We start from the raw sequence: 879,974 nt of genomic DNA on the forward strand, positions 1-879,974 counted from the left end.
GACGAATGTGATACAGCTGAAGAATTACTTCAGAATCTTGATAACGAGTGCAGAGAAAAAGGATAAAAACTACAGATGATTTAGATTTTAAAAAATCAAGTAGAAAAGCATCGAACCTATTAAAGAAGTTAGGTGGAATTACCCCAATCATCCATAAAGATCTTTTGGTGACTCCAGATCGAACTTTGTTGAATAATCTTGCTTTCGGATGCCCCTCACAACACACAGGAAGTTAAAAGATTACTCAGAAACTTACGATAAATTGCAGCTGATAGTTCCCAATTTTCAAGAGAATTTACCACAAATGAAATAACTGTGGCTTTAAAGGAGGTTAAAACTGGCAAAGCACCAGGTTTTGATGGTATTCATCATGAATTCTTAGTTAACTGTGGAAAAAAATGCTCATCAATGGCTAACAAGATTCTTTTCTCATATTTTAAAGATGGGAAACCTTCCAAGAGCCTTTAAGAGAACCAAAATAGCCATATTAAAACCCAAAGGTCAAGAAGAGAGCTATCATCCAATTGCACTCAGTTGCTGTTATAAGCTCCTCGAAAGATTCCTCCTCAACAGAATTGGGCCAAAAACATCTGAAGTTATGTCTATTGAGTAAGTGGGCTTTAGGGCTCAATGTAGTTGTACAGACCAAGTACAAAGCCTTACTATCCATATCAAGGCAGGCTTTCAGAGATGCTTGAAAACTTCACTTATGACACAGTATGGAAAGAGGGGTGTTGCTATAGAAGCTGATATAAATCATACCATTCCAATCCATCATATGACTTATTGGTAACATGCTTACCAACAGGTTCTTTCATGTGGTACTGAGAAACAAAATGAGCAAACAGAGAAAGCTAAACAATGGTCTCCTACAGGGCTCAGTATTAGCACCAATCTTATTCAACCTGTACACATCTGATCTACTAACAACTGGGTCAAGAAAATTTGCTTATACTGATGATATAGCCCTCGCCATTCAACATAAGAACATCAAAGTAATTGAAGATATTCTCACAAATAACCTTGGAACTATTGGGGAATACTTTTATAAATGGAGACTAACACCAAACCTCAATAAGACCAAGGTTAACTCTTTCCACCTAAACACCAAATTGGAAACTTCAGGTCAACTATAACAACACAACGCTGTTACACCAAGATTTCCCTAAATATCTGGTTGTTACCTTTGATGGAACGCTATTGTTTAAAAGATATCTGGAGAATATCTCTTTAAAGATCAGAACAAGACTAATATCATACAAAAATTGTGTGATTCTGCATGGGATTCTTCTGTTACTATGCTGTGATGCTCCATGTTGGGCCTAGTCTACTCTGCAGCATAATATTGTTCACCAGAATGGCTAAACAGTCCTTATATCAGTCAAGAAAATCAACATGCAAATAAATGCAACAATGAGGACAATAACAAACTGTGTCAAATCCATCCACTCTCCTCTACTGGCTTCCAATCTTGAGCAACATCGCACCACTGAACTTCCGCAGACAAGATGCTCTTGTAAAATACAGAAAAATAAATAGGTCATCATGTGTTACCAACACATGATGACCTCCTGCATTTAGCTATAAATCAAATTAAATCCCAATGGCTTCCACTAATATTGGCTGAATGGCTTGTAAATAGCAATTTCAACATTAATTCGAAGGAAGGAAAAATTGCCACAGGACTTAAATATATCCTTCCCAACCAAAATCCGAAAGGGATTGAACTTCCACATCACTTATGGAAAAGCTTAAGTAGCAATTGCAGGACATGGTATCTGTGCAGAGAGCTTACACAAATGGAGAAGATCACCCCCCCCCCCCCCCCCAATGTGACTGTGGAGCCACAAACCAACCCATCTGGCACATTGTGGAGGACTGCAGCATAAGAGCCTACCCCAGTAACCTGAGGACCTTTTTCGAGGTAGATCCTTCAGCTCTTGAATGGCTAGCTTAGATTTAAAATTTTAGTTTTAGCGACTTTTTTTTTTTTAATCTAAATTTTATATCTTCAATTTATTTGTACATAGTACACTATCTGTCTCAATTATCATGTCTACACAAATGTATTACATATTTTGATGTCATGTGTCTTTTATATTGTGTAATGCGCTAAATAAATAAATATATAAACACTTAACATAAATAGTGACCATCTTTAAATATTCAAATAAGTGATAATTAAATGATAAACATAACAAATTTAAATTCATATCCAAAAATTTAATGAAACATTAGGTGTAGTCATAATATAAACATTAATGATATCACAAAGTGATATATACAGCTAAAAAAACATTCACATGTAGTGTATGTTAATGTTTTTAATAGCTTTTTTTTTGTCTTATACCTTGCTATGCAGTATAATGATGATAGCACATTCTCTTTTATAATTTCTTGTTATCTGAGGAGAATTTAAGAATACATAAACAATTTACCATTGATATATATATATATATATATATATATATATATATATTTCAAGAAAACCAAACCTTGGAGATTCAATGGCAAATCCTGAAGAAAACACTGATTGATTGATTCAGCCAGAGAGGCCTGTGATGAAGTTGTTTGCAAGGATAGAAAAATCAGAACTTCATAGTGGACTCAGGAAGTTAAAAAAAAAGCAGTGAAGGAAAAGAATAAAGCAAACCGAAAGTTCCTAGCAAGTATGTCAGCTTGTGCCCTTAGAATATAAAGAGAAAAATGTAATTTTTCCCTGTATTCTCAGAGAATGTTTACACAGCGAAGCACCATGTAAAACTAGCTAAACAAAAGTCATGGGAAGACTTTGGTAAGAACATAGAAAATAAATATCAGGAAGGTGGCAAAATATTCTGGATTCTACAGAAGAAGCTTAGAAATGGAAGAAAGAGTGCTGTAAAATGAATCGGAGATGATAAAGGTGACATGAAAACTGAAGATAAAGATATTCTAGATATCTGGAGTAATTACTTTGAAAGACTGCTAAATGAAACAAGCAGTGTCAGCACGGTGGTAGAAAACTCCCAACAGGAATGCAGTCAAAAATACATATCCATACTTGAAGTAGAAAAAGTAATCAAAAACATAAAAGGTGGAAAGGCAGCTGAAGTAGATGAAATTTGGCCAATGCTCAAATATGGCAATAAAAGTTTTACAGTGATTGCATTGCATAATTCAGAAGGTTTGGTCAGAGGGTCAAATTCTAGATGATTGGAGTTGAACTCTCATAGCGCCCATCTATAAAAAGAGAAATAAAACTGAATACGAGAATTATAGAGGTATTTTCCTACTGAGTGTTCCTGGTAAGATTTATGCAAGCATAGTTGAGAAATGGCTACGAAAGATTGTAGAAGGGAGACCTGGTGAAGAACAAGCTGGATTCAGGCCAAATAGAAGTTGTTAGGATCAGATTTCACTTTAAGACAAATCATTGAGAAATCTTGGGAATATAACAAGTATTTGTATTTAAGTTTTGTGGATCTGGAAAAGACATATAACAAGTGTCAAGAGGAAAGCTCTTCAAAACACTACAGTCATATGGTGTAAATTGGACATTATATTGAGCAATACATAGTCCTATTTAAGCTATAAGTCAACAGTTAGAATTGAGAGAGGTATAGGAAGATGGTTTGAGGTCAAATCAGGTGTGTGACAAGGGGGTACACATTATCTCCACTGTTATTCATTATCTATATGGATCACATTATGAAGGATTAAGTGGTATTAAATCTGATATCAAAATTGATATCAGATCAACATCAATTATGTTAATCTCAGCTCTTTAATTTATACAGGTGATGTTATACTTTTGAATAAATCCAGTACAAGTCTGCAGGATTCTCTGACTAAATTGAATAACTGTTACAATAAATTTTGTATGAAAATCAGCAGTAGAAAAACAAAGATAATGAAAATAGGCAGAAACATTGACAACATCAACTGTATCCTGAATGGTGAACCTGTAGAATAAGTAAAACATTTTGTCTATTTAGGCACAATTTTTAGTGAAGATAGTCAATTAAATATGAAAATAGACAACAGAATTAATAAAGCTGGTATGGGGGAAATCAGCTGAATAAATTTATATGGAATGAGAAAGAAATTAGTCGAAACACTAAATTAGCTGTATACAAGACAGTGTTCAAATCAATTTTAACTTATGGATCTGAGAGCTGGGTTAGAAATAAAACACTTAATCAAATACTGGAGATCTCTGATATGAGAGTTCTGAGAAAGATTAGTGGAGTGAACAGATTGCATTAATGGCAGTATCAGATTAAAAATGAGGATATTAGGAAAGAACTTGCCATTGTTAGCATTCAAAAATAATTTAATAGAGCTAATCTCAGGTAGTATACTTAAATAGAATGGGAGAGGAAAGATTAGCAAAACAAGTGTTCTTTGCTAGGTTGGCAGGGAAACGACCCAGAGGAGGACCAAGATGTTGAATGTTGATGGGTTGATACAGTAAAAAGTTCCTTAAAATACAGAAATATAAGATCTAATTATCCTGTACATCCCCTCCCCCAGGGTACATATAAGAAATTTGGAGATGTATTCTTTGATTGAAGTATTATTAAGAATTTGTAAAAAAAAAGCTTTATAATTACCAACAGGAAGTCACTCGAACATTTTGAACCAGAAAGCTATACAACTGGCAAGAAAGTGCTAGTACTGAGTATCTACACTTCCTTTCAGAACTTAAAAAAAAAAAAAAAAAAAAAAAACCTAGTGTATTTTGTTTGTAACATTACTTAACACTGTGTCTGTAAAATAAAGGCATCCTTATATTGCAGAATCAGTAACCATTTGCAACTTAATGCTGGCAGAAAGTAAAAGAGAGAGAATAAATAAAATGTTGGTTCGTATCAGTTTTTTTGTTAACTTTTTTTTGCAATTACTTGTACATTAATTTGCAAATTTCTGTACTCTATATTATACATCAGATTCTTCATGAGAAAACTTACAGTGATATTTCCTGAATATGCCTGCAATTTCAGTAGTCAGGATTATATGTTAAAGCACAGTCCTTGGATTCAAAGCAAGATCTTTACTTTATATATAAAGTATTGTTAATTTGGAAACTAGCACAGCAGAAAGCACATTAGTAGTAGTTCTGTATAGAGGCATCTCACTAAATAATTCTGATATACTACATAGAATGCATCATCAGAAAAATGTTCACATGGTTGTCAAGGAAAACACTATAATTTCAGTATGATCATTTTGAATTAGAACTGAAATGTTACATACCTTGTATGAATGCCATAAACTATCAAAAAAGAAATTTAAGAAAGATAACATTAAGATTTGAAGATGTAAAAAGATGCAAAAATGTGATCATTATAAACATAAGGATAACATTAAATTATTCTAAATGTATTTTTCTATTAGAAATTAAAATTATTTTATTTTACTTTTTCTTGTATCACACTGATCATGAAATTCTGAAATGGCAGTGCAAAGGATATTCTCCTAGTTGAAATCCTTCCCACAATTCTTCCACATATGGTATTGAAGAGACAGAGATGCTTGGCAGTGAAAACAGTAGTAGTGTGAGAGATGAAGAGGAACAGCGAAATTGGGGGAGCCCAGGTGGACAGGGAGACATGGAAAAGGGAGAGTGGATGTTGAAAGGATGACACCAAGAATATAATTTCTTGGCATCTTAAATTTATAGTATAACCAGATGAAAAACTTTCAACATCTATCTCTAATCCAGAGTATTTTAGCAATAAGGTGTGACACCTTTTGGCTACTTGTATATGGGAATATGACTTCTGCATTACTTCAACCTTGGTATCCTTGGTAGGATGCGGTGATTAATACACTTGGATGGCAATGTTGTAGTAAATGAAGTCCTAACTGAGGCTTGGCTATTGCTGTTACCCACTTGCCATGATCAGAGCTTTAATAGCTCAGTAACATCTTATCCCTACACTGTCCTCTACAAATAACGGGGAAGATGAAAAGCATTCTTGCTTTGCCCCTTTAAGCCAGTCCTTATAAGGACTTGGTATCCCATCTCAGTCTGATTCCCAGTGATGAGACTTCAATAAAGGTCGAAACTGTTCTGGATAGTGACCCTTCCATATAACATTATACATGTCCATAAGGATATGTGCTTTGCATTATGGGATACTAAAGCAAGTGATGCAAAGTCATTAGCCTCTATATACGAGTTGCCCAGTTATGAAGTTATTTCATTATGCTTTGCATTATGGGATACTAAAGCAAGTGATGCGAAGTCATTAGTCTCTATATACGAGTTGCCCAGTCATGAAGTTATTTCATGTGCAAACTTTGTCTGCTTACACTTGGATAAAGAATAAAACCAAGAGTATAATTTCTTGGCATCTTATTTTATGGATATTCTCCTTCTTCTGACTGTGACATGCAGATAATTCTTCCACATATGGTATTGAAGAGACAGAAGTGCTTGGCAGTGAAACAGTAACAGTGTGAGAGATGAAGAGAGAATGGGAATGCAAGAGGAAGAAGTAAATGGGGAGGGGGAGCCTGGGTGGACAGGGAGACATGGCATAGGGAGAATAGATGTTGAAAACAGTAGTGAATGTGTGTATGAAGATGGAATACATTATGATATAGGTGGGGAAGTTGAGAAGGAGCAAATATATGGTAAGTGGTGATAAAGGTGATTGGGTAGGTGTGTTGGAGAAATCACAACCAACAAGCGGCTTGGATAGGACTGGTTATAGACCTAAAAATGAATTACTGTGTTTGTTTACAAATGCCAGAAGTATCAGAAATAAGGGAGATGAAATGGTTTCACTGATTGAGTTCATTCGCCCCAAAATCATTGGAATAAGTGAAACACATTTGAATGAAGATGATATTATAACAGAAATAGAAATGGAAGGATACAGTATTTTTTTCTTGTCCTTTCTATTGATAGAAAGGACAAGAAGGGAGGGGGAGAATGCTGCTGATGATAGCAGGGGAATTATGCCCACATAAGGTAGATATGAAAGAGGGAAATAGTGGCAATGGTTATCAGGCACTGTGATATAATGTAGAGGTTGACAGGAAGACATATTTAGTTGGATGTTGTTATAGCCCAGGGAATGTGAAGGGTGGTAATGAAGAAATGTATAAACAGCTTGGGTTAGTGAACAAAGGAAGGGTAATTATTATGGGTAATTTTAATTATCAGTATAGACTGAAATGAAGAGAGTATTTAGGAAAAAAATAAAATGAATTTCTCAAGCTCTTGAGAGATAACTATCTCAGGCAGCATGTAAAAGAGGGCACACGAGGATCAAGAGTTTTAGATCTGACCATTTCATCAGAGGATGTAATTGTGAGTGGGGGTTTCACACTTTCCTCCAGTGGTGAGAGTGATCGTAAAGTTATCACCTGGGTTGTGGCAGCTATATGCAGACTTTTGTGAGGAAAGGATATATGTGAAATTATAAGACCGGTGGAATGAGGAGTTGAGTGATAAGGAAATAAATGCTGCTTGGGAACTGACAGAGAAATGCATCAGTGTGTGAATGTATTGGCCAAAAGGCTGAATAAAGTAGATGTAAAATGGATGAATGAGAAACTTAAACATGAAATCTGTAAGAAGAAGAAGATACTTTGGAAGTAGTACAAGATCAATAATGGTAATAATCAGTTACATGAAGAGTATAAAGAACAAGCCAGGAGAGTGACTTGGTAAGGAAAACAAAAGTTCAGTATGAGCAGAAATTGGCAAATCAGGTGAAAAAAAACCCTAGAGAGTTTTTTTAGATATGTGGCAAGTAGTAGGAAGAATGATCAGTGTAAGATGATGTTAATGAGTGCAAATGGAAGAATGCTAACTGCTGCAGAAGACATTGTTGAGTTATTCAATGATCAATGTATAAGTATTTTATCCTGATCAGGGTGGTCACAAGGAACTTAAGTGTAGAGGTCATAGGAGAGGGTGACTTAATTGTGAGTAAGCAGGAGGTATTTGAGGAAATAAATAAGCTTGATGTCAATAAGGCAATAGGATTTGATGACATATCACCATGCATCCTAAGGGAATATTCCAGGGGAATGCCTGTTTAATAAGAGTCTTACAACAGCACAGGTTCCAAGGGAGTGGAAGGAGGATAAAATTGTTCGACTGCATAAAGGTGGTGATAAGGCTGTAGCTTTAAATTATAGGCCAAGCTATATATCTGGAGTTTTGGTGAAAGTACTGGAGAGATTGGTGAGAAGTAGGATACAGAAATGGGTTGATAACAGCAGCATTCTCTGTGGTTATCAGCATGGGTTTGTGAGAGGGAGATTGTGTTTTACTGACTTACTTATTCACTATAACAAGGTGACAAATACCTTGGACAGGGAGATGCACATACAGTGGTGTACTTGGATTTTGCAAAAGCTTTTGAGAGACTGTCACATGACAAACTGTTAAATAGATGGAAACACATGGGATTGTGTCACATACTTCTGGGTTAGATCAGTGACTGGCTGTCAGATAGGTATCAGAAAGTTGTGTATGGGGTGCAGTATCCCGAAGGAGGAAGTTCACTAGCGGTGTATCGCATGGGCCAGTTTGGGACTATTGTTGTTCAATTTGTATGTTAATGATATTAGAGTGGGTTTAACTAGTGATATGCAGCTATTTGCAGATGATGCAAAATTGGAGAGAGCAACACAGAATCAAGCAGATTGCATGAATGGGCAGGGTAAACAGGACTATCAATTCAATCTTGCGAAGTGTATGGTTTTGAGATTTGGTAAGCATGATGGTATGCAAAGTACACACTTGGTGGGGGAACTTTAAAGGAAGTAGAGGAGATGAGAGATCCAGGACTGATGGTGGACAAGGACCTGTCAGGGGCCATGACAGCATTGCACAAGTTGTGAAGACATCACATTGGATAATGGCAATGATGAGGACTCTGACATGGTGAAATAGAGAGTTTATGATGCCATTCTAGAAGGCCTTGATCAGGCCTCATATGGATTATTGGACAGAGAGATTTGGTTGTCAGATTTTCATGGTGATGAGGATATGTTGAAAAGGATCCAGAGAAAATTCATCCTCTTTATATAGTTTCCATTGCTGGAAACTGTATAAAGAGGATATGAGTAGAGGAGTGAGAAGCACATTCTTTGCATGGAGTGGTTAGTGAGTGGAATGCATTGCCTGCGTGTGTTTTGAATGTAGACACACAGAATCAGTTTAAGGCATAGTTGGATGAGCATTGTGTGCAGTAGTGTGTACTTTCCACTCTCTGACTCCATGGAGGTTGGATGATGATGATGATAATATCATAACTATTATTATAAAGGATAACACTAGTTTGATGGAATTTCTAATGGTCCAAGGCTGTGTTAAAATTATGATAGAAGCTTGGCAGTCTTAGTAAATTAAACTTGAACATTATATCCTCTGTTAACTTCAATAAAATTTCAGTCAATTCAGTATGAAAAAAAAAAAATGTATATAAATAATTTTAAAGACTGAAGACACATAAGCATTTACTATAGTTCTGTCAGAATAAACTTTGACAAAATTTCCATTTTATGTGTAAGTTTATCTTGATAATATTATGAGTAGCAGTAGTTTTATACTACTGGATTAATGACAGCATTGTGTTGTATTACATTAATAACTCATTATAAAGAAAGTAACTAAAGCAAGGTATAAAGGTTATTTATTCTTCTTATACTAATTAGTGCATGATATGAGTTGAAATGCATTGTGTAAAGTGAACAAATTGGGATATCAATCATTAGCAAAATAAAACATCTTTAATTATATAAATATATATATATTTACAGATATAAAAATAAATAAATTTTAAACTTATCATGCACAATAATTAAATATTAATTTACAAACACAGATTTTCATATACAAGAAGCGAATCAATTTTAGATAAAATATATCTATAACACCACTGCAAATTACACATTCAAAATGTTAAGGCAAAATTAACATCTCATCACAAATATTCTATCTCTGAGTTAAAATAAAAGCAGTTCATACAGCAAAACTATTAAAGTTTTTAAGCAGCATAAAACAAAAGTTATACTTCAGAATCAAAGAAAATCCAGTTCACACAGTTTCATTTTTTCATAATTCCAAATTTTTGTATTTCATCAGCACCCCCCCCCCCCCCCACAAGCTCTGAGATTTTATGATAAGCATGTGCAAAATTACCATAACATTCACACACAAATATTCAGCTTTTGGCTTTTCACTTTTTTTTAATGAAAATTCGATTATCATTCAGTATGGAGAACTAAATCACGAAAAAACAGATGTAACAACAGTGTGATACAATTTCTTTATAAGAAAATGTTGACATTTCATTGATATCAAGCTGCTCAAAATATTCTCAACAGTTAGATTTGCATGTTTGTTGAACAAGTCATTTTCAATGAACTTAAATTTCAAATACAGCAAGATGAACGTCATTATGATAGTTTTCTAAATGTAGACCTTATTTGTATACCTGGTAACAAAATAAAATACTGATTCTAAAAATCAACAAACCCATATTTTATAATTTCTACAAAAGTCCAACATTAGCATTTTACACAGTTAAGCAATATTAGGTGATTTTCTCCAGAAACATCTAGTTGTACAATGTTCACAGAATTTATAATGCAGAATGCTAAGAAATATATCCAACTCTTTACAAAGGTAAATTTAATAATTTTTCTTATTTATCTATGAATTAATAATAATCAAAACATTTAACAGTAAGCTATAAATGTCTCAATGATATAATGAAAATCATTAAAATAAGAATAAAAATTAAATGTGTCTAATCCAAAGTAACTCTCCACTGAAAGGGTCATGTGAAATAACATGTTAAAATTAAGAGTTCGATTAATCATTTTTGAACCTTTGAACAGTTTAATGAAAATACTAAATTGAATAAAGTATATATTACCAGCAAACACATTGAAGTATAATAAAATTTGCTTGTTTTTTATCTAATGTATTTTGCTTCAATGTATAAGAAATACTGAGTGACTTAAAACATAACGAGTTTTTCTAGAAGTAAGAGTTAGTCTGTGGAACAGTTACTTAGATATAGAAATATTGTTTTAAAACTATAACAAAAATGAACTAGGCCTTATGAATTTTACAAGAAAATTTTAAGATAAGAAAGAATGCAGCTAACCTAAAATGAATGTAAAAGGAATTAACAAGGAAAGAAGTGATTAAGTAGAAGGGGGGAGGGAGGGAGGGAAGAGAAATATTTTAAAAATCAAGTAACAGTGAACTTTTTTTGGAATTTATGACAGAAGAAAATATAGACCTTACATGTTTAAGAAAATGAGTGAAGTTTGGATAGTAAAGCATCCAAACAAAACACCTGTCTCTTATGATCAATGGCAATATTAGATACATTAAATATTTCAGTTATGTTGAATTTGATTTAAACGGTATTGAATCGAACGCAGATTGATAAGAAAATAACTATTTATTAACTTAAAAGCTAATATTTTGTTGGTATTATATCCAGCATCTTCAGAGCACACAAACAAAGTTTGTTACAAATGCGAGACAACCACAATCTGGTGTAACAGTGGGGCTAGTATAAGTAATTGCAGCATGCAACACAAGACTAAAGTATTAATAAGGTGCCATCTAAGTTAAAAAAAATTTCAGTTATGTATCAAATTAGTGAAATATGATATCCTTTCTATTGTATGTTTGTATGTGCACTTAGATTTCCTTTTCCATATCCATTTTGATGTACAGGGGGATGATGCATTTGAAATAACGTTCCTCATCTATTGATACTTCAGCCACACATAGATGAGATGCCTGATAAGTAGTAGGGATGTTTGTCATAAATATTGTTATAATTTTAAGACTAAGATATATACAACTTGGCAAGATGAATATGTTAAAATTTGTTATACAGTTGCATAAATGATACTAATAGAGAAACTTTTGATAGAGATGTAATGTAGTGGATTTGTTTTGAAAGCATATAATTTCATTAACTATTTATTAGATATATACAGAGTAATTTTTTATTATACAAATTTTATTCTTCTAATCTTTAATACTAGCTTTACTGTAATACTGCTCATTTTCTCTCCTCGAAAAAAATAAAATAAAATAACTGTAACATAAGCAGGACTTCAATGCAGAGCTCAGTTACTAAATGCGAACCTATGTTACATGGAAACATTGCATATATGTTAGTCTTAAAATGATAACATTTATGACAAACATCCTTACTACTTATCAGTCATCTCATCTGTGTGTGGTGGCTGAAGTATCAATAGATGAGGAACATTATTTCAAACATCATTTCCATATAGAGAAACATCAAATGTATATTATTGCTTCAAACCCCCCCCCCATTGTTTTAAACTTTTTTATTTGTGCAGTAGGCTAGTGGACGCATGCATCATTTAATCAGGAGTACAGCATAATTTTATCCCACAAGTCTGGTATGTTTGTAGATTGCTTGTGTTTTCTGGCTAGTCTGTTTACAGAAGGAATAACTTTCTCCTCCATGAAACTAGTAAACTCATATTCAATTGAAAAGCCTTAATATATGTCATTTTTGTTCTATTATAGGAAGTTAACTCATTACTTTCCAACCAGAAGGTAAATGGTGTTATGCCGATTGCATTATGGAGACAATTTCATGTATATTCAATGTGCTGAGAATTCACATAAATTAATACTATTTTATATATATATAAAAAATATCCTCCTTAAAAGGTCTAGTAGGAAAATCTTCCCCTTACATTAAAAATTCAATGGACTTCGCTTCTAAAATCAAAGATATAAAGCTGAAGAATTCCGATATTATGGCAAGCTTTGATGTTGTGGCACTTTTTACAAAAGTTCCAACGAAGATGTTCTCAGCATTTTAAAAAACAAGATCTCTAAAAAGATTTCTGCTCTCCTCTCACACTGTATTAGTTCAGGGTATTTTAAGTTTGAAGAGAAAATTTATAAACAAAAAGGACTAACTATGGGTAGTCCCCTGTCTCCAATACTGGCCAACATTTTCTTCGAGGATTTCGAGGAAAAACCCATCTCTAAAGCAACAAGATATATTCCTTATTTGGGAGCATGGTGTAGAGAATCTTCACATCTTCCTAAATTATTTAAACAACTCCCACCAAGACATAAAATTGACCGTCGAGATTGAAGAAAATGGTTCCCTTTCATTTCTAGACATGAAGCTTACTAAGATGTCTGATTCTTTAAGGATTTCAATTTTCAGGAAATCAACACACACGGATAGATACCTACATGCATCCTCACATCACTATCCCGCACAAAAGTTAGGTATCATTTCCACATTGGCTCACCATGCTCGCTTAGCATTGTCCAATGAACAAGAACTAAAAAATGAACTAAAATATCTAGAAAGAACTTTCTTAAATAATGGATACTCTTCCAAAAACATTAAGAGGCAACTATACCAGCGGCATCGAAATAACACAGAGATCCCTAACAACCCCAAGGGTTATATTTCTTTACCATACATCAGCTCGCTCTCCCAGAAACTAGGAAGAATTTTGAAAAAATTTAATATAAAAACGTGTTTTTCAACTCTTCCAAAACCAAGGTCAGTTCTAAGCCACCCAAAACAAGCCCATAACCATCTTCAGTTCCCTGGTGTATATAAAATAATATGCGATTGTGGGAGGCCAGACTGAGAAGTCAATCCTCCTACGACTAGAGGAACATCAGAGAGACAATTCATACAATAGAATCAGAGCAAGTGCACTCTCACGTCAAGTCTTATTTTCAGTGAACACAAACGATCAAGGCTGCCAACACGGAGTAGATTGGAACGCAACATCAAACGTTTATATTTTTCAGTATGAAGTGGAACGACGCATAGTTGAATCCAAAGAAATTGTCCTAGGCCCTTTTCACATCAACAGCAACCTCAGTTATAGTCTACCTGACTCGCATAGTTCTGCCATTAGATACTGGCGTGCACATGAACTCATACGCTCGTATTTACACAATAATAGAACTACAGAACAGACTATAACGACAATTCAAACTTAACTTCAGTTTACAATTTCCATTAAATTAACTTGTTATCTATTTTCCCGGTTTCAGTCAGTCAGTAAAAAAAAAAAAAGATGAACATATCTAATCACCAAGTCAATGTAACTAATGATCATATATATATATATATATATATATAGAAATCAAGTGACTGGTGTATTCATATGAAAATGACAATTTTGGATGATCAATTATTTAGGAAGATAATTAATATCTCATAAATTTATTATCTGTTATCTCATAAATACATAATAATTTGTTATCTCATAAATACATAATAATTTGTTATCTCATAAATACATAATAATTGTACTGATTCACATGCAATGGGATATAAATGTTTAATGTATTTAGTTTAATCTAGACTTGTTTTTGCTGACAGTATTAAGTTATGTTTATTTCAAGATACTGAGTGCTTCATTTACATTTAACCAGCATTTATTTATTTATTTTTTTTATAACTGAATGAAATGCTAAAACATTTTCACGGAAAAGTTAACTTTATTAATGCATGATAAATTACACATAAATTTAGTTATATTTTAAATTAAAAGTTAATCACAACATTATGCATGGTACAGTATAACAAATTACTCCTAGTTTACATCTTATAACTAACAGTCAAGCACATTAAATTATTTTAGTTTGTGAACCATGTAAGTCCTAATCATTAAGAACAGTCAAGTAATATTGGCATGAATAATAATGAAGATTTATGTGTTATTCTCAAGAATAAATATTGTACTATCATCATGACCTGAATATAACATACTCAGTTGGAATATTTAGAATGAGCAGTAATGCAACCAAGACTATGCAATATCAATGCATTACAACTGTTAATAGGTTTTTGGAGGAGAAAAGTACCAGTCAATGTTTCCAGAAGAAGAAGAAGAAAATTACATTACCTTCATCAAAGAGGCTAATTTGTTATCAGCTGAAAAGATGAACAAAAGTTTCCCATGTATTTGATGGAATTCAAATACATGGGAAATGACACCTCAAAGTAAGAACATCAACTATTGGAAGCAGGAGTTAATGAAATTTTCCATAAGAGGAAAAGATAGACCACAATTTTCAAAGAAAAAAAATCATTTCAGGGGAAATTAAGTTTACTACTGTTGTTAAACACAGTTTGTTTTTAGATTACTGTTGAGGTATATTACACAACAATTATTCCAAATAATTAAATGCATTTGGGATTAGCTTATGTGGTCATAATTTTTTTTTTCTTTTTGTAGCAACATCTTCAAATTCTGGATATGTATTCCTCAAAGGGGTGCAGAGGATATACCTTAAAAGTACATGATCAGTTTACTAACTTCTTACTGAAAATTTTCCTCTAAATGAGTTTATTTGGAAGACACCAATATTGTCATATCTTATATTTAGGTCTTCTAAGGCACTTCACTAATCCTAATAGATCCTGACCTTCCCCTAAGTATTTTCTTACCATTGTAGTGTTAAACATGTTCTGCTAATCTTTCTTCCCCATTCTTTTTAATACGACCACACTGTCTTAAATTAGATATGCTCATACATTCTACAATGCTAACAATGTCAATTCCTTCTTTTTTAGTATGATTTTGTCATTGATGCTCTCTGTTTGCAACTAATTTTTCTCAAAACTCTCATATCTATGGTCTCTAGTCTTTGACCAGTATCTAACCCAACTCTCATATAAGGTATAGGAATTTGGATGTTTGAACATTGCCTTGTATCCAGCTAAGTTAGTTTTGACTAATTTCACTCTTATCCATATAAATTTATTCAGTTGATTCCCCACCATAGCAACTTGACTCGTCCTTGTCTTCTATCTATTTCTGTTATTTAATTTGCCACCTTTGTTAAAAAGCATGACTAATAAGTGAAATATTTTACTGCTACATTCTGCATATTCTTATCAAAGTCTCCATATCTTCTATATTCTTACCAGTCCTTGCATGACTTTTATTTAGCTACTTATTATTTTTTTATTTGTTCATGCTGATTTACTTGCTAGGAATTTTATGGAGTGGAGTTTTATTTTGTTTGAAGTCTATCGAGTTGCAGTAATTTGAATTCGTTTACCTTAACTTCAGAAAAAAATAGATGAGTAACTTTTTCTCCTGAATGTGCAAAGAAAAATCTTTTGTAATTAATTCTAAACAATATATGTGTGTGTGTGCACATGCATGTGGTTCTGGATGCATCCCTAAAGGGAAAGTATTGTTCAATTGGCTTTCATAACTTTGCCTAACTACATAAAACTGAATCTGATGAAAACAGAATAGATGTATTATACTTTGTATGGTTTTGGTAATTAGTTGGAATGTTTACTTGGATGAGTTAGGTAAAAAATAAATCTATGCTTGTTTTTTAAAAAAAGAGACTATCTTTTTTGCACAGACAAGTATTCCCCCCCCTCCCCCCTCAAAACTTGGGTTTATAACTCCATAGCGCAAAAATTAACTGTAGAACACACACTATTTCAGACATCATAATATACCTGTTAGGACTACAGAATGGTGGCACTTGTCTATAGTAATCTCTACCCTAAGTCTTGATTCAATTATAGTTTTTTACTCATAATCTTGAGCCCTAGATACTCCCTTTGGAAGTAAGGATTAGTCCCTATTAGAGCACTGATTAGGTTTCAAAGAAATCTGTGACAGGTCATTGAGCCTAACAAAGGAAAATGGTGTATGTGTGTATATATGTAAAACCTTACACTACTGTTTCTCAACTGACTGACTGTTATAGTGCTAGTTTATAAAGTGAAATATAAGCATGGCATTTGATTTTAAAAAGCATAAAAGAAAAAAGCATATGTAAAACTTCTAGAAAGTAAACTGATAGGTGCTGTGAGATAGTGAAGAGAAAAATAAAAACAACTAAGCATAAAAGTATGTACACAAAAGTCATAGAAGGACTTTGTTAAGAATATAAAGGATAAATATTTAGAGGTCTTGGAATATAACTTCTGGAGGTTAATGCAAAAGCATGAGCCGTAGCTCAGTCGGTATAGACGAAGTCCTTTGGTCGGAAAGACCTGGATTTGATTCCTGTCTAAGACGCGAGGAACAGTTATCTGATCTCTTTCGACTAAAGGTGAGTTAGCTAGTCTCACAGAGGTAGAAGGTTTTTGGTCTCTCAGAACAGGCAAACTGGCCAGTAGAATAAACACAATTTACAGACAAGAATACTTGGAGGCATAGGGGTAACCTCCTTATCCTTGTATTATGGTTAGGAAATCCAAGGATACTTGGAAGGCTATGAGTGCTTAAGTGCCTGTTAAAGTATTGGTGGATGGAATGCAAAAGCAAATATAGAGGAAAAAGTGCAGTAAAACAAATCAGAGATGATAAAAACAAATTGCAAATAAGGATATTCAAGATACTGGAGTAAATACTTTGAGAGATTCTTAAATGAGATAAGCAGCTAGAGAACATTGGTAGAAAATATTCAAGAGGAATAAATATCAATACTTAAAGCAGGAAAAAAAAGTAATCAGAAACGATATGTAGAAAGACCTGGATTAGATGATATTCATCCAGAAATGCTCAGCTGTTGAGGTATAAACGTTTTATAGTGGCTACACTGCATAATTCAGAAGGCTTGGTCACAAGGTTCAATTGTAGTAGATCTTTCATATTAACTCTCTATAAAATGAGAAATAAAACCAAATGTGAGAATTCAAAATAATATGCTTTGAGCAAAGCACTGCATTTCTGTTGAAAGTTTTTGGCAAATATCTACATCATTTTAAGACACTAATATGACTTAGAAAACAAAGTAAAGAGAATTTACACCAATTATCATTTTACAGAACCTAGAAGATTAAGAGTTGTTAATGCACTTTGTTAATGGGCATCTGCAAATTCTGATTTTGCATGTACACTTTATTTACTGATGAAGTGATTAACTCAATAATGCATGATCAATGCTCCTATGATCCTTTATAGGTTGGAAAAAAAAATTTGTTCAACAGTCGAAATGAACTTCCAGTATCGATTTTTAGTAAATGTATTGGTGTTGACTTACTAGAAACCATTTGATGGCACAATATGCGTTCTTGTTCATCTAGGTGGGTTATTCATTTTTGCAACATTGCAAATTTAAGTGGATGACATAATGATAAAATTAATATATAGTAATGCAGTGTTTCTCAAAATGTGGTATGTGTATCCCCTGGGGTACATGAAAGGTCTTCAGGGGATACATGGCAATTTTCAGCTATGCATCATTAATGCATGGAATCATTATTAACAAAAAAAAATTATTTTAAATGTATATATTTCTAAATAAATTATATATTACGTATGAATTCTCCTACTCAAATTGTGATAACTGCTTCATTTGAATGGCTTGCAAATTCGCAGCCGTTCACTCATGAATCTTCGTATATGAAAGTATATTACAAGCCCACGACAACATGAACAGCGTACGATATTGACTAATAAAAAAGATAATTATATGAATCATTAGTAGATATAATTAAGACAGTTAATCAGATATTAATCAATGTGCTTCATTATTTTATCATATTACAAATTTGTTGTTAGTTAAAATAATGATTAATAGATTTGTACTACTTTTACAGTGATATAAGTGATATAATTGCTTTAATAATGTATGGAAGTTATAATACCTATAATAAATAAAATTTTTTTAGCTTTTAAATTCTTAAGTATGGGGTTATTGGTTAAAGACTGGATTTATAAAACACACAAAAGAGAGCAATATAGCAGATACAAGTAGCTGTAAGCAACAAGAAAACGTTGATATTGTATATGGATCAAATAAAATTGATAAGGGGGTGTCGTCTGACATCTCTAAAGAACCAATTAGGAAGAAGATGAAAAAACTTCTTAAGTACAATACGAATTACTTGAAATGTGGATTTTCATGGACAGGAAATGAAGAGGAACCTATTCCATCATGTGTCATTTGTGGTGAAACTTTAAAAAATGAAAGAATGAAACCATCTAATTTAAATTGCCATTTTGAATCGAAACATAATGAATACAAGGGCAAACCTGTAGAATTTTTTCAAAATAAACTAAAAAATTTAAAAGAATCTCAAAAAATGACGATCATGTCGGAAGGTGAAAATATAAAGGCTATAGAAGCTTCATATCATGTGTCACTATTAATAGCAAAAAGTGGTGCAGCGGAAACAATTGGTGAAACTTTGGTCAAGCCTGCAGCAAAAATAATAGCAGAAATTATGATCGCAGATAATGCAAAAAGGTCTTTTGATTGGATTTGCCTTTCAAATAGTACTGTTCATCGAAGAATCACTGAAGTGGCTGAAAATATAAAACAAACATTGTTGTCCGATATACGTCAGAGTCGATATTATGCATTGCAGGTCGATGAATTCACAGACATTACAAATCTTCTAGTGTTCATTAGGTATGAAAAAAATCAAAAATTCCATGATGACCTTTTATTATGCCAACAATATAACATTTATGCATCAAAACAAGCTTGACTGGAAAATTTGTGTTGGAATAAACACAGATAGAGCAAAATCCATGTCGGATCTAAAAAAGAGCTTGTTTCAAGGATTCAAGCTGTTGCACCAGATGCAAAGTCAACACACTTCTGCACAGGGAGGCTCTGGCTACACATATGATGTCTGTAGACCTAAGAAAAGTTCTGGATGAAGCTGTAAAAATCATAAATTATATTAAAGGCCGTCCTCTAAATGCCAGACTTTTCTCTCAACTTTGCAAAGAAATGGAAAGTAATCATACACAACTTCTTTTCCATACCAATGTTCGTTGGCTTTCTTTTGGAAAAGGTCCTTACTTGTTCATTTGAACTTCGGAATGAACTACAAGTTTTTCTTGATGAAAATTTTGAAATGAAAAAACATTTACATAAATGGTTCAGTCAATTAGCATACCTGGCAGATATATTTACTGTATTAAATAATCTTAATTTGTCTTTACAAAGCAAGGAAATTTCTATATTTCATGTCCAAGATAAAGTGAATGACACATTGGCAAAATTGGTAATGGAGAATTTGATGGGTTTCCATCTCTTCATGAACATGCTTGCAAGTTCAAATGAACAAATTGATGATGATATGAAAATTAATATCATATATCATGCAGCATTTGCAAAGCTTACAAATGAATCTAGAAAAGCATTTCCCTGAATTGGGCATTAATATTGAGTAGATAAGATACCCTTTCAATATCAACAAATCTATGCCAAAGGGTCTGTCACCAATAGAATAAAAACAACTTTTAGAACTAGCTTCTGATGGTTTTCTAAAAAATAAATACAACAAGAATACATTATCATTTTGGCTACAAATACAGAATGAATTTACTGAATTAACAGATAAAGCTCTAAGGTTCATTTTTCCATTTTCAAGTTCACATCTGTGCGAAGTTGGATTGTCAGCCCTTGTAGATATTAACCCGGCATTAGTAAGGTGGCGGTGTCACAGTTATTTCTTTCTATATCTTTGGGGTCTGTGACACCCCACTTTACTAACGCTGGGTTAAGATGAAGAAGAGGAACCTCATTATAGATGTCGAACTGCATCTGAGATTGAAATTAACAACTATAGAGATAAATTTTGCTGAAACTTTATCCCATCATAAGCAATTTCGCTCCTCTCATTGATAATAAAATTATTTAAATTAAGTAAAAATTTGTAATATCTTTATAAATTTTATTCTATTAAAAATAAATCTTTTTGTTTATATAAACCAAAAAATGATTACATGTACATCAAAATTCATGTACAATGAAATATACTTTTTTTTTATTATTTATTATTATTTTGATAAGGGTACACGAATGTCTGAAGTTTGAGAAACACTGTAAAAACTCTGTAAAAACATTGTAAAATTTGTCATATCTTTATAAATTTTATTCTATTAAAAATAAATCATTTTTTTGTTTATATGCACATCTAAATTCAAATAAAATAGATATTTACAATGAAATATACTTTTTTTTTATTATTTATTATTATTATTATTTTGATAAGGGGTACACGAATATCTGAAGTTTGAGAAACACTGCTACATATAATAAATATTTGCCTACTATTTACTAGCCAAAACTTCTACATATAATAAACATTTTCCTAACATAAGTGTTATTCCATTATTCAGTAATGTTTGGAATAACATTACTGAGTAATGGAATAGCAATTATGTTAGGAAAATATTTATTATATGTAGAAGTTCTGGCTAGGTTTCCCTAGTCATTATCAATGCAAATTAAAAGAGATAAACACAATAAAAAGAACATTTAAAATTGCAAGTGCATGATAATATATGCTATCAGCTGCAGGAAGATAACTCCATCTCCAAACTATTAGAATTCAGAGAAATAAATTTAAATAATTATAATATTAAGAAACCAGGAATGAGGGGTGTTACTTAGGATGGCTTCCCAAAATTGGGAAAGTGAGCTTTGAAAACTTTCTTTTATATAATTTTTCAAGAAGAAAATAACTTTTTATATAGGACTTTAGTTTTTCCCCATGCCTAGTGGATGAGGTGTGTGTGTGTGGCTAGCTAAACCTGACATATAAGATAAGATTCTTGAACTAAACTATATTGTTGGTGGTGTTCTAGATAAAGACTTCTGAGCAGAAATCTGCTCATAATAACAAAGGATTCCTTGTTCATGCAGCCTTTAAAGAGAGAGATAAAACTGCAGGATAAAAGAGAGAGAGAGAGAGAAGGATATTTGTCTTTCAGAGAGGTCAGGAAGGAATTTAGTTTACAAACTGGACAGAGAAACTTGTAGGTCAATCTATTATGAGAAGACATGTCATTCTCCTCAGATTTGTCTAGAAGAACACCAATATTACTAGAGTGAGTAAATCTGGTATAGCTAGCCATGCCTTATCCACTAGGACACAGAATTCAATGGGGAAAAAAAATTAAAGTCCTGCATAAAAGTTATTTTCTTCTTGAAAGATTACATAAAGAAAGTTGCAAAGTTCACATTTATAGTCCGAACCTCAACAAAAACAAATGCCTTAAACTTTCCCAAGTTTGGAAAATCATACTAAGTAACACTTCTCATCTTGTATTTCTTAATACTATAATTATTTAAATTTATTTCTTTGAATTTTAATAGTTTATAGATGGAGTTATCCTCCTGCAGTTGACAGCATATACTCTCATACACTCGTAATTCGAAGTGTTGTTCTTATTACATTTATCTCTATTCAATGTATTGACAATGGCTAGGAAAAATAGCTAAAAATTCTACATCTAATATAATATTTTCTTAACATAAGTCATATTCCATTATTGTATATTAATTTTATCATCATATAGACTTCTATGTGGAACTACAAAGGCTGGTGATTATGAGCAGCTTAAGAGATGCTTTTGAGCTATAGAATGGAATGAGGAGTTCGGGATGAAAATAAACGATGCATGAGAACTGGACAAAAGATATTTAACAGCATCAATGTGTGAATATATTCTGAAAGTTAAAAAGCTGAATAAGGTAGGTGTCAAATGGATGAATGAAAGGATTAAACACAAAATCTGGAAGAAGAGAATGCTGTGGAGGTTGCACAAGATGAATAATGATAACAATTAATTGCATGAGGAGCATCAAGTGCAGGCCAGGAAGGCAACTCAGTTGGTAAAGACAACCAAAGTGCAGTATGAGCAGAAATTAGCAAATCAGGCTAAGAAAAATCCTGGAATTTTTCATATATGTGGCAAGGAGAAGGAGGAATGATTATGTAAGATGACATCAATGGAAGAAGATGGTGGAAGAGTAACTGTTGCAGAGAGAGATATTCAGTGAACAATTTATAAGGGTGTTTTTATCCTCATCAGGATGAAATCATAAGAGCTCAAATGTAGAGGAAATAGGAGAGAATGGATGGCTTAACTGTGAGTGACCACAAGGAAAACGAAGAATTAAATAAGCTTGATGTCAATAAGGCAACAGAAATTGATGATATATCACCACGTGTCTTAAGAGAATGTTCCAGAGAGTTAGCAGTAGCATTTTTATGCATGTTTAATAAGTCTTACAAGCATAGGTCTCAAGAGAGTGGAAAGAAGTTAAAACTATTCCACTGCATAAAGACGGTGATAATACTGTAGATAAGATTTATTACAGATTGATCTACAAATTACAGATCAATCTGTATATCTGGAGTTGTAATTAAGGTATTGGAGAGATGAGTGAGAACTAGGATACAAAAATGGGTTGATAGCAGCAGTATTCTCTGTGATTGTCAGCATGGGTTTGTTAAAGGGAGAGCATGTTTTACCAAACTTACTTATGAACTATAACAAGATGACAAGTGTACCGGACAAAGGGAGATGCGTAGTATACTTATGGATGGAAATGGATAACAGACTAGTGAGTTGGATCAGTGACTGGCTGTCAGATAGGTATCAGAAAGCTGTATATGGGAGTGTAATATCGTCAAAGAATAAAGTCACTAGTGGGGGTTTTGGGCCATTGCTGTTCAACTTGTATATTAATAATATTGGGACAGGTTTAACTAGTGATATACAATTGTTTTCAGATTATGAAAAACTGGGTGAAAGCAATGCAGAGTCAAGCATATGTTATGGCTTTACAGGAGGACTTGAATAAATTGTAAGAATGGGCAGATAAGTGGAACTATCAGTTCAATGTTGCCAAGTGTAAGGTTTTGAAATTTGGTAAGCAATGATAGGATGCAAAGTATACACTTGGTGGGGAAACTTTGAAGAAGGTAGAGGATATGGGAAATCTGGGACAAGGACCTGAAATGCAGGGGGGCTACATTGCACAAGTTGTGAAGTCATCACATTGGATAATGACAATGATGTGGGGGACTTGGGTATGAAGAAATAACGAGGTTATGATTCCAGTGTATGAAGAGTTGATCAGGCCTCATATAGATAATTGTGTACAGATTTGGTTCACCTGGATTTAATGGTGATGAGGTTATGTTAGAAAGGTCTAGAGAAGATTCACAAAGGTGGTAACTGACCTTTGGAATGTGGAGTATGAAGACAAGATTGTTTAAATGTAATTTGCAAAGACTTGTAAATAGGAGAAGGAAGTGGAGAAGTGAATGTGATTGAGACATATAAGTTGGTCAGGGGTTGTTATCAGGTTAACATGGAAGAAATTTTTCATAGAATGGAAAAGGAGGGAGGGGGAGTAGAACAAGGGGCCATCCCTGGAAGCTATATAAGGAGGATGTGAGCAAAGGAGTGAGAAGCAGGTTCTTTGCATGGAGAATGGCTGGTAAGTGGAATGCATTGCCTGAGTGTGTTGTGAATGTAGACACATTGAATGAGCTTTAGGCATAGTTTGGTGAGCTTTGTGTGTGATAGTGTATACCTTCCATGATGAGTCTCTAACTCCATTAAGGTCTGATGTTAACAATAAATAAATAAAAGCTATTTATTTATTTATTAAAAATAAATGTCCAGATGTGTCATGGTCCAGATGCTGGACCATGCCTTACTTCATGTAATATACATCTGTTATATTATTCTATAGACTCCCCTTCTTTCTTTGCTTCTTTCTCCTCTCCTTGCTCCTTCCCCCTGATGCTATTAGAGTATTCGAGAGCTAGGGGTGAATCTTTCCTATCTTGCTAAGTCATTTCGTCTTATGCAGCCACCAAAGGAGGCAAGCTATAAGTTTTAAAAGAGGTAAACCATGAGTAGACATATCGGTACACAATAAATATTTATTGTGTACCGAGGCAAGCTAGCCTCAATAGGTGCCAGTTCCAAGCCCGGATAAATGGCGAGGGTTGATGTCAGGAAGGGCATCCGGTCGTGAAACCTCACTGCCAGCTCTAGCCATGATATGAGTCAAAGAGAAAATGATATAAGGGCTAGGGTGTACCCCTTAAGCGACACGCAGCCACATCGCCCTACAGCTGCGAGAAGTGGACGAGGGCTACCGCATCAAGGGCAGATGCGGTTAAAGAAGCGAGCCCAGCAGGTGGAGAGGATGTTGCGAGTGGGAACACTGAATGTTGGAAGCATGACTGGAAGGGGAAGAGAGGTTGTAGACATGATGAGGAAGAGGAAGTTTATGTGTGTATTTTATGTGTGCAGGAGACAAGGTGGAAGGGGGGAAAGGCAAAGGAACTGGGAGATGGATATATATTGTTCTATTCTGGAGCGAATAACAAGGGAAGAAATGGTGTAGGAATTGTGGTGTGTGGTAGAATGAAGGGCAAAGTACTGGAAGTGGGTAGAAGGAATGACAGGATCATGCGAATGAAATTGGGTCTTGGAGAAGAGTGGGTGGTCGCAAGTTGGCTGTACAGCAGAGAAGAAAGATGAGTTCTGGAACGTGTTAGATGAAGAACTGAGGGAACTGGAAGAAAACGAGATGGTGATTGTCGGAGGAGACTTGAACAGACACATAGGGAGACAAAATAGACACTGCGAAAGGGTGCATGATGGCCACGGAGTGGGAATGATGAACCAGGAAGGAGGAGAGAGGGTTGTGGACTTTGCAGTAGCGTTTGATCTGGCAATTGTGAACTCATTTTTCTACAAGAGGGAAGAACATTTGATAACATTTAGGAGTGGTAACAACAGTTCACAAATTGACTACATTTTGACTAGAAGAAAACATCTTAAGGTTGTGACAAATTGTAAAGTAATTCCAAAAATCAAGTGGCACAGCAACACCGACTGCTCTGCGCAGACTTTAAAATAAGATCGAAGATAAGAACCTCTGGAAGCCATGGGATGAAGACAATTAAGTGGTTTCACTTAAAAGAAGAGAGTGTGAGGAATCATTTTAGGGAGAGGGTGTTAGAGAGGATTTCAGATGGACTGGAAAGTGTACAAGATTGGTGGAAACATAATTCAAAAGTAATCCTGAGCTGTGCAATCGAGGTGCTTGGTGAGACATCTGGAAAGATTAGAGAGCAGGAGGAGGGTTGGTGGTGGAATAATAATGTACAAGTGGCAGTGACAGCTAAGAGGAAGGCAAAGCAGAAGTGGGATGAGTCAAGAGTGGAAGAGGACAGAGAGGTGTGCAGAGAAAGAAAGAAGCCAAGAGAGTTGTGGCACAGGCAAAGGCCATGGCATATCAAGATCTGTATGATCAATTAGAAACAAAGGAAGGACAGAGAAAAATTTACCAACTAGCGAAATGTAGAAATAAAGCAGCTAAGGACATCTTACATGTGAGGCAGATCAAAGACGCTGAAGGAAGAGTATTATGGTGGGATGTGGACATAAGAAACAGATGGAGAATATACTTTGAAGGACTTTTGAATGAGGAAAATGCAAGGACTCACAGAGAAGATGGGCAGCCTTCTAAGGGGATAGTGCAGAACATCAGTAGAGTGGAAGTGACGGAGGCCATGACGAGAATGAGGAATGGAAAATCGGTGGGCCCCGATAGGATTCCAGTGGAGGAATGGAAGGTACTGGGGGAAGAGGGAATTGATCTGCTGTGGGACCTGTTCCTGAAAGTTTGCCAACAGGAAAATATACCTGAGGAATGGAGGGAGAGTACTCTTGTCCCCATTTACAAGGGTAAAGGGGATACACAAGACTGTAAAAATTACAGAGGAATAAAGTTGATGTCCCACACAATGAAAATCCTAGAAAGGGTTCTTGATGGAAGATTGAGGAAAGAGGTGGAGATTGCAAAGGAACAATTTGGCTTCATGCCTGGTAGATCAACAACAGATGCTATTTTTGGGTTACGGCAGATGATGGAAAAAGTTTCAAGAGAAAACGGGAGTTACATCTGGCATTTATTGATCTGGAGAAAGCATACGATAGAGTGCAAGGCAAGAAGTCTGAAGGTGTCTGAGGGAGAAGAAGGTTCCGGAGAAATATGTCAGGTTTGGTGCAGGAGATGTACAGAAATGTGAAGACAAATGTTCGGACCTGTCTGGGACAGATAGAAAGTTTTCAAGTAACAGTTGGCTTGCATCAAGGGTCAGCATTAAGTCCGTTTCTGTTTAACATTGTGATGGAGGTGGTGATGGAGGAGGTGAGAGAAGATGCGCCTTGGACAATGTTGTATGCAGATGACATCTTGCTGTGTGCAGGTTCAAGAGAAGAAGCGGGAACTAAACTGGAAAGATGGAGAAAAGTACTGGGAGAGAGAGGTATGAGACCGAGCAGAAGTAAGACAGAGTATATGTGTTGCACAGTGGGCGGCAGCCAGGAGACAGATCTGGAGCTGGAAGGAAATGTCATCAGGAAGGTGAGGGACTTTAGATACTTAGGTTGAACATTGGAAGAAGATGGAGGAGCTCAGAAGGAAGCGGGATGCAGGATACAAGCGGGTTGGAGGAACTGGAGGGAGGTGGCTGGAGTGTTATGCGATAGGAGGGTGCCGATCAATCTGAAAGGCAAAATCTATAGGACAGTAGTGAGGCCAGCTATGACATATGCTATAGAAACTGTGGCCCTGAGGAAAAATAACACCAGCAAGATGGAAATAGCAGAGATGAGAATGCTTGGGTGGATGTGCGGTGTGACCAGAAAGGATCGTCTGAGAAATGACTGTGAGGGGAACGGTGAAAGTTACGAACTTAGGAGCGAAGATACAGGAGGCAAGGTTGAGATGGTTTGGTCTTGCGATTAGGAGGGAGGACGAATATGTGAGAAGAAGGGTCTTGCAGATGGATGTGCAAGGAAGGAGGAAGCGTGGGCAGCCAAAGAAGAGATGGAGGGAGCTGGTAGAAGAGGACTTGAGGATTAAGAACTTGGATGTGGTGACAGCCCAAGACAGGAGGATGTGGAGGAGACTCATCATCAACAGTGACCCCACTTAAGTGGGAGAAGCTGCAGAAGAAGAAGATGATGATAGGAAACGAATAGCTTAAATATTCATTTCTGAATATCAAGATATGCATTATTTGTTGGTCCTATGATTTGACTGGTAGTTCTATATAATACTCTAATACCAGTGTAAGCATATTTTGGTATAAAGCATTTTAAATAATGATTGTGATAAGAATTTTATGTTCTAAATAATCAGTGATAAGTAACTTAATTTTGCTTACAAAGCAAACTTTTGGTAATATATAAATTTATACATGTCATTAGAAATATTTAAATATCATATATTTCACGTAATATTTTCAACAACAATAAAGATACTGAAGAAAAACTATTACAATAACCTAACCAACAGGTAATAATTTTAATTAAAAAATGAGTGACTAAAAATTGCACTGAAAATAGGAGGAGGAGAATTACTGTCACTTTCATGAGAGTAATTTAAATCAAATTTATAAGCATAGTGCCTCTCATTTGGATATTTTGGGATATTTAATAAAAACAATTATAATTCATAATTTCCTGTAACCACGGAAGATATTAAAAATTATTAAATGTAAATGTCTTACATTTTATCTGATATTTAACTGAATTTGAAACCACTGACATCAGAGACAAAAACACTAAATACAGAACAAGGTACTATAATTAATCAGTTGTTGAAACAATTAAAAATTGTAACGGGCAGAAGAACCAATATCCAAACATGATATACTATATCTAAATATAGGATGTCTATGGTTATTGAATTGAAGGCTGGTTATTGAATTGAAGGCAGTCTTAAAATAACCATCTCCCAAATTCTAGAAAAATTAATACAGCCATACCTCTTGAGGATTGAGGGCTTGCTTATGCAAGCATTCATGCAGCATTGTATCCCTCCCAATTTAATCCTGTGTGATGGGGCATTCAATGTGTGATCTTGATTGTTGGACTAGTCCTGACTTGCCATAAAGTTAGTAGTGTATGTATTCCTATGTTCTTCAAGGTGGATAGTAACAAATATTTTAGTTTAATGAAAGAAATAGGCATTCGGAAATAATAAATAACTAAGTATCATTTAAATATTAAGCAAATAGTTTGCCTCAGTCACAAGTGCAAAAATAAGAATATGCATATAGGATAATGGTAAACAACAAACTGAGTACTATATAATATAATCCCACAATCCTAACTAGCACCTTCTAGGAAAAGAGTAAGGTTAAGCTGACGAACTCACAATAATAGTCTTCCAGATGACTGACAGTGTTATTTTCCCCTAGTACTATTCCTGTCAGGGTTCATTCGGCTTTTTTTAATTTTTTTTTAGGGTTTCCATTTAATTTAGCTCTTCATGCTGTAGAGGGAGGAGAAGCAAATTCATTTCCATGTGATAATGTCTTCTAAGACTGTTTTTGCTTTCGAGCTTCAAAATTAAAATTGCGAGATTTTAAATTAAAATAATTTGCGAGAAAATTATTTGTGACAAAACTGAAATAATATTGTAATGATACATATGTGAAAAATGAATGCAAAACAATAAATATTTTAGAAAATATAGTTTTTTTCTATATTTCTGTATTATTTACTTAATTAGATTTCATGTACTTTTTTTATTAATATTTTTATTCAGTATGAAGTGAAATTAGTATTTTGCATTTTACTGATCAGTGAGTTCCCAAATTTCTGTTTATTTCTTAAAATATTAATCTCCCCTCTCTTATTTGGATACTATAGACTCTGTAAATGGGATATTAATATTTTACAAAATTCTGATAGGGTGGTTAGGTAGCAAGAGCACTAAATTTAAGAATTTTTATTTATTTTTGTAAACTTTCACTCTTTTTAAGACTCTCAACCAGATTTTTTTTTTTTTTTTTTTTTTACTGAACTAATTCAGAAGATGAGGTGCTTTCAATTATAGGATATGCATGTATTGTATTTTGGGTCCAACTCCACTTTTCCTGCATAGTAAAGAAATTTTGAAGGTTTTACAGGGATAGTGTAAAATACTGAGTAATTATATTAAAGAAAGTGACAGTGAAATTACATAAATCCTTTCATGGTGTACATTAGGCTTAATGCAAAATTCTCATCTGTGACTGAAACACTAATCTTCACCTATTTCCCAATACTATTATTTTATGAAATATTAGTATACATTTTTTACTGATTGGAAAAAAAAAAAATGTATACATGCTCCCAAAGTGCAATACATGGTTAATTCTCTAGTGAGAATTAATTAACGTTGTGGTTGCAGAGCAGGTACATTAACCACTCTCCCAACTATTCAGCCAACAATTCCGACTATAGATATTTGTGATTACAGTTTATTTTTGAATGGTTCATAAGATAATTATCTGGCTATGTTTCACTTTGGTCACCTATACATATTTTTTTTTCAGTCAAGAAAACACATATTATGAAATATCAATTTTAACATTTCTTCATTTCATAAAAAATTGGGAAATAAGATGAAGATTAGTGTTTCAGTCACAGATGTGAATTTTGCCTTAAGCTAAACCCTGAAAGGATTTGTATAATTTCACCATCACTTTTTTTAATATAATTAATCAGAGGTGCACATATAGTCTTTTACACTATCTCTGTAAAACAATAATAGGCTTCAATATCTCTTTACTATACAAGAAAATGGAGTCAGTCCCAAAATACACGAGTATCCTAAAATTGAAAGACATCTAGTGTCTAGTCTCCGGCCCTCCTTCCTCACTTTATCCAAATACCGCCACTCTAAAATCAGTTAAAAACGAACCCTTCCATCAGAAACATCTACTAAAAGAAAGTGCCTTTTGGTTCGTTAAAAAGTAGAAATTATTCATGAGTTAGAACATTGTACAAAAAATGTTGAAGTGTGAAAAGTTTCTTTATCCTCTTTAACAGCATTGACATTGCTGAAGATACAGATATTTACATATTGTCCCACCAAAAACAACATAACTAAAACAAAAATAATTTTGACAGTGCAAGCTTACTAATGTGGATGAAGCATTGCTTCAATGGTACACAAAGAAGAGCTGGATTCTCAATAGACAGTCCAATCTTGAATGCTCAAGCAAAAAAATTTACTAAACAATGTAGACATGATGATTTTGTATATAACAACAGTTATCTGGATTGACTTAAAAACCAACATAATGATGCTATGTCATGTTTTTAAAATGAATAATTGAAATTGTGTTTATTATTAATTAGTATTCTTTTCATTATGGAGAAATAAACTGTTTAGTATTAAATGTATGGTTTTAAAATGATGAACAAATAAATTGTGTTTAATATTAAGTGTATTATAGTTATACTAGCATATTCATACAAATAATATCTAATTATATAATTATATTTTCTTTCTAATACTTCTTTTTTTTAAAATCTATATATTATCGAGTTATTGAGAATTAAAAAAAAATAGGAGGTAGATTTAACTCATCACTGATATAGTGAGTAATGGTTATAATGAGGAAATTATGTCAGTCCTGTAATGCTCATTATAACCAAGTTTGACTGTATTTCTATATTTCCTCTCTTTTTGGTTTGTTGCATTTAGCAACCCTGTTTCATATTAAATACCCAGATGTTCAGGGTTGCTCGCATCTGTTACCATAATTCAGAGAGTAATAATAAGATAGGATCTTTCCACATGTTCAGAACAATTTCTGTTCACTATTGTATGCATTGCAGCACAAGTAAAAAATGTGGTAGTCAAAAACATAATTTTTTTCTTTCATAGAATAAATTTTTCATTACTTCTTAAGTTTCATTTATTACTGTATTATACAATAATATGCAGATATTGTAAAGTAGTCAAATCATTTCAACTATCTATATTTTTAATACTGAAACTATCTTCCTTTCTTACTGAAAAACTCTGTAAAGCAGGCTGTTAGAGGCACAAGGCACTTCATACACTCCTATATGCATCATAGTTTGTCCTTAGGTGAATAGAAAAAGCGTTACCAGTTCGATGTGAAATTTAAGTGGTGTGAAGATTATATTTATTTATCACATTGGCTATCTTTTAAGACATACCCTAGATATAAGAACGGAAATAGTTTTGCTGGGATCTAGTATGTCAAGTGAGGAATAGGAAGACATTAGTATTTTGCAGAGGTAGGAACCATTTGGTTAAAAAAAAAGTTTAATATAGATAACTGATATTCATGACAACAATGGAGCAAACGGCCATCTATAAGTCATTGTTTTATGTATACCATATTGCTGATATGGGTGATTATGGGGCTGTTTATGTAGTCACATTCGGTGGAAAGTATCATTAAGGGTATGGTAGTGTTCTATAAAGAGAATATGATAGCAAACAATTTAAAGATATGTGACTAATGTGTCTACAGAGGACAGTTGTTAAATCATTTTCTTTACTAAATGTATTTTTGAATACTAGTTGTTTAAATGCATTAAAAATGAATGTAATGGGTACGTTTTTCCTATTTCCATAGCACCAACCAGCAAACACAATTAACATATCATAAACAGACTAAAGGTTTTGAATGGACTGTTTGAGGGTTTTTTCCTACAACTGAAAATTGTCTAAAATGAAGAAAATATGGCAGTCTTCTAATTCCTTGTATATTTTTCCTTTTCATGTAAATAATCTGAGTAGCGATTTGAATAACTCAAGAATGTCAGCAGGGGAAAAGTGGGATTTAATAAGAGCAAGGTCTCTTTTAGTAGTACATCAGAAGAAAGACGTAATATCAAAGATATTCACAATGTATTTTAAGGATGAGTTTTTTTAATAACTGATTTTATAATTTCATCTGATAGAAGCTGCCAACATGTAACCTTTTCTAAAGCTTGAAAACAAAAATTTTATTCTGCTGAAATCTCTTTTTATCAGAGGGAAAATGCTCAGTAATGGGCAAAATGCTTCTCTCATACTTTGGCCGATGTTTGCTATTTCATTACTACTAGTTATTCAGTAAACAAAAGTGCAGGATCTAGCAATATAAAGCTATGAAATCTAATTTTTTTTTTTTTTTTTTAAATAATTTACTCAACATCCTCGAAGCAAAAGAAATGACAAATCTGTAAGAACGGTTAATTCTGTCTCCATAATCTGCTGTTAACTGCAATGCTTTTTGGTCAGTTTGTTCAATTTGTTGGAGGGAAAAAAATCAAGTTTCCATGAAGAAACTCTACTATCTCTGTATGAGATGAGCTAACTCATTTTTAGTTGAAGAGTTCTTTTAAATGTTCTTACATCCTCTTTCCTTTCTAAATATATTAAATAATCAAAGCATGATATATGTATATATAAATATTCAAATAATATTCAACTAATAACTAATCAAATCAAAATAAGCCAAGAGAATTCAATTAACCATTTCATACTTTACACAAGCAAAAATATAGCTGAAGTATAGTATAACTGTATAAAACATGTAAACAAAATCTTAGGTGAGCTGACACCAATCCATTCCGGTGGTAGAGAAGCAAAACAATATGTCAGATGCTAATGGCAAAGATACATGAGAAATATGACATGTTATAGTATCTATATCTGCTAGATTTTGGAGATAAAAATTCAGTCCCATTAATTCCAGTAAGCTGTTACAAATACATATACAAAATATAATGATGGAATGACACTTATTTTCATGAATGGTTTCCATGTTATTCCAATTAATAATAGACTAATGCAATCTCTTCATAAATAACTGAGAAGCAAAAATAGAAAGTTAACATAAGGAGGGGAAAAAAAGCAATACAAATTGTAGGTTTTTAGATTAAAAAATAGATTACAATTTGTTGAAGAGGAGATAAAAGCCAATATAAGAAATCCAAGAGTAACTATTGCATCTGCACCATTTTTTCACATACCTATTTCATAAAATCAGTCTTCTTTAGGGAGTATAAAAGTTTTCTTTTGTATTTTATTGAATCTTGTCATAAAAATAATATCTGGCTCAAAAAGATTTTTTTCCTCTTTTTATTATTTGTGCTTCAGATCGACCTGAAGAGATAAGTTCATAAATAGAAGAGTCTCCTGAGGTTTTTTTTACAAATTAATCATATATAATTAAAATAGTTTATAATGCATTTTATGTGAGAAGCAATTCTACACACACACACACATTTACTTTTCTTTCTTTTTCATCACATATTATATACTGAACCTAGCCAGTGCCTCCTCAAGTTTACACTCTGTAAGTAGTATACAATTTATATTTCCCACCATGTGGAAATAATCTAATGTACAGTATGTAAATACATATTAAAAGCCTCACTTTTTTGTAATGAAGCAAATATTTTGGCTTCTAAAGAAGCTTTGAATAAATGATATACAGCCACACGGTGGCAAATCCATTCCCTGAAGCAAGGTGAATAAATGCAAAGCTTTTGATGATGTCAGCAAGCAGAAATCCACCCACTACTGACCATAAAATTTCTTACTTTCCGGCAGTGATTTTTATCCAACCCAGGATAATGAGATTTTCCTACATTTCCATACTGCCTTTGAACATGGTCCTAAAATAAATAAATAAAACATATATATAGATGTATACTTATATATATTTTAAAGTTTTGTATTCTTCAATGATATTCAATATAAATTTTAAATCACAACAAATAATACACTCAACATTAATACACATTATTACATAACAATAATACACATTATTATTTCACCGGTAAGGGTCAAAGCTGTATAACTGAGAGGAGACCTCCACAGAGACTTTAAAGGAATACGGAGAACCAACCAGGGATTCTGACCTAATGTCCAATCCTCACCTTCAAGTGGTGCACCCTGTTGGGTATCTACCTGGATACTGAACGAACGAGGATGGATTGGCAATTTGAGATTTAGCCAACCAAATTGTATTCTTATTGGCTTAAACCAATATACAAAATGATGGTACAACATGACAAAATTTCATGCTGGCTGGGGCGTCGCCCGGTTAAACAAGTCCCCCATTGTTTTTGCCAGGGAACCAGGGCAAACAGCAAAAAGTCAGCTACTGGAACAAATATGAAAGCACACCCCCAACTCAACATCACCAGAGTTAAAGATCGGTACTATCAACATAAGAAGCCTGAATGGCAAAGAAATGGAGCTAGCTGAGAAATTAGATAAGTACCAGATCGACGTAATAGGGGGTGACTGAAACAAAAAAGACAAAAATTGGTGAGATCTTTCTGAGCAATAAATACAAAATGTTATATTCAGAAAATAACAATCAAGGAAAAGAAGGAGTAGCCATAGTATTCAACACAAAATACGAGGCTAATCTTCTTGAATGGCAGGCAGTCTCAAGTAGAGTAATGTGGGCAAATATCAGAATGGGGAATTGGGCAATGGGACTTATTTGTGCCTATGGACCCACAGAAGGTTCTACTAAGGTAGAAGTGGAGGAATTTTTTGATGCTTTAGACAAAACAACTGACACAATGAAAAAGGAAAAGTTGGTCCTTGTTGGGGATCTAAATAGCAGAGTAGGAAATGATTGTCAGACATACAAAAATATTTTGGGAAAATTGTGAGAAAAGAGCAAAGTTAATAATAATGGCAAATACCTGTTGGATTTCTGCTCAGGACATGGAACTGGTTATTACTAACACCATGTTCCAACATAAAAATGTGCACAAATTCACATGGAGAGAAGAGGCAAGGAATAAGAAAAGTCTCATTGACTGTTATTGTTGATAGTGATATTTTCTCCCTGGTGCAGGACACCAGAGTGTACAGAGGATTTGAAATTGGAAGTGATCACTATTTGGTCTTGAGCAGGATAAAAGTGAATTTCATATCGAAAAGAATAACGTGTAAGAAAGTTTTAAAGCGAATAAAAGTTGAGCAGCTCTCAGATGTGAACTGTAGACAAAAACACACAAAGATTATTGAAGAAAAAATGAAAGAGTTTGAGAACAGGAACCAAACCTTGGAGATTCAGTGACAAGCCTTGAAGAAAACCCCGATTGATTCAGCCAGAGAGGCATGTGGTGAGGTTGTCTGCAAGGATAGAAAAATCAGAACTCCATGGTGGACACAGGAAGTTAAGGAGGCAGTGAAGGAAAAGAAGAAAGCATATCAAAAGTTCCTGGCAAATAAGTCCACATATGCTCTTAGAGAATACAGACACAAATGTAAGAAAGCGAAACACTGTGTAAAACTAGCTAAACAAAAGTCATGGGAGAACTTTGGCAAGAACATAGAAAATAAATATCAAGAAGGTGGTAAGATATTTTGGAGATTGTTGAAGAAGCTTAGAAATGGAGGAAAAAGTGCTATAAAAGGAGTCAGGTGACATGAAAATGGGAGAAAAAGATATCCTTGAAGTATGGAGTAATTACTTCGAAAAATTGCTAAATAAAACAAGCAGTGATAGCACAGTGGTAAAAAACATTCGACAGGCATAAAGTCAGGAATACATATCCATACTTGAAGTAGAAAAGGCCATCAAAGGCTTGAAATGTGGAAAGGCAGCAGGAATAGATGGTATTCGACCAGAAATGCTGAGGTATGGTGGTATAAATGTGTTACAGTAGCTGCACTGCATCATTCAGAAAGCCTGGACAGAGGGACGAATTCCTGATGATTGGAGTAGAGCTCTAATAGTACCCATATACAAAAAGGGAAATAAAACAGAATGTGAGAATTACAGCAGTATTTCCCTATTGAGTGTTCCTGGCAAGATCTATGAAGAATTGTGGAAGAAAAACTTGGAGAAGAACAAGCTGGATTCAGGCCAAATAGAGGCTGTCAGGATCAGATCTTCACTTTACAACAAATAGTTGAGAAAGCATGAGAATATAACAAAGATCTGTATTTAAGTTTTGTCGATCTTGAAAGGCATATGACAATGTACCAAGAGAGAAGCTATTCAATACGTTACAGTTATGGTGTCAATGGGACATTATATCAAGCAATACTTAGTATTGCCTTGTTTAATCTGGTGTGAGACAAGGATGTACATTATCCCCTCTGTTATGAGACCGCAGATATGAAAGTCCTGAGAAAGATTAGAGGCATGAACAGATGACATCAATGGCAATATCATATTAAAAATGAGGATATTAGGAAAGAACTTTGTCAGCATCCAGGAATGTGTTAGCAGAGCTAATCTCAGGTGGTATGGTCACTTAAACAGAATGGGTGAGGAAATATTAGCACAGCAAGTGTTCTCTGCCAGGTTGGCAGGAAAACGACCCAGAGGAAGACCAAGATATAGGTGGATTGATACGGTACAAAGTACCTTAGACGATAGAAATATCGTCTAAGGCACTAAGATCTGATATTGTTGGAGTGTTGACAAGTAACAGACTGATTTGGAGTAAAATTGTAGATAGGAAGTTAGTAATGATGTAAATTTTTCATGTAGTACTATCATATCCTGTACACCCCCTTGAGAGTACATGTCAGGAATTTGATGATGATGATGATGATAAAATATACACAGCAGTTGTATGGCAGTTTTATACATAAACAGTTATGACACTGTTTAAACTCTCATACTAAATTAATACAAAATAAAAATGCCTGATCCCCCCCCCCCCGCTTCTGAATAATAGAAATTAAAGTTACTTCATTCTTTTCTAAAACGAGTAAGTTTTATATTTTTTTATTTTATTTGTATTTTGCTTTCTTGTAGGTTTATAGGTTTCCCCCCCTTCAGCTGCATTTGTACCTGAGCAGAAAAAAAAACTCATTCAGTTGCATGCCAAACTATACTGAAATGGGGAGGGGATACCTAAAAACAAACAAATGACAAATAAAACATAACATGTCTAAGAATGGGATTTATTTAAATAATTTTTTTTAATAAGATACCTCACTGCAAAAGAATGACAACTGTCATCTTTCTGGATAAGAATAACAGTACAGTATGGTACTACTGCAGGTAGGTCAAGAGTTGGCACTTTTCTCCTGTCTTAGACAGACAGAAGGAAATTTTTGATACTTGTTGTAATCAAATTTTCTAAAGATAACAGGAATGATCAATTAGGTTTGAAAATAATATTTTCAAACCTAAGCAAGTTCAAATGCATACAAGAATAAGGGTTTATAAAGTTTTGGCTAGACCTTTTCTACTATATGGAAGTAAATTATGGACCATCTGCAGAAAAAAAAAGCATCGAAACTAGAGAAATGAAATTCCTGGGAAGGACAGCAGGCTATATTCTCTCTCTCTGGGAAAAAAGAAGCAGAGAAATATGTGAAGAACCAAAAATAGACTCAGTATTGGACAAAGTATATGAATACTGAAAGAAGTAGATTGAACATATTGAAAGAATGGACATTTCAAGACTACCTAAAAAAATACCCCCATACCACTCAGTTGGAAAATATAGAAGTCAGGGACAACCAAGGAAAAGATGGAGAAAGACCTGAACAGGCCAGCTGGCCAAAATCCCTGAAAGGATGATGATAATGATGTCTTAATGAAATGCAGACTTCAGTTTGGAAATACTGATGAAAGAAGCTTTTTCATAAAAAGGAGATAGCTAAGATGGATAGCTATGATAAATCAGGTAGGTATTAAATTGGTAAGTGGCTTCATCAAGGAGTAGCTGCAAAAGAAGCAAATGTTATGGAGGAGTATATAAGGAGAAAGATGATTGGCAAGCTCATGAGCAAAGCGTGATTAGCGTGGTGAAGAAGGCCAAATTACATCACGAGGGAAAATTAGCCAAGCAAGCTAAAAGAAATCCCAAACAGTTGGTAAGCAAAATGAAGACTGATTATGAAACTTTAAATGAATGGCAATAGTAGGGAGGAGAAAGAAGTAGAAGAAATAGCTGAATTACTGAATGATCATTTTGCAAGTGTGTGTGTGTGTGTGTGTGTGTGTGTGTCATCCAGGTGGAGATAATGCAGTAAACAATATAACAAGGATTGAGATAAAAACAGAGGTAGATGAACTGGAAGTATTTTAGGAGTGTCATTATATAAAGGAGACTCCAAGACTAAGGAAGCATATTATATAGACCAGTTAGTATCTGAAGAGTGAATAAGGTAATGGAAAAAATGGTTAAAAGCAGAATTCACGAATAAGCGGTACAATTAAGATAATTATGATACTCTTAAGGGCAACAGCATAATTTTGTGAAGAAGTGGTCTTCTTAATTGACTCACTTTTTACAATTAACAAAAGGGAAATGGCTACACCATGATAATGCTGGACTCTGCATTTGACAGGATAAAACAATAAACTGAATAAAATGGGGGTAGACACAAAGCTGGTGACATAGATTAAGAGGGCAGCTAATGGAAAGACAGAGTAATATATGTTGAAGTTGAATCAAAGAAAGATGGGTAACCAGTGGTGAGCTAATAGTGCTCTGTATTTGAGCTACCATTCAATTTGCATGTCAATGATACTGGGAATGATCTGAGGGGAACATCCAATTTTTTAATTATGCTAAACTGGGGGGAGAGAGAGAGAGCGCAACAGTTAATATAACTGATGTAAAGATCCTGTAGGATGATTTAGAGATGCTTGCACCTTTGGGATGAAAAACTACAGATTGTGTATTATAAATAGAAATGAAATGCAAAAGATAGGTGAGGCTAGAGATTTAGGACAATAATGGACAGAGAGTTTAAGTTCAGAGGATATGCTGGAAAAGTGGGCAAAATATCTCAAAGGATTACTTGGATGTTAACAAACACACAAGCAGGGATAAGGAACTTATTATCTCTCTGTATCAGATACAACTATAACTGAACTACTGTGAATGGACCTGGTTGAATTGGTTTCCTGAGGATGCAGAAGTGGATTCAGGTGACCAAGGTGATTGGTTTTGTAGAGTGTTCCCTATGAAGAATGATTGAAGGCTGAATGTTACAAACTTTAGCTTTGAGGTGGGAAAAAAGGAGACATGATAGAAACATAAGTTGCCAAAGGGGGTTTTATAGATTAGATGATAAAGAACTTTCCAGACTTACAAGACAAAACTAGAGGTTACCCTTGAAGTGTTAGTATGGTTATCAAGTGTGTAAGGGCTAGATTTTTTGCTTGGAGAGTGATACATGAGTGGAATAGGAAGCCAGAGGCAGTTGTAAGTACTCTGTTAGTAGATAATCTTAAGAAGAGGTATGACAGACAATTTATTAATAATGGTTAGTGATGGGACTTCAGATTCTATGTAGGTGACAGTTTAATAACTATCTGCTGCATGTGCTTAAAAGTTTTTTTTACAAAAGTGATGTAAATAATGCTGATATGATCAAACAATTTTATGATAAAGATTATCATCAAAATACCGCTCAATCTAGAAATCAGTTATTTCTAAATGCCACTAGAAACTTCTATTCTAAACAATCACTAGTAGGTTTTAAACTTTTTTTCACTTGGTTATACTATAAATTAAAGATGCCAATAAATTATATTCTTGGTTTAATCCTTTATCCAATCGTAAGCAAACAATGTTTGCACGAAGTATCTTCACAACTGGGCTACTTGTACGAGTATATATACGAGGGTTGTCTGAAAAGTTTGGTGAGGTTAGGTAGATCACTAAAATTTTGCTGTCATTTTTTTGAAAAAAATCACTATTATTTCTCAACATAGTCTCCATCGAGGTCTACACATTTGGTCCAGCGAGTTTCCAATTTTTTCATCCCATCTAAAAAGTAGGATTTGTCAAATTTTGCAAAATAGTCATTGACAGCCTTGATGACATCCTCGTTCTAAGAAAAGTTTTTCCATCACAGCCAAATATTTAAGTTTGGGAACAAGAAGTCACGCAGGACCAAGTCCTGAGAATACGGTGGATGTGGAACCAATTCGAACCTCAATTCATGCGATTTTCTCATTGCGATGGCCAGTGTGTGTGGGACAGTGCATTGTCTTGATGAAAGAGCACTTTTTTGTGCGCCAATCTTGGCCATTTTTTTTTTTCCAGTTCTTTTAAACGGTCCAACAATGATGCATAATAGACTTCTGTTATTGTCTTACCCTTTTCCAAATAGTCTATCATGAAAATTCCTTGTGAATCGCAAAAAAAACAGTGGCCATCACCTTCTCAGCTAACAAAATGGCTTTCACTTCTTTCGGTGCTCTTTCTCGACTTCCACTGTTTTGACTGCTGCTTGGAATCCAAGTTTCGTCTACAGTCATGAATCGACACAAAAAAAAATTCTGCGAATTGCGATTAAACATTGCCAAATACTGCATTGAAATAATAAATTTAGTTTAATCCTTTATCCAAGTGTGAGCAAACAAAGTTTGCGCCTGAAAATAACTTCAGGACTGAATATAGTGTTATACTACCTTACTGAGGTAGGTAGTACAACACCAGGCAACTCGTAGACCAAGTTAACAACACTCCTATCCCAGTATCTCCCATAATGCAAAACACATCTCCTTGCGGATATGTATAATGTTATGCATTAAGGGATTGGCCACTACCCAGACTAGTTTCGACCTTTATTGAGGTCTCTTCAGTGGGAGCCAGGCCCAGAGATGGAGATACCAGGCAGAAGCAATAGCGAGGTCATCCTTACCTATAGGACTTGCCAAAAGGTGTGCCACCTTTTTTTTTTAAATTACCCTGGATTTAGAGAAAGATGTTGAAAGTTTATATTTCACTTGGTTAGACTATAATAAATTTAGTTTAATCCTTTATCCAAGTGTGAGCAAACAAAGTTTGTGCCTGAAAATATCTTCAGGACTGAATATGGTGTTGTACTACCTTACTGGGGTAAGGTAGTACAACACCGGGAAACTCGTAGCATTTAATAAAAAAAGGTGGCACACCTTTTGGCAACTCCTATAGGTAAGGATGACCTTGCTATTGCTTCTGCCTGGTATCTCCACCTCTGGGCCTGGCTCCCACTGAAGAGACCTCAATAAAGGTCGAAACTAGTCTGGGTAGTGGCCAATCCCTTAATACATAACATTATACATATCTGCAAGGAGATGTTTTTTGCATTATGGGAGATACTGGGATAGGAATGTTGTTAGCTTGGTCCACCTTTGCTATAAGTTGCCTGGTGTTGTACTACCTTACCCCAGTAAGGGAGTACAACACCTACCTTACCCCTTACCGGTAAGGTAGTACAACACCATATTCAGTCCTGAAGATATTTTCAGGAGCAAACTTTGTTTGCTCACACTTGGATAAAGGATTAAACTAAATTTATTATTGTCAAACCAAATGAAAAATAAACTTTCAACTGCATTGAAATGTCTTTTTGCATGCATTTTTGATTGACAGTCAACAATCGTGGCACCCATGGCGCACACACAGCTTTTTTCATGTTCAATTTTTCAAGTAGGAAAATTTCACCTATTCACAGTTGAGATGCCTACAATCTCAGCAATCTCGCTCACTTCACTTGGCAGTCTTCCATAACGATACCATTGATTTTGTCAATCATTTCCTTCGTAGCGACCTAATTCGGCGTCCAGAGCATGCTTCATCTTTGATGGACTTATGACCATGTTTGGATAAACATGGACATAAAAATTTTTGGATAAACTCATTTATCCAAAAATAAATGGTCTTTAATGCTGGTGCAAAGTTCCCATGAGCTGAATCTAATTTGGCTTTGATCTGCGCAACTGTCCACTTCTTCAAATAAGTGTTTTATCACTGCATGAAACTTGTTTTCTCCATTTTTATGAAAAATGTGAACACGGTCATTTTAAATGTTTGCTATAACATTTAAATATTAAATTTTAATATTTTTATATTAAAATTATTCAAATATTAAAAATATTTTTAATATTTGAATAATTAAAAATATTAAAATTTGAATCATTAAAATTTGAATCATTAAAATTTGAATTAATTCAAATATTAAAAATATTTAATATTTGAATTAATTATTCAAATATTAAATTTTAAATATTTGCTATAGAACTATGCGTCGCACATGGCTAAAATTTTGCCAGGGGTCATGAAAAAGATGATATGTGCCGACATTGGTATGAATGAACGAATTGTGTCGACGTCTATTGGAAATTTACCATATTTTTCAAACAACCCTCATAGAGACGTATATAGTATATAGAGGATATCTATCTATCTATCACATTTCAAGAGTTGCTGGAACCATACAAATGTACTTTAATAATGTATCTTGGTCTGAGACATTAATTGAAAAGGGAATAAACATCGGAGCATGCCATGTGAATAATCGCACTAGCTCCCACAAAAGTAACAATGTCAAATGTCCCACCGGAAATAAGCCAAATGCTTCGCGGATTACTGTCAAAATACGGCACAGTGACAGGTAAAATCCGAACACTACGAGCCTCTACAACTAGGCCTGAATTCGCTCACATCAAGAGCTACAGAAGACAGGCTCTAATGCACTTTGGCAACAACACAATCGGCTCAATACCTAAAATAATCAACACAGAAATAGAGGGAGTACCCTACACCTTTTATATTACTGTTGCTGCTCAGTGCTTTTACTACCACGAAGAAGGTCATGTAAGGAAGTTATGCCCGTATATACCCAAAAATGAGAAACCAGTTAACAATACTACCAACCCTAGCGGATCAGAGAATCAGAAGCAGCAAGCAGCCAACCCCAAAAAAACAGAGCATCCTTAATAAACAACAAAAGTATCATGGAAACAACTCTCAGTCGAATACCGAGGAGACAAAATCAAGTGGTGGCACTAACGAAACCCAACTTTCGGAAGAACCTCCACCAACATCAATTAAAAGCAATCCAAGGGAAAAGGAAACAGAAAACAGACAACTAACTCTGATAAAGATAAAAATAATGAAGAGGAGCAAGAAACAAAGACGGAAAAACAGCCAAAGACGAACCAGTGCAGCTGCAACAGGGAATCTTTGCCTCCAAACATTCCAGAACCCTCCCAACAACCTGTAGAGAGGGATGAAAAGATCGAGCTTCTTGAGTCCTCAGATGATGAAGAGGAAACTGGAAATGTAGTTCTTCCTCCCACTGAAGGCCCACTTACAAATGAGCAGCTTCAGAGCTTTCTTAAAAAAGTTCGAGGCTCTTCACAAAAACTGCTGACAGCATATGACTACACCGCCGCCATCAGTAGCCTTATCACCCAGCTGGAAGAATTATGAACCGTTCTGGCAGGAAAAAGAGGAAGAAAAAACACCAATCTCAGGAAAAGAATTTATTACCTGATCAATGGGCTTGAATTCCAGTGGCAGCATAACTATCCATAAAGGAAGTGAGGATTACCGCACCAAAAAAAAACAAAAAAATAAAATAAAATAATGAGCACCTCAATAAACCTTCTCTCACTAAATGCTAGAAGGTGTGCCACACCACTGCAAAACAGGCTGGTCCTGCAGCATATCCTTGCCAACCAGCCAGAAATAGTTATGTTGCAGGAAACTAACTTCCATTGCAACAGCAAAGCTTCAGATCAACACTGGAGGAACTGGCCATACACCATGCATCACTGTCCTGCCATACAACTTCATGGATCAGGAGTCAGCATTGGAATTCACCAAAAGAGTGCCCTAAAATTAGGAATAATTGATACCTTTCCTGGGTGTACAATATATGCACTCATTACAACTCAGACAGGAAAGAAAATACATATAATTAATATATACATGCCACAAAGCGAACAGCTTGCAGTGCAGGTACTGGAGTTTGTCCAAAACCACCTCATACTGGCAGGGGACTTCAACTGCACTCTGGATCCTGCAATAGACAGAAAATAATGCCAAGAACATCGACACTCACTAGCTCAGCTTCTCTAGGATGTAATAAATGACTACAAGCTGACTGACACCTTCAGACACTTGCAACCACATGAGAAAATATTCTCCTGGAGGGCCAAAAGTGGCCCTACCAGTGTCATATACCAGGCACAGCTCGATAGATACTACACATCTATGCACACAATACCCTATGTAATGAGAGTCACATACCATTCATCTCATGCATCAGACCACGATTCCATCCTTCTGAGCATTTGCATTCCTGGACACACCGGACACAAAGGAGGAGAGTCACATACCATCCATCTCATGCATCAGACCATGATTCCATCCTTCTGATCATTTGCATTCCTGGAGACACAGGACATAAAGGAGGAGCATACTGGATATTTAATAACAGCCTACTACAAGATACAGAATATCTCAGAACCTCCAAAAACTATATCGAAACTTTCATCAGAGATATACCTACTTCCCAATCAATTTTCGAGTGGTGGTCACTCTTTAAATCCAAAGTTAGGGTATTTACCCTAAAATATAGTCACTAAAGGAATTTGAATAAGCATTCAGTCCTTAAAAATTTGCAACAACAACAACAGCAATTACATCATCCAGAATCTGAGGAATACCAGTCCTTAGAAGTCGCAATATGCTCATACCTAGAGCACTCTGCAAGAGGAGCACTAATAAGAGCACGGCACAAACACATTAACTTCACAGATGCACCCACAAAATATTTCTTCTCACTGGAAAAATGCCAACAAGAGTGCAGCACTATATCTGCTATAAAAACAGATAGTGGAAAAATCATAGAAAATCATGACGAAATCCTCTTATATACCTTGCAGTACTACAAATATTTATACCAAGCAAACTCAACATCTATGGATGCCATGAATATAATTCTATCCAATGTGAAAAGACTCTCACCAGCAATTAGGCGTAACACAGAACTCCCCATCACGCTACATGATTTGACAACTGCCTGCACCTCCTTAGCTAAAGATAAATCTCCTGGCATAGACTGGCTCACCACTGAATTTTACCAGTCCTTCTGGGAAAAGCTTGGACCTATCTTCTACAGAGTATATGTCGACGCGAATACCAATGGCTTCCCACTCAATATGACAATATCTGTTATCAAACTCATTCCAAAGAAAGGAGACACGACAAAATTAGGAAAAACTGGAGACCCATCTCTATCATAAACACTGACTAAAATTATATCAAAAGCCATTGCCAACAAACTTAAACCCGCTCTGAACGAAATAATAAATAGGTATCAGAGATTTCCATCCCTGGACGATCTATTCACGAAAAATTACACCTCATAAGGGATCTCATAAGCATAGCCAACAGCAACAATGAAACAATGGGTCTTGTAACACTAGACCAAGAAAAAGCTTTCGACTGCATTGAACACCTACACCTATTCAGCTGCTTGAAAGCCTTCGGCTTTGGCTCAGGCATCATTCATTCTATTAAGATGTTGTATGCCAAAGCACACTTTTGTATGAAAATAAACAACAGACTTACATTTTTAATGAATTACATTTATAATGCATAGCATTATAAATGTCTGCAAGGAGATGTGCTTTGCATTATGGGAAATACTGAGACAAGGATTGATGAGAACTTGGTCCACCTTTACTACGAGTTGCCTCAGTCCTGAAGATACTTCAGGAGCAAACATTGTTTGCTTAATTTAATTAATTAATTAATTTTATTTTATTTTTTAACTCAATTTAAAAAATAAAATTAAAAACATTTAGTAAGTCAGTTGATCCTTGTTAAATTTTCCTTCCCAATTTCACATGTATCATAAATCATTACAATACTCCAATGTTGTTACTGTGATGCCCAGATCACAACAACCCCACAGAAAGAATAATTAGAGTAAATGATATTTATAATTTTTTTTAAAAAAATTAGATGATCACATCCAATGTGCCATTCATAATTATGGCATTACTCTCAAACAAAAAATATTACTCTTGCATGTTATACTACAATAAATTGTGGTATAATATTTTATTTTATTATTTGACACCTCCAAGGAGTCCAAGGAGACTCATCGAGGGAGGGCACCTGCTCTACAACTCCGTCTCCACCACTCAATCACCAAATGACCACAATTACACCAATGCCATCTACTACCGACCACCACTGGTATTTCCACAGACAATCACAAACATCCAAGTCCATGGTGGGATTCGAACCCGCAGCCTTTCTGGAGAGCGGATACGCTATCCACTCGGCCAACCTGGCTGGCATTTTCATTATCAGAATAATTTTAGCACTACCAAAGATGAATTATAGCCAAACAAGTAATACAAGCACTTCACACACCATTTATACAGGGCAATTGCTAATAGTACTTTTCTAGTGTCTCACTTGATAGTTGAAGTGTTGGAACTTCACTATCAAGTAGAAACAAAGAATACTTTTGCTGGTTTATATCAAAAGCTATGCAGCTCGAATATTAGCAATCAATGGAGATTTAAATAACACGCAATTTACAGACAAAAAATACTAGTTGGGGTGGGCAGTAGATGGCGTTGATGGGGATGATTGGTAGTAGAGGTTCGGTGTAGTGGTTGAGACGGCTGTATAGAGGGTGTCCTCCCGCAATGAGTCTTCGGACTCATTGGAGGTGTCACGAATAATAATAATAATATTAATAAAATATCCATATCTCACCAAAGAGATTAACTACACTTGTGCTTAGAAATGAAAGGTTCTAAAAGTCACAGCTTTGTGATATATGGAGTTCAGTCCATTTTTGACTGTGCTATTTTAAAACATGACACAATAGAATCTTGAATGCTGCATGCTACTCTATTTGCATATATCAGTGGCAAATACAGTGGGAGAGTAAATTTGTATAAAAAATTTACTTTATTAAGAAAAATACCATTTGATATTTGCAAATGCATAAAAGGCAGATGCATTTTACTGTCTTTAACAATTTTTGATTTGACCTAGTATTCTCAGTTTAAAAGAGGTGTACACAAAATATCCTCAACACTGTTTCAAGTTGTCAAAGTAAAAATAAGTTTTAAAAATATATAGAGTTATCTAACAGGAAACCACAAGTAATAATGAACTGCACTTCCCTTCATGGTTGCAGGTAATCTACAGAGTAGAACTAAACTGTTAAGAGCCTGCACACCTTTAATTCCTGAACAAATTTCAGTCAGTATGAATGCACCATTGAGTATGCTACTTGGTCTCTGTTCATCATCAGCCGTTAAAAATGCATGTAGATGCTTCATTGCAAGCTCTGCATAAAGAATCACATTCGTCTCTCTCTCTCTTCCACCATATATGACTAGTCAAGGTATGCTTTGATATTTGTAACAGTTCAGGATAATTATTTCAAATAACTGCTTAAACGTTATTTCTTCATGAATTGACAGATGTAAGGAACACACCATAATAGATGCTTCTGATATATATATATATATTGTGATTAGTATTGACTAGTCTTGTAGACATATTTAAAAAATAATTATACTGACTAAGAACATCGAGAAAGGTAAGAAACCTTTAATATAATACGACTAGTTTCGCTGGAACACCAACTTTTTCAGGTGTGTAAATAATAACAAAAAACTTGAACAATAACAAGGTAAAAAACATGGACTTCTCAAATTAACAAAATAGGAATAGCAACAGTCATATTTGAACTGGTGTCCACATAGCAGGACTAGCGTGAGTTGTAAGTGGTGGCAACTGATTTGAGAGCACCAGAACTCAATCACTGCGCTGTGGGTGTCAGGCAAACTGTAGCTTAAATTGTTGTTTATGTGTGATGGGTCCAGAACTATCTCTTTTGATTCTATGATACGTCTCTCAAGTTCATCACTGCATTTATAGATATTGGTCTTAAGACTCCAGTCTATCTGGTGTTGAAGCTCTTCTAGATTAGAGTTAGCAGAGAAAAGAACATGACTGGAGAGTGAGTGCGTTTGCACAGGTTCTTTTGTAAGAGATGTCACGCTGATGTTCCTCAAGACGTAGTGAAATACACTTATCAGTCTGTCCATAATAAGATTTACTGCGGTTGCAGGTGACTTTATAAACTCCTGGAAACTGAAGCTGGTTGTGTTTTGGTTTGGGGCGACTTAGAAAAGAACAAAGCTTTGGTAGGGTAGTGAAGTAGGTTTTAATGTTGAATTTCTTCATTATTTCAGCTAGTTTTGGAGATAGAGAGCTTATGAACAGCAATTGGATGTGAGTAATAGGATCGGAGTTATATTCTTGTCGAGGTTGGATACGTAGATGTTTACTGATGCTTCAAGAAGAATAGCCGTTGTTTAAGAATGTGCTTTTCAGATGGGTGAGTTCTGTTTGAAGGTCTTCTTCTACTGAAATGAGAGATCTTGCTCGATGGGCCAGAGTGGAAATAATACCAAATTTCTGTGGAGGGAAGTGATAAGAAGAGGCTTGCAAGTATCTATCTGTGCGAGTAATTTTTCGAAAAATCGAAAATTTAAGACAATCAGGCATTCTAGTAATCTTCAAGTCCAAAAAAGCGAGGATGCCGTTCATCTCTAGTTTGGATGTGAATTTGATGTTCTGGTGTTGATTATTTAAATGATTTAGGAAGGTTTGTAGCTCCTCTAGACCATATTCCCAGATAAGGAAGATGTCATCCATGTATCGCAGCCACAGTTTAGGTTTTAATGTTGCGTTTGAAATAGCTCTCTCTTCAAAGTCTTCTAGGAAAATATTGGCTAAGACCGGAGATAATGGGCTGCTCATAGCTAAGCTGCTGGTTTGTTTATATATTTTTCCTTCAAAAGAGAAATAGCCGGAGTTTATGCAGTGCATTAATAGAGCAAACATTTTCTTGGAAACTTTGTTTTTAAGTAGATTGAGTACTTCTTCTGTTGGCACATTTGCAAAAAGAGAGACAATGTCAAAACTAACCATTCTGTCAGAATCCTCGAGTTTTAAATTTTTCATCTTCAAAATGAAATCTTCATAGTTTTTGATATAAGAGGAGGAATTACCAATGAGATTTTTTAAGGAAACGGCAAGGTATTTAGACAGGCTGTAAGCAGGTGAGTCAATACCTTCAACTATTGATCTTAAAGGTGTGTTTGCCTTGTGGATCTTCGGAAGGCCGTACAAACGAGGAATAAGGGGGCGGAGAGATATTCTGGTGTGTCTAAATTTCTGAAGTAGAGCTGAGAAAGTTGTTGGTATGGTTATGAAGCTCCCTCGTAGGGTGACTTTGTAAGAGAGAGTAGGTATTAGATATTAATAAACTATTGATCTTGGAACGGTAATCAGATCTGTCTAAGACTACAGTTGCATTCCCTTTGTCTGCAGGTAGGATAATGATATTGTTGTTATTACGAAGATGGTGGACAGCTCTTGTTTTAGCCAAGAATAAATTATCTGCAGGACGATAACTGTTGTTTATGGTAAAAATAGCTTCAATTCTGAGTAGGTTCGCAGTTTGTCTGAGTAAATGTGAGACAGCCTTTTCTACTTTGGTTAGAAAGAGTTCCTTAAGAATGGAAGTGGGAGTCGGGTCGAAGTTCAGCCCTTCAGAAAGAACGCTTATTTCTGCTGAAGAAAGGGTATGTGAGTATTTGTTAATCACAACATTTTCCAGGTTTTCTACACCAATAGGAGATTGACGAGTTTGTTCCTGTCTGAGTCAACTGAATTTCCTGATGAGAGTTAATTTATTGATGTGTTAAGATCTAGAAGCACGGTGTGAGCTGATGTTTTTAACCTCATTCCAAGCACTGTTGTCTAAGGATGAACTCAGGTTATTTTCCAAAGCATCTCTTTTAGAGAAGAGAAGACATTAGAAAACAAAGTTTTCCAAAAAAAAGTTTGTTCTATTAACGCACTGCATAAACTCCGGCTATTTCTCTTTTGAAGGAAAAATATATAAACAAACCAGCGGCTTAGCTATGGGCGGCCCATTATCTCCGGTCTTAGCCAATATTTTCCTAGAAGACTTTGAACAGAGAGCTATTTCAAATGCAACATTAAAACCTAAACTGTGGCTGCGATACATGGATGACATTTTCCTTATCCGGGAATATGGTCTAGAGGAGCTACAAACCTTTCTAGATCATTTAAATAATCAACACCAGAACATCGAATTCACGTCCGAACTAGAGATGAACGGCATCCTCACTTTATTGGACTTGAAGATTACTGGAATGCCTGATTGTCTTAAATTTTCGATTTTTTGAAAAATTACTCACACAGATAGATACTTGCATGCCTCTTCTCATCACTTCCCTCCACAGAAATTTGGTATTATTTCCACTCTGGCCCGTTGAGCAAGATCTCTTATTTCAGTAGAAGAAGACCTTCAAACAGAACTCACCCATCTGAAAAGCACATTCTTAAACAACGGCTATTCTTCTTGAAGCATCACTAAACATCTACGTATCCAACCTCGACAAGAAGATAACTCCGATCCTATTACTCACATCCAATTGCTGTTCATAAGCTCTCTATCTCCAAAACTGGCCGAAATAATGAAGAAATTCAACATTAAAACCTACTTCACTACCCTACCAAAGCTTTGTTCTTTTCTAAGTCGCCCCAAACCAAAACACAACCAGCTTCAGTTTCCAGGAGTTTATAAAGTCACCTGCAACCGCAGTAAATCTTATTATGGACAGACTGATAAGTGTATTTCACTACGTCTTGAGGAACATCAGCGTGACATCTCTTACAAAAGAACCTGTGCAAACGCACTCACTCTCCAGTCATGTTCTTTTCTCTGCTAACTCTAATCTAGAAGAACTTCAACACCAGATAGACTGGAATCTTACGACCAATATCTATAAATGCGGTGACGAACTTGAGAGATGTATCGTAGAATCAAAAAAGATAGTTCTGGACCCATCACACATAAACAACAATTTAAGCTACAGTTTGCCTGATGCCCACAGTGCAGTGATTGAGTTCTGGCGCTCTCAAATCAGTTGCCACCACTTACAACTCACGCTAGTCCTGCCACGTGGACACCAGTTCAAAAATGACTGTTGCTATTCCTATTTTGTTAATTTGAGAAGTCCATGTTTTTTACCTTGTTATTTTTCAAGTTTTTTGTTATTATTTACACACCTGAAAAAGTCGGAGTTCCAACAAAACTAGTTGTGTTATATTAAAGTTTTCTTACCTTTCTCGGTGTTCTTAGTCAGTATAATTATTAATTTTTAAATATATATACAGTAAAATCCCGTTTTTACATTCCTGCAATTTACGTTTTCCTACCATTTACGTCATTTTCTGTTGGTCCCGTTTTAAGGCCTATTCTTACGATATATTGTTTTCCCGCCATTAACAATTTGATGTGGACCTTATTTCCAGTGATTTGCATTTTTTTCTCAGGTGACAATACTGATTTTCGAATCGATTTCTGCGGAAATCTGTGCATTTCTATTCCCAGATGGCATTGCTTTCAGTTGTGGTTTCGTTTCAGCCATCACGGTGACTTGCATGCTTGCAGCAGTAATGTAGTGATGAGCGATACCGTCATTTTTCAATCACAGTACGAATTGATATTGCAGAATTTCTGCTACGTAATTTAGCGTGTGAAAGTTGCTTTCAAGTTGCGGTGGTGGATTATCCATGTTAGTAACATGGAGAAAAAAGAGAGAAAATGTATTTCGGTAGAAGAAAAGATGGCAATTCTGTGAGGTGTAGATTGGCATGCCGGAACATGTGTCCATTTAGCAAAAGATCTTGGATTCTCCATGTCCACTTTGAACACGATAGTAAAAAACAGGTCAAGTACTGAATTCAATGCAAAGCAATCTGGCACTATGTCAAAAAAAAAAAAAAAGCAAAAACAATCAACAATTAAAGATTTTTTAAAATAGATAAATGTAAGTAATTGTAAATTCATTTATTTTCAGTTATTAAATTTTGTAATCTAGTATGTAGACTCACATACTAGCAGTAAGTCATCTTTTAGCATTTTTTTTAATGTTTTTTTTATATTTCCTGCTATTTACACTTTTTTTCCATCAGTCCTCTGAAAAGTGTAAAAAAGGGTTTTTACAGTATATATATATATATATATATATATAGTTTTATGAAGAATTAAATGACTAGAACCGAGATTTAAGTAAAAAGGTTTTAATATAAACACACTACTAGTTTCGGCCTGTAACAGTCTTCTTCAGGTGACATTATAAAAGAAAAAACATATAAAGAGTATAAAGAAAGTATAAAAAAAGTATAAAGACTGTCTGTGTTGTTCATAGTCTTTTAACCCTCAATGTTTAGTGTTTTTTCTTTTATAATGTCACCCGAAGAAGGCTGTTACAGGCTGAAACTAGTAGTGTGTTTATATTAAAACCTTTTTACTTAAATCTCAGTTCTAGTCATTTAATTCTTCATAAAACTATGTATGTTAACCGAGTCAATGATCATTCTGTCATATATATGTGTGTGTGTGTGTGTGTAGAAAGTATTTTACCTTTGGTATAATAAATGTTAAAGATACCAAGTCATTTTAAACCTGGTTTTACTCCATTTTCCAAGTAAGCAAACAGACAAATATAAGTCAAGTGTGCGCCTGCACGTAATGCAAGTCTAGCTGACCCTGCAGGTAGTGCAAGACCAAGGTAACTCATGGTAAAAGTAGAATAAGCTCTGATCACTAATCTTAACATTTACCCATAATGCAAAGCACATCTCCTGGAGGAGATGTATACAAAGCATCATACATCTACTGGAGGAGATGTGCTTTGCATTATGGGTAAATGTATAGATTAGTGATCAGAGCTTATTCTACTTTTACCATGAGTTACCTTGGTCTTGCACTACCTGCAGGGTCAACTAGACTTGCATTATGTGCAGGCGCAAACTTCACTTATATTTGTCTGTTTGCTTACTTGGGAAATGGAGTAAAACCAGATTTAAAATGACTTGGTATCTTTAACATATATATATATATATATATATATCAGTTTTTTTAAAAATTACAACAGATATATTTTTTTTTATGTTGGTTGGTGCATGCCATGGAGGCAACGACATCCTTCTTCATGAAAACATTTTTGTTGGACATATTTTCTTACTAAATTCCTTTCAGCTTTCTGTACTAAAACAAAGAATTAAGTGGCTTGGATTTTCTTGACCCTCCCCAGATATTTTTAAGATCATACATGATATTTCATGATAAATCACTATTATAATGTTTCACAACACAACAATGCAGACAGATAAACAAAGATCGATATAAGTACTCAAACTAGCTTCACTCTATTTGAAATGAAACAGAAGCCAGTTATCTGATGCTAGATAGACCAACATTTATTGCAATTTGAACAATATATTTTATACATATCACAACCATTTAGTCAGCACTTTTGTATCAGGGGTCGAGTGTCAGTTGTAGCAAGAGTGCAACTGACCACTGTCATCATCATCATCAAATTCCTGCCATGTACCCTCAAGGGGTGTACAGGATATGACAGTACTCCATGAAAAATTTACATTGTTACAAGACTCCAACATTATCAGATCTCATATTTCTATTGTCTAAGGCACTTCGTACTGTATCAATCCACCTATATCTTGGTCTTCCTTTGGGTCGTTTTATTGCCAACCTGGCAGAGAACACTTGTTTTTCTAATCTTTCCTCGTCCATTCTGTTTAAGTGACCCTACCACCTGAGATTAGCTCTGTTAACGCATTCCTGAATATGAGGATATTAGGAAAGAACTTGACAATGTCAAGTTCTTTCCTAATATCCTCATTTTTAATATGATATTGCCAATGATGCCATTTGTTCATGCCTTTAATCTTTCTCAGGACTCTCATATCTGCAGTCTCTATCTTTGGTCAAGTGTTTTACTTCTGACCCAGCTCTCAGATCCATAAATTAAAACTGGTTTGAACACTGTCTTGTATACAGCTAATTTAGTCTTCCGATTAACTGCTTCTTATTCCATATGAATTTATTCGATTGACTTCCTACCATACCAGCTTTGTTGATTCTGTTGTCTATTTCCATATTTAATTTACCATCTTCACTTAAAACCGTGCCTAAGCAGCTGAAATGTCTTTCTTGTTCCACAGGTTCTCCGTTCACAACGCAGTTGACATTTTCAATGATTCTGCCTATTTTCATTGTCTTTGTCTTTTTATTGCTGACCTTCATACCATATCTATTACAATAGTTATTCAATTTAGACAGGGAATCTTGCAAACTTGTAGTGGATTTATTTAGAAGTATGACATCGTCTGCATAAAGCAAAGCGCTGATGTTAACATCTCCAATTTTGATATCATGTTTAATACCACTTTCCTTCATAATGTGATCCTTATAGATAGTGAATAGCAGAGGGGATAATGTACATCCTTGTCAGACACCAGAGTTAACATTAAACCATCTTCCTGTACTTCCTTCAGTTTTAACTGCTGACTTACAACTCAAATAAAGACTAAGTGTTGCTTGATATAATGTCCCCTTGACACCATATAACTGTAGCATATTGAATAGCTTCTCTCTTGGCACCTTGTCATGTGCCTTTTTTCAGATCAACAAAACTTAAATACAGATCTATGTTATATTTCCATGCTTTCTCAACTATTTGTCGTAAAGTGAAGATCTGATCCTGACAGCCTCTATTTGGCCTGAATCCAGCTTGTTCTTCACCAAGCTTTTCTTCCACAATTCTTCTCAACCGTTTCTCAAGTATACTTGCATAAATCTTACCAGGAACACTCAGTAGGGAAATACCTCTTTAATTCTCACATTCAGTTTTATTTCCCTTTTTATATATATGGGTACTATGAGAGCTCTACTCCAATCATCGGGAATTCATCCTTCTGTCCAGGCCTTCTGAACTATGCAGTGTAGCCACTGTAAGACTTTTATAACACAATACTTCAGCATTTCTGGTTGAATATCATCTACTTCTGCTGCCTTTCCACATTTCAAGCCTTTGATGGCTTTTTCTACTTCAAGTATGGATATGTATTCCTGACTGTATGCCTGTTGAGTGTTTTTTATCATTGTGCTATCACTGCTTGTTTCATTTAGCAATTTTACAAAGTAATTAGAGTTTAGAAGGAGGGCAATAATTGCAAATGACTTTATGCGCAGGTTATACAGACAGTGTGGTGTGGAGTATGTGGATGTGTGGAGTGAGTTTGATGGGCGAAAGGATTTGGACAAGATGGATGGCTTACATTTGAATGGATTTGGTGTGCGAAGACTGGAATAAGTGTTGCTGAGTAAAGTGAGAGTTGATGTGCAAAATCCGGGAAACTAGAACTATTAAGGGGGGAGGGGGGAGGAAGTGGATATGCAGACATCAGTGAGGCAGTTGAGTGTAAGAATGTTTATAATGTGCCCGAGCCAGTACAAAGGACAAAAAATCAGAATGGGATAGTTAGTATAACACATCAAGATAGGGGTGGGACAAATGGACCTCTGCATTCATGTATACTAATGCCAGGAGTATTAGGAACAAGAAGGAAGAATTTCTGGCCTTGGTTGGCTCTTCTTGGCCACAGGTTATTGGCATTAGTGAAACAAGGCTGACAGAGAGAATAAAATGGGGGAGAGGAGTGTTATTGATGATAGCTGATGAACTGCAGCCAAGGAGAATAGAAGTTGTATTGCAGAATAGTGAAAGCAGCTCATTTGAGGCTATTTGGTGTGAGATTGAGACTAACGGAACAAAATGTACAGTTGGGTGCTGCTATAGACCAGGTGATGGAATAGATGGTGGAGATAGTATGTATAAACAAATTGATGAAATGAGTGGAAGAAGGGTAATTATTATGGGGGATTTCAACTATGGTAACATTGATTGGAAGGAGGAGAGGACACATGTGAGGAAGGAAATGGATTTTATTCAATTATTAAGGGATAACTATCTGAGACAGCATGTAATTGAAAATACTAGGGGTTAGAGAGTACTTGACCTAGTAATAGCATCTAAGAATTTGACTGTAATGAATATGACCGTGTTACCACCTATTGGTGAGAGTGATCACAGGGTCTTGACTTGGAAGGTGGCTAAATGTGTGAAATTTTCGATTAAGACGGTACATGTGGAATTACCGAGCTGGCAAGTATGACAAGCTTAGGAAATTGCTTGGTTCAGTGCCATGACATGTAAAACTGCAAGGGCTGGATGTTGATAGGGCATGGGAAGTGGTCAAGGAGCATTTGCAGGAGGTTATGGCAGTTTGTTTATGCATACTATCTCCACCATCTATTCCATCACCTAGAGTCCGAATAGTAAATCAAGTAGGGGTTAAATGGATGAATAACACCATTAAATTTAAGTTGCAAAAAAAGAAACAACTATGGAAGGAATTTAAGGAGAAAGGTGACCTGCAGGCACATGAACGGTATAGAGTGCAGGCCATAAGGGTAACGAGTGTGGTGAGAAAGGCAAAAACGGATTATGAAAGGAAATTAGCCATGCAAGCTATCTATCTATCTATCCCAATGGCTTTAACAGGCCTTTAAGGCCCACAACCTTCCAAGCATGCTTAGATTTCGTAACCGAAATTCGAGGATAGAATGGTCACTCCTATGCCTCAAGGAATTCTTGGCTGTATCCCTGTGTGTTCACGAGACCGGTTTGCCTGCTTGCGGGATGAAAAACACCAGATAAACTGGCGGAAAAACCCTACTGCCCGTGCCCAAGACCGGCTAACTTGGCTATGGCTGAGGAAGATCCTTCAGCTCCTCACGTCTCCGACGGGAATCGAACCTAGGACACTCCTTCCCGAGGCATATGGTTGCGAAGCGCAAAGCCACTAGGCTAACTGCGCGGACAAATTAGCCATGCAAGCTAAAGAGAATCACGAACAGTTCTTTCAATATGCTGCTAGTAAAAGAAAAACTGTACATGGCAGAATGATTTTAAGGAACACTGATGGTAGGGAGGTCACCGAATCAGTCGATATAGTGGAATTACTGAGTGAGCACTTTGCAAGAGTATATCATCCAGGTGGTGACGTGGAAGGAATGAAGGAACCATTAGTTTATATGGGAATTGTGGTGAATGAAGTGGAGGTGAATAGTCTATTACAGACCCTTAATGTGAATACATCTGTGGGATTGGATGGTATATCAGCACAGGTCTTAAGTGAAGCAGCTAAAGAATTGTCAGTGCCCTTGACATTATTGTTTAATCTGAGTCTCGGGTCTGGTTTAGTCCCGAAGGGGGTGGAAAGAGGAGAAAATAGTTCCACTGCATAAAGGAGGATCCAAGACAACTGTTGCAAATTACCGATCAATCAGCATATCAGGAGTCGTTGTCAAGGTCTTGGAGAAAGTAGTCAAGGGTAAAATACAGAAATGGATTGATGAAAATGAGATACTGTATGGGGGACAGCATGGGTTTATGAAGGGTAGATCATGCCTCGGTAACTTGCTCAGGTTTTATAACATACTGACGGCTGAACTGGATAAGGGTAATGGGTTTACACTGATACTGCTGGACCTGGCTAAGGCCTTTGACAGGATACCACATTGAAGTCTAATCCATAAATTGTAACATATGCGAATGGATATAGGGTTGGTGAGATGGAGGAGGGTGGTTGATGGAGAGATACCAGAGAGTATAATATTTTTAGTTTGATCCTTTATCCAAATGTGAACAAACAAAGTTTGCACCTGAAAGTATCTTCAGGACTGGGGTTAGGTGGTACACCGGGCAACTCGTTGCAAGATGTGTTTTGCATTATGGGAGATACTGAAATAGGAGTGATGTTAGCTGGCTCCACCTTTGCAACAGGTTGCTCGGTGTTGTACCACCTTACCCCAGTTCTGAAGATACTTTCAGGTGCAAACTTTGTTTGATCACACTTGGATAAAGGATTAAACTAAATTTATTATAGTCTAACCAAGTGAAAAATAAATTTTCAACATCTTTCTCTAAATCCAGAGTAATATAATAAAAAGGTGGCACACCGTTTGGCAACTCCTATAGCTAGAGATGACCTTGCTAATGCTTCTGCCTGGTATCTCCTCTTGGGCCTGGCTCCCACTGAAGAGACCTCAATAAAGGTCGAAACTAGTCTGGGTAGTGGCCCTTCCATTAATGCATGACATTATACATATCCGCAAGGAGATGTGTTTTGCATTATGGGAGATACTGAGATAGGAGTGATGTTAGCTTGCTCCACATTTGCAACGAGTTGCCCGGTGTTGTACCACCTTACCCCAGTCCTGAAGATACTTTCAGGTGCAAACTTTGTTTGTTCACGCTTGGATAAAGGATTAAACTAAATTTATTATAGTCTAACCAAGTGAAAAATAAATTTTCAATACCAGAGGGTAGTTTACTCAGGAGTAGAGTCCAAAAGACGGCCTGTGACTAGTGGTGTGCCGCAGGGTCCTGTTCTGGGACCACTGCTGTTTAATTTGTTCATTAACGATATAGGGAAGGATTTGAGAAGAACGGTTCATTTGTTCGCTGATGATGCTAAGTTAGGTAGGGCAATAGTGAATGCAGAAGATGTCAAAATTTTGCAGGATGATTTGGTTAGATTGAAGGTGTGGGCTAAGGAGAATGGATGTCAATTTAATGTGACAAAATGTAAGGTTATGCATTTTATGAGGTTATGAGTTTAGGAGGGGCACATCGCAAAAGTGGCTAAATCAGCTCATCAAATCACTTGGATGCTGAAGAATACTTTGACGAGCAGAGATAAGCAAGTTATCATTCCTCTGTATCGAGCCTTGATAAGACCCCATCTTGATTACTGTGCCCAGATCTGGTCACCTAGGTTTCTTCTTGATGGGGATGAGGTTGAGAGGATCCAGAGGAGAGTGACCAAGATGATAGCAGGTCTATGGAATGAAACTTATGAAAACAGGTTGAAGATTTGTGGGTTGCAGAAATTGGTTGATTGGTGGAAAAGGAGAGATATGATTGAGACATTCAAATTGCCGAAGTGTTTCTATAGGATTAATTCAGAGGATATTTTTGAGAACAGGATTGGTGGTGGGAGGACTAGAGGACATCCATGGAAGCTGGGCAAGAGTGTGGTTAGTAAGGGTGTTAGAGCTGGGTTTTTTACTTTTAGAGTGGTGAATGAATGGAATAAGCTGCCAGTCTGTTGTGGGTGCTATGACAGTGAATGAATTCAAGGAAAAATATGATAGATACTGTGCGAATGTCGAATAGTTGCGATGGACATGATGTTTAGGATTTCCCTCGATAAGTCCAAGGACTCCTTGGAGTTGCCTGTAGTAATAATAATAATACTAATTACTTCATACTTCAAGGATATCATTTTCTCATGTTTTCATGTCACTTTTATCATCTCTAACTCCTTTTACAGCATTCTTTCCTCCATTTCTAAACTTCTTCAACAACCTCCAGAATATTTTGCCACCTTCTTGATATTGATTTTCTATGTTCTTGCCAAAGTCCTCCGATGACTTTTATTTAGCTAGTTTTACACAGTGTTTAGCTTTCTTACATTTGTCACTGTATTCTCTAAGAGCACAAGCTCACTTATTTGCCAGGAACTTTTGATATGCTTTCTTCTTTTCCTTCACTGCCTCTTTACCTTCCTGTGTCCACCATGAAGTTCCGATTTTTCTATCATCCTTGCAGACAACCTCACCACATATCTCTCTGACTGAATCAATTAGGGTTTTCTTTAAGGCTTCAACCGAATCTCCAAGGTTTGGTTCCTGTTCTCAAACTCTTTCATTTTTTCTTGAATAATGTTTGTGTATTTTAGTCTACAGTTCACAACTGGGAGCTGCTCAATTTTTATTTGCTTTAAAACTTTCTTACATGTTCTTTTCAATATGGAACTCAATTTTATCCTCCTCAAGACTAAATGGTGATCACTTCCAGTTTGAGATCCTCTGTGCACTCTGGTGTCCTGCACCAGGGAGAAAACATCACTATCAACAATAACATAGTCAATGAGACTTTTCTTATTCCCTGCCTCGTCTCTCCATGTGAATTTGTGCACATTTTTAAGTTGGAACATGGTGTTTGAGGAGAAATCCAACAGGTATTTGCCATTATTATTAGCTTTGTTCTTTTCTCCAAATTTTCCCAAAATATTTTTGTATGTCTGACAATTATTTCCTACTCTGCTATTAAGATTCTCAACAAGGACCAACTTTTCCTTTCTCTAAAGCCACAAAAAATTATACCGCTTCTACCTTAGTAAAACCTTCTGTGGGACCATAGGCACAAATAAGTCTCATTGTCCAGTTCCCTATTCTGATATTTGCCCACATCACTCTACTTGAGACTGCCTGTCATTCAAGAAGATTAGCCTTGTATTTAGTGTTGAATACTATGGCTACTCCTTCTTTTCCTGGATTGTCATTGCCTGAATATAAAATTTTGTATTTATTGCTTAGAAAGATCTCACCAGTTTTTATCTTTTTTTGTTTCAGTCACCTCTATTATGTCAATCTGGGACTTATCCAATTCTTCTATAGTTCCATTTCTTTGCCATTCAGGCTTCTTATGTTAATAGTACCAATCTTTAACTCTGGTGATGTTGAGTTTGGGGTGTGTTTTCAGATTTGTTCCAGTAGCTGACTTTTCGCTGTTTGCCCTGGTTCCCTGGTGAAAACAATGGGGGCCTTGTTTATCCAGGTGACGCCCCAGCCAGCATGAAATTTTGTCATGTTGTACCATCATTTTGTATTTTGGTTTAAGCCAATAAGAATACAATTTGGTCAGCAAAATTCCAAACTGCCAGCCAATCCTCGTTCGTTCAGTATCCACGTAGATACCCAACAGGGTGCACCACGAGAAGGTGAGGATTGGATATTAGGTCAGAAGCCCTGGTCAGTTCTCCGCATTCCTTCAAAAGCTATGTGGAGGTCTCCTCTCAGTTATACAGCTTTAACTCTTAAGGTGTTATTTGTTTGACCATATAATTTTTATAAAAATCCAAGCCATTTGAAGGTTTTAAACAAAAAGCAGATTATCTAATAATGAAGAAATAACTTTGCTCTAGAGACCAAACAGATTTTTTTCAAGTTTTCAATACACAGAGTGGTAGTATCACACCAGACAAGGATGGCCTTGTTGAAATCTGAAGATATACTTTAATTTCCCAAACTACATACTTAAAAAATAAATAAATAAAAATCCACTCATGCCTTTTATTTCACAAAAGGAGTAAAGCAAACAGTGTGAGTTCTGCAATTGATTATTTTGAGTTACGGAATTAAAAGCCAGACTTTCTGGTAGAAAAAACCTTACTTGCCCATGCCAGAGCTTGACTAACTCGGGAGCATGTCAAAGAAAGACTTAGAAAACGTTTTTCTAGTCGATGACTAGAAATGAACTTATAATGGTCTTTCTTTGGGTTCTATTTGGACCCGAGAAAAGAAATACTGGAATAAAAAAGTTATTCCTCTCATCTGTAAATTCAAAATTTTTCACTACAATGATAGGTCACAGACAGCTTCGAAAACACTGCTAGTATTAAGGATGTTCTTCAGTTAGAAAGATCAGGGTAGAAATTCTGTCTAGAATACGATCTCTATAAGATCTTTTCAACCAAAGGTGAGTTAGCTGGTCTCATCCAGAGATGGCAGGGTTTTACATCCAGGAAAAACAGTTTTTTTTTTTCTTTTTGCCACACAAAACGTCTAGAAGATTAATTAAAAGCTGCTGCATAAATCAGATTAACAATATTAATTAAGTTTATATGACAAAGTTACTTGGCCATGACAAGCTGTTTAGCCTAAGAAGCAAAGATGAAGTTGAGTCAAGGTTATAGGGCACAGTTCATATTACTGGAGGGATATGAAAAAAAGTAATGTTATTAATGGATGAGAAATTTCTGTCTTTCTCTCTTTTTTTTTTTTTGGTGGTGGTGGGGGGGGGGTGAAGTCCAAAGAGTAGAGTTTATTTTAAGTTGTAATAAAAGTTTTCTCTCTTACCTTTAGCATCAATGTCTTCAATGATATGTAATATGATGGCTTAAGACCAACTGAAGAGCATAACTATAAAGAAATTACAAGTGATTTAGAAATAAAATACATGCTAATAAATATGCAAATTTTAAGCAGCAAACTGATTTCATAAACTATCAGCAGATACACATAAAAATAAAATAAAACTAGTTAAAAGCATTAAAGATAACTCCAAAAGATCAACTATACTTATATAGTATAAATACAATATACTGGAGAGAAGTAAAAAAAAAAGGATTAGGAAAATATTGAAGAAATATTAATAGGATGTGAAACTCCATCTCATAGACTTCCTAGTATATCATATTGCAAGTCATACAACAGCAATTTGAGACAATGGTTACTTAATAAAGATTTGCTTCCCAAAATTTCAAAGCGATCATACTTTAATTATACTAGATCTACATTTGGAATATAAAATTTCATGTCATGAAATAATATCAAGTTATATAATTTTGAGTTAAACTCAAAATTACTTATTTATATTATCCAACTTGCAAAATATGTAACTCATTTAAATATTATGCAAGTGATATAGTGAAATAATTACTTGCTCTGAATGGAGTACATTATCCTTTTTTTTAATGCATTCCCAACAGAAAATGAAGTACAATGTAGAAGTTTTGTTCATTTGCATAGTGTACAGTTTGTTAGATAAAAAGGATGGCAGTGTGCTTTTATGAATATTATTTTTTCTCAATCAAGAAAGTAACTGATATTCAGAAGAATGTGAAAGAATAAAGTCTAATGGTATCAAAGCAGTGGCTGTAAAATGTGAAGATAAGCAGATCTATTCACTGTCATACATGTGTGATTGGAGAAAACACTAGCAAGTCAATTGCTAAAGAGAGATCAAGATGGAAGTTAATACATAAGGAATTTATACCAAACCTCATTAAATGCTTTAAATATACTAAGTGCAACTACCTGAGTTTTTCTAAACTTCTTGATGGGATTAGCCACTGGCAATCAGTATATTATTTGAGAAGTTTCGAGGTAAAGTAGAATTTGATGTTAACAGACTTCTTCATTACTTAGAAAGGAATGAAATGAGAGAAATAAAACTGCCATTTGTTAGTAAAAATTTGTCTTCTTCTTCTTAAGAAAAAGTTAAATACAGGTTAATTTAACTAAAGTATAATCAGAAGAATAACACAGTGTGAAAAGACAACATTAAACTGGAGTAATCTTTGGAGCACAACCCTTCAAAACAATTGCAGAAGTGCAATGGACCAAGAGATTAAGGTATCCAAACTAGACAAGATTATTCTAATCTTTTCTGTTGAAAATCAATGGAGGTATTGAATGTTTGTTTGTGTGTATGGAACTGCAGAACATCTACCTAGTTTATCAATGCAAGAGTTGAAAGAAAACCAAAAAAGCAGAAACTTTCTCTCCTCTCTCTCCAGTCCCTCTTAACACATTCAAACTCAACTTCCAAGGAATGCCCTCTCGTCTTTTCCCACCCTTCATAAACAGATATCATTTGATGACCCTTTCAGAAGTTTGTATTAATCATACCACCCCTTTTTCTCCTGTTTGTTAGTGTCTGCAGTCCACAAATTCTCAATGTCTTCATAATCTGTGTTACACAATCCTGATATCATTTTTAACACTCTCCTCTGCATTCTCTCCACTGTATCAGAATCAACACAGTAACCAGGAGATCCAGACCTGCACAGCAAAGAGTGGTCGATTGGTTGAGCCTCTGTTATTAATGGCTCAGCAAAAAGTTAAGCAAGTTTGAGCACGGTTAGTAGTTGGAAGGGGTTTAATCGTTCTATGCTGTTGGCACACTCTCCCTCGATGAGTCTTTGGACTCCCTGTAGGTGTCACATAATTATAATAATAGTCTAAGTGAGGCCTCAACAAGACCTTGTAAAGAGGCAAAATTACTTCCATTACATATCAATGTTTGTTTCACCATTCCAATTATCCTGAGTTGTATTTGTAATCTTTGCTGTATAGCACCTGAACTTCAATTTTCTATTGAAAATTCCAAGATCCTTGGCCTGATCAGTTTCTTCTAGCATAATCTTGGCATTATAATACACCATCGCATATTTCTTTATGTTTACTAATATTTAACTGATAGCAATTTTCACATTCTCACAGGAGTGATCTTATAGATCACTCAAGAGTTTCTGGAGAGGTATCCCTGCTAATTTAACATACCTCAATAAATGTCAAAACTGGACTGGATAGTAGCCCTTCCCATAATGCATACATAAAAGGATGTGTGTGTTTTGCATTATGGATACCAAGGCAAGGTCATTAGCCTCTATATACAAATAGCCCAGTTGTGAAGGATTAAGTTAAGAATATAATTTTTTAGCATATTTAATTTATCCCCAGCCTGATCAGTTTCTTCTAGTATAATATAATACCATTGGCTCTCTTTATATCTACATTGAACTGATTCAAGCCATTTTCACATGCCCACAATTCCAGCCCACTTAAATCATTCTGAGGGTACTGAATATCAGATGCATTTCTGATTACCCTGCCTATCTTTGCATCATCAGCAAGAAGCTGTATGCCTCCTGCAAACCCTTCCCAATAACATTAATGTATAAATTTAATAGCAATGAACCAAGGACTGATCCTTCCAGTACACCACTGGTTATTATTATTATTTGACACGTCCAGGGACTCATTGAGGGAGGGAGGGCAGGCACCTGTTCTACTACTCCGTCTCCATGCTTGAATCACCATCTGACTGCAACTACACCAACTCCATCTACTGTCGACCACCATGGGTATTTCCACAGACAATAACAAACATCCATGCCCATGGTGGGATTCGAACCAGCAGCCTTTCGACTGGATACTCTATCCACTCGGCCAACCAGGCCGGCTTAATAAATTGTATTAATATTCTAATATTAATACAATTAATATTGGTATTTTATAAGGAAATTACAACATAGAATATTTATTAATCAGAAAAATTTAATTAATATTTCAGCAAAGTCAAATTGCCATCATTAAACAACATAACGAAATGATATGAGAATCTAGTCACCACATTCTATACTTGCCACCTTTAAAGGTAAGCCATTATGGCTGCTCCATGATAGAAAAATCTACCTTACTTCTTTCTTGACTGCATTCATTCTCAACGTTTCTTGTCCTAACCCTACTCTCCATAAAATTAAAAATTCCATCTGCTGGTATTCTGTATGATCCTTTCTGAAAGAATTCGTAGGTCCATCACATCACCCCCCCTCTTTCTTCTGTTTGCTTGTGTGTGCAATCCATCATGTATTGGTACATTGCAGTACCAATACATCTTTAACACTCTAATTTGCACCCTATACCAGATCAGTGCATAAGTCCAGATGAGGGCATATATTAAAGCCTTGTACAGAGGCAAAATAACCTCAACATCTATCTTTACATGTTAATGTTTGTTTCAGTATTGCAATTATCCTCAGAGTTGTATGTGCAATCTTTGCTATATGGCTCATGAACTTCAGCTTTCTATCTACTAAAAACTCCAAGATCCCTAACCTGTTGAAAGTTTTTTCATCTGGTTAAACTATAAATCAAAGATGCCAGGAAATTATATTCTTGGTTTAATTTTTTTATCCAAGTACAAGCAAATAAAGTTTACATGTGAAGTATCTTCACGACTGGGCTACTTGTATATAGAGGGCAATGACTTCACATCAATTGGCTTAATATCCCATAATGCAAACTATGCATCCTTTCATGTGTGCATAATGCTATGTATTATGGGAAGGGACACTACCCAAACTGGTTTCAACCTTTATTGAGGTATGGAGTGGTTCTGCATGGTGGCTGGTGTTTGCCTGTCACTGGGTGAGGCCAGTGCTGAGTTTCCTGTCCTGAAGTGATTCAGGCAAGAGTGATGAGTTTAGTAGTCATCCTTTAGGATCACTCAGTGAGATTTTGAGTGATCTTGTAGATCACTCAGAGTTTTTAGAGAAGTGTCCCTGCAATTTAACATATCTCAATAAAGATCATAACTAGTCTGGGTAGTAGCCCTTCCCATAATGTATAGCATTATATACACTCAAAAGGATGTGTGTTTTACTTTATAGGATACTAAAGCAATTGTGGTGAGGTTATTAGCCTCTATATACAAGTAGCCCAGTCGTGAAGACACTTCATGTGCAAACTTTCCTTGCTTCACTTAGTGAAGCAAAGAAAGGCATATTTAATTAATCAATAGTCTGATCATTTCTTCTAGTATAATACTTCTAACATAATACACCACTGGATCTCATTACATCAAGGTTGCATAGCTTACATTTACTAACAGCGCTAACAGTCACCAATTTCACATTCTCACAATTCCAGCTTATTCAAATCATTCTGCAAATAGTACAAATCACATTCCTAATGACCCTGCCTAATTACAATGAGCCAAGGACTGATCCCTGGAGTACACCACTGATCACCTCAAATCTTGTAGACTCACATACCCCATATTTTTTATATCTGTCAGTCAGCCATCCTTTTATCCAAGCTAATAACTCATAATCCAATTCCATATCCTTCATTTTAAACTACAGCATAACTGCATCCTGTCAAAAGTAGTAGCCCTAGCATAGCATAGTCCAAAATTATCATGGTGTATCCATTCTTGTCTAACTCAACCATGACATTATTATAAAATGTGAACAAGTTATCCACACATGTCCTTCCTTAATAAACCCACGCTATTCATTGCAAAGTACAGAATCTCTCTCTCTGTCAACCTGTTTCTGTATGTGATCGCTTACCTACTTTTTACAAAATCTTCGCCACCACTCCAGAGATACTGATAAGCTGATAGCTAGAAACATCAGTCTTTGCACCACTGTTGTGCAATGGGATTATCATACATTCTTTCCAGTCCTGTGGAATTTTCCCTGTGCTAAGACTCAAATTCTTACTCATTTTGTGCAACAGTTCTATTACCTCCTTCTTGTGCACCTAAGTTTCTTCACCCAATGTAAAGGTGACTCCGAGCTTAATGTTGCATGCATGAGATTGATTTTACAAAATCGATACTCATTAGTTGAGCAACCTCTTCTGCATCTACTATTTACACATACCATCTACACATACAAGTTATTACACATTCACATTAATTTGTTCTTTTACTTGCAATATAACAATAGAATTCATATAGGTTGTCTTTAGCTTGCAGTGCAAGCATCTTTTCATACCCACACTATTTTAAGAATATTCAATGTGGTTAATTGGAGAATAGTAGATCTGTGTGGGTGTGGAGTTTATGACTAGTTTAGCCCCCCTCTCTATTCACAAATATTCCAATTAAAGATACCTTGGACTTTATGCAAGATGATTTTTCTCTCAACATCTCTGCTGTTTCAGTTCACTATGAATAAGGCTAATTCACCTGGCAAGGAAAATTCTATAAACAAATACAGGGAACCAGCCACAGGTATCTGCTTTCAGCCCCCACCACCCAGTTAACTATTTCATGGAGACCTTTGAAGAGAAAGTCCTGAACTCTGTCTCTTCATAAGCACTTGGCAAACATCATCTACATAGCACAGACAGACAGACAGTAGGCGATCTATTCTCCATTTGCCAAATGATCTGGATGCTTAAAAAGCTCTTAAACATCTAAACAACTTGCATCTCAGGATCCAATTCATCTTAAAAACAAACAAACAAACAAAAAAAAAAACAAAAAAAAACAAGTCTCCTCTTCCTGGATACCCAATTACACACCAACCTGCTGGATTCTTGGTTTACAACAAATCAACATAAACACAGGTAGATACATCCACCAACAGCCACATCACCCGTCCTTCAACAGTATGGGATCATAAAAACCTTGCACAATAGTAAAATTGATTAGTTCTGATAATAATGCCCTCCCCACTGAACCTACCATGTTTACAACAACTTCTTGACCAATGGCTATAATCCCCTCCAAATCCAAAAATATTAAAAACCTAAAATCAGACGCTTCCCTCTCCCAAAAAAGGCTACTAAGTCTATCACCATTTCCATATATCTGGAGCACATCTGAAAAACTACCCAAAATCTTAAAAGAATACAACCTTGTAACCATTTATAGACCATACAAAAAATTGGTATCTCTTATCTGCTGCCCCAAAGATCAACCAGCGTACCTAAATATGCCAAGTGTTTACCAGGTAAGGTACCTTGTAGCTATAAGCTGACCTATTATAAACAAACAGAACAGCCAACATCAGACCCATACATGGACTACATATGGGGTTCCATCATTATGATTGAATTGTTCAGGACTTGGGGACCATGCTTTGGACACCTGCCACAGGATACACTGGAAAAAAAAAATCACCTTACTCAACCATAGCATATCCTGTGACACCTTACCATAATAAGGTGATGTAGTAAGAGATATGCTACAATGGAGTAAGGTGAATTTTTTCAATCAAATAAATATGAGAGACTTTTATTGGAATCTACCACATTATTAAGAAACTGCCCAAACCTCAACACAATTAGGTGTGCACAAAGCTGCCTCAAATTTGGGAAGCACTCCTCCTCAGAACATCAGCCTAATGGCTAAAAACAGTCAAATCCAGCATAAGGCTAGATGATACTATTTAGGATTTGAGGTCCACCCTTGTTGTTGCTCTGCTTCTTTGTCACTTACCCAATGCAGAGCCTGAATGTGCATCAGCTTTTATGCTGTTCCCTGATGGTGGCAATTAGACTTTGTTGAAATACTGGAAATATAATTAAATTATTCTAATTGTATATTATTTTAAGAGTTACTTGAATATACAACAGACTGATAGTTGTTTGTCATATATGTTCACTAATGTTAGAAGCATCAGGAATAAAGGATAAATTTTTAGGGTAGGCTAAATGATATCTTACCAAAAATTAATAGCATTAGTGAGACCTGGCTAACAGATAAGGATATTCTTAGAAGAATAGAATATGATAAGTGCCATGTATTCAGGAAGGACAAGCAAGAAAGAAATGATGGAAGAATATTGCTAATTGCAATATCCTCCTGTCCTTTCTTCTTTCTTTAAGGGATTAAATCCAATTGGGTAGAGATCCTAAATGATAGTGGCAGTGTACCTCTGAATCAAAAAATTAGAATAATCAAAGAAAATGTTTTGCAATTCTAATTCATTGCATAGAAAATAATTATTACCAACTATGAAAAATTTAAAAGACGCTGTAGCGCAATTGGATGAATAGCAGAACATTGTGCCCTTCAATTGGAAAAAAACCTGGGTTCGATTCTCGTCGTGACAAGAGGAATCCTTATATGGGCTTTTTCAGTTGAAGGTGAGTTAGCTGATCTCATTCGGTGGTAGCAGGGTTTTCCCCCCAGAAACTCGAGTTTTTCATCCCACGAACAGACAAATCGACCTTCAGAACACACGCAATTTACAGACAAAAAATACTGTTGTTGATGATGATGGACGATAGATGGCGTTGATGGTAGTAGTGTCGTAATTCGGGAATTGAGTAGTAGTGGAGAGGATGAGATGTATTTAGCGATGTAGAGTAGTGTGCCCTCATACGATGAGTCCTTGGATTCCCTGGAGGTGTCGCATAATAATAATAATGAATTATCATCATCTAAATCCATGTACTTTGTAGATTATATAACTATGTAAACACATAAAAATGTAATATAAATTATAAGAAAACTGTTATTTGAAAACATTTAAAAAATTAGAATAATTTTTAACATGGTTCAAAATATTAGAATATTCCAAATTTTTCCAAATGGTTTTGAGGAGGGCATAGAAATAGCATATATTTCAGTAGCTGAAGGACTGAATCATGTGTGAGGAATTGTTTGCGCATAGATTTCAGTTAATCATTTGCTAAACATGGGTCGAACAAGTGACACATTGGAAGCTAAAAAGTTTCATATGGTGTCTTCTACACAAAGAAGGCAAAACTCAACAGTTTATAGCTAAGGAATTGAAAAATGTTCTCAAGCAAGCATGAGTAGAATATTGAGACAGTATTCTAATAACCAGAGTTTTTAAAATAATTGCTGCAATAGGAGTCGAAAGGTAACTACATAAAGAGACGAGATGAGATGTGAATGCAACTAAATCTAAGACAAAGCCACTTATGACTTCTGAGAAAAAGGCAGCTTGTGTAAGCAAAGACTGATGTGGGGTCAAGGGGACTGGAAAAAGGTACTCTTTAGCGATGAAAGTATGTTTTGTGTGCCCCATGGTCATCAAAGGGATAGTGTTTGATGTCTTAAGCAAGAAGCATTTGATAAAGAATGCATGAAACGTTTGGTGAAATTTGCAACCTCTGTCATGGTATGGGCTTGTATGACCGCAGAAGGTCCAGGCAGGCTGTGTATTGTGTATGAAAGAGTCAATCCCAAAGTGTGCCAAGAAATTCTTAAGCACGTTATGTTACTGGCATTGGCAGATTTGTGTGATGGCGATTTCCTTTTTCAGCAAGATTCAGCTTCTTGTCACACTTCCAAGACCACTACTAGATGGCTCAAGGAAAGGCAAATTAATGTAATTCCTTGCCCAACAAGCTCACCAGATTTAAACCCCATTGAGAATTTGTGGGAATTATGAAGAAATGTCTTCAAGAAGTTGTTCCAAGAGACAAAAATTAACTTGATTCTAGTCTGCAGATCATATGGGCATGTTTTCATAAAAAAAAAAAAAGACTGTGAACCGCTAGTAAATAATATGCCCAACCATTTACGAATGATCATAAAAGCTAAGGGGGATGTAACAAAGTAATAACCAAGTACTAATTATCATGTTGTTTCCCTTTGACTGTCATTTTTGTGCATTTATTTTTGCATTATTCTAATATTTTGAACAACATTAAAAATTATTCTAATTTTGTGAATGTTTTCAAATAATAGTTTTCTTATAATTTATATTGCATGTTTATGTATTCAAATTAAGTGGATATTGAATCCAACATTGTTTCAAAGCTGAATATAGAAACTATAAAAGTTTCAGCAGATCCAAGCTTAAGCAAACCTTTCATGACAGGGGCAACTCATGGTAAAGGTAGAATAAGCTCTGATCACTATCCTTATTATTTCCCATAATGTAAAACACATCTCCTAGTGGACGTGTATGATGTTATACATTATGGGGGGGGGGGGTCACAACCCAGACTTTTGTTGAGGTCTCGTCAGTGGGAGCCAGACTTGGATGTAAATACTCAGGTTGAAGTGATGCAGAACTTATACTTTACCATACGAGTTGCCAAAAAAAGGTGTCACATCAAAAAGGCACCAAGAATTACTGAAAAAAGAGAGAAAAGGCTTCACTTCGGCAATGCAAAATTATTCAAATTAAGTGGATATTGAATCCAACATTGTTTCAAAGCCGAATAGAGAAAGAAACTACAAGAGTTTCGTGCTGAATATAGACACTATAAATTTCGGCAGATCCAAGCATAAGCAAACCTTTCATGACAGGGGCAACTCTTGAATAGAGAAACTTTTGTAGTTTCTCTATTCGGCTTTGAAACAATGTCGGATTCAATATCCACTTAATTTGAATGATTTTGCATCGCTGAAGTCTTTTGGCTCTCTTTTTTCAGTAATTCTTGGTGTCGTGATGTCACACCTTTTCTGGCAACTCGTATGGTAAAGTATAAGTTCTGCATCACTTCAACCTGAGTATTTACATCTGGGTCTGGCTCCCACTAATGAGACCTCAACAAAGGTTGAAACCGATCTGGGTAGTGACCTCCCCCCCTCCCCATAATGTATAACATCATGCATGTCTGCTAGGAGATGTGTTTTACATTATGGGAAATACTAATGATAGTGATAGAGCTTACTCCACCTTTACTACGAGTTGCCCCTGTCATGAAAGGTTTGCTTACGCTTGGATTCACCGAAACTATATTCGGCACGAAATTCTTGTAGTTTCACTATTCAGCTTGAAACAATGTTGGATTCAATATCCACTTAATTTGAATAATTTTGCATCGCCGAAGTGAAGCCATTTGGCTCTCTTTTTTCAGCATTTTAATGTGTTTACATGGATATATAATCTATATCCATGTAAAAAGTACGTAGATTTAGATGATGCTAATTCATATTTGGTAATAATTATTTCCTATGCAATAAATTAGAATTGCAAATCATTCAACACATTTTCTTTAATTATTCTAATTTTTTCATTTGGAAGTGTAGAGGTAAGGGTTTAAAAGTCTGTAGAGGCTTCTGAAAATTCCAATAAAATTTTTCCCCTTTCATTTCTGATGCAAATACCATTTACTCCCACAAATGTTTAATTTTGATCTTTTTTTCCCTACCTTTGCATTGAAATCTCCCATCAAAATATTAAAATAATCTTTACCATTTTCTAGAAGATGATATATTTGGTTATAAACAAGTTCTACTTCATCTGTGCAGCTGCATGTAGGTGGAAAAACTTGCACTATCCTCAGGGTATATCTTTTATTGTGATTTGGCAAATTCTTTCTGATACAAATTTTAAAATCAAAGAAGCCAACACCATGTTTGATTTCATCATGTTTTCCACCTGTTATTAACACATGTCCATTATTTATATCTTAGATAGTATTTCTTTTTCACCTATGTTCATCTATTCCAATTATATCCCATTTAATACCATCCAAGCACTTTATCTAGGTTTATTAATTTGTCATCACTGATAAGAGTATCCACACCATAGGTAGCTATGTACAGAAGTCCTACTAATCGTTTCTTCTTATTTAATGATTTTTCCATTTTTAAAACTTGGTCAGGCTTATTTCCATCTGAGACAGCACTCTTTTGTAGGTTTGGAACTGTTTCTTCGTGTTTCTGGCCCAAAACAGTCTTAATCATGATAATATTACTTTGTCCATTATGGCCTTGTATACATCGGCCTTTCTTTCTTCTCTTCATATTCATGGAGGTTTTTAGTCTAACATTCTGTTTCAAATTTTCAGCTGCAGAAAAAATTTGATAACACCTGTTTATTGCAGTCAATGCATGCTGCAAGCAAACAATTTATATTCAGCAAATAAAGATTTATATGCATATAACTTGAAATCAGTTTGAATTGCATTTGAGATTTGTTATATCTATCACTGAAAAAGTTCACAAATAAAATTCTCCTGGAAAAGCTGCAACTAACATGCCATATAAACTTTGTGATTTAACAGAAGCAATTTTTGTTTCTAGTATTATATAACTAAATGAGCTTGTAATCATGTAGTTTGGGTCTTTTTTAAGAAGGGAAGAGATCCCCACTGATGAAAATGTAGCTGGACAGGATGGTGACATGGCTGTTGCTTGCTCCTAGGACCATCTCCATGTACAAAACACGAATTCATACAATTTACCACTGGAATTGAAAACCAGGACACAATTCCATTTCTGAACGAACCTGTCACGCTATCCCTTCCCTCATGCTGTCATAAGCCCATACACCCTGACCAATACTGTTAGATGCTTTCCACCATCTAACACAAATACTAAGTGTCATTATTACCCTCAAAAAACAGAGCTTTAACGATTTGTTTTGATGAGAATGAATTTCAAATAACAAGCAAAACATTTATAATGAATAGCTACAATAGGAAAACAATCAACAGAATCCTCCATCCTTTTAAAAATAACAGAGATTATACTAAAGTCACAGCCATTCCATACATTCAAGGAATATATCTGAAAAAATAACATAAAATAAATAAACAGAATACTGCACAAACACTCTTAACATTAATGCTACATTTAAGCCATCCACAAAATTGAAGAGGTTACTCAGCTTCTCCAAGAACACCCTCCCCTTTTTCAATCCATCATCCATCCATGTCCGATGCTCCTGTAAACTTGCCTTACATAGGTGAAATAGGATGCATCATTCAATTAAAAGAACACAAATAACACATCAAATTCAATGTTTAAGAGAAATCAGTCCTTTCTGATCAATAAAGGCAAATTCAGAGAAATCTGCAAGATGTTAATCACCCTGATCTCAACATGAATGAAGGCTTAAAAATTTTTAGAATATAGATAGTCTATATGCAGCCCATATAACATCTGTTTCAAGAGAGAAAGAATAATTTAATTGTAAATCAAGAAAGTCAAAAATAAAAGAATAGGCATAAACAATCTCCAATGCTCGGACTTAAGGACATATTATTATAACTGTAAATTTATTAGTTTTTTTTTTATGCTAAACTGCACTACCTGTAAATTATTAGTTTTTGTTAAATTTCTCTATTTTTTTTTAAGCTGTTGTTGTTCTTATGATTTCTTTCGTTTTTATTTCCTTAGACTGTGTCAATTTAAAGAAAATCTTGTTTATGTTATGTTTAGTCCTCTAAACTGAATTGACCGCACCGTCTCACAAAGCTTGTCTACACTATTTTGTCATTTCCCCTCTATCTAAAATTTCGTCCCGCCTATCTTCCTGCTCTTGCCCTTTGTTCCAACCACACATATAGAAGACTCTAAATATAGCTATTGCCTGCCATACAATTGTGGTCTATTCAATTTCTCACACTCTTCGGTCTGACAAATGTATTTGATTTACGACTGTGCCAGTCAGACAGAGTAACAGAGAGTGAGGAATTAAAGAAGTGGAATAAAGGCAATATCTAGTCAAATTTCTCCTAACCATACAGCAAGTTGTGGCAATATCTAATTAACGCACACAGGTCAGAAAATATTAAGATAATGCATTGGCAATGATCAAATTAAATTGTTGTTCAACAAAGCATTTATTCTAACTAGAGAATTGTGATTACAAACTAGACAAGTAATGGGGAATAACTGTTTCTCCTAGCACGGCTAACTTAAGAAGATATAATATATAAACTTCTGCCTACTAGCCACTCTAACACACACTACTTAGTATTTTACAAAATTTAGCACGGGCTCTTGCTTAACATATACATACAATTTTACATATCTACAATCCAAGAACATCGATATGATGTGCTTACTCACTGTTTTTTCTTTATAAACAGTCCATTACTACGAACAAAGTTTCCATCAGGAATCATATATCCTTGCCTTGATCTGGATACTTCTTTCTTTAACTTGGACGTTTCCGTACTCTATATATGGTTGCAGTTGTTCTGGCCTGTGCAGCAAACAATATTCTTCCTTCTTTCTTCCTCAGCTGGTGGGTGCCTGTTGTTTACACTAGTAGGTAACTGGAGATACTCTGATTTCGCATTTCGACATTTATCCATCGGACCCTGGTCAGTCGTGCTTGAGATCGCAGGGTGTGCGGTCTACTACACGGTGGACGTGCCTTGGGAACTACTCAGAGAACTTCGGGGAAATTCACCATTGACAATACTCCAATGATAAACCATGAATGATCTCTCAGGATCAAGAGGTATGAACTACCTAACCTCCAGCTACGAGCTCCTAAACATTGCCTCTGCTTCTACCTCTCATTTCCCCTCTCTCTTAGTCCCTTAAAAATCCTCCTTGTTCTTTGTTTCAACTCCGAAGTGTCTACGATCACCCCCCCAGCACGATGACGTCACTCATGTTCTGTTTTGCCAAAAGTCTTTGTTTTAGGTGCCTAAATGCTCGCAAGTTGTTGCGAACCTTTCCCTTTCGATGTGCTTATCTTATTTCTACCTTAAAGTGGCCAGCTTAATGTCTTTTCTTTTATTTATTTTTTTTGCTGACTCACTATATTAATAATTCATAATCCCTTTTCTCTGTTTTCAAACACTATAGTTACACAGGTAATATCGAATACATTACACAAAGTAGTTAATATATACTGAAAAAAAAATATAATACATCGTATTTTCTATAATATTTTGATTTGACATCCTTGTAAAACCGAGCTCGATAAGTTAATTTAGTTAACTTATCGTGCGAGATTTTACATAACCTCAACCCATATGCTGAATATAAAAACTTGCAAAAATAGCAACACTCCAAAAATTAAACTCCAGCCAATGGCTACTATATAGTTTTACTTATATAGAATTTTTATTTTTATTTATTAATTTTTTTACTTAAGTGTTTAGTAAATTTTCAATTTTTAACTATTTCCTCACTAGAGGTCAAACTACAGATAATGGTTGGCCAAAGTAGTAAATGCTCTATACTTAATCTTAATTAGCTTGATGTCACTTTGCATATGTGTACTTCTAATTATGACCTTAATATGAAAATTAAAATACCAAGTGATTATTTTTATTTTCAAGTTATATCACAGTAGTTGCTTTACAACTTTGCAATAACTGATGCTGATCACTGTAACAAGAAAAGGATTATGGCAATTTAAGGGCTGCTGTATCTGCTTGCAGATAAAGGAAGATAAACTGAGCAACATCATAAAAATTATGGAAACAACTACCATGTTAGAGTAAAACTTCAGTTTAATATAAACCAAAATAATCGTTAGATGCTTTGATCTTCACATTAAGGTCATCATCTGGAGTATACACATATAAACAAAGAAACAAGTTGCACTACAATCTACATGGTATGCTAAAGTTACTGATCAACCATTAAAACTATTGGCCTGACCTTGCGAAAAAAAAACTTACTACGTCAAAGCTAGAGTCCTGTGATTATTATTATATCTTTTAGGTTACAAAATTAAATTACGCTAGAGAGCAATATGTTCATACAAAAAATTTACTCACATAAGTATACAAATAAATAAAAACAAACCAGTATGGATGGTGGCCAATAAAAGCTGAAAAATTGCTTAGAGTCCTAAAGTCAGGGTTTTCTGGAAAACTTGAAGAACTACGTGCCTGAATGTGAGCCATCCAAATTCTTGGGATTTTTATGCCACCATTATTGTTAAGATTCGTGAAGTTAATCAAAATTTCAGGCATCTTTAAATTTCCATTCATACCAGGTTTTTCTATGATGGAAAGAACAAGAACTTTTCCAATCAATTTGGTGTGGGGTGTTAAGAGAGTGATCTGAGAGGCTATTTCACTAAAATTGTTAAATTTAATGCGTCATTTCTGTTCTAATTGTTAAATTTAATGCGTCATTTCTGTTCTTTTTTTTATGGATAGGGATTATACGCCCAGTTTCCCCAATATAAGGTAAGTTACAGGTGCAATAAATGCAATAAACTCCAGGGTGAGCCAGTGGGGGGGGGGGGGATCCTTAGAGGAGTTGAATATGTTTTTTAATTTTATAGATGGTTTGTATTAATTTTTTTCTGATAGCCTTTTAATGTATGAGATTGCTATAGTTTCACTGTAATCTATATTTTTTTTGGTAAAGTTTTATGAAGAACTTTATTAATAGTATTTTTGCTATAGCCATTATTTATAAATGTATTGCTAATAATTTGTAATTCTTGTTTAAGAGCTTCGTCATTAGAGCAAATTGTTATAGCTCTGTTTTGAGGGTGTTAATGACTTTGAGTTATTGCAAAAGGTGGTGATATGAGTTAGCATGTATAGACTTGTAGTAAAATCTCAGGCAGTCTGTCCTTACTTGTAGTAAGGACAGACTGCCTGAGAGAAGACATATAACCAGTGTATCCAGAAAAGGAAATCTGATTTTCAATTTTAATAATAAATTGTATGCGCTCATGTTGTTTGATCAGGTGGCTAAGGAATGTGTTTAACATTTGGCAGCTGTGTGGCTAGAATACAAAAACATCATGAATGCATCTAAGCCAAACTGTAGGTTTTAAAGTAAAGGAATCTTGAGCAACAGCATAAAAATAGAATGCTCATACGATAAGTGAGATGCGATATCAAAATCAAAGTAATCTTCTGCAAGAGGGCAATGAGTGTGAACCACTCAAAATTTCAATGCCTTTGTCAACAGAGCAAAAGTTTTTCTTGTTGTTGTTGTCAGCCTGTAGAATCCTCATGGGCAAAGGCCATCCCCATGTTATTCCATTTGGCTCTATTTATATAATATTTATTATTTATATAATAAATAATAAATAAATATTTAATAAATACTTCTTTATACATGTGGGGCTTTCTGTGTTTAAATAATTTTCATTGTGCCCTGACCACTCTCCAGCCAAAAGGCCATGGATTCGAATTTTGCCATGGGTGGATGTTTGTGATTGTCTGTTAAAATACTAGTGGTGATAATGGGTGGTAGATGCCGTTGGTGTAGATGATGATGATAGTAGTTGCAGTTCATTGTAGTTGGTGGACTGAGTAGTGGAGACAGAGAGTTGTAGAGTAGGTGCCCTCCCTTGATGAGTCTCCCTTTGGACTCCCTGGAGGTGTTACATAATAATAATAATAATAATATTTGTTGGTTTGGTCTTTATCACATTTAAAGTGCAACAGAAAAACTTTTCCATTCAGGTTTTCAATAGAGTCAAATGGAAAAGTTTTTCTATTACACTTTAAATATGATAACAACCAAACCAACAAATATACTGTGGAAATTATTTAAACACAGAAAGCACCACGTGTATAAAGAATTATTTATTAATTCTTTATACACGTCTTTATACACACATTAATTCTTTATACACTATAAAGAATTATTTATTAATTAAGCCTAGTGGCTATGCGCTTTGCAACCATATGCCTGGGGAAGGAGTGTCCTAGGTTCGATTCCCGTCGGTGACGTGAGGAGCTGAAGGATCTTCCTCAGCCATAGCCAAGTTAGCCAGTCTTGGGTGTGGACAGCAGGGTTTTTTCCCCAGTTTATTCTGGGGTTTTTCATCCCACAAAGCAGGCAAACTGGCCTTGAGAACTCAACACTACAGGCCATAGGATACACCGGGGCATAAGGCTGACCACCTTATCCTGTAAACGGAGTGAGGTCCGATGATCAATGGACCCTCGACAGCGCAAAGTAAAAGAAGGTATAAGGAAGATGAGATAGTTTAACTCACTGATTAAAAAAAAATAATAATAATCATTGTTTCACTGTCTCTTATTTTCAAAATATTAAAATATAGATTCACTTTTTGTTTATTGTTCTTAAAGTTAATGAGCAAGGACACAACCAAAACTTACTCTTTTTTCTTTTTCTGATAAAAGTTCATAACCACGCAGAGTTGAAATATCAGTTCTTCTGATGTCTTCCCTGGATTTATCTGAAATTTATGTTATTATTTTATTAAAGTGAACATCTTTCAAAAGAAAAGTTAAAAACATTATAAGAGCAAACTTCTAATGATCTTTTCTAATTCATTAAGTGTTGCATTTATGGTTTATCGCTGAGTAAAGGATAATGCTGATGCTGGTAAAGGTGTGATTATCAGCATTACCAGACCTCCATAGAGTACAAAGACTCATTGTGGGAGGTACAACTATCACTATTAGATACAACCCACACACACACACACACACACACACACACACCTCATCAAACTTCACATTAAACTAACTATTTCTGCACTTATCGCACTCACATAATGCATTCCATTTCCCAAACACTCTCCATGCAAGTGACCTCTTTAGCACACTGCATACAGATACAGGGATGGCATCTTATTCAACCTGTCTCCATTCTATGAAAAATCTCTTCTACATTAATCCAATAACAATCACTTGTCATTTTATAAGACTCAAAATGCATTTTGTCAATCTTTCTTCACAACTAATATTCCCGAGACTAAAACTACCTCAGTCAATCATCAAATTCTGGAGTCATTCTTTCTTGTGAAATGTTATGCAGATCAGTGACTTAATCAGCCATCTACTAACTCACCAGTAGATTAATTATCAGTATGGTAGGATACTTATTTGCAAATGACTACCAGTGATGATTTAATTCTAACCCAACCTTCAAATCTATATGATAAAATTAGTCTAAACACCTTTTTGTATACCTAATTTGATGTTTTGGCTATTGAAAATTTATTAAACTGGCTTCCACCCACACCAGCTTCTTATTCTATTATTTATTTCTATATTTAATTTGCCATCTTCACTAAATTATGCCTAAATGGTTAAAATATACAACTGTTCTACGGTTCAGTATCCGTATGTTAAGGCTTAAGTGCTGAGACATCATGGACATTATGTTAGCAGTTTAATGGAGTATAAACAGCACTGGGAAAGGATTAAAACTATTTTAATTCTTTTACTATTTCATCTCTGAAGATGAAACAGTAGAAGAATTTTTCCAGTTGATCCTATGAATAGTAGTAGTAGTATATGCATGGTTAACAATCGCTTGCCAATTTATAAGACTCAAAATGCATTTTTAAGTTCTTTGTGATAAACCTCCAACATTAGATTCACTATCGAGAATACAGTTAATGTTTCCATGTGTAGTTTCACAGTTTGTCGTTTTATTGCTAATTTTCATACTCAATTTGTCACAGTAACTATTTAATTTGGACAGACTCCTGAAAACTAGTAGCAGATTTATATATGAGGATAATGTCATCTGCACAGATAAAGAACTTAGCTCAATATTATCTACTTGAATAATTGATTTAGTACCGGTTTCTTTAATAATGTGGCCCATAATGGCAGCTGTGGATAATGTCTCCGCTACGCAACCAACAGGTTATGGGTTAGTAACCTACTATGGGCATGTCCGTGAATGGCTTTAGGTGGGATATGAATTTTGTCATCTCGTATGAGACAATCAGTTGGCTGGATTCCTGACCTTGAAAAAGTACTGAGTTTGGTCTTTAGATCAGGGTTTTCATGGGTGGGAGTTTAAAAAAAAAAAGATTACAAATAACTGGAAACAGCATTAATTCTACTTATATTATACTTGATTTAACACCAAACCATTTTCCTGTACATTACTTCTGACTGCAATTTGCAACTTTTATGAATTATTTATTGTTCTATTAATCTATTAATCATATGAACTGACTCCACAATTATTAACTGTATAAACTGACCATATATTATCTGTGGAAAATGTTACCTCAATTACTAATTAAGGGCTGAATTAAGCATGAGCATGCTCACCATAAGCATGATTTTCTCCAACCAGATAGCCCTATAATAAAGGATAGAAAGTTTGCCTTTGTCATTCATGACTTCAACAATCAAGTAACTATGATTTGTGAAATATGTTAATGATGAATTTGAGGATGTTGGAATCATTTAAGTGCTAGCTATTTTTCAGATCTATAATTTGTAGTACATTAGATATCCAATATAAGAAACCAGTATGCACAAAAGAAACAATTCATTACAGAAGAAGGTTTGCTACAGAGAATTTAGAGTAAAAATAATCTCCCTTACTCGCTTTTGGGAAATAAGAAGGCATTTGGTGCAGTAAACACTTGGCATCACCCAGCACTAAACCTTGGTAAACTGATAAGTAGAAACTTAAATATTGATTCTTGTGGTTTTTCATTTGTATAATTTCACACTCTTCTAGTTCTAGTCTTTCTTTTATTTCTCCCATTATTGTTCCTGATTTTTTTAAGTTCTTTGTGTGTGGTTCATTCCAAAATGTGTTTATATTCTGGCCTCATCGTACTGTTTTCTTTCAAATTTTCTACTTTATGGTTATTACTCATCATAAGAAGAATGATGTGAGGAACCTTTATCTGATCTCTTTTGACTAAAGGTGAGTTAGCCAGTCTCATATGGAAGTAGAGGTTTTTTTCACTCGGAAAATCAGGTTTTTCGTCCCTCAGAACAGGCAAACCAGCCCCATAATGTATCTACAGACATAGGAATTCTCAGTTTTGAATGCCTGCACAGTGAAGTGTGGGTCAATGCTGAGTTACAACTTCAGCATAGGCTATACACTGCTCTGTGTATGATATCCATTTTAAACAATATAAATATAGCACTTTCAAGAACTTTTCTCGATACCATATCATATTCCTTTTCAGTATCTACAAAAAAAAAAAAAAGTATACATAGATCCTTGTTATATTCTCATGATTTCCCCACTATTTTTAAAGTAAAATTCTGGTCCAAAAAATAATATTCTGAATTATACTGTGCATAATTTAGAAGTCTTGGTCAGAAGGTCAAATCTAGATGATTGGAGTAGTTCTCATAGTACCCATCTATATATAAAAAAAGAAATAAACTGAGCATGAGAATTACAGAGGTATTTCCCTGCTGAGTGTTCCTGATATACTGGAGAACCAGCTAAGAAAAAGCAAGTATACTGGAGAACCAGCTAAGAAAAACTATGGAAGAGAAGCTTGGTGAAGAACAAGCTGGATTCAGGTCAAATAGAAATTGTCAGGATCAGATTTTCACTTTAAGACAAATAGTTCAGAAATCTTGGGAATATAACAGGGATTCGTATTTAAGTTCCTCTTGGAAAGCTCTTCAAAACACTACAGTCATATAGTGTAAATGGGACATTATATTGAGCAATACATAGTCTCTATTTCAGCTGCATTTCAACAATTAGAACTGAAGGAAGTAAAGATGGTTTGATGTTAATTCAAGTGTGTGACAAGAGTGCACATTACCTCCACTGTTATTCATCATGTATATGGATTGCATTATGAAGGAAAGTGGTATTAAACTTGATATCAAAATTGGTGATATTAATCTTAGCTATTCATTATATGCAGATGATGATGATGTGACACTTCTAAACAAATCCAGTACAAGTTTGCAAGATTCTAAGACTAAACTGAATAACTGTTGTAATAAATTTGGTATGAAAATCAGCAAAAAAAAGACAAAGACAACGAAAATAGGCAGAAACATTGAAACAGCAACTGTATTCTGAATGGAGAGCCTATAGAACAAGTAAAACATTTCAGCTATTTAGGCACAATTTTTAGTGAAGATGGCAAATTAAATATGGTGATAGAGAACATAATTAGTAAACCTGGTATAGTACAAAGTCAGCCAAATAAATTTATGTGGAATAAGAAAGAAATTAGTTATATACAAACTAATAAATTAGTTATATGCAAGAGTGTTCAAACAAATTTTAACTTATGGATCTGAGAGCTAGGTTAGAGATAAAACACCTGATCAAAGACTGGAGACCACAGATATGGGAGTTCTGAGAAAGATTAGAGTGAACAGATGGCAGTATCACATCAAAAATGAGGATATTAGGAAAGAACTTGACATTGTTAGCATTCAAGAACTTAAAAACAGATGATATGGTAAAGAGAATGGGAGAGGAAAGATTAGTAAAACAAGTTTCTTTGCCTAGTTGGCAGAAAAAACGACTCAGAGGAAGACCAAGATGTAGGTGGATTGATACAGTAAAAAGTGCCTTAGAAGACAGGAGTATAAGATCTAATAATGTTGGAGTCTTGACAGATAACTAATTAATTTAGAGGAAAATTGTCAATCAGAAGTTGTAATGATGTAACTTTTTCATGTAGTACTATCAAGTAATATCCTGTATCCTCCCCTCCCCACCCTGAAAATGCAAATCAGGAATTTGACAATAGCTGTTCAGAGTTGAAGTAACACCTTGGACAAAAGAGAAATTCTAGTGTTTTGGATGCCAAGGAAGCAATAGTTGTAATGTGCCTATGCCAAGAGAGGTCTGATGATAAAGTAAAAATTTCGTTTCAAGTATAATGTGATATGACAAATATATCTAATTACCCAAGTAGTATGGCTTTAAAATATCTTCAACTCCATTTAACTTAGTAACTTAAATGATATTTAACTTAGAAATAAATCAAAATGATGTAGCCTATATGAGAAACATTTAATAACTTACTTGTTTCATCCAGGAAGCAGTCAGTGTTTCTTTCACTGTTAAAAATAAATATTTCATAATCATTAGTTAGAATATTAGTTTAAACACGAGTGAAAAAAAATAATTTAATGAAATAAAATTTAATTAAATAAGTTATTAAAAACTGAAGGTGATTTTGTTCCTTTTCTTGACTAATATTTTATTTGAGATTATTATTCTGAATTTCTAAACTCTACATATATTTCATAAATACACCTCGAATTCCTAATTTTTTTTTTTTTTTTTAATAACTTTCAGTTGCAACTGAGATGTGCTCAAAAAAAAAAAAAAAAAAAAAAAAAAAAAAAAAATACCAGAAGAAAAGTGACAGGGAGAAAACATACATATGGTTATTTTTTTCAGACACTTCCAGGTAGAAATGAGAACTGAAACTGTCTAAATAAAAAAAATTGGGACTCTGTACAAGAAAATAGAATCCTGGGGAGTGGGGCAAGAGATGGATTTCTGGCAAACTCTCATCTTCTTCATCATCATTTATTCATGTATAAATAGAGAATGTATACAAAAATATTCATATAACAAAAATTCATAGAGATAGTCTATTGGATGAAAGTAAGCATTGCTCTGTTTTGCACCAAATAGTAAGTATCAGATGGGTCATGAGCCTCATTCTCAAAAAGAAGTTTGCACATGTTTGCCAAAACTGTTTTCTTGGTCTTTCTCTGTGTCCATCAGCTGACTTGTAGAGAGCAAGAGCACTGAACGTAGGTGAAGGTGGATGTCTAAGTTAGTGTCCCAACCACATCCATTGATTTTTTTTGTTTCTTTTAGGGGTCTTTGCTGGCTGAAACACTGAAGTAAATTTTTCTGAATTTGCCTAATACAAGGGTTGACAATAACTGTAAACAAAGTTCAAAAAAACATGAAAAGCAGTTTGTTACTCTCCCTAGGACAACAAAATGATTACCAAATACATAATATAATGAACTACATAACAAAACAGTAGAAAAACACCATTTTATGCATTGTAGATATTTGAATACTTCATTTTAAATTGGTATCTTAAACATTAAACTTATATTTTTTTGTGGAAGCTAAAATAAATTATGTTTCATTGATATTTCATTGACTTTCTCAGTGTATACAAGAAAAAATTTATATATGTTTTAGCTAGTCACTAGAGAAATATTAGCTGTAGTTTATTAAGATATGAACACATAAATATGCATATAAAGAAGATGAAGTCTATTAAATGAAGGTGAGCCAAATTACTCTATTATGCCAACTTGTAAATGTCTGTTGGTGCATTACTCATCATCATCATCAATTTCCTGATATGTACCTCAAGGGCTGCACAGGATACTATGACAGTACTACATGATTACCTTTACATTATTACTAATCTCCTAACCAATTTTTTTCCCCTAATTAGTCTATTACTTGTAAGCACTTCAATATTGTCATGTCTAATATTTTAATCTTCCAGAACACTTCTGATTAAATCAACTCACCTAGAGCTTGATATTCCTCTGGGTCTTTTTCAAGCTATTTTGGCATCAAACACCTATTTTGTTAAACTTTCCTCTCTCATTCGGTTAGATTACCTCCACTCAGACATTCTAGAATGCTAACAGCATCAGATTCCTCCCTAATGTTATCATCACTTTTAATATGATTCTGCCATTGATGTTATCTGTTCACTCTCCTTTTTCTCAGAACTCTCGTACTGTGTGGTCTCTAATCTTTGATCAAGTGCTTTATTTCTAATCTAACTCTCAGATCCATAACTTAAAACTGGTTTGAACATTGTCTTGTGCAATGCTACTTTAGTGTTTTGGCTAATTTCTATGTTATTCTATATAAATTTCTTCAAATGGCTCCCCACCATACAGCTTTTCTTATTCTGTTCTCTATTTCCATATTTAATTAGCAAATGCCACTAAAAATTGTGTAAATAGCTGAAATATTTTAATTCTTCTAGGTTCTCCAAAAAGAATGCAGATGAAGACGTTCCTGCCTATTTTCATAGTTTTGGTCTTTTTGTTGCGGATTTTCATGCCATATTTGTTGCAGCTATCATTTCGGTTAAGCCGGAATCCTGGAAACTTGTACTGATGTATTTACTAAAATAAAGAGCCAAAAGGCTTCAGTTCGGCGATGCAAAAATTATAAAAATCAAGTGAATATTAGATCCAGCATTATTAGAAATTAGAAAGCGATGATTCTAATATCCAGCCAAATTAGAAAGCGAATACGTGGATTTTTGGGCAGCGTGCATGTTTTCTAAAGTGGTCCATGCTAGAGCAACTCATAAATGCCAGCAGGAGTATTCCCATAAACTTTCTGGCCAACTTTTATTTTATGAAACTTTCATAGTTTTTGCACTGATGTGTTTAGAGTGCATCATCTGCAATAAAGCAAAGAGCTAATTTGATTTCTCTGATTCTAATATCAAGTTTAATGTCACATTCTTTCATAATGCAACTCATACAGATGATGAATAAGAGTGAAATGTGCATGCACACTTGTCACACACCCAAATTAACATCAAACTATCTTCCTGTATCTCCTTCAATTCTAACTGCTGACTTACAGCTCAAATAAACAGTATGTATTGCTCTGTACAATGATCCATTTACCCCATATAATTGTAGCATCTTAGCATCTTGAAAAGCTTTTTTGTTGGGCATCTTGTATGCCTTTTGCAGATCTACAAAACTTAACACAGATCAATACTGTATTCCCATGATTTCTCAACTATTTGCTGTAAATTGAAAATCTCATATTGATAATCTCTGTTTAGAACGCACCTAGTTTATTAATCTCCAAGTTTCTCTTCTGCAATTTTTCTTAACCAATTCTCAAGTATTCCTGCATAAATCTTGCCTGGAGGAGGAAGCTTAAGGGTCAAAGCTGTATAGCTGAGAGGAAACCTCTACATAACCTTTAAAGGAATGTGGAGAACCAACCAGAGCTTCTGACCCAATGTCCAATCCTCACCTTCTCGTGGTACACCCTGTTAGGTATCTACCTGGATACTGAATGCACGAGGATGGGCTGGCCTCTTGCCTGGAAGAGGAAGCTTAAGGGTCAAAGCTGTATAGCTAAGAGGAAACCTCTACATAACCTTTAAAGGAATGTGGAGAACCAACCAGAGCTTCTGACCCAATGTCCAATCCTCACCTTCTCGTGGTACACCCTGTTAGGTATCTACCTGGATACTGAATGCACGAGGATGGGCTGGCAATTTGAGATTTAGCCAACCAAATTATATTCTTAAACCACAAGTAAAATGATGGCTAAACATGACAGAATTTCATGCCTGCTGGGGAGCTGCGTTAAACAAGGCCCCCATTGTTTTCGAAAGGGAACCAGAGCGAACAGCGAAAAGTCAGCTACTGGAAAAAATCCTAAAACCCACCCCAACTCAACATCACCAGAGTTCAAGATTAGTGCTATCAACATAAGAAGCCTGAATGGCAAAGAAATGGAATTACAGAAAAATTGGATAAGTCCCAGATTGACATAATAGGGGTGACTGAAACAAAAAAGGACAAAAACTGGCGAGATCTTTCTAAGCAATAAATACAAAATGTCATATTCAGGCAATAACAATCAGAGAAAAGATGGAGTAGCTATAGTATTCAACACTAAATATGAGATTAATCTTCTTGAATGGCAGGTAATATCAAGTACAGTGATGTGGGCAAATATCAGAATGGAGAACTGGACAAAGATACTTATTTGTGACTATGGTCCCACAGAAGGTTCTACTAAAGTAGGAGTGGAGGAATTTTGTGAGGCTTTAGAGAAAGCAACTGACAGAATGAAAAAGGAAAAGTGGGTCCTTGGGGATCTAAATAGGAAATGATTGTCAGACATACAGAAATATTTTGAGAAAATTTGGAAAAAAGAGTAAAGCTAATAATAATGGCAAATATTTGTTGGATTTCTGCTCAGGACATGGACTGGAAGGAAGAAGCAGCAAGGAATAAGAAAAGTCTCATTGACAATGTTATTGTTGATAGTGATGTTTTCTCCCTGGTGCAGCACACCAGAGTGCACAGAGGATCTGAAACTGGAAGTGATCACCATTTAGTCTTGAGCGGGATAAAATTGAATTTCATATTGAAAAGAAGAACATGTAAAAAAGTTTTAAAGCGAATAAAAGTTGAGCAGCTCTCAGATGTGAACTGCAGGCTAAAACACACAAACATTATTCAAGAAAAAATGAAAGAGTTTGAGAACAGGAACCAGACCTCAGTGATTCTGTGGCAAACTGAAGAAAACATTGATCATTTCAGTCAAAGAGGCATGTGGTGAGGTTGTCTGCAAGGAAAGAAAAATCAAAACTCCCTGGTGGACACTTCCTGTGTCCACCAGGGAGTGAAGAGGCAGTGAAAGAAAAGAAGAGAGCATATTGAAAGATCCTGGAAAATAAGTCAGCTTGTGCTCTTAGAAGATACAAACAAAAAAAGAAAAGCTAAACACTGTGTAAAACAGCTAGCTAAATAAAAGTCATGAGAAGACTTTGGCAAGAACATAGAAAATAAATATCAGGAAGGTGGCAAAATATTCCAGATTCTATCGAAACAGTTTAGAAATGGAGGAAAGAGTACTGTAAAAGGAATCAGAAATGATAAAGGTGACGAAAACTGGAGAAAATAGATATCCTTGACGTATGGAGTAATTACTTCGAAAAATTGCTAAACGAAACAAGCAGTGACGGCACTGTGGTAAAATACACTCAACAGGCATACGATTAAGAATGCATATCCATACTTGAAGTAGCAAATGTCATCAAAGGCCTGAAATGTGGAAAGGCAGCAGGAGTAGTTGATATTCGACCAGAAATACTTAAGTATGGAGGTATAAAAGTTTTACAGGGGCTGTATCCAGGGGTGTAGTCGGGCCAGGGCACGGCGACACCCTGGTACTTTTTTAAAACTATCAAAATTTTTAAATTCATTATAATAAATTATAAGAATTATAATAATGAGACTTATAATCCATTTCCAGCTTTCAGTAAAAAAAATACAGCTTGCTGCTCTTGTCATTTTCGTTTCAGAAAACAAGGCAATCTCTCTGCGATATAGCTGTCGCAATAATAATAATGCCACACTTCGTGCTCTGGATTTTTGTTTCCAAGGTAGAGCCCTGGCAGTATTTCTTTTAGAACTACACCCCTGGCTGTATTGCATAATTCAGAAGGCCTGGTCAGAGGGACGAATTCCAGATGATTGGAGTAGAGCTCTCATAGTACCCATATATAAAAAGATAAATAAAATAATGTGAGAATTACAGAGGTATTTCTCTATTCCTGGTAAGATTTATGCAAGTATACTTCAGAAACAGTTGAGAAGGATATTGGAAGGGAAGCTTAGTAAAGAAAAAGCTGGATTCAGACCAAATATGTCAGGATCAGATTTTCACTTTAAGACAAATGTGGAAAATCATGGTAATATAACAAAGATCTGTATTTAAGATTTGTAGATCTAAATTTATATGGAATGAGAAAGAAATTAGTCAAAACACTAAATTTGCTGTATACAAGATAGGGTCAAATCAATTTTAACTTTTGGATCTGAGAGCCACGTTAAAAATAAAACACTTGACCAAAGACTAGAGACCACAGATATGAAGGTCCTGAGAAAGATTTAGGGTTGTGAACAGATGGCATCAATGACAATGTCATATTAAAAACAAGGATATTATGTTAGCATCCAGGAATGTGTTAGCAGAACTAATCTCAGGTGTTGGAAGTTTCTCCCTACTTGGTTAGACTAATAAATTTAATTTAATCCTTTATCCAAATGTAAGAAAACAAAGTTTGCACCTGAAGTATCTTCAGGACTGAGGCAACTTGTGGTATAGGTGGACCAAGCTCTCATCACTCCATATCTTAGTATCTCCCATAATGCAAAGCACATCTCCTTGCGAACATGTATAATGCTATGCATTAAGGGAAGTGCCATTGCCTAGACCGGTTTCAACCTTTATTGAGGTCTCGTCAGTGGGAGACAGACCCAGAGGTGGTGATACTAAGGCGGAAGCAATGGAGAACTCATATTTGCCTATATGAGTTGCCAAAAGGTGTCTCACCTTATTATTAAATTACTCTGGATTTAGTGAAAGATGTTGGAAGTTTATTTTCCACTTGGTTAGATTATAATAAATTTAGTTTAATCCTTTATCCAAGTATAAGCAAACAAAGTTTGTGCCTGAAGTATCTTCAGGACTGAGGCAACTTGTGGGTCTGGGTAGTGGCCCTTCCCTTAATGCATAGCATTATACATGTCTGCAAGGAGATGTGCTTTGCATTATGGGAGATACTAAGATAAGAACTGATGACAGCTTGGTCCACCTTTACCATGAGTTGCCTCAGTCCTGAAAGATACTTCAGGTGCAAACTTTGTTTGCTTACACTTAGACAAAGGATTAAACTAAATTTATTATAGTCTAACTAAGTGGAAAAAAACTTCCAACATCTTTCTCTAAATCGAGAATAATTTAATAATAAGGTGAGACACCTTTTGGCAACTCGTATAGGTAAATATGACTTCTCCATTGCTTCCACCTTAGCATCACCATCTCTGGGCCTGGCTCCCACTGACGAGACCTCAATAAAGGTTGAAACCAGTTGGAAGCTTGGATGATGAATGGCAATGATGCAGCCCATGAAGTTTTAACTGAGGCTCGGCTGTTGCTGTCACCCAGGTCCTGGATGGGGTGTGTGTGTGGGGGGGGGGTAATGAATGACAATGCTGTAGCCCATGAAGTTAATTGAGGTACGGCTGTTGCTGTTACCCCTCAGATGACATATGAGCAAATGAGTGGCTCTGCTGGGTGGTGGGGTGAGCCTGCCATGGAGTAGAGCCAATGCTGAGAGTTCTTCTCAGTGGCAGGGTGAGCCTGTTACTGAGGGGGAACAATGCTGAGTTTTTGGAGTTTGACCTGTACTTGAACATTCAATAAAGGTCTAAACTGGTTTGGGTAGTGGCCCTTCCCTTAATGCATAGCATTATATATGTCTGTAAGGAGATGTGCTTTGCATTATGGGAGATACTAAGATAAGGAGTGATGAGAGCTTGGTCCACCCTTACCGCGAGTTGCCTCAGTCCTGAAAATACTTCAGGCACAAACTTTGTTTACTTACACTTGGATAAAGGATTAAATTAAATTTATTATAATCTCAGGTGGTATTGTCACTTAAACAGAATGGGAGAGGAAGGATTAACAAAACAAGTGTTCTCTGCCAGGTTGGCAGGAAAAAGACCCAGATGAGACCAAGATATAGGAGGATTGATACAGTAAAAAGTGCCTTAGAAGACAGAAATATAAGATCTGATGATGTTGGAGTCTTGACAGATTGATTTTGAGGAAAACTGTTGATAGGAAGTTAGTAATGATGTAAGTTCTTCATGTAGTACTATCATAATATCCTGTACACCCCCTTGAGAGTACATGTCAGGAATTTGATAATGGTGATGATATTGCCTGGAATACTTAGGGAAATTGCTGATTCTCAATTTCAGCTTTATTTCCCTTCTCAGACATTGGAAGTATCAGAGCTCTTTGAGTAATCTGGAATTATACCTTTTGGCTAGGCCCTCTGAAGTATGTAGTGCAGAATGCAAAACTTCTATTCCTCGATATTTGAGCATTTGCGATTAAATATAATCTGGTTCAGCTACTTTTCCACATTTCAGGTTTTTGATAGCTTTTTCTACCTCAAATTTGAATCCTTTTTGAATATTTCCTATTACTGTTCTGCCACTGGTTGTTTCATTTAACTGTTTTTCGAAATAATTACTCTAGACATCTAGAATATCTTGATTCCTTTGACAGTATTCTTTCCACTATTTCAAAAGCCTCTAGAACATTTTGTCACTTTCCGAGATTTATTTCCCACACTCTTATCAGTCTTCCCATGACTTTTGTTTGGTTACTTTTACACAGAGCTGAGCTCTTACATTTTTTAATGTATTCTTTTAAGGCATTTGACAACTTATTTGAAAGGAGCTTTCAGTATGCTTTCTTTTCCAGGACTGCTTTAACTTTTTGTGTTCACCACAGTGTTCTTATTTTTCTATCCTTGCAGACAACTTCCTCACACTCCCTAGCTGAATCAATGTTTTCTTTAGTCACTGAGACTCCAAGGTGTGGTTTTTTTGTGTGTGAAGTATTTAATTTTTTTTCCTGAATAATGCTTGTATAGCTGAATTTACAGTTTACCTGTAAAAGTTAATCAAGCTTCTTGTTGAAACTTTCTTCCATATTGTTCTCTTTAACATCATCATCATCAAATTCCTGCCATGTACCCTCAAGGGGTGTACAGGATATGACAGTACTACATGAAAAAATTACATCATTACTAACTTCCTATCTACAATTTTCCTCCAAATCAGTCTGTTACTTGTCAAGACTCCAACATTATCAGATCTTATATTTCTATCGTCTAAGGCACTTTGTACCGTATCAATCCACCTATATCTTGGTCTTCCTCTGGGTCGTTTTCCTGCCAACCTGGCAGAGAACACTTGTTTTGCTAATCTTTCCTTTCCCATTCTATTTAAGTGACCATACCATCTGAGATTAGCTCTGCTAACGCATTCCTGGATGCTGACAATGTCAAGTTCTTTCCTAATATCCTCATTTTTAATATGATATTGCCATTGATGCCATCTGTTCACGCCTCTAATCTTTCTCAGGACTCTCATATCTGTGGTCTCTAGACTTTGGTCAAGTGTTTTACTTCTGACCCAGCTCTCAGATCCATAAGTTAAAATTGGTTTGAACACAGTCTTGTATACAGCTAATTTAGTGTTCTGACTAATTTCTTTCTTATTCCATATGAATTTATTCAATTGACTTCCCACAATACCAGCTTTGCTGATTCTGTTGTCTATTTCTATATTTAGTTTACCATCTTCAGTAAAAATTGTGCCTAAGTAGCTGAAATGTTTTACTTGTTCCACAGGTTCTCCATTCACAACACAGTTGACATTTTCAATGATTCTGCCTATTTTCATTGTCTTTGTCTTTTTATTGCTGACCTTCATACCATATCTATTACAACAGCTATTCAATTTAGTCAGAGAATCTTGCAGACTTGTAGCGGATTTATTTAGAAGTATAACATCATCCGCATAAAGCAAAGAGCTGACATTAACATCTCCAATTTTGATATCAGGTTTAATACCACATTCCTTCATAATGTGATCCATAGATAATGAATAACAGAGGGGATAATGTACATCTTGTCTCACACCAGATTTAACATTAAACCATCTTCCTGTACTTCCTTCAATTCTAACTGCTGACTTTCAACTCAAATAAAGACTAAGTATTGCTTGATATAATGCCCCATTGACACCATATAACTGCAGCGTATTGAATAGCTTCTCTCTTGGCACCTTGTCATATGCCTTTTCCAAATCGACAAAACTCAAATACAGATCTTATATTCCCATGATTTCTTGACTATTTGTCGTAAAGTGAAGATCTGATCCTGACAGCCTCTATTTGGCCTGAATCCAGCTTGTTCTTCACCAAGCTTTTCTTCCACAATTCTTCTCAACCGTTTCTCAAGTATACTTGCATAGATCTTGCCAGGAACACTCAGTAGGGAAATACCTCTGTAATTCTCACATGCGGTTTTATTTCCCTTTTTATATATGGGTACTATGAGAGCTCTACTCCAATCATCGGGAATTCGTCCCTCTGTCCAGGCTTTCTGAACTATGCAGTGCAGCCACTGTAAGACTTTTATACCACCATAATTCAGCATTTCTGGTCGAATATCATCTACTCCTGCTGCCTTTTCACATTTCAAGCCTTTGATGGCTTTTTCTACTTCAAGTATGGATATGTATTCCTGACTGCACGACTGGTCAGTGTTTTTTATCACTGTGCTGTCATCACTGCTTGTTTCATTTAGCAGTTTTTCAAAGTAATTACTCCATACTTCAAGGATATCTTTTTCTCCTGTTTTCATGTCACCTTTATCATCTCTAACTCCTTTTACAGCACTCTTTCCTCCATTCCTAAGCTTCTTCAACAACCTCCAGAATATTTTGCCACCTTCTTGATATTTATTTTCTAAATTCTTGCCAAAGTCCTCCCATGACTTTTGTTTAGCTAGTTTTACACACTATTTAGCTTTCTTACATTTGTCTCTGTATTCTGTAAGAGTAAAAGCTGACTTATTTGCCAGGAACTTTTGATATGCTTTCTTCTTTTCCTTCACTGCCTCTTTAACTTCCTGTGTCCACCAGGGAGTTCTGATTTTTCTATCCTTGCAGACAACTTCACCACATGCCTCTCTAGCTGAATCAATCAGGGTTTTCTTCAAGGCTTGCCAATGAATCTCCAAGGTTTGATTCCTGTTCTCAAACTCTTTCATTTTCTTTTCAATAATCTTTCTGTATTTTAGTGTACTGTTCACATCTGAGAGCTGCTCAACTTTTATTTGCTTTAAAACTTTCTTACATGTTATTCTTTTCAATATGAAATTCAATTTTATCCTGCTCAAGACTAAATAGTGATCACTTCCAATTTCAAATCCTCTGTACACTCTGGTGTCCTGCACCAGGGAGAAAACATCACTATCAACAATAACAAATGAGACTTTTCTTATTCCTAGCCTCTTCTCTCCATGTAAATTTGTGCACATTTTTATGTTGGAACATGGTGTTAGTAATAACCAGTCCATGTCCTGAGCAGAAATCCAACAGATATTTGCCATTATTATTAGCATTGCTCTTTTCTCCAAATTTTCCCAAAATATTTTTGTATGTCTCACAATCATTTCCTACTCTGCTATTTAGATCCCCAACAAGGACCAACTTTTCCTTTTTCATTGTGTCAGTTGCTTTTTCTAAAGCCTCCAAAAATTCCTCCACTTCTACCTTAGTAGAACCTTCTGTGGGACCATAGGCAGAAATAAGTCTCATTGTCCAGTTCCCCATTCTCATATTTGCCCACATTACTCTACTTGAGACTGACTGCCATTCAAGAAGATTAGCCTCGTATTTTGTGTTGAATACTATGGCTACTACTTCTTTTCCTTGATTGTCATTGCCTGAATATAACATTTTGTATTTATTGCTCAGAAAGGTCTCACCAGTTTTGGTCTTTTTTGTTTCAGTCACCCCTATTATGTCGATCTGGTACTTATCTAATTTCTCAGCTAGCTCCATTTCTTTGCCATTCAGGCTTCTTACGTTGATAATGCCGATCTTTAACTCTGGTGATGTTGAGTTGGGGTTTGTTTTCAGATTTGTTCCAGTAGCTGACTTTTCGCTGTTCGCCCTGGTTCCCTGACAAAAACAATGGGGGCCTTGTTTAACCGGGCGACGCCCCAGCCGGCATGAAATTTTGTCATGTTGTACCATCATTTTTTATTTTGGTTTAACCAATAAGAATACAATTTGGTCGGCTAAATCCCAAATTGCCAGCCCATCCTTGTTCGTTCAGTATCAAAGTAGATACCCAACAGGGTGCACCACGAGAAGGTGAGGATTGGACATTAGGTCAGAAGCCCTGGTCGGTTCTCCGCATTCCTTTAAAGGCTATGTGGAGGTCTCCTCTCAGTTATACAGCTTTGACCCTTAAGCACCCCTTTCAAAGTACTTTGAAATAAAAAATTTCAAAGTAGAAAGTTTCCTGCTGACAATCTAGATCAAGCTACTGTCTCTTTTTAGCATCTTTTTTAGAACATACTATCCTCTGATCACAGCTCATTCAGAGAAGCTAATTAAGGCCCGAAACTAGATGACTGCAGTCAGGAGAGGCACTATCACCCTATTAAGTACTATTACACCTAACCTAATCTAAATCAGAATAATAGTTTATCGATGCCAAAAGTGTGGAATATTCTTTCCTAAGTTACTGAAATTAGTTATCATTATTTTATTAACATTTTTCTTTCTGTAAGACTTGTCATCAGAATGTGGTACCTGCCTTAAAAGCAGATAGCTGACTGTTATGTTTCTATTTGTTTAAACTAGCATATAGCCATGGATACTCCATCCAAAGATGGACAATTGATTTTGTTCAAAATATTTGATTTTTTTTAAGTATCAATAAATTTTTTTAACTATGTTTGCATTCATAATGTTTCTTGTTAATAATTTTGTGGCAAAAAAACAAAACAAAACAAAAAAACAACAACAAAAAAAAACAAACATGGAGGATTCTTGTTCACCACATTGAAACAAGAATGAGTTTTAGAGGGACCAAAAAAAGCTTACCCTACTGGAGAATGATGGTGAGGTGAGTCTCTGAAATCTGAAATATAGAATAAAGAGCGCTGTCTGTGAAAAACCTACACAAAGTACAAATAGTACATAAAATAAGATTCGATTACCCGATATACAGAAGGAAGAACGTGATTGAAAGAGCAGCTGAAGATAAAAATTTGCTAATCTTTGCTCACATGCACCTAGTAACTAGGGAAAAAAGAAAAAAAAAAACCTAGACACTCCAAATAATCTGAAAATCAGAATTCAAGGGAAGAGAACACTAATCATCATGAAGTGTTGTTCAATAACACATATGAAAACAAATAAGAACTATCATTTACAATCTATTAGACACAGTCATTGTTTACAACACTCATTACATATCACAATAAACATAAAACAGAAAAATAAGACTTACTCTTGCTTTTTTGAAACCAGACCTGATCTTTTCTGTGACATGACATTACCCTTAAAACGAAGAAAAATGTTTTACTGAACAATATATTAATTTTAATTAAACTTAGTTCACATATTTTTGATTCTTTATACTATACATCTCAAAAGGATCATTTATTAGGTTATACTTTTATTTACTTTTTCTAAGTTTTAGTATTTTTCAGAAACTATAAACATGGGAGTTCACCCAGTAACATTAATCAAAAGCAGATCCCCAATTCGATTCAAGTGTGCCACTTTTTATCTAGGAGGTTGACTACCATGATTTGAGTCATGACTAAATACGGATACTATGACATGTGGTGAAGACCCTATCTCTTCCATATATTGTCAGAAGTATTCATGGTTGTATAATCATGAAATAATTTTTTCATCCCCCACAACAGGCCGTGTTCACAGGGCCTGTTTGCCTGTTGTGGGGGATGAAAAACCTGAGTTTCCGGGTGAAACAACCCTCTACTTTTGTATGAGGCCGGCTAACTCACTTAAATAGACCAGATAAAGGTTCCTCACGTCATGGACGGGAATCGAACCCAGGTCTTTCTGACCAAAAGGCTTCTTTGTTTATACTGACTGAGCTACGGAAGCTCCAAAAATAAAAGAAGATATTTGCATATAATTTCTTTTAACACATCATCATCAATTTTTTGATATGTAGCTCAAGGGGTGTTCAGGCTACTAAGACAGCACTACATATGTAAGTTCACATTATTATTAATCTCCTATAAACAAATTTCCTTTAAATTATTCTATTACTTGTCAACACTCCAATATTATTGTATCTAAGGCATTTCTGATTGAATCAATTCATGTCTTTCATTGGTCTCTTTATTGCCATCTTGGCATAAAACATCTGTTTTGCTAACCTGTCCTTTCCCATTCTGTTTAAGTGGGAGAGGACACCTTAGATTAGTTCTCACACATTTCTGAATTCTAACGATGTCAAGTTCAATTAAAGATGTCAAAAAATTATATTCTTGGTTTATCCTTTATCCACATGTAAGCAAAAAAAGTTTGGTTGTGAAGTATCTTTTATGACTAAGCTACTTGTATATAGAGGCTAATGACTTCACATTAATAGCCTTAGTATCCATAATACAAAGCACACATCCTTATGGGTGTGTATAATGCTAAGCATTATGGGAACTTGTGAAGATACTTCACATGTAAACTTTGTTTGCTTATACTTGGATAAAGAATAAAACAACAATATAATTTCTCAGCATCTTTAATTTATTTTATAATCAAGTGAAAACAATTTCAGCAACTAGCTCTGATTCAGAGCATTTTAATAATAAGGTGTGACACCTTTTCACTACTTCTATATGTGAAATATATGGTTTTTGCATTACTTCAACTTTGTATTTCTTCTGGATCTGGTTCCAACTGATGACATTTTATAATGTTTCTCTTTGAGTTTGCTTCCTGGGAGGATAAATGCCCTGCTCAGTGGTGGACTTTAGCTTGTCATTGAGTTGAGCCACTGCTGAGTTTCCTGTCCTGAAAATCGTCACACTTTAATATACCTCAATAAAGGTCAAAAGTGATCTGGATAGAGTGCCCTTCCCATAATGCTTAGCATTATACACACCCAAAAGGATGCGTTCTTTGCATTATGGGATACAAAGATAATTAATGTGAAGTCATTAGCCTCTATATACAAGTAGCTAAGTCATGAAGATACTTCACAATCAAACTTTGCTTCTTTACACTAGGATAAAGGACAAACTAAGAATATAATTTCTTGGCATCTTTAATTTAATTTATAACCAAGTGAAAAATCTTTTAGCAATGCCAAGTTCCTTTCTAATATCTTAATTTTTAAAATGATTCTGCTATCTGTTCACTTCCCTAATTTTTCTCCAAACTCTCATGCAAGGGTGTGCTGAAAAGTTGTGATAATCACCATGAAGGAATTCAGGTAGAACCATTTATCAGAACTTTTCAGCCATTCCCCACCCCAACCCCCCTGTATCTGTGGTCTTTAGTCTTTGAACAAGTCTTTTATTTTTAACTCTCAGATCTGTAACTCAAAACTGGGTTGAACACTGTCTTGAATACTGCTAGTTTCAGGTTTATGTATTTCTCTCTTATTCAGTATAAATTTATTCAACTGGATCCCCAACAGAATCAGCTTTCCTAATTCTGTTGTCTGCTTCCAAATTTAATTTGCCATTTTCACTAAAAATTGTGCTTAAATAGCTGAAATATTTCATTTTTTATATACGTTCTCCATTGAGAATGCACCTGGAGTTTTCTATGTTCTTGACTATTTTCATGGCTTTGGTACTTTTATTGCTGATTTTATGCCATTAAACCTAGTTGACTGTCACTTCCAATTTCTAATCCTCTGAAAACGTCCTGAACCAGCATGAAGATATCACTGTCAACAATGACATAGTCAATAATGCTTTCCTCATTTCTCATGTCTTCTCTCAACATTAACTTATGTACATCTTTCTGCTGGAACACGGTGTTAGTAATGACTAGTCAATGTCTTGAGCATAAGTCCAGAAGATACCATTATTATTAGATTTGTCCAATTTTTTCTAAAACATTCCTATATGCCTGGTGGCAATCATTTCCTACTATGCTGTTTAGATCTCCAACAAGGACCGCTTCTGCTATTTTCCTTATGTCAGCTTTCTAATGACTCAAAAAATTCCTCCACTTCTATAGGAGAACCTTCTGCGAGACTATAGGCACAGTTTCATTGTCCATTTTGAAGTCTGTCCACATAACTCTATTTGAAACATCCTCCCAATCAAGAAGTTTATCTTTACATTTGGTGTTGAATGCTATTGCTACTCCTCACTTTCCTTGATTGTTATTGTCCAAACATTGCCCTTATTTATTAATATCTCACCCGTTTATATATTTGTCGCAGTAATACCGATATATTCACAAAGTATTTTTCCACTTCTGCCAATTCAATTTCCTTTCCATTAATACTTCTTATATTAATGATTCCTATCTCCAGTTCTTCAGACAATGCATTTGTTCTTCTTCTTCTAGACACTGAGTTGAAGTTTGTTCCAGTAGCGGACTTTTTACTGTTCATCTTGGTTCCTTGATAAACACAGCAGGAGTATTGCTGTGTTTATCAAGGAACTGAGCTTAATCCAGCTCATTTCTCTTAACTATGATTTCAAATAATACAAGTGTGCTCATGAAAAATCCATATGAAATTTTATTTTCCATTATTCTTTTTAATGGTTTCTAGAATGCAGTTTAAATATTTCTTCTTTAGTATATTAATTTAAGAATCACCCTTAAGAATTCTGAAATTCACGTTGACATTTATATAAATGGGTACTGCAAACCATACTGCAAGCAGGTATAACCTACTAATGAGATAAAACATCAATTCCACTGTGCAGAAGACTTACCACCACCCTTTGGCAAAGGATATTTGAAACTTCCAATTAATAATAAAAGCATTTTTCATTTAAAAAATTTGGCTTCTCAATAAAAATTTAACCCTGTAATATGAGTGATGTCTTCAAATTTGGTAGTAAACCTTACCCACTATCATCATCATCATTCATTCATTCATTCTCATCTGTTCAGGATGGGTTGAATGTTCCATGAATTATTTTTCTCCATTGCATTCTGTCCTCTGCCATCTGTTGGAATGAGGTGAAGTCAGAGCAGATCATCATGGTTTCATGAAATCTTCTTCTCGGTCACCCCAACCCTTCCATAAGAAAGAACATAAGGCAATCTTTCTTGGAAAATCCTCGCTATGCATTCAAACCACTACAGCTGTCTTTTGTATAGCCTATTTAGGATGTTATCAGTGTAGCCAACTCTTCCCTTACTTCATCATTCTTTTTTTTCAGTCCACTTTGTGCCAGATTTTTCTTAAGCACTTTGATTCAAAACTTTTTTAATCTGTCCTCTTCTTGTTTGACAGTGATCCTACATTCTACTCCATACAGTACCAATGGAAGGATCACTGAGGTGAAGAGTTTAGTCTTTAGGCTGTAGCTAATTTTTTGTTTGTCCATATTTTATTTGACATGTTCATTTCTGACCATCCCAGACTTATTCTGTGCTTAATGATCTAAGATATTGAAACTCTTCACCTGTTCTATCCTTTTATTATTTATTATAACATTGATATAGTTTTCCCCATGCTTATTACCATAATTTTTGTCTTATCGAGATTTATCTCCAGGTTGTATTTGTTGCTACTTAGATTTAGATTAGAAATCATTGATTTTAGGTGCTTTAAATGATAAGCTATCAGAACAATATCATTAGCATATTTTAAATGGGTGATGTGTCTTCCGCTGACAGGTACTCCCAGGCAATTCTCCAACTATCTCTTTGAGAAAAAGGTTGTACAGTCCTCTATGACTCCCCCCCCCCCCCCTCTAGGATGTGATTTTACTTGTTGCAATATTCTTGAATTTTGCAATTGTCTGTGTCTTTATAGCACTTTCTGATTATACTGATTATTGTTTCGTGGGGTGAGAGAATCGGTTTTTAGGAGTGTCTCCCCCCCCTTTTTTTTTTTTTACTGATAACTAGTTCCAAAACATCTCCTGTCAAACTATTCATTGTTACCCTTTTTCGCTGTAATCAGTTCTTGGCAAATTCATTGTTTATTTTTGATGTAAGGATTAATACTTCATGGTCTGTATTAACCATATCTCTTTTCTTGGGGGTCGTTACATTTTGAATTAAGCTTTAGTCATCTTTTATTGATTAATATATATAGTCCATGCAGTTATTGATTTCCTCATTGGGTGAGGTCCAGATGTACTTATGACATTCCCTATGGTAAAACGTTGTACTGGTAATAAATAGGCAATTTACAGAAATTTAGTGGCATTTCTTTTATTCTATATTTTCCCATAACATATGTATAAGAAACTGAAAGTCATCCAACCACTTGTTAAATTGTGAATGAAGATATTTATAATTAATAATACTTCATTCATAATTAACAACACCTACCACATCATAAGCAGGATTTATTTAAATTTATTTTGTTAGTCTCTTGCTTATAAAATGTTATTCATGAATTCCTTTTTAGTTTTGTTAGTTAATTTTATTTATGTAATTTTTAAATATATTATAGACATGAAAAGGCTCTATATTAAAGTGTCATTTATTTTATTTGCTTTATTTTTTTAATAATAATATTAGAAACTGTAACGTATGTAATTTTGATATATCCAGAAGATTCTTTGTGATATCATTTAATTGGTTGTTGTGAGAAAACATGCAAATTTCTCCTAGCGTGTGTTGGAGCGTGAACTACTATATATGAAGGGAAAAAACAAGTTTGATGTGAGCCTAACCAGCGAGAACCAGTTATTGGCGCAGAATCGAATAGGGAAGTATAGAGAAAGGTAGCTGGAGACTGGAGGGGAATTTTGACATGCCAAAAACAGAATTTAAAGGACTGGGAATCGCTTGGCAATTTAACTTACCTTTTTCTGAGTTGGATTTTTATCAAAACTTCCTAATGCCTAAGAGTGAAATAGTGCTAGAAATGGGTTAATATGTATAAGAAAAAGAAAGAAATAGGTGGATAATTTAAACCAAGTGCATAAAGGTTATATTCTCCCGAGTCTATAAATCAGTCGCGGAAATGGAAGATTCTTTTAAGTTTGTGTTACTAAAAGTCAGCAAGGACTTTAAAATTATTGTTCGATCTCCTTATGATGTGATGAAGCTATATCCTGGTCAGATTACCTTTACTATACTTAGTGAGAAGTAACGAAAATTACTTCCGCCGAAAGTAAATTATTCCTAGTTGCTGTATTCAGCGAGTCAAAATTTAATGTGTGATGTGCTAAGACTTTTACCTCTACAAGTGATAAATGCTATATTATTGAATTAAGTGTTCATTGACTGAATGAGAATACTGTGAAGCCTATTTGATGTAATTTAGGAATCTCGAACTTACAAGAACTAAAATTGATTGACTGAGCTTAGAGAATTACAAATGAATGCCTGATGGTTCATTAGTTGTATTCTTTGTGAATATCTTGAACCGATTTGATATTTAAAATGTTTTGAAATGTAACCTTGATTAGAGTAAAGTTATGAGAGAAGTTTTTTGCAACAAGAAGGATAAAATCTGTTCTTTAATTATAAAGTTTAAAGCTCAGTTGAGTAGTATACTAGAATCTTAATGAGAGCTTTGTATTCGTTTAAATGTAATGTCCCTGTTGGAATACTGTGTTATAATGTAATTTTTGTGACACTGCATTAAATAATTTTGTTTGAATTGAATCTTGTATTTGCCTCTTGTTTCATTGCACTGCTCATTAAAATAATTCGAATCTCAGCAGGAACCCTATGTAGTAAAAATAGAGAACCTCAGCCTAAAATCAGTTTATAATAATAACCTGATACAGTTGAAGGTTGATTTATCAAAATTGCTCATGCAATTCAGAACATGGAGTGCCGCAGTATAATATAAATTTTCTTCATGAACAGATGATATATCAGCCTACAACTGGTTAAATGCTAACGAGAGAGAATTGTAAGACGATAAAACGTGATTGAGAAGAAGTTACAATCCAACAATATGTATAAGAAACTGAAAGTCATCCAACCACTGCATTAAAATCTCCTAAGATTATCAGAATATCTCTCTTATTTGTATCACATATTTCTTCTTGCAGTTCTAAAAATTTTGTATATTAACATACACTTCTACAATTTTAACGTAGAGGTTCTTTTCCTTTGCTTTTAACTGGATGGATAGGATTCTTGAAGAGATGGGTCTTTTATATTGGCAATGGTATTTGTGGGATGTTTGCTAATTATAACTGGAACTCTTTCTCTATGTTGCTGATCTCTTCTGCCAGAAAAGTACATTCTTCCTTCACTAAGGTTTACCATACCTTCATTCATCCAACATGTTTCTCAAATTCTGATCACTTTCCATCTAAAGGATTTTAGCTCCTCTTCAAGTAGTCTCAAGCTTACCAATTTTATGCAGTGTTCAGATGTTTACAGCTGAGATATGAAATGTCTTCTTGAGGCCAGATGGACAATTTTTTGCCTTCCCCTTGCAGTTCTGGACCAGGTGCTTCAGTTCCCTGAAACACGGCAATATTGTCACTAAGCTTTGATATCAAATCCATGAAACCATGTAACAAATTATACTGTAACTGGTTTGCCAATCTTCTATTAGAGAGTTGCAGCAATAACCAATCCATGGCTAGGATTGGCAACCATTGATTGGGCTATGCCGATTCATTTGACTGCCAGATCCTTCTATCACTGACAACATAATTGTTGTTTTGCCTGTCAAAGGATACTCTACAGTTGCTGTCCCCTGCAGAGAGCATTCTTTAACTGTGCTAGTGAACACTAACCTGCCATACACATATTCCACAATGATTTTACATGTAATTTGAATTGCTAAAAACAAAGTATTCTTATAACACTTGACAAGGCTTCTTTATACACTCAATGGACAAAAATTTGAGATACTTACCTAATAGCATGTCAGTCTTCCTTTAGCACGAATAACAGGCTGTACTTTCTGAGGCATTGACTTCGGCTCCGCTGCAGAGTAGCCAGAGATAATTTCAGCCATGGCTGTTGCAGCATTATTCACAACTGTGCCTATATGCTGGTCTCAGATACATTGATCTGATGTCTTGCTCTACAGCATCCCAGAGAGATTCGATCGGATTTAAATGTGGGGATCTTGGGGGCCACTGGATGAGTGTTTCTCAAGCCATGCCTGGGTGGTTGCAGTCTGGTGGGGCAGCACATTGTCCTGCTGAAACAGACCATCGTCTGCAGGATGCGCAAAGGCCACAAAAGTGTGTAGGTGTTCAACCAGCACATTCTGGTAGCTCACAATATTTAAAGACCTCTCCACACACACTAAGGGACCTAATGTGTCAAATGGGAAGGCTCCCCAAACCATCACAGAGCCACTACCACCTTGAACAGAGCCAACCTGGCATGGCCATGGCCTCATGTTGTCGAAGTAACACCTGCATTCCCCCCCCATTAGCTCAGTACAACTGATACTAGAATTCATCAGAACAAACTACACTCTACACAGGTCCAGTTTTGATGGTCCCGACACCAGGCAAGGCACAATGCCCAATAACGAGCTGTCGACAGTGGTACACAAGTAGTACATGGTATGCAGAGTACACCGTACTGTTCGCTCCTTGCTTGGACTTCTGAGATTGAAACTGGATGTGATTTGTACTGCCAATGCCAAGTTGGTCTGTACGAGCCTGGACAGTCTATGTTGATCCCAGTCATCAATGGTGTGTGGTCGGCCACCACTTGCTTGCTGGGTGCTGGTACATCCATTGATGGTATACTTGAGGTAGACCCTTGATATGGTTGCCCTCGAGAGCCCTATGATTCTTACCACTTGGACAAAAGAATGCCCCATCTGTCTTGTGCCGATAATATGTCCACAATCAAAGTCGCTAAGATTGCCACATTTACCTATGTTCACTGATTGCGATACACTTTTGAGAAGCCACAATGTCTGCGTACTCACCAGATGCATTTGGTTTGGGTATGTTTCCCTCTGCATGGAGGATGCCAGTGCCAACTTCCCATTATCCCTATCACTGTTTTGTCCATTGAGTGTACATCCTATATCAAATGCGGAGAAATAAGTACCATTAGTGCTTCTTTTTTGATGATGTAATCCTATCAGCTTCACAATTTGTATTTTACTCTTTTGATTCCAAGTGGTTTATCTGTTAATTTTAAAATAAAATTACAATACTTGAAAGTAACCTACAATCAACTTACACACAGATTCGTATCTCAGGATATCCTATCTATAAGTTATCTCTTAATGGTTAATAGGATTAATTAAGAGATCTCATTATTGAGATATGCCTTCAGACATTTTTATAACTAAACAATATATGTAATTAAAAAAAACAAATATATATATATATATATATATATATATATACACATATATATATAGAGACACACAAACACACACAGATAACATAAAATCATTGGAACGTAACCATGCAAGCACTAATATAAATACTTCAGGTCAAGGCAAGAAACAGAATGAAGATCACTTTTTTTTCTACATTGTCTCTTTTAATTATATAACCAAATTTTTAACTCTTTCATGGACAAAATTTTGGAATTTTTAGCATCTTACTTCGAGAAACACTTTACATAGCAAGAAAATTAAAATGGAAACTTCTCCTACCTGTACATCAGCAATATAACTCAATTAGATTCTTCTTGCATCGTTAATCACAGAATACTGAACATAAACTAAACTGAAGTGTCCTTCAGTTTATTTTAACTGAGTTAATCCTAAATTGGCAAACAACTACAATAAACTTCGCAAGCGCTTTTTTGTTCTTGGTCTCTATTTCTTACTATTGGAATTCTCGTAGACAGGCTTATACGTTGGTTATGCATTTCTAAATAACTTAGGGAATTGAAACAACGTAGATCCGAATATAAATTAAATTATACTTTAATAGATATTTCTGATATTTCGGCAATGTCACATTGCCATTTTCTAAAGGAACTTACAAAAAGGCAGGTGCACACAGGCAATAACAATACAGTAACTAAGAATGAAGATATGAAGCTATCGTTCTCCTAGAAGTCCTGATGGTGCCCTCTGGCGGGCTAATATACGGAGCGCTTTTTGCGAAACAAAACGGTGCTTCAATTTTACACAGTTCGGGATTACCTGAAACGCTGCCGGGATAACAAGGTAATCCCGAACTGTTTTTGTGTAAAATTGAAGCACCGTTTTGTTTCGCAAAAAGCGCTCCGTATATACAACCGCGCTAGCTACGCGTTACTTCGTGAACAAATCACCGCCACGCGGTTAGGCTTAGCCGAAATTAACGAAGCTATTCGTTCCCTCGAAGATGAACTTTCATGCACCTTGAACTACGAACTGTGGTCAATTTTACATGACATCTCGTGTACCGCTGCAGACAAAGAGTTTGAAAAGATACGAGGCCGACAGATGAAGAAATTCGATAAATTAAAAAAGAATTCTACCGTCAATCCAAAACTTGCTACCAACACCGTAATCAACCTTTCTTCAGTCACCCTGAAGCCTGAAGCTCTCAACGTGCTTTCACGTGGCCACAACTTCGCCATTGCTCCCAGAAAAATACCAAGTGAGGATATTATGATCCAGATTGAAAGAGGAATCCGCCACCTTCCACATCAAATCGCCAACAGTGTAAGACTGGATGTAGCTTGTGTCCTTTCCATAGCAAAACCACCCAAAACCAATATATCCAACAAGGAATTTAAAGCCCTACAGGAATTGAGAAATAATAAAGAATTAGTTATCACCAAAGCGGATAAAGGAAATACAACTGTAGTACTTAACCAAAAGGACTACAAAGGTAAGCTGAATGCTCTTCTATTAGATCGGGCTACTTACCTCCCTATCAATTACAATCCCACCAACTCACAAATTAGAAAACTTCACAGGCTCCTTAAGAAAGTCACTTCTTGGCCTGTAGAAGTTACCAACAGATTAAAACCATTTAACTCTATACCCCCCCCCCCCCGTATTTACGGACTTCCAAAAATACATAAAGAAAATGTGCCATTACGTCCCATAGTGGATGGCATTGATTCCCCCACATACAAATTAGCTAAACATTTGGCCAAAGAGCTCATACACTATACTGGCAACACACCATCACACATAAAAAACTCAGCCCACTTCAAAGCCAGCATAGAAAACCTTACACTCCAACATACTGACATAATGGTCAGCTTCGACGTCTCCTCCTTATTCACAAATGTCCCACTCAAGGAAACTTTAGAGCTAATCCAAGCTAAATTTTCCCCGGATATCTCAGCCCTATTTCAGTTCACAATGAACTCAGGCTATTTCGTTTGGCAGGGAAAATTCTACAAACAAATAGAGGGGACAGCCATGGGCTCACCACTCTCCCCACCCTTGGCCAATTTCTTTATGGAGACCTTTGAGGAAAAAGCCTTAGCCTCTGCCCCACAAAAACCAACCATATGGCTTCGCTACGTTGATGATGTGTTCGCTATTTGGCCACATGGCTCTGAAACACTCCTCTCCTTCCTTACACACTTAAACAACCAACACGCCAGAATCAAGTTCACCCTGGAAAAAGAAGAAAACAACTGCCTCCCTTTCCTAGACACACTAGTCACCCGCCAGCCTGATGGAACTTTGGTTTTCTCAGTTTACAGAAAACCCACCCATACAGGCAGATACATCCACCAACAATCCCCCCCCCCCCCTCACAACAATATGGAGTGGTAAAAACACTATACAACAGGGCTAAACAAATCTGTTCTAACGACATAGCCCTTAACACTGAACTAAATCACATCCTCAACACTTTCTCAGCCAATGGCTACCCCCCCCCCAAAAAATATTAAAATCTACAAACCACAGCCCCCCTCCTCCCTCCTCCCTCCACAAAAAAGATTACTCTAAATCCATCACCATTCCCTACATCCGAGGCACCTCAGAAAAAAATCACCAAAATTCTAAAAAAAACATGACCTCACCTCCTGTTACAGGCCTTACAGAAAATTGGCATCCCTTATCTGCTCTACCAAAGACCAACCACTTCCCCTAGACCTACCTGGTGTATACCAGGTCCCTTGCAGTTGTAAACTGTCGTACTTTGGCCAAACAGGCAGGACAGCGAATATCAGAATTTCTGAACACAAGGACTACATCCGGTTTTACAAGTATAGCCATTCTGGTCTTGCAGACCATGCTCTGGATACTCGCCACAGAATACGGTGGAAGAAAGCAACAATAATACACCGGAGCAAATATAAATTAGAAAGATTATTTATGGAATCAGCCTCTGCCATAAGAAACTCTCCAAACCTCAACAAATTTGGTTGTATGCGACTGCCCCAAATTTGGGAGGCATACATCAGCAGACCTTCAGCCCAATGGCCAAGAACGCCTACTTAGCCTGCCAGAGGGCACCATCAGGACTTCTAGGAGAACGATAGCTTCATATCTTCATTCTTAGTTACTGTATTGCTATTGCCTGTGTGCACCTGCCTTTTTGTAAGTTCCTTTAGAAAATGGCAATGTGACATTGCCGAAATATCGGAAATATCTATTAAAGTATAATTTAATTTATATTCGGATCTACGTTGTTTCAATTCCCTAAGTTATTTAGAAATTACTATTGGAATATATGTCCACTTTTGTTTACTTCCTAACCACTAATAAACTATTCCAGTGTACTGGAATTTTTTTAACTTCCCCTAATATCTGTTGAATTCTCACATACTGAAAAAACAGAAACCATCACAGTTCTCTTCTCCTCTTTGGAACAGTTGATAATGTGCAACATTTGTTATCATTCTTTTTATTTCTACACATGCTCAAAAATACAGCAGAACAACTACTGTTTCAGTTCACTATTGTGCACTGTCAGTACAAGTTTTAATGCAATGTTCAAAATAGCAAAAACATTCTTTTCATAGTGCAGGAAGGTTTATTATTTTTTAATGTTGTAATGAGAAAACAGATGTTTGTTCCTTTTGGATGATTTAAATGTAGTGAGGTAAGTTCACTTAATCACTTTCATAGCAAGAATAGAGTAGTCATTTTAATGTTTTTTTTCTGTTTTTTTTTTGTTTAAATAACAACTTTGTGAAGTATTAACAGAATATTAAAATAAGCTGCATAACTTTGTATCGAATTTTGTATGTGTGTTGTTTGTGCATGCATGTGTGATGTCTGAATATATACAGAATCTTATACTGGACTTTCCAGTATATAGGATTATACTGGGTGTATAATCCTTGCATTACTATAATGCAGCCAGTTGATAGAAAATCAATGAATGGACAATGACATGCTAGAAATTGGTGACTTAACCAAACTCTATTCTGAATTTGGTAGAACAAACAAACAAAACTCATACAGTATGGTAGTACAACAAGTTAACAAAAAATTCATTGGAAAAGAAGTACTTTTTTATTCTACTGCATGCATCATCATCACCCACAGAAAAAACCAATCTCCTGGTATCATACTTCTCCTCCAATGCATGCACAGATGATTTTAGTAAATGCCCCCCCCCCCCCCCCAACCATTCCAAACATCCAACACTCAATGATCCCCTCTGACCTTTCATTAGAAAGTGATCAGAAAAATCCTCTCTAAATTCTTCTTCACCCATAGTTTATGTAGACTGTTGGGGCACTAATAAGGTGACAATCCTAACACATTCTCTTGAGATGTTTCTGTCTTGGGATCTCCTTAAAAAGTGGAGAATGAAGAATTAGTCCGCTTTCTAATATTATCTATCCAGGTGATTCTAGGTTGTCCCTGATGTCTTCTACCAGAAGTCAAGCCCTCAAGTGCTAATTTAGATAAGCTACCTGATCTAATTATGTGGCCCAGTCACTGGAGCTGTTTCCAAAGTATTTTAGTGATGATATTTTTTTGTATTCTAGCAATGGAGTGGATTTTCCTTCTAACATTGTCATTTGTTATACGTGTCCATATGATATCTTCAAAAGTTTTCTGTAGCACTTCATCTCGAAGGCCAATAATATTTTCTCATCTTCCTTTAGCAACGTCCAACTCTCACATCTGTATAGTAAGACAGAGTTAACAAAGGTATCGATGAGATAGAGTCTTGTGGCTAGCTGTATGTTATTGTCCTTCCAAAGTGGCTGTAATCTCTGAAGGGCAACAGTTGCTTCAGCAATGCATGCTTTAATGTCATGTTTAGACTGACATCTCTGTGTTGTACACTTCCCAAGTAAGTGAATCTTTCTACTTCTTCCAATTTTTCATCATTAACTGAAATTTTCATAGGGTTATTGCTTAAAGACATCATTTTTGATTTGTGAATGCTGATCTTTAATCCTAAAAACTCTGTCTGTTAATTCTTGTAACTGATGTTCATTCTCTGCTATTAGGTCAATGTCATTGGTGAATCTATTATTGATTTTTTTGCCACCAACTGTAATTCCAATACCACTGTTTTCCAAGGCTGAGTTTATTATATATTCCAAATAAAGGTTAAAAAGTCGGCAAAAGTATGCAGCCTTTCATCAGAAAGATCCAAAAAATCCTCTCCAAATTAGATACCAAAAAGTCTTCTGACCCTGATGGTATTCCTCCACTTGTATTGAAGATTTGCATTCCAGAGTTGACTCAAAATCAATGAATGGACAATGTCACCTTTTTATGCTCTCTTATTCCACTGGTATCTATCATACACTTTGCAAATTAGTCCATGTACAACCTTCCTAAGAAGAGTGATAAATCCTTACCATCAAACTACAACATAATCTCTCTCTCTCTCTCACACACACACACACCAATCCTCTCCAAAGTAATGGAGAGACTGCCAGTATGGATTCTGCCAATGCCAATGAACAGGAGATCTGATCATCTATGTCACTCACCTCTAGATAAGTACCATGGAAAAGTCAACTGGTTGCCCTTGATATCTACAAGGCTTATCAAACAGGCCTGTTAAGTAAGTTCTCATCATTTGGTCTGTCCCATGACTTCTGCAAGTGGGTTACCAGTTTTCTCCCAAGACACATTTTGTGTGATGGTGGACAGTTCTCTATCTTCTAGCTATGCAATTAATGCTGGGGTCCTGCAAGGTTCTGTCCTCTTACTCATTCTCTTCCTTCTATATCAATGACCTGTTCCATTTGACCACCAATTCAATACATGGTTTTGCCAATGACAGTACACTATATTTTTTCTTTCTTCTCACTTGACAAAACTTACAACATGCAAACCACCACAACTTAGAGCAACAATCTCTGCAACCCTGAATTCCAATCTCCAAACCATTCTTCAATAGGGACCAGATAACACTGTTATTTTCAATGTCTGCAAAACAGAGTTCTGTCCTATTTCCCACAAAAAAGAACCATAATCTCTCAGCCTTACCCTCTGACAACATCCATATCTCTAAGCGAGATGAGATTTCTCTCCTTGGGATTACGATGATATCACCCCTCGCTTAACATAAACACATTACAACCACTACCTTCTTTCTATCCAAAGGATTATGAATCCTCTTTCACTCAAGGCATTACTTTACCTCTGAACAGCTATTAACCCTGTACAAATCACAAATCCACTCATCCATTGAATACTGTTCACATATTTGGGAATACTTCCAAGAGCTCCCTAAAACTACTTGATGCAGTACACAAGAGAACAATCAGATTGATTAATAATTCATCTTTCACCAACTCGCTTCTGCCACTTTTGCACAGGTACTTAGTATCTGCTGTATGCATATTCTATAAATATTTCCATGGAAAATGTTCATTAGAACTAACATCAATAATTTTCTTTCTTATTCTACCAAATCCATTGAAATGTGCAGCTCCCACCCAATACCCCCTTCACAGTACAACTCCAAACTCACAGAACAAGTTTCTCTTATTCCTCTTTCATTTCTGCTGCTGCTTCTGTACCATTCCAGAGCACAATGCACAGGCCTTCAAATCTAATGTGAACAAGTTTCTCCATTCTCAAATCTCCTTCCATATATATGGTATTAATGTACTATAGGCTGACCAACCAAACTCTCATGTAAGGATCCAATATAAATAACTTGGTGGAGAAGCTGTCAAAATACCATGTGTTAATATCAAAATATCGTCAATGTCTTAGGACTGATTAGAGGCCATTCTACAAAACACAGCATTCTATGAATCTCATTTTTTCCTTTCTTTTAGTGTTCCATGGTGATCAGCATTCATTTTTGAAATTATGGATTCTACAACCGTGTTAAAATAACTCTTTTTATTATCCCGACGTTTCGATCTTCATATCAAGATCATCATCTGGAGCATACATAAATATACAAGACAAGCTGTGTTACATTTCAACTGTAAGTAAGAGAAACAATGATTTGATCACATGCTACTCACTGGCATGACCTCTAGTGAAAAAAAAAAATAATAATAAAAAAAATAAAATTATAAATTACAACATGAATAAACATTCTTTCTTACACATTTTTTCTTTAACAGTGATGTCCTATTTTTTAGTATTAAAGTTATTTTAGATTTAGGATCCTGGATTTTCTACAGTCCTGTTTATAGTTGTTCTTAGAGAGGAAGGATTCATGGGATGAATATATGCCTTCCATATGTATGGGATTTTTAGACCATCATTATTGTTTAGATTGGGGTGGTTGATAATGATCTCACAAGCTTCCTTAAATTTGTGTTCATACCATGTTCTGGTATGATGTAGACAACTAGTGCGCTTTTCCAGTCAATTCTATGTAAGGTGTTCAGATCTTCACCATAATTATTATATTTGATGTGTCGTTTATGTTCTTTTTATCTGATCGGAATTGTGCATCCTGTTTCTCCTATGCATGGTATGTTGCAGGTGCAGTAAATATGGTATACTCCAGGCCAGGGTGGGCCAGCGGAGGGAGTAAGTCTTTGGATGAGTTGAGCAAGCTTTTTAATTTTGCAGGAGGTTTAAAGGTGGCTTGGAGGTTGTATTTTTGTAGTACTCTGTTTATTTTGTCTGATGTCCCTTTAATGTAGAGAATGGTTATAATTTTACTCTAGTCTGGTTTGGCCTTTTTTTTTTTTTGAATCTACAAAATTCTTAATAAAAGAATTAATAGAGAATTTTGTTAATAGTGTTTTGGCTGTATCCATTTTTTTGAAAAGTATTGCTGATCATTTTAAATTAGTTTTTCAGTGCTTGTTCATTGGAGCAGGTCTTCAGAGCCCTGTTTTTAAGGGTATTGATGACACCTAGTTTTTGTGTTGGGTGGTGGTAAGAGTTTATGTGTAAATATTGGCCAGTATGTGTTGGTTTCTGGTAAACAGTGAAGGAAAGATTGCCCGAGGGAAGACAGTGACAAGTGTATCTAGAAACGGCAGTGCGTTATGTTTTTCAATCTCAATTGTGAACTGTATGCATTTGTGTTGCTTGTTTAGGTGGCTAAGGAATGTGTCTAGTGTCTGGCAGCCATGAGACCAGATCACAAAAAGCATCGGCGACGTATCTAAGCCAGACTTTGGGTTTTAAAGAGGAGGAACCTAAAGCAAGTTGTTCAAAATGTTCCATATAAAAGTTAGCAATCGGGGGTGGGGGGGGGGGATAATGGCGAGCCCATGGCTGTGCCTTATTTTTGAGGTAGACAGTGTTTTGCCATACAAAATAACCAGAACATAATACATGCACAAAGAGCACCGTGATATCTGGAGGAAATTTGTTCTGTAAAAGAAGAATTGTGTCATTGATTGGGACATTCGTAAAGAGGGAAGAGATGTCAAAACTAACTAATAGATCATCTTTTTCTAATGTAATGTCTTTGATGATGTTTAAGAAGTGTTGTGTGTTTTTGCCACTGTTAAAGAAAAAATCTATAAGAAAGAATGTTTATTCATGTTGTAATTTATAATTTTTTTTTTTTTTTAAATCAAAAATAATAATAGAAACAGGACATCACTGTTACTGGAAGGAAAACCATCTGTAAGCAAGAATGTTTATTCATGTAATCATAAATTAAATCTAGCTTGATGTATTTATTTATTTATTTTCACTAGAGGAGAGGTCATGCCAGTGGTAGCATGTGATCAAATCATTGTTTCTCTAGCTTATGGTTTGAAATGTAATGCAGCTTGTCTTGTATATTTATGTATGCTCCAGATGATGATCTTGATATGAAGATCGAAATGTCGGGATAATAAAAAGAGTAATTTTAACACAGTTGTAGATTCCATGAATCTCATGTAGGAAACCATCAGTTTCCTAAGTAAGGAATTTTGGGTGATGGTGAACAGGAAACAGAAAAAAGGACATGTTGTAAAGTGGACAAGATAGCTCAAATGATCACTTGGATGTCTAAGAACACACTAGCAAGTAGAGATAGAGGTGTTTATTATCATTCTGTACAAGGCATTTTACTCTATATGTGCACAGTAGTCCAGTCCAGCTGCATCTTGACTACTGTGTTTAGTCATTTGGATTTGGATTTCTTGTGGATGAGAAAGGGATGGAGAGGATCCAAAAACAGTTGAACAAGTATGGTGACTGTTGTCTGTGGAATGCTCTCTATGAGGATAGAATGAAGGCTCGTGAGTTAAGTTACAGTATTAGGTGGAAAAAGAAGGGATATAATAGCATTGTATAAGTTATTACAGGGCTTTTTAAAGATAGATGCAAAAGAAGTTCTTCAGTATATAACAGTGAATGGTTTGCAGAAGCAGTGTGAGTGCCATTTAAGTGAATGAGTTTAGGAGAGATAAGCATTGTGTGAAAAAATGCTAGCCTGGGCCTAACACTTTGAGTCTTCAAGACACCATTGCCGATGCCTGGAAATTACAGTCGCACATACAAAAGGTTGCATAAAAGCACATTTCATCATCTGTGAGCTATCAGCTGTAATATGCAAAATACTGGATCAAAAGTATGAAAACAAACTGGAAGCAATGAAGGAAGAAGAAAAAAAAAAATCCAGTACAATGTAATTTGTATTAAGAGTATATATAGATATATATCATGGAAGGAAAAATTGGATATATATATATATATATATATATATATATATATATCCAATTATTGATCAGATGCCAGCTTGTTGTGACATGTAGACTTTGAATTTCACCACAAATGAAGGAATAGTATTCTAAAATAAGCCAGTATCAGAATTTCTAGAGTTATTTATGAGTGAAGCAAATGAAGGAAACAGCTATAGTTGTGATTATCTAAGTAAATGCTGTAAGTATTAATCTGAGAAAGGTATCTTGTGTGGAAATCTGGACAGAAGTGAGGAAAAGTGTATGTGTGAGTGTGAGACAGAGAGAGAGAGAGAACAAGGAAGCAATTTCCCTGGTTTTATTATTATTATTATTTTGGTAACCTATTTATTTTTACTTCTTATATTTATATCATTATAAATAAATATAATTATCTTTATATATAATTTTAATTATTTTTCATCACTTAACAAAGAAGTACAAAACAATGTTTTTATCAGAACGTCGTGTTAAATGTAGGAAGACAGAAGCATTTCTGGCAATCATATAGACCCGACAAACAAACCATCATCTCTTAAGAGAATACACCGAAAAATGTAAGAAAACAGGGTTTGTGTAAAAAAAAAGCAGCTAAACAAGTCACAGGAATTGGAAGAATATAGAACAGAAATAACATGAAGATGGCAAAATGTTCAAGAGGCTTATGAAAAAGCATGTAAGTGGAGGAAAGAGTGTCATAACAGAACCAATGTTAAAGGCAACATAAAAACAGAAGATTAAGCTATTCTGGATATCTATAGTAATTACTTTGAAAGACTATTAAATAAAACAAGAAATGACATAACAGTGGCAGAAAATGTTCAAGAGGAATGCAGTTAGCAGTATATTTCAGTGCTTTTGGTAGAAAAAAAGCTATCAGAAATATGAAATTTAAAAAATCAGCTGCCATAGATCATATATGACCAGAAGTGCACAAATACAGAAGTATAAATTTTACAGTGATTGCACTGGATAATTCAGAATATTGAATTTTGGATGACCAGAGCAGATCTAGACAGACTGATGTAGTTCGGAAGTATGGCTGGCTGAGTGATTAGCATATCCACTCTCCAACCAGCAGGTTGCAGATTCGAATCTTGCCATGGGCATGGATGTTTGTGAATATCTTTAGGTGGGAGATGAGTTTAAATGACTGGTGTGAGAACACCACCTCGCTTATTGGAGGCCTGATGTGGCTTGAAAAAGTTCTATGTTTGGTCTCTAGAACAGGGTTTTCAGACCTTAAATTCATACCATCCAGGGTATGAATGCACTATAGGTTTAAAGAAGCCTTTAGTGGGTGGGAGCCACATAAAAAAAAAAAGAAAAGAAAAGTCAGTGGTGCATTATAAGACTGAAATACAAGATCTAACCACATTGGGGTTATGTAAAATAACAGATTAATTTAGAAGAAAAATTTTTGTAGCAAATACAGAAATAATGTACACTTATATTGAAATTGGAATGCTAGCTTCCCCATTGGTCATTCATCGTGCATCGTGGTGAATGACTTTCTCTCATCAGATTTTTTAATCAATACTGAAGCACCACAGGATTCTGTACTCTCACCCATGCTCTTCCTCCTTTATATCAACAACCTTTTCTCTCTGACTTCAAATCCTATTTACAACTTTCCTGATAACAATACTCTTCATTATTATTATTATTATTCAGGCCTCCATGGAGTCAAGACTCTCATCATGGGAGGTCCTTCCTAGGAAACACAAAGTCAATCATACCACTCCTTGAACTCATTGACCATTCTTGCTCTCACGTGGAATGCACTGCCTCTATCAGGCAATGCATTCTACGGTTCCACCACCCTCATGCAAAGAAACCAGTCCTCGCCTTCTTGCTCACAGCTTTCTTTTGTAACTTCCAGGGATGGCCCCTGGTCATCATCACTCCTTCCTGCTGCTCCACTAAGTGAAAGAATTCCCCAGTGTCCACCATGTAACTGCCTCTCAACAGTTTAAAAGTCCTGATCATATCATCTCTCCTTCTTCTATCCACCAAACTCTGCAATCCACATTCCCTCAGCTGATCCTAATAATTAACATTGTACAGTCCTGAAAAACCATCTTTATTATCTGCCTCTGCATTATTTCCATAATTAATTTATCCCCCTTCAAATCCTGGGGACCAAATTTGAGAACAATAGTCTAAGTGTGGTCTGATCAGGGTCTTATACAACAGAATGATAACTCTACTATCTCTGCAAGTCAGCGTTCTTCTCAGTATTGTTGGATTCTGAATGAAGAGAAATTAAAATTATTAATACTCCCTTCAGAATCCAACATAATCCACCATATCAAAGGCTACATTTGTAGATATTATTTAATGTAAATCTCTTGTTATAAACTATTATTCATATAAAATTACCTTTGAGTTTTTTTTTTATTTAATTATTTAATCTAAGATATGTATAAATAATGGAAAGAACTCTGTATAAAAATAACGTTCAGATTATTTTATTTATTCCTATATTAATAGTAGAAGAATTTATGTTAATCTTATTTAATTGTATATTATTTGAATTGAAAAATATCCTTTTATTTCTGTATGTAAAGGTAAAATGTTATGTAATGCTCTAATTGTTGTCATGGAGACGGAGTTAAAAGTAGAAGGTGCGAGCGTGGTAGCGCGTGAGTTATGGACGTGAGATGGATTTGATAAAAGCTAGACAGTGAGAACAAGTTTTGGCAGGAAAAAGGAGTGAAGGTATATAAACAGAAAGCCAGAATAAACAAGGGAGGAGTCGGAGAGTCATCACAGTCAGCAGTCAGCACTAGAACTGGGGAACTAGGGACTGAGTGCAGTTGGAGCAGTCAGCACAGTACAATAGAGATGAGGAAATTATTTATTAGCAGCACGGAGTTAAGTGAGAGGTTGTAGTAATAAGAATTAAGTGCTGTAATTAGATTACGAAGGATCAAGATATAAATTGACTACTCAGAATATTGATATGGAATTCTGAAGTTAATGTTAAATTCCAGAGCTTCCAAGGAAGATTAGTGGAAAGTTGATTCTATTGTAAAGTAGTATATGAGGAATAAGTGAATTTTCTAGTGCAAGTGTGTCTGCATTTGTGATGTGCTGAGATTAATGATTAAGTTATTTTAAAGACGATTACTTTTGAAATGTGTAGCTCCAGTGTGATAGTTAACTAAAGTATTAAGTATGCCTCAATGAATAATGTGTGCAAGGATTTATTCCGGTAAGAACAGTTGTTGTACTTTATAGCATTTTAGAGTGAAGTTATAAGAATGAACTCCTCCTGTTAAATCCTAATATTAACTGTGGTGCTTATGCTGAAATTAACCGAAGCTAGAAGATTAATAGTCTTCCTCCCTTAAAGTGATAACTACCTCTTGACTGAACTATGTGATTTCTGACTAAAGGATAATTAGAGAATACAATTGTTAAAATATTTGCTGTGAATTTCAGTGATATTGAACTTTAGCACTATCTTTGTTTGTTAGGGAGAAATCAGATTTTAAAGACTCAATGTTTGATACCAAGAGTTGAGTGAATGTTATGAGTTGTTGAACAGTTATTTTTGCATTATCTTGTATCCAAAGTATGCTTATGTTTATGTTATATAACCCTGTATTAAATGTTTTGTTTTATTGATTTCAATTTGTTGTTAGCCTGATTCTTTTTCACTGCACCGTTCATAAGATTATTGAACCTAGCGGGAACCTTAAATGTTGATGTTAAACTCGGCCTATATATAAAAATTAGACTGTTAAAGTTAATTAATATTTGATTCCACTATTTTGCATATACTAATCTGAATATAGGGTGGTGCAGTATAATAGAAATTTCCCTATATTTAGCTTAGTAATCAACATACAATTAATTAACCTTAATAAGAACAACGTTAAAACAAGATGGCGGATCAAAAGACAGGATGTACTATTACTACTATGGAAGGACGATCCAACAGTATTGCAGCAATCCTCTGGGTTACCTTCACCACCTTTGCAATATGACCCCCTGGATTTAGTTTTCTATCGGTCATCAACCCCAAATCTCTTGTCTCCCCTACTTCCTCCAGCAGCTCCTCCAATCGACTATGCAGCCTCCCATTGATGTATCCCAAACTTCAAGACTTTACATGTTGCTGCTTTAAACTGACACCCCCATTCATTTGCCCATCTGTCCAGTTTATTCAAATCCTCTTGCAGGGCCGCCACATCTGTCTATTACTAATAACCCTTCCCAGCTTCACATCACCTGCAAGCAACTGAATATTCCCTTGCAATCCACTGACAATGCCATTGATATAAAGGTTAAACAATACAAGTCCCAATACTGAGCTCTGTGGAATCCCACTTGTAACCTTCTGCATCCTTGACACTGCCCACCATACACAACTCTCTAATACCTATCAGACAGGCAATTCTGAATCTAGATGACTAGCCCGACATCTAAACCCATGTGCTGCAACTTAAATACCAGCTTATCATGTGGCATGCTGTCAAATGCCTTTGCAAAATCCATAAAAATGGCAGTGTATGCCTTTCCCTCATCAACTGCTCTTGTCACTTTATTATAAAAGGTAATCATATTACTAAAGCAAGAGTGCCCCCTTAACAAATCCATGTTAATTCTCACAGATAACATTACCCTCATCTGCCCAATGCTGTAAATAGTCCCTCACTAATTTCTCCAAGACCTTAACAACTACTGATGAAACACAAACTGGCCTATAATTAGGCACTTCCAGTCTGCTACTGCTCTTATGCAATGACGCTATCTTACCTTCCTTCCATTCCTTGGACACTTTCCCATAGCCAGACTTTCATTGAAAAGCCAGGTCAAAGGAACTGTCAGTTCTTTAGCACATTCTCTCAAAACCCATGATGAAATACCATCCAGTTCCACAGCTTTACTGACATCCAGAGTACTCAGTATTTGGAAACACACTCTCCTCTTGCACTTCTAAACCTCGAACCTGCCCTACCCCTCTGGTATTAAAATCTTCTTCTCCAGGATGAAATACTCCAATAAAGTGCTCAATGAACAATTCCACTATGTCCTCTGCATAAGTCACTCTATTCCCATTTTTATCCCACAATGTCATTCTTCCACAATCATTTCTCCTCCTACTGGCCACATAGCTACAAAAATTCCCTAGGATTTTCTTTGGATCTTAGTGCCAATCTCTTCTCATATTCCAGTTTTGCCTTCCTCACCATACTAGTCACTCTCCTGGCCTGAGTCTTATATTCTTCATGCATCTGCTCTCCACCCCTCTCCTTATATCTCTTCCATAATCTCTTTTTCACCTGCAGTTCCTGTTTGATATTGTTTGTCATCCACTATACACCAAATTGTGTCTGCTTTTTCACTCATGGAATACAGCTTACTATTGCTGCTAACAAATATTCCTTCATAATTTCCCAAGCACTAATGATATCCTGGACTTCCAATTCTGACCTCCATAGAACTACTCCAAGTTGATATCTAAGACTATTATAATCACTCGCATTATAATTCCACATACATTCCCTTTTCTTTGATATTCCTGCATGTCTATTCATCTTCCAAATCAAAACTACATGGTCACTCTCTCCAACTGGGGGGGGGGGGAGAGATGTCATCTCAGTTTTCAACTCTTCTGATGCTATGACCAAATCCAAAACTCTTGAACCTCTTGTTCCCTTTATTACATGTTGCCTAAGACACCTGTCCCTCAAGAATTCTAGAAATTCCATTCCCTTATTACTACATGCATTTTCCTCTTCCCAGCTTATACACCTATAGTTAAAATCTCCCATAACAATCATTCTTCTTGCACTTGCCAAGCTCAACTGCCTAAACATCTCCTGCTCCCCACCTTCTGTACTCCTTGGCTTGCAGCAACACCCCACTAAATATCCTCTCTTGTCTGCCTCTACCTTTCATACTTCTCATCTCATTCCTGAGACATTCCACCTCCTCTTTCAACTCATCTATGTCTCTCTCTGCAAGTTAGTCACTCTTACTCACCATTCATCTGCCCAATCAAGATCATCTCTGAAAACTTCACAATCATTCAAGTCTTCCACACTCCCCACTCTTTTCATATTTCGCTCGTTATTCTCACTTATCACACTACTCATCTTTCGAGATTCTCCCACTCCTGACACAACAAGGTCGAACATCGTAACATCTAACTCACTAAATTCCTCCCAATGCATACATTTTACGCATATATACACTCCCCTTTCTCTCACCCACCACATATCCAACTGTTGAGATGCATATATGCCACAAAATCCTTTATTATGTTAAACAAAATGGAGTCCTTGAATTGGGGAGGACTTGGTGACAAGCCATTTGTAAATAGAGCTGTGGCTGCTGCCATCATTAAATTAGTGCTGAGGAACTCCTACAATTAAATACTAAATACTACTACAACTAAATGCTAAATACTATGTTATATGCTCTACTGTAAGCTAATTTACTTAAGCTATACTACAAGTATAAACTATATTTAACTATACTAAATAACAAAAACTTATCTTCTCTTCCACCGCAGATGCATCCGACTCTGACCTCGCCTTCTCGGTAACCCAAAATAACACAATATAACATCTAAACTCCAAAAGCAGTACCACTAAAGAATACTTATGTTACCGAAAAAAAAAATGTAGCACAATTCGCGACAGAGTCACACTATACACTTCTTTCCATAACCAATGACTTAAAAAATGACCCGATCTCCTCAACATCCTTAAATGGGGTGAAGATAACATAGTAAAGGTCAATGCCATAAAAACTAAGGCTTGCCTTATTACCCACAAGAGAGATCCTACTTCGCTCCTCTTACTTTTGATGTCCAATTTCCCTTTAAGATCTCTTTTTGGGTTGACTGTCATATCCAATTTATCCTGGCACAAACATATTACATACATTGCCTCCTCAGCCTCTAAAACGCTTGGTGTTCTTTTCTGTTCAAGACATTATTTCTCTTCCTCTAAGCTCCTAACACTTTATAAGCCTCATCTTACCTTGGAATATTGTTCCCACATTTGAGGTGGTGCACCCAAGACCTCCCTAAGAATTCTTGATGATATTCAGAATAGGACAATCTACTTAAAAGATAACCCTTTCCTTACAGACTCCCTTCAGTCACTTTTCCATAAGTGCTCTGTTTCTGCACTGTGTGTGCCTTTTTTTCACAGCTACTTTCATGGACACTTCCATTCCTCCACTTTCTTCTAACCATATAAGAAATGAGCAGTCACTGGCCAACACTCATACTTTGTCCAACTCCAAACATATGGAACAAATTTCTAATAATTTTCCTTCATTCCATCCACCTCTATTCTTTGGAACAGTCTCTTCCATATTGTGTCTTCCATTGAATACAACCACCAACTCTTTAAGAAATAAATCAACAGGTTACCTCTTCCCCCCTTAATCACCTGCCCACACATGGCACTGTAGTGTTATAAGTCCTGAGACATTGCATGTGTGAGGGGTCATCATTAAAAACAAAATAAATAAGTAAAAAAAGTGTACTTGAATAGTCCTCCTTATGATCCATCATTATCGGTCTTATTAATCTCATCATCATAATTTCGTGTTATTAATAAAGATATAATGAGGACAATGAGAGGAAAAAAATAAGATTTTTTCTATATAAAATTTTCAGAAATACTGAAAAGAAAGCAGTAGGGAGAAAAATAAAATAAAATGAGTGCTAACTGAGAAAAAACAACAGCTAAAATCATGACAAACAGGAATATAAATAAAACTTTGACAATCAATATAAATACACACATATTACAGTAATTTTAGTATATTTCAGTTACTGTCATTTTACAAACATTATTTTTATATCAAAACTTTAAGGACTCACATATTTTTTATTTTCTTTTTTCTTTTCTCGCTTGACTCTTGCTGTTTCAAATTCATCACATTCTGTAATAGAATATAAAATGCATAAACTGTATTAAGAAAAGAAATATTGGTATCTCTGGTTAAGTATATATAGGGATATAAATAAGGAATTAACTTAGTTTAAGATATAACATTTTTATGGTTTATTCGGACTTGCAAGATTACCAACAAAGGAGTTACATATCATCACTACCAATCTTATCAACTGACAAGTGATTTAATATATCAAGTATTGCTTTATCATGCATTATGTCATTAGATAGTTCTTGGTGCTCAAGTAGTATTTCCTTTTCTAACTAACCAGTGTTCACACACACACATACACACTTGCAAAATATACTTCTTAAATTTTTCAGCAATCAGCTAGCACTCAAAATTGTACTTAAGAAACTAACGCTAATTTAATTTTTATTATCCTTACCTCCTTTTATATATATTTTTAAAAGCTATCTGGATTAATGTTAGCATTCAGCTAGTTGTAAATTTTGTGCTAGAATCTTTAACTGACAATTCAGTTGATGCTAGCTGCTACTTAGATAATACTACTACTACTACTACTACTTAATACTACTTAAATCATAATATTTGATTAATTGGAATTTGAATCCATAGACAATTGGATGCAAATCAGGTATGCTATCCATTTGGTGAACAGGCTGTTCGATATGGTTGATAATATGATCTAACAATAACAAACCAGATAGAAGAGTATAATTTGGAAAGAAATTGCTAAATTTGAGCTAGAAATGATGTATGCTTAACTGTGTAATCAGACTATTACAGTATCTTGACACGAATTCACGGCGCTGATGTGCTGCGAGTCTGGTAACCTTTTACGTGTGGGTCATATATATATCAGGAAACAAATATGTTGATTTTTATAAGGTCAAAGAATATAAACTCTGACAAATAAGTTGTCAGAATATCAGAATATTTGTAATAATACTGAAAAGTAACATTCTGAAGTATTATGCATTTATCTATTATTTCTTCCCTCCTTATTGTTTGATTTAGGCTCTATGAATTCTCTTCAAGAACTTTTTGTTTGTGAATCATTGCATGCATTACATTTAATTTATTATTCCTTCCTTATATTTTTCTTTTAAAGTATTAGGATCACATTACAGAAATCTTTTCAATGTCACTGTCAAATTCCATGAATCAAAACGGTAAGAGTGTACTATAAACATTTGTGAAATTATTTATAAAAAAAAAAAAAAAAAAAAAAACACCAAGGAACTTGTGTTTATGTTGAACGTTTTTTTTTTTATTTATTTATTTATTTATTTTTTTTTTAGTTGGTTATACTATAAATTAAAGATGCCAACAAATTATATTCTTGGTTTCATCCTTTATCCAAGTGTAAGAGCAAGCAAAGTTTGCATGCGAAGTAACTTCCCATCAGTTGCCTTAGTATCCCATAATGCAATGCACATGGTGGAAGGGCCATAACCCAGATACCTTCCATCTTATCTATACAGGTGCTAACTATATACAAATCCTAAACACCTTCAATTTTATATTATTGCTATCACATTTGGTGTAGTATACCAAAAACTTGAGGGAAAGAACCTAGTGATTTTTTTTAAACAGCTCAAAATTATATTCCTCGGGGAACACTATATAGGAGAGGACTTCTCAAGAGGATGAGAAGTTAGTTCAAATAGCTACTTACTAGTAGCTGCTTGTTTTTTAACAAGTTTAGAGGGAAGTGAATAGAACTGTTTGTAGAGAAGCACCAACAAAAATGTCTACATAGTAAGAAACATCACAGGATAACAACGTTTGCAACAAACTCATTGGAGTGAGCTTATGTAAGAGAGATCTCATCAGTAAATGAACTAATCTCTTCTGGATAGGATTATAACTTACAAGAAAGTTTTTCTTTCTTGTAGTGGAGTGGAGAAGAAGTGCTTCTTCTCCACTCCACGATACACACACTTTCAACCACTTGCTCACACACTAAATTGTTAACATTTTTTAGAACGGTGTTTGGTTTGGCTTTTTTTAGATGAAAAAATATGTGGCCAAATTATTTTCATAGTTAACCTGGTTGTTAAATTCATTAATGTGTGACAGCCTTAAAGTGTGTGTGTGACCAAACATTGGTTACACACACACACACACACACACACACACACACACACACACACACACACACACACAGTGGAGTGGAGAAGAAGCACTTCTTCTCCAATCCACTACAAGGAAGAAAAACTTTCTTGTAAGTTATAATCCTATCCAGAAGAGATTAGTTCATTTACTGATGAGATCTCTTTTACATAAACTCACTCCAATGAGTTTCTTGCAAACATTGTTACTATCTTGTCATGTCTCTTATGTAGGCATTTTTGTTGGTGCTTCTCTATGAATTCTATTCACTTCCCTCTAAACTTGCTAAAAGACAAGCAGCTGCTATTTGAACTAACTTCTCATCCTCTTGAGGAGTCCTTCCCTATATAGTGTTCCCCAAAGAATACAATTTTGAGCTGTTTAAAAAAAATCACTAGGTTCTTTCCCTCGAGTTTTTGGTATACTACACCAAATGTGATGGCAATAATATAAAATTGAAGGTGTTTAGGAAGATGGAAGGTGTATATCATGAGAGGTATATCAGCACAATAAGGAAAATTAACCATCTGGAGATTTGAACATTATCAAAGATAACAAGAAGTGCAGCAAGATCTCTGTGTAGGAGACAGGTAGACTGTGTTCTAGTAGCACTGAAACTGTCCTAGCCCAATGAAGAATGGCATGGAATATCATTTACAGCATTGGTTTTGGAAATCTTAAAAATTTTTAATGTTCAAGAATTGTAAGCACTTATTTCATAATGCAATGCAAGATTTGTCAAACAACAAGGAATAATAGAATGTACTGTTAACAAAATTATTGATAGAAGTTAAGGTCACAAGAGAAAGTCATTTTTGTATAGAGGAAGGAGGCGAGTGATAGTACACAGTTGTATGGTATTCTGGCATTAGTAACGAAATATGATGAGAGGAAGCCAGCCACCCATTATTAGAAAGGATAAAAAATAAGCTAGTAGTTTATTTTTTATCCACTTGTTTAGTAGACTACTAAACAAGTGGAAATCCCAAGAGTAACTCAAAGTTCTTCAAACCTTTCCAAGTACAAGAAAAAATTTTGAATAATCTTGGTAATCAGTGCTTAACTGGCAAGCATCCACAAGTGGAGCTGAATGTTCATAAACTACTCCATTAGTTCGTTATGTTGAAATTTCTGGAATGAACTATGTAAAGATAAGAATGAAATAACTAATTTAATAACTAAATTAAATATTTACAACCTGACATTTTGCCAGCTAAAGCTAGCATTATCAAAGACATTTTTAAGATACACACTCAATGGAACTAGAATTACAATAACCTCCAAAACAAGAATGGTTGCATGCATGGAAGGCAACAGTGGTGCTCTCTACAGTGATTATTGCTGATGGGGGAAAGTACAAAAATTTATGCAGAATTACACCATCATTTTTGTAGCACATGAACTGCCTTCTGGGAACAGTTTCTGTGATTTAAAGAGTGATTTAACCTGGGATCACTAGCTTTGTTTATTTCCACCTGATGAAATGATCTTCATCTAAGGCACATTGGGCTAGTCCTCTTTCTGGTTGGTCATACAGAATAAAATTTTTATCCTTTTCTTCTTGTAAATGGCAGTCTGTCCTATTAGTATGAATTATTGAATCCCACAGTGACAAAAATTTTAAGCAAAGACTTCAATTTCACAAAATAAACCCTCAATGATCATGGCAAACAAAGAATTCACTATCAAAAGACTATTGCAAGACTAAGCTGATGTTATCAGTAACCTCAACCTTGCAAAAAAAAAAACACATATCCTCCAAAATGCACCAATCCAAAGGAGAAAAGTTAGCCTTAAGAAAACTAAAACTGAACAATAGCATAGGAATATTAAAAGAAGACAAAGGAAATGCCATGATGATCCTTAACACAGATGATTACAACAACAAAATAAAAAATTTACTATTTGATACGTCAACATACATTCCCAAAGAATCCCACATAATTGATAAACAAAACCATAAGTCTTTTAAACAGTATTACAAGCTGGCCAACAGAAACTTTGTCCAAATTCAAAATATTTTATCCACACATAGGCTGCCTTAGGTCCACAAACTTGAAGTTCTGCTACTCCGTATCATTGATGTCATAAATTGCCATACCTATAAACTTGCTAAACATTTGGCATCCAAACTTCACAAGCACATCGGTAAGACATCTTACGTTAAAAACTCCACTCACTTTAAAACTGCTATACAAAACCTCCCATTAGAGGGAAAGAATTGCTTAGTATGTAGTATCAGAGGGGAATATTCCAAAATATTCCCCTCTGATATTTGCATACTCTTTAAGCATTGTCATAAATGTGGGCATTTTAGCTGGAATAACCAGCTCTTCAAACAAACTGAAGATGTAGCAATGGGCTCGCCACTTTCACCCCTCTCCTACTGCTAACTTATAAATAGAATCCATTGAAGCAATGGCACTTAATTCATTCCCCCCCCCCCCCATTCAAGCCCATAATGTGGTAGGAGTATATAGAAAATGTCTTTGCCATTTGCACCACATGGCTACAGGAACTTTGCAGGAATTTGCATTTTACAACCCTCCACAATATCCACCCCTGAATCACTTTTACTGTTGAAGAGGAAAAAGAAGGGGGCTCTGTTCAGTCTATCAGAAGCACCACCACACACACACACACACACACACACACACACAGGAAAGACATGTATATGCCACTTCACATCACCATCCTGCCCATAAAACTAGAATTTTCAAAACTTTAGCCTCCAGGGAAAAGCAAGTTTTGTCCTCAGGAAAGATGCATTTGTAGCAGACTCTGCTTGTTTGTTTTTTTTTACAAAAAAAAAAAAAAAAAAAAACTCACTACACTTTTAAAAAAGAACCCCCCCCCCACACACACACATGCAACAACCAGAATATGGTGTAATATATACACCATATTCTTACCTTATACCAAAGGTACAATAGATAAATTGGGCTCACTTTCCTCAGACAAATTAAGGACCACCAAGATCTCCTTCCCAAGTGTCTATAGTATCCCCAATAATAATTAAATAAATTTAGGAAATTTAACCTTAGCTACTTAGGTGGCGCTTTGTGAATATAACAATTATTGTTTAATTAGCCTTGTACCTGTACTGATGATGCCTGTGATACTCAGGTGAAAATTCTACGAATAAAGAATAATTTAAGTGAGTTAATTCCATTATTATAATAGTTAGTAGTATCCCCATCAATGTGGGATCCAGTCATTTAGACAAACAGGACAGGCTACCATTACTAAAAGAAAAAGAGTTACAAAATATATTCAGTATGGCCAACCAATAATTGGCAGGAATGTGCAATATATGACCTCTCCAGTCAAGTCAATCCCCACCTTCCCACAGTGTGGCCTGTTTCCACAAAAGGGTCTCTGGTAAAATCACTGAGTATTCCTGCTACAAAGGGATTTCCCTAAGTTGGGGGAAATGCCAACTAGACACTAGGTGTAGATGTTCTTTATCACCCAGTGTAATACCACCATTCAGCTTATTGGAGGTCTGAAGTGGCAAATGAAATGCTTGGTCTCCAGGGTAGGGATTCTGGTTTCTGTTCCTCCGTCCCCCTTCTCTTCTTCATGTAGTCTGAGTGATACCCCATCAAGGTCATGACAAACATACTTAGAGACCAATAAACTCCTCATCAAGGGTACATCAGTTAAAACAGTGGTGCTGCAGCCCCAAACCTGTCAGAAATGAGTCAGGAGGCTTCCCGATCAACTTGTGCATAATCCCACTGCCACATTATACCTTGGAGAGAGAGTCTGAGTAGTTGTATGTGAGGGACAATGTTGAGGCCATGTTATGATATGGAGACTGGTTTCTGGATGTCATGTTCACTATACATCCCTACTATATGAGAACAGGTTGAAGATTTGTGGGTTGCAGAAATTGGTTGATAGGCGGAAAATGGGTGATATGATTGAGACATTCAAATTACTGAAGGTTTCTATAAGATTAATTCAGAAGATATTTTCGAGAATAGGACTGGTGGTGGGAGGACTAGGGGCCATACATGGAAGCTGGGCAAGAGTGCGGTTAGAGCTAGGTTTTTTATTTGGAGAGTGGTGAATGAGTGGAATAAGCTGCCAGAGTCTGTTCTGGGTGCCATGACTGTGAATGAGTTCAAGGCGAAGTATGATGGATACTGTGTGAATGTCGAATAGTTGTTCTTGACATGATTAGGGCCTCCCTCAATGAGTCTAAGGACTCCTTGGAGTTGCCCGTAATAATAATAATATCCTTCCATCCAATTAAACTTGAAGACTCACACAAACAGTAACAGTGACCCTGTGACAAAAGAGAATCTCCCTCATAAACTAATCACATTAAAAAAAGTCACATTACAACCAGCCAAAATATACAAACCATACCAGAATCTCTTCACTAAAAACTGGAAGATTTTTATCATCTCATCGTGGATGTTATCAGGGCCCTATGGTGTTGACATGAGAGAGTAAAAGTGCTATTTATAGTTTTTTTCATTAATAGCTCACTGTATGCCTCTAACCAATTTGCAGAGGAGTTGAGCAGCTGTTTCTCTTGTTCTTTTTTTCATATCAAAATTCAGGAGGATAAGAAGCTGTTGCAAAGCTTTCTCCAGGCATCTGCAATTGTTTCAAATCAGCGACTACACATCCATTATGTTCCAAAGTGGACAACTAGGGTATTCTATACATACCCTTCATTTTATGAATTTTATCCCATAAACTGAATCTAAGATTGGTTTTGACTCTGATGTCTAATGTAATATTTATGAGCACATTTAAAGCTGAGAAATTTGATGTAGTAAGTTATCTATGAAATATACCCCATGCTCTGTCTCAATCTTTTTTTTTTTTCCTTTTCTTTTTGGCTTGGCATTTCACTCAGAGTTCACTGCTACACTGATAGATGTTTGGCTGACTGTCTAAGCATTAAAGTGCGTAAGAAGAGAAAATGTATGCCAATCAGATTAGCCATGTGGGAGTTCATGTTTGAGAGCATGGTTTCTGTTTTACACCATATCCTCCTGGGAAGATATAGTGCAAAACATAGGGAAATGATCACGTCCATAAATATTCTCTTCAACATCCCCGCATAAGCAGTGTAAGAATGGCAAAGGAGAAGATTGTAAAATCTATACAATATATGATCAGGTAGGCACATGAAAGAATGTACTGTGCAATTATTGGTGGTGGAGAACAGAGATCGTTATTGTCAAGCATTAGCACAACAATCTGGCCTTGCCAATTCATGTTGCTGCTAGCCCCACAGAATACCGTGTCCATTAAAGTCACTCATTAGTATGGGCTAAGGTATCACAATATGAGATGATCAAGGTAGAGTATCATCTGTTGTGTTAACTCTGTACCCAATGGTAAATAAATGGAAAATATTGTAATAAGGATCCCACTGAACGGCAGATGGCCCACTTCCAGAGTAGTGTTAAGCTAGACACAAAGAAAAGGAGTATGGTTGTCCACTGGGATAGCAACTCCTCCATGAGCAGGCCCAATTTCAGTTCTGCCCTTATGAATAACAGTGAAATGCCTTAAGGCAGGGGTTCCCAACCCTATGCCCGTGGGCACATTGGCGCCTGCCGCTGTTCAACTATGTGCCGTATAGTTTGAAATAATCACGCAACAATTCGTGGCATGCTATATGATGCATGCGTTAATGACACATGACGAGTATTAAACGCATACAATGTAAAGTAGACATGCATTCGAAGTTGTTCATTCCAGTTTAAGAACTGGAATATCATCATATTCTCCTAATTATGAAGCACTGGCCAATGAAATGCAATGCCAAAGATAACACTAACTTACATATATATATATATATATTTAAATTTTTATATAATGTAAACTTTTAAGTAATAAAACATTTGATTATAATGTAAACTTTGTATGTATTCATTTAACAAACGAATTCAAAAAAATTTGTTTGAAAAAATAGATGGTGCCCATCGCCCTATCGGTATTTTAGAATGTGCTCTAGGAAACAAAAAAGTTGGGAACCCCTGCCTTAAGGTATGTGGGGGAGAACTCACTGGGTTTCAAATGTCTCTGCAGAAGACCTTGATATCATTGATATTTTTCCAGAATCCACAACAGTTCCATTATAAATATTTTCCTATTCTTTTGGCTTGGGATATGTATCCAATTTCCAAGAGGTTGCAGCCTCACTTTTGTCTGGCTTCCTTCTCAACTCATTTTGAGAGTATAGACAGCCAGTGTCCATCCCTTCCTATGAAAAAATGTTTAATGCAGAATCTTATGTGTCAGGATCAGTTGTGTTGTGATAAGATAAGAGAGCTGTATGATAACCAAGAAGCTTCAGTAAAAACAGTCTTTGGAGAAACAGTGTTCAAGTGTAAAAAAGGGATGCAGCAGGGTTGTATATCATCACACTATCTTTTTAATATTTATAGTGAATATATTTTGAAAATGGCTAACTTCGACAAAGACCCAGCTGGAATTAAGATTGGTGGCAAAAAAAATAAATAATTCAAGATATGCAAATGATACAACCCTCATAGCAGAAACTAAGTAAGATCTTGAGTGGCTGATCCTATTGGGCTTAATTTAAACATTAGCAAAACAAAAGTTGATGGTTTCTGACAATTTAAATGAATTTACAATACAGGGAGATAAAATACAAATCATTGAAGGTTGGGATTTACTGGGCTTCAGAATCGGAAATGATGGTAAATGTGAAGATGAAATTAAAAAGAAGGATAGTCATGAGAAAAAAAAAAAAAAAAGTATGTTAAATCTGACAAAAATTATGAAAGATAGATCATGAAAGTTAGAATTCAAAGCAATGGTACTTCCAGTAGTGTATGGATGTGAAAGCTATATTATTAAGAAATAGAAAGTGAATCGATTCATTTGAATTATAGACATGGAGGAGACTATTAAGAATCCCATGGACTACAAGAATGACCAATAAGAAAGTTTGAAAGAGTATTATTTGTATGTATTATTAAAAAGAAAGACAAAGTAAATTGATTCATTAGAATAATAGACATCGAGGAGACTATTAAGAATACCATGGACTGCAAGAATGACCAACAAGAAAGTTTTTAAAGAGTGTAAAGATAGAATGCTCCTTGGAGGCGATGCTAAACAGAAGTTGATGCACTTAGGACATATGTGAACTGATGAATCATTGGAAAAGGCAGTTATGTTCAGGTAAGATTGAGGGAATGAGAAGTAGAGAAGACTGCAAAAGAGTTGGATGGACAATATAAAAGAATTTATCAACTTGAACTTACAATTGCTGAAAGAAAGGATAAGATTCCTAGTGGGATGGAGAGCCTTTGTTCACAATATCACCAAGAGTCGAAAACAACTGGATGGCACAAAACAACAACAAACAGAACCATAGCAAAACCAAACATGTGATAATTGCTTCAGGCCTCCAAGAAGCGAACTGGAGGCAATTCAACCTTGTTTATATTTAATATAAAAATATTTATATATAATGTTTATTATAAAAATATTTATATTAAACATTTTTATTCATTCAGAGATTTCTTTGCTAAATGAAGTCTCTTAAGTTTTTCTTTCTCACTTTTCAGATTTGTGATCTTGCTTCTAATTTTTATTTTTTCCTTTTATTGTTATATATCACTTCATCTCATTTTACCTTTACTAGCTCATTTACTTGGGTGCATTGAGTCTATTAGGCTCAATGTGCCCAAGTAAATGAACTAAAGTAAAGTATATATAAACCTAATGATATGTGATGGTTTGTCAAAGTAGTTTCCCTTTGTGTGGGATGAAAAGATCGTTTCCAGTAGGGAAAATCTTACTACCTCTACATGAGAATAACTAACATACCTTTAGCTGAAAAGCATCCCAGGTGGAATTCCAAGTTCTAACAAGTACAAATTTTAAATAAAGTACTTTGAAGATTGAATGGCAAGTACTTTATTGCCAATATTTTCCTTTCAGTTCAGTATACATGCTTTACAGAGTATTCCTAATTTAAATAAATTTGGCTGTAAAAAGTTACCAAGGTTTGGGATAATGTCAAAAACAGTAACCAGAAATTGTAAGCAGAAGGTGTGGCCAGCAAGTGCCACATACTAGCATGAAATTTCATGCTATTATTCAATCTGTGCTGTTTGTCTTTGTGATCACATTATTTCTAATCTTGAAAATGCTTCAATAACTGCAGACCAATAAAGTGCTTGTTTTACATGCTTTGTGAAAAGCCCATTAAAACTTCAAAAATTAATATGCATAACCAAAATATAAGTCTAAACACATTTATATTATTGTAGAGGATCTTGTGAACTTTTTTTTTGTTGTTGTTGTTGTAGCCATTTTATATGAACATTTGGCTAATAATTTCAAATTCCTTCTTCAGCACCTGCTCATTGGAGCAAATTGTTAAGGCTCTATATTGTCCACTTCTATATCGAGGTGGACAATAAACGCATTTATAGGGGGTCATCAGCATTTGAGGATGCTGATGACCTCCTAGTTTTTGTGCTGGATGGTAGTATAAATTTTTGTGTATGTAAATTGGCCTGTGTGTGTGTGTAGGTTTGCAGTAGACCATGAAGGAAAGGCAACCTGAGGGACGTATGACAAGTTTGTCTAGAAAAGAAAATAATATCATGAAAAGCAAAAAAAATTACAAGAATGCCATAACCATACCATACATTAAATATGGTATGGGGAATATTAGAAAAAAATTGATAGATCACTACATAAATACAACATCAAGGCAACTTTCAAGCCTCCTGCAAATTTAAAAAGTATACTTCGCTCATTCAAAGTTTAGTGCATCTGCAACCTACCCTGCATGGGGAAAACAGGAAGTACCATTCCAACAAGAAAAGACAAACACAAATACCACATTAAATTCCTTCACTATGGTAAAAGATGCCAGCATGCACTTCAAACATGTCACAGAATCAACTGGAAAGGCAAAAGTCCCTACACTGCACCAAAGCCTAATTTGAAAGAAAATTCAAGGAAGCTTGTGAGATACTGAAATATAATCCTAATCTCAACAAGAATGATGGATTAGTAATTCCAAGAATCTTGAGGACCAATCTGCAACCTATACAGCATCAAAAGCAAGATGGCAGAATCTTAAGATAAGAAAGACTATAGAGATGTGTCTGATGTAGTTCCACTGTAATTTTTTTAATCATCTGTATATTATTATACTTATTATGTACAAAATATTATTTTATTTATTAATTAATTAATATTTATTTTTATATATATATATATATATATATATATATATATATTTTTTTTTTTTTTTTAATTTTTTTTTAATGTAATTTTATTTTATTACCAAAGATCAGGCTAATGAAAACAATTAGCAAAGCACTTAGATTTAGCTTAATTTTGTGTATTATTACGTATCTGTCCTGTGCATATGTATGTTTTCCTGATAATGACCCATCATCAACCTCTATATCGAGGTGGACAATAAACACATTTATAGGCAAATGCTTCACTATCTTGAGACAGAGTATAGAAGATAGTGATCTATAAAAGACAGATCCATCAAGCATAATGAATATAATTAGTTCATTATTGCGATATTTGTCATTCAGTGTTAAGATCATAATGAAAAATATAATTATCTAAATATTCATGCTCATAGCAGCTAGACAGTACACTCAGACCTCTGAATTCCTCATCAAAATTATCAGGAAGAACTTCAGTGTTGACAAATGTCAACAAGAAGTTCTGTTGTCAATAAGACAACAGAACTTCTTCTCATCTTTCATTTACCTCTGTCCTGGAGCAGCGCTTCCCAAACTGTGGGCCGCAGCTCCCTTGGGGCCATAGGTTTTGTTGAGGGGGCCGTGAGATAATGAAAACAAATTTAAAATCTTTTAAGACTGAGTAGATTTTTTTTTATCTTAAAAGAAACGTATTTAATTTTTATTATTTATTTTTTGTTATTTTTTATATTTTAATGGAAAAAAAATCACACATTGGTGCATGTTCACAAATTTTGCTTCCTGCGTATTTCAGCGCTTAATGAATATTAGTAAATATATGCTTATTCGTATAAGCTTCATTTCAAAGCAGAAATTTAAGAATTGCAGTTTCAAATATTTCACCAGATATTGGTGTGGTATATTGGTATTGAAACACATCCATCACATTAAATTGTTATTAAACTTCTTTTATATTTTTAATTCTTGTTTTATTACTAATCATTTTACGTTTCATGTGCTTGTACTGCAAATGTACAATAACGATATATCTATTTATATATATAAAAATATGAGATAATGTGCCATGTCAAATGTGTATGTAAGATGCTAAAAATGTAATATTTGCATTTGATTTTTGCAATATCCACTGTGTATGTTTTGTATTGAATATAAATACAACAAATATTATAATAATATATGTCTATATTATGATTTTTTTTCGAGGGGGGGGTGAAATATTTTAATTTTTCTAAAGGGGGCCCCTGACATCCAGAACTCTGGGAAGCACTGCTATAGAGCAACCTTCCTCACATAGTGTTGTCCAAAGAATTACAATCTTCCCCAGAAGCTATTAAAAAGTATCACTAAGTTCCTTCTCTGTTCAAATTCTGTCTACATGCTGCATGCTAAAGAGGGTTTATGATGCTTCAGCTTTTCATGTGTGGGATTAACACATTCACACAAGGGAGTGTTCTGCACATGTTGCACTGATGGCAGGAACTCACTTTACTGTATGTATGTCCCTTCCACAACAAAGGAGAACAATTTTACCAACTTTTGGTATGTGAGTTGCAACTTTTTGGATAGAATTTTATTTGTAAACTGTCTTAATGATATCGAAAATTTCAAATGTAATTCAAACTGATTTCAAGTAGCGTATATATATGCATACATCGTGTCTTTATTTGCTTTAGAAAATTTGCATTATATCAATCATTTGCTTTCTGCACCCAACAACTGCATTATAAACTGGTGTTATCACATATTTTCTGCAAATGAAAATTTGAAAGAGGATGTTAGGACAAAAAATTTTAATTAGATACCGAGTTTGGGGCTATGATAAAACTTTGCTTGTATGAATGCAGCTTACTGTCTGTAGAATGGGATGCACTTTTCATTATGAAGGGTCATTTTTATTCCGAGTATCTCTAATTATACTAATTGTTGCTAAATATAGTACATAGACTTTAAATGTTTCTTCTGTACTGCATTTAGTAATGCAATAAAAAGATTTTTTTTTTTGCAGTATAGTGTCTGCAAGGATGGGATGTTTTTCATACTACAGGAGCATTTAAATCCTATTCTTCAGAAGGATAGATGTAGTAAGTAAAAATTCATCTATAAAAAATAAAAATTTTCATTTTTATTTTTTATAGATGAAGAAAAAAAATAAAAATGAATCCTTCTATGTATTATAAGAAGTGAATTGCATCCGTTGATCTCCAATAAATACTAGCATATACAAGATATATAAAAAAAGAAAATTCTTTGAAAACAAAGTGAAATATATATAAACCATAGAAATATATACACATAACAAGCACAACAAATTGGACATGATTTGCTTCTTCATCAGTCCACATATAGTCCTACCACATGCACACATTCCTAAATAAATCACCTGATCAAAACTGTTAGTTTATTGGAATAGCCCTACTCTATAGTTATTTACTGAGCTACCAATTCAGCAGCCAATGTTTATTATCAGTTAGTTGTTCATATTTTGCAAACAAATCTCTTTCCCTCTCCTCATATGAGGGCATACTGAAAAGTTGTGATAATTACCATGAAGAAATTGAGGCAGAACCATGTAACTTACACATTATTCTACATTTTCCCCATGAAGCGTTATACACTTGTTACAATGCTGCTGCATCATTTGCAGTCCTCTGAGAAAAAAGTCTTTCCCTTGTTGCACAAACCAGTCCTCAGTTGGAGATATGACTTCATCATCTATGGTAAATTTGTTCCTTTCAAGAAAAACTGAAACACTTGTTCCTTTCAAGTGTTTCTTTAAATTTGTGAATAGGAAATAGTCAGATTGGGCAAGGTCTGGCAAATAAAATGGGTGAGGCAGACATTGAAAGCCCAAGTTCTGTATTGTCTGTTGGGGTTTCATGAGCAGGTGCATTGTCATGCAAAAGCAACATGCCTCTGCTCAGTTTTCCACAACGTTTTTCCTTCAGTACCTCCTTCAAAGCTGTTGAATAAACTGTTGCTATAACAGTTTCATCTTTATTGAGGTACTTGGTAAGGATTACACCATCCATATCCCAAAATACAATAACAAGAACCTTCCCTGCTGACTTTTGGGCTAGAAACTTCTTTGGCTGTGGAGAACCATTGTGTCTCCATGCCATTGACTGTTGTTTGGTCTCTGAGTCACAGTGATGAAGCCATGTTTCATCTACAGTCGCAATACGAGCCAAAAGATTTTCACCTGATTTTTCAAAATGACCCAAAAGTCCTTGAGATGACAGCATACATTCTATCTGTTGGTCAACACTCAAACATTTGGGGACCCACTAACTTTGAGCTTTTGCATGTCCAGATGTTGGTGGATAATAACCCCAACTCACTCCCTGGATATACCCAGAGTCTTTGCAGTGTTTTTGATTTGTATTAATCTTTCTTCAAGGATCATGGCATGCTCTGCATAAATGTTTTCAGGTGTAATCACTGTGGAAGGTCTTCCTGATGTGGGGACATCTGGAAACTGTTGGATATGCTGGGGTACAGTCCCCTAAAGTTTCACACAAAGTTTGGTGAATCTAAGTTGCGGACTTTTCTTGCAGCATGAAAAAACTTGATGACAGCCTGCACCTCTGTGTCTTCAAATTTCTTCAAAACCTCTGACATGTCTTCTTGAACTGAAATAAAACAAACCCTACCAAACATTATGAGGGCGGGTCTGAAAAGTTTTGATAAACACCTAGAACCAAAATTAATCAATTTTATGTCTTCTCATATATTCTAAAAGAAAAAGAACAAATTATTACAACTTGATGAAACATGGAAGTTAAAGGTTTTTAAGATATGTTCTTTCCTGTGGTTATATCAGTTGCTTTTTAATATCATTATTGTTCTAGGTGTTTATCAAAACTTTTCAGTATCCTCACATAAGTCACTCCCCTACAGGATCACATATAATTCACTCCACTCCATCAGCAACTTATTAGACATAATAAGTTGCTAGTTTTATATGATAACTAAATACTTAAGGAATTGACAGCGTACACTAGAAATATAAATTAAATCAACTTTAATACATACTTTCCGATATTTCGGCAGTCACGTTGCAATCTTCATGGGAACTTAAGATAAAGACATGTGCACGCAAGTACTACATAACAGCAAATGAGAAATGAAGCGAGGAAGCTACCGTTTTCCTAAAGTCTTGATGGTGCCCCTAGGCGGGCTATATTAGGTGTTCTTGGCCTTTGGGCCGCAGTTCTTCTGATATATGTTTCCCAAAGTTGGGGCAGTCTCATGCATCCACATTTGTTAAGGTTTGGCATCTTCCTAAGGGCTGAGGCTGATTCCATGAATAGTCTTTCGTATTTGAACTTACTGCGGTGTATTACTGTGGCTTTCTTCCACCTTATTCTGTGGCGAGTATCCAGAGCATGGTCAGCAAGCCCAGAGTGGCTGTACTGGTGAAATTGGATGTAGTCCTTGTGTTCTGAGATTCTGATATTTGCTGTCCTGCCTGTTTGGCCAACGTAGGACAATTTATAGCTGCAAGGGACCTGGTATACACCAGGTAGGTCTAGCGGAAGTGGTTGGTCTTTAGTGGAGCAGATAAGGGATGCCAATTTTCTATATGGTCTGTAACAAGAGGTCAAGTCATGGTTTTTTAGGATTTTGTTGATTTTTTTCCGAGGTGCCTCAGATGTAGGGAATGGTGATGGATTTAGAGTAATCTTTCTTTGTGAAAGGGGGGGGGGAGGTGGGTTGTGGATAACTGGTTTTAGTATTTTTTGAGAGGGCTGCCATTGGCTGAGAAAGTGTTAAGGATGTGATTTAGTTCAGTAGTTAGGGCTTGGTCATTTCAACAGATTAGTTTTGCCCTGTTGAATAGTGTCTTAATAACTCCATATTGTTGTGAGGGGGGGAGGGGGATTGTTGGTGAATGTATCTACCTGTATGGGTGGGTTTTCTATAAACTGAGAAAACCAAGGTTCCATCAGGTTGGTGGGTGACTAGTGTGTCTAGGAAGGGGAGACTATTGTTTTTCTCTTTTTCCAGGGTGAACTTGATTCTAGGGTGTTCGTTGTTTAAGTGTGTTAAGAAGGAGAGGAGTGTATCCGGGCTATGTGATCAAATAGCGAACACATCATCAACGTAGCGAAGCCATATGGTAGGTTTTTATGGGGCAGAGTTTAAGGCTTTCTCTTCAAAAGTCTCCATAAAGAAGTTGGCCAAGGGTGGGGAAAGTGGTGAACTCATGGCTGTCCCCTCTATCTGTTTGTAGAATTTTTCCTGCCAAACGAAATTAGCCTGAGTTCATTGTGAACTGAAATAGGGCTGAGATATCGGGAGGAAATTTAGCTTGGATTAGCTCTAAGGTTTCTTTGAGGGGGACATTTGTAAATAAAGAGGAGACGTCAAAACTGACCATTATGTCATTATGTTGGAGTGTAAGGTTTTCTATACTGGCTTTGAAGTGGGCTGAGTTTTTTTATGTGTGATGGCATGTTGTCAGTATAGTGTGAGAGCGCTTTGGCTAAATATTTAGCTAGTTTGTAAGTGGGAGAATCAATGCCATCCACTATGGGATGTAATGGCACATTTTCTTTATGTATTTTTGGGAGCCATGTATACGGACGGGGGGGGGGTCTAGAGTTATATGGTTTTAGTCTGTTAGTAATCTCCACAGGCTAAGAAGTGACCTTCTTAAGGAGCCTATAGAGTTTTCTAATTTGTGAGTTGGTGGGATTGTATTCAATGGGGAGGCAAGTAGCTCGATCTAATAGTAAAGCCTTAAGCTTACCTGTGTAGTCATTATGATTGAGTACCACAGTGGCGTTCCCCTTATCCGCTTTGGTGATTATAATATGCTGGTTTTATAATATAAATTTTTTATATTATTTTATATACCATTTAATATAATATTAAATTATTAACAATTCATTTGTCAATAATGAAGGTATTTGTATTCACACCTGTTATCTCTCTTGCCCTTATATTTGCCAGTCTCACGTGTTTCATTACTGTTGATGCACATAATATTAATAATACCTTTTAGTAATTCAAATATCCTAATCAAATACAGCATTGTCCTTAATTAATGTTTTCTAATATATCTTAAAAAAAAACTAGTTCCTTTTCCTTTCTATGCCGAACTTGTCACAATATGTGGCATGTCAGCCTATATGCAAACAGGAAATTTCTCTCTTCCTACCAGAAGAACAAGTTTGCAGTGTGAGTTTTTATCTCTCACTAACATGAATGTGTTAACATAAAAAATCAAAATCTATACATAAAAAGAACTAACTGTATCTTTGTGTCCAAAGCTTTTACAACAACTTTAAAGCTGGATTATGAACTTGAAAATTTACAAATATCTTGATCCACAAAAGTTTTGTGCTTGGCATATATGATACAACAGGCTAAAGAGATATTAGATAAAAATCTAAAATTTTAAATCAAGTTGCAGCAAACATGAGTCTACTAAGAAAAATAGTTTCATATTTGTTTCATAGTAGACTCTCAGGTAAAACATTAATAAAATATATATGTCAGTAAAATATACTAAAAATACAAAAAAATTATTTCAGTTAAATTTTAAAGTATAGTATTCTCTGTTTTATACCTTCAAGCCTAGTAAGACCATTCCGTCGATACCGAATTAGTTCTTTTATTCTTGTTCTGAGTTCTTTTGTTTCTGTTAAAAAGACACAAAGATATTTTATCAAACTCATATGGTGGCATGATCTGTAGAAACTTTCTATAGAAACTCAGTGAGATTTATATAAAATTTATTAATAACACTGAGTGGCCAGATTATTAGATCCACCTGATCATCCAGTAAAATCCACTTCAGAGACAGCATCATGTGTCTATTCCTAGCTATATCAAGTAGGAACCAAGAGATAATGTATTGTACATGGGTAATTGTATAGTATAACTAATACTGAGGGATAATGTATTGTTATGTGCACAGTTCAATGTTATAATAGGACAATAGTAAAAACTAAGTGAATGAGCACAATATGATAGTTGACACAATGTAACAGCTGAAAACAAGCACCTAAGTTTAAGTGGTCAGTGTTTTATAACACTGACCACTTAAACTTAGGTCATCTGGATCTTTTTTCCTGATGGCAGGAAAAAAGATCCAGATGAAGGAATCAATCTGCCCAGATCTTGGTCTGAGTGGAACGATTCAGTCAGATGTGCCTTAGAAGAACAAAATGTTAGATACAACAATATTGGAGTGATGAAATGCAATAAACTAGTTTGGAGGAAAATTGTTAATAGAAGATTAATAATAAAGTAAAATTAATCATGTAGTGTTGTAATAGTAGCCTCATGCCCCTTGAGGGCACATATCAGGAAACTGATGATGACATTATATACTCTGATATCAATGGAGTAATATCTAAATGTCACAGCCTACTTGAACATTTCTGAGAATCATATATATCTCTTTCATAAATAGTTTTAATGGAACATGTGCATTAGACGTATTAAAATAACTTTCACAGTTTACATATGTAACAAAAATTATATAAATTTCATTCAAAACTTCCAATATATTTCATCCAACATGGACATCATCATCAGGAAGACAGACCACCAACTACATTCAAAACATGCATCACAATAAAGAGTCATAAATCATTCATATATTATCTCCTGTCTTAATTGCAGCTGAAGTATACAGTATCACACTATTAGAGTTCAAAGAAACAATTGTAGAAAGTTGTGTAGATAAAAAAATAATTTAAAATAATTACTAATTAAAAACTTATGAACCATTAGTAGTGTTCACTTACCAAAACTTGGATATTGGCATGCAGCTTGATTAGTTCAGGTTTGGATGCTTTTGTAGCATTTCACATGTTTTGAGGAAAAGATGACTGAATTTGAACTTGCTGGAATGAAGAAGTTTTGTCTAGTTCCAAAGAACTTTGTGCCTAGTGAGAAGCAAAGTCAGGCATGCAGGATTCCAAAAATGTTCAAATTCGATCATCTTAATTAATAGTGATCACTATTAATTGTTTATAAGTTTTTTTTAAATTAATAATTTTTTTAAATTATCTTTTTATCTAAGCAAATTTTCATGATTTCCTATTCATAATTTATGACTCATTATTTGACTCATGTTTTAAATGTAGTTAACAGTCTGTCTCCCTGACAATGTCCACATAATGTTGGATGAAACATGCTGGAGTTTTTGAATAAAATTCTATATAATTTTTGTTACATGTGTAAGCTATGAAAGTTAATTTAACATGCATCCTTCAAGCTCGCACTTTATCTGCAAAAGCCAATCTGTAAAATAGGTCATGAATAATGGGTCCCAACAACTAAAGATGATGTTACCATAATTCATTGGCCAGTTCAGTCACAGGATCTCAACTAATCTGAGCATCTATGAAATAAAGTAGAGCAACTTGTTCCTTAGAGAAATCCACCAAATCCACTCTGAGAAATGAATGAACCTGCATGGACCAGGATCTCAATGGAACACTTTTAGAATCTTGGGGAATCTCTTCCATGACCAGACAAATTCAGTCTATTCCTTTGGGTAAATGGGGGTGCCACTCAATGTATGCCAACCTGGTTAGCCAAGTGGATACCATCTCCATTCAACAGGCTATATGGATTTGAATCTTACTACAAGGATGCATCAGTGAATATTTTTTGGCAGCAAATAAATTTCAATGCTCAGTCTGAAACCATCACCCTACTTACTAGAGGACTGAAGTGACTTGAAAAAGTTCGGACACCCTGCTCTAGAGACAACTACATGTTGTCTCTAGAGCAGGGTGTCCGAACTTTTGCTATAATTGCAAATGTACTGCTGACATTTGAAGCAATTTTGGATGCTATAAGTATTGTTGGGCATGTTCGTCCAGCATTTTGTGTATGCCAAACTTGGATAGCTGAAGAGTGACAATTAGATAGGCTATAGCTAAAGTTAGTATTAAGATAGATTGGATTGAGAACAATTTCTGTTGATTCCACAATATATATATATATATATATATATATATAACTGGCCAATATATAAAATATAAAAAAATGAGATCATTAAATATACAGTGAAATTAAAATTTTTTAATTTTATTTAAAATCAAAACAAAGTCAATTCTCACCATAGCAAACTTATAATGACAACAAATAGTTTGTTATAATGAATTTCTTTTGGCATTACATCATACCTAACTATAAATAGGTAGACAGTTCTGCAAGTTAGCTGCCAGAGAGCATACAGGGTTGAAACTAGTGATAGCAAACTCAAAGGGATAACAAATAGTTTGTTATAATAGATGCTATAATGAATTTCTTGCAGTATAATATCATACCAAACTACAGGTAGATGGCAGGATGACAGTTAAGTATGCCAGCCACTAGATAGTATCAGGATCTGGTGGTTATGAATTTAGGTGGCTTCCATATCAGCAGTACATAATCTACTATCTATGCTGCCAGATTGTGCTGGGGGGGGGGGGGGCATGTAGCGGTAACGTAGAGACCAGATGCTCTCTGTATGGGAAACATGTCTAAGAGTACTCCCTTCCACTACATGCTCCTCTGCTTTTTCTCTTCAGCTTAAACACCATCATGACAACTTATTAAGTGTCACTGCAGTGAAAATAAAACAAACCAACCCTCATCAAAAAAGTAATAATTTTAAAACTTATAAATCCCTTAAAAAATTTGCATTCATTTCAATATTTGTGGCAAAAATATCAATTTAAATGATGTCCACTGTTGTCCAATCTGATCTGTTTTTGGCCAAATCCTAAATTATGCCATCTTAACTTCCAAACTACACCTTGTATAATTCCTTCTGTTACAAGGGTGGTAAATGTGCTTTTGTATGATCTCAGTTTCTTACCAAAGGATGCCTAATCTTGAATCCTCTTTTTGTCCTCCTGTGGCATAAGTTTTTTTTGCTTCATTATGTATCATTCATTTGTTGTCTCTACTGCTTCTCCAATTCTGAAAAACATTCTGACCTCTTTGAACTCTTATCCTGCTTGATTTTCTACAGTCCAACTGTTAGGGGTAGTTGGACTGCAGAAAATCAAGCAAGGTAAAAAGAGTTCAAAGAGGACAAGATGATTAAAAATCAACTTTGGGGACTTCAATGCACATATACACAACTCTAACTGGCTTCCTTATTCCAGTTCCAATGACATGCAGGAAGAGATGCAAAGCTATCTGCTATAAGTAACAACCTAAAGCAAACTGTTCAATTCCTAACCAGGATACTTGACAAACCTTTCCACTCATCCAGTACTATGGACTTATTCTTAATTAGTTCTCCTACACATAATTGAGTTGACTTTTCCTATTGGAAATTCAGATCATTACAGCATACAAAGTGGAATACCCTCCCCTCAGCCATTCACACATAATATCCTTTGGCACGACAATGGCAAGTGGGATTTCTGAGACTTTTACTACTCATCTTCTCAGTCAAATTACTGTTTTCATTCTCCAGATCCTGATACCTGCTGTGACTGAGAGACACAAATTATCCATGTTGGAATGAGGGTCTTCATTTCCCATTCCGTCCAAAATTCCCATCCAGTATCCAAAGCCATGGTTTCCAAAAAGGTGCCAGTTCAAAGAAAGAGCATATTTTAAGAGCATGAGACAAAAACTGGACCTTCACACCCAAGTTTCAATGAAATTTTCCATGAGGTATGGCAAGGCAGTTAATGAAAAAAAAAAGTGACATTAATAAATACTGGCAATGTTACATATAGCTACATAATGAAAAGAAAGCAAAAAAAACTATATATTGTCACATTTAATTATTAAAATTAACTTTTCAAATTAAACACAAAACAACACTCACTGCATATGTTTGCAGAAAACTGATCATAATGTGCTGCTTTCTGTATCTGGCAAAATACTTTATCTGGAAAACTTCTGTAAAATCAAGTAATTAAAAACAATTAAAATTAATCATATGATAACTGGCAACACATTAGGTGTTCAAATAATTATAGCTGTTGTTTTTGTGGTTATGATGAAAAAAATAATCATATTACTAAATTTTCAATAAAAAGATACAAACGAGTCCCTCTCAGTTTTTGATCTACTTGAAACTTAATGTTACCCACTCTCATAATGAAGCTTTACTTTTCATTTACTAAGTAATGCTCAATACTCCCTTGCAAAAAGATGCTTGTAATAAATTAAGCATTTATTATAACTATTGCAGTTATTATAGGATTTACCCATTATTAATTCCTGATTAGGTATCACACTGTAATTTAAATGGAAGAAGCTGAGCAAGTTCACAGATAGGTACCTTTTGATTTGTTCTAGTATTCTTCTTTAATCTAAAATTATCTTTTTTATAGCACTCTACTAGGTCTTCTCTTTCCTTTGAGTTTACAATTTAATATTTGTTATGATATAAAAATTACATTTTAAATAACTTTAATACTGCACTTATATTAAGGTTAGAGTTCATAATTTTTTTTATTGACAGGAAGAGGAAAGTAATGCTAGTCCAAAGAATCAGAATTTGAGGCAGGATGGACTGACTGCATGTGAAAATTGTCACATGTAAAGATTATGCTAATCATATGAAATGCAAAGAAATCTAATGGAGGAATCACGAAAAGATAATCAAATAAGTATGTGCTGGTGAATTACATAAATATGGTAGCTATTTAAATGAAAATAATTACTTTGTAAGATACAGTGGCTCAGTTATCTGTAAATTATCATAACAGGCAGATTTTATATACGATAAGTGCATTAGGAATGAAAGTAACAAATCAGGGAGAGAGAACTAAAAATTCACACGTATACCACAGTAATTAAATTTTAATAACATGTATATATTTCATCTACTATATAATAGGAGAGATAAATCTAGTCATAATTCAAATGTGAAAACCATGTGAGGTTACTTCACATACAAACTTTGTTTGATTACACTTGGATAAAGGATGAAACCAAGAATATAACTTCTTGGCATTTTTAATTTATAATATAATCAAGTGGAAAAACTTTCAACATCCTTCTCTAATCCAGAGTATTTTAGTAATAAGGTGTGATACCTTTGGACTACTTGTATATGGAAATATGACTTTTGCATTACTTCAACCTTCGTATCATTTCTGGGTCTGGCTCCCACTTATGAGCTCAACAGTCTTTTTCCCCACATGAGATAATGGTACCAATTCCTGGATGGGTGCGAACTCTAGAAATTGAAATTCCAAGATGTGAAGCAAGATGGGTGACTAAGGTTTTAAAAGAGATAGTTGGTGCCAATAAGATTCATTCTTTCACCATATAGCAGAGGGAAATATTTAATTGCAGCAGTTAAAGATGTGGAAACAAGGACAAACTATTACAGGGTTTTACTTTCAAAGGCAGCACAGTTATTCCTGTAATGGTCAGGAGCCTGGTAAAAACAGTAAAAATCAAAAGATTTCTGATGGAATATATAGAGAACAGTAATGAAATTCTTATACAGACATTCTCAAAATGGGGAAAGATTAGTAACATATGAAAGGGTTTATTAAGTGAAGATCCAAACTGGTTTTCTGGTGATGTCACCTCCACAATGGATATGAAGATGCCCATATGAAATTTTTTCGATATCGGTACAACCTGAGTTATGGTAAACTATCCCAGAGTACAAGGGCAGTGCCTGCGTTGTGCTTCATATGATCACTTGGGTGGTAACTGCCCCAAATCTAAATGTTTCAACTGCATGGAGATTGGACATATCGCTAATCAGTGTCTTAAACCCTGTTAGAAATGTGAACATTCTGAACACTGCGTTAATGCATTAACACCTGTCCTTTTAGAACTTTCGCTGAAAGAGTGGGAGCACTGGTAGAGTCAATTAGAGCATCGTATATATATCAGAGAAGCATAATGAAGAGGTCCAATTCAGTCTAGTAAAGGTGGTGCTTTTAAACAAAGTACACTTGGTAAAATCACAAAAAGTGCATGACCAAATCACATAGAAATTAGCCCCAAAATTCCAGATCTGCAGGAGCCACTTTCCCAGTTAAATATAGACAGAATAACATCAGTTGAAATTACCAATAATGAACCTAGTATAACAACTGAACAGGTACAAAATGGGTTCCAGCCCGAGCAGTAGAATTTCATCTTCCACTATGTGATCTAATCTGCTTAATTAATACAAAAAAAGCAGTCGATGGAAGTACTATCAGTAGACCTGACTGAATTTGATGCTTGACATTATCAAATGAAGCATTTGATAATGTCAAGCATCCCTTTCTGTTCCACATCCTCCCGCAAATTGGTGTAGTAAAAAGCTGCTATCCGTTATCAAAGGAACATGTGTCAATTCTACTACCTGCTTCCTGCCAAACCCAGTCAAAATTCAAAAAGGTGTCAAGAAAGGTTGCCCTCTTAGTCCACTGCTCTTTGCATTGGTTCTTGAACCTTTCTTACAGGAAGTCGACAATACATATGCTGTGAGAGGAATAACAGTTCCTTCAAATATGAAGGAAAATAAGGTATATTAGCTCATGCTGATGATATAGTAGGCACTTTAGAAGATAATGATTCCATATATATCTATTTTGGGATTTGGAAAGATTCCACAAGATCAATGAATTAACTACTAATGCAGAAAAGACAAAATTTAAAATTTTTGGAAAGTGGGATCTTGGAAGCATTCCTTTTGGACTAACCCCTAAGAGAGAATCCCTCATTATACTTGGAATTCCCTTCTCCACTTACCCAATATTACCAGTTCAAGAACTTATATATAAGAACTCTGAAACCTTAGAAGACTGCAAAATAGGGCCACTTTCCTTTTCTTCGAAAGCCATAGTACTCAAAACCACAATCTTTCCTGCTCAATTATATATAATAAATATTAAAGACATCACAGAAGTTGAAGAGAAGCAAGTATATAGTAGGCCTGTGCGATTTTTTTGGTCCAGCCAATACCAAGAAGTTAAAAAAGAATTTCTTCAGCTATAAAAGAAGCATGATGGATTTGGGCATCCAGTCTGTTTGGAATAAATGAATTATAAAGGTCCAAAAGCTGAGATTGTTCCTGAATACTACAACACTTTGTGCTTAACTCTAAGACTGCTACAACACTCTGGCATTGACATTCTTTCCATTAAAAAAAGTAAAATTTGGTATAAAGAAATCTTTAATTTCTTTCGCTATGAACTTCCACAGTTGGGTACTGACAACAATATTTTGTTTCATAACTTATTGAAGTTACAAGGATACCCTAAGAGGAGGGATCTTGCTTGGAGAATTGCATATGGCAAGCTTCCAGTCAATACCATCAAATGGAGGTACTTGAACATTGGATATCAAATCTGTTACCGATTGGAAACAATAAAACATGCATCCTACAGCTTCCCTCTTGCCCTGTGTATTTGGAACAGATGTAATGTTTCGCATTCTATTACTTACAGCAGAACAGGTTATTTTTTTGCAGTACCCACCACCTGTCAGCAATGGGAAGAGTATTTAGATTTTTTATAATTAATGAATTAAAATACCATTTATGGAAGGTTAGAAAGAAACATGGATTTGAAAACCAGCAATATGACATCCAAATGCTCTATAATATTGTATTGTGGAAATTTTATTGTTTGGTCAGATGAATTTTGTATTTAGAAAGAAGCATTCTAGGAGATAAAATTCTGTCTGTTCTTGCTATGAAGGTTTTTTTAAATTGTTCCATCCTCTTAATTCAATGTAGTCTTATAGTCAATTGCAGGGATGACTAAAGAGCAATTCCAGGCAGAGAAGGCCAACTCAAGGCCGTTAAACTCAGATAAGGCTAATCACTTGGGTATCAGTCATCTTTGTACTTAGTTTCAATTGATCTTTTGGTTGTTCATCTATATGAGATTGGTAAAAAAGGAAAATTGATAGCCTTTTCCTATATGATGATATAAAAGAGCTGAGGCCTTTTCTCTATCTCTCATACTATCTATCTGTCTTTTATTTCTCCTAATACTATCAGGCTTTCTTGCACCCCTATACTAACTACTCTAGGCCTATGATGAGCATCCCTTTACTTTTTTTACCTTGAAATAAAGGTCAAAACCGGTCTGGGTAGTGGTCTTTCTCACAATGCATAGAATTATATGTAGGTTCCAAAAGTTTCTGGCCTGACACAAAATTCGCACCAATTTTAAAATGCCATGTGTGATAGATAGCACCATCTATGGTGAGTTTAGTGTACCAGTGTCAACTCTCTACCTGTGTCATTCAGTTGGAGGCACTTGTTTGACTAACACATGGCATGTTAAGTGGTTTTAACATTAAAAATTGAGTACTGTGTTGTGATAAAGTTTTTCACCAACGATGGGCTTTCTCCAAGAGCTATCAAACAGCGATTGGATGGTGTTTATGGGAAAGCTTCTCTTTCATATTCCACTGCAAAGGAATCGGCTAAACAGTTTCACCTAGGAAGCAAGAACATCGAAGATGATCCTCATGATGGTAAGCCTGTGAAAGTGATGACAGGAAAATGTCTCTCTTGTTGAGGAGGAACTGCTCAATGACAGATGGCTGAAGCTCAAAGAAATCTCAGCAAGGTTGGGGCATTCTATAACAACTGTCTTTTGCATCATTCACAAGAAGCTTCACATGACAAAGGTCAGTGCAAGGTGAGTGCCCTGACTTCTCCCTTCAACTCAGAAGGAGAATCATGTGACCTGTTCCAGCAAGTTTTTAGAGCTTTGCCAAGGGAATCAGAGAGAAGTGCCGGAATCCATTGCCACCAGGGATGAAACCATGGTCCTTTATTATGATCCTCTTTCCAAAAGGGAATCCATGGAGTGACACAAACCAGGTGATGCACCGGCAAAAAAAGCCCAGGTCACTCAGTTCATTGAGAAAATCATGGCAACAATCTTTTGGGATTGCTGGGGAATTCTCTTGATTGACTTCAAGGAAAAGAATACCTGTGAATGTACAATATTATGCTTCACTCTTGCACAATGTCATAAAGGAGAAGAGATGAGGAATGCTGAATAATGGTGTTTGCCTGCTTCATGACAATGCTACAGCCCATATGGCTATTGTTGTGAAGACTGCAGTGAAGGAGTGGGTTCCAGGTGATTGAACACCCATCCTACAGTCCAGATCTAGCCCTAGCGACTACTATCTCTTCTCGATACTGAAGAAAGACCTTCAAGGAAGAAAATTTGCAATGACAATGTGGTGAAAGATGCAGTTTTAGTCCATTTTGCAGATAAAAGTACAGACTATTTTTTTCAAGGGCATAGAAATGTTAATTCAAAGATGTGAAAAGTGTATTTAAGTAAAGGGAGATTAAGTTGAAAAGTGACACAGTTGTTTTCTTTCTATCACCTCTAAAAGTTTGTCAGGCCAGAAACTTATGGAACCACCCTTGTACATGTCCATAAAGGTGTGGACATGTACAAGGGTGGTTCTTAGTAACCCATAATACAATGAGTTACTAAGATAATTGATGTGAAGTCATTAGCCACTATATACAAGTAGCCCAATCATGAAGTTAATTTATATTTTAATCAAGTGGAAAAACTTTCAGCAATAAAAATTGTTACAAATTTTGATGCTAAGGCAAGCATCGAAATCTATAGCAATTTTTATTATAAGAGAAGTCCAAAATATGTTTCATAACAATGTAACTTTATGTTTTCCTAGAGCTTACATTCGTGATGTAAATACTACTATAAGGAAATTTTTCTGATATTTTCTGATGTGAATGATTTAAAACTGGGATTGTTTACGAGAATAGGAAAGGATTTTTTTTTTTTTTTTTTTTTTTTTGCAGTCATACTAGCTCTTATATCAAAAGTTATAAAAATATTATAACTAAAATAAATATATAAATAAATAAATTCTCCAATGCATTTTCAATCTCCAAGAGAGTAAGTGGCACTCTTTTAGCCCCAATTTTTTTGGAAACTGGAGGACAGCCAGTCCTACCTCTCTGGTGAGAGGTAGGACTGGCTGAACCATCTCAAAGCTTGAGTGCATTCCTATGATATCCTGGATAAGAGGTAATGTTCCCAATACTAAATCTCGTTTATCTCATGTACTTCTGCATGTTCAAGTTTCCTGAAGTACTGAAGTATTGGGAACTGCACAGAAGTATATTCAATTATGAAATATTTAGCTAAAGGAAGTTCAGAAACATTATTACACTGACCAAATAACATCCACAGGGGTGGACTTGATTTACAATACAATTCAGAACTGAAAATCAAAAACAGATGGAAAGAGTAAGTGAGGAACTGTATAGCAGAAGGATAACAAAAATTTGAAGGAGCCCTCTCACCAGGATAATTTTGATTTGGAATTGCCTTCACTCAGGCATGATGTAGAAAGTGCAGTCAAACAGTTTAACAACAACATAGCCCCTGGCACAGATGGAATCCCAACAGAGTTAATCGAAGCTACAGGGGATGGAGGAATAATAGTGTTTCATAGATTGATTACAAGGATTAGGAAAAAGGACTATGGCCTAGAGACTGGAAGAAGTCGATTTTCATACCACTACACATGAAGAGAGATATGAAAGATTGCAAAAACTATAGATTAGTTTAATCTCTCATGCAAGCATGGTTTTATTAAAGATCATTCTAAATAGTATTGAAGCCAAAGTTAAGGCAAACACACCAGAAAAAAAAGGAGGTTTTAGGAACCATAAGGGTACCAGAGATCAGATCCTTTCCTTTAGACAGATCATCAAAAAGTATAAAGAATTTAGACTCCTTATGGTAATGTGTTTCATAGACTACTCCAAAGCTTTTGACTGCATTCAGCAAGTGAAACTCTGGGAAGTAATGAAAATAATAGGTTTTTCCTCAACACATTATCAGGTTGATAGCTAACTTGTACAGTGAGCAAGTAGCCACACCAAGAACAGGTGTTGGTGGAATAACTGATTAGCTTCAGGTTGAAAAGGGAGATAAGCAAGAATGTCTACTTTCACCTCACCTGTTTAGTATCTATTAGCATAGGTAATAGATTGATCAGTAATCTGCAGTACGCTGATGATACAGGACTCCTTCACAATGACAAGTAAGAACTAGGATAAATCCTTGACAAAAAAGTTAATGAGACAGTAAGAACAGAAGACTTCAGCTCAATTCTAGCAAGACAAAGATTATGGTTCTCAAAGGAAATACTGACAAGGAAGCTCCTGAGAAACATGTGTACTTTAATGGAAAAAAGAACTGCTAAATTTATTATAGTCTAACCAAGTGAAAAATAAACTTTCAACATCTTTCTCTAAATCCAGAGTAATTTAATAAAACGGTGGTACACTGTTTGGCAACTCCTATGGGTAGAGATGACCTTGCTAATGCTTCTGCCTGGTACCTCCACTTGGGCCTGGCTCCCACTGAAGAGACCTCAATAAAGGTCGAAACTAGTCTGGGTAGTGGCTCTTCCCTTAATGCATAACATTATACATATTCGCAAGGAGATGTGTTTTGCATTATGGGAGATACTGAGATAGGAGTGGTGTTAGCTTGCTCCACCTTTGCAACAAGTTTCCCGGTGTTGTACCACCTTACCCCAGTCCTGAAGATACTTTCAGGTGCAAACTTTGTTTGCTCACACTTGAATAAAGGATTAAACTAAATTTATTATAGTCTAACCAAGGGAAAAATAAACTTTCAACATCTTTCTCTAAATCCAGAGTAATTTAATAAAAAGGTGGCACACCGTTTGGCAACTCCTATATGTAGAGATGACTTTGCTAATGCTTCTGCCTAGTATCTCCACTTGGGTCTGGCTCCCACTGAAGAGACCTCAATAAAGGTCGAAACTAGTCTGAGTAGTGGCCTTTCCCTTAATGCATAACATTATACATATCTGCAAGGAGATGTGTTTTGCATTATGGGAGATACTGAGATAGGAGAGATGTTAGCTTGCTCCACCTTTGCAATGAGTTGCCTGGTGTTGTACCACCTTACTCCAGTCCTGAAGATACTTTCAGGCGCAAACTTTGTTTGCTCACATTGGATAAAGGATTAAACTAAATTTATTATAGTCTAACCAAGTGAAAAATAAACTTTCAAGAACTGAAGAAGTCAGCAAGTTTGAGTATCTGGAATCCGTTCTTAATGTGAAGAATTTCTGTTTAGAAGAAGGTTAGGAATGGCTAAAACAACAGTCACAGACTTGTCTAAAATCCGGAAGGATGGATCTAATTCCACAGGAACAAATTTGAGGATTCTGGATGTAGCTATTTTTCCAAAAGCAACTTATGGATGTGAAACTTGGAACCTAACAAAGTCTGGTAGGAAAAGAATAGCTGCTTTTGAGATATGGTGTTCATATACTGAAAGGCACACAAATGAATGGGTGCTAGAAAGGATCAGTAGAACTTTAAGGCTGCTTAAGAATACTGACAGAAGAAAGTTGAAATACTTTGGACACATTAAAAGGATTAAGGAGGGACTTCTCAAAACAAAAATAGATGGTAAAGTTCCTGGAAAAGAGGAAGGGGTAGACCCGCACTGAGATGAATGGATGGTGTTTCTGGATGACTGATCTTCAGAAAGTTGAAGCCTCCAGAAAAGCATACAACAGGACTACCTGGCAAGGACTGGTGTGGCATGTCACTGAGCAACAGAGTGACCAAATAGATCTGATGATGTCCAACGAACAGATGGATGGACCATTCAAATTCTGGAAAACTGTTATACTAAATTTTTAAAAAATAAGCAATACAACCTTATACTACTTTCTATACTAAGTAACTTTTCTTAATAAACTTTTTCTAATGGTTATAACTGATTACTTTTGGATGTTTACTTTTATGTTCCTATACACTGATAATGCTATACAGTTTAGTGAAATATTTGTACTTTAATGTTATTTAGTGATTTAATCATTTTTCATTCTCACTGTGGTTACCTAAACTCTTTCCAGTATCTACAATTCAGAAGACCATTATTTTTTTGACATGATCCAGATCTGCATTCTGTTCTTTTTTAAAAAAGAGATTCTAACATTAGTCTACAAAGTGATTAAACTAGCATCGTAAATATCCTGGAATAAAATAAACCAGTTACCTTGCTGTAATAAAAATCATGAAGCAGTCAAGAAAACGTCACAATTAGATGGGTTATTTTCTTTGTCTTAAATTTGTTTTAAACTTGCTTTTCTTATTCAATTTCTTAATTTCATTTAAACTTATTTGAAATTAACTTTCCTGAAATGGTGTAAGAAACTTCTGTGATTGTAAAGTGAAATTTCAAGCAATTAACAAGTAGTATCAGCATTAGTGGCTGAAGTGCTCTATAAAATAAAGCACAGCTAATAGTTCATCATGAGAGAAAAAGTAAGCAACATATACCAAAAATTAGTATGGAAATGTAATTTCTGATCCATGTTTTATTTAACATTTACCATTAAATAAAAACAAATATTCATTTGATTTTGCTTATACAGTGATGAAGGCATATAGCTACTAACTTATATAAGTATATGCTAATTAGATTATTAAATGAGACAAAGTATTTGTCTAGGAAAGAAAAAGTTCAGGACAATCAGATTAATTTTAAAAACTTAATGAAATGATAAATATTTGATCACAGATATATATTTATGTGATTGCAGTAAATAACTAAAAAACTTAATGCAGTACAAATAATGAAATTTAGTATCCTCATTACAACTAAGATATTTTCAATATGTAGCAATGTATTTAGTACGTATATTGATTGTGTACAAAGAGAATTGCAAAAATAGAATTTGTGTTATAGACAGTATCCACCCAATTATATAAATCTTAAATAACGACAAGATCTGCTTTCTCTACCTGATTTTTACCAACCTAACAAATGTAATTTTTCATATACCTCCACTACCAGCAAGTTTTGAATTTAAATTCTGCTAATTCTTTTTTTCAGAATAAAATCATGTTTAGTCACATGAGCAGGATTCCCAATTATCTAACCTCCTGGTCAAAAGACATAGAATATACTAAATGTACTAGAAATTTTAAATAATCTTTCCCAGCTTTTTCCTTCATAGTCAAATGGCATGTTATGTAGGAGTGTCAGTTTCAAAAACTTCTATTAACTTTCAAAGCACTTAGTTACAAAGTTCTGTAGTTGCATGAACTAAGAAAAGTACTTTAGAATTATCAAATTCTATTAAGTTCAGAAGCATTGTGAAAGAAACAAATTCATCTGCTTGATTTACATCATATATTTTTGCAAAAAATTAGATATCCAAGAAAATCATGACCCAAGGAAGTGCAGTAGTGGTAGTAGTAAAAAAAAAATTAATGGAAAAAATGCAATATACCTCAAAAAAAAAAAAAAAAAAATTAGAATAATCAAAGAAAATGTGTTGAATGATTTACAATTCTAATTTACTGCATAGAAAATAATTATTACCAAATATGATTAGCATCACCTAAATCATCATCATATATAATCTATTTTGTAAATTATATAATCATGTAAACACATAAAAATGTAATATAAATTATATTATTAAATTATTACAGATCCCTGCTTTATCCCTCTCTAACTGCTTGTCCACTCATGGCAGCGTTATGTTTTTTAACATAACGCAGCCAGAGTGCATAAGTAGTTAGAGATAAAGCAAGAATCTGTTAATGTCTTTCTGGAAGACTGTGTTCTATTCATTGGGTATAATGGTATAGGGAAGCCATTTCAAACAACAATAACAACAAAAGAATAAATGGAATGAAAAAAAAAAAAAAGATGATCATTAGATAAGTTTCAAGGAGTATACAGAGAAATGGAAAAAAACATCTATTTAGGATGGAAAGATATCAGTTACCAAATGAGGTGGGTAGATATAGACCAAAGGGAAAGAGAGGGGGAGGAGGAAAACCAGCTACAAGATGGAAAGACCAATGAAGCTGGAACAGGCAAATGTCTTATCCTTGAAGAGAAGAAGTTTCAAGCTGAATGAATGTTGAACACTGGCTGCCCATGTTTGTAGATTGTTAGAGAAGAACAGAGGAATACTAGTATTTGGAATCCTTACAAAAATTACTGTCAAGTATCCCAAATTTTTCTTTCAAATCAATTAAATTATTTATTGGATCATTTTTAATGGTAAAATGATTCCAATATTAATAATTTCCCACTGGTAAATAGAATTTAATGAAACCTAGTATTTATTTACGATTGATATCATGGTGGTCAAAACAGAAGAGAGTGGAAGAAAAATTTTTGCTCCTAAAAGAAGAATCTGCTCAATTGCAGAATACTCAAGAAGAAGAAGAAGATCATGGTGGTCAAGATGCTTCTATAACACTTGAGAATTCTTAAGAGAGTACCAGCTCAACATGATACGTATTACCAAAACAAAGACAAAAACAGATGAGATCTTTCTAAGCAAAACAAGGGAAGAGATGAGTAGCTATGGTATTCACCATTAAATACTATAGCTACTCATCTCTTCTCTGAGTATTCAACATTAAATATGAAGATAATCTTCTTGAATAGCAAGCAATATCAAGTAGAGTGACATGGACAAATATCAGAATGGAGAATGTGACAATGAGACATATTTGTACCTATGGTTCCACAGAAGGCTCTACTAAACAATAAAAAAAGTAGGGCAATTTTTGAAAAGCTGGAGAAGGCAGATGATATAATGAAAGAGAAAAGGTGGTTGGTTGGTCCTTGCTGGAGATCTAAACAGCAGAGTAGAAAATGATTACCAGACATATACAAATGTTGTAAGAAAATTTGGCATAAAGGTAAAACTAACAATGGTGAGTAACTGCTGGACATAGATTAATTATTACTAACAACATGAACCAACATAAAAATGCACAAATTCACATGGAGAGAAGATGCAAGGATTAAGAAAAGTCTTATTGATTATATTATTGTTGTAAGTGATGTTTCCCCACTTGATCGTGTGTTGAGGCTTAAGTGCTGTGCAGAATTCATGTTGGAGGTTTAATGGAATAATTATCAGCACTGGGAAAGGATTAAAAATAATTTTAATACTTCCAATATTTCGTCTCTGTCACAGAGACATCTTCCGGTATTACAAAAAAGTTTTTGTAACAACACACACACAAAAGCAATACAGTAGTGAGTGAAACTAAAGTCCTATCTAGGTGGTGCACACTCTATGGGCATTTGCAGATGGCCTAGGATGTAAAGAGGGATCTATAATAATAATAATAAGTTTTTTGTAATCCCTGAAGATGTCTCTGTGATGACAGAGATGGAATATTGGAAGTATTAAAATTATTTTTAATCCTTTCTCGGTGCTGATAATTATTCCATTAAACCTCCAACATGAATCCTCACTTGTTCAGGACACAAGAATATACAAAGGATTTGAAATTGTAAGTGAATCACCATTTACATTATGAAAATTATGGAAACAACTACTGCGTTAGAGTAAAACTTTAGTCTAATATAAACTAAAATAGATACTCGACATTTCGACCTTCACATTAAGGTCATCATCTGGGGGTATGGGAGGAGCTAGGCTAGAGGAAGTAGGGGAGACAAGAGATCTGGGGTTGATGATTGATAGAAACCTGAAATTTAGGGGACATATTGCAAAGGTGGTGAAGGTAACAAAGAGGATCGCTGCAACTATGAGAAGATCATTCTGTTGTATAAGACTCTGATCAGACCACACTTAGACTACTGTTCTCCCATTTGGTTCCCAGGATTTGAAGGGGATAAATTAACTGCGGAAAGGGTACAAAGGCGGATAACAAAGATGGTTTCAGGACTGTACAATGTTAGTTATGAGGATTGGCTGAGGGAATGTGGACTGCAGAGTTTGGTGGATAGAAGAAGGAGAGGTGATATGATTGAGACTTTTAAACTCTTGAGAGGTGGTTACAGGGTTGACACTGGGGAGTTCTTTCGCTTGGTTGAACAGTGGGAAGGAGTGATGACAAGGGGCCATCCCTGGAAGTTACGAAAGGAAACTGTGAACAAGAGGGTGAGGAGTGGTTTCTTTGCATGGAGGGTGGTTGAACCATGGAATGCATTACCTGATAGAGTGGTGAGAGCGAGAATGGTCAATGAGTCTTGATAGTTTCTTAGGAAGGACCTCCTGCGATGAGTCTTTTGACTCCATGGAGGCCTGAATAATAATAATAACTGATTAACCATTAAAACTGTTGGCCTGACCTATGGTGTAAAAAAAAAAAAAAAAAAAAAAATACTACATCAAAGCTAGTCCTCTATTATTATTATTAGGTTACAAAATTAAATTAAAGCTGGAGAACAACATGTTCACATAAAAAGACAAAAAAATTATATAATTATAATATAATTTATAGCTAATCATTATCACAAAGACTGTATTGTGAGCGATATCCTATGCGGCATGTGCCCGATCATAAAATGTTTGCACAACTGCACCGTCAGCTGTGTGAGGCAGGCACCTTCCACATCAGTCAACATGATGCCAGACAAGCACAGACGGTCAAAACGCCAGCTATGAGCGAGGACATCTTGTGTATGGTGACAGATAACCCAGGTACTAGCATGCGATCCACAGTCCAGAGCCTGGGTATGCATCAGAACAGTGTCTGGCAAGTACTGCATGAAGAAGGGCTACACCCCTATCACTTGCAGTGAGTGCAGGCATTGACAGCTGTTGATTATCCTCTGCGCAAAGATTTCGCCCAGTGGTTACTGCAGCAAAGTATTGTACAGCCCGATTTCCCTGCTCATGTGATCTTTATGGATGAATCAACTTTCTCACATGAAGGCGTAATCAATGTCCATAATGTGCATTTGTGGGTGGCCCAGAAACCCCCAATGGTACATCTCCATAGTCCAACCAGCAACGGTTCGCTGTCGATGTCTGGGCAGGGATCGTGCATGACTACTTAATTGGACCCTACCTACCTACTGCTGGACCACCTCGATGGGCGAATGTACCGTATTTTTCTGCAACAGGTTTTGCTAAAATTGCTTCAGGATGTTCAAGTCGCCATCTGCTCCTGTATGTGGTTCCAGCATGATAGGGCACCTGCCCATTTCAGCATGGATGTGTGTCAACATCTTAATGCCACATTTGGGAACTAATGGATTGGTGCGGTGGTCCCATCCTGTGGCCCCCTTGTCTCGATTTCTTTCTGTGGGGACATTGAAGAGTGTCATGTACAAGATGCCCATGCAGTCTGCGGAGGATCTGGTAGCCTGACTGTCCATTGTAGCCAGCGATGTGCGCGACAAGCCCGGTCACTCTGGAAATCTGTCTGTCCTTCATTTATGACTCCTCACTGCGTTTGCAGCCGCATATTCTATGACGAATATTGGTGGTTTCGGTGTATACTACCATCCCTTCACATTTCAGCCATGAATTCAGGGACACCCTGTATATGTGTATACTCCAGATGATGACCTTAATTTGAAGTTTGAAATGTTGAGAGTGTCTATTTTAGTTTATATTAAACTAAAGTTTTACTCTAACACAGTAGTTGTTTCTATAATTTTCATAATGTCTCTGAATCACCATGTAAGCATGAAAGAAATGATTACCATTTAATTTTAGAAAGATAAAATGGAATTTTACATTGAAAAGAAGAGTATGTAAGGAAGTTTTAAAATGAACCCAAGCTGAGCAGCTTTAAGAGGTGAACTGCAGAATCATTATTCAAGAAAAAATGAAAGAGTTTAAAAACAAGAACCAAACCTTGAAGATTCAGTGGCAACTTTGAAGACAAAGGGGAATGTGGTGAGGTCATCTACTGGGATAGAAAATTCAGAAAACTCCATGGTAGATTCAAGAGACATTGAAAGAAACGAAGAAAGGGTATGAAAAGTGCTTCGAATATAAGTTAGCTAGTGCTTTTATAGTATACAGAGTAAAAATAAATAAAGTAAAGAATTATGTGTAAAACTAGTTAAACAAAAGTCATGGAAAGACTTTGGTAAGAACACATAAAATAAATATCAGGAAGATGGCAAATATTCTGAAAGCTATTGAAACAGCTTAGAAATACTAGAAAGAGTACACTGCAAAGAGAATCACAGATGATAAAAGTGACATGAAAATGGAAGATAAAGATATTCTAAATCTTTGGAGTAAATACTTTTAAAGGTTGCTAAATGAAACCAGCATGGCAGACAAACAGTCAACAGAAATGTATATCAATACTTGAAAATTGAAGTGTGGAAGGGCAGCTGAAGTAAATGATGTTCAATAATAAATGCTCAAATATGGAGGCAGAAATGTTTACAGGGTTGAATTCCAGGTGATTGGAGTAGAGCTCTCATAGTACCAATCTATAAAAAGGTAAATAACACTGAATGTGAGAATTATAGAAAAATTTCCCTACTGAGTGTTCCTGGTAAGATTTATTCAGAAATAGCAATACTTGAGAGAAACAGCTACAAAAAATTGAGGACACAAGAGAAACAGCAAAGAAAAACTGTGGAAAGGAAGCTTGAAGAAGAACAAGCTGGGCTCAGGTCAAATAGAGGGTGTCAGAACCAGATTTTCACTTTAAGACAAACAGGAGTGCTTAAGGATCAAAGTTGTATAACTGAGAGGAAACCTCCATATAGCCTTTAAAGGAATGCAGAGAACTGACCAGAGCTTCTGACCTAATGTCCAATCTTCACTTTCTCATGGTGCACCCTGTTGGTTATCTATCTGAATACTGAACGAACGAGGATGGGCTGGCAATTTGGGATTTAGCTTACCAAATTGTATTCTTATTGGCTTAAACCAAAATACAAAATGATGGTACAGCATGACAAAATTTGATGCTGGCTGGGGCGTCGCCTGGTTAAACAAGGCCCACATTGTATTCACCAGGGAACCAGGGCAAACAGCGAAAAGTCAGCTACTGGAACAAATCTGAAAACACACCCCAACTCAACATCACCAGAGTTAAAGATCGGTACTATCAATATAAGAAGTCTGAATGGTAAAGAAATGGAACCACAGAAGAATTGGATAAGTCCCAGATTGACATAATAAGCGTAACTGAAACAAAAAAGACAACAACTGGTGAGATCTTTCTGAGCAATAAATACAAAATGTTATATTCAGGCAATGACAATCAAGGAAAAGAAGGAGTAGCCATAGTATTCAACACTAAATATGAGGCTAATCTTTTTGAATGGTAGGCAGTGTCAAGTAGAGTGATGTTGGCAAATATCAGAATGGGGAACTGGACAATGAGACTTATTTGTGCCTATGGTCCAACAGAAGGTTCTAGTAAGGTAGAAGTGGAGGAATTTTTTGAGGCTTTAGAAAAAGCAACTGACACAATGAAAAAGGAAAAGTTGGACCTTGTTGGGGATCTAAATAGCATAGTAGGAAATGATTGTCAGACATACAAAAAGATTTTGGGAATATTTGGAGAAAAGAGCAAAGCTAATAATAATGGCAAATACCTGTTGGACTTCTGCTCAGGACATGGACTGGTTATTACTAACACCATGTTCCAACTTAAATATGTGCACAAATTCACATGGAGAGACGAGGCAAGGAATAAGAAAAGTCTCATTGACTATGTTGACAGTGATGATTTCTCCCTGGTGCAGGACACCAGGGTGTACAGAGGATTTGAAATTGGAAGCGATCACTATTTAGTCTTGAGCAGGATAAAATTGAATTTCATATTGAAAAGAATAACATGTAAGAAAGTTTTAAAGCAAATAAAAGTTGAGCAGCTCTCAGATGTGAACTGCAGACAGTAATTAAAAAACTCTATATAAGCATGCATTCAGCAATACATATCCCTACTTGAAATAGAAAAAGCCATCAAAAGTCTGAAATGTGGAAAGGAAGTGGGAGTAGATGATATTTGACCAGAAATGCTCAAGTATGGAGGCATAAAAGTCTTACAGTGGCTACACTGCATAGTTCAGAAGGCCAGGACAGAGGGACGAATTCCAGATGATTGGAGTAGAGGTCTCATGGTACCTATATATAAATAGGGAAATAAAAGTGAATGTGATAATTACAGAGGTATTTCTGTACTGAGTGTTCATTGTAAGATTTACACAAGTATACTTGAGAAACGGTTGAGAAGAATTGTGGAAGAAGCGTTTGGTGAAGAACAAGCTGGATTCAGGTCAAACAGAGGCTGTCAGGGTCAGATATTCACTTTATGACAAATAGTGAGAAATCACAGGAATATAACAAAGATCTGTATATAAGTTTTGTAGATCTGGAAAAGGCATATGACAAGGGTGCCAAAAGAAAAGCTATTCAAAACGCTACAGTTATGTACTATCAATGGGGCATTATATCAAGCAATACTTAGTCTTTATTTGAGTTGTAAGTCAGCAGTTAGAATTAAAGGAAGTACAGGAAGATGGTATAATGTTGAATATGGTGTGAGACAAGGATGTACATTATCCCCTCTGTTAGTCATTATCTATATGGATCACATTATGAAGGAAAGTGGTATTAAACATGATATCAAAATTGGAGACGTTAATGTCAGCTCTTTGCTTTATGCAGACGATGTTATACTTCTAAATAAAACCGCTACAAGTCTGCAAGATTACCTGACTAAATTGAATAACTGTTGTAATAGACAGGGTATGAAGGTCGGCAATAAAAAGACAAAGACAACAAAAATAGGCAGAATCGTTGAAAATATCAGCTGCGTTGTGAATGGCTCTTTGCTTTATGTGGACGATGTGATACTTCTAAATAAATCTGCCACAAGTCTGCAAGATTCCCTGAATAAATTGAATAACTGTTGTAATAGACAGGGTATGAAGGTCAGCAATAAAAAGACAATGAAAATAGGCAGAATCGTTGAAAATGTCAACTGCATTGCAAACAGAGAACCTGTGGAACAAGTAAAACATTTCAGCTACTTAGGCACGATTTTTAGTGAAGATGGTAAATTAAATATGGAAATAGACAACAGAATCAACAAAGCTGGTATGGTAGGAAGTCAGTTGAATAAATTCATATGGAATAAGAGAGAAATTAGTCGGAACACTAAAATAGCTGTATACAAGACAGTGTTCAAACCAGTTTTAACTTATGGATCTGAGAGCTGGGTCAGAAGTAAAACACTTGACCAAAGACTAGAGACCGCTGATATGAGAGTCCTGAGAAATATTAGAGGTGTGAACAGATGGCATCAATGGCAACATCATATTAAAAACGAGGATATTAGGAAAGAACTTCTTGTCAGCTTCCAGGAATGCGTTTGCAGAACTAATCTCAGGTGGTACGTTCACTTAACACTTTCATTGCCAAGCTGAAAATTGGAATTTCGTGTGGTGGGCAAATTTTTTTTTAAATTTTTTATTTAGTTAACGACGTCCACGCGATAACGCATGATCGGCCGTTTGGTGAGAACTCGCATCACGCGTATCGTTCATTGCCAAGCTGAAAATTGGAATTTCGTGTGGTGGCCAAATTTTTTTTTTTTTATTTAGTTAGCGATGTCGATGCGTGATCGCCCATTTGGTGAGATATCGCGTGATTGGCAATGAACATGTTAAACAGAATGGGAGAGGAAAGATTAGCAAAACAAGTGTTCTCTGCCAGGTTGGCAGCAAAACGACCCAGAATAAGACCAAGATATAGGTGGATTGATACGGTACAAAGTGCCTTAGACGACAGAAATATAAGATCTGATAATGTTGGAGTCTTGACAAGTAACAGACTGATTTGGAGGAAAATTGTAGATAGGAAGTTAGTAATGATGTAAATTTTTCATGTAGTACTATCATATCCTGTACACCTCTTGAAGGTACATGGCAGGAATTTGATGATGACAAACAGTTGAGAAATCAATGGAATATAACTACGACTTGCATTTAAGTTTTGTAGATATGGAAAAAGTATGTCAAAGTGCCAAGAGTAAAGCTGTTCACTACACAATTATATGGTGTAAACTGAATATTATATCAAGCAATTTACCCACCAGTCTATATCTGAGCTGTAAAGTCAGCATTTAGAATCAAGGAGGTACAGGAAGATGGTTTTATGTTAAACCAGGTGTGACATTCATTATACTATACAACACATAAATTTAAAAATAAAACCAGAAATAATCTTAAGAATTTAGGATTCTTACTTTTCATCCCGTGATATTTTCTTTTTAGAACTCTGTGATTTTTGTTTGTTTAAACTGCTATAAAATTGACTCACTAAATTATATTCCTTGGCAATTTTCTTCCTACGTGATCTCTCAGATAACTTTCTTGAAAACATATCAACTTGAGCTAATTTGAGTGCTAAAAAAGAAATTCTTAGAATTAATATCCTACTTAAATAATGAAAATAATAATAAAGGTTGTATGTGTGTATGTGACAAATACATGAGGGAAAAAAAAGGGATTTTCAAATTTATTATTTGTGGTAATTAGAATGTATAGGTGGTGTGAATGACAGTAAAAAGTGCCTTAGAGGAAAGAAATATAAGATCTGGTAATATTGGAGTCTTGACTGATAAAAGATTAATTTGGAGGAAAATTGTTGATCAGAAGTTGGTAAACTGATACACTATGTCTACACTAATCACTCTCAAGCAACATTCCACTCATCAATCACTCTCCATACAAAAAACATGCTCCTTACTTTCCTGCACACACTCTCCTCATACAACCAACTCCCACATATGGCTTCTTGTTCTACCAACAGTGACCTGGTAAAAATCTCTCAGCATCATGCACATCACTCCTCCTCATATCCACCATGATCTACAGATGGAATTCTCTCAATCTGTCCTAATACCTAACATTCCAGAAACTTAACGCTGCCTTAGTTACTTTTCTTTAGACCCTTTTCAAAATATCCTCATCTCTTTAAACCAGGTGACCAAATATGTGCACATTAATTCATGTATAACCTGATCAAGGTTGTATACAATGGAACTATAATCTCTTTACTTCTACAGGTCCAAGTCTTCCTTATCCCAGCAATGATGTCTTCAATCCTTTCTTTTAATATGACCTTTATGGAGACATTACCATGTCTCCACAATAAAATGTACTGCTGGCCTGGTTGGCCAAGTGGTTAGTTCTCCAGCCAACAGGTCATGGGTTTGAATCCTGCTGTGGGCATGGGCATCTGAAGATGAATTTCATCGCCCGGCGTGAAACCACCTCCCTGCTTATTGGAGGCCTGAAATGGCTGAAAAAATCTCCATGTTTGGTTTCTAGAGTAGAGTTTCCAGACAATGTAAAAATAAAAAATAAAAAATTACAAAAATGAAAAAAATAAAAAATAAAAAATACTTGCCCAACCATGGCACAAATGGGTGGGCAAGGATTGGTAGTGGTAAGAATGAATGCACCTGGACTACTCTACACAGATTTAGTCTCCTGGATTCCAAGGAGATAGAACTGCAAAGAGAATGCAAAAAAAAAAAAAAAGTTACAAATATGATATCAGGAGTATAAAATGTAAATCAGAAGACAGATGAGAGTATGTGGACTGCAGTTATTGGTAAGCAGGAGAGATGAGATGATATGATAAAGCCCTATAAACTTCTGAAAGGGTGTTTTGCAATAAGGTCGATGAAAATTTTCATTATATGGAAAGTAGAGAGGGAGGGAGACTTCAGTGAAAGTTGGGATTGTGTACAGCTAAGAAAGGGAAGCGAGAACTAGATTTTTCAGCCTGCCTGTTGAAGTGGTGAGTGCATCTAACATGGAGTTTAAGAGGAAGTATAACAGCTGACATGGGTAATATGCAAGCTTCCTTGATGAGTCCTTTACTCTCTGATAATAACAATAATAATTATTATTATTATCATTATATGGGCACCTCCATGGAGCCTGAAGACTCATTGCAGGAGACCCAATCTATCTACACAATCTATCATACTTCTCTCCTTGAACCCATTAACAGACAAAGCACTCATAACTGACTGGCAACCCATTCCACTCATTCATTACTCTCAAAAAAAAAAAAAAAAAAATCTAGTCTTCACATCCCTACTAACCACAATTTATCCAACTTCCAGGGCTGACACATTTTTTCTGATACATCTAGCCAAGTGCTGAAACATTTCCCCTCCATCTATCCTATAAAATCCTTTAAGCAACTTCAATGTTTTTATCGTATTCTATCTTTTTCTCCTATCAACCAACTTCTGCAATCCACACACACACCTTCAATCTATCCTCATAGGGAACATTCCACAGTCCACTCACCATCTTGGTCACTTGCCTCTGAATCTACTTCCTCATCTCCAAGAAACTCAAGGGACCAGACTTGAACACAGCAATTCAGATGTGAATCTAGGCTTTATAAAGAGGAATAACAACTTCCTTATCTCTACTTGTTAATGTGTTCTTCAATGGCCAAGTAATTTTATGGGCTACCTTAGCAATATATCCTCTAAACTTTAACTCTCTGTCTATCCCCCCCCCTAAATATCTAGCTTCATCTATTTCCTGGAGTACAGTGCCATCAATATGATACATGGCTTGTAATCTATTTATCCCAAAGTGCATAACTTTACATTTCTTGACAATAAATTCACACCCATTAACTTTTGCCCATAATGACAGCCTATTTAAATCTTGAAAGATCTTCACATCACCTTGAATAACTATTACTCTACTTAATTTCGCATCATCAGCAAACAACTGAATATTCCCTTTCGGGTCATTTCCTATATCATTTATGTATAAATTAAATAGCAATGGTCCTCCCAGCACTGAACCTTGTGGCGCACAACTAGTAACCTGTTTTCGCCTTGATTCTTCCCCTTCATATTACCATTTTTTGATATCTGTCCAGCAGCCTCCCTCTTATCCACTTAACCAGTGTCATATCTATCCCCATTTGTTCTAATTTGCATAACAGAGTTCCATGTGGTATTCTGTCAAATGTCTTTGCAAAATTAAAAAATATCACCATGTAGTCATTTTCTTTATCCAACTCAGTTGTTAGTCTATTATAAAAAATTAGTAAATTACTAAGGCATGACTGACACTTCACAAAGCCATGTTGACCCTCATACAGTATCATATTTTTATCTACTCATTCTTGAATTCTGTTTTTTACCAATTTTTCTAGTACTTTTACCACCATAGCTGAGATACTGATTGGTCTATAATTTGCTACTGTAATCTTAGAACCTGAGCCTCCATAACTCAGTCTATATAGATGAAGCCCTTTGGTCAATAAAACCTGGATTCAATTCCTGTCAGTGATGCAAGGAACCTTTACCTGGTCTCTTTCGACGAAAAGTGAGTTAGCCGGTCTCATACAGAGGTAGGGGGTTTTTTCACTCAGAAACTCGGGTTTTTCATCTCCCAGAACAGGCAAACCGGCCCCATAAACACATGCATCTACTGACATAGGACACACCAGGATGCATAGGGCTAACCACCCTTATCCCCGAGTTACGATTGCGACCAAGAATACTTGAAAAGGTCGTGGGTGCTTAAGTGACTGTTAGGACCACTGATAGGATAGTATTAGAACCTCTCTTATGCAAAGGAATTATTTTCCCTTAATTTCCCTTTATAAACCACTACTAACAACGTCTATCTGTATGATCAAAAATACAGATGACCTATTCTGGGAATTTAAGCAACACTACTCCATCCCAGGATGACATCCTCTCCTCACTAGATGCAACTTCATTATACACCAACGTGGATGTTCCCAAAACTTTAGACATCGTACACACACTACTCTCCGAGGACCACACCCTACACGCACAAAATTAACACCAAATGACATCATTAGTTTGATTAAACTCACAATATCCACCAACTTCTTTAAATTCAACAACTCCTTATATGTTCAAATTTTCGGTCTCCCAATGGGCCAAAACATCAGTGGACAATTAGCGGAGTTATTCCTGGCACACATTGAATCACTTCTACTCCCCACCCCCCCCCGGCATCACCTTCTATGGCAGATACGTAGACGATATTCTATGCATTGGCAAACCCTCACACATCTCTGCCTTACAAACATCCCTGAAGTATCTTCAGGACTGAGGCAATTCTTGGTAAAGGTGGAGAAAGCTCTCATCACTCCATGTCTTAGTATCTCCCATAATGCAAAACACTGTATAATGCTATGCATTAAGGGAAGGGCCACTACCCAGGCCGGTTTCGACCTTTATTGAATGTTCAAGTACAGGTCAAACTCCAAAAACTCAGTGTTGTTCCTCTCAGTAACAGGCTCACAATGCCACTGAGAAGAACTCTCAGCGTTGGCTCTACCCTGTGGCAGGCTAACCCCACCACCGAGCAGAGCCACTTATTTGCTCATATGTTATCTGAGGGGCAACAGCAACAGCCGTGCCTCAGTAAACTTCATGAGTTACTGCATTGCCATTCATTACCCCTCCCCCCCAGGACCTGGGTGACAGCAACAGCCGAGCCTCAGTTAAAACTTCATGGGCTACAGCATTGCCATTCATCACCCAAACTTCCAACCGGTTTCAACGTTTATTGAGGTCTTGTCAGTGGGAGCCAGACCCAGAGGTGGTGATACTAAGGGGGAAGCATCGGAGAAGTCATATTTACCTATACAAGATGCCAAAAGGTGTCTCACCTTATTACTAAATTAATCTGGATTTAGAGAAAGATGTTGGGTGTTTTTTCCCAATTGGTTAGACTATAATAAATTTCGTTTAATCCTTTATCCAAGTGTAAGCAAACAAAGTTTGCACCTGAAGTATCTTCAGGACTGATGCAACTCATGGTAAAGGTGGACCAAGCTCTCATCACTCTTTATCTTAGTATCTCCTATAATGCAAAGCACATCTCCTTGCAGACATGTATAATGCTATGCATTAAGGGAAGGGCCACTACCCAGACCGGTTTCGACTTTTATTGGGATCTTGTCAGTGGGAGCCAGACTCAGAGGTGGTGATACTAAGGTGGAAGCATTGGAAAAGTGATATTTACCTATACGAGTTGTTAAAAGGTGTTTCCCCTTATTAAATTACTCTGGATTCAGAGAAAGATGTTGGAATTTTTTTTCCCCACTTGGCTAGACTATAATAAATTTAGTTTAATCCTTTATCCAAGTGTAAGCAAACAAAGTTTGCACCTGAAGTATCTTCAGGACTGAGGCAACTTGTGGTAAAGGTGGACCCAAAAAAAAAAAAAAAAAAAACTTTCATCATACCAAGAATAATATTCCATCAAAAGAAATATCAGCACTCGGAAAGCTATATAAGAATATACAAATTATTGTAACTTATTGCCTTTAGTGATGCTACCGTCACTGTGAACCAAGCAGAGTACAACAGAAAAATGAATCAACTTCAATACAAAATCTCCCCCCACACACACGCACCAAAAAAGTGCACAAATTATTAAAAAAAAAAGTTACATCCTGACCTAAAGAAATTACCAAAAAACTTAAACCTTATTATGTCAAACCACCCGGGATATACAGGGTCCCTAAAATTCACAAAACCCAATCCCCCCCCCCTTTGTCTAATAGTAGATAGACAGACAGCCTCACTTATCCAAATCACTTTCCTCCCTTACAGGCAACTCTCCCTCATCTATTAAACACCCTTTACATGTTAAAACATTAATAGAAAATCTAACTCTGATAGTTAATATCACCTCACTTTTCACTAATGTTACCTTTGACAGAGATCCTTGCCCTTATTAAGCCACACTGTCCTCCCAGCTTAACTGAATTATCCAGATTCACCATATGTGCCGGGTATTTCCTATGGAAAGGGAAAATATACAAACAGCTAAATGGGACTGTTATCGGATCCCCACTTTCCTCCTCCCTTAGCAAACTTCTACATGAAGCATTATGAAAACCAAGCACTAAATATAGTCACACTTATTCCAACAGTCTGGTTGCACTATGCTGATGATGTGTTTGCTGTTTGACCTCATGATCCAGACACAACTGACATGACTTCCTAATGGCTCATTATCCTTCTCGAGCTACAGAAAACACACTGATACTGGAAGGTATTTACATAAACAATCACACCACCACCCTTCCAACAGTATGGCATCCTCCTAGCACTTACTCACCAGCTAGGGATATTTGTTCAAATGACACAGCCGTTGAAACTGAGCTCAAGGACCTTTGCAACACCTTTTTAGCCAATAGTACGGCCCATATAAAATAGATAAATATTACATGCAATCTCCATACCTCTTACATCCAACACACAGGATAACAGAAAAATCACTCCCGTCCCATATATTACAAGTACATTGCAAAAAATAGCCAAAAGTCTCTGCAAATATGATCCTCCATACTACTTTCAAACCAGTTAGCTGCTTTCATATGTTTTCCTAAAGATCAACTACATCCTCTTGAACATCCTGGAGTGTATAAAGTTCCTTGTGCTTGTTGCCAACAGATTGGTAGATCAGTTAACATCTGCCTTGAAAAATAAAAATTACATCCAAGATCATCTGTATGGCAAGTCAGAATTGGCAGACCATGCTCTTCGCATAGGATCAGATGGAGAAAGACATCTATATTACATACAAGTCATTACAAGTCTGAGAGGCTATTCTTAGAATCAGCATCTGCTATGAAGCACTTTCCCAACCTCAATAAATATGGTTGCATTAATTTACTAAAGGAAGACTATCATTTTAAGCCCTAATAGCAGGACTTCTCTAAATTAATTCTGTAGTTATTCGATCCATAGAGGGTGCCATGTAGGTGTCCGTTACAATTTAAACTGTTTATAGAATTACTTAATTTAGTGCTGTATGCCTGTCACAGTTATCATCATGCTCTGATGATGTTGGGTAGAAACCAGTGCAATATTAGTAAGTTTTTAATGAATGAATTTTTTTCCTTTAATACATTTAGTTTAATCCTATATGCAAGTGTAAGCAAACAAAGTTTGTGCCTGAAGTATCTTCAGGGCTGAGGAAACTCGTGGTAAAGGTGGACCAAGCTCTCATCACTCCTTGTCTTAGTATCTCCCATAATGCAGAGCACACTTGTAGTGGCTCTGCATTATGGAAGAGAAAGGCCACTTGGGTAGTGGCCTTTCCCTTAATGCTATGCATTAAGGGAAGGGCCACTACCCAGACAGGTTTCGATCTTTATTGAGGTCTTGTCAGTGGGAGCAAGACCTAGAGATGGTGATACTAAGGTGGAAGCAATGGAGAAGTCTTTACCTATACGAGTTGGCAAAAGGTGTCTCACCTTATTATTAAATTACTCTGGATTTAGAAAAAGATGTTGGAATTTTTTCCCCACTTAATTAGACTATAATACATTTAGTTTAATCCTTTATCCAAGTGTAAGCAAACAAAGTTTGCACCTGAAGTATCTTCAGGACAGAGGCAACTTGTGGTAAAGGTGAAACAAGGCCTTATCACTCCTTGCCTTAGTATCTCCCATAATGCAAAGCACATCTCCTTGCAGACATGTATAATGGGAGATAACAAAGTTTGCACCTGAAGTATCTTCAGGGCTGTGGCAACTCGTGGTAAAGGTGAAACAAGCTCTCATCACTCCTTGTCTTAGTATCTTCTAAAATGCAAAGCACATCTCCTTGCAGACGTGTATAACGGGAGATACTAAGACAAGGAGTGATGAAAGTTTGGTCCACCTTTACCACGAGTTGCCTCAGTGCTGAAGTTACTTCAGGTGCAAACTTTGTTTGCTTACACTTAGATAAAGGATTAAACTAAATGTATTATAGTCTAACCAAGTAGGAAAAAACTTCCAACATCTTTCTCTAAATCCAGAGTAATTTAATAATAAGGTGAGACACCTTTTGGCAACTCATATAGGTAAATATGACTTCTCCATTGCTTCCACCTTAGTATCACCACCCTCTGTGTCTGGCTCCCACTGACGAGACCTCAATAAACGTTGAAACTGGTTGGAAGCTTGGTTGATGAATGGTAATGCTATAGCCCATGAAGTTTTAACTGAGGCTCGGCTGGTGCTGTCATCCAGGTCCTGGGGGGGGGGGTAATGAATGGCAATGCAGTAATTCATGAAGTTTACTGAGGCACGGCTGTTGCTGTTACCCCTCAGATAACATATGAGCAAATAAGTGGCTCTGCTCGGTGGTGGGGTTAGCCTGCCACAGGGTAGAGCCAATGCTGGGTAGTGGCCCTTATTATACATGTCCACAAGGAGATGTGCTTTGCATAATGGAAGATATGGGAGATACTAAGACAAGGAGTGATGAGAGCTTGGTCCACCTTTACCCCGAGTTGCCTCAGCCCTGAAAATACTTCAAGTGCAAACTTTGTTTGCTTACACTTAGATAAAGGATTAAACTAAATGTATTATAGTCTAACCAAGGGGGGGGGGGGACTTTCAAGAATTTTTTCCCTGTTATTGCTGTTTGTACAATTAAGCATTATTATGAATGTTGAATGACATCTAAGCCTTTCTTTAGGCGTATTACAGCACATTTATTGTTATTCATTAATAGTTATATTACAATAATAGTTATTCAATGCATTGGAGAAGCAATGTATTATAAAATTAAGGTGGAACACGTTTCTAAGCATTACAAAATCATTCCTGAATATTCTGCATTTCTGAACTCTGATTAAAAAAAGCCACAGTACAGTAAAGAATTGCAGCGAGATGTAGCTACTTTGCGAACATTTAATGTGCAATCTTTTACCCTTTTATACGCAATTATTATTATTATTGCTACTGCAAAAAACCTCCAGGCAGTCAGGGACTCATAATGATTCTGATTCCAAAGGAGCCAGGGTCTATTCTCACTCAATTATGAGTGAGAAAAGGAAATGTAAAGGAGGTGAAGGACCTAAGAAATAAATGATTATTGATAGAACAAACATGATTTCACTGGCTTGAAATGTAGATTCAAATAGCTGGAAATCATTGTGCAAGATTGGGAAAGATCTAGTGTTTGAAACTTTGGATTCTGCCAATGTTCAAGAATGCATTAAACTACATTCAAATGGTCTTAATGATGAATCTCTCCTTGAGAGAGAGCAAGCAACATGCATATGAAGAAGATTTCCTATCTGTTTTCCTCTCTGAAAACAGATAGGAAACTACATTCTGGTGATAGAAATGTCATGTCAACAACTTTCTGAAAAACTACTCAAAGCAGCATTAATAGGTGGAATACCAGTTATACAGTAACATCTCATAATACTCAACTCTTCTAGAGGAGTGGCCTCAGAATGGGATCTTGATATTCCTGATGAAGAGATATGTTCCGAATTTAAAAACCAGGGAGTGATAGGTATGAGGTGCATTCTGACTGCAGGGATAGTCATTTGGTTCCAACCAGGAACATTATCCTTACTTTTCACACACCTGCCTCCACCATCTGAAAAAGCAGGGATCTTAACTGTCCTGTTAGACTGTACATCCCTAATCCAGAAGTTTCATGCTCAGTCTCATGCTTCAAATGTCAGAAATATGGACATGCCCAAACTGTCTGTCATGGCTGTACCATCTGTGACCAATGTAGTAGTAAAGGGTATGATAAAATCTTACTCTACAAAGAAAGTTAAATGTGTCAATTGTCAGGGAGTTCATCCAGCTTTCCCCCCCACCCCAATACATGTCAGAAGCAGAAAGATGAAAAAGAAATACAGAAGATAAAACAGAATAAAATATATCATATCAGAATGGAAGAAGGAAGTCAGCGGCCACCACACCTGTCCTGAGATCCTCTTATGTTTAGAAGGTGGCAGTTAAGAAAATGCCAACAGCAACTCAAATTCATATGTCCATCCTACCATCTGATAATTTCACCATACTTGAACTCTAAGATCATCAGTGCTTCTCTGCTGAGCGCATCAATCGCATAACATGTGGTTTCACTCCAAAAGTGGTTCCATTTAATGAGAATCCACTTGTCAAAAATATTATAGCAAGGATATCACTTAAAAATAAACAACTAAACACTCCCACCAAAAAAAATGGTTACTTCAATATCCACTGAAAGTAAATTAAATCTACCAACTGATTCTGACACATCAGATGATGTACTGAATTTTTTTTTTTTTCCAGAGGAAGAGATGGCCACTGCCCATCCATACTTCCCAAAATTAACTGATAGATATAAACCTGATAAAGGTAAACTCTCAATCTCCTGGAAATTGGACAAGTATATGAAGCTCAAACAATAGGAACATTTTTACAATGGAACTGTAATGGATTTAGCAAGAATACTGACAATATTAAGATTTTGCTGCAGAAAGAGAAGTCTTTCTGTTTCTGTCTGCAGGAACCATATTTAAAACATAGTGAGGATCCTACCTTAAGGAATTTTGCTGTTGTGCACAAGGACAGAACTGGAGATGGTGCTGCAGCTATCCTAGTAGCAGTCATACTCCTTTCCATTATGTTCAAATTAATACTGCTCTGGAAGCAGTAGTGATTTGATTATCTGTGGGATTTCTTATCACACTAAGCTAGAGGCACATCCAGAAAGTAAGCTCCGGTCAAGAATTAAAAAAAAAAAATTTGGTATTGAAAAAAAAAAATTACATGCTAAAATACCCACACACATATTTTATTTTACCACATAGTTGCCATTGACTTCCAGGCATTTTTTGGTATATCGTAACACTAGCTTCTTCAAACTAGTGCCAAAAAAGTCTGCTGGTGAGTTCGGCTACTGAGTCATGCTATTCTTCAGTTCATCTTCTTCAAAAAGTGGTTGAGAACCACTGTCTCATATGCAGGAATAAGAGTAGTCATTGGGCACAAGTCAGGGCAGTATGGTGGGTGGTCAAATTGTCCAGTCGGCCTTTAACGAGTAGTGAAATACTCATCCTCTCAAAAGTACATGATTGCTATAGTTCCTAAAAAGATTCCTTATTTAGATTTCCTAGTTAACATCGAACGGAACCTAAGTCATCTCTCCACTGAAAAGGCTAATTCTCTCCATCTAGAAGTTGCTTCTATGCTACTTAAAGCCAAGCTTCCTCCTTCCAACATATCTGAAAAGAAAGCACTACATCTTAAGAAGCAATAGTCACCTTGTTATCACTAAAGCAGACAAGGGAAAAGCAACAGTAATTATGGATTCTTCAAATTACAGAAGAAAAATTTCTCTTTTACTTTGAGATTGCTCAACATACCAAGAACTTGATCACGAACCCACTAACAGGCAACTGAAGAAATTAAATTCCCTTCTAGATGAGGTTATAAGTTTAGATGCAGACACTATAGAAAGGTTAAAAACACATTTTGCAAGACCACCTAGATTTTATGGTCTACCAAAAATTCACATGACAGACATTCCTCTCCATCCTATAGGTGACTGTATTGATTCACCTACTTACCGCACAGCCAAATATTTAGCGAAATTATTGAAATCACATATAGGCAAATCACGCTCTTTTCTGAAAAACTCTTCTGATTTCTTCTTCTTCTTCATGTAGCTTCCTCAGTGAGAGGGTGCAGCACCATGTCCTTCCAGTTCTCTCTGTTGGTGGCTTTCCTTTTTGTTTCTGCATAGCCACGTGATCCTGTCCATGATCTTATATCTTCAAGCCATGTCCTTCGTTTTTTTCTCTCTTGATCCTTTCCCATAATTTTTCCTTCCTTTGTCCTGCTGAATCTCTCAGTACATGTCCTGTCAATATCATCTTTCTCCAGATCATTTCCTGTAATAAAGATCTCTGTGTTCTCATTCTCTGTAGGACATCTGTATTTGTCACATGTTCTGTCCATGAGATTTTCAGAGCTCTCCTATAGCACCACATTTCAAAGGCCATTATCTGTTGCCTTATTCTTTTCTTGAATATCCAAGGTCTCACTTCCATATGTGAAAATTGGCCACACTAATGTTCTTATCATTCTTTTCGTTGTCTCGATGCTCACAGAACTTCTGAGCAGATCTTTATTTTTCCAGAATGCATCTTTAGCTATGGCTATTTTTATTTTTATTTCTTTATCTTGCTTTCCACCTGCAGTAAAGTAGGTGCCTAAATATTTGTATTCTGTTGTATGTTCAATTTTCATATTGTTTATGAATATTTCTAGCTGTGATCTGTTTTCTTTTGAGATTTTCATAAATTTGGTCTTTTTTGCATTTATATCTAATTCAAATTCTTTACCTTCTTCAATTAGTAGCTGCAGTAATTTGATTAATTTGTTTCTGTTTTCTGCTATTACAATGGTATCATCAGCATATTTAAGATTGTTGTATTTTATACCACTGATACTAATTCCTATTTTTTTGTTTTTCAATCTTTTTCAGATTTCATAAACAAATCAAAAAATATCTCATTACAACCTACTAATCTTATGGTGAGCTTCAATGTAGAATCTCTATTTACCAATGTACCTCTCAAAGAGACTTTACATTTACTTGCTGACATCTTCCCACAAGATATTGTAAAATTATTCGATTTCGTGATGCACACTGGATATCTCTTGTCAAAACAAATTCTACAACCAAGTGGAAGGAACAGCCAAGGGAAGTCCACCTTCACCTGCTCTAGCCAACTTTTATTTGGAACATCTAGAAGACATCATTTTTTCATCTATATACCCTCAGCCATCCTTTTGGGTTAGATATATAGAAGACATTTTTTCAGTGTGGCCTCACAACAGAGATTCCTTACCTTCCTTTTTAGCCAAAATCAATTTACACCCTCGTATCAAGTTTACCATGGAGATTGAAAAAGACAAGTTATTGTTTTTTGCCATCCTTCTCATCTGCTCACCTTCAGATCTTCTGACAACAACAGTTTACAGAAAACCCACTTTTACTGGATGTTACATTCTCAAACAATCTGTCCATCATCTTTATCAAAAAACAGGAATCATAAAATGTTTAACTCGATGAGCTAGAACTAATTGCTCAACTCCCCATCAATTACAGAAAGAACTTTCAACTATTACATTACATGAAATTAAATGACTTCTCCAATAAGACTATACAATATCTATTTGATTCCTACAATCCAATCCAGAACAACAAAGAAACAATATGTCGAGTTCCAATTCCATATATTTCGGGAATTTCAGAACCAATTTTAAGAATTCTGAAGAAATATGATTTAACAGCCACTTATATCCCTATTAACAAAATATCCACCTATTTTCCCTCTTCTAAAGATAAATGCTCAATTATGTCGCTGCCTGGTGTATATCAAGTTCTGTGCGACTGCAATCTGTTGTACTTTGTAAAAACCGGACACTTTATAGAAAAAAAAAATACAAAAACATCAATCGTACATTCTTCACAATAAATCCGATAAGTCTGGATTGGCACAATATGGGATAGAGACAAGCCACAACATTCTCTGGTCCAGGACTCGCCTTCTACACAGATGTCGCTATAAATTCGAATGCCTATTCAAAGAGAGTACTGAGGCCTTACTTCAAAGTCCTAACTTGAATCGACATGATTGCCTATCCTTGTCAAAAATATGGGAAAGTTTAATCTGGATAACACACTAAGTTTTTTTTTTTTTTTTTCAATTGAGACCTTGTAATTCTTACATTAGTCTAATGTTATCTTTAATTTAATTTATAAATTAAGATTGTTATATGAAATTGTGAATTAATACCTATAATTTATTCATCACTCTGATGAAATTTACCTCTCTTTAGTGTATAGTAATGTAACATCATGCAGCTCGTTCCACTTTTGAATGATCAATTGTTTGTATTCCACCTTGTAAAAACTGTTCCTATCAAGCTACTGATGATAGTGTGTTAATATTAGGCTGAAATATTTGGCAAATATTAAAATATGCTTGTGCTTTATTTATTTATTTTGTGTGTGAACTACAGAAAATGTAAGAGCATACATATAAATGATTAAACTCATACATTTAAAGAAATAGACATTAAAAGAATTGGGATTAAAAGCATACATTAAAAGACAAAATGCCACTTGCGTAAAATATTAAGTAAAAACATAAAATGTCAAATTTCACTCATCCAGCGACTAATATATACTTTAAAGTTGTTTCATTACACTGCATTAAATCTTCTCGGGTACATTATTAATGTCTATTAAGCAGCATCGTAGAAGATGATACGTGGTTTGTGTTTCACATGAGCAGCTGTCATTGTCTGTGTAGCCCCCATCTGGCCATATTCTGCTTTGATCTGCCCATTCCAGAACAAGTCTATTCAATGTCTTCTATCTTTGCCAGTCAAGATGTAAGCCGGAAGGAAAAGATCCGTTTAAGTTCAGAGCCTCTGAAGATTGTTCTTGCCATATTGTTAACCTTGTAGCTTTCATGGAATCAACCAATGGTTCCAATGAGTGAATAAAACGTTTCCTTGATCTTAGCCTCTTGTGTACTGCAACATGTCCATACAAAGGATGCTGTTCATCATTTAGTTGTTGTTTCCACTCATATCTACTCTGTGTAGTCCTTCTGATGTGAGGAGGTGCAATACCAGACAGTGAGTATAGATGGTCAATTTTTGTAGGCTTAAGGCAGCCGGTAAAGTGCCGACATGTTCCATTAAGAACCTTATCAATAATTTTGACATGTGATGATCTTTCCCAAACAGGGCTAGCAATACTCGGCTGTCGAAAAGCAGAGTGCCAGTGCAGAGGTGTGCAGTACTTGTGGATTTGCACCCCCACTGAAATGATGTTAATTGGTGCAGAATATTATTACGTGTTTGAGTTTTAGGTGCTGTCTTCTCTATGTGTTGCTTATAATTTAGGATTCTATCTAGTGTAACACCTAGAAGTTGGACTTGGATAATTGACCAGTTTCACACCATTCCATTCTATATTCAACTCTCTCCAGATGGAAAAGACACATTTGGGTTTTACTGGGATTTGGTTTCAGTTGGTTTTCCTTATAGTAAACTGTAAGGGTTTCTAGCTCTTGTGTGAGCTGCTACTCAATGTCATCAAAGGATTTTGCTTGATAAGCTATTGCCTGGTCATCTGCATATAAGAAGGTTCTTGACTGTTGGTTTATAGGTTGGTCATTAGTATATACATATTGAAGAGGTGGGGAGATAGCACACTTCCCTGAGGTAGCCCATTTTTCTGGATATGCCATCTACTCTTTTTTCCTTGAAAATCAACAAAGAATCTTCTGCTGAAAAGCAGCGACCTAAATATCTCCAATAACCGATAGCTGTTTGTCATGGTGTAAATTTGAATTTTCTTGACTATAAGAAAGCTTGTAGTCAAGCTTTCTAAGATTTAGTGTGTCATATGCTGCTGTCAAATCTATAAATACAGCTCCTGTTGCTAACTCCTTTCAAAACCGTCCTCAATAAACTGTGTTAAGTTTAATACTTGTCCAGTGCATGATCTTCCTGGTCTAAATCCTGCCTGTTCTTTTATCAGCACTTTCTCTATTTCTGGACTTAGTCTGTTCAAGATTAACCTCTCAGACAGCTTCAGTGTTGTGCACAGGAGTACTATAGGCCTGTAGCTCTTTGGATCCTCAGCAGGTTTACCCGGTTTCAGGATAGGTATTACTTTCGTTTGCCTCCGTATGCTGGGTATTTTAGCAAATTTCCAACAAAAGTTGAAAAATTGTAACGACCACTCTGTTGCATTTTCTCTAAGATTCCTTATTCCACCAGTGTGAAACTGCTGGAATAAAGAATCTGGTATCTCATTTCTGATATCATCTATACTGGCAGCTTTTCCTGGTTTTAAGGTTTTTAGGGCATTTTCTAGTTCCTCTTTAGTAAACGGTGCTTCGAAGAGATTATTTTCTGAATCCCTAACTTTTTAAATATAATCTTTAGGTATTTTTCCTTCAGTACTTGGTTTACCATTCAGAGATAGCTGAGTTGCAATTTGGTTTGCATTTATATTAACTTCGGTTGCTGCTGTTGTGGAGTCACCAGATAATTTTTTAAATAAGAGCCAGGCTTTCCTGCTACTGTGTTTCAGTAGCAGGAAAGCTTTTAATTTTCTCTGTCCATTGTTGACTTCTTTTTTCAGACAGTGCTGCTATAAGTTTCTCTCCTGCATCAATTGTTTCTGATGAAAATGGATCTTTATCATATAGGTCACAATATCTTTTATATATTTCCACATTTGCTGTGTAAAACCTGGAATGTAACATGTTCTACGACCTCTTGGGATGTGCCTGGTAGCAGACTGTCTAATAGCTTTGATGAACTTTCCATAATTTTCTGGTCTGGGTGAAATGTTGGTCAGGTTTATGTCTAATTCTCTTGAGAACTGTTCCGAGTTAGCTTTTTTTTTAAAATTAAACGTCTTCTAAGTGGGATCTCCTTAAGTCGGACTGATGGGAAAACTTGCAGCATTATTGATCTATGTTGTGAACTTGGAATTGGTGCAAGTACCTGTTTAGTGCACAGATTAGCTATTCTATTACTAACAAATCCAAGGTCTGGGTTATAACCTCTTTTCCATCTTCCACTGTTAAACGATGATAGCAGTTTAGGATCATATATAAGATTCATTTGATTACTTCAGCCCACTGTTCAACTAACTCTCCATGCTCATTTGTTTCACTATAACCCCACTGTGTGCTATGACAGTTCAAGTTGCCTATAAAAAATAATAGCAGATTCCCTTTGTGTCAAGTACTGGGACATTTCTAAAGCAAAGGTTATACTAGGTGATTTATATACTGAGAAAACACTGATGTTATCCAGATCTATTCTAAGGATTTCTATGTTATTTTGGTTTGTGATTAGGCATCCTGTAACTCCTGCAGAGTGAAAATAGCAATTCCATACTTTTCATGTGGAATTTCTTTAATGAGCTTCATTCTAGCAATTTTAGGTCTGACATGTTGAGGTCCTTTGTGTATCTCCTATTGACATAAAATATCACATTTTTGTTCTTTACACATTTTTGCAATAAGAACTTCTTTTACAGAGGAGAGGCCCTCTGTATTGTGAGATGATTATCAGGGTTGATTCCCACAAGGACCGTTGAGTTTTAGTCATTGTGTCTCTGATAAAGAAGATGCTAGTCGCATTATAAAACTGTATTGCACTATGCTATACTGTAGATTGCTGGTAGCAGAATTCGTGGCTTCTAAACAAGCTGACAGGGGTCGTTACATAAATGCTTCTGCTATGACTCCTTTCTTGTGCTAATGTGTTGATAATTCTTAGCATGATCTTTGCTACCACTGCACCAAAAAACCTAAATCAACCAACTAACAAACCACTTTTTGTTCACTATGAACTAAATATGTGTATATTAAATGACATTAATTTAGCCAAGTGATAAGAATAGGGTAAGTGACATTAATTAAATTTACAAAAAAGAATAACATGTAAGAAAGTTTTAAAGTGAATAAAAGTTGAGCAGCTCTCAGATGTGAAATGTAGACTAAAATACACAAAGATTATTGAAGAAAAAATGAAAGAGTTTGAGAACAGGAATCAAACCTTGGAGATTCAGTGGCAAGCCTTGAAGAAAGCCCTGATTGATTCAACTAGTGTTGAAGTTATCTGCAAAGATAGAAAAATTAGAACTCCATGGTGGACACAGGAAGTTAAAGAGGCAGTGAAGGAAAAGAAGAAAGCATATCAAGTTCCTGGCAAATAAGTCAGCTTGTGCTCTTAGAGAATACAGAGACAAATGCAAGAATTCTAAACACTGTGTAAAACTAGCTAAACAAAAGTCATGGGAGGACTTTGGCAAGAACATAGAAAATAAATATCAAGAAGATGGCAAAATATTCTGGAGGTTGTTGAAGAAGCTTAGAAATGGAGGAAAGAGTGCTGTAAAAGGAGTTAGAGATCATAAAGGTTACATGAAAACAAGGAAAAAAAAAGATATCCTTGAAGTATGGAGTAATTACTTCGAAAAATTGCTAATGAAACAAGCAATGATAACACAGTGGTAAAAAACACTCAACAGGCATACAGTCAAGAATACATATCCATACTTGAAGTAGAAAAAGCCATCAAAGGCTTAAAATGTGGAAAGGCAGCAGGAGTAGATGATATTCGACCAGAAATGCTGAAGTATGGTGGTATAAAACCCTTACAGTGGCTGCACTGCATAGTTCAGAAAGCCTGGACAGAGGGATGAATTCCCGATGACTGGAGTAGAGCTTTCATAGTACCTATATATAAAAAGGGAAATAAAACTGAATGTGAGAATTACAGAGGTATTTCCATACTGATTGTTTCTGGCAAGATCTATGCAAGTATACTTGAGAAACGATTGAGAAGAATTGTGAAAGAAAAGCTTGGTGAAGAACAAGCTGGATTCAGGCCAAATAGAGGCTGTCAGGATCTTCACTTTACGACAAATAGTCGAGAAAGCATGGGAATATAACAAAGATCTGTATTTAAGTTTTGTCGATTTGGAAAAGGCATATGACAAGGTGCTAAGAGAAAAGCTATTCAATACGCTACAGTTATATGGTGTCAATGGGACATTATATCAAGCAATACTTAGTCTTTATTTGAGTCGTAAGTCAGCAGTTAGAACTGAAAGAAGTACAGGAAGATGGTTTAATGTTAAATCTGGTATGAGACAAGGATGTACATTATCCCCTCTGTTATTCATTATCTATATGGATTACATTATGAAGGAAAGTAGTATTAAACATGGTATCAAAATCGGAGATGTTAATGTCAGCTCCTTGCTTTATGCGAATGATGTTATACTTCTAAATAAATCCGCTACAAATCTGCAAGATTCTCTGACTAAATTGAATAACTGTTGTAATAGATATGGTATGAAGGTCAGCAATAAAAAGACAAAGACAATGAAAATAGGCAGAATCATTGAAAATGTCAACTGTGTTGTGAATGGAGAACCTGTGGAACAAGTAAAACATTTCAGCTACTTAGGCACGATTTTTACTGAAGATGGTAAATTAAATATGGAAATAGACAACAGAATCAACAAAGCTGCTATGGTAAGAAGTCAGTTGAATAAATTCATATGGAATAAGAGAGAAATTAGTCGGAACACTAAATTAGCTGTATACAAGACAGTGTTCAAACCAGTTTTAACTTATGGATCTGAGAGCTGGGTCAGAAGTAAAATGCTTGACCAAAGACTAGAGACTGCAGATATGAGATCCTGAGGAAGATTAGAAGCGTGAACAGATGGCATCAATGGCAATATCATATTAAAAAACGAGGATATTAGGAAAGAACTTGACACTGTCAGAATCCAGGAATGCATTAACAGAGCTAATCTCAGGTAGTATGGTCATTTAAACAGAATGGGCGAAGAAAGATTTAGCAAAACAAGTGTTCTCTACCAGGTTGGCAGCAAAACGACCCAGAGGAAGACCAAGATATAGGTGGATTGATACAGTACAAAGTGTCTTATACGATAGAAATATAAGATCTGATAATGTTGGAGTCTTGACAAGTAACAGACTGATTTGAAGGAAAATTGTAGATAGGAAGTTAGTAATGATGTAATTTTTTTCATGTAGTACTATCATATTCTGTACACCGCTTGAGGGTTACATGGCAGGAATTTGATGATGATGATTATAATTAGTAATAATAGTATTACTCCCCAAACTCCCCTACCAAAAAAAAATTATATATATAGTGGATTTTCTTATTCCTATTAGAAGAAATAATGCAGCTCAACTCCCCATCAATGTTTATTCTTGAGAAGGATGCGTTATTAATTATAACTGTACCTTACACTTATGCTACCGTTCCATTATGCTAATGAATATTGCCTGAACAATTGTACTGATAAATGATTGTCGTTATGTGAGCAATCCATACCAATTTAGCTAATTTTGTTTTGTCCCTCAAAGAAACTGTTAGCTGTTTTGAATAATATATGCACGTAAACACAAGTAAGATATTTAATTAACCAAATATTTCAGTCTGGAAATAGCAGACTATTTTCAGTGACACTACAAGAACAGTTTTAAAAAAATACAAGGTGGAATACTAACAATAGATCATTTAAAAATAGAACAAGCCGCGCGATGTTATATCACTAAGTGTTAAAGGGAATATTTTTAAGCAGAGACATGATTAAAATAATTATATTAATTAATAATATTAAATAACATAAAATTAATATGAATTAATGAGTTATCCTGATTAGACTTTCCCAGATTTTTGATATAGATATACAGTCATTTTGATTCACGTTAGGACGATGGAGTAAGATCTCTATGCTTTCTTTGAATAAATGTTAAAATTTATAACGGGATCTATGTAAGAGGCAAGTTTTTGACCAAAAGTCAAATATACAGTCATTCCGATTAGGTTAGGACGATGGAATAAGGCCTTTACGCTTTCTTTGAACAAATGTTTAAATTTATAGCAGGATGATGCGAGTTTTTGACCAAAGGATATTGTGGTTAGTTTCAATCCCATGCTGAGCCAATCCAGATTTTTCAGGTTTGTTGTGATGAATGGAAGGATTGATGTTCTTGGATTCTTTTTTCAAGAGAACATCCAGTTTGTCCAAAATAGGAGAGTTCACAGTTGCAGGGAATTTGATAAACTCCAGGAAGAGACATAGTTGAACGTTTCTCTTTAGGAGAAGGAAAATGGGAAGATAATTTGTTAATAGGTGAATACGTAGCTGTTGATTCATATTTCTTCAGAATTCTTGCGATAGGTTCTGAAATCCCGGAGATGTAAGGAATTGGAGCTCGACGTATTGAATCTTTGTTTTGTGGTAGATTATAAGAATCGAGAAGATGTTGAGTACTCTTTTCGGAAAAGCCATTGAGTTTCATGTGTTGTTGGATAGTAGAAAGTTCTTTCTGTAGAAAATTAGAAGTAGAACAATTAGTTTTGGCTCTTCTGATTAGACATTTTATGATTCCTGTTTTTTGACAAGGATGATGGGCCGATTCTTTAAGAATATAACGACCTGTGAATGTTGGTTTCCTGTAAACTGTAGTTGTAAGAGTATTTGAAGGGACCGGATTAGGAGAACATTTAAAAAAGATAACTGGTTGTTTTCTTCCATTTCTATAGTAAACTTTATACGATGATGTAAGGAACTGATACTGTTTAAAAAAGAAGGTGAGAAGTCTTTGTTGTGAGGCCATACAGTAAAGATGTCATCTATATATCTTACCCAAAAGGATGGTTGAGGGAAAATAGATGAGAAGAGGACTTTTTCTAGATGTTCTAAATAAAAGTTGGCTAAAGCAGGAGAGAGAGAGGACTTCCCATGGCCGTTCTTCTACTTGGCTGTAAAATTTGTTTTGACATAAGAAATATCCAGAATGTATTAAGAAATTGAATAGCTTTATGTCTTCTGGAAAGATGTCAGCAAGTAATTTTAAAGTCTCCTTGAGAGGTACATTTGTATATAAATTCTATATCAAAGCTCACCATAAGATCTGTAGGTTGCAATGAGACATTTTTTAATTTTTCTAAGAAATCTGAGGAGTTTTTTAGAAAGGAACTAGACTTGCCTATGTGAGATTTCAATAATTTAGCTGGATATTTGGCTATACGGTAAGTAGGAGAATCAATACAATCTACTATTGGACGAAGAGGAAAGTCAATCTTATGTATTTTGGGAAGACCATTATTTTAGGAAGAAAATAAAATCTAGGAGGTCTTGCAAAATGAGTTTTAAGTCTTTCAATTGTGTCTCTATCTAAACTGATAATTTATAACTGATTTATGACTTCATCTAAGAGAGAATTTAATTTCTTTAGTTGTCTGTTGGTTGGATTATAATCAAGTTCTTGATATGCAGAGCGATCTCGAAGTAAAAGAGAAAGTTTTCTTCTGTAATTTGCTGAGTCCATAACTACTGTTGCTTTCCCCTTGTCATGGTGATAATGAGGTGATTGTTTTTTCTCAAGGACTGTAAAGATTTCATTTCAGAAAGAGATATGTTGGAAGGAGGAAGTTTGGCCTTAAGTAGAGAAGAAGCGACTTCTAAGTGAAGAGCATTAGCTTTATCACAAGTAAGATGACTGAGATTCCGTTCAATGTTAACTAGGAAATCTAGATATGGTATCTTATTAGGAATAATAGAAAAATCATGTCCTTTTGACAGGATGAGGGTTTCGCTATCAGTTAGAGGACGTCCAGATATATTGACAATCTAATTATCAGGAGTTTTGAAGGGCTTGAATTGTTTAGACGAAAGAGCTTCATATTTTCGGTTTAGATGTTGACTTAGTTTATTATATGCTCATTGAGCAGAACGTTTAGCCACATTTAGAACTATGTGTGAAAGATGTGGATCCAAGCTTGTGGAAATATAGGTGCGAAGATCAGAAATATGATGACTGTGAATAGTAAGATCATGTTTAGCAGCTTTAAGTTGGTTACGGGTTAACGATAAACTGGTGTTCCGGTATATATTATGAGCTCCAGGAGATTTTATAGTTTCTTTAATCTTAGTGAAATTGGGAATAATCTTGTTGTCGCGGCATTTTTTTAAAAAATTGATCTTTGCTCGTAACCTACCTTGTATAACTGAAAGTTTTCCTAATTTACAGGTGGCATTTTCCATATTTTGGTGGCATTTTCCCCGTGAAGGATTAAAATTTGATGTTTTAAGGATACTTGTGACATAAAGACTGAATAATATATGCACGTAAACACAAGAAAGATATTTAATTAACGAAATATTTCGGTCTGGAAATAGCAGACCATCTTCAGTGGCACTACAAGAACAGTTTTAAAAAAATACAAGGTGGAATACTAACAATAGATCATTTAAAAATAGAACAAGCCGCGTGATGTTATATCACTAAGTATTAAAGGGAATATTTTTAAGCAGAGATATGATTGAAATAAAGATATTAATTAATAATATTAAATAACATAAAATTAATATGAATTAATGAGTTATCCTGATTAGACTTTCCCAGATTTTTGATATAGATATACAGTCATTCCGATTCAGGTTAGGACAATGGAGAAGCCCTCTACGCTTTCTTTGAATAAACGTTCAAATTTATAATGGGGCTTATGTAAGAGGCGAGTTTTTGACCAAAGGATGTTGTGGTTGAATACAATTAAACTCCAGGAAGAGATATAGTAATATCTCTTCCTGGAGTTTAATTGTTCTACTTCTAATTTTCTACAGAAAGAACTTTCTACTATCCAACAACACATGAAACTTGATGGCTTTTCCGAAAAGAGTACTCAACACCTTCTCGATTCTTATAATCCACCACAAAACAACAAAGATTCAATGCATCGAGTTCCAATTCCTTACATCTCCGGGATTTCAGAAACTATCGCAAGAATTCTGAAGAAATATGAGTTAACAGCTACGTATTCACCTATTAACAAATTATCTTCCATTTTCCTTCTCCTAATGACAAATGCTCAACTATATCTCTTCCTGGAGTTTATCAAATTCCCTGCAACTGTGATCTCTCCTATTTTGGACAAACTGGATATTCTCTTGAAAAAAGAATCCAAGAACATCAATCCTCCATTCATCACAACAAACCTGAAAAATCTGGATTGGCTCAGCATGGGATTGAAACTAACCACAACATCCTTTGGTCAAAAACTCGCTTCTTACATAGATCCCATTATAAATTTGAACGTTTATTCAAAGAAAGCGTAGAGGCCTTACTCCATCGTCCTGACCTGAATCGGAATGACTGTATATCTATATCAAAAATCTGGGAAAGTCTAATCAGGATAACTCATTAATTCATATTAATTTTATGTTATTTAATATTATTAATTAATATCTTTATTTCAATCATATCTCTGCTTAAAAATATTCCCTTTAATACTTGGAGATATAACATCACGCGGCTTGTTCTATTTTTAGATGATCTATTGTTAGTATTCCACCTTGTATTTTTTTAAAACTGTTCGTGTAGTGCCACTGAAGATGGTCTGCTATTTCAAGACCGAAATATTTGGTTAATTAAATATCTTTCTTGTGTTTACGTGCATATATTATTCAGAATTTATGTCACAAGTATCCTTAAAACATCAAATGTTAGTTGTTTTTATTATTATTATTATTTTTTTTTTTTTATCTGCCCAAAATAGGCTAACTTTAACTTGATATTTTAAGTAGCCTTGGTTATAATCAAAAGACATGTCTGGTGAATGGATTGGGGTGGATGTGTTAACCATGTCACCATCAATATGGATAAAATACACCACTCCTCTACATTTCGTATCCATCATATATTTCAGTGTAATTCATCAATGGTATTAAAATTTTAATATGCACTTTGCATCCATGGTAACCTGGACGTATATATATGTCTTGGCCAGTTGGGTGGTTAATGTTCTAGGACACCATATTGTTACTGTGAGTGATGGACTGGATGGTGTGACTGTTTATATAGTGCACAGATGGGAAGAGAGGTTCTACAAACAGGAAATATTTACATGCCCTCTGTAGATATTTTCTGTGAACCCTTAGAAAGACATATAATTCAAGTGCCAGGAAAAACAGTGTTTGATTTTTTTAGTTGTTTCTTTTATTTTTATAGTGAAGCATGTAATTTTGGATGCTGATGTTTAAATGTATTGTGTTTGTATATGAAGATACTTTATCACAATTTAAGTAGGCCCAACATGAGGATGAAATGGAAATATCTTATGCAGATGTCAAAAAAACAATAGATGAAGATAAGTGTCAATATACAATAGTCATGGGAGATTTCAATTCGAAATCGGAAGTTAATAGGTATGATAATGAAACGTGTATAAGAAAATATGGATCAGGCTTTTGGAATGAAAAAGGAGACATGCTGATCAACTTCTTGCCACTGATTAACTTCAAAGCTATGAATACCTTCTTCAAAAAGAGACCCAACAGAAGAAGGACTTGGCTGAGCCTGAATAGGACAACAAAAAATGAAATAGATTTCATATTTTCTTCAAATACTCATATATTCAGTGATGTTAGTGTTTTAAACCATATTGGCATCACCTCTGATCACAGAATGGTGAGAGGGAAACTAGAAATACTGGTGAAAGCTAAGAGAGTCGAAATGCAAAAAAAAAGGAAAAATATTATATAAGCTGAAATACTTCATACAAATAGGGATACCTTTAAGATATCAATGGAAAAGAAACTTAAAGAAAATATACAAAGAATATCAAATACAGGAACATTCGTATTGAATCAGTACAAAATTTAAAAGAAAACAAAAGGAGTGGACCAAGAAATTATCAGAAAAAACAATAAACCTTATTGAAAAGAATTGATTACAGAAGGGAAAAGAGGAACTATTGAAATAACAGTAATAAATAAGGCAATAACGATAAATATAAAAGAAGACATTAAGAAAAGAGAAGATGACATGATCCAAAAATGAAAATGAAAACCTCAGAATTCTAAGAAATAACCTTTCATCTGGAAGAAAGAAAATTATAGCTCTTGAAAACCAAAATGAAAGAAAATTATTTAGCATAGGAGAAATCACAGAAGCAAAAAATTTCTATATGAATACTGTATAAAAGTGAAGATAGAAAGAAAATTTCAGAATCAACAGAAAAAAGAGATTATGACAATACCTCTGACATACCTCCATTAGAAACCTTTGAAACTGAAAAAAACATTAAAACAAATTAAAAGCAACAGAGCCGCCATAGAGGATGGTTTAATAATAGAGATGATTAAAGTCAGGGATATTCTAAAACAAGAATTGGAAATCCTCTCCAATAGATGCATCAAAAAAGGAGAAATACTCTAAATATGGAATAATGCAAACATTATTTAACTGCATAAAAAAAAAGAAAGTAAATTAAAACTAGAAAACTACAGACTTATTAGTTTGTTATCCCATATTTATAAGCTTTTCACTAGAATTATAACCAATAGATTAGAATCAAGACTTGATTCAATATAACCCTCTGAACAAGCTAGTTTCAGAAAGAACTTCAGTACAATAGATCATATTCAATCAATAAGCCTGCTTATTGAAAAATGCAATGAATACAACCTTTCTCTTCACATGGCCTTCGTATATTTTAAAAAAGCTTTTGGTTGCATAAAATCATCATCAATAATAGAAGCTCTTAGAGATTATGGCATTGCAAAATAATTTATTGACATGATAAAATATATTTATAGAAATGCTATATCAAATATCTTTAATGAAATAAGAAAAAAATTTCAAGAATATTAATGGAATTAAATTAAATACCCTAAGATTTGCTGATGATATTCTTATTATTGCAAAAAATATGAAAGATTTAAAAGAAATGATAGATCTAACACTAAATCAATAGAAATTGGATTAGGCATTAATTCTGAGAAAATCAAAATAATGACAAACTGAAATGGATACAATGAAAGACACAACATTATTAAGGTAAACAATAAAGAAATTGAAAGAGTAGATGAGTATATGTATACTTAGGGAAACTGCTAACAATGAAGAAACAAGGAGTCATGGAAGAAGTGAAAAAAAAACAATAGGTACGGGATGGTCAGCTTTTGAAAAATTGAAGAGATTTTTAAATAGCAAAATAAAACCTGAGAATAAAGCAAGACTGTTCAACCAATGTGTATTGCCTGTAATGACATATGGAGCAGAAACCTGGCCAATCAAAAAGAAAATAATAGATAAACAAAAAACAGAAAGATGAATGGAAAGATGTCTTCTAAACATAAGACTCAGAGATAAAATCAAAAATGAAGAAATAAGAGCTAAAACAAAATTTTCAGATATTGGAGAAAACATACTTGGAAAGAAATGAAAATGTGCAGGACACATTACGAGACTCAAGGACAACAGAAGGACAAAAGTTATACTGGAGTGGCAGCCACATGAAAGTAAAAGATCAGCTGGAAGACCTGAAAAAAGATGGTCAGCTGATATAAGAAAAACAACTGGAACTCTTTGGCACCAATGAGCTTAGGATAGAAAACAGATGGAGAGAATTGGGAGACATCTATAGCCAGAAGTGGCTATAAAAAGGATTAAAAGAGAAAAAGAAACCTGAAAAATCTGATCTCATCTGGAGATCTCGGTATTATCAAAAAAAGGGAGGTAAAGTTTTGCTTGAGAAAAATAATACAAAACTGTGTTTTGGTAGAACTGAAGTTCGAAAGTCGTCCTCCCACTGGAGAATGGCAATGGGTTCAATGTTTAAGGCATTGATTATGGAAACCTTATAACATGAAATGTTTGAGCTACAAGGATATCAATATGAAGAAGCCAAAGCACAATGTCATTGGTCAACCTATGGTAAGTTAACAATATAAATTATATGTAAATAATTTATATAGAAAGAAGAGTGTGGGTAAGAATATAGAGCCTTGAGATATTCCAGCACTGGTGGAGAAATCTGAAGAAAGAGTGTCATCCATCAGACAGAACCAAATGCAAATTTGAAAGAATATATTTGGAATCAGCAGCAGTAATGAATTACTCCCCCTAATACAAACAAGTATGGTTGCATTAATTTACTCAAAATTTGGGAGTCTGCAATTTTAACACTACCTTCAGCTCAGAGGCAAACATTCTCTGAATCCAGAGGACACTCATTAGGACTTCATATCTCTCAAAATAATTCATTGGTTTTAAATAGAGTTCAATATTGTTTCCTGGATTGTAGCTTATTCTCTACTTTCCACCACTCTCTTTATTATCATCTTTATATATTTGCACGGGTTTTATATTCAATTTCAAACCAATAAAATTCAGAATTGTTGTTCTTATTTTCATTTTCAATCTACCTTTAACTTGTACTCTTATGAGTATTACAATTCACCTTCAAATAGTAGAACCAACAAAACAAATGATCATCCTCATTAACTCCAATCTCTCAAGGTAAGTATTTTCCTCTATTACCCTTAAGATATATATATATATATATATCTCAATGATTCAAATATTCCAATCTCAGTTGTTTTTAGTAACTCCTAGTTATATACTTATGCTTTAATCGTATCTAACTGAAAGAAACCTTAAGGAAGATTGCTTGAATGGTAAGTTTCATCAAAATCAAAAAATTCAATTTATCCATTCCAGAAGGATTTTTTTTTCATGTAAACAAATGATTAGGAGGTTAACAGAAGGTTAGTTGTTGATAGGATATGAGGTTAAATACTGACTGAAGATTAATAATGTAAACTTAATCATGTAGTACTATCATGGTACCTAGTATACCGAAGGTATCTATTTGGAATTTGATGGCAAATGGATAGACATAATGACCCTAATAGATTTACTTATAAACATGTAAGAAGGATTTTATGAAATAGTTTGGAAAAGTCCACATAGTATTATAAGATGGTAGCTTTTTGATGACTGATGGGCATATTTTTTTTTGTATAGTACATCAGTACTATGGTTAGGATTTTTTTTTCTATTAATTTTATATGTATATATATATATATATATATATTTTTTTTTTTTTTTTCTATTTTAATTAATTCAGAAACCTTACTCTAGAAACTAAACATGGAACTTTTTCAAGCCACTTCAGGCCTCTAATAACTGCAGTGGTGGTGGTCTCACTTCAGGAGATAAAATCTCCATCTAAAGATAAACACAAACATTCATATTATTATTATTACATGAAACCTCCAGGGAGTCCAAAGACTCATCGAGGGAGGGCATCTGCTCTACAGCTCTGTCTCCGCCACTCAACCACCAACTGACTGCAATTACACCAACGCCATCTACCGCCGACCACGACCACTAGTATTTCCACAGACAATCACAACATCCATGCCCATGGCAGATTCGAACCTGCAGCCTTTTGGCTGGAGAGCGGATACGCTAACCACTCGGTTAAAAAAAAAAAAAAAAATCCACTATTCAAAGTGAGATTCAAACCTGCAGCTTGTTGGTTAAAGAAATGATATGCTAACCCCTCGGGCTAAGCAGACCAGCCACATTTATCATGGACCAACACATATCTATATAAAAAAAGAAATGTTTAAAAACTCATTTCACTTCAAAAAAATTGTTAGCATATGAAAACAATATATATATATAATTAACATATTTGACATATACTTCTTATATTTTTAAGACACTGTCTAAATGAAGTGAATATTTAAACTGGATAAATTGAAGTATTCACTTAACAACTATGCAACCATTCTATTTCTTGATATAATTTTATTAAATTCACAATGCTCGACTTGTGATTAGTAATAAGATATCTTTGCTTGTTGGTCTCAAAATCAATTCACACAGCAAATTGGATAGCAAGACTAATGTGGAAAACATAAATTAAACTAGTGTTGATTTCTACACAAAACTCAACAGATGAAGTTAATAGCAACAATACTATAAAATTTAGTTTATAAAAATTTAGATAAACCTTAAAATTTGTAAATACTACCGGTTCATATATTAATAGTCTCCACTTGCGATCAGTGATAAGTTACATAGCTTCATTCTTCAGGGATTAGAAGAATGAAGCTGTCATGAAAGCACCAGTAAGCAAATCCAAGTCCAGTCAATACTTGAGAGGGTGGCCAACAGGAATGGGGCACAACTGACAAACAATTTCTTTGCCAGTCCAGTTGGCCAAGTAAGTTACTTACAACAGGCTATGGATTTGAATTCCATGTGGGTATGGATGTTGAATGTCATTAGATGGTATATGAATTTCATCATCTAGTGGAACCACCACTCTGTTTACTGAAGATCTGAAGTGGCATGAAAAAGTTCCATGTTTAGTGTCTGAAGCAAGGATGCACTTGATTAGCTAATCCTTCACCCATTTATGGTACATAATGTGCCATTGACTTACAGCCTTTTGTGGCTAGATCTACATTAAAAATAAATAATATATATAACCTCACACTTAGAGGAAAAATCTTTTACTCAGGCTTGGCTTGACTTGACTATATAGTTACTTTTTTTTTGTTTGTTTTGAATATTAAGCAAATATATCATGAACAGATTACAAAACTTATGCTCTACCTATAAACCTATAAAGATTTAAGGTGACTATACCTGTATCTATATCATCATCTTCAATACTTGTAGTAAGTCCACAAATCAGAGATTCAGCTTCATTATCATGTTCCTACCACATACAAAGAACTCATAAGAATTTCTTACAAAATTACAGAAATTAAAATATCAATAAAATGTTTAGAAAAAACAGTAAATACATTAAAGTGTATAAAAAACAGTAAATACATTAAAGTGTATAAAAAACAGGATTCATTTGATTATATTAAACAAATATAATCTCTTCTTTAAGTGCACACATAAACAGCACCATTGTATGATACCGTTTATGTGTTAATCGCATGCATTAATTGTTAACTCAAACTTTTTATTGTGATCCTTCTACAGAAGTTGTGTTGATTTTTTGACATCTTCTCCCTTTAACAATTACAAAACTTTGCATATTATATATATAAATATCTTTATTACTAGTTGTTTAATAGGAACATGCACGTTAGACATACTATATTTTTTGAATAATGGCTTCACACATGTAAGAGAATCTAAATACAATTTATTACTCCTATATATTTTGCTCCAGATATCATGAGCTTCTTTCAGGGAGAAGACAGAAAAACTGGTAACAACATTTAAATTCTGAATACAAGAATGAGTCACACAGCATGCATATAATATCATGCATCTCGGTCACAGCTGTCCAGCAGGAGGAAACACTATTAGAGTTCAGAGACATAGAAATAGTTGTATAATTAATTAATTAAAAATAATAAATAAAATATAAAAAATTATAAACAATTAACAGCAATCACTTCCCAAAACTTAGCAATAGGCATACAATCTAATCTAACAGATAAGCTTAGGTGTTGATGGTTATTCATGACTTATTTTTCACGGTATTAACAACACCACAAATAGTTTTATCAACAAAGATGTTTTATTAACGCTCTTTGTTGATAAAAGTGTTTGTGGTGTTGTTAATACCGTGAAAAATAAGTCATCAATAGGCATACAGTCTGTCCGATTAAGATTAGGATGGTGGCATAGGGCCTCACACGATTCAAAAAATAGACAATCAAATTTGATCCTACTGTAGTGTAGGATCAAAAGCATCTTGGTATGGTTCCAGAAACTCTGCATCTAGTGTTGAAGACATGAGAAGCAAGACTAAGAGAAAGACTTTACCTAGGACTAACCTATGATAGAGACTAGAATGAAGAGCCTCTTCTGAGTTTAAGTGGAATATCATGGAGAGAAGACAGAAAAGATCCTGGAGTGGATGCAAAAGAGAAATAGCTTGTCAGAGAAAAGAGAACACCAATATATCTCCACTCCTCCAGAACTGAGATATAATACAAAGACATACCATTCAGGGAAAACTCAAACTTCTCAATCATCAATTTCTTGTCTATACCTGAGGGGACAAGATAAAGTGTACCTGAATTTGTCACACTAATGTATAAGTCTGAAACTTGAAAGAGGTTAACTGCTTGGTTAAGAGTTCCTTCGAGCCTTCTCTAGTAGAGGCTATGATTATAAAGTCAAAAGCAAATGCCATAATTGATGATGTAATTCAAAAAGATAGGAGAGAGAGAGAGAGAGAGGGTCTCCTTGGTGTACACTCTTAAGTGCTGGGATGGACGCTGATTTCGAGACAAGGGAATCAGAGTGAATCTCTGGTACGTAGGTGAGGGAAGCTTCTGAACATCCAGCAATAGAGAGAGAGCTTGAAGGGAGACACTTCAAAAGGCCTTTTGGAGGTCCAGGGACACCATAAAGGTAAGTCAAAGTAGGCATTGGGATTCAGATAGAGAAGATAGTTAAGAATGAATATATTCTAAGCACAGCCATCTGCAAGGATGAAGGATCTCTACCCAAAATCATGTTGGATGTATGACTGAAGATGTTTAGCTAACACTTTATGAAAGATGCAAGAGAACAGGAGCAACTGTAATTGGATGGTAGTAAGAGTATAAAAATGCATGAGCTGCTCCATCCAGTACTGTTCTAGCACAAATGCTTCTGTTCTTATATGATGACTGCATTTGGGCATAAAGAAGCTTTCTCTCTTTTTTGCTTGGAATGAATAGGATGATATCCTACTAACTAGGAAGGAGGAGGATGTTGTCTAAAAAAATTCTGTCTCCAAATAATGATTCAATTCTGCTGTAATAGATACTTCATTGTGAATGACAATCTATGATATTCTTTATAACCTTGTGATTCTACTGAGGGAGAGGAGACTGATCCCAAGATTTTGTAAGATGTACTTGAAGAAAAGATGGAACTGTACTGGCACTACTCCTCTTTTGAGATGATAGCAATGGAGCAGGGATATTACCTGCTCTTGTGGTATCTTCTAACATAGATGTCTAGAGCTACATCACTAGTCCTCTATAGAATGATAATTTACGATGCAATCTGATTGCTGCTATTGTCTGGCTAGGCAGAACCTCCACCAAGACTGATATAAGTTATCCTCTCTAGCTAATGAGACTTCAAGGGAGGCAAGATGTTCTTCTTCAACAGTCCACCATGCCTTTGCATGTTCAGTACAAATTTCAGCATTAACAGTAAGGGATGTTTTGCATGGTGGTAAACACCAAGATCAAAGAGGTGGTAAAGGCTTGCTGAAATTTTGGGTAGACAAAGTGTCTTTGAGATGATGTTCCTGGTTGAACTAAGATATTTTGATAGTTGGATGTTATAGAAACATTAAAAGTTGGAGAATGTTCATCTTCAATAATCCATCATGCTTTTGCCTGCTCAGTATAAACTTCAGAATTAACAGCATGTTTTGGAATCTGAACAGACAATATGTCTCTGAGATAATAGTCCTGGTTGAACCAAGATATTTTGATGAGTGGATGTTATAGGAAGATTTAAAGTTGCAGATGGGTTCACGGAGTGATAGAATGTTTTGCTCACCAATACATACAGGCCTGCTGGAGTAGTAAAGGCCTTACTGCAAGCAGGACAAATATACTGTCTCTGTGCTGATGGTTGTGACAGAGTCCTATTCATTCTAAAATTTCATGTTGATCCAATGACTGCTCTTCTCATGAAGGTGATGATGATAGAAGTCACTCTATAGGTATTGTAGGGACAGGTGATAGAGACATTGCCACCCAAGTCAAGAGGAAGATCGATCACAGGTGTGGTGGAGTTCCATGGTCCCTCCTTAAGTGATAGAGAGCATTCATTCTGCTTTGTCAAAGTCATAGTGATGGAACAAATGTTACTAGGGCTGCTAACTCCAGAAGAGAGAAACAGCACAATAGGTAACTTATCCAGGTTCTGTCACTTGGAGGTGGACACACTTGTCAGGTGTGCAGCCAAGACATCTCACTTAAAGTAGCTTGAAAAAGTTCCATAGTTAGTATCTGCAGGGTTTCTGGATTATGTAACAAATAAATAAAATAAAAAATAATGATAAAAAAATTATTAAAAATACTGCATATTTACAACCTTTTATAGGAGGAGTAACAGAAAAAAAAGTAATGTTTTCATAATGATAAAAATAGTATAGTAATTGAATGACCTTAGGTAAGGAAAAATTATTTATTATTTGCAGAATTTTTAGTTATGTTCCCTAGCCACCTTTATTGTGGATACTCCTGGCATTAGTATAAAGCATAAAAAATGCCACTGTTTCTACACCCAGCTTTATCCCCTCTAGATTCCAGTGGGCTCAGCGTTACCTGATGTCGTCCCCCTTCTCCCAAGTACCCATTCCTACAAGAGGCCACACCTGCTACCATCCACCCTGGGCATTCTAGTTTCCCTGTATTGACACACCAACTCGTTCAGAACAGCAATCTCTCCGATGCCTACGTCCTTCCTCATTCAAATGCAAGTGGTCTCTGGCATACAATTCCTTTCTGTCCTCAAACGCTCTCCAAGCATCTACATTATTCCAATCCTCTCTTCTGACACATTCTAGCTATTATGTTATTCAATATTACTGCTCTTCTGCTCAGCATATCACTATCATACCTAGGCAACATGCAGACTATCTTTCCTCTCTGCATCTTCTTTTGTACAACCTCAAGCAAGAATCTCATATCTCTCGCTGCCCAATTTACATTGCCTCTCAAGTCATTTGTTCCTACCATCACAGTCATCTCATCGACCCTTTCACCCCTCTTAATTGCCATAGCCACACTTTCTATTGTTCCTCCAGGCAAACATGCCTCATGCATCCTATCTTGAACACCACGGATCATTGAGTCCCCCCATACATTACACTTCTTACCACCCTGTTCCTCGAGTGCTCACATGGATCCCTCACTCTCTCTCTCCCCTAACACTTTCTCTCTGTATTCCCCTACTTACCTGCCTTTCTGACATCACTCTATCCCTGATTCTGGTGCTCCCTTGCATTCTTCTCATTCCCTCTCTCCTACTGTTTCCATTCTCTCCTCTTCTATCATTCCCTCTCTTCCACTTATTCTATTATCTCCTCTTCTATCATTCACATAACTCTCTCATTCCCTCTCTTCTACTGTTCCTATTCTCTCCTCTTCTATCATTCCTATAACTCTCTCTCATTCCCTCTCTTCTACTGTTCCTATTCTCTCCTCTTCTATCATTCCCATAACTCTCTCTCATTCCCTCTCTTCTACTGTTCCTATTCTCTCCTCCTCTAACATTCCCATAACTCTCTCTCACTCCTACTCTGATTCGCCTTGCATTCGCTTAATCTCATCTCATTCCCTAGACATTCCACCTGCTCTTTCAGCTCATCTATCTCTCTCTCTGCAAGTCAGCCACTCTTATTTGTCATTCATTCTCCCAGTTGAGACCATCTCCTGAAACTTCACAATCCTTCAACCTTTCCATACTCCCCACTCTTATTATTTTATTCATATTTCTCTCGCCATTCTCGCCCTCTATCATACCGCTCATCTCTCTAAGTGGAGACTCTCCCGCCTCTGACTTAACAAGGTTAGTTATAGTCATCTCTAACTCACCAAGAAAGTTCCTCCCATTGCCTGCATTTTGCGCATATACGTATTTCCTGTTCTCTCACCTGCCACATATACATATATTAGAATTCAAAGAAATAAATTTAGACAATTACTAAATCATGAAACAAGGAGGGGGGGGGGGGAAGGATGAGGAGATTTAGGATAATTTCCCAAAATTGGAAACGATTCAGACAACAGTTTTTATTAGGTTTGGTCTGTGAATGTGGGTTTCACAACTTTCTTTATATAGTCTTTCATATAAAAAATAACTTCTGTGCAAGACTAGTTATACTCCAGTGAATTCTATGCCTAGTGTATAAGGCATGTTTGGCCAAACCAGACTTAGAGACTCATGAAGTAGAATATAATCTTGATATTCTTCTAGATGAATCTGAGCTGAACAACCCAGTATGTCCATAATAATAACAAAGATTTCATGAGCACAGGATTCTGTAAACTCCAAGATGAGAAATAGGAGGATATTTTTCACAGAATCTAGGATGAAATTTAATTTTTGAATTGGATGGAAAGAAACTGGCAGGCCAGTATGGCAAAGAAGTATTGCAATTCTCTCTGACACTCCCTTTACATATGGAATGGGAAAGTCTAGAAACTTCTTCTCAAGGAGGATTAGGATGAAGGCCATAATTATTAATTATTTTAGTACTGTATCTGTTAGAGATGAATGTAGCACTGATAAAGAACTGTTCCTTATTTAAAAGAGAACCAGCAGAACACATTTTATATGCATGGTAAACTGTGCATTCTATATGCTGATAACTGTAGACTGCCATTAGATTGGTGTAAAATAAGAACATCCAGAAAAGAGCGGCAACTGTTTTCTTCTACTTCAAGGGGAAATTTAATTCTTGAGTTTATTGAAGTAGAAGAAAACAGTTGCCGCTCTTTTCTGGAATAATTTTCTCAAGAAAGGGTTCCAGATAGCAAAAATGCCATCAATTCTGATGATTTTTTTTGCTGATACAACAGAATATAATTCTACTATATCAGCAAGTGTACAAGCAAAACATAAACTTGGTTCTCTTTTAAATAAAGAACAGTTCTTTATCAGAGCCGCTTAACAAAGAGTACTAAAATAATCAATAATTATGGCCTTCATCTTAATCCTCCTAAAGAAGTCTATAATTTCCATTCCATGTGTAAAGGGAGTGTCAGAGAGAAAATTGCAAGCCTCTTTGCCAAATTCACCTATAAGTTTCTTTCCATTCAATTCAAAACTTAAAATTTCATCCTAGATTCTTCTAAAGATAAATATCCACCTCATCCTTCTCATGCTGGAGTTTACAGAATCCAATATCATGCTCATGGAGCCTTTGTTATAATGGGCATATGGGTTGTTCAAATCAGACTTGTCTAGAAGAACATCAAGATTATATTCTACTTCATGAGTCTGATAAGTCTACTTTAGCCAGATGTGACTTATTCACTAAGCCCAGAATTCACTGGAATAAAACTTAAGTCTTTACATAAAGAAATTACATAAATATAGATAAATAAAGCTCATATTCACAGACTGAACATCAACAAAAATGGCAAACTTAAATTTTCTCAATTTTGGAAAGCCATCCCAAGTAACATTCTACATCCCCATGTTTCATGCATTAGTAATTATTTTTCTTTCAATTCCAATAGTTGTAGATGGAGTGTAGCTGGCATATAGGTCTAATATTTTTAAGTGTTGTTCTAATTTTGTTTATCTCATTTTATCTGTATGCACTGACAATGGCTAGGAATCTTAACTAAAAATTCTGGAAGTAATAAATAATTTTTCCTTATCTAAGTGTCATTCCATTACTATTTTTATCATTGTCATCTACTTATGTCTCTATATTTAATTCTATTAATGGTTTCATTATCTAATTGTATAACATTGACATGATTAAATGATTGCTATTATTCTCTATTTTATCCTTTCTTTTAGTGTTACACGGTGATCAGCATTCATTTTTGAAATTATAGATTCTACAACCTTGTTAAAATAACTCTTTTTATTATCCCGACGTTTTGATCTTCATATCAAGATCATCTGGAGCATACATAAATATACAAAACAAGCTGCGTTACATTTCAAACCATAAGCTAGAGAAATAAAGATTTGATCACATGCTACTCACTGGCATGACCTCTAGTGAAGAAGAAAAAAAAAAATTACATCAAGCTAGATTTAATTTATGATTACATGAATAAACATTCTTGCTTACAGATGGTTTTCCTTCCAGTAACAGTGATCTCCTATTTCTATTATTACAATTGTTATTTTTGATTTAAAAAAAATATATATTTATAAATTATAACATGAATAAACATTCTTTCTTATAGATTTTTTCTTTAACAGTGATGTCCTATTTTTTAGTATTAAAGTTATTTTAGATTTAGGATCCTGGATTTTCTACAGTCCTGTTTATAGTTGTTCTTAGAGAGGAAGGATTTGTGGGAGGAATATATGCCTTCCAGATGTATGGGATTTTTAGACCATCATTATTGTTTAGATTGGGGTGGTTGATAATGATCTTACAAGCTTCCTTAAATTTGTGTTCATACCATGTTTTGGTGTGTCTACATCACACCAAAACATGGTATGAACGCATTCACACAAATGTATGAACAGAATTTTTTTTTTCCACTAGAGGTCATGCCAGTGAGTAGCATGTGATCAAATCTTTATTTCTCTAGCTTACGGTTTGGAATGTAACGCAGCTTGTCTTGTATATTTAAGTATGCTCCAGATGATGATCTTGATGTGAAGATCGAAAGGTCAGGATAATAAAAAGAGTTATTTTAACACAGTTGTAGAATCCATAATTTCAAAAATGAAAAATGAATTCTCTATTTTATATAATCAAGCAGTCTTATGAAATAGAATAACCCATTATTAGATATATGAAGAGCCAAAGGCTTCAATTCGGCAACATATGACTTGTTTAAGTTAAAGGATATTACATCCCATATCGTTTCTTAGCCGAATAAGAAACTCAAAGAGTTCCATGCTGAATATAGTAGAAACTATATAAAGTTCGGCAATTCCAAGCGTAAGCAAATACCTGGATATTGCAGCAACTGACCCTTAAGGTAGTGCAAGCTGAGGCAACTCATGTCAAAGGTGGAGCAAGCTCCGATCACTATTCTTGATATTTATCCATAATGTGAACTTAGCTCCTAGGAGCTGTATTACTGTTCTACATTATGAGAGAAGGTCACTAAACGGTGATCTGAGTACATTTTTGAAAATTATGGAGACAACTACCATGCTTCAGTAAAACTTGAGTTTAGTTTAGTTTAGTTTAGTTATATTAAACTAAAGTTTTACTCAAACATGGTAGTTGTCTCCATAATTTTCAAAAATGCATTAGGGAGATATCTATAAAACCTTTCTGGAGTAATCTCAGCATTCATAGCTAGATGTAATTTAAATTTTGGAAGTTTATTTTCCACTTGATTAGAGTATAATAAATTTAGTTTAATCCTTTACCCAAGATACTTCAGGACTGAGGCAACTTGTAGTAAAGGTGGACCAAGCTCTCATCACTCCTTGTCTCAGTATCTTCTATAATGCAAAGCACATCTCCTTGCGGACATGTATAATGCTATGCATTAAAGGAAGGGCCACTACCCAGACCAGTTTCGACCTTTATTGAGGTCTCGTCAGTGGGAGCCAGACCCAGAAGTGGTGATACTAAGGCAGAAGCAATTGAGAGGTCATATTTACTTATACAAGTTGCCAAAAGGTGTACCACCTTATTATTCATTTACTCTGGATTTAGAGAAAGATGTTGGAAGTTTATTTTCCATTTGGTTAGACTATAATAAATTTAGTTTTGGTATTTTCTGTTTCTGAAATAAAATCAGAAGTATATTTATGTAGGAATAATAAATTCTATTAACTAAAGAAGTTAATTTTCACAAAGATTTAGTAATTTTATATGTAGAATACCAATACAACCAAATAAAAGGATGTAGAGGAATTCATCATGTAATTTTGGCAATTCATGAAAGATATGCAGTTTGATTAGCTTGTTTATCAAAATATATCTCAAATTCTGTTCAGCATCTTGACTTGCGATGACCTGATCTTGACTTGCCAAAATTACATCATGAATTCCTCTACATCCGTTTGTTTGGTTGTATTGGTACTCTACATATAAATTACTAAATCTTTGTCAAAATTAACTTCTTTAGTTAATAGAATTTATCATTCCTACATAAATATACTTCTGATTTTATTTCAGAAACAGAAAATACCAAATTAACCCAAGTAGTAAATGTTCATCAGTAAATGTACATAGAGGTTGTTGATTTCACATCCTTTACCCAAGTGTAGGCAAACAAAGTTTGCGCCAGAAGTCGTATAAGTAAATACGACCTCTCCATTGCTTCTGTCTTAGTATCACCACTTCTGGGTCTGCCTCCCACTGACGAGACCTCAATAAAGGTCGAAACTGGTCTGCTTGTGGTCCTTCCCTTAATGCATAGCATTATACATGTCGGCAAGGAGATGTGCTTTTCATTATGGGAGATACTGAGACAAAGAGTGAAGAGAGCTTAGTCCACCTTTACTACGAATTGCCTCAGTCCTGAAGATACTTCAGGTGCAAACTTTGTTTGCCTATACTTGGGTAAAGGATTAAACTAAATTTATTGTAATTTAAATTTTGTTTTGCAATTTTTAACAATTTAGTTAAATCAGCTGGTAAGCAGCAACTAGCCTTATTAGATCTATATACTTTCTATAAGTTGTACATATAGCATATTTCTTTGACAACTATTATTTATCTGTCAACTCCAAATTTATTACTATTAGAGTAAAGAGAATCTAATTTCATACATTCATGTACAGTTGCTTCAGATAATGAGCAACTATAGCTCAGTAATATCAAGAATATTATTCAGAGTGAAAGGTCTCTGTTTCAATCCCATCTCAGACACAAACAACCACAAGACAAAAAATTATATTCTTGTTTTAATCCTTTGCCCTAGCAAAGGTAAAGAAAGTTTGCATGTGAAATATCTTTGCAACTGATCTACTTGTATAGTACATAGAGACTGTTGACTTCACATCAATTGCCTCGGTATCCCATAATGCAAAACACTTCCTTTCAGATATCTATATGGCTATGCATTATTTATAAGTTCACTAGCGAGACTGCTTTTGATCTTTAATGAGGTCTCATATGGAAAATATATAACTTCTGCATCCTTTCTTTTAGGCTTGCACGGTGATCCGAATGCATTTTTGGAAATTATGGAGACAACTACCGTGAAACGGTAGTTGTCTTTAGAGACAATTTTCGAGACAACTATTCAAACACGGTAGTTGTCTCCATAATTTCCAAAAATGCATATAACTTCTGCATTGATTTAACCTCAGTATCTTCCTGGGTCTAGCTCCCACCAATGAGATCTCGAAAAAGGTCAAAACCAGTCTGGGTGGCGATCATACCAATAATGTAGAACCATATACATGTCCAAAAGAAAGGTGTAATTTGCATTACAGGATATTGAGGCAACTGATGTGAAATCAACAGCCTCTATATACAGGGTGTTCGGGATAAATTTGACAGTTTCGTAAGGAAAAAGAAAATCTTCTTTGTATCTATTAAATTTAATGAATTGACAAAAAAACATTACAGGCAGAGTTAATTACAATACTATCAACAAGATTTACTCAAAATAACCACCATTAGCATCGATCACAGCTTCAATTCTGCTTCGGAACCTCGAACAAGCTGATGCTACAGTCTCCCTGGGAAGGGCCGCAAAAACTGTTTTAATTTTATCCATTAACTGGGCTTTTGTATTACTGGAAGTGCGATTGGTGTCTTTTTCAACTGCGCCCCATACAAAATAATCCATGGGGTTAAGGTCTGGGGAGTTTGGAGGCCAAACATTTGGACTGGTGAAGTCGTAGAAATTTTCAGACAACCATTTTTGACTTTTCCCAGAGGTGTGGCAAGGGGCCGAATCCTGCTGCCATACATACGGCCTACCATTGGCTACCCTTGTTATCCAGGGCTTGACTACAGTTAGCAACTCCACGAACAAAGCCCGAATTCCAATGCCAGGGTTCTTCAACACCTGTTCCTGCAGATTTGCGAGGAATTCTGCTGTACGAACGCAATCAGATCGTCTGCTAGGGATCTTTCTTCTTGCTACATCCTCGTAGTCACCATTGCAAGTCTCTAGTTCATGCCTGATTGTTTTTACTGTATTCAGGGAGCATTGGGCAGCAGTCGTAATATCCTTATTTTGATGGCGGGCACGAATCATCATGATACAAGTTATTCTCTTCCATGATTCAGGTGAGTTCCAGCTATCCATCCTTTCTGACATCTTGTATATGAATGAAGAAGGGTCCAAACTTTTAAATGAAGAGAAGTGTGTGTTAATACATGTAACTTACGGAAAGATATAATTAATTATAAATATGTCAAATTTATCCCGAACACCCTGTACAAGCAGACCAGTTGTGCAGATACTTAACATGTAAACTGTATTTGCTTATGCTTGGTACATGATTAAAACAAGAATGTAATTTATTTTATAACCAAATAAAAAAACCTTCTACACATTTTATATGGAGCTTTTCAAGTGAAGATCAGTTCTCTAGTGTCATATAGAAGTTGAAGAGGTTTGCTTCTGGAAACTTGAGTTTTTCATCCTACAAAACAGACAAACTGGCTAAAGAACATAATTAACACATGATACAGTGGTCTTGCAGCCTTAGTTAATTTGGCCACACTTCCAACTAAACAAAATAAAAGATTTGGACAGCTATCACGAAACTGTTCCAAAATTTTTTATTCACTGCATTAACATCTGCTCCATTCTCCCAGTTCTTCAAATCGTGTATCTTCCCTATTAAAACTTCCCATTAAGAATACTTTGCATTATGTCATCTCTTTAAGTAATAACCCATAATATTATTAGCAATAACAATGCTTATTAAATTCCAAGCTTTCTTAAATTCCTGTATTCAAATATTCAACTTTGACTTTTTTCTTCTATTAATGTGAACACTCCTATTATTACTTGGAGTATCCTTTATTCCTACATCTAGTCAATTTCCATAAATTTCCTAAAAACTTTTTTGATTCATTAGTTAATGAGTACCAAAACATCAAGAATTATTAAGTAATTTGACAATCTTTTCCATAAATAAATAAATCATATGAGGTATCTGTGAAGCCCTTAATAAATGGATAATAAATCTTTCAAATTTCCCATTTACTACTGATGAACTCAAAGTTCATGCTAAGGGTATGGAATATGCTATTAGTCCCAAATGGATACTAATTTCAGATGTTATGATCAGTACAGAAAGAGGTAATGTATTCTTCACACTGAAACGGACAATGCCTTAAAATACATCTTGTATAAGTTTTATATAAAGCAAAAATTCTCCAACCATCATAATATTACAATAAATTAATTTTTAGCTGTCTCTAACAATAATGTTAGTAATATCATCACTACAGCTAATAAGGGAAAAGGCAACTGTTACTTTGAATGTTTCTGAATACCACTGAAAAATATTTCATTAATGAATTAAACTATTTATACATTCTCCCCTCTTCTGTTTGTACTAAATCACAAGTCAAGATGCTAAACAGAATTTGAGATATATTTTGATAAACAAGCTAATCAAACTGCATATCTTTCATGAATTGCCAAAATTACATGATGAATTCCTCTACATCCTTTTTTTTGGTTGTATTGGTACTCTACATATAAAATTACTAAATCTTTGTCAAAATTAACTTCTTTAGTTAATAGAATTTATCATTCCTACATAAATATACTTCTGATTTTATTTCAGAAACAGAAAATACCAAATTAACCCAAAATGACTTGATTAGTTCTGAAATTACATCCATGGTCTCTTCCTGGTGTATATGCATTCCTTGCTCATGTGGTCTCAGTTACTGTAGTCAAACAGGTTGTTCAGTTGAGGTTAGATATGATGAATGACATCCATTTTCTGCTAATCTAGTATGTCCAGATTGAATGGCAATGCCATCAATACAAATTACTGTATAAATAGCAAGACAGAACACACATCTTCAATACAGTAATGTTATATATGCACAATTATCCAAAGAATCCTGTGAAGAATTACACTGACAAAACCTCAATAAGGCTGACTCCATATCAATCTCTCACATCTGGAAATTGAACCTTTGAAACTGATTTAATATCCTACAACCGTAATAATTTAATTTCAAATGTGATTATTAAATTGAATTGAAAGTGCAAGTTATTTGTTTGTCTTATACTTTTTATTTTTTGCTAGTGTCACACTAAAGAAATACAGCTCTTTATGCAAATGATGTTATATTCTTAAATAAATTCAGTACAAATGTTTGGGACTCTTAAATGAGACTGAAGAACTGCTATAACAAATTTGGTTTGAAAATTGGCAATAAAAAGGGAAAAAGTATGAAAACTGATAGGAACATGGAAAACATCAACTACATTCTGAATGAAAAACCTACAGAAAATGTTTCAGCTTTTAAGCACAGTTTTTAGTGAAGATGGCAAATTAAATTTTGAAATACATAACAAAATAAAGAAACAAATGTGAAAGGGTGGAAAGCCAGGAGAATAAAATTATATAGAATAAAAGAGAAATTAGGCAAAAACACTAAACTAGCAGGATACATAATAGAATTAAATCAAGTTTAACGATGATGAGATGCATTAGAAATAAAACAGTTGACAACTAGAGACCAGAGATATGAGCTGTCTGAGAAAAATTACAGAAGTAAATGGCTAAAATGAAATTATCAGGAAGGAACTTGATATTATTAGCATTCAAGAATGTATAAACAGAGCTAATCAAAGATATGGTCATTTAAACAGAATGGAGAATAGTGGTGGGCGAAAGAGGTGTTTGATGCCAGGAAAAAGAAAACCAAGAGATAAATGGATGGATGCATTTAGAAGTATCTTAGAAGACAAAACACAGGATCTATATTCCAGTCCTGGCAAATAATAGACTAATCTGGAGGAAAATTGTTGAGAGACAGTAATAATGAAATATCATGTAGTACTATCATAGTAAAATTCTGAATAGTACACAAGAAGAATTTGATAATGATGATCAAAAATTAGCAAAAATAATGTTAGCAGTGCTAACAAACAGATACAGCATTAAATCTAGTGGTGAAGATGAAGACTAAGTTGTTAAACATTTCTTAAATGTATTTTTTGGATAATATATAAATTTGCTAATCATTTTTACTATAAATATCATATTAATAAAAATTATCAACTTAAAGTAGGAAAGAAAAAAGCAAGTCATTTGTATCAAAGGAGCAGTCCCTTTGTAATGACTAAGTTAAAACTTAAATTTAATGAGGTTTTTAATTGATTAAAGGATGTTAATTTTCATACCTGTGTAAAACATTTTGAGGGTAAAGATGGTAAAAACTTGACCAGAGCTGAGACTGTATGCAATTAAAAGTGGTGAGCACAAGATAGCAATAACTGAGTTCAAAAAATAGATTCACACAATTGAAAAAAAAAAGTTTTTTTTTTTTCAATGACAAAAAAATTTAACACCCAAAAAGGTGAATTACACAAATTTTGGATTTGAAATAACTGAGAATAAAAACCTATTATATACATAGTACACCAGCAACAACAATGACAAGTGCTGGCCATTTCATTAAAACGTCATCAGATGAAAAAAAAGCTAACAACTGTGAGCTAGCTACATGGTTTTTTGTGAAAAGTGTTAGAAGTTTCATTGGTTCAGTTAATACAAATGCCATACAACAGTTACTTTGTTCTTTCGACACCTTTAGCTCCAGTAAAATTCTCTGTTGAATATGAAGAAAATACAACCATAAACTGCTTGAATTTCACCCTCATTAGATTGGATCATCACATCAGTATACTTCGGTATACCACAAACATACAAATATTGGAAATTATTTGCATTTCACCTCCTATCACCCTTAATGTGTCAAAAAATCTGTCATATTAATACAGTTCATTAACACTTATAAATACTCATCTTCACTAACTGTTTTAAACCAAAAATTACTTGTCTGAAAGAGATCTGCTCTTGACAGTATCACAAACAAATCCTAGACTATGTCATTCACTCAGCCCAAAATCATGTATCTTCTTCTAAAAGCTACATACAGTTTAAAATTCCCAAATATATGCAAAACCATAAAATGAAACAAAGCCATAAAATGAATATTCAAATTACAGAATTGTCTCCACCATTAACCTCTCTACCAGCCAAGGTGGATGAAATAGTGAGACCAACTTGCACTTCTTATCCATGTTATTCAATAGGTGTTACAGAACAGAATCGTATCCAGATTTATCTCGACGTATATATACATCCTGGCCAGTTGCAAGGATTAACAACAAACCACAAAATTAACTAAAACACAGAACCACAAGGGTGCTGCTTAAGGATCAAAGCTGTATAACTCAGAGACCTCCACATAGCCTTTAAAGGAATGCGGAGAACCGACCAGGGCTTCTGACTTAATGTCCAATCCTCACCTTCTCGTGGTGCACCCTGTTGGATATCTACTTGGATACTGAACTAACGAGGATGGGCTGGCAATTTGGGATTTAGCCCACCAAATTGTATTCTTATTGCCTTAAACCAAAATACAAAACGATGGCACAACATGACAAAATTTCATGCCAGCTGGGCTGTCTCCCAGTAAAACAAGCCCCCCCCCCCCCCCCCGTTATTTTCATCAGGGAACCAGGGTGAACAGTGAAAAGTCAGCTGCTGGAACAAATCTGAAAACACACCAACTCAACATCACCAGAGTTCAAGATTGGTGCTATCAACATAAGAAGCCTGAATGGCAAAGAAATGGAGCTAGATGAAGAATTGGATAAGTACCAGGTGACTCAAACAAAAAAGACAAAAACTGTGAGATCTTTCTGAGCAATAAATACAAAATGTTATATCAGGCAATGACAATCAAGGAAAAGAAGGAGTAGCCATAGTATTCAACACAAAATACGAGGCTAATCTTCTTGAATGGCAGGCAGTGTCAAGTAGAGTGATGTGGGCAAATATCAGAATGGGGGAATTGGACAATGAGAGTAATTTGTGCCTATGGTCCCACAGAAGGTTCTACTAAGGTAGAAGTGGAAGAATTTTTTTATGATTCAGAGAAAGCAACTGACACAATGAAAAAGAAAAAGTTGGTCCTTGGTGGGGATCTAAATAGCAGAGTAGGAAATGATTGTCAGACATACAAAAATATTTTGGGAAAATTTGGAGAAAAGAGCAAAACTAATAATAATGGCAAATACCTGTTGGATTTCTGCTCAGGACATGGACTGGTTATTACTAACACACCATGTTCCAATATAAAAATATGCATAAATTCACATGGAGAGAAGAGGCAAGGAATAAGAAAAGTCTTATTGACTATGTTATTGTTGATAATGATGTTTTCTCTCTGGTGCAGGACACCAGAGTGTACAGAGGATTTGAAATTGGAAGTGAACACTATTTAGTCTTGAGCAGGATAAAATTGAATTTCATATTGAAAAGAATAACATGTAAGAAAGTTTTAAAGCGAATAAAAGTTGAGCAGCTCTCAGATGTGAACTGTAGACTAAAATACACAAAGATTATTGAAGAAAAAATGAAAGAGTTTCAGAACAGGAACCAAACCTTGGAGATTCCATGACAAGCCTTGAAGAAAACCCTGATTGATTCAGCTAGAGAGGCATGTGGTGAAGTTGTCTACAAGGATAGAAAAATCAGAACTCCATGGTGGACACAGGAAGTTAAAGAGGCAGTGAAGGAAAAGAAGAAAGCATATCAAAAGTTCCTGGCAAATAAGTCAGCTTGTGCTCTTAGAGAATACAGAGACAAATGTAAGAAAGCGAACACTGTGTAAAACTATCTAAACAAAAGTCATGGGAGGACTTTGGCAAGAATATAGAAAATAAATATCAAGAAGGTGACAAGATATTCTGGAGGTTGTTGAAGAAGCTTAGAAATGGAGGAAAGAGTGCTGTAAAAGGAGTTAGAGATGATAAAGGTGAAATGAAAACGGGAGTAAAAGATATCCTTGAAGTATGGAGTAATTACTTCGAAAAATTGCTAAAAGAAACAAGCAGTGATAGCACAGTGGTAAAAAACACTCAACAGGCATACAGTCAGGAATACATATCCATACCTGAAGTAGAAAAAGCCATCAAAGGCTTGAAACGTGGAAAGGCAGCAGGAGTAGATGATATTCAACCAGAAATGTTGAAGTATGGGGGTATAAAAGTCTTATAGTGGCTGCACTGCATAGTTCAGAAAGCCTGGATAGAGGGACGAATTCCTGATGATTGGAGTAGAGTTCTAATAGTACCCATATATAAAAATGGAAATAAAACTGAATGTGAGAATTACAGAGGTATTTCCCTACTGAGTGTTCCTAGCAAGATCTATGCAAGTATTCTGGAGAAACAGTTGAGAAGAATTGTGAAAGAAAAGCTGGGTGAAGAACAAGCTGGATTCAGACCAAATAGAGGCTGTCAGGATCAGATCTTCACTTTACGACAAATAGTTAAGAAAGCATGGAAATATAACAAAGATCTGTATTTAAGTTTTGTTGATCTGGAAAAGGCATATGACAAGGTGCCAAGAGAGAAGCTATTCAATACGCTACAGTTATATGGTGTCAATGGGACATTATATCAAGCAATACTTAGTCTTTATTTAAGTTGTAAGTTAGCAGTTAGAATTGAAGGAAGTACAGGAAGATGGTTTAATGTTAAATCTGGTGTGAGACAAGATGTACATTATCCCCTCTGTTATTCATTATCTATGGATCACATTATGAAGGAAAGTGGTACTAAACATGATATCAGAATTGGAGATGTTAATGTCAGCTCTTTGCTTTATGCGGACGATGTTATACTTCTAAATAAATCAGCTACAAGTTTGCAAGATTCCCTGAGTAAATTGAATAACTGTTGTAATAGATATGGTATGAAGGTCAGCATTAAAAAGACAAAGACAATGAAAATAGGTAGAATCGTTGAAAATGTCAACTGTGTTGTGAACGGGGAACATGTGGAACAAGTAAAACATTTCAGCTACTTAGGCACGATTTTTACTGAAGATGGTAAATTAAATATGGAAATAGACAACAGAATCAACAAAGCTGCTATGGTAAGAAGTCAGTTGAATAAATTCATATGGAATAAGAGAGAAATTAGTCGGAACACTAAATTAGCTGTATACAAGACTGTGTTCAAACCAGTTTTAACTTATGGATCTGAGAGCTGGGTCAGAAGTAAAACGCTTGAACAAAGACTAGAGACCGCAGATATGAGAGTCCTGAGAAAGATTAGAGGCATGAACAGATGGCATCAATGGCAATATCATATTAAAAACGAGGATATTAGGAAAGAACTTGACATTGTCAGCATCCAGGAATGCATTAGCAGAGCTAATCTCAGGTGGTATGGTCACTTAAACAGAATGGGAGAGGAAAGATTAGCAAAACAAGTGTTCTCTGCCAGGTTGGCAGGAAAACAACCCAGTGGAAGACCAAGATATATGTGGAATGATACGGTACAAAGTGCCTTAGACGATAGAAATATAATGTTGATAATGTTGGAGTCTTGACAAGTAACAGACTGATTTGGAGGAAAATTGTAGGTAGGAAGTTAGTAATGATGTAAATTTTTCATGTAGTACTATCATATCCTGTACACCCCTTGAGGGTACATGTCAGGAAATTGATGATGATAGAACCACAAGAACTCAGATAGACATGCTACCATGCCATAATGTAGTTTATAAGTTTAACTGCCAGTCAGGATGCAACACCTATTATATTGGTTCTACCATTTGTTCTATTAAGTCTCACTTAATTGAACATTACTGAGATTGTAATATTCCCATACATGAATATCTACTTTCTACTACAAAGGATAAACACAAACAAAAACATACCAGAAACAATAAAAATCCCACTACTGAAACAGCCTTACATTCAATACATTAAAACATAACCTTGAAATCAAAAAAGTCACCATTATCGATTTTTAAGAAAATGAATCCTACCTTGTTCTGAATTGCTAGCAATAAGAACTGTCCAATGTGGCACAAACATAAAAAGACCCTCCTTACCATGCAGCTAGCTCATAGTTAGTTTTCGGCTTTTTTCACCTGATGATGTTTTAATGAAATGGTCAGTAACCGTCATGGTTATTACTGGCTTACTATGTATATAGAAGGTTTTTGAAAGGTTTTCCCCTTGGTTATACTATAAATTAAAGATGCAAAAAAATTATACTCTTTGTTTAAACCTTTATCGAAGTGTAAGCAAACAAAGTTTTGAGTGACACAAACAAGGTTTGCAACCTCAATAAAGGTCAAACCGATCTGGGTAGTGACCCTTCCCATAATGCATAGTATTATATATATCCATAAGGATACATGCTTTGCAATATGGGATACCAAGGCAAGTGATGTGAAGCCATTAGCCGCTATATATGAGTCTCCCAGTTATTTCACGTTACAAAATTACTTTATGCATAAATTTTGTTTGCTTACACTTGGATAAAGGATTAAATCAAGAATACAATTTCTTGGTATCTTTAATTTATAACGGGTTTTTATTCTCAGTTAGTTCAAATTCAAAATTTGTATAAATCATCTTTTTGATGCCAATTTCTTCATCACTGGTTTTTACATTTTTTTTATTATCTGAACATATTTTCTGCACTCAGTGCAATCTTGTGCTCACCACTTTTAACTGTGTACTGTCTAGGCTCTGATCAAGTCTTTTGTTTTTAGTTTTTACAATATTCATCTTTAAAATTTTTACAGTTATATAAATTAATATCCTGCAATTACAAACCTCATTAAATTTATGCCTTGGCTTAGTCATTACAAAAGGACTGCTCCATCGTCATAAATAGCTTAGCTTTTTTTTCTTACTTTAAACAATTTTAGGAACATCATGTTTTTTCAGAAAATGTACAGTATTATGAACTTATTTTCATATCAAAATTTATTAATTTTGAAGTCTGAAGAAAATGTTTTGTTGACTGGTGATAAAATTGATTTTGAACATTTGATGCACATTATTATCAATTTAGTAATAGTGATATGACTGTCTCTTTAAAGCATAATAAAGGAGTTGTTTTTTTTTTTTTATGGGTATTGCTGCCTTGAAAGCATATCTTCCCTAATTAGAGAAAATTCCAAGTAAACCTCCAGATAGTAGATTACTTTCTCTTGCTAGGTGAAACACCACTACCTTACTTAACAGAGGCATGAAGTGGCTATTGCCATGTTTTGTCTCTAGAGTAGATTTCTTGTTTCTGTTTCTTCCCTTTATCTCACATAGGGCAAGTTACCTTGCTGGGCATTATCACGACAACACTGTAATTACTGAACACTGTAATTTCTCTTGCTAGGTGAAACACCACTACCTTGCTTAACAGAGGCATGAAGTGGCTATTGCCATGTTTTGTCTCTAGAGTAGATTTCCTGTTTCTGTCTCTTCCCTTTATCTCACATAGGGCAAGTTGCCTTGCTGGGCATTATCACGACAACACTGTAATTACTGAATAAGGGAGAAGCACTTCCTTCATTTGAGGACACATCAGTATAGCAGAATAGGTGCCAGACAGAACACACCTATGTGTCTTGATAGAACACATAGATGTTTCATCCTGACTGGCAGTTAAACTTATAAACTACATTATGGCATAGTAACATGTCTATCTGAGTTATTCTGGTGCCAGATAGGGTGCCTGTTATTGACACCAGGGGTTTCCTGATGTTGGAAAATAATCCTGCTATTGCTTACTCTTCTAGGTTGTGCCATAATGAGGAGAATAAATTACATGTAGACACAAGAATAAATGAAACAATTAAAATACAATACAAAAGTGAAAAATTTTTATTGCCAATTATTTCAACCCAAATTTTAGAGGTCTTCATCAGTGGCTGGCTGGCAGGCTAGTAAGTACAAAGTAGAACATTAACAATGGATTACTTAAAAAAAAAAAAAAAAACAGTATGTGCCATGTGACAGCACAAAGAAAAATGTGAGGTGGGTTAAATGTAATCATTAATGAGGGAAAAAAAAAAGCTATGGAGAGGCAGTCATTCTAATTCAGATCACGATGATGCAGTAGGGCTTCAGAAGTTTCGTTAAATAAACATTCAAACTTGACATGGCATTGCAAGAGTAGGCATGTTGGGTGAAAATAATTTGGTAAATTTTAATGCTACCAAAACACAATCCAGCCTTATTTATCAGAAGAAAGACCATACCCCCCACTCTTCTTCACTTTTGATAACATTCAAACTCACCAACTAACATCAGCTTTTCTCTTCTTGAGCTAACTTTCACATCTAGCCTATTCTGGCATAAGCACATCACGTTAATAGCCACTTCGGCCATCAAAAAGTTTGGCATTCTTTTCTGTTGTACATGTCATGTCTTTTGCTACACTCTTAACACTTTATAAATATCCCAAATCTACCAAACTTTAGAACAGTGCTCTCACATCTGAGGTGATGAAATCTCTCTCAAAATGTTAAATTGCATCCAGAAAAGAACTTAACAGATCCCCCCTTTTTTTTCTCACTGACTGCCTCCAATCACTTTCTAATGGTGCTCTGCATTACGTGTTTTGTATAGGTATTTCAATGGTTGCTGCTCCACTGAAATGGCCACTATTCTTCCACTTGCCTGGAGGGAAGTGTGAAAATTATTTTTGAACATGGGCAGCTGCTAGTCAACATCCATTTACCTGTCAACTACAGACTCATCGAACCAATCCGCTTACTTTTTCCATATACCTCTGTCCATTGAACAATCATTCCCATATTTCCCCAATGTCCAACTCTTCAAGAAAAACATCAACAGATTCTTCTTTTCTATGATCACTTGCTCACACAATACTTCCATTTACATTATAGGTTTTAAAATCTTGTGCTAATATAAAAATAAAATAAATGTAACCATCACTCATACACTTAGTCAATAATATATTCTGACATTTTAAGACCATAGCATCTTCATGACCACACTGGTTTGATGACAATTATGACTGGTCAATTAATACAAAAATACAAGATTTATTCAACAATCATTCCACTGAATTCATATAATCTACACATGTCTGAGCATCACACATGGTGTTAATAACTTCTATGCATTTGTATCCGATGGTGTATACCAAGAGGTCTGGTGAATTAAAATTCCAAATTATTGATTTCCGAACATGCAATTTCGGTCTTTTCATCCACATGCAGATCACTTGTGGATCTCATTACATCTGCTAATTCACATAATAAATTATAGAGACCGCTGTCCAGTTTGTGTGATCTCATTCCGACACATTCCGGTAGTCCAGGCTACTCTTTTCTGTTGGCTTCATATTGCTCGGATGTTCCTTTTCATATCTCCAGAGATTTTCCAGTCTGATCTACATAGTTTTAGTAAATATAGCTGCATGGCTGGGTGTTTAAAAAAATGGATGCCCATCCTTTGCTGACATAATAAAAATGGAAGTTTCTGGACATCTCTCAATGTATGTTGCTACATAAGAAATGTGCAATATCCCATTGTATGTTATTTCCATGCTTTCACACTGAGGCTTATCTGTATAGAAGGTCTTGCATAACATGTTCTCTTGCTATATCCATTGAGGGATAGCTACTAAGACAGCTATTTTTATTTTTCTTGGTGTCACCCATCTGATAACCTATAAGAGCGAGCATCTTATAACCTATAAGAGCGGGGATAGAATGAGTCAGATTGACTATATTATGTGCCGTAGGAAACATCTGAAGGAGGTGAAAAACTGTAAAGTGATTAATGGAGAAAGTGTAGCAGCACAGCACAGGTTGGTTGTGGTAGACTGTGATATAAAAGGGGAAAAGAAGAATAGACGAAAGTGGTGGGTACAGAGGAGAATAAAGTGGTGGAAATTGGAAGAGGAAGGACCAAGGAATAAGTTTAAAGAAGAGGTATTGAAAGAAATGAAGTTACCATAGGATGTGGAAGAATGGTGGGACGTTAATAGTCGGAATATTAGAAAAATTAGAGAAGAGGTGCTTGGTATAACATCAGGAAAGGGACCACCTGAGGATAAGGAGGCATGGTGGTGGAATGAGGAGGTGCAGTTGGAGATCAAGGAAAAGAAAGAGGCAAAGAAAAAATGGGACATGAGTGGAACTAGAGCAGACAAGGAGGCATATAGATTAGCAAAGAAAAATGCAAAGAAAAAATGGCATATGAGTGGAACTAGAGCCGACAAGGAGGCATATAGATTAGCAAAGAAAAATGCAAAGAGAGCTGTGGCAAGGGCGAAAGCAGTTGATGAGGTTTATGAAGAACTGGAGAGAAACGGTGGCGAAGCTCAGTTGTTGAGAATAGCGAAAGCCAGAGATAAGGCCTCGAAAGACATAACATCAGTCAAGCAGGTAAAGGATGCCTCAGGAGTAGTATTACAAGACAAGGACAAAATCAGAGGAAGATGGAAAGAATATTTCCGAAAACTACTAAATGAGGAGAATCCAAGAGAGAGGTGCGAGGATGGAGAGGTAAATGAGAGACCGGTGCAAGACATAAGTAGAGAGGAAGTGGTTTGGGTACTGAGAAAAATGAAGAATGGAAAGGCTGTGAGAGCAGACCAGATACCTGGGGAAGTATGGAAAAGTTTGGGCAGTGAGGGCGTGGATATGTTATGGGATCTGATGTGTAAAATAGCCCAACAGGAAAAGATACCAGAGGAATGGAGGAAAAGTATTCTCGTCCCAATCTACAAAGGAAGAGGAGATGTTCAAGACTGTGGCAACTATAGAGGAATCAAGCTGATATCACACACATTAAAAATATGGGAAAGAGTAATTGAAGCAAGGCTACGGCAGGAAACGAAAATTGGTGAGCAGCAGTTTGGATTTATGCCAGGAAGAGGGACAACGGATGCAATATTTGCACTAAGGTGATTGATGGAGAAATATAGAGAGATGCAAGTGGATCTGCACATGGTGTTTATAGATCTGGAAAAGGCATACGACAGAGTGGCCAGGCAGGAGGTATGGAGGTGTATGAGGAAGAAGGGGGTGTCGGAGAAGTACGTGAGGTTGGTGAAGGAGATGTATGAGGGAACAGAAACTCAGGTCAGGTCTAGTGTCGGCATGACGGAAGGGTTCCCTATTGTCGTAGGGCTACACCAAGGGTCAGCTCTGAGCCCCTACCTCTTTGACCTGGTTATGGATGTACTAGTGGAGGATGTCAAGAAGGAGGCACCATGGAGCATGCTGTTTGCCGATGACATTGTTCTATGCGAATCATCCCGAGAGAAGCTTGGAAATACCCTGGAAGAGTGGAAAAAGGCATTGGAGGAGAGCGGCATGAGAATTAACCGGGTGAAGACTGAATATACGTCAATGGGGAGTGACGAGGATATCGTCATCCGACTCCAGGGTGAAAGGCTAATTTCAGGGAAGAAATTCAAGTACCTTGGGTTGGTTGTCGAGAGGAATGGTGACCTGGATGAGGAAATACAGCACCGAATAACATGCGGTTGGATGAATTGGAGGAAGATGAGTGGGGTCCTGTGCGACAAGAGAGTGAGTTGTAAGAGGAAAGGAAACTCTATAAGATGGTGGTGAGGCCGGCGATGCTCATGGTGTGGAGACGTGGCCTATAACCAAGGCACAGGAGAGGAAGATGGAGGTAGCGGAGATGATGTTGAGATGGATGAGTGGTGTGACAAAGAAGGACAGGATAAGGAATGACTACATCAGAGGGATGGTTAAGGTGGGACCAATTGGCAAGAAGATACAAGAAAGTAGGCTGAGGTGGTTCGGACATGTTGAGAGGAAGGGTGAGGAGTATGTTGGTAAACGAGTGGAGTATATGGAGTTGGAGGGAAGGAGGAAAAGAGGCAGGCCCAAGCTCAGGTGGAGGGATAAGATGACAGAGGATCTTAGGGAGAAAGGATGGAGTCCGAAGGATGCCCTGGACCGGAGAAATTGGAAGAGGAAGGTTAAAGATTGGTGCGCCGGCCCCGTTTAACATTGGATAAGGCAGAGTGAAAGAAGAAGAAGAAGTAGTCAGTCATTATGACCAAGTGATGTGGCTTTGTAAAAACCTAAATAAACAACAGGGTAGTTAATCCCAGCTGCAGTTTGCCATGTCTGTAAATTGCATGTATTCTCCTCCACATGAGACTGGCAAATGATAAAGTTATCCTCCAACCGCTCGGTTTGAGTACGTTGATGATTTGTAACAATCTATGCTTAGAATTCATGTCTTCCATCATAAAATTTCTTCATATGAATTCTTACAAAAGTCTGATGATTTCTATCCTCATAATTACATTTATATTAAAAGCTATTTCTTAAAAAAATGATCAAGTCTGATATCATAAAATGTTATTCTAATCACATAAAAGTTAATAGTGTTATGATAAGATACCTTACTGTACTATAATTCTCTCCTAATTGCAATTTTGATATAAAAAATATATATGTATAAATAGACAAAATGACTTAAGTGTTTTATCTATATATACTTGCAGAAATACTAATAAATGAAAGATGATATGAACTGATAAAGAATTTACTGTCTGTAAATGAAAAAATTGTTTGTTACCACTACTTATTATTCTCTATGAACTATGAGAACAAAGACTATAAAAATAAACAGCTGAAAAAAATGTGAACATCCTAAAAAGGAACAGACAGAAAATAAAAAAGCAGTTGTGGTCTCTAGTACAATACAGAAGAATGTTTTTTTTAAAAAAAAAAAAAAAAAAACAGTTCTTTTTTAAGTGCTGTGAAGAAATAAAGATCTTGTAAGTGGAGGCAAAAGGAAAAAAAAAAGGAGTACTGAAACATTTCTAAGAGAATATAAAGGAAACATTTCATTAAAAGTGTTTGGAACACAGCTTATACTTAATGACTATTATTATCAATATACCTATGTTGATTAAAGAAATTCATAGAATGTGAACATAGTAAAAGAAGATACGAAGGAAGACCATTAGTTAATGTGGGCAATTTCTTTAATGGAAAAAAATGAAACAAAAAAGGATATGAATTTTTTAATTAATCTTATGTGAAGATCTCTCTGTGGTATATATAATCAAGATTTTATATTTTCCAAGATCAAACAACCAAGCTGGCTTGGTTGGCTGAGTGGTTAGCATATCTGCTCTCCAGGCAAGAGGCTGCAGGTTTGAATTCCAACAGGGGCATGGATGTTTGTGATTGTCCTACTAACTCTTTGTGGAAAGGGCATCTGTGACCCTACCACTTCTAGCAGAAGGCAGGCTTCACTCCCAAAACCTAATGAGGTACGCGACTGACTATGCAGCATCAAAATGACATCAGATGTGAACAACTAAGTTCATACTATAAAAGGATTTATTATTCTAGATGCTAAAGTGAAATGTAAGTCATGTTAGATATCAGTATCCTATTCTGTTTTAAAGAAACTTCATTGCACAATGCTGCATTCAAGTGATGAAAAAAAAAAAATGACATTTAGTCAAGATCGACTACAACAAAATGATTCAAGAGTAGAAATTTGTTCTTTTACTCATTGGTCTGAATTCTGTTGGGTGGGTGGGTGAGTGAGTGAGTGAATTGATTGTGTGTGAGAAAGAGAGAGAGAGAGAGAAAATTCTAACTGTCATTAAATTTTAAAACTTATGAGGAAAAGTAAGCCAAGATTTCTTTCCCTACTAAGTGGCCCACTGAAAATACTCCACGCATGAGATGCATTGGCCTGAAAATGTTCGATGCATTCAAAAAATGGCTATACACTTTTTTAAATTAATTTTGTTCCTATTTTTGTATATAAGCCAGCCTATCATAATTATGATCAAACCAATACAGTCTATGCAGCCCTAAAGATCACTGTTTTAAAATAGCAAAAATGCACTGACTAAAAAAAAATGAAAATAAAATAAATAACATAAACAAAAAAAATAGTAGCAACAATCACTATCAATTTTTACAGGTTAATTTTGTTAATGTATTAAAAAATGTTCTCAGTATAGTCAACTAAACAGTTTATCATTTGTTTAGCTTGTTGTTAAGCTACATGCTATTCAGCACAACCCAAGTATCAATTATTCTACAAGTGGTTTTCATTTAGAGTTTGGTATTTTTAGAATTTGAAAGTGCATGCTATTCATAACACATTATAATGGGAAAGCGAGAGGAGGAAAAATCCAGTCAACAAAATAAATATAACAACTTGGGGAAGACAGCTGAGTTCTCATCCTACTTGCGAAAGATTTTTCTAGGACTTAACTAAGTAATGTGAGCCACTTATAAATGCTAGAACCCCAAACCCTACCTGGAGACATGGGTTCACCTCTCACCAAACAGCTTAAGAACATATGTGTTTGTGAAGATATTTTGCACTAATGACTCATGGATTCAGAGATAACTATAATTAATGAATTACTATACTGTGTGATTGCTTCAATCACAAGAATAAAGCTTGTGCAATGGTGAGATCTCATCACATCCCATGTCAAAATATGTCCAACTTAAAATCCTCTTTCCACTCCTCCCCTTTATTTTTGCTCTGCCTCAATATTTTCTTGTTGTACTTCATTGCATTCAACTGTTTCTTTATCACTCTTCAAACTCTGACAACCACTCTGACCTCTTCATATATCTCTGAAGACTGATTTTCTACAGCCCAAATATCAAACAGGGAGGGTAGCATGAAATCCCACAGTACCACCTGTGGGACTTCAATGTCCACAACTCAAACTGGGTGCTCTTCATTTGAATGTGTAAGCTGGAAGGGATGCAAGGGTATCTGCTGTTAGCCAATCCAACTCAAGTTGTCCATCTGCCCAAAATTCTTCACTTCTATTTTTTTAGCCTGTTATCCCTAAAAAGATACTGTGGAATAACACTCCTCTTTAAGTACCCTTTCCTTCAACCACTTGCTCCTCTGTCCAGTATCCTTTGACACTACCATGCTGCTGACAAAAGGCATAACCAAGATCTCTACTATTTCCCATAGTCTGATACTGTTTTTGCTCTCGTAATACAAACACTTAATCCAACTAAATAAATGAAATAATTCTTAATGGAATGTGGACTTTCATCACTCAACCACTATCGAGCCTTGGTTCCTCAACATGCTATGTTAAGACAGGGAAAAAAAAATTCTGAGCAGCTCAGGACCAAAACTTCAGCTTTTCATGCAACTAACAGTGTAACTTAAACTACTGCAACAAATATTATCAACAAATTTAAATTTGACTTTGAAAAGGCCAAGTGCACAAAACTTGCATTCTGCTTATATGGCAGTCAAGTCTTTTGTTCTCTCACCAAGACCACCGGATGCAACTTCTGCCTTTCTATCTTTCCATACTCTTGCTCTCCCACCCACCCACTCCCTTCTGTCAGAAAGATACCAGAAAAATCATGAATATCTTGGATCCCAACAAGTTTTGTTCTGATGTCCTCTTAACTGTGCTTCAGAATTAATCCCCATCTTTACAATCTTTCATTCTTATCTAGCAGCTATCATACATTATGAACACAAGCCTACATTCAAACCTATTCTATGAAGAGGAGATAAGTCAGTCAAACTCTTTTCTCACTGCCCTCACCTTAATTATTGAAAAATAATGGACAACATTATCAACTTCTTCACCATACGAAGGCCCAGCAGTTTATTAGCGACTACTAATATATATTCTGCCACTTTCAATTCACAGAACTCCTAGCAACACCATTTACCTTTGAACATAAGACACAGAAAGGTTTAGAAGAAATGCATGGTTACACTTGACATTGCCATGGAATATGAGTGGAGTTAGTGCAGGGACCTACTTGTCCAATTACCATCTTATGGTCTACCGTCCACACTTTACAAGTGAATCTGTGGTTTTCACTTTGGGTTCTTCTTTTCAGAATTCCCCACCAATGCTGAAGTATCCCTTAGGGCTACCCACACTCTACCTTCTAAATGATCTATTACTGACCTCAAATCCTATCCATAGTTTTGCTGATGACAGAATACACCCCATTTCTTGTCCTCAATTGACAAACCTTCGACTCAAAATATTTCTTTTCATTGTATAACTATTAAGCACTATAAAAAACATGTATCTACCTAACCTTAGAATACAATTATCACATTTAGTTGGTGCACCAAAAACATGCTAAAAAATGCTTGACAGTTTCCAGAGGAGGGGAATCCAGTTAACTGTTGGCCTTCTTTCACATACTCACTGTAATCACTTTCTCAGAAAGTGAAACTAGTTATCATCATTCCATGCTTTTCATGAGTCTGTAAACATGAGCAACTGCTGGTTAACATTAATTAACTATCTGGCTTCAAACCTACCAAACCAACTTCTTCTCCTTATCTTTTATCTTATCTTTGTTCCAGGGAAAAGTTTTCTCACACTGTTTTACAATTGTGTGAGAAAACTCTAGCTGTTCAGGAAATACATCAATGGGTTTCTTCTTTTCCTTTAAAACTTGCAAGCATATACATGTTCACACAAAGTGCTGATGTGATATACAGTTTACAATTTCTTGCATCCAGGTTTACTAAAAAAAAGATTAAACTGAATTGGTATATGACTATATTTGTGATACAGCAATAACATAAATATGTTATGTAACACATACATAATAATGATCATATAAATCTGAAACACCTGCTTTCCGTTATTGTAAAAGGCAAAATAAACCATGCATAACAGTAATATTTACAAACAGCCTCAAAAACAATAATCTAACTATCAAACTCTGAGAATAAAGTATAGAAATTACATAATTCATCACAACTGATACTCTGCCTTAAATATAACATACCCATTCAAAATCATCTCTGAGTGGCATGTAACCAAGATCTTGCTGCTCTTGAGAAGAGATGTCCAATAATTGGAATGTTTCAACATTTGATGATTTGTCTAAAAACAATATTGTCCCTCAGTTTCATTTAATAAAACAAACTTTAAACTGCAGGAGCACTTATACCAAAATCTGAAACTTAATTAAAACTTAACATGCTGTAAAAGCTTAACAGCATGTTAAGCTTTTACAGCATAATCTGATGTTATGTTTCTATACAAAGCTGATACATGATAATTTCAATGTCGAAACACTGAAAACTTAAATAATAACTTCTTTTCAAATCTGGAGGGGGGGGGGATTGAATTTCTATTTATGAAAAGAAATGGACTTAATTGATCACTGGCAAATGATTTTCTGAAGCGATGCCACAATGCTATGTGTTATTCAATTAATTACCTAACATGTTTTTCTATAAGGTAAAAAAAGAGAAAAAACATCAACCTTATATCAATAAATCTTGTTGTTTAACATGCTAAACTGTCATTCATACACGAAATTAAAACTACTCATGGACACAAATAATAATAAAATTAAATGGATTTCAATATACAAGTATATTACTCATAGCAAATTTATTCTTTTGTGACTTAATCAAATTTAATGTTTTTCTTTCACTAATTATGTTAACTATGTCTCAAGTCAAACCCAAATTACGGTTTGGACTTTTGCAATCAGTCCAATGTGTCTTTTCAAAGTATGAATCATGTATCAAAAAACATTATGAAATTCATTATTAAAAATTATGGAAACAACTACCATGTTATAGTAAAACTTCAGTTTAATATAAATCAACGTTTTGACCTTCACATTAAGGTCATCATCTGAAGTAAACACATACATACAAAGAACAAGCTACATTACAATCTACATGGTATGCTCAAGTTACATTAATCTGGCCAACTGTTAAAACTATTGGCCTGACCTCTGGTGAAAAAAAAAAAAGAAAAACTTACATCAAAGCCAGAGTCAGGTTATTATTATTATCTATTGGGTTAAAAATCATTAAGAAATATATTACGCTAGAGAGACATGCTTTCACATAATTACTCATATAAATTAGAACAAAACAGTATGGATGTGGCCAATAAGAGCTGAAATCATTGCTAAGAGTAGCATGTTTAAAAGTGGTTTTATAGGTAGTTTAAAAGTAGCATCCTACTTAAATATAAAGAGCCAATAGGCTTCATTTTGGCGATATAAACATTATTTAAATTAAGGGGATATTAAATCCCACATTGTTTTAAAATCGAATAAGAAACTCAAAGATTGGAATCAGAGAGTTTCATGCCGAATATAGTGAACTATAAAAGTATTATAGTACTTTTAAAAATATAAAAATAATATAAAAGTACTTTTATAGTTTACTATATTTGGCATGAAACTCTCTGATTCCAATCTTTGAGTTTCTTATTCGGTTTTAAAACAATGTGGGATTTAATATCCCCTTAATTTAAATAATGTAGCATCCTACTTTTAAAATTAAAAGTAAAATTCATAATGAAGGTTTATTTTCTTGAGCCTGAGAATTAGTAATAATATTTTGGTTTACAGATCAAGTGGTGATCAATTACTCATATAAATTAGAACAACACTTGATCTGTAAACCAAAATATCATTACTAAAAGTAAAATTAAAAAACACTCAACTTCTTTAAGGATCCTCTCCCTCCCATTGGCTTGCCCTGATGTATACCATATCCATCACATAATGGTGAAACTGGATGTACAATTCCTATCCGTAAAAAAAGGTTCCAAACAACACATTAAATTTAACAATTTTGGTGAAGCAGACCTCTCAGACCTCTCTTAGCACCTTACACCAAACTGATTGGAAAAATACTTGTTCTTTACATCATATAAAAACCTGGTATGAAAGCAAATTTAAAGAAGCCTATGATATACTGATCAAGCATTCCTAATCTTAACAATAATGGTGGCATAAAAATCCCAAGAATTTGAATAGAACACATTCAGTCCACTTAAGTTCTTCAAGGTTTCCAGAAAACCCTAACTTTAGGACTCTAAGCAATAATTTCAGCTCTTATTGTCTGGAATCCATACTATTTTATTCTAATTTATATGTGTATATGTGTACTTGTATGGGTAATTATGCGAGAGCATGTTGCTCTCTAGCTTAATATATCTCTTAATGATTTTCAACCAAATTGATAATAACAGGACTCTCTAGTATGGATGTAATGTTTTTTTTTTCTTTTCTTTTTCAACAGAGGTCAAGCCAGTAGTTTTAATGGTTGACAAAATCAATATAACTTTAGCATACCATGCAGACCATAATGTAGCTTGTTTCTTTGTATATATGTATATACTTCAGATGATGACCTCAATATGAAGATCGAAACACAGAGCGATTATTTTGGTTTATATTAAACTGAAGTTTTACTATAACATGGTAGTTGTTTCCATAATTTTTAATAATGAATGCTGAACACTGTGTAACCATGAAGGAAAAGAAAAAAAACTATTATGAAATAACAATTGATATTAGTTTAGTGATAAATGATTATCAACCATTTATGAATATGCTGTTTTGTCGGACACAAAACTAGTTTCTAGGAGGGAAAATCCTCCCATGTCTCTATATGTTTGACTAATTCATCTTCAGATGAAAAAAACTTATAAAGGATCTCAACATCCTAAATATTCAAACCTAGGTCTTTCCAACCAAAAGGCACTATTATTACTAGCTGACTGACAGAGCCAAATAACATCTTTTGATATAAATCTGGGATTTAATGTGTTGTTGTTACCCTAATTATTAATAAACCTAGCGATTCTTCAGGATAATCCTATACATACGTGTATATATGTATGTATAGTAAAAAATAAATCTGTTACTCTGAAACTAAACTGTCAGCAGTTGTCATGTGCCATCCAGTTGTTTTCGACTCTTGGTAATCTTGTGAACAATGCTTTCCGTCCCACTTGGCCTTGTCATTTCTTTCAGCAATTACAAGTTCAAGTTGGTACGTTCCTTTATGTTGTTAGTGAACTCTTTAGTGGTCTTCCTCTCCTCGTGCCTTCAATCTTCCCAAACATAAATGCCTTTTCAGTTATGGACATATTATGCAAGCAGATGATTCATCTCCTTGCATAATATGTCCAAAGTATATCAACTTTTGTTGATATACTTTGGACATATTATTAATCATATTATGAATCACCATGGGATTCTCAACAGAGAGAAAGCGAATTGATTCAATTGAATCAATTCGCTTTCTGTCTTTCTTCTTAATAATCCAGCTTTCATATCCATACATCACTAATGAAAATACCATTGCTTTGACGATTCTAACTTTTGTGGCCTTACTCACACCTCTATCTTTTATAATTTTTGTAAGGTTTAACGTACTTTATTTCCCCCCCCCCCCCATGACTATACTTCTTTTAATTTCATCTTCACATTTACCATAATTTCTTATTCTGGACCCCAGTAAATCATAACTTTCAACGATCTCTATTTTATTTCACTCTATCATAAATTCATCTAAATTGCCAGAAGCCATAAATTTTATTTTGCTGATGTTTAAATTAAGCCCAGCTTTGTTGTTTTCTCTCTTAACCAATAGAATCTTCCTTAGTTTGTGCTATAAGGGTAATATCATATGTAGATTTTAAATTATTTTTCTGCCACCAAACTTGATTCCAGCTGGGTCTTTGTCTGAGTTAATCATTCTTATAATATATTCACCATAAATATCAAAAAGAAAGGGCAACAGCATACAATCTGCCCAAATCCCTTTTCCAGTTGAACACTGTTTCTACAAAGACTGCTTTTACTAAAACTTCATGGTTGTCATGCAGCTCTCTTATCAAGAGAATTAGATGCTCAAGTATTCCCATTGATCTCATTACAAACCACAGTCTGTGATTCGTGCAATAAAAATCTTTCTTATAATCAATAAACCAGAGGAATACTGCCTTCTGGAATTTTCTTGTTCTTTCCATAATCCATTTCATGTTTGCTATCTGATCTCTAGTTCCTCTACCTCTTCTAAAGCTTGCCTGTTCTCGTAGCATTTCTCTATTCACATATGGCTCCAACTTTTGTTGCATCATTTTCAGCATAACTTTATTTACATGTGAAAGTAAAATAATGATTCTATAATTCTCATAATCTCTGGGATTTGATTTTTAGAAACTGGGATGAACAATGATGTTTTCCAATATCTAGGTCAGTATATTTTCTTCCAAACCAACTTGTTGACAAATTTAAGTTAATATATTCAATACTTCATCCCCAGCTGCCCTCAATAATTCCACTGACAATCCATCAGCTCCACAAGCTTTTCCTTTTGGCTGCTGTTCCATTGCTGATATTACTTCCTTTGCATTATCATGGGTTCCTCAACAAATTCTCTGCTTTCAAATTCTCCTTCAATAGTAATATCTTTCTTGTACAAATCTTTTGTTTTCATCTTTTTTTTTTTCACTACCTCTTCTTCCATCAATTATCTTCATAAATTACTTTTTACAAATCCTAATCTAGAGATAAACTTCCCTGTAACTTTATTTATCTTTCTAAAGAGATCTCGTTCTACACACAAAACAGATGTGAATTTAATGTGGAAAAGTGTAAAGTTATGCATTTTGGGATACAAAGATTACAAACTGTGTATCACATTGAGGATATGTACTCCAAGAAATTGATGCAAAGGAAGTGATATCGCCACATCTGGATTACTGTGCCCAGGTCTGGTCACTTCATTTTATGGGGATGAGGACGGGGCAGAGAGGATCCAGAGGCAAGTGGTCTGTGGAATGTTCACTATGAGGATAGATTGAGAGTTTGTGGATTGCAAAAGTTGGTTGATAGGCAAAAAAAAAAGGGAGGGAGGGGGAATATGATAGAAACATTTAAGTTATTTAAAAGCTTTTATAGGATTGATGTAGAGGAAATGTTTCAGCACTTGGCTAGAGGGGCCAGAACAAGAGATTATCCCTGGAAGTTGGGTAAGAAACTGTGGTTAGCAAGGTCATCAGGACTAGATTTTTCACTTGGAGAGTGGTGAATGAATGGAATGGATTATCTGAGTCCATTATGATGCTTTGTTAATGGTTTCAAGGAGAGGTACAGTACATATTGTATTAATGGTTTGGGCCTCCCACGATGAATCTAAGGACTCCATGGAGGTGTCTTTGCAGTCATAATAATTTATTGTTAGTCCTTCTGGCCTCATCTTCCTCGTAGTTTTTGTTATGAAGAAAACATTGGCCAAACAATTTCATTTTCCTCATCCTAACCTCATTCAGCAAACCTCTTTTTTTTTGGTTTATACTCTCGAGTACTTGTTTGTAACTTTTTTGTTCAATAATTATTCTCATAATCTAGAAAAAACAAAATAGATCAAAAACATCTACACAAGTGACAGTCACCTATGTATTGATAACATCCCTATTGAACAAGTTGACTCATACAAGTACTTAGGACAAACAATAAAAATGAATAACGATTTATCTGAAGAACTAGCAAAAAGAAAGAAAGCTGCATGGCTATCATTCAACAGACTAAAAGAAACACTTACTGATCCAAATCTTGACATCTCTCCGAAGGCAAAACTATTTAATAGTGATATTCTACCATCACTCACATATGGATCAGAAACATGGAACACGACAAGAAAAGAAGAAGAGACTCTCAGAATAACTCAGCGTGCAATAGAAACACAGGATTTGTAACATCAGCAGAATGGAACATGTTAGAAACACGGAACTAAGAAAGAGATCAGGCATAAAAGATGTGGTAACTGCAGTATATGAAAGCAAGATGAGATGGGCAGGTCACATAGCCAGACTCAGGGATAACAGATGGACATATAGAATACTCAACTGGCAACCAAGAATAAAGAGAAAACCAGGAAGACCACCTACAAAATGGGAAGATCCACTAGTGAAATCTATGGGTATAACATGGAAGAAAGAGGCTCAAGATCGAGATCGTTGGAGGCATCTTTGTGACCTGCACTCATGGAGAAATCCTGAGTGAAACATGGGTCCATCAAGGTAATCAAGGTAATTATTCTCATTTATTTTACAACAGTCCAAGTTTCTCAGGTATACATTAATGTAGAATAAAGAGTGCACATGTCATCAATCATATTCATGTATTCATGCTGACTTTTCTGTTAGTATAAGTCAATATAAATACAAAAATAATCTGTTAGTAAGGTCATTTAGATTGAGTTGTTTTTTTTTTCAATTTCTTTATTGTGTTTTATTTCTTATTTTTCAGGGGTGCAATCCTAGCTCACCTCCTCGTGGTGCACCCTGGATAACACCAAATGAACTAGAGCGACCCTTGGCAACCAGTCTATCCATGGATCTCCTGGATATTAACTACATGCAGCAATCAGAAATGAATGGTTTGAAGAGCCAACTGACTAGAAATCTCGGACCCCAAGTCCGAATCTGTCATCTTAACATCGAAGGAATTAGCAAATAAAAGTGTGAATACCTTTCAAAATTCCTTCTTGACCAAAATATAGACATTGTACTCCTCCAGGAAACACATGTTGCTACTGAAGAAGTACAGAAGAGGGAAAATATACGGCTACCAGCTTATAGGAGCAACTTACCACCATGCATATGGCATAGCAACATATGTCCATAACGATATCAAGCAGATCAAACTTGTTACCGTGTCACGTGATGATGATGTCAGCTTGGTCGTGACAAAGTTGGGCAAACTGTCGCTTGCTAATGTCTACAAGCCACCAAACGTTCAATGGCCTCAACAAGTCCTCCCTCTCTCTTGAGTCACCCAACTATATATGCAGGAGACTTCAATAGCCATCATGAGTTATGGAGGTATGCTCAGAATGATGAATGCAGCATAGCCTTCACCGACTGGGCTGAGGCCTACAATATCTACTTGGTCTTTGATGCTAAAGAATGTAGCACCTTCAGATCAGCAGCATGGAGAAAAGACTATAATCCTGACCTCTGCTTCGTCACTGCTAATAACATGAATGAACCTCTACCTACTCAAAGACGAGTTCTCGTTGACTTCCTTAACAGCCAACATTGACCGGTCCTCCTTGATGTGGGCATAAAAATACCTCTTGTCTGATCAACTCCCTCCCTGAGATGGAATCTTCGAAGAGCCAACTGGAAAAAAATATGCCACTGACCTTGACAAGTGTGTTCGTTTCATACCTCCTGTACCCAATAACTACAATCGATTTGTAGGAGTTGTCACCTCTACAGATAAAAAACATATCCCCAGGGATTACAGAAAGGAGTATATCCCTGGATGGAACAAACTGAGTGAACAGCTCTACAAGAAATTTATGGAGAGCGGTGATCCGGAAATCGCAGAACTCCTCCTCCACGATTTGGACACAGCAAGACAACAACGTTGGATCGAAATAGTTGAGGGACTGGACCTCAAGCACTCTAGAAGGCCTGGAGTGTATTACAGAAGCTAGGAAGCACCTAGCTATCACTACAGTGATGACTACTAAAGAGACAGATGTCACACCAAACCAAGTTGCTAACCACATTACTAGAATCTCGAGATGCCAACATGATAGAAACCATATCATAGAAGTTAAAAGAGAAGTCAGAGACTTGAAGGCAAAACTATAAGACGAATCAGAATACGCAAGACCCTTCAGCAATGAGGAAATCAACAATGAACTAACTGATACAAACACGAGAAAGGCCTCGCGGTTTAATGGAGTTCACCCGGAATTTCTTATTCATGCTGGCAAGAATACCAAAAAATGGCTCACTGATTCCTCTTAGAAATAATGAATACACCAGTGTGTTGCCGAAGGAATTTAAGAGAGCTATGATCATAATCCTTCCAAACCTGGAAAATCAACTAACAACCTACAAAACTATCGTCCAATCACACTACTAAGCTGTGCATATATACTACTGGAAAGACTACTGTACAACCGCATAAGCAACACCATCTTTGAACACATTCCAATAGAACAGGCAGGCTTTAGGCCCAATCGCAGTTGTTGAGTAGGTTCTGCCGCTGACATCATACATTGAAGCGGGCTTTCAACAAAATCTAAAAACTTCCATGGTTTTCCTTGATTTAAATGCCACATATGATACTGTCTGGAGAGAGGGCATGCTGTATAAATTAATGAAAGTACTACCGTGCCGAAGAACAATACAGCTTGTTAATAATATGCTCAGCAATAGATATTTCCATGTTGTCCTTGGAGCAAATATCAATAATCAGAAGAAACTCAACAACGGCCTACCACAAGGCTCAGTACTGGTCCCTCTCTTATTTAACCTATACATAGCTGGCATGCCAGATACAGTATCTAGAAAATTCTAGATACTGTATCTGTGGATGACATAGTGTTAGCCACCGGAAACAGAGAACTAAGACAGACAGAGTAAACTTTCACAAATGACCTTGCTGCTATGCATACCTACTTTAAAAAATGGAGACTGCAACCAAGCCAAAGTAAAACTGAAGTGTTAACATTCCATCTCAGCAATAAACTGGCACATGATGAGCCGAACATCCGATTTGGAAATTCAGTTCTACACCATAACAAATATCCTAAATACTTAGGAGTTACACTTGATCGCACCTTATCACATAAGAAACACGCTGAAAACACAGCTGGAAAAATAAGCACTAGAAACAACAGCTGCCATGCCAAACTAATTGACTGCCAGCTTAACACCACAATGTAATGTTATCACTGGAACCATAAAAGCAACTCCTGTTTACTGGCTCCCAATGTTGAGTAACTTAATACCACCAAACCTATGAAGACAAGATGCTCTACTATGAGAATATGATAAAATACTCAGAAATACTGAATTGCCTATACACCAACGACATACTAGAACTACAGCTCAACAGACCGAAATCAAGAAAGCCCCCTCTCCGTGAAGCTAAACACCTGAGAATGACCAACTACAATACCAAAGAACAATGAAAATGAACGTGGAGCATAAATACCAATGCCCAACTCGAAACTTGGTTGGATAGGCATTGTTTCGACACCCCAGGTATGGAACTGAGCCAAAAGACATGGATAACACTGAACAAAATTTGCACCAGACATGGAAGATGTGCAAGTTCTCTGTACAAGTGGGGAAAAATTCACTCACCGGAATGTGACTGCGGGCACCTGAATCAATCAATCCACCACATTTCTATTGAGTGCAGTCTTCGTACATACTCGGGTGTCAAAGAAACAACTTCCTGGAGGCGATGACGCCTGTTATAGACTGGATCAGATAACTTGTTCTTAACTTATAAGTGTTTTGTTTGTTGAAAGTATAAGTGTCTTTGTTTTTTTTCTAATTGTTTGTCACTTACTTTTTACATATTTATTTTGACTTATGTACCTTTATAACTGCATGTAAATTGCCATACTCTAAATAAAATAAACAAATTTTATTTTTCATCACTAGTAAATAGACTTTCCAGGAATCTCTCAACTTGTTCTATGGAGTGGCCTTTTAAGTTATCTGTCCATTCATCTGTGATATCAATATTTTGTTTTATGGGTATTTATTTTTAGACCAAAGTCATCTGAGCTCTGTTTATTCATAACTACAACTTTGCACATCCTCTATTCACAATGATTAGGACTGTGTCATTTGCCTATCTTAAGTTATTTCTCATGTTTCTTTTACCAACTGAGATAATGCTTCTGTTTCCATTTCTTGCACACAATTTCCCTTTCTGAAAAGTTATCAATAGTGATAACACACATCCAAGTCAGACTCCTTTTTTTTTTATATCTCTACATTATGAAAGCATGTTTATTTTTTATCTCAGATTATTGATTCCAATATGATTTTTATTATCAATAAATCTTTTCAGTTCCAGTAGAGTGTTTTGTAAGATCCCAAAAAGTTTATCATTAGAGCAAGTGTCAAATGCATTTTCAAAATCTCTAAAACAGATGTAGACTTGTTTTTAGACAAAAAATATTGCACATATCATTCTGTGGTTTAATATTGCATCACTTCTGCTTTTCCACTATTATATACTGTTCCTCATTTTAAATTTTATTTATCAGGTATCAACAGTTATCAAATACTATTATAAGAAATTGTCTCTTACAATAGCATTACCCAAACAACTATGAATTTGGGCCATTTTTTTTCCTCTACGTATCACAAGGGTGTACGTTATCTCCACTGTTATTCATCATCTATATGGATCATTTTATGAAGGAAAGTGGTATTAAACCTGATATTAGAACTGGAGACATCAAACTTAGCTCTTTGCTTTATGCAGATAATGTTATACTCTTAAACAAATCCAGTGCAAGTCACCAGGATTCTCTAACTAAACTGAATAATACTTGCAATAACTTTGGTATGAAAATCAGCAAATAAAAAGACAAATACAATGAAATAGGGAGAAACACTGAACCCATCCTAACAATAAAACATTTTGGCTACTTTGGCATAAATTTTAGTGAAGATAGCACATTAAAACTGAAAATAGATAGCAGAATTAGCAAAGCTGGTATGGTAAGAAGTCAACTGACTGTTTGTTTGTTTTTGGGTTTAATGTGCAAGGACAGCTATGGTCATATTGCACCAAAAACACATGTAATAAATAAGGGGCTTATATAGGTCTAAAAACTATATATTAAAGTTGAAATAACAACAAAAATTATAAATGAAACATTTCTTAGAAATATACTATTCAATAAATAAGTAAGACAGTGTAAAATCAGTGTAAAAAAACAAATGCAAAAGATGCATATAAAACAGATGTAAAAAGTATAAAAATATTAAAATTCATAAAAGGTACATAAAACAGGTTGTTTAAGAACATATTTAGACTAATAAGTATATAATTTATATAGGGTGGTAAACATTAATACTCTGTAAAAATTTAAAAACCAGGCTGACAGACATTAAGTTTCATAAAATCTGCCTATTGTAAAAGTGGCTAAAATAATGACTGCACTTGGTGAAAAGAGGACAGCCGATTAAAATATGAGTAATGGATAGTTCAAAGTCACAAACTTACATATAGGAATGTCATCACCCCTCAGTAGGAAGGAGAACATAAGATGACTATGATATATGTGGAAAAAAGTAAGAATAAATTCCTCTCTTCGAACTCTGTGCAGGCTGTTTCTTCAATCCCAACATGGCTTGAAATTCAACAGGCATGTACATCAAAGTGTAGCTCTAGATTTCTTATTGTCTGAAGAGAACTTTGTGAGTATGAATATATTAAGAAGTCAAATGAATAAATTTATATGGAATAAAAGAGAAATTAGTCAAAACACTAAATAAGTTGTATACAAAACAGTATTCACACCAATTTTAACTTACGGATCTGGAAATAAAACACTTGATCAAAGACTGGAGACCACTGATGTGGAAGTTATGAGTAAGATCAGATGAGTGAACAGATGGCATCAATGGCAGTTTCATATTAAAAATGAGGATATTAGAAAAGCACTTGATGTTGTTATCATCCAGGAATGTATTAGCAGAGCTAATCTCAGGTGATATAGCCACTTAAACAGAATGGGAGAGGAAATATTAGCAAAACAAGTATGCTTTGCCAAGATGGCAAGAAAGAGACACCTAGAGGAAGACCAAGATCTAGGTGGTAGGCCTTAGAAAACAAAAATATAAGATTGATAATGTTGAAGTCTTGGCAGATAAATTAATTTGGATGAAATTTGTTGTTAGGATATTGAGTAATGATACAACTTTTTTCATGTAGTACTATCATAATATCCTGTACATCCAGTGAAGGTACTTACCAGGAATTTGAGGATTTGATTTATTTTATTAAATCCCATTTTGTTAAAAGAGACTTTCACATAACCTTTTAAGGAATGTGGAGAACTGACCAGAACTTCTGACCTAATATCCAATTCTCACCTTCTCACAGTGAATACTGAATGAACAAGAATGAACTGGCAATCTAGGATTTAGCCAAACATACTGGCATTACATTCCACCAAAAGACAGTGGTGGAATGTAATGCTAGATGGAAAGAAGCAGTGTTAAATAATGTCCCCACTGTTATCAGGATCCAGGGAAAAGTGAAGTCAACTAATGCAACAAACTCACTCTAATCATTAGCAGAATTCAGCAGGCACCAATGATGTAAGAATTATCAATGGAAAAGAAGTAGAACTGGTAGAAGAATATTAGGGAAGTATCATGTCAACAAAACTGGTGTTATTGAAACAAAGAAGACCAAACAGATGGAATTCTTCTAAATAACAAATTGTTACATTCAGGCAATAAAGATCAGGAAAAGGAAGGAGTAGCTATAATATTCAACATTAAACATGAAGATACCTTCTTGAATGGCAGGCAATTTAAAGGTGTGATGCAAGCAAATATGGGGGAAATTGGACACCAAGACTTATTGGTTCCTATGGTCCCACAAAAGATTCTATTAAGAAGGAGAGGAATTTAATGAATCATTAGAGACGATATAAAGACAAAGGTACAAGTTGATCCTTACTTGAGATACAGCAGAGTAAAAAATGAATACCAGACATTTAAAATGATACAGGAAAATCTGAAGAGAGAGAAAAGCTAATAATAATGGTAAGTACATGCTGAATTTCTGTTCAAGATGGACTGGTCATTACTAACAGCTCTGATGTAAAGATGTACACAAGTTCTGTGAAGCACATCAAAGGAAATCTAAACTCTCTATACTGTTTAAAGATCTGTCTGAAGCATCTCTGATCTCTGGTACCCTTTTCTTTCTTGGCGCCGGCCTGTTCCCCAGGCACTTCAGCACTGACTTTGGCCTCAATTTCATTTTGTTTAGTACAAGATAATCTTCGTGCACTTTCTACCTTTAGCAGTATTTTGAGAAAGACAGAGAAAAAGATTAAACTAATAGTCCTATCATTCTTCACATTTGTGCATTTGTATGAATTCCAACCTCTTACAAGGCCTCTGAACAATTCACCAATAAATTCAATTTGTGAAACACTCTAATCCCTCCACTTTGTGTTGCCTTAATTAGCTCTGCCTAAATCTCATTGACACCTCAGATGAGATGAGAGTATCGTTATAAATGATAAATGAGGGGGAAAGTATTTTTTGTCTGTAGAAGCGTGTACATGGGGCCAGTTTGCCTGTTCTGAAGGACGAAAAACCAGTTTCCAGGAGGAAAAAACCTTCTACCTCTGTTTGAGACCGGCTAACTCACTTTTAATCAAAAGAGACCAGATAAAGGTTCCTCATATCATGCACAGGAATCGAACCCAGGTTTTTCTGACCAAAGGGCTTCGTCTATACCAACTGAACTATGTAGGCTCTAAAACAAAAATATTATCACAGCTCAATGGATGGATAAAAATTTAAAACATAAAACTTAAAAGGCCTCTCCATAGAACAAGTTATAGATTTCTGGAAAGTATTTACTTGTGATTTAAAATAAGAAATAAAACACAAACGAAACAAAAAATCAGCTCAAATGGTTTTACTAATGGATTATTATGTATTCATATTGACTTTACTAACAGATTGTTCTCATTTCTTTTAATGCTGTAAAAGAAATGAGAACAATTATTGGACAAAAAAGTTGCAAAGAAGAACTCGAGAGTATAAACCAAAAGAGCAGTTTGTGGAATGAGGTTAGGATGAGGAAAATGAAATTGATTGGCCATGTGCTAAAAAATTGTTTGGCCAATGTTTTCTTCATAACAAAAACTACAAGGAAGATGAGGCCAGGACTAACAATAAATTATTATTACTGCACAGACACCTCCATGGAGTCCTTAGATTCATCGTGGGAGGCCCAAACCATTAATACAATATATACTGTACCTCTCCTTGAAACCATTAACAAAGCATCATAATGGACTCAGATAACCCATTCCATTCATTCACCACTCTCCAAGTGAAAAATCTAGTCCTGATGCCCTTGCTAACCACACTTTCTTACCCAACTTCCAGGGATAACTTCTTGTTCTGGTCCCTCTAGCCAAGTGCTGAAACATTTCCTCTGCATCAATCTTACAAAAGCCTTTAAATAACTTAAATGTTTCTATCATATTCTCCCCCTCCTTTTTTTTGTCTATCAACAAACTTTTGCAATCCACAAAACCCTCAATCTATCCTCATAGGGAACATTCCACAGACCAGACGTGGGCACAGTAATCTAGATGTGGTGATATCAAGGTTTTATAATAAGGAATGATAACTCTGCTTGTTAATATGCTCTTCCATAACCAAGTAATCCTGTGAGCTAAATTGGCTACTTTAGCAATATGCCTATAAACTTCAACTCTCTATCTACCACTATCCCCAAATACCTGGCTTCATCAATTTCCTGGAGTACATTTCCTCAATGTGATACACAGCTTGTAATATTTGTATCCCAAAATGCATAACTTTACACTTTACCACATTAAATTCACATCTATTATGTTTTGTCCATTCGGTCAGCCTATTTAAATCATCCTGTAAGCTCTCTCTCTCTCTACATTATTCTGATTAACTATTACCTTGCAGTTAGCCTAGTGGCTGTGCGCTTCGCAACTATATGCCTGGGAAGGAGTGTCCTAGGTTCGAATCCCATCAGTGACATGAGGAGCTGAAGGATCTTCCACAGCCATAGTCAAGTTAGCTGGTCTTGGGCATGGACAGTAGGGTTTTCCCCCAAAGTTTATTCTGGGGTTTTTCATCCCGCAATGCAGGCAAACCAGCCTTGAGAACTCAATACTACAGACATAGGATACACCGGGGCATAGAGCTGACCACCTTATCCTGTGAACTGTTTGAGGTCCGATGATTAATAAACCCTTGACACCGCAAGGTAAAAGAGAGTAAAAGGAAGATGAGATGAGATGAGACTATTACTTTACCCAACATTGCATTCAGTAGACAACTGAATTTCTCCCTTCCTATATCATTTATGTACATATTAAACAGCAATGATCTGAGCATAGATCCCTGCAGCTCACCACTAGTCACCTCCCTTCTCCTGGATTCTGCTATTCCATATACTACTTTTTGATATCTGTCCATCAGTCACCATTTTATCCATATCACCAGTTTCCTATCCATCCCCATTTGTTGCACTTTGCTTAACAGAGTTCCATGTTGTATCCTCTCAAACACTTTTGGAAATTCCAGCAGTATCATTGCGTTGCCATTCCTTTTATCCAAATCAGCTGTCACTATATTATAAAACACTAACAGATTACTAAGGCATGAGTGACCCTTAACAAAGCCATGCAGCCCCTCACAGAGTATCATATTTTTATCCTCCCATTCCTGAATTCTCTTTTTGACCAACTTTTCCAGTAATTTTACCATCACTCCTGAGATACCAATTCATCTATAATTTACTACCAGACTCAGATCCTCCTTTATGCAAAGGAATTTTTTTCCCTTCCTTCCACTCTTGGAATTTTGTCAAAGTTGAGACTTAAACAGCCTAGTCAAGTCATCACCAGTTCCCCTGCACATTCTTGTAAAATGAGAGCCAATATTCCATCTAATCCCACAACTGTATTTGCATTCAGATTCTGCAATTCACTAAGTACCTCCAATTCTTTAACCTCTGTTCTCGCATTAGTCCATGTCATCTCTGTCATATCAACATCTTCACTTGGATGATATACCCTTACAAAATGATGACTGCTCAGTAGCTCAACAATTTTGTCTGCCTTCCTTACCTCTCTACCATCTGCACTCATTAAAGTTATCCTTCGTCATTCTTCCTCCTACTTGCAACATAACAAAAAAGCTGTTTGGGATTTCTTTTTGCCTGTTTGGCTAATTTCTTCTCATAATCTGATTTTGCCTTCCTTACCATGCTGGTCGCCTTTCTTGCCTGATCTTTGTATTGGTCATGAGTAGATGGTCACCTTTCTCTGTCATAAACGGTATATTCAATTGGAAGATATATTCTTGCAAAATAATCATTCAAGTAGCTCAACAATTTTGTCTGCCTCTGTTACCTCACTACCACCTGCACTCATTAAATATTACTCTATTATTGTTAACTGGATGTAACACACCTGGACTAGTCACAATTATTGTTCACTACTGCCATAAGGGAAAACCATACGAGCAATTTTTAACTTTTTCACTAATTGAAACCATGCAGCTATAACTTCATTTAACAAAGTAAAACACATTCTGGGTAACTGTAAACTGCCAGTGAACAACTTTGTGGTCAATACTATGAAAACACATTGAGCATGAAGGGATGGACAAAGGGATGCAAACACGTTAAAAATATTAATAAGTATACCAACTATGTACCATATGCAGCCCATTCACTCAATCTAGTTGAGATAAAAAGTAGTCTCAATGGTATCTGAAGTTGTTGACCGACTACGTTGGCATTTTACGACAATTGTACATTTACTTTTCAGATTCAATTTATAGACATGCATTTTAAACATACATGCCAATGTGAAATTTTATGAAAACACATTGAGCATGAAGGGATGGACAAAGGGATGCAAACACGTTAAAAATATTAATAAGTATACCAACTATGTACCATATGCAGCCCATTCACTCAATCTAGTTGAGATAAAAAGTAGTCTCAATGGTATCTGAAGTTGTTGACCGACTACGTTGGCATTTTACGACAATTGTACATTTACTTTTCAGATTCAATTTATAGACATGCATTTTAAACATACATGCCAATGTGAAATTTTCTCTGATAACTTTTAAATATAACAAGATGATTTGTACATTATGAAGCTGTTAAAAATGGTTACAACACTTCACAAACTCTGAAATACACCCAATTCTCCATTACACAGTAGGTCGGTTCCAGAAAAACCATGTAAAAAAAGAATACAGTGAATATGAAAAAAATAGAATGGTTCCAGATATGAAAATCCAATACGAACAATAAGTTATTTTCAAACAAAACACATGAAATCATTGAATAAAACTATTTAATTTTAATGGAATATTTTTTATTTTAAATACTTATTTAAAGTATATACATATGAATATTTCTTAAAGAAAATAGTGAGTCACTAATAAAACAGAAATTCGAAAAGGCCTAAATATACCCGTGCATATGGTTATTAGTTAAATTTTATTCGCTGTCACTTTCTGACAGTAGCCGCATTCTTTTGTGTGAGACTGGAATTAAATCATTTACATCACACGAAACACTTTGGCCATTCTGTTCAATGGCAAAACATTTTCTTCAGTAAAAGGAACTAAATTAGCACTAATTTCCAATAATTCTGAAGGTTGATTTTTTTTTTTAACACGAACTCTATAATTAATCGTTGAGGTTCAGTTTTGACTAGATCTTTGTATAATTCTTCATATCGAACCACACGTGACTTCAGTTCATGCTTAAACTGTTCAGCTCATTCAGTATCTGGATCATGTGTAAGAAAATGACTTTGCAATTTACTAGATATTTGAAATCCTTCTTCAATTAATCCTGCAGTGAGTGGAATCTCTTCATCATCATCACTTTTTTTCTTTTTCATCGAGATTCTCAAGAACAACTTTTGTTATTTCGTCATCACTAACAGCCTTGTCAACCATCAATATTCAATATTTGCAGACGAAAAATCATCAAATCCTTCTTGGCCAACATGCTAATCTGATGATATTGGGATATTCAGTTGTATGCAAAGGTACAGGGTTTTTCTTTTTCACACATTCTGGCCAAGTAGCTTTCCAGTGTGCATTTAAAGTACATGGTTTCAATTCTGATAATGTCAACTTAGTAAGTTTGATGCAATCCAAAATAGAAAATTTCTTCCACACATCAATAAATGTCAGTAAATTATCCTTATCTAGTTTATCCAAAATGTATTGGAATGTTCTTCTTATGTAGTAAGTTTTGAAGGTAGTGATCACACCCTGGTCTAGCAGTTGAATTAAGGATGTTGTATTAGGTGGCAGAAAACAAAATTCCACATTTGGGTGTTCTAAAACAGGATGGCCAAATTCATTGTCTATAATCAATAAAACTTTAAAGTCTGGGCTCAACGTTACCTGATGTCATCCCCCTTCTCCCAAGTACCCATTCCCACAAGAGGCCACCCCTGCTACCATCCACACTGGGACATACTGATTCGTTCAGAACAGCAATCCCTCCAGATGCCTATGTCCTTCCTCATTCAAATGCAAGCGGTCTCTCACATACAATTCCTCTCTGTTCTCAAATGCACTCCAAGCATCCACATATTCCAATCCTCTCTTCTGACACATTCGCACTAGTATGCCATTCGATATCACCGCTCTTCTGCTCAGTTCTTCACTATCATACCTAAGCAACATACACTATCTTTCCTCTCTGTGTCTTCTTTCATACACCCTCAAGCAAGAATCTAATATTTCTCGCTGCCCTACTTACATTAATAAAAAATAATTAGGCCGCACAAGGTCTACTGTGCACAGATTTGGTCACCTGATTTTCAAAAAGACGAAGAGATCTTGGATGGGGTCCAGAGGCAAATGATTAAGGTAGTTTCTGACTTCTGGAATGTCAAATATGAGGAAAGGTTGAGAAGATGCAATTTACAGAGCCTAGTGGATAAGAGGAAGAGGGGAGATATGATAGAGACCTACAAGTTAGTAAGGGGTGGGTTGTTATTATTACAGGATCAATGTTGGAGAGGTTTTCAGCAAACAGTAAGAGATCAGGGGAGAACAAGAGGTCATCCCTGGAAGCTGTATAAGGAGAGTGTAAGCAGTGGAGTGAGAAGCAGTTTTTTTTTTTTGCATGCAGAGCTGTGAATGATTGGAATGCCTTGCCAGAGAGGATGGTGTTTGCAGAGAATTTGAGTGTGTTTAAGGCACAATATGATGAGGTGCGTGTGTGTATAATAAAAGGATCTCCTAGATGAGTCTGACTCCATGGGGTCTTGGAATAATAATAATAATATATGATCTTCTGAAGCATTGCTGCAAAATAATAGTCATACGATCCTTAGCTGCTTTAAAGCAGCTAAGGATCATGATTTCACTAAATAAGTTCTACTTGGCATTTTTTTGTCTACATTCTGTAGCGTAGAGTAATCCCTGATATTTAAAACATCAAAAGGGGGGGGATCACCAAAATTCACATTTAAGTACATATGTACCATTCTAGGAAATGATAATTATAATAGAAATACTCTTTTTAACAGAACTGAATTCAAACAGAAATTTTAAAAATAAGCATAATTTGAACCATGTAAAAATCAAAATATACCGTGTAAAAATAGAATTGCTTTTGTTTTTGACATGCAAAAAAAGGCCATGTAAAAAGAGAATTACCTGTATATTTTTGGAGACTCAGAAGAGAATCCTAAATCCAAACAAGATGCAAAAAATTTATTCAACAAGTTGTTAAAACTGGAATATGCCATTTTAATAATAGTTTGGGAAGAAGTGCAGGAAAGTTTCAACAAAACAAACATGAAATTGCTTGTATTGATGAAATGCTTGATTTTGATGTATATGAAGGATACAATCTGTTATCATCTTTACTTTCATTTGTTAGAGAAACCTTTGGAACAAAGAATTGCAGACTATGAAACAGAAGTGAAAAATCTGATTAAAGAAATAAATACAAATATTGTGAAGTGAATCATTACAGACAAATTTTCTGATGGAACAAGTAGCAAGGATTCATTAAGAGTAGATGACAAATTTAGAGTAGAAGTCCTAAACAGACTCTTTGATTGTTTGATAACCCAGTTAACTACGAGGATTGACTAACATGAGCAAATAGGAAAGGATTCAAGTATCTTTCAGATATAGTTGGAAATTTTGACATTGATGAGCTCAGTATGAAACTTGCAATATCCTATTATAATGAAGACATTGATGAAAACTTGCTGAATGAGTGCCGTCAATTCAAAGAATATTTACACTTAAATAATTGGTGAAGCCAGTAGGCACAAGAAAATCTGCAATACTCGCTAGTTCTACAACTCATTCATAAAGCATCTAGTTGAGCTTTTTTACAAATTCAACAACTGTCTTAAAGAGTGATTATCTATTACAAGCTGTGAAGCAGAGAGAGAAATTTCTCAAACCTTTCATTTATAAAAAATAAGTTTTGCTTTACAATGATTGAAGAGAGCTTGGACTATTTGAGTATTTTAACAAAAATTGGCATAGCAACAACATTATCATATGATACAACTATTTAGGAATACAGTGCCAGAAAATGTAGAAAAAAAAAATATTTTGCAAAGTTAATCAAATAATATTAGTCATTTACTGGAATAGGTCTAAATAAACAGATTATATCATTGTCTTTTTGTTGCTTTTCGGTTTATGAACTTTTCAGTTTTCTCTATAATATATTTCTTTCCCACTTTTTTTTTTTTTGATAAAAAGGATCCATTCCAAGAGTTCAAGCTTCCATTCCCACAAATTGTAAATCTGCCGCTGTGTGTGATGCATGCATGTGGATGCATGCATCACACACAGCGGCACTCATTGTAGAAACTTTGTAGAAACACACTCTTTGTAGAAACACACACACAGTGTGTGTGTGTGTTTCTACAAAGAAACACCTTGGAGTTTCTTTGAAAGAATGAAAGACTTAAATGTCTGGGAGGAAAAATCTGAGCCATCTTCATCTATCGTTTAATCAATCTTCAGCTGAAAAATCCTGAAAAGTTACAAACACAAGATTTGAAACCCAGGTATTTTCCATCCATAGAACAAATATCATAACATTCTAATAACTGCACTATGGAGAAGGTCAAGGTGAGAAAACATTATCATATTTCTAAATTATATTTGGCAAGAAATTATAATCTATAAAAAATAAGCAAAGTAATGTACTTTGCTTATTTTTCCAAATGTAAGCATATAATGTCTGCACATGAAGTATCTTTATGACTAATTTACTTGTACATATATAAGTTTACCTCACATTAATCATCTCAGTATCCCACAATGCAAAGTACATTTCCTTTCAGACATTTGGAAGAATACTCAATGTTTATTCAGACATGTAATACAGACATGTATATGGCTATGAATTATGGGAAGGGAAAGGTCGAAACCAGATTGGTTTTGACCTTTACTGAGGTCTTGTTAGTAGACCCAAACCCAGAATACCAAGGTTGAATTAATGCAGAAGTCATATGTTATCCACATACATGTGAGATATTGACACGATTAATGTGAAGTCAACAATTTCTATATACAAGTAGCTTACTTTCAAAATTACTTCATGTGCAAACTTTATTTGCTTACACTTGGATGAAGGATTAAATAAGAATATAATTTACTTCAAAACCAAGTATAAAAACATTCTATAACTAATTCCTGCTCAGAGTATTTTAATAATAATGTAATAAGGTGAAACACCTTTTTTGCTAATTATATATGGATAATATATGATTTCTGCATTAATAACCTTGGTATCTTTATGGGTTTTTGCCTTCATTTAGTAATAATAATATTTGTATGGGGGGTTCCCCCCTTTCTCTCCAATTCCTTTGGGGGGGGAGGAGGTTGAGCCCTCCTAATGAGGGATTAAGTACATATATTTTTTTATGATTGTAAATCCGTGTGTGTTCACAGGAACGGTTTGCCTGTTATGAGGAACAAAAAAACACGAATTTCTAGGTGGAAAAACCCTCTATCTCCCTATTAGACCAGCTAACTTACCTTTAGTTGAAAGAGACCAGATAGTGGGAAATGAACCCAGGTCTTTCTGATCGTCTATACTGACTGAGCTACGAAGGTCTATGAGTTTACCCTTCAACTCACTGAAATTCAGAGTGATCTTGTTAATGACTCAGAATTATTAAAAATGTAATAAAAAACATAAAATGCAAGCAGGCCTTGCATTTCATGATTCAATAAATAGGACTTGAAAAAAAAAAACAAAAAAACATTTAGATCTGAAAATAAAGTAAAATACGAAACATTACAATTTCTTTCTGAAGTTAAGATTTCAAAAAAATAAATAAGATAAAAATAAAAATATTTATATAGTCAATTCTCACTACAGCAAACACCATTATAACAAATATATTCATGATGACAAACTAGAAAAAATTCCAATCCAACTCTCAGAGGCACTATTATTATAAAGAATATACACTACAGCAATGTATATTTATGTCCACTGTACAACATACTATTTCTGTGGTGGTTCTAGAAGTTTCTGTTAGTATGAATAACTGTAATATTTTGTTTTATCAGCAAAACATTTTTTTAAGTCCATATAAACAAAAAAAAAATAAATAATAAGAAGAAATTGGAAGTTTTTTCCACTTGGTTAGAATATAATAAGTTTAGTTTAATCCTTTATCCAAGTGTAAGCAAACAAAGAGTTTGCACCTCAAATATCTTCAGGACTGAGGCAACTCGTGGTGAAGGTGGACCAAGCTCTCATCACTCCTACTCTTAGTATCTCTCATAACGCAAGGCACATCTCCTTGCGGAAATGTATAATACTATGCATTAAGGGAAGGGCCACTACCCATACCGGTTTCAACCTTTATTTAGGTCTCTCATCAGTGAGACCCAGAACCAGAGGTGGTGATACTAAGGTGGAAGCAATGGAGAAGTCATATTTACCTATACAAGTTGCCAAAAGGTGTCTCACCTTGTTATTAAATTACTCTGGATTTAGAGAAAGACGTTGGAAGTTTTTATCCACTTGGTTAGACTATAATAAATTTAGTTTAATCCTTTATCCAAGTGTAAGCAAACTACATTTTTTAAGCAAACTTCTTCAGGCACAAACTTTGTTCGCTTACACTTGGATAAAAGATTAAACTAAATTTATTATAGTCTATCCAAGTGGGAAAAAACTTCCAGCATCCTTCTCCTCTAAATCCAGAGTAATTTAATAATAAGGTGAGACACCTTTTGGCAGCTCGTATAGGTAAATATGACTTCTCCATTGCTTCCACTTTGGTATCACCACCTCTGGGTCTGGCTCCCACTGATGAGACCTCAACAAAGGTTGAAACTGGTTGGAAGCTTGGCTGATGAATGGCAATGCTGTAGCCCATGAAGTTAACTGAGGCATGGCTGTTGCTGTTATCTCTCGGATGAGATATGAGCAAATGAGCTCTGCTCGGTGGTGGGGTGAGCCTGCCACGGTGTAGAGCCAACTTCTTCTCAGTGGCAGTGTAAGTCTGTTACTGAGGGGAACAACGCTGAGTTTTTGGACCAGTACTTGAACATTCAATAAAAGTCGAAATCGGTATGGGTAGTGGCCCTTCCCTTAATGCATAGCATTATACATGTCCACAAGGAGATGTGCCTTGCAATATGGGAGATACTAAGAGTAGGAGTGATGAGAGCTTCGTCCACCTTTACCACGAGTTGCCTCAGTCCTGAAGATACTTCAGGCGCAAACTTCGTTTGCTTACACTTGGATAAAGGATTAAACTAAATTTATTATAAAAAAATAAGAAAATTGTTTTCTCATTGCAATATATCACTTGTTCATAAAATAGATTCATTAAACCCATTTTGGAGGAATACTCAATAATGTTTAATCAGATTCTGAAGGATTTATGATATTTTACAATTATGTGGATATGTTGTTTACATCATTCTCTCATTCTAAAAATTTTGCTTATCGCTATTCTGCTGAAAATTTATCTTGTGATTTTCAAGAAAACGGTATATTTATAAACTGAACTATGAACCATTTAATTATTTAAATTCATTATAGAGCATATATTCATTTAAGAATGTAAGCTGTCCCATTATTATTAAATCTGTGATTTTCAGGGAGATAATCACAAATCCAGGGGAAAAATACCAAATACACTGTAAGCAAGCTCAATTGAATATTATTTGATGTATAATTTGTCTTTATAACAGACACAGAATATATTATATAGCATTTACAGATTAAGTATAATAAGTAACAGAAATACTAAAATAAAATGTCATATTATAATATTGTTATATTATCTAATTGAAAAATACACTATATTGTGAAAATAGATTCATTAATTTACACATACATCCCAGTTTTTTTTTGAATTACTACACTGATGATGTGGCACAGCAAGATGCAAAGACAAAAGGGGTATTAATCACGGACCGCCATAATAGTTAATCAGTTTGTGAACTGTAGCATGAAGACAGTATTATCGCACTATAGCTAAATTTATTAAGAGATGCAAACATAATAGTGGAAAGAAACCAAAGTAACAATCAAAAAGAAAGGGAAGGGGTGTGGGTGCAGGTTAAAAAAAAAAAAGATTAAGTGCTGCTACTATCACTGCAACCCTCAACAAGAAGTTCAAGGCATCCACCAGTTATTTTCTCCATAAAAAGTTATGTACTACTTCACTCCATACATTTAGTCTTGGTTTCCAGCCAAACTACCTCAAATGCTAAGGTTAAACAATGCCTATGGTATACAAAGTTCACCATGTGGGTGGATAACAGGCTAGTGGAAAGCTGTAGTATCATTACTCCAGTATCATTCATGGCATACTATTCAAATCAAATACACATCTGGATAATGACAACTTCTGGGAGAATGCTATTCACCAGACTGAAGTTTCCTATTTGTGTGGGAAATGCTTCCCCACATATGGACTAGGAGCCTCTAGTCAGTGCCCAGGAAAATGAATATACTAAATGAAAGAATGGCCCCCTCCTATAATGGATAGCATTATACATGTCTGCAAGGAGATGTGATTTGCATTATGGGATACTAAGGCAAGTGATGAGAAGTTATACCACCTTTACCATGAGTTGCCCCAGTCCTGAAAATACAGTAAACCCTTGATTTAACGGACTAATAGGGACCAAGGGGTGTCCGTTAAATCGAAAGTCCATTAAATCGTGAATTTTTTAAAATAAAAATATCTGTAATATTATACTGCAATTTTATCAATATTAGCACTGTAATAACAAAAAAATTGTTTTATGCGCAATTTTCACACTTTTAGATAAGTTAATGTGAAAATGTTCGATGTTGAGGTGCTTGGTTTAGTAATCCTGCTTTGAAAAACTGATCAAGTTTTTTTTGAACTTTTGAATTCTGCTTTATTTTTTATAATTAACTCCCTAAAATTACGAAAATGTGTGTAATAAAACTGCCACAGAAAGTCACTCCACACGACAAAAGAACCAATTACAGTGCGATTGGTGTGATCATGTTCTAATCATTCACTGAACGTTTTATGAGCAGTGACTCATTTATGTCGGCTAAATTATTACAGTTTTTCCAACATATGATGGCCAAAATTTGTTAAAAATAATAGGAAATTAATAACAAAAAATAACCTGTTAATTTAATTATAAGCAAATCTTGGTTAAAAGCATTTTAAAATTAACAGGTTGTTAATTTTCATGTGACATACTGGAAATTTTGTCCGTTAAATCGACGGTTTACTGTACTTCAGGTGCAAACTTTGTTTGCTTACACTTGGATAAAGGATTAAAACAAATATATATATAATTAATCTGTTATTATTTTGCTAATTATGATTTTAATATCTTAGCAGTGAAGGATAGGTGAATGATCAGTGCTGAATGTAATGGACATATAATGAAATGAGTACAAAGGTTGATAAAAATTACAAAAAGCGAATAATGAGATATAAATCCAAAGAAATAATATTTTAAAAATAACTTTTTTAAAATATTATTTCATTCAAAAGCATTATAATAAGAGAGTTGGCCTGATACAAATTAATTATGAAGAAATGAAAAAATAGTTTTAAATTTTTTTTCATTAATCAATTTAATTTAAATATTGTTTTTAAATTTCATTTTGTGGACTGAAATATGATTTTTTTTACTATATTTTATAAAGCAGTTCAAGAATGCTCCTAACTTGAAGTAAAAAACCTTGCAGAGAGTAACAAAAAATTTTTAAATGTAAATAAATAGTAAATAAAAATTCTTACTAACCTTCTTCAAAACTACAATGTTCTTTAATTTCATGTGTATTACTTGATGGCCAAATTACTGAAATACAGACAATTATCTTACAATTAGTAAAGGTACTATGTATATATACACACACATATATTACTGATTTACTTATGATAAAGTACAGGTGAACCTCTACTTGTGAACTTTCAAAATAGGAACAATTCATATTTATGAACACTGCATGGACTAATAAATTGTGATTCTCAATTCATTTTATGGATAAACAAACAACCCTACACTTATGTCATTTTACATTGCTTGAAATTCGCCAATATTTTATAATACACAACGGAAAATGTTTAGCCTTCTTCTTATTGAAAATTCTTTAGTTCCTGACCATATGTTAATAGTGTGCATGTAATTTAAAGTCAATAAAAAAACAGAATGGTATATATAAATTATGTATAAATATATACATTATATAACATATGCTATATGTAAATACACCATTCTATTTTTAATACCCTTGAAATATGAAAAACAAAAGGAGATGTGGTGATTATTTAAGTGTTAAAATTTTGACTGATTTCAAAAGAAGTAAACTGGACATAATTAAGTGATCTAAAAACGGCAAATCACTAATTGAAACTGGTAACATTTATGTCATATTTATTTATTCAACTGGTCAAGATTTATAACATCAATAATTTTTATGGTTACAGAAAAGTTTAAAAGATAAACAAAAAATTTGTGATTACACTCGCAGTGCAAGCTCTGTTCAGTCCATAGTTATTTGTAGGGAAAAAAAAAGTAAATTTGATCATTGTAGAAGAAATGGAACACCAATTTACAATCTGGATTTAGAATCAAGACAAAAAAAAAAGCTTTGTTTTTTATACTGCAAAAGCATTATAATAAGAGAGTTGGCCTGCTACAAATTAATTATGAAGAAATGAAAAAATAGTGAAAAAAAAGTAATTCTTTTCAAATTATGTATTTTACAATAAACATTTATCGTAAAAATACACAATTAATAATTTCATAATGATTAATGAATATAAAATTAATAACTATACCAGTTACATACAGTTATTAAGCATTTGTAGTTTATTTCCATGAAGGAACCAAAAAGGACATCATGTTTATTCTAATTAGTTAAACCAATTAACTAACTAGAATAAATGATTTTAGATTTATTCATTTTTATTATCTTTGTATTAAGTTAATTTATTTTTAAGAACACATTAAAAAATTTAACAATATATCTTATGAAAAGAATAAATTCAACTTATGAACATTCAACTTACAAACACATTTCCACAGACACATTTAGCTCATAAGTTGGGGTTGGCCTGTAAACTGAAGCTTTAATGATCAGGCTTTATACAATTTAATTTTTGAAAATTATTCAAATAATTTTTACAAAGGAACATTTGTAAATCTTACCATGAGCAATATTTCCATAGATATATATATTGCTAAAGTGGTCCATAATATCTGCCAAAATAAAAATTACAATATTCATTTCACGAATGAAAAGTACCAGGTTTCACTGATTAACTGTAATTAGATAAACACTGGAACAGCCATAAAACAGATCAGACATTTTTCTACTAAACATGGCCAAAGTATTTTTACCATAACTTCATGCTAGTTACTTATATTACAGCAAAGTATATAAAAAACTTTAAAAAATTTAATTGAAAAAGATACTTTGTGTAAAATCCACTTAATATAACAGAACTATATATTTCAACCTCAAAGACAAAGAAATATTAAAATTTCTTCAAATTTTAATATTATATATACATAATGTTAACATTATATATAAAGGTATTATGTAGTTGATCAACAAGATTTAGTGATATTATCTAGTTGCTCAATATCCAGTTTGGAATACATATCAAATACTGAATGTCCTGATGATGTCAATTACTGTAATACTAAGATTAAGCCTTAATCTTATGAATCTTAGGAGTCTCCAAGAAACCATCTAGAAAATCACTTGGACTGATTAGTCAGAAAAGGTAATAACTAAGAATTATGAAATGTATCATGAATAATTATGTTGCACTGAATTCTAGTATATTACATTCTTTTTTCAACATACATACATATTTATGAGAGCAACTCTCACAGTATGATTTGTGAATGCACTGAATGTTCACGAACAATATGCCATAATGGAGGAAGCACAAGAAAAGTATTTATATCACAATTCCCCATTTACAGTCAACAATCCAATTACGCACGGGTCATAATTTTACATGTATGAATTAACTTTCTTTGATGGTATGTTTTATACAATTAAACAGAATTTAGCTTATATTTTATTCACCAATTCGTGTTGTGATTAATCATACATAATCCTGCTGCTACTACAATGTAAATATACACAAACAACTGATGATGATTTTTTTAACATCTTTGGGCTATTCTTCATAAAGTAATGTACAGGTAATTTGTTCATTTATCCCTAGTTATTTGTCAATATTCTATTCAATATACTATTTGTGCTATAGTGATTTGTTCATTCCTTCTGATCTACAGTGAATGCCTGCTTGAAAAATGATACCACTTGCCATGACATGTGCATTACTGTGATTTTTATTTTAGAATGCATTAAAACAAAATCATTGTAATTAGAATCCACTTGACCATGATTTCCCAAGGCATGGACCTTTTCCCTCCTATTTGTTATATTATACAGTCTCATTTTGCTCTTACGATAACAGTTCTCCCAAATTTTTGGCAAATTAATGCAACCATATTTGTTTAAGTTAGGAGAATTCTTCAAAGCCATGGCTGACTCAAAAAATAATCTTTCAGATCTATAACGAAAGATTATTTTTTGTCAGCCATGGCTTTGAAGAATTCTCCTAACCTAAACAAATATGGTTGCATTAATTTGCCAAAAATTTGGGAGACTGCTATTGTAAGAGCAACTCCCACATAGCTGTAATGTTTTTTCACTTTTTCTTTACAACATTAGGGGGCACCAAAATAGGACTTTAGATCTTTTGTCCATTACAATTGTATTGTTTCACTTACTCACAGTCATGAATACTAGCTATGTTGTGCTCTGTGATGCTGATTTGAAATTCAGTGAAATATAAGCAGTTAATAAAACATCTTTTGAAAAAATTGTTTGTCAATACAGTTAAAAATAAGTCATGAATGAACTATACAGCAATCCCTCGCTTAATGCCCCCCCCCCCCCCGATTAGTGCGTCATTTTTTTTCGATACCCAAATTCGATTAGTGCGCCTATATAAATGTTACAGATTTTAAAAATTTTTGATCTATACATTTTTTATGGCTAACTATTTAAAAAAAATCACTCACAAGGATGAAATAATTTAGTTACCGATTTGAAACATTTTACAAAGTTATTTTTTAATGGCATACTACACTATTTCCATGTACACTATGTTCCAAATTTACCACCAAAATTTATGTCGTCTGCTTTACATAGCATTTTGCTGATCATAGCTCGTGCAATTGTTTTCCGTACTTTTTAATTTTAAATTATTTTCCTCACCTTTAATCATGAGTAAAAGAATCAGTGAGCAAAAAATAGACGTGTGAAAATGATTCAAAAAGTAATCTGATTGGAAGAAAAACTTGAAATAATAAAGAAAAATAAACAAGGCGAGTCCCGAACAAAGATAGGACAAGAACACAAAAATGGGTGAATCAACTGCTGAATACAAAGAGAAAGGTAAGGCTGCTTCAAGTTCATCATGGATGCACTTGAAATCAAAGTATTATAATGATTGAATTAGAGAGACGTCTTTTTACATGGATCGAAGATTGTAACCAAAAATTGATCCCGCTAAACACTGGCCTTATTAAATTAAAAGCATTGTCTCTTTGTAACCTGGAAAGAAAGGGCTATCAATGATGGAAAAGCAGAAGAATTCCATGCTAGTGCAGGGTAATTTGAGCGTTTCAAAAAGAGAAATAGCCTACATAATGTTCTAATCACAGGCGAAGCTGCAATTGCAGAAAAGGAGATATTCAGAGATTTTGAAGAAAATTGTGTAAGAAGGGGACTATTGTGATCAACAAATATTTAATGTCGATGAAACCGGTCTTTTTTGTAGCGAATGTCTTCCAAGACTTTTCTAACCAAATCAGAGAAATCTCAGTTTGGTTATAAAGTTGCAAAGTCGAATGAAATTACTGTTAGCAATATGTGAGCCGTTTGGAAGCACATTCTTCCACAGTGTGCAAATGATTTTAGAGGCTTTTCAAATGAATCTAAGTTAATTAAATCTCATTCTGAGAAGTTGAGTGATTTCGACTTGCTAAATTTAGATGCACAGCGGGAAGATCCTGAAGAATATGAAGAAAATTTAATCACTGACAAGTCCAAAGATGTTTGAAAAATTTTTTCAAACATCTTTCCATGAAAGATGGAAAGAACCATTCTTTGGGAAAAAAAATTTCCAAAGAATTTGAAAATAGTTTTCATACAATCGAAGTTTTTAAGCAGCAATGGTTAGAGACTCACCCTGGTGAAGAGAGAACCAGCAAAATTTGCAGAAGAGGCAACAGGGCCATACCCTCAGTTGTATGAAAAAAAGAAACAATGCCTGCCAAACTACGTTAGCTCAATTCTTTGTTAAGAAGCAGAATCATAAATTTATATTCTGAATATGTTTTATTGTCTTTCAGCTTCATGGTTTTCCTTTAACTAGGCCCTGAGACATATCCTAATTCTTTTATAAAAAAAAATTAAGGGTCAAAAAAGAAATCTGAGGAACGAATTATACATTTTCCCATAGGTTATTATATTCGATTAGTGCGTTTTCGATTAACGCGTCTGTTTTAAAGAATGCATTAGGCACATTAATCGAGAGATTGCTGTACTAAATAGGCCAGAAGAGCAAAGGAGGCATATTAGATATCTACAATAAGGAAAATCAGATCTGTCTAACCATACCATTGATACAAATCACAGGAATGACTGGCAGGAACCAATAGCCATATTACACCATACCAGATTATGGTATGACAGGAAGTTTAAAGAAGCTTGTGAGATTATCATCAATTCATCCAACCTAAATAAAACAATGATCTCAAAAATATCAAGAATTTTGGTCTACTATGGTCAGATCTCATTCTTCGACAATGTTCTACAAATCTCCAGTTAAACAACATAATAATTGTAAAAAAAGTGCCCAGGATATGCACCAAGAATTATCACAATGTCAGTATATATCTTTTTCAGCTGAATATTCCACTCTCCCATGAACAGATTATTCAGTAATACCTTTCTTCTGGACAGTTCAGGATTTTACTACAAAACCATTCCTGTCTACTAGTTTCTCAACTTGCCACCAATCAACGAACTCTGGCCATTATGTTGGAGGCTTAATGGATTTTTTACAACACTCAAAAAGAATTAAAATAGAATTTAATACTTCCTATATTTTGTCCTAGTCACTAGGACATCTACGGGGATTACAAAAACAATTAATGTAACATATACACAAATAACAAACAATACTAAGCCCAACCACGTGGGTGACACTAAAGTCCTATCTAGGTAGAGCGCCCTCTAAGGGCAGTAGTAGGTGGCCTGGAATGTAAGGTGGGAACTCTGGTGATGAGTGTTTCCCGAATCTTCGGAAGCTTAATGCAACCGTATTTATTGAGATTTGGTTGGTTTTTGAGAGCTGCTGCTGCTTCTAAGAAAAGTCTCTCTTTCTTGAATTTGCTGCGACGGAGCATGGTGGTTTTCTTCCATGATACCGCGCAGAGAGAATTCCAAAAAATAAACACATCAAGAAATATAGCAACCTTGTGAAAAACAAACCACAACCACAAATTCAACCGCTCCAGACAGTAATAAACCTCTCTTCCAAAAGGCTCAACGACGATGCCGTCAGCGCCCTTTGCCTCAGCCGTAATTTTGCCGTCGCTCCGAAAGAAGTGCTAGTGCTTGACGTAATGGTGAACATCGAACATGGAATCGGTCGCTTACCGTGGGAGATAGCTAACAACATCAGACTTGACATAGCCAACATCCTCGCGCATTCTTCGCCGCCAAAAAGTAATTTATCATATGCCCAACGCACAGCTCTCCTGAAACTACGTAAAGAAAAAAGTATCGTCATCACCAGAGCGGATAAGGGTAATGCCACAGTCGTTCTTAATACCAGTGAATACAATTATAAAATGAGCATTATCCTCTGCAACCGCGCTACCTACATCCCGCTAGAACACGACCCCACAAAAACACAAGTTAAGAAACTAAAAATCTTACTCAAAAAAGTATCTTCCTGGCCCCCTGACGTCACGAAAAAACTTAAACCTTTCCGCTCCCGTCTCCCCCAAATATACGGCTTACCAAAAATCCACAAACCCAATTCCCCACTCAGGCCTATAGTAGATGCCACCAATGCACCTTGCTACTGGCCAACTCTCTGATCCCCCCTCACCGGAAGGTCCCCTTCCTATATAAAAAACTCGACCCACTTTAAAGCCCTCACAGAAAATTTAACCTTGAATAAGACAGACATATTGGTAAGCTTTGATATCTCCTTTGATATGTCTCCATAATTTCCAAAAATGCATTCGGATCACCGTGCAAGCCTAAAAGAAAGGATTTGATATCTCCTCTTTGTTTACCAATATTCCCTTAACTGACACCTTATCTCTCTTAGAAAACGTTTTTCCCTCTGACATCTTAGATCTCTTTTCCTTTGCCATTAACTCTGGGTATTTCTCTTGGAACAAAAAAATCTACAAGCAGATAGAGGGAACTGCCATGGGTTCCCCCCTCTCACTCCCCCTTGCCAATTTCTATATGGAAGATTTTGAAAAACGAGCCATAGACTCAGCCCCACTCAAACCTTCTATCTGGCTAAGATATGTAGATGATGTGTTCTCTATTTGGCCTCATGGCCCAGACACGTTAGACTCCTTCCTCAGTCATCTCAATAGTCTACATCCAAGAATCCAGTTCACTATGGAAAAGGAAAAGAACAATTGTTTACCCTTCCTAGACACCTTAGTCACACGCCTGCCTAATGATACACTTACCTTCACCGTATACAGAAAACCCACACACACAGGCAGATACATTCACAAACTCTCCCACTACCACCCCTCTCAACAATATGGCATTATTAAAACTCTTACCAAGAGAGCCCACAATCTTTGTTCCAGTGGAACTGCCCTCACTACTGAGCTTAACCACATACACAGCACTTTCCTCTCCAATGGCTACAGCGATCACAGTATCAAAAAAATAATCAACTCCTCCCCCATTCCCCGTCCTTCTCGTCAACAAGATTTTAAAAATGCCATCACCATACCCTACATCCGTGGCACATCCGAAAAAATAGCCAAGATACTAAAACAGTACAACCTACACACAGCATATAAGCCCCACCGCAAACTTGCTACCCTTATCCGTTCTACGAAAGATCAGCTCCCTCCTCTCTCTCTGCCTGGAGTTTACAAAGTACCCTGTTCCAATAAGCTGGCATACTTTGGACAGACAGGCAGATCAGCATCCATCCATCTAGAGGAACACAAGTCTTACATCTTCAAACACAACTATGGCCATTCAGGCTTGGCTGACCATGTTTTGGACACCACCCACAGGGTATCATGGAAGAAAACCACCATGCTCCACCACAGCAAATTCAAGAGAGACTTTTCTTAGAAGCAGCAGCAGCTCTCAAAAACCAACCAAATCTCAATAAATACGGTTGCATTAAGCTTCCGAAGATTTGGGAAACACTCATCACCAGAGTTCCCACCTTACATTCCAGGCCACCTACTACTGCCCTTAGAGGGCGCTCTACCTAGATAGGACTTTAGTGTCACCCACGTGGTTGGGCTTAGTATTGTTTGTTATTTGTGTATATGTTACATTAATTATTTTTGTAATCCCCGTAGATGTCCTAGTGACTAGGACGAAATATAGGAAGTATTAAATTCTATTTTAATTCTTTTTGAGTGTTGTAAAAAATCCATTAAGCCTCCAACATGATGTCCTCACAGCACTTAAGCCTCTACACACGTATTCTAGCCATTAATTTCCAACATTGTGTAGGAATGTAGTCAAGCAACCTACCACAGGAGCATGATTCTTAAATTAATTCAGGACTATAGATTATTTAAGTTATTTATTAATTTTTTTTAAACTCTCAGAAGGATTTATTAATTTTTTTTTAAACTCTCAGGAGGAAGGCACATCCTATGGTTAATGTACAGAACTCTGTGTTAAGCATGAGTATCTTTATATATTGCATACATACTCCTGCTTCAATGGATGCTGGAATGTTGAGTTAATTCTTTACTGTTGTTAATAAATGTTTTGAGAGTGAGAGAGAGAGATATATATATATAAAATGTCCTAGTTCTTAGGGAAGAAAATCTTAACAATACTGGCTAACTCTCCTTCAAGTTAAATGCCTTTATAAAAGTTTCTTGCATCCCAAATGGAATTCAACCCAAGTATTTCAAACCAAAAGGTCACCAATCATGTAATACAGACATACTGCTCTAATACTTATCTTCTCAGTAAATTGTTGAAAATAATTGAGTCTAATTAACAAGAAATAAAATTTTAAAACCTGATTAATGTTAGTAAATACTAAAAAAAATTATACAGTAATCTACACCTTCATGATATTTATCATTTGCATTGTTTCTAAAACTTTCCAAAGACTGGACTTTACACAGTAATCTAGATTTCCTATATTTCTGTCTATTCTCTAAGAACACATGCTGATTTATTAGCCAGGAAACTTTTTTTTTTTTTTTTTTATACAGATAATTTTGCTTCCTTCCTTAGTTGCATCTAAGAAAGTTTTCTAAAGATTCTGGTCACTGGGTCTCTAAGCAAATTTCTTGTTTTCATATGCCACTACTTTTTTCCCCCAATGATTGGTACACCAGTGAATTATAAGATTATTCTTTGAAAATCCCCACCAAAATGAGTCTAATTCTGTTTGATGTTTAGCAATAAAACAAGTTACAGTTGAATTTCATTTTGTGATAGCTAATATTAATACAAATTTTACATGATCTGAGAGACAAAATGGGGGTAAGGTCACTATACTGGTTAGCACATAAAATAAATGCTGTGAGTGGTGTGTGATTTTTTTCTAAAGATGGTTTGCTGATATAGAAGTATGTATGCATGGGATGGGGGGGGGGGGGTGTAAGGAAGATAAACAAGTGAAGCAAATGAGCATGCAGAAAATGTAACATTTTAATGGTTTTTTAGGTTTCTTCAAATAAAAATAAGGTAAATGGAGTCAGCAATGTTAGACCAAAAGTATACAGTAGTAGAGAATGCAAGCATGTGAGTAATAATGGGCAGAAGAATAAGCAAAAGACCATGAATGCTGGTATGAAAGCATATGTGGCTAACAGCATGAAAGCTAGTGTGATCAACAGTCAGAAAGTGAGCATGAATGACAATGAGATTGAAAGGTAAGTTGGTGACGATGAGGCATATCCATCCATCTATTCACTGGACATCAAAAGATGCTATATGGTCACTCAGATGTTTGGTGATATGATACACCAGTGTTTGCCAGGAGGTCCTGTTATATGCTTTTCTGGAGGCTCCAACTCTCTGAAGATCATGCACTCCAGACACTCCATCTATCCATTTCATTGATAGTCTACCCCTTCCTCTTTTTCCAAGAACTTTACCTTCTATTACTGTTTTGGGAAGACCTCCTTCCATCCTTTCAATGTGTCCAAAGTATTTTAACTTTCATCTGTCAATATCCTTAAAGAGACTTAAAGTTCTACCAATCCTTTCTAGTGGACAAACCCATCTGTTTGTCTGCCTTTCAGTATATGATATCCTCAACAGCCTACTGCAACAAGCAGCTATCCTTTTCCTAACAGACCTCTTTAGGTCCAAGTCTCACATCCATAAGTTTCTGTTGGAAAAACAGCTACATCCAAAATCCTCAACTTTGTTCCTGCACAGATAGATCCATCCTTCCAGATTTTAGACAAGTCTCTGACTGTTGTTTTAGCCATTCATCTTCTGAACAGCAAATTCTTCACGTTAATAACGGATCCCAGGTACTTGAACTTGCTGACTTCTTCAATTCTTTTTCCATTAAAGTACACTTGTTTCTCAGGAGTTTCCTTGTCTGTATTTCTTTTGAGAACCATAAGCTTTGTCTTGCTAGGATTGAGCTGAAGTCTTCTGTTCTTACTGCTCTTGTTAACTTTTTCAAGGATTTGTTCTAGTTCTTACTTGTCATTACAGGGGAGTGCTGTATCATCAGCATACCTCAGATTACTGATCAATCTATATACAACTTAAACACCAATGACTCAAGTACCACAGTTATTATTGTTTAACTTGTGTTTTAAAGACTAAAAGAGGAGCAGTCATTGAGCAGCAATAAAGTTATGAAAAGCAGGTGAGTGATCTGGTGAAAAAAGTCATCAATTGTTAGATCCTGAATGGAGGATTTTCTAAGAAGTTGTTCATTCAGAATCTAACATGAAAATTCTAACTAATTTAAAATAATACCTGCACACCAGCAGAAAGTAATAAGACCTTGTTTGTTGCATAAGAGAATGCGTATTAATATGCGAATTGTATTAGAAATATTTGTAGTCAAAAACGGAAAACTAAAATAGAGAATTGTGTACAAATTAATGATTCCATGTAAAAGAAATATTAGGTTAAATCTGTGTTCTATTAAGCTATCTCAAATAACGTAAGTCGACAGACAGGTCATGAGTAACAGTGCAAAGGTCGCGTCTGAAGTATCGGTCGTAACGAAGAGGCTACAGCATACGCAAAAAATAACGTAAGCGCGCTTTCCTCGAAGGCAGCACCTAATGGGGAGAATGGGGAGAATAGGGGTCATCTTAAGGGCATTAAAACTAAGGGTCGTGCGAAAAAAAGGATACAGCAAAAAGAGGGCACTAGAACATAGAATATAAGGCAACGCGCGCCATATTGCAAGGGCTTTTTGTTCCGGATTTCATCTCGAGGATTCTTGACCGGTGGTCGGAGAAAGGACGAGCCAGGGTTCTATGATGTCAGACAGCGGGCTGTTTTCCAAATTATGCTGAACAAGATTCCACGCTGAGCCGTATGCAAATCATCAGCTTATGCAGAAATCGTGCCAGCCGCTGGATGTCCCATCGGAAAGGACCAGAAATAGCCCCTAGTTGCGAAAGAAAATAGTTCAAGTCCGGCAGCAGTAGAAAGGACGACGTAGCCAAAAGCCAGGCGCTGAGATAGCAGATCGAAGGATGACCAGAACAACACGTGGTAGTTAATAGACCTTTGGAAAAAACTGGGTAACGTAGAGAGCTTTGTTATATGTTATGGAAGTGATAGAAGATTGAAATTTATGTTTGATTAAGTAATGTGGACAATCCTTTAGAGAACTTGGATAAGATTTCATTTGAGACAGCAAAATTCTGTTGGACAAGGAATTGTCAGGAACGAACCTAATTGCGTGTGACTGAAGTAATAAGTGTATTTTGTTTAGTAGATAACCTTAACTGAGAAAGCAACAAGTTGTATAGTATGTACTCTATGAATAGCATGCATGAGAGAATCTTAATTTAGTGTAATATTGTCATTGCTTTCTATTGTTCTATGTGATTGACAATTTGATCTGTCTAGGTGAACTCGATTAATTTAGAATTGTTTAATCATCTTAGCATGAGATTTAACTTAGCAAGAGATTTAGAAGTTTTAGTAATTTGATTCAATTTAGTTGTAATTGTCATTTAGTTCCAATAAACATGTTTTATTGCATATGCCTGAATTCGAGATATTAAATTACCACTTATAAAATTAGAACCATAGCGGGAGAAATTTTAGATATATATGTTTAAGTAATAGATCATTGGTCACGACTGCAAAGTACCGATATCTATATAAGTGTGTGATAGAGTGTATGCCAGTGAATCTAGGAATGTTTCTCTGAACTTGAATAAAATTTCTGTTATAGGATACTGGCTGGTGCAGTATAAATATAAATTTGCCAGTATCTGAAAAGGAAATATCCCTAGGTGGAATCTAGTTAGAATACACACAAGAAAAGATAATAGAGGTAAATGAAGTATATTAAATAAAGAAATTATAGATGGAGAGAGAAACAACAAAATAACAATAACTATAACACAATGATATAGTGAATGACATTAGCAATATTGGGTGTAGTGAAAATCAGGACGAGTGAATGTGATATAATGGCAGTGAATAACATGGTAAAGAATAATAAGACAAAGGAAGATGAGAAAGGTGAGTATTTAGTCTCGGGTGTTGGTTTACATTCATGTTGCACTTTAATGGAATAACTTACAGCATAAAAGAAATAATTAAACAACAGATTTAATCGATGTCAATATTTCATCTCAGTCATAGAGACATCATCAGGAATACAATGATAAAATTGTAATAACACACACAAAAACAATAAGTGGAAGAAATAAGATAGAATAAATAAAGACGAAAATCCTATGAGGGGCACCCTCTATAAGAGAATTGGTTAGAGAATGAGCTGGGCATAAATTTTAGATATTTAGTGGAGTGCTGCTATAGGAAAGGAAATGTAGAGGGAGATGATTCTGAAATGTTTAGTCAGATAAGACTGTGAGTGAAAAGATGATAATAAGAAATTACATTAACTATTGAAGCAGGAAATAATGTGTCAGTAAGGAGATTGAATTCTTTGAGGTAATTAAGGACAACTACCTAATGTAGCATGCATGTAGTTGAAATAACACTAGGATGAAGGTGTCTGATTTAATAATACTGTGTTGTACAGTACTAACAGATGTTACCACAATGTCACCATATGGGTAGAATGACAAAGTGGTGTTTAACAGAGGAAACAGCTGGGCAAAGTACAAACTTCATGAAACAGATATGTGTGGAATTACAAAGCAAGGAACCAGACACTGACTGACATGTAGTGGCTTTATCAATTGATGGAGGGAGGGAGGGAGGGAGGGAGAGAGAGAGAGAGAGGGGGAGAGAGAGAGAGAGAGAGAGAGAGAGATATCAGCAGTGCAAATCAGTTACTTATGAAAATGTCAGATTGTATTACTAAGGTTAGGAGGATAAATAAGACAGGAATGAAATGGAGAAATCATAGAATTATGAAGGAGCTTCTGAAAAAGACAATGCTATGATGTATGTATACAGAGCAGGGTACACCCCCTCAGCAGCATGAAGAGTATAATGCACAGGCTAGGAAGGTGTCAAGTGTAGTAAGGAAGAGAAATTGGAATATGAAAGAAAAAAGAAACAGCAAAGCAAAATCCTACAGAACTCTATATTATGTTGCTAGTAGAAGAAAGGGTGAATATAGAAGACTAACTAATTGATGGAGCTGGAACATCTACAGAACATGTAGTGACAATGTTCCATGAGTAACCTTGATGTTAATCAGGCTGTGGCACTGAATGTGATATTATTGAGCTACTTAGGGACATGTACATTAAGGGAATGTGCAAAATGGCTGGCAATGCCATTGACCTGGTTATTCAACAAGTCTAGCAATGGAAACAGTCTCAGAAGAGTGGATAGAAGGAAAAATAGTGCACCGCACAAGAAATGAGAATCAAAGTCAGTGTTGTCCAACAACAGACCAGTGTGTGTGTGTGTGTGTGTGTGTGTGTGTGTGTGTGTGTGTGTGTGTGTATATATATAGGTATACTAGTGAAGGTGTTAGGGATAGAATATAAACTTGGATAGCTGAGAATAAAAATATTTTAAGAGAGAAGCATGGATCTGTTAAAGAGAGGTCTCTTTAGTAACTTTGTTACATTTTATAATAGGGTAACTATTGTAATGGATAGAGGAGAAGTGATTTTTCTGGATTTTGCCAAAACATTTGGAGTAACACACAATATACTGTTGAAATTGGGCAGGATTGGGTAGAGAGTTAGCTGGTAGACTGAGTATGAGAATGATTGATTGATAGGCTAGAAAGTTGTATATGGGGATGCAGTGTCCCAAACAAGAAAGGTGATAAGCAGAATACAACAGAGTTCTGTTCTAGAAGTTCTGATGTGATGTCATTGTAAAGGATTTGAATATGTTGGTGCTTTGGGACTAAAATATGGGGAAGTCACTTCAATGTTGCTAAGTCACATTATAAAAATAATCATAATTTAAAATTCTGAATATTTTTACAAATGGTTTATGTTAGCATGTTTATTAGTTTTGGTTTCATAACATGCATTGTCGGCACTTGCAATGTGCCCGTTACTGAAATTTTTTTGTCAAAGTGAAATGTAAAGAAGTTAAAAAAATTGATGTACTTACTGGATTTGATATTTGTATTACTTACAGAAAATTTATTATAGTTTAAAATATTAAGTTGTGTTTTGAAGAGACATCCTCGTTACACTAACGTAATCTACGTGTCAGCCATTAGACCTAACTTCTTGCTTGCCAGTTTCATGCAGTGCGCATGCTCGCCGAGAAGTTTGATGTGTGATTGACAGCTGACAAGAACAGCGTTCGGTATCAGAGTAACGGGAGTAAACAAGACAGTGTTCAGAAAGAAATAAAAATAGATTCGGAGAAAATTGATTTTTTTTTTTAATGTGACAGTCGGAGGAAAATTAATAGTATATTTTGAAAAAGGAATTGTGGAACTATGAAGTTTCAAAGTGGAAAAGTATTGATAAATAAAAGAAAATATTGCTATAGATGTTTTAAAAGGAATATTCGAGGAAACACTAATTGGAAAGTTAGTAGTAGATTCCGTAAAGGGAATCATAGAACTGTGAATTTTAAGTGGAAGAGTTAAGATTGTCAATAAGCATTAGTGAATAAAAGAAGTTGCTTTGCATTCTAAAGGAATGTTCAAGGAAACGCTGATTAGGAAGTTTCATCTGTCTTAAGTCGCCGGATCTATTATTTCTACTGGAAAGGAGACAGAATTGAGTCAGGAAAAATTAATGTGTGCTATATGAGTGATGAGAAAGGATCCTATGAAAATGAAGAATAAAGTCATATATCTTTGGAAAAGGGCCTTGACAGAGAAAGAAACTGGCTATGAACGTTTTGTCATTGTGAAAACAAAGTGTTTAGTCTAGTCTTAAGTGTAAGTTTATTTTTTTAAAGGCCTTGGATCCAATTAAATTTGTACTTAGTTATGTAATATTGTTTGAAGTGTATATATATAATAGATATATAATATATCTATAATATAATATATAATATAATATAAGATATATAATATATCTATTATATATAATAGATAAACAATATATATATATATATATATATATATATATTGTTTTTGTTTTATTAAATGTGTTTATTTTGTATTTTGGTCTTGAGTCAGTGATTTTTTTGAATTCTGAAAGAAATAGTAAAACAGAGGTCATTGCACCAATCGGAGTTAACCCTTGTGCAATAAATAAATAAATAAATATATAGGTACACTCGGAAAAATACTCCAACAATGAATACCTTCAAGGCAAGACAAGATAGTCATTGTGGTCTGTCAGTGTTTGATGTCCCATGATGAGTCTTTGGACTTCATGGAGACTTGGAAGTAAAACTAATATTAATTATGCCTGGTCTAAAGCAGGATTCCCAACAGAGTCAATATTGATTCATATTGTTTGACTTGAAAGTGGGATTGATATATATACTAAGGGATCAAAAGGCAAATTATTTTATTATAATAATAATTAATAAATATAAAAAATGGTTGGCAAATATAAAGAGTTTAGCATTTTTGAAGGAAAAAATTCCCGATGTCAGAACTGTACATCGTGTTTTGTATAGGCAGCATCTGTTTGCAAAAAAAAACTTAGACTTAAACTTAGAGCTCAGTATAGTAACCAACAAAGGAAAGATCGTGGCTTAATTTATGTAGACAAATTATGGATATTTAAGGTGGATGGAAGGAGGGTGTGTGTGCAAAGTGTGAGCTGAATGAGGACTTGACAAGTGGTAACATATTGGTAACTGAAAGTGTTAGTAGCAAGAATGCTACGAGGAGGATAAGTGCTCGTCTGATAGAAAAGAGAGTCAATGTAAAAGAACAGCAAAAAAGTTTTGAAAATAGTGAATGAGCAATCTGATAAACTTAACAATCGATGGTAAGAAAGACAAAAGCAATATAGCAGAAGCTGAAAAACAGATCGCAATTAAAGGTAAGGCGGCGTTGACTGCAAACAAGTGTGTATAGCTGGCAACAAAATTGAAAGAGTGAATGAGAGTGAAAATGTGATGCAAGATTTGAAAGTTGAGTTGGTTAAGATGAGGCAAGAGATGAAACAGATGCAGAGTAAAGTTAAGAGAATACAAAGATATATATGGAAGAGTGAAAATGATGAAAACGAATAATATCGGTATGAAAAAGGTAACAAAAAATTCACAAGTAGCATTGTATAGGGATTCAATTATTAGAGGTGTGGTCGATGAGAGGATGCACAAGGTTTGTTTTCCTAGAGATAGAATGAATAGAGTGACTGAGGTGTTGGATATGAGAAGAAAGCGAGCAAAAAAGAGTTGGTAGTGGTAATAGGAACAAATGACTTGACTGGGAACAAAGAACATGTCAGATTTGATATCAGGAGGCTGTTGAGATGGATAAAAGACAATATTGTGATAGGAAAGGTATTCAGTGGTTTCCCAAGTATAACAGTGATAAGGAGAAAAAGAAATGGCTTGAGTTAAGCATGGAGAAGTTACATCTAATAAATGGTATCAGTGAAACTTGCTACAGATCCAGAAATGAGTTGCTATGTTTGTATACAAATGCTAGAAGAGTGTAAGAAACAAGACATATGAAATGGTTGCATTAATTGAGTCTGTTCACCCAAGAATTGGTGGAATAGGTAAGGCATGGTTGGATGAAGATGATATCCTTACAGGAATAGAGATGGAAAGGTATGATGTGTTTCATGAAGATAGAAAGAGTAAAAAGGGAGGGGGGAAGAGTGCTATTGATAATAGAGAAAGAGTTATGTCCATACAAGGTAGAGATGCGATAGAGAAAAAGTGCCAATGGTTTTGAGACAGTATGGTGTGATACAGAGATGAATAGAATGAAAAACTTAGTTGGATGTTGTTATAGACCTGGTAATGTGGATGGTAGTAGCTATGAAATGTATAATCAAATTAGCCCAGCTAATAGGGTGATTGTTATGGGTGATTTTAATTGTACCAATATAGATTGGAATGATGAGACAGCAACTGGAAGTAAAGAAAATGAGTTTCTTGAGGGACAACTAACTCAGGCAGTATGTAACAGAGGACACATGAGGCCGAGGGTCTTGGATTTGATCATGTCATCAGAGGATGTTATAAATGAGGTGTCAAATTTCCTTATAGTTGTTGAGAGTGGGTGGATGCCAGCAGTATGAGGAAAGGGTATATGTTGAACTACAAGGCTAGTGATTATGAGGAGCTCAGGAGACAGCTTGCAGGTGTGCATGGAATGAGGAATTAGATGGAAAGGAGATCAATGCAACTTGGAGGATATTCAAGAAATATCTAGTAGAAACAATGTCTAAATGTATTCCAAGGGTCAGAAGATTAAATAAGATAGGTGTGAAATGGATGAATGAAGAGATTAAGCATGCGAAACAGAGGAAAAAGACATTATGGAAGCAGTGTAAGAGGAGTGGTAATAATCAATTCCATGAAGATTACAAAGCACAGGCAAGCAGGGTGACTTGTTGGTTGGTAAGGATAGCAAAAGTGAAGTATCAGCAGCAGTTAGCTAATGAAGCCGAAAAGAATCCTATGAAATTCTTTCGATATGTAGCCAGCAAAAAAAAAAAAATGATTATGGAAGGATGACAGACTGGAGAAAATGGTATAAAAACAATTGTTGTGGAAAACATAACTGATATACTTAATGAGCAGTTGATAAAGTTCTTTCTTGTGAATGTGACATCATGGAGAGTTTGAGAGCAATTGATGATGATGAGGAGAAACTGACTGGAGAATTGAGCAAACTTGATGATGGCTTTATTGGACAGAGGAGAGGATACACAGTAGAATACTTAGATTTTGCCAAAGCTTTTGATAGATTACTGCATGATAAGTTGAGAGTCAAACTAGAGCAGATGGGAATGGATATTAGATTAGTGCATTGGATCTGAGACTGGCCAGCTGATAGGTATCAGCAAGTTGTGCATGGGGAAGCAGTATCCCAGAAGAGGAAAGTCACTAGCAATGTGAATCAGGGGTCTGTTTTAGGGCCATTGCTGTTTAACCTGTATGTTAATGATATTGACAAAGATTTGGATGGGGATATTCAGTTGTTTGCAGATGATGCAATGTTAGGACGAACTATGGAGTAGAGCAGATGTTGTGGCCTTACAAAGACTTGAATAGATCGAGTAAATGGGCACAGGAGTGGGGGGATAAGAGTTCAATGTTGCAAAATGTAAGGTTTTAAAATTTGGGAAACAAAGATGGGATGTAGAATTTATGCTTGGTGGGGATATATTGTTGGAGGTGGAAGAAATAAGAGATCTTGGGGTGATGGTGGATAAAGATCTAAAATTTAGATGAGATATTGCCAAAATTGTGAGAACAACAACGAATTCTGAGAATGATGCAAAGGACACTGACTTGTAAAGTAAGGAGATTCTTGTTCCATTGTATAAGGCTCTGATTAAGCCACACATCTACTACTGTGCACAGATTTAGTCACCTAGTTTTCAAAAGGATGAAGAAATGTTTGAAAGGGTCCAGAGGCAACTGACTAAGGTAGTTTATGATCTCTGGAATGTTGAATATGAAGAAAGTTTGAGAAGATACAATCTACAGATTCTAGCAGATAGAAGGAAAAATAGTGATGTGATAGAGACAAGTTAGTAAGGGGTTGTTATACGATCAAAGTTGAAGAGGTTTTTACAGAAAATGGAGGAAGATCATGTCATCCCTGGAGGAGGATGTGAACAAGGGAGTGAGAAGCGGGTTTTTTGCGTGCAGAGTTGCAAATGGTTGGAATGCCTTGCCTGAGAGTGTGGTGTCTGCAGAGAATTTAAGTATGTTTAAGGCACAGTATGATGAACTGTGTGTATCACACCTTCTAGATAAGTCTTTGACTCCATGGTGTCTTAGGGTTATAATAATAATATCATTATTAAAATCTACAACCAGCTGCTTTTACACAGAGGTGAATAAAAGCAATTTCTTTTGACAGCCAACATACAGTACCTCTGTATGCTCCCTGTTAAAAGGGAATTATTTGCAATGCTTGATTGGATTTTTTGAATAGAATTTATAATAGAATTTCTTCTTGAAATAAACTGTTAACAACAACATTAAATTGCTTAAATTAATGCTTTAATGCTATGAATCCTTAAAGAATGCATTTTACTTGGCTGATGTACATTAAAAGAAGACTGCAAGGCAGAAATATGAATATAATTCAAGTTGGGACAATTATGCCATGATTTCAATCCAAAATCAGTCTATTTATAACCACTTTAAACCAGATTTTAGCCATTAGGTTTACATAATTGCTAGATATAACAAGTTATGTCTGGCAATTATGTAAACCTACAATTTCAGATCATGATCTGCTACGATAAAACCATTTGAAGAAACAGAAAAATTTGAATGTTCAATTTCAAGATCTTCATAATATGAATGTACCTGAATGGACTCTACAACCATTGAATTATGATGTATTTAAAGTTGAATTTATTTCACAAGAACGATTAATTGAAATGTCAAAAGATTTGCAGGCAATTTGTATTCCAAACTAAAGGGTATGCTTTACCCAATAATAAGAGGATCATGAATTAATCCTGAAAGGAATAAGGGGATCAAGAATTAACCCTGAAAAGGGGGAGGGGTCAATCAAGAAGAAATGCTTTAATGAAGGAGGTAGGCATGTGAAAAAAGGTTCAAGTAGTCTAGAGGATAATATCCAGTTATTTGCTCATAACATAAAGATGCTAAAGTGATAAGAGGCATACCTGATATAGAATCCCTACTGGGTGACATTAAACAAACTGGTACTATTGGCAAATGATAATGAATACTTCAATGTTTCTAAGGATAAGGTTATACATTTTGTACTGAGAATATGGAAAATTCAATATTAGGTTAATTGGAATTTTCTGCGAGTGATCAATGAAGCTAGATATCTAGGTATGATAGTAGATAGATTTGAAGTTTAAGAAATGCAGTGCCAAAGTGGTAAGTCGGCATCACATTGCATAAACTGCAATGTTGAACAGAACACTAATTTATAGGAAGAAGGAAGTCATTTTCCCCACTTTACAAGACTTTCAAAAGGCCACAAGATCAGATACAGTTACCTGAAATCTATGGAGATGGGAAAGCTAATCAAAAAGATCCAGTGATAGGTTAACAAATGATATCTGGCCTATGGAACTGTACATATAAAGATAGGTTGAGGGAATGTGATATTCAAAGTCTGAGGGAGGGAGGGGATAGGGGCTGATTATCTTACCAACATACCAGTTGATAAACAAACCAATCTTAAAGCACAGATACATGAGATTTGGCCCATGGCAAGTGAAAAAAAAAAAAAACTCAGTCATCCCTGGTGCTGATTACAGATGTTATTAGGACACATGAGATGTAGGTTCTTCTTATGGAACATGCTGTGTGGACAGGACTATCACTAGGTGTTGTGAATGAGTCTTGTGAAGGAGAGATATGACAGAGATTTTAGTCATTGTGTGAACTAGAAAGGGACCACTTCTTCTTTGGACTCAATAGAGGAACCAACATAACAATATAATAAAGATGTCATAAATATTTAACATTCCTCTGAAATTATGACCTCGTGTATATAATGCATTTATGCTGATAGATTAATCTTACTTATGTACTATGATGTGAAACCAAACTCAGATTTCACTTTGAGGTTAGGGAAAAGGACACAGAACATATGACAAAGCACATAAAAAAGAAAGATAAAACAGAACTTTACATGCATACCAATATAAGTTGCATCAAGGGCACTAAATTTAGTAATATGCCTAATAGCTCTGAAAGAAAAGATGACATTTTTTAAGAAACTGCTTTTTAGTACATAGACACCATAAATTGCTTAACAGAGTAAGAGTACTCTTGGTCATCTGCTGAAAGATAATAATTACAATAAACAATACAAAAGGCTCAATGCTAAGTGAGAGAAGACCTTCACATAGCTAAGGCACACTAAGAACTGTGTGGGACTTTTGACCCAATGTCCAATCCCCATTTTCTTGTTGAGTACCCTAATCATGAGCAGTCACTTGGATAATATAAATGAACTAGGATGAATTGTCGATTTGGAACTTAGCTGGCTGAACCTTATTCTTACTGGCAAAAACTACACACAAATATGATGGTATAGAATGATTCCCAATGTTGTGCTGGCTGGAGCATAGCCTAGTTAAATCTAGTCTTCATCTTTTTAGTAAGGGAACTAGAACAAAATGCAAGGGAATCAAAGTCAGAAACAATCAACATAAGAACATCAATGGAAAAGGGATGAAACTAGCAGAATACAGAAAGATCATGTCAACATAATTAGTATCACTAAAGTGTATAAAGAACAACAAAACACAAGGAAAGTATTTCAGGATGAGAAGCTCTAGTATTAACACTAAAAACAAACAAACTTTCGGAATGGTAAGCAATTTCAAGTAGTGTGACAAAGGAAAATTTCAAAATGAAAATTGGACTTAGACATTTGTGGTTATGGTCCCACAGATGGTACTAGTAGAAAAGAAGCAGAGGAATTCTTTGAGTCATTACAGAGGACAGCTGACCTAAAGAAAAAGAAAATTAGGCAGTTAGTAATAACGTAAACTTAATTAGTAATAACGTAAACTTAATACTCTAACAGTATCATGTATACCCTGAAAATGAATATCAAGAAATAATAATGACGACAGCTAAACATGCAACAGCAGATGTAATGAAGGTTCATTTTTTTTTAAAATTAGGTTTTGTTGTTGTATTTATACAGTGGAATGACAGACTAATCGGGTATATGTACTCTCTCATATGAACCAATCTTGCAAGAATGAAATATCCTAACTTTAAAATAAACATCATTCATCAGATCTGTTATGTTTGTTGGGTATGATTTAACTATGTAAGTTTATGCATTTATTCAACTGTCATACTATCTACTGTAACCTAAACACCTTTCAGTCACTTATGGAATTCTCTGATGTGGAGTGTTTGCTTCATATGAATAGAGCACACACAAAGCATTACTGATATTAATGAAGTATATATATAGAATCAGCATCATCTAGATCTAGCTGCTTGCTTTCTTAAAACGGGTTTGTAACAGAGATAATTTTTTTCTTATAGACAGATAAAATTGCATCCAAAAACCCAGTAAAGATGAGCTTAAGAATGATTTGACTTTTATGAGTAATAAAAACTTATAAAATGTTAAAAAAAAAAAAAAAAAACTATAAAATTTATTTACCTTCTGTTGGTTTGTTCCCTATCCATTCTGCTACATCATCCCTAGTTAAAAACAGTAAAAAATAAAATCACCAACACATGTAAATTTATTTAAAAATATGAACTTTTATAGAATGTTTATTTTTCTAAATGTTGCTTCTCTAAAGTAAAGGAACTAAGTTATAGTAACCTCAACATTGATTCCTGTATTGCAATCAATTTCAAGAATGTATTTATGAGTGTTATACAAATTAAGAGCAGTTTTTTACTTTCTTTAAAATATTACCTTTGAATATTTTAAATAAATCAATATTCTATTAAGATAATTGGTTATTTTTGATAATTACACCTTTTAAAATGAATTTAAAACAAAAATTAAAAAATATACTGCTATATATATATATATATAATATATGTATTGTCCGTGCGATTAGCCTAGTGGCTTTGCACTTCACAAACCATATGCCTGGGGAAGGAGTGTCCTAGGTTCGATTCCCGTCGACGATGTGAGGAGCTTAACGATCTTCCTCAGCCATAACCAAGTTAGCAGGTCTTGAGCATGGACAGTAGGATTTTTTCTGCCAGTTTATCTGGGGTTTTTCATCCCGCAAGCAGGCAAACCGGCCCAATGAACACACATGGATTACAGTCATGAATACTTAGAGGCATAGGGCTGATCTTCTTATCCTTGTATTTTGGTTACGAAATCCAAGCATGCTTGGATTTCGCTTGTGGGCACTTAAAGGCCTGTTAAAGCCACTGGATAAAATATATATTTTATATAAACACGAGTCTCCTTCATATTACAAAAAAACTACTTAAAAGTGTACAAAAAAGAAGCTGGTTATAGAAGAGTAGATTGTTAAAGGTGTCAAAAATATCAAAAAAATTACCACACAATAATTAACTTAACTTAATTAAAATATTCTTCTCTGGTCTTATACAAAAGATGCATTTTCATGAAAGCAAAACAAACCACATGAAGGACTTACCAGTCACTGTTTGTCCTGCTTAAATTGTACAATTTAATTGTACATAATAATTTACATATAAATGTAAATTATTATGACTAATTCAAATTATTTTCTCAGCACTATGTTGTTTTAATACGCTTTGCAAAAGTAATTCAGTGTACGCAGAACAACAATCCTCATATAAACTAATATAGTGAACTGCAGTATATGTCGGCATATATAGGACGACCAGCGTATAAGACAAGGTATAAATTTTAGGCTATTTTTAGGTTTTAAGCTTATGTCAGTTGTATAAGACGACCCCCCCAATTTCTTCTTTCTTGTATTATGCAACGTTAGGTATTGTTATTATATCCGTTATTTTTTTTACGTAGCATAGATAGTATTTAGTATTTACGCAAATTACCCTAATTAAAAGTGATTAGCCCCAATTATAAATATTAATTTATAATTGGAGCTAATTTATAATACACAACTGCTCCTTCACAGATTGAAGACCTCATCAGGTTCATCCAAAATCTAGGAGGCTTACCAGTGACACCACTAATCATATCATCTCCTTTTTGCATTTCCTTATTAAATATATGAGGATTCCACAAGAAGCTATATGAAAACTTATGCTATGCCATAATATCAGGTTTTTGTTTCTCCAAGAAACATATTTCTGCAGATCTAAAAAAAAAACTTTAATAGATAGATATTCATCACTTCTTTCTTATTGGGGCTTTGTAAGATTTAACAGGACTGGAGTAAGTTCTTATTCCTGCCCCCCCCCCCTTGAGTCATTCTGTAATATCCAAAGGGATGAAGGGAGAATCTTGACAATAGGCTGGAAGCCATGTTTATACAGTGTCCACTACATCACAGCAGCTGGAGACTGGAATTGTATTGAAAATTCCACATTAAACAAACCAGGAGGACACCCCAGGAATGGAAAGTGGGATACACACAGTTAAAAATATGCCTCGACAATGCTCAAGTAGTAAATATATGGAGGATTTGCAATCCGAGACTCCGGGCTTACACATACATGAATTAAGGTATTGGTACTGTCTTGATCAAATTTGCATCTGTTCTTACCTTATAAATAGGGTAATTCAGATGAAACATCTTGACATCAACATGTCAGATCATAATCCAGTTCTACTTAAAGTCCACTGCTTGGAACAGGTAGAGATCAGTTCTGGACCATGGAGACTTCCACCAAATTTTCCACTGATCTTTTAAACCAAATTCCAGACCCTTTGTTCAAACTGGAATAATGTTACCTGGAATTGGGATATGTGGTTAAAATTCAAACAAGCAGTAAAACAAAATATGATTGAATGGGGGGAAGGAACAGGCTTTCCTCAAATGCAAAAAAGTAGTTGAAAAACCTGTAAAAGCTGGTTTGTAGCAAACCAACACAATGATATAGAATGTAGCAACATCATTAGAAACATTAACATAGAGATGGAAAGGTAGAAACAAGTAGAAGAAAGCCATTTTAAGATAAGAATACAGCAGCGCTTAGCAGACAGCCCTTCAGCTGCCTTCTTCTAAAGACAATTCACTAAATTCTGAAAAGAAAGAACTGTCACTCAAATCTGTGTTGATAAAGACATGTCTGCCACTCAAGATATCCTTGACACCTTTCAAAAACACTATAAAAATCCGTTTGAAGACAATAGTACTGTGAGAAATTATAACTCTTGGAACAATGGTTTTCCTATTCATATCCAAGATGGGCTTGAGAGACCCATTACAGCATCCAAAGCTACCACAACCTATAAAGAATGCCAGACAAGAAAATCACCAGGACCTGAATGGACTAAAGGCACAACTTTACCATGAGGCCTGGGATTTTATTCTTTCCATTCCAGTTATACTGTTTAATACTTTTCTCTTATCAGGACACATACCAAGTGAATTTGTAGCAAGCCATACTGTCCTCATTCCAAAAACCTAATAGAGATCATATTTTAATCAGCATTGGAGACCTATTTCTCTACCTAATACAGCCTACAAGATATTTTTCTGCATTATCAATAGCAGGCTCAAAGCAGGAATGAGATACCTAATTAAAAGCATACAGATGTATGGTGTGTTCCAGACCAAGCATTTAATGTAATTAATCTGTGATCGACTCCACATAGTTAATATAAAAAAGCAGCCAATGACAGTGAAATCAGTAGATCTTACTCGAGCATTTGATAATGTCTGGCATCCCTTTCTGTTCCACATCCTCCAGCAAAATGGTGTGGGTAAAAAGCTGCTATCCATCATTAAAGGACCCTATGCAAATTCAACTACCCCAACTCCTAGATAATGGGTTCCTATCAGACCTGGTCAAAATTCAAAAAGGAGTCAAGCAAGGTTGCCCTCTTAGTCCATTACTCTTTGCATTGGTTCTTGAACCTTTCTTGCTGGAAGCAGACAATACATGAGATGTGTGAGGAATAACAGTTCCTTCAACTATGAAGGAAAATGAGGTATTAGCACATGAGGATAAAGTAATAAACACTTTGAGGGATAATGATTCCATATACATATTTTTTTGGTATTTTGGGAAAATTCAGCAAGATCAGTGGATTAACTATTAATGCAGACAAGACAAAATTAAAAGTTTTTGGAAAGTAGGATCTTGGACACAATCCTTTTGGATTAACCCCTAAGAGAGAGAACCCCTCACTATACCTGGAATTCCCTTCTCCACTTATTCAATATTACCAGTTCAAGAACTTGTATACAAAAACATTGAAATCATAGAAGACTGGAAAAGTAGGCCACTTATCTTTTAAAGGCATAAAAAAATTTAAAAAAAAACCATAATCTTCCCTGCTCAGTTGTATATAATAAATATTACAGACATTATAGAAGCTGAAGAAAAACTATTATATAGTAAACCTGTGCAGTTTTTTTTAGGTCTATCTGATACCAAGAAGTTAAAAAGGAATTTCTTCAATTATCAAAGAAGTATGGAGGCTTTAGGCTTCCAGTCTTAAAATTCTGATGTTTAATAACAATACAGCTTCAGAAATCCATAAAATGTTGCAGACCAATCACACATATGCAGATCTTTTCCAGTGTTACCTAGATTTTCATTTCCCCTGTTTGGAGTAAATGATTATAAAGGCCGAAAAGCTGAGACTGTTGCTGAACACTACAACATTCTGTGAAGAACTCTAAAATTGCTAAGCACAGAATGTTGTAGCATTCTGTACTTAACTCTAAGATTGTTACAACATTCTGGCATTGACATTCTTTTCATTAATAAAAGTAAAATTTGGCATAAAGAAATCTTTAACTTCCACACGTGAGTGCAGTAAACTCTCAATTTAACAGACTATTAGGGGCTAAGGGTTGTCCGTAAAATTGAAAGTCCGTTAAATCGCGAATTTTAGGAATAGTACTGAAAATAAAACACTTTCATGGTACAGTATTAATATATTTTAATGAAAACATTTTTATGTAAATACCATTTCACTGAGGATTGGGCTTGAAAAAAGCATCAAGTTTCAGTTGCTTTCCACTTTTATACTGTTTCTTAATAATTAATAAACATTTTCGGCAATTTCGATTGCTGAAAATATAATGTTAGAGGTTTAATGGAGTTTTTACAACACTCAGAAAGGATTAAAAAGAATTTAATTCTTTTTAATCCTTTCTGAGTGTTGTAAAAAATCCAATAAACCTCCAACATTATGTCTTCACAGCACTTAAGCCTCTATACACGGATTGCTGAAAATGTTTGTAATAAGCAATCACCTCTGAAGATGCACTTATGAATGAGATGATGTCGTCGATGTGTTCTCTAACCACCGATAGTTTTGGACCAGCTGGAACCGCTTCTTCTTCTTCCTCGTTGTCAACCTCCTGATCACCCCATAGAACATCTTCAGCAATCTCTTCCTGGCTTAGAATTTGGTAGCCAGGGTCACCCTCATCGATGTCTAGCCATTGTTCAATGTCATTCTCACTGACATTATCACCAGCTCGCATCAAAGCTTCACTGAAATCAGATGTTTCAAAACTCTGAAGTTGTATTCTGGTTCACTCCCTTTCAGTAACTTGGTCCAGCCATTAGCCAATGTTGTAGTCTTTATCTCCTTCCAAGAGGCAGCAAAATTAAAGATGGCTTCCAATTAACCATCGTATCATTTATTTATTTTATTAATCATTTCATTATCTGTATTTGTCAAATTATGTCTGTTAAATCTGAAGTCCGTTGAATCGGGATCCGTTAAATCAAGAGTTTACTGTACTGACAACAACACTTTGTTTCATAACTTACTGAAGTTCCAAGTATACCCTAACAGCAGAAATCTTGGATGAAAAGCCAAACGGCTTTTTTTTTTTTTTTTTTTTTTTCTGGCTAAGTTAATTAAATTAAGGGGATAAAAATCCGTTATTGTTTTTCAGCCAGTATGAGAAACTCTAAGATCGAGAACTACAATCTAAGAGTTTCATGCCGAAGAACTATCGGAGAATCCAAGCATAAGTCTTGCTTCGAGTGCCTTGGTTTTTCTCTTTGCCTTGATATTTTCTCATAATGTAAAAACACAGCTCCTAGGAGATGTAATGCTGTCATTACATGATGAGGAGAGGTCACTACCCAGACCGGTTTCAACCTTTTTTTGAGGTCTCATCAGTGAATAGGTAGACCTGGATGATATCAAAGTTTAAGTGAAAAGAACTTACATACCTTCACTATATGAATGCCATAAAGGTGTGCCCATATATTATAACTAAGATGAAAAGCCAAACGGCTATTTTTTCTGGCTAAGTTAATTAAATTAAGGGGATAAAAATCCGTTATTGTTTTTCAGCCAGTATGAGAAACTCTAAGATCGAGAACTACAATCTAAGAGTTTCATGCCGAAGAACTATTGCCGAATCCAAGCGTAAGTGACCACCTGGTAGTACAACTTGAAGCAAAGGTGGAGCAAGCTCCCTCACTATCCTTGATATTTTCTCATAATGTAAAAGCAATCCTAGGCAGAGAAGGCCAACTCAAGGCAGTTTCCAGATGGTTAGCCTTATCTGAGTTATCAGTCTTCATTGCAGTTTAGTTTCAATTGGTCTTTTGGTTGTTCATCTGCATGCAACTGGTGAAAAAGAAAAAAACGATAGCCTTTGGCTATATGATGATATAATAGAGCTGAATGGACCTTTTTCTCTATCTCTCACACTATCTATCTGTCTTTTCTTTCTCCTAATACTATCAGACTCTTTTGCACCTTATACTAACTACTATGATGAACATTCCTTTACTTTTTCACCTGAATAAATCTCTTCTGGGTCAGGCTCCCATTGATGACATTTAAGTAATGTTCGTCTTTGGGCTTAATTCCAGGGAGTAGAGCAGTTGTGCTTGCTAATGGGTTTTTGCCTGTCACTAAGTAGTGTTACCAATGAGATTTTGAAGAGTTTATAAGTGATCCTTTTGAGTCAGTCAGTAAAATTTAGAGATCTTTTGATCAGTCAAAGTTTTTGGAGAGAGGTCAAAACCAGTTTGGGTAGTGCCCCCCCCTCCTATAATGCTTAGCATTATACATGCCTGAAAGGAGGTATGCCTTGCATTATGGGATACTAAGAGAACTGATGTGTAGTCATTAGTCTCAATATACAAGTAGCCCAGTCATGAAGATATTTCATGCAATAACTTTATTTGCTTATACTTGAATAAAGGATTAAACCAAGAATATGATTTCTTGGCATCCTTAATTTATAATTTAACCAAGTGAAAAACCTTTCAATAATATGTTATTCAGAGTGGTGAAAAATAAGTTTCAGTTAAAGTGCTACAGTTTTCTATTGTTTGTGTGTGCTCTACCATTTATTCTTAAGATTTTGATCTGAATTTAAATCTTTCATGACATTAAAAAAAAAAACAGACAATGCAAGCATGTGTACTTATAGTAAGCATACAAAATGAATCATACAAGCATCCAGGCATTATTAATATCAACATAATTTTTAAAAAATCAATTTTTGTATCAAATTTAATGTAATAAATTTTCTGGGATCAAAAACAATGTTTATCACCATCTACTTTCTAGATGTATCCCGTCACTCTCTCAAAGTGTCATTTCCATTTTCCTTTACTTATTTACCAGAAACGCTCAAAAATCATTCAGATGGAATGAATATATTCCTGAATACATGGGAAGAAAGAATTTTTAAAAATATATTACTTCAAGGAAATGACATCAGACTGCAATTTTTCTCTCTTCTTCTTGCCCTCCTAAAAACATCAACTCCTCAGAAAAAAGAGCCTCTTTCTAATTTTAAAAAGAACAAGGATATTGTAATAATAAAAGCTCACAAAGGCAATTCAATTCAATTGTCATCATGAATACAGTTGATTACATGACTAAGATTTTACTCTTTCTCTCAGATTCTTCCACTTATACTCCATTAGATTACAACCCTACTTAGACAAATCATGAAAAGACCAATCTGTTATGCAACATGTTCATGTCACCTACAAATATAAAGAAAAGTTGAAATCCATGTACCCTTTAACTCCATGGCTATATGGAGCACCCAGGGTACACAAGCCTGGCATTCCTCTTCGGCCAATCATAGATGGCATTAGTTCACCTATTTATCTGTTATCAAAACATCTTGCAAATCTTCTAAAGAACCATGTCAGACATATGAACTTCTCCATTAAAAACTTGCAACAAAAAAATTTCAATCTTGCCATTGGATATTCTAGCTAGTCTAGATATTGTATCTTTGTTCACTGACATTCCAGTGAATAAAGTCATGGAATTTATAGAATATTTGTTCCCTCCTGACACTTCTCAACTTTTTAGGCATTGTCTCCACTTCAGTTATTTTAGATGGAATGGGAAAATTTACTAATTTTTACATGTTCTATTATATTTTAGTAATGTTGTTTTAGTTCATGTTAGTGGTTATTGGATTTATCTTAACCCATAAAAAGCCACAACTATTTGTGGAGAAACTAGTCAGTTATCATTTTTTCATATTATTACAGCCAAAAGTCTATATATTCAGCTATTCTCTAATCCTTTTTTTCCCCCTTATAAGAAGTAGGTGAGGCCATTTTAGCCCTATTTAACTTTTGGAGAAGACTGAGTGAGCAGTTCAATCTCAACCAGATAGCCAATCAGAGATTGCTGGCCAAAGACCATTACTAATTATAAGCAACAACCAATAAAGAGACTGGCAAACAAGTGCTGCCAACTTGTGGTCCCTAACAGGTTATGCTATTTCAGACAATAGCATAACCTGTTAGGGACCATGATTAGTCATAGTCCCTAACAGAGTTAGGGACTATGGTCAATTTTCTTGAGTTTACAGCATGAAAAACCCACTTGCCCATGCCAGAGATCAACTAGCTCTGGACCTGGTCAAAGAAAAGCTTATAAAAAGTTCCTCTGGTCAGTGACAAGACTTAAACTGAAGTCTATCTTCAGGCAGCCTACGGCAGAGATGCAAACTCCACTTCCACAGAGCTATACAAGCCCTTGTCTACATATGAGGGGGTCTGGGAAGTTCTGATAAACACTTAGAACTAAAATAATATTAAAGCAACTGATATAACTAAAAGAAAGAACATACGAGGATATAAGAATATGAGAACATAAGTTACCTTCATAACTCTGCTCCTAAAATGTTTTTCTTGTGGTTATTTCAGTTACTTTAATATCATTATGTTCTAAGTGTTCATCAGAACTTTCCAGACCCTCCCCCTTGTATTCATCAATATATTCATTTATTTGCTTAGTTGTACTATAATTTGTTGGATCTTCTCCCCCCCCCCCCAGATAAAACTGTTTAGCAGTTTAAAAAAATGCTTGTTTTAGGCCAAAGTCAAGTGGAGGTAACCAGATGATTGTATGTAAGTCATTCCATAGTTCACAGATAGTGGAACCAATTCCAACAGTCACAAAAAGCATCTCAAAGATACAGAAAAGGGAGGCCATGGGATTCAACCACAGTGGGTGACTAATGTCTCCAATTATTTGTTTGCTGAAACAGGAAACTGGGTTCAGGCCAAATTTCAGGATCAGGTTTTCCATTTAAGACCAATAGTTGAGAAATCATAGGAATGTGACTAGGATCTATATTTAAGTTTTGTAGATCTGGAAAAGCCATATGAAAAGATGCCAAGAGGAAAGCTATTCAAAACACTACAATTATATGGCATAAATACGACAGTGTACAGCAATATGCACTATATTTAAGTTGTAAATTAGCAGTTAGAACTGAAGGAGATTATAGAAAGATGGTTTGATGTCACATCAGATATAAGACAAGAGTGTAAGATATCACTATTGTTATTTATTATCTACATGGATCACATTATGAAGGAAAGTGAGATTAGACCTGATATTGAAATTGGAGATGTTGATCTCAGTTTTTTACTTTATGCAGATGATGGTGTATTCCTAAATAAATCTGCTACAAGTGTGCAAAGTTTCCTAACTAAATTGAATAACTGCAGTAACAAATATGGTATGAAAAAACAGTAATAAGACAAAAACTATAAAAATAAGCAGGAACATAGAAAACTTCAACGGCATTCTAAGTGAAGAACCTATAGAAGGCCAAGCATTTCAGATATTTTGGCACAATTTTTAATGATGATGGCAAATTAAACATTAAAATAGATAACAGAAAAAACAAAGCTTGTATTGTGAGGAGTCAAGTGATTTATATGGTGAGTCAAAATACTAAGCCAGCAGTATAGGACACTGTTCAAACCAATTGTAACTTATCAATATGAGAACCAACTCAGTGCCTCCTCTTTCATTCCATCTACTTTAGTCCTTTGGAACAGTCTCCCTCACTCTGCCTTCGCCAAAAATTACGATCCTCAGCTGCTCAAGCAAAATATGAACAGATTCCTCCTCTCATCTATTCCTCTTGCCCACACACACACACAGTACTAATGTACTATAGGTCTTCTGGCCTTTTATGTGTGAATCAAATATTTAAAAAAAAAAAAAAAAAAAAAAAAAAACTGGATTAGAAATTAAACACTTGATTAAAGGCTGGAGACTATAGATAAGAGAAATAGGTAGAGGCTATATGACAGTAATTAGAACTTGTGCACCTGAAGAAGGAAAATGGGAGGACTCAGAAAATGTTTACACACAACTGCAGAACATTATAAATAAGACCAATTGTAAAGATCACATTTTGGTAATAGGCGATTTTAACAAAAGAATTGGCAATAAACCATATTAACCAAACATAGGACCTATAGGAGAACATAATTGTAATAGGAATGGAAATAGATTAAGAGATTTTACTATAAGCAATAACCTTAAAATAATGAACGCCTTCTTCAAACATAAAGACATCCACAGATACACCTGGGAAGCATTATTGATTACATAATCAGCAATATCAAAATGTCAGACATGAAATAGAATCAGATCATTACCTCTTAACTGGAAAAATAAAATGGGAACCAAGATGGAAATCAAGAAAAAAGTATAAGGAATATATAAATTTTGAATCCTTCGAAGTTAGACTTCTAGACAATAATAGTATTAGAGATTTGTACCAAAAAAGAAGAACGAACTGGATGATAAATATAAAAGAAAATCAGAACATAGAAGAAGAATGGTAAAACCTAAAAATCATAATGACAAAAGCTGCAAAAGAAAGTTTAGGAACAAAGAAAAAGTGGAAAAGAAAAAAGAGGCCTCAGGGACTGGGATGACGAAATTAAATGCATTATTGAAGAAAAGAAAAAAGCATATAAAAACTGGCTCCACCTGAAGACAATAGAATCAAAAATCGAATACAGTAGAAAAAAAAAAAAAGCAATAGCAAAAGCAGCATGCAGGAGAATAAACAGAAACAGATGGAATAATTTTGTAACAAAATTAGAGAGAAACTGTATGCTCAAAAGACCTAACACATATAAAATCCTTAAGGATCTAAGTAATGAAACTAGAGAAAAAGCAGATTTAATACCATTAAAATAGAAACATGGCAAAATTACTACCAAGATCTGTGGTATGATGAAAACATTCAAAACAGAAAACCACCCTTGGTAAACAGCTCGGACAACTCCATCACTCTAGAAGTAACAGAAGCATTAACCCAAAGCAAAACAGGAAAGGCTCCAGGAGAAGACAATATAAACTTGAACTTATCAAATATTATTATTATTGTTCTGGGCAACTCCAAGGAGTCGACAGACTCATCGAGGGAGGCCCTAACATCATGTCAAGAACAACTATTCAACATTTACACAGTATCTATCATACCTTGCCTTGAACTCATTCACGGTCGTAGCACCCACAACAGACTCTGGAAGCTTATTCCACTCATTCACTACTCGCCAAATAAAAAAGCCTAGCTCTAACACCCTTGTCAACCATGCTCTTGCCCAGCTTCCATTCATGGCCCCTAGTCCTCCCACCACCAGTCATATTTTCAAAAATATCTTCTGGATCAATCTTATAGAAACCCTTCAGTAATTTGAATGTCTCAATCATATCACCCCTCCTTCGCCTATTGACCAATTTCTGCAACCCACAAATCTTCAACCTATTCTCATAAGGTTCATTCCACAGACCTGCTATCATCTTGGTCACTCGTCTCTGGATCCTCTCCACTTCCTCCCCATCACGAAGAAACCCTGGTGCCCATAACTGGGCACAGTAGTCCAGATGGGGTCTTATCAAGGCTCGATACAGAGGAACAACAACTTGTTTGTCTCTGCATGTTAAAGTATTTTTCAGAAGCCAAGTGATTTGGTGAGCTGTTTTAGTCACTTTTGCAATGTGCCCCCTAAACTTCAATTCCCTATCCACCAACACTCCCAAATCCCTCGCCTCGTCAATCTCCTGGAGTACGGTTCCACCAATGCGATATACTGCTGCTATTCTTTTCACCCCAAAGTGCATAACCTTACACTTTGGCACATTAAATTGACATCCAATTTTCCTAGCCCAGTCCTCCAAACTATCCAAATCATCCTGTAAAATTTTGACATCCTGTGCACTCATAAATGCTCTACCCAACTTTGCATCATCAGCAAACAAGTGAACACTTCCTTTCAAATCCTTTCCTATATCAATGATGAACAAATTGAAAAGCAGTGGTCCAAGAACAGAGCCCTGTGGCACTCCACTAGTCACAAGCCGTCTTTTACACTCCACTCCTGAATAAACCACTCTCTGGTATCTCTCCTTCAACCACCCTCCTATCCATCTCACCAAGCCTATATCTATCCCCATCTGCTCCAGTTTACTGATTAGGGTTCTATGTGGTACCCTATCAAAAGCCTTGGCAAGGTCCAGTAGTATTACTGTAAACCCATTACCCCTATCCAGTTCAGCCGTCACTGTGTTATAAAACATGAGCAAGTTACTGAGGCATGATCTACCCTTCACAAAACCATGTTGTCCCCCATACAATATCCCATTTTCATCTATCCAATCCTGTATTCTTTTCTTGACTAATTTCTCTAAGACCTTGACAATGATTCCTGATATGCTAATCAGTCGGTAATTTACAACAGCAGTCTTGGAACCACCTTTATGCAGTGGAACTATTTTCCCCTCTTTCCACACCCTCGGGACTAACCCAGACCCGAGACTCAAATTAAACAAAATGGTCAAGGGTACTGACAATTCTTTAGCTGCTTCTCGTACAACACGAGCTGGTATATATACCATCCAATCCCACAGATGTATTGACATTGAGGTTATGCAATAGACTACTCATCTCCACTTCATTCACCATAATTCTCATATAATCTACTGGTACATTCGTTTCTGCAATGTCACCACCTGGATGATATATTCTTGCAAAGTGCTCACTCAGTAACTCAACTATATCAACTGATTCAGTTACCTCCCTACCATCGGCATTCTTTAAAATCATTCTGCCATGTACATTTTTCCTTTTACTTGCTACATATCTAAAAAACTGTTTAGGATTCTCTTTAGCCTGCATGGCCAATGTTCTTTCGTAATCATTTTTTGCTTTTCTTACTAAACTCGTTACCCTTCTGGCCTGCGCTTTATACCGTTCGTGTGCCTGCAGGTCACCTTTCTCCTTAAATTCCCTCCTCAACTAGGGGTTAAATGGATGAATAACACCATTAAGCTCAAGCTTATTATTCATCCATTTAACCCCTAGTTGATTTATTATTCAGACTCTAGGTATACAGTCAGCCATTGCTTCATGCAAACACTTCTTAACTACCTCCCATGCACTATAGACTTCTAGTTCTTGCAGTTGTACATGCCATGGCACTGAACCAATCAAACTCCTAAGCTTGTCATACTTTCCAGCCCGATAATTCCACATGTACCCTGTCTTAATTGAAAATTCTACACCTTTAGCCACCTCCCAAGTCAAGACCCTATGATCACTCTCGCCGATTGGTGGCAATGTGGTCATATTTGTTACAGCCAAATCCTCAGATGTAATTACTAGGTCAAGCACTCTCTGACCCCTAGTATTTTCCATTACATGCTGTCGCAGATAGTTATCCCTTAATAACCGCATAAAATCCAATTCCTTCCTCCCGTGTGTCCTCTCCTCACTCCAATCAATGCGACCATAGTTGAAATCTCCCATAATAATCACCCTCCTTCCACTCATTTCTTCTATTTGCTTGTGCATACTGTCACCACCATCTTTTCCATCACCTGGTCTATAGCAGCACCCAATTGTATATTTAGTTCTGCTAGCCACAATCTCACACCAAACGGCCTCAAATGTGCTCTTTTCTCTATCCTGCAATTCAACTTCTATTCTCCTTGGCTGCAGCTCATCAGCTATCATCAACAATACTCCTCCCCCCATTTTATTCTCCCTGTCATTCCTGAACACACTATACCCATCACATTCAATCCTACTAGCTATATCATCTACAGTCAGCCATGTTTCACTAATACCAATAACCTGGATTTGAATGCAGGATTTGAATTCTCGCTCATGTTACTTAACTTTTATAATATGATTTGGAAAGAGGGAAAATGCCCACAAGATTGGACAAAAGCAATAGTTATCCCCATCTACAAAAAAAGGGCACAAATCTGATTGTAACAATTATTGTGGCATCAGCTTACTTAGTACCTGTTATAAAATATATGCAAAAATCTTAGCATATAGGAACACAGCATATCCCTAGAGATAAACCGTAACAGCCAAACATATAGTAGACCCAAAATTAACAGAAGAACAAAATGGATTCAGAAAAGGCAGGTCTTGCATAGACTCTGCATTTACATTAAAATTACTAATTAAAAAACACAGAGAAATGAACAAAGAAACACCCATAGCTTTTAAAGATTACACCAAAATAGTTGATAAAATTATCAGATGCTTCCTTAATGCTTTATTTAATATATATCAAGATAATAAAATATCTGTAAAGTACAATAATTTAACATCAAGCTGGAAACCAATAAATAGAGGAGTGCATCAGGGTTGCCCTCTCTCACCAGTTTTATTTAATATATGCATAGATAAAATCATAAAAGAATGGAAGATAACTAATGAAGGAGGATTCAAGATAAACCGTAACAACAGATTAGCTACTCTACTTTTTGCTGATAACCAAACAATCCTTGGAAACAATGAAGATGAACTACAAAAATCATTATGCAGTCTAAATAATCTGATAAAAACATATGGCATGGAAATATCAACAGACAAAACAAAAGTGATGTCCTTCAAAGGAGCTAATCCAATAAGAAGCAAAATAATAATAAACAACAAAATAATAGAACACGTAAATACATTCAAATATTTAAGATGCACAATGTTATCCTTTGATTTGAAAACGAAGCTGATAAAGAGCCAAAGCTATCAAACTTTTTAAAAGTAACAGGTATTATAAATAAAATTTTTAAACCCAATTATGTACAAAAACACACATGAATAAGAATCTACAATAAAGTAGCTAAACCTACCTTACTTTATGGTAGTGAGATATGGACAATAAAAAAGAAAAAAGCAGATGAAAGAAGAAATGAATCATCCGAAATGAAATTTCTGCACAGAACTGAAGGAGTCACAATAATGGACAAAATGAAAAGCAGCAAAATCAGAAATAAACTTGGAATTACAAACTCCCTAAATGAAACAGTTATTTGCTCTAGAGAAAAATGGAAAGAACACATACCGAGAATGAATACAAGCAGAATACCTAAAAAAATTCTAAATTACCACCCAAAAGGTACCTGATGCAGAGGAAGACCCTTAAAAAGATGAAATTCTCTGATATATACTGGCAGTGATGTGCTTAGTTTTCTAGATGAAATCATTTATATAAAAAATTGAATGTGATTAAATAGTGTGCTGACTCTAGTTCAGCCATATGTGATGTCTCTCACATGTTCTTCTATATGCAACTCAATGGATTTCTGTCTGATCAAAATAGGCTACATTGCAGTTACACCAAAGATAGTAAACTCTGGGATAATTTAGGCTTTCATGTTTTGATTTAGGTGTATCAAGTAAGGAATGGAGTTTGGTTAGGGGGAGTAAAAAAAGTGTAAATTTTTTAATTTTTTGAGAATTTTTAGCTAACTTTGGTGAAACAGAGCTGATATATTGCAGATATAAAGCCTTTTATGTCATTACTATCTTCAATACAATTAGTAGGTGGATTAAATAGAGGCTTACTAACAGTCTGTTTAGAATAACCGTTTTTCTGAAAGGTTGTAAGAAGAAACTAGTTTTTTGGTGCAATGTGGATTGCATGATAGTTCTATATTTATTTAAAAAAAATTAGTAGCCCATTTCTTAATTCTGCTAACCCTAACAATGAAGATTTTATCCCTCATCCAGTGATCTGGAACAATTTAGAATGCTCTAATGAGCTTGAGAGAAGAATAGTAGAATCAACAGAAATTGTAATTGATCTGGTTCATCTTAATACTAACTCAGCTATAACCTCTCTGATTGTTACTCTTCAGCTATCCAACTTTGACAATTACACAAGATCATGCTGGCATGAACATGCTCAACAATAGTATGGCATCCAGAAAGCCTTCAAATGTCAGCAATACGTTTATAACCTAATTTATAGATGTTGTTCTCATGTAACATATATTTTTTGTATTTCTCTTTTCATGTTATGCACCCGACAAAGTCTTCTAAGATGAAACTAGTTATGCATTCAAATAATAAATAGCTTTTCTATCTTGTTATCCCTTGGCTTCTAATCATTAAATTCCTTCAATTATGTAATATAGCCAAGTAAATCTGTTACATCATATATATATATATAAGGGAATAACTGTTTTCTTTTAGTATGGCTACTAATTTTTTAACACATATAGAGCCATCATGCAATCCACAACAGGCCTCATCAGGATTCCAGATTTATGGATTTGATGCAAGTCCACATACAAGGATGGGGAGGGCAGGAGTAGTATGTAATGAGCTGTTAGTGATATCCTCCGACCACAAACTGCCTTTTAAGGAATTTAGTAGTCCTTTTTCTGACTATCAGTTGAGCTGTAATCTGCTTTGGTGTAGATGGTTTTGTTAACAAATAAAGTTGACACTGTTTACTTCAGAAATAGAAAATAACCTTTAGCTCTCATGCCTAGAAAAACTAATCACATTATCCTGATATCAGAATTTCTTTAACTATGTAATGGCGACACACACACACACACACACATAGAGAGAGAGAGATTGTTACATCAATGAAAAATTGCATCACTCTCTTAGAAGTTTGGCATAATCAACACTTGCCAACCCAGCTAGGGCTATGCTATTTGTTTTATAAAAGCCTCTCAACAGGAACTGTCCAAATCATTCAGTTATTTTTTCATTGTGGAGGACTATAATGCCAAGGGTGTCTGATTATTACACAACCATAAAGCTCCAGCTAGGATCCCACTGAGTAAAAAAGGACAGCCACTATCCCTTACTCCAGAGATCTCTGAAAAAGTCAGAAGACATTAAAGAAACACAAACTATAAATTATTTTCAGACCTACCAAAATCTATAACTTAAGCAGATTTTTTAATGTAGCTTTTAATGTAGATCATCTCATCATGATCTACAAAAGGCAAAGGACTTTTTTTTTTTTTTTTTTTCAGTCCATGTTTCATTATTTTCAATCACTAGTCTTCTAATGTTTACAGAAATCTGGATGATGCCATTTTACACAATTCTAAGCTTGCCTCCTGGTACAAAAGATTATTTCCTTCACATGAAAGAACTTCATTTTCATAACTATAAGGCTACACTTCCATACAAGATCATCTGTGTCAAGGAGTATAAAAATGACATTCAAAATATGTTCAGTATGACAATCAGAACCAACTTAATGTCTTGGTACTTCCCAGTTATAGAGCTTTAAGTCTTAAGTGACCTCACTAATAATGATACACAACACATTACAAACTGGAGTGGAGAATTATTATGAATGTATACTAATGTATGGAGTATCAGAAATAAAGAGCTAAGTTTATAGCACTGATCAAATCAGTACCCAAAGATCATTGGCATGAGTGAAACTTGGTTGACTGAGGATGATATACTGTCAAGACTTGAAATTGTAGGATCTAGAATTTTCCAAAAGGATAAGAAAGTGAAGAGAGGAGGGGGAGTATTATTAATGATAGCAGAGGAATTGTGTCCTTCAAGAGTGGAAGTGGAAAATAGTAGGATGTGTGAAGATTTTAATGCTGTTTGGTGTGAAGTTGAGATCAGTAGAATAGTACTGATTGTGAAATGTTTAGACACATTAGTAGGGCATGGTAGATTTTAATTATAGGAATGTGGGTTGGAAATAAGAGATAGTGTATGGTAACAAGGAGAATGAATCTGTTGATTTTCTGTGGGATAACATTCTAAAGCAGCATGTGATGGAAGCAACATGAGGTTTATCAGTGTTAGATTTGGTGATATTCTCACACGATGTGGTTCTGAATGAGGTATCAGCAATGCTACATGTTGGGGAAAGTGATCATGAGCATTGGTTTGAAAGATAGTCAAACAGGAAAAAGTTATTATATGTGGAACTATATATCATATGTGAAGCTATATGTGGAACTATAAGGTGGGTGATTATGAGAAGCTCCGAAGTCACTAGCATCAATACAATGAACTGATGAATTGTGCAGAATAGATGTTGACAGTGCATGGGGAATGATAAGGCAGTATCTAACACAAGCAATGCATAACTGCATACCAGGAGTTATGCAAATAAATAGAGGAGTAATGTTAAATCTTAAATGAAAGGTTTAATTTGTCATAAAACATTTCATTCGGGATTTAACTAGGATAGCAAAATTTCCCAAAGAAGTACTTGTATATGGGTATAAATGAAACTAAATAACGTATTAGTCCTTTGTTTTGTAAATTCTTCTAAAAAAACTTTTTTATTATTGTTAACTGTCCTGTGAATGAAAGACAAAAATTGAAATTTAGTGAGAATTGTAATGGAAAGGGAAAGGTTAGATCAAAGTTCACAGTGAAATAATCGGCTTATGGACATAACCCAAGGCAGTAGTGTGCGAGGTCTGAGCAAGATATCCAAGTCGAAAACGTAAAGAGGAGAAGATAGTACCGAGTGCAAAAGGCTTAGGTGCGATGAGGAATTGGTGACACAGTAGGGAGAGCAGCTATGCGAGGATATAAGAAGTTGGGCATCGCGAACTCGAGGCCTTTTTTTTTTTTTTTTGCTTCTCCTCCTTTTGGCTTTTGGGCACCAGTGGAAGTCGTTAGAGCAATCGGGAAGAATGATGATGAGCGGCGGCTATGCGGCGAGGTAGTGTTCCAGTTCAGCCATAACAACAGTGCAGCTAAACTGTCAGCGAGGACCGAAGTTTCATGCCAAACCACGAGGACCTATCCAGGCAGAGCAGTTTCGCCCACATCAGCAAGAAGGTGATTCGTGAACGTAATCACTAGTTGGTCGTATTCGAAGACAATGGACCTGAGAATGAAAAGACTAGCCACGTGAATTCAGCAAACTGATCAAGAGGAGACGCCAGCGTGATCTAAATGGTCGGTAATGTAAAACCTTTCTAGTTCCATTGTATTCCGAACAAAGCTAGAGTGTAGAAAAGTGCTGGTATATTATGTGATAGGACTTATTAACTGTAGCAGGACTCTAGTATTTAATCCACTAGCTAATTGTTGTAATTCTAGAGGTGTTTGTAGTAGAGTTTCATATTGAATTGTTGAGGCATGTCATAGTCTAATAGCCTTAGAAATGAATGTAATAATCTCTTGCATAATGTGTTAAATGAATGAGAGTAGGACATCTTGAACTGATATTGTCTTTTTGATGCGAGGTATTGATTGTGGTAAGACTTTTGTCTGGTTAAATAGCGTTATATGCAAGTGTAACTGAGCTTAGTTAAGTGTAATTCTGATAATTGTGTAGCATACTAAAGAATGAATAAACATTCCTGTTTTCTTTACCTTATAAAATTGCCTGATCTCTGAAATCAATGCACCGCTCATTAAGATTAGGACCTGTACAAATTCAAATGCGGGGGATTAGCCACGACTGTATTTAAAACAAGTTCATTAAGAGTTTGAAGTTGGGTATATTAATAGCTAAATTCCAGTCATAGGTAAGTCTGGTTGTTAACTCTCTGACAAGGAGACCTCTCTTGTATAGGAAATAAGATGGCGCAGCTTTAACAAACAAATATTTCTTAATTCTAAAAAAGGAGTTAATTCCAGATTTGCATCCGAAGAAATCTGGCTCAAATCCGAGTCGTTCTCTTTGTTTGCTGAGATTTGCACACATATCCAATAGAAGGAGCGGCCACAGAAAGGATAAAATTTAGCTAAAGCAGATTGCAGTAGTAGTGGGGCTTAAGAAGGACAGAATACTATAAAGGCTAGAATTAAGGAAGTAATTAATAGAAAGAGTTTAGACAAATATAATTAATAAGATACGTATATAACAATAAGATGGATGAACACTGAAATCAAGCAAACAAAAGAAGTTGTTATAAAGGAAACACAAGACAGTTCACAGTGAACAGATACATGAAGAACATAAAGTGCAGGCTAGAAAAGTAACAAGCATGGTTAAAAAAGAAAAAGTAGAATATGAGAAGAGATTGGCCAGTCAGGTCAAAACTAATCCAAGGGAAATTTTCTGCTATGTGGCAAGCAAGAGGAAAAATAATTATGGCAAGTTGACTCTGGTGATAATTATGGTAGCAGAGTAATCATAGCAAATAATATAATGTAATTATTTAACAAACATATCAACAATGTATATCGTAGTGTGCAACATGCAGAAGGAAGGCAAGGATTAGGAGAATTAAAGGTGAAAGAAGCAGAGGTGTATCAAGTATTGCTTGGGTTAGATGTTAATAAGGCTGTGGGAATGGATGACATATCACCATATACTTTTAAAGAATGTGCAAAAGAGTTAGCCATGACTTAGTTATTTAATGAAAGGCTTGCAGTGGGGAAGGTTCCTAAGGAGGGGAAAGAAGAAAAATAATACTTGCCACAAGCATGGTTTCAGAACAGAAGTTTACAATTACAGAATGGTCAAGAGTTGTGATCAAAGTGTTGGAAAAATTTGGTTAGAAATAGAATACGGGATTGGGTTGATGGACATAAGATTTTCTATGATGGTCAGCATGAGTTTGTGAAGGGTAGGTCTTGTTTTAGCAATCTGCTAACGTTTTATGATAAGGTGACGAATGTGTTGGATAATTGAGATTCATATGCAGTGATTTTCTTGGACTGTGCAAAAGGCATTTGATAGATTACCACATGACAGATTGGTGTATAAGCCTGCAGAAGATGGGATTACACAGTAGATTGGTTAGATAGATTAAAGACTGGCTTTCTGAAAGATACCAGCAAATTGTGGATGATGGAGCAGTGTCTCAGAAAAGGAAGGTAACCTGTGGCATGTCTCAGGGTTCTGTTCCTGGGCCCTACTGTTTAACTTGTTTGCAAATGATATATCATGTTTACTAACTGGGGATCTTCGGTTGTTTGCTGATGATGAACAGTTGGGGAGAATTATGAATAGAACTGCTGATGTTAATTCCCTTCAGGAAAATTTGAATAGACTTTTGACTTGGACAAATGAGTGGGATTGCAGTTTTAATATTAATAAATGCAAGGTGTTATACCTTGGGATATAAGGCTACGTAAAGTATAGTGGAGCTGTACTTCAGGAAGTGGGCAAGATTTGGAATATTTTAGTGATGGTAGACAGTGGACTGAAGTTCTGTCTGGACAGTGTTGCAAAGACTGCACATTATATTGCTGCTATGATAAAAAGTATATTGACATTTAGGATAAGGAGGTGGTAATGCCTCTATATAAGGCATTGGTCAGACCACATATGGACTATTGTGCTCAGATTTGGTCACCTAGTTTTCATTGTGATGTGGAAACACTAGAGAGGGTCCAAACATGAATCACCAACGATATCAGGAATCTGGAGTGTTGGTTATGAAGAGCATTTGAGAGAATGTGGATTACAGAGGTTGGAGGAAAAGAGGAAATATGATACAGGCCTTCAAGTTAGTTATGGGAATCTATCAGATTAATACAGAAGGAATTATAAAAAGAGTTGATGTTAAGATGGAAAGAACAAGAGGCCAATTCCTGGAAGTTGTATAAAGATGTGGTGAAGCAGGGTGTGAGGATTTTTTACACGAAGAGTTGTGAGTGAAATGGATTGCCAGAGTGCATTGTGAGTGAAGGTAGTGTAAATTGGAGCTTCTTAAACTTTTCACCCGAGAAATTTTTATGCGACCCCAGTTATATAGGTATAAAAATAGGTATACAAATCAAACATTTACTGATAATAAATCATAAAGAAATTTATTTTAAAACAATTCTTTGGTATACATATAATTTTACCATTTACATAAAGAATTACAATACAATAGTCTAGAATCTGAGCCGAGGTGTTTCTGGCAGCATTCGTTAGCGTTGTGTGGCGTGATGGCATGCTCAGTGCAAAGTTCGCACGTTGGCGTGTTCAGAACCAAGGCTGCAGTGAAGTAGGGCGATGCAACATGGGCAAGGCTGCCAGAAACACCTCGGATTCATTACGCGTTTGATTTTGAATTAATTTTTGGTCGTTTCGCATTCAGAAACTTTTTACTGTTGCCAAATTTTTAGCGATCCCCACATTCAGTTAAACGACCTACAGTTTAAGAAGCTCTGGTGTAAATAACTTCAAAGATCATTATGACAGTCATATTGCTGGTTGAGTGGGCCTCCCACGATCAGTCTGGTGACTCCACAGAGTCTACCAAAATAAAAATAATAAAATTCCAATTTTGTAATAAAAAATACGAGTTAAATGTCACTTTTCAGATATCCAAATGCAAATAAACTAACATGAATCATTCCTTTTCAGGTTAAGATGGTGTAGAAACAATAATTTTGTAAAATTTAAAAATTTATTCAATGCACTATGATGAAGAAGAATAACTGTTATTTAGTACAGTGGCCAAGTCATATGTAACCCAATCTTGTTAGCAGAGTTCCATTCTTCATTGTTATTTCAGCAAATCAACCAGTTTAGGCAGAGTAATATTACACGAGCATGGAATTCTGTAAATGCGGTGAGAATCTGCTTAACATGATACCACTAACTATTGTTTTCCTTTTGGAACGCATTAAAACAAAAATCACAGTTAAATCTGTTTTTTTCTTTTCTTTTCCTCCCATCAACTGAAAAGAAGTGCAATTTCAAATTGGCTATTGGAAATAGGTACGTATTTGGGAGTAATGAAGTACTAAATCCCCAAGATTTATGTTAATGCAGAAATGTGCACTCAATATATATATATATATATATATATATATATATATATATATATATATATATATTTAATGCAAACCAAATTTTAACCATCCTTTTGTGTATTTATATACTGGTCAGAGAGTTGCTTTAGTTTCTGATTAGAAATAACAAATCTTCAGTTTTTCATTTGGTTACATATCGTATAATATCGCATATCAGGAGAATAGCACCAAATTGAAAAAGAGGTAAAATAAAACATTCATAGTCACATATAGTGCATGATACCCTCAGTCAAGAGATTGCACTCAGAGCAGTAGCATAGCTGGGGGGGTTGCCCCGGGCGGCACTTTGAACCTTTTGAACTTTTGCAGTTAATTCTAAAATATAGTCTCGAGAACTCATTTCCAAATATTGTAATACTACTGCGAATTTTTCTCTCAATTGCTGTAAGTGTTGCTAGTTGTGAGAGGAGTTTTTCTAAATAAAAACTGATTAAGAATTACCTACATTACTATGAAACAGACTTCGCAATGTCATCGACGATTTTGCTAACAGAAAAGCAAGAAAAATAACATTTTAGAATGTCGAAATTAAATTTTTACTTCAAAAATAAACATAGTGTTTTAATTTATTTCCCTATACGTCGTTTTGACTTTTTGTAATATTTTTGGTGTGTATTGAGAGGGGCGGCAACAGCTCTAGCTACGCCACTGACTCAGAGTACAAGCAGATGTGACGCACAGTCAATGGTGAAAGACATTAACATTAGTAAGGATTGGCTAAGCATACAGAAAGCTACATAAAAGTGGTTAAGCTGAGGAAGGAAATTTTACTGCTTCTTGAAAAGAAACTGCCAAAGTGATATATACAGAGAGATGTAAAAAAGATACAGATATGTCATCAAAAATGACTTTTGAGAATAAAAACATTCTATGGTGATGTATTGCACATGACACTCTCAATAAAGAGAGATTGCCCTGATAGTGTACAAATAGATGAACATGTGTTTGGATTTTGGTACATTTGGATGATTTTTATTCTTAAAAGAGTGAGCATTAGTAATTTTTTTTTTTTTTTTTTCAAATGGTGAACTGTTTACCTAGTTCCTGTTTGGTACTAACTTTTTAACTTTTTTAGCTATTCTGTTTCAAACAAGAACACCAGTGAATGTAAGAAAGTTTAGGAATTGGAATACAAAACTTTGCATCGTTAAGTTTTTGCAATTTTTTTAATTATTAAAAGATGCTAGATAGTTGTGTTAGTTATACTTCATTTTTTAACAAGTTACCCCAAAAAAATTTACTCTTAATTCTTTTAATTTTTAATTTTTTAAATCAGTGTAATATTAAACATTTGCTTAAAAACAGGAAAGGTCACAAAAGCATTTTTTTTAAAGATATTTTCTTTATTAGAACACCACCTACATAGCTATCATTATAATAGCAACATAAAGCCATATTTAAATAATTTTATTTTGAGGGGTGGGGGGAATAATTCTTACTGCTCACTAATCATGAAATTCTCTTATGTAACATTTTTTCAGTCCAAATGAATTGATAGAAGGATACCCACTGTATACATACAGAGATATGCTTTTGCTTGGATGGAACTAAACAGACAGTGGATGTGAATTTTTTTTTTTTTTTTTAATATGAGAAGTTTTTTTAAAAAAACAACACCTTGACATATGGAACAGTGAATGGTAGAAAGCTGTCACATATAAAAAAAAAAAAAACACTACATGCCATACATTCATATTTGCATATTAACATATCATTTGAGCAAATAAAGGGTCAGCCTTGTTTGCTAAGTGGATGGCATCTACGATCTCCAATTAACAGGCTATGGGATCAAATCTTGCTGGGCCATGGATATTTGTGAAAGTCTTTAGGTAGCAGAAAAATTGTTGTTACCAGAATAAGCTAACAAATTTACTCAGTGGAGGGCTGAAGTAGTTTAAGAAAGTACTGTGTCTGGTCTCAAGAGTATAAATAAGATTATCTAATCTTTAACTCACCCATGCTACTAAATATATAATGGGTTACAAATTTCTGTGGCTTGCATTAACATAAAAATAAATAGTGCAACTTAATGATCCAACAAGAGGACAATGTATGAGACTGAAAACAAGTAGGGGAATCTCTTTCTTATTTACTTTGCTTAGGAAAATTTAAGTTCATTTTCAGGAACAAGTCAGATGGCTAATTACATCTGAAACAATACAGAACACAAAGCTGAGAAAATAAATTAAAATTGGTCTCTATGAGGGATGATGTAAAAATATGCCAAGGTAGGTGAAGTAGTGCTATCTCATCACTCACTTGCTGACAACTGTTTCAAATCCATGTACAAAAGAGCTAGAATGTATGACAAAATCTGTAATTTTTAGTACCTTATAAAATTCCTTCTTTAATTTTTCAAGAATATTCTGTAATGATATATTAGTCAATAATTAAAATGTCAAAGTTCATCATTATGGCATATTGAGTTAGTCTTAAATATTTTATTTTGGAAATAAAGTCTGTAATATTTTTGATAATGAAAAATATGCTCCTATGACTGAATATATTAACTTTTGGGTATTCAGTAATTCTATGTTGGGGCAATGAAAGAAATGACTGGATTTCTGGCAATCCATAAATTCTTCAAGGTCATCCATGAAATGTAAGGGAGCTCAACCAAAGAATTTATATTTAAATATGTGATGTCCAAAATTTTAGTTAACATGTTTACTTGTGATTTAGTAAGATCATCAGAAAGTAATTTAAAATAGTTGTATTGTCTATTAAGAGAGAGAGTTTTTTATGATATTCTGAGGGAATTCAATAAGAGAGTTTTGTCTGTCAGGTGTCCTCTCCCTCCAGCAGATCAACTACCATGTGCCTCCATCATGTCCTATTCTGCATCCCTTGTATGAGAGATGATAGGTCCATTCTTCCATATTTTTCATCCACTGCAGTCTTTGTCTTCCTCTCCTTCTCTTTCCCTCAATAGTTCCTTCAAGAAGTATCCTTTGTAGACAATTGTGTCTAAGAATATGTCCAAAATAGCTGACTTTTCTCTTTTTAATTTTTTTTTTTATCATGCTTCTGTTTTCACCTACCATCTCTAGTACTACTTTGTCTTTTTGTCTTTCCATGATATCCTCATTTCATTTTGCAGCATCCACATTTTGAAGACTTCTAGTTTTTTCACTCAGATTGGAAAGTGTCCATGTCTCTACTCCACATAGTAATGTGGGCTATATGTAACATTTGGAGAGTCTTAGTTTTGTTTTCAGATTTAATTCTCTAGATGTCAGTAGAGTTATTGAAAGTTGACCTTGCGATTTCAATCCTTCTAATTTCATCTTCTGTCCTTCCATTCTACGTGATGAAGTATCCGAAGTATATATATATGTTTGCACTTGTTCTAATTTATTTCCTTTTATATTAATGTATATTTTTGGTATTTCCCTATGTCTTGAATTATCATGATTTTTATCTTTTTCAAGTTGAAATTGAGGCCATACTGTTTGCTGTACTTGAAAGTTTTGTCTATAAGAATCTTGAGGTCATATTTGTTTTTAACTAGAACTGTGTCATCTTCATATCTAAGGTTATCAATATTTCTCCCCCCACCTCTACAATGATTCCTTTGAGGTTACTAATTTTATTAAATATTTCTTCTGTGTATAGGTTAAAGAGAAATGAATGGAGAGACCTGGGAATTCTTGTGAGGTCTCTCCATTCATTCTCAAAGATGCAGTCTGTTCCCAGGTAAAGCTTAGTTATTAGCCTAATGTCTTTTCCATCTATGCCTATTTTTGAAAGCATTTCAATTAATTGCTCATGTTGAGCATGGTCGAATGTCTTTTTGTAATCTATGAAACAGAGATACACATTGTTTTGTTTTTCTAAATATCTTTCTACAATGGTTCTGATGATGAAAATACCTTCTCTTGTACCTACATTTTCTTTAAAGCCACTTTGTGTATCATTTATTTCTATATTTATTTTTCTTTTATTTCTTTCAAGAATAACATATAAGAAAACTTTTGATACGTGACTGATGAAGCTAATTGTCCTGAATTTTTCACATCTTGTAGCTTTTGGTTTTTGGAAACTGGAATGAAAACTGGATGGTTAACATCTTTGGGTAGAAATCCAGACTTATATATCTTATTGCATAATTTTGTTAGGAATTTCAGTGCTCCATCTAGAGTTCTCAACCATTCTGCCAAGATATTATCTTTGTTTGCTCACACTTGGATAAAGGATTAAACTAAATTTATTATAGTCTAACCAAGTGAAAAATAAACTTTCAACAAATAGTTCATTCCATTTCTCAGGTGGTTTGTTAGGTTTGTTTTTAAAGCATCTATTCCCCCCCCCCCCCAAAAAAAATAAAGCTAAATCACATTTGCCAATATTATTAACAGAATGAGTGCTAGCCAATTTCACTGCTATTGTTATTTTTATACATGATGGTAGAACTTCAACATCTCAACAATGTTTCAGAAATTGACACTCATTTTTTGTTAAGGATTCTGCTTCAAAAACAGTTTTTTTCTATGGTTAGCCTGTTTTCAAATTATTCTTTTATACAGAAGAGTATATAAGACTAAATTTTTCTAGATTTTCAGTTAAAGTGTTCTGATTTTGCTCAACTACAGAACGTCAGTGCACAAACATATCAGTGTTAATGACTGACCTTTCTTCAAATGCTCACGACTTATCCACCATTAACAAAATACCATTTACCTGCAAGACTAGATAAACTTCCTATAACAGAAATGTGATAACTATTCCATATTAACAATGTTTCTGAAAGTTGATATTCTAAAAAAAAATTCAATTTTTTTCCACTTCATTCTCTCCTTCAGAAACTAGCTGTCCTCTTTCCTTTCAAAGACAGACTACTGGTGAAGATCTTCCTGGTGTTTATAGAATTCTACACTCATATAATCTTAATCACTATGGACAAAGTAGTTAATGTGTGAGCCAGCTTTTGTGAACAAATAGGATATTCAGGGTGGGTAACCATGGCTTAACTGCTGACTACTAAATATATTTGATGGCAGTAAATTGTGCTTCAAAATTTGCCAGATTATTCAAATAATCTTGCAATATCTTTTTATACCAATCATGCAAAAGTATGATTTGATGTCATTTTTGTATTTAGAAGAGTTATCTGAAAAATTAGCATTTAATTTGTATTCATTATTAAATTTCATTATTCTAATATTGAAATTTTATACTGTATTAAATGAATTTATACATATGTACACAAACACATATACTTTTTTTCTTCTAGAGAGAGAGATATCACTTTACATTTTCAAGAAACGTATACTTGGCTTGATGTCATTTCTACAGTCATCAATGTGTTAGCGTTGATGAGCTTCATGTTATATATATTATATTTGAGTAATATCAGCTTTAATAAACCTAAAGTTTTAATAAATTCAGTTTTTTTTTTTAATTATTCAATTTACCGCAGTAATATCATGGCGATATGTAAGTCACTCAATCAATATGAAAATATCCAGCTTTGAGAAAAACTTGTCAGATCTTAATTATGATAAAGAAAATACTTAAAAGAATTCCAGAAATACTGCATGAAAAAAAAAAAAAAAAAAAAATTTCAAATTTTACTGTTTGATGAGGTTCACAAACACATGACTATCTTTTCTCGAAATCCTAGAATGTGTACAGCATTTAGAGAAAATGGTTTGTAGATTATACTAACACTGAAAAGAATCAAAATTATTAAAAATAATATACTCACTGTTTTAGTCTGTACATTAAGGAACACATGCACAATATTTTCAAAAGGCAGACATTTATTTACAGCAGTGATCTGTAAGAATCTAGCTTGGGGAATTTTGTTGTTACAGAATGAACTGGTAAGGCAATTCACAAGAAGAAATTTGAATCATTTAAAGCAATGGATAAGGACAGACCAGGTGGCACAGTGAGGAAACTTGATTGTGAAGAATACAAGAAGTTCATGTCCAAGTTATTTTAGCAGCTGAATTTGTGTGATCTTTTGAGAAAGAGAGACTGTAGTAACTGTCCTATCAGATCGTTAAATTTCTTTAAAGCCAAGTTCCTTGGCAGTGACAGACTAATGAGTTTCAACAAGTAAAGGGAAAATGATAGTGAATGATGATAATAATAATATGTGCCAGTTAAATTATTATTGGATTTCCACTAGACTTCATCACCTAGATATGAAGAGGATGAAAAAAAGAAGCAACAAAGGCATGTAACAAAAATGATATTCCTGCCAAACTTCAGTTACAAGGTCAAATGAAGAACATATAATAGGAAGGGTTTGATTGACACAACACAGAGAAGGTAAATATGAGGCAGAAGTTGAGTTTTTTACAAGATGAGCATTAGAAAGATTTTTCAGAGTCTAAAACAAGGGTCTATCCCTGAAGGTATCGAGGAAGAACAAGGAATAAGTTTTTTCCATAAAACAGCAAGCATATGAAATGCACTGCCTGAGATGATGGTGAAGATGTAGTCAGCATATGACGGTGACTTTAAAGACTGGCTCAACAGATTTTGTGGCACCTAAAGGAGACCTAGGCTCTGTCACATTACTACTGTACCCCTCCCCATGGAGTAATGATAATAAATTCACAATTTAAGTACACAAAAGAAAATAAGTATAAAAGCTATAGATGTTTTCAAAGCATGTAGAATAAACTTAACAGATTTTGAAGAAAAAAAAATTAGCTTAGACTACAGTTTTGAATATATGATGATGATATTGCACTTGTTTATGCCTACTTATGAAAAGCTAACATGTTCAGTTTTCTGCATAGCTAGGCAACGATGGCATGAAAGATTTTTTTTTTTTGAAACATTTAGCAAAAACTAAGCACGTTATAGTTACAAAACAGTGCTATTATTAATGTTTGCAATTTCACAGTTTTCTTTAAGATTTAGACATCATTCAACAATTAATTTCACTTTAAATTCACTTGAGTTATATAATGGGGAATCAAGAGATTCAGAAACTGCCACCAAAATTATTAAATTAAATGGTTACACTGACTGAGTTTGTTCACCCAAAAATCGTTGGCCGATGTGTGACATGGTTGGATGAGAATAACATCCTGACAGGAATAGATATGGAAGGGTATGATGTATAGGGTATGATGTATTTTGTGAAGATAGAAAATGCTAAAAGGGAGGTGGAGTGCTATTGATGATAGATAAAGAGCTATGTCCATACAAGGTAGAGATGCAATAAGAAAAAGTACCAATGCTTTTGAGGCAGTATGGTGTGAGACAGAAGTGAACAGATGAAATACTTAGTTGGATGGTGTTATAGACCTGGTAATGTAGATGGTCGGGATCATGAAATGTATAATCAAATTAGCCAAGCAAATAAAAAAAGTGTGATCATTATGGGTGATTTTAATTATGGCAATATAGATTAGGATGATGAGATAACAACTGGAAGTAAAGAAAATGAGTTTCTTGAGGGACAACTACCTCAGGCAGTATGTAACAGAGGGCACATGAGGACGATCGTCTTGGATTTGATCACGTCATCAGAGGATGTTATTATAAATGAGGTGTCAAATTTCCCTCCAGTTGGTGAGAGTGACCATGAAGCGATTACCTGGGTGTTTTCCAGCCATGTGAGGACTTCTGTAAGGAAAGGGTATATATATATATATATATATATATATATATATATATATGTGTGTGTGTGTGTGTGAAACTACAAGGCTGGTGATTATGAGAAGCTCAGGAGACAGCTTGGAGCTGTAGCATGGAATGAGGAGTTGGGTGGAAAGGATATCAGTGATGCTTGGGTGATATTCAAGAAATATCTAGTAGAAGCAATGTCTAAATGTATTCCAAAGGTCAGAAGATTAAATAAGGTAGGTGTGAAATGGATGAAGAGATTAAGCATGCAATACAGAGAAAAAAGGAATTATGAAGGCAACATAAATGGAATAATAATAATCAATTCCATGAGGAATACAAAAGAACAGGCTGGAGAGTGACTTCGTCAGTAAGGTAGCAAAAGTGAAGTATGAGCAGCAGTTAACTAATAAAGCCAATAAAAAATCCCAGGGAGTTCTTTCAATATGTAGCCAGCAAAAATAAGAATGATTATGGTAGGATGGCATTAATTGGTGAAAATGGTATAATGACACTGTTGCAGAGAGTATAGTTGACATATTTAATGAGCAGTTCATAAAGGTCTTTAATCCTTGTGAATGTGACATCATGGAGAGTATGAGAGCAGTGGGTGATGACAAGAAGAAACTGACTGTGAGTGAGGGAGAAGAATATGTGGAATTAAGCAAACTTGATATTAAAAAGGCTGTGGGACTTGATGATATATCACATTGTATTCTGAAGGAATGTGCCAGGGAGTTGACATCTGCCTTGACATATTTGTTTAATATGAGTCTTACATTGGATCAAGTTCCAAAGGAGTGGAAGGAAGGCAGGATTGTGCTGCTTCATAAGAGAGGTGACAGAAGTCAAGCATCAAATTATTAGCTAATCTATGTGTCAGGTGTTGTGGTTAAAGTTGCTAGAAAGACTGGTGAGAATCAGGATCCAGAATTGGGTAGACAACACTGGTATTATTTTTGATGGACAGCATGGATTTGCTAAAGGGAAGTCATATTTTAGTAATTTACTTACTTATTACAATAAGGTGACAGCAACATTGGATGTGGGAAATGGATACACAGTAGTATACTTAGACTTTGAAATGCATTTGATAAATGACAACTGATAGTCAACCTAGAGCAGATGGGTATTAGACTAGTGCACTGAATGGGAGATTTGCTGTCTGATAGGTATCAACAAGTTGCATATGGGAGAGCAATATCCCAGAAGAGGAAAGTTACTAGTAGTGTGCCTCACAGATCTGTTTTAAGACCATTGCTGTTTAACCTGTATATTAATGATATTGGGGAAGATCTGAATGGAGATATTCAGATGATGCAAACTGTTAGGAGCAGAGCAGATGGTGTGGCCTTACAAGAAGACTTGAATAGACTGAGTGAATGGGCATGGGAGTAGGAATACCAGTTCACTGTTGGAAAATGTAAGGTTTTAAAATTTGAAAACAAATATGGGATGTAGAATTTACTCTTGGTGGGGATATATTGTTAAAGGTGGAGGAAATAAGAGATCTTGGGGTGATGGTGGATAAGGATCTGAAATTTAGAGGACATTGCCAAAATTGAGGACAATACAACAAATTCTGGGAATGATGTGGAGGACACTGAGTTGAACAAGGAGGTTCTGGTTCCATTGTATAAGGCTCTGGTTAGACCACTTATAGACTATTATACACAGATTTGGTCACCTGGTTTTCTAATGGATGAAGAGATGTTGGAGAGGGTTCAGTGGTGATTGACCAAAATAGTTTCTGATCTCTGGGATGTTAAATATGAAGAAAGTTTGAGAAAATGCAATTTGCAGAATCTAGTGGATAGGAGTAGGATATGACAGAGATGTACAAGTTAGTAAGGGTTGTTACAGGATTAACATTGAAGAGATTTTTCATAAAATGGTGGGAGACTGAGGGAGAACAAGAAGTCAACACAGGAAGTTATATAAGATGCGAGCAGGGTAATATATTATCTACTCTATAATATAAAATGATAAGCTTTTTTTGTAATGTTTTTTGTCAAGTTATTTGAAACGTTTTAAAACTCAGCAGCTACCCTGAGTGTCGAGTCTTCAAAATTCGAGTCATCAGAATTCAAGTCTTCAAAATTCGAGTCATCGGAATTCAAGGAGAACCGCCTACCAGTCCGGAACTGGGGGGGGGGGGGGGGGCGTCTGGGGGGCAAAGCCCTCCCTTTAGTAAATTATAATATTATAAACCCTGGAGGAAAGAGTTCTGTTGTGTCATCAACTAAAACAATCAAAAGATGTGCTTTCAAGACAAATGACAAGGAATTCAAGTGGTTGTGCTACAAAGACAAAGTTGCATTCAGTAATGTATAATATATACCCTGGTACTGCTGACAGAAACTCTAGATTACTACAAGGTCTTATAAGGCCTTTTTAAGACATGAAAACATGAAGACATTTAAGTTTCATGAGACATTAAATTTTCACAAAAAGCTTTGACATAGACTTGGTCAGAACTCACTCAGGAAATACACATCTAGCTGATTTTCAAAGATAGGGATTCTAAAATGTTTGAACACCCGAAATGCCTTTTTAATAGCCTATTAAAAACTAAAGTAAATAAGCCATTTACTGACTTCAACAATTTCATAGGTCTAGTAGTAGAACAGTGTATCAAAATGACATGAAATGTAAAGAATTTGCATCAGCTACTGCTGATATCATTAAAGAAACATTAGTTAAGGAAATCAAAGACTCCAATAGTGAGTCGCTTCTAAATGCTTCTACAGATATAAGAGATGAGGAGAAACTTGTTCATCAATATGAGATGCATAGATAAAAATCAGAAGAGGTTTGTTTATATAATTCCTCCCCAAAACTCAGGTGCAATGCATTTTTATAGATGAGAGAGTGAGTGAAATTCAGGTTCTTCTTGTCGTGGAAGACTGGTAATTGGTTAGCAGGCAGTGACTAGCATGTAATGCCAAAAAAAAAGGGTAGTACAGCAAAATTAGAGACATGCCAGATCTCACAGAGTATTACCCATTATTTGAATTTGGATGTTTTTAAATTCTATTAAAGATGCTCTCTTTGCTGCTAAAACAACTGCAATGATATACTACACACACACCTTTTACCACAAATCATACTATAGGACGAGTAAAATATTTTGTGACCAGTAGATTTAAGTAGTATTTCTGGATCCCTGAGAAAGATGATTAAATTTAAGAATAAAAAAAGAAATTAGCCAAAACACTAAATTAGTATCCTTTCCTTTAATGTTACATGGTGATCAGCATTCATTGTGGTAAATTATGGAGACTACAACTATGTTAGGAATAATTACTTTAATTCTCCATCATTTTGCCCTTCATATTAAGGTCCTCATCCGGAGTACACACACACACACACACACACACACACATGTATACACAGGACAAGTAAAATTTTTTTTGACCAGTAGTAGATTCAAGTCGCATTTCTGGAGTCCTAAGAAAGATGACTAAATTTAAAAATAAAAAAGAAATTAGTATCCTTTCATTTAATGCTACATGGTAATCAGTATTCATTTCAGTAAATTATGGAGCTACATCCAGGTTAGGAATAATTACTTCAAGCTCATCATTTGGAGTATACACATAGCTTATCAAAGACAGAAACTGTTAAAAAAGGCTGTTGCTGCACTATGTCTGCACCTCCAGAATTTATGGTCTTCCAAAAATAAAAACTCACTGCAGCTAATATTGGAAGAAATCGATAGACCTAATTATCACTTTATCAAGAAACTAGAATCAGCACTCGAGGCTAACAAGTCATTCCCTCCTATATAAAAAAACACATATCACTTCAGAAACAAAATTAAGAATGCCATGCTTAACAACAAAGATTTATTAGTCAGGTAACTGTCCTTCTGACGAATGACCCAATCACTGACATGGTTCTTCTGCAGAAGAAATTTCTGTCCAGTATCACGGTCCTCTTTGCTCTGGTTATTTCCTGTGGAAAAATCATTTCTACTCACAAAAAGATACAGCCATGGGTTCACTCTTTCCCCTATCACAGTTAACTTTTGTATGGAAGATTTTGTGCACAAGATCCAATGATTTTAAAACCCAAAGTTTGGCTCCGATATGTTGACAATATATTCACCATTTGGCACCACAGTTGTCAAACATTAAATACATTTCTAATCCATGTTGAAACAATATAATGTTTGCCTTTGTTTTTATTCTAGCAGTACCCTTACCTTCTTTTAGCATTTGAGTTCAACAGAATCCAGGAGTCCTTTGCTGAAGAGGGTGTCAGTTTAATTGAGCAAAATGTCAAGTCTTGAAGTTTGGGATACATTGATGGGAGGCTGCATACTCAATTGGATGAGCTGTACTAGAGGAAGTAGGGGAGACAAGAGATCTAGGGTTGATGATTGATATAAAACTGAAATTCATGGAGCATATGTTATCATTCCGTTGTATAAGACTCTGATCAGAACACACTTAGACTACTGTTCTCAAATTTGGTCCCCAGGATTTGAAGGGGATAAATTAACTGTGGAAAGGGTACAGAGGCAGATAACAAAGATGGTTTCAGGACTGTACAATGTTAGTTATGAGGATCGGCTGAGGGAATGTGGACTGCAGAGTTTGGTGGATAGAAGGAGAGGTGATATGATCGAGACTTGATTGTGATTATATATGATTGTGGACATTAAGGTCAACCAGGAAGATGACCTCACTATTTGGATAGCTTGACTGCAGGTGGCCAAGTTTCATGGAAAGGAATGTGAAGCAATCTTAGTGGTTATCAGTATTTGGAGAATGGTAAATGAAACAAATCAATGTTACTAAATGGGACAAGAAAACCTTAAGTCAGAGAAGGTTAAATTAGAGGATTTTAAATGGGCCATTCTATGGTAGGCTATGTCAGATTTCACAGAGTCATAGGTGCAACCCTTGTGGTGAAAAGAATTGTGAAGTGTGTAGTTTGGGCACTGGAAGTGGACAGCAGTAGATGTAGCTGCAATTTGGGTTTCTGTCAGGAATAAGATGTCTGGTCTGGGGATATGGTAGTATTCCCAGACCAGACATAATGGATGTCATTTATGTGTTTGTGTTAATACCATTGATGTTTGCGAAGTGAGTTTTTAATGAAGAAATTCTGGCATGATTTGCATTTTTTTTTTTATCAGATTTACGAGAGAGATTCGCTTTTGTCGTACTGTTACTGTTATTGTTTGTGAAAGTCTTTATAAGTTTTATTAGCTAGAAGGATATAGTTGGAACATGCAGTGAGAAAAGAGGATCCTTGGACATGACATCCATACAGAGAAAAACCAGTCTCCATACTAGCACCAAACTATGACGTGACCTCGACAGTGCCCCAACATACCATTACTCTGGATCCCCTCTCTATGCATGACCAGGCAAAGTATTTTACAGACATCCGATGGCAGCAGAATTATGCACCAGTTGATCAGAAAGCCTCCTGACTCTTTACTGACAAGATTATTCTTGTTGAGAGGCTTATATGCTGGTTAAACATGATAACTAATATTTAAGGAATTGACAGCGTATACTAGAAATATAGATTAAATAAACTTTAATATATACTTTCCGATATTTCAGCAAACGTCACGTTGCCATCTTCTTGGGAACTTACTACAAAGACACGTGCACACAAGTACTAATAACAGCAAATGAGACTGAAGCTAGGAAGCTAGCGTTTTCCTAAAGTCCTGATGGTGCCCCCTGGTGGGCTATATTGGTAGTTCTTGGCCTTTGGGCTGAAGTTCTTCTGATAAGTTTCCCAAATTTGGGGCAGTCTCATGCATCCAAATTTGTTGAGGAGACCTGTACGCTAAATGGTAGCTGGCCTGCGACACCACTATTTTAATTGATGTACCCTCGAAATGGAGGAGGTTATGTATCTCTAAAGTATGTTTGTCATGCCCTGCAATATTCTGTGAATAAACTAGATACATTTCAAAAATTGTGTCACGTAGTGAGATTGGCACGATTTTTAGAGTGACAATTTCACAACTGGTATATCATGAAATTCATAACCGATATATCATGCCTGAATTTCATTTCTTCAAAGACAACTTGACCCTTAATCTATAAGAATGGACTGCTACAAATGAGAATACCTTACACCTTTTCCAGTAACCACGGGAGGGGGGTCCCAAATCTCAAGATAAAGCTTGGGATTTGCGTATTTTCCCCCCTAATAATCTCACTCATGAAATGTTGGCAACCTATAAAATAAGTCATGACCAGGTTAAGTGTATGATAATTTTGAGTCCAAATACGGTATTTTTTGGACCACTTCAAGCCATCAATAAGCAGTATTTTAGACTACTGATGAAAATCATCCACCTTGATGACTTTTACAGACATCCAATGCCACAGTGAGATTTAATTTTGTTTGCTGGTTAAATGTGTAGAAAGGATTAGATGAGGGCAATTATTCATATTAACTATTTAACTTCATTGCATCAACAATCTAATAATTGTGGAAACAATTCAAAATTGTAACATGAAAAAAACTAATATCCTATAATGGCACCCTCTAAAACCAAGATTTCAAGGTCTAGAGCTGTTGGGTTGATGGTGATCTTTTACAAACTGCTGATGTTTGCAGAGTTCTTCCCTGTTGACAATGACTAAAAGTAGTCTTAGTATTGTAATGGCTTATATGTAGTACCATATTATTCCCATAGTTTTCTTCTATTTAATCTTGTGTGAAGGGATGTATAACATATGGGCCGCTATTTCTGATTTATCATAATAATGGCATTGGTATCTGTGCCAATGCCATACCTCTTGCAAAACAACAGTTACCAATGTCACAATTTCTTAGCACAATGCTACAGCTCCTATAAAATAGATGAAATATTACATTCCCTCTAAATACAAGAGCAAAATTATTCCCATCCTCTATATATTTGCCTTGCAAAACATAAGAAATACACATTCTACATATGGCAAGTCAGAACTGGCAGGCATACATTTGACATCCCTTCATGCAGAATTAAATGGAAGAAAACTATGGAAAAACATTACAATTTGAGACTTTTTTGTTGGCATCAGCAATAAACCTCAACAAGCATGGCTACATTCATTTATCAGAAACTTGGAAGGCTATCATTTTAAGACCACCTTCGACTCAATAACTGTAAACTAATTTAAATTCAATCTCTGAAGGCATCACATTCATTTGTCCATTATGAACTGCTTCAGAATTATTCGATTAATGCTTGTATTCTCTGATGAGTGGGTTTGTGCAGTGAGAATACTGAGCTGAAATCTAGTGAAATATCATCACTTTAATTATATTTATTTTGATCTGGTGGTGTTATGAGTTAATACTATTATTATTACGTAACACCTCTAGGGAGTCCAAAGACTCATCGAGGGAGGGTACTACTCTACAACTCTTCACCAACTACAACTAACTGCAACACACCATCTACTGCCTACCACCATCACTAGTATTTCCACAGACAATCACAAACATCCATGCCCACAGAGGGATTTGAGTCCAGCAGCTTTTTGGCTGGAGAGCAGATATGCTAACCACTTGGCCAACCAGGCTGGCATTGTTAAATTAAATAAGTAAATAATTAAACAGGTAATATGAAACTTTAGTTGCAAAACAGTTACACTCCACTTTCCCATCCAAGTCGAGATAACCTGAAGATTGTGGGATTATCTGAAGATGTTTATTTTTAGAGTTCAAGACAAAGATCTATATAATCAAAGTCAGTAAACATACCTTAAAAGAAAAATCAACAATAATAAAAATTCTGCATTAGTGATAATTTGCATGTGCTGCTGAAACATATACTAACAACATTATGCACAAATATGCTAACCATTGTGGTGGTATCTGATAAAAGCAATAAAACTATTGCTATGAATATACTGGTGTAATAACATCTGACAAACAAACTATCATTCTGTTATCTGGTTATGAAAATCTTGAGCATATGTCCATGTTGACATTATTCCAAATGTTGTAGGTGTGAAATATATGCATCCAGAAAAATATTAACCCTCAGAAATTATTTTATCAACACCTGATAAATACAGGATTTAAATATCAGTTTAACAGCTGTGCATGTATATTGTGTGTGTGCATGTGTGCACCAATTTAAACTAGACAAAGTGATGAGGTCTTGTATTTGAATCCATGCAATACATAAAACATGTGTACATGTATAAGGGAGCAGTTACTTTAACATTATGCAAATAAGCATGACAATAAAAAAAAACTTTCAGTGAGGAAAGCTGCACACTTCATTAAACTGAAAAATGTATACAATATCGCATTTCTTTCAGTTAAACACCTGAGTTTTGCTCTGTTTGGTTCATATGGATCCCTGCCATATACTGACTCCTTACAGCTATAAAGCAAAGTGAAAAATAAGCAAATCAGTTAACCTACCAATTGCCAAAACCAAAATGTTCTACAGCTTCAAGCAAATTTAATTCTTCATTTGCAGTCCAAGCATCTGCTGTGTGAAAAAGAGGAAAACTTCCAGAATCCTGTAAATAGAGCATTCACATGAGTGCTAAAAAATAGATCTAGCTGCTAGAGAAAAATATTTGAAGGAAAATATGAAGAAAAAATGATAAAAATTGCCTATGCATTATGAATTAAGTTACTGGGCATTACTATTTTCCCCTCTGTTTTGCCCTGTTATGAAGGTTGTAAGAAAACTACTAAGAAACATATTTCTATACAATTTATATACTTTTGTTAGTGTGAGACTATCGTGACATCCTTTTCTTCACCAAAATAAGATTTATTTCTAAAAGTGGCCATAATCAGCCTAGATAATATCATTGTACATGCTGGGAATATTTAAGATGGGGGGGGGGGGGGGCAGAAGTCAGATCCTACTGATTCTAAATTAGCTAGCAGTAAATGGGAAAACAGAAGTTAGAAAAAGGCATCCCATTCTTGGGTGAAGTTGGTGGCCCTTCTGATCACAATGATTATGTTTTAGATAACTGTGCACTATGAGTAATCATTTGTTTTTAATTTTTGGGTATTTTAAATACTACTATAAAAATTATAGTAGTAGTTACCAATATTATTAAATCTAATAATATTGGTAAATACTACTATAATTCTCTTCAGGACTTGAACTAGGCATTACTAATGCTGTATACCATGTTCCAACATAAAGATATGCACGAATTCACTTGAGAGAAGACAAGAAATAAGTTTTACTGATTATGCTATTGTTGATAGTGATATCTCCATGCTGGTTCAAGATATGAGAATATGCAGGGGATCTCGTTTAAGAAATGATTGCTATTCAGTTTTGAACAGCATAAAAATGAATATCATAGTGAAAAGAAGTATGCAAGAAAGTGTTAAGAGGTGAAATATAGATGCCAATATACAAACATTACTGGTAGAAAAAAGAAAAGGTTTGAAAACAAGAATTAATTCCTAATTAGAGGCTCATAAAAATCTGTGTGATGTGGTGAAATTGTATGAAATGATAAGAAAAAAATACAAACTTCATGGAAGACTCGAGAGAAAGAAACAGGCCTGGAAAAGAAGAAATTATATTGACAGTTCCTAGCCAATAAGTCAGTAGTAGCATGAGAGCATATCAATAGAAACTTAAGTAAGAAAGAAAGAAAAAAAAAAAGTAGCTAAACAAAAGTCATGGAAATTTGATAAGAATATAGAAGATCAACATCATCACAAAATATTCTAGAAGTTATTGAAAAAACTAGGAAATGGAAGAAATAACCAATTAAATGACATTAGAATTGAGAAAGAGAAAAAACTGGAAATAAGGATAGTCTGAATATCTGGGGTGAATAATTACTTTAAAAGATTATTAAATAAGAAGATAATTAGTGATAGAACAGTGGAGAAAATATCCAAGAGGAATGCAATCAGGAGTACATAATGGTACTTGAGGTAGAAAAAAACCATCAAAAACCTGAAATGTGGAAAGGCAGCCACAGCAGATGAACATGCCAAAAGCAAGTTTCCTAGGTGCAAAGATCAAAGATATCAATGAAGCTATTAGTATGTAGAGAGAAAATCAAGATTTGATTATTTTAGCAGGCACAAATGGTTTGAAAGGTGAGAAATATGGAGTTTCTGGGAAAAGGCTTATTCCTATCATATCTGTCATGATAGGACAGAAATTATTATTATTGTATGGGCATCTCCATGGCGTCCAAAGACTCATCGCAGGTGGCCCAAACTATCCACACAATCTATAATACCTCTCTTTGAACCATTAACAGTTCAAAATACTCACAACTGATTCTGGCAACCCATTCCACTTGTTTACAACTTTCCAGGCAAAAAAACTAGTCCTCACACCCCTACTAACTACACCATTATTCAACTTCCAGGGATAACCTCTTGTTCTTGCCCCCTCTAGCCAAGTACTGAAACATTCCCACTGCATCAATCTTGTAAAACACTTTAAACAACTTAAATGCTTCAATCATATCCCCTCTGTTTCTATCATATCAACTAACTTCTGTGATCCATATCCCCTGAATCTATCCTCAATAGGGAACAATCCACAGGCCACTCACCATCTTGATTGCTTCTGAATCTTTTCCACCACTTCATCCCAAGAAACCCAGGAGACCAGACCTGAACACAGTAATCCAGATGTGAACATATTAAGGCCTTATAAAGAGAAATAACAACTTCCTTATCTCTACTTGTTAGTGTGTTCTTCAATAGCCAAGTAATTTTATTAGTTACACTAGCAACCTTAGCAATATGTCCTCTAAACTTTAACTCTCTATCTACCACCACCACCCCTAAATCTCTAGCTTCATCTATTTCGTGAAGCACAGTTCCATCAATGTGGTACAAAGCTTGTAATCTATTTATCCCAAAATGTATAACTTTACATTTCTTCACATTAAACTGACACCCATTATTTTTTGCCCATACTCACAGCCTATTTAAATCATTCTGCAAGCTCTACACATTGCTTTGATTAACTATTCCATCCATCAGTGGCTTTAACAAGGACTCAAGCGCCCATAGCCTTCCAAGTATCCTTGGATTTCATAACTGTAATACGAGGGTAAGGCAGTTACCCCTATGCTTCCAACTATTCTTGTCTGTAAATTACATGTTCTGCTGGCTGGTTTGTTTCCAGGTTTCCAGGAGAAAAACCCTCTACCTCTGTATGAGACAGGCTAACTCACCTTTAGTCAAAAGAGACCAGATAAAGGTTTTTCACGTCATGGATGGGAATCGAACCCAGGTCTTTCCAACCAAAGGGCTTCGTCTATATTGACTGAGGTATGGAGGCTCTATTACTCTACCTAATTTAGCATCATCAGCAAACAACTGAAAATTTCCTTTCAGGTTGTTTCCTATATCATTTATGTACGAACTAAACAGTAGTGGCCCTAGCACAGAACCTTGCGGCACACAACTTGTCACCTGTTTTTGCCCCTTCATATACCACTTTTTGATATCTATCCAGCAGCTACCCTCTTATTCACATAACCAGTGTCATACCCATACCCATTTGTTCTAACTGAGTAACAGAGTTCCATGTGGTATTCTGTCAAATGCCTTTGCAAAATCCAGCAGAATCATCATGTAGCCAATTCCTTTATCCAACTCATCTGCTGGATAAAGGAATTACTACATTATAAAAAAAATTAATATAGCTAATGCATGATCTACCCTTCATAAAGCCATGTTGACCATCATACAATATCATATTTTTATCCACTCATTCTTGAATTCTCTTTTTGACCAATTTTTCCAGTACTTTTACCACCACACCTGAAAAATATATTGGGAAAAAAAAAAAAAAAAAAAAAAGTAAAGGACCATGAATGTGGATGAAATGTTTGCAAGAGGAATAGCTTCTATAGATGTCTGGAGTGAATTTGTTTGACTAAAGAACTTGTACAAGCCTGATGGATTGCATCTGAATAGTTTTGAGTTCATTGTTGGAGAATGGTCAGATTATCTTCATCTCACTTCACAGAATGGCAAGAAGATCAGTATCAGTGTTTTAAGGCATCAGTGACAGAAGATCTTGAAGCTTGAGTCATCTGAGCACTAAAAGATTTAGTAATTCAATCGGAATGGAATATATCATCAGCAAAGCTATAAATAGAATTGCTAGGTAGTAAGAGATCACTGATGTACAGGAATTGTGTAAATGAAAGTAAAGCGCCTTGGGTACTCTGCCTCTGCCATTAATGAACCATTCACCATAATTCTTATGGTCGACTATTATCTCCCTTTTTAAGAACTGGATGGAGAAAAGCTTGTTTCTGTGCTTTGGATGCATATGAAAAAAGTACAGGGTGATCAAAATTAAAGTATCCCAGTTTAAAGGCCTTGTAAAGCACCACCTAATGATCCCAATGCTGTGAAACTTTGCAGGAATATATTATGCATCATGCAGAAGCAATATCTGAGGGAAAAAAAAAAGTATTCCAAAATTCACAAGGGGAGCTGAATGATATACCAAATATAGATGTAGCAATTTTTCTGTGTGTGTAAGAGAGAGAAAAGCAACACAAGCATAATTAACACATTTTTATTCATTTCTATTATGCATTCGAGGACTGTACTGTTCAATGTGTTGCCCTTCCCAGTATGCAAGAAACTGAAACCTTTGCACAGTGTGTTCAACGGCAGAACGTAGCTGGTTGGGGACTGATGTTACACACATGCTGCATTATGACATCTTTCAGTGCTAGCAAATTATTTGGATGATTGAATTAAATCCTGTCTTTGAGAAATCCCCAGAGCCAGATGTTATAGGGGGTCAGATCAGATGAACAAGGTGGTCATGCAGTGGGAAACGCACAGTTGATCACTGGCTTCCATGAAATGTTCTTGAAGAACCTCGTGTACAGATTGATTGATGAGTGGAGGGTCCCTATTCTGAAAGAAAATGACTGAATCCATGCACAGGCACTGCAGGTCATAAGACCCAACTGCCAAATGTCCTGTAAACCCGCAGCAGACAGTAACTTTGGGTGAATGAAAAGAATTTGTTGGATTGCATGCAGGTTCTGTGTAGACCATACCCAACAACTGTGGGTATTCACAGCTCTGTTCAAATGAAAGTGAAGCCTCATTTCCCCACAAAATCATCCAATGCCATGCAGCATCCAACTCTACTTGAGCAAGGAATGTTAAAGCGAATGTCAGCCGACTTTCCTGGCACAACTCCTGTGTCAGGGCTTGAATGGGTAGAAATGGAGAATCTTCTGTAGAATTTTCCAGACAGTTATGTAAGGCACATCCACATGTCTTGATACAGCATGCACACTGCAGGAACCAAAGCTGTTATTCATGGCCTGCTCCACAAAAGCAGTAGCAACTTCATTCACTTATTGTGAACTGACTGGTTTGCAACCTCTACCAGGTCTAACTCCCAACAATCCTGTTTCTTCAAAACAACTAATCATTTGTTGCAGATCACATAGAGATAGTATACCCCATTGACATTTGTTAAGGCAACAAAATTCACTGAGTGGAGCAACAGCATTGTAATTGTTTAGGTAGTACAGCTTCACGAGCAAAGCAGATTGGACATGGTGAGTGCCATCACTGTGGACTGTACTAACAACCAGAATGAAGGGAAAAATCCCAAGTCCATCTTTTTAAACCCTACTGGTACCTACTGAGTTGCATGATATGCAAATTCCCTGCATTTGGTGTTTACAATGCTCCCTGGTGATGAATTTTGGAACTACTTTTTTTTCCCCCTCAGATATATCTTCTGCATGACTCACAATGTGTTCTTACGAAGTCTTGCAGCATTTGGATTACTGGGTGGTGGCTTCACAAGGCTTTAAACAGGGATACTTTAATTTTGATCACCCTGTATATGACAGCTTGTAAAGGCAATATAGGATAGGCATTAGTTCTGAAGCAGCTGCTGCAATTTCAGGACATTTATATTTTTGACAATTAAAACAATGGAATCACAAGTGGTGACCAATTACCTACTTTCTCAGTTGGCTCATTCTGTTTCTTTTTTCCTTTTTTTTTTCTTTAGATGAAGTAGAAACACCAGTGAATAACTAGCTTAAATTATGTTGAGCAACGCAGCCCATAAAGGTATGTGACATTTTACTTTTTACCTCCATCCACCATTTTAGTCCAACTGTACAGAAATCTTCAGGGGGACCTTAGGCAGTGTAAGAAATGAATACACACAAAGCTTCCATAAAGGAATGCCAGTTTAAATAAAAATATACTTCTAATCAAGTTGCTGAAAGTTACATAATATAGAATTCTTGAACTATTAGTTGTGTGTGTCTATCCTATTCTAATAAGTAGGAATCAGGATGCTAGTATCCTTTAGAATACTATTCCAATCAAGAATTAATAATAACAAAAATGAAATAAGGTCAGAAGACCAATGCAATGATGACGTTGAAGTTCAAGGCAAAATAGTATTATGCTGAAATTCATTTCATAATAAAAAATAAAAAAAATGTTTAAGAAATTGAAACAAACATCAATAAATTAATTTAAAATATGAAATCAGTTTGATTATATTTTAAATAATATTTATTAACATATACACATAACCAATAAAAAAATGTGAGGAGATTCGAAACATGATTCACCCTTCTGAGTTTTTTCTAAGTTTTATTAATTCTTATATAATGGCTTCCAAATTCACATAATTTAACTATCAGAAAAGTTAAATTTCCACTTCGTGACCTAAGTTATATGACCAGACCTATTTCTCACTTAGGGAAGACACTGAAGGTCACTGGTGCATTGTGGAGTATACTAATACATGAGAAAAATAAGTTTTTGTAACAGTTATAAACTTGGCATGAATATTCTAATGAAACTTTCACTAAACAGAACCAGCGTATTATGTGAGAAGTTTTATTTTTAAGAACAGAAGTGATTAAATGGATCACAATATGTTTTCTTTCAGATATCAGATTTTAGGTAGATAGCAAAATGCTAACAGAAAGGGGAAGTGCAATCAAAACTTACTTTAAAATAAAATTAGCTAATAAGTCCAGCTCATAGACTGCATATTGTGTGTTATATAACTAACTGTTTTTATGAAATAGCTAGTAATGAAAAATTGTGCAGCTGTTCCAGCTGTAAATGCACATAATAAGTTGGTACATTTTAGAAAATGTGAAATGTCCTTTTCTGGTGCAATAACAAATCATGGAATACTGGAAGTAGAAACATTGTGCACTCTAAAAATGAAGAACACATCCATACTGTAGTGAAGCATTTTATGTTTCGTTTCTACAAGATTAGTTACTATTTTCCAGACTGGATAAAATAGAGGTTAAATACGATCAGATGTTTTTCCTTATGCCAATCATAAGTAAGCAATAGAAACAGTTTCCATATAGAAAATGTTTCATCTAACATTTTGCAATCTTTGAGGTGGGAGGATGCATTGGGGGGGGGGGGGGGGGTAAACTGTCCAGCAATTTTGATACAATGCAGACCTTACTTGTGGAATTCTGTAAAGAAATATACTATTAGCATAAATACACACTTTTGCTAATACTAAATTAGCATCATAGACTTAGAGGTTTCAAAAATAAAACCATGCATAATAAATACATAAAAATTGCATATAAAAATAAAATTAACATGCTGTTGAAAATTTATATAAATCAATATAAATCGTTTGAGTGGCATATTATCTGATGAACATCTGATCCTCATTGCCAAAGACTTATATAGCTCAGAATTCACTTGCCTGCAAATGCATCAAATAGTGACAATCAATTTAAAGAAACTTGCAATGCTGATAAGCAGAAAAGGACCATTTCCTTGACTACTTTATAGTCTAAATATTACAGAGCCTTAATTTTTTTTTTCTTCCTATAGGATAACATGAAGTGCAGACATCAAAAGTAACTTCACTACGAGTCTGTAAATGTCAGGGTGCTGCAAGAAATGTATGTGCTGATCAATGCACCTTATGCTGAACTTGTTCATCCCTCTCTCCCCACACACACTACAAAAAATAAATAAATAAAATTTACAAATCCAAATTGCCATTCACAATAAGTTACTACTATACCTTATTTTTTCCCTAAACGATTTGTATTTAAAATACCAGTAATCATTTGCAGAAGTCCTGTTTTCCAGATTTGTTTGTAATCAGTTGAACAATATTTTGCTTTCTGTCTCTTACTTTTAACTCCACTTCACAGTGGTCCAATTTGTTGAACTTCTCAGAGAATCTTATGCAGTGTAGAGCCACCTATCATGATCATTGTAACCCACTAAGCAACTAAGGCAATGTGTAGGAGCAGCAAGTTTGAAGGTGGCAACAACTAACAAAGCTGTATACTTCAGCCATAAAAATATCAATTTTTTTTTCTTCAATTTTACATATTTTCTTGAATTTAGGGGTGACAATAGTTTGCCTAGGGGTGGCATATACCCTAACAATGGTCCTGCCAACTATATTCCGAATTTAGTTGAAATGTGTAGCCTATGTAAGTGGCTGAGAAGGAGAATATTTTGTGCCCATTTTTTTCCTGCTCAAGCTTCTTGTTCTTTCATTAGCAGGATTCAATGGATTTAATCAAATTTTGCAAACTGTGTTTTGTTTATCCTGTCCAAGTTTACAGAAAGTCAGACAGGATAAGAAAATAAATGAAAAGAGGCAGGAAAGTGCAGAAGGTGGTAAGTTACCAATGAATAAGAAAAGTAACAATAATGAGAGTCAACTATAATATATATGAGGGGGCTGAAAAGTTCTGATAAACACCTAGAACAAAAATAATATTAAAGCAACTGATATAACCACAAGAAAGACATACTTTAAAACCCTTTAATCCTCATGTTTCATCAAATTATAATAATTTGTTATTTTTCTTTTAGGATATATAAGAAGAGTTGCTTTAATATGACTTTTGTTCTAGGTATTTATCAGAACTTTTCAGAATCCTTTGTAAAAAATAAGTAATACAGTACAGTGATTTGCTAATTAAGTTTGTGCCTGCTTACCCCTTTATTTTAGTTCCTGGAAAGCTCATATCACTACTCAAGCTTCCTGAGAGCTAAAATAAAATATGTGACAAATGCAATATAGAGAAACAAAAAATAGTTTTTAGTGCTTGTAGGCACAAATGATTAAGTAGTAATACATATAGTATGAGAAAGTATATGTAAAGACTGGTAAAAGAAGCAAGAAAGAAAAGCAAGAGTGATAACTATTAGTTTATTACTTAGATACAATCATTCCGAGTTAAGGAGGGCTATGATAGCAAATAATTCAATGCACAGGCTGTGAAAAATAAACGAGTGAGAGTTTTTGGACACGTGGAATGAGTTTGATGAATACTTGTTTAAGAGGGATGGCTTGCACTTGAATGGATTTGGCATCAGGAGTCTGGAGAAATTATTCACTGGGGTGAGAACTAATGCAGCATGTCAGAAAAACAGATCATCTTGGGAGGAATTCTGAGAATTTGTGTGTAAGCGGATTTGTACACTTTGGGTTCAGACTTTCTGAGTGTGTGTGGGGGGGGGGGGGGATGGCAAAGAGAAACTTACCTAACCAGATAAAATGCATTGTTCCATTTGTGTGTTATGTCTACACACAAATGGAACAATGCATGCAAGTTTGTTGATTTGGTGAATATGTTGTAGCATAAGATTGTTCACATTGGTGAAACCTGGCTATCAGAGTCAGATGCATAAATGTCTGGAGTGCAGTATTTCCCTCGTATCTGCAGGTAATATGCTCCAAGATCCCCCAGCGGATACCTGAAAACAAAGATACTACTGAACCCTATATATACTATGTTTTTTCCTATACATACACACCTATGATAAAGTTTAATTTATAAATTAGGTAAGAGATTAACAACAATAACTAATAATAAAACAGAATGATTATAACAATATATCGTAATAAAAGTTATGTGTATATGAATGGAATCTAAGTAACCTCAGCATACAATTTTTTTCTTTCCTTATGAAGTCAAGAACTTTCCCCTTTTCATTTAAAGGAAACACTTTATGGCTTCTCTTTGGTATATCCAAATTACCAGCATCACTACTCTTGCATTTTAGGTGCATTATTAAGTAAAATAAGGGTTATTTGAACACAAGCACTGCGATACCAAAACAGTCGATCTGATAGCCAATATGGCTACTAAGTAACTAACGGGCAGGTAGTGTATACAGTACATCACGGATATGCTAAATAAGAGGATGATTCATGTCCCGGGCAGGATGGCGCAAGATTTTATCGCATATACTCAGAGCAACATACAATTTAAAACTTATGAATTGTTTATTTATGGAATTTTCCATTTAATAATTTCAGACCAGGGTTGACCGCGGGTAACTGAAACCGCAGAAAACAAACTTACAGATAAGGGGGTACTACAGTAATTGCTTTGAAAGATTGTTAAAACAAGAAGTGATAAAATATTATAATCATCATCAAATTCCTGATATGTAACCTTGAAATGGAGGAGATACAGGATATTATGATAGTACTACATAAAAGGGTTACATCACTGCTAACTTTTATCTACTTCTAACTACTATCGACAATTTTCTTCCAAATTAATCTGTAATCTGTTAGAACTCCAATATTGTCAGATCAACCATTTCAGTCTTCTAAGGCGCTTCTTACTATATCAATCTGCCTGATCTTGGTCTTCCTCTGGGTCTTTTTGCTGCATCACTGAAAAAAAAAAAATTGTTTTGCTAATCTTTCCACTTTTTAAGTGATTCTTTCTTTCTTTTTAAGTCATTCATTCTTTTTAAGTGATCAATACCACCTGAGATGTTCTGCTCACACATTTCTGAATACAGTAATAACCAGGTCAAGTACTTTCCTAATATCCTTATTTTTAATATGATTCTGCATTTAATGCCATCTGTTCTGCTCAGAACTCGCATATATGTGGTTTCAGGTATTTGATCAAGTGTTTCATTTCTAACCCAGTAGTGATAGAATAGTGAAAGAAAATATTCTAGAGGAAAGCATATCAGAAGACATATCAATATATGAGGTAGCAAAAGCAATCAAAACTTCAAACGAGGAAAAGGAATTGAAGGAGATGATATTCAACCAGAAGTGCTCAAATTCAAAGGCATAAATTTTTACAGTGGATATACTGCATAATTCAGAAAGCCTAGACAGAGCCAAATTACAGATGATTGGAGCAGAGCTCTCATAATACTCATTTCTAAAGAAGGAAATAAAACTGAATATGAGAATTAGAGGAATCTATTTGCTGAGTGACCTGTGTAAGATTTATGCAAGCATAACTGAGAAGAAGCTAAGAAAAACTGGGCAAGAGAAACTTGAAGAACTTGGATTCAGAGTCAGCATCACAGATTCACCTTAAGACAAATACAGTCATATTCCGAAGTTACGCGGTAGGTGAGACCAACAAAAAGCGCGCAAGTCGAATTCGCGTAACTCAGGGTATAATTTTGCATGTAATTTATATATACAAACATACAAAATATTAGTTAATTGGGACAAAGGTTTACAAAAACACCTATATTTTTTTAAGAAATATAATCATAATTGTAGTTTGTCATACATAAAAACAAGAAAGTTATTTTGATGTCAATGGTTTCATAAAATCTAATAGATTCATATGACGGCATAATGTCTTTTTCTTGTCATGCAAAATTTCTTCATAGCAAGCTAATGATTTTTTTATTCCTTACCTTGTGGCTACAATTCGTTCCTCGTTAGAATCTATGTCCTCCAAAATCTATAAACCTTTCTTTTATGATTGTTCTTACTGTGGATTCCTGTAGATCGAACTTCTTTACTAGTTCAAAAATTTTCATTCCGCCTTCAAAATCCTTAATAATGTTGAGTTTTTTTGTTTCCAAAGTCAACTTTTCTTGCTAGCCGTAGAAGAATCGAACTTGCTTCCTTTGGACGACATTATTATTTTTTATGTGATAAAATTTTTATCAAGAACATAACATTAAACAATCGCAAGGTTTGTACACTATAAAAATCGTGTATGAATGGAGACCATGCGAAACACGTCAGTGCTTGTTCACAGCATGTGCGACACTAGCAAATGCAGCCGGCGCCGGAAAGATACGACTAGTGGTGAGGCGTGAAGCGGGACGGGAATACGTACATATAAGAAACCACGTAACTCCAGATTAGCGTAAGTCGGGGTATGACTGTAGTTGAAAAATAATGGGAATATAACAAGGATCTGTAGTTGAATTTTGTACAGCTGAAAAAGCATATGATAAGGTGCCAAGAGGAAAACTGTTCAAAATGCTACTATTATATTGTGTAAATGGAATGTTATTCTGAGCAGTACATAGTATATATGTGAGTTGTAAGACAGCAGTTAGAACTGAAGAGGATACAGGAAGAGGTTTTGATATAAAATCAAGTGGGAGACAAATACATACACTATCTATAATAAATTTAGTTTAATCCTTTATCCAAGTGTGAGCAAACAAACGTTTGCACCTGAAAGTATCTTCAGGACTGGGGTAAGGTGGTACAACACCGGACAACTTGTTGCAAGGGTGGAGCAAGCTAACATCACTCCTATCTCAGTATCTCCCATAATGCAAAACACATCTCCTTGCAGATATGTATAATGTTATGCATTAAGGGAAGGGCCACTACCCAGACTAGTTTCAACCTTTATTGAGGTCTCTTCAGTGGGAGCCAGGCCCAAGTGGAGATACCAGGCAGAAGCACTAGCAAGGTCATCTCTACCTATAGGAGTTGCCAAACAGTGTGCCACCTTTGTATTAAATTATTCTGGATTTAGAGAAAGATGTTGAAAGTTTATTTTTCACTTGGTTAGACTATAATAAATTTAGTTTAATCCTTTATCCAAGTGTGAGCAAACAACGTTTGCACCTGAAAGTATCTTCAGGACTGGGGGTAAGGTGGTACAACACTGGGGAACTCGTTGCAAAGGTGGAGCAAGCTAACATCACTCCTATCTCAGTATCTCCCATAATGCACAACACATCTCCTTGCGGATATGTATAATGTTATGCATTAAAGAAAGGGCCACTACCCAGAGTAGTTTCGACCTTTATTGAGGTCTCTTCAAGTGGGAGCCAGGCCCAAGCGGAAATACCAGGCAGAAGCATTAGCAAGGTCATCTCTACCTATAGGAGTTGTAATACCTTATCCCAGTCCTGAAGATACTTTCAGGCGCAAACTTTGTTTGCTCACACTTGGATAAAGGATTAAACTAAATTTATTATAGTCTAACCAAGTGAAAAATAAACTTTCAACATCTTTCTCTAAATCCAGAGTAATTTAATAATTTAATAAAATGGTGGCACACCGTTTGGCAACTCCTATAGGTAGAGATGACCTTGCTAATGCTTCTGCCTGGTATCTCAACTTGGGCCTGGCTCCCACTGAAGAGACCTCAATAAAGGTCGAACCTAGTCTGGGTAGTGGCCCTTCCCTTAATGCATAATAACATTATACATATCCACAAGGAGATGGGTTTTGCATTATGAGAGATACTGAGATAGGAGTGATATTAGCTTGCTCCACCTTTGCAACGAGTTGCCCAGTGTTGTACCACCTTACCCCAGTCCTGAAGATACTTTCAGGTGCAAACTTTGTTTGCTCACACTTTGAATAAAGGATTAAACTAAATTTATTATAGTCTAACCAAGTGAAAAATAAACTTTCAACATACACTATCTGCTGTTATCCATTTGAATACTGAATGAGGTAGGATGGATCATATTATCAAGCAAAGCAACAATAAGTCTGGTATCAAGTTGATATATTCGATTAAGCTCTATACTTTATGAAGGTGTTATACTCTTAAATAAATCCAGTACAAGTTTGCACTACTGGATTCCTTAACCAAATTGAACAAATGATATAATAAATTAGGTGTGAAAATCATTAATAAAAAGACAAAGACTAGGAAAACAGGCAGTAACACTGAGAATATATTAGCTGCATCCTGAATGGGGAAAAGCTATAAAACAAGTAAAACATTTCAGCTATTTAGGCACAAATTTTAAGTGAAGATGGCAAATTAAATATGAAAATAAACAACAGAATTAAGCAAAGCTGGAATGCAAGAGTCAAATGAATAAATTTATATGGAATAAGGACGAAATCAATCAAAACACTAAATTAGCTATACAGTTTCAAAAGAATTTTAAAATTATAACAAATTTTAATTATAATGATAACAAATTAAGAATTATAACAAATCTGGTATTGCTAAACTGAGAGTCAGGTTATAAATAAAATACTTAATCAAAGACTGGAAACTAGAGATATGCAATTTCTGAGAAAGATTAGAAACAACAGATTGCATCTATGGTAGCATTATATTAAAAAAACGAGGATATTAGAAAGGAACATGTCACTGTTAGCATTCAGGAATGTGTGAGCGTATCATGGTCACTTAAGCAGAATGGGAGAGTGATTTTTTTTTTTTTTTTTGCCATGACGAAGGAAAAGACCCAGAGGAAGACAAGACTAAGCTCTTGTGAATTAAAGTAATAAGAGGTACATTAGAAGATTGAAATGGATGACGATCTGACAGTATTGGAGTCCTAACAGATTAAGTTGGAGCAAAACTTGCAACAGAAAGTTAATAATGACAATAATATCCTGTACACTACCTGAAGGTACATATTAGGAATTTGATGATGATGATGATAATTAACTATGCATTGAATGGATAGTTCTCTAACATTCTTATAAAACTGGACTAATAATTTCCATTTTTTAATTAAAAAAAAAAATCTGGTATTGCTAAATAGCAGATATTTTAAGCTGTCAGATGAAACCTTTATAATTTTTGTTTAAGTTCAGATAGAATTTGAACCTGAATCTTTCCACTCACGTCTTTCTGATTACATTTTGGAGGGTAATTAATAAAGTCCAATCAATGCTTAATTGCGTTGATCTCAGTGAGTTGCAAATAATGTATTTAATTACATTTTGCTACTAAATTAGATTATGATACTGTGTTTTCTGTTCCCATTAATAATGATAAATACCATTATTAATGGGAACAATCTATAAAGAATTATAACAAATCACAACAGTTTGTTGGAATGCATGCACATTTCATTGACAGACTGAATGAATGATGAAGCTGAGCATAACATTATTAATGATACCTAGTTAAACATAATACAGATTTTACTTATATAAATTTTTATTAGCATAAAATTTTTGTCCTAGTAACTTTAGGAGCATCTTCAGTATAAACTTTCAAATTAAATAACTAGAACAGGAACCAGTAGATTCAACAATGAAAACACATGAATTGCATGTACATGATGGAGAATGACTCCCTGTGTTGGGGTAGGTAGTAGAATACCCCAACCGTACTCTGGCTATACCCCTGGGGACTGGGTCCCCTTCAGGGATTGGGTGAAGGGCTAATCACTCCTCCCTGTAAAAAATTATTTGATTACGGAAACTGCAAATCTGGATTAACAAATGCTCCTGGTGAAAGATGACACTTGTGAGACCCCAGAAGATGGTTATCTAGCCTAGTCTGATGTGGATCTGAAATGAATGAGGTAGGATGGACGAGCTGGGTAGAAGCAAGTGCAGCTGCGAGGGACAGGGGCAGATGAAAAACCAGCATTGCAGCCTTATGTGCCAGTAGGCACGAAAAGCATTGATGATCATGATGTAGAATGACATGGTTGAAATACATTAAGGTTCCAATAAAATAACTTTAACAAGAGGTTAAAAATAAATAAATAAAATAACAAGTGATTCTTGAACTTGGGAAGTAGATCTATTTCCCATAAAAGGGATAATTTAAGTCCATTGCTTCCATTTAGATTCAGATGATATAACAAGGTTCCACTACTTTCTTTGTATAAACATTATAAGAGATTATTATTTTATGGAGAATCTTAATTTTCTTCCAAATGATTCAATGTATGATAGTAATAGCATTTCTTCATGTCTCAATTGTTCTGACTCATGGAACTTAACGTAATCTAAATGTTCACCATGATGCACAGCTGGTGAGCTATCCATTTGGCCAAAATATGATAATCTACACTGGCAAAGAACCTGATATACTTCAGGATGAGCCAAAGGCATAACTTTATCATTACCAAGCCTAGAAAAGTAGAAATCTTGTGGATAGGGCTGAAGGACACTTGTAGGCCAACAGATCTAAGTAGTTTAGCTATACCTTCACAGACACCTTTAATATAAGGAATGGTAACACGATGGACCATCTCTGTATCACCATCACAATGAGACAGACAACAAGGAAACTATAACTATTAATGATCTTATTGACATAAGTTTTGGTAAAGCCATTAGCAAGGAAGGTGGACTTGATGTGATTTATTTACTGAGAGAGAGGAGCATTTCAGTAGAGAGAGAGAGAGAGAGAGAGAGAGAGAGAGAGAGAGAGAGAGAGAGAGCTCAATGTACCAGTCTCTTAATGGTGTCAGATTTTTGACAATTATGATGGTGTGAAAGGGCATGAATGTAAAGTCCAGTATGTTTCTTTCTAAAAACCAAGAAATGAAGACTGCTGGGTGGCTGCCTTCATTTCTTGGTTTTATGTCTGATGAAGTGACAGAAGATCTAAAATGGCAATCCAATTGTTCTCTTCTACCTCAAGAGTAAACTGGACAGGATGGTGAAAGGTGTTGATCTTATTCACAAACTTTTGCAGATCTAAACAGGAACCATGCCAAACTGCAAAAACATCATCTACATACTAGTACCATCAGAATGGTTTAGGAAAGATACTATTCAATATCCGTTGCTGAACTTGCTCCAAGAAGTAGTTAGCTAATGTGGGAGAAAGAGAAACAATTTCTGCTGTTTATACAAAGAAAGTTGAGAAACCTGACTATAGTGCCCAAATCTCAATATAACTGATGGACTTCAATTATCCCTTTTATTGGGAGTAGTTCCAGAAATAGAAATAATTTTATTTTTTTATTTATTGTTAAATCTCTTGTTGAAGTTATTTTATTAAAACCTTGATGTATTTAGGCCAATGGAGCAAAAGTTTTATGCTAATAAAAATTTACGTAAATAATATCTGTATTATGTTTAACTAGTTATCATGTCTTATGTTCCAATTCGTCAAGCTATTATTAATGAAAGGGATGTTAAGGTAGGATATTAGAAAAAAAGATCTGAAGATATGCCAAAATTTACTAATACATCATCACATGTTCAAAAACTTGACAATGAGTTTGCACACATAAACAAAACTTTGCAATCTGAAGTAGAGTTGGATGGATGGTTGGTTACGCCAATACAACTAAGGCTATGAAATGAAGTGCAAGTACTTTTTTTAATTGCATGCATCGTTTGACAATTTTACAGGAAGGAGAAAAGAATCAAAGTTTCTGGGAAGGAATTGTTAACTCATCTTCAGCTGAAATGTTTAGAAATGTTCAGCTTAGAAATGTTCTTTCATAAATCCTACACATATGACTCCAAGCCAGGTATTTTCAACCAAAGTGCATGTGTTGGTCTTTCAAATGTGCTACAGAGATGCTGTTGGAGAGAAGAGAAGTAAATCAATGGAACACCACAAAACTATAACAATTTCGGTTGATATTTATATAATGAACCAATTTGCATGCTAGTGTGTAAACAGTTTTAAAAGTACTGGCCAGTAATAAAATTAGCAGATTAAGGTATTTCATAATTTTTTAATAGCAATCCCAGCCATGAAAGATATAATACACTAATACCAAAGGATGAGAAGGAGGTTAAGTAAATGGTTGAACTACACAGAGAGGAAAACTTAACATGTGCTTTAAACATATGCTGCAGATTGCAGTAACAGGGAATTAGTAAAGGCTGCCATCCTGCATAGTAAAGGTTAATGTATGGATAACTATAAATTTACACGTATGCCACAGTAATTAACTTTTTAATAATATGTAAATATTTCGTCTTAAGTATCATAAGACATCATCGATACAGTATTAAACAACAGCATGTGCACTAATGTGTTTTTTTGAATGTAATTCCTATTGATGTTTAATAACTGTACTGATGATGTCTTATGATACTTAAAACAAAATATTTACATATTAAAAACTTAATTACTGTGGCATACATGTGAATTTATAGTTATGAATACTCCACAGGTTTCTCTATATAAGAATGTATGGATAAACCTCCCTGTTTTGTCTAAGATTATCTACTTAACAAATCCACAGTATCAGTGATGCATTTACAATTCTTTCCCCAAAAAGTTTTCAATGAGTCCACTTAAAGGTTTCATACTACCCACAATGCAGGGTTTTCAAAAATAATAGCTACATCTCTAAACAGTACTAATGCATAATCTAATATTTAAAGAACTTTCTATAAGAATGGTATTAATAATTTAAAAAAAAAAAAAATAGCAGGAGGTAAATGGATTGTGCCACAAAAATCATTTACCCACATTTTTATTGATTTTTGAAATGCATCAGGGCAACCTAATAAATTTCAAAAACTAAGATATTTACATACTAGAGTGGGATTCAAAAGGCATAGAGCCCCTTAGTGGCAAAGAAAAGGCTTTTCCCAATCAGCAAAAGTCAGAAAATATTCTTTCTTTCTTTCATAAAGCATATTCTGGTAATTGGACCACATATTTTTATTAAGCTAAAAGCAAAATAAAGAAATAAAATCTGACAAGTTTCGTAAGTCGTTTGACTTACATCTTCAGGGGTAAAAGTTAATTGAAAGTTAATACAACAAAAAAAGAGAAATTAATAGTTCATACTATACAGTTGTAGCTGTCTGACTGTTTATAAAATTAAAAAATCAGAATGCAGATTCAAAGCAGTGCTAAGTTTAAACAATGCTGGATGATTCCACGTTCCGTTGTACATGATCATAATATCCGAGGTCTGACTGGGGTACATTTTTTATCAAAGCTGACCAAACTTGGTGTAGAATTAAGCCTTGGTTTTTATTGCATTGTGTTGGAATTCTAAGCATGTTTGCAGCTTCTTTAAATTTCATGAACGAACACTTTTGGTGTTCGTTCATGCATATTTCCCCAGATCTTCCTGTCTGTCCTACGTAGCAGATGCCGCAAGAACAATAAATTTTATAAACAGCTGGTTTTTTAAAGGATGATGTGGAGGTTTCGGGGGATATAGAAATCTTGAAATTTTTTCCAGCGGCTGAAAGGTTACTTTGATGTTATGTTCGTTTAGTAATTTAGCCATCTTGTCTGTAACATTCTTGATATATGGAAGTGTGATGGCATTTTTGAAATCTTGTTTCTGTTGGATGCTTGTAGGAGGTGTGTGGAGGATTTTTTTGATAGTCTTGGGTTTATAACGATTTTTTTTGAGGATCTGTGTTAAATATTCTAATTCTTCATTTCTCTGTTTTTCTCTGTGCTGGAAATATTATAAGCTCTGTCCCTCAGGGTTTTTATTAGACCTATTTTTGCAAAGGGTGGTGGTGTGAGGCCGCATTAAGAAATCTTCCTGTGTTGGTGGGTTTTCTATATATTGAGAAAGAAAGTTTATTATCTTTTTTCATTGACTTCTAATAGGATGTCAAGAAAAGAAAGTTTTCTAAGTTCTTCTTGTTCTAAAATAAATTTTATATTCTTATGTAAATTATTCAGGTAATTTTTGAAAGCAATGAGTTCATCTGTTGTTCCTGGCCAAATGATGAAAATATCATCTACATAGCATAGCCAAATTTTTGGTTTTTTATGATATTTGATTAAAGCATTATTTTCATAATTTTCCACAAATAGGTTAGCTAAAGCCGGAGAGAGGGAAGAGCACATAGCCAATCCTTCTTTTTGTTCCCAAAATGTGTCTTGATACATGAAAAAAGTATTATTTATACAATGTTTATAAAGATCTACGATGTTCAGAGGAAACACTTCTTCAAGGAGATTCACAGTTTCGTTTCTTTTGTAAATAGGCTGATTTTTAAATATTTGTAAATAGGCTGATAATGTCCAAACTTGCTAAGATGTCTGAAGGTCCAATTGTAAATATCTTTTACCTTCTCAATAAAATGTGCACTGTTCTTGATTAAAGAAGATGCTTTTCCTGTGTGAGGTAAAATCATGTTAGTGAGATGTTTTGCTAAATTAGAGGTCGGAGAGTCTCTTCCATCCACTATCCGTCTTAAGGGAATACCCATCTTATGTATTTTTGGTACACCATAAATTCTTGGAATTAATGAGTGTTTTGATTGTAAAGTTCTTTTAAGTTCTTCAGTCCAATTAAGCATCTTTTTAATTAGATCATTGGTTTTATTGTGAGCATGCCATGTGGGATCTCTGTCAAAGGTCTATAGGTATTAGAATCTTCAAGAAGAGTTTTCATTTTATTGTTATAATATTCATAGTTCAAAACTGCTGTTGCATTCCCTTTATCTGCTTTGATTATAACGATATTTTTGTCTGATTTTAGTTCTTTGAGGGATGTGTATTCCATGTAAGGAAGGTTCCTTTGAGGTAATTTGTTTTGCAAGAGTAAAGCTGTGGTCTGTATGCAGATGAGATCTGATGTATCACCAGGTAAATTTCTTATTCCTTTTTCTATTTGAGCAATTATGTCAATTTTTGGTAGGAAACGTACCGTTAAGGCAAAGCTGAAACCTTTCATGAGTAGGTTGTATAGTATGAACTATTAATTTCTCTTTTTTGTTGTTTTAACTTTCAGTTACCTTTTACCCCTGAAGATGTAAGTCAAACGACTTACGAAACTTGTTGGGTTTTATTTCTTTATTGTGCTTTTATCTTATGGTCCAATTACCGGAATAAGCCTTAAGAACTTCTAAACCACAGAAACCTCCACTTACAATATTCTTTCTTTCTTTCCTTGTTATGTCATCTTCATAATACTTTGAATAAGTATTACAAGTATTACATGTTACTACTAAACCTATATGCATCTATATAATGGAATCATAAATAGCTTGTGAAACAATGTTTGATGGAATTTCATGATGAAGCACTTATTAGTTTGTAATGATATATTCTGCAGCCTCATATTCTGAGTACTGATCAGATAAAATGTTTTCAATAGAGTAATGCAGTTAAGTTCGGGGACACAATCCTATTACTCCTATTACAGGTTATATATAAAACACCTTAACTTAAAACATTCATTTACTTCTTTTAAAAAAAATGCAACATGCAAATATGACATTTTTATATATATACTTACAATCAACTGATAGGCATGATTGTGTTTATGATCCCCAATTTCTGCTGCACTTGAAAAACACTGAAATAATTTTTATTTATTATTTAAAAATATAAATAAATAAACCAGTAAAAATTAACTTACACAGTATGATTGTCTGTAAAAGAAGACATTGAAATGTTTGAAGAATTTATTTATGAACTATTTTATTTGTACAACAGGAATCCTCGAATGTGATTCTCAATGAAGAACAATAGAATAAGCAAAAACATTTCAGGTATTTATGCAAATTTTTAATGAAAATGGCAAAGTAAATATGGAAAAGATAAATGAATAAATATGGAAACATAAATGAATAAGAGAATCTTGAAAGTTTTTTCACTTGGTTATATTATATTAAAGATGCCAAAAAAATTACATTCTTGGCTTCATCCTTTATCCAAGTAAAGTTTGTTCATGAAGTAACTTCATGACTGGGCTACTTGTATAGGCTAATGACTTCCCATCAATTGGTTTGGAATCCCATAATGCAAGGCACATATCCTTGCAGACATGTATAATGCTATGCATTACAGGAAGAGTCACTACCCAGACCAGTTTTGAACTTTATTGAAGTCTCATCAGTGGGAGCTAGACCCAGAAGTGATACCATGGTTGTAGTGCAGACGTCATATTTCCAAATAAAAGTAGTCAAAAGGTATCACACCTTATTACTAAAATACTCTGGATTAGAGATAGATGTTGAAAGTTTTTTCGAATAACGGAATCATATACCGAATGAACAAGGATTGTTAGAAAGTCAGTATTTAGTTAATTAAACTGTATTCTGTACTGATCGAAACCAAACAACAATGATGGTAGATGATAAAATGTCATGACAGCTGGGATTGCCTAGTTTAAAAAAAAAAAAAAAAAAAGGCCCCTGAATGATTTCATCCAAGAAACAGAGAACAGTAAAATTTCAGTCAGTTACTGAAACTGGAACAAACTCAACATTAGCAGAATTCAAAACAGGCACCATCAATGTAAGAAGTATCAAAAGCAAAACTGGTAAAAGAATTAGACAGGTACCATGTTGATATAATTGGTTTATTATATCTGCCAAAACAAAGAAAACAACAGGTATTCTAAATAACAAAGACAAGGTGATCTGGGAAAGGTAAGAGTAGTTATAGTATTCAACACTAACACAAAAGATAATCCACTTGAATAGCAGTCAATGCAGTGTGATGTGGATAAAGTGTGATTCGGATTTCTCCCGACCTTCCTGTCTGGCCTACATAACAAATGTTCCAAGAGCAATGAATCTCATAGACGGTTTTTTCATGGGGTGGAAGTTTTGGTGGATGTAGGCATCTTGATATTTTTTGTAAAGGTAAAAAAGTCACTTTTATGTTGTACTCACAGAGCAACACAGCCACTTTATCTGTGACATTCTTGACGTAAGGCAACGGGATTGCATTCTTGAAATTTTGTTTAAGTAAGGAAGTTGCAGGAGATGTATTAAGAATTTTTCTGATCGCCTTGGGTTCAAAACCATTAAGTACGAGGTTCTGTTTGAGGGTAGTGCAGTTCTTCATTCCTTTTAATTAACATGCTTGATATATTGTATGGTCAGGAATTAACTAATAAATTTTGTTTAGGTATTAAATTATTAAGCCAATAACAATAATTTTGCTAATAAAGATGCCTTGGTGGCATCTTTATTAGCAAAAACATATATAATGAGCACATGCACTAAGGACCACCAGCAGGAAAGCAAACAAACACAGTACAAAAGAAAGTAGGATCCTGTAGTAGGTACCCACTTTGGGTGCCAGTGATTGGATCTTGTCAAAGGTCTAATGACGATGATCTCCAAGATTTTTGATAATGTGTGGGAGATGAATCTGTTTAAATCTGAAGAATGTCATAGTGCTGTAGCAGATTCTAGAAATAGTCCCTCAGATTTATACCTACTTCTACTTAAAAGGGAGCTTTCCTCCCATCGGATTGCATGATATATACACATGGTATAGTCTGCATCTAGATAATGGAAAGGATCACTAGTGAATGGATGAGTGTAGCTAATTTTTGGTATGGCTCGATTATTAGTGGTAGAAAATATTCAAGAGGAATGCAATCAGGTATATGTATCAATACTGTACTCCAGGAAAAAAAAAAAAAAAAAACTGAAAATGCAGAAAAGCAGTTGAGTACATGATTGCTGTTGTTATGTTCCATCGAGTCATTTTCGACTCCTGGTGATTCTATGAACCTACACTCTCCATTCAGATTTGTCCCTGGCCATATCTTTCAGAATTTCCAGGCGCATTCCAGTTGCTTCTTTAACTCCATCCACCCATCAAATTCTTAGTCTTCCCCTTCTCCTACTTCCATCAACTTTATTCCATCATCATCTTCTCCAGACTGTCATTTGCTCGCATAATATGTCCAAAGTATGACAATTTTTGCTTGATGATCACAGCTTCGAGGGGGGGCAATCTGGCTTTATTCTATCATTGATTTACTTTCAGATCCATACAGTACCACAGGGAATACAATACCCATCTTTATCAATTTGGGATTCTAGGAGCACAAAATTGTTAACTACTTCCATTTTCTCCCCATCTACTTCAAAATCATTAAGTTCACATGCTGCCATAACTTTTTTCTTTTTGAGGTTAAGTTTAAGGCCATATTTAGCACTTTCTTCTTTAACTTTCATAATAAGTTCCTCCAAATCTTTGCATTCTGCTAGCAAGGTGGACCCCAAATTATTAATATTTCTTCTGCCAATTTTAATTCCAACTGAAGACTCCTCCAGCCCTGCCATTCTTAAAATGTATTTGCTGTACAAGTTAAACAGGTATAGAGATAAAATTCATCCTTGTTGCACCCCTTTACCTATATATAATAATATATATAATAAAGATTCCTCAGAAGGATAATGAAATGCTCTGGTACTCCCATTGTTCTTAACACATTCCACAGTTTCACATGATCTACAGAGTCAAAAGCCTTACTATAGTCAAGGAAACGAAGGTAGACATTCTTTTGATATTCCTGTGCTCTTTCTATTATCCATCTCACATTAGCGATCTGATCTCTTGTTCCTCTGCCTTTTCGAAATCCTGCCTGTTCATCTGGCATTTCTCTCTTCATGAATGATCTTAAATAAGACTTTACTTGCATGAATTCTGCAATTTTCACACTCTCTTGCATCGCCTTTCTTCAATAAAGGTATATAAACTGATTTTTTCCATTCCCTAGGCCATGTAGTTATGATCCAAATTCGCTGACATAGAGCTGTTAAAATTTTAACTGCCTCTTCTCCAGGGCTTTGAGCACCTCAATAAGTATTCCATCCCCTCATGGTGCTTTCTTATTGGATAGCTGTTGCAGTGCCCACCTCACTTCACTCTACAGTGGTACTCCTATGTTTAATCCTGCTCTTCAAATTTCTCATTAATTTTGGAGTCCTTTCTGTAAAGGGATTCTGTATACTCTTTCCATCTTTCTTTGATCTCAGCAGCTTCTGACAGCCATTTAAACTTCTTCTTACAAACTGTTGGAATATTCTTCTTTGCTTCTGTTTTAATTATATCTTTAATCTCTTCCCATAGTTCATCTGGTTCTCTTTCACACAAATTGAGTGTGTTGAATCTGTTCTGTATACTAATATTGTATTCAGCCGAATATGTATGTTTCCAAGTTCACATCTGATTGACATTTGTGATGTTTTCAGTGTCAATAATTTCACATGTATCTTAGCCACTAATAATTCATGGTCTGTTCCACAGTCTGCACCTGGAAAAGTCTTGACAGACTGAATTGCACTTCTCCGTCGTCCAGGTATATAGTCAATTTGATTTCTGTATTGTTCATCAGGTGATATCCAAAGAATTCTCTGCACAAAACTCAACTAGTCCCTTCCCTGCAGTATTACGAATACCTAAACCAAAACGACCTGTTATTCCTTGTTCCTCGGTTTCTCTCACTTTTGCATTCCAATCTCCAATAAGTAGCCATAAATCTTGCTTTGGTGTTGCATCTATCACTTCTTGTAACTTGCCATAAAATTCTTCTGTCTTCTTCTTCTGGTGCCTCTGTAGTGGGTGCATAAACCTGTATGATGGTCATATTCATTGGATGTCCACTGACTCTGAGAGAAATGATTTTGTCACTCACTGGATTATAACCTAATACATACCTAGCCACCTTTTTCCTGAGTAAGAAGGATACTCCATTTTTACAACGTCTCATGTCTTGAGTAATACACCATATAGTCCCCTGACTGAAAATGGCCCATTTCAGTCCACCTAAGTTTACTTACTTCCAATATATCCAGCTTCTTGCACTCCATTTACATCTTTAATATTTTCAGCTTAACCTTGGTTCATACTTCTAACATTCCAAGTTCCAATGTTGTGGTTTCTTGTGAAACAGGGAGCCTCTCTTTTCCAACCAGCAACATCTGTGACCAAGCTTCTTTCTGGGTTTGACCTAGACACATCATAAAAACTAGTTCTACTTGTGGAAGCCCTCTGTTCTTCCCCAGTTGCATGGTGGATGCTTTCAAGCCTTGGGGGGGGGGTCTTACCATCCAGCACCATATCGTACTTTCTCATTTTTGGCATGTTCATAGAATGTTCTTGGCAAGGTACAGAGGTGGTTTGCCATTGCCTTCCTCTGGAATATTTTTTGACTTTCCAGTCTAGATCCACACTGTTCTGTGAAAACGAGGGCACCTCTAGAAGGATGTAACTCTTCACCATGCAGTACGGTCTTGGTAAAGGATAGGCTCAGTCTCTATATTAGAGATGTATTGTGCATATCTTTACCCTGGAATAATTCCTAGTATGGAAATTATCCCTTACCCAAAACCAAAAATGCTCAAATTTGGAGGTATAAAAATTTTACAGTGGCCACACATCATAATTCATAAAACTTTTATACCTGTATCCAGATACTACCCATACATAGTACTATGCACTATAGAATGATCAACCAACTTCTCGTGTATGGGCTCAACATAAAAATCAGGTTTCTTACATTGAATGCTGAGTAGGAAAATTAAACTGAATGTGGAATTGCAGAGGAATTTTCTACTCAGTGTGTGTTCCAGGTAAGATTTATACAAGCATACTTGCATAAATATTACCTGGAAGATGAGGATAAAAAAAAAAAAAATGTAAAGAAGAACAAGCTGGATTCAGGCCAAACAGTTTTCAGGATAAGAGTGTCACTTTAAGACAAGTAATTCATATATCATGGGATCTGAAACCAAGGATCTGAATTTAATAGAATTTTAACTTGGCTACAAAGTACATTACACTAGACAAGAAATTATATTCTCGTGGTAATCCTTACCTATGTGTAAGCAAACAAGTCTACATGTGAAGCATCTTCATGGCGAGTCTATATAGAGGCTGTTGACTTCTCATCAATTCCGTTGGTATTCCATGATGCAAAGCACACTTCCTTTTTTTGACATGTATTTTGCTGCGCATTATGAGAAGGGTCATTACTCAGACCAGTTTCAACCTTTATTCAGGTCTCATCAGTGAAGACACAAGAAGAAAATACTAAGGTTGAATTGATGCAGAAATCATATTTTTTTATATACATGTAATAAAATGATATCACCATATTTAAAATATTCTGGACCAACAGAAAGTTGTACGATATTTTTCACTTAACATAACCGAGTGACGTGTACCTGGCTACCAGTGATGAGTCCTCAACTGAGGCCAAAATTGATCTCTGGTAGTGATCCATTCCATAAGGCACAGCAAGATACATAAGTTAAGTACTGATATTAAGACAATAATAGTCTCTATATAAACTTGACATGAAGATATTTCATGTCAAGTAAGGATTAAAATGAATATAATTCTAGTTAAGAATAACTTTACGTAACCAAGAAAAAAACTTCCAAGAACTTCCTGTGATGCAGAGTATTTTATTAATATGCTGATTTATCATTTTACTACTCGTATAAAAAATATGACTTCTGCAATGATTCAACCTCAGTAATTTCCTGGTATGGCTCCCACTGATGAAATCTCAATAAATATTGAAACCAGTCTGGGTAGCATCCCCTCCCATAATGAATAGCAACATTACATCTGAAAGGAAGTGTGTTTTGCATTATTATTACGTTCCCTCCAGGGAGTGCAAAGACTCATCGAGGGAGGGCACCTACTCTACAGCTCTCTGTAGAGTAGTTGCCCACCACCCAATCCATCAACTACAATCATATTTAAGAATTTAGGGACACAAAACACACGTGTTGAAATGATTATTTTTCTAATTATTAATAAAATAACACTTGATGTTTCAACCCCTGTATAGAGGTCATCATCAGAAGGATACATCTGTATAGGAACCAAGCTACATGCTATTGTACGCTATAAAGGTAAATTAAATCTACGTTGTTAACTAATCTTTTTCTGAGCCTGACCTCTAGTGATAAAAAAAAAAAAAAATATATATATATATATATATATATATATATAATATAAAATAAAATTTAAATTTAAAAAAAAATTAAAACAAATTAAAATAAATAAATGAAAACTACAAGAAACTCTGCTAAAGTCCTCATGAACTAAGATTCTTCTGGAATTGTACAGTTCAGGTTGCTATTGAATGTTCTGGAAAAAAAAAAAAAAAAAGAAAGAAAGAAAGAAAAAAAGAAACCCTTCACCAAGTCTTCTTTGTATTGAGATTATTCTTTGTGATTGCTATGAAGATTGCAGATGAGTCCTCCACATTCTTGGAATGGTTAGACTATCATTTTTATTCAGATTTGGATTATGTTTGAGCATTTCACATGCCTCTTTGAATTTCCTCTCGAACCAGGTTTTGGTGCAGTGTAGGGACTTTGTACCTTTCCAATCAATTCTGTGGTATGTTTGGAGTGTGTGGTCAGAGAGGCCGGTTTTTGCAAAATGGAGGTATTTAATATGTCGTTTGTGTTCATCCTTCCTGATTGGGATGGTTCGTCCTGTTTCCCCTATGCATGGTATGTTACATGTGCATAATAATAATCATTTCAACACATGTGTTTTGTGTCCCTAAATTCTTAAATATGAATGCTGATCACCGTGTAACCTTAAAAGAAAGAGTCATCAACTACAATGAATCACAACTACAATCATCTGAACTAACACCACCAATTGCCCACCACTAGTATTTTCACAGACAATCACAAACATCCATGCCCACAGCGGGATTTGAACCTGCAGCCTTTTGGCTGGAGAGCAGATACGCTAACAGCTTGACCATCCAGGAATACTAAGGCAGCTAATGTCAACAGCCTCCATAAATCAGTAGACTTGTCACAAAGATACTACACAGAACAAAATTTGTTTACTCTTGGGTAAGGATTAAAACAAGAATATGATTCCTTTTCAAGTATAATATGATCCTATTTAAGTTTTGAAGATCAGTAAAATTCACGAGAATTGCTAAGACAAAAGCTCTTCAAAATACTACAATTACATTGTCTAAATAGAATATTAAGTTGAGCAATACATTCTGTATTTGTTTTGCAGGTCAGCAGTTAGAACTGAAAGAGGTACAGGAAAATAGTTTGATGTAAAATCATGTGTGAGACAAGCATGCACACTATCTCCACTGTTATTCATCACCTATATGGATCACATTATGAAGGAAAGTGGCATTAGGCCTGATATCAAAACTGGATATATTATTCAACTCAGCTCTTTACTTTATGCAGATGTTATAATCTTAAATAAATCCAGTACAAGCCTGCAGGATTCTAAACTGAATAACTGCTGAAACAAATGTGGTATGAAAATCGACAATAAAAATAGGCAGGAACATTGAGAACATCAGCTGCATCCTGAAATCTATAGAACAAGTAAAACATTTCCACTATTTAGGTACAATTATTAATGAAGAAAGAACAATTAATATCGAAATAAACAACAGATTAAGCAATTATGGTATGACAGAGTCAACTAAATAAATTCATATGGAATAAAAGAAATTAGTTAAAACACTAAATTAGCTGTATATAAGGCAATGTTCAAACCAATTTTAACTTATGGATCTGAGAGCCTGGTTAGAAAAAAAAAAAAAAACATTCATCAAAACAAAATATACAGTAAGAGCTTGGTTAATGCTCAAGAGATTATTATTATTATTGTATGGGTACCTCCATGGAGCCCAAAGACATCATGGGAGACCAAACTATCCACACAATCTATGAGCCGTGTCCAAAAAAAAGTAAGGTCCGTTCAGAATTGAACAGCAAATAAAATATAGGAGAGGTGTTGCATGTGTGGTAGCATGCAGTGATGGTGTGATACCGTTTTTGTTGGTGGAAAACAATAGTTCTGCAGAAAATTCACCAACAACTGTGTAAGGTTTACAGGCCTAATGTAATTAGTTACTGTAGGGTTTGGAAATAGTGTTGTTTGTTTAAATAAGGGTGCAATGCTCGCGATGAAGAGTGCAGTGGCCAGCCAAGTGTGGTGACAGAAGATTTGGTGGAAAAACAGTGAACACGAAAATTCGTGAGAATTGCCATTTCACAATCACATTTCACCGCCATGAGCATGGATGTTTGTGATTGTCTGTGAAAATACTAGTGGTGGTGTAGATGATGAAGGTAGTTGTGGTTGGTGAAGTGGTGGAGACGGAGAGTTGTAGAGTAGGTACCCTCCCTTGATGAGTCTTTGGACTCCCTGGAGATGTTACATAATAATAATAATATATCACCTTAACAGAATTCGAGAAGAAACATTAGCAAAACAAATGGGAAAGGACCAAAAAGAAGACCAAGATGGTTAAAGCAGTTAGAAGTGCCTTAGAAGAACAAAATATAAGCATAGCAGTACTAGATTCTGAGAGATAACTGACAACTAATTTGAAGGGAAATTATCGATGGGAAGTTGTAATAAGCATTATTATGGAAGCTTTTCATGCTGTATTATTACAGTATCCTGCACACACCCTTAGAGTACATATCAGGAATTTGATGATAATGAAAGAATAAGCAAAGTTGGTATGGTAGAGAATGAATGTTTGCTGGATAAGAGAGAAATTAGCCGAAACACTAAAGTAGGCACATATAGAAGATAAAGTTTAAACCAGTTTTAACTTAATATGAATGTTGGAAATAAACAGTTCATCAAAGACCAGAATTTACAGATATAAGAATTGTGAATAAAACTAGGATGTACCATATTTTCCGGTGTATAAGACGCTCCTATACATAAGATGCACCAAAGAAATTTAATACAATTTTCTGGAAAAAACCTAAAAAAAACTTTTACTGTAGGCGGAGGTTCAAAATGTCTTTCAGCTTCCCTATTCTCGTGTTCTGCATATTTTACAACCTGCAATTTGTAACTTGAAGTATATGAATGTCGCCTGTTTTTTTCCACCACTAAAATCTACAGGGAAATATCAAACTGAACACAAAATATCTCAACACGTCAACTCAATACTGATAAACATTGGTAACTGATTACTCAGATAAGATATTATGAAACTTGAATAGGGACTCCCGTTCTTAGCCAATGACGTGCTAGAAGTCACGTGAAGGTCACGCATCAATTTGATTGCACCATTAACCGCCTACAAAGATCTTGGAACATAAAAGGGAGTGCATATGACTTTGAAAAGAGGAAACAATCTTTACCTTCATTATATAAGATGCACCCTATTTTTAAGATGAATTTTTAAGGTAAAAAAGTGTGTCATATACACCAGAAAATACGGTAAGTTTGTTGTGGAGAGGTTTGCTTTGGTTTGATGACACAAGGCCAACCATGGTTGTGCTGTGCTAGTACTCAAGGTAATAAATAAACAGGATAAAAACCAGTATATATATATATATATAAAAACAAATGTAAAAAATTAATAACAACATACATAAATACACTGGGTAGTAAAGACTCATGTACAATAAGGTGAACTGATAAAACCAATATATAATATATTGGTTTATATATATGTGCATAATTTATATATGGCAATAAAAATTTATGATTTGTAAAAATTTAAAAATGGAAATAATTTTTGATGTATCTGCCAGAATACATAGAGCTCAGACTATGAACGTGAATAAAATAGTGACTGCACTCCTTAACAAAATGGGGACAGTCCATTAAAATATGAATGATGGCTGTAGAAAGTAAATTATAGTTGCCTGGTAATTATATTCTTGTTTAATCCTTTTCCAAATATATGCAAACAAAGTCTGTGTATGAAATATCATGACGACTAGGCTAGTGTGTGTGTGTGTGTGTGTGTGTATACAGAGAGGGGGGGGGTGGCTGATGACTTCACATCAACTGCCTTAGTATCCTATAATGCAAAGCATCAACATCTGTACACAAGTAGCCTAGTCATGAAGATACTTCACGCACAAACTTTATTTCATACACATGGAAGAGGGATTACACAAGAGTATAATTTGTTGGAAAGTATAATTTACTTTCTAAATAAGTGAAAAACTTCCTATATCTGTCTCTGATCTAGAGGAATTTAATAATAAGGATGATACACCCTTTTTTTACACATAAGTGAGAAATATGATTCAACCTTGAAACATTTGTGAGTATGGATCCAACTGACAAGACCTCAATAAAGGTTGAAACTAATCTAGGTAGTGACCCTCTCTTCATATGCATAAGCATTATGCACTTTCAAAAAGAAGTGTGCTTTGCATGATGGAATACTAAGCCAGCTGAGTCATCAGACTATGTACAAGTAGCCTAGTCATGAAGATACTTATATGCAAACTTTGGATAGAGAAGAAAACAGGTGATAAAACATAGACCTTCAAGTTGGTTAAGGGATTTTCCCATATTAATACAGAAAGAATTATAAAAAAAAGTAGATGGCAGGAACAAGAGGTAATATCTGGAATTTGTGTATGTGGTGAAAAGAGGCATAAGGAGTAGATTTTTTATGTGAAGTGTGGTTGGTGAGTAGACATGTCTATCATATTGACAGACATGTTGCTGAGAGGGCCTCCTATAATGAGTCTATAGATTCCATGGAAGGTACTGTAATAATAATGCACTTGGAAAAAAGGATTAAACAAAAGTAGAATTTCATGGCGAGTATAATGAATGATGGTTAATATGGTGTTACACAGCCCAGATTAACCATCATTCATTACTTCTCAATGGAAAGCCTGTATAAGATTTCGTGTTCCAGTAGATTCCTGGAACTCCGCATTCAATGTGTTGGCTGACGAATGGTGGTTTTTACATATTATCATCTGTAGTACCCTACAGTTGTGTTCGGTGAGTATGGTGAGTTGTCCACAAGTGTAGGTAACACTTGCAGTTAACTCCCTGCGCTTCCATCTTAGTATGGTATCACTGACTGTTGACTTGAGATGGGCCAATTTGTAAACAATTTACCAAACAAATAAGCCTGAGACATGGCATCCTATCACAACACTTCTTTCAAACATCGTCAGTTCCCTTTTTGCAGCCATTTCACCCAGACACAGTTTTGCTCACTTGGGAGCATCAAATTCCTCCAATTTATACCAGCTACAAACATGTGCCTCATTATATGGTACGATACACCTTGCCTGTGGGGGGGGGTATCCATTGAAATCTTTCCATGCAGCATATATATATGTTTTATATATTTATTCCCGCATATGAAGGGTACAAGAATATAAGAAGGTACAAGAATACACACATCAGTTGTGTGTGTGTGTTGGGGGGGGAGGTATATTATGAGAAGTGCTGTACCAGAGAACAGAAGTAGAAGGCCTAAATGACAATGAGGAGAAGCAGGCTCAGTGTGTTTGCATTTGTACTGAAAAGGGATGGTGGGGCAGCTGCTGCTTTTGCTTTAATTAATAGAAGCAAGTGGAGGAATGATCCTTGTCATTTCTCCATTTGTACCTCCACAGTCAATGGGACAGAAACCATGGAGGTACATGTAAATGAGACACAGGAGTGAAATCCTACATTTGCAAGATACAGGTTGAAATAAGTTTAGAAGAGAAAGGACATCTATGAGCTGAATTGTTCTCCTCAGGAAAGCATCAAGAATTTTTTGGAAAGTTTTAGGTACACCAATCCAAATGTGTGAACAGTATTCTAAGCATGGTAAATTTGGGATTCTGTATAAGATTAATAGTTGGATGGATGTAAAAGAGCATATTAAGTGGAAAAAGAATGCCTAATTTTTCAGAGGCTGAGGAAGCTATTGATGTGATGTAAAGGAGACACAGGAGCAAAACACTGCTTTTGCAAGATAAAGATGTTGATACAAAGTGAGATTAATATCAATCTCACTTTGAGATTGATATTAATCTCACTAAGAGATCTGATCTTGTCTTGTGATTTGTATATTACTGATGATAAGGAATCCTAGCTGAAATCTGTTTTGCAGGAGAAAAGCAGGATTGCATTCTGGTGGCATTCAAGGTGATCCAGTTATCCTTGCACCAGTGAAGGTTCACATGGAAATCAGAGTTCAAGGCACTGGTTGGAGATATCTTGAAGCTTTGGATGTCTGAGAACAACATGGTTTGCAAAAAGAGTAGAATGAATGCAGTGCACTATCTTAAACGAATCTGTGGATAGGATTAGTAGTGGAATGAGAGAGTAGGTCACTTATGTATAGGAAAAGAGAGGGCAGGCGATAGGCCACAGCCTTGGGGAACTTGGTGGCAAAGCATGAAGAGGGTGCTGTCCACTTTGACATGCAGCAAATAACCAGAGAAAAAGCTAGCTATCCAGTTACAGAAGATGGCAGGTGTTAGACCTAAGGCAGGCAGTTTATTAAGGACTCAATCCTATATACATTTAAAATGTAGAAATATCAAGGACAACACATGATTATCTGAACCTTTCCATGGAAAGTTTTCAGTGGCAGATGATGTAAACTCTGAGATCAGCTGTGGATCTAGATTGGCAGAATCCATACTGGTGGTCACCAGTGGCATATTTAGGTATTTCCCGCCCCTAGGCCCACAGAAAGTGCCGCCCTCCCATATTTAATGAACATATTGATTTACATGCATAACCTATTTATATCGTAAATTCGTAATATAAATATAATTACAAAAATGAGAGCCTGGAAATTTCTGCTGACCTTCAAAATTTGCCACTCTAGGCCCGGGCCTATACCTAAATACGCCATGGTGGTCACTAATTAGCTGGTAAGCCTCTAAATAGTGGAGAAGTTGATTACTGATAACCTCTGTTATTTTGGATAGGTGATAGAAATTAGCTGGTAGTTGGATGGTAGGGCTTTATCTCCTGTTTTTGGAACAGGTGAATATATGTTTCCATGTGTTGGGATAAGAGAAAACTGAGTATAGAAAATTGAAGAGTCGGTATAGAGAATAGGTCTCTCTGGAACACAACATTTGAAAATACAACTGGAGAGAGATGCCATCAGGACCAGAAGACTTTTACCTAAGTTATTTCGTATTTTTCTTATGTCTTTTTGCTGAACAAACTATAGGAGGCACATGGTGTTCAGTTATAAGGTAGGAGACAATGTGCCTTCACCATCTAAAGCAAGAGTCAGAGGATCAGGTCAGCTTTATCTTGAGTTGCTGTTACAGTAGTACCAACTGGATGAGAGAGAGAGAGAGAGGTTTTACCTCTCTCTCTCTTTGTGATGGCCTTTGCAAGGGACCAGAAAGCATGATATCTATTTGGACAAGAGGCGAGTTTTCTATTATTGATCTTTATGAAGTTGGATTTGAATTTGCTGATGGCTGTTTTATATTTATGGCATGCTTCAGCAGAATACAAAGCTGGAGTTCTTGTTACTAGCCTCCTGTGATAAGCTGAGATTTATAAAATTCAACTGCTTTCATACATCTTCTGATGAACCAAGGATTGGAGAGTAGATGAGAATTTTGGGTAAAATGGGAGAATGAAGGCCTTCATGACAGTGAAGATAATTTCTATGCCTCACTCAGTACAAGTATCTGGGTCAGAAGAGTGGAAGCAATAACTAGACCCAAGGGAGAGTCGTAATTCCAGAGGTCATCATATGTGGTACCATGAGAAGCTAAAGGACACAAGATTGAGTATATTTATGAGGTAGGACATTCTACTTGAAGGGAAACCTGCATAAGATTGTAATCTGAGATGCCAAGGGAAGGTGACCTCTATGGTGTATCTGGAAGGTGAAATGATTACAAACAAGATCAAGGATATTGTGAAAGTGGAGAGAGTTATCAGAAATTTCAACAGATGGATGTACAATTTGCATTAGGTCATTGCTTACAGCAAATTTTAACAATGCTTACTTAGGCTGTAACAAAAAAAAATAATGTTGATACTATAGGTACTCTTTCAAACATGGAGATAATCTTCTTGAATGGCAAACATACAACTGCTGTTCACAACCAATGTCTCCCTAGCTTCCAAAAAACTAGGATTTCTCTTTTGTGCAGATGTTACTTCACCTCCAAAAACAATCATTAGCCTAATACAAATCAGAAATCGGCCCAGCTAAGAGCTTCCTAAAAATACTTGACTCATTACAGAAGAGGGAAATCAGACTGATTAATAACCCAACTCACTCCACCCACTACCACACAGGCATCTGGTTTCTAATATGCGTGTTCTATAAATATTTCCATGACAAATGTTCATATGAAAGAGCACCAATAATTCCCTAACCCTGTACTAAATGCGTTGAAACAAGTGGAAATGCCACACAACATCTCTTTACAGTACAACTCAAAATCCACAGAACAAGTTTCTTTTCCTGCCTACTGCTATATTAAGGAACAGTCTTCTACCTTATCTGCTTTCCAAGAAATACAATATATAGGCTTTTAAATCAAATGTAAATAAGTTTCTCCTTTCCCAACCCACTACCCATACATGGTACTGATGTACTATAGGTTGATGAACAATCCTCTCATGTAAGGGCTCAACATAAAAATAAAATAAATAAAAAATCAAGTAGAATAATGTAGGACGACATTAAAAATGAGACTTATCTATGCATATGATGCCACAAAAGATTTTCTACAAAAGAAACAAAGCAGAGAGGACAATCTAATAAAAAAAAGAAAGTTCTTACTAGAGACCTAAGCAACAAAACAGGAAAAGTACACCAGACATATGAAAATGTTTGATGAAAATTTTGAAAATAAAAAGAAGAGCTAATAATAATGGTAAATAGCTGCCAAGTTTCTGTTCAGGACATGGACTAGTGTCACCACAAATACCATGTTCCAACATAAAGATGTGTGCAAACTGATGTGGAGAAAATGCACAAGAAAAATCTTACTGTTATTGTTGATAGCAATATCTTTCACTAGTTCAGGATACAAGTCTATACAGGGATTTGAAATAAGAAATGATTAATTTTTAAGCTTTGAACAGGTTAAAAATGAATATCACATTGAGGGGGGAAAAAATAAGTAGGCAATTTTTAAAAAAGATTAAAGGCAAGCAATTTTAAAGTCTCCAGTCCAGTTCAAACTGAAATTTCAACTGTAGGCTCAAATAAATATTAAATCAAAAATGAACGAGCTTCAAAACAAGAAAACCAAACCTTAGAAACTCAGCAGCAAAGTTTGAAGAAAACACTGATTCAATAGAGAGGTACATATTCAGTTGTCTGAAATTATAGAAAAATGCAGACTTCACAGTAGACTCAAGGAATTAAAGAAGCAGGCCAAGAGATTTAAAAGATGATGAGATAGTTCCATTGAATAAAGGTGGCTCCAAGACAGAGATAGAAAACTACAGACCAATTAATATCAGGGGTGGTTATTAAAGTATTAGAAAAGTTGGTTCAAGGCAAAATCCAACTGAGAGGTAGACAGGGGTGTGATACTCTATAGGGGACAGCATGGCTTTGTAAAGGGTATCTTAGTAATTTATTTACATTTTATAATAAAACTAGGGGGCTCCACCCCCTGATACCTACGGCACCCCCCCCATGTTCCTGACTGGTAGGCCACTTCTTGAATTCTGATGACTCGAATTTTGAAGACTCAACACTCAGGGTAGCCTCTGAGTTTCAAAATGTTTCCAATAACTTAACAAAAAACGTGACACAGAAATGTTTCACAAAAACATTACATAAAAAGGCTTATCATTTCATTTTATATTATAGAGTAGATGACAGCATTTGACAGAATACCACATGGAAAACTACTACAAAAGTTGGAGCAAATAGGAATGGATATGAATATGAAGCTAATAGCATGAATCGGGGGGGGGGGGGGGTGACATCAGAGAGTACCATATGTAGGAATATGTAGTGGAATATAGGAGAATGATGGTGACTAGGATTCTGTACCAGGACCACTACTCTTTAATTTGTATACTGACATTGGGAAAGATTTAAGAGGGGATATCCAGTTGTTTGCTAATGATGCAAAACTGAGAAAAGCAACAGTTGATGTAGATATCCTGCAGGATGATTTAAATAAATTAGCATTGTGGGAAAAGGATGACAAATGTCCATTTAATGTTGCAAAACATAAGTTAATATACTTTGGGTTTAAAATTTTGCATACAGTGTATTATACTGATGGTACTGGATTGACTGCATGCTATTCGCTCCATAGGAATGGAGCGAATAGCATGCAGTCTGGAAGAATAGGGCACTGTGGAGACAGATGAGTGGAGATAATCAGTTATATGAGGAGTACAAAGAGAAAGCAAGAAAAGTAACTCACTTAGTAAAGGTAGCAAAATTGCAACATGAGCAGCAGTTAACAAATGATGCTAAAAGAAATTCTAGGAAGGCAGTATTCAAATATCAATTAATACCAAGTTTTTTCAATATGTGGTTAGTAGAAGGAAGAATAATTATGGAAGGATGATGTAGGTCAGTGATAACGGGAGAATGATAAACACTGAGAAGGAGGTGCTTAATGAGCAGTTCATTAAAGTATTCCATTCTTGAGATTGTAACATAATGCAGAACTTGAGAGCAATAGGAATCGGGGAGGAACCACTGATGGTGAGTGAGAAGGAGTAAACTTGAGGAATTGAGTAAACATGATGTCAACAAGGACATGGGAATTGATAGGGGTGTGATACTCTATAGCAGGCAGCACAGCTTTGTAAAGGATAAGTCCTATCTTAGTAATTTATTTACATTTTATGATAAAATGATAGCATTTGACAGAATACCACATGGAAAAATACTACAAAAGTTGGAGCGAACAGGAATGGATATGAAGCTAATATCATGAATGGGGGGGGGGGGGAGAACACCAAAGAGTAGTATATGTAGGAATATGTAGTGGAATATAGGAGAATGATGGAGGGTTCTGTACCAGGACCACTACTCTTTAATTTGTATACTGACATTGGGAAAGATTTAAGAGGAGATATCCCCTCTTAAATCTTGGTATTAATTGGTATTTGCATACTGCCTTCCTAGGATTTCTTTTAGCATCATTTGTTAACTGCTGCTCATGTTGCAATTTTGCTACCCTTACTAAGTGAGTTACTTTTCTTGCTTTCCCTTTGTACTCCGCTTGTGTTGAGGGAATATTCCATGGAGTTAGCATCTTTAAAATTCATTTTTAATATGAGTCTTAGATTAGTCCATTTTCCAAAGGAGTGAAAAGATGGCAAAATTGTTCAGCTTCATAAAGGGGCTGATAAGACTAAGATTTTGAATTATAGGCCAATCTACTTGTCTGGAGTTGTAGTCAAGGTGTTGGAGAAGCTAGTAAGGACTAGGATTAAGAACTGGGTGGACAGTAGTAAAATTCTCTTCAATGGACAGCATGAGTTTGCTAAAGGAAGATTGTGTTTTAGCAATCTGCTTACTACAAGGTGGTGAATACATTGGATGGGGGTGGATACATATACAGTAGCATATTTAGATTTTTGCAGAGGATCTTGATAGATTGCCACATGACAGACTAGTAGTTAAATTGGAATGGATGAGGGAGGGGGAGGTAGATGAGTGCATTGGATTGAAGATTGGCTGTCTGATATGTATCAGCAAGTTGTGTATGGGAGGAGTGATATCCGAGATGAAAATCACTAGCCCCAGGAACTTGTTTTGGGGCCATTGTTGTTTAATTTGTATGTAAATTATTGAAAAGGGCTTAAATGATGATATACTGTTGTTTGCAGATGATGCAAAGTTGGGGAGAGTTATGAGAAGTACAGCAGATATTGTGGCTTTGCAAGAGGACCTAACAGACTGTCTGAATGGGGAAGTGTGTGGGGATGTCAGTTTAATGTTGCAAAGTGTAAGGTTTTAAAATTTGGAAAACAAAGAAGGGATGCAGAGTATAGGACTGGTAAGGATATTTTAGAGAAGGTGGAGGAGATGAAAGATTTGGGGGTTATGATGGATAGAGACTTGAAATTTCATGGACATTTGGCTAAAATTGTGATGACAACAGAGCAGATTATGGGAATGATGCAGAAAACAAACACTGACATGTAGAAGTAAGGATAAGATTCCATTGCACAAGACCTTAATCAGGCTGCATATGAATTACACAGATTTGGTTTCCAGGTTTTCAAAAGGACGATGAGATGCTAGAGAGGATTCAGAGATGATTGACTAAGTTGATTTCTGGTCTCTGGAATGTAGAATATGAGGATAGATTGAAAAAGTGCAAATAACAGGGCCTAGTGGATAGAAGGAAGAGGGGAGACATGATCAAAACATATAAACTAGTAATGGGTAATTACCAGATTAGAGTGGATGAGATTTTTCATAGAATATCTGGAGATAGGAGGAGAACAAGAGACCATACCTGGAAGTAGTATAAGGTGGGTGTGAGCAAGGGAGTAAGGATTATATTTTTTTGCATGGAGATTGGTAGGTGATTGCAATGCGTTGCCTGAGTGTGGTAAGTGCAGGGACAGTGAATGCATTAGATGAGGTAACGATGAGCTGTGCATGTGAAAGTGGGGCCTCCCATGATGAGTCTCTTGACTTCATGGAGGTCTGTTGATGATAATAATGTCAGAGAGTTGAAGTTCAGAGGGAATATTGCAAAAGTTGGTAAAATAGCTCGAAGAATTACTTGGATGTCAAAAAACATGCTAACAAGTAAAAATAGGGAAGTTATTATCCCTCTTTATAATGCTATGATTCGTCCACATCTTTGTCACCTGGGTTTCTTCGGGACCGGGAGGTGGTAGAGAAGATTCAGAGATGAGTGACTAAGATTTAGTGACAGGTTGAGGGTTTGTGAGTTAAAGTTTATCTAATCGACAGAAAAGAGGAGACATGATAGGAACTTTTATGATATTAAACGGATTTATAATATTGATGCAAAGGAAATGTTTCAGTATATGACAAATAGAGAACAAGGGGCCATATGTGCAAGTTGTGTAGGAGTAGTTAATAGGAGTGTGCAGAGTAGATTTTTTTGGATGGAAGGTGGTGAGTGAGTGTAATGGATTGACAAATTTAGTTGTGAGTGCCCTAACAGTGAATGAGTTTAAAGAGCGGTATGATAAGGAGCGGTTTATGTTTATGATAATTAGCTTGAGTCTCTGGACTCCATGGAGATACTGTACAATAATAATGAGCTACTTATCACAAGATTTGTTCTATATTAAACATTTTATTTTTCCTTATATAATTTATGTATACAGGAAATTCATCAGTGAATTATGCTTATTAAACACATGTTCTTCAACAAGTGCATTCTGAAAGACAAAAACCCTACCACCTTTATATGTGATAGCCTAAATGACCTGCAGTTAAAAATGAACTTATAATACTTTTAACTGCAAGAGGATCTCACTAACTTCTGTTGTCGATACTAACTGTGTTATGAATGAAAACTAGTTATCTGAGTAGCCTTCTGCAACTTCAAGTACGTTTTCTAACACACCCCCTTAAAAAAAAAAATTCTTCACCCTTCTCCATAAAATAAAAGTAATCCACTTTTTTAAAAAAAACTTCGTAATACGAAGATAGGTCTCAATACATCTGCTAACGGTATGCTAATTCGTTTGCACATTAAAATAGCCTACTTTGGATCTTATTCTTACGGATCGTGCATTTCCAATTTATCACTGCACAGTGATTACGTTTTAATACTAACGTGATTAGCAATACTAAGTAAACCTAGAGGAAATGGAACAAGGTCACGTGACTTACTTGTAAACACAAATCGAAATCTGCACACTCTGCACATTTTACTCTGACACCACTTATATCCTGCTGGCAATAATTACAGTGATATTTTACGATAAAACCTACAAAAGATTAAATGATACACGAATTAATGGCAAATTCTTTACTATCAGTATACTATCATTTAAAATTACAAGCATATAAACATTGAATTATAATATTCCTTCACTCACCAGACATCCTCATAACTTGTACTACGTCAATGACGTCATTTCTGAATTATTCCCTTCTGAGTAATCCAAGAGACAAACTTCCCAGCCAATGATCTCCTCCGCTAAACTCTATTGGAAACAAGTGGCAGGGATGAAAACCAACGAAAGATATGTTATGCTCTATAACTGAATGTCACTGTTTAAGACAAGTTTCCCGAACTTAATCCATTTGTTTTTTTATTTGCACTTTGTTCAACTTTCAAGTATGCTTACTTGTTAGTGATGTTCTGAAACGTGTAAGCCGTACTACCGAATTCGCAAATATGCAATGCAGTCGAATTGCAACAGCATACAGAAATAATTAACAATGTAATTAATAGTAATCAATTTTTTTTTCTTATGTGACCCTTATTATCGGCACAATTTCCCCCCCACCACCACCCCACTCCAATGAGTCTCGAAATCAGTTGAGATGAGTCTTTTGACTCCATGAAGATCTAGTTATTTATTTATTTAACAATAAATTCATTTAAATTCAAAAACACATACAACGCAATACATTCCATCAAGATTCTGCATGAGAAAAATATAGTGATTCAATTTCCAAATTCAATACCAATTTTCAACAGTAGCCTTTTGACCTTCACCCTTTCACACCATAAAAAATGCTCTAGTTAAAATACCCGAAGTTGAAATGAATACGAAACAGTAATCCTTCTTTAGCCGTGGGCACACGTATTTATTATTATCCGTGACACCTCCAAGGAGTCCAAAGACTCATTCCTCGATGAGTCCAAAGACACCTGTTCTACAATTCTTCGTCACCACCAACTACTACACCAAACCGCTACTACCATCAGCATCTGCGCCAATGCCATCTACCACCGCCACCAATACTAGTATTTTTATCTGTAATTGCGTGTGTTCTAAAGGTCGATTTGTCTGTATGCAGGATGAAAAACCGAGTTTCCAGGAGAAAAAACCCTGCTAATTTTGTATGAAATAGGCTAACTTACCTTCAATTGAAAAAAAAAAACATATAATGCCTTAGTATGTAGTAAGTACAGTATGTATAGTAATAATATAGTAAGTATACTATGTAGAAAAGGATTAACACCAGGTATAAAATTTTTTATATCTTTAACGTATATGACACCCAAAGTAAAAAACTTTCTACAATTTACATTTGGATTTCTTTAATTTTTCGATTCACTTAGAACGTTAATTTTTTACACTATTAAATCACATATTATGCACAGCCCCCCCCCCCACAAAAAAAACTGCTCTTTGTTAAAACGTATCTTTGGTTTTTCCACTACATGTCATGTTGAAATAATTTTTTATCCGAGGTGTTATGTAGCTGAAGAAACACATTATTAGGTTCAATTCTAGTCGCCAACCAAAAAAAGGTTATTATTCAAGAACACTTTTCCTTTCAGCCATGCAGCTTAAAATCGAATAACTCACACTATTACAAACAGTAACACAAGTGTTATGGTTTAAGGCAACACGGTGAAAGCAGTTGTATACATACTCTCCTCTCTCTCTCTCTCTCCCTCCTGAAAAAATTTGTTTCATTTCTACTTTGATCTTGCTATTAGCAAAACTTTAAAGAATAAAGACTGTCTCCCGTCTTCTGAAAGATAGGACCAAGCACCTCTGCCTGCACCCTTTGAGTAATAATAGGCGAAACAATATTTAAATTACTATTGCTACTACTACTAACAATAATAATCAGCTAAACAATAATAATAACTAAAAAATTTTTAAATGAACAATAATACCTGCAACTCCAGACAGCCATGTAACCATTGAAGAAGGCAACATACTCGTATCATGCACACTATCTTTGATACATTTCTTGAATTCATTTACTCTACCTATGCTCAAGGTAATCCCAACGGCATTCACTCTACGAGAGAAAACTCTAACTCGTTGTTGCTTAAGAGCTACTTGTATTGTACAGTTTAACAAAGTAATGCAATAACACAGGAAAAAGAGTGAATAATATATTTAAGAGCAAAATATTTCAATTTGGAAATCTGATGTAATCATCAGACATCAGGCAGTTTGAATACAAAATAAAATACAAACACTGAATTGATGTTGCACATTGAATCATACAAAATGATAACAAAGGAAAATTTGTATTATTATTATTATTATTATTATTATTATATTGTTAATGACGAGTGATTAATCTTAGGTTTTGACAATGGAGTAAACTTGAATCTTATCCGATCATATCTTTAAACGATCATTCGAACTTACGCAGCAACAAGGGAGCAAAAGTGTTTTAAGATCATAGAATATAATTCCGCTAACTCTTTTTATTACGTTAGTATGAGTAGGCAAGCTCGTTTTATACTATTTTACTTTGGGAGACTGAGGGGAAATTCAATCTCCACTGGGAACCAATCAGAGATAGCTGGCACAATATTACACTAATACACTCCAGGACAGTAACTCCATTCCGTGACAGGCAAAATCTGCCACCAGGCAGAACCTCTCTACTCCCCAGGAAGCAAGCCCAATGTCAAACATTGTTAAAATTCATCAGTAGGAGCGAGATCCACAACAGACACCAAGTGAATTGATAACTATTCTGGTAAGATAGATTGATTGAACCTGTGGTCATTTATCCCTCTGTCTGATCTGCAACGAAATTTCTGGGTTAAGAAATAATATTATTCAGCATCCATTATGGGCTATTCACTACCGGATTTAAGGGGAAAGAAGGAATTTTTCATTTCTTTCCCCTTAAACATACTTGGTTGGTATGGGTTTTAGGATGATTTTTCTCAGATAATTATATAGTTCACCGCTAGATAGTAGTAATAACGGGCTAGGAATATTATCGAGCCTTTGACTCGCCCAGTTTGGGCGAGTCAAAGGCTCGATAAAACCTTCTGACGGTGGGTTTTAAAAACGTACTCGTTCATTATGGTTTGGGGAAATTTGCGTTTTGCAGGATCATGCTCAATATAGTCTACTGCTTTGCGAATTAGTGGAGCAGGGTAGATAGCAGCATTTACAAAGAATTCTGAAGCCTTTTCGCATAAGAAAGCTTTGATGTCAGGGACATCGGCTTCTCGGAGAAGCTGTACATTTTTACGAACCATGGTGCGTTAAATGCTATTTGTAAACATGTGTGTTCGATTGTCTGTAGTTTGCTAATGTTGAAATCTGCTGCATTACTTCAAGAGGGTGCGCCATATAAGGACTGTCCTGATCCGCATCTTGTAAAATAGATTTGAGCTCTTTGCTTAGCTGGCTAGGACGATTCAGTAACATATATAGCTGTCCTATTTGCATATTAGCTTTTCAACTGATATGATCGATATGAGTTGCAAAGCCTTTATGTAATTGTAGCCTTTGGCTACTGGTTGACATGCAATGAGAGTTTCAAACATGGCAACTTGATCATCTGAGGACACTCATCTTCTTGAGAATAGCATTGCAGTGCTCTTATCCACATTAACATCAATTAGCCATTTTTTGAACGAATGTTCTAGCACTGAGACAGCGTCATGGAGTTTGTCAGTTTCCATGTAGGTAGCAAGGAGCAGAGCAATCTCGCACTCCATTATGATGTGAACAGTGCGTGGAATTTCAGCCACACAGAGAGCCGATGTGATAGCAGGGAGCCCAGGGGGGTAATGTAATTCCTTGTAGATTGACCATGAGTTTGCGATCGCTGAGGGTACGATTTGGTACGTTTGACGAGTCCAAGTGGAAATTTGGCTTGCAGGAAATTGAAAACAAGCCAGTTGTGCAATATTTTTTCCAGTGCCTTCAATGCACATGTAGATCATCCCTGTGTGCTGCTTTCAGTTGAACCTTATGATGATGTTTTCCACGACTCTGAGAACTTGTTACTCTGTGAAGTGGTTCACCCCAAATCCAAATTGTTCATCTGGGATGAGATTTAATTCTTTAGTGTGACGTCTGAAGTCTTATTAGTATTACCCTCTCAGATTTTTCCTAGGCAGAAAATCAGGCTGATTGGGTGATAGTTTTTGGGAAGGTGTGATGCTATTCCTGATTTGGGGATTAGGATTACATCTGCTACTTTTCATCGTGCAGGAAATCAATGATATCATAATATTGCATTAATAATAGCAACAATGTGCATTATGGTTTTATTTGCCAGGCATTTGATGATTTTGCTAGAAATCCCAACTGGGCATGGTGCTTTCCTATTCTTAAGTTTGGTGATGATTTCACATATCTCAGCAGGTGATATCAGTTGGATGGGGTTCATGTACTCTTTGCGTTTTAGCGGTACAGGGTACTCAGCTGTACTTCACTGATCTATATCAGCATGAGTGTAGTTTGGACTACAATGTTTCTCTAAGCTGTCGGTAAAAGGTTCAACTTTGTCTGCAACACGGTGAATAACACCACGTTTACCTGGATTGGTGGGAGAGATATCGGGTCTGTGCGTAGAGCTTTTTCATTTTATAAATAATTTTCCATTTTCCAGATCGTCTTCTTCTCTGCGTTTAACTACCGCAGTTTTCTCTTAAGTCTGACACTTAAGAGAAACTCCAACTGTTGATTTCGATACTTTTTAAGCGATATAGGATTTTCTTTTTAGCTGTCGGTGTACTAGGGTTAGCATTATGTGGTATAGTCGCCTGATCTTTTCGCAGATCAGATTTTGCATCTCATCCAGAAGTCGGCTGTTGTTTGTGTGTGATACATCCACTGTGGCAGTGTTATCTGTTTTTCTAAGCTCAGAATTGAGGGGATTTTTTCCTTTCAGTTGATGCCAAGAACTGGGCCAATAAATACATGCAGAACGGTCATTTATACAGTTGATAGCTGGGACTCGATTGGGATATTTTCATGTTGTAAGCTTAGTTGTAGTAAATCTGGGTTGTGGTCAAAGGTGAGGTCGTCCATCGCACTCGTTTGGAATTGATGCGGGATATTTTGTAGTATCGCTTTTTTTTTACATCAGAAAGTCCTGCCATATTGTAATAGGTGGGTTTTGGAGGTCCTATGATCATTTTTGTTTCTGGTGGCAGCTGAAGTTATTGAGGATTCTACCGTTTCGATTTGCAGTTCTGCTGTTCCAGGCTCAGTGCTTTGCGTTCAGGTTTCTGCTACTAGCACTCAGATCTCTGCTTCCTCTGTGTCTAGAATTTCAGTCGTCTCCTTCCAGCAACTGTGGGATTGGGAAGTATATATGGAATATATTCTGAACCTCACTCCCGTGATTTCTATGTTGGTTGTGACAAAATTTACAATTTGATTTTGTTCTATATCGAGTTTGACAAATATAGCTGTACACCCCCTTCCTCTGGCGTTGGTCTGTCATTGCGGAATACAGCATAATGCCTGAGCTTTGGGTTGTCGGCTGGTCGAAAGTCCGTTTCGCTTAAATGGATTACCTAAGCACTATAACGTGTCATATATTCTTGTAGATGGTGCGTTTTGTTTCCTATAGCATTAGCATTCCAGAACACAATCTATAGAGTTGGGCCTTCTATGATTGTTAACCATAATCTAGTACAGTAAGAATTTGTGTGTGTTTGTGAGATACAAACACAAATTCGTCCGGAGTATCTGCAACAACTGCAGATTTCCTGCATTTGGTTGCATTTTCCTGGAGGTTTTGAGGTCATCCCTTTGCATACCTGACAGCACGACTTTCAGTGGTTTGTTGTGCTGTTGGGGGATTATCAGCATTTCCTGTGGGTGGCTGTAGAGTTGTTGCTAGGGTTTTAAGGTTTTCTTTTGTTGATTATTTGGGTGGCCAAGTATTGCTCGGCCACCTAATAATCAATAATTCTTTCTCCAGTAGTTGGAGAAATGTGGTTTAACGCAGTTGGAACATTTAACTGGCTATGTTTTAGATTTTGTGCAAGAAGCTCTTGCGTAATTTTCTCCACATTTAACGCAGCAGAAATCTGCCTTGCAGCAGTGCTGCGTTAAATTCCTGCAGGGAAATCTGTATAATCCACAACAGAACCAAGGGGAATTCCTTTCTAGTAAATCTTGGGCAAATCATAAACGTGTGGGATTCGGAGTTCAGAAAAAAAAGAAAAGAAAAAAAAAGGATTTATGTTTGTACACCTCTTCACTTTATGAGGAAACTCATGTGGATGTGAAGGAAGTACTAGAGCTGTTGCGCAAATTGAATAGGAATTCTGCAATAAGAACTGTTGGGATATCAGCATGTTCAGCTGAGGTGACTTATTCTTTTGACCAGGCTATACGATTTGAATCCGAACAGGGATGATTCCACAGGAGTGGAAAGAATGAATAGTAATCACACATTGCACAAGCGTGGTTCAAAGACCGATGTATCCAACTAGTTAGCAATCAGTATCTCAGGAGTTGCTGAAAATCTTGAAAAGGTTGGTCAGGGCTCGCGTTCAGAAATGGATTGATAAAGAAACTCTACTTTACAATAAACAGCTTGGGTTTACTAAGGGAAGGTCATGTTTTAGAAACTTACTCACATTCTATAATAATGTTACCATTGAACTAGACAACGGGAATTGATACACCATGATACTTTTGGACGTTGCTAAGGCTTTTGCAGAATACAGCATGGAATACTGTTGCGTAAGCTAGATATGTGGGCGTGGATATGACGATAGCTGACTGACATCAAAAAGTGGGATGTGAGTCTACATTACGGTGGTCTCCAAACTTTTCACCGTGAGGGCCACATTGGGTACTTCAGCACTGTTCAGCGGGCCGTAGTAATAAAAACTCTAGAACTAGATATATGAGTTTTATTGAAAGCAGATAAAAACTGATTACAGAGTATGTGAGATTAAATTATCGTATATTAATGATAACGAACACTATCAGCAAATTTTTGCTAGTCGTTAGTTTTTCACCGAATATACACAGACAATTTACATGTAACTTTTTTTAATTTCGTATAACTTCGAGTTTTTTGTAAATGAATACAGATCGGGAACTTTTGTTTTTATTTCGTTTTTTGCTCGTTAGTTCATTTTAACCGTGTTTTTACCGATTTCAGTGTTCTTATTTCGTGCGACATAAATTTTTTTTTTGTTAATAAAAAAGTTTATTCGGATGTAACCGAATAAATTTAACCGACCTTTTACAGTTAGAAAGACCGTATACGGGAATATATTTTGAACACAATTTTAATTAATGCATTTGAAATCTATCAACATCCCGTGTTTTTTTTGTTATTTTTTGCGGATTCTTATTAAAAAATTAGTCTAATTGGCGGGACGGATAAAATCATATCGCGGGCCGCATCTGACCTGCGGGCCGTAGTTTGGAGACCCCTGGCTCTACAAGAAGGTAACCAGTGGTGTACCACAAAGATCAGTACTTAATCCATTGTTATTCCATCCATACATTAATGACATTAGGAAGAATTTCGCAGGCAGTAACAGTGATTTACTGATTATCCAGTATTATGCAGTACTTGCAGAATAATTTGAATACGCTCGAATTGTGGGCATATGAAAATAGCTGTCATTTCAGTGCTAAAAAAATCAAATTCATGCACTTCGGTGTGATTCGATATCCAATGTCTTATTATACTGGTGTCCACATGGTTAGCCTAGTGGCTTTGCAACCATATGCAACCTGGGGAAGGAGTGTCCTAGATTCGATTCCCGTTGCCGACGAGAGGAGCTTAAGGATCTTCCTCAGCCATAGTCAAGTTAGTCGATCCTGGGCGTGGACAGCAGGGTCCCCCCCCCCTCCAGTTTATCTGGGGTTTTTCATCCTGCAAGCAGGCAAACCGGCCCTGTGAACACACACGGATCTACAGCCATAAATACTTAACCCCCATGAGGGGCTCACCTCGCCCCAATAGGGATGGGGGAGAAAAGGGAGGAAACTCCATATGAATAAATAAAATTATACTGGTGGGATTATGCTTGGAAAAAACTGATGAGGTTAGGGATCTTGGAGTTTTAATTGACAAGAAGTTGAAATTCAAAGGTCATATCGCAAAAATTGTAAATACAACTCAGAGAATAATCGCAATGCTGAAACGAACCTTGACATGTAAAAATAAAGAAGTCGCTTTGCCTCTTTACAAGGCTTTGATAAAACCTCACTTCGATTATTGCATGAAGGTCTAGTTTCCACAGTGATTCTGATACAGTGAAGAGATTGTGCAAAGAGAGTGTCAAAAATGATATCAGGATTGTGGAATACTGATTATGAAGACAGATCGAGAATTTGTAAGCTGCAAATAGGAGAAAGAGGAGTTGATATGCTTGAAACTTCTGAAAGGGTTATAGAGAATTTCAATAGATGGAATTTTTCATTTTATGGGGGGTGAGAAAGAAAGTGAGGGCATCCATTGAAGTTGAGAATGAGAATTAATGCTGTCAAGAAAGGGGGTTAGGGGTAGATTTTTCTCTCATTCCAATCACACACTACTCATAGAGAGTAGTGCATGATTGGAATGAATTGCCATTTGATGTTGTGTGGTCAAATAGCATGAATGAATTCAAGAACAGTTATAGCAGCTGGTGCGAATAATATGGCCTCCCTTGATGAGTTCCTGACTCCCTGGAGGTCTCTCTTAGCCCGGCGCTGGTCAGGCAGGAAAATGTAACAAAAGTAGTAAGATGGTGTCCCACAGACCCACCCAAACAATGTAGTGTATATAGAAATCCATATCTTTTAAATCAATATTAGTGGATTCTTCCTCACAGTCTTGTTCTGTATCAGACTCATGGTTACTGACTAATTCTAAATCAATTTCACTATCATCTCCGCTAAATGGCTCCTAGTCTGGCAAAGTGTCATCTATAAGTTGATGTAACCTCTGTTCTTTCTGCTCATAATTCATCTGGTAAAAAAAGATATTCTCAAAATACCCCTCTAAATATTTACAAAAACGTATCTGTTTATAGTTGGTATGTAAAAATATAGAAGACACAGCAGTAACGATAATATTTTAGTAGAATATACATGAAAACATCTTACATTTCGGATGTTAATATAGTCACACTTTTGGTAAGGTGAGGTTTGGTGGATCCCAGCATACTTTACACCTCTGCACACTAAACTTGCTTGCGTGCAACAGCCTGTTGTCTATGGCGTCGAGTAATGGGTTCTGGAAGGAGATGCTATACTGAGGCATGACTCACTACCACGCATTGTTAAAAAGTTAAGTCAATTTAAAATTTTTGGGTCTGTGATACCCCGCCTTATTAACACCAGATTAATAATAAATAAATAATAAGCGATCGCCTTTTATTCCTGTATAGGGAGTAGGCGAGGCGTTTAAATCCTATCTAGCTTTTGGAGACTGAGTGAGCAGTTCAGTCTCCACCATAGCCAATCAAAGATAGCTATTCCATTTCTATCATTAATTATATGAGGCCACCGATGAAGACACTGGCAAAAAAGTGTTGCCATCTCTTGGTACCTAACCCTAACAGGATATGTTACTGTCTGAAACAATGTTGGTTCTACAGTCGATTTTCTTGATTTTACAGGATGAAAAACCCGAGTTACCAGGAGAAAAAAACCTGCTTTTCCGTACAAGGGATCAATTAACTCGGGAACCGGTCGAAGAAAGGCTTAGAAAAAAGTTCCCCCACTTGGAGACATGACCTGATCTTTAAGTCTATCTTCGGGTGCCCTAATGCAGAGGATGCATCACTTCCAACGAACTACACAGGCTCATTAATCATCATCATAATAATAATATCCGCAATAAAATGGGAGACTTCATCTAATAGTGAGTAAACTTCTCTGAGCTGACCATTGGTGGGATTGAGGTCAAGTTCCTGGTTAGTGGATCGGTAATGTAACAAGAGACATTTTCCTTTGGTATTCTGTGGAGCACTGGCATAGCTAGAGCTTTTGCAGCCTGGGGAGGTTCTTGAGTTTGCCACCCCTCTCAATGCACGCCAAAAATACTACAAAAAGTCAAAACGACGTATAGGGAAATAAATTAAAACACTATTTTTGAAGTAAAACTTTAATTCCAACATTCCATTTTTTTTAAATGTTTTTTCTAATGTTATTTTTTTTGCTTTTCTGTCAGCAAAATCATCGGTGACATTGTCGAAGTCTATTTTCACTCAATTGCTGTGCTATAGAGAATATGGCAAGATTTATTAAGTGCAAGATCATTGTAGATCTTAGGTAATTCTTAATCAATTTTAATTTAGAAAAAATCCTCTCACAACTAGCAACACTTACAGCAGTTGTGAGGAAAATTCGCAGTAGTATTGCAATACTGTATTTGGAACTGAGTTCTCGAATCTGTATTTTAGCATAAACTGCAAAATTCAAGGGTCCCATCCTTCAACGTCTGTTTTGTCTTGTGTTACAGCAACAGAAATAAAACTGATATTTTTCTCTCAACGAGGAACTTTTCCTTATTACTGTCATCGTGATCATGATTTAGTTGACATTCGTATTTATCATTCAAAAGATTCGATGGAGTAAGGAAGGAAAAATTTTCAGCAAGAATATGAAGCTGCTGAAATGACATGGTGATTTCTTGGATCACTGTCCCGTGAAAAAAAAAATTCTCTTCAACTCAGTTTCTTCTTTCTACACCGACGATCGATGACTATCCCCAGTTCATCACAAATTTCTTTGGCATAAGCTACTGAGTTGTTAACTAATTCGTCCTTATTACTGGTTAAAAATGCTTTTAAAGCCTCGAGTTTTATGTCACATTATTGTATATTCAATCCTTTGGTTTGGTGGTAGACCTGTGTGTCGTTAATTCGTTAATGTCTAGGACGGTTTCCCACAGGCCAAGAAAGCACACGAAGGAAACTATTTTAATGCAACAAGCAGCACGTCAGCATCTGACCGGGTAACTCTATTTTCTTCTTCACCAGTCAAATGTTCTACAGCACTTAAGATTTCCGTGTGATTTTTTTAACAACACTCACAGCATCTTCCCGTGCACTCCACCGAGTTTCTATTACATGATTGACACTTTGACCAGTGACTGGAGTCAGAATATCCCAGCGATGGGTTGAGGAAGAAAAAACCGTGAAGAAACGCTCCATAGTTCCAAAAAAGGTAACAGAATTCACAGGCAACAGATGCTGCACGTACACCAGTCAAATTCAGCGAGTGATTTGTAATGCGACATATTCTGCTTTTCCATTAATTTCCTTGATGCATCTCTGAACGCCAATACGTTGATCAGCCATTACAGCAGTATTATCATATGCTTGTCCTTTACAATTCTGAATATCAATACCGTCGTTTTCTAATTTTTGCAAAATCATAGTTAAATATTCTCGGTGGTTTTACCTTTTGTTTCAATGAAATCAACAAATGATTCCGCAACATTTCACTTTATTTCCATCGATCATAACGTTGTGTAAAACGTGGCTCGTTTGATCCTTATGAGAAATGTCAGGGGTGCTGCCGAATATCATAGAAAAATACTTTGCTTCTTACATTTTCTCCCAAAATTTCTATAAACTCGTTCTGAATAATACGTCGTGCCGTGCATTTGAGTTTTATTTTTAAGAATTTGAATTATAGCATGATAGGGAAATGTAACGGTTTTGTTATATTTATATTTTATTTATTTTAGTTGTAAGTATAGTTGTTAAAAACTAATTATTAAGTAATAAAAATTACTAAGTTAACATAAACAAAAGAATCGTCGAAACATAAAATTTTGCCTCACGTGAAAAAAAGTGTCGCTCGGTGCGGACCTACCCCTCCGTCCCAACCTAGCTACGCCACTGCTGTGGAGTTCATAAGTATGGGTTTCCCTTTGACTACTTTTGTAAAAATGAGATTACTGTCGCGTCTAAGCGATTGTCGAGCTTTAATTCTTCCTGTAGGAATGTTTTAAGGAGGAAATTTTACATGCAATAGTATAGAAGAAACTTCCAGACGGAATTTGTTGGCCTATTCCCTTAAGAGAGTGGATACGTTACATTCAATGTTATGAAAGAAATCTAAAGTATTTTCTTCGTAACTATATCAAATTTATGTTGTTTCGAGGGAATAAGAATTTCATTTTCAGTTAAGGCGTCCTGAGATGTTTTCTACCCAATTATCTGTTGGAATAGTAGGTGGACTTTGCTTATCGACAAAAACATCGATTTTGCAATCTAAACTTCTCTAGTGCTTGTTAAAGGAATGTCGGAGAGAACGCATTGCAACCGTTAAAATTATTTTTGACAATAAAGGATACACAACAGAGGTAATGCTATATAGGTCAGTGATGATTACAACCAAGCAATATTATATTCAGTAACATCGACTAGGATTCAAACAGATATAATGTACGCATAGAAGTGTGCGAATTTGGAAACAATCTTAAAGGAGCGGAATTGTTTCGAAAAGAAATCCAAGCTAGTAGCTTACCTTGTGTCAGAGATAATTTGTCAAGTTTCCTAACATTGTTGATGAACATAACTCGATAACACAAGGAGAAGAGTGAATAATATATTTTCTTCAGCAATCAAGTGCCTACATTCATTCAACAAACTATCATGATGGTTCCCATGCCCTAAAGCAAAACAATCCCACCTGGCCTCTATAAAGTTCCGTATGGCATTCTTTTCTTACTTGTGACAAATTTCAGGAGAGGAAAGAGAGCATAACACCCATCCTACATAAGTCTGAGAAATGTGGTCTACCACACAATGGAACTGAAACCGATCATATCCTATGATCTTACAACACACTTATCCTCTCGTTGCCTCCAGAAGTTCGAACATTCGTTTAAAGAATGGGCTGAAGTCTTACTCCACCTTCCCAACACAAATTGGAACTACTGGCTCACATTATCGAAGACATGAAAGAGCCTTATTTTAATCACTCATCATTAACAATATTTTTGATAATATTATTATTTCCTGTGTTATCAATTTGTCCTATGTTCTATGTCATCGCGTTGCTCTAGCTGCTTTAAATAATCCAATGTTCGTTCTACTTTGCATTTAAACGCTCGGCCACTTTTTCACTGTATTCATTCTTATCTTACATGGATAAGAGCACAGAATTCTAATGGCAATTAGTTTTTCCTACTAAAACTATTTCTTGTGTGTCTGGATAATAAATCGATATCCATTTACCCTTACTGCAATATTAGCTTGGGCCAGAGATAGCTGGTCCAAGACTACCATTAATTATAAGCAGCAACTGCTGAAAAGACTGGCAAATAAGTGCTGCTATTTTTGTTTCCTAACCATAACTCAGGAACCGGTCAAAGAAAGGATTAGGAAAAAGTTCCTCCATTTGACAATTAGATGAACTTAAGTCTATCTTCAAGTGGCCTAGTGTAGAGGATGCAAGCACTACTTCCACTGAGCTACACAGGCCTTTTCGTAAAAACATGTTAATTTTTTTACATTCTTGTGATTCAGCTTGTAACATCACTTTCAACTTCTCCTAAACTATCCCTTGAAATTTCTTTTTTGATGTATTTATGAGTATATTATTACATAATAACACTATGTACTAAATAACACCCTCTCTAATCCTGTGGCCTCCTCTTTAAGAGGGTTGCAGCTGATGAACAGTCTGCTTCCATGCCTCTCTATCTCTTGCTTCTATAAGACTCTTGCCCATCCAATCTTTGTTGTCTTTCCATTGCAGTCAGGTATTCCTCTCCTCTACCATCCCCTGCAATACTATTCTGGGAAGCTATCCAGAAGAACCCCTCATCAAATGTCCTGCAAACGCTATTTTTCTTCTTTGGATACAAGCCATATAGTCCATTTTCATTTTGAATCTTTTAAGCTCTTCATTGCTCACTCTTTCAGTCCAGATGATATGATCCATTTTTCTCAAGCACCACATTTCAAATGCATTCAGCCAGTCACTCATCTCCTTATTGATTGTCCAGGACTCACATCCATATGTCCCCATGCTCCAGATCATTGTTTGAGGATTCTTACTTTCAACTTTTTGTTCAGATTTCTATTTCCTAATATGTGGTATATTTGGTAAAACGCTGCTTTTGATTTTTTAATTCGGTTCTTAATTTCATAATTAGATCTACTGTTTTCTGTTATCCAACTCCCAAGGTATTCAAAACTTTTTTACATTTTCTACTCTTTGTTTGTTCAAAGTGATTTCCATCCCATCATTTCCTTTCCTTTCCTTGAAATCTTCATCACTTTTGTCTTCTTTTCATTTTATATCTTTCATTTCCACCCCTGTTCAGTCTGTGCAAAATTCTTTGCAAGTCTTCCTCTGTTTTGCTCATAAGTACAATGTCATCTGCATATCTTATATTATTTATCAGATGTCCATTTATCTTTATTCCATCCTTCAGATCTCCCAAGGTCTCCCTCATCATCCATTCACTATAGACATTAAAAAGGAGTGGGGACATCTCACACCCTTTCTCATGGGGGATCCATTCAGTGTCCTCTCCTTTAAATCTGACCCTGGCTTCTTGCGTTTTGGATATTCTGAACAAAATTTTCATAATATTTTTATCTATTCCTATTTTATGCAAAATATCAAATAAAACAGAGTGACTAATGTTATTTTCGTGGACTATGAAAACGTCCACGAAGCAGAGATATAAATCTTTATTGCACTCAATCATTCTTTCTCCCAATATCCAGTGTTGTGATAGCTTCCCTGGTTCCCCTGCAACCAAACTGTGCTTCATTTAATTCCCTCTCTATAACACACTATCATATTAAAACAGTCATTAGCACTGTTACAAAGTGATCAAATGGAAGACTGAATACATATGCAGTCACGCCATAGTGCCTTGTATATCTGAATTGGATATACACTTAGTTAGCTTTGCATTGAGAAAATCTCCCGATTTATATATTTGGCACGATAACGAAGTGCCACGTGTATGTAATCCGTAAAAATTGGCCAGTAATGGGGAAATGTGACAACATAAGTCCATTTGACCATGGGCAGATAGTTGGGATCCAGAGTGCAGGCACCAATATTTTGGAAACAGCTGCACTTGTGGATTGCCTCATACTACTGTATCAAGGGTGTACCAGGACTGGATAAACCATGAATAGACATTTAGCACAGCTCACATTGGTCAGCCACTCGTGATTGATCCTAGAGGTGTCAGGTGTCATGACTGTATCTCGGCAACAACGTGCAACAGTTACACAGGTCGTGCACACCTGTACAACAGTGGGGCAGTTCGACCCATTACCACATGCCATACCTTGCTTTGCCTGGGGTTCCACAGCCAGAGACCAACAAGAGACTGCCAGGCATCGCAAACAAAACAATGCCTTGCATGGGCCAAGGAATATTGCAAATGGACCCTCAACAGATGGAAGGAGGTCATGTTGAGTGATGAGTCCCATTTCCTGCTGCACCATGCTGATGGCCAGGTTCACATTCAGCATGAAGCCCTTGGTTGTACAGTTGGAATTCAACAGGCTGGTGGAGGTGGTGTTATGGTCTAGGGAACTTTTTCCAGGTACATCAATTGGTTAACATCCCACAAACATTGAATAGAGAACACTACAGGGACCTTCTGGACAACCATCCCCATCCACATCTACAATAGGTCCACCCCGACCACAGTGCCATCTTTCAACAGGACAGCGCATCTTGTCATTGGGTTTTTACAATTACCAAGTGGTTGGAGGAACACAACAATGAATTCACCACATTGCCTTGGCCCCCAAACTCCCATGACTGTAACCCAATTGGACACGTGTGGATATGCTAGAATGGGGTGTGAGAACTGCTGATCCTCCGTGGAATGAGTGACTGAGCTCACTCATTCCATGGAGGGCACCAGCTCACTGACAGAGCTGGTGCAGAGAACATGGGTCGAGTTGTGCATGGAAGTTGTTCAACACCTTGTGGAATCTGTTCCTAGGCATATGTGAGCCATGACTGTACAGAGAGGTGGATCAACACATTATTACATGGGTGTCCTATTGCACAGCTAACTCAGTGTTTGTTGGGTTATTCAGTTTGGTTTTCATTCAAACCATTTTCAGCAGTGCCAATATTTGGCAAAAGATTGTGAAAGAACACAAAATTGTTATAAAAAAATTAGCATGCTGTCCATAGCACTACACAAAGTGTAGGTTCAATTGTTTTGATACAAATGCCATTATATAAAACCACATTGTGAAACAACAGTTTATGAGAATCCTAGAATTGTTACATGATATACAAAGATAAAAAGCTTTTCAATATATACAAATATACTCTGAAAAGGACATAAATAAAGGCCTCCATTTTTACTGTAGGAGTCCATTTTCAGTATTTTTTGTTAGTTTCTTCCATTTTGATTAAATGAAGTATCAACATTTATCACAATTATGAGAAAGACAGCTGATGAGGCAAAAAGAAATCCTAGAGTTATTTTGCTATGTGACAAGTAAAAGGAGGAATGACTATGGAAGGATGACTTTAAAAAGTGCTGATGTTAGGGAGGTAACAGAACCAAACCAAATAGTTGAGTCACTGAGTGAGTGATCATTTTACAAGAGTGTACCATCTAGGAGGCGATCATGCAATGCTGAATGTGACATTAACTGATGGAAGAATAGAGGTTTGAATTGGGGATGCTTAGGAGATTGCAGAACCTTAATACAAACATGGCTATGCAATTAGATGGCATATTGGTCTGTGTATTAAGAGAATGTGCAAGGATATAATGAGCTCCTGTGACCATGCTGTTCAATTTAAGCCTCAGTACTGGAGTGTCAATAGAGTGGAAAAAGGACAAAACACGCTGTTCAATTTAAGCCTCGGTACTGGAGTGTCAATAGAGTGGAAAAAGGACAAAACAGCTGCATTACATAAAGGAGGCTCCAAGACAGAAGCAGCAAATTATAGGCCAATTAGCATCTCAGGATTGTGCTTAAGATATTGGAGAAATTGGTAAAAGACGAAATTCAGAACTGAGTGGATAGGAACATGATACTCTTTAAGGGAGAGCATGGTTTTGTGAAGGGCAGGTCTTGCCTTAGTAATTTGTTACTTTTTATAAAGGAAAATGGCTGCTCACTGATATTGCTAGACTTTGCAAAAGCATTTGATAAGATTCCACATAAACTCTATTGCATAAATTGGAGTAAATGAATCTGGTGATTTGGAATACAGGGTGTCTGATGAACAGATGTCAAAAAGTGGTTTATGGAGTCCAGGAGAAAAGTGACCAATAGTGTACTACAGGACTCAGTACTTGGTCCTCCGTTGTTTAATTTGTATATCAGTGATATAGGAAATGATTTGACAGGAAATATTCAATTATTTGCTGACGATGCTAAACTGGGAGGAGCAATGGCAAATGAAGGTGATACAGAGCTCCTGCAGAAAGACTTAAATAGACTAGCAGTATGGGCAAAGGTAAATGGCTACCAGTTTAATGTGATGCAATTTGGGAAGAGATCAAAACCTATATACTATATTGATGGAACTAAACTGCAAAACCAATGAGGCCAGGGAGTTGAAGTTTAGAGAATATATTGCAAAAGTAACCAAAACAGCAGATTAGACGTGGTTGTTGAAGAACACACTAACAAGCAGGAATAGAGAGGTTACTGTTCCCCTACATAAGTCTTTAACCACCCATGATGTGTACAATGTCAAGGTTACCATGGATGTGAAGTACATATGAGAATAGACTGGTCTGTGAGCTTCAAAAATCAGCTGATAGGCAAAAAAGAGGAGATATGATAGAAGCATTTAAGTTATTAAAGGGGTTTTACAGGATTGACATAAGACTTTTTCACTACATGGCAAGAAGGAAGAGAACAAGGGTCTCACCAGTTGAACTTGTGTAAAAGTGTAATTTGCAAGAATGTTAGGACTAGATTTTTTGTTGCAGGTTGGTGAGTGGGATGCCAGAGGTGGTTGTGAATGCTTCTTCAATGAATGAGTTTAAGGAGAGGTACGATAGGTATTGTGTGAATAATGGATCCCCCACAGTCAATCTTCTGACCTCATGGAGATAGCTGTATAATAATAATTATTAAAACTTTTTTCTTCTCTGTTTGCTAACATCTGCAACCTGTTTAACCCAGTGTTGGGATGTAAGAGAAACGCTCAAAATGCAAATACATTTTACAATACTACCTGTATCCATTTCTTATATTTTTCATGCTCCAGTTACAGTTACAATAAGTGAAAAATGGTTGCATAAGAATTATATCCTGATGTGAACAGAAATGGAATAGTATGAAGATGTTTTTTTTTTGAGGATAGAAAGGGAAAGAAGAGAGAGAGAGAGAGAGAGAGGGTACTGTTAATGATAGCAAGTGAATTATGTCTACACAAAGTGGAGATGCAAAATGTAGCATCCGTTTTGGGTCAGTATGGAGTAATGTGGAGGTTGACAGCCACCTGTATATTTAGTTGGATGCTGCTATAGGCCAGGAAATGTGGAGGGTTGTGATGAAGATAAGCAACTTGGGTTAGCAAAAAAAAAGAATGGTGATCTTAATTATGATAATACAGACTAGAATGAAGAGACAGCATTTTGCAAAAAGGAAAATGAATTTCTTGAAAGACATCATCTCAGCAGTATGTAAGGGAAGATATGTAAGAAGTGAGAGTCTTAGATCTAACCATGTCATCAGATGATGTGATTATGAGTGGGAAATCACATTTCCATAAAGTTGGAGAGTGACAATGATGGGATCACCAGGGTGGTGGCCAACCATATGAAGACTTCTGTGAGGAAAAGAGTATAAAGGCCAGAAGGTGACTCATTTGGTAAGAACAGCAAAACTACAATATGAGCAAATCAGGATAGTGTGAAATGATGAGAAGCTTAAGTGTAGAGGAAATGGAAGACGACAGCTTACTTGTGAGCATGAGGTATGTGAACAATTATATAAGTTTGATGTCAATAAGGCAATAGGATTTGATGACATTATCATCCCCCATGTCTTAAGAATATTCCAGGGAGATGACAGTAAAATTCACATACCTTTCTAATAAGTCTTGCAGTAGCACTCACTCCAAAGGAGTGGAAGGAAGGTAAAATTTAATTGTTCCACTTCCCAAACATAGTAATAAGGCTAATTATATGCCAATCTTATATTTGGAGTTGCAGTTAAGGTATCAGCGAGAACTGGGATATAGAAATGGGCTGATAACAGTAGCACCTTCGTGATTGTCAGCATGGGTTTGTTAAAGGGAAGTTATGTTTTACAAATTTGATTATGTACTATAACAAGGTGACAAACACATTAGACAAAGGAGATGCATATACAATGGAATATTTAGATTTTGCAAATGCTTTTGATAGATTGCCACATATTACAAGCTGGTAACTAAATTGAAATGGATGGGATTCAATTACAGACTAGTGATCTGGATAGATGACTGATTCTCAGATAGGTATCAGCAAGTTGTATATTTGGATGCAGTGCCCCCCCCCCCCCCCAAAAGGGAAGTTACTAGTGGTGCTGTAGTATGGGGGTGGTCTGTTTTGGGGGACATTTTTATTTAATTTTTATATTAATGATATTGGGATAGAGTTCTATCAGGTCACATACCTGATAGAACTTCATCCCAATATCATTAATATTCCTGATATATATGGATTATTGCATATAGATTTGGTCACCTGGTTTTCATGGTGGTGATGATGGATATGTTAGAAAGGTCCAGAGAAGATTCATAAAGGTGGTAGCTGGTCTTTGGAATGCAGAGTATAAAGATAGATTGAAAGAATGTAATCTGCAAAGCCTCATGAACAGGAGGAGGAGTGATATGATTGAGGCATATAAGTTGGTCAGGGGTTGTTACTAGGTTAACAGGGAAAATTTTTTTTCATAGAATGGGAGAGGGAGAGTAAAACAAGAGGCTATTCCTGGAAACTGTATAAAGAGAATGTGAGAAAAGAAATGAGGAGAAGGTTCTTTGCATGGAGATTTATTGGTGAGTTGAATGAATTAAATTGAATGCAGACATACTGAATAAGTTTAAGGCATGGTTGAATAAGCTGTGTGCCTCCCCAACTCAGAAGGAGTCTGACTCTATGGAGGTCAGATGCTAATAATAAAATTCTTTTAAGATACTTAAATATAAAGAGCCAATAGGCTTCATTTCGGCGATATATAAACATTATTTAAATTAAGGGGATATTAAATCCCACATTGTTTTAAAACCGAATAAGAAACTCAAAGATTGGAATCAGAGAGTTTCATGCCGAATATAATAAACTATAAAAGTATCAGCGATTACTAGCGTGAGCTAATGCAAGTAGTCCTAGTACGTAGTACAATACCGGGCAACTCGCAGCAAAGGATGTAAAGTTCTGATCGCTATTCTTAGGTATTTTCTATAATGTAAAAACACATTTCCTAGGAAATGTATGCTGTTGTTACATTATGGTGGGAGGTTACTACCCAGACCGGTTTCAGCCTTTTTTGAGGCTTCATCAGTGAGTAGCTAGACCAAATTAATACCAAAGCGTATAGCGAAAAGAACTTATATACTCTGCTATACGAGTTGTCAAACAGGTGCACCCATTAAGTTACTTAAATATAAAGAGCCAATAGGCTTCATTTCGGCGATATATAAACATTATTTAAATTAAGGGGATATTAAATCCTACATTGTTTTAAAACCAAATAAGAAACTCAAAGATTGGAATCAGAATTTCATGCCAAATATAGTAAACTATAAAAGTATCGGCGATTACTAGCATGAGCTAATGCAAGTAGTCCTAGTACGTAGTACAATAGAGGAAAATTCACAGTAGTATTAAAATATTTGGAAATAAGTTCTTGCGACTGTATTTTAGAATTAACTGCAAAAGTTCTAAAAGGTTCAAAGTGCCGACCGGGGACAGACCCCCCCCCAGCTATTCCTCTGAGTGTATTATGTCTGTTAATTGCATATGTTTTGTGGAATGAAAAATCCACATTCCAGGGAGAAAAAATCCAGTTTCTTCCTTATAATAATAACTTTCAAGTGAAATACTCAGGTTTCACAAAGGTTTTCCTCACATCTTTGATGGGATTCAAACTTGGATCATTCAAACAGAAGTCAAATGTTATAGCATCCTCATAACTGTGCAGTGAAGGTGACCATTGTCAAAATAGCACATTACTGATATTTTAATAATTTTTCATTATAGAGCAAATAACAAATATCATCTAACCAATCAGAAAGTTGGTTCGATGATCAAAATATACAAGATTAGCTGAGACCTCAAGATGACTCTGTCCATTAAGTGTACATCTTTCTCTGCTGGTCAGTTGGCTTTTTTCAAGAGTAAAACTAATTTTCAGAGAACAAAAGTAACTGCCATCTCAAAAGAGACCAGATGAGATTTCACTCCCGATTTGAAATCAGTTATTTCTCATGTCCTAAATGAGATTTGAATCCACACCTTTCGCACCAAATAGCATAAATCATTCTACCAACTGTACTGGAGGTGCATTATCTAAAACTATTTCATATTTTGTAGAAAGTTAGATAAAGGAATTAAACATCATCATCATAAATTTCCTGATATATATACCCCCAAAGGGTGTTCAGGTTACAATGACAGCACCACATGATTAAGTTTATATTATTATTAATCTCCTATCAACAATTTTCCTCGAAATCAATCTATTACTTGTGATCACTCCAATATGGTCATATCTAACATTCTGTGCTTCTAAGGCACACTTTTGACTGAATCAATCCACATTACACTCCTCGGGGTCTTTTTCCTGCCATCTTGGCATCAAACACCTGTTTTTCTAACCTTTCTTCACACATACTATTTAAGTGGCCATACCACTTTAGATTAGCTCTGCTGACACATTGCTGAATGCTAATAATGTCAAGTTCCTTCCTAATATCCTCATTGTTAATATGATTTTGCCATTGATGCCATCAATTCACTCCCCTAATTTTTCTTAGAACCCTCATATCTGTGGTCTCTAGTCTTTGATCAAGTGCTTTATTTCTAATCCAACTCTCAGATCCATAACTTAAAACTGGTTTGAACACTGTCTTGTACACTGCTAGTTTGGTGTTTTGGCTAATTTCTCTCTTATTCCATTTAAATTTATTCAGCTGGCTATCCACACCAGATTGCTTATTCTGTTGTCTATTTCCAGATTTAACCTGCTATCTTCACTAAAAACTGTGCCTAAACAGTTGAAATATTTCACTTGTTCTAGAGCAGTGATTTCAATCTTTTTCATTTCATGGCACACCTAGACTAATTATTAAAATTCTGCAGCACACTAAAAATATTTTTTTTTTTTTACATTTTTTGATCATCTGGCAAAAAATAGGCATAATTTTGATTGATTTACACACACAAGATGGAAGACCAGACACTAATAAATAAATGCACAAATTACAACATTATTTCTTTTAATTAATTTGTTTTCATAAATCTCACAGCACACTGGTTGAAAATCGCTGTTCTAGAGGATCTCCATCCAAAATGCAGCTGAAGTTTTCTATACTCTTGCCTATTTTCATAGTTTGGGTCTTTTTATTGCTGATTTTCATGTGAAATTTGTTACAGCTGTTATTCAATTTAGTTAGTGAATCCTGGAGACTTGCACTAGATAGTAGAAGATGATAATGTACTTCTAGAAGTACATCATCATCTGCATAAAGCAAAGAGCTAAGTTTGATAGCTCCAATTCTAATATCAGTCCTTATGACACTTTCTTTCATAATGTTGTTTTAAGGATACTTGCGACATAAGACTGAATGATATAATCACGTAATCACAAGAAAGATATTTATTTAACCAAATATTTCGGTCTGGAAATAGCAGACCATCGTCGGTGGTATTACAAGAACAGTTTAAAAAAATATACAAGCTAGAATACTAACAATAGATCGTTGAAATTAGAACATGCCGCGTGATGTTATATCACTAAGTATGAAACGAAATATTTTGAAGTAGAAACATGATTGAATTTGCTATAAAAAAAAAAAAAAAAAAAAAAAAAAAAATTAATGAGTAATCTTGATTAGGCTTTCCCAGATTTTTGATATAGATATGCAGTCATTACGATTCAGGTTGGGATGATGGAGCAAGGCCTCCACGCTTTCCTTGAACAAACGTTCGAACCTATAACGGGATCTATGTAAGAGGCGCGTTTTGGACCAAAGGATGCTGTGGTCAGTTTCAATCCCGTGTTGAGCCAAACCAGACTTTTCAGGTTTATTGTGAAGAATGGATGATTGATGTTCTTGGATTCTTTTTTCAAGAGAACGTCCAGTCTGTCCAAAGTAAGAGAGATCACAGTTGCAAGGAATTTGATAAACTCCAGGAAGAGATAAAGTTGAGCGTTTGTCTTTAGGAGAAGGAAAATGAGAAGACAATTTGTTAATAGGAGAATACGTAGCTGTTAAATCATATTTCTTCAAAATTCTTGCGATAGGTTCTGAAATACCGGAGATATAAGGAATAGGTACTCGACGTATTGAATCTTTGTTGTTTTGTTCCTATTCCTTATATCTCCGGTATTTCAGAACCTATCGCAAGAATTTTGAAGAAATATGATTTAACAGCTACGTATTCTCCTATTAACAAATTGTCTTCTCATTTTCCTTCTCCTAAAGACAAACGCTCAACTTTATCTCTTCCTGGAGTTTATCAAATTCCTTGCAACTGTGATCTCTCTTACTTTGGACAGACTGGACGTTCTCTTGAAAAAAGAATCCAAGAACATCAATCATCCATTCTTCACAATAAACCTGAAAAGTCTGGTTTGGCTCAACACGGGATTGAAACTGACCACAGCATCCTTTGGTCCAAAACGCGCCTCTTACATAGATCCCGTTATAGGTTCGAACGTTTGTTCAAGGAAAGCGTGGAGGCCTTGCTCCATCATCCCAACCTGAATCGTAATGACTGCATATCTATATCAAAAATCTGGGAAAGCCTAATCAAGATTACTCATTAATTTTTTTTTTTTTTTTTTTTTTTTTTATAGCAAATTCAATCATGTTTCTACTTCAAAATATTTCGTTTCATACTTAGTGATATAACATCACGCGGCATGTTCTAATTTCAACGATCTATTGTTAGTATTCTAGCTTGTATATTTTTTTAAACTGTTCTTGTAATACCACCGACGATGGTCTGCTATTTCCAGACCGAAATATTTGGTTAAATAAATATCTTTCTTGTGATTACGTGATTATATCATTCTTTCTTTCATAATGTGATCCATATAGATGATGAACAGGAGTGGAGATAATGTGCATACTTATCTTAACCCCTGATTTTACATGAAACCAGCTTCTTATATTTCCTTCAATTCCAACTGCTGACTGACAACTTAAATATACACTATGTATTGCTCTGTATAATGTTACATTCACTCCATATAATTGTAGACTTTTGAAAAGCTTTTCTCTGGGCACCTTGTTGTATGCCCTTTCCAGATCTACAAAACTTAAGTACAGATCCTTGTCATATTCACATGATTTCTCAACTATTTATCTTAAAGTGAAAATCTGATCTTAACAATCTTAAGTTTTTACGCATTTCTGGTCAAATATCATCTACTCCAGCTGCTGCCTTTCCACATTTCAAGTTTTGGACAGCTTTTTCTACCTCAGGTATTGATATGTACTCTTCTTTGCATTCCTCCTGAAAATTTTCTACTATTGTTCTGTCACTTCTTGGTTCGTTTAACAGTCTTTCAAAATAATTACTCCAGACATCTAGGATATCCTTATCTTCAGTTTTCATGTCACCTTTGATTCCTTTTACAGTACTCTTTCCTCCATTTCTAAGCTTCTTCAGCAGCCTCCAGAACATTTTCCCCCCTTCCTGATATTTATTTTCTGTATTCTTACTGATGTCTTCCCATGATTTTTGTTTAGCCACTTTTTTACACATGGCTCAGCTCTTACATATTTCTCTGTATTCTTTTAGAGTATTTGCCAACATATTTGCTAGGAACTTTTGGTACACTTTTTTCTTTTTCAGGATTGCTTCTTTAACTTCATGTGTTCACCATGGTGTTCCTATTTTTCTATCCTTGTAGACAACTTCACCACATACCTCCCTAACTGAATCACTGTCTTCTTGTGCATATCTTTATGTTGAAATATGGTGTTAATAATGACTAGTCTGTCCTGAGTGGCAATCCAGTAAATACTTACCATTATTATTAGCTTTGCCCTTTTCTCCAAATTTTCCTAAAACATTCCTATATGCTTGGTGGGATTCATTTCCTACTCTGCTGTTCAGATCTCCGACAAGGACCACTTTTTCCATTTTCTTAATGTCAGTTGCAATGATTCAGAAAATTTCTCCACTTTTTCTTTGGAAGAATCTTCTGTGGGACCATAGGTACGCGGTGGGTGTACGGATCATTATTGCAAATGAAAATAACATTCTATATTTATTATTTAGTATGATTACACATGTTTTTGTGTTCTTTGTCTCAGTAATATCAAAAATTCTTAAGTAAGACAAAGAATCATTTCTTCTACTTGGTCTAAGAGATAACATCTGGCTTGGTCATATCAGCAGATCTAATGGCCTTCCATGCAAGTTCTCAGAGGACTTATTCCTACAACTTGAAAAAGAGGCCAACATAGAATAAACTGGATAGACAATATATATATATATATATATATATATATATATATATATATAAAACTGGACAGTGTTTCACTTAAAAAGTTTAATGCAAAATGTCAAAGAAGATTTTTTATGAGGAATATTTCTTGATATCTGCATAAAATAAGGAGCTGAAATTAACATCTCCCATTTTGCTATCAAGTTTAATGCCATTATTCTTCATAATGTGATCCATGTAAATAACGAATAACAGTGGATATAGCGTATACCATGGCTCACACTTGATTTTACTTCAAATCAACTTCCTGTATCCCTTTCAATTCTAACTGCCAACTCAACAGCTTAAATATAGACTCGGTATTGCTGGATACTGTGTCCTGCTTACACCATAAAATTGTAGTGTTTTCGAAAATTTTTTTCTCTTGCACTGTGTCATGTCTTTTCCATATCTGCAACACCTAAATACAGATCCTTGTTATTCCCATGATTTCTCAACTGTTTGTCATGAAATGAAAATCTTATTCTGAGAAACCCTGTTTGGGCTGAACCCAGCTTATTCTTCTCTAAGTTCCCCTTTGACAATTTTTTTTAGCATCTTTTCAATTCAAATAGATTTACATAAATCTTACTTGGAACACTCACTAGGTAATTTCCTCTGTAATTTTCACATTCTGTTTTATTTTCCTTTTTATAGGTAGGTACTATGAGAGTTCTACCCCAATCATCTAGAATTTGGCCTTCTGAATTATGCAGTGCAGCCACTTTACATAGAGCTATGCTTCTGTACTTGAACATTTGAATATCACCCACTCCAGCTGCCTTGCCACATTACAGTTTACGCTGGCTTTTTCAGCATCATGTATTGAAAGTATTCCTGATTGCATACCTCTTGAATATTTTCTACCACTGTTCTGTCACTTCTTGTTTCACAGTCTTTCAAAAATAATTACACAAACATGAAGAATATCTTTAGTTTCAGTTTTCATGTCTCATCTATCATCCATACATTTTTTTTCTGTATTCTTTCAGAGCACATGGTAACTTCCTGGGTCTATCATGGAAATCTGATTTTCCTATCCTTACAAACATTTCACCACATGCTTCTTAGCTGAATCAATGTTTGTTTTCTTTAAAGTTTGCCAATGAGTGCCCAACGTTTGATTCTTGTTTTTAAAACCTTTCTTTATTCTTGAATAATACTTGTATATTTGGGTCACCTGTGAAAGCAACTTGAATTGATTAGCTTTAAAATGTTTTTACACGCTTTTCTTTTCAGTATGATTTTATCCCGTTCAAAACTAAATGGTGATCACTTACTATTTCAAATCCTCTGTATACTGTTGTGTACTGTACCAGTGTGATGATATCATTATCTAATACAATAGTAATATAGACAGTGAGCCTTTACTTATTCTTTGTATCTTTTCTCCATGTAAATTTTTGCCCATCTCTATGTTGGAACATGATATTAGTAATGACAAATCCATGTCATGAACAGAAATCCATCAGGCATGTGCCATTATTATTAGTTTGAAAATTTATAATAGCTTAAATTCTATGGATAATATGACTGGAGAACAAATAGAGAATCAGTAGGTTAGACAGAAAGTGATAAGGGGATTGATAAAAAAGTAAGTGTAGCAAGTGATGAAATGCTAAATGTTTATAATATTTTATGGTTATATACTCAACTCTCACTATTGCTAACACCATTTTAACAGACTCACTTTAACAAACCAAAGAAAATTTGCTGTAGCAAACCTCTCATTATGATAAACTCTTTCTTTGCTCTCTACAAGGTGGCTGTAGTGAAAATTGACTGTAATTCTTTAAAAACTAGAAAAATTTTGTTGTGCCTTGTGAACTGAATTCATTTTTGTTTCCGATATTTATTTTAGTGAAGACATATTATGGCCACCAATTACTTCAAGCATAATTCCACCAATATATGTTGTTGGATATTGCATTACATCAGAGTGCATAATTTTACATTTATTAACATTTGAACTGGCAACCATTATCATTTTCCCACACTTTCAGCCTAGTCAAATCACCCCTGTGATTGGACTAGGCTAAATGCTGTACATCAGTAGCATCTCTGATTGCCCTACCTAGTTTTGCATCATCAGCAAACAACTGAAGATCTCCTGTCAGCCCCTTTCCATTATCATTAATGTAAAGATTAATTTGGCAGATTCACATCCCCCATATATCACTTTCTGATACCTATCCATCAGCCACCCACTAATTCAAGCTAATAGTTTATATTCTAATCCCATATTCTTAAGTTTATGCAATAGCCTTTCATGTGGTGTCCTATCAAATGCCTTAGCAAAGTCCAAAAGTATCGTAGCATATCTATTCCCTTTATCCAACTCAGCCATAACGTGATTATAAAATATGAGCAAGTTGCTCATACATGACCTCACTTTAGTAAATCCAAACTGCTTCTTTCAAGGTATATCTTGTTTTGGGCACTCATTTCTGTATGCGACTTCTTACCAGCTTTTCTAATCTCTTTACACTCACTCCAGAGATATTGATATGTCAATAGTCAGACATATCAGTGTTTGCACCACCCTTGTGCAATGGAATTCTCATACATTCTTTTCATTCCTGTTGGATCTTTCCTGAGCTAAGACTCATATCAAATATATCAACAGCCTAGCCAGTTCAGCTGAACATTTTTTTAGCACACATATCCCAATTTCCGAATTCTTATCCGGGTTGTGCATAAGCTTTATATGCACCACAAAGGGTTGCCGACCCCTGATCTATCTCAATATTCACATCAGTCTCTGTCACCTCAGTAATTGCAAAGTCACCACTTGGATGATATACCCTTGCAAAGAGATCACTTAGTAACTGAACTATGTCTTCTGCTTTTGTCACTTTCCTAACATCAGCACCAAGTAAAGTTATCTTTCCATAATCATTTTCTTTCTTGCTTGCTACGTAACAAAAAACTTTTGGATTTACTTTTTTCTGCTTAGCTTTCTCTCAAAATACGATTTAGCCTTCCTTGTCATACTAGTTACTTTTCTTGTTTGTACTTTATACTGCTCATGGGCATGAGGATTACCTTGTTGTTTATTTTCCTTTCAGAATGCTTTTTTTTTTTTTTTTGCAGCTCCTGCTTTATATTGTTAATCATCCACTTAATCTCTACTTGGTTTATCCTTCTGACCCTGGGTATGCACTCTGATACTGCCTCTCTCAAACAATCCTTGACCACTTCCAATTTATTATATCCATAAATCCTAGCTTCTTTTACATATACATCCCCAGCATTCCTCCCAAGGTGATCTACTTTCTCTTACCCTCTGTATTAGGTCCCATGCCAATAAATAATTTCTCTAGTCATCAGATGCCAAATCCATTCAAGTGATGGCCATCCCTCTTAATACAAATCTTTTCTATCTTCAAACTCACTACACACATCCAAAAACGCAAGTGTTTTTTCTACATAGCATGTGCATTGAATCATTTGGTAACACTGCCTTCTTTTGTAACACATTACTATCTTATCTCCATTTTTATAAACCATTTTTACTCCCATCAAGTCTTTCATATCCTCTGTCATACTATATTTGTCACTACTTAAATTATTAGTTCTCACTAGCACTATCATCTGTTTTACTTTTTTTCTATTTTAGTATTGCCTTTGTTATATCCTTTATTTTAATTTCCAGGAAGTTTGATGGAGTGACTTTCCTCAAGTGTAAATTTAATTATTGAATCACCATACCATATAACTTTTTTTTCTTGTATGTTAAATGACTTACCTTGTTATTATTAATGCTATCATCATTACCTCTACTACTATTATCATAATTTTTCATTGTCAACTTACCTTGCTTTCCTTCTGTTAATTTTCTTCACAGTTCTCTTTTCCTATCATAGTTTTTGTAATTATTTTTCTGCTTTCTTCAACCCCTGGTCGATTTTGAAATTATTCCTTTTAATCTTGAAAATTCATAATTTAATTTTTCTTCATTTATGTCAACAATATAAAGGTTCTATCATTATTCATAGCTTTCGACACTGCTCTCTTAGTTTTCGGTACTATTTTTTAAAAACTATCTTAATTTCACTATATATCTTAAAAGATATTAGCAAATATACTGATACAATAAAAACAGTCAAAACCACAATAATGTAATTTTTACTACATTAAAAATGCACTGCCTAATCTAAGAAAAAACACTCAATAAATTAAAAAAAAAATCACCTATTTTACAGAAGCTTAAAATTACACACATCTGCACACTTTATAATATTTTTATAGAAAGACTATAAAAAAATAATTTACTAAATAAATTTATATTTTCATTCCAGAAACCTTAACATAAACCTGAATAATTTTTCTGATGAATTTTTGAATTATGTGAATAAACGTGAACTATGGATTATATTCTCAACCTCCTCAAGAAGTTATCTATAGGTCTCTAGCACATATTTCAAAGGTTCATCAGAAAATAGAGTTAAGACCAAATAAAACTATTTTAATACATTTAATTTCATGTTGTAAAAGTGCATCTGTTGTAAAAGTGCAAAGCAAGAGGAAATCTCAGTCAGCTGTAATTACCATTAGTCCAAAAAAGGATATATGTAGTTATAAAATTTGATACAGGATCTGCTGGAACAAAATGAAAGTCCCTCATAATCAATTTTCCAATAGAAAGATTAGGAAAACTGAAGCACTACTGTCACCTGAACCAGAGTAATAAACACTTAAATGTTTACAGTTTTCAGAAGTAGCCTTATATTATTCACAGTTGTAATTATTTTATAACTACATATATCCTTTTTTGGACTAATGGTAATTACAGCTGACTGAGATTTCCTCTTGCTTTGTAACATGTTATAGTTGCCACATTTTATGTTTATCTGTTTCATTCTATTAGAATAAATAATGTTTCTGATCTCCAATCAACAGGTTGTCGTTTGAATGCCACTACTATATATCTTAAAGGCATAGATGTTTGCAAACAGTTGACACTTATCCATGTAATTAAAACAGTTGCCAGATTATCTAATCTAATCTTATCTATAGTACTAATGTACTGAACATGAAAAGTTGTAACCTTGAACTCATTCACCATTCGTGGTCTCACCACTAACAGGCAATGCATTTCAGAGTTCAACCATCCTCCATGCAAAGAAACCATTTCTCACCCTCTTGCTCACAACTTCCAGGGATGGCTCTTGTCCTTGCTCCCCCCACCTTCCACCAAACAAAAGAACTCCTAATGTCAATCCCGTAACTACCTCTCAACAGTTTAAATGTTTCAATCCTATCACCTCTTCTGCTATTTACCAAACTTTGCAGTCCACATTCCATCAGTCTACCTCATAACTAATGTAGTAGTACAGTCCTGATATCATCTTTGTTATCTGCCTCTGCACTTCGAGTAAACCTATACTTTCCAAGTATAGGTTTACTTGGAAAAAGTATTAGTCATCTGTTTCATCAAATCAGCTGGCATAATGGATGGGTATCTGAGGAAAGCAATATCAGATTGTGTCCCCATGGTCAGGAGGTCAAACAAGGCAGGCATTAGATGGATGAGCAGTAGTATCAAGCTTGAACTACAAAAAAAGAAAATGTTATGGAGAATTTACAAGGAGAAGGGCGATCAGGACACCCATGAGCAGTACAAGGCTCAAGCTAGGAAGGTTACCAGCATAGTAAGAAAAGCTAAATCAGATTATGAGAAGACCTTAGCCAAAGAGATCAAGGGTAATCCCAAAGAGTTCTTCCGCTATGTGGCAAGTAAGAGGAAGAATGACTTCGGAAGGATAACCTTAGTGGGTGCTGATGGTATTGAGGTGACAAAATCAGATGTAATAGTCGAGTTACTGAGTGATCACTTCTCAAAAGTCTATCACCCAAGTGAGGATATCTCTATACCTATAGCAATACCTAATGTGAGAATTGAAGCTAAAGAATCAGAGGTATTAAATATATTGCGAAACTTAAATGCAAACACTGCGGTAGGCTTAGATGGAATATCAGCTCGGGTGTTGCGTGAATGTGCAAATGAATTGTCAACCCCTCTTACCTGGATATTTAATTTAAGTTTGAACTCTGGTATGGTCCCTAGGGAGTGGAAGTTAGGCAAAGTGGTTCCTTTGCATAAGGGTGGCTCTAAAACTGCAGTATTGAATTACAGACCAATCACCATCTCAGGAGTAGTGGTAAAAGTATTGGAAAAGTTGGTTAAAGACAAAATTCAAGAATGGGTGGATCAGGATATGATACTCTATAGAGGACAACATGGTTTTGTTAAAGGTAGATCCTGCCTTAGCAATCTATTAACTATCCATAATAGAATAACATCAGAGTTGGACAAAGGAACTGGCTACACAGTGGTACTTCTGGATTTTGCTAAGGCTTTTGACAGGATACCCCATAGAACACTGTTACGCAAATTGGAGCAGATGGGAATGGATATTAAATTGGTGATATGGATAGGAGAATGGCTCAGGGAGAGATACCATAAGGTGGTGTATGGAGGAGCCGAGTCCAGAATGAGGCAGGTGACCAGTGGTGTGCCTCAGGGCTCTGTGCTTGGGCCAATGTTGTTTAATTTGTATATAAATGATATAGGAAACGGCTTAAAGGGAGATATTCAGTTGTTTGCTGATGATGCAAAGTTGTGTAGTGCAATAAAAAATCAAGCTGATGTTGAAAGTTTGCAGGAGGATTTAAATAAGCTGGTAAAATGGGCAAAAGAAAATGGATGTCAGTTCAATGTGGAAAAGTGTAAAGTCTTGCATTTTGGGATTAAAAGATTACCAGCTGTGTACTACATAGATGAAAAGGTACTCCAAGAGATTGATGAGGCTAGGGACTTAGGGGTATTGGTAGATAAGGAGATGAAGTTCAGAGGACACATTGCTAAGGTGTCCAAGATTGCACATAGGATTACTTGGTTGTTGAGGAACACACTGACATCCAGAGATAAAGAGGTTATTATTCCCCTTTATAAAGCATTGATACTTCCACATTTGGATTACTGTGCTCAGGTCTGGTCACCTGGATTCCTTGGAGATGAGGAGGCTGTGGAGAGAAGAGTGACCAAGTTGGTGAGTGATATAAAAAATGCTCCCTACATTGATAGATTGAGAGCTTGTGGATTGCAGAGATTGGCTGATAGGCGAAGAAGAGGGGATATGATAGAAACATTCAAATTACTAAAAGGTTTTTATAGGATTGATGCAGGGGAAATGTTTCAGCTGTGTGATAGTGATGGAAGAACAAGAGGTCATCTCTGGAAATTAAAGAAGAGTGTGGTTAACAAAGGTGTCAGAACAAGGTTTTTTGCCTGGAGGGTGGTGAATGAGTGGAATTCATTGCCTGACTTTGTTGTGAGCTCTTCATCTGTAAATGAATTCAAGAAGAGATATGACAGATATTGTTTTGCTAGTTTGGGTCTCCCGCGATGAGTCTACTGACTCCATGGAGATACCCGTAATAATAATAATAACACTACACTATCTTTATACAATAATAAAGCATGGCTGATTTAATAAGTGAGTTTATTTATTTATTTATTTTTAATAGTCAATAAATGAATCTGCTATTTAATGGTCCTGTAGAGATTTCGGCTTACTTAAAAGCAAATTATTAACACCCAGTAACTATACTAACGAAGTCATCATCTATAAAACTTTTAATTCAATCTTACTCAAAAATGCCTATCAAGGTAAAATTTAAAAAATCACGGTAAAGAGAGTTTATTTCAGGTATTCAAAATCAGTTTAATAATCCAGTGCTGTCATACTATTCTTTTTCAAAATAATTTGTTGAATGTAGTTAGTAGAGAACCAATAATAAACAATGCCAGTAATTCAGTATACCATTTATTGTTTTCTTGCTTTTTACTTCAATAAATAAATAACTTTTCAGCCAAGTACTTTAGCCTTTTATTTTAACTGATGTCCAAAAACTATTAGAGAAAGGAAAATGAAAAACTGGCTAATAATGGTCAAAGGTGAAAAATGCTTTTACCAGTTTTATTTTTACAAGCTCTTCAAAGGGGAAAAAGAAAGTTTTGAAACAAGAAGTTAACACAGCAGTAGCATTTTTAACAGTTGAGGCGTATTCTTTGACATTAATATTCAACAAATATCAATGGCTTTTAAATACACAGTTGCATACCAAACATGATAGTATTGTTCAGTAAACAGAATAAAATTTTGATTTCAGTTTTTGATATGCTACACAAATGAAAAACCACTTTGTGTACAGGAAAATTTACATCACTTGTGCTCTAGTTATTGTGCAACTATTAGAAATAAAATAGAATTATGCAGTATAATATAAACTTAGTATACTGGACAGAGAAATACATCTCTGATTATACTTAGTTAATAAAATTTTAGTTATCAAAAATCACTGCTAAACTTTCAACATCTGTCCAGGACTGCTCACATGAACTAACAAAGTAAATATTGATTTTAACATAAACACAGCAGGTAAGCATGCACACAAGTGCACCAACTCTTAAGAAAATTCACTGCAAATGCAGTGACAACTCATACAGACAGACAACTATTATTTATTATCATATTTGTTTTTAGTTTTGATTTAAAAAATGCAGTATTCCACTAAAGATTATATCAATCCCTTGGGAAAAAATATATATATATATGTACTTTTTTTTTGTTTTACACAAAAGTGCTTTCATCTGCTTTTAGCTGATGCTACCTTATACTTCATTAAAAATATATCAATATTTATGCATATTTATATATATATATATAATTGCATATTATTATATGGAAATTTTAACAAGTAAAAAACAACACCCAACTTTTAAGTGGAGATTAAACTGAAAGCCCCAAATATAGACTAACAAACAAGCTAACACAACCATCTGAGGTTAACAGAACTACTGTAGTAGTAAAAATGCATTAATATGTAACAGATTTTCATAGAGGAAATCAAACAAAAGTATTACTATTTTTTCCATTGTTCTCTCAAGATTCAAGTCAGGAATGTAAATACACAGAAAGGAAAACATAGAGTGATGACAGTTTTCGAAATGTTTCCAAGGTTTAGATTTTCACAAGCAAATGAAACCCAGTTCCATATTTAACATTTTAACTGGAACTATCTGGGTTTTCCATTTAGGCTCCAACAAATAAATAATTTTATTTAAATTAACATAAATCTTCTGAATGATATCAACAGGTCATCAACATTTTGATGAAATCAACAATGACTTAAGTTTTAAACTCCTTATGTGTAACAAGGTAGCATTTCGGCTGTTAAGTCTCTAGGAAAAGTGAATATGCTCTAGATAAATGGAAACAGTCTTTTGATCCACCATGTCCACCCAACAACACTTTTAGCACTTCAAGGAAATATTTAAACTAGTACTAATTGTTCAATCATATAAATGTAAATATGGCTTTATTTTACACACACGCACATGGCACAACTATCAAATGTGGTCCACTTTAGTTTTCTGCTTTACTGAATACAAAAGCTTCTTAATACTATAATAATCACGTAGGATTTTTCAACAGCCGTTTTTGACGAAAGTCATATACTTTTCTACAGAAAAAGATTATTTCTGGAGGCATTCGGCCTGTAGGTAACCTCTCCCTCCGTGGGTAACCATTTTCCATTTCAGGGACAACAGAAGATCCTGTTTTAAGCCCTTCTTCTGTCATTTTAATTCTTGCATGGTACCTGTTAGCCCAGAAATAAAAAGTATTTAAAAAAGCAGTTAATATCTAAATAACATTCCTAGAGGAACAAAGTTTTAAATTTCCATTTTGAACAATGAATACAAAAATATTAACAGCTTATATTTATATAAGTATTATATATGAGGGAAAGTACATACTTGATTATTTCCTCTTCATGCTGTAAGTTTTTTATTTTATTTTTTACAGAAGTTATAACACTTACAGAAAATTGAGATATTTAAAAATATTCAAGTATGAAAAAGAATAACATAAGATTCATTGTCATTGATTTCCTGATATGTACCCTTAAAGGGTGTACTGGCTATTTTGACAGGGACATGGTCAACTGGGCGATGGCCAAGTGGGCGACGGAATAAAAGATCAAATATGCAATTCTATTCTGTTGATCTATTACCAGATAAAAATGAGTTAAAAGAATGGTATAAACATAAAATTTGAAAAATCTTACTTATAATTAAGTTTATTTTTATTGTGTAGAAGTACGAATTGTATAGAAGTTATATTGAAATTTTCCATACAAAAAATGAGTCAGCTAGTTAATAAATATTTATATTATATATTTTCGTTTATATCGAAATTTTGTCTATATATCAAAATTTGTAGGATCATTTAAGAAAGAGATAGTTAAAAAAGAGTGATCTGAAAATGATTTAAAAATGAAAAGGTATAATTGCACAATATTAAAAGAAAGAAAAAATACAGTTTTTTAATTCATTTATTAATATTATTTTGTAAAGAAGTATTTCTGAGCTTCACTGTGTAATGTCTCTTCTTGGCAATTTATTATTTGTGCGTTTTGTGTGCAGTTATTTAGTTCAATACGCATTTTGCAAGATATTTTGACATCTATTAAACAGTAAGACTAGGTGTTTGTTTATTACATCGTTTCCAATATTTGTTTCAACGTTAGTTACAACATGCAAAGAACAAATAAAAGGTATGTATTCAAAATTTATAATCTTAATTGTATACTAAATTGTATACGTAACATCTAAATTAATTTAACTCTTGATTACCTTTCAAATGAAACAAATTGCTAAGTACAATTATTATGATGAATCTTTTATTTGTGCCCCAACAAGTGAAAAATAGTACTGAAAAAATTCTTAATTATATTAAATAGTGAAAACGTTTATTAATTTTATTTTTAGACTTCTTGTTTCTATTCTTCAGAAATGGATAATTCAAGAATATTAAGTGAAAGAGACAAGGAAAAATATGCTTGGAATGGGTATCTTTATGTTAAAGACAAGATTGATAAGGAAGGTTCAATTCAATTTTGGTGATGTGAAAATAAAAACAAAGGATGCAAAGGTAGAATCTGGACAGGTGTCAGTGATGGATCACTAATTTCTGAAAAACAGGAACACACATGTAGTTCTGGAAATGCAGCCAGAGTAATAACGCAAGACGTTAGTACAACAGCCAAAAAATTAGCGGATACAACAATGAGCAACCCATCACAAATCAGAACTCAAGTTCTACAAAATGTTTCTTCTGTGGTAGAAGGAATGCTTCCAAATCATAGCAGTCTGTGCAGAAATATTCAAAGAAGATTAAAATATTTAAAAGCCCCAATTAATCCTGATTCTAGGGAAACAATAATTATTCCTGAAGAATACTTAAATTATGAATTCAGTCCATCACAATTTGAACTTTTTTTATTGGCTGATTCTGGATCAGAACAGGTCGACCCAATGAGAATATTAATTTTTGGTCATGAAAGCCATGCAGTGTGGAGCCAAATCACATGAATGAATTATTTATGGATGGCACATTTTTACTTTCTCCCCCTCTTTTTGATCAAATTTTTGTTATTTTGGCTAGAAAGGATGGAGGTCCAGTTTTCCCTGTTTCATATTGTTTACTACCTAATAAGACTCTTGAAACATACACAAAATTATTTTATATGATACATGAAATGTGGCCATTACTAGATCCTGAAAATATAAATGTTGATTTTGAAATTGCCATTCATCTCGTACAAAATCTTCGTAAGCATTTAGCTTCATGCAGTCTTTTAACCAGATATAATTATTATGCGCAATTCACTTTAAATTCAAAAATGATCACTTCACTTGCTTTCGTTCTAGAACAAGATATTATTTACGCTATTTCTGAACTCGAGAATCATTAATCCAATGAATCTGAACCAATTTTAGAATGGTTTATGAACACATACATAGGTCGTCTAAGGAATAATAGAACCAGGGCTCCACCGATTTTTCCCTCGAACGTTTGGTCTGTGTACCAAAGAACAATAAATGGAAGCAATAGGACAAATAATTTTAAGGAAGCCTGTCATCGAAAACTGCAATTAAGCTTTGGAAGCAGCACAAGTCATCCAAATTTATGGATTTTTATAAATGGACTACAACAAATTCAAAAAAACATATGATGTTGATTATGAAGGAGCAGTAGCAGGTTTTCAACATCAGCACAAACATAGATGTTACGATGAAGCTGACCAAAGAATTTTGAAAAAATTTATTAATTACAATAGGGAAAATATAATAGAATATTTACGTGGTATTGCATATAACTATAATATGAATTAATAAATTTAAAAAAAATTTTTGAATTTCATATACTTTTTTGTTTTGATGTATATATGTAACATGTGTAAATATGTTTGTTAATTAGAAAATAATATTAATAAATGAATTAAAAACTATTTTTTCTTTATTTTAATATTGTGCAATTATACCTTATCATTTTTGGACCACTCTTTTTAACCATCTCTTTCTTAAATGATCCTACAAATTTTGATATATGATATAAACGAAAATATATAATATAAATATTATTAACTGGCTGACTCATTTTTTGTATGGGAAATTTCGATATAACTTCTATACAATTCGTAATTCTACACACAATAAAAATAAACTTAATTCTAAGCGAGATTTTTCAAATTTTATGTTTATACTGTTCTTTTAACTCATTTCTCAAAAAATATTTAGATTTACCTGGTAATAGATCAGAATAGAATTGCATATTTGATCTATTATTCTGTCGCCCACTTGGCCATTGCCCAGTTGTCATATACCCATTTTGACAGTACTACATGATTAAGTTTACATTATTACTTAATCTATCAATAATTTTTTGGCAAATTAATCCATTATTTGTCAGCACTCCAATATTGTCACATCTAACATTTTGATCTTCTAAGGCAGTTCTGACACTGAATCCACCTAGATCTTGGTCTTCTTCTGAGTCTTTACTCTGCAATCTTGGCATCAAATGCTTGTTTTACTAACCTTTCCTCTCCTATTCTATTTAAGTGAGTATATCACCTTAGATTAACCCTACTCACACATTTTTGAATGTCAACAATATCAAGTTCCTTCTTAATATCTTTAATTTTAGCATGGTGGCGGCTGGTTCAGGCTCCTAATTTTTCACAGAACTCTCATATCTGTGGTCTCTAATCTTTGATCAAGTGCTTTATTTTTAATCCAACTCTCAGATTCATACTTAAAACTGGTTCGAATGCTGTCTTGTATACTGCTAGTTTAGTGATTTGGGTAATTTCTCTCTTATTCCATATATGTTTATTCAACTGGCAACCATACTTGATCAGCTTATTCTGTTATCTATTTCCATACTTAATTTTCCATCTTCACTAAAAGCTGTGCATAAATAACAAGTATTTTACTTGTTATTTATGCACAGAATGCAGCTGAAATTTTCTATATTCCTATCTATTTTCATAGTTTTGGTCTTTTTATTGCTGATTTTCAAGCCAAATTTGTTACAGCTGTTATTCGATTTAGAGAAATCTGGAGACTTGCACTGGATGTGTATAGGAGAACATTATCATCTGCATGAAGCAAAGAACTAAGTTTGATATCTCTGATTCTAATAATGCAAGAATGGAAATAATATTTAGTTATTCAACTAGCATTTCAAGAAAACAGCTAAGCAATTTTTACTATTTAATGAGTGTTAATACTGCATAGCATGCTACAAACTTTTGTAGCAAGTAAGAAATGTGAATGTATATTGTTACACCTGATATCTTAGGAATATAGTATTCTCAGCCATCATGGTGTAACATGAAGAATAAATATCATAAATTAAAACCCCTGCATAAAAAAAAATGAATTATTTAATGGAAAATTTCTTGCATCCAGTAATATGTATAAAACGTTAAGGGTTGTTGTTAAAGTAGCTGATAAAGGAAGGAATGTATTAATATTGTAATATGACTAAAAATAAGGAATTCTAACTAAATAAGTAGCTAACAAAGGAAAGTATAGATTAATATTGTAATACGATTAAAAATGAGAGAGTTAAGTAAATAAGTAGAAAGGGGTGAGTCATAAAATATGTTATGTGAGAGATTAAGTTATTAAGTAGAATTCATAGAAAAAGTTTGAAAGGGGATTAAGTCAGGCTAGCACAAGAAAAGCAAAACTATCGCTTAGGGCCGATCCCCGGATTGAAACATTGAGATCGGGCTTGCCGACAAAATGACGTTTGGTGAGAAAACGCCACCCTAATTGGTCGATGATTAAAAAAACAAGTAGAAGGAGGAGAAAGGAAGTAAGAAAAGGTGCCGTTAGAGGAGCAGCTATAAAAGGGTTGGTAACACTGGGAAAAACTCTTTTTGGAAAGTCGCTTTTGGCCTTGGAGTTTGGTTTTGGTTCCGGTGGAGTTCACGGGGTTTTCCTGAGTGGCGACAGGGGTGATATCTCCTCGTCACAACATGGAAACGAAAGTGAGCGGGATTTCAATTCCCGTTTTCCCGAGTAGGAAGCAAAGGAAAAATTGCCATAGAGTCCTAGAAAAGGAGGGATCTTCTTCGTTTCGACGCTAGTGATAACTAAGCAAAGCAGAAAGCTGTAAAGAGATCGATGTCCTCATTGCTGATAGTAGAACAAATATATGTGTGTTAAAGTATTCCAGAGTTACGAGAAGTTATACCAAAGGTTCGTTTGGAAAAGAATAAAGGCCCATACGAAAAGCTCAAGAAAGGTACTGTAAATCATAACCCATGTTAATTAGAAATTTGTCTGTGAAAAGTATCGTGATTCCAATACAGAACTGTTGAAGTTATACTAGGATTTCAGTATATGATAGAATGTGTTATGTGTAGACTGACTAGTGTTAAAGATTTGTGAATAGTTAAGAGTCCTAAGGTATTTTTGCATGTCTATTATATTGCACAAGATATTTAAATGATATAATTGTGTGTTAGTGCAAATAACAGTATAATGGAACAGTGTGAATTAAGCAATTACATATCCTAAGAATTGAATGCCTAATGTAATGTATAAAATAATTGAAATGTCACAAGTACGTGTTAGCAGTGAATAATTTGTTAATCTACTTCAGTATGAATAATCAGATAGTGTGAATTGATCTAATTTGTTCACATCAGGTGAATTTATGAATTAATGTGTATGGTGGCATAATCACAAATAGCCATATTGCTTGTAATGATTTAATGTTAGTCTATAAGTATTTTAGTTTAGTATTTGAATTGTACCATGTTTAGAAACTTAATAAACCTTTTGTTCAATGATAAAAGAGTTGTCTGATGTTGCTAATCCAATGCACCGCTTAAAATCATCGTACCTAATCACGTGGGAAATTTAATGTTGAGGAAAGAGATTAAGAGTCACGACTGCAATAATATTTAAATGCTAAGAGATATATTCGAGATTGACTTTCTCCCTATTTATGACAACATAAATGGTGCAGTTGATAACCACTTGAAAATATTGTACTTAGTCACGTGGATAATTTAAGTTGAGAATCGAGTTAAGTGTCACGACCGCAATAGTTACACTTTCAGATATATTTGAGTTCTTTCTCCTTGTTTATGTATGTAATATCCTAAACTAAATATCCCAAAAGGCGCAGTATAAATACAAATATTAGGGGTACTATGGGGAGCAATAACTTAGATATTGGTATAAGTTTTGGTAAAATCTCGGGCATAGAAGTTAGAAGAATATAGATAAAAGGAATTTGTAAGGATTAGAGTAGAAAAGGTAAATTGGGACACAACAATATATGTGTATAAAGTGAAAGCAATGATATCATTTTTTTTTTTGGGGGGGGGGGGGTCAGTGCCAGTATTTCAGATTTTAATACCAGCTGGGTAGCTGGTTTGATTTTTATTGGCTCCTATAATAAAATAATTTATTACATGATCCACCGCAACTCACCATCTATATTATTTAATCCTCCAATTACACACTACACAACTATCCTCTATCCAGCCAAGTGGCTGAGGATTTGAATCCCGCCAAGGGCATGGATGTTTGTGATTGTCCTACTAACCAATTCCATTATGTATTGCTGTTACCTGTGTCCTGGTGTCTTTGCACCATAAAAATCGAATTAAAAAAAAAAATCTATCCATACCTTTTCCTGTTTGTTAATTAATATGTTCTCTGGCCAATTTGCTGATTCTTCTATTTATTTATTTCTCTTGTATTACAGTCATCCACAATTTCAGGAGGATTATCTCTCTCCTAATTTCAGTTCAATTTGATTCCAATGCCATAAATTTTGGTTTAGTTAGGTTAATATAGTTAGCCGGCCTGGTTGGCTGAGTGGTTAGCATATCCACTTTCCAGCCAAAAGGCTGCGGATTCGAATCCCACTGTGGGCATGGATGTTTGTGATTGCCTGTGAATATACTAGTGGTGGTGGTAGTGGGCGGTAGATGGCGTTGGTGCAGCTGGTGGAATAAGTGAGTGGTGGAGACGGAGTTGTAGAATAGGTACCCTCCCTCAATGAGTCATTGGACTCCCTGGAGGTGTCATGTAATAATAATAATAATCTTTACACATTTTTCCCTGCTTTCTCAGTCTAGATCATTTAGCACCTTCTTGGCTTCTTTATTTTTTGTTTGAACATCATTTGCAAAATGTGTGCAGATGACACATTTCTAATGACTTCTTTTAACATAGCAGAAAACAATTTAAACAAAAGTAGATCCACTTGCCTCACACTCCTGTCTCAATGCCAAATTCCTTTCTCTGATTCTAATTTATTCTGTCCTTTGAGTTCTGATAGATAGTCTCTAATAGTTTTTTTTTTTTTTTTTTTTTTTGCAAAAATGGCCCATTGTTTTAAGCTATATGTTATTTCTGATTGAAAAAAGAAGTCAAAAGTTTTCTCAAAAATCTACAAACACTAAATGTGATGGAAGATATTTACTTTTTTTTTTTAAACCTCTATTAGAAGGGTAATAGTATGGATATGATCTATTTGTAGAGAATCTTGCTCTCAAGCATGCATGATTGTATGGTTGCAGATCATCCAAAAATCTTGCGATTCTGTTTAAAAAAAATCAACATTTTATGCAATTAAAATAATACACAAATTGGTAACTGTAGTTATTGATATCATCTTGATGACCAACCCCATTCATATTTGAAACCTGAGCAACTACATTCAGCAGTTATTTAGCTTTTCATGTCCAGTCAAGCGTAAACACCTCTTAACACATGTTCACCTATTTCTGCTCTAATAAGTCCTAGTTTCTTTGATTCTGCACATCATCTCTCTCTCTAACCAACACTTTATCTGGATGTCCGATTCCAAATCTGTAAGTGCAGGCCATTATTCATACATCATTTTTCCTCCATCATATTCACTTCACATCTGATTCTGTGTAAGATATCCAAAGGCATGGTCTGTTAGATCTGATTGACATAGTTGTGGTGCCAGATGTTAGCAGATCTCCCAGTCTGACCATAATATGATAATTTGAAAGAACAAGGAACCTTGTAATCACCTGGAATAGAGAGGGGAAGGAAGCAGCTCCTTAGGAGAACAGAGAAGGGAAGCCAGCTTCAAATGAGGTTTGAAAGCAGTGCAGAGATTATATTTCTTCAAAGTTCTGGCTATTTTTTTCAGAAGTGTTCTGGATATAGGGAATAGTAATGGCATTACTGTAGTTTATGTTGAGAGGGATGTGAGGAAGTGGAAGGGACAGATAATTTGTAGATTATCTCATGTGTTTTTGTTTCTTGTGTTTTTATATGTGTTACTGCAATTTTAACATTGTATTCCTGATGATGTCTCTGTGGCTGATACGAAATATTGAAATCTATTAAACTTGTTGTTTAATTATTTCTCTTTGTGCTGTAAGTGACTCCATTAAAGTGTAACATGAAAGGAAGAGATAAGGATTACTGGTTAGTCAAACTGCCATCTTCTGGGCAGCATCAAGAATTTTTAGGATTTTTAGGAAAGTTTATTTGTGTAACACCTCAAATGTGAGAGCAGTATTTCAACAGTATTTTGAATTTGTACAGGTTAGCAACTTGAGAGATGAAAACTAATATCTTGAGTGAAAAAGAATGTCAAGTTTTTTAGAAGCAGAGGATGAAGTAATGTATTTGTGAAGAAAGGCTAGGAGTAGGTGTCTGGGAACTGAGAACAAGGATCTGGATTTGGCTGCTGAGTTGAGTATCATCAAAGGTAAGGGGAGAAAAACTGAATTTTTTTTTTTTTTATTTTATTTTGTGAGAGGAAAAAAAAAAAGACAAAATTGTATTTTGGAAGTACTGAAGGTGACTAGATTATCATCACCATCAATGAAGGATGGTGTGGAGATTAATGTTTAGAGTATTGACATGTGAGATATGTGAATGCTACAAGATTTGTCATAACCAGAGCCGGCACTAGGGTCTTTGCCGCCTGCATGCAATGTCTATCTAAGCGCCCCCTGTAACGATCCAGGCGTGTGTGGTTCTTTTACGATAATAAAAATTTAAATTATTTGAAATTTCTTAAATAAATTTTGACAGAACAACCACACGTTGGTTCACTAAATGTAACGAACCGGGGGTGTTGACTAGGCAGGATAATCGTTAAAAACCCGAATATTCAAAAAATTCTCAAAAGTTAAAGCAAATTTTAATAAAGCCACTTTACTTTAATCGGTGAATATAATGATACAGGGATTATAGCCTTCTCACCGACCTGAATTGCTAACAAAATTAAAATGAATTTTAATTAAAGTTAAAATTTATTTGAACTAAAGTTTAAAAAATTCTTGCATTTGACAAGTTACTAAATTCTTAGTAACTTGTAAAATTTTTTAATAATTTTTATAAGTGGAACTATCTTTTAGGAAAATAAAAGAAACTCAAGATAGATGAGAAAATAAGAAAAGAATTCAGAAATAATTAGAACATTTAATATAAGTATTCAAAAAATAACATCTTTACAGAATAACAGAAAATAAATTAAATTGCATAAATATACTTGAAATTTTTTTAAATTAAAATTTTAGGATTTTTGATTTCATATTCATAAAATTAGAATTTCAAGCCTTTTTTGTGACATACTTCTTAAGTAGGTTTTAAATTAAAACCTACTTTTAATCAATTTCAACTTGGAAAAGGAACGTTCACTGCTCGCTACACTAACAGGTAAGGTTAATAGTATTCTTAAAGCAATTGAAAAGTTAGGGAAAGATAAATTATTGGACACAATAAAATTAAGAATATCGAAAGAGTTTTGAAAATTTAAATTATCCTTCTGAAAAATATCCCGGAAAGCACATAACTCGCCATATAGTTCTTATTGCATTTACGTCTTTATTATCACCGTCCTTCAAGAGACTCTCTAAATCATCACAATTTTTTCGTAAATCTTCGTTATTAATTTGTAGTAATCTATACAAGAAATTGAAATTATCATAATATGTTTTTAGTTGTTCAAAACGTTCTATTAATGAACACATTACAATGTCTAGAAGTGTATAAAACACATTCACTCTATATTTATCTTCTGGCGATTGTGGCGCTTCGTCATGATGCTCGTAGTCAAATTGTCATGTCTTCTTTCGTTGTTGGACTTCCGTACCAGTTTTAAATTCTTGTTCTCCATCCACCTCTTCACTCAGTTCTTTTGCCGTTTTAGAACTTCTTTAAAATTTGTATCTGATCGATACTCTTGTAAGAATATTTTTAAGTTTTCGATAGATTCTAAAGCAAGTGTAATGTTCATATTTTTGTGTTGAAGCATTTTACTCACAGGGTTTATTCTGTTAAGTAAATCATGCTGAGTTATAAGAGATCAAATAAATTTGTAGTCCTTTATTTTAGCACATAATGTTTGTGCTTCATGCTGAGTTTCTTTATTAAAATTTTCATTATTTAAAATTTCAAACAGTGCAATGTAAATTTCTCGTAACTGATATCGTAGAGGGCGGATTGCATTAATTTTACTTTCACATCGCGTATCTGATGGCTGTTTCAATGTTAATTTTTTTACAAACTTTAAAAGGATCGCCCAACGTTTGTAAGAGAATGAAAAGAAATTGTATATTTCTTGAATAACTGCAAAGAGACTAATTGTATCTGCATTGTTAATGATTAAATTTAGAGTATGAGCAGCACATAGCACGTAAAAAGCTCGAGGGTTTTTGTTCGAAAGCAAATTTTGGAGCCCATATTTTTTCTTTTTCATATTTGCCCCATTGTCATACCCTTGACCTTGCATGTCTTCAATGGGAATGTTCCATTATTGTTGCACATAAACCATGTCCTGTGGAATCTGATATATCTGCAAAACCTAAAGTTTTCTCTGATCTTGACAATTCCATTGTTACAGGAAACAAAGCGAATAATAATGGTCATTTGTTCTGTTTTACTTGCATCAGGTGTGCAGTCTAAAATTATGGAATAATATTTAGATTTGCGAATTGATAATAAAATTGTATCCTTGATTGCTTTACTTAAAGTTTCCAATATTTCATTTTGACTGTCTTTACTCAAATAGTGTACTCTATTGTTTCGTTGTAGGGTCCTTTCAACATGATTTTCCATAACGGGATCAAACCTCACAAACAGTTCGACTAATTTTAAAAAATTGCCGTTATTCCTTTCATATAACTTACCAGATGATCCGCGAAAAGCTAAATTTTGGCTACCAAGAAATTTTATAATTTCAATCAAGCATTCTAAACCACTCGTCCAATGCTTCTTTTCCATTGAGTCTCTCAATCAATAGTAGTATTGTTTTTTTAATTTTTATCAACTTCCTTCCATTTTAAGAAATTTTTCATGTGAGTTAAACTAGTCTCATGTATATGCAAATTGTACTTACATTTCTCCAATCTTTATAACCTTCTACAAGACTACTTGATTTGGTAGGTGCGAAAGGTTTGCAACAAAAGCAAAAAACAGAATTTAAAGTTTCGGAATAAATGAGCCATGTTCTTGGCATGAGGTCACTGTTTTCCATTTTTCTATTATAATACATGTCGCCAAATTTACGACCATATGTATCTCTGGGATATATTATATTTTTCTTTCGAACAGGCCCCATTTCAATTCTTCCCCAATCTTCAATATTTCCCCATTCACCTGGATCTTCTAAATTTACAGAGACTAACAACGTGTTAGTTTCGTGATCAACTACAACTAAGTCTTCTCCTAACTGTTTTTCATTTAAATCACGCGTCATGTTATCTTGTTCAATAGTTGCAATAGTACTTTCATTCAAACTGGATGATGTGCACAGTTCTTCAACTCTGATTTCTGATGTATTGAATTGGTTACAATCTGCATCAGAATATTTTAATATTTTAACAAATTTATTAAGAGCCGCAGTTTGTTTCTTAACATCTGCTTCTTTCGCAGCATGACGCTTACGATTTTGTGCACCGGATAACTTTTTTTTAAATTTTTGATTCCATTTCTATTTTATACCCACAAGAAATTATTACACAACATGACACAGAGACGAAATAATAGTCTGCACTGCGCTACTGTCAGTAGCCTACTGAGATGCATACCATATGACTGGTTAACTAGCAACAAATGTTTTGTACGAAAATTCGTTTCTGCACATAAAAACCGTTCACCATTTCACTTCAGATAGACTGCAGTGGACACAACATTCTGCAGGCAAGCATTTAGCCTGCTCTCGCTGCAAAATTGTAAACAGCTGGCTGATCAAAGAGGCGGCAATATACAATTTTTTTAAATTTTTATTCGGTGTATCCGACCTTATTTATTTTAATATTGATCATTGTAAGAATTTTTTTGTTTTTATGATAAAAATTTTGTTTCTTAAAAATGAACTTATGAACGGTGCCCCGGCGGCGGCACCCCCTTCATAGCGGCGCCCGCATGCCCGCTTCTGCCAGCCCTGGTCATAACCATGGAGCAGTTCTTTCAACTTAGGAAAAAGATCAAAGTCTAGAAGCCTATTGTTGTCAGATGCAGTACAGAGGGATGGGTGAGGAAGTACTTATCATCTATACTTTTCCATAAGACCAGATATTTAACATGAAATGTGGGTTAAGGTTATCATGTAAAATAAGGACTCTGGTCTTGAACCTTTCAGTGAAAATGTCATCATGAAGAACAGTGTTCTGTTTATGAAGAACATTTATTAACATCAAAGATATTAGCAGATTTGATAACAAAAGACCAATATTAAGGAAATAAGAATGCACTGGATTATAAGTACACTACATCTATTTATACTTTGTAATATTTCTAATACATAAGTAATTCAGTATTATTGAATCTGAAGTAGGTCACACAGTTGCAAAGTCACACCTAATGCTTGAAATGGAAGAAAAGCATTGGAATAGTTTATACAGCAAGAGTAGCAAACTTAAGACAATGAAATGACTTCAGAGTACAATTGAAAATTATCTCCTATAAGGAAATGCCCACTGATATTCATAAAAAGAGTACATTGCACAATAGCATTCTTATGATAATGACACCATTCATTATCAAAGCTTCTGGCCTGGCTGGCCAAGTAGACATTCTAATCGACAAGCTGTGGGTTTGAATCCCAATGTGGCATGTTTGCAGAAGTCTTCAGGTGGTGGATGACATCATTCAGTGGGAGACCACTATTTGCTTTAGTGAAGGCCTGAAGTGGCTTGAAATTCCATGTTTGGTTTCTAGAGCAGGGGTCCCAGATTATTTAACCTGCAGTCACACACACAAGGTACTTATGTTGTATAGATTGATAACCTTTTGGGGTTGGGATTCATATGCATTTATTAACATCAAAGATATTAGCAGATTTAATAACAAAAGACCAAATGAAACTAGAGCTGTTTTTGGCATATGTACTGTATGTGAAAGATCTTAATATCTTTGGCATACAGTCAAAATACAGTCAAAGATCAGTACATATCACTGATCCAACTGAAATAACTACCAATTTTAAAAGTGATCCTAAATAGCAGCCTACAAAGCTTAGTTGGCATTGTTGATGCCCTCTGGTTGGAAAGACTTGGGTTCAAATCCTGTATTGGACATGAAGAGCTTTCTTCAGTATTTTTCAACTGAAAGTAACTTAGATGGTTTCACACATGATGACAGATTATTTTTTTCCTAAAAACTTGGGTTTTTAATTCTACAAACTAGTCAGATGAACAAATGCAATTTACAGACATAACAGATAATGCAGACAGAATTCACTGCCCTATCATAAATAGTAATGAGGTTTTTAAGAAGCAAAGTTACTTTGCCAAAACAAGAGAAAGGAATGAGATTCTGAACATCTAATATCACTTTAATGGGATTTTTTAAAAAGTCTGAGTTGTGAATGGTGAAGAAAGACCCTAGGGAAGACAATATCATTGTTGTGTATTTGATCTGTAAATGATCGAGCTTCACAGACAAACAATGGAAAAGGTCAGAGCATTTATCAGAATTTGGAGAGTGACGGAGACAGCAATTGAAACGGGAAAAGGAAATTTTGAGCCACAGCAGATCTTATGTGTGTGTGTGTGTGGGGGGGGGGATTCAAGATTTGCTATTCTTTGACACAGGATGTCAGATTTAACAAATACATAATTCCTTCTACCCTTATGGCAGAAGGAATTATGCTGACCAGTTTCTGAAGTTGAAATGGAGAGCAGTGATTGAGGATGACAGATTGTAATAATCTATTATCCTCAATATATATATACAGGTAGTCCTCGACTTATGACAGACAAAAATAATTATTAAAAATTCTCTAATTTAACTTTTCCGCCAACATATATACATACATATATCACATTACTTTTGTATACGCATTGCAGCATCGCCATTAGTCGACAAGCAAAGCCTATCACCAATATGCAATAGCCGCTGCTATGATTCACCCACTTCTAAGTTATCACAGCATCAGCAGTCGATGTGTTCATTTCTCTTGTTGCAATTTTTGTATCTCGTCATAACCCTATCATGTCCAGTAAGAGAAGTAATACTACTGATGAAAATTCCAACATAAAAAATGAGGCAATGAAAGCTTTAAGTTTAGATGTTAAAATGAAGGTGATTAAAGCATATGACAAAGGAAAGAAAGTCGGTGAAATAGCACGAAAAGAAAAACTATCGCATTCAACTGTTTCAACAATTATAAAAGATAAATCAAGAATAATGGAGGCAGCTAAAGGGGCAGTTAATATGAAATGTACAATTTTAACATAAAAAAGAGAAGGGCCAATTCATGAAATGGAGAAGCTGTTAATGATATGGATAGATGATCAAATCAACAAGAATATTCCCCTCAGTTTGTTTACGATTCAAAAATGCAAACGGACTACATACTCAAAAGCACGCAGTCTATTTGACAATTTAAGGAAACAACAAGAAGATAAATACGGCTAGCATACATTTAACGCTATCGATTCAAAAGCTGATTCAACTTACATAACATACAAATAACAGGAGAAGCTGCTAGTTCTGATTTTGAAACTGCCGAAATTTTTAAGAAAAATCTGAAAAAAAAAAAACTGAAATAAACACATATCAAAAATGGTGATTTTTGATATGTGTTTATGTATTTTTTTCTTAAATTTTCTTTCTTAATTTTGTATTTATATCTATATGTTCTAATAAATAATTTATAAATGTTTATGTAAGTTTATACATTTTTAACCGTTTTAAGTTAAATAGAAACCTAATTTATGAAAATATTATGACAGAAATCAAACAAATCAAGAATTAACAAAAAGTCTTTGACTTACGGAGACATCATCGGAACGTAACCCTGTCGTAAGTCGAGGACTACCTGTATGTAAATATATATATATATATATATATATATATAGGTTGCCATTTTCTTTGCACATGAGCAAAGAAAATGTTTTCTCTGCCATTACTTTTCATACAACAGATCACTGATAGAAAGCATATGCTGTAAACTGAGACATGATATCACGAGGAGTTAATTAATGATAACGAATACCTATTTGCCTTTTCTGCTGATGTAACAAGTAGTTCTTATTATACATGCATTTACTTTATTGAGTTGCACCTATAAAATGTTAGAACGTCTTCTGTACAACAGATTATCCATACCAATTATGCAGCATGTCCCGATTGAACAAGCTGGTTTTAGAGAAAAACGTGGTTGCTGTGATCAAGTGCTCACTTTAACATCATACATAGAAGCTGGATTTCAGAAGCAAGAAAAAACATCAGCTGTCTTCTTGGACCTAACAGCAGCTTATGATACAGTATGGCGTGAAGCTCTTAATACAAATTTCTTAGCATTGTCCCATGTAAACGGACTGCATACTTAATTTCCTCCATGCTCACTGAACATTTCTTTCAAGTTATATTAAGTCCTATACACATATGATTTGCTTGCTACCATCTCACGCAAGTTCTGTTATGCTGATGACATTGTAATTGCCATTCGACACAAAAACATGAGTCAGGCTGAAGAGGTACTTACAAAAGATCTGAAAACAATAGGTGAATATTATAAAAAATGGAGGCTCCAGCTCAATCCAGACAAAACAGAAATATCAAGCTTTCACCTTAATAATCACATGGCAGATGTCACTTTACATATTTTCTTTGAAGGATGTTTACTATGACACAATAAGTTTCCAAAGTACTTGGGCATGACCCTGGACCACACACTCTCTTACAAGCAACGCCTAACAAACGTTTCTGCTAAGTTAAGCTAAGTTAAGAACCCGTAACAACATAATACAAAAACTAATAGGCACGATATGGGGAGCAATAGCTGATAATATGTGGATTACAGCTCTTGGTCTAGTTTTCTCTGTTGCCGAATATTGCTCACCAGTGTGGCTAAATAGCACACATGCTAAACTTGTTGATAACCAACTAAATATTACAATGAGACTGATTTCTGGCACAATTAAATCAAAAGCCTACACTGGCTTCCAGCTCTTAGCAACATTGTTCCAGCGAATCTGCACAGGACTAAGCCTCTCTTACAGGAGTATAAGAAAATCTTGGAGAATACAGCCCTACCAATACATTTAGTATTGGTAGGGCTGTATTACACTCCCAACTTAAGTGTACGACAATTGAGATCAAGACATCCACCACTACAATTAGCCCAACTACTACTACAATCTAACTTTGACCTGAAGCAAAAGTGGCAAGAACAGTGAGAGAGCCAGACAGATGACATCACAAAATTTTCTCTCAAAGAATAACAAGAAAGTTTTGATGCTTGCTCACACCTCCCACGAAAATCCTGGACTCAGCTTAACAGAATATGAGTTGATCATGGTGTATGTGAGAACATGCTTTTTAAATGGGGTAAACGACCATCCCTGCATTGTGATTGTGGAGCTCAAAGACAAACTATGGACCATATTGTGACTCAGTGTTATCTAAGAGCATATTCAGGAGACAAATTGGACTTTTTAAGTGCTACACCCAAAGCTATGAACTATTTGACCAATATGGATGTAACCTTTTAATTTTATTGGTTTTTAAAATGACATTTAATTTTATATGTTTTTAAAGTGACAGTGTATTGTACTGCATGTTTTGTTATTCATGCCATACGAATAAATAAATAAATAATCATTATAACAAAAGTTTTAAAAGAGGTATACCGTGAGTAGACATATCGATACAAAATTAATAACGGAAAAACTCATGTACAAAGATTATTTAATAGTATAATTTTCGCCTGTGTGTCACAGGCATCTTCAGTACATTAAGTTCAAATTAAACAATAACTGACAATTCCAAAAAGCACCACCTAAGTAGCTGGTGTAAGATACAGATCTGACGGCTTACGTCTATCCCCTTTATGGGAGATAGTACTTTACAAATCAGCTAATCTTTCCTAACTTTTTATTGTATTGATTTTTTTTTATTGATTTTTTTACTTTTTTTTTTTAGGAAAGTTATTGACCTTTTTAGTTATCTTACACCAGCTACTTAGGTGGCACTTTTTGGAATTGTCAGTTATTGTTTAAATTTGAGCTTAATGTACTGAAGATGCCTGTGACACACAGGCAAAAATTATACTATTAAATAATCTTTGTACATGAGTTTTTTCCGTTATTAATTTTGTATCATTATAACAAAGCACTAATAACAATAAAAACAGAATGCCCAAGGAACACTGCCATATGCAAATAATGAAATTCCACAATAAATATCATTATCTATTATTTTCATTTTTCATTAAGCAAAATGAAAATACCACCTGAATGAAAAAAAAAATCAATAATACATGTTCAGAAGAAGAAACATTTTCTATATTCTTTATTAGTCATTAAGTCAGATTATCATGCTAATAAATAACACAAAAAACCTGAAACAAATGTTTTAGAGGGTGTATTGGAAGAATAGCTAAGCAACATCATCAACAACGTGAATCATGTCTCTTCAGAGTACATGTATTCTATGGTCAGCTTGCCTGTTTTATGGGATAAAAAACAATCTTCAGTAGAGAAATCTTGCAGCTTACAAATGACACCAATTAACTTCTTTTGGAGGAGAAGATGTCATCAGAATTCCTAGAGGACTTTTGATGACTAAAAGCATCATTTGAAAAAAGTACTTTCTGAAACAGGGTTAAGCAGAACGCAACAGGGGAGGGGTGGTATAGCACAACTACACAGCCTATGTACAAATTTGAATTCTACTAAGAAATATATATATATTTATATATTTATGTGACTCAATAATACATATACATAATACTCATAATACTCAATAAATACTAAATTAATTGTATATATTGTTTTTGTATTTTTTATTTTTCGTCAGAGTTCAGAAAACCTGCTCTCGAGACCAAACATGGAGCCTTTTCAAGCCACTTCAGGCTTCCAATAATCTGGGAAGTGGTCTCACGCTTCGTGATAAAATTTATCTTCTACCTAAATACATTCGAAAGCATCCATGGCAGGATTCAAACCCTCAGGCAGCTGATTAGAGAGTGGATATGCTATCCTCTCAACCAACTAGGATGGCAGTTATCTTTTCTTGATCACTCACTCACACACAGTAATGTACTAGCTGGTTTTATATAAGAAATTACTTCTTAAATCCCTACATCTATAAAACTTAATTTCTTCTACCACAAAGTGAAACTGGCATATATACATAACTGGATTAGTGCCAACCCTATTGTCACAGTAGTGGTAATGGTTGGAGTCATAGAAAAACTACTATGACTGGAACATTGGAACATGTATGACATTGGAATTTAAATATGAATAAGTGTAACATTTTATATACCATTTATATAACATTTTATATACATCAGAAATAGTATGTGTATAAAATAAAATATATCGAGACCAAGCCTCTTTCAGTTCATTCAATACCTAAAATACCTATTATATCTTTAACAAACCATTCACCAAAGATGTACTTGCAACATCTACTGGTAGCCCCCCCCCCCCCCCACACACACCATCCACATGCTTCCTACCCTTACTCTGTTTTCAGGGATGATCCAAATTCTTTCCTAAACCTATTATTAGCTGTAAAGTCTCGCTTGTGTATATGCTGTAAGATTCCCTGTTGTACTGATGATCCTCTGGAAAACTGACTAACTTAAAAAACTAGATTTCTAAGGAGAGCTATTTACACTGGTGAGCTATAAGGGACTTGTGCGCACCCCTTGTTCTTCTTGTTTATTTTTTTATTTTTTCAAAAAAAAAATTTTTTTTGAAACATATTAAGCGACAAACTCATATGGTAACTTAACAAAAATTAGTCTATTTGGCAGTGTATAGGTTATTTGGAATTATTGTTTCAACTCCTCTATAACGAATGCACCCAAGTTTGAAAATAAAATAAGTGCATGTGCTATCTTTTAGTCACATTACCCTTCTCCTTTCTGGTAGCCAATCGTATGGTAAAACCAGTAGCCAATCAAATGTTTTATAAAAGATTATAAAAGATTTCATTCTTATTATATTTTGATAGTTAAAAAATGTTTTTCTCACATAAGATAAATTAACACAGTTGACTGTGTGCAAATATTTCATGTTTAGATCATGAAATATTTGTTTAAAAATTATAGCCTTCAGAGGTTGCCTGTCCTCTCATACTTTTTGATTGGAATTTGTACACAAGCTGTATTAATAAAAGTTTTTGTGTGAAATACAGCTTTTTTCTTTTTTGCTCGACGATGCAAGCCCTTTGTTAAAATTTCCATAGCTCACCACTGATTGCATGTATCATGGATAATCCAATCAATTTATTGGATTGAAAAAGCCCTCTACTTTTCAAAAACATAAGGTAGAAACAAACTACATTTCAATCCTATTTTGAACTGTCAGTTTGCCTTAAAAATTAACTTTATAACACTATATATTTTTTAAATTAGTGACACAACCATGAAGAAATTATGCCTTCATGTACTTTATTTTTTGTATTATAAAAAAATAAAGTGAAAAACTACATTAAAAATCTTAATTATCACATTTTTTGAGTTTTCTAGAGGACCAGTGATGTGTTTTCATTATATCTGTTCTCTTCCATCTATGAAGATTAGCAAGCATATTACATCAATCTGCATTCATATGAATAATTTCATAAGACAGATATTATCTCGGTTACCCTTCAATGGATTTTTTCAATTGTTTTCTCATCTCCTTTGAATCAGGATGACCTATATGAGCACAGAAATCAAGATGTGGTATTATCAAAACTTCGTAGAGTGGAAGAATAACTTCCTTATACCAAGGTGGTGGTGTTCTTTTCAACATAGCAGTTATCCATGATAATTTATCTACCTGAGCAATGTAGGTCCCTAAACCAACTATTTTACCATCATCCCAAGGGTGATGATAATACTCAGCAAAGTTATATAAAGGGCTAACCACATTCACTGTTATGTCACTACACAAATTAATTCAATAATTAAAAAATATGTATAAAAATGCACACACACACACACACACACACACACACACACACACACACACACACACACACACACACACACACACACACACACACACACACACACACACACGTGGTTATGTTCACATTTAATTAAAACAATCAAACTAATAATCTAACTAAATATTATTATTATTACGGGCGACTCCAGGGAGTCCTTAGACTCATCGAGGGAGGCCCTAAAAATCATGTCCACACAACTATATGACATTCTCACAGAATGTATCATACCTTGCCTTGAACTCACTGACCGTCATAGCACCCACAACAGACTCTGGCAGCTTATTCCACTCATTTACCACTCTAAAAGTAAAGAACCCAGCTCTAACACCCCTGCTAACCACACTCTTGCCCAGCTTCCATAGGTGTCCCCTAGTTCTCCCACCACCAGTACTGATCTCAAAAATATCCTCTGAATTAATCCTATAGAAACCTTTTAGCAATTTGAATGTCTCAATCATATCTCCCCTCTTCCGCCTATCAACCAATTTCTGCAACCCACAAATCTTCAACCTGTTCTCATATGGTTCATTCCATAGACCCGCTATCATCTTAGTCACTCGCCTCTGGATCCTCTCCACCTCCTCCCCATCAAGAAGGAACCTAGGTGACCAAATCTGGGCACAGTAGTCAAGATGAGGTCTTATCAAGGCTCAGTACAGAGGTACAATAACTTGCTTGTCAAGGTATTTTTCAACAACCAAGTGAGTTGATGAGCTGATTTAGCTACTTTTGCAATGTGCCCCCTAAACTTCATCTCCCTATCCACCAACTCCCAAGTCTCTGGCCTCATCAATCTCCTGGAGTACAGTTCCACCAATGTGGTATACTGCTGCTAATCTTTTCACCCCAAAATGCATAACCTTACATTTTGTCACATTAAATTGACATCCATTCTCCTTAGCCCAGAACTCCAATCTATCCAAGTCATCCTGCAAGATTTTGATATCTTCTGCATTCACTATCACCCTAACCAACTTTGCATCATCAGTGAACAAATGAACTGTTCCTCTTAGATCCTTCCCTATATCATTAATGAACAGATTAAACAGCAGTGGTCCAAGAACAGAACCCTGTGGCACACCACTAGTCACAGGCCGTCTTTTGGACTCTACTCCTGAATAAACTACTCTTTGATATCTCTCCATCAACCACACACCTATCCATCTCACCAACCCTATATCCATTCCCATATGTTATAGTTTACAGATTAGAATTCCATGTGGTATCCTGTCAAACGGCTTTGCCAGGTCCAGCAGTATCACTGTAAACCCATTACCCTTATCCAGTTCAGCAGTCACCTTGTTATAAAACTTGAGAAAGTTACTGAGGCACAATCTACCCTTCACAAAGCCATGCTGTCCCCCGTACAGTATCTCATTTTCATCAATCCATTCCTGTATTTTTCCCTTGACTACTTTCTCCAAGACCTTGACAATGACTCCTGATATGCTGATCGGTCAGTAATTTGCAACCGTAGTCTTGGATCCTCCTTTATGCAGTGAAACTATTTTCCCCTCTTTCCACGCCTTCGGGACTACACCAGACCCGACTCTCAGATTAAACAACATGGTCAAGAGCACTAATAATTCCTTAGCCACTTCACGCAAGACCCGTGCCAGTATACCATCCAATCCCACAGATGTATTCACATTAAGGTTCTGTAATAGACTATTCACCTCCACGTCATTCATCACAATTCCCATATAAACAAATGGTTCCTTCATTTTTTCAATGTCACCACCTGGATGATATACTTTTGCAAAGTGCTCGCTCAGTAACTCCACTATATTGACTGATTCAGTGACCTCCTTACCATCGTCATTCCTTAAAATCATTTTACCGTGTACAGTTTTTTTCTTGCTTGCAGCATATTGAAAGAACTGTTTGGGATTCTCTTTAGCTTGCATAGCTGGTTTCCTTTCATAATCCGCTTTTGCTTTTTTTACCACACTCGTTACCCTTCTGGCCTGCACTTTATACCATTCGTGTGCCTGCAGGTCACCCCCTTTCTTTAAATTCCCTCCCAGTTGTTTCTTTTTTTGCAGCTCAAGCTTAATGGTGTTATTCATCCATTTAACCCCTACTTGTTTTACTATTCGGACCCTAGGTATACAATCAGCCATAACCTCCTGTAAATGCTCCTTGACCACTTCCCATGCTCTATCGACATCCAGCCCTTGCAGTTGTACATGCCATGGCGCTGATCCAAGCAATCTCTTAAGCTTGTCATACTTGCCAGCATGGTAATTCCACATATACCCTGTCTTAATCGAAAATGCCACACCTTTAGCCACCTCCCAGGTCAAGACCTTATGATCACTCTCACCAATAGGTGGCAACATGGTCAAATTCTGAGATGCTATTACCAGGTCAAGCACTCTCACACCCCTAGTATGTTCAATTACATGCTGTCTCAGATAGTTATCCCTTAATAATTGAATAAAATCCATTTCCTTCCTCACACGTGTCCTCTCCTCCTTCCAATCAATGTTACCATACTTGAAATCTCCCATAATAATTACCCTCCTTCCACTCATTTCATCAATTTGTTTATGCATACTATCTCCACCATCTATTCCATCACCTGGTCTATAGCAGCACCCAACTGTATATTTTGTTCTGTTAGTCTCAATCTCACACCAAATAGCCTCAAATGAGCTCTTTTCACTATCCTGCAATACCACTTCAATTCTCCTTGGCTGCAGTTCATCAGCTATCATCAATAACACCCCTACCCCCATTTTATTCTCTCTGTCCCTCCTAAACACACTATAACCTACACATTCTATCCCACTAACTATATCATCTTCCGTCAGCCATGTTTCACTAATGCCAATAACCTGTGGCCAGGAAGAGCCAATCAAGGCCAACAATTCTTCCTTCTTGTTCCTAATACTCCTGGCATTAGTATACATGAAATGCAGTGATCCCTTTATCCCACCCCTATCTTGATGCGTTATTCTAAATATCCCATTCCCATTTTTTGTCCTTAGTACTGGCTCGGGTACATTATATACATTCTTACACTCAACTGTCTCACTGATGTCCGCATATCCACTCCCCCCCCCCCTCCTTGGTAGTTCTAGTTTCCCTGGTTCTGCACATCCATTTTCACTTCATTCAGCAACACTTTTTTCCAGTCTGCGCACACCAAATCCATTCAAATGCAGGCCATCCATCTTGTATAAATCCTTTTGCCCATCAAACTCATTCCACACCACACCGTCTGCATAACCTGAACATAATGTGTTAAAGATACCAAGCAATTTTAAACCTGGTTTTACTCCATTTTTTCCAAGTGAGCAAACAGACAAAATGTCAAGTTTGCGCCTGCAATTTATGCAAGACTAGCTGATCCCACAGGTAGTGCAAGACAAAGGCAACTCGTGGTAAAGGTGGAGCAAGCTCTGATCACTAATCTTAATATTTATCCTTAATGCCAAAACACATCTCCAAGAAGGGGATGTATGATGTTTTGTATTAAAGGCAAGGGGCCACTACCCAGACCGGTTTCGACCTTTATTGAGGTCTCATCAGTGGGAGCCAGGCTAGAAATACCAAGATTTAGTAATGCAGAGCTTGTAAGTATTTTACCAAAACAAGTTACCATAAAGTGTTATAACCTTATTAAATAAAAATCTCAGGAGGAGATATAGGATGTAGAAAGTATTTTTAACTTGGGTATAGTTATGTTAAAGATACCAAGCAATTTTAAACCTGGTTTTACTCCATTTTTTCCAAGTGAGCAAACAGACAAAATGTCAAGTTTGCGCCTGCAATTTATGCAAGACTAGCTGATCCCACAGGTAGTGCAAGACCAAGGCAACTCGTGGTAAAGGTGGAGCAAGCTCTGATCACTAATCTTAATATTTACCCTTAATGCCAAAACACATCTCCAAGAAGGGGATGTATGATGTTTTGTATTAAAGGCAAGGGGCCACTACCCAGACCGGTTTCGACCTTTATTGAGGTCTCATCAGTTTGCATAAATTGCAGGCGCAAACTTGACATTTTGTCTGTTTGCTCACTTGTAAAAAATGGAGTAAAACCAGGTTTAAAATTGCTTGGTATCTTTAACATAACTATACCCAAGTTAAAAATACTTTCTACATCTATATCTCCTCCTGAGATTTTTATTTAATAAGGTTATAACACCTTATGGTAACTTGTTTTGGTAAAATACTTACAAGCTCTGCATTACTAAATCTTGGTATTTCTAGCCTGGCTCCCACTGATGAGACCTATTCGCAGCATTATTCGCCAAGATGTGAAAGAGAGCTCCAGTTCGAAGAAGAAAGAACCTGTGCCTTCCAGTCCAAAAGAGGATCCAGTTCCCGCGGCCCGAAGAGAGAGCTCCATGCTCACTTTCTACAGAAGTACCTCGGCGTTGGTAAGACTTTTTTTCTTATTATTGGCTCTTTTACCCATTCTTTCTGCTATCTCTTCGCTTGTTGTGAGGGACACCGAGCGTTCCCCGACTTTGCCCTCCTTTACCTCCCCCCCTTCTACAGCCAGTAGTTAGGTCTTCCCCCAACAATGCCGTTATTCTTACCCAGAACTAGAACGCTTGGCATCGAAGTCAAGCGGCTCCCAGATGAGCGGACGTTAGTGAAAGCTTGGTTGATACAGTAGGGGCAGAAAACATATACGGTTTCACACCGTACTCAAAAGAAAGATTCCAAATTGTAGTCAAAAATGACCAAACAAGAAGCAAATTATTAGAGGGTTTCCCCTGTGTGGGACAAACGATCAAACCTTATTTAATAGGGAGTTTACGGAAAACGTTAAGAATAACTAGATTTCCCTTGGAATACCTGGAGAATGAAGACAACGTCAAGAAATTTTTTAGCCAATGGGGCGATATTATTAGTATCAAAGCATTTGAACATGCTGATTACAAAGGCTGGAAAACAGCCGACGTTGAAATACAGATGGATATGAAAAAGGAAGTTCCCAACTTCATTTTAGTGGGCCAAACAAGGGTCATGGTTAACTGCCCGGGTGTTAAAAGATTGTGTTTCCGATGTAACTCTGAGGGTCACCTAGGGGCAGAATGCCCAAAACTACAGTGCAGAAATTGCAAATCAACAGAGCACAAAATAGTAAACTGCACAGAAGCTTGTCTTAAATGTGGGGACTTGAGACCCATAAAGTGGACACATGCTCACACAGAACACTCTCAGAAGCAGCTGGAGGGACCATAATACCGATCAGGGCTATACCCCTCGGTAAACCTGAGGTATCATCAGGGAGCGATTTTCCAGAGCTCCGGCAACAGACCGAAAAAGAAACACTAGCAGAAAACACAACCTCCATGAAACCGGTAACGGGTAAGACACCCAGGTCAACCCGCCACATCAAGGAAATAACAGCCAACTTCGAAACCCGCAGCAAAGAGGAAGAAGTCGTAACAACCAGCGTCCCAATAAAGCGCACAAGAGAGAGAGGCAGAAACAGAAGAGGCAAAAAAGGCTAAACAAAGCAGCCTACTCTCGTCAGAAGATGAAATGGACAACATCCAAACTACAAGCCAACGCGAAGGCACCCAGCCCCTTGAGGAGGCGGTAACAAAGACAGGAAACCTATCCCCAGTAGCGGACCAACCTGCAGAACCCCATTCACATATCTACAGCACGGACATTTATAGCGTCACAGAAATGGAATTTCAAAACGACCTCGTTATGGATATTCCAAACAGCTCCGATAGTGAATCACAGGTGGAATATGTAGAGCAACAAACAGACAACACCCCCTTCCTCCAAATACCAACATGGATTTTAAAATTGCCACTTTAAACACCAACGGTTTATGCAACCCCTTCCCACAAAGCACTGTCTGGAAGCTAATGTTAAGGTACAAAATTAATATCCTCCTGATTCATGAAACCTATTTTTATAAGCATTGGAACGTGGAGAACTTCTCGAGAAGCTATCCAGTCACCAGCTACTGGTGCTTTGGGGATGCTCACTCGCGAGGGGTGGGGATACTAATTCACCCCCAATCGTGGGGGGGGGGTTCTTCAACGTCCAGAAGGACGCCATGGGACGTCTAATAACGGTGCACTGGAAGTACGGTGGCCGTACCATCCGGCTTGTTGCAGTATACGCCCCGAACAACCCATACCACAGAAGCGGTTTCTTCTCTGCCCTTGAAAACTACCTCTTGGGAGCAGAATACCTAATAGTAGCCGGGGACTGGAATTGTGTGGAAGACACACGTTTGGACAAAGTAGGCGGGAATGCAAACTCCGGAACCGCCGTTCTAAAAAGATGCTGTGTAAATTTTGATCTCGTCGATGTCTGGAGGAGGAATAACCCATCGAAGGTAGAAACAACGTGGTGCCGCGGCCAGATATCGACGAGACTAGATAGGGTGTACGTGTCCCAAAACTTAGAACAGTATGTTCAAACGACATGTCACACCACAGCACACAACATGTCAACAGACCACAAATTGGTTATTTTAAAAATTACACTCCCAGAGGTTATGGAAACAGCCAGAGGTCCTTGGAGGCTTCCTCCTACCTTTCCCAGTCTTTTTAGCGACCAGCTACAGAAACTCTGTGATGAATGGACAAACATCAACTGGGACTGGGAAAACTGGCTGCACTTTAAGTGGCAGGCTAAGGAACTGTTTCAAAAATGTGGACGCGAAAGGGTCTACCAACAACGTAAACGGCTGAGGGATCTCTACAGGGAACTCAGCTGGTACCGGTCAAGCGAATGGAGCGGAGTTCCCTGCGGACATCTTATCAGGCAGGTAGAAATAGAGCTGCAGAGTAGAGTCGATGACCTCGACTTTCACACGAGACTCTATCTCAGAAATTTGGAAACACCCTCCGCCGCATTCTACAATCAACAACGGGTGGCAGCAAACGATGAAAGAACGATTTACCAGATCGAGGAGAAAGGCCAGATTCTAAATTCAACCCATGAAATACTCCGTCACTTTCACCAGCAGTATCTCGGCATCTTCGCTGACCAGCAGGGCACGGATGACTTCAGTGAGTGGGACGTCAAACGTTTTCCCAAGCATCTTAGCGCCCTGCATGACAGGCCGATAACTGCAGCTGAAATAAAAGCCACGTGCAAAACGATGAAGACAAAAAAGACCCCAGGGCCAGACGGACTGGAGATAGAATTCTATAGATCTATCTGGGACCTTGTACTACCAGCACTAGTAAAGATCTTTAACGTATTCCTCACTTCGGGAAACATCCCCAAGGAATTCGCTAAGAGCTATACAATCTTTATCCCCAAAAAAGACCGAGATCAGACCTTGTCAAATAACTGGCGTCCCATCTCCTTAACTAACCTAGACTATAAACTTTTCGCAAAAATTATCTGTACACGCATTAAGGGCGGAATAGAAAACATAATAACAAGTTCACAGGTCTATGGAATCCCAGGTAGATCTATGGAATTTAATCTCTTCCTGCTAAGAGACCTAATTAGACTGGCCAAGGAAAAAAAATACCCCCTGGCACTTCTCTCCACCGACCTGGAAAAAGCGTTCGACAGCATCAGCCACACGTACTTACAGGACACCTTAAAAAAAGTAGGCATAGGCCCGAGACTTCGGCATACAATTAAACATATGTACGCGGAGGCCTCGACACAACTGTCTATTAATGGGTTTCTGACAGAACCAATCCGTATAAAGAGAGGGGTTAGGCAAGGCTGCCCACTAAGCCCCCTTCTCTTTTCCCTAGCATTAGAACCCCTCATCAAAAGAATAGAGAACACTCCTGCAATTAATGGTATTCCACTGCCCCAAGTCTCCAGACAGTGCAAAATAGTAGCATATGCAGATGATGTAGTGGCCACACTCAGAGAGTCTGAGTCTATCTGCATCTATCTTGACATACTGCAAAACTTCAGCATAGTCAGTGGTCTCCGAGTTAATGCACAAAAAACCAAAATCAAAAATTTTGGAAATTTCCATAACACCAGACTTCCCTACGGTTTAGCGCTGCATACGCAGCCGCTGACAATACTAGGAGTTCCCTTTTCTGAGTCGCTAGCTTTACCAGTTAAAAAATTACAGGAAATAAGTACGGAAAAGATAAGTCTATTCAAACCGACCTTTTTCTCCTTTTATGGCAGAGCCACAGCGATAAAAACAATCATTACCCCAATGCTGATGCACACAGTCAATATCACAGGCATCACACTGCTACAAGAAAACCAATTATCCAAAAAACTCATAGATTTCTTCTGGAATGAAAAAAAAACATGAGGTTAAAAAACAATACCTGCAACTAAAACACGAAGAAGGGGGGTACGCTCTGCCTGATCTCAAAAGCTTGCTTTATGCAAATACATTCAAAACCGTACGGAAGGCCTTAAACTCAAACCATATTTCAGGCCTCCTAATTAGATATTTTATAGGACTTTTCCTCCCCCTCTTTGGAACCACGGACTATGCTGGACCCCGTGCAAGGGTTGTGCCCAAGTGGTACCGCACACTAGTAAAATCACTCACAGTACTTAGAGACAAAGGAACAGAAATCCTCACACACAAACCCAAAGCAGTATACTGGGATTTCTTCCAACTCTCCAGACGTGATACACCAAACCTCGGGACAAACAATGAAATTCTCTTTAAAAACATCAAGAATAGCTGGGGACAGCCTTTTCATCGGAATCTGGCCTGGCGAATAGCTTATGGGCAGCTCCCGGTGAAACAGGTTAAATCTAGGTACGTACCCAGTCCGTGCGATCCCTTTTGTGAAGTCTGCCGGGGCGTGGAAACGGTGGAGCATTTCTTTTATTTTTGCCCACCAGCCCAACGCGTCTGGCAAAGACTGAGCACAGCACTGGGAATCCCGATGCTATCACTAGAAGAGGTCATACACCTGCAATTCCCACCACCAGTCAACAAGACCCAAAAATTTGCCATTTTTTTAATTAACATCTTAAAGTATCACATCTGGAAGGTACGGAAAAAATCCCAGGTACGGGACGCAAATTTAATGTACGCAGGAATAAGGAAAGGTTTCTTTTTTTATCTTCCTAAATTTCTTGCACAAGAGAAACATCTACTAGGCGACTTTAAATTTGTGAACAAATACTGCAAACCACCGAAAATATGCTTTCTTATACAGGGACGCATCAAGCCCTGTATATTTCTTTAGTATCTCCAAAACTCCACCTAACTCTCCCTAGGAAAAGTAACAACCACTCTGTTCTTCCTCACCACAAAGCTTTCGCTGGCACGGTTTCCTTTACTCCAAATAAGGGGGGTAGATCTGAGAACCCAGGCTGCGAAGCGGTGCTGCTCCTTGTGAGCGGCATCTCCCGGGCCAGTCTTCTACCCCATTCTAAGTCCCAGTGGTACCAGGTCTGTAAGTTCCCTTTCAGTTCAATTGACCGGACCTTAAGTCCTTTAATTTTTATGTATTTAAAAAAAAAAAAAAAAAAATGTTCTAACTGAAAATACTGTTTTCAAAACAGGTCAATGGATCTCCTTCATAGATAACTGACGAAATTATTAAGGATAAATTTATAAGTGAACTTTGGTCAAAATTTTTATGGTTAAATTTTCTTTTGTTTTTGAACAGATAAATTGAGAATATGTGTCACAGACCAATTAGCCATATAAGGCTAAACAGGTTGACTGAGGCCTCTTTTACCTCCTACTATCCTACTCTATCTTTCATTATTCTCCTCTCTTACTGTTTGCTGACCCTCAGCATGCTTTATTCTCCAAAGGCCTATGATGAGAGACATGAACTCCCATTCGACCTAAATAAAGGTCGAAACCGGTCTGGGTAGTGGCCCCTTGCCTTTAATACAAAACATCATACATCCCCTTCTTGGAGATGTGTTTTGGCATTAAGGGTAAATATTAAGATTAGTGATCAGAGCTTGCTCCACCTTTACCACGAGTTGCCTTGGTCTTGCACTACCTGTGGGATCAGCTAGTCTTGCATAAATTGCAGACACAAACTTGACATTTGTCTGTTTGCTTACTTGGAAAAAATGGAGTAAAACCAGGTTTAAAATTGCTTGGTATCTTTAACATAACTATACCCAAGTTAAAAATACTTTCTACATCTGCGCATAATGGCTTCTAAACTCCTTTCTGTCATACCGCAGCAACAGACTAACCATTCTAACTCTGTCACTCTTTTCTTTCGCTACCTTTAACAATACTTTCACGTCCTCTCTCAATATAAATCTTAATATTCATAAAAAAATTTCCCATTGGCAACATCAAACACTTTATTACTGAATAATATTAAATGAAAGAAAAGATGAAAGGAATGGAAGGAAAAGCATGGATAAGAATATAAAAAAATGTTATTTTCTAATTCAATGCATTCCAAAGCAGGAGTTTGCAACACCCCAAGGTTTTGCAAATTCCTGGTGGTATGTTGATACTTCAAGGAGTATTATAATTTGAATAAAAAAGTTTATTTTTTCAATATTTTATTTAGTTTTAGTTATACACTCACCACACAGAACATTTCCTCATTCTACTGTGCATGTATAAATTTGTGCTGCAGAGGATGATTGTACTGTAGTCAAAATGTATATATAATATACATTTTGATACAGGATGCTAACAGATAAGAGTAGAAAAGATTTGATTAAAGCTTCAGTGTATGAAGGCATAAAAAGATAGTTTACACCTATCTCTGTGATTAGAATGCACTCAGACCTATACCAGGTATTATTATCCTTTTTTTTTGATATTCGGTTTCATGTTAAAAGCGTCTGCTTTTAAAATATAGTAAAACTTCAATTTTCAATTTCAATGATCATGAAAAGTGAAGAAAATATGTGAATGATGTATCAGGCATATCATTAACATATTTTTGGGCATGCCCAGGTAATAATGTTAACATAGGGATATGCAATACAGAAAAAACAGATTTCAATGGAGCTGTGATTGTGAAAGGTTTAAGAATTGCTGATCTGCACTATAATTAAACCATATATACACATATATGGTTTAAACTTATATAAACTTAAATATGCTTACCTGCAATACTCAGAAAATGTCAGAACATAACATTTGTCTTCGATGCATGCTACACTGTTAGTATCTCTATGCTTAGAGGCAAAAATTTCATCTTCCATGTGATGGGGTCTTCTGCCATGTTCAGTATGCTCTGGACGGTAGTACCATAGCAGGCTCATCATCATTTCTCCTATGTATATTAAGGAATTTTTGCAAATTAAAAAGCAATTCTGAAAAAGTAAGTTTGTAATAATGAACTACAACCAAACAAGATACCTTTTATATGGACACTCTTTACAATTCTGGTCTGGTTGGCTCAGTGGATAATGTTACCAATCTCCCACCAATACAGGCTTAGGATTTGCATCCTGATGTGAGCAAAAGATGTTTGTGAATGTTTCTGGTGGTTGATAAATATCGTTGTCTGGTGTGAAACAACTGCTTTGCTTACTAAAGGCCTAAATTGCTTGAAAAAGTTTCATATTGAAACTTTAGAACTGCAATACAGAAAAATCCATCTCTTTAGAGCTGGATTTCTGGCCTATATAACTTTTAGCCCATTCATAAACTAAATAAACAATCAGACTGTAATTAGGCATATAGCTGATGGGTAATAAACAGGAAGATTATATTTATGAGAGGGACTTTAACTATGGAAACAGGAAAACCATAGTGCCATCAAACATTAGTCTAGGAAGTCTGTCCATTCCACAACAATGCGGTTGAGCCAACGGAGTTGATGCTTTTTAACTGTGGTAAAAATTGTTAATTTAGGATATTCAAATTTTGCAGCACTTATGCATTTCTTCTTCTTCTTCTTCTTCTCCCATAGTCCTAAATGGACCGTTGGGTCATTCATGGCTGGTAGGTGATAGTCTTGGTTAGCCTCCTCCAGTCATCTCGGTCTCTTGTTCGTGATGTCAGTTGAGAAAGGGAGGAATTTGTCTGTTTTTTGATGTTATCAGTCCATTTTAATCGAGGTCAGCCCCTAACCCTTGGTCCCAGAACAATTTCTTCTAGTGCTTGCTTTGGAATGCCATTAGCCCTCTCCACATGTCCGAACCATTTCATCTGTCTTCTTCTGATGACTGTCAGAATATTATCCTATCTATTGAATCAATCAGTTTTCAGACATTTTCATTGGTTTCGTGAGCAGTATAGGGGATTCTCAAAAGTCTTCTGTAAGTTTTCATTTCAAAAGACAGGAGTCTCCTCTCATCTTCCTTCAATAAAGCCCAGGCCTCACAACCATACAAGAGGACAGAATTCACCAAGGTGTCAATTAGTCTTAGTCTGGTTGCAATTGCTATTCTGTTATCTCCCCACAATGATTTTAACTTTTGTAGGGCCATGGTTGCCTTAGCAATTTGGTATTTAATGTCAGTTTCTGAACGACCATCTTGACTCAACGTGCTTCCTAGATAAGTGAACTTGTTTACATTCTCAATTTGTTTATTGCCAATTTGTATCTTTAAGAATTTAATGTCTGATTTTGAGGTTATCATTGTTAAACATGAGACTTATGCATTAGTCTTATGTTTTTCCAATGAGTTCTGTTTATTTTACTAAGGCATTTCATTTCAAAAGCCAACAGTTTCCTCTCTGCTTTTTTTTTTTTTTTAATTTTATTTTATTTAAGGTCCAAGTTTCTGTCATATCATACAAAAATATCATACTATCAACAGACAGCTGTTGATAGTATGATATTTTTTTGTATAATTTTATTTTTAGAGTCATAGGAATTTTGTTGTTTTTCCAAATTTTATTAAGTTTATTCTTTATTGACCATGCCATGGAGAATTCATGTTTTATTGTTGTTATGCCATTTAAATTTGAAACCATTAACTTGTTCTATGATTTCCTGGTATCTTCCAAGTGCCTTCTGATTTTCATTTATCTCTGTTTTATTTGAATTTATGTTATAGCCATATTATAATTACTGCAGGTTTCTTGTAATTTTGCAAGCTAGTATTGGATACTGTATTTATTCAAATATAACTCACCCTCGCATATATCTCGCACCCTTGATTTTACTTTATGAAAAAAGAATTAAAAAGTTCGCACATGAAAAAAAGTTTAAAACTTGAAGAAATTGACAGTGAATGCTGTTATGGCTGTTTCAGATATTTTGAAATTCGGTTAAAGAAAATAGGCATTTCAACTCAACAATTGTCAGCTTGCGTTTTTCATTCAGTCGTGCAATCTCTTGTTAATACTGCACTAATCATATGCATAGAGATGAAAGCAACCAGCAGAGGAAATGTGGGAGTGAAATATACTCGATCCTGAATTGCGTGGCAGTGGATTAAGATTAAGAGACTATCATTAGAACTGTTGTGCAACTGGATTTTGAGAGCTTAGGACATGATTTCACCAGAAATAATTAATTCAATTACAGAAGCTAAAAGCTTCAAATATATCATGTGATGAAGGTGAGGCTGATCGCATAAATAACGTTGATAATTAAAATTTAAATACATTCATTTTATAAATAATGTGAGCAACTATAAATTATAATGAATACTGAGGATTTAATCATATATGTCAGTTTAGTGTTTTCCTGAAAAACTTTAGTTTCCGAAAATCCCTGCATAAATCTAATCTCGCATCATGTCTTTTTAACTTTAATTTTGGAGAAACAAGTGCGAGTTATATTCAAGTAAATACGGTATTTGATTTGCTATTTGTTATAATTACTACATCATCTGCATATATGATATATGTGATTGAGTCTACCACTGAATTTTACTCCTTTTGCTAGGGATAATTTTACCACAACCTATTCTACCTTATTTGAATACAGCTATGAGACTGGATGGAATACAGCTATGTAAATTAATGGAATATGCAATAATGTCAATCAGAGATTCTTATACAGAGTTTCTGAAAGATGGAAGGAGAAACTGTTTACTGCATAAAGGCATGTGCAGTGGGAAGTGCAGGTTCCCAAATCAGTGATGACAAACTGCTGGCCATTTTGTTCTTCAGATGTGGCAGTAAGTGAAGCTAGTTAATTAGAATATAAAACAATCCAAATAGAAGCCTTTATAGAAGGTAGTAAGGATTTAAGAGTGGTTTTGTTTCAATTTTTCTCTCTCTCTCTCTCTCTGTACACACAAACCTTTTGAATGAGACAAGTGTAATGTACTCTTTCCTTGAAAACAAGTTGTATTTACAGTGGACTAATCAGTACAGGTTTCATTGTTAATAAGTAAACAGGAAAAGTGTTAGAGCTCTCTCTCTGATAAGAGCATGTTGATACTTCCTAATGTTTTGCATTTGCGCACTCAATTTTTTTGTACAAATACAGGTAACCCTCGTATAACGCAGTACTTATGCAATGCGGTTTCGATATAACGCGGTCGACAAATTGTAGTATCCCTTATTGAACGCGGTACTTATACAACACGATTTTGATATAAGATGATCTACAAACTGTAGTAACCCTTTATCTTTTCATATATTTTTCAACGTGCAACTTAAAAATCAAATTTTATCTTCTTTAAATTTGCGTCTGCCCGTATCGTGCATGTAGTTATAAGTAACAAATTTATATCAGGGGAAATACCCTTTAGCACACCGGTACGTCAATTGTTTACCGTATAAAGTGTTTATTGTTGAAAATTGTCTTCATTTTATGCGAGGAAAGCACATTAAAAATCATAAGTTTGTTAATCTCAAACTGAGCACTTTATTTTTTGGTCAGTTACATACAATATATAATGTTTTTTTATGTAAAACATTTATTTTTATAGTAACAGCCACTTAGAGCGCTTTTGAAAATGAAATAAGTGAATTAATTGATGGGGAAATAGATTTAAATGAGGAGGAACTGGCATAATTAATAGATGATGTCAAACCAAATGGCAGGGAAATGCGGAAGATTCTGTTTGTGATGAATCCGTTAAAGAAATTAGCAGAGGGATTGAACTTGGCAAGAAAGTTATTTTTTGGATAATGATCCCTCAATGGAAAACTCCGGATAATTCACGAGACAATTCAATATTTGTTTATCTCTGTATTTCATTATGAACTTAATAAAAAACTTGCAGCTTAGTGGTAAGGAAGGTCTTACTGACTTCTTGATAACTAAAGCAGCTTAAGTATGCAATGAGAATTATACAAATGATGTCCAAGAGATTTCAAGTGATGACGACGTCCGGCCACTCTTAAATAAAGAACATCTACGAAATGCTCATATTGAAGATAGTGATGACAATTAAATTATGCACTTCCTTCTATTTTGCCTAAAACATTTATGTATTATGTGCAACGAAGTTTACGTACAATTTGTAATTTTTATAAGTTTATACTATGTATTTGTTTCATAGTTTATATATTTTCTTAACTTACATGAATTACCTGAATTAAATAAAACTATACGTTTGTTAGATATGTCATTATTAATATAATCTTAAAAAAAAAAAAAAAAACGATTTCGGAACATAACCCTACTTTTTCTATGTGATCTAAGTCTTGCATAAAGCGATTTATATAACGCGGCATTTCTATGGAACCTAACATCCGCGTTATACGAGGGTTACCTGTACTTTGTTTCTGAAATAGGGAGGGAAAAAATGTAATATTTTGTGTGCTGCATGCACACATTCTGTTAATAATTTATAATAATGTGACAACTGTACTGACCAAAAGAGATGAATGCATGGTTTTTTTTTTAGCTTTTGCATTTGATGAAACAGCAATTGACGGAGAGAGGGGGGAAGGAAGAGGGAGAGGTGATATGCTTTTAAATATTAGCAAAATGAGCCTATTAAATGTAGGGGAAATACTGCACAGGAGAACAAGTGGTGAGAAAACAAAAAGGTTCCCTGGATGCTATATAAGATATTGCGATTAAGTGAGCAAAAGAAGGCTTTTTGCTTAGAGAACAGCAAGTGGAATGTATTAACAGGATTGGTCTTAAGTGAGCTGACAGTGAATGTGTTCAAAGCAAGGTACAATGTAACTTGTGGTGTGTGGAGTACAAGGCCTCTGAAATGAATCTTGTAATTCCATAGAGACTAATGAGCAGTTTCTTTCCATGAACAAGGCAAGTATTGCTGTCTCAAAAGGATATTTTTCCCTAGTGGGAGGAAATATTATTATTATTATTATTATGTGAACACCTCCAAGGAGTCCAAAGACACATTGAGGGAGAGTGTGCCAACAGCATCGAATGATTGAACCCCTTCCAACTACTACCCATGCTTAAACTTGCTTAACTTTTTGCTGAGTCATTAGTAGCAGAGGCTCTACCAAGAACACTTCTAGATGACACTAACAGACCAGTGAAGTATTACTACCTAGTGTAATAGAAATTAGTAGTGGCTGTTAACAGTGTTTGGTCTTTATACCAGAGTCTCTACTTGCTTGATGAAAACAATGAATTATAACTAAATAGGGAGCCAGTACTCCAATCAAAAGTATGGCAGTAAAGTGGTTCCATGGCATGCTGTTAGATTATGCATCAGCAGGCTTCCAAGTCAAATGAAAAAGTGGCATTAGTTTTGCAAGTGAATGTAGTGGCAGATTTGAGCTGTGCTAAAAAAGTGTTATTAATTAGTGCAATGGTTCCCAAAGTGGGTGGTACCTCCCCCTCGTGACACTGGAACGATCTGGGGAGGGAGGGGGATAGTTGCCTCACGAGCAAAAGGGGGCAGTGAAATCATAAAGGACAAAAATTAGGTGTTGAAAATTTTGATGATATAACTGTTGTATAACGTAAGTAAAGATTGTAATGGTTGCTTCATTTTCCAAGAAAACGTATAAAATGCAAGTTACAGCCAACGACAGGTCTTAACAACCAAAGTGTTGGCAGTGAGAACTTTCGTCCAGTACGCATCAGCAGGAACACATGCATGTTATGACTTGTTCACTGTATAATACTATAAATACGTGAGACATATGATATCGGTTTTAGATTGTTTCTGAATTGTGTGACAAGCAGTTAGCAATTTGATGTAGTGCATATTTGATACCTAGTCAATACCTTACTAACACAAATTACACACAAAGCAAATTATTTGAAAATTTCAGTTCCAAGGTGTCTTATTTCCAAACTTCAAAAATTTCTACTAGGTGCATAATAAAATGCACATTTGTTTCTATATCTATCTGTTTGTTCCCTTAAAGCTTAAGAACTACTGATATGATTTTCATATGATTTTCTGTTATGTGTATCAGGTAATCAGGTAGAGCTGGTCAGGTCTTAGAAAGTAGTTTCCAGGGGGATGCTGAATAATTTTTTTTTGGAAAAGGGAACAGTAAGCCAAAATAAGTTTGGGAAACACTGAATTAGCATATAGTATGGCTTTTTATCACAAATTGTGCTGCATTTTTTTTTCAGCTTGGATACAAGTGTCCTGCAGTAGTAATGTTATTGGAATTCTCTGTTGTTTATATTGTTTTGCTACTTGTAGTTAATCTTACTGCATCTGAAAAATGGCATCCATAAAGAAACACATGTACTTTGGTACTAAGATCGAGCTCTACCTAATTTTTTGCAGTGGATGCATTGTGAAAATTGCTATATGTATGCACCGAAAAAACGTGAAAGATTTGTGAACTGTTTGGGTAAACGAAATGAAGGAAAGCATTAAAATATGTGAAAAGTGTCTGGATAGATTAGAGTGATTAGAAATGGGAGCAAGAGTCAGAACAATAGTAGAAGAGCTTAAACAAGTCAGTGAAAATGAAAACCGAACAAAACATTTGGAAGAGGATATTAAATATCTAAAGAACAGATTGGCCAATGAGAATGAGAAAGTTATTATTACAAAGAAAGAGTCAAAGGATAGTCGTATATCATTGTATGGGGGGACTTGATCATTGGAAGTGTGATGACTAATAAAGTGTGCACAACATGCTTTCCTGGTGAAACAATGAAACAAATAACTGATGGTTGCAGAAAAGGAAAGATGGGGAGTCAAAATTAGTGGTAGTTGTGGACACAAATAACTTAGTTTGGAGAAAAAAAGAATGTCAATGGACTTGAAGTTGTTACGGCAGGTAAAGAAAAATAGTGTTGATGGAATTAACGTGTTGCCCAGATATGACAATAGTGAATTGAGGAGAGCAGAGATTATGAATAGTGAGATGGCTGAGTTGCATGAGGCAAAGGAGGTTTCAAATTTGTAAATCTATGGAGTGAATTTGAAGGAAAGGTAGAATGATTTAAAGTTGATGGATTGCATTTAAATGGGTTTGGTGTGGGGCATTTAGAAAGGCTATCATTTTCTGAGAAGGCACAGTGTCAAGAAGCTAATGTAGTAAATGATCCGAGTCTACTTGGTTCTTTCTAGTCTCAAAAGTGACATCTGTGCATAAACATTCACTTAAGATCTCTCTCTCTCTCTCTCTCTCTGTTTCATCTAAGAATCACTTGGCACCATTCTATTAGATTTGTCTGCTGTTTTTATCACTCTCTCCTAATGCTACCATCCATGACCTTTTGATTTACCTTCTTTAATTTAGTTATTAAAAATTATTTTCATTCTTTTACATAATTATTTTCCCACAAAACCTCGATGAATGATTACAACTGTAGAAATTTTAATATAGAAAAAATATTTGCCTAAGTAATTCCTAAATTAAAGAACTTTTTTGTAAAGCTAAACCTGAAGGATACAAATGTGAAAAAATAGAATTAAATTAAAATAAATAAATTATTTTCTCTAATTTCTACAGCAGAAAGGAAACATTTATTCTATACAAATTAAAAATGACAGCATAGATGGAAAAGGAAAAATTTCTCTGAAATTGTTTTATCTGAAGAATTAATAGAAGGGCTATTATGATTTCATGATTTCTAGACAGACAAAAATGATGCTCTCAAAATGAAACATTAGTATAGAAATTTTACATGACACAAGTTTAGACTAAAAAAAATTATATTACATTAAAAAACTATTATAATATTTATATATTCACTATATCAGTGAATATTTAATTTTCATTACCTGGTTTGAGTTATAATTTGAATAAGTAGTTGAATACACTACTATTTCAATAAGTTAAGCCTCTTAATTGTGTATACAGACAGTAAGCAATATGAATGCATGAAGTCGGTTCAGTGGCAAATGGGTGATGGGGCAATGGCAAAATAGGATAGGCAGGTGATTACTTTACTGCACTGTTATCTTGATTGTCTTGGCTCTTAAGTCCCATGAAGCTTTGATCCAGCAGCTCAATTTGTTGGTCATTAAGCCTTAAAAGCAGGTCAGCAAAAGTATTGGAAGGGATACCTATAGTTGCTTGTGGCCAAGTTATCCATGAACCACTGGAATCTTGCTAATATTGTTTTGGCATTTCCAAAAATCACTTTTTTTTTTTTTTTAATGACTGTATATGGTTAGAATATAAATTTTAATCTGTAATTTAGATTTTCAGTAACACATGTTTTTGAACTGACTGTGAGTTGACTATATATTTTAAGGTTAAGGAGAATCCCCCCCCCCCCAGTCCCACTCTTTTACCATATGATCTTAGCAAGTGTTGAGAATATCTTACTTTGGGACAGGTTTTCTGTTTGTGTAAGTGTATATATGCATGCATACATGATAAGAAGTTATTGTGATTTTCAAAGCAAAGTGAAATTTATTTGGGGCATATCACATGCAGAGGAGCATAAGGTCCTTCTTATGCATAATGCCTTGTTTTCAATTTATAGCCAGGATTTCCATTTGAACCTGTATCCATATTGGGACCAAAGACATGATGGTCACATTCTCTATTATATGATTCTTTTTCACTTTCATTGCATGCTAGTTATAGTTATTAACTAGTTATAGGGGGAGTTAGGTTTTGTTTTTAGATACTGGAAGGTAAAGAGGCAGTCAATCTTCAATTATTCAAAAGCCCTCATTATACATCAAATATGCAACTATATGCCGGCCTTGCTGGTAATCTCTTTCATTAGCTATTTTTCTGTAATTATAATGCATCCATTGTTGTTATTTGCTGTTTTGTGTTGAGACTTTGTAGACTTGTGTTCAGGTTTTGTAGTGAGACTTGGAAAAAAAAAACACTTATATAGCCTTCCTCAATGTGTTTATCTCCTTTTATGTTTGATATCCTGTACAACTAAAAGATTATATTCTGTTGCTGCTGAATGCTTACTAATTCTCTGTAGCCTATTCAGTACATCTTGAATCATGTTGGGAGAGGGAGGGGGGGATGAACCCACTCCTACAGAAGTGTTATGTTAGAATTTTTTTCTGTAGCAAGATAACAAGACTCCAATTCACCATAACAAAGAAAACAATATAGCCCTCAACTTTCAAAAACCTCTCAATCACTGACAAAATCAAATTATGAAGACTCATAATCTCAAAAATTACATCATAGTTTGACTGCATACTTAAAAACATATTCCAAATGAAAATTGAATTCTTATGCAGTTTAATGTATGCATATCCTTTTCTCCAGTTCAAAAATGCTCATTTATTCCTTCTTTAAAAGGCAGTTATTATGCTTTGTTATTTCTTGAGTTATCATTCCTGCAATCTGAAATCAGAAGATAAGAATAGCAAATGACACATACCCACTGCACAAATTTCAAATTTGAGTATGTTTTAAAGTAATTTGGTGAGGCTATATCATATCTTCTAATCTAAATAGCTACCACCTGAAACAGGCTTTTTTTTTTTTTTTGTTTTGTTTTGTTTCAGTTTTTGTATGATATTTTGTTTTGTATATGAAGTGTAAATTAATTATGATTATTACAATATGCCTTTAATTCAATTATGTTTTCTACTCGACAATGTCTTATAAATGGCAGTTCTGATGAAGACAACTAATACAGTTGAACTAATTAAAAAATTGTATTTTTCCAGTTCTATAATATTTTGTTGTGCATAAAGTGTAAATTAATTATGGTTTTGAAACAATGAATTATGTTCCATGTTACAATGTTTGAAACCTTTATACTCATTACTAAACTGAAAATAAATATTCAATTTAACATGTTCTGGTTTACCATCTTCAGGATTTTCCCACAGAGCTGCCACTTTTGCAACAAATGGAAGATCAGTTTTTCGAGGCCCAGATTTCAGAAGAACACAGTCTCTAACCCAAATAATATCACCTTCAACATGCTGCATAGCAGGATAACACTTCCTCACACAAGGAGGATCATCATTCTGAAAAGACCCAATGACAAATGTGAAACATAAGTGTTCAATGCTAGTTAAATGGATACGACAATGCATTATTCAAAATTATTTAATATGCTCAAGTGAAATATTAACACTCATATAAACATAAAATTCAATCCTATTAAAGCAAGCAGTCTAATACTGTGCACTGGTAATTCACAAACGCTAGGTGCAACAGCTCCGAGTTGCACCTAGTTAAACAGAAAGACCACAGAGATTTATATAAACTTTTGAATTTATTATCTCAATGTATTTAAAGTTGGCAATGCAAGTTTGGACATAACCTTGAGAGAAGTAAACAAGTGGTGCATATGATGAAAGAGATTAGGCAATACCATCAAACAAAAATAGTTAGGAAACTGTTGTTATAGAGTATATAAATCAATATGAATTATACAGTAAGACTAATCAGTTATTTCTTAAATAATTTATGAAGATTTTTAACCATGTGCAGCTGTGCTTGTTTTTTTGTAACATAAGTGCTGTGGGTTACTCATGACATTATTTTATTATACATATATTTTTTTTGCCAAATATATATATATATATACCCCCCTCTCCCCAATTAGTATTAGTCCTTAACAATGGGAACTTTACCATAACTTTATAAATTAGTCCTTAACCATAACTTTGTTTAATCAGAATGAACACACTTGAAATGTTTCAAGGCATGCAACCATCATGCTAATTTCTGTCATGCATTACAACATGTGTCATAGTGTTACTGTGATGAGTGAACTCCACTCAATTACTGCATTCCTCAGAATAAGTCTAGTCAAGATATTTCTAATTGGTCAGCATCTCTTGGTGTTTATGAATCATAGATTCTTCTACCTTGATACAATATGTTTTCACAACATATAAATTTTGCCATCTCTATATGAGACTGACTAATCCACCTTCAACTGAAAAACCCCGATAAAGTCTCCTAGACAGGACTTGGGTTCGAATTCCAGGCAAACCAGCCATAACACATGCAACTGATGGCCATGATACACTATGCAAATAGGATTAACCACCCTATCAGAGCTTTAATTAGGTTTCAAAGGAGCAAAGTTACTTGGCCATGATAGGCCACTAAGCAAATATGCAAGAGGAAATGGGATGGGAATGAGTAACAATAAGGAAAGAAAATGATTACCTTCCACAAAAATAACTGCTTTAGTTCCAAAGAAGTGTCATGACTCACCAAGGCACAAACAGCTTGTTTTATTTCAACACTGGTAATTTAAAGATTGATCCTATTTTTATATGCAATAAGCTCTCTCTGTGAAAGATACTCAAAGTCAGCATGTTAGATATACAAAATCAGTGGTCAGTGATTTTATATGTAATCATTTTATAAATGCATGCAGGCATTTTATAAATGCATGTATTCCCAACACTATGTATCACCATGTTTTAAAACAAACTAATAACCATTATTCCTGTTGATTAAGTGAAGCCAAAATGCAGGTTCCAATAGTAGCTGAATCCCCCCACCATCCAAATAACAGTCTTCCTCCTCTTCTATAGTTAAATCTGCATACAGTATAATTTGTAACAGGTCCATTCACATCAACCTGAGTTTTGCAGACATTTCAGTTAATGTATTTAAAATTTTAATTTGGATGCAAAAACTCATTTACCCTGACCATTTACTTTCGATCTAAATCCTAATGGAACACAACCTTCCTCTCTTTTCCATCAACGAATGAGTTTTTTTTTTTATGTGGCTCTCACCTACAAAATGCTTCTATAAACCTAGAGTACATTGTACTGTGGGTAAATTAAGGATTTTTTTTTTTTTTATTAATTTTTTACCAGGTCCAAAAAGAGACCAAATGTGGAACTTTTTCAAGCCACTTCAGGCCTCAAATAAGTGGGGTGGTGGCCTCACACTGAGTGATATCTATCTCCCACCTAAAGACATTCACAAATATTCGTGCCCGTGACTGGATTCAAACCTGCAGCCTCTTGGTTGGAGAGCAGATTTGCTAACAACTCAGCCAACCATTAAAGTTTTTTTTTTTTTTTATCTATCAAACCTACAAGTAAAATATCAAACCCACAAGTAAAAGAGTGCAAAATCTAATACACATCAGTGCTCTGCACGGGTAAGAAGGTATGAACAACAAAGGCATATGTTAACATATTTATTATGTTTTATGTTTTTAAGAGCAGATGGCAAATCCAGAAAAATGGTCTACCTCAGGGAAGTGTGCTCTCTCCCCTCCTCTTCAATATATATATACTAACGATCAACCTATAAACCCACACTCAAGAACCTTCTTATATGCAGATGACCGGCCAATAGCTTATCAAGCAAAATCCTTTGATAACACTGAGAAGCAGCTCACACAAGAACTAGGAACCCTTACAGTTTACTATAAGGAAAACCAACTAAAACCAAATCCCAGTAAAACTGAAAGTTGTCTTTTCCATCTCGATAATAGGGAGGCAAGGGGAGAGTTGAAGGTAGAATGGAACGGCGTGAAATTGGTCAATTATCGAAATCCAACTTACCTAGGTGTCACACTAGATAGGACTTTATATTATAAGCGACCCATAGAGAAGACAGCAGCTAAAATTCAAACATGTAATAATATCCTGCGCCGATTAACATCATCTCGGTGGGGTGCAAGTCCACGAGTACTGCACACTTCTAAACTGGCACTTTGCTTTTTGATAGCCGAGTATGCTAGCTCTGTTTGGGAAAGATCATCACATGTCAAAATTATTGACAAAATTCTTAATGAAACGTGTCGGCACATTACCAGCTGCCTTAAGCCTACAAAAATTGACCATCTATACTTACTGTCTGGAATTGTGCCTCCTCATATCAGAAGAACAACACGGAGTAGATATGAGTGGAAACAACAACTAAATGATGAACTGCATCCTTTGTATGGACATGTTGCAGTAAATAGGAGGCTAAACTCAAGGAAAAGTTTTATTCACTCAGTGGAACTGTTGGTTGAGTCCATAAAAGCCACAAGGTCAACAATGTGGCAAGAACCATCTCCAGAGGCTCTGAACGTAAAAGAATCTCTTCCATCCGGCAAAGATGGAAGACATCGAATAGACTCTGTTCCGGAATAGGAATATCAAAGCAGAATATGGCCAGATGGGGGGGCTACACATACATGTGGTAAAACACAAACCATGGATCAGCTTCTGCAATGCTGCCTAACAGACATTAATAATATATGTACCCAAGAAGATTTAATGCAGTGTAAAGAAACAGCTTTAACACGTTCATTGCCAAGTTGAAAATTGGAATTTCGTGTGGTGGCCAAATTTTTTTTACTTGATAGCGACGTCCACGCAATAACGCGTGATCGGCCGTTTCGTGAGAACTCGCAGCACGCGATATCGTGTGATTGGCAATGAACGTGCTAAAGTATATTAATCACTGGATGAGTGAAATTTGACATTTTATGTTTTTGTGTAATATTTTATGCAAGCGTCATTTTTGTCTCTTAATGCTTTTAATCTGTATTCTTTTAATGTCTATTTCTTTAAATGTATGCTTTTAATCATTTATATGTATGATCTTACATTTTCTGTAGTTCGCACATGAAATAAAAATATATTTTTTAAACAGATGAAGGCTGCGGCCTTTGGGAAAGACAGAGCAAGAAAAGCTGTTCCAAAGAACAGTTGGTGGGAATTAAAAAACAGAAAGAGAAGTTGGTTTGCTAAGTTTGATGCTGAACAGTAAATGAATGTTCTTGAGCAGCTGCTTATATTCTTACAATTTTGAAAGAAAGTGGATGAATGATCATGACATGATGAAACAGGGCAAGAAGTGCAGAGAAAGAAAGATACAGACAGCATGCACCAGCAAATTATCTCAATGGCACAGAACAAGTAATTATTATGAGGGAGACATCAACCAACTGAAGGAGAAAAGACATATGAGGAAAAGAAATTTATACAACTACTAAGAGATAATTATTTGAGACAAAGCACTCTGAGAGTGCTAGATCTGGTGACAGCATTAGAGAATTTGTCTGTAACCAAGTAAACTACTTTGCCACCAATAGGGAAAAGTGATCATGCATCTTAATTTTCAGTTAAGAAGGGAAATTTATGGATCCACAAAGCCAATGATTATAACCAATTTGGAGCATTGTCATGGTATAAGAAACTGGAGGGAAGGATATTAGCTGTGCATGAGGAATGGTTACAGAATCTTTGAGGGAAGTAGTATCAGACTGCATATATAATGTCAAAAAACAAATCAGGTAGGAGTTAAATGGATGAGTGGCAACGTTAGGCAGGAACTCCAAAAAAGGTTATAATGGAAATATAAAGATAAATGTGATCAACAAACTTGTGAACAGCAAGAAGAGTAATCAGCACAATAAGGAAAGCATAATCACATGATGGAAGAAAATTAGTAGACCTAAGGAAATCTGCAATGGTTCTTCCACTATGGAGGGAGGGGAGAGAGAATAGTTGAATTATTGAATGATCACTTTGTAAGAGTGTACCATTCAATGATAAACTGAGATGCACAGGGTATTATGAAATGCAAATATGAATAAAGCCACTGGATTAGATGGGATATCTGCTTGTATGTTACAAGAAATCGCAAAAAAATAAACAGGCAAGGGTTTGACCAAGGCTGTTTAAGTCTCAGCACTAGTAAAGTCTCAAGGGAGTGGAAAGAGGACAAGATAGTTCCTCTACAAAAAGAAGACAAAGATAGCATTATATATTTAACAGTATCTCTACAGTGGTGGTTAAAGTATTCGAAAAGTTAGTTGAAGGCAGAATTCAGGACTGAGTGGATATAATATTCTATGGGATCAGCTGGCTTAGTAATCCACTCACTTTCTATAAAAAAGTGATAATTCAGCTGGGGAAAAGAAAGAAAGAAAAAAAAATGATTGAAGAACTTTATAAAGTTCTTTAGTCATTTTTATTTCCCAATAATTAAACATTATTTCTTTCCACCAGATGATTGTGCTGCAGGGATCTGCACTTATTCTACTACTGTTATTTCATTTGTTCATATAGGAAATGATTATTATTATTTACCATTATTATTATTATTTTGTGAAGGGATACCATTACTTTCTGTTCATGAAAAATAGTGGCAAGCAATAGTTAGTAAAAGGTAATATAGACAGCATGAAGTATGATTTAAACAGACTGACAGTGTCAGTAAAGGCTAACAGTTACCATTTGATTATATATTTGGTTTAATCCTTTATCCAAATGTAAGCAAACAAAGTTTGCACCTGAAGTATTTTCAGGACTGGGGCAACTTGTGGCAAAGATGGTATAACTTCTCATCACTTGCCTTAGTATCCCATAATGCAAAGCACATCTCCCTGCAGACATGTATAATGCTATGCATTAAGGGAAGGGTCACTACCCAGACCGGTTTCAACCTTTATTGAGGTCTCATCAGTGGGAGCCAGACCGAGAGGTGGTGATACTAAGGTGGAAGTAATGGAGAAGTCATATTTCCATATACCAGTTGTCAAAAGGTGTCACACCTTATTATTAAAATTCTCTGGATTAGAGATAAGTTGATGGAAGTTTTTTCACTTGGCTATGCTACCAATTATATATTTGGCTTAATCCTTTATCCAAGTGTAAGCAAACAAAGTTTGTGCCCGAAGTATTTTCAGGACCACGAGTATACCAACTCGTGGCAAAGGTGGTATAACTTCTCATTATCTTGCTATACAAGCGTTGTCCAGAAAATACTTCATGCGCAAACTTTGTTTGCTTACACTTGGATAAAGGATTAAACCAAACATATAATTGGTAACATAACCAAGTAAGAAAACTTCCATCAACTTGTCCAAACAGTGGACAATGACCGGTGAAAGAGCACTGGAAAAAAGCGAAGACCATTTTGTCAGCTGGGAAAGAGATGGCCACTGTTTTTTTTTGGATTCCCAAGGAATTATCATGATAGACTATTTGGAAAATGGTAAGACAATAACAGCAGTTTGTTATGCATCTTTGTTGGAGTGTTTAAAAGTAGAACTGAAGAAAAAATGGCCAAGATTGGCACACAAAAAAGTGCTCTTTCATCAAGACAATGCACCATCCCATGCAACGACTGTTGCAATGGCAAAATTACACGAATTGAGGTTCGGATTGGTTCCACATCTACCATATTCTCCAGACTTGGCCCCGTGTGACTTCTTCTTGTTCCCAAACTTAAAAATTTGGCTCAGTATACAAAAAAATTTCTTCGAATGAGGATGTCATCAAGGCTGTCAATGACTATTTTGCCCAATTTGACAAATGCTACTTTTTTAGATGGGATGAAAAAATTGAAAACTTGCTGGACCAAATGTGTAGACATAGATGGAGACTATGTTGAGAAATAAAGGTGATTTTTTCCAAAAATGTGTTTAAATTATTTTTTACCAAACTTTTCAAACAACCCTCGTAATACCCTGTGGAAAGGGTGCAAAGAAGAGTTACAAAGATAATATCCGGATTATGGGATTTAGATTATGAGGGCAGATTGCGAGTAAGTGAATTACAGACTATGGTTAACAGGAGAAAGAGGGGTGATATGATAGATGTCTATAAACTTTTGAATGGGTGTTATAGAATTTCAAATGATGAAATTTTTCGTTATATGGAAGGTGGGGAGAGAACACAGGGGCATCCATGGAAGTTAAGGTTGTTCTCAGTCAAGAAAGGGTTAAGAGCTAGGTTTTTCTCCCAGAGAGCAGTGAGTGAGTGGAATAATTTTCCCTTAGGGGGTAGTGAGTGCATCTAGTGTAAATGAATTTAAGGGAAGGTATGATAGCTGGGTTGGGTAATTTGCAGCCTCCCTCGATGAGTCCTTGACTCCCTGGAGGTCTCAGATAATAATAATAATACTCATTCTATATATTTTCTTTGGAAAAATTCATAATCATCTGTTATCTAGTTTATTGAACCTATTCTAACGACTGGCCTATTGCCCTCGCTTTATAATCATAATTATCAAATTCCTGATATGAATGAACCCTTAGGGAATGTACAGGATATAAGTCAGTACTAAATTAAAAAGTTAATCATTATTAACTTTCTATTAACAGTTTTCCTCCAAATTAATCTGTTAATTTCCAGGACTCAAATACTATTAGATCTTATATTTTGGTCTTTTAAGGTATTTCTTACTGTATCAATATCTTTTTCCATCCTGGCAATCAATCTGTTTCAAGTGACCATACTACCTCAAATTATCTCTGCTTACACATTCCTGAACACTAATAATGCCAAGTTCTTTCCTAATATCTTAATTTTCAATATAATTCTGCCATTGATGAATAGTGGGAAGGCACCAGATGAGGATGACATACTAAGAGAAGTTTTGAAAACAGGTGGTGAACCAGTCATGAATGCACAAAGTAAAATTTATGCATCCTGCTTAAGACAGAAAAGAATACCAAAGATCGGGAAGAGTACTATCCATATTATAGTTTTAAAAAGGAAAATAAAAAAGATATTAAAAATTACCATCCTGTCATTCTTCTTTCAACAATATGCAAAATTTTTATAAAAATTATTAGCGACTAAATAAAAATAAACTAGATTTTTGCCAACCTCAAGAACAAGCACATTTAGAAAAAAACTTTAACACTATTGAACATATATATGTAATAAGACAAATCAATGAAAAGATGAGTTACAAAAACCTTAGGTCAGGCCTTTATTGATTTTGAAAAGACATTAGATTCACTCTCAGTATTAGTCATTTTAGAAGTCCTAAAAAAATGAAGGAAATGAAAGAACTTATCATATGCTATCCATATATATACAGGGTGAGAACTCTTGGGCCAAACTTTAAGGGGTGATAGAACACACCTAAACAAGCACTTTTCGTCATTGCATGGACCGAACTCAAGCGGTGAAGTGCTAGGGGTTAGCAACTACTGTGTCAGGAAATGAAGAAACACAAGAATGACAGGAGATTTGAAACAATTGCAGAAATTACACAACATAAATTAAAGAATTTTATTGAACAAATTACAGAAACTGCTCAAAAGAGCGACTGCCAACATTAATGCAGGCTTCACACCTTCGACGTAGTGATTGGCGAAAACACCAGGCATTTCTCGTACAGCAGCAACGGCAATAGAAATCCTGGCAATAAGGTCCTCATTGGAATCGATGGGGCTATCGTAGATCAGGCTTTTCATATGGCCCATAGGAAAAAGTCCAGACATGAGAGATCGGGCGATCGGGGCGGCCAAGCGATGGGACCACCCCAACCAATCCATCGTCCTGGAAATGTTGCATCCAAGGCGTTCTGCACATCCACGCTGAAACGGGGTGGCACTCCATCATGCTGGAACCACATAAGTGTTTGAATGTTTGCTGGAACAAGGTTCAGTAATTCTGGCAAGACCTCTTGTAAAAATACGAGGTACGTTCTCCCATTCAGTCATGCTGGCAGAAGGTATGGGCCAAATCAAATGGTCATGTAGGATTCCAGCCCAAACATTTATGGAGAAACGGCACTGGTACGAATGTGGACAGTGTGGTGTGCGGATTTCTGCTCGACAACACATGATAATTGTGGGTATTAAAAATGCCCTCATGTGTAAAGGCGCATTCGTCGGTGAATAAGGCATGTGCATCAAAGTTTGGCTGCACTGCAGTCTGTGGCAGGAACCACTGCAAAATCCACACAAGGCCGGTAATCTATTGATGTCAAGGCATGCACCCTTTGTGCATGGTAGGGGTGTAATCGTTTGTCTCGTAGAACTCGCCACACCATTGATTGGGGCACACATATGGCATAGGAAATTGTCTGAGTGCTACATTCGGGACAATCTGCAACCCTACATAGAATTTCCTCTGTAATACATGGCATCCCCATACTCCTTGCATGCCCTGTATCCTGCATGCCGCTGACAAAGGAGCCCATGTTGCACAGATTCCGGTGCAATCGCTGAAAGGTTTTATGATCAGGCATGTGTCTGGTCGGAAAGCGCTCTCGGTAGTCTTTGGGCTTCCCTCACATTCCCGTCCGCAGCTCCGTAAATGAAATGCATGTCAGCCTTCTCCTGATTTGTGAAAGAATCTATCCTTTTTGCACTCCACAGTAGAAATAACGATGACTGCAAAAACCAGAACTTATAAGTGTTCACTGAAAAGCACCCTCTAGCGCTTCACCACTTGAGATCGGACCATGCACTGTATGACGAAAAGTGCTTGTTTTTCGTCAACACATTAGTTGACGAAACTAATGTGTTTTATCAAAACTCAAAATAATGGAGAAAGTTATCAATGGTCAACTTCTTCACTACCTAGAAACAGCTCACCAGTTAATCAGTGACCACTAGTATAGATTCTACCAATCCAAATATACTGCTGATATCTTAGCCTACATCACACACACACACACCACTGGACATGTGCCATGGAAAGGTTCAGAGAAATGTTGCCCTCGACAGTGTTTAACATCAGAGCCTGCTCTGCAAACTGCCTTCCTTCAGTCTACCTGCCAGTCTCTGTAACTACATAGCCAACTTTCTCTCTGGTCATTCACTGCGTGTCATGGTGGATGGCACCATCTCTTCGAGTTTTGCCACCAATGCAGGAGTACCTGAGGGCTCCATTCTCTCATCTACTCTCTTTCTCTTACACAAAAATGACCTACTCTCAATCACTACAAATCCTATTCATAGCTTGCTGACAATAGCACTCTCCACCAATCCTACTTCTTCCACAAATCAATGTATTTCCCAGACATCCCTTACATCAAGATCATCTGCAACCAGTGCCTTAAACACTGATCTCCCCCATCCTTCAGTGGGGCAAAGATAACCTAGTCACTTTCTGCCAAAACACAGTCCTGCCTTTTACTCTCACAAAAGGGATCTCAGCTCACCTTTTCTCAACCTCAGTAATACACACATCACCAGACAGGTGATGTGTGAACTCTCTCTCTCTGGACATTTACCTCCAACACCTCTCTTACCACAGACATATCACATCAATAGCTTCCTCAGCCTCAAAAAAAAACCAGGCATTCTTTTCTGCTCAAGAAGCTATTTTACACCCACCCACCCATCTACTAAACTATAAATCCCAAACCCACCCATCCTTAGAATACTGTACACACATTTAGGGTGGTGCACCTAAAAACCTTAAAAATTCTTGATGCTGTCCAGAGGAGAGCAATTTGGTTCATTGATGACCCTTCCCTCAGGGATGTTGGATAACCTAAATAAAATTAACAGCCTATTTTTCTACCCACTGTAGGATAAAGGCCTCTCCCATTGCAGGAGGTTTTGGGTCTACTACTTCCATGGTGACCCAGTCTATATTGGGAGAAGACAATCACAAACATCCATGTCTACGAGAGATTCGAACCCACAGTTTCTTGGCTGGACAGCAGATACGCTAACCACTCAGCCAACCAGGCTGGCACATATATATCTTATTATTATTAATCCCTCCTTCCTCGTTTACCTTGTGGTGTCGAGGATTTTCTATTCATTTAACTGCTATTGTATTTAGGATGTGTCCACAAATGTTCACCCTGATTATAATATACAAGTAACCCTCGTATAACATGGATGTTAGGTTCCATAGAAATGCCACATTATATAAATCGTGTTATGCGAGACTCAGATCACACAGAAAAAGTAGGGTTATGTTCCGAAATCGTTTTTTTTTAACAGCAATGTTTTATATAAACAGCAATGACTTATCCAACAAAAATTATTATTATTATTATTATTATAAAAAACCTCCATGGAGTCAAAGACTCATTTTGGGAGGTCCGATGTTATACACACAGTTTATCATGCCGTGCCTTAAATATATTTTAATTCAGGTAATTCATGTAAGTTAAGAAAACATACAAACTATGAAACAGATACATAGTATAAAATTATAAAAATTACACATTGTACATAAACTTCATTGCACATAATGCATAAATGTTTTAGGCAAAATAAAATAAAGTGAATATTTTAATCGTCATCACTGTCTTCAAAACTGACATTTCATAGATGTTCTTTATTTAGCAGTGGCCGGACGTTGTCATCACTTGAATCTCTTGTATATCATTTGTATAATTCTCATTGCATACTGTGGCTGGTTTAGTTATCAAAAAGTCAGTAATAAGACCTTGCTTATCACTATGCGGCAATTTTTTATTAAGTTCATATGGATCTAAAAAAAATATCCAATTGTCTCGTGAATATTCCGGAGTGCTCCATTGAGGGATTATTATCCATAAAATAACTTCCTAACTTTCTTGCCAAACCCAATCCTTCTGCTAATTTCTTTAAACTGAATTCTTTAATGGATTCATCACAATCAGAATTTCGGCAGAACTTTCACCGCCATTTGGTTCAACGTCATCTATTAATTGTATCAGTTCTTCCTCATTTAAATCTGTTCTCCCCCATCAATTAATTCACTAATTTTGTTTTCAGCAGCTTCTACGTCTGCTGATGCTCCCTGGATTTTAAGATTATGCAAAGAAAACTGCTTTTAAAGTTTTCGAACCAACCCTTACGGCACAAATTCCATGCTGAGAGCTTTCTTCTGAAGAATGTTGATCAAGTTCTTTTAAATGTTGATATAAACTTTGCAAGCTTTTTGTTTAATAAGGTTTCCATCCAAAGGAATTTTCTTTTGAGTGCTATCTTCTATCTAAATCATTAGAGATTTCTCTATTTTTTTCTATTAGAATATCATGTACATGAGCAATGCATTTGCACTTACCGAACACTTTCTTGGAATTTATGTTCATTTTGTTTGATTGTTCGAATTGTTGATTCATTTAAATTCATAGTCCCTGCAACCAGTAATGCACTCAGGATTTAATCTTTGTGTGTGTGTGTGTGGGGGGGGGGGGAGGAGTTGAGTAGATGATTTGAGAATACACACTACACATTTCATACGACCTATGACTGAGCATCTGCAATGGTCGCCAATTCATAAGTAGTATAGAAATAGAAGACAAGACACAACATAAATAATTAAAAAAAAAAATTATTTTAATTAGGAAAAGATTTTTGGAAAATTTTCTAGTGTTTCCCCCCCTTTTTTTTCCTTTGGGGGGGAAGGGTTCCTTGGCCCCCTCTGGGTGCACCACTCCCTGCAATAACTCCTGGTTTTTCTCCATTTTTCAACCAATCCAAGATTTTAATTTTTCTTCGAGAGAAATTAATTTTCTTTTCAATGTTGGTTTTTCCCCTTTCGTTACAGTTTTAGTGGCCATTACTATAAAAATAAATTTTTTACATAAAAAAAGCATTACATATTAATTATATATGTAACTCACCAGAAAATATACAGCTTGAGATTAATACACTTTCCTGGGAGAAAAAGAAGACAATTTTCAACAATAAACACTTTATACGGTAAACAATTGACGTACATGCGTACTAAAGAGTATTTCCCCCTAATATAAATTTGTTACTTATAACTACATGCACTATACGGACAGACACAAATTTAACGAAGATAAATTTGATTTTTAAGTCCTGCGATGAAAAATATATGAAAAGATAAAGGGTTACTACAATTTGTAGACTGTGTTATATCGAAACCGCGTTGTATAAGTACCAAGGGTTACTACAATTTGTAGTAGCAAGAAATAACAAGTAGTGAAAAGATAAAGGGTTACTAGAATTTGTAGATTGCGTTATATCGACATATAACATTATATCGTTATATAACTTCAACATGTGCACCACCAGTAACACGTCTAGGGGTATAATGTCCGGTGACCTCGGGGGCCATCTCTTCTGCCAATCCAGTGATTCAGGAATTCTTGATTAAGATGATTGCGAACATCACGAGACCAATGGGGGGGGGGCTCAGTCCTGTTGTTAACATTTGGTTGCATTTACTGTAGCTGAGGAATGGCATAATTATTGAGCATGTCTACATACACATGTCCATTAATTTCTTTTTCAAGAAAGAAGAAAGGGCCAATCACTCGATAATGCATTAGTCCACACCACACATTGAGTTTTGGACTAGCTCGAATGTGTTCTTTTATGGCATGTGGATTTTCAGATCCCCAGATACTTACATTGTGTCTGTTGACCATTCCACTCATGTGAAATGTTGCCTCATCAGAAAAACAAACACGCTGCAAAAAATCATTATCCTCATTGATGCAGTTCAAAATGAGGTTAGCAAATTCTTCACACCATGGACGATCATCTGGCTTTATCTCCTGAAAAATTTGGACTTTGTATGCAAACAATTTCAAACGTTTGCATACTGCAAAGTGGTGTGCAAACGCATTGGACTTTTTCCTGTACTGAAGCCATTTTTAAAGAAAATTAGCAGCAGCACTCCTGGCAGCAAAAGCAGTATACTGAAGATACCAGTATGGAAACTTTATGAGTGCCCAAGTTTACCTGCAACAAAATTCATTCAGTTAGTTTCATTGTTATTCATCATACTGGTACCTCTCCAATTCTTCTCATTCTTATCTCAGTTCCATTTCTTTTCCACTGATGCTTCTCACATTGATAGCGCCAATTTTGAATTCTGCTGATGGTGATTTGAAATTTGTTTCAATAACAGACTTTTCACTCTTCACTCTGGTTTCCAGACAAAAATAGCAGAAGACTTGTTTAACTGGGCAACACCTCAACCAGAGCATGAAATTCCATCATGTTTTACATTATTTTGTTTAAACTACTAAAAATACAATTTTGTTGGCTAAAGTCCAAATTGCCAGCCCATTCCCATTCCTTCAGTATCCAGGTAGATGCATATTGATGCAGTGAACCACAAGAAAGTAAGGATTGAACATTAGGTCAGAATCCCTCAGTCAATTTTCCCTCTTTTTAAAAAGCTATGTAGAAGTCTCCTCCTAGTCATCTAGCTTTAACTTTTAAACATCAGTTTAGTTCTTTGAATAATCAAGGTCACCAGAAGTTGCACTTCTACACCTGGATAGCAAATAATCAATCAATCACCGACTGACTTCTCTTGATTCATAGTACATCTCTTTGCCAATATCACCCACATCTGGACACAAGATATAGAAAAGTTGGAGAAATTCATGTGGTTACTGTTTGAATTTCTGCATAAAAATGTATTCTGCAAGCTACTACCTTATGATTTTATCTTCTACCCTTTGTATTAGGTGGTCAGTTTCTTTTCTGGTTATTTTCTATTTCACAGCGGATGGCTTTCCTTCTTTGGATTTTCCAACCATCCTCTTCCTCCTATACATAGATGATTTTCTTTGAATATTTGGGCACTGCTAAATTTGTTAAATGTATAGGAGGAATGGAGTGTACTATTATCAGCAATACTATGTATACAACTTCCTTGTTATTATACAACAGAATGAGGATGGCTTTCAACTCAATACTGCCAAAACACAGTTTACCTGTGTCTTTTTTTGGCATGAAAGAAAGAAAGACTACGGTTCTTTCTCATATGTTGAACAATGTCTAGATTCCCAAATAAGGTCATGTTTCTCATATTGGGTTGACTTATTAATTCCACACGAGAGGTTACAAAACCTATAACACAACAGTAATGTATGTGGGCAGGTGGTTAAATTTGTAGTGGAAAAGGCCTCCTCAGCTTACAAAATCTTGATGTCTTCAATTATCCACATCTGGAAACAAGAATGGAAAGGTTTATAGAAACATATGTGGTTGTTACTCACCTCTCCAAGGCATTCAATCACAGAGGTCAGCATTGAGGCATACTTAGCAAACTATCTTATGGATTAAGATATGAGAAGTAGCTAAAACACTACTTCTCATCTCCACTGCTACGAACTCTGTGTGAATCCCAAATTTACCCAATATTAGAATACTGTTCTTGCATTTCATAGTGCACCTAAAAATTCTTGATGCAATACAGAAGAGAATAGCTTGGCTAACTAATAATCTCTCTTTCATAGGCTTACTCAGACCACTTTCTCAGAAATTCTGTTTCTGTTCTATGCCTTTTCATGGTATTTTCAGGAGTGTTGTACAAAACATCTGTCATTCCTCTATTGTCATCTAAGCCTATCAAAATGTAAGCAGATGATCAACATCCATTTATGGTTCAACTCTAAATCTGCTGAACCCATTTTTCCTCTTAGTAAAGAACAACTGTCTAGTGTTCCAAGGACTACAATCTATGCGTTCTTGAATCCTCTCAGCTCACAAAATGATCACAAGTCCAGAGTCCACCACTGTTGATAAACAGCAGATCTTCTTGCTTATGTTACCCGCCTTCAGCGGCATGTCATGGAAAAGTTTAGGGAAATCACAAGTGGATTCCCTTGATATCTCTAATGCATTTGATCGTGTTTGGCAAAAAAGCATATTAACTAAGCCAGCATCATGTGGTCTGTCTTCTGCAACTAGGTTGCCAGATTTTTTTGTCTGGATGCACATTACATGTGATGGTGGATGGATCATTGACCTCAAACTATGCTACTAATGTTTTTGTTCAACAAGGCTCTGTTGTTTCACCTACTCTTCTCTTCCTTCTACACACCATTTAATTCCACAATACACAGTTCTGTTGATGACAGTACATAACACTGTCACATCTGATAAGCCTTGCACTACAAAATGTTTAGAATATCAACTTATACATACAAATCCTAAATTCTAATATCTACATTCTTCAGTAGGGTTCTGATGAGTTTGTTAATTTCACTAGTAAAACACAATCCTGTCAAAAGTAAGACTAGAAGAACCTTTTTCTTTCTTTGACAAGACAAGATTTCTCTTCATGGAATTATTATAATCTCAAATTTCATTGGCACCCACACCTTTCAATTACTATGCTTAAAAATTAATAAGTGTTAAAACAACCACATTCTTCAATGCTCCTGGGTTCAAAGAATGACAGATAAGGAGTGGTTTCATTTTGAAGTCTTTAGAGGCATTCAATTCCAACAATGTTAGAAAATCTTTCTGATGCCTTATTATGCAGCTGTTTATCCTTCATAACATGTTATTTTGGGCATCTTTTTCCACAAGAGATCTGTTACAATGAAGTTGAACACTTAGCATGGTGAATAATCTTGAACAAGTTTTTTCAAAATTTTCTGCAGATTTTTTGGCTGCAACTTTACTGCTGATGTTGCTTGCCCATGGCTTATAGATGATTGATCCCATTTCTAATCTTAAAACCTAAACCACCCATAACTTATTTTAAATTTTAATGTGCAATATGATCCATGCCTTCTCACAAATAATTTCTGCTGACATATCTTTTTTCACCCCCCCCCCCCCTTAGTGCAGACTATTTCAGTCTGCAGGAATTTTGACCACTTGGCTTAAACAATTTTATGGAGCTTTGGGCATGCTATGCAATCTGAAGTCTAATCCTTGCTTTTCTGTCATAAATAAATATGACAATTTCTGACAAATATGTAAAATATGCAAAAAAGTGGGTATGAAAATATACATAGAGTGCACATTTCAGTAGACATTTATTTTATGACTTACATCTTGTGGGTTCGGTGCTTTGCTCTATTCCTAGGGATGTACTTGTTGCTAATGAGCATTAACAAATTTCACTTGTTTGAAAAATCAAGGTCATGATTTCTTTTTTTATGTTTCCACCTTATGTGCACACATTTTTGTTGTGACTTCCCCATACCTACCCATGCCCAATTGCCTTTATCCTCCTCATCCTATATATCTCTGCAGACTCAATTCCCCTCCCCCAACCACCTTACATCCAAGCCATCCCACTATCCTGATGTGAACCCCATGCCTCTACAAGCTAGTGGACCAGTTAAAGATATTTCACATGCAAACTTTTGTCTGCTCATACTTGAATAAAATAAGGATGAAACAGATTTCTTGTTAAGTATCATATAATTTGTCTTCCCAAGAAAAAAACTTGTTAAAGCCACATTAAAAATTTGCATGTAGCTATGTCGAGGGTTTGTTCTTTGCATGTTCTATATACAAACAGGTTACAGAGGATGGGAAGGGAGTGCTCATTGCAGTCAAATCTAAATATTTTCCTTTTCATATGAAATAACCAGCATGAAAAGCAAGTTTAAATAATGGTTTCTTTTTAAATAAAGGTATATTAATTTAAATACATTCATTTAAATAAATAATTTAAATTAATTTAAATATATTTATTTAAATAATTTAAATTTAAATTAATTTAAATATTTAAATAAAAGGTATAAAATAAAGGTATATTAATAAATAGAGTAAACATTAAAGTTGATCATGATATCTAAATTTCTGACATAACTCTCTCTCCTTTCTGAAATATTCTTTTCATTTCAAAATTGTTTTAAAAATTCACGCATTATCATCTATTTTGATATCACGTCTGTTTACTAATGTACCAATATAGGAGATCCTTGATAATTAAATCCCAGTTTTCCTGTAACATTTTGAATTATTTCAATTCTCTGTTCATGCTGTTTATTTTACATGGAAATGAAAACTATATAAACAACCAGATGGAACCATAACAGATCTTCTCTCTCTTGCAGCCTATTTAACCAATTTCTATACTGAATCCAGAGAAAAAAGCTGTTGCATGGCTACTCTCAAACTATTATTGATGATGCAGCCTACACTCCAAGATTATATAGATGACCTAAGAGAGCAGAAGGAAGGATCAATTGGAAGAACTATTAACAAGTGTCATGAAGAACATAAGAAATACATACGCTATGTTGATTATGGTAATCAGGACTGTCAGACAATACAGTGGATATTTCTTCACAGAGAATTAAATGGAAGAAAAATTATGGTACTACTCAGCACTCAGAAGATGTTATATGTCAGACTATTAATGGAGTCAGCATCAGTGATGCAGCCATCTTTAAACAAGCATGGCTGCACAAAAATTTAGGAAACTAATTTTAAGATTACCTACAGGTGATTTAAATCATTTAATTTAAATAATTTTTTATTTAAAATACTTTAAATTCAGCCTTAGACGTCACACTATGATAGAGTGTTAGTTCTTTTGCTCATTACAATTCTTAATTGCTTCCACAGTTACTTGATTACTAGCACTGGTATTACTTGTGTTCTGTAACAAGTGTTTTTTTGTGATCCAAAGATCCCGGTTTGAAATCCAGTAGCTTATCAAAAGCTTAATAAATTACCATATTTGTGTCATTCTTGTAGTTATCAATCAATATAATTAGAAAAAGTTAATATAAATAATTGCTAACATGTCCATCTATATGTTTAATCTTACTCACCTTCAAACTGATCTGTTTTATCAGTGGGAGCTGTTGAAATTATGACTGCAGTAAATAAGGCATGAGAGCAGAATATTTTGCCCATGCATGTTCACCAGCCAGCTGTTTGTCTGCTTTGCAAAAAAAAAAAAAAAACCTCTGCCTTTATATGAGACCAGCTAAGTAACATTCTGCTGCAGAGCCCTTATAACGATTCCTTGAATTCCCAGATGGAATTTTAATTCAGGTCTTTCCAAATACAATCACACAGGACTTTACATTATTTTTGTAAATATGCTATAGAGGCATTCTTTATATTATAAAAATCTGTATAATACTGATTTTACAATCACATGCCCAATGTATATTTTATACAATCTTACACTCTCCAGTTACTGTGAAATCATTATGTTTCTTGTCAACTATCATATTATAACATAGTAGTACTTCAACATGTACATAAACATACATACTGCTTACACATTTCAGATAATAATTAGCTTATGTAAATTAAGCATTTTATAAAACCATAATTAAGAATTCTGTAATATAAAATATTCACTCACACTATAAAATACTAGCTTCTCATATGGTGTCCCTTCCCAAGACCATCCATTTGAAATCCTTTTCTCATCTGTTTGTTGAGGGATCACAAGTCGAGGAAGCGATACCATTGGCTGCAGAGTCTTCTGCTGCTGTTGCTGTTGTGTATTAGTGTCAAGGGGTATTTTCTTCATTTTCTGGGGAGCAATTGTAGGAATGCCATCAACATCTCTCAATATTCTTTGTTTTCCATGTAACTTGGCTTTTCTAATCAATGCAGAGAGTTCTCTTCCTTTTCTTTTCATTGCATGATAGTTCTCTTCTTTTGGCTGAGAATGACTGTTTGAATTATTTAGACTTGTATTTTTTGTACAAAGAGATTCTTTAAAATATTCTGATTTACTGATATCATCATCAGACAATGGCTGTTTCACAGTTGGGATTTTCTGTTGGACAACATCACATTTTAGCCTATTTTCTTCCTCATTGGCATGCTCTTCTTTAGTGTCTCTCGTAATTAAATCCTGAACCCTTTCCTGTGCATTTAATATAACATTTATTTTGGAATCAACTGATGTACAGCCCTGTTTAGCTGAAGAAGTTTTGGTAGCTACTAGTGATGAAGACTGTACAGCATTTGTTTCAACTGCATTATTAAGAGAGGTACAGTTACTATTTGTTTCACATCTATTTTCTGAAGATTCAGTTGAAGAATGTTTGTTAACTTGAAAATTACTAGATGATTGGCTATATTCACGATTTGAGGTATCTGAATGTTTTGTTTCAGGTGGAGTTACTGGCTCTGCTTTTGGAACTGATGGAGTGGTGATGGAAAGCCTTTGAGGTGCATTCACTTCTTTCTGACTAAATGACACTGAAGACCTCACGTGATAATTTGATGATGCATAGTCCTGATGATATCTACTACCAGGAGGTGATGAATATATATGACTTTGAGAGAGAGGCTGATTCTGGGTTGAATTATGAGACTGGCAATGGTAACTACTAGAAATATTATGGGAAACATATGGTTGGTGTGGTGCTGGAGCAGGAGGTAAAGAATGGTGAGAAGATGAATGATTAGTAATTTGGTGATGAGAAAGTTGATGGGTAGATGAAGTTTTTTTAGAAGGATGAGACGGAAGCTGCGTTGAAGGTGGTGGATGTGAATCTAAGGGACAAGGTGGTGGGGGTGGTGCAGGAGGGGGAAGAGATTCTACTGTACAAGGTGGGGGTGGTGGGGGTGGAATAGGCTCCAGAGGACAAGAAGGGAGAGGGTCAAGCGAACAACGTGGAGCACAGGGGGGTGCAGGGGGAGGGGGAGGTGGTGCTTGGTGATGTGTTGGTGCTGGATGAGAAGGTGGTAATGAATGATGAGAAAGACACTGATCTCTTGGATAAGTATTATGAGGAGGATGGTGATGGTGGCTATTTGGGTGAATATGAGAGTGCTGCTGGGGGTGGTATGGTACAGGTTTATGAATAAGGCAAGGGTCATGCATAGGCTGAATAAGAGGTCCTGCTGGTTGATAATATCCTAGAAAAAAATAAATAAATAAACACACAGAGCATGGTTGTTATCAATTTATAATATTTACTGAAATTTCAATTCTAAAGATTAAATATTAAAATATTCCCAAATATCTTTATATTATAAAGTGACATTACATTAACTCAATAATCTGCATAAAATGGCTTAGACGTATTGGTATTGGTTTTTTTATTATTATTATTATTATTATGTGACACCTCCAGGGAGTCCAAAGACTCATTGAGGGAGAGAGAGTGCCAACAGCATCGAACGATTGATCTCCTTCCAACTACTAACTAACTTGCTTAACTTTTTATGAGCCATTAGTAGCAGAGGCTCTACCAATCGAGGGTTTTATAGCAAACTACTGATTTAAAGCAAAAAATAATAAATAAGCAAAACAGACAATAATAAACTTAGAAAGGGAGAAGCTTCATTCCTTGAGTTCCTGACTTAGACTGAACAAAGACTTCTGGAATACCAAATGTTAAATCTTAATTTCATGACAGGGTGCCACATGATAAGCTGATATTTAAGTTGCAGTACATGGGTTTAAATGTCGGGTTAGTCAAATGGATTCAGGATTGGCTGACTGATAGGTATCAGACAGTTGTGTATGGTGGGGCAATATCAAGGAAGCAGAAGGTTACAAGTGGGGTTCCACAGGGCTCAGTACTGGGACCTGTATTGTTCAATCTTTATATCAATGATATTGTCAATGGATTGCAAGGGGATATTCAGTTGTTTGAGGATGATGTGAAGCTGGGAAGGGTTATCAGTAATAGTGCAGATGTGGCAGCCCTGCAAGAGGATTTGAATAAACTAGACAGATTGGCAAATGAATGAGGGTATCGGTTCAATGCAGCAAAATGTAATGTCTTGAGGTTTGGGATCCATCGATTGGAGAAGCTGTACTGGAGGAGGTAGGGGAGACAAGAGATCTGGGGGTGATGACTGATAGAAAACTGAAATTCAAGGAGCATATTGCAAAGGTGGTGAAAGTAACTCAGAGGAGTGCTGCAATACTGAGAAGGATGCTGACCTGCAGAGATAAAAGAGTTATCATTCCATTGTATAAGACCCTGATCAGACACACTTAGACTATTGCTCTCAGATTTGGTCCCCAGGATTTGAAGGGGATAAATTGACTGTGGAAAGGGTAGAGGCAGATAACAAAGATGGTTTCAGGACTGTACAATATGAGTTATGAGGATCGACAGAGGGAATGTGGACTGCAGAATTTGGTGGATAGAAGGAGGAGATGTGATATGATCGAGACTTTTAAACTGTTGAGAGGCAATTACAGGGTACACATTGGAGAGTTCTTTCACTTGATGAAACGGCAGGAAGGAGCGATGACAATGGGCCATCCCTGGAAGTTACGAAAGGAGGCTGTGCGCAAGAGGGTGAGGAGTGGTTTCTTTGCATGGAGGGTGGTTGGAGCGGGAACGGGCAATGAGTTCAAGGAGTGGTATGATAAACTTTGTGTTTCCTAAAAATGCCCTTCCACGATGAGTTTTTTTGACTCCATGGAAGCCTGGATAATAATAATAATAATAATGACAGTGAATATTTTTATGTAATTTAAATGAATATTAAAATCAAAAACGGATGAACTAGCACACAGTTCACTAACATAAAATATAGCCAACTCAAACAAAAAATAAAATATGAATATTTTTGCCAATTAAGATTCATATGATTGAAAAAATTAATTAAGCCTAAGATGGGGAAAGTAACTATTTCAAGCATGTTTGTTTTCAGTTATTGTTATTTTAAATGCATGAAATTTCTAGATTCAATCTCCACTGTTTCCGAGGAAGAGAGAGGATAGACAGTAACGTTATCTTTCCCAAAACTGACCTTCCCCTATGAAAGTTGAGATTGGGTATAGTATGTTACACTGGCTTCCATACATTTCAAATACCATCAGGAAAGCTATTACAAAACATTCAAACTATGCCTTCCGATAATTTGCTATTTGAATTAATTATTGCACCCTTGAATTTGATTAATGAAAACATTTGTATTTTATTTCAGTTGAACTTCATTCTATCAGTCTTTTATGTAAATACTCAACTTGACAAACTGTAGTACTGAGTTTGTTTTTTAAATAAAGAAATCCTTGCTATTATGTATTATTTTGTTAATGACTCCAGATAAACAATATTTAATTTTTATTAGTATTATTTTTCCAGGCCTTCATAACTCGGCATGGAAGGCCAAACACTCACAAAAAATACTCATCATGCCTTGAAAACATCCAGTGTTGGAGCACTCACCACCTACTCTGCAATGATGCATTTCATTCAGTCACCACTTGTCCTGCAAAAAATCTCCTTTTCACTTCCTTACTCATATGACCTTTGTACAGTTTCCAGGGATGATCTCTTCTTCCACTGCTTATTAACCTGTGCAATGATTTACTCTTATGTCTCAATCACATCACTCCTGCTCTTCCTACCTACCACACTCTGCAGATGACATTTCTTTAATCTGTCCTCATACTCAACCTTCCAGAGTCCTGAGACAATCTTAGTTACTTGCCTCTGTACACACTTTAATGTTTCCTTATCTTCCATATAATGATGTGACTAGATCTATACACAGAAATCCAAATGTGGCCTGATTATTACAAAATATAGAAATATAGGAGGAAGACATAATCTAAATACATAAATTATGAAATTCACTTATATCAGAAATAAATATTGTTTATTTATGTAAACAGTTAAAGAGACAAAACACAACAGAATCTTATATTCTGTTGCATTTTGTCACATTAACTGTTTGCATTAAGAATGGCATTGAAACTAGACCATTAATTTTGTTTTTAATTTCCAATGTAAGTGAATTCCATAATTTATTTACTTGACAATTACTTGAATATATGATGATTAGTGCTTTATACAGTGGAGCAATCATTTCCTTATTCCTACTTGTCAGAAGTTCTTCACATTAGAGCAGCAACATTCTGGGTAATCTTAACAACTTTGGGAATGTGTCCAGTGAACTTCATCTTCCTATTCACAACATCCCCAGATCCCCTTCCCTCCTCCACCTCCTGGAGCAGAGCTCCTCCAGTATGATAAACTATAAGGGTCAAAGCTGTATAACTGAGAGGAGACCTCCACATAGCATTTAAAGGAATGTGGAGAACCGACCAGGGCTTCTGACCTAATGTCCAATCCTCACCTTCTCATGGTGCACCCCGTTGGGTATCAACTTGGATACTGAACGAACGAGGATGGGCTGGCAATTTAGGATTTAGCCGACTAAATTGTATTCTTATTAAACCAAAATAAAACATGATGGTACGACATGACAAAATTTCATGCCGGTTGGTGCGTCGCCCGGTTAAACAAGGCTCCCGTTGTTTTCGCCAGGGAACCGGGGTGAACAGCGAAAAGTCAGCTACTGGAACAAATCTGAAAACAAACCACAACTCAACATCACCAGAGTTAAAGATCGGTACTATCAACATAAGAAGCCTGAATGGCAAAGAAATGGAGCTGGCTGAGGAATTAGATAGTACCAGATCAACATTATAGGGGTGACTGAAACAAAAAAGACAAAAATTGGTGAGATCTTTCTGAGCAATAAATACAAAATGTTATATTCAGGCAATGACAATCAAGGAAAAGAAGGAGTAGCCATAGTATTCAACACAAAATACGAGGCTAATCTTCTTGAATGGCAGCCAGTCCCAACTAGAGTAATGTGGGCAAATATGAGAATGGGGAACTGGACAATGAGACTTATTTGTGCCTATGGTCCCACAGAAGGTTCTACTAAGGTAGAAGTGGAGGAATTTTTTGAGGCTTTAGAAAAAGCAACTGAAACAATGAAAAAGGAAAAGTTCGTCCTTGTTGGGGATCTGAATAGCAGAGTAGGAAATGATTGTGAGACATACAAAAATATTTTGGGAAAATTTGGAGAAAAGAGCAAAGCTAATAATAATGGCAAATATCTGTTGGATTTCTGCTCAGAACATGGACTGGTTATTACTAACACCATGTTCCAACATAAAAATGTGCACAAATTGACATGGAGAGAAGAGGCAAAGAATAAGAAAAGTCTCATTGACTATGTTATTGTTGATAGTGATGTTTTCTCCCTGGTGCAGGACACCAGAGTGTACAGAGGATTTGAAATTGGAAGTGATCACTATTTAGTCTTGAGCAGGATAAAATTGAATTTCATATCGAAAAGAATAACATGTAAGAAAGTTTTAAAGCGAATAAAAGTTGAGCAGTTCTCAGATGTGAACTGTAGACTAAAATACACAAAGATTATTGAAGAAAAAGTGAAAGAGTTTGAGAACAGGAACCAAACCTTGGAGATTCAGTGACAAGCCTTGAAGAAAACCCCGATTGATTCAGCCAGAGAGGCATGTGGTGAGGTTGTCTGCAAGGATAAAAAAATCAGAACTCCCTGGTGGACACCGGAACTTAAAGAGGCAGTGAAGGAAAAGAAGAAAGCATATCAAAAGTTCCTGTGAAATAAGTCAGCTTGTGCTCTTAGAGAATACAGAGACAAATGCAAGAATGCTAAACACCGTGTAAAACTAGCTAAACAAAAGTCATGGGAGGACTTTGGCAAGAATACAGAAAATAAATATCAAGAAGGTGGGAAAATATTCTGGAGGTTGTTGAAGAAGCTTAGGAATGGAGGAAAGAGTGCTGTAAAAGGAGTTAGAGATGATAAAGGTGACATGAAAAACGGAAGAAAAAGATATCCTTGAAGTATGGAGTAATTACTTTAAAAAACTGCTAAATGAAACAAGCAGTGATGACAGCACAGTGGTAAAAAACACTGACCAGGCATGCAGTCAGGAATACATATCCATACTTGAAGTAGAAAAAGCCATCAAAGGCTTGAAATGTGGAAAGGCAGCAGGAGTAGATGATATTCGACCAGAAATGCTGAAGTATGGTGGTATAAGAGTCTTACAGCGGCTGCACTGCATAGTTCAGAAAGCATGGACAGAGGGACAAATTCCCGATGATTGGAGTAGAGCTCTCATAGTACCCATATATGAAAAGGGAAATAAAACTGAATGTGAGAATTACAGATATTTCCCTACTGAGTGTTTCTGGCAAGATCTATGCAAGTATACTTGAGAAATGGTTGAGAAGAATTGTGGAAGAAAAGCTTGGTGAAGAACAAGCTGGATTCAGGCCAAATAGAGGCTATCAGGATGAGATCTTCACTTTACAACAAATAGTCAAGAAAGCATGGGAACATAACAGAGATCTGTATTTAAGTTTTATCAATTTGGAAAAGGCATATGACAAGGTTCCAAGAGAGAAGCTATTCAATACGCTACAGTTATATGGTGTCAATGGGGCATTATATCAAGCAATACTTAGTCTTTATTTGAGTTGTAAGTCAGCAGTTAGAATTGAAGGAAGTACAGGAAGATGGTTTAATGTTAAATCTGGTGTGAGACAAGGATGTACATTATCCCCTGTGTCATTCATTATCTATATGGATCACATTATGCAGGAAAGTGGTATTAAACATGATATCAAAATTGGAGATGTTAATGGCAGCTCTTTGCTTTATGCGGATGATTTTATACTTCTAAATAAATCTGCTACAAGTCTGCATGATTCTCTGACTAAATTGAATAGCTGTTGTAATAGCTATGGTATGAAGGTCAGCAATAAAAAGATAAAGACAATGAAAATAGGCAGAATCATTGAAAATGTCAACAGCATTGTGAATGGAGAACCTGTGGAACAAGTAAAATATTTCAGCTACTTAGGCACAATTTTTACTGAAGATGGTAAATTAAATATAGAAATAGACAACAGAATCAGCAAAGCTGGTATGGTGGGCAGTCAATTGAATAAATTCATATGGAATAAGAGAGAAATTAGTCCGAACACTAAATTAACTGTATACAAGACGGTGTTCAAACCAATTTTAACTTATGGATCTGAGAGCTGGGTCAGAAGTAAAACACTTAATCAAAGACTAGAGACGGCAGATATGAGAGTCCTGAGAAAGATTATAGGCGTGAACAGATGGCATAAATGGCAACATCATATTAAAAACGAGGATATTAGGAAAGAACTTGACATTGTCAATATCCAGGAATGCGTTAGCAGAGCTAATCTCAGGTGGTATGGTCACTTAAACAGAATGGGCAAAGAAAGATTAGCAAAACAAGTGTTCTCTGCCAGGTTGGCAGCAAAACGACCGAGAGGAAGACCAAGATATAGGTGGATTGATACAGTACAAAGTGCCTTAGACGATAGAAATATAAGATCTGATAATGTTGGAGTCTTGACAAGTAACCGACTGATCTGGAGGAAAATTGCAGATAGGAAGTTAGTAATGATGTAATTTTTTTCATGTAGTACTATCATATCCTGTACACCCCTTGAGGGTACATGGCAAGAATTTGATGATGATGACATTCCATTTTCTCTGACCAAAGTACACGACTCTCCGCTTAGCAGCACTGAAGTGACATTTCATTTCACAAACCAAAGTACCAACCTATTCTAATCCTCCTGTACCCATATCAGAGTTTCCTGACACTGCTCTTTGTAATTGAGCATCATCAGAAAACAAATATCTCTTTTCAAACCTCAAACTATCACCAACATATAAATCACACAATTGTGATCCTGGAACAGAACTTTATGGTTTCTCGCTTGTCATGTTTTTTTTTTGTTTTTTTTTGAGACAGTCAACTCCTATACACAACTCACTGGCTCCTGTCAGCCAACTATTCTGGTAACTAAGCTACTAACTGACCATCCATTCCCATCCTGATCAATTTCAATAATAGTTTGTCATATGGTACCCTATCAAATGTTTTAGCAAAATCCAAAAAAATAACTGTATACGAAGCTCCTCTGTCCAAATACACTAGTCATCATATTAAAAAAGATAACCAAGTTACTGATGCAAGACCTTCTCATAACAAACCCATGTTGTTCTCTCAAAAGATATCATCAATCCAGAGTTTGTAATCTGCCTCTAACTAGCCTCTCTAACACCTTCACCACACACACACACAGGTCTATAGATGGATACCACTGAAATATGGATTCTTCCTTGTGCAGTGTCTTTATTTCTTTACACTCTTCTGGGATTGTTCCTGGACATGAACAATGTCAAGGACACTGCTGCCAGCGATTTTGCACATTCTCCTAATATATATGGGTAATATTCTTGCCAGTCCCATTTCCTAACATTTGAAATACCTACTTTTTTTTACCTTACATATTAGTATGAAAAAAATCATCAATTTAGAAATCCATTAATGTTAATCATATATAAAACGTGAAATTTACACAAAAGTATGGATTACATTTGAAACAGCTGATAAAGACATGAAATTAGATGAAATGTAAGAAATTGGATGACTGATGGATATATAGAAGTGAACAAATATTATGATTATAATTATGATGATTCAGGCTTCCATGGAGTCAAAAGACTCATCACAGGAAGTGCATCTTAGAAAACACAAAGGATATCATACCACTCCTTGAACTCACTGATCGTTCGTGCTCTCACCAATATCAGGCAATGCATTCCACTGTTTTCAACCACCCTCATGCTCACCTTTCTTAAGTTCCAGATATGGTCCCTTGTCCTCGCTCCTTCCATCAAGCGAAAGAACTCCCCAGTATCAACCCTGTAACCACCTCAACAGTTTAAAAGTCTCAATCATATCATCTCTCCTTCTTCTATTCACCAAATTCTGTAGTCCACATTCCCTCAGCCTGTTTTCATAACTAATATTGTACAGTCCTGATATCATCTTTGTTATCTGCCTCTGCACTCTTTCCATAGTTAATTTATCCTTTTCAAATCATGGGGACCAAATATGAAAACAACAGTCCAAGCATGATCTGATCGGAGCTTTATATAATGGAATGACAAATTTTTATTTCTGCAGGTCAGCATCCTTCTCAGTATTGCAGCAATCCTCTGGTTTATCTTCACCACCTTTTCAATATGCTCCCCGAATTTCAGGTTTCTATCAATCATCACACCCCCAGATCCCCTGCCTCCCCTACCTCCTCCAGTACAGTTCCTCTGACAGAGTATGCAGCCTTCCATCGATGTATCCCACACTTCAAGACGTTACATTTTGCTGCATTAAACTGAAACTCCCATTCATTTGCCCATCTGTTCAGTTTATTCAAATCCTCTTGCAAGGCTACCACATCTGCACTATTACTAATAACCCTTCCCAGCTTCACATCATCTGTAAACAGCTGAATACCCCCCCCCCCAACAACCAACTGACAATGTCATTGATATAAAGGTTAAATAACAGAGGTCCCAGTACTGAGCCCTATGGGACCCCACTTGTAACCTTCTGCTTCCTTAATATTGCCACCCCACACACACACAACTCTCTGATACCTATCAGATAGCCAATCCTGAATCCAATTCACTAAACTGACATCTAAACTCATGTGCTGTAACTTAAATATCAGCTTGTCATGTGGGACCCTGTCGAATGCCTTTGAAAAAAAAAAAAAAAAAAAGCCAGAATATGCCTTTCCCTCATCAACTGCTCTTGTCACTTTATTATAAAAGGCATATTCCTGTATCATATTACTAATCCAAAATCATATTACTAAAGCAAGAGTGCCCCTTAACAACTTCATGTTGACTCTCACAGATAACATTACCCTAACCTGCCGAAAGCTATATATGGTCCCATCCCTCACTAATTTCTCCAAGATCTTAACAACTACTGATGAAACACAAACTGGTTTATAATTTGACACTTCCAGTCTGCTACCATCCTTATGCAATGGCACTATCTTACCCTCCTTCTACTCCTTGGGTACTTTTCCCTTGGCCAGACTTTCAATGAAAAGCCAAGTAAATGGAGCTGTCAGTTCTTTAGCACATTCTCTCAAAATCTGTTGCAAAAATCCATCCAGTCCCACTGGTTTATTGCCATCCAGAGTACTCAACATTTGAAACACAAACTCTCCTCTTGCACTTCTAAACCTCAAACCTTCCTTAATCCCTCTAGTATTAAAACCTACTTTTCCAGGATGAAATATCCCATTAAAGTATTCATTGAACACAACTCCACTATGTCCTTTGCATCAGTCACTCTATTCCCATTTTCATCTGTCATTCTTCCACAATCATTTTTCTTCCTACTTCTCCTCCACATAGCTAAAAAATTAGGATTTTCTTTGGATCTCAGGGCCAATCTCTTCTCATATTCCAGTTTTGCCTTCCTTACCACCCTAGTCACTCTCCTAGCCTGAGTCTTATATTCTTCATGCATCTACTCTCCACCCCTCTCCTTATATCTCCTCTTACCTCTTTTTAATCTGCAGTTCCTGTTTGATACTGTTTGTCATCCACTTTACATGAAATTATGTCCTCTTCTTCATTCATGGTATAGAGTTTACTATGCTTCTAATAAATATTCCTTCACAATTTCCCAAGCACTAACGATATCTCGCCCTTTTAATTCCTCCTTCCATGGAACTTCCCCAAGTTGATATCTAAGACTATTATAATCACTTGCCTTATAATTCTACATACATTCCTCTCTCTTTGATACTCCTACATGTCTAGTCATCTTCCAAGTCACAACCACATGGTCACTCACTCTCTCTCTCTCTCCTCAACTTGGGGCAGAGATTCCATCTCAGTTATTATCAACTATTCTGATGCTATGGCCAAATCCAAAACTCTTGAATTTTCTGCTACATGTTGCCTAAAACATTTATCTCTCAAGAATTCTAGAAATTCCATTCCCTTATTACTACATGCAGTATCCTCTTCCCAATTTATACTGCTGTAGTTAAAATCTTCCATAACCATCATTCTTCTTGCACTTCTGCAGTGCAAGAAGAATGCTGCTGCCCTGCTCAACTGCCTAAACATCTCCTGCTCCTCACCCTATATGCTCCCTGGCTTGTAGCAACACCCCACTAAACATCCAGTCTTGCCCAATTCTACCTCACACCACATGCTTTCAACACCATTAGTGCCATTGCACTAATGGTGTTGAAAATCCTCCACTCTGAGAGGACATAAGTCATCACTTATCATAAGTAGTACTCCAACACCATGTTTTCCCTTCCTGTCCTGTTGAAAATTGCTGTACCTTGCTGCGTCTATTCTTGTTAGTATATCATTTTCCGTCAGCCACATCTCACAGATCCCAATAATCTTTGGGCCAGCTACTGCTATCAGTGCCACCAATTCATTTCCTTTATTCTGGATACTCCTGGCATTAGTATAAAAAATAAAAATGTCACTGTCTCTATACCTATCATTATCCCCTCCAGACTTCACTGGATTCAGCATTACCTGATGTATCCCCACCCTTCTCCCAAGCACCTATTCCCACAAGAGGCCACCTCTGCTACCATCCACCCTGATAATTTTAGCTTCCCTGCACTGACACACTGACTCGTTCAGAGAACAGCAATCTCTCCAGATGCTACAGCTTTCCTCATTCAAATGTAAGTGGCCTCTCGCATACAGTTCCTTTTTGTCCTGAAATGCCTCCCAAGCATCCACGTACTCCAAGTGTCTCTTTTGACACATTCTTGCTATCATACTATTCATTATTAATGTTCTTCATTATCATACCTGGGCAACACACACACTATCTTCCTTCTCTGAGTCTTCTTCCATACAACCTCAAGCATGAACCTCAGATCTCTTTCTACCCAATTCACACTGCCTCTCAGGTCATTCGTGTCCACCATCACAATCATCTCATCCACTCTTTCACCCCACTTAATTGCCATAGCCAGACTTTCTGTCATTCCTCCAAGCATACACTCCTCAGGCAATCTATCTTGATATGAAAGATAGTTGGGGAAAGAAATAAAGAATGTTTCAAGAGCACAGTACTGTATATAGGGTCCATTATTAGATGCATGGCGAATGAAAAGATGCATAACATTTGTTCTCTTTAAGGGGGGGGGGAGAAGCAAGGTAACTGAAGCTTTGGATATGAGAAGGAAATGTACAAGAAAATTAGTGGAAGTTGTAGGAATAAATAATTTGATTGGTGGATAGATAGAAAATATTTAGGAAAGTAAAATATATCTGCATGGTGGTAAAAATAATCAATGTGTTGGCAGGTATATGACAACATGTTGAGATAGTGGATGAAGATGATGAATAGTATGTTGGCAGAACTGTGGAAGGAGACCAGAGTGCAGTTTGTGAAAGTGTAGGATGAATTTGAGAAAGGACAAAAGTATATAAGAGGATCTGGAGTTGAATGGATTTGGCATGAGTCAACTGAAAAAACTGTTATTCAGTTTTTTCAGTTGACTATATAATTTTAGTTGGCTATATACAATAACAGTTGACTTTTCAGGTGAAAAGTCAACTGTTATTCAAGAATGGAGAATAATGAGAGAGAGAGAAAGAGCAAGAGAGTTAAAGGTAAAAGAGATATGAGAAAGTATGAATGGAATATGAAGGAAGAGGAGAGAAAAATAGGTGAGAGAAGAAGTGGGTGTAAAGTGATAAGGAGAATTAAGCAATATGAGCTGCTTAGGAAATGATTAAGAAATATTTAACAGAACAAGTGCAAATATATTTCAAAGGTTGGGAGGTTAAACTTTAATGAATTATGGACACAGTATAAGGCAGGAAACAATATTACTATGTGAGATGCATAAAGAGCAGACTATGAAGGTAAGTCAGTTCCTAAGAAAAGCAAAAGTCAGAGCAACAATTAAAAATCCCAGAGAGTTATTTTGATTTGTGGACAGTAAAAGACAGAATGCTTATGCAAAGGTAATATTAATTGATGAAATTGGCATACTGGTAACTACTAAAGAACCATCAAATTGAAATATTTAGTGAAGAATTCATCAAGGTAATTCATACTTGTGACTGTGATAGTATACAGAACATGAGTGAGATCAGAATTATGGAGGAGAGACTTTGGCAAGGAAATATAAGGAATTAAGCAGTCTTATGTTAATAAGATAATAGGACTCGAGCATATCACTGTACAATTTTAAGGAAATATTTCAGGAGTTAATAGCAGCCTTGATATATTTGCAAAGTGAAGGGTCCCAAAGGAGCAGAAGGAGAATAAAATTGTTATGCTTCTCAAAGAGGATGGTGATCTGAGTATATCTCTGTATCTGAATATTCCTCTTTGCCTTTCAAATGTCAAAACCTTTGCACATTGGGTAAGTAGTTCCACTCATGTGCCTAGATAGGCAGTTTGTTCAAATCTTCCTGTAGAAATGTTGATATGTTGTCTCTGAAATGTTGATATGATACAACTGAATAGAGTATCTTGAAAGAGGGGGTTGTTTGGAATTATGATCAAAGCAACTAAGGAAATGAAGCCAGTATATAAAGACTGTTAATTGCATATTCTACTGGCTGGTTTGTCTATTTTTGTATGATGGAAAACCTTGCCACCTCCATGTGACATTGACTAATTCACCTTCAGTTGAAAAGCTCTTATAAAAAGGTTTATTCCATTCTGGTAGAATTTGAACTTGGATCTTTCCATCTTGAAGAGATGGAGTAGATGAGAGACTTGCAGATGACAGTGAATCAAGCCCTGAAATTTATGGGCCATGTAGATGGAAATATGAGGACAATATCAATAAGGCCTTGATCAGGCCTCATATGGATTATTGTGCACAGATTTGGTCGCCCGGTTTTCAAGGTGACGAGGATATGTTGGAAAGGGTACAGAGAAGATTCACAAAGGTAGTCAGTGGTTTTTGGAATGTGGAGTACGAGGACAGATTGAGAGAATGTAAGTTCCAGAGCCTTGTGAATAGGAAGAAGAGGGGGGGGGGATGTGATTGAGACATATAAGCTGGTCAGGGGTTGTTAACAGGTAGACATGGAAGAGATTTTTCATAGAATGGGAGAGAGTCGTAGAACAGGAGGCCATTGCTGGAAACTGTATAAGGAAGGTGTGAGCAAAGGAGTGAGAAGCAGGTTCTTTGCATGGAGGGGTGGTTGGTGAGTGGAATGTATTGCCTGAGTGTGTTGTGGATATGGACACACTGAATCAGTTTAAGATGCAGTTGGATGAGCATTGTATGAAATAGTGAGTACCTCCCATGATGAGTCTCTGACTCCATGGAGGTCAAATATTGATAATAATAATAATAATAATAATATGAAGAAGACACTAACATGCAGATGTTAATTAGGTTATGGATCACTGAATAAGACCTATCAAGCCACACATGGATGACAAGGAAAATCTGATTGTGGTTTTCAAATGGGCGAAGATATTTTAGAAAGAGTTTGAAGAAAAGTAAATAAGGTGGTGTTGAGTCTTTGAAATGTTGATATGAAGACAGTCTGAGAAATAAGATGGTGAAGGGTTTTACCAGATTAACATGGACGAATTTTTTTTTTTTTTTTGAAATTGTATAATAAGTAGTGTGCAAGCATAGGAGAGAAGCAGTTTTTTAGTGGTTGGTGAGTGCAGAAACAGCAAACAAGTTCAAGGTATGGTCTGATGAGTTTTTGTGTGTGTGTGTGTGTGTGTGTGCGCGCACTTTCCTTCCAATAGTAACCCTACCAGGAGGTAATTTATTACCTACATGCTTCACTGCATATATTACAAGTACTGATTAACGTTTATATTTATATTTTATCAATATTCATATTTACATTTTAACATCTATATGTATGTATTCTTGACACAATATTAGTGTCAAGAATACTTTTTTTGGATAAGACTGTTTTGACACTGGCCACTCATCTCCAGAAGTGATGATGTGTTGTATGTCAGCTACTGGATTCCATCCTGGATGGAATCCAGTAGCTGACAGTCATAAAGTAAGTGATCGACAGTCTGTTGAAGGTGATGCGTGATGGCAATCACTACAAATCCTATCCATAGGTTGCTGACAACAGCACTTTCCATTCATTCTACTTCTTTGACAAACCATGTATTTCCCAGACGTCCCTTACATCAAGATCATCTGCAACCAGTGCCTTAAACACGGATCTCCCCATCCTTCAGTGGTTCTTCCAAAACATAGTCCTGCCTTTTACTCTCATAAAAGGGATTTCAGCTCACCTTTTATCATCCTCAGTAATACTTGATGCTGTCCAGAGGAGAGCAATTCGGTTCGTAGATGATCCTTCCCTCAGGGATGTTGGATAAGCCTGCTATCCAACATCCCTTTACAGTGCAACTGCAAATTCATTAAACCTGCTTCTTCTCTTCATTTATTCCATCTACCTCAGGATATGGAATCTGTGTAGGTAGTGTCTTAAGTTTCCATGTCCCAATAGCAGTGTGGTTAAACCTGGAGAGATGTATTTTCAGCTAGAGTCTGCTTCTGATACTTGGCAAGAATTCTTTTGTTGTTGATCTGTTTTTAGATATTTCCATTCTTTTCCCCACAACTTTAGGACTATTTCTCCTGCAAGTGTTTTTATAGCAGATTTTGAGTACTTTTGGTAACTTGTTTCTAACCGTTCATTTATAGCCACTTCTTATTTTCTGCTATCACATATGTAGCCTCGCCCAGCAAAACTTCATTTCCCATCCCTCTAGAACAGTGGTTCCCAAATTTATTTGGCTTACTGCCCCCTTTTCCAAAAAAATTTTATTCAGCACCCCTCCCTGGAAACTACTTTCCTGACCAGCTCCACCTGTTACATATAACAGAAAATCGTATGAAAATTGGATCAGCAGTTCTTGAGTTTTAAACAAACAAACCGATCGATCGATATAGAAACAAATTTGTGTTTTATTATGCTTCAAGTAGAGATTTTTGAAGTTTGGAAATACGACACCTTGGAACTGAAATTTTCAAATAATTTGCTTTGTGTGTAATTCGTGTAAGTAAGGTACTGACTAGGTATCGAATATGTACTAAACTTTTTATGCACTACATCAAATTGCTAACTGCTTGTCACACAATTCAGAAACAATCTAAAACTGATTTCATATGTCTCACTTATTCATAGTATTATACAGTGAACAAGTCATAACATGCACGTGTTCCTGCCGATGCATGATCCTGATTACTTGAAAGTGCACACTGCCAACACTTTGGTTGTTAAGACCTGTTGTCGAACTTCAATGCTGATCAGCTGTAACTTGCATTTTATATGTTTCCTTGGAAAATAAATCAACCATTACGACCTTTACTTATGTTATACAACAGTTATATCATCAAAATTTTTTATGATAAATTTTTTTTCAGCACCTAATTTTTGTCCTTTATGCTTTAACCTCCCCACCCTTACTTCAATTCAATGCCCCTTTTTGCTCATGAGGCCACAACTGTTCCCCCTGTATTGTTCCAGTGCCCCCCCCCAAGGGGACGGTACTGGGAACTACTGCTCTAGAGTGAGATTCTGCAACAGATTTCTTTTATATTCTATTAATGCTATATGGCTGTTCTGGTTTATTATGCTGTCTATAGTGCTTCTATTGTCACTGTAAATTGTTGCTCTCTTTTGATATGAGGTGTTAAGTTCTAATTACTGGTGATATATAAGTGAATGAACTATAGTAAGTTGTTCTGCTTGGTTACTGGAACAGAGGGGGATGCAGTATAGAACAGTGTTCTTGTATAATGGATTGTCTGTAATATGCATGAAAGAACAACCAATGTTTCCTTTGGTTTTGCTTCCATCAGTGTATATATGGAAATTGACACTTTCAGAGCTTTCTTTCTCCTTAATATATGTTTTTTTTTTCACTGGGCGAGGCCACCTACTGTAGTGAAGCAGATGTTCATAGCAATTTGGATCAATGTTGGAATTTCTGTTATATCTTTTGGAAGTGACTTCATATATAAGAGAAAATTCTTGCATTTTCAGGCAGATTGGTGTTAGGCTAGCAATAATGTAAGCTGCCTTGAAAGATATTGTCCTTTATCCTTTAACCATTCATATTGTACAAGTTCGATGCAGCATGAATTTTCGTCCAGTTAATACATCAACCTTTTACAGGAAGGAAAAACCCAGAAAACTTGTAAATATGTCTATTATGTTATTATTTAGTATTGTATACAGAATATGCACAGCACAACGGGGATTAGCTTACTCTTTACAAAAATAAAACATGTAGAATTGATAACGCCAAGGGTAAGGCCATGCAGTCACGGGGCCGTTTGATTCTTGTTTACATGTTTAGTTGCAGGTGGCCTTCAAGGTCAGTGCAGAAAGGACGGCAGGAATCAAACGTGACTTCCGCAGGCCGACAAAAATGGATCAGGAACATGAAAGAAGAAGTCGGTTAACGTTCCAGAACACGCTATCACGTAATATTGCAAGGGGGTTCCAAAACTGAACCCGACGTTTGGAAACTGAGAAGGATATAAGGCAAGTTTTGGGGAATGAAAGGGATCGACAACCAGCATCGACATGTAAAGAAAGGAACAAGGGGAGGTTCTGCCCAGACACGGAGAAGTCCGAGGAAGGAGGTCGGAGGTCAATCAACCGTAAGCCGTTCGAGTCAAGACGAGGCAACTACCTCTTTATCAAAAGATATATAGGTAGTTGCATGAATTTTGAACTGAGATTAACGGAGGATAGTTTCCCTGCTGCTCTCTTTGTATTGTACATTTCTTTAACTAGTGATCAATAAATATACTTGTTGAATTTTCTAAAAGAGTGTTGCCTGATCTTATTTATTGAAATGCATTGATCTAAAATAATTCAAGCCTATAAGCAGGAAACCATTAGAGTGAAAAATTAAGGTAAAGAGACCAGGACTGTGAATGTTCTAAGAAGTAATTAATATTGCATGATTGAGGTCTACCGGAGGTATCATATTTCGTGTACCATATTGAGGCAAGGTGGCGCAGTCAAAAATCTATATAAATTTCCTATGCTCTCAGGTGCAAAGAATATAGAATCACTGAAGTAGAATAGAAAGAAATTGGAGATGGAGCAATATATATGTTTGAGTTAATAGAAAATAAGCTAAAGTTAGGATAGATATAGAAAGCGGGCACTACATGTATGTAAGTTAAAAATATATGTAAAAGAGTGAGAATACATATAATAAGAATAAAAATATTACAATGGTGCAGTAAAGAATACAATGGCTTATGAAACATCGATTACAATATGGCTATAAGGTGTTGAACTCTGTTTAACTTTTGTCGATTTTTCTTAGATTTTAGTGTATATTTCCAAGCAGGTGCAGCATAAGATATCAATGGTAGTATAGCTCTGCATTGTTTTCAGCACTCATTGGCCTAATCCCCACTTTATCCTTTCCGACTTAGCTAGAAGGTTTACTATTTGTAAGCTTTTTTCAGCAATATATGAGATGTGCTTGTTGAAGGAAAATTTTTCATCTGTTACTCCTAGGTATTTTAGCTCACTGGCTACCTCGAGAAGTTCCCCATTTAGGAAGACTATTACAGGTTGTTTTGATTTTTTTATGCGAGATGTGGAGCACTTTAGACTTGGCGCTATTGAAGGTAACTTTCTTCTCAAGCGCCCACTCTACAATTTTAAAGAGTTCTTCATTGGCCATTACTTCTAACTGTAAGCCATTGCGTCCCCGAATCATCATCATCGCACCATCAGCAAAAGCTATGACTTTTGTTTCAGTAGTGAAAGGAAGTCTTAATAACAATTAAGACTTCCTTAAGTCTTAATTGTTCTTAATTGTTAAGAAAGTCTTAATAGTCATACAGGATGTTCCAGAAACCTGGTCCACAGCAGGAACCTTGCAGACAGCCTCTTTTGACTTCTTTCGTCATAGCTGTGGTTTTCAGTGTCATGTCATAGTTACTCTTTTGCTGTAAAATAATTTTTTGTAAGGTAGAGTAGGTTGTTTGGACATTTGAAATCTCTTAATCAATTAATTATGGCTGTCCACCACGCAGCAGCAAAGGCTTCTTGTACATTGAGTAAGATCAGTAGTAAGTCTTTTTTTTTTTTTTTTGCTGTAGACTGTCTTCTGTGAACTCTTTAACTTACATAATTGCATCTATTGTGCTTGATCGAGGTCTAAATGCATACTCACTGATTGTTGCTTAATAGGTCTCTTGAATAGACAAAGTGCATTATTCAGTTTATCAGAAGTTTTTCTAGTATTTATTTATGTATTTTTTCTAGTAATAATGTATTTATTTGCTAATTTCATCAGATGTTTCTTTTCCTGGTTTGATTATGGATATGATTTTAAAGCATTTCCATCATCATCATCAATTTCCTGATATATATACCCCCAAGGGGTGTTCAGATTACTATGACAGCACTACATGATTAAGTTTGCATTATTATTAATCTCCTATCCACAATTTTACTCCAAATTAGTCTATTACTTGTAAGCACTCCTATACTGTCATATCTAACATTTCGTTCTTCTAAGGCAGTTCTAACTGAACCAATCCACCTAAACTTTGGTCTTCATCTGGGTCTCTTTCCTGCCATCTTGGCAACAAACACCTATTTTACTAACCTTTCCTCATCCAGTCTATTTAAGTCACTATACCACCTTAGATTAGCTCTGCTGACACATTCTTGAATGCTAATAATATCAAGTTCCTTTCTAATATCTTCATTTTTAATATGATTCTGCCTAGGGATCCCAGACGTCCCGTAAAATACGGGATCGTCCCTTTTTGGCTAATGACGCATTCTTTCTTCAGAAAAGTATTGCAAGAGTGAGCAAGACTGATTAATTAATAAGAATATTGTCAGGTGAGAAGAGCATTACTGTATTAACAATCTATTTTGTATCTATAATAGTAAGCAAAAAACCACTTGAAGGCAACTTAAAGTGGCTTAATGAAAATATGCAGCCTAACAATTGGATTTACTATTTGTTTACTTATACTTAGTATAGTGAGTGCATAGTAAACTGTAAACCTTACCACGCACATACTTGGAAAGTTAGAATCATTTTGTAAGACTGGCATATGTATGCTATTATGACTGCCTGCTCTTCCTGAACACACTGATCACACGTCTTCAAGAAGGTTCCTTATCATTTTCAGTTTATAGAAAACCCACACATGCAGGGAGATATTTACACAAACAATCACATCATCACCCTTTATCTTAAAAACACTAACCCATAGAGCTAGAGCAATCTGTTCCAATGACATTGCTCTCACTGCTGAACTGTCTCACCTGCACCACACCTTCCTAACCAATGGCTATAATCCCCATAAGATAGATAAAATACTAAATGCTACCCAGAAATCTCCCCCACTATCTACCACAGAAGACTACAACAAAACTATCACCATCCCGTACATTAAAGGTACATCTGAAAAGATATCTAGGGTGCATAATAAACACCAACTGCACACTGTATTTATCTCATCTGTTCACCTAAGGACAGATTCACTCCTTTATCACATCCAGGAGTCTATGAAGTGCCCTGTTCTTGTCATCGAGCCTACTATGGACAGACAGGAAGAACTGTGGACATCCGCCTCAGTGAACATAAAAAATATATACGGCACTTTCGTTATGGCAAGTCGGGTCTGGCAGACCATGCTTTGGATACCCCAGCACACAGGATCAATTGGAAAAAAACAAAAGTACTGCACAGTAGCTTCTACAAGTCAGAGAGGTTGTTCCTGGAATCAACAGAAGCCTTAAAGTATACTCCAAGCCTTAACAAGTATGGCTGTATAAATCTACCAAAGATTTGGGAGACAGTCATCCTAAGACCAAATTAATATTTATTTTTATTTTTTATTTTTTTCAAACTTTGGACTACTATTTTTCAAAACTTTCAAGGACTACTATATATACATTTTTTTTTTTTTCCCTCAAAAGATAAACTTTGGACTACTGCTTTTTTTTTATTTATTATTTTTTTTTTTTAACTTAGATGGTGCCGTATTAGGACTTTAGTCTTGTGTTGCACACTGCAATTACTTATACTAGCCCCACTGTTACATCGAATTGTGGTTGTCTCGCATTTGTAACAAACTTTGTTCGTGTGCTCTGAAGATGCTGGTTATAATACCAGCGAAATATTAGCTTTTAAGTTAATAAATAGTTATTTTCTTATCAATCTGTGTTCACATCAATACCGTTTAAATCCAATTCAACGTGTGTGACGAACACATAAGCCTATCCACGCAGGAACATAGAAGTTTTCTATGTTTCTGCCTATTTTCATAGTTTTGGTCTTTTTTTTGCTGATTTTCATGCCAAATTTGTTACAGCTGTTATTCAATTTAGTTAGAGAATTCTTGAGACTTGCACTAGATGTGTTTAGGAGTACAACATCATCTGCATAAAGCAAAGAGCTAAGTTTGACATCTCCAGTCTAATATCAGGCATAATGCCACTTTCTTTCATAATGTGACCCATACAGATGACGAATAAGAGTGGAGACAATGTGCAACCTTGTCTTTCTGATTTTACATCAAACCATCTTCCTCTATTTCCTTCAATTCTAACTGCTGAGTGACAACTTAAATATAAATTATGGATTGCTCTGTATAGTATTCCATTGACCTCATATAATTGTATTGTTTGTTTTCAATTTAAAGAAACTTGCAATGTTGAGGTTATCCTAAATCTACAGGATAACCTGAACTTATTCTAGAAATAGTTGAATATTCATGAATCGAATTCTAGATGGATCAAATAGTCCAATGTTAAGCAGTATCTACAAAAGGTATACTATATGCTGGAGAAAAGATTATTGCTTGCTAAATTATTTAGCAAGCAATGAACTGTATTAAACATCAGAGCCTAAAATCATTTTAGGCTCTGATGTCTAATACAGTTCATTATCGGGAGTGTAATATATATGCACAGGTGAATGTGGCAGATGAATTTGTTGATAGATTAAACAAAATAAGTTAGAGGGTGAGGGTCTGCAGCTTATCAGAGCAATAAGTAGTTATTTTCTTGTGTTTTGGGATGGCAACAATTGCCTTATGTCATGAAAACTCAGTGAATATTCTGTTGTATAGTAAGAGAAAAGGATCCATAGAAAATGGTGGGAGATGTCATCTCATAATGGATGTCATCAGTCCCTGTGGCACTGGCATGAAAGAGGAAAAACACTCTTTTCCATTCCTCGTAATGAATAGTTGATTGTATGACTCTGGTCCATTTGAAGAAAAGTCGAGCCATTGGTCCCCTCCCCCATTTTTTTAATATCATAAATTTAGGAGGATGTGGAAAGGCTTCTGTGTTCGTTACACATGTTGATTGGATTTTAACGGTATAGATGCGAACACAGATTGAAAAGAAAATAAGTTAATAAATAGTTATTTTCTTATCAATCTGTGTTCGCATCTATACCGTTAAAATTCAATCAACATAGAAGGATGTGATACTGTTGCATGGATTCTAGCAAGCTTTCCCCTCCTAAAGTGTCTGCAGTTGCTTTGGATTCATCAACAATGCATTCGGTATGTTCCAGGATAGAAAAATGACGTGTTCTATAGCTGTACTTCATTTTCTGCATTTTATCTCTCACATTTTTCACACTAGCTACACGACTGACAGATGATTTTGTTCTAAAATTGTTTTAGGCTCTGATGTCTAATATAGTTCATTATCGGGAGTGTAATATATATGCACAGGTGAATGTGGCAGATGAATTTGTTGATAGATTAAACAAAATAAGTTAGAAGGTGAGGGTCTGCAGAAAGGGATATATTAATGGACTATGGGGATTTGGATGATAGAGTCATGAATAGGAAGTGAAGAATATCAGATGAAAGGCAAAATGCAGTGATGAATGTAAAACTGAGAATGATAGCCAGAAGAGTGAACATGAAAATATGGGTATGAAGAATGTGATAGTGATATGGAAATGATGGAAAAAGGAAAAGTGATTGGAAGTCTTTCCACTTAGTTATACTATAAATTAAAGATATATATAAAAATAAAGATCGGCATTACTTCAACCTTAGTATCACCTCTGGGTCTGGCTCCCACTGATGAGAAGTCAATAAAGGTCAAAACCGGTCTGGGTAGTGACCCTTCCCATAATGCATAGCATTATACATACTCATAAGGATATGTGCTTTGCATTATGGGATACTAAGGCAAGTGATACAAGGTCATTGCTTCTATATACGAGTTGCCCCAGTCCTGAAAATACTTCAAGCGCAAACTTTGTTTGCTTACACTTGGATAAAGGATTAAACCAAGTATATAATTTCTTAGTATCTTTAATTTAAAGGAAAAGTGAGTGTAAATGTGGAAGCAGAAGTGAGCCTGACTAAAAGTGCAAGAATTGGCATGACTGCAAAAATGGCAGAAAGCCTGACTAATGGAATGCAAGAAATGAAAAATGAAATGATAAAAGATGAGAATGAGATGAGCCATATACAAAATGAAATTTTGTCTATTTCCATAATAAAGGAAATCACCCTCTTTTTAGGCATTCATTTTAAACTGTTGTTATGAATTCGGGGAATTCAACAAATGCTCTTAGGAGTATACTGCTAGTTATTCCGTCCTCTCCAGGAGTTTTCTTGGATCTATTCATCTTAATATTGACTCGATTTCATTAGATGTAAATAAATTGTTGTTAGGAGTGTCTATGTCTGTTTCCATTCTTTGTGTAAGTTGTGGATTTCTTCATCTATTGATTCATCATCGTCAGGAATAAACGTGTTTATCATTACAGTTGCAGTTTCTGCTAAGTTTTTAGTGTAAGAGCCATTTGTTTTCTTAATAGATAATAATATAGGTGTTGCCTTATTCTTGCTTGATGCTAATTTATATATACCTTTCCAAGGATTCGATGAAGTTGAAACAGTACAGAATTTTTTCCACGAGAGAAAGAGAGAGAGAACAGTTTAAAATGAATGACTCATGGAAGTCTGATACAAAAGAGGCCACTTTTATGATATGTATAACTAATCATTAGTAAGCAAGAGAGATATATAGGTGCACTGCTTTTTTCTTTTTTTTTTTTAAATTCTTGCTTCCCACATAAATACAATATTCCCAAAGCATGTATGTGTATTTGTTGTACTTGATGTATGTATTTGTATATTCACATATCTTAAAATAATATTTTTATATCTTACTACCCATTATATTCATAAGATAATGAACAACTAAGATGCAGTAGATATGTGGCTGTTGTTATTTTTAAAGTTGAAAGGTACTTGAAAAATACTTTGCAGTTTTTATACAAATGAATTATAATGCTTACAATGAATTATGGGTGCTAATATTTCTTCCATTCAAGAAGATCCCAAGAGAAGAGCAAAAAACTGCAATGTTTATGAGGACATGTGAAGTACATATAATTATTTAGTTGTACTTAAAAGCCAACTAATTAAAAAAAAAGAAGAGAAAGATTGAACGAAACAAATTGCTGACCACAGCGATATGTTCTTTTGGACTAAAGTAAACTAGAAAGAAGAAAATAACCATCCAAACTTTTAAATAAACTTAAAATTAAACTAGAATTATACTTGCTCCACATACAAAGATTAATGACACCAGCATGTTGAAAAAGTAGACTAAAATCTTGCAGAATTCAGAAACCAATTTACCTTTGAACAATTTGATACCCTGGGGCACGAGCACCAGAAGAGGATGAAAAAAGAAAGTAAAACCTTTTCTTTAAATAGTGCCTCCATAATGCAATTGGAAGAACAGCGGAACATTGCACCCTTCGATTGGAAAAGACCTGGGTTTGATTCTCATCATGATGAGGAAAATCCTTATATGGACTTTTTCAGTTGAAGGTGAATTAGCTGATCTCATCAGAAAGTAGCAGGGTTTTTTTCTGCCAGAAACTCGAATTTTTCATCCCATGTACATACACACGCAATTTACAGGCAAAAAAATACTGTTGTTGGTGATGGTGAGCAGTAGATGCTGTTGATGGTAATAGTGTTGTAGTAGAAGAATTAAGTAGTAGTGGAGAGGATGAGATGTATTTAGCAGAGTAGAGTAGAATGCCCTCTCATGATGAGTCCTTGGACTCCCTGGAGGTGTCACGTAGTAATAATAATAATAAGAAGAAGAATGCCATAGATAAAAAAGAGACTATTTACTTGTAGCAGGATAGTTGAATGCCAGAATAGGAAACAGGAAATACAAAACAAACATATGGAGATTGGTGAAGATACATGGAATCAAAATAGACACAAACTGCAAATTTTCTCATTTATAATAATATGAGAATAATGAACTCCGTATTTAAACATAAAGAAATACATAAATACACATGGTCAGCCAGAGGACATAGGTCAATTATTGACTACAATATTCCAAATTTTAAAATAACCAAGCTAATCTTAGATGTAAGAGTATACAAGACTTTGAATTAAACTCTGCAGTATTAGCAAAAATTCAATTTAAACCAAAATGGCTAAAAATAAATAACTATCAACCGAATAATAAAAATTTCTTCATTACATGATTCCCATACTAGGCAACAGTATCAGAAATTTTTTTTCATAAAATATCAGGATTTCTGGAAAAACTCTAGACTCTTGAAAAAAGCACTGGTTATACCAATTTATATATATATATAAAAAAAAAGGGAAATAAAGCTTACTGCAATAACTATAGGAGAATTATTCTACTAAAAAAAATATACAAAACTATATGTGCAGGAATATTAACGAAAAACTAAACAGTATTGTAGAGAACAAACTAGTAGAAGAACAGAAGAGATTCCAAAAGATGTTGATCTTGCACAGACTCAATTTTCACTCTAAAAATATTACCGTAATCAAAAAGCGAAAAAAATTCCAAAAAGAAACACATGTGGCCTGCATTGATTAAGAAAAAGCCTTTGATAAAATTAATAGATGAAAATTATTTAAAATATTAACCAACCTAAATATACCAAACCAGCTCTTAGTCAATTCAAGAAATATACATAGAAAATAAAACAGCAGTTAAATTAAAACATATATCAGAATGGAAAGACATATCAAGAGGGGTATGGCCAGGATGTACCTTATCACCGCTACTTTTTAATATATATATATAAAAATTATAACAATCTAGAAACAGCATAACCCATTTGGTGTACAAATAAACCCATAAATAATGATAGGTACACTGTTTGTTATTTGCAGTTGATCAAATTGTATTAGCTATATCAGAAGATGATCTACAGAGATCAGTAAAATCATTCAATGAAATTTCAGAACAATATAACATGAGAATATCAAAAGGAAAGACAAATATAATGACTTTCAAAGGAAAAAACCTAATAAGAAATAAAATAGTGATAGATCATAAATTAGAATAATGCTTTCACATACCTGGAATGCAATGCAACTTTTCATTATTATTATTATTATTATTTGACACCTCCAGGGAGTCCAAAGACTCATCGAGGGAAGACACCTGCTCTACAACTCAGTTTCCACCAACTGACTGCAACTACACCAACGGCATATACTGCCGATCACCACCACTACTATTTCCACAGACAATCACAAACATCCATGCCCATGGTGGGATTCGAACTCGCAGCCCTTTGGCTGGAGAGCGGATATGCTAACCACTCAGCCAGCCTGGCTGGCCAAGTTTATATCCTTTTCATATGAAGATGAAAAGGATAAAAACATTAAAATATCAAATTTTAATAATAATAAAGTTGGTTCAAAGTAAATGGCATCATAAATAATATATTTAAGACAACCTTGGTTCAAAAACACACCAGAATTACACTATATAACATTTTGTCTGAACCAACCTTATTATTATTATTTATACAGGTACTCCAAGGAATCAAAAGCCTTATCGCGGAAGACCCACAATACCTATCATATATCTCCTTAAACGTATCACTATTGGGGTACTCACAACCCCCTCTAGCAATCCATTCCACTCATTCACCACTCACCATGTAAAGAACCTAGTTCCCACACCCTTACTAACCACACTCTTAGACAACTTCCAAATGTGACCCCTTGTTTCCCCCCCCCCCTCCTTTACTCCCCATGTACTGAAAAATTTCTTTTATCTTAATCTTATAGAATCCCTTTAACAACTTATAAGTTTCTAATCCCTCTCCTCTGCCTGTTGGCTGAACTCTGCAACCTACACACCCTCAATCTATTCTCACGAGGAACATTCCACAGACCTCACCAGCTTGGTCACTTGTCTCTGAATCCTCTCCACCGCCTCCCAGTCCCCTAGAAATGCAAGTGACTAAATCTGTGCAGAGTAGTCAACATGTGGCCAAATCATCGCCTTATAAAGAGGGATAATAACTTCTCTATCTTTACTTGTGAATGTGTTCTTCAACATCCAAGTAATCCTCCGAGCTATTTTGCCAACTCTTGTAACATGTCCTCTGAATTTCAAATTTCTATCCACCATCAATTCCCCTCAGATCTCTAGTCTCACCAATTTCCTGTAATCTACCACCATCAATATGATATGAAGTATGTAACCCTTTCATTCTAAAGTGCTTTACCTTACATTTTATTGAATTTACTTACTTTACATTAAATTGACAACCATCGTCCTTTGCCCACACAGCCAATTTATTAAGTCATCCTGCAAGATATCTATATCACCTTTATCAACTGTTGCCCTCCTCAGTTTTGTATCACTGGCAAACAACTGAATCCCCCCCCCACCACCCCAAATCTTCTGCTATATCAGAAATGTACAAATTAAAGAGCAGAGGGCCTAGTACAGAATCCTGGGCAATTCACTCCACTATACACCACTCTGATGTCTGTCTATCAGTCATCCCCCTATCCATGTCATCAGTCTCATATCCTTTTTAAATAACGAAACCTGTGGTGCGATCATAATTAAAAGAAACACACATATTAACCACAGTGAAAATTATTTAATTGTAAATATTTCATCCTAAGTATCTTAGGACATCATCAGTACAGTAGTTTTAAACAATAATAGGAATAACATACAGTTAGGGCGCACGATTACAATAGAATCTCATTAAAAGTGCATAACGTGCTACAGTAGTAAAAAAAAAAGAAAAAAAAAATTAATTATTTAACACAATTTTGTATGACAATTTCCCATACTTTAGGAATAGTAAGAATGTCGTTGCGGTTTAAGTTTGGTCTGTGTAGTAGGGCTTCAGAACTCTCCTTGTATAAACGTTCATGTTTATTATAAAGATCTATGTAAAAGTTCAGACTTTTCCCAATGGATCCTATGGTTTGGATTTTCAATTCCGTGCTGAGAGAGGCCAGATTTCTGCGGTTTAAAAAGACGAATGTGGTCTTGATGTTCCGAGATGCGTTTCTAAACACACCTACCTGTCTGTCCAAAGTAAGATAATTTGCATGAGCATGGAATCTCATAAACGCCAGGCAACATCAAAGGTGAGAGTTTGTCCTTAGGAGAAGGTAACAAGTTTTAAATTTGGTTGATGGGTTTGTAAGTAGTGGCAAAATTGTATTTCTTCATAATTTTAGAAAGACGTTCTGAGATGCCTTTAACGTAAGGTATGGGAATCCTATGGACTTCTTCCTGTCTGGTTTGATGTGTGGAGAAGTGACTACTGATGATTTTTTGAGTTGTTTTAGGATTATATTCATTTAGGATGGCTGTATTTTTGATTACTTCTAATTCCTGGTTTAAAGATTCTTCAGAGGAGCAGAATTTGTGTGCTCTGGAAACTAGTGATTTAATAATGCCAGATTTCTGAGATGGATGATGAGCAGAAGAATTGTGAATGTAGCGACCTGAGAATGTAGGCTTGCGAAAGACAGATGTGGCGATGGAACCGTCTTCTTTTCTTTTGATGTGTAAAAAGTAGACTGCCAAAAATACTACACAGATATAAATTAAATGGAAAAGAAGTGAAAGACCAAGAAAGCAATGGCATGAGACCGGAACAGGCCAATAAAATCCATGATGGAAAGAAGTACTTTTTTGCCAAGACTGGAAAAGAAGCAGTCATGTTCATAGAGATTAAATTTAATCATAAGGAACCTCACTGAAAATTGTTTCAAAATAGAATATTCTTTGACAGAGTCTTATTAATACTAATATTTTTTCATTGTAAGAGCTCCCCTAACGGCAAGGCTTTGCCAGATGACATATTTCTGATGCAATGTCTTGTTACTCTAGTGATAGTGATGCAACAGTCAAATATAAGAAAATGAATTTTTTTATTTTATTTTACGCATTCTGTGATGCTTAATATGGAACATCACCAAGCCTGTGTAGCTCAGTGGATGTGGCATTTGCACACCACAGCACTTGACTGCACGAAGGAAGACTTCTTGGTTTTGAATCTAGTTGGCGACTAGAGGAAATTTTCCTAAGCTTTTTTTCGACCGGTTCCTGAGTTAGTCGATCTCTGGCATGGGCAAGCGGGTTTTTTCTCCCAGAAACTCGGGTTTTTCATCCCGTAAACTCAAAGAATACAACTCTAGAACCCATACTATTTCAGACATTAAATATATTGTGTTAGGGCTAGGGACCACGAGATGGCGGCACTTGTTGAGCTATCTCTCTTCACTTCATGTTGCTTAATTAGTGACAGCCTTGGGCCAGTTTTCTCTGATTGGGTACCAGTGGAGATTGAACTGCCCACTCAGTCTCCAAAAGTTAGATAGGGCAAAAATGGCCTCGCCTACTCCCTATGGGTATAAAAGGCATTAGCTGTTTTTTTTTTCAACTCACTCTGTAGTCCATAGAAACCATAGTAAGATATACATATGTACATTAAAAAATAAATTTGATCTTTAATAAATTAATTACACAGATATTTCAGTTTAAATACCTTAAACCATTATCAGTGTTAAAAAAGGAATGGGAAATTCAAAAACAACAATGCAAGCACATGGGAATTGTATCTTTTAGCATGCTGCCACTAGAGTACCAGGTTAATTACTATACTAATAGAATCACAATGGAGCGAGAAGATATGAGAATATTTTTTTAAAAAAATTAAAGACGGTTCTAATAACAATTTTACAAATTTTGGGCATACACAGTCCATTATTGAGGTTAAAATTTGGATGGTGAAGAAGGAACTGGCACTTTCTTTGAAAAAAACATTTGAATTTCTAATTGCTTCTGTGAAGTAATTTGGCTTCATTCAGAAGACCCTGTAGCTTCTTCTTCAACACTATAGCCCCATGTAGGGCCTTGGCCTCCCATTTTTGGGTTTCATAACTCACTACGAGGTGGGCTCGTTACCCCCATGCTCAACCATGTGTAATTGTTTGTGAAGCGTTGTGTTCTTAAGACCGGTTTGTCTACTTTGCGGGAGGAAAAACCCCAGATAAACTGGGGAGAAAAACTTTGCAGTCCACACCCAAGACCGGCTAACTTGGCTATGTCTGAGAAAGAACCTAAGCTCCTCATATCAGCGACGAGAATCGAACGCAGGACACTCCTTTCTCAGGCATATGGTTGAGGAGCATGTAACCACTCGGCTAACCACACGGATAGACCCTGTAGCTAGTATTGCTAATTCTAAAAGACCAAATTTGTGATGTTTGAGTACAATATAGGATTGGTGTTCTGAAATTCATTTTGTGTGGAATGGCCTGTTTTCCAAAGTAGGACAATTTGCAATTAAAAGAAAGTTGATATACTCCAGGGATTAAGGGTCATACTTTATATTTTTTTGAGAAGATAACCAATATAGGACAGATATCCTATTGGAGTCATCCTTCATCTTGTGAAGAAAAACAGCTAATTTTTTTCCCTGCAAATGATTTTGGGTTTTCACCACTGAGAGAGGTTTTGTTGGGTTGCAGAAATTTCTTTCTGAAGAGAATCAGATGAAGAACAAAAAATTCAGGTTCTTAATAACATGCATTTAACAATGCCATATTTTTGTGATAGATGATCCACTGAAGTTTGTGGATCATCCACCTTGTTAATATAAGTTAGATGGATGATATGATGGCTGGATAAAGTAGGTTTGTGACAGAAGTCGATAGGCAACCATCTGTTTTTCTTTTTAAGAGAACTTCAAGAAAGGATAAAGTTCCATCTGATTTGACAGTGAATTTGATTCTAGGGTGTAGGTTATTTGTTTCTTGAAATTAGGTTTTTCAAATGGCAAAAATATCATCTATATAATGGAAGCAAAGAGAGTTTTATATTTATTATTATGTGACACCTCCATGGAGTCCAAAGACTCATCGAGGGAGAGTGTGCCAACAGCATCGAACAATTTAACCCCTTCCAACTACTAACCGTGCTCAAACTTGCTCAACTTTTATGCTGGAAATTTTTTCTTCTAGATGTCCTACGTTGGATAAAGTTGAGGAGCCCCATCACAGTTCCTTTAATCTGTCCATAGAGTTTTTCATTCCAGTTGAATGATCCTCGGTTCATTATGAACTTGAAGAGGTATACAATGCCTGATGAACATTCAGAAGACAGAAGTTGTAAGGTATCATTTAAAGGTATGTTGGTGAAGATAATGTGGAAATTGATCATTAAATCACAAGAGCTGAGTTTTGATTTTTTACTTGAAATAAAATCAGAAGCATTTTATAAAAAAAGGGTAGGAATGGCTAGTAAAGGGAGTAAGGAGATTTGAGAAGAAATTGGAAATTTTGTAAGACTTCCTATTGAGTGAACAATCGCTCATAAAGGATACCCAGGTTTATGTAATTTCAGAAAACCATAAATCTGAGTAGTATCTAGGTTGAGGGAGATTAAATTATCCAATAAAAAAAAAAAATTAATCCTAGTGTTTAGGCTTATGCTTTGATTCTTCAGCATCATATATTGTTTAAGGAAATTAACAGTGTATTTGTTAATAAATAATAAGTAAATAATTTTATTTATTAACAAATACATTGTTAATTTCCTTAAACAATATACGATGCAAAAAAAAAAAGTTTGTTTAATTGACTATTATTGGGGGACCCTGACAATAATAACAATCTCCTACATGATTGTAACATAGATGTTACAATCATGTAGGAGATTATCCACAAGTTGATGCTGAGTAGAGTCTAGCACCATTGCCTTTATATTTCTTGTGATTATTATAGTTTTTTCTTAAACTGTTGAGAGATTTTAATTCTGAGGAAGGGAAATTGAGAGTTGGAGTTCTTGAATCATAAATAACTTTGGTGACCTTGAAACATAACTTATTTGTATCTTCACAGAAAGATGAACTATCTTGCACTCAATATTATGCAGGAAATTCAAAAACAGAAGCATTTCAGAACTATTGAAAATCTGCCCATGAACTAAGAGATTAAGTTCATCCTCTGCCAAGGAATTATTAGAGAAATTAATAATTCACTATTATAAGGAAGTCTACTGGAACCAGGATGTCACTTTTTGAGGTTTTCAAATTTATTGTTGAGATGATATATAAATCTATGATATGTGGAACTTCTGCATTCTTCATAGAAATATTTACAACTAGATTTAACGGTTCTTGATTCATGATGCTGGATAGTTCAGATTCCAGTCTGGAGATTTCTATGGTCACAAGAAAGTTCCGTTTTGGGATTCTTAATTCCACAAGAGAGGACAACTCCTAAGTAAATTTTAGATATTCCCAGATGTTTAATAATTTCTCTGAACTTGGCAAAAAGTGTGATTCATATTAGCAATTTTGCATTTATTAAAAAAGACACTTGAGCTAATAGCTTATTGTGGTGTAAATATAATTTTCCAAGTTTCTTAATCTTCTTAATTGTATCATTCCTATGCAAGATTAAGATCCTATGCATTTCCTATACAGGATTAATCCTGCATAGGAATGAAGAGACATAGGAATGATGCATGAATGATACATAGGAATGAAGAGACAACTGTGTGGCATCCTTAGAAACTATAGTAAAATGAATATATGCACCATGAAAAATATGTTTAAATAAATTATAATTTATTAAACATTTACTGTGCATATGTCTTAGTCAAATATCAATGCACACCCCCACACAAAAATATGATATTATTAAATGCCTACTATCAAGAGCCTGCACAGTTTGTTCTTAATCAAAATCTCTTCAAAAGAAATTTCTACCATCAAACATGCCTCCTCCTCTCAATGGTTACAACCTGAAAAATATCAGCTCTTTTTCTTCTAATTCCACAAGAAGAGATGGATTCCATAGGCGTGTAGAAAGGTTTATGTGTTCGTCGTACATGTTGTTTAATTTTGACGGTATATATCAGAACACAGAATTATTATAAGTAAATAATTATTTATTGACTTATTGATGATATTTTGCTGGTGTCTTCTTCTTCAGCATCTTCAGAGCACAAAAACACAGTCTGTCACAGTACACAAGACTACAACAAACTGTGCTTTGAATTTTGTGCTCTGAAGATGCTGGTTATAATACAAGTGAAATATCAGGATTAAGTCAATAAATAATTATTTACTTATAATTCTGTGTTCTGATATATACCGTCAAAATTAAACAACGAATTCCCATAGAGTACCTATCCCAAACATTACGGGTCCCTCGAAACATGTTGCTCATATTCTGATAATTTCTCTCTCTCATGACTGTTGGAAGTTGTTTCTTAAGTATATAAGTATATAATTTCTTGGTATCTTTAATTTATATTCTCTCTCATGATGTTCTTTTGAGCTGCCTTATAGTTCCACAAGTATATGATTGAAGGCTCGTACATGATTTGCCATCTCTCAAATTAAAACTGAATGATCACTCGCTCTAGCTTAATGTAAAAAAAAAATAACTCATCTGCAATACAGATTCTCAGATACTATTACTAAATCCAAAGAAAGGATCTTGCATCATGAATCACTTCCATCATGTGTTGTTTAAGGTAGTTATGTCTTAGTAACATAGTAAATTTTCTTTCCCTCTTCTCACATGCTTTCTCCTCTGTCCAGTCTCTACCTACACAGCTGAAATCACACATAGAGTCCTACTTGTATCCATAATGTTTATCCATATATTAAGTTCACAGTCCTCCTTCAGATGACTGTGTCTATACTAGCATCTAATTGTTCTGGTAACTTCAAACCCAAAGCCTGTGTAACTCATACTATCATTACCATTCAAGTTCTTTTTGTATTTAATCCTATAATCATTAGCAACACTCCTCTGCTCTCTCTATTCTGACTATCTTTCTTGAATACAATGTACCCATTCATTCAAGAATATCTTGATCTGTTAGCTAGTTTCACTAATGCCCATAATTTTTAGTCTCATATAGAGTTGAGAGTTTATTTTTCACTTGGTTAGACTATAATAAGTTTAGTTTAATCCTTTATCCAAGTGTGAGCAAACAAAGTTTGTGCGTGCCTGAAAGTATCTTCAGGACTGGGGTAAGGTAATACAACACCAGGCAACTCGTTGCAAAGGTGGGGAAAGCTCTCATCACTCCTATCTCATCTCAGTATCTCCCATAATGCATAGCATTACACATATCCACAAGGAGATGTGCTTTGCATTATGGGAGATACTGAGATGAGATAGGAGTGATGAGAGCTTTCTCCACCTTTACAACGAGTTGCCTGGTGTTGTACTACCTTACCCCAGTCCTGAAGATACTTTCAGGTGCAAACTTTGTTTGCTCACACTTGGATAAAGGATTAAACTAAACTTATTATAGTCTCATATACTTTACCAATGTTAAAATTTCATTGGTTTCTGCTGTCAGCAACTCAATCGCTACATTCTGTTTTGTTTGCAATTATATCATCTCCTCACAATGCATCATTTTTGCTGCTATAATTCAGAGACCTATAGTAACAGACCTGTGAATCTTCAACTGAAGTGAAGAAAAGTCTACTGAATCCATGCAGATTAGTTCATATTCTTATGCATTTGTTTCATTAAAAAATTCTGTATCATATTTCAGCTCTGGTACATTTTATTTCACAGTTTATGATCCTCAGGAGATTAGTGAATAGTATGAGCTGGTAGCAAATAAATGAAATGCATGTAAATAGATCATCTTACTGCAAAACAAAAAAAGTGGACAGACTAGATTTTCTTTTTTTAAAACTGCTTAATATCAGTTTTAATATTTTTATCGCAAAATTTGCTATGTGACATGAAATCATTAATGGTCTATTCTGGTGAAAGGTGTTTATTTTTTATTTGCTTTTTTGGAACAATAGGGATATCATAACAATACAGCAGCTGAGAGTATTTACAAAATGAGAAAAAAATTACATGTCAGGTAATTAATTTTCCTAATTAATTATATACATTAAATATTTCATTATAATAGAGAGAGAAAAATTCATGCCATCTGAATTTATTCCTGATAAAATGAAATGTCATAATCACTGACTTCTTCAAACTACCTTATATCAACTTATGGCAAAATAATTAACTAGATTATTTTCCCATAAGCACTTTGATCCTTTGTTTACTGTCTTGTTTGGGTTTCATGACTTTTTTTTTATAACTGAAATCTGCATGGATTCATCTTTAAACATGAAATTTTAAAAAAGTGTGCAAGTTGAAAAGGAAAAAACCATACTACTATTCAGACTTGAAAGTAAAACAAAAAATAACTATTGTGAAGATGAAATGATAGTGTGGACAAGATACTGATGTCAATAAGGCAAGTACTATATTCTGACAACTGAAACAATGAACCAGTCCAGAAGTTTCATTTGCTAATTTATTATGTTCAGTTTATATATATGTGTGCATGTGTGTGTATTTATATATATTCTCAATCTAATTGTTCTGGTAATCTTTACCTCAAACCCAAAGCAGCCTCAATACCAATGCCTGTGTAACTCATACTATCATTACTATTCAAGTTCTTTATTATAGTTGCATTTATTATTATTATTATTATTATTCAGGCCTCCATGGAGTCAAAAGACTCATCGTGGGAGGTCCTTCCTAAGAACATAAAGTCTGTCAAGACCCATCGAGGGGAGGTCCCCCCCCCCAAGAAACACAAAGTCTATCATACCACTCCTTAAACTCATTGACCGTTCTCGCTCCAACCACTCCATCAGGTAATGCATTCCACGGTTCAACCACCCTCCACACAAAGAAACTACTCCTTACCCTCTTGCTCACAGTTTCCTTTTGTAACTTCCAGGGATGGCCTCTTGTCATCACTCCTTCCCGCTGTTCAACCAAGCGAAAGAACTCCCCAGTGTCAACCCTGTAACCACCTCTCAACAGTTTAAAAGTCTCAATCATATCACCTCTCCTTCTTCTATCCACCAAACTCTGCAGTCCACATTCCCTCAGCCGATCCTCATAACTATGCTTGTACAGTCCTGAAACCATCTTTGTCATCCGTCTTTGTATCCTTTCCACAGTTAATTTATCCCCTTCAAATCCTGGGGACCAAATCTGAGAACAATAGTCCAAGTGTGGTCTGATCAGAGACTTATACAACGGAATGATAACCCTCTTATCTCTGCAGGTCAGTGTCCTTCTCATAATTGCAGCAATCCTCTGTGTTACCTTCACCACCTTTGCAATATGTCTCCTAAACTTCAGGTTTCTATCAATCATCAACCCCAGATCTCTTGTCTCCCCAACTTCCTCCAGTATAACTCCTCCCATAGCGTATGCAGCATCCCATTGATGTTTCCCAAACCTCAAGACCTTACATTTTGCTGCATTAAACTGACACCCCCATTCATTTGCCCATCTATCTAGCTTATTTAAATCCTCTTGCAGGGCTATCACATCTGCACTATTACTAATAATCCTTCCCAGCTTCGCATCATCCGCAAACAACTGAATATCCCCTTGCAATGTCATTGATATAAAGGTTAAACAATATAGGTCCTAGTACTGAGCCCTGTGGGACCCCACTTGTAACCCTCTGCCTCCATGAAACTGCTCCACCATACACAACTCTCTGATACCTATCAGACAGCCAATCCTGAATCCAGTTGACCAATCTGACATCCGGACCCATGTGCTGCAATTTAAATATCAGCTTATCATGTGGCACCCTGTCAAATGCCTTCGCTAAGTCTAAGAAAATTGCAGTATATGCCTTTCCCTCATCTAATGTTCTTGTAACTTTATTATAAAAGGCTAGCATATTGCTAAAACAAGAGCACCCTTTCACAAATCCATGTTGACTCTCACAGATAACATTACCCTCATCTGCCCAATGCTGTATACGGTCCCTCACTACTTTCTCCAAGATCTTAACAACAACTGATGACACACAGACTGGCCTATAATTAGATACTTCTAGTCTGTTACCACCCTTATGCAATGGCACTATCTTACCTTCCTTCCATTCCCTGGGCACCTTTGCTGAAGACAGGTTAAAGGCACTGTCAGTTCCCTAGCACATTCTCTCAAAACTCGTGGTGAAATACCATCCAGTTCCACAGCTTTACTGACATCCAGAGTACTCAGTATCTGAAACACACTCTCCTCCTGTACCTCTAAACCTCAAACCAGTCCTATCCCTCTAGCATTAAAACTGACTCCTCTAGGATGAAATACTCCAATAAAGTGTTCATTGAACAATTCCACTATGTCCTCTGCATCAGTCACTCTATTCCCATTTTTATCCCACAATATCATTCTTCCACAGTCATTTCTCCTCCTACTCGCCACATAGCTAAAAAATTCCTTAGGATTTTCTTTGGATCTTAGGACCAATCTCCTCTGATATACCAGTTTCGCTTTCCTTACCACACTAGTCACTCTTCTGACCTGTGTCTTATATTCTTCATGCATCTTCTCTTCACCTGCCTCCTTATATCTCTTCCATAGCCTCTTTTTCGCATGCAATTTCTGTTTAATATTGTTTGTCATCGACTTTAATCCTATAATCATTAGCAACACTCCTCCACCCTCTCTATTCTGACTATCCTTCTTGAATACAATGTATCCATTCATTCAAGAATATCTTGATCTGTTAGCTAGTTGCACTAATGCCAATAATTTTTAGTCTCGTGTGTGTGTGTGTGTGTGTGTGTTTACATATATTCTCAAAGAGCAAATGAACACATCCACAAAATTCATAGTTAGCACTTGATTAATGTCCAGTTCACAGCAGAGACAAAACACCAAACTTCAAGTATTCTGAGTGCCAACAATCACTGGCAAATTAGAGCCACAGACAGCGATGATGTCCTTCCTCCCCCATTGACAGCAAATATGCTGATAGCTCTGTAGTTACAATGAAAAATAGGCTGAAAAGAAGTTAACAAAAAATGTGATATTAATACCAAAGAAATATTAGTGTTTCCAACACACACACACCTATGCATAAATACTGCTACAGTACAACTTGAACAGTGCATAAACCTTTAATCTATCATTAAATCATTTACAGCTTTCAACACATACAAACCACATGCATAATGTGCATATAGTAACACTCAATGTTCAAAATGTCCTCCTTTTGTCTTCATGAACACTCAAAATCAGTGAATCTACATATCGATGGCAGCATGCACAACATGTAATGGAAATGCTGCCACCACTTGCTCCAAATCCACCTTCATGTTTTCAATCATAGTGCTGATGTGTTATTTCTTGCGGGGTACTCTCTCAAGCTTTGACAAAATTTGTAGTCCAATGTATTCAGATTGGGACTTCCAGGTGGCTCATCAGAAGGTGATCTGTGGTCTGGACCATAGAGAGTCCAACCACTGTTGTGTGGTCCTCGCCTTGTGAGCAGGAGCTGAGTCCTGTTGGAAGATCCACTGCCTACCATGAAACAAGATGCAGTTCATGGGCTCCAGCATGGTGTCTTGATACACTTTGGCTGAGGTTTAAACCCCTTTCATGCAACTTTGGATATCCCGATACATCAGCCCCCCCCCCCCCCCCCACTAAACCATCACTAATGTGGCGGGATAATGACCTCTCTGGATCCTGGGTGCTATGGCATGTGTTGTGTAACTATCTAGGAGATATACCCAATCATTTTGGCAGTTAAATGCCTCTTCAATGGTGAAAATCTTCTCATTTGTGTCTATTGTTCACATACTGCTGGAGAAGTGCTTTTGATTTTATAACCCTCTGCGGCATAAGTTGTGGTGTTAGGAAGTGTCCAGTAGAACAATGATAGGCTTTCACTCACAGGTCATAAGTTAGTACGTGACATTGTTCTCTGTGAAATGTTCATCTCTCGCAACATCACTTTCTGATTCTTCATAGGATTATGGTGGAGGCATGTCTTCACAGCCCTCACAAGCTGTTGCATCCTAACACAGTGTGGTTGACCTGTTCTTCGGCAATCAGATACATCTTCTGTATCGTTATAACAGTTAATAGCCCAATATACAAACATCGTACTGATTCCGAGTGTTTTAGTATGTTGAAAAAACAGGTCGCTGCATCCAACCTTATGAGGTGTTATTAAAGGTACACATTCTCATAATCTGCCCACTACATGTTAATTCATACAGCTAGACCACTCTCACTTTTATTATTGCGCAGAAAGTTGTGACAGTATTTATGGCAAGAGTGTACATATATTAGCACAAACTGCATACAAAATGGGTATCTGGGAAAAACAGTTGCTTTAAAGATGTGAAACTGTCTTGTCAAGTGTCATCACCATCCAGGAGGTTGACTATTCTGGATCTCTACCTGAGATTCATAATGTGCAGTAGAAAGATAAGCCACGTCTCTAATCTGTTCCGTCTTACAGTTAGCATCCTTTGTCTGCAGATATGTGTGTTCATGGGGGCTGGTTCACCTGTCGGCGGGATAAAAGAGAAACTCAGTTTTCAGGACAAAAAACCCTCCACCTCTGTATGAGACTAGCTAACTCATTAAATGATTGAAAACAACTGACAAACATTCCTCTCATTCAAAAAAGGATTCAAACCCAGGTCTTTCCAATCAAAGGATTTGTCTATACCAACTGAGCTATGGAGGCTCCTTAGTATGAAACTATTTCAGAAATAAGCTGCATTAATAAAAAGAGTATGATTTCAGTGACTTCTGGCAACTTTTTTCAAGTATCCAGAAGTGTTTTCAATTAGGTGTGCAAGGAATGCAATCACACTGATCCTCCCAGATCGGTGTACCTTTCTTGCAACTGTTTAAGATAGTTGTAAATATACCATCCCTACTATGCATTAGCAAGGTTTGTCAAAATCAACCTTCTAAAATACAAATTTCAATCTTCAGAGCAAATCTGAAAACACACCCCAACTCAACATCACCAGAGTTAAAGATCGGCACTATCAACATAAGAAGCCTGAATGGCATAGAAATGGAGCTAGCTGAGGAATTAGATAAGTACCAGATTGACATAATAGGGGTGACTGAAACAAAAAAAGACAAAAACTGGTGAGATCTTTCTGAGCAATAAATACAAAATGTTATATTCAGGCAATGACAATCAAGGAAAAGAAGGAGTAGCCATAGTATTCAACACAAAATATGAGGCTAATCTTCTTGAAGGGCAGTCAGTCTCAAGTAGAGTAATGTGGGCAAATATTAAAATGGGGAATTGGACAATGAGACATATTTGTGCCTATGGTCCCACACAAATTTATACTAAGATAGAAGTGGAGGAATATTTTGATGCTTTCGAAAAAGCAACTGACACAATGAAAAAGGAAAAGTTGGTCCTTGATGGGGATCTAAATAGCAGAGTAGGAAATGATTGTGAGACATACAAAAATATTTTGGGAAAATTTGGAGAAAAGAGCAATGCTAATAATAATGGAAAATATCTCATGGATTTCTGCTCAGGACATGGACTGGTTATTACTAACACCATGTTCCAACATAAAAATGTGCACAAATTCACATGGAGAGAAGAGGCAAGGAATAAAAACAAGTCTCATTGACTATGTTATTGTTGATAGTGATGTTTTCTCCCTGGTGCAGGACACCAGAGTGTACAGAGGATTTGAAATTGGAAGTGATCACTATTTAGTCTTGAGCAGTATAAAATTGAATTTCATATTGAAAAGAATAACATGTAAGAAAGTTTTAAAGCGAATAAAATTTGAGCAGCTCTCAGATTTGAACTGTAGACTAAAATACAAAAAGATTATTGAAGAAAAAATGAAAAAGTTTGAGAACAGGAATCAAACCTTGGAGATTCAGTGCAAGCCTTGAAGAAAACCCTGATTGATTCAGCTACAGAAGCATGTGGTGAAGTTGTCTGCAAAGATAGAAAAATTAGAACTCCATGGTGGATACATGAAGTTAAAGAGGCAGTGAAGGAAAAGAAGAAAACATATCAAAAGTTCCTGGCAAATAAGTCAGCTTGTGCTCTTAGAGAATACAGAGACAAATGCAAGAATGCTAAACGCTGTGTAAAACTAGCTAAACAAAAGTCATGGGAGGACTTTGGCAAGAATATAGAAAATAAACATCAAGAAAGTGGTAAAATATTCTGGAGGTTGTTGAAGAAGCTTAGGAATGGAGGAAAGAGGGCTGTAAAAGGAGTTAGAGATAATAAAAGTGACATGAAAACGGAAGAAAAAGATATCCTTGAAGTATGGAGTAATTACTTTAAAAAACTGCTAAATGAAACAAGCAGTGATGACAGCACAGTGGTAAAAAAAAAACTGACCAGGCATGCAGTCTGGAATACATATCCATACTTGAAGTAGAAAAAGCCATCAAAGGCTTAAAATGTGGAAAGGCAGCAGGAGTAGATGATATTCGACCAGAAATGCTGAAGTATGGTGGTATAAGAGTCTTACAGTGGCTGCACTGCATAGTTCAGAAAGCCTGGATAGAGGGACGAATTCCCGATGATTAGAGCAGAGCTCTCATAGTACCCATATATAAAAAGGGAAATAAAACTGAATGTGAGAATTACAGAGGTATTTCCCTACTAAGTGTTCCTGGCAAGATCTATGCAAGTATACTTGGGAAACGATTGAGAAGAATTGTGGAAGAAAAGCTGGGTGAAGAACAAGCTGGATTCAGGCCAAATAGAGGCTGTCAGGATCAGATCTTCACTTTATAACAAATAGTCAAGAAAACATGGGAATATAGCAAAGATCTGTATTTAAGTTTTGTCAATTTGGAAAAGGCATATGACAAGGTGCCAGGAGAGAAGCTGTTCAATACGCTACAGTTATATGGTGTCAATGGGGCATTATATCAAGCAATACTTAGTCCTTATTTGAGTTGTAAGTCAGCAATTAGAATTGAAGTAAGTACAGGAAGATGGTTTAATGTTAAATCTGGTGTGAGACAAAGATGTACATTATCCCCTCTGTTATTCATTATCTATAAGACAGATCTAATATTTGAAAAACATGTGGCTATATAGTGATGTAAAAACACCAATTAAAATATCTAATATGCATTTGATTCCGATTATTATTTTTTTTTCGCTTGTGAAAATCAAAACCCACAGGAGGGCTGCACAAAATCACACTGCAATCCGCATCCGGCCCTTGGGCAGTGCTTTGGACAGCCCTGCTGTATTACACAGATCCATCAATATCTAATAATGAAATTCATTTATAAAGATTTCTACTCATAATCAATTAAAAAAAAGATGAATATAAATACTTACCATAGTCACTGTGAGTATATGGCATTGCTGGAGAATGTCCATAATGAGGTACGGTGAATGCACTTCCATAATGCCTGGACAGAGGGTCAACACCAACAAGAGAGACATTATTCAATGTTCGTATACCATGATTAAGTGGATATGACTGAGAAGAAGACACAGGTATCATAGGTGTATGATTAGGATAACTGCAATATCCTTGTCTGCTATGCAGAACTGTACTCATCATATGGGAATGTATTTGACTTTGTGACTGATCAACAGGTGAAGGTGGAGGGGATAAATCTTTCGTAGATATTGGTTTGTAAGTGGTCTGCATCTGAAGACAGTAACTCTGACTACTGTTCTTGGCTTGGTAGTGATACATTTGGGTAATGGCAACATCATCATTCTCTAGCATTCGTCCAATTTTCTTTTCTAGTTTTCCTTCTTCTTTGATTTCCATTTCTTTGGTGGTATTGATGTGAACTTTGGTGACTTCAGTATACTCAGTCATTCCTACTTTGCTGAGTGTGGTACTAGATAATGCTCTAGTGCTCTCACTGCTGGAAGTAACTGACTCAATTTGACAGTCTTCTTGAATTACGACCTCAGCATCTTTATCCCAAATTTCTTCTGGAAGTTTGCTCTTTTCTACACTGATGTCATCTTTTGAAGAATGTTTTTCGTTGTTCACCACCTGAGGTATTTGGTTTATAATTACTTCACTGCACAGTGGAGTATTTGTTCGAACAGTAATGCTCACCATATCCCGATTCTGTATAATTTTGGTAACAGGCTCTTTTATCTGTTCTTGATGTTCTAAGATATCCTCAGTATTATTTTCTGATGATGTGGATCGATTACTGTTTACTTCTGAATCACACTCAAGAGTTTCCAATTCCTTTTCAGGTTTTTGCATTTTTTTTTCTTGTTTATCTTTTCTTGATCTTTCTTGTAAGTAACTAGCAGCTAAAATTGCTTGGGCATTTAAATTAGCCATTCGTTTACATAGCCTAGTATCAATAATTTCAACATCTAAATCAAGTTTACGCTTCCTTACTCTTTTAAATTTTTTATGTTTTGAAGTGGTTCGTTTATTGCACTGTTTTTCATCTTTAAGTTTTTCATTAATTCTCATTATACTTTCTTTACTGGGCAATACAGATCGAGTTTCTCTTTTCATTTGCCTATTACTACTATTCTGAGAATTGAGCTTTTTTTCCAAATGATTAGGTGCTAATTTTTCGTTTTCAATGATTGTACTTTCATCACTTTCATTACTATCGCTACCAGTATTACGGCTTTCATTTTCATATAAAATATGAACTTTGGCCAAGGCATTCAAGCTTGCCATACGATGAGCTCGAGCAATGGGCCATTCCTCCGATGGATTATATGGAAAGCGAGGTCGAAGCTCTCTTTTAGAAGATGAGATATCAACTTTCACGGGAAAATTCTTGCTTCTTAAAAGTTTTAAAGCTTTTGCCTTTTTGGCTGATCTGTTATCAACTTTACGCTTATCTGATTGTTTCAGTAATGTGTTCTTTGTTGTTCCTCTGTCTCGAGAGCTAGTTTTTGAAATGCTCTCCTTCATGTCTACATCAGCATTGTTATCATCAGAAGAAACAGTAGCCTGGGATGAGCTCCAGTAAACAGAAGAACGAGTTTTCAGAAAACTAGAACTTGATACTGTTATGTGTCTTAATGACAATGCATGCAAATCTGAAAACTCTTCACATGCTTGTTTAAATATATTTCTGTGTCTTGTAGAAACTTCAGCTTTAATTTTTTTGCATGTAGACCAGCTTCTTGTCACTTTAGGAGGGCAAGCATAGCATTTGTTATTATTGGTATTATTACTGCACCTGCAAAAAGAGATCTGTTCTACTTTAGTGACACTAACTGATGCAGCCTTTTTCTTCTGGAAGCACTTGATTTTAAAAGTTTTATCTGTTTTATGTTTCTTGGCTGGAACTTCGGTGCAAACAGATAAACACCGTGGAAGCTTTCTAGATTTCTGTTGTCTTAGTGGCTTAGTTTCATACATACTGCAGTTGCCTAGGATAGGCAACAGACTAACTGGTCATGCAGAAGAAGACAACATTCTTCTCATTTTATTAATGTTATGGGAACAGGTTTTGTAGAATATCCTAATAAGAAAAAAAATAAAATGATTTGGGCAGTTAAAATTAAAACTAACAAAATATATTAAGTGCAAAAAAGATAATGAACAAAACTACAAATTTATCAAACAAAGTCAAAACATACCTAAATAGTAACCTTAAATCATGACTTTCAATCGCATCAAGTTTAAATAAGAACTTTTCCAAATAATCAAACACACACACATGCACATACCTCCCCCCCCCACACACACACAGAATATGGAAAAACATTTAAAGACTTACAAATGACACGACATATTATTATTATATTCAGAAGCAAACAAGTATACGGTAACCTTTATCTCTGGAGTGGTAATTTAGTGTTACACGTACAGGCCACTGAATTAGAAACTTTTTATCACTTATGCAGTGCACATGCAAAGTACTTAATCACACTTCACCAAGTATTCTAGGCAACTATTTAAGAATGCTGCTGGTCAGTAATCATTAACAGTGTTAATTATATGGGAAAAACAAAGGATCTTTCAGAATTCAATAAAGGGCTTATTGTGGGTGCCCGTGTGGCTGGAGCCACAATTTCAAAAATAACATGGCTGACTGGTTTATCAAAAGGTGAGATATATCAGGTGTTTAATCAGTGGGAAAATAACCCACATTACTTGAGACATAAATGTGGTCCTAAGACAGTCTGTCAGGAATGAGATCAGCATAGTTTGAGAAGACTTGTATGGACAAACAGAACTTTTTGTGTGCAGCAATTGACCAAAGCATTTAATGACAGCTCTTCCCAACCTATATCTCACTGAGCTATGTGCAGGAGATTGAAGAGGATCGGTATTGACAGTCACATACCTATATGGAAACTACTGATTTCTGCAACGTTTCTAATTCAGTGGCTGGTATGTGTAGAAAGGCTACTTAGAATCTGCATCCACCTATCTACCTGCTTCTGGAAAAGGAAATGATTATACGTTCGGTTAGATGGAACTTTGATCCACTATAGATGATAGAATAGCTTTGTTAAAAGTAAATCAGGCATTTGCAATTGTTGTATAAAAGCTTTAGCTCATGCTTTACAAGAGTGAAGAGTTGGATAAGCAGAATGAATACGATGCAATATTATTATTATTATTATTATTCAGGCCTCCAAGGAGTCAAAAGACTCATCGTGGGAGGTCCTTCCTAAGACATAAAGTCTGTCAAGACTCATCGAGGGGAGGTTCCCCCCCCTGAGAAACACAAAGTCTATCATACCACTCTTTAAACTCACTGACCGTTCTCGCTCCCACCACTCCATCAGGCAATGCATTCCACGGCTCAACCACCCTCCACACAAAGAAACCACTCCTTACCCTCTTCCTCACAGTTTCCTTTCGTAACTTGCAGGGATGGCCTCTTGTCATCACTCCTTCCCGCTGTTCAACCAAGCGAAAGACCTCCCCAGTGTCAACCCTGTAACCAACTCTCAACAGTTTATATATGTTTTGGATTTTTCCCAGATATTTGAAATGATTCCATAAGGGAGGTTTTATATAAACTTTAAGGAATGGATATGCAAAATAAGTCTGTGACATGGATAGGAGATTGGCTGGCTGACTGCCAGGTATCAAAAAGTAATGTACAGTAATAACCAAGTCTAAGATCAGGAGGATGGCCAGATGGTATCAAGATTCTGTACCTGGACCATTGTAATTTAACTTGTATTATATTAATGTTAATGGGGTTTATTATTATTATTACCCCAAGACCTCAAGGAGTCAAAGACTCATCTGGGAGGTCCTTTTATCACACACATACACAGCTCATCATACCATGTCTTAAACACACTCACTCAAACTCCTTGCAGACACCACACTCTCAGGCAAGGCATTCTAATCATTTACAACTCTGCACGAAAAAAACCTGCCTCTCACTCCCCTACTCACACCCTCTTTATACAGTTTCCAGGGATGACCTCTGGTTCTCCCCTGATCTCCCACTATTTTCTGTAGAACTTCTCCAGAATTGATCCTATAACAACCCCTTACCAACTTGTAGATCTCTATCATATCTCCCCTTGTTCCTCCTGTCCACCAGACTCTGTAAATTACATCTTCTCAATCTTTCCTCATACTCAACATTCCAGAGGTCAGAAACTACCTTAGTCAGTCACCTTTGGACCCTTTCCAACATCTCTTCATTCTTCTGAAAACCAGGTGACCAAATCTGGGCACAATAGTCCATGTGTGGCCTAATCAAAGCCTTATACAATGGAACAAGAATCTCCCTACTTCTACACGTCAGTGTCCTCTGCATCATTCCCAGAAGCCTTTGTGTTGTCTTCACAATTTTGGCAGTGTCCCCTAAATTTCAGATCCTTATCCACTATCATCCCAGATCTCTTATTTCCTCCATCTCCAACAATATATCCTCACCAAGCATAAATTCTGCATCCCATCTTTGTTTTCCAAAGATGGGGTGGGATTTTAAAACCTTACATTTCGCAACATTGAACTCGCATCCCCATTTCTGTGCCCAATCACTCAATTTATTCAAGTCTTCTTGTAAGGCCACAAGATCTTCACTACTCTTCATGGTTCGTCCCAACTTTGCATCATCTGCAAATATCTCCATCCAAATCTTCACCAATATCATTAATATACAAGTTAAACAGTAATGGCCCTAAAACAGACCCCTGAGGCACTCCACTAGTGACTTTCCTTTTCCTGGATATGCTCCCCCCATACACAACTTATTGATACCTATCAGATAGCCAGTCTCCAATCCAATGCACTAATCTAATATCCAACCCCATCTGCTCTAGTTTGACTGTCAACTTATCATGAGGTACTCTATCAAAAGCCTTTGCAAAATCCAAGTATATTACTGTATATTACTTCTTAATACAAGTATATTACTTCTCCTCTGTCCAAAGAAGCAGTCACTTTATTGTAATAAATAAGTAGATTACTAAAACATGACCTCCCTTTAGCAAATCCATGCTGTCCATCAAAGATAATACCATTGTTGTCAACCCAACTCTGGATCCTAGTTCTCACAATCTTCTCCAACAACTTAACCACAACACCTGATTTGTCTGGGAAGTAATGTAATAATAATAATAAAGGGATACAGGACATTTCTGATTACAGAAATTCTTGAACAAATTGGTTTCAAGATTTTGAAAACTTTGTAACAGTTACATTATGATTCTATAGGCAAATAAAAATAACTATCAGTTCAATGTTGTTAAATGCAAGGTTATATATTCTCTGAGGAAATTGTAAACAGAGTTTAACAGTAATTTGCTATAAGTGGTCAATGAAGCTAAAGAACTAGGTGTGATGGAATATAAAGTTTAAAGGCTACACTGTTAAGTTAGTCAAGTCATCACATGAGATAAGTGCAATGAAGAGAACACCAACTTGTAGGAATAAGCAAGTTATTCTTCTACTCTATCAGACTATAAGATTGCATCTTTACTACTGTTCAAAAGAAACAAGGAGACATTTGATCAAATGAAGGATAACCAACACGGTATTTTATCAATTCCATTGGCAAGATATCATGATATGAAGAGAGAATGAAGGAATGTAATATTCAAAGAAGTTTGAGTAGATGATGGAAGAAAGGAGACATAACAAATACATAACTAAGTAAGGAAATTTTAGAATATACACACAAGTGAGATTTTACAACTTGGAGTCGTCCATGGAACTAGGTAAGGATGTGGGTGGGAGCATAATATGTCCTAGTTCTTTTCACAGCATATGGTAAGTGTGTTGAGGTGCCTACTAATGGATGTGGTGAGCACAACTTCAGTAAATGTTTTCTAAGAAAGGTATGGTGGGTATTTAGGCATTGTATCATCTTATCTGGAAGAGGCTCTTTCTCACTGAGGATCCTCAGTGAGAGGATCCTCAGAAAATCAATTGGTGGATTGAGTTGTGGAGACAGTTGTAGAGCAGGTGCCCTCCCTCGATGAGTCTTTGGATTCCCTGGAGGTGTCAAATAATAATAATAATAATCTGATGACAGGTTGCATATAAGATGCAAACTAAATCTATTACATTAGGCAAGTGTTTATGCTATTTTGTCTCATTAATTCTATTCTGGTTGATAATAAACTTAGTGCAATTTCACATATTAAGGAGTTTAAAGAGTATAAAAATCTACATGGACAAAATATCTATTATTAAAAAAATGTTTATTTGATCCCATTAGCAAGAAATGCCAAAAATTCTGATATTTCTTATCTGAACTTAAAATTTACAGGAAAAAGGAAATGCATATCGCTTATCTAATCCATCTGTTTTTTTTCTAATTCATATAATACATTCAAAATATTCGTATGATGGCTGGTTCCGATATATTTCGCTTATCAAAATATTCTTCTGCATATTATTGTTTAACTTCAACAATGACAAAAATATGTTTTGCATATCTGTGCACCCCTTATTTACATATACTATAAATGATTGCTAATGCATTTAAGAGGCTTCCACATGACAAGCTGAATTTAATTTCCAGTATGGATTTAATATCAGGCTAGTGAATCAGATGGGCAATTGGCTGTTTAATAACAGAGTTGTGTACAGGAAGCAACATCAGGGAGGAAGGTTACATGTGGGATTCCAAAGTCGTGGAACCACTGCTGTTGAGCCTTTATTACATTATAAGTGGATTGCAGGAAGATATTCATTTGTTTGTAAATGATGTAATGCTAGGGATGGTTATTAGTAACAGTGCCAATCTTGCAGCTTTTTTTTTTTAGGAGAAATGGAATAATCTGAAAAGATAGCTACATTAAATTGCCATTCATATGCCTGTTTTTTTTTTTATTTTGCCATCAAAAGACAGGAAATTGCATACTCTATGGATGAAGTGAAGAAGACAAGGATTCAAGAAAAAAGAAAAAAAAAACTGCTGTAATTATCTTCAGCACATTTTCTTGTATTGATTAATTATATTTCAGTACACAACTGTGAAAAAATATTTTTTCAAGATCCAAATCCTTTTTCAAAAATTAACCATTAACCAGCGGTTATCAGGCCAACACAATTCTGTATATTATTACACAAACAGATTGTATCAATGCAAAGCATCTACTCCTTACCCCTACTCACTGTTCTTATATGGTTTCTTTCCTCCCATTCTATGAAAAACATTCCACATTAATCTGATAACAATCCCTTACCAACTTAAGTCTCAATTATATCCTTCTCCTATCTGCTAGACTCTGCAAACTGCATTTTCTCATCTTTCTTCCTACTCAACATTCCAGAAACCACCTTAATCCATCATCTATGGATCATTTTTAATATCCCTTCATCCTTTTGAAAACCAGGTGACTAAATCTATGTACAGTAATCCATATGTGGCCTGATAAATTCCTTATACAATGGAACCATGACATCCTTACTTCTATACATCAGTGTCCTCTGCATCAACTGACACAATCCAATACGCACTTCTCACAATTTTAGCAATGTATACCCAAAATTTTAAGTTCTTATCCACCATCACCCTGAGATCTCTTATCTCTTCTACCTCCTCTAAGGTGTAATTAATTGTATATTCTGCATCCCACTAATTGTATATTCTGCATCCCATCTCTGCTTCCCGAAATTTAAAATCTTACACCCTGCAACACTGAACTGATAACCCTACTCACTTACTCATTCATGCAAAGCCACATGTTCTAGTCCTCATAGTTCTTTCTCAGTTTTGCATCATTTGCAATCAACTGAATATCACCATTTACTTAAACCTTTCCCAATATTATTAACATACAAATTAAACAGCAATAGCACCAGAACAGATCCTTGATGCACACTAGTGAATTTCCTTTTCTGGGATTTTTCTCCCTATATACAACTGGCCAATACCTATCAGAGTGCTAATCTCCTATCAGAACACTAATCTACTATCCAACAACATATGTACCAGTTTAATTAACAGCTTATGTGGCAATTTATCAAAGGTCATTGCAAAATCAAAATTTACCAATGTGTACCCATCTCCCCTGTCCAATGCATTTGTCACCTTGTTATAATAAATAAGTAGATGCTAAAACATAGTATTTTTTTTAGCAAACGCATGTTGTTCAAAGAGACTGGTGGTGTTGTCAACCCAATTCTGAATTTTTCTCCAACTTCTCTAATACTTTAACCACAACTTCAAACACAGAGATTGACCTATTTGTAGCATTGATATTACTCGCTTTATAAAGCAGAACAATTTTTACCTCCTTTCACTCCTTTGGAAATTGCCCCAAGGAGTTTTTTTTTTTTTTTTTTTTTTTTTGCATGGAGAGTAATGGGTGATTAGAATGTTACTTGAGAGTGGGAAGCATAAATTGGAAAATCAAAATTTACCAATGTGTACCCATCTCTCCTGTCCAATGCATTTGTCACCTTGTTATAATAAATAAGTAGATGCTAAAACATAGTATTTTTTTTAGCAAACCCATGTTGTTCAAAGAGACTGGTGGTGTTGTCAACCCAATTCTGAATTTTTCTCCAACTTCTCTAATACTTTAACCACAACTTCAAACACAGAGATTGACCTATTTGTAGCATTGATATTACTCGCTTTATAAAGCAGAACAATTTTTACCTCCTTTCACTCCTTTGGAAATTGCCCCAAGGAGTTTTTTTGTTTTTTTTTTTGCATGGAGAGTAATGGGTGATTAGAATGTTACTTGAGAGTGGGAAGCATAAATTGGAAAATCAAAATTTACCAATGTGTACCCATCTCCCCTGTCCAATGCATTTGTCACCTTGTTATAATAAATAAGTAGATGCTAAAACATAGTATTTTTTTTAGCAAACCCATGTTGTTCAAAGAGACTGGTGGTGTTGTCAACCCAATTCTGAATTTTTCTCCAACTTCTCTAATACTTTAACCACAACTTCAAACACAGAGATTGACCTATTTGTAGCATTGATATTACTCGCTTTATAAAGCAGAACAATTTTTACCTCCTTTCACTCCTTTGGAAATTGCCCCAAGGAGTTTTTTTGTTTTTTTTTTTGCATGGAGAGTAATGGGTGATTAGAATGTTACTTGAGAGTGGGAAGCATGTTTAACAGTGGGGCCTCCCATGATGAGTGTTTTAACTTCACGTAAGTCTGATGATAACAGTTTAACCAAATTACAATTACAAATGAGTTTGATATTCATAAAGAATCTGATTTACTAATGTATAATATACATGACTGAATGTACATGAACTGACATACAAAAAAGTTTTACACTGAATCATAGGCATCTATAAATGTTTTGTTCAATGTGCTAAATGTTGGTTCCTTTTGGCTGTACTTACACACTAACAAGAAAATCTTTAGTAATAAACTAGTAACTGGGTAAAAAAGTTGTCTATTATAGTTCTCTTTATGAACAAAACTTAGTAGCCATTTTAGACAGAGGAAATTCCCTTAAAGAAATAAAAAGAAGAACAGAGATAGCAAGAAAAGCCTTTATTGATATGAAAACTGTTCTAACATCCAGAGACATTAATATAGACACAAGAAAAAGATTAATAAAATGCTATATCTGGTCAAGCCTTCTCTACAACAGTGAAACTTGGACTCTAAATAAAGAAGCAGAGAAAAAATTAGAAGCTTTCGAAATATGGACCATCAGAAGAATGTTGAAAATGAAAAACGAAGATGTTTTAAAGAAAGCAAAAATGAAAAGAACATTAATGAAAATAATTAAAGAGCGAAAGCTTAAATATTTTGGACATCTAACTAGACAAGAAGGCATTCAGAAATTAATATTAGAAGGGAAATTGGATGGAAAAAGAGGGAGAGATAGACCCAGGAGAATGTGGTTTGAAGACATTAAGGACTGGACTGGCTTGAATTACCATAAATGTTCCAGAGCAGCAAAAGAAAGAAAAAGGTTCCGTGACATGATTGCCAACCTCCTTCTAGGGGGATGACACTTGAAGAAGAAGGAAAATGTGAACCAAAAATGTTTGGGAACCTCTAGTTTAGGTTGAAGTTCAATAGCACATATGATATGACTTCTATCTTCTTTCCTTCTCTCTCTCACACACAAACACATTTTCCTAGTCTATAGTCTGTAAGACTTTATGAAGTTTATTAAAAGCTTATCACAGCCAAGCAATAAATTCTGTTAGACTACAGAAGTAAAACTGAACAAATTCAACACAGATATTTTTATGCACAAGGATAACTGTTAGAGGTTCTGATTGATTGAAATATAAGAACTTTTTCTTTTTTTTTTTTTTTGGATGTGTGTGTTCTTTATTGTTTAGCTAATACAATGACTGCAGTTGAAACAATTATTGATTTCAACACACACACTTTGAAATCCTTTTCATAAGTCCGAACTAATTCTTGTAGATAAGCTTATACATTGGTTAGACATACTTCTAAATTTTTAAAAAATGATAAAGTAAACTAAATTATTAATTATAAAAACTTTGATTAACAACTACCTATATTTCAACAATGTTATATTGCCATCTTCAGGGATCACAAAAAAATGATATATGCATGCAGGCACTCACACTAAGCAAATGAGGCTAAAGTCAGTCCTAGAGTCCTAAAAGATGCCCTCTAGCAGGTTAAATTGGGTTGTCTTAGCCACTGGGCTGAGTCTCATGCACCCAAATTTGTTGAGGTTTGGGAAGTTTTTCAGAACTGAGGCTGATTCAAGGAATAATCTTTCGTGCTTGTACTTGCTGCAGTGTAATAAAGTGGCCTTCTTCCAGCTTATTCTATGGTGGGTGTCCAATGCATAGTCAGCAAGTCCTGAGTGGACTTGGGAATATTTAACATGAGAATTTTCCCAGAAATAATACCTATTAATAATTTAATTTACATTGTCATTTCCTAAAAAATTAGAAGTCTGAACTAATAAAACACTGCGTACTTGCAATTTGCTTTCATATATTTCAACAGATGGTAGATACTAATTATAGAACAAATTAGGCAGATGTTTTTTTTTGCTTAATATTATGGGTGATAATGGGAAGCTCTGTAATCAATCAGTAGATGATCTGTGCAGAAAAGATGTTGACAGTGCATGGAAATTCATAAGGCAGTATCTGACACAAGCAATATAACTGTATATCAAGGGTTAATAGAGTAGTCAGCGAGTAAATAGAGTAGGAGTGAAATGGGTGAACAGTGAAATGAAGCAAGCTGTGTTGAAAAAGAAAATGGGGTGAAATGGTGAAATGGAGTGAAAATGTTGTAGAGGAGTATAAGACAGTTGTGGTGATTGGATCCATGAAGAGTATAAAGTGCAGGCTAGAAGGTGTGTGCATGATAAAGAAAGAAAAGGTACAGTATGAGAGAAGATTAACAACTAAATTATGAAAGAAGATTGGCTGGTCAGGCCAAGGTTAACTCAAGAGAATTTTTCTGCTATATGGCAAGAGAAGAATAATCATAGCAGGTTGACACTAATGGATAGTTATGGCAACAGAATAACAGTTGCAAAGGATATAGAGGAATTATTGAATGAGCACTTTATCAGTGTATATTATACTGGTGTAAATCTTTAAAGGTACCTGTGGCATGACTATAGAAAACAAATTGCACGATAACCACAGTAATTAACTTTAATGAAATGAAAGTAAAGATATTTCATACAGAAAATAACAGTATATCATCAGTGCATAGAAACAAGCAAATCAAAGAAACAGGAATAATATTAATATTTTAATCTATTAATATTAATAATATTATTAAAAACTATTTTTGATGGTTACATAAAATGAGAATCTCCCAAACTTTTGGGAGAGAGAGAGAGAGAATCATTCCAATTCAGATTTGGCCGATGTAAAAGGCTTTTGCAACTTTCTTTGAAAAGGCATTCGTATTTAAAACTGCTCCTATGGATAAGATGAGCTTCATCCCACTGGATACTGTGTTTAGTGTCAATACCATGTTGTGCCAGACTAGACTTTTGAGGTTTCATGTATTCAATATAATACTGATGTTCATTAATTCTTTTTTCCACAGAACGGCCTGTTTGCCCAAAGTATGTCAGATTATATTCACAAGGTACATCTGGTAAATGCCAGCTAATGATAGAGGGTGACAGTTTGTCATTTTAGATGGCAACAGATGAGAAATTGTGCACCACAGGGTGCAATACGAGAAGGTGAGGATTGGACATCAGGTCAGAAGCCCTGGTCGGATCTCCACATTCCTTTAAAGGCAATGTGGAGGTCTCCTCTCAGTTGTACAGCTTTGAGCCTTAAGCACTCCTGATATACAGTTTGAAAGTGCAAAACTTTATGCAACAATTCAGCTATCATTTAAACATCCAGTGGTGGATGGCTACATCATGCCACACATGGCACTGATATGCTATAAGTTCTTCTACTTCTTGTGTATGGGATCAATATGGAAAAAAACCCTAAGATGTATGGGATAGGAATAGTTTTGCAATGATCTTGTATATGTCATGGAAAGGGAGAGACATAGTATGTCATCCATTTTACATGGGCTGTACCATGGCTAAAAATGCATGATATGGTTTTCATTGTTTTCACTGGTAAGACCAGTCACTGGAACAATTACTTGCATTTTAAACTTTATTCACCATGAAAATGGCATTTAATCAATGCAGAACAGCTTACATTTGTTTAAATGGGAAAGTAAATACTTATAAAAAAAGAAAAAGAGATAGTATAGACATTATCAATTAAGGTGAATAATTACTTTTTTTTTATTTTTTTAATTTTCCTGCCATAACTGCTTATCAGATTTAATGAGAAATAGTAGCATTATGCTGCTGAGGAAGATTTGTTTGTTTAGAATTATGATGAAAGCAACTAAGGCTATGAATCCAGTGTATTATGTGTTAAATATTTTTTCTGACCAGTTTTCCTGATCAGAAAAAATATGCTTAGAAGTTTATAAGATATGCATAAAATGTCTTGGTGAAAACACTTAAACTATTAACAAAATGCATGAGGGGGGAAAAAAACTACAATTAACTTGACTCATGATGAAAATACTCAGCATATTTCTTTTTTTTTTTAAACTACAAAAAATGGCATAAAACAAAATATAGTTACTTGCAAACCATCAGAATTTTTTTTATAATACTTGCATAAGATATCATCAATGAAATATTTTGCAAATCATACAAAAACTGGAAACCAGTTAAAAAATTTTAACAATATCAATGAAAAAAATCAGGTTATTAACTAAAGATCAGATTATCGGCAGTTCGGACCATCTGGACATCTATGCATAGATTTGATCACTTGAGTTCCTTGAGGATGCGGAAGTATTGAAGCAGATCCAGAGGTGAGTGACTAATATGGTGACAGGTCTGTGGAATGTACTTTATGAGGACAGAATAAAATGCAAGAAGAACTGATAAGAAGAATACAGGGTTATGAGCAGGGGCGGCTCATGCATGGGCACTACAGAACTGCAGCACCCCCAATTTTTCTCAACATATAAATATATTTATTAATATATTTTTATTTGCTTGTAATATTTAATTGTATCATCAACAATACTATACAATTCTCTTATTTTGTATAAAAAATAATAAAAATCCATCTTGTAGCACTTAGGAGGGCAAAGGACGCTAGCAGCACTGTGTTTACCACAGTGTCATATTGCTACGTGTGCAAACATATGCACGTCATAGTGGGATGCGAGCTATTAGCGTAATGCGGCACTGTCCGCTGCGCAATTCCACTGTTGTTTACATGCAGTTTGCACCAGTAGTAGAGTGTTCGTAGTGCTTATCGTGTTTACTCCATCTCTTTAAATATTTGGACATTACAATTAAGGACATAACATTTGTTATAGTTTTTATTTTAGAACATTATTGAGGTTATTGACAATGATGACCTCAGAAATGCAACCTCAAGAAATAGATTCTGTGACAGTAGTGACTGTAAGTGAACTACAAATTCTTCAACAGTCACACAAACATCAACGAAAAGTTATTGACCTTTTCGCTCGAAACAAAACAAGAATAGATTTTATTTTTAAGTAATTTTGAATTATACTAAACTGTATAATTTTATCGATAATAAACAATAATTTTTCATGAAAAAAACTAGAAGAATATATTTTATGGTTAAGTAATCTTGAATTATACCAAACTGTATAATTTTATTGATAATCAACAATATTTTTTCATGTTTAATTTTTTTTTAAATTTTTACCATAATTTTGATATTTTATCCAAACATGTATACACTGCACTTACAGTGTGTATGTATATTTCAAAAGTTGCAGTACTCCCATGATTTCAAGCCACAAGCCACCACTGGTTATGAGAGAAATATATATGTTACTAAAGGAGATTTATATGACATATGCAGAACTAACTTTTTTAATACATGACAAGGATGAGAACTGTTTTTTTTGTCCCTTCCTTCTTGGAGAGCGATGAATGAGTCAAATGGTTGCCAGAGGTAATTGTGAACATTGTGTCTAGAACTTTTTGAATGAGCTTCAAAAAGCAGTATGAGCACTATATTGCTAGAATAATAGTGTAGCCCTTCAGTAATGAGTCTTCAAGTGCTTAAATAATAATAAAAATACACAAAGCAAACAAGAGGCAAATTTGTTAATTTTGTGAAAATATGAAGAAAAACTGATTCAATGAGGGAAGCAGATGGTGAAGTTTCCTACAAGGTAAACTTTTGGAAAAAGAAAAAATTATTCAAAACATTTCCGGCCAGTTCTAGCTAGTTTCTAGAAAAACAATATGTAAAAAAAATCACAGGAAGACTCTACTGAGAATACGGATTTTAAATATCATGGCAACAACATGTTTGGGAAGCTATTGAAAAAAGTTAGAAATGTATTCTTGTTATCTCTAGTAATTACTTTGAAAATAGATAAGCAGTGAAGAACAGAGGTAGAAACCATTCAGGAAGAATACAGTAATTAGTACATTTCAGTATTGGAAAAGGAATAAGCAGTCCTAAATTTAAACACAGAATGAGGAAGTAAATGATATTCAACCAGAAATGCTCAAATATGGAAACATAAACATCTCATGGTTACAATGCATAATTCTGAAGGCATGATCAAAAGACTGAATTCCAGGTGATTGGAAGGATTCTATAGTGCTCATCTATAATTATTACTATTATTATTACTATCAAGGCCTCCATGGAGTCAAAAGACTCATCGCAGGAGGTCCTTCCTAGGAAACCCAAAGTCTATCAAGATTCATCGTGGGAGGTCCCTCTTAAGAAACACAAAGTCTATCATACCACTCCTTAAATTCATCGACCGTTCTCGCTTTCACCACTCTATCAGGCAATGCATTTCATGGTTCAACCATCCTCCATGCAAAGAAACCACTCCTCACCTCTTGCTCACAGTTTCCTTTCGTAACTTCCAGGGATGGCCACTTATCATCACTCCTTCCTGCTGTTCAACCAAGTGAAAGAACTCCCCAGTGTCAACCCTGTATCCACCTCTCAACAGTTTAAAAGTCTCAATCACATCACCTCTCCTTCTTCTATCCACCAAACTCTGCAGTCCACATTCCCTCAGCTGATCCTCATAACCAACATTGTACAGTCCTGAAACCATCATTGTTATCTGCCTTTGTACTCTTTCCACAGTTAATTTATCCCCTTCAAATCCTGGGAACCAAATCTGTGAACAATAGTCTAAGTGTGGTCTGATCAGAGTCTTATAAAACGGAATGATAACTCTTTTATCTCTGCTGGTCAGTGTCCTTCTCATTATTGCAGCAATCCTCTGTGTTACCTTCACCACCTTTGCAATATGTCCCCTAAATTTCAGGTTTCTATCAATCATCAACCCCAGATCTCTTGTCTCTTCTACTTCCTCCAGTATAGCTCCAATAGAGTATGCAGCATCCCATCGATGTGTCCCAAACCTCAAGACCTTACATTTTGCTGCATTAAACCGACACCCCCATTCATTTCTCAATCTGGCTAACTTATTCAAATCCTCTTGCAGGGCTACCACATCTGCACTATTACTAATAATCCTTCCCAGCTTCACATCATCCGCAAACAACTGAATATCCCCCTTGCAATCCACTGACAATGTCATTGATATAAAGGTTAAACAATAAAGCTCTCAGTACTGAGCCCTGTGGGACCCCACTTATAACCTTCTGACTCCTTGAAACTGCCCCACCATACACAACTCTCTGATACCTATCGGGGACAGCCAATTCTGAATCCAGTTGATCAACCTGACATCCAGACCTGTGTGCTGCAACTTAAATATCAAGTTATCATGTGGCACTGCCTTCGCTAAATCCAAGAAAATGGCAGTATATGCCTTTCCTTCATCTGCTGCTCTTAATTTAAAAAAAATAAATAAAAAATAAATAAAAAAAAACTGCATGTGAAAGTTGCTGAGAAATCACAGAGGAATTTTTCTACTCAGTGCTCCAAGTAAGACTTATGCAAGCATACTTAAGAAAAGACTAAGAAATTTGTGGAAGAACAAGCTGAGTTTTAGCCAAAGAGAAATTATGACCAAATTTTTACTTTAAGACAAGCAACTGAAAAACTATGGTAATATAACAAAGATCTATATTTAAGTTTTGTAGATTACAAAAAAAAAAAGGTGCATAATAAGGTGCAAAGGGAAAAGCTCTCTGAAACTACAGCTGTCATTCTAGCATTAAAATTTGGAAAACAAAGATGGGATGCAGAATTTATTGTTGGAGGTGGAAGAAATAAGAGATCTGGGAGTGATAGTGGATAAGGATCTGAAATTTAGGGGACACATAGCCAAAATTGTGAAGACAACACAAAGGTTTCTGGGAATGATGCGGAGGACACCGATGTGTAGAAGTAGGGAGATTCTTGTTCCGTTGTATAAGGCTTTGATTAGGCCACACATGGATTATTGTGCCCAGATTTGGTCACCTGGTTTTTCAGAAGGATGAAAAGATGTTGGAAAGGGTCCAAAGGTGATTGACTAAGGTAGTTTCTGACCTCGGGAATGTTGAGTATGAGGAAAGATTGAGAAGATGTAATTTGCAGAGTCTGGTGGACAGGAGAAAGAGGGGAGATATGATAGAGACCCCCATTGATCCTATAACAACCCATATAAGGGGTTGTTATAGGATCAATGCTGGAGAAGTTCTACAGATAATAGTGGGAGATCAGGGGAGAACCAGAGGTCATCCCTGGAAACTGTATAAAGAGGGTGTGAGTAGGGGAGTGATGGGCAGGTTTTTTTCGTGCAGAGTTGTAAATGATTGGAATGCCTTGCCTGGACGTGTGATGTCTGCAAGGAGTTTGAATGTGTTCAAGGCACGGTATGATGAGTTGTGTGTGTGTGTGATAAAAGGACCTCCCAGATGAGTCTTTGACTCCATGAGGTCTTGGGGTAATAATAATAATATAGATTGCTTAGAAAACTGAACTGCCCTCTTAGCATATAGTTTATACTTTAGAAATATCATGTCAGCAATTAGAACTGAAGGATGCATAGCAACATGGTTTGAGATGAAATCAATTAAGCAAGAGGTATATTAATCACATTATGAAGAGAAGCAACACTAAACCATTAAATTAGTGAATATGTGCCCCTCAAAAATCGTATGATTAAGTCCGAATTATTACTAGCCACCTACTGACAATTTTCTTCCAGACTAATTTATTTGTCAGACCTCCATTATTGTCAAATCTAACATTTCAGTTTTCTAAGGCACTAATAATAGCATCAATCTAGATCATCATCATCCTCTGGGTCTTTTCACCATCATTCTGGCTTCAAACACTTATTTTTTAAATCTTCTCTCTCTCTCTATGTGTGTGTGTTCACAAATTCTTCAATGCTATCAATGTCAAGTTCTATTCTAATATCTTCATTTTAAATAAGATTCTACCACTGATGCCATCTGTTCACCCCCCCCCCCCCAGATGACACAGTAAAGCTGTTTAATGTTCATGGAATGACAGAGAGAGAGAGAGAGAGAGAGTGAATGAAACAGATGCATTTAGAATACTAATTACTCTGGCTACCACCAAGATAGGGAGAATGGTGGAAATTTTGCCATATGTTAACCCAGATCACAGATTCATGTTATGACTGAATACTGCCCAATATGCTGCTAGCTTAGTGTTTATGACTAATTTTTCTTTTATTCCAAACCTAGCTTTGGTAATTCTAGTATCTATATTCAAATGTCATTTTACCATCGTCACTAAAAATTTGGCTATATAACTGAAATATTTTACTTGTTCTTTAAGGCTCTATACTGTGAATGCAGTTGATCTGAGAATTATCTACATGTTAGCACAAGAAAAGTATATTTAATATACTGCCAGATATTTCAGTTTGAAAATAACAAACTATCATCAGTGGCTGGACAGAAATATCTGGCAGTATATTAAATATACTTTTCTTGTGCTAACATGTAGATAATTCTTAATTTCATGTCACAAGTTTTTCTCTCAAAAGTAGAGTTGATCTGAGAGCTGGGTTAGAAGTAAAACAGCTGATCAAAGACAGGAAATGAAGGATACGAGAGGTCTGAGAAATACTAAGAAGGTGAACAGATGACATCAATGATAGAATTATATTAAAAATGAAGATATCAGGAACAAACTTGACATTGGAATTCAGGAATGTGTTAGCAGAGCTATAATCTTAGGTGGTATAGTTACTTAAGCAGAATGAGAGAGGAAAGATTAGCAAAATAGGTGTTTGATGCTAAGATAGAAGAAAAAAAAAATCCAGAGGATGATCAAGATGGATTGATGCAGTTATTGCTTTCTGTTCTAGGCCTATTAGTCTGTTTTATGCCTATAAACAGACTCACACCATACCATGCAAGCTTGCAAAACTAGATCTCTAAAAGGGTGGTTAATCCTTTTTCCTGGTCTCCTACCTATGTTTGTATATTGCATGTATTCTTCTGAATGGTTTGCATGTTTCCAAGAGAGAAAACCCTGCCACCTCTATAAGACTGGCTACTTTACCTTCAGATGAAAAGCCCTGATAGAGATGCTTTGTGTCCTCTAGATGGAATTCAAACCCAGGTCTTTCCAATCGAAGGGCATTTCCAAAACTGCAAAAGCTATGGAGGCGCAGAAGTGCCTTAAAAGACCTAATAATATATGATCTGATAATATGTATCCTGGAAGATAACAGATTTGTAGGAAAAATTGTCGATAGGAAGTTAGTAATAATGTAAACCTTTCATATGGCATCCTGTACAACCTTTGGGTATGCATATAAGGAATTTGCTAATGATGATTTCATAGGTATAGAATATTTAAAAACAAAACCATTGGATAATGCAAAGATGTACATATTCCTTTCAGATACTGTTACTTCAAGCTGAAAGTCAGTTTCTAGATTATGAAATCAAACTTTGGGTTAAAAACTTAATGCTACAAAATGGGCAGCAGAAGAGTGTGAGTGAGGGGAAAAGGAGCAATAATGGTAAGAAGTGTTTCGGAATATGTGAATGTCTGAAGTGCATTTATGTAAAACAAGGGAGGGAGAGCTGGCCTGTGACTTGAGTGATGTGAAGATATATATATCACAGAGCAATGGAGAATGCTAGCAATACACTGTTTTGTGTTTTTTTTTTATATAAATATCAGCAGTATCAGGAATAAAGGAAATGAGTTTGCAACCTTGATGGCCCAGTCTGTCTAAAGATTACTGGTATTAGTGAAACATAGTTGACAGAAGTTGCAGAATACAGTATACTTCAAGAGAAAAGGAAACATGTGACAAATGTGCTGCATCTGCCTGAAGTGAACTAGAGAACTAAGAAGAAAATATCAGTGATGGCTTTGAAAGGGTATAATGTAATTTTGCTCTTGAATTCACAGACGGGTCCAAATCCTATTATGGTATGGACATTAAAAATGTCTTTAGGTGGTAGATGATTTTCATCACTCAGTGCAAGATGCAAGACCATTACAGTCCTTTTATTGGAAATCGGAAGCTGCCTGAAAAAATGCCACGTTTGATCCCTAGAGCCCCCTTAGCTCACCTATGGTAATAAGTTATAAGTCATATCTTCCTGCCATGGGTATGGATGTTTGTGATTGTCTGTGAAAATACTAGTGATGGTAGGCAGTAGATGGCACTCGTGTAGATGATGCAATTCACTGTAGTTGGTGAACTGAGTGTTGAAGATGGAGAGTTGTAGAGTAGGTGCTCTCCCTCGATGAGTCACTGGACTCCTTGGAAGCGCCACGTAATAATAATATCTTTTGTGGATGGGAGAAGAATAAAGAACAAACAAAAAAGTCTTGGGCAGGATAGGATATTTAGGATGCTAGGGGAGATAATAAGCAGAAAATGTCTAGACATTAATTTGCAAGGAAAAATTGTGAAATATGGAGATCAAGAGTTTTGGATTTGGTCATAGCAACAGAGAATTTAACTGTGACTAATATGTGAACATTTTCCTCTGTTGGTGAGTGTTCATACAGTTTTGACTTAAGGTTAGTAGAAGTTGCAGTCTCAAGGAGTAAAGAACTTATTTGGAATTACAAGGCAGATGATTAAAGTAGACAAAAATTACTGCAGATGGAAGCAATACCACATCACAGAAACTGAAGGAAGAGAGACTAGTATATGGGAATAGGTTAGGAAATACCTGTTAACAATAATGGCAAATTGTATATCTGAAGTGAGAAAGGTAAAGATTTGGGGTGAAATGGATGACTAGAAAAATGAAACAAGATCTACAGATGAAAAATTTATGGAAAAGAAAGGTGGAAAGCAGTTCCATGAGGAATATAAGTTTCAAGTATAGCAAGGAAAGATGAATTACAAAACAAGAAGAGAGAGACTAGAATTATTATGCAAGGAAAATCCCAAGCAGCCTTTCAATATGTGGTTAGTGAAAAGAGAAATGAATGTGGTTGGATGACCTTGCTGGATGAAGTATATGATTTGGGCGATTGATGCAGATGACACAGTAGAGCTGTTTAATGTTAATGGTATTAGGGTATTTCATTCTGGCTACCACCAAGATAGTGAGAATGCAGGAAATTTGGCCATATATTAACCATATGTTAGCTTAGTGTTTATGACTTTGTGTTTATGGTTGGATGACCGTACTGTATGGAGTACATGGTTGGAGCGATTGATGCAGATGACACAGTACAGCTATTTAATGTTCATGGTATTATGGTATATCATTCTGGTTAAACCAGTTTATTATTGGAGGATAGAAAAGGAATGAGAGAAAGTGAATGAAACAGATGCATTTAGAATGCTGAGTACTCTGGTTACCATGATAAATAAATAAATAATAATAATAATAATAATAATAATAATAAAGAATTATACTGACAATGATAGCAAAAGGACTCATATTAACTACTTTCCTGAACAATAAAAGTCTCATTTAAGCACCTCTAGCACAACTGGAAGAATGACGGGACAATGCACCCTTCAATTGGAAAAGAAGCCTATATCTTCATATAGGCTTCTTCAATAGGAGGTATCACAGAAACTGAAGGAAGAGAGACTAGTATATGGCTTATCTCATATAAAGATAGAAAGTATGGTTGTTGTTTTTCCTGTAAACTAGGTTTTTCATCCAGCATCCATGCAAATCAGCTCTAAGTGTGCACAATTATTTAATTTTACAGACAAAAAAAAAAAAAAAAAAAAACTATTAGTGGCAGTGGCACTGAATTTAGTTAATAATTGTGGAGCTGTGTGCAGATGAAGTGATGTAGATAGTGGGTCGCAAAGAGTAGAGTGCCCTCCTGAGATGAGTCCTTAGACTCCATGGTAATAATAATAAGTTACGAACTTTGTGAACAGAATATTAATCAATATTTTGTAGAGGAATTTTTAATTTTACTTAAAGGAAAAACTGGGATCCATATTTTCCATCTGTTATAAATATGACATCATATTCAAATATTTTTGGCATAATATGGCCTAAAGAAGTTGTCAGTCAGTCTCTTTAAGGTTGGCATGGTCTTTCTTCTTCACAGCTTATCCTGAAGAACTTGTTGAAGTACTTGTTTGCATTATTTTATTATGTTCAATCCAACTATGTTTATATTTATTTTCTTTATTACTAGCTTTTGGTTTAATTCATTACTGAAAATCGTTTCTTTTATGATTAAACAGTAGTACAAGTCAATGTTTTAATCTATTAAACTTTTATCCAATCTGACTTTGCACCAGGTGAAGCTTAAAAATAGAATTTATTACTCTTGTAATTTGTACTTCTTTTTGTAATTTTCATTTTTTTTTCATATTATTATTATTACATCAACTCTCCTGAAGTCAAAGACTCATTGAGGGAGAGAGAGGTTTATGAAGTAGAAAAGATTATAAGTAAAAGAATCGAATTGTTCCAAAATGTTATTACAGTATTTAGTATTATTTTACTTAAGTTCTGTCTTGACCTTAAAACATTTTTTTTAATAACAAATTTTCATTCCAAAATTCTGAGTGATATTTACAGTACTGTATTAGGTTAAATATCTTCCTGAAGATTACTTTCAGATTTACAAATTATGAATTATTAATATAAAAGAATGCAATATATACCAGATTAATCATTATCCATGATAGCATTACAAGCTCAAATCCGAGACCAGTTATAAATAAAAAGGTCCGTGAGGAATTTTATTTGATTTATTGTAATTTTTGACTTAATTTCAGTCTGTCTTTCTAATCTCAATATGTGATTCTAACTACTCTTATAAACATGAGATTTTAGGCATTAAATCATTATATGCGCTAAACCGATATTTCTGCTAATGTACGTTGTTATTAAGGAATTTTATGACTGATTATCCCAGAGTTGTTTTTATTTACTAAAATAAAGAGCCAAAAGGTTGTTATTGTTTTAGATTCTACATGTAAATATGTTGTGTACTAACACTGTGTCTTACACTCCATGAAGGGTGCCAAGTGTAATATAATAACAATGCAAAAATATAATTTTACAGAATGCACAAAGAAATTCACTGATAATTACATTGAAAATGGAGCGTACATACCCACCAGTAAATTAAAATAATGTCCTGACTGAATTATTGTTAAGTCTTGTGAATACACTGTGAAATTCCGTTATATTTAAGAACCTTAAGCAGCTTCTATATTAACAATATATAACCATTAAATACTTCGCATTAGAAAAGATGGAAACTTTAAAAATGATACAGCTATATTTTAGCCAGCAGTACGCCACATACTACAAATACGATACGATAGTATCGAGCAATTTATACGTTAAAATAAAGTTTCTCGATTGAACGTAAAACTATATTTCATTCCTTAGTTAAAAATACTCTGCCTTCGATATCGGCTAAAAGTAAATAAATAGTTAAGAATATTTGTACTTCTAGTTGCAGCCGACTTTCTTATGCCGCTTATTTCATATCTACACCAATAGGTAACAGAAATTTTGAAATTCCCATTTAGCTAAATTGAGCAAGTTTACTCCATAAGCTAAAAGCAGTGCATTTTAAAGCTCCCCACTTGTTCTGTATCAGTTCATTTGATTCTGAGATAAAAGAACCAATTCTTCCGAAAATGAATTAATAGGCTCCTTTTAATATTATACACAGATGTAATCAGTCATATAAAAAACATAATCGAAAACCGATTTTGCTGTTATTTGGGGATACGGCCAAATTGTTTTGGCTGTAACAATAAAGCCACTTTATTGTGTATGTTAATTCGTGTGTTTCCCTGGGCGGTTTCGCGGGATAAAAACCAGTTTCCGAGGATTTATTTCGTATGAAAGGCTAACTCAACTTCAGTCAAGTCCTTATAGAGGTTAATCAGCCATCTCCACAGAGCCCAACGACTCATCGCGAGAATCTCAAATTTTTATACCACTCGTTAAACTCAATCACCGATAAAGCACTCACAACCATTTTGGCAATCCATTCTTCATCCACTAGTTTAAGACCCTCCATGCAAAAAAAAAAAAAAAAAAAAAAAAAAAAAAAAAAAAAAAAACAGTCCTCATCCTGCTACTAACCTTTTTACTCAACTTCCAATACATGTAATGAAAAATTCACTTGCATCAAAATTCTACAGAACCACTGACCCTAACTATTTATACATTCATTCCTATCATATCCCTTTTCTTCCATTTGTATCTTCGTAATCCACAAAGCTTCAACCTATTCTCCTATGAAACATTCCATATCTACATCATCTTGTCCCTCTCCTCTGAATCCTCTCCAATATTTCCTCAACCATCATAATAAACCATTTATAACAATGATTATAACAGCGATCACATCTGTGTTCTGTGGTACAGTAGTCAGGGCTGAATTTATGCATAAGCTAGACAAGCTACAGCTTAGATAACCTACAATTTACTCAGAGGACAAAGCCTCTTAAAAGTTATAGCTTAGGGGCCATGGCCACAACAACAACGACCATAAATATGGCACTGACAATAGTGCTTGCAAATAAACCATGTTTTTGTTTTTTCTTTCTGAGAGCCTGGGTATATAGTTTGCCGTAGCCAAGAAAAGCAGGTGGACTACATTCCTTAAGTTGGCTAGTTAAAAAAGTTAAGGTCTCTGAGTCGAGACAGTGCAAATATAGTGTCAGAGCCTTCCTCACAACTGATTCTTTTTAAATGATGTTGTTGCTGTTGAGGATGTGGATTTCCATCATACATTTCCTCAATGAGGTGTGTTATTGTATACCAAAGAAGACAGAGTATTTAAAATTTTCATACTCAGTCGATCATATATTCACGTAATGGTCCTTCTTTCCTGTTTTTACGCTTATCCATGGTTTTACGAAACCAGGTTTAACGGAATAGGGTGGTTAATCCATAATATCTTATGTCTCTAAATTGCGTGTATTCTTCTGGCCAGTTTGCACGTTTTGAGGGATTTAAACCCTCGAGTTTCAAAGAGGGGGAATCCTCTGTATGAGACTGGTTTAACAGTCTTTGAACCTTAATCAGAATTTTTCAATTGGAAAATACTGATAAAGGTTCTTTGTATCCTAGATGTGATTCGAACCCAGGTCTTTCCAACAAAGGGGCTTGTCAAAACAGACTAAACTGCAGAGGCTCTCTGTGATGCTAATTCCATTCATATATTTCATCATCCATACACAAATGCCAAAAACAATATTATAGTATACAATAATACATTTACACTGCTTGGAAAGAAGTCAACAGTTACCCCCATGAGCAAGCATCGCGCCATGTAACAAATCACGTGTTTGTGCTGTCAAGTCAGTGCAACTATGTCAGGGGTAAAATGGCTGCAAGAAGGGGAAACCGAAGTTTGAAAGAGGTGCTGTGATAGGATGCCATGTTGCAGGTATATGTGTTTGGCAAATCGTTGACAAATTGGATCAAAGTTTGAAAGAGGTGCTGTGATAGGATGCCATGTTTCAGGTATATGTGTTCGGCAAATCGTTGACAAATTGGATCATCCCAGGTCAACAAGTGATACCATACTGAGATGGAAGCACAGGAAATCAACTGCAAGTGTTACCCACAATGAACGACCCACCGCACGCACGCACACACACACACACACACACACACACACACACACACACACACACACACACACACACACACACACACACACACACACACACACACACACACACACACACACACACACACACGTGACCGTACGGTGCTACGAAGGATAATATGTAAAAACCGCCATTAGTCGGCCAATACGTTGAATGCGGAATTCTGGGACATCGATGGGAACACGAGTCAGCACAAAAACACTCAGAACCGAGACTCACAACATGGGTTTCCATGATAGGACAGCAATATGCAAGCTCCATATTACCAGAACCTACGCGCAGCGTCGTCTTCAGTGGTACAAAGCTGTAAAATTCGCAGGTGGCATGGTCCTATTTTTCTGGTTTGGCCTCGGACCTCTGTTTGTGGTGCCACGAACATTAAACTTCGAGAGGTAACTGATCATTCTGGACGTTGCAATGCTTCCTACTTTATGGCGTTTCTATGAACTGACCACTGTTTCTTTCAGCAAGACAATAATACACCGTGTTATAAGGCTGCTGCTGCTGTAACTGCGTGCTTTGTGGACATGAACGTCACCACACTTGACTGGCCCCCACAGAGCCCTGATCTGAACCCTATTGAACATCTGTGGGATGAACTGGAGCATCAGGTGTGGTCAGGGCCGGCCTTCTCTATAAAGGGACCCTGGTGCAAGAAACCTTGGGGCCCTAAAATATTTTTCAAAGGTAACCTCTTACCTGCAAATGATTTTGGCACAGAAAAACAAAAAAAAGCACATTCGAAATATAATATGTTTCCGCAAATGTGTACCGATTGTGCCCACTCGATCGTGGGGCCCGGGTGCATTGCACTCCCGAGGTCGGCCCTGGGTGTGGTCAAGGGACATCCACCCCACAACAGTTCAGGACCTCATTACAGGAAGATTGGTCCAAAATTCCCATTGATCGCTATCCTTACGCTTGTGGAAAGTATATCCGTAGGATTACTGCAGTCGTCGTAGCGAAATGAGGTCATCATCTTATTAAGGTGGGAGCTATGGCTGTTTGTTCCTCACACTATGGTGTCCGTTGACTTCTTTCCAAGTCGTGTATAACAGCGCTTCCCAAACTGTGGGCCGCAGGCCCCTCTTGGGAGCCGTTAGTTTTGTTGGGGGGGGGGGGGGTCGTGAAATAATGAAAACAAATTTAAACTGTTTTAAGGCTAAGTGTACCATGTGAAATGTGTATGTAAGATGCTAAAAATGTAATATTTGCATTGATTTTTACAATATTCGCTGTGTATGTTTTGTATTGAATATAAATACAATAAATATTATAATAATATAGGGGAGAGTTTCCTAATGCGTACTGGTTGCCTAAATCGTACTTTAGATATTTTTCATAAACCAATTAATATAAGTGGTATCTAGCGGCTGGCACATAAACTAAATGACTAGTCAGTGTTGTAGGAAAAAAGTTGAGAAGTTACATTGTGATTTTCACGAGTTATTAAGGTCGAAAAAAAATCAGGTAAGTTCAATGTAAATTTTGACTTTATTTATATAGATGATATTGATCGAATAATAACATTTCACGGTACGTTACTAGAGTTTTTTGATACCAAACTTGTTATATTATTTTCAATATTTGTTTTATAAAAACCATTTAACTCTTGTTAAGGTTATGTTAGTTTTTTAAACGAAATGCATAGTTTTCTAAAATCGTACTGGTACGATTTAGCACATTACATGTACATTTTTATTATTTTGAAAAATTCTCACTAGTAGCCCTCATAAAAAATTAGTTGAAGCTCTGAAGGAAAAGAAACTAGCAATGATTGATTCTATGAGCAAGAAGTTGCAACATCTAAATAATGGCTCCAAAAGACTTTCAAAACATCGAAGTTCTGATAAAGTTCTTTTAACGCTCCATCAACAAGTACCGCTCCAGCAATTAATATATCTGTAAATGAAGAAGAGTGGTTCTGCTTCCTTTGTCGACAAGCACGTTTAGAAAATATGATTCAATGCATAACTTGCAAGTTATGGGTTCATAAAAGTTGTGGTGGTGTACTGAAAGAGGACAAAATATATTATTGCTCTAAATGTGATTTATAAAAATCCTTAAACATTTTGTAATTTTCAATTTTGTTTATAAATAAATTGGCTTTCTAGAGTAAGTTTCATATTAATGTCATTTCCTTATTCACAATTATTAGGTACGATTTTGGAACCAGACCCGTACGATTTAGGCACCGGGTTTCCTAAATGGTATCGATTTCAGGGTCATAAAAAACATTTAAAACACTTGCAAAAAAGAAAAAAAAACGTGCTAAAAATACATACATGAGATGCATAAGGAATCAATTTGTAGAGACAAACATGATTTATCATTTAAAAGCATACTGGGCAATAAATATGTCAAAAATGTCTTAAGCAGTACGATTTGGGCAACTCTCCCCTATGTCTGTATTACGATTTTTTTTTCGATGGGGGCTAACATAGTAAAAGAAAGACAAATACCAAATAATATCCTAAAAGCTATAACAACTATATAAGAAAATAATCAAATACAAATAAGATTAAATCACAAGCTATCATATACGATAGAGATAAACCAAGGGGTCCGACAGGAATGTCCCCTCTCAGCAACTCTTTTTAATATCTACTTAAATGAAATAATAATAAAATGGAATAAAAATTTACATCAAGGAATTAAACTTTCTTCTACAGTAAACTTAAACACTCTCCTCTTTTCCGACGACCAAATAATAATTACAAATTCTGAAGATTATTACTATTATTACTATTATTACGGGCAACTCCAGGGAGTCATTAGACTCATCGAGGGAGGCCCCAAATCATATTCATCACAACTATCTGACATTCATACAGTATCTATCATACCTCGCCTTAAACTCATTCACTGTCACAGCATCCACTACAGACTCAGGGAGCGCATTCCACTCATTCACTACTCTAAAAGTAAAGAACCCAGCTCTAACACCTTTACTAACCACACTTTTGCCCAGTTTCCATGGATGTCCCCTAGTCCTCCCACAACCAGCCGTGTTCTCAAAAATATCTTCTGAATTAATTTTATAGAAACCCTTCAGTAATTTGAATGTCTCAATCATATCTCCCCTCCTTCGCCTATCAACCAATTTTTGCAACCCACAAATCCTCAACCTGTTCTCATACGGTTCATTCCACAGACCTGCTATCATCTTGGTCACTCGCCTCTGGATCCTCTCCACATCCTCCCCATCAAGAAGAAACCTAGGTGACCAAATCTGAGCACAGTAGTCTAGATGGGGTCTTATCAAGGCTCGATAGAGAGGAACAATAACCTGCTTGTCAACGTATTCTTCAGCAACCAAGTGATTTGATGAGCTGTTTTGGTCACTTTTGCAATGTGTCCCCTAAATTTCAATTCCTTATCCACCAACACTCCTAAATCTCGTGCCTCATCAATTTCCTGGAGCTGGGTTCCACCAATGCAGTAAACTGCCGCCAATTTTTTCACCCCAAAATGCATAACCTTACATTTTGCCACATTAAACTGACATCCATTCTCCTTAGCCCAGACCTCCAATCTATCCAAATCATCCTGCAAAATTTTGACGTCATCTGCATTCACTATTGCCCTACCCAACTTCGCATCATCCGCAAACAAATGAACTGTTCCTCTCAGATCATTTCCTATATCATTTATGAACAAATTAAACAGCAGTGGTCCAAGAACAGATCCTTGTGGCACACCACTAGTCACAGGCCGTCTTGTGGACTCTACTCCCGAGTAAACCACTCTCTGATATCTCTCCGTCAACCACCCTCCTATCCATCTCACCAACCCTATGTCCATTCCCATATGCTGCAATTTACTGATTAGAATTCCATGTGGAATCCTGTCAAAGGCCTTGGCAAGGTCCAGTAGAATCACCGTAAACCCATTACCCTTATCCAGTTCAGCCGTCACTGTGTTATAATACGTGAGCAAGTTACTGAGGCATGACCTACCGTTCACAAAACCATGCTGTCCCCGATACAGTATCCCATTTTCTTCAATCCAATCTTGTATTTTCCTTTTGACTATTTTCTCTAAGACCTTGACAATGATTCCTGATATGCTAATCGGTCGGTAATTTACAACAGCAGTCTTGGAACCACCTTTATGCAGTGGAACTATTTTCCCCTCTTTCCACCCGCTCGGGAAGATAAACTACAGAAAGCTATTTTAGATCTAAATGAGATATCCGAAGATTATGGTATGATAATATCAACAGAAAAATCAAAAACTATGGCCTTTAAAGGACAAGATCCAGCAAGAACAAAAATAGTAATAGATAACAAGATCTTAGAAGAGGTGAATTCATTTAACTACCTAGGATGTATGATCCCATATGAAAATGAAAAAAATATAAACGTAAAAATTGCTAAATATTTAAAAATAACAGGTGTAATTAACTCTATATTTAAACCAAACCTAGTTCAAAAACAAACCAGACTAAAAGTATACAATACATTAGTCCTACCAGTCTTAATGTATGGAAACGAAATCTGGACAATAAAACAAAAAGACAAACAAAGATTAACAACAGCAGAAATGAAGTCTATGAGAAAGACTGCAAAGTATACCCTATTTGATCACAAAAGAAACGAAGAAATTATGAAAGAATTAAACCAAAAACCAGAAATAGAAAAAAATAAAAAATACAAACATAAATGGATGGAACACGTTCAAAGAATGAAAACAGAAAGATTACCAAAACAAGCCTTAAAGTACAAGCCATTAGGGAAAAGAAAACCAGGACGTCCTCTTAAACGATTCAACGATGACTTCTAAGGCCGGAACAGGCCTTAGAAGTCAAGCTAGGCCTAAATTCTTGATATGCATAATGATGATGAGGTAGCTCTTGTACCAAAATGTACTGTATGGTTTAACATCAAGCGCGCGCAAACACGCACGCACGCACGCACACACACGCACACACACACACACACACACACACACACACACACACACACACACACACACACACACACACACACACACACACACACACACACACATGCTTGATTCATTTTTGATATATAGCTTTACTGTGGATTATAATTAAAAATAATAAATTACAACAGTCAACAAGATTCTGTAACCAGCATCAAAACTTTTTCTTTTGTTTTTGCCATCATGCTGGGATTCTTTGTTAACACTTTCATTGCCAAGCTGAAAATTGGAATTTCGTGTGGTGGCTAAATTTTTTTTTTTTTATTTAGTTAACGACGTCCACGCGATAACACGTGATCGGCTGTTTGGTGAGAACTCGCATCGCGTGATCGCGCGATAACGTTCATTGCCAAGCTGAAAATTGGAATTTCGTGCGGTGGCCAATTTTTTTTTCATTTAGTTAACGACGTCCACGCGATAACGTGTGATCGGCCGTTTGGTGAGAGGTCGCATCGCGTGATATCGCGTGATTGGCAATGGACAATGAACGTGTTAAAAGTATGCTGAAACATAAATTTATGCCAATATATCTCAAGATAAAATAAATGAAAACTTCATTAATAGAATAATGAAACAAAAAGGATAAAATAACTGTTCAATTAATAAAAAAATATATTTTATACAAAAAATGCAGCTAAAATTCACGTACTCAATACTGAATATTTATTATATGATATTTATCAAAAAATAAAAAATAAAATAAAATAAAATAAATAAAATAAAATACCGATGCTTTTTGATTCCTTAAAGGAAGTAGGCAGAAAGCGTTTAGCTTTAACTTTGAAAACTGACAGGTAGCCAAACTCCACCCTTAATTCGTTACTAGTAGTTAGGTTAATGGCAGACAATGATTTTCATCACGAGAGCGCAGCATACGACCGCTGCCATGTTCTGTTTTTGGTATTATTATTATTATTATTATTATTATTATTATAAAAACCTCCATGGTGTCAAAGACTCATTGTGAGAGGTCTACTGTTATACACACAGTTTATCATACTTTGCCTTAAATATAAGTCACAGTATGCATTATATTTATGTATTATAACATAATTTAAAAGCATTTTTATCTAGTTTCATTGTGTGTGTGTGTGTGTGTGTGTGTGTGTGTGTGTGTGTGTGTGTGTGTGTGTGTGTGTGTGTGTGTGTGTGTGTGTGTGTGTGTGTGTGTGTGTGTGTGTGTGTGTGTGTGTGTGTGTGTGTGTGTGTGTGTGTGTGTGTGTGTGTGTGTGTGTGTTTCTTTGAAGAAACCAAAAGTAGCCTCCCGTCATACTAGAATTTTATTTTCCATGATATCGTTGCTCAATGGCGTGATTTCCTGGTAAAACTATTCGTTCTGCATTTACTGCATCAATGCTATCAGAAAATAAATCCAGGTGAGAACGAGGAGACTGAATCGTAAGTCATCTTGTGGTACTTTGTTATAAGTTGATCGCCTAGTTATTTATAATTTTCACGTTTATTTTTTCCACGTAAACGTCCAACAATATATCTCTAGGCTTTTCATTCTACGTTTCTCATTCTATTTTAGTGGGGAACTTTCGATTTCTCAATCTTTTAATACTTCGCCATTTGAAATATAACTTCCTCGAGTTTGGCTTCTAAATAAAATCTTGCAGTTAGATTCTGGATTTTTTTTTCCCTTCTCCCAGTGCTTTAACAAAGTTTTTCATGAACCAGATTTCAATATGAAATGAAAACAGAAATATTTCCATGGATCAATGAAAAGCTTGTGATTTATGTTATATCTTCCTAATGCAAAATACTTTCTTGACACAATGTTCCATCGCTGTCCTCATCATCATCATCACGAACCATGGGCTCACTGCCCGTTGATGTCTGATGCCTGCTTCACTATCTTCTTCCAGTTTTCTTTGTCCAGTGTCGCAGTTTTTGTACACCCATTCCACACCAGTCTTTTATATCGTATATCCATTCTCTGTATGGTCTACCTCTTCTGTTTAAACCATCCAAAATACCAAACATAAATGTCTTTATCTTCCGGTCCTCACTCATTCTGCAGATGTGCCCAAATAATTGCAGCTTCCGTTCTATAATCTTCTACATTGGATTCTCTTTTGGTTGTATCTTCTGATAGAGCTCTTCATTGGTGATTTTCTGTGCCCATCCTATTCTTAGAATCTTCCTGTAACAAGTTCTTTCAAATGCCAAAATCCTTTTTCTTGATTCCTTATTTATTACCCACGTTTCAGATCCATACAGTACACTGCTGAAGATACATGTTTAGAGTACTCTTAGTTTTGTTTGCAGGCTGATCACTTTACTTTTCCAGATGTTATCCAAGGTCCTTCATATTTATTCTTCCCTTTGCAATCCTGATGTTTATTATTATTTTTTTTTTTTTACAGTTCAAATCATACGTCATTTTACTTCCCAAATATGTGAATTGTTCTACATTTTCTGTATCATTTCCATCCACTTGTATCTTTTGTTTCATGTTCATCTCACCAAATACCATTGTTTTTGTTTTTTCCAAGTCCAAATCTCTTCCCTTCCTCATTTAACAGATTCAGTGTTTTTTGTAGTTCACTTTCGTCTTCTAAAATAATAACAATGTCATCTGCAAATCTCAGATTGTTAATTTTCATTCCGTGTACAGATATTCCTTTTGCGTCTTCCTTCAGTTTGTCCATTGCTCTTTCTAAATGTGTGATGAAAATTCTTGGTGATATTGGGTCCCCTTTTCTAGTACCTCTGCTTGTTCTAAACCATTTCCCAAAATCATCACCTATTCTAACTGCTGCAACTGCATTCTGATAAACATCTTTTAATATAGCTATTAGTTTTTTTTTTTTTTTTAATCAATTCCATAGGATTCCAGAACTGCTAATGTCACTTTCTGGTAAATACTGTCAAATGCTTTCTGAAAATCAACAAAGCAGGTATATATGTTTTTGTTTTTTCTACTAGCTTTCTCTGCTATTACCTCATTGTCAAAATCTGTTGAATTGTAGTTCTATCCTTCCTAAATCCTGCTTACTCGTCTACAAGATATGCTTCCAATTGTGTTCTCAATCTTTCTGTCAAAATTATCATCATCACTTTACTAAGGTGACTTGTCAAGGCAATTGTTCTATAATTTTTACATTCTAGCTTATTTCCTTTCTTGTATAATGTCACTGATATTGACATCACCAACTTCTCTGGCATTTTCCCCTTCTTTCCATACCATATTACATAGTTGGTGCATTTCTGCAACCATACTTTCACCACCATATTTAATCATTTCTCCAGTAATGTTATCGTTACCAGGACTCTTGTTGTGTTTTAGCAGTCCTATTGCTTTTTCTACTTCTCCTCTTAAAATGTCCATATCATGCTCATTACCTGGTGGTGATATCTGCTTCATTTCCCTAGTCAGTTTCCCAACACTATCTGAATCTAGTTTTTCTTCATATAACTCACTACAGTATCTTGTCCACCGCTGTACAATTTTATCTTTATTCATCAATACTTTGCCTTTTTCATCTTTAAGTGTGGTCTGTTTTGGTTGCCACTTTCTATTAATGTTTCTGATCATTTTGTATACCTACATTGTTTTATGCTCTCCATAGTACTGTTCTATATTGTTGCATTGGGCTTCTAACCATTTCATCTTATCCATTCTGACTGCTGTTTTCACCTCATTACACTTTCTTCTATATTGCTCTTCTATTTGTTCTGATGTATCCCTTATCTTCAACATTCTTTTCTCCTGTACTAACTTCAGTGTTTCTTGTGTAATCCATTTCTTCTTGATCTTCTCTTCTTCTGGTACTGTTTCTTCAACTGCATCTTCTATCGCCTTCATTACTCTTTTCACTCTAAAATTCGAGTTTTTTCTTTCTCCACACTTTCAATTTTCTCTTCTAACACTGTTCTGTACCTTCTTTCTATTTCTGCTTCACTTATTCGTGCTGTATCTCTTCTATTCTGATGTTGGGGTTTATATTTCTTTTTTAATTTCAACTTGATGTTTGCAATCACTAAACTATGGTCCGAGTCTATATCCGCGCCTTGAAAAGTTCGACATTGCTGTACTGATATTATCCATCTTCTTTTAATCATATCAGTCATGCTCTTTGTTTTCCCATCATTTTATCCCCATGTTCATTTTCTACACTCCTTTTGTTGGAATCTAGTGTTACAGATCATCTCGTGGTCCATAGCAAATTCTAACAATTTTTCACCTCGTTCATTTCTTTCTCCGAAACCATATTTTCCCACGACTCTTTCCCAACCATCATTATCTATTCCAACTTTGGCATTCCAATCTCCTTCAATAATTAGCACATCTTGCTTTGGCATTGTTTCTATTATCTCTGTCAGATCGTTGTAGAATAAGTCGATATCCTCATCTGTGCTGTCAGATGTGGGTGCATATATCTGGACTATTGATATGTTGAATGGTTTTGCCTGAAATCTTGCTGCTATGATTCGTTCATTGACTGGTTTGTAGCCAACAGTGCCTCTCGAGCTCTTTTGCTAAGAAGGAAGCCAACTCCTGCTTCGTGCATGGTGTCATGTCCTGACCATATTACTTCACATCCATTGATCTCTCCAGATGATGTCCATCTCATCTCTGCCAATCCTAGTATATCCCACTGATATCTCTTCATTTCCTCACGAAGTAGTTCTAATTTTCCTACATCGCTGCCCTGCTGTCCCATAAATACAAAAAGTATCAATGGTGCGAAATACATAAAGCAATTACTTTCAAATCGTCAAAACATTATAATGGTAGTCCTTGTATTATATTTTTAAACTTCTCTTTCACACTTATTTGGTGTCTGATTGGTCTAAAACACTTGTTATTAATATGCAATAAAAGTGATTTTAGGCTTGTTTTGAAAGTTCACAAACTGTATTTATTTCTTTAAAAAGGCTATTATGTCACGGAGGAACAAGTTTTATTTTTCGTCTCAAAATAAAAAGCTATGATTTTGTTTCTAAAAACAGAAATAGTCTTTTCCAGAGCTATTGTTGAAGATCCAAACACATTAGATTATTGTTTAGATATATTTAAATATCTAAGAAAATTGTTCAATTCTTTCTGTTCAATCAGAAGTTTGTTAATAACTTTATAAATACTGTTGGAAGATCTAAAAAGTAATGCGCTAGTCTTATGGTAAATTCTTACTTCCGGTACGATATCAGATATTTCTTTTTGAAAGAAAATCCAGAAACAGTCTGTTATATTATCTCTTGTTTTGCGCGAATCATTTGCTTCCCTCCCCCCTCCTAAAAAAGGGGGGGAGTCATTAATTGGGCTTTGCCTGAATCCAGAGAGCCGAATTAACTTACAAAATGTACAGCAACAATCACTTTTTATCTTAGTGCCCTATTTCACAGCACAAGTAGTTCTTACTCCGCAAAAGATGGCATTCCGTCGTTGCTTAACATTTATAAATGAATCACACGCCACAGGGGAAAAAAATACTCCGCTCTTGTTTTACAGATTCGAAGTTTAAAATGTACCATAAGTAAAGTAGAGTGTCCTCCCGCGATAAGTCCTTGGACTCCATGGCGGGCTTAACTTTCTTAAAACACAGATCTTCAGACATGCAGATCAGATTTCTCTTGATAGGCTGACTTACACTTCCAGCCTTTCCAGGAATAAATACCACATATGTAGGGCTCTTCAAATAAATTTATGCCCTTTTCTGCTCAAGACAGTACTTCTCATCAATACAGCTGCCAACGATATACAAATTCGTTCAACTTTTGTTACTGTTCTCATATTTGGATTAGTGGAAAACTTCCTAAAAATGCTTGATGTTATCCAGAAAAGCAAAACGGTAAACAGCTCTCTCTCTCTCTCTACTAGAAATCTAATCTCGCAATTTGAATAATTAGTTAACAAAAAAAAAAAGGACGGTGGGGGGGGGGGGACTTGGGTCTGAATCATGAAAGCGATAAAAACAAATGAAAGCTATAAAGGGAAGTAAAGAAATCTTGAGCCAGAAGAGATCGAAAAACGGGAATTTCAAGCTTGATAGCCTATGGCAAGTAATGTCTGATTTGACAAAAGCGCACATATGCCACCTGCCTTTTTATTTATTTATTTATTATTTTTTTTTTATTTTTATGCGGAACTCATCATGTAAGATTAGAGTTCGGTTTGGACTGTAAGTGGATATCATTAATGTTTTTATTGATGTTTCAGATGTTGGTGAAATGGATGTGGAAGCGTTTGTTTATTGGATGACATTTTGGCAGTTATTCTGCCTTTTTAAATATATATCTTTTGCATTTTATTGTATTTTTTTATGTGATTGTTTTACATCTACAGTGACTCATCATTTGTATAGTTATCGTTCATGGTAGAGTTGGTATGGATGAAACTTAAAGAGAAAGAGTATGCAGCTGACGTGAGGCACATAACTTCTGCACAGGGAGTGCCCAGACTCCAATCCAAGCGGGAGTCTCGAATATTCCCCCTCCATGCTACTATACTCGGTTTCCTCCAAGCAAGACCTGGCAGAGTAAGCAATAACAGGATTATTCTCCAGCTGATCAGGAAGCCTCCAGCAGACGCATTGCCATTGGGTTCACTCCCTTGTACTATCTAGCTGCCACCCTGTGGAAATCACTTTACTGCACTACTCTCAGATAGAGGAGGTGCCGTCTCCCTAATCCATTAACACCAATGTGTTGAACATGCTCAGCAACACCATCCCCTTCACTGCATGTAAGAAGAAAGGAAGGGGACAGAAACCGGAGACACTGCTCTGGAGACGAAACATGTCTCCATGGCTTCACGTCTCCATTAAGCAGTATTTCATCGGGCGATGAAAGACATCTATCACCTACAGATCTAGTTGCCATTTTCTCCAACTAGGAAATAAGGCAGTAGTACTCGCCTCCAGGGCCGCCCCTAGGAATTTTGCCGCCCCGTGCAGTAGCATATTTTGCCGCCCCTTCTCCCTTATTTTTCGTATATTCACCCCATGCAGTAGCATATTTTACCGCTCCTTCTCCCTTATTTTTCGTATAGTTCATGACAACTTTGCCGCCCCAAAAAAACTTGTTGTCTACCTTTTGTTGGTAGACAAGTTGTCTACCAACAAAAGTTTTTTTATTCTTTTTTTTTTTTTGTTTACCAACAAAAGTTTTGTTGTCTACCTTTTGTTGTCTACCAGCCCTGCTCGCCTCGTTTATGGAAGCAGACCTCTCCTAATCAAGACTTCACCCACCCGTAAAGAAATAGGGTTGACTTGACTGGGAGAGGCTGTCATGTTGTGCATCACTGATCCAGTAATTAGTAGTGGTATTGTTGATATTCCTATATGGTATTGTCCGAATTTTAGAGGAGTATTTAGACACAGGAAGAAACAAACAAACAAACAAACAAAAAAAAAACAGTGATAATTACAGATAAAGCAATGGATCCAATCCTAAACACCTCAATGAACAAATGGACAGATTTATATATCTGGAAAGTCTAATCACTTATGATGAAAAATGTGAAGAAATAAAAATAATTCAAATAATAGCTCAAACAATCTTCCTTAGCATGAAACAGATACTAATATAAAAGTCAATATAAATATATGACATGCCTGTGTAGCTCAGTGGAAGTGGCGCTTGCGTCCTCTGCGCTTGGCCGCTCGAAGTTAGACGTAGGTTCTAGTCTAGTCGCTGACTGGAGGAACTTTTTCTAAGCCTATCTTCGACCGGTTCCCGAGTTAGTCGATCTCTGGCATGGGCAAGTGGGTTTTTTCTCCCGGAAACTCGGGTTTTTCGTCCCGTAAACACAAGAAAATCGACCGTAGTACCCACATTATTTCAGACAGTGACATATCTTGTTAGGGTTAGGTCCAAGAGATGGCAGCACTTGTTTGCCAGCCTCTTCATCGGTGGCTGCTATAATTAGTGATAGACATGGACCAGCTATCTCTGATTGGCTACCGGTGGAGATTGAACTGCCCACTCAGTCTCCAAAAGCTAGATAGGGTATAAAGGCCTCGCCTACTCCCTATAAGGGAATAAAGGGCGTTAGCTGATTTATTTATTTATTTATATTTTATAAATATATGAATGCAACTTTTAACTTGCTAAACAGTCTACATTAATGTACAACTCAGAAACATGAACTGTCGAAAAAAATAAATGAAACAATAAAAAAAAAATAAAATAAAATGATGGCTTTGGTGATGTGGTTAGTAAAAAGAATGATGTGGATTAGTGGGATGGGAAGGTTACAAACAAACAATTATTTGAAAGAGAAACCAAAAAAAAAGAAGCTTACTGAATGAGATCGGGAAAAGGAAAATGAAATTCTTCGGGCATGCTCTAAGAGAAGGACTAATCAACGTGATAATCAAGAAAGAAGCCGACGAAGAAATCACTGTTATGAAGGACACAGAGCACAAGATATGGATAAGTGAAAAACCATGATCGCCATCCTCCGTAATGGAGCCAACACCTGGATAAATGTACATTCTCAACGATTGAGCGAATAATGTCAGCCAAAAAGCCACTTCTGAAATGAAATCAATCGCTTTCTTCCTCATTACTTTGCTCCCTTAAAAAACTGTTTTTTTTATGAAAAATAACTCATATTTTTAGATAAAGTAGATAAAGCAGTTGCGGCAAATGTCGAAGTCAGTTTGGTTAAGAAGTGATGCAACCTACACCACTGTCTGACGAGTATCTGTGGTATTTTATATTTTATGATCTTCCCCATCCATTTTGATCCAGCTATGTGAAAATTGCCAAGGAACCTTTAACAACATAAGAAGCAGATATACTGTATTTCAAAGCAAATTTGGTCAAAAACCTCAGACGAGAAGAAAGGCTTATTATCAGCAACTAAGTAAATAAATAATATATTTATTTACTTTTAGTTGATGATGTTTCGCTGGTTTATACCCAGTATCTTCAGAAGTTCAGAGTACAAACAGTTTGTTACAGTACGCAAACAGCAACAATTAGTTAATAGTAAGAACAGTTTAAAATTTAAAAGATTAAAGTAAAAAACCATAGACATTATGTGATCTACAAGATTGAGCAGGAAATGATACCAACGAATTTCCTCATTCACTGAGTTCGATTGATCTGAATTTGCTAGAGGAATTTAAAAATCAACAACTATGTTTTAAATATTTCTAAGAAACAAATTTGGAAGAAGGCCCTCTGGACCTTGAATTTTAATTCACTTAGGCTTCAATTCCGATTCCTCAAGCTCATGCCAGGCACCGCACAAATTGTGCCGTTCGATACTCGCTCACTGGGCAGGATGCAACAAACTGACTTATATTTAGAAAAATTATATATTTGACCTTGAGTCTTTGATTCTAGGAAATAATAATAATAATAATAATAATAATAATAATAATAATAATAATAATAATAATAATAATAATAATAATAATAATGTGTAGGTACAGGGGCGCCCCTAGGAATTTTTCTGCCCCAAAAAAACTTGTCGCCCCGTGCAAATGCACATATTGCACCTTCGGTAGAGTCGGCCCTGTGTAGGAATAACATGAAGACAAATACAGTATTAGTTTTACATGAAAATTCTACCGGAAAAAACTTGAAATTGGCGCGTCATACTTATATATTATTGAATGTTTAAACATGTGACTGTAACTTAAAGCGAAAGAAACATGTTCCCAAGTCAAGCGAACCACTTTCAGATGCGCAACAAGCGCGAAACATAGCCCGTCGTGAACGTGGCACATTTCTTTGAATTGAATTTGAATTGTTTTCTTTCACTTTTTGGCTATTTTTGTAATAACTGCTGCAGCTTGCCTTCAACGATTTAAGAAAGCTTATGGAAATTTACGACTACCACTTATAGGCTTAACTGATTTGGTGGAAAGTGACAGAGGGTTTTAATTGCTTCGCTGTTTATATTATGATACGTTTGTATCAGACCAGAATATTTGACTGTTGGAATTCTTTAAGGGTTTTGAAAAAAAAAAAAAAAATCACATAACTAATTAACTGTTTAAATCTTAGATGCGTGTGAAAAATTCATTTTCCCCGTCAAGAATAATTGTTTTGCAAGTGTTCAAAACACGAACACTTAGCAAACTAATTAATATTCGTACTATTAGTTAGTAAACTAATTCTTCCTTTGGGACAAGAGCCTGGTGAAATTATACGTTATTCTGTAATCCTGTCATTCTCGTTGGAATTTATGTGTTTGTAAAGCAGGAGTGGAGTACAAAAGATTTTTTCTAAGATTTTTGTTCTGTTTTTTAGTTTTTCACATTACTGGTTTAACTTATTTGCTTAATTTTAAAATTTAACTTTCTTATAAAAATAAAATGTTACGTCAACCTTAAGTAGTTCACGATAACTTCCAGTGATGCCAGGTTTACCAAATAAAAAACGTTGTTGGTTCGATTCTAGTTGCTTACCGTTAGTAAACATTTGACAATTCTTGTTTTCAACGAATTACAGAAGTAGTTCCAACTTGTGTGCGCCAAGAACACACACACACCGAGGTCTTGTGACCTCTTACATGTGGAGGTCACTATAAAAAATTGTAAAAGCGACTACTTCTAAATTGCACCCAACATACTTCTCTTCAGTACTTTACTTACTTTTTAGACATGTTTCGCAAACTGACTTTACACGTACACGATTCGTTTTGTTCCTTATTCTTTATTAGCCTATACACAAGTTATTCCGAAATTATGTCTGGAACTGCACATTTTATTGACAATTGTATATGGAATCCATTAAAAAATCAAAGAAAAAAGCATGCAATACCATTTTTATTTCTACTGGACCATTTGCAGTATAATATAATAAAATAAAACATTTGTCAAGGTGGTATTCCAACTCGGTGAAGGAACGTTAAGTAAAACAACAAACACAAGAGATTTTTTCCTGATATCTGAATGAAATTTTTTTACAGGTACAAGAGACGAAGGAAAATAATCGCTTCACAGGAAGCATAATTAATATTCTGATGAAGAAATATGAAGCGTCACTGAAATAACATTTTAAATTTCTTTGCTGTATAGTAAGTTTTAATTTAATCGAACAATATTCAACTTAAGTCACCCTTAACTTAATGGAGTGCAGAAATTTTGATATTCAACGTTGTTTTGTAAATTAGCATAATTAAATAAAGACCGATAGTTTAAAAAAAAAAAAAAACACTGACGCTTAGCAACCAAACAAGAACAAAAATAAACAAAGCGATTACTTCAAATGTCAATCTTTCGTTGTCTAAATGAAAGAATGGATGAATTATAAATGTAAATTGAACCTTATCTCGCACGCGGTGTAGCAGACAGAATGATTTTTAAAAATAGTGAGCTAAGGTAAAAATATTCGCATTTTTTAAAATAAATGCTGAAGAAAAAGATGATTCAGTAATATACTCGTATATGTAGGTCACAGAGTCAGCTCTTTCTGCATAATGTATGTCTAGTTAAAAATTGGACACGACGAAAAGTTTTAAGACACTCTTCTATCAATGTTTAACTTTGGTGATATTACAAGTCAAGCTCATTCTACCTAAAACAGGGACGGATTTGAAGTACATTTACGAATTAAGAGTTAATAGATGAAAGCAAATCTTTCTATATACTACAAGTTATAGGTCAATATTCCGAATTTTTTCTTTCTTTCTTTTTCTTTGCAACACTTCATTTTGAGATGCATACTATTTATTGTATTATGGAAATCTCATTCTGAACTGGCAGCATCTTCCGATAAATGATGATCAGCCTGTTTTCTACCCACTACAGAGTGAGGGCCCCTCCCATTGCGGGAAGGTGGGTCTACTGTACGCCCACAGATGCGAGACCTTTTGACACTTCTGCGCATGTCAGAAGAAGGAGAATTCATTCCAATATTAAGGTAATCAATCCGTATTGTGGGATGAGTTGTTTATTATTACACGTCGGAAAATTAACTTTTTTTTAATTTTTTTTTATGAATATTGCAGTTTTTAAAGTGGTAACTATTTTGCTTGTATAACAGTTGGAAAATTTTATGTATAAAGCACGTGATTTCGCGTGTTGGTGACCAATTCGTATATCCTTTATTTCTTTCTCCCCTTCGGCATGAAGTAACTATTCTTGGCAGTCTGCCAGACCCGGTTCTATGAAGTATGGGCATACTATACTTCTCCCCTGGTGACCCAGTCCATCTTGGAAGCGTGCATATTATTATTATATAAGATGCCTCCATGGAATCAAAAGACTCATCGCGGGAGACCCAACATTGACATACTAACCGTTATTCACACAATACCTATCATACTTCCCCTTAAACTCATTCACAACCACCTCTGGCAACGCAATCCACCCATTTACAACCACATCTGGCAACGCATTCCACCCATTTACAACTCTCCAAGCAAAAAATCTAGTCCTAACACCCTTGTTAACCACACTCTTACACAATCTCCAGGGATGACCCCCTCGTTCTCTCCCTTCCTGCACTGGTCTTAAAAAAGTTATCAGTATCAATCCTATAAAACTCATTTAATAATTTATATGACTCTATCATATCTCCTCTCCTACGTCTATCAACTAGTTTTTGAAGCCCACAGACCTTCAATCTATTCTCGTAGGAGACATCCCACAGGCCTGCAACAATTTTCGTAACCCGCTCGTGAATCATTTCCACATCACCAAGAAATCCAGGTGACCAGATCTGTGCACAATAGTCCAAATGAGGTCTTATTGATGCTTTATAAAGTGGGACAATCACTTCCTTATCCCTGCTTGTCAGTGTGTTCTTCAATAACCATGTAATCTAATGTGAAATTTTGGCAACCTTTGCAATATTCCCTCGAAACTTAAGTTCTTTGTCCACAATAAGTCCCTAGCCTCATCAACTTCTTGCAGTTCAGTTCCATTAATATAGTAAACATCATGTGATCTCATCCTTCCGAAGTGCACCACCTTACACTGGGCCACATTAAACTGGCAGCCATTTAGTTTAGCCCAAACCATTAGCCTACTTAAGTCATCCTGCAAGATATCCACATCATCTGAATTAACTATCGCTCTTGCCAGTTTTGCATCATCAGCAAACAAGTGGATATCTCTTTTCAAGGTATTCCCAATATCATTGATGCAAAAATTAAATAATAGAGGACCAAGCACTGATATATATACTTAGATGAATGAATATATGAAGGTGAACTACAAACACAAACATTCATGCCTAAGCAGGATTCGAACCCGCAGCCTCTTGGCTGGAGAGCGAATACGCTAACCACTGAGCCAACCAGGCCGGCCTTCCGATAAATATGTGCTGCATATGTATGCATTTCATGTATTAGTACCCAAGACTTTTTCAGCATCTCAGTTATTGTCGATATGATTTTATTTATTTATCACTATTTTATTTGCTAACCCAACTTACTTGTTCAAACAAGACAATACTTTCATGGCAAACAATACAGATAGCGATTTACATTTTTGTATTTTAATATAATTATACTAGAATATGGAAGAATCTGCAAACCAAAATAAAAAAATATAAATAAAAACCAAACCTTTATTTAAAACGACATATTATTTCCCATAATTAATTTATTAACCACAAATATATCGTTTACTCGGTTACAAAGAAAGCGATGAACTTTTAAGTACATCAGTTCAATTTGTGGATTTAGAGAAGCTTAACGTTCTCTTCCATCGCGTTTATTTTTGATTTCATCAGTATTCTTTCACTGATATTTATTATATATATATTTTTTTTCTTACTGCGTTACAGATATCGCTTGTCTTTATTTTATTTTACTTATTATTATTATTATTATTATTATTATTATGTTTATTAAATTGCAACTTCTTTTTCACCTGCAATGAGATTAGCATAACGTTCCATTTTTTTTTAAATATATTTTTTTCCCTCCTCTTTTCTGCATAAATCTATCACCAAAAGAGCGTCACACAGGAATTTCGTAGTCTTCAAAAATAATTATGTTGATTTTATTTCCGACAAAGGAATTCAAAATTATCCACAAGAACCGTAAAGTAAAGATTATCTTCTGAGAAATAACTGCACCAAATGGAGATTAACGAAAGATACAGATCTTTCGATTAGAATCACCATCATCAAATTCCTGACATGTACCCACAAGGGGTGTACAGGATATGATAGTACTACATGAAAAATTTACATCATTACTAACTTCCTATCTACAATTTTCCTCCAAATCAGTCTGTTACCTATCAAGACTCCAACATTATCAGATCTCATATTTCTATCTTCTAAGGCAATTTTTATCATATCAATCCACATATATCATGTTCTTCCTCTGGGCCTTTTTCCTGCCAACCTGGCAGAGAACACTTGTTCGGCTGATCTTTCCTCACCCATTCAGTTTAAGTGACTGTACCACCTAAGATTAGCTCTACTAACGCACTCCTGGATGCTGACAATGTCAAGTTCTTTGCTAATATCCTCGTTTTTAATATGATATTGCCACTGATGTCATCTGTTCATGTCCCAAAACTTTCTCAGGACTCTCATACTTGAGGTACCTAGTCTTTGGTCAAGTGTTTTACTTCTGACCCAGCTCTCAGGTCCATAAGTTAAAATTGGTTTGAACACTGTCTTGTATACAGCTAATTTAGTGTTTTGGCTAATTTTTCTCTTATTCCATATAAATTTATTCAGTTGACTTCCTACCATACCAGCTTTGTTGATTCTGCTGTCTATTTCCGTATTTAATTTACCATCTTCATTAAAAATCGTGCCTAAGTAGCTGAAATGTTTTACTTCTTCTGTAGGTTCTCCATTCACAATGCAGTTGAAATTTTCAGTGTCTCTGCCTATTTTAATTGACTTTGTCTTTTTAATTCTGACCTTCATACCATATCTATTACAACAGTTATTCAATTTAGTCAGGGAATCTTGCAAACTTGTAGCGGATTTATTTAGAAGTATAACATCATCTGTATAAAGCAAAGAGCTGAGATTAACATTACCAATCTTGATATCAGGTTTAATACCACTTTCCGTCATAATGTGATCCATATTGATAATATATAACAGAGGGGAAAATGTATATCCTTGTCTAACACCAGATTTAACATTAAACCATCTTCCTGTACTTCCTTCAATTCTAACTGCTGACTTACAACTCAAATAAAGATTAAGCATTGCTTGATATAACCCCATTGACACCATATAACTGTAGAGTATTGAATAGCTTTTCTCTTGGCACCTTGTCATTAGCCTTTTCCAGATCTAAAAAACTTAAATACAGATATTTGTTATATTCCCATGTTTTCTCAACTATCTGTCGTAAAGTGAAAATCTAATCCTGACAGCCACTATTTGGCCTGAATCCAGCTTGTTCTTCACCCAGCTTTTCTTCCACAATTCTTCTCAATCGTTTTTCAAGTATACTTACCAGGAACACTCAGTAATGAAATACCTCTGTAATTCTCACATTCAGTTTTATTTCCCTATTTATATATGGGTACTATGAGAGCTCAACTCCAATCATCTGGAATTCGTCCCTCTATCCAGGCCCTCTGAACTATGCAGTGCAGCCAGTGTAAGACGTTTATACCTCCATATTTGAGAATATCTGGTCGAATATCATCTACTCCTGCGGCCTTTGCACATTTCAGGCTTTTGATGGCCTTTTCTACTTCAGACATGGATATGTATTCCTGATTGCATGCCGTGTCAGTGTTTTTATCACTGTGCTGTCATCACTGCTTGTTTTATTTAGCAATTTTTCGAAGAAATTACTCCATACTTCAAGGATATATTTTACTCCTGTTTTCATGTCACCTTTATCATCTCTAATTCCTTTCACATCACTCTTTCCTTCATTTATGACCTTTTTCAACATCATTTGTCTCTGTATTCTCTAAGAGCACAAGCTGACTTATTTGCCAAGTACTTTTGATATGCTTTCTTCTTTTCCCTTCACTGCCTCTTTAACTTCCTGTGTCCACCATGGAGTTCTGATTTTTCTATCCTTGCAGACAGCCTCACCACATGCCTCTCTAGCTGAATCAATCAGTGTTTTCTTCAGGGCTTGGACTGAATCTCCAAGGTTTGATTCCTGTTCTCAAACTTTTTCATTTTTTCTTGAATAATATTTGTGTATTTTAGTCTACAGTTCATATCTGAGAGCTGCTCAACTTTTGTTCGCTTTAAAACTTTCTTATATGTTATTCTTTTCAATATGAAATTCAATTTTATCCTGCTCAAAACAAAATGTGATCACTTCCAATTTCAAATCTTCTGTACACTCTGGTATCCTACACCAGGGAGAAAACATCACTATCAACAATAACATAGTCAATGAGACTTTTCTTATTCCTTGCCTCTTTTCTCCATGTGAATTTTTGCACATTTTTATGTTGGAACATGGTGTTAGTAATAACCGGTCCATGTCCTGAGCAGAAATCCAACAGATATTTGCCATTATTATTAGCTTTGCTCTTTTCTCCAAATTTTCCCAAAATAGTTTTGTACGTCTGACAATCATTTCCTACTCTGCTATTTAGATCCTCAACAAGGACCAATTTTTACTTTTTCATTGTGTCAACATTTTTCTACCTTAGAGGAATCTGTTGTGGGACCATAAGCACAAATAAGTCTCATTGTCCAGTTCCCCATTCTCATATTTGCCCACATTGAAACTGGCTGCCATTCACTAAAGACCAAAGATATGAAAGTGCTGAGAAAGATTAGGGGAATGAACAGATGGCATCAATGGCAATATCATATTAAAAACAAGGATATTAGGAAAGAACTTGACATTGGCAGCATCCAGGAATTCATTAGCAGAGCTAATTTCAGGTGGTGTGGTCACCTAAACTGAACGGGAGAGGAAAGATTAGCAAAACAAGTGTTCTCTGCCAGGTTGGAAGTTGATACAGTAAAAAGAGCCTTAGAAGACAGAAATATAAGACCTGATAATATTGGAGTCTTGACAGGTAACAGACCGATTTGGAGGAAAATTGTAGATAGAAAGTTAGTAATGATGTAAATCTTTCATCACTACTAACTAATTGTTCTGTGTAGTACTATCATATCCTGTACACCCCTTGAGGGTATATATCAGGCATTTGATGATGACGATATATATCAGAGGCGAATATTCCAGGTGTGCGGTGCTCATCCATCGACTAGCAATATCACCGATATTATATATATATATATATATATATATATATATATATTTATTTATTTATTTTGCATTTATTCTCGTTATAGACTCCCCTAATTGCTTTCAGACTTCGTTTTATTCATAAAAGTATTCACATTATATTATGCTTCACGAGGAGGATACTTTTCGAAGCGTAAACATTCCATCACATTCACGCTAATAGTCCGGGTGTGCGTTCAAACTACATACGTCTTTGAGTCGTTTGAAGAGATATACAGATGGCGCAGCGGGTCAAATTCTTAACATTCTAGTAGTTTTAAACCGCTCAGAAGGAGAGTCAGGGTGGGCTCTGAGACAATAGCACCTAGAGGCTGTGATTGGTTATTGTGTGAACCAATCCAATTCAACGTCGTCATTTGTCATGAGTTGCTGTTTTTGTTTTCTGAGTTTTATCTGTTTTGCGTGCGTGAAGTGTAGGGTTGCCAGATTTTGGAAAACCAAATACGGGACATGGGTCACACATGTCCTGTATTTAGTTTTCTAAATACGGGACAATTTTAGTGAGTTGGTTTTACAAAATAAAAAAGAAATCTGGTATTTGGTTTTACAAAATAAGCATCAATACTTTTGGAACTGGAACTTGAAATGCTCAATTTGTGTTTCTGAGTGTTAATGTGTTGTGTAATATCCGATCGTCCCCCATGTGCAATACTAAACGTTCGTCTACAGATTTTGCATTCAACATCATCATTATGTTTTCCTTTTGCAATAAAATTCCATTCTTAAAATAAAATTCCAATATAGCATTCACCTTCATTATTGTTTTCTAATATATGGTATCTTAAAACAAACACATTGTCCCCCACTCTGCACTGATTTCGTTACAATTAATTGATAAATTAAAGTATTTAAGGGTATCCTACAATTAATTGCATTAGACCAATTAAGATGAGCACTGATCTGCTATACACTCTTAAACTTTCCTACATCGATACAAATGCAATCATACACTCAAACAGGCGTAAATCTAGCCCGGATTGCATAAGCGAAGATAGCACACCTAACTGATATGGACACGCGATACCACTGATATATATATATATATATATATATATATATATATATATATATATATATATATATATATATATATATATATATATATATATATATATATATAAAGAATAAGGTAAAGAAATACCTCACTTTAATCCCATATAATATAAGATTATGCTGTTTCAATAGTTTTTTTTTTTTCATTTGAAGATTTCACATGGAATTCCCCAATAAAAAATAATTTCTTTAATTTTTCATGCTTTAAAGAGGTTCTGATTTACTTCTATATAAATACACAAATGCCTCACGATATTCAACTATTTTTTGAACTACTTAACTATAGTTATTATGGAAAAATGATAAAAAATAAAATCTCGTTATTGAGAATTAGACTGCAACTCGATCATTCCGAAAATACTTCGATATTTGTGTCGAGTTTTGCACATTACAGCAGTGATTCTGAACAGCTATACTAATACTCACTAGCAGGAAGAGAGTCTTGAAGCCAGTTAACACAATACGGTATGCTGTATATGTATGCTATTTAGTAACACAGAAAACATATTTCATATGAAAGTGAAGGAAACTGCGGGAAGACAATGTAACTATATATCTTAACCAATAAGAACCGTTTCCCCACGAGTGGTTGACAAACAGTGTAACATCTCACACGGCAATCTTCAATGTATTACGACGAAACCTGTGGTATTGATGGCCGTGAACTAGGGACGTAGCCACATGGTTATACAGTCAGTGTCGTGTGACCTTGAGAAATCGTGTCAGCCAAATAAGGTGCGTGCTCTACAGCAAAACAGAGAAGGCGGTGTTAACACAGTTGCAAAACCGAATGTCCCCGAATCGAAGCGATAAAGAAGGAAATAAGCACGAAGTATGCACGTGACTCAACGCCGTCACCAAACTGCTGATTTACATTAGACTGATATCCAAAAGCTCCGTTAGTATGGAATAGGAAACTTGTGTGATATTATTTAAAATTGTTAGCTTGGCATCTTTAACACACACACACACACACACACACACACACACACACACACACACACACACACACACACACACACACACACACACACACACACACGCGCGCGCGCACACACATCACATATAAGATCAATACGCAATGAGATTAAAACACGATTCTAATCATGTTAAAGCAAAACATGCTTTAACATGATTAGAAGCAAGCAGTTTAGCGAAACACAGAGAGAATGTAAGTAAACATAATCGCATTCATCTTTAATATGAACATTAAATAATATTTTTAAAGGAGCAGGCGCACGCGCAGACAAACACACATGATAATTACACTGGAGCTTAAAACAATTTCCTATGCTAACAAAACTCATTAGTAATATCTCGTCAACAGTCTTCTAAAGCTTTTTCATTTCCCAAAGGGCAGTAAGCAGCAGTCTGTATATCGCATCATCAGATTTATGTGTTAATATTATAATAATAATATTAAAAAAAACACGATGTTTATAATCTTTATAGTCATCCGTTATTTTATTTTTTTTTCAACTATGTATGAAACGATTTCGTTTCGTAATGGTTGCTTACATGTTATGGAATTATTATTATTATTATACGGGCATCTGCATGGAATCGGAAGACTCATCGCGGGAGACCCAAACTATCCACACAATATTTCTCATACCACTTCTTGAACTCATTGGCAGACGAAGCACTCACAACTGAGTCAGGCAACGCATTCCGTTCATTCACCAATCACAGAGCGAAAAATCTAGTCCTCGCATCCTCTAAATACACTGTTACTTCATTTCCGGGGATAACCTCTTTTTCTTCCAGCTTAAGAGATCATCGAAAGAGGTCGAAGTGGGTTTCAGAATTTGGAGATAATAGAGATAGCAAACGAATACGATGGTTTGGTACATCGCATTCGTTTTGAGTCAACCCGGATTAAATGGGGAGGAAATTCGAGGTTTTGCATTCTTTGACATGGGATTTCAGTTCTCGTGAAAGCACAAGTACCGCCTTCGTGATTGAAAGAACAGAATAACGCTTAGTTTGGGCAGCTGCAACAGCTAAGGTTCCATTAGGAATAATAAGTCGGTCTGGATGACTCTAGATGGCGGTGGTGCACAGTATTTATATTACTCTAAAGACCATGAATGTTGGTTTAGTGCATATGGAATTTTTTTTTTTGTAAGAATTATTAGTCTGTGTTTTTTGATCGAGTTTTTTTAATGATTTTTTGTTGGATTCTTATGTTCTTTTTATGGAATTGTGTGCTATGGGAGATTTTCTGTGGTCCACAGTTAAAAAAAACTCTCATTAAGTTGTCTTTCATTATATGTGGGGTGGAAGAGATAAATAAAAAATGGAAGGTGAAAGATTCGCAAAATTTACAGCCCACTGAGAGTTAACCCCAGTCCTCTATCCACGTGTAGCCTAGACCAGCGTTCTTCAACCTTTTTACACCTGCGGACCGGGGAAAATAGGAGTAAGATTTCGCGGACCGGCTGACGGCTAAGACAGAAACATAAACCAATGTAGATCGTATTTTATTTATTAAATCCAATGTTATAAAATTACACTTTTTAGCTAGTGCGACATCTGCTGCTGCTTAGAGGTTAGAAAATTTGATATAAGTGGCTCTAGCGTTGTTTCTGAGAGACGAAGAAATTTTTGGCGGACCGCCAGGAAATTTCCGCGGACCACAGGTTGAAGAACAAAGGCCTAGACAGTTTCCTGCATATAAGAATGAACTAGCAGAGTAAGTGGTAATAGGGATTATCACTAGTTGTGAAGTCTCCGGATTCGTTGCTATCAGATTCTGTCCGCGCGTACTATCAGCCGCCAGTCTAAGGAAGTAATTTATTGCTGGACCTTCAAATGGGAGTTGAGTCCATACAGTGTGACTGGGTATATTCTTGAAGGGTAACTCCACACTGCATGTGAGATGAGAGACGAGGGACAGAAGCTAGAATCCTTGCTGTTTCACGATGAAAGATCTCTAGCTGGCAGATATCTGTCCGCAAACGGGCGACGTATCCGCCACAGCCGCGTTGTGGAAAGAGAAAGATGGGGTTAACTTGGAGGTGAGAGACTATGTATTGCGCACCAACAGCCTTTTAGTAGCCCAATAAACTTAATATATGTTTACCTCTACCCTTCCACAAATCGATATCTATGTGGTCTTTTCGACAAGCGCGATGTGCTTGTTCTCAGATGAAATCTAAACATAATTACAATGCGACTAAAAGAAGTATTTCTCCCATATACTTAATCATGACATTATCATCATATCATGTTTTTAGAGAAATTAATTTATTTTAATAAATTGTAAAAGCATATATTACTTAACCTGGTCTCTCAAAAAAGTATCTTCATTATAGTGTGAACTAACTGAGAATAGTTTCATTCAACTAATGAACTGTTTTGTTCAGCTATAGTAAAATTGAAACGCAAACTGTTCATTGCACAATCACTTGGTGTTAATTTCTCAAACTGTGTTATCATTAACTATTATATATATATATAGATATATATACATATACATATATATATACATATATATATATATATATATATACATATACATATACATATATATATATATATATACATATACATATATATTTTGACAATTCATTTTAACTCGGTTGGAATATTATAAAATAAGTTTAATGACTATTACCGAGAGAAAAGATGGCAAGATATATTTAACAATATACTACTAGTTTACTAGTTTCGTTACAAGAACATCATCAGGTATCATACTCAAAGAAGTATATAAAAAACTACAGAGACTTAACATTGTACTAACAGAACAAGTGAAAAACAGTAGCATGTTTGAAAAAATGCAAGTATGAGTTCCATACAAACGAATACTACGCGCTGTCGCGAGTGCGCCAGTACTGAACAGAAGCATCTCTCGGACGCACACGTTGCTTCTGTTCAGTACTGGCGCACTCGCGACAGCGCGTAGTATTCGTTTGTATGGAACTCATACTTGCATTTTTTCAAACATGCTACTGTTTTTCACTTGTTCTGTTAGTACAATGTTAAGTCTCTGTAGTTTTTTATATACTTCTTTGAGTATGATACCTGATGATGTTCTTGTAACGAAACTAGTAAACTAGTAGTATATTGTTAAATATATCTTGCCATCTTTTCTCTTGGTAATAGTCATTAAACTTATTTTATATACATATATATATATATATATATATACATATACATATATATACATATATATACATATACATATATATACATATATATACATATACATATATATACATATACATATATATACATATACATATATATACATATACATATATATATATATATATATATATATATATATATATATATATATATATATATATATGAATCAATCAATGGTGAAACAATATGATGAAGTAAACAAGTTGTCTTTCAGTTACTATTATATCTCTAGTTCCAGATCATGTTATTGTCACAATCCTGAACAAGATAGCAATTGAAAGAATATTTTAGACACAAATTAAATTAATTTAGATATTTTTAGATGTTTTTTAAAGACTATGAGACAGCTTCTGATAAAATGCATAACGAAAAATTATGGAGTACGATGGGGGGGGGACAAGAATATCCATTACATACAGTACAAGCTACACAAAATTTATATAAAAAAGTTTACATAAAATTTATACAAAGTTTAGATTATCAAAATATGGAAAAACAATGCAGATGATCAAACTGTATAACAAGATAATGAATATCGCCTTCAAAAATCAGTTTATCAACTAAATAAAATAAGCCCACAATTTAATATAATCTAAATATTTCACAGAAGAAAAAATCATGACATTTGAAGGCAAAGATCATATTAGATATTAGATCGAAACTAGTCATAAAAGATAAAATAACAGAGATCAGGTGATACCAGAGGGCTTTCTCGTTACCAACTGAAATATGGAGGGCCTTCAGACTGCAAACTGGACAGAAAATAAACGCATTTGATAGCGAATTAAGCACGAGGTTTATAAAAAAATATAAGGTACATAACCGTAACAAGTATTCAGCTTAATTCTTTTAGATAACATGAGTGAGATTCTCTTTCCGGTGGGAATATAAATTCTTCATTAAAATGAAATTCTTTATTAAAATCTTATACTACTAAGAAGATAATCATGTTGTTCTGAGATTATAAGATTCTTTGATAATGAGAAGAAATTGTTTCCATCATGAAAGAAAGTTAAGTGCTATTTTGCGATATTTAGTTTCGTTTTAGGGAGAGAGGAGAAACAAAAGATTTTTACATTGAGTTTACTATACAAGATGGAAGAACGTTTTGGTTAAGGGTATTTCTACATCACATTTATTTCCATGACAATAAATAGCAATGCCAGTATTACCCATTTTTATCTTTGCTATAACAATGATTGTATTCTGTCACAAAATATTGCAATACGACTGCCAGAGAAAAAATCGTTTACATGAAACTATCCCTTAAAGCAGTCTCTTTCGAATTCGTTATACAGAACAATGACGACAAATTGGATAAGGCTATCCATGAACTGGATAAAGCAATTCAATCCGGCGTGTGGAAAAATTAACGCATTTTGTATAGCTTTTTCTTGAAATGTTTCTCTATTTTTTTAAAAAAATTCAACAATGCACTGCTTACTAATAACTGGTTTAAAAGAATGTTACGAAGGAAAACTGTACAAAATTAGGAAAAGAAAATTGCATTGTATTTAAAAAGCTTTAAAACTTTGAATCAATCTTTCTCAAATCTCAACCTCTGCTTTTCTACTTTGGGCCTTCGCGACTACTCTCAACCTCTGCTTTTCTACTTTGCGTCCGGTGGCTACAGTTTTCAAATAAATGAAAGAAAAGTGTCCCCAAGTGTACATAACTTGACATCGACAGGATTCCCAACACCCAGGAATATGAAACGAAACAGTTCGTATCGTTAAATCCCACGTATAAACTGTAATGATCTGTTTGTAACAGGAGAAATGACTCTGATTTTATCATAAAAAGGCAAATCGCCGATTATTAGCGAGGGACAGAGAGATAGCATTATCCTGTATTCACTAAATCAACACTACTCGTGCATATACCGATTATTATAGTGACTCAATACATGATATTCAAGCATTGTACACGAGAGAATATTGACAGCTTTAATATCCCCTCCCCCAACATTTTTGGGACAAATATGTGACTAATTATTGAGCGAGAGTATGGAATTGTTCTTACTTTTTTGCTTATAGTCGCGATTCACTTTTGTGCAATTTTCATAATCATTTCTTTTTTTTATACTTAGCTGCAGATAATTTTAAAAACTGGATTGTTCGTTCTAAGGCTATTACATTATTATGAAGAATTTTAATTATTTCAAAGTAGTTATTTTTGCAGAAATTAATTTAGAGGAATTATAAATTGCAGATTTGTGATAGCAATCAGGAAACAATACACCTTTTAATATAAGGACCGAATTTCCCATTAGACAAAATAAATAACAGTCAATTCCGAGAAAGAGTGCATCTTTTTTTTCGTAAAAGAAATCAAGAGAGAGAGAGAGAGAGAGAGAGAAATTATGACTTTTAAATAGCTAACAAAAGCAAAATTAGCTCTTTTCTTTTTATGTCGATTCCACATGGGTTTATTAGATAATGTGGGAACCGAACTGTACAGACCACACATTGAATTTTTTTTTAAGAGCTTCAGATCTTCACTAAGCAGGATGATGGTCTCACATTGAATGATGACAATTATTACCATGTATAGACATTTACAAACACTCACAATTCATGTTACAGTGGGAGATTCGAACTCACATCCGGTAGGTCGGAGAGTGTAGACGAAATCCACTCAGTCTACCAGGCAGGGTAAATTTAATTGTAATACCTACTATTAAAATTTTAATACAGTAGCTATCAGTGAAATGGAATGGTGAAATATATTAATAAAAAAAAACTGTTCAATATGTGATAAATATTTATTCATTTCCTTTTAAACGTTTGTCAATTAAAAAAAAAAAAGTTTGAATCTGATCCTGGTCACTTTTACAGTTGAAAAATAACTTTTAATTTTATTACAACCGGAATTCGATAGTAATCTTCAATGACTGCCTAAATTAGTATAGAATGATGGTGTGTCATTAAGGTTCAAATTAACAAGTTCATATGACGCATTATTTCAACCTGTGCATTATTGACTGAGATTTGGAAATGTTTTTAAAATTTGTTGGCCATTTCCATTTACACAAATTATAAGTTGCGTATTATGCAAACTGAAAACGCATAGCAAATCTTTGAAGAGAGCAGCTGCTGTGATAAACAATGGCGTTTGTACAATAACTATCAACAAGTTGTGCATAAACAAAGATTCAAATTAATCCCAAGTTTCCTAACAATCATAGCAAGATTTAAAAAAAGGATGGGTAGTGGTGGTTACATTAGTATGCCATGAGGTAACCGTGTGAGATAAACAAGATCAAAATTAAACACGAAGTGGACTGTTTTATGACTTCCAGGTCACTTTAATATTTTTTTCTTCAGATGATTAATAACTTTTTTTTTTAGTTCAAATGTTAATGTTAAGACTTAATATTCCCTTAAAGAATGTCATACGATCGCCGAAGGAAATATCGTACATTGATGAACTAACCAACAAAATTTCGATCTTTGAAATATAAAAGAGTTTCGTGTGCTGTTGTTCAAAATTAATGCGATATAATGCTTGAATGATATCGTAACACGAAGACGAAAGGAAACCCGTTTGTAGCTAAGTGGTAAGAGGGTCACCACTAGCCCTTTCTTTTGTTTTTTTTTTTCTTTTTGTGTAAACAATGGGTACCGGTACGCACTTTTCGCTAACAGGAAAAGTTGAATAAAACGATACCGCATCCGTGTGACTGTTAATACAGGTGCCGGTACGCCATACCGGTACGTACCCCCTCCCCTCCTCCACCAAAACAAACACTCGTTTTACCACTGTTTCTATCCAAATGTTTAAGTTCCACCTGTCACAATTATTATTTAAGAGGAGTTAAGAAAATAAAACGAAGGTATTATTTTAGTTCGCTGAAGAGCTGGTATTGTATAAAAAGAGAAACTAAATATGAGAATTACAAGCACCGTGTCCTAATGGCTGTATTGATCGTATTGTTATTTATATACATTATTGCTGACTTGGGATTAGGATTAAATAATGTAACAATTGAATTGAAGTTTATTTTCGATGTAATTTTACTCATATTTTATTCATACTATATGAATAGCGTCTGACAGCCTAGTTGGCACAGCGGACAGCATCACAGCAGTCCGACCAGCCGATTGTAGTATCGCATCCTACAGTGGGCATGGATATTTGTGAAAGTCTTCAGGTGGGGAGATGAATTTCATCGCCCGGTGTGAGACCACCACCTCGCTTGCTGGAAGCCTGAAGTGGTAAGAAAAAAATGTCCATATATGGATTTACGGCCGTATATGATTCTTAGTTCACCTACAGTACTAATCAACGACTGTTTTACAAACTTTCATGTGAATCCCGTTAAGAATGGTGGGATTCACATAAAACAAAGACAGAACACAAATCGCGAGAAGCAGTCGGGTAACGCAGCATGTCTGACACAAATATGAATTAGACTGTAGAGGGACAACATGAGTTCAAATTAACTAATATGGAAAATCTGAAGGAAAAGCATTGTGAAATGTAAATTTTAATTTTCTTTTGCATAATCGGATTTCGAGGTTGTCCGAGCAATGATATAGCAATGCAAAACAGACATCTATATACGATTTAAGTATGCAATATTATATACTTACAATAAATAAGCACCTCTTTCATAGAAAACGTTTGTAACGCAAGACGAAACAACTTCAATATGATGATAATGCTCATATTTGCCGATTAAACAAAGAAATAATTAAAAAAATATAGATATTTCAAAGCGAAGATCATTTTTAGCAGTTGTCATGTTTGGTTCGTTTGGAACAGTACAGAAGAAGTTTGGATGTAAAGGATATAATACAGGAAAATCAAGATCAGAAAAATGACTTTTTCACAAAAAAAAAGGGAAGATTTTCAACTATTGAATAGTCTGCAAACTAATCTTGTTTGACGAGTTTCCAAAACACATTATATTTTCCTGCACGAAATAGTTATGTATATTCATAAAGGATTAACGATACAACTAGAAGGAAAATATACATTTATACCTCGAAACTGCAGCTTCCTGAAAGAGCTGGGAGAAAAAAAAAAAATAAACCTGTTTATGAAGGAAATGAAGCAGTTTTTGAACACCTTATCAAAAATTGTTTGCTACCCATCAGTGAGCATAAAATATCTTATGGTTGATATGAAACTCCTGTGTTTTTGAAGAGTTTTTATAAATTTACATTTCATCATTTAAATGCCAGCATTAGACATTACGTGGTATTTTTTTTTTTTTAAATATAAATATATATATATTCAGTTTTAACTAGGGTCTCTAAGCACAAAAAAAGGAGATAACAATTTCTGTTATGCTGGAATCAGATTAGAATTTTTAAATAATTAGAAAACCTATTAAACTGTCTGCCCAATAAAACAAACACTTAATGAATTCCCCTTAAAGGAAACACAAATACGTGTTTGTAGAAAGGAGCAAATGAAAGAAACATACCGAGTACTTTAAAGTGAATGACCTAACAGCAATCTTCGCACACATCGAATTCCAATCAGTAGCTGTCACCTGAAAGGTTGTTGACAAGCTATATGAAAGTGAAGGTCATCAGACCAACCCTTGTATCAAATGAAGAAGCAGGTTAGAAGGCCTCTAGTGTCCCCGAGGCATATTGTTAAGAATCTTGTTTCATGCAAGAATAATGTGTGGGCAAAGTTTCCAAGTAGTACGTTCAGTGACGTCATCAAGGAATAGCATGTGCAGCTGTCACTGATAAGATATGAAATCTCGACAGACACAAATTAAAATAAAAATAATCATAATTAAAAAAAAAAAACACGGAGAACAAGGACATATCTAAAATTACTTGGGTGTCTGCTAATCAGCACGAATTCATGAGCGATTACGAATGTCCTACCTTCCGATGGTTTTAGTAATGACTTCAACAACTGAATGCATGTTACTACTATTTACCTATTCCGATTCTAAAATTATATTGACAAAAAGCAATAAAATAAAGCATATCAAATGCTTACAATATTGATTAGTTATAATAATTGTCTATACTTTTTTTTGTTTAGCACTCTTTATCATATGACAAGACGTTACATTTTTTTTTTCATATTTGTTATTTTTATTTCAAACCAACTCATGTGGAACTATCATCAGCATTTTATTAATATCACGCATGGCTGTGAAACAAGACAGCCACTTTGCAAAGTTATTAAAAATGAAAACTACAGAACTGTATCATGTCATCGGAAGAGTATCTCTTAATTACGCAATTACTCATGAATAGAAAGCTAATCATAAATAATTAGAAGAGTATCTCTTAATTACGCAGTTACTCATAAATAAAAAGCTACCCATAAATAACTAGTCAAAGGTCAATTTTCTACATGTAAGTATCACTATTTCAGATCAGTAATCTATACGCTGAAGAAAAGAATGTAGTACCAGTAAAGCAGGCAAAAGGAAATACCATAACGACATTTTGATAACCTTTAAGTTGCTTTGATTAGCTAGATTGATAATGATCCACCTAACACGTTTTCATTAGTGCATTATGTTTGAAAGACGTCTGCATTCTCGAATCAGTTTGTTTTCCTGCGGGTGTCAAAAGCCTTATACTTTCCTCTGAGATTGTGTAATCCAGTCTCATATGAATCTTATTATGGTGGCAGTGAAAACGAGAAACTTGTTAACGAAAACTGTGTATCTCAAAGAAATACTGAAAAGCACTTCTTTATACTTGATATGTAATGAATGTATCCTCTAATCTTTTGCCAGAAGGATAACCAAAGAATCCTCAGTAGCCCTGATGCTAATAAGTCTCCTGGCCCATATGATATCCTTTCGACTGTGCTAAAAACTTGTGCTCCAGAATTAAAAGCCATCATGTATCATCTTATACAAGCTGTCATGCTCATCTGGTATCATCTATCACAGCATGCTTTATCCACCCTGTCTCTATAAGGTAAAAGAAAACAGTCAAACTAGCGTCCCATTGCCCTCACCTTATTACTCTCTAAAAAGTGCTGGAGATCATTAGCAGCCAGCTTCTTCACTACGTGGAGACCCATCAGTGAATTAGTGATCCCCAATATGAACTCCACCATTCTTGTTCTGCAGCAGACCCCTTCGCTAATCTTATCCACCTTTGGAAACAGGCCATGGAAAGATTTGGAGAAACTCAAGTGGATGCGCTTCGTATTTCCAAAGCATTTGATTGTCTACCATCAAGGCCTTCTTACAAGGACACCACCTTTTAGTCTCCCTCCTGCTCTTTTTAATTGGATTGCCAGCTTCATCTCGTCAATCATTAAATGTCATGGTGGATGGTTTCCAGGGTTGATATTTATCAATGCTGGAGAACACCAGGGTACTGTGTTTTCGCCCAAGCTTTTCTTCCTACACATTAATTACCTTTTCTTTCTAACCTCGAATCCTATCCTTAGGTCTGCTGATAATAGTACTCTTCATTCCAAAAATCCAGTAGTACGGAAATGATTTCAGCTTCAAAATCTCCCATAGTTAATGTATTAAAAATTGATCTTCTCACTATTCTCAAGTGGGGTGAACATAATCAAGTGAATTTCATTGCTATCAAAACATACTCTCGCCTTATTTTCCGGAGGAAAGATCTTTTGATAATATTCCGATTTCCAGTCAAGAATAATTTTCTCTTTTTGGGTTGACTTTGACGCTTAGCTTATCCTGGCATAAACTCATCACATCCGTATCTCTCATCCTCCTAAACACGTGACTTTTTTTTCCCTAAACACTACCTTCTCCTAACACCTTTATAAATCCAAAATTCGTCCGACCTTAGAATTCTGTTCTCACATTTCGGATGGTGCATCCAAAACCTTTCTCGATTATATACAGAAGAGGGTATTTCACTTAATAGATGATCCCCACTATCACAGACTATCTCCAATCACTTTCTCACAGATGCCCTGTTTCTGCATTATGTCCCTTTGTTCCATAAAAAAAACCATTTCTTTTGATGAAAAATGACTGATAGTATAATTATTCCCTAGTAAATGTAGCATTGCTATACCACCAACCATTAGGTTGATGACGGGAATAATCATAACCATTATTATCACCACTACTAGTAATAATAATAATGCATCTACTATTAGTAATAATAATCAGTAGTAACAATAATAATAGGTTCCTGTAATTAGGAACGTAAGGATTGCATGCAACATCCATGTCGATATAAAGATTTTTTACATAATCTTTTCCAGGTTGTGTAAAACACATAAAATACACGAAACGCATATACTAACTGAAAGGAATATCAAAAAAAAAAAAAAAAAATTCACACACACACAATATATATATATATATATATATATATAAAGGGGATATCATGCTAAGCTTCAACTGCATCACAAGTAAATCTGATAAAAACGGCAGTTTCTTTTTGATAAATACACTTCATTTCACATGTCTTATAATTCATTTTCGATGAACCGTTCATTCGATGATTTGTAATTTCGAAGAATTGTTGGTTTTCGACGAATTGCCTTTCGATTAACTGCCTCACACAATACCAGAAATTGAGCAACATATGCTTCCCATGGTTTTTCAGCAAAGATTTCTCTTGGTGCTAAAAGTCTTCTAGTAGAGAGGACAACTCTTAAATTATACTCAAACTGTGTGCATCAGAGCCACACCTGTCTATCGTCTCTGCAATCTTCGTCACAGCTTACACCTATGCCAATGTGTGGAAGCAAACATGCATCCAACCTATCCTAAAAAAGGAAGATAAAAAGCTTCCGTCAAACTACCAACCGATTGCCATCCCCTCAATCCAGTCCAGAATCACGGAGAAAGTCGTCAACAGTCAACTTCTCCACTACCCAGAGGCCTACCAGGTAACTAGCAACCGCCAGTATGGATTCCGCCAATCTAGATGCACGGCTGACCTCCACTAAACTTGATCCAGTCATCTTAATTTCGTTATAAGTCTTAGTTTCATTTTTAGTCGCAAAACGATTTCAATAGAACATTAATAAAAATAATACGTTTGCATGATACAGTTTGGTTTTACGTGCAAGCGTAAAGCAAGAAGGAATAAAAAATATTACTGAAAATATTTTTCATTTTTATTTTATTTTTCAGAATGAAAAAAAAAAAAAAAAAACTAAAAATAAGGAAGATTACCTCTGACGGAAAGGAGTATTTGTGAACTTTCATATTACAGATATTTATTAACATTTTTCTAGTCGTCTTAATTTTAGTTTCACTCAATGGTTTTTAGTGGAAAAATGACTGAATACTAAAAACTAGTTACAAATGGGGGAGGGAGGGAAATGCCCTTTTTTAATTACTGCGATAACGACTGACCTTGCTATACAAAATTGTTATTAGAAATTTTAATGATTGTCTCAGATTATTTGAGCACTTGTTATAACATGCTATTTATTTCATTTATTGAACTCTATCGAGGCTCAAATTCGCGTAAGTATTGGAATCGAAGCATATATTTCCGACTATGTTTTTTATTATTATTATTAAAAATACTCTACAATCAGAATATCAGTTAGAAACGTACAGTTTATTATTAATAAACAAGCCTTACTCAGACTGCTGAGACCAGCGCTTCCCAAACTGTGGGCCGAGGCCCCCTTGGGGGCCGTAGGTTTTGTTGAGAGGGGCCGTGAAATAATGGAAACAAATTTAAAATGTTTTAAGACAAAGAGTTTTTTAATCTTAAAAGAAACATTTAATTTTTATTATTTATTTTTTGTTATTTTTTATATTTTAATTGAAAAAAAATCACACATTGGTGTTGGTTCACAAATTTTGTTTCCTGCGTATTTCGGCGTTTAATGAATATTAGTAAATATATGCTTATTCATATAAGTTTCATTTTAAAACAGAAACCTAAGAATTGCAGTTTCAAATATTTCATCTGATATTGACTTTTTGTGTAGCAGTATTGAAACACACCCGTCACACTAAATTGCTTTTTATGTTTTTAATTCTTTCTTTATTACTAATTTTTTTACTTTTCATTTGCTTGTACTGCAAATGTACAATAATAATATATCTATCTATATAAAAATATGAGATAATGTGCATGTCAAATGTGTATGTAAGATGCTAAAAATGTAATATTTGCATTTGATTTTTGCAATATTCGCTTTGTTTGTTTTGTATTGAATATAAATACAACAAATATTATAATAATATATGTCTATATTACGATTTTTTTTCGAGGGGGGCCGTGAAATATTTTAATTTTTCCAAAGGGGGCCCTGACATCCAGAAGTTTGGGAAGCACTGGTTTAGACCACCAAATACTAGTATAACAGGTGATAAATTATAGTTTGTTAAAATATTAAAATGAAAATGATAGCATTTTCGCTATGTTATCAACATGGTGTGGATTCAAATCGCATTGTGGCATAATTGTTTGTGAAAGATTTAGGTGATAATGATTTGCATTGCTTAGTGTTATTGGATGCCTGATGTGGTAGAAAGTAAGTCCCATAAGTAGTAGGGTAGGCGCTTTGAACAAGATCAAGATCAAGATAAGATAAGGAATCGTGACGTGTTGGTTGACGTCATTGTGGGCGTGGCTTCATGGGTTTGGAATGTTCGGAATTTCCCTGTGGGCATATGTGTCAATGGCTTCAGTTGTTGTGTTTTGGTTTGCGTATGGAATTGTGGGTGATTTTTTTTGTTCGCGTATGGCATTATGGATGATGGTAGAGATAAGGAATCGTGTCGTGATTGGTGGGACACTTTAAACAAGATCTAGATCAAGATAAGATAAGTGACGTCATTGTTAGTTGTAAATAAGTGACGTTATTGTTTTGAATGGGAAGGATGATTTTAGTGGTTAAGGAATCGTGACGTGAATGTTTGTTGTTATGAGATGTAGATAAGTGACGTCATTTGTTAGTTGTAAATAAGTGACGTTATTGTTTTGAATGGGAAGGATGATTTTAGTGGTTAAGGAATCGTGTGATTGGTGGACACTTCTGACAAGATGGAGATCAAGATAAGATAAGGAATCGTGACGCGAATGTTTGTTGTTGTTATTGAGTTTGGAATATTTGGAATTTCGCTGGGGCCCTTGTCTGTCAGAAACATCACGTGATATTTCTGACAGACAAGATGCTTTTAGTGGTTAAGATTCCTTAACCACTAAAATCATCCTTCCCATTCAAAACAATAACGTCACTTATTTACAACTAACAAATGACGTCACTTATCTACATCTCATAACAACAAACATTCACGTCACGATTCCTTAACCACTAAAATTATCCTTCCCATTCAAAACAATAACGTCACTTATTTACAACTAACAATGACGTCACTTATCTACATCTCATAACAAACATTTACGTCACGATTCCTTATCTTATCTTGATCTTGTCAGAAGTGCACCACCAATCACGAAACGATTCCTTATCTCAACCATCACCCATAATTCCATACGCGAACGAAAACACAACAACTGAAGCCATTGACACATATGCCCACAGGGAAATTCCTAACATTCCAATCCCATGAAGCCACGCCCACAATGACGTCATCAACCAATCACGTCACGATTCCTTATCTTATCTTGATCTTGTCAGAAGTGACCCTCCCCTACTACTCCCATATTTAGTTTATAGATCAGAGCTAAGTTCTCGGATTATCTAATCTTAGCCCATTAATGAGTGCTAATGTTCTACATGATCAAACTTTTCTGGATAGGTTATGATAAAGCACACGTAACTATTAGGTTAGCAGAGAACAGGATCCACTTTACTTCAAAGAGAATGGAAATTTCCAATTTCAAAACGAAAAGAAACTAATTATCATGAACGTTATAACTAAGATGAAAAGCCAAACGGCTATTTTTTCTGGCGAGATTGATAAGTAAAGGGGATAAAAATCCCTTATTGTTTTTCAGCCAGTATGCGAAACTAAGATCGAAAACTACGATCTAAACGTTTCATGCCGACGAACTGTCGGCGGATCCAAGCGTAAGTGACCACTTGGTAGTGCCACACCAAGGCAACTCGATGCAAAGGTGGAGCAAGATCCCTCACTATCTTTGATATTTTCTCATAATGTAAAAACACACAGCTCCTAGGAGTTGTAGAACTGCCTTACATTATGAGGAGAGGTCAGCAAGCCCCCTCACTATCCTTGATATTTTCTCAAAATGTAAAAACACACAGCTATTAGCAAGCTCCCTCACCTCATAATGTAAAGCAGTACTACAACTCCTAGGAGCTGTGTGTTTTTACATTATGAGAAAATATCAAAGATAGTGAGGGATCTTGCTCCACCTTTGCATCGAGTTGCCTTGGTGTGGCACTACCAAGTGGTCACTTACGCTTGGATCCGCCGACAGTTCGTCGGCATGAAACGTTTAGATCGTAGTTTTCGATCTTAGTTTCGCATACTGGCTGAAAAACAATAAGGGATTTTTATTCCCTTTACTTATCATGAACGTTATCATGCTACCGAGGATTCCTGTAGCAAACAAACAGAAAGAAGTTAATTACCATGAGGCTGTATTCTACGACTGCTATCCGTCATAAAGAACGACATTCATTTATAAAATACTCACATCATCTTTACTGTTCAGAAATAAGTAAAAAAAATCATAATTTTAAGAGTACTTCTGTAAAGAGATAATAAGAAATTATTTCTTCCCCGATAACCTTGCGCAGTTACATACTCGAGGTTATCAAAGTTCATGAAAATTCATTATGCAAGTCTGTATATCTTCACATACACTTGGCATTTCCCTATCAGCAAAAGCCTGAAGACAGAAACAGGGTGTATTCAACAAACTGGTTCTTGACTTTCTACAATTACTGGATACAGATGAGATAAAAATTTCGGGATCACAAAATCCATCAACCTCTGACAAAATTTACATTAATATTGAGGCGAGCCTCTAAATATATCATCAATAGACGTTCGTATAAAAAGAGATGTTGAAACGCCCTACAAGTTAAACTCTTCTATGATATAATTAATATCTTATTCCTATGCAACATATAAAATCATAGTTTCATTACAGAGAAAAAGACATGCCATCATGTAGATCTAATGTCCGATTATCAATTTAATCTTGGAATTCTAAATTTTAGTGGCAGCATATGCTCGCCTATCAACACTTCACTCATTACAAGTAGTGCAACTGTCATAAACAGGCAAAACAATATGGAAAATAGAGAAATGAAGGCTGATTATCCTCTATTAGCATAAAAAAATGCAATTGGAAAGAATTTCAGATAACTTGAGTATTCTTAAGTCGTCGATGGAATTAACTTTAAAAATTAAACATTCTTCCAGAATTCGTGTTAAAACAGAAAACTAAACAATATGATTAAAGTGACAGATCGAGCTAGGGATCTTAAGACAGACGATAACGCGTCGATGGACATTAGGCATTAAAACAATCATTTTCAAAAACTATCAACTGCAACCCTTTTTATGTCAGTCCTATTCAAGAGAAGTTGAAAACCTATAATGCATTAGTGCTGGAAAGATTAAGAGTTAGATAATTTGGGAACCAAGCTTTGGAGATCCGCATTTGAATAAGTACAAGTCTCTCAATGAGATTAGAACCCACAGTCCATTAGCAGCAAAGTAACACTTTACTTGTAACACGTTACTTGTCCATCTAGACCACAGGTCCAGAAACTTTTTCTGGCCACCGCCCACTTTGCATGACATCAATTTTGTAACGCACACCCATTTTACTCGTAATATTAAATTATATAAAATTGGGTTTATTTTTGTACAAATCAATTAGAAAAGTGGTTTTATATATTTTATATATATTTTGAAATGAAATATAACGAATATATTTGTTACTGTAAACATAACCTATTATACACACATATATACATGCTTTACTTTCTCATTGACATAGAAAATTGACATCTATTTCTATCTGACATGGTAAATTTTCAAATGATTAAATAATTGAAATAGAAAATTGATCGTGTAAGACGGGAATGAGATGAATTAAAATGCATTATTTAAATTTTAAATGATTATCTAATCGAAAAATCACGAAAATAATTAATTTTTAAATATATATCATTAATTTCTTCTATAAAAAACCACCGATCCCTAGACCGCCTGAATGCTCCCAAATGCGTCTGATCCCACTACAGCCCCCCCCCCCTAGAAGGCTTCAGCGCCCACTAGAGGGGGGGGGGCGGTACCGCCCACTTTGGGAACCTATGATCTAGACTGACATGAATAGGTACACCCTTGTAACCACTGATCACTACAGATGGAAAGGCCTGGCCTGAATGGGAATCCCAGTTTTAAAGAAACGAAAGACATTTTTCAACTTTTTAATCGAAAATTCTGTTAAATGATTTTATACAGCGATAAAGATTTTTTTATCCATTAAAAATAACTTATACAATAATGGGCGACAATTCCAAAGAAAAACGGAGTATCCCTTATAATACTCTGCAAAAGTTGAATTCTGTTTTTTTTTTTTTTTTAAATAAACCTAACATTACTCTGGTTACTGAGTAATGTTAGGTTTAAATGCCAAAATGAGCTTTCAGAACTGCTAAATGTATCAGACTAAAATTTTTGGTTATTGCCTCACTACTTTTGGTAGCACGGTGTACACAAATATAAATAAAGAATATAACTTCAATTAGTAGTTATGATTTCATATCTAAACAACTGGACCCAACCGAATTCTAGGGTGAGAAATGAAAAGTTAAAGAGTCATGATGTCGAGACTCCAAATAATTGTTTCCTACTTTATTCTTTGTAAACTAGATGCTCTAACGCCGTGTTTCCCAAAGTGTGGCTTGCGTACCCCCTAGGGGTACGCGAAAGGTCTTTAGGGGATACGCGGAAACTTTTTTTTAGTTTTATATTTTTGTCGCTGTATTTTCGCATATAAGTTCACGTGATCTATTTTATAAATAATTTTTCAATAGCTAAAAAATTTAAAGGAAGTTTTAAATAAAATGTGTCCCTTGGCGTGTATCGACGGACCACCGTGAGGGCAGTGACAGCACGATCGCATTCCAATTTGTTTATATTAAAAGCTTTATTCAAATAGTTCGAATCACGCAGTTGGTATTCTCCGCTAAAATTCGGGATCATTCGTATCTTAAATAATAACGTTCCTCAGATATTGTTGCACCATCCATGCGTGCATCTATTCCGTGTTTACATGTATTGTAATATATTTAATATTTTTTTTTTAAAAAAATGTTTTTTATGCTTGTAATTTAATAATGCAATTCTGTACTATTCGCCTGTGCACCCCTTGAGGGTACACATCAGGAAATGGATAATGTTCGTAATTTATTAAAACGCAAATGTTAAATAATAAATTCCTTTTATAATTATTCCTGTTTAATGAAATATGTTTATAACTTCTCTCGGATTCTGCCTCATGGTTGTAGTAAACTTTCAAAAGGGTACTTAAAGGTACTTACATAGGTACTTAAAGTTTAGGAAACACTACTCTAACGTATTTTAACAGCAATAAATATTAAAAATCCATGCGAATTTTTTACTTTCAGAACAAGAGGATTTCAGAACTACCATGAATAATTTTTTTGTTGTTGTTGTTTGCTTCTTGAGATATTATTACAATTACTAACTTCCCATTCTTCATTACTACATTCAACTCTCAATATAACAAATACTGTTATAACAATCCATAAGCACAATGCTATTGTAAAGGGACTTTACTATATATAAACTATCCACTATAATAAACTATTTCTATGTTCCTCGGGAGTTTGCAATAGTGAGAGCCGAATGCAATGAAACTATTAATTGCGACTTAAGTACCTATTAAAAGATCTGACTGTGCAACGATACGCTGTACATACATCAATGTTGCATAAGTCTACTTGTAGCATGTGACTGATAAGCGTGTGGCCTCGTGTAGGTCACGACTGCTTTTAATTCCATCAGAATCAACATGCAGGCTGTACCCTATTACCTGCACAACTAGTACACGAGCCTCACCTGTAACAACACAGTCGACGGCGTCTGCCGACGCTGTAAATGGCACAGCAGTCTGTTCTAATTAGTAACTACCGGAGAATTTCAAAACTCTTCGCCACATCGAGTCAACTCACCAGGTGCCGTGAGCAATCATATCCTTTAACGGTAGTAATTAAATGACATTACCGGAGAACGCTAGGGAGCAGAAATGACTCGAGCAGGATAATAGACACTTCCGCTTAAAATGGCTTCGAGGGCAATGGGTTGTTGTGATGTGAAACACTTTGGTGTTATGGTAAAGCACACAGACTTCGCAATGGTCTTGTTTAGCAACAAATTACCATTAGGCCAAGGATGAATATTGTATTTATGGAGAAGCAGATTGAATTAATTACATTACTATATATGTCTGAAATATTTAAAAGCCATTTTGCAGATTAATTTTCATTGCTATTTCAGAATTTAAATGAAAGGAGTAGCGAACGAGTTTATGTAGCTATATTCTAAAACAGAAACGGAGTGCAAAACATGTTTAATTAATCACGTGTTCTGTCCAAATCATATCGGACACTACGGTGACAACATTTGTGTGTGCGAGCGTAAAATTCAAAGCAAATCTCAAGCAAAGATTTTCTCAACTGAAATTAACATATGAATAAATGAATTTTTATTGACGACAAATCATTCGACAAGAAATGTGTCATCATTATAAATTCATGAATTCGATATATAGCGTCGGTGGAAGCTGTTATCCAATTCTAAGAGCAACATTAATTTCCAACAACATAGGATACGGGTGATACTGGGGAGGGGGTTTACTTTCGCTACGCCTAAAGAAAGGCAAGCCAATTTAATATCATTTCCGTCGTTACAGTCGAGTGATCAATAATCCATACACACTTAGTGACGTATCTTAACTTCGATTATACGGGTGGTTGAATTCTGCTTGGTAATACGATGCATTACATCTTCATTATTTTGTTCATTTCTGTTATCAAATGGAGGAGGACCACTTTCAGAAGAGTCCGCGATGGAAGTCTTGTGTAAAATGGTGCACTGCCACCGGAAAAAATATTTCATGCACAAGTAAAAAATATCCATATATTAAAAATATGTAAATCATTTTACCCTCTGTTCGACACTTATATGAAGCAACCGTGTTAATCAGTAACATCAAGAACTAGACTCCAATGACAATGAATGAAGTTGGTTCATAACGTGCTGAATTCATCTGTTGGCATTTTCATCAGTGTTCCAGACACGAGGTCTGCGAACATTTGCAGTAAAGGAAGTAGACTTCGTGACCACTTCAATCAACCTATTGACAGCCTACAGCCATACCAAGTTTCAGCTGTCACTTCCTGTCCACGTGAAACCGCGATCTCACTAAAAACAAAGCAGTCTTAGACCGACCATTTATAACCGATAAGCATATAGAATGGTGTTTATTATAACTCTAAACTGCTCTGCAAAATACTAGAAGTGAAGTGAAGTCACGAATTCAAAGATCATACAAAAAATGTTTCTTATATTATGCTTTATTTTCTTGAAATAAGATAAAAGGATCAACAAAATGTTTTTCGTTTGATACGACGATTCTTTCCCCCTCCCATTAGATAACTTTGTAAACTGAAAATAACTTTACACAGGAAACAGCTGAAAGCAAAAATGTAGTAGTACCACATTTGCGCACAATACCAATTATAGCATTTCACTGCAAAATTATAAGTCATCCTTAGTATTTGTAACTATTCAAATTGAATCTTTTAAAATCCATTATTGTCATGTTTGTAAGCGATTCTTCTTTTAAGTAACATTTGCCACAGGAAAATATTATTTGGGTCTATACCTGTTTATACTCCCATCCACATACTACCTCCTTTATATATTATATTATTACAATATATATTATTATTTTATTTTACATTTTACTTTTATATACTTTATACTACCTCCTACTTACTCCTCTTTACTCTGGTTATACACTCTGATACTGGTTTGTTTAAAAACCTTTGGACAACCTCCCATGAACCACAAACATCTCTCTCCCTCCGAATTCTCATGCCATGGCACTGTTGAAAGCTAACTTCTCAGCTTGTAATAATCACGAGCTTTGTAATTTCACACATACCCCTTCTTAACAAAAAATTCTGCATGTCTGGCAATCTCCCAGGTCAAGACCAGATGATCGCTTTCTCCAAGTGAAGGAAGTGTGGCTAAATTGCTTACTAAGAAGTTCTCCGATGGTATGACCAGATACAGCACTCTCGAACCTCTTGTTCCCTCCATTATATACTGTCTCAGGTAATTATCTGTTATCAAGCGTATAAACTCAATTTCTTCCCTTCCTTGTGACCATTCCTTCACCCACTCTATGTTCCCATAGTTAAAATCCACCATAACAGTTACACGACCTGCACTCATAATAGAAATGTGTCAATGCATATCATGTACTCTCTTCATTATATCCCCTGGATTATAGCAGCAACCAATTATATATTTCATCTATTGATCTCTATCTCACACCAAACTGCTCAAATGAACACTGCCCTCTGCATGGCTGTCCTCTTGCACTTCTACTGATTAAGCATAAGAATATTATATATAATCAGTTCATTTATGAACAAAACGACTCTGGATTCATTTATTATTATTAAGTTCCCCCTTCCCTCCACACACACACACACACACACACGAGAACTCAAAGCCTATACTGTCCTGTGTGTGGAAAACTTATTAGAGAGAGAAAGAGAGAGAGAGAGAGAGAGAGAGAGAGAGAGAGAGAGAGAGAGAGAGAGAGAGAGAGAGAGAGGAAACTATTATTGTTTCTTGAAAAGCAGGAGGTTGTGGCAATTAGGGGAAAAATAGTGTGCAGACGACTGTTCCAATGAAGAAAGATAGTGGAATGAAAGAGGAGGATGAACAGTTGGTTCGATACGTTTAGAGATGAACTATGTATGGATATTGTCCAGTAGCTGTTCGTGTTCTTATATGCTTGTTGGAAACTGGAAGAATGGTGATGGACAGTTCAGTGGGCAGCGAATATCAAAATACCTATAAAATAGGCATAATACAGAAACAGAGTCAGCGAGAAAGCGATTGGTGTTAGGAGATGTGTAGGCGAGAAGTATTTTGAACTAAAGAGGACAGCAAGTGTTTTTGGAGTTAAAGAGACGTAAAAAGAGTTAAATATGAAGTGTTTGTGTCAGGAAAGGCTAGACGGTGAAAGTCAACACAAGAAGAAAAAATTATGTATGATTGAAGACCCTGAAACTTGAAAAAATGTTTATGATTATAAATGACCTCGCCATAAAATAATGCGATTACGAAACTAATCTTTTTATGACTATCTTTAATCATTTCCTTGATTGTTAAGGAAGTTGTGCCATTATTTTATGGAAAAGAATAGATAGTTTGCTTCTTAACACTTTGATTGCCAAGCTGAAAATTGGAATTTCGTGTGGTGGCCAAATTTTTTTAATTTTTTTTTTTATTTAGTTAGCGACATCCACGCGATAACGCGTGATTGGCAGTGAACATGTTAAACATATCCTTTCCCGGTGAAGTTGCTCTTTCAGGTTGTGTAGCTAAAGACTTTTCAGCTATTGCTGAGCTGGAATTTAAATTTATTCAAACGCTTTCAAGTGAAATTGAATTCTAAAACACTGTATTTTAAACAATCAATATAATAAAATTGATTGCAAATTCCACGCTGAATAGTGGGAAAAAAAAAAAAAAAAAACTCAATATGCTGCCAAATTTCGAAATATATACCTTTGGATTTGAACTAGAGTTCTGAGAAACTGCCAACTTGGAACGCAACCAAAAAAACGACTACAGAATACAATAAAAAGATAGAAAGCATGTTATAGCAATCCATTTTGTTATGTTTCATAAAATATTAAGACAAAGGAATTAAATGATATTCAAAAACTTCGCTTACAGACTTATACACATGAAAATTTCATTTGACATTTTCGCGCAAAGAGTTTTCTCATTTAGCCTGCTATATATTCATAAGAAAAGACTTTAGGTGGCCGGTACTCAAAGGGAATTCGTATCACGGACAAGTAAATAAAAATGAAAATCATCTGCAAGCAGTGCCGAAGTGTTACTATTATAGATGTAAGGCGTGAAGCACTCTCCATTTACACTCAAGGAGATAAGCAGGACGATAACTTACCTACACGGTTAATTCCGCTGCATCCTCGCTAAATGAAGCTTCTGGAAGCGTGCGCATATATTATTTGGTAATAACGCGGGACAGTCAGCGATGTCAATGAACGCTAACCTACACATGCACCCTAGTTTGACTAGTGAAAGTCTGGGGAAGTGACATATCATTCAGGAAACCTTCGTTTTGTTCATTAAAACAAAAGTTTCTGACGGTTGGGTAGTTTTAAACGGAAGATGAAAACGTCTTTCTAGAAACAATCCTGGGTTTATTTAATACAAATTCGACATAATTTTGGACTGTTTTATTTTCCAAAATACATTCATGACGCAAATATTATCCTTCCCACTATCTTTTCTTTTTTTTCTTCTTTTATTTATTTACTTTTTTCTATCTTAAAAATAGCAGTGACAGCCATTTCAGGATTATTATCACAGTCAAACCAATTTCGTCAGAACTGCATTATATTACACCGTCCCTAAACGGCAAACTCCACTTGTGGTATTGAGTGAAATCACTTTACTTAAATTTCCCTCGGGATTCTTGAGGAAACTTTTAAATCCAAATCTTACACGAGTGAGGAAAAATAAATAAATAAAAATTAAATTAAATTAAATTAATATTTTTTGCAAATATTTATGTTTATATTTTCACGACGACCTACTATCTTCCGTAGTCTACTATTTTCTGTTGTGATTAGAAGTTTTGCAGGGACAAAAACAACAACTGAATAATTGCAACGCGAGATTTTTACTTACCAATCTTATTTTTTAGTTTGAATACGAATTTCAGTTGGTCACCCGTCTTCATTCGCCAGCAAAGGTTGGTCGATTGGTAGAATCTCCGCTACTAATGGCTCACGCAAGTTGATCAAGTCTGAGCGCGGTTGGTAGTTGAGAGGGGACACGTGGGCACGTCGGGATATGAAGACCCGTCTTCATTCGTCAGCAGACAACAGAAGAGCCATGAATTAAATGGCTTTGATAAACTCTGATCTGTTTATTAAATTTATGGCAATACAGCTTTTAATACGTAAGATGAGAGAGAACATTATTAAGCAGTTATCTCGGAACTGCACACCTTCCTCTTGATCGTGACATCACAAACAAGCTACCTCGTTAACAGGACCGAATAGTTCCAGAAATACGATGTTTGGGATCTTGATTAAAATGAGGAAAACACGTATACAGAAATACAGAACCGAAATTCTCCAAAAAAAAAAAAAAAAGAAATTTATTTATATCATAACAATGAGTATTTGCTGTTGTTATCTACGAGTTTGATGAGGCCACCATGGTTATGCCTGTACAGTGTATGTGTGTTTCTTCAGCCAATTTGTCAGTTTTGAACGGTGGGAGGAGAGAGAGACCAGAGACATCAAAAAGAAATGTTGATCAACTCCCTATCTGATCGTCACTGTGATTCCAATCTAATGATCACATTTATTATATTTATTTAATCTATTTACGAGTTTCAGGTATCTTGTGTGATACCTGAAAGGTGTCTAGCAAGTTAAAAGGAAAGATCTACAAAACGGTAGTAAGACCAACACTGATGTATAGCAGTGACGCCTGGCAGATGACCAAGAGACAGGAGAATGAACGTAGGTGAAATGAGGATGTTCATGATTGCAAGCTGTTGGACAAGATCAAAGCGTAATACCTGGGAAGATTTGGAAATCAATGCTGAGGTGGTCTGGTCATGTCATGCGGCGAGACAAAAGCTATGATGTTAGAACGAGAGTGCTGGAGATGAAGGCACCAGGCAAAAGGGGGGGGGGGCTAAACAACGATTGCTGGAGAGCTTGAGAGGGGATCTCCAAGACCTCGGATTGGAGGAGAATATGGCCTTAGACAGAAGAAAATGGAAGAGACTGATGCGCTACACCGACCCCACTTGAGTGGGAATGAAGAAGAAGTAAATCCAATTGATTCCAATCTAATGATCATCTTTCTACCTCTTTACTCCAATCTAACGATCATATTTGAACCTCTACTCGTCTTCTGATGTTTCCATTTAATGAGTTAAGATATGAGTTTGCTTGATCTATACTGTCTACTACAACGTTTCTAAAACTGTGAAGCAGAAGTGAATTTAAAGAAGAATGAGATGTAGTATGCAAGAAAAAATCTTCCCTCTAATTTCCTTGATTTTGATGTTTTAGGTTACAATTATTTTATCTCTCATTTTATCCTTTTCGTATTAGGTTCAATGGCGCCTGTCAATGCTAAGTAACATCGCTTATTAGAAACGTGATTACTGTTTATGATGAGCGGTTAATAATATCTGCCTTGTCTACAAACTGCATGTGTTTTTCTGATCGGTATGCAGTATAAAAACTCTAGTTTTTGAGAGGAAACACTCTACCACCTCCATATGAGACTGGCTAACTCACTTTCAGTTGAAAAGCCTTGATTCAGATTTTTCGCGACCTAAGGATTCGAATCGAGGTCATTCCAAACAATGGGTATTGTCAATACCAACTGAGCTATGGAGGCGCGATCATTTTATTTCATAAATAATAAATGATTAGCCTGTGTAGCTCAGTGGATGTGGCGTTTGCACACCACGGCGCTTGGCCGCACGAAGGAAGACTTGGTTTCGAGTCTAGTCGGCGACTAGAGGAAATTTTTCTAAGCCTTTTTTCGACCGGTTCCCGAGTTAGTCGATCTCTGGCACGTGCAAGCGGGTTTTTCCTTCCGGAAAACTCGGGTTTTTCGTCCTGTAAACTCAAGAAAATCGACCGTAGAACCCACATTATTTCAGACATTAAATATATTGTGTTAGGGTTAGGGACCACGAGATGGCGGCACATTTGAGCCGTCTCTCTTCACTGAGTACCGCTTAATTAGTGATAACCTTGGGCCATCTATCTCTGATTGGTACCAGTGGAGATTGAACTGCCCACTCAGTCTCCAAAAGTTAGATAAGGCTAAATGGCCTCGCCTACTCCCGTATACGGGAATAAAAAAAAAGGCGTTAGCTGATTTTTTTTTTTTTTAACAATAAATGATCACCATAGCGGAATACATACTAAGATAGATCGTAATCACCTGAAATTCTCAATAATGGACAAAAAATATAGCACCTATGAGGAAATCGGAGTAAGCTACTCTCAACTTCTCTAAACCTAAAATATGTCGCACTCCAGAACTCTTTTTTTCCCAAATTATTAAAAAAAAAAAAAAAAAAAAAAAAAAAAAAAAAAAAACACCTGTTAGGAATATTCCTCATAATCTGAAACATTTTTTTTTTTGTTTTGTTTTTGGTAAACTTTGAAGCCAAAAAGCTGATGAAATTCACTGAAAGAATATTTATTATGTTGGAAACGTTTAACTCTTCCTAGTGGCATGGTGTTTTAGTGAATAAAAAGTTATTAAAATAGCATGCCACTAGGAAGAGTTAAATGTTTTATGCGTGATTCGAAAAAAATAGGGAATACTTTTTTATCTTTCTTGGTAAACTTTTAAGGATCAACGTCATATGCACAGAGACAACTGTACATCCAAACACAGATCCCCCCTCCCCCCACACTATTTGGAAAGTTTTTTTTGGGGAAGGACACAATCTCTATAAACTAGAGAAATTATTAGCTTATCCAGATAAGCTTTCGCAGACAACATTTATCTTTATAGAGAATTCGAATCCAGAGGCCTCTGTTGATGAGCAGTGATTTCACCGACTGCTCTGTTGATGTAAGCAAGTCTGCGCCATTGTATTTTTCACAATGGATTATTGCGCCTGGTAATAATCCATTGGATTTATTTGGATTCTGCACAACAAATCAAATCAAATATAAATAAAAAATAAAAGTAAGAAAGACTGATGATATCTTAACATCGATAAAAAACAGCGATGTTAAGAACGAGAAATAAACTCCCATTAGTCTACATAAATATTGAAATGATGCATGGTTTCAAGGACACCACATATAATGTATTGGATTAAATCAATTCAAAACACACAAACCGTTACTCTCACACGTCATTTAATTTTAAATGGTTCCGTACAGCAACGTAACATTGCAGTTAAGATTTATTTTAATTCAAAATGCAAAGTTATCTTACACATTCGAAAGTGAGCACTATATAAATAGTATAGAACGCTGTGAAAACCAGAATAAATATTCATTTTTGTCAGTTCGAATAATGGCTGGAAAAAAAAAAATGCATACATACTGATGAAATTCTATTCGTTTCTATTAAATGTTCATTGCACGAAATTGTCGAGTTTGTTATTTTTACCCCTTGTCAAACAAATGCAATATTATAATATTCTCATTTAGCAAATGCGAATTTCAAAGAGAAACGGATGTACTAAACAGCGCCCCGATCACAGTGGTACTAAACGAATAACTTCCGCTCTCCTTCTCGACATAGTATCCTCTATTCGTAATCAGATTAGCACCATTTGTGTCGCGTGTGGATAGGCTACGTTGGGTTTATACAGGTTAGTTGTAACCGGAAGAACTGCACTTCTAATTCCTTACTTGTTTTCATTCACGATTTTTAGGCATCGGCAGTAAGCCAAGTTTATCACTACTATGGTTACTTCAGTTTACAATGAGAAAGAGCATATGACACCACATAAAAAATTACAAAAATGCAAAACTTGAAAAACCCGTTTATCAAACAACAGTTGTTGCTTTTTTTTCCCCGTGTCACAATGCACTCACAGCCTGCATGTTCACTTATATAACACTGCACTACATTGAAGTTAAATCACTACATCGATTCTTTCGTACCCCTGTCCCTCCTCCCAGAACAGCTGCATAAATCAATCAGTGTTGAAGTGTTTCCAGGACTAGTGGAGACCGACACTGCGTCACTAAATATACGAATGTAGCAATAATGAAGATAAAACTCCAGACATAATGCAGTGCAAGCTAATTCCCAGGTGCCATACTGCAACAGCCGTACTCTACATTACATTACACTACACTACACTACACTGCACTGCACTTGCTCAAAGAGCTTCACCAGATGCAACGTGCTAACGCTTAGGCTAGCACCGTCGGACTGAGCAGCCATAGTACGCTGGTCAGTGCACAGATGCAGCGATTCACTCGTCTCGTGGCCGGTGAGTTGCTGTATAAAAGGCAGTACACAAGTAAGGAAATATGAAGAAGATCTACACTTACTTGTGTAATGCCGACGTCAGCTGTGTAAGAAGTTTCTCCTTTTTCCTTAAGATACCGCTTACGTGTACATCCGAGTCATGTCGTCTTGCCTGGCCAGTTGACACCCAACAGCAAATACTTCCAGCCAGCAGAGGAACCAATCACAACATCTCTCTCATGTTAATGTTTCTGGGCTTCGGGAAGAGGGTAAAACGCATGCCTCGAGTCCTCACCTGTAATAGAGTATGAAGAGAAAATATAGGTGACACTGAGATGTAAAAAAAGAACGCGAATAACAGATAAATCTAAACATTTAAAAACTTTGCAGCTAATAAGCGTTAAGAATGTTAACAAAGTAAAATACTTATGGCATCGCCATCTTTTTTTTATTTTATTTTATTTTATAAATATGCATTTAAATATGTTCTTAAAACATGACAGTTCAAAGTTAATTCTTGCGACAATTTACAGACGTTTAGATTATATTGCAATATAACAACAAATGATAGATATATACCGAGATCCATTCCAAAGAATCATTCTGCTAATATCTTTCCACTGATTAGAAAGTCACAATCTCTCGTAAATTTATTATTGGTGCATTTAAATCATCTGAACTTATTACGGAAGCGAAGCAACGTATAACCCGCTGCATTAGTGAGTACTCATTTATTTTTAGTGCGGCCTCGTATGATACAAAAGCTTAAGAAGCTAAAGTACACTAAGAAAGTTAACGCTATCTCGACACTTTCGAAGCAAAGTATTGTGGTTATCGCAGCGCGCGGGGGGGGGGGGGAAATACACTCCTAAATAAATACATATCGCGGATGTTTAGATAGTATGGATTTACTGATATGTGAATTAAGATCTTGTGACAAGCAAAGTTAAAAAAATTTACGATAAAAAGCATTGCATGGCATAACTGACTAAAACTATTTCGAATGGCAGCTACCATTATAGAAATTAATCGTTTGAATATTTTTCATGAAGTCAATATCATTATGTGAGAGGGTAGAGTGAAATTATCATATTGCGTTGCAAAATTTCAAGTAGACGGTTCGGAGTTTTTTTTTTTTTTTTTTAAATAGCTAACTGGTTGATCATAATTTACTTTTCTTTGTGTCAGTTCAGTTGACAGTTCGCAATATCGTTCTACACTGGTCCAAAAATAATCATGGGAAACAAAACACACACACAAAAAAATTAGTCCTTAAAAGTCTAACCAGTAAAAAGCTTGGAAGATGAAATTAAATATAATAAAGGATGAAGAACGAAGGATGTCAAAAATACCTATAAGCTATTAAAGCATATAAAAGCTGAAATAAAAGAAATGCAAATATAAGCTATGCAATCGATTTTAAAAGGATAAAAGTCACAATCACCCAAAAAGCATAGTTTTTCTCTGTCTGTTCCGAGACATCTTCCAGTATTGTCCATCGATTCCTACCAAATTTGAAATACAGTTGTTTATAGTGTTGTTCTAGGTTGACTCTCGATTTCTGCATAGCTGGTCCAAAATAGAAGGCGGTGTTCCAAAGGAAGGAAACGAAAGTAAAATTTATGCGTCAGACTCCGAAAGAAGTTGTGTGGTTCAACTGATTTCGGCAATTTATTCGACTGTAACCGATGAAGTAGGCAAAACTATTTGATTTTTTTTTAAAGTGATATCTCATAAAAAAACATCTCACATGTAAAAAGTGTCAAGTACTGAGAAAGCAAAAGGTTGAAGTAATATTGCTAGCCTAAGTGGCCGATTAGATAGTGTATCAACTAGAAACGATAGTCTGTAGGTTTAATTTAAAGTGACATGGAAGTTAGTGAATGACATTAGATACTAGACGAATTTCATCGTCCGTTATGAGATTATCAGGGGCGAATTCTCCATGCTTGCTATGCAAGCTCATTAATTGAGAAAGAAGTAATACTTATTTGTTAATAAATTCATGCATTTATAAGCATTCCATTTAGGCTTTTATTTTTGTAGACAGAAGACGTCTTAAGCTTGCACGGCAATAATTGAGCTATGCTTGTGTATCGAAGGGCAATGCTTGCTCGTCTAGTCAAAGCTACCTTGGCTTGCTCGGTTGTAGGAGCTTCCAGGTCCTCGTTGCAGCACTGTGATTTCATGCGCGCGCATAGCCATTTCCGCTCCCTTCACGTCGTCTTAAACACAAGGCCATACGCAGTCAAAGTAGTTCTAGCCGGTGAGCTTCAGCCAGCCTTTACAAGTGTGCGTGTTGCTTGGGAAAATTAAGTTACAACCAACTTTTTATGATGATGTTATTGACCAGTTCATAAAAAAGAACCGTAGAGTAGAATGTATATTCAAGTAGCTAAATTGAAAAAGATAGAATATCATTTATAAAATAAATGTTGTGTTTGTATGATTAAATGTACATAATTTTCTAAATATATAGTTTTAAATGGTCAGTAGTTCATTATTCCGCTAATTAGACTTCAATCACACCTCTCACTCCATGAATGATAACAAGAGCAAGCGTGAATTTCAAGACCAGCATTCGCCACTGGAGATTATCGTGCTGACTGTAAGCCTGACGTAGCGAAGTTCTATGTTTAGTTCTCTAGAACAATTTTTCCGAATTATTCAATCCAATTCAATTCAATGTATAGTTAAGAATTTAACTATACTATACTATACTGTAGATATTCAACCTTTCGTGCTGAAAAAAATGACATTCTTCTTCTTCTTCTTCTGCAGTTTGTCTCACTTAAGTAGGGTCGCTGTTTTTAGTGAATCTCCTCCATATCCTCCTGTCTTCGGCTGTAACCACATCCAGGTTCTTTATCCTCAAGTCCTCCTCCACGAACTTCCTCCAGCTTTTCTTTGGCCGCCCGCGCTTCCTCCTCCTCTGCACATCCATCTTCATGACCTTTCTTCCCACATACTCTTCCTCCCTCCTCATCACATGACCAAACTATCTCAACCTTGCCTCCTGTATCTTCGCGCCTAAGTTCGTAACTTTCACTGTTCCCCTTATATAGTCATATCTCAGCCGATCCTTTCTGGTCACACCGCACATACACCTAAGCATTCTCATCTCTGCTACTTCCATCCTGCTGATGTTATTTTTCCTTAGGGTCACAGTTTCCATAACATACGTCACAGCTGGTCTCACTACTGTCCTGTAGATTTTGCCTTTTAGATCGATCGGCACCTTCTTATCGCATAGCACTCCAGCCATCTCTCTCCAGTTCCTCTATCCACCTTGTATCCTGCATCCCACTTCCTTCTCAGCCTCTCCATCCTCTTTCACTGCTGAATCTAAATATCTAAAGTCCCTAATCTTCCTGATGACATTTCCTTCCAACTCCAGATCTGTCTCCTGTCCGCCGCCCACTGTGCAACACATATACTCTGTCTTACTTCTGCTCAGTCTCATACCTCTCTCTTCCAGTACTTTCTTCCATCTTTCCAGTTTAGCTATAACAGCACCAACAACAAACAACACTAAAAATTATATCAGTAAAGGTGCTATCAACATCCTGCTTCCTGGGTATACTTTGGCTAACGTTTTTTTACACGAGATGCTTTTTATGAGATTTTTAGATCTCTGTATAGGTAACAATTATACTAAGGCTACAGTAAATATACAAAATGATACAGAAGACATAATCATAATGAAAGACCTAAAACTGAATTTAGGAAAAATAAAAAAGTAAAGAACAAAAGGAAAAGATAGAGGGGAATTCCAAATTGTAAAAATTTCCTGGAAAACATTTTTTCAGCGATTATTAAAGTTTATTTAAATAATACGCACGCGCGCGCACACACACACACACCGATAATGGAAAACAAGCGTCGAAATTTTAATATTCAAAAGAGGAATTAGTTTAATTAATATATAGCAGAAGATTAAATGATATGCCAAAATAATGGCAAAATGAATTTAGAAAAAAAAAGACGCGCTATTATAGATAATGTACTTTGTTTCAATATCATTCACTTTGTTTATAGGCTAAAAAAGTATTTGATAAAGTAAAAAGACATAACCTTTGATATACTAGAGAACATAAATATACCTAATAGTTTATTAAAATAAATTTTGAGCATATATATATATATATATATATATATATATATATATATATATATATATATATATATATAATGAAAATCAAATCAAACTGATAAAAAAAGTTGGAAAACAAAATAATACAATCCAAGTCGTAAATACAAAGTGAACTTCTGTCAACACCATTCTTTCTCTCTCTCTCTCTCTCTCTCTCTCTCTCACACACACACACACACACACACACACACACACACACACACACACACACACACACACACACACACACACACACACACACACACACACACACACACACACACACACACACACACACACACACACAGTTCATTATAGTATAAAAGGATTTACATCTCTATTTTTAATCATAATTCTTTCTGAATTAATGCAAATAGAAATAAGTGTTGATTGAAAAGTACATTTTAAAAGAGAGAAATAATTTAACAAGTTACTCTTAACATGTCATACCCCATCAACCTATGAATGAGTATACTGCTTTTCAGCATGGGGGAATTCGCGGTCTTTTGTGAACCCTTATTTTGTATACTAGGCTCAAAATAAACACAGACTGAAGCCTGATTTTAGTAACTTTCGATATTCTGCAATATGAAACGCATAAAATAATATTATTAATAATTTATTTAGTAAGTGAATATATCATATATCACGTTCCTCAGAAAAATGAACATGTTTAAAGTTCATTTTTTTTAAATTCAACAAATTAAATTTTAGATTTTATGTTTTTAATAAACTTTAATTTAATACAAATTGTTAAATGTCAAAGGAATAGAGTATTTTCCGATCACTGCCATAGATATGCATAAAATGCAATCATATTTTTTATCCTTTTTTTAACATTACGCATATAATTTTCATTGTCTACAATAATCTAAGACCGGATGGGACTCTCTGGAGGGAATTTCGGGAATTATCTGGAATGACTTCAAAGTTTTCCAATGAAATAATGAAATCCTCCCCCCATCTCTGCATTATATTATTTGAAAAGAGATTTACGACTTTAGTGACTGTTTCAACCTGGACAAGAAGAATAATGCTTTTCACTTACAACAAAAAATCTCGAGAGCACTTGAAGTTAGTAGTTCTTAATATTGAAACCTACATGGGAATACAATCTTTATTCAGTTTTTATTGAGTTTGTCTACGTTTTATTCGATAAAATATACAGTTAACACAAAGCTGCAATTCTTGTTCTGATCTAATGTTTTAGTTCATCAAACTGAAAAGTTTTTTATGGCCAAAAGAATGCGTAAAGAAGAATACAAATGAAACCTGAATTTACAATCAAGTAACTTTTCTTATTTCAAATTATAAAGATCAACAATAGTTGAAAACTGTTCCGAAACAGACCGTACATGTTTATTATTATTATTATTATTATAACTTAATAGTGTTAAACCCGGAGTTTGGAATAATGGTTAGATAAGTCTAAATTCATGTTTACTATTCACAGTCACTACAGAGGCGACGAAATATTATTTTCAGAATGAATTCCAGAAAAGTCCTAATATTTGAGATGTGTTATAGGAAGGAGTCCAAAACAAAGGCAGTGCAACAATATCTTTAGTCCAACTGAGTGGCTGTTGCTTGGTGAATGGATTAGAGCTCGAAGGATGCAAATTGCGAGTGAGAAGATGAGTGCCAAATTTAGCTACGGAGTTTGTGACTGCAAAGTAGCAATGCTTGAGGAGTTACATACTGAATGTATCGTATTTTCAGTGTAGAATATATATAGAAAGTTTTTTTTCTACCCTGGGTGTAATATACGTTAAAGATAACAAGAAATTTTATACTTGGTTTTAATTTTTTTTCCAAGTAAGCAAAACAAGCTACTTTGCATTATGGGATAGTATGTATCCCATAATGCAAAGCACATCCCCTTTCAGTCGTGTGTAATGCAATGCATAATTCGAAGGGCCACTGCCCAGACCGGATTCTCTGTTTAAGTGCGGGGTTACCTCTCCAAAAACTCGTGAGATCCCTCGGATCACCCAACAATGAGCTACCTGCAGGATCAAAAACTCAGCGTTGTTCCCCTCAGTAACAGGCTCACCCCCTGTCACTGAGAAGAACTCTCAGCGTTGGCTCTATCCCGTGGCAGGCTCACTCCACCACCGAGCAGAGCCGCTCATATTTCATCGGGGTAACAGCAACAGACTGCCTGCCTCAGTTAACTTCATGGGCTACAGCATTGCCATTCATTGCTCCCCCCCCCCCCAGGACCTGGGTGACAGCAACAGCCGAGGCTCAGTTGAAACTTCATGGGCTACAGCATTGCCATTCATCACCCAAGCTTCCAACCGGTTTCGATCTTTATTGAAGTCTCGTCAGTGGGAGCCAGACCCGGGAGAGATACCAAGGTTGAAGTAATGCTGAAGTCATATACATCTCATATTCAAGTAGATAAAAGGTGCTTGACCTTTATAATAAAAATCTCAGAATGAGAGAAAGATGTAGAAAGTTTTTTTGCCTTGGGTGTAATATAAGTTAAAGATATCAAAAAATTTTATACTTGGTTTTAATCCTTTTTCCCAAGTAAGCAAAAACAAAGTTTTGCGCGCTTGTATATACTGAGCTACTTGTATATAGAGGCTAGTGACTTCATATCACTCAGATATGAATATATTTCGCGCGCAAAACTTTGTTTTTGCTTACTTGGGAAAAGGATTAAAACCAAGTATAAAATTTCTTGGTATCTTTAAAGTATATTACACCAAGGTAAAAAAACTTTCTACATCTTTCTCTCATCCTGAGATTTTTATTAAGAAGGTCAAGCACCTTTTGTCTACTTGTATATGAGATATATATGAATTCTGCATTACTTCTGCATTACTTCAATCGTTGGATATCTTTATCCAATCGTTGGATAAGAAGCTAGCGCTCGACCTCCTCAAGAAACTGTTGAAGAAATTTGAGGTAGAGTGGCCAGGGTTTCTAAACCTATATTCAGCGACAGACAACTCCACAGAAGGGGACAACTCAACATCAGGGGAAGAAGGGAAGATGAACCTGATAATCTCTGCTCCCACTCCAAAACATGATACAGAAACCCATGCACGGAAAAAACGTAAAACAGCGGAGACTCAGATAAACGAGGGGATGGAAGAAGATGCCCCCAACACTGACCTCCCCACGCCTAACAACGAAAAAGTTCCCCCAATTGTTCTACGGGAAAAAGAACGTTGGACGGCCCTTAGGCCTATTATACAAAACCAGCAAATTGCCTATTCTTGGGCAAAAAACGTAGCCGACGGAGTTAAAATCCAGCCTACCACAGTAAGCGACTACAGACTCCTCACAAAAACCATGGATGAGTCAAATATTAAATATCATACTTACTCACTGAAGTCGGAGAAAAACCTAAAAGTTGTACTCAGGGGAGTAACAGAAAACATCTGCACAGATGAAATTACTGAAGACCTCTGCCTCCACGAACTCCCACCTGTCAAAGTTAGCAGAATCAACAACCTGCTCAAAACCCAGGACCTCACCAGCCAAATGCGCGAACTGCGGGGGCCCCCACCTGGCAAACTACAGAGGCTGCAGTCACTACCCTAAGAATAAAACAGACAACAAAAGGAAACAGATCTCTGAACCCTGCCCACAGGCACCTGAGATGACTGCTCCCCCAGTTGCCTGACATGCAACAAAAGACAACAAAATACCAGCTCTCACAAGTGGAAAATACCAACAGTCTGGAAAGCCACCGTCGAAGCAGGACATATGCCGAAATAGCCCGCTCATCCAAATATATCCAGCAGGACCAAATTCTTCCAAACATGACAACAGTCATCACAGCCTCATTGGCAAACATGCTTCAAGACTTCAGTAAGTCAAACCCTTCACCAAACTCCACAAAAAGATTTCTAAAAGAAACTCAAACCATATTATCAATGCTTGTTAATGAATAAAACTAGATTAATGCCAGACACACTACAGATCGCCGCTCTTGGAGCGCCAATGGCCTAAAAAACAAGACTCTGGAACTTCAAGTATTCTCTCACAGATACAACCCTGACGTCATCCTAATTAATGAAACTCATCTAAGACCTGCAGACAATCCAAAACTGAGAGGCTACACACTATACAGAAACGACCGACTGGACTACAGAGGTGGTGGTACAGCCATATTTATCAGGAACTGCATCAGGCACAATGGAATACTCACTCCCCCAACCTCCAACCTAGAACTCACCGGTGTCGAAGTCCACACAAATTCAACTGGAAGACTTAAAATCTACGCCGCCTACAACTCCCCTGCTATTTTCTGACTTGGATGCTGTACTAGGCACAAATGAATCCATCATTGTCACTGGGGACTTAAACTCCAAACATCCCTCCTGAAACAGCAGAACCACAAATAAAAATGGCCGTATCCTCTTCAGCTACACAGGATTAAACAACGCTGTCGTAACAGGACCCATGAACCAACCCACCACAGCCCAACTGGCACAGCCGACATCCTAGACATCACCATTCTACACAACATCAAATATCAGCACAACATTCAAGCACTGAACGAATTATCATCAGACCACAACCCAATCCTAATTCACTTAGGGAACAAAGATCAGTCACCTCCCCCTCAAACCTCCATCATCTGGGAGAAACTCAAGAGTGTGCTACCAGAACACATTGGTCCGGTTCCCCATATAAAAGCCAAGGAAGAAATAGACACGGCAATAAAGAACCTCACCAATCAAATCAATAAAGCCATAACAGCAGCCACAGTATCCACGATTACCCACAAACAAAATGGTCTCCCGGAAGAAATCATGGACTTAATAAGGGAAAAAAACAGACAAAGAAAAATATATCACAACACTCGTGCTCCCCAGGACAAAACAGCCCTCAACAGATTAAACAAATCTGTCCGAGAAGCTCTTCAGAACCACAGGAACCAACAATGGGACAACAAGCTCACCTCCATCTCCACAGCAGATCATTCTATATGGAAATTCCTAAACAACCTCAGGATCAAGCGCAAATCCCTCCCCCCTCTGCAAGCAGAACAGCACCTTGCATACACAGATACTGACAAAGCCGAAGCCATAGCAAGAAACCTAGAGAAATAATGCAGTCCTGCATATGATAACCTAAACATCAGCCACGTATACAAGATCCATCGTAAAGTCAGGTTCACAGTAAATCGTCCCGATGTCAATCCAAGTCCTATAATGCCTACCTCACCTACCGAAATAATCGGCATCATCAACCATCTCAAGATCAAAAAAGCCCCAGGTCCGGATGGCATCACTAACCAAGTCATCAAGGCACTACCACGCAAAGCCATAGCACATCTGGCAAATATCATAAACTCAATCCTCAAATGGCAGCACTTCCCCCAGTCATGGAAAATAGCTGACATCATCCCAATTCACAAACCAGGCAAAGACCCACACCTACCTGAAAATTACCGTCCCATCAGCCTGCTATCCAATTTAGGGAAAATAGCTGAGAAAATCATCCTCATCAGACTCCAAGATCATGTCAACCAATTAAATATCATTCCAGAAGAACAATTCGGCTTCTGTCAAAATCACAGCACCACCCATCAAATCCATAGACTGGTAGAATACATCACCGCAGGATTCAATTGGAATCAACACACTGGAGCTGTCTTCCTAGACATCTCAAAGGCCTTCGATAAGATCTAGCACCAAGGCCTCCTCTACAAACTTATCATCGCTAACCTTCCACTAAACATGATACACCTGATCAAATCATACCTCTCCAACAGGAGGATGCAAGTCAAAATCAATGAAACAGTCTCAACCCAACGGAAAATCCTCGCTGGAGTTCCTCAAGGATCACTGCTAGCCCCGATCCTGTTCAACATCTATATGGCAGACATCCCTCAAAATCCTCTCACATCCACCATCGCCCTTTATGCTGATGACACGGCTATTCTAGCCAGATCTCGTCAACCACTTCTCGTCACCAAAAAACTACAAGACACCATCCTGAATCTATAAAAATGGTTTAAAGACTGGCGACTACAATTAAACCCCCAGAAAAGTACAACGATACTCTTCACAAGAAGATGAGCATCCCCCAAAGGAGACATCACCCTGTTCAACTCTAAAATTCCCTGGAAAACTGAAGCAAAATACCTAGGAATACTTCTCGATAAGTGATTATGCTTCAACAGCCACATCAAGAGCATATGCACCAAAGCTTCAAAAGTTATCGCCCAGCTATACCCCTTGATCAACAGACACAGCAAACTAAGCTCAACAAATAAAATACTACTGTACAAGACAGTGATCCGTCCCACAGTCATATACGCCTCCCCAGCCTGGAGCCATACCTCCAAGACAAACATCCTCAAGCTACAAAGACTACAGAACAAATGCCTGCGAATGATTCTGGACGCCCCGTGGTTCATCAGGAACGCCCAGATCCACCGGGACATAAATATCCCCTACATCTCTCCACTACTACGCTCCCTAGCAGAAAAATTCTTTATGAAGACATCTATCCATCCAAACCAACTGATACAACAAGCCGGAAACTATGACGGTAATGACTACTGGAAACATAAAAGACCGAAAGCCATCCTAACACCCAACGACGAATAACCACTTCTGCCCACTCAGGGCAAGCTAAAATAGCTCACAAATCTCTCCCATCACTGCTCCCGAAACAGACAACAGGGAATATGAAAAGCGTCAAGCTTCACCCTCTGCGCCATATATGTCCTGCGTCCTGCATTACTTCAAATAAGCAAAACAAAGTTTTGCTTACTTGACGTAATGCAAAACTTTGGAAAACTAATAGAAAAAGGATTAAAACCAAGTATAAAATTTTTTGGTATCTTTAACATATATACAGTATATATATATATATATATATATATATATATATATATTTGGCAGTATGTCACGAACTATAACGTATGCGAATAACACTCAAGCTGGTGGGCTCTCTGGACATTAACACATTCACTCCAAAGTATAAATAGTAGGAGTTCATTCAGAAGCATCTTGCAACTGACAGGCACAAATTTCAAAGTAATTGTAGGACATTAATTTCAATATTTACAGCTAAAAGTTGCTGATTTACTAGAAACTCTTATTTAATATGGAAAATACGCAATTGTCGTATTCTCAATAACTGAAAGGAATATTTGATTATCAGAAGTAATAAATTAAAAACTGAATAAAAAGAATAGTTTTATTTTTGTACATTAATCTTTCCAATATTTTGAATACGCTGCTTTAGGAGAAGAGATGCTGAAAATAAATAAAAATGCATTTGCAGAAATGTTCTATTACTAAAATGATGAGATAATCCAACTAAATATTAGAAATAAACGTTATCAGAGAATGATAACTTATAACATTACTGAAAAGTCAACCTTATGGAAAACAGCTTAATTATTTATATTATGTTTGACAATGCGAGACTTCGTACAACTAGAGGAAGCCTGGAAAGAATTTAAGAACTGTAGTGGGAACTCGCATCAACATCCACCTTACACAGTCCCGACCCCCCAAGCGACTTTCACCTATTTGTCTCACTGAAATAGAACCTTGGTGGCAAACATTTTGATGATGATTTTTCTTTTACCTGAGGCTCATATATTGTTCTATTTTTTTTAATAATCATTCGTAGCCTACGTTTCTGAAAACTTTTTTTTTTTTTTTAAATAAACCTATGATACATTAGTACCGTAGGTGGACTGAGGATTTTTTTCCCTGTGCTTTTCTCCACTCTCTATATCGACCCATATTATCAAAGAAAAGAATAACTCATCAACTCTCACATTAAAACAGAAGATCCTATCTTTCTTTATGAGCTCAGCCAAGTAGTTGGTCATGATTAAGTAAGTTACAAACCAGTTAATCTTAGTAAAGAAATTGAAGAATTTTAAGTTTCTACTGTCTATATAGATGATTAATTCCGGTAAATAAATCTGCTTGAAGTGTTCAAGATAAATTAACTAAACTGAATAAAATTGCAACAAATTTGCCACTAAAGTCAACAGCAACTAAAGTACCAAAACTATTTACAGTTTTGGTACTTTAGTTGCTGTTGACTTTAAAATAGGAAAAACAGAAAACAAGACTGAAAATAGGAAAAACAGAAAACATACAAATACATTTTAACTGCTTAGGCAGATGTTTAAACCAATTTCAACAATATGGATCGGAATGCTGTGTTAGAAATACAACGGTAGATGAAACATAAAATAATAAAGTGGCATGGCGATTTCAACAAATAGAGATAAACAACTATCAAAGGAAGTTTGAACAAAGACTTCAGAAAGTGAAGATTACTTTAGACCACAAAAAATTAGGGGCTCATCAATTTGGAGACGTAACCAATAACATTTGACTAATTTGAAAGAAAACTAATAATGAAATCATGTGTTGGACCATGTGCTTTCTGTACGCTTCCTTAAGGATACATTACAGAAAATTATGACGCAATAAGCAACAGAACTAGGCAAAGAAAACATACCACAAAACTTGGAATCCACTAAAAAATTTCACCAACATATTAAAGTTGCAAGACACTGAGATTTTGCACATTAAAGCTGATGAATCTAAGATTTTTGCTTCAGACAATTTTTTAATTGGTTGTGGCTTACACTTATATATAAGTATTTACTATTTTGCTTTTTCTTGTTCTTGCAGAATCTTGGTACTAAACTTCTGAGACCGTGCAAAAACACCTAGTGAGCTACTGGTTTTTATTAAACACGCATGTCAAGACAACTTGTGGGTTATACTAACAAACAGCTGCGCATTGATTTGATCAATAGTGAACATTAGCTATCACCATAGCTCAGTCGGTATAGAAGCCCTTAGTTCGTAAAGTCCTGGGTTCGATTCCCGTCCGTGATGTGAGGAACCTTTATCTGGTCTCTTTCGACTAAAGGTGAGTTAGCCGGTCTCATACGGCGGTAAAGGGTTTTTTACCCGGAAACTTGAGTGTTTCGCTCTTTCCCTAGAACAGCAAACCGGTCGGTAAACACGCACGGATCTACAGTCATAAATACATACTTAATTCCTCACTAGGAGGGCTCAACCAGTTCTAAGGGACGGTAAAGGAACGGGGGGGGGGGGGAACCCCATACGAATAAATAAATAAAATTGCAAGAACGGAAAAAAAAAAACTAGAAAGAGAACAATGATTAAAAAGGAGTCTCAAATTGTTCGTATTTGTCAATCTGTAGGTCTTAAAAATACTTATTTTTTATATATTTTTTAAGGAGTCACACTTCTTAAAAATTGTGACTTCTTAAAAAAAGTGATTTGGAGGAAAATTGTAAATAGGAAGTTAGTAATGATATAATTTTCTCATATAGTACTATCATATCCTGTACACCCCTTGAGGGTACATGGCAGGCATTTGATGATGATGATGATGATGAAGTCACACATTTAAGAGAAATCTGATTTCTCGTTTTCGTAGTGTCATGCTTTGAATTGGAACACTGACATATGTGTAAAGAAATAAAGCAGAAGCAGTTCTATGAAATATTTTCATATACTTTTCTTTTTGTCGTATCATGATGACTGTCACTTCACTTAACTCAAATAAACTTCTTAAAAAAATATTTTGAGAGTATTTTTTTTTTAACTTTTAGTATGCCTTTGCGGCTGACACATATATTCAAGGACAAATCCTATGCATCACAACTATGAAATCCATGTTATGACCGTGCTACCTACAGGTACTTCACGCATTCTTGTGTAATTTTAGATGCCGAAAGAACGACAGACACACGCTAGCGATTTTGCTTTAGATGTAAAAGACACTACCCGCTGCAACCTTGGACCTTAGCTGACGGTAATTTTCCTTAGTGTGCGTGAGATGGAGTGAAACTTCTAGTTTCTGATATTATGGAAACATTCTGGCATCGTTCCCAAATCCCCTGCTACACTAGTTAGCACGCGAATATCTCAGTGTAACTTGGCTTTCAGTTCGTTCCTAGTCAAGTTACGATTCATCGACTATCCTTAATAAGGAATATAAAATTCCAGAGTTCAGCTACAAGTGGAGATACGCGCACTCTGCCGAAGAGATTTATCCCAAATGACTATAAACTTCGAGACAAGTGGATACAGTTAACAACACGAAAACATTAAATATCTACTTCAGTCAAATTTAGTACAGAAGATTTGTAATCCAGCAATTAAGTCCAAACCTCATTTTCGATCTAACTAATTAGTGGATGCGTATGTAAGTTAAATGCTTGGCTAAATGTACTCTAATTTTAAATTTCATTTGATGGGTGCGCAGTTATTTAACTTCACTACATGACTGGAGTAAAACTCTAGGTGCATAATCACATTAAAATTGAATTAATTAAGTAAAAACTCAACACTTGTTGATAACGGATTCTCAGATTCGTTATGAAACACAACACACAAATTAAGTACACGGAATCAGCATTTTAAATTATGTATACAAGGAATTATTAATGAAAATGAGCAACCAAGAAAGCATAAAATATCACAGAATTGATGACTTGAACAACAACACGGAGTTATTCGGGTATCAACAATTAATGCCGAAACATCTCATACTGAAAAGTAAACCACTTAGTTTCCAAGTAGAAATGAGTTTCATGATGGATAAAATACTTGAGAAAAAACATGTATAACCAAGAGAAAATGTTAACCTATCACAAGAGCGACAACAAAACATAAACCCCGCTCATAATTTCTCAAGATCCTATAAAGACTAAATACCTGTCGGGAATGAGGTCAGATGGGAAACGGAAATTAAAACCTCACGTTTTTGAAATATTCATATATCTGCTAGTTGATGAGGCAATAAATGCGATTCAAGAGTGAAACTCGAACAAAAATGATAAAAACAGAGCACGTCGAGCTACGTGAGTTAATCTAGAACATTAATGCAGTGAACAGAGTGAAATTATGAGGTACTTGAGTTCACGAATATTAGCCAGGGTAATGAAAATAAATGACGCTGCTATTACACGCACAAATTTTAACTCATTTTCAGATCTCGAAAACTTTGCACATGAGAATTATTTCCTTATGCAACTTAACTTCTAACAGTGAAATATGAAATGGTACTTCACAGAAACATATCGTAAATTTCGAAACTGTTTCATTAACGGTATTTCATAAAGACGATAAAACATATCTCCAATGAAATGAATGATGTCACAAATTATAAATTTCTAGTTGTAGAAAGTTTTTTTCACTTACTTTACAAGATAAATTTTACAAGACAAGGAATTAGATTCTTTGTTTAAACCCTTTATCCAAGCGTGAGCAAACAAAAGTTTGCGAGTGAAGTATCTTCACGACTAGGCTACTCGTATATGGAAGCAGATAACTTCACACTAAAGTTCTCCTAATATCTCGTAATGCAAAGCACACTTCTTTTCGGACGCGTATAGTGTTCTATATTATGTCTGGGTAGTGGCCCTTCTCAAAAGCAGTCAACTATATTGTCTATTTCACTCGTACAATCGGAAATTAATTTATCAATCATATCAGATCTGTTATGCATTTCTAAGACTATTTAGCAACATGATAACATCCATTTGGCATGTGGATATCAGGAAGCTGGCAGTATTAATTGTTTATCGAGAAGAAAGTTGTCAGCTCATATTGAAACAGTATTTGAGCAAGGTTGTGAGTGCTTTTAAAAATAGTTTTTCAAAAGTTTTACAGCATAGGTAAATTAAAACGTAACAATCTGATCAACCAGAAAATAATTTTCTTTGAATGAAATATAACATCATTTATTTAAATTAAGGGGATATTAAATCCCACATTGTTTAAAAACCGAATAAGAAACTCAAAGATTGAAATCAGAGAGTTTCATGCCGAAACTCTCTGATATACCTTTTGGTATCTATTTGGTCTAGCTACTCACTGATGAAGCCTCAAAAAAGGCTGAAACTGGTCTAGGTAGTGACCTCCCGCCATAATGTAATAACAGCATACATTTCCTAGGAAATGTGTTTTTACATTATGGACCTTTGCAACGAGTTGCCCGAGTTTGTACTACGTACTAGGACTACTTGCATTAGCTCACGCTAGTAATCGCCGATACTTTTATAGTTTACTATATTCGGCATGAAACTCTCTGATTCCAATCTTTGAGTTTCTTATTCGGTTTTAAAACAATGTGGGATTTAATATCCCCTTAATTTAAATAATGTTTATACCGCCGAAATGGTTTTTTTTTTTTTTTTTTTTTTTAACACACACAATATGTGTGTACGCGGGGTGCGTGCGAGAGAGAAGTGAAATACGAAATGCCTCTAATGCACTTATAATGTTGAAGAGAGTAAGTAAATATGTCGAGTTTATTTGCAATCTGACACGGACTTTTGTATAGGAAATTTAATTCTTCCCCCCCCCCCTCTTACAAAACACAGTTATCACGAAACTGCTATCAAGTGAAAAGTCGACTTCATATAATGAAACAGAATACAAATACATGTCACAGTGAGACACGTAAGACTATAAAGTTATCAAATGTTTCAGAATAAAGAAGTTTTTTCTAGAAACATTATTATTATTATTTTTATATAGCATTTGCCGAAATATACAGTATTACTGTGATGCGTGTGGAAGGGGAGAGGACAAATATTATTTATCTTCGCAGCTTCTTGATAAACAATTTACTCTCCGTGTATTTGGTATCCCCTCCCCAGAAGCAGAGAAGGCTTTCCTGTCTTCAGGCATTGCTAGCGACAGTGATTCGCAAATCTGATATAGCTGAGATCCGTTCATTGTCCCACATGTTATGGTTTAACTTTGTAGTTCAGTACTTCTGAAATCTTTATTTTATTTTAACCTTAGCTTCGGCCCGCGTAGCAAGAAACTAACTACATTAAAAATGAATTATTATAAAAAAAATGAGGATACTGTGATGCCGAATGCCAAAAACATACGTTGACTACTCTGCCTCTTACTAGACGCAAGAATCTATTATAGTCCGTGTCCACTTGAATCAAACAAAACTATTTCATTATATACAGAGAATTCGGCCAGATAAAAAAATACGAACGAAAAGTATTCCTGAATCTGAGTTTTCGAAAACTTAGACAAACTCTAATTTATGACAGTAGTTGTTTTGGTTAGTGTATGAAGGACGGGTGCTGGCTCTGGGTTACCTAGGCGCTTTCCAATCTCAGATTTCTATTTACTGTCCCTTCATCAAGTTAAGATGGAATATCTCAAGCTAGAGTAGAGGAAGGAGAATCTATTAGCAACTCTCGGCACATGTCCTATCCCTTCGAACAGTCCCAACAAAATTCATGAATTCAGTCCACTTAAGTCAACAACTTAAATATGAGGTATTGGGAAACAAATTGGTTCTGCTCTGATACTTGAACGCTGTTTATAGGTTTGACTTTTCTCTATTTGCAAAAAAAAAAAAAAAATGTTGAGAACTTTTAACGCATTAGCAGAGCATAGACCAAGAGTAGGATAATCTACTCTTAGTCTGAAAACTTGTGTCCGAAATCAAACACTGTTTTATGCCGTTTCAGACCTGCAACATGCAAGTTAATGGTCCCACACTAGCCGATGAAAACCATCTACCGCTGGAATAATTCTTTGGGCACGAACAGTTTTAATAAAGTGTACTTGCAATACAGGTTGTGATTGTTTATTATTTTAATGAGCATGGCAACTAATATCACAATCCACGCGTATTATATGTGTATACTTTGGCCAAGAAGTTATCTTAATATAATTAGCCTTAGGGTAAAATTTCTATGATTAAATTATTTAAACATCTTAGATTGTTGAACGTCTTAAACGAGTTCCTCTGCAGCTGATTAGATTACCACCCCTGTTCGCCTCCGTAACAATAGATAATCGAAATTACAAAGAGAGCAACAAACAGCGGAGGCTTGCTATCTTACATATCAATCTTGGAAATCTTTTGTAGGGGAAAATCTGACAACAATTCACATTAAAGTGGAAAACAAACTATTGTATTCACAAAAAAAAAAAAAAAAAAAACCCGAACGCTAGAAGAAATGTAAGTGGTCTGCTTTATGAAATCGCCGCAGAACACTGGTTGACTGATAAGTATACATTGATTCGAGTGTATATGTTGCTACCGGCATAATCAATACTTCAAAATTTAGCGGCGTCTTTGAAAATGTACTTTTCTACTATTACAATATGTAGTAATTTTTAAAGCCATACTTGTAGATTGAATAGCCTTCGGGGAAAGGAAGTTTTTAAAGAATTCTCGCTTTAGTGATAATTCGTGAAGGAGGAAACTATAACACTAAATATTAAAACAGCCTGCAAGAAGAAAAAATGAAAAGTCACAGCATAAAACAAAAATACGAGTAGCAGTTTAGGAATCGGAGGATGATTCGTATTTCCTCTGATTTTGAAAAAATGCGAATAACATGTATATATGTTATGATATAACATATATAAACTAAACTAAATGGCTAAACTAATCTAAATAACTAAACTAAACTAAATTAAACTAAAGGGCTAAACTAAATGGCTGCCAGTTTAATGTGGCCAAGTGTAAGGTGGTGCACTTCGGAAGGATGAGATCACATGTTGTTTACTATATTAATGGAACTGAACTGCAAGAAGTTGATAAGGCTAGGGACTTGGGAGTTATTGTGGACAGAGAGCTTAAGTTTCGACGGCATATTGGAAAGGTTGCCAAAACTTCACATCAAATTACATGGTTATTGAAGAACACACTGGCAAGCAGGGATAAGGAAGTGAGTGTCCCACTTTATAAGGCATTAATAAGACCTCATTTGGACTATTGTGCACAGATCTGGTCACCTGGATTTCTTGGTGATGTGGAAATGGTGGAGATAATTCAGAGGCGGGTTACGAAAATGTTGGAGGTCTGTGGGATGTTCCCTATGAGGATAGATTGAAGGTCTGTGAGCTTCAAAAACTAGTGATAGACGTAGGAGAGGAGATATGATAGAGTCATATAAATTATTAAATGAGTTTTATAGGATTGATACTGATAACCTTTTTAAGACCAGTGCAGGAAGGGAGAGAACGAGGGGTCATCCCTAGAGATTGTGTAAGAGTGTGGTTAACAAGAGTGTTAGGACTAGATTTTTTGCTTGGAGGGTTGTAAATGGGCGGAATGCGTTGCCAGAGGTGGTTGTGAATGCTTCATCTGTGAATGAGTTTAAGGGGAGGTATGACAGGTATTGTTTGAATAACGGTTAGTATGTCAATGTTGGATCTCCCGCGATGAGTCTTTTAACTCCATGGAGGCACCTTATATAATAATAATAATATTAATATTAATAATATATGATATATAAAATGATATATAAATCTCTTTCGTGAAATGTTTCCCATGAAATAAATAATCATATTTTAAATTTATTTCATCAAAATACAGATCTTATGCCTAATGACTATTACCAACTGATAGAGATATTGAATTTTTTTGTTTTTATTTATTTTATTTTGTTTATTTATTTTGCTTGCGTTTAAATGTGCAACAGCTCAGTTTTAAGATAGTCGGCAGTTGATTTAACTGCATAAGTCCTGTGGAAATCTTCCCTATTAAAGAAACTTTAATGGGGAAGATTTCGGCTATCACAAATAATGAATCCTCTACCTTGTATAATTAACGTCTGGCCGGTTTTAAACGAACATATCAAAATACATACAGGTACAGAAAATTAAAGTATATGGGTACTGAGTGACTTTGTACTCGAGTCCATTTAGGGAGCTGGGAACAAACTTGACATCTGCAGTTCATGCACATTTCAAAATTGGGGTAAAACTGAGTGTCATTCCAGATCGACTTAGGTTGAATCTGTTTTATCGAAAGACTAATTAATGAGTTTGTATGCTAATCCAGCATTTTTCAAACTGACTAGATTCCGTTTATTCATTATTTATTTATCTCAGTGAAGTATTAATTAGAATAATATTATTTTCCTAATATATATAACACCGAAAAAATTAACTACTATTTGAAATTAAATACATAGTGCAACGCATTCCTTTCATCACCTCTATAAAAGGATTATTAACATTTACTCGATTAATAAATTGTCAAGTAAATGTTAATATTTACTAATGATATCTAACTTTTAATTTTCTACTTTTCAGTTCAATTCTCCATAATGTCCTAGACAATTATTTGAGGCAAAAACCAAGCTTAACATAAAATTAATTTAACGGATGATCGGTGAAAAAACCGAGTTTAGTCCCCCCCCCCCCCAATGATATGGAATATGTAGCACAAAAAAAAAAATGTTGAAATTAGGAAAAGTCCTTTTGGAAATCAACGTTCCACTGTCCATGGGGAAAAAAGTTTTGTGCTATAAAAAAGAGTATATTAAACGAAAGAGAAAGCGTAAAGAAAAACCAAAGTGGAAGACCATAAGGCGAGTATGTTCTATTAGATGTTAAATATGCGTGTTCTCGACCGATTCTTTTTGAAAAACGGAAAAAAAAAAAAAACAGTTTCCTGGAAGGAAAAGTATCACTTCCGTATGAGACCGGGAAAGTTACTTTTACATAAAGAGCCATTTTATAATGGCTCTTTATGTAAAACAAATAACTTGAACTCCAGTAACTTGAGAACAACTCGAATAACTTTAATAGGTTCTTCGAGTCATCCTCAAGAATGTGCTCACATCGGAAGTGAGAATTAGCTCTTTGATATGAGAAGAGCTCGTAAAATAACGCACGTATCTGACAGGCCATTTGATTTAAGATATGAAGAATGCTGGAAATCTTAATGATAATCTACCCGTACGACCGTATCAAAGGAAGAGTAGACTAATCACTCAAAACAACATACTAGGGGAACAGAAGAAAGGATGAAGTGTTATAAATCAACAAGGTCAAAAGGTACAAAACCACATGGAAAAGTTGTAGCCCAATATTGAATTTTTAAAATGTTGAAATTAACACTTTTCTCACCGATTTAGTGAGAAAGGTGTTAAATTCAACATTTTCTTATCAGCAGAGTATCTTGGGTTTAAAAATAAAATAAATAAATGACCATACATAAGAAAACAAACCTACCGAATCATAAAATTTTATTAATGTCAATAATTAATATTAATAGTGAATTTTTAATAATTCCATGCAATTTTCCATATTGATTTTTTAAACGAATCTCACCCACGAAATATTGTAGGTAAGACTGCTCTAGAAACCAAACATGATACTTTTTTTTTTCCCCCAAGCCAGTTTAGGGTTCCAATAATTAGAAGGTCGTGAGCTTATACCAGGCGATGAAGGACATCCCTTCACTCGGTTACTTTAATAGTTAAAACATTTAAATTTTGAACCGCTGTACACGTAATCTCTTTTTTTTTCCTTTCTTTTTTTAATTCCCACACTTATGCTTTTTATTAAACCCCAGCAAAGTAGGTAAATAATAAAGATTATTATTTACCTAGTTTGTTGATTTAGTTTTTCGAAAGAAATCATTCAAACTTAACAAATACTCTTTACTTGATTTGTATTCTCTTTATTTATCGTGTTTTGATGTTAATTTAGGCGTAGATCGATCTGGTCTAGCTCTATTAACTTTCTCTGGAATATCTAGGTCAAAATGGTTTATGTAATACCTCTTAAATAGCACTTTTGCGATACTAATACTATTAATACGTATGAATACTAATATTTTTTATGAACACGTTTGATTTAACCTTTTAAATCAAAAGATTTAAAAGGTTAAGTGGAAATATATTTGTTTCGAAACAAGTAGGAACAAGGAACTGATAACAGTAGGACAGTCATAATAAAATTTATTGAATATGCAACAGTTTGCGATACACGAATGAACAAGCAAACCATCTATAGTACATCACAAATCACCATCGGGCTGAGAACCGGCTCACCAAGTTCTTGAAACCGTAGGACTCTCAAAAGTGAAGCACGGCTAATCGAACAGAAAACTAAATCAACTAAAACTGGATGTTTTGGAGTGTGAGAGGTTAGACTCAACGGTGAAGAAATTCTTTTTGCATAAAAAAACAGAGACACGTTTCTATGTGGGCTTTTCCATGCCCACATAGAAACGTGGGCATGGAAAAAACTAGTGAAATTGGGTTTATCCTCAATAGGAGCAAAAAATATTTCAGGACCGTTTTCTGTTTGGATTATCAGCACCTTCAACAATGGAAGTCATCACTGTATGGTACGCAGTATCAAATAAATAGACGAAATTAAAAAATAAAAATGTTTGGAGGATCAACACAAAAACATAAATGCACACAAACTTAATATTGAAAAAGAAAACTTCCAATTAAATAACGATCGTAACCTCAAAAAAAAAAAAAAAGAAAAAGTCAAATAGCAAAACCAGTCAAACTACAAAGATGGAAACATACCCAAAGATTGATATGCTGTAGCAAAAAAACTGAATTTTACTCGATATTATATCAGAATGACAAAATAAAAAAAAAACTGAAGTGTCAGAAATTCTACCGGAAGAAGTTATGTAAAGCATGCAAAATGGAAAAACTACAGGTGAGAATGGACTCATAGCTGAACTTCTAAAAGCGGGACGGGGAGTATTTACAAAATATTGGCCAAACTTTAACTCTATGTCTGAAGAGAAGTTATGTATTGAGAGCATGTAAAAAGACAACTGTTTTTCTGAAAGAGAAAAAGCGTGAAGTAGAAGACTTGAAGAACTATTGACCTATCAATCTACTATCGGTGACAGACAATTTATAAAAGTCTTAGCTCTTAGGCTTTGTGAAACTAGATTTTGTACCAAAAGAATGGGTAAGCTTCACCACAAGCTGTAGCATATATTGGATAGTGCAATAAATACCAACTCCCATTATGTGCTAATTTTACTGGTTATGAGGACGCATTCGATTCGGTAAAGTGGAGTAGTTATATACACTGTTTGGAAAGAAGTCACCGGACATCATAGTGTGAGGAATAAACAGCCATGGCGCTCACTTTTAAAATATGTAGGACTCCTTTCTCTGCGATGACTGCAACAATCCTAAGGAGCATACTATCCATAAGTTTACGATAGCGATCATAGGAATTTTGGACCATTCTTCCTGTAGGCATGTAATGAGGTCCTGTACTGTTGTGGGACAGACGTCCCCCCCCCCACCCAACGCTCCACTTAATCCCACAAATGTTCAAGAGGGTAGAGATCAGGGTTCTGTGGAAGTCAGTCAAGTGTAGTGAAGTTCATGTCCATAAACAACGCAGTTACAGCAGCAGCCTTATCACACGTTGATGACAGAGGCAATGGTCCATTCCGTAGAAACGCAACAAAGTAGGAAGCACTGCATAGTCCAGAATATTCAGATACCTCTCGAAGTTTAATGTTCGTGGCATGACAAACAGAGATCCGGGGCTAAACCAGGAAAAGCAGGACATCACACCACGATCTCCGAATTTCATAGTTGGGGTTACGTACTCAGGTAAGAGACGCTCACTGGATATCTGTAGCTCCATAACCTAGCTTTCCAAGCTGCCACGTCCCACTGTAAACGTTCTTTGCATCACTTAAGATGGCGCTGCATGTTGGCTTGGGTAATGTGGGGTTTGCATATTGCTGTCCTACCATGGAAACCTATGTTATGAGTCTTGGTTCTTCTTCTTCTTCTTATTTTTTTTTTTATGCAGATTCATGTTCCAGTCGATGCCCAGAACTCTGCGTTCAACGTGTCGGCCGACGAATGGCGGTTTTTACATATTATCCTATTTCTTCGTAGTACCTTACGGTCACGTTTAGTAAGCGCGGTAGGTCGTTCACTGCGGGTATCACTTGCAGTTGACTGCAAGTGCTACCCGCGCTTCCATCTCAGTATGGTATCACTGATTGTTGACCTGAGATGGCCAATTTGTCAACAATTTGGTGAACAGATTGGCCTGTAACATGGCATCCTATCACAATTCCTCTTTCAAACTCCGTCAGTTCCCTTCTTGCAAATGTTTCAACCGGACACAATTGTACTGACTTCGGAGCATCGTATTTCTCCAATTTGTACCAGCTACAAACACGTGACTTCTTACACGGCACAATGCACCTTGCCCATGGGAGATCTCCGTTGACTTCTTTCAAAGTAGCGTATAAGGACCAGCAAATTAGCATTGACACATCTCTACTGTGAAAATACAGAGAGATATAAGACTAGGTGACACGGTATACCCAAAACTATTCACAGCATATTTATAAAAAATATTACAACTTCTTGATTGGAAAGAGAAAAGATCTGTGAAGATAAACGGAAGATATTTAAGTTATTTACGCTTCGCAGATTACATTATCTATAAGTCCACAGAAGCTAAAGACAGGTATTTGTAAACTCCAAATTGCTAGAAAAACAAACTGGCTTAAAGCTAAACCTATAATTATGAGAGCCCTGTTATGTTCATGGAGCAATGTGCAACCACAAATAACAATAATAATAAAATTGAACAAGTGAATCAGTATATATATATATATATATACAGGGTGTTCGGGATAAATTTGACATATTTATAATTAATTATATTTTTCCGTAAGTTACATGTATTAACACACACTTCTCTTCATTTAAAAGTTTGGACCCTTCTTCATTCATATACAAGATGTCAGAAAGGATGGATAGCTGGAACCCACCTGAATCATGGAAGAGAATAACTTGTATCATGATGATTCGTGCCCGCCATCAAAATAAGGATATTACGACTGCTGCCCAATGCTCCCTGAATACAGTAAAAACAATCAGGCATGAACTAGAGACTTGCAATGGTGACTACGAGGATGTAGCAAGAAGAAAGATCCCTAGCAGACGATCTGATTGCGTTCGTACAGCAGAATTCCTCGCAAATCTGCAGGAACAGGTGTTGAAGAACCCTGGCATTGGAATTCGGGCTTTGTTCGTGGAGTTGCTAACTGTAGTCAAGCCCTGGATAACAAGGGTAGCCAATGGTAGGCCGTATGTATGGCAGCAGGATTCGGCCCCTTGCCACACCTCTGGGAAAAGTCAAAAATGGTTGTCTGAAAATTTCTACGACTTCACCAGTCCAAATGTTTGGCCTCCAAACTCCCCAGACCTTAACCCCATGGATTATTTTGTATGGGGCGCAGTTGAAAAAGACACCAATCGCACTTCCAGTAATACAAAAGCCCAGTTAATGGATAAAATTAAAACAGTTTTTGCGGCCCTTCCCAGGGAGACTGTAGCATCAGCTTGTTCGAGGTTCCGAAGCAGAATTGAAGCTGTGATCGATGCTAATGGTGGTTATTTTGAGTAAATCTTGTTGATAGTATTGTAATTAACTCTGCCTGTAATGTTTTTTTGTCAATTCATTAAATTTAATAGATACAAAGAAGATTTTCTTTTTCCTTACGAAACTGTCAAATTTATCCCGAACACCCTGTATATATATATATAGCCTATGATATTATAGAAAGAGTGAAACATCCAAAGTGGCAATGAACTGGACATATTGCTCGACAAGACCAATGACGGACAAAAGCAGAATTTTGAACTGGATTCCACTGAGGTAAAACAACCACCATGCCGACCGAAATCACGATGGATTAATGAAACCATCTGAATTACAAGACCGACATGGGAAAGAAAAACCAACTAAAACAAGCTTGGGGCAATCTTGGAAAGGCCTTCATCTAGCAATGGATCGATAACGGCAGATGATGATAATGGTATGTGTAGATCTAATAGTATATTAACTGAGGGCTATGTTCCCAAAGTCATTAAGGTTCTAAAACCAATTTTTTTGGCCCATAGCAGTTCACTGAAGTTAATATTTAGGTGAAAGTTGGCATAATAACATCTGGTCATAAAATTAAATTCAAATGGCAAAGTTTCGGAGAATTCTGAATTAAAAACAATTATAATACTTCTAACAGTAAGTACAATAAAGTACGATATATACTGTACGTATACAGTATAAATAAATATTGCAGAAAACAAAGTTTAAGTTTCATCCATACTAATGAATTCGTATTTAATTATACGTCTCAAGGGGAAAATGGCATGAAAACAACGAAGAGTATATACACGTGTAATAATGAGAAGCAATCGGTTCTGTTAAAATTCTTTTCTTCAGCGCTTTCAAGAATACTGTAAGTTATACAATATTTACCGTTCATTCATGTTATCACTAAGCCAAATAAACTTTTAAAAATTCCTGCTTCAACTAAAAGTTATTGAAATATCGGTAAAATGAATTAGAATACTACATTTCGATGCAGTTTGTTACATGCTTTTATCATATACGCCCTGGGCTGCAAATAAGCAGAGAGAGAGAGAGAGAGAGAGAGGAGACGAGAGAAGAGGGGGGGGGGGAATACAGAAAAATAGACGAGCACAGCACGGTTTTCGAAAAAGTCCCGGAGGACTGTGATAACCATTGCTATAACATTCACTTTTCAAAAATGGAAAAGTGCAAACCCTCGCGCAGAAAATATTCCATCTACAGACGAGAAGTGCCGTGCTTTGACAGTAATAGCCACGATACACGGAAGCTGAAACTCGAGGTTACACGTCAGTGAGTACAAAGCGGCTGTTGACCTTTTACTGCTCTGGAGTTCACATAGGTGAACTAGGACTTAGTAACAGGGAAGTAGTTTAAAATAATAACCGTTGGTAAAAACGAACGAAGTCTAAATGAATCATGAACGATATTCTGGATGGAAGGAAAACATTGATTGCTATACCCTTCAGGAATCCAGTAAACTTCAACTTATTTCAAATGCACAGCAGGAATGATCGCATTCAATAATTCATACAGTACATACATGGGATTCGCATACTACATACCAAAGCATTACGTAAATTAACAAAAAAAAAAAAAAAAAAACCTATTCGGAACATGAGAACAGCTATTCGTTAAAAGTGTTGTTGAGAACAAACTAATAAAAACGATTCGAATACGTTTTGCAGGAAATGCAAAATGACATAGTAAATGGAGAAGGAACAAATTCTCAATTCGTCATTCTTAACCAAAGAGGAGTTTCTGAAATTTTAAATACAATAAATCTCTGATTTTAGATAATTAAACAATAAGCACTTATTTCTGTACTCGTTCATAACTCTCCTGTCTTCTTTTATGTTGCGCGTCTTTGGAGTTATTCTTGCATTCACTTGTATAAGTTTTCGCATTATTTCATACAGAATCATTCTCCGCGGCTCTCTCACTTCCCCCATTTTCAAACGATCCCTCTTGTTATCTTAGAATGATATTTCTAACTCGAACTGATTGCTTATATCTTCCTTCCTGTGATGTCATCCTCTCAATCCTTCCTTTATATTCTGAGTATTTACTTTCAAATGCTCATATACACTATGGAACTTATTTGTTTAGTTCTTCGAACTCTTTTTGTTAAAGTACTATTTCATTTTTGTCTATGGAGAATGCAAGTTCAACATCTTATTCCAATTCTTTGTGGAATCAAATGCGCATTGAGTTTTTGCAGCTTCGACGAGGCATGTTTCTTTATAATTATCGGTGCCAACATAGACATTATTTGCTTCTCAGTTAACATTACGGATCTTTTTGTTTTAACATATTTTCTACGGTTACAAAACTTCAGTAATTCTGTTAATTATAAAAGACCACTTTTGCTTCAGTATAGTCTCAGCGCTTCATCTCCGTTCATTGCTCTTTCTCCTTCCGAAGTATGGTTGTATAAAATCCAATCTTGTCCTCATGCAATTACTGTTTTATCAACCAACTACAGTGCATCCGTCTCCTGTCTCAACTGATACCTGACTAAACATACAACCAATCGATTCTTACATTACCCATTATTTGGCTTTGTCTTTTGCACCGTGCCATTACAAATGGATGCGCGCTTGTTTTGTCTCAATCACTTTAACCCCAAGCGTGTTTTCTCAATATCCAAATGTTCTCCTTAAGTGTTTTTCTTCTGGATTCTCTTTACGTTTAATTTTCTCTCCAAACTTGCCTAACCGTTACTAGTTCCTGCAGGACTTGTTACAACTTCCATTTATTTTATTTTATTTTATTTATTTATTGCCATGATGTATGAATTTTGAAGAGACTTTTCTTAGAGTGGTATAAATATTTATTTTCTAGTCAGATGTTAGTTAGCAAACAGTTTTCACTTTCAAAGATAGCATATAAACTAACCCATGCGAATTATCTTCTATGATAATTCAACTGCTGAATGATAAGCATCTCGTCTTCGTTTCACAGGATTAATCTTATGGTTACTCGGCAACAGAATTCTCAGTAGGTGCTAGATGCGTTTTAAAGAACAAGCTGATAAAGGTGACAAACAAATATCCTAACTTCGATCTTGAATCTAGTCAGTCGCAGTACATTGCATCTAAGGGATATCATGCAATAAGTAGGATTAGAACTACGGAGGAACAGTTGATTCAATTCTTCGTAAAAACAACTCGTATATTGCCTATTCTCATGTTATGTAGAACAGGCATGATGATCTTATTGTAACATTATGCATGCCACTCAAAATATCAGTTTTATTATCTATGTGTGCGTTGTTGCGAAGTTTCATTTGATTTACGGAGTGAATCCTTTTGTCCCTAGTTTCTAGGTGAAATTATCATCGTATATTTTCTATTGTTACGTCACCCTTTCAACGTTCGTCCTCATTGGTAACTGGTTTCTTGTATGTGGGAACTAATCGACAACTCTAAATGAATCGTCTATAACCGGTTTAGAGTTAATTGTGATTACAGCAGATGGATCTGAGGGTATGAGGCATTTGTTCACTGCGTTCTCCAGTCGGTTTACCTGTTCCTGCTTTGTGGGATATCAAAATCTTGCCATCTCGTATGAAATCCAAACTTATGTCTAAAGAGAAATACTCGTTTCAAGTCTTTCAACAACCACTTTTCTTCTATATGTATATTTATAAGGATTTTTCAACTAGAGACAACTGCTGGTCGCATACGCATGTGACACGATTTTTACTAAGCAAAACAGAATCGACACGAGAACACACAGTTTAAGTGTTTAAGACCTTTGTACATCTAAGTACTAAATGTACGATAGGTTAAAACTTTTTATGGGTCGAATTCACATAAAAAAAGCAGACACTAAACTTGCATCATAGTTTGTAGCTTTGGCATAATTATAAGCAACTCATTATGTATTATCAACTCTATTGTGAAGTCGGAAGAATGACATGTGCCCACTGGTTGAAAACGCTTAGATTCGAACTGACAAGAGGACAAGAACGTTCTTAAGTGTTTATCAGCAGAAGTAAGTCATCCGGTTTCATACGTAGGTGACACCGATTTTTCCTCCCAAAAATGAACTATCTTCCCACTTCCACCTGCATAAACATTCTAACACACTTGGCTCACGCTTTTGCTGCAGCCGCGTAATCTCAACCTAACCTTTCTGGTTTTATGTACTGTACTTCTTTGTCTTTCAAAATATGGGTGTTTTCACTTAATACGGAGGCCTATACAACTAAATCGAAATAAGTGAAAGGAACTAAATTAGATAAAGTGTAAAACAAAAACTAAAAATACGGGTGAGAGGTATAAAAATGCGCTACTCATAAACAGATTATCCAGCTATCAACCTCAGTGATGTGTAAATAGTTGCCGGTTTATGCACACAGAAAACTAAACCATTTAAAACGAACACAATATTTCACAAAAATATTTCATTTTTTTAGTTATTATAGTTAGCATACTATTGGTTTCTTTCTGGACTGAATTTGCTCCTGACTTCAATCAAACAGTTTTTATTACTTCGAAATTAATTATATCCTGCTTAAAATCATATAGATAGACGTTTTTGTGGATAATCCATCTGCACAATGAGGCTAGACTTAATTTCTGTTGGTCAAATGGTCGGAGAATAACGATACTAAAGAGGAACACAACTACTTGAATTGAATACGACACATCTGATAAAAAGCAAATCGATAAATTTCTTACAATGTAGATGCCAAATAATAGGTATAATTTACAAATAAATAATGTTATATGTAAATACTGAAATGAAATTTTACTTTTGTTCGAGAAATATTAATGAGTTATTAAAAATTAATTTCATTCGCCTCTTTAAGAGGAACAAATAAATGAAGCTAACTTCTCCCCAACCTTTATACTTTCCATATATGACCACTCCTTAACAGCACGATACCGCTTCGGAGGAAGATTAAAAGCACTAAAGGTAAAGTATAAGTTCTGCATCACTTCAACCTGAGTATTTACATCTAGGACTGGCTCCCACTGACGAGACCTCAACAAAGGTCGAAACCGGTTTGGGTAGTGACCCCCCCCCCTTAATGTATAGCATCATACATGTCCGCCAGGAGATGTTTTACATTATGGGAAATACTAAGAATAGTGATCAGAGCTTATTCCACCTTTACTACTTTACTACGAGTTTCCCCTGTCATGAAAGGTTTGCTTACGCTTGGATCCGCCGAAACTTTTATAGTTTCTATATTCGGCACGAAACTCTTGTAGTTTCTCTATTCGGCTTTGAAATAATGTTGGATTCAATATCCACTTAATTTGAATAATTTTGCATCGCCGAAGTGAAGCCTTCTGACTCTTTTTTTCAGTTTTTTCAGCACTAAAGGTATTTAACTAAAGAAAAGCAATGCTAATCATATTTCGCTGATCCTACGGCGTGAGCTACAGGTCAAGTTCTGTTATAAGTGCCTGCTGCACTTTGCATGCTTATCATATTCCTGTTTCATATGCTGTATATATATATATATATATATATATATATATATATGTATATATATATGTTAAAAAAGATACCAAGCTATTTTAAATATAAACCTGGTTTTTTTACTCCATTTCCCAAGTAAGCCAACAGACAAGTTTGCGCCTGCAAGTGTTGCAAGTCTAGCTGACCCTGCGTAGTGCAAGTCAAGGCAACTCGTGGTAAAGGTAGAATAAGCTCTGATCACTATTCTTAATATTTACCCTCAATGCAAAGCACATCGCCTGGAGGAGATGTATGATGCTATGTATTAAAGGCAAGGGGCCACTACCCAGACCGGTTTCGACCTTATGAATAAGTAAAGCCGTCTCTAAAAATTCGGACGATCCCTAGGCCACTCAATTGTGGGCGAAAGACCGTCCATCTCAGCGTTGGCTCCACTCAGTGATGGCCTTCCACCCACCACCACCACCCAGCAGAACCGCTCATATTCCGAAGAAAAGCATTCACCGACAAAGCCCCTCACCGGGCCGTGCCGGAAAACACTTTCCCCAGACTCAAATTGCTCCCTTAAGGCAAAAACCTTAAGAGAGCGAACTCATATTGGCAATCTCACCGGTTTCGACCTTTATTGAGGTGTATTTAAGTAAAGACCTCTCTAAAAATTAGGATGATCCCTAGACCACTCCATAGTGGCCGAAAGACCGTCCAACTCAGCGTTGTTCCACTCAGTGACAGGCTTACCCCGTCACCGAGAAGAACTTCTCAGCGTTGGCTCTACCCAGTGGCAGGCTCACCCCACCACCAGCCAGAGCCATAATCTCAGCGTTGGTTCTATTCAGAGACAGGCAAAAACCTATCCCCAAGCAGAACCTCTCAAAGCCAGCTCCTACCAGTTCCGACCCCTATCGAGATCTCGTCAGTGGGAGCCAGGCTAAGAAATACTAAGTTTTAAGTAATACAGAGCTTATAAATATTTTACCAAAACAAGTTACCATAAGGTACTTTGACCTTATTAAACAAAAATCTCAGGATGAGAGATAGATGTAAAAAGTTTTTTACCTTGGGTATAATATATGTTAAAGATACCAAGCTATTTTAAATATAAACCTGGTTTTTTTACTCCATTTCCCAAGTAAGCAAACAGACAAGTCAGTCAAGTTTGCGCCTGCAAGTGTTGCAAGTTGCACTACCTTTAGACTTGACCTATGTTCAGGAGCAAAGTTAACTGTTTTGCTTACATGGGAGGAGTAAAAAAAAAAATAAAAAAAAACCCTTGGTATTTCAGGGTCTACCTACTCACCGATGAGACCCCAATGAGGGTGGAAACCGGTGTGGGGCAGATCTGGCTTTGAGAGGCTCCGCTTGGAGATAGGTTTTTGCCTGTCTCTGAGTGGGGCCACCGCTGAGATTATGGCTCTACTTGGTGGTGGGGTGAGCCTGCCACTGGGTAGAGCCAGTGCTGAGACGTTCTTCTTGGTGATAAGGTGAGCCTGTCACTGAGTTGAATAACGCTGAGTTGAGCGATCTTTAGGGATCGTCTTATTTTTAGAGCCCGCTTCACCTATACATAAAGGTTGAAACTGGTCTGGGTAGTGACCCCCCCACCCATAATGTATAACAATATACATCTCTTAGTGAGATGTGTTTTACATTATGGGAAATACTAAGAATAGTGATCAGACCTTTATCCACCTTTACAACGAGTTGCCCTGGTGTTGCACTACCTTTAGACTTGAACTATGTTCAGGCGCAAACTTAACTGTTTTGTTTACTTCGGAGAAGGAGTAAAAAAAAAAAACCAAGGTTATCAAATTGCTTGGTATCCTTAATATATATTAACCCCGAGATAAAAACCTTTTCATATATATATATATATATATATATATATATAATCTTTGAATGCTGATACAGTGTTCTTTAAGCTTTCTGCTATCTAAGTGTCCCTTCTACATTAAGATCTTTCGTGTTGTCTTACAATCTTTTTTTATACATTACAGAAAAACTGCATTATCCTTTTTTTTTTTTTTTTTACCTTCACTAACAATGCTACTAGTTTTCTTATTTTACTCCACCAACAATGAAGGAAATCGTGATCTGCCTGTAAAAACGACATTAAGTCTTCTTTTCGTGTTCTCAATGATTAAGTGAGTAATAAATAGGGACAATATTTTAAAAGTTAATTCAGAGAGCCGTTGATTATGAAGTTACATTCTTGAATTATCAAGGCTGCATACATGTTGAAAAAGAGGTGGTGAAACACAATTACCAAGTTCATTGTATTTAAAAATTCACTTAACATTTCATTATAAAATATTATTTTCGAAGGATGGAAAGAATTCAGCACTTGAGTGGTCGTTTGTTTCAAATAAAATCTGTGTTTAAACGGGTCAAGTACTTTAAAATTTAATCCACTTGATTAATTTAGAAAGATGTGAAATATATATATTATCTTTATGTAAAAATATAGCGACTCTAGTATCCGTGAAATTTGAAAAAAAAAAAAAAACTTTCTCGGAAACTCGCTTTTCGAAGAAAGGTGACTAAGACAACTAGACAGTCAAGAAGGTTGGATGGATTTAAATCATGTTATGAACTAGGCAATTAAAGCCATAAGACCAATATGCTCATTAAAATTGTATGTGTATTCTGACTGGTTAATTTTTCTTACGAGGGGGGGGGGGATCTGGTCCCTGGTGGCACATGATACTAATTTGTCGGCCTGATTGGTCAGTGGTGAGTAGCCGCTCTTCAACCAAACAAACTGTGGGTTCGAATCCCGCTGTGGACATGAGTAGTAGTAGGGGCACTTCTGACAAGATCAGGATAAGATAAGGAATCGTGACGTGATTGGTTGTTCATTTGATGACGTCATTGTTTGTGTGACGTCATGAGTTTGGAATTTTTCTGGGGACCATCTGTGTGTGTGACGTCACGCTGTTTGTTTTGTTTGCGTATAGAATTATGGGTGATGATAGCGATAAGGATTTGTGTCGTGATTGGTGGGGCACTTTAAATAAGATCAAGATAAGATAAGGAATCGTGTCCTGAATGTTTGTTATCATCAGATGTAGATAAGTGACGTCATTTTTTAGTTGTAAATAAGTGACATAATTTGTTAGTCGTAAATAAGTGACGTTATTGTTTTGAATGGAAAAGAGAGATATATTAGTGGATAAGGATTCGTGTCGTGATTGGTGGGATATTATGAACAAAATAGGGGTAGGGTGAATGGGGGAAGCGACGTCAGTGTCTTGGATGCGTATTGTTATGAGTTGTAGATAAGTAAATGGTTTGCGTATGTCACTATGAGTGATGGATAGTGATAAGATAAATTTTGGAATGTTTGGAATTTCGCTGGGGCTCCCCCCTTCTGTCAGGGACATCACGTGGTGTGTTGGGTTTGCATAAACCATTGTGGGTGATATTTAGAGATAACCAATCGTGACGTTATGTGTTTGGAAATTTCTGGGGAACATATGTCTCTCTGTGATATCACATGGTGTTTTGGTTTGCCTATGGAATTGTGGGCAATGTTTTTGAGATAAGATATCTTGGAATTTTCCCAGGGTGACAAACATCCGTCATTGTCGTCAACTTTTATGTTGGTTGTCTATAGATGGCAGTGCTAATTTTCTGATACAGTTTTGGGTATTTCTTTCCTGTTAAAAGACTATGGGAATTCTTAGAGTATTGTAAAGTCTACTGGTGGCAACGTTTAGGCTTTTCTGAATAATTTAATTATATGCTGGTGTCCCTCAAACACACAATTTTTTCCCCATACATATTTTATTATATATTCATATTCTAAAGACTATGTCAATTCTTAGAGTATAGTAGAGTCTAGTGGCGGGAGCGTTTAGGCTTTTCTGAATAATTTAATTATATGCTGGTGTCCCTCAAACATACACTTTTTAATAAAATATGCAATAAATGTTTAATTTTAATAAAATATGGGGGGAAAAAGTGTTGAAATATTCGCATTTTTAAGAGTCATTCTGGAAGGAGTGTAAGTAATTTAAATTATTATTAGAGTTTCTAGAAAGAATTCCCATAGTCTTTAGAATATGAATATAGAATAAAATATGTATGAGCTATGTAAAAAATAAAAAATAAATAAAAATAAAAAGTGTGTGTTTGAAGGACACTAGCATATAATTAAATTATTCAGAAAAGTTTAAACGTTGCCGCCACTATACTCTAAGAATTCCCATAGTCTTTAGAATATGAATATATAATATAATAAAATATGTATGGGGAAAAATTTGTGTGTTTGAGGGACACCAGCATATAATTAAATTATTCAGAAAATCCTAAACGTTGCCGCCACTAGACTTTACAATACTCTAAGAATTCCCATAGTCTTTTAACAGGAAAGAAATACCCAAAACTGTATCGGAAAATTAGTACTGCCATCTATAGACAACCAACATAAAACTTGACGACAATGACGGATGTTTGTCACCCTGGGAAAATTCCAAGATATCTTATCTCAAAAACATCGCCCACAATTCCATAGGCAAACCAAAACACCATGTGATATCACAGAGAGACATATGTTCCCCAGAAATTTCCAAACACATAACGTCACGATTGGTTATCTCTAAATATCACCCACAATCGTTTATGCAAACCCAACACACCACGTGATGTCCCTGACAGAAGGGGGGCCCCAGCGAAATTCCAAACATTCCAAAATTTATCTTATCACTATCCATCACCCATAATGACATACGCAAACCATTTACTTATCTACAACTCATAACAATACTCATCCAAGACACTGACGTCGCTTCCTCCATTCACCCTACCCCTATTTTGTTCACAATATCCCACCAATCACGACACGAATCCTTATCCACTAATAATATCTTCCTTTTCCATTCAAAACAATAACGTCACTTATTTAAAACTAACAATTACGTCACTTATCTTGATCTTGATCTTGTCAGAAGTGTCCCACCAAACACGACACGAATTCTTATCCACTAATATATCTCCCTTTTCCATTCAAAACAATAACGTCACTTAATTACAACTAACAAATGATGTCACTTATCTTGATCTTGTTCAAAGTGCCCCACCAATCACGACACGAATCCTTATCGCTCCCATCGCCCATAATTCCATACGCGAACAAAACAAACAACGTGACGTCACACAAACAATGACGTCATAAAATGAACAACCAATCACGTCACGATTCCTTATCTTATCTTGATCTTATCAGAAGTATCCCTATTATTACTGACATGGTTGCTTGTGATTGTCTGTAGGTGGGAGATGAATTTCGTCGCCCGGTGCGAGACCATCTCCCCGCTTATCGGGAGTATGGAAAGAAGTGGCTTCAAAAAGTTCCATGTTTTCCCCCTCAGAGCAGGGTTTTCAGACTATGTAAAAAATAAATAAAAATTAACAAAATGTAAAAATTTAATTTAAATAAAATAGAAAAAAATTCTTAGCCCAACTATAGTACGAATGCACTATAGGTTTTACAGAAAAACCTTTCGTGGGTGTTAATAAAAACAAATAACTGCTATCTTTCGATTATCTCGAAGTGTTTGTCTTTTTCTTCTCTCGTCAGGAGATATTTTGACGTGTTGATCACTATGCTGTCTAAGGATATATAACATTCCTGTTTTAAAGAGGAAAACTCATATTTTATAATTAGTTTTTTCTTGTTTACGAGGAGGAATCCTGCTAGCTTGGAGTTAGGGAAGGGGCATGTTTTGATATGCTGCTACATGCTCTTTATAGTGGATAATAATACATTTTGGTTAGTCGGCAAAAAGTCATTTGGTTTACTATATACGTTCATTGAGGAGTTCTCGTAGTTCTGTTATAAAACTTTATATCTCTTTATATTTGAGAATAAGACCATTGGATCTGCAAGATTTAAGAAACACTGTCCTGTTTATGTTTAGCGCAGTCATGTAGGATGTGTTCTCTAGATTTCTGATGATCCTAAAGTACCTCACCATGTATACTCTGTTAATGCAAGCTTTCTCGTCGGTTATATATATAAAGAGCAAAATTTGCGACAGAAGTTATTTATGAAGCATCTTAAAAGTAGAGTGCAAAAACTGCAATAACGTAAAAGAACCTAGAGAAATGTTATGCACTCTATCCTTCTTTTCTCGAAAAAAAGCAAATCACACACACACAAATTTCCTGCACGTACTTATTATAAGAAAAATTTTCAGGTTATAACTGTTTCGTCATACCATTACAAACAGAATTTTGTAAGATAAAAAGAATTGCAATCGTAAGTAATTTCCGTACGGTGATATATGATATCACAAATTTATTTTGCTCTTCAAATTAATCAGAAATTCAGTTGTTTTTTTATGAGTTTTAAGTTTTATGAGCTTTTCCTTTCTACAGAAAATTACCAAGTTTCACAGTTTGGAAGTTCTGAATTTTATTCACAACACAGACATTTATAGACGTCTCAGGCAGAGAAAGGGGCAACAGGTCTGTCTTACATAAAGAGAGAAAGAGAGAGCAAAAGTTGGACTCCACTAATCTCGACAATCACAGAATAAGCTGATAATAATTGCCAAGTACACTGTAAGATATATATGATATGGTCTGATCTGCTAAATATTAACATCTGTAGTTGTATTTCTGCATATTGTGAACGAAAATCTTTAACAATTGTAAATGCCATATATAATTTTATTAACAGCAGATATTTCAACAATCAAAACTCTGAGACTAAAAAATAAAAATAAAGAAGCAAGAAACAAAAAATCTTATCTCTTTCTGCTCAGGAAAGGTTCAGAATCTACAGAGCACCTTGAAGGGCTAAGGATTGCTACTGTTGAAACCAAACGTGGATGTTTATACCGTTTCAGAATTCCATCCCCCCTTTTTTTTTCAAGTAAGGTAAGGCAATACTATGGTTGTAAGAAATGAAATCGTTTACTATGTAAAGATTATTACGAATTCCCGAGCGACAGCAGAGTTCGAATGAACAGCTCATCGGTGACAAAGCAGAGTCTAATCGACATTTTGCCACTTTATGTTATGCAGTAAATGCAAAAACGTCTATTCTGTTGTAAGTGATGTGACTGTCTATAAAACAGTAAAGTTGTCAAAAATGACGCATTTGAATCTACATGCCAAAATATACCTAATGAAGAGATTATCTCTTACCTCGTGGAGGGACAAATTTTGTGCATATAAGCATTTTATTTTTATTTTTATTTTAAGCAACACGGCTGCTAGAAACAACGTTTCAGCATTCACTCCAGCCAGCGCGATATTTTTCATCTTATCTCTTATCTGAGGACACGAACCAATCTAATTCGCATCGATTGTCACGGCACGCTCACTTGTGATGTATGGACTCTATAAAATGTTGACATTCTGTCTACTAAATTTGCTGCGTTTTGAGATGGCAGTCATGACGTCTTTCTTTCAGCGAAGTGCCGTGGAATTCCCACGTGTGACGAAATCTGAGACTCATTCACTCGTATATTTGTCTCAAATATCTTAGGAAATGATGCAATTTCTCTCTCTCTCTCTCTCTCTCTCTCTCTATATATATATATATATATATATATATATATATGTATGTATATATATAAGATCTCATATCTCATTACCCGACAAAACGGTTTTCGGCGTCAGGTATGACATCACGTCACAACTGTGAGGGTGGAAAAAATGTTTACGGTCAGAGCAAAGTTTCCCTCATCCCTTCTGTTACTATGCAAGTATGAGCAGAGGACATCATGGTGAGATTCAACATTCTTCCAATTTCGCTGGTGCAGCTTTATAACGAACGTTAAGGCTTCCTTCTCTCTCTCTGTTAGAGTGAAAGAACCGAAAACAAAGTTTGTGAAGCTTCTGGGTAGGCTAGCGAATATTTTTTCTCCAGCAACGCTGACAGATTTTGTCTATAGGGACTCGGAATACTTATATGAGAGAAAGGCCGCTACTAAACTATGCTTTTGCAACATCTGTCTCTCTCTCTCTCTCTCTCATGTTAAAAAGTTTGGCATCTTTTCTGTATTATGCAAAATTTTCATCCCTTCAAGTACCCGCAAAATTCATCTTTGAGAATAATAGACAATGAAACCTTAAAAACAATCGCACTGTCTGAATATACACACTATTTCATTGCAGCTCTTCCAAGAAAACTTTTTCCGTTTACAATCTTCTAATCATGTCGCTAAGTTATTGTAACTGATGAATTAAGACTTCTATGTTTATGAGAGAAGCGTACTGGATTAAGAACAAAAATGATTTTCGTATACAGCGCAGGAGAGGAAGGGCAAGAAAGATGTATTTGGTATTTGGAAAAGGAATCAATAGTGAGCTTAATTTTTGAAGGAAAGGTTATAAATGCAGCCAATGTTAACTGAATTTAAATCGAGGTAGGAGAGTAATGAGGGTTGAGGTATTTAGCTACGACATCTGCAATGTCTTGTGACTCCTTAGATCTTTCATCTTAAAACGAAAGGATTAAGGATTTATTATCCTATATCAGATACTATCTCACCATCTACAATTTCATCTTTAATTCAAAAATTCCCAATTCTATTTTGAACTACTCATTTATTTCCTCTCATCATACGCTCTCTTAACACTACAGTCATTCCGAACTTTCTCAAATGTAACTTTTTCCAAAATGTCAAATCCTTAAGAGTAACAGTGTTCCTAAATAGTAAACTATTTCTGCGCATGGACATTTTTTTTTTGCCCTTTTATTTTGATAAAACAGGGGATGAAAACCGAGACATGTCTGGGAGGTGGCGAATTTGGGGGATGTAAAGGGTTCCCCTTTTGAGAAAGTGAGCCAGTTCGTCCATTCATTTCATCTAAATTTAGTGGACACACCAGATGACCTGATCGCAGTCCATAATCATATTTTTGTATATGCACGAATATTTTCATTGGAATGAAAATACTTTTTTTTATTTATAAAATGTTTTAAATTAGTATTCCCAATACTCATTGTTCCCCTTCCCTACTCCCAGCTTGGAAGAGCAATATTCAAAATAAATGTAAAGATTGCCTGTCCATTATGCGACATGTTGTTCCATAGCAGGGTGAAGTCTACTGCAAATCATAAAACGAAGCATATTTCGAATGGATCACAACTGTCCTCCTCATTTTCAAAATACACCATGTCTAGTTTTCAGAAACACTTGCAGACCAATGTGACCATAACTTCAAGTTTAGTAACTACAATCAAAGCGCCAAATTCCGTAAAAGTTCGTACGAACGTTGCGGTAGAAACATGTTTCGCTTTCTCAGAAGTTATAACCAGAAAATGCAAGCTAAAAACAAGACTGGCACATAAAATAAAATTAATTATCCTGACATGATTAATTCAAAACATCGTACGTAGCACAGAGGAATAATCCGTACCTGTTCCACTTATAAGGTAGCATCATAATGCTTGCATACTGTCTTTCTGGAGGTGAAGTGGAGTCACTTAAAATTCTAGAGCAGTGGTTCTCAAACTTTTTTGTCTGGCGGCATACTAAAATCAATAAATAAATTTCACGGCACCCCTAGTATTATTTGCTTTTTATAGAGAGTAAAGTGCCGATTAATTGATTCTGAAAGACTCGCATATATAAACCATAAATAAATTGATATTAGAGATACTAAAGATATGAAGGAAAGCGTGTTTAAAAAAAAAAACAGATTTTATTTAAACTAAATTGGTTTATTTTCAAACAACCCAAAAACATACAAAACAAAAGCTATTATAAAGGTTCAGATAATAAAATATGAACTTAATGTGAAATATGTGCCTGGTGTTGTTTGCATATTTCTTTGATATTAGGCCTTGTTTTTGAGAGACATATTCTCATCTCATTTTCAAGGGCCTTTAGTCTTTCTCTCTTCTTTGTTTTAATATTTACGAGTGCAGAAAAACCCAGTTCACACAAATAAGATGTAGAAAATTGCAATAAGATGTTAAGTGCTTTGAATCCTATATTGGGGTACTCCTTCATAGTTGTTATCCAAAATGAATTCAGACGCATTTCTGAATGCTTTAATCTCAATGTACGATCGTTACTTATATCAATTAATTCTTCGGCTTCTATAAGACTTAACTCACTCATTGCTGATGTTGATTCTACAAATGGATTTCGAATCCAATCGTATAAACTGACTGAAATGTCTGGAAAATAATGGTCAATTTTTTCTTCTAACGATGTTAAATGACTGTAAATAAGCTTTTGCAGATAAGTGTTCTTACATTTTCTGGAGGTAACTTTAAGGAACATTTCTACATTGTTGGTGCTTAATTTTATCTTCCACATTTTTATTTTATCTTTAAAAGCTTTAATTTTATCTGTAGATGTCAAAATATTCTCATTTCTTCCTTGCATGTTGGAGTTCAGCTTGTTCAGATGATCGAATATGTCTGTTAAATAGGCTAGTTTGGAAAACCAAAAATCATCTTGTAATAATTTATAGAATTCTGGTTTGTATTCATTTTGGAAAAACATTAATATTTCTTCTTTAAGTCAAAAAAACGATCTAATACGCGACCTTTTGAAAGCCATCTTACTTCGGTATGAAGAAGAAGATTCTTGTAATGAGATTGCATCTCTTCACATAGTCCTGCAAATATTCTAGATTTTAATGGTATGGCCTTGATATAATTAACCATCTGAATGATTTCTTCTAATACACTTTTTAAATCCAAGCCTATTGTCTTTGCCACCAATGATTCACGATGAATGAAGCAATGAGTCGTTATAATGTTCTCATTTTCTTTTCTAGCAAAGGAAACAAACCCTTTTGTAATTCCAACCATAGAAGGTGCACCATCTGTACATATACCCACAAAAGTTTTCCAAGATAGACCATATGTATTAAAATATGTGTTCATTATATCAAAAACATCTTTTCCCGTCGTAGTTTTTTCGAATTCCTTGCAGCATAGAAATTCTTCGATAATTTTATCATTTTCAATGAATCGAGTAAAAACAAGCAAGTGTGCTTTACCACCGATATCAGTTGACTCATCTAACTGCAAACTGAAAAATTTTGATTCGATTATTTTGGTTATAACTGACTTTTCAATATCGACTAATAGATCATTAATATGTCTACTCATAGTATTATTTGATAATGGAATCTTCTTTATTTTTTCTTCTGCCTCAGTACCAAAAATTGTTCTCACAATTGCTGAACAGGCCGGACCAATCAAGGTTTCGCCGATAGTATGAGGCTTCATTTCCTTCGCAATTATTTCAGCGACTAAATAACTCGCTTCTTGAACTCAGTCGGAAATTGTAAACTTTCTTACAAAACTTTTACTTTGTTTTTCTTGTAATCTTATTAACTCTTTGAAATATTCAGGATTTTTATTCGACAAGTTGTCATGTTTTGTGGAGAAATGTCGCAATTATTTGCTAGGAACCATAGCCTCATTTGATAGAACCAAAAACCACACAAAATACACTTAGGTTTGGGAATTAATTTATCACCACACCACGTAAATCCCATTTTTAGATAGCTCTCTTGATATAAACGAGTTTTTACATTCTTTTTCATTGTTCCCTTTTTACATGAATTTATTCTTTCTGTTTCTGTTGTTTCATTAGTGCTTTTTTGTTGCTGAACGTTAAAAATAGTCAAATCTTCATTAATGCAAATATCAGTTTTTGATAATTTATTAGTGAGAATTGGTTCGTTAGCTTTGCTACAAGTAGACATTTCTTGATCGTCAGAATCTTCACTACTTCTTTTTTTAAGGAAAAAATTATTCATGATTTTGAAGGGCATATGTAACTTTAATATTTTATTTTAAAATTTATTTCAAGTAAACAATTTTTTTTCCGGATGAAAAAAAGAAAAACATTTGTTTACGATGTCTCTCGTTATAGTTGGAATATATAACAATAAGAAAAACCTCTACTCACTGAATTTAACGACTTTAATATCGTACTTCGTTTATTCTCACCGATGACAAAAGACTCATGATTTTTGTTTAGGGGAAATGATCATGTATAATACTTGTCACACTGAACAGAGAAATACTAAAACAGACAGCAGGACAACTAACCATTCATTAGTTCATTTTCTCCAGTATTTATGTGCCGTCACATATCTAGTTACTACGACACGCGTTGATCTAATGAAATCCCAGGATATAACATTAGAGTGATACAAAAAATGATAATTTTTATATACGCTTCATCCATTAAAATCAAAATATATAATTTTTTTGTTTTTGATTTAGTTATTTGTGGCAATTGAATATTTTACTTTTTTCAAATAAACGATTCAAAATTTCGCGGCACCCTTGTGGCATACTTGCGGCACCCAATTTGAGAACCACTGTTCTAGAGGTTCATTATCAAAAGTAGTGGATAGCCCTAGCCAAGCGAAGATCCTGATGATGTTCCTGTCATGTGGGTTTTACTTTCGTTTCAATTCGGTAACAATTCAGTGTCACCGTAAGAGCAGAAGCCTTGCAAGTGTTTATCGTCTATGAAATCTTGTCTTAATATTGAAAGACTATAACAAAAGATTATGATATCCCTAGAACAGACATACTGTATATATATATATAATGTACTCCAAGTGAGAGGTCGAGCCTTATTTGTAGTCTACAGAATGAATTATTACACATCCAAATAGCATATAAGTTGCATAAACTGATTGATTCGAATAGGCAGGTGGATGATGGTAGATGTCAGAAAGTGATATAAGGGGAGGGATCTGCCAGATTTAAGGTGATCTGTACATCGATCCTTGAGCCATTGCTGTTCAATCTATACATTAATGATACTGGGAAGGGTCTGACGAGAGATGATCAATTACTGTAAAGGTAAGCAGGGTCATTAGGGATGCTATTCATATGTAGCGCTTATGGAATGATTTGAATAGCCTGGAACCATGGACAAATGAAAATGGCTATCAATTCAATGTTAGTAAATGTAAAGTTATGCACTTTGGTGATGAAATTTCCAACGCAATACTATACTATGGATTATGCATAGGGAAGTGATGAGGCTGGGAATCTTGTAGTTTATGGTGGATAAAAAGCTGAAATTCAAAGTCACACAGCAAAACTTGCAAATACAAAGATGATATAGGGGTTATAAAAGGTAGATTACGAGGAGAGATTGAGAGTATGTGGATTTAAGGCTGGTAAACAGGTAGAAAGAGGAGAGAGAGAGAGAGAGAGAGAGAGAGAGAGAGAGAGAGAGAGAGAGAGAGAGAGAGAGGAGGTTATATGATAGAGTCCTACACACTTCTGAAAGGGTGCTACCGGATATCTGTTCAAGGGATTTTTCGTTATATGGAAAGTGGGAAGAGAATAAGGGAAGCATCAGTAGAAGTTAAATTTCTGTGAAAGAGGTGAGAAATAGATTTTTCTCACCCATCTTGCGGATGGCTTTCTCACGTGTAAATGTTCATGTAAAATATTATGTACGCGGTCATTTGAGATGCCCACAGCCGTAGCAATTTCACGCACCTTCACTCTTCTATCATCCATCACGATATCATGGATTTTTTCATTAATTTATGGAGTAGTGACCTCAACAGGGCGTCCAGAACGTTCAGCGTCACTCGTGCTCATACGCCACTTCGAAAGTTACTAAACCATTTATAAATCGTTCAAATCGAAGGTGCAGACTCACCATAATGTTTATCAAATTAGGCTTAGCTTTGGTTTCCTGAGCCGTTTTGCCTTTCAAAAAGTAATGTTTAATCACTACACGAAATTCTTTCTTATCCATTTTTCACAAATCACGGTACTTGATCGATTCAAATGAACGCCAAACACAAAGTAATAGATCTAACTGACTGAAACTTAGTGTGTGATCCTCCAACAGTTGCCAGCCACTAAAAATAACCTTGATACGTACTGGTGGCGACATCTCTTAGACCTTGCACGGACTTATCGAACAGCCCCTCCCGCATCATGTGGTACCCTATCAAATGACTTTGCCAAAATCAAAAAAAAAAAAAAAAAAAATACAAGTGTATGCATTTTCCTCATCAACCACTGTTGTTACTTTATCATAAAAGTTAACGAGATTACTGAAACAAGAACGCCCCCTTAACCAATCCGTGCTGACCTTCACAGATAATATTATTTTCATCTGCCCTGTTTTGTATATGAGCTCTTACCAATTTTTCTAAAACCTTAACAACCATAGAAGTAACACAAACTGGTCTATAATTTGAAGCCTCCATTCTCCCACCATCCTTATGCAGTGACACTATCTTACCCTCCTTCCAGTCTCCAGGGATTTTTCTAGCTGCAAGGCTTTCATTAAATAGCCAAGTCAAGTTAATTAGGACTTATGTTCTTTTGTTCATTATAATTTGTTCCCTATATTAATTATTCGTTCCTGTGTACTGTAACAAGTTATTTGTGTTCTCTAAAGATGCTGGCTTGAAATTAGCGAAACATTAGCTACTTCATAAATAGGTTATTTATTTCGTTGTTTAATACATCAAGCGAAAAATTAATAATTGCCAAGAGCTAAAGAAAGACGGACGCAACTAACTTGATAGGTACTTTGCAAAACACATAAAATTACAGGAATGCACTTGACTTTACAGTCACCGTTTTGCAAAAGTATACATTCAACAATACTCTTTCGTGATTTTATCGTAGTAACGCGGCAAAAATAAAGAAATCTGAAAATAATATAAAACTCTATTTATTTATTTATTTTTCCCCAAACTTTCCTACTTCCACATATGCTGGGTGTTCACAAAGAGTTTTCTCAATAAATGAAATTAAGTAAATCATTAACTATTTGCTGGTCTGGTTGGAGAGAGATATTTGTGTGACCAGTCTCCAGCTAACAGGCTACAGCTTCGAATTCTGCAGTGGGAATGGATGCTTGTGAACGACCATAAGTAGAAGATGAATTTCATGGGCCGGTGGGAGACCACCTTGCTCCCTATTGGAGGGGTGAAGAATGGCTTGAAAAAGTTTCATATTTGGTCCCGAGAGAAATAAAAAAACAATAAATAAATAAATACACAAAATAAAAATTCCCTTTACTCATCCACCGTTCTAAATTACTCCCAACTACGAAAGGTTTACAACTTTCGTGGGTGGGAGTCACCTAAAAATATTCATGTAAATGAGTTTTATCTGATATTTGTTTCAGAGCTAATCAAAATAACTATGAATTTAGCTATTATCAAAGAAATACCGTTATCTACAAAGAAATATTAACTTTTAGTAAAAGAAGGAATAATAAATATCACCTATTACTTTATAGCGAAGTAAGCAAACAGCGTTCGCCTTTGAAAGTTTCTAAAGCATCGAAGAAGACTAAATATAAATAATTATCACGGCGGAGACATGTTCCCTGTTTTGTAGAATGACAAACTCAGTAAAACCAGGAAGAATAATTCTGCGACTGCCATATAAAACCGACTAACTTACGAGCTTCAGCTGAAGAGCTAGGATTAACGTATTGAAGCGAGCTTTTCCAACCAACAGCATAATCGCGTCGTCCTCGTGACTGTGCTATGGAGGCGTATTTCGAAAGTGATCAAGAGCTTATACTATTAATAGATTTTGATACCATTTTTATATTTCGATATTATTTTATCAGACAGACGTTCAAGGAACTTTTTTTAGTTTTTTTATTATTTTTTTAGACTTGCACATGCCCAGAACATCTAAGCAAAATCGATCATAGAACTCGACTAGTACATACAATAAATACTAGTTAGGATTAAGCACTGAAATTCAACATCATGTGTATAATTATTATGTGTGTGTGTGTGTATGTGTGTCCTCATAAATATGTTTTCAAGCAGACACATATAAATCTACACCTGGGTCGCGATAGGTACTGAAACAAAACATCGAAACCACCGCCATCTATCTCCCTCAGATATGCTCAGCAGAAGTTGTGAGGAAGACGGCAGAACCGCCAACCGAAGCAACAAATAAGTCTATGATAAGCGAACATACTCGGCAATTTGTAAATTGAATTTCTGTTGCGATAAAAAAATGTAACAAAAATCTTTTAATAGTATGTACACTTTTAATACGCTGTATACTAACAAACTGTGATATTGAATTATTAGACACCTCCAGGGAGTCCAAAGACTCATCGAGGGAGGGCACCTGTTCTACAACTGTCTTCACAACTCAATCCACCAACTGACCACAACTACACCAACGCCATCTACCGCCAACCACCACTAGTATTTCCAAAGACAATCACAGACATTCATACCCAGGGCGGGATTCGAACCCCCAACCTTTTGGGTGGAGAGCGGATACGCTAACCACTCGGTCAGCCAGGCTGGCTTATTACTAAGTTATATGTTGTAAAATATCTGTACTAAATACATAATATATAAAAATGCTATTGAAATCCAAATCCAAATGACAAGATCCAGAAAAAATTATGAATACTTATATAAGATTATTCCATAATTATGATTATTATTGAATTGTAAATTGTGTGCTGTATTACTGTATTGTAATAGAGTAAACAATGTATAAATATTTAGCTAGATAAAAAAATGTATATTCATATTTATAAACAAAAATTAACGTACTCTGCATTTTGTACTGAATCTTTGTACTCTACAGAAAATATAATGATATGTTTCATTATATACATGTAAATACTCTGTCATGCAGATTATCTAGATTAATAATAATAATAAATTATTATTATTAATATAAAGATCCCCCAGATGAGGATCCTCACTAAACGGCAGAGTAAAGCTTATGTCAGCATGGAAAAGACAGAAGCGAACCCACATTGAATCAGCAAGACATTCCAAAGGTAAAATTTATCGCGGTTGCAATAATAACTGTAATAATAATAATTTGCAATCGTCTGTTCAAAAACTCTGTACTAAATTTATATATTGCGAAATATTTTTCGCAATATGTAAATTAGGTACAGCTTGTCAGGTTTTAAAATAATCCCGTTCGTTCATCATCGAAAAAAGGAACTGATTTAAACGATGCTCAATTAAAAAAAAAAATCAATCAGCTGATTTAAACGATGTGCAAGTTATTGGTGACTTCTTAATGTACAAAACGTCCTTCTCGGTTACAATAAATAAATAAACAATTATTTATTTTTTCATTGCAGCTGTTTATTTATTAAAGTGCTACATGTAAGACAAGGCACTATTTGAATTTAATGCTTTGAATTTAAAAAGAGAAGACTGTTGCATTAGCAACAGTCTTCTCTTTTTATAAATTGTTTAAAATGACATTACGTTTAATCACCGTAAGCTCAAAAACAGTAGAGTAAGGTGCAAAGGAAAACTATCAAGTCATTAAGACCTAACATAAAGAGATAAATAAAATAAGATTTCAGCTAGACAACTCCAAAATGACTTATGCTGCTAGTGTGCGTGTTGTTGCACTGATTTTGATTATGAGAGCATGTGCAGAAGAGTGCGAGTTGGAAATGCCTGTTAAGCACAACTAGTTCGGAATTAATAAGAGCGATATGAATGGTTTCCAAAAGAAAAGCATGTACTGGAAATTCTCGGTCAGCATTTCTGCTGATGGGTGGTAAAAGTGACAGGTCGGCTTCGAGTACTCAGCACAAGAATAAAAGTGCCAGCAAATGAACGCATGATTCAAGACGTTTTATTTTTATTCCCATTTTATTCACAGAGACCAGCTAGCCACAGAAAACCGTATTCTAAGTTAAATGGCATGTTGGCGAAAGCCATAAAAGCTAAACTGAATTCCCAATTATTTTCTATTTTATGTGGAGAAAAGATTTCTGCCTTACCGTCATTTGCTAGTTCCCACGGAGAATTCTTGACTTACCTTATTAATCTGCGCCGCAGAACAGTCGTTTCCCGCAAGAAACGAATTAAGCAGAGAACTGGAAAAGATATTGAATTATTTTTGAGCAGAAATGAATCCCTGTTCATCTCGTATACCGATTTACTGCTCGGCACTGCTTACTAGATTACCTCGTTCGCTTACTCGGCACCTATTTCTCAATATTTCAGTTAAATGAACAACCTTCATGCAAGCCAATGATATACACCTTCTGTACGAACTGAGCGGAAAGTTATCAATATACTTAATGGCTTCATGAATCTTTGTAAAAATTTCTAACAGTCTTTTATATTTATTGTCCGACTTTTCTTATAATAACGAGCTATTTGGATTCGATGTACTAAAGCTCACATTATTTGCTTCAAATTTCGACTTGATTAATGTTCCAGTATCTATGTATATTTTTATTTATTTACGTTCATTTTTCATCACACTATTTAACCCTCCCCCCCTTCCCCTTTCTGAGGCGTATTCACAACCAAGTGGCTGTGTACTCATAAAATAAGACGAATTGGTTGGCTGAGTAGTCAGCGTATCCGCTTTCCAACCAACCGGTCGCCGGTTCGAATCCCGCTGCTGGTATGGGTGTTTGTGATTGCTTTATCTTGTGTAGTGCTATACCCTTTGCTGTCTACGCTCCATTAAAAAACCATAAATCACCATCACTCAAAATATAAACTATCAACAGAGGTATTAAAAAAGAGCAGAGAGCTTTAGAAGTGATTTCACACGTAATAAATGAAGCTATAGCAGAACACCTTTAACAGGAAATACGCGCAGACAGAATATTTCTTAACAAAATAAAGCTAATTTTAGCAAAAAAAAAGGAAATTATATGAAAGATTGCATGAACGATGCAATCTCCTAACAGTCCACCGACAAAGAGTTAAAAAAATAAATGCATGCATATGGAGGGGGGGGGAAGAGGTTTATCCGAAGAAGGAAATGTTTCTCAACCCACTCATCCAAGCATTTACCACTTGCTATACACATTTCTTTGATTCAGAGAAGCTTCAATGTGCGAACTGTGAAAGTTAGTTAGTTATTCACACGTGACACCATTTGGACGAAGTATGGTCATTCCCATACCTCCCTGGATTTGGGGAGTGACGCCTTCTGATAGAAGAAGTGATAGGTTCGCAGACGCCCTTTCCACAAAGAGTTAGTAGGACAATCACCAACGCCCATACTCCTGGCGACATTCGAACCCGCATATTGCCCGCTAACTCGGGCATAATGCCCGAGTGGTAAGCGGGCATTAGGCCCGCTAACCACTCGGCCAACCAGGTGGGCAACTGTGTGAGAGAGAGATATCCGAAAGATGTCAGAGAATGATATATAATTATTCAAGAAAGGTTTAAAAAGAATTTTTTCTAATTCTTTTAAATGATCTTTTAACGACTTTCTTTTAATGAAAATGTATACAAGTGTGATAAGTAAAGATAACACTGACACTACATGAAGTGTGCAGTACCAACAGCAGTATGATCTGCATCGATTATACTGCTCAGTGACATCTGTGAGTATCACATACAGTGTTTAAGGACAGTTAAAAACAACCCATTCAGTGATTATGAATATGACTATAAAACTAGACCTGATTCTGAATATGAGTATATTGTTTATTTACGAGATGCAAACATGTTTAAGTCCTCAATCTTATGGTTGGTTGGGTAGCAATAAGCTATTTTACAAGAGAATGATTATGCAACAAGGTGCTTTCCCGTTGTCTTCCTTGCCCTAAGTATTTATGACTGTAGGTGTGTGTGTTTACGGGGAGGTTTGCCTGTTTTGAGGGAGGAAAAACCCGAGTTTCTGGGGAGAAAAACCTCCCACCTCCGTATGAGACCGGCTAACTAACCTTTCGTCGAAAGAGACCAGATAAAGGTACCTTGTGTCATGGACGAGAATCAAACCCAGGCTTTCCGACCAAAGGGCTTCGTCTATATCGACTGAGCCACAGAGTCTCCGATGCAAATACATTAAGAAATTGCTCGATGAAACTCGTATGTCGGATGATGCATCTCGTAATAGTCTCCACATCACTAAGGAATTTCTCTCTCCCTCCCCCTCACTTCTTCCATCCAAGGAACAGGCATTTTTGATGCATCAGCTTGCCATTCCTTCTGCTGTACCCCCCCCCCCCGGACAGGTGTATTATGTCAGTAGATGTATGGGGGATGGGGGGAGGTGAGTTCGTAGAACCGGTTTGACAGCTCGTGGAGGAAAAACTAGATTTACCTGTAGGGAAAAAATCCTGCCACCTCCGTATAAAACCAGATACTTATATGAAAATTTCTTATAAGGGTTCTACGCTTGCTAGATAGGAATCGAACCTAGGTCTTTCCAGCCAAAGGGCATCATCGTTACCCAATGAGCTACCGAGACTCGCTATTGCTGAGAAATGGGAAGTGATATTTCTTACTTCTCTTACTACAAACTGACAGAAGGCGTCAGTGTTAAACTAGGTCTGGTGGTTGGGATAAATCAGAAGACTGTGTTACACATCTTCAAAAAATAGCCCAAATATTTGCAGGATCGCAACATACAGAAATCATTCCCCAGCTGACCGAGAGAAAAAAAGCATCTCTTCTCGCATTGTTGCATTAGTTTAAATATCAGTTCTATCAGATATCTACGAAGCGAGAATTAAGAAAGGAAAAGTGATACAATTTCTCTGCTTTTCTAGGGTGCAAAGGTCAATGAACACAATAGTGTTCCATTTGTAACATGCGTCACACACGGAGCCGTTTGTTGAGCACTCCACCCATTGTGTTGCATGACAATGATACGAATCTGCCCTACATCCTTGATATGAATCCTTTAACCTCATTAATAAAATGAAATAACTCTCTCTCTCTCTCTCTCTCAGATATCTATTTTCTACATATAAAAGTACTTATGCGCAACTGACCAGTCTTCTGAAGTTTTTCGAAAACTTCTATGCGGATAGAAATTTTCAGTTACCAAGCGAAAAAAGTTATTCTAATAGGAAGATAAATGATAAAAGCATCCGATTTTGGTTTCGTTAGGATGTGACTGAAACAACTAACACTTTAATATATATTTTCATTACTTCGATCTATGTAATAAATGTCTAACTGATATATTGCCTATAAATTGCATGTATTCCAAAGCGAGTTTGTCTGTTTTGTAGGGAAAAATTGAATTTCAAGAAAAAAAAAAAAGACCGAATGAAAACGGCTAACCCATCTTCAGTTTGAAAAATCCTTCTTTTAAACATTTCTTAGTCTTAGATCGGATTCGAATCAAGGTCTTTCCAAATGAATAGCAAATGTCGCGTCCACTGGACTGTGATACAGTGTTGCTTTCGAGGTAGAAGGAATTAATAAACCAGTTGAAAAGTCAGGTCAGCGAGTTTATAGAACTGCGAGAAGATGGAGACTAGTATCAAGGTTCAAGAAAGTGGTAATACGTCAAAAGAATTTGAACTCAATAATAATCACATATTTATCCATAAAAGAACCTAAACATCAAAGATTTGAGCGTTCATGTAACGGGAGATAGTGAGTCAATAATAAAAATGAATCGTAGAAGTATTTTCCATATTATACAGAAATGCGTTTTTGAACAATAAATACATCACTTGGCATTGTTTCACATAAATGACATCAAGCAGAGATTTTTACTGCAATAAATCAAACCAATACCTTTGTTAGATTTATTCAAATTCATTAATATGTTCAGATATTCAATAAGAGAAAATATTGACTGTGATAACATTAAAGACTTTTTTACTTTTAATTTCACTACTTTTTGAAAAATGGAGACATAACAAAAAGTTATGTCTCCATTTTCTACTTGGGAAAATGGAGACATAACTTTTTGTATGCTCTTCAGGGAATTGAAAGAATGCGAACGTAAAACTGTGCAAAACATTATTCGAAGTGAGTTAAAACATCTTCAAAACGCAAAGAAGAAAGACATTGTAAGTTGAATCTGATGGCAATTACACCGAAATTTTCACCACACAACTCACTTGACACATAGCTAGTGTTGGGCATGATGCCAAAGTTCAAAGACTTCAGTGCGACACTCCGCGCTTGCACGAACCTCGTTTGTCTTCCAAGTGCTTTGTGTGGGTTTAACATCTGTCACTCACCGACAAATTATCAGGAACTACTGCACAGATACTGAAGGCATCTTCAAATTCTACTTCGCAAGAGGTTGAAGTAATGATTAATTTAATGCTGGGATGCAGAGCAAAAACGAGCTTCGGTAAGAACCCGCTTCTCTCACGCCCCCCAACCCCCGCTTTGTGTTTTCACCCAACCGAAGCTATTTTTAAGGTTCATTATCCCCAAACAATTTCCTTACTGCACTGTTCGAAATGGTTGATAATTATCGCAAATAATGCTCTGCTCTGCTTTTTACCCGGAGGAACACCTGAGTATCAATCGCAAGTATGCCACAAAGTATAATTTAAAATATCAGAACTTTCGCATCAAATTTACTTTGAATTCCAATAAATTTACTTCGAATTTCAAATAAATTCAGTTTAAAAATTCATTTTGGGCAGTAGCATTTATTGCATTCTACATTCAATAAAAGGCGAGATACAAAAACTAATGAACAATTTGAAGAAGTTGGAACTTTCAATTAAAAAACGAAAATCGTGACGCAATTAAGAAAAGGTGGTTATTTTTCAGACAAAGAAAACGGAATCGTTATGAATATTCTCATTATAAGATCAGTCAAAAATGTATTCTTTTCCTTTTATGACCATTTGATGATAGGTGTTCACGGCACAAAATTTCTAATAGTTCGCAAATCAGAAGAAACTTAAAAGCTCCATGACAGATGAAGAAAGGAAGTGTTTGCTTGGTTTATATGAGAATGGTCCGAAGTCAAGATTTCCATCTCTAGCCATATCCTCTCGAATTTCATCATTTCATCGTTGTAAAAACTACAAAAATCATGTTAAAAACATTACTCAGAAAAGATCTCGAGATATAAATAACTGGCAAGTAAACAAATTATTAATCACTGCAGCGGATGAGCAATAAGCTGATATACAATTACTGACCATTAAAGATTTTCTTGAGCAGAACGTTTGTTTCATATAGGAAGCAAGTTTTCCAGGATGACAGGTTCAATTAACTCGAAGAAAAAAAAAAATACATCTACGCTACCTTCGTGTGAAACCCTAATTTAATTTCTTTTGTGTTCCAGACGAATTCGAACCTAGGTCTTCCAACCAAAGGGCAATGTATTCGTTACTGAATGAGCTAAGGAACTTCTGGGGAGATGGGGGGCAGGAATTAAGTAGTCGCAAGATTGTCTTGAGAATGTGCAACATCGCAAAGCACTGAGATGTAAAGGGACATATCGGAATGAACTACGTATCATCCCCTAACGCCGACTGGGTATAGCAGCAGACGATATCACGGATTCTACTTCTCTCAGCTAATAACAAGCAGCACAAAATACAGTGAGCTTATGAAATATGAACTAGACATGTGAGGAGTTGAGTCAAAAAGGTGGAGGTTAGTTAAATCAGTAACCTCTAAACAGCTAAGATATCAATCCTAAGAGGAAGCTAAACTTGGCTATTTAGTTTGTCATGAGGCATATAGCAAAGTTCAGATTTTAACAATTAGCTAGCAACACTGTATGATGCACCTTGATGCTTTAACGTTTTTTGATGTATTTATTTAAAAATTAGTAAGGAAATGGTCGCAAAAGTCACAAAAAGGTGCGTTGACTAATTGCATTCTTATATAGATATATCCTTCATTATCACAACTAACCTCAGAGCTGTGTTTTTGGCATAATTTTGTTTGACCTAATTTTTCCACTAAAACGGATCAATTAAAGCCAAGAAAGAAGGGAAAAAAGCATTTCAAGTCATTCTGTTAACTAATAACAAAAATGAAAATTTTCCTCCGCTGTCTTGAATCAGTGTCCAGTTTGACAACAAAAACTACCAATAGCATATGTACTCCACCATGGGTGGAGTAAATATGCCGTTGGTAGTTAGGATTAACGTTTCTTATAATTATTTATATAATGCAATATTACACTGTTCAGTTGCAATTCGCAATGTTAATGATAACTGAATTACAAATAAGTGTAACTACACGTATTTGTAACTACATGTTGACCAATATCGTACCAACTATGACAGCTAAAAAGAATGGATCAAGTAGTTCGTTTATAAGGATATTATTATTATTATTTCGCGACAGTAATCTCACGAATAATACGGGGAAAGGATAATTAAGCTATTTAGTGTCTCAAAAACGGAATAATATAAAGTGAATAAATACCAAATACCAAACCCCACCTCTTCTCTCTCCCCCCCCTCTCTCTGTGTGTGTGTGTGTGTGTGTGTGTGTGTGTGTGTGTGTGTGTGTGTGTGTGTGTGTGTGTGTGTGTGTGTGTGTGTGTGTGTGTGTGTGTGTGTGTGTGTGTGTGTGTGTGTTTAAAGGGCAAGTAATATGTCTACCGAACCTGGTCTAGAAGATGTTTTCATTTACCATTTTCGCAGAGCCGGCCGTAAGCAGACGGAATTGATCGCAACCAATTGGGGAAGCCCACGCTAAGTGATGAAGCAAAAAAATTAAAATTTGATAAAATTTGATAATAATTAATTTATCTTTTTGTAAAAGTATAATCAATAAATACATTTAATTTTTATTTAATATATTCCCGATATCTAATATCTTAAATTAGGGATCTACCAAAATGATTCTCAAATGAGTCCAGCATTTGTTACGGCAGGGACTGAATATTCGTATTTAGGAAAAAAGAAGATGGCGTCTTGCCTAGTGCTCATACATCTGATTCGCGATTCTGATATTTGATATAAAATGTGATTTAATGAACTCAACAAATATTTTTACTGACAGTGAATAGTCCTACTGATATAGTCAACCGGTTTGGTTCTTGTATAGGCTCATAAAAACTAATTCAGTAGGTAAGTTAACCTTTTTTCCGAAGCAACGGCGATACGCTAGGCCTACTGCCATCAGCATCGCCATTGTTTCATTACATCAGTTATTATTTTAGAAACTACCTGTTTTCACTATACGGTAGACAGAAATGGAAAGCATGTCCTGTTATCCAGAACAAAACGTGGGTCCAACCACAGACCTGCCGTACGAGGAACTCACCTTCAAACAGCTCCTGGCTATTTTCAAGCATATTGGAAATCTGCTACACACAAAATGGCCAGGTAAGGTAGTAGTTCATGAAATCCAAGAAGTTGATACGGACGACGTTCAACTTCTTGAACTACTCCAAGACAACGCTACGGAAAAAACCACAACGGATGAAGATCATTCCCGTACTGACCACACTGATTTCCAGGAGGTTCGCGCAAGCAAAAAGCGCAAAACTGTGACCTCCGAAACACCAATTATAGATGTCATGGAAGAAGATGGCTCTGCCCCAGACTCACCTACCTCCGCAAGGGAAAAGATCCCCCCGATTATCCTGCGTGAGAAGAACAAATGGATGACTCTAAAGAGCATAATGAACAACCTGAAGATCTCATATAACAATGCAAAGAATATCACAGATGGTGTAAAAATTCACCCTAAAACTGTCACAGACTATCGTAGGTTAACAGCAGAACTAAATTCCAGAGGAATTCAGTACCATACTTTCTCACTCGGTTCGGAAAAAAATCTCAAGGTTGTGATTAGAGGAAGTCTCCACCGATGAAATCACCACAGACCTGCACTCAAGTGATTTACCACCTATCAAGGTCAGCAGGATGACCAGGAGGGACAAGACTCCAATGCCATTAGTGCTGATCGAGATCAGTCAAACCTATAAACACATATATGACTTGACAACCATCTGTGGATTAAAAATCTCGGTAGAACCGTTAAGGAAAAGAGCTTCTACTGGGCAATGCCATAGATGTCAAAAGTTTGGGCATGCCCAGAAAATGTGTAGGGCCGAATTTAAATGTTTGAAGTGTGGGGTTGGTCACCCAACCAACACCTGTTCTAAATCAAAATCTACCCCTGCTAAATGTGCCAATTGTGGCGGTCCTCACACATCCAACTACAGAGGATGTCTGTACAATCCACGTAACAGGAAATCTGAAGAGGGACCATTCTCTCCTTCCATCAGCTCGCCTACATCTGCGGCTACTTCACAGTCTCCTAAAGTACAGAATAGAAACTCAGAAGCCCATCTGTTGAAAACTGAGGTCCCTCAAAAAACGACTCTAAGCTGGCAGCCCAGGACATATGCGGATGTAACCCGCCCTAAACAGACATCCCTACAACAGTCAACATCACACCCAAATATGACAGCTATCATTACTGCGTCCCTGGCAAATATGCTATTAGATTTCAGCAAATCTAATCCTTCACAAAGTTCTACTAACAGATTTCTAAAAGATACTCAAGTTATAATTTCAGCGCTCACTAATGAACAGTAAAAAATTAAAACCAGAAGCCCTAGAGATAATAGCCTGGAATGCAAACGGCTTAAGAAATAAGATCCTAGAACTCCAAAATTTTGCCCACAGACATCGGCCAGATGTTCTACTAATTAATGAAACGCATCTAAGACCAGCTGACAATCCCAAAATCTATGGATATCAGTCGTATAGAACTGACAGATCAACCCACAGAGGTGGAGGCACGGCAATTTTCATCAAAAATTTTATCTCTCATCACTCCATAAACATTCCTACTACCTCCAATCTTGAGATCACTGGCATCGAGATTCTCACGAGCTCAGTAGGCAAATTAAAAATTTTTGCAGCATACCATCCACCACAAAAAGCACTACTACCTTCTGATTTGAACGCCATATTTGACACTGGAGAGCCTACCATTGTGGCAGGTGATTTAAATGCCAAGCATTCTACCTGGAATAGCCACTCCACTAACAAAAATGGACAGATACTACAGAACTATGCTGATTTCAACAACCTTCACGTAATAGGCCCAGCTGATCCCACCCATCACAACACCTATGGTAGGGCCGATGTACTGGACATAGCCATACTGCAGCACATCAGACTCCAATACAATCTAATAACAATCAATGATTTATCATCAGATCATAATCCAATAAGGTTAAAATTAGGAAATCTTGAAAAATCATCCCCACCCCCTCACTCATTTATTCCTTGGGAAAGGCTCTCCAAGATGCTACCGAAATATATTGGACCTGTTCCCATCATTAAATCAAAAGAGGAAATTGACATAGCTGTCAAAAATCTAACAGAACAGATTACAGCAGCCTGTACAGCAGTTACTACCCCTGCAACCACCCACAAGTCCAACCACCTGCCTGAAGATACTATGAATCTGATTAGGGAAAAAAATAAGGCTAGAAAAAGATACCATAACACTAGGGCGCCACAAGATAAACGGATCTTAAATAGGTTAAATTGTGCAGTGAGAGATGCACTCGCAGCTCATAGAACTCAACTCTGGGAAGAAAAACTGACCTCCATCTCCGCTGACAGCCACTCTGTATGGAATCTTATCCGAAAGATCAAGAACAAAAATAAACCTCTTCCCCCTCTGCAAACAGATTCAGGTCTCATCCACACCGATGCTGATAAAGCTGAGGCAATAGCGAATCATCTTGAAAATCAATGCAAACCTGCATACAGTCACCTTGACATTAGTCATATCTACAAGATACACCGTAATGTCAGATATTCATTCAAGTCTGCTCCCACACATTCTACTCAAATCACACCCACCTCAGCTGCTGAAATATATGCTATTATTCAGAAATTCAAAAATAAAAAGGCTCCTGGACCCGACGGCATCTCCAACAAAGTTATAAAACTTCTACCTCGCAAAGCTATTGTTCATTTGGTAAACATAATCAACTCCATACTTCACTACAAGTATTTCCCTTCCTACTGGAAATTGGCATACGTTGTTCCAATTCATAAACCTGGAAAGGATCCCACTCTGCCACAGAATTACAGACCAATCAGTCTCATTTCTAATCTCGGAAAAATAGCTGAAAAGGTAATTCTTACTAGGCTTCAAGATTCTGTACTCCTGTTAAACATCCTGCCTGAGGAGCAGTTTGGTTTCAGACAGTTGCATAGTACCACACAACAAATACACAGATTGGTGGAACATATCATCACAGGTTTTAACTGGCGCCAATGCACTGGGGCTGTCTTCCTAGACTTAGCCAGTGCATTTGACAAGGTTTGGCATTATGGTTTACTATACAAGCTTATATCATCCGGTATCCCAATCGGAATCATTCAACTCTTAAAGACGTACCTCTGCGATAGGCGCATGCAAGTGAGACTAAGTGGAGTGGTGTCCTCACAGAAACACATCTTGGCTGGAGTTCCACAAGGGTCCTTACTAGCACCAATCCTATTCTCCTTATACCTGCATGATATACCACACAACCCATTATCTTCAATTAAAGCTCTTTGCTGATGACACAGCGATATTGGCCAGATCATTAAAGCCTCACCTAGCCATCAAGAAACTGCAAGAAAACCTACTGCAAATAGAGCAATATTTTGCCAAATGGCGTCTCCAGGTGAATCCTCAGAAGAGCGTAGCCGTCTTATTCTCTAGAAGATCAGTGCTTCCCAAAGAAGATATTCTCCTCTTTAACACAAAAATTCAGTGGAAAACAGAGATCAAGTACCTTGGTGTAGTAATGGACAGTAAACTGACTTTCAACTCCCATATCAAGACTCTCTGTGCAAACACATCCAAAACCATAGCCCAGCTCTACCCGCTAATAAACAGAAACAGCAAACTGAGCACCAGAATCAAACTTCTCATATACAAACTGATGGTTCGTCCAATACTCACTTATGCCTCACCGGCCTGGAGCCATACTTCAAACTCAAATATCATTAAATTACAACGCATTCAGAACAAGTGTCTTAGAATGATCCTGGGCGCTCCATGGTTCATCCGAACTGTCCAACTGCACCGCGACACGGAGGTCCCCTATATTTACACCTTCATGCGGACTATAGCAACCAAATTCTTTTCAAAGGCAAGTGTGCATCCTAACAGACTGATCAAACTGGCCGCTGACTATGATGCAACGGACTATTCTAAGCACAAAAGACCTAAAGCCATCCTAAACCCCCTCACTGAGGATTAATCTCCTAGCCCAATCAGGGCGAGCAATATAGCTCATAAACTCTTTCCACCTCACAGTCTCTGTTAAGATAGCCGGGAATATGAAAAGCTTTTGCTTCACCCGTTAAGCCAGTAATGTTACTAGTTACTATATTCGTATTTAATTAAGATAATGTAAAGAGATACCAAGGAATGGAAACTGTATACATTTCCATTCATTTTTCGAATACACATTCCAAAAAAAAAAGGTAATAGTTTGTTAGAGATGGATGCATCTAGTAATTACGCTTTCAAAATCAACAGCCTGCTTAGGATTTTGTTTTGGTTAGAAGAGTGAAAGAGGAGCAGCTGAAAAATAATTTAACACCAATTCTTTTTTATTATTATTGAATTTATGTTTACTTCCACATTATTATTTACAAACACATCATCATCATCAAATTCCTGATATATACCCTCAAGGGGTGTACAGGATATGATAGTACTACATGAAAAATTACATTATTACCAACTTCCTATCTACAATTTTCCTCGAAATCAGTCTGTTACCTGTCAAAACTCCAACATTATCAGCATCACTGCTTGTTTCATTTAGCAGTTTTTTCGAAGTAATTACTCCATACTTCAAGGATATCTTTTTCTCATGTTTTCATGTAACCTTCATCATCTCTAATTCCATTTACAGCACTCTTTACTCCATTTCTGATTGGCGAAAAAACTCTGAAATGGAGGAAAGAGTGCTGTAAATTTTTTCACCACCCTCCAGAATATCTTACCACCTTCTTGATATTTATTTTCTATTTTCTTACAAAAGTCCTCCCATGACTTTTGTTTAGCCAGTTTTAGTGTTTAGCTTTCTTACATTTGTCTTTATATTCTCAAAGAGCACAAAAAGACTTATTTGCCAGGAACGTTTGATATGCTTTCTTCTTTTCTTTCACTGCCTCTTTAACTTCCTGTGTCCACCATGGAATTCTGATTTTTCTATCCTTGCAGACAACCTCACCACATGCCTCTCTGGCTGAATCAATCAGTGTTTTCTTCAGGGCTTGCCACTGAATCTCCAAGGTTTGGTTCCTGTTCTCAAACTCTTCATTTTTTTTTCAATCATGTTTGTGTATTTTAGTCTACGGTTCACATCTGAGAGCTGCTCAACTTTCATTCGCTTTAAAACTTTCTTACATGCTCGTCTTTTCAATATGAAATTCAATTTTATCCTGTTCAAGACTAAATGGTGATCACTTCCAATTTCAAATCCTCTGTACAATCTGGTGTCCTGCACCAGGGAGAAAACATCACTATCAACAATAACATAGTCAATGAGACTTTTCTTATTCCTCGCCTCTTCTCTCCATGTGAATTTTTGCACATTTTTATGTTGGAACATGGTGTTAGTAATAATCAGTCCATGTCCTGAGCAGAAATCCAACAGGTATTTGCCATTATTATTAGCTTTGGTCTTTTCTCCAAATTTTTCCAATATATTTTTGTATGTCTGACAATCATTTCCTACTCTGCTATTAAGATCCCCAACAAGGACAAACTTTTCCTTTTTCATTGTGTCAGTAGCTTTCTCTAGAGCCTCAAAAAATTCCTCCACTTCTACCTGCGTAGAACCTTCTGCGGGACCATAGGCACAAATAAATCTCATTGTCTAGTTCCCCATTCTCATATTTGCCCACATTAATCTACTTCAGACTGCCTGCCATTCAAGAAGATTAGCCTCTTATTTAGTGTTGAATACTATGGCTACTCCTTCTTTTCCTTGATTGTCATTGCCTGAATATAACATTTTGTAATTATTGCTCAGAAATATCTCATCAAATTTTATCTTTTTTGTTTCAGTCACCCCTATTATGTCGATCTCGTACTTATCCAGTTCCTGAGCTAGTTCCATTTCTTTGCCACAATCAAGAAAAATTTTTGCATCTGCGGTTACAACCACGAGGAAAAAAATCCAGTCAAATAATTAACTATCTTGTTTAACAATGTAGAAGAATAGCTAACGTGGAAAAAGAAAGAAAGAACTGCATGTTAACTAACAAAACTATGGTAAGCTTGTTTGTCCTACGGCTGGATTCGAATTGGTGGTTAGAATAATTAGCTTTTTGTGAAAGCTTCTTTCATTCCACGAGATATGATATGCATTTCTTCTCCACCTGTTTTTTTTTTTTTTTTTTTTGAAAATGTAAAGTAATAAAAAAATAACGGAAATTTGTTTTTATCTAAATTCCGTCAATCTATGCAGATATCACTTGAAATTCTTATTCTTCAGAATTCTATTTTGTAAATCATCAATCTGTAGATCTCGAAATGGACGTATGAAAATGAAAAGGTCGACTAAAATAACAATAAAAATGCAATAATCAACCATTAATCTTGTCCCCTCTATTTAATGAAAGAAGAGTGTAAACTGCAATGAAGTCTTTATACAGAATTAAGTAAAGTTAAAGAAGTAAAATTACACAGGGAAATGAATTGCGTAAGCACTCAAATTAAAAGGGAGCGCCAACAATCTTCAATCATTTCCTAATCTACTAAGAATAAATAAAGTTCAATTAACATAAGATTACTCGACTGGCAGTAAATAGTACATCTAATAACGTCACCAGCGTTCCCTTGCCATTAGATTAGACGACTAAGAACACGCTGAATGTGTCAACAATCTACAATTAGTTGAAATATATCAGCATAATTGAGACATTTCCATAGGGAATTAACATAAAGTGCTTACATTACATTAATAAAATTTACATCTAAGCAGCGTGGTTTGATTAACCGATTCTAATGCTGCACACATTACTAGCGGCACGGAAGTAATAAACAAGCCAAACGCAAATCAAAACCAGAATAGAATGGAATAGATACACACAGTTAAAATGCATGTTAATTGTGTGCATCTATTAATAAATGTTATAAATATAGTTAAATCTTGTTTAAAATCATGTTAATGCTTGTTTAATAGCCTATTTCAAAGCAATAATATACTGCATTTATAAAAATGCAGACCAAAGTTATTTAAGTTTTCAGTAACTTTTTTCATTTGATTTTTAAAAGAAAAAAATACCGATACAGTTACTTCATCTCATTTAAATAATGTTCTTGAACGAATCATGGTTTTAATGTCCTAAGGACATCTGTAAAAAAAAAAAAAAAATCTTGAAATTTTAAAAGCAGATGATTACTGCTGTAAATTACTGTATGCATGACTAAGTAGGACCAAAACTACTTAGTCAGATATACACAGAATCCCGGTTCAATTTCAGCAGCAATTTGTTCACAGTATCAGATCTTAAATATCAAACTGAGACTGCCATATTTAGATAGCGAAAATGGTCATCTGTTACCTGAAGACATCCACAAACACCTGCACCCGAAGTGGGTTTCACACTCAAGATCTGGGGAATTAGAGATCAGAAGAGCTATACGGTCAGCACTATCAGAAGCATTTCATAAATAAATGCTTTTTATGATAGAACATAATAGCATTCAAGAAATTCACATAAATACACGACCCAAAGAAAGATGCCACTCGTTCTATTCAGCATAAAATTTCAAGTTTTTGCTTCATTCATTCCCTACATCAGTAACGGGTAAGGCAAGGTTGACTATTCTGTTCGGATACATTTTTTGAATGGGTAATTATTTTTTTTTAATCATACGCAATGAAGAAACTTGAAATTTTCTTGGAGAATTAGAGCATGGATATTCCGTTTTCACCACTGTTAGTTTAATCGTTTCATACCGCTGCGGCACTAGCCTTTGTAGGGTATGAGGAGGAAGAGAAAGCCACGACATGCCTGTTGAGTGCGCGTATTATCCACCTGGCTTGTTTGTTTTGTGGTGGAAGGAAACGAAAGTTCAGAGAGCAGAAGTGCGTTTCTCCACTGAACTTAACTCTGCGGAGGTCGCGGCTGATCTGACAGATACAAAAAATTGTTTAATATAAATATTCTTACAGATATCCAATGTATGCTTGGAGGTCATGAGTAGCTGCACATGCATATATTACGAGTGATATTCCACACTGTTTATGCGGTCAGTTTTGGTTTAACACGTGTTATGTAAAGGTGTGTGATATTTCATAGTAAATTGTATCTGAGAGATACCGCGACCTCCGATGTCAGTATAGTATTGGTTTAGTTGTTGGTGTTGTTTTTATTTACCGTTGAAAATGGCTGGAAAAATATATCGATTGGATAATCCATCAGATATTGAAGAGATTCAGCGATTTTGTTACTCGAGTCCGATGATGAGAATGATAAGAGTCGAATGCGAAAGTGAAAATGATATTTGTTAGTAAATTGTATCTGAGAGACACCGCGAACTCCGATGTCAGTATAGTATTGGTTTAATTGTTATTTTTTTCTTTGTTTCTTTGTTCAATAATTTATAGATTGTAACTGAAAATAAATAAACCATCATGTATTATATTTGCAGTGTTTTTTTTTTTTAAAGTTTTATCGCATTTTAGCACATACTAGTAATGAACGTATCTCTCGCAGATACACGCGACCTACGCTGCAATTTTTTTGACCGCTACCTCCGCAGGGTTAATGCCTTGAAAAGAAGACATTTCAAACCTTTTTTTTTGTGTGTTTGTTGTTCCAGTCTAATTAAGAAAGACTCAAAGTGTGTCTTTGAGTCTTTCTAAGTTTTTGGTCTGGGAATGCTCTCTGGGATCCACACAAACAGAAAACCTACCACTGTTGAGTACAATATTCGAAAACCTTTAATGCATAGTAAGATTAGCATCGTTTTATAGCTTAATATGTTTCTAGTCACGAATGATTTTCGATGACATTCAGCATCAGAGGCATCTTGGTACTAGCTCTCGGAAAGAAGCGAATGGTGTTTTGCCATGTGTAAAGACAATGCTGAGAAGGGTTATTTACTTTCTCAGTAACCTATTCAAAATTCATACTTCTTTTTAGATTATACTTCTGTTATAACACGCAAAGGTCTTTCATGTTTGTCACCATTATATATCATGAAAGATAATGCATCATCAGTGTGACTATACTGAATGGCTACAACTGTAAGCTAATGAATGATACGAAAATATTAGTTCGAAAATTCAAATAATGCTTATGTGGTTTTCTTGATTTCTTAATAAAGAAGTAAATGGAACCAAGCCAAAGAATGTATCCAAAGCAATGTCTAACAAATTTCCTTGGGGAAAAAAAAAAAAAACAGCTCGACGAATAATTAAAACTAACATACTTTTAACCCCCCCCCCCCATTCCATTCACGCTGTCAATGCATCAGCAACGTTCAGGATCCTAGAAATACCAGTTGCATATTCAATGTATGGTTATCTCAAGCAAGCAAGTTGTTTTCTATACCGGCACGACCAATAGTAACTTTTGTTTTCCTGTTGAGTATTAACAGATTATACACATGAGCCAGTACCACTGGAGAGTGAAGTGAGGTGAGCACTGCAACAGTTATCCAGTAAGAAAGCACCAGGGGGAGAAGGAATACCCATTGAGCTGCTCAAAGCCCTGGGAGAAGAGGCAGTTAAAATTTTAACAGTTCTATGTCAGCGAATTCGGATCACAACTACATGGCCTACAGAATGGAAAAAATCAGTTTATATACCTTTATTAAAGAAAGGCGATGCAAGAGAGTGCGGAAATTACAGAACTATAGCACTGATTGCTCATGCAAGTAAAGTCTTACTTAAGATCATTCAGAAAAGACTGGAACCCTTCATGAAGAGAGAAATGCCAGATGAATAGGCAGGATTTCGAAAAGGCAGAGGAACAAGAGATCAAATCGCCAATGTGAGATGGATAATAGAAAGAGCACAGGAATATTACAAGAATATCTACCTTTGTTTCCTTGACTATAGCAAGGCTTTTGACTCTGTAGATCATGTGAAACTGTGGAATGTGTTAAGAACAATGGGAGTCTCAGAGCATTTCATTATCCTTCTGATGAATCTTTATTATGAACAAGAAGCTACTGTCCGAACAGATCTTGGAGAAACTGAGTATTTCACAATAGGTAAAGGGGTGCGACAAGGATGTATTTTATCTCCGTACCTGTTTAACTTGTACAGCGAATACATTTTAAGAATGGCAGGGCTGGAGGAGTCTCCAGTTGGAATTAAAATTGGTGGAAAAAATATTAGTAATTTGAGGTATGCAGATGATACTACCTTGCTAGCAGAATGCAAAGAAGGTTTGAAGGAACTTATTATGAAAGTTAAAGAAGAAAGTGCTAAATATGGTCTTAAACGTAACCTCAAAAAGACAAAAGTTATGACAACATGTGAACTCAATGGTTTTGAAGTAGATGGGAAGAAAATGGAAGCAGTTAACAATTTTGTGTTCCTAGGATCCTGAATTTAAAGATGGTTATTGTACCGAAGAAGTTAGAAGAAGATTATTACGCTTAAAAAAAAAAACAATGACAAATTTAAGCAAGATCTTTAAAGATAAAGATATTAGCCTCACAACAAAAATCAGAATCGTGAAAACAATGGTATTCCCTGTGGTGCTGTATGGATGTGAAAGTTGGACCCTGAGAAAGAGTGAAAGAAGGAAGATAGATGCATTTGAATTATGGATTTGGAGACGCTTACTAAGAATACCATGGACTGTAAAGCAAACCAATAAATCAGTGATAGACAGAATAAAGCCAGATTGTTCCCTTGAAGCTATGATCATCAAGCAAAAATTGTCATACTTCGGACATATTATGCGAGCAAATGACAGTCTGGAGATGATGACGCTTGCTAAAGTTGATGGAAGCAGGAGAAGAGGAAGACCAAGAATTCGATGGGTGGATGGAGTTAAAGAAGCAACTGGAATGCGCTTGAAGGTTCTGAAAGACATGGTCAGGGGACAGATCGGAATGGAGAGTATTTGTTCGTGGAGTCGCCAGGAGTCGGAAACGACTCGATGGATCATAACAACAACAACAATTAACAGTTCCTTTGTTTGTAAATGCAACTAAAATAATAATAAGATAAAGAAAATGATTTACACACACCCACATCGACACGCTAGTGTTCCAAATTAAAAAAAAAAAAAAAAAGTTTCGGCAATTATTTCTCCACTGAATAAACTTTAAATGGCGAATTTGATATATCCAACGGCGAGCTTACCACCTTGCAATCAAAAAATCGGGTGATTTTTTTTATAGTTTCGTTTATTACTCTGTTCAACGGCATCAATAATCTGATTTGGGAGGAAGACTGGATCGAGAATTTTTTGAAGTTTCCAGATTTTTGGCCTATTTCTGCTTTCTCATTACCCCCCCCCCCCCCTCAGATATTCCGATTTTTCATAAAATGGTTTTGAACTCACAGGCTGTATTTAAATTTGAAAATTCCATTTTCAGACTTATGGAAAATTCCCATACGTGCCATTCCCTACGGAAGTCAGCAGCATCACTTTTTAGTATTCACTAGTAGGAAGAGAAGGAAAAACTTGCGGACTCACATAACCGGGCCATTAATAAGCTGATTTGCGCAATTATAGCCTCTCCCAGCCAAGTAAAGCCTTTCTATAGCCTCCCCAGAGCCTCCTGTTTCCAGTAACAAGTACTGCCGCTTGTTTCAAGTGACAAGTACTGCCACTTTAGAGGTAGTTGACTTTCATCACTCGGTGAATCATCATCACCCGGCTTACTGGAAGAGTGAAGTGGCTATTGGCATGTTTGGGCTCTAGAGACAGAAATTACAGGTCCTCTAGAGGAGAATCTGTAGTTTCTGTGTTTCTCTTCCTTCATACATACAGTGCGATGATGGCCTTGCTAGGCATGGTTACCACACATATAACTAATAAATGCACATTAAAATTAACTAATTAATAGTTATTTATGAATGTTCAGCCAATACAGTTACTAATAATTACCAATTCATTAACTAGGAATCTAGAACTTCCTTCATTCAAAGCTACTCCAGGTAAAGCGATTCTTCAGGCTGGCAGCCAGAGAAGACACAGGACGAGCGCACTTACGGTAGCACATTAACAGATTTCCGGAAAGCTGGCGAATAATCTTGCATCTGAGTTTGGGCACTCACTGTGTGGAATTGTCTGCAAGTTCGTCACTTCTACTGCATGCTCTTCCTCTGTAAGTTTCTAACATTACGCCGACCATGAAGGACAATAGTCTGCGCGGTTAGCCTAGTGGCTATGCGCTTCGCAACCATATGTCTGGCGAAGGAGTGTCCTGGGTTTGATTCCCGTCGACGACGAGAGGAACTTAAGGATCTTCCTCAGCCATAGCCAAGTCAGCCGGTCTTGGGCGTGGAGAGTAGGGTTTTTCCCTCCAGTTTATCTTACGTTTTTCATCCCGCAAACAGGCCCCGTGACCACACAGGCTACAGTCATAAAAATACGGCAAGGAAGGCAACGGGAAACCACCTTGCGTCATTATCTCCCTATCCACTGAGCTACATTAAATTATTTTAGTTAATATTAAATTTAAATGCATTCATTTTATAAATAATGTGAGCAATTATAAATTATAATCAATACTGAGGATTTAATTATAAACGTCAATTTAGATTTTTCCTTAAAAACTAGTTTCCAAAAATCCCCGCATATATCTCGCATCACGATGTTTTAACTTTAATTTTGGAGAAAAAAGTGCGAGTTATATTCGAGTAAATATGGTACTCCCCGCCTCTCTTTCTCCTCATAGACCCCTCCCCCCCCCCCCCTCCAATCGCTTTCTCACAGACGTTCTGTTACTGTATTATGCTATTTACATAATTCTCTACCGATCCACCACTATTTCTCGTGTCGTCTAATCACGTAAGAATATGGAGAAACGTTCAAAAGAGAATCTGCCAGTCAAGGCCATATATAGTTTAGCTCCAAACTTGAAACAGCTGCTCATCCTTTTCCTCCATCTCTTCTTTGGGACAACCGTCATTACAATTTTCTCTAATAAATGCAACGCCTAGTTTTCCAATAAAACACATTAATAGATTCCATCTTTCTCCTTAGGCCCCCCCCCCCCCCACACACCCAGTACTGTTTTGTTATGCTATTTTTAGCCTTTTGTGTGGAGAGCAGATATAAAAAGTGACCTACCTAAAGGCTTTTTAGACCAAGTGCGATTACTATATTAATTAGAACTAGACACAGAGTATTGTGTATTGTGTACTGTATTCGCAAAATAAAATTCAATCAACAAAGATATGCCAAACTTGCTACTATATATCCTATGATTATATACGGAATACAGAGATGAGTTTCCGAATAAATGAAATAAAATAAATAAATAAATAAATCCTCTAATGCCTTTTATTTCTCAAAGGGAATTGACAAGCAGGGCTCCTCTAGCGTGCCGGATGATAAATTATATCTGATATTCATAACGACGGACATTAGCTAACAACTACGGAATTAGTCCATAAGTGACAAATGACTTATTGTACGATTTCTTCCGCAATTAAAATGGTCTTTTCGTTCCTTCGTTCTGATATTCAATGTCAGAGGATGCTGCAGAATTCTCCTCTTCCCTTTATTAATAGCTCCTCTAATTCAAAATTTCCTCTCTCTCCATTCTAAAATATGCCGAAGTATTTGCGTTAGAAATCCTTAACAAAACCTGTTCGTTAATTTACTTGCCGGAATACCATACACATCCATAACCCTCCTCCTAATACAGTTAATCTTTTGTCACGTACATAAAGTATACTGTTGATTAGCAGGAACCTCTGTAGCAAGCCCGGTAGCGGACGATATCCTCTGGCAGGAGACACGAGAGTTTGAATCCGTCTAGGGATGCGAGCAATTTTTATAAGGAGTTTTCAACTGAAGATTAGTTAGCTGATCTCATATGAAATTGATGCAATAGAGAAATTGCAAGTAGGATGCATCAGAAATGTTGTAAAGCCTTAAACAGAGGACTCATTCCATTCTTGGATGGAAGAGGCGAAGAGCGACAGAATAAACTAGTATACTAGAAATAGCTAACTTGATTGTTCATTGAAGAATTAGGCCCGCAGTGAAGTCAACTACTTGGTGTGTCCATAACTCGAAATAGATTCTCCATTTCAATTATACATATTAAGTTGGAAAGGGTGAATGAAATGCTGACATAAGAAACCATTCAACCCAATTTGGGCCGAGAATTCAAATACCAGACAATTGCAACTTAATAACTAATAGAAGTTCCTTAAAGTCCATGCTGTAAATGTCAGCTGTATATTAGGTAACTCAGACCGTAACTTCACTAAGTTTCATCTGTTGTGGAATGTTTCCATGGTTGCTTTCATCATCTTTCATTTTTACGGGATGATTTGCTGCGATTTCTGTTTATCTATTGGGTGGCGATGCGTTCTTTTCGTTCTTCATAATCAACCTTGACTCTAATCGCGTCACCGAAATAATTCTTTCTGAAACGAAGACATTCATTCTTAATTTCTGTTTGGATGTTAGCTCGTTATCCAGATAATATCAAAGTAATTCAAACTTCAAGTGAAGTATAACATAGCTTGAGATTAACACATCAAGTCCCCCCCCCCCATTCCTTCATAACTTGGCCAATTTCATCTCCGCTCAGTTACTACACATCACAGTGGATATCATCCTATCTTTAAACTTGTTGATTAATTTAGTAACACATATCAAAGTTCTATTTTCTCACATCACCTTTTTCCTTCTGCACATCAAGAGAATCTCTCCCTGACCATATATAGTTCTCTTCATTTCCACTCATTTGACAAATCATGCTGTGTTCATACGTTCAGATCCCCCAACTATAACTAAACTGCAACCAGTGTCCTGAATTTTTTCCTTTGTGTCCTCGTCCAACGGGGCGAAAATAAACTGGTTAAAATGAAATCCTGTCGTTAGGATTAGTCAAGGAAACCAGAAGACTGGCGTTAATTGTGTGTGTTAAGGATCTGTTAATCATGTGTTCTGGAACTTTTGTCTGTTTTTCAGATAGAAAAAATCCCAGTTTCCAGGAGGGAAAACTGTATCATCACGTATGAAATTGGCTAACATATTTTCGTTGGAAAAGTTCCTCCGAGATGGTCTCAAAGGGCTACTTCCAAGATCTTTAGAAAGTGGACAACATTCACATCCGCTTTTCTGTGAAAAAGCACGTCACAGCTATATCTAACACAGGTTCAAAAACTCTGGCGTGTTTTCTGCTCTATACGTTATTTTACCATTGAGGAAGTGTTTGCTATAAATTGCAATTTCGCTTTAGCTTAGAATATCTTTCCCATACTTATAGTAAGGTGCAGAGATAACAGACGACAAGGGGTTAGTTCAAGGACACATCCTTTAGGCGGGGATACCATCAATGCAGAAGATTTTTGGAATCTAAGTTGTTCGAGATTCTTCTGATGTCCTGGCAGAAGACCAGGAGATCGGGTTTGTAATAAGGCGTTTGCTATTTGTGCGAGAGGTAAGATTTCTGCATTTAGCTCTTTCAAAGTTAGATTTAGATTTGCTAATGATTATTTTGCAATCGTTACATTCTTTAGTATATGATGAGATGAAACTGGAGTTTTTCTTTCAAGCCACTTACAATATGCTTTTTTTTTGGACTGCCTTTGCTCACTCCTTGGAAAGCATTAGTTTAGAAATAGATATTGAATGGCATCGATACTGGCCAGGAATTTCGGATGGAGTAGTGAATGAAGATCCTCATTTCATTATACATAGATAATTTAGATATTATAGATAATTTCATATAATAGACTCACCACAAGCATCTGGATCCGAAGAGTACAAAAGAGTAGTCTGACCATGGAAAAAAGAAGTACCAAAGGACTTTCATCTTGGTGTTGATGTAGTGGCAAAGAACATGAGGTTAAGAATGGCCGTGGGAAGTGCGTTCCACTAGAAATGAGAATCGTAATGATCTGATTATACTGACAAGAGAGAGAGAGAGAGAGAGAGAGAGAGAGAGAGAGAGGGGTAGATCTAGTTAAGGGAAAAAATCTGAACCAAGGCCATGTTATGGTGTAGATGAAAACTTTGTTTTAGGTAGTTGCTTATGGAACATATTTCAGTTTCTCTTCCAGTCTGGTTATTGGAACTGAAAAAAAAAAAAAAAAAAAAAAAAAAAAAAAAAAAAAAAAGGAAAAAAAAAGAGCGATTGGGGCTATGGCCTTAAAAGTCACCAAGGAATATTTGGATGGTGGGGCTGTAGGAAATCAACGTTGAAGAACAGGAAGTCAAATAAGTCAGAGTGATTTTCAGAATTAAGGGATCGGCATAAAGAGCTGATTAATAATACATAATAAGTCAGAAAGAGGAGATCTAAGATGGGGTATTCTTTACCATCAAACTAACATCTAAACAGCTTAAGTGGACTTGGAACTATCAAAAAAAAAAAAAAAAAAAAAAGAGTTAAATTTAGTTATCTATAGGTTGTGGTGGTGCATATAATTGAAAGTGGTGATATACCGTGAATGTTGAAGTCGATATGGAAGGGATATTTGAATTAAATGCGCTATACTTAATTAAATTATTGAATTTTAATAATTATTAAAATTAATTTAATAATAATAAATTATTATTAAATAATTAAATAAATTATAACCATCGATATGATAGACGCCAATCTTGTTTATAATAAATGATAAATAAATTAATTAAGCCATGTAAATGTATAAGTTTGAATTAAAAATATTATTCCCTTATAAATAACGCAGATATACTATTAAAGTACTTAGGATTCAGAAAAACGTAAAGGGGAATTTGCGATTTTTACTCGTAATTAGGATCTAACTTTTGACTAAAGATGAAACAGTACTTAGAAAGATAAAGCATTAATCTTTCAGGAAATAAATATGCACCCTTGTTATGGATAAAACGAGATACTAGGGCCGAAAGTTTAAGAAGTCTTAAAACATCCCAATGAATGGAAATGACAACCATTGTTGTCATTTCCATTCATTGGGATGTTCTAAGACTAAAGTAAACCTGCTTACAAAGTGCACTATGAAGGTCACGATGACATACGAACACAGTACTGTCTGCCATTTTTGGAATTATGTGTTGGAAGAAAAGTTATTTGATGGAAATGAAGTTCACACGGGATTTTTCCTATTTTAATAGCTCTTTATAAAGAAAAAAAAAACTCCGGTTAACTGCTATAATTCTCTTTTTCAGGTTTGATTAATGAAAGCACTACTATCCGTTCTCTCAAGTGATACTGTGATGGCTTTTTTGATTAAAGACTACCGGAGTATCATGTACAATCTATTCTACAGTCTTCATTCTGATATATGCAATAACTATGCCCACATCAATACTTTCAATAGCTCTCAGGTAAACTTTTGTAGAATATTACATTTTGTGCATTTTGTACAAAGAAGGAGAATAACGTCTGCATTGGATCTGAATATCAAGATGGAAAAAGCTTTACAAAGATAAAACTGTATTCATTTCCTTAGCAATTTATTAAGTAGTTCATAAGACATCATCATAATAATTGGTACACAATGTCTACAGAGACTCTACTTGGAGATCTGGAGAATCGCATGCCTGTCGTGAGTTGTGCGCCAATAAGCTATACAGCAACACCAAATGTAACACAATTAACGCTCCAGCAAAACTGTATATTAACCCCCCCCCCCCCCCCAGCCATACACAGGACGAGCGAGCGAGCGAGCGAGCGAGAGAGAGAGATTATAGCTAACCTAAATCAGGATCCCTTACAATTTAGCAAGATCTATGATTTCGTCAATATTTGCTGAGAAAGACGCGACTCTAGTATGTTGTCTTTTACTTCCAGCAATCTCAGCAACTAAACAGTAGCAATAGATTAAATTCAACATAATGCTTGGGGGTGGAGGGGAAAAAACTTGTTTGTTTGTTGTACGGTCGACTATCAGACCAGTGTACAGTATTGTCTTTAAATTGCATGTATTTTTCTAGCCGGTTTGCTAGATTCGGGGATTTTCGGGAGAAATAATTCCACCTCCATATTAGACTGACTAATTGACCCTCAACCGAGATGTTTTGATAAAGGTTCTTCGCGTCTTAGACGGGATTCAAACCCGGGTCTTTCCAGCTAAGGGCATCGTCAATACTAACTGAGATACCGAGACTCGGGAAACGATTCGTTGTCAATAATTCAACGAAGAAAACACAGAAAGAACATTGCTGGATATGCATCTATTTCGTTTTTTTTTCTTCCATTATCATATGAATAACGATATTAGTAGGGAAAAACTGATTTTATGCATGCCAACATATTAATCTTTCTAAGATTTTAATTCCCACATATTCATTATATCCAAAAATAATGGATCGTTAACAAAAGCATTATGCAGACATGAGTTACAATCGCTTTTCTTTGCTGTCTCTGGAGAAATATAGTTCTTTTGTTACAGCAAAGTTAAAATGAGCAATACATACATCGTAGAGTTCTAGATATCAAAACTCATTTTGCACTGGATACAGACAGGATACATCGGACACTTAACCATGTTGAGCGGCATACAAGACTGATACTGGGAGAAGGGTGTGGTTAAGCAATTGCTATGGATTTGCAGATCCTTTCAAAGGTTAAATTGCTTTTTTTTTTTTTTGTTATTGATAACGTGCGTGTGATCATAAGTCCATCAAAGTTCGCTTTAATTTGAAATAAAAGAATAATTTGATTACTATTTTATATTTTCTTTATATAGTACATGGTAGAAGAGAGATCGGAAATAGCAAAAATTCATTCCATAGAATTTACGGAATACAAAAAGAAAGGCAAAAACTTGTTTATCATCACTTCCACTGCGCAGATAATGCGAAGTTATTAAAACTTTTCATGAGTGAATCGATCTTTTTAATTTCCTCGCTTGTTGAGACATTAAACAAATATCAAGGAAAATCAAGTACCACAGCTGAACAAGGGGTCTGAAATTCTTAAGTACATCAAGTGGCGTAGGAGAGGATTGGCGATAATACAAGCTACCTCTTTCTAAACGATAATGTGCAAATAACTAACACGAAATTTTCTCCATCTACTCCTCACCCTTTTTACTGAGGAGAAAAAAAAAAGTACCCTCTCACTCCCGCATCTAATATTTCTCCTTTCTCCTTGAATAATTTAGCGACGCTCAAGACGCCATCCCAAGGCCTCGTGACAATAAGGTGTGTGCCGAGCCTAAACAACGCAGCCGGATTCTTTCAGCCGTATTTATTTACTTATCGATCCTTGTAGCTCACGCCGCCCGTGTACACTTCAACCGCCACTAGAGTGGAAACTTAATTCTGAGCGAAAAGGAGTTAAAACTGCAGAGCATACAATACAGTCGAACGGCTGGATGGAAAGGAGTAAGAAACATTCATCGAGATTTTTTTCCCCCTTTCTTCGTGAGCGGCAAATGGAATTCTGTCGCTGAAGATTAGTGACCTGCTGCGGAAAGCGGAGAAGAGATGAGAAGTGAGACAGAAAAGTTTATGTTCCGAAGCAGCAGGAGAGTCGAACGAGACGAGAATTGCTGCTAATGTAACATCCCAAGAACTAGGCAGAGACTTCTTTTCGATATTAACGACAGCTGCTTAGCATACTAACAACATCTCGCAATGCTGTAATATGACACTTGGGAACAATTAATAATATTACTATGCAAAATCTGGCATTAATTTGTGTAGACAAGGATTGCAGCAACATCATTAAACTCGACTAAAAGTGTTTAAATGAAAGCGTCATTAAACTCAGCTAAATTGTTTAAATGCATTTAAACAAGTGTGCTATGCATTATGTTTGCAAGTAACAAAAGACGTCACATGAGCAACTGGATTAGAAATAGTCGTTCAGTGCGCTTTTCAACTAGGAATGAAGCCAGATATAGTTTTCGTAGGATTTTTCACTACACGTAATTGTTAGGCAGAGACCTAGTCAATATAAGTAGTCTATTTTTCGCAAGATCTGCCATGCCATCTCCCCTCTCAGATAAAATAATTAAATACATTTAAACAATTGTGCTATGCGTTATGTTGGTAAGTAGTAAAACATGTCATATGAGCAACCGAATTAGAAACTGCCCTTTAGTGCGCTTTCCAACTAGGAACTGTTAGGCATAAAACTAGTCAATACAGGTAGTAAATTTTTCGCAAGATTTGCGATCTCCCTTTGAATGATTTGATTCGAGAGTAAATCATTCGAAGTGCAGCTTTGGTAAAGTGAAAACTTGATGGGGAAAAATCAATGTTTCGAAATGAGACATGAAAGAATTATCAACAGCAGACTAACAAGCAATGAATTCTTTAAGTCACACCTTCGGACTCCCTCCCCAACACTACAAATAAGTCATCTATACGTTTTCAACGGGTGAGGATAAAAATCCTCACCCGTTGAAAACCTCAATATGAGACCGATAAATGACAGCTTGCACAGGATAATGGCAAAATCTGATCTGGATATTTCTCCTTGGCTGTTTAGTCTCCAGCTTAAGGGTCATCAGTTCCAAATTAGCAACAACTAATGCAATTTTGAAGTTAATGAACATTAGGATTCATGATTCATTCACAAGTAACAGTTCGTATTTCATTTTCTACTGCTGAAATGAAGGATTCGCATCTCAGTAATAAAAACTTTGAGCGAATATTCCTGTATGGGAATCTATGGCAAACAACTTACAGACATTGCACACGGAAAACAATAAGGTTTTCAAATATGCTACCGCTCTATTTCTACGGAATGCGTTATAATCGTAAAGAAATGCTGGCGCGATTCACTATCACAGCGAATAATAATCAGAGAACTAGTTTTGATCTATGTTTTATTAGCGCTATTTATTATTTCCTGTATTCATTTTATTATTACTACTATTAACCAGGCATCTTCAAGGAGTAGTCCCAAGACACCTCCCCTTACTCGCATCCACCTGGAGCAACTCGTCCTTACATCTTTTAACCACACTTTTATTCAACATGCAAGTGCCTTCATTTTTCTCCTCCAGTATATTAAAGAATTTCCCCTGCATCTATTTTTATAGAATTTCTTTAGCAATTTATATGTTTCTATCGTCTCTTTCTCTCTCTCTCTCTCGCCTGTTTCATCAATTTTTATAACCCACAAACCTGCAATCTATCACCACAGGAAACATTCCATAGATCTCTTTTTTTTTTTTTGAATGAGGAAGTCGTGAAGGATCCAGCAGAAGAGGAAGGATCAAATTAGTGTTTTCAATCTATCCTGATATGAACCATTCCACAGATCTGTAGAATGGTTCATATGAGGATAGATTGAAGATTTCTGGATTAGTTACAATAAAATGGTTGATGGCAGCAGTCCATATGTGGTCGTATCAAGGCGTTATAAAAAGGGATACTTATCTCCTTATTCCTATTTGTGAGTGTGTTATTCAATACCAACTTATTTTATTATTTTTGCTATTTTACTCCCTTCCCCTTCAATTCCATCAGTATAATACACATCTTTCAATCATTTTTAAGTTCTAATTCTTTGTCTCCACAATGTCAGTCTATTTAAATCATCTTGCAGGATCACTGCATCACTTTTATTAACTACTGCTTCTCCCGCTTAATACAATCATCGAAGAAAGAGATATTCATCAATGGACCATTTACATGGTCCATTGATGAATCGCACACTATTATTCTGATGCCTTCTCCTCAGTTCTGTCCACCATATACTACTCTTTGGTGTCTATCTGACAGCCATCCTCTAATTCCTGTCACCAGCTTCACCCATCTATCCGGAGTGCTTAACAGATTTCCGTGTAGTATCCTATCATATGCCTTTGCAAGGTCCATCAATATCTTAATGTAGCCTTTACAAAATCACGCGCTCTCTCTCCCCAGCAGAGTATTATATTCCTATCCATCCATTCCTGAATGCCGGGCTTTAGTCACTATTCTTGCGATACCGACACGGTCTATAATTTTTAAACCAGACAGAGCAAATAAAGACTTCTTTATGCAACGAAACAATGTTTCCGTTCTCCTGGGATCTTTCCAATGAAAGAACTCTTTGGAATTTCATTTTAGCTCAATTAATTTTCTTTTATGATATGTTTTGACTAACTCATCAAGCTGCAAATTGCCGATTTTCAATGACCAGCATGCAACCTGTGGAGGGCATTGCTTGAGATGCTTGATCTAAAACTATTTATCACCTTGGAAAATTTATTACAAAAAAAAAAAATAAATAAATAAATAAATTAGAGAAGTGAAACTTGAACCACAAGGAAGAACTCTGAAAGTCTCTAATACATCTGCAAGTGGACATAATCCATTATTCGTCACCAAGTGCACGTGATTTCATGTCAATACAATGACCATTTATCAACAGAAATAATGTTGTGTTTTGTAGTTTCATAAAAATAGATTGAGCCACCGTAGCTCACTCGGTATAGACGAAGCCCCTCTGGTTGGAAAGACTTGGGTTCGATTCCCCTCCCTGACGTGAGGAACCTTTATCTGGTCTCTTTCGACTAAAGGTGAGTTAGTCGGTCTCATACGGGGTAGAGGGTTTTTTCCAACAGGAAACTCGGCTTTTTCGTCCCTCAGAACAGGCAAACCGGCCCCATGAACACAGAAATCTACAATCACGAATACCTGCCCTTAGGGCAGTCATGACCCCTTAGGGGTCATCAAAATCTTTGAGACGCTGAGGTGGGGCATGATCCAAAAAAGGTTGAGAAACACTGCCTTAGGGGATGCAGCAGAGGCGTGTCGAGCCGGCTGCATTAATTCATCGTACCCCCCCCCCCCCCTAGGGGACTGTTTCAGTCCTAAGGGACGGATGAGAGCGGAAGGGAAACTAGATTTGTAACCATCATTCAGATAGTTTCTAAAAAACGTTTAAGATGGAATGCCTATCTGTTCTGAAAGGTTCTTGGAGGCTGTGTATTGAGTTCATCAGGAATTTCTCAGAAGTTCCCCCCCCCCCGAAAAAAAAAACTGAATAATTATAGAAATCAACAAATTAAGTGTCATTCATAGTTACAAATGCAGCAAGGGATCAAAGTGAATGATTCAACATTTCCTCTGAAAATCATCAGAATTTTTTTTTTCTAATGAAACCCAATAATGTGAAGATCTCGAAATTACGGGTGGAAATTGAGTATCAGGGATGGTTCAAAATTAATTTATTTTGCATATAGCCCTTAAAAAGAATGTATACAACCCACTCTTTTTTTGTTAAACACTGACAATACTGTCATGCCTTCAGGCAGGGCCGTTCCGTGGGTTTGCACCCCCCCTTCCATTAAAAATTAAAAGATCCCGAAGTACAATAACACGTTACGAATCATTTTATTATACTGTACTACATCAAGAGGAATGTATATTAAAATAAATTTTATGAACGTGTTCGATGATACCGCCCCTAAATTGTGCCGCCCGGGTTCATTACCCTGGTACGGAACGGGCCTGCCTTCAGATATAGCCACTAATATAATGTGTTGACAAAGGAAGACCTTGGCAACACATTTCTGCTACGATAACTTATTTTTTTAATGAAAAGTGAATATCGGATGGACTTTTCATCGTGGACATATTGCAGTGGTCCCACGTTCCCAAGACCTTGTTTCAAGAGATATATGTTAAAAATTATGTTATGTAGTAACATCGACAGCCAATCTTGATAAAATGAAAAAAAGAATCAAGCTAATTACACTGCACAATAAATTTACAACGTTCGTTTAAAATGCTTCCGTAAAGCAGTTGGAAGAACGACGGTACATTGCGCCCTTCGACTGAATAAGGCTTAAATTCAACTCTCGTCGTGATGGAAGGAATCTCTGTATGTTTTTTTTCTTTCTTCCCCCCCCCCCTTCTTCTCCAATTAAAGGTGAGTTAGCCGATCTCATACGGAGGTGAGATCGACTAACTTTTTTTTCCCGGAAACTCGAGTTTTTCATGCTGCATACAGAAAAATCGGTCCTCAGAACACACGCAATTTACAGACAAAACATACCAGTGGTGGTGGTGGTGGTAGGCACTAGATGGCATTAGTATAGATGATGATGATAGTAGCGGTTCGAAGTAGTTGGTGAATTAAGTGGTGGAGACGGAGAGTTATAGAGAAGATACCCTCCCTCGATGAGTCTTTGAACTCCAGGTGTCATAATAATAATATTTTATATGTTAAACAAAATGTAGTGATTTTTATAACATAAAATGGATTGAATGCAAATCAAACTTCACAATTTCTGTACTATCCACTGTTTTAAATGAAGGCAGAAAAAATTTTATATGCAGATAAAATATTCATAAAAACAAATAGAAAAAAATCGGAACTCATCAGATACTTATGTCAACTGATATTCGAGTCATTGATGTACTCTTACAAGTATCATCATCAAATTCCTGCCATGTACCCTCAAGTACAAGATATGATAGTACTACATGAAAAAATTACATCATTACTAACTTCGTATCTACAATTTTCCTCCAAATCAGTCTGTTACTTGTCAAGACTCCAATATTATCAGATCTTATATTTCTATCGTCTAAGGCACTTTGTACCGTATCAATCCACCTATATCTTGGTCTTCCACTGGGTCGTTTTGCTGCAAACCTGGCAGAGAACACTTGTTTTGCTAATCTTTCCTCTCCCATTCTATTTAAGTGACCATACCACCTGAGATTAGCTCTGCTAACGCATTCCTGGATGCTGACAATGTCAAGTTCTTTCCTAATATCCTCGTTTTTAATATGATATTGCTATTGATGCCATCTGTTCACGCCTATAATCTTTCTCAGGACTCTCATATCTGCGGTCTCTAGTCTTTGGTCAAGTGTTTTACTTCTGACCCAGCTCTCAGATCCATAATTTAAAATTGGTTTGAACACTGTCTCGTATACAGCTAATTTAGTGTTCCGACTAATTTCTCTCTTATTCCATATGAATTTATTCAATTGACTTCCCACCATACCAGCTTTGCTGATTATGTTGTCTATTTCTATGTTTAATTTACCATCTTCAGTAAAAATCGTGCCTAAGTAGCTGAAATGTTTCCCTTATTCCACAGGTTCTTCATTCACAACACAGTTGACATTTTCAATGATTCTGCCTATTTTAATTGTCTTTGTCTTTTTATTGCTTACCTTCATACCATATCTATTACAACAGCTATTCAATTTAGTCAGAGAATCTTGCAGACTTGTAGCAGATTTATTTAGAAGTATAACATCATCCGCATAAAGCAAAGAGCTGACATTAACATCTCCAATTTTGATATCATGTTTAATACCACTTTCCTTCATAATGTGATCCATATAGATAATGAATAACAGAGGGGGTAATGTACATCCTTGTCTCACACCAGATTTAATATTAAACCATCTTTCTGTACTTCCTTCAATTCTAACTGCTGACTTACAACTCAAATAAAGATAAAGTATTGCTTGATATAATGCCCCACTGACACCATATAACTGTAGCGTATTGAACAGCTTCTCTCTCTTGGCACCTTGTCATATGCCTTTTCCAAATCAACAAAACTTAAATACAGATCTCTGTTATATTCCCATGCTTTCTCGACTATTTGTCGTAAAGTGAAGATCTGATCCTGTCAACCCGGAAACTCGGGTTTTTCGTCCCTCAGAACAGGCAAACAGGCTCTGTGAACACACGCATCTATAGAAATAGGACACACCGGAAGGCATAGGGCCAACCACCTTATCCTCGAATTACGGTTGCGAAGTCCAAGAATACTTCTAAAAGGTCGTGGGATACTGGTCGTAGGACCACTGATAGAATAGCAAAAGAGTGACTTAATAAGATGGTACTAAACGGCCCATATACCGTTTGAATAATCCGCAAAAACTGACAGTGAAAAATTCCCATCTCCGATCTTCCCTTGCGTGTTAGGCTCAATGGCCTGTCACAGAGAAATAATTTGGCTTCTTGATAAATTAATTCACTAAGAATTAATTAGTTAATACTCTGATAAGGCGGCTAATCCTATCTGCGTATTGTATCATACCTGTTAGTTGAGTACATTCTTCTGACCGGTTTTTCCTGGCTTGTGGGATGAAAAACCCACAATGAAAACACCACAGTTTACTGCCGTAATTTGAAGTAATTCGTTCAGACAATTCTTAAAATGGCGTTTCAAAACGATCTTAACCTCCATGACAAATCATCCAACAATAATTCTCATCTCCGCCATTTGAAACACCAGAGCTATCTTACAAAACCCTATCTGCAAATATCCCAACCTGCATTGCAACGATTTCAATCTAAAGCAAGATAACAACTGATAAAAACGAATTTCATCAAGCACACATACACATTACTATCTATACATTATGTTGCAAAGCGACGTCGCAATATCTAATTGTAATACATTATACCGTATTTTTAGGCTGACGTTTCGTTACGATAAATAAATGACTATTCTTTTTACCAAGAGGAAGCACAATGTTATGTCATTCTCTATTGGCAATAGAGAGGCTTTTATGATATATGATAAAGATTCTAGGATTCCAGAATCTCATTCTGTTTCAGTATACAGAAAAGGTTGGTGAAACTAGCATATCACTTCCCTAAATAATTTAAGGCTAAATGACTTTACTAGCCAGAGAACTCTTTAGGCACAACTCGCGCTGTTAACGATACTACTACTATATTAATGAATATCGGAGGTAAACGCAACGGATATCTAAAGAAACACTTAACGTCTCTACAAATGTATATAGAGCAGCCTTGTAATTATTAGAAAGATGCTGTCCACTCACAAAACCATGAGGACAAAAATAAATATGCTACAAACTGAGTAACTCGAAATTATTACAAATGTCCAGCGTAAAAGTCAGATTTATAGGCCGTAACAATTGCTTGCCAACGGATAAGGAGGTCAAAGTGTTGTGATTCCGTTAAATTGGTTCCGCTCTTCCAACTTTAATTCGTAAAGTTCGTTCTCAATAATAAACACGCACTCTTTATCGGACATAATGGTTGTGTGGTCACAACATTAATTAACAGAATAATGTCCTTTGGCCGTGTATTTCTACAATAAGATCTACAGTTCTCTGAAATGACTCATGAAAGCATATAAAACTTCGCTAAAGCGATAAATGTATGAGGTTACAAATTTAATGGATCGGAGAGTGAGTAGTAATGACACCTCACTGAACTGTGTCATCATAAAAGTACTGTCTTGTATCACCCCGGACCATTAACTATTACGGTAAAAGGACTTTTTTTATTTGCTTAACAAATCATGAGCGCAATTACAAGCGTGATCATTTTTTCTTTTCTTTTACAGGGTGTCCCAAAATTCACGCAAGAAGTAATTTTGATAGAAAACACAGTTTTTTAATTAATTTTTAATTAATGATTCATAAAGTATACAGTATTAGGGTTATGCATGGAATAGCATATCGGGTAAATGGCCTCTACGGCTTTGCTGGCACATACGCACTCTTTTGTCGAAATTTTCCATGACCGTTTTGCATAAATGTGGCTGAATTTCGTTGATACAGCGCTCAATTTCCTCCTTCAAGGCGTGGCTGGTCGTGGGCTTGTTGGCATAAACCTTAGACTTCAAAAAACCCCAACGGCGTTAAGTCACATGATATGGGCGGCCAATTCTGATCACCAAAACGGGAAATTACACGACCAGGAAATGACTCATGCAGTAATTGAATTGTTTCTCGGGCTGTATGGCATGTGGCACCGTCTTGTTGAAACCACATGTCGTCCACATCCATATCTTACAATTTAGGCATAAAAAAATGGATTATCATGGCGCGATAGCGAGCACCATTAACTGTTATTGCCTTACCAGCCGCATTTTCGAAGAAGAATGGACCGATGATGTCTCCAGCCCAAAATCCGCACCAAACAGTGACACGTTGTGGATGCATTTGTTTCTCAACAATCACTCGTGGATTTTTTGAACCCCAAATGCGACAATTTTGTCGATTAACGAAGCCATCAAGATGAAAATGAGCCCTCATCGCTGAAGATGATTTTGTTCGAAAAATAAGCATCCACTTGTTGTTGTTCCATAATCCATTCAACGAACTCTCTTCGCTGTGTGTGGTCATTTTTAATAACCCTGAACTGTCAGCTGTCACGCTGTCTTTTTTTTCTCGTTGGCAACACTTTACCGCACAAATGGCGCTAAATTTAAATCTTGCGTGAATTTTGGGACACCCTGTATATATATATATATATATGAAACAAACGATAGAGAGAGAGAATCTTAAAACAAATTCATAGTTGCTGATTTTTAATGTTTACAAAGAAATTTTAAACAAAAGAAAAAGAAGAAAAAAAAACCAGATTAGCGTTGTTAGGTGTACAAAGATGCAAAAACAGTCTGATGCAGTAATCGCTGGAGCAAACACATTGAAGAAACATTTAAGTATAAGCTCAATATGTGACAAGAAATCTCCTGAAAGCAGCTGAATAAGGGATAATAATACATGTTGATGTAAAGGACAAGGTGTTTGGTTGAATACTTGACTGGGACTTACATCTTCGCAAGCATACAGTACAGGTAACCCTCGTAACGCGGATGTTAGGTTCCACAAAAATGCCGCGTTGTATAAATCGCTTTATGCGAGACTCAGATCACATAGAAAAAGTAGGGTTAGGTTCCGAAATCGTTTTATTTTTATTTTTTTAAAGATTATATAAACAATGACATATCCAACAAAAATATTTTTTTTATTTAATTCAGGTAATTCATATAAGTTAAGAAAACATATAAACTATGAAAGAAATGCATAGTATAAAATTAAAAAAATTATAAATTGTACGTAAACTTCATTGCACATAATGCATAAATGTTTTAGGCAAAATGAAATAAAGTGCATATTTTAATCGTCATCACTCTCTCCAAAACTAGTATTTCGAGTGGCGGATGTCGTCATCACTTGAAATCTCTTGGATATCATTTGTATAATTCTCATTGCATACTTCGACTGGTTTAGTTATCAAGAAGTCAGTAATAAGACCTTGCTTACCACTATGCTGCAATTTTTTTTATTAAGTTCATAATATGGAGCTAAACAAATATCAAATTGTCTCGTGAATTTTCCGGAGCGTTCCATTGAGAGATCATCGTCAATAAAATAACTTGCTTGCCAAGTCCATTCCTTTTGTTAATTTCTTTAAACTGAATTCTTTAACGGATTCATCCCAATCAGAATCTTCGGCAGAATTTTCCATGCCATTTGGTTCGACGTCATCTATTAATTGTACCAGTTCCTCTTCATTTAAATCTATTTCCCCATCAATTAATTCACAATTGAAGAGATTGGAGCACTTATAAAGAAGTTCGAAGGTTGAGTCTCATGTGCTGATCGAAACAGAATGTATCTTCAGTCTTTTTCAATTGTTATCTTGGCAGTTTACAGTGGGTGGGGTTATCCCTATTAACAAACGCGTATATCGCAAAAGCGCTCTAAGTGGCCATTACTATAAAAATATTTTTTTTTACATAAAAAAAGCATTACATATTGTATGCAACTCACCAGAAAATAAAGTGCTCAGCTTGAGATTAACACACTTATGATTTTTAATACGCTTTCCTGGCAGAAAACGAGGACAATTTTCAACAATAAACACTTTATACGGTAAACATACATGCATATGTTTGTCGTATAAAGTATGACGTATGTTTGACGTACATGCGTGCTAAAGAGTATTTCCCCTAATATAAATTCGCTACTTATAACTACATGCGCGATACGCGGACAGACGCAAATTTAACGAAGATAAAATTTGATTTTTAAGTCGCGCGTTGAAAAATATATGAAAAGATAAAGGGTTACTACAGTTTGTAGACCGTCTTATATCGAAACCGCGTTGTTTAAGTACCGCGTTTTCAACAAGGGTCACTACAATTTGTAGACCGCGTTGTACTGGCCTTGTTTTAGAAGCTGCATGATATACTGCTGCTGTATTTGAGGATCTACTGATTGAGGTATGGGTGTTACAGTTCGCGACCTCAGTGTATTGAGGGATACATTATGCTCCCTAACAAGAGTCTGCATTTCTTCTTGAATAAGTACTTTTACTTTATTTAAAAGTAAAATGTACAATGCCGCCTTCCGGCATGCATTATCAGCAGTTGATTTAAATTTAGTACTGTATGCTTGGGAAGGTGTAAGTCCCAGACAAGTATTCAGCCAACACCTTGCCCTTTACATCAACCTGTATTATCCCTTATTCAACAGCTTTCAGGAGATCTCTTGTCACATACTGAGCTTAAACTAAGTCACGAAGAAGAACTTTTAAATAAAGTAAAAGCAAACATTTTAAGTAGTTTATTGGTTTTATAAAGAGTATTATAATGTTAGGTATTATAACGAAATCAATGGCAAGCATAAGCGAAAGAACTATACACCAGTTTGTTTAACGTTGGTATGCCTAGCTATATTATCAAAGGGAAAGAAAGAAGTTGCTCGTATCGTCCAGGTGGAATTCAATGGTTTGCTCCAGGAATTACTTCTCACCTAAGCAACTATTTATTTTTTACAAATAGCGCATCTGCTCGGTATAGAATGTTCCCATGTCTAGGAAAGGTCCAATCTTTAAATCCTTCAAATTTATAAATTCTGTTCAATAAAAAGCAACCAAATTGATTAAATCAAATTAATAAAGCAGATTAATTTATTTAACTGTGACTCTTTTAGTTCTATGCTACATTCGTTTAAGGTCAATATCAGCAACGTTCACCTTTCTATTGTAAGCTTTTTGTTCCACACACCTAACCAACAATCTTATAAGCCTGAATCTTTTGTGGATAAGATTCCCTTTTTTAAGATAGTAGAAAATAAATTAACAAGGCAAAATATCTCTTCATTTATAGACTCAACGAGCTATATAAGCTGTCCAGATGGGGCTTTTACAAACATCAATGCTTTTCGCAGGATTCGAACTGAGCTACCGAGGAGGAGCAATAACATATCATAGAACAAATTTATAAGCTAGAAGTCAATGGACATCTCCATGGGCAAGATGCATCGTGCCATTTAACGAGTCACTTGTTTGTAGCTGGTATAAATTGGAGGAATATGATGTTCCCAAGTCAGTGAAAGTATGTCCTGGTGAAATGGCTGCGAGAAGAGAACTGACGGAGTTTGAAAGAGGCGATGTGATAGGATGCCATGTTGCAGGCCTATCTGTTCGGCAAATTGTGACAAATAGAGCCATCCCAGATCAAAAATCAGTAATACCATACTGAGATGGAAGCGCGGGGAATCAATTGCAAGCTACCCGCAATGGACGACTTATAATACTCACTGCACGTGACCGAAGGGTACTACAAAGTAATGTAAAAACTGCCATTCGTAGGTTAACACGTTGAATTCGGAGTTCCAGCATCGAATGGAACATGATCAGCATAAAAAACATTCAGAATCGAGGTTCACAACATGGGTTTCCATTGTAGGACCTCAACATGCAACCCCGATTACCTGAAGTAACATGCTGCGTCGTCTTCAATGGTGCAAAAAGCGTATACAGTGGGACGTGAAAAGTTGGAAAGCTGTGTCATGGAGCGACGAATCACGCCACACCCTTCCCGAGCAGGAGGGGTGTGGCGTGATCTCTTGCGTGATCAATTCGGAGTTGGCGGTGTGATGATATGGTCCTCTTTGTGCTGCCACGAACATTAAACTTCGAGAGGTATCTGAACATCCTGGACAATGTAATGTTTCCACGTTTTGGGGTTTCTACGGAACTGACTATCGTCTCTTTAAGCAAGACAATGCGCCGTGTCATAAGACTGCAGCTGCTGCTGTAACTGCGTGTTTTGTGGGTATGAACGTCACCACACTTGACTGGCCTTCACAAAGCCGTTATCTGAACTCGATTGAACATGTGTGGGATGAACTGGAGCGTTGGATGAGGTCAAGACGGATGCGCAGGGAATCAACTGGAAGTGCTACCCGCAGTGGACGACTCATCACACTCAATGCACGTGACCGTAGGATGCTAGGAAGGATATGTAAAAAATGTGCACCCTACAACAGTCCAAGATCTCATTATATATCTGCAGGAAGAATGATCCAAAATTCCCACTGATCGTTATCGTACGCTTGTGGAAAGTATGGCCGTAGGATTGCTGCAGTCATCGCAGCGAAAGGAGGTCTTACATCTTATTAAGGTGGGTGCCATAGCTGTTTATTCTTTATACTATGGAATTCGTTGGCTACTTTCCAGGCAATGTATACACTGTCACCTAAAATCTCAAACAGTACTCAGTGTTACGAAACATACACTGACTCCTCTACTACCTGGTTTATGCGAGCAATCCCTACTCTCCCCATGGAAACGGAAGAAATACTACATCCATATCAAAGGAACAAAGAAACGTATATTACGATTTAAACTTGTCAGGATATATATATATTAAAAGAAATATTCATGAGTAAATGCTTATGACAAATATCATATGACATTAGCTACGATAATGTCATATAATATTTGTGGTTTAGAAGACAAAAAAAACCTGAAGCTAGAGAAAAGATGACAGTAACTATTAATGGTCTGAGAAATAACATTCTCCATAACTGACAATTTCTAGTACGTCTGGATCCAAATACATATGAAAGAGGGAGAAAAAAGTTTCTTAAAGGCTTGCCTTACGTTACGTAAAGTTCTTGTGGGAGGAGAGAGATTGTGGCGGTAGGTAGAGAAAAATCAAAGGAAATATGTTACACCACATAAAAAGTTTTCTTTCGTAACAAGTCTGCTTAATACTGCTTAGGTACATATGCAGAAAGTAAGAAACTACACAGAAAAATAACTAGAATATTTTCTGATTATTATTATAATCGGAAATATATTTTGTATATTTCCAACCAAAGTCCAGCTCTTTGGTTGGAAAGACTTGGGTTCGAATCCCGTCTTGATGAGGAACCTTTATCAGGTCTAATCAATCAAGTCCCTTCAACTCTCATACGGAGTTTGGGGGGGGGGTGTTCTTCAAACCACGCAAACCGGTCCCTTGATCACACAGATCTAGACGCATAAAATACTTGCCGTTGGGGATACAGCAGAGGTAGCGGCGTGCCGGATGTATTGATTCGCAGTCGACCTCATCAGAACTCAACCGCCCTAAGAGACAGATGGATTGAAGAAGAAGCAGAAAAATCTCCATATACGTAATGATTTAATAGTCATGAGGGAAATAAGGTTGTAAAATAGCATCACAGTGATGAATTCTCAGCTCCATAAATGTAAACTGGCTTGAACACTATCTCATATGCTGTTTATCATATCAGCTTTGCTTAATTCTATTTTTAATACTTATGATTATATATTTTATACTATATTATAAAATGACGGTAAATATGATAGATTCATAAAATACTTTTATTATTGCATAAAATATGATTAACAGAAAGAAAATATTAAAATAACATTATCTGTTTGCTTTTTGTGAAATTTGTAGTTCAAATTTGGGTTTACCAATTTGATACATAACGTTGGTCAGGATAATACACCCTCTGTTCAAAAAGAAACGAACTTTTCGAAAATAGAAGAAACTAGTGGCGCCACCTGCTGTATCTTTTTGTTGTCGAAAGCAGAAACCTTCATTAATGTTGTGTCAACTGTTCACAACATTCGTTTCATTAGAAGCCGAGTTATAGTGGCAAGAGTGACAGTGTGTTTTGACGAGAACGGTTGGAAAATGAGTTTCGAACAGAGAGCTGCGATTGACTTTTGTGTTAAACTTGGTAAAAGTTTTACCGAAATGCATCAACTGCTTCCAAAAGCATACGGTGATGAATGCTTATCCCGTACTCAAGTTTACGAGTGGTTTAAGCGCTTTCAAAGTGGTCGTGAGACGCTCGAGGACGACGAAAAGCCGGGCAGTCCAAAAAAAGCAGAATATGTTGTTGGACTGAGCGAAGTTAACATCCAAAAAGTGCGTGATTTCATCAAAGAAAACCCGAAATCGTCCGTGAGATTGATTAAAGATGAATTAGGAATTCCAAAATCAACTGTGCACAACATTTTGACCGAGAGTTTGGGCCTTCGTAAATTGAATTCGCGATTTGTTCTCCACAAGTTCACCGACGACCAAAGTATCGAATTGAACACTGCAAGGACCAGATTAAAACTGCTCGTACGGACTCAAACTTCCTTGAAACGATCGTTACTGGTGACCAAACGTGGTCACCAGTAACGATCGTTTCAGGGAATACTGCCACCATGTCTCCACTATGAGTGGAGACCACCAGAAGAGGGGCATCCGAAAAAAAGTCGCTTGGAGAAGGCAAAAGTAAAGACAATGCTGATTTGTTTCTACGATTCCAAGGGCATTATCCACAAAGAATTCGTTCCGCCTAGCCAAACGGTCAATGTTGAGTTTTATCTCGAAGTTTTGAAGCGATTGATAGCGAGAATTCGTCGCGTACGGCATGAATATCTATCACGAGTAGCTACCTGATGCAGGCAGCTGGTCACTTTTGCACGATAATGCACCATCTCATCGTTCTAACATTTTTTGAGCAAAAACCAAGTTTGTGTGTTGGATCACTCGCCGTATTCACCTGATTTAGCACCCTGTGACTTCTTTCTCTTCCCCCGACTTCATTTGCCAATGAAAGGAAAGCGGTACGACACCACTGAAAACGGTCAAGCGGGCAGTAACCACGACCCTCAACAGTATCCCAAAAATCGATATAAAAAAAACTCATTTAACGAATTAATTGACCGTGCCAAACGATGTATCGAAGCTGAGGGAGAGTTTATTTCAATCAATTAATATTGATTGAAATAAATGATTTGAATAATTACAATTGGCCTGTATTTTATTTTCTATCAAAAGTTGGGTTTCTTTTTTGGACAGAGGGTGTAATTTACAGAGGGAAATCTAAAACTTCGGAAATAGAGTTACATAATTTATGAATATATCCTAATAGGTAATCGACTATCTAGCGATTTTAATTATGCATAACCATGATGGCCAAATGGTGGCCTGCAATGCATTTAGCATCAGACTTGCGGAAGGATCAATACGTTATTAATAATTATACTTTTCTATATTGTTTTTAACATTTCCTCCCAGCTGTTATAAGGATTTTCACTCTAAGGTGAGATGGTCTCACGATGATGGCAAAGTTTTCTCCAGGAATTCGAATTCACCCTTCAACTGAAAAACAAATAACTTAGTCAGAGAATAAATGTCGAATCCTATTGGGCGTATTAACGATAGGACTGTTAGTCCTATCGTTAATACGCCCAATAGGATTCGACATAATACGTAAACAAGTAGAGAAATGTGAGGATGGCATGATGTTCTTATTTACCAAAAAAAAAAAAAAAACTAAACATGAAACATATAGAAATAAGTGACTGATCTCTGTTGGCAAAGAAATGAAAATGTTCTGCAATAAACAACTTTTATTGAAAAGAAGAATATGTTGTAACATTAAATTCTTCCCTTCCACATACTATGATGTCTCAGGTTTCTGTTTTGAAATTATTATACTATGTCTGGCCGTAAGACCATTTATATGAAAGAAAAGAGGCCACAAAGTACGCATGAGTTGGTCAGCCATTATTATCATCTTAGGAGGTGACGTTACTATACTTTCAACAACTGACATAACTCTATTTCACGAATTCAAGTTTTATTTCGTTCTGAAAATTGCGTGTGTATTCCAACAGGACAAAAGTGGGTTTTCCAGAAAAAAAAGAACGAGTGAGTTCACTTACTAGCCTTTCCCAGAGTAGTGGCAGTATTCCCTGAAACGTAGGTCTTTCTCGCCACCCCAATAAGTAGTGGGATTCATTGACTTCTCGTTTGGGAAGGAAAGGACCAGCTTACTATTGCATCAACAGAAAATCACACTTGAGTGAGGAAGCATTGGGAGTAAGTGATAAAGAGCATATCTGACAAGTGACAAAACTGGCAGCCATCTTAGATATATTATGACGATCTCTACTTCAAAATTGAATTCAGATTCAGTCTACTAAATGAGTGTAGTTTTATTTTCTGGGTGTCCTTGTTTCAGAACTGTTAAACCTGCATGTGCTACTGTCTTATTGTAGTTACTATATGATTGTAGTAATTGGATAACTGCAACTTATTCTACTTCACCGCTCTGCTGCACAAGCTCAATAATATCTTAAATACCGCATTATGTCGCAAAACCCTGATAACTAGTGCTTGAAGTGCGGCGACCTGAAATATTACTTTTTTTTTTTTTTTTTTTTTTACCAGGTAGCCATTAAAGCCATCAGGCATAGTTATTTTTCCTTATAAAATGGCGTTTTTAATATATACAGTAAATCCTCGATTTAACGGACTTCGGATTTAACGGACAGAATTTCCGGTCCGTATGTCACATGTGATTATTACACCCTGTTAATTTTAAAATGCTTTTAACCAAGATTTGCTTATAATTAAATTAACAGGTTATTTTTTTGTTATTAATTTCCTGTTATTTTTAACAAATTTTAGTGAATAGGATATCATATGTTGGAAAAACACTAGTAATTTAGCCGATATAAATGAGTCACCGCTCATTCCAATGCACCAATCGCACTGTAATTGGTTCTTTTGTAGCGTGGCGCGACTTTCTGCGGCAGTTTTATTACACACATTTTCGTAATTTTAGGGAGTTAATTATAAAAAAACAGCAAAATTCAAAAGAAACTTGATAGTTTTTTCAAAGCAGGATTACCTAAACCAAGCGCTTCAACATCGAACATTAACTTCACATTAACTTATCTAAACGTGTGAAAATTATGATAAAATTGTGTAAAACAATTTTTTTTTGTTATTACAGTGCTAATATTGATAAAATTGCAGTATAATGCTACAGATATATTCATTTCAAAAAATTCACGATTTAACGGACACCCCTTAGTCCCTATTAGTCCGTTAAATCGAGGGTATATGGCGTCGCGTGATCATTTCGGTTGGGTGTGCTGTCATGTTTTCCAGGAGGGAAAGGGGAGCTTGGAGACAAATAATTGCATCAATAAATTTTTATAATTATTGATTTAATTAAACAATTCATCAATAAACGTCTTTTTAGCTTTTTTATGCAATTATTTGTCGATGTAAACTATAAATACATTATCAGATTTAATATATCAGATATCAGATTTAATAGTTTTTAGCACAATTTCATATATTAAAAAACTGACCGGCATATTTTATTAAAACAACAACTAATTAATTAATTATAAATTAAATTATTTCAGTTTAAAAGCAAAAAAAAATCATAAAACTAACAAGTAAAATAATATTAAATTACATACACTTACCTTTTAAAAATGTATTTTTTTAGTTTAAATTTGTTTCACTATAAATCTACAATTCACTCTGTAAAATACTAGACAGAGGGCAAACTAACCGGTCACTGTTCACAAATCAGAAAAAGATAAACCAAAAACAGGAACATGTGTTTTATTACTGCAATAAAACACGTGTTCTATGGCTACCCCTGCAACAGGCCAACCCATAATAAAATTTTAAGACAGACAAAGCGTTCCCAGGGTCGAGGGTGTAAGATTACATATCTCAATCAATTTTACGATTATAATTTGTGGAATTTTTTAATCGATCCCAGAGGGGAAGTGCCCCCCCTGCGGACGCCCATTACCGTCGGATTGCAGTTTATCGATGTATGAAAGTTTTGAGAGGGCATAGCGCATCAGCACTCATCTTAATTGGTCCGATGCAATTAATTGCATGATAACTTTGAATACTTCTGCGTAGAGTGGGGAAACAATTTGTTTTATGATTGATTAGAAAACAACAATGCTGGAGAATACTATATTTGAAATACTCAAAGATGAAAATATGTGTTGAAAGTTTTATTTTTCACTTGGTTAGACTATAATAAATTTAGTTTAATCCTTTATCCAAGTGTGAGCAAACAAAGTTTGTGCACCTTTGCAAGGAGTTGTCCTGGTGTTGTACTACCTTACTCCAGTCCTGAAGATACTTTCAGGCGCAAACTTTGTTTGCTCACACTTGGATAAATGATTAAACTAAATTTATTATGAAAATATGTGAACCATCATTTATAAGACATGTGAGAATAGGAAGGAATAAGCGTGAGTAGAAGCACTTTCATTAATGGTAAAGAATAATTAATAATTATCATTTGTGATATGTGTGTCCTATAAGTTGCTGGGTAGAGCGAATAGCACAATCCAATAAATTCTAAACATGAATAAGTGAATTTATGATGCATAATTAAAAAAAAAAATTATGAGAGAGAGAGAATGGTAGGAATCATCTCGTAAAATTTGTTGCACATGTTATGTGTATTTCTCTGGTTTGAGTATATTTTGCTCCTTTTTCCAAGAATTTTATTTTGTTTACTGAGACTCAGTATACATAACATCCGATCATTATCGGAATTATCCACACTTTCGGGAATCCTAAATTCATCAGTTTTTTGTTTTTTTTTTTAGTATCAGCAGTTCTTCTGTCTTATCTCACATATGCTGGTATTTTGTTTAGATGAACGTCTTATAACACACAGAATATTCATTTTTATTCAGGAATAGATATTTACTGTCTGTTGTTTCTGAAAACTAGAATAAAAATGTCTCTATACACCGTTAAAAAACTTTGCAACCTCAACAGATGATATACTGCACAAGCAAAAGAAAAAACAATTAGCATTTTTCTCCTAACATCCACTTTCAAATTTTCAGTTCCAGAAAAATTGTAATAGCTGTTTGTAATAACGTTATCGGATAATCTCTCAACTCATGACAAGTCACAACATTCAATTGGATTGGTTGACACAATGACCAATCACAGCTGCTAGGTGCTGAGTGAGCTCAAAATTTAAGCTCACCTAGTCACGCCTTCTCAGCAGTTTAAAAATAATACAACGCTAAGAATTTGACAAGTTGCACCCTCTTTACATCTTTTCGAATGGCTCAAAGGTGTATGCATTTTGAAAGCACACCCAGGCTACTAACGCAATGTTTACATGGCGAAAAGCGCCTTCTTCATGAAGCACTAATGCATTATTATCCTGGTGAAGAGGACAATGAAGTATTAGTACAGTATATTGTGTTCAATTTTAGGAATCGCGTGAAGTCTGCAAACAATTGGGTGAGTCTTTAACGGGAATAAATGCAAAAATATAATATTGGTGATACTGATATTTCGTGGATGAGCACCGCACACCCGGAATATTCGCCCGATATATATACAAGTAAACCCTCGATTTAACAGATATATAATACACTCGTGCATTGCGCTGGGTTCAGCACAAAGGTATTGGTTGCTGGATGGGAAGAATATCGACAGTGCAAGAGAAGCATTTTAAAAAATACTTCTATTGCAGAATTAGAATGTGTCCCAAGAGTTCGAAGAATAAATAGGCTGAAGTCAACGGATGTGTAATCTTATCAATCAAGAGATTCGTAAGAAAAAGATAATGTGAAAGGAATACCGTGTGCATAAGGATGATGTCTGCTATGAAAATTATAAGCAGCAAGAAAGAAGAGTCACAACTTTGTACGGAAAGTGAAGTCTAGTATGAAAAGAAACTCTCTCTTCAAGCTAAATACAATCGTTAAGAATTCTATCATTATGCTGCAAGTAAAAGAATGAATGTCAAAGAATAACTACTGAATGCACATGGTGTGTAAGGTGAGAGACAGAAGATATTGTTCAACCAATGAGTGTACATTTTGATAAAAGCAACCAACCTAGGTGTTCAGCACTGAGCTCGCTGCTACCTCTTTACTGGATGAAGAAACTCAGGTGAGAAAGAGGTATTAGAGCTGTTGCACAAACTGAATATGAATTCAGCAATAGGGACTGATGGGATATCAGCATGCGTGCTAAAAGAGTGTTCAGCTGAACTGGCTATTCCTTTAACCAGGCTGTTTAAGATGATTCTCAGAACAGGGAAGATTCTGCAGGAATGGAAAGAATACATGGTGATTCCATTGCACAAGGGCAGTGCAAAGACGGATGTATCCAACTATTGACCAATTAGTATCTCAGGTGTGGCTGTGAAGATTTTGGAAAAATTGGTTAAGGCTCGCATTCAGAAATGAGTTGACAGTGAATCTCCATGTTTTAGCAAATTTTTTACATTCTATAACAATGTTACCATTGAACTAGACAAGTGGAATGGATACACCATGATAATTTGGGATTTTGCTTTTGACAGAATACAGCATGGAAGACTGTTTCATAAATTGGAGAATATGGGATTGCATTTTAAAATATTAGCGTGGATAAGAGAATGGCTGACTGACAGATATCAAAAAGTGATATGGGGGGATGTAAGTCTGCAAAATTTAAGGTAACCAGTGGTGTACCACAAAGATCAGTCCTTGATCTACCGTTATTCAATCTACAGATTAATGACATTGGGAAGGATATGATAGGCGATATTTACTGATGATGGAAAGATAGTTGGATAATCAGGAATGTGGCTGATATACAGTACTTATAGAATGATTTGAAAAATCTGGAATTATGGACATGGGAAAATGAATGTCAGTAAATGTAAAGTCATGCATTTTGGCGTGATTAGACATCCAATGTCGTATAATAATTATGGGATTATGCTAGAAGAACTGATCAGGCTAGGGATCACGGGGTGTTAGTAGATAGGAAATTTAATTTCAAGGAATATGTAACAAAGATTGCAAATACAACTCAGAGGATAATTGCAGTGCTGAAACGAACTTTCACATGTAAATATAAGAATGCCATTTTGCTTCTTTACAAGGCCGTGATAAGATCTCACCTAAACTATTGCGTTTAGGTGATATTGCGTGCAGGTCTGGCCTCTGGTTTCCATGGTGATTCCGATACAGTGGAGAGAGAGAGAGAGTGCTAAAATGATATCTGGATTGTGGAATACTGATTATGAAGATAGACTGAGAATTTGTAGTCTGCAGACACTAGAAAGCAGGACACTAGCAAACAGTTCGTTGAGTCAGCAATTCAGCTGTAAAAGAATATGAAGTAGATTTTGCTTGTAATATTGTAAGTTTAGTAGATAAGGAGGCATGATGAATTTTTCCACCATGCCCCATCATTTCAGAAAATTAAACTAGCGGAAGACTACAGGAGCCATGTGAAGCATAGTTTCAACTAAAGATGGAGGATAAACGTTTCAACAGCTGCTCCATATTCTTTTACAGTTAATTGCTGACTCAACGAACCTGCTACTCTACTCCCATATCGTTCACTTCATCTACCTCGGTTATATAGAACAGCTTTACCAATGAATATTCCTTAAAGACTACAACTTTCAGCTCTTCGAAAAGAATATCAAGAGATCATTTTTTTACCTGGTCATATATGCAGAAGTTGGATGATAAGAATGAAAGAATGATGCTAGGAGATTAGTTTATCTTTATGTGATACTCAGTAGCAGCTCGTGGCTTGAAATCGTCGGGGTGCCGCAACTTTCGAAATATATACACACACACACACTGTAAGTACAGTTTATACGTGTTTGGATAAAATATCAAAATTATGATAAAAAAATTAAACATGAAAAAATATTGTTTATTATCGATAAAATTATACAGTTTGGTATAATTCAAAATTACTTAAAAATAAAATCCATTCCTTTAATTGTAATTAAAGGAATGGATTTACAATTTTTGTACATTACAATTAAATCCTTTAATTGTAATGTCCAAATATTTAAAGAGACGGAGTAAATACGATAAGCACTACGAACACTCTACTACTGGCGCAAACTGCATTTAAACAAGTGAAACTGCGCGACGGACAGTGCCGCATTACGCTATTAGCTCGCATCTCACTATGACGTGCATATGCTTGCGCGCGTAGCAATATGACGCTGTGGTAAACACAGTGCTGCTAGCGTCCGTCGCCCTCCTAAGTGCTACAAGATAAATTTTATTTATTTTTTATACGAAATAAGAGAATTGTATAAGATTGTTGATGATAAAATTAAATATTACAAGCAAATATAAATAAATTAATAAATATATTTATATATCGAGAAAAATTGGGGGTGCTGCAGTTTCGCAGTGCCTATGCACGAGCCGCCCCTGGTGATACTGCAATACTGCTATTTGAGAGAGAGAAAGAAAGGAGGAGGAGCAGCACAGATATGCAGAAATTGCATCCAATAGCGTTTGCACGGGATCAGAGGGCTATTACTGCCAAATTCATCCGAAGCAAGTTTTCTACATTTATCCTTTTCAAAATCAAGTTTAGCCCTCTGTTAATAAGCTGTCTGCGGTGTACTGAGCAACTGTCAGCGCGAATGAAGCTGGAGTTTTTTTTTTTTTTTTTTTTTTTTTTTTTTTTTTTTTTTTACCACACTGCCATATCGACTGGGAAACCATGGGTTGGATACTTGGGCGGAAATTTTGAGCACAGTGGGTGTATGGTTGAGGAGAATGAAGATCTTCATGCAAACATGGATAATTTCTGTCACACGGTATCAAGATATATATTGTGTCACAACAAGTATCAAGATCTGAAGAACTGAAGCAGTAGGCTGACCATAGGAAGGAGTAAAAGCTCGTGTTTTTCACACTTGCTTTCAAATGATACGAGATCATGAATGGCTGAGGAGAGGCGTTCCACAAGAGATGAAACATGTATGAGGTTAGGATCTGAATTATAAAGACATTCCTTAAAGTCTTTATTCCAAAACAAACAAACTATGGGCATTACCAGTTTGTTTGTTTGAAAGAAGAACTAGTTAAGAAACGATTTAGTGTGTTGGGCGAATGGAAGGGGACTGTAGGGAATTCTAGTTGGAAGACGAACAATCTGCTTTAGGTCACTGCTTGTAGCAATTGTCCCAGCTTCTTTTTCTGTTCGGTCAGTGGAATTGGAAAAAGGGAACTATTTGAAGTTATATATATTAAAGTCGAGGATAATAATTCAAAGAAGTGTCAGAATCAAAATGACTTCGGAATTGAGGGGAACAGTAAAAACAGTACATGAATGATACGTAATGAGGCAAAGAAATAATACTATGGAGTTAGAAGAGAAGATTCAAAATTAGGCGTCCACTGGCAAGAAACATTGAATTATATAAAAGACAAAGTAACACCCTTGTGGAGGGATCCAACACGATGTAGTTTAGATAATTAAGATGCCCCGTGGTGCTGTGGCAGTAATTTTGAGTTCGGTCAAAAACAAGAGATCGGGTTTGGACGACTATGGGTTACAGTACATAATTGTTAAATTTGTATTTTTGTCCCTGATGCTGATAAAGTGATGTGGGAATTTATTTCATTTTATTCTTTGGTAATGTTCTCTTAGTTTTTAAAATTTTTTATATTATTTTTTGAATAACGTTTGTGAAGAGAGAAAAAAAAAGCAGGGGAACATACAGTGGGAAGATATACTCTTGGACATGTTGCCCATTCAAAGAGCTTCCAGTCTGCATGCCATAATGTGACCTCAGCAGTGTCACATTTAGGTATTTTGATATCCCTCTGTATAAGACTATGGAGCCTACCTCTAGATACAAGCTAGCAATGAGATTATGCACCAGTTGATCTAGATGTTACCTAAACTCCTTATCACCAGGTTTGGTTCCGCACGCTATCTGGCGGGCAACCTGTGGAACTGCTTTTTTGTTTACATAGATCGGGGAAGTTCTATATCTCCACAGTATGCTGGCATGCTCTTGAAGAGTATCACTCACATTACATGTTATAAAGTTTTTTTTTTTTTAGGGGGGGGGGGTCGGAACCCTTGCTTTGGAGACCAAACATAACATTAGCTTCAGGTAAACAATAAGCAAGGTGGTTTCGCCGGACGATGAAGATTATCTATATACCTATGTAGACAATCATCCAATATCATTACTGTTAAACCTACAATAACAAAAGAAACAGCTACCCATCTTTTTACAGCTGAACTGCTGTCTCACCAAACCTGCACACTTGTCCATCTACCTCGGTTCTGTGGAAGAGCCCTTCCAGTGAAATGTTCCCCAATGACTACAACCACCAACTTTTTAAAAATATCAATAAATTACTTCTTTTTTTTTTTTTTTTTCACTACTGTCCACACACGACACTGATTTGTTATAGGATTTGTGGCTTCTCATATGAGGGAGTGATTGAAGAAAAACTTAAAAAATAAAAATAAAATAAAATTGTTAGGAAGAATGAATACAGACAGATAGGTAACACTTTTGGGTAGCGGAATGTTTTTTACATTTTCAGTTTTACGTAATATACACGTATGTCTCTTTCAACCAAAACCAAAACAATGTATCACGTCATACTGCAGGCAGTATTGCAATAGCATGTTGAAAACGATTGATTGGCCTGAACCCCCGCCCATCTTAACTATGGATGCGTACAAGATCAGTGCATCCAATAGTATACGACCTGAGATTATGGTGAAGGAAGAATGACCGAAATTTTTATCAATAACAAATGATATCCTTGCAAACAAAAACAAGAAATTGATCAGAGAAATATTTAGTTTTCTAAAGCTTTCTAAAGGTAAACAACGCATAGACAGAAACAACTGCGTTACTTCTGTGAATCCCACAGTCATGCAACTAATTAATTAAGTGGAACCCATAGAAAATCGCTAACATCCAACACTAAAGTAGAATAAACTGTAAATATTTCAATCAATGGTGAAAAATAACGTGCAAAAATAACCTACTTGAATAAGTTATCATTCGAGTAGGCCATGTCGGCATTAAGATTACAGAACAACAGGTCTTCATTAAGATATATTACGCATTTTCCAGACAGATAAACTTTGCCAATTTCGATAATTTTTTTGCAAATCTATGGCTGAAAAAACTTACAAATGAGCTTTAGCTCACTGACATCTGATAAGAAATGTAGGAAGCCATCGGCTAGTGTAGTTTTATTCATGTATGCTTTTAATTTAATTACATTTACAGTTATTCTATCAATTTTCTAAAACCACGCAAACTTAACTTCATGTTTCAAAATAATTAGATTACAATAATTAAAATGCCTCTCCCCGCTCCTTGAAACAAAAGGAATAAAATCAAGGAGATTAAGCATGTTCTTCAACAACTAAATTAAAAATGACCTTCAACAGAGAAAATAAAGTAAGTTTTAGATTCGAAGAAAGTCTGGAAATGTAGAAAAGAAAGGAGAAAAAATAAGTTGTGAAACTTTAAAATGCTGGATGCAATTTACAACATACCTTACTGTTTACTCACAGCAGCTTATTAATGACAATGAAATCATCGAGGTTTATCATCGTATAAAAAATTAAACTGTGGAACAAATTAACTTGCACAATGGGTGGGTGAGATCCTTGACCACTTCTATCAACCAAAATTTCCATAATTACAAATGAAAATAATGCAAGTTAATAATGTAACCTCTGTTATCCGGACCAATGTTAATCCAAATTCGCAAAATCCCAGACTGTGTTTTTATTAAGCATGAAGTTACAGTTGACCTCAAGCATCAAGCTGAGGCAAGCGTTCATTCTATATGTTTTCCTATCCAAAAACAATAAAATGGAGTTATGAATACGACAAGAAGAAACTAAACTTGTATAAATACGTGTTCCTTCAGGAAAGATATAAGAAACACAGGACTTTGAATGGAAAAACAGTATACGAAAAAAGTGGGGAAATTACAATTTTTCTGTAACCACAAAAGCGTGACAGTTATTTCTTTTCTAATTTGCAGTATTTTACTAATTTAGGTATTTAATTTCAGTGAAGTAAATTTTTCCATTCAGAATTCAGTAATAAAAACAGAACAATTTTGCTTTAATTGGTTCTGATTGCTCAGGTTACAATAATTTCGCTAACACATGGAGCACTGTAATCTTAATTTTCTAACAACAGTGATGAGATTTTATGAAAATACAACACAATACAAACTAGAGAAAATTTTTCTGGTGGTCTAGTATACCTTCTCGCATAGAATTCTATTGCAAACAATTCAGGAGGTAGACTATTATGGATCTATACCTGAGATCCCAGGTACAAATCCATAATGTGCAGCAGAAAATAAGATAGTGAGGCTCTAATCTCTTCCATCTCGCAGTTAGCATCCTATGTCTCTGTAGATATGTGTGTTCATGGAGCCAATTTTCCTGTTTTCAGGGATGAAATTCGATTTTCCGGAGAAACAAATCTTCCAGCTCCATATGAGACCGGCTAACTCATCATTTGATTGAAAATGTTCGATAAAGGTTCCTCTCGTTATTAGACGGAATTGGAATCAGGGTCTTTCCAATGAAAGGCTTATCTATACCAACTGAACTATGGAAGCTCCTCTTTTTTATTTTAATATACTGTACTATCATTTTCTTTTCAGAAAACAATAGTATTTCTATTGTAAATAAAACTTTTTCAGCATAAAAATGTGCTTTTTTAAGGCGATATATGAATTAATTCATTTTAGTTACTACAACTGCTTATAACTACATTGCAAATATAGCTTAATGCATTTATTTTTTAAGCGGCACTCTCCTAGAAATTAATTGATTCCCTTTTTAAATTCGTACTTAGGAATTCGGAGGTTATCAGAATATGATAAAGATTCTTAAACCTGGCAGTACGCGAAAGGTTTTTTTTTTTTTTTTTTTTGAGAGGGTAGAGGAGGGATGCTTTCCAGATGGAATTTTCTATCGTTATTTGAATGTAGCTTATTTTTCCATTATGTGAAGTTCATAACCATAACGGAAATGCATAGTTAAAGGCCTTACATACTAATAGCGATCTTCGGAACTAGATTTATTTATTCTCCTAAAATTTATTTCTAAGTTCACAACTAATGTTCTGCAAAGATATGAACAGCAAAACTTTCGCTAGAACTTTTATTTATACAGAAGCGTTTAAGCCATATCGGGCCCATCCAGCCCGCTAGATCTGTGTCAAGAAGGCTAAATAACTTAAGGTTAATCTGCAAGACACTGTATGACATTTACTCCTGATTCTGATTTTAATTGAACAGATAATTAGGTCTCAGAAAACGGGAACCTGAAATTTTAATTCCTAAACGGGTGAATGGTCAGTGTATATGAGCTATCAGTTCAATGTAGAAAAGTGTAAGGTTTTAAAATTTGGGAAGCAAAGATGGGATGCAGAATATAAGATTGGTGGGGATACCTAAGAGGAGGTGGAGAAGATGAAAGATATGGGGGTGATGTTGGATAGGGACCTGAAATTTTGCGGACATTTTGCTAAAACCGTGCAAGCAGCACAGCGGATTATGGTAATGATATAGAGAATGCGGACATGTAGAAATAAGGATATTATGATTCCACTGTACAAGGCTTTAATCAGACACCACATGGATTGCTGTGGACAGATTTGGTGGCCTGGTTTTCAAAAGAATGAAGAGTTGTTGGAGATAGTCCAGAGATGATTGACTACGTCGGTTTTGGTTCTCTGAAATGTCGGGTATGAGGAGAGATTGAGAGAATGCAAATTGCATAGACTAAAGGATAGAAAGGAGTGGGGTACATGATCAAGACATATAAGTTGGTAAGGGGTAATTATCAGATTAATGTGAATGAGATATTTCACAGAATGGCTGGAGAAGAGAACAAGAGACCATCCCAGGAGGCTCTATAATGAGGTGTGGGGAGTAGGCTTCTTCTTTTTTTTTTTTTTTTTTTTTTTTTTTTTTTTTTTTTTTGCGTGTAGAGAGGCGCGCGATTAAATGCATTGCCTAATAAAACGTATAGCCAATAATTCCATTCGTCGGACTAGTTGCGAATTCCGTAATTCCACGGTCTACATTCCATGACGTTGTACTCGAAAGAGAGCGAAGCTCAAAGCTTACTAGTTGCTGAAGTACAAGCAAATAATAAAAAAAAAAATAATAAAAACGGAACGCATTCGCACTGGAAATGTTATCGCAGATAAATAACGCCATTGCTTTCTCTCACGAAATCACCTTACACGTTCTAGTAAGCTACAACGACATATTTCGAATGTGGAAAGGTGAAAATCCACACGTTGTAATGAAAGGAGAGCGTGACAATCAAAAATTGAACGTGCCTGCCTTGGAATTTCGTGATTGGCCATTCTACTTACGAAGTTGCATGTTATGAAAAAACGTAACTGAACATGCTGTAAAATCATGCAATAGTTCGGACAGCATAACAATGCCTCTTATAGCTTGACGGAACCTCGCTACACTATGCCAGTCCTATGAGTTTCTAGATAGGCTGAAGAGCTTCCATAGCTCAGTCAGTATAGACGAAGCCCTTTGGCCGGAAAGATCTGGGTTCGATTCCGGTCAGTGACGTGAGAAACCTTTATCTGGTCTCATTCGACGAAAGGTAAGTTAGCAGATCTCAAACGGAGGTAGGGTTTTTTCGTCCCCCAGAACAGGCAAACCGGCCCCCTGATCAGCCATATGCCGGTCTCCAGCCCGGATAAAATTTGGGGAAAGCAATGGTGAACTATCCTGTAGAAATATCACCAGGAACACTTTGTGGGCAAGCCTACAAAGTCACCTAGGGTCAGAAACAACTGAAGGGATAAATCATCATCACCAAGATAGGCTAAGCATAATTCTTTGCATGAGATCTTAGTCATCAGACTAAGATGACTCCGCAGAGGCATTGTTGAGGTTAAGCTTTGTGGATTATCTTTCTGATGTATGATTTCATTACACTGGACATTCTACAATAAACAATAAAATTCTACAATAGAAGAGAGATTTAGTATTGTCTTGATGTTTGTTTGGCCACCATTGGGCACTCGTGTGAGGTCTACTGAAAGCCAGTAGAATTTTCACCTCAAATTTCAGTAGTACTAAAATTTATAAACGAAATCGACGTGATTTTCTCTCTCTCTCTCTCTCTCAGTTTATAAAATAATACCATTTTGTGATTGGTAGTAATCTAATAACATTTTACTTTCTATGGAATATGAATTGGCGCTTAAAGCATAATTCGAAGAACAAATGATTAAATGACAGCTTGTACATATTAAGATTTATTTCGAATCAAGAGTCCAAATTGATCTATAAAAATGAATTCATTATCTGACAAAATAATCGATCAAACACACCACAGCACATCCCTTTCCCTCATAATTAAACTTGTTTGTTGCTATGCAAAGAATAGATTTTCAGGGGGTTAAAATTTTTCCAACATCTTAAAACATATTATTGTAGCTACATAATGGCGATTTAAAATGAACAACATGAAACAAAAAATTGAAAATTTAGCTACGATGGAGTCTGAAAAATGAGTTGTCAAACTTTCTAACTTGAATCGTGACAAAGTTAAGAGAGCAACAAAATATTAAAGATCACACGTTACTATATAATGTATCTCTTAAAAATGGATACGATTTATATGTAAGATTCACGTTAGCTTGAACCAGCTTAAGGGAATAAAGAGAACATAACTATTCACTGCAGCAGGAAAGGAAAAACAAGGACCATCGAACTCTAACACGAACCTCTTGAGTCCAACCTCCACTAAAATCAATAAATGCTAAAATGAGCACGAAAGAAAACGCCGAAGGCTACGATGTAACTTGTTAAGAAAATAGCGACCGAGACAACAGAAGGCTGGCGAAGGAGAAAAATCCCATCACACAGCGGAGCACGATAGCCGAGCTTTAAAGAAAAGATATACGACCACTTCTCCTCAGATTTCTGAACTTCCTCTACCGAGCGCTATTTTTCTTTCCTATGAGAAAAGTTTTAACACCGTTTATCTCTTCATGTGTCTATATTAAAATCTCGATGCATGTAGCGATTTCTACTTTTGCTCTCCTACTGTATTAATATTCAGAACTCGTTCCTTCTCGGGTACTAGAAAGAACATCACTCTAATGCTTCGCTACACCAAAAACGCATACGAAATTGGGATTGCTTTTGGCAACGCGATATAGAGATGAGTTTGCATCACACTAGTATATAAGTAAACTCAATGTACAGTATCAAAATACTATTCAAATACAATTATTAGAATAATGAATTATCTAAATGTTTCTTCTTTCTACTTTGGAAGGTTTCTTCATACTCTTTTTCAATTAGCAAGCCAATAAATATAAATAAATATCCGATTTGAATGTAAGACAGATGTTTCACAGCGAATTCCTTTGTAATTTCAGAGTTTCGAACCACAGTTTCTTTTTTCTCTAAAAAGTGTCCATCGACAGTTCTTCCAAAGATTAGTCATTCATTCATTCATTCATTTATCGCGTAATTTCTTTTCAGAAGACTTAAGAGAGCAGAGGTTGTTGTTGTTACAGATTCTGAATTAAAGGAAGTGAGAACGGAAACTTGCTGTAAAGAAATGCTTGAAATCAAAGATGGAATTATATTCATTGCAAAAAAATTGCATTTTAAGTTTCTGACTTTCTAGACATTACATGTTGATTACACAGATGAAAGCGAGATAATACAGTTTTCAGAATTGCTGAATTATAAACATTTGAATGGTTCAAGGGAAATTTGTGGAATCTGACTTTGAACATTTATCCAAGGCAAATTCCACATTTCGTTTTAGCTCCTTCACCATTAATATGACATTTACTGTTATAATGATAAATAGCTACATTCATTAGAACGCTTAACATTTATTGCAAACAATTATTTCGAACATGCTGCGAACAAATTCGCTTGATTTTGTTGAGGAAACCTGAAAACTTACTAATGCATTGCTATTTTAATCTGTTTAAATGCATACAGAACCTTGCAAATTCTGTTATAATGATAAACCGAATATTGTATTAATAGTATAGTTCACTCTAATCTTTGACAGGTGGAAAAATAGAGGAGGTGAGAACCTATCATTGGGATTTTTTTTTTTTTTTTTTTTTTTTGCTGTTGCTGCCATTCAATTGTTTGTAATTAAACAATTCTACAAATTAAATTATCCCTCTTTCATTTGTGTAATCAACATGTCACGTCTCGGAAGACAAATAAATTTTGCGAATCAACTATGAAGTTGGATAACTTCATAGTTCGTTTCAAGTGCTTCTTTAAGTAAATTTCCGTTCTTACTACTATTAGTTTTCCTCCAATGTTATTGATCCACGCAAAATGACTAAATATACAAAACTCGTTAATGAAAAGAGGAAGAAATTAAAAAAAAAAAAATTAAAAGGTGTTTTCTTACGAATATCTCACAAACAAACTGCAACATCATTAAATGATTAACGAGATCATTTGCCCATCGCCCTTTTTATGACAGTCCCAAACAACTACAATACCAGTGGAAAATTGAGTATAGTAACTTGGGTGACGAAAGTCATTCGAAGTAAATGAATCGAAGTGAAAGTAATTGATTTTGTTGAGGAAACCTGCTATACAGATCTTCCGGAAGTCTACATACACGTGTTCATTCATTCATATGCATTCATTCAAAACTCAAATTTCTGCACCAACTGTTCAGGATTCACAAGTAAATCTATCTGCACGGCAACAGCGGTATAATCGATCTTTTGTTGGTATAATGTGGAAATATTCTCTGTACTCATTGAACAAGTTTTAAATCAAAAACCATTTTCAAACAAGTTGCATTTACATGGCTGATGAAGTACAAGTCGTGGCGGATTTCCTCTGGTGGGATGAATTTTGCCTAAATAAAACGAAATAATATTCTCACTTTTTTTCCTATTACGCAAGTTTAATATTTATGGAGACTTTTCTTCACAGCATCAATGAAGAAGGAACATTTCTACTAGATTACACCACAAAGTGATTTACGAGATGAAAAGAGCGAGATAAAGTAAACACAGCATATATATTCACTTTTACACAATTTTAAGTTGTAAGATAATGCAAACATTCCTGGGGAGAGAGGGAGAGAGAGAGAGAGAGAGAGAGAGAGAGAGAGAGAGAGAGAGAGAGAGAGAGAGAGAGAGAGAGAGAGAGAGAGAAGAAACTCCTCGTAGAGTGAGAGGTGATTTGTCTTGATCTATCTACAGAGGATTTGGGGAGAATGATGGGGAGGAGGTCAGCTATATCTTCGAGTGATTTTCTTTTCTTTCTGTTTTTTTTTTTTTTTTTATGTTGGGCCCATATAAGAGAGGTTGGCTGGTCAACCTATAGTACTTTAGAACCATATATGGGTAGTGGGATAAACTTGTTGACATTCGATTTAAAAGCCTGCATATTGGTATTCTTAGGGAAATACATCGGGGGGGGGGGAAGACTGTTCCACAGTACTGCAATAGCAGGGGTGAAGGAGGAGGAAAAGAAACTTGTTCTGTGGGTTTCAAGGTGTACTGTGAAGGGATGTTGGGAGGTGCTGTACGTGTTCTAGTGGGTTTAGTACAGAGTGGGGGGATTATTGAATGTTGTTTCAGATGAGCATTTTCCATGAAAATATTTGTAGAATATACAAATTGCAGAGACTAAGCGTCTATGTGAGAGTGCGGGGGGGGGGAGAGTGAGTCAGTAAGAGATGAATCATTTATCAGTCTAACTGCTCTCCTCTGTATTGAGTCAAGCATTTTGAGGGAGCTTTTAGGAGCTCCATTCCAAATGTGAGAACAGTATTCAATAGCTTGGCGGATTTGTGATTAGTGAAGGTTAACAGCTGTTTTGAAGTGAAGTAACGTCTTGAGCGAAAGAGAAAGCCGTTTTTTGGAAGTTGAGGATGCAATAGTTGTGATGTGTTTATGCCAGGAGAGACCGGATGTTATGGTAATTCAGAGAAGAGAAATTTCATCTTCTTTGGGAATTTAAGTGTTATCAAAAATAATACTGGGGGAAAAATGGTTCTTTTTTTGTGGGAAATGAGACAGAACTGGCGTTTAAGTTGACGTTGAAGTTTTACTATCGTTAAAGTTGACGAGGTTATCTGAGCCCCATCGGAGGATGTCTTGAAGGTCCGAATTAAAGGAAGTTGTGGTCGATGTTCTGTGATTTCAAGTGAGTTGTATAGGGTAAGGTTTATCAAATAAAAGGGAGGAGTGCATTGTGCTGTCATCTGTGAAACTGTGTTGGGTTGGAGGTCAACTGAAGTAGGTCATTGATGCACAGAAGGAAGAGGGTCGGTGAGAGAACTGAACCTTGTGGGACCCCAGCATTAGTTGGATGGTGGGAGGAGAGCGAGCCATCTACCATCACACATAGCGTGCGTCCAGACAGGAAGCTGGGAATCCATCTGCAGAAGTCCTGAGACAGTCCAAATGTGGGAGTTTGCTTAGTAAGCCTTTGTACCAAACCCTGTCAAGGCTTTAGAGATATCAAGTACAACTACTTGGGATTCGCCAAATTTTTCCATGGCATATGTCCAGAGATGGGTGATATATGACAGCAGGTCACCTGTTGATCAGCATCGACGGAATCTGTACTGGTGGTCGCTTAATAGCTGGGTACCTTCAAAGTAGAGTAGGGGTTGAGAATAGGATTGAGGTGAGTGAGATAGGGCGGTAGTTAGATGGATGGCAGCCATTTGTCACCTTTTTTGGGGAATGGATTGAATATATTCAAATTTCCAGCCTTTGAGATATATACCAGTGGAGTAATGGAGTGTGTACAGATGGCATAGGATAGGAGTCAGTTCTGCTGCACAGACCTTCAGGACAATTGGAGGAATGCCATCAGGGGGCAGGAGCATTTTTTTTGTGTCTAATTTTGACAACAGGTTTATGATCTCTTTCTGGCAAAAGGATACAGGGGGGCATTGTATGTTGGGCAGTTGGAATGACATAGGGGACATTTGCCATTGTCAGTTATGCATGAATTAGAGGCAAAGTGTGAATTCAGGAGATTAGCTTTTTCTGTGGGTGATGTTGCAATTGAGCAATCTTGGTATGATACCGGTGGGAATAGTGTAGGGCAAAAGTTGCGAGCATTTGCTTTGGCAAGAGACCAAAAGGCATGGCTGCAGCTAGGAGAGGCTGCAAGTTTTCTGCTTTTTACCCATTCAAATTCTGTTTTGGAATCATTGATAATTTTTTTGCATCTGTTTCGGGCTTCACTATAGGCACTGAAGGAGGATGGAGTTCTTAATTTGAGCCAGGTGTGGTATGTCTGATTTTTCAATTGTACAGCCTTGGCATATCTTTTGGAGAACCAGGGTTTGTTTTTAGGGGACGGCAATTCAGAGAAGTTTGGGGAATGTATGTTATCATGCCAGTGAGGATTACTTTGGTGATATGTTCAGTGCATATGTTTGATTGGAAGGCTGCAAACAAAACCATGGAAATGAAGCATAGTAGTCTCGGAGGCTGTCCCATTTGGCACTGTTATAATGCCAAACTACTCTTGTGCAAGTGCGACTCTGTAAGCGTTGTTGCATGTGGAAGATGAGCACTAGGTTGTGGTCAGAATTACCCAGGGGGCTCACTACATTCACTGTATATTTGTAAGCGTCATTGGTAAGGAAGAGATCTAGGATATTTGAGGAGGGATTTGGGTTATCTGGTATTCTGGTCGGCTTGTGAACAAATTGTGTAAGGTCGTTGGTGATGGCAAATATTTCAGCATCTCTGCCTGCAGGATCTGTACAACTGGAAGAGGAAAGCCAGTTGGTGTTATGGACATTAAAATCACCTAGGAGGATGATTTCACTATTAGGAGAGTGGGACTGGAGGAAATCAACTTTTGAGGAGAGGAAATGAAAGAGCTTGGAGTGGTTGATGGTATTAGGAGAGTGATAGAGACAGCAGATGAATTTGACTGAGTAAGGGGAGGGATATTTTTAGCCAAAGAAGGTCAAAATTGGGCGATTCTAGGTTACTAGGTTAGGTGCTCTCTGGCAGGGTATGTCAGAGCAGATATATGCGCACACACACCACCCTTGGGTCGAAAATAGTTAATAGTGTATAGAAAAATAACTCCATTTTTCCAAAATGGAGGTATTTTGGGAAAAAACCGGCTTTTCTGACCACGCACTCCAAACATACCACAGAATTGATTGGAAAAATACCAAGTCCCTACACCGCACCAAAACCTGGTTTGAGAGAAAATTTAAAGAGTCATGTGAAATGCCCAAACACAACCCAAATCTCAACATAAATGATGGCCTAACCATTTCAAGAATGTGGAGGATCCATCTACAACCTGTATAACAACCTAAACTAGCCATAGAAAAATCCTACTACAAGAAGACAAGCTGGTGAAGTGTTTGTAACATTCAACAGCAATTGAAAGAAATCATATTATAACAATCAGAACTATCCAGAAGAATATTAATACATGAGGACTTTAGCAGTTTATTGTAGTTGTATTTATTTATTTATTTATTATTATTTTTTTTTTATTTATTATTATTTATTATTTATTTTTTTTTTTATCACTAGAGGTCACGCTAGGGAAAAGGATTAATTAACTATGTAGATTTAGTTTACCGGTATACAGGGCATGAGCATGTAGCTTGGTTCCTTATACACTTGTATTCTTCCGATGATGACCTCGATACAGGGGTCGAAACGTCAAGTTTTATTTTATTAGTAATTAACAAAATAATCTGTTCAACAGGTGTGTTTTTGTGTCCCTAAATTTACAAATATGACTTTTTATTAAAATTACGGCTATGAATTTAGGTGAAAGACTCGCGAACATGTCACCCACACTACTAGCCACAAGCGAATCCTTGACTGTACCTCTTCGTCATCATACCACTATAAGAGGTCTTCTCCAGGCACAATGTAGCAGAATAAATGACAGCAAACTAATTCGAGAGCTGATCGGGAAATGTTTTGCAGGCTTCACATCAGGGTTTGGTTAGTGGCCGGCAAAGTTCAACCGTTTTACAGAAATCGTAGGCCAGCTCTGATCTATGAACACGAACACACACACACATCCCATTTAGGTCCCCAGAAAACAAATTAGGCAATAAAAGCTATATATATCACAACATTGGCATTTCCCCCTTCAAATAATTGTGTGTGTGTGTGTGTGTGTGTGTGTGTGTGTGTGTGTGTGTGTGTGTGTGTGTGTGTGTTAGCAGCCATAATATCTAGATCAGCGGTTCCCAACTTATTTTAATCGAGGATCTTTTTCACCTTAATAAAAAAATTTTGGAAATCTGACAATTTTCACTGATTAGAAATAAATCAAAAAAATCTAAAATAATTTATTGAAAAAAAAAAGATTAATAATGGAAAAGCGAATATTAGTAACTGTAATTAATGAGAAGGATTAAACTTCTTCTTTTCTCTCAACATGCTTTCAAAATTTGGCTTAATTGTGGACAGCTGAATTATAATATCAGGAGTAGCATCCGACTTACTTCTGTATTTTGTTTTTGTCGCAGTAGTGTAGAACAAAAATCCGCTTTTACACAAATACTCGTATTTGTGTGAAAGCGGTACTAAACACCAACAAACAACGAATTGCCTTTTTGAATAAATTTGGATATTCTTTTTTAAGTCACACCAACATTAAATTTAACTTTTATTTGGCTGTTTGATGTCAGGTCGATGAGATGTTCACATATCTCTGGTTTTTCTTTAATATTGAAAGGATTGAAAATCCAATAGTTATTGTCATCTTTTAGTAGAGGAAAGTATTTTTAATCCCACATTTATTGATTTTAGATGACAAATCATTTTGAATAATCTTGTTTTTAACGGTCGTGTTTTCACAAAGTTAATAATTTTCACTACTTCATCTAAAATACATTTTAAAGAAGGGAATATTTCGAGCAACCAGTGCATGCCTATGAAGAACACAGTGATACTTGTACACGTTTTAGCAACATACTCGTACATCGACACATTCCTCCCTACTTAATACACGAGTCTTCATAAAATCGTCGATATATTTAAATATCATTTCCCCTCTTGTATTGGTTTATAAATGTGCACAGAGTAACATGTCTTCTTCAAAAGAGTTATTGGTAATAACGAACGAAAACTAATAAAATTAATAGGTTTGTAACGTATGTTGTCTCGTCTAATTGTAAAGAGTATTCATCACATGACTGAAGTCTTAAAATAAGTTCCTGCTCAATATCCTCAGCCATATCATGAATTCTGTGTGAAACTATTATTTGAGAAAGAAATTTTATCAATTTGGTATATGGTAGCTTACTTTGTAGGAAGTCAATGTTGCCTTTTCGTTATCCGACAACATTTCAAGTGATTCAAGTTTCTTTAAAAAAATTTGACATCTTTATTTTCATATTCTGAATGTCTCGTTTCAAAATGTCTGCGCAATTTAGTTGATGCTAACAAACTATTTGATAAGATCTCATTGCATAATATACATACCGCATCAGGGGCCTCGGAATTTCCTGCGGTCGTGAATCCGAGTAATAAATAACTCGAGTCGTATTTACGTATTTTGTGATTTAGCGATGTTTTAGTACTGACACACAGCACTTCCTATTTCCTCGATTCATCTGCTACACAAGTAATGCTAGTGCCTTGATCTGTATTGTCGTAAGTATCCGCTTTACCAGTCTCCTTGTCACTAGCAACATGTGAACTGCTTGCTACACTTTTTTAAAAAAACTCCTTCTTTCAACCAACGATCTATGATACTTTAATTAGGGGTACACACAATCGTAATATTATAAATTGATACGATACCCACTTTATTTTTATGTGAAAAGTACATAAGACTCACAAAATGGTTGCAGCGCAAAATACCACCGATCTATGACTGATACGCCCGCTCGACTGCTGCGCTCACGTCACTACAGACGATTTCGTCAGGGGATTGACTCAACTAGTGGTGGGAGAATCGAATGCAAGTATTCAATTCATTCATCCACCACTTCACTTAATGGATTTTATTGAAAAAATTTGAAACTTTATTTAAATAAATTTTTCATACATATTTTAAACTATTAATTAGAGCTTAAAACCCAATTGCGGAATCCCAAATTTTATCGGTGGAACCTTTGGGTTCCGCGGAACACAAGTTGGGAACCTCTGCTCTAGATAGTACTATTTATAAAAACACGACAGAAAGTGAGTTTGAATTGGCTGGGAGAGGATTACTTACCCCCAGTGTCATAGAGATTCCTCATTATAATGTTAAACATGTAAGTTGTAACTTCATAAGAATCACTAGTTAATAACGCACCTCTTCCCCTTTATCATCTTGGTACACACAATCAATTTTATTGTGAGCAGAAAGTAAAACATCCGATGACACTTTATTGTGAGCAGAAAGTAAAACATCCGATAAAACACCGCCTTGTATCAGACGAAAGCAAATTCCCCACCTACGTCTTCCTTTGACAATAATCAGTTACAGGGAAGGATATGATAGATCTGTGGAACTTTATTTTGTCATCCTGTTTTCAAGTATGTTGTATGTATGTGTGGTGCAATGTCATGAGTTTGCAGAATGAACGACTTTAAAATTGTGGCTAACAATAACAAAATGATAAAAAATGAAACTCAACTGAAAATGAAACTTTGAAAAGTGGAAAAAAGGAATAAAATTTAGAAAAGAAAAAAGAAAGCCTGCTAATAATATGTTCATTTATCATGCCAATCTGATCTTTTCACTATTAAATTAAGATTTTAAAAGCAATATTTCTTATTGTAAAATATGTATACAATTTTGTATGTGCTGGTTTGCTAGTAATAATCATAAAAACCAATAACAGCATGATCTTGATTGAATAAGTAGATTAAGTTTCTTTTCTGATCCTGGCATTGTTTCTATGAACAAATACTGGTCAAATACAGAATACTGTTATTGAACTGAGGATGTCAGTAGTATGGGGGTCACTATGAACCAGATCAAGATAAGATAAGGATTCGTGACATCATTGGCTCATAAGATCAGTCACGTTATTCTGTGATTAGAATAGTGATGTCGTGAGTATGGAATGTTTGGAATTTCAGTGTGGGTCACATCTGTCAGTGATATCATGTTGTCTTTTGGTTCGCATATGGCATTCGGAGTAATGGTTCATGTATGGAATCCTTGGAATTTCGCTGGGGGACACATTTGTCAATGATATCACGTTGTGTCTTCGGTTCGAGTGTGGAACTGTGGGTAAAGGTTCGAATATGGAATTCTAGGTGATGGTTAGAGAATGGAATTCTGGGTAATGGTTAGAGTATCGAATTCTGACAAGTTTGAGATGTTGATAGGATAAGAATTAGATAAGTGAAGTCACATTGTGTTTGGTTCGCATGTGGACTTGTGGGTCCACACAAAACAACCACATCCCAGAGCATGGAATTCTGGGATGTGGTTGTTTTGTCAGTGACATGAGTATGGAATGTTTGGAATTTCACTGTGGGTCACACTGTCAGTAACATTATGTTGTGTCTTTTGGTTCGCATATGACATTCAGGGTAATGGTTCAAGTATGGAATTCTGGGTGATGGTTCGCTTATGGAATTCTGGGTGATGGTTAGAGTATGGCAAGGTTTCCCAAACTGTGCTACGCAGAGGGTGAATAGTGTTATGCGCGAAAAGTTCCGGAATTTGTCATTTTAATTTTCTAAGCATTTTTCATGAATAAATATTTTATAGTAGAAATATTCTGAGGAGAATAATATTCGTGAATATGTCGAAAAGCTCAGACCCAGAATGCCTAATGACATCTGTGTATCGTTGATTTTCACACATCGAAACCTTTCAACATTTGGGAAAGGGAATACAGCTGTTTATGATGGGTCATAAAAATTGCCTGCAAGCAGATTATTACAATGGTGGCATATCCTCCATTCTCAAAACTGAAGGAAATGTGACATCTGTGTAGTAAATGTCAGTGACCAAGTGGCATATTTTTAAACAAGGAAATATTCATGAATTATCGTTAATTTTCACACATCGAAATCTTTCAACAATCGGGAAAAAGGATACCGCCGTTTATGACCGATCATAAAAACTGCCAGCAGGCCGATTCCAACAATGGGCGGCGTGTTCTCAAAACTGAACGAAATAACATCTGAGTTGCAAATGTCAGTGACCAATCAGCAAGGAAGTATGAAGAATTTTCCACTGAAATTGATGATCAAGGTAGTCTATATCTGGTTCTCAGATCTAGTAATACTGAATACTTTCTTTTGCAAGTTCGTATTGCAGTGTGTAAGTGCTTGTTCTGAAACGGAGTGCTGCGATTTTTTTTAAAGTAATAGGAATACAGAATTAAATTCTAATATGAATAAGAGACAAGGGACTTTGTTTAATTTTGGTATTAAGAAATCTCTTATTGAAGGTGTTTGTGACAGAGCAGATAGTCAGTCATCCACCTCAAGCCTACAAAGATCTCCAGGATGTACAAAAGGAGGGGAAAACTACCAGCGCACAGGAGAATAAGTCTGCATTCACTAGTAAGTACTTATAATAATATTATAAATATATTTATTGATCAGAATAGTATATGTCAATGAAAATCAGCACAAATTTATTTAATGATGGTTTATTGACGCTTTAATTAAATTAAAGATAAAAATCAGCTAAATTACCAATTAATTAATTAATACATTACAAAATAACCAAGGTGTTAAATTAAAATTATAGGATTTGCGAAGTGTTTCCGTCATAGAAAAAGTTTGAGAAACCCTGGAGTATGGAATCCTTGGAATTTTGCTGGGGGACACATTTGTCAATGACGTCAAGTTGTGTCTTTGGTTCTCGTGTGGAACTGTGGGTAAAGGTTCGAGTATGGAATCCTGGTTAGAGTATAAAATTCTGACAAGTTTGAGATGTTGATAAGACAAATTAGATAAGTGAAGTCACGTAGTCTTTGGTTCGAGTGTGGACTTGTGGGTAATGGTCAGAGCATGGAATTCTGTGATGTGGTCGTATTTGTCAGTGATGTGAGATGAGCTTTTTGTTTGGTCTGGCATTATGGGTAATGATTAGAGATTGGAATTCTGGAAGGATTTATCTTGATCTGTTTCATAGAGACCCTCATATTTCTGACGTCTTTAAAAACTACTTATATATATATATATATATATATCACTGTTTCTCTCTCTTTCTCTTTTCAGGTGTATCCTCCCCTGTTGCATTCACCTTTTCTCGTTCTGTCAACCTCCACACTTGATAAATTGATCTAAAACTACTCCAAAGGCTTCTTACCATGACATTTCACTTCAGTTCACTTTTTCGCATACTCCATTTGCTACTGTATCACTTTCGGCTTCTGATTATCTATTTGTTATCCAGCCATATTTATCATCAGTTTACGTTTTCATAAATTTTCGTGTTCCTCTTCACGAAAACGATATTGATAATCCGATTCAACAACTTTTCATCGGTAGTACCGGTGCCATGACTTGTCAATTATCCAGTGAACGAACTCTGCCGAGACAATAACAAACAGCCACAGTTCAAGAACAAAAGCGTCACTCTCATTTGTTTTCCGAGATCAAACTTTTAATTTTATGTACACATAGGTAACAAATATGAGCAACAATACCACCTTCCATTCATGATTTAACTTCAAACACTGACCTAACTTTTCTTCCTTGTGTGTTATCAGACAATTTTTCGAATCTGAATTTTTTAAAAAAATTAAATACATCTTAAAATATATAATTAAATTAGAACAGATTATTATGATCTATCAGAAATTCGTAGAACTTTACTAGTCAATTAGATTAATTGCATACAAAGTATCAGAAAAAAGCATTTAAAGCATTAATAACAATTAATATGTCTAAAATACACACAAAATAAAAAGTTTAAGAGAATTTATTCATTTATAAATAACGAAAACAATAATTAAATAGTAATAAAAATGAATAAATACAAAAAATCTATTCAACTACTGGACATTACTGTTCTAATTAAAGGTTAACACAAAATCTGTATAAATGTTTGTGCTATGTATCACTTCTTCATTTTTTTTTTTTTTTTTTTTTTACATTTCTTCATCAGAACAATCCTCCTATCCCAACCTTTCCAAAAATTAATCTACAATTCAGTGGCGACACTGCAGCAACCCCAAGGAAAAAATGAAAATTTTAAATTTTGTTTGTGTTTATAAATAATAACAATGCTTACAACAATATATAAATGCAATACAACATGTTATAGGTTACAGCTTATGTTTCGACAGTGATTGAATAGTTAATAATTGGAATTGTTCGATTAACGCTTTAGATTACGAAACAAATACACTGCGCTCTAACGCAGTGTCGGAATTATCACGGTCGACAAATCGCAGCCAGACTAACCGATATTTGTTTGCGCTTGTGATTGCACGTTACAAGTCATTCCGACACTGCTCGGCTGGGCAGTGAATCGCATGCTTGCGCGCGTTATTTCTGTGAGATACAAAACTTTTATTATTGGTGTTTGTTCGTGGTGATAGTAAAATATTTTCAATAAAGCAATTTTTTAATATGTAAATTTATTTATTAATAAATTGGTTACTGATTAGGAAAAAAAATTTTTTTTTATTATTATTTTATTTTGTATATGCAGCACCCCCACTTAAAATTTTCACCGGCTGCCACTGCTACAATTGTTAAAAACCCTCAGGTTTCGTCTACATTGGTATTGAAGACCAGATCTGGTTGGTCAAGCTGATGCCATCCGCTTTCCAGTCAACAGGCTATGGATTCAAATCAGCTGTGCCATGGATACTTGTGAATGTCATTAAGTGGAAGATAAATTTCATCATTCGATATCAGACTTGGAGACTCGCAGTGGCTTGAAAAAAGTTCTATGTTTGCTTACAAGTGCAGGTATCCCGAATTATTTAGCCCATCTACGAACAGGATGTATATCGTACACTTATGTTCACGACTAGTATAAGAGTAAATATTTTGCATCCGTTTCGTGTGTATGCGCGATTGTCATTAAGGAGTCACTTATACATTTACTGGTAATTCGCGGGGTTCTGCCTAAGAATTCTTAATTGCTTCCTAAATACATGCACTTAGGATTAGGACGTTGGGTGGGAGAAAAAGAGTATCACCAAGAAAATCTTAAAAAGTACACTACAACAAACTACTGCTCAGCCTCCATTCCTGTAGTACCTGTGAGTGCTCGTGTATGAGATCCCAACAATAATTTAAACTAATATGCCGTAAAGCAGCAGCAGAAACTAGAATGTGAAATGTAAGATGGTTGTTTCATGTTTTGCTGCAATCCCCAGACACTGAAAAAGGGTACTAGGATCAAATCCTCTGTAAGTGGATTTCATTCTAGGCTTTTTTTCAAACAACGGTTAAATGTCCTCAAGCGGCAAGATTTTTCTTCTACTAAATAGGAAAAATTGAGAAAACGCAAAAATGACAGCCGTTGCACTGACTCTAAACATAAGTGCAAATTCACTAATGCTTGAATATTACAAGGCAAATAAGATCATGGAGGGGATGGGGGAGGATTATGCTTCTAGAGAGGGGCAACCCTATCATCTTCTATGAGACTAACTCACTAACTTTCTTTTGAAAAAGCCCTTATAAAGATCGCGTCCTGGAAGAGATTGCAACTCAGGTCCTTTCAAACAAATGCCACACATTCAACTGTGGTGCAGGAGCTTTCACTAATGTCAAGAGACAATGGAACGAAGTTTTTAATTCTTCAACAGGATATTTTCTATAATGTAACCAGTTAGTGTATAAAATAAAATTTCTCACTTTAGAGGAAACATTCATGAGATATCTACAGAATAGCGTAATTATAAACGAACAATGAATTTATGTACATGCCTAATACAACGACAGAATGCTTCATTTTATGGTATTTTAATCAATTACATAGCTTCAGTTCAAATCTAACCAAAAATTTAGTTATCGCACAATAATCGTTCTATGTAAAATAATCCACTTTCTTCAAACGTGAAATATCTGAGATGAAGGAAGAATATAAGACATCCTACTGAAATGACAAGGGATAAGTCCTTATAGTTCCTCGAATCAGCCTCGAGTTTAATCCTAATCATCACAGCAGAAACCGTTTTCCAGTCCTATACAGTACTTGCTTCCCTCTTTCGAAGGAAATGGATTAATCTGTTCAGTCGAGTAACGTGAGTCAACTATGCAATTCAACTACCGAGTTGTGGCGTGATCAATAGTCTGAAGTTGAACTCCAACAGTTGTGTTGCAAGTTGTTTTGTATAGTTATATTTTGTTTTTTTCATACTGCAAACTTCAAACGTTCTGTATACACTATATTTACTCATAATAATCATGCTAATAATAATAATAATAAAACACTACTGATATTTTCTTAGCTTAAACTCATTAGTACTGAAGCTTTTCAGTAGCTGAATAGTCCAAAATTTTCATATTAGAATATATTATTTTCCACCATGCATCCTAATCCAACTTTTTAGCTGATGACTGTAGTTGCTGTACAAAAACAATGTTTACAATATTTCGAATCATGGTCAAATTTCATCCTGAACTCTCCAAAAACGATATTGAAAATTCCTCGCATCTGTACAGACATAGTTGAAGCACATTGTTTTCAGAAAATAGTGTAGGTTTCTGAGGTATCTCAGAAAGCCAATCGGCCTGTGGAAGACTGAAAAATGTGAGGAATTCAACATGCCATTAATCAGTCTGTGTACGGTTTGTCACCGTCCGCCTAAGAATATAGCTTTTCAGTTGTTATCAAAATCATTTTTAAGGCACCTTCATCCATGAAAAGTCGGTCATCTATAGCATATTAGAAAGCTGGGCGAGCCATTGAGACCCCAAATAGATTCCCTCCCCATCCATTTCACATCTCCAACACGCAAGGTGGTAATGTCACAACAGGCGATGAAAATCATTTACCATCTAAAAACACTTACGCATCTATTAAAACTTCGGTTTCTTTATTCTGTTTCCTTTTTTTTTTTTTTTGTTACAATAACAACATTTAAACAGTACCGCGGCTAACAGCAGTAACAAAGAAAATACTATTGAAACTGAAGTATGATATGAAACCAAATACCTCATTTTGCCTGATAAAATTAGCATTCAGTTATGAGATCAGTTTTTCTTTCACTAAGTAATAACATAATCACCGGAACAGTTCAGAAAATAAAATACAATGAACTGAATGATGGCATCACGTGCGGGCTTGAAAAAGGTAAATTTTTCTTAAAAACAAACATGAACCTCCTAATTATCAGAATTCACTGAGAATATCGAAACTTTATAGCAAAATTCCGATAGAGCCGCAATACATTAGGACACATTTTTCCATTGCCATCATTCTATGCGATTCTCTATGAAACATAATCAATGAATATTTGTATGGAATATGCAACATATTCCACTGTTTTCATATTTCGGCCACTGTTATTTCTAAGTCCTTTAAGACGAACTATAAAAGACAGATTGAGTAATCCAGTCGATTTTCTTGGAATTTTCGGTCTCACTCCATTCCCTATTTTTTTCGAAGCTGATACTTATATCCTAATACATAAAAAAGCAAGATAACTGCTAACCAGAAAATTTTCGTGGTAAGCATCAGATGTACAAAATCTTTAGCAGATCTTATATAAAAGAAAGACAGGTAAAAACCGAGAAATTTTTAGATATTCTAAAATGAGATTCTGCAGTTAATGAAATTCCCAATTCGAATAAATCTGAAGGAAAAAAATCAGTCGTTTCGGATGATTTTATAAATGCATCATTCTCAACCAGAATGAGATTTTGCAGAATCATTTTATTGCAAATCACTTTATTATTGATGAACACGCGGATAGTAATCAAAGCAGAAGACATTATCGAACTATTTATCGACTCTTTTTTTTTTTTTTTTTTTTGAGTATTTTATGCTAGTGAAAGGGTTTTTATTTCAAGGGAAATAGATAAAAAATGAAAGTTTGAAATCAGTGAAATGGCCGAAGCGTAAGAAATATTAAGTAACTCACTGTGAACACTACTCATATGAATACTACTGAAACAGAAACATCAAATTAGTGAACGATTTACATTTCTGAAGGTTTTGGAGAATTTAGTAAGAAAAGAATTAGCTGATGAGGCGAGCAGCATAGGTTTGTTAAAGGTGGGGGGGGGGGTGAATAAAGGGTTCGGATGTCTTTGATTATGGCCGAACCACCTAAGGCTACGAAGAGGCCAATATACTGTCTACTAATTGCCTGTATTCGTCTGCCGTAGGGGAAACCTTGCATCTCCGGATGAGACTGGCTGATGCACCGTCAAACTGAAACCATTATAGTACCATATATGGCCTACACAAGATATGAATTCAGATCGTTCCAAACAAACAGCATCACATCATTACTCAGCTATGAAAGCTTGGTGAATTAAAGAAATGTACATGAATCTTTCAATGGCATTTGATAGAATGATTACAACAATTAGTATACTGAAATTACTACAAATGGGACTGATCAATCGCTTTACAGAATGATTGCAAAACTGACTGAATTTTCTTCTTCTTCCTCGTGTTATATCCCACTTGATGAAACGTCCGCTATTTTACATGATGCGACTTTAAGTGATCCCAACCGGCTTGTCGCATAACCTGGCGTTGGAAGGAAATGTATTTATGTCTTGGGTATGATTTAATAGTGTCTCAGAAGAAAAGCAAGACCCTGGGTCTGCTATTTAAATTGAAGTCAATGATACTGTGTATGGTTGGGGTGAGATATTCATGTATTTGTTGGTGACGAACTTTTTAGAAACGATAAGTGCGTGAGCAGGAAATATTGGGAGAGAGAATGTATACGGTAATCCGGCATGTGGACGAAGGTTGTCCACATTTCCAGTTCAATGTAGCTAAATATAAGATTTTGCATACTGAAGCCATATTTGAGGCTACTATAGGCTATTAAGCGTACAATATTATATTCGAATATTTTCAGACGATTATATTGGAAATAAAAGGATGGGGTATATTGCAGAAGTCGATGAGTAGAAAATCCACTTCGAAGATGATGATGATGACCACATAGTGGGCATAACTATGTTTGTTTGTTGTTTGTGTGTGCGCGCGCGCGCATTCTTAAGGATTGCTTATAAACATTTTTATGTGAATCCTACCCAGGAAAGGTTGTAAACCTACCGTACATTAATACCGTGGAGAAGCCAAGAATTAGCTAATCCAGAACGAAACTCTACAGACTAAACACAGAACTTTTTTCAAGCCACTTCAGATCTTCAATAAGTGGATTGATGGGTTCGCACCAACAACAAAAATCCTCTGACACCTAAAGACATTCACTCACAAACAGCCAAGCCATAATGAGATGCGAACCGACATCCATAAGGTTACAGAGCGAAAACTCTATGTACGCAGAAAGACACATTAATTAATTCACAGACATTTGCCGTTAAGTCTGTTAACTGCGTGTGTTCTCCAGTCGGACTGTCGGTTTTGCAGAATCAATTGTTATTTATTGTTTCTTTATTGCGGTTTGTAATAAGTGGTTGCCTCACACGGCCATGATAATTATCTACAACCTAAAGAAGTTCAAAAAATATCAATGACACAATGGAACTGGAACCGAAAGCACTTCATTCTGGAAAGTAGAGTCGCTATCCATTCAATCGATCACGTCTGCTAATTGCTCATATTTCTGCCTACTGAGATAATGCATGAATTATCTTCACAAATTAAAATTAAATTAAAAGAAGAGATTGAAATTAATCAAGGTATAAAAGAGGAATGTGGTTTATTTCCAACTCTCTCTCTCTCTCTCTCTCTCTCTCTCTATATATATATATATATATATATATATATATATATATATGTATAGGTGTGTGTGTGTGTGTGTGTATACAAGGAGGTTCAAAATTCCCCGTACAAACTTTGAGGGGAGGTAGAGAACGTCAAAATCAACCATATTCACATAGGAAAGCAGGACCGGAAACGCCACCCGAAAGTGATAGGTGGCACTGTGTGCCGGCACTCCAGGTGAGCAACTGGGGCTTCCTCATTCAAGCTTTCGATGTCGTACGAAGAACATGCGTCGTTTTACAAATGCTGAAATGGCAGACACACACCTCGTTTACCATATTATGTATCCAATATGGATACATAATATGGTATCTGAACTATTGAAATATGGTAAACTATTGAACTGAACAGTTCAATAGTTTACTACTATTGAACTGTTCAGTTACGCCTAATAAAGTTTTTTACACTACTTACTGCCTTGTGTAATTTCTGTATCTTTGTGTCCCAGTTAGTACCTTCCGGTGGCATTTCCGGTCATGCTTTCCTATGTGAATATGGTTGATTTTGATGTTCTCTACTTCCCCTCAAAGTTTGTACGTGCAATTTTGAACCACCCTGTATATATGACACAATGGATTTACTCGGCTTATTACATAATTAGATAAATTTAATAACTAGAAGCCGAGATATACCAATGTAGTAAAAAAAATATTTATTATTTTGGTTAGTAGATAGGAAGTTGAAGTTCAGGGGGCCATGTGGCAAAGATTGCAAATACAAGATAATTGCAATGCTGAAACGAACATTCACATGAAAAGATAAGGATGTTATTTTGCATCTTTACAAGGCCTTGATAAGACCTCACTTAGACTATTGTGTGCAGGTCTGGTCTCCTGTTTCCGTTGTGATTCTAGTACAGCGGAGAGAGTGCAAAGGAGAGTGTTAAAAATGATATTTGGATTGTGGGATACTGATTATGAAGGCAGATTGAGAATTTGTAGACTGCAGACACTAGCAAACAGGAGGAGAAAGAGGGTTGATACGATTGAGTCTTAGAAACTTCTGAAAGGGTCATACAGGATTTCAATTGATGGAATTTTTCAATTTATGGAGGATGGGGAAAGGACAAGAGAGCATCCTTGGAAGTTGAGAATGAAGGCCGCTAAGAAGGGGGGGTCAGGGCTAGATTTTTCTCTCAGAGGGTGGTGAGTGATTGGAATGGATTGCCATCGGATGTTGTGAGTGCAAGCAATGTGAATGAATTCAAAAATAAGAATGATAGCTGGTGTGTGTGTGTGTGGTATGCGTCCTCCCTCGATGAGTCTCTGACTCCCTGGAGGTCTCTAATAATAATAATAATAATAATTATTATTATTATTATAATTTAATTATTTAATTATAATAATTAAAGTAGGGCACGTTGCAGTCTCTCTCTCTCTCTCTCTCACACACACACACACACATTTAAAAAGTCTGACAGGCTCGACCACATCCTTTCTCACGAATTCAGAACACTCTGTTTCAATTGTTAAAGACATGCATTTTCAAAAAAGATGAAATTTTGGCAAGTTTCGATGTTATTTCCCTCTTTATTAATGTGCCTACAGAGGAGGAGGCTTTAATTCTTTTAAAAGATAAGTTATCAAAAAAAGTTATGTCGCTCCTGACTCATTGCATAAATGGTGGTTACTGTCTTTTTAAAAACACAGGAAAACCTGGCTTAACGCGAATTCGATATGCGCGATTGAGTGAAATGATACTATTTCTCGCTTTAAACGAGTGATTAATCAGTTAAAGCGATTTTTTACGTTATGAGAAATTTTACGTTACGCGAAATTTTTTGTCTCCAATCTGCTGTGAGCGGAAAAGCTGGAGGTCATTACGAGAAATGAAAGTAGTGCTAGTGATACAATGATTGTGCAAGACCGGGGATACAGCGAGTCTACAGTTTGGGCTATATTAAATAAGAGCAAAGAATACAAAGAACAAGGAAAAGTTGCTACTGCTTCTTTAAGAAAGCAGATCACCCGAAATAGAAGCCATTTAATGGTCGAGATGGAGCGTCTTCTATCACTCTGGATTGAGGATTATAACCAAAAAAAGAATACTCAGACAGAAGGTCTCTATAAGAAAGAGACCAAATTTCAAGAGGAATGTGAAAGCTTTACTGCGAGTTTAGGATGGTTTGACCGTTTTAAAAATCGAACTGGACTGCATAACGTAAGAATAACTGGGGAATCTGCTAGTGCCGATAAAGATTCTGCGGCCAAGTCTTCTGAAGAATTACAAAGGATAATTCAGGAGGATGATTATGACGACTGGCAAATATTCAAAGTCGACGAAATTGGCCTCTTTCGTAAGCGAATGCCAACAAAAACTTCCTAGCTAAAACCGAAGTGTCTCAACCTAGATACAAAGTGTCTAAAGATCATCTTACGCTTTTATTAGGAGGCAATGCAGAAGGCGAATTTAAACTCAAGCCTATGTTAGTTTATCGTGCGCAAAATCCAAGATCTAACATGACTGAAGAAATCAGCACAATTGGAAAAGAACTTGGATTTAATGAACTGGATAATGAAGTTGTGAGAAACTTGCGCGATTCCCATTCAGAACAGTTAAGCGAGAATGATCTCCTTCAAATAGAACAGCGTGCATATGAAGAAGAAAATAAGAAGTGCGAACAAGAAGAGAATGTTACTACTAAGAAGTGTCTCAACCTAGATACAAAGTGTCTAAAGATCATCTTACGCTTTTATTAGGAGGCAATGCAGAAGGCGAATTTAAACTCAAGCCTATGTTAGTTTATCGTGCGCAAAATCCAAGATCTAACATGACTGAAGAAATCAGCACAATTGGAAAAGAACTTGGATTTAATGAACTGGATAATGAAGTTGTGAGAAACTTGCGCGATTCCCATTCAGAACAGTTAAGCGAGAATGATCTCCTTCAAATAGAACAGCGTGCATATGAAGAAGAAAATAAGAAGTGCGAACAAGAAGAGAATGTTACTACTAAGAAGCTAACTGCAAAAGAACTTCAGCTAGTTTTCAATCAGATTGAGTATGCTAAGGAAATTTTATTTTATGCTGATCCTGATATGGAACGAAGCTTCGAAGTCCGCCGAAATCTTGATAAAGCGATCGCCAGCTATTGCAAATTGCATGACAATATGAAAAAGTCGAGCACGATTCAAACATCTTTATTTAATTATATTGTAAAAAAGTAGATCAATCAAATGTTTAGACATTAAATAAAAATTTAAGCAATTTACTTTTATTAACTTTGATGATTTTATCTCAAATATACCTTATACTGTAATTTTGTTTCCAAATTTACGCTAACTGATGGGTGAATTATAATTATTCCTATTGTTTATTGTATTCACTTAGCGCGCATTAATTGATGGATTGATTAATCACGTTAAGCGAGGTTTTCCTGTACTCTTTACAAGCAAAACTTCGGCTTGGCCCTGAGCAGCCCATTATCTCCTATAGTTGGAAATTTACATTTAGAAAGCTTCAAGGAAAAAGCAATCAATTCCTTCCCAGTAAAGTCAAGGTTATGGAAAAAAAGGTATATTGATGATGTGTTCTTAATTTGGAGTCTTGGACCAGATAAAGGAGTTTCTGAACCACATCAACAATCAACACCCAAGAATACAGTTTACCTCTAAATGGGAAATTAATTCCCTCCGTTTCTGGATGTCAAAAAAACGTGTGTCAGAAAAACTAAAGATCTCTATTTATAGAAAACCCACACATACCAACAGATACCTTCATGCACAATCTCACCATTATCCGTCCCCAAACCTTGGCACCACTTCTAGTGGGTAAACGAGCTGGCTCTCTCCTCAGCAAAGAAAAATTACAGATTCATCTTAGAACCTTTCGGAAGGTTCTGTCATTCATCCAGTGATCTGGAAAAAATCTGATATTTTTAGATGCTACGATGAACTGGAGAATTATGGTATCAACAGAAAACATCCCCAATCTGGTCCATCTTAACTAACCTTAGCCATAACCTGATTGTCACTCTTCAGCTATCCAGTTTTCAAGTGTTCATACCCGCGTGAACGTGTGTCCAACAACATGGCATCTGGCACGCCTTCAAAAGTAGTAATACGTCCGCAAATTAATTTATAGCTGTTGTTTCTCTTGTAATGTATATCTTTGCATATCTCTTCTCACGTTATGCACCATGAAGTTTTTTAAGAAGACGAAACTAGTTGTGCTTTCATATAATAAATAGTTTTTTTTTCCTATTTTGTTATCTCTCGGCTTCTATATATATATATATATATATATATATATATATATACCAAGAAATTTTATATTTGGTTTTAATCCCAAGTAAGCAAAACAAAGTTTTGCGCGTGAAATATATTCACGTCTGAGCTACTTGTTTCGCTTACTTGGGAAAAGGATTAAAACCAAGTATAAAATTTCTTAGTATCTTTAACATATATATAAGCATTTGACAAAGTTAAAAGAAACATATTATTTAACATATTAAAAGAAAGACAAATACCAAATAATATACTAAAAGCTGTCACAAGTATATATGAAAATAATCAAATACAAATAAGATTAAATCATGAGCTATCATATACAAGAGAGATAAACCAAGGGGTCCGACAAGGATGTCCCCTCTCAGCAACTCTTTTTAATATCTACTTAAATGAAATAATAATAAAATGGAGTAAAAATTTACATCAAGGAATTGAACTTTCACCTACAGTTAACTTAAACAATCTCCTCTTTGCAGACGACCAAATAATAATTACAAATTCTGAAGATAACTTACAGAAAGCTATTTTAAATCTAAATGAGATATCCAAAGATTATGGTATGATAATATCAACAGAAAAATCAAAAACTATGGCCTTTAAAGGACAAGATCCAGCAAGAACTAAAATAGTATTAGATAACAAGATCTTAGAACAGGTGAATTCATTTAACTACCTAGGATGTATGATCACATATGAAAATGAAAAAAATATAAACATAAAAATTGCAAAATATTTAAAAATAACAGGAGTAATTAACTCTATATTTAAACCAAACCTAGTTCAAAAACAAACCAGGCTAAAAGTATACAATACATTAGCCCTACCGGTCTTAATGTATGGAAGCGAAATCTGGACGATAAAACAAAAAGACAAACAAAGATTAACAACAGCAGAAATGAAGTTTACGAGAAAAACTGCAAAGTATATCCTACTTGATCACAAAAGAAACGAAGATATTATGAAAGAATTAAACCAAGAACCAGTAATTGAAAAAATTAAAAAATATAAACATAGATGGATGGAACACGTTCAAAGAATGAAAACAGAAAGATTACCAAAACAAGCCTTAAAGTACAAGCCATTAGGAAAAAGAAAACCATGACGTCCTCTTAAACGATTCAACGATGACTTCTAAGGCCGGAACAGGCCATACTAAGCCTAAATCCTTGATACGTATGATGATGATGATGATGATATATATATATATATATATATATATATGGACACCATATATGAAGAACAAATAACTATGGCGCGCACCTTAATGAGTGCAGCAATACTACGGGCATACTTCCCACAAGCGCACGATAGTGATCAATGGGAATTTTAGACCATTCTTCCTGTAGGCATGTAATGAGGAACAGGAGTGTTGCGGGGCGGACGTCCTTTTGTCCTCACCCGACGCTACAGTTCATCCCGCAGATGTTCCATAAGGTTGAGAAGGGCTCTGTGAAGGCCAGTTAAAGTGTGGTGGTGACGTTCGCGTCCACAAACCAAGCAGTTACAGAGCAGCCTTATGTCACGGTGCACTGTCATGCTGAAAAAGACAATGGTCAGTTCCGTGGAAATGCCACAAAGTAGGAAACATTGCAGTTGACTCCCTGCGCTTCCTTCTCAGTATGGTATCACTGATTGTTGACCTGGGATGGCTCAATTTGTCAATAATTTGCCGGACAGACAGACTTGCAGCATGGCATCCTATCACAACGCCTCTTTCAAACTCCGTCAATTTCATTCTCGCAGCCATTTCACTCGGAAACAGTTGCACTGACTTCGGAGCATCATATTCTTCCAATTTATACCGACTACAAATTCGTTACATGGCACGATGCACCTTATATATATTTGTTAAAGATACCAAGCTATTTTAAACCTGGTTTTTTACTCCATTTCCCAAGTAAGCAAACATACATATAAGTCAAGTTTGCGCCTGCATGTAATGCAAGTTTTTACATATATTATACCCAAGGTAAAAAACTTTCCACATATATATATATATATTATATTATATATATTATATATATTATTATATATATATACAGTATATATATTATATATACAGTCATCCCTCGACTTACGTCCGTTCGAGTTACGTACTTTCAAAGATACGTCCGTGATCCCATAATAAGGGAATAAATAACATTTTCGACTATACTTTCGAACATTACGCAAACGAGCGTAAAGTAAAAAGGTTTTCATTTAGCAACAGCGCATCACGCAGCAATGCAGTGGCAACAGCGCATTCAGAGCAACCTCCCTCGGCAGTTGGCTTCAACAGTTCTTCTGTTGATTTTGTGTTTGAAAAATTGTTATTTGTGTATTTATCGTTAATTATTTAGCGATATTTTGTGCAACATGGCCCCTACACGCCCAATTAAAAAACCTAGTGAAGAATCACAGAAAAAAAGAGGCGAACAATTGATCTTGAAACGAAGTTGCAAGTTATAAAGCAACATGAAGGTGGTAAGCCAGTCAGTGTGCTCGCACACGACTTCGTATGGTCTCATTCACCAGTGACGACCATTTTGAAAAATAAGGATAAAATCGTAGAGGCTGCGAAAGGATCTGCTTCCATTAAATTGACGATAGTGACGAAGCAAACGACAAGGTCCTATCAGTGATTGGAAAAGCTACTTCCATCATGCATAGAGGACCTGAACCAAAAGCGCATACCCCTTAGCACTATGACCATAACCGCTAAGGTACTAAGTCACTTCAACATGTTGAAGGAGAAAGCAGAGCCCGATTACGACTGCGAATTCAGCGCTTCTTCCGACTGATTCATGAGATTCAAGCAGAGTTTTGCGCTGCATAATGTGAAAAAGTATGGTGAATTTGTATGTGCCGATGAGTAGGCTCCAAAGAGTTTATGGAGAAACTGGATAAAATTATTATGGAGGAAAATTATTTGCCACAGCAAATAATTAATATGGGTGAGACCTCGTTGTTTCGGAAAAAAAAAAAAAAAAAAAATGCCAGAGCGGACATTCATTCACAAAAAGCTAAAATCTATGCCTGGCTTCTAAGCTCTTAGAAACCAGGCATAGATTCTCTTAGGGGTAATGTGGCTGGATATATAAACCGAAACCATTTGTTTGTGAGAATCCACGAGCCTTCAAAAACACTAGGAAGCATACTCTTCCAGTTCATTAGCGGAGATATAAGAAGTCTTGGATGACTTAAAAATTGTTTACGGATACCTTAATCACTTATGAGAGCGAAATGAAAAGCTACTGTATGAAAGAAAATGTAGTGTTTAAAATTTTATTAATTCTACATAATGTTCCAGGTCATTTCTTCCTCCAAACGCTATTTCATTGATCCAGCCGATGGGTCAGAGAGTTCTAGTAGTGTTTAAGGTTTATTATCTACGGAGAACTTTATCACAAGCCATTTCTGCTAATGAAGAAACGACCAGACTCTCATGTAATTCTGGAAAGTTCAATATTTATCATGCTATTAAAAATATTGCTGTAGTTTGGGACGAAGTGATTTCTCAATGTATGAGTGGCATATGGAAAAGACATTAAAAGGGTTTGTGCACGATTTTGGAAGTCATGAAAAAAATGAAGACCTTTTATAAATTGAGTGAAGAAATAGTCGGCCTAGCAAACAATCCGAATCTCGAAGTGAATAATGACAACATAGTTCAACTCATAGGAAGTGCCTCTGAAGAGTTGAGCAAAAGAATTGGTTGAACTGGAGGAACAACGTGTTGCAGAAGAGGAAGAACGAGAAAAGTAAGAGGAAAAAGAGAAACAAGGAGAGGTAGTTAAACAATTCACAGTGAAGGGTCTTGCAGAAATGTTCTCTGAAGTTAACGATGTTCTCGAAATGGTTGAAGATATGGACCCCAATGTTGAAAGCTACTTATTAGTAGAAAGGAAAGTACATGATGCGTTTGCTTGCTATAAACACATATATGATGAAAAGAAGAAGAGGAATAAGCAAAGCAGGTTGGACATTTTCATAAAAAAAGAGGAATAAGCAAAGCGCATTGGACATTTTCATAAAAAAAGAGGTTACACCAGAAGAGGCGCAGTCTGGTCCTTCACATAATGAAGGTAATGAAGATGTGATTGTGGAGGAAGATTTCGGTGATTATTCTCTTGTTTTATAGTGGTAGTAACGCACAGTACAGTTTTATAATAAGGTTTAAAAATTAAAATGACAGTATGCTTATGACTGTTAAGTCCCTAACCCTTATAACTCTATTGATTTAATCTATCGACTTACGTCCTTCCTGATGGAACGGAACCCCGACGTAAGTCAAGAGATGACTGTGTGTGTATATATATATATATATATATATATATATATATATATATATATATATATATATATATATATATATATATATAAAGGATACCAAGTATATATTAAGGATACCAAGTAAATTTATAAACTTAGCTTTTTTTCTTCTATTATATATATTATCCCCAAGGTAAAAAAAATTTCACATCTTTATCTCATCCAGAGTTTCTTATTCAAAGTAAAGCACCTTGTAGTAACTTGCATAGGTAAAGTTGATAAGGCCCTGTATTACTAAAAACCTTGGTATTTCAGGGTCTAGCTACTCACTGAGGAGACCTCAAAAAAGGTGGAAACCGGTCTCGATAGTGACCCCCCCCCACCCATAACGTATAAGAGTATACATCTTCTAGTGAGATGTGTTTTACATTATGGGAAATACTAAGAATAGTGATCAGATCGTTATCCACCTTTACAACGAGTTGCCTGGTGTTGCATGTTGCACTACCTTTTAGACTTGAACTACGTTCAGGCGCAAATTTAACTGTTTTGCTTACTTGGAAGAAGGGGTAAAAAAAAAAAAAAAACCAAGTTTATAAAATTACTTTGTATCCTTAATATATATTATCCCCAAGGTAAAAAAAAATTTCACATCTTTATCTCATCCAGAGTTTCTTATTCAAAGTAAAAGCACCTTGTAGCAACTTGCATAGGTAAAGTTGATAAGGCTCTGTATTACTAAAAACCTATATTTAGGGTGTCCCAAAATTCACGCAAGAAGTAATTTTGATAGAAAACACAGGTTTTTAATTAAAAATTGTAATTTCTTATTGATTCATAAAGTATACAGTATAGGGTTATGCGTGAATAAATGGCCTCCACGGCTTTGCTGGCACATACGCACTCTTTTGTCGAAATTTTCCATGACCGTTTTGCATAAATATGGCTGAATTTCGTTGATACAGCGCTCAATTTCCTCTTTCAAGGCGTGGGTGGTCGTGGGCTTGTTGGCATAAACCTTAGACTTCAAAAAACACCAAAGAAAAAAAAGTCCAACGGCGTTAAGTCACATGATCTGGGCGGCCAATTCTGATCACCAAAACGGGAAATTACACGACCAGGAAATTACTCATGCAGTAATTGAATTGTTTCTCGGGCTGTATGGCATGTGGCACCGTCTTGTTGAAACCACATGTCGTCCACATCCATATCTTGCAATTTTGGCACAAAAAACTGGATTATCATGTCGCGATAGCGAGCACCATTAGTTATTGCCTTACCAGCCGCATTTTCGAAGAAGAATGGACCGATGATGGCTCCAGCCCAAAATCCGCACCAAACAGTGACACGTTGTGGATGCATTTGTTTCTTAACAATCACTCGTGGATTTTCTGAACCCCAAATGCGACAATTTTGTCGATTAACGAAGCCATCAAGATGAAAATGAGCCTCATCGCTGAAGATGATTTTGTTCGAAAAATAAGCATCCACTTGTTGTTGTTCCATAATCCATTCAACGAACTCTCTTCGCTGTGTGTGGTCATTTTAATAGCCATGAACTGTCAGCTGTCACGCTGTATTTTTTTTTTCTCGTTGGCAACACTTTACCGCACAAATGCCGCTAAATTTAAATCTTCCGTGAATTTTGGGACACCCTGTATAAATGCCTTTTTTTTGTAACGTTTTTGTGTCACGTTTTTTGTCAAGTAATTTGAAACATTTTGAAACTCAGGGGCTACCCTGAGTGTCGAGTCTTCAAAATTCCAGTCATCAGAATTCAAGGAGAACCAGCCTACCAGTCGGAACTCGGGGGATTGGGCGCCGGGTGAGGGGTAGAACCCCTCCCTTTCGAGTCTTCAAAATTCGAATCATCAGAATTCAAGGAGAACTGGCCTACCAGTCCGCAACTCGGGGAGTTGGGCGCCGGGAGGGGGACCCCTTTCGAGTCATCAGAATTCAAGGAGAACCAGTCTACCAGTCCGGAACTCGGGGGTTGGGTACCGGGGAGGGAGGAAACCCCCTATCGAGTTTCCAAATTTCGAGTCATCAGAATTCAAAGAGAACCGGCCTACCAGTCCGGGGGGGAGGTGATGAACGTGAGGGAAGACCTTCAACGTCCATCACAGAGACAATGATCAACACAGCAGCGATTATCATCAAGGAGGATCGCAGAATTACAGTACGCCAGCTGCATGTTGTCCTGAATATTTCTTTGGGAAGTGTTCACTCAATCATGGCTGAAGATTTGGGACTGAAATGTGTTTGCGCCCGATGGATTCCCAAACTCTTGACATCGGAGCAAATGCAGCATCGAGTGGATGTGTGCACAGAATGGAAAGAAAGACTGGAACAAGAAGGCGACAACTTCTTAAAACGCATCATTACAGCAGATGAAGCTTGGTTGTATCACTATGACCCTACAATGAAACAACAAAGCAGTGAATGGAAGCATCCGTCTTCGTCTACCCCCCCCCCAAGAAAGCAAAAACTGTAAAATCGGCTGGTAAAGTTATGACCATAATGTTTTTAGACTACGAAGGCATTGTTTACCAACACGCTGTAGAACCCGGGAATACTGTAAACGGCTCATACTATGCGGATGTTTTATGGACAGTGGTACAGCACGTCAAAAGGAAGCGTCCATTGCTGAAGAATGGCTTCTTATTGCACCACGATAATGCAAGGCCACATATTGTTGGTTGTGTAGTGGACGTTTTGCAGAAGAACAACATAGATATCCTACCACACCCTCCATACAGTCCTAATCTCGCACCGTGCGATTTCTGGCTGTTTCCTCAGCTCAAGAAACCACTAAGAGGCTACTATTTTGAAAGCAACAAAGCATGTGTAAAAGCTGCGGAGGCAGTTTGGAAAGAACTCTCAAAAAAAGGACTTTCACATTTGTTTAAGAAGTGGACGCAACGTTGGGACAAAGGCATCGTGTCTCACGGTAGTTACTTCGAAAAAGACCATGTAAATGAAGACGATTAAAGGTAATTTGTTTTCTGTATAAATATAGTCTTATAACTTATTGAACAGCCTACGTACCTCCGAATCCAAAATGTTGAATAATTAAAGAAAATGTGTTGAATGATTTACAATACTAATTAACTACATAGAAAATAATTATTACGAAATATGAATTAGCGTCATCTAAATCTAAGTACTTGGTCAATTACATAACCATGTAAACACATAAAAATGGAATAAAAATTATAAGAAAAACTGTTATTTGAAAACATTCAAAAATTAGAATAATTTTTAACGTGGTTTAAAATATTAGAATATTCCAAATTTTTCCAGATTGGTTTTGAGGAGAGCATAGAAATAGCATGCGCGTGGATATCAGTTAATCATTTGCTAAACATGGGTCGAACGAGTGACATATCGGAAGCTAAGAAGTTTGGTATGGTGTCTCTACACAAAGAAGGCCAAACTCAAGTTTATAGCTAAGGAATTGAAATGTTCTCAAGCAAGCGTGACTGGCGTATTGAGACAGTATTCTAATAACGGGAGTTTTCAAAATAATTCACTGCAATAGCGGTCGAAAGCTAATAACTACATCGAGAAATGAGAGGAGATTGAAGAATATCATGAAGAAAAACTGCTTCCGAAATGTAAGGTATTTTCACAGGAGATGGAAAGAACTAGGTGTGAATGTATCGAAATCTACGACGTTGAGACGACTTCACAAATTGGGTTTTAAATCACGTGTGCCTAAGACCAAGCCACTTATGACTTCCAAGCAAAAGGCAGCTAGAGTGCGATAGTGTAAGCAAAGACTGTTGTGCGATCAAGAGGACTGGAAAAAGGTACTTTTTAGCGATGAAAGTATGTTTTTTTTTTTGTGTCCCATGTCCATCAAGGGATACGTGTTTAATGTCTTAAGCAAGAAGCATTTAAAAAAGAATGCATGAAAGTTCGGTGAAATTTGTAACCTTTGCCATGGCATGGGTTTGTATGACCGCAGAGGGTCCAGGTAAGCTGCGTATTGTGTACGAAACAGTCAATTTCAAAGTGTACCAAGAAATTCTCAAACACTTTATTTTACAGCCATCGGAAGATTTATGTGACAGTGATTTCCTTTTTCAGCAAGATTCAGCTTCTTGTCACACTTCCAAGACGACTACTAGATGGCTCAAAGAAAGGCAAATCAATGTACAGTAATTCCTTGGCCGGCAAACTCACCAGATTTAAACCACACTGAGAATTTGTGGGGAATTATGAAGAAACGTCTTCAAGCAGTTGCCCCAAGAGACAAAAATGAACTTGTTTCTAGTCTACAGACCACATGGGCATGTTTTGATTAAAAAAAAAAAAAAAAAACTGTGAACCGCTAATAAATAATATGCCCAACAGTTTACGAACGGTCATAAAAGCTAAGGGGATGTAACAAAGTACTAATAATCGTGTTGCTTCCGTTTGACTGTAATGTTTGTGGATTTATTTTCGCATTATTCTAATATTTTGAATCACGTTACATTTTTTTAAATTTTCAAAAAAAAGAAAATGAAAACCATATAATTTAAATTGGTTTAAATCATAGTAGATCAAAAATAATACAACAGATGACAGTTTAATTATTTAGGTTGCATTTTAGATATAACATATCTAAAAGACAAAGATAAAGATGAAAACATAAATAAATTTCGGAAAATCTGTGGAACAATTAAAAGGACAGTGAATTAAAAAAAATAAGAAGAGAAACTCAACTTAAATTTCATAAAGTAATAGCGACTTCCACTCTATTATATGGTTCATAAATATGGACTCTTAAAACGGAAAGGTCAAATTAAAATGCATGCAGCAGAATGAGATTTTTAAGAACAATTAAAGGATACTCAAAATTAAACCATCTAAAAAATAAAGAAATTAGAGAACTACAGTTTAAATGAAAAGAACAAGGAATAGCGAGAAATGTAAATAGCACACATATATACAATGGAAAGATATCGGCTACCAAAGGAAGTGGATAAATATATAAACCACAGGAGAAGATAAATGAAACTGAGAAATGAGGTGCACATAAATCCCTGGTTTTATACTAAGCAACCTACAAGTTTCGATGCTTTTTAAATAATCGTTTAGTTATTGAAAAGCGTGAAAGTTAAATAATTTATGATTACGTATATAATGTGCAACATAACTAATGGTACCTAACCGAAAATATTTAGTACAATATGATACAAATTAGTGCCTCATTATTCGATTACGAGCAAGCCTCGGGTAGTAATACTTGGACTGCACGTAATCAAACCAAGAAGCTATTAACAACTAGATTTATAGCTTTTCATTAGTATGAGACTGCCGTTAATAATTAATATCTGTAAAGGTTCCTGCTAAGTAATTAATATTAATATATTATCATTTAGTTAAGAGATTCTCTACTTGTCATGTTACCAATATGCAGACAGTCTAGTTTCTGACGTGTTTTTATTAAGATAAATGATATACTAATGCTCTAAGTATCATCAATACTATCAATCAATTTCGCTGATTAACTTTCATTTACAAGCACGGCGTTTAAGGAATGGCACCTCTGTCGTTTCCTTTCATCCCTCTCTCCCTCTCCTGAAGAAAGGGCAAAAATATGCATACTTTTTAAGTTCACAATTTGATCACTAATCAATGTACGGTCACTGTCATGTGTCACAACTTTCTATCTTCAGAAAATTTCTTAAATGTTAGGTAAAAGAATAACTTAAGTAACTTTGAGTATTACTCGAAAAGTGTAACTTCAAGCGATGTATCAAATGCTACCAGGTGAGATTTTGTTGTTGTTGTTTGGTTTTGTATTAAATAGCTTTTATCTATTTTTATATTAATTCGCTGTTAGATAAAAAAAATATTTTATCTGATTTTAGATACATTAAAAAAAAACATATGTGAATCATCTCGGAGAGAAAACATCCTGCACAAGAGTTAAAACAAAACAACAACAAGAAAAAAAAAATCCAAATCCGAAGATGAAAGGGATGAAGGAGAAATTTATTACTTGCTCAAATGGCACTCGAGTCTTTATTTTTTGGTTCTTCAGCAAGGCTATTTAGTTGCACCTTCTAACCTCCGATGATTCTGCGTATCTCAGATGATCAACGAAATTCCCCACTCACTGAGAACAACCCACTACATATTCCCCCCTTCACTCCTTAATGGCACCAGCAGGAAGACCACTATTTCGTCAGTGGTGACAAATATAGTAACTACTTCCTTAGCTATAGCATCATTAGCCAGCTGTGGACACATGCAATAAAAGTTTGTAGAAATTCATAGTTGCTTTTGATATTTTCAGGACATTTCATCGGGTCAGATATAAACTACTGACCATACTGCCAGATCACGATCTGGCAGTATGGTCAGAAGGCTGACGATCCACGTGCAAAGGTGAAAGGAAGATCGTGACCTGGCAGTATGGTTAGTAGTTTATGTCTGACCCGAAAGATCTGGATTCGAATCCATCCACATCCTAAGGAGACTTTATTGGGAGGGTTTCAGGTGAAAGTCGAATGTGGAGGTGTAAGGGATAATTCTTCTGGAAACTCGGTTTTTTTCCCCTGCAAAATATTCAAACTAGCCATGGAACAAATACAATAACAGATCTCGTAGCTTAGCTTTAGCCATAATTCCAATAAATAAAAAGATTCAGCTTGATTTTATGAGGTATTTGTAATGATAGAACCCCATAGATCAATCGGATTCGTTTGGCGGGAAAGATCAGAGTTCGAATCCTTTCTAGGATAGGAAGAATCTTTATCAGTAGGCTTCCACATTTAGTTAACAGATTGATACACGAGATTAATAAAGTAATGCCTCTCCTAATAAACATCAGTTAATATATAACTGGGCATCAATATTTAGGCAATATTAATTGCCTAAATATTGATGCCTAGCATCAACAATAATACGATGTCTGAATATCGAGTCAACATCCTGATGATGAGCTAACTATTTTGAAATTATATAAAGCACTGATTCCATTTGGGCTGAATGAAATTTAACAAACATGGGATTTAAGAGGACAAGTGATTTCATTTTTTTTTTTTTTTTTTTTGGTATCAATCGGGCCATTTAAGTGACAAAATCACGCAGCACAACAATACTTTCTCTGTGGTATATAAACGAATAATGCTATGGTTCAATTGTAATAACACGAATCTACATAATTTAAGGGGAATCGAAAAGGTTTTAACTATCATTTGGTAGTTCAAATATAATGGGCGCAAAAATGACTATTTCTCTTTATCACGAAGAGATTCGTCATAAAATATCGTAGTTTATATATTTGAATAACACTATTTAAATAATACTTTACGGTTTTAAATTATATATTTAGTTTACTCCTTTCCAAGTGTAAGCAAACAAAGTTTGCGCTTAAAGTATCTTCAGGACTGGGGCAACTCGTGGCAAAGGTGGACTAAGTTCTCTTAGAGAATCCGAAGTATGATGGACGTGAATGAACCAAAAAACAAAAAGATTATTATTTTGCATAGTAGGTGACCTACTCTTTCAGTCACTTTCCCACAGACGCTTTGTTTCTGCATTATACCTTTCTATCGGTACTTTCATGGACATGGCTCCGCTGAACTGGCCCCTAACTACCATTCCTCCACTTTCTTCTAATCATTCAAGTATTGGAGCAACAACTGGACAATCCCACCATACACGGTCCATCTCCAAACAAACAGAACGAACTTTTAATCATCTTCCTTAATTTCATTCACGTGTATTCTTTGGAACAATCTCTTCCATATTGTTTGTTTCCAATGAATACATTATCCAAAACTTTAAGAACCATATTAATAAATTATTTTTTCTCCTTAGTCACTTGCCTCCATATGTCACTGTTGTATTATAGGTCTTGCGACCTTTCAACTGTTTTAAATTATTAAAAAAATCAACATGTAAGAAGGCAGGAATAGAACGGGCATTTCATATAACCAAATCTTCCGTTTGCTATCGCTATGGTTTGTCGGCTTATCTATCCATATTTTCACCATTACACTCGATTAATATAAGTGTTTCGCCAGGTTCGGAATGCGAAGTCAATATAAGCAATGAAAATGACTCTCTAGTCCGAAAGGGTGATCTAGTTAGGAAAGTGAATTATATGGTTTGGTGAGCACACTAATGATGTTCCGTCTGAACAGGGATTCGCACTCGAACTGATGTTTGCAAACAATGACAATAAAAGAGAATTCAGTATTCCTTTCTTTCTTTCTTAATGTTTCACTCCTCCCCATTTTGATGTATATAAATATGCCATGCTATAAAGTTCAGCAGCAAACAGCAACTTCCGTTCGGAGTCGAATAAGACAGAGATAAGTTGGGCTAGCTGAAATTATGGCCAACGCAATCAAGGCCAGTGTGTTTCGTCTGTGGGCATGAAAAACCTACAGTTCCAGAAGGAACCGTAGGTTTTTCATGTCCACATCATACTCCTTCCGGCTCATCCACTTTCAAATGAAAAGCCTTCATAATTCTTTCTCGCATGCTGGATGGGATTCTAACTCAGGTTTTCGCAATGGAAGGTCAACTATCGCAACGTCTTTACGACTTCGCTAAGGAGGAGGTGAGTCGAAGAATGTAGAAGGTAGTGATTTTAAAGGAAATGAATGCAAGATAAATAGAAAATAGGGAGCTGGTTTGAAGAGGAACGCAGCATAAGGAGAGAGCAGATGTGGGAAGTAGCAGTGAATATGTGTATGGAGATGGCCAGCATAGGAATGTGATATATATATATATATATATATATATATATATATATATATATATATATATATACTGTATATGGGCCAATCAGTAATCAGCGGGAATCGGCAAGTGTAAAGCAATCAGAGTTGAGAAGTGGCATGTGCAGGACTGGTTCCAGACATAAAAATTAACTGCCGTGTTTATTTAAGAATGCCAGTTGCATCAAATATACAGGAGGACCAACGTTGTCTCACTTATTGAGTTTTTGCGCTGAAAATTGTTAGAAGTGAAAGATGGTTGGGTAAGGATGATATCCTGACGGAACAGCAATTGAGAGGTACGATGCATTCTGTCAGGAGAGGAAGCGAAGGAGTGATGTTGATTATAGCAGGGGAATTATATCTGCACAAGGTGAAGATGCCAGGAGAAAACAGCGGAAGTAGTTTGACGCTGTATGTGTGAGGTGCAGGTTAATGGGAAGAGATATTTAGTTGGATGTTCATATAGGCCAGGGGAATGTGGAGCGAGGTGATCATTATGGGTGATTTTAATTATGTAATATATACTGGGATGAAGAGACGTCATCTGGAAATAAGGAAAATGAATATCTTGAGTTCTGAGGAGCAACTACACATATTGGCCATTGAATTAGAAACTTTATGCATATATACGTAAACGACACTTACGCAGCGTACAAGGAGCGGAAGTGGTGAAGGACGTGAATAAAATACTTGCTCATGTGCGTCCCCACCTGTTCTAGGCAACTATTTAAAAATGCTGCTTGCCAGTAATCGCCAATAGTGTTGAGCAAAATGGGGGGAAAAAGGATTTTTCGGAGTTCGATAAAGGGCTTATTGTGGGTGCCCATTTGGCACCCATAATAAGCCATGATTTTGAAAATAGCAGTGCTAAATGATTTCTCTTAGTAATCCACATTGCTTATCTAAGAGGCGTAATAACAGTGTATAAGAGCCTTATATCTGATCATATCATCAGAAGATGTGATTGCGAATGGGGCGTCACATTTTCCTCCAGCAGAAGAGAGAGAGAGAGAGAGAGAGAGAGAGAGAGAGAATCATAAATCGATCACATGGGTGGTGGATAGCCACATGAAGACTTTTCGTGTAGAGAAGATTGAAAAGATATATGTGGAATTACAAGGCTGGTGATTATAAAAAGCTTAGAGTTATATGATAGAATAAGTTTAAAAGAAAATAATCGCTACTTGGATAATCATTTAGAGCTATTTATATCAGCTTCTAGGTGCGAATCTATTCCAAAGGTCAAAAGGTAGAATAATGTAGGAATGGATGAAAAGTTATGCATGCAATCTGGAACAAGATATCGTAGAGGCAGTACAACTTAAATACCGATAATAATCAGTTGCATGAAGAATAGAAAGGACAGGCCATGAAGATGACTCGATTGGTAAGGAAAACATAAGTGCAACATGAAAGAAATTAGTCAATGAGATCAAGAAAAATCTTAGAGAGGGCGCTTTCGATTTGAGAAGAAAGAATTCTTACTATAAGATTACGTTAATGAATGAAAATGGTACTGCAGGGGATGTAGTCTAAGGTATTCAGTGAGCAAGACAGCAGAGTGTTGTATTTTAAAAAGTGTAACATTATGAGAAGCTTGGGTGTTGAAGGAAAGGGAAAGGATTGACAAATAATGAACGAACAATATATATATATATGTGTGTGTGTGTGTGTATGTGTATATATATATATATGAGGATTAAGTTAATTTCTTAACAGCAGCTCTGATGCACCTACTTAAGTCTGGCAATAATTACAAAGGAGTGAAACGTGTATATAGTTACGCTTCACAAATGGGAAAACTGAGGATACACACTGTAGGCCAATCTGTGTACAGCTGTAACTACAGCTGTATAGTTACAGCTGCGATACAAAACTGAATCAATAACAGCCATATTCTCTGTGATAGTCGCATGGATATGTTAAAATTAATCATCTTTGACCAATTTACTTATGTGGTAATGCATGTTAGTATCTAAACTGGATAAGATGGGATTAGATAATATTAGATTAGTAAGCTAAATATGTGGTTACTGTCAGAGAGGCATCAGAAGCTGTGTATGGGGGGCGCAATTTGTTGATAGAGGAAGGTCACTAATGCGCTGCAGGGTTGTCTGTTTTGGGTTCATTATTGTTTAACTTTTATACTAATGATATTGGGATCGGTTGATATGGAGATATGCATCTGTTTTCACATGATGCAAAGTTGGGGGAGAACAATGAGAAGTCAAGCAGATGCGTTCTACAGGAGGATTCGAATAAACTGCATGAATGGACGAGTTGAGCTACCAGTTTAATGTGGTAAATAAATAAATAAATTCCGTGTGATGATACAGCGTTCCCCCTTTATACGGGAGTTCACGGTACCATCTAGTCCCCCCCCCCCACAAAAAAAAATTTTATCCGAGCTCCGGAACCGGCATAGGCTGACGAATCAGACCTATTGCTGGGTCAGTATTCCTGACTGTGGTCCGTGTTTGTCCTCGGACCGGTTTGCCTGCTTGTAGAATGAAAAACACCAGATAACTGGCGGATAAAACCCTGCTGTCCACCCCAAAGACCGGCTAACTTGGTTATAGCTGAGGAAGATCCTTGAGCTCCTCACGTCATTAACGGGAATCGAATCTAGGACACTCCTTCCCCAGGCATATGGTTGCGAAGCGCAAAGCCACTAGGCTAGTTTAATGTGGTAGAGAGCAAGGATTTGAAATATGGTAAGCAAGGATGGGATACAAAGAATAAAATTCGTGGGGAAATGTTGAAGGAGGTGAAAAAAATGAGAGACCAGGAAACAGTATTGGACAGGGAGCTGGAGTTCAGTGCTCACTTCATTGAGATATATCAACCAGGTGTATACAGCATGGTGGCTAGTGCTATTACTATATTGGATGAAGAGATAGAGGTGCATGAAAATGAGGCTGAAGAGCTGTTACGTAACATGGATAAGAATTCGGCAATAAGGACAGGCAAAATCTCAGTATATACTTTTAAGGATGTTCAGCCGCATTGATTAAGTCCTTGCCATGTTTATACACCTTGAGTCCTGGCTCAGGAAAGATACCACAGCAATGAAAAGACTGCATGATAGTTCCGTTTTCCAAAGATGGTGCAAAATCCGATCTGTCTAACTATCGATCCATCAGTATATATGAAGCGGTGGTGGTGGTGGTGAAGATTTTAGAGAAGTTGGTAAGAACTCGCATACAGAAATGGGTTTACTAAAGGGAGGTCATTTTTTTTTTTTTTTAGCGATTTGCTCATATTTTATAAAAAAAAAATGTTAAGGCTGAGTTGAATAAAGGAATGGATACACTATGCTACTGCTGGATTTTACTAAAGCAATTAATAGAATAAAACATGAAATACTATTTCATAAACTGGAGAATATGGGATTGGAATATAAACTCCACCTTGGATAAGTGGATAGTTGACAGATACGTATCATAAAGTGGTATACGGTGGGTGTGAATCTGACAGATTTAAGGTGACCAGCGTTGTACCACATGAATCGATCCTTGGTCCACTGCTGTTCAATCAATACATTAATGACATTAGGAAAGATCTAAGAGTAGATGCTCCATTGTTTGCTGATGATACAGAGGCAGGCAGGGCAATCAGGGATGCTACTAATATCCAGCTTGGACACGTAGCAAATGATATTGGCTATCAATTTAATTGACAGTAAGTGTAAAGTTATGCACTTTGGCGTGATGAGATTTCCAAGGCATATTGTATTGGCGGGGTTATGCTACAAGAAACAGATAGAATACTATGGATCTTCGCATTACTGTTAACAGGAATTTGAAGTTCGAAAGTCACATAGCAAAAACTGCAAATACAACTCAGAGGATAATTGAGATGTTGAAACGAACATTGCCATGTAATGATAAGGAAGTCATTTCGTCTTTTTACAAGGCCTTGGGAAGGCCACACCTGGACTACTATGCGCAAATTTGGTCTCCTTGGAACAGACTAAGAGTATGTGGACTGCAGACCATGGTAAACAGGAGAACGAGTGGTGATATGACAGGGATGTATAGGATACCGTCCGATGAAAATTTTCGTTCTGTGGTAGGTGGAGAGAGAATATGTGGGCATCCATGGGAGTTTGTGAACGGATAAGAGCTGAATTTTTCCTCACAGAGCAGTGAGTAATTGGCACAGTTCGCCTGTTGAAGTGTTGAGTGCAGTTTGCGTGAATGAGTTTGAGGTATGACAGCTGGTTTAGGGATGTATGGCCTTACTCGATGAATCCTTGACTCTATGGAGATCTCAGATTAATAATAATACGTCAGTATTAATAATTAAATTCCACTGTTATCAAAAATGAAGGTCTTATGTAAATTGAATATTGATTCTATCGATCAATATCCTGTTTGATGTGTCTCCAAACAGTGCCCTGCAAGAAAGGAGGACAACATCACTGATAGAACACTATGGATCTTGGTATTATTGTGAACAGGAATTTGAAGTTCAAAGACCACATAGCAAACACTGCAAATACATCTCAGAGGATAATTGAGATGTTTAGATAAGCGAAGTAATACTTTAGATGCGGAAGTAACACTTATCATTGGTTACAGCTGTACAAATCTTGAGATGAGGTTTTAACCTAGCCTTTATTAAATAATTTGTTCAAAGATCCCAAGAATTGTAGAAACTGAGTGACCTAGGATTAGCAGTGCGTAAGAAAATCACGCACTGCTAACCCTAAACCTGGATCATGACATGATAGTGAGTCTGCACTAGTTTCCACCACCCAGAGAGCACTGCGAGAAAATCAGCGGCTATGCGATGCTGATTTTGTGCAGAGTTTCGGCTTTAAGCAAAAACCTACCGACTGTTGAACCTCGACACAAGTCAGTGGCAGACAGTCAGTCAGAATGCGGGAGATGGGATCAAGGCAGTGGCTGACTGGCAGAACCAGCTCTGCTATTTTAATAAGTGACCTCTGTACGACTTTTAAGGATTTTGTCAAGATGTTTGAAGCTTCCAAAAGACTGGGAGTGGTGTAAAAGAAATCATTCTCTCATGCCTCTAAATCTGGCTCACTCCAGGTTCGGGGTATCTAGGTGTCTGTTGGCTCCACGACTGTACTGTGCCGAGCACCAGCACTGCACAGAAGCACGCAAACACACACATACAAGGGAAATCCAAATCCTGACTACTTGGCAACAGGAATAGTCGTCAGCGTACCAGACCTAAGCCAAGGCCATTGACTGAATGGTAGAATCCAGCTCTACTTTTTCGATAAGCACCCTCTAGATGGCCTCCGATAACCGCACACGGCAAGCAAATCCAACACTATACCAATCCAAAGTTCTATGCAGACAGGAAAAAACCGCCCCCCCCCCACACACACACGAGCACCGAACCCGGACTCTATTTAATGACAGGCAGAAACCAGTTCTGCTCTTTTTAGGATAAGTGCCCTGAATAATTTGTTCAAGCGGTTCCAAAAAATGTGTGAGTGATTCAAGAAAATCATTCTCTCATACCGCCATACCTGGATTATTCCAAGATATGTCTCTAAAAGTGTTTATGTCAGGTCTGCTAGAAAGGACTGTCAAGCACAGCTACAGGCTCAAAATCATGCTGAACCTCAGCTCTACTTAACAGCAATCAAAAACTTACCACGCGCACAACTCGTACTGGCTGCTGCACCAAAGTATTACTTGTCATAGCTGAGTAAAATTTCAGATGAGGTTTGTAGATGACGTCGAAGATCCTTTTGTCAGAATATCACCACAAATTTAACTTGCACTACATGACACCTCAAAGATTGAAATGGAGCTTTGAGGATACATCAGAAAGCGGCATTAAGTCAACTGCACTTTATATACAAGCAGCTTATTCATAAAGATACTTGACTTTGGTAAAATATAAAAGAAAGCAAAAATATAATTTCTTGGGAAGTATACAGTACTTCCTAAGATGGAATGGAGGTTCACATTCTAAAACTTCATTCCTCTAATATTAAAAAAAAAAAAATCTTTCTCCATCGTTGACATTTATAATCTTCACACTAAAGCAGTGTGACCGTCGACATTTAGCTAGAACTACAGCGGTTAATTCACTGGATTGATATGAATGATGTTCATTTATCACTCATTGCGAATGGAAAGCAAGAATGTTAACTATTGCAATGAGAAAAAGTCGGCTTATCTTTGGGCAAAGTGTCTCCAGTTGTCTGATATATTACACAGTTATATCATTTATAATGGTCTCCACAGCGCAGCCATTATAATGGTTCTTTGCTCAGTGTCACAATGAACCTTTATGATGGAATTTTTTACTTCCTTAGTAACCAAACTGGCTCACTTTTTTTTAAAAATATTTATTCACAGGAGACAGATGTTTCAACATATCGTTTAGATGTACACAAAACAAAATAAAATAAATCTGTTAACACCTTTTTTTTTTCTCTATAGGAGTAGGATAGGCAGCTTTAGCTCTAAGTGTTGGAGAGTGACGGGCAGTTCAATCTCCACCGGTAGTCAATCAGAGACAGTTAGCCCAAGACAATTACTAACTATAAATGGCATCCGGTTAAAGAACATCTCTCACATGTTCTTTAACCCTAATGCAGTATATTACTTGTTCTGAAATAATGTAGGTTCTATGGTCGATTATCTTGACTTTATGAGACGAAAACTTTGGGGAAAAAACCGCTTGCTCGTGATCGACTAACTCAGAAACCAGTCGAAGAAAGGATTAGAAAAAAAAAAAAGATCCTCTAGTCGGCGACTAAATTCGAATTGAGAATTTTCAATGGGTGGTCTAGTGCTATGGGTGCAAACATCTCTTCCACAGGGCTACATAGGTCAACATATGCAAAACAAGCGAGAGATAAACTATTCGAAATCGCCTGAATGATGCGCCTGTAGAGTATGAGCGAAGGAAGGAACCCCTGCAATTCCCCTTCATTTTAGTTCGATTACGCTGGATTTCTAAAGACCTTAAGCAGTGTCAGAAATAGCACTTAATTTAATTCGGCTGAATATGTAGAAATGTGTGCGAAGGACGTCCCACAACCACTGCTTCACTTCTGCCGGAATGCTCTGCAATTCTCACGAGAATATAATTAACGTATTCCAGATCCGGTTGAACAATGAGATCTATAGATCTCATTGTTCAACCTCTATAGAGGAGACTAAAGTGGAGATTTCCCATCAAGGTTTATTCATTTTCGTCCGATTGGGCTGAATTGCTCAGGAAACGTTAACGTAATATTCCAAATTAGGTCCAAATTGGTTGAACGATGTGACCTGTAGATGTATCTCAGGAAGAGAAAAAGATAAGAAGAACTGCTTTTCTGGGGAAAGGGGAAAATTTTTTTTTTTGGTATTAAAGTGCTATATTTTTTATTTTTTAAAGACATTTACCACTTCAATTTACAACCAGTTTAGAGTTAAACCCAAGTGTAATTTTGACTTGGTAATTTTTATAGTAATTATACAACAATAAAATTGATCATTACACGGGATGGATCCTCTTGGATATCTGTATGCTAACACCTAAGGAATTAACAGACATTTCTTGTTATAAAGGTGTTCAGGAAAGTGTTACAAAAAACATGCTATCAATGGGCCACTAAAAACTTACTGGTATCTATGCCATCGCCTTCTGCCCCCTTCCCCCCATTAAAGAAGTATCGAGCAAAGTTTCTCTCTCTCTCTCTCCTCTAACTGGTTCGGGATGGTGTGGGGTCTACGAGTAAGAGTAAATCAGGAAGGAATGCGAATATTTAATACGAAACTTATATATTATATCCTAAACTAGGAATGAACGCATCCTAGATTTATGTATTATTTCTGATAGTAAGTATAGATGTACATTTCTCTGCAATATGCGAACTGAATTACCATTCATTTGAACGTCTCATTAACAGTTCAAAAGCATACTAAAATACTGCTTTTTTGCTCATAATTTAAAATATTAAAGTAATATCTGATCTTCTATAGCTCAGTTGGTTTAGAGGAGCACTTTAGTAGAAGAGACCTGAGTTCGCAATACGTTTATGACGTGAGAACCTTTATCAGATGTTTTCAATCAAACAGTGAGTTAGCTGATGTCATACGGGGTGGGAATTTTCTTCCTGAAACTCGGGTTTTTTGTTCCTCAAAACAGACGAACCGGCCAGAAGAACACACGCAATATACACCCATAAAACACTACAGGAATAGTGTTCTATATCTGTTAATAAGGATTAACCACCATATTCCGTCGGATTTGGTTTCAAACGGTGGCACGGTGGAGTATGGATTTACGCGTAATCGTAAATCGGGAAGGAATGAGAAAATTTAGTACGAACATTATACATTATATTATTATCACTTAAACCAGGAATGAACGCATTTTAGATTTACATGTTATTTCTCATAGTAAGTAGTTGAACATTTCTCTACAATTTGCTAAAAATGAAAATACTTTATGATCTGCAAAGGAATGTGAAGATTCAAGGAACTATTATATTAATAATAGTTCCTCGAATCTTTACACTAATGGCATTTAAAAAATATTTCTCATAGCGCATTGCGTTTCCTATAGCTGTATAAATAAATATTCCACACCGTCATTAAAACACTAATAACCATATAACATAACATAAAATCTTTTATATTCTCCTAAAAGAAGAAGAAAAAAAGTATATTTTTTCCTCCAAGCAACAAAACTAGTTTAAACCATTTTCTATTGCATTCTCTATTACTGGAAAGTTTCCAAAACAGAAAGTTCTTCAAGATGGCGGTCTCCCCCCCCCCCATCCCTTAGTTTGACACGAACAGCATATGGCATAAAGTTGCTCCATACGTCACTTTTTTTATTGACTGATTCATTTATATATTTATTATTAATAATTTATTATTTTATTGGAAGGGGAAGGATTATCAAGGACCAACTTACTTTCCACTAAAAATACATCTTTACATCAACTATATCAGTTTTAAAAATACCTACCATCCATTAATATAAAACAATTCCTATTTCATCAGAATGTATAAAAACAATTAGATACACAATATGTGAGTGAAATAAATTATTTGATTTCCTGGGAACATCTTCCATAATATTGAGAAGAGGGTTTTTTGCGTAGTTTCTGACGAGAGAGCCAACAGTTCGAAATAGTTGTCACTGGCTTAATCAAAAGAATTGCTACAAGGTGATTACAGATTTTGGACAAAGTTTGTCGTCTTTCGAATAAGTGCAATTCCATGGCAACTCTCATACCGACGATCGTATTCCCTTATCCCTTCTGAAACTTTTTTAGTCTCAAAGGTAAACATTGTTTTATTGAGAATTTTTCTCCTATTTTCATTAATGTTATATTGAGTTTTTATTCATTTTTACTTGGTCCGGAAATCTTGTTCAAGAGACCAAATATGGAACTTTTTCAGAACACGTCAGACTTCCGATAAACATGCAGCGGTCTCATACTGGCGGTGAAATACATCTACCACCTTAAGATATTCACATGCATCCATGACCATGACAGAAGTCGAACGAGCAGCCTGTTGGAATTTTCTTTCCTTTCTCATCAGAAATTGCTGCTTTCAACAAAAAAAACTGGTAACTTTCACTTAAATATCTAGCTACTTTTTTCTGCTCTCCCATTAGACCTCTGAAGTTTTATTTTTTCGGAATGTCTTTTACATTTTTTCATTATGTTTCAGTTATTTAGAAAATTTCTTTGAAATATTTCTCATATATCGATTTTAAATTTAGGTCGCAATGACATTTTTTGAATACCAAAATTTCCTACACGTCCTTAAAATTTGTATAACTGATAGTCCCTGACTCCCTGGAGGTCTCTCTCTTAATAATAATTATAATAAGTTAATGGTGCCTCCATCGAGCAGCTGGAAGAACGATCGGACATGCATCATTCGACTGAAGTGCTCCTATAGGACAGGAATTGCGAACATATACGCAAATTCCTATCCAATCTAAATTTACGCTCATGCGTAGACATACACATTTTACCGTGTAGGTATTCACAACCGCAATCTACGGAATAGCTTGCGTACTCCTTATTCCTGTAGATGTCCTATGTCTGCGGAAGCGTGTGTTCATAGGTTTTGAGGGACGAAAAACCCGAGTTTCCGGATGAAAAAAAAAAAAAGCCTATCCCCGTATGAGACTGGTTAACTCACCTTTAGTCGAAAGAAACCAGATAAAGTCACTGACGGGAATCGAACCCAGGTCTTCCGACCAAAGGGGCTTCCTTCGTCTATAACGACTGAGCTACGGAGTCTCATATGCAATTAACTCATTAAAAAAGACTGTGTAGTAGGCAGGTGTCGTGGAAATGATGAATTGTGTGGCGCTCATGGTTTAGTGACCACCTACTATGAATTCTCAACTCCATGAAGATTTTGATTTACAGAAAAAAATACAAAAAAAAAAAATTACAAAATTCTACCACTCAGCGGACAACTGGCGCTAGAATCGCGTGATATTTGAATAATCTCACTGTTTCTACTGACGAGTTGGTGGATACAAGGAAGATCGAAATGGATTCTAGTCATTCTGATAAGTCTGAATTGCTATAGATCTCACCCGAACGTGCGTTGCTAGTCAAGCTTTACTATCAACAACGAACGGGATTACCTCACTGGACCAGATAATTGTGAGTGTGGGACAACCCATGTCTCACACTCACAACAGTCCATGGAACACCTTCTTTTTTGTCCCTTTCTTCAATCACCTTGCACAAAAAAGGACCTTATCTCCTGCACAGAAAGAGCAGATGATTGCACAGGATACTGGAGGAACATCTGTCATGTATCCTAATTTGTTGTAAATAATGTTGTACCACTTACTACTGTAGCACTTGTGTTTGGATACGAAATAAAAAAATTAAAAAAATCAAGAAGTAATGCCGCGCTTCGAGAATTCCGGCGTTTGAAGGATAGAAGAAAATGTCCAATGACAATAACAAATCTTAGAAAAATGATTTTCCGATTTGAAAATAGTGGAAAATCTTTAGCAGTGAAGCCAGGACGATGGCGCAAAAGGATTATTCCTCAACAAGTTGACGAAGTTGCAACTCCCGTCGTGGAACACTGAATGAATAAAGCACAAGGTCCCAGGAGTGCTCGGGCAATATCAAGGCAACTGAACATGCCATACTCAACTGAGTGGAAAATCCTGCGTCAAATGCTAAGGCATTCCCGTACAAAATCTCCCATACTCCAGCTTTGCTTCATGGTAATGCGGAAACTCTACAGCAGCTTGCTCTGACGTCTTTAATTCGAATGGAGGTGGATGATGCATAGCCATGGAAGATCTTGTGGAGGGACGAGACACATTTTTATCTGAACAGTAGTGTTACCTCACACAGTTACCGCATATGGACTGCGAATAACCCTCATGTGTTCCATCAGACCCCTTTACACCCACCGAAAGTCAGTGTGGCATGGTTTCCCTGCATCGTTTATATTCGGTCCGTACTTTTTCGAAGAACTTCGACCGACAGGACCAGTGACGTGTACCGTCTCCGTTGTTAGGTATTGAGAGATGTTGCGCAAACTTTGTTGTTCCGCAACTGCAACGAAGATGCCTTGACTACCATATTCATGCAGGATGGAGCGCCGCCTCACACTGAATTGCCGGTACAGCGAATGTTACGAAAACACTTCACAAAATACAGTGATTAGTCGCGCATTTCCCACAGAATAGCCACCTCGTTCGCCTGATCTCAACCACTGTGACTTTTGGTTGTGGAGACATCAAAAACGTGGTGTTGGTGTATGAAAGACATAGTCCTAATTTAGAAAACTTGAAAGACAGAATAACGCAGTATGTGAAGCAAATTAAAGCAGATAGCACCACGTCTGAGTTATACGAACTTGAAACTTTATTTGTTCTCTCTGTCTCTCTTCTAGCCATTACTGTTTAATCAATCCCAGCACCAAACGTCCCCTGGCGGCAGGATTTTGTACTATTTTTTTTTCTTGGATAAATAAAAAACCCCATGTTCCAGAGTGTACGTATACCAAGTATTTTTTGAATTTCGCTCAATACAGTACACTTTTCGCTACAGGGCTCTGAACACCTCCTCTTTAATTATGGCCAGCCTGTATATACAGTAGCAAACAAATTAATCCGAACAAGCTGAATTTTCGTCAAGTTTTTGGTTTTAGCATGTTTCAACTGTCTTAGCGATGTTCAGTAATAGTGTTGTGAGTTTTTTTAATAGTGTAAACAAACTGATATTCGTAGTGTTCTATTCATTTTGCATAGCTATAAAATGGATATATCCCCAAGAAAGCATTCAAAATTATGTACTCTTGCTCGGCACATTCATCATTCAAACAAAATTGCCAATGGCTGTGGTGTTTTTGGGTACTGTTAATGCGATTTTAAAGACGTTTGGGGAAACAGGTACCTTTTCTCCTGACAGGAAGGGAAAATGTGAGCGAAAAATGAAAACTACACTTACCCAAGATTGTTTCCTAGTTAGGAAAAGCAAAATGAATTTAAGATTGACTGCTGTAGACATAAACAGAAACCTGGTAGATAGTGGGATTAATGTTTCTGACATGACAGTCTGTTGAAGATTGTTGGAAGCAGTGCAGACTGCTCACAGACCAAAAAAGAAACAATTGTTTGTTTCTTTAGACCAAAAAAGAAACATGACGAAGGTTATGCAATAAAAGAAGCTACAGTGGGCAAAACAGTACAATGACTGGACTGCTGAGAAGTGGAAGTAGGTCATCTTCTCAGATGAAAGCCATTTCTTTGTCCAAGGAGAGCGAGTATCCTATGTTTGCAAATCAGTGGCTGAGAAAACTTCTCCCACCCACTTTCAACAAGCTCCTAAACACCCAGTTAAAAAGATGTTCTGAGGTTGTTTTACACATGACGGTCCAGATTACTTGTCCTTGTTGACGGTATGATAAAAAGTGACAATACATAAAAATATTGGAAAAAAGAGTGGTCTTACAGATCATCCAAAAAGACAAAAAACTCATCTTCCAACAGGATCTCGCTCCATGCCACACTTCAAAAAAAAAGTGCGAGTTCCTCAAAAATCACAACATCCAATTGCTCCAGTGGTCAGGTAACTCTCCTGACATTAACCCCATAGAAAATTTTTGAGCCATAGTGAAAAAGTAACTTTGAAAATTACATTGTGATATAAAGGATAACTTAATATAATCCGTTATAAAAGTATGGTTTCGAATTGCAGAAATAAGAAAAGTTTGGTCTACGTTGGTAGATACCATGCATAAGCGAATTATTGAACTTACTAGGAACTGAAGAGCCATAGAAGTGGAAGTAGGTCAAGTTGGAGTTTAATTTTTGTACTTAATTTCTTGCGAAATTACATTTTTTCTTTAAAATGTGTTCGAATTAATTTGTTTGCTACTGTATATATTTTTATTTTATTTAATTTATTTATAAAAAAAAATCAGCTAACGCTTTTTATTCCCTTATAGCATGAGAGGCCTTTATAACCTATGCAGCGTTCGGAGACTGAGTGGGAAGTTCAATCTCCACCGGTAGCCAACCAGAGATAGCTGGCCCATGTCTATCACTAATTATAGGCAGCCACCGATGAAGAGGCTGCCTATAACTGCTAATCCTAACAGGATATGTTACTGTCTGAAATAATGTGGGTACTACAGTCCATTTTCTTGAGTTTCTTCTCTTCTTCTTCTTAAGTATTCTGCAATTAAGCAGGTTCTTCTTTTAGGAGCAAAAACTTTTCTTCCACTCTCTCTCTTCTGTTCTGAGCCTTCTCTTTCAAGGTTGTGTACCTGTCTCCATTCATCATCTAGCATTGTTTTCCTTACTCTTCCTCTGGGTCTTTTTCCATCTATTTTTCCTTCGATGGCATCTCTGATGATTCCATTCCCTCTCAGAATATGTCCGTCCAGTTTCCCTTTCTTCTTTTTATCCTTCTTAACAGACTTCTTTCATCTTCTACTCTTTTTAAGACCTCTTCATTAGTTATTTTATCTGTCCGTTTGATTTTTTTCTTCCTTCTCCAATCCACATCTCAAAGTTTTCCAAAATCTTAATTTCTTATTACTTCAATGTTCAAGTTTCAGCTGCATAGACTGCAACACTCTACACATAACATTCTATTAGTCTTTTCTTTATCCATTTTGCTTCTGAATAAATTCCATTTTCTATTAAAGGCATCTCTTTCCATCGCTATTCTTGCTTTTATGTCACTTTTACATCTTCCATCACTACTAATAACACTTCCTAGATATTTAAATGTCTTTACTTGATTCAATTTTCCCCCATTTATTCTGATATCCATATTTGCCTCTTTCCTTGCTATTTTCATTACCTTTGTTTTCTGATGTTAATTTTCATTCCATAATTGATACAGAATTCCAATAATCTGTTCAATAGATGTTGTAGTCCCATTTCAGTAATTAATAATAACGCCTTGTCATCTGCATATCTTATTGCAAATATCTGTCTACCTCCAATCATTATTCCTTCTTCCGAATTCTCCAGTGCTTCTTTTAACATTGCTTCAGAATACATGTTAAACAAAATTGGTGACAGAGAACAGCCTTGTCTTACTCCTCGTCCAATGATACTTGGTTCTGTTGTACCAATGTCTCTCATCATGGCAGTTTGTCCCATATATAGTGAAATAATTAGCCTTCTGTCTTTCCAATCTATACCAATCTTTTCCATTACTTCCACCATATTATCCCATTTCACAAAGCCAAAAGCTTTTTCAAAATCTATATAATAGATATTAACTTCTTTACTCACTTCCAGACTTCTTTCTCTTACTATTCTTAACAGTGTCCAATCGCATCTCTTGTTCCCCTACCCTTCCTGAAACCAAACTGATCTCCAAGAAATTTTTCTACCTTAGATGCAGTTCTTCGTGTTAAGATTCTCAAAAGTATTTTTAATGTATGGGAAATGAGGCTTATTGTTCTAAAATCCCTGCACTTCAGTGCATTACTTTTCTTTGGTATAGGTATAAATATTATGATCATCAAATCTTTTGGTAATTCTTTGTTACAAATTAAATTTATTATCTTGTTATTTTTTTAGTTCCTTTCTTCTGAAGTTGTTTCAGGAATTCTACAGGTATTTCATCTATTCCTTCTGCCTTTCCACATTTTAGTTCTTTAATGGTCATTTCTACTTCTGTCTTCAAAATCTCTGGGCCTAGATCATCTTCATTTACCTTTTTTATATCTTCTAATGGTAACTTCTATTTTCCTAGTCATATAGATCTTCAATGTATTCCTTCCATCTCATTAGGATTTTATCTTCTTCCGTTGATTTCTCCATTCTTATTTTCTATACCTCTAGCTCGAATTACATTTGTCTTGTGATTTATGCTTCTTGCTTTTTCATACCAAAGATCATACCTTCCCACTCTCTCATAATTTTCCATTTCTTCACATTGTTTTTTAAGTCAATCTTATCTACTCCTTTCTGCATCCCTTCTCAATTTGTCATTCGGGGTTCTATATTGTATTTTCCCTTCTGGGATGTCTTTATTTTTCCATTTTCTTCTTTCTTCCATTAGAGAAATCATCTCATTAGTTATCTAAGGTTTTTTTTTATTTTTTTAGCGCTTACAAATCCAATTTCTTCTTCTGCAATCTTCTTTATTTTCTCTTTAACTTGTCTCCATTTCTTTTCTTGATCTTCAGTTTTGACAAAACTTGTTTCCTGAAATTCTTTCTTAAATCTATTTCCAAATTCCTTGGTATTTTTTAATTTCTATAAGTTCCATTTTTTCCTTTTCATAGCTTCTTTCATTTTCTTTAGTTTCACATTTATTTCTATGAATAGTAGGTTGTAGTCAGAGTAAATAACAGCTTCAGGATACGTGCATGCATTTTTACACTATTCTTGTATCTTTGCTTTACTATAATGTAATCAATTTGATACCTTTCCGTATCTCCTGGTTTTTTTCCATGTGTATAATCTTCTCTTAGATTTTTTAAAGCAAGTATTCGTAATTATTAGCTTATTTTCTTTACAGAATTCCACTAACCTTTCCCCTATCTCATTTCTATTACCTAGTCCGTATCTTCCTACTACACTCCCATCCTCTTCTTCTTCCACAACTCCATTCCAGTCTCCCATTATAATCATATAGTCTTTTCTTTTTTCTTCCTTAATTAGTTCTTGTAATTGTTCGTACATTTCCTCTATTTCCTCATCTGAATGGTCACTTGTTGGTATATACACCTGCATTATTGTTATGTCCACCGGTTCGGCCTTCAGTTTTACCACCATAATCCTGTCATTCAGACATTCTATGCTAATGATGCTCTTTGCTGTTCTTTTATTAAAAACAAGTGCAACTCCTTTTTATCTCCCCCTGAGTAAATTATTCTTACTTCATCACTATAAAAATCCCCTATTCCTTCCCATCTGACTTCACAGAGCCCTATGATATCAATTTTTCCTTTATCCATTTCTTGTTTGAGATTTTCTAATTTTCCACATCTGTTCATTGTTCTCACATTTATGATGCAATTTTGATGCTCTGACGATCTTTCATTTTCAATTTGTTTGTTCTTGAGTTTTACGGGAGGAAAAACCCGTTGCCAGTGCCAGAGATCGATTATCTCGGGAATCGGTCGAAAATAGGCTTAGAAAAGTTCCTCCAGTCGGCTAGTCGAGACTGGACTTGAACCTAAGTCTAATTTCGAGCGACCAAGCGCAGAGGACGCAAGAGCCACTTCCACTGAGCTACACAATTTATTATGATTTCTTTTATTTTTTAGAAAATTCATGCTTTACTAACGTCCGATTGTTAGCAACCATTAGAGTACTGACAGCAAAGTTACCTAAATGGGTGTCTGCGCATATATGAAAAAAAAAAAAAAAAAATGAGGTATTCGGGCAATGGTAAGAGAGACAAACTATAACATAAGCGAAAGTGCCTAAGTGCAATTTATAGATATCGCCTGTATACAAGATTTTCACGAACGTATGCTGATAAACGTAAACATTTATCGGAAAAATTAAGATACGAAAGAAGCAAATACTGTCAATTACATTTTGGGTGTAAAGCTTTATGTTTTATTTTGTGGGAACAACTTTGATATAAGCTCAATGATTAGTTCGGCTTATGAAACCAGCAACTGCCAATGTGCACTCCAACATTTCACTTTTATAGTGAAGTCAGAACCTCCATAGCTCAGTTATTTTAGACGAACCCTTTGGTTAGAAAATTCAGCTTCGAATTCGATCTATGAAGCAAGGAACTTTTATCAAGTATTTTGAGTCAAATTGTGAGTCAGCCGCTCTTATATAGAAGTGGATGTTTTTCTTACCAGAAACTCGGGATTTTCGTCACGCAAAACTGGCAATCCGGACATGAGAACACACGCAATATACAGACAAAAATACCTTACAACAAACAGCTTTGTATTGGTTTCATGAGATGATAATGTATCTATCCTTAAGGGGACTCACTACCTTTTAATGATCATACGGTTATTAATTAATAAATAGCAAAGTCACATTTGATACGCATTATCGTTTACGTATCTCCAATGAAATAAATAACGATGTAAGGGAGAGACTATGAGGCGGCCAGAGAACTGTTCCTTTTTTCTGTAGACAAGTTTCTCAAAGTCAGTTTCTTCAAAATGATTATACATTACCACTTGATGCCTTCATCATTAGGTTGTTTAGCTAGACATGAGACAAGGATTCAAATTTTGAGTATCATAAAAACACATTAAGTTTTTGTTGAACTGTCGGTATACATGTGCCAAGAGCGCTTTGAAACCTCATTCAGGTAACTATCAACAATTTAGTATGAAAAAAGATTTTGCAAAAAGATTTGCATTTAAAACACCGGCATTCTTGTAGAAATCTTGTACTGCTATAACACTTTCCCAAAATTTGTGAAATGCTTTGTTGAAGTATAGAAAAGTTTAATACATATAATACTAAAATGCGATCATTCAATCGTTCACGAATGTTAGAAACACAAAATAGTCAGATGGCAATAAATCAAGTTGCATGTTCATAAAATGTTATCTGATAAATGAATGACACGAAATTTTGGACGGAAGTGAAAGTAATCTAAAGGCGAGTTAGCCGGTCTCATACAGGGGGAATTGGGGTTTTCCCTCCCGGAAAATCGGTTGTTTTCATCTCACCATACAGCCAACTAGCCAGAAGAACACCCGCAATTTACAGACATAATACAGGAGCCTCATAACCTTATAGTAGTTGTTTCGAACCGTCAATCCAAACAAACGGAGGTGAAACAGAGGAGGCAGGAAGCTTGCTATTGGATAAATGACAATCTATTAAAAAATAGCTGGTATGTTTTGAGACTAACACACTGATGTTAATTTGAACTGAAAATATTATTTTAAAAACTTCGCTTTTATATACAATTATATACAATTTGCATTCATTTTCGTTTCGAATAACGAAGGAAAGGAAAAACAGAAAAATAATATGACAGAAAGCGTTCATCTTATAGGCTCGAAATATGGTTGATAACGAGCTACATATTCATCTCAACAGAATACCTTGTTATTGGCTTACATATTATATTATAGTTTAAGGATCTTCCGGAAACTAAAACTAGTTTTTTTATAAAATTCTGTAACGATCACTATTAAATCATACCCCCCCCCCTATTAAATAGGCATCTCGTGCCTATGACACTTCACAGATGTTCCTTCGGTAAGGACATATACACTTTAAAAGTTCATTCACACTACTATATATGATCCAAATGTAAAAAAAAAAAATGAATAAATAAATAAAATAAATAAAAATAAGATACTAAACTAATAAGGCTTCCAACTTATTTCTAATATGCAGGAATATCTCTTTGCATACAGCTTAATCAAATGAATGGCTAGTTAACACATCTTTCGGAAACACTGGACTATCGGGTCGCGTTATCGGGTAGTTGGAATGCAGCGTCTATGATGCACCAAACACAGATACTGTTGATATGCAAATGCACTTCCGAAATTCCTAGGGACGTGTGTATAAAGGCAAACGGAGGCCTGCTTGCATGTTAGAATCGAATCCAGAGACGACCTCAGTGACTTTGAAAGGGGACGCGATTGTTGGAGCTAGGCTGGCAGGTGCATCTGTGATCAGAACAACTGAAATTGAACATTTTAGTGGCAGAACAGTCTCTAAGGTTATCTCAACATGGCAGTCGACAGGACAAGCATCGTCAGCGAAATGCAATAGTGGACAAAAGTGCTTACTGCAAGAGAGGGACGTTCGAGCATTATTGCGTGAAAATTCAATACCGGTCGTGAGAAATCCATTTAAATAAAAACTCTGCGCAGGGAACTACAGAGTTGGATATCACGGTCGGGTTGCCTTACACAAACCTTTGATCACTCCCGTTAACGCAGGTCGTCGTAGCGCCCAATGGAGCAAAGTTCACAGGCAGTAGACTACACAACAGTGGATGGATGTATTATGGTAAGATGAATCCATGTTCACACTTTTTGCTGCAAACCGACCAATACGTGTGTGGCAACAGCCGAAGGAAGCTTACCAGCCAGAGTGCTCGTTATGCAACTGTGAAAGGTTTTGGTGGTCTGTAATGGTCTGGGGGCATTCTCATGGCATGATTTCCGTCCACTTGTTGTATTGGAAGGTAAAGTGGATGTTGCACGTTATCTTTCAATCGTTAGTGATCATTTTCATCCCATGTTGACACTTTTCTCCTACGCAGCCAGCTACGTTTCAACAGGATAATGCTCCCATTCATCCAGCAAATGTGGACACCCAGTGGTTTGTAGAACATGATGGTGAGGTGTCCTGTCTGCCATTACCATCCCAATTGCCAGATTTAAATCCTGTAGAACATTTATGGGACATTTTTGAGTGAGATCTCAGGCAACGTTTCCTTCTTACAAAGAACAAAGGCGAATTGCTCCATTTTATGTCAGACGAATGTTGTAAAATTCCTCTTCAGTTCCAAGCACCGACAGAGTCTCTCCCTTGAAGAATACAGGCTGTACTTACAAGACGCACACAGCGGACTAACGCCATATTAATCGCAACGTGTGACTGTTTCCATTTTTATGTCCATTATCTGTATATGGAGAATGAAATCTCTCCTTATTTGCAGTCGCGAGACAGCCAGGTTAAAATAAAATAAAATAAAATAAAACGATACTATTAGGATCAGTTGAAATGTCATTTAAAAAATTATATAATTAAACAATATGTGCTTAATAATAATTTCCCTGATTTTTGACATAGAGAGTCCATCCACCGTTAGGATTGAGATTTAGGCGATGCTGAAGTACTTCGGAACCTTCTTTAAAGACACGCTGATACTTATGGAAACATCTATGTAGTAATTTGGTGCCATTCAAAAGGGATCCTCAGGCTAGTATTAGTGATCCCATGTTCTGCGAGACCTGATTTCTGAACACTGAACACATTTTCTCCAGCTTAGCTGGAGAAAATGTGTTCAGTGTTCAGAAAATATAGGATTAGTGTTCAGAAAAGCGTATAGAAAGAGATTGGTTTCTCCAAAGTAAAATAACTTGCTACTGCATGAGACTGAATAGACTCCAGCTTAGCAGTGGAGATGGAATTTTGAGCTAATAGAATTTGTAGGCTTAAAAGCTGTGAAAATATTAAACTTCTTTAAGGTGGAAAAAATGTGTTCTGAAATGCCTTTAATGACGATGAGTCTTCTTTTCTAATAGAGGGTGGAGAAAAACGGTTCATAATCTTCTCTAGTTTTAGGATTGCAACCGTTGAGAATGGCAGTTTCTTTCATTGTAGAAATTTCTTTCTGAAATAGATTACACGAAGAACAGATAATATGAGCTTTCTCCCTTAATTGGATATTCCTTTTCTTATATTAAAAATACAAAACACCGGTCTGGTTGGCAGAGAGGTTACAGCATCCGCTCTTCAGTCAAGAAGCTGCGAGTTCGAGTCCCACTTGGGGAGTGGTTGTTTGTGATGGTCTTTTACCTTCTTCTCACAGAAAGATATGTATTCCCACTCCAACGCCAGCGACAAGCCCATTGGGGGTAGGTTTACCATATTCTAAAATGCCAAAATGCTGACACCCCCATCGCCTGATCAACTCGTTCCGGACACAAACATCTAACACAAAAATAAATACATATGTTTCAAATCTTTACCTTTGTAAGTTTTTCATTAATTAAATGTGATGAGTATGCTTATTAGAACACACAATAATATGAGATTTTAAGTGTCATCATAAGTCTTATGAAACAAGAGTAGGCCTACAATGAAAAATAATTAGACTTATCACATATTACATACATTACTTTGCAGCCCATGCATATTTTTCACTAGACCTAATTTTCTTTAGTAGTTCTTTGTTTCGACACAAATAGTCGAACATACATGTAAAATGTCCGTAATGGGAAAAAATAGCAGACCCTGCATTTAGAGGAACCAAAAACGTTAGAAAAAAGACGGTATTAAAAATACAAACTAGTTTATATCTAAAATTAAATATTTGAACTGCAAGCCATATATTTAGTAGCAAGATTTGATATAGCGTCACTTTTTTTAGAAAAGTTCCTCTAGCTGACACTCTACTCATAGAATTTTCATAATCTAAATTTCCACCAGGTATTCTTGACTTTTTAAAATTCGCTTTGAATTTTAGATATTTTAGCTGGAATGAAAAGTTTTATCGATAATTTGAGGGTACTGCGATGGGTTCTTCATTATCTCCCATTTTTTGCTAACTTCTATTTAGAACAACTAGAAGAGAAAATTGTAATAATACCTTCGATATGGCTTCGCTGTATGGATAATGTCTTCGCTGTGTGGAAAAAAATTCACGTGAACAACTAGACGTCTTCTTACAATAAATAAATAAATAGAAATAAATAAATAATCTTCATCACAAAATCAATTTCACTTTGGAACTTGAATCAAATGGAACTATATCTTTCCTTGAAGTTCTCATAAAAGGAGTACTGGAAGGCTCCTTACCAACATTTTTTTCGAAACCTTCGTTTTTAGGTCGATATATCCATCAGACTTCGACTCAGTATCCTCACAAAAATATGGCGTTATCATATACACACACTGACCGCTGAATTAGAAATCTTTATGCAGATGTATGTAAATGTCACTCGCAGTATATGCAAAATACTTGGTCACGTGCGTCACCACATGTTCCAGGCAACTATTTAAGAATGCTGATGGTCAGTAATCGTCAATAGTTTTGATTACAATGAGAAAAACAAAGGCGCTTTCGGAGTTCGATAAAGGGCTTATTGAGGATGCTCATCTGGCCGGAGCCATGATGTTGAAAACAGCAGAGCTGACTAGTTTAACAAAAGGTGAGATCTCCCGGGTGTTTAATCAGTAGAAAAATACCCACTTTACTTTTCTAAGAGGCGTAACTATGGTCTTAAGACAGTCTGTCAGAAACGAGATCTGAGGAGGCATGTACGAATAAACATAACTTCCTGTGTGCAGTAATTGATCAAAGCATTTAATGAAGACTGTTCCCGGCCCATATCTCACTGAACTATGCGCAGGGAATTGAATAGGATCAGTATTGGCAGTCGAATGCCTATACGGAAATCACTGATTTCTGCAAAGTTTCTAATTCGGTGACCGGTATCTTCTTTCTAGACCTCATAGTATCTGTTCTTTGTCTAATCTATTTCAGAAAGAAATTTCTACAATTAAAGAAATTGTTATTTTTACATAATCTGTAAATCCTGCTCTGAGCATGGAAAATTTTCAAGCCATTTCAGGCCTCCAATACGCGAGGCGGTGGTCATATACTGGGAGATGTACGCCATGCCAACGGGGAAGGGGGGGGGATTCGAACTTGCCACCTGCTGACTGGAAAGCGGGTACGCTGACCACTCCACCAATCAGGATTACAGATGATCGTATTTTTGCCATTTAACTAATACTTTTTTGCATTAAAATTTAATCATTTAAAGCGTCAAATTACAGTAACCTCAAATTCTATAAATACTGACTGTTGCAGTTTCTGGAATTAAGGCCACTCAGTGTCTTTATGTCTGTAAATTGCGCAGGTTCTTCTGCCCTTCGTTTGACTGTTTTACGTGAAAATAAGCCGCATTTTCCGGAGGAAAAAAAAATGAAGAATGAAACAAAAAAGTATCCTCATTTATTTTGTATAGCAAGTATATTTACAATGTTTGTGAACTGAACCTTAAAATTTTTGAAAGTTTCCGAATTTACTGCACTTTCCTTCAAAGTAGCTTGGTATTGCACTACTTTTATAAAAGGAATGGTACTGCGAATCTCCGTATATTCATCTTGTATTAATGATTTTCATTAAAGTTCCACTAGCCTGACAGCTGTTTCGAAATCCTGCTTCTCATTAGAATTGGCATTTTGAAGTCACAGCAAATAGAACTGAAACTTTTTATAGATCCTCATTGTATAAAAAGATGATAATGTATAATATATTCAATATCCATCACTTAATTGTGAGAAATTAAAGCCTTTCAGGCTCTATTTTCAGGTATTATAATTTATACATTTACTGAAATTTCAGTTATGAAGAATATAACTTTTTGATATGGGGTGCTATGATAATGAATAGAAAGATTTTGCCACTTAAGGTCTATTTTCATTATGTTCAGGATTGTATGTACTTCTGCGTTTTCTATTCATCATGCTTGTCAAGGATTTAGGCCTAGAGTGGCATGTTCCGGCCTTAGAAGTCATCAGTGAATCTCGTAAGAAGAAATTCCAGTTTTCTTTTTCCTAATGGTTTGTAATTTAAGCCTTGTTTTGGTAATCTTTCTGTTTTAATTCTTTCAACGTGTTCAATCCATTTATGTATATATTTAATTTTTTTTTTCTATTACTAATTCCTGGTTTAATTCTTTTATATTTCTTCAATTCTTTCGTGATCGAATAGAGTATATTTTGCAGTTTTTCTGATAAACTTCATTTCAGCTGTTATTAATCTTTGTCTGTCTTTTTGTTTTTGCGTTTTCTATTGCCGATTTTAATTAGTTTAAAACTAATTTTAAACTTAGTTTAAAAAAATTCCATCTATCTATATATAATATAAAAAGACAAAACTTGCAAAGTTTTTAAAAATAAGTTAGTCATCTTCTATTATATCATTCGGTTTGAATCACGTCCAATAGCCGTGAAAACGCAATCTATGACACGCACGCGAGCGAGCGCGCGCACACACACACACGCACACGCGCGCGAGCGGGGATGGCCTGAAAAGTTCTCGGCCTCGACTATAGATGGCAAGACTATCGGCAAGATTTTTTTTTTTTTAAGTTGGTATATCTGTCATAAGCATCAATGTGAAATGGCAAGTCATGCTATCAAGTAGTTTGTTTTATACAGCTGTCTGAAGCAAAAGTGTTGTCTGTAACCCTTTAAATGGATAAAATTGAGTATCATGCGCTTATAAAATTCTTTGTAAAAGAAGGTTTAACGCCAAAAGAAATTCATTCGAAGTTCATAAAAAGTTTATGGGCACTCTCTTCTTTCGTTTTCGACAATTAAGAAATGGGCTGCCGAGTTCAAACATGGCCGTACCAGTCTTGAAGATGATACACGTGAAGGACGTCCATAAAGGGTAACACCACCAGAAATCATTAATCAAGTGCACGATATGATATTGGATGACCGGCGAGTGAAAGTGCGTGAAATTGCTGAGACTATAAGCATTTCAAAAAAACGTGTAGGATATATTTTGCATGAAGAATTGCATATGAAAAAGCTCTGCGCAAGATGGGTGTCGCGCTTGCTCAAAAATGCACTCGCACGAAAATCTTTGAAAGTGCTTGGAGTGTTTTAACAAGAATAAAACTGATTTTGTGCGTCGATTTATTACTATGAATGAGGCTTGGATTCACCATTACACACCAGAATCCAAACAGGAGTCAAATCAGTGGACAGAAGCCGGTTCAGCGCCAAAGAAGACAAATTCGGTTCCATCAGCAGGAAAGGTCATGGCATCGATGTTTTAGGATGCTAAAGGCATTTTGTTTATTAATTATCTTGAAAAGGGTAAAACAATAACCAGGAAATATTATTCCGATCTTTTAACCAGATTAGACGAAAAAAAAAAAAAATCGTGAGAAAAGACCCGGTTTGCAGAAGAAAAAAATCATCTTCCATCAGGACAATGCATCTGTCCACAAAGGTGTTTTGGCAATGGAAAAATTAAGGGATCTGCACTATGAATTGTTGGAACATCCACCCTATTCCCCAGATTGGGCTCCTTCTGACTTCTATCTCTTCCTAAAACTAAAACTCTTTCTCGCTGGTCAGCGTTTTTCTTCGAATCAAGAGGTGATTGCAGCTTTAGAGGGGTATTTTGCAGATCTTACTGAGAACCACTACAGGGACGGGATAATGACGCTGGTGCATCGATGAAATAAATGTATTAGTCTTAAGGGAGATTATGTTGAAAAATAAAAATAATTTTGAAATTATAAATTAATTTTTTCATTGTTAGGCCGAGAACTTTTCAGACAACCCTCGTATATTAGTAAATCAGATTCTTCATGAATATCATTTGTAATTGTAATTTGATTAAAGTGTTATCATCAAACTGCCATGAAGTTAAAACACTCATTATGGGAGGTCCCGCTGTCACACACGCTTCTCACTCTCAAGCAACATTCCAATAACCCGTTACTCTCTATGCGGGGGGGGGAACCCTCCTTGGGGCAATTTCCAAAGGAGTCAAAGGAGTAAAAATTGTTCTGCTTTATAAAGGGAGTAATATCAAAGCTTCAAATTGGCCAATCTCTGTGTCTGAAGTTGTGGCTAAAGTATTAAAGAAGTTGGTAGAGAAAAAAATTCAAAATTGGATTGACAACACCAGCAATCTCTTTGAACAGAAAGGGTTTGCTAAAAGAAATGCTGGCATGGGAAAAGTAAGGGTTTTCCTCATGGAAATTTGGAGTTCCTAGTCCCGCAAGTTAGAAAATTGAAGGTAGAACTCACTCTATTTTCGGACAATATATAGTAATAGGGTTAGTGACCACGAGATGGCAGCAGTTGTTTGCAGTACTCTTCTCTGGACGCCAAATAAAATCACTGACAGTTTCGGACCAGATATCTGTGATTGGCTAAGAGTAGAGACTGGGTTCCAAAAGTTAAGGCTAAACAGCCTCGCCTACTCCCTTAAGAGAAGAAAAGGCTTTGGCAGATTTATTTATCATATTGGCTAAGCCAAAACTGGAGAATTTAAACTAAACATCATTAAACTTATTATTTTCCACAACTAACATTAGTTTCGTTTTTTGACATGCAGATGAGAGTACAGTTCTGGATGTAAGCGTATCTTCACGGCACGTGCACTCAGTAGTGGAGTACTGTGGTCGTAGATCGCAGTGAAAGAATCTTAGTATGTATTCGTTATACAGGGTACCAAACACAGTATAATACAGTTCAATTTTGCAACAACAACAACAACAAAAAAAAATCCCCTGCCATAGCACTTGAAGTCCTTCGAATGACCGGAAGACGTCGTGAGGAATTTTGGCGCCTATGGCTAGGAAAGAAAATTGCGCCGTTCTTAAAAAAAAAAAAAAAAACTTTAAAAATTTCAATTTTTGCGCCTATGGCGTGGCCACATTGGCCATAACCTCACTATGCCTCTGACGATTTCCAATAAGCATGAATGTTTCCAATATATATGCCCCCCCCCCCTCAAAGTAGAAATGCAATCTTTTAATCTGTTAGGTGAATGATGTTATCGAATTATTTAGTGTGTAATGGAGTAGTCAGGGCCCACTTACACTTTTCACGACTCTGGCGAAGCCTCGAGGCGCAAGAATGCTGTGGCCTATCTCTTCTCATTGTTTGGGGGCCCTTAAACTGGCCTAAGTTTTCGAGGCCCCAGCTAGAGCCTGTGCTTAAATAAGACCCTGAAAGTAGTGTGCCATCCCAATGATGAGTCCTTGATTGTGTCACGCAATTATTATTATTATTTACGGCATCTCCATGGAGTCCCGAGACTCATCGCGGGAGACCCAAATCAACCATCATACACACAAATCCTGTTATACCTCTCCTTGAATCCATTCACCACTCAAAACGACTTCTAGCAATCCATTCCACTCACTCTCCACGCAAAAAATCTGGTCTGCACACCCCTACCAATCACACTCTTACAAACTTCCACGGATGGCCCATACTTCTTTGACTATATGTCATATACTGAAAATTTTCACTTGCATCAATTTTATAAAACCCCTTTAATATCTTAAAAGTTTCTATCATGTCCCCATAATAATAATAATAACAATAATAATAATAATAATACGTATAAATATGAAAGGCGTAAGAAAAAATCTTTCTCCTGAGAAGCTGGAGCCTCTGGATGTTCGGCAATTGGTAACCCTCGTTGGCAATTTGAAGGCTACAGAGGATATTTCGCAATCATTAAAACTTTCAGTTCACATGTAGATTTAATGGAAAGACCAATACAACTTACCACTAAAAACATTGTACAGTGAAGAAAATAAAATATATATATATATATATATATATACACGAAGGGTTGCTTACAACAGAATTACTGAGAGATCGATTAATCAAAATGTATCTATCATAAATATGAGTTCACTATTTGAGATTTAACAGATACTAGACCGCCGGCTAAAGAAGTGTTGTATTGCATTTTGCTTTATAAGCTGAAAGCATTTTCAATAACTGTCGTTGTGGATGATCGATGGGAGAGGGTTTTCATGCTTTCCAACAAAGAAATCTGAAGAAAAAAATGTTGGGAATTTTCATTTATATAAAACAGAATTTAATTTTAAAATCTGTTTCAAAATTTTAACTCTCATTAAGAGTTTGAGATAATGTTTTAACGAAAAACAAGGCACATTATATTAATGAAACGGAGCATGCTTAAAATATTAAATATTTCTCGATAGTATCTCCAAATTCAATCCCTTTAATATGTTTCAATTGTTCCCCCCCCCCAAAGTTTGAATCTCCCTCTGATGTATCTAGGTGGTTATATTAGAGGTTACATCTCCTCGATCTAGGTATTGTGTCCATCTCTGCAAACTTCAAATTAATCTACGAATTTTTATAAGACAATTTTCTAACTTATAAAAAATGGAATAGTTATCAATTTATTATGCATATTCAAGACTCCATATCACTCACCTTGTGTGTGTGTGTGTGTGTGTATACATATACACTGTATATATAATGCAAACAATAAAAATACGCACTCACCTCATCATCAAAAAGTAAGCTTCCTCATTCATCAGATAATTCCAAAATAGCCCTTCAATAAACATAAATGCACAATCTCATATTTTTCCACATTTATGTGTAAATGTTCTAAACGTTTTAAACTTTAATTAAAATTTCATTAAATAATTAATATATCTAAAAAGTTAGTTTTGAATTTTCTTAAGTGTAGCTATAACAGATAAAAAATGGAAATAATGATTTTAAAAAAATAAAAACTGACTACGTAGCAGCCCCTGTCAGGCGTCCAAAGAATCAGCTGCACACAACCAGGAAAACTTTGCTTATCTCCCTGATGCGAACGCTGCTGAAGCTTTAGCCGTTTCTCTCTCTCTTTCTGAGCTACGGATTCGGTCCTTGAGCCGACTACTTTGGTTGCCGTAGGCGAATGAAACTTGCAAACATACCGATGAGTGCAATGACTGACACCAATGTCCATAACGCATGTGATAGCACTTTAAACTCTATTATGGAATAATACACATATTTCACATAATTTCTTACTTTGTTTTCGACAATTTTACTACAAAATTACGAAAAAATTACCTGAATTTCTAATTGCACACTCCCCTCTTTACTTGGGAAAATGGCGGTAATACATATACCAGATATTTTCATGAGCAGTCCCCAGGTGTCGCTGCCCATATTTAATAGCAGCGAATGACAACGACATCTGTGATTTTCCTATGGGTGAAATGATCGCTTTGTGATGGTGTTGGCGAATATTTCAATGTAGTTGGGTTGTTTTGTAGAGTGTTTGTTAACTGTTGTATGCTCATCTTTCGTATGATGAAAATTGTACAGCCATACAAGATTTAAATAATATTTTGCTGTGTAACATCAAGAGTTTGATCAGCGGAAAAGTATGACAACAATCAGACCCTTCACGTGCGATGACATGTTTCGTTTTAATAATGTGTAAGTAAGCTAAAAAAGATGTATGATTTTTTTTTTTCAGATACACAATACGTGACATAATATCAGGGAAAAAATTATATTTGCATTGTATGTGAGGTTTCTATATCACTATTTCGTTACAGTGACTAAGAAAGTTTTTGAGCACGTTGTTCAGAGCCCGATAAAAGTATCCCCCGTGTAGTTACATATATATGGCTATGTATAACAAATATTTACTGTGTCAATAGTTAAAATGCGTTTTTATGTTACGATAATTTGTATGTATTTGCAAAATGAAGAAATCTGGATGACTGTAAAGGGAAGGAAGCTTCGCTCTCCATCGAGAACATTTTTATCATCAATTAACTTATATCATTGACCCATAAAACAGTTGAAAAAAATCATGGACACGTGATATCTCAGAACGTTCTTTTCTTTGTGTCAGTTTTGTAGTTTCGTTAAACGGGATCTTTAATTCATTAACATCTGAAGTGTCTAGTTTCATTAAATTCATCCACAGATCACACAAATAATACTCTTCATTATGCATTAAGCTTTCATTGAACTATTTTCTACATGCAGCTTCATGTTTCTTAATAAATCAGTGTCTCTTGCATATCTACTGTTTCATTTTAAAATGAAACAGTAGATCAGAAATATCAGAATCTCAGAACACAAGGATTACATCCGATTTCACCAGTACAGCCACTCTCGGCTTGCAGACCACGCTCTGGATACTCGCCACAGAATAAGATGGAAGAAAGCCACAGTAATACACCGCAGCAAGTTCAAGTATGAAAGACTATTCATGGAATCAGCCTCGGCCCTTAGGAACATGCCAAACCTCAACAAATTTGGATGCATGAGACTGCCCCAAATTTGGGAAACTTTTATCAGAAGAACTTCAGCCCAAAGGCCAAGAACTACCAATATAGCCTGCCAGGGGGCACCATCAGGACTTTAGGAAAACGCTAGCTTCCTAGCTTCAGTCTCATTTGCTGTTATTAGTACTTGTGTGCATATGTCTTTGTAGTAAGTTCCCAAGAAGATGGCAACATGACGTTCGCCGAAATATCGGAAAGTATATATTAAAGTTTATTTAATCTATATTTCTAGTATATGCTGTCAATTCCTTAAATATTAGTTATCATGTTTAACCAGCGTATAAGCCTCTCAACAAGAATAATGAACATTCAATGTGTGGCCATGCTCCATCCTGCATAAAAATCATGGAGTCCAAACATTATCTTTACTGCAATGCAAGAATGACAAAATTTTCCAGTATTCGTCGATAAATCTCTCCAATAATGGAGCAGGTTACTGGACCTGTAGGGGTAATACGCTCAAAAAAGTATGGTCCTATTATTTCATAATAGGACCATACTTCACAGCCACACCACACGGTTACTTTTGGAGAATGCTGTGGTATTTGCTGGATCGCTTGGGGGAATGATCAGATGCCCAAATTCTGCAGTTGTGAGTGTTGACTGACCCATTCAGATAAAAATGAGCCTCATCACCCCATAATATTCTCCAAGGCCTGTCATTGTTGACCTCCATTCGGGCAAGAAACGTTAGCGCGAAGGTCATGCACTTATCATAATCTGCGGTAGTTAGTGCTTGCACATGACTGAACTTTTATGGATAGAATTGAAGCATTTTCTGTAAGATTTTTCAGACTGTACCGTAAGCCATATCAAGTTTGCGAGCTGTGGCATGAGTACTGGTCATGTACAGGTCATGTTTGATGACATAGGGACCAGTACTTAGACCAGTACTGGTCCCTATGTCATCGAACACTGCCGTAGCAACGTCTGTTACTGTCTCTTCTTGCACTGCTTTTCGTCCTCTGCCAGGTCTAACTCCTAGTGATCCAGTTTCTTCAAAGTTCTTAATCATAGCTCTCAGTGCTACAGCTGACATAGAACCTGTACGCAGGTTATGAAGCTTTCTAAATTCCCGAAGGGCCATTACATTGCACTGTTTAAGGTAAAACAACTTAACAAGTAAAGTATGCTGAGGCAAGGTAGGATGCATATTGAGCACAATTCGTCAGTCATTCGAATAACTGCCTGAACATTCCCAATCCCTTTTTAAGGGAATTGGTTGCGCTGCTGTCAAGTACACACACAGTAAAATTTGCATAATCCTTTTTACCTGCGTTTACTACAAATATTTGACTGCTTTTGGCTCCAGCAGCACCAAAATTTCCCCTATCGGCGACTTTTGCTATAAATCTTTTTTTCGCAGAATTCATCTCCCCATGCCTTCGAAAGTCTCAATATAAAATGTCTGATTCCATGTATTAGTTTTAGCTACAGATACCTCCAATGAGAGAAAGTTAATTTATGGCCACCCTGTATAATATAACATAATATAATATATACTTTTGGAGATGGTATCTTATGCTCACCTTGTTGGCCAAGTGGTTAGTATATTCCACTCTATATTGAAGTGGCTGCAGGTTTGAATCTTGCCAGGAGATGGCATCAATGAGTGAAAGAGTGAAGGCTTCACTCATAGATGTCCTTTCATTTTGACACCACATGGTGTCAAAATGATGTCACATGCGAATAACTAAGATGGTATCTTATCATCATCATAACACTAAATATGGATATAGACCATATTTAGTGTTATGATGATGATAAAAACACTAAATATGGATATAGACCTGCGTTTCTTTTTTGTACAAGATTGAGAGTTCTATTGATCAGGCCTATAACCTGTATTAGAAAATTTCTAAGTTTTTCATTTAAATTATATATTGTTCATTTTAGATGGTTTTTCCTTATCTGATATTATTACCCAATCACCTGCAAATAATATATTTATTATTCGAGGAAATTTCTACACCTGGGTATAGAAATTGCCTGGATTATTAATGAATAAAGTGTTCTACTGTATTAGTGGAAAACTTTATTCATTAACATAAATACTCAAGTATTGGAGACAGAACATTCTTGTCTTATCTATTGATTGTTTTTCAGACAATTTTTCATTTATTTTTATTTAATTATCTTTGTACATGTTCAAAGCTACATTTCATTGTGTGTAATTTATTCTTTGCAATATATCAAACAATATGTATGTATTTTTACTTCATCAGATGCTTTGTTTTTCATAATATATAAACAAAAAGGTAAGTTTCTAAATGTTTTTTTTTCTCTGTAAGCAGTCTTAAACAATAAACTGCATCCATTGTAGAGCGTCCTTTTCTAAATCCATTTTTATATTCTAAGTAATGAAATTACTTTCAATTTCATTAATTATTCTACTATATTTTGTGCATGAAACTGAGAGTAAAGAGAAAATATTGTAATGGGATTTGATAAGAGATGTACTCTATGAGAAAGTGACAAAAGCATGTTTTCTAGGTGCTAAGATCAAGGATGTTAATGAAGCTGTTTGCAGAAGGAAGAAATGAAAGAGTTGATTGTTTTGGTAGGCATAAAGGACTTAAAATGTGAGAAATGTGCAATGAGAGAAAATATGAAAGATTTGTTGAGAGGCAGAAATGAAGAATAAGAAAGTAAAGATTGTGAGTCTTCTGCATCAGTATGATAAGATGGAATCCTTTCTTTTAGTGTTGCACGGTGATCAGTATTCATTTTAGAAATTATGGACTTTACAACCGTGTTATAAATAACTTAATTTCCTGACGTTTTGATCTTCATATTAAGGTCATCATCTGGAGAATATACAAGGACAAGCTGAGTTACATTTCACACAGTATGCTAAAGAGACAATGATTTCATCGACAGTTATTCTACTGGCATGACCTCTAGTGAAAAAAAAAATTAATTCATTATTTAGAAACTACATCAAAGCTAAATTCTATTTAAGATAACATAAGAGAAACATTCTTTCATATAGATAGTTTTCTTACACTACAATGATGTCCTAGTTTAACATGACAATTGTTATGTTAGATTTAAGATTCTGGATTATCTACAGTCCTGTTTATAGTTAACTCTTAGGGAGAAAGGTTCCATGGGTAGAATATGTGCCTTCCATACACTTGGGATTTTTAGATCATCATTATTGTTAAAATTAGGGTGGTTGATAAGAATCTCACAGGCTTCCTTAAATTGACGTTCATACCATGTTTTGGTGTGATGTAAACAACTGGTGCTTTTCCAGTCAATTCTATGTAAAGTGTTCAGGGCATGATTAGAAAGATCAGCTTCACCTGGCATGACCATAAACGACACATTATTATATTTGATGTGTCGTTTATGTTCTTTCTGTCTGATAGGAATTGTATGTCCTGTTTCCCCTATATAACAGTATATAGGAGAAACAAGACCTTGTATATTTTTATATACTCCAGATGATGACCTTAACATGAAGGTCGAAATATAGAAATTAAAATAGTTAGAGGTATTATTTCTGGAAAAACTCCCATGTTACTATTCTTAAAAAGTATTATTTTTATGGCTATTTTGCCTGCTTTTGTTTAGGAGTGCCCCTTTTTTAATGTCATTGGCTTTTTACTCAAGAATTCTTAGGGTGTTGCAGATGTAATTTTAGAGACAAATATATGTAACATAATAGAAGGAAATTCGCACATACCTTTTCTTGGATATTGTTACCTGTCTTCTTTCCAATGTGCATACTTCTGCTGTTATGGTGTTAAAAGGGAAGTGGGGGGGGGGTAGGCAATGTGGGAGAATTAATTTGAAAAAAAAACCCAATTTTTTTCATATAATATATACATATTATTTTTAAGGGTAGGCAGAGTGCTTTTTTTTTGTAGGGTGGGAAAGAAATGAAAGAGGGGCTGAAAATAATAACTGTTTTTTTGAGGAAGGGGAAGGGTTAATGGGGTTCGAGCCGTTTTGACCGCGTGTGTTGTCGTCTGAACTCATGGAGGAAGTGGATGCTGTGTCATGTTGGCTTGATGTTTCTGCCTTTGAAGTGCTTGAGTTATTGCCTATTGTTGGAGTTGTGACCTAATTTTTATGTTATGGAACTTCCGAGACTCGGAGATTATGTAGGGTTGGTGGATGTTGATTGAGTTCTCATCGCATTTTATGGCTGTCGTTTCTGATATTCTAAGCATTGTTTCGTTGTCTTGTCTGTCTATTATGATGACCTTGTCGATTTGCGGGATATGTTTCTGTTCAAGGGTGTAAACTGCTATTTCTGTTTTCCTTGTATTTTGTATGCTATTTTTATTTTTAATGTTGCATTTTTTAGTGTCTAAATGTTCTGGAATGCGGTGCTTAAGGGTCAAAGCTGTATAACTGAGAGGAGACCTCCACATAGCCTTTAAAGGAATGCGGAGAACCGACCAGGGCTTCTGACCTAATGTCCAATCCTCACCTTCTCGTGGTGCACCCTGTTGGGTATCTACTTTGATACTGAACGAACGAGGATGGGCTGGCAATTTGGGATTTAGCCGACCAAATTGTATTCTTATTGGTTAAACCAAAATAAAAAATGATGGTACAACATGACAAAATTTCATGCCGGCTGGGGCGTCGCCCGGTTAAACAAGGCCCCCGTTGTTTTCGTCAGGGAACCAGGGCGAACAGCGAAAAGTCAGCTACTGGAACAAATCTGAAAACAAACCCCAACTCAACATCACCAGAGTTAAAGATCGGTACTATCAACATAAGAAGCCTGAATGGCAAAGAAATGGAGCTAGCTGAGGAATTAGATAAGTACCAGATCGACATAATAGGGGTGACTGAAACAAAAAAGACCAAAACTGGTGAGATCTTTCTGAGCAATAAATACAAAATGTTATATTCAGGCAATAACAATCAAGGAAAAGAAGGAGTAGCCATAGTATTCAACACAAAATACGAGGCTAATCTTCTTGAATGGCAGTCAGTCTCAAGTAGAGTAATGTGGGCAAATATGAGAATGGGGAACTGGACAATGAGACTTATTTGTGCCTATGGTCTCACAGAAGGTTCTACTAAGGTAGAAGTGGAGGAATTTTTTGAGGCTTTAGAAAAAGCAACTGACACAATGAAAAATGAAAAGTTGGTCCTTGTTGGGGATCTAAATAGTAGAGTAGGAAATGATTGTGAGACATACAAAAATATTTTGGGAAAATTTGGAGAAAAGAGCAAAGCTAATAATAATGGCAAATATCTGTTGGATTTCTGCTCAGGACATGGACTGGTTATTACTAACACCATGTTCCAACATAAAAATGTGCACAAATTCACATGGAGAGAAGAGGCTAGGAATAAAAAAAGTCTCATTGACTATGTTATTGTTGATAGTGATGTTTTCTCCCTGGTGCAGGACACCAGAGTGTACAGAGGATTTGAAATTGGAAGTGATCACTATTTAGTCTTGAGCAGGATAAAATTGAATTTCATATTGAAAAGAATAACATGTAAGAAAGTTTTAAAGCGAATAAAAGTTGAGCAGCTCTCAGATGTAAACTGTAGACTAAAATACAGAAATATTATTGAAAAGAAAATGAAAGAGTTTGAGAACAGGAATCAAACCTTGGAGATTCAGTGGCAAACTCTGAAGGAAACATTGATTGGTTCTGCCAGAGAGGCATGTGGTGAGGTTGTGTGCAAAGATAAAAAAATCAGAACTCCCTGGTGGACACAGGAAGTTAAAGAGGCAGTGAAGGAAAAGAAGAAAGCATATCAAAAGTTCCTGGCAAATAAGTCAGCTTTTACTCTTACAGAATACAGAGAGAAATGTAAGAAAGCTAAACAGTGTGTAAAACTAGCTAAACAAAAGTCATGGGAGGACTTTGGCAAGAATATAGAAAATAAATATCAAGAAGGTGGCAAAATATTCTGGAGGTTGTTGAAGAAGCTTAGGAATGGAGGAAAGAGTGCTGTAAAAGGAATTAGAGATGATAAAGGTGAAATGAAAACAGGAGAAAAAGATATCCTTGAAGTATGGAGTAATTCATGGAGAGATTAAGAGCAGTTGATGATGGGGAGGAGAGACTGACTGTAAGTGAGCAAGAGGTGTTTGGGGAGTTGAGTAAACTAGATGTAAATAAGGCTGTGGGACTTGATAATATATCACCACGTATTCTGAAGGAATGTGCCAGAGAGTTGACACCTGCCTTGACATATTTTTTTAATACGAGTCTTGCACTTGGTCAAGTCCCTAAAGAGTGGAAGGAGGGCAAGATTGTGCCACTTCATAAAGGAGGTGATCGAACTCAAGCATCAAACTATAGGCCTATCTGTGTGTCGGGTGTTGTGGTTAAGTTGTTGGAGAAGCTTGTGAGAGCTAGAATCCAGAGTTGGGTTGACAACAATGGTATAATCTTTGATGGACAGCATGGATTTGCTAAAGGGAGGTCGTGTTTTAGTAATCTACTTACTTATTACAATAAAGTGACTGCTTCCTTGGACAGAGGAGAAGGTTACACAGTAATATACTTGGATTTCGCAAAAGCTTTTGATAGAGTGCCTCATGATAAGTTGACAGTCAAACTAGAGCAGATGGGGTTGGATATTAGATTAGTGCATTGGATTGGAGACTGGCTATCTGATAGGTATCAACAAGTTGTGTATGGGGGTGCAATATCCAGGAAAAGGAAAGTCACTAGTGGAGTGCCTCAGGGATCTGTTTTAGGGCCATTACTATTTAACTTGTATATTAATGATATTGGCGAAGATTTGGATGGAGATATTCAGTTGTTTGCAGATGATGCAAAGTTGGGAAGAACCATAAAGAGTAGTGAAGATGTTGTGGCCTTGCAAGAAGACTTGAATAAATTGAGTGATTGGGCAAGCAAATGGGGGTGTGAGTTCAATGTTGCAAAATGTAAGGTTTTAAAATTTGGAAAACAAAGATGGGATGCAGAATTTATGCTTGGTAAGAATATATTGTTGGAAGTAGAGGAAATAAGAGATCTGGGAGTGATAGTGGATAAGGATCTAAAATTTAGGGGTCACATCGCCAAAATTGTGAAGACAACACAAAGACTTCTGGGAATGATGAGGAGGACACTGACGTGTAGAAGTAGGGAGATTCTTGTTCCATTGTATAAGGCTTTGATTAGGCCACACATGGACTATTGTGCCCAGATTTGGTCACCTGGTTTTCAGAAGGATGAGGAGATGTTGGAAAGGGTCCAAAGGCGACTGACTAAGGTAGTTTCTGACCTCTGGAATGTCGAGTATGAGGAAAGATTGAAAAGATGTAATTTGCAGAGACTAGTGGAGAGAAGGAAGAGGGGAGATATGATAGAGACCTACAAGTTGGTAAGGGGTTGCTATAGGATCAATGGTGGAGAAGTTCTACAGCGAATAGTGGGAGATCAGGGGAGAACCAGAGGTCATCCCTGGAAACTGTATAAAGAGGGTGTGAGTAGGGGAGTGAGAGGCAGGTTTTTTTCGTGCAGAGTTGTGAATGATTGGAATGCCTTGCCTGAGAGTGTGGTGTCTGCAAGGAGTTTGAATGTGTTTAAGACCCGGTATGATGAGATGTGTGTGAGATAAAAGGACCTCCTAGATGAGTCTTTGACTCCATGAGGTCTTGTTTAATAATAATAATAATAATAAAATAATAATAATAATTACTTTGAAAAACTGCTAAATGAAACAAGCAGTGATGACAGCACAGTGATAAAAAACACTGACCAGGAATGCAGTCAGGAATACATATCCATACTTGAAGTAGAAAAAGCCATCAAAGGCTTGAAATGTGGAAAGGCAGCAGGAGTAGATGATATTCGACCAGAAATGCTGAAGTATGGTGGTATAAGAGTCTTACAGTGGCTGCACTGCATAGTTCAGAAAGCCTGGACAGAGGGACGAATTCCCGATGATTGGAGTAGAGCTCTCATAGTACCCATATATAAAAAGGGAAATAAAACTGAATGTGAGAATTACAGAGGTATTTCCCTACTGAGTGTTCCTGGCAAGATCTATGCAAGTATACTTGAGAAACGGTTGAGAAGAATTGTGGAAGAAAAGCTTGGTGAAGAACAAGCTGGATTCAGGCCAAATAGAGGCTGTCAGGATCAGATCTTCACTTTACGACAAATAGTCGAGAAAGCATGGGAATATAACAAAGATCTGTATTTAAGTTTTGTCGATTTGGAAAAGGCATATGACAAGGTGCCAAGAGAGAAGCTATTCAATACGCTGCAGTTATATGGTGTCAATGGGGCATTATATCAAGCAATACTTAGTCTTTATTTGAGTTGTGAGTCAGCAGTTAGAATTGAAGGAAGTACAGGAAGATGGTTTAATGTTAAATCTGGTGTGAGACAAGGATGTACATTATCCCCTCTGTTATTCATTATCTATATGGATCACATTATGAAGGAATGTGGTATTAAACCTGATATCAAAATTGGAGATGTTAATGTCAGCTCTTTGCTTTATGCGGATGATGTTATACTTCTAAATAAATCCGCTACAAGTCTGCAAGATTCTCTGACTAAATTGAATAGCTGTTGTAATAGATATGGTATGAAGGTCAGCAATAAAAAGACAAAGACAATGAAAATAGGCAGAATCATTGAAAATGTCAACTGTGTTGTGAATGGTGAACCTATGGAACAAGTAAAACATTTCAGCTACTTAGGCACAATTTTTACTGAAGATGGTAAACTAAATATAGAAATAGACCACAGAATCAGCAAAGCTGGTATCGTGGGAAGTCAATTGAATAAATTCATATGGAATAAGAAAGAAATTAGTCGGAACACTAAATTAGCTGTATACAAGACTGTGTTCAAACCAATTTTAACTTATGGATCTGAGAGCTGGGTCAGAAGTAAAACACTTGACCAAAGACTAGAGACCGCAGATATGAGAGTCCTGAGAAAGATTAGAGGCGTGAACAGATGGCATCAATGGCAATATCATATTAAAAATGAGGATATTAGGAAAGAACTTGACATTGTCAGCATCCAGGAATGCGTTAGCAGAGCTAGTCTCAGATGGTATGGTCACTTAAATAGAATGGCAGAGGAAAGATTAGCAAAACAAGTGTTCTCTGCCAGGTTGGCAGGAAAACGACCCAGAGGAAGACCAAGATATAGGTGGATTGATACGGTACAAAGTGCCTTAGACGATAGAAACATAAGATCTGATAATGTTGGAGTCTTGACAAGTAACAGACTGATTTGGAGGAAAATTGTAGATAGGAAGTTAGTAATGATGTAATTTTTTCATGTAGTACTGTCATATCCTGTACACCCCTTGAGGGTACATGGCAGGAATTTGATGATGATGATGATGTTCTGGAATAGGGATGTTACAGTCACGGAAGTGTTCTTGTAAAGATCTGATAATAGAACCTGTGTAGGTGATATCAAGTCTTTTTAGCAAGGAAATTTGTAGAGTACGTTGTTGTGTTCTAATATTTCTTTGTATGTGTGTGAGAAGATTTAGTGGGTATTATTTTTTCAGCTATTTTGCCTGTTTTATTAGAATACCACAACACAGTCTACAAATTTCCTTGCGAAAAAGACTTGATATCATCTACACAAGTTCTACTATCAGATTATGCTACATATATTTGTCTCTAAAATACATCTGCAATACCCTAAGAATTCTCGAGTAAAAAAGTCAATGACATTGGAAAAAGGGGTGCTCCTAAACAAAAGCAGGCAAAATAGCCGTAAAAATAATAATTAAAATAGTTAATTATAACACGGTTGTAAAGTTCGTAATTTCTGAAAAATGAATGATAAGACAGAATTGAGAAGGACCATGATGACTAATAAGTAAATAAGAATTGAGCAGGAGAAATGGTGTGGGCAGTGAATTGGAAGTTGGAAGGATGAAAGGACTTGTATATGTCTGATGGACTGCATTTGAATGGTATGCAGTTAGATGTTCGAATTATGTTGTTCAGTAAGAGTTTTGAAAATCAGAATAATAGAAATTAGAGGGGGGTGCAATCAAGCATGTGTCTGGTCACCCCTGGGATGAATGAGAGCCAGTGCAGGAATGATGGTGAGTAGCTGGATGCAGTTTTTCAGACTGCATCCAGTCTGAAATAATGACATTATGACAGGGTAACTGTGGATTCAAGAGGATGTTGAAATGTATGTACACGAATGACCAAAGTAGCAGAAATAAAGAAGAGGATATTTTGGCAATGATCAGGTGATGCCAAAAATTATTGGCATCAGTGAAACCTGGTTAACAGAGATGATCTATTTACCAGTGGCAGCTTGTACAGCAGCACCCCTATGGAAAAAACAAAAAACTTAAAAATTCTTTTGTGTTTATAAATAATAACAATGCTGACAATTATATAAATGCAATACAACATGTTAAAGATTACAGCTTATGTTTCGACATCGATTGAGTAGGTAATAATTGGAATTTTTTGATTAACACTTTAGATTACAAAACAAATGCAGTGTGATCTAACACAATGTCGGAATTATCACGTTTTGGTCAGTTCTGGCTAGACTCGCTGATATTCGTTTGCATTTGTCACTGCACGTAACAAGTGAATCCGACACTGCTTGTCGAGCAGTGTCACTACAGATAAATTGTATGCTTGAGTGCGTTATTTCTGTGAGATATGAAAATTTTATTATTGTCTGTGGTCTTGGTGGGGGTGAAATATTTTTGGTAAATCTTATTTTATTCTGTTAAAATAACATATTTATTATAGATACAAGCAGTGGTGAGCTATGGAAATTTTAACAAAGGGCTCGCATCGTCGAGCAAAAAAAAACAAAGGGGGGGGCTAACTTAGCCCTTATAATACTTATATTATGACTTTGTAGAGCTTCTGACTGATATAATTCCTGTAGGAAATCGATCGTTAATGCTAGATCTTTCAAAAATTCCAAATTGAGAAGTTGGTTTAAAAAGCCTTTATATTTTGGGGGAATAAAAATCCCTTATTGTTTTTCAGCCAGTATGTGAAACTCTAAAATCAAAAACTACGATCTAAACGTTTCATGCCGACGAACTATCGGCGAATCCAAGCGTAAGTGACCACTTGGTAGTACCACACCAAGGCAACTCGATGCAAAGGTGGAGCAAGCTCCCTCACTATTCTTGATATTTTCTCATAATGTAAAAACACACAGCTCCTAGGAGATGTAGTACTGCTTTACATTGTGAGGAAAGGTCACTACCCATTTTTATATGGGGTAGTAACCTTTCCTCATAATGTAAAGCAGTACTACATCTCCTAGGAGCTGTGTGTTTTTACATTATGAGAAAATATCAAGAATAGTGAGGGAGCTTGCTCCACCTTTGCATCGAGTTGCCTTGGTGTGGTACTACCAAGTGGTCACTTATGCTTGGATTCGCCGATAGTTCGTCGGCATGAAACGTTTAGATCGTAGTTTTCGATCTTAGAGTTTCGCATACTGGCTGAAAAACAATAAGGGATTTTTATCCCCCCAGTTTATCAACCTCGCCAGAAAAATAGCCATTTGGCTTTTCATCTTAGCCTTTATATTTACTGTTCGATGCAAAATGCTTGCATAAAGCTGGGTAATTTCTCCACATAGCAACAGCCGTTCTTAAACTGCAAGCTGCCCATCGTGGCCCCAACACACGGCCGATCCTTAAAATTTCAATACCAAGGTCTTTTGCAATCGTATTTAATTCTCATTGATTTTTTGGTGACTGATGATATAAAGCATATAATTTATCCATAAATATTTCAAAATGATTTATTTCTTTAATTTTTTTTATCGAATTGTCTAATGCTAATTGTAAACGATGAACTACGCAGTGCCAAATCACATGTTGGGAAATTTTTGTAGAAGTTTGATTGCAACACCTGATTTGTTTCCTAATATTACACAGGAGCGAATTCTCCATGCTTGCTGTGCAAGCTCATTAATTGAGAAATAAGTAATATTTATTTGTTAATAAATGCATGCATTTATAAGCATTCCATTTAGGCTTTTATTTTAGTAGACAGAAAATGTCGTAAGCTTGCGCGGCAATAATTGAGCTTTGCATTGTGTATTGAAAGCTGATTCTTGCTCATCTAGTCAAAGCTACCTTGGCTTGCTCAGTTGTAGGAGCTTCCAGGTCCTTGCTGCAGCACTGTGATGCAAGCACATAGCCATTTCTGCTCCCTTCACGTCATCTTAAACACAAGGCCATATGCAGTCAGAGTAGCTCTAGCCAGTGAGCTTCAGCCAGCCTTTACAAGTGTGTGTGTTGCTTGGGAAAATTAAGTTACAACCAAGTTTTTATGACGATGTTATTGACCAGTTCATAAAGAAGAACCGTAGGGTAGGATTTGTATTCAAGTAGCTAAATTGAAAAAGATACAACATTAATTTTCCAAATGATATTCTATTTGTATGATTAAAAGAGCCTGTGTAGCTCAGTGGATGTGGCGTTTACACACCACGGCGCTTGGCCGCACGATGGAAGACTTGGTTTCGAGTCTAGTCGGCGACTAGAGGAAATTTTTCTAAGCCTTTTTTCGACTGGTTCCCGAGTTAGTCGATCTCTGGCACGGGCAAGCGGGTTTTTCCTCCCGGAAACTCGGGTTTTTCGTCCTGTAAACTCAAGAAAATCGACCGTAGAACCCACATTATTTCAGACATTAAATATATTGTGTTAGGGTTAGGGACCACGAGATGGCGGCACATTTGAGCCGTCTCTCTTCACTGTGTACCGCTTAATTAGTGATAACCTTGGGCCATCTATCTCTGATTGGTACCAGTGGAGATTGAACTGCCCACTCAGTCTCCAAAAGTTAGATAGGGCTAAATGGCCTCGCCTACTCCCCGTATACGGGAATAAAAAAGTGTTAGATGATTTTTTTTTTTTTTTTTTTGTATGATTAAATGTACATAAATTTCTAAATATATATCTTTAAATGGTCAGTAATTCATTATTCCGCTAATCAGACTTCAATCACACCTCTCTTTCTCCCTGAATGATAACAGGAGCAAGCGTAATTTTCAAGACCAGCATTCGCCCCTGATATTACACTAGCTCCATCAGAACAAAATACAATGAGATGATTTTTTAAATAGTTATCAGAAAATCCATATGAATTTAAAGTAGCAATTATAGTAGCATGTATGCATTCCGTGGTGGTATTTTCTAGTTCTACAAGATTATTAAACAAGAGGCTCGCAAATTTGAGAAAAATTTAACAAGGGGCTCGCGCGAGCTCCTTATAGCTCACCACTGGATACAAGGCTGAATTATGATGAGTGTCACTGTTGAAAATATGAAAAGAATTCTATTTTCTCGATTATCGTTACATGAAACAAATGCACTGCAGTCTAACACAGTGTCGGAATGTTGAAACTGACACTACTCGTTGAGCAGTGTCACTACAGATATATTGTATGCTTGCGGGTTATTTCTGTGTATAAAACTTTTATTATTGGTGTGTGTGTACGTGGTGAGGATGAAATATTTCTAATAAAGCAATATTTTAATATGTAAATTTACTTATTAATAAATTGGTTACTGATTAGGAAAAAATGAATTATTTTTTATTATTTTGTATATGCAGCACTCCCTACATAAAATTTTCACTGGCTGCCACTGCTATTTACACAGAATGTAAGAGATATTGTATTTTCAGAGAAGATAGAAGAAATAGGGCAGAAGGAGAGATATCATTAATGATAACTGAAGAACTTCAGCCAACAAAAATATAAGTTAAGGAGGATTATAGACCTGAGGGTAATGGTTCATATGAGGCCTGGTGTGAGATAGAGGCCAATAGCACAAAATATATTGTTGGTTGTTGCTATAAACCTGGGGATCCAGAGGAAGATGTGGATGCCATGCATTGACAGATTAGCACAGTGAATGTAGGGCAAGCAATTATCTTGGGAGATTTCAACTATGGTGATATAGATTGGAAGGAGGAAAGAGCATATGGTAGGATGTAACTGCAATTTATATAGATATTAAGGGATAATTACCTGAAGCAGCACAAGATGGAGGTAACACAAGGGTTTGATAATAGCATCAGAACATCTCTCTGTAACTACATTACCAACTCTACCTCTGTTTGGGGAAAGCAACCATACTTTCTTTTGGGAGGTTGCTCAACATGTGTAATTCTCACTCAAGGAAGAGTTTATGCAGAACTAAAAGCTGGCAGCTTGGAGCAGTGAAATGGCATAAGAAGCTACAAGGAATGAATGTCAGTATTGCATGGGAAGTGGTCAGGGATTGTTTGAGAGAGGCCATATCAGACTGCATTCCCAGGATCAGGAGGATAAACTTGAGTAGCGATTAATGAATGAGTAGCAATATAAAGCAGGAGCTGCATCACAAAAAAAAAAAAAAAAAATCATTGTTTGAAGGAATACATAGTTTAGACAAGTGGGCTAACTAGTATATGATGAGGAAGGTTAAATCAAATTATGAGAGAAAATTAGCTAAATAGGCCAAAGCCTACCTAGAGAGGTAAATCCAAAAGAGTTTTTGCTACGTAGCAATTGAGAGAAAGAATGATTATGGAAAGTGACGGAAGCAGAAGAAATAATTGAGTTACTAAGTGATCACTTTGCGAGGTATATCATCCAGGTAGGGACTGTGCAATTACTGATATGGCAGAGGCTGATTTGAGAATTGATGTAGATGAACTGGAGGTGGTCAACATATTGAAAAATATCATTGAATTCAGCAGTAGAGCTTCATGTGCAAGAGAACTAGTAGTTCCTCTAAAGAAGTTGTTTAATCTAAGTCTCAGCTCTTGCAAAGTTCCAAGAAAGTGAAAAGTGGATAAGATAGTCTGATTACATGAAGATTACTCCAAGATAGAAGCAGCAAATTACAGACCACTTAGTATCTCTGGAGTGGTGGTTAAAGGTAAAATTCAGGAATTGATGGATAAGAATATGATCTTCTATAGGGGAAAGCATGACTTTGTAAAAGGTAGCTCCTGCCTTAGTAAATTTTTCACATTTTAAAATAAACAGCAAAATTAGATAAGGAAACAGGTACACCATAACACTGCTAGACTTTGCAAAGGCATTTGACGGAATACCACATGGAAAACTATAACATAACTTTGAACAAATGGAAATTGATATAAGGTTGTGGCATGGATTGTGGGTTGACCCACAGACACCAGAGGATGATCTGTGGTGGAGTGAAATCAAGGCAAATGAAGGTGACTAGTGGAGTGCCCCCAGGGCTCTTTAACAGGGCCGCTACTCTTTAATTTGCATATTAATGATATAGTGGAAGATTTATGGGGGATATTCAGTTCAGCTAATGATTCAAAATTCGGTAGAGCAATAGTTAATAAAGGTTTTCTAGATATCCTTCTGGATGATTTAAAAAAATTGGTAGTATGGGTAAAGGACAATGGCTATCAATTTGATATTGCAAAATGTAAGGTAATGGACTTTGGGATGAAAAGATTACATATTTTGTATCATATTGATGGTAGTAGTTTACAGGAAATTGACGAGGAGTGATGGTGAATAGAGATATGGAGTTCAGAGAACATACTGCAAAAACTTGACAAAATAGCTCAAAGTCACTTGGATGTTGAAAACATTGACAAGTAAAGATAGGGAGGTTATCCCTCTTTGCGAGTCTATGATTCAGTCACATGTTGACTAATGTACAGATTTGGTCAGCAGGATTTCTTTTGAGATTAGGAGGTGGTGCAGAGGATTCAGAAATGAGTGACTAAACTGATGATAGGTCTGTTGAATGCTCCCTGTGAGGATAAATTGAAGATGTGTAGGTTGCTGAGATTAGGAGGTGGTGCAGAGGATTCAGAAATGAGTGACTAAACTGATGATAGGTCTGTTGAATGCTCCCTGTGAGGATAAATTGAAGATGTGTAGGTTGCTGAGTTTAGTTAACAGGTTGAAGAGAAGGGACATGATAGAAACTTAGTTAAGGGATTAAAGGGATAAGTTAGTAAAGGGATTCCACAATATTGATGCAAGAAATTTTTCAGTACATAAGTAGCAGGAGAACAATGGGTCATCCCTGGAAATTGTGTAAGAGTATCATTAGTAAGGGTGTATGGACTAGGTTCTTTGCTTGGAGAGTAGTGAATGAGTGGAAGGGATTGTCAAAGGTAGTTGTGATTACTCAAATGGTGAATAAGTAAGCAGAGATATGATAGATATTGCATGAATAATGGTTAGTATAGGTCTCACATTATGAGTTATTTGATTTCATTGAGATACACGCATATGGTAATAATATATTTTGTAGCGTGCATTCAATAACTAATACCTCCGTAAGAATACAAAATTAGCAGAACTTAATAGGTAATGGAGCCACCCCGTATCTCCAACTAGGGACTAAGTTAAAAGACTACTATAAATTTCAATTAATACTGAAGAGTAGTTTTAAGACATAGCTGGTTGTATATTTTTGGAAGACAAGGATGACAAAATATTTGAAGCCAAACTTGATTGAGCCAACAACATGCAATAAGAGAATGGTGTTGGTGATGCATAAATAAGACCAGAATACAAGAAAAGTGATGAATCAAATGGACTACAAATTTTGAAAACTAAATAAATATCCTCTTACCAGTACTAATGTAAATGTATCCCTGAAATTGATAAGTTACCATCATTGATTTCCAAGATAATGAAACCAAATTACATTGTCAGAATGTTTTGTGATAAGCACTAATCAGGATGCTATAATCACAAAAACACTAATTTTGTCCTCTTGGCAATTAAACAAAATAAATTACTCTATTAATCTTGAACTCCCTGTTACTTTCAAACCAACCAAACATCTCTTAATACATAATCTTAACCATGCCTAATCTCATACAGTTTTGCTCTGTGTATCATCTGATGACAATTCTCATGAAATGGCCTACACTCCTTCATGCTGCTAGGCCTATATATATTTTACTAATTGTTTTTTTTTTTCCTTTTAGTTGTTGATTCTTGGTTTTCATAATTTTCCATTTCAAAATTTATAGTCTATTTGATTCATAATTTTCCTTGTTTCCTAGTCCAAATTTATGCATTATTATTATTGTTGTACAGGCACCTCCATGGAGTCTGAAGACTCATTGCAGGAGACCCAAACTATTCACACAATCTATCATACATCTCCTTAAATCTATTAACAAGCAAAGCACTCACAACTGACTGGCAACCCATTCCACTCATGCACGACTCTCAAAGAAAAAAGTCTAGTCCTAGCATCCCTTCTAACCACCTTTATTCAACTTCCAGGGATGACCTATTGTTCTGGGCCCCTCTAGACAAGTGCTGAAACGTTTCCCCTGCATCAATCCTATAAAATCCTTTAACTTAAATGTTTCTATCATATTTCCTCCTTTTCTCCTATCAACCAACTTCTGCAATCCACACACCCTCAATCTATCCTCATATTGTCATAGGGAATATTCCACAGACCATTCGCCATCTTGATCACTCACCTCTGAATCTTCTTCTTCACTGCTCCTTCATTCCCAAAAAATCCTCAAGACCAGAGCCAAGCCGTATAAAGAGGAATAACGACTTCCTTATCTTTTCTTGCTAGCGTGTTCTTCAATAGCCAAGTAATATTATGAGCAACCTTAGCAATATGTCCTCTAAACTTTAGCTCTCTGTTTATCACCATTCCTAAATCTAAAGCTCCATCTATTTCCTGGAGTACAGTTCCATCAATGTGCACTGCTTGTAATCTGTTATCCCAAAATGCACAAGTTTACATTCTTCACATTAAAATGATGCCCATTATCTCTTGCCCATACTTGACAGTCTATTTAAATCATCTTGCAAGCTCTGGACATTGCTTTGATTAACTATTACTCTACTATTTTCACATCATTGACAAACAACTGAATGTTTCATTTTAGGTTATTTCCTGTATCATTTATGTACAAATTAAGTGACAGTGATCCTAGCATCGAACCATGTAGAACACTACTAGTTACCTGTTTTTGCCTTGATTCTGCCCCTCCATATATCACTTCTTGATATCTGTCCAGCAGTTATCCTCTTATCTACATAACCAGTGTCATATCCATCTCCACTTGTTCTAATTTGAGTAACAAAATTCCATGTGGTATTGTGTCAAATGCCTTTTTCAAAATCCAGCAGAATCGTCGTGTAGCCATTTCCTTTATCCAATTCAGCTGTTACACTATTATATAAAGTTAGTAAGTCACTGAGGAGCTGATATCCCATCTAATCCCACAACTGTATTTACATTGAGATTCTTCAATATCCTAAGACCCTTCCATTGATTCACCTTTGTTCTGACATCAGTGTCTGCTACATATGTTATAGCAGTAACCTCACTTTTTAAGATAATAATGGTATTATCTTTGATGGACAGCATGGATTTGCTAAAGGGAGGTCATGTTTTAGTAATCTACTTACTTATTACAATAAAGTGACTGCTTCCTTGGACAGAGGAGAAGGATACACAGTAATATACTTAGATTTCGCAACGCTTTTGATACCCCATGATAAATTGATAGTGATACTAGAGCAGACGGGGTTGAATATTAGATTAGTGCAGTGGATTGGAGACTGGCTATTTGATAGTATCAACAAGTTGAGTATGGGGGAGCAATATCCAGGAAAAGGAAAGTCACTAGTGGAGTGCCTCAGGGGTCGTTTTGGGGCCATTACTGTTTAACTTGTATATTAACGATATACAAGTTAAACAGTATATTTGTCTTTGTATCATCAGTCGTTTGCAGATGATACAAAGTTAGAACGAACAATGAAGAGTAGCAAAGGTGTTGTGGCCTTACAAGAAGACTTGAATAAATTGAGTGATTGGGCACAGAAATGGAGATGTGGGTTCAATGTTGCAAAATGTAATGTTTTAAAATTTGGAAAACATAGATGGGATGCAGAATTTATGCTTGGTGAGGATATATTGTTGGAGGTGGAAGAAATAAGAGATCTGGGGGTGATAGTGGATAAGGATCTGAAATTTAGGGGACACATAGCCAAAATTGTGAAGACAACACAAGGGCTTTTGGGAATGACACGGAGGACACTGACGTGTAGAAGTAGGGAGATTCTTGTCCATTCTATAAGGCTTTGATTAGGCCACACATGGACTATTGTGCCCAGATTTGGTCACCAGGTTTTCAGAAGTATGAAGAGATGTTGGAAAGGGTCCAAAGGAGACTGACTAAGTTAGTTTCTGACCTCTGGAATGTCGAGTAGGAGGAAAGATTGAGACAATCTAATTTGCAGAGTCTGGTGGACAGGAGGAAGAGGGGAGATATGATAGAGACCTACAAGTTGGTAAAGGGTTGTTTTATAGGATCAATGCTGGAGAAGTTCTACAGAAAATAGTGAGAGATCGGGGAAGAACCAGAGGTCACACACCTGGACTGTATACTGTATAAAGTATATACAGTATAAAGTCCTATAAATTGTATAAAGAGGGTGTGAGAGGCAGGTTTTTTTCGTGCAGAGTTGTGAATGATTGGAATGCCTTGCCTGAGAATGTGGTGTCTGCAAAGAGTTTGAATGTGTTTAAAACACGGTATGATGAGCTGTGTGTGTGTGATAAAAGGACCTCCCAGATGAGTCTTTGACCCCATGAGGTCTTGGGGTGGTAATAATAATAATTAATGATATATCCTTGCAAAGTAGTCACTCAGTAACTCAACTATTTTATCTGCTTCTGTCACCACATGACCATCATCACGCATTAAGTTTAAAAAGTTGGTTCAGCCTTCCTTGCCATGCTGACCACCATTCTCCTTTTAAACCCTCCACAGCATTTTCTTCTTCTACAGCTCATGCTTAATGATATTACTCATCCATCTAACTCCTGTCTGATTAACCCTACTTGCCTTAAGCACACTTAAGTTTAATATTGCTTCCTCTAGGTGACCCTTAATTATTTCCCATGCACTACTCTAACTCCTTCCCTTCTAGAGTTTTATGCTATGACATGGATTTAAGCTTCCTCTTAAGTGTGTCATAATCACTTGCCTTGTAGTTCCACATATACCCATTCTTGACAGAATATTCATCACCATCACGAACTATGTTCTCACTGCCCATTGGTGTCTGATGCCTCCTTCACTATCTTCTTCCACCATTCTTTCCAATGCACAGTGTTGCAGTTTCTGTACACCCATTCCATACCATTCCTTTATGTCGTCTATCCATTCTCTGTATGGTCTACCTCTTCTGTTTACACCATCCATAATACCAAACATGAATGTCTTTATCTTCCAGTCCTCACTCATTCTGCAGATGTCCAAATAATTGCAGCTTGCGTTTTATAATCTTCTGCATTAGATTCTCCTTTGGTTGTATCTTCCGATAGAGCTCTTCATTTGTGACTTTCTGTACCCATCCTATTCTTCGAATCTTCCTGTAACAAGTTCTTTCAAATGCCAAAATTCTTTTTCTTGATTCCTTATTTATTACCCACGTTTCAGATCCATACAGTACACCGCTAAAGATGCATGTTTCCAGTACTCTTAGTTTTGTTTGCAGGCTGATCACTTTACTTTTCCAGATATTATCTATAGCCTTCATATTTGTTTTTCCCTTTGCAATCCTGATCTTTATTTTCCTCATGTTTCTGCACAGAATGTTCCTCTTGTTTTATAATCTCCCAAACTTGCACAATTACTTTCTACCAGTCGGAGGCAGTGTGGCCACCTTTTCCTGTGACCAGGTACAATAATCTCACACCCTTAGTTCCCTCCATCACATGCTACCTCAAGTAATTATCTCTCAGTAGATGTATAAATTCCATTTCCTTCCTGCCATGTGATCTTTCCTCCTTCCTTCCAGTCTTTTTTTCTCTATAGTTGAATCCCCTGCTAATAAACACTTCACCTGTACTCATACTAATTTACCAGTGTATGTTTTCCAGTTCATCCATGTAACCCCCTGGCCTATAGCAATAGCCAAATGTATATTTTGTCTTACTGGCCTTAATCTTGCACCAGACTGCTTCAAATGAACAGCCACCCCTCCTTACTTGTCTCCTATTCTTTTCGTCTGCAATTCAACAGCTATCATCAGCAGTACTCCTTCCCCATCCTCTCTTCTGTCTTCCCTGAAAATTCTAAACCCTTCACATTCTATCCGTGTGACTAATTATCTGCTGTTAGACAAGTCTCACTAATGCCTATCACTTTTGGTGAGGTTGAACTAACCATTGCCAAAAACTCCTTCCTCTTGTTCCTAATACTTCTGTCAGAATATAGAAACTGCAGCATCTCTTTAGGCCCCCACCCATCTTTGCTTCCTGAATTGACTACCTTATTTTTACTTGAGAGACTAGATTCTGCACTTGGTCATATTCACACTCACTCGCCTCATGGATGCCTACATGCAAACTCCCCTGCTTCCACCTTAATTGCTTAAGATTTTCTGAATTTGCATTTCAGCATGCTCTGTGAATGAAGCTCTCTAGACACTTAACACCAAAACCATTTAGTCCATCAGCATTACACAAATTCTTCTTTCCATCAAGCACAGACCACAAATCCTACATCATTCCCTCTCAAAGCCTACTTATTGATTCATTTGCTACCAATGCCCTCTTCCTCCTCAGTTCGTCTCTCATACCGTTTAAGGGAACTTACAATCTTCCTTCTTGCTTTCCAGTTTTGCTTCTTCTAACAACTCCTTTACATTCTCCTTCATAGAATACTTCTTGCATTATCAACCACCATTCTCTTACTGCATGTTTAAAATGATTTCTTCAGTATTAATTGAAATTTATATTAGTCTTTTAACTTGGCCTCTGATCGGAGATATGAGGTAGCTCCATTACCTACTAAGCTCTGCTGGTTGATTGTTTTACATGACACTTTAGTTTCAGAGAGATGTACCTCTATAATTAGTAGATTTTCTTTTATCCCCCTTTTTTTTAAAAAATATAGGTACTACCATTGCTTTCTTAGGACAGTACACCATAATGGCACCTTTATTAACAGTGACACCTGTCATATGGATGTGGCATCATTTTACATAATTTTTCTAGCTAGCAAAAGATGTGTACTAACACCTTGTTTCCTCCCCTCCCCCTAAAAAAAAAAAAAAAGTGTTGGATATTACTATACTTGTATTACATTCTATTGGTATTTCTCCACTTGTGTATATTTTGTTTAAAAATTTTAATCTGATGAAACTTTTTTTCCAACAAATTTATGCAGCTTGGTGTTTATCCTGTCTTCTCCTGCTGATTTACTATTTTCTATTTTACTCAGGTTGTCCTTTATTTATTTATTTATTTTTATTATCATCTAAATCATTATGGAAGTTGTTGGTGTAATTTTGTTAGATATTGGTATTATCTGCAAAATAATCTAAATTTTTTTTAAAATCATCTTGAACTCCCAATACTAAAGGATATGAATGTAGATATAAAGGAAATGGCAAATGTAAATTGCCATTTCTTTTATATCTGCATTTATATCCTTGAGTATTTTATAGCCATTGGGTTTTGTTTTGTATATATTATTTTCTAGGTATGATGCATATTTTCCCCATCTTTCTCTTTGGCTATTGCTTGGCTTTTTTTATTACTAATCTTTTTAAGTCTAGCTGTGTTATTTTCATTTGTTTTTATTTCACTATCTCATGTCACATTATTTTTTCGAAGTCCAAGATAGCATAGGTACCATTTGAGTTCCAATCTATGTTGAATTGGACTAGTCACTTGTTCTGTGTGGTACTTCTGGCATTCAAGCAACAGTCAGCTGTTCATATTCCCATGTAGACTCAGACTCAGTGACAGAAATATTCTGTTTCCTTTGTGCTCCTTAGGTGAAATCTGTAGTAATAGCCATGGTGGCAATGAAAAGAGTTAAATATTTTCTTCTCTGATTGGTGTGTAGTAGTCTTCACAGTTGTGTGTGTGGTTTCAGGTGCTAGAGGTGGCAACCCGACATAAGTGGTAATTGCTTCATTATTAGGACAGGTCAGGTGTGTATGTGTGTGTGTGCCTGAAGTGCTATAGAAGAGAATGATCTGTATATATCTCCATTTGGCCTGGTACACTTTGTGTACCAGACCAGGTGCACTCTGGATGAAGGGTACACTTTGCATCCTCTGGTACATTTTGTGTACAGACTAGATGCAGACATGCAGCAGAGATTGTGGAACTTACTTAGAGTGGGTAATATGTTGTGGAACATCCTCCACTCCATCTACATTTGGTCTGGTGCACTTTATCTTGTAGGGAAAATCTCACTGAAATCTGAGTGGCATGTATAAGTATAAAGAGGAGAAAGATATAGATGCATGCGCAAAGGATAAAGCTGGATGTATTGATATGATGAAGTGTATATTTTCTTAAATTTGGAAGGTGGAAGCTTCAGATGATACTTCTTGGGGGGTTCCAGTAGAAATTTAAATTCCTTGAGGTGTAGTGGTATCTGGAAAGGTTTTCATGATGGCTGGACTTTCTGTTAGTATATTTTGTAATGTTTCTTTATACAGGGTTTGTATGGTAGGAAGAGTCAGATCAGTCTAATATTTGTTTGCTTTCTTGATTTAGGTTAAAAGGGCTGAGACAAAATTTTGTGTGCATTTACTATTCTATGTTCAGAGTTTAGTTCTGCATGGTTGTAAGCTCTGCAATTTTGAGCTGATCTTACCCATTTCCCATTTCAAAATATCTGTTTGTGATATTTTCCCACTTAGATATTCCTAGGTCTGTTATCTTCCAGATTTGTGTGGAAATTTGCTCTCTCAATTGACAAGGTTGAGTGTGAATAATGAGCTGGATGTCATTTTCATTTGTAGCATTGTGATACATGAAAAGTATTATTATTTTATTTACTTATTTATTTTTGTAATAACTGAAATATCTTATTCCATTTGTGCATTAAAATCTTCACCTAAGTAGGATATGTGCTGTGTTATGCTGTCTCTAGGTAAGCACTATTTTGCTGCCCCTGAATTTAAGAAAATACATAAATAATAATCAACAAATGGTGCTTTTATGATTGAGATACAATTTTTTACCACCCTTAGTATTTGATGCTCCTAGGCATTGCCCTAGTTGCTTAGTGGTTATGACAGCTCCGATGTGGATATTGTGTGTTGAGATGATAAAGGGGTCATCTAAGAGGTGAATGTAGAAAGCATTCTTGAATTATCTGAAGTCTTCATTTTGTGTGTAGGTTATAGTTGCTTTTGGGTTTGAGTTTGTAATTATGGTCTTAATTGTATTGATGTATTGCTAGATGAGAACTATCAGTCCTTTTGTTGACTAGAATTCATTTCTCACTGTTAACTAAGATTCACTTTTGTCCGAAATGCATTGAAGAAAGTAGAATCACTGAATTTAAATATCAGTTATATTATTAGCAGATAAATAAGAATCAAAATAGATAAATATATATCGAAAGTTACCATGCGATAACTTCTCACATGGTAGCTAAAAAAAGTGTCAGATAAAAAAAAAAATGTATAATGAAGAAAGTAGTGGTGTCTGGTAGGAAACTGTTCTCCACAGTTGGTAGTCTCTACATAATTTTCTCAGTTCAGTTTATTCACATAAATAACAAAATATGATATATGCAAAATTGTTCACTTACACTTTTTGTTTTGATAATTTTTTTGTTCATTTTGATTTTTCTTTATAATTAGAATTTTGTATATAGTGAATAGGAAGCCTCACTTACAGTTAAATATTGCTGAATTTTGTGGTAATTTATTAATATATTCTGATGTTTAACTGATGAATACAAAAAAATATTTATTTCAATAGGAATATGGATCCATTGACAGAGACTGTATCCTTTTTCTCTGCACATATTAGGAATAAATTAACACATTTTTAATATTTTGTATTTTATTTTAATGTTATAATTTTATAAGAATATGAAATATTAATATTTAATAAGATTATTTTCATATTCTTATATAATGTGACATACAAATATCAAATTTTTAGTTACATTTCATTTAACTAAAAATATGTTGAAATAAAAGTATATATAAAATATCTTATGTCAGGTGTTAACTCTATTTATGACCAAAGTCTCATGCTAGATCTTATAATTTTTTTTGAGTATATTTAGCTGATTGTTTTGAAGTTATTTAATATGTCCTTCATTTCCTGTACAGAAATATTATTTTTAGATTTTATAATTCACAAATTTTATAATTTTTATCCTTAATTTTCTGATATGATTAAGTTTGCATTATCATGTCTTAAGTTTGCATTATCATGTTTGCATGTCAGTGGCCACATCGGTTTGAAAGCACCAGTTCTCGTTTGATCACTGAAGTTAAGCAAACCAGAGTCCAGTTAGTGCTTGGTAGGGTGCCCATCTTGGAAACCTGGGTGTTGCTGGCATTAATTATTTTACATGAGAATTATGAGAGTGTGAATGATAGTATTAATGGTTTCTCAGAGAATAAAAAAGATGAGATAGATGCATTGAGTGAGATCGCGTTGTTGAATGGTGCGATAGAAAGGGCAAAACAGCAGCTAGAGTGCATGAACAAAAGTAGACTGAATGAACCAACCAATAATAAAAGGTATGACAGGAAAAATAGACGTATGAATGTGAACATGAACAAAATGAAGGATAGAGTGCTGTATGGAGACTCATTAGTACGAGGTGTGTTAGTAGAGGATTTGACAAAATCGTACCAACCTGGTGCGAACATAAAGGACGTAACTGCGTCTATTAGAGAGCAAAAGGAAAGGGTGAAAGAAATGATTGTTGTGGCAGGTACGAATGATTTGAAAGGAGATAAAATGGATATGATAGAAGACCTGAATGAATTGTTTGAGGTAGCAAAAGAAAAGAGTGAGAGAGTTAGAATGATTAGTCTTTTGCCACGGTATGACAGTGAAATGTTTAAAAGGAGGGCTATAATTGCGAATGACTTTATGCGTGGGTTATGTATGACGAGTGGTGTGGAATTTGTGGATGTGTGGAGTGAGTTTGATGGGCGAAAGGATCTATATAAGATGGATGGCTTGCATTTGAATCGTTATGGTGTAAGAAGACTTGAGAAAGTGTTGCTGAATGTAGTGGATGTGCAAATTCAGGGAAACTAGATTTGTTGGTGGGGGGGGGAGTAGAGATACAGTCCTTATGGAGGCAGTTGAATGTAAGAATGAATATAATATGCTAGAGCAAATAAGGACAACAAACCAGAGTGGGATAGTTAATATAAGGCATCAAGGTAGGGTTGGGGCTAATGGGGGGGTCTTAAATTCATGTACACTAATACTAGGAGTATTAGGAACAAGAAGGAAGAGTTTTTGGCCATGGTTGGCACTTCCAGACCACAGGTTATTGGTATTAGTGAAACATGGCTGACTGTAGATGATATAGCTAGTGGGATTGAATGTGATGGGTATAGTGTGTTCAGGAATGACAGAGAGAATAAAATGGGGGGAGGAGTATTGTTGATGATAGCTGATGAGCTACAGCCAAGGAGAATAGAAGTTGAATTGCAGGATAAGAGAAAAGAGCACATTTGAGGCCATTTGGTGTGAGATTGTGGCTAGCAGAACTAAATATACAATTGGGTGCTGCTATAGACCTGGTGATGGAAAAGATGGTGGTGACAGTATGCACAAGCAAAAAGAAGAAATGAGTGGAAGGAGGGTGATTATTATGGGAGATTTCAACTATGGTCGCATTGATTGGAGTGAGGAGAGGACACACGGGAGGAAGGAACAGATTTTATGCGGTTATTAAGGGATAACTATCTGCGACAGCATGTAATGGAAAATACTAGGGGTCAGAGAGTGCTTGACCTAGTAATTACATCTGAGGATTTGGCCGTAACAAATATGACCACATTGCCACCAATCGGCAAGAGTGATCATAGGGTCTTGACTTGGGAGGTGGCTAAAGGTGTAGAATTTTCAATTAAGACAGGGTACATGTGGAATTATCGGCCTGGAAAGTATGACAAGCTTAGGAGTTTGATTGGCTCAGTGCCATGGCATGTACAACTGCAAGGACTAGAAGTTGATAGTGCATGGGAGGTAGTTAAGAAGTGCTTGCATGAAGCAATGGCTGACTGTATACCTAGAGTCTGAATAATAAATCAAGTAGTGGTTAAATGGATGAATAACACCATTAAGCTTGAGCTGCAAAATAAGAAACAACTATGGAGGGAATTTAAGGAGAAAGGTGACCGGCAGGCACATGAACGGTATAAAGTGCAGGCCAGAAGGGTGACAAGTGTGGTAAGAAAAGCAAAAAAGGATTACAAAAGAACATTGGCCATGTGCAGGCTAAAGAGAATCCTAAACAGTTTTTTAGATATGTAGCAAGTAAAAGGAAAAATGTACATGGCAGAATGATTTTAAAGAATGCCGATGGTAGGAAGGTAACTGAATCAGTTGAGATAGTTGAGTTACTGAGTGAGCACTTTGCAAGAATATATCATCCAGGTGGTGACATTGCAGAAACGAATAAACCAGTAGATTATACGGGAATTGTGGTGAATGAAGTGGAGGTGAGTAGTCTATTGCATAACCTCAATGTCAATACATCTGTGGGATTGGATGGTATACGAGCTCGTGTAGTACGAGAAGCAGCTAAAGAATTGTCAGTACCCTTGACCATTTTGTTTAATTTGAGTCTCGGGTCTGGGTTAGTCCCGAGCGGGTGGAAGGAGGGAAAAATAGTTCCACTGCATACAGGTGGTTCCAAGACTGCTGTTGTAAATTACCGACCGATTAGCATATCAGGAATCATTGTCAAGGTCTTAGTGAAATTAGTCAAGAAAAGAATACAGGATTGGATAGATAAAAATGGGATATTGTATGGGGGACAACATGGTTTTGTGAAGGGTAGATCATGCCTCAGTAACTTGCTCACGTTTTATAACACAGTGACGGCTGAACTGGATAGGGGTAGTCGGTTTACAGTGATACTACTGGACCTTGCCAAGGCCTTTGATAGGATACCACATGGAACCTTAATCAGTAAACTGGAGCAGATGGGAATGGATATAGGTTTGGTGAGATGGATAGGAGGGTGGTTGAAGGAGAGATACCAGAGAGTGGTTTATTCAGGAGTGGAGTCAAAAAGATGTCTTGTGACTAGTGGAGTGCTGCAGGGCTCTGTTCTTGGACCACTGCTTTTCAATTTGTTCATCAATGATATTGGAAAGGATTTGAGAGGAAGTGTTCACTTGTTTGCTGATGATGCAAAGTTGGGTAGAGCAATTGTGAGTGCACAGGATGTCAAAATTTTACAGGTTTGGATAGTTTGGAGGACTGGGCTAGGAAAAATGGATGTCAGTTTAATGTGGGAAAGTGTAAGGTTATGCACTTTGGGGTGAATATCGCAGTATATCGCATTGGAGGAACCGTATTCCAGGAGATTGACGAGGCCAGGGATTTGGGAGTGCTGGTGGATAGGGAGTTGAAGTTTAGTGGGCACATTGCAAAAGTGACTAAAACAGCTCACCAAATCACTTGGCTTCTGAAAAATACTTTAACATGCAGAGACAAACAAGTTGTTGTTCCTCTGTATCGAGCCTTGATAAGACCCCATCTGGACTTCTGTGCCCAGTTATGGGCACCAGGGTTTCTTCGTGATGGGGAGGAAGTGGAGAAGGTCCAGAGACGAGTGACCAAGATGATAGCAGGTCTGTGAAATGAACCTTATGAGAATAGGTTGAAGATTTGTGGGTTGCAGAAATTGGTCGATAGGTGAAGGAGGGGTGATATGATTGAGACATTCAAATTACTGAAGGGTTTTTATATGATTGATCCAGAAGATATTTTTGAAAATATGACTGGTGGTGGGAGGACTAGGGGCCATGCATGGAAGCTGGGCATGAGCGTGGTTGACAAGGGTGTTAGAGCTAGGTTTTTTACTTGGAGAGTGGTGAATGAGTGGAATAAGCTTCCAGAGTCTGTTGTGGGTGCTACGACTGTGAATGAGTTCAAGGCAAGATATGATAGATACTGTGTGAATGTTGAATAGTTGTTCCAGACATGATGTTAGGGCCTCCCTCGATGAGTCTGTCAACTCCTTGGAGTTTCCTGAAACAATAATAATAAAAAAAAAAAAATTATTACTAACCTCCTATCATCAATTTTCCACCAGATTAGTTCTTTTCTTGTCAGCATTCTAATATTATATCTGACATCAGTCTACCTAGATAATGGTCTCCTTCTGAATATTTTTTGCCTACCATCTTGCCAGAAACACCTACTTTGCTAACCTTTCCTCTCTCATTTTTAAGTGACCATACCACTTTAAATTAACTCTGCTTACACATTCTTGAATGCTAAGAATGCCAAGTGTCTTTCTAATATCTTCATTTTAAATTGATTATGTCATTGATGTTGTGTTCAGGCCTAATTTGTTTCAGAACTCTCATATCTCTGGTCTAATCTTTGATCAAGTGCTTTATTTCTATTCCAAGATCCATAATTTAAAACTTGTTTGACCAGTGTCTTTTATGCTGCTAGTTTAGTGTTTTAGCTAATTTCTTTCTTTGTCCATATAAATTTATCCACCATACCAGCTTTGTTTACTATTTTCTATTTCCAAATTTAACTGTGCCTAAATAGCTAATATTTTCCTAGTTCTAATGGTTCTCCATTGAGAATTCAGCATTCAGAAATTTTCTATTTTTCTGCCTATTTTAATAATTTTGGTCTTTTTATTACTGAGTTTTGTGCCAGATTTGTTATCTGTTATGCAATTTAGTTAAAGTATCCTGGAGACTTGCACTGAATGTGTTTAGAAGTTCACCATCTGCATAAAGCTAAGTTTTATATCTCTAATTCTAATATCAGGTTCAGCGTCACTTTCTTTCATGATGCAATCTATATAGATTGATCTATCATAAGGTCTTTATAGATCTTATAGAATAAGAGCGGAGATAGTATGTAGCCTTATATTGCACTTAATTTTACATCATACTGTCTGTTTCTTTTAATTCTAACTACTATCTTATAACTTAAATATGAACTGTATTGCTCTGCATAATGTTCCATTTACCCAATATAATTATAGTTTTGAAAAGCTTTTCTCTTGGCACCTTGTATGCTTTTACAGATCTGCAAAACTTAAGTACAAATCCTTATATTATCAGGATTCTCATCATTTCCATGTATTTGTTGTAGAGTGTGAAAATTTGGTATCGACAATGTCTGTTTAGCCTGAATTCAGCTTGTTCTTCAAGTTTATATTCCACAATTTTTCTCAGCCTCTTCTCAGAGAAATTTCTCTAGTTTTCACATTCAGCTTTATTCCCTTTTTATATTTGGAAACTATGGGAGCTCTACTCCAGTCATCTGGAATTCAATCTTCTGACCAGGTTACATACATAATTTGGAGCAAATTATGCATGTAACCACTGCAAAACTTTTATACCTCCATATTTGAGCATTTCTGGTCAAATATCAACCTTCTGCTATTTTACATTTTAGGCTTTTGGTAGGTTTTTTCTACCTCAAGTACTGATATGTACTTCTGTCTGGATTCCTTGTGAATATTTTCTACCACTGTTTTATCACTGCTTGATAGCAATTTTTTTTTCTCCCCACTAGTTCAGGACATGAGTATACAGAGTATTTTAAATCAGAAATGATCACCATACAGCAGGATAAAATTGAATACCATATTGAAAAGAAAAGTGTGTAAGAAAGCTTCAAAATAAATGAAACTTGAGTAGCATTTGGAGGTGAATTGTAGACTACAATACAATAGCATTATTCAAGAAGAAATTAAAATTTGAATCAAAAACCAAACCTTTGGGGATTCATTAGCAAACTCTGATGATAACATTAAAGTTAGAGAAGCTTGTGAACTCTCAGGAAGTTGAAGATTGAGTCAAAGAAAAGAAGAAAGCATAATAAAAATTCCTGGTGAATAAGTCAGCTTGTGCTCTTAGAGAGTATACAGAGAAAATGTAAAAAAGTGAAGCACTGTGTAAAATTAGCCTGAACAAAAGTCATGGGAAGACTTTAGTGAGAACATAGAAAATAATTATCAGGATGGTGGCAAAATATTCTGAAGGCTGTTGAAAAGCTTAGACTTGAAGGAAAGAGTACTAAAAGGAATCAGAGATGATAGAGATGAAAACTGAAGATATATTTTAGATGTCTGGAGTAATTACTTTGAAAGATTGCTAAATGACTCACTCAATGACAGCATGGTGGTAGAAAACACTCAACAGGAATACACATCAATATTTGAAGTAGAGGATACAGATACAATCCATATAAATGATGAATAACAGTGGAGATAATGTGCACCCTTGTCTCATCCTGATTTAACATCAAACCATCTTCCTGCATCCTTCAATTCTAATTGCTGACTTAACTCAAATATAGACTAAGCATTGTTTGATATAATGTCCCATTTAAACTATACTTGTAGTGATTTCAACAGCTTTTCTCTTGGCACCTTGTCATGTGCCTTTTCCAGATCTACAAAACTTAAATTCAGATCCTTGTTGATTCAGTGGTTTCTCAACTATTTGACTTAAAGTGAAAAAATGATACTGAACCATCTAGTACTTGTTTTGTTAATGTCTAGGAAGGGGAGATAGTTTTTAGTTTCTCTTTCTATATTCTGTAGTGAGGTGTATTTTAGGATGTTGGCTGTTTAAGTGCACTAAAAATGTATCTGTCCAGGCCATGAGGCCAAATGCATGCATGCACAGATGGCCTAGACAGATACATTTTATGTGTATCTGTGTGTTCACTGCCTGATTTTCTATAAATTCCAGATAGAAATTGGTTGTGTGTGTGTGTGGGGGGGGGTAACCAACTGCAGTCCTGTCTAGTTTTTTTATATATATATTTATTTTTCCTTTTCATAAAAAATAACCAGAAAAAATGTTGAATTTGAATAATTCAAATGCAATCATGAAGGCCACTCCATTTTTTTTTTTTTTTAAGATTTTGGCATTTGTTAATAAGGTAGTTTGGTTATTTGAGAAAATGGTTCCATACATGGAATAATGTAGCAGAGTAGACTAGGGGGTCCCATAATGTTTTACTAAAATCTGGGACATTCTGAAATTTTTACTTAAAAACCCAGGACGTTTTGTAAAAAAACAGACGTTAAAAATTAAGAAAACCCGAAATAAAACTATTACATATATTGCACTTTAAATTAAATACTGATATAAACATACATTAGCATTAAATCCACTTTAAAAAAGGATTATTAATCACAAACATATTTAATTAGAAAAATATTTATCAGATTTATGGACCTGTTCAAGAATTTTTTTCTTTTGATATTTGATTATAGAACTCAGAACAAGAGAAATTCTTAAAATATGTGTTTACAATGATTAAAGCTCTTACTGTCTCAATTTTAAGCCTGTTTTTTTCATCTGTCCAGAGCACATTTATTAATGAAAAAACACATTTAACAGCTGCATTAGTTCCTGGCAGTGCTAAACAAAAACTAACTAGGCATTTAATGCTCCCAGAATTTATACCCTGCTTTGTAAAATGAGCAAACATTTCACATTTATCACTGACACTTTAATCCTTCTGTTCACTCCACACTTCAAATTTGCTTTCACAATATTTTTTCACACATACAAACTCATCAAATAAGTCCTTTCATTCACAGTAAAACTTGGCGACACTGTCTGCATGAATATGTAGCTGAATATATTCAATACAGGTGCAGTAGAAATCTACTGCATAGCTTTCAAACTTTTTTATGTGTCCTTCTTTTTCTAATTCTTGCAACTGTGTTTCTCACAGTAGTTGTAAGGAACTCTTCTGCCTTCCTACAATTTAACCTTTCAACAAGTTTATTTGTTTCATCCTTCACTTCAATTACTGTTATATCTTGCTTTTCAATACATTTAATGGTATCATAAAAGGTTTTTAACTGGCTGGCATGGAAATGCAGGAGTGTAATTGAAAGTGGATTTGCAAAGAAATTTTTGAGACTGATAGGACATTTGTCAATAGAAAGAAAATATGACTTCAATGAAGGGAACATGTCAATAACCCTGTGGATTGCAGGTAAAAGAGAGAGCCGTCTTGTCTTGCTGCTACTCAAAACAGCTTTATACTCTGTGTTTGTGAATTCAGAAAATAATTTAAGTTCCTCAACTCATACACAATATATATGGAAATGTTGGTAAATCTTGTTAATTATTAACTGAAGATCGATAAGTAAGCAGTCGGCACAGCCTTATGTATCACATGTTCAGGACAACCAATTCCAATTAAGTTGTTCACAGTGTTTTCTTGCATTTTTAAGTGTAGATTATTCTTTCCATTTCTCTTCTTTCCACCAAAGTTTGTATTATCTGCTAACATAGCAATAACCTTTTTCAGGAAATCTAACTTCTGTAACATTTCAACACATAAGAAAATAGAAGTTTTGAAGTTTTACCACTTAAATTAACTAACTCCAACATTCACCTTCACACCTTTTACTCGATGATAGTATCTAATGACCTATCATGTCAAAGTGGTTTGATGAATCGATTAGTACTGATATAAAATGAACTTCTTTTAGCTCTTCCTCAATCTGCTTTGTCGCTAATGGTGCAGTAACATTGATTATTATTGCCTTGCACTTTGTTTGCGAACACCTGAATTTATCATTGAAAATTTTTTTCACAATGGTTGTTGTGCAGTCCATAGAGTTAAAGCTGTGGTTATGCACCACTGTGTGATATGCGAAGGTTGCTTCCTGCACTCCCAGTGATAACTCTTTTTCCTTTCACTCTTGGTTTTCACAATTAAAAAATTACTTATACTGCAGTTGGAAGCCTTACTTCGAACAACAGCTGTGTTTTTTCGTTTTCACGTGGTTGATTACATCTGACCGACCACCATGCAAAATGCAAAATTTACAGTTACATAAAGTACATTCCACATTTTCATCTACATCTTTAATGAAAGGAAATTCTCTTCTAATATCATCATTAACACTGCACTTACATTTCAGCATTATAGGGGTAGAAAACGATAAAACTTATAACACGCAAAGTATTGATCAAGTAAGATACTGTTATAACAGAAGCATGGGAAAAAAGAACATCGGCATTAGTTATTATTAGTTATATTATTTATAATACTCATGATTATTATTATAAAAAAATAAATAAAATTTATTATTATCAACATTGTAATAGAAATTGGCACTGAAAATGAGATAAAATCCATTTATCCATTTTTTCCTGAAGGATACTTAGAAAAGCGGGAGTTTTGGAATTAACTCAGGACATTTTTATAAAAAAAACAGGACAAATGGGAACCCTAGAGTAGACAGAATGATAAGAGCTGCAATGGCTTTCTACAGAGAAATTTATGTGGAAAGGAAAAGGCAAACCATGCAGATTAAGTAAAATACAAATATTTAAAGAAACACTCTTGCTTTAATTTCATATCCTGAAAATGAACTAGACTGTCCATCTGGTGAACTGTCCTTAGAATGCTTTGCTGCATTTTCTGGATTTGAAGAATTTGTTATTGATGACCTAGCCTCCCCCTCTCCCCTCCAGTGAATAAGAAAGCAACTGCTTTGAAGAATTACTCTTGCTCTGTGTTTCTAGTGAATATTTTACTGGTAAATGCACAGAGGCACTGTACACTCATTTCATTATTTATTACAAAACATTGATCCATACAATTTTATGTTATAATTTGTATATTGCAGTATTTTCTATAAAATAGAGTAAGATTAGTTAAAGAAGAAAACAAACTACACATTTTTTCGTTCGTGCATCCTAGTTGGTAACATATCCTTATGGTTCATATAGCGAATTCTGACTGACAACCTTTTCAACTTGTAATGGAATTGTTGGAACAGAACTTAATCATAATTTGAGGACAGGCTGTAAATCAAAGTAGTTATATCATATTCTCATATTATTTTTTTTTTATTGCAATCAAACTACAGACCAGCATTCAACTGATTACCAAAAAATTAAGAAAAAGAATGCATTTTATTCCCTAAAGCAGTGTTTCTCAATGTGGGGTGTGCCCCACAGGGGGGGAGGAGCAATTAGAAAATGTACCTATTTATAAATATTTATATTATACTTCTTCAGAACTTGGCTGACTATTATGTTAGAGGGGGGACATCAAAATCTTTGAGACGTTGAGATGGGACATGATCCAAAAAAGGTTGAGAAACACTGCCCTAAAGGGAATAAAAGGTAGAGGATTTTTTGTTATTATATTGATTACTTATTTCCACACAAATTTCTCTTAAGATTTCATTTCCATATTTAGTTCATCATAAATACAGGTAATCCATAGATTTATAGGGTCACTGTTAATTTTTTCGGTCCATTAGCAGTTGATGTTGCAAATGTTTTTCTTAATGACACATTCTGCCTTAATTGGATCATTAATGTGCAAGTGATTCATGCTTTTGACTATTGGACTGTAATTTCCCCCCCCCCCCCCCCACACACACCCCTTTAATGTAACACCCAAATATAAATTCTCTTAATTACTAGTCATTTATAAATTCCAAAACAAATAGATTCCTTCTCTGTGTAGCTTAGCTTTCAGTGTGTGTGTGTGTATATGTATATATATGTGTGTATATATATATATATATATATCACAATTCAAGGCATGTATTCCCACCCCTCATTGAAAACTGTGTGAGATGATTTTCTATTCCATGACCAAGTACAAGGCAGTTCATAGATGTTCAGTGTTGAACATGTTAAATAACCATGGGGTTTCAAGTTTATTGTTGCATGTAAATTTAACAATGAGACTAACAAAAAAGAATTGAAGTATAGCTGAGTTTAGCAAATTTGTAGGGACCACAAGAGTTTTTATAGTGATTAATTTGCTGTTGTGAATTTTGTTAAGAATGGCATTGTTCCAATGGAGACTTGGTTGACTTTTTTTTTTTTTGTTAGTTTGTTATAGTAAGTGAATTTGTAATAATTCTGTTTTCTATGACATGTGCCAACCAAAAAATAAAAAAAAAATAAATAAAAATTGCAGATACTTTTTGATTTATTCCACATGGCAAACAAAGTGAGAGATGATTCATCACAATCTATTCTACGACCAAATACAGTATCAGACAGTTCATCTTTGTGCAGTGTGAAAGTAGTTAATAAAAATAATAATAATTAAATTAAAATACTGCAGGTATACACTTGTATTTTTTTAGAAAACTCATTTGTTGAATCTCAGATAAGCCAAGTCTCATTATAGTAAACTCATAGTAACCACAGAATAGCTTGTTGTTATTATTATTAACACCTGACCTCTACGGAGTCAGTCATTTCAATAAGCCTATTTACTTATTATTCAAGTATTTAGCTATGATTCTGTATCAGCAAAACAGAATCCTACATAAAGAAAAGAAATTAATTTCTTGCAGATTACTTTACAAATGTTCCTGCCTCACATGAGGTTTTGTTGCTATGTAGAATCCATAAGATTTCACTAGAAAGGCATGCATCTTTCCTCTGGCCTTGCTCATAGTCTTGCTGTGTCTCTTCCTATGACAGAACTTATAAAATAATTCAAGTTTATACTGCTTAGTGATTCTTCACTAAGACCTGCAGTTTGGATATGGTATCTGAAAGATATTCTTATAATCTGGAAATGCAATAAATAAGCACCTCAACATTTTTATGGAGCATTCACCTGCTATCCAATCATTCAAGAAGGTACACTCCCTTTCTTGGACATCTTTATTTAAAAAGAATTGGGAGCACTTCTCTTGTAATTGTCCTGTTCCATAAAATGACTAAAATACAGAGATTTCTGAATGACAAATCAAACTATCTTAGATCTGATCAGAAATGTGGATTAGTAACAGTGAAAACTTGAGTAGAAAATGATACGCTACTGTAGAATACCAAAGGTTCTTGCTCTCTCTCTCTCTCTCTCTCTCTATCACTCGCTCGCTCACAAAATACTTATAGTGAAAGATACAGAAAAAATTGTGCTCTCCTTAAGATTTTGTTACATGCTACTTTGCCAATGCTGTGTTCCATATTTTGGCCAAACCAGATGTTAGGAAAAGGAACATAATTGCAGTTGTTGCAACATAAAATGAAAAATAAAAGGACTGTCTTCATGTGCTATTTGAAAGGTTCATTATGTAGACTGGAATTTGGCAGTCATGCTTACTACTATAAAAGAAAATGGAAGTATCTTAATAAGGTTCTGGCATTAAAAACACTAATTTGCATAGTAGTATTTGGTTTCATATCACAGTGCATTAGCAGGAGCAGTCCTCCATGTAAAAATACAATTGCATGACATTCAAGATGCAACAAGCAACAGTGAATTAGTTTCAAAATAGAAGAAAAAACTCATCTCATTACTTTCGTGATATAAATAAGCTACATGACATGTGAATCTGTGACCCATCTCTCACTTATTGTTAACTTGTAACTTTGTCTCTTATGTTGTTCTTTGGTGATGATGACATTCAGATTTGGCTGTTGAAACATAGGAAAATAACCAAAAAATCATTCGCTGTATGTATCTATGTATATAATATTTACTTTCTTGTGAGCCATTTAAATAGGAAATTTTATTAAATATATTTTATCCTTATGCTAATTATTTTTGTGTTGCTGTTATAAGCATCATCTTAACTGTCTAAAGTATGGATTATCCTTTTATCTTCAGTACTTAGCCCATTGGCCAGAATATTTCCAAGTTGCAGAGGCAGCGAATGGAGACATCATGGGCTATAGTAAGTAATCTGTTTGTTAGAGCACAATTCATTAAGGTTATTCCATTTTGTTGATATAAAAATTAATCATAATAATACTCATTTGTGCATTTCATCTGTGGCATGGTATCAGTTTTATAATAACTATTGCCAAAAATAGGAAAGAAGAAATATAAAAGCATTTAACCTCTTAAATTATTATTATTATTACTTGACACCTCCAGGGAGTCCAAAGACTCATCGAGGGAGGGCACCTACTCTACAGCTCTGTCTCCATCACTCAGTCCGCCAACGAACTGCAACTATACCAATGCTATCTATCGCCCACCAGCACCACCATTAGTATTTTCACAGGCAATCACAAACATCCATGCCCATGGTGGGATGTTTCAGCATTTTCCTATTGCACTCAATTTTGCATATATTGTGCCTTTATATATTTCTTGTGCAGTATTAGTACTTTGTATTTTATGAAATTGTTTGTAACATCTGTTATTTAATGATGTTTTTTTTTTAATATTTGTAATGCTCATGTAACAGATAGTGACCAGCAGAGATTTTAGCATCAGCAACATTATTTTCATGACAAGTCACTGTTAAGTTTTGTTAGCTGGTCACCCTTATTATGAAATGTCCATAGATATTTAAGTCTTATATTTGGGGGGGGGGGTAAAAAAAAGAGAAAGGAAAAAAAAAACACTAGAAAATTTTCCAAAAATCTTTTCCTAATTAAAATTAATTTTTTTATTTATGTTGTGTCGTGTCTTCTATTTCTATACCACTTATGAATTAGCGGTCACATCAAGTGGGAATTATCACCACTGTGAACACAAGGCGAACAAGGTAGTGCTCGGGCGGACTGAGTGCTACTTCGTTTGTCCGAGCCTGACCAGAGGAGATCATGGGTTTCATGTATTGGCGATCACTGCGGATGCTCAGTCATAGGTCGTATGCAATGCGTAGTGTCTATTCTCAAATCATCTAGTCAATTTAGCCCACACCCCAAGGATTAAATCTTGAGCCCCCCCCCAAGATTTAATCCTGAGTGTTCCAATGGGAAGAACCATATCATTGCAAGACATCATCCTATGATTCCTTGATCAAAGTAAACTACTATAAACATCAGAAACTCTCTAGAATCAGCTGTTATAGAAAAGAGGATGAACTATTTATACGAATAGGAGAAACTGCATTGTTAAACTGTGGACACTGCCCACATTTTACCTGCAAGCAATACATTTTGATGATGATATGCATGTATTTTCACAGAGCCTGCAGAGATGCTGATTGGTGTGAATAATATAATTTTCAAACTATAAAATCCTTTTTCCTGTTGATATCACTGGACAACAAAATTTTATAGGTCCCCCCCCCCAGATTAATTTAGTCATTTCTTATAGATTTTGAAGTGCTGAACACAAATATGACAATGCAAATGCAAAATTGGCTACGGTTTGTGAGAGATTCACAATAGTTTCTTATATAATAGAGTAATATGTACTGGTAAATGTCTGCTTCTAGATCTGGCATCACTTTGTCTGTCACTTGTATAGCTGCTTAGGATCATCTCTGGTGAGCGTCCAACAGTAGTCAGCCAATATGGAAATGGACCACTTTCCCCTGGTATCATTTCTCCATCCTTGCAATTTCCTGATGGAAACATTCACCATGTTCATCACTAACCATGCCTCAGTTGTCGGGGAAGAAATCCAAGTGGAAATGGAGCAAGTGCATTTTTAAGGACATATTGCAGCCAAGTTTGTGATACAAAGACAAGTCCTCAACCAGTTCCTTGTAGTTTTCTGCCATAAAGCTTTTTTCTAATCGCCCTGTAGCAGGTGTCGAACATCTTGTCAGTGAAGAGCTGTCAGATCTGAGGACTGATAAAAACTCCCTCTTTAATTTTTGCTTCACTGAGTTGAGGGAATTTGTCAGCCAGGTACTTGAAAGCTGATCCAGTTTAGTCCATGACTTTTACAAAGTTTTTTTACTAGATCAAGTTTGATGCGTAGGGGTGGTAGCAGAATTTTGCATGTTTCTGCCAGTGCTGGATGTTGCACATTCTTCTCTCTGACCTTCAGAGATTTCCTTGCAGGCCAGTCTCTCTTCACATAGTGCAAAGTCCTTGCTCGGCTGTCCCATTTGCACAAAAACCAGCAGTACTTCATATATATCCCAACTGCAGATCCATCAACACAGAAACTACCTTCAGTCACCACAGAGATACCAGCCATACTTGCAGTATTGAAGACAGTCCAACAGCTGTTTTAGGTTGTCGTAGGTTTCTTTCATGTAGACAGCATGTCCAACTGAAATGGATGGAAGCCGGTTTCCATTATTCAGCAACACCACCTTTAGACTGAATTTCGACAAGTCTATGAATAGTCACCATTCATGTGGGTCATGTTTGATTGAAAGGGCATTCATCAGGCCATATACATTGTAGCAAAACACAACATCATCTTCCTTTTGGAAATAAGGTGCAAGCTGCTCATGATGACTGCAAAACGAAGTCACTCAGACATTTTCCTTCAGAAGATTCCATTGTAGAAGTCTTGATCCCGGTAACTCCTCTTTGGTACCTTGGACAGCTCCAGATCATAAACAAGATTGTTCAGTTCTTCTTATGTGAGAATGTGTGGTGCAGATGATGCAAAATGGCTGACATATGGATCATCATTAGATGCTGAAGGCTCAGGAGAACTCAACGTCAGTTCGCCTCCATCCTCTGAATTGATTGAAAATTCTTTTGGAGGTTCGGGAATGGGAAGTCCTTTGCCATGCAGAACTGGTCGAAGAGTAGATGGTATATTTGGGTACACTATTGTTCACTTCTTTTTCCTCATGATGCCTCCTGAAACAGGTGGTACCATGCACAAGTAGCAGTCATTTGCATGATTGCTTGGCTCTCTAAACCATAGGAATAGCAAATGCCACTGACAGTACTGCCTTTCAGCCACTTTGGAAGATTTCTAGTACACATACTGCAGCATATGTGTGGGGCCAAGGCCTTGTCCTGCTCCCCAATCTTACATCCAGAATAAAGCTAATATTTTCACTAACAGGGTGATGACATTTTTCTAGCTTGCAAATGTAACAAAAGTTATTTGCACTATTAACACAAGTACGAGGCATCACTACTGCTGGATTTACACTGTGGGGATCACTTGTGTAGTACTTATGATGCAGGAGTAAATGGAAGTGTAGCCCAGGAAGTTGCACAAACACTTGCTCACCCTACGAGATTCACTTTATACTGATATTGCATCATCTTACGACAGCGTTGTCATGACTCAACAGCATTGCATCAGAAGCCGATGATGTAATAGCTCCTTGGGGGGGGGGGTATAATTGGATGATGCAATATGTTGCAATCAGGAGATTGAAATACAACATTGCCAAATGATACCTATGCATGTAATACGTACTGAGTCTCTCCTAAACAAGAGCCATTTGACAGATTTTATTGTGATTTTCGTGTTCAGCACATCACAGTTAGTAAAGAATTGTATTTTCATTTCAGAGAAAAATTGTGTGTTGTCCAGTGTATTTATGAGCATAAATGAAACTTGTATATCAAATGATCACCAAAAATTATTTCTTTTATTATTAAATTTTGTTGACCGCATCATTTGTAGAAGTTTAAATTGTGAAAAGTTTAATTTATTAAATACTGATTTAATAATCATTATTAAATTACTCTGGATTTAGAGAAAGATACTGGAAGTTTTTTCCCACTTGGTTAGATTATAATAAATTTAGTTTAATCCTTTATCCAAGTGTTAGCAAACAAAGTTTGCGCCTGAAGTATCTTCAGGACTGAGGCAACTCGTGGTAAAGGTGGAATAAGCTCTCATCATTTTTCCTTTACCACTAGTTGTAATCAAACAAAGTTTGCGCCTGAAGTATCTTCAGGACTGAGGCAACTCGTGGTAAAGGTGGAATAAGCTCTCATCATTTTTCCTTTACCATGAGTTGCCTCAGTCCTGAAGATACTTCAGGCGCAAACTTTGTTTGATTACACTTGGATAATCACTTAGATCGCTTGGTTCAGTGCCATGGCATGTAAAACTGCAAGGGCTGGAGGTTGATAGTGCATGTGAAGTGGTAAAGGAGTGTTTGAAGGAGGTAATGGCTGATGTATACCTAGAGTGGGGATAGTAAATCAAGTAGGGATTAAATGGATGAATAACGGCATTAAGCTTGAGCTGCAAAAAAAGAAACAACTGTGGAGGGAATTTAAGGGGAAAGGTGATCTGCAGGCACACGAACAGTATAAAGCACAGGCCAGAAAGGTTATGAGTGTGGTAAGGAAAGCAAAAGCTGATTATGAAAGGAAATTAGCCACGCAAGCTAAAGAGAATCCCAAACAGTTTTTTCGATATGCTGCAAGTAAAAGAAAAAATGTATACGGCAGAATGATTTTAAGGAATGCCAATGATAGGAAGGTAACTGAATTAGTTGATTATAGTGGAATTACTGAGCGAGTACTTTGCAAGAGTATATCATTCAGGTGGTGATATTGCAGGAATGAAAGATCCAACAGGTTACATGGGAATTGAGGTGAATAGTATATTACAAAACCTTAATGTGAATTCATCTGTGGATTTGGATGGTATACCAGCTCGGGTCTTACGTGAAGCGGCAAAAGAATTGTCAGTGCCCTTGACCGTTTTGTTTCATTTGAGTCTCGGATCTGGGTTAATCCCGAGGGGGGTGGAAAGAGGGGGGGGGAAATAGTACCGCTGCATAAGGGAGGTTCCAAGACTGCTGTTGGAAATTATCGACCGATCAGCATATCAGGAGTCGTTGTCAAGGTTTGCAGAAAGTAGTCAAGAGAAGAATACGGGAATGGATAGATGATAACAGGATACTGTATGGGGGCAGCATGGTTTTGTGAAGGGTAGAGCATGCCTCACTAACTTGCTCATGTTTTATAACACAGTGACGGCTGAGCTGGATAAGGGTAATGGGTTTACAGTCATACTGCTGGACCTTGCTAAGGCCTTTGACATGGAATTCTAATCAGCAAACTACGGCATATGGGGTTGGATATAGGGTTGGTGAGATGGATAGGTGGGTGGTTGATGGAGAGATATCAGAGAATAGTTTATTCGGGAATAGAGTCCAAAAGACTGCCTGTGACTAGTGGTGTGCCGCAGTGTTCTGTTCTTGGACCACTACTATTTAATTTGTTCATTAGTGATATCAGAAAGGATCTGAGAGGAACTATTCATTTGTTTGCTGATGATGAAAAGTTGGGTAGAGCAATAGTGAATGTACATGATGTCAAAATTTTGCAAGATAATTTGGATAGATTGCGGGACTGGGCTAAGGAGAATGGATGTCAATTTAATGTGGCAAAGTGTAAGGTTATACATTTTGGGGTGAAAAGATTAGCAGCAGTATACAACATTGGTGGAACTGTACTCCAGGAGATTGACGAAGCCAGGGATTTGGGGGTGTTGGTGGATAGGGAGTTGAAGTTTAGGGGGGCACATTGCAAAAGTGGCTAAATCAGCTTATGAAATCACTTGGTTACTGAAGAATACTTTGACGAGCAGAGACAAGCAAATTATTGTTTCTCTGTATCGAGCCTTGATAAAACCCCATCTTGACTACTGTGCCCAGATCTGGGTGCCAGGGTTTCTTCTTGATGGGGAGGAGGTAGAGAGGATCCAGAGGCGAGTGACCAAGATGATAGCAGGTCTATGGAATGAACCTTATGAGAACAGGTTGAAGATCTGTGGGTTGCAGAAATTGGTTGATAGGCAGAAGAGGGGTGATATGATTGAGACATTCAAATTACCGAAGGGTTTCTATAAGATTAATTCAGAGGATATTTTTCAGAACAGGTCTGGTGGTGGGAGGACTAGGAGCCATCTATGGAAACTGGGCAAGAGTGTGGTTAGCAAAGGTGTTAGAACTAGGTTTTTTGCATAGAGAGTGGTGAATAAGTTGAATAAGTTGCCAGAGTCTGTTGTGGGTGCCATGACTGTGAGTGGGTTCAAGGCAAGGTATGATTGGACTGCGTGGAAGCTGAATAGTTGTTGACATGATGTTTAGGGCTTCCCTCGATGAGTCTAAGGACTCCTTGGAGTTGCCCATAATAATAATAAAGGATTAAACTAAATTTATTATATCTGTAAAGAGATTGTTTTACGTTGAGTGTTAAGTAATTACAGAAGATTTCATTCTGATTGGTGCAATGACTTTTAACTCTATTTCTTTTAGAATCTGGAAAATTTTTGACTTGAGTCTTCTTCTTCTTCTCTTCCGTCTAAGACGGGTTGAGTCTTCTCTTAAGCAGGATCTTCCAGTCTTCTCTATTCCTTGCTGTTCGAAAAAGTTCCTTATATGTTCTGCATCCCGAGATGTTCTTTATTAATTTCAGCCAGGTAATTCTTGGTCTTCCAGGTCTTCTTTTTTCAGTTGGAAAAGTATTGATTAGGACATTAGGAAGTCTGTCTGCATCCATGCGTACAGTGTGTCCAAACCATCTCAGTTGTTGTTTTCTAATTTTTTCTATTATTGTCTTTTTATACAATAGTTCTTGTCTGACTGTGATGTTTGTTTTCTTTTCTATCCAACTTGTTCTATTTATTTTTCTTAAGCATTTCATTTTAAATGCCAGCAGTTTTTTAACTGTCCACGCTTCTGCTCCCTAGATGACTGTTGGTATAATTATTGCTTCATATAATTTGATTTTGGTTTGTTTAGATATCTTGTTTGTTTTCCAGATTTTCTGTAATTTTCCCATGGTGGTCCATCCTATCGCTATTCTGTGTTTGATTGTTTTGATTTCATCTTTTATTTCTGTTAGTTTTGATCCAAGGTATATGAAGTTGTCTACTTGTTCTCTGTTTAGGGTGGCTGAGATGGTAGTTCTGTTCCTCCCTATTTTCATCACTTTTGTCTTTTGCATATTTATTGTCATGTCATATGTTTTACAGGTTTCGTTTAGCTTGTTGATCAACTTTTGTAGTTCGTTTGGGGTTCTTGCAAGAAGGACGAGATCATCTGCATATTTGATATTATTAATGTTTAAACCATTGACATTGATTCCAGGCTCATTGTCTATTGCTTTCTTTACAACTTCTAGATACATGTTGAATAGGCATGGGGATAATGGGCATCCTTGCATTACTCCTTTTTGGATCTCTATGGGTTCTGTTGTGAGTGTGTCCTTTTTAATTTTTAATTATTGCATTTGTCTTAGAGTAATATTTTATCAGAAACTGTATTATATATTTGTCTATTGCTTTTTCTAGTAGAATTTTAAGAAGGATTTCTCTGTTGATGTTATCGAAAGCTTGTTTAAAGTCCACAAAACAATAATATAGTTCTTTATGGTCTTCCCAGCTGAGCTCTGCTAGTTGGTGCAATGTGAAAATTTGGTCTATTGTTGAATAGTTTCCTCAGAAACCAGCTTGTTCTATGCCTATCATTTCTTCGTAGGTGTTTTTCTATTTTGTATAATTCTTATGAATATTTTATAGGTGTGAGGGAGTAAATTGATTGGTCTGTAATTTCTGCAGTCTCTTTTGTCTCCTTTTTTGTATATTGGGATGATCTTTCCAGTTCTCCAGTAATCTGGGATCTCTCCTGTTTGTAGTATTTTATTGAATAGGGTTGTTAAATATTCTATTGGTATGCTGCCTCCATATGACCACAGTTCAGTAGGGATAGTATCAATGCCTGGTGGTTTATTGTTTTTTATCTGTTTTATTGCGTATCTAACTTCTTCTTGTAAAATTTTTGGGTGATCATTATTTTCTTTTATTGTTGGCATTGTAGTTTTGTTTCCTTGGTGGAAGATAGTCTTAAAATGGTTTGACCAGATTTTTCTTATATATTCAATATTTCTGGTTTGAGTCATCTTGTTATTTATCATTGTTACTGCTTTTGCTGAGAATTCCTTTGTAATTTCTCTTACAGTATCATGGAAGACTTTTAGGTTGTTTTGTTGGTATGCGTCTTGGCATTTCTTAACTTTTTCTTCTAACCATTTTTCTTTGGCTTTTTTGCATAGGTTATCAACTTTATTTTTTAGTGCTCTGTATTTTTCTCTATTCTCTTCATTGTTTTGTTGGTTTACAAGTATCTTGGCCTCTCTTTTCTCTTCTATGGTAGCTATGATTTCTTGGGTTATCCACTGTTTGTTTATTTTGGGTTTGGAACCTAGAGTGTCTTTTGCAATTGATAACATTGTTTCTTTTCCTTCTTCCCAGTATTTTCTGCTGTTCTGTAAGATGGAGGGCTTTCATTTCGAGCACATCTGTTCTAAAAATCGACTTCTGCTTGAGCTATCTTTTAGTTTTGATAGGTTGATGTTTTCTTCTTTTCTGATATTATTTTTCCTGTTGAATTTTATCTTCACTTTGGCAGTTAATATTTCATGGTCAGTGTCAAAATTAAAACTTCTTAATGTTCGTACATTATTTACTGATCTTTTCCATTGTTTGTTTACGATGATATAGTCTATGCAGTTCTTTATATTACCATCTGGGGATGTCCATGTATATTTATTATTAGGGCGTTGATAGAACAATGTGTTTGTAATCATTAGTTCATTTGCTTTACAGAAGTGGAGTAATTGTTCTCCTCTGTCGTTAAGCTCTCCATATCCAAATTTCCCCATCACATCTTTTTTGTCTCTGTGAACTGTCCTATTTTAGCATTAAAATCTCCCATCACTATCACGAGTTCTCTGTTTTTGGGATTATCTATTTCCTGTTGTAGTTCTTCATAGAAATTTTCTATTTCTTCCTCTGAATGGTTACTGTCTGGAGCATATATTTGGATTACTTTAATTGTTTGACCTTTTTCTTTTGCTTGAAGTTTGGCTGTTATTATTCTAGGAGACACTGAGTTTATTTCAATTACTGAGTGTGTAAGTTTCTTTTCAATTAATAATGCAACTCCTTCTCTGTGTATGTTATCTTTTCTTCCTGAGAAGTACAGTCTTCCTTCTGGTAAATCCATGAATCCATCTCTGCACCAATGTGTCCCTGATAAACCTAAAATACTCCTTTTCAGTCTTTTTAAATTTTCCTGGACTAATTGTAATTTTCCAGGTCGGTATAGTGATCTTATATTGAGGGTGGCTACATGTTTCACATCCTTGGCTGACCACACTGCTGATTTCTCACCTATTCTATGTGGTCTTTGAGTAGGCACGTCAGTTGTCCCATACGCAGTAGCACTATCTCGGTTTGTAGACTTTCTCCTGCTCATGAAAGTTACTGGCACAATAATGTAGCCAGCTTGCCATGCCGCTGCTACATCCTTTGGTCCATGGCTGTTTATTCTTTATTCAGAGCAACCCATTTGGGTTTCCCCCATCTGCCACCTGGGGGGATGTGCCTGGTAGGAGTGTGGTCTCCCCCAAGTTGAGTACCAGATAAAATATATATAAACCCAATTCTCCAATTACACAGTAGATTGGTTCCAGAAAAAACTGTGTAGAAATGAATACAATGCATATGAAAAATAGAAGAATGGTTCTAGATATGAAAACCTGATACGAATAATAAGTTATTTTCAAACAAAACACGAAAATCATTGAATAAAATTCTATTTAATTTTAATGGAATGTTTTTTATTTTGAATACTTATTCAAAACATCTTCTTCAGTAAAAGGAACTAAATTAGCACTAATTTCCAATACTGAAGGTTGATTTTTTATTTTATTTTTATTTTTTTTTTTTACCACAAATTCTGTACTTAATTGCTAGATCTTTGTATAATTCTTCATATCGTGCCATACATGACTTCAGTTCAAACTGTTCACCTCGTTCAGAATTCATATCATGTGTAAGAAAACGACTGCAATTTACTAGCCATTTAAAGCCCCTTCAATTAATTCTGCAATATTTGGAATCTCTTCATCATCATCACTTTTTTTTCTTTTTCATCGAGATTCTCAAGAACAGCTTCTGTTATTTCATCATCACGGACAGCCTTGTCGACCATCAATTCTTCAATATCTGCAGACGAAAAATCATGAAGTCCTTCTCTGCCAACTGCAAAGGTACAGGGTTTTTCTCTTTCACACATTCTGCCCAAGTAGCTTTCCAGCATGCATTTAAAGTTGGTGGTTTCAATTCTGATAACACTAACTTAACGAGTTTGATGCAATCCAAAATAGAAAATTTCTTCCATACATCAATAACTGTCAGTAAATTATCCTTATCTAATTTATCCAAAATATATTGGAATGCTCATCTTATGTAGTAAGTTTTGAAGGTAGCAATCACACCCTGGTCTTGTTGTTATATTAAGGATGTTGTATTAGGTGTCAGAAAACAAAATTCCACATTCAGACGTCCTAAAACAGGATGGCCAGGTGCATTGTCTATAATCAATAAAACTTTGAAGTCCAGATTTTTTTCCATCAAATAGTATTTAACACTTCTGGAACAACACTGATTCTGGAGCCATTTGCTAAAAATCTTCTTTGTAACCCAACATTTTTGTTTGTCTTCCAGTGCACTGGCAATGTAAAAATCCACACTTTTCATTGCCTTAGGGATTGATTAATGAGTAATGGTTTTAATATATGATCTCCTGAAACATTGCTGCAAAATAATAGTCACATGATCCTTAGCTACTTTAAAGCCACAAACACTTTTGTGATTTTGCTATATAAGTTCTACTTGGCATTTTTTTACAACAAAGGCTGGTCTCATCTGCTTTCCATACTTGATCAGGAGTGTGGCCACCATTTTCAATAATTTTGGTCAGTTTTGAAAGGCATTCCATAGCTTCCAGCCAGAGGCGAATGCTAGTCTTGAAATTCACCCTTGCTCTTGTAATCATTCAGGGAGTGAGAGCTGCGATTGAAGTCTGATTAGCGGAATAATTAATTACTAACCATTTAAAACTATATATTTAGAAATTTATGTACATTTAATCATACAAATACAACATTTATTTTACAAATGATATTCTGTGTTTAAATTAATTAAGGGGATATTAAATCCCACATTATTTCAAAGCCGAATAAGAAACTCAAAGATAGGAATCAAAGAGTTTCATGCCGAATATAGCAAACTATAAAAGTTTCGGCAGACTGTAGCATAAGCTAAAGCACATAGTTCAACACTAGGGCAATAGTTTGCTATATTCGGCATGAAACTCTTTGATTCCTATCTTTGAGTTTCTTATTCGGCTTTGAAATAATGTGGAATTTAATATCCCCTTAATTAAATTAATTTTAATGATGTTACATCGTCGAAGTGAAGCCTATTGGCTCTTTATTTAAGATATTTTATGCTTTTCAATTTAGCTACTTGAATACAAATTCTACCCTACAGTTCTTTATGAACAACTGGTCAATAACATCATAAAAAGTTGGTTATAACTTAATTTTCCCAAGCAACATGCACCCTTATAAAGGCTGACTGAAGCTCATTGGCTAGAGCTACTTTGACTGCGTATGGCCTGTGTTTAAGCTACAGAGTGAGATGACGTGAAATGGCTATGCGTGCACACAAAATCACAGTGCTGCTGTGAGAACTTGGAAGCTCCTACAACCAAGCAAGCCAAGGGAGCTTTGACTAGACGAGCAAGCATCAGCCTTCGATACACAACGCAAAGCTCAATTATTGCCGCGCAAGCTTAAGACGTCTTCTGTCTACAAAAATAAAAGCCTAAATGGAATGCTTATAAATGCATGCATTTATTAACAAATAAATATTACTTTTTTCTCAATTAATGAGCTTGCATAGCAAGCATGGAGAATTTGCCCCTGCTGCCAGCTCATCTGCAGTGACGTGACTTTTCCTTTTATTTTTACATTATGAAATATGTATCTTTTGAGAAATTTTGTAAGCCAACCTCTGCTTGCAGAAAAATCAGAATTGTTGTTGGCTCCTTTACCCGAATCTGTTTTTACTATTGTAATGCTTTCTGTTTGATGACATTTCCATCTAAAGGTATTCCTTTTTGTGAGCAATCTTCTATCCACATTACTAGGGCATTTTCCTTCTTCAAAATTTAATACATACTTGTATAACTCTATTGCACAAACAAAACTTTCATGAACAAAACACAAGATATGTAAACATTTCGAATTGTAAACAAGAAATGATTGTTTAGCAAACAACTTAACTCCTTCCAAGCAGCTTTATATAGGTGGGCCTCCTGTAACGGACCAACTTAACTTTAAGGAATCAGCATAGCACCCTTTTGCTTCCAAGAACCAATGGCAAGTGAATATAACGGCTTAACTTCGGGGGAGCGTAATTACAAAAATTGATTTTTTTGTTGTCGCCACAGTTGCCTACGTTCCATAGTGTAGAGAGAGTAATTTCTGATATTTAAAACATTGAGGGAGTTCCCCAAAATTCAAGTATAAGTACAAATGTACCATTCTAGGAAATGATAATTATAATGGAAATACTCTTTTTTAACAGAACTGAATTCAAACAGAAATTTTAAAAATGAGCGCCATTTGAACCGTGTTAATCACCGTGCAAAAATAGAATTGCTTTATTTTCTAAACTGTGTTATTACGAAATCGTGTAAAAAAAAAAAAAAAAAAAAAAAAAAAATCCGTGCAAAAAGAGAATTACCTGTATATATATTTAATGAAACTAAAACATTATGTTTATCTTAAATTACATAAATAACTACAAAAATAACTGGATTTAAGGCTTTCTAAATAAGTATATACAATTTAGAGATTTTCTTAAAAAAGTTTTTAAGAAAATTTTCTTAAAGAAGATTTTCCTAAAAAAATAAAGTCATTCATTTTCGGACTCATTATATTACTGGGTTATTTAACATATACTTAATCATGTCTACCAGACTAAACACCTTGTTTTCACAACAACAAAATGATCATCAGAGTCAGTTTCTTTGTTGGCCCTTTCCGAAAATATAAAATTTTCTTCTTCTTTTTCATCTCCCTTATGTAGCATACAATATTATTCCTCCTGTCTCACTTAAGTACACATATTCTTACCTCTCACAATTCAGTATGATGCAAAAATCAACAATTCTTTACCAGAGAAAAAGTTTCTTTTGCTGTTTCATAAATAACATATCTAAAGTAGAGTTTTTCATGTTAAGCCACTTTACAGTTTCACATTTCACCAATTCCATTGCTTTTTCACATAGAGTAATAAACAGATTTGGCATCCTTAAGACAGAAGAAGAAACTTTTCATTCAACGTTTTTTTGAACATTGAATCAGAACGTTTACTCAGATATCTTTTATTTACTGAACACTTGTTGACAGTCTCAACTCTTCCAGTTTAAAGATTTGCAGTGCTACGATTCCTTTTCAGAATCTTCTATTAATATTCTCCTGACTGTCACGTTTTCTTAAAAACTTACTAAGAACAAATTCTCTGGTTGCCATTCTCAAATAATTATTCTGTCTTCTTGTTTTCCTCATTACCACAGTTCCGAAAGCTCTCCATCAGCTGTCAATCACCCATCAATCTCCTTGGTGAGCATGAACATTTCATTTAAATGGCAAGCTAGAAGCTACGTAGTAATGGATGACACGTTATCTTCATTAGCATAAAGAGAATGTCTTCACAACACAACAAATATCTTAACACTTAGGAATTTTGAATTACAATAAAGAAGATTGAAATTATTACAACCATTAGAATCTAATAAGTACATCAATTTCAAATGCATTACTTTTCATTTTATCATATCAATATTGGACACATCACAAGTGCCGATCATACAAGTTACAAAACCAAAACTAATAATATGCTAACTTACATAGAGAAACAATTGTAAAAAGATTCATGATTTTAAATTATGATTATATTTACGCTACCCTTTGCTGATAGCTCATATTTTACCAACCGAGGTGAACCTTCATATGCCACTCCTAAGTGCCAAGTTCTAATCCCCCCCCCCCCCAGGGGAGGAGATTGGTATTTCTTAGTGCATTCTTCAACATACATTGGCAAATACAGTGACTCATTTAATGTACCCCTGTACACTCACATGTTGAGATATATGGAATGTGGTAAAATATTATGCATATTATATTTCATATACAGGGTGTTTCATATTAAAGCATCCCTATTCAGAGTAATCTGTAGAGAGAACCAGTAGATGAAATACAAACTTGGTGGGTACCCTAACCACATCATGGGGAAGAGTTTGACGATAAAAAAAAAATTAATTCAAATATGATAAAGCATATCTTGGTTTTGATGGCCTATTTGTTTTGTTTTTTGGAAATTAGCTCATATCCAGCTTACTTTTAAGAAGAGCGACAAATCTTTTTCTCATTTCTTATGGCCTCTTACTTCATTTCTATCTTACTTAATGAAGATATCTGTTAACTGTCAACTTCTCTGCTGTCAAGCTATTCTCAGTATGGATACTGCTACAGTCAATCAATAGATTTTGCTTATTTCACCCATGTTTAGACAAATTGCATACTATGTTTTGTGCAACTGAAATGATTTCTCATAATATCTCGGAGGCATTAGATTTGGATTGTCTGCTTTTTTTCTCATACATTGTTTGATGGTGAAAAGATTTTATTCTTAAATCAACTATTATTGGTTAAAGCAAACAACGAACAATACTTATCTACTGTTATCCTTTTATATGTATCTTCACGCTCATGGCCAATTCAGTTTTACCCTAACTACCCCCCCCCCACCAGTAATAAATAAATAAATAAATAAATATATATCTACACCACACCCACTATCCTCATCTCATCCTTTCCAGAATAATTGAAAAATCTTCACCACAAGCGAACTTTGACATGAAATGAAAACCTCCTACTTCATTAATGATTGTCAGTTTTGCTATAAAAGCATGTCATTATTTAGAAGTATTTCTCAGTTTTGAAAATTGAAAATATAGTTACCCTGGTATAAACTGGTTAAGAGTGCTCTTAGTGCTGCTAAATGAGTGTACATGTGATGAAGACATGCCTGCTCAGAAGCAAACATTCAAAAGTAGTCTAGAGCGATATCATAATGGTTTGATGTGTTTTGAACTTGCATTTCAACTTACTAACCAATATAAATTTTATTTTTGTTTAAGAAGGAATGTACCGACTTTTTTGGATATTTTAAGTCTGCTCTTAGAAGATTTTATACAATTTTTTGGGGAAAAAAATGGTTAGTTAAAATTGAATATTTGAAAAAATTAAAAGATAGGTTAGTGTAACCAACATGCTTATTTTTTTAACCTCTGCCTAATGCAGTGTTTTCCAATCTTTTTTGAGTCATGATCCCTTTTTATAATAGCAAAGTAACCAGTTACCCCCCCCCACTACATTTGCATAAGAGAGCATTATTAATAGGATAAAGAAAACACATTAAAAATAGATTTTTCAGAATATAATAATTCTAACCTAATTTTTAATTAATCTAACATTTAATGCAATGGTTGTACTTTGCATCTGGGCAACTAGGTTCAAAATTTGTGACTGAGTGTTTTTTAAAGCCAACCTTGTCATCCTCAACGTTCATTCTGTGTTTTGTCTTTATTTTGATATGAAGAAGCATTGAAACCACTCCACTCCACTCTCACAGAGATATGTAGAAGCTAATGGAAGTAAAACTGGAAAGGCAAGCATGGTGACATTTGGATATGACTGATACATAGAACACCAAAACCGAGTCAGCCATTTTTCATAAAACAAATTACTTCATGGAGAGATTGAGAGCAGTAGATGATGGGGAAGGAGAGACTGACTGTAAGTGAGCAAAAAGTGTATGGGGAGTTGAGTAAACTAGATGTTAATAAGGCTGTGGAACTTGATAATATATCGCCACGTATTCTGAAGGAATGTGCCAGGGAGTTGACGCCTGCCTTGACATAATTTTTTAATACGAGTCTTGCACTCGGTCAAGTTCCAAAGGAGTGGAAGGAGAGCAAGATTGTGCTGTTTCATAAAGGAGGTGATCGAACTCAAGCATCAAACTATAGGCCCATCTGTGTGTCAGGTGTTATGGTTAAGTTGTTGAAGCTTTTGAGAACTAGGATCCAGAGTTGAGTTGACAACAATGGTATTATCTTTGATGGACAGCATGGATTTGCTAAAGGGAGGTCATGTTTTAGTAATCTACTTACTTATTACAATAAAGTGACTGCTTCCTTGGACAGAGGAGAAGGACACACACTAATATACTTAGATTTCACAAAGGCTTTTGATAGAGTACCTCATGATAAATTGATAGTCAAACTAGAGCAGATGGGGTTGGATATTAGATTAGTGCATTGGATTGGAGATTGGCTATCTGATAGGTATCAACAAGTTGTGTATGGGGGAGTGATATCCAGGAAAAGGAAAGTCGCTAGTGGAGTGCCTCAGGGGGCTGTTTTAGGGCCATTACTGTTTAACTTGTATATTAATGATAATGGTGAAGATTTGGATGGAGATATTCAGTTGTTTGCAGATGATGCAAAGTTGGAACGAACCATGAAGAGTAGTGAAGATGTGATGGCCTTACAAGAAGACTTGAATAAATTGAGTGATTGGGCACGGAAATGGGGATGTGAGTTCATGTTGCAAAATGTAAGGTTTTAAAATTTGGAAAACAAAGATGGGATGCAGAATTTATGCTTGGTCAAGATATATTGTTGGAAGTGGAAGAAATAAGAGATCTGGGGGTGATAGTGGATAAGGATCTGAAATTTAGGGGACACATAGCCGAAATTGTGAAGACAACACAAAGGCTTCTGGGAATGATGCGGAGGACACTGATGTGTAGAATTAGGGAGATTCTTGTTCCATTATATAAGGCTTTGATTAGGCCACACATGGCTAGTTTTGGTCACCTGGTGTTCAGAAGAATGAAGTGATGTTGGAAAGGGTCCAAAGGCAACTGACTAAGGTAGTTTCTGATCTCTGGAATGTCGAGTATGAGGAAAGATTGAGACGATCTAATTTGCAGAGTCTGGTGGACAGGAGGAAGAAGGGAGATATGATAAAGACCTACACGTTTGTAAGGGGTTGTTATAGGATCAATGCTGGAGAAGTTCTACAGAAAATAGTGGGAGCTTGGGGAAGAACCAGAGGTCATCCCTTGAAACTATAAAGGTGTGAGTAGGGGAGTGAGAGGCAGTTTTTTTTTCGTGCAGAATTGTAAATGATTGGAATGTCTTGCCTGAGAGTGTGGTGTCCACAAGGAGTTTGAATGTGTTCAAGGCACGGTATGATGAGCTGTGTGTGTGATAAAAGGGCCTCCCAGATGAGGCTTTGACTCCATGAGGTCTTGGGGTAATAATAATAAAGATCCAAGAATTCATCCTTTATTTCATCGGGAATGCTGGGTACATTCAGGGAAGCAGAGAATGTTCATACCAGTGCAGCATCTTTTTCTGTAAGCCTCAGGGAAGTTTTGCTGAAATTACTTTTCAGGAGAATCTAGGTGCTCAGTAATCTCCTTCAGATTCCTGTACCACATTGCAGAGTTTTACAAACATAGCAGTGTTTCTAAGATTTACTTTCCTACACCATTTCTGCAGCTTGGAAATTGGATGAATGCCTGAAGATTATCTTGAAATTGGATAATGTGTGTTTCCTTTTCCTGAAGTTTCAAGTTCATCTTATTTAGCTGGTCTAAAATGTGTGCTAAGTAAGCAACTCTTTTCCTCCAAGCTTCATTAAAGTAAGCCTCAAGATCATGTTTCTCTTGCACTTCCAAAACAACTTGATTTCATCTTTCAACTCAATGACATGATTGACAACATTTCCTTTCGACAACCAACGTACAGCAGTGTAGAAAAGAACCTCATGATTAGAATTCATTTCTTTACAGAGGTCTTTAAGCAGATGGGTGTTGAGGGCTCCAGATTTGATGTAATTTACAATTTTGATCAGAGAATCAAGTACCTCTTGTAGAGGAGATGGAAGAGCATATCGGTGAATCATGCAGAAATACCCTTTGCTTATGGAGCAAGTGTTTTTTATTTTTGTCTGAAAGCCCAACTTTGACACAGCATAGCTGGTGCTCCATCTGTGCAAACACCAGACATTTTTTGACTGTAATCCTTCAGTTTCAAAAAAAGTATTTATCGTCTCCATAATATCTTCGCCTTTTGTAGTAGTTAACAGGAACTCTTCTTTGGTATAAGTCTTGCTACTAGAATCTTCTTTGATGTCATCTGAATGAATATATTTCACGAAGACAAGCAGCTGAGGACATGAACTTATGTCATGTTAAGAGGCACATTTCTTTGTCAGAAATGTGCCCCTGAATAGTGTTATTGGACAGAGATATTTGTTACATCTTTATCTTGCTGGCTTCCCCAAGAATTACATCATTGGAGAAATGCTTCATCTTAATTCAAGCATTTCTCCAATGATGTAAGGTTTTTTTGGGAGGAGGGGATTTCCAATGCAAATTCATATGATGCTTACTTTGCTGCTGTGCTCTGTTGCTGAAAGCTTCCTGTAAGATGTATGTTCTAAATGCCTTATCTCTAAGTGATATTTGAGTTTTGAAGGTTTCATAGATTTAGCACTGAGAACAACATTGCACCAAATGCATTGTGGCTTCTCTATACCACTTCTGATCAAAGTGGTAAAGCTAAATTTTAGATAGTCTTCCAAATAAAACATTAATTTGTGGGTTTGAATTTCTGAAAATAGAAATTAATTATTTTTCAAGTAAAAAAATTCTTTTTGTATTTTTATTATTTATATTATTTATTTACATTTCACAAATTTTATCAATTGTAATATTTTCTTTTAAAATAAATGTTTAATAATGTTTAGCGTTAGTCACTTGGCTCACTATTTTATTAAAAGAATACATCTATTAATACTAATAATATCACAATAAAAATATAAATAAATAATTACCCAAATAAATTGTTTTCTGTTGGGAAATGATAATAGCAATGCAGAAAGCTGACCAACAATACAGACTGATGACGACCTACTGACGCTCTTTAGATTTTAGAAAGTGCAAGCAGTAGCTAACCTGTGCTCAACAGTTAGTGATTGATTTCTGTCATGGTCAACTAAGTTTGCACCAGTTTCCATTAGACAGTCCATTGCAGACATTATTGAATTACATAATTGCAAACATGGTGGTGTCAACAAAATATACTGGGATGATCTTCAACTGTGTTAAGAGTGCAACTTATCTTTACTTGACAGTCTGTTATTCAAACATCAAGATACTGATTAAAAATTAATTTTGCATCACATTGAATATTTTTTTCAGTTTACTATTTGTAACATAGAATTTTATTCTAATGATAACACTACATTTGTATATTTTATTTTTAGGGAATGAATCAAGATCTGCCACGACAGAAATTTGAAAAAAATATCAAAGGCCTGCCATAGCAAATAATTAAAATAATATAAAACGTTTAATACGTATGAACATGGCAGGTCTTTGATATTTTTTAATTATATGCCATGGTGGACATTAAGTCACTTCCCTCCATTAATCAAAAATCAGCATTACAACCACTAGTAGAATATTGCAGTGTAGCCATATTGAAATAAGTGTTGATAACCTTCGTGGTGAAATTATTATAAAAATAACTACAGCTAAAAATAACCATGGTGACCCCTTAGGAGTTGTGATCCACATGTTGGTAACCCAAGGTCTAATGGAAAGAGTTCAGGCCTGATATCTTGTGCTGTGTTTGAGTGAAAGAGAGGGGGGGAGGTTTGAAAATAACTTATTTTCAAAAACTGAGCTGAAATTATGAAATTTCACCCAGAAGTTTATCATTCTGATAAAAGATATATTGTTTTGCTCTAGTATAACCAATATCATTATTGGGCAATGGACAAGTGAGAGAAAAATTGACATAAAAAAATGCAATCATATTTTACTCAGGAAGGAAAGATAACCATCACAGAGAAGGTTTAGCACTAATCATTAAAAAATGGCTCCTGAACTCAATAGTTGATGTAAGACCAATTTCCTCTAGAATCATCTCAGTAAGATTCAAAGAAAAAGGAATACAGTGGTGCCTTGGTTAATGACGGTAATCCGTTCTAGGATTACCATCGTTATCCAAGGCGTGATTCCCCATAAGATTTAATTGAAAATCGATTAATTTGTTCCGGCTTCTCCCCACAACCATAGTACATATTAAAAATGCAGATAAAACTCATTTAAAACGTCATAAAAATATGTGAAATATCATTTATTTATTATATAGTTGGGGTGCATATGTATTTGCTACAAAAAAATTAACATTAATAAAATGAATTGTTCATGAAAACAGTTTTTAATTATCAATCTTCACCAGAAGGACAATTGAGCTCACTTTGGAGTTTTTTGACAAATGGACCTGTAAAAAAAAAACATGTCTAGGGTTGTTTGCTTCTGCCTCTTTTTTAAAATGTATCTGAAAAACTGCATGGACTTTTCATTAAATAGATCTGCAGTTCTGATAACCTCAGATTTGTTTGGATTCCATTTCATAGCAACATTTTGAACTTTCTCCCACTTTGCCAAAACATTTTTGATTTCAGCAGTCATAATTTGTTCTTTCTCTCCATCCTCATCTTCAGATAAAATTTCCATTTCCTTTTCTTCACATTGCTGCTTGAAAAGTTCTTTTAGCTCGTGAGTAGTCCGTTCTCGGTCATGCATCTCCAATAATTCTTCAACATCTTCTTCCTCTACTTCCAAGTTAAGATCATGAGCAGTTGCCACAATATTCTTTACCAATTTGTGTCCTTTATCTGAAGTTTCTTCTTTACCAAAGGAAGGACACGGTTTCCTCCATGCTGCTTTGAGACATTTCATTGTTACTTCTTGCCAAGCCTTTACAATTTGCCTAACTGCTATGACAATGTTGAATTCTTCCTTCCAAAATTTTCTTAGGGTTATGTTGGTAGCGTCACACATTTCAAAGCACCTGGTAAAAAGTGCACTTGTGTAAAGTTTTTTAACATTTGCAATTATCAGCTGATCCATAGGTTGAATCAGAGATGTAGTCTTGGGAGGCAGAAAAATCACCTTGATAAAATATAATTCCTCTGGTAGCTCTTCTTGTATGCCCGTTGGATGGCCAGCTGCGTTATCCAAGGTTAAAATGGCTTTTAGAGGCAGATTGTTTTGCTCGAGATAGGCTTTGACAGTTGGCCCAAACACTTCGTGAATCCAGTCTCTAAATTCTATTCCTGTGACCCAGGCTTTGCTGTTTAGACTTCCACAAAACACCGAGATTGGATTTAGAGACATTGAACTTTTTGAATGCTCGGGGATTCTCTGAGTGGTAGATTAACATTGGTTTTACCTTGCCGTCTCCACTTGCATTTGCTGCTAAAAGCAATGTTAACCTATCATTCATTGGTTTATTCCCAGGAAGTGTTTTTTCTTCTTTTGTGATAAATGTCCTGTTGGGTATTTTCTTCCAAAATAAGCCAGTCTTATCACAATTGAAGACTTGTTGAGGTAGGTATTCTCCTTCTTCCATAATTCTTGTAAAGCTATTGACAAATTTATCTGCTGGTGCTTTGTCAGCACTAGCTGCCTCTCCATGTCTGACCACACTATGAATTCCTGTTCTTTTTTTAAAGTTGTCAAAACAACCTCTGCTACCTTTGAAATCATCATCTACTTCAGAACTTGATTCCGAAGTCTTCTTTTTCAAATCTTGATAAATCTGTTTAGCTTTCTGACAGATTGCATTTTGAGGTGTAGTATCACCCACCATTTCTCTTTCTTTGATTCAAATTAGTAATAGATTTTCCATTTGCTCAAAAAAAAGCCCTCTGACATTCAACCTTGAAGTTCCCTTAGCAACCTTAGCTACCATAAGTTCTTCTTTCTTAGCCAAAATGGTTGATATTGTAGAATGACTGGTTTCATATATTCGAGCTAGTTGCATAACTTTCATACCTTCATAATGTTTTGCTATTATTTCTTTCTTCTGTTCCATAGAGAAAATTTTTTTTTTTTTTTTTTTTTTCCCTCACTAGCTTTCTTTTTGGGGCCCATTTTGTCACACAGTAAAAAAATTCATTCTATAAAAAAAAAGATACAAAAAATACGGTATTATTACAAATTGTACAACACTAAGACAAGCGATACAAAGAACATGTTGTCACCTGAAAATAAAAGTAAAAGTTCAAAAAAAAACTTTTTGAAATAAAAGTTAACAGTTAAATTCGAAACCTGCAATTTTTGGCTTAGTGCATTTTGCTTGTAAGGTGACGATATTAGATACAGCACTTACCGTAACATACACTGATTAGTAGCTTATAGATACGACGATTATTATACAGATATTATACAATAAACGGAAAACGTAAACAGCTGGCTATGATGGTTCAAACATATCTGAGCTTCACAGCTATGCCGCATGGCTGTTCTCTATTCGACAATATCTTCCTATGCGTGGCTGAGTGCGATCGGAAAATTCCGGTTTTTTAGATCAGATAGAGGTTCACATAATTGAGAGTCGTTAACCAAGAGATTTTTTTCTTGCAGCCACTCGCCGTTAACCAAGTACATCGTTATCTGAGGCCATAGCTAACCAAGGCACCACTGTATATATAAAAATAATAGAAGTTTATGCTCCAGACCAATCACATGAAGATGAGAAATATAGGCAATTTCTTGAACAACTGCAAGAAGAAATCAGGCGAACCAAGTACAAGAGATATCCTTATTATTATGGGAGATTTTAATGCAAAGATTGGTCAGTGCTCTGAAAATAAAGCAAAAACTCTAGTCCTCGCACCACTCACTAATAACCACACCTTGATTCAACTTCCAGGGACAACTTCTTGTTTTGGTTTCTCCAGCCAAGTGCTGAAACATTTCCCCTGCATCAATCGTGTAAAGCCGTTTAAGCAACTTAAATGTTTCTATCATATCCCTTCTTTTCCTCCTATCAACCAACTTCTGCAATCCACACACCCTCAATCTATCCTCATAGTGGAACAGACCACTCACCATCTTGGTCTGTTGCCTCTGAATCTTCTCTGCTGCTGCTTCATCCCAAGAAACCCAGGAGAGCAGACCTGAGCACAGTAATCCAGATATGGACATATCAAGGCCTTATAAAGAGGAATAACAACTTCCTTATCTCTTCTTGCTAGTGTGTTCTTCAATAGCCAAGTAATCTTATGAGCTACCTTAGCAGTATGTTCTCTAAACTCTCTGTCTACCAGCACCTGTAAATCTCTAGCTTCATCTGTTTCCCGGAGTACAGTTCCATCAATTGGTACATAGCTTGTAATCTATTTATCCCAAAATGCATAACTTTACATTTCTCCACATTAAACTGACATCCATTAACTTTTGCTCATACTGACAGCCTATTTAAATCATTCTGCATGCTTTCCATATTGCCTTGATTAACTATTACTGTACCTAATTTCACATCCTCAGCAAACAGCTGAATATTTTCTTTCAGGTTATTTCCTATATCATTTAGGTGCAAATTAAACAGTAGCAGACCCAGCACCAAACCTTGCAGCACACTACTAGTCGCCTGTCTTTATTCTGCCCTCCATATACCACTTTTTGATATCTGTCCAGCAGCCACTCTCATATATGCATAACCAGTGTCATATCCATCTCCATTTGTTCTAATTTGAATAACAGAATTCCATGTGATATTCCATCAAATGCCTTTTCAAAATCCAGCAGAATCATACAGCAATTTCCTTTATCTAACTCAACTGTTACTCTATTATAAAAAGTTAGTAAATCACTGAGGCATGATCTACCCTTGACACAGCCATGTTACCCCTCATATAGTATCATATTTCATCCACCAATTCTTGAATTCTCTTTGTCCAACTTTTCCAGTACTTAGAACCTCACTTATGAAGGGAGGTTCTAATTTTGCCCTCTTTCTACTTCCTTGGAACTCTGCCAATGCTGAGACTTAAAGAGTCTAGTTAGGCATTGCCAGTTCCCTTGCACATTCTTGTAAAATGTGAGCTGATATCCCATCTAATTCTACAATATCCTAATAACTTTGAATTCATCTGCCTCTGTTCCCACATCAGTGTGTGTCACATGTTACAGGCACTAACCTCAGTTTGATTATATATCTTTGCATAGTGGTCACTCAGTAAGTCAACTATTTTATCTGCTTATGTCACCTTGTGACCATCATCATGCATCAAAATTAATCTGCCATAGTCACTCTTCCTCGCCATGTAACGAAAGAACCCTTTGGAATTTCCTTTGGCCTTTCCTTAGAGAACACAGTACAGGGTGTTCGGGATAAATTTGACATATTTATAATTAATTATATTTTTCCGTAAGTTACATGTATTAACACACACTTCTCTTCATTTAAAAGTTTGGACCCTTCTTCATTCATATACAAGATGTCAGAAAGGATGGATAGCTGGAACCCACCTGAATCATGGAAGAGAATAACTTGTATCATGATGATTCGTGCCCGCCATCAAAATAAGGATATTACGACTGCTGCCCAATGCTCCCTGAATACAGTAAAAACAATCAGGCATGAACTAGAGACTTGCAATGGTGACTACGAGGATGTAGCAAGAAGAAAGATCCCTAGCAGACGATCTGATTGCGTTCGTACAGCAGAATTCCTCGCAAATCTGCAGGAACAGGTGTTGAAGAACCCTGGCATTGGAATTCGGGCTTTGTTCGTGGAGTTGCTAACTGTAGTCAAGCCCTGGATAACAAGGGTAGCCAATGGTAGGCCGTATGTATGGCAGCAGGATTCGGCCCCTTGCCACACCTCTGGGAAAAGTCAAAAATGGTTGTCTGAAAATTTCTACGACTTCACCAGTCCAAATGTTTGGCCTCCAAACTCCCCAGACCTTAACCCCATGGATTATTTTGTATGGGGCGCAGTTGAAAAAGACACCAATCGCACTTCCAGTAATACAAAAGCCCAGTTAATGGATAAAATTAAAACAGTTTTTGCGGCCCTTCCCAGGGAGACTGTAGCATCAGCTTGTTTGAGGTTCCGAAGCAGAATTGAAGCTGTGATCGATGCTAATGGTGGTTATTTTGAGTAAATCTTGTTGATAGTATTGTAATTAACTCTGCCTGTAATGTTTTTTTGTCAATTCATTAAATTTAATAGATACAAAGAAGATTTTCTTTTTCCTTACGAAACTGTCAAATTTATCCCGAACACCCTGTATATAGTGTTCTCTAAAGATACGATAAATAGACCAGCTTTCTCTTTCCTTTTGTGTTTATCATTTGTTAATTTCTATTGGATTTCAAAACTTCCAATCTGACTTTTTTTTTTAATTTAAATATCTGATTCACACATGAAAGTCCACACAAATCCTATAGCACATCAGTGCTGTATGGACAAGAGGAATAGAAGAAAGGAGGCATCTGTTCACAATTTGCTTGAACAACTGAGGCTCATAATCTTTCGGGATGGCAGAGTGATGGAGACTGTTCTAAAGGACAGAAGTAAATTGAATGATAGAGGAGGCAGCGGATTTGGTTTGGCGAGTTTCAAGATGGACTGTAAAAGGCTGTTGGTTAGCAATGGCTCTTAGTTTAATGATTTTGGAGGAGAGTTGTGGAATAATAGTGGCCAATTCAGCAATTCATTATGCCTATAGGATGAACGAGTAAAACATGCCGTCTCGGGCTTTGCCCGGATAAACAAGGCCCGCTATACCAATCGAGCGATCGGGGCTGGATCGAAAAGTGGGATACCGAAAAGAAACTGAAACTAACAGAACTGTTATCAGTTAGGAACGTGGAATGTGTGGACACTCTGGATGTCAGGAAAATTAGAACTACTTTGTGAGGAAATGAAGAGATATCGGTGGGATATACTATGATTGGCAGAGATGCTCAGCTGAGGATATTGACTTATTCTACAAAGATCTGACAGAGACAATAGAAACAATACCAATGCAAGATGTGCTAATTATTGAAGGAGATTGGAATGCCAAAGTTGGAATAGATAATGATGGTTGGGTAAGAGTCATGGGAAAATATGGTTTCAGAGAAAGAAATGAACGAGGTGAAAAATTGTTAGAATTTGCTATGGACCACTAGATGATCTGTAACACAAGATTCCAACAAAAGGAGTGTAGAAAATGAACATGGCGATCAAATGATGGGAAAACCAATAACATGATTGATATGATTAAAAGAAGATGGATAACATCAGTACAGCAATGTCGAACTTTTCAAGGAGCGGATATAGACTTGGACCATAGTTTAGTGATTGCAAACATCAAGTTGAAATTAAAAAAGAAATATAAACCCCAACATCAGAATAGAAGAGATACAGCACGAATAAGTGAAGCAGAAACAGTGTTAGAAGAGAAACTTGAAAGTGTGGAGAAAGAAAAAAACTCGAATTTTAGAGTGAAAAGTGTAATGAAGGTGATAGAAGATGCAGTTGAAGAAACAGTACCAGAAGAAGAGAAGATCAAGAAGAAATGGATTACACAAGAAACACTGAAGTTAGTACAGGAGAAAAGAATGTTGAAGATAAGAAGGGATACATCAGATCAAATAGAAGAGCAATATAGAAGAAAGTATAATGAGGTGAAAAAAGCAGTCAGAATGGATAAGATGAAATGGTTAGAAGCTCAATGCAACAATATAGAACAATACTATGGGGAGCATAAAACAAGGTAGGTATACAAAATGATTAGAAACATTAATAGAAAGTGGCAACCAAAACAGACCACACTTAAAGATGAAAAAGGCAAAGTATTGATGAATAAAGAAAAAATTGTACAGCAGTGGACAAGATACTGTAGTGAGTTATATGAAGAAAAACTAGATTCAGATAGTGTTGGGAAACTGACCTAGAGAATTGAAGTAGATATCACCACCAGGTAATGAGCATGATATGGACATTTTAAGAGGAGAGGTAGAAAAAGCAATAGGACGGCTAAAACACAACAAGAGTCCTGGTAACGATAACATTACTGGAGAAATGATTAAATATAGTAGTGAAAGTATGGTTGCAGAAATGCACCAACTATGTAATATGGTATGGAAAGAAGGGGAAAATGCCAGAGAAGTTGGTGATGTCAATATCAGTGACATTATACAAGAAAGGAAATAAGCTAGAATGTAAAAATTATAGAACAATTGCCTTGACAAGTCTCACCTTGGTAAAGTGATGATGATCATATTGACAGAAAGATTGAGAACACAATTGGAAGCATACCTTGCAGACGAGCAAGCCGGATTTAGGCAGGATAGAACTAATTCAACAGATTTTGACAATGAGGTTAATAACAGAGCAAGCTAGGAGAAAAAATAAAAACATATATACTTGCTTTGTTGATTTTCACAAAGCATTTGACAGTATTGACCAGAAAGTGACATTAGCAGTTCTGGAATCCTATGGAATTGATTAAAAAAACTACCGTATATTATCGCGTATAATGCGAAAAATTTATGGTAAAAAATACTGCTTAAAGTTAGGGTTTCGCATTATATGCATATCCTAAAAAATGTAACATCTTATTAGACTTGCACACACAATATGTATATCCTACCTAATATCCATGCAACCAAATCTACTTGACCCCCTTGCATTCGGTGACCGAGCGTGCATCGTATCTGCGCATAAAGCTACTTACATTACTTTACATTACATTAGATACGATTTGCACTCAGTCGCCGAATGATAGAGCACAATTAGGTATATCGGTTTAACCAGAGTTCATTTTAAATATTATTTGTTAAAAACCTAGCCTGAAAATGAGCCAACAGAAAACATAAACGTTCATCTTTTGAAGCAGGATTTAAATTGCGTGTCATGCAGTTTGCAGAAGAACATAATAACATTGTTGCTATGAGAGAATTTGGTGTGGCAGAGAGTAATATTAGACTTTGGCGTAAGCAAAAAGACAGTCTTGAAAAAATCCCCAAAACGAAACGTGCCCATCGTGGAGATGCAGCATCCATTCCAGAACTCGAAGAAGAGCTAAATGAATGGATTTTGATGCAACGACAAGTTGGCATTATAGTAACAAGAAATGCAATTCGTTTTCAAGCTCTACAACTCAAGAATGGTAAATTCAAGGACACACCAGGTATTTCATCTTTTCTTGCTTTGCCTGGGTGGTGCAACAGATTTATGGAATGCAAAGCATTAATATTACGATACCAAACAAAAATTGCGCAGAAGTTACCAAAGCAGCTTGAAGAAAAAGTTCAGTCCTTTCTTAAATTTATCATAAAATTACGGAAGTGTCACGGATATGAACTTTCCCAAATTGACAATATGGATGAGACGCTCATGTACTTTGATATGCTTGGGAATCGAATGGTAAACTCAGTTGGTGAAAAGGGTGTCTTCATAAAAACAACGGGACATGAAAAAACACATTTTACCATTGTTCTAGCATGCATGGCAGATGGAACCAAATTAAAGCCGACAGTGATATTTAAAAGGAAGAAAATTCCGAAGCGCATGAAATTTCCATCAGGTGCGATTGTTCGCGCCAATCAGAAAGATTGGATGGATGAAGAAGGTGTACAATTGTGGCTAGATCAAGTATGTAACATGCGTCCAGGTAGCTTGTTATGTCAACAAAGCATGCTAGTCTGGGATATGTCCCGGGCGCATTTAATGGAGGCAAGCAAAGAGAAAGCACGTGAGCTACGTACACACCTAGCAGTCATACCGGGTGGTCTAACTTCCGTTTTGCAGCCACTTGATGTCAGCTTGAATAAGCCGTTTAAAGATCACTTATGTGAAAAATGGAGAGAATGGATGTCATCTGGTTTGGTGAAGATGACAAAGGGTGGGAATTTTCAGAAGCCTGAGATCACCCTAGTCACCAGCTGGGTTAAAGAAACATGGGATTCAATACCATCTGAAATGATTCGATGCTCATTTCTTAAATGTGGAATAAGTAATTCAATGGATGGATCCGAAAATGACGTCATATACGAAAGCGAGGATATCGCACGACAAAATGGAGAGCATGAAGACGATGACAACTGCTACACTGATGATGCAGATGAATTTATAAATGAAATGTTTGATGACTCAAAAGATGAAGAATTTAAAGGATTTTGACATTTTGTTTTAAAATAAATATTTCTTTCGTTAATTTGTATTGTATTATTTATAATGTTATGGAACAAGATTAACAGATCGCATTATATGTGGACATGGCATTTTAGGGCAAGTTTTCAAACAAAGTTTCTAGTTCGCATTATACACGATAATATACGGCAATAGCTATATTAAAAGATGTTTATCAGAATGCAGTTGCAGCAGTTAGAATAGGTGATGATTTGGAGAAATGGTTTCAAGCAAGCAGAGGTACTAGACAGGGGAGGGGGGGTTTACCCAATATCACCAAGCATTTTCATCGCACATTTAGAAAGAGCAATGGACAAACTGAAGGAAGATGCCAAAGGAATATTTGTACACGGAATGAGAATTAACAATCTGAGATTTGCAGTTGACATTGTTATTATTGAAGAAGACGAAAGAGAACTACAAAAAACACTGAAACTGTTAAATGAGGAAGGGAAGAGATTTGGACTTGTTATGAACTTGGAAAAAACAAAGACAATAGTATTTGGTAAGAAGAACATGAAACAAAAGATACAAATGGATGGAACTGATATAGAAAATGTAGAACAAATCACATATTTGGGAAGTAAACTGACTTATGACTTGGACTGTAAAAAAAGAAATAAAGATCAGGATTGCAAAGGGAAGAACAAATCTGAAGGCCATGGATAACATCTGGAAAAGCAAAGTGATCAGCCTGCAAACAAAACCAAGAGTACTGGAAACATGCATCTTCAGCAGTGTACTGTCTGGATCTGAAACGTGGGTAATAAATAAGGAATTAAGAAAAAGAAATTTGGCATTTGAAAGAACTTGTTACAGGAAGATTCTAAGAATAGGATGAGTACAGAAAATCACCAATGAAGAGCTCTATCAGAAGATACAACCAAAAGGGAATCTAATGCAGAAGATTATAAAACAGAAGCTGCAGAATGAGTGAGGACACATCTGTAGAATGAGTGAGGACTGGAAGATAAAGACATTTATGTTTGGTATTTTGGATGGTTTAAACAGAAGAGGTAGACCAAACAGAGAATGGATAGATGATATAAAAGACTGGTGTGGAATGGGTGTACAAAAAGTGCGACACTCTGCACTGGACAAAAAGGTGGAAGAAGATAGTGAAGCAGGCATTGGACATCAATGGGCAGTGAGTCCATGGTTCGTGATGATGATGATGAATTCAGCAGGGCACTGTCCATAAAAGTATCTGTAGAAGAAGCACAAACTGAACATCCGTGAGAGAAGTATTGAAGTGGGTATGTGAGAGAGAGGGGGGGTGTCTTTAATTACCTGGAATGCCCTCTTCTGGAGAGAATTGAGCCATCATAGAGAGGATTTTGGTGCAACACTCCATAACTTTGTATTAGAGTTAGCAGGTGTGAAGTAGTGGCTTCTGCAAAAAAATGTACACCAAGCTTTTTGGTTGCTGCAGAAGCTATAGTTGAAATGTGGTTGTACCAGGAAAGATCTGAGGTGAAGGTCATTCCAAGAAGAGAAATCTGATTGTTCTTGGATATCACAGTATTACTGAAGGTAAGGGGGAGACATGAGAGCTCTTTCTTTCAAGAGATCAGACCGGACTGTGTTTACAAGGTTGTCCTTGCCTTGCTGAGATATAGCTAGGAGATTTGAGTTTAGGTCGTTGGTCATGGTAGATCTTGAGGATTCTAATACTTGAGCAATGTAAGGTTTGTCAAATGAAAAGGGGGAATGGAGTGTACTGTCATCAGCAAAGCTATGGATAGGATTGGAAGTCTGAGAGAGCAGGTCATTTATATACAAAAGCTAGAGAGTGGATAAAAAAAACAACCCTGCTGTACTCCTACATTGGTGGGAAAATCTGAGGAGAGTCAACCATCCATTATGTTCAGTTGCAGCAAGTGATCAGTGAGAAAATCAGCAATCCAGTTACAGTATGAGGAGGGCAGACCATAGGATGGCAGTTTGCTAAGTAGGTCCCCGTGCCAAACCCGATTTGAAATGTTGAGGGCAACCATGTCAGTTCTCCAAATTTTTCCATGGCCTCAGTCCAGAGGTGAGTAGTGTAAGCAAGATCAGCTGTAGGTTGTGAGTGGTGGAATCCATACTGCTGGTCGCTGATTAGTTGGTGTAACTCTAGGTGGTTCAAGAGTTGGTTGTTAATGAACTTCTCCATAGGTTTAGAGAGAATAGAAGCGAGAGCAATTTGACGGTAGTTCATTGGTTGACTTTTATCACCTTTGGAATGGGTTGGATGTGGACCTGTTTCCATGTTGTTGGGTAGATGCTAGTTGAATAGGCTAGATTGAAGAGCTGATACAGGATAGGTGTTAGTTCTGGGGCACAGTTTTTTGGCACAAATAGGTGGGATGCCATCAGTACCAAATACCTTGTTTGTGTCCAGGTTATTTAAGATTCTTTGGATTTCTTTTTGTCTGAAGACTATGGGTGACATGCAGGGAGCCACTTTTGGTGGAGTGGAGAGAACTCTGCCCCAGTCTTCAGTGCCAGATGATACACACAAGAAAAAAAGTGATGCTAGTAAGTTGGCCTTGTTTTTAGGTGAGGTAACTATAGTACCATCCAGATGTGGGAGTGGAGGAAACTGCATGGGCAGAAGTTGCACTCAATGGCTTTGGCAAGAGGCAAGGAGTGACTGCTATTTGAGCAGGAGAAGAGTTTGCAACATTTGTCCCTTTTAAAGTCTGACTCGGACTTCGTGGTGATTCTTTTATAACTTGTGAGCTGTAGAGTGCGCAGCTGGAGATTTGGTCTTGACCCATTCGTGGTAAACAGAGGTTTTTTCTTTTACAGTATTGGTACACTTTTTTAAGAACCAAGGCTTGGTTGGTGGCTGAGAGTTTGGAGTGGATTGAGGGATGAAAGTCTTCATTTCTGTAAGGATGATTTCTGTTATTTGGTCTGAGCAGATGTTTGGATCAAAAGAGCTGAAGCAGTAGACCATGGAAAGGAGGAATAGAAATCATGGAGGTCCTCCCAGTTGGCACCTTTGTACTGCAAAAGGGCATGAGACTGTGAACTGGTGGATGAAGGTAGTTCAGTTGCAAAAGAGACTTGTATGAGGTTGTGATCCAAGTTATCAAGAGGAGAACTAACAACCCCAGTATACTAGGAAGGGGAGCTTGTTAAGAAGAAGTCAAGTGTGTTGGCAGTGTTTCACTAATCAAACAGGCAGGGATGCTGAGGTGTTTGCCGATGGCAAACACCTCAGCATCCCTGCCTGCTTGATTGGTGAAACTGGAGAAGGGTAGCCAATGTGAGTTGTGGACATGGTCTTCAAGAAGGATGACCTCACTATTCGGGTATTACAACTGCAGAAAATTGAAAGCAGTTTTGATATAGTTTTAGAATTGGAAGTCACCAGTGTAGGGTAAGGAAATAAAGCTTCTATATTTGACTCAAGGATCATATGTGTAGTTTTTGTGCAGGGGAGGAATTGTTTAAAAGATTTTTGAAGAACCATTTTGGAAATGGTTGGAAAGGAATGTTGAGTTCATTTTTCATGTCGTCTTTAACAATGCATAAACTTCTGTTTTAAAGGTTAACATCTTGAAGACTGTTAGTTATAGCATAATATCTAGTTTATTATTCAAGTATCCGAATGAAATCATCGAAGTTATTAGTCCTCTCTCAAAATTGCAAAAACTGATATAACAAACTTACTTGCCATAAGTACTGAAAAGTCCCAAGCAAAGCTCCATGGATACAATGCTGTATTAAAAAAATTGATTATAGCATTATCCATTATTGCAACAAACTATTGCTGTAGTCTTGATGAGTTGGTTATAGTTAGAGTTGACTATATTGCTCATTGGACCTCCCTTTAAATATGGTTTTAGAGCAAAAAAAAAAATCAGCCCTGTTCTCCAGTTATGTGTTTATGAATGTGTCATTAACTGTATACCAAAAACTAGCTCATTTTGTAATGAGCTAGTTTTTGGTATATAGAAAATTATAAAGATTTTCGACACCTATCAGGTATTCATTTAGCAGTGGGCATTTTTATATATGATAGCTACGCAATTCTGCATAACAGTAGATTTAGCTAAATGGAGATTTTAGTTAAGGTAATGTGTTATCCCAGTTCAAAGCTAGAAGATTACTTTATTTTAAAAAAACACCAACATAGTATCTCCTAATTAAAAACATCTGCTTGTTTTTGTAGTTATGGGTAAGGCAGAGGGTCATGGTGATAACTGGCATGGTCATGTAACTGCCTTAACTGTTGCTCCAGATTATAGACGTCTCGGATTAGCTGCAACTTTGATGGCAGGATTGGAAGAGATATCTGAAAAGTAAGTCTAAAATAGAAGATACTGGATAATTATTTAAATACTGTGATAAATATTTTATGATAATTTATTATAATAAATGCCTCCATTGGCCATAGCTGACAGCAGTGAGTTCCTTTAGTTGCATAGAACTGAGTTTACTCTTATCTAGGGCAGTTGTCTCCAAACTTTTTTGATTGCATACCCCCAAGACAGAAAAAATAAATAGTGCATACCCCCAATTGATTGAGCAAAACTTTATTGTAATAAGTATTATAAAGAGGAAATATACCTTGTATCATCATATAATAATTAAAACCGCTAGATAATTTTACACATAATTTTTATTATTAACAGCTTACAAACATATTTATTACAATATTTAATGTGAACAATGGCCTTGCATTTCTTTCATAATTTCTTGAAATTTTGGTTTGATGGCTTCTGGTACTGCGATACGAAGGTCTGGTTCCAAGTTTAATTTATTTCGATATTTGTTTTTAATACCTGTCATTTCAGAAAATGATACCTCACATAAATAAGTAGAACCAAACGGTAGGAGTGCATCATTTTCTGTTTACTAAATTGCTATACTCGGACTTTAGTTCCACCTACCAATTGTGAAGAGATTTCTGTTGAAATTCGTTTTTCAAAGTTGTGTTGTATCTAATGTCAATTAATTGCTCTTGAAAAATAATCGGAAGGGGGTTAATTTTTACATTTTCTGCAAATGGGTATAAAATCCATTGAAATTCTTCAATGGATTTTACCCAGACCGGTTTCGACCTTTATTGAGGTCTCTGGGTAGTGGCCCTTCCATTAATGCATAGCATTATACATGTCCGATTTCAGTATACAGACTGGTTTCGACCTTTATTGAGATCTCTGGGTAGTGGCCCGTCCCTTAATGCATAGCATTATACATGTCCGCAAGGAGATACGTTTTGCATTATGGAAGATACTAAGGCAAGTGATGAGAACCTATACCACCTTTACTACGAGTTGCCCCAGTCCTGGAAGTACTTCAGGTGCAAACTTTGTTTGCTAACACTTGGATAAAGGATAAAACCCAATATACAATTAGTACACCTTTCTCATAGATATTCTGTTTCCTTATGTCACATCTGTAAATATTTTTGTTGGTGCTGCTCCATTGAACTGGTAACTGTCATAGCATGTAAAAACATCAGAGTTGCTGGCAACATCCATATGTTTGCCAAGTGGTTAACATATCCACTCTTCAATCAACATGGGTTGCAGGTTCAATCTTGTTGTGGCTGTGAATATTTGCCAAATTTGTTACAGCTGTTATTCAATTTAGTTAGAGAATTCTGTAGACTTGCACTAACATGGTGTTGAGGAGAACAACCATCAACTGCATAAAGCAAAGAGAATTTTGACATCTCCAGTTCTAATATCAGGCTTAATGCCATTTTTTTTTTAATGTGATCCATATAGATGATGAATAAGAGTGAAGATAATGGGCATATTTATCCTATCCCTGATTTTACATCAAACCATCTTCCTCTATATCCTTCAATTCTAACTACTGACTGACAACTTAAATATAGACTATGTATTGCTCTGTATAATGTTCCATTCACCACACATAATTCAAGTGTTTTGAAAAGCTTTACTCTGGGCACCATAAGAGATCTTTGACATATTCCCATGATTTCTCAACTATTTGTCTTAAAGTGAAAATCTGATCTTGAACTTGAACCCAGCTTATTCTTCAAGTTTCTCTTCCACAATCTTTCTCAACCTCTTTTCATGTATACTTGCATAAATCTTACCCTGAAACCTTTACTAGAGAAATTCCTCTGTAATTCTCAGATTGAGCTTTATTCCCTTTTTTATAGATGGGTGCTATGAAGCTGTACTCCAATCATTGGGAATTCGACCTTTTGACCAATCCTCCTGAATTATGCCGTGCAGCCACTGCACAACTTTTATACCTGAATATTTAAGCATTGAATATCATCTACTCCAGCTGCCTTTCTGCATTTCAAGTTTTTGATGACTTTTCTACCTTGTATTCATATGTACTCCTCTTTGCATTCCTCTTGAAAATTTTGTAGTACAGTTTTATCATTGCTTGGTTCATTTAACAGTCTTTCAAAGTAATTACTCTAGACATATAGGTTATCCTTATCTTCAGTTTTCATGTCACTTTTATCAATTTTGATTCCTTTTACAGTACTCTTTTATAGTACCTTCATTTCTAAGCTTCTTCAATAGTCTCCAGAACAGTTTGCTGCCTTCCTGATATTTATTTTCCATATTCTTACCAAAGTCTTCCCATGACTTTTGTTTATCTTCTTTTACACATAGCTTAGCTCTTTTACATTTTTCTCTGTATTCTTTTAGGACATCTGCTGACTTATTTGCTAGGAACATTTGATATGCTTTCCTCCTCTTCTTCTTTTCCAGAACTGCTTCTTTAACTTCTTGTGTCCACCATGGTAGGTAGGTAGGTAGGTAGGTATTCTTATGGCAGAGTTCAAGTATAGTTCAAAGGCCAAGTTTGAAAGTCATTCTAGAGCCTCCTTTTACACATCATGTATCTCCTGGGATGCTGTGGAAAGCGCGAACGGGATAGTCACTGGTGATGTTTGATAGTCTATAACATATGGCTGCAGTCACAGTGAGGGCTATTTACCATATTCCATTTATGTAGGAGGCAGCCACAACTGTCCTGGTTCATCCTGATTCTGTTGATAGTTGTCCATAGTCTTCTAGGAAGGATGAAGCCGGGCTGATGGCCGCAGGGGTCTTTCACAAGAGAGCCATTTGTTGGCAGATTCATAGTCCATTGTTGGTTCCACATGTTGTGAGTTGAAGGTGCTGGGCCAGATAAGGCTCTGGTAATGTCCCAAAATGGGTACCTTGACTTCAGCCAGGTTCTAGGGGGAATTATGAAGGGGTTGAGTAGAGAGGTAGTAGGGATTTGTGATTTTCTTCAGTTTTTATTAGCTTAAAATGGGACTAGAAACCATGAGGGATGGTTGCTTTGGTTGCTGTTTTTGCCAATTTGACAACTCCACCATGGTGTTCTTATTTTTTTATCCTTGCAGACCACTTCATCACATACCTCCCCAGCTGAATCAATGTCTTCTTCAGAGTTTGCCAGTTCAGTACACTCTTGTATCCTGAACCAGCATAAAGATATCACTAACAACAATGACATAGTCAATTGGGCTTTGCTTATTTCTTGTGTCTTCTCTCCATGTGAACTTGTGCATATTTTTATGTTGAAACATGGTGTGTAATGACTAGTATGTGTCATGAGCAGAAGTCCAGTAAATATTTACAATTATTATTAGTTTTTTTTTTTTCCTTTTCTCCAATTTTTTCCAAAATGTTCCTATATACCTGGTGGGATTCATTTCCTACTCTGCTGTTCATATCTCCAACAAGGACCACTTTGTCAGCTGTCTGTTCTAATTGCTCAAAAAATCACTCCACATTTTCCTTAGAAGAACCTTCTGTGGGACCATTAGGCACAAATAAGTTTCATTGTTCATTTTGCCATTTAAGTTTGCCCCATATAACTACTTGAAACTGCCTTTCACTAAAGGAGTTTATTTTCATGTTTGGTGTTGAATGCTATTACTACTCCTTCCTTTCCTTGATCATTATTGTCTGAAAATAACATCCTATACTTATTATTTAGTAAGATTCCACCTGCTTTTGTCTTCTTTCTCTCAGTAATGCCCATTATATATGTCCACATGGTACTTTCTTTTTTGATGGTTCCTGTCTTCAATTCTTCTGATGTTGGATTTATTCTTCTTCTGTATGTTGAATTAGAGCTTAATCTAGTAGCTAAATTTTCACTGTTCAATCTGGTTCCGTGAAGAAAATAGCTGGAGGGGGGGAGCTTGTTTAACCAGGTGATGCCCTAGATGGCATGAATTCTCATCATGCTATATTATCATGCTACTTCTTCCTTTAAACCAATACAGATTACAATTTGGTTGACAAAGTTCCAAATTGCCAGTATAGTCATTTGTTCAGTACCCAGTAGACATCTACTAATGGGTGCACCACAGAAAGGTGAGGATTGGACATTAGGTCAGAAGCCCCAGCCAATTCTCCGTATTCGTGAAAGGCAATGTGGATATCTCCTCCTAGTTATTTGGCTTTGATCCTTAAGCAATCCTGTATGAACCATTCTATTGCTTACTCAATATGAAAGTAGTTACAACTAATTTTGATGTATTCTGAAGTGATAATGGTAATCAGTAAAAATAAATAAGAGATTATATACACCCAAGCCTCTTTTTATGCGAATTTTTTTTACGCAAATTGGGATATCAAAAATATATTTTTTACATGATTTTTAATCACTTTTACGCGCCCAACCTAAAGTCTAAGTTAGGAAAAAATCCGTAATTCAAGAAAATTCTGAGAATTTTGTAGAATTGCATTTTCGTTTCAATTAAGAAAATTCTAAATTCTTACGAATTTCATTTATTGGGAATTCCCCGAATTACATAACTGACTGCGCATAAAAAAGCAGTTCTTAGCGGTTTGAATTCGATGTTTGAGTAAACAACACAGTTACCACATTTTTTGCACTTGCATTTTTTAAGTGAAATCAAAATAAAAATCGCGTTATAAAATTAATAATTTTGCCAAGAAATAATAAATGGTAAGCTATATGTAATTTTCAAACTTTCATATCTTTCTTTAACTGAAGATTTTAATCCAGCCCTCACATGATGTTGCCGATTATCAAAAAAAAAGGAAAGCCGTTTCCTTGGATATAAAAATTCAAATTTTAGATCCTCTGCAAACTGGGGAAGGTGCGACCGCTGTGGGTAAGCATTTTGGAGTCCGTGAATCAAATGTCAGATCTATAAAGAAAAATAAAGAGGCTATTAGAAAAGTGGTATGTTCTGGAACAAAATGGAGTTCGAATTTATCATCATACACAAGAGATGTTCTAGAAAAGGTCAAAAGAGCTTTAGTGATGTGGATAGAAGATAATGTACAAAAAAGAATGCAGTTGACGGAAATTCCATCAAGCAATCAGCATTGAGATTTTATGAACAGATTTAAAAAACTGTAGCCAGATACTTCATCTCAATCGAGGAAAAAATATGAATTTCATGCAAGCAATGGTTGGCTGGCTAAGTTTAATAAAAGACATGCTCTTCATAATATAAAATTAAAGGTTAAACGGCTTCTGCTGATGAAACAGTTGCTAAAGCATTTCCACAAAAACTTGCTAAAATAATTGAAGATGGAGGTTACACTCATGGACAACTTTGGAATATGGATGAAACCAGCCTTTTCTGGAAAAAAATGCCAAACAGAACTTACGTATCAAAAATGCAAAAAACTGTTGGTGGGTTCAAAGCAGCAAAGGATCACATAACACTCCTATTTTGTTCGAATGCTTTAGGAGATCGGATGTTAAAACCACTGCTCATAAATCGATCATTAAGACCACGCCCAATGAAAGGCGTAGATTTTCAAAAATTCCCAGTTCATTGGATGGTCAGCAAAAAAGCTTGGGTAACCATTGATATTTTCACTGAGTGGTTCCACAAACATTTTGTGCCAGAAGTTAGACGCTATTTGAATGACAAAGGTCTCGAATTTAAAGTGCTTTTGATTCTTGATAATGCACCCGGTCATCCTGCCACAGAACACCCAAATGTGTAATTTTTTTTTCTGCTGCCCAATACCACATCATTGATACAACCTTTAGATCAGGGTATTATTGCGACTTTTAAAACATATTATATCAGATGAACATTTCAGTACGTTTTGAACAAGCTAAACGATGATGAAACACTGTCAGTTATGGATGTGTGGAAAAAATTTTCAATCATGGATTGTATTGATCAGGTTTGATTATCATTATCTGAATTGAGACCAGAAACTATGAATGCATGCTGGAAAGCTATTTGGTCCACATGTGTTAAAGAGAATGCTCCTGTTCCCTTCAATCATACTGCAGAATTCCCCAATATAATAAGTTTGGCATGTGAAATTGGCGGAGAAGGATTAGATGATCTTATGTCGGCAGATATCGAAGAATTGTTAATTGATAAACCTCTTAGCGAAGACGAAATAGTGGAGATTGTTTCTGAGACTCCTGAAAGCGAAGAAGTTGATGATAATGATCAAGATAATCCTACTTTTACTGCTGATATTATTAAAGAAGGTTTTAACTGGCCACTAATTTAGGAAATTATTTTGCCTGACATGATCCAAATGAAGAACGTGCTGGAAAGTTTTCACGTGAGCTTAAATTGTTAATGTCTTTATACAGAGAATTATATCGTGACTTATCTAAAGCATCAACAGCGATTAATAACTGAGTTCATGCCTAAAACTACTGAAACAACCAGTGGTACTTTTGTTCAAGACATGACAAGAACAATTCCACAAGTTGAGGCGGAAGTCGATGACAATAATACCATATCTAGTAGTTCTAGTGACATTACAGTCTCACGAAAATGAACGCTTTCATGTTTATTGTCAGAAACTGATAGCGAATAACAATTTTTTTATAGAATCCTTAGCAAACAACTGAAATGAATATGTTTTTTTAAAGTTATTAAAATTCATTATATGTATGTGTGTTCTCCATGAAATATAAATAAAACTCTTATGATCCTAATGAATTTAATGTTTGTTTTTTTTCATTATTTTGCTTATATTTCAGGTTTGGAACCAATCTTCACTTTTTCTAAGGAGTCAGTAGTTCTTTTTATGCGAATTCTATTTACGCGTAAGCGTAATTTTTAGGACGTATCTGTCACATAAAAAGAGGTTTAGGTGTACCTGCAATTATTTGGTAAAAAGGTTCTGATAAGAATTTCAAAACTTTGAGAAGGGTATGCAGTTCTTATTTTAATTCAGTTTCTGAACAAGAGCTTTCCTTTAAAAATATTCAAAACAAAATTGATTTATTGCAGCACTTTGATCTTTTTCCATTGAAAACACTGATTGCTTTGGATATTATAACTTGCTAGTCTTAACTTGTCATTGTTTTTGTTTTTTTTTTGAACTTATTGAATTCACCATGAAGTTCTGATAAAATTTTATACCCCTTATATTCTTAGTCTCCAAGGCTTGTTTCTTGCTTTCAACTCCCCCCCCCCCCAAGTAATATATGTAGATTTGAGTCTATAGTTCACATCTGTAAGCTGCGCTTAAACTCTTTTTAATCCTGTAACTACACCAGATAACTCCCTGTTTCACATACCCTGTATATTCTTGAATGGGGAACCATTCTAAAGTTAAAATTTGGCAAGACTAAAATAACAAGTCTCTTATTTCTTTTTTATTATCTGCATGTAAATTCATGCACATCTTGATGCAGAAATTGATGTTGATATTGACTAATTCTTGTTCTGAGCAGAAATACACTAAATGCTTACTGTTGCTGTTAGCCCTGCCTTTTTCTTTAGTTTTTCCATAATATATTTCTAGATTTATGATTTGTCTGTTCTGCTATTTCTAATTCTGCTATTATAAAATCCAGTTTTAATTAAGTTTGTCATCCTAATGACTGGATTTCTCTACCTCCATACTATTGTTGGTTTCTTTGGGATCATAGGCAAAAGTTAGTCATTCTCAGTTTGACACTTTAAAATTTTGCTTACATTGCTCTTCTGTGTCTAACTGCCTCCTATAAAAGAAGTTTATCTTCATGCATAGTGCTGAATACTAGCCATCACTGCTGCTTATTTTTGAAGGCTTCCACCGGTATTAGTTCTTTGTTTCAGTAATACTATTATGTCCATATGGTGGCTTTGTAATTCTTCTGTGATCTCTTTTCCATTGATGTCCCCATACATTGCTAGTGCCCATCTTTAACCTGTGAGTTTTTCAAATAACGTTTGGTAATAACTGTTTACTCTGGTGCCATGGTGAAAATGTCAGGGTTCCTGTTTAACTGGGTGATGCACCAAGCAGCATGATGCTTGATTATGACATACCATGATAATTCATATGTAGTTTAAGCTAATGAAGAATATAATTTGGTCAGCTAAGTACTAAATTGATAACTGGTTACCCATTAGGAAGGCAAGGATAAGAGGAGAACTCTACATAGCCTTTAAAGGAATGCGGAGAACCGACCAGGGCTTCTGACCTAATGTCCAATCCTCACCTTCTCGTGGTGCACCCTGTTGGGTATCTACCTGGATACTGAATGAACGAGGATGGGCTGGCAATTTGGGATTTAGCCAACCAAATTGTATTCCTATTGGTTAAACCAAAATACAAAATGATGGTACAACATGACAAAATTTCATGCTGGCTGCAGCGTCACCCGGTTAAACAAGGCCCCCGTTGTTTTCACCAGGGAACCAGGCCGAACAGCGAAAAGTCAGCTATTGGAACCTCAACATCACCAGAGTTAAAGATCGGTACTATCGACATAAGAAGCCTGAATGGCAAAGAAATGGAGCTAGCGGGGGAATTAGATAAGTAACACATCGACATAATAGGGGTGACTGAAACAAAAAAGACAAAAACTGGTGAGATCTTTCTCAGCAATAAATACAAAATGTTATATTCAGGCAATGACAATCAAGGAAAATGATTAGCCATAGTATTCAACACAAAATATGAGGCTAATCTTCTTGAATGGCAGGCAGTGTCAAGTAGAGTGATTTGGGCAAGGCCCCCGTTGTTTTCGCCAGGGAACCAGGCCGAACAGCGAAAAGTCAGCTATTGGAACCTCAACATCACCAGAGTTAAAGATCGGTACTATCGACATAAGAAGCCTGAATGGCAAAGAAATGGAGCTAGCGGGGGAATTAGATAAGTAACACATCGACATAATAGGGGTGACTGAAACAAAAAAGACAAAAACTGGTGAGATCTTTCTCAGCAATAAATACAAAATGTTATATTCAGGCAATGACAATCAAGGAAAATGATTAGCCATAGTATTCAACACAAAATATGAGGCTAATCTTCTTGAATGGCAGGCAGTGTCAAGTAGAGTGATTTGGGCAAGGCCCCCGTTGTTTTCGCCAGGGAACCAGGCCGAACAGCGAAAAGTCAGCTATTGGAACCTCAACATCACCAGAGTTAAAGATCGGTACTATCGACATAAGAAGCCTGAATGGCAAAGAAATGGAGCTAGCGGGGGAATTAGATAAGTAACACATCGACATAATAGGGGTGACTGAAACAAAAAAGACAAAAACTGGTGAGATCTTTCTCAGCAATAAATACAAAATGTTATATTCAGGCAATGACAATCAAGGAAAATGATTAGCCATAGTATTCAACACAAAATATGAGGCTAATCTTCTTGAATGGCAGGCAGTGTCAAGTAGAGTGATTTGGGCAAGGCCCCCGTTGTTTTCGCCAGGGAACCAGGCCGAACAGCAAAAAGTCAGCTATTGGAACCTCAACATCACCAGAGTTAAAGATCGGTACTATGGACATAAGAAGCCTGAATGGCAAAGAAATGGAGCTAGCGTGGGAATTAGATAAGTAACACATCGACATAATAGGGGTGACTGAAACAAAAAAGACAAAAACTGGTGAGATCTTTCTGAGCAATAAATACAAAATTTTATATTCAGGCAATGACAATCAAGGAAAAGGAGTAGCTATAGTATTCAACACAAAATATGAGGCTAATCTTCTTGAATGGCAGGCAGTATCAAGTAGAGTGATTTGGGCAAATATCAGAATGGGGAACTGGGCAATGAGACTTAATTGTGCCTATGGTCCCACAGAAGGTTCTACTAAGGTAGAAGTGGAGGAATTTTTTGAGGCTCTAGAGAAAGCTACTGACACAATGAAAAAGGAAAAGTTGGTCCTTGTTGGGGATCTTAATAGCAGAGTAGGAAGTGATTGTCAGACATACAAAAATGTTTTGGGAAAATTTGGAGAAAAGAGCAAAGCTTATAATAATGGCAAATACCTGTTGGATATCTGCTCAGGACATGGACTGATTATTACTACCACCATGTTCCAACATAAAAATGTGCACAAATTCACATGGAGAGAAGAGGCAAGGAATAAGAAAACTCTCACTGACTATGTTATTGTTGATAGTGATGTTTCCTCCCTGGTGCAGGACACCAGAACGTACAGAGAATTCGAAATTGGAAGTGATCACTATTTAGTCTTGAGCAGGATAAAATTGAATTTCATATTGAAAAGAATGACATGTAAGAAAGTTTTAAAGCGAATAAAAGTCGAGCAGCTCTCAGATGTGAACTGTAGACTAAAATATACAAAGATTATTGAAGGAAAAATGAAAGAGTTTGAGAACAGGAACCAAAACTTGGAGATTCGGTGGCAAGCCTTGAAGAAAACCCTGATTGATTCATATAGAGAGGCATGTGGTGAAGTTGTCTGCAAGGATAGAAAAATTAGAACTCCCTGGTGGACACAGGAAGTTAAAGAGGCAGTGAAGGAAAAGAAGAAAGCATATCAAAAGTTCCTGGCAAATAAGTCCACATGTGCTCTTAGAGAATACAGAGACAAATGTAAGAAATCTAAACAGTGTGTAAAACTAGCTAAACAAAAGGCATCGGGGGACTTTGGCAAGAACATAGAAAATAAATATCAAGAAGATGGCAAAATATTCTGGAGGTTGTTGAAGAAGCTGTCTTCTTGAAGTTGTCAGTGTTTTTTACCAGCACAGTGGTAAAAAAACACTGACCAGGCATGCAGTCAGGAATACATATCCATACTTGAAGTAGTAAAAGCCATCAAAGGCTTGAAATGTGGAAAGGCAGCAGGAGTAGATGATATTCGACCAGAAATGCTGAAGTATGGTGGTATAAGAGTCTTACAGTGGCTGCACTGCATAGTTCAGAATGCCTGGACAGAGGATAGAATTTCCAATGATTGGAGTAGAGCTCTCATAGTACCTATGTATAAAAAGGGAAATAAAACTGAATGTGAGAATTACAGAGGTATATCGCTATTGAGTGTTCCTGGTAAGATATATGCAAGTATACTTGAGAAACGGTTGAGAAGAATTGTGGAGGAAAGGCTTGGTGAAGAACAAGCTGTATTCAGGTCAAATAGTGGCTGTCAGGATCAGATCTTCACTTTACGACAAATAGTGGAGAAATCATGGGAATATAACAAAGATCTATATTTAAGTTTTGTCAATTTGGAAAAGGTATATGACTAGGTGCCAAGAGAGAAGCTATTCAATATGCTGCAGTTATATGGTGTCAATGGGGCATTATATCAAGCAATACTTAGTCTTTATTTGAGTTGTAAGTCAGCAGTTAGAATTGAAGGAAGTACAGAAAGATGGTTTAATGTTAAATCTGGTGTGCGACAGGGATGTACATTATCCCCTCTGTTATTCATTATCTATATGGATCACATTATGAAGGAAAGTGGTATTAAACATGATATCAAAATTGGAGATGTTAATGGCAGCTCTTTGCTTTATACGCACGATGTTATACTTCTAAATAAATCCGCTACAAGTCTGCAAGATTCTCTGACTAAATTGAATAACTGCTGTAATAGATATGGTATGAAGGTCAGCAATAAAAAGACAAAGACAATGAAAATAGGCAGAATCATTGAAAATGTCAACTGTGTTGTGAATGGAGAACCTGTGGAACAAGTAAAACATTTCAGCTACTTATGCACGATATTTAGTGAAGATGGTAAATTAAATATGGAAATAGACAACAGAATCAACAAAGCTGGTATGGTAGGCAGTCAATTGAATAAATTCATATGGAATAAGAGAGAAATTAGTCGGAACACTAAATTAGCTGTATAAAAAACAGTCTTGAAACCAGTTTTAACTTATGGAACTGAGATCTGGGTCAGAAGTAAAACACTTGACCAAAGACTAGAGACCGCAGATATGAGAGTCCTGAGAAAGATTAGAGGCATGAACAGATGGCGTCAATGGCAATATCATATTAAAAATGAGGATATTAGGAAAGAACTTGACATTGTCAGCATCCAGGAATGCGTTAGCAGAGCTATTCTCAGGTGGTATGGTCACTTAAATAGAATGGGAGAGGGAAGATTAGCTAAACAAGTGTTCTCTGCCAGGTTGGCAGGAAAACGACCCAGAGGAAGACCAAGATATAGGTGGATTGATACGGTACAAAGTGCCTTAGACGATAGAAATATAAGATCTGATAATGTTGGAGTCTTGACAAGTAACTGACTGATTTGGAGGAAAATTGTAGATAGGAAGTTAGAAATGATGTAAATTTTTCATGTAGTACTATCATATCCTGTACACCCCTTGAGGGTACATGGCAGGAATTTGATGATGATGGATTGTATATTGCCAGAAACGCTGGTCACTTCTCAAGAGCTCCTACCAATTAACTAACTACTGATGAACATGTTTTATTTGAGAAAATAGGATTTTTTTTTCTAAATGTATTCATAACCTTTTGTGTTATGCATTTCAAATTATGATTTCATTTTAAAATTTATATAATGATATAATGAGCATCAAAAAACGATGCTTCTGTATCATCAATAGGATGTGAAACCTACCTCTCCAACCAGTCTAGAATGCAATGAATTTTTATAAGGGCTTTTTTAGCTAAAAGTAATTTTCTGATCTCATATGGAGATGGCAAAGTTTTTCATCTAAAGACAAACTGGTCAGACAATACACATAATTGACAGGTATAACATTTCTAAAGGTGAGGTTAACTGCCTTATCATAGCACTAATTAGATTTCTTTGGAGTCATGTTACTTATAGATGGCAGGTCATTGAATCTAGCATTGCAAGATAAGGCATCTTTTAATTGCTAAACTAGACATGTTGTAGTTGAACACCACAATGCTATTTTAAGGCAGTATAATTCTCACAAATCTCTGTTCAGGATGGGGTGGGTTAAATCAGATGTCCATAATTTTTTCCTGTTTAAACCTGCATCCAGTGGTGGCTTGTGTTCATAAGCACTGCAACATTGCAGCACCCCCAACAAAAAATACAAACAAATTAAATTTTGTTTGTTTATAAATAATAATAATGCTTACAACATTATATAAATGCAATACAACATTATCTAACATGGTATCTGGTAAATGGCAGCTAATGAGGTGACAGTTTATCTTTTGTAGATGGCAACAGATGAGAAATTTTGTTGATTGGAAAATATGTGGGAATGAGATGATACTTCAAAATTCTACCAATAGGTTGGAGATGCCAAAAATATAAGGGATTGGAACCCTGTGGTCTGTTGAAGAATCCTGAAGTGTTGGAAGTCAATTATCTGCTGAATTTGATTAGGGTTGTAACCATTAAATTCCATTAATGTTTTGATAGTGAGAAGTTCTTGTTGTAAGCTTGAGGGAGGGGAGCCCACATTATGTGCTCTATTAATTAAAGACTTGATAACACCAATTTTTTGAGAGGTGTGATGAGCAGACTTTTGATGAATGTATCTGCCAGTAAAGGTGGGTTTTCGATAAACACTGTTTGATAAATTAATGGAGGCTGTGCGCATAAGAAGGATGTCGAAGAATGGTAAACTACCAGCCTTTTCTTTTTCCATGGTGAATTGAATGCGTGGGTGAAGGCTATTGATCTGTTGTAGGAAAGTGGTAAGTTCATTTCAGAATCAGGCCAAACAGCAAAGACAGTATCAACATAATGAAACCAATGAGAGGGTTGGGGATGAATGGATGAGAACAAGGTATCTTCCAGACAGTTTATAAAATACTTTGCCAAAGGTGGAGACCGAGGGGCTACCCATGGCAGTGCCTTCATATTGTCTATAGATCTTGTTTTTCCAGCTGAAATATCCTGTATAACAAATTCAAAAATCTTTGCAATATCAGGAGGGTAATTATTATATTAATAATTTAACAGTGTCAGATAATGGAATGTTGTTAAAGGGCGAAACAATGTCAATACTGACTAACAAATCCGACTCTTCTATTTGAATATCCTTGATTTCTTTCAAGAAAATGTGTGAAATTCTTGATGAATGATCTGGATTGTCCATAATTTCATCAATCCCATTCATCTCCAGTATTTCAGAACTGATTTCAAGAATTCTGAAGAAATATGATTTAGTAACGACTTTTATTCCTATTAATAAACTCTGAACTTATTTCCCCTCTTCTAAAGATAAACTCTCATCTATGTCTCTTCTAGGTGTATAGCAAGTTCCATGTGACTGCCATCTTTCCTATTTCAGGTAAACTGGAAGCTCAATAGAAAAAAGAATACAAGAACATCAATCATATATTTTCCACAAAAAAAAAAAAAAAAAAAAATCAATAAGTCTGGATTAGCTCAACTTGGAATAGAGGCAGACCACAACATTTTTTGATCTGGAACACAGCTTCTACATAGATGTGGGTACAAATTTGAATGCCTATTTAAGCAGAGTGGAGTGCTGAGGCCTTGCTTCACTGCCCTAACTTGAATCGGAATGACTGCCTAACCTCATCAAAAACATGGGAAAGTTTGATTCAAATAACATGTCATTAAAGTTTTTTTATACTAATTATTGACCAAGAATGATGTTTAATAAAGACATTAGGCCTTAAGAAACCAACTAGATACTATATCTATCTGATGATCTGTTTAATGTGATATTATAAATTATTAATATATGTGTGTATGTGCAATTTATTTTACACTTTTATGATTTAACCTTTTCTTCAGTGAAAGCATAACACTATTAGCGATTTGACATCACGTGGCTCGTTCTATTTCAAATAAATCAATTGTTTGCATTCTACCTTGTAACAACTTTTAAGCCACTGGCAATGATCTGTTAATTTCAGATTGAAATATATGACAGTATATTTAATAAATAATACTTTTACCTTGTGTGTGTGTGTGTGTGTGTGTGTGTGTGTGTGTATTGTATAGAACTATGGCACGAGTTTCTCTTAAAACTAGAATAAATACCATCATTATGCCAAATCAGGACTGACTGACCCTGCATTGGACAGACACCCTGAGAATGAAGCATCAGTACTATGTATATTTTTCAATTCTAAGAGACTATTTTTTGACTTGGTGTAAGCAGTGAAATACTCAACATTAATTTATTAAAAATTTAAAATGATCATGTACCACTTTCAGTCTGACAGGTGTAAACTAGTTTGAATCCATCTCTGGGGGGTTGATACTATAGTTCTTTTGTCCAGTACAATCTTGAATTGTTTCTGTAATTATTTGATTGATAGTGCACACAAAACCAGTCTGTCCAAAATATTTAATGTTTATTTTATTACTATGTCAAACTGTGCCATTTGTAACATTTACTTTTACATATTTTTATTTATTGTTTGTGATGTTACTTTTTACTTTCAATATATTTGCCTCTTACTTATTTTTGGGTCTACTTGATCTTGTACAAAATGTATGTGCTCTAATTTCTGACTCACTTATAATACTATTATTCTACTTCTGTCCATTCATAATCTACTTAGCTTGCTCCCCCCTTTTTCAATTTCGTATCTTCTATCAAGTCCTGCACAGTTGTCAGAGGATTTTCTGTGCCTCTGGCGATCCCAGCAGCACTTAGCATTTTATAAGGCTTGGGATCTATTGGATATGCATGAATCCCTTGTGTCTTATGATAAGTAAGTCAATTAGCAGGCTTTTGCTTATCCCGTGAATTAAATTTTGTCCTCCCCTTTTCTATCTTCATTTCCCCCTTTTCAAGTTTCGTGCCTCCTACCAGTACATACTGTTCACTATTGGGTGAGGCTCCCTTCTCATGTTCTTTTAACAGCTCAGTCAGGAAATCCAGCCTCTCCAACACTCTGCTCAGATGAGACTTCACTTCCTGCTTGATTAAACTCTCCACCTGATCAAGCGTGAGTAGTCTTCTCAGTCTTAACTCAATATCCTCAGTTACACAATCTGAGTCAGTTTGTGAGGCTTCCCTCTCAGTGCAAAATTGAGTCAAGGGGACAGTGACTGGTTCCAGAAATCTTGCTTGTCTGAGGGCAGAGGAGTGACTAATAGCTCTCAGTTTGTCTTCTTTTTCTCTTACTGCAAGATTACATTCTTCTAGATTAGGAATCCTCTTTTTGTATGCGGCCTACTTTAGCTCATCTTTTATTCCTAACCTTAACTGGTGGAATACCGCCCAGTCAAGATGAGGTTTATCATCCTTGGAGACACTTAGACCTTTTGCAATTGTCAGAAGTCTATTGTAAAAGTCCGTTCCACTGTCCTTCATTTCTTGAGAGCAGGTCTGCAATTATGCCATTAGTTAAACTGAATCAATATCTATCATCTGTACACACAATCTAGGCTATTAACATAAAGCAATTTACTTACAAGTTCACAATATCATGTACAGTCCTGGATCCAAAAGGGTTAAGGGTGAATTCTGCTGGTGTTCCTTTCTCAATCTTGTGCAACAGCTGTGATCGGGTACTTCCAATGGTTGTCGTTTGGGCTTACGCTTGTTTCTTTGGAGAACTGGGAAGTCTAGGTGTCCTTGAACTTAGTGTATTCTAAAGTGATCCTAAGTATTGGGGACGAATACAGAAAGTTCTTGGTCCTTCCGACCCGTTTACTCCAAAGTAGAATTAACAGTTGAAAATCCGACCAATTACCAACCCTTCTCAGCTCCTCTGCGAAACTAAAAAATGATACGACATCGTCATTGTCGTCACCAGAAAATTGCAGGATGACAAGGTGAGGGTTTATAGTATGAAAAAATTCCTTGTCGCCCATCGTGGCATTAATTGATGGGTCACTATTTGTAACTTCACTATTCATGATTATAAAGTTTCTCAAAAGTTAAGATTTATAACTGCCTGACCTGTTACTAAAACTGTCTCAAAATCCACAATATTCTCGGTGTTATTTAAATGGATTAAATCCTGTCGGCTGCACCATTTGTCATAATTTTTTATGTTTATTTTAACTAAGACAATTAATGTACAAAAGTAATGGGACATATCACGTGCCTGATTTTCCACATATTCATTAAGACAATTCACTTAGGTTACTAAATAAAGAAACTGTTTTTACACTTAACTTAGTGGACATGTGGATGGATTTTTTTACAAATATATCCCTGCTCTCTACCTTATTAATATTAGACAAAATTATATTATAAACGTTTTAAGCATTATGTAACACAAGCATTGTTCAAGTTTTTCTGTAATTTTTTTCCTATATCAAATGTTGTATTCTGTATTATTTTGCTTGCAACATTTACGAGACTTAAGATTTCATACCAAACATGAACAGAGCAAATAATTTTAAACGAATAAATCTTTGAAATTAAGTTGTCTGCCTGAACTCTAGAACTGATATCTTCAGTTTCATCTTCTGTAATATCAAAAAGAGCCTGGTAAATTTCCTTGATATTATTTTTAAGTGATTTTATTGCTTTTTTTTTTTAATTTATTATTATTATTATTATTATTGTTCTGGGAAACTCCAAGGAGTCGACAGACTCATCGAGGGAGGCCCTAACATCATGTCAAGAACAACTATTCAACATTCACACAGTATCTATCATACCTTGCCTTGAACTCATTCACGGTCGTAGCACCCACAACAGACTCTGGAAGCTTATTCCACTCATTTATCACTCTCCAACTAGAGAACCTAGCTCTAACACCCTTGTCAACCACGCTCTTGCCCAGCTTCCATGCATGGCCCCTAGTCCTCCCACCACCAGTCATATTTTCAAAAATATCTTCTGGATCAATCTTATAAAAACCCTTCAGTAATTTGAATGTCTCAATCATATCACCCCTCCTTCGCCAATCGTCCAATTTCTGCAACCCACAAATCTTCAACCTATTCTCATAAGGTTCATTCCACAGACCTGCTATCATCTTGGTCACTCGTCTCTAGACCCTCTCCACTTCCTCCCCATCACGAAGAAACCCTGGTGCCCATAGCTGGGCACAGAAGTCCAGATGGGGTCTTATCAAGGCTCGATACAGAGGAACAACAACTTGTTCGTCTCTGCATGTTAAAGTATTTTTCAGAAGCCAAGTGATTTGGTGAGCTGTTTTAGTTACTTTTGCAATGTGCCCCCTAAACTTCAACTCCCTATCCACCAACACTCCCAAATCCCTGGCCTCATCAATCTCCTGGAGTATGATTCCACCAAAGCGATATACTGCTGCTATTCTTTTCACCCCAAAGTGCATAACCTTACACTTTGCCACATTAAATTGACATCCATTTTTCCTACCCCAGTCCTCCAAACTATCCAAATCATCCTGTAAAATTTTGACATCTTGTGCACTCACAATTGCTCTACCCAACTTTGCATCATCAGCAAACAAGTGAACACTTCCTCTCAGATCCTTTCCAATATCATTGATGAACAAATTGAAAAGCAGTGGTCCAAGAACAGAGCCCTGTGGCACTCCACTAGTCACAAGACATCTTTTAGACTCCACTCGTGAATAAACCACTCTTTGATATCTCTCCTTCAACCACCCTCTTATCCATCTCACCAACCCTATATCTATACCCATCTGCTCCAGTTTACTGATTAGGGTTCCATGTGGTATCCTATCAAAGGCCTTGGCAAGGTCCAGTAGTATCACTGTAAACCCATTACCCCTATCCAGTTCAGCCGTCACTGTGTTATAAAACGTTAGCAAGTTACTGAGGCATGATCTACCTTTCACAAAACCATGTTGTCCCCCATACAATATCCCATTTTCATCTATCCAATCCTGTATTCTTTTCTTGACTAATTTCTCTAAGACCTTGACAATGATTCCTGATATGCTAATCGGTCGGTAATTTACAACAGCAGTCTTGGAACCACCTTTATGCAGTGGAACTATTTTTCCCTCCTTCCACCCGCTCGGGACTAACCCAGACCTGAGACTCAAAATAAACAAAATGGTCAAGGGTACTGACAATTCTTTAGCTGCTTCTCGTACAACACGAGCTGGTATACCATCCAATCCCACAGATGTATTGACAATGAGGTTATGCAATAGACTACTCACCTCCACTTCATTAACCACAATTCCCGTATAATCTACTGGTTTATTCGTTTCTGCAATGTCACCACCTGGACGATATACTTTTGCAAAGTGCTCATTCAGTAACTCAACTATCTCAACTGATTCAGTTACCTCCCTACCATCGGCATTCTTTAAAATCAATCTGCCATGTATTTTTTTCCTTTTACTTGCTATATATCTAAAAAACTGTTTAGGATTCTCTTTAGCCTGCATTGCCAATGTTCTTTCGTAATCCTTTTTTGCTTTTCTTACCATACTCGTCACCCTTCTGGCCTGCACTTTATACCGTTCATGTGCCTGCTGGTCACCTTTCTCCTTAAATTCCCTCCATAGTTGTTTCTTTTTTTGCAACTCAAGCTTAATGGTGTTATTCATCCATTTAACCCCTACTTGATTTATTATTCGGACTCTAGATATACAGTCAGCCATTGCTTCATGCAAGCACTTCTTAACTACCTCCCATGCACTATCAACTTCTAGTCCTTGCAGTTGTACATGCCATTGCACTGAACCAATCAAACTCCTAAGCTTGTCATACTTTCCAGCCCGATAATTCCACATGTACCCTGTCTTAATTGAAAATTCTACACCTTTAGCCACCTCCCAAGTTATCACTCTCACCGATTGGTGACAATGTGGTCATATTTGTTACAGCCAAATCCTCAGATGTAATTACTAGGTCAAGCACTCTCTGACCCCTAGTATTTTCCATTACATGCTGTCGCAGATAGTTATCCCTTAATAACCGCATAAAATCTGTTCCTTCCTCCCTTGTGTCCTCTCCTCACTCCAATCAATGCGACCATAGTTGAAATCTCCCATAATAATCACCCTCCTTCCACCCATTTCTTCTATTTGCTTGTGCATACTGTCACCACCATCTTTTCCATCACCTGGTCTATAGCAGCACCCAATTGTATATTTAGTTCTGCTAGCCACAATCTCGCACCAAATGGCCTCAAATGTGCTCTTTTCTCTATCCTGCAATTCAACTTCTATTCTCCTTGGCTGGAGCTCATCAGCTATCATCAACAATACTCCTCCCCCCATTTTATTCTCTCTGTCATTCCTGAACACACTATACACATCACATTCAATCCCACTAGTTATATCATCTACAGTCAGCCATGTTTCACTAATACCTATAACCTGTGGTCTGGAAGTGCCAACCATGGCCAAAAACTCTTCCTTCTTGTTCCTAATACTCCTAGTATTAGTGTACATGAATTTAAGACCCCGATTAGCCCCAACCCTACCTTGATGCCTTATATTAACTATCCCACTCAGATTTGTTGTCCTTATTTGCTCTGGCATATTATATTCATTCTTACATTCAACTGCCTCCATAAGGACTGTATCTCTACTCCCCCCCCCCCCCCCCCAACAAATCTAGTTTCCCTGAATTTGCACATCCACTACATTCAGCAACACTTTCTCAAGTCTTCTTACACCGTAACCATTCAAATGCAAGCCATCCATCTTATATAGATCCTTTCGCCCATCAGACTCACTCCACACATCCACAAATTCCACACCACTCGTCATACATAACCCACGCATAAAGTCATTCGTAATTATAGCCCTCCTTTTAAACATTTCACTGTCATACCGTGGCAAAAGACTAATCATTCTAACTCTCTCACTCTTTTCTTTTGCTACCTCAAACAATTCATTCAGGTCTTCTATCATATCCATTTTATCTCCTTTCAAATCATTCGTACCTGCCCCAACAATCATTTCTTTCACCCTTTCCTTTTGCTCTCTAATAGACGCAGTTACGTCCTTTATGGTCGCACCAGGTTGGTACGATTTTGTCAAATCCTCTACTAACACACCTCGTACTAACGAGTCTCCATACAGCACTCTATCCTTCATTTTGTTCATGTTCACATTCATACGTCTATTTTTCCTGTCATACCTTTTATTATTGGTTGGTTCATTCAGTCTACTTTTGTTCATGCACTCTAGCTGTGTTTTGCTCTTTCTATCGCACTATTCAACAATGCGATCTCACTCAATGCATCTATCTCATCTTTTTTGTTCTCTGAGAAACCATTTATACTATCATTCACACTTTCTACATTCACACTCTCACAATTTTCATGTACAACCTTGCCATTTCCTGTCATATCCCTATTTCCTTCATTCTGAAGGTTGACAAAAATATCACACTCACGATCCGAAATACACTTCATTTCCTCATTCTCCCTACATTTTCTACACACATTCAATCCTTTATCATCTAACCACACTCCGACCGCACTCCGCAAAGCGTACATTTCACAGCTAGTACACTGACTCAATTTCTTTTATGCTACCGTTCTTTGATAACGATGCCGAACCTTCATTACGGGCCGCCATTTTCCTTCGCACAGGTGCCATAATTATTTGCAACGTGTTTTGTCAAATTATACGTTATAACACACCAAAAATAGATGCACTAAAATACGCAAGGCAAACAAAACAAAACTACACAATATTAAGTAATTTGTATCGATAACTGAAAATGATACGTATCTTATCTGGAGCTTGCACGAACACTACACATTACGAATTCATCTAGCGGCGACTTCCCGACATAGAGTATGTTATTATGTTAATTTATACAATTTTTGCTGAGTCGATGCTTACTCTGTGAAATAAAATCTGTAGTAATATTGATAACGTTTCACTTCAAACAAAGTATAATAAAACTGGTGATGTATTAAGTTAAAAATATTTTTAGATTATTAAGAATTCATAATAATTTGACTGATTTTAAATTTCATTTTTATTGCATTAACTATCACTAAAAACACACACATACTAACATCAATGATAAGTTTTAATGCGTAAATATTTCATCCCAAGTATCTCGGGACATCCTCAGTACAGTAATTCAAGCAATACTAGGAATAACATACAGTTAGGGCTCATGATTACAATGGAATCTTAATATGCATGCAGTAGTGTATTATTGAATTAAATTAAAATATTTAAAAAACTGAAGAAAAAAAAAATAATATATATAAAGAGATTATTTTACACAATTTTGTATGACAATTTCCCATACTTTAGGAATAGCAAGAACGTCATTGTGGTTTAAATTTGTTCTATATGGGAAATTGTCATACAAAATTGTGTAAAATAATCTCTTTATATTTGTTATCTTTCTTTCTTTTTTTCAGTTATATTTTAATTCTATAACAAGCTACTGCACGCATATTGATATTCCATTGTAATCATGCTCCCTAACTGTATGTTATTCCTAGTATTGTACAGAAAAGTACAAACATTTCTGATACTGAGGATGTCCCAAGATACTTTGGATGAAATATTTGCATATTAAAACTTATCACTGTGGTTAGCACTTGTGTTTTTTAATGATGAATTCACCATAGGTTTTATCGTTTAATCACCCAACCGGCCAAGACGTATATATACGTCAAAGTTACCATGAATTGCAAAATGCCTAATAAAATTGTAATATCATTGATAAATGTGATGGATACAAAGTGTATAGGAGTGGTGTATTTTATCCATATTGACGGCGATGTGGTTAAAGAATTGCATTAACTATAATTTGTAATTTATATAGTACGATATAATTCAAGAATAAGAAAATTTATATATATATATATATATATATATATATATATATATATGTTTTATTATTTCCCATGGTGAAATGGTGCCCCCTCATCTTCAAGCGCCCTTGTGCTGGGCACAACTGCATCGCGCGGCCCTGTATATCATTGGCCTTCCTTCCAAAACTTCCTGGATTTACTGGAAGCGCTCGTACGTCACCCACACTTACGTTAGGTTTTGGCAGCAAAACTTCTATAATTCATTGACCTTTGAGACTGTTGTTGACCTTCAGTTTACTAGCCTAATCCTGTCTGATCTTTTTAGTTACAATTGCTTGTGGTTCTACATTGTTATTCTTAAATTATATTACAATTTTTATTATATTCAGTAGGTTACATACATTTCTAATTATGTGTGTTTATGGCCCATGTAAAATCGATATAGTTGAAAAATCAATTTATACTTCACCACAAGAGATTTTACACCTATTCATAGGGCTGAACACCCACACACTGGGGATAGCAAGATGAACATATTTTACTCCATAATTTCTGATAGTATATAATCTCCCACTCCAAGGATGATGTTATTTGAAATCTTGGAAAATAATAGCAGCAGGTTAAATTATATTTATTTTTGTTCTTTTGGTGTTGTGTATTAATATCGTTAAATAATTAAAATGAATTTTGGTTTTGATTTTTTTTTTTTTTTTTTTCATTTTTATTAGATTTGAGTATTTTAATAATTTTTCTAAGCTGTCCAGATGGGAATTGAGGAATATTTATCTTCTGCAGGAAGAGAGCTTATTTTGTTGACCTGTTTGTCCGTGTATCCAATAAAGTAGCTGTAGATATGTACAAACAGTTGGGTTATAGTGTCTATAGGCGTGTTTTAGAGTACTATTCAGGAGATCCAGATGAAGATGCTTTTGGTAAGTTTATAAGTAAAATTAAAAGATCTTTCTCATTTCTCTCAGGGGGGAGAAAATGCTGGGTAGTTTTCTTTAGACTGACTGCCATTTTACATCATTATTTAAGTTAACATGAGTTCAGTTCCAGCTTTATTAAGAACCCCTCATTTTTTAGTTAAATATTGTATTCTTTTTTTTTTCTTCAGGAAAACAGCATCATAATTTGTCAGTTTTTGACTTAGTTAATATTTGCATAGTAGTCAGTTTATCTCCTGTAAAGTTTTATTGCATTATGTGCTTGTTAATTAATGTTTTTAATTATTTATTTTCAAATTGAAAACATTATTTTCACTCTTATATACTGGGTCCAAAACCTAAGAATGAACACTATTTCTGAAGATTACAACTGCAGATGCAGATGGATCAGCTCATTGCAAATTGTATAAGTGATGATTTCAAGTAGAAAGTGGGTACACATTCAGATTTTGGAATCCATGGAAAGGGATCACATAGTATCACTCAACAGGATAAAAAGCAAAATGCTGCACTTGGCGAATTGTTTTTGAAGGAAACGTTTCATGAAGGAATAAAGTTGCAAACTTGGATGTCTTCTAATGTCTCAAAGACATTATTTAGATGATTTAATGCCAGAAAGAATTATTGGAAATCTTGAAGAAGTCGGCAGATTTACTGATATTGTTAGAGAGTATGTATGGAATCTCACATAGCATAGGTGCGTGGATATCTCGACTAAATGTAGGAAGACATCTGCAACAAGTAGGCCTATATGCCCGAAGGCCTGTAGTCTGCATCCCTTTATGCACAGCTCATTGTAGATCATGTTCGTTTTCAGTGTTGTTGTATCCAGAAAAACTGGACAAGACACCAGTTAGCTAATGTACTCTTTACAAATGAGAGTCGTTTTAGTCTTTCCTCTGATTCTAGATGACCCTTGATCTGACGTGAAAGTGGTACTGCTTGCCATCGCAAGAATATTCTTAAAAGGGATAGACATAGAAGTACTGGGGTCATGGTGTGGGGGAGGCATTATGCTTAAAGGATGTACTGACCTACAAGTGTTGGAAAAAGGGACTATGACTGGTGAATAATATTGCAACGAAGTTCATCAACATCATGTTCAATTATTTCATGATGCTGTCGATGAAGAATTCATTTTTATGGTTAACAGTGCTACTCCACATCGTACATGAGCAGTGGAGAACGAGAATATTAATCGAATTGAGTGGCCAACATGCTCCCCAGATCTCAGCCCCATAGAACACATTTGGAACTCTTGTTGCTGCTAGAAATTTCCCTCCATAAGACCTTGTTTGTTTTCTGTTTGTTTGTTCTGAAGGAGGTGTGGACCAGTTTTCCTCAAGAACTCCTGAATTACTTGGCGCTAAGCATGGTACAACTTTGTGAGAGCTACATTGCAGTTTGTGAAGGACATATTCCATACTGAAATGTCTGCATGGGAGAGGCATGTAAGCACTGTACATTAATTCCTTAACTATGTTCTTAGGAAATTTGTAACTTTTACCAAAAACATATTGCAATTTAATTATAAAAAATGTTAACATAATTTTTGTATAATATAATTTATTAGTATTCTGGCAATAAATTTATGTCCACATTTGACTGTGTTCATGAAAATGTTTTCATATATATATATAGAGGTAAAAATGTATTTTAATCTTTGCTTTTGGACACCAGTGTACTATTTTTGACTCTCTTAACTTCACTTCTGAAAGGAAGTAACTAAGTTTTGAGGTTTTTACTCATGGTGATTATCTTTACTTTCAGTAATATTCAGTATGTTTTTTAGGCAATTTATTTCTAAAATAAATTTTAATCAGCAATTTTAATAGCAAAGCTAGTATGTCAACTGATTTACTAGCCTTGTTGGTTGGTTACTTTATTGTGTTAAGATAATAAATTCATTAAAGATACCAAGAAATTATATACTCGATTTTAATCCTTTACCCAAGGAAGCAAAACAATGTTTTGCATGTGAAATATATTAATGTCTGAACTATTTGTATACAGAGGTTAACAACTTCACATCACTTGCCTTAGCATGTATCCATAATGCAAAGCACACACCCTTTTGGACACGTGTGAGGGTGGTCTGAAAAGTTCTCAGCCTCGACTGTAGATGGCAACACTATCAGCAAGATTTTTTTCCTAAGTTGGTACATCTGTCATAAGCATCCATGTGAAATTGCAAGTCATTGTTTCAAGTAGTTTGTTTTATACAGTTGTCTGTATCCCTTGAAATGCATAAAATTGAGTGTCATGCAGTTATAAAATTCTTTGTACAAGAAGGTTTACTGCCAAAAGAAATTCATTCAAAGTTCATAAAAGTTTATGGGCACTTTTCTCCTATGTTTTCGACAATTAAGAAATGGGCTGCCGAGTTTAAACATGGCCATACCAGCCTTGAAGATGATTCACATGAAGGACGTCCAAAAAGTGTAACACCACCAGAAATCATTGATCAAGTGCACAATATGGTATTGGATGACCGGCGAGTCAGAGTGCGTGAAATTTCTGAGACTATAGGCATTTCAAAAGAATGTATAGGATATATTTTGCACGAAGAATTGCAAATGAGAAAGCTTTGCACAAGATGGGTGCCACGCTTGCTCACAGCATATCAAAAATGCACTAGCATGAAAATCTAAACAGTTCTTGGAGTGTTTTAACAAGAATAAAACTGATTTTGTGCGTCGATTTATTACTATGGATGAGACTTGGATTCACCATTACATGCCAGAATCGAAAAACAGCAGTCAAAGCAGGCCAGTTGTTCAGCACCAAAGAAGACAGTCAGTTCCATCAGCAGGAAAGGTCATGACATCGGTGTTTCGGGATGCTTTCTTTATTAATTATCTTGAAAAGGGTAAAACAATAACCAGTGAATATTATTCCGATCTTTTAACCAGACTAGACTAAAAAATTAGTGAGAAAAGACCCAGTTTGTAGAAGAAAAATGTCATTTTTCATCAGGACAATGCACCTGCCCACAAAGGTGTTTTGGCAATGGGAAAATTAAGGGATCTGCACTATGAATTGTTGGAACATCCACCTTATTCCCCAGATTTGGCTCCCTTTGACTTCTATCTCTTCCCAAAACTAAAACTCTTCCTCGCTGGTCAGTGTTTTTCTTCAAATCAAGAGGTGATTGTAGCTGTAGAGGGATATTTTGCAGATCTTACTGATAACCACTACAAGGATGGGATAATGATGCTGGAGCATCGCTGGAATAAATGTATATCTTAATGGAAATTATGTTGAAAAATAAAAATAATTTTGAAATTATAAATTCGTTTTTTCATTATTAGGCCGAGAACTTTTCAGACCACCATCGTAAAATGCCATGTATAATGGGAAGGGCCATCCAGACTGGTTTTGACGTTTATTGAGGTCTCATCAGTGGAAGCTAGACCCAGGAGAGATACCAAGGTTGAAGTAATGCAGAAGTTATATATATCTCATATACATGTAGCCAACAGGTGCTAGACCTTATTAATAAAACTCTCTGAGTGAGAGAAAAATGTTGAAAGTAAGTTTTACCTTAAGGATTAAAAGCAAGTATATAATTTCTAGGTATCTTTAATGTATAGTAGAACTAAGGTAAAAAAACTTTCAACATCATTATTTCATCTTTCAACATCCAGAGATTTTTATTAATAAGGTCTAGCACCTTTTGGCTACTTGTTTATGAGATATATATGATTTCTGCAGTATCTCTCCTGGGTCTGGCTCCCACCGATGAGACCTTCCAGCTCTGGTTCCTACTGATGTGCTTTTGCACTGAAATGGTTGCTTCTGCTGAGATATGGTGACTCTGCTCAATGGAGGGTTTTTGTCTGTCTCTGAGTGGAGCCACTGCTTTGTAGTGACCTTTAAGGTCATTTAGTGAGGTTTAGAGTGTTCTTGCAGATCAGTCAGAGTTTTTGGAGTGGTATCCCCGCACTTAAGCATACCTCAATAAATGTTGAAACCAGTCTGAGTGGTGGCCCTTTGCATTATGGGATGCATGCTAAAGCAAGTGATGTGAAGTCATTAGCCTCTATATACAAGTAGCTCAGATGTGAATATACTTCATGTGCAAAACATTGTTTTGCTTCCTTGGATAAAGGATTAAAACGAAGTATATAATTTCTTGGTATCTTTAATGTATAGTAGAACCAAGTTAAACACTTTCAACAAGATACTAAATTATTAAAGTATATTAATTGAAGAGTTTAATCTTCTCCTTAATTTGTTAAGCTGAATAACCTGTCATAGCCAAGTAACTTGAATTTTTAAATACATACATTCTTTGGCTGATTTGTCTTGTATTGCCGGATATAAAATCCAATTTTCTGGGAAGAAAAAGCCCCTGCCTTCATACATGATAAGCTAACTCACCCTATGTTGAAAAGTGTAATAAAGGTTCTTTGTATCGTAGTCAGAATTTAAACCTAGGTCTTTCTATTCAAAGGTATTGTTGTCATTATTAAATTGGTTAACTAGGTTAATATTATTATTATTATTATTTGTCACCTCCAGGGAGTCCAAAGACTCATTGAGGGAGGGCACCTACTCCACAACACGGTTTCCACCACTCAAACTTTCCACCAACTGACCACAACCACACCAACGCCATCTACTGCCGACCACTACCACTAGTATTTCCATAGAAAATTACAAACATCCATGCCCACAGCAGGACTCGAACCCGCAGCCCTTTGGCTGGATAGTGGATACGCTAACCACTTGGTTATAATATGCTATACATTAATCTTGTTAATTGCGACAGCCGTTTGATTGGACTATTTCTAAAAAAAATATATATATATAGATATATAAAACAAGAATTTGCTTTGTTTATTTGGGACACATTGTTGTTTAATTGGGCTGGCTAGTAACCTCTACCACGTTGTGTTATTTAGCTAAAATTACATAATGTTGCTTCAAAAATTTGACATTTACTTTTCTGATAAAATGGGACTAATTTTTTCTTGACACACCAGATGATTCCCTGTGTTATAAACACACTGCACAGTGTGGATCAAAGAAAATAATGGATTATGTAATGATTTATGCTTTTCATATATGTCAAGATAAATAGTAATAGATAACAAGATTTTAGAACAGCTAAATTCATTTAAACTATCTAGGTTGTATGATTACGCATGAAAATGAAAAAGATATAAACCTGAAAATTGCAAAATATTTAAAAATAACAGGTGTAACTCTATATTTAAACCAAACCTAGTTCAAAAACAAACCAGACTAAAAGTATACAATAGATTAGCCTTACCAGTCCTAATGTATGGAAGTGAAATCTGGACAATAAAACAAAAAGACAAAGATTAATAACAGCTGAAATGAAGTTTATGAGAAAAACTGCAAAATATACTCTATTTGATCACAAAAGAAATGAAGAAATTATGAAAGAATTAAACCAGGAATCAGTAATAGAAAAAATTAAAAAATATATAAATATAAATGGATGGAATATGTTCAAAGAATGAAAACAAAAAGATTACAAAAACAAGCCTTCAAGTACAAGCCATTCGGAAAAAGAAAACCAGGACATCCTCTTAAAAGATTCAATGATGACTTCTAAGGCTGGAACCACTCTAGGCCTAAATCCTTGATATGCATGATGATGATGATGATATATGTCAGCAATTGATAAAGAATGGAAAATTTACCAGTTCAGTACTATGTCAACAAACATGCATGGATGAAATCTGAATTTTTTTTTAAGAACTGGCTTTTGAGTTGGTACAAAGTCTTAGGAGATCAGCACAAAAGTCGATCTTTTATGAGCAACCCAGTTTATGGCAAATAGTTGGTGAGGAATAACCAACAAGATTCAAAATTGTTTTGCTCTGTGGTTTTATGCATTCAATCACCGATATGCCAGATACAACTGATTGCAAAAATGACGTTCTTTAGAAGTGAATCACATTAGAAACTATGAAGAGTTTGCATCCATTGACAATAATCTTCAATACTATAATGAAAATGAAGATTTTGAGAATGAATTGTGGGGGAAATTGTTTAATCCCCCCCATTACTGGCCACGAAATTTTCTTTTTTGACCGCTTCTACTTTTAGCCTCTCAAAAATCAGCTTGGCTTAGCTACACATTGTCATTTGATCAACTGGACAATTTTTTACTCTCACTTGATTATCACTTTTTTTTTTTTTTTGACCGCTTCTACTTTTAGCCTCTCAAAAATCAGCTTGGCTTAGCTTACATATTGTCATTTGATTCAATGGACAATTTTTTTTTTTTTTACTCTCACTTGATTATCACAGGGGTGCTTAAGGGTCAAAGCTGTATAACTGAGAGGAGACCTCCACAACATAGCCTTTCAAGGAATGCGGAGAACCGACCAGGGCTTCTGACCTAATGTCCAATCCTCACCTTCTCGTGGTGCACCCTGTTGAGTATCTACTTTGATACTGAAGGAACGAGGATGGGCTGGCAATTTGGGATTTAGCCGACCAAATTGTATTCTTATTGGTTAAACCAAAATAAAAAATGATGGTACAACATGACAAAATTTCATGCCGGCTGGGGCGTCACCCGGTTAAACAAGGCCCTCGTTGTTTTCGACAGGGAACCAGGGCGAACAGCGAAAAGTCAGCTACTGGAACAAATCTGAAAACAAACCCTAACTCAACATCACCAGAGTTAAAGATCGGTACTATCAACGTAAGAAGCCTGAATGGCAAAGAAATGGAGCTAGCTGAGGAATTAGATAAGTACCAGATCGACATAATAGGGGTGACTGAAACAAAAAAGACCAAAACTGGTGAGATCTTTCTGAGCAATAAATACAAAATGTTATATTCAGGCAATGACAATCAAGGAAAAGAAGGAGTAGCCATAGTATTCAACACAAAATACGAGGCTAATCTTCTTGAATGGCAGTCAGTCTCAAGTAGAGTAATGTGGGCAAATATGAGAATGGGGAACTGGACAATGAGACTTATTTGTGCCTATGGATCCACATAAGGTTCTACTAAGGTAGAAGTGGAGGAATTTTTTGACGCTTTAGAAAAAGCAACTGACACAATGAAAAAGGAAAAGTTGGTCCTTGTTGGGGATCTAAATAGCAGAGTAGGAAATGATTGTGAGACATACAAAAATATTTTGGGAAAATTTGGAGAAAAGAGCAAAGCTAATAATAATGGCAAATATCTGTTGGATTTCTGCTCAGGACATGGATTGGTTATTACTAACACCATGTTCCAACATAAAAATGTGCACAAATTCACATGGAGAGAAGAAGCTAGGAATAAGAAAAGTCTCATCGACTATGTTATTGTTGATAGTGATGTTTTCTCCCTGGTGCAGGACACCAGAGTGTACAGAGGATTTGAAATTCGAAGTGATCACTATTTAGTCTTGAGCAGGATAAAATTGAATTTCATATTGAAAAGAATAACATGTAAGAAAGTTTTAAAGCGAATAAAAGTTGAGCAGCTCTCAGATGTGAACTGTAGACTAAAATACAGAAATATTATTGAAAAGAAAATGAAAGAGTTTGAGAACAGGAATCAAGCCTTGGAGATTCAGTGGCAAACTCTGAAGAAAACATTGATTGATTCTGCCAGAGAGGCATGTGGTGAGGTTGTGTGCAAGGATAAAAAAATCAGAACTCCTTGGTGGACACAGGAAGTTAAAGAGGTGGTGAAGGAAAAGAAGAAAGCATATCAAAAGTTATTGGCAAATACGTCAGCTTTTACTCTTACAGAATACAGAGACAAATGTAAGAAAGCTAAACAGTGTGTAAAACTAGCTAAACAAAAGTCATGGGAGGACTTTGGCAAGAATATAGAAAATAAATATCAAGAAGGTGGCAAAATATTCTGGAGGTTGTTGAAGAAGCTTAAGAATGGAGGAAAGAGTGCTGTAAAAGGAGTTAGAGATGATAAAGGTGACATGAAAACGGTAGAAAAAGATATCCTTGAAGTATGGAGTAATTATTTTGAAAAACTGCTAAATGAAACAAGCAGTGATGACAGCACAGTGATAAAAAAAACACTGACCAAGCATGCAGTCAGGAATACATATCCATACTTGAAGTAGAAAAAGCCATCAAAGGCTTCAAATGTGGAAAAGCAGCAGGAATAGATGATATTCGACCAAAAATGCTGAAGTATGGTGGTATAAAAGTCTTACAGTGGCTGAACTGCATAGTTCAGAATGCCTGGACAGAGGGACAAATTCCCGATGATTGGGGTAGAGCTCTCATAGTACCCATATATAAAAAGGGAAATAAAACTGAATGTGAGAATTACAAAGGTATTTCCCTACTGAGTGTTCCTGGCAAGATCTGTGCAAGTGTACTTGAGAAATGGTTGAGAAGAATTGTGGAAGAAAAGCTTGGTGAAGAACAAGCTGGATTCAGGCCCTAATTAGTCTTGATCAGATCTTCACTTTACGACAAATAGTCGAGAAAGCATGGGAATATAACAAAGATCTGTATTTAAGTTTTGTCGATTTGGAAAAGGCATATGACAAGGTGCCAAGAGAGAAGCTATTCAATACGCTGCAGTTATATGGTGTCAATGGGGTATTATATCAAGCAATACTTAGTCTTTATTTGAGTTGTAATTCAGCAGTTAGAATTGAAGGAAGTACAGGAAGCTGGTTTAATGTTAAATCTGGTGTGAGACAAGGATGTACATTATCCCCTCTGTTATTCATTATCTATATGGATCACATTATGAAGGAAAGTGGTATTAAACCTGATATCAAAATTGGAGATGTTAATGTCAGCTCTTTGCTTTATTCGGATGATGTTATACTTCTAAATAAATCCACTACAAGTCTGCAAGATTCTCTGATTAAATTCAATTGCTGTTGTAATAGATATGGTATGAAGGTCAGCAATAAAAAGATAAAGACAATGAAAATAGGCAGAATCATTGAAAATGTCAACTGTGTTGTGAATGGAGAACCTGTGGAACAAGTAAAACATTTCAGCTACTTAGGCACGATTTTTACTGAAGATGGTAAATTAAATATAGAAATAGACAACAGAATCAGCAAAGCTGGTATGGTGGGAAGTCTATTGAATAAATTCATATGGAATAAGAGAGAAATTAGTCAAAACACTGAATTAGCTGTATACAAGACAGTGTTCAAACTAGTTTTAACTTATGGATCTGAGAGCTGGGTCAGAAGTAAAACACTTGACCAAAGACTAAAGACCACAGATATGAGAGTCCTGAGAAAGATTAGAGGCGTGAACAGATGGCGTGAATGGCAATATCATATTAAAAATGAGGATATTAGGAAAGAACTTGACATTGTCAGCATTCAGGAATGCGTTAGCAGAGCTAATCTCAGGTGGTATGGTCACTTAAATAGAATGGGAGAGGAAAGATTAGCAAAACAAGTGTTCTCTACCAGGTTGGCAGGAAAACGACCCAGAGGAAGACCAAGATATAGGTGGATTGATACAGTACAAAGTGCCTTAGACGATAGAAATATAAGATCTGATAATGTTGGAGTCTTGACAAGTAACAGACTGATTTGGAGGAAAATTGTAGATAGGAAGTTAAGTAATGATGTAATTTTTTCATGTAGTACTGTCATATCCTGTACACCCCTTGAGGGTACATGGCAGGAATTTGATGATGATGATTATCACATCATAATTTAAGCATCGTTTCCATCTCACCAGTAATCCCATGATGTTTATGAATTATGCTTGAATTCAATGATTGGGCATTTTTCACAGCAGTGAGAATTCTTTCTTTATCTTTTATGATTGTTCTTACTGTAGATTCCTGTAGATCGAACTTCTTTGCTAGCTCACAAATTTTCATTCCGCCTTCAAAATCCTTAATAATGTTGAGTTTTGTTTCCAAAGTCAATGCTTTTCTTGCTAGCTGTGGAAGAATTGGACTTGCTTCTTTTGGACGACATTATTATTTTTTATGTGATAAAATTTTTATCAAGAACATAACATTAAACAATCGCAAGGTTTGTAGACTATAAAACTCGTGTATGAATGGAGACCGTGCAAAACACGTCAGTGCTTGTTCACAGCATATGCGACACTGGCGAATGTAGCTGGCACCGGAAAGATATGACTAGTGGTGAAGTGGGATGGGAATATGTACATATAAGAAACCGCATAACTCCGGATTCACGTGAGTCGGGGTATTACTGTATATCATTTATAGCTTTGAGCACATAAAAACCACATGTATAACATGCATATAGCAGCACATCATCTTTGAAATATCCTCCTTTTGTCTTCACACACTCCGATGTCTGAGGCCACATATTGATGGTGGCACACATAACATCCAATGGAAACGCTGCCACTGCTCACTCCAAATCCACCTTCTGACGGGCGATGGGGGAGGTGTTCGTATCTTGCAGGCTACTCTCAAGCTCCTACCACAATTTTAAGTCTAGGAGATACAGATCAGGACTCCAGATGGTGGGATAAGTGGTCAGGCATATTTGACTCCAGCCACTGTTGTGTGGTCCTTGCCTTGTGTGCAGGGGCGGTCTTGTGAAGATCTACTGCCTATTGTGAAACAAAATGTTGTTCAGGGGCTACACCACAGGTTCTAACACCGTGTCTTGATTCACTTTGGTGCAGAATTTGACCTCTTTCTTGCAGAAATGCAACTTGGATCCCCATGAAAACACCTCCATAGCACAATTGTAAGAACAGTGGTATGTTGTGCCCTTTGATTAGAAAAGGCCTAAGTTCGATTCTTGTCAGACGAGAGGAATCTTTATATGGTTTTTTTCAAATGAAGGTGAGTTAGCTGATCTCATATGCTCATATGGAGGTAGCAGGGTTTTTTCTCCTGGCAACTTAGGTTATTTTATCTCGCATACAGACTAATCAGTCTTGAGGACACATGCAATTTACAGACAAAAAAAAAATACTAGTAGTGGTGGTGGGCAGTAGACGGTATAGGTGGTGATGATGTCATTATGGCGGTTTGCCATAGTTAGTTGATAACTGGTGAAGATGGAGAGTTATAGAGTAGGTGCCCTTCCTCAATGATTCTTTTGACTCCTTTGAGTTGTCAAAAGAAGCCAAACCATCACTGACACTGTATGGTGACCTTTAAATTCTGAATGCTAATAACATTCCATGTTCTCACAGTTACAGCAGAGGCATGCCTTCACAGCCCTCACAAACTGTTGCATGATCGACCCGCTCTTTAGTGGCCAGATACATCTTCTCTATCATTATAATGGTTTATAGTCCAATTACAAACCTTCTACCAATTCAGAATGTTTTTTAGCATTTTGAAAATAAAAGTTAACTGCATTCCAACCTTGTGAAGTGCTATTACCACTACATGGTTCTCTTCACTGTACGTAAACCCATACAGCTAGATAACGCTCTCTCTCTCTCTACTGATAAACATGCAAAGGTTGGTTGTGTACAGTGCTTAATGGAACTGGCTCGTGCAATTCTCTTGGCAGTATGGAGGTGTGTGAAACTTGTAACAGTTTTTATGGCAAGACTGCTGGTGTCACTTTGCAAATGTTATTTTTTCAATCAGTTATTTTTTTACTATTGGAGTAACTGGAAGATTATTGTAAAAACGATATTTGCATACAAATTCAGAACTTTACATGGTTTATTATCAACAACTCATTTGTTGTATTTCTATATATATCATCATTATTATTAAGAGAGACCTCAATGTGTCCCTGACTCTAGAGAGACAGGGACACATTGAGGAAGGCCACCTACTACATGCATACTTATTTATCATACTTATTCTTGAATTCATTCACACTGCTTGCACTTATAACATCCAATGGCAATCCATTTCAATCATGCACCATCCTATGGGAGAAAAATCTAGCCCTTACCTCCCTTCTTAGCTTCCAAGGATGCTCTCTTGTCCTTTCCCCACTCTCCATAAATTGAAATCCTGTATGACCCTTTCAGAAGTTTGTAAGTCTCAATCATACAACCCCTCTTTCTCCTGTTTGCTAGCATCTGCAGTCTACAAATTCTCAATTTTTCTTCATAATCAGTATTCCACATTCCTGATATTTTTAATACTCTCCTTTTCACTCTCTCCACTATATCAGAATCACAACAGAAACCAGGAGACCAGACCTGCGCACAGTAGTCCTAACGAAGTCTTATCAAAGCCTTGTAAAGTGGTAAAATGACGTTATTATCTTTACATGCAAACATTTGTTTCAGCATTGCAATTATCTTTTGAATTGTATTTGCAATCTTTGTTACATGTCATGAACTTCAACTTCCTATCTACTAACACACCAAGATCCCTAGTCTCATTTCTTCTAGCATAATCCCACCAATATAATACAACATTGGATATCTAATCATGCCAGAATGAATGACTGCATTTACTGACATTAACCCGACATCCATTTTCCCATGCCCACAATTCCAGCTTATTCAAATTATTCTGCAAGTAATGCATATCAGCAGCATTCCTAATTATCCTACCTATCTTTGTATCAGCAAATAGCTGTATGTTCTTGTCACATCCTTCCCAATATCATTAATGTACAGATTGAATAGCAGTGAACCAAACACTGATTCTTGTGGTACACCACTGGTTACCCTAAATCTTGCAGACTCATCCTCTGTATACCACTTTTTGATATCTGTCAGTCAGCCATCCTCTTATGCACACTAATATTCTATAATCCAAACCCATATTCTCCAGTTTATGCAGCAGTCTACCATACTGTATTCTGTCAAGAGCCTTAACAAAATACCAAAGTATCATGCTGTATCCATTCCCCTTGTCTAGTTCAATGGTAACATTGTTATAGAATGTGAGCAAGTTGCTAAAACATGACCTTCCCTTAGTAAACCCATGTTGCTCATTGCATGCAAAGTAGAGAGTCACTGTAAATCCATTTCTGAATGCAAGCCCTAACCAATTTTTCCAAAATCTTCACCGCTACTCCTGAGATACTAATTGGTCGATAGTTGGATGCATTGGTCTCCTTGTGCAATGGAATTACCATACATTCTTTCCATTACTGCAGCATCTTCCCTGTTCTGAGACTCATATTAAACAGCCTGGTCAAAGGAATAGCCAGTTCAGCTAAACACTTTTAGCACATGTGTTGATATCCCATCAGTCCCTATTACTGAATTCTTATTCACTTCGTGCAACAGATCTAATACCTTGTCTCGCACACCTGAGTTTCTTTATCCAGCGAAGAGGTAGCAGTGAGCTCATTGTTACATACACCAGGTTTATTTATTTATTCGTATGGCATGAATATCAAAACATGCAGTACAATACACTTTAATAACATATTAAATTAAAAGTCAAAAGTCATTTTAAAAACCAATAAAATTAAAAGGTTACATCCATATTGGTCAGAGAGTTCATTGCTTCGGGTGAAGCACTTAAAAAGTCCAATTTGTCTCCTGAATATGCTCTGAGATAACACTGAGTTGCAATATGGTTCACAGTTTGTCTCTGAGCTCCACAATCACAATGCGGGGATGGTCGTTTACCCCATTTAAAAAGCATGTCCGCACATACACCATGACCAGGATTTTCTTGGGAGGTGTGAGCAAGCATCAAAACTTTCTTGTAATTCATTGAGAGAAAATTTTGTGATGTCATCTGTATGGCTCTCTCACTGTTCTTGCCACTTTTGCTTCAAGTCAAAGTTAGAATGTAGTAGTAGTTGGGCTAATTGTAGTGGTGGATGTCTTGCTCTCAATCGTAGTACACTTAAGTCTGGGAGATCTAAATGTATTGGTAGGGCTGTATTCTCCAAGATTTTCTTATACTCCTGTAAGAGAGGCTTAGTCCTGTGCAGATTCGGTGGAACAATGTTACTAAGAGCTGGAAGCCAGTGTGTGGGCGTTGATTTAATTGTGCCAGAAATCAGTCTCATTGTATTATTTAGTTGGCTATCAACAAGTTTAACATGTGTGCTATTTAGCCACACTGGTGAGCAATATTCGGCAACAGAAAAAACTAGACCAAGAGCAGTAATCCGCAGATTATCGGCTGTTGCTCCCCATGTCGTGCCTATTAGTTTTTGTATTATGTTGTTACGGGTTCTTAACTTAGCAGAAACGTTTGTTAGTTGCTTGTAAGAGAGCCTGCAGTCCAGGGTAACGCTCAAGTACTTTGGAAACTTATTGTGTCATAGTAAACATCCTTCAAAGAAGATATGTAAAGTGACATCTGCCATGTGATGGATTGAGCTGGAGCCTCCATTTTTTATAATATTCACCTATAGTTTTCAGATCTTTTGTAAGTACGTCTTCAGCCTGACTCATGTTTTTGTGGCGAATGGCAATTACAGTGTCATCAGCATAACAGAACTTGCGTGAGATGGTAGCAGGCAAGCCATATGTGTATAGGTTATAAAGTAAGGGTGCCAATACTGACCCTTGTGGAAGACCATTATTAAGTTTTCGTTGTTGGGACATTTTATTTCCTAATATAACTTGAAAGAAACGTTCAGTGAACATGGAGGAAATTAAGTGTGCAGTCCGTTCACATGGGACAATGCTAAGAAATTTGTATATAAGACCTTGACGCCATACTGTATCATAGGCTGCTGTTAGGTCCAAGAAGACAGCTGATGTTTTTTCTTGCTTCTGAAATCCAGCTTCTATGTATGATGTTAAAGTGAGCACTTGATCACAGCAACTACGTTTTTCTCTAAAACCAGCTTGTTCAGTCAGGACATGCTGCATAATTGGTGTGGACAATCCGTTGTACAGAAGGCGCTCTAACATTTTATAGGTGCAACTCAATAAAGCAATAGATCTGTAACTTTTTGCTTCCTGGGGTAGTTTTCCAGGTTTAAGAATAGCAACTATTTTTGACTTCTTAAACTGGCTAGGTAGTCGGCCAGTCAATAATATATCAGAAAAGAATTCACAGAGCCATTTTATAGTATTTGGCCTGCTATTAATCAGAAATTCAGGATGGACACCGTCGAAGCCTGGGGCCTTGTCTGCTTTGATATCTTTTACTTCATCTATAGTGAAGATTGAGGCATATTGTGAGAAAGCAGGGGCATTTATTTTTAAAGCTCTAAGTTCTTTCTTAACTTTCTTGGTATGTTCACAGTCCCTAGGTGCTCTTAACATATTAACGATTTGGTTAGCTATTTTCTCAGGGGAGATGATTGTGCTTTTTCTTTTAGGTAGATTAGTTGCGGATAGTTGTTGGAGAAGATTCCAAGCTTTTCTACTTGATCGTTTGAAGTCAAGGTTTTCAACCTTATCAATCCATTTTGTTTTTCGAGATGAGTTCAGGCTATGTAGTAATTCATCTGCTATTTCAGGATCTTCACTTTTCAGAAACTCTCTGTAGAGATGTTCACTCTCTTCATTCCATCCAGGGACATAATCTTTCCTGTAACCTCTAGGGATATATTTTTTCGCAGTTGATATGATTGCTCCTACAAATCTCTTGTACTCTGCAACTCTAGTAGGTATCCACCGAACACATTTATCCAATTCATTCGCAAAATTTCTCCAATTTGCTTTTTTAAAATTTCAACGCGGTCGTGGAAAGGATCTTGCTATAGGTAGTGTCATACCAATTTTCAGTAACACCGGTCAGTGTCGACTGTGTGGGAAGTTAGAAAGTACATATCGTTTTGCTGGTAATGTTTGCCCTTCTGTGTTTATTGAAACAGAACATAAGTCTGGATTAGACTCTGTTTGCCATGCTGATGATCTAAAGGTGTTTCTCTCTTTGGCATCAAATACAAGGTGTATATTATTTATTTCTGCCCATTGAACGAGGGTAGTCCTGCAGTCGTTGTTATCACAGTACTTCCATTCTTCATGATGGCTATTAAAATCACTAATCCATACTGTTGGATGTTGATAAGTAGGTATCACATCTATAGACCATGATGTTAAAGGAGGTTTATAGACATTGACTATCGTTATGTTGTAAATTTTCACACTCACAAGATGGGTAGCGTTATCACATCTCGTTGTCAGGATAGAAGCATTTTCTATATCATCCTTGATATATGTTGCAATGCCATAATTCCGGTGATATGTAGCACCAATCAGAGTGTAACCAGTTATTTTTCCTCTTCTATTAAGGTCGTCTTCAGCATGTGTTTCTTGAAGAAGCACAACGTCAATGTTATTTTCTTGTAGTATTTTGCAGAGATAGTCACATTTTGCTCTGTTAATTCCCTCAATATTCAGTTGACACATCTTAAGGCTAAATCCCAGTTTTTTGTCAGCATCATCAATAAAATTAGAAAAATCAGTATTGTTTGACTGCATGCCTTAGCCAGGAGAACTAATTGTTAGACTGGCTGCCAAATCGCTCTAGCTCAATTAGCGTTACCCAGGGTGCACCACGAGGAGGCGAGCTAGATTACACCCCTACACCAGGTTGATAGCTTTTAATAAAATAGGCACTCATTAGTTGAACAACCTTTTCTGCATCTGTTACCTTCATGCCATCTGCATTTAGAAGAGTATTCTTTCATATTCATTCTTTCTTCTTGCAGCATATTGATAGAATTCTTGTGGGTTGCCTTTAGCATGCGTAGCCAGTTTCTTTTCGTACTCAGACTTTGCTTTCCATACAACAGTTGTGACAATTCTAGTCTGCTGCTAATAATTTTCATAACAGGCATCATCCTTATGTATACAGTATTCCTTCCACATCATCCTTTTCTTACATATCCCTTGCTTAATAAGATTACACATTCATTTGACTCCTACCTTATTTATTCTTTGAACTCTTGGGACATTCTGATATTGCATCATTTAAGTATTGTTTAAATGCTACCCATGCATTGTCGATATTCTCCCCATCCGGTAACTAATGCCATTCCATTGAACTCAATGTACTGCTTTGTAATTCAAACGGAAACGCCCTCTGACACTATAATCAAATCTAACACTCCTTGACTTCGAGTTCCTTCTGTCACATGCTGCTTGAGGAAGTTGTACCACAACAGCTCGATAAATTCATTTCCATTCTTCTCATGAGATTCTACTGCTACCCAATCAACATTTTGATAATTAAAGTCTCCTGTTATGATTACTCTTTTCACACTCATCTTCTCTATATTGTGATGCATTTCTTCATCACTAGCAACCAATCCACCAGGTCTGTAACAACACCCCACTATGTAATTGATCTTGTTAGATTCCATCTCATACCAGATGGCTTCCAACTCACTGCCACATGAAATACTGTTAGTAGTAGTACTACACTCATAGGTCTCAACTCTAACTGGATTTAAGTCATCCAATATCATTAACAGCATGACCCCTCCTCTCCTATCCTTCTTAAGAATACTGTACCCTTTATACTCAATACCAGTTAATATGTCTGATTCTGATAGCCAGGTCTGACTAAGACAACAAACTCTACCCCTTTGTTTCTGATAATTCCTAGCATTCGTGTACAGACATAATAATCTACCTGCATGTTCTTTTGTATACTTGTCTGCATGACACGGTTGACAACTTGCAGATCTTTATTTCTTCTCTAGTGCCTTATACGTATAGACATTTGATGGGTACGAACCATACAAAAACAAAGTCGAATCATTCTCTCCTCGTTGACATTTCCATGACAACACCCATTCCTGCCATTAACACAGTTATGTAATTATATAACATTATTGCTCTTACACTCAGATTCTCACTTTTTCTTCCTTTATAAATTTAGTTTTCCCCTGACTCTGTGTTAGGTCTCATACCAGTTATTAGTCGTGTTCCAAACGCATTCAGGTGTTGGCCTCTTATACAAATCCAATCTTCCCTCAAATTCACTCCACACACCCAAAAACTCGCATCCTCCTCCTAAACAGCCTATGCATCAAATGGTTTGCCATCATAGCCCTTCTTCTTAATTCATTTTTATCATATTGAGGTAATATACTTACTTTCTCACTCTTCACTCTCGCCTCTTCCAACAATCCTTTCATGTCCTCTCTGATACTGAACTTATCGCTAGTCAAGTTGTTAGTACCTACTAAAATTACAATCTCATTTACTTTTCTTTTCTGTTTCTGAATTGCTTCCTTTATATTCTTAATTTTCACTCTGGGAAAACTCAAAGTTATAACTCTCTCATCAGTAGCATGTTTTATTATAGTCACCATACCAAATAACATCCTTTTTTATACAAATAACGTCACTTACCTGTTTCTGTGCTTTGTTTCTTATTTTGTTGCTTAATTTTCTTTTCCTCCCTATGTTCATTTAAACGTCTCTCGACTTTTTGTAATTCCACATCGTCTTTCTGATGATCTGATTTAATTTTGCTATTTTGAAGGTTAATTCATTTTCAATAACCTTCTCCACATCTCCAATAACCTCGTTAGTGGGGGCTAGCCTTCTTGTTCCCAACTGTGCTGCTCTTCTTAGCATTACATTTCTTGTGTGTTTTTGGCAGAAAGGAACTTGACCATATTAGCATTCAAGTATGTGCCAGCAGAGCTAATCTAAGGTGGTACGGCCACTCAAATAGAATAGGTGAGAAAGATTAGCAAAACAAATGTTTGATGCCAAGATGGCAGTCAACAGAAATCGAGGTCTAGGTGGATTGATTTACTCAGAAGCACCTTACAAGTAATAGACTGATTTGGAGGAAAATTGTTGATAGGAGATTAATAATAATGTAAACTTAATCATGTAGTGCTGCCTTAGCAACCTGAAAACCCCTTGCGGTACATATCAGCAGATTTATGATGACAAAGAAGTAATTTATCTGCATGTTTAGTGTTGAATGCTATAACCACTCTCTTCCATTTCAGTTATGACTGTTATCCACATATATATAACAGATAATGATTCTTATTTAACAAAATCACATCTGTTTGCCTTCATCTCAGTTATGCCAGTTATGCTAGCATCTTGGTACTGTAATTCTTCAACCAGTTCTTCTTTTTGATACTTATGTTGTGTGCCTATCTCCATTTCTGATGATATGGAGTTTGAGATAAAATTTCTTTTAATAGAAATGTATTAGGCATGCTTTAGTTAAACACGGTGGCTCTTACTGAAAGATTCTGACCAATTCCATACGCCTGGATGCTATGCTGTTCTGTGCTAAAGGAAATTTGATGTAGACTATCCATCATAATAACCATACAAAGTTTACCTTTGCTAATGTGATGTTGAAAAGAGAAAACCACTTGTTGATTTTCACCAGAGCAGCTACTGTTTTGATGTTATAAGTATTCAGTTCTAATCACACATACTTTTGATGTTTCTTTCAGATATGCGCAAGGCCCTCTCACGTGATGTAGCTAAAAAGTCAGTCATTCCTCTGTCATATCCTGTACGACCAGAAGATATTGAATAACCATCAGTGTTGAATCTGTTAGTTGAGGGGAATGTTTCTATGTGGTATAATGGCCTAGTGGTGCATATAGTTTTCTACAAGTCTTATTTTAAAGATGGCTTAATAACCTTGTTGGCTGCTGAATGTATGTTTATTGTATATCGAACTTTTAAAATTTTAAGAGAATTACTTTCATAGTATTTTTAAGCAGCTGCTTTAAAAAATATTTGCCTCATGTTGAATTAAAACTAATACTGCATTTGTGTATTTAAGAAGCATCTTTAGTTAGCATCCACCATCAAACTGCTCATTTTCTCACAAAGTGAAGCATTCAGAACATTTCATTGCAATACATTACACATTTTTGATAAACTAATACAGATTTGTAGATTTTGTATTATATCTTGTCAAGTTAATGCATCAGTAATTTATTAAATACAGGTGTTTTTGCTGTATTGAAATTGCTTTTCATTCCTTTGGACTGTTACAAAATGTTTTTAATAAAGCATCTAATCTGAAGCTGAGTATTTTTGAAACAACCTGCTCAGTCAATTATTTCACAACACATGCAACTAAGTTTTTATTTTTTTTTAATTATGAATGGATATGCACTGAACTGAACTAAACTAAAATGTGAATAGGCAGGGATTAGAATAACACAAAGCATTAGTGATTGAAGTTGTGTAGCTTGCATTCCAATTCAATAAGCTATGCAGTGCTCAGACATTCCAAGCTTTTTAAAGTCATCTACAACCAGCGCTTTAAAACACTGATCTCCATACATCATGCAAATGGGCTGAGGATAACGTGGTCACCTTGAATGCAGTTTTGTCATCTATTTCATAAAAGGGACCTCAAGTTCACATTCCCTTATCTTCAGTAATACACAAATCACCAAACAGGATCGGATCTTTCTCCTTGGGCTGACCTATACCTCCAGCCTCTTCTGGCATGAACATACTTCTTTCTTGGCATCTTTAGTTTATAGTATAACCAAGTGGAAAAACTTTCAACATCTATCTCTAATTCATGGTATTTTAATAATGAGGTATGATACTTTTTTGGCTACTTGTATATGGAAATATGACTTCTGCATTACTTCAACCTTGATATCACTTCTGGGTCTGGCTGCCACTGATGAGACCTCAGTAAAGAACGAAACTGGTCTGGGTAGTGAACCTTCCCATGCATAGCATTATATATGGCCATAAAGATGTTTTGCATTATGGGATACTAAGACAAGTGATGTGAGGTCATTCTATATATGAGCTGCCCAGTCATGAATGTACTTCACGTGCAAACTTTGTTTGCTTACATTTAGAAAAAGATTTAAACCAAGAATATAATTTCTTGGCATCTTTAATTTATGGCATGAACATACTACACATCAATAGCTTCCTCCACCTCTAAGAAAACAAAAAAGCACTCTCCTCTGTTAAACATTTTTTTGGCACCCACACACCTAGCTACTTCCTCTATACAAATCCCAAATCATTCCAACCCTGGAATACTGTTCACATGTTAGGGTAGTTTACCTAAAATATCCTTAAAAATTCCCAATGCTGTCCATTGGCTTATGGATGATCCTTCCCTCAGTGATGCACTGTTTCATTTTTGTCTCTCTTCTAAACCAAGAATATAATTTCTTGGCATCTTTAATTTATGGCATGAACATACTACACATCAATAGCTTCCTCCACCTCTAAGAAAACAAAAAAGCACTCTCCTCTGTTAAACATTTTTTTGGCACCCACACACCTAGCTACTTCCTCTATACAAATCCCAAATCATTCCAACCCTGGAATACTGTTCACATGTTAGGGTAGTTTACCTAAAATATCCTTAAAAATTCCCAATGCTGTCCATTGGCTTATGGATGATCCTTCCCTCAGTGATGCACTGTTTCATTTTTGTCTCTCTTCTATAAAGATTCACATGGTCACTGCTCCATGGAACTGGCTTCCATAGTTCTTTTGGGCATGTTGGACTTTCCGAGGGACACAATCTCCTTCAGCACTTCCTGTTCAGGTCTAAATCCTTCAAAATCCTTTTCAGCCACAGCTTTTTCCATGCAGAGGTCAAGGTCCTTTTTGTAACACTCTGCCAGGCCATATCAATAATTTTGAGGTATATGACAATGTTGTAGTGGTCCTTCCAGAACTCTCGAAGGGTGAGGTTTGTGCTCTCCGTAACCTCAAAGCAGCATCAGAGCATTTGTAAAAGTTTCTTTAAATTGGAGATCACCTGTCAGTTCATGGGCTGTAGGATAGCGGTGGTGTTGGGTAGACAGTAGAGAACCTTTATAAAGCTGAACTCCTCAAGGTTTGGTGGGTGGGCAGGAGCATTGTCAAGGACGAGAAGGGCTTGCAGGGATAAGTCATTGACCTCGAGGTATTCCTTAACGGTAGGACCAAAGACCAAGTTGACCCACTGCACAAAAAACTGCCTGGTGACCCACACCTTTGGGTTTTCCCTCCACATAACCTGCAGTTTTTCTTTTAAAACCTTGTGTGTCTTGAAGGCTCTGGGGTTTTCTGAGTGGTATACGAGCAGCGGCTTGATCTTACAGTCGCCACTCACATTTGCACACAGTGCGAGAGTCAACCTATCCTTCATGGGCTTGTGACCTGGCATCTTCTTTTCTTCTGCCATTATATAAGTTTTGCTTGGCATCTTCTTCCAGAAGAGTCCTGTCTCATCACAGTTGAAAACTTGTTGGGGGATGTATCCTTTGGTTTCGATCAATTCAGCAAAGGTTTTTACAAATTCCTCAGCTGCCTTAGAATCAGAGCTTGCTGCACTATGCCTGACAACGGAGTGAATGCCGGTCCTTTTTCGTAAATTTTGAACTACCCACGACTGGCTTTGAACTGCTCTTGTGAAGTATCTGGGGTCTGCTGCAGCAAATCTGCAGAAATGGCTTGAGCCTTCTCGCAAATTAAGTCTGTCACAGTGTCTCCTGTGAGCTGCTTTCCTGTCAACCAAAAAATCAACAGGTTCTCCATTTTTTCATCGACAGAGTTGCGTAGCTTTGAATTAATTTTAACGCCCTTAGCTGGAGTTATAGCCTTTATCGAGTCCTTCTGCTTCAGAATAGTACATATCGTAGAAGTAGTGCGATTGTACTGCGTTGCCAAGTCTATTACTCTTACGCCTTGCTCATGTTTGTCTATTATCTCACGCTTTAATTCCATGGATATCACCTTTTTCCTTTTCTCACCACTGTTCTTTACACTCATCTTCTTTGGACTCATGGTTATACGAAAAAAAATTAACTAAATAACTGTACTTACAAAAAAAAAAACAGAAAATTAAAACTCAACACAATAGAAATGCTTCTGCGGTGAGGTAAACATGAACTGAACGACGCACAAGACTCAGGAATCTGAGCAGAGTGGTGGTTGTGACGTCACCAAAGCAGGCTCGTAACTCAAGGCAAAAAATCGACCTAGTGACGGCTCGTATCTCAAAAAACTCATATGTTGGGGCACTCTTATCTCAAGGTACCACTGTATATATATATATGATTTTTGACTACCTCTGTCATGAGTGTTTTTTAGTGGCATGCATATACAAAGATATATATTTTCTGTATAGGATAAACACACACACACACACACACATATATATATATATATATATATATATATGTGTGCAGGTTTTGACTACCTCTCCCATGTGTTTTTAGTGGCACATACTGGGAATGGTTAAGAGCTAACAGACAACCAGCACGATGTGATTTTAAGCAGGCATAATTCCAATGCCAACCATTCAAGATCATCATAGGCAGATATCACTAAAAGATGGAAATGTATTAGTGAAAATAATTCTGTCATGTATCATTGGATTCCCCCAGCCAATTCAGAGCATCCACAATTATAGAGGTTTATGTAAGCATGACATACTAAACTACACAGTCTCTGTGGAAGGGCTGCCACATATAAAACCACTATCTCTCCCAAGTTCTGATAAAGTTTGCTTCAATTTGACCTCATGAAAAGCATGCCGTAACTGAACTGTAGAAACTTGTAAAGCTATGGATATGGAGCAAAGAATCACAAAACATACTCTGCAAATTAGATAAACGTGTTTGAGTATATAGCTGATAGAACAATGCGTATCATTTAATGTGTTGTGTGGTGTAATTGAATATGTGAATGCTCTTATTTAGACTAGAAACACTTGTCATAGTGCTTGAAAAATGAATATGAAATATACTGACATTCTGGACAATACTGTGTTGCAGGAATAGGCAAAAAAAAAACTGTCCTTTTATCAACATCCAGCAGAAAGTATTGGAAGTTTTTTTTCCCACTTGGTTAGACTATAATAAATTTAAACGTGTGGACAGACTTATGTGTTCGTCGAACATGTTGTTTATTATTTTAACGGTATAATAGAGCACAAAAACACTATTTGTCAAATAGTGACAAATAGTGTTTTTGTGCTCTGAAGATGCTGGTTATAATACCAGCGAAATATCAGCATCAAGTTAATAAATTAATTATTTACTTAGTTTCTGTGTTCTATTATACCGTTAAAATAATAAACAACATATAATAAATTTAGTTTAATCTTTTATCCAAGTGTAAGCAAACAAAATTTGCACCTGATCTTCAGGACTGAGGCAACTCGTGGTAAAGGCAGACCAAGCTCTCATCAATCCTTGTCTTAGTATCTCCCATAATGCACAGCACATTGCCTTGCAGATATATAATGCTATGCATTAAGGGAAGGGCCACTACCCAGACTGGTTTTGACCTTTATTGAGGTGTCAGTGAGAGCTAGACCCAAAGGTGGTGATACCAAGGTGGAAGCAATGGAGAGGTCATATTTACATATACTCTGGATTTAGAGAAAGATGTTTGAAGTTCCCCCTCCCCCCACTTGGTTAGACTATAATAAATTTTGTTTAATCCTTTATGCAAGTGTAAACAAACAAAGTTTGCACCTGAAGTATCTTCAGGACTGAGGCAATTCGTGGTAAAGCTATCACCACTCTCTTCACTCCTTGTCAGTATCTCCCATAATGCACAGCACATCTTGCGGGCATGTATAATGCTATGCATTAAGGAAGTGCCCACTAAAAAGAGTCTTTCTGATATACTTAACGTACAAAATTAAAATTCTAAACATTTCTTCTAGATGAGGATATGGATGGTGGCCAGAGTTGCTGATTAGATTAGTAACTATTGAAGATTGAGGCAGTTCTGATAAAAGATCATTCATTATTCAAAACAGAATCAGTAGAACATAAAATGTATGTTTTAACAATACCTGACTTCTGAGATTGATGATGATTGTTATCATCCATCTCAGAAAAATGTTGTATACAAACTCCATTTTTTTCTTCATAGATTTTCAAGAACCTCATAACCTTTCAGGAATGTGAAAAAGTGACCAGGGCCTCTGACCTAATCTTCAGATGATGCACCTGATTAGTAAGTCTCAGCTGGCCACTGAACAAATGATGGAGGAAGCTAGGGCATGCTGGTCAAATCGTATTCTGTATTGGCTTAAAACAAAATAGCAGTACAACATAGTATATCATGCCAGCTAGGATATCTTCTGATTAAACAAAGCTCCTTCTGTAATTAACTGGGTCAATGGTTCAGTCTGCTCCTGGAGCAAACTTATAAAAAGGTGAACTAGTAAAAGAACTACAGAGAAGTACCACGTGAACAAAATTTGTATTACTGAGATGAGAATAAAGAAAATGAGATTCTGCTAAATAATAAATATGATATATCATATGCTAGCAATAATGAGAGAAAGGAAGGAGTAGCTATAGTATCCAACTATAGCTACTCCTTCACAATATTAATTTCACAGTTCCTCCCTGGAAGCGTGAGGTTAATATTGAAGAACAGTGCAATGTATGAAGCCTCCATCTATCAGTGAGAATGTTCTTATATGCTCATTAGGGAAACAAGTAGCAATATATACTCAATAAAACAAGATGTAATCTACAGTAAAATTCCTTTTCTTGGTAATGCCAAACTGCTCTCTTAAATGTACTCCTTGGTGGCACAATTATCTTTATTCCTACCTTAGTAAGTGAAGGAAAGATGTTTTACATCAGACTTGTTTGCTAGAAGAATATATATACAAACATGATACTGAAGTGAGATATTTTAATTTTTATTGTATTCTAAGGAATTTGAGAGACTGAATAAATTAGTAGAAATGAAAATAAAGGAAGAAGATAAAGAGGACAGTGATGAAATAAATGCTGCAAAGGAAGCGGCCAGATAGTCAAGTACAGAACTTTTAGTTGGATGCCAGATTCATTTTTCTGTATCCCTTAAAACTAAATTTAACTGTGAGTCAGAATTTTGAGCACATATTATGTACTTCTTAGAATGACCATACATTTATCCTGTGTATGTAATAAGAATTCAGATATACAGAATATTAGAAATTTACTAACTGTAAATCAATAGACTATGATATTGTCAGATTTCCTTCGATTGACAAAGAAAATGATTTAACATATTGAATTATTATCATCATCAGCAAATTCCTGCCATGTACCCTCAGGTAGAGTGTACAGGATATTATGGTATACTATACTACATGAAAAGTTACATCATCACTGACTTCATCAATAATTAATCTGTTATCTGTCAAGAGTCCAATATTATCAGATCTTATATTTCTGTCTTCTAAGGCACTTTTTACTGTATTGATCCATCTATCTAGATCTTGGTCTTTCTCTGAGTCATTTTCTCTTTCCTCTCCCATTCTGTATAAACTTACCACCCGAGATTAGTCGTTATTTTAAACTTTTATTTTTTTCTTCGATAATGTTTGTATATTTTAGTGTCAAGTTCACACCTGAAAACTGCTCAACTTTGATTCCTTTTAAAACTTTTCTCTTCAATATAAAATTCAATTTTATCCTGCTCAAGACTAAATGGTAATCACTTCCAATTTCAAATCCTCTGTATTCTCTTGGGTTCTGAACCAGTGGGAAAACATATTGTTGATCACTATCAACACAAACATAGTGAGACTTTTCTTAATTCCTGCCTCTTCTCTCAATGTGAATTTGTGCACATTTTTATTTTGGAACATGCTATTAGTAATAACTAGTCCATGCCCTGAGCAGAAATCCAACAGGCACTTACCATTAATGTTAGCTTTGCTCTTTTCTCCATAATTTCCCAAAACATTTCTATATGTCTGGTAATCATTTCCTACTCTGCTGTTTAGATCCCCAGCAAGGAACAACTTTTCCTTTTTCATTGTGTCAGTTGCTTTCTCTAAAGCCTCAAAAAATTCCCACTTCTTCCTTAGTAGAACTTTCCGTGGGACCATAGGCACAAATAAGTCTGATTGTCCAGTTCCCCATTTGGATGTTTCCATTTTTCAGAAAAGAAATGGCAATTTCTTTTCCATTATCACACTTGTATTTAGTGTTGAATACTATAACTACTACTACTTTTCGCTGATTGTTATTGCCTGAATATAGCATTCTGTGTTTGTTGCTTAAAAAGATCTTGCCTGTTTTTGTTTTCTTTGTTGTTCTCAGTCACACCTATTATGTCGATCTGATACTATTCAGTTTTTCTAATTCCATTTCTTTTCCATTGATGATTATGTTGATAGTACCAGTCTTGAAACTCTGTTGATGTTGAGTTGGGATGTGTTCCAGTAGCTGACTTCTCACTGTTCGCCCTGGTTCCCTACTAAAACAATTGGGACCTTGTTTAACTGGGTGCTGCTCAAGCCAGCATGAAATTGTGTCTTGTTGTACTATCATTTTGCATTATGGTTTAAACCAGTGGTTCTTAACCCAGGCTGTAGCACCCCCCCCCCCCCCGGGGTCACTCACAGCAACCCGGGGGGGGGCATAAGCGTTATAATATACTACTACTAATATAATAAAAGAAAAAAAACTGTATTTAATCTAGCATCCCTATTTATATTGTACGGCTGGCAATACTATTCAAATTTATTCACTACTTATTTTTTAGAATTTTTACATTGAAAGTTAAGTAATTGGGCTACTTTTTGGTCTGAATTTTCTAAGCAGAATCTGTTACTTTTCCTAATGCCTACCTGACAACCCTGGTTTGCAGTTTACATCTAGCTTGTGGTATTATACTGTGCACTTCTTTGATATTGTGTAGCACTAGCTCGTTAAAATGAGTGAAAAAAGAATTATCAATATGCCTACCTGACAACCCTGGTTTGCAGTTTACATCTAGCTTGTGGTATTATGCTGCGCACTTCTTTGATATTGTGTAGCACTAGCTCGTTAAAATGAGTGAAAAAAGAATTATCAATATGCCTACCTGACAACCCTGGTTTGCAGTTTACATCTAGCTTGTGGTATTATGTTGCGCACTTCTTTGATATTGTGTAGCACTAGCTCGTTAAAATGAGTGAAAAAAGAATTATCAATATTCAAGTTTCAAGTGAATATTTAAAATATGGAGTTATTCCATCTATAAATAACGAGGTTACCAATGTGCTTAATATGTGAAACTACTTTCTCAAACGAAGGAATTGAGCATTTAAGAACAAAGCATCCAAATAAAGCAAAAGAGGATGTGGAGTATTTTTGCAAATTAAAGACTAAATTTAAAAATCATCCTGTATTTAAAGGGTTAGTTGCCAAACAAAGTAACCAACTAGAGAAGGGACTTGTTGTGTCTTACAAACTTTCAAAATTAATTGGCAAATGTGGAAAGCCACATATTGGTGAAACTCTCTGGCTATAAATGAAATTTTAGACACGATGATTGGTTCAGGGTGCTTAAGGGTCAAAGCTGTATAACTGAGAGGAGACCTCCACATAGCCGTCCAATCCTCACCTTCTCGTGGTGCACCCTGTTGGGTATCTACTTTGATACTGAACGAACGAGAATGGGCTGGCAATTTGGGATTTAGCCGACCAAATTGTATTCTTATTGGTTAAACCAAAATAAAAAATGATGGTACAACATGACAAAATTTCATGCCAGCTGGGGCGTCGTCCGGTTAAACAAGGCCCCCGTTGTTTTCGCCAGGGAACCAGGTCGAACAGCGAAAAGTCAGCTACTGGAACAAACCCTAACTCAACATCACCAGAGTTAAAGATCGGTACTATCAACGTAAGAAGCCTGAATGGCAAAGAAATGGAACTAGCTGAGGAATTAGATAAGTACCAGATCGACATAATAGGGGTAACTGAAACAAAAAAGACCAAAACTGGTGAGATCTTTCTGAGCAATAAATACAAAATGTTATATTCAGGCAATGACAATCAAGGAAAAGAAGGAGTAGCAATAGTATTCAACACAAAATACGAGGCTAATCTTCTTGAATGGCAGTCAGTCTCAAGTAGAGTAATGTGGGCAAATATGAGAATGGGGAACTGGACAATGAGACTTATTTGTGCCTATGGTCCCACAGAAGGTTCTACTAAGGTAGAAGTGGAGGAATTTTTTGAGGCTTTAGAAAAAGCAACTGACACAATGAAAAAGGAAAAGTTGGTCCTTGTTGGGGATCTAAATAGTAGAGTAGGAATTGATTGTGAGACATACAAAAATATTTTGGGAAAATTTGGAGAAAAGAGCAACGCTAATAATAATGGCAAATATCTGTTGGATTTCTGCTCAGGACATGGACTGGTTATTACTAACACCATGTTCCAACATAAAAATGTGCACAAATTCACATGGAGAGAAGAGGCTAGGAATAAGAAAAGTCTCATTGACTATGTTATTGTTGATAGTGATGTTTTCTCCCTGGTGCAGGACACCAGAGTGTACAGAGGATTTGAAATTGGAAGTGATCACTATTTAGTCTTGAGCAGAATAAAATTGAATTTCATATTGAAAAGAATAACATGTAAGAAAGTTTTAAAGCGAATAAAAGTTGAGCAGCTCTCAGATGTGAACTGTAGACTAAAATACAGAAATATTATTGAAAAGAAAATGAAAGAGTTTGAGAACAGGAATCAAACCTTGGAGATTCAGTGGCAAACTCTGAAGGAAACATTGATTGATTCTGCCAGAGAGGCATGTGGTGAGGTTGTGTGCAAGGATAAAAAAATCAGAACTCCCTGGTGGACACAGGAAGTTAAAGAGGCAGTGAAGGAAAAGAAGAAAGCATATCAAAAGTTCCTGGCAAATAAGTCAGCTTTTACTCTTACAGAATACAGAGACAAATGTAAGAAAGCTAAACAGTGTGTAAAACTAGCTAAACAAAAGTCATGGGAGGACTTTGGCAAGAATATAGAAAATAAATATCAAGAAGGTGGCAAAATATTCTGGAGGTTGTTGAAGAAGCTTAGGAATGGAGGAAAGAGTGCTGTAAAAGGAATTAGAGATGATAAAGGTGAAATGAAAACAGGAGAAAAAGATATCCTTGAAGTATGGAGTGATTACTTTGAAAAACTGCTAAATGAAACAAGCAGTGATGACAGCACAGTGATAAAAAATACTGACCAGGCATGCAGTCAGGAATACATATCCATACTTGAAGTAGAAAAAGCCATCAAAGGCTTGAAATGTGGAAAGGCAGCAGGAGCAGATGATATTCGACCAGAAATGCTGAAGTATGGTGGTATAAGAGTCTTACAGTGGCTGCACTGCATAGTTCAGAAAGCCTGGACAGAGGGACGAATTCCTGATGATTGGAGTAGAGCTCTCATAGTACCCATATATAAAAAGGGAAATAAAACTGAATGTGAGAATTACAGAGGTATTTCCCTACTGAGTGTTCCTGCCAAGATCTATGCAAGTATACTTGAGAAACGGTTGAGAAGAACTGTGGAAGAAAACCTTGGTGAAGAACAAGCTGGATTCAGGCCAAATAGAGGCTGTCAGGATCAGATCTTCACTTTACGACAAATAGTCGAGAAAGCATGGGAATATAACAAAGATCTGTATTTAAGTTTTGTCGATTTGGAAAAGGCATATGACAAGGTGCCAAGAGAGAAGCTATTCAATGCGCTGCAATTATATGGTGTCAATGGGGCATTATATCAAGCAATACTTAGTCTTTATTTGAGTTGTGAGTCAGCAGTTAGAATTGAAGGAAGTACAGGAAGATGGTTTAATGTTAAATCTGGTGTGAGACAAGGATGTACATTATCCCCTCTGTTATTCATTATCTATATGGATCACATTATGAAGGAAAGTGGTATTAAACCTGATATCAAAATTGGAGATGTTAATGTCAGCTCTTTGCTTTATGCAGATGATGTTATACTTCTAAATAAATCCGCTACAAGTCTGCAAGATTCTCTGACTAAATTGAATAGCTGTTGTAATAGATATGGTATGAAGGTCAGCAATAAAAAGACAAAGACAATGAAAATAGGCAGAATCATTGAAAATGTCAACTGTGTTGTGAATGGAGAACCTGTGGAACAAGTAAAACATTTCAGCTACTTAGGCACAATTTTTACTGAAGATGGTAAATTAAATATGGAAATAGACAACAGAATCAGCAAAGCTGGTATCGTGGGAAGTCAATTGATTAAATTCATATGGAATAAGAAACAAATTAGTCGAAACACTAAATTAGCTGTATACAAGACTGTGTTCAAACCAATTTTAACTTATGGATCTGAGAGCTGGGTCAGAAGTAAAACACTTGACCAAGGACTAGAGACCGCAGATATGAGAGTCCTGAGAAAGATTAGAGGCGTGAACAGATGGCATCAATGGCAATATCATATTAAAAATGAGGATATTAGGAAAGAACTTGACATTGTCAGCATCCAGGAATGCGTTAGCAGAGCTAATCTCAGATGGTATGGTCACTTAATAGAATGGGAGAGGAAAGATTAGCAAAACAAGTGTTCTCTGCCAGGTTGGCAGGAAAACGACCCAGAGGAAGACCAAGATATAGGTGGATTGATACGGTACAAAGTGCCTTAGACGATAGAAATATAAGATCTGATAATGTTGGAGTCTTGACAAGTAACAGACTGATTTGGAGGAAAATTGTAGATAGGAAGTTAGTAATGATGTAATTTTTTCATGTAGTACTGTCATATCCTGTACACACCTTGAGGGTACATGGCAGGAATTTGATGATGATGATGATGATCGGTTCAGGTAAAAGTAATATGTCATGGTCAATTCCTCTTAGCAATAGTTCAGTATCAACAAGAATTGACAAAATAGCAACGGACATTGGAAAAAAAACTTTATGATTTAAAAGCCATAGAATTTTCTTTGCAACTCGATGAGACAACTTTATGACAACAAAACTTTGTTAACGGCCTACATGCATTATATAAATATAGTATGTCCACAGATTCGAGACACTTCTGTGGATGTCAACAGGAGGAGAATCCATTCCGATAATAGGGTAATCAGTCCGTATAGTGGGATGAGTTAATATTACACGTCTGAAAATTAACTTCTCTTTTATGATCATTATAGTTAACTATGTTGCTTGTATAACAGTTGGAAAATTTTACCTATAAAGCACATGATTTTGCATGTTGGCGACCAATTCGTACGTCCTTCATTTCTTTCTCCCCTTCAGCATGAATCGACTATTTTTGGCAAGTCGCCAAGCAGAGATCTATAAACTGCAGGCGAATTATACTAATGAAGATATTATTGAAGAGTTTCTATTTGCTGAACAACTGAAAATTGACACAAAAGGTTCTACAATTTTTAAAGTTGTTAAGACTTTTTTAATGCTAAAAACATTCCTCTCACAAATATTGTGTGTACAACTGATGGAGCACTACTGTGGATTTATAGCACATTTAAAAGAAGCAGTTCCAAATATCTTTACAGTTCACTGCATTCTTCATAGACAGCCTTTGTCTACTGCTAAGATGCTTTGCAGCTTACATAATACTTTGGATGATGTTATTAAAACAGTGAATAAAATAAAAGCCCAGTCATTGAATACCTGTATTTTTTCGAAACTTTGTAATGAAAATGAATAAGAATGGAAACTGTCTGCGATGATTAAATGATCTCTACGATACTGTTTTGGAATTTCTTAATTCACGTAATGAGAACACGTGTAATGCTCTAAAAAAAAAAAAAAAAAAAAGTTGACATCGCATAACTTTGATATTTTCATCAATTAAATGAGGTTAACATCAAATTGCAAGGAAGCAACATGAATCTTATTAAAGGAAAGGGAATTATAAATGCTTTTATCAGCAAATTAACATTCTACAAGTTGAGCATTGCAAGACAAATTTTCTGCAGTTCCCAAGCCTACAAATAATAGATGATGATTTAATATTAGATAGATACAGATTTGGATTGTTATTGTTTCCTTCTTCTGACACTGAAAGAAAGACTTGATGATTTGATTCAAACCCTTTGATGAGCTTAAAATACCCCATTGGATCATAAATGCTAAATGCTTTTATCAGCAAATTAACATTCTACAAGTTGAGCATTGCAAGACAAATTTTCTGCAGTTCCCAAGCCTACAAATAATAGATGATGATTTAATATTAGATAGATACAGATTTGGATTGTTATTGTTTCCTTCTTCTGACACTGAAAGAAAGACTTGATGATTTGATTCAAACCCTTTGATGAGCTTAAAATACCCCATTGGATCATAAATCCATTTCTTTCTGATGCCACTTCTGTTCATCCAAATTTGTGTGAAGAATTTATTGACTTTAAAAATGATTTTGAAGCTCAAGTACAATTTCAGCAGCATAGCTATGAAAGGTTCTGGCCATACATACAAGTATCCTCAGCTTTGGCAAGAAATAAAATTACTGCTCATTCCTTTTCCTTCTTCATACTTGGTTGAGAAAGGATTTGGAGTTGTGTTGCAATTGTTAATTAAGCAGCAAAATAGATTGCAAATAAAAACGAAAGAGGAGACTTGAGACCTCGTTTGTCGAACATCGAACCTGATATGGCAAAATTAGCAAGATGTCATCAGGCTCAGGGTAGCCATTAACCCCCCCAACTGGTCACGACATCTAGATAAATCTGGATACGAAGCTTTAAAACCCATTGAATAACATGGATAAGAAATGCAATTTGGTGTCACTATTTCATCCACAATGGCCAGTAGGGAGGTTAATGATTGACTTTTTAAATACAGTAAGTTTACATCTTTTTTGAGTAAAAATCAATTTGTATGAAAATCATTAGTTTTTAATTTAAGTATCAGATCAATTATGTTGATGATAATTTAGGTTTGCCTAATAAAATATATTATAATTATCTTATTGAGCAATTAACCTAGTGTAAAATTGAGCAGGGGGGACACCAGGCCGTACAAATAGTTGAAAGGCGGCACCAAGCAAAAAAAAAAAAAAAAGATTAAGAACCACTGGTTTAAACCAATAAGAATAAACTTTGGTTAGCTAAATCCCAAATTGCCAGTCCATCCTCATTCATTCAATATCTGGGTAGATACCTAACAGAGTACACCATGAGAAGGTGAGGATTTAGACATTAGGTCAGAAGCCTAGGTAGATTCTCTGCATTCCTTAAAAGGCTATGTCGAAGTCTTCCAGTTATATAGCTTTGACCCTTCAGCACCCCTGAAGCTAAATCCCAAATTGCCAGTCCATCCTCATTCATTCAATATCTGGGTAGATACCTAACAGAGTACACCATGAGAAGGTGAGGATTTAGACATTAGGTCAGAAGCCTAGGTAGGTTCTCTGCATTCCTTAAAAGGCTATGTGGAAGTCTTCCAGTTATATAGCTTTGACCCTTCAGCACCCCTGAATTGTTACCTATTCTATATATTTATATAGATCTATTTGGGGTCAGCCTGTATTTATATGTTTACAGTAAATATTTACTTTTTTTTTATACTTGAGCTTCGCAACATGTTGATCTGTGAAGTCAGTGCACCATCATGGGTACGAATCTGAAACATTCTAACCAACCAATAAACAAAATAAAATAAATGTTTAGTTAACTTCCATAACTGACTGTTAATAGAGAAAGTGGGATGGGGGAAGATTAACGCCAAAAGAAGTAAGGCTAAGTATAAGACATTTTGTTTGGATTTATTATTGGACCATGATTCTTTATAAATATATGTATACAATCGTCTACAAGTTTCGCAAAGCTCAAGTCTCTCTGCCATCTTCAGGACATCACTAACATTAAATGCTAAAAAAAAAGAATGCAGTAACGACAGTAAAATTAAAATTGAAAAGACGCGTGACATTAAGAGCATGGATACTTAGTCATCGTTTGTAGATCGCGTTTTATAGTTTTTCGCGAAATTGAGTTCTGCCAAACATAGTGAATTTATTAAGCTTTTCCAAATGTCTTTTAATATCATGCCTTGATTTCTGTTGAGATTGTCTCCTGTCCGGAGTACCACTGCAGCTTCTTTAAAGTTTCTACATCTGAAATCTTCTTCAGTGTACGGCAAAGCTGTTGTTCCAATCGATGGAGTGGTTCGAAATCGAGAAATGATTAGCTAATCCTGAGGTGTTGAAATCTCCTATATGTTCTTTTTTGTTCGGATTTCTAGCCTATATAATTCAGTTCAGGAACATGGGATGTTATATACACCTGCATACTCGTAAAAGGTGATGCTGTCCTTAGGAGATCTTAACACGTGTCTTGTAGTTAAAATAGGTTTGAAGGCAATCCTGATGTTGAAAGACCTCATGATTTTTGCTATTTTCATTGAAACCGAGCCGGCATAAGGTATGACAATGTATACTGCCTAACTCGAGGCTATCGCTGTGGGCTGTTTCTATTGAGAATCCTTTGAATAACATTTTTTGACTAGAGTTTTAGATATGAGTGAGAGCTCATCAAGCAGATCTTTTTCTTCTGTTGATATTTGTTGCTCGATTTTTAAGCATGTGTATAATGCTAAGGTTTTGTGCATAATGGTAAGTAGATTTAAAGTGAAGATAGTTCAGTGTCTGTAGGTTTGCGGTTGTGAGCTTGATTTGTCCATTCTGTTGTTTTTTTATTAGTACATCCTTTTTTGGATGTAATTGATTGTTATTTTCCAACTCTAATGTGAACTTAATTTTTTTGTGGAAAGCATTTATTTTTTTGAGGAACTCATATGAGGCATTTTCTGTATCTTTCCAAATGATGAAGACATCGTTTACGTATCTCCACCAGACTAATGGTTTCAGATTTATTTTGGATAGGATGTCAGCTTCTAGTTTTTCCATGAACAGATCCATGCACGATGGTGACAAGGGACTGCCCATGGCTAAGCTATCAAGTTGTTGATACTAGATGTTATTTACTTTAAAATAGTTTGATTTAAGGCAATGGCAGAAAAGCTGAGCAATGTCGTTTGGAAAGAGATTTATGATCTTAATTGCGTCATCAACTGGTACGTTTGTGAATAATGACACCACGTCTAGACTTGCAAGTATATCTGTATCTGAGGTGACAGCAGACTTCCTTGCCTTACTCCTCATTTAATGTTAATTGAGTCTGTAATAATGTCATCAACTTGAACAGGTGCGTTTCCTTTTGGTTCCGATACATATAACTTGATACATGATCCTTTTATCTTTGCCATCTAATCCAATTCTTTTTAATACCACAATCATTTTAGTATGTCGGACTTTGTCAAATGCTTTCTCGAAGTTGAAGCAAATGAATACTTCCTTGTTTTGGTCACTACATTTTTGGAATAAGATTTTAGAACAGAAAAGAGCCTCTCTCATTCTCAAACTGTTTCTGAAGCAGAATTGGGTATCACTGATGGTGTCTTCACATTTTCTGTATATTCTTTTTTGAATTATTTTCAGAAACAGTTTGAGAACATGACTCATTAGGCTGATCATTCTATAACCATTCCAAGTTTTCATATTTGCTTTTTTAGGTAGCATGATGAAGGTCGACTAACCAGTCTTGAGGGATTATGCCTGTATCGTAGATCTTATTAAATAGCTTTACTAATATAACAATGTTGTCACTTTCTAATAACTTTACTATTTCTGCTAGTATTCTATCAGAGCCTAAGGCTTTACCATTTTTAGCTGAGTTCAGCATACGTTCTACCTCTGATCTTAGAATGCATGGACCTTCCATTTGTTGATAGGTATTTCTGGATTCTGTCTGTTATTAGTAGAGTTCTACATGTTTCACCCATTATATTTTGTCATCCTTTTCAGATATTATTTCTCCCTTTTTGTTTCGAAGGATACATAGTTGTTTTTTCTTAAATGTACCTGAGGTCTATTTCAACTTTTTGTGTATATTAAAACTGTCATACGTTTCCTGTAGAATTTCTATTTCATACAGATTTCTTTTGCTTCTTTGATCTTGCCTTTAATAATTTTCAGAACCTCTTTATATTTTGTTGGACTATGATTTTTATATGATCTGCATTGATCCACGAGAGAAAAAATTTTGTCAGTTATCCAATCTTTCTTTTTTACCGATCTATCAGGACACAAGGTATTGGTACATTTCTCTATGAAGACAGATTTTAATTTGTCTCATGATTCATCATTCTTGATAAGTGCTATCTCTTGATTCAGATCTTGACTCAATTTGTTTCTTCTCTCTCTCTCCTAGACCAAACCTTTTTTTGTTGATGTTTCTTAAATATAACTTTCAATCTAAGTTTTAACTCTGTCACCAGTAGATTATGATCAAAGTAATATCCGCAGTAGGATAGGTTTTTGTACTCCTTATGGAACTTCGAAATCATTGATTAATTAATTAGCAATTAATCAGTTTGGTTTCTGACTATATTTGCATTATTATCCTGTGGTGATCAAGTATATAGCCTTCGGGATGGTAATTTAAACAATGTGTTTGTGATTATTAGTTCCTCTTCTTGGCAGAATTGAATAAGACGGTCTCCTCTCTGATTTCTTGTCCCCAGTCCATGTTTGCCAACTATATCTCCGATGGTATCAGCAACTTTTATTAACAGTATCTGGTGATAAATTGATGGGATACATTCAGTAATTTTTTTTTTCATGTTTACCTAGTATTCTAACATTGCAGCAAGCTCTTCTTCTAACGCATGGCTGCTTTGTTAGTGCTTGCCAGGAGAACAGTAGGTTTAGTAGAACAATTTGCAACTGCAAGGGGCCTGGTAGATTTAGGGAATGTGGCTGGTCTTTGGTGGAATGGATAACAGATGTCAATTCCTCCCAATATCTCATCCTTATTTCAGTTCACAGTGAACTCAGTCTATTTCATTTGATAAGGAAAATTTTCAGATACAGTGTACAGCCAGGGATGCTTCACTTCCCCTGGCTAACTTCTTCATGAAGACCTTTGAAGAAAGTCTTAAACTCTGCCTCACATAACCCGTTATCTGGCTATGTTATGTAGATGATGACTCCAATTGGCTACATGGCCTGGATTAACTCCACAATTTCTTAACACATCTAAACAATCCACACCCCTAGATCCAATTTACCTTAGAAAAGGAAATCAACATATCTTCGATTCTTAGGCACTTTGATTACATGCCAGCATGATGGATCCATGGCATTCTTCATTGACAGAAAACTTACACATACAGGCAGATACATTCACCAGCACTATGGGATCATAACAGCACTATGGGATTATCCATGTATTCTTTTTGTGATCCAATCTTGTGATACTAAGCATACTTTCCATACTAAATTGTGTTGTTCTTAATTTTTGAATTTCCTTTGCATTCAGTGTCCATGTTTCACAGCCGTCAGCATAGGAAGAATACACTGGTTAAAAACTTTACTCTTTGAATATTGAATGTAATTTTTCAAATACTTTCCACCCAAGCATAATGCACCTTTTTATATATACGAATTTTTATATATATCTGACCAGGTATTTGTAAATTCGTTGATTTATTTTAGGGCTTCTAAAGAAGCTGATGTCGATATTGAATAAAATGTCTTTTTTAAACTCAGTAAAGGTTAGACCTAAGGGTTTTTTGTATTCATTTGTCTCTTTAGATATGTATGATGAATACTGCTGTAGTATTTTCTGACTTGTTGAGGTTGGCAAAAATCTAGTATGTTTTGTATTCTGTTGCTAATGTAATTTTATTTCGAAAATATCAGATAACAAAAGGACAAAAATGGCTTCTGCAAAGTAAGCCACCGTATAGTGCTCGCAGGTGAAGCACACCATCTGTCAAAGATGTTGCTCAGTGTATGTTCGATGAGAAATCCTGTCAACAAATTGATAAAATTTCTTTCTCAAATAATACAGTTTCATGCAGAAATCATGATATTGTTGCTGAGGATATTGAGCAGGAACTTATTTTAAGACTTCAGTCATGTGATGAGTATACCCTTTACAATTAGACGATACAATGAACATTACAAATCTATTAATTTTATTAGTTTTCGTTTGTTATTACTACAATAACTCTATTGAAGAAGACATGTTACTCTGTGAAAATTTATAAACCAATACAACAGGAGAAATATTTAAATGTATCGACGATTTTTATGAAGACTCATGGATTAAGTAGGGAGAAATGCAGCAATGGTACGAAGTGTATGATAAACCTGTGAAAGTGGCAACACGAATTAAAAATGTTGCTAAAACGTTGTACGAGTAGTCACTGTGTTCTTCCTAGACATGCACTAGTTGCCTGAAATATCCCTTCATCTTTAAAATGTTCTTCTGATGAAGCAGTGAAAACATGACAATTAACTTACAAGATTATTCAAAATTATACGTGAAGATATGGGGCAGCCAACATACATTTTTGTTGATACATACTGAAATTAGATGGCTGTCATGTGGCAGAGTTCTTGTCAGATTGAATTACAGAAAGAGCTTGCCATAGTCTTACAAAATGACAATTTTATATTAGCAGATCGCTTTAGATCTTCGTGGTTGAATCAAATTGCTTATCTGATGGATATCACAAAATTGAATGATATTTCTCTCTTCCTTCAAGGAAAAAATGTAAATATTTTCGACACGAAAGTTATAATACTGTACCATGGCTGTTGGAAAAAAATAATATGGATCCAACTTTAAATGAATTTTTACAGGAATCGAACTGGGAAATTGACGAGGAAATTTGAAAAGAAATTATTTATCATATAAAATCAATAAATGTGGCATTACTTTCCTATACTAAAAAATAACTTGGCTTTTCACTCCTTTCAATATTAAAGAAAACAAGAACTATCTACTTCAGAATATTAAAATATCATCGACCTGACATCAAACAGCCAAATAAAAGTTAAATTTAATGAAGTATCGTTAAACAAGTTTTGGTGTGACTTAAAAGAAGATTCAAATTTATTCAAAAAAGCAATCCATTGTTTGATGCCATTTAGTACCACATATTTATGTGAAAGCAGATTTTCACTCTACTTTGTGCAGAAGGCTTATGATAATACCTATTTTTTGTGAAGAATGATTATGTGAAGATGCGTGGTGTCCTGTAAACAGAAAATTCAATATTACCAACAGAGTTACGATGCGTTAACGCATCCAAAAAATGGAGAGACCATTTTAGATTCACGTGCAATAGTGAACTTAATGCAAGTATATAAAACGAGTGCATTTTATCCAGAAATTGAAGTAGTTCTGTTTCAGGATGACCAGACTGCAAAGATATTGACAAAACGTAGCCAAATGAGAGGTCATGGAGAAATTGCATTAGAAATCAGAATCTCTGAATACTCCATAAAATAAATTATCATCAAATTCCTGACATGTACCCTCAAGGGGTGTACAGGATATGATAGAACTACATGAAAAATTTACATCATTACTAACTTCCTATCTCCAATTTGCCTCCAAATCAGTCTGTTACTTGTCAAGACTACAATATTATCAGATCTTATATTTCTATTATCTAAGGCACTTTGTACCTATCAATCCACCTATATCTTGGTCTTCCTCCTGCAACCTAGCAGAGAACACTTGTTTTGCTAATCTTTCCTCTCTGATTCTGTTTAGGTGAAACCACCTGAGATTAGCTCTGCTAATGCATTCCTGGATGCTGCCAATGTCAAGTTCTTTCTTAACGTCCTCGTTTTTAATATGATAGCAAATTGATGCTATCTGTTCATGCTCCTAATCTTTCTCAGGATTCATATCTGCAGTCTCTATTCTGTGGTCAAGTATTTTACTTCTGACCCAGCTCTCAGATCCATAAGTTAAAATTGGTTTGAACACCGTCTTGTATACAGCTAATTTAGTGTTTGACTAATTTCTCTCTTATTTCATATACATTTATTCAATTGACTTCCCACCATACCAGCTTTGCTGATTCTGTTGTCTATTTCCATATTTAATTTACAATCGTTATTAAAATTCATGCCTAAGTAGCTGAAATGTTTTACTCGTTCTACAGGTTCTCCATTCATAATGCAATTGATATTTTCAATGCTTCTGCCTATTTTCATCGTCTTTGCCTTGTTATTGCTGACCTTCATACCATATCTATTACAACAACTCCAACCTTAATATCATCCACTACCATCTGTAATCCACCAAATCCCACCTACTCTTTTTAACAGAAACTCAAATCTCCCCACACTATTCATCTCAACCTTCCTAACTATACACTATTTAACTCCTTTCGACCCAAGGGTGGCATGAGTGCATATATCCGCTCTGACATACTCTGCCAGAGAGCACGTAACCTAGAATTGCCCAACTTCGACCTTCTTTGGCTGAAGATATCCCTTCCCCACTCAGTCAAATTCATCTGCTGTCTCTATCACTCTCCTAATACCACTCAATCACTCTGAGCTCTTTCATTTCCTCTCCTTAAAAGTAGATTTTCTCCAGTCCCACTCACCTAACAGCGAAATCATCCTCCTGGGTGATTTGAACGTCAATTACACCAATTAGCTATCCTCTTCCAGTTATACAGATACTGCAAGCAGAGATAACCTGATAACCTGATTCAGATGATAACCTGAATCAGGTTATCAGGTTATCTGGTATGCTGAACCAGAATACCAGATAACCTGAACCACTCTCCAAATACCCTAGATCTCTTCCTTATTAATGACCCCTCCAAATATGCAATGAATGTAGTGAGCTCCCCCTGGGTAATTCTGACCACAACCTAGTGCTCTTCTCCTCCCCCATGCAACAACGCTTACACAGTCACTCCCACACAATAGTTTGGCATAGCAGTGCGAAATGGGACATTCTCTGAGTCTACTATGCTTCATTCCCTTGGTTGAATTATTGTTTCCGGTCTTCCAGTCCAAACACATGCACCGAATGTATCACCAAAGTAATTTTCATGCCAGTGAGGAGTACTTTGGTGCATATGTTTGGACTGGAAGACTGGAAACAATAATTCAACCAAAGGAATGAAGCTTGAAACAGATGCAAGAAAACTATCAATGCTTCTAAAACAGAATTGCAGCCTGTCCAAATGGCAGCCATGCCTTTTGGTCTCTTGCCAAGGCAATTGGCCATAACTTTAGCCTACACTATTCCCACCTCTATCATACCCAGATGGCTCAGTTGCAACATCACCCATAGAAACAGCTAACCTCCATGCTTCACACTTTGCTTCTAATGCACACATAACTGACAATGGCAAATGCCCTCCAGTCATTCCAACTGCCCAACATACATACAATGCCCACTGTATCCTTTTGCCAAAAAGATATCATAAACCTGTTGTCTAAATTAGACACAAAAAAAGTCTCCTGGCCCTGGCGGCATTCCTGCAATTGTCCTGAAGGTCTGTGCACCAGAACTGACTCCTATGCTATGCCATCTGTACATACTCTCTTACTTCACTGGTATATATCCCAAAGCCTGGAAACTGGCCTAAATTAACCCATTCCTAAAAAGGGTGACAAAATCAATGCCATCTAACTACCACCCTATCTAACTCACTCCAGTCCTATCTAAAGTGATGGAGAAAAACCATCAACTCCTAATCTACCTTGAAGGTACCCAGCTATTAAGTGACCGCCAGTACATATTCCGTCGAAGCAGATCAACAGGAGATCTACTCATACATCACTCAATACTGTACAAGTGCCATAGAGAAATTTGGCAAATCCCAAGTAGTTGCACTTGATATCTCTAAAGCCTTTGACCGATTCTGGCACAAAGGCTTACTAAGCAAACTCCCATCACTTGGACTGTCTCGGGACTTCTGCAGATGGATTGCCAGCTTTCTGTCTGATGGTAGAACGCTCCCTATCCTCTCACCATCCAACTAATGCTGGGGTCCAAGGTTCAGTTCTCTCACCGACCCTCTTCCTTCTATATATCAGTGACCTACTTCAGTTGTGTAAAATCTTGCATAGAAGGATTTTGTACAATTCCTAATCTGCTGATTTTACTAGAAAATGAAACTTCATACAAAATACTTGTGGTTAATTAGCAATTTTTTTTATGTTTATGTAGTATGGAAATAAGTTAACTTAAATATTGTGATCGCCAAATTTCTCTAAAGAACAAAGTTAAGTGTAAATTTAATTGTAACAAAGGAAAGTTCCAGACAAAGAAATATGCCAGGCAGAATAACTTATGACCTAAGGCAATCACTATTGCAAAGGTCAAGTATACATGGGGTTTCCTGGCTTAATGCAGTGACATCAAAGTGGATGGGAAGGCCCTCCCAAGAAAAATCCGGGGAATGAATCGGTGGCAGTTCCAAGGTTGAAGGAAGAGATAAAGAGGAAGGATTAATAAATCGAAGCTCCCTTTTCCACAGGTAGTTGAGAAGACTCTTTCTTGTTGGTGGCTTGTAGCACTTTGGTGTGCAATTTTTGGTTATTTTGTCATCGCCTGTACCCAGATGCTGTTCCAGCTTTCGGTTCCAGTCCTCGATGCAAAGAATTCCAGTGTGTATTGCTGATTCAAGATTGCAGATCCACGTCCTGCCAACAGACGACGCAACAGAAGGCTCGATTATGCAGAACGATGGTCAGTTCCAGAATTCCAGCCGCCAAGTTTCCTAAAGGTCTCCCTTGATGAAATGTCTTCGATATTGTAAAAGGCACCCAGTAGTGAGCTACATTGGAAGATAAAAGATGAAGATAACGATCTAAAGCAGGGGTCGGCGGCAGCCCAAACGTGCATTTTTGGCGTCCCATAAAAGGTTAGCCATACTTACATGGCACGTATGCTGAATTATTGAAATAATACATTTTATAATATGAATAATAAATTAAAAAATAATTTTATACCAATACTTTGTGATATCACATGCAAATTGGCACGATTCAACCGTGTGAGTCATCAGGATTGGGGATAACAAAGGTGGCTTCATCCGACGAAAACCGAGAATTTGGCGCACTTTTGCAGTTGCGTCCCCTGGTCTGTCATATATTTGTTAAAAAATTTCAAAAATGAGTTCAAGAGAACGTAAAATTGCAGATGAAGGAAAAAGATTTAATGATAAAGAACAGCAAGTACTTTGATAATTGGGGTAAGTTCCTTTGTCTTATTTGTCATAAAAGTGTTGCTGTTATAAAAGAATATAATATCAGACGTCATTACGAGAATGTCGTACTTTAAATATTTCTGTGTTTTTTAAGACTGATAATTTTAAGTTTTTTTTTGCTCATTATTTTCTCTTAAATAAATGCTTGCCGCCCGTTTATTAAAAATAAAAGTTGAATGTGGCCTGCCGCTGATTTAAGGATCTACTATTGCGGACTAGATGACTAAAAAGTAAGGCCTTGTATAGGAATTTTCTAGAGGTGAAATTTGTGGCAGAAATTACTATTGTATTGAAATTTTGTTAGAGTTAAGAACAGTAATAAGGACTCTAGATTATGAGGTAAATTTTTGTGAAATATCCTGCTGAGTTATGTGTGTTAAGATAGAGTTGATATACGTGACGGTTTAGAGTGCGTGATATAATTTAATGTCCGAGTTGAAATATGATGTAGTATGCACAAGTCTGTTTTAATATATGAATAATTTGTAGGAATAATTAGTGCATTAGACCAATTTGTTTAAAAGAGAATTATTAAGCTAGGTTGATTAATTTGAATCCAAGCTAATATTGCTGAAAGGTATAGAGCCTGAGAGGTTTTGAATGGTTAGTGTTAACTTTTAGTGTACATTCAATTAGCAGGAATAAATTGTTTTGTTTATCAAATAATTTGCCTGATTCCTGCATACCAATGCACTGCTCATAAAATTCGAATCTGTGTGACCTTGAGTATGAGTAGCCACGACTGAAAGAATTTTGCATTGCTAGATTTAGTAATAAGTGTAAGAGAGAAAAATTCCATGCCTTGCTGGGTGTTTTTCTTTGGAAGGATATTCAACTCCTATCTACGAATTTTGATGGTGCAGTCGAGATAAACAAATAAATTTTCGGAATTCAAAATAGAAAAACGGCAGTAGTTCAGACAAAGAAAGTGGCTCCGGCCAGAGGCAATTTCTTAGTTCTAAAGTTTCGTGCATGTGTAGAAGCATAATTGCAGCCTTGAGACAAAGGGGGGATTAAAGTTGAATGAGAGGATTAAAAATAGGAGACTAAATCAAGCAACGTATTTAGAGCTCAGAGTTACGATTGTATATTAAGTTTAAGTAAAGTAAAATATTCAGTATTTGAGCAGGATAAAATTGAATTTCATATTGAAAAGAATAACATGTAAGAAAGTTTAGTTTTAAAGCGAATAAAAGTTGAGCAGCTCTCAGATGTGAACTGTAGACTAAAATACACAAAGATTATTGAAGAAAAAATGAAAGAGTTTGAGAACAGGAACCAAACTTTAGAGATTCAGTTGCAAGCCTTGAAGAAAACCTTGATTGATTCAGCCAGAGAGGCATCTGGTGAGGTTGTCTGCAAGGATAGAAAAATCAGAATTCCATGGTGGACACAGGAAGTAAAAGAGGCAGTGAAGAAAAAGAAGAAAGCATATCAAAAGTTTCTGGCAAATAAGACAGCTTGTGCTCTTAGAGAATACAGAGACAAATGTAAGAAAGCTAAACACTGTGTAAAACTACCTAAACAAAAGTCATGGGAGGACCTTTGTCAAGAACATAGAAAATAAATAACAAGAAGGTAGCAAAATATTCTACAGGTTGTTGAAGAAGCTTAGAAATGAAAGAAAGAGTGCTGATAAAGGTACATGAAAACGGGAGAAAAGATATCCTTAAAGTATGGAGTAATTACTTCGAAAAATTGCTAAATGAAACAAGCAGTGAGGACAGCAGTGGTAAAAAACACTGACCAGGCATGCAGTCAGAAATACATATCCATACTTGAAGTACAAAAAGCCATCAAAGGCTTGAAATGTGGAAAGGCAGCAGGAGTAGATGATTCGACTAGAAATAATGAAGTATGGTGGTATAAAAGTCTTACAGTGGCTGCACTGCATAGTTCAGAATGCCTGGACAGAGGGACGAATTCCCAATGATTGGAGTAGAGCTCTCATAGTACCTATATATAAAAAGGGAAATAAAACTGAATGTGAGAATTACAGAGGTATTTCCCTACTGAGTGCTACTGGTAAGATATATGCAAGTATACTTGAGAAACGGTTGAGAAGAATTGTAGAAGAAACGCTTGATGAAGAACAAGCTGGATTCAGGCCAAATAGAGGCTGTCAGGATCTGATCTTCACTTTACGACAAACAGTGGAGAAATCATGGGAATATAACAAAGATCTATATTTGAGTTTTGTAGATCTCGAAAAGGCATATGATAAGGTGCCAAGAGAGAAACTATTCAATACGCTACAGTTATATGGTGTCAATATGGGACATTATATCAAGCAATATTTAGTCTTTATTTGAGTTGTAAGTCAGCAGTTAGAATTGAAGTACAGAAAGATGGTTTAATGTTAAATCTGGTGTGAGACAAGGATGTACATTATCCCCTCTGTTATTCATTATCTATATGGATCACATTATGAAAGAAAGTGGTATTAAACATGATATCAAAATTGGAGATGTTAATGTCAGCGCTTTGCTTTATGCGGACGATGTTATACTTTTCAATAAATCCGTAAGTCTGCAAGATTCCTTGACTAAATTGAATAACTGTTGTAATAGATATGGCATGAAGGTCAGCATTAAAAAGAGAAAGACAATGAAAATAGGCAGAATCGTTGAAAATGTCAACTGCATTGTGAATGGAGAACTTGTGGAACAAGTAAAACATTTCAGCTACTTATGCACGATATTTAGTGAAGATGGTAAATTAAATATGGAAATAGACAACAGAATCAATAAAGCTGGTATAGTAGGAAGTCATTTGAATAAATTTATATGGAATAAGAGAGAAATTAGTCAGAACTAAATTAGCTGTATACAAGACAGTGTTCAAACCAGTTTTAACATATGGATCTGAGAGCTGGGTCAGAACTAAAACACTTGACCAAAGACTAGAGACCAGAGATATGAGAATCCTGAGGAAGATTAGAGGCGTGAACAGATGGCATCAATAGCAATATTATATTCAAAATGAAGATATTAGGAAAGAACTTGACATTGTCAACATCCAGGAATGCATTAGCAGACTAATCTCAGGTGGTATGGTCACTTAAACAGAATGGGCGAGGAAAGATTAGCAAAAGAAGTGTTCTCTGCTAGGTTGGCAGGAAAACGACCCAGAGGAAGACCAAGATAGGTGGATTGATATGGTACAAAGTGCCTTAGACGACAGAAATATAAGATCTGATAATGTTGGAGTCTTGACAAGTAACAGACTGATCTGGAGGAAAATTGTAGATAGGAAGTTAGTAATGATGTAAATTTTTCATGTAGTACTATCATATCCTATACACCCCTTGATGGCACGTGGCAGGAATTTGATGATGATGAAATACTGAGTATATAACTTTTGAACAAGTACAATAAAGCACAAAAACAAATAAGAGTAATATAAATTTTACAATGGTGCAAACGACACTAAATTTTATGGTTGACCTCTAACCCAATACAGTTTTGCAGATGAGAGCACATTACACTCCTCCCTTTCATTCAACAAACCCTACTCTACACAACTCACTTCAACCTACAGAACATCAACCACCACTGCCCTTAATTCCGACCAATGGGTCTCAGATAACCTCATCAACTTCAATGCTAGTAAAACCCCAGTTCTATCTTATTTCTCACAAAAAGAAACATTTTCCTCAAGCATCATTTTTGATAACACTCAAATTCCCAGACAAGATGAGATGCCATTCCTGGCATAAACACATCACAACCATTGCATCCTCAGCTTCTAAAAAACTACGTTTTCTCTTTCGCTCAAGATGCTAGTTCATCTCTACACAGCTGTTAACATTATACAAATCACAAATCCGCCCAGCTATTGAATACTGCTCTCAGATTTGGAGTGGGGCTCCTAAGAGTTCCCTCAAAATGATTGACTCAATACAGAGGAGAGCAATTAGACTGATAAATGACCCATCTCTCACCAACTTGTTCCCCTCACTTTCACATAGATGCTTGTTCCCTGCAATTTGTATATTCTATATTTCCATGGAAAATGTTCATCTGAAACAGCATCAATAATTCCCCCATTCTGTACTAAGCCCATTGCAACATGCACAGCTGCCACTCAACATCCTTTCACAGTACACTTTGAAACCCACAGAACAAGTTTCTTTTCCTCCTCCTTCATCCTTGCCACTGCGGTACAGTCTTCCCCCTGACATATTTCCCAAGGAATACAACATACAGGCTTTTAAATCAAATATAAATAAGTTTCTCCTTACCCAACCCACCACCCATATATGGTACTAACGTACTATAGGTTGACCAGCAACCACCCATATATGGGCCCAATATATATATATATATAAAAAAGTTATTCAATTTAGTCAGGGAATGCTGCAGACTTCTACCAAATTTATTTAGAAGTATAACATCATCCACATAAAGTAA

At 35.8% G+C, this 879,974-nt stretch overlaps 4 protein-coding genes and 1 pseudogene across 8 annotated transcripts; 2 read left to right on the forward strand and 3 right to left on the reverse strand.

The window, feature by feature from the left end:
- Positions 1–3,180: 3,180 nt before the first annotated feature.
- On the reverse strand, positions 3,181–351,640 carry LOC150102631 (transcriptional adapter 2-beta-like). Its single transcript, XM_090398716.1, has 20 exons — positions 351,625–351,640; positions 351,416–351,513; positions 331,361–331,420; positions 310,646–310,746; positions 271,927–271,967; positions 250,946–250,996; positions 249,536–249,592; positions 223,680–223,777; positions 193,899–193,971; positions 164,264–164,423; positions 145,097–145,170; positions 140,870–140,941; positions 122,934–122,995; positions 102,001–102,039; positions 96,519–96,568; positions 83,877–83,911; positions 79,253–79,332; positions 62,306–62,368; positions 34,180–34,254; positions 3,181–3,222 (listed from the first exon to the last, which is right to left on the reverse strand). The coding sequence occupies exons 1-20, from the start codon at positions 351,635–351,637 to the stop codon at positions 3,181–3,183; spliced, it is 1,344 nt and encodes a 447-aa protein (XP_090254842.1). The 5' UTR covers positions 351,638–351,640.
- Positions 351,641–384,901: 33,261 nt separating this feature from the next.
- Positions 384,902–736,487, reverse strand: LOC150102632 (uncharacterized). 5 transcript variants are annotated; one of them, XM_090399111.1, is made up of 8 exons: positions 736,463–736,480; positions 735,899–735,950; positions 567,628–567,839; positions 489,530–491,661; positions 446,739–448,252; positions 427,868–428,030; positions 417,913–418,081; positions 384,902–386,753 (listed from the first exon to the last, which is right to left on the reverse strand). In XM_090399111.1, the coding sequence occupies exons 4-8, from the start codon at positions 491,556–491,558 to the stop codon at positions 386,567–386,569; spliced, it is 4,062 nt and encodes a 1,353-aa protein (XP_090255237.1). In that variant the 5' UTR covers positions 491,559–491,661; positions 567,628–567,839; positions 735,899–735,950; positions 736,463–736,480; the 3' UTR covers positions 384,902–386,566. The 5 variants fall into 5 exon arrangements, with proteins under 5 accessions (XP_090255237.1, XP_090255238.1, XP_090255239.1 ...); XM_090399112.1 differs by lacking the exon at positions 736,463–736,480 and adding an exon at positions 736,140–736,246; XM_090399113.1 differs by lacking the exon at positions 735,899–735,950 and having other exon boundaries at positions 736,463–736,485.
- Positions 736,488–736,588: 101 nt separating this feature from the next.
- Naa20A (N-alpha-acetyltransferase 20 A) lies at positions 736,589–851,778 on the forward strand. Its single transcript, XM_090399172.1, has 6 exons — positions 736,589–736,834; positions 762,406–762,430; positions 775,222–775,312; positions 808,422–808,551; positions 831,827–831,963; positions 851,195–851,778. The coding sequence occupies exons 1-6, from the start codon at positions 736,782–736,784 to the stop codon at positions 851,278–851,280; spliced, it is 522 nt and encodes a 173-aa protein (XP_090255298.1). The 5' UTR covers positions 736,589–736,781; the 3' UTR covers positions 851,281–851,778.
- LOC150102634 (5S ribosomal RNA) lies at positions 762,878–762,996 on the forward strand (annotated as a pseudogene).
- Positions 851,779–854,108: 2,330 nt separating the features above from the next.
- On the reverse strand, positions 854,109–854,453 carry LOC150102635 (putative CENPB DNA-binding domain-containing protein 1). Its single transcript, XM_090398718.1, has one exon. The coding sequence runs from the start codon at positions 854,451–854,453 to the stop codon at positions 854,109–854,111; it is 345 nt and encodes a 114-aa protein (XP_090254844.1).
- Between the last annotated feature and the right edge of the window lie 25,521 nt (positions 854,454–879,974).

The sequence above is a fragment of the Typopeltis vanoorti genome, chromosome 10 (genome assembly GCF_054136105.1).
Source record: "Typopeltis vanoorti isolate ZY-2024b chromosome 10, IOZ_Tvanoo_1.0, whole genome shotgun sequence".
NCBI lineage: Eukaryota > Metazoa > Arthropoda > Arachnida > Uropygi > Thelyphonidae > Typopeltis > Typopeltis vanoorti.

Coding starts and splice junctions, on each gene's coding strand:
- LOC150102635 (XM_090398718.1), bottom strand. CDS start 854,453: ATGGAATTAAAGCGTGAGATAATAGACAAACATGAGCAAGGCGTAAGA.
- LOC150102632 (XM_090399115.1), bottom strand. CDS start 491,558: ATGTATGAAACTAAGCCACTAAGACAACAGAAATCTAGAAAGCTTCCA. Junction 418,082..427,867: donor GTGGGAAAATCCTGAAGATG/GTAAACCAGAAC, acceptor TAATATACATAG/GAGAAATGATGATGAGCCTG. Junction 386,754..417,912: donor ACATTTTCTGAGTATTGCAG/GTAAGCATATTT, acceptor CTGGGCTAACAG/GTACCATGCAAGAATTAAAA.
- Naa20A (XM_090399172.1), top strand. CDS start 736,782: ATGACAACAATCAGACCCTTCACGTGCGATGACATGTTTCGTTTTAAT. Junction 736,835..762,405: donor ATGTTTCGTTTTAATAATGT/GTAAGTAAGCTA, acceptor TTATTTCAATAG/GAATATGGATCCATTGACAG. Junction 808,552..831,826: donor TTGGAAGAGATATCTGAAAA/GTAAGTCTAAAA, acceptor TATCTTCTGCAG/GAAGAGAGCTTATTTTGTTG.
- LOC150102631 (XM_090398716.1), bottom strand. Junction 310,747..331,360: donor ATCATGCCTATCAGTTGATT/GTAAGTATATAT, acceptor CTCTATTTACAG/GATTCTGGAAGTTTTCCTCT. Junction 3,223..34,179: donor ATAAAAATCACTGCCGGAAA/GTAAGAAATTTT, acceptor CTCTTTTTATAG/ATGGGCGCTATGAGAGTTCA.